General features: G+C 42.0%; 2 protein-coding genes and 3 long non-coding RNA genes across 6 annotated transcripts; 2 read left to right on the top strand and 3 right to left on the bottom strand.

Moving 5' to 3' along the window:
* Positions 1 to 217,447: 217,447 nt before the first annotated feature.
* LOC147917055 (uncharacterized) lies at positions 217,448 to 248,307 on the bottom strand. 2 transcript variants are annotated; one of them, XR_015552233.1, is made up of 6 exons: positions 247,373 to 248,307; positions 240,701 to 241,340; positions 240,271 to 240,356; positions 239,032 to 239,287; positions 221,462 to 221,650; positions 217,448 to 217,643 (listed from the first exon to the last, which is right to left on the bottom strand). It is a non-coding gene; the product is annotated as an uncharacterized LOC147917055 (long non-coding RNA). The 2 variants fall into 2 exon arrangements; XR_015552234.1 differs by having other exon boundaries at positions 240,701 to 240,765.
* A 1,884-nt stretch (positions 248,308 to 250,191) lies between these two features.
* Positions 250,192 to 258,642, bottom strand: LOC147917054 (uncharacterized). The gene is made up of 3 exons (XR_015552232.1): positions 258,413 to 258,642; positions 251,610 to 251,721; positions 250,192 to 250,650 (listed from the first exon to the last, which is right to left on the bottom strand). It is a non-coding gene; the product is annotated as an uncharacterized LOC147917054 (long non-coding RNA).
* Positions 258,643 to 311,223: 52,581 nt separating this feature from the next.
* CACNA2D3 (calcium voltage-gated channel auxiliary subunit alpha2delta 3) lies at positions 311,224 to 1,150,159 on the bottom strand. The gene is made up of 37 exons (XM_087431193.1): positions 1,149,957 to 1,150,159; positions 1,149,203 to 1,149,284; positions 981,966 to 982,082; positions 909,047 to 909,106; positions 833,187 to 833,349; positions 774,510 to 774,641; positions 764,725 to 764,785; positions 764,481 to 764,631; positions 752,879 to 752,953; positions 706,748 to 706,837; positions 698,357 to 698,470; positions 612,520 to 612,598; positions 601,836 to 601,969; positions 530,775 to 530,846; positions 529,416 to 529,496; positions 520,107 to 520,181; positions 494,832 to 494,915; positions 487,201 to 487,272; positions 486,881 to 486,942; positions 485,416 to 485,483; positions 481,256 to 481,301; positions 480,999 to 481,096; positions 472,072 to 472,165; positions 469,017 to 469,112; positions 463,960 to 464,081; positions 461,255 to 461,335; positions 395,286 to 395,347; positions 394,234 to 394,278; positions 384,367 to 384,429; positions 380,953 to 381,023; positions 367,243 to 367,318; positions 364,589 to 364,641; positions 363,001 to 363,056; positions 353,339 to 353,450; positions 314,421 to 314,533; positions 314,118 to 314,200; positions 311,224 to 311,603 (listed from the first exon to the last, which is right to left on the bottom strand). The coding sequence occupies exons 1-37, from the start codon at positions 1,150,076 to 1,150,078 to the stop codon at positions 311,511 to 311,513; spliced, it is 3,258 nt and encodes a 1,085-aa protein (XP_087287319.1). The 5' UTR covers positions 1,150,079 to 1,150,159; the 3' UTR covers positions 311,224 to 311,510.
* LOC147917053 (uncharacterized) lies at positions 407,882 to 413,900 on the top strand. The gene is made up of 3 exons (XR_015552231.1): positions 407,882 to 408,353; positions 409,447 to 409,642; positions 410,055 to 413,900. It is a non-coding gene; the product is annotated as an uncharacterized LOC147917053 (long non-coding RNA).
* Positions 416,285 to 442,161, top strand: LRTM1 (leucine rich repeat transmembrane protein 1). Its single transcript, XM_087431655.1, has 3 exons — positions 416,285 to 416,328; positions 434,999 to 435,627; positions 441,713 to 442,161. The coding sequence occupies exons 1-3, from the start codon at positions 416,285 to 416,287 to the stop codon at positions 442,126 to 442,128; spliced, it is 1,089 nt and encodes a 362-aa protein (XP_087287781.1). The 3' UTR covers positions 442,129 to 442,161.
* Positions 1,150,160 to 1,153,433: the final 3,274 nt, after the last annotated feature.

Genomic DNA, 1,153,433 nt, shown 5'->3' with positions numbered 1-1,153,433 from the left:
AAATGCTCCCAGAAGTCCGTAGAGCCCTCTTGTCTACCTAACCGCCTTGGCATTTCCAAGCTGAGCTCTGCTGAAAGCAGGAGGTAGGTTTTCACAGGCCCAGAGCCGCTTCAGGTTGAATAGGAAACATTTTTCGCGAGCCCTGTATAATGAGGTGTGGTGACCTCTTGTAATGAAAACTCATCCTCCCTCCAGGAACCTTGCTTCATGCTGCGGGCCAGTAGGCAGTGATTGACATATGTGACTTGAGGAGATAATGGAACTAAAAAGATGCTCGTAAATGTTTGTCAGAAGGCCAAATGGATGTACGTGGAGCATTCCTCTGGTTGGAAGTGGTGGGGCATACTTAGAGCATCTGGTTGCTGCTAGCCACAGGAGCCCCGTGGCCTGTGAGAAGAGAAGTGGCTGTTCATAAGTAGCCTCTTCAGGGTGATTCTCATTAAACACACAGCCTCAGAGGGTAGGCTTTTTAGATATCCTATCTCCATCCCCATCCTGAGTTGCAGACTCTTAGATCCAACCCCATGTGACATCTTTCCTCGGGCATCTTAAAGATAAGTTCTTGATTTCTCCCCCGACTTCTTTGCAAACAAAATCCCCAGTCCTCCCCATTGCAGCAATGGTACCACCAACTGCCTAGTTTAAGCCGGACATCCAGTCCCCCACCTCAACTTTCCCTTGCCCCACATCCAATCCAGCACTAAGTCTTGTGGGCTCCACCTCCCAAGTATGTCTTGACTTTACCCAGTATCTACTTTTCCATGCCACCACTCTGGTCTGGGCCCCCTCACTTCTCTCCTGGGCTACTGGAGCAGTCAGTTACCCTCTGCTCCCATGATTGGATTGATCAGGTCCTGCCTAACTCATCTCATCTCGTTAGCCTCGCCCTCCTCTCATTCCCACTTGCCCAGCACATGCTGCTTTTCTGACTGCTCCTGATTCAGGGTCTTTGTACTGGTTACTTCTAACGCCTGGAATTTTTTCCCCCATGGCCCTTCACAAGCTAATTTTTTGTCCTCCTTGGGGTTTCAGTTCAAATTACATCTCTCCAGTGACACCTTCCCTGATCCCCGCCATCAATGCTTCCCTGCATCTCACCCCAGTGATGTCCTCCACAGTGTCTTCCTAAGTCTGTAATTATCTTATTTTCCTGTTTAGTCTCCCTTCTAAACAGTAAACCTTTTCAGTAAGGGCCAGATAGAAAATATTTTAAGCTCTGTGGCCGTACAGTCTCTGTCACAACGATTCAACTCTGCTTTTTAAGTGCGAAAGAGCACAATTAGACGATATGTGAATGAATGGATGTGGCTGTGTTCCAATACTTTATTTGTAGACACTGAAATTTGAAATCTGTATAAGTTTCACACGTCATGAAATATTCTCCTTTTGATTTAAAAAAAGACTTTAAAAATCTAAAAACCATTCTTAGCTCTTGGACCTTACAGAAATATACAGTAGGACAGATTTGGCCTGAAGGCTAGAGTTTGCCAACCCCTGTTCTAGAATGTAAGCCCTGTGAGGCCAGGGACCTGTCTGTCTTGTCCGTCACAGTACCCCAACTGTGTAACAGTTCTTGGCATGTAGAAAATTCTCACTAAATATTTGAGGAGTCAAAGAAGGCAGAGGAGACTATCTCTGAAGCTAATCGGACATATCTCAAACTTGGGACCACCATGTTTCTGAAAACAAGGAATAAAGGAACAAAGAAGGGACAGTCTTAGGGCTGGGCATTTGAAGACCTGTCGTCAAGGATCTCTGGACGTTAGGTCCATCCTCTGCCACTAGCCAGGACAACAATCGACTATCCATGATCTGTATTTTCTGGACCCAGAGATGCTTCCCAGTCAAGCCGAAGCCATAGCTCCCTGTGCACAGTCCTCCAAACTGGCAACTCGGCCAAGCTGTCAGAGCGCTAACCCATGGGAAGGTCATGGACATTTTGTCCTGGAGCAGGGAGTTAACATCTGAATAAATTAACATTTATACATATTTATGGGGAAAGTTATTCTTGATTTTTAAAAACGAAAATCAACCCTTCAATCCCACCTAGCATTTGTATCATTCGTATCCCTTTTAGTCTTCATCTTTCTTGACCACTGGCTCAGAATAAATATTTCTCTGAATTTGTCTAACAATGTTTGTCCCCCTGCTATAGCTTTGAGACAAAATACTTGCCTTAATAATACTCTCAGAGGGAAAATATTTGGCTCTCTCCTCCATAATTTTTGATGGGACCTGTTTATTGCCTTGCGGTCATTTCATTGGCGGTCATTTGATGCTCTGGACTGCTGAATGAGGCCCCATTTGGGCTGTCTCTGGACACCAATGAAAACATTTGGAAAGTTTAAAGAAAACTCAGGCAACTAGTTGAATTTGGGAAAAAATATAACTAGATTCTACCTCTTACCTCATATCAAACTCCTGGATGAGTTCAAGATTTAAACAAGGAGAAAAGATGGATGAACATTTAAAACACATAATTTGGGGGATGTGAATGTCTCTAAATGTGTTACTGAGGGCAGAAACATAAAGACAATTACATAAGAGTTAAAAAATCTTCAGCACAGCCAAAAAAGAAAAAATCTCTTAGAGAAAATCATGAGAAACTATAACCTTATAGAAATATTTGCTGACAAAAGGGTTAATTTATTAAAAAATTTTTTTTATTTACCCTTTTTTTTTGGGTGAGAGCATTTAAATTCTACTCTCTTAGCATATTTCGATTACTCAGTATGGTGTTATCGACTATAGTCACCATGTTATACATTAGATCCTCAGACCTTATTCATCTTGTAAATGAAAGTTTGTACCCTTTTACCAACCTTTCCTTATTTCTCCCACCCCTCCAACCCCTTGCAACCACTTTTCTACACCCTGTTTCTATGAGTTCGACTTGTTTTTTTAGGTTCCTCACGTAAGTGATACCATACAGTATTTGACTTTGTCTGGCTTATTTCAGTTAGCATAATGCCCTTCAGGTTCATACATGTTGTCACAAATAATAGGATTTCCTTCTTTTTTAAGGCTGAATAATACTCCATTGTATATATACATACCACATTTTCTTTATCCATTCTTTCATCGATGAACACTGAGGTTGTTTCCATACCTTAGTTATTGCGAATAATGCTTCAATGAACATGGGAGTATAGCTATCTCTTCAAGATAGTGATTTAATTTCCGTTGGATAAATACTCAGAAGTGGGATTGCTGGATCATATGGTAGTTCTATTTTAATTTTTTGAGGAACCTCCATACTCTTTTCCATAGTGGCTGCACCAGTTTACATTCCCAGCAACAGTGCACAAGAGTTCCCTTTTCTCCACATCCTCTCCAACACTTGTTATTTCTTGTCTTTTTGATAATAGCCATTCTAACAGGTGTGAGGTGATATCTCATTGTAGTTTTGGTTTGCATTTCTCTGACCATTAGTGATGTTAAGCAGGGCTAATTTCTTTAAAATAATCTAATGGTTGAGGAAAAAACCCAATTGAAAAATGCATAGAGAATTTGTAGAGTTGTATGTATAAGGATGTTAATGGAAAAATGATTAAAGGACCTAAGCAGATGACTCACAAAATAAGTTCAACTAGCCAAAAAATATTTGAAAAAATGTCTAATCTTATTAGTAATAAAAAAAATCCCACAAAACAACCCTGAGATGCCAAGTTCTGCCTGTGAAATTGGCAAAGATAAAATAGATGATGGTAAGTGTGTGGTGGACTGTTGGTTAGGCAATATGGCTCTGTGCATCCAAAGCCCCAACTCAACAGTTCAATTCTAGAAATTGAGATTCACGCAGTATTTGGAGAGTTTTCTAGATTTTTATTGCCATTAGGATGGGGACTAAGTCTGACTTAGAATTTGTGTGCTCCTAATAGGTGCTTGATAAGGACTGGTCGAATGAATGGATGACTGAATGAATACAAAGAGATATAAAGCAAGAATGTTAGACTGCAGACATTCTCCACATCCATCAGTGATGTACTGCTTAAATATATCAGCAGTCTAGGTAGCCAAATGACCAATAGTTTAATGAATTATTTGCCAGTTGGTTGACTAAATTGACATTAATGCAGTCAAAATGATGTCTTGAGGGAGTGGCATATCCAGTGTTTCTATTCCATTAAGTATCCATGCCAGGTACCCTATCTGTGTTGAACTGGGGTCTAAGCATATGAAACGCTTTCTCTGTTAAAGGGTTAAATATATTTGTGATCACCAATTGCTGGATTTATAAGGGGCCTAGTGTAAATGTGCCTTTCGTCCAGCCTCCTCTGGTGTTAGAATTTTATAGCAATACCATCTTCCACTTTAGCAGGCACTGCATACACATGTAAGTTAGACTTCAGTCCTGGAGTGAATGCCAGGATCGAAAACCTTGGAGAATAACATTCCTGTTTGAGGCAATCTAATTAAACTGCTCCTGTCAACTTGAAGTGGCCCACAATGGACAGATCCAGCCTATTTTTAGGTTGCAATTTCTTATAAGAAGAAGTATTTAATTAGAATGGGAGAGATTTAAAATAGCTTTCTCTCTTAACGTCAGCGCCCACTGGCTTGTTTTCCCTGATGTCATTAATCACCAAAGAACGAACGTCGGAGTTCAGGGTCAGCTACCGCTCCCATGGAAATCTGCCTTCTGTGGGTAGTTTGTCGCATAACTCAAAATGCCAAACCTCTCCAGATTTTGGCACTTTCCCGAGAGCCAATGACACTGATAGCTTTAGACAATTGAATTGAGAGCATTTCTGCAGAATAAGAGCCCCAGACAGGAGATTTCTCCCCAAGCTCTGTGGTTCTTTGTGTCAGTGGAAAGATGGTTGTATTCAGGCTGAGAAGATAGAGAATGTTCTGTGGTTGTAGGACCAAGGAGGGCTTGGTGCTACCTCAGTACCTACATGAAGAACTGGGCTATGTAGAAAGTGATGGAAAGGAGATAAAAACTCAAGTTTCATTAGCATTCAAATCTAATTTTTGATATTCCTTTATAATTTTTCTGGATCAACAAGTTAAAATCTTCGTGGAGAACTAGATTTACTTTGCTTTGCCTGATACTTGTGCTATAGAAAGTTATATAGATTAGACTTTATTAAAAAATCACACAAAGAGTACTTAATACATGGTAGGCATTGTTCTAAATTCTTTATGTTTTTAACTCATCTAATCACCACAACAGCCCTTTGAGGTGGGTATTATTATTATTCCGCTTTTACAGATGAGGAAACTGAGGCACAGAAAGGCTGGCTAACTTTCCCAAAGCTGCTCCCTATGGGGGGCAGAGCCAGGATTAAGACTCAGTCACTCTGGCTGTAGAGTTGAGTGCTTAGTCATGTCTTCTGTTTAATTACTTTGTGATTAATAGAAAATTTTTTCTTCATTCCTGGTAGATTTTAAGCAGTGTATGCCTCCTAAAACTTCACCTTCAGGCTTTCTACCAATTATTGCCCTTTTCCCAAACTCAAAGGCTGTTAGAGAGTCATTATTTGTGAGAGGAAAAGGCACTTTTATATTGCCCATGTGGGAGTATAAATTAAATCTATAGGACCCTTCAGTCCAATGTCTCTACTTCTAGCAATGCATTTGAAGGAAATAATCTAAGATGTATATAGATAAACCCGTTTAAAATGAACAGAGACCTTTTTCTATCTTGTTTCTCACATCATTAGAACCTAGGACAGTTTCTGGCACATAGTGGACATTCAGCAAAGCATTGTTAAATGAACAAACTGCAAATTACAAACAAGCAAAAAAACAAAGATACACATAGAACCTCAATATCCACTCAGAGGATGAAATAATTTTATATCCATGGATGGTATGCCATACAGACATTACAAATCATGTTTATAGAAGAAATCTCATTAATAGTAGCTTTTTTTGTGTGTGTGTGTGTGAGGAAGATTAGCTAACATGCATTGCCAATCCTCCTCTTTTTGCAGAGGAAGATTGGCCCTGGGCTAACATCCATGCCCATCTTCCTCTACTTTATATGGGATGACGCCACAGCATGGCTTGACAAGTGATGTGTCAGTGTGCGCCCGGGATCAGAACCTGCGAACCCAGGGCCGCTGCAGCGGAGCGCACACACTTAACCGCTACACCACCGGGCGGCCCCAATAGTAGCTTTTAAATAATGTATTAAGTGAATAAATCAAGCACCAAAAGATTAGGGACATTATTTTCTTGGTTCCTACAGTACAACAACAAAGAGCTCTATCAGCAAAATGGTGTGTTTATAGTTTTTAACAATCTGGTGGAATTCATTTCAAAACCTCACTAGGAGTTATGTGTGGTTGGCAAGTTGTGGACGATTTTTATGCTATCCTTTGGATTTGGAATGTTTCTCACCTTTTCTACATGAATATATGTATTTTTGTAATCAGAAGAAATAAGTATTTAAAATTTTGCCTTCCATGGGTTCATAAGTATTTACAAAAGGAAAGAACAAAGATAACTAGGGATAGAAAAAAATGTGGATAGGAAAAACACCAAAAAGTTAACAGTGGTGGCCGGCCCCATGGCATAGTGGTTAAGTTCAGCGTGTTCTGTTTCGGCGGCCTGGGTTTGCAGGTTTGGATCCCAGGCGTGGACCTACACCACTTTGCAGCCATGCTGTGGTGGCGTCCCACATACAAAATAGAGGAAGATTGGCACAGATGTTAGCTCAGGGCTAATCTTCCTTGAGCAAAAAACAGAGGAAGATTGGCAATAGATGTTAGCTCAGGGCAAAACTTCCTCAGCAAAAAATAAAAATACAAAAAGTTAACGGTGGTTGTATTTACCTAGTGGGATTGAGATTAGCATTTCACTTCTTTTAATTTATATGTTTTTTAATTTTTTAATAATGAACATATATTATTCAAACAATATAACATTTATTGTTTTAACAGAAAAAGTAGAGTCTGGAGGCGGGGAGTTTTAAAATCGGCTGTAGCGTCTGCCACTGATCAGGGAGTTTCACTCTGGTCTCCACATGTCCCACCTCCTCCTTACGATCCTGGCCATCCTGCTGACCAGTTGGGGACCACCATGCCTCCAGGGCCTGGCACATAGTGGACTTCCGTATGTTTGTTTAATGACTGAATTAAACAGCTGTGGAGTAAATTGTTAATTTAGTATTTAAAAATGTTTTATGTTTGCTTTGTAAGTTTCCGTTTTCTTACAGTGTCACTCACTCCTAATAATCCCTATCTCCGGAGTCAGACATCCACTTCCTGGTAGATTTCAGGTTGTTGTGCACTATGTCCTGATATTCCCGGGGTGCAGGGAGAATCAGGAATCCCTGTTCAGAGAGAAGCCTTTGAACCACCTGGAGGAGAAGGAACTGCATGGAGACACCACCTTTAGGCTCAGACCCCCTACCTTCTGATGGTGTCTAGCCATCTGTGCTGGAGTATTGGCTCATGGGTTTGGGGGTGACAGTTAAGGCTTGAAAATAGTCACAAAGCTCACAGTGGCCACTGGGGTTCTTATGCATGGGAGATGTGATGGCCCCCAGCCACCCCCCTCTCCTGGTATCTTCCCTGCAAACAGACTCGTAACTGACATTCTGTCACAAGAGAGATATCTTTTTAGGTTAAGATTTGTGGCAGGGCTGATATTTAAATATTGTCTAACATTTACACTTCAATGAGACGGAAGGTTCTGAAAGGACGTTTGGGTGGGAAAGGGTTGAGGAAGGCCTGTCGCCTATTCTTTGCCAGGATTTGTGTTAGCAGCTTTACGTTTGGGTTGACCATGGAATTGATCCTCCAAACTGGGATGCTTTTGAGAGTGAGAGGAGGTGCTAATTGGAAGCGGTGCCAGGGCAACAAGGCAGAAACTGGGAGTGTCTTGCATCAACAGGGATGCATGGTCTCCCTATGAACGGATATATCTTGTTTATGTTTGTAGCAATGAAAAGCTAAGCATCCTCTCCATTTTATAGATGAGGAAACTTAGGCTCAGAGAAATTAGGAAATGTTCCCCGAGTCTCTGGTTTCAAAGTCTGTGCTCTGATGTCCCTTCAAGGCATAAAGTCAGTGGCTTCTAAAGTCAACAGGAAAGGGACGTCGCTGAGGGGAGATTGGGGGAGGACTTGAATGGGTAGGACGAGGAACAGCCCAATGGTACTTTGTTAACTCAATGGTTTTCCCAGGACCAACTCTGGCTACAGCCTGGAAGGTATCTGGGGTAAGGCTCATGGCTGAAAAAGTCCACTGACCCACTGCTGCTTTGCCTCAAATGTGCCTCATCACCAGGTGTCAGGCCACATCTTTAGGCAGTGCGTCCCACCCTTGTGCTGTGTGTTGGCCTGCCGGGAGACCAGGGTTCTGGCTTGGTTTGTGTTATTTTACCTCCACGCAGTTGCCTTTCTGTCTCACAGGTCAAGGTTATGAACGGGAGAGAGTCTCTCACCCGGCTCACATGGTAGTTTAAGGTTTCTCTCACCTTGTCAGGTTTTGAAAATTTCCCTGGACATTGCTTCATGAACAGGGGAAAGAGCGGGGACTTGTTTCATGTCCTGGAAAGGCTTTGGTCACAGACTACCAAGGAGAGTTTGAGGCATCCATGCTCCACTTCAGGGCCTGGGACTCCAGAGGAGGAACGAGGGTCCTTAGCATATATCTCATATTAGGATAGACTTCTCCCTGAAGGGGGAACACACTTCCTCCCATGACAGGTAAGTAACCACCTCTCTGCATTCCCATACTAGGACTCCATCCCAAGGCAGTCCTACCAACAGAGCCTTTTTCATCTTGTGGAATTCGTTTCACAAGTAGTAAGGCTGATCCTTTTCAACTCCCATTTTTTCACGTCCATTCACATATCATTGGTCTTCATGCCATGGCCTCCTCTCTATGAAGTGATCCTAAAAGTTGAGTCTGAGCTCTTATCTGGAGATTTTGGGACATCTCAAGGAGACATTATGGAGAGAAGAGACCACCCTGCCACTCATCACCAAGGGGACAGTCATTGTGACTCAAGAGCTCCTGATTGGATTAAACCAGACGACAGCTCCCCAGTGCACCCTCTGAGAGAGCCTGAAGCCCTCATAGACACCTCCATTCTTTCTCAGGAGCTTCCCTGCTCTTGGTCACCTCTAGGCCTGAGCTCCTTCTTCTTTTGAATTTATTTTTTAAAGTGTATTATTTCTTCAACCTGTATTTTCTCATTGCTGTGTTCTGTTCTAGGTCAAACCAGGTGTGGAGTTCATCCATTTCTTGATTTCCACCAAAAATCAAAACAAAACCCAATTCTAGGTTCTATGAAAATAGCAGTGGATGCATCTTTTTAAATTTCTCCAAATTCCTACATTCACAAAGGACAGCTGGATAGCAAAGCCATAAATAAGTGGCCAACATTTACTAAACAAAGAAAAATCCCAACCCCTTTCCCTTAAGTGAGGTATTCCTATGACCTCCCAAATGGAAGCACTGAGGGTAAACCATCAAGAGCTGCAAGACCCACATGGTATTAGGGTCTATGTAGCATAAAGCAGAGGGTAGCAATGGGGCACCTGGTGGACTTGAGAACAGGAGAACACGAAAATATCTGGCAGGTGTTCTCTGGGCAACATACTTGGCCAACAGTAGTTGAACCTGGCGGGCAGGGCTTTCTTTCACTAACTGCAGGTGAGAGTGAGGGCCCTCAGTAAGGTTAGAAGTGGCAGGAGCAGTCCAGCCCCTGTGAACCCTAGAAACTGATCCAGTCAAACACTTCAATGGCCCCCTATTGTTTCGAGTGTTAATTCTAGACTCTTTTTAGCTTGATATTCAAAACCTTTCATAGTTTCGCCCACATGCCTTTCCAGTATAATTTCCAACCACATCTTTCAATTTGTCCTATATGCCAACTACACTGTTCTCAATGGTTCCATTTGCATTCCCCAACTTCTTGTTTCTCGCATTTCACCCAGCCATTATGGTATGATTTGGGTGAATTCTGGATCATATCACTGAAACATGCAGACTCAAGACACAGTTGATGGCTCTCAGTCAACTTTTGGCACAAAACTTTTATAAATACAAATTCCTTTTGGAAGAGAATATTGCATCTGCCAGATGAAGTTTACTTAGTTCCACAAATAACGGCAGGACTCCCATCACTGTAGTTCTTGCTTCAACACATGAGTCTCCCCTGACTTTCTACTAATTTAAAATAATTAATAATGTTTTTATTCAAAAGTCCATCCCATATTTGGAAAAAGGCTAAAAGGCATTTGCCTGATTTTTGAAACGAGGGTAGAGTATTTCCTTTTGCCCAGAGAGAGCTAGCCAAGTTCAAGGCCCATACAAGGTGCTATGGCAACATCTATGGTAATGCCAAGGTTCTGGTGCCCACCAGCATTGCAGATTCCTTGGGGAGATGAACGCCCACACAGGAAGCTCTAGACGGTAAATATGATGTCAAGTGTCCTCCCGGTGACTCTGGCTATACTCTGGCCTATGCCCCCATGGAATGTGAACAAGACCGTTCTTGTTCAGAGAGGACATGAATGCAATATTTTCCTTTTCTTCCACGGAATGTGAGTGTGCTGATTGCGGGGTGGGAGGAAGATTTTGATATGCAGAATCCCACCACGTCCTCAGTCAGAGAAACAGATGTGCCATATGATTTTGAGTGTGGCACCCAGGATTTGGGTCTAGTTCAAGCACACAGCTCATAAAAGCCCAGACAATAAAAAGTGAAGATGTAAAAGATAAAAGGGCTGCTTTCAGATGCCATAAAATATTGTTTAAAACCATTCTTAACCATAGTGGTCTAATCTTTACATTTCCATTTTTATGCATGGAAAAAAGGCCTATTCAGTATACTAACCAAGCCTCAGGAAATGAACATCTTCTGGCCATTAAAAGCAGGTTCTACTAGTTCAGTAACAGCATCTGAATCGCTCTCTTTGCGATACTGGGCTTGCCATCATCCGTTGGAACGCATTCCTTTCCTTGTGCTCAGGACCCTGCTAATTCTTTAATTCCTATAGCCGCAGTAATACTGTATCCGAAATTTCTGACAAAAAGACATCCAAGTTTTTCTATAACTCGAGAGGTTTGCTGTGACTGATTTAAGATAGCAACAATTGTGAAGACTTTTGAAGATAATTACGTTAGACTTGAAACTAAACACTTAGCTAATGCTGTTTTTCAGGTATCATTTAAATTAATAGCAAAATAATAATGATAAAAATAATAGCTTACACATATTACACATTTTCTGAGGATTAAGCCCTATGCTTTTAAAATCTTCCCTGCATGTCGGGGCAGCTCCATTTTATAGGTGAGGAAAGTGAGACTCAGAGGTGAAAATAACTTGCCCAAGGTCAAACTGTGCCAGAATTTTATTCCAAACCTGTCTGATTTAAAAGCCCAATTTCTTAATCACTTCCAATAGACTGTATTTTACCCACTTAAAATTTTTATAAAATGCGAAATAAGTTACTTTAAACCAGAAACTGTTTAAAATGTGAAAAAGTCTCCCTTTTGACCCTGAAGTTGGGGGACCACATTGCTCCCTTTGTAAAGGTAATATAGTCACAATAAGTAGTTTAACCCACCTGGGTTTTAGTTTTCTCATTTGCAAAATGAAAGAATGGAGCCTTCCTTCATTAAACAGCCTCCAAGAGCACCTCCTCTTTCTGACATTCAGTCATCTGTCTATTCAACAGATGTTTATTTGAATTTCTACTATAAGGAAAGTACTGGGTGATCTAATCACAATAATGGAATAATGAGGTGTGATCCCGGAGTGTAAAGAGCTCACAGTCTGATGGAAGAGAAAAATTTACCAATAAATCATGAGTCCAATATACTCTGTGCTGTAAAAGGCGTGTGTGTGCATGCATATATGTGCGTGTGTACACATACATACATACATATACATACACAATCTTACATATACATACCTACACACATACACGTACATACAAACATACACACACACGTCTGTGGGAACAGAGCAAAGGCAGGGACTTAGAAGTTGGATGATTTCACAGAAGTGTGACAGTAAGCTGTGTGAGGAGAAGGGGCTGAGTCTGTTTTCAATCCCCACGCATCCTGGGTCTGGCAGGCCAGCACATATTTGTTGAATGATGGCATGCGAGAAAATGAGACGTAATCTGGGTTGTAAAGGATCAATGGGGGTTCACTAGGTGGAGAAGAGAGGGTAGGACGTGTATTCCAGGCAGCAGGAACAGCATGTCCAAAAGTAAGAAGCACATACAATTTTGGGGTGGGTTGAGGAAGACATTGGAAGTCTGGGCTCAGAAGGAGGGTGCCTGTGGGCTAGTAGGAGGAGATAAGGTAACAAAAGATATATTTCGGCCAGGTTCATGGTGGTTCCAAAGCCAGGGGCTCTGAGTGATGTGTGACCTGCAGAGTTCTTTTAGTGGGGGCTTTTGAGTTGTTGTTTAGTAGAACTCTGGATGCCTTACTTATTCACAGCTATTAGACCTAAAATAATTTAATATGAGTACTTAATGAATAAAAGGGTAACAAATGGAAACTCCAGTAGGAGAAGATATTGTGGCTAGTCCCCCATTTTAAGGGAAAGAAAAACATTACCACCCTAAATTAGAAGAGAATCAAGAATTATTGACGTTAACAGGTAATCAGATTGAACTTGAGTATGGGAGCCTGTTTGGAGGCAGGATAATCTTTGCCTGTGAGGGCCTGTTGGTCTACTAGGAGAACTGAGAGGAAGAGGAAATGTGAAGCATTCTTGGAAATGTGATGTTTCAGCCCCACCCGCTAAGAGGTAGGAGTCTGTTTCCCTGCTCCTTGAATCTGGACTGGCCTTAAGACTTGTGTTGGAATAGAAGCGATAGAGCGCTGATTCTGAGCCTAAGCCTCAAGATACCTTGCTTACATTCACTCTCTTGTAACACTACTGCCACTGTATGAAGAAGCCCAGGCTAGCTTGATGGTTGTCACCCCAGTTGAAACCCAACCAAGCTGTAGACATGTGACTGAGGATATCTTAGACCGGCCAGCCCCCAGCCAACTCAAGAGCTGACACATGAGCAAGCTGAGCTGAGCCAAGCCTAGTTCAGCAGAACTGTCCAGGCAACCAGACGACTCATGAGCAAGAGTAGATGGTGGTTGGTTGAAGGCAAAAAGAAAGAAAGAAAGGAAGACAAGAAAGAAGGAAGGAAGAGCAAATGTCATAGGAAATGGTGATGATGAGTTACCTAACATCTAGCTTTTACTGTGAGTTAGGTTCTGGGCTTTGCACACCTTATTTCACTCAGTTCACGGTTGCATCAAATCCCTGCATAAATGCATCAAATCTCTCTTCAAAGGAAGGTTTGATTTCAAAAATTTCTGACTTGGTTTGCCAACCAATCCTTCTGCATACCAGAAGGATTTTATACAAAGCTTTTGGAATCAGAAAAATCTGGATTTGAATTCCAAATTTACCTCTTCCCATTTGTATAACCTTGAGTCACGTATTTAACACAAACCCCAATGCCAATTTCTGCATCTGAAAGTGGAGTTAAATAATACCTACACCTTGGAATACTATTCAGCCATAAAAAGAAGGAAATTTTTTCATTTGTTACAGCATGACTGGACTTGGAGGGCGTTATGCTAAGTAAAATAAGTCAGACAGAGAAAGACAAATACTGTATGATTTCACTTACAAGTGGAGTCTAAAAGCAAAACCCAGACTCATAGAAAAAGAGATGAGATTTGTGGTTTCCAGAGGGAGGAGGTGGGGGTTGGGGGAATTGGATGAAAGTGGTCAAAGGGTACAAACTTCCATTTATAACGGGAATGATATAACCGGGGATATAATGATACCAGTGGGGATGTAATACACAACTTGACGACTATAGTTAACACTGTATATGGTATATTTAAAAGATGCTAAGAGAGTAGATCCTGAAAGTTCTCATCACAAAGAAAAAACCCGTTTTGTTCTTTCCTTTTTTTGTATCTATGAGAGATATAGCCATACGAGATGATGGATGCTAACTAAACTTATTGTGGTAATCATTTTGCATTATACGTAAGTCAAGTCATTGTGCTGTAAACCCTAAACTTATACAGTGCTATATGTCAGTTATATCTCAATAAAACTAAGAGAAAAAAATTAATACCTACACCTCCTGTTGGAGTGAGGATTAAATGAGCCAACTTAATCCAAGTGCCTGTTACAGAGCCCGCGCCTGCCGGTGCCCGGCAGTCACAGCTGCCATTATCATGGCCAACTGTGAAGGTAAACAAGGTGTAAACTGAGGAAAAAGAATCTTTTAGCAGAGGTTCTCAGCCTGTTTCCAGTCTGAGCCTTGCTCACCTTGTGCAGGGCACACCCACTCCACGGGCATTCCCGGGCTCAAGTTTAGTTTCCAGTGCCTCATTTTCTCTCAGTAAGAGACATATCAGAGAGAAAGTGACATCATAGGCACCACCTTCAAACCACTCTCAGTTAGAAATGGACACTAAGTGATTGCAAATTCGAATAGTTTATTACCAACAGATTACTGGCAGCAACGTGACATCCATCAGAACCCAGCAGGATGCTGTATATCGGGCTCTGTAGGTTTATCAGGGTGCTGAGAGAACCCCCCTCTCCCCCTCTGCGTGCTGGACTGTGACTTTCAGTTGGGCAAAGTCTACGCCGGATTCTTCTGTGTTCTTGGCACGTAGCTCATTGTCTGGTGCATAAACACTAATTGATACATATTTGCTGAGTGAACAACTGTACTCCCCCTCCCCCAGGGAGTGACAGACAGAAGGTTTTCTCCCCCCAGTAAATCAGCGAGCCCTGCGGCGTTGGAAGGGAGGAATTGGAGAATGTCATGGTTTGGAGGATAAGCAGCAGCTTCCTATCAGCAGCTTGACTGTCCTTCTGGTTTTATCAGCCCAATAAGAATCAAAGAAAGGGGCTTTGTCACCCAAGTGGAATATGACCAATGGCGCAGCTCCCAGTCTAAAGCTGGAAGAAGGTAGTGTCTTTTCAAGTTCATGTCTAAACTCTCTCTTGAATTTCAAGCCCCAGAGTCTGCTTTCCTTATTGAAAAATTTCCTGGTATATAGAGGTGGGGCAACAAGCTCTAAATAAGGTGAGTAGATAAATACGTAGAATATTAGATGGTGATGAATATTAAGCAAAAAATAAAGCAGGGAATAGGAACTGGGAGTACAGAGGGAGAATGCAATTTTGCATTAGAGCGTCAGAGAAGGACTCATTAATAAGGTGAACTTTAAGTAAAGATCTGAAGAGGGTAAGAGAGGGAGCCAGGGGGATATCTAATGTATAGTGTCCCAGGCAGAGGGAACAGCAGGTGCAAAGGCCCTGAGGTGCGAGCATGTTTAGCATGGCTGAAGATCATCAATGAGACCCCTGTGGCTGTGTCAGAGTGAGGTAGGCAAGAGCCATAGGTGGTGATGTCAAGGAGGTTATGGGCTGTCAAGTCATGGAGGGCCTGATGGGCCACGGCGAGGGTATTGGCTTTTGCTCTGCATGAGATGGGAGGGTTTTGAGCAAGGAGTGCTAAGGTCTGACTTGGGGTTTGACGAATCACTCTGGCTGCTCTGTTGAGAAGAGATTGAAGGAGGACAGAGGTAAGAGTGGAGAGATCAGTTAAGAGGCCACCAGGTGAGGGATGACGGTAACTTGGAGGATAGTGAGAAGTGGTTGGATTCTGGATATACTTTGAAAGTAGAGCTGACGGCTTTGCTGGTAGCTCCGATGTGCAGCAGGAGAGGAACCCTCTTAGAATGGAGCTCCCCTCTGTCAAGGATAGGCCTGTTATAGGTGAAAGGAGGTGGTCATTTTACTATCGGGGGTATAGATAGATGCCCACCCAGTTTAATAAATCCTGGAATCGATGGACTTGACTCTGTTTTCCTTTTTGAAACCATTTCCAAGTTTAGCTTTCATTAAGTGTGCAGCCTTCTATCAGCAAGTCACAGATGGTCAGCTGGGAAGGAACTTTGAGATCAAATGAGCCAGTGTGTCACACAGCGTTGGATAGGTCCCTGGTGCTTAGGCAAGGGAGTCGGATGATACATAGTAGTGGATGTTACCGTATCACAGTTTGAGAAAGCAATTTCCTTTTCACTGTTAAGAAGCCATTTCAGTGTGGTGGTGAATCTCAAGCACTTCATGAACACTTCCTTATTTACCTTTTGAAAGGAGAGCGATCAGGCCTTGGGATCAGAGCTGCAGCAGGCAACAAGATCTCACTAGAATTTAATAACATGGTTTTGAATTCATTAAGTATATTTATTTTTTTCAAAAGCATATTTATTTGTGGACTCACATTTATTTATTTTTTGGACTCTTATTAGTGTAGTACACCAAATGACTATAACATTTGATTCAAATGATTCCTAGAAACCATGAGAGTGATGGCAGATATTCTCGTGTGTTTGATTTTTTCAAAAAACTTATTTACTGATGTATACATTCATACGGAAAAGTACATATAAGTATACAGTTTGATGATTTTTCACAAAGTGAACACATATGTGTAACCAGTGCTCAGATTAAGACATAAAGTATAAGTGTCTCAGAGGGCCACTTCTATAACTGTCTTCTCTGTAACTGTCTTCTCTGCCCCCAACCCGCAACAAAAGAGACCACTGTCTTGACTTCTAATACCTTAGATAAGCTTTGTCAGTTTTCATATTTATGTCACTGACATTATTCAGTATAAATTCTTTTGTGTTTAGCTTCTTTCAGGCCGTGTTATATTTCAGAGTTTCATCTATGTTGTTTATGTAACACTAATTCATTCTTTTTCATTGCTGCATATTATTCCATTGTATTAATACATCACCATTTATTTACCCATTCTATGGTGGATGGACTCTGTTTCCAGTCTTTGCTTGGTAGTTATAGGTGGTTGTGAACGTTCTTTTGCACATCTCTGTGTTTCTGTTACATACAGTTTTCAGCCATTCTTATAGGTGTGTAGTTATAGCTCGTTGTGGTTTTGATTCGCATTTCTCTGGTGATTAATGGAATGGAGTACTTCTTTTTCTGTTTATTGGTCATTGGATCTTTTTGAAGGACCTGGTTAAGGCTTTCGCCCATTTTTCTATTGAGGAGGAGTCACTGTTGGTTTGTTTTTTTTAATTCACTTATAAGAGTTCTTTATATATTCTATATACCAGGTCTTTTGTAGGTAATTGCATTGTAAATACCTTCTTTGACTCTGTGGCTTGCTTTTTGATGTTCTGGTCCAATTTATCAATATTTTTCATTATGGTTGTTCCTTTTTTTGTCTTATTTACGAAATCTTTGCCTATCCCATGATTATAAAGATATACTCTTATGTTATCTTCTAGAAGAAGCTTTATTGTTTTACCTTTCAGGTTCAAGTCTATAATCTATCTGGAACTGATTTTAGCATATGGCGTAAAGTAAGGGGTCAGAATTCATGTTGGTTTGCCCACTGGATGTATAATTGACTCAGCAGCAATAGTTGAAAAAAACCATCATTTCCCCTCCTGATTTGCAGTGTCACCTTTGTTGTGAATTAAGTGCCCGCGTGTTTCTAGGATTGTTTCTGGCCTTTCTATTTTGTCCCAATGGTTTACTATGTAACCTTGAGCTAGTACTGCATTATCTTAATGACTAATGAGGTTGAACACCTTTTCATGCGCATTATTGGCCATTTGTATATCTTCTTCGAAGAAATGTCTATTCAAATCCTTTGCCCATTTTTGAAATTAGGTTACTTTTCTTTTTATTGTTTAGTTGTGAGGGTCCTTTACACATTCTGGATACTAGACCTTTATCAGATATAGGATTTCAGATATTTTCTTCCACTCTGTGGGTTGTCCTTTCACTTTCTTGTTAATATCTTTTGATGCACAAAAGTTTTTATTTTTCATGCAACCCAACATATCTCTTTTTTCTTTTGTTGTTCATCCTTTTGGTGTCATATTTAAGAGACTGTTGCCCAATACACGGTCATGAAGATTTACATCTATGTTTCCCTCTAAGAGTTCTATAGTTTTAGCTTTTACATTTAGATCTTTGGTCCATTTTGAGTTAATTTTTGTATATTGTGTGAGGTATAGGTCCAAATTCATTCCTATGCGTGTAGATGTCCAGTTGTCCCAGCACCGTTGGTTGAAAGACTTCTTTGCCCCAATAAGTGGTCTTGATGCCCTTGTTGGAAATCAATTGATCATAGATGTATGGGTTTTTATTTCTGGACTTTCAATTCCATTCCATTGGTCCATATGTCTATCCTTCTGCCGGTACTACACTGTTTTGATTAGTGTAGATTTGTAATAAGCTTTGAAATTGGGAAGTGTGAGTCCTCCAACTTTGCTCTTTTTCAAGCTTGTTTTGGCTATTGGGGTCCCTTGCATTTCCATGAAAGTTTCAGGATCAGCTTGGCCATTTCTGCAACAGAGGCAGATGGAATTTTTATAAGGATTGCATTGAATCTGTAGATCAATTTGGAGACTATTGCAATCTTAATAATATTAAATCTTTTAATCCATGAACACAGATGTCTTTCTATTTATATCTTCTTTAATCTCTTTCAAAAATATTTTGTAGTATTCGGTGTACAAGTTTTCCACTCCTTGTTACATTTATTCCTAAGCATTTCATTCTTTTTGATGTTATTGTAAATGGAATTGTTTTCTTAATTTTTTTTTTTTTTGCATGTCAGACTTCTAACCTACAGAACTGCAAGATCATAAATTTGTGTTGTTTTATGCTGCTAAGTTTGTGGTAATTTGTTACAGCAGCAATAGGAAATTAATACATTCTGTATGATTTCAATTCTTTGATATTTGTTTTGATGTGCTTTATGGCCAAGAAAGGGTCAATTTTATTTATTTTTTTAATTTTTTTGTGAGGAAGATCGGCCCTGAGCTAACATCCTGTGCCAATCCTCCTCTTTTTGCTGAGGAAGATTGGCCCTGGGCTAGCATCCATGCCCATCTTCCTCTACTTGATACGGGACCCCGCCACAGCATGGCTTGAGAAGCGGCGCGTCAGTGAGTGCCTGGGATCTGAACCTGCGAACCCGGGGCCGCCAAAGCGGAGCACACGCGCTTAAGCACTGCGCCACTGGGCCAGCCCCTGAAGGGTCAATTTTAGTAAATGTTCCATGTGTAGTTGAAAAAAATATGTATTCTATAGTTGTTGGGTCAAGTGTTTATATATGTATATATATAAAATCATATTTGTTAGTTATGTTGTTCATATCTTCTATATCCTTACTGAGTTTTTGTCTGCCTGTTATATCAGTTATTGAAGAGGTGTGTCAAATTGATTGTAAATTGGACTACTATACCTTTTATTTCCGTCAATATTTGTTTCATATATTTTTGAGGCTCTGTTATTAGGTGTATACATTTAGAATTGTTACATCCTCCTGAAGAATTAACTCTCTCATTGTCATCAAAAGTCTCTCTCTAACTCTAGTAACACTTCTTGCTTTAAAGTGTGTTTGTTGTGTTATTAGTTTAGTAATACTTGCTTTCTTTAGTCAGTGTTTGCATGGTATACATTTTTTCATCTTTTCATTTTCAACGTTTCTGTATCCTTTTATTTAAAGTGTCTATTGTAAGCGGCACATGTTTTTTTTTTTTTTTTTTGGAGGAAGATTAGCACTGAGCTAATATTTGCTGCCAATCCTCCTTTTTTTTTTTTTCCTGAGGAAGATTGGCCCTGGGCTAACATCCGTGCCCATCTTCCTCTACTTTATATGGGATGCCACCACAGCATGGCTTGATAAGCGGTGCGTAGGTACGTGCCCGGGATCCGAACCTGAGAACCCTGGGCCACCAAAGCGGAGCATGTGAGCTTAACCACGATGCCACCATGCCAGCCGCAGCACATGGCTTTTTAGTAATCCAGTTGGACATTTTGTCTTTGAACAATTTTCTTCTATTTTCACAACTTTTCTATTTTAATTTTCCTCTCTTTCGTGTCTTCTTTTGACTTAATGAATTTATTATTCTTTTTGGTCCTCTTATTAGCTTGCTAGGTAACATTTCTTTCTTTCTTTCTTCTTTTTTTTGCTGAGGAAGATTCGCCCTGAGCTAACATCTGTGTCAATCTTCCTCTACTTTGTATGCGGGTCGCCACCACAGCTTGGCTGACGAGTGGTGTAGGTCCATGCCCGGGATCTGAACCTGCAAACCTGGGCTACCAAAGAGGAGAGTGCTGAACTTTAACCACTTGGCCAAGGGTCCGGCCCCTAGATAACATTTCTTTCTGTTCTTCGTCTAGTGATTATGCTAGAGATTAAAACGTGCCTCCTTAACTTATTACCGTATGATGTAAATTGATCCTCTTCCTACTTCCTGGATAACATAAGGCCCTAAGAATACTTTAACTCCATTTATCCCTGTCCACATTCTTTTTTTATTGAGGTATAATTGATATATAACATTATACTAGTTTCAGATATACAATATAATGATTTGATATCTGTATGTATTGTGAAATGATCACCACAATAAGTCTAGTTAACATCTGTCACCATCCATAATTATAAATTTTTTTCTCTTGTGATGAAAACTTTTAAGATCTATTCTCTTAGCAACTTTCAAATATGCAATACAGTATTATTAACTATAGACACCATGTTGTATGTTATATCCCCATGACTTTGTTTTATAACTGGGAGTTTGTACCTTTTGACCCTCTTCACTCATTTTGCTCATCTCCCACCCCCCCACCTCTTGCAACCACCAATCCATTCTCAATATCTATGAGTTCATTTTTTTTTTTTTAAGATTTCACATATAAGTGAGATCATATGGTATTTGTCTTTCTCTGTCTGACTTCTCACTTAACATAATGCCCTCAAGGTCCATCCATGTTGTCGCAGATGGCAAGATTCCCTCCTTTTTCATGGCTGAGTAATATTCCATTGTATTTATATACCACATTTTCTTTATCCATTCATCCATCAATGAACACTTATGTTGTTTCCATATCTATTCCCCTCCACATTCTTGTGTCATTGTTGCACCTATTTTAGTTCTACATATATTTTACATGGCACAAGAAATTATTGTTATTATTTTGTGCAACCAATATTTATTTGGTTTTACTCACATATTTGCACTTCCCATCATCTTCATTCTTTTCTGCATTTCCATGCTTTCATTTGACATCATTTTCTTCTCCCCCAAAGAATTTTCTTTAGTATTTCTTCCAGTGCATTTCTGTTGGATATGAATTCTCTCAGGTTTTGTTTGCTTTAAAATGTTTTTATTTCATGTACATTTTGAAGGATGTTTTCACTGAGCATAGGGTTTTAAGTTAACAATTATTTGCTTTCAGCAGGTTGAAGATGTTGCTTCATTCTTCCCTGGCTTTTATCATTTTTGTTCAAAAGTTGGCTTTAATCATTACTGTTGCTCTTTTGAAGATAAAATGTTTCTTTTCTTAGATTCATTTCAAGATTTTTTTTTTGTCTTTAAGTAGTTTTATTATGATATGCCTAGTTGTGGTTTTCTTTATCCTGTTTGAAATTGTTAAGATTTTTAAATCTTTAGCTTGACGTCTTTGGTAAGTTTGAGAAAAAATTCCAGCAAATATCTATTCAAGTATCACATCTGCTCGATTCTCTATTGTTTCTCCTTCAAGATCTCCAAATATGCACGTTAGAAATTTTCACCAAAAGATCTGTACACTGAAAACTATAAAACATTGCTGAAAGAAATTGAAGAAGACACAAAGAAATGGAAAGATATTCCGTGCTCTTGGATTGGAAGAATTAACATAGTTAAGATGTCCATACTTCCTAAAGCCATCCATAGATTCAATGCAATCCCTATCAAAATTCCAACAACATTTTTCACAGAAGTAGAACAAAGAATCCTAAAATTTATATGGAACAACAAAAGACCCCGAATAGCTCAAGGAATCCTGAGAAAAAGGAACAAAGCTGGAGGTATCACACTCCCTGATTTCAAAATATACTACAAAGCTATAGTAACCAAACAGCATGGTACTGGCACAAAAACAGACACACAGATCAATGGAATAGAATCGAAAGCCCAGAAATAAACCCACACATCTATGGACAGCTAATCTTTGACAAAGGAGCCAAGAACATACAATGGAGAAAAGAAAGTCTCTTCAACAAATGGTGTTGGGAAAACTGGACAGCCACATGCGAAAAAATGAAAGTAGACCCTTACCTTACACCATACACAAAAATTAACTCCAAATGGATTAAAGACTTGAATGTAAGACCTGAAACTATGAAACTTCTAGAAGAAAACATAGGCAGTACGCTCTTCGACATCAGTCTTAGCAACATCTTTTCAAACACCATGTCTGACCGGGCAAGAGAAACAATAGAAAAAATAAACAAATGGGACTACATCAAACTAAAAAGCTTCTGCACAGCAAAGGAAACCATCAACAAAACAAAAAGACAACCTAACAATTGGGAGAAGATATTTGCAAACCATACATCTGATAAGGGCTTAATCTCCAAAATATATAAAGAACTCATGCATCTCAACAACAAAAAAACTACCAACCCAATTAAAAAGTGGGCAAAAGACCTGAACAGACATTTCTCCAAAGAAGATATATAGATGGCCAACAGGCACATGAAAAGATGTTCAAAATCGCTAACTATCAGGGAAATGCAAATGAAAACTACAATGAGATATCACCTCACGCCCGTCAGAATGGCTATAATTAACAAGACAGGAAACAACATGTGTTGGAGAGGATGTGGAGAGAAGGGAAGTCTCATACACTGCTGGTGGGAGTGCAAACTGGTGCAGCCACTATGGAAAACAGTATGGAGATTCCTCAAAAAATCAAGGATAGAACTACCATACGATCCAGCTATTCCACTTCTGGGTATTTATCCAAAGAACTTGAAAACACCAATGTGTAAAGATACATGCACCCTTGTGTTCATTGCAGCATTATTCACAATAGCCAAGACTTGGAAGCAACCTAAGTGCCCATCAAGGGACGAATGGATAAAGAAGATGTGGTATATATCCACAATGGAATACTACTCAGCCATAAGAAACGATGAAATCCAGCCATTTGTGACAACATGGATGGACATTGAGGGTATAATGCAAAGTGAAATAAGTCAGAGGGAGAAGGTCAAATACCATATGATTTCCTTCATTAAGTAGTAGATAATAACAACAATAAACAAACACATAGGGACAGAGATTGGATTGGTGGTTACCAGAGGGGAAGGGGGGAGGGAGGAGGGTGAAAGGGATAATTCAGTACATATGTGTGGTGATGGGTTGTAATTAGTATTTTGGTGGTGAACATGATGTAATCTATGCAGAAACAGAAGTATAATGATGTACACCTGAAATTTTTACAATGTTATAAACCAATGTTACTGCAATAAACAAAAAATTAAAAAAAAAATAAGTAATGCAAACGCTGGAAAAAAAAAAAAAAGAACTTTTCACCAAGTCTCACGTCTCTCTTATACTCTTTTGTGCATTAACTATACTTTTTTTTTTCAACTTTCCATGCTCAGTGTAGATATTTTCTGCTGACCTATATTCCATTTTAAGGATCCTCTTTTCTGCATTGTCTAATCTGCTATAAACCCCATCTATTGAGTTCTTATTTTTGGTTATTGTACATTTCAACTCTAGAGTTGCATTTTTCATTTTGTAAAGATTCTAATTCTAGTGAAATTCTCCATCTTGTCAGCTACTTTCTTCAACTTATTAATCACGGATATTTTGAAGTCTTTATCTGATAACTCCAATATCTGACTCACGTTTGGGTCTGATTTTTTCCTTGGTTTTTGGTTATTTGATTATGTCTCTTGGCATGCCTAGTAATTTTCGGTAAATGCTAGACATAATATATGACAAATTATAGAGCAAATTTGAAGCTCTGGACTATGTTATCTTCCTCCAGAGAAAATTACATTTTCTTTTGCTTCTGTCAGGTGTTTCTAGTACTGGTAGGTCATCTGGTTTCATCTGGGTTTGAGCTGGCTTGAAATTGGGTTTTAGTCTTTGTGAGGATTGTGCTATTTCTGCTTCACTCTCATCTCTAATGTGTAGCTCTTTCATGGTCCCAATTGGAAGTTTGAAGTGTTTACCAGGGCCCCTCTCTTTTGTGGACCCCAAACCTAAATTTTTGTTATCATGAGACTGACTGTTGACTTTTGAGCCTCTGGGTCCTATGAAGTTTACAAACCAGCAAATACCGGGAGGAAAACAGTGCTTTAAATACCAGACTTCAAATTCTTTCCTTCTCTCTTGGCTCTAGGCTCTTCAGGTCCTAGCTGTCTTCGTATCTTCCCAATGTCTTTCAACAGAAGTTCTTTGTTTTTATTTTTACATTTATATATTTTATCCAGATTTTTAAGTTATTCTTGACAAACGGGTTGGTCTGAAGCAAACTAGTCTATCATGACTAAAAGCAGGAGTCCTTTGTACTTATTTTTGTCATTGCCTTCTATTTTAAGACCAGTGATTCTAGCTTTCCTTTTATATGAGTGAAATAATTTCCTTTCTAAGTAAATGTATTTATTATGAGAAATGTAGAAATTGTAGCAAAATGCAACAAATAGTATAGTAAATACTCGTTTCCCTCTCTAGTGTGTAAACATATTCAAATAAAGAAGAGTTTCTGTAAATGGAGGTGGTAAGTAAATAGCAGTACAGATAGTGCTTGCAGATGGTAGAAATGGTGGTGATGGGGTTCAGCTTGTTTTGTATAGAAAGAAATAGAAACCCACAAAAGTCATTGTCTTGCCTAAAATTACCCAGAATATGTATAGTAGAGCTGATATGATGATTCAGGTCTCTTGGTTCTTAATTCAATCCTTTATCTGCTCTAACACAGAGCTCTAGGGACACTTCTCCTGCCCTGACTGGCTCTCAGATAGATTTCATTTGTGTAGTTCATTTTCCATTTTGGCCTAAATTCTTCCATATGTATCCTAAGCCTATTTTTATAATTGTCTTTTAGTTATGGGATTGTAAAAAAAAGGAAGTATGTCTAGGCCTAACCCAAGAGTGTGTTTTTGTGGGGTGCGTGTATGTATGTGTGTGTGTATGTGTCAAATCCCCATCAGTTTTTACTAGCGGTTTCTATATAATGTTTGAGCCCATGAGATTCAGAGTGATTGATCCTTCTAAATGCTCAGCTCCTTTTAAAACTGCATGCAAAAGAATGACCAGTTCTGTGGAATTTATTGTTACTAAATCTCCTCTCCATTTGCTTAATTGTATTATTTGCCTGGGGGATGCTGTTTAAATGTGGAGCCAAGTCAGCTAAATGAAACATGATCCTGGCGCAAGAAAATAATGATGTGTCTCTTTTGCTAAATAACAGCCTCCCCCCTCATCTCCAGATGCTTGGAACCACACCCTCATTTTTTTTGAGGCGAGGGAGGGTGGTGCCGGGCTTGGTCTTGGCTGTCAAGGGCATGGGCCGGGGAGTGGGCAGACCAGTGCAGCGAGAACTGGAGCCTGGAGTCAGGGTGCGAGAAGCCCCTGCAGACGCTGTGTGAGAGGAGAGGACGAGTCCCTGGCCTCCCTCTGCTCCTGGATTTAGGCCGTGACTCACCCCCTGCCCAACCAAGCAGCTGAAAATCAAAGCTATAGATTATCCATTTAGGAGAGAAAATTGTCCAAGTTGGAGGGAACTTCAAGAGGCTCATCTGCTTCCTTCTTATCTTAAAAGATCCCTGGGACTCAGTACTTAAAATTTCTAGATTAGCATTTTTTCAACCAGGTCATTATACAACCCTCCAAAGACTACCTTTCTGGTCTCTTTGACCTTCCCTTTTGGGGCCCTCTAAGGTCAAACGAGAGCATGGGATGCAGCAAAGACCACTCTACCAATGTTTACTGAGTGCCCATTTTGCGCCAGGCACTGGCCTAGGCTCTGGGGATATGGCAGTGAGCAAAACCATAAGGGCCCACACTTGTGGGGTTGGCATTCAGGGTGGGGTGGGGTAAGAAAAGACAAATAAATAAAATATATGGATGCCATGATGAATGGAAAATGTTACGGAAAAAAGTAAAATGAGGGAGGGAGGGAGAGCTGCTGGGTTAAATAGAGTGGTCAGAGAAGGCCTCCCTGAGGAGGTGCAGGGGGTGAACCTTGCGGTTTGGGGTGTAGGAAGAGGTTGAAAGTGCCTGCTAAACTGGTGGTCTTGAATGCTAGTGGGTGTCATAACTGCAGTAACACGCAGTCCCCCAGGCCCCACCAGAGGTTCTGATTCATTAGGTCTAAGGCAGGCCTGGCAATCTGCTTTCCTAGAAATCTCCCTATGCGGTTCTGATGTCAGGGTCAAAATCAACTTGTTTTTTTTTTTTTAAATCTTTGAACTTTCTGTTCTTTGAAAGCCTAAAAAAGAATTATTTTTAGAATAAGTGATTTTCAAATTCCAGAGAGAAAGGATTTTCCTGTAGACCATCCCCTTGTCGGCAAATGTAGTCCCCAGTGCATGAAGGAGGGAAATGGGCAATTATTGAGTGCCTGCTGTGTGCTGGGTGCATTCCCCACTTGCTGTCTTATTTGGTCCTCCTGACACTCTTGGAGCCAAGTGTCAAATAAGCACAGTGAGGCACAGAGAGGCCAGGGGACACACTGGCTTAAAGGGGTAGACTCCACATTCATTGCTCATTCCACTTCGCTATGAATTTCTGGCATGGAGGAGCGAGTATGCAGGTCTGCTTGGTGTCCCCCTCTGCCAGGGCTGGCACCTTCTCCTACCTGAGACCAGGTCTGCTGAGGCTAGTTGGACTTTCAGTGAAAAATTTTCTCAAGAAAAGTTTCTGGAACAACTCCTGAGTGTCAGGCATTTTGAAAAACTGCTGATTTTCTGAATTAAAAGGGACCTCAGAGGTCCTGTGGCTTCCCAGGAGAAGGAAACATGTGTTGTGTCTGCCACCATCCTTTCCACTTCCCTCCATACCCATGGGAAGCATCAATAGTCAATGGTGGCAACCTTCTGGAAGAACTCACATGCAACCTCAGAATCCTCCTCAACTCAATGCCCTAGTTAATAGCTACTGATTTATTGAATACAACTTATAAAGAAGAAACCTATTTGCCATCCATTTTCTGGACAATTCTTTTTTTAACCCATCAGAAAGCCAGGGCTCGATGGGATCATAGTTTATCAAAGACGCTTAGTTGGAACCATACTGTTTCAGAATCAAGCCATTTCTGCCTGGTGGCAGCAACATAGCATCAACTTCTTCCTTGGGAGCTGTGCCAAATTCTGGGAGAGAGCAGAGGGCCAAGGCATGGGTAGACCTATATAGTCCCTCCTTGGTCACATCTCCCTGTGCTGGCATCTACTGGTGCTGCCTCATCCTCTAGTCTTCAGTCATCGCCCTCTGCTGGCATGCTGGTGCCCAAGTGCACGTCCCTCATCTCGTCTGATCGTTGGTCTGGATCCTTAGAGTTTGCTGTTAAGTCATTCCCTGTTGCCATCTGCCATTCACTTCCAACTCCCTCTCCTTCAGCCACTGGCCCTGTGTCCTTGCTACTCTCCAAGGATGTGGGATCTTCCTGCTGTCTGTGTGGCCTTCTGGGATGGAAGGTATTCTGAGAGGTTGTCTTAGGCCTGATTTGCCCAGCCCCCTGAGAAGTCACATTTTCTATGGTGTCCTATTATTTTTCTGGGCCTCCACTCAGCATCTGGGGTCCAGGATCACCTGGTCTCAGATCCGATACATCAGCCAAGGGATCTGAGGTTTCTTCTCCCTCTGCTGGCCCTCAGCCTGGGACAGGGTGGGAGAACTGGTGCTGGGTCCCCTTTCTAACAACACACTGATAGCCATGTATCCGCGTATCCACCTTCAGGCTTGTTCCCTACCACTGCCATCCAGCTGCTGAGGCCTTTAATCATGCTAAGGTAGGACACTTTCCCACTACAGGTCCGTCACCTCTTCCTCCACATCTATTGTTGTACAGGAGTCCTTTCCTCTCTCATCTCCCCACACTGGGGACAACTGAAAACATAGGTTTTCAGACTTCAAAAGCCAGGAAGAGATTCTTGTTTGTTTCTCTGTTGACTTATCTTGCCCTGAGGCAATGACTTCAGGGTGACCTCACCTGAGTGGAGAAAAGGCCAATGGAACAGTGGAGAGGAAAGAAAAATAATGCACTATTTCAAAACATTATCCTATCGCACTGAGTTGCCTCAGAAGTCTAGATTTCAAAACACGCCTATTGACTTTCACTCTGAGGTTGACAAACTACCGCTCGTGGGCCAAATCTGGCCTGGAGCCTCTTTCTGTATGGCTTGCAAACTAAGAAAGGTTTTTATATTTCAAATGCTTATATTTAAAATGGTTGTGAGGTAACTCTATAATATCCTCTACTTGCTTCTTGGCCCATAAATTCTAAAATACTGATTATCCAACCTTCTAAGAAAAATCTCTCTGACCCTGGTTTAGAGTGTTGGGTGGAAGGCGGGTATTTTCTCTCAGCTCTCTGAGGCCCCTAGACAAAGGGATTCCTGGTTTACCTTTGCTTATCCACATTCCGACTCTTTAAAATATCATTGGCTGCTCTGTCCTCACCAGCTGGTCTCAGTTCCAGGTCAGTTGAAAAGGATAAAACTTCAGAAAAGTTGATGAGGGAGAATCTTCCTAAGAAAAATCCCCTTCAGCGTTACTGCTGCCCTTAGTGATCCCCGGGAGCAGACATTACGTCTTTGGGGAGCTGCTTTCAACTACCAGTGACATGTGGAAAATCTACTATGGAAATGAAGTTTCCTGTCCATAAGCTTGCATTTTGGCATTGTCCCATGGAATACTTTGGGAAACAAACGTAATGCTCACAATTTGGTTCTCCCGACAGGAAAATATGTCACTTGAGTCAATGAATAATATATGTTGCTACACATTTCTAATAAAGTGAACAAATTGTTTCTGAGTATTTAGAAGACTTAATTCTTCATTTGCTAGTTCATTTTGAAACCATTACAGTTCTGCGTATTACTCCGTACAGAGACGTGAAATTAACCATCATATTTTCTGCTGTGGTCTGGAAGTTGAGCAAGTTAATGTTTCACCCAAATTAGCTTCTTTCCCTTCACATTTGCTCTATCATTAACCTTCCCTATTTAGCCTGCAATAAAAATTACATCATGATCAAATTCAAGGAAAGGTTTTGTGTAAGCCGTGCCTAACATAGATATTTATTACTGGGCTTGAGGGACAGGAGTCAGATTTATTTGGATAATTTGTTCACAATTTATGCTGTGACTATTTTTAGGCTCTTGAACACACGAACGCACGCTCTCATGTGAACCTACTGCCATAGCAATGGGCACATCCACTACACCCTGAGAGTTAGGTTTTGCTGACATCTGTAAACTGAGATCTTTGAGCAAATATTTTGGGCATAGCCAATCTTTGCTATGAACTGGGAAAATTCATCTTCTTAGTTTTAGTTTTAGTTAAGCCACTGGCCATACCAATTTGATTATGTCTACTTTCTTATTGTAGAGTTTATAGTGATTATAATAATGGAGATTATCCTTTACACATAGTCAAGCCTTTATGTAATCCTCTCTCTTGATTCTTGGACACCCTGCAGACTAAGAACATAAACACCATTTCTATTTAAAAGAAGGGAACACCAAGAAGTTTACCCAGAGAGGTAAACAGATCAGTGGAGGCCACACAGCTAGTGAGTGGCCATTTCCTTTGTCTTTTAGCTTTAAACCTCCTTTTTAGATCATGCTATCTCTTTTGTTTGTTTGATGGTCAGCATTTGAGGGGTCCAGATGACCCCCATTGTGCTTAGACAGTCTGAGTGTGTTTAAGGTGCCTGAGAGAAGAGTGTTTATGGAGTTTAGAATGGGCTTAAACATCTTTGGTTCTGAATTTAGAAGCAATCTTACTTTTTTTGAGGTTTTGGTCAAACCACTTGAGGAAAATAGAACTTCTTTGTTCAAAGGAAATAGACTTTTTAAAGTCTTGTAAAATAGACCCATAACGCTTTCTGGGACTCAAATAACTCTGGCCCTAAATGTTTTAATAAATTAAATATAAGTGGATTAGAAACAGACAGATTGTCTTTCCATGAAATACATCCAAGCCAGACCCAGAAGGAGAAGCACTCAGCAAAATGTCTTTAGGGTTTCCCTGGACTCTGGCTCTCACACATCTCTTTCTGGCCTCACTTCTCTTTCTGATAACAGAATGGAAATGAAATCTGGTCTTATTCCTGAGACTATTTCTTTGTGTGTTTTCAGTATGCTTCTCTGAATGTGGCAGTGTTTATCTCTTATCATATTGAATGGTATTATCCCTGCCTTCAACAGGTAGCTATCTAATGAGCAGGGTAGGGTGATGGTGTTTGACTTGAGTATGCCCAGTATTTTTGACATTCCAACCTAAAGGATGCACATGTAACATCAATAACAGGGCAACAATGAGGAGGGTTTGGTGGGTCGTAAGTACAATGGCTGGGAGTGTGGGATTTAGAGTCAGATGGATAGGGGTTAATCCCAGCCTTCCCACTCACCTGTGCTGCATAAGTAAGCTATATAATCTTTTTCAATCTCAGTTTCCTCAGCTGTAAAATGAGAATGATCCTAGAGACTACCTACTATTATTAAATGGGGTAATCTATGTCGAGTGTGTATTTAGCTGGGTGTGTAGCACATAGTACCTACTATGTGCTACATAGTAGCACACTACTCAATAGATATTCAGTGTCTTTCTTATGGTGGATGTTGGTTGCTTTTACTTCTTTGCCTCCATAGCCCTTTCCTTTACTAATAGCACCTGATTTTCCTTGCAGGAGCTCCTCCTCTCCTACCACATGGAGTCATGCTGGGATTGTCAGTTAAGGTGACCTTTCCTCAGCAGAGAAGGGAGTGGGCAGGTGGCCTAAGATAGACCAATGCATCATCTCTCCTAAGATTTGCTCCTGGAGCCAAGAGACTCAAGGACTGAATGTGGCTAAAGTCTTAAGTGGTTTCTGCTGCCTGGATCCCCAAGAAGCCCCAATCCTTGGCCTTTCTGAGGCCTTGTTGGTCAGATTTTCCTCAAATCCTATGAGCTGCCCCCTACATATATTTTTTAAGGGACTTTTAAAGTTAAACAATGTCATTGTTCCCCAAGGTCTGTATTAATTATATTGCTGTATTAATTTCTAACTGGTAAATTTCATCATCACTGTCATCATTACATAGTAATGCTATAAGAAAACTTGCTTTTAAAATTACAAATGTGAAACATAGTTGAAGGGGGGAAAAAAAAGAGAAAAGCACCATAAAAGGAAAGAAAAATCATCCATGATCCCTTAACCTGGAGATACCCCCTCTTAACATTTTTATAAATTGCTTGTCTTCTCCACATATGTGAGGTTGGTGTGCTTTTGTATATTTCTGTGAAATGATTTTTTATGAACACCCCTAGACCTTTGAAGGTGATGTCAGAGAGAACAATGTGTGCGAAAGTCTTTAGGGCCACTGTAGGAAGGTTGTTTGTGGAACTTTGGGGTGACCCAGTGACAGAATTCCTGTAGTAGACACTTATGTAGGAACTGAATCTTAGGCTCATGAGTGTGGTTCTCATGGTCACCTAGATGGCCATCTGCCCAAGGGTTCCACTCCTTCTTCAATCCATGGGCCGAGTGGTTATGTGATTGGCAGCCCCCAGTTCTGGGGAGCTCAAGATGATCCATTCCCTTCTGTGAAGAACTCTGCCCACCAGATGGATAACTGAGAGCACAGAGGATGGATGGTCAAGGGGAGAGGTGCTGAACACACTGACAGCCGGAAGATAGTGGGCTGTCACTGGAGCCACCTCCTCTCTGCTGAATACTGGACATGTTTTCTATCAAGCGAGTCATATTTGACACGGGAGTTAGGTCCTAAAGGAAGCAGTAAGGCAAAAATCAAAGAGTCATGGTTCCCCTTAATGTTGGACAGATGACTGTTTCTTTGGTTGAACACTGGATGAGGTGTTTGACTTGCTTCTAGAGAGCAGTCTTTATGAAATATACATCTAATGCTAGAATCATGCTCACTTGGTGACTCCCTCCATCTCCTCTTCCTCCCCTCTCCTTATACCCCCTCAGTGTAGAGCCAAGACCAGAGGTGGTGCAGCCGTCTCTCACCCCTCATCTCGTGCTCACTCCAGGACATGTATATAGACACTGGCCTGCCGGCAAAAACATGAAGTAGCTGTTTGTTCTTTTTTTTGTTTTTCTTTTTAGTTTTAAAAGGAATGGTGAGAACAAAGCTAAAAAAACCACGTTCTGCTGAGCTATGCTAGCCGGAGTCTCTGAAGCTGCGTGTTATGTGTGCACCCCCCTGGGCTGTCTTGGCCCTGTGGAATTCTAAGTCTAAATGGCAGACTCCGAGCCGCTAGCCTCAGGGGCTCTAACTGTGACCCGGGGAGGGTGCTCCAGGCCAGCGGGGGTGTCACAGTACGGATGCCATCCCACCCCTCTGTTCACGGGGTTCTTCAATTCTGGTGCACAATCCCGGCATATCTTTACAGAGAGCATTCAACCCAGTTTTATCAGACATCTATTTGGTTGTGTTTAAAAAACCAATTGTGTTCTATAGGAGGGTTCTCATGTTTATCTCCTGGACCGTGGCCGTGGATTTCATACACCTTCTGTGCAGCACTTGTGAAAGTGATGGACATTACATTAGTAAAGTGGCCATTTACATTAGCATCATTGCACTTATTGGTGCAGCCCTTTAATAGAAATCATTTTAAACTTAGCCTAAATCTCTATAATTTTGAAGTATTTTAAAATACGATTTCATCTAACCAATAAAAATTATTGTGGTCTCATTCTTAGCAATTATCATGAAAAGCACTTAGCGAGATACATCGACCATGACTTCTCGGGATGCAATCACGGCACACATTAGTGGAGAGGCTGCGACTTTGCGAGCTGGTGCAGCGCAGTGATTCAAGCACATTGGAGCCGGACTGCAAGGGTTCAGATCCGGGATCTGCCGCTTGTTAGCCCTATGACCTCACACAAGTCACTTCATGTCTCTGAGCCTCGGTTTTCTCATTTATAAAATGGAGTTAATAGTGGAGCAGGCTCATGAGTTTGTGGTGAAGATGAAATAAAATATTATGCCAAGGACTTACATACCATAAGCACTCAAAAATATTACCTGTTTATTACAGTTGGCATTGCTGTGGCGGTGGTTCTTGTCGGAAACTATATAGTGTGGGGCATCTGTAATAGAAGCTGATTGCTGTGATCTCAATTCGTTTGAAAGAAAATATTCCCTCTACTAAATATCACTCTCTGGGTTACAGAAACTCATTTTTATCAACTTCAATTAAATACTCTCTGAGACTACTTATATATAAGGAGCTGAGCTAGGCTCTGTGAGGGGCTTCATGGACCCTTGACACGCTTCTAGCATAGTTGGGCATAAACGGTGACTACCCTGCATGTCTTCTGGCATGTCACGTGGTAGGGCAGTGGCTCCAATAGCCAGAGCTTGGCAGCCCAGTGGAGGGAGCAGTGGCCAGGGCTGGAGTGGTCAGGGGAGACTTTGCTGAGAGAGGAATCTCGGTCTTGAAGAATGTTTAGATTTTAGGAAGGTGGGGAGGAGTAACGAAGGCATCCAGATGGGAAGCTACCAGATGGAGGTGGGCCAGTCAAGGTGTGTGTGTGAGCAAGAGGGAAATTTAATGGCACATGTAAATGAGAATGGCTGCAGGAATGGATTAATCTGCATATTCTAAAGATGCCATCAGGACCCAGTTTCTCACCTCTCCTCATCTCGTCCTGTTCTCTGGCAAAGGTAGGTTGTCAGAAAGGATCACACCTCCTAGTGGCCAAATGGCTGCAGAAGCATAGTTTCCTTTCCTTCTGGTTCCAATGGAGTGGAGAAAAAACTTCTGGTCCTATGCCAACAATGCCGACCAAGGTCTCTTGGGGTCTCACTGACTTTGATTGGATCTTGTGCCTATCCCTGAGCCAATCACTCTGGCCAAGGAGTGAGATATGATTAGTTATGTCCCAGGTAACAGTTGATTGACCTGAGTGGGGGTAGGGTGGATCCCCAAATGCAAAACGGAAACCACTGCTGACGTAGCAGAGTAGTGTAGGATTTGGGCAGAGGCCTATGGCTTCACCAGAGGAGATTTTTTTTTTTTTAGTGAGGACGATTGGCTCTGAGCTAGCATTTGTTGCCAATCTTCTTTTATTTTGTATGTGGGATGCCACCACAACATGGCCTGATGTGTGGTGTGTAGGTCCACAGCACCTGGGATCTGAACCCGCAAACCCCAGGCCACCAAAGCGGTATGGGTGAACTCAGCCACCATGCCACCCAGCCGGCCCCCAGAGGAGATTCTTTTTATGTTTATTATTTTAGGTTTAATCTCTTGAATTTGATACTTGATTTACAACAGCCTGAAAATTGGGAAATCTGTTACATACCTTGGAGATACTGAGTTTAATTCTCTGTACGCTTTTACATTAAAAAACATACAATTGGGAACAGTTGTCTTGATCGAAATGAGTAATACTGGATTTGCTTCATGGCGTAGCCCCCTTAGTCTCCTAAGAGTACTTTGTTTTTTATAATACAAGGGACAGGATACGACTGGACAGGCCATAATTTCTGCCTTAAAATTTTTCTCAAGACTGCAGCTAACTTATTTTCTCTGATCTCCTTGGTTCTTTGAGTCATTTTAGAATTGTCTCTCTGTGTTTTGGTGGTACTTGGTTTCCTCAAAGTTGAGGAAGGAAACTCAGGGTTTTCAGAAAGCAAGTACTAATGAAAAGGGTTAGACTACATTTTTAAAACTAGTATTTCTATACCAATGAGAATTCTTTTTATTCCCTCCTCCCTGGAAGGCTTATCCAGTTTCTGATTGTGTGGAAGTTCTGACAACAGCCCCACATAAGGTGAGCTGGGGTTCTCCTTTCACTGCATCCAGCCCTTTTGGCTGAAGCTGTGACAATGATGACAACGATGACTCTGGCTAAAGCAAAAGCTATTGTTATTAACGACTTCACATATTAGGAGTGTACATTTATTATTTAATTTAATCCTTACAACAATGCTGTTAGGTTCACCCAATTATCTCACTTTTACAGATGAGGCAATGAGACTTGGAGGGGCTCAATAATTTGCCCAAGGTGACACAGTTATGAAGAGATGTAGCCAAGATACAAACACGGGTCTGCCTTCCAAACATACCTGTCAACCCGAGCCTGGGCCTTTGCATGTTCTATAAAATGCTACTTGATGGTGACCCATTTGATTAGCAGCAATTTCACTTACCAAGGTCACACCAATATTACTTATCATGTGATTTTGAGCTAAGCATCCTGACCCCCAGGATTGTGTTGGGAACATCAAACATGGTAGCCCAGAGCCTGCCCCTTTGTAAGTTTTCTGTAAATACTAGTTTCTGTCCTGTACAGTCCCCATTTGCAGTTACCTTTTGCTACCACATGGTGCCGCTGTTGGAGATGGGTTCTGTGCAGTCTGACTAAGGTTCTCCATGGCTTTGTGGTGCTCTTGCTGGTCCACATTCAGCTGCAGTGGTGGCTTTGGGAGATGTTTGCATCAGCCACTTGCTGAACTATACCAGCCCTCCTCAGGGGGGTCTTAGATAATTCCTAGTCCCAATTCCTAGTTCCCAGTCAGATAATATTTGATTTACCTTTCTGCCATTTAGGATGGATAGCCATAGCACAATTTTATGGTAGCTGGCGTGCTAAGGTATAAAGGGGAGACATACAGAATCACTGAATGTATCAATGAGTGGATAAGTGGATATCCCTTACATGCAATAATCTCTTGGGGAGGCAGCAGACACAGTGGTGAGGAGCATGGGCATTGTGTCCCTGCCAACTTGGTCCAAATTTTGTCTTTACCACTTTGAACATGCATAATTTGGGGCAAATATTTTAATTCTGAGCCCTATGTTTCCTCATTTGTAAATATTAACCTTTTTATGAGTTGGTTGTGGTGTTTGACTAAGAAAATTTGCATAAGGGCTTAGTAAGTTCTCAGTAAATGACTATGATTATTAATCAGTCCCTTTGTGCTCCAGGCTAGAATTTTATCCAGGCAGTTCTGCTATGATACTTGTTTTATAAATTCACATTTGTTCCAGTGAGATTGGTATGTTAGGGAACAATTAGAGCATAATACAAATATTACATCTGAGTATGCTGACTACGTCCAGGAGAAACACTTGGTGTCTCTGGAAACTACACCCAGCTGAACAAGGACATGTAGGAATACACACAACGCACACACCTCGAACCTCCACCGTCCACCTCAGGTCACCACGGACGTTACGAGCCACGCCATCCACACGTGGTGCTACAACTTTAGTCGGATTTCAGATAACCTCCTTCCACCACTGCACAATAACAGCTCACAAGCTGCAACCCTTACCACACCCACTCTCACCACCAAGCGCCAGGTCTTTTTCAAGGTAAATTGCCATATGTATTGTAGTACTTCTGTATTTCTCAATAGTTTAACACATGTAAAAATGTGTTAACATTTTTATAAGGTTCCTATCTATTTTTAAAATATGTCACTGATGAAGATTTTGAGTGTGTCCTCCGACACCTTTTCCCCGGTAAGTCCTGTGTTTTTTATTGCATGATTTTGCATAGTGTGGTGATCTTTAGGAATGCCTGTGATGTGTTATAGCAGAACTGATGGTATTGGCCATTCACCTGTAAAACACTGCCCCTGTTCTCAAAGGGAGTTTGCAGTTCAGTGGGGGGAACTTGTGTCACTAAAGTTTGATTCAGATCACTGGCATCCAAGTGCAAACTGCTAACAATTTAACTGCAGAATGGGTGTGCTGTGCCGAGCATGGCCAGGACCCGCGCCCACCAGATTGTTCCTTGCTTTCTCAGAGCAGCTAACTGGAAGGCATGGTTGGCATAGCCTGGTATGTGCTGATCTTTCTTCACAGGAAATTGCCGAAAGCAAAGCTTGCCAGCACTTCTATTTCTCTTTTATCTCGCATGTGCTTGAATCCCTGAAGATGGGTATGTGATACCATCCTTCTGCTTGAATTGGCAGCGACTTCTGGTAGTAATGATGCCTCAAATCGGCATAGTGTCTTAAGATTTCATTCAATGTATTTTCACAGTTCATTAGTCTACTTTATTATTTTAAGTATCCGGGGATGTTGGTAAGACTGTCTTCTTTTCATTACGGAACGCTAGTGTGGGAATAACACATAAATGTGTATGGCCAGTTTCCATTTCATGCCATGGCAGATATTATTAGTCAATCCTAAATTTCTTTTCTTGCTGAGCTTGAATTCTTCTCGAGACAGCATTCCGTATAGCTCCTACCAATGGATTGGCAGCAAGAAATTATATTTATTTGTCTTCTAAGATCTAGACTTTTGAGCTCCTTAGGGTGGAACATATCTCTAGCCTCTGTCACAGTAGGCATGAACAAATGTTTAATGAGGTGGACGGAATGACTGAGGAAACAGGCAAGGCAGGTTGGGTGATGCTTTCACCATGGGGATGTTTATATTTTACAATAGATGTTAGGCAGTGGGATAGTAAGAATGTGCTGTTAGCTAGAACACCCTTGGCCAGCCAATTCCCTAATCAGGAAGTTATATCCCAGGGTTTAGTGAGCCAACATTCTGATCAGAAAGCCCATTTGGTTCTTTTTAGCTCGTCTATCTGTCCTATGGGCTCTGGGGATTTGCATAAAGAGTGCTAGAGATGGGCTTTCCTTGGTGAAATGAGTGGCTGGTCCATTAATATGATGGGTGTTAGAAATGGGCTCTCACTGGTGAAACTAGTGTAGTCAATATATATGGATTGGTTGAAATACTCTAGGGACAACTCCTCATCCTTACATTAAACAGTTTGTAAAAACCTACCTGTAGCCTGTTCCTTTGGGGCTGGACCCTGAGGCATGACCTTAAATGAGACTGTGCTCAGCCACTGGTGCAGATTTCTGTTTGTCTGAGGATGACTATACGAGTCACACAAACTTGACTCTAGACTATTGGAATATCTGCTTTGAGTCAACCTTTCAGGCAAGCTATGGTCGGTGTGCCTGAGAAGTCATAGAGCTGGGATCTCATCGACTTTATAGTACAGGCTGTGTGAACTGTTTTTTGCATCTTCACCAATTAATGCTTGTTTCTAAAAGTCTTCCAGTGGGGTGGGTTTAGGCTGAAACTTGTTTTCATTAAGAAGGTGGTGAGGCAGGACTAACCCTCATTTACATTTAATTGATGGCAGTTATCTACCAAAAATAAAAAACCCAAAATACAAAAAAACTACAGTATAGTTAGCTTAGATCAGTTCAGAAATCCAAAGTCACACAGAAAATTAGGTCATAGGTCATACCACCCACATCAGTGCTTTTTCCCTAGAACTATAAGATTTTTTTCACAGGGCCTTTATGTATGATTATGCAGGTGGTGTACTGCACAAGAGTTCCACCTCTAAGACATGCCATTTATATCATAAATATTGTATATTTGTGTATTTGTTATGTCCATTTTCTGGCAGATATCAATAGAGTGCTATGTTCTAAAAAAAAGGTAGTGATTATGACAACTTTTAGACAAGTAGAAGTAAAGACTCTTGAGGGAAGGGTTGCCTTCTTTCATGTTCACGAATGGAGTACTAGTGGGTGGATTTCTTTTAGCATTTCATTTAATCTTTCCCTCAGGTAAAGCAGCAGGAGGCCTCATAGCCCCTCATGCCTGGTACCTAATGGGAACTCTATAATTTGTTGAGAGGATGAGCAATTAAAAGAGATAGAAGTTTCATGTTCCTAAACACTACTGAAAGGCTCCTCCTTATAAGCAAAGAACTAAGATACCGGAGTATAAAGCTCTTGAGAGCTGGGGTATTAGTCAGTGTAGTTGGGAAAATAGGTGATAAAAAGAGGAGGAGAAAACATGAAGTGCCTTAATATGCTTGAACCAAAGGATCTTCCGACCCCTGGCTTCCCCAGCAAACGGGTGTCTCTCTCACCAAGTCACCCTGTTCCCACCTCTGCGTTTCTCACAGTCTGGAGTTGTTGTGTGCATTTGTTCCTTCGGAGAATGTGCAAGGAAGCTCCTCCTTCTCCATCGACAGGTGACCACTGTTCTAACTTCTATCCCTCAGATAAATTTTACCTGTTCTCAAACTTCACATAAATGGAATCCTACAGTGTGTACTCTTTTGTGTCTGCTTCTTTGCAAAAAATAATATTTTTGAAATCTATACATATTGTTTCATGGAACAGAGTTAGATCTTTTTTCTTGATAAGTAGTATTTCATTGTATGAATATACAGCAGTTTGTTCATTCTTTCTGTTGTTGATGCGTAGTAGAGTTGCTTCTGGATTTTGACTTTTTTGAATGAAGCCTGTTTGTGAATTTGTGTACAAAACTTTTTGTGGACATGTTTTCATTTATCTCAGGGAACTATCTAGGAGTAGAATTTCTGGGTCATATGATAAATGGATGCTTACCTTTATAAGCAACTACCAAACTGTTTCCAAAGTCGTGTCATCATTTTACATTGTCATCAGAGGTTCCAGTTGCTCCACATTGTTGCCCACAGTGGGCGTTGTCGTTTTTTTAATATTTTGGCCATTCTGGAGTAGGTAGAAGTATTTCATTGTGGTTTTAATTTGAATTTCTTTAATGACTAAGGATATTGATTTATGTCCTATCTGGTCATTTATACAGCTACTTTTGCAAATTATATTTCTAAATTTTTTACCCATTTTTTATTGGATGTTAATCTTATTATTACTGAGTGTTCTCAATATGTTTTGGATTCAAATACTTTGATAGATATACATATTGTGAATATTTCCCCCAGTATGTAGTCTATCTTTTAATTTTCTTACTGATAACTTTTAAAGAGCAGGTTTTAAAAATTTTTATTAACTTTGTCGGTTTTTCCCATGATTCATACTTCTTTTATCCAATCCAGAAATCTTTATATACCCCAAACTTACAAAAATTGTTTGCTAAATTAAGTTTTATAGTTTTAGCTCTTACGTTGAGGTCTATGAGCCATTTTGAGTTAATCTACCCCTATGATATGATGTAGGGGTAGGTGCTCATTTTTGAAAATAAAGATATCCAGTTATTTCAGCACCATTTGTTGAAAAGACCGTCCTTTACCCAGTCATTCATTCAACTGCTTTGTTGTAAATCAATCAACCATATACATGTGTGTCGATTTCTGTTCTATTTCCATGTCTATACTTATGCCCTTACCACACTGTCTCCTTTACTCTTACCTGTTAGTAAGTCTTGAAATCAGACAGTATATGTCCTCCAGCTTTGCTCCTCTTTACCAAAGTCGTTTTGGCTATTCTTTTAAATTTTATTTTATTTTATTTTTTTAATTTTTTATTTTTACTTATTTATTTATTTATTTTTCAGTTTATTTTTGTTTATAGCAGTAACATTGGTTTATAACATGGTATAAATTTCAGGTGTACATCATTATACTTCTATTTCCGCACAGATTACATCATGTTCATCACCCAAATACTAACTACAACCCATCACCACACACATGTGCCGAATTATCCCTTTTGCCCTCCTCCCTCCCCCCTTCCCCTCTGGTAACCACCAATTCAATCTCTGTCTCTATGTGTTTGTTTATTGTTGTTATTATCTACTACTTAATGAAGGAAATCATACGGTATTTGACCTTCTCCCTCTGACTTATTTCACTTTGCATTATACCCTCAATGTCCATCCATGTTGTCACAAATGGCTGGATTTCATCATTTCTTATGGCTGAGTAGTATTCCATTGTGTATATATACCACATCTTCTTTATCCATTCGTCCCTTGATGGGCACTTAGGTTGCTTCCAAGTCTTGACTATTGTGAGTAACATTGCAATGAACACAGGGGTGCATGTATCTTTACACATTGGTGTTTTCAAGTTCTTTGTATAAATACCCAGAAGTGGAATAGCTGGATCATATGGTGGTTCTATCCTTGATTTTTTGAGGAATCTCCATACTGTTTTCCATAGTGGCTGCACCAGTTTGCACTCCCACCAGCAGTGTATGAGAGTTCCCTTCTCTCCACATCCTCTCCAACACATGTTGTTTCCTGTCTTGTTAATTACAGCCATTCTGACGGGCGTGAGGTGATATCTCATTGTAGTTTTCATTTGCATTTCCCTGATAGTTAATGATTTTGAACATCTTTTCATGTGCCTGTTGGCCATCCGTATATCTTCTTTGGAGAAATGTCTGTTCAGGTCTTTTGCCCACTTTTTAATTGGGTTGGTAGTTTTTTTGTTGTTGAGATGCATGAGTTCTTTATATATTTTGGAGATTAAGCCCTTATCAGATGTATGGTTTGCAAATATCTTCTCCCAATTGTTAGGTTGTCTTTTTGTTTTGTTGATGGTTTCCTTTGCTGTGCAGAAGCTTTTTAGTTTGATGTAGTCCCATTTGTTTATTTTTTCTATTGTTTCTCTTGCCCGGTCAGACATGGTGTTTGAAAAGATGTTGCTAAGACCGATGTTGAAGAGCGTACTGCCTATGTTTTCTTCTAGAAGTTTCATAGTTTCAGGTCTTACATTCAAGTCTTTAATCCATTTGGAGTTAATTTTTGTGTATGGTGTAAGGTAAGGGTCTACTTTCATTTTTTCGCATGTGGCTGTCCAGTTTTCCCAACACCATTTGTTGAAGAGACTTTCTTTTCTCCATTGTATGTTCTTGGCTCCTTTGTCAAAGATTAGCTGTCCATAGATGTGTGGGTTTATTTCTGGGCTTTCGATTCTATTCCATTGATCTGTGTGTCTGTTTTTGTGCCAGTATCATGCTGTTTTGGTTACTATAGCTTTGTAGTATATTTTGAAATCAGGGAGTGTGATACCTCCAGCTTTGTTCCTTTTTCTCAGGATTCCTTGAGCTATTCGGGGTCTTTTGTTGTTCCATATAAATTTTAGGATTCTTTGTTCTATTTCTGTGAAAAATGTTGTTGGAACTTTGATAGGGATTGCATTGAATCTATAGACGGCTTAAGGAAGTATGGACATCTTAACTATGTTAATTCTTCCAATCCAAGAGCATGGAAGATCTTTCCATTTCTTTGTGTCTTCTTCAATTTCTTTCAGCAATGTTTTATAGTTTTCAGTGTACAGATCTTTCACCTCTTTGGTTAAGTTTATTCCTAGGTATTTTATTCTTTTTGTTGCAATTGTAAATGGGATTGTAGTCTTAATTTCTCTTTCTGCTACTTCATTGTTAGTGTATAGAAATGCAACTGATTTTTGTATGTTGATTTTGTATCCTGCAACTTTACCGTATTCGTTTATTACTTCTAAAAGTTGTCTGGTGGATTCTTTAGGGTTTTCTATATATAAAATCATGTCATCTGCAAATAGTGACAGTTTCACTTCTTCCTTTCCAATTTGGATCCCTTTTCTTTCTTTCTCTTGCCTGATTGCTCTGGCTAGGACTTCCAGTACTACGTTAAATAGGAGCGGTGACAGTGGGCATCCTTGTCTGGTTCCTGTTCTTAGAGGGATAGCTTTCAGTTTTTCACCATTGAGGATGATATTAGCGGTGGGTTTGTCATATATGGCCTTTATTATGTTGAGGTACTTTCCTCCTATACCCATTTTATTCAGAGTTTTTATCGTAAATGGATGCTGTATCTTGTCAAATGCTTTCTCTGCATCTATTGAGGTGATCATGTGATTTTTATTCTTCATTTTATTAATGTGGTGTATTACGTTGACTGATTTGCGAATGTTGAACCATCCCTGCATACCTGGAATAAATCCCACTTGATCATGGTGTATAATCTTTTTAACGGATTGTTGTATGCAATTTGCTAGTATTTTGTTGAGGACTTTTGCAGCGATGTTCGTCAGTGATATTGGCCTGTAATTTTCTTTTTTTGTGTTGTCCTTGTCTGGTTTTGGTATCAAGGTAATGTCGGCATCGTAGAATGAGTTAGGGAGCTTCCCTACCTCCTCAATTTTTTGGAAGAGTTTGAGAAGGATAGGTATTAAGTCTTCTTTGAATGTTTGGTAGAATTCACCAGGGAAGCCGTCTGGTCCTGGACTTTTATTTTTGGGGAGGTTTTTGATTACTGTTTCGATCTCCTTACTGGTGATTGGTCTATTCAAATTCTCTACTTCTTCTTGATCCAGTTTTGGAAGATTGTATGATTCTAAGAATTTATCCATTTCTTCCAGATTGTCGAATTGGTTGGCATATAGCTTTTCATAGTATTCTCTTATAATCTTTTGTATTTCTGAGGTGTCTGTTGTAATTTCTCCTCTTTCATTTCTGATTTTACTTATTTGTGCCTTCTCACTTTTTTTCTTGGTTAGTCTAGCTAAAGGTTTGTCAATTTTGTTGATGTTTTCAAAGAACCAGCTCTTGGTTTTATTAATTTTTTCTATTGTTTTTTTAGTCTCTATTTCATTTATTTCTGCTCTGACTTTTATTATTTCCCTTCTTCTACTGATTTTGGGCTTTGTTTGCTCTTCTTTTTCCAGTTCCTTTAGGTGCATTGTTAGATTGTTTATTTGAGATTTTTCTTGTTTGTTGAGATAGGCCTGTATTGCTATAAACTTCCCTCTTAGAACCGCTTTTGCTGTATCCCATAAATTCTGGCATGTCGTATTTTCATTTTCATTTGTCTCCAAGTATTTTTTGATTTATTCTTTGATTTCTTCATTGACCCAGTCATTGTTCAGTAGCATGTTGTTTAATCTCCACGTATTTGTGGCTTTTCTGATTTTCTTCCTATAGTTGATTTCCAGTTTCATACCATTGTGGTCAGAATAGATGCTTGGTATTATTTCAATCTTCTTAAATTTATGGAGACTCGTTTTGTGGCTTAACATGTGATCAATCCTGGAGAATGTTCCATGTGCATTTGAAAAGAACGTGTATTCTTCGGTTTTTGGATGGAATGCTCTGTATATATCTACTAGGTCCATCTGTTCTAGTGTGTCATTTAAGGCTAATGTTTCCTTATTGACCTTCTGTTTGGATGATCTATCTGTTGGTGAAAGTGGAGTGTTAAAGTCCCCTACTATTATTGTGTTACTGTCTATTTCTCTTTTTATGTCTGTTAATAATTGCTTTATATATTTAGGTGCACCTACATTGGGTGCGTAGATATTTACAAGTGTTATATCCTCTTGTTGGATTGTTCTCTTGATCATTATGTAATGCCCTGAGTACTGCTACCCCAGCTTTCTTTTCACTGCCATTTGCGTGGAGTATCTTTCTCCATCCCTTCACTTTCAGTTTGTGAGTGGCTTTAGGTCTGAAGTGTGTCTCTTGTATGCAGCATATATATGGGTCTTGGTGTTTTATCCAATCAGCCACCCTATGTCTTTTAATTGGGACATTTAGTCCATTGATGTTTAAAGTAGCTATTGATAGGTATGTACTTACTGCCATTTTTTAACTTTTTTTCTCATTGTTTTAGTAGTCCTTCTCTGTTCCTTTCTCCTTCTATAGAGAATTGATGGTCTCTTTAGTTTGACCTCTATCTGAAAGTTCTACTCTATAACTCCCCTCCTCCCTCATTTTATGTTTTTGATGTCATTTCTAACCTCTTTTTTGTGCATTTGTATCCATTACATTCTTATCATGGAAATAGATAATTTTTCCTATTTGTGGTCTTCTCTTTTCCCCTTAAATCAGTCCCTTTAACATTTCTTGTAGCACTGGTTTCTTGGTGACAAACTCCTTTAATTTTTGCTTGTCTGGGAAATTTTTGATCTCTCCTTCCATTTTGAATTATAGTCTTGCTGGGTAGAGTATTCTTGGCTGTAAGTTTTTTCCTTTTAGCACTTTAAGTATATCATGCCACTCTCTTCTAGCCTGTAAGGTTTCTGCTGAGAAGTCAGCTGACAGCCTTATGGGGTTTCCTTTGTATGTAACTTGTCTTTCTTGTGCAGCTTTTAGGATTCTCTCTTTATCTTTAATTCTAGACATTTTGATAATGATGTGTCTTGGTGTGGGCCTCTTTGGGTTTATCTTGTTTGGGGCTCTCTGTGCTTCCTGTACCTGGATGTCTGCTTCCTTCCTTAGGTTAGGGAAGTTTTCATCTATTATTTCTTGAAATAGGTTCTCTGCCCCTTTGTCTCACTCTTCTCCTTCCGGGACACCTATAACATGGATGTTAGTGTGCTTGATGTTGTCCCAGAGGTCCCTTAGACTGTCCTCACTCTTTTTAATTCTTTTCTCTTTTACCTGTTCACCTTGGGTAATTTCTTCTAGTCTTTCATCCAGCTCGCAGATCCGTTCTTCTGTATCCTCTACTCTGCTTTTGAGTCCCTCTAGCGAATTTTTCATTTCCAGTATTGTATTCTTCATTTCTGATTGGTTCTTTTTTATATTTTCCATTTCTTTGTTGACATTCTCACTGAGTTCATCCATTCTTCTCCCCACATCGTGAGCATCCTTAACACTCTTAGTTTGAACTGTCTGTTGGGTAGGTTGCTCATTTCTGTTTCACTTAGTTCCTTTTCTGGAGTTTTGTCCTGTTCCCTTACTTGGAATGTATTCCTTTGCCTCCTCATTTTGCCTCTTTCCCTGTGCTTGTGTCTATGTATTAGGTAGGTCAGCTACGTCTCCTGCTCTTGGATAGGTGACCTTATACAAGTGATGCCTTAGGAGGCCTGCAGTGTGCTTCCCTCAGTTCTCAATGTTCCAGGGGTGACCCCTATGTGGGCTACATGTGTCCTTCTGTTGTGGCCTGTTTGCTCTCCCTGTATGCACCCAGGTAGGCCGAGTTATGCTCCTGGTCAGCTGTTGTAATGCTCAGCTGCTTGCAGTTGTTGTGGGCCCTTCAGTCTCTTTATCAGGTGTGGGGACCCCCAGCAGAGTTGGCTGCAAGTTCTAATACCACATTTGTGTTGCAGTATTCCTTTTAAGTGAGTAGGCCCCCAGTGTGGCCGGTTGTTAGGCTCAGGGGCTTACAATTGCTATAAGCCTCCAGCGTTAGGTCTCTTGTCAGCTCTCTGAGGACTGCAGCTGGGTGGGGCTGGCCTCAGGCCTGGGAGCACCCATTTGTTTCAGACTTTGGAAGGTGGGACAAACCCCCTATGTGGGTCTTTGAGAAGCACAAGTCTTCTGCAGCTGACAGGCCCTGCAGCTGACAGTCTTCTGCAGCTGACAGGCCCCACAGGTCCACACACACAGTCAACACAGTCCTGCCCCGTGTGTGCGCCCCGACCTCCCGACGTGGACCCAGTCTCTCCACGGCGGGAGCCCCACACACTCCACCACTGCCCCACACTCTCCACCCACTCCTTGTGCAAGCCCTGCCCCACTGAAGTGGGCTCAGTTGCCAGGCTGCAGAGAATCCAGTCACCAATCTATGCAGGCCCACAAGTTGCGTGAGGGCTTGTTGTTGGGTGGGGCCAGTCTCTAGGGTGGGCTGCCTGCCCTGGCTGAGCTGGATTAAATCTGTGCTCTAGTGGTTGGGGCAGACCCTGGGCTAGCAGGCCCCAGGGAGAACTCCAGTGGCGTCTGTGTCAGCACGCCCACACCAGGCCACAACAATGGCCGCTGCCAATGTCCCAGTCCCTGGAGAAGTCTCACCTCTCACCGAGATGCACTCAGGGCCTATCAGGTGAGTCTCTTTTCACCAAAGCACTATGCACCTTTTTTTCTGGTGATTTTAGGATGCTTTCTGAAACGGGTGAGTTTGCGCATGGGCCCTTTAAGAGCCGGTTTTAATTTCTTTGTGAACCAGGATTTCTGGGGGGTACTCCCCAATGTTTTAGTAGCAGGCAAAGTCAGATATTATGCCGCTGGTCTCGATTGTGCTGGGTCCACAAAATGCCCACAACGGGGGCGCTCCCGTCTCAGGGCCCTGCACCTCCAGGGAGGGCTGCGGACCTGTGGCCTCTCCTGGGCGGCCGCGAAGCCGGCGGCCTGTGAAGGCGACGTTTTTTCTCTCCAGAAGGGAGTTTCTGCCTCTTCCACCTCAATTAGGATTGTCCTTTGTTGCAGGAGTTCCTCTTATCCAGTTTTCAGTTCTGTCTCAGGGGTAATTTTTCCATGAGTAGCTGTAAATCGGCTGTGTCTGCGGGAGGAGGTGAGTTCAGAGTCTGGCCTACACCGCCATCTGAATTTCTCCCCCTATTTATTTTTTAATGTATTTTTGGTGAGGGAGATCAGCCCTGAGCTAACATCCGTGCTAATCCTCCTCTTTTTGCTGAGGAAGACTGGCTCTGAGCTAACATCTATTGCCAATCATCCTCCTTTTTCTCCCCAAAGCCCCAGTAGATAGTTGTATGTCATAGTTGCATATCCTTCTAGTTGCTGTATGTGGGACGTGGCCTCAGCATGGCCGGAGAAGCGATGCGTCGGTGCACGCCCGGGATCCCAACCCCGGCCGCCAGTAGCAGAGTGTGCGCACTTAACCACTAAGCCACAGGGCCGGCCCAATTCTTTTAAGTTTTAGAATCGGCCTATCAATTTCTACAAAAAAGCATACTGCGATTTAGATTAGGATTACATTGAAACAATTGATCTATTTGGGGGAGAAACGACATTTTAACAGAGTTTAGACTTTCAATCCATGAACATGGCATATCTCTCCATTTAGTTAGGTGTTCTTAAAATTTTTGTGAGCTATATTTTTTGGTTTCAGTATGCCAGTTTTGCCTCGTTTTTGCTAAATTTATGCATAAATGTTTTGTACTTTGTAAATGGGTGTTTTTTTCTCTTAAAAAATAAGAATATTTTATTTTAGAATAGTTTTAGATTTACAGAAAAGTTGGAAGGATAGTACGAAGATCTCCTGTATATCCCTCACTGTTTTCTCGTTTATTAGCATCTTATATCCCCATTAAACATTTGTCACAACTAAGAAACCAGTGCTGGTATGTTACTGTTAACTAAACTCTGACTTTATTCAGATGTCACCAGTTTTTCCACTAATGTCATTTTTCAGTTCCAGGGTCCCATCCAAGTTGCCACATTCCGTTTATTCATCATGTTTCCCTAGTCTCCTCTGGTCTATGACAGTTTCTTAGACTTTCCTTGTTGATAGGACCCTGACAATTTTGAGGAGTACTGGTCAGGTATTTTGTAGAATATCCCTCATTTGGGATTAGTTTGATGTTTTTCTCATGACTGGATTTCAATTTTGGGGAGAAAAAGCACAGAGGTAAAGTGTCTTTCTCATTACATCAACCATACTCCCTTTTTGATTTTGTTAGTTTTTGAGCTGGGCGGAGGTTGGGCTGTAGTTTCGAATATTTTTGTTTTATCTTTGAATTCAACTCCAGCCAGACCCTTGAACCCTATTCTCTTTCCCTCCTGTATTGATGCTTTCTTGGTAAAATCTGAGGGTGTGGAAAAGGGGTGAGAATTGTTGAGATGAATCATTTGTTTTTGCATTTGGATTCAGTCCTGCCTGTCCGTGCTTTCATTTAAGGTTTGGCTGATTTCTTCTTATCTGTACAAATTATCTCTGTTTATGGTTGAAGTCCACTCTTGTGCGTCTGTACCCAAACTGAAGCTGAGGTTCAACTCACTTATGAAGGCCTCTTTTCTCTCTGTAATTTGGTTACCCAAGGCTTCTAACCACTCTTTCTTAGCTTCTTAGAATAGCATGATTTTTTAATTTTGTCTGGTGTTTTCTCATTTTTAACACAAGAGAAATGCTCAATCATATCCTTCTACATCCTAAACAGAAGCAAAAGTTATGTACATTTGGATATTTTCTTCATCTTTTTTATTTTGATGCTTTTTTTCCTTTCCTTCCTTTGTTGAATTGTTTGGTTTCTTTTCTTTACAATTCATCTTTTACCCCTTCACTGGTTTGCAAGTTATGTATTCCTTTTATAGATTTTTTAAAGAGATAACAAAATATTTTGAACACGGTTGCTTAACTTAAAGTCGAAGTATATGTAATGTTTTAACCTTTGTTACCCTACTCTTTAATTATGTATTATCGTAACCTCATGTTTTTGTCTTGCCCTTTTTATCCTACAAAATTAGTCCTTATTATTTATACACCCAGTTCTGGCTTTAGCTTTTCCCAATTTGCTCACCACTGTTCTCTCATCCTGCTCTCTCCTTGGAGGTTCTGATTCCTTCTCTCTGTGATCCGTTCTTTGATAGTTCTTTCAACAAGGGAATTGAAGTGGTAAATTCTTGCAGACTTTGCATGAAACTGTATTTATTTTATCCTTTGCTCTTGCTCTTGAATGGTAATTTAGCTGAGGGGAAAATTCCAGGCTTGCTAATTTTTGCTCACTATTTTTGTTATATTATTCAGTTTTCTTCTGACCTATACTGTTGTTTTTGAGACGTTTCCTGCCAGTTGAAGTGCCATTTTTGGGGTTCGTAATATAGCCTTACTTGCTTGTAAGATCTTCTCATTGTCTTTGGTGTTCTGTAGATTTAATGTGAGGTATCTCGACGTGGATTAACATTTATTTGTTTTTAATGTTTGTATAATTTTTTGATGTACTACTGTCACATAATTTATTAAGTAAGCTTATGTCAATACACATTTAGATTGCTCCTATTCTTTTATCACATCAAAAGTGCTCCAGCAAACATCCTGGTATAATATCCTTACACCTGAATAAATGTCACATTGTTTTAGTCACCAAAGCTTTATGATGTATTTTAATATCCAAGAGTTTGATAAATCTCTGCTACGCATTACTCTTCTTTTAAAAAATGTTTTCCTTGCAATTTTTACTGATTTTTATTTCAGACTAATTTTAGAAAAGTTTCGTCAAGTTCCAAAATAATGAAGTGCTATTTATTTAATAGGCTAGTTTCGAAAACATTGATATAATATTATGTCTTCTTATCCATGGGTAACTATGGCATAGCTCTTAATTTATTTATCTTTATTTTGTACCCCAGTATAATATTATAGTTTTATTTAGGTAGGTCTGGAATATATCTTGTTTATTTCTAGGTATCTTGTGTTTTTAAGGTATTTTTGAATCTGATATTTTCTTGGATTTAAAAAATAAGATATTGCATAAAATTTATTTATTCTTGTATATTTGTTTATTCAGTTCTCCTATTTAATCCTCTTTCTGGCTCTATTAGCTTTTATTTTTTAACTGATTCTCTTGGATTTTTCCAGGTTTTAAAAAAAACATAACCTGCAAAAAATAATAGCTATGCTATTCCTTTCTAATATTTTCACTTTTTATATAATATTACCATCCAATTTCATTGCCTATATTGTAAAGAATGTTAAATAATAGTAATGATATCCCTATCCTTTTCTTAATTTCATTGGGAATTGCAGCATTTCTTCAAAAAACACCGTACTGCGGGTTGATTTAAGACATTTAAAAGACACACATTAAAAAACATCCTCCTCCTTTTTAGAGTCTTTCTAAAGTTGAGAAAAAGACTTTGTAATTTTATTAAATTCTCTTTTAACTGTAAAATGTCATATACAAAAATTTGTAAAATGTGTTTGCACAGTTTAAAGAAGAATAACATGAATTCCAAGTACCTACTACCCACGTTAGTTAAAAACACACACACACACATTTCCACTGCCTTCCAAGCTCTCTGTTGATACCTTCCTGATTGCATCTTGCTCCCTCCCTTCATCTAAGGTAACCAATATTCAGAATTTTGAATGTCTTTGCTTTTCTTTATGGTTGTATCACTACTTATAAATCTCTAAGCAATGAATCCATTAATTTGCCTAGATTTGAACTTGAGGTAAATGAGTTATGTTGCTTTCAATTTTTTGTAAGTTGCTTTTTCACATATTGTTTTTGAGATTCAACAATGTTAATCCATCAGGCTCTAGTTTATTCATTTTAACTGTTACATACTACCCATTGTAGAAATGTACCACAATTTATCTCGCCATTCTACTGTGGATGGACATTTGGATTGTTTCCAGTTTTTCATTTTTATGAATAATCTTGCCATGTCATTTTTGTATATGTTCCCTGGCATACATTTGTAAGAGTTTTCTGAGGGAGAATTTCTTGCAAGAGTTTTGCAACCAATAATTGGAACTGCTAGGTCTTGGTGCTTGTGCATGGTCACTTTTACTGCGTGATGCTAAAATATTTTTCAGAGTGACTGTACCGATCCATATTCCATTGACAATGTAATGAGAATCTGCAGACCTCCACATCCTTGCCTACATCTAGTACTGTGAGACTTTTTCATTATTACCAGTCCAAAGTTATATCTCAGTGTGGTTTTAATTCACATATATCTAATTACTAACTGAGATTGATCAACTTTTAAGATGTATATGGTATTTTTATTGCCTCCCTATTAAATGCCTATTTATGAATTTTTTTGTGTTGAGTTACGACTTTTTATTACTGATTTATAGGAATCCCTCATCCTTGATACTAATCCTCTGTTGGTTATGGGTCGCAACAATCTTTTCCCAGTTTGTTGTTTTGCATGAAAAGTTCTCAATTTTAAAATTGTCAAAATTTTAAATCTTTTCCTGTATGATTCTTGCTTATGTCTTATTTTTAAAAGCTGTCATTACTTGAAATAATAAAGTTATTTTCCTATATTGATTTCTAAAAATATTTATAGATGAACACTGTCAACTCTTGTCACTAAGAGTCTTATTTGCAGTAGTTTTGTTATAGGTTCACTTGACTGGGTTGAATTTATGGAAAGATTTTTGTATTTACTAGGATAATCATGTGGGACGTTTTTTCTAATTTGTTAATATGATGAATTGCAGTAATTTATTTTCTATATTAAATAAAAGTTACATTTATTGGCCAAACTCAAATTGATAATGGTGTTTTATTGTTTTTATATATTTCGGAATTTGATTGGCCAATATTTTATTTACATTTTTTCATTTATGTTCATGAGTGAAATTGGCCTGTTATACTGTCTCTGTCTTGTTTGGAATCAAGGTTAGGTTGTCCTAATAAAAATAATTCTCTGGAAGAGTTTGTATAAATTTAGAATTATTTGTTCCTATTTATTTGGTAGAACATGGATAAAGCCATCTGGGTCCAGTGTTTTCTTTTTGTAACATTTTAAGCTTTTGATATAATTTTTTCTGAGTCAATTTTGATAAGTTGTGTTTTTCTACGAATTTATCCATTCTATCAAAATTTGTAAGTTTATTGGCATAAAGTTGTCCATAATAATCTGTTATTAACTGTTGATCTCTGCAGCATCAGTGGTAGTAATGTCTTTTTTTCACTCCTAATATTCTTTATTAGCATATTATCTCTGTTTTTATTGATTAATATTGACAATAATTTTCTACTTGTTAGTCTTTTCAAAGAACCAACCTCTGGGTTTGTTGATCCTCACTCGTGTATGTTTGTTTTCCATTATATTAATTTTTGCTTTTATCTTGATTGTTGCTTTCCTTGTATTTTCTTTGTTTTTATCCTGGTAGTTTCCTTTCTAAATCTGTCCATTGAGTGCTTAGTTCATTAATTTGGAGACTTTCTTATTTTCTAATGAGGTATTGAAAGTATAATTCCTCTGTAATACTGCTTTAGATGCTTCCCACATGTTTAATTATAAGTATTTTTTGATTTATATTATTATTTTTTCTTTCACACATTAGTTGTTTGGTTTTTTTTTTTTCAATTTCCAAATATATACAGTTTTTCTATTTTTCTCCCCCCCCATCCCCATTTTCTCAGTCTAGTGCATATTGGTCAGAGAATGTAGCACAGATGACACCAAGTCTCTGAGCTATCCGAGGCTAGCTTTATGGCATAACATGTGGCCAGTTTTTGTGCTTGAAAAGAGTGTGTATTCTCCAAATGCTAGGCTCGATGTTCTATGTAACCCATTAAATCAGGATTGTTAATTGTCTTTTTCAATTTTTAATGATTTCTTGGTCTGCTTGATCTGTCAATTATTGAGAGAGATGTGTTAAAATAATTTGTTATACTAATGGATTTATCAGTTCTTGCAGGTCTGTTAATTTTTGTTTTTATATACAGCATATAATTGAACTTTTAAAATGCCAACTCTGCCTGGCAGTTTTTGTCTTTTATTGTAGAATCCCTTTATAATCATTGTGAATGCTGATACATTTAAATTGACTTCTTCAACCTCATTACGTGGTTTTGGTTTGTCTTCTTCTGAGTCTTTCTTCTCCTTTGTTGCCTTCTTTTGGATTTTGTTTTCTTAATCCATTTTTCTCTGCAACTTCTTTGGTGGATATATGTTCCATGCTTATTCTTTTAGTAGTTACACCAGGAGTTTTAATAAGCACACTTAGTTGAACAAAGTCCAGATTTAATTAACATATTTCCCAGCCTCCTGAACAATCCACAAAGCTGCAGATAATTTCACTCCCAGTCCATCCTCCTTCCGACTATTATTATTTGTTATTATTGTTTCAACTGAAGTTCTTTTACTATTATAAGCCAGTATTTTTGTTTCAGCTATTATTTTTGCTTTGCCAAATATTTTTGCATTTTGCAAATGTCAACCCATTTGGTATTAGTTTTATTATCACTTTATACAATCATTATATTAGCCCATATATTTACCAATGTCTTTGCTCACTCTTCCTACTTACATCAGATTTTCATCTGGAATAATTTTTTTTCCAGGATGTCTAACGTACATCCTTTAGAATTTAAATTTTAAGAATATTGTGAAGGTTACTATTTTGTGGATAAACATTCAGTTTTTGTTTGCGTCTTTATTTTACCATCATTAATGAAAGAGTTTCACTGGGTCTCTGTCTCTAGGTTGACAGTAGCTTTTCTCAGCCCACTGAAGGTATTCCACTTCTCTGGGCAGCCTTGTGGGTGTGACGTCAGCAGCCATTCTGAAGGCTGTTTCTTTGTAGGCAGTCTGTGTTCTATCATTGTCTGCTTTCAAGATTGTTTTGTTTTCTTTGGTTTTCATCAGTTTCACTATGATACATCTATGATAAATCCTAAGTCTGAAAATTGGTCACATTATCTCTTTGATAGTACTTCTCCCTCATTTTGTCTTTTATCACCTTCCAGAACTTGGATTAGATTTGTGTTAAACCTTCTCATTCCCTCTTCTGTGTATCTTAACCTCTTGTGCTTATCGTCTATCTTTCTTATCTTTGGACTACATTCAGAATACTTTCCTGTCTTCCAGTGAATTCCCTCTTCAGCTCCAAGGTTCTAGCTCAGAGGTGACCACATGTTGCCACCTTCAATTGTTGAGTAATGTGCCTCCATTGGGAGAAATTGTAAGCCCTACCCTTGAAAGCCCTGTCATTCTTTAGATGAAAATCAGGTCTTTCCAGTTTTAGACCTGGAGACAATGGATTTACTAAGAGAAACAGACTCTGCTGGGTAATACAGTTACAACCCCGATGGATTACATGCCACACCACTTCGTGCTTATCCGACTTCCCTAACAGACACCCGAGTATTTCTAGCCAACTCTTTGGTAGGTAATGCCAAGAGCCCAACCGAGTCACTACCAATATATGTATCCATAATTGGCCACATCGGAGGATGAAATCAACAATTACAGGCTTCATGCTTGAAGCAGAGAATATAATTTTATCATAATATTGATAATAGTTCTACATTCCACCCGATTTGACCACTAGAAAATGATTTTCCCCCTGGGGAAAAGACATGCCGGCCCAGTAGGCATGCTAGTCTGTTCCTTCTTCCCGCCCATCTTTGTCAGACGCTGGAGGACTTCTTCTTCAGGCTGCTGTTCCTGGCACAGTACCGTTTTGGTGTTAAAGGGTATTAATCAGAATCTACTCAAATGAGTGGTTTATGCTACCATGAAATTTGTAAACCAAGTAGATTATCCTAAGTGATTTGCTGGTTTGTTCTGTAACTGCCAGAAAAGACATAAAGCAGCAGTAAAGTTCTGCTGACCCTTGTCCTATTTTTCTTCTTTTGCTGTTTGGTGGAGCATTTGGTCTCTAACTGAAAATCTGGCTTTGAGTAGACATTCTGAACCAACTTTTGAAGGTGTCCATAGAGGAAAACATTCTGAAGTGGATGGGACTTTGGAGGTCTTTCAAAAGGACGGGTGATCTGTTCAGGGTCACTTAGCAAGTCAGGGCCAGTCTTATCACTCCTGGTGAGGACTCCTTATTTTGTGCTTGATTCTTCAGGATCAAGCCTTCATTGAATGAGCAGTACTGATTTTGCTCTTCTGTGGTCACCGTGGTTTTGGCTGGCATGATCTGCCTTCCTTTCCCCAACCCTCCCTCTAACAGCATTGATATAGCTCTAGCCAAGAAGAGTGTCACGTTCCTGTGGCCTCAGTGATTGAAATGGGCATATGATTCAATCAGAAACACACTGAGACTTTGGGTAGTCAGAAGAGAGGCACATCCTCTTTCCCACTGGACTAGAATCTACAAGGATGCAGGCAGAAGCTGAACTGGCCATCTTGCTACCATGAGGATACAGTCTTTGTGAGAATGGAGCAAACACAGAGGGAGAAGGGCAGATAAATTGATAGACAACAGATCCTGGCAATGCTTTCTGAGTACCTGGATCCAGCCATGCCTGAAGTTATCCCTCTTCTGGTCTTTTCAGTTTCATGATTCAACCAAAGCGTGACTTAGAAAGTCCTATTATGTTTTGATCAAGCCATGTCTAGATTCTAATCAAGAGAACATATGACCCCAGTTCTTAGGAGTTTTGTCAGGAATTGCTGTGATAGTTAATTTTTTTTTTTCCCTGGGGAAGATTCGCCTGAGCTAACATCCGTTGCCAATCTTCTTTTTCTTTACTTGGGGAAGATTAGCCCTGAGCTAACATCTGTGCCAATCTTCCTCTATTTTGCATGTGGGACGCCTCCACAGCACGGTTGATGAGTGGAGTAGGTCTATGCCTGGGATCCGAACACATGAACCTTGGCTACTGAAGTGGAGCACATGGAACTTTAACTACCTGACCATGGGGGTTGGCCCCTGTGATAGTTAATTTTATGTGTCAACTTGACAGGTCTAAGGGATGTCCAGATAGCCAGTAAAACATTATTTTTGCGTGTGTCTATGAGGGAGTTTCTGGAAGAGATTAGTGTTTGAATTGGTAGACTGGATAAAGATCATCCTCACCAAGGCAGGTGGGTATCATCCAATCCATTGAGGGCCTGAATAGAACAAAAAGGTAGAGGAAAGGCAAATTTGCTGATACATCCATTTTCTCCTGCCCTTGGACTCTGATTCTCTGGCCTTCGGACTCAGACCAGGAGGACTTATCTAATCAGCCCCCTGATTCTCCGGCCTTTGGATTTGGTGAATTACACCACCAGCTCTCCTGGTTCTCCGGCTGGCAGACAGCAGATCCTGGGACTTCTCAGTCTTCATAACCACAGGAGCCAATTCTTACAATAAATCTCCTCTTATCTATCTATCTCATCTCTCTATTAGTTCTGTTTCTCTGGAGAACTCTGATAATATAATTGCTCAGCTTTTATCTGATAATAGTATAAGCTTTAGATGATTACAGACTTGGTGGGGCTACTCAAATATTGTCCTGGTTGGGAGATGATCCCTTGGCCTATTTTGAGTGTATCACATGCTTATGGATTAATTGGAGAAAATGATTCAAACAAATAAAAAGCAAAGGGTACATTTTGAGTAGCAAAAGGTCGTTTATGTTCCCTAAGTGTTATTATTCTTGGTTGGTATTAAAATACTCTTTCTGGCAGAAAGTCAGAAGGCTTTGGGGTGAGTGTAAATTGTGATAGCCCTGTGGATTCAGTCATCCTGGCAAAGACTCTAATTTTACCTTAACTAAGAGAAAAAGAAAGTTAGTAACTACTTGAAGATTGTTCATAAATAATATGGAAATGATATGGGTCTCAAAATTGATGGAGAATGTCAAAGCTCTGGGAACAAAGTGAACATTTAATTGTCAACAGAAGAAGGACTGTAAGCTGAGCCCAGTTAGGACTTTGCATGGGAGAGCTCTGGACCTAACTTGGAGATTGGATGGGGTTTCTCTCTATCTCTCAGGGTCTCAACCTCAGGACTATGACATTTGAGACGGAATCATTGTCTGCCGTGTGCACTGTAGGATGTTCAACTCTATTCCTGGCTTCTATTCACTAGACTGCCAGTAGCATCCTCCACCTTAGTTGTGACAAACAAAAACGTCTCCAGAGATCACCAAGTGTCCCCTGGAGGGCAAAATCACCCAACTAAGAACTACTGCTCCGCCCAACGTTCTCCTCTCTTTACCCTCCATCTGAAGCTAGACTGCAAACCAGGCCTGTACTGGCAACAACCTAGTGGACCCTGACAGGTAGCCGGGCACAACCTGTGCTAAACATTTACAGAGAGACTGCACCATGCATCAAAACAACGTGGGCTTGAGAAACAGGAAAAGCCAAGTTCCAGTCCTAGACATTCCCACCTATGGTACATGGCACACTTGCCTAATTTCACTGAGTTACAGTTTCCTCGTGTGTAAAATGAAAATAATAATTCCCTACTCAAATGGTGGTTTGGATCGAGGTGAGAGTTGTTAAGTATTTACATGTTAAGTATTTAGATTTGTTAGTCATCAGCGTGTGTGTATTTGTCTGTGTGAACATTTGTGTGTGTGTCTGTGTTTGCATCTGTGTGTATCTGTGTGTTTGTGTAGACATTTTTGTGTGTCTGAATGTGTTGTATCCCTGTGGTGCTGAGTGTGGTTCTACACAATTTGTCTCTTGACAGAACAGATGCCTCCCACTGGTCTTGGTTAAAGAATCTGTGTGTCCTTAGTGCTGAAGCAAGGACCAGGTCGTCATCTAAGGGACAAGAGGAATATTGCCATTAAAAGACTCTGTTTCACAGCCTGATCTCTCTCGGCTCTGGGCTGGTGCCAACCTGCATGGTTTCTATTCTCCATAAAGAGACAGGATAACTGCCTGACTGCAGTCAGCATTGGTTGTGCAAGTCAATTCACTCCAGTGAAGTCACAGAATAAGGGTAAAGTAATAAAATGGAGGATTTTGTTCATCATATTTCCAGGAGGACAGCGTTTGAGAAAAACTTTCAGAGACAGGGAGAGCCTACAGGTTCCAGGCAGTGGTGTGTGTTGTGCTGTGTGTGCATGTATTGTTATATCAATAATATCAACCATAATGCTGGCAGCTGACATTTTTAGTGCCATTTATCTGCCAAGCATGACACAAAGGACTTTATAAGCTTTAGTTTGTTGAGTTCTCTCTATAACTGGATGAACTTGGTGCTATCCTTACCCCGGTTCGCAGAGGAGGAAATGCAGGAGTTAGAAACCACCCAAGGTCACACAGGTAAGAAGGGGGGCTGATTTTAACATCGGTTCTCTGAGGCCAGAGGTCCGGCCGTTCCTGCCCCCGCCCACTGTGCTGTAGTCCCGTCTGGACTCTCCCTGGACACAGCGAGTGGCCCACTTGGGAGGGAGGGGTGTGGCGCCTTAGTTAGCCTCATTGGAAGCACTAACTGGTCGCCTCGGGGACCAGGCTCAGGCAGGAGTCCCGGCCAGCTTCGAGAGGGAAGGGATTTGGGCTCCAGCCTCCAGATGTACCTTGAACTGGTGGAGGCTGTGCAGAGCTGCCTCTGACTTTCCTCACAGCAACCGATGACCGGCCCCTCCTGCCCAAATCTTTGGGATTTGTTTTATGTTTTCCTCAAAGGATCCAGGGTGAGCGTGACGCCGGCCCATAAATCTCAGTCAAGTAGGAGGGCCAGTGGGAGGACAGGTCGGCAAGGAGAAAACCCAAACACACATGGGGAGGGCAGCCAATTCACATAACCCCCGCTCTGGGGCAGCCCACGGCCAAGGAGGCCGCCTCCCCGTGGAGGACTCCGGACCCAGGACTCCAGGGTCAGCCAGTCTCTGGCCCTGACAGAGGCAGCGTCTCCAGCTGCTGTTAAGAAAAAAGAAAAATTCCTGTCAGGTGTTGCTGCAGCTCACTAATTTGTCAGAGTCCTTTAGCGCTGACTCAGTTTCCTAGACATTCACGGAATCGATGCCCCAGCAGGGCAGTGTTCAGGCAAAGGGTGAGGTCGACACACCTCCCACTAGCATTACTCCTCAGCCTCTGGCTGCCAAAATCTGACAGCTCTCCACCCTTCACCACCCTAAACACTTAAAACAGACAAAAAAAGAAAGAAATTCAGTTGAGCTGGTCTGTGCATAGATACAGCCCTGAACTACCAACAAATACTGGTGGTTGGAAACAGACTAAGTAGCTCAGAAGTGGGAGAACTTGGGAAACAACATTAGTAAACTGGTCCCAGGACCCCCAACTTTCTACTTGGGTCACTCCTCACCTCCTTCAACTTAGAGTCCAATGTCCCATCGCCAGGTGGGCCCACCTTGGCCACCCTGTTTACAGTGGTACAACTGGGCCCTTGATCCTTTAACGTGCTCTATTTTTTCCCGTGGTACGTGTCACCTTCTAATGCTCCGCATAATTTACTATTGTTCTGTTTATTGTTGATTGCCTGTCTTCTGTCTCTGGTATGTAAGCTCCAGGAGGAAGGGGCTGTATCTATTCTGTTGACCCATGTCTCCCAAATACCTGAACCAGTGCCTGACACATGGAACCCACTGAAAAATGCTTACTAAATGTATGAAGAAGTCAATGAGTGAATAAAGAAGTGGGCAAACGGTGTTTGCTGAACGGTGCAGTTCAGAATGTAGAGTTCAGGCCTAGCTCTCCCCTCTTTCCCCAAAAGGTTTAGTTACTGAAGAATTTTGAATAATCAGAGCTGGTAGATTTGGAAATGATATTTCTGGAAGATGGCGAGCATCCCAGGACTGGGGTCATTCATGTAACAAGGAGGATGGAGAGAAGGTCTAAGCCCCAGTTGCCCGGGTGGTCTCTAGGCCCTTTAAGGCCCCACCCACCTCTATGGTGCCAAGGCTTTACTGCATTAGCTGGGGCTTTCCCCCATTCCAGAGAAGAGATGGCAGCCCTGTATGTTTCATCAAGGAGGCCAAGGCAAGGCTGGCTAAGTGGTGGGCCTGGAGGGCCTTTTCCTGAGATTCATAACATTGGAGAGTTGGAGGAATGCACCAGGATAGGTGTTGCTATAAGTCTTATTCTCTTGGTTGCAAGTAGCAGAACACCTAACTGAGAGTAGTTTGAGCAAAAAAGTAATTTTAATTGTAACCATTAAGTCCAGGAGTATCTGACTTCACATATGATTGGCTACAGGGGCTTAAATGATGTCACTAGGAATTAGCTTCTTCCCATCTCTCTGCTCTGCCTATTGCCATATTGGTTTCATTCTCAGTCTCCTCAGTGTTTGCCTGGCTACTCTAAGCTCCCATGATTATAACAAGTCCAGAATGAGAGTCAGCTTCCCTACTGGCTCAGCAAAAGTACAAGAACATTGACTTGGAGTGGCTTGATGTATATCGCCCCTGCGCCAATCTCTGTGGCTATGAGAATGGAGTGAGCCAACCGGACATGCTCTGTACCCTGGATCCACGGATGGAGTCAGTGTCCTTCACTGCCAGTAAATTAGGAGGAGAAGAGAAGTGGGTCCTCAAATGAAAATTAGGATGTTATCACAAGAAAGAAGAGCAGACAACTGGGGAGGAAAATAAACAATCGACTATTACAGTGGCGTAAAAGGAAACCCACGTAGAACAGGCAGACAGAGTGGGTTCACCTCAAAGGCCAATTCCAGCTGATTGTCAGTGGCTCTCTGAAATGCCATGTTGAGAAATACACTGAGACTGAGCCAAGGAAAAAAATAGTGTTGTTATTGATTAGAAATATCTGCTATGTGCTCAGAAAAGAGTTGAGTGCCAGATGTTTGTTCTCCTTCATTTAGACATTAGCCAGTGGAATGATTATAAATGAAAACACACAGACAGTGACAATTATGCTAGGTCATGGTCAGTTTTGAGACTTGCAGTGAGTTTATTTATTAAAGTCCTCATTGCTTTAATATTCACACACCTCTTCAGGACAAAGAGTGGAGCTATGATTAGCAAGACTACTGATCACCATCAATGCCAACCTGTGATGCTGAAATAGGGTGACATTTAAACCTGCCTTTGTTTGGTGGCATTACCAAGACTATCTATAATGTGGCCCTGACCCAGACTTGCCAACTGGTACTCTCACTTGTTTTTTTTTTTGTTTGTTTTTTGCCCCTTGCTCAATAAATCTTAATCAGGCTCCTGTCTGTGATAGGAACTATGCTAGGCACCAGAGAAACAGTGGTGAGCAAAACAGACCTGGCCCCGGTCCTCATCGAGCATATGGCCCATTGAGAGCAGCTCTGCTGGCTTGTATCTCCTTACAATGTCTCTTTCTATTCCTGGTTTGTCATCTTCAAAGAAACAGTGTTCAGGTATGTTCCATTCCAGCACAATGAAAATACCACCAGATCTTCTGCCTGGAAATGTCACCACTCCTAAACTTCGGAAAGAACATCAGGTGGCTAAGGCAAACCTATTCTCCACTATGTCCAAGGGGCAGCAGTTCCAAGAAGATGCTTCTTAACAAAGCCGCCATTTGGAAGCTGAATAATAATGCTGGTGTTTTGTAGACATTATCTCAGTGTCAACAACCTTAACAGTCAAGTACTATTATTAACAACACCACTGTCTTGCCAATAAGAAATCCAAGGCTCAGGTAAGTTAAGTGACTTTCTAAACACCACACAGATAACAAATGATGGAGCTGGGATGTAAATCTATGTTTGGTCATTATAAGGACTAACCACTAGGCAGTACTGCCACACCATGAGTTCCTGGGAATAGAAGTGGTATGGTTTGATTATACATATGACCCCAGAGGGCTTTATGGGAGAAGGAGGGACTTAAGTGTGAAGTCATCAATGATTTCATTTATGTGTTGCCCCCTTGTATAAGTCTGTTTGGGCTTCTATAACAAAATATCAGATTGGGTAGATTAAAGAACAGAAATTTATTTTCTCACAGTTCTAGAGACTGGAAGTCCATGATCAAGGTGCTGGCAAATCAGCTTCTGGTGAGAGCACTCTTCCTTTTGTAGACTGCCGCCTTCTCACTGAGTGCTCATACGGCCTTTCCTCTGTGCATGTATGGAGAGAGAAAGAGAGAGAGACTGAGCTCTGGTGTCTCTTCTTATAAGGACACTAATTCTATCAGATAAGTGCCCTACCCTTATGACCTCTTTTAACCTTAATTACTTCCTTAGAGGCCCATCTCCAAATATAGCCACTGGAGTTCAGGGCTTCAACATACGAATTTTGGGGGGACACAAATATTCAGTCTATGACACTCCTTTTCCTGGGATTAAAGTTATCTTATAGATTATTAAGAGAAGATTATTATCCATACTGGGTGTCTCCAGTGATAGGGCATTAACTTTGCCAATAACCTTACAGAAGGTCAAGGCCTTTTGTGGCAAAAATAATTGACTGAACATTAATGAATTATAGGGAGTTAAGAATCTAATGATATTTGTATTTTCTTTAAGTGGATAGGGCCCAAGCCCTGGCTCCATTTTTATGCCTTTCCTGCTTCTCATGTTGGAATGTAATGCCCAAGGGTAATAACCACCCATGTATTCCAAGGGCTTCTGGGATAGTCTTGATTTCATATATTTTCTTCTTTTCAGTAAAGATGTCTCCTGATGAGTTTAACTGAATGGGATTTATTTTTTACACCTTTGTAAGAACTTCTGTAAAAATTAAAACCAGACCAGAAAAACTCATTTTGTCATTTTCTGCTCTTTCTTGAGGGACTATGTGCATGTGTATGTGTATATGTACAAAAGTGTGTCACTATATTTATGGGACCCTTTTGGATTGAGCTAAATTTTCATAGGTTTAGCAGACCATTGGAAAGTTTTCCTTCTTTAATTCCTCATGTAGGTGTCCTTCTGTCAAGTGGATCATTGTGGGTCTATGAAATTAGGGGCGTGGTTATTTCCTGACTGAGTTTTACAATCTCTTCCCAGAGCTTCCCATCCAAGTACAACATCCATGGTTTTAATGGAGGCAGCAACCTTACCTGGAGGTGCCCAAGCTCTTATGGATGGGCCAGCACTGGCCATAAGTTGTCAGGCCAGTGGGTCTGCATCATAGGTATTTAGGTATTTGGGGATGAAATTAAAATTTTGTAAGCTTTATATTTCAGAACTGAAAGAATGTAAAAGCCCTGTAGGAAAGAGATTCTCCAGTTCCCTCCCTGACCAGGAATGTCTGGCAAAGTAGCTTTTGTGATTTTGAAGAGGCCGCCTGTAAATGTTTCTTCATAACAGAATTGAAGATCATTATCCAGATACACAGTCATGAGTTCTGAGAGAAAATAACCTTTTTCTTCTGGGTGAGTCCATATTTTTCATACCTCTGAGGCCTTAGAGTCATGAGGGGAGAGGCCATCTGATGGTAAAATTTCTTAGGGAGTGGATCATCATGGGTCTAGATGCCAAGTAACCAGTTCCTACCTGGCTTTACGGGGAAGGAGCAATGGCTGGAGAGGTGTCTAGAAAGGATCCCTCGATTGGGGTCCTGTCCCCGAACTCCCCCTACCCCCTCCACACACACGTGTACTGCACAGAGTGGAACAAAGAGATGTGAGAGGCTATTCCAAGTGATAGAAATCCAAGTGAAACAAATTGGGGTTTTATAACTGAAAGTTATGAAAGTAACTGAAACGTTCAAGTTGAAGGATACTATTGTTTCAAATAAACCTGGATCAACACGCTCACACAGAGTTATTTTGAATCTGTATCTTTCCAACTCTTGGCTCTGGCTTCCTTCCTGTTGTCTTCCTTCTCAGATGGGCTCTTCTCATGTGGAAGCAAGATGGATATCAACCACTCTGGGCCTCATTCTACCAACTCAGCAACCCCAACAGAAAGATAAAGCCCTTTCTCAATAATCTCAAGGCTCATTCTCATTAACTTGACTTAAGTCTTCTTTCCACTCCTGGAAGTGAGGGATGGAGTCAGCCTTATTCAATCCACATGGCCTGAGAGTAAGAGAAGAGTGATTTCATAAATGGAAATTTGAGGTGCTGTGTCCAGAAGAAGAGGGAATGGGTGGATGACATTCAAGTCAAATCAATGGGAAAACATTGACTATTGCCGTCTTGGAGAAGCAAGGAGACTTTGAAAATCTTTCAACTTCACTGTATTTTATGTGCTTTCATTTATTGATTTATTCAGCAACTTTATTGAATGCCCAGCATGTAGAAGCACTATGCTAAAAAATCCAGTGGTGGGCAAGAGAAACACGGTCCTTGTGTTCTTGGATGTCCTAACCCGGCAGGGAAGACTGGTATACAGGCCATTATAATCAGTGTGTAAGGCGCTGATGCAGGAAGTACATGGTGCTAAGAAGGTGCATGGGAAAGGACTTATCTCCGTCTTGGAGGGAGTGATAATTTATTTGAGGCCTGAAGATTGAGCATGAAATTGCCAGGTTCCATTGGGGCTGGTGTGGGTGGAAGGGTCAGGAGGGAGAAGAGCATTTCTAACAGAGGGAACAGAACGTGCAAAAGCTTAGAAGCTAGGACATAAGGTGATAATGTGTTTGGGGAACTGAAAGAAACTCAGTATGTTTTAAGCCTGAAGACTTCTCTTTTTTCCGGGGGAGCATTAGGTCAGTGGTAGGTGACACAAGTAGGAGAAGGACGGAAGAAATTGGTTTAACTCCTTAGTCCATTGGCCTGTCTTGCTACAGTGTCAACTGAGACCTCTCCTTGGTATTGCAGAACCAGAGTGTAGCTCTGAACTCAAATTAGGCATCCCATAATTAAATATCTACAGATGTATCATGGTACAGAGGAAAAAATTATTCTGTTGTATTTCATTGTGAGAAAATGTTCCTGATAAGATAACTGAGGATGTAAGATAGTACATGGAACATGATCAAAGCTATGTTAAAATAATGTAACAACAAAAGCAGTTTATGCATTGAAAAAACACAGGAATGAAATACACCAATGTGTTAATAACTGTCAGTCAGTGGGTGATGGATTCAGAGTGTTAATTTTTCATTTTTATTTACATTTATTGTCCACATTTTCCATGGATAAACAGGTATTAAAAGGGAGAAAACCAAGATAAAAACTACATCAGCTACCAAATGTTTACTCAATCTTGAGGGAGGAGCCTTAAAAAAGAGGAGAACAAAACACCTTGTCTACAGGAAGGTGTCATCTGGCCTCTGGGAGGGCATTGGTGATTTACAAACGTGATATGGGGAAGGAGTACTTAAGCACTGATAGGAGGCCAGGGGCAGCTGGTCAGGAGGGATTTTTCTCTGCAGCAACTATCTTTTGAGTCAGTTCTTAGGATGAGGGTGTCCCCTGTGAGGCTGTGGAATGATAGGAGTAGGGAAGAGCATTCACCTGAAGGAGATTTCTTGTTTTCTTCCCATTGATTTCTCCATGGAGTCGTTTCTAATCCTTATTGGATGGTATCTTGGTAGACATGCTAAGGTCAAGGTAATGGGACCAACCAGGAGCAAAGGAGTTCAAGTGCTCCTCTTTTCTAGTCTGGGAGACTTCACATGACTGCTATCAAAATGTAATGGGCAATTGACAAACACAAAACTCAAAAAACAAATGCAACACCGAAAACAAAGAGACACCACAAAGGACTATCTACACATGTTTACACTAGGTCACTCTTGAGCAATGAAAAAAATATTCTTCTGATATGTATGTTGAAAACACCGATTGCTTTAAAATGGGATATCAAGGTGAAAGCAGAATTTTAAGCAACCTCAAGATTTGAAGATTAAAATTAGTAAAAAACTTATGTCTGGAGTAAATGTTTGCATCACAGACAATTCCTGATTCTTTAAAAGAATTGCCCCCGGCAGAACAATAAAGTGTCTGCTTATAGAGCAATAGACATCAAGATTAGAGCTGATGAGGGTAAAAAAGTAAAGCTAAAGCATTAAGAGATTTAAATAGTGCAAGTTTGTGAAAAGTGTGCTTTAGTCAATGAATGAGAAAGCAGAGTTTTACTTACTAGGGTCAAGTTTACATGCATTTAAAAAAAAAATCTTCCCTTGAGACTTTAGCAACTTTTATAATTGTAGTATAAAAGCTAAATGTTTCAGTTGAGGGGAAAAAACGAGTTGAGTTTTCTAGCTCCATGTCTGCTCAGCTGGCCAGCGATATTAGGAGAGAGGGCTGATAAAAATACAAATCAGCAGTGTTATCTTTCAGGCCCGGGAAGCTACTAGTGACTGGTTGGGTGGTTACATTTATAGATGATCTATCTATAGTAGCATCACAAAAGGGGCAGATCGTCAGTTCCCTTCACCACTCTCCCCGGGAGAGTACCACGTAAAAGGAACACATCTGAAATCAGGACCTGGACAACACTTGGAGGATGAGATTGTTCCATTCCACTATCTTTGAAATTGTCACCAGAAATCCAAACATATGATACTAGAGATTTTTTTTAAAAAGCTGAAAGAATCGATTCCTGGGTGTTGGCTAGCTCTTCCTTCATGGGGCTTGAGGTCACCAGCCAATGCAATATAAGAGCGTGATTGATTGCAACGGTATCATATATTATAATAATAAAAGATGTGTTACTGATACCATAAGAGCTATTTTTATCTTGTTCTTCCCTTATTTTTCATCTGTATCAGTGTGGTTTATGTAAACCTGACACATTTGTGTATGTGAAACAGATGCAGGGTAAAGCACAGTTGTGTCTGTTCAAACCATATTTTTTTGATCATAGACATGATTTATGAAAATGTTCTTTGCGTATGAGGTTTTTTTTTTCCCTCTCAAACAAAACGCATAGTAATTATAAATCTAGCATTCAATTTTTCTGGTACTTAGAGAGCTAGAAGAAGTAAAGTTTTTAAGTTGCTTTGCCTAATCTGTCTTCATTAGATGTTGTAAGAAAAACAGTATGTAACTTTTCTGAAGACGCATATTAGAATTTTAGAAAGGAACTCGCTATTCAAATGCATGATATGAGAATTGCCCTTTCAACCACACAGAGCCACACCCCCTAAAACACTCTCCTGTGCTGAGGTCTTGGGTGCTGCTTCCTCTGCAGTCTCATAGTGAGTGGCAAAAAAAAAAATTCAGATCTTTCCCAACCTTCACCCCCGATGGAGTAACTCACAAAGTGAGTTTCCACGAGAGAGGTTATTGAATCCAAGTGTTCCTTACCACTGCAAATGGCCCATCATCTATCAGATTTCTCAGACCTACAACCTAGGAGTCTTCCTTCTCCTTTGCCCTTGTACCTAGTCCATGACCGTGGGTTGGATAGTGTTTATCTCCTTAATGTTTTCAGAATCTATCTACTTCTCAACACTACGCATCCTGGAGCAAACCATCACCATCTCCCTCCTGGACATAAAATAGTCAAGTAATCTCCCCAAATTTACTCTTCCCCTCCTTGAGCCCCTTCTTCTTCTGCAGCCAGTATGATCTGAAGGGACAAGTAGAAGGAACAGTTACCAGACCCTGGCAAAACCTGTGGCTGTAGGAAAAGGCTACCTTCCAGAAGCTGTGGCCTTCAGTAGAATGACTGAATGAGTAATGAATAAATACCCCAATCTCTCTCTCCTCTCCTGTTTCCATATCATCCTGGCACCTTCCACTGACTGAACCCAACTCCAATGTAGATAGCGGGAAGGTCTAGGGGATGAACTTCGTAGAAGTCACCTCCTGGGGTACAAAGCAGGATGGAGAAAGGTAGAGAGTGTATCTGGAGGGCATACAGAAACTATCCCACACACAGTTCCTCTGCTTAAAACCCTTCCAATGACGTCCCACTCCACTTAGGCCTCACACCTACTATCCTCTCTCAGAGAGTGAGAAGTTCAAGTGTTAGAATTAAAGAAAAAAGAATTGTAGTTTTCTTACTTTTCCTAGCTATCATAAGAAGCTGATGCCAAAACCTGCTTTTACGGGAAGATTTTCTGAGATTAGCACATTGTTCAAATGGATGCTGTTAAATTAATGTTATTTAAAGGGCTTGTAGGTGGTCTCTGCAGTCTTGTTTATGTAGCTACTTCTTGACTTCCTCACGTTGCCTTCATTATGGCCTGTGCAATATGCAGATGTCACACCACTCCCATCTGAATGACCCTGATTCTGGGTTTCCTTCCATCAACAGAGCTGGTCTGTCACTGGGCTTCATACAAAGACGAATCAGTCTATTCACCCAAACACAGCTAACGGTTTGTTCTGGTACACCTTCTTACCCTTTACAAAATTGGATGTTTGCAATACTAGTTCTGAATTAACATGTGCATTTACCGTGCAAAAGCCCACTTCACTTTGAAAGCACACTTTTAAAGAACATAATGATCTGTTTCTGTCATTTATTTAATTCCATGGCTTTGTTCTTTTTCTCCTTTTTGCCCTCCTTTCCTGCCCTCTCTTCTTGCCTCTCTCCTCCCTTCTTTCTTTTCTTCTTTTATATAGTCTCCTTTTTTCTAGAATTTGTCATCTTTTACTAAGAATAATATCTAATTTTCCTTTTTAAATATAGAGGAGTGTAATGAAAACAATTACCCATAGTTCCAGCATTGGAATTAACTACTGCTAATCCACGTAGCATATCTGCTTCTAGTCTTTTTCCTGCAACGGGACGTTATAAGAACCCAATAATATTTAATGCCTGTTGTCTTGGGGCCACTGCAGACAACAGGCAGAGCTGCATTTTAATATCTACGTAATACTTAGAAAAAATTTACTAGATCATCAATGCGGGACATGCCAACTAGGTAGGTGAGGATGGGTTTTGCCACCTTTAACCCCTCAGTGGAGGGTATAAAAGGGTTGGAAAATTGAAAAAACTGAACCGAAAAATTGAAGAAGCTGAGGTGGAAAATGGGAGAAAAATCCTTTGGAGAAAGTTGTGAGCACGCTGTGATTCTCACCTGGTCTCCAGTCCCCACCAAATGACAGGTGAGGGGGTGGGGGGTGGGGGTGCTTCCTTTTAACCCCGAGGCGCATGCGTGAGGTTTCCAGCTCACCACCTCAGAGGCTTGATAGATCACGTGGGACATGGAAGCGTGGACACCACGTGGCTGTGGTGGGCTGCTGCCCTGGTGGCCACGGGGAAAAGGTGACTGCTGTGCGTACGGTCCACACTCCCAGAATTTGTCTCCTTTGGACCAGATGCAGGTCATACAGGGAACGGCCCTGTCCGTGGGATGTTGGGACTCCAAAAGAGAGACTCTGCATGGGGTAAACCCCACCAGGGACTAAGAGAAAAGCGTGGAGCAGCAGTGAGGAGACCTTGGCCTGCGTAAAGGAACTGGAGAGGAGAGATCTCCAGTGATGGAGGAAACGCCAAACAAACCAGACCCCCCAAAAAGGGCTGGCTTTAAACATCTGTCATGGCCGGAGAAAAGCAATGTCAGGTTACACTAGCGTTGATCCCAAAGGACCTTTCCTGCCTTTTATCTCTCCTTATTGCCACTCAGGCCTGGAGGAGTCAGAAATCCAGCGACTGGGGGCAGGAAGACATGAGTGAGACAGGGAAATAGAGAAGGATCTGTGTGCTTTTTCCCCTGTTAGAAGTCCCAACCTGAGGCAGTCTGAGCTGGGGAGGGGTGAAGCTTCAAGTGGAATTTTGACTATTATATAGAATTGAATATTACTTATCAAAATGACACAATTTCTGAGGCTATATAGACAAGGGGACATTTTGTGATCTCAGATAGACCAGAAAATTTATGAGACCATCTCTAGACTTTTTCCAAGAGGTGGGAAAGAATTGACCCCCACAAAGTGGGTTTGAATGGGAAAATGGGGAAAAGAAGAGAGGTGTGTTGGCATCTAATTGAGCTGCAACTCTTTATGAATATACTGATTTTTATATATAGTACATATGTACGTGCCTTTAAAAATTACAGAAATTGTATATGAATTCACCACCTCAAAACAAAATTAAAGTGTTGTACTTAAAGCCAGAGCCCCTTTGATTCCTGCCTCTGTCTTCAGCTCCCCAACCTGTGCTGTGAGATTTTACCTTAGATTCCTATAGGGCATTTAACCATATAAAATTTTCTTTTTTCCTTTTTTCCTGTTTCCTGTCATTTGATCCTTACAGCAATTTCTTGTGGTTACTAGGAGCAAAGTGGAATGTGAATCCCATTTTACAGAGGGGAAGCCTAAGGCTCATGGATGTTACAGATGTGTCTGTGTGCTCACATCTGCTTAGTGGCATCAAGTGCGCTTGCCTCATGCTGCATTGCAGTTGTGAGGATGGATTTGTTAAGTAGGCCATCCCCTAAGACATCAAGGGTTGTCTTCTCTTCGTTCCTCCCCTCCTCCCTGTAACTTACCCTTCAGAGAGGAATCTTTGTTTGCATCCTTGGTATGCTGACCTCCTCTGCTGCCCCTGCATGCTTTCCCTGTTAATGGAAGGGCTGGCATCTGGCACCTTAGTCATGCCCAATTCATTTTAGTGGATCGGGTCAGCCAAGCCCACATTTACTCAGGCCCAAAGCCACTACGCAGAGTCCTTTACAACACCAACAGCAACAGCCAATGAGGAAGCTTCTTTAGTTCAGGTTCATTGCCTTTTGGCACTGGCGCCTGATGCCTTTGGGCTGGGTCCATGGCATTCCTTTATAAGGTACAATGACCACCTCTTGGACAGATCGAGAGTCCCCCAGATTCAAATGAGGCCACTTGGTGTCATTTTATTTGGCACAAAAGGCTGGAAGCCACCTCTGGGCTTCTCTCAGGATTTGGAATCTTTACCTTATAGCCCAGAGTGGGAAATTGCTCATTGAACAGCCAAGTCCACATGGTTCTTTAGAGAAGGGAGGCTATAAAATGCACACTAGGAGGATTCAGGGGGAATTTGTTCAGGTTGTTACCTTCCTTTTTTGCCTTTTAAAATTCAACTTAGAATTCTAACCAATTAAGGAAATGTAGAGTCCATAGTTAAGATCATAAAACATATTATCTAAACCAAATGTATCATCTGGGACTGTCTAAGGGAAAATCAAGACAGGGATCACCCCTGCACTGGCATGCCACCCTGGCCACCCTTTGGCTGAATCCATTCACCTCTTCTATATACTCAATTTATTAAAAGTAAACAAAAGTTTGAATTTTCCCTTCACTGAAAGTTATTTAATTGATGGATTCACGGTTGGGGTGTCCTAGGACTATCACGATGCTGTTATAATTTCAAGCAAAGCTTTGGAGTCAGACTTGAGTCTGAATTCTTGAGTCTGAATTTACCACATGCTGTAAGTGAGACCTTGGCCAAGATAGTAATTACTTTTTCAGAAGAGGCAGTAGAGAGTAATGATGAGCAGAAGGGACTCTGGAAACAGAACGGCTGTGTTGTACCCCCAGCTCACCCACTTACGAGCTGAGTGACATAGGCAAACTACTTAACCTCTCTGTGCTACAGTTTTCCCATCTGTAAAATGGAGATAAAAATAGCACTTTAGCAATCTGAAAAGGAAATTAAGATAATTCCATTTATAATAACATCAAAAAGAATAAAATACTTAGGAATAAATTTAATCAAGGAGACCAAAAACTTATACACAGAAAACTATAAAATGTTTCTGAAAGAAATTAAAGAAGACACAAATAAGTGGAAAGACATACTGTGTTCATGGATTGGAAGACTTAATATTGTTAAGATGTCAATACTACCCAAAGTGATCTACAGATTCAGTGCAATCCCTATTAAAACCTCAATGATGTTTTTTTGCAGAGGTAGAAAAGTCCATCCTAAAATTCATACGGAATCTTGAGGAACCCTGAATAGCCAAAACAATCTTGAAAAAGAGGAACAAAGTTGAAGGTCTCACACTTCTTGATTTCAAAACTTACTATAAATCTACAGTAATCAAAACAGTGTGGTATTGGCATAAAGACAGACACAGAGACCAATGGAATAGAATAGAGAGCCCAGAAATAAACCACTTGTATATATGGTCACATGATTTTAAACAACAGTGCCAAGATCATTTAATGGGCAAAGGACAGTCTTTTCAACAAAGGGTGTTGGGAAAACTGAGTATCGGGATCCTTACCTTACCCTATATACAAAAATTAGCTCAAAATGGATCAAAGACCCAAAACTGAAAGCTACAACTATAAAACTCTTCAAAGAAAACATAGAAGAAAAACTTCATGATATTGGATTTGTCAATGAGTTCTTGGATATGACTCCAAAAACACAGGCAACAAAAGAAAAAACAGATAAATTGAATTTCATCAAAATTAAAAGCTGTGCATCAAAGGACACCATCAACAGAGTGAAAAGGCAATCCATGGAATTGGAAAAAATATTTACAAATGATATATCTGATAAAAAAATTAATATCCGAAATATATAAAGAACTCCTACAACTCATCAGCAAAAAGCAATCAACTTTATTAGAAAAATGGATAAAGGACTTGAGTAGACATTTCTTGAAAGAAGATATATACATGGCCAATATAGTACATGAAAAGATGCTCAATATCACTAATCATTGAATCAAATCAAGTTATTAAATTAAATCAAAACATTACAGAAATGTAAATCAAAACCACAGTGAGATATCACTTCACACCCAGTAGGATGAATCATGTTTTCATTAAAAAAACAAAAAAACCAGAAAACAACAAGTGTCATTGAGGTTTTGGAGAAATGGAACCCTTGTGTGTTGCTGGGTGGTAATATAAAACGGTGCAGCTGCTGTGGAAAACAGTATGGTGGTTCCTCAGGAAATTAAACAGAAATACCATATAAGCCAGCAATTCCACTTCTGGGTCTATATCCAAAAGAATCGAAAGCAGGGACTCAAACAGATATTTGTACACCCATGTTCATAGCACTTGTACACCATCTTCCATTAAAAGATGGAAATAACCCAAGTTTCTATCAACAGATGAATGGAAAACAAAATGTGATCTTAATATATGTTGGAATATTATTCGGCCTTAAAAAGGAATGCAATTATGATATATGCTACAACGTGGATGAACTGTGAATACATTATACTAAGTAAAATGAGCCAGACACAAAAAGACAAATACTATATGACTACACTTATATGAATTACCTAGAGTAGTCCAGTTCACAGAGTCAGAAAATAGAAGGGAGGTTGCCATGGGTTGAGGGTGTGGGAGGTATGGGGAGTTATTGTTTAATGAATATGGAACTTCAATTTGGGAAAATGAAAATGTTCTGGAGATGGGTGGTGATGATGGTTGCACATCAATTTGAATGTACTTAATGCTACTGAACTGTATACTTAAAAATAGTTAAAACGGTAAATTTTATGTTGTATATTTACCACAATAAAAGAAATAGCACTTACCTGTAGCGTTGTTGGGAGTATTAGGCAAGTGAAATAAATCTAAATTAAGTCTAAAGCAAACCTTTTCTATAAAAGGTCAGAGAGCAAACATTTTAGATTTTATGGTGCATGAGGTTTCTGTTGTAACTATTCAATTTTGCTATTTTATCAGAAAAGCACTCATAGACCATACATAGACAAATGTGCATGGCTGAGTTCCAATAAAACTTTATTTATCAAAACAAGTGGTGGACCAGATTTGGTCCATGGGTGGTAGTTTGCTGACCCCTGATCTAAAGCATTTAGAACAGTTCCTAGTGCAGAATCAGGGCTATTTATTTATTTATTTATTTTAATTAATTAATTAATTTTCCCCCCAAAGCCCCAGTAGATAGTTGTATGTCATAGCTGCACATCCTTCTAGTTGCTGTATGTGGGACGCGGCCTCAGCATGGCCGGAGAAGCAGTGCGTCGGTTCGCGCCTGGGATCCGAACCCAGGCCACCAGCAGCGGAGCACGCACACTTAACTGCTAAGCCAGGGACCGGCCCCAGGGCTATTTAAATATTAGATATTACTGTTACTACTACACAAGATTGCTGTAAGTAATTAAATAAAATAATGCCTAAAAGTGCCTGGCACACAGTATGTATTATCTAATTTATAGCTTTTAAATTAGGACACATTGGGGATATCATGCCAGGTTTGAAACCTGAGATATAAATTAGCACCCAGGTACAGCCTAAGAGAAACGAAGCAAGGCCCAAGAGTTCTGAATGAAGTGTGAACTTTCTTTAGATGGAGTAGGTGCCTCACAGCTTCGATGGATCCCGCCTTCGACCTGTGATGTTCTTTACATTGACTGCTGCTCCACCTCATTACTTACTGATACATTGGAGCCATCCCTGGCTGCTGATGGGCCTTGGTGTGTTACCCTTATAGCGATTCTCAGTGTGATCCCTGGACCAGCAATTTCAACATCACTGGGGAATTTGTTAGAGATGCACATTTTCAGCACCCCTTTCCCCCAGCTCTACTGAATCAAAAACCCAGGGGGTGAGGCTGGTGTGTTGGCACAATCCCCCCAGGTGATTCTGTTTCTGCCAAAGTTTGAGACCCCCTGCTCTGCATAATAGAGTGATGGTCTCCCCTCTTGCCACGATGGGGTTGGAGTTTATGATTTGACAGCGGACAAGCTGTGCTTTTCACCGCTCTTCCTGACACCTCTCCCCCAATGCACATAAGACGTTAGAAACGTGTGTCAGTGGGTGAGCACGTACAAGTGAAGGGTGGTTTATCCACATCTTTGGTGTTGTCGCCGTGTTGACATCTGTATAAGTTATTGGGAGATAGTCTCTCTGGTCCTGCAGGAGCTCTCGTGGAGAAAGGCAGCTGTTGAAATGATGCTCATTGAGCACAGAAAGGTGCTTAGTGAGGTGGAGCCCCTTGAGGGACACAGGTAGGCACTGGAGCAAACTTTCTAGTCCACATTCAAGTCTTAAAATAAACCTGAGCATCGTGTGAATTAGGCTGAAGTCTTCGGGACCCTCACGTACTGCTCATCTTGCCAACATCTGGGGGGAAATATCTTGCTTTCTTTATTCTCTTTCTCTCTGAACTTGGTTTGGTGGTGGTGTTGGCAGGGTCTTCTCATTAGAAGAGCGTTAGTGTGGAGAATTCTTCAATTGGCCACAATTCTCGATGTGTGTCAAACACACTGCGAGACATTCTCCTTCTCTGCCGTCCCGGACCATTCTGGGCCATGCGCACATAGTTTCAGCATGACCACAACTCTCCCCAGCAGCAGGATGACCCCTCCAGTCATCCTGAGCACAGGCCTTTTGGTTCCTTTGCAGAGACGCGTCCCCAGGAGGGCAGAGGAGCCTGGAAACGTCTGCTGAAATTAATGGCACTCTGCCTTGAAAGAGCTGGAGCCGGGGCCTCCCAGGCGGCCATGGAATCTGCGGTCTCCCAGGTAAACTGTGAGAGCACGGAGGTATGAACACGTCAGGCAATGCTGACAGGATGGAATGTCAGCCTTCCCAGGCCTCTGCAAGTCAAGCCGGAGTTCTTGATTAGAGGCAGCTTCCCAGCCAGCCTGCGGTAAACTCCAGATCTCTGCTCTGCTCCAGGATCAAAAACGAGTCGTGAGGAGCAGTGCCTTTCCACTGGAGTCATCTTCTGCCTCATCCCAAACACTTCACATTCAGAAAAAGAAAACACTCTCCGAAGACCTTCGCCTGACCCCCGTCATGATCCAAAGAGCAGAGTGAGAAAAGAAAGGGGACTGTTTGGACACTGACGTTTGAAGAGATTTCCCTTGGGGAGAGCTAAATCGCTGAGGGAGACAGCAGACACAAACACACACACGCACACATGTTACCTACCAGTGATAAAATCAAGGGTCCTTGCTTATTTCTCCCCGTATTGTTTCTTAAACTTTGGTCACACATGGCTCTCTAATGGGTCTTCCAGATGTCTCTTTGTATTGGGATTCAATGGTGACTGTTTTTCATGTACTGTTATTGATCATTTTGTTCTGGGAGGAATGAATAATGATGGTTATCTTTAAAAGAAAACTCACAGAAAAGGTATTCGTTCATTTATGTCTCTGCTCAAGCAGCCTCCATTTCACCTTGGAGATTCTGGAAGGCAGGAGGGGGAGAGAAGTATGTAAATTTTTTAAAAATTGGAACCAAATAATGTGAGCCCCACACTTCTTACATTTGAGTGAGAAGGGAGTGGTTGCCGTTATTAATGCTGCCTAAGTGTGACCCACTTGCTCCACAGTGGTGAGCAAGATGGCAGTGGTGGCAATGGTGGTGGTGGTGAAATACGCTCAAAATGAAGTCCATTAACAGAGTTACCACTGGTCTAGAAGGAATAAGGGGTCCCCGGCACTGCATTCAAGGACCTTCTGATTCCCCACAACTCCTTGTCTCTAGCTGGCTGGTGCTCCTGATATATTGATTGGGGCATAATGTCTTTCATTTTTCTACTGGAAAGAAATAAACAGGGCAAAGTTTTAACTACAAGTGGGACAATGTGACTAAGAGCAGATCACCGCATATTTGACTAATGAGCATCTTCCCCCCAGTGACCTTGACTAATGAAGAACACGTCAAGCTCTGAAGGCAAGGGGAAGGGCATCAAGTGCTCAGGATTTTATCGTCACAGCTCGGACTTCACTGATTTATCACTCATCCCTGGACTGGTATTAAATGCTCACCTCTGCGCTGAGTGTTTTGAGGAATTCAGACTTAAATACACTGTGGTCGCCCTGCTCTCTTGGTCTCCTAGGAGAGAGACATTCATAATTAACTTGCATAAAGTCTGGACTCTGAGGAGGCATGGTGGGTAAACACACAAAGCGCAGGAGGATGGGTAGGGCTTGGACCACAGGATGAGAGGACGAGGCCCTCCAGGCTGAGGCAATAGCTCCAGCACAGGTTTGGAAGTGGGCGTGGGCAGGAGGTGCTTTGTGATGGGCCGTGAGTGCAGTATGACTGGAGGGAAGGATGTTAGGAGGCACGCAGAAGGGCAAACGTGGCAGGTTAGGGAGTTGGAATTTTGTTGCTTTTAAAATGGGGAGACTTAGAAGGTTCCTGAGCATGAGAATAATAAGATAAGATCTGTGTTTTGGGAATGAAGACTGATGTAAAGTGTGGAGGTGAACTTGAAGGGGGAGACCCTGGCAGTGAGCTGGCTCTTGGAGTGCTTGTATTATTTTAGGTAAAAATGGATTGACAGCATTGGAGGCAGGAATGAATTGCACAGCTGATGTGGGGGTCGTTGTGTGGCAGGAGTTTTTGGGGGAGAGAAGTTGTCACACTTGAGGGCCTCTAGCTGTTCATCTCAACCCATGATTTGTGAGGAACGGCTCCTGGGGGCCCTCAGAGCCCTAGCAGCCCTTCCCCATTACCTCCCCCTGAAGGATGTGGGCAGCTGAGACATCTGAGGAATGAGGCAAATTGCACAATTGGATTTTTTACCTGGGCCCAACCCGAGGTCTGGTACCTTCTGTGGGAGGGCAGTACTGAAACCTTTGTAGGTCTAGCTTCTAATTCCATTGAGGAGGAGCTGTCTGAGTTGTGCCTAGGCCCCGTCCAAAGAGAAACAGACTGATCTGGGAGCGGTGCCCTGACCAAGGTGGGTGTCGGTCAGTAATGAGAGAAGCTCCCACTCATTGCATTACTGACACTTCCTGCCTACATCGCTGGCATCTTCATAAACATAACTTCCTTTAATCCACACTGTTACATTTTATCACCAGTTTACTTATGTTGAAACTGAGGCTCGGAGAGTTTCTGAAATTTCCTTTTCCTGGTTTTACTTCCTAGTTTCAGTAAAAATAAATCCATTGGTTTTCTATTCTGTTAGTATTTGCCATTCTGTTTGTCTCTCTTTGTAACATGAGCTATTTTTTCTCTCTCTGACAGCTTTTAGGGCCTTCTCTTTATCTTAGTGTGAATCTTTGTTTCATTCATTGTTTTGGGCACACGGTGGACCCTTTCAATCTGGAAACTCATGCCATTCAATTCTGTTGACATCTCTTGTTTGCCTTAGTCAGATGTCTTGTTCTCATGGTCCTGCAGGTTTGTGGCTCCTTATACTTGCAACCTTGACTGCCACTTTGGAAGCATTCTTTTGGGCAGGAGGCATGGAAATAAATGTGTGTGTGTGCTCAGGCCCTTATGTTAAACAAGAATTCCTTTGAGCTATTTTTAGTATTTTTCTATAACTATTAGAAATTGTTGGTTGTGCAAGATAATGCCAAGTAGGCTAATTAGAAATAATAGGCTAATTAGAAAGCAACATCCAGTGCCTACAGTAACACCTGGAACCTAGTAAGTGCTCAGTTAATACCTGGAGAATCCATATTATACAAGCTTGATGCTGCTCTTTCATTGCTGTGATAATCTGTGTGTGTATATAAGCATGTGTGTGTGTCTGTGTGTGTTTGGGGCAGTGATTATGGAAATAAAACATGGACTTACAATACAAGGAGACCTGGGTTCTAATCTTGACCCTACGACAAGCCAAGTAAATCCTGTAACATCCCTGAAGCTCAATTTTCTCCTCTGTAAAGTAAGAGTAATAACACCACCTGTAGAATTGCTGTGAAGGTTGATAATGATAATTTTAATACTAATTAACACCTACTAGTTCTTACTCATGTCATGAGCTTCACATGCATATTCTTAATTATTCCACACTATATCCTTATGAAGTGGGTAAAATTCACATCTCACCTTACAGATGAGGAAAAGGAGGCTTAGAGAGGTGAGGTTACATGCCCAAAGTCAGTCTGTTGGATGTGCTTTCTGGAACTGAGGCAGGAAGCCCGGCTGCTCATATCTATCTCCTCAGGGAAGTCCAGGAAGGCATAGTGAACATTTGAAGAGTGAATAAGTGAGTGAGTGAGTGAGTGCCTACTCGAATAGCTACCGGGTGCAGGGTGGTTGTGGAGGTTACAGAGATGAATTCTATATTTCCTGCTCCACATTTTCATCACTCATGATGCCTCTTGGTCCTGGCAACCATCATATGTGTGACCATATGGCTCACATGGCTGTTTGTATGGCTAGACCATTCCTCCATGAGGACAGGGACTGTATCTGGCTTTTCACTGCTGCAACCCTAGTATCTGGCACACAGGGAATGCTCAATCAACACTTGTCGATTTTGGCTGACTCTACAATGTTAATAATGCCTTTTTTTAAAAGACTTCATTTTTTTTTACGGCAGTTTTAGGTTCACGACAAAATTGAGAGGAAAGTACAGAGATTTCCCACATACCCCCAGCCCACACACATACATAGCCTCTCCATTTATCAGCATCCCCCACCAGAGTGGTACATTTGTTACCAAGGATGAACCTATATTGACACGTCATAATCACCCAAAGTCTATAGTTTACCTTAGGGTTCACTCTCGATATTGTATATTCCATGGGTTTGGACAGATGTATAATGATATGTATCCATCGTTATAACACCATACAGAGTATTTTCAATGCCTTAAAAATGCTCTGTGCTCTGCCTATTTATTCCTCTTCCCTCCCCGCCCACCCCTGGCAACCACTGATATTTTTATTGTTTCCATAGTTTTGCCTTTTCCAGATGTCATATAGTTGGACTCATGCAGTATGTACCCTTCTCAGATTGGCTTCTTTCACTCAGTAATATGCCTTTAAGGTTCCTCCATGTCTTTTCATGGCTTGACAGCTCATTTCAATAATACTTCTTTTAAATTACACAAAAAATACACAATTTCATTTCTGTTGGAAAAATATTCTAACATTACAGGTAAGGCTAAGCCTCCTCTGACCAACCCCTAATCCCAAATACTCCCCTTCTGGCAAAGTGACTACAGCAATCAGTATGGAATATATCCTTTTGTTTTTTTTGTTTGTTTGCTTTTATTTACTTACAAATATATGTATGGAAATATATGGTATTGTTTTGAGACTAGTACCCGTCACCCAGTTTCCTCCAGTGGTTACATCTCATATAACTGCTCTACAACATCAAAACCGTGACATTACATGGGTAAAACGTGTATGTATAGTTCTATGCCATTTTATCGCGTGTATATTTGCGTAACCACCACCACAATCAAGGTACAGAATTATTCCCTCAATAGATTCCTCTAATTATTCCATCACCTACCCCTTTGTAGTCTCACCTCCTCTTCCCTCCAGTATTCCCTAATCCCTGCCAACCACTAATCTTTTCTCTGTCTCTGTAATTCTACCATTTTGAGAATGTTCTATAGATGGAATCATATAATATTTAACTCTTTGAGATTGTGTTTTTTCACTCAACATAATGTCTTTGAAATTGAAGCTTTTTTTCTTTAACATGAATGACATTGCGTTACACGTATGCTTTTCAACTGGACTGTATGCCCCAAACCTCTCTCTTTCAGGATATTCAGATGTAGCCAATTCATCCTGACTGTCATATGATATCCCATAGAATAGTTTCATCCTACTCTCATCATTCCCCTATTGATTGTTGCCTGTGAGTTCTTGGCTCACCTCTCAAGGGACTGCTCACAGGGTGATATCTTTCCCAAGCTCCGTTGCACACAGGCCCTCGTCCATGAGTGTCCTCAGCCACAACCTGGAAAGCAGAGTAATTGCATTGGAGAGAGGGTGCCCCAAAGAGTCCACAGGAGCAGTCTCAAATCCTTACGAAATGCAAATCAAGTTCTCATGGTTCTCAAGCCTCTTCTTTTGCTTAACTCCTTTGCCAGGAGGTGACTTGTCTTCCCACCTCCCAGAGTCAGGTATGAAGTCAGAGGAGGAGGACAAAAATGGACGAGTGTCTTTTCAATTGCCCACTCTCATCAGCAAGTAATTCCCATGGCAGTGATTTCTGCCCCCCATGCTCCAGAAAAACCCCCTACACACACACACACACACACACACACCCCAAAGGGCGGAGGAGCAAGTGACAGAATGCCACTCAGCCTTCTTTTGCCCTCTTTGTAGGTAATACAACTGTTTCCTGTGTGATGAGTGGGTGGAAAGGCGTCCCACAAGCACATGATGAGATGCTGACTCTGAAGGGCCTTGGGTATAAGGCTACAGGGTAGAAGTGAGACTCTGGGAACCATCCTACAAGCCCCACTGAGCCAACAAGAGTTATATGCTCTCAGCCTCATCCTAAGGGAACCCTGTCGTGATTTCCAGGCCAGAAAGCTCTAGCAAGCCCCAAACTCCAAACTCCAAACTCCGGTACCTGGGTAAGCCAGATTTGTAAAGACTCCGGGCCTGGGCCTCCCACAAATTCCTTTTCTGCCTCCCCACCCTTCTCTCGCCATGCTCTGAAACTTTTGGGCCTGGTACCCACGTCTAGGAGGCTCAGAACTTTATTTAGAGTTTTCTTATTCTTTGGGAGAATAAAATGGGGCTCATTTTAATAGACTAAACCAGGAATCTAAACTGAAAGCAGAGGCCATGTAAACAAAACCCTTTTATGTGGTGGCTCCAAATGAGTTTACTTTAACAAAAACAGGACAAGTAAATAAGTGAGGTTTACAAATATAAACTGCAAAGTTGCTGAAGTGTGAGATAAATTGTCTAGGGCCCTTCTGTTTAAATTCTGGGGCCTGGCATTTCTCCTTTTGAATTTCTATTGGGGAATCTGGGGAGGAGAGAATGTTTTGTACAAGAGAAAAGAATTTCCCCTAGTGGGGCCAACAAATGATCTGATTAGGGGACCTCCAGCAGGGACCTGCAAGGGTTAGCTCCTCCTCCCTCCCAGGGCGCAGGGAGATACCTGGCTGGTGATCTCATCTGAATGCCCCCACCCTGTGGAAGGGACTCTCAGAAACAGCCTGTTCCACCATCATGATCCAAAAGAGCAACACAGTGGTGGAGGGGGGTAGGGAGTGGGCCTTTAGAGGGATGATTAGAAAAATTCCATCAGATGTCACCATTACTTGAGGAGAAATTCCCCTCCTTTATCTACCAAGAAGCATAGGGTGTGCCCAGCAGGTGGAATTCATTATGAAGATGAGCGTCCTTGCCAGCGGTATTGGTGACCTGGCATTCAACTGCCCTCCCAGGGAAAAAATCTAAACATGGCATAAGATTTCATCTGGGTGGTTCTGAGACAGTCAGTTGGATCTGGAGGTGCGGGTAGGGGTCAAACCAGTACAAGTACTATGGGAAGAAGGCAAAGAACAGAGGAGGGGTGGTAAGATGACCTGTGTGCAGTGGTGTGCTAGGAAATATTTAAAAATTGGCTCTTGGGGTTGGGGAGAGAGCCCTGATTTCCATGGCATTTCTGGATTTCTGTGGTGTAAATATTCCCAACATGGGCAATTTCAAATTATCAGCGGGAAGTCACTTGGCTCACAAAATTCTTCAAACTTTAACAATGGGCTCTCTCTAGCTGGTATGAGCTGGCTCCAGGGCACCACTGTCTGCATGGTTCAGGAAGTGGGTCTTAAAAGGTTGGGGTGGGAGGCCATGGGGGAAGAGTAACGTCTGAACCATTTTACCAGTGATTTAGAGTGCCTTGTGTTTCTTTTTTCATAATACTTAGAATATTTGTTCGATGTCTGCCCGCCCTTCCAGACCCGATGGCAGGACTGCGTCTCTCTGGGTTACTGACGTATCCTAATACCTACCACAGTGCCTAACACACAAGAGGGACCCAAAGCATTTTTTGATTGGTCCAAAGGTCTGCTGAATGCTATAACTAATAGTAAGAGCACTTACTATGTGCAAGGACGGGACTAAGCCCTTGACAGGAAGTATCTAATTCCATCTTCAAAGCAGGCTTCTCAAAATACGATAGATGCGTCACACGGAGGGTTGATTACGTGTAAAGTTATCTAGGCTCTACCCCAGATCTTGCTCAGAAATCCTTATTTAAACAGGCTTCCCAGATGAATTTCACACAAACTCAAATTTTAGAACCACTTCCTGATGGGGTAGATCTTATTATTCCCATTTTGTAGATGAGGAAACTAAGGCTGGTGAGTTTCAGTAACTTCCCCAAGGTTATACATTAGATAACTCGTGGGTCTAGGATATCAAGATAGGTCTGCCGGATGCCAAAACTAACCAGCAGGCTAGATGGGCTCTCATAGAATAAAACCAAATAACTTAATGAATGAATGAGAGATCCTCCACTGGGTGTTCACTATGGGATTCAAGAGGTGAGAGTGGCAGGGTAAGCCAATAAGAGTCACTTGTACTAGTTTTGGGGTGGGATGACGAGGCCAGCTTAGAGTGGAGATAGTGGATGTAGAAAGTAAGACATTGTAATAATGATTCAATGTTTTGCTATGTATCAGGTACCGTGTGAGTTTTACGTCATAACCCCATTTAATCTTCATAAAAACTCAACAGGAGACATGCTGTCACCCCTGTTTTACAGAGTGTGAGTCACAAAGAATAACTCACTGAGTTCACCATTAGGAAGCAGAACAGATGAGACTGGAACTCCAGTTTCCCTGAGTCTATGCTCTTCGTCCCCTGATAAATGCAAACCTATGCGCTGTGACTAAAGGGGATGGTGACAGCCACCCTGAGGGAGGATGGAGGCAAGTCGTAGGTAGTGGGCTTCCTGCCAGTCCCAGTGAGGGGAGCTTTGGCAGTGGTTGGAAGAAGCACAGTGGAGGACCATCAATTGTCACAACCACTAGAAAAGACGAGACTGTGTCTGGTTTCTAGAAAACGTCACTGTGGCTGGGGCATCCCCAGTGCTTGTGCAGACAGATGCTATCTGCTGGTGAAATGCTTTTCTTATGGCTCTTTGGCCTAGGTCCTGCATTTTGTCTTATCTCATGACATGTTCAGGTCAAATGAAGCTGGGAGCATCTCTTCTCGGAGCTGAGGCAGTTTCCTTGGAGATAAAAGTCATCAGTGGTGATTAAAACTTCAGAATAAAAAGGAAGTGACTTCTGAAGAATGTTCTCTGTATCATCTTTTCCTCCCTCTTCTTCGTGTTCCCCACTCATACTTTTGTACAGAGCTAATGACAAAGCTATGAAAATAAAAATCTTGCTGGCTGAAAGAGGCACATAATTGTGTGGTGGGGAGGATGGAGTTGGAGAGTCTGCATTCTTCCAGGAAGACAGCCCTCCTGGGAATCATTCTTCTTGAATCCAAGGGTTTGGAACCAACATGACACTATATAATTAACAAGCAGATTAGTGTCTGCATAGAGGCTTTCTTTAAAGAATTTCTGTGATTCTTTGTGTAGAAAGAAGATAGGACAGGAGGCTGAGGGTAAGGAAGAAGGGGCATCAACAAATGACTCTGCCAAGGCCATGCCTCTTATTGACCTGCTCTTGTGCTGTTCTTTCCTAAAGCCTAGGAGTGTGGGGGGAACGAGCAATTTTCCTACCTCACCCTTGGGACTATAAATTGGTAAAATCTCTCTGGAGGGTGGGTTGATAGAATGTCACAATCTTTTCTGGGTGCCTACTATTGACTATTATAAACCACCAGGGTTTTGGAGTTGTTTGTTACTGCAGCATAATTCAGCTCCATCCTGACTGAAACTCAGATAATGATTTACATTTAGGCAAAAGGTATTTCTACCCTAAAATAGAACCCTACGCAGCTCTAAAATAAGGAGATAGTTGCACGTTTATTGATATGTAAGGTTCTCCAAAATATATTTTCAAGTAGAAAAGGCATGACACCAAGTAGCATGCTTGTTGTGATCCCAGTTTGGTAAAGCTAGACGTGTAAACTGTAGGTGGCCATTTGCATCAAAACACTGGACGGCACAACTCACTTTCCCTCCTGTGGCATCTCTTACAGGTGTTGTCTCCATGCTGTTCCCAGGTCCCTGATTCTTAGGCGGACTGCTTCATGATTTTAGTTTCTCAGTGGCTCTCATTCATACCATACCGTAAATACTCAGGAAGCCAAAGCCTATAAAAGTCTTATCTTTACTCTTGTCTCCTGACACACATCATATGTGGAGTTCCCATCACCATAAAGATCTCACTGGGTGCTGAGAGGTGTGGAAAGTGCTGTATATTGATGCATTTGGGAAGACAACTCCTCCAACTCCCTGTGTGGCTCCTTTTCATTCTGCCATTCATCACAGTGCATGGTTGCCCAGGATTTGTGAGAAGACATATTCCATGTTTTACCACTTCACACAACTCTCTCTATCTCACGTTGTACCCTAAAACCACCACTGCCAGTTAGAAAGTGAAAACTTACCTCCATCTTTGGCACCTTCACCCCTTCCTAATGGTATTGGTTGCTGATATGACTGGCGTGTGGTTTTACAGTGGCTTTTCCAGCTCTCTTGGGATCATGTAGGCAAAATGTGTGGTTGCTCACATCAGCGTTTGCTTGTGCCGCCAAGCATCTATTTATTAGTTGACGTGGGTCTCCCTAGCCTTAGAAAGACTTGAATTAATATTAATTTAATGCTAAAACTGCTGCTACTAACAACAGTGATAGTTGTAGTTATCTATCATTTATTGAGTGTTGACTGACTGTGCTGGGTCCCATGCTAAACACTTCATGTGCATTATCAAATTCAACCCTCACCATATGTATCTCTTTGAAAGAGTATAACAATAATCTGCACTTCACAAATGAGGATGCTGAATAGTAGGATGTGAAGTAAATGAGCCAAAATCACTTACTTTGTAAGGGATAATGCTGAAATTGCAATCCAGATATCTTCAACTCCAGATTTTGAGCTAGAATTTCTCACTTTTAGTCCACGGCTTGTTAATGGTGAGGTACAGGCTGTCAGGTGGCACTCACTCCCCACTGTGATCTCCCCCTAAGTCCATAAGGCCTGGATCTGAGTCAGTGGAGGGAACGGGAGGGAAGGGAACAAGAAGTCTACCATCAATGCATACACAAACCTCAGCATTGTTCCTTCTTGGTACCTCCCAAAGTGAGATCGAAGAGAGCCTGGCTGGCTGCCCATGAGTGGGTGCTTCAAACAATCAATCAATCAAATATGTCTTTAGCCAGTGTCTTCCAGGTATTCCACGTTATTATAGAAGAGAGCTTCCAAATGGAGTGCCCAGGGACCCATTCTTCCCCTTTGGCAGAAGTCCTTTCCTTCTTCCACAGGCTGCCAAAAATGAAATAGGGAAAAAATGCCAGTGACCTAACAGCCCTGTAGGCAATTGGTCTGTTTCTCCTGGCCTGAAGTTTCTATCTTTTGAGAGCCAGTGTGGAAAGAGTAGAGGAGACTATGATTTTATATAATTCCACCTTCCCTGTAGCTCTGCATCCTCCTCCACAAGGCCACTTATGCAGTCCAGTTGGAACATCCTCAGTCTGTATCCTACCGGTGAAGTTAGAAAAGTAGTTTCCTTCTCTTAGCTCCAGGTCCAAACACCTTATGATGGCTGACGGGGTCCTTTATGACCTAGCCTGTGTTCAGCTCTTACCGTTGCCCCCACCTCATCACTGTTATCCCTTCTGTTGAACTTCTTTCAGTTGCATCAACATATCATATTCTCCCCAACCTGTGAGCCTTTGGCTGTATGATTTCCTATGGGAAGCCTTGGCTGACTACCACTCTGTCAAACATCCTTGGTTGGAGTAATCCACCCCACTCCATTTTCCAACTTCTCTGTACTTTTTACTAAAATTATAGGGCTTACCATGCTATTTGATTGTTTTCTGATGCTCCCTAACCTTTTAACACTTACAAGTGTATCTATACAAATTCATTTGTGAAAGGAATCTCTACCCGAGAGGAATTCTTTCCTATAACACCACTGACTAGTTGACTACCTGACTTTCCTATAAGACCCCTGGATTGAGGGCAACCTATGGTAGTTTCTATTGTATGTGCAAACTGAATGGAGGATTACTTTTAAATCAAAATTTATTTTGTGCAGATTGATAGTGCAATGGAAGGCATAACTTGGGATCCTGGGCTGTAACTTGCGTTTTTCTTGTTTTCCACTCTCTGAAATGTATGTGTGCTTCAAGAAAGCTTTCTCACTTATCAAAAAAAAAAAAAAAAAAAAGAAAAGAAAAGAAAGAAAGAAGAAGAGAGAGAAGGGAGATTAGAGATTACCTGTCTATCTTATTCCCTGTGATCCCTCACACATTCAGTGACCAGTAGGTGGTGGGCAGTGTGTGTAGAGGGGAAGAGTTCAGGTAACTGTACAGGTAACTCAGCCGTTATCGACATTCACAGATAGACATTTCAGTTCTGTGGTCTTATCTCTGATACTTCCCTCCTCTGCAGGGAGTATTTCTGTCCCTACCAGCCATGGCAAAAACTCATAAACTGGTTATCACTAGGCTTGTATTTTCCGATGCTGAGTTTTCCTCCCCATTCCTACTGATGGAAACTTTTGCTTTACTCTTGGGTTTCCAGTCTCTCTACTCCCACATTAACTCTGCCCAGTGCCTACACCCCCACAGCCTCCCTCCTGGCCTCCTTTCCTGCTTTTATTTGAATGCATCACTTTTTGCAAAAGCAATGCTCCTTTTGGGCATCTTCACATTTCCATCACTCTGAAGCTCGCCTCGCATATGTTACTGAGTCATCGAACACACCCCTGTCCCCTGCCCCAAACTTTCACAAGCCCAGGCTGCTGAAGAACTGGTGGACTACCTCAGAACCCTCTTGGATGGTCTTGCCATCCCTGTTGCTTTGGGAAGGATGACACAAAGAAGGCATTCTGCCGATCTTTGTCTGAGGAGGACCCTCCCACTGTATTGCTGCTGTTGCCATAAGGACCAGCTAAGAAATGTTTATATTAATTCAAATGCTTGTTGGGGGTGGGGATACAAAACCAAACAACACACGCTGTGGAAAAGTTGCAGGTGTGCTGCTCGAAGAGGATTAACTCTGCTGTGTACAGCCTTGTTTCTGTGGCGACCACATGTGCTGCTTTCCTTGGAAACGCCTGGATTTCGTTTGATTTGCTGTATTGGGTTTGTCAGAGTGTTGGCCACTTCTGGAAAGTCAGTGTGGTGAGTGTCCATCCTTCGATCTGCCTTTGTGTCTCTCTCTGCCTCTCTCTCTTTCTCTCACACACACTTATTTTTAAGGATAATTTCAGCGTCTTAGGGCAGACACAAAGACAGCTGCAGCCTGAGGGCCTGTTCACTCATCACAAAGTGTCCATGTGCTGGAACCTAACAATCTTGGCCTCTGGGGGCTGGGTGGTGGTGGATGCTCCTCCACAATGGCCCACTATTCCATCCAAAGCCCCCAGAAAGGCAAGCGGGAGCAGAGCAAAGGCAGCCTCTCCGTAGGAAGATGAAAGCCCACTCCCTCGCCACCCCGCCTGTACCTCCTGCCTTCACACTATGGTCTCATGGCGGAGGCTCAGTTCTTTGATGAAACCAGTGCCACAAAGGACATTGTACGGGGCTCACAGAGGCCAAGACCCCTCTAACATGAGAGCCTGGGAACAGGAAAACACTGGACATAGGGAAGACCCTTTCAGGAGCCTGCCTTTCTCAGAATACGTCCTCAGGACCACAGAAAACATTTGGGCCTCTCTTCCTGAGAAATAAAGCTGTGTTAGTTCATCAATGCTACGATGGATTTAGCCCTCAGAGGTTGTAGGCACATATAAGAGGGGCAGGGTTAACCTTTGTAGTCGGCTCCCCTGAGTCCTCGGCCCTGTCTCGATCCCTCTATCTCCTGTTCACTGAAGCTAAACCCTGTTGAGTTCAGGACCTTAGTTCTGAGAAGTCTGTCTTCTGCATTCATCTGTACACACATCCTTTCCAATCTCCCTCCTTGACTTGCAGTGTGCGAAGCCAGCCCACTGGGGATGGCGGGAGGAACCCGTCTTTGTTTACCCTGGTCACATCCAGATAGTCAACCATTGGCATTGCTGTGTAGATGGAGCCCTTTCAGCACTCTCCAAAGGCAGACTCTCCCTCATCTCTTCTAGAATTGTCGATTTTTTTTTTTTTAATGATCCTTCTGATCTCAATCTTCTGGATTCTTAGGAGCCACTAACCTCCCTTGTTCCAACCAACCCAATCTACTCACTGCGGTTCTTAAACCAGAGTGTATCTAAAAGTCACCTAAGAGTTTTTGGAATGCAGATCTCTAGGGTCCACACACACAGATTTTGATTCTGCAAGTCTGGCAGGGCCTGGGAATCTCCAGCCCGTTAGGCCCTTCAGTGAATTCCCGTGTAAGTGGCCACCAGATCCCGCCTGGTGGGTCACTGCAACTCCAAAGCCAGGTGGTCTAGGTTTGGATGTGTCTGTGTTGTTTAGTAGTTGTGTGATCTTGGGAGAGTTACTCAAATTATCTGAAAGTCAGTTTTCTCTTCTAGAAGAATTGTGAAAATCATAATACTGCTCTTCAAGGATTGACATAAGCACTAAATGATTTAATGTCTATTAAACCTTTAGCATGGTACCTAGCGCCTAGTACCTCGTAAATGCTAAACAAATGTCACAGGTCACCATTTTTAATACTACTATAACTGTACCAATAAGTAGATCCTTTGGTTACTTCCTCTGAGTCCTAGATCACCCTGATTTGAAAACCCACTCCTTCTTGTTCCTACCATTTCTTTATTTTCTTCTGCTTCTGTAGGTTCCTTAGTGTCTCCCCCTTTCTAAAATAATCTTGCTACCTATTATTTTTTGGTAGGTTCCCTGTAAATCTCAATGCTCCATCTCTAGAAGGTTTATCACAACTATCTTCACTGAGCCTTTTCTAAAATGTAGGTTGGCTTTTGCGATGAAATTGTCATTACAGGCATGGACTTGTGTAATACACACAGAAATATGAGCCTAACAACTTCTCAGCCTCCTTCACTTGAGGACAGGCCTATGCCCTTGATTCAAGCCAAAGATTCATTTTCACATTTCTCAGGCATTGACTGCTTTGCTCCAACCCCCACCCCCTGCAGTATATGACTATGCCCACAGTTACCTAAATTAGTTTGCAAACTGGAAAAGCTTAAGAGACTTGATAATATCCTCAAATTCCAAAGCTTACTATAAGCCATCACCCTCCTGCCAGGATCTGTCTGTCTGTCGGCTTCTTGGGGGAGCTATAATTGGTTTCTCCATCTTAGGAAGGTGCCTGACAGCTGCTGTGGGTGGTCCCACTATCCAGGCCTACAGCTGGTTGGGAAGGGCACTCTCTCACCGTCCAGCAGCTTCCAAGTATGGGAAGCCAGTTGATGTGGACATTCACGCCCACACACCCTCCCTCATTTAGTTCCTCTGTCCTTTGTTACTGGCACCTCTGCTCTTTCTTTCCTTGCACTGAAATGCCAACATCAGTGCCTGAGTTTAGCCTTTCTAATAGAATGTCGTTTGCCCATTCAGACCTGTCCTGTTTAGGGAAAGAGGTTTTTCACAGATCTCAGACTAACTGTCTGGGACTCTGTTAAGGTTTTGGGTTTGGAGGGTTGAGGTACTGGGTTTGGAGAAAAAAGATTCCAGAAAGTAAGGTTGATTCTCCTTGCTTTGTTCTCTGTAGTTATAAGTAAGCCTTCCCCAATTCCCATCCTTCATTCTCTGCTTTTCACTCTCTTTTCCATTATTGTCTTTATAGCCTTGTTACTATCTTAAGTGATCATGTTCATTTATTTGTGTACTTGTGTAATGCTTCTCTCCCCTCACTACACTGAGAACTTTTACCTCATCTGTCTTTTTTTGCTGCTATTTTATTATAAAGAACTGGGCATGATACATGGCAGGCACTTATTAATTTTGAATAAGTAAATGAATGAAGCAAGAAAGCAAGCAGGATTAGACATCTATGAATTCCCTGGCCAAATGCCATGTTTAATATCTTCACTAATATCCTAATACCCGTTTCCTACAGGGATTTTGTGTAAATATCATCCCAGAACAAGCTGGGAGAATACCAGAGTCTTCCCAGGTAGATATACCAACTTCATCCTAACAGAAAGAAAAATGTGTTCAGGTGCAGAGCAGGTGTGATTGAAGGGACACAAAGAAATATAGCTGAGCCGCAGAATAACTCCCCAACCTTTCTGGAAAGGAGAAAATCTTTCAACTCAGAGTGAGAGAAAACATTATCAGGAAGAAACATCGACTTGAACTGCCACTGAGGGACAAGAGATGGAGAGTAGGTGTGAAAGTGGCATGTCTCAGAGAGCCAGATTTTCAGAGCTCATGAATGGAAGAGGCGAGGGCAGTGTGTTATAAGGCAGAGGCTGAAAAGGTGCCTCCAGTGATGGGATATCTCCCAGCACTCATACACAGCCTGTGTGGTAGAAATGTCCCTTGCATTAGCTTGAGGACTAATGTCTGAATTCACATTCCAGGCGAGCAAGGGGCCCAGAATCAGACCCTGGCTTGGCTCCAGAAGCCAGTTTGGGCACAGGCTCTGACTATGAGAAACGGGGCAAAGGGAAATCTTGGACATTGCACTGGAGAACCCGAGGGATGGTGCTGGGATAAGTTCCAGGAATGAGTGAGGGTATAGGAACAATCTAGACACAGAAGGGTCAGTCGTGGAGGTGTGGGCTTCATCCTGAGAGAGGGAGCCCAGGAGTTGGGGAAGGCAACTCCCCAGGAGTGGGGAGGCATTCCCTGAGGCCTGGGATGGAGGGGTCAGTTTATGGGGCGCCTGTGGCTTCGTTTGTGGGTGCAGAGGGAGCTGTTAAAGGCACTGAGCCGATTTGGACAAATAAAGATTTCTTTCTGAGGCTCCTTGTGAGTTCTTCCTCCCCAGCAAGACCACCTCCCCCTGGATGACCCTCCTCCTTGCCCCGTGTTGACCAGTGCATAGTTTGGAGGGCAGAAAGCGCTTGGCGTAGAGGTGGGCACCCCACGGGCTCTGTGTCCTCGTTTCCAGATTTCTCCTCAGCCCAGGGTCCATCCCATGACACTTTTCCGGGCGCTGAGATAAGTCGGCTAAAAACATTTAGCTGAGCAGGGTGTGTGTGAAAAACTCCAAGGCAGTTTTAGTATTGAAAGGGAGACACATTTGCTAGTGTCTGCAGCCCCGGGATCCATGTTTTACAAGATAGCTGGGCAGTGCCGAGAGGGGCCTCCGTGTTTTTCATATTTCACCTCTCCCACACTTGCGGCCTGGTGGGCGGCTTTCACTTTAAAGTTAGAAAACATTCCAGCCCGTGCCTGTTGGTGTGGCTCCTGATACGCCTCATAAACTATTCATAAAACAAAACGATTCCAGCCTGAGTTGCTTCCCCGTCTTCCTCCTCCTCAAGGTTTATTTTCCCCAGCCTGTTCTGCCCCCTCCACCTTCCTGGTTAACCGTTGGGGGCCTCACTCAATGAGGCATTGCAGCCTGATGTGGACAATGTGGACACAGCTCCACACGCCTTCATGTGAAACCTCGGACCTCCTCTCCACCTCAGTCGCCTCCTCACAGGTGACCTTTGTCCTCCCATGTAAACTCTGGCTAATCCCTTCCCTCCTGTCCTTCAGCATCGAGGGCATTCAAAAATGCTTTTTAGCAAGGTGCCCTCTGCTCTGTCCCCTTGCCCCAAACTCATAGGGCCTGGGAAGGCCTAAGAAGGTAGTTGCCACGAGGTGTCCCACCCAGGTTCTTCCTCTGCCCACAGACACAGGGTGGGACTTTTAGAGAAAGGCCACTGGTGGCGACTCATGGGACTAGACATGAAGATTGCAGTCAGTGCATTCTCCCTTTAACCAGCCACAAGGTTGGTGGATGGGAGGCTTTGCAGCAGACCTGGGTTCAAAGCCTGGCTTGACCACTTTCTTGCTGGATGGCCTCCTTAAATCTTAGCTTCCCATCCATCCACTCATCCATCCATCCATCCAATAATTAATGAGCACCTAATAAGTGTCAGACCCTGTTTTAGGTACTGAGGACTTGGAAGTGATTAAGCTCATGAGTTTCTGTCCTCATGGAGCTGACATCCTAATGAACTAGGATTAATGAGAAAACCTACTTACAAGTTGTAAGTGGAAAGTATCTGTAAGGTTGAGCCATAGGAAGTTGTCTTTTTTGTAGGTCAAAGCTGTTTGAGTATCAATCATTTTCTATGAATTAAGCCAACAGTAAAGTGTCAAGCACACAGTGGGTCCTCAACGAAGGGGCAGGAAATGAACATTTTATGCACAAAAGGTTTATGTACTCCTCAACGAGAATGAGACTGTCTTACAAAAGTCTAGTTTATTTGATGAAACGTGCGGTTGGAATCAGGTATTATTTACAGCACATGTTTTTTTATTAAGTGTTATGAGCCCATGAAGTCTTGAGAAGCAGCTGACAGGAAGTAGCTTGTTGAGTTTTACCCTGTGTTTTAATGCTCCCGTCTGCCAGACCATATGACCGATATTTCAAAATATGCTGATCCTTTTCTTGAGTAAATCAGCAGAGTTTAAAACAGATTTTGCATTATTCAAAGCATCCGTAGGGTAGGGGTGGGTGAGGAGGAAGACTCTGTATTAACATTTATGTCTCACTACTGCATTGCAAACGTGACCCATCTTCACTAAAATCTCTCCAAATGGTTGAAATAAATTTCATACAATGAGTCTTTTTCTCTCCCTCCAGAAATTATACAAAAGCAGGTGTCTAGACTTCCTGGTGTGTAAAAAAAAAAAAAACCTCAGGTTTTAATGTTTACTTGTTTTCAGGTGCAGTTAGGTTTGTTAGGAAAACACTGACGAAGATTCCCAGGGATTTACTGCAATCTTTGCTGCGGTATTGGCTTTCCAATACTTTAAGGCAGTGACCAAGGGCTACTCCTATGACTCAGTGGTTGAGCACATGGACCCCACAGCCAGAGGACCTGGCTTTAACTCTTGACTCTCATACTTTCTAGGAGTGTGACCATGGGCAAGGGGCGGGGAAATAGATTCTGCTTCTTTAGGTAGAGAAATTGCAAATTCACATGGAAAAGTCATGCATATAGGAAGGGGAATAAAATTAGAGATAGTGATGGATTAATCTACGATGCCGCTTCAAACTGGCTTATTTAGAAAGTCATTTATTGGCTGATAGAATTCAGAAGACTAAGAGTCTCACTTCAGTCAAGACTGGATGCAGGTGCTCAAATAAAGTGGTTAGTAATCTCTCATAATCCCTCAGCTCTGCTTACTACTGTGTTGTTTTCTTTCTCTAGCAATCTCTCCCTGAGTGATGGCAAAGATGATTCCAAACAGGTCTAGACTCATCCTACTAGCTTCACAACCCAGCGTAAAAAGTCCTAGGATTGATCTCGTTGGCCTGGCTTGGATCGTGTACCCATCTACAAACCAGTCACTGCAGCATGCGAGATTAAAGGTTCTTATTGGCCAGATGTGTGCAGATCCACTCAGCCCAAGAAGGGAAGGGATAGATGGAGACCAAAGGAAAGATGGCTTCCTCAAGGAGAACTGGCATGCTTTTCCCAGAAAAGGGGTAATAGATGCCAGGAATGGAAATGATAGATTTCTGCTACGGGAAGGCTTTGGGAAGAGATTATGTGTGTGTTCCAAGCCAAGATGCTCCAAGTGAGGAAATACAGAACTGAGAGCTGGCGTAGGGCTCTGGAAGAGCTGAAAGAAGCTTTAGTCTGCAGTAGAGAGTGATTATTATTATTCATAATAAACTAGAGTGAAGGAGGAGGAGAAAGGAGTACAAGGAAGAAAAAAGGGGAAAAAATACAAATAGTAAGTGAAATGAGAGAATGAGGGGGAGAAGAGAAAATAGTAGAGAGAGAAAGCAGAGAGAGAAAGAAGAGACATGGAGAGAGAGAGAGAGAGCGAAGGGTGGGGGGAGAGAGAGAGAGAACAAACTCTGAACTGCTTGTCATGATATTTCGGTTCTGATCTTCTGGTGTCTCCAGTCCAGGACTGTTCCCAGACTCTTGCAAGTCTTTTTGTCAGTTTCCACAACTCTATAATAGGCACTAAAATACCTGTCCTGTCTGTCACATATGGCTGCTGTTTCCAATGATCTAAGAGATACAAATGCCCTTTAAAGACATTGTACAAGTAGGAGGTGCATGATTGTTTGTGGGAGAGAGAAGGCTTCCAACTAAGACGCCACAGACAACACTCTGCCCCCGATCCATAGGAGTCCTTCCTTGCTTATAAAGGGACTGACTCTTGAAAGACATTGAAAATACGTTTTAAAATATCCTCACTCCTAATTTTCCCCCACCTTAGCAGTAGATAGGACTCCAGTCATGCGGCCGGAGGTATAGCTCCATGAATTTTTACTTATATGTGTATATAAATTTTGTACACCTGTATAATACCATCCAGAACAAGATAGAGAACATTCTAGCACCTTGGATGGTTCCAGTGGGCCCATTCCCAGTCAATAATCTTCCTAGTAACCATTCTTCTAGCTTCTATCACCATTGATTAGTTTTGCTTGATCTTGAACTTCATATAAATGGCGTCATACAGTATATACTCTTTTGTGTCTGGCTTTTGCTTGACATAATCTCTTTGAGATTTACTCCGTTTTGCTGTGTGTATCAGTAATTTGTTCTTTTTCATTGTTGTGTAGTATTCTATCGTATGAATATATGACAATTAATTTATCCATTTTCCTATTGACAGACATTCAGGCTGTTTCCAGTTTGGGACAATTATGAATAAAGCAGCTGTGAATATTCTTGTACATGTCCTTTGGTGGGACATATATTTTTATTTCTCTTAGATATATGCCTAGGAATGGAATTATTGAGTCATAGATTAGATTTAGATTTAGAAGGAGTTGCTAAATATTTTTCCTAAAATAGGTTATCAATTTACGCTTTCATCAGCACTGAATGAGTTTTACCTATTCCATATCATTACTAACACTGGATATTGTCAGGCTTGTATTTTTAGCCATTCTGGTAAGTTAGTAATAATATCTCATAGGGGTTTTATTTTACATTTTCCTGAAGAGTAAAGATGTTAAACTCCTTTTCATGTGTTTTATTGGCCATTTGGATGTCCTTTTCTGTGAAGTCCCTGTTCAACGCTTGCCCCTTTTTTCTACTGTGTTCTCTGACTTTTTCTTATTGATTTGTAGGAGTTATTTCTATATTCTGGATATAAGTCCTCTGCTAGACTACTATATCTTGTATATACCTTCCCAGTTTTTTCACTGTCTTGATGATCTCTTTTTTTTTTTTTTTGTGAAGAGTACCAGCCCTGAGCTAACATCCATGCCAATCCTCCTCTTTTTTTGCAGAGGAAGATTGTCCCTGGGCTAACTTCCATGCCCATCTTCCTCTACTTTATATGGGATGCCACCACAGCGTGGCTTGACAAGCGGTGCGTCGGTTCGCACTCAAGATCGAACCCACGAACCCAGGGCTGCAGAAGCGGAGCACACAAAGCCAACCGCTATGCCACCAGGCTGGCCCCTTGATGGTGTCTTTTGATGAACAAACTTCTTAATTTCAGTGAAACCCAGTTTATCAATGTTTTTATTTTATGGTTAGTGCTTTTAGTGACCAGTTTAAGAAATCTTTACTTATTCTAACAATTTAATTTTTCATAACTTTCTGTCTTGCTGCCTTCCATCATCATCACAACTAGAATGAAAGATACTTTTCTTCAACTCTATGGATTCTAATACAGGCCCAGGCCCTTTGCAGGGCCCTGTGGCTAATTATTAGAAAGAATTACATTGAGAGAAGATGAGAGAGATGCGTGCCCACAGGCAGAGTGGAATAAGAGTCTATTAGCCCAGACTCTGTTGGTTGTATGTGATGGGACTGGCATACAACTTTTTACACAAAAATGGAATTGGCTCAGGTGACCATATTGTGCTAGGGGCAGGAGTGGAACTAGCTGGCCTCAGAGAGTAATGGAGCCAAGGATTTAGATGACCTAGAACTGTCTGATCTTTTTTCTTCACTCTGCATGTTGACTTCCTCTTTCAGGCAATTCGGAGGATGGAGGAATGGAAAGGTAGGGTACTTATTTTCTTGTATTAACATCCTGACAGCTCCACGAACAGGGAGAAAACCCTGGGAAATATCTCTAGCCTGACTTGAGTCATGTGCCCATGAGAAACCAGTCATTGTGGGTGGAGTGGTGTAATATGATTGGCTTAGACTGGGTCATGATCCCACCTCTGTGGCAAAGTAGGTAGGTTCTGTCCCCAGAGGAAAAGGTACTGGGCAGGCTGAAGGGATAGCCATTGGTGGAACTTCCTAAAAAAGAAGCCCAGTTCATTGAAATACTGAGCTATTGTTTTTATTGACCAGCAACTTAGATTTCTGAGCAGAGTCTTAGATTTCCCTTGGATGACCAGTCTATCCCCCCATATACCCATCCATCCATCTAGTTATATTCTGGTTGGTTCTTTAAATTATTTATGGCTTAAGATATAAACACATACAAAGTAATAATGATGACGTAGAAGCAAAAATAGGAAATCAGGTCCAGGCATAATATGAAGAGACATGATGGTGATGGTTAAGAGTTTAGGAGACTGTGATCTCCTCGGGGAAAAGGAGGATATCTTTTCATCTCAATTCCTAGGCAGAGCTTGGTGCCATATGGGAATTGAGAATTTATTTCTCAATGAAAAGATTAAAATAACTATAATCTGTTAAATGCCTCCTCCATCCTAAGTATTTTGCCTGTATCATTTTTCTTAATATTATGACCCATATTTTATTTAGGGAAATTTTCAAATGTGCAGAAATGTTGAAAACATAGTATAGTGATCATCATATACTCACTGCCTAGGATAAACAACTGGTATAAGTGGGCATGTTTAATTCTGTCTATGTTACATGTGTCATTTTAAACCATTACAATAATTCATTGCGAGGTAGAGACTATTATTCCCATTTTACAGACAGGGAAATAGAAACTCAGCAAGAAGTTCACACTGCTTTAAGTTGCATAAGGGGGACTTAAACCCAGATTTCTTCAACTCCCTAACCTGTGTTCTCGCCATATGCAACATGGCCTCACTGAATGAGCAAACCTAGATTCCAATCCTGGCCAGTGGTCCTTTTGCCACATCTGTCAACTGGCTCCAAGCCCACTTTCCTTTTCTCGCTCACAATCCATGTTCATCTTCTCAGAAGAGAGATCTGGGTCTTGGAATGTTCTGGAGTCTAGAAAAGGCCACCATGCCAACCCTTCACCAACAGCATCAATGCAGAAGGACTGCAACCTGGTTTAAACCCAAAGGCAATTTCTCTGTCTCCCCTAGTGTCTGTCACACAGCAGGTCCTCGTAAATGTTTGTATGCTGAAACAAACAAATCTGGCCACAGACCGGACCACTGGGGAAGGTGAGCTGGAAGTCCATATTTAAGTCTCCACTGCATGTTTGTTGACTTCCTGCAATGTCCCAGGCCCCATAGTATGTGCCCCATCGCTTGAATCTTCATTCAAGCCTTAGGTTAAAAGTCACCTCCTTGAATAGCCCTCACTTCACCCTCATCACTCAATTCTTTCAATTCTCCTTATTTTTGTCACAACTTAAAATACTATATATTTTTTGCCTACTTGTTTATTTTATGTCTCTCCCCTTTCCCCCACCCCCAACCCTACCCCCGCACACTGCAAAATAGGTGCTAGAGCAGAAACTTCATCTGTCTATCCCCAATGCCGGAGCAGTATCCAGAAACAATAGGTGCTCAGTAAATATTTGTTGAACGGTCAATTGGGTTGTTTAGATTTTTCTCTAAAACTATAATGTGGAACTCAGAGTCTTTTACTAAGAATTTATTATATGCAAGGTACTATGCATTTCTATTGGCATATCTAAATTGGCTGCATAATAAGCCAATTTAGATAAATTTGGTTACCTGATTTGTGTCTCATAATAATTTGTATGAAGGTAGGCATTATCATGATTTACATTTTATAGTTGAGGAAAATGAGGCACAGGAAGGATGAGCAATGTGGTCAAACTCACACAGCTAGTGAATAGCAGAGGTGGGGCTTCAAACCAGGCCTGTCCGACTCCACACCCATGTGTACTTTGGCTTCTGTTCCTGAAAGCTCTTGGTCTTGCGAGCCAAATATAGCCAGTTGAATACTAAGGGAGGTTCCCGTTGCATGGTTTGTGGGCCACCATCTTTCCTGATGTGTAGGGAGAAGAGGGGTAAAGAGGAGTTCGCATTTGTGAGCCTTCTAAGACTTCCCTGTGCGAGGCCCAAACCACAGGAATGTAATATGAAGCACAGCAAAGGCAAGGACACTAAGGCAGCCAAAGGAAGGACTTTGGGGGACCTCCCCAGGTGCCACTTGAAGAGATAATCCTCGAGGAACTGGATAGCTTGGGCATGACTTCATCATTTTCTGCCTGTGACCTTGGGCCAGGTTCCCCTCGCATCTAAGCCTTAGTTTCCTCATCTACAAAATGCAGTATAATAATCTCTGCTATGTAATGATCACTCAATATCGGTCCTTATTTTCAATGTTAAAACATTATTTTAGCTGTTGATACTGTTAATATTATAGTTACCAATTCTAATACGGTGCATTGGATAAGAGACAAAATTAAACTCTCATCTTGGCTCTGGGACTCTATGCCAATACTTAACCTCTCTAAGCCTCAGTAGATTTGTCTGAAATCTGGGCTTATCAGCACCAGCTGTGTATGCCAACCTTGCAGGTCTCAGCATTAGAAGGAGTTGAAGGTGTTTAGATGAGGGTAGAGGGAGAAACACATGGAAAAGATTGTCATTTTAACTGTAGTTGATGTGTGAGATGGGGAGAAGGCAAGGAGGGCAGGGCCTGGAAGCTGTTTGCCATGGCAGACATGCCCTCAGTTGCTTTGAGACCTGGCGAGATCTGTTGCAGTTGGAAGGGTACAGGTAATGGTCCTATGTGTCAGGGAGCATCATGTGAGGGGAGTGGCTTTAATTTTGTGATCACCGGTAGAACCAGCCAGTTCTGAGAGGCTGCCTGCTGGATGTAGATTATTTTTGTTCTGGCAGGTCCAGGGCTGGTTTGATAAGGCAAACGACAGATGAACCTTTGGATGAATTTCCAAAGAGTTTCTCGTTGGGAAGATGCCATGGAGCACAGCCGGCACCAATGGTGCAGAATTTTTCTTTAACGTCCAGTGTACCTCATGTTCAAAATAGTAATTGAAATGCATGCTGTTTATTACACTTGCATATGTTTGTAATCAAGGTACAACTCCAGTGGATGAGAAGCAAAAAGCTATAATTTGCTGCTTAGCATCATAGATGTAGTACATTCATTTAAATACATTTATTTATCTTCTTCTCCATAAAGAACCTTCCATATTGCAAATTTATTGAATGGTTAATGGCCTAAAAGTATGGGGTTCATCACAGAGCGATGTATTTATTGCAGTGTTAATTAAATAAAAGCATTGTAATCTTTCCAAATTGAACAATTATGTTCATTTAAACATTTTAAACAGAAAATCTTTTCTATACTAATTGAGTTGCATAATGAAAAGCATGTGTAATGGAAATTTAAATCAAAACAAATACTGAAATAATTTGAACAATTTTTTTTTAACAGTATAAAATGTCTACCTCCATCTTTATTAGAGATAGACTAGCGGCCAGCTCACTTTCAGAACTTGTGACCTCTGAGTGGAGTATATGGCTGCGGAGCCCATCGGCCACCCTCACATATCAGCTGGCCAACCCTTAGACATCAAACTCCTGGTCGGCTACCAGCCGCAGCCCCGACACTCTGGCTGTTAGCCTGGATCCTGACAGGCTGGCTTGAGGCCTGTAGGCTGAGCTGACAGCCTTTTCTGCAGAGTCTGACGAATGGTTTCTGGCAACGGATGGCTATTTTCTGACTGCCTGTGAGAGCAGTACCCCATCTGAAGAATGTGCACTGTCTCTCCAGCTTGCCTGGGGTTGGGGCTTCAGAAGTGCCTGGTGCTGCTGATTTTTTACGCCCAAGAGGAGACTTTATTTACTCATGGAATTCCCACCCCTTTCCCATCTCTGTCAGGCTGTGAGGGGTTGGTGACAAAAATGGTGCAATCATCAGCAATTAAAAGGATTAGCCTTATGATGCACTCCAGTAAAGATTTTTCGCTGCCTATACTTTGTGGCTCTATCCTATGCTTCAGTTACCTAGGGCTAAATCTTAATGTAACATTGAGATGGTAGGAAGGGGTGTGGAAGAGAGAAAAACAGGTGCATTTTTCAACTAGATGCTCATTTCCTGGTTCCACAGAAGGATTTATGTGGGATATTTGGTTTGCCCATGTCTTATTCTCCTGTTTTGAAATGATCTTTAGTTTAGCTAGACTCTATTAATGCTATGTCTTGGATACATGGCAAATTGCAGGAAGGTTGCCTTCCATTTCTGACACCTAGAGTTTGCTGGGATTATCAAGAGGGTTAAGGATAAATCACTGTACTAAAACCTCCAATTATTAGAAGGTAGCAACAGTAAGTTGCTTTGGAAGCAAATTCCTACTTGCCTTACACTTACGAAGAAGTTTTAGAAACATGACTATCTAATAATAATCCCCATGCTGACTAAATATATTAATAAAAAAGGCTTATGGCAGCATAAATGAAAAAAATGTATACTATGATTCAGTATGTGATTCGGGCACATTTTTCCTCTGTCCCATTCATGAAAACTTGCCCAGAGTGTCACTCAAGCCAAAGGGATTTAAGTGGATACCAAAAGAATGGAGAAAATTTATAAGGTCAACCCAGTTAGCCCAAGGTTATAGTGATGAGGTTGATAGAAGACAGATGAATACCCAACATGGGATGTGTGTCTCTGGATCAGCCAAAACTTGGATAAGAGAGTCTCAAGGCTGGATTTTGTTCCTTAAGAGAGTCTAGTCATTGGCCTTGACTTTACAGATGGAAAAGAAGAAGCCATTCAAAGAAGATCCGTGTTAGCATGCCCCCTCATGCTCCCCTCCCAAGCAAGTCTCAGCCATGTTCTAACTTTCAGTGTAATCTTGGGGGATGGAGTGAGGTCTGTGCCATTGATTGGTGGGGACATTGGAACTTTAATAAAAGCTTCTACTCTTTGACTACCTTCTCTATGCCTCTCACAGACCAATTGCTGATGCTTCAAGCTCATTTAGCACTTCACTTCTTTTCATATATTTTGGTCATAGCCCTAACAATCACTGAAAGGTGCCATTTTGCAGAAGGTGATAGTTGCCTCCAGGTTGAGGATAGCTTAGAGAGAAGGTCCTGAGATATTTACTAGGAGTATGACCCATATTTTATTCCAGTAGTATCCTCATTTCAGCTATGAGGTTATGCCTGGAAATTGCAGAGAAAGCTCAAGGGATTTTGAGGAGTAAAACTATTAATAATAATAATAACAATAACAACTTATCTAAGATCAGATAGCTGTTAAATGGCAGAACTGGGATTTGTGTTTAGGTAGTTTAGCTCCAGAGCTCACGCTCTTGACTACTATTCTGTACTAGTTCTATATCATACTAGTTCTTTGAACACTATCTTCGTTCTGAAGTTATTGTTATTGATGATGCTGATGATGATATGAACAGCTCCTTATGGATCTACAGTGTATCACACTCTACAAATTCTGACACACATTACCTCATGTGGTCTCAAAACAATCCAGGAAAGCTGATATTTGTGTTCCTCTTTAATAGGTGGGCACAATGAGGGAAGAAACTGGGCACTGGGAAGAAACTGAATTTCTTCCCAGTTCATATAACCAATAAGTAGTAAATTCAAACCTGGGCCTGAGATTAATAATATTCGTAATTTCTCTCCCTACCATGCCTACTACCTCTTCTCACCTTTAAAGAAAATAATTGATTGATTTGGTAAAAATGAAACCCCCCTGGAAAGTTGATTGGTCACAGCTACACAAGAAGAGGTGTTTTTTGTCCGAACAGACTGGGTGCCTGGCCACTTGCATTCAGGATTTCCAGAGCCAGGGCAAGCCTCCCTTGACATGAATAACTGGAACATGACTACTGAAGAGAGTCTCCAGGAAAGTGTTTCCTGTGGAGGCTGACTTTTAACTGTAGAGCTAAGAGAAGAGAAGTTGGTTAAGGGAGAGAGCATTCCAGACAGAGGAACAACAAACACAAAGACGCTGAGGAGGTAAAGGGAATAAGGGCTACGAAGTGGCTGAAGGCTGAGTAACAGGTATACCAGAGATGTGAGAGGAAAAGATGTACAAAGTGGGCTGAAGAGATATGCAAGGACCCAAGCACAGGGAGACTTTAGGCGCTACCTCAAAGACAGAGGCTTCTTCTCTGCCTACTTAGATCGGGAGATGGGATATGAGCACCTCCTTCTAGAGCAGGGGCCCCACTCCACCTGAAGAAAGCCAATCTGTCCATCTGTGGTTGGAGGGTGCATCTTCTCTTTTTTTTTGAGATGGTGATGATGGGGAAGAATATGCCCGGGGTCAACTGCATGAAGCTGATTTCACCATAAATCCTTGCAAAACTCCAATAACTATTTTGGCCCAGTTTCCTTTCAACAATGGCTGTTATTTAGAGCTGATAATTGTGCACAGCTATTATTACCCAGGATGGGGAAACTCGAGCAGTTCACAAGTTCAGATAAGTATTTTAATATTCGATTGCTTAACCTTCCCTCATGAGCCAATATAGTACTTCAACCTTCCCATCTTCCTTAGAAACCAAGTCCTGAGGTACAAATCCCCCAGCCTCTAGGCATTTATATGGCCACTGTAGTTCCACTGTGTACCTGCACTATGTTTTCCACTGCATTGCTTACCTTGAGTGTTTCTCTAAGACCCCACGTGGTTTGGTCTTCCACCTGCCACCTTCATACACTTGATACACCCTCCCTCTGAGCTTGCTCTTCTGCAGGCAGCTTTGTACTGTGGGGCAATATTTCTAATCACTGGATCACTGGGAAGGTAGTTGGCAGAACAACACGAAAGGTTTTGGAGCCTCTGAGAACTTCATTTTCCCCTTGGCACCACTGAGATCTTGCTTTCCTGCCCTTTATGGGATTTCAGGGGCTAGTGAAGATGTATTTGGCAAATATTCTCTGACCTCACATGTCCCACGTTTGTGACATCTGTCTTCTGTTGCCTGGGTATATTTTTTCTGGATTGGATAAAATTTTGACCAAAGATTCCTGCTTTTATTTCTGGAAATTTTGTGCATCATTGTAAATCATATGTAATTATGTGTATAAGACCCAAAAAAGGAAATATTTGGGTTGAAACTCTGAAGCTTTGATTTGGCTACTTTAACCAGTTAGATCCAATTGAATAGAGTCGTTTTCAATATCACCCTAAAGGTAGTTAAGTAATAGTAAGGGGGCTTTCCGAAGGGGATTGAGTGAGAGTCAGGTTCATTAAGGAAACAAACTAATTATCTTCAGTGAATGGATTGGTCCATGACAACATGATGCCAAAGCCTTCTTATCTTTGATAAACAGCAGAAGTAGCTGCTGTGTGTGTGTGTGTGTGTGTGTGTGTGTGTGTAAGATATTTTCACGTGAGTCAGCTTATAAACTGTTTGCAAGGAGACACCCCACAAAACAAGCAGGTGATGTTGAGAGGCAGCTAGATTCCGTCTGGCAGGAGGGCATGTTTCCCCAGAAGGCACAACCCTTCACCTGCAGAAGTTAGTTTTTTGCTACTGACAAGACTAGTTATCAGCTCAATGCTTTTGCCTTCAGTGGTTGAAACCATCTCAGAGCGTGTGGAATTAGGGCATGTAAAGGGCATTTCTTCCTGCAGCACCTCTTGGTTAGAAGTATTCGTTGATAGCAACATAAAAGATCTTGGCTAATTGAAGCCTTGAGGAATTTATTAGGAGGCAATTGGGGAGCTCACAGAGAGAGGAATGAGAAGCTGGAAAGGTGAACAGGCGCCAAGGGCTGGTTGGAGGGCCAGGAGGATGGGAGCAGGAAGGGAAGGAAACCCACAACCAGGTCAGCCTGAACAAACAAGGTTGCTGCTCTGGGGCCTGACCTCTTGCCTTTGAGCTCTGAGATCAAGGTTCAAGGTTCCAGGAGAGAGCCCTATCCTGTCTATGCTGGATCTACGAAAGGTGAGTCTGGCTCTGGACCTTTGGCTTCCATGGAGGAAGGTGGTACCAGAATTACACTCCCTCCAAGGCACCACAATGGGGCCATGGGAAGAAGTTACTTCCTGGTAGGATATTACTGTAATTAGGAAATTAGTAAATTAGGGAGACGATAGATGGTGAGCAAATAGGCAAAGAGAGAGAGATATATATATAGAGAGAGGCTTTTTGTATAGTTTTTTCTGTCAAAAGGAAAGCTCATAACTTGACTCAACACCTCCCATCTCTACCAGGATAGATTCCAAATTCCAAATTTCATAATTCCTTTGTCATTCAGTGGTTTTCTGTTCTACCTTTCAGATAGTGGCAGTTGGGATTAGGGGACTGGATGGAGATACTGGGAGACACAGACAAGAATGGTTTGGTCACATGAAACCTTCATAAAGTAATGCATTTCATGCTAATATAACTAGTGTTTTCACACTTAATTCGTTACTTTTTCTCATGGCTCTCTCTGGTCCATACCGATAAATGAAATCACTCACTCATTCATTCACTTGTCATTTTATTTTCCATGAAAGATTTATTGAACACTGACTTTTTAAAAGGCAGCCCTCTAATATTCTAGAAAAGAGGGTCACTAAGGATCCAGGTGCTCACCTCCTAGACAGGATATCAGATGTCCACTCACCTATAATAAAAGGCAGAATGGAAGAATGGTGAAAACAGAAATAAAAGGAAGGAGGGATCATGCCCAGTTGGAAAGAAGCAAAGAAGGCTGCCCAGAGGAGAGAGCATTTGAGCCAGGCTTTGGAGGATAAATAAATGCACTCTTAAAGCTAAGGAGACCCAGATATAATGCCTATGCCTCAGTGATGGAGAGGTAAGTATGTTTTTAGGGGTGTGTACATGTGCAGGTCAACATGTGTGGGTCCACATGTACATTCAGAGAGAATGATAGTCAAAACTTTAACCTGGTACGGCAAGACACTTTGGGCACTGTCCAATTAGAACTGTCAATGGCTAGTCCAGTACACCAATGTGTAATGACTAAGTACCAGCCTTGCCTATAAGGATATCAGTGGAATCCCTCTTGTACATGCTTAACTTAGTCAAATGGAACGATGCCCACCCAGATCAATCCTGGTTATCATTCCCTTCAACTCGCTTATGCCTTGGGTGAACATGAGTTAGGAAATAGGAATCTGATGTTTCCTTTTTCTATTCTAGTTCCCTAGTGTATCTCCTCGTGTAAGAATCTGCCAGTGTTGAGGGTGATTCTGCTATTTAAAAATCTATGTTGTTTGAACAACATGGCCCTTAAATTCAACCAACTGCATCCTGAGATGCTCCATCGAAGGAACAGAAATCCCTTTCCTTACTGGTGGACAGACTGGCTGCATGGCCCTCACTGACAGAGGTACATCTGTGTATTCTACTTCATAGACAGTTTCAGGGATATATAGGGAAAGGTCAACTCTTGGCAAGTTTCGCCTTGCTGACTTTAGAATCAAGCCCCTTTAATGTAAGCTTTATTGTACACAGTCTGATACAGGAATACAGGTAGAATAACAATAGGTCATGAGTATGTACACAGGAGCAGTGTCCAACTTACTTCCCCCAAAGGATAGTAGCCATTGGTCGTGAGCCATTCTGAACTTTCTGGCTACAGCTGAGCAGAATGACATGGGATTTCTCTTTTGTCTCCTCACTCTTTACCCTCTGGAACCACCCCTTCACCTCTAGCCAGACCCTCCTCCTTATGTGACCCCACAAAACCTCGCTATGTTGGTGGTGGACAAAGAGGAGAAGTTGATCTTCCATGGCTTTCCTTCATGGCTGACTCCACAGCAGCCTCTGATTTTCTTCACCTTTACACCTTACAGCTTCTCTCTCAAATTCTACATTCCACCAACTGAGTGGGGTATTCCCAATCTTCTTGATTACATATTCATGTCAGTAAAAGAACTGAAAATGTTGGTCAAGACTCCTAGTACATGTATGTTCATTTAGTTGTAAGTGTGTGCATTTTCTTTTCTCCTTGCTAAGTGGAGTCAAGTGGTCAGAGCTTGAACTCAAAGCTGGGATTTGAGTTCTAGTTCCAACCTTTACTGGCTGTTACCGTAAGCAAGCTAAAAAAACCTCTCTGTGTCCCAGGTTCCTCAATGGTGAAAAGTGTGGAATAACAGCACCTACCTAATAGGATTATTGTGAGAATTAAATAGTCAACACGTGTGAAGTGCCTGGTATAAATCCAGTGCTAATTGTAGCTCTCCAAAGGAGCCAGTGAATTTTCTCATGGAGACCTTGTGATGCACACAGTTAAAGTGGTAGCACTCTCAACCCACTGGCCATTGTGGAGCTACAGACTGGGAACCTAAACAACTCCAGCCATTTCCTCCTGGGAAAATATATTTCACACTCTGCCCAATGAGCTTACCAAGCAAGACATAGTGTAACCTTAACTATGATCCTATCTGGGAAGGTGATGCCAGAGACCTAGAATCAGGGTGGAGGGAATAGAGAAAGTAAGACCTTCTGGACTAGTTGGCAGTGGTCAAATCTGGGTTCTTGGCTCACCTAGAGACTATGGCTTGAGGTGAGCATGACCTCGTCCTCAGGGATTAGACCCTGAGAAGACTGTTATTTGGATCAAGTGAGAGACTGTAGATGAAAGTGCAAAGCATAGGGCTAGAGGTGGTAACCTGACTCCGGAATCCTGCAGTGTCTAGCATTGGACATTACTAGATGGTCCATGGATCCACTGTTGTGTAAGCAGTTATCATAGAGGACAGAGCTGGGGGTCATAACCTGACTCTCCAACCTCGTACAGATCTGGAGATGGGCTTTAAATGGTCCATGGATTCACTGACACTGTAAGCAATTATTTTTACGTTTGGGTTGTGTTTCTCAAAAACGGTTATGATCCATTGTTATGAAGAACTGTGCAAATTTAAGGTTGGGCTGTCTTTCGAGGCATATTTTTTAAGCCATAGAAAATAGAATTTGTTTGTTTGTCTGTTTTTAAATTATAAAATAAGGTCAGACTATTCTCACCAAGCAATGGAATTTTAATCAAAACTTTAGCTAAAAAGTAATACAAGAAAAAAAAGGTACATATTCTAGAAATTAATAGAGCATCATCCCAATATTGTTAGGGCTATCACACACCACTCTCCAATCTGGGTGCAAGATAGTGTATTTTTCTGGAATAGAAAAAAAATGTTGTGTCAGTTCCTATGTTGCAATTTCTTCTGGAATTCAGCTTTAAAAGACAAGCATTTATCTTATTGAACTATTAACACCATTTATCTCCGATTTATAAAATGTCTTCCTTTATCTACCTCCCTTCAACAGTCATAGTTATCACCCTCACAAACACATACAAATCACAAGCTGAACTGCTAAAAACTTACACAAAAATGTCTGGGAGTTACAGGGTATTTTATCTGAAAGTTTCCCCATTGCCTGTTGAGTATTTCTTGCTATTATATTTAGTGGTCGTTTTAAATGACAGATAGATCACTAGAATTGTAGTAATTGCCTACACAAAAAAAGATCAGAAATCATTAGGAGGTTTCAAATTTCATTTGTACCCATGTAATTGAGTGAAGTCATACAAAATAGGGACTAATCGTATGTCCTTTGTCCCTCAGTGTGAACATAGCTCTGGTTTCCAAATAGAAAATTCTTGTTTCAGAAATCAGTCAATCGTTTGATAAATATTTGATTCAGAAGCTCAGCTTGAACCTCAAAGGGATCGAGTGTACAGAATAATTCTGATTTATCCAATTTGCCTCCAGGTCATCCCAAGGACAAGCAGTGCCCCTCCCAGAGGAGGCTGGCCACCAGGCTTTCCAAGAGCAGCTCTCCCTTCTCTTTGTGAAAAATCTGGCTTGCCTGTGTTTTCCACATAGTATTCCCCTTCTGAAATGCAAATTCACACTCTTATTTCAAATCCAGGTGAATACTCAGCACATCGAATCACTTGTTTTAAGGCCAGGCATAGAGTAGCGACCTATCAAGTGATGACATTTTTTAGATGTATTGGGTCCTGAAAAGGTGTTTGAAACAAGAATCAAATTAAAAAAATGAGTGGTTACATATGTGTAACCGACTCTGTTGCAAGCCATTAAAAAGGAATGTATTGAGGCCGCCATTTGCCTCAATTCCAGAGACCCTTTCTTTGCGAACTTGAATGGAGGCTGGGCCGTGTTCTTGGCTGTTTGGGTATGGCATTGCCCGTTCTGTTTGAATTGGGGGCGGGACTCACCTTGGGATCCCAGTCGAGGGTTCCTGTTTGTGAGAAACATGATCGCAGAGGTAATTATTCGACTGCTGAAATATTGCTTTTCAAACACGAGCCCTCCTTTGTTTTTTTTTTTTTACAAAGTCTGTATCTATTTTATCTAAACCAGTGGTAGTCATAACAGCCATCTCTCTTCTAAGGGAGAAATGAGCTATCAGTTTTTCTCAGGCTTGAGCATTCTCCCACCTGTCCTCAATTTAATGCACAAATGAAAGCACATAAATCTTTGTGACATTTTGGCATAAAGCACCTACTTCAGATGACTCCTTTAGGAAACTCTGAACCCAGGTGTTTGGTTTTTGCATAAACTTTGCAAAATGAGAATTGTAACGCGACTGTGTGTACACACACATACATACACACGCACTTCCCCCAAAAGGTGGTTGCATATGAAATGTGGAGAGCTGAAGGGATGTGGGTGGGGGCAGGGGAATAACATGTGTGCAAACTTAATATATCTTTTCCTCACCTTAAGTTGGACCCAGACAGTTAAATTATAATTACAGCCCCATCTGGAGGGGGAGAAAGTACAGTACTCAAGTGCTCCAAGATTTTCAGCCATGGGTACTTTGTCAGGTAAAATAAACACACGTCCCGTTTTCAACCTGGGGTCAAACTCAACGAAAGCCGTGAAAGATGGGACACTCATCAAGAACCAGATTGTGAAGTGGTCAGAATGACAGTAACAACAGGAAGAAGGAATGAAATGGTTGGTTACTTCTCTCAAGCCAGATGGCTTAAGAAGGCTGCTCAAGGCTTACCTTAAAGGGATATAAATCCTCAGCAAAACTCATGGTGGCTTGGTGCTATTGCGGAGTGTGATGGGTGGAATGAGAAGAAGTCCTTCCCTGGCCAGAGAAATTGGTCCCAAGAAAGGAATGACCCAGGCTGGGCCATGACCATCCCTGGAGTGTTTTAATTGAATCATCTTCTCTGGTCACAAAGTGGTGAGGCTGTAAAATTAGAAACGCTTGGTGACCTTGTTCCCTGCCCTGTGAAAGAAGCCAGTCTTGTTGTCTAAGAGAAGGTGATGCAGAGAGAAGCAGTGAGGAAAGAAGGGGAGAGAAAGTCCTAGGTGTATTTGAGTCCGTGTTTGCAGTCACCCTTGAAATCAACTCATGCCACCTTTTCCACAATTTGGTTACACAGACCAGTAAATTCTCTCTTTTTGCCCAATCTAGCTCGGAGTTTCTGTCACTTACTAATCAAAAGGGCTCAGTCATCAATCATAAAATGAAGTTTACAAAAGGATTACTTTTGTTTGATCTAATAGTATCAATGATAATAACAACAATTGATAACATTCATTGAGGACTTTCTATGTGCCCAGCCCATCCTAAGAACATTCTATATATATATATTCTTTCATTTAATCCTCACATCCCCATGAGATAGGAGCAACTATTGTCTTTGTTTTACAGATAAGGAAATTGAGTCACAGAAAGGTTGAGAGACTTGTCCAAGATCTCACATTTAATAAGAGGAGGAGATGAACTTCAAACCTAGGCCCCAGAGCCCAGTCTTTTAATGACCCACTATTCTACCTGTATGCAAATCATGATGGTGGACAGAACCATCACTCCCACCAATTTGCAATTCTGATAAGTGTTCTTGAGTGAGAAAGGAGTGGAGTTAAACCCAATGTGTCCGGAGATTATGTCTAAGTCTATAAACAATTTTTTCTATGCCACAGTCAAAATGAAGTGACAATTACTGGTCTCATATCAATAGTTAGAGACATTTCAAACTATTGTAGCCTTTTATTTCCTCATAATTTTTTCCTTTTGTTCCTTGAAAACTGTGTCTTAGGGGAGGGTGTTGTATATGTAAGCACCACATGGCATATGTGTTACAAGAAGAGCAAAAATAAATGAATGAATAAATGAAATAAATTGATAAACCTTGGATCATCAGTGGTTCTCTCAGTGGTCCTCAGATTTGAGGAGGCATCAGAGCCACCTGGAGAGCTTGTTAAAGCCCAGATCGCTATGTTTCTGATTTGGTTTCTGATTTAATGGATCTCAGCTGAGATAGAGAACTTGCATTTCTAACTAGTTCCCAGGTGAGGCTCATGTTGCTCCGTCTGGGCACCCCACTTTGAGAACCATCCCCCTACGGCAACTGCAGCTGGCTAGTTTGTAGCACATATAAAACATCCAGTCAATTCAATCAGATAAATCAGCCAACATGATTATTTAGGTACATTGCTGATAGTTTAACCCAACTGGTCTGTGTTCCAAAATAGCCAAAGCAAGGGGAACATATTTCAGGGCACTGAGATTAATAAAATGGCATATGAGGATATTTGAAAATTTTTATAAGAAAGAAAATATTAAACAACCATCTTTTTATTTAACAATTTATTATATAAAAATAACTTGAGGTGGTGTATTACTATTTGTTGTCTAACAAAGTCACAGCTCTTCATCATTATGATTTGTTGCCAAGTGGTTACAAAAGTCTTTTATGTACGAGTCTGTCCTAACATGTGAGTGTGTGCTAGCTTTTATCTGCAACTCATCACTAGAATAATGAGGGATGATCTCAATGTTATCTTCATTTATGTTAGTAGATATTTGCCATGCAAATGAGTTTTGGCGAGCTGGGCTGATACCATTTTACTCTCTTAATTTTCATTATTTTCTTTAGATGGACTGAAAAATGGGTTTGATCCAGAAAGAGGAATTATGATTAATTTTGTTCTAAGGTCACAAATATATTCTTTGGGGGTATCAGGCAAACTATAGGCACCTACTTTTTAATTTAAGATTCCAGTTTGAAAAATTTCCTCTCCTGAAATGTTTCTTAGAGCCGTCACAGATGTCTTAAATGTACTTACAAGTTATCTAACTGAACTAAATAGATATGAAGCAGAGGAATATCTTAAGAAAAACTTGCTTTTTCAAGACATAATAATTATTACTTTTGTTAATGATAGAGATTAGCCTGTAGTTTTCTTTTCTTGTAATGGCTTTGTCATATTTTGGTATCAGGGTTATGCTGACCTCATAAAATGAGTTTTAAAATATTCCCTTTCTTTAAACTCCGAAAGAGTTTACATAAAATTGTTATTATTTCTTCTTAAATGTTTGGAAGACTTCACCCATGAAATCATCGGAGCCTGGAGTTTTCTTTGTAGGAAGGATTTTAATGAAAGATTCAAATTTTTAAACATATTTCTTATTTCTTCTTGTGTTAGTTTTAATAAGTTGTGTTTTACAAGGGATTTATCCATTTCATCTAAATTTAATTTATTGGCATAAAGTTAGTCAACATAACCCATTATGATCCTTTTAATGTCTATATAATCTGCAGTGATGTGGCCTTTTAAAATCCCGATGTTGGTAATTTGTGTTCTCTCTCTTCCCTTATTCTTGATTAGTTTTGCTAAGGATTTATCAACTTATTCATCTTTTCAAAGAATCAACTTTTGGGGGCTGGCCCCCAAAAGTAGTGGTTAAGTGCGCCTGCTCCACTGCTGGCGGACCGGGGTTCGGACCCCGGGCGCACACCGATGCACCGCTTGTCAGGCCATGCTGTGGCAGTGTCTCACATAAAGTGGAGGAAGATCTGCATGGATGTTATCTCGGGGCCAGTCTTCCTCAGCGAAAAGAGGAGGATTGGCAAGGAGGTTAGCTCAGGGCTGATCTTCATCACACACAAAGAAAGAATCAACTTTTGGCTTTGTTAGTTTTTCCCATTGTATATCTGTGGCCTATTTCTTTGCTTTCTGCTCTAATCTGTGTAATTTCCTTTCTTTTACTTTCTTTGAGTTTAATTTGCTAATCTATTTATAGTTTATTGAGTAGAAGCTTAGATAATTTATTTTTACTCTTCTTTTCTAATATATGTATTTAAAGCTACAAATTTGCCTCTAATCACTGCTTGAGCTTCATGTCACACATTTTGATATGTCATATTTCATTATTGTTCAGTTCAAAATATTTTCTAATTTCCATTTTAGTTACTTCTTCAACTCAATGGTTATGTAGAAGTGGGTGCTTAATTTCCAAACATCTGGAGATTTTCTAGTTATCTTTCTACCGATTTCTAGTTTAATTCCACTGAGGCGAAAAACACACTCCTTTGAAATTTGTTGAGATTTGCTTTTTGCTCCATCATATGATCTATTTTGGTAAATGTTCCACAAAGAGTTAAAAAAGAATCTGTATTCAGTAATTATGGAGTGTAAAATCCTAGATGTATTCCATTAGTCAAGTTGGTAAGAAATTACTTCTTTTTTTTTTTTTTTTTAACTACCATTTATTAAGAACCCACCGCAGGCTTGGCTTTTTTTTTTTTTTTTTTGTGAGGAAGATCAGCCCTGAGCTAACATCCATGCCAATCCTCCTCTCTTTGCTGAGGAAGACCGGCTCTGAGCTAACATCCATTGCCAATCCTCCTCCTTTTTTTCCCCAAAGCTCCAGTAGACAGTTGTGTGTCATAGTTGCACATCCTTCTAGTTGCTGTATGTGGGACGCGGCCTCAGCATGGCCGGAGAAGCAGTGTGTTGGTGCGCGCCCGGGATCCAAACCCAGGCCACCAGTAGCGGAGTGTGTGCACTTAACCACTAAGCCATGGGGCCAGCCCGGAAATTACTTCTTCAGAGAAATAAAATGAAGTATTTTCCAAAGTTTAAGAGGTAAGAGAACCACGTTTACTGAGTGCTTGCTCGTGGAATTTTGACATTTAATCCCTCAGCAACAAATCATGGATATTTGTCTCATTTCCCTCTGATGCTCTACATCTCTATCTGGATGTGTGACCCCCTCTTAAATGCCCCATCCTACCTCCGCTGTGCTAGCACTTGTTCTCCACTTCTCCTGAATAAAATTTCTTCATAGCACTTGCCAATACCTCAAATTACTCATAAATTCATTTATTAATTGTGTTTATCTGTCTTCTGCTCTAGAAGATATGTTCCATAAAGGCAGCATCAACTTGGTCTGGTTTATTGCTGCATCCCAACCATGTAAACCAGTGCCTGGCACAGAGCAAACGCTCAGTAAATTTCTCTTGGTTGGATGGCTGAATAGATGGATGCATGAAGGATGAATGTTTAACTGAAAAAATGATTGTTTTACATCCATTTATATGTACCAATTAAGTTCATCCTCCTCTAGGTAGTATTAGGTTGTTCTCATTCTAATTAGAAGGTTGGTTTACACATTATAAAAGGTTAAAATTCTTAAGATAATCTGTGGATTCTAATGTCACTAATTCAGGTTGAAGTTGTCACCAATTAGTTTGAGTTGGTTTTCTTTGAATTTCCAGTTTCAAGAGGCTAGGTGCACAGACATTCATTTCTTTATTTTTCTTCATAGCTCCTATCACTAACTGACCTTCTATTATACTTTTTTATTAGCTGTCTTTCTCTTCCACAAGAATGAAATGACTTCCATGAGGGCAGGGACTTGATCTTATTTACCACTGTCTTCCCAAGGAGCAGGACAGTACCTGGCACTTAAGAAGGCCTTGAGCAACTATTTATGAGATGAATGATTAATGCTCCCACCCCTCAAACACAAGGCTACACTGAGACCTGTGTGAAAGTGAGGATTGAACATCCCTGGCTTTGGGGCATTGCACAACTATATGGAATCACTTCATGTGATACCTTTAGTCTGTGGCTATTAATTGACATTAGTAAGTCAAGCTTGAGGATCAGGTCTCCTACTCTGACTTGCATTCTAAATACACATTCTCAGCAATGTCAGGATAGGTTAGTCTGATGATCCTCAAACTTTGCTTCTACCAATTGCTGGTGTTCAACAGAAGTGGACCTAAGAAGTGACCACGTCTAAAATGCTGTAATGGTGGTCTTCTCCCAATGCAGAAGATGAAATGATATTACTGAATAGACTTTTCTTTTTTTTTTAAAGATTTTATTTATTTATTTTTTCCCCCCAAAGCCCCAGTAGATAGTTGTGTGTCATAGCTGCACATCCTTCTAGTTGCTGTATGTGGGACGCGGCCTCAGCATGGCCAGAGAAGCAGCGCGCCGGTGGGAGCCCGGGATCCGAACTCGGGTCGCCAGCAGTGGAGCGCGCTCACTTAACCACCAAGCCACGGGGCCGGCCCTGAATAGACTTTTCTTAACTGCTGTGCACCTCTTTTCCCATAATTTCCTTTTAAAAGCTATGGTACTGCCTGTCTCACTAACAGATTCCATAGTAGCAAAGGAATTTGCTGGAAGAACTCTGAAATGACCAGGCACATGTATTCTGACCACATGTTGCTTCTGAGGATGCTTGTTCAGGCCCCAGGAAGGTGGCTGTGAATCAGATCAAGTCCCTGCCCTTAGAGAGATTGTTTCAATCTTGCTACAGAGAAAGATAGTTTAAAAAAAAGTACAATATTTAGAGTTGAATTGTTAAATTGCATATCCATAACATAGCCATAGTTCTAGCTAGAAAAATTGTTCCTAAGTCACGTGCTGGAAAAAATGGTATCAGTGTTTCCTGGGGTTCTCCAGAGGGAACATAACTTCCAGATGTTGTTTCCCTGAGTGTGTTGGGGAGTACTCATGTTAGAAATGGTGTCCCCTTTGCCCTGAGCTCCAGTCTGAGCCTGGTGGTTGGGATCCATGATGTCGACCCCGCTATGGGTATTTTAGCTACAAATTGCACCAACACCCTGCTGCATATAGTTATTTACTCAGCCTGCAGTAAATAGCTTCATATACAGAGATTCCATCTGAACACAAATAGTTCCAGCCTTTAGAAGACTCTCCAGCAAAGCTCTGAGAGTGCGCTTGTGTTTCGGAGTAATCATCTCCAGGCAACACTGGTCGGTCATAGGAGTTGTCATTGCTGTCATCTTCCTGTGAAATTCTTCATCCTTTTGAATGCTCATAAATGGGTATTTTCATGCAGAGCACGTCATTTTGAATTGAATTTCAATAACTCCTCCGGTGGCTGCCTGCCAGCCTGACAACGTCCATCCTTGTGAAACAAGCCTCAGTGAGTCTGCTTGGAAGCACACTGGCTTTGGTTTAAGCAACAGACTAGGCTGAGTCCAGAAAATATTTTGTGATATTTATTTTTATGGCATGAATAAGCAAAACATTCAAGAAAGTGCTGATGGGTGTCTAATTCTCAAACTCCAGCTTAGAAAATAGAAATTCGGATCCTCTATCCCACCTCCCAGCCCCACCCTAGTCTCCCTTTTTTCCAATGGGGGCTGATCTTGCTGGCTTTGGCAGAAGCAGGGATGTGTTGAAATGCTGTAAATTACAGTTAATGTGATATGATTCTGTTTATCCTTGTCCAACACTGTTGAACCTACCAATTTTTCCCTTCTTGGCTTCCCATGAATTAAGGCAGCCAGAGAATAGCCAGTTGGAAGACTGGACCATTCGCTTTTTCAGTCAGAGTAAAAGACAGGCACAACTGATGAATGCTGGCCCTAAAATAAAGGGTTTGTGCTTTGACAAGATGTTCAGAAAAAGCCCAAAACACTGCCCTATTGACTTCTGAAGAAAAAGGATTATGTTCTGGGATGTAGGAAATAGAAAGCATGATTCAGTTTCCTAAAGGAGATTCACATCAATGGAATGGAAATGGAAAATGTCAATGATTTCATAACTATGAAATGAATACTAAAGAGACAGCTGCCATCTTCAAGTTTCTCATTCAAAACTAGAAGGATCACCCCAAGCAGAGAGTCACTGGTCGGGCCTTATTGCCTTATACCTGACTCATTCAAGAGCACTGTGCCTTCATGGGCAAGCCTCTTGGCCACAAGTGACTCAGGCACTCATTTGTGCAAAATGACCACTGTGACTAAATTGTTCAATCACTGAGTTTGTTGGGAAGACGTGGAACTTGTCAGATTTTTATTAGAAATCAGAGAATTGACAGGGTTTTGTTTTCACATAACTTGAGGTTTTGAGAAGGGGCCGTATTAGAGCTGTGAAGTTCTTTTGGGAGGAGGTTAAAAAAAATCCACATATGTGGTCAGAACTAGCAATCATAAATAATTGGGAAAAAAAGTCCAAATTGAGCATTTTCAGATATGGTTTGCTTTGAATATTACACAATCCAATTTAGGTTTGATTAAATGAACAAGAGTGCACAGCAATGGCTTTAAAGAACAGTGGAGAGCAATTTAAGGAAAAATCCATTCCATCCCACAGTTATAATTGGCTTTAAAAAAATGTGTAAAGAGTGGTTAGGAAAATGTGATGTGACCTTAAGAAAAGAGGTTGATGATGAGCACTTTGGGGTCTTCTAAAACAGAGACAGATGATGTCTTGTATGTGTAGAGAGAAATGACCCCTCCACAAACTCCATCCTACACGCAACTTTTCTATAACGGACCAGATAACTCAAATTTATTACATTTGTCTAGCACATTGCATATTTGTATATATTCATTTCACAAACAGAGAACTTAAGGATTTACTCGATACTGTCCTAAGCACTTTGCAAATATCAATCCTGCTAAACCTTCATGAGCAGCCCATGAGTTAGGTGCTCATACTTCTCCTTTCTGCCTGGGGAAATAGAAGCATCTGGAGGTTAAATAAGTTCATTTATCCATTTATCCTCTCATGGACTCACCACACACTTATGGAGCCCTTACTAAGCACAAACACTGTACCAGGTGCTGAAGGCACAAGAGGACAGTGACTTAGTCCCCACTTCAAGGCATTTTTGGAATGGTAGAGAAGACAGACATTTAAATAAGAACTCACAATAGAAAATGGTAACTAAGTGTAAAACTGTGCATAAAAAGCCCTCCCTCATACAGCAAAACCTTGATGAACCTCTAGCTTCAAGTATTTGTATGTGATGTCTGAGCCATGGCCATTCCATGCATTATCTCATTTCCCTTGCACCAACCCTATGCGGTATTCATTCTTTCAACTAATACCCACTGAGTGTCAATCCTAGGAGAGGCACAGTGCCCACTGTTATGAGATTAGATTCTAGTCAGGGAGACTGACATTCATCAAAAATATCACAAAATATAAATGCGATGGTACAGCTATGGTAATGGAACTATGGTATGGAATTTTGCTACCAAAAAAGTGACACAGAGCTAGAGGAGTGCACAGTGGGGGGATTTGACCTCATCAGGGAAGTCAAGGAGGCTTCTCTGAGGACGTAACCATAGGAAGGATGGAGAGGAATTAAGCAGGTGAGATGGGGAAAGTATTCCAGTGAAAGGGAGCAGGGCGGTGTGTGGAGAATTGGATGAACTCCCTGGAAGTAGGTCAGGAGAATGCAGTGAGATATGAGCAAGGAGAGGTCAGACTCAGAAGGTCCTTGCAAGCCATGTGGGGAGGGAAGCCGTCCTCACCACGGCACTGAGAAGCTACTGGAGTGTGTAGCACCTGGTGGGCCACGGTGCTGTTTGGCATCTCCTAAGACCACTTTGGCCAGATAATGGGCCCAAAGGTGGAAGCTGGGAGATTGGATCTCCAGGAGAGAGATACTAGAGTGGTGGCTGTGGAGATGTACGGAAGGGCAAAGATCTGAGAGACACTTTGGGAGTTAAACTGACAGACTTGCATGTGGTGGAGATGGGAATGGTTCGAGAGTGACCCACTTTACAGATGGGAAAACAATGGACAGAGAGGTTGATTAACTCTCCTAAGGACACACAGCTGGTAAGAGAATCCAACTTCACTAAAGCCCTTTGGCTGCTGAGCCAGCACTTTTGCCCTCTCTTCCAGGTGGACAAAGAAGAGAGAACCAGGGACTTTGGCTGAGGAAGCTGAACAAACTTATAAGAAATAAAGAATATTTGATCTGGGTTTTGCAGAATGGGTAGGAGACAGGAAATGGTGGCATTTTGGACAGAAGAAATTATATAGAAGCAAGCAAGGGGACTTTGAGGGTGAAGGCAACTCAGTATCTTGATTGTGGTGGTAGTTACAAGAGTTCATACATTCATCAAAACTCACCAAACTGCACTTATAAAATGGGTTCATTTTAACGAGCATACCTGATGCTCAGATCTTGGTCTCTAATACCTTTGTCCACTAAAAGGAACCTGGGATCCTCAAAGAAATGGCTGCTTACGGGGCCGGACCAGGTTTGTTCAAGATGAGCCTGGAATATTTTATTGTATCAGAAAGTAAAGAAGTGATTAAAAAAAAAAAAAAAGACAGGCATATCACATGGACATAATAGCCAACTTGAAGGTGCTCCCACTGGCCAAATCTGGGAAAATTTGGGCACCAAAATAATTAAAGATAGTAATGAATTATAAACCATTGAGAAAAAACTGGAAACCTTGAGTCCATACATAAAGGGTGAGGAGGGGAGATCTTATCTAGAGAAGAAGGCTGAATGTGGACTGGTAAATACGGAGGGAGTGCTGGAGTTGGAAAATCATCATTTTGCATCCACCACAATAAAGTTTTGCTCATGCAAGAATCATGAAAGGGCACTAAATCCACAGGGACATTTTAAGAAGGTGCAGGATATTTGAATGATCTCAAAGAATCTTCCCATAAATTGCTTATTAGTTGCAAGGGACAAAGCAGTAACACTATGGTGGAGAAATTGGATAGCACTTCAGGTGATTAACATTGGGATCACCAGTGGGGCAGATGGCCATTGTGTGCCTCCAGATGTAACAGTCATATCCAGAGTTCCAGTTGTTGAACTGAAGTAGGATTAAACCAAAGAATGTCAAGAGGTAAGTCTCAGAAGAAGAGAAAAAAGTGGCCAGTGGATTTATAAAAAAAGATGCTTACTCTGACTAATAATCAGGAAAATGCAATGAAAGCAATGCAGTATTAATTTTCTCAGACCATTATTTAAATGATCAGTGATACTCCATTTGTCAAGGGCAGGGCGAGAAGTAGGAACTTTCACACTGTTTGCCAAGTGTAACTTGCTAAATATTTTTAGAGGTCAATTTAGTGTTCTTTATCTATGTTAAATATCCTTACTCTTAGACTGAACAATCTCAGGTCTAGGACTTGATCCTAGAATACTCCACTAATTACATGCAGAAGAGCATTTGTTCCAGTGTTGTTTTTGATAGAAAGCAATTAGCACTTGTACCAGTTATCTATTGCTGCATATCAAATTACTGCAAATTTAGTGGCTTGAAAAGACACAAATTCAGTATCTCAATTTCTGTGGATCTGGAATCCGGAAGCTCAGCTGGGCCTCTGCTTCACGGTCTTTTACAGACTGCAATTAAGGTGTTGGCCAGGACTGGAGACTCATCTGAGACTCCATTGGGAAAGGATCTGCCTCCAAACTCACATGGTTGTTGGCAAGATTCCTTTATTTGTGGGCTGTTGGCCAGAGGCTGCCCTTCATTCCTTGACACTTGGGCCTTTCTATAAGCCAGCAAGAGAAAGAGTCTACCAGCAAGAGGCAAGTTACAATCTCTTGCAACCTAATCACAGAAGTGACATCTCATCACCTTCACTTTATTCTATTGATTAGAAGCAAGTCATTAGGCCAGCCAACACTCAAGGGGAGGTGATTACACACGGGCATAAATACCAGGAGGTGGGGATGCCTGCAGGCCATCTTAGAGTCTGCCCACCGCGATGACCCAACTGGCCATCAGGAAGGACAAAGTTAAACAGTTTATGATAGCACCACACCGTGAGAAAAACACTTCAGCAGTTAAAAAAGAATGATGTGGATCTGTGTGTCCACAGACTTGGAGAGATGTCCCAAACGTACGGTTAAGGGACTAAAGCAAACAAAGCTATTTTGCAAACAAATGTGACACCATTTGTGTAGAAACAAAATATTTTTCCAAAACGAAACATGATTATGTGTACATATGTATGCATTCAAATACAAAGGGAAAAGCTTGGAGGGAGACATGTCCAATCCACTGATGGTGGTTACCCCTGGAAAGAGATGTCGGTTCAGGGTGGAGGTGGGGAATAATGAGCAACTTTCTCATTTTATTCATCATACCTATTTATTGTTTGGGTGTTTTTCTTTTACAGTGGGGATATATTTGTGTATTATATATATGTTTCTAAAAAAGAATTTGAACTGAGAAACTGGAGCTTGTGTCCAAGGGTGTTAACTTTTGAAAGTGGAGCCTGGTATGCATAAACGTGTCCCAACAGTGCCTTTTCATTGTGTACATTCTAAAGGTTTGCTTTCCATCCCGGGTTTTTCTCAGATGTTTGCAACTGCGCTTGGAACAAGGGGGCTAATAACGGCTCTGTTGTCCCTGACCCAGGAGCTGCTCTGGAAAGACACGAGTAGAGCTGCAGCGAGCTGGCAGCTGGATCTTATCGAACACTCTTCTTTCTCAGACACAAAGGAGGAACCATAGTAGCCACCCAGAGCGGAGCCTGGAGCCGCAGGGCACTTCTGGGAGGCCATAGGAAGGGATATGGGACAAATAGTCGCTTTTGTGGTGTGTCTTTTTGTCAGTCCCAGGACCCACTGTATCATCAAAAGGTGAGCCCAGTCTCCCATGGTGGAGGCAGTTCAAGAGCCACCACTCACTGGCAACCTTGGGCCAGCTGCCTCATCCCTCTGTACTCCGGTGGCCTCATCTGTAAAATGGTGATGGTGATCATATTGCTCTCATAGGTTTATGTGCAGATGAAATGAGCTGATACATCTTAGGTGCTTGGCTTAGTGCCCAGAATATGTTAAACATTCCAGGAAGGTTAGCATCTGTTGCTGTTGTTGATGTTGTTTACTGTTATCAGCAAAAGTTGGCATTTACTAAATCCTTACAGGTTTCTTGATCCTGGCTCTGAGATAAGTACTTTACATGCAATATCTCATTGAATCTGCCCAACATTCCAGAGTGGAAGCTACTCTTAATCTCTCCATTTTACAGACAGGAACTCTGAGGCTCAGAGAGGTTAAGTTAGCTCCCCAAGTTCATAAACTGAGGAGTGATGGCGCCAAGATTTGAACTCAGGTTTGTGCTTCAAAGCTTCTACCTTAACAACTTTACTCCGTTGCTTCCTAGGTCTTAATACCACGTTATTTTGCCATCAGGCTGTGAGGAAAGCCCCATTAAGCACTAGAGGATTTGGGAATGGGCCAGAGCACTTAGGAGAGAACTAGCTGGGAATTTCTGCATAAAGACGTGGCAGAAACACAAGGAGAAATGGATGAATGAACTGGCAGGGTGGGAGACTGTCCACAACTTCCTCGGAAACCAACCAATCCAGGGGACCAAAAAGTCAATAAAGATGTTGGATTTGACTTATACATTGAACAGACTTGATGTGTGTGTATATAAAATCTTTGGACTCAACAGAGAACACCCATTCTTGTCACACACAGGGAGTATTTACAAAAGTTGACCAATATTTCCCTTTCATCTCGTGGTGGACCTAGAGGTGCTGTCACAAAACTACAAGACTTCAGGGGGAACTATTCAAAAGGAACTTTCTAGAGTGCCTATTGTAGTCCATGTGAGCTTCCAGATAAGTTCACACACACGCATGTCTCATTTCATTTTAATGAATAAGGGAAATACCATCTTCATTTTACCTGTGAGGCCACCAGGGGTTGGACAATAATCCATGAAAAGTGCACTATTTGCACATTATGGCGCTGAGAAGGAAACCACAGGGGCTTCTGTGTCTTCAGGCACAGCAGTTTCTCTCTTCCAGCACGCTATGCCTGCTGAGGTCTCAGGGGTTCAATGAGAGTTTTACGGAAAAAAGTTTCTTGAGGTAAATATTCCAGATACCCTTCTTTTCCTCAAACTTGTTTTCTGAAATAAAGCTTCAGACTAAATCTTCAAGCCTGACAATGAAAAAGACAGAAAATGACAAGTGTTGGTGAGGATATGCAGAAAGTGAAACCCTTTTACACTGCTGGTGGGAATGGAAAATGGTGCAGCCACTTTGGAAAACATTCTGGCAGTTCCGAAAAATGTTAAACATAGAGTTAGCATATGACCCAGAAATTCACTCCTAGGTATCTACCCAAGAGAAATGAAAACACAGATTCAAACAAGAATTTGTACACCAGTGTTCATAGCAGCATCATTCATAATTGCCAAAAGGTGAAAACAACCCAAATGTCCATCAATTGATAAATGGATAAACAAAAGGAAGTATATCCATCCAATGGATAAAAAGGAATGAAGTACTGATACGTGCTACAAAATGGACGAACTTGAAAATATTATGCTACATCAAAGAAGCCAGTCACAAAAGGCTACATATTGTACAATTACATTGATATGAAATGTCCAGAATAGGCAAAAACATAGGGATTGAAGGTAGATTAGTGGTTGCCTAGGGTTTGGGGATGGGTGGCATGGGCGTGACTCCTAATGTGTACTGTGTATGGAATTTCTTTGTGGGGTAATGGAAATCTTCTAAAATTATATTATGATGATGGTTGGACAACTGTGACTGCACTGAAAACTATTGAATAGTTCACTTTCAAAGGGTGAATTTTATGGTATGTGAATTACATGTCAATAAAGCTGTTTAAAAAAAAGAATGCAAGCCTGACTTGCCAAAATATCCTGCTTTTAAAAACTGAATGAACCACACCTGAAATTTGCTGTTTCTCAGGTGCAAGTGTACAGAACTGGGGGAGATAACTTCCAGTGGAGAAATCAGTAAAGACAAGAGAATGAGGCATTTGAGACTTAAAGGTTGAGAGCCTTCAAATGTGCCTTAAAGAATGAAATAGATTTGGGCATATGTAGGAAGGACATTCTAGATGAAGGGAACAGTGTGAGCCACGATCCAGAGGTGGAAAGGCAGGACCAGAAAACATTGACCAACGTTGTTTGAATTAAACAAGGATGATGTACTGCATTTTTTAACCATACTTACAAATACAGATATTGATAGCTTTTGGGTAACATTTATGTTAGGAGTCAAAGGAAAAAATATAAAAAACTTAACCAAAGTTTACTTTATAAGAAATATTGGTAGGCAAACTTTATTCTTCTAAGCAAAATATATCAATAGGGGCTTCCATTAAGAAATTATATATGGATCTGGAGTTGCTAGCAATGCTTTTTTTTTTTTTTTTTTTTTTGCTGAAGATGTGCCCTGAGCTAACATCTGTTGCCAATTTCCTCTGTTTTGTCTGTGGGTCACTGCCACAGCATGGCTGCGGTGGTGAGTAGTGTAGGTCCGCACCCGGGAACTGAACCCAGGCCACCAAAGTGGAACGTGCCGAACTTAACCACTAGGCCAGGGGCCAGCCCCTAGCAATATTTTTTAAAGTATTAACTGGAAAACAATTTAATCCCAGCACATCCATTTTCAGTAATCATCTGGTCTCTCTTGTTGGTTGGATGGCTGATTCAGGATTGTCACAAGCAAGCCAAGCTCAGACTGATAAAATGGCATGTGGCATTTCTTAGAGCAGACATTTGCCCTCTCAGAGAAGAACATTCACAGGGCAGGCAGCCAGAGTGATGACTGTCAGAGCCTTCAATGGAGATGATTCATTCCCAGCCCAGGGAAAACCAGAAGTCCTTTTATAGAAAGTATATTAAACAGCTTTCTAGTTCCTCACCCCTCTATAGACAAGTCTTAGCAAGCTTGATATCCTATAGGTTTTCTGTTTTTGGTTCTCTGCTCAAAATTCTATGATTCTCTGTGTTGATCCACTAAAGGCAGCAATGAGGAGTAAAATATCTCAACTTCTCATTAAATTCCCACCTCTATATAAGACTGGAATAAAGTTCATTAAGTAGGATAAGTCCTGCTCTTTTAGAGACTGAATCCGGAGAGAGAAAACAGATACAACAACTGGTTAAAAAAAAAAAAATTAGGTTACCGAAGACATAATGAATAATGACAAACTTCTAACTTGCAATCCATGAGACCTTGTACAGATAGAAGGGCAGATGGATGCTCCAGGCGCCCAGGCAAAGATGGAGCCAGGGCAGTGGAATAAGTAGACTGAGGCTGAGAACAAAAGATATGGCCTCTCACGATCAACCTTTGTGGGAGCAGAGGTTTGGGATCTTCTTACCAGCAGGGAGAGAAGTGATGTCAGCTGGTCTGAAGTCTGGTGCCAGGATGGTGTTTCAGGAAGACGGTCTGGTGGTGAATTTGGGAAGAGGGAGTAAGATGTGATATCTTGTCGGGCTAGATAACCCACCAGGCAGCCTAAGCTCTGCTTTGGGCACCAGTAAAGGAGAGACTGCCCCTCCTGTCCCCCTTCTTCCAAGAAAGAGAGAAACAGACAGACAGACATAGAGGTCAGATTTTATATACTTATCCAGAATTTTGACATCAGAAAACAGTATTTAAATTTCAGCATAATATAGGTTTTGGGACCTATATGAATTTGTTGTGTATGATGTATGGGTGTGTGCACAGACATGTGGGTGTCCGTGATGATGGGTGGGAAGAGAGTGTGGGTGAGTTATGCTTGTGGGCCGGTATGTGTGTGAGTGTGTGGGCATGTGTGTGTGTGCACATGTGGGGGTGGATGGGTGTGGGTGCACAGGTGTATGTGGGCATGTGTGTGTGTGTGTGTGTGTGTGTGTATAGGGGTCAACAGAGCATCATACTCTTTTTATTGCTTAGGCTTCCTAAAAATCACCATCTGACCTGAGATTCTGCCACTGGTGCTGCATTGGTGACCAACGTCATGACTGCCACCACCACCACCAACAGTGATAAATTCCACTTTTGGGGGGCCTACCAGGTGCTTTCCACACAACGTTTCTGAACGTCCTCACAGCCGCCAGGTGATGTCAGCTGTAAAATCTCAATTCACAGCTAAGGAATATGAGATCCATGGTCCTCCCCAGCCGTGGGGCTGAAACTCACACCCAGTGTTCCAGACAGCAAAGCCCTGCTTCCTCCAGGGCACCAGGACAGAAAGACAAAAGGGCTTCCTGAGTTCTTTGATGGGGGAGAAGTGAAGAAGACTCTCAGCCTGGGAGGAAGGCTTGAAGGAGGGATATGGGATTAGGAAACCAGTGATAAAGCAACTTTGTTTCATTAATTCCACGCTTGAGTTCCATAGCTGGGCCAGTCGGTTTGAGAGAGTTGCTTCTTCAACGGCAGCTGAACTGCCCTGTGTGCATGATAGGAAAAGAGGAAGCGGGGAGGCAAGTCCTCCTCAACCTCTCACATGAGAAAAATACAGTTTTCTCTGACTCACACAGGTTCCTCGGGATATCTGGGGATGGAGCCTCCAGGCAGGCTGATTTGAAATGCTTCCAAACGGATATCATGCTTCAAAGATCCAGCCCTGTGGGGCAGAAGCTGAACCTGAGTGTGGGAAGGGACAAGAGGGCTGCCGTTCAGGCTCCTTCCCATCCCCCAGGCCCGGGAGGGTTTGTTTAACCCCTCGGGGGTGCTGTGTACCTTCCTTGTCAAGGTGGTTTGTGGCTTAGTGAAGCTATATTTATAGAGTGATCTGTGATTCTTGGGCGAACATTCGTTTTATAAATGAATGATCAAATTTATTAGCAATGAGTAACTAACCCGTCTACATTTATTTTGTTGATAATACAAATTTACAAGGTTTTAATTGCCAGTTTTAAAACCCCCAAAACCCATACATAAATACATGGGTAATAAAATATCTTCTCACTGTACCCTTGACTTCTGTAGTTACATCAGGGCTTATGAGGAGGGTCTGAGGGAGGTTTCAGATGTAATCACGAAACTTGCCCAAAAGGACTCAGGGCTAGAAGCAGTCTAATTCAAACCTGGTGATAATTTCATGTGTTTTAACAAAACTGCTCCTGCTGATAATAATTATTACTTTTTTTATAATACTTATTAATGTTAATAATAATCTTCTTTTATGTCTATTGTTATCTCATGTAATGCCCTACGACATTGCTACTCCAAGTGTGGCCCCAGAGAGCAGCATCGGTATCACCTGGCAGCTTGTTAGAAATGCAGGATCTCAGGCCTCAACCCAGAATTACTGAATCTGAACCCACATCGTAACAAGATCCCCAGGCAATTTGTGTGCACATCAAAATTTGCTATCTGCTGTATTCTCAGGTAGTTATATCATCTCCCATTTCACAGTCAGAGAAATTGAGCTTCAGAGAAGTTCAATACACTGCCTACAGTCCTGAGGTCAAGCTGGATTTGAATCCAGTCTGTTGTAGTCAAAGCTCTCAGCCATAAGCCAGATGCTGCAGGTGCACAGAGTCCACACAAGAGTCCAGAAGCGTGGACTTGTGAGGACAGTGATGACAGTCCTGGGCCCCCAAAGTAGTGACTTCACTGGGCTCTGGTCCATGGGTTGTATACTCAGCTGTTTATACCTTCATCCTTTAGACCTGGTGTGGGGAAGCTTGTGATGTCCAATCTCTGCATAATGCTCCTCAGAGAGACCAAGGGACATCTTGAGGTTGTGACCAAGGGTGCTCTCACATGACATTTTCCTTCAATGGTAGAAACAATGGTCAACTTATTACTTAAGAAAAATTAACCTATTTTAGAACAGCGATATGAATCCTAGAAAGTCAGAGAACGTCTGGGAGGCCAAAGTGAAGCAGTAAATTGATCATATTCATTAATAGCAATTTAACAAATATTTAATGAGTGTTTACTATGTGCTTGGCACTATCTTGAATGCTGAGAACAGAGTGGGGGTACAAAATAGGTCCCTGACCACAAAGAGGAAGAAAGTTTAACAAGTAAGATGATTGGAGCCATCCCTGTGTCTCTCCGCCAGACCCAAAAGGAAGTCAAATCAACTCTCTGCCTTAAATATTGAACTGATTGACGCAAATGTCAACGAGAGTAGGATTCATGCAAATTACCCAAAGTCCCTGGCTCGTTATTTCCCCATACTAAGGTGGCCTCAACACGATCTGCTCTGACTTTGAATACATCTACTTTATCTAAGACGAGAGGTCTCCATTTGTCGGGCTGAGATTTTTGATGTCAGTCAGGGTCAGATTCTAAGCATGAAGAGAAAAAAGGGATATCGGGGTATGTGGAGACTAGCCTATGGGCATCTTCCCTGCAAGGGACTCTTCTAGCATTGTACTCAGCAACCCCTAGACTCCGTTTGCCTACCTGTCCAGTGGGTAGGTAAATATCTTCTCTATTGATGCAAAAAGGTGTGTCACTTGGGTGACCAGAAAATACGTGGGTGTTTTAGGAAGTAAATTGGCCCACATTGCTGCACAGACCTCTTCTTTCTGAAGGCAAAAGGGTTTTAAAACAGCCCTCACCTTCTGAACTTTATTGTAATCATTCAGAGTGCCTTCTGAGAGCAGGGCCTTCTAAATTTATGACCTGTCATCTGGAACTTTCCCCTAAGGGCAAAGTTCTTTTGCAAGGAATGCCCTTCATTGAGTGCCATTTTAAAAGAGTTACATGGAGGCTGAGGGAAGAGAGACTTACTCTTCCAATGGAACCACAAACAATGGGACTTACAGGGGCCAAACCTCTTCCAAAGCTCTGAAAACTACCCCTGGAGGCCCTCTGAGGAGGGGGCAGACAGACAAAAACCCTTCACAATTGCCCTTTGTTTCTAATTTTATTAGAAATTATTTTAGGATTATTGAGTGAATAGGCATTTAGGGATCTAGTTTCATCTTTCTGGGTGTTCTCTTACTAGATTCCTAGAGCCTAAATCAAACCCAGGCCACCCAGTAAACAAAACTTGGATGCCTGGGTCACTACCTGGCTCTGTCCTTTCACAAATTTGAAAGATAATTTTGGAGCAACCACTAGTCTCAGTTGCTAGATTTGAAAATGAGCAAGTCCGATGGGATTCCTGCCCTCAAGGTGTCTTAGATAAGACAGTTGATGGCAAATATCAAGCTCAGACAGTGAGAACGGACGGTGCCCATGGTTCAAACATGGGTATCTGGCCTACCCTTGTGTATGGGGGTTTATTCTGCATGTACATGGATTTCCTGGAAAAGGGAGTTATTGGGACAAGAGAGATGCCACAGAAGCTGTCTATGAATATGGTTTAGAATTCCTCACCATGCAGAATGAAGGGATATTTGGTTGTTTGTGTGTGTCTTTTTTTTTTCTGTAGCACTGACAAGACAAACATTAGAGCTTATAGCTTATATAAGCTCATATAGAGCTTACACTACATTGGGTAAGGAAAGTGGCATAAAAACAAAAATAATATAACATTGTGAAATGTGATAATTGCTAGCAAATGACCATGGTACTGTTCTCATGGACATTTCATTTTTTACTGAAAGCTGCAAAGTCAATGTATGTCAAGCTCCCAACAAGTCCAAGTCTGCAGAGAAAGAGTGAGGTCAGAGAATAGGGGCATCAGGTTGACAGAGAAGTAGGTGATTGAGTGAGTGATCCAGGAAGCCTCTCTGAGGAGGTAGGACTTTGGTTGTGATCTGAAGAATCAGGTCTTAGTCATGAGGGTCACGGGCAACAGACTTGCAAGTAGACAACAAAACATGTGTGAAGGCCTTAAATGGGGCCAACAGCTGAATGTTTTCCAAGAACTGAAAGAAGGTCAATGAAGCTGCAATCGCATTGCAGTAATGGAGAGGAGAGTGAGCTGAGCTGATGTTGGAAAGGAAGGAAATCTCTGCTGTATCGTGCAGCTCATGTGACCCACCAGTGAGCCACTGACATGATCTGTTTTAAGTTTTAATAGCAGCCTTCTGGCAGCTGGAGGAGCAACACGGCTTAGGGTGTTGGCGTGGAAGCAAGGGAGCACTAAAAATCTGTTGAGACCAAAGACAGCCCAGGTCCGTAATGATGGAAATGAAGAGAAGCAATTCAAAATGTGTTTTGGGCATTAGAGTTTATAGGATTTGTTGATTGATTAGATATTGGTGGATGTTTCAAGGATGCTACCAGGTCTTTTAGTTTGAGGTCTTGAATGGATGTGTGGATCAGTTTACTAAGATAAGCTAAGATTGTGCGAGGACCTGGTTTGGGGGACAGGCAAAGTGCTAACAGAGGGACCATCATCCTGGAGGCATGACTATGCAAAAATGCAGACAAGCTGCTCTGGCTAAAATGTTACTGTTGCTCTGTTTTGATTCATTAGGACACAGCCATCCTGAGCGATTATTGATGCCCGCCAAGAGCACAGGTGGAGGAGTTATGGCACATTTGTTGGATATTGGCCACCCTGCCTTATCAGATATAGGACAATGTCCAGCTCATAGGGCTTGGTCTGTTGGCAAATCTGTGTTGAAGCTCCTCTCTTGCCAGGCACTGTTCTGGAGACCATCAGGGCATGTTGAGTGACTAGTTGACAAGAACCAATTACAGTGTTTTCCTTCGAGTTTCAATGCAAACATAATCTATGAAACCAAAAACAATTTTGTGTCTTTTAGAGTGGTAAATGTGCACTATTCTTAGATGGTGCACAGGTGTCCATGGGTGGGAAGACTGAGGCTTACACTACAGTCTGGAGTTTTATACACGTGGCAACTTCCAGTTGAATGGGGCAGCCATGAAAATTTGGGACAATGAGATAAATATTCTATCCACAAATCTTTTTCACTTTAATACTTGATCAAAAGGAGTCTTGAGTTTTGCATTTTTGAAGGTCTTAACTGTGGACTGCTAAGGGTAAAACTCTTTTGATGGGAATAGGACCTCAATTCCAGAGCTTATTTCAAGTAACATTGGGTCCAAGGCCAAGTGCCTTGTGTCATTAGCCGGTCAAACCATACTGAGAATGCCCATTACAAAAAGGTCTTGATTGCACTTTATCTCTTTAAAGCAGCAACCTTTTTTGGCAGCAGGGGCTGCCTTCTCTGGATGCAGTTAGTGGCTGTTAAGGAGGCTCAGGTTTCTGGCAGTCAGTCAGAACACAGGTGGAGCCAGCCTGTAGCCCCCCAACAGCCTCCCAGCCTGGGCTAAATGGGGATTTAGTGGACCTCCTTGGGATTTGTCAGGGAAAAAAAAAATCACGTTTCAAGTGGGAAGAAAGTAAATCCAGAATCCAGGAAGGGAGAGGCAGCTTATAATAATAGTCTCTTACTTCTGTACTGGGCTTTACATTTCCCAAAATATATACAATTATTCTATTTGGTTCCCCCTCCAAAAAGTCCTGTGAGTTATATATTATTATCCTTATTTTACAGATTTGGAGACCAAGGCTTACAAAGAGAAAGTGACTTGACCAAAGCCATAGACTAAGAAATAAGAAAGCAGAAAGGAACTAAATTTTATTGCATTTTACCTTGTGCCAGGCACAGTGCAGTGCTGGGACAGAGAGAAGAATTAAATACCGTTTACAACTTCATTTGTCATAGCTAATACTATTTCAGGCATGATGTTTAAAACATCAGATAAATAAATACGAACCAATGTCACAGGGATTAAAATTGATATTGAAATTTACATATGGCCTATATCATATTTAGTGAAAATGTGAGAATGATTTAGAGCAGGAGTCAGCAAACTATAGTCCGTGGGCCAGATCTGGCCTGCTGCCTGATCTTGTAAATCGCAGCTTATTGGAACCCGGCCACACCCATTCATTTGCATATCGTCTATGGCTGCTTTTGCGCTGCAGTGACAGGATTGAGCACTTGCGACACAGACCCGAACAGCCTAAAATATTTACTATCTGGCCCTTGACAGAAAAACATTTGCTGACCCCTGATTTAGAAAACTTTTCTCATCTTGACTTGAATCATGCACTCATTCTTGAAGACCTTTTAAATAGGAAGTGTAGTGAAGAGTAGATTGCAAACCGGCTAAAACATAAATTTAGTAGTTAAAGTACTTAGATAAAATCTCTGGAATGTCCTCTGAATGTGAAGTTAGGTATGTCTGGGATGCGGCATAAATGTTTGAGCATAGTACAAGAGAGAATTTATCCACGAGGTATCTATCAGTGTCACCTGCCATGGATGGAACAATGGAGCAAAGGGGTAGTTAAAGACTGAATGTTTGTGGCCCCCCTCAAATTCACATGTTGAAATCCTAATCCCTAGTGTGATGGTTTTGGAGGTGGGGCCTTTGGGAGGTTATTAGGTCATAAGAGTGGAGCCTTCATGCATGGGATCAGGGCTTTTATAAAAGAGACCCCAGAGAGCTCCCTCATCCCCTCTGCCACATGAGGACACAGCAAGAAGATGGCTATCGATAAACCAGTAAGTGGGCTCTCACCAGACACTGAATCTGCTAGCACCTCGATCTTGGACTTCCCAGCCTCCAGAACTATAAGAAATAAATATTTTTTGTTTAAGCCACCAAGCCCGTAGTATTTTGTTATAACAGACCAAATAACCTAAGACAGGGGTGTATTGTTCTGGGCTGGTTAACTGTGTAGAAACAATCCTCTTATCTTGGTGTCTTACCTTTCTTGTTCATGTCACCGTTCAATATGGGGGGAGCACTCTGCTCCACACAGTCATTCAGGGACCCAGGCACCTTCATCATGTGGCTCTACCATCTTCCAGGGCCTCAGAGACCTCCACTGGCTCCTGTGCCTGTAGCCAGCAGGAGAGAAAGGAACAAACATGGGGAGCAGACCAGGAGGTTGTAGGGGCCATTCCTGGAAATGACGCATATCCCTTCTGCTCACATTCTGTAGGGAATTAGTGACATATCTCATGCAAAATTGGGAACTGCAATTTAGAAGCTTGCCAAAGATGAAGGAAACAGGGATATTGGTGAAGAATCGACCAGATTCTGCCTCAATGATCTGTGGGGATCAGATAAAGTGTTTTAGTTTTACATGCCCCTTGGTTAAGTAGTCTCCTTCCTTCCCTCCTTCCTTTCTTCCCCTCTTCCTTCCTTCCTTCCTTCCTTCCTTCCTTCCTTCCTCCCTCCCTCCCTCCCTCCCTTCCTTCTTTACTTCCTGCCTCCCTTCCTCCCTCTCTCCTTCCCGTATCTGTTTATAGTCTGATATGTATAGCCTGGTCCTTGGTCATGATGACTGCAAAAGAAATGTTAAGAACTAGTCCCTGTCCTGAAATCTGTGTTTCTAGTTCCACCTAACTTGATAGACAAAAAAATTGGAGGCAAATAAATGCAAGAATTCTACCCCCACCACAGCAACAGTGATGGAAGAGGGAGCTTGGACACCAGGCTCGAGAGCAACATGGATTGGGAACATTTGGCTTATGCATGTGTGAGTTTGAAGTGGTATTTAATTAAAACGTTGCAAGCTCATGAAACAAAGGGTTTTGTTTGGCTCTCCCTTGTATAATCTCAGTTTCTAGGAAACAATAACTTGTGATTTATGGGTTCCCTTTTCACAGAAGTATGGAGGTTATATGTAGCTCATGTTCAAATGAGAAAAAAAAAATTCCCTGATGGTAACTCATTATCTGTCTGGCTAACAAAGGACAAAGGACAAATCTTGGAAGATCTTTCTTTGCCATTTCATATTTATGACACATCCTGTTGGTAAAACATTATTCTCAAGGCAAGCTCTGGAGTTTATTATTTTTTGTCTTCTCATTCTTCGCGACTGCATCATTTTTTAAAAATGCCAGGCCAGATGGAAGCTTTCTTCCTTTTGGGTCAGGGGTGGAAAACAGACTGTGTGAAACAGTGGGCGATGAATCCTACAGCAGATGACCCACTTTTAAGAGGAAGATGGTCATGTCTCTTCACAATTCACGGGCTTCTCATGGCCTTATTGGAGTTTATTGTAAGGAATGTTCCAGCTGGCGGTATAGATTGCTGTAGAGGTAACCTGAGAGTCACTTCTTACCCCTTCGTGGACGTTTCATCATCTGAAGTTATTTTCAGTGATGTTGGTCAGTGTGTATTGTCTGTCTGTCTCCTTCAATGAACCTGTAGACTTTGGGGGGCAGGAGCCTTTTATGGCTTATTCCTTGCTGTCTCCTCAGTGCCTAAAACAGGGCTTGGCACACCATGTGGGCTCTGCAATATTAAAGGAGAGGGAGAAGGAATGAACGAGTGAACTAGTGCACAGTGGTAGGGAATAGATGACAAGCATTCTTATCTCCCCATACTGCTGTGTCTAGAGGAGAAGAGAAATGGATCCTAAGACTTTGTGCTCCCCTATTCCCTGAGAGCAGTCACCTCCCACTGATTAAGGCCCGTGGACTTGTCTTCATTAATCACTCTAGAAAGCTCCCACAAGAAAGTTAGTGACAAAATGGTGTTCCATTGACTGAAACACTGATGGGGGAAGCTCCAATAAATTCTTACTTTGTCCCTCAGGGAGAAAGTACAGTGATTGTCTGTTTAGAGGTCTTAGTTACTACAATCCAAATCTAGTCTGAGGAAACTAGGTCTCTTTTTTGGAGTGCTGTAGGGAAGGAAATATTTTCAGAAAACATTTGCTCTTCCAGATTTCACTTATGAGATTCCCTTCTTAATAGGAACCAAATCAGTAAGATGCCCGAGAATGAACGTTTCACTCCCCTCCCAGCAGCTTCTAAGGATATTAATCAGTCCTGGCACTGATTGGGTTCCTGGGAATGACTCAGCCATAGAATGAAAATCTTTGCTTGTTCCCGTAAATTGGTGAGGCTCTGCTTGGCCTCCCTGTGCTCATTCCTAGAGTCAGCAAGATGTGGGTTACCAGTACAATCCATGGCAGGAGGCCTCCTGGTTGGAATCACAGCCTCAACACACACCAGCTATAGGACCTTGGGCAGGATTCTTAACCTATGATGTTGTTTTTCTTATCTAGAAAATGAAGATAATGATAGTGTGAACCTCAAAGGTTGAGAAAATTAGATAAGATAGTGCTCTGTGAAGGGTTTAGAATATCACGCAGCTCGTAGTAGGAGCTTTGCCCGTAATATTTACTGTTGCCAGATTTATTATTATTCCAGCTCCATGAGGAATCCTAAGGATGGCTGAATTTTTCATAGAATGTTATAGAAGTAGTTGAAGTATCACATCGTACGTTGAACTAGATAAACTAGGGTCTCTTCAATTCATAGAGTCTATGTCTCTTTGATTTTCTGCCCCACTTTAGACAGGATTTTACTAAAAATTATGCAATTTAAAAATTCCTCTTCCTGGCAAGTCTGAACCCTCATGGTCTATTACATCTGTGACACCTAATGGCATTGCTGTAAGTCTCAGCCAATAGAGCATCATCACGGTCTAAGGAGGACAGGAGATCTACTGTGCGTCAGCTGATGCTCCACATCTAAAGCACAGAGCAGACATTACTAATCCAACAGGGCGCTCTGTCTGCCAATCCTAGACTCAGTCACGCACTTGAGCACATCACTGCAGGCTATCCTTCTCAGCTGACTAGATAATGACACACATTTCCCTCCCAAGTGAAGGAGGCCATGAGTAGCACAGGCTCAGGTGCTGGTTGTGCCACTAACCAGCTGTATGATGTTTAAATTTGTTTTTCTATCTTATAAAGCTTATATTTTATTAAAGCTCAAGAAAACGTTTCTCCATCTTCCTCACATGTACATTGGGAGATTCACATGAGGGAAAAGTCAAAGTTTTATAGCAACTTAACTCACATGGAAGTGCCCTTTAGTCTCTAGAGAGAATTGGCTCAAAATCCCATTTCATGACTTGTGGTATGTCTGTTTCTCAGAGCCCACAAGATGTTTGTGACTTCCTGGAGGCCTCTTGTTCTCTTGGTCACATTTGTCTCAAAACTGCTGCTTCTGCTTAATGTCATGTACACTATCCCCTGTGGGAGACACTGACCTGGCTAAGGGTCTTTCTTAGCAGTTTTTCTAAATTTACAACCTTCCCCCACAACACACACCCTCTACAAGGGCTTTGTAAATGTAATAAGTTCGGGCAGATGGAGGTGGTTTTGCATATTGGCCAGCCCTGTTCTACGAATCCATTTAGCTACTTTACACTTAGGTATTTTTTCTTTCCTCCCTGCCCCTCCCTTCCTCTTCTTCCTTCTTTGTCTTTTTTAAACTCTCTGCACCACCTCTCAGAGTTCTCTGGCCTCATCACATATTCTTAGTAACTTATCTTCTCCCCACTTCTTTCTGGGGCACAACAACAAAAGCCAGAATCTTTCCATTTGAAATTTAGCCCTACTTCAGATCTGCCCGCTTTCTCCAGATCCTGACTTAGGGCCTGTCTCTCATACTCAAGTGGTGCCTTGTGGTGCCTGACAGCACTTTCCCTAAGAATAATTTTGGTAACGATTATCAAAATTGCGTATACGTGTACTGCTGTGCCCCTACATGTTGCCTTCCAATACTCTATCCATTCTTCGTCATTAATAAGGACCCTGATTTTTAGCTGGCTCATTACCACTTGGTTAAAAAAACTGCTTCCTCTTGCTTACCTGGTACCTATAGGCAGCCAAGTAACTAAACTGGGATTTAGACAGATGAATTGTGTGGGATTTGTGGGAAGTTTCCAAAAAAGGGAGAGAAGTTCTCCTTCTGTTCCTTCCTTTAATCTTCTGTCTGGAATGCTAACAAGGTGGCTAGAACTCCGGCAGCCATCTCGTACCCTGAACACAAGGGCCCACCCCGGGGATGGTGGAACAGGGTACCTGATGACTTTGTCAAGCTGCCTAGACTCTCTCGCTTCCAATTTCTTATCTGTTTGAAAATAAAACTTCTATCTTGTTTAAGCTCCATATGTGCAAGCTTAACTATTGTATCAGAACCTAATTCATTATTTTCAAAGCTTGCACCCTCATGCCTCTCTCAAATTTTACTCCAAAGCACATATGAGATGCACTCCCCACACACGCACTCTTTTTTATTTCTAAGGTTGAATGGGGCAAGTTCTAGCCTAACAGACAGGTAGGTTGAATGTGAACCCTTTGCTTTCAAATGGTAGAACAGAGGTGCTCTGATGGGACGCATGTAACATGGGTGCTGTTGAGAATCTTGTGCCCTGAGCCAAACTCTGACCTAGGCCAAGAAGATTCCAACGGCTTCCAGAATACAGTAGCAGGCAGGGCATTCCAATGCTAATGTCAACCTTATAAAGAAAACAAATGAGCGTGGCACTGAGGAAGGCAATGAACCCCATTATTCTTGTGATGGGCTCCTGGGGAAGCCACAGACGGTTTTGCGGTTCAAATGACAGACGTCACCCAAAAGTTGAGGAGTTCACATGAACTGAAGTGCACGTTTAAGAATAATCAAAACACAAAACAGATGTCAATATCAAAATACTGAGTGTGTAGTCCCAAAATTAAAGTCAAACATGAAAAATAAGTTGAACTGAAGCATGCATTCTTTTCTTTCTCAAATATTTTACTGCTTTTCCAAATGGAAATAGGTTAGGAAAATCTAAGAAATTGCCAGTATTGTGGTGGAGTTACCACCACCTGGGGCTTCACAGGAGTTTGCTGTTGGCTCTTTCATCTCAACTGGAAAAACTTTGGCTATTTAATGCCTCCTAAGAGCTGTAGTTAGTTGATTTTTATATTGGTCTTTGGATGATGGGGACTCAGAAGACTTCGTCTGGATTTGCTAAAAGTGGACATGAAATTTTGCGTGAGAGTCATTGGTGTTTCTATGGACAGGCACATTGTTCTTATCTTAAATTTGATAAACAATGATAATACATTGATCATAATGGGGAATACTGTAATCTGAATAAATGCAAAGTCTTCCCTTACTTTCAAATGCCAAGCCCACCACGCCCTCAACCACAAATGATTTCTACACCTCTCAGAAAATATTTTTTCCCCTGATGGAAATAATCAGATACATGCATTTTAAAACTTTCTAACAGTACAGAGAAATGAAGAAAGTAGAAATTACCCCAAATCATATTAAATGCAGGTAACTGCTGTTCATACATGGTGACCGTTTTCCTCAGACGTGCTACCTCATAGTGATGGCTTATGCTTCTGTTCTGACTTCTATGAGGGCAGGAACTTTCTCTGTCTTGTTAACCGCTGCTTCCCACAATGCCTAGATGGGTGTCTGGCACATCGTAGGTATTGAAAATATTTGTTTTTGAATTATAATTTCATATTTATGTGCTTCTTTTTTTGCTTAACATATTGTAGACATCTTTTCAAGTCAATAAATATAAATCTATGACAATTTTTAAATGGCACACATTTTATTGGCTATTAACTATTAAGTTTTGTTGTTTGTGCTGCACATGTGCGTGTGTGTGTCTGATTATCTTCCTAGAACATAATCCTGTGAGTGAAGTTATTTGGTCAAATGCTGCACACACTCAAAAGTCTGGCAATATGAAGACACTGCCCTCCAGAAAGTATGTGCAGATTTTCACTCTCACCAAGCCCAAACCCCATCCTCCCCTAATCTGGAGAGTGACATATTGTTGCCAATCTCATGGCTAAGAATGTTATCTCAGTGTTGGTTTGATTTGTATTGATGTAATTATTTGTGAGCGCGAACATCTTTTTGTATACTTGTTGGTTCTTAATAGTCTAAATTTGTGTTCAGTTCCTATTTCTGATTCCTAATCTTGAGTAGTGAGCTGTCTCTCTTTTAGTCATTGATTAGACTAACTACTGCTTTAACTTGTTTTAGTGGGTTTGCGAAGAATCGGTTCTTGGATTTAGCACATTCCTCATTTTTCTGTTTTCTACTGTATTAATCTCTATTTTATCTTTATAAATTCTTCCCTTCTGCTTCCTTAGTTTTGTGGTATTTTCTCTATAGTTTTAAGGAAATGCTCATCTTACTATTCCTACGCTTTCATTTTAATAACAAATGTGTGTGAGGATGAATTTTCACCTTATTAGTTTTTGCTATATCCTATAGAATTTGGGGTGAAATATTCTCATTTTGTTTTCTATTTGTTTTGCAGTTGTGGTTTTGATGTTCTCTTTAACATTGGAGATGTTGCAGAGTTTATTTAAAAATATTCATTTGTTGGGCAGGGGGTTTGTTCTTGGTAGTGTCTGTTCTTTTATGTGTTTTGTGTTTTGTTGCATGTGATTAAGAGTGAAGCTTGTACCATTTTTTACTTTTTGGGATTTTTTTGAAGTAATTTGGAACATTTTTGTAAATGCTTCCTGAGTTCACAAATATGTATTTTTGGTTGTGGGACATAAACTATATATATATCTAACTATTATGCGATTTAAAGTCACTTCTGCCTTATTGATTTGTTTTCTGCTTGAACTGATGAGGTCTAGAGAGGTGTATAAAGTCACCCTCCCTATTACATTTCTTGAAGTTTCTGCTTGTATCTCCAGCAGTTCATACTTTATATATTTTCTGCGTTGGCAGTGATTTCTTTGGCTTCTGTTTTTAGATCAATGATCTGTCTTATTCCTCTTCATGACCTCTCTGGAGTTAGAAAGTATGCAGTGCTAATTTTATGATAGGGTCATCCTTCCATACAAATGAGGAAACTGAGAATCAGAAAGTTCGAGTAACTGGTACTAGTGCAAGGTCACACAGCAATGAACAGACCAGCCAGTTGTGTCTGTCCCCAAAGCCCATGGCCTTAACATGCTGCTATTATTATTTTCTGGCATCTAATTCTATGAGATATCTACCTGATCTCTTTTCTTAAGTGACTTGCCTGTTCTACACAGATGCTTGTAGAATTCTCTCTTAATCATTTGAGTGCAATAGTTTCTCTAAATTTTTTCTCAGCATTGGTTGATGTTTATTGATTTTTCCAGGATCTAGGTGCCCTTTCAGTGTGTAGACTCAGGTCTTCCTCATCTGAATAGTTGTTTTATTCTAACAAAAATAATACTTTTCTTTATGATCACCAATTATCCATTTGTTAGATATATAAATACATATAATAAATTAAATTATTATAACATATACTTTACATATAGAATGTATGTATATATATTGTCTTTTCCTCCATATCTACCATTCTTCTTTTTAACATTTTTAATTTATTTGTCTTTATAGGCTACATTTCATGTATTTTCCAAATCCTGTTTCCTGTGGTAATGGTTCTGCCCCTTGCTTTGCTGGATATGGTTTTATGTCCTATAAAATCATTGCTTTTCTCCTCAGTTTCTTTCCTAAGCTCTGCTCAATCCCTATTCATCATATCATTATATTTCCTTACCATATTTTGGCCATTTATTTCATCCATGTGCTTTAAAATTTATTTGATAATTCAGTAGAGTCATCGTTTGTTTTTTCTTTTCAATTGAAATTCTCCTAAAATGAAACTCTTCCCTCCCCCTCTCCCTCCTCTCTCATTCTTTAAGCTAGATTGCTTTCCTTTTGTTGGGGGAAGAGGGGACTGGGGGACAGAATTTTCATAGAGGGCGCATGCCAATTTTTCTTTTTTCTTTCTTTTTCTTTTATTTTTTTCTTGTTCATTTTTAAAAAGGTGGGTAGTCTATCTTCCTGCTTGCCAGAAAAATAATGTTAACCTCAAATTATGAACTCTTCTCTTATAACATGAGATTTGGGGTTAAATGTTGATAATCTCTTAGCTTTACAAGAATGGCAGCAACTGCTGTTGGTAACTTTGCCTCTGTTTGATTGATCTCTGGTTTTGTTGAAACTCCTACACCAGAAAACACCTCACTGAAGAGGGAGTGGGTTCCATCCCAAAGGGTGGGTATCCTTCAGATTTCCCTTTTTCCATCTGTGGTGTGAGCAGACTCCTTTATAGAGTGAGTGTTTCAGAGAAACCATGGCCAGCAAGCATCTGATTTGCTGTGGTTGCAGGCATTCTCCTCCTTTTAATCTACCTCTTCTGTTGCCAGGCCTTGGTTGAGACACTTGTTGCTAGGCTATTATTACTTACTCAGCTTCCGCCATCCGCTAGACAAGAGAAAACTATTACTAAGTTTATCTCCTCCTCCAACTCCTCCCCGGTGGCCTCAGAACATTGTTTATGGGATGAGGAAAGGTGGCTCTAGAAGGCACATTGAGAAACTTTCTCTGGGGTCTTCCCATGTCCCCAGCGCCCATTCTTCTCTAGTCTGAGACATCGGTGGGTACTTTTGAGAATTTCCTTGCTTGTTTTCAACCACTCTATTCTTTCTTTCTGGAAGGAAACTCTGTTTTGATTTACAGAATCTTCTTTACATTTGGTCCCAATAGTTTCAGACCTAAATAATATTTCTGGATATTTGAACTGTCACATTGGGACCATTCTACTATTAGTGTCAATAATAATTTCTTTGTTACTTTTACTTCTTTTGATTAATTTTTGTTCAGCTTGGAAAGGGGAAGTTTTGTAACTTCCTAGGCTTCCTGTGCCTTTGCACCCATCTTTTTCAGAATCTTCCTCCCCCTCTATAACATTGAACTTTTCATTGAATATTTATCCTTACCTGCCTAGTATTTTAGTCATGTGTGTACTTGACCCTTGGTGGCCAAATTGTCAATGGTTAAGGACAAGTTGGTTTTTAGTTTCCATCCACTGTACACCCTTGCCTTTATAAAATATAATGAGCACTGAATTTGTAGAAAATGAATTAAAAATAAGATATAAAATGCAAATTTGAATTTTTCTTATTATTCAACAGACATAACATTACTTGCTATACACGTTTCTAAATGCTCACTCTCAAATCCTTTTCTTATTCATTGTGGAGGGTCACAAACAATCCACAGGCCAGGCACAGTCCATGGACCCCCTCCGAGTAGCTTCACTGTAAGCCCCGCAAAGGCACAGTTAAGGTCTTTTTAACCTGCATGTGCTCCTTAGTGCCCACCTAGCACTATGCCCCCAAATAGCATCTACTGAAAACTAACTGTTGACTATATGAGTAAGACAATAACACTCCAAGTAGCAAGAGCCTCTTGAGGTCAAAACTCTTAAGTTTATTCATGACCTTCACAACTTCCTTTGCTTTGGAAAGCTGCAGGTGCTATTATGTGGATTTACAGCCAAGGCCCAGAGAAGAATGGATCTGCACACAGGAGGCCTTTTTATCCATGATATTTTATTTGACCCAAGGTATTTTTCCTCATATGCTGTTTCATGTCTCTGTGGGGAGTACAAAGCATGGTGTGAAAGACGAGGCAGGATATTAACCGGACCAGGGCCTGGGCCAGGTGTGAGCGTTCTGTCTTCTATCCGTCACTTTATTTATCATCCTTCTCTTGAGGACTTTGTGAGGACCCTCTGATTCCCAGCCACACAAACAGACCGTCTGCTAGAGGAGCAGGTTACGATGAAATGCTCGTTGGGAGTAATACTGTCCCTGAACTAAGAAATAACCATCAAGCCTGTGTATTCTGGTGTATTCCTCTCCAGGGCATGAGTTTGCCAATTTGGAGAGAGTGGCTAAGGAACTAGTCCTAGTTAGGATGGTAGTGGAGCTGAGAGTCAAACATCACCAGTGGGGAAATCACAATGAATAGGACGAAAAGAAGAGCCTCAATTGGAGCCCAGCTCTAGTGCCGAGTGTCAGTGGTGTGCAGGGAACTGAACTGCCTCTGGGGACATGCAGGGATGGATGAACAAGGGCCTGCTCTTGACTGGTGGGGAAGAAAAACACAAAAAAACTCCTAATAAGGTAAGGCAGTGTGTGTAAAGGCCATAGCCGACTTATACCTAACGTGCTAGGGTGATACAGAAGAAGCAAAGAGTAATTGTTAAGGGCAAAGGGTCGATTCCCAGATTATTGACATATGTTGCAGCCTTAAATTGTAGGTGTGTGCTCTCAATATTTTATCAGTTGATCTCCCTTGACTATTTAATGTCCTTCCTTTGCCATTCAGCTGGCAATCTCATTTAGCATGTTTTTTTCTCATATTTCTCATGATTACATTTAGAGTTCCCTTGTCTGTGAAGCTGTCTAATGCTAACTTTTGATCAGAGTTGTTGCTAGCACATGTGAGATACATGGAAGAGTATCTGACAAACAGTTGGCATCCAATCAATGGTTTGTCCTTGTTCATGGCTTCCTGGACCCCGCTCTTTGGGGACAGGCTGTCAATTACGATACCTGCAAAGCATCATGCTGAGCTCCTGTTAATACAGAGATGAGAAAATGAAGTCCTAAACAGGCAGAGGGATGATTGAGCCCAAGGATAAAAAGGGACCAAATTGTCCAGAAACAGTACAGAAGAGCTGAGTTGTCAGCAGTTTAAAAATAGTGGTATGGTTTTTCTTTCCTTTTAGACAAGAAAGGGACTTTACTTCATGAGAAGCTGCAGGTGGATCTTTCCAAAACTCTATAACCTGGCATATTGTTTGATAAATATTTGTTGATTTAATGAGTGAACCTGAATAAACCATTCTCATGTCTGTCAACATTGCCCCCAAGGAGACATTGGTCTGTTGCAGTCAATGAGTTTGGATAGTTTAGAATGATTGGTGAGCTGGCACCAGGCTTAGGGAAAAGTGTAATCAATCTGAAGGCTTTTGAAAGCATGACTACATTGGGGATCATCAAGGTAGCTCGGGCTGTATTTTGGTGAGGTTTCAGCACTAGGTTTCATTTCACAGCTGGACGTGAGAGTTACCACTCTCTAGACAAGTGGTTCTCAACTGGGGACAATTTTGCCCCCCAGGGAACATTTGGCAATATCTGGAGACGTTTTTGGTTGTCACCACTGGAAGGAGGAGGCTGATGCTACCGGCGTCTAGTGGGTAAAAGCCAGGGATCTTGCCAATCATCCTGCAACGCACAAGACAGCCCCGTGACAGAGCATTACTGGCAGTTTGAGATAAACTGTTCTAGACAGATTTCCTAATTTAAAGGGCACCTCTAGGGAAGTTATTCCTCCAGGCTTCCCTCTAAAAGAGAACTTGACAATTGTCAGCTCAAGACCCTTTCAACTCAATTCCTCATGTGGTCAGATGACCCCTGGACCTTCAAAATACATGTGTGTTGCTGTGCTTGCAGATTTACAGGCCCCAGATCATAAGCTCCTCCTCCACACACAAAGCAGGCTCAGGCTAAGTTCTTTACGTCCCCTGCCCTAATGCTGCTTACTGTTTAGATGTTGCCAGGCCTCGGACATTGTCACAATAGTAATCACTTGAGATTGGTGCAGTAATGAAGGCCGCCATCTGATTGGTCCCTGCTCTGGGGAGTGTGGAGGTAAGGCAGACGGTGAGAGGGTTGTAGGTTCATTGTATGAGGAGCAGGTCAGCTTCACCAACAAACTGTGCTCAGCTCCTCTCCGCACACACCTTGCTGCCTTTTGACACGCAATTAACACAGGGATTTCATTGCATTACAGTTCCAGGCCACTGAGGTTTCACTCTCACCAACTTGCAGAGAGTTCCTGGCCTAGTAGACCAGAGGACAAGGGCCCTTGGAGCTAGAAGGTGACTTTTATAAGGTGACATGATGCTCGCCACAACCATCTCTGTGGTGTGTGCTTCAATTCTGCTCTGACTAAAGCACTTCACAACACAGCTAGCAAAAGAAGGCTTTTAACATTCTCTTGTAGCTATTTTGAGCAATAACAAAGATGTCGCCAAGACATATTTCAACAAGTTTGCTTGTGTGTCATTTGAATAGAACTTGGATGGTGCAATGTCATCCCCAGGAGGTATATAACCTTCAGTTTACCCCCTGGATCTGTGAGAGGTGCAGAACCTTTTAGCTGTCCATTTCAGCAAACACTGAAGGGAGCTTCCACCACGTGGCAGGAATTCACACATCCAGCCTAGCAGGCAAAACAAAGCATGGCAGAGTGCAGACTGCACAGGAGGGGAACTCAGCTCAGCCTGGGGCAGCCAGAGGAGGTGGGAGAAGAGTTGCCTGCATAAAGCCTGAGTGAAGACTCAAGGAGGAGAGGAGGGAAAGCCTCCAATGGTAAAGCACAGGAACCATTCGGATGAGAAGGCCTTTTGCCATTGACAGCGAAGAGTGAAAGCCCTCATGTGCTGTTCTTCCCTTTAGCTTCTTATGTATTTGTCCCTTTCCTCCTTCCCTTCCTCCCTCCCTTTTACTTCACCTTTCATCTCCTTTCTTCTTTTTGGCTACCACTTCTTGGAATTGTGAGAGATGTCTTCCCTGAGCAGTCACTGTGTCCCCTTCTTTCTAATTCCCAGTAATGAAAGTGTTGTGGACTTAAATTCTAGATCATCAAACTTACAGTACTTGTAAAATAAGAAACTCAATCCAGTGAAATAATTATTAACTAAACAAGATGGCTGCTCCACTGGGGACTTTATAATAGAGTAGAGGAGGAAAAGCACATACATTAATATTATTTTCAACATTACAACATGAAGAGCCTATCATGGACCAGGCCCTAAAGGAGATATTTTATAGACACTATCTTTAATTGTCACACCACTCTTCAAGATGGGCCTGATTATTTCCATTTTAACAATGAGTTACTGAGGCTAAGAGATTAGGGGTAGCAAAGAACTAAAGAGATACCGGCTTTGAAATATCTGGAATGGAATAATTGATTCGTAATAGAAATCTTTTTTTTTTTTTTGAAGATTGGCCCTGCACTAACATCTGTTGCCAATCTTCCTCTTTTTTTCTCTCCAAAGCCCCAGTACATAGTTGTATAACATAGTTGTAGAGTTGTAGCTCTTCTATGTGGGACGCCACCTCAGCATGGCTTGATGAGTGGTGAGTATGTCCGTGCCCAGGATCTGAACCAGCGAACCCCAGGCCGCTGAAGCAGAATGTGCAAACTTAACTGCTATGCCACCTGGCTGGCCCCAGAAATCTATTTTTTAAGATAAAAATTTTAATATATTTATTTGAAACATTGAGTGTGATTGTCATAAAGATAAAATTTTGATAATAATTAAGATATAATTATAATTCCATAAATCACATATTTTGCATGTAAAAGCTTAGTATATCTCATCCATCTCATTGCTTAAAAAACTATATTATAGTCCATGAGGGGAAAGGAGACAAGAGATAAAAGAGTCATAAAACAAAAGATCCAAAGATTGCATGGAGATAGCCATGGTGGTTTTATGAATTTTTTCCTGTGGAATTTTCCACTATAGCCAAGTGATCCTGAGTCCCATAGAGGTTTGCCCTTGAAATTGGACTTGGAGGAGTTGCAAACTTCTTACATAGTCCCTATCAGCTGTTCCTATTAATATTAATTGTCCTTATTATTAATTATTATTAACTGTGCAATTTGGGGGATGTTACTTAATTTTCTGAGCCCTGTTTCTTTATTTAAAAGAAATATAGATCAAAACAATAACTACCTTGTGGATTTCCACAATAACTACCATATACACTAGATATGAATGGACATAAAAATGCTTAGCACAGTGCCTGGCTTAGAGTAAGCTCTCAATAAATACAGATATTATTACTGCAGTTTGCCTATTTATGGCTTGCCCAAGCCAAGAGAAATACATCTTTTCTCTCCATGCAGTGGATTCTGTCATTTCTTTCAGAAAGACGAAAGTCATAAAATTCCAAGTTGTACTTAGCTATATATTTGAAACTGCCCCCCCAAGAAAATTCGAATTTATTTCTAATATTTTACAAAAGCAATTATTCTGATAATTAACATCAATGCCTGACTTTCTACATCTCTCCCTCTTGCACTCACCTATCATGACTCCTCCCACTCCCACCGGTTTGTTGTGGTTTTCTGAATATTCAGATATAAAAGTATTTTACTGTTGTTGTTTGCTTGTTTTGGTGGTGTGGAATCCCTTTTTAAAATAAGGTGTTATGCAGAGGGCTAATTTAGAAAATAGACCAATGCAGATCTGCTCTCTTTGAAATGGGGTGAGTGCCTGCTCCTACTCCCTCCCCATTTGATTGGTAATGGAAATTTTTTTTAAGATAAAAATTTTAATACAGTTATTTGAAGCTTTGAGTGTGATTGTCATAATGAAAGAGAAATTTTGATAATAATCAAGATATAATTACAACCCCATAAGTCACATATTTTGCATATAAAATCTTGGTATAGCTCATCCATATCATTGCTTAAAAGCTATATTATAGTCCATAATATATTTTCCTCTTCATTCCAGGGGAACCCTGAGATGTTTCCAAAGGAACCTTAGGATTTCACTGAATGTATCTTAAGAACCACTCAACCATATGAATGAGATAACAGAATTAGTTCTCCCCTTCCCAGGAAGTCTGTAGAAACAGTCCTGGCTTAGCTGGGGGTTAGTGGAGGGAGTGGAGAAAGATAGACTTCTATGTTGTCCCCCTAGTACCCACATGAAGTGCATGAAATAAAGTTCTCTGGCCTGGATCTTGCTATACAGAACTCCAAACATCTATGTGGAACCAGAGCATGTAATTCAGTCATCCATATATGTCCAAATATTTTGATACTTTGGTAATTTGACATCACCCCAGTGGTCTAGCCATACAACCCACCTTACCAAATACAGAGCACATTTTCCATCACCATGTTTTTGTACTCAAGGTTTCCTCCCCCTGGAATAATGCCCATCCTTCCATTTCTGCTTGGCTCTCTGACTCACCCCTCCTCCAAAGCCTTCTCCATGAGCTCCTCCCCAATTCCTGGGGCCAGAATTTATCTCTTTTGTGTGTTTGTTCATTTTTGCCTCCCCCACATTCTTCTATCTCCCTCGCATTCCCATCTTGCCTGGGGCAATGTCTTTCACAGGATAGACAGGAAAAATGCTCACTGAATCAAACCGAATGGCTGCCGTGTTGATCAAGTCTTGGGTCAGCGTCTGTGGTTTTCACTTGGCACTGCTTCGTTAGCACTCCCTGCAAAGTCAAACTAGGGAAGGATCATTTCAAGAAAAGCCAAGCCTTTTTATTTCTAATTTCCCTCCCTTTGGGTGTCAAAGGGAAACTGGGCAAGATATAATCATCCAGTTTACTTCTTCAACAGCCTTATTTTTTATCCTGATCCTGAACTTCAGCTAGAGTCTGTAAAATTTCTCCTTTGAGTGAGACCATTTTCATCTTGGTTCTCAGTGATTATAATGAACTACTGACCATCTGTCTGTTCCTTGAAAGTCAAGCTGGCTGGTTTGGGTGACTCTTATCTATTCATGATCCAGCAGATTTTTTTAAACCCGCTATTTCCTGTGCAAATACTTTATTTTGGATATTTCAGCACCTCTTGCCTGAGTGATTGCAGAACTGATGCAGAACTGTTGTTTTATTCAAGGGCAGTTCTCATGTAAACTATTTTAGTGGGATAAATTATATCTACAAACATTTATTGAGTAATATATTGCATACTATGCTGAGTATTAAGACAAATACAAAGATAAATACCACATTCTAATGAGGGAGACAGAAGCCCTGTCCTCAAGTAGCTAATCAAGTACAAAGCAAGAAATGCTGGCATATAACTAACTAGAAACATTCTTTTGTTGTTTATATCCAGTTTTGTGTTAGGAATTTACGGCATCTTACAAAGAAACATACAATACTGGGGGAAAAAAACAACAAACCATAAGTAAGAAAGATTGGGGAAATGGAAAACAAGGTCAACTAGAGCCAGAATTGAGGCGAGTTCACAAAATATACCCCCTGGAAACTGCAGGAAAGCAAGAGCCATCTCTGTTGGGTGCATAAAGATATCCCTGGTGAATGGCACAGTACCTGGCACATAGTAGACATTCAATAGACAAAGGATGCAACGAGAACACCTTCCATTTTAGGCTTTTGGAGAACCTTTATTAACCAAGCCAAACCCACATTTGGAAAATCCAAAATTTGAGGCCACCTTCTCCGGACCAGACTACATTGAAAAGTTGGAAGCTGGAGACCCTGTTGCTGTATCTTTCAGTCTGGGGTGAATGTGTTTTGTTTGAAGAAAGGGGCTGAGGGAATAAATATTACAGTCTTATTGCACTAGTCTGGTGGCTATGAGCTTTCTAAAGTATTTCTCTTGAATTGCATCATTATTACATTCTATTTTGATAGGTAGCGTTTTTCTCCCCATGTTTATGGTTTTCATCTTTTTAACTGAAGGCATGCAGAAAGGAGGAAACAGATATTCTTCAACTTTGCAAATTTCCCTGTTTCTTGAACATACAGCACAATACCGTGGATATAGTGAACACCTAATAATGAATTTTAAAATTTTTATTGGACATCAACAAGTGCTAACTCAGTTTGAGATGGGACTCTATCATGCAAACACGGATGATGTGCTGCAAACTCTCACTTACATATTAACAGCTAGTAGGGTTCAGAAAGCCAGTGTGAAGAACAGATATGTCAATGAGCACGTGTGTGTCTGTCTTATCATTCCATCAACCAGAGTTCATTCTTTGGCAACATGATTCTAGACTTTTTGATACCAAATTTGGAGTATGGGTAGAGGAAATTAAGACAGGAGGGTCAGGAGGAAAGGAGGTGATATAAAAGTCAAGGACTAAATGCTATGGGAAGTTGGATGCAGTTTTTGATGGAGAATGTGGATGGAGAGAGAGAGAGAGAAGCTTTCAAGCAGCTATGGGGTAAAAAAGAATAGGGGAAGTAGAGTAATTTTTAAGGTAATAGCATGGATTATAAATTGGATCTTTAAAAAATGTTCTTCAAGAGAGACAAGTAAAGTTAGATATATGTTTTAAAAATTGTTATAGATTTTGACTACTGTGGCATGTTTGTTTGGACAAGAAAACACACTAAGACTGGATCACATGTGACCAGGGAACTATTCAGGTTACAAAAACTGATGTATTTTTACTTCAAAACACATACTGCTGGTTATACCAATCATAATTACTCTCTTAGTGAATTAGGAAATCATTTAGCCAGGAAGGAGTAGAATGGAGCAAAACTCTTCATGCATTACTTTAATTTAAAAAAAAGTAACCCAAAAGCCTAAAAATTAATAAATTTCATTAGTCAATTCAGAGAGCAATGAAATAGTATGTTCACCTAGCAAATTAGCAAATATTTTGGAAAGTATCAACATGTACGAAGTGAATTCTAAGTGTTTAATACCCAACCTCGCCCAAAATTTAAAAAAAAACATACATTACAGGTGGGATTGTAAATTGAATCAGAGCTTCTGGAAAATAATATGGCAATGTATATCAAAAGCCTTAAAACTATTTGTACTCTTTGGTGAAATAATTACCCTAAAGCAATAATCAAAAATGGAGGCAGAATATGGAATATTATATACCCATTAAAATCAGGTTTAAATGACTTGTAAATATCCCTGTATAAAAAATGACTTCAATTTTGTAAAAATGTACTCATACTCATACACCCACATAGACTAAAGGCCGGAAGGAAATGCTCCAAATGTCAGGTTTGATTGGACTGTTAGAATTATGGATGAGTATTTTTTCTGCTTTTTAAAATAAAATTTGTATGGGTGGGTATGGCTCTAATAATGTGACAAAAACAAACATTTTGGAGAAAAACTAGTTCAGAACCTAAGCCAGTCTCATTCACTTTGCCTAACAAAGGATTCTGTTAAATTTTCTACCAAAAAAACTTGACATGTAGGCCTGTCAAAAAGATTTGTCACTGTCTCTTCAAAGGAGGAAATTCTGTTTCAAATTCATCTTTAGCCCAAAGCCCTAATTTGATTTTATCAGTCATAAGCAAAGCCCCTACATTAAATAATTTATGCATTTTCTAGCTCCAGCACTACAGGGCAAGATTCAGTACTTAATGGAAACCATCACACCATTACACTGCTAGAGCTCATCTAACATGTTGGCTTTGAGAAGCCTCAAGCCTGAAGTATTGAACGGTCACCTAGAGCATGCTCGTTTGATCTGACAGCACTAGAGAGGAATGCAGAGGTGGAAACAAGACAAGGAAATCACGATGTGCATGTGTCAGCCCTGGGATAGAAGGCCTGGGGAGAGGACGCAAGGATATTCGTGGCAAAAGCAGGTGCCAAGATGATTCTCCAATGGATGTCCACGGATGGGATATTTTCATAAAAGATTAACTAATTGTCAGCACTGAAGTACCTCCCCTTGCTGCAAGACATTCCCGATCATCCTCCTTCTCCCAGGCATCTGCTGTCTGGAAGAGCCCTTGCATATCTGTTTCTCATTAACAGTCTAACTCATCTCCAGCCTTATCTAAAATCGTACCTGGGCTCGCTCTTCTGCGGCTCTTCACTTCACTTTCTTTCTGTTGCTGGCATTAAAACTGAATTTCATTTGTTCATTATTAAAGGCCTTTCATCACTAGATTTCTGGAGAAGCTCTGACACTTGGTGTTTATTCCCCTGACAAGTCGGTTTTGAGAGTGAATCAGATGCGGCTTGTCAGGCGCTTTGAAAACAAATCTCCTGGCAGCTAGGTAGGTGCTATGAATGGTGTTTCCAGCTTGTTTCAGGACCCACTGTGATTCTGAGGCAGGTAGCGAAAGGAGGCGCCACTTTATTTTTAGAAATATCGTCTCGGTTTCGTGTCTGTTGGCGAGAGTAATAACAGTAAACACACGGCAGGGATGCTTTAGAAGTACAAGGGCTACGGGGATTCAGGCAATGGTCTGTATAGAGAGATTTGTGAAATGCTGGGATAAAATACAGATGCTGGAGTGAAACCTTTCTACAGAAATGGTAGAGAGGAAAAGGTCCACTGGATTCTTTAATGAGCTATCTTTTTGGTTCATCTACAGTTTGCTTTCCACCCCTTACCACGAAGTATAAAATTAAAGAAGGTGTGGATATAAACTTCCAGCTAGAAGATAATTAAGTTCTGGGAATCTAACTCACAGCATTGTCACTATAGTTAGCAATAATGTATTATATACTTGAAAGTTGTTAAGAGAGTAGATCTGAAATGTTCTCACCACAAAAAAAGAAATGGTAATTATGTGACATGATGGGGTGTTAACTAACACTACAGCGGTAATCATTTTGCAATATATAAGTGTATCAAATCAATACAGTGTATGTCTTAAATATACACAATGTTATATGTCAATACATCTCAATAGAGCTGAAAAAAAAATTTGAAAAGTAAAGAAGGTGCAATCCAATGGTCCACAGCCTTTATCTAGCTAGGAGAGGCAGAGACGGCAGGCTACAATCTCATGAGCAGCCACTTCTTCTCTGATATGCTACACCAAAGTCATGCTGTATGCAGAATCATATGAATAAAAAGCATACCAAACATGTAGAGATAAAAAAGCATAGAACCTTTTTTATTATAAAAATTCTCAAATTTCAGGCATCTTTCAGGTGTTTCTCAAGTTGACAGTCCGTCCAGACTTCCCTTTGGCTTGGCCACTGGTGATAGGACATGCACCACCATCTATTTTTGTGGTCCAGCTGTGGAAGCTCAGCAACATCAGTGCTGTGCTCACCTCCACTCATGATGGCATCATCCAGGGAGTTCAGCCCAGGGACACATGCTGTCAGGTTATATCATGTCTTATTCATTCATTTGCTTGTTTAGGTAGGAGTGAAAGAATGAGCGATATCACCTTATTCCTGATCTTTTAAAAAATTTTACCCATCCCATGGATTTGGGCCAGGTAAATATGTGATTTGGGTTCCCCAGTGAGCTAACCCTCCTGTCAGTGTTACTCAAACACATTCAGTGACTATGGCCATTACTACGAGTGAGTAGCATTCCCCTACTTACACACTGGTGCAGAATCTTTCTCGAGCATTATTGTGCATCCCAGTCAACGGTGGCTTGTTAACAATGGTCCAAGATGGGGCCCAGGGATCTATACTTTAACAGGATTCCCAGGTGAGTCTGATGCAGGCAATCTCTTTAATTCTCTCTAATATTGGCATGGTGGTTAGGAGAATGGTACCTGCCCCCCCACCAAGATTGATGCTAAGCTAACATCTGTTACCAATCTTCTTCTTTTTTTTTCTTTTTTCTCCCCAAAGCCCCAGGACATAGTTGTATATCCTAGTTGTAGGTCCTTCTAGTTCTTCTATGTGGGATGCCACCTCAGCAAGGCCTGATGAGCGGGTCTGTGCCCAGGATCCAAACCTGCGAACCCCGGGCTGCAGAAGCAGAGCACGAGAACTTAACTGCTATGCCACCGGCCAGGCCCAGGAGAGTGGTTTTGAAATCAAAGAACAAGGGATTCACTTTCCACTGTTCTTACTGTTTTATTCTGAGAGCATTTCTCACACTGGTGTCTTTAGTACCTGTGTTCTACTCATCCCTCTGAGGCATTTTTCTGCAACCATCCTGCTCCTCAACCTCCAGGAATAACTCGTTGTCTTTCCTTGCATCTACATGTGGGCTTTTCTTAACATAGACTATGCCCTGCATTTTCTTTCTATTATCACCATAGCACTTGAGATTTTTTATATTAAACATGAGAAAACTAGGATCAGGAAGTCCTGAATTCAAAATCCAGCTCTTCTATTTTCTAGCCATGTGACTTGGGCAAGTTATATGACCACTTTCAGCCTCCTTGTCTGTAAAATGGAGATTAACAACATTACCTCGTGGGGTTGTGGTGAAATATAAGAGTTAGTGCATGTGAACATTTGCTGAATGAATAAAAGTTTAGCACAATGAGGACTCAATATGCTAACTAATCATTTTTAATGTTCTTGTTGTTTAATTCAGTAGGCATTTATTCAACTTGCGCTATGCTTATTAGTGCCTTTGAATCACCCATTAGAGGAATTTTTCATTTTCTTCCCAGACAGAAGTGTTTTTAGCCTACATTAACATTTCCTCTTTCCCTTAATGTCTCCCTTGGATCATTGTAAGTTGTTTCCATCTTTTCTTATCGCTTCTTTCTTTAAACTATTTCGCTAATATTTTTGCTTTTTTTCTTCCAATCCAGCACATCCCAATTCATGCTACAGGTGCTGGAAAGAGAACAGCAAGCTTTAGTAAGCAAATGACTGTGACGTGTACAAGGTACATGATTTCCTTTCAATTAAAAGGCGCTCAGCTAGGGCCTCCGAATAGGGAGGTAAGTCAGAAATCCCACATTTCTGGGACAGAAACAATTCCACCTACATTTTAGTTGAATTTTCATTCCCTCAGGTTCGGATATGTTGTCTACCACTTTCTTTCTCGTTATCTTGTGCTTATGTAATTTTTTCCCCGTTTTTACCTTTACCTTCTCTATTGATTTAAATTAAGCTTGGTTGGTATTTCTTTGAAAAGAAAACACAAACTTGCTGGGTTGGGAGGTTTTTCCAAGGCCTCTCTGCTCTAGTAAAATCCTATATATATAGGTCCTGTGAACCAACATTATTTTTGCTGTACAAACACCACGTGCATGTTCCAAGACCTGAGCCCTCTGTGTAAGATCCTCTCACACATGCAAAAACAGCTGACATGTCAGCACTTCCATAGAGTGAAAACAAAAGGATCCTGGTTCAGAAAGGTCAGAGCTGTTCTGCTGGGCCGGTGCATGACTTACCTTGACCTTCATCTTCAGCATAAGCAATATGATAGTGGGTATTCTAATTTTATAATTTCTTATACATGGTCTGCTCCCAAAGATGTGCCTCAAATTTTGAATTCTCCCAATGGAATAAGTGTTAGTTTTCGATTGTTATGTAATGATATTACCACAAACTTAATGGCTTAAAACAACACACGTTTTTTATCTCACAGTTTCCGTGTGTCAGGAGCTCAGGCGTGGCTTTGCCAGATCCTCTGCTTAGAGTCTCACAAGATTCAAAGTTTTGGCTGGGACTGTGGTCTCATCTGGGACTTGACTGGCTGACTCACTTCTAAGCTCACTTAGGTTGTTGGCAGAATTCAGTTCCTTTCTATTGTAGGACTCAGGTCTTCTGCTGGCTGTCAGCCAAGGATGTCATCAGCTCCTAGAGGCTACCCCCAGTTCCTTGCCACATGGGTTCCCAAACACGGCCTCTTAACTCCTCAAAGCTAGCAAGGGAGAGAGAGAGACAGAGAGAGAGAGAGGAATGAGCTGTATGGTAACAGAACAGGGGAGGCATCTTAGGGAACAAAGACAGGGCCATTTTCTCCAATATCAGACTCCGAGTCAGGAGGAATTTTGAAGATTTAACTCATACTGTCCAATGTGTATATCTGCTTTACAGATTAAAAGACAATAATGCCCGGCTTACAGGGCTTTTGTGATACCTAAATCAATAAGGTAGCTGAAAGTACTTTGTAAACTACATAAATCACCTTAAGGATATAAGTTACTTCCATGCTTAGAGGGAACAAAGGGAACAAAATTTATCCTATTTTTTTTAAGATTTCTATGTAAAGGAAGGAATATTTTGAATTTCATAAGAATATAGCAATTCAACTCATTCTCTTTGTAAAAGAGTCAAATATTCTAGACAAATTTACAGTTCTTTTGATGACCATCTCCAACCCCAGCCCTTCTGCAGAGGTGAACTTTGTGGCCAGTGAGTTGTGTCTTTTTATTTACCTTTTAAAATTTTGTACATTTATTTATAGATTACTATAAATGTACTCAAGGAATATTTCTAAAGCTAGCATGAAAAATTAAACTAGATTAATCCCTGGATATGTTTTCCCATGCTTTCTATTATTGAAGTCTGAATTAATTAATTTAATTAATTGAACTTTAGATTAATCTTAGGTTTCCTTATGCTGATATACCATATTTTGTCCACAATAAAGTACTAATTTAAGAATCCCTGATTCTGGGGGTCTATCCTAAGGAAATGAGTATAGGGGGTCAAAAGGTATAAACTTCCAGTTATGAAATAAATAAGTCATGAGGATGTAATGTACAGCATGGTGACTATTGTTAATAATACTGTATTATATACTTGAAAGTCGCTAAGAGAGTAGATCTTAAAAGTCTTCATTATAAGAAAAAATTTTTTGTAACTATGTGTGGTGATGGATGTTAACTAGACTTATTGTGGTAATCGTTTCACAATATATACAAATATTGAATAATTATGTTGAACATCTGAAACTAATATAATGTTATATGTCAACTCTACAACAATAAAAAATAAAAGGATATTTAGAAAGTAAAAAAAATTACTAATTTAAGAATCCCTGTGAATTTCTGAGGATCTAGTCTAAGAAAATAATCATGAAAGCAACAACAATTTATATATATAAATATCTACCACAGCATTGTTTATAATGATGGAAAATTGGAGCAATGCAAATGTTTAAGAAATTAGTCACTAAATAATCACATAAAATATCTGCATACCCATGTTCATTGCAACATTATTCACAATAGCCAAGATACGAAAACAGCCTAAATGTCCTTCTATGGATGAATGGATAAAGAAAATGTGATACACATACACACAATGAAATACTATTTAGCCTTAAAAAGAAGAAATCCTGCCATTTGTGACAATATGGATGAATCTGGAGGGTAATATGCTAAGTGAAATAAGCCAGAAGGAGAAAGACAAATACTGCATGGTATCACTTATATGTGGAATTAAAAAAAAAAAAAAAAGCCAGTTTCATAGAAACAGAGAATAGAATGGTGGTGATAGAATGGTGGTAGGGTTGGGGAGAGGGGTTTATGGGGTGATATAGGTCAAAGGGCACAAGTTTTCAGTTATAAGAAGTTCTGAGGATCTAATCCACAGTATGGTGACTATAGTTAATAACACGGTATAGTATATTTGAAAGCTCCTGAGAGTAGATCTTAAGCATTGCACCAAAAAAAAAAAAGTTACCTATGTTAACTATGTGAGGTGGTAGATGTGTTAATTATCTTAATCTTGGTAATCATTCTAGAATGTGTATGTATATCAAATCATCACATTGTACACTTTAAATATATACAATATTTTTTGTCAATTATTCCTCAATAAAGTTAAAAAAAAATCACATAACAACACAACTGGAATATGGTAAAGCTACCAAAACTGGTATCTACAAAATTTATTTTACTGTATGGGGATGTGTCCACAATATAATGTCAAATTTTGAAAAGAGCCTATAAAATTAAATGCTATATGATCCTATCAAACTGTGTTTCTGCAGAAAGAAAATAAAACTAGAAAATTGTATGTTTGAGTAATAACAGTGGGTATATCTGGCTGGTAGATAATGAGTAACCTTTGTTTTAATTTTTACACTTTTTTATTTTCCAATAAGCATGCAGTAGCTTTGCATTTTAGTTTAATGTTTTTATCAAAGTAGTAAATGCATATATTTTAAAAAGACAAATAGCACCACAAGGCTTTAAGATAAAAACAGTAGTCCTCTGCAGCTCCTCATCTCATCCCTGAATCCCCTTTCTGCAAAAAATCATTTCTTCTGGTATTCTAAATAATATAAATATAATGCTATTTCTTCTTTTTTTTTTCAGTTTTAGATATTATCGATTGACTTGCTATAATCATGTGATTTTTTCTATAGAACTCTTTGTTTTTCTTGGAATTGATAATTGCCTCACTTTTTTCTATCTTTTGCTTTCTATCTACCTAGCAACAATTCAACTTCAAACTCTCCAAGAGAACTATTTACCTTCTCTCAACATGGTCGTGCACATCCATAATGCTAAATTGATATCTAATCCTCCAGTGCTGCTTTTAGAAAACCAGTGCCATTCTGACCCGTGATCCTTTATACAAGCCTCATTTTTCTCTCCAAAGGCTTTAGATGTTTTCTTTATTGTGGTGTTCTGAAACCTCATGATAACATACCTAGTTGTGAATCATTTTGCTGGACACTAGATGTCCCTTTGTGTTTCTTATTATTGTTTTTAAAAATTTCTCCTCTCAGTTCTCCATCAACAGGCTTTTAGGATTTTTTGTTTGGTTGCTTGGTTTGATTTAGCTTTGCTTTTACTCTTATAGAAATGCTACAGTGAACATCATTGGGTATAGTTCCTTGTGTTCATTTGTAAATTTTTCTGTGCAGCAAATACTGAGATGCAAAGTAGAATTTCTACATCATAGGATATGCATATTTTCAAAGTTAGTGCAGAAACTGAATGCTTCCAATATGGAAAAAAAAAGTCTCCAACATACGTGGATACTTTTGTTTAGTGCTTAATCACAATACATTCACATCCCAATATCACATTTGCTTTTTATAATGCTCACAACTTCATTTTTGACTCTCTCCCCCAGCCAGCTTCTGACTGTCTTCTATGGAGGAAAGAGCAGGCAGAGCCAGTTCATAATCCCGGCTCCTCTGCTCCCTAGATGCAAGACTGTCAGCAAGACCCTGTCTGAACTTCAGTTTCCTCGTGTGTGAAATGGGAATAATATCTACTTCCCAATGCTGTTGAAGGATTAAACGTGATGCATCCAGCACTGTGCCTAGCACACAAAAGATACCAAAAAATATTAACTCTCTCCCCTTAATTATCAATTCTATGCATTTGGAGATAATGGAATTAGCATGTGTGGTCAGAGATGCAACTTAAATCCACACCATAACTGTAATTGGTATCTACAATGATCCTGACCAGACCCGAGTCTACGTGTTGAAATCCAGATATTCCTTGAAGGTCATCTAGGACCTACTCCAAACCCCATCCCAAGAAATAGAGCCTGGACAAGTCCCTTTAGAGTGGACTTCCCACTTTGCATGTCCTAGCACCCTCCTGCTTCCTAGAGGGGTTTCAGATTGTTCCCCTTCTACCCTGATAGAGCTCTATGTATTTTAGATCCAGAACAGGGGCCCATGGTAAGGGAGAACAGCTTCTATTCCATAATTCCTCTTCCTGTCTCATTATCCAGTCCATTTTTAGAAAGCTTCATGACATAAAGTGACAAGGAGCTAAATGATTATTGCTTATCTGATTATATCACAACTCAGATAACAATTATTTCTTGAGCACATGGCATTTTGAGCCTGGCTTTGTAAAGGTAAGGTCTCCTTCCTTTCTCTTCCCCTTCCTTTCTTCCTTCCTTCTCCTCTTTATTATATTGTACAGCCTGCAGCCCTTGCTTTGCCTCTAGTTCTCTGTCCCACACCACCAGCAGGGGATGAAGAAGAGAGAATATGGTGGCATCTTTCCTGTTTACTGATCACGTCTCTATATCTTTCCCTTGACCTTGCCACTCCAGAATGGTCACATGGAGTCTGGCAAAGAAACCAGCTCCCCCAGCCTTGTCTTTGCAGCTATTTATGACTATTAATTATTTTCACGCTGAGGGGGTCTTCCTTGATATAAACACGCCAAACCAGAGCAATTCCTGTAGGAGTCCTAGGCAAGGTCACAGGTGAGGATACGTAGTGAGGATGGGTGCATAGTGACAATCTAAAATTGACTTGATCATATTCTGTATTCCAGAATGTCTGTCTTTTTATCTGTGTTTCTTGGCCTAACAAGCCCAGTGTGATAGACTTACTACTAACCTACTGGGTATTTCAGAAAGCAATTGAAAAACAACTTGGTAAATGAAGCTGAGTCTCAGCTCAATGTACTCAAAGACCTGGTCTACATGACTCATTGCTTGGGAAAAATGTATTGAATATCTATTATTTGTTGGGCACTGTGTATAGGGTGGGAGACCCTGGTCCATGGTACGCACTTCTCCCTGACTCTCTCAAATCCACAGTCATGTGTATTTCCACTGCAGTGATAAAGAATTAAATTCTCGTTTATAAAATACAGGCATAAATTGAAGATATTGCGGGTTTGATTCTAGAGCACTGCAATAAAGCAAATATAGCAATAATGTGAGTGACATGAATTTTTTGGTTTCCAAGTGCATATAAAAGTCATATTTACACCCTACTATAGAGTGTATAATAGCATTATGTCTAAAAAACACAATGTACGTACCTTAGTTAAAAAATACTTAGTTGCTAAATTGATAAAATCTTTTGAAAAATAAGTTGGTAATGTGTATAAAGAACCTAAAAAAAAGTTTCTTCTCTTTCATCTCTTTTAGAAATTCCATTTCTAGGTATCTATACTGGGGGAAAAATCAGAAATGTGATATTTATATAAAATGATGTTCGTTATATTATTGTTATAAAAGCAAACAATTGAAAGAACTTAATGTCTAACAGAAAAACAGTTAAAGAAGTTAGAGTACATCCATATGATAAAGGTTTTTACAAATCATATTCTCAGAATATATTTAATATTATATAAAATTGTCATCCTAATACAGGTTTTTTCAAAGCAATATAACAAATCCTAGGAACATTAGTTTTTTTAATTTTAATAAAAGTTGTCTCTAGTGGGGGAAAAAAAAAAACTTTGTTGCTAAAAAATGCTAACTATCATCCGAGCCTTCAGCAAGTTGGAATGTTTTTGCTGGTAGAGGGTCTTGTAAAAAAATCTGTGAAGTGCAATAAAGCAAAGCACAATCCAACAAGGTATGCTTGTGATAAAATTTATTATTTATTGAGCATTTATGATATTTCAGACACTACGCCAAGTGCTTTGCCTACTTAACATACATTGTCTCATTTAATCCTCATTTAAAGCCCTTGACATAGGTGTTTTCACTATCTCTATTTTAACAGGTGCAGAAACTAAAGTGTAGAGAGGTTAAGTAGCTTGTCTACTGACACACAGGTGAGTGGTGATGCCAGGGTGGGATCCAGGAAATCTGCCTTCAGTTTACACCTGTAACAACAACCTGACCTCCTGCCTCATAAACACCTAGCATCAAGGATCCCTGTTTTCTTCAAAACTGAAATTAGAAGAGTCTTATTTAATCTTAGGGATTCTCATCTTTTTCCAGGTTCTGCTTGAGAGGCACACTTCTCTCAGAATCTCAGAATCATGTGCAACCAGCTTTACCCAGGTTGCCTCTCCAGTCCCACCTACTGCCTGCCCCCAAATGTGGACCAAATCCCATCTCTCATTTCCCTGAAGCACAGCTAAGACCAGACCATCAATTCAACAAGAGATTACTAAAGCATTTGGAAACAGAAGGGAATTAAAATGCACCCAGCAGAACCCCTCCACAGACTTTCCTTGGTACCTCCCTTGTTGACCTCCTATCGGCCACCATGTTGAAAGGCACAGCTCATCTCAACCACTGGGAGACCCTTAGCAGGCACATTTGCCCCAGACCTCCATGCTGCTAAAACCTATATCAAACAAACCAACCACAAAATCTTCTCCTAACAGGAAGCATAATCTGCATCTATGTCTCCACCCTGAAAGAAGGTGTTGTACTATTATGCAGAGCCCTGTGATCTGCAAACATCCCACATCAGAAAAAGGTCTCAGTTTCTCTTTGCAGAACCCAATGCTCTTTCAATAATTGTTCATGCCCCCCTCTCGGCAGCTGCCCCACAAACAAAGATGAGTTTAAGCCTACTATCTCTAGATGCACAAGGATCCAGCTGGAAACTTTAAAAAGGCCATTTTCCCCATTTCTAGCCATAAAGCTTTGAAAAACTATCAGGGCTCAGTCTCATTCAGGATGCCCAGTTTTACATTCATGAAGTGTTTCTCAGTTGTAAAAACCATTTCCCATTTGTTATCTCCTTGTACCTGAGAGATGAGTTGTCACATTGTGGAGAATATTCCAAATCTTCTCATGTCCCTACACCATATCAGTACGAAGTTCAGAGTAAGGCCTGGACCTGATTATTTTCTTAGGTTTTTTCCTGGATCTTTTTCTCATCCCTGAGTTATTTCTTCTCCAAACCTTCTCTTTGTTAAGGCAGGATGTTCGACTGAGCTTTGGTAACTCATGGGGAATCTTATTCTTAACAAAAAACATGATGGTTCTTTATATAGGGTTTCCAGGAACTGACGAACATTCCTTTGCTAATAAACTTCTTGACCACAACTGGTTCTGTGCAGGTGTGCATTTTTAAACAATGAACTGGCAGTTCAAAATGGGCTTAAATCAAATCCCACACAAGCAAACATAGTTTTACACACCGAGATCATTCTGTTGTTTGTCTTCTCCACTTTGCATAGAGCAAAAAGGCATCCAGAACCTCAAACCTGGGGTGTTTCTATAAATCACCCTCACACAAAAGGATTATTATCATTATTAATGATTGGAAGAATTATTGCTTTCAAGGTAAAGAGGAGGAGAAAAGGAGAGGAAATAAATCATTACTGATTCATTGATCTGTTTCAAAGGATGTGGGCAGAAAGGCCAGGTCCATCTCATTGCCATGTGTGGGACAGAATTAAATCTGAAGCCTAACCTTAAATCTGGTAAAATGGCACTTGTGAGCTCATCTATTCATGAGGAAAAATGTGGTCTATCAAGATACACCCCCCAGAAGGTGCATAAATTCTCTCAGGCCAAGAGTAATAGAAAGTACGTTATACAGCTCTTATGTACCCCCTTTGTATGTAGGTCTAGCCTAAAACATACACACACACACACACAAAACAAAACAAAGAAAAAAACCTAACAATAGTTCACTTGATAGTCCCAGCTCCATTTATTTTGGTTATTCATCTACAGGCTACTGTATTTATTATCTTCACTATGAATCTAGTTTGAATGCACATGTCCATCTCCCCAGAGCCTGTCCTTCTGTCTAATAGTCTTTGATATTCCCAGGTCACAGGGCATCTCATTTCCAATCTTTGCATCATCCTCCAGTGGCACAGGAAGGACAGCTGTAGTCTTTGGGAATTAGTAGCCTAATAGAAAGAGCTTCCAGAGAGAGGGGGTGTGTGTGTGTGTGTGTGTGTGTGTGTGTGTCTGTATGAATGAAAATGATTCTCTCCCTCCAATAGCATAACATCTTGGTTTAATGTTACTCATGTAGGGAAACAGGAAAGAAACTAATGGATGAATTTATTATCACAGTTATTATCAGGTAACCACAAGCCCTGATCTGGTTTCATGACCAGCACTACATCTACACTTGGCAGGGTTTCATCACCAATGGGAACTCTGACAAGCAGGCAGAGAAGCCAATAGGATTTTTAAATGTCTTTTGAATTACTCTTTCAATATTCAAAAACGAGTTTATCTAAAACATAGCAAGTCTTATCTTCTGTGCAAACTTGTACTCGTGACTTATTTCCTATACAGGTGGTAAATTAGCAAAGCATGCCCTATATTTGCTTACCTTTGATAAAGATAAATTCTCCAGGGGGATAGGAATGAGCTCTCCTTTATAAATCCATTCCTGGGTTTCTTCTGGCCTGGAATGCAAACTGGGTGCCTCTCATATTTACATGCAATTACATGTGAGAGCCCCTAATCAAGAAAATAAATCAAAGAAGGAAGTCTAATATCTGTATAGAGAGAGCTTAAATTAGCATAATGCTACACTGGTTAGAAAAGCAAAACACATTTTTCCTAATTTTCTTCTTCTTTCATTATGTATATATTTTTTCCCAGTGAAGTCGGGCTGAAAGATCTCCTTACACATTAAGTGAATCCGGTGGGGAATTAGTCTGGCTGGAACGCTTGCTGGAGTTTTGATAATGAAACCACTGCTGTGGCTGCATTTTGTGAGTTTCATGTTGAGTCTTCAAACTTACAACAAGCTAAGTCACCTAAAGAAACAGCTTCAGTGCTAGTAAAGCTCATAACCAAAGGGCTCCCGAAAGGACTCAGAGCTTGAAATTTGCAGGATATATTTGCACTGGTTGTTTATTTGAGTTTCGTGTCAACTCTCTGATGTTGATGCCACAAGGATTGTTTTCCGTGTTTTAGAGGGGAGGAAACTGGCTGGAAACGAAGAGGGCAAATGGCTTGCTCCAGACCAACTCTACCAGTGATGACAGAATGACAGTTAGAATCTTGGTCTCTCATCGCAGATGTTTCAAACGTACCGAGGAGGTCTTTGCACTCCAGCAAGAAGGAACAACCATCTGTCTTATTCATTCTAGTATCCCCAGCTTTTAGTCTGGAATGGGTGCTCTGAAAACAGTTGCTAAATAAATGAAAGCACCAGCAAATTGCAAAGAGGAGACTAAAGCAGTTATGGCCATGGTGTGCCCCATTCTTAGGTCTCTCCTCCGTCAACGGCAGTCTAACCCATCATTACTCACATGGTGGATTTAAGGAAAGCATGACCGGCCTGGTGTGTGTGGACTTTGTCATGAAACACAGGCCTGCTGTTTCTAAACTTTCTTCCACTGAGTCCAATTTTCAGGCTTCAGGCATCTGCTCACTCATGTGTACTGTATGTGAACCAACAGTGACACGGACCAAGCTGGAAGCTGTAATACTCATTAGCAGTTACTTCCACAGCATTTGCATTCAGCCAAATGGAAGTGCTAAAACACATTTACACCTAAGTGACTATAGGTCCATCAGTTAAATGTCAACAGGAAGTATCAGACAGGGATTAACGTATTACAAACTCTAAGCAAAAAATCACTCAGATTTCATGAGACTTCAAGATGGGAGAGACAATAGCTATGCTGTATTCTTATTTATTGCTAACAGTATGTAATATGTGATCCCGTTTCTTGAAAGGGCCACAGGTCAAACACTCTAGAAACTGAACTGTGCGTAGTAGATACTATATTTGGCTGGCATTTTCATTATTAATATGTTTCACGTGGCAAAATGGAAGTTTGAAGCTCTGTACCTGATGCTGGTTCCATTTTAATAAATGTATTGCTAACCCCATTACCTAAGGGTAATGCTATTAGGTAATGAACCATAAGGTAAAGGCGGGTTGTACAAACAAAGAAAGATATCTGGGATGAACTATTCCTACGTTTAAATAGAAACTGAAACAATCCATTCCTTTTTTTAACTTCTAGACCATAGCCAAAAGTTTTTTTTAAAAAGTGACTTGTAACAAAGATTATTTTAAATAAGCATGTCCTTGCTCAAAAGCCTAATGCTTTGGCTGTACCACCCATGCATGCTCATGCCCCAAATTCCAGGCATGAGCTAAGAATATTATAACACACATACAAACCTCTCCCTTGCCCACCTTAGAATTTTAAGTCCCAGGCTAAGACTAGGTCTCTAGTTGAGTACAAATTTCAGTGGGATTTGGAAAAATCCTTTAAATAGATTTTTATTGGTTTTTAAGAACAGGGTTATTTTGTGTTAATAATGGGCATACATTAGGCTTTAGATAATTGCTTTATGTAACTTAGAGTTTTGGCTTTCAGCTAAATAAACACTCTGTGTGTTCACAGGTGTATTGTCCTCAAGGGCACTCGGCTTTTAAGGGTGGCAGCTGTTGCCAAGGTGTTGCTGATACAGTTCTGTGTATAATTTATTGGAAACAGGTGCTGGCTCATGATGAAGATAGACAGGAAACTAAAGCAGACAACATGTTTAACCACTATTTAAAAAGTTCAGGTTCAGAGAGACAATGTGTCTGAGATGTTTGGAGGATGTTGCCAGCGTCCCAGCGCAAGTTTAAAAGCTCCTGCAGATCAGCATAAGGAAGAAATTGTACATGAATTTCAAGCAGCCCAGCCTAATGAGTGCCTGATGCTATGCTGCCAGATTTAATTGATTACATGAAAAATTTTGAGTTTGTGTAAGGCTAGCAAAAAATTATAAAATACTTTCCTAAGCTAATTGTTAAAAATTACTTTCAAATGAGGTAATAACTGTTAGTTTTCAATTATCTGGACAGTGGATTAGGCTATAATGTGTTTTCTTTATGCTCAGAGTATTTGCTTTGGATTCTGTCTGTGGATCCGTCAGTGTTGGGAAGAGCCCAGGATTCGTGTCCACAGGGCATTGGTGCAGGTTGGAGCAATGAGGCAGGAGACAGGATCGAGAAACACGAGGTCTGGCTGCTTGTCCTCTCCCTTTGGATATTACTCTGTTCTGGAGCTGGTCAGCAGGCTTGGGGATGGCTGTGACATTCAGTGTCTTCTAGCCCCAGGGAGGAGTGGAAATGGCCTGGAGTCGCCTCACCCCGGAGTGAGCTCTCAGCACCAGTTCACCTCAGTTCTACCTCTTACTCCCCAGTAAAAACGAGGTGACATATCAACTCATGCTCTGTCAGACATGCCCCCCTGCGAAGAGGCATTTGTATATTTTCCCAACTAATCTCCAGTCAAATCAGCATGCCATATAATACACATGTGCAATAAATATGCATAATAAATACGGCTGAAAAAGTAGTTGTTAAGAGTGCGTGCATAGCTTTTCAACCTCAAAAACCTAAATATCTTGGCCATTTACATGTTTAAAAAATACCCACAGGCATTAGACCACATTACGGACTAAGGGCCTGCCAAATTTCATTTTTGGGAAAAGAATCTACGTTTGAGTTACAACACACGAGTGTAAAAAAAGCAACTGAAACAACAAAATTTGGTTAAAAACATTTTTTGACCCCCAGGCTCAGACCCTGTGTGCCAAAAATGTTGACAAAACTTTATACCAACACCAGCGGGCATGCACAGTTTAATATCTGCTTTACGTGAAAAATCATTGACAATTTAATGCTTGCATTAATTTGAAAGAATTTTATGCAGTAGGTAGAAACTTTTACATTGCCATTCCTAATCTCTACCAGCCGTCTTGTTCCCTTCTCAAAGGGAAAGTGACTGACAGGGCTGAAAAAACCAAATCTGCTGAAGGGCCCCAGCAGCTGCCTTGATCATCCTTCCAACAGCCCCATCCCAGCCTGAAATGCAGGAATTCAGTTTGCATGCTGCTCAGAGCCTTCAACGGAGGTTTAGCATAGGAAAGCAAATAGCTGATGTAAAAATAAACCTTTTATTAAAAAAAAAACTTTATAAGGCCCCTTTATTTAGAGGGAGAGTCACTCAAATAAATACACCGTTAACAAACTTATATAATGAATAATAATATATACTGTAGCAAGTGATGAAATGGAATCCCACAGAACAAGTGCTGAAATCTGATGATTGATTATCAAACCTATAGGATAAATAAATCATCTCCAATTAATAGCTAGTCTTGGGGATGAGTTTCTACAGAAATGCCCCCCAAGGAAAAGCACCAGTCGCAGAGGTCCAGCGAGAGTCAAATACCGAATTTAGCAGTAGTCTTCAACACAGCACTCTTCCCAGTAAAGTCATGAGCTTGGAGGTCATAGTGAGATGAGTCCAACTCACTGATGGAGAAATATGCTTTCTCCATCTGAGCTAATGAATTATCCGGGTCATTTGGGACCCACGTGTCTAAGTATCAGAAGAAGCTATTTTTAATTTATTAAAAAGGGAATTGAGAACCAACCTGGTTTCCTTGAATGTGTTTCTTGCCAACAAGCCAATGAAAGCACCCATTCAGAGATTTTTATTCTCTAGCTTTGGTTTTCTAGCTTTGCATCCTTATTCTTCTCTCTGAGTCGATGCGGATAGCTCAGTCAAGAGCTTCTTATTGATTTTGGAAGGGAGCTGACTTCGTGTTTGTAACCAGCCATGCTCCGATGTCTCAGCAGCAGAGTTATGGGGAATAATGACTAACTTGAAATCCCAGATGACCAGCTGCGTGCCTGCAACTCTCCCTCCACATCATTTAGCAAGGTCTTCATTTTGAAGCAGTGGAAGAAATGTCTATCCAGGGGTCCCATGAATGCCGCTTTGTGAGTGAGATTTATCCCCAATCTTGAAATAAGGAAATTTCCACTGAAACAACCATACATGTTAGACTAGTACTACGGACATCAGTGAGAATAAACCTTATATATCTGTTGGTCCATCTGACCATCTATCCATCCATCCATCCATTCATTCTAATTGTGTCATGGCTGCTCAGTTTCTTCTTGTAAGGATACCACATAGTCTATTCTTTTCTAGCTTGGTATATTAAGCATGTCTTTCTATTTTGATGCTTTGATATCTGTTTTTTTAAGTTGTTTCATTGAGGTCATATTGGCTTATAACATTGTGTACATTTCAGGTGTACATTATTATATTTCAGTTTCTGCATCGTGCATTGTGCGTTGACATCTTATCGACACTGCAAGGACTGCCTCTCCCAGAGTTAGCTAATTCCTAGATATAGCAAACAACTCACCAGGGATCCTGCCTTTCATGTGCAAACCAACCAGTCTGAAGCCCATACCTCAACCACCTCTCACTCTGCAGCCATTATCCTCCTGCTCTAATCACCTCAGGGCTGGGTACCAGACAGCTAGGGACAGCCGCAATGTTCCAGAGCCCATGAAAATTATTCAAACTAGCCTATCAGAAACCTGTTTAACCTGCTTACCCTGCTTCATCCCTCCCTTCCCATGAAAACACTAATAAAGGCTCTTGCCCACATTTTCCCCACTCTCTCTGCCTCCTGACTGACCCTGGTGCTTCCCTGCGTAGCCCTGCATGGGCCCTCCTCTTGGAAACTGTGAGTAACAAACTATCTTTTCAAAGGCAGTTGTCTCCTGGTCTGTTGGCCTCATCATACCTGAATAATAATAAAGCCAACATTTTCAAACAAGTAGAATAAATAAATATACCTTCCTATAAAGCCTCAAAGCAGTTCTGGTAGAACAGAAGTAGTCCTGACACGGGAGGTCAAGAAACCTAGCCCTGGCTACACCATATGCATACCTGAGAGGTTTTGGCCAAGCCATTTGATCTTGCTAAGGTTTAGTTTCTACTTCCATCAACATGGACAATTCCCATTTTGCTAGATTTTTATAAAGGTCACATAGGTCTGCATGAGTGAAAGACCCAAGCATGGGATACGAACAGAGTTGAATCTGATATCATTGCCTTAAGTATCTCGTCCTTCCTTGCTTAAGTTTTATAAACCCCACCTAGGACACTCTGCCTGTGCATGATCCCCATTTTGCTGGTGGGGACCACACGGAGGCCCATTTTCATGCTCTGTGTGAGTAATAGAGTGGAGGGTAGTTGTTGAGAGCACAGAAAGTGGAGTCGGATTTCTTGGGGTGACTGCACCACTCAATGACTGGATGATCATAGGAAAGTTACTATTCTTCTCTGAGCCTTGGTTTTCTGATTTGTAAAATGGGGATATCTCTACTTCATAGGATTATTTTGAAGATAAAGTGATTAATACACTTAGAAAATAGTGAATGTGACCCAGTACGAATAGGAGCAGGTATGGGGTAGTAACAGTACTACAGGTAGAAGTTCCAGCAGACTTCTCACAACTATAAGTCTTGAGGCACCCTCATAATACCCTCCTATTGTTGCCAAGATGCCATTTCTTGGGTCAACTGCCTTCTAGAAAATGGGACAGCTGGTTTAACCAGGCTACTTTTAACCTAGACATGACACATCTCTTAGCTAAATCTCAAATAAGAACTCAAATATTACGTGTTGCTAGAACTTCAAACCTAAACAATTTTACTGTCCTGAATGAGATTTTTAAAACCAGTACCAAGTCCTGCAGGTTTATGAAATGGCTACACTGGAACATCTGAACAGGTCATAAACAACCTGATACTTGAGCTGATTTCACCTGAGACCACTTTGAGCCACCAGACTTAAGTGTCCTTCCATTCGATCAGAGACACGCAATTATGAGAGCTGGGCTTCTTCTCTCTTGTCCGCTGCTTAATTCTTTTTCCCCTCCAGAAACTTTCTCCTGGTGGGTATTTTCAAAGTATGTTGGGCAATAATGATAAATAGTTCTCATAAATACTGGAATAATAACCAATAGATAAATGATTGAAATGTGTAAATGCTGATGCAGCAGAAGTCCATGGATTTCAGAGTGCATTTGAATTTAAAGTCCAGTACCTGTGCATGACATTTGCCTTCTCTGAGCTGTGTTTGCTCATCAATAGAAAGACAGTGACAGAGTGACCTTGCAGGGTTACAAACCCAGCTACATAATAACAGCAACCATGACAGGTAATACTTATACAGCACTTACCACTGGCCAGGTACTGTATTAATTCACTTTAACCCAAGCAGCAACACAGAGTGATTTTTATTATTGTCATGATTTATAGATGAAGGGCCTGAGGCACAGAGAGGGAAGGTGATGATCGAAGCCTGGATTTGAACCCAGGAGGCCTGGTCCGGAGCCCATGTCCTCAGCCGTCAATTATGTGGTCTCCCAGGAATATCTCCTCAGAGTGGTCAATGCACATTTTTCTTGATTTCAGGTGGCTGGGACAAGGAGTGTCAAGACCCCTCCCATCTCATCCCACCACTTTCCTCTTATGGCTCCATAGCCCACCCGCCCCACTGCCAAGCCCCTTCTGTCACCGGCTCATATCTCTGAAAACACAATACTCCCTCTACTTCCAAATTCAGGCTTTAGGAGCTGGTGGAAATGGGGGAATCTGAAAGGCCAGGGAGGGGTCCGGGCTGCCTGGAGAAGGGGCCCAGGGAAACTTGGAAGCAAGGCCGGAATGAGTCAATCAATCAGCAAGTATTTATTTAGTGCTAGGCAGCTTGGGGGATACAGAGAAATTATAAGACGCCATCCGGTCCCTGGCTGGATTTCTGGCCGGGTTCCCCGCACAAGAACCTGGCCCGGAGCTGGGGCCTGCCCAGCCCGTGGAAGGCTGCCATGGCTCACGAGACCGGCAGCCCGGCGGAGCAGCAGTGGCGGTGGGTAAGAGCAGGAGCTGGGAACCCGCGGGCCGAGTCCTTGTCCCAGCAATGCTGCACACCACGAGCAAGTCCTGTCACCGCTCTGGACCTCCGTTTCCACGTGAGTAAGGTGGGAATAATACCAGCACGTGCCCAGCCAGGGTGTGGCAGAGTATCAACAAGTTGGTGCTCGGAAAGTGTTAGCCCAGTGCCGGGCACATCGTATGCTCAACAAGCGTGGGATCTTATTAGGAGGCAGTGGTTGCACTAGAGAGTAAAAAGAGGTGTGTTCTGGAAGCCCTTTCTGCCCTGACTTGCATCTTCATTACCACCTTCTCCTCCAGTCATTGCTGTGGCAGCCGCTCAACCCAAGTGTACCTGAGAGCGCTTCTCTCACATTCTGCCCTGAGGCTCCTCTGACAAGGTGGGGACAGTGGGACCTCCTGCAAGCTCCTTTTGTGGTCCCGGGAGTGGGAAACAGTTAACACCTACGGGGACCCTGGGCCAGCAGGGGATGGAGCTCGTAGAGAAATATGCCCCCCTGCTCTCCTTCAGGTGGACAATTCTGAGGCGCATTCTACACGGCTCCTCCAAAGGTCTGGCTGGCTGGGAGCAAGCCCCACCACAGAGGCCGGCGTGAACACACCCACATATTTGCTTTCCCTCCGTCCCTATTGCACACTTCCCACTCCTCCCACCTGTTTCCTGGGACCACCCTCCAGAATGAACCAGCTTGTCTCAGGCTCTGCTTTGTAGGGAGAAGGCGGAGGGGAGTGAGGTGCAAAGATGTGGCCAATAGTTGGGTCAGACTTGGGCTGGAACCCTGGCTTTCCCTGGCACTGGCTGGGTGACAGAAACCGAGTGTCTCTGAGTCTGTGTCTCACCATCAGTAAAATGGGGATATGTATGGCATTGGCCTCATGTGGTTGTTTTGAAGATTGGAGGAAATAATGCATTGGAGGTGCTTAGCCTGTGCCTAGTGCAGAGAACTGGGTTCTCCAGAAGCAGAACCCGAGACCAGGATTCATGGGAAAGGGAGTTATTGGGAGGCGCTCCCAGAACAAACCAGAGGGAAGTGGGAAAGGGAGGGGAAGCTAAGGCACACTATCAAGCAGTTACACCAAGAGTAATTTTGGCTGAATGCCCCCAGGGTTGCTGAGGCCATGTGGACACACCTGCGAGAGAGGCAGCATCTCAGTGCAGTCAGGCATGTAGGTTCCAGTAGGCTGAGGGAAGTACCAACAAGGAGAGTGAATGCACATGAGGAGCTGTGTGCAAGAAAGTGATAAAGGAAGGAAATGATAATGGGATCCAAGTAAATACGGTGGGCACTGACCACGTCAGCCACAGTCTACTTGTGGTGGGGTCATTGTGGTTGTTACACTTTTGTTGTCTGAAAAAGCCTTCTGCAGTAATAGAAAAGCCAGGCTTTAGAGCATGCAAAGCACCAGTTTTCCCAACTCCCTCAGGCCTTTCCTTCCTGGACCTCATCTTCACTCAAGTTGGCACAGTGTTAGCCTCTCCTCTGAAGTACCTGCCTCCTGCCATAGGCCTCTTGTCATTTGTCAAAAGTGGCTCAAGGATTTCCCAGTCCCCCAGGGCCATCAGGAGGGCTGCCTTGAGATGGCCTGAGGATGGAAGCAGTCACGCTTTCTCTATCCCTCTGAAGCTTCACACACTTAGGATTCCCTCCAGGTCACTGGTGGAGACTGGACTGGAGGTGGGGGTGGTACAAATGGTGCAGACCAGGTTGGAGTTGGAGGTGGTTGGAGTCTTCCTGGTGAGAGGTTGTGGTGGTCTCAACACAGGCAGAGGTGGGAGGAGGAGAATCAAGTGGGTGGATTTGAAAGTTATTTGTCAATTTGTTAAATATGAGGAGGTGACGCAGACAGGAGGTATTGAGGATGCCCTTGCCATGTTTTCCACTTGGACAAATGGGTAGGTGATGGTGACATTCACTAGGATGGGAGACCAGTGGAGAAGCAGGGTCAGTGGTGAAAGATAAGACCAGTTTGGGGCCCTTTTTATTTGAAATGTATGAGGGACAGGCCAATAAATCTATCATTAGACCGATGGCTCTGTGGGTCTGCAGCTCAGGGAAGGCAACTGGGTGAATCTACAGATTGGAGTTCTATGGAAAAGAGGCTGAGCTGCCATCAGCGGAAGAGCAAGCCTGTGGTGTGGCCTGGCCCGCTGTGGGACTCCAGGGATGAGCACATCTCCAAGAACCATTGATTTGCATCTCTATAGTGGAGAGCATGGATTTGTTCTCACATGGCTCCCTCCAATGTTCTTCTACAGCCTTAATACTTGTGGCAATGGAGTATTTAAAACATATTGTTGACAAGGCATCCCTTTGGGGGAATGTGCTCAGGGCAGGGGGAGCTACTGCTCTCCCTTGAGTCTCTCTAGCAGAGAGCTCAGGCACTGCTTCCCTCCATCGCCTTCATGTAGTGAACTCCTTCACATGTTTTAGGACCTCCCTGACTCTCAAGACCTGGATTACTTCTTTTGTTACTCTCCTAGAGCTCTATGACTTTTCTTAAAATCATTGATCTCAGATTATAATTGTATACTTTCCCTCATCTCATTATTTGGCCATCTTGCCCACTAAATTTTGAGCTCTGCTTTTGCTCACCATCATATCCACGGGGTCTCGCATGGTGCTTTCTGACATAGTAAAAATTCAATAAATATTTATTGAATGAATGAGTCCCGTCCTGATTCCTTCCCTGCTTTTGATAACTTGGGTCCCAAACTGAGAATAAGAATTCTCAAGAATATGAATTATCCTACTTCCTCATTCTTCTAATTAAAATCATACCAAAAGCATCTACTACCTCTCTCCCCAGTTTCTGTGTTCTGCTGTATGTGCTACAGCATTCTTGGTTTCCAGTTGGTTCTGAGTTTCCTGTTGGGCAGCTTTACAGTCCACCTCTCCTCAGGTAGCCTTGTGAAGCCTGTGGGCTTTCTCAGTAGCTTTGGTTATGGATAGTCAAGCCAATCCACTGCTCAGCTGTCAGAGCCTGAGGAAACTTTAATTACAGAAAACATGGACATCACGGAAGACGTTTCTAAGCTCTTCAAACTGTAGGTCCCATCTGGAACATTTCAAAAAGGTCGGCCACGTGGTGTATTCCACGTTACATAACCCATATCCAACACTCCTGCTCATGTTCCCAGACACTCTGCAAAAAAAATGTTCAGGACATTTTTACCCCAAAGGATCTGGAGTCCTTGTGGAAAACCTTCTCAAAATGTTCATGTTTATGCCCCAATTCAACATGTGAACCTTTTCCTTTGCTTTCCTCTTTGAACACTCGTGTGAGAATAGGGTCTTACGCCGTCTGAAGATTCCTTTAGTCCTTGGCCTGCCCCATGTCAAGTAGTAATCACCACTTTAAAACACTGAGATTAGTGCAGTAAAAAAGATTTATGAATATTAATTCATTTTATAGCAGGTCATAATGTGAGCTGGAGAACAAGCAGAGTATGGTTTCATTCCAATGCTTTACTGCAAACAAGAATGGGGTTGCGTGTTGTGGAAAATATTAGTTGGAGATGCTGGTTTGAAAACCAATTTGTTTAGAAGACTTTGGCTGTAACTTGCCAGACACCCTGAATTTGTGGAGAGTCTGTTCTGGAGAGTAAGGATCGTGAATTTTATAGCTGTCATGTTTTTCATGATCGGCAGCATTATCCAAGGAATTTTTAAAAATATGTTCTTAAAATGCAAACCACAAAACACTAAAGTGGCTGGTATTAAGAAGGACTCGATGAGTCCTTCTCAAACTTTCTAGAGCCAGCTGTAATTTAAAAGGTTGAGCTGTCATACTGCCTGGTCACTTCTTCAGAAGCCCAGCGTGGCCCTCACCTTCACCCCTTCCCTGCAACAGTGCTTTTGGAAGTCACGGGAGTGTCAAATTCATTGGCCTCACCTCACTAGCCTTGCAGTATTGGACATCTTTGACCCTTTCTTCCCTTGGCATCAGCAAGGAAAATCCTAAAAGGCTGTATAACCATAATTAAGGGGACAGACTCTGGATTTGGCGAGGCTGTTAGGGTTCAAATCCCAGCTCTACCCTTTACCAGCTGTGAGACTCTAGACAAGTTTATTGACCTCAGTGTCCTTATCTGTAAAGTGAGAGGGGAACAATACTAGTCAAGAAGAGTGAGTGATTCAATATGTATAAGGTACTTTGGTACATAGTAACTGCTCAATTAACACTCTCATTGTTTAATAACATTATAGGGTCAAGGGTAAGTTTGATCTCTACCTGATAACTTCGTCTATGGTATGTTTTTGAGGGAAAATCTTTTATTTTGATCCCTGAGTCATCAATTTATCTCTTTAGAGTTTTTGTTTTGGAACCTTGATTAAGAAATCTTCTCCTGTCCTAAGGTCATAAAGATACTGTCCTCATTTTCTTCATGAATACTGTACTTTCAACTGTCACATTTAGTTCTTATTCCATATAGGGCTTATTTTTATTTGGCTTGAGGTAGCAATTTCATTTAAATTTTCCGTAGAGTGATTTTCCCCATACTATTTACCAAATAATCAGTCCTTTCTCCCACTGATTTGTGGTGCCATCTCTGTAACATGCCAAGTTCCCAGAGGCACAAGGAGTCAACGGGGGTGCTCTAATCTGCCTCCTTGGTCTGCTTGCCTACTCCTATTCTGTCACCATACTGTCTTAATTACTGTTGCTTTTTAATATGTCCTAATACTTGGCAAGAAGAATTTCCCTACCATTCTTTTTCAAAATACTCTTTGCCATCCATGAGCCTTTATTCATCGCATATATTTTAGAATACATTTACAAAACAAATTATGCTTGAATTTTTTATTAGAATCATATTAATTTTCAACTTAATTCAAGGTGTATTGATTGATATCATTTCAATATTAAATTACCCCAACCTTGGGCAGAATATTTATGCAAGTCTTCTTTCATGTCCTAGAATAAGACTTAAAATTTTTATGTAAGGATCTTGTGCAGTCTTTATTAAATTAGCTAATAGATAACTCATAGTTTTAGCTGATATAAATTTTCTTATCATACTTTGTAATAGGAATTTGCTTTAGTAGCTATACACTATTGGTTTTTATAACTTAATCCTGTTTCTGGAAAACTTGCTGAACTCCCTTACAAATTCTAATGGTTTTATCCTGATTCTCATGGATTTCTATAAAATGAATATTTTATCTTGTCCTTTCCAATCCAATCGTTATAGTTTTTATTTTTGTTTATTTATTTATTTTGTTATTTATTTTTATTATCTTATTGCTTTTTCAAACATTTGGAATAGCAGTTGTTAGCGTGGTAAGTTTTGTCTTCTTACTGATCTAAAAGGAAATTCACATAAAATTTCTGCATGAAAATGATGTTTTCAATGGATTTTGGTAAATAAACTTTCTCAGATTATTCCTAGTTTTCCAAGAGGTTTTCTTTCAGAAATTTCTATATTCCTGGTTGTCTAAGAGTTTTTTGTATTCAGAAATGGATGTTGAAAATCACCATCTGCTTTCTCTATTTCTGTTGTGACCCTGCAGTCTTTTGGTTTATTAAGAAAAAAAGTGAATAATATTGCTAGTTTTTCTTATGTTGAACCATCCTTGAATCATTTTAATATACTTTCGCAAGTAAAAAGATATTTTAATTAAGATTTTTAAAACTTAGTTCAGAAGTTAGGTTGACTGATAGTACTACTTTTTTTTGTCTTCAACTCTTTTCACCTGGTTTAGTTATTAAAATTATACTAGCCTCATGAAATGAGCTGCCCAGATTTCCCTTATTTTCAGCTTTCTAGGACAATATGTATAAGATAGGAATTGTGTATTCCTTACCTCATCTGTAAAACCTTTTGTGTCTGTTATTTATCTTCATATTGCCAAATTCTGGTTTCTTTGGATTTGCTCTGTTTCTTTAAATGACCACTTAGCTTAATTACTTTTCAATCTTCTTTATTTTCAAAAAGTATTCATAGCTATAAACTGCACTCCAGGAAACGTGTTAGCTACATCCAGCAAATGCTGACATGTACTGCTTTCATTGTCATTAAGCTGTCAAATTTCTCCTTTTGTTTTCTATTTTACCCAAGGTCTACCTGATAGTGGATTTTTTTGTTTTATTTTTTTCTTAGTTTATAGACACATAGATTGTTATTTTTAGCTAAATCTATTTTATTAATTTTAAATTTTACTACATTGAAGTTAGAGAACATTGACATTGAGCCTTAGAAATATATTGATCCTTTTTTTTTGTCTCCAGTATACAATTTCTTCTTATGACTGATCTATGTATTCTAGGAAAAAAGTGTGTAGTCTATGTCTGGGTGCATATTTTTATATAAATTTGCATGTATAACTTCTTAATTATTTTATTAACGTTCTCTATATTCTAGTTTATTTTTAGTGGATTGAGTATATCAGTTTCTGAGAGCAGTGATTTTAAACCTCCAATGTCTTTTTACTTATTTCTGTCATCTGTTGCTTTATATATTTTACTCTTATGATTATGATTGCTTCTGGATTTTTTTTTGTGTGTGTGAGGAAGATCAGCCCTGAGCTAATATCCATTGCCAATCCTCCTCTTTTTTGTTGAGGAAGACTGGCCCTGGGCTAACATCTGTGTCCATCTTCCTCTGTCTTATATGGGATGCCACCACAGCATAGCTTGACAAGTGGTGCATCGGTGAGTGCCTGGGATCCGAACTGGTGAACCCCGGGCTGCAGAAGCGGAGCATGTGCACTTAACTGCTACACTACCGGCCTGGCCCTGGATTTTTATATATATTTTTAAATCTGAATGCAACATCTCTCTTTATTCTCTATGATTTTTAAAAATCGTACATATATTAAATTTCTTTTTGATTCTTATTTGCATGGCATTTTCTTTTCTGTCCTTTATTTTCCTTGATTCTCTGCCTTCTTATCTGAAGTGTATCTTTTTCAAACATTGTATAACTGGGACTTATTTTTTGTTAGTTTGTTTTTGTTTTATTTCAGTTTGAAAGTCTCTGTGTTCTGATCAGTGTGTTTAACTTATTCTATTTATATTTATTGTAATGTTGAATACGTTAAGGCATTTTTGCCATTTAACATTATAATTTTTTATTTAACATTCTTTATTTTTACTTTTAGATCTTTTCCTACTTTTCATGAGACAGTTTTTCTTTAAGTTACTAATTCTATTTTTATTTTTCTATTGGTTAGCTCCAAACTTTCTAGGACTCATACTTTTATTTGTTTATTTTTATTTTCATTGTTTTGGTGGGGAAGATTGGCCCTGAGCTAACATCTGTGCCAATCTTCCTCTCTTTTGTATGTGGGATGCTGCCACAGTGTGGCATGATGAGTGGTGCATAGGTCCATGCGTGGGATCTGAACCCATGAACCCCAGGCCATGAAGCAGACAGTGCAAACTTAACCACTACACCACCAGGCTGGCCCCTTATTCATATTTTTAAACAATGCTCAAAGCTTATAAATATTTATATATTTTTCTTTTACAAGTGGCTAGTCCCTTGTCACCTACTTCAGTCTTTCCCAATTCCCATTTTTATATCACCCCTTTAGGGAACTGCAACTGGAGAATTTTATTAATTTTGAATTTATAGGGCACAATGTTTCCCTTTAGACTCATCTAAGTCCATAAGAGAAAATATCTTCTCTTTAGTTTTCCTTTATAGTTTAATCACATATTACATCTGGTTAATAAAATGTGTTATGAGAATAAAGTAAGAAAATTTTAATAAATTGTTTATAACAGCTTCTAGATTCCAGTAAGTGTTCTCACAATTGCTTATTAGTATCAAGCAATTTGTATGATGTTTAAAAGCATAGAATGACAAAATTCAAAGGACCCTTAGACAGCAAATAGTGCATTCTTAACCTGATGATCTTCTCTGATCCTACAAAATTGTATGTAAAAATATATGTATGAATATGTGTTATGCTTTTGGGCACGCATGCACATTTTTCTAAGGAGCATGGCTTTCATAATGTTCTCTATGGGTTTCATAACCCAAATAAAGATTTTCGTGTAAGCCACTCACCCTCATTTTTAAAGATCCTAAAATGAGAACAAGAAAAGACAAAGTTATTTGTCTAAGATGTCAGTGAGTTGTTGGAAGAGCTTAGAAGCACATATTGCTAGACCTTTAGGTCCAGGAGAATAGTCATTGTCTGGCCATCTCAAAGTTGAATTTTAATAACCTAGCATAGAGCTGGCACAAAGTAGATACTCAATACATATTGGTTGAAGGAAAGAATATCTGAATGAAAAAAGCGCACCAAAATCAGGATGTGGCTGAACAACTTAGATCCCAGGATGTAATTTATTTCTCAGCACTGAAAACTGCTCCTTTTTATTTGGCATCAATAGATGCCAATATGGAGATGACAGAGATGTTAACATTATCTGACAAAGACTTCAAAAAAGCCATGTTAAAAATGCTTCAAACAGCAGATATAAACATTCTTGAAACAAATTTTAAAAAATAAAATGAAAATTCACAGCAAAAAAATAGAAGGTTTCAGAAAAAAATAAAAGATATAAAGAACTGAAAAATACTATAATTTAAATTTAAAAAATTAAAAAAAACTAAATGGATGGCCTTGATAGTAGAATGAAGGGCACAGAGGAAAGAATAAGCAAACTTGAGGGCAGAACAATAGAAATTATCCAATTTGGGCAATAGAGAGAAAATAGACTTAAAATAAATAAACACACCTCAGGAACCTGTGGGACTATAACAAAAGATCTAACCTTTGTGACATCAGAGTCCCAGAAGGAGAGAAGAAGAGGGAGAACTGAAAAAGTACTCAAAGAAATAATGACTGATAACTTCCCAAATTTAGCAGAAGACATAAGCCTACAGATTCAAGAAACTGAGAGAATCCCAAACAGAACAAACCCAAAGATATCCACAGCAAGACACATCAAACTTCTGAAAACTAAGGTAAAGAAAAAATTGTGAAAGCAGCAAGAAAAAACAGCACCTTACCTGTAGGGGGAAAATGATTCAAATGACAGTAAATTTCCTGTCACAAACAATGGAGGAAGTGGCACAACATCTTTCAACTGCTGAAAGAAAGGAATTGTCAACCTAGAGTTCTGTATCCAGCAAAAATACTCTTCAAGAAATGAAAGGGAAACCATGACATTTTCATATGAAGAAAAAATAAGAGAATTTGTCACTAGGTGGTCTACTCTAAAAGAATGATTAAAGCAAATTCTCTAAATAGAAAGGAAATGATAAAAGAAGGAAACTTAGAATAGCAAGAAAGAAGAAAGAAAAGCAGAAAGAGTAAAAATATGGATGAATACAATTCATTTTTTTTCTCCTCTTGGATTTATGAATTACGTTTGGCAATAGAAGCAAAAATTCTAATACTATCTAATGTGGTTCTAAATGTATATATAAGAAATATTTAAAACAATTATGTTATATTAAGACAATCATATTATAAACAGGGAAGGTTAAGGGGAGTAAGGTTTCTACATTTCAGTAGAACCGGTAAAAGGTCAACATCAGCAGATTGTGATAAGATATAAACATATATGTAAAACCTCAAGAAACCACTAAAAAGCTATACAAAAAAAATACCCTCAAAATACCATATATAAACCAAAATGGGGTTCTAAAAAAAAAGTTCAATCAACCCACAGGAAGAGATAAAAAAGAAAACAGAGAAATGAAAAGCAGAGAGAGCAAACAGAAAACAAAAAATAAAATGGCGGGCTTAAGCTCCAAAATATCAATAATTACATTAAATGTAAGTGGTCCATAAACAACAATTAAAAGACAGAGATTGGCTGGGGCTGGCCCCGTGGCTTAGCGGTTGAGTGCACGTGCTCCGCTACTGGCAGCCTGGGCTCGGATCCCAGACGCCCACCGACGCACTGCTTGTCTGGCCATGCTGAGGCGGCATCCCACATACAGCAACTAGAAGGATGTGCCACTATGACATACAACTCTCTACTGGGGCTTTGGGGAGAAAAAGGGCAAAAGAAAAGGAGAAGGATTGGCAATAGATGTTAGCTCAGGGCTGGTCTTCCTCAGCAAAAAGAGGAGGATTGGCATGGATGTTAGCTTAGGGCTGATCTACCTCACAAAAAAAAAAAAAAAAAAAAGACAGAGATTGGCAGAATGGATTAACAATCATGACCCAACTATATGCTGGCTATAGGAAACTAATTTCAAACGTAATGATATAGGTAGGTTGAAATTGAAAAGATGGAAAAGGTATATCATGAAAATGTCAAAAGAAGAATATTAATACTGGATATTAATATATTATATTATTAATATATTAATAATATTTTAATATTGGATAAAGGAACATTATATAATGATAAAAGGATCAATCCACCAAGAAGACATAGGAATCCTTAATATGCAGGCACCAAACAACAGAGCTTCAATATGTGAGCAAAAGATGATAGAACTAAAAGAATAAATAGACATATCCGTAATTAGAGTTGGAGACTTCAAATCCATCTCTCAGCAATTAATAGTGCACTAGACCAAACATCAGCAAGGATATAAAAGAATTCAGCAACACCATAAACTAATAAGAGCTAATCAACATTTATAGAATACTCCACTCATCAACAGCAGAATACACATTCTTTTCAAGACCCCATGGAACATATACCAAAATACACCATATATTGGGACTTAAGCCTCAACAAATTTAAAAGAATGGAAATCACACATCATGTATTCTCTGGCCACAATGGAATAAAACTAAAAATTAGTAACAGAAAAATAACAGGAAAATCTCCAAACACTTGGAAACCAAACAATATACAAGCATACTTCAAAGATATTGCAAGCTTGGTTCTAGACCACCACAATAAAGTGAATATCTCAATAAAGTGAATCACACAATTTTTTTGGTTTCCTGATGCATATAAAAGTTATGTTTACACTGTACTGTAGTCTATTAAGTGTGCAATAGCATTATGTCTAAAACAACAATGTACATACATTAATTAAGGAATAATTTATTACTAAAAAATGCTAACCATCATCTGAGCCTTTGGTGAGGAATAATCTTTTTACTGGTGGAGGGTCTTGTAAAAATATTGCAATATCTATGAAATGCAATAAAGGGAGTTATGCCTGTACTTCTAAATAACCCATTGGTCAAAAGGAAGTCTCAAGGGAAATTTTTTTTTTAAATTATGTAACACAGCTAAAGCAATGCTGAGAGGAAAATTTATAGAACAAAATGGTTACTTTGGAAAAATCTCAAATTAATAATTTAACCTTTCACCTCAAGTACCTAGAAAAAGAAGAGCAAAATAAACCCAAAGCAAGCAGTAAGAAAGAAATAATATAGATAAGAGCAGAAATCAAAGAACTAAAAAATACTGATGGAAAAATCAAAGATTTATATGAATGGAGAGAGATACTATGTTCATGGATTGGAAGACTCTAAATGGTAAAAATGTCAATACTCTCCAAATTTGTATACAGGTTTCATGCAATTCCTATTAAAATCCCAATAGGATTTTTTTTATAGATATAGACAAGATTACTCTAACATATACATGGACAGGCAAAGGAGTTAGAATAGCCAAACAATTTTGAACAAGAATAAGATGGGAGGAATCAGTCTACCCAATTTCAAGACTTATTATATAGATATAATAATCAAGACTGTTTGGTATTGGTGGAGGGATAGACATATAGATCAATGGAACAGAAAAGAGAACCCAGAAATAGACCCATGTAAGCACAGCTGACTGATTTTGAGAAAGGTGCAAAAGATTTCAATAGTGGAGGGATAGCTTTTTCAACAAGTGGTGATGGAGCAGTTGGACATCCATAGGCTAAGAAAAGCAAAAAGCCTTGATTGATAAGTTGGGCTTCATCAAAATTAAAACTTTCTTTCTGTAAAAGACCCTGTAAGGAGGATGAAAAGACCAACTACATAGTTGGATAAAATATTTTCAATTCACATATCCAACACAGGACTAGTGTCTAGAATATATTAAAAACACTCAAAAAACAAACAACCCAATTAGAAAATGAGCAAAGACATTTCATTAAACAGGATATACTCACGGCACATAAACACATGAAAAGATGTTCTGCAACATCAACGACCAATGAAATGTTACTGCACACCTATCAGAATTAGTAAAATAAAAAATAGTAAAAACACCAAATCTTGCTTAAGATGTAGGGAAATTGGATCATCCCTACATTGCTTGTAGTAGTATAAAACGGTGAGCCACTCTGGAAAACAGTTGGGCAGTTTCTTAAAAAACCAAGCATGCAACTACCGTCAACTCAGCATTTGCACTCCTGGGCGTTTATCCCGGAAAACTCAAAATTTATGTTGACAAAAACCTGCGCACAAATGTTCATAGCAGCTTTATTCCTAATAGCCCAAAACTGGAAATGACCCAGATGTCCCAACAGATTAAACATATTGTGGTATATCCATACTGAGGAATCCTACTCAACAACAAAAGGAATGAACTATTGACACACACTACAGCTTGAATGAATCTCCAGAGAATTACACTGAGTGAAAAAAGCCAAACTCAAAAGGTTACATACCATGTGATTCTATTTGTATAATATTCTTAAAACGACAAAATTATAGAAATGGAGAACAGATTAGTGGTTGCCAGAGGTTAAGGAAGGGGTAGGAGAGAGCAAAAAAAGTGGGTGTGGCTAGAAAAGGGCAACATGTGTGACTCTTGTAGTAATGTAAATGTTCTATATCTTGACTGTATCAATGTCAATACCTTGGTTGTGATATTGTGCTATAGTTTTGCAAGATGTTACCATTGAGGGAAACTGTGCAAAGGGTACGGGGATCTCTTTGTATTATTTCTGTCATCTACATGTGAATCTACAATTATTTCAAAGTAAAAAGTTAAAAATAACAAGAAATGGGGGCCGACCCCGTGGTGTAGAGGAAAGTGCACCCACTCCGCTGTTGGCGGCCTGGGATTCGGATCCTGGGCGCACACCAACACACCACTTGTCAAGCCATGCTGTGGCAGCGTCCCACATAAAGTGGAGGAAGATGGGCACCAATGTTAACTCAGGGCCAGTCTTTCTCGGCAAAAAGAGGAGGATTGGCATGGATGTTAGCTCAGAACTGATCTTCCTCACACAAAAAATAAAAATAAAAAAACAACAAACAAGAAATGCAAAAACAGCCATTTCTCATCAAATAGAATTTAACTAAATTTTGTTTGGATTTGTTTTACTGAATTAGTTTTACTAAATAATTTACCTGAACTGAATTGGCTAAGACATCTGGTTTCACCCAGACTTGCTGTATTTCTCCCAGTGCTTTCAGAAAGGAGTTACCCAGGCACCTTCACCCTCGCCTGCCCAGCAGTCTTGGTCAGACTTCCTGACTCAGTTCTCAGAACCTTATTCCCTTAGTCGTTTAGCACTGGAGGGCATTCTGGATGAGACCACCTCTCCAGAATGACTCAGTCTTACCCAATTAAATTAAGGGAATTAAGGAAACAGACACAATCCAATTTCATCAATTTGAAATGGTGGAGTAGTCATACCATCCGCAATAGAGATGAAATACAAGAAATAGAGAAGAAATACTAGTTTAACCAACCAAGGAAATGAAAAACCAGTAAAATCAAGAGAAAATGCAAAAACAGTAACGATCCATTAAAAACTGTGGTTTGGTGAAACATTGTTGTTTGAGACTCACTATTAAAGTGGAGAACCTTCAGGAACGTTTATACAGAACAGTCATTTGCGACTGCAGAAAGTGGGCTGCAGGAAACATATTGTATCTTCCTTGGGTTCCTAGCCTGCCTGCCTCCTGAAGTTAGCCTTGTCATAGAGCCAGGGACCTCATACCACTTCTTGATTGCTTCAAACTCACTTTGTTATAAGTGTGACTCATTTCATGCAAGGTTTTTATTGAAATCTTGTTCTTAGGAAACTGGCCATTTATGGGTCACTGGCATCCCTGAGTTTCCTGCCTTTACATATATGACCTCATAGCACCTCTGGCATGAAAACAATTGGCTATGAGAGCTGGTGGGCAGATTTTCTCAACCACAACATGACATTTTAGGTACATGCAAGTAAAAGTTCCCTTTGAAGGTCTAGGAAGATCAATGCAGATCAACCTCATTTTATTGCACTTCATGGATATTTCATTTTTTACAAATTGAAGACAACTCTGCATGGAGCAAGTCTATTGGCATCATTTTTCTAACAGCATTTGCTCACTTCATGTCTCTGTGTCATGTTTTGGTAATTCTCACAACATTGCAAACTTTTTTGTTATTATTTTATTTGCTATGGTGATCTGTGATTAGTGATCTTTGATGTTACTGCTGTAATTGTTTTGGGGTGCCATGAACTGTGTCCATATAAGACGGGAAACTTACTCGACAAATGTGTGTTCTGACTGCTCCACCAACCAGCCGTGCCCCATCTCTCTCCCTTTTCTCAGGCCTCCCTACTTCCTGAGGCACAACAATATTGAAATTGGGCCAATTAATAACCTTACAATGGCCTCTAAGTGTTCAAGTGAAAGGAAGAGTTGCATGTCTCTCCCTTTAAATCAAAAGCTAGAAATGATTAAGCTTAGGGAGGAAGGCAGGTCAAAAGCTGAGATAAGCTGAAAATTAACCTCTTGCGCCAAACGTTTAGCCAAGTTGTGAAGGCAAAAGAAAAGTTCTTGAAGGAAACTAAAAGTGCTACTTTATGAACACACAAATGGTAAGAAAGTGAAATAGCCTTACTGCTGATATGGAGAAAACGTTAATGGTCTGGATAGAAGATCAAACCAGCCACAGCACTCCCTTAAGCCAAAGACTAATCCAGAGCAAGGCCCTAATTCTCTTCAATTCTATGAAGGCTGAGAGAGGTGAGGAAGCTGCAGAGAAAAGTTTGAAGCTAGCAGATGTTGGTTCATGACGTTTAAGGAAAGAGGTGTCTCCATAACATAAAAGTGCAAGGCAAAGCAGCAAGTGTTGACGTAGAAGCTGCAGCAAGTTATCCAGAAGCACTAGCTAAGATAATTAATGAAGGTGGCTAAACTGAACAACAGATTTTCAAAGTAGATGAAACAGCCTTATATTGGAATAAGATGCCATCTAGGACTTGCATAGCTAGAGAAGAGAAGTCAATGCCTGGGTTTAAAGCTTCAAAGGACAGGCTGACACACTTGATAGGGGCTAATGCAGCTGGTGACTTGAGTCACCAGTTGAAGCCAATGCTCATTTACCATTCTCATAATCCTTGGGCCTTTAAGAATTATGTTAAATCTACTCTGCCTATGCTCTGTAAATGGAACAACAAAGCCTGGATGACAGCATGTCTGTTTACAGCATGGTTTACTGAATAATTTAAGCTCACCATTGAGACCTGTTACTCAGAAAAAAAGATTCCTTTCAAAATATTACTGCTCATTGACAATGCACCTGGTCACCCAAGAGCTCTGATGCAGATGGACAATGAGATTAATGTTTTCATGCCTGCTAACACAACATTCATTCTGCAGCCCATGGATCAAGGAGTCATTTAGACTTTCAATTCTTATTATTGAAGATATATATTTTGTAAGGCTATAGCTGCCATAGATAGTGATTCCTTTGGTGGATCTGGGCAAAATAAATTGAAAACCTTCTGGAAAGGATTCACCTTCTAGATGCCATTAAGAACATTCATGATTCATGGGCAGAGATCAAAATATTAACATTAACAGGAGTTTGGAAGAAGTTGATTCCAACCCTCATGGGTGACTTTGAGGGGTTCAAGACCTCAGTGAAGGAAGTAACTGCAGATGTGGTGGAAATAGCAAGAGAAGTAGAATTAGAAGTAGAGCCTAAAGATGTGACTGAATTGCTGCAATCTCACGATAAAACTTGAATGGATGAGAGTTGCTCCTTATAGATGAGAAAAGAAAGTAGTTTCTTGAGATGGAATCCACTCCTGGTGAAGATGCTGTGAATATTGTTGAAATGACAACAAAGGATTTAGAATATGACATAAACTTAGTTGAAAAAACAGTAGCAGGGGTTGAGAGGATTGACTCCAGTGTTGAAAGAAGTTCTACTGTGGGTAAAATGCTATCAAACAGCATCACACGCTACAGATTAATTGTTCGTGAAAGGAAGAGTCAATTGATGCTGCAGACTTTTTGTTGTCTTATTTTAAGAAATTGCCACAACCACCCCAACCTTCAGAAACCCTGACCCTGATCAGTCAGCAGCCGTCAACATCGAGGCAAGACCCTCCACCAGCAAAAAGATTACAACTCGCTGAAGGCTGAGATAATGGTTAGCATTTTTCATCCATAAAGTATTTTTAAATTATGTACATTTTTAAAAACATAATGCTATTGCACATTTAGTAGACTACAGTATAGTGTAAACATAACTTTTATATGCACTGGGAAACCAAAAAATTCGTGTGACTCGCTTTATTGCTATATTTGCCTCAATGCAGTGGTCTGGAACTGAAGACACAATATCTCTGAGATATGCCTGTACAAGAGTTTTGATAATCAGCATTTTGTTTATAAAAACTAAATAGGTTCCCCAAAGCACCTACCTTTTGACCTTACTGTATTAATAGAGGCTTAATTATTTAAATTTGTCTAAAGTTTGGTATTTAATTACAAAAAGGAATTTATATATATATGTTACATACTAATATATGTAATATTAACATTACATACTAATAATATAATATATCTAATTTGTTTATACATATTAGTATATATATCATACTAATATGTAACATCTATTGATCATGATTCAAAATATACAAATTATTATTGACCCAATGTCTATATGTTCTTATAAAGCCGAACTGAGCTATAACCTATAAAAATGCTATACCTTGACCTTATTATCATTATAATTCATCTTCATTATTAGAAAACCCTATATATCACATGGTATATGTAAGAAAGGGATGGGGACAAGAGGCTGATTTATATGCTCTCCAACAAATTATCTTCACACCCTTTCTTGGAGACCCTTTGACATCTGCAAACTCTTATGTTATCTGTCCCCTGTCCTCCAAGCATGTGGTCACTGGCTGTGGGCAGGGTCTATACTGGGGGTTTGTTTTGATTAATGAAGAATTGGCTCAGGTTCCATGCATGGCCTGGCCGAGACTGAGCCGTCGGGTCTCTGAAACTATTAAGATGCAGTGGGGACATTGGTAGGTGTGGAGAGAATTGGCCATCAGTTCCAAGAAGTTTTCTATCTCTGTCGTTGGAGCTGTTAATTCACATTGTCAGATTGTTTTTTTCTGGATGGTGTGGATTAATGGAAATGGGATTATTCCTGAAAGCTGCTGGTTCTTTGGAGTTTGCTGAATTGTTTTAGGAAAGAAAGAGTGAATGAGAGGCCCAAGCAGCTGGAGAGAGTCCTTTCTCTTCACTGCTTCCAGAACCCAGAACCACTGGGTCACCCCGGGGAGCGATGACAGAGGGAACATCAGGAATAGCATCTTTGGCCTAGACCCTGGTGACCTAGTAATAAGGGGCACAGCCAGCAGTGACACTGAAGGAGAGGAAAACATGGTAGACACCACCCGACAGAGGATCCCTCCTGGAGGCAGTCCCAGACCATTTTGTGAGCACAGGGAAGACAGCAATTGGGGAAACGTGGAAAAAACTTCAGGGTATTTTGGAGGGGCAGAACCAGCACCCAGAGGTCACATCACTTGGAGTCAGGATCACCGTGATTCGGGAATTAAACACAAATATGACCCCATTTTAACTACATCTATGTTTTAGTAGCTACAATACTTTCAGAACTTTGCTAGCAATAACTATGATCTTCACAAAAGCCTGGCAGGACAGATATTGTCTCCATTTTACATAGAGGACAATCGAAGCTCAGAGTGTTTTAAGTAGTTTGCATTAGGCTGCTCAACTGGTTAAATGGTAGGTCTGTCTATCTTCAAAGGCTGGGCTGCATTTCCTCACTAGTTCTACACCAGATTTCCAACTCTGGGCTTGATTCCAAAGAACATGGAATCTTGCGGACTGATGGGCAGCCACACCTCTAGTGTCTCTTGGGATGTCTCTTGAGTCAGGCTAGTCAGTCATCATACTGTACCCTGCAGGGATAAGAGGAGGAGCACACCTACGGAGAGGGGGAGGAGGAGTTTCCTAAGAGTGCCAATATTCTGGGCAGACAAATCCACACCTGTCCCTTACATCGTCCACCTGAGGAGAAGTGACGTGTAAGTTGGGGTAGGGGAGGTGGTCATATGAATGAGGAAGATTGCATTGTGCCCCAGCAGAAGTTTCTGGGGCTTGCTTTGCAAATGATTCATTGCAATTATCTCCAGATTGTGAACCTCTGGAATCGAGGTCATCATCTCCTTGACAAGAACAGATAACAAACCTGTTTCTCTCCAGACCTGACACCTAAGACCAACCTCAAACTGACCCCCCTTCCTTCTCCTGACCTGGACTACAGTCCTCATTGATGGATAACGAGATTGCCAATTCCAAGGACACTGATGCTAGTGTGCCTTGTCAGGTCAACCCAGACCAGTTTCTTTGTAAAAGAGCTGCTCGGAAAATTGATTTCTTCAGCAAGCATTTGCCATTCCCTTCAAAGAGCGATACAATAACAGGAACAAAGTTAGAGAATGAGGATCTACATAATGTTGACTCCCCCACTGCAGGCGGTAAGAGATAGAGATGAGGCCGGGGTGACATGCGGACTCTATGGCCTACATGGAAGTGGCAAAATTCATTTAGCTTGAAATAAACGGTTACCATTTATAATTAAACTTTCAAAGGGTTGTCCACTGATTGAAAAACATTATCCCCTGCTCTTGTTTCTAGCTGTATTTGGAGCTGATTGGCTAATTTAGGGGCAATGCGCCTTTGATATTTGAGTCTGTCGTTCACTTTAACTTGAAACAGACATGCTGGGAAGAGGAAGTGGGGCGGGTGATGTGCTAATTCTTGTTTGTGATTTACCCCGAGGAGCTATAAGAAACCTGCAACTTATTGTACATTAAAAACTGAAACTGGAGACGGCCACATCTGGCTTGTTGGATGGCCCTCCCTCCCCTTTTAAAAAATAAAACAGCCAGCAAATATGCTTGGGTTAGATAGTTTGATTATAATAGTTAATTTATCAGGGATAAAAGATTGGAGGCTAAAGGGTCCCAGAGAGAGAAGCTGAGGAGTTTTGCAAGAGGGCTTAGAAACATCAGTGAGTAAACGGAAATGTTTTCTAAGTATGTTATGGAATTTCTCAGAAACATTATGCACCAAGGTAAAGCTTTTAAAGTGCATTCATGTTTCGCAGTTGAGGGGCCAAGTGGCTCTGAACTGCTGTTGGGTACGCTGTTGGGTACACTTTTGGTCTCCCCTGGGGCCCCAGGGTCCTGAGGGAGAAGCAGAGGGGAGTTGGATCGAGGTAGAAAGTAACCAGCTTACAAGGGCTACATTATGATATTTGTGGGCCCCTTTCTCCATTAAACAACAATAAAAGTTGTATTTTTGGCTATATTGGTATAAAGACAAATATCTTAATATTATCTATGAAAACATTTTCATAAACTCAATAGTAAAATACATATTTTAATGCAATATTTTTTAAAGAATCAAGATTAACGCAAAAACATCCATGACGAACAAAATATCAACATTTTAAATAAAGACAGGATCAGCTGTACAGTGCAGCTTTCTGAAGCCCTCAGCTGCATCCTTGGAATTCTAGGGAAGATAGATGAGGCACAGGAGAGAGGCTGGTGGTGCAGAGGGAAAGGTCTGGAGTGGGAGCCTTGAGCTCTGGGTCCCAGCACTGCCTCTCTCTTCCCCACTCAGAAGTGTTCGGTATGATCTGAACTTTTTCTACCTCATTAATGGGATATTTCTGAGCAGTGATGGAAGAAAATGTTCTGACCACTGGCCGAGCATAAAAGTTGATTGTAGGTGGTCCACAGACTAGTATTTTTTATTTTATTGTTTTTCATTTATTTTAATGTGTGTTTAGTTTCATGTATATTAGAAAATCTGAAACCAGCACATTAAAACCATGGTTTCGTAGATATTGTGGAGGATAAGAGTAAGTAAAAAGAGAAAGCAAAGGGTGGATTAAAATAATTAACCAACCAATATCTATTAACAAAATAGCTGCCAAAAACTCTTTAAGTATTCTTCTTCTTCTTCTTTTTTTTTTTGGCTGAGGAAGATTCGCCCTGAGCTAACATCTGTGCCAACCTTCCTCTATTTTGTTTGTGGGTTGCTGCCACACCATGGCTGATTAGTGGTGTAGGGGTGTAGCCACCCGTGCCTGGGATTGGAACCCAGGCTGCCGAAGTGGAGCACACCAAACTTAACCACCAGGGCACAGGGCCAGCCTCCTGTAAGTGTTCTTCTAATGACTTCTGGGTTGGACTGCCTGAGATAGGGCAATGATTGAGGCAGGCTTAGGAGTCACATGGCTGGGTTCCTATCCCAGCTCCCTTCTCTCAAACTGTGTGGGCTTGAGCACGTTCCTTAGCCTGGGTAAGCCTCAGTGTCCTCGTGTATAAGAGGAGGTCCCAAATGATTGCACCTACTCCAAGGAGATGTAAAGACACAATGAGATAACTCCTCCAAGGCGTGTGACCCAGACCTGGCACAAAATAAGAGCACAAGCCATGTGACCCATGTGAGAGTTATTGTTATTGTTATTGCACCAACATATGTATTATTTGATTTTGCTGTAGTGAGCATACCTTGTCCTAATAGGGAGAAATAGCAATAAAGCTTTTTTAACCCATCTCTACCACTAAAACTTGAAATGCATAAATGGTAAACCAAGGCTGTGTGATAGATTAGAAAGAACATGGGCTTTGGAATCGGAGATGATTTGGTCTTGGCTCTGCCATTTGCCAGTGTGTGTCCTTAGATGAGACAGGTAACATGTAGCTTCTGTGGCCCAGCTGGAAATTAAGGAGCGTACCAGTGTCTAAAGGAGAGCTGTAAATGTTGCTGATGGAGAACAAGTCCACTTCACCTGGTTGGCTTTAGCAAATCCAGATTTCCCTCCTTTCTCTGTCCTTCCCTCCCCAACCCTCCCTCTCCCCTGCCCTTTCTGCCCTCCTCCTCCTCTCCCCTCCGTCTTCTTTCCTTGCTTTTGGTTTTGTCTTTCCATGACATCCTACATAGTTTCTTATCCTAGCCATCTCAATGTCCAGCCTGCTCTGTTTTTCTCACTTGCCTTTGAGATGTTCCTTTGACATTAATTAAACTCAAGAGCCTGGAAAATGTATTCAAGTCCTGTCTTTCTTTAAAAAAAAAAAAAAAGACAAGTATAATTTCAGGCTATTTTTTTCTTTTTCAGCTCCTACACTCTTTAAGCTCTCAATGACTATAACCTCTTATTTCATATACTTTTTTTTCTTGTAGTGAACCAACTTGGCCTCAAGTCAATTAAACGCTGATTTTTTTTTTAATGCTAAGGATAAAGAGGCTGAGCAGAATGAAAAGGATCCAGTGGCAATCAAAATGAATGGCCCCACATTTTTAGCCCTTCTGAAAATGATTTTTCATTTAAGAGATGCTTTTGACTCTAGTCCAGGCTGAAACAAAGCGAGGTCAAAATTTCCTGAGAATCACAATGTGGTGAAGCCTGGGATTTACTGGGAAAATCTTCCATGATGAGATTTCCAGTTCATATTTCCAGGTGTGGAAAGTGTTTTCCCAGAAGTTTAATGACAGAGCCAACGGGGTAGGTGCTTGCCTGATTCAAACAGGTAAATAGATTTGTGGTCTCCCATCACACGTGGGTTTTATTGATTCTACTGTTGTTAGTGACATGGGATTAAGAAGATGTTGAAATGAACTCACCAGGCACGGGTCCTAGAGAGAAAATCCGTGACTCACACGGATGAGTCTTAATGAGTGTGCTTGGCTATAGGATTGTGTGTCTCCTGGGAACTTCCGAGCTTGGAAAAGAAGCTGTTCCTAAAGAATGGGGGCAAAACCATTTATGAAAATTCCAGCCATGATTTAGGAGCAAACGAGAAGATGGTGAGGAAATAATGAGAAAGCAAATGGAATTGCAGAGGAAAGAAGTTAACATTTTCTGAGTTTTCGCTGCGTGCTGGGCACACCACAAACAGCATCTCATCTCATTGTCTCACGAGGTCCTGCAGAAAGGTGTTCTCTCTGAACAACCCCTACCACAACCATACCCATGACACAGATGAGGACACGAAGATGGAGCATTTAAACAACTTGCCTAAGTTATATACATTTGGCAGGTGGTGATGGCTGGATTTGAGATCAAAGTCTGCAGCTTAATACACGTGCCTTTCTGCCATCTAGTGCTGTACATATTGAAGAAAAACTTTTTTAATTATTGGAGTTTTTTTAAGGCTATAAGAAATAAAAACAAGAAAAATAGGAACTAATAATTCTACAAAATATTTTTAATGTAATTTGGGTGGAGCTATGTCATAATGGTCAGAAGAAAATGCTGTAAGTGATCGCAGACCTTGGTTCAATTCCTGTTTGTGCTACGTAGGAGCTCTGTGACCTTGGGTAAGACAGTTGACCCTCATGAAGCTCATACATGAAAGGAGGTGCTGATGAAAGCAGCCTCATAGGCATTATGCAACGATACCTCATGGTGGTCAAGAAGACAAGCTTTGGGGTGAGACAGCACCAGGTCTGAGTTCCAGATCCCCCACTTATTCGCTGTGTGTTCCTGGGCAGGTCATTTAACTTCTCTGATCCTAAATTTTCCTGGTAAGTAAAACGCAGATAATAATACAATGCCTGTAGGGTTGATGTAAAGATTAAATATGTTAAATAAGGAGCCCAGTTCCTGACATATAATAATCACTCGGTCAATGGAGCAAAGTCATTCTGATTTTGAATAAAGATTGTTTGCATGATATAAGAAACCGAAATCTTGTGACACAGCTATCATATACCGGTGTGTTTAGCTGAATTGTCTATGATTCTGGGGAGTGGAGAAGCAAAGAGTACAGTAAAAAATCACATTTTCTGGGGGAGATTCTCTTTTGTGATCCTTTTGGACTCAAACAAGATATTCTTCCAACTCCTCCACTTACAGACTTAGGAGTAGATGCCATTTATATCAGGCCTCCCAGAAAACCCATGTCATTGTTTAAAAGGAAAATATTAGCATTGTGTTGGAAGCTCCAAGGCTCCTGGGGGATTACAGGAAAACCATTGGGGCAGCAGGTGGGGGCTGGAGATGGGAGCGGGGAGCCAGCGAAGGGCGTGCTAGGAGCTTGCTATCAGCAGTCTGCTCTGGGAGCTGCACGTTGTCCCTCCACCCTTCTGGGCTTCATGTTACAACTGTCACAGCAAACTCCTTCAAGGTGACTTAATATCGTAAAGACGACTTTCCCTCATGTCCCTCCTTAAATGAAAATAAACCAGGGGGAATTATTAAATATTGCAATATCACATATGTTGTGTCTAATTTAGAATTCACCGTAGACTAAAATCACTGTTCACAAAAATACTGTCTGGGTGCCAGGTACTGTCAACGAGATTCCCTACATGCAGGAAAAACACAAAAAGCATGTTTTCTATTTGAATGCCAAACCTGGAGAGGTTAGCCTTATTAAAAATCCCAGTTCTCTTGTTCATATAAATGCCAGGTGTTTACAAAATATCATAGTTCATAAATATTGTTTCTCCTCAGATCATCTCCTACTCGGCCTATCTCTTCAACATGGTACCAGGAAAAGTGTCAGAACTTGCAAAAACACATTGAATATGAGAATAAAGTGTGGTGTTTTTTTTTTTTAAATCAACATATGAACTTCTGAGAACAATGGAGACAAGCCAAAGACATGGACTTGTCTTTTTAGTAGCTTCCAGTGAGGAGAAAAATTGTCTAGAGGGGCTCCCAACTGGGTGAAAAATGGTGGAAAATGAAACCAAAGATTAATTGCTTCTCCAGGAGCCAAGCCAGCCTGGAGGATAAATGGGAGACAGTCTTTGAATCAGAGCATCCAGACCAAAGGACCCTGGAGATGTGTGGGCTTGTGTGATTCTCTCCCCTCCTGGAATGTGCTTCCACTTTCTGTCTCCTGTCCCCCACCCCCACTGTAATACAACTGTGGAGTGAGGAAGGGGGATCCATTTAAAGCCAAGTTTTGGCCCCAAGAAGGAAACTGCATAAGAATAAGGTCATTCTGGGCTTGTCTCATTAACAACCTACAAATTAAGCTTGATCCTGTCTGCCAGAGTGGAGAAAAATTGGGGGCTACTTTGAACACCAGCCTAGTTCAGTGGTTCTCAAAGTGTGGTCCCTGGACCAGCAGGATTGACATCATCTAGGAATTTGTTAGAAATACAAATTCTCAGTGCTCACTTCAGACTTACTGAATCAGATACACTTGGGTAGAGCCCCACAATCTGTGTTGCAACAAGCCCTTTAGGCAATGAAGATGCTGATGCACGCTGAAGTTTGAGAACCACTGGCCTGGTTCATTGGGTAATGGTAACCCCCAGGGCCTTCCTGCCTGATTTTATGCTTCCATTTATTGAGTGCTTACTACCCTTTATGTGTGGTATTTCATTTAATCCTTCCTGCAACACTTGTGGTTGGTATTAATATTTTTCCCATTTACAAAGGAGGAAACCGACATTCACAGAGGTTGAAGAGATGACTCAAGATCACTCAGCTAGTCATATGTGGGAGGGTCAAGGTTTAAATCCACATCTATGTCATAACATTCTTTGCATGCATCATGATCCTCAACACTGGAACTCCTGTCCCATCAGGAATATCTGCCTTGTAAAAGGAACTGGAAGAATAAAGTAAGGTCTAACACAGAACATCAGATTATAGATTTGGAAGAAACTTTAGAATTCACCCTTGAACTTATGGATAAATTCTCTACAGCAGTATTCCCCAAAGTATGTTCCATGGACCACCAGTTTCACAGAATCGTAATAGGCACTCACACAGAAATAGTTCCAAGGCCAGATAAGTTTGGGAAATGGTGGTTTAAATTGAGCTAAATGAGTTCCTCAGCAGCAGGACTTCTCAGTGCTGTTGATGAATACAATCAGGTACGAGGTAACTCTCCAAGGGTACAGTGTAGACGGCGTGTCTTCTTTAATTAACTACAGACAGAACTATTTTCTCACAGAGCATTTCTTGGATCTAAAGGCCACAAAACAAGATTTTGGAAGCCTTGTTCTACAATATGCTTTGGAAAGCAGCATCCAGGCTATTGCCTGCTTAGAAGTTCTCTGTGTTGTTGAATGGAATCCTCCTCCTCAATAGCACTCTGACATTGCTACTTATTCCTTCTTTGGCAAGACTGATGGACTGTGGTCTCGCTTTCACATCCAAGCTATTTGGAGATAGGAAGACAAGTACTATATTCCCTCCTAAGACTTGTTTCTCCAAGGTTCAATTCCTAGATTTTCCAGCCATTCCTCAATGGCTTTATTACCATCCCCGTTTAGGCTGGACTATTGCAGTAGCCCACAGTTGGCCTTTCCTCTTCTGATCTTGCGCTTCCTTTAATCCTCACAGCAGCCAAAGCAGAAAATACAAAAGGATCCTATCTTGTCCCTGCTTGAAGTCCTTCAATGGCTCTTCACTGAGCTTGGATTGAAATCCCACTCCCTAAAATGGCCTAAATGCCCAAGGCATGGTCCTTGCCCCTAACTGAAAGTTTAACTGTCCCTTTCCTTGCTGAAGCTGCAGCTCCGCTCGCCTCTCAGTTCCTCAAATGGTTCTTTCCCAACTCCAGGGCTTTGCCCTTGCTGTTCCCTCTGCCTGGAACGCTATTCCATCACTTGTTGAGAGGCCGTGTCCCACTGACCTCTTAGGTCTCACTTTCTCAGAGGCTCTCCCAGAGAGCCAGTCTGACCTAAGGGTCCTATTATACTCTACTTTATCACTTTGTCCTTTCCCATCACAGCACAGCCCATTCCTCATTCTATGTTTGTGTGATCATTGATTTAATATCTGTATACCCTGCTTAAAAGTAAAAATATTTGCATATCTAATAAAGACCATTGTGCCTGGAATATGGTAGGCTCTCAAAACTTCTGGATGGATGTACAGTTGTTGGTCCCCAGACCCCTCATATCCCCCACCTCCATTTTCTCAGATGCTGGTGCACTCTGCCTGGGGTAGGTTAAACGGAAATATCACATCCCATGCTCTGGATATCCTACTTCAGTTAATATAACCAAAGACCAAATTAGCTTTTCCAGTGGCTGCCTCCAATCTTGGGCTCACATTAAACTCACGTTAAATCTTCAAACACACCCAGCTCTTTCCATCTGTGTTCTCATATGGTATGACTTGCCTAGGCTAAACATATGCTGCAAATCCTCAGGCCTCAGCACAGATCCTCTGTCTCAACATCTGTCATCCCCTTCTCTTTATTTCAAATGTGAAGTCATGTCTCATGCCTATCAGAGTCACCGATAACTTGCACAGAGCTGGGTTGAGGAGTGAGGGCTAGGTTCTGTGATTCAGACCCTCAGAGGCCTCCCACTAAGTTGGCACCATCCTTTGGTGATTGTTTCTTTTTCAGTTGAGGACTTCATAGTCACAAGATGGCTGCTGTGCCCCCAGGTATCAAGTACAAATTTCAGGCTAGAAAAGGGAAGAAGAGGCAAAGAGCAAAGGCCCTGTCAGAGTCGTCTGTCCCAGGAGACTTATGCATGTGGCTACCCTTAGCTGCAAGGGAGTCTGGAGAAGCAAGTGTTTTTAGCTGGGTACACTGATACCTCAAACAAATCTAGGGTTTTCTTAGTGAACAGAAAAGGAGAGTGGATTTGGGGGAGGCAAGAGCAATGGCTGCCACATTCTCCAAAACGGCAAGTGTGTGCTGCACGAGGGCTCTAAAATCAGGTGGACTCGGGCAGGTTCCCTCATTTCTGAAGGAGCATCACAGTAGCTCTCTCATAGGGTTGTTCTTAGGGTTACATAAAATAATCCATGTAAAGTGTCAAGCATTATTATTATTTATTATTACTGCTACTATCCCCCTGTCTTTGGAAATCTGCATTTTCCTTTGAAGTAAATTGTCTGATTCTGTAACAGCCCACCTGTGAACTGACCTAAGAAAGAGACAGTACTGGCACCACCTAACTTTTTAGCTGTCATTGCTTTCAATATCAAACAATAGAGAATGCTTGGAAGCATTGAATAATTCTGTTTAGAAGAATCCGAAGTGGACACTTGAACTAGGTTCTGAAAAATGAGTAAGAGTTTGCCAGACAGAAAAGAGACAACCAGAAAGGGCATTCTAGGAACAGGGAACAGTGTGTACAAAGCATGGCAGTGAAAAAGCACCTACTGCCTTGTTATGTCACCAAGTGACAACCACTCTAACTACAGGGTTCCAGTGGAATTTTTCCAGGGGTCCCAAAGGCATGACTGGAGGTTATTAGGCAATTACAGTGTCACCGCTATCATAGATGAGCTCTTTGTGAAAGGCTTATGTTTGTCAGATGGAGGTAACCAGAAAATTGGCGCAACCTGCTCAGAAGATTTTAGACTACGTTCTATTCTGACCTGCTATTCCTGTCCTGGAGTCGGAACTTTACATTCACCATCTCATTGCACCATTCTGACAACTTGATGAAGTAAGTGTTGTAATCCCCATTTTATGCATGAGCAAACTGGAGTTCAGGCAGGTTAAACCATTGCCCAAGTTCACCCAAGCAAGAGCATTCGAATCTATGCCAGTTCTCCCAGCCGCAAATCTGTCATTTCTCTGGGCAAGCCACCTATCCCCTCTGTCATCGTTGTTATATCATCTTTATGTAGGAGATGGTAGCAAGGTTTCTCAAGACAGAATTTTAGCGCTAGAAGAGCCTAGAGCTGCACTGTCCAGTAGGGTGGCTAACTGGCCTCATGTGACTATTGAGCACTTGAACATGCTGTATGGCTAGTGCAACTGATGAATTGAATTGTTAATTTTATTTAATTTTAGTTTGAAAATTGATACTCAATTCAGATATTGGAAAACTTTTAAGTATGTTTGGAGTAACTTGGGTATGGGAATCTACTTTTCCACCCATAAATATTATGAAATCTAAATACAGATCAAATATGACTGATGAAAATTTAGCATCTGAACTGAGATGTGCTGTAAGAACAAGACACACCATGGGTTTCGAAGACATAGGACAAAAGAAATAATATATAATATGTCATTAATAAATTTTTATGCTGATTCCATGTTGAGATGATAATATTTTGGACATATGGAGTTAAATGGAATATATTATTAAAATTAATTCACCTGTTTCTTTTGACTTTTTAAAATGTGGCTACTAGAAATTAAAAATTACTTAGGTGACTCACATTATATTTCTATTGAGCAGTGCTGTTGTAGAGAACACATCTCATTTTTCAGGTAAGGGAAGCTGGCTTCTCTCTGTCTTGAAGGGAAGTTGACCACTGGATGGGGACAGATTCCATTCACACCTGTGTCTCAAATGGTACAGCCTTGAGCAAGTTGTCACACTTCCATGGATCCACTTCTAAAAAACTGGGTAGAATTCTTTCACACTCCAAGTATCTAAGATCCCATTAAAATGTTTAGAGTTTCAAAGATATTAACCATCATAGGTCTATATCAAGAGGAAAATCAGAGTTTAAGATATAATATAGAAAACTGACTGGTAATGAGTTATGCTACTTTAATAATATTATAGACTTGATTCCAAAGCTAAATAAATTAATAATTATTCTTATTGGATAAGGTATAAGTATCTGTGTATAAGTACATACACACACACATGTATATTACATATACATGTATATACGGTATTAATCTTATTTCCATATTTTAGATAGGAAAACTGATTAAGTAACTTGCCCATAGTCACTTAGCTAGTTAGGGGTAGAGCTGGGACTCAGGTTGTAGTCTGTTTGATCCTCAAGTCTGCACTCATACCAACTACCCTGTTATGTCAGTGCCCAGAGATCCTATGTGGCAAGCCCCTTCAAAATGCCCTTTCCTTTTAGTAGTCAGCTGTATACCCCTGGACCACATCTGGGTCTATGCTGAAATGGGACGGAATTCAAAGTCTGAATGCCCTGAAATCTGCACAAAAAGGTTCAGGGAACTTTGAGGTGGGAGGTTATGAATTAGCCTCTAGACCAAAGGGAGTGTCTCCCATTTGTTAATTTGATTTTGTTTAGGTTACTAAGCCGTGATTCATCCTTAATTACATTGTTTCGAATGACTAAATAGTCTAAGTATTAACCAACTGCTAAGACATTGCCCACCCTGGGTTTAAACTAGGACATCTTCAACTTAGGAGTCATTAAAATCCAAACGCTGTTGGCCCTCCGCTGGGTATTGGGTGATCTGCCCACTGAATGATTGTCCTGGTGCCTGGGGCAGCAGAGCTCTAGCAAATGAGGAACGCACTCCTTCTGTTGCTGTTGCCCAGATGGGATTTTGGCCTCCCCCTTCATTTGAGGTTGAAAATTCCCATAGATGGAATGCCAGAGGACAGAATAATCTGATTCAACAGATAGACCTTCCTTCCGACTGTGGACCTTTGCAACACATTCCTCAGAAATGTTTTGAAACATGATAAAGCATAGCTAGACTTCCAGATTAAAGATGCTATTCTCAGAACATATTCTACTGGGCCCCAGTTTCCTTATTTATCAAATGGGAATAATAATGTCAGCTCTGTCCTTTATTACACTAAGTATCTGAGCAGAGAAAATGAGGTGATCTCTTATAATGGGCTTTGGAAACATTTTTCAAACAGCTTATCAAAATGTAAAAGATTATTGGTTGAATATTAGTCTTTTCCAGCACATTCGTAGGTGTCATTAGACTTTGAACATGGAGCATATCTGTGTTTAACTCTATATTACATTTCCAGCCATATATTTAAAACTAATGATTTCAAAATATCTCAGCAAAAAGACTATCAGGAGCTGAGAAAGAATGTGAACTGGGGCTCCATTTATGGTTAATTTCCAGAACACAAGGGTTGAAGGTGAAAGAGGTTATCATGGGAATGACAGTACCAGGTCAATGGGCAGGCTTGGTTTTAACTAAACTGGGGGTACGGCACACCCCACATCCTAGATTGATGCTTCTCACACTTCAGCGCACATAAAAACCACCTGGAGAACTTGTTAAAACACAGACTCCTGGGCCCAATGCCCGGATACTAATTCAGTGGGTCTGGGATGAGGCTGGAGAAAGTCCATTTCTAATCGAGTCCTAGTGGATGTTGATGCTGCTGGTCCACAGATGGTACTTTGGATAGGACTCTCCTAGGTGAATCCTGCATATGATCACAGCTATGAGGACCCTTCTAACCAGCCTGAGACCTTTCATCTACCTGGACAGCTGGCTAATGCCCGCAAGGAACTCTCTTATCCCACAAATAGCCAAGTCCAAGCTCCCTCTTTCCATTCATCCTGAATGAGTGCAATGGCTCCTTGAGTAATCTCCCTGTCTCAGAATGCTCTTACGACCACACATAAATTTACTTAAAAATGAGCACAGGCGCGAACATGCAAGAATCCACTTAACATGAAGACTGACAGATTTCAGAATAATGTCCTTGTACTACAAATACCCCCACCCCAGGACGGATTGTGGAGGGCTTAGAAAGGAAAGCCTGGATGGATATTCACATCAGCGAGAAAGGGAGAAAGCCTCAGTCACTCTATCCCTCACAATCCTCCCCCTGCTTATTGTGAAAGGGGCGGAGAACGGCGGATCTGTGAAAGGAGCCCTTTTGACTCCTTCCACATACTGAGCTCCTGAATTGGGCCGGTGTGTTGTAGACACAGGAACATTCTTTAAGGCAGAACATCTGGACGGGGCAAGAAGGGGATCGACCACATGTACTGGTGGCCTGCTCCAGCTGTCCAGTAGGAATGAAGATATTCCCTTCTGGAGCATCGGAGTAATCGGAGCATGCTGCAAAATGAGGGATTTTTTTGAATTTGAATATAGACAAAATGTGCATAATTTAAGTCAACAACATGAAGACCTGCCACCAAGGGACAATGACAATACAAATTGACGAGGAACACAGTGATTAGGAGGAGACATTTGTAGTAAATTACAATGAAGTTATGAACATCAAGTTCATGGTTGGCTATGGATGGTTTTAATCCAACTAAGTACTAATATGCATATCTAAGTTCATTCACTCTCTGGATTAGCACAGTATTGCATTAGCCTAATATAGTATTTGCCTAATTTAATACGGAAGCATTAACTCGGGATCAGTTTCATGACAAGGTATTATTTCTATAGCAATTTAATATTTTATGGGTCTGAGAGAATGCAGTGCCAATTTGCTTTCTTCCCAAAATACACCCTAATAAATGTGGGCTTCTTTGTTCTAGCTTGGTTTCAGGGCAGCCCTTGGACAGAAGGAGGATAAATCTTGGTCCCCTACAGATCAAACATTTGTGTCTGCAGCACCATCGCAGGCTCCCTGGTATTGCTGATGGTCTGTTTGCATACCTTTCTCTCTTGCCCAAGGGGAGTCAGACGGGATGGTTAAGGTCCTTCTCAACTCCCAGATTCTAGGATTAAAAACTGAGCTGTGACGTGCCTTTTGTATCCCAAGACGGGAGATGACTTCACCCTTCCGGGTTCCTTGAAATCCCCGAGGAACTGGGCTCGCGTCTCATTAAAGCAGAAAAGTACAAGCATGACTGAAAAGGAAAATGTCTGTCGGGGTCACGTCACTGTCAAGGCTGTAGAAAAATGCTGGAGGTCTGCACAGTTTTCCCAGAGCAGAAGCTTGTGGACCCATTGCCCCAGAGCAAGTGTCCTGCTCTCCCACCCCTACCTAAACACAGTGTGAGTCTGAGACTCAGAGAGAGGCCATGCTGGCGTGGAACAAGAGAGACGGCTGCCACTGCAACACCTGCCCGCTGTCAGCTTCACCTCCCACAGGAACTCCTGCACATCTCCTCCTGCCAGGCCCCTGACCCTGACCTTCATCAAGCCCTCATTAACTCTTGCCCGGGCTTTTGAACTAGCCTTTTAATTGGATGCATTTACCTCTAATCTTTTTCCTTCCAGTCCACCTTCTGCTTTGCTGCACCATAATAGTTTAATAATGCAGTTCTAAATAAGACACTCCTCTGCTCCAAAACTTTCCATGGCTCCCTATTGCCTACAGAACAAAATCCAAATCTTTATGGTTTTTAAGGCCCTGGCTACGTTTCTAGCTCCCTCTTCTACCTCCTCCCTCCCTCTAAAACTCACATATTTTCTTCTTCTGCTTCAGCAAATCCAGAGATCTCCAAATGTATGATGACCTTCCCCATCTCCGGCATCTCTGGTGCTGGGAAGGCTGTCCCTTGTGACTTTGGAACCACTATTCAAACTTCAAAGCCACGTTCAGATTCCCTCCTCTCCAGGACATTTTCCCCATGCCACCCATTTAGAATTGGTCACTTCAGGGCACTTACATTTGGTCTTCTATTCTGTTTATTTATGTGCTTGTCTGACCTCCCCAATAGATTCTGGAGTCTTAAGAAAAGGGCCCTGTCTGGGTCATTTCTCAGTGAATCTGGCACATAAAACATTCACAGTAAATCTATGGGGGCACAATGCCCTGTACTTGCTCCATAGAAATTATCCATATATACCTGTCCATTCTCTGCCTGCCCAGATTTCAATTACTTCCCATGTTTTGCTGGGTGTCATCCATGTTGAATATTGAAATCACTAATGCAGTCCCTGACGGCTGTTTCTAGGTGTTCAACCATTGTGAGGCAGAATTTCTGAGATTATGAAAGGAAAATTTCTCTATTATGTAGAGGGTACCTCTGGATAACTTCTGTGTAGCATGAGAAAGGCTTTGTGGCCACTCTGTATTATTATTTATTGTCAAAATGTTGACCTTTGACTCTACACGAGATGTGAGGGCGTGGTAATGTTGTGGGGAACACTGAGAGCCTGGTTAATGCCCAATAAGATTGCTTCAGTTTGAATCACAACTCTGCCAACACTTTCTAGCCGTGTGAACTTGGCCAATTTATTTTACCTCCATGAGCCCGTTTCCTTATTTTTAAAATGTGACCGTAATAGCACCTCCTTCAAGGGCTTTTCTGAGGAATAAATGATATAATGTATATATGAAACACAGAAGAGGACTTGGTACCTAACTGATGCTCAATAAATGCTAGCTGTTGTTGCTGTTATTGTTATGGCCATTATTATTATTAATATTTTCTCCTCACTCTAGACAACTGCTCCATACAGGTGTGACTATCATAGCATGGATAGTTATAATACTCAACTATAAAGTGGTCAAATAAATGATCCCAGTTGTCTCCATACTGGCCATTTGCTAATTATCATGCCACTTAATTTTTTTATAGTCTCTCATACCACTTAATTATCTATAGTCTGTAGACTTTCATATGTTTACATCTTTGAAAAATTATAAATTGTTTCCAAATAAAGTCTTTGCCTACACAGACTCATAGAAAATTTGAGCTAGAGGAATGTTAGCAACTCTCAGTGAGGGCAAATGATTGCATCTGGACCTACATCCCTCTCTGTACCCAAGGCAGACACTGATAATCAATCATGGTGCCCTTTCTGATCCTTCCAACCCAGTGCTCATAGTGGCAGCCATTAATCAATCAGAACTGACATCCATTTGCCATCCCCTATCTAGTCCTCAGCCCTCATTTTCTAGTCTCCTTCTCTCTCTTCTTTATGGCTGGCATTGGGTAGAACTTCTACTGAAAGCCCTTGGGGAAGGTCCATGCTGTCATAGTTGAGGTGTTTGCCATTCTTTTAGAAGCTTCAGTAACTAGACAGGTTGGAATGTGAACATAAGACTGACATTCAGCTATTAGGATGATCCACCTGCCTCTCCTTTAACTCAAAGAAAACTCAGCTCAAAGTTTAGTTCAGCCAATTTTCTGCATTAATGAGGTTAAAAGGAGATGATTTGAGCTCATTTTCAACTTTACGAGATTGACTTGAGCCCACAAATGCCACCTTAACTCTTAAAACTCTGGAGAGTAGGCAACAGAGAAGTCTTCTCCCTAGGTATGGAACTACCAGGTTTCTAATAAAGAAGGGAGCCAGATTTAGAAAAATTTTACAAAAAAGTTATTTATCTCTTTTGAAAATTCTATCTCACGTGTGGAAAAACCCAATACTACGAAGCAGCCACTGATACCTCCGAGGCATGCTCACCCTCGCAAGCCAGGGCTGCTGGGAGGGCTGGGCACACTCACCGGCCTGTAGCCTCTGAAAGTCTCCATGAAGCCAAGGTCTTTCAGGTAACATGACATGATCAAGGCCAAAAAGAGATACTCTCTAAATAGAGATTTTTAATCGCTTCCTGTGGTACCAGGAATAGAAGATTCTATAAAGTAATTTTCCTTTGCTTTGGCAAACTTAACAACAATGGATCATATTCTGACTGCACTCTATGGATAAATGCTGACATTCACATTTATTGATCCACTCAGAGCCAGATAAGGTTGTATGTGGAGTTATGGCAACGATTTGCCCCAGAGAAATCCCTGTCCACGGAGAACCTGCATCCACTCCCTGAATGCATTCTTCTATTGGGATGATCCACCTGGCTTTCCTTTAACTCAAAGAAAACTCAGCTCAAAGGATTTCCAGAAAAAGACAAAGAAGTGTGGCTTATAATACTGCTGCAATATTACTTCTCACTGAGGTGAATATCGGACTTTCTCTACACTCCCCTGCTTGGCTGCTCCCCTCCCTTTCCCCTTCCCCTTGCTAACTCCTGCTCATCTCTAAGAGTCACTGCACTTCTTACCATCCCCAAGTCACCTCCTTTGTTACCTCCTGCCTCCCAAACCTGGTAAATGAGCTCTCTCCATCTCTATACTTCCCTCTTACTTTCAAACTTCCTTGCAATACTCTGTTCTCCTTAAGAGAGCACTCCATCACCAATACCTTGCTGGAACATTGTAATTGCTTGATGAATACTTGTTGGGTGAATGATTTGAATGAAGCTATTTAGAGAAAACTTTAACTTTGGGGGAAAAATATTGGCTGAGCTGCAGATCACTGAACTAGGGCTTAATTCCATCTCCCTGCAAACGAAAGACAGAGAGCACAACACAGAAAAACAACAATGCAGAAATACTTCTTCACATGAAGTTCCCTTGGGACTTTATGATCTGAATCTTATTTTATCGCCCTTGGTCAGAATTATCCTTTAATCTTATGCAGTTTGTCTAGTCTTCTGTACCAGGTTCCCCAAAGTCAGGGACTAGATATTTCCTTTCACCCACAGCACCTTCTGAAGTAGAATTACCACGTGTCTTGCTACAGAGTTCTTGCCTCTCTCTCTCCTTCTACACAAAGATCTCAGTTAAAAAGCAAATAAAATGTGAGCATTCTGTCCTTTGGCTGGATCCATTGACTACTTGGTGCCAGGCTAATGTCTTGGTGGTTTTTCATTTTGGTTTTGTCTTTTGTTCTCTGAATTTAGTATGATGTGAAGACAGAGCATAGCCTAAAGGTGTACTTAAAATGTCGTCCTGTTCCTGAGCTAACTCAGACAGGCAATAGAAAATGGCACCCTTGATAATTAATGCCCTTAAAGAAATTCAGCACAGGCTAGCAACTGTAAACAATAAGTTATTAGTCAGGAAACATGCTTGCAACATGAGTGTGGAAATTCCCATACATCTTCAGAAGGCAAGAAAGGGAAGACGCAAGATTCTCTAGATAATTTCATTATCATCTTTGCTTGATCATTTTATACATACGCAGACTGTTCATCACCATCATCCCAACCTCTTCTGCTAGCTTGAATTTCTCTTAATTCATTTATAAAACAAAATTGGAGTGTTGACTGCAAGCTTTAAAATAAGTCCACATCTTTGTTTAATTATAGATTCTATATAAACTATTTTAGCATTACTGAAGGTATGTAAAGAAGCAATAAAAAGAAGATTATTGTCCTATTAAAATGCCGATTAAAAATAAACAACAATTTTTTAAATGTACATTTATATCATGGAAAGACACTGAGTTAAAAACACCCAAACTCATAAAACTTTTTAAGAATGATGCCAGTGCACCGTAGAAAGAAAAAGACAAAACCGGCTGAATGTAAGACGTAAGTGGTTGAAATATGGTTTAATTTTTTCCCTTCTAACTCCTTTTTCCCTCCTTTGGAAACTGATAAAAGATTTTGTATTTTTTCAAGAAGTTGACCCCATTTTAGTTTATTTGCTAAAAGTAGAGATGTTTTTACATGTGTTTGAAAGTATGTCTGTCAAACTTTTGGAGGACTTTTCAGGACGAAGAAACCTGCAGTGCATATCTCACCAAATTGTTTGGGGATTTTCCACTTTTATGTGTTTGGGCATTTTTCCCTCTTAAACATCAAAACCTAATAATTGTGGCAGAAGGTTAAATATTTTCCATACTTTGTTTTTGAAATTTGTTTCTTACAAAGAGCAAGTCGGGGAAAGAAATTTACACACCCAATCTATTACTGATGGTTACCTCTGGGCTTAAGGAGTGGGATCTGGGATCAGGGGTGGTGAAGGGGGGCTCTCACTTCTTTTTCCATTTTATTTACAATGAAAACGTACTCATGTGCCACTTGTGTAATCTTTACAGAAGAAAACATTATAATTAGGGAAAAATATCTATTTGGATAATTTAAAAAGTTATATGGTATCCCTGGTTTGAATATCACACATAGGATTCCAATACAGAAAGGGTAGGGACAAATTACTGTCTCCTCTGCCGGTAGCATCCACCCTCCAAAGCATTTCTGTACAGAAAGATTGAATAAAAGAATTGAGAAAGGGAGGCAAAATGAAGAATTTGATATCCAGAATGGAAAGTTTCTGCCAGGGAAAGCTTTAGGAATTACCACTTTGATAAGTTATATCAAGAGCACATTGAATTCATTTTCCCTAATGCTGGTTTGCTTTAACTCAATATCCTTTTTAAAAAAAACTATGTCTTCATGACATCATCAGCCCATTTCTTGCTGCTTTAAAATAGAAACCTAAAATTTACATGTAACATCTAGATTCAAGAGAGCACCTTATTTAAATTCCTGAATCTCTTAGGGAGTTGGAATAAAATGTAATGCTAATTTAATTTAAAAATTTGTTCTCTTTCCACCAAAACACACAATCATTGCTTGTGAAAGCCTCATCACCCTACCCTTTCTTTTTTCATCAGGCTGTGATGGAATTAAAATCTGATTTGAAGAGCAAAGTCCAGTTGCATCCTAGACTTTGGTCTCCAAACATTTGGTGTCATGGGATGTTTCGTGACCATGGCATGCCCATCATCTTATTTTCCAGACATGGAATGCGAGGGTTGAATGGGGTAGAGTTTATTCTTCTAGGATTTAAAATCACATATCCATAAAGCAAGCAGCTGGCACAAGTCCTTTATAACTGTGCGTGTGTGTGTTATGGAGAAAGAGTTGGATCAAATGAGTGGTTTCCTGTTCAGAGCAGGACATAAGTTTCATTCCGTGAAAGGAAATATAATTGATTCCACTTCTATAAGCACATCAAGAGGATGGCCAGTAGCTCACTTCCTCCCGGTCCAAACTGGGGGGATGACGCGGCCCAGGGGAAGTGACCCCTCACCAAGCCTGGGATGGGCCCTGGCTGGCCAGGGAAAGCACACACCCACATGGCCCTTTGCCTCTCATGGTCCCCCTGGAGTCTGTCAATGTTTGAGTTCTGTCCTTTTTCCGCTCTTGGGAGGACACAGGATGTCCCTCCAGGTCCTGCAGTCTGGGTTTGATTAAATAATTATAAACTCCCAGCAGCAGATCTATCATTTATGTTCCGAAACATGCCAGCGTGTGTCTTTTGTGGCCATGCCAGCCAATCATCAAGCTGCTCTCGTTATTGTCACTGAGAACACAGTGGTTCAATGTTTGTGCTCGTTCCTGGATTTTGGCGATAGAATGTTGCCCAGCAGTGTGCTGCTGGTGCCAACATCACTGCAGAACTTCATAATAAATCCTTTCTATATTTATTCAGCCCACCACTCTGACACTGAAATTGCCTTTTATGAGCTTATGATCAGAGGCTCCCATTTTCCACTTCTAACTCTGGGTGGTTATATATTCTAACAGCAAAGACGTCAAGGCCTGTTGTCTGTACTTGCAGCATGGCGTGGTGGCTGCTGGCTGGTTGGGGGAAGGTAGGAGACTGGCAGTGTGTAAGAGCTGACCCTTCATCCCACACAAAGGAGGCACAGAGGCCATCTCTTTAACCCATTTGGTTAACATGCTTAAAATTTTCCACTTCCTCCACAGTTAAAGTCCAAAATAAAATTGTCAAAATAAAGGGGTAATATTTCATAGTAGTATGTTATCTCCTACAAAAGAGCAAAGGGAGGTGGGGGACACTACCTAACTGAGTCAAGGAACATTTAAAGAGATATTTTTGGTTCTTGCCTTAAATGAGCCACAAATGATCTCTAAATTGTCCCCATGTAAAGTGTCCCCATAATATCAGCCATAACTTGGAACATAACTGCAGTACCTAAATGAGACGTCTCTACTTTTTGTGTACAGGAATAATCTTGCTAACGATAATTTGCATAGCCAGAATTACCTTCCTATTCCACTATTCCACTAATGATAATATAAGAAGAATCTTCTAGAAATTATGATACATAAAAATTTAGCAACGGGGTCCAGCCCGGTGGCTCAGCGGTTAAGTGCACACGCTCCGCTTAGGCAGCCGGGAGTTCACTGGTTCGGATCCTGGGCGCGCACCAATGCACTGCTTGTCAAGCCATGCTGTGGCAGTGTCCCATATAAAGTAGAGGAAGATGGGCACAGATGTTAGCCCAGTACCAATCTTCCTCAGCAAAAGAGGCGGATTGGCATAGGATGTTAGCTCAGGGCTGATCTTCCTCACACACATACAAAAATTTAGCAATGAAATGCAAACTATGTTTTAGAAAGAGAAAGACATCTTATTTTGCATAGTTCTGTACAAAAGTATTCATAAAAATATAAGTACACATGGCTTATGTGTGTTTTCATTTTTGAAAAAATGATCAGTCGTTCATCTATTGAAAGGAGTACAATGAAACGAGATAAGAAAGATTAGTGAAAAGAAACTGTATTAACTGATGGAGTACTAAAATCAGAAAATAAAATTCAGCAGTCACTTATTTTTCATCAATGTCTTTGTTTGCATTTACAGTTACTGAAATGCCACGGACTTGGAATAGTGTGTAGATGAAATGCGCATCTTGAAAGAAGAGTGACTTTATCCAAAGGTAGAGTTGACTGAAGGTTGTGTGTTTTGCTTTTACTGCTACCTTTAAAAGGATGACTAAAACATCTCCATTTAATGCAGAAAATGCAATATTCTATCTCCACAGGAAAGGCTTCAGATATTACATCTTATTTTTAAGAGAATGAGTTTTAGAAGAATAAATATTAATGAAAGATATTTAAAATGTGTATAATTTGATATCATTTTTCGAGATAAAATGTCCTCTTTTCAAAAAAATGTAAATTGAGTTATTGTTGCTGTGTGTTTAAAATTTGAGATATAACTTCTTTCAGTGTTAACATTCCTGGAGGTATCACGTGCACCCCAACACTACTCAAATACTGGTTTAATATTTTTGAAAATGAAGTGAGTTATTCTTTAAAATAAAAAACTTCAAAAATAAGTCATTTCCAAATATATTTAGTTAAAACACTACTATTCTACTAAGGTAAATAAGTTGGAGAAAAATTGATAATAAAGACATTCCACAGTGAAATGTGTAATAATATATAATGAGAGGTTCTTCAGGTCAATGTTTCTGGGGATAAAAATGATTAGGAAAAAACAAAACCCTCAAATAGACTAGTAGTCAGGAGATAGAAATACGGTTTTGTTCTCCCTTAGCTTTATATAGGAGTTCTTATGTTTGTAAACATAGAAAAGACAACGAATTCTTAAAAGAGAATAAATATTTCGAATGTAGAACTTTTAGCCGTTTGTGAGAAAAGCTGGTTTTTTAAAGTGCTTCTGACTAATAGCGCTTAAATAGAAAGAGCAGCGTGCGCAGGACTGTTTTTAGTGAAGGATTTTGAACTTGCAGATCAGGGAGAGAAGTAATCGGTAACGTGCCACTAGGGGGCCTTCCCATTGGTCTTTCTTTAAAATAGCGACAGCAATTAACAATAAAACGAACTGCAAAGATGTACCCCAATATTTTCTATAATACACATAGAAATAGCTGGTTAGGAAGTGACAAAAATCTCATCATCTGGTTATTCAAATAATATGAACCTATTGATTGATATTTCCCCTTCACTGAACAGAACCTTTTTTAACCAATTGCTGTTATTTTTTGTTTTGTATTGTTTTGGGTTTTTTTAGCTCAAATAACGAGCTGTTTACAGCTCAAAACAATAATGGTTGTTTTATCTGCTTTTTATGCCATCTTCTTTTGTTTTGTGGATTTGCCCCAGAGCTGAAAGTTAGGAATTTCATATAATCCCATCAGCGCATTGATTCAGTTTGGAGGAAGAACCTGATTGACCTAACCAGATATGCACGCTCATCCGAGCCCCTGTTCGTCTGTTTGCACAACCCTCCACTCTGTGCTTGCTCAAGCCCGGGAGGCCGTGGTGTACGTTCATTCGGCAAGCCTTTGTTGAGCGCTTGTTATGAGGGAGTGCTGTGCTTGGGTGCTGGGCTCCAGCTAGACATCAACGTGGTGTGGCTGTCCTCGCAGAGACAACGAGAAACACGTAAGCCTTTAAAAGTAGGAACTACTAAGAGGCAGAAAAAAGTGCTTTGAGAAACAGTAAAATAAGGTACTACGAGGTGAGAGGGGGCCGGGGTGCCCAGTGCTGGACAATTTTGAGGAGGCTCCTTGTGTACAAGGAGGAGGCAGTGGGCCAGGAGATTTAGGATCAGGAGACTTGGGCTCAGGTCCTGCGCCCGTGCCTCAAAGCTGAGCTGGAGCTTGGGGAGGCTGTGGACACGCTGAGTTTTCGCTGTCTCTCCCGGAAAGCGTGGATGTTAACAGCGCTGGCTCCTCCTACCTCCCCAGATTTGGGGAGGATCAAATGAAGTGACTTATTTGAGAATAGTAAGTGAAGAACATTCAAAAGTTATTATGTGATTGCTCAAAACTACCAACGTTTTTTTTTTAACGTTTTTTTTTTTACTTTATTTATTTATTTTTTCCCCCCAAAGCCCCAGTAGATAGTTGTATGTTATAGTTGCACATCCTTCTAGTTGCTGTATGTGGGACTCCGCCTCAGCATGGCCAGAGAAGCGGTGCGTCGGTGCGCACCTGGGATTCGAACCCCGGGCCACCAGCAGAGTGCACACACTTAACCACTAAGCCATGGGGCTGGCCCCAACCAACGGCTTTTATGGAGTGAATTCTTCACTAGAGTACTTTGATGGACAGGAAGCATTCTTGTCCCCAGGTTTTAAAATATCTAATTATTAATTTTATTAGCATGAAAAATGTTTCAATATGTTAAGTTAAAAATGTTTTTGCAAAACAGTATCATTTTTTGTGATATGGATACATGTATGCATAAGATGCAAAGATATAATCCAAGATTGATATTGCTAGTTAAATTATGTTTGTTTGTTTTTTCCTTTTTACTTGCTGTGACTTCCAGTTTTCCGCAGTGACCCTGAAATGTTTCACAATGAAACCATATTATAGTAATTCAACAAAATAATAGAGAAAAAGAGATATTGATAGGCTGGGTGGAAAAATTCTATTTTCAACCAAGATGAAATTTTTCCTCGTAAATATTTTGTTAAACATTCAAGTGAGGAGACTTTCATCAAAATCTTTAGATAATTTCCAAATCCCCGCAAAAGCCATTAGAATCAAAATATTTAAAAGCTTTAAATTGAATTGTCCTTTTATAAGCTAAAAACCTCTTTCACCTGTCTATCCATCCCAAATGGGAAACTTATAAGAATAATGTAAGTTATTTTCAATGTAAATATATATCTGTTTATTGATGTCCATGTTAAAAGAGGTTCTTTTAAGATTTGTTTTTAAAATGGGTAGCTCTTCCAAATGGCTCTGCTTCTGCATTTGGTGCACATTAGGATGATTTCTGCTAATTTATATCACCTTCCAGAGTCCATTTGAACGGCATGCTGCATTGGAAAAGTGCCTCCAACATTATCCTTTGCACGTCACTCGCAGCTTGTTCTAAGAGGCATTTGGTGCGTTTCCACCTTGCTTTCATAAGCTGTGCAACTCTCTATTTATTTTCTCTGTTTGAATTCTCCTGGTGCCTTGAAATTTGTTAGACCTTTTACTTTATTGCTTATTTTTAGGAACACAAGTACTGAATTAGTAAAGTTTGGTTGTTAAAATACAAGCATGTCAGGTAATGTCAAATCCCTTCTCTCCATTTTACTCTCTTCCCAGAGGTCTCCACTGCTGTCAGCACGATGTATAGCTTTTCTGTTGTTTTTCTGTGCATTTGCATTCAGAGATATATGCCTAAAGAAACAAATAGTTTTGAAGATTACTTTGTCTTCTAAACAACATGAGCAGTATCATACTGTAAGCATTGTTCCATACTTTCTTTTCCTCAAGATTGTGTCTTAGAGATCTGTGTCAGGACACATAGATCTATATCATTTTAAAATATTCTTCTATTTTAAAGACTAATCCTTAACTCTCTTTGGATAATCTCAGGTTCATAAGAAATTTAATTATCAAGTCATCAAAACATGCAATTTCAAATCAGTTCAGAATATGTTGGACCCTTGCTTTGTGCAGATCTTGAAAGGAATGACGTATAATCTCTGCCCTGGAGGGAAATACAAGATATTTCTTAAAAGGGGGGAAGAGGTAATAAATCCCAGGATCATTAACTTTTCTGCCAAATCATCTGTTTAGTAGTAGAGAAAGAAGCAATTCCATTTAAGAACAGAATAATTTGAACTCCAGCCTCAAAGATCCAGAAGCTGACAAGAACCTCAGGAGAGTCTATCCTCTACCTTTAGACACTTAACTTAGGATGGAAAATTAAGTCTCAAGGAAAATGAACACAGGTGAAACTATGAACACACCCATGTGTTGCCCCAAGATCTATTATTCAGTTGCTACCATTTCTTTCCTCTGCATGTGTTTGGTATCTTGAGTTTTCTCCATAGTTTAAGTAAGGAAGGGTGTTAAGTTTTCAAATAAAAGGCTTGGTCAGTTTACCCATCCATAACAGGAAGGCGGACAGCGAGTCTGTGGAAATACCGGCTGAGAGGTAGAAGCGTCTTGGCTGAGAGTGCAGGCAGGGGGAATGTTTGCACGCTTCTGAGACCTGCCTCACCAGTGGCGCAGCTAACACTGCTGCAGTTTTAGGGATCTTGAGGGAGAGCGCTCCTTCATCCATTCATCTGAGTCTTCCCTTCCTTCAAATGCTCACATTTCTCTGAACACTGGGCTTGGGTTTCTAAGGACTGTCAAAAATGATCAAACCTTGTGGGTGTGTTCGATGTTCTAAATTAGTTTGGTAGGAATAGAAAATAAGGTGCATGTTGGGCTCCAGGTGAGGCAGAAAATTAAGAATAGAACCAAATTCCCTCAAGGCAGCTGGAGTCAGCCTGCAAGAAATAGGCAGCCCCACCGCCTTCAGTTAAGGCTCTGACATCCCCAGATCCCAGCGAACAAGCAGACAGGTGCCTGGACCACAGGATCAAGTCAGGCAGAGCTGTCAAAAATCCTTGTCGTGTCTCCAACAAACATTGAGATTTAAACAGAATAATTGTTGGAATTAAGAAGAAAGTTTTCTGCCTGAGACAATGAAGGCAATTTTTTAATAGATTAAACTATCAAAGATGTAAAAAAAAATAGTATTTATTTGTGCAATGGATCCAAAAGCTTGTGAAGTACACAAGCTTAAGGAGGACTTCTATTTTTTATACTAAGCTCATTTTAGATACAAGAAGATGAGCTTAAAAAAAAAAAACAAGATACATCAGGAACTAATTATTGACATCACAGAAAGATCTCCCATGGGTTGCTTTAAATTACACTATCCCACTGATGACCTTATATTTTTATTTCACTTTTTAAAAGTCTGCACTTTTTGGGGTTGTTTTTAGGAAAAAAATTTGTATTTAGGATCCTTGAATCATAAAATATTAGAGCCTCGTGTTCATGTAGTGGGATCCTTGAAGATGTTATGTCACAGGAATGTAACAAGACATCTTAATAGTGCTGGTAATTTAAGATACTTTGTTAAAACACATGTCAACTAATAAAAATAAGGGAGAATTCATCTCTGGCTGAGAAAATGATCTGTTAATTCATTTTTGTTTTGTTTTGTTTTGATTTGGAGTTTTCTTTAAGCAAGTAATATTTTAAGTCAATGCAATAGGATTTTTATGCATAGTTATGTTTTCCTCCGAATAGTAATAGAAACCATGCTTTGCAGCTTCCTGGCACTGTCTTGCTTATTAGGACCCTGATTTCTGAGTGCAGAAGTTTATAGATCTATTCCCAGACCCCAGCCTATTCTCATATATAATATGTCTAACCAAAATCAGTTACTCTGATTTAATAACAATAGTATTTTTCATTTTAATCCCTGAGCAGATGGCATTTATCAGTTAGTTATATGCAAATAGAACATCACTGAAATTTCACTCAGTGAGAAGACAATTGTCTGAACCAGATAACTTTTATCAAAATAATGTCTGATAAATTTGTTGGAAAATACAGTTATTCTTTTGACATCAACCCCAAAAGTCAAAGACATGCAAAGATGCCAGTTTGAGTTTTAGCACCTCTTGCTTTCTATGTAACTCACTATGAATTTGTTGTTTATAAAATATATTCTTGAAGCAATTTGGAGTTTAATTTGAAGCAATTGAGAGTTTAATCTGTATCACCTTTAGGGGTAGTGAGGTAAGAATTAGATGAATTTACTCCCCAAAATGCAAAACAGGGCTTCCTTTAATTTGGGCTCAGCTTACTTCCCTCAAACGGCGATCCAGAGTTTGGGGGACACACCTTAGCTCACACCAGCCACCCGTTTCATGAACTGCACATGCCCTTCAGAGCCTTAGCTCTCCAAACTTGAGTTTCAACCCTTTGGAGATTCGCTTGTTGCAGAGAGTGCCTGAGCGACCCTGTCTGGCACAGGTGGGCTGAAAACCACATATAGTGAACCATAGCCCATGCCAAGGTGCCCTTGAGGGAGTGGGGCTAATGCAGGGAGGCCAGAGAGAATAAAGAGTGTGGAAAAGGCTTTGCAAAATAGCAAAGCTGTCTACAAAGATATTAGTTTTATGAGTGTTTAAGGAAGGCAGAATATCAGACAGGATGTAATCTGACGTTTAGATTTAATTCTGTTGATTACCCGAAGACCTGGGAACGTGTACCCTAGAGTGTCCAGTGTCACTGGGAGCTGGCTCTACACAGGAGTGGTCCTCAATTAGAAGAAATGAACTGTCCAAACAATTTGCTGTACTTTCCGACTCGAGGTCTCAATGAAATTGTAGTGGCAAAGTTTGCTAGATAAAAAGATCAAAGTCAGGCCAACCTAGGTTCCCACCTTATATCTACCACTAATGAGCTGTGTGACCTTAGGCAAGTGACCTAACCTCTCTGGTCGTCTGTTTTCTCTTCTGCAAAATGGTGCTAATGTTAATAATAATAGTGATATTCATGAAGGGTTTAATACACACCAGGCATTGTTCTAGAAACATATATTAACTCAGTCCTCACAGAAAGTTTTGAGTTTAAAATCACCTTTATCCAGTTGAGGAAATTGAGGTTTGAATGAAGTAAGTGACTCTAGCTCATACTTCCAGAAAGTTCAGGGTCAACCTGCAGATCAAGCTGCCCAGGTCCAGAGAATGTGCTCTGACCCACAATGCCATGAGAGGCAGGTGAGCTTCAGCTAAGGACAGGACTGGGTCCCCATCAGGCCTCCATCTCTTACAGGCTCTGCTTCTGAGCCAAGGAGTGGAGTCTCTCTGTGCCTTACATTTCCCACGTGTAAACCGGGGATAATAATGATCTGCCTCGTGGCATCGTTGTGAAGATTAAATGAGTTAATGTGTGTTAAAAACTCAGAAGAGTGCTTGGTAAGGGCTAGATAGGCACTTTAGTGCTATTATTGTTATATTAAAACTCATACTCTTCAATGATATGGATTGGAGCAAAGATTAATTAATATGTGTAAATTACCTGTCTGTACATAATAACTACCCAATAAATGATTCCTTCTGGGAGATTTTGTGCCAAGTGTGACACATGATTTAGGTGCTAGAGAGACGCAGACCACAGGGCACGAGCCCAGCTGCCACGGAGCTCACAGCCTAGTGGGGGCAAAGAGGAACAGTTCTAGTTTTCTCATCTCCAGATATTAGAAAGTTCTGGCTTTAAGCAGCTGACTCTACATGATTTCTCACCTGCCTGTAATAACAGCTAGTGGGATAAATGGACTGTGGGGCATTCATAGACCCATCTTCTGCCTCACCCCAGTGGAGAGAATCTTATGGTGGACTCTCTGTTTCTCCTCCTCAGGCACTGTCTGTAAGAGGACAGAATCTTCCTTAGAGGATGGGCGAGGCTGAGTCACTTTCCATAATAAAACACTCAGAGGAGATGGAGGAGGAGGAAAGAAAGGTGACATCCTTGGAACACAGCAGGAGTGTGTGTGCATGTTGGATGTGTTTGTTGTGTCCACATGCATGTGCGTGTTGTGTGAGTGTGTGTTTCTGTGTGTGTGTGTCAGTGTGTGTGCGTATATCGGGGGCTAGGGTGGTTCCAGTATAGTTGCAGGGTCTGGGGAAGGTAGAAGACAAGAAATGGGATTGCAATAAGGCTTGAAAGGACCAGTATCTTCTTTCTTGTTTTCAAAATACAGGAAGAAAGCAACTCCATTCCTTTTTATTACTTTTGACTCATTAATTGTGTTTGTGCAGGCCATGCTTATTGGAGACCAAACAACCATGTGGTTTTATGGGGCTGGAGCACCTACTATTAGCCAGGAGCTGTGCTAGGCCCATTTGTTCAATAGCAGCCATCGATTCCTGCCTGGGCCATGTCCCTATAGGGAATGATATCTCAGGGCTGGCCTGATCTTAGGGGGGGCCACAGTCAGCATCCAGCAGGACTGGCCAGGGAAAGAGGGACAAAGCCAGGTAAACGAGAGCTCAGAAGCCAAAAGAGCTTTCCTTGAAAGTCAATCTTCCTCCTCCTCCACTGCCCTGCAAGATCACAGTGGGCTCACTCCCCAGCTCATGGTTCTTCTACACATACACCGAGGAGAGGTGAGGCTGCCTCTGCCAGCCCTTTCCAGGGGAGGTGTCACTGGGAATTGAAGCAGCCTGGTTTCACGTGAGCAGACGGGCTTGTTAAGGACTGCATTTCAGTGGGGAGGGGTAGAGCGTTGACAAGGATGAACAAGAAGCTAAAGCAAAGACGGGGCCCTGCCTGACTGGGCTCCTGGATCCAGAGGAAACAAGGACCTACAGGGGAGGAAGAGTGAGGGGCTTTGGCTGACCTCCCCAGACCAAGACAGTTCAGATGCATTCTGTCTGCGAGCATCGATTTTGGTGCCTGTTCTTTATTTCCCAAAGAGTCTTAGTGGAAGACCAGCTCCTCGAGTGTTCCTTGGGTGTGTGGGTGGGCGGTGGGGATGGTTAGAGCAGGCTCCTGACCCAGTCCGTTTGGGAAGTACATCAACAGATCATTTGCTGTGGGGATTCTTTGAGCGTTCCAGCTGGTACTCAGGAGTGGGGGGCGGGGAGGGGTCTCAGATGGGCATCATTTTCGATATCAGAATGTGGCAACCTCTGTAATATATGGTAAGAACTATTGACATCATGCTGGGCAAACTCCACCAACACTCGTGTACAGAGGTTTCCCAAACTGCCCTGATGACACAAGTCACAGGAGGGCTTGCTGATTCCTGGGTGCAACCAGCCCTACTGGAGTGGGAATTCCAGGGCAAAGGTCTGGAAATCTGGGTTTTTAACAAGCATCACAGGCAATTTTTATCAGCGAAGTCTGGACAATCATGTGGATATTTCCAGCATTACAGTCGCTCTCTACTTCATGTAGGAGAAGGAACCAGCTCTCTTTCCCGACTGGTGCACCAGCTACCTGTGGTAAGAAAAGTTGGGGGTGAGAGATGAGGCCCCTTCCCTCAAGTAGGTGTGTGCAACACCTAAATCCCCACTTCCAACGTAGCAACACCCAACACCCGTATCTTTAAGACCACAAAATTAGTTCAGGCACACTAAAGGTACACTGCAGACACAGCTCCAGACAGAAGCTTCCAGCCGCCTCACCCTTCCTCGCTGCCTCTTCTCACATTCCTCCCTGGGCTCCTACCTGCTGCCTCTGGGATCCCTACCAGTTTGAACTCCTGAGGTTGGCATCTTAAACATGATATCTCAAAGCTCCCAGCTGAGCTCACCACTCGATCTCCTGGAAGCAAATTTCCCAACAGAACATATCAGCATCCTGGCAGAGCCTGAGGATCAAAGTGAAATCTCCTTCACTATGTGACCTCCTAAGGCTCAGGACATCCCTTCAACTGACTGTCAGGTGTGGCTACCATGCCATTCTTTGACCATCTAGAACAGTGTGGCCTTGATTTGAATGTTACCTTACAGGTTTGTACTCAGAACCTATTAACCTTCTTTTGTGTTTTTAATTGAAAAATATTATACGATTTTATTAGTTTTCTATTGCTGTGTAACAGTATCACCACAAACTTAGCAGCTCAAAACAACCCACATTTATTATCTCACAATTTCTGTGGGTCAGAATTCCAGGCATTGCTAACAATGGGTCCTCTGCTTAAGATCTCACAAGACTGCGATGAAGGGGTTGACTGGGGCTATGATCTCATCTGAGGCTCGGCTGGGGAAGCGTCTTTTTCCTAGTTCATTCAGGTTGTTGATAGAATTTAGTTTCTTGTGGCCATGGCACTGAGGACTTAAGTTTCTTGATGGCTGTTGAGCAGAGGCCACCCTCAGCTCCTTAGCATGTAGGGTCTCCTAACATGACCACCTGCCACCTCAAAGCAATTCAGGGAGGGAAAGATGGCAGCAAGAGGGATACTATGGTCTTATGTTACGTAATCATATACACGTAGTCACATATATCCCATCACCTTCATCATAGTCTATTGGTTAAAAGCACGTCACAGGCCCTGCCGACACTCAAGGTTGTGAACACCGGGAGATGAGGATCATGGGGGTCACCTAATGAGTCTGCCATACTAGTGATCACCAATTGGAGTGTCTGCTCAACCCAAAAACAACACTTCTCCTCTAAGAACTAAGTCAACCTTGGCAGCCATGTTTGTGCTGTGGGCCCCCCGACTCTGGCCAGAGTTATTTGATGTGCAGGTAGAGATCTGGCCCAAAGTGAAACAATCAGATTCTTCCTTCTAGGATTTTAGCATTGGGATTTACAAACAGCCATTCAGGCTGGGCTATTTCCTTTCAAGTAAAAGGGACAACTAGTTGTTGCGTGACCTTTTTCTAACACAGGCATGTGGGAACAGAGAGAATAAAGTTGTAATAGAGAGAAGACTGAAGTTGATCCACAGAAAAAAGTGGAGATTAGAGATGGAGAAAAAATTTTGCCTGGTTTTCTACCAGCTATCCGGTTGCTGGTTCTAGTTTCTCATGTAACTCAATGATTTTTGAGTATCAGAGCTCTTCTGATATCCTGTCAGTAAATTCTCTATTTTGCTTAAGCTTGTTCAAGTTGGCTCCTGTTACTTGTCAAAGTAAAGAACCGTGACTAAGTAGAGATGTCAAAGTGGGCTTTATTTATTCTTCACTTATAACCTCTCCACCATCCATCCACCTGCCATCTACTAAAAAATATTTCTCTCCTCCGTCTCATGGCCCAGGCAATGTCCTGGGTGCTAGAGTACAAGAGCAAACAAGACTCTGAGTTCCCACCTTCACCAACTCAAAGCCATGGAAGCACCAGGCATGTAAGCGGAGCTACAGGTAGGAAGTGCTGAGGAGCACCAAAAGGGAGCATGCACCTGAGCCCAGGGAAGAAGACTTCCAGGAAGGCTTCCTGGAGGAAGTGACTAAGCGGAGATGCCAGGGTCCAAGAGGTGAAGAGGAACTAACCAAAAGAAGGAGAGAGGAGAGAAGATTGTGCCAGGCAGTGGGAACAGTGTGTGCAGATGGGACAGGAGCAGGACAAACCTGAGAATCCAAGAGCCGAGTGTACGTGAAGAGACCTTTCATGGAAGTGGTGAGGAAGGTAACACTTTACATGTCTGTCCCCAAAAATGACTACCTCCTTGAAACTGCAGACTGTATTTTATTATTATTATGAACATCTAGCTTGGCACTTAAGGATTTATCAATTAAAAATTGTGTATCTGGGCATTTTATTTACATAAATTAAAATTCACTCTTTTCGGTGTATAGGGCTATGACTTTCGACAAATGCCTACAACTATGTAACCACCACCACTATCAAGATACAGAACAATTTCACTTCTCTTTTAGAGAATGCTGCCTCCTTATAGTCAACTCCGCCCCCACTCCTTGCTCTTGCTGGTATTTTATATGTATAGTATTTTGTTTAATCTTCAAACCCATCTTCATGATATACATAGTGTTGTCTCTATTTAATAGCTGAGGAAACCAAGGCTCAGTGGATTTTTCTTCCTTCTTTCTGTGGCTCTACTCCTGAAATTGAGTGGTTGGTGTGTGTAAAGATAAGGGATCCCCTTCTCTCAGATCCCCACGTAAGTCACTCCGATTTCTCAGGTCACGCACAGGAAAAGATCAAGTCAGTTCAGAAAATCGCACCTTGTTTCCCAAGACTTGGGCTCTGTGCTGAAAGGGTACAAGAACAGAAAACCAGCATTATCTCTGGGTCAGGTCTGCCTTTCCTGCCTTTTGCTGAGGGGCTATAGGCACACATTTCACGGAGCCGATAAAATGCACCTTCTTCTCAAGAAATGTTACGACAGCTGGCTTCCAGACCTTCCGATTGTTATGTCTTTTTCAAGAAGCATCCATTAATTATTTTTAATCATCTCTTGATTTTACCAGGAAGGCTGTTATTTCTACAGGCAGTTCACTGATAAATTGGGGAATGTTTTCATGTTGCTTTTCTCCTGTGGTGTGGTGTAACTTTCTTTGTCATCAATACATACGTCAAAGCAGGCTAACCGGAGTATTTCCCAGCCACAGCATATGGTTGGGTCATGCAAACAACCATCGTAAATCCTCCTTGACACTGGCCCAAAATGATATCGTGACCTGGTCCCCTTGGAATCCAGATTTATGAAGATCTGAATGTGAGAACTGAGTGTTAGGAGCACTGGTTTTTTAAAACGTGCCATGTGAATACATCTGTCTCTTTGTATGGCTACTTGCCTCCATATGTGGCAAGTGAATGAAAAATATGTGCAGAGGTATTTGAAAAATTCTTGAGGTGCATCAATAAGCTTGCCTAGAGCCCAACGCAGAGTAAGCACCCAATAAATATTCATTGAGTGAGTGGACAAATGGACGGATGAATGAAGTGGAACTTGAGTGAGTTATAAAGTAATCTTTTTCTAGAAAGCAACTCATACTAGGAAGGCATACTTGGTTGCCTTTCCAAAATCTGCCTCCCTTTTCTACTTGTGATTGCACACCCAATTTTGTTCAGGAAGGCTTTCTATTCTCAGCTCCAGGGGTAAATCTCACTTACTCCAACACAATCAGAGCATGGCGTTTTTCATGGAGATTGTGATTGATCTGGGAACAGGCACAGGACCTTTTGTTGTCCAATCAGACTGAAGGGAATGAGTTTAAGTTCATAGCATGGGGAGAAGTTTTCCTTTTCCTCTGATGGGGATAGGCAAGGAAGCATGTTACTGCATTTGCTGCTCTAGAGTTTTCTCTTCCATGCCAACAAAATCCTGCCCGGGCTGTCCTACTTACCTCATGACTTTGAAGGGACCCAGCTTTGGTTTGAGGCTGGCGCTATACAAAGCAGAGGGAAAGGATCTTGTCCTTGAGGAGCTTCAGGACCTTCCTGCAGAACACCCAGCTTCTGGCCCACCTGTTATTTGAGAAAGTAATTTCCTTCTGGTTTAAGTCACCTTGAGTTGGGATTTCTGCTGCTTTCCCCTAAAAACAAAAAAGAAAAGAAAAGCTTGAAGTTGAGAAGATCATAAGAAAGAAGAATGGGCTTGGTTATTTTGTGCTCTTTCTATAAGGAATAATGCCAACCTCTGCATGTAGAGCACACACAAAGATCACTTTTAGATCTTGTCTTTCATTGCAAGGACCCTGGGGGGTAAGTATTGTTATGCTGGTTTTACTCACTTCCTTCAGGTAAGACTTGCCCATCTGGAAAAGTCCTCCTCCTGTCTAATTGGGATAATTGAGTATTTTTCTTTCCCTCACTAGTTTTGCATGGTTCCTCTGGCAACACAGAGAAACAGAGATTTCTATCATCACATACTCCACAACCCTCTCAGGTTTTCAGCCATTCGTACTACTGTCCCTTTCACTAGTACATGAAATTCAGAAAACACTTTAGCAAATATTCCTTTCGAAGTTACTATAAGCAGGGTGCCATGCAAGTTATACAAATAAATATAAAATAACTCTTGCCTACAAAGACCCTATCCTCCAATTGGGATGACAGGCCATAGCATTTCAGACAGTGGTAGGAGATCTGAATAAAGAGAAATGCGAAACTGTGTTAACCATCAAAAAATAGTATGTCATTAATTTTTGGATGATGGGAAAGTAATAATACTTCTCGAATCCAAACATTTTTTTGTCTCTTTCTCCACCATCATCTTTTGCCTAGAGGGCTGCAGTAGTTTCCAGATCTATTTGTTTCTACTCTGTGTACTGTCTGATCAATTCTTCACACTGGAGCTGGAGAGATCTTGTGGAGAAGCAAAACAGACCATGTCCTTCCCCTGCTCTTCCTTCACTGCCCACAAGACCCTGCCCAGGCCACCCCTCTGACCTCTGCAGCCTGGTCTCATACCATGCCCCATCCTGTTCTTTGTTTCTTTCCCTCTGGGGGCTTTTCAGTCGCACCCAGCAAAGGCCTTTGAGTATGCTGTTCCTCATGCCTGGAACACCATTCCCTCTCCTCAACTAGTCAACACCTACTCATCCTCCTTCCAGTCTCAGCTCAAGCATCCTGTCCTCAAAGAAGTCTTTTCTGACCTCTTTGAGTAGGACAAAACCTACCACAAGCTCTCATAGCACCAGGAATCTTTCCTTTGGATTTGTCCCCATTGAAGTTCTACAGCTGTTTGTGTCATCATGTGAAACATCACCTGTGCTCCCCACATGCCTCGATGTGGGCTGGGATTTTATCTGTGTTTACTCATCATTGGATCGCCAGAGCTTGACACAGTGCCTGGCATGCGGTAGATGCTCAATAAATATTTATTGAAAGGAAGAATGAGTATATAAACATGCAATCCACACTCACTCTGAGCCAGGCATCATGCTATGAACCTAATCACATTGTCATTTCCTCCTCAAAACCACCCTAGGAGAGAAGTGTTATCGTTGTCCCATTGTATAGTTGAGTGTACTGAGGCTTAGGGAGAGAAAATAACATGCCCAAGGTCACACATAGATGACAGAGTAGGGATTCCAACTAGGCACATGAGTTCAGAAACTGAACTCTTAACCACTGTCCTCCACCATGTTTCACAGATGAAAGAAAGTTCTGGAAGTTCAGAGGAGGGAAAAGCTTAGTGAGTGAAGAGGAGTTTGGGCTAGCTCATAAGACAAGATGGCTTTGGCCAGAGAGGTAATAAGTAGGAGGGTAGGTACACAGGGACATTGCTAACATAAAGGTACCTTTGAGTATGGCTTCCCTTCTGGGGAGGTGAACTAGAAAAAACAGCCCATCCTCTCTGCAGATCCAGCCCCATGCCAGGACAAGCAGGTTGCTGAGCCAAGCACTGCCTCAATTCCAGGTCCTACCTTCACCCTTAGAAGGGCACATTTTTGCAGTGTACAAACCACACGGCTGTATGCAGCACCCTGCAAGCGTGAAGGTTTAGAGGCACAAAAGCAAGAGGTGAAAAATCCATTTGGCTGGAGAGGATGCCTTCCAAGGGAAAAGCAAAAGTCTAAGACTTGCGCTGTCTAATCTAGTAGCTGCTAGCCACATGTGACTATTTAAATTTAAATGAGTTAAAATTAAATAAAATTTAAAATTATGTTCCTTAATCACACTACCCACTTTTCAAGTGCTCGTTGGCTACCTGTAGCCAGTGGCCACCATATTGGAGGGTGCAGATAGAGAACATTTCCAGTACTGCAGAAAGTTCTATTGCACAGCTCTGATCTAGAAGCAAGCTGGAGCCATAGTTTGTAGAAAGGAGCTCAGCCTTTATGCCGTGGGCCACGAGGAGTCGTGAAAGGGTTGTAAGTGTGGAAGCGATGGTGCTAGGAGAAGTGACAATTATCATCTACTGAGAGATTCTCACGTGCCAGGTGGTGTGCTAAGCCTCTTGAGCATGATCCCATTTAATCTTCATAAGAGCCCTACAAGGCACATATTATAATTACCCCCATTCTATGGGTGAGGAAATTGAGGACCAGTGAGGTTAAACAACTCTCATAGCTCCAGGTCTGTCTGACTCCAAAAGGCTCTAATTTATATCATGCTCCTACTCTGCAGCCAAATTAGCCTGATGATGGGAATGGATTATTCAACAAAGCAGAGACTGAGGTCAGAGAGGCCTGTGCAGCAGTCCTAGAAGTATTCTAGGCATGAGATGATAATGGCTTCAACTAGGGGGTCATGAGCTTTGTAGAAGCTTCAGATGTTCCTTGTTTGTTCCAAGCCTATAGTTTGCTGTAGTCTCCCTCTCTTCCTCCCTAACCGTTAATCGCAATAGGCTACATTTTCTTTGGAATCATCTTTGCTTATCCTTTTGCTCCTTATGTTGGTGTTTCCAGAGAGAATTGTGTTTGCATTAGGTTTTAACCTAATAAATTTTGATCCCTGGGAGGACATCTCCCGCCTCATCCTGCTGTTAGGCCTCCCCCTAGAGATCCCAGGACACAGCTGGAGAGCTTGTGTGGGCCCCACCATGAGCCAAGCCCAGAAATCCCATCTGGAAATGTATGTGGAAGAAGCCTTTCCTCTTCTCCCAGTTCCCTCAGCGAATGGAAAGGCACCAACGGATCCCACTTCCTGCTGGGACGTGGGGTCTTTTTGCTTCTTTGGCCTCCTGGCATTGAAGGTAAACTTTCACGTGGAGTGGTTCTGCCTTCACTGTAAGCTCCAGCAGGCTTGCGTTTGTGAATGTTTCAGCTTTAGGTAAGGCCTGTCAAGCAATGGAGATGGATTGGCCCTCCCTCAGTCTGGTAAAGAGAGCTGGTTTCTAGTATTTGGCTTCATGGATTATGGACAAGCAGATTCCTATTAACCCCCAAGGGAGTCTGTGAGAGAAATCATTGAATACCGATCCATGTGTGACACCTGGGGAAACTAAGGCAGTAGGAGGAAGGAGAGAATTCCACACGTGTCAGAATCAAAGAACTAGAAAGAAAATCCTGACATCCAGGTTGCCTGGTCATGCTTTAACCACAACCCACACTTGCCTATTTAGTTACAACAAACACAAAAGAGATAAACATACATGTAAGTTAGTCTAAACACCAAATTTTAGAAGTTTCCCCTCTGATGTCTAGTCAGCCATCCTGACCTTTATTGGAGGATAAACCAACTTGCAACAGCTGTGGACAATTATTTACTGTAAGTCAGAGACTAAAGAGCTTGGATAATGAAGTGAATTCAGCATTAGAGAGAAAGCAACGTGATTGTACCAAACAGTTACCTTTCAAGTCAATACTTGATTTCCAAAGATTGAGATAGCAAGTTCACAACAGAAGAAGTCGTGAAAAGCCCAGGATGTGTGCAGCGGCACGCTTTGCTCACGTGCGAGGGGTGTTACAAAACTGCACAGCCACACCTGGACCTTCTTCAGCCTGGAATCGTCCGGGAAGATCCTCTGTGAAGATGCTACCGAGATTACACATCCCTTGCTGTCCATGATAGTGATCTACAGCTGGCTGTGGAGTTACCCAACCATCTTGGCTACTCAGTAAGAAACAGATTTGGATTCCCTCACTCAGGCTGTCAGATTTGACAGCCGCCTATGGTCTCCGGCAGCGTGGCCTCTCTGCAAGATGCTGCCTAAGGGGGGCTCAGAAACATTTGGCAGTCAAGAGAGGGACAAAAGCTTTTCATAATTCAGGGGTGAGTTCAAAGCCAATAACATTTACACTCCACGCCAAGAAAGTATTTTAAAGCTAGTGAGGTGCCTCTAAGCCAATAAGGTACTATTACCTTTAAGCACATCCCTTTTGCTTTATGTTAATAAGTGCTGCTTTAAAGTATTTGAAAAAGACTATCCACAGTTTAAAACAGGATATGTTACCTCTGCACTTTGAACTTGCAAGAGAAAAAGTAGCCTTGCTTGAAGTTGATGCACTTCACTACAGGCAGACAACCCCGGCCTCCAACACACACACACACACACACACACACACTCCTTTATCCTCACCTGCAAAATAATGGAATCTTGCCACTCTGAGTGTGGCAAGAGTAGCAATGAGGCTAATGAGTTTCCTTTCCAGGGGCCTCCTGCCTAAAGGCCAGGCCACAGTATGAGAGAAATTTGCGGTAAATACTCCCCTCATTTGAATGGGGTTCATCCCCATGATGCCTTCCACGGCAAGCCCTCAGACTGAAGGAAAAGCAGCTGAGGACTCTGTGTTCTAGAATTTTAATTAAACAGGCCACAGAACCCACTTGCTCCCAAATTGAATTCTAAGTCTGAATTTGAGAACAACTGCAGTTCTTAAAGTACAAATGACAACAAGCGGGGAATGTCATTATTGTCCTGGGCAAAATAGTTGAGCATAACAGCATAGAGACACTATAAGGCAAAAAAAAAAAAACACAACTAAGAGCAGAGTCCTGAACTAGATGGCTTAGATTCAAATGCTCGCTCTGCTATTCACCACCTGTGTGACCTTGGGCCCATTACTTAATTTAGGTGGTTGCTGAATCCTTGTAACTTGGAATCATGACTTAGAGCTGAAAGTGACCTTGGAGACCCATTAGCCTTACCAGAGATAGTTCAATAAGGACACTCCAGAATTCCCAATTCTCAGCCCTTCACTATTTCCACCAGAGAATACCATGAAGATGTCTACAGTGGCAGAGGAAGAGGAAAGGCAGAAGGTCTACTGAGTTTTTTGCCAAATACATTGTCCTAAATTGGAAAATATCTGAGAATCACTGATATTTTGAGGGTGGAAAACAAAGCTAAAAGTTTAGGAGCTTGGGATGTTGACTGACAGCTAAGGAACTGCTTCTTATCCATCTGCCTCCTTCTAGGATTCAGTCCCCTTGTTTCTGGAATGAGTACAACCATGCTGCATTCCATTGTTTAACATAAAGCATGAAGTTCACCATGGAATACTAGGTCGTTTTCCAACTGTCCTACTATATTCATCCGGTCTCAACTCTCACCCCACATGTACTCTCTGTCTGACCACACTGACCATCTCCTGTTGACTAACATGTCACACATGTTCATGACTCCAGCCTTATTCATGCTATTCCCACTATTTGCAATGTTCTTCCTCCTTTTTTCACGTAGCAAATCCCTACTCATTCTTCATAAGATCGTACCAGACACTAGCACTGATTCTAATAATAGAAAGGTTGAGTACTTACTGAGTGCTGAATGCTTTTTATAATTATCTCATTTCATTCATGAATCCTCACTACTAGAATTTAAAGTAAATACTATTATGATTCCCATTTTAAGATGAGGAAACCAAGTCTTACTAGAGTTAGATAACTTTCCCAAGGTCAGAGAGATAGTTAACGATAGAGCCAGTTTCAAGTCCAGATCTGTCTGACCCTTGAAGCAAGTTCTTCCCCATCTGTCCGTACTGACTCTCCCAGTGAACTTTACTCATGCTCTGGTTACATCATTTTCCCAGTTTAACTTTACATCTTTTTCTCCTCTACTGGATTAAAAGTCAGGTTGTATGTTATTCTGTTTTATATCTCTAATACTTAGCTCACTGCTTTGCCCACAATAGATAGTTAACAAAAAAGTGTATAAATGTTGAATGGAGAAAAGGATAGATGGATGGGTGAATGGATGGAGGGAAGGAAGGAAGCAAGGGAGAAATATTTGGCTTCCTCAAGGGTGCATATTCTAAACAAGCTAATCTCTTCCAAGTACACCAAACATCGTATTCTATAAAGAAGAATGTTAATGCTGCCTGGAAAATGTACTTAGATATTCAATGCATATTTTATATTGACCCTGGGCCTTATTAATGGTAGGAAATTCAAAGGAAAGTCAAGTCTATACTGTGTACACCTATGGCCACAGAAGAGGAGGCTAAAAATGTTGGACAAAGCACAAAACATCTGGACCAGGTCATTGAAGAATGAAGATATATACTCTTTGAGCTCAGTCTTTTTACTTAAAAAAAAAATCCTTTATGTACTTCTTATGACTTGAGTGCCTTGCCTTCTGATTTGTCCTCCGAGGAAGAAGTCTCATCTACAGACTTCAAATAGGTAAGCTTGCAGCTGCTACAAATTCGAGTGTTTAGACTACATCAACTTGCTTTTATTAGGGATGCATAAAAAGATCTAGAGAAAATGAGAACAGATCTTAGCCTCGGGCAAAAATGTATAAGGCACCAAACAGGCACATTAAGGGAGTTCAGAAGTGGATACCTGTAGCATAGTGTTCAAATTGGCCTGGCCAGAGTGCAAGCCTCCTCTCGGAGCATATGAGCCAGCGTGGTTATCATTTGGTGTTTTCAAAGCATGTCAGATGGAACATGAGAGACAAACATTTGAGTTTCCGGGGGGGGATAGAGGGTAGAATCAGAATTCTGAGTGACATGTTAAATAAAATACAATCTCATGGTCTGCAAGGCCTTAAATGCTTTGAAGCAGCATCACGTTTGGAACCTCTGGGGTGGTCATGTCCAGCTATGAGGTAATTGCAGGTCAGTTTGTGATGGGAGAGCACCCCGGGGCCCTGCCTTGATGTGCTCTCAATGTGGAGAGGCTGAGCGTTTCCCTGATTGGAGGCAGATGGGAGGTTTGGGAGCTGGATAAGTAGAAGCTTTCTGCCATTTGTCTTCTACCCCAAAGGGGTAAGTTCAGACCAAGTTCTACACAGACCTCGATGATTTAAGCTTCATAACCCCTATATCTCAGCAAAGACTTTGGCTTAATTCATCTACTCGTGCTTTGGCTGGACACCTGAACGTGTTTTCTACCTTGATTTTGTCCAGTTTCATTGCGGAAGAAGAAGCGTTTATAAATTAGGCAAATGCCACGTACGTGTTTCCACATCCTAAGTATGAGAAATAATAATTGCTTCCAGTTACAGGGTGTTAATTAAGTGCAAGACACTCTACCAAATGCTTGCTATGACACTGTCTTATTTAATCCTCACAAGCCACTCAGAGAGAGGTGCATGTTCAACCATTTTATGGATGAGGATAATGAGACTTGTCTAGTCTTCCACAGCAGAGACAGGACTCACACGCAGGCTTGCTGTAACACCACACTTCACACTGGCTCTTACCAGAATGCAATACTACCCAACTTGTCACATATTTATTCAAGTCTCCCTCAGGCTCTTGACGACCAAAACTGTTTCACCCTCTTGTGGATGTCATACAGCACAGTGTACATAGAACAGCTAAATGAATTGATGAAACCTTTTTATATTTTTTCTGAGCAAGAGTGGCCCTAAGCTAACATCTGTTGCCAATCTTCCTCTTTGTTGCTGAGGAAGATTGTCCCTGAGCTAACATCCATGCCCATCCTCCTCTATTTTGTATACGGGTCGCCGCCACAGCATGGCTTAATGAGCGGTACATCGGTCCGCACCGGGGATCTGAAACTACGAACCCTGGGCCACCAAAGCAGAGTGTGTGAACTTAACCACTACGCCACCGGGCCAGCCCCAACCTTTTTATTTTATAATGAAAAAGACAGATATTGAATTTTTCAGAAGATGAATGTGACCTGTGCACTGAGTCCAACAGGAATGAATTAAGAGAGGAGTTATGTCAACATGAGAGTGTAAGACTCCTGGGTGAGGCTGTGGTTGAAGGCACCATCTTATGTCAAGATACGTGAACCTGGGAACCAAACAAAGGGTATTTGTTGCTGGAGGATAAATGTTCTGTTCACTGGGGAACCAAGACCACTTCAAAGACCATTTTTTGGCTTGGTGAGAAGCTGTTGCCAAGGTGAAGAGTCCCTATGTCCCAACTGCCCATAAACATGTCTTCAAACAGCAGGAAGGAGCTGTACAAAATGGCTGTAGTAGCCAGAGCAGGGAACGGAGACTCAGGAAGTGAATGCGTCTCCCTCAGTAGCACAGAGTGAGCCAGGAAGGGTTCCACGTGCCTACTGGCCAAGACAAACACAGTCCAGCGCTGACGGGGAAGCAGCCATTGGGGAACAGCTGAACCACCACAGTCATGCAGCCTCTCGAAAGATTGTCGCCACAAGAGCGAAACCAGGGCCTGTGGTTTCCTGCCGTCCTCTCTGGTACACAGCTTGGGCCTCCAGTGACTCATGGCCAATGGTGTGCCAAGATTTCACATCCCATCTCCAATGGAGCCCAACCTGCACAGAGCCATGGCTGTTCCCACTGCTTCCTCCTCCTGAGGAGCTTAATGAGGGGATTAACGACGACCAGGATGTGAGTGGATGTCTTCACACGAGCAGCCCGGCTGTAAAACTGGCCCTGCACAGGCATGCAAAGACAAAGTGGGGGGTCAGTAACTATCAGCTATTCCAAGCCAAGGCTGCTGTGTCTTAACTCTGCTGGTTGTGTGGGGAGGAGGAAAAGAAACTAACATTTATTAATGTCAGGCCTCTAGAGAGATGGTGCGGTTCGGTGGTTAAGAGTGTGGGCGTCTGATTGCATCTGGCTTGGCCACTTACTAGCTGAGTGATCCTGGGAAGTGGCTTAGCCCTCTGAACCTCAATAGTCTCATCCAGAAAAAAGGAATATTAGTACTATCTAGTCCGTCAGATGGTTCTGAAGATCAAATGAAGATTATAAATGTAAAGTTTAGTAAATGTTAGCTTTTATCATTCTTATTATTACTACCATTGATAATCAAGTTTGGTTGATGTGGAGCTGAAGAACAGAAAGAATTATTTCAGAGGGAATGAATACCTGTTATTGAGTAGCATGCTTTATGGAAGATGAACACTGGACTCCAGTTATAAGTTGAAAGAGAGCCTTGCCCCCAGTACAGGGTGCATTCTGTGGATGATTAAGCCTAAAGACACTTGGGATCTGTATGTACCTCAGGAGTAGAGTGACCAGAGTAACCATCCTACTCCACACCTGGCACCATCATCAATAATCCAAACTCCAATCACACACGAGCTTGCTATTCAATTCTGCCAAAACCTGTTGAAGGCTTGTCACATGCCTTCATTGTCACATACTAGGCACTGGTATGGGGGTGGTGAGTGTAACAGAGAGGAGGAAAACATGGGCCCTGTTTTTGAGACACTAGTGGGGGAGAGATGGACACGTACACTCAACTAATACTAGGCAGGCAAATCACTGCTCCAGTGCTGAGACAAACTACACGCAGGGTGCATCGGGCAGAGACTGATTCCGAGTAGGGATATCTGTGAAGTCTTCTTGGGAAGGTGTGTGTTTTGAGATGAGTCTCAAAGGCTGATGTGAGAGGAATGAAAACAGCATAGATAAAGGGGTCATCTTTTGCAAAAGCAGTAGCCTAGAGTAGAAGGAAGGGATAAACTGGAAAATGAAGTTGAAGAGGTGGGAAAAGACCACATTTTGTAGAATTCTGAATATCAGGCTGAAAGACTTGGATTCTGTTATTTCTGTTGGGAAGCAATATGCATTGGGAATATAAGGTCAGGCATTGACATGGAAGTGAATTTGCGTCGTGGCTCTTCCTTGTGTGCACAGTGTCACCTTAGAAAAATACTTTGCCTCTGGACTTCAGTTTCCCCCCTGTAAAGTGGGGATCACAGCAGTGCTAACTCATAGGGTTGTGGAGGCACACAGGCTGCTCAGCACAGCGCCTCAACGCAGTGGGCTCTTATGAAAAATTAGCTGTTGCTATCATTGTCAGCAATCAAGAAGCTGTTACAGTAGCTTAGGGAGAAATGATGAGCATCTGGACAGTGGAAAACAAAAGGAAGGGAAGTATGCAACTTTCAGAAGAAAATAGGAAAGTTAATGGCCTCCTGGGGGTGAGAAGTGAGAAAGACGTCAGTGATGCCTCAAGGATTCAAGCCTAGGAGATGAGGAGTTTGAGATGGTGTTACTAAGATGGAGTCATGGAAAATGATCTCGGTTTTGGGTGTAGTGAATCAAAAGTGGCTGGTAATTCCTTAAGGGTGGTCTTTTCCATAGAAATTTAAAATGCAAAGGTCTAAATTTCAGTAGAATTTTTAGGATAAAAGACTTAGATTGGGGGATCATGCATGCAGAAATAGAAGGCAGGCCTTTGGAATGGTAAGATGGTCCTGTAACGGTCTTTAAAAGCAATCAAGTTGCTGGGAAATGGATGATACGAACTGTGTATTTATAAGACAGGAAAGACAAAGGGAAATAGGAGAAGAATGCAGCAATTACTTGTATTCCAGAAACCAAACGATGGGGCTTTCAAAAAGGCTGTGGCAGTAAGCTCTGCAGAAGGAGATGAAGTCATTAGTGTAATGATAGCTTCCTCCCATGAACATCTCAGGAGAGTACAGGAAAAGAGCTATTCTGTAAGGCACTAAGGAGAAAATAAAGGAGAGGGCATGGTGTGCACTTCATTGGTATAGAAACTCAGAAGTTAAAGGGATGTGAGAGAGTGAAAAGGAGGGGAAAGCCAACCTAGCACAAGGCAGGAGAGAGTTTTAGATGGAAATTATTTGAACAGGTTTGTAGAGTAGAGGAAACATCCATTGGAGAAAAGTTGAAGATGCACAAGAGGAAAGAGGTTATCAGTGATCTAAGGAGAGTCAGGAAAGTGTGTGAATTACGGACTCAGGGGGGATGTTAGTTTTGGAGCAAACCAGGACCACATCTTATGCGTATTCCAGAGCAAGGAAGAAAGGTTGTGTTTTAAGGCAAAAAAAATATTTTTGGGGGTAGTTGATGGAGTTCAGTTTTGTATACCTTTATGTTCTAGTGCATTGTAGATTTTCCCTTAATAATTTAATAAACTTTCATAAGTTAAAAAAGAAAAAAAAATTGGAGTAGGATTTTGTTCCCTTAATTCTCTTGAGAGGCAGAGTAGAGGAGCAAGAATAACCACAAGAGTTGGTTTGAAGTCAGAAGTCCAGGCTAGTCACAACCTTATTAAATCCCAATAATGTAACCTACAAAAGGAGAATGCCCACCAAGAGGACGGAGTGGGGTTCAAATGAGATAATACCTGCAGCTAGCTCTGTAAAATCGACTTGTAAATAACTGGAGTTTGTTATTTTTATTTATCATGGTTATCACATTTTGTTCCTGAAGCTCTTTATGGAACTTCGTCCATGACTTGAAGAGAGAATGATGTCTGGGCCATGAGCAAAATGGAAAGGTTGTGCTATGCTTTATTTGTGCCATATGTAGATAGTGTGCAATGCAGAGGAAAGCAAGGCATATCTAGAAGTCAGTCCCTGTCAAATACTCTGAGAAATGTGCCACTATAACACTGGGGTGACTTCATGGAAGGCCCCTTCTCCCCCAGCATTTTTCCAGTGATGTCTTCAACATGGTTTTGAATGACTCAAGCTTTGAGACTTCTACCACTTCCCTTGTTAAGCACGTTTGCCATTTCCCAGATTTCATCATTAGGGCATTTCCTGAAATTTAGCCCAATGCGTTCCTTTTTTCCGATTTCAAAAAAGATTCTGTTTCAAGCCTCAGCTGTCAAATGAGGAACCCAACTGTGAACAGTAGCGAATTTGACTGTGACATCAGAGTTTCCAATGGGAACCTGACTTTCCACCCTGAGATCCAATTCCCCTCTTGATTCAGGATTTAAGAACAATGCACAGGCTTCTCCAGACCCCACCGAGGTCCTCCACTGCTGGAGCCAATAGCAGCAGGACCCCAAATTGCCTTTGAGGTTGGCAGCCTACAAGGACTGTCTGCCAAGAACCCCCTTGGAACCTCATCACCTTTCCAAGACCCTTTTTTTAAGCAGATCAAAGTACTTTCCTCATACTGGTGAAAGCCAGAGGTCCGGGTCAAGGTGAATGAGTGTGGGATTCTGGAGGAAGCTGGCAGAACATCAAAGAAGGACTGGGTGGGACCTGAGTCCTTTCTTTGAAAACTCTTTTCCATTGTTTCCCAGACTTTTTCAGTCTGACACATCATTGAACTTGCCTCTCTGCTCCCACCCTAAACTCTACAACTGCCCATTAGTTCAATCATCTGATGCTTAGATTTCTTAGGTGTTTACATGTTGCAAAAGCCAGTGAACATACATAGTTACTGATCTCTACATGTGAATAAACACCCGTGTTCACCCACACTTACCAACCATCTTATCTTAAGCCCTGAACTCATAATTAAACTTTCTTTCTTTTTATTCTGAAAGAATAAAAAGTTGTATCTCCCGTAACACAATATGTAGTTCTGTATTTCCCTCGCTCCCAACTATATACTCCCTGAGGACAGCAATCGTGTCCTCCTGTGTCATCTCTGTGCCCTTCCTCAGGCCTAGCACAGAGCCTGCTGCACTTTAAATATTTGATAAATGGTTAGTTATGACTACAAGTAGTTTTAACTTTCCTCCTAATTTTAACAAGTATTTGTTTATACCACTGCAAAGACTTTTTGGGAACTGAATTGTCACTCTTGATGGGCCAGAAAAAAAATATATTCGAGATAAGGGCTTCCTAACTCAGATCAAAGCTAAAGACCAGTAGGCACTATGGATATAATAAATATACTCATAGTTACAGTCGTCACAGGTAACATTCATTGACCATTTACTATGTGTTGCACATGTACAGCATGTGGTCTGTTGTTTGTTATCTCATTTGGCTCTTAACGCTAGCCTGTCCTGGGCTCAGCCCTTGGACTTCACCTCTTCTCCATCTACATTCCCCTTGTTGATCCCACGTGTCAGCTATATGCCACTAACTCCCACCTCCTCCAGACCAGACTCCTCTCCCAAACTCCAAATTCATGTATCCACTGCCTCCATTGGATGTGACAAATTTAACACGTCCAGTACTCACTCCTGATCCCCCTGCAAAAGCTGCTCTACCGTTCGGCCTTCCCCAACTCAGTTGACAACTGCAAACTTCCAGTTGTTCAGGCCAAAATCCTTAGAGTCATCTAAATTCTACTCCTTCTCTTGGGTCTCACATCCAATGCATAGGAAAGGAAATCCTGCTGATTCTATCTTCAAGATATATCCAGAATTCAGCCATTTCTCATCACTTCGTCTCTATTTCAGTTCAGTCCAGGACCACCTCTTTCTTAGGTTGGAGCTCTAGCCTCCTAATAGGGCTCTGATCTTCTACCCTTGTGCCCCAAGGCATGGTCTCAACAAAGCAACCAAAGTAGACATTTTGTCAGATTTCAGTGCCTCTTGGTTTCACTCAGAGGAAAAGCCAGAGTCTTCCCAGGGTCTAATTGTTCTCTGACCTCATGTCCTAATACTTCCTCCAGTGAGCTCCTGACTCCTGCCATATTGTCTTCCTTGCTCTTCTATTGACATGCCGGGGAGGCTCTCGCCTCTGGGTCTTCACCCCGACAATTCCCTCTGCCTGCAGGCACTCTTGGCTCATTCTTCACCCCTTTCACATCTCACTGAGGTTGGCCCAGACTGCCTTCTTCATGCCACCACTTGCTCACCCCCAACACTCCCCATTCGCCTCACCCAGCTCTACTGTTTCTTTTTCCTCCATGCTTCTCACCTTCTAACACACTGTATAGAGTTGCTTATATATTATTTGGTTATCTGTCTTTCCCTTGTATAGTGCAAGCTATGTGAGGGTACAATTTTTGCCTCTTTGGTTTGGACATGCCTGGCTCACAAAGTAGGCACTCGGTGTTGAATGAGTGGGTGAGAAATAATAGATGCTCTTGGAATCAAGAGACTCAGGCTCCTAGCCTCAGAGCTGCAAGTGGCCTTAATGCCATGAGTACAGCCCATTCTTACCCTTCATGCTCTGTCTCAGACTCAAAAGCCCTATACAGTTTTCTAAATCCCTTCCTACAGCCTGAATCTCTGCCTTGAGAAACCACTCTGTCTGCCAGAGAGTGGCAAGGCACCATTTCATTTACTTGAAACCAAATCCAATCAAGGATGGGGAGCCTTCTTTGTCACAAATAGCTGCTCGGTGAGTGGAAACTAATAAAATGTGACCAGCCTGGGCAGCGCTTCTGGCAAACTGTTCTTTGAAGAGAGAATGACAGCCTGTCACAGTTCCTGTCAAATGGTGATTCTCTCCTGCTCTTCATGCTCACTGAGGAGAAGGCTGGGAGATGGGAGTGGGCTTTCCCATTTACAAGGATGGCGATGGTAAAAGAATGTTTCCTTTTGGGAGTGAAAAGGAGTGTTTTTCATTTTTGGAGAGAGGGACAATCTCCTGTTTAGTAACTACAGTTCCATTCATTGGCTATTGGCTTTTACAGGGATCTAGATTAAGTACTACCAACTCAACTCAAAGACTTTAAAGTCATGCAGAATGAGAATCTTCTGGTGAGCTTCCCACTAGCATCAGCAAACTCAGCAGTCAAATTTCAAGATGAGGAAGTGCAAAGCCTCAGCTGGAAAACTTCCATGGCATCTTCTTCTTTTTTTTTTTTAATTTTCCTAAGCCTTGGGTGTTATCATCCCAATATCTTTCCTGAGCTTTGGTGAAAGAGACTTGCTTAGGCTCTGTGAAGCATTCTTAGGGAGAAATAACAGAATCTCAAGGAGCGTAGACCTGATCCTTGACATTTCTATCTGAAACACCAAAAAGGAAGTAACTAAAAGTGAGTTTATGGAGTGATGAGGCCCTGTGCTGAGCCCCCTTTTCCATACAAACACACCCACATGTCCATATTTTCTAGTTCTTCACGTCAACTTATTACGTGCTTTGCCCAGCAGGCCCACTCAACAGACTATAGGGTAAGCATTGATTCCATTAAATCATTTCTGCCTCAGCTCAGTTGCTCATTGCAATCATGTTATTATTTTACATGCCCCTCCCCTGCCCATTTTTTGCATGCATAAACTACTAGCCATAGATTCAGGTCTATTCTATAAAGAATTTTGTCTCTTCCTTGACCTTCTCCTTTTTATTATCATCTTATTTTTGTTATTTTTGGAGGGTTGGAAGTGTTTGGGAGTGGGGAGGCTTGAGGGAATTCCATGCTGTCTATCTACTGATTTCTCTCTGTCTTGAGGGCACCCTTTAATTTCAGGTACTTGCCATCCTCACACATCCACTCCGGCCTCCCTTACATCTCTTCTCCAAACAATAACCGGAGTGATAGTTTAAAAGCTCAGATATACCTCTATTAACCCTTTGAAGAGTCCCACTGCTCTGATCCTCAGGATCAACATTTCTGAAGCGGCTCCTGTGGTCCTGGGCGTTCTGGCTTCTGGGAGTCCTGGCCCCATCTTACGCTTCTCTGACACACATTCTCACTACTCTAACCACTTTCATCTTTCAAGTCATGAACAAGCCATGCTCTGTGCCCCCCAACAGGGCTTTACCAGGCTATCCCCCGAGGATGCTCCTCTTTACCTCCACCCTCCACACTTGCCACCTTTCCTAGTTAACTCGTCTTAACATTTCAGCCGAGGCTTCACTTTCTCAGAGAATTCCTTTACCCACTGAAACCCTGTCTTCTCAAATCTGGCCACATAAGGGCCCTGCTTTGGCACCTGCGTGCCATCGTGTGCTGCTCCTTGACAGCACTGCTCTCCCTGTCCATGCTTTATCATCTACTCTTCCCAGTAGACACCGAGCTCCAACAAAAGAGCTTTTCCCACTATTGTATTCTCAGCACCTAGCATGTACCAGAATAGTATCAGCTTAACAAATAGCTATTGAATAAATGAATTAGTAAATTAATGAGTGAATAAAAGAAATATCTTGTTAAGGTACCTCTTATTTCATTATTGATGTTAAATGTCATTAGGTGACGACCTTGCAAATGAGAAAATAATCTACTCGCATATTAATCAAGGTAGGTTATGCTGCAGTAACAAACTCCAAAATTTCATGGCTCAAACAATAAAGGTTCTATTGGGAATGTAAAATGGTATAGCAAGGCAGTTTATTACAAAACTTAACATGTGCTTACCCTATGACCCAGCAATTGCACTCTTGGGTGTTTATCCCAGAGAAATGAAAATCTATTCACACAAAAATCTGTACACAATGTTCATAGCAGCTTTGTTCATAATAGCCTAAACCAGAAACAACTTTACTGTCTTTAAAAGGGTGAATGGTTAAATAAAATGTCTTTCACTGGGTGAATGGTTAAACAAACTATGGTACATCTATACTGTGGAATACTACTCAGCAATAAAAAGGAATGAACTGTTGATAACATAGAACAGCTTGGCTAGATCTCAGGGGAATTACACTAATTGAAAAAAAGCCAACCTCAAAAGGTTACATATGTGGTTGCACAACATTGTGAATGAAATTAATGGCGCTGAACTGTACACTTAAAAATGGTTCAAGTTGGGGCTGGCCCAGTGGCGTAGTGGTTAAGTTCAGGTGCCCCTCTTCGGCAGCCCAGGGTTTGCAGGTTCGGATCCTGGGCACAGACCTACGCACCATTTATCAAGCCGTGCTGTGGCAGGCATCCCACATATAAAATAGAGGAAGATGGGCACAGATGTTAGCCCAGGGCCAATCTTCTTCAGCAAAAGGAGGAGGATTGGCAACAGATGTTAGCTCAGGGCTAATTTTCCTCACACACACACAAAAAAGGTTAAAGTAGCAAATTTTATGTTATATATATTTTAGCACAATAAAAAAAATTTAGGATTACACGTTGTATGATTCCATTTACATATTCTTGACATAGCAAGTTTGTAGATATGGAGAACAGATTAGTGGTTGCCAGGAGTTAGGGGGAGAGAAAAGGGAGGTAAGTGGCTGTGGCTATAAAACGGTAGCACTAGGAATCCTTGTGATGGAAATGTTCTGTTCTTGATTGTGGTGGTGGCCATACAAATCATACATGTGATAAAATTTTATAGATACAAGCACACACAAATAAGTGCATGTAAAACTGGTGAAATCTGAATCAAATGAATGGACTTTATCAATATCTATTTCCTGATTGTGGTATTGTATTATAATCCTGTTAGACGTTACCATTGGGGGAAGCTGGATGGAAAGGATATAGGATCTCTTTGTATTATTTCTTACAACTGCATGTGAATATATAGTTATCTCACAGTAAAAGGTTAAGCAACAATAACAAAGGATTATTTCTCACTTGTGCCACATGTCCTACTTGGTATGGCTGGGGGTTCTCGTCCATGTGGGTGGCACAGTCTCTTAGAGCCTCCACCATCTGGAATATCACCAGTCACATCATCAAGGGAAGGGAACATAGTGAGTTATTCCCTGGTTCTTAAAGACTTCCACCTGGAAGCAACACAAATCATTTCCACTCATGTTTCGTTGGCCGAAGCAAGTCCTTGGGCTCTCCTAACTTCCAGGAAGTAGGAAAATTCAGTCTTACCATATGTCTGTAAAGAGGAAAATCAAAATATTGGTGACAGCACTAATGATCACAGCTATTGTTTAAGATTATATAAATGGTCAAAGTATTCATAAAGCATTTTGCATTTACCTCATGTCGTGCGACCAATGAAATAAGGGTCTTCCACTTAATGATAAATCAAATATAGGGAATTGCAAATATGAATATTACTGGTCACTATGGATAAAACTTTATGTTGGGCCTGAGTTTTACTTTTCAGAAAAAGTGAAAGCTTTCTGAAAAGGGTAATAAAAATGCTAAAATATAATTTAAAATGCACCCAGGTAACAAAGACAATTTCCCTTGGCTTTTGCTGTTACTTCCAAATGTATGTGGAAAATAACTGCACACTAAATTTTCATGAAAGTAGTGCTTGCAAATGACCTTTAGGTTTTCAATCTGAAGGCACAAGTGGTCGATTTAAAATGTAATTCAGGGGACTGGCCCCATGGCCTAGTGGTTAGGTTCAGCACTCTCCTCTTTGTCTGCCTGGGTTTGGTTCCCAGGTGCAGACCTGCACCACTCGTTGGCGGCCATGCTGTGGTGGTGACCCACATACAAAATAGAGGAAGATGGGCACAGATGTTAGCTCAGGCAAATCTTCCTCAGCAAAAAACAAATTAATTAATTAAATAAAATATAATTCAGGTGTGTGTGAAAGTTTCTACATGTTAAGGGAGGCCATGTGGAGGGCATCGGGAAGGATGGGCATCGGTGCATCGGACTGATAGGTTTCAGAGGACATAAGTGTGGGACAAATACCAGGAATTTGCTAAGAAAAAGAAACATGATACCCTTAATCAACAAATAACCAAATTGCTCCAGAAATGAAAACTGAATGTTGCGGTTAAAAATAAGATATCTTGCTATTTGGAAATGTATCTAAGATATGGTCTTTAACTTGTATTTTGTCAGATGACAATTATATTGATCAGAGGTGCTTAGGAATGGGGACAAAGGGAAACTTACCTTTAGTGAGTATCCATTATATGCTGGTCACTGTCCATGCCAGCCACCTTTAACTTGCACAGTGATCTTGTACCATTATCAGCACCCTATTTTACAGATGCATGATGAGTTAGAAAAGTGGAGGCATGTATCCAGAGCTGCCATTTGTGCCCAGGACTGCCTGACTGCAGAGTCTAGTTCTCTCTGGTGGACTATGCTGTACCCCTCATTCATCATCAGTTCCCTTGAGTCAGGACTATGAACAAGGGCCCCATGACTGGGCTCAGCCTCCTTTTCCAGACTCTGTTCAACTTTCTTCCATGACCCCTAAGCTCCAGCCAGAGATACCTCTCCCACCTCTCCAAGACCAACGTTCAAAGTCCAACCTCTGTACCTTTGTGAATGCTATTCCTCCTGCCTTTCTTCCTTACCTCTGTACCCCAAATCTTACCTATTCTGCAGGTCCTAGCTCATGTGCTGCATCCTTCAAGTCTTCCTACAGCATTGCCTTAAAATCTTTCAGATACAAGACAAGAAGGGAAGGAACGAATGAATGAATAGATAGATGGACAAATGGTATCTTCCCCCAAAAGTAATGCTCTATCCTTTCTTTCTTTCCATAGCATTTGTTCTTGTCTTTATATTCTACTGGAGGTTAGTAGCTATTTCCGTTCAGTTCAGAAAACGTTAGTTGAGTTCTTCCTATTACAAAGCTCAGTGCTGGGTAGGATGGGGAATACAACAGTGGGTAAGACCCAGCCCAGCCCCCACTCTCTAGGTGTTCGCAATCACACAAGTAACAGAAATGAACTCTAATGCTCTTGAGCACCCCTGCCAGACTCTCAGCTCCTTGAAGGAGGAAGTACATTTTCAGAGTAGGAGACACGACTTCACGCCTTTTCTAAGAGACGTCAGACTCAGATCAACATCTTTCATCAAAAGCAAAGCCCCGTGCAGAATGACCCCATTCCTGGCCAAGTCAAGACCCACCAGGCTCCGGGATGGATGGCCTCATCGCCCAGGATTGCAAATAGCCCACTGCGGCTTCAGCTGGTCCAAAATGATAAGTTAGAAAACCAAACAATATTGTCCTGAGTGTTCATAAAAATACGCAGAAATTAGAGAAGCCTTAGCGTTCTTAAGAGTTATCATTTATTATTATAACCTTGCTCATTTCAAGAGCAATCCCAGAACTTTAAAACAAATTATAACAAAATAAGATGGCAACATAATACTACTATTTAAAATAAAATCATAGATTAATACCAGAAAACTCCAGACTATTCCATTTAACTTCATGTAGGGGAGGCTTTGAAATTAGGTTAAGTGACTCCAGGCTTTTTATTTATAGAAACAACTTGGATGTTGGTCTGAGAAGTGAGATATCTAAGTTTCAAATAAACTCGAGTCACAGAGAATTGTAAATAATGAAGAACCATGTGGATGAAAAATAAATCTTTTAAATACCTTGTCTAATTGATAGGAAAAGCATTTCATATTAGATAAAACCCAATAAAAATTTAAAGACAGGATGTAAAAATTATATATACACACACACACACACACAAAATCACAAAACCTGCACCACCATATTGTATCCTGAGGGAAAAAAAGAAGAAAAAAAGCAAATGGGAAAGAAAGTAACATTGCTATAATAATAATAAAAAAAAAAGTGAATCCACCCCTCCCCAAGAGGAACCATAGAAATGCACAGGGTACAGCCTGGCTGAGTGCCCATCTAGCCAGTAGGGTTCCTTTGTTTGAATTAGCAAAAGGCGCCCCCTCTGGGTAGATATAGCACTTTGAACATATGACTTGGCTTCTGAGGAGCCTTTATGCTAAGAAAAGCTTCCTCGGCCTCCTCGGGAACACAGTCTCGCCCAGGTGCTGAACTTCAGCCCCCTGACCCCAGCCCCCTTGTAGTAGTGCATATATTTCACAACTGACCCTACCTGCCCAGTAGCATTCTGCATAAAATATCTGGGGAAAAGGCATTGGGTTGTAGTTCTCATCCTAGTTTTTGGACTAAACTTCACCTCTCTGAGCTGTTTCTTCTGCAAAGTGAAAAGGCGTTGCCCACTCGGACCTACTCCTCTACAGGGATCAAATTAGCTTCTCATGGAGAAAGCCAGGGTTAGCTGCCAGTCATCAGGCAGGACTAAAACTCTCCTTATTGAATAAGCTGTGTCCCATTTACCTTTTAGGAAATAAAATGTTTTCCCTTTTTACCTCCTAATATATTCTTATTTGACATCCTAAAGTGTATTCATTTTCACATTTGTCTTCATTTGCGTGTTTCTTCAAGTAAAAATAATGATAATAGTAATAAACCAAAAAACAATAATGATTACCATTGGCTGACCACTTTCCCATGCACCAGGCATTGTGCCAAGCCTGTATCTTTATGGTCTCATGTAACCTTCACAAGGTGGGGATGTCATTTCCTCCATCGTACAGATACAAAAACTGAGACCCAAAGTTTAAGTAACAAAAAATAGCACAGCCAGGGTTTAAATCCACATGTTTGTGATCCAGAGCTTCTACTCCCAACAAATATGCTCTAGATCTGTTCATTGTAGAAAATTTGAAGAGAGAAACAAAGAAGGCAATAGCAATCACCCTCACTCTGTCACTTCACTGTTAACACAGTGCTGTTCATCCTCATGATATTGCTCTAACATTGTAGGATGATCCCTTCTAGTTACAGAGTCAATAGAATAGAAAAGAAATTTTTTAAACAGTTGAGAATATAGCTATTTAGAGCTGGTCTCCACGACCAGTTCAGGAAGAAGGGAGAAAGACTAATATTGTCTGCATTATAATTGCTTTCTCTTAGCCTCTGCAAGTGCTATTATCATAATTCCTAATATCATTCCTAGAATCATTTATTCTTGTTAATAATTGCCACAATAACCATTCAGAATCTCTGCAAATTCGGCAAAGGCAGTCAAGGAAATATATATCGTATTTAATTAAGTCTCTATTGAGAGTAAGTGGAAGGTGCTTAATCATGTTCATGAGCCTGTAGCTACTCTCTCTTATCAGAGACTCCACTCAGGAGGCCCTGTAGCTTCTTACAACTGACAGGCTGCAAATCATGCCCCAGACTGCACTGCTGCTGCCTTGGAGAAATACCACCGGCAACTTGTGCACACCATGCCTCCATTGTTGGGTACTATTTGTGGAACACATCATGGACAGTTTATCCTGATTTCAGAAAACCTTCCCAGTATTTTATTAGAACATGGGCATCCTTCTTGGGTTCAAAATATCTGATTTCCTAGGTGTGAGCAATGAAAAGAGTTGTTCATTCAAAAGCCCAATTGCTTCTTCAGTGTTTTGGTTTGGTGATGAGCAAAAGATTTTTTGAGAGATTTCTCTTTGCCAGGTAGTGGATTGGGCATTTAAAAATTATTTCTTTTAATGTTCAGATCAATCCTACAAGGTAGTTAATTTCCTCATTTTATAAATAGGGAAACTTAATCTTAGAGTGATTAAGTATTTGTCCAGGGTTCTAGTTCTCTGAAGAACACAGGAATCCTAGTTGGCTTGACTCTAGCATGTTTTAACTACTAAACCTCTCAAGTTAGGCATCAGCTCCAAAGAGAGTAGGATGACAGAGTGCCTCCTCTATCATGCCCCTCTCTCCAGTGGGCCCTCTGGCTCTAATGAGTCACCAAAGATCACTCTCCAATAGCATTTTTCACAGAAATAGAGCAAACAATCCTAAACTTTGTGTGGAATCACAAAAGACCCTGAATAGCCAAAGCAATCTTAAGAAAGAAGAACAAAGCATCTCACGTCCTGATTTCAAACTATATTACAAAGTTATAGAAATTGAAACAGTATGGTACTGGCATAAAAACAGACACACAGATCAAAGGAACAAAATACAAAGTTCAGAAATAAAACCATACGTATATCGTTAATTAATTTACCACAAAGGAGCCAAGAATACACAATGGGGAAATGATAGTCTCTTTAATAAACGGTGTTGGGAAAACTGGACAACCACATGCAAAAGAGTAAAACTGGATTCCCATCTTACACCATACACAAAAATCAACTCAAAATGGATTAAAGACTTGAACATAAGGCCTGAAACCATAAAACTCCTAGAAGAAAACATAGGGGGTAAGCTCCTTGACACCAGTCTTGGCGATGATTTTTTGGATTTGACACCCAAAGCAAAGCCAGCAAAAGCAAAAATAAACAAGTGGGACTACATCAAACTAAAAAGCTTCTACAAGCAAAGGAAACCATCAATAAAATGAAAAGCAACCTACTAAATGGGAGAAAATATTTGCAAGTCATATATCTGATAAAGGCTAAATATCCAAATTATTTAAAGAACTTACACAACTCAATAGAAGACCAACAACCTGATTAAAAAATGGCAGAGGAGCTGAATAAACATTTTTCCAAAGAGGACATACAGATGGCCAACAAGTACATAAAAAGGTGCTCCACATCACTAAGCATCAGGGAAATACAAACCAAAACCATAATGACATATCACCTCACACCTGTTAGAATGGCTGTTCTCAAAAAGACAAGAAACAAGTGTTGGTGAGGATGTGAAGAAAAGGGAACCCTCGTACACTGTTGACGGGAGTGTAAATTGGAGCAGCCACTATGGAAGCTCCTCAAAAAATTAGAAATAGAACTACTATATGTTCCAACAATTCCACTTCTGGGTATTTATCTAAGGGAAAGGAAATCACTATTTTGAAAAGATGTCTATACCCCCATGTTCACTGCAGCATTATTTACAACACCCAGACATGGAAACAACCTAAGCATCTATTGATGGATGAATGGATAAAGAAAATGTGGCATGTATATATATACAATGGCATATCATTCGGCCATGAAACAGAAGGAAATTCTGCCATTTGTGACAACATGAATGGAACTTGAGGGCGTTATGCTAAGTGAAATAAGACAGAGAAAGACAAATACTGTATGATATCATTTATATGTGGAATCTGAAAAAAAAACCAACAAACAAACTTAGAGAAAGAGAACAGATTTGTGGTTCCCGCAGGTGGGGGTGAGGTGTGGGCAAAATGGGTGAAGGGGGTCAAAAGGTACAAACTTCCAGTTATGAGATAAATAAGTCCTGGGAAAGTAATGTACAGTGTGGTGACTATAGTTAATAATACTGCATTGTATATTTGAATGATGCTAAGAGAGTAGATCTTAAAAGTTCTCATCACAAGAAAAAAATTGTAACTATGTGTGGTGATGGATGTTAACTAAACTTATTTTGGTAACCATTTTGCAATATATACAAACATGAAATCATTATGCTGTACGCCTAAAACTGATACAGTGTCAATTATATCTTAATAAAAAAAAAAAAACTCTCTCCAATAGAAGCAGGATTACTCTACAGGTCGAGTCCATTATCTTGTTATTTCACCAGTCCAGATCTGAGCCGTAACCCACTCCTCCATGCCATGCTCTGGAAGCCTTTCAGGAAGTAAGAGAAGAGTCACAGAGCAATTGCAATCAACCCAGCATGGTTTGTTGAACAGTTAAAGGACCTGGAAATTACAGTGTATCTGCTCTATCTCTTCTATGGTTACGTGCTGCTTAGGAACAAGACGCGGGATTAGGTAGGACTCTATTAGGGAAAGTGGCCCCTGGTACCACTTTTCACCCAGACACATCAGGGTAAGCTTCTATGCATCCTCACTGGAGCTAATCTCAAAGGGGACAATTGGGGGATTTTGATCACGGTTGCCTGGTGTCACAGCCCTCACAAAGGCAAGCAAGGCTTGGATCTCTGTGGGAAATTCAAGGGCTTACAATTCCAGCTGTGCAACGGATGTCATTCTCACTTTGTCTTCCACTGGCGTGGGATAGCTGAGAAAGTGCTACACTTTCAAGGGAAAAAAAGGGAAGGAAAAAAAATGTCCCTATTACAAGGCTATCTATAGTTTTTCAACGTTTTCTCAAAGAAGGGAAAAGGACCTGTTGCAAGACTCGGCTGCCTTTGGACACTGCTGAGTAAATTTTAGCCAGTTTAGCATAGTCATAAAGCTCCAAAAATATGGTTTTTTCCTAGTTCAAGGGAGAAGAAAACAGCTCTACCACTCTCCTAGAGATGTGCTGGACTTGACAAAGAGGAAACCTACTTTTGCCACTTTGCTCTAAAATGTTTCCATAAGCCCAAATTTCCGGATGATTACAAGTAATTTGCTTCAACTTAATTTCTTTCATACAAATTTATGGAAAAAATGTCTGTCACAGGCAATGGAAAATAATTAAGACATTAGCCCAGTGTTGGATGTTCAGACGGCAAAGACCCGTTAGCTTACATGTCAGTGTCGAATTGCAGTGTTTTTTGAACTTACAGGAGTGACAGACATTCTAGGAATGAAAAGACCAAATGAGCCCCTGTCATATTCTACTCTTTGAGCTCCTTGCCTTTGTGCTCTGGCCTTCATCCTCTCCAGTATTCTGCTGCTATCTCTTGAATGAATTGATTTTGCCAACTTCGAGGATCCTCCTTAGTAATCTATTCAATATGTGCATTCCCCTTGGAAGAAATACAGTAGTCTTGTGTGTGTTTCCTATCTGCTCCTAATTTCCTATACTGTGAATTATGTCATCTAGTTTTTGTGCTGTTGCCAGTGGGAAAAGGCTGTCTACATCAATTTGGTCAGACCACCTCAGATCGCTAGAAACACCAATTAGATCATTGCAAATTGGTGATCACGCCCAGGAAGACCAACCCCAATTTCCTCTACTGTTCCTCATTGATTAAACATTTAGCCTTAGAAGGCTCTTGGATAAGTCATTTGACCAACGATGCTTCTTCCAAGATCTAATACCATGGTGGGTCAGATTTGTACACATCTTGCAAAAGCAACAGAAATATGCTGAGATGCTAAATCTAGGAAGAGATCTATTAGGGTTATGAAAGGGTGGATTTTGATCCATGAGGTAAGGCTTTTTGATTCTCACCCTCTTGAATTTCCCCAGAGCAGCTTCAGATAAAGTGGAAAACTCTTGTGATTTATAGGCTGACGTCGTTAGATTAGAAGGTAAGGGGTAATGTAATGCCCACGTCTACCAAGAAGTGAAGAGTAAAAAGACTTCCATGTCAAATTACCTGGATAATTGCTTCCACGTTTTAGTTTGATGTCCATGGGCAAAACTGATAATTTAAAGATTTTGAGAAGTATTTTAATCCAACATTGTCCTTTTGGCAGAATCCGGTTGAGGACACAGAAGATTGATCTCCAAGTCTCCCTCTGAATCTAAGATCCTAAGAAGTCACACCTGTCATTGGTCACACCATCCAGAAGAAACCCTGAATGCACAGGTAAGTAACATGAAATGTTCAAATACACTTTGTAGATGAAAAGTATTTCCTTCTCTTTGTCTCCCTTACTCTGTGTTAATCATTTGATTATGGATACAGGTCCAATAAAAATTGGACTTGTATTTAGAAGTTGTTGAAGGAGAATGGGGGGGAATTTGTTTGGCTGTCCAGCAGGACTCTGTGGAAGCTGGTTCCTGCCACTCTGGTCTGGGAAGAGGAGACATGAATATGGCCTCTTAGTGCAGAACATGAATAGCCAACATCCCTTCTACCTCTGGCTCCCAGTGCCCTAGAGCTGAGAACCCTGCAATTTCTGTGCCTGGACACTGATTACAGAAGCTCCTGTCAGTGTTCTGACTTCTGAAACCAAATCTAATGTGATAAGCAGCTACGACCCTATGAATTCAAAACTAAAAATCTGCTTTCGTCTGGACCTATCAGACAGACTTTAGCTGCACCTGCAAGAAGAAAGGAATTTGTTCCTGGACTATGTTCCTGGTCTATGATGAATGAGCCCAAAGGGTAGGGTTGTTTTCCTTAATCATCCCAAACACCTAACTCTATAGAACCCCTGCTCTGGTTTTCATCGTCTCTTTGCTACCATCAGGAGTAAAGATACTCATTGGTTAAAATAGGATTAATTCCAGAACCATCACAGATAACTATCTGCATACTTCAGATGCCCCCCAGCACGTGGAATGGGAGGTGTCCTCATTCAGAAACATCATTGTCATGGTTTCGTTTGTCCAGTTTACATAAAGGAGCAGCTCATTTTTCGGCCCCCTCCCCCCGCCCCCGGCCAAGGTCAGTACCCACACGGAAACATTGTTATAGATCACAGGAGTAACAATTGCCTAGAAATCCCTAAGTTGGTATAACATTCTTTTCAGTGGGACATGATATTGTATTACTTTTTTATAATGGCATTGCATGAATATATAAGTGTTTCAAATTATTTAAGCATATAAAAATATAATAGAAAAATTCCCTTCAAATTCTACCGTTCCCCATATATACAAATATGGAATCCTCTCCCTTCTCATGAAATAATTGCTGCTAACAGTTTTGGACATATCCTTCCAGAACATTTTCAGCTAAACTAAATATTTATAGTTTTATTTTTCTGGTTTGTGTAATTTTAGCTTATCTATATTAGGTTAGCTTTAGGTTTTTAAAAAAAAAAATTGAGTCTTGGAGCCTTTTCCATGTTAGCACATATACATTTTATCTCCATTTTTAATCAGCAATCTAACTCCTCCTTTCCCAGTATCAGGAGAAATTTTTCCAATTTCTTCCTATTTAGTATGACGCTACCCCTAGGTTTTTGTCAATTTTTTAAAATCCAATTAAGGAAGTTTCCTTCTATTCTTAGTTTGCAGAGAGCTTGTAGAATGAATAGGTTGAACTCTATCAAATGTTTTTTCATGCTTCTGTGGAGATAATGAAATTAGTTCTTTATTTTCTATTTATGTGCTGAATTACCTTGATTTATTTTTCAAATATGAAAACACTCTTGCATATGTGGAATAAACTCCACTTGGTCATGCTATATTATACTTTATCCTTTTCATATACTACTGGATTTTATTTGCTAATATTTTATAACATTTTTACCTTTATGTTCACGAGAAAGTTTGTTCTGTAATTTTTATTTCTTGTAAATCATTAGGTTTTGGAATCAGTTTATGCTGGCCTAATAAATAGATCAGATAGTATTCCTTTTTTTCTATTTTCTAGAAGCATCTGTACAAGATTGGTTTACCTTTTGCTAAAATTTTTGGAAAATTCACCAATGAAGTCATCTGTGCCTGGAGTTTTGTTAGTGGGAAGGTATTAAATAAAAAATTCCATTTCATTAATAAATATCAAACCATTCAGATCTCTACTCTTTCTTTTGTCAGCTTCTGTAATTTATATATTTAATGGCATTTGTCCATTTCAGCCAAATTTCCAAATCTATTTGCCTAAAGCTGTTCATTCTGTCATACTCTTTGCTTTTTAATGTCTGTAGGATTTGTACTGATATCCCCTCTTTCTTATTAGTTTCTCTTTTCTTTAATTCTTTGTTTCTTCCTTTTTTTTATTATTCTTAGTACAAGTTTATCAATTTTATTAATCTCCTTAATGAATTATTTTAGGGTTTGTTTATTTCTCTTACTATACTTATATTTTCTATTTCATTGATTGATCATATAGCTTGTAAAACAGAATATTTACTAGTTTTTTTCAGCACAGAGAAATAAAAATTGGACAATTCAGTAAAAGAACATACACAAAGTTCTATACTGAGATGGCCCTTGTCAAATTTTAAGATAAAGTGATACAGGTATATCTTTTCCAAGCAGTACAGAAAGATACAAACTGAAAAGTGAAAGCCTCTTTCCCATACCCACCCAAATGTTTCTCCCCAAATATAACCATATGTTTTTCAATTTCTTATGATTCAATTCAGAAATATAAAAATAAAAATACTCTACATGTATCTGCTTAACTGCAGATAGATATGTTTTATAAATTTTTTAAATAAGATTGTGCTCAACACAATATTTTTTACTTTTCTTTATTCATTTCATAACATATCTTAGAGATATTTTTAAAAGAGCATATATATTTTTTCATTGTTCTTTTCAGAAGTTGTATAGCATTCCATTATGTGGCTATACTAAATCTCATTAAATATTTATTAAGTATTTTGAATCATTTTCAAAGTACTGCATGCACATGGCTAAAGTGCACAAAATTACATAAAGAAAATTGTTTCCCTACTTCTCCATACCTCCCCAGTTCCAATCCTCAGATCAAATACTTTTAATCCTTTTAGAATTTTTTCTCTATAATTCTAAATGTATAATAACATAACTATTCCTTGATGTTTCGTCTTTCGATATTTTCTGCTGAATTTCTGGGAACTCAACAGGTTGTCTTTTGAATTCCAACCTTGTACCATAGAGCTACTTATCCCTCTCTTTGATGAGCTCTAATAACTTTCTCCTGGATATCGTCTGGATGTCCATCTTACGTCATAGTATGAGGTGGAATGAGATCTGACGATAATAGAATGAGACCTGACAAAACAACAACAACAACAAAACAAAACCCTGAGCTTGATTTGCAATTTGCTGGATCATAATAAGAGTAATGCAGAATAATAATAACAATAATATCAAAAGCATTCAATATCATGAACAAGAAAATCTTTGTCCCTGCCTGTGGTAGGCAGAGTAATGGTCCCCCAAAGATGTCCACATCCTAATCCCTGGAACCTGTGAATATGTTACCTTATGTGGCAAAAACGACTTTGCAGATGTGATTAAGGTTATGGACCTTGAGACAGAAATTATCCTGGATTCCCCATATCTGCTCAATCTAATCACATGAGTCTTTAAAAGTGGAGAACCTTTCCCAGCTTCAGACAGAGAGATGACACATGAGAAGGACTCAACCTGCTGGTGCTGGCATTGAAATGGAGGAAGGAGGCCACTAGCCGAGGAATTTGGAAGTCCCTAGAAGCTGAGAATAGCCCTCAATTTATAGCTAGCAACTGGTCATACAACCTCAAGGAACTGAATTCTGCCAACAACCCAAATAAGGAGGGAACAGATTCTTCCCCAGAGCCTCCAGAATGTAAGGCAGCCCTGCCTATACTTGATGTTAGCCCAGTGAGACCCATACCAGACTTCTGACTCACAGATCTGTACAATAATAAGATTTGTGTTGGTTTAAGCCATTGAATTTGTAGTAATTTGTTACAACAGCAATAGAAAACTAATGCACCACCCTCAAGTAGCTTACAGTCCAAAAGAGGAACAAGAAAGTAAACTGGCAGTGACAGTACAGCAGGGTATATCTTATGGGGTGCGAATGATTTGGCCCTGGCTTCACATTCAAAAAGAGCCTCAAATAAAAATTTGACTGTGTTGCCAAATGATGATACATGTACATATGGTCATTATATTATGAGTACATCTGTGTGTATTAAGTTAACCAATTTGGTAAATGTAAACAAATAATACAATTTTCTTACCCTTTTGAAGCACTTCCTCATTTTTTGATACATTGCAGATCTCAAAGAAAGTCATCTGAGCCTTGTTGCTGATCTCTTGGCATCCAGGGGGATGATGCGCCTCCTACCTAAGCTGAAGTGAATGGGAATGAGGCATGTGAAAGGAGGCAGATGAGCTGGGTGGAGGTGCATTGATGGTGTGTTCCACAAGAAAGGAATGACGTGTGGAAAGGCCCATAGTAAAGATAGAAATCGTGGGCACAGAGGACCTGAGAGAAGACCACAGTGTTTAAGGCAGTGATGTGACAAGCATGGCACAAGTGATGCTGGGGAAGCAGGCTCTTCGGGGCTGTGCTAGGAGTTTGGATTTCATGCTAGGGGCAGTGGGAAGCCTTGAAAAGTTTTAAGCAGTGAGGGGAGGAGAGGGCTGCGTAACGGGAAACTCACACTTAATTGTGTCCTCATTGGCATTACTCCCTGGTTATAACATGGATGTTCCCATTAGCTGCCCCTTCCCTCTTTACACCCTGACCCTCTTCTGGGAAATGCTCTTATATTTTTTTTCCCATTTTTTTTTTTAAACTTTTCAGACAAATAGAAAAGTAGAGCATGATATAATGAACATCCACAAACCCATTACCTATATTTAGTAATGTTAACATTTTGCCATTTTGAGTCATCTACATTTTTTTCTGATGTTACAGTAAATTACAGACATTAAGTTATTTTATCCTAAAATAGTTCAGTATGAATCCCAAAGATGGACGTTATTCTACATAACCACAAATCAGTATCATGCTAACAAGATTAACAATTACGTACCTAATGTCATCTATGTTCCCATTTCCCTCATTGTCCTCAAATGTCTTTTACAACTGTTTTGTTCAGTCTAAGATTCAATCAGTCATGTATTTTATTAGATTATTTCTCTTGAGTCTGTTTTAATCAGAACAGGCCCTCACCACCACTTTTACTTTATTTTCCCAAGACATTTAAACTTGTTAAAGACCACAGGTCACTTGTCCTGTAGAATGTCCCACCTTCTGGATTTGTTTGATTGGTTCCTCGTGGTGTTCATAAACTTGTCCCTCTATCCCCTCTCTGCCATTTCTTATGAACTGGCTTTAGAATCCTTTAGCATTTTTGGCATGAATGCTTCGTAAGTGATGCTAGGTACTTTCCACTGCCTTCCATTGGGGTGTGTCATGTCTGGTCCCCCACCAGAACATAGGTCAAGATCAGTCTCTACTTAAGACAACGACTGATAGATTTTCCACTTATGAGCTATAAAAATCTATAGGATGATGCATTGGCATCACGTGTGTATCTAGTTCACTAATGGTTTGCCTATAGATTTTTGTATTTATTCTTAATTTTTATTTGAATAGGGTTATTTTGTAGGTGTTACAAAATAGTCATATACTTTTTGATCCAGAGGTTGGCTAAACCATGAGAGTGATCAAATGCTTTTGTTTGGAGGATCAACTAAGGTGGAAAACCTCTAGTGTCCCCCTTTTTCCTTTCTTAAAGTTCTGCCTGTCTGGGTGTTATCTGGAAGGGGCATGTTCAAGGTTGTCAAGCCTCATGTCTCTCCCTGCAGCCAATGCACACACACACACATACTTAGCAAACAAGTGAGGTTGTCTTTCAATCATTGACAGAATTGCAGCCAGACAGCCAACTTCCAAGAGCAGAAGGTGTCCCAGGCGGCAGGAAGCACAGGGCCTCTATGAGACCTCCTCTCGCATGCATGGCCCTGTCACGAGGGTAGTCAATTAGCCATCTCCTGTTTGTTTTATTGGGATCACTTAGCCCAGGAGCAATGGTGGGTAGGAGATTCATTCAGCCCTAAGGTTACAGCCAGGAAGGAGGTCCTAATTTGGGACTCCAGAGATTTCTCATGACAAATGGAAATATTTCCAGTGAAAGGCAAAGAAAGCTGAACTGACAGATGGTTCCTCTTTTTAATGGACTCCTCGCCCAGTCAATGTCCCTGCCTTCTCCTCTAGGACACAGGCTCTTGGCAGAGCTGCCCAGCACTTTTCTTGTGAATGGAGACTCTGTTAATTAAATACCACTGTACTTCCGTCAGACGTTTTCTAGGCAATTATTGATTCCAATTCACCCCGGTGGAAACGTTCCCCACATTCTTAAGAGACCTCCCTGAGACAGCAACCTTTCCCGCAATCTTTTTTTGTTTTTATTATTTTTTCAATCTGCCTTATACATTTGGAAATTATACAATCCTCTAATAAAACCAAAATGAAAATAATTGGGTTCCTCAGTGGATTCAAGTATTTGTTCACTTCCAAATGTGGAGACATTTTATTGTTTTGGCTGCTTTTATTCCCTCTGTAAATTTAGATTGTATACCTATTGGCTGTTATTTTCTCCAGTCCCCCAACCACTAAACAGTTACAAATACAGGGATGCAGCCCAGGGGGCTTTCATGTGGCTCTTTTCTCTGGAAAACCACTGTCTTGGCATCCATTGGCTCAGCATGATGGTCTAATATTCTGTCTGCTAAGGTAACATTGTGGTTTAGCAAAGAGAAGGGAAAAAAAATACAGGGGAAGTGGAATGCCACACTATGGTGTAAAAGATTTATTTTGAAAATCATTAAAGATACATCAAGGTTCAGGAGGTCTTTGATTTCAGAACCATGAATGGGAGTCAGATGGCTCACCAACCCCTAGACATCATAAGCACCATTTTGTGGGTCTTTGCACTTGTGCATTTTCCTGGGAAGAAGGGTCATGACTTTCACCAGATCCTTAAAGAGGTTCATGATCTAACACGTTAATGTGACTTTCAGCGCTCAAGAAGACTGCAAAAGACACTGAATGGAAAGGCACTAAAAAACAAAATAAACCCTACCACGTGACCTCCTCCACCCTGGCTGAGCCTGCTGTCCTGTCCCACTGTAATGAGTAATGCCTCCTTTCACTCTCAAGAGTCCTCCTTTAGATGTTCCCCCTATTTATAAGCCTGGTCTCCACTCTGTTGGTGTAAGGTTCCCACTCCCCTCTGCAAGTCACCAACATCATCCTTTTCCCAGCACATCTGCTTAATGGGACTTTCATCTAAACCCAGATCATGTCTTTTTGGCTACAACTGTTCTAGAAATTGTGATAATGCTCCAGATTGTCAGATCATAAAATCCTGCCCTGGGGCACAGACAGCACTATGTGAAGACTGTTCTATAAAGTTGTCCTGCTCAGAGATCCCTTGGGCGGGTACAAGTCAGGCCTGTCACAGGGCAGGTAAGGGGCAAGGGGAGAACAGAGAGAAATGAGGACTCATGTCAGACCTCCTATTCACAAAGGGTAGCACATCTAGACCTTTGCCACCATCCTCAAATACAATCTTGAGGGCAGGAAGGGGGATGCAGGAGACTATAGGAAAAGTTCTTAGGTACCATGACACATTTTTCCACCATTTTCAATGGTGGAAAAATTTTAGGCTATTGATTAGTATGTTTCTGTGCTACAAAGAATCTGAAAAAATGAAAACATCCCATGTCACTCTCAACCTCTGGAAAGCCTAGACCCAAGATATTTATTCACTCAATCATTCAACAAATATTATTAAGCACCTATGATGTGCCAGACACTGGGAATACATCATGAGCAAAGTGGCTGCGGGTCCCTGCCCTCCCAGAACTCACGGCTTGTACTTGTGTGGTGTGTAAAGAGGTGTTTGTGAGGGGCCACCAGATGCTAAGCCCCCAGCACATTGTAGGTATTCAATAAATGGTCATTATTAATATTATTCGTTTCTGAATTTAGCACAGACTGGATCTTTACTTTGAATAAACAGATTAATATTGTTTCTTTTATTTTTTTATGACCAGTAAATAATTGATATGTAATTGCTCATGTCCCAATTGTAAAATGAGAATCATCAGAGAATTACAAAGAATTGTTTTTGCTGTTGCTACAATGATACATTTAACAGGCCAAATTCCAGCCTATGAATATTTAGACAGATAAATTAGGCATTAAGGAATTTCTTTTAGTTGATTGATATATATCATACATATGTCCAAAAGTCAACTACAAACACACACACACACACACACACACACACACACGCAAAACAATAGAAAAGAAGGAAAGACAGACACACATCTTTGTCATGAGGAACATTAACAATGGAGCCTGGTTTCTCTTAGAGAAATTATAATTACTTAAAGAATTTCGCAACTACTATTGTCAAATAAAATAACTCAAGGATTTTTATTTGATTTTGTTAGTAGTAACTGAGGCTGCTTAATTAACCCTTACCTTTAAAACCAGAAGTGTCATTTTGAAAAATGGATGGAAAAGGTTTTTGAGAGTGTTGTTCTCTGCAATTTATCTTTTTCTCTGGAAATAGTCACTTCAACAATAAACCCGATCTGAAACGTGTTGTCTGCACTTGGTGAAAGCACTTTGGGGGGTCACAGATTTCACAACTCTCTAATCTCTGTGAACTGCAAGATCTTTCCCAGCCAGTGTGATAAATCAAATTAATGTCTCCAATTACAGCCCAGAAAAACGAGAGACAATTGCTTCAGAATGAGCTGGCCCCTTTGCAAATCACGACCTTTTTATTTATTGTATATATCATGCTTGCCTTTTAGGCGTTTTTATTTGAGGTGTCTGTAATTAATGATACGGTTCATTAGTCGGAGAACAGCTCGTGCAGCTCGGCTCACAGTAGTTCACAGCACTGTGGGACTTAACTGATTCCACATGGCCCCAAATATTCCCTAACAGGGCCTTAGCGGGAATATTTTTATGTGTACAGAGCAAATGACATATTTCCAACCAAGTGGAAGGTGGAGGTCTTGTATGCTGAACGGTGTTATTTTGGGCTGATACATAATTAATATCATACGCTGCTTCTATTACTTTGCCTTTTTTTCTTTGACTTTTAACAAACTCAAGTGATAGCATTTTAGGCTATTGATTAGCTTGTTTCTGTGCTTGAGTTACTGAGCGTGAACTGAACACCTGCATCAGTGTGAGAGGTTTAATTGTTTTCCTTTGTAGTAAATGCAGCGCAACCAGGAAGGAAAAAAGCCTAACCAGGCCCCGTGCTGTGAGAGGTCCACTTTTCTCAAAGGATCCCAGCTCTGGCTACACATGAGAATCACCTTCAGAGCACTCAAAAAGCCGCGTGCCAGATCACAGAGATCCTGACTTAACTGATCTAGGGCGGGGCCCAGGCATCAGTATTTTTAAAAATTTTCCCAAGGTGAAGAGCCTCTGATGTATCTTGACCCCTGAGCCATCTTTCTAAAACATTACTTGTGTTAAGCCCTGGTGGCTTCCCACTGTATTCGCAGGGCATGTGTCTTGTGCCCTAGAGACCCTGAACGAGCCAGCCCCGGACCTCGTCTTCTGCCACATCCTTCCCCCACTACCCTGGCTGCACCATTTACGCTGCTACTTCGGTTCACAAAATTCTTGTCTGCCACAGGCCTCTGTTCATCCCCCCTCATCCTTCATGTCTGCTAATCCCTCTGCTTCACGTGCTCCACCACCCTCCTTTTGCCAGACTTGTTCTCATTCACTGTTCAGGTTCCAGCCCAAATATCGCCTGGCAAAGACAACGTTTCCTCCCGATTTGAAGGACATCCCTGTGATTCTCGTTGAGGCCTGTGACTTTCCTCTTGGGCCTTCGGCACCGCTTGTGCTCAGGCGTCTGTTGTGCAACTCTTTGTGTGGTGTCATCTCTCCCTTCCAAGAAAGTAGACTCTACGGGGCTGGGGATGCATCAGGCCTGCCTGGCTCCCTGCTGTGCACTCACTAATCTGTACTTCATGTGACAAACGGGAGATACTCACTAAGCACTGACGCACTGATGGAGTGAGTGAATGCCTAGATGAAAGACTATGAAACCTCATAAAATCACATAGGATTCCGAGAAATTGAACCCACGTTATGGGAAAAAGTACAAATTTACCGTGAAGAGTGATAATATGGCTTAAAGGGTGACTCATTTATAAACATCCTGCTTTTCTAGAATAAAATTTGCTCTCAGAAAGCTGAATGGAAGCAAAACTCGAGCAGCTTAGAAAATTAATTGAATTTTAACATCTTTAAGTTTGGAGGAATTTTAATATACTTGTTAGCATCTCAGCACTTCAAATGTAAGAAATAGAAAAACAAAAGTTTTGTGAGAATGTGTTTTTACTCTATTTATGTTTCAGAAACCTCCCAAGCCATAATGTAATGTTAATTTAAAACATCTATTTGAGTAATTAGCTGTGCATCTCAGTGATATTTCTGAGCATTTTAATTTCACCCTTAACAGTCCTCCATCTCCGGAGGGAGTCAAGATGGTGGCGTAGGCAGACCCTGAGCTCACCTCCTCCTGTGGACACAGCCAATTTACAACTACTCGTGGAAAAATTACCCCTGAGACAGAACTGAAAACTGGATAAGAGGAACTCCTGCAGCAGCAGACAGTCCTAGCTGGGGTGGAAGAGGCAGAGACTCCCTTCTGGAGAGGAAAAAGGCCTCCTTCACAAGCCGCCAGCTTCACGGCCGCCGGGAGCAGCTCACAGGTACACAGCCTCCCTGGAGGCGCGGGGTCCTGAGCCGGGGAGCGCCCCCGCTGTGGGCATTTTGTGGACCCAGCACAATCGACACCAGCGGCATAATATCTGACTGTGCCTGCTACTAAAGCATTGGGGAGCACCCCCAGAAAACCTGGTTCACAAAGAAACTAAAACTGGCTCTTAAAGGGCCCGCGCACAAACTCACCCGTTCCAGAAAGCATCCTAAAATCACCAGAAAGAAAGGTGCACAGTGCTTTGGTGACAAGAGACTCACCTAATAGGCCCTGAGTGCATCTCGGTGAGGGGTGAGACCTCTCCAGGGACTGGGACATTGGCGGCGGCCATTGTTGTGGCCTGGTGTGAGCCTGCTGACACAGACGCCATTGGAGTTCTCCCTGAGGCCTGCTAGCCCAGGGTCTGCTCCACCCGCTAGAGCACTGATTTAATCCAGCTCAGCCAGGGCAGGCAGCCCACCCTAGAGACTGGCCCCACCCAACAACAAGCCCTCAGGCAATGTGTGGGCCTGCATAGATTGGTGACTGGATTCTCTGCAGCCTGGCAACTGAGCCGACTTGAGCGGGCAGGGTGTGCACAAGGAGCGGGTGGAGAGTGTGGGGCAGTGGTGGAGTGTGTGGGGCTCCCGCCGTGGAGAGACTGGGTCCGCTTGGGGAGGTCGGGGCGCTCACACGGGGCAGGACTGTGTTGACTGTGTGTGTGGACCTGTGGGCAACAGGGCTTGTCAGCTGCAGAAGACTTGTGCTTCTCAAAGACCCACATAGGAGGTTTGCCCCACCTTCCAAAGCCTGAAACAATTGGGTGCTCCTGTGCCTGAGGCCAGCTCCACGCAGCTGCAATCCTCAGAGAGCTGACAAGAGACCTAATAGGCTCTTGCTTGCAGCAATTGTAAGGCCCTGAGCCTAACAACCTGCCACACTGGGGGCCTAGTCAGTTAAAAGAAATACTGCAACACAAATGTGGTATTAGAACTTACAGCCAACTGTGCTGGGGCTCCCCACACCTGATAAAGAGACTGAAGGGCCCACAACAACTACAAGCAGCTGAGTATTACAACAGCTGGCCAGGAGCATAACTCAGCCTCCCTGGGCACCTATAGGGAGAGCTAACAGGCCACAATAGAGGGACACACATAGCCCACATAGGGGCCACCCCTGGAACATTGAGAACTGAGGGAAGCACACTGGAAGCCTCCTAAGGCATCACATACATAAGGTCACCTATCCAAGAGCAGGAGACGTAGCTGACCTACCTAATACATAGACACAAGCACAGGGAAAGAGGCAAAATGAGGAGGCAAAAGAATACATTCCAAGTAAGGGAACAGGACAAAACCCCAGAAAAGGAACTAAGTGAAACAGAAATGAGCAACCTACCTGACAGAGAGTTCAAACTAAGAGTGTTAAGGATGCTCACTGATCTGGGGAGAAGAATAGATGAACTCAGTGAGAATGTCAACAAAGAAATGGAAGATATAAAAAAGAACCAATCAGAAATGAAGAATACAATACTGGAAATGAAAAATTCACTAGAGGGACTCAAAAGCAGAGTAGAGGATACAGAAGAACGGATCTGTGAGCTGGAAGAAAGACTAGAAGAAATTACCCAAGGTGAACAGGTAAAAGAGAAAAGAATTAAAAAGAGTGAGGACAGTCTAAGGGACCTCTGGGACAACATCAAGCGCACTAACATCCATGTTATAGGTGTCCGGGAAGGAGAAGAGTGAGACAAGGGGGCAGAGAATCTATTTCAAGAAATAATAGATGAAAACTTCCCTAACCTAAGGAAGGAAACAGACATCCAGGTACAGGAAGCACAGAGAGCCCCAAACAAGATAAACCCAAAGAGGCCCACACCAAGACACATCATAATCAAAATGTCCAGAATCAAGGATAAAGAGAGAATCCTAAAAGCCGCAAGAGAATGTCAAGCTACATACAAAGGAAACCCCATAAGGCTATCAGCTGACTTCTCAGCAGAAACCTTACAGGCTAGAAGAGAATGGCATGATATATTTAAAGTGCTAAAAGGAAAAAACTTACAGCCAAGAATACTCTACCCAGCAAGGTTATCATTCAAAATGGAAGGAGAGATCAAAATTTTCCCAGATAAGCAAAAATTAAAGGAGTTTGTCACCAAGAAACCAGTGCTACAAGAAATCTTAAAGGGACTGATTTAAGGGGAAAAGAGAAGACCACAAATAGGAAAAATTATCTTTTTCCATGATTAGAATGTAATGGATACAAATGCACAAAAAAGAGGTTAGATATGATATCAAAAACATAAAAGGAGGGAGGAGGGGAGTTAAAGAGTACAGCTTTCAGACAGAGGTCAAACTAAAGTGACCATCAATTCTGTAGAGAAGAAGTAAGGAACAGAGAAGGACTACTAAAACACTGAGGGAAAAAAAAAAAAAGTTAAAAAATGGCAAGTACATACTTATCAATAGCTACTTTAAACGTCAATGGACTAAATGCTCCAATTAAAAGGCATAGGGTGGCTGACTGGATAAAAAAACAAGACCCATATATATGCTGCATACAAGAGACACACTTCAGACCTAAAGACACTCACAAACTGAAAGTGAAGGGATGGAAAAAGATACTCCACGCAAATGGCAATGAAAAGAAAGCTGGGGTAGCAGTACTCATATCAGACAAAATAGACTTTAAAACAAAAACTGTAAAAAGAGACAAAGAAGGGCATTACATAATGATCAAGGGAACAATCCAACAAGAGGATATAACACTTGTAAATACCTATGCACCCAATGTAGGTGCACCTAAATATATAAAGCAATTATTAACAGACATAAAAAGAGAAATAGACAGTAACACAATAATAGTAGGGGACTTTAACACTCCACTTACACCAACGGATAGATCATCCAAACAGAAGATCAATAAGGAAACATTGGCCTTAAACGACACACTACAACAGACGGACCTAGTAGATATATACAGAGCATTCCATCCAAAAACCGAAGAATACACGTTCTTTTCAAATGCACATGGAACATTCTCCAGGATTGATCACATATTAGGCCACAAAACAAGTCTCCATAAATTTAAGAAGATTGAAATAATACCAAGCATCTTTTCTGACCACAACGGTATGAAACTAGAAATCAACTATAGAAAGAAAATCAGAAAAGCCACAAATACATGGAGATTAAACAAAATGCTACTGAACAACGACTGGGTTAACGAAGAAATCAAAGAAGAAATCAAGAAATACTGGAGACAAATGAAAATGAAAATACTACATGCCAGAATTTATGGGATACAGCAAAAGCGGTTCTAAGAGGGAAGTATATAGCGATACAGGCCTATCTCAACAAACAAGAAAAATCTCAAATAAACAATCTAACAATGCACCTAAAGGAACTGGAAAAAGAAGAACAAACAAAGCCCCAAATCAGTAGAAGAAGGGAAATAATAAAAATCAGAGCAGAAATAAATGAAATAGAGACCAAAAAAACAATAGAAAAAATTAATAAAACCAAGAGCTGGTTCTTTGAAAAGATCAACAGAATAGACAAACCTTTAGCTAGACTCACCAAGAAAAAAAGAGAGAAGGCACAAATAAGTAAAATCAGAAATGAAAGAGGAGAGGTTACAACAGACACCTCGGAAATACAAAAGATTATAAGAGAATACTATGAAAAGCTATATGCCAACCAATTCGACAATCTGGAAGAAAGGGATAAATTCTTAGAATCATACAACCTTCCAAAACTGGATCAAGAAGAAGTAGAGAATTTGAATAGACCAATCACCAGTAAGGAGATCGAAACAGTAATCACAAACCTCCCCAAAAATAAAAGTCCAGGACCAGACGGCTTCCCTGGTGAATTCTACCAAACATTCAAAGAAGACTTAATACCTATCCTTCTCAAACTCTTCCAAAAAATTGAGGAGGGGGGAAGCTCCCTAACTCATTCTACGAAGCTGACATTACCTTGATACCAAAACCAGACAAGGACAACACAAAAAAAGAAAATTACAGGCCCATATCACTGATGAACATCGATGCGAAAATCCTCAACAAAATACTAGCAAATCGCATACAACAATACGTTAAAAAGATTATACACCATGATCAAGTGGGATTTATTCCAGGTATGCAGGGATGGTTTAACATTCGCAAATCAATCAACGTAATACACCACATTAATAAAATGAAGAACAAAAATCACATGATCATCTCAATAGATGCAGAGAAAGCATTTGACAAGATACAGCATCCATTTATGATAAAAACTCTGAATAAAATGGGTATAGAAGGAAAGTACCTCAACATAATAAAGACCATATATGAGAAACCCACAGCTAATATCATCCTCAATGGTGAAAAACTGAAAGCTATCCCTCTAAGAACAGGAACCAGACAAGGATGCCCACTGTCACCACTCCTATTTAACATAGTATTGGAAGTCCTAGCCAGAGCAATCAGGCAAGAGAAAGAAAGAAAAGGGATCCAAATTGGAAAGGAAGAAGTGAAACTGTCACTATTTGCAGATGACATGATTTTGTATATAGAAAACCCTAAAGAATCCACCAGAAAACTTTTAGAAGTAATAAACGAATATGGTAAAGTTGCAGGATACAAAATCAACATACAAAAATCAGTTGCATTTCTATACACTAACAACGAAGTAGCAGAAAGAGAAATTAAGAATACCATCCCATTTACAGTTGCAACAAAAAGAATAAAATACCTAGGAATAAACTTAACCAAAGAGGTGAAAGATCTGTACACCGAAAACTATAAAACATTTCTGAAAGAAATTGAAGAAGACACAAAGAAATGGAAAGATATTCCGTGCTCTTGGATTGGAAGAATTAACATAGTTAAGATGTCCATACTTCCTAAAGCCATCTATAGATTCAATGCAATCCCTATCAAAGTTCCAACAACATTTTTCACAGAAATAGAACAAAGAATCCTAAAATTTATATGGAACAACAAAAGACCCCAAATAGCTAAAGGAATCCTGAGCAAAAAGAACAAAGCTGGAGGTATCACACTCCCTGATTTCAAAATATACTACAAAGCTATAGTAACCAAAATAGCATGGTACTGGCACAAAAACAGACACACAGATCACTGGAATAGAATCGAAAGCCCAGAAATAAACCCACACATCTATGGACAGCTAATCTTTGACAAAGGAGCCAAGAACATACAATGGGGAAAAGAAAGTCTCTTCAACAAATGGTGTTGGGAAAACTGGATAGCTACATGCAAAAAAATGAAAGTAGACCCTTACCTTACACCATGCACAAAAATTAACTCCAAATGGATTAAAGACTTGAATGTAAGACCTGAAACTATGAAACTTCTAGAAGAAAACATAGGCAGTACGCTCTTCCACATCAGTCTTAGCAACATCTTTTCAAACACCACATCTGACCGGGCAAGAGAAACAATAGAAAAAATAAACAAATGGGACTACATCAAACTAAAAAGCTTCTGCACAGCAAAGGAAACCATCAACAAAACGAAAAGACAACCTAACAATTGGGAGAAGATATTTGCAAACCATACTTCTGATAAGGGCTTAATCTCCAAAATATATCAAGAACTCATGCATCTCAACAACAAAAAAACTACCAACCCAATTAAAAAATGGGCAAAAGACCTGAACAGACATTTCTCCAAAGAAGATATACAGATGGCCAACAGACACATGAAAAGATGTTCAAAATCACTAACTATCAGGGAAATGCAAATCAAAACTACAATGAGATATCACTTCACGCCCGTCAGAATGGCTATAATTAACAAGACAGAAAACAATATGTGTTGGAGAGGATGTGGAGAGAAGGGAACTCTCATACACTGCTGGTGGGAGTGCAAACTGGTGCAGCCACTATGGAAAACAGTATGGAGATTCCTCAAAAAAGCAAGGATGGAACTACCATATGATCCAGCTATTCCACTGTTGGGTATTTATCCAAAGAACTTGAAAACACCAATTTGCAAAGGTACATGCACCCCTGTGTTCATTGCAGCGTTATTCACAATAGCCAAGACTTGGAAGCAACCTAAGTGCCCATCAAGGGACGAATGGATAAAGAAGATGTGGTATATATACACAATGGAATACTACTCAGCCATAAGAAACGATGAAATCCAGCCATTTGTGACAACATGGATGGACATTGAGGGTATAATGCAAAGTGAAATAAGTCAGAGGGAGAAGGTCAAATACCGTATGATTTCCTTCATTAAGTAGTAGATAATAACAACAATAAACAAACACATAGGGACAGAGATTGGATTGGTCGTTACCAGAGGGGAAGGGGGTAGGGAGGAGGGTGAAGGGGATGATTCGGTACATGTGTGTGGTGATGGGTTGTAATTGGTATTTTGGTGGTGAACATGATGTGGTCCATGCAGAAATAGAAGTACAATGATGTACACCTGAAATTTTTACAATGTTATAAACCACTGTTACTGCAATAAACAAAAAATTAAAAATAAATAAATAAATAAATAAATAAATAAATAAATAAATAAATAAATAAATAAACAGTCCTCCATCTCCCAATGGGAATATAATGATTAAGCACCAACAAGAAGAATGAAGGTTTCATTTAATACAAAAATAAAATATCTCTCACTCTGAGGCTTTGACACTTCACTGGGAATAGGCTTTTTAAAAAATAATGAATGCTTGCACTTCTTACACTAAGATGAGATAGCTGTACCCTTCATCTGAATTCTGGAGAAGGCAGCCTGAATTTTCAGGAAGAGCCATGCATCAGGAGAGACGCCTGCATTCTAGTCTCGGATCTGCTGGTAAACAGCTGTGTGACCTTGGACCGGTGCTGTTTGTCCCACAGGAGGTTGGACATGGTGACTCAAATCCACTCCTGCATCATATGTTTTGTGTTATTCTTTGAGATAATTGGTCTGTCATGAAGAAAGACAAAATCTCAGCTCTTCTGTTTCTCTTAAACACCAAGAATAGATCAGGAATAGAGTGAGCAGAGGGGAGCAGTTGCTTAGAACCAGACCTAGAACCTAGACCCCTCAAAGTGTTAAGTTTTGTCCTTGGTTGGGATGGACTCAAGTCCCTCATCTGCTGAGACCAACTGGGGTCAAGTCATCAAGGAAAAGTCCTCTTATGTCATCACTTGGTGGCAAAATGCAGGAGCAAATCCTGCCTTTCACCTCTGTCCCCAATGAGTTCAAAGGAAATTCTGGAATTATTTTGTTGAAGTCTAAACCGAACATCTCCACATCACAGGAAGTCCATTTGACTGTCATGCTTTACTCACACATTATGGCTAGACCAAATGATGAACTTTCTAAAATTTTGGAAAAATAAAATAATTGATATCAGCTCTTCCAATGATTTCAAACTTTATCCCTTACTATTACAGGTACTTGACCCTGCAAAGAAGTGTGAAAAGCTACAGATATAATTACTCTTCTAATTATGTTTGGGGAAACTGAGATCTCAGCAGTCACCCCTTCAGGAAGGCCAGCTTCTCTAAAATACTCCTCTCCATCCTCACTAATGGTTCTCCCTTTCAGAATCTTATTTCTCCTCAGTGGCACAAATCGCTATGTGCTATGTGTACTTATTGGATTCGTTGTCTTGTTTGTTCATCGATATCCCCTCTAGACCTGCCTTGTCCAATATGGTAGCCACCAACCACATGTGGCTATTGAGCAGTTGAAATGTGGCTGGTCCAAATTGGGATGTGCTGTTAGTATAACACACACACTGGATTTCAAAGAGTTAGTAGCAAAATATACCTAATTAAAATTTTCTTATATTAGTTACACATTGAAATGATAATATTTTGGATATATATTTGGTAAATAAAAGGTACTATTAAAATTAATCTCATCTGGTTCTTTTTACTTTTTTAATGTGGCTATTAGAAAAAAAATTTTTTTTTTTTGATGGGGAAGATCGACCCTGAGCTAATGTCCATTGCCAATCTTCCTCTTCTTGCTAGAGGAAGATAGTCCCTTAGCTAATATCTGCACCCATTTTCCTCTATTTTCTGTATGTGGGATGCCACCATAGCATGGCTTGAAGAGCAGTGTATATAGGTCCACGCCCAGGATCCGTACGCGCGAACTCCGGGCCACCAAAGCACAGCATGTGAACTTAACCACTACACCACTGGGCCCTCCCCCTTGGCTATTAGAATATTTAAAATTGCATATGTGGTTCGCATTTGTGGCCCACTGAACAGTGCTGGTCTAGAAGGTGTGCTCTTTGGGTTCAGGGGCTAAGTCTGTCTTGTTCACACCAGTTCTTGCACATCAGTTCTTGCACATTTGTTGTACAGCAGGTCTAAGCACAGGGCCTGGTATATGTTTGATGCCCCTCCACCCCCAAAACAAGAACACTGTTGATTAAATGAGTGAAGCAACAACCACATCAAAAGCTTTGTAAAAATTCTCATATGAATCAAAATCTAAAAGATGCAAGCTGTTAATTAAACACAGCTAATTAAAGAGCTTTAAACTTTATTTTTAGAGATTGTTTGGGGCTGTATCTATCAGATCCCCACTTGTTTGAGGCCTCTTCCATGGCATTGCAGAGCATCCACGGTGACGCTTGGAAAACACAGCCAGAAAACAAATGACTTCCGGGCTCCTCTATGTGTGCTTCTCTATGTGTTCCTGAGAATAGCCAAAGGACGCTGAGAAAGTTAGGCTCTTGCTGTATACTGACTAGAGTCTTGGAATCTTGATAGGTTATTACTGGGTCAGTCTCATAAACTATTAGCCAGGAGACCTAATTCTTTTACTAATTGTTGATCCCTCTGGCTTGAGACCTTGGCAAGCCTCTGACCCTTGATGTGTTCTGGTTTCTTCCTCCAGCAAGGACACATCACAATACTTGAGCTGGGTCCTTTACCGGGTTGTTTTAAAGCTCTGGTGAAATTATAACCAGTATCAGGATGTTTGGAAATAAAGAACATTTGTAATATAGCAAGGAAAAAGCAAAGAAAATAAAAGTACCTCATTTCATCAATAGTAACTCAAAACCTTTTGGCATATACAGAGGACATTCAGAAACTTTTTCTCGGGGGTAAAAACAAAACATTTCTTTAAGAGAATCACACTCGTTGCAATTTCTTTCCCTATGTTTCCAAGAAAATGTCTCTGAAGTTAATAAAGAAAATGTCAAGAACGCTCACCAGACAACTCTGATGGACACTAGCTGGGAAAGGAGTTAGCTGGTGGTGATGTGGATGAGACTGTGGAAGAACCAGCCATTCCAACCCCTTCGGTGGACTGACCACCCCACCAGGGAAGCCACCCTGGTGATTTGGACTTTGAGTTCTTTACGTTCAGTGCATTAAATATATTTTAAATGTAATCCAGCAATGTTTAGCAATCAGGACTGTTCATTGCCTTGATGTTTGTTCTTTACAATTCATTGTAATACACATCTACAATATGAATTTGTAAGGAAATATTGGGTATAATTTTAAGTACCCAGATTTTTCAAATGAATCACAAACATAAAGATGTATACATGCATCCATTTGCCTATGTACACGTGTTAAATTTGGCAACAGATGTGATTTCAAGATCTTCAACATGTGTGGCAATTTTTCTAGTCCCAAAGCCAAATAAAAAATCAGGGAGAGGCGAGGGATACACATATATAAATTCTTTCCATTATGTAGATATTTTTTGGCTCAAATTATTGTTTGTTAATGAGGATCTAACTTGCCTAGGTCTTCCATGAAGGTAAATGGTTAATTTATATCCCTATGGCTTTGAAGAAATTTTTGCTCCCCACCTCTATGTATGTGTGCAGTCCTAAGTCTACCTGAATATTCCAGTGAGAGTAGAAATGATCTTTCCGAAGAATCCATGGCTCAGTTGGAAAGGTAATCCAGATACTTGTATTTTGTGGATTTCAGATGTTTTGGTTGATTTGTTGCTTCTGGTGGAATGTCATCTAAAGTCCTTGAGTAACTAGCAGTTATCTTTGTCAACTAATGATGATGGGATAGCACCGATAATTGTGTTCAAGTATCCCAGCCTTCATCTGGGGCACCTAAAACATCTGACTATAACTGTTTCAAGAGTTTAAGAGTCTGCCTGGACCCTTCTTCAGCAAAGGTTTTTAAGAAAATCTAAATGATTCTAAAATAATTGAGATGATCCTAAGGGTCCGTTTAAAATCAGATGAGCAGACATCTGGATTAGACTTGGGGATTCTCCAAGTGTAAGTTGCAAAGAGATAGTGAATGAATGTTTTATAATCCAAACATTATTGCTCACCAAGTGATGTGTTATTTACGTGCACTAGAAAATACAGGGTGGTCTAGTGGTTAAGATTTGACGCTCTCACTGCTGCAGCCCGGGTTCATTTCCCCAGTCAGGGAAACACACCACCCATCTGTTGGTTATCATACTGTGCTGGCTGCGTGTTTCTGTGATGCTGAAAGCTGTGCCACCGGTATTTCAAACACCAGCAGGGTCAGCCATGGTGGGCAGGTTTCAGCAGAGCTTCCAGACTAAGACAGACTAGGAAGAAGGACCTGGCCACTCACTTCCAAAAAAATTGGCCATAAAAACCGTACGAATACCAGCAGAGCATTATCTGATATAGCGCTGGAAGGTGAGAGGATGGAGCGAAAAGACCAAGCAGGGTTCTGCTCTGCTGTCCACAGGGTCACTGGGAGTCGGAATTGACTCCACGGCACTAACAACAAGAAAATACAATGGGAGTGAACATTTGAGTGTGCTACAAACCTCAGATTTCTGGTCCTTTATTTCTACAATTGCCATATTCTTTATACAAATGCAAGATATGGCTTAGTAAATATTTATTCCATAGGTGAATATAAATGTATTTCTCTTCCTCAGAGCTGGTACCCAGACCCTAGTACAACATTGACCTTACACTAGATGTTCACTGTTTTCTAGTCACGTCTTGAACAAGTGGCGAGTAGGCTTTGGTCTCCCCCGACTGGGAAGAAATGAGCATCCCTAAATCCAGTCTTTTCTTCTAGGCAGCTGGGTGAACCATTAGTTCTCATGCAATATTTATTTTCCAGTTTTGAATCTAGCTTGTCTCTGACTCTTGCCATCAGCCCAGTAAATAAGGTTATTTTCCCACATCCCCCCAGTTTTTGTGATGTTCCCAGACCTGGACCTGTGTAGTACTCTCTATTTCAGATTTCCTCTTGGCTTGTGTCCTGATAATTTCAGGGCTGCTTCTTCATGCATTGTTAATGGCGATAAACTGCCACAGTCCCCTGTTCATTTTTGACCCATTGGCCCTAGCTGAGTCTCATTAATTCTTGGTCCTCTCTTTTCATAGAACAGTGTTGCCTCTATTGTCCCTTTGGGCATGGCTTTATTAAACTTGTGAGAAAGCTACTTTTCTCTTAACCTTTATTTTAGAGGATTTCTCTTTGGGGGACCGTAATCCTATGATGAATATCTTCCTTTTGCTGAAGGAAGCTGGCATCTGGGCATGTAGCATTTGTCTCTGTTTCAAGGTTTCACACTTCTTTGCAGTAGTCTTTTCCAACTGAATTGGTAATGTTCTTATTGTCAATGAAAACAATAAAGATTAATCATTGGTCCCTTCATGGTCTTTGGTAGATCATTAATCAACTGGGCTTCTGCATTGTGTAGCATCATTGGGCTCAACCTACCTATTTCCATGGGACAGATCAATCATTACTGCTTAGTGACAGTACACTCGCTCTTCCCCAACGACATGACTCACATGTTGCCATCTGCTCTAGGCCTGACTCTAATCTGAAGAATTTCTTTCATATGAACTTTTACTTGCTACCTGATATGGAAAGAGCATGCTTTAGGAATCAATGAGACACCTTCAGTAGTGTCTGGAACATGCCGATCTAGTCTAGTTCTGAATTAGAGTGTGTGTCGTCTATGCTTAGATTTTAAGTCTTCCTAACTGTTAGACCAATTCTGGTATTTCCAATAATCAGAATAAAAAGAGCTCCTTTGAAGGCAGGGCTTGTGACTTGCCCTTTCTATACATATGCATGTTATTTTCACGTTTTTGTTTGTGGTTCACAACAGTCCTACGAGGTATGTGTACTACTATTGTGCCCATTTTGCAGATGAGGGAGTGAAAGTGATGAAGAGGTGAAGTGATTTGCTCAAGATTACAGATTAGTAGTGCTGTATTTAGGTGTTATTAAAATAACGGCAATTCATAAGGCATTTACAACTGAACCTGGACCTTCCATGGTTAAGGCAATCATATTGTTCTTATACATTCCTGACCTCCTCGCCCTCCTCCCTTTCTGAAACTCATAGAAATGGCTCTTTACTCTCCCATTTGTCTTGATGGCTATCACCCTTCTCAGCTAAAGATATTAAGCCAGCTGATTCCAAAGCCATCTGCTCACAAAATTTTTTGTATTGCTTTGGGCAGAGAACTTATGTACAACTGTTTCTCAGGATGCTGAATTTCATAGACTGTAATGAGCTTCAAGGCCCTTTTAGAGCAACTTTGATCCAACATTCACATACAATTAACGTTCGAAATGGATACCAGCCCAAGAGTGCTGAAAAGTCACGAAGATGCTTGTGTGGGTTTCTTAAACCCTTTTCCACTAATAAAAGTTTTCATCTGTGATCTGTTTAATATTGTCAATTTTTTTCTTCCTTTTTTCAAAGTAAAACCAGTAATAAAAAGCTGAAATGTCATCTGGACAATAAACTCTTTGGCCAGTCTTCAAAATCACCCAATAAGTTAAGCAAACAGTTAATGTATTAAACAGAGTGTAGGAAGCAGACATAAATTAACTAAGCTTCTGTATTTTGTTTTAACTTTAAATGATATTGCGAAGGCTGGAAGCACCTAGGAAAGAAAATAGCCTGGCGAGGTCCATTCCCCTTCACCAGCTCTCAGACACCCGCATTCCAGGAGAACTTAATTAAAGTCTCTTGTGTTACTCTCACATTTGCTACCTCCACCCTGACTCTGTTGAAAGAAGTTCTGCCCCAATGATGGGTCAAGGCATGAGCTGGCATAAATTAAATGGTAAGCCACAGCTCCAGGTCAGAATGAGGAACTCAGCCTGGGCATGCCTCTTACCCCTTGTGAATCCCAAGGGGCACCCATAGCCTCTCCTGCCTCTGGTCCAGGAACTCAAACCTAGGAGTGAAGGAAAGAGGAGCATGAGAAGGGATGTGCAAAGTTGGGAGCCTGTGGCTCAGATGCTGCTTCCAGCAAGTTGCCCAGGGGATACATGAGGAGGAGAGAGATATCCTTTTCCATGACATCTTCTGAAAGTTGGGGATGTTACTCTGGTGGAAAGACAAAGTCGTCCTCCCTTGGCGAGGGTCTCAGACATCCTGTAGCTCTCTTAGAACAACTAGCCGGACCCTACTGCTGAGGCTGTTTTTTTTTTCATTTACTGTTTACTCTATTTCACAAATAGTACGTGTTCATTATTGAAACATTAGAAAACTCAAATGAACAAAAATTGAGTACGAGAACACCACCTGAAGTCCCACACCTCCCTGCAAGATAATCTCCATCAGCACTTTGCTGAATGCCTTTCCAGTCTTTTTGCTTTTAAATGGGGGAGGAAATACAAACATCCACTCTCACACCCCTCTCCACGCACAAATGGGATCAACTGTTTTAGACCCTTTTCCTCTTAATATAGCTTAAGATATCTTTCCATGTCAATTAGTATGATTTGCTTCTAATTTCTGTTAAAATGAAATTGGGATGAGCAGGCCTACCCTTAACATCTGTGGCTCTGCAGCCTGGTCCAATAGAACAAATGAAGGCTGACGTAGCATGTGTCTAAATATTTAAATGAAAATTGTTTTATCCTCCAATCTTAATAAACATGACTTTACAAGAACCTGGAGGTCCAGGTTCAAATTTAGACCTCTTGGACCCCTAGAGTTCCATGCTGGAACACAGTGATGTGGGGTGAGCTGGCTCCCGGCCCCTGCTCCCTCTTCCCAACCCAGCTCATCCTGTGCAATAAGGGATTTCTCATGCCCCCATGTTCAAATTCTGTCTATACTACCTGCAAAGCCACCCCTTAGGCCTCAGGGTGGGCACACTGGTGCCCAGTCTGCCCTCAGATGGTGGACCTGGAGGTCAGGGCCCTTTCCGGGTCCTGTGCACTTGGGATATAGCCTAATGGGAGGGGCAGAGGGTAGGCACACCCCATTGGTTCAAGGCTCCTTCGCCCTAAAAGGAAGGGCCAAGCAGGCTGGAGGAAGCCTGTAAAGTGCGGGGCCCATGTCAGGGTGGAACTGGTAATCAGCATCTTTGTGTGCTGGTATTTGTATACTTGTATAATTAGTTCCACAGGTTAAAAGGACATTTGTTGAATCAAAAACTATGACTGTTTTAAGGCAGTAGTAATGACATTTTTGAAAACTGGCTCGACTTTACAATTACACCAATAGTACACAAAAATGCCTGTAAGCACATGCCATGAGCATGTCTACCTTGTGTAACAATTCTTTCCCTGTACCAATCTGATAGATAAACATGGCATATTATTGATTTAATTCACATTTCATTACTTAATATGAAAGGAATCCTTTTTCATATCAGTATTTCATCTTCTGTGAATTAATCAATCATATATTTTATCTTTGTATTAAGTGGTTTAATTTGTTCTATCTGGGCCCTTGGTATATTAAAGATATGATCCCTTTGGCATAACCATGAACAAACTTTATTCTTGAACTAGATAAATTATGTTTGTTCCTTTTATTCTTCTCTGGATTGATTACCTCTCAAGGATGAGTTCCAAAAATTGACCATTTTGAGAAATTAATAATGCTGGACTCAATGACCTGGCTACATAGCTCAGTTCAATTTAATAAATATTTGTCCATGACCTATACGTGCTTGGCAGAGTGACAGATAGAACTCTACAATTGCATTAAAAATTATTTAGGCTCAATATTCAAACAGAATGGAGTTAATGTTACCAGCACATGAGAACACTTCAGAATGCTCCACCATCCCCTGCTTACCACTAAGGAAGCGATGTTCTCTTAGAGGCAGAGGGTTGAATGCCTAGATATAAAGATATATGAGTTACAAAGTAATTACAGTTCCTATGTGGTACCCAAAGCCATGTGTGCTGTACTTTCCTAGGGATAGATAAGATTTTCAAGAATACTTTCAATTACATGCAATTTTCATCTTACCCAATGAGGTTAGCCCTGTACTGAAGTGACACCATTATACACAAATTATTTTGAGAAAAGTAATAACAATAGAGGCAATGTCATCACATTGGAGGACATGGAAAAGGAACACATTGATTCTTATTCATAGGGAAACATAAAGCCCTCCTCAGAAGCTCTGTCTTGGGACAAAGCTATTCAGACAGTCAGAAAATAGCAAATGTTTATTAAGTATGGGTGGGATGCCATTCACTATGCTAAATGAGTTGCATTTAATTTTTGAAATACTCCTTTTATGAGATGTCTTTATATGATTTTATAATCCCCTTTGTACAGATGAGGAAACAGGCAATGAGAGATTAAGTAACCTGTAAAAGGTGGCATAGATAGCCAGAGGTTGACGATGGATTTGTTCTGCTGAGCTCCAGAGCCTGCATTCTATTTCCTAGTCTGAGATCCCTACTGCCTCCCCTGAGAGCCCATGATGTTCTGGGTAAAGTCAGCACCTGGATGAAAGGTGTAGCGATGGGGGGATGAAAATATGTTTGGGAAATGGACCTGTAAATCTAGAAGAGGAGGGAAAACACCTGGCATTGAGCTGCCATGGCCACCTCCAGGGCACATGGCTCTCCTTCCTTCTGAAAATGTATCAGCCTTAGACTCCCCCTCCAAACCTCCCTCCAGGTACCAATCAGGAGAAGTTATGCTATCCTAGAACTACAACAGAAGTTCTTTACCTGGGGCCCAAGAATTTCCCGGGTCGATGTTTAGAGAATATGATGAGTGTGCACTTGTACAAATGTGTTCATTCTCTGGGGAAACAGTCCATAGCTTTCATCAGATTCTCAATGGGATCCTCAACCCAAGAAAGATAAAATACTGGTTAGGATTGAAGAAAATTCTGCAGTATATCAACAGACAGCTGCAACCAAAATTGGGGAACAAACTCTGGGGATCTTTAATTCAGGAAATATTTATTGAGCATATGCCATGTGACAATCCTTGTGCAGAAGTTGGTGGGACAAAGATTTGGAAGCCACTTGAGTAGCTCAATGACTCGTGGACACTAAGAATTTGAGGATTTATTCAAATGCAGAGAAAAAGGATGATTTTGTAGTATGGTGTTATTATGTTGTACAGTATCGTTATGTTATATTGTATGGTCTATATCTGTTTCTGCCCCATAGGATGGAGCTAGCAATTGCCCATTGCCATAAAGACATCATCCCAAAGTTCAAGGTGTATATTCTGATTCATATCTGGGACATAGAAGTGGTTTCTTCAAACAGGATAAGGAAACAACCTACAGTGAACCAATGTCAGGGTTATGGAGGCAGAGAATTCTCTATCTTCTGAGCTAGAATGATGGTCTCATACCTATCTGCACTAAAGCATTTGAACACATGTTCGTTAAGGTGTATGATAGAAAATAGAGGCAAAGCTATCTGAAAATAAACAGACTGTTGTCTAACTCCCCCCTTGTCCACACTGGGAAACTGGGGGCAAAAAAAAGGGAAGAGGAGGACGATACAGTAAGTCAACAACAGGGCTAGAACTGCAATGTAGAAGCCTGATTCCTATCCCAGTGTCCAAATAATAAGAACCTCCTTTACAATTTATGAGGTATGTTCACATCCTAAGTATCCATTAATCCAGATGCTGTTATCTTATAAAGGCCTATGATCAGTGCCTCCAAAGCACAGGAGAATAGAATTACCCCTTTATCCAGAGGTATGGATCTCTGTGGCTTCAAACTGGGCTCTGTGCACCCTTGAGGTACACTAGCGCATCTCAAAGGGTATGTAGGCACAGAGAGGTTTAGAAGAATGTATTTCCCTGGCCTCTACTGTCTTTGCTAAAATTGATCTACTAGAGATTGCACCTGCAGTTTGAGTTTCCCCAGCAGCAGATGCAGAAACAAAGATTCTAGTACAAGCAGTTCATTCGGAAGCTGATCCTGGGAAATACCTGCAGAGGAGTGGGGACCTGAGATGGGGAGGGAAGTGCAGCCTCTGAAGGGTGTGTTATTGAGCCTTAATCCTGCTGGGAGAAGTCTGGGAGCCAGTGTAGAACACGCACTGAGAGGGAGATGGAGATGTGGGCTGTGTGGACTGAGCAGGATGCAGAGGCCAGAGAAAGCAGTCAGCTGAAGACACGGAGAGAATGGAAATGAGTGGGGCAACAGTAGTTCTCAGAAAGACATCCCACTGCCTTTCCCACCTGCCCTGTTACAATCACTCTTCTGCCCCATTACAAAATGAGGGCCTGTCACCCACCCTGTTCTCACCACGGTGTGCTATCCAAGGTGTACAATCTCCCGGGGTGCCAACAAAGGGACAGCTTAAAGTGCTCAAAATTTGTGTCCACGAAGCATTCTTTCATGAATGCATCATAAACCTACCCCTATCTGTTTCATCAAGAGATTTTTATTACCATTAAAATTTTATGTTATGTCTTACAATAATATATCAAAATGTATAATATATTTATATTTTAATCAATTATATATTGGCAAAACATAATGATAATTCAACCCAAAATAATTTTTTATGTATAAATTTAAGGTCACAGGAAATTCTAAATTCTAGTTTATATGCATGTTTGTGTCACAGAGAATTGTCATAGGTGAGCAATAAGAGAATTTCAAACAGAGAAACACATTGCATTAGTATAAAACTCCACAGGAAAGTGAATGGAATACAATTTCGAGGAAAAATACAAAATTTCTGAGTCAAAGACCTATTCATTTATGTGTTAAATGGTGAGTTTCAAATCACTGGTGTATTTGTATTCCATTGGATATATTTTAGAATGATAAAATATTTTTATTTTAAAGTTGTAATAGTTCTAATATGCCGCAACTATTTCAACACGTTGAGAAATGTTACTTGTCAGATTAAAAAGGTGAAAGATCACACAGCTTTTCAAAGTTCTTTTAGGGAGGGTTAAGGACATTTAGAAATCTCCTGGTCTATAATAATTTTCACCTTCTTTGTCTCCGTTTGGGTTAGTGGTTCTCAACCATCATATATTGGTGGCACATTTGTAACCTTCGTATGGTGAAATGTAATACATACAGAACAGTGTATAAATTGGAAATGCACAGATCAATGATTTACCACTAAGTAAAACCCCAGGTAACCATCACCACATCAAGAAACAGAACATTCCAAGCCTCCAGAAGCCCACCTCATGCCTGATCCCTTCTCCTCGTCTCAGGGGAGACCCTGATCTTGACCTTTATGGAAATCGCTTCCTTGACTTCCTGTATGGTTTTATCAGTTAGCATGCATTCCTAAACATTATCATCTTGCCTGTGTTTTCCCCTGTGCTTTATATAAGCGGACTTATACAGTATATATTCTTTTGGGTTCAGCTTCTTTCATTCAACAATTTGGGATATGCATCCATTGTTGATTCATCTTTATTGCTGTAGTTAATTCATTGTCATTGTTCTAATCCAGGTATTCCATTTTATAAATATACACCATTTATTTATCCATCTTAATGCTGATAGACTATTTGGGTTGATCCCATCTCTAGGCTTACATGAGTAACACTTATATGGGCATTCCTGTGTGTGTCTCAGGTGCACACTTGCTCACATTTGTGTTGAGTATATGCCTAGGGCTGGAATTATTGGGTCATATGGTAAGTGTATGTTCAGGTTCAGTTATCAATGCCAGAAAGTTTTTCAAAATTGTTGTATCAATTCATAACGCCCACTAGCAGTGCCTGAGAGTTCCCATTAGTTCTCATTCATTCCAACACTTGCCATTATACAACCTCTTAATTGTAGCCATTCTGATGGATGTGTCATGGTATCTTACTGTGGTTTTAATGTATATTTTTCTGTTTATGAAAAAAGTTGAGCCCCTTTTTGTATGTTTATTGACCATTTGGGTATCCTCTTTGATGAAGTAGAGGCCCTTGAGTATTTTTCTATTGGGTGATCTTAATAATTTTAAGATTTCTTTATATATTCTCAAAACAAACTTTGCAATTATGTGTTGTCAATATCTTCTCCCATTCTCTCCATTTTCACTCTTGTAGGGGTGTCTGTTGATGGAGTGCCGTTTATCACTCTTTGCTTTTAGGGTTAGTGCTTTTTGTGTCCTGTTTAAATAACCTTTCCCCACTCCAAGGTCGTGGAGATATTCTCCTATATTGTGCTCTAGAAGTTTTATTGTTTTACTTACCACTTTTACATCTACAATCCACTGAAAATTGATTTTTGTGTGTGGTGTGATCTAGGGGTAAATGTCTTTTTTTTTAATATGGAAAGCAAATTGATCCAGCACAACTTATCCAGACTGTCCTTTCCCCACTGAATTGTGGTGCCATTTGTCATAAATCAAGTGTCCATATGTGCAGAGGTCTGTTTCTGGGCTCTCTTTTCTGCTCCATTGTTCTATTTGGCTCTTGTGCCATTACCACCCTGTCTTATGAACCACACAGTCAATGTTTGTGGAGAAAGTCTTCCCACTTGGTTCTTCTTCATTAGGATTGTCTTAACTTAATTTTGCCCTTTGCATTTCCACATGAATTTTAGAATCAGCTTGTCAGTTTCCATAAAAATGGCTAGGATTTTGATCAGGGTTGCATTGACTATATGGATCATTAGAATTAACCTCCATAAATATTGAGCCTTCTGATCTATACGTGTATGTGATCTATATGTGTATATGTGTATTCCTCACGTTATTTAGGTCTCTTTTAACTTCAGTAATAGTTTACAATTTTCCATGTGGATGTCTTGCACATTGTTCAATTTTTTTCTCCCAGCTATTGGATGTTTCTTAATGTTATTACAAGTGGTAAAGTTTTTAATTATTTTTGTAAATTTTTTAAATTATTTTTTGGAATTTTTAAAATTATTTTTTGTGAATTTTAAACTATTCTTTTAAGTTTAAATTATTTTTTAAGTATTTCAATAATTTTAGATAGAAAAACAATGAGTTTCTTTCATATTATCCTTATATCTAGCAATCTTGATAAATTCATTCTAACAGTTTGTAGATTCTTTTGGATTCTATACATGTATATTTATTTTATTTGGAAATAATAATAGTTTTTTTCTTTCATTCGTTATATGTTTTAGTTATTTATCTTGCCTCCTTGCACTGACCAGGATGTGCAGGACGACGTAGAACACACTGTCTCTTTCCCCATCACAGAAGAAAAGCTTTTAACATTTTGCCATTGATGACAAAATATCTTATATGTGTTTTGTAGATACTTTTACTAGATGACATAAATTCCATCCTATTCTTAGCTTGCTAAGGGTTTTTAATCATAAATGAGTGTTGAATTTTATTATAAACACTTTTTCTACATATATTGAGATGCTCATTTTTTCCACATTTATTCTATTAATACAATGACTTTTACATTGATTGATTTTCAAATGTTAAATCAACCTTGAATTCTTGGAACAATCCCCAGTTGGCTGTGATGTGTTATGTTTTCTATAAATCAGTAGATCTGCTTTGCTAGTATTTTGCTTAGAATTTTCGCATGTATGTTCATGAGAGAGACTGGTCTGTAATTTTCCTTTCTGGAATGTTCTTGTTTGGTGTTGATATTAAGGTTATTCTGGACTCATAAAATGAGTTAGGAAGCATTGCCTCTTTCTATTCTCTGGAAGAGTTTGTGTTACATTTTTCTGTCTCCCCAGGAGTCATTCTGGTTGTCTCATTGGGTCGATCTTCCACTTCACTTTTCAGTTGTGTCTAAAAGCTATTAAACTGTTCATTTCAGTTACTCCATGGTTCAATTTTTGTCTCCATTTGATTTTATTTCATAATTTTTTGTTGTTGCTGTAATTTTCAGTAATATTTTTTTGAACAAAAGCCCATATTTGAGAATCGCATTACCTAATGCTCGCTGGATTTATTTCTATTGTTTGTTTTTTCTCTTGTTTTTTATTCCATGTCCTGTCTTCTTGCCTGGGAAAGAGAATCAGAGCAAGTCAAGACCAGCCCAGATTCATGATGTGGAAAAATAGATTTCACTGCTTGATGGGAGGAGCTGCAGTCACATTGTGTAGGACAAGGATACAGGAAAGGTGTAATCCATCTACCACTTGATGGATTAATTCCTAATTCCTAAAATGAGTAGGAATCAATCTTGCCTGGTTAATTCCCACTTACTTTAGGATTGGGTCCCTATTTTCCACTCTCATATTACCACTAATCCCTCCTTTGTAGCACTTACCATTATTGTAAATTTTAGATTTATATGGGGGTTTCATTTATTAATATGCATCTTCAGCCCTCCTTTATGCATTAATAGCTTTTGTAGTAAGCCACAAGGTGTAAGAAGGCAACAACTAGACTGTGTTGCCTACTCTGTATCCTCTTCTCCTAGATCAGTGCATGATATATACTAGATGCATAATGAATATCAATGGAGTGAAAAATAAAAATGGATGTACAGCCAACCATGTGAGAAAGGTACCACTATGTATTCCTCTTTTTCGGATAATAACACTGAGGCCCAGGGAGATTACAGAGCTGGTCAATGATAGCTCTGCAATCTGTCTGACTGCAAAATCAATGCTCTTGGCTACTGCACCCTGCTACCGTGGCAGCACTTCATGAGTTCTGTATCTAGTAGCAAGAAGGCCCCACTGTCCAGAGCAGGCATTTTCATATTAGGCTCATTTGTGGATTGAATCTTTATGAGAGATAAGAGATTTGAACTGCTGCTGGCCTAACAACCGTTACACAGGCCATTTAAATGCTTCATTTTGTTTTAAGTAGGCAATACCAGCAGAGAGATAAACCAGATTTATTATCTTTGTGACACGGAGCAGAAAATGGCCAATTTGTCATCTCTTTCTTCTTTTTGACTCACGAATGATTGCATGTGGCAGAAGACAGTTTACATTCAGAAATTTCCCTTTCACACATGTCAGGTCAGTTTCTCGGGGTCATTAATCCCTGCTGACCCGTGGCAGGCACAGAGCTGGCTGCTCATTCAGTCTGTTCTTAGGAGAAAGTCAGTGGGAGACAAGATGAAGACAGCCACAGTGTGGCCCAGTTGGCCAGTCGAAAGTCGACAGAGCAGCTGCCTGGCCAGGCTTGATCCTGAAGAGGCCTATTATGGAAAGCAGCCTTAACAGATTTATTCTTTCACCGAGGTTTGGCGTTGGAGTCAAAGGACCAAGTGTGAGTTGTAGACATGTGTTTGGCCAGCTGGGGACCTTGGGGAAAGTTACTTAATCTCTCTGAACCTCCATTTTGTCATCTGTAATATGGGGATGAATGATACCTAATCCATCAGCCTCTAAGGGTTAATTTATAGAATCATGAAACATTAAGGTTCTTAGTCTAAAGGACTGTTGTTTTATCCTGACCAACATCAATTCCCTCTTCTCCAGGGAACAGTGCCCCACATTTCCTTTGGAGAAACACTATTCCCTAAAACTCAGGCTATGGGTTTAAGGGTGGCCTCCACCCATGGCTCCAGGGATGGAACATATGATTCAAGCCTGTCCAATCAGGAAATTCCATCACCCTGACCATACTCCAAAGTGATTGCTTCATAGACAGGCATGTAACCAAATATAATCAGAGTTAATCCTGGACTTGAATCCAAAAGGATATAAGTGGGGAGCTGCTGTCTGCCATCTTGACACATATGGAGCCTGGACATGAAATCAGCAGAGATAACAGAGAACCTGAAGATGGATAGCATCAGGTCCTGTTGACATCATATAAATTCCTGGATTAAGCCACATCTGGGCACTGTACTTGGATTTTTCTATTATTTAAGCCAATAAATGTCCTTTTCAATTAAGTAGTGCTAGTTGAACTTTTTTCAAGGAAACTCTTCATCTCATTCCCCCATTTTACAGATGAGGAAACCGAGGTTCAGAGACGATAAGTAGTAGCATGTATCTAAGCACTTGGTTAAATGTAAACTGCCTGCATGATAATGGAGTTTGTCATTGCCAGGCCCTCTTCTCTTCTCTGCACCTTTTCCCAATCTGATCCTTCTGTCTTGCTTTCCTTTTCCCTTTGTTCCACTTAATTAACTCCACCCAAGCTTCCAAGTTCAGCTCAAGTCCTGTTCCCTCAGGGTGTCCTCACTGACTTTGCTCACCACGTGTCTCGTGGAGATCGGCTGATTCCAGAAATGCACAGCTTTCTCTCTGACCTCTTCCTCTTTTGAAGTCATGAGTCTCAAGGAGATTACCCGAGTTTCTCAGATGTAGGAAAGGGATCTGAACACTGTAATCCTCGGCTTCTCATGTTCACATTGGGCACCTTTTCTTGCTGATGAATCGAAATGTACCAGTCACCAATTTTAAAGTTATTTTTAGCAAGAAGAGTTGATTAAAAGTTACAAAGAGCTTTTTCGTAAGAGCACAAGATCTCAGTACAGTAGGGACGGCATATGCAGTCTGGTTTCTTTCCCATTATCATCATGCTGTTTTCTCTTTCTGTTGCCAGAGAGAGATATTTGGGCTCTGTCTTGCCTTTTTTGACCAATAAATCTATGGAATTTCAAAATATCTTGCCATTCTTGCACTTAAAAAATATTAATGGCAAAAATAAGATCTAGGTAAATTGAACTATAAGAAAATAATTGGAAGAAATAGAGATGACCCACCAACTTTGAGATGGAGAAGGCTTTCTTCAGCATAGGGAAAAATATAGAAACCCTAAAGAAATGTAGATTTATAAAGATATAGATATATACACTTGATACATAAAAAAACCGTTATAAGCAGAAGTAAATGACAATGACAAACATATGTGATAGGTGAAGATTATAAATTTCCAAGCAACAAATTATTTAACCAATAGAAAATGAACAAAGGACTTGAAAAGGAAATTTACAATAGAGGGGGCTATGGATACATGTAGTCAAAATGCATTCATCTACATGTGGACTCAGATGAGCCAATTACAAAAACAATATGTAGTAATTTTTGGCCTCTAAAATTGAGAAAAATGTGTTAAAATGATATATTGTGTGGATCAGAATGTAAAAGAATTAGCGCCCAAATATATTCCTGGTACAAACTGTTGAGGGTGATTTAACAACAAATGTCAAGATCAGAAATGAGCATTGCCTTTGATCCTGAGAATTTATCCTGAGAAAATAATCACAAAAGATTTCTGCACAAGGATTTTATTTTTTATCTCAGCCCTTTATAATAACGAAAAATTGAAAATAGCTTAAAAGTCCACCAATTGCACATTGGATAATTAAGTTACGAAAAATGGTACATCCGCATGATAGATATAATCAAAGGTGATGAAATAAATCTACTTCATAGATTTAGAAAGATGTTCACAATATATTGACAAGTGAAAAAAGAATCTACAGAATCTCAACATTTTTTTTAAGTGTTTGTATTAAATACTTGGAGAATAATGGAAACATACAACAAGGTGATAATAATGTTGATCCCTGGATTGCAAGATCATAGGTGATTTTATTTGTTTTTGCTTTTCTGTATTTCTAAATTTCTGTAATAAACATGTTACTTTTAAAAATTAGAAATATTTCTTAAAGGTAAGCAGTATGCTTTTTTACTTATTTCCACCAATGCATCTGATGCCTGTGCCTGATAGATAGCATCCAATCAGGATTTATACGCCATTGGACTTGCATCATATGCCAGCATACGGACCACTTGAGCCTCCTCTTTTTACCAGGACTGATAATTTGGGGCACAAGGAGAGATTTGCTTACTACCTACTCCATCCATCCACCAACTGGGCACAGGCACCATAAACATTGTCATTTTCCAAATGGAAGAAGGTACGGCTTTGAAGAGTGGAGCCTTTAATCAGACAAAACATCTCACTTTGCCCTAGTCATTAAACTGACTTCAGAGACAAAGGCCCAAGGCCTTCCATCTGTTCAATTTGTATAAAGACAGTCAACTGATGCTGAACACTGGGGATACCGAGTGTTTATATTAGAAGTAATGAACTGAAAGCAGGGCATCTAATCCTTTCCCTAGCCAGGAGGTACTTCCAACATTTTAAAAGTCTTTTTTTAAAGAGTAATAGAACTTTATAAGCATATTGGTCCTTTCATCTCCCAGAAAGTATACTCAAGGCATAATTCAGACCTTTACATTAGATCATATTAAGCCTAATTTGGTTCTTCAGCTCAACAAAGAGCCTGGGGCTCTTTAGGAAGTTGAAGAGTCATAGGAGTTAAAGAACTTGACTTTTTAAACAAACATGCATCTTTCTCATATCATAATAAATGTGTTGAATGTACAGCCTGGGGGGTCTTGCCCATATATGGAAGGGTGGGTAATTCCAGCAACATGGATGTATGGGAGGAAAAGCACACCCAGCTGGTGCCTCCCACTGGTTCCATTTTCCTGGGAGAACTCATCTTCCTCCTTTTAAGTTTCTAGCCAGTGGTCATACTGAGGCTGCTTTTGGTGAGTCAAGAGTAAATGGCATCTGGTGGCCCCCAAATTCCCAACTGGCTTGTTCCAGAGACCTGACATTTGACTCTCAAACCAGGATGACTTTCGTAATCTTGTTTTTCAGCCATATCTGAGATCTCAGATGATAGTCATGATTCAATTCTTTAAAAGAAAAATTTGATGGCATAAACTTCACTATCAAGCACATCCATCACCTGTGGCGTAGTAGAGAGGGCATGGGCTCTGGTGCTAGGCATGGGTTCAAATCCCAGCACTTCCATTGCCTAGCTGTGTGCTCTGGGACAAGTTGCTTAGCCTCTCTGAGCCTCGATTCCTAATCTCTGAGGGGAGGGGGATGGTAGTACTTGCCCGGCCTACCTCACAGAGTGGGAACAAATGAGATCATGAATGTGGAAATACTCTGTGAACTGTAAAAAGCTATATATCATGACTATCATGCCAAGTTTTTTAATTCACCAGCTTCTTATGCAGTCAAGTATCAAGTATCAGCGGCTGCAGGAGCAGTTGTGAATGAGTCACAGAGATGCTCAAGAAGTGTCTGTGAGTATACTGTAAATCTAAATCCCACCTGCTGTTTGGAGTCCTCCGTCACTTTCCAAAGCCATCTCCTAGGACTATGTGCCTTGTTAACGATCTAGAGTTTTGTTGCAATGACTGTTGCTCAAGTTCACAAAAGCTGGCCGCTCCTCCAGGACAGGGAAATCTTTACAGAGAGATTCTGTTGGCTAATGGGATCTTCTGAAGGGGACTTGGCTAGCAGCCACCCTCATCTGCCTCCCCTCCCCAGGCTGAGTCTGCATCTATTAGCATGAAAAATGGGGAATTGATTGGGCTTATATCATCCATAAGTTAGCTTAGCTGAATGGAGATCATTTGTCTAGAGCACATAGTCCCGAATCCAGGGGAGGGTCACCATTCTCTTTTCCAGTGAGGTCACCCTCCCTGTCTGCAGCTTTGACAACCAGCTAACCAGGCCTCTCACCACAGGCTACATGTTGCAGAGAAAACAGCCTTTCATCCGGGAGTGACAAGCCAATTTTGGGATTCTTTCCCTTTTCTCTGTCCTGTTCTCTTGCGCTACGGTCTCTGCTTAGGCTGGGTCGATAAGACCCTTAAGCCTCAAACAGAGGCACTTCTCTTGGCCCTGAAATGTTCTTCTCCATGCAGGCCAGGGAACACATTTTCCTTTATAATTCATTTTCAAGCTTTGTTTTTCATGTGGCATGGCTCACAGAAAGCTTTTCTTTCTTTGATGGGGCTACTCGTGACCCTCAAATGAAAACACAGGATTTGATCAAAAGGGGTGGTCAGCCATGGAGCCTCTGGTGGCATCGTATTCAGAAACCCAAATGTGCCCGAACTAAGACCGTAAAGCTCATGATGTCGCGAACCTGAGAAGCCCCGTGCTGATCTCACTCTTCTAGGTCCCTCGCTGGAGGGGAGATTTATCGTCTTCCTGCTGTGTGCCAAGCTATGCTGCTGTGTGCCTGTAGTCTTCACAATAACCCTACCCAGTGGGCACGTGAGCCCCACTTTTGAGGCAAGGAACCTGAAGCCCGGAGAAGAGAAGTACCTTGCCTAAGGACACACAGCCAGGCAGTCAAAGCCAGATGGGCAGTGCCTCGCAACCCACACTCTTTGCACTGCTCTCAAATGTTGGTAGATTGTTCATTTATTCACTTAGTTCACACCCACTGAGCACTATATAGCAGGCACACTTCCACATCCTGTGGGTACAGTGCTGAGCAAAAGAGACCAGGTTCCTGCAGAAATGAACAAGTGAACGACACACAGAGACAGTTCCAGATGTTCGTAAGGACTGCAAAACCCCTACCACAAGCTGATTTGATAGAAAAGAATGGAGGGATGGAGGAGCTCCTTCAGCCAGGGCGATCAAAACCTCCTCAGAGAGGGAACAAAGAGCCGAGACTGAAAGGTGAGAAGTCAGCCTTGCCAACTTCTGGAGAAAAAGCCCAGCGCGCTCAGAGGCTCTGAGGATGGGACAGGAACAGAAAGCAGGTCTGTGGGCCAGGCCATAGAGAGCAGGGCTGTGTGGGAAGAGATGTATGCGGAAAGGCGAGCAGGGGCCTGACCATGGTCCTGTGGTCTACGATCAGGCGCTTGCATTTTATTCTGAGTGGGATGGGACACCATCTCAGGGGTTTTGACAGGAGACCCATCCCATGTTCTAAAGAGATCACCCTAATCTCTGTAGGGATAATGGCTGTAGACAGACAAGAGGGAAATAAGAAGGCCAGTAGGAGATTTGGCAAACACCAGTGACCAAAGATTTTATATCTAGTTTAATTAATTTCACATCTGTGAAATGCATTTCCTCCAAACATATAGACATGTAGTCTCTATTCTGGCTTAGTGTTTGAAATCAGTATCAACTACTTCATTAAACACACAAGTGTATTGGAAAATGTAGTGCCTCACTGCAAACATTCTCCCTGGACATGGAGAGTCAGCGTTGGAGCTGAGCAGAGTGAGGATGGCATCCTCATGTTGGGGCTGCCCACGGAGAAATACCAGCGTGCCAATACCATTAGGAGGGCATCCACGTGGAGAGGTGGCATGGGTGAGATGTCAGAGCCTGGGCTGGGTGAGGAGGGCATCCACCTGGAAGGGCATCTGATTCAGGTGTTCAAGCCCAAGCAGAGTGAGGGGGCATTCTTACGGGTCAGCCTCATACAGGGTGTCAGAGCCCAGATAGGGTGAAGATCTGCACGGCATCTGTGTGAGGTGCAAGGCAGTGGTGGTTACATACAGAGAATAGATCAAATAAGTAAATATATTAAGGATGATCTCTGCCAAAAGGAGTTACAAATATAGAAGGGGAGAAAAGCTTAGTTTTCCAGAACCCTGAACCCTGAAATGGTGGGTTGGAATTGGAGATACTGGACGTGTGAACTCATAGATTTCAATATATAGAGAGAGAGATGGGAGTAAATATAGATGCGTGTATATGTTTGTAAGCGTACATGTGTTATGCATACGTGTATATATTATACACATGTATGTATATATGTGTTCATTCATGTGTAAATATTACACGTGTGTGTGTTCATGCATGTGTGGATATATTATACTTGTGCTAATATGTGTCAATACATAAATACATCCATGTACATTGATATGCATACATTTATTCCCTAGCTTTGTCCACTGAGAGGACTTGATAAGAACACCCCAATGAGCACACCTAGCCTTTGGATCTTGGCTTCTGTATATCATTCTCCTCTAAAACAAATAAGGCTCCTGAAAGAAATGAATGATTCCTGGGATGGGGCCAAGAAAGTGCAAGATGAACCTGGAACATCTTATTATGCCAAAAAGTAAGAAAGTGCTCAAATAATGAGGGGAAAGGCCAGATGGACACTGGCTATAGCTTGAACTGGCCAATTTGAGGGCAATTTGAATATTAAAATAAAAAATAACTTATTGTAACTCATTATAGCATTGTATTAAGTAAGAGATTATTAATCCATATTGATAAAAATAAATGAATACATTGAAAGTTTGATGAGAAATAAACTGCTTACGTATTTCCAATGTACCTCTTTACGAAATATTTATTAATCACAAATGAGAAAATCATTTTACAGTGGATAAGATACTACCTTAATTGAGTAATCAAAGTGAACATTATCAATAATGGGACAAACTGAAATTGTGTGCCACCTGATAGGATGTAATGAGAATGCAGCATCACTTCTCTGATACTCCTGCCAAAGACGCGTGACCTGAATCTAATCCTGAGGCAACATCAGACAAACCCAACTGAGGGCATTCTATAGTTCGTCTGGCCTGTGATCTGCAAAAGTATCAGGGTCATGAAAGTCAAGGAAAGAATGAGTAACTTTCCACCTAAAGAAACAACCAAATTGAATGTGTGATTCTGAAATGGATCTGTTTGCCATAAATGATATTATTGAGACTATTGGTGAAATTTGAATGGGATCTGAGAGTTAGATGGTGACATGTCCTTGATATTTTCCTGATTTTGATGGTTTTATTGTAGCTATGTAGAGAACATTCTTAATCATAGGGAAGACTACAGACTGATGGGACGTAAAGTCGGCAACTTACTCTGAAATGGTTCAGGGAAAGAGTTCTTTGTACCCTACTTGCAACTCTTCTTCAGCTTGTTTCAATTTTTTTTTTTAAGTAAGGAAAAACATAAATATTTTAAAAATGTAGTTCTCATTTCCTTGGATCCAGAATCAAGCTGAGTCTTAAACTCAGAATGTAGAATTTCAATGGTCTTTTCCCTTATTTGTAGGCTGGTGTGATTTGTTTCTTGATGGAAGAATTGTCACTTCAAGAGTAACTACTTTCTTTCTTTCTTTGATTGTTGCTTTATCCCACAGAATGGAATTCACTTTACCTCCAAAGTAAGCTAAAACTTAAAAAGAAATTCCTCATGAAGTCAGATGATGATTACATGCCATGGATATAGGCTAAGAAACATATTATTAAATCTTAAAATTATTAAATCTTAACATCCAGACAATTGTCTCATGAAAACAAAAAGAGATTTACAACTTTCTAAACCAATCACAACTCACTCCAGGACTGTAGAATGAAGCCACTGGAAACATAGATTCTGACTTTGTGGACATGGAGAGGATTTCCTCTATGAAGGAGAATAGTTAATTACTGTCTTGGGACAACTGTATAAAAATGGGAATAATGAAATTCTCAGTCTTTTGATAATAATTGTGGATTTTGAAGACTTACAAAGAGATAAGTTTTGACAATATTTATGAGTTGGTTACACCTAATTGAAAAAAAAAAATAAACACAATTAACCACTTCCCAACTTAACTAAAAAAAAAAATCATTCGGAAGTGCATATTTCTCTGACATTTTCATCCTCAACATCCTAATAACTATTGTCAACTTTAAGCACTTTATAAATACTTTTAAAATTGTATCGAATCATGTTAAATTATTTACCTTTGTTGAATGAATATTTCTATAAAACAGCATAGTTATTGAATGTGTATAGTGGAATGTTTCCTTAAAAGATTATTTGGTGCAGTGATCTCCAGATTTTGGGATTTCATGGGCGAGAGACAATTCAACAGTTTAAATTAGAGGGAACTGCAGAAAGTTGATGATTTTTAATTTTGCCAACTAAGGGAATAAAATACAAATAAAATAACTTACTATCCCCATACTTTTATAATCTCACAACGAAGTGTAGTCCTTTCAATGAAATACATTTAACTTTGTGAAAACTTACAACAGCTTCCTTATTTTTTTTCAAAATGAGACACGTTTTCATTGACCACCCTTGACTGCCCAGTGAGGGTTTAGAAACTCCTTCTCTACTCCAGCTACTTCCTTCTGCAGATCTGAGTTCAGACTGGGGCTGGGATGTGCCTAAAGTGAGGCTGCCATTTAAGGGAACACCAGGATCTTGCATTCAGGTTCCCTAAGTCCTAAACTAGCTTGCTTGTCACGCCACCCAGCAGTTGGCTTTAGATAGGTCTAGCAGTTAAATTTCCTTAGGCTATAATCAACAGAAAACTAACCTAAATTGGATTAAACAATAAAGGAAATGTATTGGCTCAGATAATGGAAAAATCCAAAGGGCAGCTTCAGGCAAGGCTTAATCTAGCATCTCACTTGCTTTATATTGTCATTAATCACATGGTGGCCCTCCTAGCCATTCCAGAGAGTTCACTTGTGGCTGCAGAGATTCCTGTTCTTATACCACCAAATCCAGAGGAATGGAAACTTTGTGTAAGTCTCACACATCCTGGAAGTCATTCTCTTAGAGGAAATCACACGCTTATCCTTAAGTCAATCATTGGTGCTATGTGAGTGGGAGAGATTGATGGTTTAAGCCAATCAAGCCATACTCCTGGAGCTTGGAGTTGAGTAAATTCCCCATAAACTAACCAATTGACAATGAGAAAGAAATGGCGTCCCAACAAGAAGTTAGGATATTGTTTTCTTAGAAGGAAGGTGAATGAACTCTAGAAAAAAAGATACACATAGGTATATGTTACATTAGGTTAGATAGAGACACTACCCTCGAGGATTTTATTGCATTAAAAAAAATGCTTTTGTGCAAAAGCACACGGACTGTGTCCAGCTTGTTCACGGCTGGGTCTCTAGCACCCGGAGTAGTACTGGCGAGCGGAAGGCCTTCAATAAAAAGGATGAAAAAAATTAGAAAACTAGGAAAGCACAAAAAAATTTAATATAAAAAATGTGTTCATAATCCCATAGTGTAAAGATAATCACTCTTAAAATGTTGAGATAATTCCTTTTATTCTTCCTGTGGAAAGATGCATATAGTTATTCATACCTGGCAATATAATGTTTACTCAGATTTTACCTTGCTTTTATTTTTCCACTTACTATTATACCATATACATATCCCAAGTTATGAAAATCACTTAAAAATACAATTTTCAACAACTGTATAATATTCTATCATAAAGATTTAGTGTGATTTATTCAAATAATCCTTGATTAAGAGACATTTAGCTTGTTTCTAATTTTTCACTGGTATAAATTATGCTGCAAAGAACGTATATCTACTAAGTCTTTGTGTGTCTTTGAGAAATTGCCAGTGATAGAGGTTTTTTGTGAGTATTCACAGGCCCCCCCCTTTACAATTTAAGGTTTTTGCTGCTTGATTTATTGTGCTGATGAGGATAATGGATAGAGAAAAGAATTGGAAGAAGAGAAATGAGCTAAATTAATTGTTTTTAAATTTAACTTTTGTAAAAATTAACTATTTAAAAAACTACAAGTGGCTTCCCAAGAGCAAAAACAAGGGAAAGTTGGGAGGAGCTGGCTGAAGAATGGAGATGTTGGTTTTTGGAGAGGGAGATCTGGGTGTGAGCACCTAAGGTGATGCATGAGACTTTGGAAGATGAATGCCCAAAGAGGGCTTGTAGTTTTGCTGTGTATTGCAAGTGCGGTTCCCCCTTTGCCATCTCTCCCAGAGGCTTTAAAAAAGCAATGTGTTATAACTCAGTGTTTTTGAAGTTGGCCTTATTTTTCTTTTGGATGCCTGAATTTGACAGGAGATGAGAAATCGAAGGCATCCCCCCTTCGATGAGGGTGGCTGCTGGTTGTTGTGTGCTCTTTTGATAGAAGCCCTTAACATTTGGGGAAAACAAATGTCCACATGAATTTCTTTCCAGGCATTTTGGTGTGAGGGATGGATTTTATTGACAGATGGCAAATTCTAAAGTGGGGCATCATATGTTTCTTGTAGGTCTTGCCCATCCTGGTTTGGGCCAAGATTAAGAAGGAACGTCGAGAAGGTATTGTGTCTTCCATAGTCGAGCTGAGCCTGGACTGCCCTACCTTATACACTTGGATTCAACTATTCTTATTTCTTAGGGACATTTTGGATGGTTTCCCTGAGAAGAACTACATCTAAGCAGCATTGGGGAGGGTTTTCCAAGAATACGATATGGATATGTTCTACCAACTGTTCCCACAGTAAGGATGGAGGAAGAGGGCTGTCAGGAAAGTGTCTACCTGCTCTTCCGAGAGCTCAAGAGCACCTTATCCTGAGTGCGCTGGTGCTAAGGAACACAGCACATCCTCTGAAACAAAGGGAACCACAGAGACATACTGAAAGAGTTCACCTTGACTTGTTTTTCTGTCATTTCCATTACCTGATCTTTAGGAAGCCACAACACATCCCAACAGGCCAAGGAGACCCACCTATCCTCTTGTTTTTGGAAAAGGCCAAGCAAGACTATGTGTTCCATTTTGCTGCCTAAGACATCTGAGTCATTAAATCATTTCCTAAAGTAAAACCCCAACTAGGGATGTATGCCCCCTTCTAATCTGAAACAGCTTCACCTCAAGGCTTCCATCTTGAGACAAAATGCTTTGGTGCTCCTGGAGCTCTTAGCCAGGACTATTCTTCCTGAGACTGCTTCTGAGCCTTGCTTGCCACTAAGTGCTTCTTGTAAAATATGGTAAATGTAGGGCCTCAAAATTGCTTTCCTTGAGGGAAGGAAGAAGAAAGCGTTGTGCAAGATAGACAGCTGAACACATAATGATTGCCATATGTCAAAGGATTTCGAGCCTTTAAAATGGACTTGGGCAGTATTTTGCTAAGTGTTCCCATAAAACAACTGCTTTTATAGGTTTCTGAGGTCTTAGCAATGGAAAACATGGATTCCTGATCTTTCTGTATCTTGTTTAGTTTCACCATTCCTTTGTTCCAAGGTCTTGGGGACTATCTCCCTTCGGCACCAACCAGAATCTGATCTGGATCATCCATTTATGGCCCGCCCATGAGTTACAATTAAGCATTTTTCTCATGATATTCCCAACTTTATTTAGCCTTTAAAAAGTAGGGAAAATTGCCCTTTAAGTAAACCTTAGAGCCCTTAGGGCCGAAGTTGATAAAAATCAAGACAAAGTGGACCATTTATCTGGCTTTCCAAGTCCCTCTTTCCTTTCAGTGGGAAAATGAGATGATTAATTTGATAATGAGGCAAAAATCCTTAGGTAGGAGGAATGTATATAAGTTAATAACTTCCTTGGTATCTATCCTTAATCCTGGAAAATTCTCTATGAAGCCTTCTCTATGAAGTCTAAAATGCCTCAGTTGGCTTCTGTGTCTTAGACAGACGAGAATTGTTTCAACGAACCCCAGGGAAGAGGTTTGATTAAATGCTTCAAATCAGGGAAATTGAGTGCTCTGCCCCCAATATCTCTCCATATACCGCTTTCCAAATTGTAAACCATAACTTTCCACCTAACAAAGACTAAGACAGGCTTTGTGTGTGTAAAGGAGAATTCACCAAAGTCCTTGTTCTCCTGAAACTTATGTCCTGGCCTCAGAGACAGAAATAAGAGAATAAACAAATATGATCTCTATTTACTTTATTAAGTGCTATTAAGGAGATAAACAGGAGAATGTGCAAAAGGGTGATTAAAGGGAATGTTGCCTCTTGAGGTGGAGTGGTCAGCGGAGGTCTCTTCAAAAAGCTGATATTGTACTGACATCTGAAGGACGAGTTAGCAGTGGGAGGGGCACTCAACATAGAAGGAACAACAGGCAGAAGTCCAGAGGCCACAAAGAACTTGGCAAGGAACAAAGAATGCCAGTATGGCTAGAACAGAGAGAGCAGGGGAGATGAGGATGAAGATGCAAATGGTCTGGCTGCTGGAGAGACCCTGCTGGGCCTTCTTGGCCATGGAAATGAGTTTGGATTTCAGCAAACTCTAGGTAATATTAAAGCCTTCAAGGTAACTTGAGTCCAGAATGGATCTTTGTGCCTGGATTTGGAAAGCCATTTGCCAAAAAAGGAAATTTGTATCATGAGAAGTGTCAAAATTATGAGTTTGCATATGAAGCAAAGGCATAGCGCAAAAATACCATTTAAAATTGGCCCCTCTCACACAGAGCTCTCTGTTTAACATCAGCTCCTGTCCCAACTCACCCATTCAACATCTTTATTGGTCTGTCTCATGTTGATTGTGCAAAGTAAATATCAGATAACACAAAGCAAATACAATGCAAATTGATTGCAAAATGAAATTGCAAACTTTGCAAAGGATGCAAAATTTCTTGAAGTCCATGAAAGTTGAAGAACCAAGTTAGCCATATCCAAATCCACGGATCAAGGAGGATTGGGCAGAAATAAACCAAAAGAGAAAATCAACCACAGTGAGTATGTAATTGGAGCTTTAAAAGAGAATGATTTGAATATCAAAGATTAAGAGAGATCCTCAGGAAAATCTGTGAAATTCTTGAATAATTTTGAAAAATAAAGAGAGTGAGACACTTTTTAAAAAAGTTCAAGGCAAGTTGAATTTTGCTATTATACAATTTTGTCAGAACAACTGGAAGAAAAACCACTTGATTCATATTGTATACTTTCTAAAAGGGCAGAGTTTTAATCTAGCCTTTTATTTTGATTTATTTTGTTAAATATTAAATAAAATAAGCTTGTTTTTTATAATTGTTAGCTTTGTTTTTTAAGTTAAACCTCCAAGTAACTTTTTTATAGTTTATTTTGAAAATTTACTCCCTATTTTTGATGGATTCATGCTAAGCAGCATTTTTCCAGCACCAATTATCTTTGGATAATGAAGACCTCCTGTGCACACAATGAGGAATGTGCTGTCTCTGCATATTAAGATGGAAGCCCTGAGTCACTCACCAATGCCCAAGTACCTTGAGTTGCTTCTTGAAGAGGAAGATGACTCTCTTGAGTGCTCATACTCTTTCCTGGTCCTTCACCATGTGTGAGGGGCTTGTCTGGGAAAGGAAGACAGCTGGGTCTAAGACCCATTGGCTTCAACCGAGTGAGTTAATCAGCCATAGTCCAGCGAGCAAAGAAAGACACTTACCCTCAAGAAGAAATATTTCTGCTTAGCAAGAGCTTTCAGAAACAACATTTACAATTTCCTCATCCCAGGAATTTTCGGATGTCTGTCTAACAGTGGAAAGACTTCCCAGATGGAAGATGAACTCTATTCAGGAATTACAAATATGAAATAAGTACTTGAAATTCCTTCCAGCACTGCTTTTGAGAATGTCTATCTGTGGACACCTCTTCAGAAACTTCCTGAGACAGAGCCAAGAGCTTAGGATGTGGTGTCCAAGACACTTGGGACCATATCCAGGTTTCTCTACTTCCTAATTGTGTGATTTTGAACAATAGATTTACCCTCTCATTTACATTAGCTATAAAGTTGGGCATAGCAACACTAACCCCCTTACAAGGTGGTTGTGAGAATTAGGGTAGACAGTGCATAGACAGTGTTTAGCATTCTGCCTGGTGAGGAACAAGCCCATAATGCAAATTCTCTAGTGAGTACAGCAACAATACCTGGAAGCAAGTTACACCTGACAGTTCTAAATTCAGTATCGCATTTTGAAAAGTGAAGCTATAAAACCACTGCAAGGATTTTAGGGTCACAGTAGCTTCTCAGCTCATGTTGCAGATCCTGGAGTGCCTTGTATAACAAAGCAACACATTTCAACTGTATTCCATAGGTTAGAAAAGTCTTGGAGAAGTTTTAATTAATGATGGAAACAAAACTAATTATTGTAATAACATTAGATAACATTTACTGAATGCTTATTATATACTAGGCACTGTTTATAACACTTTTCATATAATAATTCATTTAATCCTCACACAACCCCATGAGGTATGGACTATTATCATTCTGCATTTTACAGATGAGAAATTGAGGAACAGAGATTAAATGGAAGAGCCAGGATTTGAACTAAGGAAGTATGGCTTCAGAGCCATTGCTTGTAAATATTAGTCTGTAGTGTCCCATGGGAGTGTCATCATTGTGTTTGCATTTAGGAGGGCTGGAATGGAGGCAAGGATATGGATTACGCTGTTGAAAGAGTTCAGAAGAGACATGATGAAAACATGACCTAGCCTTTGCTAGTGATGTATCAGGATTTCAAAGACCTAGATGCAGGCAGAAATGAAACGTTACCTGGTGCTTGACAGAACCTAAGGTAGGTGATGAGAAGAAAGAAGATTTAAAAAGAGTTAGTTAATGTCTTGGTTGACCAGTTGATCAGAAAAGATTTACAAAGAAGCAGATCTACGATAGGGAAAAGAGGATACAAATTTCAGTTATGGACACAAGAGGTCTGAAGTTCTTGGAAACATCCACAGAGAAATGGGAAAGTATTTTGTAAGCCAGATGCCAGGAATTCTAGGGAGGAAGCAACGTACTATACCATTAAAAAAAAAACAATCAAGACAGCCCACAGAATGTGAGAAAATATTTGCAAATTATGTATCTGAGAAGGGACATGTATTCAGGATACATAAAGTACTGCTACAACTCAACAATAAAAAGACAAATAGCCCAATTAAAAAATACATGGGCAAAGGATCTGAATAGACGTTTTTCCAAAGAAAATATACAAACGGCCAAAAAGCACTTGAAAATATGCTCAACATCATTAGCCATTAGGGAAATGAAAATCAAAACCACAATGAGATACTGCTTCACACCCACTAGGACAGCTATAATAAAAAGGACAGATAATAATAAGTATTGGCAAGAATATGGAGAAATTGAAATACTCATACAATGCTGGTGGAAATGTAAAATGGTGCACTCAGTTTGGAAAACGGTTTGTCAGTTTCTCAAAATATTAAATAGGGTGTTATCATATAATCCAGCAATTCCACTCCTAGGTATCTACCCAAGAGAAATGAAAACATATGTCCACACAAAAACTTGTACATGAATGTTCATAGCAGCATTGTCCATAATAGCCAAAATGCAGAAACACCCCAAATATCCATGAACTGATGAATAGATAAATGTGGCCAAGTCACACAATGGTATATCATTAATCATCCATAAAAAGGAAAGAAGTACTGACACATGCTACAACATGGATGAACCTTGGGAAAATTATGCTAAGTGAAAGAAGACAGACACAAAAGACTACATAGTATATGATTCCATTTATACGAAATGTTCAGAATAGACAAATCCATAGAGACAGAAAGTAAATTAGTGGGTGCCTAGGGATGGGGGCACAAAGAAGGGGAAATGGGAGTGACTCCTAATGGGTGTGGGGTTTCTTTTTGGGGTGATGAAAATATTTTAAAATTAGATTGTTGTGATCGTTGCACAACCCCGACTACACAAAAAACTATTGAACTGTACATTTTAAATGGGTGAATTGTATGGTATGTGAATTATATCTCAATAAAGCTATTTACAAAAATCAAACAGGTCCAACAATAGAACAAAATACAGCAGTCTACATCTATAACTGAATTACGGTGTTTAGATGCAGAGGTTTAATTGACGCATCAAGGGAAAATTTTATTTCATCTTTTTTTTCCTTTATTATCATTTACTACCAATGTATTCAGTATTGGATACACTGAGATGCACCCTACATTTTTTCCAAATGTATTCTTTAAAAAACTCATGAATGATATATATGATTACAAAAAAAGCGCCAACTTGCATAAGTTGCTGGAAACTAGCAAGCAAATGAGTCGCATTAATTTTAAACTGGCAATTTCAAATATTTACAAAGTCTGTCCTTTAATTCCCATCATGTTTGAAAGTGGTGTTCTGAAGGACTTACTGAGTCATGATTGCATAATGGATTCAAGTGTTAGGTTACTGGTAACTGGAAAGGACTCAACTCAAATTAATTCTAAACCCATAATCTTAGGAGTTTACAAACAAAGGTTGCACTTTAATTCTGGCGAGTTTAGAAGTTTTCTTCCAAAGGACTTATCCTTTTAAGAATAGCAGCACCTTTCACCTTCCCACACCAGCTCATTTTCTATCATCAGATCTTAGAATAATTTCATTCTTTCTAAAACCAAAAAGCAGTCCTAGTTCCAAACTGCAATTCATTAGGAGAGGTTCCGTGGGCTTGTCAGACCTCGTGCCACATGCTTTCACTAAAATGGATTTCATACTCTTCCATGGGGCAACGGTCTGCATTCACTTAAGATGCCTAGCATGTGGTTGGGAATTTTTACTCGAGATTAGGAAAGGGAGCAATGTGAGGTTCAGACAAGGACCTCTCTGCTTATACTAGTGTCTGCGGGCAGCGTGGATGGGAAGCACAAGAGCTGGTTCTGGTATGAATCCTGGGAGGGTAAGGTCAGTCAGAGCACGACTATAGTCGAAGGTCTTTGAGCTTTACTGGTGGACACAAGGAAGCCCCTTCAGGTTTTTAAACAGAAAAGTGGAATAATCCAAAGTGGTTGTTAATAACATTTATTTCAGTTGTATAAGATCTATATATACCATGACTTCAAATAACAGATATCAGTGAGAGCTTCCTGTGTGCCAGGAACCATCTCTACACTTGACCTATGTGAAAGTGTTTACTCCTTATAATTGTCCTGTAAGGAGGCCTTTTATTATCCCTGTTTGCAGGTGAGAAGATCACATTGCAGTTAGGTTCAGGAACTGACCCAAAGCTACTCAGTTGACTCAGTAAACTGCAAAGCCAGAATTCAAATTCTTGTCTATCTAATTCAAAGATTTGCTCTACATATCCTTCCTATCCCAAAGGATTGTGCTGAGGCAGCAGGGCTGGGAGGCTGTCCTTTCAGTGAGAGGTGATACAGGCTTGAAGCAGATGGAGGTAGGGGGGATGCCAGATGTGGGAGACGGGCAGGAGAAGGATGAATGGGACTAGGTGTTGACTAAAGGGGCCTTGAGATACTTCTCTTTGTTCCAGCCACTGTGTGAGCAATAAGAATATAGAGCCAAGGGTCTCCCCTCCCCTCAAGGGACTTCCTCTCTAGTCCTGGGATGGGAGCCATACAGTCAGACAAGATCAGGGCTGGGCTTGCTGTATGGTGGACCCAAATGGCTGAGAGAGATGATAAAAGCTGGAAGGGTGGGTCAGAGTTCTTCCTGTAAAGTCAGTGTAGGAGCAGGTGAAACGGCTCTTGCTCATAGAAGGTATTGACTGAATGTTTGTGTCCTCCCAAAACTCCTATGTTGAAGCCCTAACACACGCCCCTCATGTGACTACTTTGGATATAGGGCCTTTAAGGAAGTGATTAAGGTTAAATGAGATCATACAACTGGAGCCCTGATCTAATAGGACTGGGGTCCTTATAAAAGAGGAAGAGACACCAGAGATCACTCTTTCTCCACCATGTGAGGACATAGCGGGAAGGCAGCTATCTGCAAGCCGGGAAGAGAGCTTTCACTGGAAATCAACCCTGCTAGACCTTGATCTGGGACTTCCAGCCTCCAGAACCATGAGAAAATAAATTTCTGTTGTTTAAGCCCCCTAGGCTACGATATTTTGTTATTATAGCCCAAGCTGACAAATACAGAGGGTTTCCTCAGTGTCTGCTCCAGGTACTCCTCACCCTTCATGAGATGGGTAACTCAACGAGGAAACTGAGGCATGTGGCTATGTGGTGTACATGATATAATCGGCACAGGAAGAGAGTATTTTCAGAGTATAGCTTATGATATATGCTAATTAGATCTATATTACTAGTGGAGTTAATTAGTACCTATCTACTCTTAGGTTTTCTCCACTTGACTGTCACGTTCTGGGGGAGAGGTAAATTAAGGTCTCCTTCTGCTGTAATTGCTATAACTATTACTGATTGTACTCCCGATAGTTCTGCTTTAGATATTTTGATGATTTCATTTGCTAACGAGCTGTGCCCATTTTTGTCTCAATGATTTTTGCCTTGAATTCAACCTTGTGTATTTTTAACATTATGCATCAGCCTTCTTCATTTCTTTCTTTTTTAAAAATCTTAAAAAAAAACAATTCCTACATGTTTTTGGATTACTGGAATACATGCTGTCATAGCTACTTGCAGTTGAGTATCATCAGGATATAATTTCAAGCATGTCCTTTATGCCATACAGAACATAGGTGACTCAAGGGGGCATTTTGGCTCTTTGCTCATCAGCTGCGCAATTTTCTCAAGTTACTAAATTCTTTGAGCCTCAGGTTGTTTTGTTTTGAATCTGTGAAATGGAGCAATGCCAGTGTCACAGGTTCATCGCGTGAACTCATGGATCACAGATGTAGAGCATGAGTTTGGTAGTCAGTGGTAGTGATTGGTATTGTGTGATCTTGAGAAAAATACCCATCCACCAGGGAAGCACAGCATCCCTTTCATTTTTAGAAATACTGTTTTACCTCACTTATTGGCACATACACATTAGTTTGACCTATTCATCCATCATTAAAGAAATCAAGAAAATGTGGAATAATTGAAATTGCCAAACTTAAGGTACTTATGATAAAAGAAAACAACTATATTTTAAGAATTCAACAGTTTATTAAAGGAAAAGGAGAAAGATGATATGTCTAGCTTCTATTTTGTCATGAATTAACTGAGAATTTTGTAAGTCAAGTTTATCTTTTCCTCATCTCCTATTGCCTTATCAGCTCTCTGTTATCTCCCCTCCCTTCTACCCCCTAAATTCTTACTCTACTGAGACTATTACTAAACCCAAGGACAGGTTTCATTCCTTGTATTTTTTACCTCATGACACAATTGACAATTCTAAATATTCTCGTCCTTTTCAAAGCATACACATCTCATGGCTTGTGTAGCAGGACACTCTCCTATTTTCTTTCAGTTGTTCTGGCCACTGCTTCCTGGTCCCTTTGCCCACCCTTCCTTAGCTCTTCAATGCCAGAGCCCTCATGATCCTAAACCCTCCTCTTCTCATTCTGTAGGCTTTGCTAAGCTTCCGTTGCTTCCACTATATGTAAACTGATGCCCTTGAAATCGTATCTTCAGGTCCAACTCCTTACTTGTGGACTCATATATCCACTTGCTTGCTGGACAAGTCCACTTATATATTTGGCAGGGATCTTAAACCAGACATGTCCCTGATGGAACTCATCTCTTTCCACCCACCTCAACCCCTACTTTCCAAATCTATGTTCCTTACTTCTATATTCCTTACTTCAGTGAATGGAACCACCATGAACCCATTTGCCAATCCAACAACCCAGATGTCATTCTTGACTCCTTTCTTTTCTCACTTCCACAACTGATCAAGTCTTCTGCTAACTACATTAGACATGTGTCCATTTTTGTCCATACCCACTGCTAGTTTATTACAATACCTAATAACTGTTTATTTTCCTTCTATTCTTAGCCCCTCCAATCCTTTCTCCTCTCTGTGGCCAGAATGACCTTTATAAACTTCAAATCCAATGAAGTCACTTCCAGAAACTGGCCTAAAACGTTGGCCATTGACTTATTTGGTGAAAATCGGAGCTTTATTTGTGCTCCACACACTTACAGCCCCTCCAGGCTCTGTCAAATTCTATTTCCATTCATAAAACTCGAGTCAGATCTGAGCACAGGCTTTGGTGATACAAATGTGGCATCAGAATTGAGATGTGTTCTGCGCGTACAATTCCCAACAACAAGTCAGTTTGGGAAAGATGGGTATCACATTAACACGATCCAGCTCAAAGCATATAACTAAACTTCAATCTTTTAACCCAGAATCCAGGAACCCAGGAGATCTCCTACAATTACATGGAGAGTTTAGGAGATTCATCAGGTTATCAGATGTTTAAATGTTTAAGACAAATAAATTCTTATGACCATTGTTTGATATAAATTAAATAAATTGGGTTATGTTGGGACCTCACAGAACTAAAATATTTTCCTATATAGTAGACCATCTCATCATTATGTGGCATGGTAAAGAATAGCATACAAAAGTTACAAAATTAGCAATAAAAAGTAATACTATTACTAAATTATAAGTGGAATAGTTACTATCCCCAATTTGTATGATTGCTCATAGCATGATAGCATAGTAATAGTATTGTTGCCCAATATTGACTGGCAATGACTCACCACTCCTAAACTACTTAAACTTCAAATGGAAGAGTGTAGAATGTCATGGCATTATTGCCAACAGTATTAGAGGTTATGTCATCAATTGGGAAATGCAGTAGTTCATAGTACAGCCATTTTAATACCACAAGTGAGATTATGGCAGTAAACCATGGTGATATTGTGTGCAATTACAAGTAGCATAGCAAGGAACAATTATTGTTACTGATGGTATAATACACTGAAATAGATTGAAGCAGAGAATGGTGCAGTTATGACTAAATGTGTACATAGTATGACATGATTGACTAATGACATAGAGACTAGTATGAATAGCAGTACAAGATAAAATTATTATATCTATTACTCTTAGAAGTGATGGATATTGTAGCCTATCAATATGCACAATGATGATGATATTATTATTACTATCATCATGTCCATACAAGATTCAGTGTAGGTTAGTATAGAATATGGCATAGTAGAGAAATATTAGGGTTATTACCCAGTACTAAACTTAAAATTAAAATAGAACAATCTGTAGGTTATGCTATATAAATACTTTTTTGCTAGCTTGACAGCCAGCACAAACTCACTAAATCACAGATAGCCTGGCATAAGCAGCAATGTCTGAATACTGCCATCACTGGAGGTAAGGTATAATTTAGGATGGAATGGTTTAGAGTTGTGGATAAAAGGAAAGAGTTAAAAGGGCCATTAATAATATTAAAGCACAAGAAAGTAGAGGAGATCAATGCAGCATAGGATGATATAGTAGCTCTGCTTTTACAAAATTGGTTCAAATACTTGGTAGCACATTATATAGTAATTTTATTTCAAGTAGCATTATTATTACCAGAATGAGTATGAGGTATTCACATAATAGTAAAAATAATTAAAATAGTAGCAGCTAATAATTATTGAAGTCCTCACATCCTGTGCAATTAGAACTATTTCTCATTTAGGTATATTGTCTCACTGAAACCTCAGAACAACACTGTGAGATGGGTTCTGTGATTAGCTTCATCATATAGATGAGAAAACTGAGGCTTAAGACTATCAGGTACTTTGAGCAAAACCACACAAGGAGTAAGTCTTGAAACTGTAATTCAAACCCACTTTTGACTATGTCTGACTTCAGCGATTTTGCATTATATAATATTCACTATATTCTCTTTGGTGGTGTCAGAGTAGTATGTTAAATGTGACATACTGTAGTTATAGCAACGCTAAAACTAGAAATAATACTAATGAAAACTAAAATACTGTTGCTATCCATTTTGGAGGTAGTAATTTATTAATGTATCATTGTTGTTTCTGAATTTATAGGAATAAAAGAAAACATAGTACAGATCACCATTTACTCTGGTATTAGATGAAATACTTTATAGAACATTATAATAGAACAATATAGAACTATAATGAAAACATTATAGAACATTATAAAGAACAAAAAACAACATATATTATAATGTTCTATAAAGTATTTCACTCTGATAATAATGTAAAACAATGTAGTTCTCCTAGCACCGCACACTATTCATGCACTATTGAACTATATTTATATGCACTATATCTTGTTACACTTTATCTCTTATATGCACTGTATCTATTATAGTAAATAATAATAACATGATTGATATTATTATAGGCAGCATAACATAGGATACTTATATAAAACTATAAATTACAAATATTAGGACTCATAATATGTGTGGTCAATCAGAATATTGTTTTATTACTGTACTAAACCAAAATGCATTATGGTATATCAATCTGTAAATATCTGACTAGTGTATCTCTTCAGTGAATACTTGCTGTTTAAGTGCTAGAATGGTGGTGTTAGTATTTTTGCTAAAAATATAGATATCACACAATAGTTATTATAGTAGCAGAATTGCTTCCAGGAAGCAAGTATGACATGGCTTAGCAGTAATATCGTCACAAATGCTAAAATTATAGGACCATCACGTAGAGAGGTGCAGCAAAACTATTACTTTCAATATCAGAAGTGGCACAGAACCTAAGTGATTCCTAAGTATGTTGGGCGAATTGCAAGGTGATGTAAAAATGAGGAAGTCACAGTCCATAGTCCTGCTTTTGAGGAGCAGTGACGCTCTTTAACTATTTCACTGAAAATCTGCAGTTACAATGGTGCTTTTTCAGATGCAGGATATACCATAGTGTAGACTGGTGGGCTCCATATTGGCACTTGTGTTGTTGCTACTAAACCTGTTGGCTGCATTATCATAGTAGCTGTATTGTTCTCATAACTAGAAGTAAAGTAGGACTATGTACAAGGGAGGGTAGTGTTATTGTTAGAAAAAGGACATAGAGTGTAATTGTGCTATTGCTACTGAAATTGATGAGAGTGTCATTGGTGCACCATATTGTGGAATAGGAATATTGTCAATTTTTCTGTTAAAACAGTATATGGAGTAATACAGTAGTAATGCTGGTGCCAGCATTACAGACAATATAATGCACGATGGCTGAGTGGAATTGTTCTTTACTGAGTCTTGGTGATAGCACGTGGCATGAAAAGAAAGCGACACAGTGCAAATTGACAAGGTGGCAAAGTAAACAGAACACAGGCCCTAGGGTCCATTAAGCTAGCTTCAAATTCTGGCTTTGTCCATCACCGCCTGTGTGACTTGGTCAAGTAGTGTAATCTTTCTGAACCTCAGACCTGTCGTCAGCAACACGCGCCTTCTCATGGCTTGCACCCACTCTTACAGTAAGGAATTATGTGAAATAATTATTGTGAAGTGCTTTTCACAGTCAGCATTATATAAATGCCCCCACCTCTGCGCCAAGCTTATTGCCATAGGTTGAAGATAATGTGGTAGCGTAACTCAAAAGCACCTTCGAGGACAATATAGAATTATTTATAAATATAAGCACAATATGACTATGATTTAGTACTCTTCTTGATGCTACAGTTAGCAGTGGCATATCAGGCCATGGTGACAATATCTTATTAAAAATATGCTACCCAAATATTTCTCTCTCCTCACTAGTTTATTGTTAACCATTTGGAGATGGGATAATTACAATATGGTGCTGTTTGGTATAGGATTTTGTGGTAGGATTTTTGTTAACAAGATTCTTGGCAGCCTAACATAGTGGGATACAGCAGTAATATGACACACACTATTATAGTTTAGGGCCACGCAGCACCACATAGGCTGAGGGAAGTAAATGCTTTAAGACAGCCACTGTTGGCAGCAGCAATGTGATTTTATGCCTCACTTTATTACATATAATTGTCAGAACAGAAGTGATAATATACTGTGCTGAACTGCATTATGTCGGCCTATACCCTCCACCTTACAATTCGAGTAGCAGTGATGCCAGCACACTATCGTGAGTTATGCTCTTTATATCTGTAGTTACATCAATATAAAGACATTAGATTATATGGGTTTTCACGGTGGTTGAAATAGTGCTGGTATGATGCTAAAGTAAAAATCGTGCAGTCATGTTTGTGCTGTAGTAGCTCCAATATCGATAGCACTGACACTCTCCTAGCACACATGTCTGTAAGTTGCAAGGATATTCTTAATTCATCATACCACGAGAGCTTCAAAAATTGGCAGCAGCAATATTCTAAACCAAGGGATTGACAAACTGTATCCACTGTCTGTTTTGTACAGTTTTCAGGCTAGGAGTGGTGTTTACATTTTTAAATACTTGAAAGAAACACTAAAGAAGAATACTTTGTGACCTAAAAATGTATGAAATTCACATTAGTATTGGAACACAGGTGCTTTGTGCTACAGTGGCAGAGCTAAATAGTTGCCACAGAGACTGTATGGCCCACAAAGCCTAAAATATTTACTCTGGCCCTTTTCAGAAAAAGTTTGCTGACCTCTGGTTTAAACCATCCTGCATTACTATAATGTGTATATGAGTAAAAAGTACTGTATTTTGAATGTAGTAAAAATGTAGCCATCTTGTCATATTATAATATGCTGTTTCTAATCATAGTTAACAAAAATATCACTATAATCTAACTATTGTATATTGCCTTTAGGGTCCAAATACTGCTGAATTATAGTATCCTAAACTGGAAGTATTGCCATCTTGACTTGCGACCTATCCAACGGGACTGGGGTCTGCTGCAGTGTGGATCTATGGTTCATAGTATTGGTATGTATGTATATGGTACGTAGTATTGTAATGGTTAAGGGTAAAACGTGTGGAGTAAGGCCCCGCCTCTTATCGGCTCTAGCACTCTTGGGTAACCTTCTTCTCGAGCCTCAGTCTCCTCATCAGAAAATGGGAATCTTAGCAGGTGCATGAGATGTAAAGTGCTCCACATAGTACCTTGTGAGTAGAAGGCTTTGCTAAATGGTGTTGTGGGGATGGTTTATTTATTCATTCAGCAAACACTTCCTGAGTGTCACTGAAGTTGAGGAGCAATTCCAAGCACCGAGAATACAGCAGTGAACAAGACAGATGAGTCCCCGCCCTCACAGGGTGGGGGGAGGGGAGACTGAGAGTGAACAAGAAAATGGCAGATCCTCATGAGTACTATGCTGTGAATGAAAGAGCGCGCGGTGAGAGAGTATGCCTGGTGTTCAGTGGAGGACCGCTGAGGCTTGGATGACAAGAGGGAGCCCGCTGTCTGAATATTTAATATGTAACATAGCTGGATTGCTACTGAATTGAATCTGCAGTTTAGTATTTTACACTTTGTAAGGGATTCCTAGCATTGGCAGGGAGAACATTCACAATTTAGATGCCACACAGGGATCCAGAAGGTCCATGGCATCTATTAATTTATAAAGATAAAAACTTCGATGATTGTTAAAGGATTAGAGCAGGGTTTCTCAACTTGAGCACTGTTGAAATATTCGGCTGAACTATTCTTTGTTGTGGGGGCTGTCCTGGGCTTTGTAGGATGCTTAACAGCATCCCTGGCCTCTACCCACTAGGAGCACCCTGCCTTGCCCTAAATTGTGACAACCAAAATAGGTTTGCAGGCATTGCCAAATGTCTCCCGGGGGGCAAAATTGCCCAGAGTTTGTAATCACTGGATTAGGGGAAATGATGCCGGCAAAGCCCCCAGGAGAAATCGTGCTTGCTGCAAGCTGGACATATGTGACCAAGTCACATTAGTGGAAACGCCCCCGACAGAGTCCCCAGCATACATGTGCCAGTTAGGGGCATCTTCACAAAGCTCCTAAAGTGCAGACACTGCAAACGGCCCTCCGGGGTCTGTTAACTTATTATGACCTTCAATATTGGTAGTAATAAAACTGTGCTCTTCTGCCTATGATTTTAATATTTTACTAAACCATACATTCTCTTATAACAAGAGAAATATTATTATTATCCTCTGTAGTGCTGTACTGTTCATAATTGAAACAATAATGCTACATTTCCTTATCCTAAACTACTTCACACATTAAATAGTAGTTTTTCCCACCACCATTCCTCTCATATTTCAGTGTACTATGTTGTCCTAACTGCATTCCCATCAATGCTGTGTATGAAAGCACAGTGTATGGAGATGCCCTGTTGTTAATTTTAGGACAGATACAGGTGTCACATCATTATTCTTGTCTATGCTGCATTTACTATTCTACACTCAAGAAATATTGCAATTGTTCTACTATAATTTTATTCATTTTATCTAGGATATACATATAAAATATATATTTACAATTATATGTGTATATACAACTATGAAAGCTTTCTACATTTTAAGAAGAATATTGCTACACTGTTACACTATGATTAGCTATAGGTACCCTCTGGATCTGTTTCCAATTATATTGAATGTCACAGCCTATAATTCTAGTAACTACTTGTGCTACATAGTGCTATATTAAACTGTATCACATTATAGTCCATTTTCTTAATTATAAGTGGCAAACCATGCATTTTAATATAAAGTTCTCTGACAGGATACCTTTGGATATGATTGACATCAATCATTAATATTGCAACTAGAAATCTCCTTCAACTTTTAGCATGGCAGGAAAACATAGACTGTCTTATTATTCCTTGCAGTCTGTGGTAATGAGGACACTCGCATGGCACTATACCATTGGGGTGCACACGATCCCCCCTGTGCTGGGAGCACTGCTCTGTCACTTGCTTACTTGCTTAAATGTTTATTGAAGATCCGCTCTGAGCCAGACACTCTCCTTGGAGACAGGAATATACTGGTGAAAAAAAAGAAAACCAGACAAAAATCCCTGCCTTCTTGGCGTTTATACTCTCCTGGGAGAGACAAACAATAAACAAATCCAATGGTAATAACTGCTATGGAGGAATATCAAGCAGGGAAGAGGGGAGGGTGGGGGTGTATGGAACTTACAATTGTAAACAGGGAGGTCAGGGAGGACTGCTGAAGAAGGAGTAAGGCATGCAGGTATCTGAGGGAAAGAGTACCCAGGCAGAGGGAATGGCAAGTGCAAAGGCCCTGAGGCAGGTGCCCACCTAGCATATCTGAGGAGCAGGGAGAACTTGAGGCTTGAGTAGAGGGTGAGGGAGCATACGATGAGGTAAGGGAAGTGACGGGGAAAGAGAGTGGATTGTGTAGGGCCCTGCAGTCCACGGTAAGTAAATTCAGTTATATCCCACCTTTCCCAAAAGCATTTAAAAATAACAACACTGTCATTTTTTGCTTGGTTGCCTAGCATTTTATTCAAATACTTCTTTTCTAGAACCCTCCAGTATGTTATTTACAACAGCAGCAGCAAGGTTACGATGGCAGCTAGTTGAAAAACCATGCACGATTCTCTCCAATTTTAATAGCAATATTGTTACTGTTAGATTATTTCATGCTGTAGCGTACCTTACTATTTTCATTTTCCTATATCCTCCAGGATTATCTACATTTTGCCAATAATAATTCTGATGGTTCTTCACTACATATATATGACATCAATTTCAATACTAACCACAATAATACTAGTTAGAATACTGATATTTTACACTCTACCATAAACTGTTATTTTAGTAATTGTATGTACTGCCCTATATTCTTCTATCAATCAACACAATCTATATTAGTAACAATATTTCCATCCAGTTGTACCACTCACTATATATAATGCTTCCTGAAGATTGATACCATGACCTCCCACATTCAGATAACTTCTCTTTTATCACTGAAATATGTATCAGGAGGGCGGCGAGGATGGCCCAAGTTTTAAGGAGAGTGAAGAAAGTGAAATATTTGTTGGGGAGAATGGGATAGAAGCTGATTCAGGAAAGAATATGTTTCTCGATTGGACAGACGGCCCAGTTGAGACCAATGATGGAGATTTTTATGGGTTGCCCATGGGTCTGCCCAGGTGTGCTCAGTAACCCAGGTAACCGTAAGAGTGTAGTCGTGGACTGTGGATTCTACGCGGTGGGCGGGGGGAGGGGGATGAAGACAGGGCAGGGCTAATGGAGGGCAGAAAATGGCCTGGAGGTGAGAGGCCAGGAATAGTAGCAGTAGTTAGGGAGGCGAGCTGGCAGGCTTGTACTGGAGAGCAGGGAGTGGGTGGGTGGGACGTGCTGAGATGGAGCAGGACAACATTATTGTTCACTCATTCATTCAACGAGTATTTGATTGGCTGAGTGCTCAGACTTTGGAGACAAATAGCCTGGGTTCAAATTCCAGCTCTGCCACTTTCCAGCCGAGTGACCTTAGGAAAGTTCCTTTCCCTCCTTGTGCCCTTGTTTCTTCATCTGTAAAATGGAGACAGTAATCACACCTGCTCCCTAGGTTTGTTGTGAGGATCAAATGGTTAATCAAACAAGTAAGCTATTTCAAATAGCGCCAGGTGGAGACTCAGATCTTGGCAAACATTCGCTGCCAGGTTTGTGATTGTTGGTGGTGATTTTATTTTTATTATATACCAGACACTGCTCTAGGAGCTGCAGACAAAGCCACCAACAATATCAGAGAAGTCCTTGCCTTCATAGAGAGACAGTACAGTAGGAGAAACTAAAAATAACATTATTCCAGATACCGAGGTAAAGCAACAAGAAAAGCAGAGTAGTGGGCAATGGGAGAAGGGCAGCTTTACCAGGATGTCTTTGAGGAAGGATATTTGGGCTCACCTTGAAAGGTAATTCTTCTTACCTTTCAAGCCCAGGATCTGGAGCTTTCCAGGTAGAGGGCGCAGGAAGAACAAAGCCCTGGGTTTTCAAAGACAGAAGGCAGTGGGTGGAACCCAGCGAGTGTGGACAGAGTAGCACATCACGGGGTTAGGAAGGGAGGCAGAGCCCAGAGCTGAGACCCTGCAGCGCCCATAGGTCAGAGGTTCTCAAACTTGGCTTCAAATTAGCATCAGGGGGAGTTGTCTAAAAATACGAATGCCTGGGTCCTGCCCTGGAGAGTCAAGATTTTCGAAAGCTCCCCAGGTGACTCTAATGCACCAGAGAGTTGGAGAATTACTACCAGAGACTATGATGAGGGGTCTGTATATTTTCTAATTGCAGTGGGCAAAGGTATGATCTGAAATTTGTTTTAGAAAAGTTGTCTATGGCTGCTGCATGGAGAACAGACCCTGGAATGGAGGGGTTGCTGAGAGTGGAAGAGAGGAGACCAATGAGGATGCAGTGTGAGGGACAGCATGGTGGCTTGAAAGAGGATAGCAGCAGCAAGGGGACGACGAGAAATGGAGTGCAGAGCTCATGAGGCTCGCTGCACGATGGGCTGGGGGAGAAAGCGAGAACAAGGGTGGCTCCAGGCTTTTTGGTTTGAGGAACTGAGTCAGTTGGAAGGAACGAGTTTGGTGGAAGGATCAAGATTTCCGCTTTAGACACATTAAGTTGGAGCAAAGTATTAGATACCCAAGTAAATAAACGGAGCAGCCAGTTGGTTGGAGTCACTGAGGGAACAGAGACTCGAGGTGCTGAGTGGGTGGGTCATTCATAGGAAAATGATGCCTGATGATGCCGTAAGTCAATAGTGTGACTCAACTATGCTATCTTTATGTCACAATCTACTAAAAATGATGCCACTCCACTGTTTAGAATGGGATATGGAGTGAAATTATAAATATTTATATTGCCCATATTTTGCATCATTAGTATTAAATTATGAGCATTAGAACACAATATACTTGAACAATTGTTGCCAGTTCTTGAGAATTTTAACAGAGAATGTGATGTTATTTTTGTAAAAAACTACATTATGATATGATTGCTTAGTGTAAATATAATGCATTTTGATATTTGTGAGGAACAAATGAACTCATTCTTTTACTTCGTGCCCAGAGTGAACAATATCAATGAGGACAATGGTCACAATAGTAGAGCCCCATTGTGGTTAAAATTGCGACAGCTCGGCATGTTATAGTATTGTTATATTGTTAACAACACTGGAGGCATAGTAATTTAAAGAAACATAAAAATGTAGTATTGTTATTCCTATCAATACTGGAATCATTTTAGTATAAAGTACTAGTATGAGAACATCAGTCTTTCTAAAATATCAACAGCATAACGTGGCTTTTTTTTAAGAGTTTAAGTGGCATTCTCCACATGACGAAAAAGATGTCTGTTCTATAAAGCAAATTCTCGATTCTACCTAGGCATGGAAATTACTCCACTTTATTTGGTAACCATGATCCAATGGAATCTGTTTTCTTTGGTTCAGGATCCAGTGTTTTCGGAATGCTTACGTCTGGGTAGTTTCACATGTTGTAATATTTGAGATCTAATTTCATCTCTTGTTTATGGGGAAAGTCAGGAGCCAAATGCTCAGGCAATAAGCTTGAGAGTCATTTGTAGTCATTGTTCTTTTCCTCCTTCAAGTCTTCTCAGGATAAATTCCTAGGATTTACGACTTCTTTATTTCTATTCCCAAATAGTTTAACATTTGAATATTATAAGAGCTTGCATTCTCATCCAAATTATGATTTCTACTGAAGTTGAGTTCAACAAAATTCAGGGTTCTATGTAATAAACTCCTCCCATGGAGATGATATTTTGATTTACTTCTGTAAATATTTTTATAACTGAGAGTGGAGCATCTAAACAATTGTTAAATATTTGTCTAGAATCTGCTTTAGAGCAAAGTCTCTGCCAACAAACCTCCTTTCCTGGTGTCTGGAATGGGTGACTTGTTCATGCACTTTTCAGTCTGTATTCTCAGCAATAAAGTGATGATAAAACCCAAACAAGGAGATTATGATTTTAATATACTTTATTTAAAAAGTACACAGTTTTAAATTGGTTTCAAGCAGAAGGGACACTGCCCATTTGCAGTCCCGATTCTGATGAAGGGTGATTATCATGTAGCAAACTCACATTTGCATCACTGGCAAAGTAAAAAGATAACTTTTTCGTCAACATATCTTTAAGAGTTTATATTATGCACAGTTTAAAATCATGAGATGCTGATGGTTGGACTATATTTCATGTCTCCTATGTCGCACCATATTTTGGTTCACAGTTTATCCATAATTTAGCATGCCAAGAGAACATCTCAGTCAGTGTCACCTTGAGAAGAACATCAAAAGCAGAGGGAACAGGATAAGGACCATCTTGGCCTGGACACTCCGTGCACCCCCGCACTCCCTTGCATTCTCCTACAGGGAAAGGCAGGGTTGGTTAGAGCAGAGAAAGATTCCAAGATGAGTTCAACTTTCCAAGCTATGTTGAGTCCCCAGACCTCTCCCGCCTCTCCAGTGTATGAACAAAATCTTTCGGGTGCTAGATAACGTAGGGAAATAGACTTGTCTAAATTCCGTAAAAGCTCTTGATGAGAATCTCTGTTGTCAATATATAAAATATTCAAAATTACTCTTTGCATACTATTACATAGAACATTCAAGAGGTAAAGGGCCGTTGGTGGCGATTTCTGTTTGATCATGTTACAAAAGCAAAATATTGGCCTTCTAATTTCTTCCTGTCAAAATGTAAGTAAAAGATCACATCTTAAGGGGCCTGATCATTTCAGAGACTTGGCTATGGAAGGTTTGGTATACATCTTCTTTCTTTTTATTTGGGGGAAAGGGGTCTCTGTTTTGCAAACATGAAATCATTTATTCCTTTCTGCAGCATTCTTTTTGTCCACTGACTGAAATTTCTCCAATTCCATTATTCCAGCTCTACTTTATTCAGCTATTTTCTTATTGCTGGACATTCATGTTCTCATCTGTTCTTCACTGCTACAAAGAGTGCTGAATGTAAGTCCTACCAGCCAATGGTATTTGCCCCTGCCTCTGCCTATGGTAACGATGCCCAGGGGGAAGAGTGTAGAGCTAAAGGGTATTTTTGCTTTTTTTGTGTGTGTGAGGAAGATCGGCCCTGAGCTAACATCTGCCAATCCTCCTCTTTTTTTTTTTTTTTTTGGTTGAGGAAGACTGGCCCTGGGCTAACATCCACACCCATCTTCCTCCACTTTATATGGGACGCCGCCACAGCATGGCTTGACAAGCGGCACGTTGGTGCGCGCCCGGGATCCAAACCGGTGAACCCCGGGCCGCCGCAGCGGAGCGTGCGCACTTAACCGCTTGCGCCACCCGGCCGGCCCAGGGTATTTTTGCTTTTGATGGCTATCACAAGTTATTTCATTGTTACCTGTATATTCTGACCACCCAGTGACTTTTATCTTTCATGTTCTTGGTTTATTTTTATATGTAGTTGTTTGACTTATCAATTTAAAAGAGCTCTTCATGATTTGATATATAAATATTTTTTCAAGATCTGTAAATTGATCACTATGTTATCTTTTTCCTTAGAAAAGTTGTAATTTTTATATAGTTAAAAAAAATCTGTTTCTCTTCCATAGCTTTCTGGCCTTGAATAAGAAGTTCTCTCCAATCCCTAGGATTTCTTGTGAGATTATTATTTTACCATTTAAGGCCAATCTATATTCTCCTCTTTGAATTGAACCTTTGTCATATGTAAGAATTTCTACTTTGTTCCACTGACCTCATCTTAATAGGTCTAGAAACTTAAAGAAAAAAACACCGATTATTAAAAAACGTTTATCATATCTAGTTACCAAAGCAAATTATCTTATTAACTCCAGAAGATTTTTACTCTAGTGACTTTAGCTAAGTATGCAGTTCTGATTTTAACTGAAGTGATTTTAGTGTTTTTGGACTATTATTTGTTTGCATTTTACATAGATCTTTTTTAGGGGTGATCATTGAATATTGTCAAAGATCTTTTCAGCATATATTTGTATATGTTGCCATTGAACTCTCCTTTGAATATAGACGAAAACATTCTCAATAAATTCCAAGTTCTTTCTGGTACTACACTGACTTTAACATCTTTTCCAAGACTTGGATAATTTAAATAACATTAAAATTATTTGTTGTTTAAAGGTGAGATTAACAGTCAGCTTGCTCTGGTGGCATTTTTAAAAATAGATATCTTCCCAGTCTCCCTATGATATTTGGTCTAGGCAAGCTTTTCATTTTTCAGGATGGGGAGGAGTTAATTTTTAAATTTGTATTATTTTTGCTAGATTAAATTTTTTTGCCTACAGCATTGCAGGGGTATTCTCTTATAATTCACCTACATCTATGGTACGTTCACCTTTCTCAGTACTAAGCTTAATTTTTCTCTGATCATCACTTTTGGCGTAAATGGAATGCCTTTATGGTTGTGACTTCATGTGGTTAAGGGGTTCAGAGGCTTATCATCCCACCTTCATAAACTGTGACTCTTGATTTGACATTAATATTGACAATTTTGCTTTACATGACTTTCTTGTAAATAAAGGCTATCTGAAAATAAGCAGGGGAAAATAATTTTAACTACAATTTGAAATAAGTAAACCAAGATGGTCAGAGCCACTTCGCATGTAATAGTGGAAAGTGATAAAATTACAGCCCATCCATAATGGGGAAGATAGTAAAGAGGCTTTTAAAATAGCTACATAGATATAAGAAGACTATTGAGCACAGACTAAGTAAGAAGGCATTGAGGGGCTGAGAGTGCCATTAGCCTTCCTGTATATTCTTTGATTTGCCTGAAAGGGATTGTTTTCTCACAAGCAAACTTTTTAGCTATAGTTCTTTGGCCATTGTGAGATTCTCGTAGTGAATCTGATGGGAAAATGGAACAGGAAGGGTTCTCAGACTTACCTCAGGATGGAAGCCATGACAAGATTCCGGACGCCTTCTGATCTTCTGGGCCTTTAAGCGTTCACACTTAAGGGATTCATTATGTTGACTGTAGTTAAGGCATATTTCCAAGATGTTACTTTCCCTCACTCTGCATTTCAGAGGTCAAAGCTGGGCACTAATCTCCCTTAATAACCTCTCTCTCTCCAACAGTGGAAAGGACAGCATTTTCCCCTCTCTAATATTTCTCTCCTGGGTTTCCTTACTGTTGATTCCCCTCACCAGCTTCAGCAGTAGTGGCTGGACCAACGCACAAAAGGATATACCTGATTTCAATGGGTGCCATGGTGATGGGGGCCACGGACTCACAGAGGCAGCTGCTGTCCACCACCACCATGAACAGATTGCTGCTTGGGATTTGCTGGATGACAAAGGACCTGTTGGAACAAGAGGCACAGAGACAGTGAGTGGTCATTTACCGTTCTTCAAGTAAACAGCCATGGGGAAAACTTTTCCCCCTGGGAGTAACTACTATAATATTTTAGAAAACAAATGTCAGAGACTGCTTTACTACTAAAGTTGCCTCCTTCCATGAGGATCTTCCCTGTGAAATACCAAGCTTCACTCAGAAGACAATAGCTTATAACCTATAGCTATTGCCATATACAGCTCATAAAACTCACCTTGGGAAGACTGGAATTTTATATGTACAAAACAGGAGAGTCAGAATTGGCTAAATTACCTCAATTTCCAAGGTCTAAGAGGCTAGGCTTTTCCAAGCCTCATTTCCTTCTCCCTGGACCTAAACATTACCAAAAGTTACATTTGAAGTTCTTCTAGGTGGATTTTTCTCTCCTCCTTCCCTCAAAGATAGAATGAAGCTATGTTATATTGATGACAAAAGACGAAGTGAACTTCCTATTTCCTGCACCACTTTGTACAATGTCTGCCCCTAATTGAGGTACAATGTTTGGATGGAATTAATGCTAGTCATTTAAGAAGTTCCACCCTTCTCAGAGTCCAAGCTGTGCTGGCAGTAAGGCTGTATAGCAGCTCTGACACTCTGGGTCCATCGGCCCAACTGAAGTAAGCTTAATGACACCTTCTTCTCACATTACCCAACACAATGAAATGACAACACCACCATCAATATACTCTTTTAACAAGAAATACTACTGACTCTTTGGAGGAACAAGTTAGAGACCAAAATCCCATATTCTTCCAGAGCCAACAGATTAGCTAAATATTTAGTCCCAGGCCTAGAACCATTGTCACCTAACTTTTCATGATATTTCATTAAATTCAGTTTAGTCAGATGAAATAGACTATAACCTAACAAAGTGTTCAATTTCTCCATAAATTTTATCTTCATTCACCTTTCTCTCAACAAATTTGTTCTATTCTCTAGAGTATATCACCATAGCTTACTAAAATCGATGAAGAAGAATTCTTCTGCTTAGTGGGAAATTATAGAGAAGAGAAAGGGCTCCCTTTTTATCTTTACCTATTACCACCTCGTATGCTGAATTATCTAAGAATGCCTCTGAGATCACAACACAGCTGGCTTCCTTTCTACAAATGCCCAATGCCTATTCATCTAATATCCTACAATTATGCTCATTTTTTTCATCCATAGCAGGGAACAGGGCATGCCACTGCTCAAAGATGTTCCTCAATGCCTAAACCACTATCCACACTCTGGGACACTTAATCTCTGCTCTTCCCACCCTTCTCCACAACTACACCTGGCTTGAGAGAAAAACTCACCCTTACTATCTCACTAAATCTTTAAAAATCTCTGCTTTACCTCCACCTTTTAGCACTGGGTGCCTTCTCACCTATGCAAGGACATTGCTTTAGCAGTGGCCTCTGTAATGGATTATGCCTATCAGAATAAAAATAATCTACCTGATATGGTTCTCATCAGAGAACCAATGAATTTCATGTTGCAGGCAGATTAACAAAGTCTCAAAGAAAAATGCAAAACCAATAGCACATAACTTTTTAAAGAATAAATGGCTGACTAGAAGATTAAGCCAAATGAATCTACCAGATGAACAATAAAGGAGAAAGAGATTGGAATATGAAATAGAAGCTCCAAAGGGAGAAAATATTTTCCAATTGAAGAAAAATTCTATTTTTTTCATTAAAAGGGTCCATTCAAGCATAAATGAAACTTCAGATCATCAAAGATATACACCAATCCTAAAAGCTTCTCTAGAAACAAATTACTTAAAGAGGAATGAGAATGACACCAATTTCTCAATAGGAGTACTAAAGATGAAGAAAACAGAGCAACATATTTAAAGTTTTGAAGGCATGGAGAAAAGGAAGTAAAAACTATATCAGGCTCCAGAGGAAAATAAATAAGTAACTACAGATATTGATAGAAAATTATGTTTTAAAATTTAAGAATAATTACTGAAAAAATTTCTGAAAAGTGAAAACCTGATCAATCCAAGATAGCATGGTAAATAAAACACACACACACACACACACACACACACACAAAGACTGCCAGTATAAGCCTAAAACTATTACCAATCACAATAAATGTGAGGTGGTTAGATTCACATATTAAAAGGCAGAGGGTCTTAAATTGGGTTTACAAAAATACCAGCATCATGCTGTTTGCAACAGACACTCCTAAAATAGAATGATATGAAAGGAGGAAAAGATGCACCAGAAAAAGGCTAACAACAAAAGAGAGGAACAGATTTAGTAATATTAGTACACAAATATTCAAAGTGAAAAATCATTAAAATGTAATAAAGAAAATAGTTCATACTGAAAAATAGTATAATCTGAATAATTTTTCACAGTAAAAATGGTGTAACAGTATAACAAGATGTGACATGAACTTTTATGATCATAGTGTACAAACTGATGGAAATACCAAAAGAGACTGATGAATGCATGCTCTATTAAAATATGGAGCAAAAACTCTTCATATCTAAACAATATAGAATATAAATTACTTCCAAACACAGGGAACTACAACACATTCCAAAGAGCTGAAAGCATCAATTACCTGTTCTTTTTTATGGTAGGGTACAATTAGAAATTAACAGCAAAAAACTATCAACAGTGGAAATTAAAGGTTAAAAAACACATTCAGTTAATCCTTGAGAATTTAAGAACAGCCCAGACTCAAATCTGTGCAGTATGACCTCAAATACTTTTATTGGGGAAAAAAAGTTTGCAAATAAATAAACTAAGTTTTCAAATCAAGAAGCTGGAAAAATAAGAACATAATCCTGCACCTGTGCCCCTAGCCTTAGTCTTCCCTCTGGTAAACTGGGCTGAGTACTGAGGCCCCTCTCCAGATCTCAGCTCTCAGGCTTCTGCGACGATGTGACTGACGGAAGAGAAGAGAGGGATCATTGCACAAACAGTTTCCCTCGTCTACATGCCACTCCCTTCAGTTCACAAACATACTGTCACATCTCCCATCTCAGGAAAAACAAAACTCTACCTTGACCTTACCTCCAGCTATTGCCCTGTTTCTCTGTCCTCTGTTACAGTACGACTCCTGAAAAGAATGATCTACAATCCCTCTCTATTTCCTCACATCTCTCCCCCTTTCACAAATCACTCCAGTTTGAAGTCTGTAGTCCTTACCACTCCACTGTATCAGTTCCAGTGACCTCACCACCTTCCTTCGCAGTCTCCGAGGCCTCTGCTTCCTCCTTACTTGCTCACTGTCTGCCCCCCACAACAGACTGGTTTCCATGGCAGCAAGGCTGCATCTGTCTGCCCGTGGTTATCTGTCGTCCCTAGAGTTGTGCTTGGGACTGAGCAGATTCTCAGTAAATATTTGTCTAATCAATGATGGAAGGAATTTATAAATATAAAAGCAAAAGAATAAATGCAAATAAAAATGTGAAGATAATTGAAAGAACCAAACTCTGGTTTAAAAGAACATTGACATAAATCAACTTTTGGCACTCCTGATCAAGAAAGAAGTCACAAAATCACATTAAAACCCAAAAGAGACAGAGGCATTTTAAACATTTTAAGTGACTATTCTGTATATTACTGCAAACAATTTGAAAACTTAGAGCAAACACACCTTTGGGGATAAAGTATAATTATTAACATTTGGCCAAGCTATAAAACACACAAGCAGACCAATTGCCATGAAAAAACCCAAAATGTTCATTGAAAATCCACCCCCAAGTAAATACTACCAAATCACCCAAAGAACAGATGAAACAGATGAACAGTGTTGATAGAAAACCCACGTGACCCTGCTGACCAACTATTAGACCTAATAAAAGAACTCAGCCAGCTGATTTACATAATCAACATATAAAACCACAGCATTTCCCTGACAATAACCACTGGCAATAACCAAAGAAAAACTATTTATGAAATAAAGAACCATTAATGGTAATAATCACTCTGAAATACCCAAGAATAAATCTGGTAAAAGACATTTCTTTATGAAGAAAATGACTAAATTTTACTGAACATAAAAAGACAAACTAAAAATTGGAGGAAAGTACAATGATTGTAGGAAAAAACACATATATTGAAGATGTCACTTCTCCTTCAATTAACCTTTTAATTCAAAGCAATCTCAATCACAATCCCAACAGGATTGTGGATGGAATTTGAGATGATGATCCCAAGATTCACTCAGAAGAGTAAATATAATGAATAGTGTGAATAATTGTATAAAATTGGGTTTTATAAAAAGGGAAGGGGAGGGGAGGTGCTTGCCCTAACCAGTATCAAAACTCATGAGATGATTTACAGAAGAAACACAGATGGACAACTGATATATAACAAAGGGTTCAGTCTCACTAAACTTAGAGAAATATTTGGTGCAGCCACTATGGAAAACAGTATGGAGGTTCCTCAAAAAATTAAAAATAGAACTGCCATATGATCCAGCAATTCCACTTCTCAGTAAATAACCGAAGGAGATGAAATCACTATCTCCAAGAGATATCCGCACCCCATGTTCACTGCAGCATTATTTACAATAGACGGGGAGAGAGCAAGGGAGGAGGAGGGGAGAAGACTGGGAATCATCGTCGAGGGAGACTTGAACTTAATGTGTAACGTTGAAATTCTTTTTAAGGAGAATGTGTTCGCATGTTCTTAAAACACTTACGAAATGGAATGTTATGCTAGGGGCAAAAAGTATTGATTTTCTCATTTTACTGAAGAGAAAACTGGAACTCAGAGACGAGAAGTGAATTCTTATAGAAGCTATATGAGTAAGACATAATTGTGCCCATTGTAGAGATGGGAAAACAAGAGGCTAAGTAACTTCCTAGAATCACAGGGGCAGAGCTGAGGTTCAAACCCAAAGCTGCAAGCCTCCAGGGCCCAGGCCTGTTGTGGGTCTACCCCCATGGGCAGCAGACCTTCTGTCTTGTACTGGAATTATTAGTGCTCAGGCTCCTTGAGGGCAGATCCAGAGTGATTACTCAATATGGATGCTTAATTACAACAAGTGCAAGATAACGATACTTTTTAACACATACACCCCCCAAGTGATCTCAATGAAGCCCCACAGCAAACTTCCCCTCTTTTTTCTCCCCCAGACGTAGGAGATGAAAAGCCTTGCATGCAGCTGTACTGTCATGGAGGAAAACAACCCCCTACAAAGGATTTGCCTGCGGAAAGATTAACTGCTTTTCCATATTTTAAAGACTTACTGTCTGCTTATTAACATGGTGCTTCGGAGGGGTCTGGGCAATGTTAGCTGTACATTTATGTGCACAACGTGTATTTATGGCCCCGGGTGCAGGGTTGAACTTCATAAAACACACCTCCATCCAGCTGGGCCCAGCAGCCAGACTGACATCACCGTGCAGACGAACTGCGGCCTGGTGGGTTTGCCAGGGGGGCCAAAAAAGAAAGGAGGGAAATGCCTCAACAGAGAATCACAGTGGTCGTTTCTAAGCAGGGATAGGTCAAAATGCATGAAATAAATTAGGTCCTCCAGGGAAAGAGAGCAGGAAAGAGGGAAGCAATTTTGATGTGTCCATTGCCGGAACTGAAATAACCCAGTCCTCCCTTACCCATTCACTGCAGACTGAGAAAGAACTGGAGGGAAGAAAGATGATGCAATTTCAAGACAGCCTCCCCTGACAAGAGAGACTAATGCCACATGCTATCTACTAAGCGGGGCTCTGCTGACCGGATGACGAAAGGGATCATGCTGCTTCCTTCATGCTCGCCCTGAACAAACATGCGCAATGCGAGGGATCCATGCATAGCGTTCCCGGAGGACCCAGGATGCACATTTGGAGAACTTGGTTGGCTTGCTTTTCATTAGTTGGGTACATAACCGTGGCTTGAAAAATAATCGAGCGGGATGGAATCCTCCTCTTTTTTGCTGAGGAAGACTGGCCCTGGGCTAACATCCGTGCCCGTCTTCCTTTATATGGGCTTTATATGGGCTTAACAAGCGGTGTGTTGGTGCGTGCCCAGGATCCGAACCAACCCAGAACCGCTGCCGCAGCGGAGCACGCACACTTAACCGCTTGCACCACCAGGCCGGCCACCAGATTTTCAACATTTATAACTTTTCCAGATTTTATCTAAAGAGAAAATAAAAGACAAAGAGTGAGTCACAGGGAACTTATTTGAATTTGGCACTGATCCTGGTCTATGTTGTACTGTTCTCCAGGTGGGTGGGGTATGTAACTGTGGATCTCCAACAAGGTCCTCTTCTCTTTGGAGGTGGGGAGGTGCCTGTCCTCCCTCGACCTGCCCCAGGATGCCCCACACTGACCCAGGCCTCTGAGTTGTGGAGAGAAAACATTTGGTGACTATTTAAATTCAAACTAGAAATTAAATATTGAGGATGTGTTCTAGTCTATAGCCATGCTATCGAATGGCACCGGGGAGGTGAAAGGGGACCACCAGCACCTACTCATGCTCAGCGCAAACAAGGTGAAAGAAGGAACAGCGGGGCCTCGCTGGCCCACCCCCACGAGTGTCAGGCCCAGGAAATCTCACAGGTGAATCATGTTAGCATGTCAAGGCACATGTATTTCTAAAGTATTTAAACTGTTTCAGAGCACAGGGAAAGAAGGAAATATTTCAAATTCCTTTTATGAAGAACCCTCATATGAAACCTGGCCAAGATCATACAAAAAAAAAAGCTATGGAATAATCTCTCTTTATGAATATTGGTGCAAAGATTTCAAATGAAATGCAGTAAACAGACTTCAGTAGGACATTGAAATAGTAATAGAGCAGGCCCCAACGAGGATTAACCTAGGAACGCAAATGAAGAAGCCTATTGAACTGTCTCGGCTTAATAGAAATAGAAACATGAAACAATTCTCTTTTTTTTTCAGCCTCTGTTTTCAAGCCTACCATGTTGAATTCCTGCTTTCTCATCTTTAAATGACATCTCGCATAGACTCCATAACTTTCTGACTACTCTAGGTTAATAAACTCAGTCCAGTCGAGTTTAATACTTTAATTTCATGTCTAGTTGAAAGCTCTGCACTGTCCTTCCTTCCAGCTTCTGTGTTCTAGCTTCTTCAGTCATTTGGGGTGGAGAAAATGGAGCAGCCAAGAGGTAAGCATTTTCTACATACCAGGCCACGGTGCAATTCTCTCACCACAGCTTGTTTTCTTACAGCACAGATTGGCTCTTCATGTGGCCCAGCATCTAAACACTGGCTCTCTCGTGAGGTGATCATGGATTCTTCAGTGACCTAGAGCTCCTCAGCATGGCCCCAACTGACCACTCATGCAACTGCCCTCATGCAGCTCCTACCGTCGGTCGTTACTCCACACCTCTTGACCTTCGCGTGGACCTCACTTGGAGAGCAGCCATCTTGTTGGCTTTAAGCAAGATGACAGCTATCTTTCATATTGTCCACCTGACCCCTGAGAAACATGCATCTTTGCTGGCCCAGCCATAGGCTACTTCAGTGCTGCTTCTCCAAGCCTGGCCCTCTCCCTCCCGGTCTCCTTCCCCTGCTTAGATGGGCTCAAGAATATACCAGTACACCTGCTGCATAGCGGACATTTGACCAGTGCTGGACTTCTTTAAGGCACCCCCAAAATATAGAAAAGAGTCTTTTGGAGCATTCCAAAATCCACTGCCCATCTGGCTCCCAGCAGGAAAAAGTGCCCCCTGGAGGGAAACACCCCTTTCCATGAACACTGATCTCTTTCTGGTTAGGCTCTTCACCAGAGTTCACATGGTAGACTAAAGGTGGGCCAGTTGTCACCCTCAAATCAACTTAGGTTGGGGGTTGGTGGAGAGGGTTTCCAACTCTAAATTAGTGCAAGCTAAAAGGCTGTTCTCTTTACAACCTGTGGTGCTTAGGGTCACTTTGTCCTTACCTCAATCTGGGACTACAAGGAAACGCCCACTTGACATCCTGTTCACCTCTTCCCAGTAAATCTATTCATATAAGACACCCTATACAGAGTTGGAAAAGAGCCAGTGCTGTGGGATCTGTTCAGTAGGTGCCTAAAAGACATTTGACAAAAATCCCATCCCTGAAAACAATCTTTAAGAGGACAGAAATAGGTGGTTGGTTGTGAACCAAATTTAGCATCATGCTTCAGGATAAAATACTCAGAGCTGTCTAATTAGAGTCGGATGGAGGCACAAAAGCTCACTCCCCCCTCTATTATTCACCATTGTTCTGAAAGTGCCAGCCTATGCAATTAAACCAGAGAAAAGAGGGATGATTAAATGTCGGAACAAAGAAAGTACTCACAGGTACCTAAAACTTGCCCTGCCCCGAATCTCAATCATTATTTCCCCTGTTTCCCTGTATCTCTTAATAGTGCCACCATCCAAAGAGTTATACAAGCCAGAGACCTTGAAGTAATTCTCAACGTGTTCCTCTTTGAACATCGCCTGCTGATTTGACCATCTCCTTAATACCTCTCCAGTCCATCCTCCCCTCTTCCGTTCCTCAGGGCCAGCTTTATGGGCAAGTGACCACTGTAGTCACACAGGGACCTACACTCAGAGGAGTTTGTCACTTGGGGTTTACTGCTAAAAAAATTTTAAATTTTATCTTTGAATTTGTGTTTTATAAGTGAAGTCCAAGGGACAATGGAGCATGCAAAGGGAGCAGGGTGAGGTGGGAGATTCTTAGCTGCCTGGCTCCCACCTCGGCCCAGAAACTCAACACCCTGCAGCCCAAGCAGAGGCCTGGGGCACGCATGGGGAGGGTCGAGGCATGGTGGTGGCTGGCAGCACCACAGCATGTTCAGCTGGTGACTTAGCAGGAGCGAACCTCTCCCCCAACCCTGATCCAGGTATGTCCTGGAGCTATGATGGAAATCTCTTGAGGACTGGCCATCCACCAAGAGTTGGGGTGGAGGGCCTGTGGGAAGGAGGGATTGAGTCTTCTTCTCTAAGCAGGACATGGTACCTCAGTCCAGTGGCTAGTGGAAGGGAGAACCCAGCAGCCAATGGGCGGCACACCCCACTGAAGAATGGGGACAGGACCTGGGGGTGCCTGTGAGGTCTGCACTTATCCAATGGGTGTCCCTGTGTCTGAGGGAGCACAATATTAAACAGCAAATAAGAAATGTCATGACAGACCACGAGAGACCACAGAAAGAAGGAAAATGTTTTACCTTTTAATACCTTTAATGACACTTTTCTCCTGTTCTTTGAACAAGCAGCCCACATTTTCATTTTGCACTGGGCCCTGCAAATTATGTAGCTGGCCCTGCCAATCTGCATCGTTTTTCGCATACCTTCCAACCGGTTTCCCACTCTCTATTCTTGAAGTGGTGGAGTCCTTCCTAAGTGCAAGGCTGATCACTCCATCTCCCTCTTTACACCTATCCACAGCCCCCTGGGATCCACCCAGTGGTCTGCACCTGAGTGAAGCAAACAAGGCCCTGTGTAATCCACCTGGCTGTCTCCAGACTGGTGCATTCAACTGCCCCAACCCCTAAGCCACCTTCCTTCCCAATGACCAGGCAAGCTGACCTACCACGAGTCCTTGAATGCACCATGCTTCTCCCTCAGTGCTGAGACCCAGACGTAGCTCTGCTTCCTAGCCTGGGCTGCTCATTGAAATCACCTGGGGAGCTTTCATTTTTTTTTTTTTTTTTTCAACCAATGCCTGGGCCACACCTAAAACAAATTATATTAGAATCCCTGGATATAGGACCAAGGCTTCCATATTCTTTTAAGCTACTTGAATGATTCCAGTGTGCTGCCAAGGCTGAGACCTACTGGTATAGAGGAGCGCTCCTCAAACTTAATATGCTTACAAATGAGCTAAGGACCCTGTTGAAATGCAGGTTCTGTTCAGTGGGTCTAAGGTGAGGGCCCCTGTGATTCTGCCTTTCTCACCTGCTCCCAGGTAATGCTGATGCTGCTGGTTCAAGGACCAGCAAGGCTCTCAGTGTTGCAGCCACCTCTTCCCAAACCCTTGGAGAACCCCATTTCAGTTCTAAAGGACTTATTGAATGTTATTTTCTCCTTGAAGCACTCCCTTACATAGGGAAGCATGTCCTCCTCATTCTCCCGTGACAGGCTGTAGTACCTATATCACCCATATAAAATACATACACTTCTATACGCATGTGGAATGACATGCTCATAGCCACCATCACCCTTGTAATACCACACCAGAAAAGGATGGAAGGATAGACACCAACCCTCTAGGCTACATTTGGACTGGTCTGAAAACTGTGAGCTATGGGACATATAGAAAATACTCTTTGGGTAACCCAGGGGAAGACATGGAAGAGTTATCCTCTAGAACAGCTAAAAGTGAAGTTCAACAAGAGGGTCCTCTGGGTGTCAGAGAGGAGGCACAGGTCACAAACCATAAGAAGCCATGAACAAAACAAAGAAGAAAAAAACAATGGATTTCCAATATGAGCTCAAGTCAAAAGTAATGAAGGCAGATGCTTCAAATGTCAAGAGTTGATTGGCCACCAAGCTGCTGCTCCCCCTGGGCCCCTTGATACAGCTTATCCTAAGGTTGGTGGTTATAGGGACTGATTTACTCAACAGTACAATACAGTGAGTAAGCCAGCTAGTGTCTTCTCCCCTCCCTCCCTTTCTCCCTTCTTTCCTCCCTCCTTTCCTCCCTCTTTCTCTCCCTTCCTCCATCTCTCTAGATGACCAGATGGAGAGCTATTTTGTTTTCTAATTCAGGTAATTTTGTCTCCTACTAGACTTCTGAAACCAAGGCACAGACCTTTATTTTTCCTTTCTATGCATCAGCTCAGTACTAAAACTTACTGAATAAGGATGGAAAAGGAGTGAAAGATAAAAAGACAATTCGAAGTAGCACAAGCCCCCTGGCAAATGAGTTGTACAGGATATAGTACAAGGTTTCAGCAGCCCAGAAGCGTTGTTTATTCTAACAACTCTTTAAGATCTAAACCTCTTTGCTTCTGGTTGATTTCAGAAAAAAGAGAGCCCTGCCCTCTATAGCAGTTTTCTTTGATACCCAATCTCCCTTCTTTTGGTACCAATATCCTACTCTGTATTCAGGAATCCACCCTTCCTCCAGGCAGCCCAGGTGCTTCTGAAGAGCTAGCCCTGCCCAGGCATGTTACCTGGGCCTAAGACAAGTGGTACAACTCCTTCCCCCAAAGAAAGCAACTAGTTCAGAGATGGGCATTGGACCTAAATTATTCCAATCAGACTGAAACCCAGAACTCTCATCTCTACTCCAAACACACGAGAACAAGACAGCTTTCAGCCTTAGGAGCCACTGGCAGCCTTCCTGTGCTCATGAATGGAAATGCCTGCTGGGAAATGCAACGAGAAGACTTAGGTCTTGGTCCTTACCTTTGGGAAACTAGAGTAAGCCTTACCTGAAGCCTGCATCTCAACTTTTCACTTTATTGTTTAGGCTTGCTTGAGTTGAGCCTTCTGTTATTTGTAACGAAAGGATACTAGGTGATGGGCTCCTAAATTCCTTATGATGGACATCATGTTGCCTGATCAAATTGCAGTTGGCAAACTTACACTTTAGGGAGCTGAGCCCTAGAAGCCATCAGCATGGCCCCACCAGGTTCACCTTGGATGGCCTGCCAGGAACCAGACTAGTGCACGCCTCTCCTGCTCCATTTCACAAGTGTGGGAAATGTGTCGTGTTTTCACAGTTATAAGAGCTAAGATTAAATAGGACGAGCATATTGTCTTTGTTATAATTATTTATTTAAAAATGTATACAATGGACACATTATGGCATTCCGTTTGTGACCTGCTGAGGGGAGAACACACAAAAAGCCTAAAGGATGCTTTGTCTGCAGGGCACAGTGTCCCATGGTGGTTTTGATTATACTGCAGACAGAATGAGTCAAAAAGAGCCATAATAATGACTTTCACTCATCCTCAGCCCCACCAAGGATTTGTTGAGATTTATGGTGCCCACCCAGAGCTTGAAAACAACGTGGGCAGGAAGTTCTTTGGCATTATCAGCCCGAGGCAGGTGGCAAGGAATGGTATTTTATGTTTGAAATATGGGGGAGAGAGAGCCCCATAGAATAAAAAGCAAGAGGGACCTGGTTTGCTTTTCTCATTTCAGAAGAAGAGAATCTCAAAAGAGCTGACAACAAAAGATATTTTCAAAATGGCTATTATTTTAGCTTTTCAAAGTTTGGTATTTTTAAAAATTTTTTTGTACTAGGGTCTTTGGTAAATCCTCTTAATTATGACATGAACTATTTTCTTCTAATCCTTTAAGAAGAGTAAGGAATTTGTTGAATATTTTCACTGGAACTATTAGTGTCCTTTCTTATAAATAATGAGAATAAGAGCTAACTTTTATGGAGTGTTTACCTAGTGCCAAGCACTTTTCTAAGCAGTTCCCCTTTAATCTTTACACCAACTCAAACAATTATCATCTTCATTTCACAGATGAAAACATTCAAGCTTTGAGAAATTACACAAATTTTCCAAATCCTATAACCCATTAAGTATCAAAGTACCAAAACTCTATAAAACCAGGCCTATTTGTTTGTTTTTTACGATTGCTCATCATCATCAACACCATCATCATCCTTACCATCACAGTCATCACCATCTACCACTTACTGAGCACTTAACCATATGCAGTCATCGTGTGAAAGTCTTTTATCTAAAACCCATTCATTTCACAACCCCTCTAGGAGGCAGGTAATATTTTTCCCAAATTATAGAAGAGGCACCTGAGGTTTAGAGTACTTAAGTAATTTGGTCCCATCTTGGTTTAAGATGGCACAGGTAATAGATATCAGAGCCAAGGTCTGATTTAAGCTGTCAGACTTCATGCCTGCCATCTTATCCATTAATCAACAAAATCTCACGTGGAAAAGTGTTTGGGCAGTAGTTGTGAAAAAATTCACCGATAAACTGAGACCAGAGAAACCGTCCCTAGACTGAAGGGGGCAAATTGACATTACCTTGGACTCACAGTTATAATCTCCCACTTTCTAGCTTTACACTGTCTTCCACAATCCTGATGTGAATTGTCAGGATTGTTTCGTAAAATAAAGAGCATTACAATGAACCATCAGGAGGCCTAAATAGACTCAAAAGTATAAAGAATTCATTGGGGAGTGATCTGGCAAAATCAGATACTGACCATTAATAATTGCTTTCTAAAGGTTGGACATCTTGCATTACATGGCAAAAGCATTTTGTCCAGCTAGCACCATTTAAATAATTCTACTTATCCCCAGTTTACAGATGAGGAAACTAGGTAACTTGCCTGAAATTATTGAGCTAACAAGACATGAACCTGGGATTCAAATCCAGGCTACCTGCCTTTAGAGCCTAAGCATGTAACTTCTCTACCTCAGCTCTGAGTGGTGAGAATGCATGTGATTTTTACTTATTCTTTATACATTTCTCTATTGTTCAGTTTTCTACAGTGAGTAGGAATTACATTTTAATAAGAACCAAGAACCATAGAACAACTCTATTTTTTAGACTATTGACATGCATATTTAGAAAACTAAGTCTCAGTGACTAGCCTTTTGCTCTACAATCTCAGTTGCTGACTATCAGAAAAACTAAAATCAGAGTGAAACTGCCCCAAAATCATTAAGAAAGAGCAAGGAATTACCACCTTAGTGATCTTGCTGTCCTCTTCCATGTGACCAATTTGATTGTATATCCTTGGGGTGAGTCCCCATCAAGGAACCCTTTCTGAGCCCCTCTATAACATCAGCTTTAACACTGCCTGGTCTACAGATGAAGCTCCATATATTTTCACTGATTGACATAAAGGCTGAATCCATGCCTTCCTACTTTGACTCAAAGCTTTCTGAATAATATATCTTGTAGCTTTGAATCAATGTCCCAGGAAGAGAGTCAGACAAATCATGTAGTTTGCTATATTTTGGAATCTGACTTCTGAAACCAATGCTACTAATAATTCCCACTCCCTATTAAATAGTCTCTTATCACAAAACAGTATGGTTATTCATTTTAAAGAGTTTAAGTACTGAAGTGGAGACTTACAGCCAAAAGGACATTTCAAGAGAGACAGATGTATTCCAGAAACAATGTATCAAAGGCAATGTTGTTGATTTTAACTATTAGTGTTCTCACAGACTTTTGTGACGATTGGTGATACACTCCAACACAGAAAAACAAGTCTCCTGGAACAAAAATTGGAATGAATGATTCTCCCATATCCACACAGAGATTAGCAATACGGAATAGAGGGGAGAATAAAATGAAGGAGGTGAGAGATAACAGTGGGCACTAGAAAGTTGACTGGTTCAAAAGTCAATGGAGTTGAATCAAGCTCCCAGTTTGAAATTAACAGGCAAACCACCTTGGGAGGTGTCCCCTTCCCTCTCTCAGCCTTAGTCTTCGTATCTCAAAAGTAATTTCTAAGGGCCCTTCCCAATCTAACTTTCTAAAATACTTGGATTTCACATCATTATTTCCTCCTTGTGCAAAATTCTTATATTTTTCCATGCGTGGATAACAGACTTTGATTAGTTGTTACTGTCATCTTGTCTTTACTTTAGCTTTCTCCACTGCCAACCCTGAAGAGAATCATATTTTTCTTATAAAAAAAAATAGGTCTTTAGATTCTAAAAGTTAAAATCCAAAAATTCTGAATGTTAAATTAACCTAGGGTGACACCTTTATACCAGTTCTAACTAGTGCAGAAAAATTCTATGCATAATCAAGTAAAAAGTTTTAAGGAGTAAATCCTATAACTTGGGACTAGAGGCAAAAATGAAACAGATTCACCAATTAAAGCCTAATACCAAGCCACCAAAAAGCATGGTACAATAAAACTTAACATTTTCCAGAGGAAGATAACAAAATCCAGGGCATCTACAATATACAATCCACAATATCTAGTGTATAAAAATTACTATACATGTGAAGAAATAGTAAAATGTGACAAAATAGTCAAGAGAAAAATCAGTCACTAAAAACAGACCAAAATGTGACCCAGATGTTAGAATTAGTAACTAAGCAGATGAGATAGTATATACTATATGTTAACGAGCCTAAAACCATGGATATATTCGGCAAAGAGATGGGGAAATTTCAGCAGAAATATGGAAACTATACAAATGAACCAAATGTAAATTCGAAAACCAAAAGAATAAAATATCTGAAATCTAAAATTCATTGAATGGATAAAAGCAGATTGGACACAATAGAAGAAAAAATCAGTAAACTTGAAGCCAAGTCAATAGCAACCATTCAAATTAGAGAACAGAAAAAGGAGAAAAAAGATTAAAACAGAAAATGAACAGAACCTCAATAAGCAAAGACACAGTCTCAAGCAGTCTAGATGATAAACAAATAAATAACAAATTAGAAATAAGAGGGAGCTTCCATAACCTAATAAAGGGCATCTAAAAAACTAATAGCTAATACTAGACCTAATAATAAAAATCTACATGCTTTCTCTCTATGATTGGGAACATGACAAGGTTGTTTGCTCACACTCTCCTTTTTGACATCACCCTGGAGGTCTTAGTCACTACAACAAGGCAAGAAAGAAATAATAGGCATGCAGATTGGAAAGGAATAAATATAATTGTCTCTATGCACACATGATATAATTTGTCTACATAGAAAATCCTGAAGAAGCTACAGAAAAAGTAAGTAGAATTAATGTCAGTTTAGTAAGATAGCAGAATACAAGATCAATATAGAAAAATCAATTATATTTATATACTAGAAATGAACAGTTGGAAATTGAAATGAAAAAGTATCATTTAAAATAGCAGCAAAGGAGCAACTAGAAGGATGTGCAACTATGACATACAACTATCTACTGGGGCTTTGGGGAGAAAAAGGGAAAAAAAGGAGGAGGATTGGCATGGATGTTAGCTCAGGGCTGATCTTCTTCACCAGAAAAAAAAAAAAGACTTAAAGAAAGAATAAAATAAAATAGCAGCAAAGGAACAGGAAATACTTAGATATAACTCTGACAAAATATTTGAAAAATCTGTAAGCTGAAAACTATAAAAAGATGAAAGAAATCAAAGAAGACCTAAATAAATGGAGAGATATACCATGTCTGTAGATTGGAAGACTCAGTAGAGTTATAATGTCAGTTCTCCCCAAACTGAGCTATATAGTCAACCCAATATCAAACAAAATCCCAGTAGGATATTTTATAGACATTGACAAACTTATTCCAAAATTTACATGGAAAGGCAAATGTACTAGAATAGATAAAGGCATTTTGAAAAAGTAAAAAAAAAAAAAATGGTTATTGATTCTTATTACCTGATTTCAAGACTTAATAGGATGCTATAATAATCAAGACAGCTTAATATTGGAGAGAGACACAGAGATCAAATGAATAATATAGAGTCCCTACATAGACACACACATATGGTCATTTGATTTTCAACAAAGGCAGAAAGGCAACTCAGAGAAGAAAGAATAGTCTTTTCAACAAATGATAACGGAATAATTGGATACTCATATGTAAAAAAAAAAAAAAAAAAAGGACTCTCACTCTGTACCTCACACCATGTATAAACATTGATTCAAAATGGATCTCAGACCTAAATTTAAGGTTGAAAGGTATAAAATTTTTTAGAAGAAAGTATAGGAGAAAATTTTTTTGACCTTGAGTTAGGCAAAGATTTCTTAGATACAAAATAAAAGCACAATCCATTAAAAAAATTGATAAGTGGGATTTCAACAAAGTTAAGTGATTTCTGCTCTGTAAAAGACACTGTTAAGAGAATGAAAAGACAAGCCAAAGGCTAGAATAAAATATTTTCAAATCATATATTTATAAAAGACTTATATCTGGAATATACAAAAAATTCTCAATACCCAAAACCCTCAATAAAAAGAAAACAAACAGCCCAATTTTAAAAAATGGAAAAGTCATAGCAAAAAAACAAACAACCTGACTAAAAAGTGGTTAGAGGATCTGAATAGATACTTTTCTAGAGAAGATATACACATGGCCAATGGTACAGGAAACGGTGCTCAACAACACTAACCATCAGGAAAGTGTAAATCAAAACCACAATGAGCTATCACCTCACACCTGTTAGAATGGCTATTATCAAAAAGAGAAGAAATAACAAGCGTTGGTAAGGATATGGAGAAAAGGGAACCCTTGTGCACTGTTGGTGGGAATGTAAATTGGTATAGTGACTATGGAAAACAGTAGGGAGGTTCCTCAAAAAATTAAAAATAGAATTACCATATGATCCAGCAATTCCACTTCTTGGTATTTCTCCAAAAGAAATAAAAACACTAACTCAAAAAGATATCTGCTCCCCCACGTTCATTGCAGTATTATCTATAATAGCCAAGGCATGGAAGCATCCTAAGTGCCCACTGATGGATAAATGGATAAAGAAAATGTGTTGTGTGTGTGTATATATATATATATATATATATATACACAATGGAATATTATTCAGCCATAAAAAAGAAGGAAATCTTGTCATTCGTGACAAGATGGATGGACCTTGAGGGCATTATGCTAAGGGTAATAAGACAGACCAAGAAAGACAAATATCACATGATCTCACTTATACATGGAATCTAAAAAAATAAAAATTAAAAATCCAAACTCATATACAGAGAACAGATTGGTGGTTGCCAGAGACAGGGTTGGGGTGGGCGAAATAGCTGACGGGGGTCAAAAGTTGACAAACTTCCACTTTTAAAATAAATAAGCCATGGGGATCTCATATACAGCATGGTGACTATAGTTAATAATATTCTATTGTACATTTGAAAGTTGACAGTAGCTAAGAGAGTAGATCTTAAAAGTTCTCATCACAAGAAAAGAAATTTGTAACTATGTGTAGCAATGGATGTTAATTAGACTTATTGTGGTGATCATTTCACAATATCTACGAATATTGAATCATTATGTTGTATGCCTGAAACTCATATCATGTTATAATCAATTATGTCTCAATTTTTAAAAATGGGCAAAACATTTGAACAGACATTTCATTGAATAAAATACATGGATGGCAAATAAGCACATGGAAAGAAGCCTAAAATCATTATTCATTAGAGAAATACTAAACCACAGTGAGATGCCTGTATGCTACTCTTAGAAGGGCTAACGTAAAAATAAATAAATACGAATGACAAAATCAAGAGCTGGCAAGGAACTGAGGGGAAACCGGAACTCTCACACACTGCTGGCAAGAAGGTAAAATGGTACATTCACTTTGTAATACAGCTTGGCAATTTCTTACAATAGAATTGAAGTAGGAATAAAATATATTAAGAAATCTAGAAACTCTCTGAATCTCTGGAAAATTAAGCTGCATACTTCTAAATAACATATAAGTCAAAAAAGGAAATCAAAAAGTAGATAAGAAATCTTTTTTTTTTTTGGTGAGGAAGATTGTCCCTGAGCTAACATCTGTGCCCATCTTCCTCTGTTTTGTATGTGGTATGCCACCACAGCATGGCTTGATGAGCGGTGCATAGGTCCGCACCCAGGATCTGAACCTATGAACCCTGGGCCACCGAAATGGAGCACATGAACTTAACCACCATGCCACTGGGCTGGCCCCTAGAAAATATTGTTTAACTAGAAGACAATAAAAAGGCAACATATCAAAATCTATGAATATACTATTATCATTCTTAGAAGGAAATTTATAGATTTAAACATTTATTTTAGAGAGGAAAAATGATCTAAAAATAACAATCTAGGCTTCTACCTTAAGAAATTAGGGGAAAAAAAGCAAATAAAACCCAAAGAAAATAGAAGAAAGAAAATATAAAAACAATAATCAATGAAATAGAAAATGAACACTAAAGAAAATTTCTAAAAAATCAAAGAATAGTTCCTTGAAAAAGGCAAAAGACAAACTTTGGAAAATTATTTGCAGCATACTTTACTAAAAAGAGTTAATCTTTCTAATACATGTAAAAAATCTGCAATCTCACTTCTAGTAAGAGAAATGAAAATGAAAACTATAATGAAAGCGTTTTTCCATTGGGAAAAAAACACCTCAGCATTTGACAATGCTCTCATTGACAAGGCTAAAAGGCAACAGGTATACTCACACATTGTTGGAATAAATGTAAAATGGTAAAACCTCCACGAAGGTGAATTTGGCAGTATCTAGGAAAATGATATATGTGTTACTCTTTCACCTAGCAATCCCACTTTTATGAATCTATCCCCAAGTATTCTGCCAAAAATGTTCAATTATGTATATGTTAAGCTACTCATAAGCCCAGGTTTCATGGGTTTGGATCTCAGGTGCAGACCCACACACTGCTCATCAAGCTATGCTGTGGCGGTGTCCCACATACAAAATAGAGGAAGATTGGCACAGATGTTAGCTCAAGGACAATCTTCCTCACAAAAAAAAACAAAAAAAGGACATAAGGGATAATCTGAATAAACGAATAGGTCTTAAAAAAAAAAAATTCCCAGTGGAAACTAAACCAAGAACTAATGTAAGTGATTACCAATCAGGAGAGGGAGGGAACAGGGTGGCAAATTTGGTTATGGAAGTGATGCTCCTCCAAACTACATCATTTCATTGTTGTGACCTTGATACCATGAACACATTTTACATAACTAAAAAAAACCAATACTCCTCAAATTAAAAACAAAATCCCTTATTGTATATCAAATTGTTGGCATAACCACATAAAGAAAAGCAGCATTTCAATTGACTTTAAAACACAGTATTTTCACACTAATTGCATCTTGGGATCTAGCCTAAAAACAAAAAAAAACCATAAAGAATTCTTCAACAACACTCAGTCATGCTATTGTGAGCAATAATATTGCTATTGCTGTTTTGAAATTATTTTATGTATATTGTAGCTGAAGTAAATGATTAATATGCTAATGTGGCTAGGGCTTTTCAGTGTAAGAGGAAAGAGGTATAAGTGTAAATCAAAGAAGTTAATTTAAAATCAGACAATTTGGAATCAGAATTGGAACTATTAGTATAAACCCTGGATTTATTTTCTCTTCCTAAACTAATACATATTTCCTAGCTTTTACTCCTGAAAAGACTTAGAAAATTTTGGTAAAGCCGTGTGAATGAATACTTGGGCCCAGATTGTAGTCTCTAAATAACATTGCCCAATAAGCAAAACTAAGGCTCCCTGGAAAATGGCTGATTCCAGATCCGGAATAAAAAATGTACAAAATAAGCCTAGAATATCTTGGTATGCAGAATCCAAGGAAACTATCAAAGACTAACAATGTCTTGTCAAAAGGACACGAGAATCAAGTTGAAGGAGCACCTATAGGTTAATATTTACATATTTAGTATACATATCCAGCATTTCGGCTACTTCGTTTATCTTAGCATGATGTCCAAGACATTTAATATCTTATAAATACCTCAAGAGTCATGACTGACTTCTATCTCATCCAGTCTATAATGGAAATTATTAGCATAACAGAGTGGTTCTCAAGATGGGTTTTATGGAACTCTTCTGCCAAAATACTGATGAATGTTTCGTGAATTCCTGGATAAAAAGAACTCAACAGGTTTGTTCACTGTCAGAAATCTCAGGGCCTTTAACAGGCTAACATGAATTCTAACTTTCTAAGAGGAATAAGGAATAACAACATTTCATACCTGTGAATGCATATGAATACCTACATATGTCATACCTGTGAATGCATATGAATACATACAAATACCACATTTCATATCTCTGAATATTCTTATATGCATACACAGCACTCAATTTCATGCCTGTAGATGCATACTCACATATCCACATAGAGCATTTCATTGAATGCTTGTAGATGAACAGTCACATGTGTGTATATGGCTTTTCATGTCATACTTGTGAATACATTTTCATATACAGATATATACAGCACTTCTCAACCCATTGGATAAACACGGCCTCAAGAAACCCAAACTATGTCTCCAGTATGAAAATTGTAGGATGAAAAATGGCAACTGGTATGTTCACCTTAATAATTTAAGGAGGGGGCAATAAAAAGTTTAAAAGAAAATGGACACACTTAGGGGGCTCAGTATGGACTGGACTCTGGTTCTTCCAGGTATCACAACCAAATTTTCCAACCGTAACAGAATTTGACTGCTTGATGTTTTCATGTCGTTTTGGACAAAATAGTCCAACTTTAGAAGCACCTATTTCATCACAGATGTTAGTGAGAGGGAAGGAGAGTCCTAGATTTTAGGCAAAATAAGTTGTTAGAGGGATGACCCTCCCGGGAAGGTCATACAACTAGACTACAGACTCAAGGGCAAGAACCCAATTCATCTGATTTTTAATCCCTGGTACTTACCACAGTGACTGTCACCACATATGTGTACAGGGAACAGATAATTTCACGAATGAATTCATTTAGTAAAATATGCTTACTTTCATCTAAAAACAGAAAGGATGTGCCTTGCAGTTTTTGCTTTAAAAAACATGTTTAATGCCAGGAAAATAAAGACTGTCAGAGGAAAAAAGTGACATTGCAGAAGACAATTTTTAAAAAGAAATAAAACATATACTGAAATGAGAGGGAAGATGTAAGCTATGATACACTAAATAGTTAATCTGTCTCATCCTTTAAAAATCACTGTAATGGTTCTAGAGAAATCCATTCCTGTTTACTTCCTTCCCTTTCTAAATTGATGGTGATGACTGACTTCCTGCATCCTGGCTTCCATTTATCATTGGGCACACCCTCTTGCAGGGTGGTATTACCTGCTTACTCCAAGATCCTAGGGCACAAGCTCTGAAATTCCTCATCCCACAAGTGCCAGTGATGTCTGGGTGGATCCTGTTCAGGTTTTCCTGAAGCGCTGATTCACAGCTCATTTACCATTACTCATCCCTTTTTACCTGTCACTCATTTTCCATAAATTCCACTTTAAACACGAGGTAGACCACCTTCCTCTGAACCCAATTGTGTTATAACAACACCTCTGAGTTGTGGCCCTGAACATGCAATGATGATACCTCACTACAAACAACTTCCGAATCTTTGGGGAGGGTGAGATGCAAATGAAACTTTTGGCATTACTTTACCCTTGGTTTCTAATATTTTTTTTCTTAGTTATTTCTAGTTTCTTCCTAGTCATGCCAATAAGAAAAAAAAAAGAGAAAGAGTCAAGTTTCTGGCAATGAATTCCAGGAAAATACTGTCACGTCCTATTGTATTATATCCTAGAAGATCCTCCAGAAGTCTCCCAGCCTGGGTCTGCATCAAAATCATCTGGACAACCCCGCCAAAATACAGATTCCCAGACCCCGTCCTGGAGACGGAATCAGCAGGTTTAGGGTGAGGCCCAGGAACATACGTTTCTACAAGCACCCCCAGATGATTCTGACGAGTCTCGTCCTTGTGTTTGAGAACAACTGCTCAATATTCTGACAGAGAAAAAAAATGACGTGAAAAATGTGAAAAATAAAATTCCTTTGCTCATGGTGACTATCTTAAAAATATATCACAAGGGATGTTCTAATAATATAAGATGAGAGAATAACCACTATATGGTTGGCTGGCTTATGATATGGTTAATAGCCTAAACTAAGTGGTTTAATGAAACTGCCCACAGGTACAGGTGCCCCCAGAAGAACAGCCATCACCTTGACCCTGTCCAGTTTTAGTTTTTGAAACAACTTCAGACCACTGTTAAGGAAACACCTGATGGGACTGACACTGTATCGACACAGCAAAGTTAAGTGAAGAATTCAAGCTAATGTGCATTCAAGACCTTTCTCTTGAGTCAGCTCCATCACTGGGGCTAACGTATTTCAACTGCCACCCTGGCCCGTGAATTACTAGATGGTTATCTGAATTCACCGCTTCACATAACATGTAGAGACTTTGCTTGAAAGCATTTTTAGAATTATTCTAAATACCCTGACCATTCAGCTTTTCTTTTTCTAGCTTTCATGGTTTCTAAACGTAGAAAACAAGCTTGTATATTATTTGTTTTGCCTCTTTTCTTAAAAACCAATTCAATTTTCAGAGCTGGATAGGCATGCATTTGAAGCCCAAGTCCTTTATAATGGAGAAATGACATAAGAATGGATGAATAGGCCAGTCAGGAAATGGTTGGAATCAATAGCATTAGCGTGATTCATTTGAGAGATTTACTGTAGACTGAAATAAGCATTCTGGAACACACAGGCCTGCTCAGAGAACTGTGTGATTTTATACACCCTGAGCACTTTATCCTGTTTTAATCAGGGTTCATTAAACTCAACAATTTTTCATGTTGCTTTAATTTTCTTGATTAGTTATACTTATAGCCATGCTCACACATTCAAAAAGTGTTTCTAAAGCTCATTTTTCTGTGACTCCCTCAACAAGCCTGTGTAATGTCATTTCAATGTTGCTTATTATTAAGTTGAAATAATCAACTTTACTTGGCTCCCTGCTAGAAGTCAATACCTTTTGTTAAAACTGGACTTATTTTAAAAATAATGTAAGGAGGTTTATAAATAATTACTAACAAAAGCATTAAATATATAAACCTGCTTATCACTACTGTAATTTGTTTTTCTTACATCTTAGGCTAAATTATAAATAGGCTTCTCCTATCACCTTAATATGAGAAATAAAAGCTTATCCCACTTGAGTTTCCATTCTCAGTTGGCACCATCTCTTCCTGGAGAAGCTTTTTGGAAAATAACGTCTACCTATTATCTATTCTGTATAAAAGTTATATCTTATATCCCCAAACATAAACAAGAGAAAAAGAAATCAAAAGAAAAACAAACATTTGTATCTATACTACGTAACTAACTCTTATCAAGATTTATTTTAACAAAGAATGGTTCCCAACTATTTTACTTCTAGGAATGGATACCAGAAGAGATCATTAGATCTTCATAGATACACAGAGTTTTAGGAGGAAAGACATTTATCTATGATGGCATTGCTTATGTGTACTAAATATTACAGACAGCCTAAATGGGCTTGGTTAAACTAGTAAATCTACCTTCCGTGTGGTTATTTTTAAAAATTATGTTGGAGAAATATTTAAGGGCAAGGAAATATGCTTATATATTTCAAGTAAAAAAAAAAAACAGGCATGTTATTAAATAGTATTTATAGTATCGTTCCATTTTTTTTAAAAAAAATATAGAAAACATAAATGGAGGCAAATATACCAAAATTTTATCAGCAGTTTCACTTCTGGATGATGAAACTGTAGCTAATTCTCCACCATTTCCATAACAGCCACATATTACTTTTGTAATGAGAAAATAATTATGATGAGCTGCTTTTAATGAAATACATAGGATAAATGGTTAATTTTCTTACTATATAAGCTCAATATGAAAGTCTAATGTCCTAAAAGAAGAGACTAACAACACAGGACTAACAACATAAGAGAACAATAGAAGGACACAATTAGAGTGTACACAGAAAGGGAAATATAAAGGACTTTAAGACGTAAGAAATACATTCAACCTTGGGTCATTAAAACAAGAGACAACAATGATATTCCATTTTTCATGTATCAGATTGGCAGAGCAAAACATTTGGATAACATGCTGTGTTGTTAAGAGTATAACTAACATATATTTTCAAAAATTGGTAGAAGTGCAAATTGGTTTAACATCTCCAGAGTGCCTTTTTGCAGTATGCATCAAAATTACAAAATGCATACCCTTTGATCCATCAATTCTTCTAGTAATTTATCACACAGACAAATAAATTACATATTACACAAGGATATTCCTTTCTGCTTTGTTTCAAGTAGCCAACGTTTTGGAAAAACCCAAAAGTCCAATTTGGGTTAAATGAAAACATCCCCCAAAATGGAATCTCAGGGAAACATTAAAGAAAAAAGACAAACCCGTATAATGGTGTGAAGGTAGTTTCAGATATACTAAGTGAAAAATTTCACTAAGTGAAATACTAGGTGAAGTACAGTATGCACAGGATGATATCACTCCTGTAAAAACAAAGAGTGGTGAAATATTGAATATACCTGTGTGCTTATATTTGCATAAGACACCCATGGAGGGACACACCAGGACCTGGAAACAATGGCTGTCCCTCAGAAGAGGTTGCAGAGAGTCAAAGGGAAGGGAAGACTTAATTCTCATTGCATATCCTTATGTACTATTTGAATTATTCACCATGTTTGTGTATTATACTTTGTATCATTATTTATTTATGTATGTAGTTAGTTGATAGTTATTTTAACATTATCAGCTATGGAGAAGAAGCAATGATGCAGAAAAAGATTCTTAAATGGTGAGCTGTCAATTGGGCTTTGAGTCTGGCATCAGCTGCTCCTTCCTGGTGGGACCTCAGGCAAGCCCCTTCTTTTCTCTGGACCACCTTCTCTTCATAAGGAAAATTACAAAGCTCTCTTTTTGCTCTTGGGAATCTGAGCTTCTGGTTGTTTTCAAAACACATACTTGTTTTCTAATATCACACAAAATAACAGGTGTCTCAGCTACTAGAATTACACACACCCCCTCCCCTGTTGCTCACACTTTATAAGGTTATTCTCTTGGGAAACTTGGTCTCAATCAACATTCTGAGCACTGTTTTATACGCAAGGCCCAATGTTAAGCACTAGGAATATAGCAGTTAACATGACACATCCCCATCTACAATGAATTCAATATAAGACCTCCCAGCTATTGAGTGCCAACTAAATGCCAGGCGCTGGATGAAGCCCGTTTTGTAATTGTACTTTATAATGTTCACATCAACCCAACACCCTGTAGGCACTCTTAGCATCTCCATTTTACAGATGAGCAGGTGACAACTAAGAAGGGTAAGTTACTTGCTGCCAAAGGTCGCCCCGTCAGGAAGTGATGGCATTGAGAATTCAAACCCAAGTTTGTGTGACACCAATGCCTGAACTTACTGTTGCCACTGTTCCAGCCTATTTCACTGATTTGGTGGGGGAGGAAGACAAATAACAGATGCTTAAACAGTAATGTGGTAAGTGCTATGAGACAACCTCCAAGTAGGTCTGATGGAGATTTGCACAAAACTGGCATTTAGCAAGTGTATGGCTTTTGTCAAATTGGATGTTTGTAGATTTCTTCCCATGGGTCAAGTGAATGGCGGAATCGTCAGTTTCCAAAGTAAATCCTGATGGTGAAAGGAACTCAGTCTGACATGTAGCTATCTAGATGACCTGGTACCATGACAGAGAGGCATTCAACTGGATGCCACAGGAATTCTCTGTCAGGCTTCAGAACCAGGCAGACCTTGACCCAATTCAGATCTAGCACTTAGTAGCTCTGTAACACTGGTCAGGAGACTTAACTCCTTGGAGCCTCAGGTTTCTACTTGGTGAAATGCAGATGAAATGAAAAAGTGGAAAGAAAAATAAATGGGGAAGTGGACATAAAGTTCTTGGCAAAAAGCAGACATTCAATAAATAGTAATCATATACGAATTCTCATATAGGCTTGGATCTACCGAAATAATCCAAGATTGCAGGGGCAATGTACTTCCATAGAAATGGAATCATTCGTGAAATATGTAATTTGTTTTCTAAAAGTCAGTAGAGCAGTGTTTTGTTCGAGAAGTATCTGATATAACGATTCTAGCCTGAGAATTTCTCCCACATCCTTCTGACTTTGATCATCTACACCTCTAATTATTGTGGATCATGGGTGATTCTGATCCTCATCTTGTATTCTTTCCAATCATTTTTCTTCCAAATGCACAAAGAACTTTGGTCATTAGCCAGGGGCTGATGTGTTTGTTAAGGTTCCTGGGCTACATCTTCCTAGGCATGAAAACTGTATTGAGATTAATGCCTGCCTCCACCTTAGGTTGCCAAGGGGTCTGCTTGTCAAAACCATGAGCAATCCCAAAATGGTGGGAGTGGAGGTCACCTGAAGAAAAAGTGAAAATCCAAGTCCCAAAGAAAAGCCAATCATTAAAAAATGAATTTCCTTCTTGAGTATATACAAAATGTCCCTTGAAAAAGTGGTTTGTGTCTAGAAATTTTATGTCTATATTCAATATGTTGCATTTCAAGCAGCATTTCTACTTTGATCCTTTGAGCTCCTTTAATGCATCAGATGGGTTTTTAATACCCGTAGGAATATATAAACTCTTTCCAAGCTAAACAAATGGAGGGCAAGCTGGAGAGTTAATAAACACACATCTATAGGGTTTTGGCAACTTGTTAAGCCACTTCAGGTGCAGCACTGGGCAGCCCAAGGGAGGAACACAGACTGCTCTTTGAGGCGGGGTGGTGGGCGTCACAGCCCTAACAGTCATCAGGATGGAGACAATGCACGGCAGAAATGCAGCTCGAAAACGTCAATAGTGTGGATACAGCTCTGCACTCCTCCATTCCACATGTAAATAAACATTCTAAAAATATTCCTTGGCTCTGCTGGTCTCCTACCCTCCGGCATGGAAGAGGAAAGCCTCACTGTGTTGTGAGCCCAGCCAAACTTCCATGTGCTCCCACCCCGCTTTCCCACACATTAAGAAATGTACAAATGGGAAACTGTTTGTGAGACTAATTCATGTCAGGTAGAGACCTGCCTAGTCATTATGGACATGTGCCCCTCTCATTTTGCATCATGGACTCTCGAGGGAAAACAGTAATTTACAACATTTCCTGTACTAAAACCTCTCCAAACATTGCTTATCAAAGGGCAAGTAAAGATAACAATATCTACACAACAATGGCCATTCTATCTGGAGCCTCAAAGTTGTAATCATCCTTGAGTCTGGAAATAGGGCACTTCTTTCCTTTCAGCATCTGAAAAAGAGAATCAGCGAAGTCCTGTCTCCAGTAAAGTGCTTCACTGAATTGAAATTCAGAAGAATTGGTAGAAAAATCAACCAGAGGTTTTAATCCCAATTATTCTACTGTCTTTGGACCACATTTTCATCTTCTGGCACTATTTCGACAATTCAAAATAAACCTCCCAAGATAAGCATTTACCTCCCCCTTCCCCTTTTTAAAGTTTAAAGCCAAGATGTTTTCAGCAACCACAAACATACAGCACTAACTAGGTTGTTCACTGTAAGAGCTGGCATTGAATTATTCAAACCTGGCGCCACACCCATAACATAAAAGGAAGGTAGCCTTTATTAACGGATGAGCAGCACAATGACAAATCATTGAAAAACTTTTAGATTTGATAGAATTATGTTTTAAATCTTTTGTGATGGAAAGAAATAGCTTTTAGGATCCAGAAGTTATTTCTACCACCTTATGTGATGCAGAACAGGAAGCAAGAAGATACAGGGAGAAGGAGGCTATTTTCCCCCACACATGGGCTTGACGCTATAAAATTCAAAGGAACTATCTTGACTTGGGTGAGCCACAGCTCTGCACATTACCAGCCAACATGGAAAAGTAGAAGTGAATAAATGACTCCAAGGGAAAACCTAGAGGAAAATAAGATGCACAACCCTCAGTCTCCAAAGGGGAGAATTTGACCCTTGGTGTTAATCTCACTGTAGAGTGGAAAGTTGTCTTGTTTAGAAGTGAACTAAAGCCAGTGATTATCACATGGGAAATTGAATCACATTTATTTACACATTTTAAACAAGATTGAGTACAGTAGTTTGGCAAGAATCTATAGAGCAGGAGATACAAAAGTATTTCAACAAATTAGCGTCTGCTTGCAAATTAAGTGGTTAAAAACTGTTACATTTTAATGCCTACAAATTATATTATTCATGACGCTAATGTACTCCCACGGGCAAAGTCTGTATCTAATTTGTGTAATGAAGTATGTGATCGCTATTGAATACGTGTAGTCTCTGATTCAGAATTCCAAATTTTTTATGAACCAAGACCTCAAGTAGATCCAGGAAGTGGCAAAAATCCAAGATCTACTTTATCTAGGACAGTCTCATTGGAGCAAAAACCTCGCCAATGACTTTTCTTGATTGAAACTATTAGTTTTACCTTCCAGGCTAAGAAATCTGGAAGAGGGGACTGACTGGAGTTCTGTGATTTTCCTACATCCCTGTCAACACAGATGGGTTTGTGGATTGTGCTCTATAAAAATATCTCCCATTTATGAAGCATTTACTCTGTGCTGGGCACTGTGTGAAGCATGAGGGTTATATTTTTTTAACCCACATACAGATCCTATGAGGCAGGTATTATGTCCACTGGGGAGATGAGCAGACTGAAACCCAGAATGTTTAAAAACTGGTTAAAATCTTTGCACTATTAAGTGTGGTAGCCCAGACTGTAGTCCAGTCCCGGAGCCCATCCTCTCAGCGTTTACTCAAAGAAGTCGCCATATCCCCATTGTGCAATGGACCCATTTTACAGGTCTTTCCAGAAGGTCCACTTGGTAAGAACACCTGCAGGGCATTCGCTGACAACAGTCTGAAGACTTGCGGTAACTCGCCCACCCAGCGTGAGACCTCAACAGGAAATTGGAGTCGTGTGTAGGAAAATGGAATCCCTGAACTATGGTCCTCTGAACTGTAGCCCACGAAACACGTCAACACAGCTTCCAGATCAATTACCTTCTTTCAGTGTATCGGATAAATGAAAGGCTCGTGGGGAGAAGCGATGAGAGAAGAGCAGTGCAGCTGAAGCTCCAGGGCTCCCAGGAAGAGGAGCAGCATTTGTGTTCAGAGCCCAAAGTGAAACCCACGGCAACATAATTTTTATGAAAAGTGTTGAGTGATACTACCAAAAAAAGAAAGACACACACACCAAAACAACAAAAAATCTAATTTGCCTCAGAAATTAATATCGTGCCAGCATGGAAATGTGACAAGATTTTTAAAACTCTGGCATTGCAAATGTTACACATTTAATTTTATTTTTGATTTGCTGTTTTTCTTAACTGGCTGTAAGTAGTTAACCTAGCAATTGATCTTCATTCCAAGAAAACCTTTGTGGATCCCTTTCTCTGCAAAGGTTGAGAGGGTATCAAGAAGGAAAAAAATATACTGGAAAATAGTAAAACATTCTTTTTAGATATCCAATTTTGTTAAACTTGTTGACAGTCACAAATGCCCAGAAAATATGGGCTGAGTTGTTTTCGATTGCTGTTTGAATAACAGATTAATGTAATAATCAGTGGGATATTGAATGACAAAAATTATTGGTTAAAGCGGCCAAACCACCAACCCTAATGACATTCTTATGTAAATTCTTATTTTCTTTTAGGCTCCTGCATTCTTAATAAACCCTATATTTTTGAAAATCTTTTTTTAAACATTGCATACTGTCCCTCTGTTATAATATATCAGTCTATGTTATAGACAGATAAATGTCCACGTTTAGAATTGCCAGTTCGAAGGTTTCTATTTAGAGCAACTGAGTCACCTCTTGATGTTTTTTCCACATAAACCATCAAGAGAATCTGGAAACAGGACACAGAAATGGAGATGGGAACAGTCAGTCTTCAAAGATCGTTGGAGACCAAAAAGACTTTTACAATATGACTAGAACCACCTGACATGGTTTCTTGAGTTCTAGCAAAATGTTTAGGCACCAAAGTCATCTGATTTCTTCTAGGAGATGGGGAAGATTGTTAATGACAGTCCACAAGCAAACTGCAGCATGAAGCACGTTCTCGTGGGAAGCGCACAGTTCTTTGGGATTGTTGCTCTATGGTTTGCCGTTGCTTGTGGAGGAAAGTAATCGCTGCCTTGAGAATGGTTTGTAACGGACACAGTTTTGTATGTTCCATTGCGGGAGGCGAGATGTTTTTCTTTGAAAAAGATCTTAGTGCGTAATTTCTGAAATACTATAATTTGCACCAAACTCAGTTTCCAACTCACTCCTGGCCAAATGCTGTAGAATCGTGTTATTTTTGAATTTCACTGCCCTGACCTGAAGTTACCTACAAAGTTTGTCAAAAATTAGTAATTGTCTTAGAGAACCGGTCCTGCGAAATCTCATTCTTCCCAGGCAAAGGCTGACAAATTTCTACACAAATTAGATGTAAAGCAGAAGTACAAATTCAGCTTCCCGGTTGCCGCCGAATGTGTTGGCCACTGTATTGAAAAATCTACTGGTCGTCAAGAAGGGAAATACACCAAAGGTCAAATAACATTATTTTCCTCCTTAACATGTCTCATCCCAAGAATATAAAGCTCATACAAAATGCAAAATGTTATCTTTATAAATACTTCGATAAATAGTCAGATAGATCTTCTAATACATGTTATTTCATCAAATGGAGCAAGAAAAGACAGAAAGAAAGGGATATGCAAAAGACAATAATAACAGGGCTCAAACCTTCAAAAGCATGCAACAAGACTATTTATTTATGAGCCTAGTTTTACGTGATATGAGCATTATATCACAATTTTATAACAAAGACTCACAAACATTTTTGGATTAGGAAAAAAATAGTCATTAATTGATTTCTCATTCAACTAGTTACCTCAGCCAATCTGTTAATTTCTAATCCCTAAAAAGAGGAGGAGGAGAAACATATGAGATATTTTGCTCTTTTAGGGCCAGAGCGTGTGTGTGTGCTGGGGGGAGAAGGAGTACAGAGGGGCGGCAAATGGCTTATCTGAATCATGAGTTTCTGCTTCAAGAGGCCACCATTGTCACTATTTCTCCCATCATCTGGAATCTGATAATTTTTTCTCCCTTCCTTAAAATTTTTCTGTTGTTCCACACTGGTGTCAGAGTAGCATTTTTTCTTCAAAGGACTGGTTGTCCTTGACAGGATCAAAGGGGCAACAACACGATACAGCCTTTATAGCTCCTTGTCCCCTCTGTCAACTCTCCTCACCCACAGAAATGTGTTAGCTTCCTTGAACTTCTAACAATTTGTTGAACAAACCACAATTTCTCTGGCCTACAGAAGGCTCTTCCCTCTGCCTGATACTCTTACCTGCTAACTCCTCTGTATCCTGGTGGTCTTAACATTGGACGCCAGCTCTTCCAGCAAGCCTTCTTTGACCACCCCAAGCCTCCCTTCAGTGCTCCTGTGTAACATCTACTCTTTAATCCTGGCACTAAGCACGGAGAGTTGGCATTGCCTAGTTAGTTGTTTGTAAACTCCATGAGGGCAGGAATCATGTGTGCCTCATTCATCACTCTCTCCCCTCAGTGTAGCCCAGTGTCTAGGACACAACAGACAGTCAAGAAATGTTCACTGAAGTCCTGATCTATCTTTAATTTTTTTCCTAAGGCCCTATTTTGTTTTCCAAGTTAATTTCTTAGAAACCTCCTTCATGGTCATTCATATATCAGCCCTCATATCTTACGATCTAAATTGCCACCTCACAAGTTAGACATCAGAAACAGGCAAAAACAATCTATGATGTTAGAAATCAAGACAGTGGTTGTCTTACGGTAAGTGGAGATAGCACCTAGAAGGGGGCAGTTGGGGGCTTCTGAGGGGCCTGCGATGTTCTTTCACTTCTTAACCTGAGTGCTGCTTATATAGATGTGTTTACTTTGTGAAAATTAATCAAGCTGCCAACTTACGGTTTGCACACTTTTCTGTATGTGCTATAGGTCAATACAAAGATTATTAAAAAAATGAAAGGAAAGCACAAGTTCCCATTGAGACCCCTGAGCCTTTATTGTTTTGCTTCTGCAGTGTATGACTGAGCTGCTGGGTGGCGGTCTTGAAACAAAACTTTGAAAGGAAAATCCTCCAAAGCTTGCAAATTGTGTACGGCCCTACTCAGCTTCCCAATCTCCTGTAGTCTTCAACCCCGCGTGGAATCCAAGCTCTGAAACAGACTAGTCATGGTGGGTGTAAATACCTTCAACATCAATGTTGTATCCTATCCATCCTTAGATTCCCCAAAGCACCAGCACAGTTTCTGGGCCATAGCAGGAATGCAGTAACCTCTCATGGAATGAAAGGCAGTCTTCTCTTTAGTTTGAAATCTTTAGGACACTTATTTTAATCAAACTGCATTCACATCTTTGTTTTCTAATTACAAATCAATAAGGAAAAAATATTGCTTGTCCCAGCGATCATCTATTTTGGTTCTATTTGTTTTCTCACTTAGAATGGAAATAAGAAACTTCATTAAATGTGATCACCTGTCATTCACTAAGAGATATTGGCCACCTCATGGAGTTTGTAGTTATGATGACTGGGGATATACTATCCCTACAGTCAAAAAACTTCACAATCATTGTAAAATCAGTGGAGTCCACTTCATGGAGCCACAGAGCCATGAATTGTCAACAGTCCTTATGTCATACATGAACTTTGGTCATCTGAGATACATATAGGTTGTACCTGTTTCTACAGGGAATTCTACAGTAGTGAAGTGACGTTAGACTACGAAAAGCAAAATTCACATTTCAACAGAATGGTTTATCAGGATTAAAACTTTTTATACTAAGTTGGTATGGTATTATGCTTGTATTAAATGTGATCATTTACTGAGTACTTACTCTATTCCAGGCATTAGGCTAAATTCACTACATAAATTTTCCCACTCAATTTTTACAACAAGCCTATGATAGGCTTACTATTTTTATCTCCCAAATTATCCAGGAAGAAGCTGAGTTTCCGAGAGGTTATGTTCTTGCTTGAGGTCACACAGTTAGCAATTACTCGAGTTAGGACTCCCACTCTGAACTTTGATTCTGTGGCTCCTACACTAAACCACTATACTTCAGTGCTTCCTTGTGGTGGCTCTGGAGAGTCCTCAGTCAGAACAGTAAACTACAACACGGCAGATTGGGCAAAGGTGGAAGCCATTCTGCTCTAAACACTTAGACACACTGGCTAGATGAAATAATAAAACCAAACAAGCGTGTTTTGAAGAACTCACAAGAAAAGACACTAAAAGCCAACTTGTACATTTACAGCTAAGCATAAAAAGCTGATAATCTGGTGCTGTCTGGGGCTCTGAATGGGAAAAACAAGATTAGCATGAGAAATTGAACTTTAAGCCTAAACTATATGCTGCTTAGGAAAAATATTTACTGTAATTATATGATGCAGAAACTCCTAAATATAAAAACAACGACTATTCCCAGGCAGTCAATACCAATAGGACACATGCTTGAAGCCCAAATGTAAATCTGTTGTGAAGAGAAACTCAAGCTCTCTTCTGGTCCCATAGAAATAATCATTAATAGTAAAGATCACTTCACAGTCACAAATGACAAAGGACATGAGCAAATAATCTACCATGAAAGAAAGCAGACACAAGAAACAAGAGGATGGGTACCCCCAAATTTAAACTACTAAAACAATCTTAAAAGGCCTTTACAATTAGGTATAGAAAACTTAAGAATAAGACTCTGTATAAAAGAACACACACATTTTTAAAAGAAGCAAATAAAACTTCTAGAAATAAAAAGAAAGACATCCATATTAAAAACTCAATGGGTTCCTTAAGCAGCAGACTAGACACACTCAAAGGAAATTAGTGAACTCTAATATAAGTGTAAGGAAATTATCCAGAATAAAGTACCTAAGCAAATAGAAATAAATTTACATCTAGACACACTTCAGTGAAACTTCAGAGCATTAAAGAGAGAGCAAACATTTTAAAAGCCATCAGAGAGGGGGAAAAGTCAGACTATTTACAAAGGTGCAAAGCTAGAAGTCAGAAGACAATGGAATATATCTTTAAAATATTTCAATTTAGATACTATGGAGTTAAATCATCACTGCAGCACATATTAAATAAGGCATTTCAGACAAAGAATGAGAGAATTTACCACTCTAGATCATTCCTGAAAAAACTTCTAAGAACTGTAAAAAAAAAAAAAAAAAAAGCAATGATTTTAAAAAAAAAGCAATAGTGAGTAAACCAGTTGGTAAACATCTCATTTACTGTAGGCAGCAACAACTATGATAATATATTGGGTGTGTTAAAAACACAGTAGCATTAAAATGTTAGAAAATATTACATGAAAGCCTGAGAGGTAATTCAAGTTAGAGGTTCTCAGGTTTTGTTTGTTCTAGAGGAGGGAAGAGATCCTGGCCAATTGAAATATGTTTAAAAGGTTAAAGGTAACTACTAAAAAAAAAAAGAGTGTACACTTTACATACTAGTAAGGGAAAAAAAAAGAATAGAGAAAACTCAATAAATCCAATAGAAAGCATAGAAAACGATGACAGAAATAAATCCAAACTTATTGGTCAGCACAATAAATTTTAAAAGATTAAATCTACCAATAAGAGAGGTAATAAAAATTTCAAATCCACCTCTATTCTATTTACAGGGTAAAATCTTAACACAAAATGACAAAAAAGAGTTGAAAATGGAGGGAAGGTGGAAAATAAGCCTAGAAAATATTACCAAAAGAACGACTACACCTATGCTATTAGCAAACAAGGTAGACATTAAAGCATAAAGCACTTTCATGTAAAGAGGGTTATACATAGTGATAAAAGGAATAATATATTAGGAAGCTATACCAATCTTGAACAGAGATGTCCATGGTAATATAGCTTCAAAATATAGAAAGCAAGATGAATTGAATGACAGGAAGAAGTTGAAAAATCCCTAAGCTGGTAAGAGATTAATTTACATCTAAAATAGACCAAAAAAAAAAAAAAAACAAAAAAGAAGATTGAAACACAAGTAACACACTCGAACCAATAGATACATATTAATACATTAAAATATAGTAATCCCTATACCCAGCTATTAGAGAATGAAACTTGCTTTCAAAAACACATAGACAAGCACTAGAATACAAAGCAAGTCTCCACACATACTAAAATGTATGTTATACAGACCACAATGTCATTTAATTAGAGATCAATTATTTTAAAAATAGCCTCAAAAACCCATATATCAGGAAATCTTAAAATGCTATTTAAAAATTTACAGATCAAAAAAATTGTGAAAAATAGAAAATTGTTAGAGGGGAATAATAATGAAAGCCCTATATATTAAAAAAACTGTATGGAGATAAATGGGAATGCAGAAAGAAATTTTGTATATATAATATATATGAATGAAATTGAAAAAGCTAAGCATCAAACACAGAATGTTAGAAAATAAAAAAGAGTAAACAACATAGAAGAAAGGTAATAATACAGATAAGAAGCAAAATAAATGAAATAGAATGTCAAAGAAAGAGCAGAGAGAAACAGACAAACTAAATAATGGTTCTTTGGAAAGAAAAACAAAACAAACATCTCTGCCAGTATGGAGAGGGAGGGAGGGAGGGAAGGAGGACATATGGGAGGGTAGGAGGGAGGGAGTCAGCCAGACAGACAGACAGAGAGAGACAGAGAGAATAGGGGAGAGAAGAGAGAGAGGAGAGGAAGGGGAGGAGAGGGAGAGGGAGACAGAGATTGATTTAAAAGGGGGAAAAGTCACAAATATAATAGCATTTTTAATCTAAAGAGAACACTATTAACAAATGTACACAATAAACTTGAATAGTGAGATGAAATAGGCAATGTTCTAAGAAATATAATCACCAAAATCACTTCAAAAAGAAATAGAAATTCCAAAGAGATATCCAACCACTAAAGAAACTACTTCAGTGGTTGAAAATTTACTTACACACACAAACAAATAAACAAAAACCCATCAGTCACTGATAGTTTTATGGATAAGCTTTACCAAACCTACAAGAAACAGATAATTTAGTGTGATACAAAATGTTAAAGATATTAGAGAAAGAAGGAAAACCCTCCAAGTAATTTTGTGACAAAAAAATGACCTTAATAGAAAAGCCAAATGACAGTACAAGAAAGGAAAAGTATAGCCCACTCTTCTTTCTAAGCACAGATGCAAATGTTCACAATAAAATATGAGCAAATGAATCTAGCAATATGATTTTCATTTTCTGCTTTTTGTAATCATGACAATGAAAGTCCATCCTGGGCAAACAAACATATTTTCACATTAGACAACCCATCTACTATTAAAGATATTTGCAGTATATTGATACAGTTTAGGATTTAAAATTTTTAAAAATTATATCAATGTAACTAAACACATTAACAAATTAAAATTATTTTAGTTATGAACATAAAAAAAATTTTTGATAAAATTCAACATCCATTCAAGTTTCAAACAATAACAACAATAGCAACAAACATTCTTGAAAAGGTTTTCTTTAACCTAATAAATGGTTAACTACCAAAAACCTATAGCAATTCAGGAAATGGATAACAGTTATGGTTGCACAACATTGTGAATGTACTTAATACCCTTGAATTGTACACTTAAAAATAGTTATAATGATATATTTTATATTATTTATATTTTACTACAATTTACAAAACTCTATAGCAACATTATACTTATCTTGGAATTATTAGAAACAATTCTTTTAAATGAGGAACAAGACACAATTGTCTACTCTCATTGCTTCTATTCAACAATGTATCAGAAGTCCAGTGAAATAAAACAATAATTAAATATAGAGATTGGAAAGGAAAATTTTCACAAATGATATTACTATGTATGAAAAAATTCCAAGAGAATCCATACACAAACTATTAGATCTAAAAGAGCAGTTAGCAATTGGACACAAGATATTTAATACACAGAAATCAGTGATGTTCTCATATACTCTCAATTACCAATTAGAAAATGTAGTTTTAAATATATGCCCTCTCTGATAGGAAGAAAAGCTATAAGCTGCCTAAGTATAAATCTAACATAAAATTACAAAACTGTATTGAAATGCACGTAAATAAAGAGATATACTTAGTTTATAAGTGGGAAGTTCCAATATCATAAAAGACAGCAATTATCTACAAATGAATATGTAACTTATAGCAATTTTAATCAAAACCATAGCATAATTCATGGAAATTAATAAGCTGATTCCAAAATTAATATGAAAGAGTAAAGACGCAAGAATAGCCAAGATGACTTAGAAGAAAAGTAAGGAAAGAATATCTGTTCTCTTAAACATCAAGTCATATTATAAAGCTATAATAATAAAACAGATATGGTGTTGACATAGGTATTGACAAACCATAAAACCTGGAAGCAGATCTGCATATAGATGGGAACTCAGCCCATGACACAGGTGTCATAATAAATTTATTGGAAAATAAAGACTATTCAATAAAAAGTGCTGGTTAACAAGCCAACTATATGGAAAAGGACAAAATTAGACCCTACGTCTGCCACTCACACAAGTAAATCTCAGGGAGATTAAAGTCCTACATTAAAGGCAACACTTTAAAGTGTTCAGAATGAAAATACATGAGAATATAATTATGACATTAGGGCAGAGACTAGTTTCTTATACAAGGCACAAAATGCACAAATCAAAGAAGAAAAGAGGAATAAATTAGCCTATATTAAAATAAAAGCAAAGGAAAATTTCTATGCATTTAAAGACACGCATAAAAAGTGAAGGGGCAGACTAAGGAATAGGAAGATATATATACAAAGCATATCACTGCAAAGAAATCATACCTGAGACATAGAACACCCAAATGAGTAAGAATAGATGCACCACCCAAAAAGAACTGCCAACAGGAATGAAGATGCCAGAAACCACAAATAACCAATAAAACCAGTAAAAGAGGCCCAACCTTATTAGGAATCAGGGAAACTCATATTAAGCCACCACAAAATTGTTTCCAATACGTCAGATTTCAGTGAATCCTGAATGAAGGCTTAGTGCCTTCAATAAAGACACCTAAGGACTTGGCTCAAACTGATAGCTGAAATTGCCAACATCAATCGGGAAAACACCAATTAGGACTTTTTCCAACAATCCACAAACTGGACTAAAAATCTCCTATATTCTGGGATGTATTTTCGTACATTTTGAACGCTTCCCAAACTCTAAATGATCTCTCTAACTCTAAATGATCTCTCTAACAAAGCCAAGTGGTGTTTCTTCCAAGATGATGAAAATACTTCCTCACACAAGAGGGCAGCCATGTTTCCATCTCTCAATGTATCGTGTGCATGCCAGTCGCTGGCCCATCTGGGAAAGTTCTATACTGAGCAGAGAGGGGAGGGGGTGCTTACTTGGAGCAGTCTTCACAAGCAATGTTCCCCGAGGTTTCCTTGATGGTGCGCTCAGAGACAAATGCTGGATATTCAGTATCACAAGGCTCCAGGGTCTGTTTCAATTTCTGGGCTGTGGGGATAAGGGGAAAAAAAAGATAAAGAATACAAAGCACAGGCTTTATTGTGACTGGCAGCTCACAGTAACTCAGAACTCAGTTCCGCTCCTGCTGCTCTGTGATTTTTCTAGGCACAGCATAATGCATTATTTTCTAATTAGTCAAGTGATTTCATCTGCCAAGCAACTCTATAAGCTATAATTCCTCAAGCAGTTGTGTTGGCTTGATCAACTATCATTTATGCATCACAAGAATTCTCCTTTCTGGGCTAACATCAGTCACAGGGTCTCTGACCTCAGACTTACTTGAAGTTAGCAACAACACATATGTATATCGGAATAAATGTATAAAAATATAAGTTACACCATATTATGTAGGGTGAGACAAAGGTCATGATACAATTGCATGGTTTTATGACAGAAACAAAATTGAAATATGGAATAGTAAAATACGTAATGTCTTTGAACCACAGCCATGAACCTAATCCTACTATTATGAAGTTCCTTGTCCAGTAATATAGCACTAAATCACCCTGGTACGTGGATGAGTACATAGTAGGCACTTGGTAAAGCCTTGGTGGTTGATTAAATAATTTAAACAAGTTATGTCCAGTGGGCAGGTTCCAAAACCTTTCTAAGCCTCAATTTTTTAAATTTGTAAATTGGGGAAAATATAGTTCTATCAGAGGTTGATGTAAGAAATAAATGAAACAATATATGTTGAATACTTAGTACAGTACCTGGAACATAAGGAGTGCTAAGTAAATGTCACTCAATAATAACAATAATAGCAAAAACAACAACAACAACAATTCTAGCATCCTAATGAAGCCATTGTGACACTGAAATGATGACGATGATAATGATGATAGATACTATAGCACGGTGGTTAAGGGTGAAGTCAGAAAAGTTTGGAGTGCAAATCCCTGCTCCATTGCTTCTAGCTAAGCCTCAGTATTCTCATCTGTAAAATGGAGATGCTGGTAGTACAAGTATCTTCAGAGGAGGTCTACTCATTAACATTTTCCCAGTAGAATGCTTCTAGGTTTCCAATACCCAAACTCTGTACAAAGCTTTTGGCTGATGTTTATATAGAAATATAAATATATATTTATAAATGTATACTTTTATATATAATTTACATTTTCAACTCCAAAACTCAATAGGATTTTAAGAAAATGATGTTTGGACCAAGTCCCAAGTTATATTCCAAATACAACTGGTTGGAGATCTGAACTACGGGTAGATGTTTTGTGGAACGTCCACCTGGGAGGCTGCTGGCACTAAGGAGCCATCACAGGGTGACTGAATGCAAAACAACTGTTTGGTAACAACCAGATAATTGTTAGGTGATCAAGAAGCCACGTTCTAAGCATTTACATCCTAACGTGATTGCTTTGAATATATAGGCTTTTTACTGAGCTTTAATTATTTTGAGGAAATGGATTGAGGGTTTGGAGTTGAAGCATAGTGCATTGTGATTTTTCTTATTTAAAAACTCAATCAGTTTTTTTTATGCGTAATGTGACTTTCAGGAACTGGTCTCTGATATTCAGGGGAGATGTCTATTCTAACTCACAGGGTTGTTCTGAGGAATAAATGGACTAAAGCATGTATAGCTCTTAACAGAGTGACACCTATGCACACCTTCACACACGTGTGCACACACACACAGCCTTCATGAAATGCTAGTTGTTGGAGAGTGTTATATCTACACTCCGAGAGTTGGGCTAATTGCGTAGCAACTAAAAGCACAAACTCTGGAGGTTGTGAATTCTGCCATTGCCGTGTGAAATCAGGTGAGTTCCCCGCCCCACCAAAGACCCAGTAGATAGTTGTACATCATAGTTGCACATCCTTCTAGTTGCTGTATGTGGGACGCGGCCTCAGCATGGCTGGAGAAGCGGTGCATCGGTGCGCGCCCGGCATCCGAACCCGGGCCGCCAGTAGCGGAGCGTGCGCACTTAACCGCTAAGCCACGGGGCTGGCCCATCAGGTGAGTTTTTAATCTTCTACACCTTAGTGTCCTCATCTGCAAAATGAGAATAACAGTACCAGGGAATAACAGTACCAACTTCACATGGTTGTTTGAGGATCAAATGAATTAATACATGGAAAGTGGCTGCTATATTACAAGTGCTATTTAAGTGTATGTGCGTACTGCCACCATGACTTCTACTACGTATGTCATTTCCTTGAATTCTCAGACTGCTGGCCTTTTCGAGCCATTGCTTTTTGATTAGAAAAGGCAGGCAGATGGCTGTGTCCCTGACTCCTGACTCCTCCTGGTCCAGTGCTGGCTGCTGTCATGCTCCCAAAGGGCCAGGTCCCAGACACTGTCTGTCCCCATGTGCTACGCAATGCTAGCTCATAGGAAGTGTCATTACATGCTTGCTGAATAAACCAATAATTCTCTTGAATGGTGCTTTTCAGGAAAATAAAACCGACAAAGGAAATGTGAGAAACTCAGTCCCTAATGACAAACTGCCTGCCTTCAGGTGGAAGGCCAGTTGATTTTGGGTGGCCCAGGCCACCCAAAATCTGTGTAATAACACAGAGAACTCAATGGGCATTGTGTGGGAACATCATTCCCTTCCCAGTTCTTTTTCAATGCCCCTGATTTTATCAGGAGGGTGTCTTTGTTTAACACGAGGAAATTTTGACTTTCTTTCTTTCATTTTCATCTTTCTTTCATTTGCCCTTCTCTCCTTAAACCTCTGGGGCCCACTATAAAGCTCAGAGTATCTGGCTACCATTTGGTGACACTGTTTTCATGGCTCTTATTTTTACAATTGATTACTCTGTATGGCAAGTGATACTGACTTTCAATGTGGGAAGCTTCCTTTTAATATTTACATTACTTAAATGTCAAAAAGTGAGTCAATTAAAATGAAATAAAGATTAAATAAACAAAAGCATAGATTATAAGTGGATATGGCACAAGCAGATGGCATATAATAACCTAACAATGGTAGCAGCTAAATTTATTAAATTACTATGTGCCAGATGCTGTTCTGCTTTGCATGTATTAATTTATTTAACAGTAAAACATGACAAAATGAAAAAAGAAACTACAAGGTAGGAACAATTGTTACCTCTGTGTCGCAGGTTAGTGAATAGAGGAGAGGCCTGAGTAAACTGCCCAAAGCATCCAGTGAGTATATGGCAGAGCCAAAATTTGAATTTGGGTCGCCTGGCTCCAGCACATATATATTTAACTGCTCTATGAAGTTTGGCCAATGAGGGAAAGGAAGAAAGGTCTTTGGGGGCAGGCTAAGAGAGGCAGCCCACGTGATTTAATAAGCCCGATAATTGCACCATCTCTAATTCTAATCGTCTGGGCCGAGTCGCAATGGAATGAGTCCAATGCTCTCAATAGTGAGACTCATTTGGCTCTGATCCTTTCTGGAGATGAAATTCTGTTCCTTTGACAATTGTAGGGCACCCATACTGATGTGGTGATAAGCCGTTATGTCTATTTGCAGCACGACTATAGATTGGCTGGAAGTTGCTTGATGTGCTTTTGGGAAACACATGAATTATCATATAAAACCATGGCCACATTTAATCTAAATAACATGGTTCATTATGAAAACCTTTCTTTGTCTGGAGTGCTATGAAAAATACCACATATATTTGCCAGTCATTACTGTTTATGGAATTTCAAACCAATAACTAAGCTGCCAGCAATCTAATGGGTACTGTTTTAACTCTTGGGCATTTAAAACTCATGATCTTACAAAGGTGTAGGTACACAAGGGTCATGGAGCTCAGCTAGACTGATTCTTTGTTTTTCCAGAAGGGAAAACTGAAGTTCAGAAAGCAGACATAGCCTGCCTTGAGTCCCACTGAAAGTGGCTCTTCACGATCGATCATCATTTACATAAACAGCAAAACCTCCACCACCTTCTCAGCCAATACTCACTAAGCCCTTCCTACATGCCAAACACCGTGCTAGGCCCTTTGCACGGATGGAATCCTCACCACCATGCAGTGAGCGAGGCCCTGCTGCTCTCCTGTTTTACACATGAAGAAACTAAAGCTCAGAGAAATTAAGATGCTCGCCCAAAGTCACACTGCTATAGGTGGTGGAGCCCAGATACACACCCAGGGGGTGGGGGTGGGGTTCCATCCTGGAGCCCACACTCTTTGCTGTTAGTCTGCTCTGCCTCCCATCCCACTTATGCTGGATGTCTCAAGCTGAAGCCACCATGACCTATCACTCACTCACAATGAAGCACCCAATGGAGCATCCATACAATTGAATTTCTTTAATTTTCCCTTAGCAACAAATGTCCCTGATGAGAATAACCGACTTGGGTTCACAGTAATTATGTGCAGACAATTGGGAATGAATAGAGTTGCCATTTGAAAAGCTTTCCTCTTCTTTTGTCTCTGTGAATGCACCCCCATTCATAACTGGGTGCCAGCAAGCTCCATTCTCTTTGTGCAACTCCGCCAAAATGATACCTTTGTGATAATCAAGCAGAAATGGGCTTCCACAGTCCCCTTCATCAAGGAAATGAAGCAGATAAACAGTGTAATTATGGATTCCATTTTTAGCTAAACAAAGACGCATTTCTCAGCTCAGGGTCTTTATCTAGTGAGGGAATGGTAAATTTAGAATGAAGAAACCTTGCAAGTCAATATTGTTATGGTGCTTGAAACTTCTCTCTCCTTACACTGAAGCCATCTTACATCTTACATTCTAAGATTTACATTTACATTTACATTTAACAAAGATATCCAGATGATAGCAGCCCCACAAGCGAGTTCATTCACTCCCATTTGATTCAGTTTCTTCATCTATAAATGGAAAAAGTCATAGCCACGCCCAGCAGAGGGCTGTAGACAATTCATATGTAGCAATCAGCTCAACATGGGGCTCCAAGACAGGCAGCTGCATCCCTCACCACTCTCTAGCTGAGGTGGCAGGTCTTGGTTTAAGTCTGAGCCTGTTATCTATTAGCTGTCTGACTTACGTGTCTCAGATAGGTTTGGTGACAAATTCTAGCAGTCCCCATCTCTCAGGTATGTTGAGGGATCTGAAGATAACCCAGTGCCAACATTCTGGAAATGGAAAAGCACTATATATTGGCACACTGTGTGTCGACAACATAATTATTTGACAAGTTCTTCCTACAGTCTGTGTTAAGAGGTCTCAAAGTATGGCAACGGAGTGAGAGGACTGGAATTATCTATTAAAAGTTGTTTTAAAAAGCCTCCTAAGACAGAAAACAAAACTGAAGCATCACACTATTCCTCTTAGCTAACATTTTGCCCATTCTTGGTCCAGGTGGAGGGGGGAAGAAGGGAGAGTGGATGTGAAATTTCAGAATGGGAACCTTCACAAGTTTCTGTAACCATCAAGAGCACAAAGTCTGTATCCTCCTTCCTTATTCATCTCTCCTACCCTACACCCCTTGGGCTACAACAAGGTTTCTCAATAGTGGCACTATTGATATTTTGAGTTGAATAATTCTTTGTGGTGAGGGGCTGTCCTGTGTGTTGTAGGATGCTTAGCAGCATCCCTGACTTCTACCCACTGGATGCCAGGAGCACTCTCCCATTCCCAGTTGTGACAACCAAAAATGTCTCAAGACGGTGCAATGACCCCAGGGAGGCAAAATCTCCCCCAAGTTGCAAACCACTGGTCCAAGTAAAGATCACAGTGACTGGCACTCAACAAAAACCTGACAACTAATTGTCAAATGTGAAAGACCGGAACAAGAGTGTGGGTGGACGCCTGTGGTGCCAGGCCATGGGGAAGGGCAGCAGGTGAAGGTGAGAATGGGGGAAGAGGAATGGAGATTGGCATGAAGAAGGGCGGCATCCTCACACTCACCAGTGAAGCCCCTCAGCCAGAGGTGGGCAGACACATAGCTGGGAAGAAGAATGCCAAACAGTAAACCCTGAAGATGACCAGCCTATTGCCCTTAGCACTGGGCACTGTCCCAAGAGCAAGCCAGACATCTTAGCCACCCAAACGTGAGCGCCGCCCACCATGCATGGAGCACCTGCTCTGTGCCACGTCTCACATATGGGCTTTGCATGCACTGCTTAATTCATTTCTCACAACCATATTATGTCTGTCGTTATCTCTGTTGACAAACAAGGAAACTAAAGCCCAGAAAGACCAACTGTGCTGCCCAGAACCTCACAGCTGGCAAGCAGCAGAGGAAGGCTGCCTGGCTCCAAAGCCAGGGCACTTAACTCTCTAGGTGAAACAGCCACTCCAGCCTCCCAGAGCTCACAGCCTGACTGGGAGGGAGTCATAATTAGTCCCCAGGCCCGGTGCTGCAGAGAGAGCAGCCATCTCACTGACTTGCAATCCATTCTCTTGGCCTCTTTTGATCTTTCTTCCTTTTCTCTCTTTTAATCTCATATTTCTTTTTTTACCTCTAATAGTAAAATTGTTGAAAAGCTGATCAAAGAAGAAAAGAAAATAGAAAAAGATGACAGGCACCCATTTAGTAGGTTCCTTCTCATCTCTCTCTTTCAAATCATGTATAATTTTAAACAAAAGCAGGTTCACACTCTAGGTAAAATTTTCCTTTGGGGACATGATAGTCTTCTCTTCCTAATTCATATTTTTATCTCTGCTTATTGACTCCCATTGGCCTTACTGATTATTAACCCTATTTAATTCCACATCCTCCTTCTCTCCAACTATGGGATGCTTTTTGGGGGGTATATACAGTTTGGTATATTGTATTTCTTCCTATATTACTTAACTTCATGAGCATTTTTTATCTTGTGAAAAAGTTTTCAGATTCCAAAGACACACAGATAGCCAACAGGTACATGAAAATATGCTCAACATCACTAATCATCAGAGAAATGTAAATCAAAACCACAATGAGATATCACCTCACTCACACCTGTTAGAATGGCTATCATAAAAAGACAAGAAATAACAAGTGCTGGTGAGGATGTGGAGAAAAGGGAACCCTTGTGCAGTGTTGGTGGGAATGTAAACTGGTGCGACCACTATGGAAAACAGTATGGAGGTTCCTCAAAAATTTAAAAAGAGAACTACCATGATCCAGCAATTCCACTTCTGGGTGTTTATCCAGAGAAAACGAAAACACTAACTCAAAAAGATATCTGCACTACCCCAACATGCTCATTGCAGCATTATTTATAATAGCCAAGACATGGAAGCATCGTTAAGTGTCCATTGATGGATGAATAGACAAAGAAGGATAAAAAAATGTATACCTCTCCATTTGCGACAACATGGATGGACCTTGAGGGCATTATGCTAAGTGAAATAAGTCAGATGGAGAAAGATAAATATCGTATGATCTCACTTAAATGTGGAATCTAAAAAAAACAAAATACAAAAAACATGAACTCATAGATACAAAGAACAGATTGGTAGTTGCCAGAGGTGGGGGTGAGGGGTGGGTGAAATGGGTGAAGGGGGTCAAAAAGTACAAACTTCCAGTTATAAAATAACTAAGTCATAAAATGTGATGTACAGCGTGGTGACTATAGTTAATACTACTGTATTGTATATTTGAAAGTTGCTGAGAGAGTAGCTCTTAAAAGTTCTCATCACAAGAAAAAAAATTTGTAACCATGCATGGTGATAAATGTTAAATAGACTTATTGCAGAGATCATTTCACAATATATACAAATATTGAAGCATTTCGTTCTACACCTGAAACTAATATCATGTTATATGTCCACCGTATCTCCTCAAAAAAAATGTTTTCAAAAACAGAATGTTGTTACAATGTTTTCTATGCCTTACTGTGGGTGGGCTGTAATTTATTTTTAAATGTCCCTGTTGTTCAGCATTTAAAGTTACTAGCATTTGCAATCATAAATTCCCTGGTGATAATCATCATAGAATACTTTGTTCTCATCTCAGTTTTTTTCCTTAGGCTAGATTTTGAGAAGTGGGATTCTGGGCGCTCACTGTCATTCAAAGCTGGTACCAACCCAGGAGAGGCCAAGGCTGGGCCCACGCCCCGGGGACAGTGTGTGTGGGTGAAAGCAGAGCAATGGGGTCCTGTCCCACTGGGCTGTCAGCTTCCCAGGATAGAGCCAGCTCTGAACACACTAGGATCAGGCTCACTGTTACCAGAGGCCTCTCCCGCAGGAACACGCATGCATAGAACTCTCTGCAGGTGTTGCTCCAACTCATACTCTAACAAGAAATTAGTGAGTTTCTGAATTTAGGCAAAATGGGCTCATTTTTAAGTTACAAAGCTATGACAACAGTGACTCTAATGGTCATACCTGTTAAAAGAAAGATTTGCTAGGGTATTTAGTAAGCAAAAATCGAGCACCTACAATGTATTAAGCACCAGTTAGGTGCTTAAAAGATAACAAGGGTAAGACATAGCTCCTGAAATCAAGAAATTCTAGGTTAGTGTGAAACAAACCAACACACAGAGGCAACAAGAGTGCACAAGAGATGTGAGAATGTGTGAGCTGACTGAGACAGAAGCAGGAAAGAAACGGTGCTAATTCTTCCGGGGAGGACTGAGTGAATCCTCACTCAGTGGGGTCTTAAGGGAATGGAGAGGGGATGTCAGACTGAATTATATCCAGCCCCTGGGGGAATGCTGATATGTTACTAATCTCCCTCTTTTTAAATGACAGATAAAAATAATAATAATGGTCGCAGTCTGCTAGTCCCTGGCATCTCGGTTAAACAAAATGAAGGTGAATGAACATATGATGGGAAAAAAGAGCAGAGTGCATCTGAGAAACAAGTGACTGAACAGGCGGGGCAGACGGCTGGGCCCAGCGCTCATTAAAGAGTATCGGTTTTGCAAGGCATGGGGACTAGACTATTCGTCATTGCCACGGTCAACATTGTTATCACCATTACTGTGAATTAATTACAGCTACAATTTTTTGAAGGCTTTCTATATTCCAGTCACTGTGCTCAGCATATAACATGATTTATCTTATCATGAAATATATACACACACAAATGATAGAAGATTAATACTATTTATTATTTTCCCCATTTTGCTTACTATGGGGAAACTGATCCTGGAAAAGATCAGCTAACCTGTTGAAGGCCAACCTTAGAGCCGGGACCCAAATCCATACTGACCTAACTCCACAACTCATGCCTCTAAGAGTGTCTACTAATTACTGCTCAAATCATTGAGGGCTTTTGAGGGGGAAAAACAATATTATCAGATTTATATTTTACGAGGGTAATTTTAAAACAAAAAACCCAAGTGGTCATCCATTCATTCAGGATGAGAAAGGCAATGTGTCTCTCTCCCTTAGATTTTTAGCACTGCCTATGAGCTTTCTGAAGAATTCACCTGTGCAATGTGTGACCTCAAAGCCTTAATTAAGGAAACAGTTCAAAGTGTACACTGAACACGGGCTGAATGAAGCCTGCCTGTGGAATTTTTGTCAGATTGAATGGCACTGCACTTAGCACAAAGGGTGCCTTTTGCTGACAGAGATGAAAAATCATCACTTTGTCCTGGGTAGTTTTATTTGAGCACATTCTTGATGAAAAGTAGCCAGTGAACCCAGGGTTTATCACTCTGAGCTAGGAAATAGAAACCAGTTGCTGCTTACCTTTGGCTGTCATATCTGAGTGCCACCAACTGCAGAGGTTAAATTCCACCAGGAACCTAAACAGGTGATGGCAAAGCCCAATGTTACTTGGTCATCCACACCCTGAACAGAACAGCAACATTCTGTGCTGTTCAGCACTGCTCACCTCATTGGAAAGAATGACATCACAATCTGGAGAGAGCAACACGGTTAGTTCAGTTACCACTGAATTTTCACTGGGCTTTATCTCACTTGTGAAAGGCTGTTTTACCACAAAGGCCAGCCAAACCCTGAAATCAGGTTTACCTAGCATCAAGGACTCTGTTAAGAAATATCCTGCTTTATAGGCAGAAATAGTTTTCTAGTTATACTCTGAGTCCACAGTAAAAAGTCAGCTTCTAAAGGGCTTCCTCTGCTTTGGTTCAGAAATACAAGTAGAATATTCTCTACCTAGACTGTGATCTGCAGTAATAAAGGATGCTTTCAAAATTTATACTATAACACAAACTTGTTCAGCCGTGTGTGTGTGTGTGTGTGTGTGTGTGTGTGTGTGTAGGGGCAGATGGGACAAACTTTTCTTTATGAAATTATGCCACAATGCAACACATAAAAATCAAAATTTCTCAATTGCTAGTAAAGAATGCAAAAGTAATATAAATCACCCTCTAAATGAATGGAAATAGATCAAAATTCAGTCATTTCCTTTTCAGGCTCATGGCTACTATCTCTAGCAGCTTACTCTCAATCAGATTCCCACTATTATCTGTTATTGTCTTTTCTGTCTCTTACGTACATGCAGAACTTACGCCCCACTTGAAATTATAACTTTGTTAAATTAATATAGATTATATTAAAGCAATAAAGAAGACAATGTCTGTTCATCAAATGGCAAGAAATCTGCCTTAAACCCACAGAATTGGAGCCTTAATGGGGAAAATAAGAATGAGAGAGTTTGGTGCAGCTTGAATGATCTGGTTTCCACGCTTCTCCATGGAAATCCTCCCTTTGTGTGACACAGTGTTTCTTGTGTCCAATATTTTGTCTGCAAGTCAAGCCTTTCATCTTTGTGCCATTTCAAGTCTGACCTAAATCACAGATTCATCCAGCACCCTCCAAACAGGACTGTAATTTGACAGGGTAAACAATTAGATCACACCTGAGAAAAGCCCCCAGCCCCTGAGCCACTCCTGCACAGCCCCCTCCACCCACCCCCACACCCTCTCAGCCCTGCCCCACACACATGCTAAGACATCCAAAGTAACACAGTGGACAGCCCTAGTAATTTGTTCTTTTGACCACAGCCCACCCAGGCTACATTAAAAACAGCCAGACATCTATGTTAAATTTAACAGTAACCACAATAAATAAATTTGGTTTGTGTATTGCAAGCTGTTAGTCTGCTAAACAATGACATAAGGGCATAAGCAGTGACCATGCATAACTTAATAAAAGATCACTTTTTGGTCTCCATGTTCAATATTTCAAGATGTTCAATGAGTATTACGAACCTAATGGTTATTGAAAGCATGAATCACAGTCTCCCAGTTCACTTTATAATTCAAAAAGAAAAGCTATAATACTTTTAAAAAATGCAGCAAATTGTACTTACAAGACAAGTTCTGTCATTATCCACTTTACTGCAGCAAGGAAGGCATTATAAGGCTGAAGAGAAGAATTCAGTTCATTAAAAACAATGTATCACATATAAAATTTGTAGTTTAATTTAAGACTTTACATAAAGACAATGTTATTCTTCTAGAGAGATTGATATCATGTTAGAAAACAGTGAAACTCTAGCTAAAAGAAGAAAATGGTTGGATACTGTATCCCAAAACTAACATTTAAAAACTTTGAACTCCCCTGTAGTGAGATGTGATTTACAAGTAAAATAAACATGATCTAATACAGGGTTATCTCTGGGAGGAAAAAGGAAGTTCAGCAAATGATGCTTAAACCTTTACCCTCTAGGGGCTAATATTTTGCAGCCTAATGCTGAGGGGCTGGAATCATATAACTAATTTCAAATGGTAATTCACATGGCTGCCTCTTGCAAAGGTGATTCCCTGTTCTCCATCACTGTATGTCATTCATTGAAAGAAGCAAAAACTGCATATACTTGATTTTAATGCTGCCCATGAATTATGTAGGATTTAAGCTGCCTTTTCTCACACTTACATATTTGGACTAAAAAAATGATAACCATATAAACATGTGATTTTTTTCCTTGCAGAAAATCCCCTTCACTCTGTAAAAGAAGGCATTGACAGCCTAATCTTTATTTCAGAATATTTTAATTTGAAAAAGCAGTTGGATTGTTTACTCTGTGATATTTCCTATATGGATAATACCATTTCCTGAATTCTGGAAAATACCAAGTCTCCCGCTCAGTCAGTTCTTTGTACCTAGGTATGCCAGATATGCGAATGGTAGGTGGACCTGAGAGACAGGCAATGACATTGGCAAAGCTTGGGGCCCGGATGGGAGGTCTAGAAAAATCTCAGAACCTTTTGTGGTTGCATTTAGGTATCAGAGAATTCAAATGCCAAATCCGGTTTCTGAAGTGATGGCTGCTTAATCCTACCTTCTGACCATTTTGATGACAAGGACTGAACTAGGAATGGGGGGATTATCTGATTTTAAACAAAACCACCACCAATTTATATACCCTTAACCATTCTTGAAACTTTCCTATTTCCGGCCAGCAAGGAAATGAACAAAACAACAAAAATCTACTGGGGTGACTCCCAGCCCACCCAGATTTCAGACTGGATCTCTCACCCTGATTTGACTGACTGTGTCAACATCACTTACCAAATCACAGGGCCCACAAGATCAGGCCCAGATAAGGATTCGAACTATTAACTATTTCCTAAAACCAAATGCAACCTTGCAGTTCTGTGGTTTTGCCACTCCACTTCTTATGGCTTGAAAAATAATCATCTTTCTTTCAAAAAGATCAGGGTGGCCTATCATAGGACAGTTCTGTGTCTTTGTACCTGCTGGGATGGGTAGTGACATTTCAGTGGTCCTTGGCAGTGTGGCTCTGAGGGAGAAGAGAATGAATAAAGGGATTATGGAGGTTTTGGAAGTGGGGAGAGGCAGCACAGGGGCAGCTCACCCTGAGGCCAGGGGGAAGGGCACTCAAGCATTCCACAGCAGACACTGGCTCAATGTCTGGGTAAACAAAGGGATTATGTAAATACGGATTACAAATTTAAATGAACATTATCATTCAGAAGGGCAAAGCCATTGAGCTTTTAAGCCTGATGATGAAAACATCTTGGGAACATTTTAAGCCTGGAAATACTCATGTTAAGGTGAAGGAAGTTGGCTTTGGAAAGATGTGTTGATGTCACCAAAAAGTTGTGTTTTTCAAAATGTCTAGCTCTTAGTTCCTAGTTGCATCTCAGAAATTTTCCAGCTCCAAATCATTTCTTGCTCCTTCAGTGTAGGAGAACCATGTCAAATATTTGGTTTTTAAATAATCTCCTTGCAAGATCTCACATCTGCAAATGAGAAGGTGTATATTTATATTTTAAAGCCAAAATGGCTCTTAAATTTTGTTTCAAACCAAATTTTAGGTTAATTTTTAGAATTTAAAAAATGATTACATGTAAGGGTTATATTTATACTCATATGTCAGACTATACTGAAGTATCAATACCTGTTTTTTCTGTGTTTTCAAGTTATTGGTGGCCAAACTTACATTGCTTGCACGTTGTAAATTATATTCTTAAACTGGGAGTAAATTATAATAGTTCATTTCTGGTGGTCTGAAAGCCAGTTTCTAATGATACAATAGCTATGTTGTCTGATCCTCAACTATGACATCATCGATGGAACAAGCTCCAGGGAAAATGATGTTGAAACTCAGCAGCAGCGTGTTTAGGGTAGAGAATCTCTGATAAAATGTGAATTCATTCATAGGCTAACAGCTCTATTACCAACCAAAAGCGAGACTTCTGTTGAACAAAACCATTCTCTTTTATATGAGAATGAGAGAACTGACAAAACTCCTCCCCTTTTCTATCCAACAAAAGGGTTAATCCAACAAAAACTTTAGACCAGTTTGTCATTCATATAATCACTGGATTTGCGTTTAAACACAAGTGGTTTTTCTTAGCCTGTAAAATCAGGAAATACTTTTAAACATTCATGGTTTTGAAATAGATAAACTTGATTACTCCAAAGAAAAAGATACGCTCACACACAGAGACAGACAGAAATGTGCAGCTGTTTTCCAGGTGATTGCACTGTACTCACATCCAGTAGACCTTGGGCACCATCGCTGCTCTCTTTGTTGGCCCTGCACATGGCTTGATAGTCATAAAGGGTAATTCTATAGGAAAGAATGGAAAGGAACGTCTAAATGAGAAAACACGAGAACCAAATGATGCTGTGGATCAGCAAGGTGAATGGTTAATAACACTACCATCAAGTGTAGCAGTGACAAGCACAGATAAATGCAGCCTAAGAAGGATGACAAACAAGGAACATAGCAAAGTCCAGGACTGGAGACACAGTTATGTCATTTGGACAGGAACTTGAAGAACAAAGGGAATAACTATATTGGGATAAGGAGTGAGGGAGGAGAAGCCCCCCACCTTGACGAAACAGTCATTTTGGTTTGAATAGGGGGGATTTGCATGGATCAGGATACTCCAAAGGGAATATGCCATTCTGGACTGGATTCTGGGCCCTGGATGGAAACCTCTTTGGGCCATATCTCCAAAGTCAAGGAGAGTCGGGAAGGGCCACTTTGGGTTACAAAACAACAGGATCCTCTGTCTGATAAGACCAGCACTTTGACAATTTGTTGGAAACCAGCTGGCTTCTCAGTCATAATCCCCACCCCCTAACTCCCACCACCATAAAAGTGAGTATATTCTTCCTTTTAAAAACAGTGCATGCAGTTCATGAAACAAGAAAAGGGACTTTTTTTCTCCATTGCTCATAAAAGTATAGTTCTCGTTCTAGTTATGACCTTCACTCAGTTGCAAAGATGTTTTACTTTATAATTGTTCCAGATGTTTTAATTTCCCATCACTGACTTTACAAAATAACGGAGAATGGCAGTTTCTGGTAGCAAATTAACAGCTTTTAGATGGAGTGAACACCTTATCCCAAAGGAGACATGCATTCCATCCTTCCCCTCAGTTCCTTTTCCCACTATCCTGGCACCCAAAAGAGGAAACACTTAAAGTCCAGTCTGAGTTACATAACAGCTGCCAGGTGCTATGTTAACACTGTAGTACATGAACTTCTAAAGGACTGGAAGGAGTTCTCTCCACAGGAATTCCTTTCTAGAATAATGCAATGCTTAATGTGGAGCATATTTAATGCTGTGCTGAGATTAAATCTAAATAAAAGTTCTATGCAGCAGGACTGGTGTTGGATCTGTTTCACACCTACCCCTAGCACCTAGCACAGCACCCAGCATGGAGAATGGATTCAGTCTTAAAAGGTTGAATGCATGAATGATTGCCTGATTGCATGAATCTTGAATAGACGACAACACAGCTGAGACTGAAGAGGTCAACTGCAAGATGTGATGTGATAGCCTCCTCCTCTGGACAATAAGTTACAGACATCACACACATGGATTAAACGAAGAGCCATCTATGGGCACCAAGTAGAAAACTGGCTACATTTGACCAAATCGAGATAAAAACCAGCTCCTGACTACCTCCACATAGGTGTCCTTGGGCAGTAAAGCCCAAGAGGGCACCAGTAGTCACACAATCTCCCAGCAAGTCCCCAAAGCCTCTCCCTCATCAGAACATTTCTTCTAGTCTTGTTCAGTGTCCTCTGGCTTTTTTCCTTACAGCAGATACAAGCAGAACCTGTGTTGACTCAGACAGAAATGAAGCCCATGAACCAGCCAAGCATCTGGCTCAAGGAAGTCCCTGAACAAACTGCACACAGAAATGCTCATCACTGACACAGCCCTGACACTAACCCGGCCACGAATCAACTGCAGACCACACGGACAACTCTCATTGGTCCCCGAGTGGCCCGCCATGCCACAGTGTGCATCCTCATCCAGGGGATTTCTGCAGGTGCCCCAGGAAGGGCTTTCTAGGATTTGGCAAGAATTATCATTGGCTTCATCCTTTTCCTGTTGCCCAACTCTGTGTCCACAGCTGGAACTTGGGCGGGAGCCAGGGTGAGTGGAACGTGCATGTGCTTGGAGTCTTGCAGACTTGGATGCCATATGGCTTTGGTTTTAAAGGTTGGTTCTGCCATTTATCCAGGGTGCAGTCTTGAGCAGGTTGCTTACCCTCTTCTGAGGCTTCATTTTCTCACTTATAAAATGACTCACAGAGATGGTCTGAGATTTAAATAATCAGGCATGTGGAAGGATACTGAAATATACTACATAGTGTGCTAGCGTTGTTACGATCTTTATAGCAGAAGGCCTAATTTTGTTCTTTGTTGGATTTGGGGCTCTTATAGCCACCTTATTCCCAAAGACCCAAGTGACTGGCAGTGTGACCTAATGGTTTAAACGCCAGCTTTGAAGTCAGTGACACTTGAGCTCAAATCCTAACTCATTCACTTATCACATTCTTCTTTTTTTACCCTCTTGGTGCCTCTGATTCCTCATCTCTAAAATGGTGAGAATAATGGCTACCTTATAGGGTGGTCCTGAGGATTAAATGAGGTTATATATGTATTGCATTTAGCACAGTGCCTGGTACAGAGGAAGCATTCAATAGAAGGCAGGGCTGCAGCTGCTGTTATAATTTATTAGTCTGTTTTTCCTTGCCATTATTAATTAATGGGGGGTGGTGTTTAATGCAATGGGAATTGACTCAGGCTTTACCCAGCTGGCTGGAGGACAGACAGGTCTCCTGGTTTTCTTAGCTCACTGACACACATGATACGGCATAAAATCCACACTTGTTACTACAGAACAAGACACCTTCAGAGGCCGTGCTGGGGCTATCAAGAGATGAGGCAGAAACTTCTGTCCATGGGCTTCATAGCCGAGGACAATGGTAACAACAGCTGATGTCTATGAACTCTTATTTAGCAAGCATGAGCAAGGTACTCTTCTAAGCATGACCCTACAAGATAGATTCTAATCATCCCCATTTTACAGAGGGCCAAACCAAGTCTCAGCCAGCCTAAATAATGTGCCCAAGTTCACACACCTATCAAGTGACAGAGCCAGAATTAGGTGGGGGCCAAGCTGAATCCACCTCACTCTGCCTACTCAGTAGCAGGCTCTGACAGAGTCTAGGAAATTCTTAGAATTCAGCCCTGTGCCCCATTCCCGAGTCTTATTGGAATGTCACAGGAAATGCTGCCCAAGACAAGGTCTCATAACCAATGTCTAGAATCAACTTTCAACCCAAGCTGAAGGGCTTGTCGTGGGGTCACCGGGCCAGGCTGGACCAGCTGGCCCGGCGGGTGAGAGCCCCTTGCCATGGTAACCGCTCTGAAGGACAGATGGCAGGAAGCTCAGGATTCTCCGGGGATCATTTTTAAAGGCTCTCGTTTACATGTTGGGGCCAAATTCAATTGCTCTGAGGCAGCCTCCAGGCCAAGGTTTCTGCCTTTCCTTTCACAAGGAAGCTTTTCTGATCTGACTGCCACTGAGAAGGTTACAAAACAAGCCTTCCCTGTCTTCTCCACGCTTAGATAGCTTTAACTAGATGTTGCAGAAAGAGAGACTTCCAGATTATTACCCTTTTTGAAGTGATTTTGTTACTGTTTTAAATAACTCCACTTTGTGGCTACCTGTATCCTGTTTGGCTGATTATAGTTAAGGAACACGATAATTGCCTGCTTTCATTCAGCTCTAAAATAAGCCCCGAGCACCGTGCCCAGCCCAGGACTGTGCTGTGTGCCCTGCTGCACTCAGCAGCAGGCGTTTATTCTTATTACGGATAACATGCCTTAATCCCCATGACATCACCACCAGGCCACTCAACTGTGGGCTGCAGCCGAGACCTTATCATTAGCATCTCTGTGCTCCCCAGACAGGTCTCCCTGAAACTTTGACAGAAGGCAGATATGGTCTCTGAAGAAGAAACTCAAAGCCTGGACAACCCCATGTGTCCCCAGCACCTGGCAGAACCTTGGATGACAGGCCTACGACATTTGGACTTATTTAAAGACTTGTTGCTGATTCTCCTCTTTTCCAACTAGACAAAAATCAGGGCCAAGAAAAATATTTATTCTAAGAATTAGAAGGTCGAATTTCAAAGGCATGAGTTCAGCTAATTTAGGCTTGTTGGTAACTACGGACAGCATTTATTAAACACACCTACTATGTGCCCACGAGGCCAGGTACTTTATCTGCAGTGACTCATTGATTAGCTCACTTTGGCTAACTGATCTGCCTGAAAACCAAACTTGAAACAGCTTAGTGTTTGCAAATACAGTCCTAAAAACACAGACAGGCAGGCATTTGGCATAGAGACCCGCCGTGGGACATAATTAAGCAATTTTGAATCTAAAAGTATGAGAAGCAAAGTGACTCACTAGGGTAGCATATAAAAATATGTATTCTTTGTTGAGCTATAAAATGTGTTCTCTGGGGCAGCTTTCAACTTGCAAGAGATAGGGCACGGAGCAAGAACACAGGAAATTCCTAACTAAGGGACTGTTGCCATGGGAAGCCTTACTTGTCCTTACATCTCAGAAAGTCAGGGGAGTGGAAAGCTCAGTCTGTTGACCGGAGTGCTAGTAGAAGTTCTAAAAGGTGTTCTCCCTTCTCTCCTTTCTGCATCAGTCACCCTCTCATCCCACAGCAACTTCTTACAGAGATCACACTGTTCTTTAAGATCAGCATGGCACATCTAACACAGCACAGGTGGTGAGTTTACATGACTCTGGCCCTGCTGCCTTTGAACCCTTGGACTGGAAATCACTAAAACAAATCTAGTTAATAAGCACCCATCATTGGCAGAAAACAAGCACCATGTGGCTGCACCAGCCAGGAGCCCAGCACACAGGCTATTGGAGCCTCTCAGGGTCCAGTGCAGAACCCTGGGAGGAGAGCCATGAGAAAGAGTCTCACTCATTCTATAGATTAGGCAGAGGGTCTATCAGCACCAAATGCTTTTCATCGACAGGTGCTGATAATATAAAAAGAAACAAAGTTGCAGATACCGATCACATCAGCATCTTATCCAGGTAATAAAGGCAGTAACAATAACAAATAGTCAATTACTTTCTGCCAGCCATGTAGGCATTATCTCTGATGTCAGGGGCATGGTTACATTTTATAGGAGAGGAAACCAACGCTCGGAAGGTGAAGTCACTGCTCCAAGCTTATTACAGTGCTACTAAGTGGAGACGCTGGGATTTCAATCTAGGTCTCTTGTTTTTTAAAGCTGTGCATTCAAACTGCTTCCCAAGCAAGGATTCCCATGGGATATCCTGCTCCTTAAAGGTCTCATGGGGATGGGTCTCACCAGAAGAATCTGGAAAATGGGATGTAAATTTATTCTCAATTCCTAAGGCCATTTGTGAGCATACAGGTTGGCATTTGTTTAAAACAGTGATTCTCCACCCTGCCTGCCCTTTAGAATCACCTGGGGAACTTAAAAAAATTTATAAATATGCTGATGCCCGGCCATCATCTCTTCCCTCCAAGATTTCATTGGTCAGAGTTGGCGACCTGGTATTAGTTATTTTTTTAATTTCCCCAAAGAATTCTAATATGCAGCCAGGGTTGAGAGCCATGAACTTTAGAATGTGATGCACTCCACTTGCTAGTTATTTCTTGTATGTTTGTTTCTTCCCCTCTCAGCTTGACTGTAAGTGCCTGGCAGGCAGGAACTGGGACTCACAAGCCAGCACATCCTCCCAAGGCCCAGTACGAGACTGGACATATTTAGGGGTGTGTTATGGGCTGAATTGTGTCCCTCAAAATTCATATGCTGAAGTTCTAACCCCCAGTACCTCAGAATGTGACTGTATTTGGAGATAGGGCCTTTAAAGAGGTGATTAAAATGAGGCCCTTAGGGTGGGCTATAATCCAATATGACTGGAGGGAGTCCTTATAAGAAGAGGAAATTTGGACACAAAAAGAGACACCAGGGATGTACAGGCACGAAGGAGAGGTCATACGAGGCCACAGCAAGAAGGCAGCCATCTGTAAGTCAAGGAGAGAGACCACAGAAGAAACCAAACCTGCCAATACCTTGATCTTAGACTTCCAGCCTCCAGAACTGTGAGAAAATGAATTTCTGTTTAAGCCACTCAATCTGGGTATTGTGTTATGGCAACCTGAGCAGACTAATACACGGGGCTTCCTTCACTCACCAGCTAGAGCGGTGTCATCTGCAAACCACAAGGATGAACAGAATTTCTAGGCATCCTGGAGGGCAGCTGTGATTTGATAAAGAAGTGAGTACCCAGTAGCCAAGAAGCGAGAGTCCTCTGAAATAATGTGATCCTGGAGAGCCCAAGAAGGTTCCAGCCTCAGACTCACCCATGTCCCCACTCCTAGCAGAATATTGTTCTCCCAGTCACATCTGCTCTGATCCTGAGGCAAAAGGATAACATGCATGGGAGCCCAGTAAGTGCACCTAGCTGGCAGCTTAACTGCCCATTCACTTGCCCCTTTCATGAAAATTAGCTTTACTCATTAAACTGAAGGGAAAAATTCAATCATGATTAACCCCACATAGAACATATTAAATTTTTTTTTGTGTTTTTGAGTAAGAAATAGAGGGAAACAGCTGAATTCTGCTTGGAGAATGAGTTAATGCAAAATCCATTTGAGGCAAGAAACTTGGATGCTGGGGGAGTTTCCTTGGGCTCTGCCGAATTCATGAAGCCACGTCAACATTTCACGGCAACGGCACCACGATAACGCCTGCGGTGCACGTAACTGAGCTCAGGACGTCAGGACCGAGGAGTGCTGGGGTTGCTGGTGTCATTATTACTATTAGTCAAATCCAGCAGGTGTTAGCGAGTGCTCCTGCTTTCATTGTCTGGGCTCAGGCATCATGAAGAGATGAGCTAGATGGTGGCTATGACCATTTGTTTTCAGGACTGCTCTGGGCACATGGGGTGTGGGGGAAACTAGGAGTGGTGAACACAGCCTCATCTCTGGAAGATTTTCAAAGCGTATATCACAGGAAGCCAGATTCAATATTTAGAGGACTTGTATGGTCTCAAGCAAACTGGGGCATGCTGGATGTGGCAGAGACTATCATAGTATCCCAATATCCATTCTTCTCTTCTGCTGAGCAGAACCCTGACTTTTTGATATGCACATTTCCCAGGTTCCTTTGTAGCTAGGTGGGGCCATGTGATTAAGTAGAATAGGCCATATAGGAGTAGAAGTGTTTTCTGGGAGTATTTAATAAATAAATAAATTTTAATACAGAAATTTTACTTGGCCTTTTGGACCTCCCAGAATCCTCCTTCTGCCAGCCTGGATTACAGATGCGATGGCTGGAGCTCAGGAGATATCCTGGACCATGAAGTAACCTTGAGTTTAAAAGCCAACTTGGAGGAAGGTAGAGAAAAGAATATGTGGTCATGGGTCCACGATGACAACATGAGGCCCCCAAATTAGTATTTTCAGACTTGCTTCACATAAAAAAGAAAAAGACTCCTATGTTCTTTAACTCTTTGTTATTTTGGAATTTCCTATTATTTCTAGTGGAACCAACTCCTAACTCTTACATTGGACACAAGTTTGATTGAAAGACTTTCACTATCTCTTGAAGCAAAACAAGCATGAATGTGAACAAATATCTGCAGAAAACACTTTAGTCTGCTCCAACTTTAGGAAAAGGAGTGGTGATTAAGAAAACATAGTCGGGAACCTGGAATCCAAGAGACATGAGTCCAAATTCCATCTCCCCCACTCACTACCATGGGTGAATTTGGACAAGTTACTAAAATGCTTGGAGCCTCCACTTCCACTCCCTTTTCTGTCAAATGGAAATAATGAGAGTAGTTACTTCATGGAGTTGTTGTGAGGATTAATTAAGGTAATACATGTAAACTGCTTAGAATAACGCCTTGCCTGTAGTTGGCATTCAATAAATGAGACACGTGCTATCATGACGAAGATGAGGGCAGCTACTGTTATTGTTGTAACTGGGGATCCTCAAGCAGCAGCTTTAGGATTTTAAAGAGTGGTCCTTGGAATCTCCATGTCTCTGCATTCCAGAAAGTTTGGCCCAGAAACACACTTGTCTAAGCCAATCTGTCTTCTTGTTCCCTTCAACGCCACCTCTGACAAAGCACACTCCTGTGGACATGGTCAGGTCAACAGGAAGCCAAGAAACCACTACATTCATTACCCGAGTTGCTGAGTATTAGACATCTGAGGGGCAGCGGCATTAGAGGAGAGTAGACATCCAAACATAACAGACCTCTCTTTTAACACTCGCTAGACTCCGAGGCCAGGGCATTCGCTGAAATGGAGTGTGATTACCAAGGACAGAGAAAGCTCCAGTCACCTGCCATCCAGGCAGTGCAGTTCCATCATGCAGAGACAGGGGTAGAAATGGTCCAAGTCTTCAATCCTAGCTGCCACAGGGAATTCTACACAAGTCAACTATGTTAATGAATGTGTGTGGGACGAGGTGAGGAGGACATTCCCCAGACCCCACAGGGAAAATATGAATGGTCTTGGAGGAGTCAAGGCTCAGGCATGTTGCACTAAGCACATAAAACAAACAAAACAGAACAACACAGAAAAGACACAGCCGAGAGAGAGAGGAACTATCAGCAGGTCCCAAAGAAAAACAAATTATTAGCAAGCAGTTCGTTTCTCTGCAAGCCAAAGGCCACATGTGCCCAATTGGTCTTTCCTTCCTCAAGCTTCATTAGAGACACAAAGAACAAGGGAAGCGCCCTTGGCAGAAACCACAAGGATATTTGGTAAAAGCATGCATTAGTCCATTTAACCCTCACTTGCAGGTATATGAATAATTCTTTCAGTTCTATTTTGCTACAGAGAAGACTGAAATTTAGTGAGTTAGAGTTGCTAAAGGTCAAGCATCTCTGAAGTGGGCAGCATATAGTCTGGTACCCAAGTATGATTAACTTAGTATTTCTTGACCCCGGCTGCACATGAGAATCACACAGATGCTTTTAAAAAGCCTCAATGGCTGGGCTCCATCCCCAGAAGAATTTAATATAAACCTCTTGGGGTGCAGTCCCAGCATAGGTGTGAATGAAAAGCTCGCCAGGGGGATGGTGGTAGAGTCCAGGCCCATACGTCCACCCCCGGTGCTGTGCTCTGGAGGTAACTGCTCTACAGTAACCACCTTTTGAGTGTCATTAGTGATTTTTTTCTTTTTAAAAAAGAAGAAAATGAAAAAACAGATCTCAGACATTCAGAGCTCTTACTCACAAGCTAATCTTACCTCCCGTTTGCAACAGCTTTGCAATCTGCAAGGCATTTTCACATATCCTATTTTAGTTGATTCTCACAAAATCCCCTGAGGTCCCTATTTTGATGACTAAGAAAGTGAGGCTTGACGAGACTGAGGAATCTGTCCAAGGCCACATGGTGGCGATTCTGTGCTCCACCTGAAGTCGCCTTAGTTTAGGTCCAGTGTACTAAACAGGCCCTATCAGGAACCCTGAACACTCGCCTATGTCTGTACATATATTTTTTTCACTTTTCCCTGGATATTTGACATTGAATTTGTGTCACAGGGGGCAGGAAGAAGTGGGGAAATAAATGAATTCTAATAAAAATGTTTGGAAACCAGATTTTCTCTTAGTAGTTGTAAGGGGGCAATGGCACTGCCAATGACAGCACAGAGAACCCTAGAGTGTGGATTTTGAGAAATATGAATGCGAGGTTCCTACTAGACATGAACATGAGTGAAAAGAAAGCAGCTAAAATGAAAACTCCTCAATGAGTCACTACTCAAGAGAGTCCACTTTCCTTAATAAGAGTGAAGAAGTATTTGAAGTTCTCTGAAACACAAAAAGCTGACCAGGCATATGGATCTTGTTGTTAGTGCCGTTGAGTTGATCCTGACTCCTAATGACCCTGTGCACAACAGAGTGGAACCCTGTTTGGTCTTGTTGTGCCATCTTCTCACCTTCCAGAGCTATATCAGACAATCGTCCGCTATATTCATAGGGTTTTCATGGCCAATTTTTTTTCAGAAATGGGTGACCAGGTCCTTCTTCCTAGTCTATCTTAGTCTGGAAGCTCCACTGAAATCTGTCTACCGTGGGTGACCCTGCTGGTATTTGAAATACCGGCGGCATAGCTTTCAGCATCACAGCAACACGCAGCCACCACAGTATGACAACCGACAGATGGGTGGTGTGGTTCCCTGACTAGGAAACAAACCTGGGCCATGGCAGTGAGAGTGCTGAGTCTTATCCACTAGACCACCAGGGCTAGGCATATGGTATTTTATGAGAAAACACATGAAGCCTGGGAACATGGCTTGGTTTAACAATTGATCAACTTCAGCTAAAAGAAATCTGTGGGATCTTATCACTCAGCTGCCTCCCAACCTGAAAGTTCTGCTTGCCCAGGTAAGACACTGCTGAGCCAACATCTTCCTCAGCTATCCTTCACTTCTCAAACAAAACTGAAGGAAGCTCCAGGCACTACACAGTGCTATTGTGCATAGAACCAGGTAAAGGGCCGAAGCTAGAAAATTCTCTTTGTGCTCAGACTGAAGGATGTTTGAACCCAGTTCTGTTACACAGAGACTTAGAGCAAGTTCATAACCTTTCCAAGCCTCATTATTTCCATCTATAAAATGGATACATTTATATCTACAGCTGGTTTCATGGGCATGTGGCCTGTGTAATTGTCTAGAACCCTGCACAGAAGCCAAGCCCATGCTTGGTTTAACGCTCTGCTGTCACTGTCTTGAAATCTTAATACTGTTTGAATAAGGGGCCCCACATTTTCATTTTGCACTGGGCCCTGTAAATCATGCAGCTGGTCCTGTTTATACTTGTCTCACAGAGTTGCCGGAAAGGACTGCAAGACGAAAGATCTGTCAGGTGCAACCCAGGCCTGGCACGTGGTAGGTGCTCAGGGAAGGTAGCCATTGTGGTCATTTTCACACTCCTGAAGCTATTGGTATGTTATTTGGCCCCTGGATACTACGTTATACATAAGATGGATGGACAGAGTCAAGTCAAACACTCAGCCAAAGTGACCAAGAGTGACCATTTTGCCCGTTAGATCATTTGCACACACTGCTGCAGAACTCTCTCAAAGCTCTCGCAAGTTGGTAATTCGTTCCCACGAGTCGCTGGCTTCCCTTCTACACGGCACTGCAGATGCAAAAGTGGATGTTCTTTCCCTCTGATGGCCTTGCTACGTAGAACGGCCATCAGGTCACCAGGTAAGTGGTCAAACAATCAAGGGAAGAGTCTATTGCCACATAGGCAAGCATTGTCTTACTTTAGAGAGGCAGCAAATATGGACCAGGAGAGAAGGACAAAAGGGAGGTTGATAAAGGGAGATGGTGTTCTTCTCTTTGACCTCTGTCTTTCTGGAGAAGATAGTTTGTAGGGCTCTTGTGTATGAAACTCATTTCTTTAGCACTGGGTATAAGCAGATCAAATCAAGAAACATTGTGCAAGCCCACACTGTCCAAGATGCTGAGAGGAGAGCACCCTGAGCTTGACCTGGGCTCAACCATGTCACCAAAGCAACTCAGCCTCCACATATCCTGTGTTTGGGGGTGGAGTACAGTTTAACACGGTGCATGACTTCTGTCTGGGAGCACTGTCAGTTAGTTACTTTCAGTGCTTCTGAAATCCAGATCTTCTCTGAAGGAAAAGACTGTCAGCCTTATGCTCTGAGTAAGCACTGCATGGAGGAAAGGGCAAGAGTGTGAACATCTGGTCTCAAGGAGGGCTGCAGTACCCCAATACTGGAAACCTCATTGCCAGGTTTTGTGGGAAGCCTATTGTGAGCTCTGTGAACGTAGAAGAAGCATTACCTGATGCCAAGCAGAAAGCAAAGCCAAGACTGAGCAAAGATCCACAACAACAAAACTCACAGCAGCAGCCAGCAATTATTGAGCCCTTAATACACGCCAGGCACTGTGTAAGAACTCAATGCTTATTATTATCTCATTAACTCTGACAGAAACTCTTGAAAGTAATTATTATTATCATCTTCATTTTCTACATAAAGAATCAAAGCTTGGAGAGGAAACTTGACTTATTCGAAGTCACGCAGTTAGTAAACATTAGAGTCTGAATTTGAACCCAGTCCATCTGATTCCAAAACCCAAACTCTCACTGCTCTCCTGGCCCCAGTGAAGGGGCCTTTCAAAGAGGCCCAGGAGGTTTGTCAACTGACTCCAGATGACAGCAGTTGCTGTTAAAATTAAGTAAAATCCCCAGTACTTCCTTTTTCTCAAATATGTTAGCTACTCTTGTAGTAAAAGAAAGTTCTAGATTCATGCCAACCATACTTCACTCCATTAAGGAGAAGACTAGGAACTTAAAATTTCACTACAACCTTTCTCTTTCTCCCACCAAACTGTTTGAAAGGAATATCCAAGAGGGAAAAGGTAAAAAAGTGATTTTGTTAAAGAAGTTGAAAAATATGCTTTCAAATGAGAAACACGTGTGTGATTATTCTTCTTTTTGTCTCCACCCCCACCAAGTTGAAAACAAGCTAACAAGATACAAATGTACACATCCACATAAAGATACGAAAAACCAGTGTTGCCCTGGGTGGCACAGAATCCAGAAGCTGCCCTGGGACGCTTGAAGAAGTCATGGAAAACTCCATAGCAACCCAAGCGCAGCTCCAAGCAGAGTTTTCAAGCATGTGCACAATGATTCCCGGCAAAAAGGAAAAAAAAAAATCTGTACTTGAATTTTAAAGAGGGAATAGAGCAGAAGTGAACACTGCTACAGGCAAGCCTGAGAGCAAGTGTGTCAGAGATTGCAGGGGTGCTGGAGTTAGGCCAATTTTTTATATCTTTTTTTTTCTCTCCTTCTGGGACAAACAAGCTATGGAATCTCAAAAATTGGGTCATCATTTTTGAATTCCCTGCTTTCAGCACAGCACTCAGTTGGTCTTGTTGACTGGCATAAAAGTCCGATTTCTGAGCTAACACTTCCTGGCCATTCAGCTTCAGGGGAGTAATAAACTGGGGGACCACCTTTCCCACTGGCAGCCAATGTGCAATGGTTCTCACAGGCCAGCTAAGGTCCCTCCTTGTATTTCCTGCTATTATATATTTAATAGCATCAAATATGCACATTAAAGCACCACTTCAAAAGCCACCATTCTTTCTGGGAGGCCAATAGACGGGAAATAGTAATGACCCGGGGAGTCATTACTGGCATCCTGATCTCCTGGGGTGATGGCTCTTCCCACAGGCTTTGGTGTTCCCAAGAGCACGGCTGGTCTGCTCATGAGGGACAGGGCTCCGAGGGGAAGCTGTCCTACACAAGCTCCACTTAGGGTCAATGAGAGCTCTCACGAGTCAGGCGAGTAGTACCTGCCACCACAGGGATTTGGGGTCATCTGGGTTTTCTTCTATTAACAGATTTAAACTTACCTCCCTCTGGGAGCAGGTTTTGAGACTTTCACTTGATTTTCTAAAATTATATCAACAAGTCTCTAAACATCACTTTTCATCCCTGAGTTCCAGATTTCTAGCAAGCTTCCCCAGTTTGTCAACGTGAGACAAAATACACTCCTCCTTTCTGACCCAGTGAAAATGTTTCTACTTCTTTGCAACCACTTGCTTGAGACTGATATAATTGTGTCCCAGTGCAGGCTCCGACTTCAATATTGGCCTCCAATAAACTCTATGTTGGGTGAACAGGAAACTCATTGTGAGCTGAGTTTCTAAGACCCTTAACACTCATGCAAGAGGCATCGAATTTCAGCGAGATCATCTGGAGCATGAACACAAGTACGAACCAGCCATGGGGTCAAGTCTGGGCTTGCTTTATTTGACCTTGGTTTGTTTTATTTTATTTAGGCAAACTTTTTCGGGGGGTGCAGGGGACCATAAAAATCCTTACCTTTTAAAGGAGCCCATTGTTAACAATTTGTTCATCACAGCTCCCTCCACCTCACCAAAAAAGTCTCCAGTCTGCAGGGAAGCAAAGAAGACCCATGAGGAAGTGTAGATAAATAATGTGCCCAAACACCAGAGAAGAAGTAAAAATGGACACAGTCTGTGTCCTGGAGCTGACAGGAGCAAAAGGCAGGTTTTCAGGGCTACTGTTACATAAAAGTGGAAAAGGTCTTAATAGTCATGAGAAGTTATAGGATTACAGAGCAAACTGGTAAGCAGATGTGAATGTTCCACAATACACGGCAGGGGTGGTGGGTGGTGGCATTGCATAACATGTGCTGAGTGCTGGAATTAAAACACACATGCACACTTGTGCACACACGCACGCGTGCACGCACGCACACACATCCATCCCATTACCCTTGAATGGAGTAGGCATTAATCTGCATGCAATCTCTTGTGATTAAAACACTATTTCATACAGATAGAAACAGGCTGTGAAAGGGCTTCCTAAGCAGTAATAAAAAGAATTGTTTATAATTCCTGGATGACCTGTTTAGGGAAATATAGCAGTCCTCTTCATCGGCCCTATAAATTTCCTACCTTTCTCAAAATCACTTTCTGAGGAACACCCTCATTTTGTCCATAGGCAGTTAACATGTTGACAAAGAATAAGGCCACCCAGCCCCTCGAGGAGACAGCACAGCCATCAGAATTCTAACGGCATACCCCTTCTCTGGGGCTGTCTTCAGGGTTTTTGAGGCCTAGCAGTCCTTCCCTACCACCAGGACGATGTTTTTGCAAGTCTAGTTCTTGGTTCTGGACGAGACTTGCAAACTCTGAATGGTGGAATGAAGGATTAACATCCTCTTGCATCCCTCAGACTGCTGGGGCCACCATCATCAGTGTCCCATGGTGTAGGGTGTACGTAGTACAGCAGAACAGAACTCAGGGCAACAGCCTCCCACTGCCAATACCCTGGAATGAGCCAGTGTAGACCAGTAGAGAATCTCCATCTCAACTGTGGGTGCTTTGAGGATTTATAACTTTTGTGTGGGTGGGTGGAGGGCATTACACTCAGAGCCCAAATTACATAAATTCCATAGGCTTTGTATTAACTAAATCCTGATTTCATTACAACCAAGCGGCCTCAAGCACGCTCCTGGCTGTTTTCAGGCAGAAATGCATGTATAGACTTTGCCAAAAAGTCAAGAAAGAGAGGAGGAAGAAGAAGGAAACAATATTTCCCTGACAATATCAAGCATTGCCTTTTCGCTCCAGGGGCACTTGGAACTCTGGGAAAACTCTGTGGGTGTGTGAGGCCGCTAGGAGCAAGAAAGACATTTGTATTTCATGTGTGTTAATATGCCAGTGTCAATGGAATTGGTTGTTAGACGAAGAAGAATTATCCTAATTGGGGCACAGGAAACCAGACAGCATCCAACAAGCCCAGGCAAAGCAGACCAGCAGGCTCCCTGGGTAATGCTGCAGGCCTCCTCCACCCAGACATACAGCAGGGAACAAAACCCACAGGTAGCGGCCACAGCTTTGTCAGACTGGTTCATTTTGTTGGCTAGTCCAGTTCTCACCACTGGAAGACATCCACCACACCCTTCCCGCCCCAGGGTCAGGTTCCTATCTCAGCCCTTCACGATTACGGCAGGAGGACAGAGTTCCTCCTCACAGGTGATTAATTTGGGTTCTTGCTCCATCAATTCTTGAATGTGTCTTGGTGTTTCTCCTCCCAGCCAATGGGCATATTACCATAGGCCTATGGACTTTCCTACTCCCAAGAGACTGGCTTTGTTTCATGGGCTCATTCTTCCTATCTAATGTCCTTCAACTGTCCCATGTCCAGTGATGTTCAGTGTTTGAGGTGATGGGGTGTGGGCAGTTTGAGTCTCAGTAGTGTAATTTTTTACCCATCAAAGGTGCATTTAAAATCCCAATACATTCTCATGGATAAGAGGGGAAACTGAAGCACAATTCCACACGTTACCTGGAGGCAACATTTATAAATTACCAAGCCATTAAGCTCAGACCCTAAGGAGGCACACTTGGACAATTAACTAATTTATTAGGCATTAACAGGCCTATTGTACAGTTGACTACTAAAGAATTTTAAAAGATTTAAATGGGACTTCATTATAAAATGCTAGTATCTTTAAATAATAGAGTTAGAAGAAGCCGTATGTAGTCAGCCATCCTCCTTTTACAGAGCCAGCCAGGAGGCCCAGGCAGGTTGAGTGGTGTGCCCAAGATCCCAAAACTGCTCAAGACAGACAGCTCACACCAGAAACCATCTGCTTCTGCCTCCGGTGTTAGTTTATTACACCATACTGCTAAACTTGTCTGTATTTTACCTTTTTAAATATGCTAAATAATTTCTAATTTCAGAAATTTTTTGTTTTAATGCAAAGTTTTAATTTTAAATTTTTTTTTAGTTTTAATGCACAAAGTTTTAAAGAGATCTCCGGGGCCGGCCCCGTGGCTTAGCGGTTAAGTGTGCGTGCTCCGCTGCTGGCGGCCTGGGTTCGGATCCTGGGCGTGCACCAACGCATCACTTCTCCGGCCATGCTGAGGCCGCGTCCCACATACAGCAACTAGAAGGATGTGCAGCTATGACATACAACTATATACTGGGGCTTTGGGGGGAAATAAAATAAATAAATAAAATCTTAAAAAATAAATAAATAAAAGTAAGCATTCTTTAAAAAAAAAAAAAAAAGAGAGCTCCGTTTCTCTATTACAATGGTATTGATTTTAACTCATTTTGATTTCCCAATACAGTGGAGCTTTCTATGCTCAGTTTGGTTTCTTTCCATTTCGTTTCCTCCTGCTCCCACACTGCACACAGCTCAATCAAATGAAGAACATTCTTCATCTATCTCTGGATCCTTGTCCTTCAGTATTGAGAGCCCAAGCTAATCCTTGAACTCAGATAACTGATTTTTAAAAAGCAAAAACCAGAAAGAAAGCCATAAAGAATAATTATGCAGGAATATTTGTATATTATATAGATATATATCTGTGCTGTGTGTATATGTATATTATATATAAAGATGAAATATCAAAATATCAAAAGGAGGAAACTTCCTTAAAATTGTCCAAACTCTTTAAGGCACCTCCATGCTTGAGGCAAAGAGTTGTATAAATTGAACATTTTATGAGGGAGAGAGCAGACCCTGGCCTTTGCTGCCTGCCCCCAGCCCCCCACTGGGAGGTAAAAACTCTTTGGGGCCTGCTGAGAAGTAGGTTGTGACGTTCTTAGAGGGATGGAAATAAGGTTTTATAATGTCCTGTTATTACCCCTTAAATATAGATCATTGTCTCCAAGTTTCAACACCATAATTTGTTCCCCCTGACACAAGCACCATCTGAGCTCCTTACTTTGAGTTGGTAGAAATTTCTCACTCACCTGTGTGTAGTCTTCAGATACCAGAATAAATCCATTATTGTCTATGAGGTAACAGTTCACAGTCTAGAAAATAAAAATACCGCAGTTTCAACTTTGGATCCTCAGACTGTTTTTACACGAAATGACGTACTTCCAACCTGAGAGAAACCTATTTTAGGTTGTTTTGGGGGAATTGGAAACGCCTGCTGGCTCTACTTGTTAAGGCCATGGTTAAGCTAACCCCAGTGTTTACTTTGCAAAACTCACAAACAAAAATAAAATACCAAGCAAACCTTGAACAACCCAAATTAGGATAAAAAGAATATACATTAAAAAATTATTAATTACAGTTTGTTTTTCTTTTTTTTCGTTATAGACTCGAATAATTTTTCCCAGGAACAAAGTGTTCAGAGGCCCCTAAGCCTGTATTCATAGCAGTTGAAGAGCAGGCTGTTTTGAAAGCAAAACGCCAGCACAATGTCATTACTCTAATGATGTATTAATGAAAACACCGTGTCAGCTCAGAAGACCATCAGGGGACCAGGTAATATTTTTTAATTTGTTCATAGACTTAGGCAGGGGGGAAGGGGCAGACTTCTGTTAAAGGGGCCCCTCAGGCCTCCTAAAGGTTTTCAAACTGTGTTTTTAATTGGGAGCTGGATTTGGGGGCAGGGCTGTCAGCTTTTGGTAGCTCAGACTTATAAATTGTAGAAAGCAAGGTAAGCCCAAACCTCAGCTTCCCCCACACTACTTTAATCTCAAGTGAATGATTTGCTACAGGCTAAGTTTTAATTACAGTGCTGTGGAGTTTAAATTTAAGATTTAATTCCATCCTTGATGTAACTCAGTTTCTATTTATTGCAGCTTTACATACTGACTGCAACATTTAATTTGTAACATATCTTTACCCTGAGCTAAAATCCCCCTAGCTCCAGGCCACCGCAGGGCTGGCATTTTCTGGGACATTTACCTGTCCACGGAGTTGGTTTTAGTCAGGCACAAAAGTACAGCAGTGAGTTGGTCAGAAAGATTCACCCTTTATTACTAGGCAGTGGTGGAGAATCATTAGAAAATTAAAAGCCCTACTAGCACCTTTCATAAAAGAGTTGGCTGCTTTGGTGAGCAATATAGTTTCTCTCAGTTATCAAAAGGGGCCAGATGAATGACTTGGGTAACCTGGTCCCAATCTTGCTATGTGAAGAAGCTCTTAGCTGCATCGACACTACATTGGCCCTGGTAGGAATCTTGACAAGCTTTCTCTATTTTTAGGAGACAGCATTATGGAAGCCATCTAATAGAGTTGTGCTGTCTAATATGGCAGCCACCAGCTACATGCAGATTTAAATTTATTTATTTTTTTTGCTGAGGAAGATTTGCCCTGAGCTAATACCCATTGCCAATCTTCCTCTTTTTGTATGTGAGTTGCTGCCACAGCATGGCCACTGACAGACAAGTGGTGTAGGTCTGTGCCCAGGAACCTAACCCGGGCTGCCGAAGCAGACCACACCGAACTTAACAACTAGGCCACTGTGGCTGGCCCTAAACTTAATTTTTAAGTTAGTTAAAATTAAATAAAATTGAAAATCCAGTTCCTTGGTTGCACTAGTCACATCTCGAGTGCTCTGCCCTACCTGTGCAGTGATTATACTTTTGGACATTTCCATCACTGTAGAAAGTTCTTTTGGACAGCAATGTTTTTTTTAGCTCACACTAGTACTCCAATGAGTTATAACCCAGTCTACATTGGCTCATATTAGACAAATCCATATCCTTCTTTATATGAATGTCATGATCCTCATTTTGCAAATATAGACACTGAAGCAAAGGGAGGTTAACCTCCAATCAATAAACACATGTCGATAGAGAAGTGGCCTCCATATTTGGATATTGCTATCCATATCCTCACAGTTGCATAGAGAATCAAAAATCATCATAACCCACCTCCATCCTTAACTATAAAATTAACTCCCAGTGAAACATGCCTAGCCAATTAGCAGTCTTGCTATTACACCTACATATTTGCTCATATCTCTCTGTTCATCTAATGTTGTAAATATTGGACAATACAGGGCAGGTACAAGGCTAACCGATTATAAAGTCACTGAAAATCTTGAGAAAGAGGCAAGATTTCATGAAGTTCATGAAAGTGATGTTGGAGATCAGCTCTAATCACACAGGAAGCCATTCGCACATTAGGATCTGTCAGAGGTAACACACGAAGAAAAAAAATCACCACAGATAACATGAAAGATGCTTCCAATGAGAATGATTTCAAAAGCAAGGAACTAAGAGATGCTCCCAGGAACATAGATCAAACTACTATATTTGACTTCCCTTTCATTCTGAGAAAATCAAATGTAAGGTGAAGGATTCTATATTGTGATTTTCATAATTTATCAGAAACATTATATTCCCTACTCCCAAACCCCACTAAATTTGTTTCCTTGTTTGGAGAATTTGATTACAACTGCAATTATAACCTACATTTTTAAAATAAATATATTTTTACAATTTCCACTTTAGAGACAATGCTTCAATGAAACGCTTTATTATTTGCTGTAAATGTTTGGTTCTTTTCCTGCTCTCATTTCTTGGAAATGAGGACCTCTGTGCTCCTTCTAATGGCCAGCACTGGGTGGAATGGGGGTGAGACTGGCCATTAGGAGACTCACTCTCAGGTATCCACCCTTGCTCCCACTCTTCCCATGTGGAAAGAACAGCAGGGAGAGTTCTAGAGCAGGGGAGAAGGCTGTTTCAACTCAGAACTTGGAAACCCAAGATGTAAAAATAGAAAGATGGCAAACTTGGGAGAATGCCAGTTAAAAACTATCACACAAGGAAGTTTTTCATAAAACATGCGATCCTCTCTAATAATAATAATAATAATAATGAGGAAGAAGAAGGAGAAGGGAGAAGGAGAAGGGGGAGGAGGAGGGGGAAGAGGAGGAGGAGGGGGGAGGAGCAGGAAGAGGAAGAGGAAGAGGAAGAAGAGGAGGAAGAAGAATGGCAGCTACAGGAGGACATCAATTTATGCAATCCTTAGTTGTCACACTGTCAAGTAGGCATTATCTTCTTGGACAGAGAAAACTGAGGCCCAGAGATGCTACCTTCCCCAAGGTCACACAGTGAAGCACGCGGGACATGAATCCAGCGCTATGTGACTCCAAAGCTTCCTCTGGTCGACCCCCTCTACCTTCCCAAAGACAACGGAACGTAGTTAGGGCCCCGGGGTCATGCCTGTTCATGGAAGGCTTTCCTTGTTGGAAAAAGGCAATCCCTCGACATACGTATAGCTAAGGATAGATCTCATCTGCCACATGTTACCAAAGGCAACACAGCAAATGACAGAAAAATCAGCCAGACCAGTCAATGCACCAAGTGCCTGAGGTGTTATTATTATGGCTGAAAACAAGCAAAACCACCAAAAGTGACTGGTGTCTTGAGGCAGTTTGGTCAAGTGGTATTGACCCCAATTGCAGGTTCCTCAACTTTCCAAGCATACAATTCTTTTTTGTGTGTGTGAGGAAGATCAGCCCTGAGCTAACATCCAACGCCAATCCTACTCCTTTTGCTGAGGAAGATTGGCCCTGGGCTAACATTCGTGCCTATCTTTCTCTACTTTATACGGGACGCCACCACAGCATGGCCTGACAAGCGGTGTGTTGGTGTGCACCTGGGATCCAAACCTGCAAACCCTGGGCTGCCTAAGCAGAGCATGCGCAATTAACGGCTGCGCCACAGGGCCGGCCCCCAAGCACACAATTCTTAAGCTAATATCTGAAACCAAGAGACTTAACCAGAAACAGCTTAGGAGGATTTTCTGTACATCCCCATCACTTGCTAAGGAACAATCTGTGGAAGAAAAAAAACCCATTATAGGCTAGAGTCTAAAAATACACTTGATGATCCACTCAATTTGGTGAGATTATTCTATATCCTACCAGTTGGTGATGGGAAGAGGAGCAGGAGGAGGGCTGGCCAAGTCTCCCAGAGGACTGTGTGCCTAAGCTCCCACTTCCTCCAAAGGTGCCCCACAGTTTGCTTCAGCACAGGGGCATGATCTCTTGGGTAAGGGCTGGGGAATAGCATTTGTTTCTTCTATGCTGAGTACCAATTGGCATTTACTTCTTGGACCATGCTTCCATTTAACACTTTTTTAATTCATTTTTTCCCCCTTAAATTAGGGTTCCGTGACAGGAACTTGGTGGCGGAGAAGATGCCATACTGTACTTTTATGGGCCTGTTTGAATTTCAGGGTTACACTGATTATAAAAAGACTTGGCCATTCTATTAAGTGAGAAACAGATACTGCCAACACTGTGATTTACAAATCACTGAGAAAATCACAGGTCAGAAGCAAGGATGCTGTGTCATTGATGTAGACATGGGTCTACATTCTACTGAATACATTCTACTGCATCCGAAAGGTGCCATTTAGTTTCCAGTATAGGCAATACCGCTATGTTAGGTAAATTTAGTCACCGTGATGACTTCCTAAACAGACCTCCCTGCCAACCACCACTTGGATTAAATGGTTTTTGGGAAGTGCAGTGGAGTGGAGTAAGCCCACTGGAGTTAGGTGAGCAGAGTACAGGGTTATGGAATAGTCAGGACAGAATTAGGCAGATTCCAGTCTGACCAATTGTTTTCTCTGTCTTTTTAACAATAAATAATATTCAATTGCCTTCTCCATACTCTCCCTCCAGTAAAAGGAAATAGAGGAGACATTTTCTCAGTTTTTTCTCACTGTGATACTTTTGCCCCAGATTAAGCCAAACATCTCAGTAGGTGTCTGCCCATCACCCTGTCCCAAGGGTAGACTGACAGGCAGAAGGGCCTGGAGAAATCAGGAGCTCTAAGCTTTGACAGCAATTGTAAATGACTACTCCACAGCCACCTTTGACAAAACATCTAGGGATGAGGTTGTTTCAAAAAGGCAGAGATAAAGACAGAGAAGGAGAGAGGCAGAAAGAAGTTGTTTTTTTAAAAAAGACATCTTTAACTATTTGATGACTAACTATTGCTCAGAGACATCTGACTCTGGGTTGCAGAGGCAGATCAGGTAGATACATGAGGTGAGGGCCCAAAACCAGGCCATGGGCACTGGGCTGTCACAGATAGTAAGGAAAGCTGGTGGGAGTGAGAAACAGTCACCGAGCTGTGTTAACTGGAAGGTGGTATTAGCCCTGAGGCTAAGATACTAGCTTGAGAATCAGAGACTCTGACATTTGCTACCAGTGTGACCTTGAGCAAAGTCTTTTAACACTCTGAGTCTCAGTTTTCTTATCTGAAAGATGGAGATAGAACAACTATTAAGTAGGGTTGTTGAGAAGATTAAGTAGGAGGGTGAGTGGGAAGTGCTGAGCACAGTGTAAACTGCACAGTGCATAGAAGGTCCTCCAAGAACCTGTGCTGACATCCACTCAGCAAATGACGTTTACCAGTCACCTACTACGTGTCATCGTTATAAGTATCCCAATGCTACAAATTTAGAGTTTCTCAGAAAGGGAGGCTGTTCCATAGCTCATAGCAAGAGGTTGTGCAGGCAGGTTGGCTGAGCTTTGTTGCTTTTTGTTTTGCCTTTGTTGTGGGGGGTGCTTTTTTTTGTTTTGATTGTTGCAGGCTGAGCAATGACTTGAAACAACTCACTTAGAAGCCAGTATTGTATTGCCTGTTGTTTTCATTTGTGATGAGAGAGAGAGAGAGAAAGAGAGGGAAGAGGGAAGAGGGGAGCTGGGTTCTTACATCTGAGAATGGGACCTGTGTCTCCGCATCACAGGCGTGCAAAGGGGCCACTCCTTACTACCTTCTCTCCAGGTCTCACAATCTGATCCTTAATATTTCAGCTGTGGAACAGACTGACCCTTATTTCACATCACTTGATGTATCTTTTCATCATAGATCAACTACCGTATCAAAATACTGTCTTTTGAAAAATTTATTACAAAGGGGTAACTTAGGAAAGAAGTACTTGGTAGGAGTCACCTGTGCTCTTGCCCTCAATGGCTATTCCAACGACCCTCAAATCCACTACCGGCTGGGCTGGGTGGTTCTGGAAATGGAAGCACCTGGCAAGTTGGATTTTGCCCTTCACCCAGCCCGTCATACTTCAAGGAGGTCTTTCAGATTCCAGGGGAAATGCCTACAAGGCCTTACAAAGTCTAATCATGATTATTAATCTCCATTCCTTTGGAACAAAAGAGGTTAGTAGCTGAATTTGAAGACGAAATCGTTCATCCACTCACTGCCCTCACCTCCTCCAAATGCCTCAGTAGGGGAGAACCTTCTCATCTCCCACTGTCTTTGCAAAATACTGGTGCCCTCATCAGGAGATGGTGGCCATTGGAAAGGTGAGTGGAGAAGAGAATGAAAAGAGTAAGGAGACAATGGTTCTTGTGGGTCAGACTGAGACCAGAGTGGGCCTGGCCTTCCTTCTTCCCTTCTGTCCGAATGTCAACCATGTTTCCATGTTTCCACCTTTGCCACCTCAGCACAGTGCACGCAGGTGGTGATCTCTGCTTGTAAAGCACTTCTCATGCTCTGGGCATTGTCTTCAATGTCATCTCCTTCTCCATCTGCAGTTGACTTAAATGTTACCTCCTCAGAGAAGCCTTCCCTGACCACCTTGTGTTAGTTTAATTCACAGCATTCCTCACAGTTGATAATCACACATGCTTATCTCCCCTGCTAACCAGTTAGCTCCTGGAGGACAAAGGCCCATTTCTGACTCTGCTTCCCATTGAATCCCCAGTGGTCAGAGGGACCAGGCACATAGGAAGGGCTCAGTAAACATGTCTTGTAGGAATGAGTGAATGTATGAAGTGCTGTCTCTGTACTCTGAAGTTAACACTCTCCCTGGGAGAAATGGAGCTCCTTAAAAGTCTTTAGTCAGGCTCAGAGCCAGGCCCTCCAGGTCACGTGGCTCAGGCACTGCCTGGGCCAACCAAAGATATAGCTCTACAAGATGAGAAGACATCTGGCCATACCAACTCCACCCACCAGCCCAGGGCACTCCAGCCAAAGCCCAGGGAGTCCATTGATGGGGGAGACTGAGGGGCTGGAGTGGATCCAAGGCAAAGTGTGTCTGATAAGTCCGAGGAAGCTGGGCCAGGTCTTCAGTGCAGAGAAGCCAGAAGCGTGTGAACTTAATGAGCCCCCACAGCTGTTTTTAATGGGGACCTGATCACTTGAGGGCAGTTGGGGGAGAGGAGGGACATGGTCTCAAAGGCTTAATTAAAAGTTATGGAAGGAGAATGACACATGGAAAGAGTCTGCTGAAAGGTTGGAAAGGGGCCTCAGTGGGAAGGCAGGGCTGGCTTTTCCATTTAAAACTATGTCAATTGGTTGCCTGAAGCAAAACTTAGAGTCAAAAGGGGAAATGGATGGCAGTTTCAAAGTGCAAAATGAGGACATTCGAGCATCAGATCAAGTTCAGAAATCAGAGCAAATTCAATGCCTAATTTTCAAAGTTTGTGAACCTGTAAATGACATTTGAATGGGGGTTTATCCCAGTGGCTGCTAAAGGAGATCATTAGCAGCGAGGAAGGCATTGTACCTTGTGCTTACTGTGCCAGGGGAAATTGTCAGTCACTTCAAGTGCATAAGCCATTGCTGTCTGAGGCTTTACATTCAGGTGAACCACTACTCTAACGGAAGAAAAAGTCTGCAGACATTTTCAGTTTATAGGTAACAGTTATTGAGTGCTTACCATTTGCCAGGAGCTGTGCCATGTATTTTTCATATATCATCTCATTCATTCCTCACCATTATTCTGTGACGTGGATATTTCTATCCCCATTGTAGAGTTGAGGAAATTAAGGCACAGAGAGGTTTAAAAACTTGCCCAAGGTTGCACAGTTTATTACTATCAGAGTCACAGTTTGAAGCTATTCTAACTCCATAACCTGCACTTTTAACGACCATGCTATACCACCTGTAAAATCAGTCATTGAACAGTAGACATATATTGGATGTTTCTAACTCCAAGTGGGGATTCATTTCCACTTTAAAAAAATATGCTAGGGCCGGCTCCGTGGCTTAGCGGTTAAGTGCGCGCGCTCTGATGCTGGCGGCCCGGGTTCGGATCCCGGGCGCGCCCCGAGGCACCACTTCTCCGTCCAACGCGAGGCCGAGTCCCACGTACAGCAACTAGAAGGATGTGAACCTATGACATACAACTATCTACTGGGGCTTTGGGGGGAAAAACTGAATAAATAAAAAATTAAAAAAAAAAAATATGCTAATTTTAATTGTGAATTTGATGACTATTCTAGTTGTCATTTCCACTTGTTTGCATATGTGAGGGTACACAGAGGCGGAGTGGGTTGTAGGAAGATTACTGCCTCTGGCTTTATTCATCAAATGGTTTAACCAACTATCCATTTACTATCCAACTAACCAACTAGTAACCGACTTATCAACCAACCAGTCACCCACCCAATGAGCCAACTAACCAATCAATCAACCAATGAACCACCTCTCCAAACCACCATCCATCCCACCAGCCAACAACCATACAGTCACCCAACTAACCAATGAACTATCTTCAGTTCTCTTACTGTAAATTAGGATTAATAATTATACCTACCGTGCAAGTAAAGGACTTAACGCAGGGCCTTGTGACACTGATTAATCAATATTATTTTTGAGCTGTGTTGTTATTGAGCCAAACACTCCAAAATGACAATAAATGTCTCAGAGACAGAGGAGAGGTTTGAGGCCATTTGACTATCCTATGAACAGCATCCCCAAAATTACTGAATTGGTGTTGATCATAAAATGTCACAGCGTGCTCTTTCCTAAAGGAAAATTAGTTTTGATCTGATGGTCAGAAAAAGTTGTTAGTTTCTGCTAAAAAGCTGATTGACTGGCTTTTATTCTTTGGATAGTGACTCATATAATAATTATGATTTTATTTTTAAATTGGTAGCCAGACCTTCAGAGACTGAGCATTGTGTGTTTTAACTTCATCTTGGACTCCCTTTTATATTTCTCTGTTTGTTTTTCATTTACCTACTTTTTTGAAATCTAATTCTAATCTATATTTTCTGTGTTGGAATAATGTTTGGTTGGGATTTCTTTAAACTTTGTGGTAACCAGAAGGAATATAAATATGTGACGACTTACAAGTTCTAGTTTATGTTTTGACTAACGTTTAGCTAACCCTGAGAGAGACTGGCTACCCAAGCCCAAGTTAACAGGCCACTACACAACTGCTCACTCCAAAACACAGGGCAGAGGGTATGCGGGATTGAATGCTGTAAAACACAAGTCTGATGGGCACACTAATGGTAGTGGTACATTTTTTTCTTCTGTTGTTATATGTGGGATTCAAATTCCTCCTCCCAGAGAGAAAGAGAGACAAAGAGAAAGGAAGGAAGGGAGGAAAAGGATTTGTAGGAGGGAAACACTATGCTAAAACGAAAGATTCTGAGTTTTCAACTCCTAGTTTTTCAGTTCATTTATTACGTGAATTAAGCAAGTCATCTAATTTCTCTGACCCTCAGTTTTCTCATCTGCAAAACAGGACGATAATTCCTACCTATTTCATTGGGTTGTTATGAGGATAGAAAGAGATAACATACAGGGAAAAAGCTTTGAGAATTGTAATGTGAGCTTCAAATGGCAGTAATTTGTATTATTTCTTATAAAATGCCAAAATTCCAATAGTGCTGTCCATGGGGCATTTAAAGCACATTTCTCCAGCTCTTACAAAAGATCTGATTTGGGGGAAAAGAGAAACAAAGCAAATGTCCTTGGGTTTTTGGAGGCTGGCCCAGAGCCATCTGTCAGACCTGGCTCTGTTTTAGCGGCATCCCCTCTGTGAGAGAGCACCCTCTGTCACCTCCCCTTGGCCAGGGCAGAAACAAGGCCAGGAGGCCCTCTTACCTCATCATCGCAGCTGATGGAGCATTTGCCATCCAGAGAGGCACACTGTGTGGAGGGAGAGGGGAAAGCAAGGGAAAACATGTTACTTGGACATCCCAGTGTCTGCTATGGCTGCCACTTTGCTGCTAGAGGACAAGCCATCAAAGTCCTTGCCTGTTACGCAAATACCAAATTTCATCCAAATGGAATGCTCCAAGGTGTGTCTTGCCTGCTCTCTCTAGGATCAATACCAACTCCAAATAGTAATATAAAAGACAATCTTGGGGGGAGGCTGGCTCTTTTTCATTTTAATTTATGTTGTCATTCAATATTGATATCTTTTTAAGATCTCAAATCTTTGACTAGCAAAAAATATAATTGTGTAATTATTTAATTTTAAGTTGATTAATCTCCAATGAATTTAAAAAAACAAAAACAAAAATACCCACTCCTGTCTGTGTTCTTAGTTTATGGTTTTCTAAAGCATCTTCATTTAAGAAACGATATACCATTCCAACATTTAGAATTGGGCAGATGGAGGCAACGTATCAGTTGCCATTTCTGCCAAATTACTGAATAAATACCACTGAGATTACTTAGTACAGAGAGTATAATGCAAGAAAAGAATGTTCCCAGATTCTCCCAGGCAGAGAAGCCCTCTGGCCAAAGAAGGCAGATGCATGCTTAGTCAAATCTAATTATGCAAAGGCCTTCAAAAGTGCATAAAGAGATTCACAAATAAATAACGGGGCATCACAAGATTAGAAAAAGTCACTTTGAAAATTCACAAGAGTCCCCAATACTTAAAAGAAAAACTCCTTTGGAAGGTCACTACCTTGATCTTACAATTAAAACTGTCTGTAGGAGTAAACTCCCTGTGTTCCCAGCGTGTGGTGTCTAGCATGCTGACAGCCCTTTATTTTGCAGTGAAATGAAAGGTAACCTGAGCAGCCAGCAGTTCGTTTTACAAACATTCATCGGAAATCTGGCACTTTTAGTCTCCGGGTAGCCAAATGTGAACACCTGTATAATAACAGTGTTGCTAATGCTTCAATATGCTGATTATAACTTACCTGTCTGCTGGCAGTCCAGAACTTCCTCTGGAAAAATTCAAGTTTCATCTGAATGCCTACAGCTGGAACAAATTATAAATAAAACAAGGCATTAGAGATCCCTTTACACAATTATTTAAGATTATCATTGAAAATGTATCTGTCATGGCAAGAAGCTGAGGTAAGCATATCAGATAAGAACACTTAAAAACGAAATCTACAGTGAAGCATACAACTAAGACATTTCATCTTTCAGGTAAGGAATTCTCAAGGTTACCTGTACTCATAGAACTCTTGACATAGAACAAGCTGAGCACAGTGCGGATAGCTGTTTGAAGACGTGTTTCTAAAATTCATACACTTGTGGTCACCCACCTCCCCAACACAAGATGAAAACAGGAACGAAAAAAAAAAGATGTTAAGATCACTATTTCTTCAGAGTTCCTGCTACAGTTATTACTGTATGAACTTGCATGTCTAAAATGTGTACTACACATGTGTTATTGAGATACAAAATTTGAAAAGCACTTGTCATGAGGCTGGTATTTGGAAGTGAGTCACTTTGCTATGATGTGACCTAGCTTAACTGGCTCCCAGTATCCACATCTTGATGATCTTCTCTCCCTCGGAATTCGGGTGGAATCATACAATTCTTTGCTTGTCTATGAAAAGCTCCCTAAAGCAAGAGTGAATCTTACTTCTAGTGAGAGAAACATACAGAAATGGAAGAGGTTAAGAAAGTGATCAGAACTTTGGGGAATGGAATTTGGTGGAACCTCAGAACTATGACACGAACAAGCTCACAATATTTCTCTTGATGAAGCCAAGACAATGTAACTCTTGAAACCATTTCAGAAAGTGCTCAAGTCAGGGCAAAAAGCTTGTCAGATGGTGAGAAAGCTGGAGAGGAGCCGGAAAGAAAGAATGAGACTTTGTGCAGGAAATGCTGGACTCCCTGCCTAGCACAGTTTTGTAAACTTCAGTCCGTTGCACACAACTTCCCCAATTTTTGCCATATCTCCATACCAACAGTATTGTCATTTATTTTTCCACACTTTTTTCTTTTACTTAAATACCAAAAGTAAGTTCAACCTAAGTAACAACGCCAATCAAAAGAAATACACAATTACCAAAAAAAAAAAGGTCACTCATATACTCTTAAAATCTTGCATGCCACCATGTTAGCCCCCCTGCTTCGGTAATCATTGCTCTGCTGGCTTCAGGAACTTGGAGATTCATGAAGGTCTCAGGCTATTACCCTTGTAACTTTCAAGTGCATTTCCACTTCCTAAAGAATTGTTGAAGCAAGCCCTGAGAGTCAAGGTTGACTGGAGGTATGTACATTTAAACAGACTCATCCTCTATCTTTGGACTTAGAATGTCAGACTCTAGGATAAGACTAGAGTTAAGCATAGCTGCAATGTGCAGAATGGGGAGTCTCTGAAATGCACCATTTCAGCACTCTGGGTCTGTCCTGCTTAGCCCTGAGTATCCTCCAGCCCCTGGACCATAAGGTCCCCAAAGGCAGGGACCTGTTCTTGCTCCCCACTGGATCCCTGCACAGCACACATGTGGTGCCAAACACACATACGATCCATTGGTAAATGCTTGCTTTTTAAAAAACCTTTCAGATGATTATAGTCAGTAGTTACAGAAAAAGATGGAGGAGCAGGGGCCGGCACGGTGGCGCAAGCGGTTAAGTGCACGCGCTTCGCTGTGGTGGCCCGGGGTTCGCCGGTTCGGATCCCGGGCGTGCACCGACGCACTGCTTGGCAAGCCATGCTGTGGCGGCGTCCCATATAAAGTGGAGGAAGATGGGCACGGATGTTAGCCCAGGGCCAGTCTTCCTCAGCAAAAAAAAAAAAAAGAGGAGGATTGGCAGATGTTAGCACAGGGCTGATCTCACACACACACAAAAAAAAAGATGGAGGAGCGACACCAATATGAATTATAATCACACTTAAATAAAGGATTTTTCAGTGGCAGTTCGCAACACATTAGAACCACCTGGAGAACTTTAAGAGAAAGTACTGATGCCCGGGTGCCGTCCCCCTCTGCACCAAGACCATTTAAATCAGAATTTCTGAAAGTGGCGTATAGGCATGAGTATGTTTAAAAAGTGCCCCAGGTGAATGTGCAGCCAGGGTTGAGCACGGCTGCTGTATGGTCCTTAGCAAATTGGCTATCAAGGATCTTTCACTTTGTCAAACTCCAACAGGAGCTGCTCTTCCTAGCCCTGGAGAAAACTTCAGAGAATACCTGAAGGAAGCTGATTTTGGAGACTGACATCTGTTTACTGCAGTTTCAAATAAATCTTGTCTTCCAAAACGCCTGATGGGTCGTACCCCTGCTGGGGATGAGCCAACCAAGGATGCTGTGAACCAGGGTATAGGCTGGGTTTTGCTCAGATCCACCAGAGGCAGAGGTGAGAGCCTGCCCTGTGCTTAAGAAGGGGCTTGGAATGAGTATCTCTGGTTCTACCCGAGACGGGGAGAGTAGCAGAAAATTGACTTCAGAGCAGAGGGCGTCAAAATTGTAGTGATATCCAATCATTGGTATCTAAGAGAATCACTGGTTTCTAAGAGAAGGGTGGAAAATGAGTTTCTCTCTCTTCCTCTGTGTTTCCCCCTCTGCAGCTCCCCTCCTGCAGCTCTCCTCAAGCTGGCAGTCAGCGAGTAATTCAGAGGCCACCTCTCAGGGCCAAGGTCAACAGCCATGGCAGGCTTCGAGACCTTGTAGGATAAAAGCAGAGGATTCCCTGAAAGAGTCACTCCATGGTGACCTTTCCATGGGGTTTCTAGTTCCAGCAGCCCAGAGCTGCCCCGGCCCACCCATCATGTACTGGCTCCACCCAATAGTGACCTGTGCCCTTTCTGAGCACCCCTCCCATTCTCTGATAGAGCCTCTGTTTTCACCTCCATAATGAAGCTAGCTGCTCCCTCCTGGGTGTTTATCCATTTCACATACTTGCAGCCTGCTATCATCTGCCCCTTTTGGTCTGTACCCCAGCTCCTCAGAGCGCTTTAATCTTTCCTCATGAGTCAGTCCCTCCATCCCATTAATCATGCGGTCTGCTTCTCTCTGATCTCCCTCCAGCAGGCTGCATCCTCTTCCTGGTCCCGATGCCCTAAACTAGACGCCGCTTCCCTCACTCCTCACTCACTCCTCTATCTGGGCCGTGAGGTCCATGTCAAAGGGCTCCCAGACAGTCTTGACTGCAACGGGTCTACTTGGTTTTGCCCTGGCTGTGTTTTTGCTGGCTGATCTCTATGCCCCCTCTAGCTGCTCTGGCCCCTGGCTTCCCACAGCACATCTGGGTTTGCAGTATTTTCACCTACAAGTTAGTATACTTCTCTATGATGAAGAGATTCACAAGCTCATTGGCGGGTCAACTTCATGACCATTTGTTCAGTGGCCTTCTCTGTGCCGAGCTCCAAGCTGAGTACTAAGCGGAATGAGACCACATGCCCCCCTCAGCCTCTAGTTGGGGAGTAGCCACATGGTAAGAGTGACATCAGAGGCATAAACAGAGAACCGTTGAGCACAGAGGATCGGGTGGACTTGGCCTGGAGGAGTTGGCGAGAGCTTTGTGTAACATAAGGCATGGAGATCCGACTCACAGGAATGGTAAGAACAGAGGAAAGATGGTAATCCAAGCACAGAAACAGCACAGGTAAAAGGATGGAACCTTTTAAAAGACCATGGTGGCTTCTAAGGCTTGAAAGAATGCGAGCTGGACCTGGTTGTACAGGCTGAAGTCAAATCGCAAAAGGTCTTGAATGTTTCAAGCTGACAATGCTGAAGAGTATCCTGTAGGCCAGAGTTTGGCTCAAGGGCCAAATCCAGCCTCTTTTTGTAAATAAAGTTTTATTGAAACATAGCCACACTCATTTGTTTACACACTGTCTATGGTACGGCGGCAGCGCTGAGTGGTTGCAACAGAGACTGAATGGCCCACAAACTCTAAAATCCTTACTATTTGGCCCTTTACAGAAAACATTTGCCAATGCTTGCTGTAGGGTCTGAGGAGCCATTTAAGATCTTTTAAGTAGAGAAATGGGAGGACCTCAGATCTGTCTTTCAGAAAGTCCACTATGAAAGCCTTGAGGAGGAGGCGCTAGGGAAATGGCCCAGAAGGCAGGAGACAAGGAGAATGAGATGAGTTAGGCAGCCACAGCTACTTGGTGCATTTGGCTAATTCTCTCTTAAGCATGAAAATGATTTAAAGTGGGGGGAAAAAAAAAAAAAACATACCAAAAAACCAGAATAAAAATTCTCCCTCACAAACAAAAATGCTTAAGAGCATTCTATGGCCAACTCGATTCAGAAAAACAAATATGAGCTTCCCCAAACAGAAATTTAGCTTCCTTTCACTTCTTTTGTTTTGTTCCACATATATTTTTCTCTTTTTTCAAATTTTATCAGATAAAGGTCATTATTACTTCAGCAAGTCCCACTCTCTTCCCCACCCCTCCAATATCCCAAATGGAACCTGAGATATTTGTCATGCCCATCTATTTTGTTCTTTCAATCACATTTTAAGCCATAACAGTATATTCTGATTCAAGTCAGTCTTGCTAATTTAATAAGAAAAACAAGAACATAAAATACTTTAGCAAAACCCAAGTCCCAAAGAGAACGCAGAAAATAAAAACACCATTCCTGAGGTTTGAAATTTTTTAGACAGTCCAGAAAATCATCAACATATTTCTCCTGGAGTTCATGGTGCTCCTTACTTCCATTTGATTATGGATATTCCCAGGCTCCCTGCTAGGAACTTTCACCACAAGGATAGAGACAGAGTCTCTTTTCCATGACAGCATCTGGTGGTACCTTATCTCCCAAGAAAAGAATAGACCCAGAAAAAAGTGTCCTTCGCGATCCTTCCCAACGTGCCAATATTGTGTGAGCCTCCTAGGAGAGCAACATCAAGATATTGGGATGGTCTTTGGAAACCAGCAAAACAGCAACATCATTGTTATAAGAATTGCCATCCCAAAGAGCCCTAGAGCCTTTCACATGAAATACTTAGGCATCTGGAGCACTGACATCTCTTTTGATTTGAACTATGCAGGTTACTGTTTCTGTAACTCACCTCAATATTCTAAGATGGCCTGAGTACAGATTTTCAGATCAGCAATACAGACCACAGACCTTCCACAAAGTATCTTCCTTCCAGACTTTCTCTTTCCCCAACTTTCTAACTTCCTTCTTACCTACTTTTTCCCTCCTTCTCTTCCTCCCATGTTTATCAGAAACCTGGTATGTGCTAGGTGATGGCTGTATTGAAACACGCAACATGAGGGATGCAACAGTCAGGGGTGGGGTCTGGGGAGGGCAGTTAAATCATTGAAGAGAGGGTCGCACTTCAGGATGCTCAGAACTGAGAGCACAGAGCATCATCCAAGCACCAAAACATAACAGCCATTTCATTTGCAGAATGTCAATGATTAGTGCACTTGAATTGGGACAAACAGCTGACCTCAAATATTCTGGTCCAAATTGGTGGCCACTAGCTACATGTGGCTAGTGTGGCCATTTAAATTAAAATTAAATAAAATTAATAATTGAGTTCCTTAGTTGTACTAGTCACATTTTCAGTGCTCACTGGGGCTAGTGACTACTGTACTGGACCACGCAGATCCAGAACATTTCCTTCATCACAGAGAGTTCTGTTGGACAGTGATCAGTGATAACAGGGGATCACGGAGAGGAAATGGACACTAGCGCTCCTTAAGAATCAAAGGTAAAGTTCTCCACGGACCTGTCCATGCTATCCACTCCGTGGAGGTGGAAGAAATGAGGAGGACTTAGGTATGGAGGATGTAGATCAGATAGAACTGCCAGTGTGAGAAGACCTGGATTTGCAAGGGGAAGTTGGTAATTAGTTTGAGAGAAACCCAAAGAAATCAACGCAATATGTACAATGTGGCTACCACCCCCAAGATTTATTTATTTTGCTTATAAAATTTGAAAATACAAATTACATTTCCAGTGCTATTATATTCAAATGCATTCAAGATGAAATCATGCATGCATCTCATCTCAGGTTAATAGATACGCATTCAAATGTAATCCGAGACTCACCAAAGAACAATGTTACATGTAAAATTAGAAATAAAATAACTTTTTCATATTGTATTCATTTAGAAATAATTTTCTATGGGCTTGGCCTCAACTTGCAACATAGCCCTAGGAGCACAAATCCAGTTTGTAAAATAGTGTTCACCATGCCCTTGGGTACATCACTTCACCTCTCTGTCTGCAAAGAGAGCCACACTGGCTCTAGCTTCTGAACAGAACTTCTGTGGGTTGGGAATAAAGGATACAAAATAAAATGTGTGTGAGAACACTCTAAAGGCTTGAGAGTGCTGTCAATATTCATGTTATGATTTGTTCCTAGAGCTTTTATTCTTTATTCTTGTATTTCACCATTCATGCACACCATTCATGCCAAAATATTGAGACTGAACAGAAAATTCATGCATGACAAATCCATACTGTCCACTGCTAGCAATGTCTTTCAGGATATAATACTGATGAGTAAACACTCTACAAAATTATGATAGTGAAGAAGGGGAAAAAAGACTACGTGAGCCCTGGCAAAATGAAGGAGAAAACGGAAGTCAATGATTCTCTCTCAGCTAAGCAAGCTTTTAGAATGGATTTTTTTCCCTTCAGGATTAATGAAAGGTGTGCTCCACCATTCAAACTCTATCGGATTCAGGGTACAGAATCCAAGAGAGTTATTGTCCCCGATACTGGCAGCATCAGCTCCATGTGCTCATCAGCCAGGCTACCCGGCCATAAAGCTTCTCAACTGACTGGCTACTGCTGGCTGCATGTGGACAATTATGTCATTCCAGGGCACAGGCAGAGAAACAGATCCCAGAGCTGCTCGGGATCTTGGCCCACAAACAGGAGGGTTTTCTTCTAATACAGTCCAATCTATTAGAGAAGATAAAACTATAATAAGTTAATAAATAAAATACCTGCTAAGGATTTCCCATGTATTTCAGAACTTAAGAGTGGAACAAGTTTTCTTAAAATCCAAATTCTACAAATAAATGCTGGCCATATGTTATCTCACCCAGAAAATCAGCTCCTTACTGGTCATATTTCTCAAGCAAGATAGTGGCTATTTTTACCCAGCTTGGTTATTACCTCCCACCCTGTCCTCAGCCTCCCTTTGAGAGTCTCTGAATTTTCGTTCCTTTGTGCACAATGGCAGGGATTGCTAGCGATGATAGTAACAAGGCCTGGCACATTTGGATTCCGACTTGCCTTAATTAATGGTCAACTATAATAGCTCTGAGCCCAGCCACATTTGTTTAAATGTTTTCTTCTGTTTGTTTTCAAAATAGTTACTTGTAAGTAGAACTAACAGTGAATCTGAATGTCACTTTTTTGGAATATTTCACGATTAACAGGGGGTTTGGAATAAGGCCACTGTTCTGGAGCGTTGAGGAAAAGAACTTCAAACTTCCTTACATCAAATACGAGCTCATTCCAGAGGTCTGCTAATGTCCAGGATAAATGACTTGCCACATGAATAACAACTTAAAACTGTAATGTGAATTATGACATAACTCATCTGTTAAATATTTCATGTGAAGATTTTAATGAATTGCATGATGGAATGTTGGACAAAAAAGACAACTGAAATCCTGGGACTAATTTGGGCGAAACTGAGAACAGAGTATCCTCACAAAGATGAGGGGGGAGAAAAGGCAGCTGCACTCATGTCCCCCTGGGTGTCAGACTGGCAAACCCAAAGGCTTTCTTAAAAGATTATAGCGGAGGGAGAACAATCGGCAACAACTTTTTGAAAAATATTTAGATCAAAGCAATATTCATTTATTATAATCTTGGTAAAGCCTGAACATTAACCTCCAAGGTATGGTATTATTTCAGAAATTGGGGGGGAAAAAACATTCTCACAGCAGCAGACACACCTCATATTTTAGCCTATGCCTAGTGAAGAAATACAGTGATAAAAGGGGAGGAGGTATTTCAAATATAACCCCCTAACCGATTGCATATTTCACTTCTGAAGTATTCCCTGTGGTAAGCAGGGAGAGTAATCTTTCTTAAACATGCTTTTAAGTAACAAAGAGCTACATGATATATGTCTGTGGTGAGAGAGAGGGAGGGTAAACAAGACTCATTATCACTCGATTGACAATGCAATAGCAGAAGATTTTCTTTGAAGACTCATAGCTGCGGGGGCCTATTTTAATCTGGAACCATCCTCACCTACTGTCTGTGACTGGCTTCTGGGAACGTGTGTAGGAAGGCCTGGTCCATTTGCCTACACATTTCTTTCATAATCATTTTGTTTTTATCTTGTCAGAGCTTCTTGGGAGCAGTCACCTTAGGTAAAGTATAATAAATGATAATTATGAATGTTTCCTCCATTTGGGTTCTAATTACTTGACAGAATCAACGTTGAAAAGAGTTAGCAGGGCCATGGAATGGAATAATAAATTTCTTTTCACCCATGAGGTAATCTGGAAGCATTTTTCCAGACTTATCTGAAGAAACCTATATTCCCTCAGCTTTCTGAGGCCATTGGAGCCGGTGTAGAATCGTTTATGTCAGATAATTTTATGCTCACAAAACTCTTCAAATAATATTATTTCAATAAAGTTTTCAAGCCAATACATTTTTAGAGTCAATTCCCATTCTTTCAATCTCTCAGAATAAAACATTTAAGCCTCAGGCTTCATTGTATTTTAATCAGGGTTACACAAATCAATGTCCATTAAGAAAATTATGAGCTTCCAAATTATAGCTCCCCAGTTAATAATTTCTTATTAGGTCACCACGTAATAACAGTGACCAAAGAGATCATAACAAAATCAGGGGTCAGATTTCCAAACATTTCAAAACCCATAATCGAATGGTCACATATATTTGCGAAACACCTCTGAGCTGGATGTTTGTGACTATATTTAATGCAAAGCAGCACTCAAATATCCACATGGGTGGCTCGTGGAGCTGGAGGGATGTGTCCAGCTCCTCTCACTCTCCAGCTCATGTTCCAGGGCACAGAGAAGGGAAGGGACTTGTCCAAGCACGCCTAGCTCATCCGAGGGAGCCTGAGTCCATTTGAGAGCTCCCAAACTCAGATCCCCCAGGGCTGAGTGGGAACTGTGGTGAATGAGAGAACACCCTGTGCTGGTATAAAGGGAGCAGCTCAGCTCAGCTTAGCCGATGCCTTGTGGGAACAGGGTCTGGATGCTGCAAGTTATTCTGATCCTGCAGGAGAAGCTGAAAATCTAGATTTAATATAAAGACAACTCACTGAAAAATTCACAGCACTCCAATAGGGTTGCCAGATAAAATATTTCTGATTTGCTAAATCTGGCAACCCTACACTGAGAGTCACACGGCACATCCACGCAATGACCTGGGGTGACCTCTGTTGTATGCTTAGCTCTGAGAGAGCTGAGATAACTTGCATCCTGCAGCTAAATGTCAGGACGGGGAACCAGAGCCGCCTCCATCAACATGACTTTCATGACTTTACTATTTGTTCCAGAAAATTCTTGCTCAGAAAGATAAGGCTATAAACAAGTAAAAATACTTCATAATTTCCTTAAGAAACTTCTCAAAATCAATTTATCTGAACAACAGACTGATGAGGACAATAGATGGCTCAACTAGGGAAACTGTTCACTTATTAAACAACTATTGATTTATCAAGATTGAGAGGGCCACCATTCTTAAAGTGGCCCAGTCCCAATCAGATCCCCACCCTGAGAGACCCGCCCAGACCCCAGAGCCTGATCCATCCTGCCTGACCTTCCCTTTCTGGGACACTGCTAACATCCTGTCAGGGTGGTGTTCTCCCTCATGGAGTAGGGAAAAAACCTGACTCTGCTTGGTCTACAGGATATTCCAACGGTCTTCTTGTCAACAGTCAAACTTTTTTATTTTTCTTCAAAGCATTTATCAATATTTGGCTTTAAATTACATAATGTATTATGCATTGTGTTTCATTCCTACCTGACTAGAGGTACGCTCCTTGAGGGCAGGTGTTTGTTTACACCTGTGTTCCCTATACCTAGAAAAGTGCCCAGCCGAGGCAGGCACTGTGAATACACATTGAATGAATGACTGGACACCTGGATGCTGTGCTGATGGGGACATTAGCTCTTCTTAGACAGTTTTCTCTCTTAGGAGATCTACCTTTGCCATCCAGGTGGCTTGGACTCTGTCCTGAGGGAAAAGGAGAGCCATGAAAAGGTTCTCATCAAGGGATGGATGTGAGGTGTGAACAGGTATGCGCTTTGGAAACATCTGCCGGTGAAGGTAGTGGGCTCTGCATGGTTTGTGAGAGGGGTACCGGTCAGTAGTCGGGAGCATTCACTCAACCAGGTGAGAGAGAATGGGCTTCCACCAAGCAAGGGCACCAGGGATGGGAGTGAGAGGTGTGGTCTTGTTTCTAACCCCTCCTGAGTGGGGGAAATCTGGAACCCTGAGTTTCACACATCAATCTCATCTACACCTTACCAGGTACTGCCCATCCCTCAACCTCCAGGCTCCATCATTTTAGTGTGGTAAATTTCAACATGTTTTGATTTTGCTTGCAAATGAATTATTTCACGAAACATGTTTCCCTGCTCACCAGACATGTCTCCAAATTATATAAGACATATTCCATGATGAAAATTATTTTATAAATTGAGTCATAGGAATTATACCACATAATAATGGTAGTAGTAAAAGTAGTAATAACAGTAATTAATACCATTTATTAAGCCCCCTACTATGTGCCAGGCAGCTGCTAGAAGCTTTAGATTCTTTATAGCCAACTCTCACAACACTGGGCAAGGTGGGCACTCCTCCCAGTCACACTCTATTTATAAGAAGACCCAGGATCAGAGAAGTCAGTTATAGACCTAAAGTCTCCCTCCTAGGAAGTGATCTTCACTCTTGTCGTCACCCTAGAGAGTGAAGTCAAAGAGGTTTCCACAACTGTGTGTTCTAGCACTCTCCACGTGATATTTCTAACAGATGAAATGCAGACTGGAGGTTTCAGGACAATCACACATCATTCTCTATTTAAACAACGCAGAATATTTGTACCAATTATCAGAGTATTCAAGTTGGTTCTGTCTTTTCCAGATACTGATGACTGATTTGTTCAGGTGGTTGGGCCATTAGCTTAACATGACTCTGAGAACACATTGCCTTCTCTGGAGGTAGAGTTAGGGAAATATTCAATAAAGAGTCAGGACCCGTAGGATGAGTAGGAATTTATGAGGACGTAGTGACCAGGTGAAGAGGGAGGGTGGAGACAGCATTTTAGGCCACATGCAAAATCCCAAGCTGGGAATGAACTTGGAGAGTCTGAGAACTCTAAGACCACCTGCATGGCCAACACAAGTGAAGAAGCTGAACTTGCCTAGTCTTTACAAGACAACAACCAGGACCTGACCAGGAGGTTCAAACAAAAACTGGTGATCTTTCTGGGGATAGCTCATCGCAGCAGAGTTGCCCTCCTGATGGTGGATCAACAAGACCATCATTCCCAATCTCTATCCAGTGTCTCCATTTCATTTGACCTGGAAAGGACAACAACAGAAACAGCCAAGGGAAGACCATGTGCTTATGAGCGGGCTCATCAGCAAGGCAGCCTGGAAAGGCAAGTTCAGCAACTTTGGGCCTGGTTCCCTCTGGCCATCTAAATACCCGTCCCGAAGTCAAACACCTGGGCGGCAGATGTATCCGGCTATAGCAGGCCTGGCCTGAGGCAGATCCTCCCAGAGTAGCCGCACACAAGGTGATTATGAGCCGGGAGGGAGAAGGGAATAGGGAAGAATTAATGAGAGGGGCAGACAGCATTTTGGAGTAATCAAGCATTTTTTTCCTCCAACCTCTTGGAATCTCAGGAGCTCAGAATATTTGGGAATCAGCCTTGGAGTGAAGGATACCAGTTTTGTCCCATAATTTAAGCAGGCAGATGTTGAGGATGGAAAAGCCATTTTCTGTCATTAAGTGATTGCTCCCAAACACGTGCTTGGCAACACCTGAGCGTCTCATCTGTGTTCCTGAACAGGCCTTCAGAACAGGCTGCACTAGTCAGGTCCCTGCGCAAGGCGAGGGTGGGCTGTGGGGGCAGAGTAGGCACTTCCTTTTCTGATTTGGTGGGGAAGTCCAAATGCTTCTCAGCAGGGCCCACCCCCAAGAATCCTCTCTGTAGACAGAGGCCTCAGTGGTGAGCCAGGCTGCCCAGCCTCAATGTCCCTCAACTCAGACCTTTATCCATTCCATAAAGGTTCCTTGGTGCCCAGTAGGCTTTTAATAAAAACTGATGAATGAACGAAAAAGCAAATGCACTGTATTCCAGGCAGTAGGCAGTTAATCAGTTGCTTCTCGTGCTTTCTTTGAGGGATAACAGTTTGAAACACAGTTGTTACCAACATTCTTCCCAGAGTTTCCTGGCACCCCCTGGGTCTTCTCCATTCCCTCAGCTAAAGCATTCCATGCTTAGGGCCTCAGGGAAGGGAGGGCATAGAGGAACTCAGAGAACAAAGGAGGAAATTCTGTAGTTTTGAGTCTCAAAAGTTGAGGCCCCAAGGAATGTCAAGGCTGGAGGGATGATTTGGGAACTCCCTGTCTCCAGACCGCACAGGCAAGATGATCTGACTGGAAACAGAAGAGAATCCTAGGGAAGCCAAGGAGGGAAAGACCTGCACCATGATGTTCCTGCAGGGTCCACCTTCCCTGCTCCTACGCTGGGTCTAAACCCAAGACTGGGGTTGGGGAGGCAGCTCCCAGAGCAGAGAGGAGTACTCCCCAACACACACTCCTCCCTGGAGCGGGCCTGGGCAGCACCAGGACACTGGAGCTTGGCCTCTTCCAGCCCTGCTACTGCTGGGAAGGAGACACAAGGCAGAGGCCACAGACAACCTAGCTGAAGGCCCCTGCAGGCTTGTCAGAGTGAGGCCCAGGGAGCTGCTGACTGACTCTAAGGTGACCTTCGGCTGGAATGAGGAGGCCGTGGCACTGACCTATTCATGGACTGATGACAGAGGACCAGAGGTGACTGGGTGACTCAGGAAATGCCTGCATTATTAGGTGAGTAAATGTCTCTCCTGACCCTTCAGCCTCAGGTAGGCCCCAGGGGAAAGCGAAGGGAGACACTGGATTCTCTGAAAGTTCTCTCCCACCAGGATAATTGAGGCTTCTGGCAGAAATTAAGTTTAGTTCAAATAAAGCTGCATTGATTGCTCACTTGAAATGTGTGGACTGAAATTCATAGCCCTTTCTTGTTTATGACCCAAGAACACAAATAATGGAGCATTTAACAAAAGTGGACGACCTCAGGAGTCCAGTCAGATGCCACGTCCTCAGCCTTTTGCCACATCTAGTCAGGGCCAATCCTAGAGCAGAGCCCAGGGCTGTGGGCACTGAGTTCCATTGTCCAGCCCGCACAGGAGTCCTCTGCATGTAAGCTGCCTCCAGCTCCCAGCAGCTTCTTCTATAGGCAAGGGGGAGCAACGGACACAAGCGCTTACTCATTACCCCCTCCCCTGATTGGTGGAAATTGGACCTTTTAACACGGACACAAGTCTTCAAATGGAAAGGATTATAGATGTTCAAGTATCACAAGAAGTGGCTTTGGGAGAACAGGGTCCTCTGATGTCCCCATTGTAATGACCAGTACCTCTTCTCTACTCATAGTGTGGGCCTTCTGCCTGCCATGTGCGGGGGCCTCAGCGGTACCCCATGATCTTGCCCCAAGCCTGTCTGTACTAGGGGTGGGGAATTTCGTGGGTCCCGTCTCTACAGGGGAGAAGTCTCAGCAATGTTATTAGGCCCCACAATTTTAGTAGCTTCTCAGTCGCCATCTGTGTCTGTTTCCTTATACTTATGTCCAGATTGGAAAATGTCAAAGGAACTTGGGTCTGAGTCCTGCCTGTCTCATATACAAGCAGTGTGCCTTCCCAGTCAGTTTCCTCATCTGCACAATGGGACAGGAGTCGTGCACACCTCATAGGATTGTCGTGAGATTTAGATGAGCTAATGCACGTCATGAGCCTCGCACAGTGCCAGGCACATAGTGAATATTCAATAAATGTCACATATGTACACACGCACAGCAACAGCTATGTACATTGAATATGTGCACTATTTAACATGATACATATCCTGTTTTATTTCCCTGTAGCTCAGTCTCCACACAGTTTTTCCAAGGCTGAAGCGTGCTGTCACTTACCAATCTGTCTGCTAAGCAGCTGAGGTCCCGGTATCAGAGGCCCCAGATTCATTCCATTTGAGGCCTGGACTCCTTGCTGATTCCATGTTACCGGCAGGGACATTGGGCTTCAAACCACTGGGGAATGTTTCATCTTTGTTGCTAAAAGGTAAGCAAGCTGGACCTGGTGTAATTGCAACTACCCAGAACGTTCCCAACTCTGCTGAGAGTTTGTAAAATCTGAAGATCTGATAAAATCCTCACAGGTAGATATTGTCATTGTCACCTCTGCTTCACAGCTGAGGGCATGGAGGTTTTTGAGTGGCTAAACTGGAGGACTCATGATAGAAGTTTCCAGTTTGGAAGCTGGAGGGACTCTGGGGAAAGTAGGATTTGAACTCAGATCTTTCTGACTTCAAAGTAGAAGAAAACAAATATCTAAAACGAACCAGAATCACCTGAAGTTACTTAAAAAGAATATTCTTTTAATGAACCTATCTCTGTAGAAAAGACTAACATCTGCTTAATTTGAGATTGGTAAATCCATGTATTTTCTCACGAGTTTTTGCTTTACGTTTTAGTTTTTCTTTCCAACTTCTGTGAACTGATCAGTTTCCTGGAGGCCAAAAAGAGCTCCCAAGACGCTTGCTTACAGCACCTTTCCAAGCTCTGAGGCCTTCATGCTGGCTGCCTCTCTGAAGAAAACAGATAAGAGGAAGTCTCCTTGGAAACAAGGCAGCAGCCCAAAGGAAACCCGTGCCCCAGGGGGGCCCTCAGAGCACAGAGACAACATCCTTTGTCTCTAAGGAGGCAGGTAACACAGAGAAGAGAAGTGGCCCAGGACACACAGGGCTGCAGGAACTAGTCCTGATAACAGGGAATGCACAGGGCGCATTACAGGCTGGGCACGTGACTAGCATTTTCCCCTTAGCCTTTCAGCAATCTCATAAGGGAGAGGATGCTCTATCCATTTTAAAGATAAAATGCAGGCAGTTAAGTGACTTAACCAGGGCCACAGCTGCTAGGACTTGGTGGAGCTGGGATTTGAACCCACACACCTGAGTCAGAAGCCTGCTTCCATTACCCCTGTGGCTCTCAACGGGGCTGCATCCCCCCCTAGGGGGCTGTTTTGGAAGTTTGTAGTTTGTCACAAACACTGGAAGGCCAACAACTCCTGGGACAGCCCCCAACAAAGAATGGTTCCATGCCCCTCAGTGGTTCAATGGTTCCATGCCCCTCAGTGGTTCAATGGTTCCATGCCCCTCAGTGGTTCAAGGGTTCCATGTCCCTCAGTGCTCTGCCTGGTGTTGATGTGCTTGGAACGCATGATGCATACCCAGGCCTTGAACTGAACTCTGTTTTACATCTAAATACAAAGTATGTCTCGCATATGGAATTGTCTAGAAATGTAAATACAGTCCAGTGAAAGAGAGAGATGAATGCACTGTTTTGCCTTCAACTTGACTGTTTCAGAGACTCCCATCACTAAGGAGGCCTGGTTTGTGGTCGAGATGTCCATGCAGCAGCCATTGTGTTTACACAGATTCCTTGCAAGCTTCTGGCTACTTCATTCTGTCCCATCTTATAGTTGTGCCCAAACATTTACACACTGAAATATATACTATCCTATTATAAACTGCTTTCCTTTTATTTCTTGATATTATAGTTGGAACATTCTATAGATTTTTTTTTTTGGCAGCATGTAGGGAAACAGGTTATATTTTCTATGTATTTCATTTTGGGATAGTAAAAGGTATTCCAAATTACAATTAAAAATTACAAATTATTATAAAAAGGGGACCTTGGGTGGGACAGGACTGAAAACTGTCCTGGCTTTTGTTTCTCCTCTGCCACTGAGTCGGGTGATTATTCTCCCTTCTCTCCATACCCCTATCCCCTGATTTTACCTGTGGCTCCCCTCCCCTTGTCTTGCCTTGAAAGCGTAGATTTGGCTGGGCCAAACCTCACGTGTCACCATGGCTTCCTCTGTGCTTCCCTTCCCATTTTTTTTGGCCTCGATTAAGGTGCAAGATATGGGTATCTGAGGCTCAGCTCAACTGATGGATTTCCCATCTCAGAGGCAAGCAGTAAAGGAACAGCTCCTTTCGTGCATCGAGAATTGAGGTCCTAGATAAGGAAACACTTCTCTTGGGGCAGCTCTCCTAGAGCCTGGAGCTGCACAAGGCAGCTCTGCTGTTGGCGTATTTTCTTTTATCAAATAACATCGTCTTTGAATTCCAGACAGGCTGTGAAAGGGAATGGAGCCTTGCAAACTGCTTTTTCTTGCACAAAGCATCTTAATTATAATTATTGTCAGCACTTATGTCACTGCCTTGGGAGATGAGGGAACGGAGGGAATACTCTGCAATTTCACAGCATACTCCAGTTCCCTAGAATGAGGAGGGGGGTTGCAGAGAGTAAAAGAGCAAGGAACAGAGGCCCCAGTAGATTAAAAGGGGCCTTTGTAGTGGATGCATCTGTACATTAAAATAAATCTCTCCTAGCACTAAAATAACATCTACATTCATTTGGGCCAGTGCCATATTCAGCATTTAAGAAATTTGACAAAACATTGCTTGAGCATGTTGAAGTTTGCCAGCTCACAACAAAACAAGAAAGCTCCCTCGGCTGCATGGAAATACTTCTCCCGGTTCCCTACTTTCACTCAGACTCCCATTTTGTGGCTGCACTTAAAAGAAAAAGACTGCCCTTTTTTCAGGTGCCAACCACTTAACATGGCCCTGAAATGGGCAGCAAATTGCCGCTGGAGGTGGTAAACTTCAAGAGGAATCTTTTTCTTTTCCCCTAAAGGAAACTATTAGAGACGCTGTATGCCTGATAAAGCCTTTAATAGCTAGAGAAACATTATTTGGGGTGGCCTTTAGGTAGACTAGACATGAATAATGCCTCATAAAAATAATTACTTCTGCCCAGATCACAGAACAGATGAGTTTGGTGGGGGCCCTGTTTCCAAGAGAAATGCAGGCAAAAGAAATCTTCTATCCAGGATCCAACAGGATGTATCTCTCTGTGGCAGAGACCATGGTAACTTTGGTGGAGTGTGTCCCTTCAAAACCAGGTCTGAATTTTTCTAAGACCCTGACCAACAATGTCAGGAGATTTTTCAGGTTGCTTTTTGTTGCTTTACAGCACACTTAGGCCTAAAATAAGTAACCAATCCACTTGTTGAGAATGTTGCTAGCGGACCCTGATCCCAGTGCAGTCCATTTGGCGGTGGCATAAATGGGTAGATTTGCACAAGTTTAGCGCTAGAATGGAGGAGTGGACCATTGAACCCAACCTACTTATTACACAAATGAGTAACTAGAGGTCCAAGGAAGTTAGCTACTTGCCTGAGATGATTCAGAGACAGTTCAGACTGATTCTAGCTCCGCTGGGCTGGAATAACAGACAACTGTTGCTTTTGTCAGCTGGGCATGCATGTCCCCCTTTTTTGGGTAGCAGAGCCCCACCTCGCTTACCCACACCCATACCATTTGTGTAGGGATTGCCCTCCAACCGGCAGGCACAGGAATGCACCCTCTTCTCTGCCATAATTATGGGCACCAATCCAAGCTTTGCCAATGAAAGCCAGCCCCAGAACTTGAATGGAAACTTCCAGGAAAGAAAAGCCTTCTTCCCAGTGAGTTTGCCAAGCTGGTCAGATGTGTGCTGGGGACACTGCATAAAGAGACTCTGCTTGAGAACAGGGCCAACACAAAGACAAGTAAAACAAGATCAAGAACCCTGGGGATTTCAACTGAGGCCTGGAGCCAACTGTACCTGAAGCCAGATATAGCTTTGGACATTTTAGTTATGAGACAATGAATTTCCACCCATCCTAAACAAATAATTAACTTCCTTAACTTTACTGATTTTGCTTAAGCCACTTTAAGTTTGGTTTTTGTTGCTTGCAATGGATGGCATCCTGACAAATATAACTATAGTCTAAGTTGGTGGCTCCTTTCAAAAGAGATGGGCAACTATCTCCATGTACAGAGATCCATCACATAAGCACCTCCAAGCAGACAGTCAAATACAATAGCTGATGACAGCATTGGTGTGGAGGGCAAATCACTGGCATGCATGCTGCCCTTCTTGACTTCATATCAAGAATCACTAATGAATCCTGGTTCCCTCTCCTAGGCAGCCTCACCATCCACCCAGTGCGGTGCCCCAGGCAACCATGGCCATCATTCAGTGGTACCAGGCCTGCATGACCATACTGGTGCTCATGGTAGAACCTTTGCAGGAAACATGGTACCTTTTCCCTATACACATAGGCCCTTTAATTGCTCTTAGTAACCACAGTATGGATAATGAAAAAGGCAAACACGCACATTCCCATGAAGGGCCTGGTTGCTAACCTTTCAGGAGCATATTCATTTCTTCCCATTGACAATTATCAAGAATCTTGCAGTTTTTACTGAGGCAGGGTGTGAGCTGATACAGTGAGAGAACCACTCAGCTTGATGGGCTCTCAGGAGGTCACCTGGAATAGACCTTAGGCTCACACCATACCTAACCTTTCCCAGGTAAAAAGTTTCCTCTCGCACTCCCTCAACAAGACAACCAGGGGAAAGTGGGGGTAGGGGTGGGGCCATTGTAACTTGAATGCCATTACAACTTGAGGTCATAAGAAGTTTCAGGCTATTGGTGGGTGATACTCAACTGGACATCACCCCCTCCTCCTTAGGAAGCTTGCCTACATTAAAGAAGAGAAGCTAGGACTGCATTTCTGAGGATCTCCCCCATGTGTGGTTCTAGATTTGAGTTTGCCAATGAGAGAGCTCACGCTAGATTCAGAAGGCAGCAGAGACAGAGGCCATGTTGCTCTGGAGGCAGTTTCAGGCAGATATGTTGGCAGATGTGAAGTTTGAAGCAGCTCCCAAGCGAGTTCTTGAGAACCACTTGTATCGATACTTCCCAATCCAGTTCTCCCCACCCTTCAGTGATTGTAAAAGCTTCTGGGTCCCTGTATTCAAGCCCTTAATACTTGGAATACTAAGAGTAGTTTCTGTTGCCAGGACCAAGTCCTGACTGATAGAGTCAAGATCTCCTATTCTCACAGGGTACAGCCAGAGCAAAGATTCCCTTTGCACACTGCTAAGTCTCTGCCATCTCCGCACTGTAAGTAAGGTCCTTCCCCAGGGCACCAGGCCATTGGGGGCCACCTACCACTTAGGATGCTGTGGATCCATGCTGCTATCCCATAGACACAATGTTCTTCTGCAGATCTTTGGGAAAATGCCCCAGTGACTTCTGCAAAGTCCTACCCTGCACCGGTAGCCCAGCCTGACTCTGGCACTCCTTTCCTTTCTCCTTGTTCTGCAAGTCCTAGCTACAGGCTTTGTGCTCCTTGTTTTCTTTGTCTCTTAGGTTTGCCTTAGCACTGCTTGGAAAATTACTCCACCCTTTTTCTGTTCTTAGTCTACTGAAAAAGTCGAGAGGCAGCATAGAGTAATGGGGGGCTCAGGATTAGAACACAGTGCTTAGCTTCTCTCTGCTCAGCCATGATGATAAAGTTAGATCTAGCACAGTGTTCGGTACATAGTGAGAGCCCAATAATTGTTAGCTTTGGTATTATAATTCCCTAGAATAGAAAATCATTCTTCTTACAGGGTTCCAGAAAGGATTAATGATGACCCTTCTGCCAGCCAAAGTCAGCAGTTTACTGTCCACTACCCAGCAACATGTTCTCAGATCCACAGAGTCCCCTTGGAGCTATCTCACTATCGCACCTCTCTCTCTCTCACCAACTGCTCCTATAACAAAACACTGAAATCCTCCTTGAACTGTTGTTGCTTAGAGCAGGTAATAGCCAAGAGTTGCCGATTCCCTGCCCAAACTCTCCGGGTAACTCTAATTATCTTAAATGCACTACGGCCACAGGCAGATCAATTTTTCACAATGCTTAACTATTTTTATCAACAGAGTATTATAATTACAGCTAAAGATCATTCACACTAGAGCTCTGAGCCTTAAGAGTAATCTCAGTTGGGGACTAAACGGTCCCAGCGATTTTTTTATAAACTGTGTCTGCTTCCAAAGTTGCATTTCTTATCTTTTATCTCTTCCTTTGTTTCAAGTGTTTAACCACAGACTGGATTCTTTTCATTCAGTGGAGAAGAGAGCCAAGCAACGTACTTTTCCAGGGTTGAGCAGAACACCTGCTCCTCCTAGTATTGGAGCCAGTTTCCATGAACTGATTAGCTGCTGTCATCATTAGTATTCTGGAACAAGGCATTGGTGCAAGCAAACCTGATTTTCTTCTTTGTTAAATCAAACTTTTAATTTTTCTTATCCACTAGAAGGGTATTTGTAACAGGCTTCATCTTCTTTCTTGCTCTTAATGGTTCCTCACATTGCCTCTACCTTTCACGTTCTTCCCCGTTCTATACCTCTCTTCATTCAACAGGTACTGATTGAGCATCTTCTGTGCTTGCGGACACAGTGAAGGATACGACCGGTACAGCCCATGTGTTCTCAAGGCTTAAAATCTCTTAACGTACACAGATGTTACACCACCAGTGACCACTGTGGCTGCTTTAAAAGACATGTACAGGATGATATGGGAGTGTAAAAGAGGGTGCCCAACCAAGTCCAGGGCATCATGGGAGAAATGACAGTTGAGGCTCAGACCCTGAGGTGAAGTCTAAAGAACTCAGAGGCTTTCAGTACATGTTCATCAGTGCATATTGTTTTTTATTTGTTTAGAAGCTCCTACTTCTATTCATGGCACTTTGAATCAAAGGAATGCAACAATGAGACGGGGTACAAATTTTCCTGCTGTTTGGAAACAGCTGGGTGAATGGGAGTGGTGAAGGACCTCTGTGAGGAGAAGGAGCTGGAACAGTGAGTCAGGTCCCTCCTTCATTCTAACGAGGAGGACCACCTACCACTTTAACAGCATCCTGGCACTCCTCCAGCTTTGCTGCATTGTCCAGTGACTGCCCAGAGAGAGTAAGTTCTCTATATGCTTCAAATGCCTCCTGGTCCCTGTGTGGCTCCCCACATCCACATAATGCACCAGGACACCTATAATCTTGAGAAAAGGGGAGAGTGGCTCTAGACATCTAATAGAGTAGTGATAGGGAAGCATTTCACACCCACACTTGTGGAGGAGGGAGCAACTGAACTGGACAAACTGGAGACTCCACTGGGCTAGGCTAAGAGTTAGTGACACTAAAGATTGGTGATATTAAGTAACTTGCACCAGGTCACAGTGCTAATAAGTGGGAGAGGATAGAGTAGACTCTAGACCTTTTCAGAGACTCTGTTCTCTATCACTGTACACCTGTAAGACATTGTCCATGCTCTGCTGAGGTTCATAAGCTCCTGGGAGAAAGAGATACATGCCTGGACTGGGTATAGGAGAGCATGGTCAAGAAAGAGAAAGCATCTGGAGACGGAACAACTGGCCCCACCTGGCCACTTTCAAGGCCAAGGAGCTAAGGAATAATGCTTAGAGAGCTAGATCCCCTGGTAATTCTAATCACTGCCATGGATAGGCTGGAGGGCACAGACTAGCAGTTACCAACAGATATATTCTGCTCTACATGACACAAATATCATCTTATATATCCCTGAAAAATGCTAATGTCCAGATGAGGTAGGGGTGAGGGGCTGAACTGGGAAAACGAAAACTTACACGCTCTCTGATGAGATTCCCCAGTCTCCCTTCCACTGGTCAGCTCCCAGATGCTGACAACCAGGCTTATATTCCCCCAAGCAAGCCTTAGAGTTATTAACATTTTACCCACTCCCTCCCGCCAAACTGGCTGGGTCACCGTTGATTCACTTAACAGCAAAGCCCATTTGTGGGGAAATTTTCAATCAGCATTTTAGTGCCTCACTCTTAATAAGAACTAAGGCCACACATATTTGTGGAGAGCCTTCAACATTAAAAAGAAGGACAAAAACTAACAAGAAATTAATGAGTTATAGTTAACAGCACAGACAGCAAGAAAAAAACATAGTCACTATATTCAGAGAGATCAAAGAAGGTATTGTGTCCTTGGAACAAAAACAAGTTGCTGTAAAAAAGAACTTTTGGAAATTCAAAAGAATAGAGTCAAAATAAACAAATAAATTTAAGGGTAGAAACAAGTTGGAAGAAGAAAATCTTCTGAAAAATTAAACAAAAAGACTTGGACAAATAATATAAGAAAATTTCCTAGGACTGAAGGATACGCATTTCTAAATCAAAAGAGCTTGCAAAACGCCCAGCACGATAAATGAGGAGGACCCACAGTATCAAGGAATTTCAGAACACTAGAGATAGAGAGTACATTCTGAAAGCTTCTGCGATGGAGCTTGGGCAAATCTGGTCACATCAAAGAACCTGGAATTAGAATGGCATCAGACTTTTTAACAATAACACTGGGATTCAAAAGAAAATGGAGCAATGCCTTCACAAATCCGAGGGAAAATGCTTTCCAGTCGAGAATTCTATCCCAGCCAAATGATTATCATATGTAGGAGTAGAAGTAAGGCATTTTTAAGAGCTACAAGGACTGAAGAAACTTTACCTCCCTTTCTTAGAAAACCACTGGAGAAGGTTTGTGTGCAAAATGAGGTGTTAAGTCAGGAAAAGGAAGATATGGGTCTAAGAGAAAGAGGGATGTGACAGAGGAAAATGGTGAGAGGAGTCTTAGGATCCCAGCTGCCCTGCAGGCCTGGAGAGCAATTGTCCAGCCTGGAAAAGGATGACAGGATGCAGGGAGTGAGGTCTCTCCAAAGAGTGATGACATAGGCAGAAACACTGAATATCTAGTAAATAGTAATAATAAGCATTTGAGATATCTGATGAAACACGAGGGGAAAAAATAGTGATGGGCAGAAGGAAAACTAAGCAAATAAAAGGACACGAGGATTTCTTAGTCCAAGGGAAAAATACCATAAAAAGAAACACACAATAGCACACTATTTAACACAGTAGGGAACATAGATAGATCCTTCTAATAATATAATCACTATCTAATTAATCAAAAACTATGAAATAGGAATACAGCTGTGTTGGTAGAATAGGGTGAGGGCAAGAAGGGCTGGTGTAAAAAGCCCATCTACTAAAGGAGTAAATAAGTAAGGTCTGAAATTGAATAAAACCCAGTAATCTCAACTTGCTAATGAGAAATCGAGATGCTAAGAGAGGTGGAAGCTGTTGCCTCTAGGAAGTGGGACTAGGGTTTGGGAGTGGAGGGGGAGTGGTGGGTCAGGGGCCTGGCTTTTTTCTTTGTAAGCTTTTCTTAGTAGTATTTAATGTTTTAAAAGTATGTTCATATATTACTTTGCTATAAAACCAAGTTAATTAGAAATAAAAAGTAAAGTGTTAAAGGGAGCAAGTAATCAGCAGACTTAAGCTCCTGGCACCAGACTCAAGCCTGACCCTATTTCTCTCATTGTTTTTTCCTCTTTGTGCCCACATAAGAAGGTGTGCACATCGGGAAGGCACAGCCACTCGGGGAGGTGGATGGGAGAACTTAGGGAGCAGTCAGTCCCTACTCCTTGGGTCAGGGTCTTTGAGCTTTGTCTGACTCTACTTAGCACGTCTCTGTCTAGAAGGTGAGCCTCAGACACTCTGTGACCTTCAGGACCCATGCCCCACACGTTCAGGGACTGTGGTGGTCTGAGATGTGCAGACACACCTGTGCAGGGGTGCATTCTCGCGTCACAGAATTCTTTCTACAGATGCTCTGAGATGCCATGGCTAGGGTACAAATGATTGCCAGGCTCTTGCTAACAATCACATGGTAAACCCTATTTGAAATTCGTACAGGACTAAGGACATATATTTTTGAGAGGAGGAAACTGATCCCACGAATACCACCGTGATCTTTTCTGGGTGGAATGATTTCCAAATAAATCAAGTAGGTTTGCTGAAAGACAGCTGTCTTTGCCATTCCACCAGGCTAAAGTTTATCCCATGGTGAGCAATTTCCATTTTTACTACAGCCCAGACAGGTGCAAACTGAGCTGCAGAACCGTGCGGCGGGAAGGCCAGTACATGTCCTTGAAGCCTCTGCACAGGGTTCTAGGGACACTCACCCCAGCTCTTGGCTTAGTACCCTTTCCTCCAGAGGTCAAAGGCATCTATGTGAAACCGCATAGTTAGAATTCTACCAAGATCCCATTAGCAGGAAGAAATTATTACCTTAATAAAACTTAATTTTGTAACGTCCCACAAACCGTTAAATATTATGGGTTATCTTCTCTCGTCACAAAAGACAATGAAAACAATATGGGGTGTTGTGTGGGGAGCAATGATACATATTGAAAAATCCAAATGTCATCAAGACTTTATTTACTGCTCACCCACATAATCCCAGCATTATAAAGATGATGAACAATGAATGGAGGAGGAAAAAGCCAACAGACAAAACCGAAGTCTTAAAGCTCCATCCTTGGCCAATAAGTAGTTTGAAAATAGTGTCCGTCAGAAACCATATGTTTTCTGCATGTGTAAGAATACTCTTACACAGGGGGCTTACTTCATAACTGAGATTCTTTTTCATTTAATTCAGTCATATTAGATTATGGGGCTGATTATGATCATATCCACAAATCAGTATTTTAACAGAGTTTCCATGGAAACACTATATGCCCCTGTTTTTTAACTTTTTGGACAAGGCTTTGCCTGTTTAACAACTTGAACAAGTTTGACGAGGACAACATGTTTTGTTTAAGTTACATTAACTGGGGCCAATATTTCCTAATTGCATTACCAGGAGAAACATTCACAGCATTACTCGTACCATGGAAAACCTCCCCTAGTCCAGAGTTCGATTTGCTTTAATCACGGGAGAACAGGAAACATACCAGGATTGTCTTGTCTTATCAAGTTTTAAATGTGTTAACTGGTTTTAAATCTATGAAATAATCTCCCTTATTAAATGACAAAGTTAGTCTTGTTAAGAGGATCGGCATTTATGGCTATATCCATTTATTTCTCAAAATGCAAACATACAGAAACCTTTGGCTCCCTGCTAGAAAGGTGAACTCATTGTGCATAAACATCCTTTTTTGCATAGTTTCAGAAAAATTCCACTCCACCAAAAGCCCCCCCACCAAAATGGTGAAAAAAAAATTAGTATCAAGCACAGAATAAATGCAAAAGTGATGTCCAGGAAATAAGACTTTTCATAAAACAACTTTTTTTTGGTCTTTTTAGGCATTCACACCCACACGACCAGAGACATTTACTTCCAACAGTCCACAATTTGGGAGTAGCCCATAGCAAAGTTTTTGAAAATGCAGCACTATATAAAGACAGGGGGGAAGGGGGCTTTACGGACTGAAGTCAGAGTTCACTCTGACAGTATATAAAACATATGGCCCGAAGCTCTGTGAGATGTCTATGTCTGAAATGCTGGTGGAGCTTAATAAAATATCAGCAAGGAATAGTTTAATTTTATAGCATTAGGCACTGAGGCAGTAATTTGAGTGGGGCGAGCTATATTTTAATACATCAAAGTATACTATACTACAGGGAAACCGAACATATTTTTAAAAGACATACATTCCCCATTCAGAATTACTTCACTCAAAAACCTTCCCTTCTGAAGGAAGATAAGCAGAAAACAGTTGCAGTCTCCCAAGAGCCACCTGTCTTATTTTTTAAACTTTGGACATATCTCAAAAGTTAGCTGATCTGTTTCCAGGCCAACACCTTTTATTGGGGGCAGGGATGAGGTGGGGGGTGCAGTGGAGCTGTGAGGGAGCCTGAAAACCAACGTGGTGAGTGTGTGCTTCTTGCCAGACCACAGAAGTCCAGCTGCCCAGTGGGAGGGCTGGCAGTTCAGCTCCATCTTCTCCATCTTCTGCCCTCTTTTTGAGCTGCTTACCTGCTCAGATCTGAGTCCTGGCATCCTCTCCTCTGTATCATGACCTAGAATTTCTCAGTGTGAAGGGAGTGGCCATTCCACTTCTACTTTCTTCCGGGGTATGCTGTCTTGAGTCTGAATGTTCTAAAGCAAGCGTGGCCAAGGGGCTTCATTAGTGGGGCTGTCCAAACACTTGCCCGGCCAGAGGAGCAGGAGCAGGTCCACGAAATGCCACCCTTCTCCAGCCACCAGTCTACAGATCAAAGAGTGTTCTCTTCTTCCTGCCCAACTAGGAAGAGAGGGTGGGTGTTCGGGGGCAGCTTCTGAACAGGGGAGCAGCCATTACAAATATGTCTGAGATCTGACTGATAGTGCCGTTCTGGAGATGGACCAGATTAGTGCTAACTCTATGCACAAAGTGCCTGCTTTCCTCATCTCTGGCCCCTCAACACTTTCCCCACTCAGTAGCAGACGGACAGCACGTTCTCTTCTCTTGGTGGCCCTTGGGCGCGAGAAGCACTGGGCAATGGAGACCTACAAGGGCAGACGTCTTCCTGAGTAAGGGTGGGTGGATTATTTCTACCAAGTCTGTTTTGTCTCAGCTAAGTTTCTTTTAGGGCCCTTCCTCTGCTTTTCCCCTGATGAAGGGGAAGAGGCTGGGAAGAATAACATGGAATAAAAGGACGTAATCGCTAAATGGCTTTGAAGTCAGGCAGATGTGGGTTCAAGTCCCAGCTCTACTACTTATACTCTGTGATCACGGGCAAGTGACTTAACCTCACTGAGAATCAGTTTTTTCTTCAGTCAGATGTAGAAAATAATAGTTCCATTCCTAGAATAGTGGAGGAGTCACATGATTTTCTCTAGGTAAAGCACCTCTCTCTTGCTGAGTGTTCTATGAGTTTTAGATGTTTGGATTCAGCCCTGAGAATTTAGGGACTTACTGTGTCAGAAGAGCAATTGGATTTCTAGACAGAGGAGGAAATAAACAAAGAATAAACTGTTAATTAACAGCCCCCTGTAACCCCACATGTGATGGAAGTGTGGAGAAAAAAATGGAGAACTAGATTCACAGTTTTCTCTTGGTCCCAGTTTGCTGCCCAACATTCGTTACCCTTTCAGACTGACTTCTGGACCGGGCATTTCCGTTCCTTAAGCCAGTGGGCATGCTCTGCTGGGAAAGCCTCAGTGAGATAACCCAGTGGAGGCTTGAGGCTGACCTGCCACTCCCAGCAAACCCTTGGCATCACAGGGAGCCCTACCTGGGGATCACCCACCTGCCCAAACTGAGAAACGCAAAATGCCTGTGCCATCCCCGACTTTACTGGAATCATATTTCTAGTGCAAACTGTGGGTTTCCTGTGCAAATGCACAGACCACAACTTAACTCCCTCTTTAACATGTCCTAAAATTTTGTTTCTGATTTCTGAAGACCATTTTTAAAAATAAAGAATTAACTTATTTTTACCACTGTAGAAAAATTACCGTGTTCAGGAGGACAAGGAGAAAATACCAAGTTTACATCAAGATGTAGAAGTTAGGGAGCAGGTGGGTTTGATCAGTAGCTTCCTAGGGCATGATTCAAATGCTCCCCTCAGCAAAATGGCCCTTGGCTTTGTATTCCAGACTTAATCAAATTTGCAAATGGCAAGGATCTACTTCAGGAACAGCAACTAGGATTATGTAAGCATGATGCCACCCGTTGTCTGCTGTGGTCTGCCTCGAGCACTGGGCTGGAAAGGATTCTGAGGCTATGTTGGGCTCCACAAGGCTGCTGGCTGGGGCCACCTGGCCCCACAGAGTAGGTAACTGTAGCACGAAAGCACTTATTTGCCACCCCTGGTCTGCTAGGTATTGCATCCGCACTAACATATATATGAACACTCAGGAGGGAAAATTCTGTTCCACCAATGCAGCCTCCTAGAGTAGGCCTGGCTCTTCAACTACACTGCACTCACGTACCTGTGTAGGGAGGATGGCAACTCCATTCTGCTGCCTCTCAGGCATGTGTGGAATGGATTTGCCCACAACCACAAACCATAAGTAAAAGCTCAGGATTTGATAAACGTGTACTGAGATTTCATAACGCTTGCAAAATTGCAATCCTCTCTTCCCCCTCCAAGAAGCGTATGGAGCACAGCAAGATGCATCTCTCTAGTTATGGTGAGATGGTGGAGCTGCCAAAGGACACTGCCTGTGAAGCAACGACACCTCCCAAAGTACATTACAAGGGGCACACTGCAGGGCTCTAAGCCTGTCCCCAACACCAGGCAGCAGCATTTTTGCAGAGGGTGGTGTGTGTGAGACAGAGCTTTTCAATACTAATAATACAGTTATAGTGGAAGACAGAGGTGGGATGCTCAACAACCAGCATCTTCACCTCTTCTCCAGCATGTGCTCACTGGAGGTCTCCCTTCATCCTCTGTGCTGTGGCCACACTAGCCTCCCAGTAGCTCCTAGGGCACTGTGCCATCTCTCTGGCCTCTCAGCCTTCCACGTCATATCTACCTGGAAGGCCCTCATCCCTTCCCTTCTCTGCAGTAAATTCTAGCCCATCCTTCAGATTGTAGCCTAGTTATAACATCCATACGGATGGCCACACCATCCTCCCAAGTCAGATTTCCTGACTATTCTCTTATAGCACCATGTACCTCCTCTTCCTAGCACTTCTCATGGCTATATTTTTTCCAATATTTGTGTAGCTGTCTCCTTGCTAGACTGTAGGGGCCATTTGGATTGTGGGTCCATTTATTTTGCTGTGTCTTATTTTCATGCCCATAATATCCTCCAACACAGAGCTTAACAGATAAGGAGCACTCAAAAGATGCCTCCTTAATAAAGAAAGAATACACAACGAACTCTATAGCAGACTTTCAGAGGAGATGAGATGAGGTAGGGGTCAAGAATGAGAGTCCCTCTAATATATCCTATTTTTATATAAGAGTGTTTTCACCTTCAGGAGAAATTTAAAGCACCAGTAAGTAGAGCAAAGCCAGTCTCTGAGAAGTAAACCCCTCCATTGCCCATTCTCAGGAACGTCTCAGTAGATTTAACCATCTTAGCTCTTTATCACACAGAGCAGCAGCACACAGCTGCATTTCCAAATGCCTTCGTGGTAAGAGCAACTCGGGGCCATGGATAGAAACTTATAAACATCAGCTGTAGCAGGGGAGAGCAGTACACTGAGTTTATTTTCTTCTTGCTGGCCCTCATTAGAATTACAAATGAAATGTTGACAACACATGAAGGAGCCTGCTTGTTGAACACAAATGTTTCCACTCCTATCAACCTTGAAACTCTGATAGTCATGCTTCATGATGAAAGCTAAACAGCCCTGGGGAGATGACTACATGCTTTCTCTAATTACACAAGGATGGCGAACAGGGCCTCCTCTCAACAACGAACCGACTAGAGGAAAGCTTATCGATAGGTAAACCTTTAAAAAGCACAGCACAGGCACATAGTAGGTGGCTCTATATGGGCTTCTTGGATTAAATGAAGGGATGAGAACATAACTACTGCACCAGAATGGGAAGTTGCCCATTATGAACCTGGGTAGAAGCTGCAGTAAAGTCAACGTAGACCTTTATTTTGCTGACAAAAGTCCCATGTGAATGTTACAGTCACATGACACCAACAGCCAACTTGCTTTTGTGTGTGGATTTTGAGGACAAGAAGAGATATGTAGAGCACAAATTCACTTAGATTGCAACTGATTTTAGGCAAATACACATACACACGCATGGTTTATAATCCAAAAAGATGGTGAACTCTGTCACACATGCAAAATGCTCCGTTGCATCTAACACATTTGTTTTTGTTCTAAGCATATTAGTGCAAGTAGATACAGCCTAAGTGCCTAGTTGATACATGTCATACAGACACAATAATAGTGAAGATACTAGCTAATGTATATTGCTATGTGCAAAGGCATTTGTTGCTAAGATTCTTACATAAAAATATTATTTAACCTTCCCTGCAAATCTGCCAGTTAGGTTCCTTTGTACACAGGATGAAATTGAAGATCAGAGAGGTCAAATAACTTATTCAAGGTCACACAGCCTGTAAATGTTGGAGGCTGCATTTGAACCTAGACGGTTTTACTCTGAATTTCATGCTTTTCATGAGGACTAAAATGAAATGGTTGGCCAGATGAAGGCTTAAATAACAAAAAGTGGGGATCTGTAATTACTGGTTACAATGTAAGTCCTGCCTGAGACAATTGTGTTTTCCAGAATATTTTCAAGCTACACGTATCAAAGAGCTAACATAGACCAAACCTTAAAGAAAGAAAGGTAAAACACAGATTCATTATTGCATCACAATATACATACACTAAGCTATAACCTGAAAATATGCAAAACACACTGTCATCTATTCCAGAAACTGGACTATCATGTTATAACTAAAGTACAAAGCAAAGAAAAATTCACCAAGAAGAACTGCACAAAACACTCATTTTATGTGTAACATGAGTAAACAATCAAACATGAACATGAATTTGATTCCAATTTATATTCTTGCGGCAGGGACCAAAGTAGCCAATCAAAAGATCTAAGTAAAACAACGTGTCAGTTTGAGGCCTTGGCCAGGCTCTTTCAGCTGCCATGTTTCTTGATTCTTTTGTTTCTTTCATTAGCTTTATATCAACCAGCATCTGTCTATGTTTATTCCAACAGCCACATGAGCTCACTAATTACCTTTAATCATACTTATCTGAAATGCACCTTTATCTTCGCATACATCCTGTATGAAGGCAAACCAAGTGCTGGAAGGCTGAGGTTGGAAAGACATTGCAATGGGAACTCTGTACTTCCTCTAACCTTGACAGTGCAGAATGAATGGACCAAAAAAAAAGAAAAAAAATGCATCCAGGTTTGCCTCTGCTACCAGCCAAAGGACTTCTGAGACTTGGTTCCCAGAGAGCTGGTCAGTGTCAATGTCCAATGAAGTCATGTGCAGTGTTCTCATGGGTAGCAGTTTCAAGGTGATGAGATGATCAGCACTGACTCTGATACAATAAATAAGGATTGCTAAATAACACCTTACAAACAGGTAAGTTCTTTGAAGGCCAAGAGCCAGCATGCTATGTCTTTTCTAGTTTCCAGAGTGCCTAATTCAGACCTGGGCTCCATGGACAAGTGGATGCTGAAAAGCAGTCTCATACTTTTTGGCCACTATCTTCCTTAGCTTTAGGGAGGTTGGAGGCACATATATCATATCCACTACTCCACTAATTTTATTTCAAATCCACTATTCCACTAATTTTATCAGATATTTCGAGGCCAGATAAACTTTACAGATAGTCATATGAAGTAAATTGAACGACCCTAGGTATCCCTTGAACCTGAATTTTTACCTTATCAAAAAGGCAAGAAAGGAGGAAGAGGTGCAGATATCTTTCCCACCTTCTCACTAGAGAAACCATATGGCAGCCTTGATTCTCCAATGAACGGCTCAAAAGGAAACTGTGTTCTTCTGAATTAGAGCTTTCAGATAATTAAATTTGTAGCTTAATGTCAAAAAGAATGGACTGCATTAAAAAAGACCTTAAGACATAAAATATATAAAACTATAGGTTCCCTGAATATTTTACCTACCACGGGTACTCACAATCCATGTGTCTGTAATAAATATGCTGGAGACCTTGGGCAAGGTACTTAATTTTTCTGTGCCTCAGTTTTGTCATTCATTCAACATTACCATTTGTTTAATGAACCTACTACATGGTATTGTAGAAACTATGGGAGGAAATAAAAGAAACCATCTTAAGCTTATAGACTAGTGAGTTGTTGTCACCTTTAAGTGAAATAATGCAAATAAAGTGTGGAGGCGAGACTGCTAATACTCTCCAACATCTATGACTCCTCTTCTTCCAAGGCACACAGCAAGACTACACTTCCTAGCTTCCCTTGCTGTTAGATATGGTCATGTGATTTCATTCTGTCCAATGGAGAGTAAGCACAGTGATACGTAGCATTTCTAGGCCTGGCCCATGCCCGATTCTCATCTTCTTCCACCATCAGCCAACTGATGCAGAGGGCTCTGAGAACTAAGAGGAGGGTATAGTAACAAGATGGAAGGAGCCTGGGTCTCTGCATGACTACATGGAGCCCAGCCTCCTGTCAACCCAAACTAGACTGTGATAAGAGCAATAAATAAGTCGTTGTTGTGTTACGCCACTGAGATCTGTAGGTTTATTTGTTACAGCAGTTACATTACATTAAAGATCTGTATTTAACTAATACAAATCCTTAGCAAAATCTGGCCCATTGTAAGCACTAAATAAATGATATGATAGCCCTTTTAAAATATATTCCTAGTTCTTTTGCTATATGTTTTATAGGATCAAAGGAAAAAAGAAAGAAACAAGAAGGAAGGAAGGAAGGAAGGAAGGAAGGAAATAATAATGAGGTATTTTAAGTAGCTCTGCAAAAATTCTATACCTGGGTGCCATTTGGTTATCCACAACCCTAGGGAAATTATTTTCCAAACGCTAAATTTCCTCCATAACCAAATGAAATTTCTGGGTGGATCTGTGGTGCCAACGGCCTCCTCCATGCTATCCTGGGCTGCAGCTGTCACTTGGCCTGGCTGCCTCCCCCGCGTCAGATCACCGCAGCACCTGCTCTGGATGGGGGCCCACTGATGGGGATGGGGGAGCACTTTGCCGTGATTTTACCAAAGCATACATTAAAATGGGGAGAAATGCTCCTATGCATGATAAGGTTTGGTCACGTGGAGATCACTTGGCAGAGAAAGACAGATGTCACTTTTGGGGCTAATCCTCATGGAGTGAGAGGAAGTGAACTCTAGGGATGCTATTTTTACACATATAACTCAGCTAGTCACAGAGGGCAAGCCATCTCAAATATTCTAGTAAAGGAAATGCACCTCTACTTGCTACTTAACAAAAGTCAGCTCCTCTTTTGTATTTTTAAAATTACAGATGTGACGCGTTTGTTGTAGCAAGTTGAATATGGAGAGGTATAAACAGAAAAAGTTAATTTTCCTCTGTTTTTCTTAAATTATCCCCACCCCCTGGGTAATCAGTATTAACAGTTTGGTCTCTGTCCTTCTTCACTTAATCTATCTTCAGACAAACAAATGCACATCCTTATGGTTAATCCCTCCACCTTTGACATTTTTTATTTTGCTGAGGAAGAGTCGCCTGGAGCTAACAGCTGTTGCCAATCTTCCTCTTTTTGCTTGAGGAAGATTTGCCCTGAGCTAACATCCATGCCAATCTTCCTCTATTTTGTATGTGGGTCACTGCCACAGCATGGCCACCAACGAGTGGAGTAGGTCTGTGCCCGGGAACTGAACCTGGGCTGCCACAGGGTTGCGAGCCGAACTTAACCACTAGGCCATGGGGCTGGGCCCTTTTTTTGTTTTTGGCAACATAGATAGGATTACACAATATGCATTCCTATTCAAATTGCTTTGTTTAATCTAACTATTATGAATATCCTCCCAAGTGGGAATATTTAGCTCTAATTTATTCTTTTAAAATAGCTGTATAATATTACCTGAGAGAAACAGCTATTACATATTCACCAGATTTCAAGATATCATCAATTTTAAGAGTTAATAATTATTGACTTCTTTTTTTTGGAGGAAGGTGAAATGTTAAATAGACCAATTTATCATAGGAAACATTCTGACTTAAAATGGGCAAAAGCATATAGGAAGATATATACATGTATGAAATATATAGAAGCTAAGAAATTCTTGAAATCTGAGTGTGCTGGCAACCACAATATTACCCCAAGGGAGCGTCTGAAGCAAGTTCCGTGTAGGTAACTGGGCTCTGGACTAGGTCTTGGAACCAGGAGCACCTCACCGTGGAGTCCTCCCCTCTAGGGAGTGGCCTGGCCTGACCTGACATTTGCCATCTCTCCTCTGTTACTCTTGCACGCACAGTTGTCTTGCCACTTCTGGATCTGGCTCACCAAGGGAGAGAGGTAGAGAAGGCGCTGCAGGCATTAGCATGCAGATCACAGACCCTCCCTTTGTTCTCTGGGCTGAGGTCAGATGGAATAAATCAATCAGCCTCCGCATCCAAAGTCCTTCAACGTCCCGCAGCCTTCCACTCCAAGTGTGCACTGCCCATCTTTTAATCATGCGTTAGAGTCAGCAGGAGTAAAATAGAACCAAGGAACCCCTTTGGCCAGTAAGCCCCTGCTCCCAGGAACCCACCAGCTGTGGGGTGTTCTCTGCATGTTCCCAGGTGTGCACAGTTTAGGTGGGAGCAGCCAGTCCAGACTCTGAGATCCAAGAATACACACTGCTAATAGGAGATGCCACTTTTGATCATTGGCTCTCCAATGTTAAGCTGTGCACTTAACATATCACTTGATCCTTCCCATATCCTATGAGGTAGGTATTATCTGCATTCTACAGATGAGGAAGCTGAGGCTCAGAGAGATTCTGAGGATTTCCCAAGACCACGCATCCTTAGGGTGTAAGCAGCAGGAAAGTGTGCCTCCTCACTTAGCCCACAGCCTGGTTTTCACTGCAGCTGTCTCTGACTGCCTGCAGTTTCCCTGCAGATGTCCTGGCCTCCTACACCCAGCTGTGCTGTCAATGGATTCATCTCTTTCAGGCCTCTGAGTCCATGAGACTTGGGCCCTGCAGGATACAGCTGAACAGCTCTGCTGTAAGAGACACTCAAATTCCTTTTCCGTCCAAGCCCTCCTAAAGTCTGTGAGTACAGAGGCTTTCAAGCCCACTCAAATGTTCTGACCAGAACGACAAGGTTTTAGACATGAGAGGGCCTTAAAGATTCCCCTCCCCAGCCCTCTCATTTTATAGATGAGGAGACAGGGTGCTGGATATGTCCGGCTGGGTGGTGGGAGTTGACAGCAGTGGCTAGAGAATGGGATAGAACAGGGTTTGGAAACTGGCCTGTGGACTGCTCCAGTCCTCCACCTATTTCTGTAAATAAAGTTTTACTGGAGCACAAGCACGCCCATTTGTGTACGGATTGTCTACGGCTGGCTCCGCACTGCATCATCAAAGTTGAGTAGTTGCGACAGAAACTGTACGGCCCTCAACATCTAAAATGTTTACTATCCGGCCCTTTACAAAAAAACGTTTGCTGACCCCTGGGAAAGACAGAGGCACACAGGTTGACAGAAGTTATTGGTAACTTGCTAGTTCTTAGAGTGCCTGTTAGGTTCACAGGTGTTTGTTATATTATGATGCATTAATGACTGAATGCTACATATGGGCAATTGATGGTCATGTCGCATCAAGGAATGATTCTTATTAAATTCTGTGCACCTGAAAATAGGCAGTAGGAAGGCGGGAAGGGAGAGAGGTAGGAAGGAAGAAACCATTTGGCTCTTATTAAGACTTAAATGTCTCTTCATCACCTACACCTGACTTTTCCCCATTGTATCTCCGATGCTCAAAGAATGTTGGAGAGAAGGACAAAAGATGGCAGGCTGAGTAAAGCAGATTTTTCAGGAAGGGGGCAGGATGAGTATACTGGGTTCTGTGAGACTGGAAGGGGCGTGGCCCAAGGAGGAAAGGGATCCCAAAGAGCAGGCCATTAAGGATAATCACAACCTGATTTTTCAACTTCATTCACAAGGGGCCTCTTCCTTTGGTACATCACATGGCATGAGGGGCCAGGCCTCCTGGTCTTTTGTTAGGACCTCCCTCCTGCCTGTCGAGTCAAGGTTGTCTTTTGAAGGCTAGCAGCATAGAAGTCCTGGAAGGCATTCTCATGGTAATTGTGAACATTTCTTAAGGCACTCTGGGCCTTGACATGCATTGCTTTATTTAATCCTGGGAACAATCTTGTGAAGCAAGGACCACCGTTATCCCCATGTTGGAGATGAGGACATGAGGCCCCATTTGGCAAGTTGCTTGCCCAGAGACGTCAAGCTGGTGAATAGGGAAGCTGAATTCAGATCCAGACCCATCTTATTCCAAATCCCACACTCAACTGCTCTAGTATACTGCACGGGAACAGGGATTCCACTTCACGCTGCCTCATGAAAAGCGTGGTTTTTACCTTTATGCATAGTCACCGTGGGCATGCGGAACACTTTGGTGTGTTCAAGGGGCTTTAGGCATTGAAACTCTACCTCAGCAAACGGCAGGGGATTTGCACATTCAAAGAAACGTTCCAGTCCCTGGTGGGAAAGTTCCCAGCAGCTTCAATTAGAGAACAGTCACAGTTCAGTGATGTCTGATGCTCACAGGGGTGGCTTTATTGTTTTATATGTGAAAAATGAGGACAGGGCCAGAACCTCAGCATCAGGGAAATGATGAAAGATTGAGAAGTATTTCCAAAGTCACACGAACCGAAAGGTCAATTCTACGAGGGGGGGTGGGCTGGGAGGGAGAAGTGGGGAGCAAGCCAAGCAGCAGCTGAGAAGTATTTGTGGCACCAGGGAGAAGAGAGCGTGTTGTCCACTAAAGGAAACCATGGCTATGAATTTCAGGGCATCGAGACCCTGTCAACACAGCTAATCCCCACGGATGTTGGCTGAATAAGCCCTCGATGACCAAACAAGTGCACTGTGGAAACCGTGTCAGCCTCCAGCAGGCCAATTTGTCCTCATATTACACACTCCGCTGGCTCTGTTGCTAGACCCCCAGACCGAGGATCCACGGCGAGCAGCCCCCAACCCGACAAGGGTTGACATAGTATGGTTAATAAGTCAACAGAATTCAGAAACCACCATCGGATTAAGAAGGCAGTTTTATTTTGGTGCCCTGGACTTCAAGCAGATTAAATAATCAAAAAGCCTGAGCTATCGGGGTCATGTTTGAATGCTACAGCTGTTCACCAGGGTTTGACAAACATTCTTTCTGCGGCTGGTCGTCTGAATGGGAAAGGCAGGGATGATCTCGGGGAAGCCGACACTTTAAGAAAGAAGAGGGGGCAAAATCAAAAGATCCTCTTATGGAAAACAATCCCAGACAGATGGAGCTCGGGGAAGGACTGTTTAAATAAGTGGTCTCCTAAAAGCCACAACTGTTTTCTGCATTGAAGAAAAGCACAAGCAGGATTCAGAAAAAGTGAATGAAAAGCTGGACTCCGAGTTGGCCATGCCTGCAGTTTATTGATCTGCAAATTAATAAAGGTGGGCTACGAGTTTAACGAGGAAGCCTGTGGAGACTCAGTCATGAAAGGTGAGCCATGATTAATCCCCTTGCACCTTAGAAAAGTTCTCTAAGAGAGGAATGGGATCCCCTCAAAAAGGTGTCTGTGGGAAACCTATTTTCAAGTTGTCCTTCTCAAAAGACCAAACAGATGCAAAAAATGTCTCTGATGGGAGGATTTATCTTTGTGCCATGTTGAGTCAGAGGAAAGGGGCAGGGACAGATGTCCCAGCCATGATCTTTTTTCCTGAGAAAAAGTTGGCATGTCATGGGCCATTTCATAGAATACCCTGTGCTTCAAGTAGGAGTTCATATATCATCCCCTTTGGAGGGGGGTGGAGTGGGATGAAAGCAAGACAGACTGGCTACAATCTCAGAGAGACAAGCCTTTCATTAATAGATTAGTGGATTCTGTGGAAAATTTTCTCTGGGTTAAGATTTGATTTCCTGCGACTAATTAATGCTTGAGACCCACAGCTAAAGTGCACGGTGTCGACTCATCTCTGATGGGAAGACATTTTGGCTTTGAAAAGAATCATTTATTTTTTTTTGCAAAATTAGAAAAAGGAAAATAAGCATTTTGCTCTTGTATATTTTGGGAGAGGGAAGGGGACTGTGATGCTCTGCATCCCCTGAGCTAAACTAAGCTGAGCAGAATCTTCAGAAGGCTCTTCGAACATCTTCCCCATCGCCCTGAAGCCCTGTTCACATCAGGAGAGAATTCAAGGGACAAAGAGGAACAGGCTCCAGTGCATTTAACAACCACACTGAATATTTCCCTAGTTAAGGCCAAAAACAAACAAAGCCTCTTTCAGGAGCTTTTCTTATGAGTAGATAGATAACTGTCTTGAGTTTTAAATATCATTGTGTGGCCTTGTGAATTCCTCTACCAATTTAACAAAATGTCCTGGACAGATGTTTGCCATATTTAGAAATTCAAGTCTCAGGAAAAAAGAAGGGAGTGATAGAGCTACTCTGGAGAATGATCTAGTAGTAGCTAAGAAACTGTACACCCAGCATCCTCCTTCAACCTTCAAGGAGGCTCCTGTTGATTCTAGAGACCCTCTTCCACTTTTCCTCATGGCCAAGGAGCTCTGTGCAAGGATGCTCTTTGGAGCATCATTTGTAATGAAGAGAAACTACAACTCAAATGCTCATGAGTAAGGGAGTGGCTAAATATTAAATTTGGTGTGGTCTCACTGTGGACTACTCTGCAGCAGTTAAAAGGAATGAATTAGCTCTCTCTATATCAATATGGATAGATCAGTTTTGAGTGAATAGACTAAATTGCAGAATTAAACAGGCTGATGATTATATTTCTGTAGGTTTTAAAAAACCACTCTACAAAACAGTATTTTGTGTGTGTGTGTGTGTGTGTGTGTGTGTGTAAAAGTATGTGACAGGCAGTAAAGCACAGCAGGTAAGAACCCTGTCAGACTCTGGAAGCAGACTGCCTGGGTTCAAATCATGACTCTCCAACTTACTATCTGTGTGACCTTGGGCAAGTGATTTAGCTTCTCTGCACCTCAGTTTCCTCACCTTCAAAATGGAGATAATAACAGAACTAGTTTTACAAGGTTGTGCAGATTAAATTAATTAATATAGATAAAGCAGTTAGATTGGTGCCTGGCTCAAAACACATGCTGTATGGTTATTTGCTATTGTTCTTGTTATTAAGTATTGTTTTTAAAAGGCCTAGCAGGATACATCAGTAATGGTGGAGGAGAAGGGGGTTCATATTGAAAATCGTCACATGGGTGCTAATTAAAGGAAGTTCAATTGTGTCAGTAATGCACTTTCTTTGAGTTAAAAGAGAAAAGAGATGAAAGAAATATGACAACCCATGAATGATTGACAGAACTGTGTGACAGGAACATGGATGTTTATTATATTATTCTTAATGCTTTTCTGTATTTTTAAAAGCTCCTGAACAAAAGGGGGAACAATCGTCATTCATGGAATTATTACACCTGCAAAGATGGACATCAACATAGAGGAATGATTTAGACTCACCCTATCCAATATGGTACCCACTAGCAGCACGCGGCTATTTACATTTAAATTAATTAAAATTAAATGCAAATAAAAATTCAGTTTCTTGGCTGCAATAGTCACATTTCAGAGCTCAGTAGCCACATGTAGCTAATGGCTACCATATTGGACAGCAGAAATAGAACATTTCCATCACCAGAGAAAGCTCTATTGGACAGTGCTGATCTGGAGCGTACTTTTCAGAAATGTGAATATCTGAACTCCTTATCACACTATGCTTCTGGCCCTAAATAATTCCATTGCGACCTACATAGAGCATGTGCCCCCAAAAAGATTTTTTCACCCTTCTATTTGATATCCTTAAGTCTTCCGTCTTCTGAGTACTGAGCTACTGAGAGTATCTTTCCCAAGGCTTCTTAGCACAGAGTTTGCAACAGTTATTGACACTGGGGATGTACCCAGTCCAGCTTGACGCTACTACAGATGGTAAATCATAGAACCTCTCTTTCAGGCTGTGGAAGGGGTTAGCTCAGAATCACAATACCTGTGAATTCAAAGGGGAACAAATGCTGGCACCACTGACAAACTAGTTCCTATCCCAATTTCTTTCTGCTTGTTGTAGGTGAACTGCTCCTGCTTTCAAGTGTGATTATCCTGCTCCAGGCGGTATGCGGCTGCCCAGAGAAGTGCCGCTGTCACTCATCTTCAAATTCTGTAGACTGCAGCCAGCAGGGGCTGGCTGAAATCCCTTCTGATTTGCCTCCTCAGACTCAAGCGCTGCACTTACAAGATAACCAGATACACCAGCTTCCTGCTTTTGCATTTAGGTCAGTGCCACAGCTCACGACCTTGAACTTGTGCAACAATTCCCTTTCAAATCTGGCCCCCGGAGCATTCAATGGACTTCAGCACTTGCAGGTCTTAAATCTAACCCAGAACTCCCTGCATTCCCTGGAAAGCAGGTTTTTCCATTCCCTCCCACAGCTGAGGGAGCTCGATTTGTCATCAAACAACATAAGCCACCTTCCCACATCCCTGGGCAAGCCTTGGGAGAACCTAAGCGTATTTGCAGTTCAACAAAACCAGCTTCAGCAGCTTGATCGAGTGCTCCTAGAATCCATGCCCAGTGTGAGGCTTTTACTTCTCAAGGACAACCTCTGGCAATGCAATTGCCGCTTGCTGGGCCTTAAACTCTGGCTGGAGAAATTTATCTATAAAGGTCAGTAACGTCTATTTGGAAACCCCTGGCTGTGTGTTACCAGCCTAGAACAAACCTCACCTGTTCTCTGCATTAGAAGGAACGTTGAGGAGAGTGTGCAAGGGGCTGGTGTAAGTTTTTTCACATTGATGGCATTTCACGGTATGGTAAATGGGACAAGTGAGTCATTAGAGGGTGTTTAAATTCAGGTAAATTCATCTACAAATATGATTCATGGAGATAACTTTCCACTTTTTGATTAACAACAACATTAAATTCTTTATCTGGGAACCGTAGGTCCTTAAGAGAGCGAAATTCAATGGCCGCCTGAATAATCGCTCAACTCTATAAAGTTGCACCAAATTCTAATTTTCAAGTGTGATCAACTGGCGGCATATATCTCTCATTGGGACTTTTTCCCTCTTTATCTGCTTGTACCCATTTGACAGCTATAAATCTTCCCTAAGTTTATCTCCTCTGCTTCAGCAAATACCACTGTTATTGAAATTGTACGCAATAGGGCCCTCTCTCTAAAATTACTTACTTTCTTTCTTTCCCTCCCTTCCCTTCCCTTCTTTCTTTCTTTTATTGAGGTCCCAGTGGTTTACAGCATTATATAAATTTCAAGTGTACAGCATTATATTTCAACTTCTGTACAGGCTGCATCATGTTCACCACCAAAAGTCTAGTTGCCATCTGTCACCATGCAAATGGGCACCTTTACCCCTTTCGCTTTCCCCTCAACGCCCCTTCCCCTGTGGTAACCACCAATCTGTTCTCCATATCTATGTGTTTGTTTATGGTTATTGTTTATCTTCCACATATGAGCGAAATCATATAGTCTTTGGCTTTCTCTATCTGACTTACTTCGCTTAGCATAATGCCCTCAAGGTCCCTACCCTAAAGTTACTATTTCTTTAACCAGATGTTAAAAGTAAAACAAGATATCCTACAATATTAAAGACAAGGGGCTCTGGAAATCACCCAGGGGTCAGCAAACTACAGCTGGAGGGTCAAATCCAGCCCACCTCCTGTTTTGCCAAATAAAGTTTTATTGGAACACATTCATGACCATTTATTATGTATTGTCTGTGGCTGCTTTGCACTATAAGGGTGAAGTTGAATAGCTGTGACAGAGACTGCATGGCAAAGCTTAAAATATTTACTATCTGACTCTGTATAGAAAAGTTTGCCAATACCTTCAAACTCAATACTAGCCTGTTATCAGTAGGAAGGCCCAGAGAGGTTCAGTGACTTGCCCAAAATCACAAAGGAGAAGCACAGATGAGGAGAGAATGAATAGCTTCTGGGTCTTGACCCTATATTCTTTCCTCTACATCACAGCGCTTCTTTCCTCCTAACTTTCAAGCATCATTCATTCATTCATTCATTCCTATACTTAAGTGCTTATGTGCCAGGCACTTTTCTAGGCACTGAGAAAAGGTCAGTGAACACGAAAATCTCTACCATCATGGAGGTTACATTCTGACAGCAGAAAGAGATGTCAAATGGCTAACAAATATCCATATTCAGAGAGCAGTTAGTGCTAGGGAAACAATGAGGCAGGGTGAGGGGAGAGAGAGTGATGAGATGGGATTCCAGTTTAGATGGGAAGGACAGGGAAGGCCTCCCCAAGGAGGTGACATGGGTGAGCAGAACCTGAACAATGAGGAGGAATGAGCCGTGAGACCATTGCGGGAAATGACAGCAAGTGCAAAGGGCCTGAAAGGGGAGTAGCTTGGCTTGACTGAGGGACAAAAGAGTGGCTAGAACAGAAGGGAGTGAGAGAGACAAGATAATGCAACACACGGCCTCAGGGGCCGGGTCATGTAGGACCGTGCAGAGCAGGCTGAGATGTTTGGATTTTATTTTAGGTGAGATGGAAATCTCTTAAAGAATCTTAGTCAGGGGAGCAATATGATCTGATTACATTTTTAAAGGTCACTCTGGTGACTCTAAGGGGAGCAGACGAAAGGCTGCAAAAGAAGAAGTGGGAGGATGAGGGAGAAAGTGATTTTAGTCTTCCAGGGAAGGGACGATGGTGGCCCAAAGCAGGGTGGTGAGAAGTGATCAACTTTGGGAGATATTTGGAATATTAAATTGATAGACGCTGCTAATAGGTTGGAGTGAGAGATGAAGAGAAGAGAGTAATTATGGGAAATGCAATTTTTCTTTGTCCTGCAGGAGAAATCAGATAAACGGTAATGCCAGTAGCTGATAAAGGGCAGACTGGGGAATAGAGGGAGTAGGTGAGTGTGTGTGAGGGTGGTAAATTGAGAGTTCAATTTGGCGCATGTCAAGTTTGAGATGCCCATTACCTATCCACCAACGAGTTGCTGGATATATGTTTGTGCCTATAACTCAGGAAGATATCACAGCTACAGACATGAAGTAGGGAAGCAATAGAGTCCGATGGTTGCAGCAGTTACACAGAAGGAAGCAGGCTAGAGCACAATATGAGTTCAAATATTCAAAATTGAATTAAGAATCCCTTAACAATATAATAGCAAATAGCTTATCATTAACTAGCTAATCTTCAAGTTGACTTACAATACGGGCCATACAATGTGGCAAAATCTTTCTTGTAGGAGGTTGCAAATAAAACTGTTTATATCTAGAGGTGAAGTAGCTTTAGCTATTGTGTCCTGGACTAAATGGTAAGCGTAAGTCAAACCATCACAGAAAGATAGTTTTTATCAAAGAAGAACATTTCTTGACAAAAAAAAATAGTTCCCAGGTCCAGGACACTAGAAGCAACATGGAATAGGATACAGCTCCCTCTGCTCTGCCATAACCTCACTGGTGATCTTTGGGGAAATTAATGCCCCTCACTAGCTCTCAGTGTCGCCAGGTGGAAACTGACTGTGTTAAGCCAAGGAGTTCCTGAGACCTATTCTGGGCCTCAGATTCCACAACGCAGTTACATGCTCCCTCATGGCAGACCTGTCCAGCACAGCACGGACAACAGCCTTTCTCAGGAGGAAGGTAAAATAGATTTGGGATAACAAGCTCTGGGTGTCCCAAAATAACTAGAAAAAAATCCCAAATAGATGCAAATGTAGGAGATGATCTGACTAGTGATGTATTGAATAAAGGCAAAATAAGGGAACAGATATTGGTCAAGACCCTATTTTTAAACACGATACATAAATGAACACAAACAGTAATGGTATTCCTCAGGACAGGCTCATTGATGCAACAACCATCTCAGCGGTACACACAATAAATATCTGCTGCTCACTCATGTTAGAGTCCAAGGGAATTGGGACTAGGGATAGGTTCCATGCAGTCATTCAGGGACTTCCACCTTTTGATGTTGCCAACTTTACCACGTGGTATCTAAGGTCACCACCAAGTGGGAACAAAGTGCATGGAGGATTAAGCAGGGAGTTTTGTGGCCTGGAAGTGCCATCCATTGGTTCCATTGGCCAGAACTCAGTCACAAGGCCCCAACCTGACCACAAAGGGTGGGGAAATTTCATCTTCCTGTGGCTCCAAGAGCCAAGAAACATGCTTTGATGAATACCTAATAATGTCTCCTCCAATAAAACACGCACATAGACTTTGCAATTACTATTCCTTTCTCTCCTTTCATAAGTAACAAATTATCTTTAAACTAATAGATAACTGTATTAAACATTTATTCTGGGCTAGGTGTTGTGCTAAATACTTGACATACTTTATCCAACAGAGTCCTCAGAGCAATCTTGTGAGGTGAATTTCATTATTACCCTCCTTTCCCACTTTCCAGGTGAGCAAGCAGAGGCAAAGAACCGTCAAGTAACTTGCTTTGGGTTGCACAGCTAAGTAATGGTCAGACTCAAAATTTGAATCCAATTTCTTCCAAGACAGTGGTTAAAAGCTACTAGTGGCCAGATGGGGGATAATGAGTGCTTGGCGAGCTGAACCTTCTTGCATTGTCAGCTTCCATGAATCTAGAAGGGAATGGGACCCTCAAGCTCTCATCAGCAGATTTGCCTCCCAGAGTTGTGGCCAAAGAGATGGTGGTTTGAAGGCTGGGAGGTGAATCCTGGCTGAGGACGTAGCTGCAAAGGCGGTCATGGAGCTCTTGATGGCCACGACCCCTGCCTTCCAGCCATGCCCCAGGCTCCAGCTTGTTATTTCCTCAGTTCTGGGTCCTGAGGACACCCCTCTTACCCTAATATTGAACAGCAGAAAGCTTACTGGAGAAAGACAGTGCTTAAGCCTGGAGTGATTGGGTGAACCACCCAGTCTAGGTAAAAGTCAGCTGATGGAATTGCTGGTCCCAGGACAGGCAGCATTTCTTCCCCCGTGGCAGTCTCAGTGCTCTTTGGCTGGGTTAATATTGTTACTTCTCAAAGCCCCACGCTTCATTTCTGTCTCTCTGGCCTTCTGCCTTACATCCAACTTCCAGGCAAAGGCCTGAAATGGTCCATGAGGCAGAGATCCTTAATCACGGCAGAGCCCGACGGTGCCTTTGGCTCATCCAGAGCAGCCACCCCACACCTCTGGCCTCTTGCACATCAGTTCAGGAAAGGAGAAAATTCTTCTGTTACCTTTTTGCTTTAGAGTTGGGGCTCTTGCCTCGGGATCACTGAAGAAGCCAGGAGGGGCCCATGAGACTCTGGCAGTAGGTGAATCAGATGCAAGCAGTGGCAGCAAAAAAGGTGTGAGTTGAATTTTGCCATAGCCACCAACCCTGACGTGACGTGGGCCATGATAACCCTTGCACTGCAAAATGGCACCATCTACTAACAGGGCCACATAGGACTTGGCTTAGAAGGCACCGATGGAATGGATGTGAAGGTCTTCTCAAAACTCTGAAGTGCTATACAAGGGAAGTTTCTAGTAACACTGAAGTGACGACCTCCCATATGTGACTTTCTGGTATAATTTCACAATTCACCTACAGTGTATTAAAAGAATCTCCAATCTAACTTGGCTAAGAGTGGTGCTAGGCTTCACAGCCATCCTGGAGGAGGAATTCATGGCAGCCAGAGGGAACTGAGCCACAGGTCATGGGGGTGGGGTTCTGCCCAGTCAAAAGGCTTTACTGAGGGTCATTGTGTTAACTCTGCTGACCTCAGGATGCTCCAGAGAGGAGGAAGTAGAGAAGCAGAGAGTGTAATGGGAAAAACTGGGACCAAGGGGAAAGGCTGTTTGGGGTGTTGATCTGTCCACTTACCTGGGTGACCTTGGGCAAGAATTACCCATTATAGCAGAGTTATAAGGATTTATCTAACAGTGCTTTGTAAACCGTCAAGTCGGACACAAATATGATGTTTTTACGGCAAAAAATTTAGTCAGAGAAGTTTATTTGCCTGAGGTCAAATAGTAAATCAGTGGTCAAATCTGGCTGGAATGGAATCTGTAAGCCCAGTGCTCTTTCTAGGAAGGAAGTACTAGGCACCAAAATCCCTCCTGAGCAGCAGTAGTCTACATACCTGAGGAAATCAATCACCTCACAGAGAATAGAAACTGGGTCTAATGACCCGTTGGAAAGTTCGGTACTGAAAGTACTAAATGTTTCAAGGCCCGAGGAGACATATTTATTGTACTAAATTCCATGAACTAAACTAATATTACTGTCACATCTTGAGATGCACAAAACAGTCAAAAGACCACTGACCTCCCCATTTGGGATGAAGAGTGTTGGTAAACACATAAGGTCTTTGTAATTAACACATAACATCACAACAAAAGACATTTGTTTTCTTTATTTTGTAGATTTCCAATGGGAATTTGGTACAATAGATTTCTTGTGTGGGGGGATCGCCAGGGGTGTGAGTGGCGGGAATGCTGTCGGCAACAGTGCCCTCAGGTCAGCCTCCACTCCACTGCCCCTTGCTGTCAGCTTGCCTTGTTTCTCTTTCAGCATTTATAAGGTAAAGGTGACTTGGCTTCTAATGAATTCTTGGTCATACATAATTGCCAGTTTAGTATGTGGCATTTTTAACATTTAGCCAATTTAGAAATTCTGAAATCATAAAATATGGTTGTTAAGTTCTTTGACTCCAGGAAAAAAAAAGGTGCTTTATAAATTCCATCTGCCTAGGTTTTTGCACGCTTTGGGAATTCAGTTGTATCAGACTCTGTTATCATTCTTTGCTTTTGTTTTTTAAAGGGGGAATAACGGATGGTGTCATCTGTGCGTCACCAGACACCTGGAAAGGAAAGGACCTCCTGAAAATCCCTCACGAGCTGTACCAGCCTTGCCCTTTTCCTTCTCCAGATCGGGAGTCCTCGATGGTGCAGCAGCCAGGTTCTGCCCACCGGGCCATCCCGAGGCCTCCTGAGAGCCATAGCGCAGAGTGTGAGCTCAAACCCAAGCCGAGGCCAGCCAATCTGCGTCACGCCATGGCCACTGTCATCATCACTGGGATTGTGTGCGGGGTCGTGTGTCTCATGATGTTGGCGGCTGCCATCTACGGCTGCACCTATGCAGCTATTACAGCCAAATACCCTGGGGGACCCTTGGCTCAAACAGATAAGCCTGTGAAGATAGAAGGGAAAGAGCTGTTTGACAGCTCACCAGCCTGAGAGCTTTCATCTCAAATAGCAACAATCATTTTAGGACAGAAGAAAGTGTCTGAGCAGGGCTGATGTGTTCACTGTTACTGCCTCATTTTGCTTTTTCCAAAAGAAAAAAAAAAAGATGTGTCTGTAAAAAAAAAATATTCCTGGAAGAAATTTATGTTGAGATTTTTAAAATACCATAGAAGAAATAGAGATGATACTTGTGCTCTGTGCCTGAGAAGTTATTACAGTTATTCTATGGGAGGGAAAGCCATACACAGAGAAAGGGAAGATACCATCTCCTTCAGGTACTCTTCCCTGCATTAAGTTGCTTTTACAGAGCAACAGAAATTCAAACACAGGTGCCAGTCAGCATTCCTGGGAGCTTTATGGTCCACTGGAAAAATGCCCAATTTTGAGCGCCTGGGAAGAAGCTGGTGCTCTTACCCGAGGGGCACTGAATGCCTCTATAATTCAAGTTCGTGCTGGCTCAGTGATGCTTGTATATGTTATATATTTAATGGGAGCGTCTGTTGGTTGGGAATTTCATAGCTTGCCACAAGAGTCAGATTATATCTAATTTTCTAAATCAGAAAACCATTTGGGGCTTTCTAGGCCACAGAGGAAGAGGAGGGTTCCATGTCTGGATAATGGGACTCAGGCCCAGGGTCTGGGGAAGTTTTCTGATGCGAGGGTAAATAACATATAAACAAACACAAAGAGGATGGGGAGCCGGAATTCGGGGCACATATTACCAAAAAACCATATCCACCCGGCGATGGGAACCTTCCATTTATAACTCTCACAGCAGGAATGAATTTAGGGTGGGCTGAGAGCGAGATAATGGCTTGTGTGTATCTGTATCTACATACGTAGTGCAGAGAGTGCACAGACTCGTACAACCACACCCACACATAAACATACTCGGAGCAATCAGTTTACCCGCTAATGAAATGCAGCCGTGGCAGGGCAGAAGCCAGCAGCTGTGGACCACCCCCCCAGATTGTCTACTCAACACTCTGGGATAGGAAGTAAGAAGGAAGTCTGAAGAGAGTGGGAATTATCAAGAGACTTGAGATATGTGGCAGCAGCCATCCTGAACATTATTTAGGCCATGGTTTAAAAAAATCAGGTGTGGCTTGCTTTACTTCACAGACATGGTCCTGAAGAGTTGCATGCAAAGTGAATTTTTGTAAATTGAATCATCATTTTAATGCAGTAGGGGAGCTCGCTATTTAAAGGAACCTTTCATGGAATCTTTCTGTAATGGCAATAATTGGCTCCAGATTTATGCATTTTGTAAATTTGCATTTTCTCATGCGAGGTTTTCTTAAAGGGGAATCTATCTGCTCTCTCTCATCATGCCCCATCTCATACCTGTTAGTCTTAAAACAATTTTACATAGAAGAGTTAAGGACATGTCAAAAGCAGAGAATGGCAAATATAGGGCAAGCTATCCCTCCAGAGGCCTTGACAGACATGGCTAATCAATCCCGGCACTCCTCCCAGCTGAGCCCGGATGCACCACAGATGCCTTCTTAAGACAGCACTGTAGGCAACCAGAACTAATCAACTGGAGTTGGTTCAAAGGATAAAGCATATTTGCCATTCAGGGTCCTGGCTCTACATTCACTCCTTTAGGGTATGTAAAAGGTGGTTTGAATCCTAAATCAGTAGTCCCTTCCCTAACCTGGAATGTGAATGGGAAGTCCACACACGGAGGAGTACTGTCTCCCTGTCTGATGTGGCCAGAGCCTTGGCCAACAGTGTCAAGAGGCTGAGGGAAACAGACGGATGAACTGACCACAGCCTATCCTACAGGACACACACCCAGGTGCCCCTAATAGACACAGATGCTATCTGCCTATAGTGCTTCATGACTAGTGTGCCCCTCCCCCACAAGCTAAAAATGGACCATCTTTTGGGAGTAGCAATTTTGCTAAATGATTTTTCTGAGGGAAAAAGTATAAACTTTTATGTTAATTTTTTTCTGTACTAAAATAAACCTGGATATGTTAAAGAATATATTGAAAAATTAGCATGAATTTTAAGCTCAAAAAGAGACCCCCGAGAACGCCAGCTGATGCCTCGGCTCCATCACATGCCCTGGTGCCTCCTTTCTGCTCTGCCCCATCGCACTGCTTCAGTGGTCAAAGCTGAGCATCCAGTCTAAGGATGTAGTGATTACTTTCCAGGTGAAAAAGTCTTTCCCTTGCCCTGGACTGTGAGTCCCTGGCCAAGAAAGCAGTATGAGAAAGGAAATTTAGAAGATCTTTTTATATGTCATCCCCACTTCACCAAATGTTTCAAGAGCTCATGCTAAGTACCAGGCATGGTGAGAGGTGTTCTTGTGAGCCTTTGTCATGTAATCCTGGCAACCACCCTGTGAGATACTTGAACAGATGTTACATAAGCTGGGAACCATTGAGGCCAAAAATGCGGGCTTCCTCTCACAGCTGTGATTTAAGACTGCAAGTGTACAGTGTCTGCCAGAGGTCTGGTGACACTGCAGGTCAACCTTGTCCCCCTGCCCACAGTGATTACATGAGAGAGCTTCCAATACACCACAGAAAACCCTGAACACGGCTAGAACCCTCACTCGTCAACACCCACGTCCTATTAGATTTCTAAGTCCAGATGATAACTCAGGCAAACAGATTCCTGCTCTACGAGTAGTCTTTAAGAAAAAGGATTAAAACGATTCACACATATATTCATATTTCTATCTTTTGCCTACAGTCACCACCAACAGCAGTTGGCAATGAAAATAATTACTTACCCTGAAATGTCAACAGTCTCTCAGCACAGAAAAATATAAATCAAATTGTTTAGATTAACAAATGCAGAGTTATCATTTGTTAATACGAGAAATGAAATGTTTTAACTGTAAAAAAGATCACAGATGAAAGACCCAATTTGCAGAGTATTCTGCGAGAACCACAAATTATCTTTCACAACCAGTACAGCTCGTGAGGGGTAATTTTCAAACGCCTCATAGATTATTTTCAGCTGTTTATTGCTGCTGTCATATTCATAGATTCCCCTATAAAAATGCCCTTCCATCATAGAGCCTTTCTGAGGGTATGTTGCGAACAAAAACCACATTTACTGTTGATTGTTTCTGAGGAAACTATCTGAAATATAGTTTTCTCATCATATTTAGCGGAATGTATGACCATAGACTGTGATTTTTGCTTTGCCAGAGATCACAGATTCATAATAGCAGGATCCAATAGATGCTGTAGCTGTCTGAAGTGAGGCATATAAAGAGGGAGGACGAAGAATGTACCTGCCATAGGGACTGTGGAGAAAGAAGAGCGTCAATCTATATCTGAAAAGTTTTTTGAATTAAGGCAAATATCCCTGACCCTGCAGGAAGAATCTTGTGCTTAAGATGATAAAATGCCAATGGACAACTGGGTGTTTTATATTTCCTTACAAAAACGGAAGACTGAAAAGTGATCCACATAATTTCTTCAGGAAGGTTCACGAAAATCAAATCTCATTACTCACGTTAATCAAGTTACCCCGGAAATAAGACACTCTCGTCTTAGATCCTAAATATCAAAGGAAGTGGCTAAATCAATTTATGAAATAATCTATCTGAGGCACACATTAATATAATTATGCAACCGTTGGAAACCTATAACTTCCTATTGCAGATCAGAAAACAACTGTTTCCAGTTTGGTGGAACCTACTAGTGTATCCATTGCTAAATACTTTTAGACAGAAACCTACCAGCAAATGATATTCCAACGGAGGCCTTCTTCAGTCTACTTTTCACTCTGATGACACTGAATATTCATTTGGATGGATAGGATGTCACCTTGTGACAAAAGCCCATCAAGAAGACCCAGAAAAAGAACAAGAGGATTGGGAGTTGGGAAGGTCCTTGGAGAGCATTTAGGCCGGGCCTGGCAAATTTGGGGATAGCTGTGACCAGCTTCCCTACCCACTTCAGACACTGCTGATAGATCAGGGCAAACTTATCTACTGAGCCCAGCCAAGGCCTCCCAATAATTTTAAATCTGTTTTCTAGGTACCCACTACTGATCAACTGGAGTTGACATGTGAGATTAAATCTATTTGCTCTCCTGATATAGTTCCATGTCCTTATTTTATAAATTGGAAATAGGAGCATGGAAAAGGAAGGGAACTTTCCCAAAGTCACACAGAAAATTAATTGCAGGCCTGATAAGTGCAGTCGCAGGAGCATGAGGGGTTAGCATGGATAATACAACCCGATCCCCGCCATTCTTCCTTCATTCTGTGTGAACCACAATATCAAGACTATAGCATTACTATATTAATTATTTGGATAAAGACAATTATAGTACCATCATCGATATCTATTGAGCACCCAATTTTGTGCCAGTTGTTTTCCAAGTGTAATACTTTCATTTCCTCTAAGCCTCATATTGACTAAAATGTGTGGGTGTTTTACTGCCACATTACAGATGAAGAAACACTATCATTGGGTTTGGGGCATTTGTTCAAGGTCACACCACTGATAAGCAGTGGAGTAAGAATTTGGATTCAGATCTTCCCAAGGCCAAAGGCTGGGCACTTTTCCGGATGTGATAGGTTTGAACAAGTCAGAGTTGGGATCCTTTCCTGGCACTGCCAGTACCTACCTTAAAACATGGCAGATAAAAGAAACTCAACCACCAACAGTATTCGCTGCCAGAGCTCTGGTTCCAACAACACCCAGGAAGCCAGCTGAAGCCAAGGCAAAATGGGAAAATGAGGGTCCTTCAATCACCCATGACTCTGCTGGGCTGGAAATGATTTTCTTAGAATGAGAGGGGAAGAAACTCAGCCACACTTTCTTGCAGCTATTTGAGAAAATGATATAATTAGATGCTGGCTAATAAGTAGTGTTTCTCATTGAAATACGCATTAATATACAGAAGAAGAAAAAAGTTATGAGGAATCTAAAAATTAAGAATACTAGTCAATTATACGCAAGTCTCCAGGAGGAATGCCCAGCTATCCAAAGCAAAGACAGATGAGTGGGATGTAAAGGAAGAGAGTAATAGTCTGCACTTCCCATCCTTATGCTGGTATTCCTTCTTCTGAGACAAGGGGCTTCAAAAACCAGAGGGAAACCATTCCCTCCTATATGTAGGGTATCTGAGGATATTTAACTTCTACAACACCGGCCATTAACACCTTGCTGTCTTCACCCACTAGAGAGGAAGAATCTCAACAATGTAGCATATAACAGGATGATAAAAGGAAGAGGGGACAATAAGTACAATCTAGGGGCTATAGTTGTTATCTACTCTTTCTTACAAGAAATGAAAACTACAGACTACTTTGGTTTATCTAGGTTAAGTAGTCAGACTACCAGGCAGCAGGAGGTGGCATCCTCTACCAATTCTGCAAGGCCACACTAAATGGAAGATGTCTAGACACTGACATTCGTCTAGGGGCCGTGTATATCAACTAGCCTTCCATCTTAGTCTCTAAGGAGTAGTCTAAAGTCAACAAGAAGGGGCACTCAGGGGGAAGCCATTTACCCCATTCATTAGCAAACATGACATATTTTAACAATGTTAAAATTAAGAAAGAAATCTAACTTGGAGCCCACTAAAAGATACTTAAAAGAAAAAAAAAAAGGAAGAAAGGCAACATTGCCCTCAAGATGCAGAAGAAGCAAGAAAGATCTATTTTAAAACATATCCTAATACAATTTTTAAAGTCTCTGGTTGGATTTGGCATACATTATACCCACTTACATTCCCTTGGCAAAATCATATCATATGGCCGAGTTCAGAGTTAATGAGGCACAGAGCATACAGCTCCAGTAGGCCGCACTGTGAGTGACATTGCAATGGGCAAGGAGTAAATAATTGCAAACAATCATAACATAACAATGAATAATAAAATAATAATGACTAATAATAGTAAATAATAAGTGAATAAAAAGATATAAATAAGTAACAAATGAATAAAATCTACTGCAGTCATCATCAGAGGTACAAAAGAAACATTGCAATATATTGAATCAGTGATATAGAACACATAATATACTCCCAGAATACAGAAGAAAAAGAGAAAAAAACATAGATGAAAACAATAGAAGATGATAGAAATGAAAAGGCAGTAGTAAAGAACCAATATGTGAATAATTGGTCTTCCCGATAAAGATTAGAACATATCAAACAGAAGGAAAAAAAAAATCTAAGAAAGTATCTCTCCCAAGCCAAAGAAAAACCCTAGTTATACAGATCAAGAAAGACTTACTATAAGACAGATGAATTAAAAAAAAAATCAAAAGTTAGTCTAGGTTAGTACCTGGCACATGTAAGTCTCAATCAGTATAAATTAGAGAAAAACAAATAAATGAAACAAACAGATTCTGGTAAAATTTTCAAATTTTGAGAAAAAATTAAAAATTCTAAAATCTAGAAATCAACAAATAAAAGTAAAACTTAACAAGGAACCAAAGTGAGATTGCAATTCTCAGAAAAAATATATCAGGTGGTAAAAAAGCAGGTGTGAGGGGCAGAGATATGGGGATATGGGAGAGGAACAGTTTCTATTTAATATACGGTGATCAAGAAAGCCCTCTCTGGGGCCAGCCAGGTGGTGTAGTGGTTAAGTTTGCACACTCCGGTTTGGTGGCCTGGAGTTCGCAGGTTTGGATCCCAGGCACGGATCTATGCACCACTTATCAAGCCATGCTGTGGCAGGCATCCCACATCCAAAGTAGAGGAAGATGGGCACGGAAGTTAGCCCAGGCCCGGTCTTCCTCAGCGGAAAGAGGAGGAGTGGCGATGGATGTTAGCTGAGGGCTATTCTTCCTCACCAAAAAAAAAAAAAAAAAAAGCCCTCTCTGAGAAAATATTTGAGGAGAGGCCTGAAGGAAATGATGCAGCTAGTGATGAAGACATCTGGAGGAAAAATGTCCTAGGGAGAAGGCATAGTAGGTGCAGAGGCCATGAGATAGGAGCAAGCTTGATATGTCTGAAGAACAACAAAGAGGCAGTGTGGCTGTGGTTGAGTGGACAAAGGCGGAAGTAAAAGGAGCTGAGGTCAGAGGGTGTCTAGGGGTCCAATCATGTAGGACCGTATGGGTTGTGGCAGGCAGCTTTTATGTGATGCTCAATGATTCCTACCTCTTAATACTCATGCCCTTATTTAATCACCTTTCTCTTTTTTTTGCCAAAGAAATGTGAGTGAAGTGATGTGTGTCATTTCTGGGTAGAAGCATTTAATTGCTAGAATACGAGCCTAGAATGTTGAGTTAACATGTCTAGGTGTAGGACAGCTGCCCTTGAGAGTCGCCTGTATCCATAAGTGTACTTTTGAAAGCAAGAGATAAGCTTTTGTTGTGTCGAGTTGCTGAGATTTTAGGGATCTTTGTTGCTGCACGTTAACTTCATCTATCCTGACTAAGACACCATCTAGTGCACTTGAAGGAGAAATGCCTCTACTAGTAAATTTATTATATTTTAGTGGCCCATTTCATGGACAAATATTTTGTTATAAAAATTAAAATAATAAGACTTCTAGTGTTGGTAAGTCTATTAAGATTCACCCTGCTAAGCTTCACCCAGATTCATGACTCACAGAAACTGTAAGATAGTAAGTGTTCGTAGTTTTAAGCTGCTAAGTTTTGGCATAATTTGTTACGCAGCAACAGATAACTAACACATGGGCCATTATGAGCATTTTGGCTTTTAACTCTGAGTAAATTGGGAAGTCAAAAGGGAGTTTTTGAATAGAGGAGTGACATGATACTATCTATCTTTTAATAAGCTTGCTCTGGCTCCTATGAAGATTAGATTGGTGGGGGCAGGGGGCAGTCAGAGGTGGAAGAAGGCAGGTGAACCATTTAGAAGGCCACTGCAACAATCCAAGGGAGAAATGAGGGTGAACTAGCCCAGTGGGGTAGCACTGGAGGTACTGAGAAGTGGTCTGATTCTGTACATAATTTGAAGAAAGAACCAACAGGATTTATAGACAGATTGGTGGTGGGTAGGAGCAGAAGGAAAGAGTCAAGAATTACTTCAAGATCCTGGTTCAAACGGAGAGTAAGAAATAAAAATGACATTTTTGGGGGCCAGCCCCACAGCCGAGTGGTTAAAGATCCACGCACTCTGCTATGGCAGCCTGGGTTTGCGGGTTCGGATCCCAGGCACGGACGTATTCTACTCATCAGCCATGCTGTGAAGGCATCCCACATACAAAGTAAAGGAAGATTGGCACAGATGTTAGCTCAGGGCTAATACTCCTGAAGCAAAAAAAAAAAAAAAAAAGAGGAAGATTGGTAACGGATGTTAGCTCAGGGTGAATCTTCCTCACTAAAATAAAAAAATCTTTTAAAAAGACATTTTTGAGACAACTAGGAATTTAAACATTGACTAGGTAATAGGTAATCAGGAATTATTATTTTTAGGTGTGGTAATGGTATTGTTATATTAAAATACAAAGAAGTCCTTATCCTTTAAAGATATATACTGAAATATTAATGGATAAAATGATTTAATGACTAAGATTTGTTTTAAAATAATATGAGAAGTGGATTGTGGGGTTGAAGGGCACAGTGGTCGTGGGTTGACAGCTACTGGCATTAGGTGAAGGATACATGGAGTTTCTTTTTATGTTTCTATCAACTTTTGAGTATATTCAATATTATCTATAACAAATGTTAAAAAAAAAAAAGAATGACTCCAAAGTTTGTGGAATGAATAGATAACTAGAATTACCTAGATCAGCAAGGCTACAGAGGAAGAGTGGAGAGGCACGATGTGGATGGAATCGGGACTTCAACTTGGCGTCTATTGCATTTGATAGGCCTATTTGAGAAGGAGTAGAGACGTTGAGTAGGTGAGAGAGAGTCAAGTGAGAGAGGCTTGGCTTGGGAATTACCAGCCCATGGACGGCATTTAAAGCCTTGAGAGTGGACAGGAGGCACAGATAGAGACCCCTGGGGCCCTCCATCATTAACTGTCAGGGAGATGAGTGGAATCAGCAAGGAGACCTAGGAGGGGTTAGCAGCAAGACAGGTGAACAACCAAGTAAAGAGATATTTCAAGAAGAACGTGATCAACATGGACAAGTGCTGCTGATAGACCAAGAAAAATGAACATTTGAAGTTCAATTTTGGATTTGGTAAAGTGAAAGTTATTGGTAACTTTAATGAGAAATGTTTCATTGTGGATGAAATCTGATTGGAGTGAGTTCCAGAAAGAATGGGAGACAGGAAGTGGAAAGAACATATGGCATAATAGAGTGAGGAACACATAACACAAATAAAGTAATTTAATAACAAAAATAATTCTGGGGGCCGGCCTGGTGGAGTAGTGGTTGAGTTTGCCTGCTCCGCTTTGGCGGGTTCGGATCCCAGGTGCAGACCTACACACCAGTCATCAAGCCATGATATGGTGGCGTCCCACATACAAAATAGAGGAAGACTGGCACAGCTGTTAGCTCAGGGACAATCTTCCTCAAGCAAAAAGAGGAGGATTGGCAACAGATGTTAGCTCAGAGTCAACTGTCCTCACCAATAATAATAATAATAATAATAATTTTGGGTTAAAAACCTGACTATATCAGCAAAAATCTGGAAGTTGGTGGAAGAAGGCTAGTAAAGTAAAAGCATATAAAATCACCATGCACTACATTTGTGTTTTGAAATTTCTTTTTATTTTTAGAGATAACTGAACACTCCCATCTGCTTGAGCCTGGTCACATAAAATTTAGCCTTGAAGTAGGAATGACATTCAGACACTGATTCTGACCTCATGCAGATATATTCACCCAGAATAGAACCCAGGAGCTCACGGTGAGTGCAAACTTTGGGAGGCCGTGGGAATAAAAAGCCTTTGATCAGCACTGTCCCTTTCCAACCACAGACTGGCCAAAGCATTTTCCATGAGAAGAAAGTCCACAGACTGACTGTCACAGCATTTATGCTCCTGTTGCAGACCCTCTGCTTATGCATGTCCCTCTGTTCCTAGGGAAGGGAAATGTACATCAGCTCATTTATCCTCTGCGGGCCCTTCACTTGGCATGATTCATATATATTCTAGTCTTAACTGAGATCAAAATCCCAACAAGGTCACTAGGAGATTTGCCTGGATAAAGGCAGCTAAATAAATCCCAAAATCTCTCATAAGCCATGTTGGAAAAAAAAGAAAATCCCAGAAACTGTTTTCCACCAAAGCATGTGAGGGCATTTCCAATGTTCTACCAAGCATTATGCTGATTACACGTTCAGAGGTTTATAAACTAGAGCAAAGATTAAGAAAATCACTGTCTTGCCTGACAATGAGAGCATGTATTTTTAGAAAGCTTAGGATCTTTGATTGGGATTTCTGTGTAACCACATATACGAAACCATTAGGCACAACTGATGCACACCTTCTGATCCGTGAAGCTCTGTCTTCAACATCTACTTATATAGCCTCTGATTTAAATATACACTTCATTTTAAATATCCACTTTATTTTTATAAGATACACAGATGGTGAAATAAGTGAGGGAACAAATCAACATTTTACATTTTTTTTTTTAATAGACTGTGACATAGTTTCATCTAAAGCAGGGATTGGCAAACTTTTTCTGTAAAGGGCCAGGTAGTAAATATTGTTGGCTTTGTAGTCCATATGGTCTCTATCCAACTCCTCAGCTCTGCCATTTTAGTAGGAAGGTGCCTGTAGACAATATGGGCAAGGCTGTATTTCAATAAAATGTTCTTTACAAAAACAGCTAGTAGATATCTGACAAGGTATTCATATCCAGGATATATAAAGAACTCTTATATCTGAACAATAAAAAGACAAATAACCAATTTAAATATAAGCAAAGGATCTGAATAGACATTTCTCCAATAAAGACATGTAAGTGGCCATAAGCATATGAAAAGATGCTCAGCATAATTAGTCATTAGGGAAATGCAAATCACTTCACATCCACTAAAATGGCTAAAATAAAAAAGACAGACAATAGTGAGTGTTAGTGAGGATGTGGAAAAATTGGAGCCCACATGCGTTGCTAGTGGGAATGTAAAATGGTGAAGCCGCTTTGGAAAACAGCTTGGCAGTTTTTCAAAATATCAAATATAGAGTTACCATAAGACCCAACAATTTCATTCCTAGGTCTCTACTCAAGAGAAATGAAAACATATATCTGTACAGAAACTTGTACATGAATGTTCATATCAACATTACTAATAATAGCTAAAAAGTGGGAACAACCTGAATGTCCATTGACTGGTAAGTAGATAAACAAAATGCTATATAAACATAAATGGAATATCATTTGGCAATGAAAAACCAAACTATTGACACATGCTACAACATGGATGAACCTTGAAAATATTAAGCTAAGGGAAAGAAGCCAGACACAAAAGGCCACATATTGTGTGATTCTATTTATCTGCAATGTCTGGAATAGGCAAATCCATAGAGATGGAAAGTAGATTAGTGGTTTCCTAGGGCTGAGGTGGGGAGTGGGATATCAAGAATGAGGGTGTTTGTGTATGGGGGGTTCTTTTAGGGATGTTGAAACTTTTCTAAAATAAGATTGTGGTGATGATTGCACAACTTTGTCAATATACTAAAGCCCAATGGACTGTACACTTTAAATAGGTAAATTTTATAGTATTTGAAATATATCTCAATAAAACTGTAAGGGACAAAATGAGACAAAACAGGTAGCAGCCTAGATTTGGTCGGGTGAGCTGTAGTTTGCCAACTTCTATTCTAAGGCATAGGTACATGAAAGTATGAGTTTCAAAGTTTTACTATGAAACATGTCCAGACACTATAATGACATTCTCTATGCAAGTTTCCGCAGAGAACAGCACAAGGCAATAAGCACTGGCTAGTGAGTGATGGTGGGTGTAACATATAGTCATTCTTAATAACATAACAACAGCAATAATAATTTAGCAGCTAAGCATTATTGAGCACTCAACTAGAGCATTTACCAAGCTTTAAATATATATAGACTCATTTATTTCTCTCAGCAGGAACCAGAAGGGCCCCCCAAAGTCAGATTGAATCTGGATGTGAAAAATACTCCATTATTGGCTAATTCCTTTCCTTTTCTGTGATGATGAAACAAATCTCCATCTTTAAAAACTAGGCTGTTAGAAATCCAACCAAAGCACCAATCAAACTCGTTTTACAAATGTGAAAACTCAGGCCCAGAGCAAGAGGGGGAACTGGTCCTGCACTCACTCCTAAATCCTTGGTTCACATTGGCTTTAATATCCAAATCTCACCATGACCTCAAAAGGAGGGGTCTTAACTTGCCAATTCAGAACACACAAGCCAGGTACGAGGACCTGTTACTCCAAAATTCTGCTGATGATTTTTGGGTGGAGGACGTGTTAGGGCTTTTTATAAGGTTTATAAAAGGATGGTGACTCTTAGGAGTGAGTGTCCTGGAGAGTTAGCATGGAGGATCCAGTTTCTCAAAACTCTGGGTTATTTTTATTCCTGGAGCAATAATCCTCACTGTGCCCCCATCTGGCTACCGTGATATGCAGAGCAGCTGTTCTACACGGCCAACTCTAACTCAGATTCTGTTGCAGACTTAAAATACAGCATAACTGGTAGCTACATCACTAATCCATTTCGACAAAGTTTGCTGTTGTCAGTCCTACTGGCTTAGACCTCCTTTTGCCCCTGTATTGCACCTATTTGTCAGTTTGAAAAAACAAATGCCGAACACATGAAAAGCCTGATCTCACAGCTGACATTCAGAGCAAAGATTTGCCTTGGGTTCCCTACCTCCCTGGGTCATCTGCCCACCTGCCCTGCTTTTAGATCCTAGTGAATACCCCCCAAACCTGAAAGATTCATTCGTGTCACAGAGTACCCACCTGGAACATGTACACACATATATGAGGGATCTCATTCAAGATTCTTGGAGAAGTTTGTTACCTCTTGCCTGGAACGCTCTTCCCACAGATCTTTGCAGATGGCTGCATCTCATCATTCAGGTCTCTGCTCCTGTCACCTCCTTAGGGAGGCCTTCCCTAAGCCCCTCCACCCCCAATCTGGAGAGGCATCACCCCTGTCGCACGTCTATACACAAGTATGTATGAATATGAGCATGCATCCCTGCCTTTGCCACTGCCAGCCACACTTCATCTCTTCATCCTAATCTGTTTTCCATAGAGCATATACCACTACTGGAAATTCCCTCCTCTCCCTCGCTTATTCCTTTCTTCCTTCTTTCCTTCCATTCATGCGATATTTGTCTTTTGTCTGTATCTCCCACACTAACGGAAGCTCTCCATTGGCAGCAACTTGGTGTTGCTCAGTGTTCTCAGGAAGCGTCGCAGCACTTGGCTGGAATGATTCTTCACCGTGCGGCTGTCACCCCAGCCTCTGGCCAGGGGATGCCAACAGTGCCCTCTCATCGTATCAACCAACAATCCCAGTCACATTCCACAACGCCCTCTGGAATGCTTGTTCACAGCTATATCCCCAGCACTAGGCACACAGTAGGTGCTAGATATATATTTATTGAATGACTTAATTAAAAACGTAGAAATAAAACAAGATATTTTTGTAAATGAGCCTATAAGGGAAAACACTGAATTTGAAAGCACCAAGAGTTGAAGTTTGCCTGTCGGTTTAACCCAGTATTTCTCAACCTCGCCCCTACTGACATTTTAGACCAGACAATTCTCTGCTGTTGTGAGAGGCTGTCCTGTGCCTTGTAGGGTATTTAGCAGCATTCTTGACCTCTACCCACTAAATGCCAGTAGCACCCCTCCTAACCAGTCGTGACAAACAAAAATGTTTCTAGATGCTGTCGAATGTCTCCTGGGGAGAAAAATTGCCCCTGGTTGAGAACTACTGGTTTAATAAATAAGTATTAATTTCTGCCAAGATAAAACACTCCCTTTGCTCAGATCTAACAAACTACAGGTTTATTCATGCAGACTGGACACATAAATCCTGACATACTAGTTGACTTGTATACACAAAATATGTGAAATCCCGTCAAGGGAATGTTGTCAAGCTGAATGTTTGCCTATAACTTTTTGCCAACATTATTCATCCACTTCTAATGAAGGGTCCATACTAAAGAGTACACTCAGTTTAAACAGCACATACCTGACAATAGCTAATGGTCAACGATATTAATTAACCTCTTTCCTGATTAGCTGGTAAAATGGGACTTTCTGTCCTATCATCAAGCATTCCCCTTCATCACACTGCCTAGAATTATGCAAATGAGACCACTTAACCCATCATTTTCAAATATCCGCCAATGAATGGATCTAATGTGATCTGTATTCCTTGCAAAGGAACAGAGCAGCAGATCAGAGCCCCTCAAAATTTACTAAAAATTATTGAATTTTACCCTTATGACAGGTGAATTTTTGGTAAGTAAATCATACTTCAATAAATTTGTTTTAAAAAAACTGTTTCTGTAAGAAACCAATGCCTCTAACGTCTATAATCTATTTCTTTCTGCCGCTGAGCAGATTTAGCTATTCTAAGCATCATGTTAGATGCCTGGATCTCAGAAAAGACATCTGCTGAGGCAGAGGTAACTACCAGGCCAACACAGTTGCCATTAGGATGGGACACTAAACCATTTTTCTATTCTTTAAAATATCATATTGGTCTGTATCATATTACAATGGTGACGATTGGACTTTTAGCTGCTGAGTGCCTCTCCTAGAGTTTTAGTCAAGTACTGTGTTCCCATTGTCTGGAGAGTAAATTTTGCAAGCCTATGTACCTACATATAGCAGGTGAAAATGAATCCCATTTTCCTTGTGTCATTTATTCAGTCAATATTTTTGACCAATTTGTCACGTCAGCCCTTGTACTTGACACTGTGAATAAAAAGATAATTGGGACAGTCCCTGCCTTTGGAGAGCTTATAATTTATTTAAGAAATCAAACTGGGGAGCTGGCCCAATGGCCTAGTGGTTAAGTTTGGTGTGCTCTGCTTCAGTGGCCCGGGTTCGGTTCTAGGGCGTGGACCTATACCACTTGTTGGTGGCCATGCTGTGGCGGTGACCCACATACAAAATACAGGAAGATGGGCACAGATGTTGGCTCAGGGAGAATCTTCCTTAGCAAAAAAAAAAAAAAAAAAAAAAAGAAGGAAAGGAAAGAAACCAAACTGACACATTTTTAGGAGAAATTTTAGATTTTGATATTTTTGATATGTCAAAATTCACATTGTAAAGCAAATGTAAATAATTCAGAATTTATTATCTATTATTTAAAACATCCAGAAATCTGACCAAAAACTGAGATTAGGTATTTTGTATTTGTCGGAGGGAGAGTCCAGAAGGAGAATAGGGAGGTTGGACAAACACTCCAAGGAGGGGAGGAAGTTCCCTGCATAGTTACACCTTCCAACTTGGCTCAATTACTCCCCACTCTGCATTTCTTTTCTTCTCCGGATCATTTCCATCCTAGCATGGTGGAAGCAGTGCCTGTGACTGCTCGTCAATAGCACCCTATCTTTCCATTGAGAGTAGAGGGGAGAATTAATGCATGATCTAGGTAATTTATGGAACTCAAGTCAATAACAACTAAGTGAGGGCAAAACAGGCTTCTAGAAGTTCAATTCAATTTACTGAGGATTCTTATTGAGAATCAATCCACTATGCGTCAGGTACTCCATTGGGTTATGCTGTAAGGCACAGAAGAGAAAAAGAACAAAGTCTTTACCTCTAGAACCTTCTAGATAATTGTTCAGCTTTTCAATTCACTTGAAAAGTGTAGACATGCCTTGAAAAAGAACTTCTATTTTATAGGTCTCTGGAGGAAGAGAGGGAATGTCAATTTCAGGGCCTGGTTCATCTACACCTAGAGCTCCTGGTAAAAGCAGGAGGTCAGGAAATATTTGTTGAATAAACGAGTGAATGAACGAATATGCTGCCAACTTGAAGATAAAAACGAGTCATCCTCAATCCTAGCATTTTTATACTTCTTCATATTTAGGTATTTTCTCGTTTGTTTTCACATTTTATCCCCAAATCAACTCAGAGTAAGGTGAGGGATTAATCCCAATCCTATTTTAGCTATACCTTCGGAGACCCAAGACCACATTTAGTAAGTTATGGAGTGAGTGACAAACCTAAGTGGACCTTACAATCCAATGTTTGAATTTCCAATAACAACAGAAAAATGGATTAAGGGCCTGAGACACACAGAAGGTTCCAGGGCTCTACAGAGACTTGGTAGGCCAAAGAGAAAGTCCTACCACTTCTTCCTTTGCAGTGGGAAAGCAATTAAGAAAATTCAGCACGCTAGTGGCAGCTGGAGAGTTGGCAGGTTCCTCAAGAGAAGGACTGTAAGCAATGTCATAGGCCAAGAAGATGGATAGGGCCCATTTATGCACTGAGGCTGACGTATAAATGGAATTCTGCCCAGTTTGACTGCCCTTTCTTCAAAGATGTCATTGACAGATGAGTATCTAAATGTTTTTGTTTAAAAAAGAAAACAAGAAAAAAGCAAGAAAGAAGAGAATAAAACAAACAATAAAACAAAACAAGAAACTCTTTCTATTCCAAAACAGACACATGTAGCCAATGAACATGAGAATACCGGATCAGGCCTGGGAGCAGTGCAGGCCTTTCAAAGCAGTCCTTGATAATTATTTGCAAAGTTGTACACCTTTCCTGTCAGATAAATTTCAATTTAACACAAGGATTTCATTGAAACCCCAAGTTACTGCCAGTTGGCTGTATCCCATGTGTTGTTGGAGACACACTGCTGGGGGACAAGCCTGCTCACATATTCATCTTCACCTGCCAAAACAAGGCTTCTTCCCCAATTAAATGGCCTTTTTTATTTTAGAATGGTAAACAATGTCTACTTAATTTGAGGAAAATCCACATAAGAAAGTTACCGAACCTAATCACACAGTGACATGATGGGTAAGTCAATCAAGGAAACCCGGAGGAACGGCCGAAGAGGCTTCTCTGCCTTTGGAGACAGAAAGATCCTCTTGAGGTCATTGCCTTTATGGTGCTACATCCATGGCAGTCTTCAAGACTGAGCAACTCTGTTTTATCTTATGTCTACCAAACACACTTTAAAAAAGAAGATTAATAATCACCAGTTTTATTTATTTATTTATTTTTTGTGAGGAAGATCGGCCCTGAGCTAACATCTGCCAATCCTCCTCTTTTTGCTGAGGAAGACTGGCCCTGGGCTAACATCCATGCCCATCTTCCTCCACTTTATATGGGATGCCGCCACAGCATGGCTTGACAAGCAGTGCGTCGGTGCGTGCCCGGGATCCAAACCGGCAAATTCCGGGTCGCTGTAGCGAGCGTGCGCACTTAATCACTTGTGCCACCGGACCAGCCCCAATGATCACCACTTTTAAAAGGTAAGAACTAAACACAGTTCCTCAGATAACCTTGCTTCTTTGTCTTGCTCTGCAATTATCTTCTGAAAATGGGGACCAATTGACACATACTGAGTAGCTGTAAACATGAGGATGTCTCTTCCACCCACTCAAGGTAGGCCAAACTTGCCTGTGGTCCCCGGCCAGCTGTATAATTCAATAGCAGACCAGCAAACCATTTGGGAAATTCACATTCTTCCTCAGAATGATACAGAGTGCCCAAGCTGGGTCCACGTTTCACCCATCCTCAGCCAAATAGACATTTATGAAATATAAGTCATTTGGAAACACTTGAGCATAGTTTGTAAACTTGGACAGAAGTGGCTTGGATGGGCACAGTGATTTAGGGCCAAGACAGAGCATCCTTTATGATGACTGAATAAGAAACTCAAGGAAAAGGTTTTAAAAAGAGATTTCAAACAGGCTGACAGAGAGCTTTGGCCAAACCATGTCTTTGGCAGCTGCTGCATGTGGCCCCAGCTCCAGGGAGATAAAATGCCTCCAGAATTAGCTGGCTGGGTCAGCCTGGAGGTAAGCAAGTCTGACCTCCTTTAAGCAAAAATAAATCTTGCTGAGTTAAATGATCCTGTCTCCTACTTTCCTCAAGGAACATGAGATGCGAAGTGACAAAATTTGAAGACAGCAGCTGTGAATCCTCAGAGTCCTTATCTCCTGGCTGATTAGTTACACGTCTGCCTAGTTCAAGATGAGCTACAGGTCAGATACATCAGACTGTCTTCCTTGCCATACCAAGTAACCAGGCAACTGCTCCAAACCTTTTAATCCCTGCTAATACAATTATGATGCATAGGCTAAGTCAGAAATAAAGTGGTGGTGGGGGGCAGTATTTCTTAGCCAAAGAAAAACCACTTCAAACATGTCTGCTCTATTTGCATTCCTTCAAATATCCATTGTGTGTGAAGACACAGAAGTTGATATTCAAAGTCACCTTCCAGTACAACTTATCGAGGGAGGTGTCCCAAGACACAGTAACTCCCTTTGGTAAATCTAACCAGTATCAGGATGGTGCTTGGAGGGTCTCATCCATCCATCATCCAATGCATTCAATAATTATTTATCAGAAATAGATGATGTGCCAGACACGAAAGCCTCCATTTTTCTCAGCAGCTGTCCCCAAAGGAGGGCTAATGGCAGTTTCTGGTCCTTTAGGCCAAATACCACCAAGGAAAGCTCCCAGCCAGCCACAGACGTCTCCTGACACTCCTGAGAGTGAAAGAGATGGGAAAAGCAAGAGACAGGGTTTCTTTGACAGGTCAAGACTTTCAATCGTAAAACGTCTTGGCTTTCTCCTGGTCCCAAACCAGGCCCCTGCAGATACATCTAACTCTAATTCCTCAGGGGGATTAGGGTGATGAAAAATCTCAGGCTCTCTGGAGAAGGCCACGTTTCAGCTTCTATTTGCCTAAAACAAACCCACAATTTCCTCGTACACCCACTGTTATCCTAATGAATCAGAAGTGGGAGATCTGGAGCTTACTTTAAATGAGCATGCCACTTACTGTCAAGAAATTCTCCTCTGCACATACCAACAATTTCTTACTGGCTCAGAGTTTAAGAACAAAAGTCCTGGGAAAGATTTCTGTTTTTACATCAAACACAAGCAGCTGTCAGAACCTTGGATCGGAGGAGATGACACCAAGCTGAGGAGGAAGTAATTTTTAATTTTTTTTCCTTTCAAAACCAACTTTCTGGTACATACAAGTAGCTGACTGGCCAGATGAATGGATGCCATGCTTATTTTATATTCATCAATTGAAATCCATTGTTTACCTGCCACCACAGGAGATTTCCGTTCATCCAGGAGCTGGATGGAGGTACTTGCTGTCACCACATTGCTTTTGTTGACTGTTCCTGTAAGAAGAAGAATACGATGACAAAAACGGAGATAGCTGTAGTGCTCATGTTAAGAGAGTCATCAATTCTGCAGACTGTGCTGGGGCTGGCTTCCCAGAGCCCAGAGTTGGTCTACTCTATAGGGCCATAGGTGCCGGGGAGCCAGTCCTCTCAGTTGAAGGAATCAATGCAACAAGTTATGACCACCCACACTGGGGAACATCCAGCTTCTTCACATCAAAATCATTGACCACCACAGCGGGACCACATTTTTTCTAATTTGTGGTTACTAATTACAGTGTTTACTCGTGTCAGTAATCATATTTATATTGCCTTTCTAAATATAGCCATGGAGCGTTTCATGAGATAAAGTTTTGAACTTATTTTACAATGAGTTGAGAACTTCAGCTCTGATTTGTTGGTTAAAACTTCACTGATTTATGAAAGTTTAATTTGAAGCCCAGTTTTCTTAGCAAAACCATTCTAAACAAGGATAGAGCCGAAATGCAATACTTACTCCAAACTCTTATTAATGTCGTAACAATATGGCATTAGTGTTAAAAGATTTTCAATTACTAACAATGGTTCCAATACCCATGAATTAAAAGACGCTGAGCACAAATTTCTAATGCTTATAGTTCATAATTGTTAGTCTAGTGCCTGTCTTATAAAAGGTGTTCAGTGAATGTGAGTTGAATGGAATCCAATTGACTTGAGAAGCAAGGGGAAGACAGACTTGAATTCGAATACATTTATGACCAAAGCAATTAAGAATTTTCTCTTGGCCCAAGCCTAAGCAGTAATAGAAACCAGCTTCTTTTCCAGTGTGTACAGGTATTCAACACACAATAGAAAAAACAAGAGAGAGCTCCACCATAACAATTGTACTTGGTGATTTTTAACATTTTCCCTGAATCTAAAGGGGCCATGAAATCTCCTAAGATGTTACGTCATCCATAACCTTCCCAAGAAAAAGGTGAATTCCCCTTCATTATATGATTTCACTGAAAGTTCAACGAAAACCCTACTTGCCAAAAGCCAATTAGACAACTGCCTTAATTAATCAGAATTTGTTTTCTCCAGACATAATTCTTTGTAGGAAAAACGGTGAACAAAGGAAACGGGCACAGGGGCCATCACACTCCAGTGTGCACACACACACACAGAGCACTTGTGGGGGCCACTCTCATCTCCCACAGCTCCTTCTCCTTGCCCAAAACTGTCCAAAAGGATAACTTGATGATTCCAGTCCAGAACTAGCAAGCTAAGTTCATATTTTTCTTTAGAGGATTATGAAAAAGAAAGTGTCGTGAGATTGCATGATAAAAGAAGGCATTATTATTGATAGGTGTGCAGCAGAATGAGAAAGTCCACTGTCTCTTAGTTGATGTTTTCAGCAATAAAGCGTGATACAGATAAACATAAAGAAAGAGAGTTAGTCCCCTAGAAATTTATATTTGAGAACACAAATGTGTATGGACGTGGGTACACATGGGCCTGTCAGCAAAGGAGCACAGACTCCAAGAATCTCAGTCCTGAAAGGAACCTAATTGACAATCTTGTCTAACATCCCACCTAGCAAGAGAATTTCTACAATAACATTTGTCTTTTCCTTGAATATCTTCATTAATGAGGGATCCACTTCCTAATGAGTCCATTCAACTAATTATTAGATAATTCTTGTCAACATGTCTTCTGCAAATTTCGAAAGCACTCTTTCTGAAGACGTCTTCATTCAGGGAAATGAGCAAGCGCCAAGACTCAGGGAGGGGGCTCTGACACTAAGCACTAGAGAGCCTCTATCAGGGTTGACCTAGGAATGCTTGTAAGAGATTAACACAAAAGGCCCTAATATAAAACATCAATATAGATTGAACTGTCCAGAGCAATCCAAGTTTATAGAACTAGGTCTTATTCATCTCTGAGGTTTCTACAATGCACAGTACAGAGCCTTACACAGAATGAGCACCAAAAACATGCGCTGCATCAGACAAGAAAAAGCCAAGGACAATGGAAAAGCATTTCCAGTTTGTCTTGCTTCTAAAACTGGTTAAAATAAGACAGTGTTCAGTTCTTTTATGGAGATAGGTGACCTTAATGTTTTTTATAATGTCATAAAATCTTAGGACTGGAAAAATCATTGGCTACATGTGTCTCCTTGGTCACTGCAGCCCTCTGTCAGGGGAGCACAGGCGATACAAAGTCTTAGTCCTTACTCCTGCATGTTGACGTAAATCAATTCAGTTCTGATGGGGAATTGTGGGCTTCCGAAGTGATGTGACTTGCTGAAGGTTCTGGCAAAAGATGTTACACCTGCCTGAACTTTCTCTAAATAGGGACATGAGTACATTTAAAAAAATCTACTGAGAAGTTTGTATTCAAATTCCACAGACTACAAAATACCCACCCTGCTTCCTGAAATGTTCTTTGTGCTCTTTGGTTACACAAAAGCTTCATTTTATTTGGGGCCATTATGCTTATGGAACAGGTCACTGGTTCAGCACTAGGCCAACATTCAGCATTGGTGCTCAAGGCTGACCGTGGCTCTCCTCAGCATTCAGGCTGCTCCCCCATACTCTACACACAATGCCAGGCCAGCAGGACCAGACGGACAGAGCCCCGTCTCCAACAAGGACACCTACCTGTGCTGAACGGAATCGAGTAGACGAAGCTCCCTGGAATCTGCTCAGCGGCTCTTCGGTACCAGAGAGGGAAATGGTCTGCATTAAAAATGTTCTCCTTGTCTCCAGCTTTCAGGAAGTCCCTTGGAATGGAAAAGAATAAGAAGAGCACGGCACCACTCAGCAAGGAAAAGCTGGACATGGGTGCCTCCCAATAGCCTTTGTCGGGTAAAAACAGCGGTGGCTTTTAGACCCCCAACCCACCTTTCCAAGTACAGAGGGGACCTGTGTAACATTGTGCACCCCAGATTACTCAGAAATATCTGTAGAGCCCTGGCAGTCAGACTCCCAGGGGGTGAAATGATTTATCCTAGTATATCTAAGGCACTAATTATCTTAGTGTCTAAAGCAAGCAAACAAACAAAGCCTCCAGAAATATCAGAAGACCAAAGCGTAGTCAGAAAGCTTTGTTTTTCCTCAAAATCCACACCCATGGACACATAGCCTTGGGAGGATCAACTTCTTAAGTAGATCTTACTCTTCTCAGAGAAAGTGTAAAAGAGGAAAAGTGGGCCCATGTGGGGATCTTTGCTCCCTTCTTCCCTTACCTCCCAACTCTCCAGTCAAACATGACTGCTCCCGGCCCTCTCTGTAAATCCCTCACCCTTCCCTGCCTCCCTGCCTACTGCCAACGGTGCCCACCTCTGTCCAGAAGGCCGCATGCACTCTCCTTCCCATCTCTTCCTGTCAAAATCATACTCATTTTAAGGTGTGCCTCAAATACCACCTACCACACGAATCCACAGAGACACATGCAAGTTCTTGACCCACGCTGGGACCCCACAGCCTCGGTCACTCTCACACAGCCTTCTTTTTCTTTGGTCTTTCTGCACAATTGTCATGTCCCCAGCCCAAGCCTCCCAAGATCTTTGGGGAAAGGAGCTTTTGTTCACATTTTTACATCCTTCCACAGAGCCTTAAGCATACTGAAGTCCCAATTCATGTTTGTTGGTTTGACTTATCTCTAACTTCACATTTACCCTCCAGCACCTGAATGCCTGTCTTGGCTGATATGGTAAAACTCTGGGGGAGAAAATGACTGCCTGGCTAGTCCACATGCTACAGAGATCTTTCCAAGGGAGACCAATCAGGGGACAATGTGCATGTAGGGAAAGGGTCACCAGTTGAACCAGAAATGGCACTGCTTTCAATTCAGCAGTTTGCAGCAAGGAATTGGAACACAGAGACCATGGAGGGAAATACTCAAGTATTCTACGTTGTTTTAGCATGGTCGAATACATATGGTAAATTACAACTAGTTGGTTGTTAGAAACTACTGTAACTTGGCTCCAGGCAAGTATTCTGTAGTTTTAGAGTATGGCCAACCAGTGATTCCTTGATCTCTTCCAGAGATGCAGAGCTCACTCCTTCAAGAGGAAGCCTATGCCATTGGAGGCTACCCTCAAAGTTCTTAGCACTGAACTTAACTCTCTGTAACTTACACTAGCATGTCCTAATTCCTTTCGAAGTGCAGAGACCTTATTTTTCTTTATATCCCCAGGATCTGGCACTAATCAGGCACTCAGTGTACACATAATGATCACAGGGTAAATCAAATCTCATATCCAGATAAGAGGTCCTCAATATTAAAAATAATTTTTTATATCTTTTCTAAACAACACTTCTCAATTCCTGAAAAATCCCTCATCAGTATGGCCACCTTCCTATGTAAATGCTCCACTCTGTTAACATTCCCATAAAATTTTGTGCTATTGGAACTTGTCATAGGAGACCAAAAATGGTCTGACATTGTTGCCTACATTTGTTCACTGACTCTCACCGACAGGATGACACTCCAGAAATTAAAAACTTTTTTTTAAGTTGGCAAAAGCACTCTGCCCTCATTCAGAAGGCCAACTCTGAAGTCATGAGTGGCATTGAGAGGGTGCAGAAATCCCTGTGCTATTCAGAATGCTGGTCATAGAGAGTTCCAGGCTCAGCGTGACAGACAAGCTCCTCCTGGCATTGCTATATTCAGTGGTAATACTTCCTGATCCTAAAATCATCAAGTTTCACCAATAGCAAAGTGTGACCTTTTTCATTTAGATATGAGATTCTTCATGAACCTGACTTGGACAGGTGTGTGATGGAGACTTTGCTGCCCAGCCCTGGGTGGGATGAACAGCTGCCTTCCCTCCTGGGCCATGGGCACAGCCACGGCATTTCCACTCAGGTCAGCTCTGTTCAGGGGTGAGATGCACATAACCACAGGGAGGAGGGTGCCCTTTTCACGCAGCAGTGAACGGTGCTACAGGAGCCCTTTTCCAGGCATGGTAGGTGGGACAATAGCTGGGTTAGAAGGTGTGAGGTGGTCCTTACTTAGACTGATGGCGACATTCAGGCTTCGGGGATGGAACACTGCACATCTGGGCGTCCAATGTCTGCTGCCCAGGACCACACCGGCACCCGGGGCAGCAAGCAGGAGCCTGCAGCACTTGATCTCTGTGAGCGCTGGTGTTAATGTGAGAGGGTCTGGTTGCCAAAAAACCTTGGGGGTCCCTGCCAACTACCAAGTAAAGATTCAGAAGGAAGCAGGAAGGAGAGACCTGATTCTACAGAATCCCTGAAAATGTTCTTCAGGAAGAAAGAGCTCTCTGGGTAAGATGAAATTCGGCCCGCTTCTGGATACTAGGAGCTGTTGTGTTGTGTGAAATAGGTCTAGGTTTTAGGCAGAGGTGAATGACCTTGGGTGAGTTACTTGGGTCAGTTACTGAGTCTCTGAGCCCCATTTACTTATGTACAAAATGGGAATAATAATGTTACACTTAGCAGGATATTATCAGAATTACCCAACACCATACATGAAAGGGCTATGTAAACTGAACATGGTTAGAATAAATATATGGGATTCCTAAAGCCCAAGAGTTTCTCTCATTCTCTTGTGGTTCACATGGAAGCTGTGAAGTGGTCGTCTCTTAGACTGAGGACTGTAGGGGAGAGTAGGGACCATACCGCAGAGGCTGACATCACTGGATGCTGTGTGCTACATGTGATCCAAGAGGCCACACAGAAGGCACAGAATATATCGGGGATGATGGCAGGTTCCCAAGGCCGTGAACTATAACTGACCTACTTCGAGAAGCAGGTGGTGGGGATAGGAGATGGAATCCCAGTGTAGGAGGCTAATGAGGACAAATTACCTCTGAGGTGGGAACTTTATATTATCTAGTACGCTCCCCAACACTTTGAACTCTTCCTTGTGTGCCTTCTTTGGAAAAAAAAGAAATTCTAAAAGTTTTCTAGCCCTGGCTAATAGAGTGTATCCAATTAGTTGGGTCTCAATGAATACCATTTGACTGGAGGGGGTAGGCAGGTAAAAGACCCTAAGACAATGGATCTCAAGGTGCCTCTATAAGAATCAATGATATGAGTTTCTTGAACACAGAAGAATTATTCATCCCTCCAGATATCCAAAGAGTACTCACTCTGGGTCATAGTAATATCACAGGGACTAGAACTCATAGTTGTAAGTATTTTTAGGTTCCCCCAAAGCAGTCTTATATCCATAATTTTTTGATCCTCACAATAACCCAGGAGATCATTATCTCCATTTTTCAGATGCACAGAATGAAGACAATGAGTAAGACAAACCAAGTGCACATCCCAGCAGTCTCGAGTGTGATTCTGTCATCTTTCAAATCCGTCATGATCACCCAGATATCAGACTAGCAAGGTGCCACATTTTGTGGTTGTTATTGTTTTTCTTGTTTGTTTGTTTTAGTCTCAAAATAAACAACAGCCTTCCTCTTTGAGCATTATAAAATCTATTCCTGTGTCTCCCCTTGCCTCTCTGGATGCTAAAGGGAGAAGGCAATGTATATACGACACTTCTAGTCCTTCCTAGGAACTTGCCCTCTGGAAAAATAATTGTTTGGGGGTAAAGGGCTAAAGAGGGCTTGAAAAGAAATCAAGTCACAGCTATGGCCAACTTCATAAATGACAAATTTGAGATGCTGAGAAAGAAAGAGTCCTCGACCGGAAATTAAAAGCCAGTCCACAAAACATCTAAAAATCTATGGACCTGCCATTTGTCAAACTTGGTTTTATGAGATCACATGGTTGGTGTCAGGGCCTCATCTAACAGAGGTGACTGCTGGACTGAGCCTGATGGAAGGGAGCATCTCCTGGTTGGGCCCCTGCTGGGCCAACCCTGTCCCTGTGGCTTGTTATTCACCCCCAGGGAGCCCGAAGGTCAGGGTGTGTGAGGTTCTCTGGTAACCTCTGCACTCTCACACACATTTTGCAAACTTTCTGAACCTCAGATTCCATTTGTTTCTGTCCTAATCATGTCTCTTGCTTCAGAGAAGACACTGAGAAAACTAATTAATCGGCTCAGAAAAGATTTGCCAGGCTCACACCAGCTCTGGTCAAACACCAATTTGAAGAGTTACTGCCCTGTGGCTCTCTGAAGATACAGGGACTGAGTAGTGGTTTCAAGGGCATCTGGGTACTGGACTTGGTGATGCTCTGCCCATTGTCCATCTGGGTCTCTTCGGAAGCACAAGGAAACACTGTCAAACCCGAGTGCCACCAGACGGCCCACTCCTGGGTGTAGGGCTCTGCAGGCCCTCGGGCTCAGCACAAAAGCATAGAAGTTTATTAAAACACACACAAACAAATAAACAACAGCCTTGAAACACTGATTCTCGGACAGGCAGGAATTCCTCAGCAGAGCTGCAGAACAGCTGAAAGCCCTGAAGCCATTTGTCAGGAGATGAGCCGTCCTCCCTCCGGCTGCTCCCCCAGCGGCTATGACTCACCAGGGTGGGAGAGGACCCCAGGATGGTGGACAGAAGCCAACAAGCATGAAGAACAAAGGGTTGTGGAAGGGCCAACAGGCAGGTGAACACACACACTGGGGCCCCCGGGGTAGAACGGAGAGGAAAAATGTCAACAGGCCTGGAGGGGCCTGAATTTTGTTTCTGCTGGTGGTGGAATCAAGAAATGACATAAGCTTCCCTTTGAATTTCCCATTTCAGGAGCTCACTGGGCCCCTGCAGAGAAGCCCTCCTACTTACTGATTGGTGAGCTGCTCAGCCCCAACAAACAGGTTGATTCTCGAGAGGCCCGTGCGAGTGCCGAGGAAGGCAACCTCCACGCCCTTGTCAGAATTCCTGAAACAGAGCAGCAGACATCAGAAAGATTCTTCCAGACAGTGAGCAGATAATGGCTTTTGCATTTTAAGACCCACGGAATATTTTACAAAATAGCAGTTTTGAAACCTGAAATTTTAAAAGAAATTATGAACACACACACACACACACACACACACACTCTCCAAGCACAGGATACAAATTCTTATCCCTTACAAAAGATTTTGTGGTAATTCTCACAAGAAAAACTATGAACCCTACAGCAACAAAGGCAGTATGAGAAAATGTACCCCTAATGCTAAATAAACACACCTTTATCTCAAGGTACTGGGTGCAAGTTCAGAGAGAGCAGGCTGAGAATAAGAATGACTTCAAGGAGATGAAGAAAATCCTCAGACCTAGCTTTTTGCATTGATGCTATGTTTGGTCCTGAGACCATTAGTGGAATCTGCCATTAGTGAAAACAAGCAACTGAGCCACTGAATCAAGTCTGCAGCACCCCGCAGCCTGGAAATGTCTAGGACTTGAATTCTTCACTGTTTTGGGGGCACCAACTTATAACTTGTACCAGAGCATAGGCCTTATCCTCACCACCAACCCCAAAGAGATGAATAAAGAAATGGCTTCTTCAAGTAGCCCTGTAGGGTGCCATGAATAGGAACCCTAACCATGGTCTTAGCAAAGAAAACTTATTTGAAAATTCACTAAAGATTTTTTTCAACTTTCAAGGCAAATTTTATGTTTGAGCATGTTCTTCAGGATGTTCACAATGCATACTTGTTCAATAAAAGCAAATAGTCTTTCTCCAAAAATACATAATTTTATTCTACAATAAAAGTATGAAGAGAATACTGATTCTTGAGTTTGCCTCCCTGCCATAGATGCTAGTTGTGACTTGATTCAAAGCATTATCCATGTCATCTTCAATACAAGATCATTTAGTTACTTGATCTTTGATGGTAGCCAAAGTGCTCAATACTACCTTTAAGTATTTAAGGAGTGAATAAAAACCAACACTATGCATTTGTTACTGTTTGTAGCCTACACCAAATTGGAAAGCCAGGCTGCCCAATCAGTTACAGATGTGGACTACAAAGCAAGCTACCATTTTGGAAATCTTTAGCATGTGTTAAGAGTGAATCAGCAATCTTTACAGAGGATTTTGAGTTTCATGAGAGCCTAAAAGAAACATTTCCATATTCACTAGGGAATGCAATCAGGAAAGGCTTTGACTCTTTCTCAACCTCCAAGGGAATAAGATCCATGTAGGTAAGCAGTCCAAGGACACTCCCAAATATAAGGAGAATGGTAGTCTCTCTTTGGGGAGACTTATGTATTAAAGGGTCCAGACTTCTGTATTAAACTGCCTACCTTACATCTCCACTTGGGAGATTTACAGTCATTTTAAGCTTCAAATGTCTAGAAAAGAACTCTGGCCATGTCCAGTCCCAAACCTGCTCTTCCCTCATTGTCTCCTGTCCTAGGAAATGGCACCACTATCTACCTAGGTATTCACATTGGAAACTCAAGAATGATCCCTAACAGCTCGGCCTCCCTCCCCTCACACAATGACCCCATCATTTGGGAGTCTTCCTTCTAAACCATGCCACCAGTGCATCTCTTCTCTCTGTGCCCACTGCCACTGTGTTGGTCCAAGTGGCAAATCCCGTGGAATGCTGTAGGAGGCTTTACAACTCTTCTTACCCCATTACACTCTATTCTCCACATAGCAGTACAGGGATCTTCTTTAAAAATGCAAATCTAATCATGCCCTTCTTAAAATCTTAAAATGTCCTTGTTAGCATCCTTCGGTGATTTTCTAATACTCTGAGTATAAACTCCAAAATCCTTAACCTGACTTCCAAGCCCCTGAACCACCTGGCTTCTCTGCAGCCTCATCTCCAGATATCTTCCAGCCTACCCTGTATATTTCAGCTCTGTTGGCCTTCTTTAAATTCCTCAAATCTGCCAAATACTTTCTCACCTCAGGGCCTTTGCACATGCCCTGGAATGCTCCTCAACTCTTCAGCTAGTTCCTGCTCAGAAAAGCATTCCTCATCTTCCACTCTAGGTGGAAGTCTACATGTCTTCACTTTTTCTTCAAAGTTGTTGTCACAATTCTTAATAATATAGCATACTATATACCACAGGCGCCATGATGGCAAGAACTATTTGATTGAGTTACCTCCATTTCACCAACACTAGCCCAGTGCCTGACACATGACAGATACGTGATGAATCAATATTTGATGAACGAATGAAAATGAGATCAGAATGAATGATAAACAGGATAGAAGAGAATATACAAAAGGGAAGATAAAAGAAGGAAAGGAGCTAGTAAAGATTAGAAAAGGAGAGAGAACTGAATAATGTATGACGCGAGGGTATAAGGAAAAAGGAATGATTTTTCTTCTTATTTTCAATCTTTAATAGCCTACTTAAAACAGTAAAATAATAATAATAAAATAATATTAATAAGCTGCTGAAGTAGTTCTCGCCCTAGTCTTTGATGACAGCCACCATTGCTTGCCCCCTCCGCCCACATCCTCCACTTCAGAAAGAAAACCACAAGGTTACATCTGACACCCTAATGAAACAGAGCTCTCACTTCCCCGTCCCACTCACAACCTAACCTGGCCCAGATCCCAAGACCTCTCCAGACTGTGAAGGAGAGGGAGCCACAGCGGGGCGGGAAGCAAAAGCCTCCTTCTGCCTCCCTCTCTCGGAAGTGTCACCCTACCTCAGCATACCAAATTTCATGTAATGTTAAAACTCAAACAAATTATATGTCAAACCCAGGAGCTTGCCATCCCAGCCGGAGCCGCTAATCTGCTCTAGCTCTTGTGGTTTGGAGCTTTGGGGAAAATTAAAGAACTTTAACACCAGGCTCCTAAAACAGTTTAGTTCTTTAAACCATAACCATATTTCGGACGGCTTGTGGGGAAATGGCCATGAAAGGCGGACACATGCCACTACTTACTCAGATTTGTTGAGGGCAAGGCTGGTCCAGTATGCTTCAATGGGGGCGCTCACCACGGCATCAAAAAGGACTTCTTGTATCAATTCTTTATCACCTGTTGGGAGGGACAGACTTGAGAAGATGGCTTTGGCTGTGCCCCAAATCGGGGCATGAGAGGCTCACGGGGCTCACTTTGCAGTATCTGCAGGCTACTTTCTCACACAGTGTGTTTCTTTGTGCGTTAACCTCCCACCGGCTGAAAATATGAAACAGTTCTGACACCTGATATGCCAGCAATACAGGGCACCCAAGGTGTTGGGATTAGACGATAGTAAATTGAGAGTCTTGGGTGTCTCACACTTCGGTTTTCTGCTTTCTCACCCAGCTAGTAGTTCACACTATAGACCAGCACATCAACTCAGGGATTGAGAGACCAGAAGGGAGCACTCTCCAGAAAGTCTGCTCTTTGCATCCCTGTTTCTGTCCTCTGAAAATCCGCAATTCTTCAGGGCCCTGATCTCAGTTGGTTGTAAGAAGGAAAAGGGATATGATAACGTAATAACTCCTTGAACTCTGATTTTGTGATTCCTTCCATCTAAAAGTTTTTTTGATTTTAAAGGGAGCTATCTGCCCCTATCCAAAGGGATTCTTGACAGAGCTCCATGGAAGAGGCTAAGAAATCAGGGGGATATCATGAGTCTAGCAGAGGCATCCTCGAGCTCTCCAATCACTTCACAGAGGGGGGCAGCTAATTATCACCTACATCAGACCAGTCTTCACCTTGGCTGGAGGCCAAGAAGATAGTGGAGCTTTGTTGTAAAAGCAGAAACTGGATATAACTCACCATCAAAAAGATAATGCATACAGTTACGTAGTGGAATACCAAATAGTAATTCAAACAGATGCTTTAGAGCTAAAGGATCAACACAAATAAATCTCAAAGACATAATGAGTGAAACACAAGTTGTAGAATAACACATATACTATTAGACTATATATAATATATATATTATACCATATATATAAATTTCAATATAAAAAATTATGAAAATAATGGTACATACTGTTTATGGATATCTATATATTTAGTGATAGTATAAAATGCACGGCAGTGATGGACAAATACAGGATGGTAATTCTTTCTGGGAGGCAAATGGGACGATGCAGGGGTACCCAGGGGCTTCAACATTAGCAGTAATGTTTCATTCCTTAAAAAGTACCTGAAGCAAATATAGCAAAATATTAAGATTTGATAAAGCTGAATGGTAAATGTAAATTTTTTTAATATTATCTCTATATTTTTGTGTTTTAAATATGTTATTTAAAAAGTCAAAGAGGTGAGAGGGAGTCAAGATGGCGGCGTAAGCAGACTTGGAACTCACCTCCTCCGGTGGACACAGCCAATTTACAACTACTCATGGAAAAATTACCCCTGAGACAGAACTGAAAACTGGATAAGAGGAACTCCTGCAACAACAGACAATCCTAACTGAGGTGGAGGAGGCAGAGACTCCCTCCTGGAGAGGAAAAACGACGCCTTCACAAGCCGCCAGCTTCACGGCCAACGGGAGCAGCTCACAGGTACGCAGCCTCCCTGGAGGAGCGGGGCCCTGAGCCGGGGAGCGCCCCCGCTGTGGGCATTTTGTGGACCCAGCACAATCGAGACCAGCGCATAATATCTGACTTTGCCTGCTACTAAAGCAGTGGGGAGTACCCCCAGAAAACCCGGTTCACAAAGAAACTAAAACTGGCTCTTAAAGGGCCCAGGCACAAACTCACCCGTTTCAGAAAGCATCCTAAAATCACCAGAGAGAAAGGTGCACAGTGCTGTGGTGAAAAGAGATTCACCTAATAGGTCCTGAGTGCATCTCGGTGAGGGGTGAGACCTCTCCAGGGACTGGGACATTGGCGGCAGCCATTGTTGTGGCCTGGTATGGGCGTGCTGACACAGACACTGTTGGAGTTCTCCCTGAGGCCTGCTAGCCCAGGGTCTGCCCCACCCGCTAGAGCACCGATTTAATCCAGCTCAGCCAGGGCAGGCAGCCCACCCTAGAGACTGGCCCCACCCAACAACAAGCCCTCAGGCAACTTGTGGGCCTGCATAGATTGGTGACTGGATTCTCTGCAGCCTGGCAACTGAGCCGACTTGAGGGGGGCAGGGTGTGCACAAGGAGCGGGTGGAGAGTGTGGGGCAGTGGTGGAGTGTGTGGGGCTCACGCCGTGGAGAGACTGGGTCCGCTTGGGGAGGTCGGGGCGCTCACACGGGGCAGGACTGTGTTGACTGTGTGTGGACCTGTGGGCAGCAGGGTTTGTCAGCTGCAGAAGACTTGTGCTTCTCAAAGACCCACATAGGGGGTTTGCCCCACCTTCCAAAGCCTGAAACCATTGGACACTCCTGTGCCTGAGGCCAGCCCCACCCAGCTGCAATCCTCAGAGAGCTGACAAGAGACCTAATAGGCTAGAGGCTTATAGCAATCGTAAGGCCCTGAGCCTAACAACCTGCAACACTGGGGACCTACTCACTTAAAAGAAATACTGCAACACAAATGTGGTATTAGAACTTACAGCCAACTGTGCTGGGGCTCCCCACACCTGATAAAGAGACTGAAGGGCCCACAACAACTACAAGCAGCTGAGCATTACAACAGCTGGCCAGGAGCATAACTCAGCCTCCCTGGGCGCCTACAGGGAGAGCAAACAGGCCACAACAGAAGGAAACACGTAGCCCACATAGGGGTCACTCCTGGAACATTGAAAACTGAGGGAAGCAGTTCTGGAAGCCTCCTAAGGCATCACTTACATAAGGTCACCTATCCAAGAGCAGGAGACGTAGCTGACCTGCCTAATACGTAGACACAAGCACAGGGAAAGAGGCAAAATGAGGAGGCAAAGGAATACATTCCAAGTAAGGGAACAGGACAAAAACCCAGAAAAGGAACTAAGTGAAACAGAAATGAGCAACCTACCCAACAGAGAGTTCAAACAAAGAGTGTTAAGGATGCTCACTGATCTGGGGAGAAGAATAGATGAACTCAGTGAGAATGTCAACAAAGAAATGGAAGATATAAAAAAGAACCAATCAGAAATGAAGAATACAATACTGGAAATGAAAAATTCACTAGAGGGACTCAAAAGCAGAGTAGAGGATACAGAAGAACGGATCTGTGAGCTGGATGAAAGGCTAGAAGAAATTACCCAAGCTGAACAGGTAAAAGAGAAAAGAATTAAAAAGAGTGAGGACAGTCTAAGGGACCTCTGGGACAACATCAAGTGCACTAACATCCGTGTTATAGGTGTCCCGGAAGGAGAAGAGTGAGACAAAGGGGCAGAGAATCTACTTCAAGAAATAATAGATGAAAACTTCCCTAACCTAAGGAAGGAAACAGACATCCAGGTACAGGAAGCACAGAGAGCCCCAAACAAGATAAACCCAAAGAGGCCCACACCAAGACACATCATAATCAAAATGTCCAGAATTAAAGATAAAGAGAGAATCCTAAAAGCCGCAAGAGAATGTCAAGTTACATACAAAGGAAACCCCATAAGGCTATCAGCTGACTTCTCAGCAGAAACCTTACAGGCTAGAAGAGAATGGCATGATATATTTAAAGTGCTAAAAGGAAAAAACTTACAGCCAAGAATACTCTCCCCAGCAAGGTTATCATTCAAAACGGAAGGAGAGATCAAAAATTTCCCAGGCAAGCAAAAATTAAAGGAGTTTGTCACCAAGAAACCAGTGCTACAAGAAATGTTAAAGGGACTGATTTAAGGGGAAAAGAGAAGACCACAAATAGGAAAAATTATCTATTTCCATGATAAGAGGGCAATGGATACAAATGCACAAAAAAGAGGTTAGATATGACATCAAAAACATAAAAGAAGTGAGGAGGGGAGTTAAGAGTACAGCTTTCAGACAGAGGTCAAACTAAAGTGACCATCAATTCTGTATAGAAGAAGAAAGGAACAGAGAAGGACTACTAAAACACTGAGGAAAAAAAAAAAGTTAAAAAATGGCAGTAAGTACATACTTATCAATAGCTACTTTAAACGTCAATGGACTAAATGCTCCAATTAAAAGGCATAGGGTGGCTGACTGGATAAAAAAACAAGACCCATATATATGCTGCATACAAGAGACACACTTCAGACCTAAAGACACTCACAAACTGAAAGTGAAGGGATGGAAAAAGATACTCCACGCAAATGGCAATGAAAAGAAAGCTGGGGTAGCAGTACTCATATCAGACAAAATAGACTTTAAAACAAAAACTGTAAAAAGAGACAAAGAAGGGCATTACATAATGATCAAGGGAACAATCCAACAAGAGGATATAACACTTGTAAATATCTACGCACCCAATGTAGGTGCACCTAAATATATAAAGCAATTATTAACAGACATAAAAAGAGAAATAGACAGTAACACAATAATAGTAGGGGACTTGAACACTCCACTTACACCAACGGATAGATCATCCAAACAGAAGATCAATAAGGAAACATTGGCCTTAAATGACACAGTAGAACAGATGGACCTAGTAGATATATACAGAGCATTCCATCCAAAAACCGAAGAATACACGTTCTTTTCAAATGCACATGGAACATCCTCCAGGATTGATCACATATTAGGCCACAAAACAAGTCTCCATGAATTTAAGAAGATTGAAATAATACCAAGCATCTTTTCTGACCACAACGGTATGAAACTAGAAATCAACTATAGGAAGAAAATCAGAAAAGCCACAAATACGTGGAGATTAAACAAAATGCTACTGAATAATGACTGGGTTAATGAAGAAATGAAAGAAGAAATCAAAAAATACCTGGAGACAAATGAAAATGAAAATACGACATGCCAGAATTTATGGGATACAGCAAAAGCGGGTCTAAGAGGGAAGTTTATAGCGATACAGGCCTATCTCAACAAACAAGAAAAATCTCAAATAAACAATCTAACAATGCACCTAAAGGAACTGGAAAAAGAAGAACAAACAAAGCCCCAAATCAGTAGAAGAAGGGAAATAATAAAAATCAGAGCAGAAATAAATGAAATAGAGACCAAAAAAACAATAGAAAAAATTAATAAAACCAAGAGCTGGTTCTTTGAAAAGGTCAACAAAATTGACAAATCTTTAGCTAGACTCACCAAGAAAAAAAGAGAGAAGGCACAAATAAGTAAAATCAGAAATGAAAGAGGAGAGGTTACAACAGACACCTCGGAAATACAAAAGATTATAAGAGAATACTATGAAAAGCTATATGCCAACCAATTCGACAATCTGGAAGAAATGGATAAATTCTTAGAATCATACAACCTTCCAAAACTGGATCAAGAGGAAGTAGAGAATTTGAATAGACCAATCACCAGTAAGGAGATCGAAACAGTAATCACAAACCTCCCCAAAAATAAAAGTCCAGGACCAGACGGCTTCCCTGGTGAATTCTACCAAACATTCAAAGAAGACTTAATACCTATCCTTCTCAAACTCTTCCAAAAAATTGAGGAGGGGGGGAAGCTCCCTAACTCATTCTATGATGCTGACATTACCCTGATACCAAAACCAGACAAGGACAACACAAAAAAAGAAAATTACAGGCCGATATCACTGATGAACATTGATGCAAAAATCCTCAACAAAATACTAGCAAATCGCATACAACAATATGTTAAAAAGATTATACACCATGATCAAGTGGGATTTATTCCAGGGATGCAGGGATGGTTTCACATTTGCAAATCAATCAACATAATACACCACATTAATAAAATGAAGAATAAAAATCACATGATCATCTCAATAGATGCAGAGAAAGCATTTGACAAGATACAGCATCCATTTATGATAAAAACTCTGAATAAAATGGGTATAGAAGGAAAGCACCTCAACATAATAAGACCATATATGAGAAACCCACAGCTAATATCATCCTCAATGGTGAAAAACTGAAAGCTATCCCTCTAAGAACAGGAACCAGACAAGGATGCCCACTGTCACTGCTCCTATTTAACATAGTACTGGAAGTCCTAGCCAGAGCAATCAGGCAAGAGAAAGAAAGAAAAGGGATCCAAATTGGAAAGGAAGAAGTGAAACTGTCACTATTTGCAGATGACATGATTTTATATATAGAAAACCCTAAAGAATCCACCAGAAAACTTTTAGAAGTAATAAACGAATATGGTAAAGTTGCAGGATACAAAAGGAACATACAAAAATCAGTTGCATTTCTGTACACTAACAACGAAGTAGCAGAAAGAGAAATTAAGAATACCATCCCATTTACAATTGTAACAAAAAGAATAAAATACCTAGGAATAAACTTAAGCAAAGAGGTGAAAGATCTGTACACCGAAAACTATAAAACATTTCTGAAAGAAATTGAAGAAGACACAAAGAAATGGAAAGATCTTCCGTGCTCTTGGATTGGAAGAATTAACATAGTTAAGATGTCCATACTTCCTAAAGCAATCTATAGATTCAATGCCATCCCTATCAAAGTTCCAACAACATTTTTCACAGAAATAGAACAAAGAATCCTAAAATTTATATGGAACAACAAAAGACCCCGAATAGCTAAAGGAATCCTGAGAAAAAAGAACAAAGCTGGAGGTATCACACTCCCTGATTTCAAAATATACTACAAAGCTATAGTAACCAAAACAACAAGGTACTGGCACAAAAACAGACACACAGATCAATGGAATAGAATCAAAAGCCCAGAAATAAACCCACACATCTATGGACAGCTAATCTTTGACAAAGGAGCCAAGAACATACAATGGAGAAAAGAAAGTCTCTTCAACAAATGGTGTTGGGAAAACTGGATAGCCATATGCTAAAAAATGAAAGTAGACCCTTACCTTACACCATACACAAAAATTAACTCCAAATGGATTAAAGACTTGAATGTAAGACCTGAAACTGTGAAACTTCTAGAAGAAAACATAGGCAGTACGCTCTTCGACATCGGTCTTAGCAACATATTTTCAAACACCATGTCTGACCGGGCAAGAGAAACAATAGAAAAAAATAAACAAATGGGACTACATCAAACTAAAAAGCTTCTGCACAGCAAAGGAAACAATCAACAAAACGAAAAGACAACCTAACAATTGGGAGAAGATATTTGCAAACCATACTTCTGATAAGGGCTTAATCTCCAAAATATATCAAGAACTCATGCATCTCAACAACAAAAAAACTACCAACCCAATTAAAAAATGGGCAAAAGACCTGAACAGACATTTCTCCAAAGAAGATATACAGATGGCCAACAGACACATGAAAAGATGTTCAAAATCACTATCAGGGAAATGCAAATCAAAACTACAATGAGATATCACCTCACGCCTGTCAGAATGGCTATAATTAACAAGACAGGAAACAACATGTGTTGGAGAGGATGTGGAGAGAAGGGAACTCTCATACACTGCTGGTGGGAGTGCAAACTGGTGTAGCCACTATGGAAAACAGTATGGAGATTCCTCAAAAAATCAAGGATAGAACTACCATATGATCCAGCTATTCCACTGCTGGGTATTTATCCAAAGAACTTGAAAACACCAATATGCAAAGGTACATGCACCCCTGTGTTCATTGCAGCGTTATTCACAATAGCCAAGACTTGGAAGCAACCTAAGTGCCCATCAAGGGACGAATGGATAAAGAAGCTGTGGTATATATACACAATGGAATACTACTCAGCCATAAGAAACGATGAAATCCAGCCATTTGTGACAACATGGATGGACATTGAGGGTATAATGCAAAGTGAAATAAGTCAGAGGGAGAAGGTCAAATACCGTATGATTTCCTTCTTTAAGTAGTAGATAATAACAACAATAAACAAACACATAGGGACAGAGATTGGATTGGTGATTACCAGAGGGGAAGGGGGGAGGGAGGAGGGTGAACGGGATAATTCGGCACATGTGTGTGGTGATGGGTTGTAATTAGTATTTGGGTGGTGAACATGATGTAATCTATGCAGAAATAGAAGTACAATGATGTACACCTGAAATTTTTACAATGTTATAAACCACTGTTACTGCAATAAACAAAAAATTAAAAAAAAAAAAGTCAAAGAAAATTAACAATCGGGCTCATATGATGTCCATCTGATCCTTTCTCTACCAGAGCATATCCCGAAAAGTAAATCCATTCCATGAAGATGCAGTTTAGGAGCTGGATAACCTCCTTACACATCTCTCATAGGGCTGCTGTGGTTATTCTATGTAATAAAATAACATATGTAAAGAACTTTTCACGTCACTGAATAAGTGACATCTGTCAGGTGTAGGGGCAGGTGCCATGCTCATTTTTGGTGAATCTCACCCTTCCCAAACTTGAGCTACTGGGACTGATTTATGCTAGTCCAGGGACTGCTCTTGCACTTGTGAGCATCGGGCCTGCTGCTGCTCTCTCCCTGCCCCCTCTGCACCAGCCCCTAGCCATTTCTGACTCCTTGAGCTCCCTCCGAGGGCACTACTTGTAGGAGGAGAGGCAGCTGAACACACACCACAAGATGCAGCACGTCGCAGGGTGATCCCACTCTGGAGAGACCAAGAGACCCAGATTACGGCCTTGGGTGAGACGAGTCCTATTTCCAGCCCATGTTTTTCATTTGTAAAGTAAGGGTGCAGATATTTACAGTCCCTTCCTAATTGTAACATTTTCGTTCTACTCAAGTGCTTGACTAAATAGTTCATAGGGGACAAATCCAACGCAAAAGGTTAAACTGGGATTGCTGCTTCCGTGTGACTTCCGATAACCCACATTCTTTCTCCTGTTCCTACAGGAAGCTGATATCTGGCTAGATCTAATGTGACTGTTAATCTCTGCCTAAGAAAAGCTTCCCTTGAAAACTGAGGGGAAGTAGGGTTCTGAATTCACTCCCCACCACCACCACCACATGCACACCCAATGCGCATTTGAAAGCACACTCACATTGGAGCAGAGGTTCTTTGCCTTTGAGGTAGAGCTTAATAGCTTCTAATTGAGACAGATGACGGTGCTCTGGGTGTAGGTCAGTGTTGCAGTAGGACCTAAGAACATGACATGGCCCAAAACAAGAACATGTAAATATCTGTAGCATCACCTTCCTTTGCCTTTGAACCAGGAGAACTGGGCAAGGGAAGATAGATAACTTGAAATCAAAGAATGCAACAAATACCAAGGCTGATGGAGGATTGTTTAGTTCTTACCATTCGTCTGCCAAAGACACATCAGGGTGCTCCAAGTCATGCAGGCCTGGAGGTCAAGGAAAAGGGGTTAATGAGTAAGTACCACCTGTGTGGGGCACTGACCCCTGCATCCTCTCATGTGCTTCAAATGTTCTAGGGCAAGACCATGGAGTGGGTCAAGGGTAGACATCAACCCCAAAGATATCCACCTGGGAAAAGGAACTCTGAATAAAGGAAACAAGTTCTCTTACCAGGCAGAACCCTCTCCCCACTTCCACCTCACTGGGCCACCCCTGCCAACTCCCCTGGCCGTGTCCCAGGAAAGCCTTAACTCCTTGAAGATAAATGATACACCAGTGAGCCCCAGGAGAGGAGTGTAGCATGATAGTAGAAACACTGACTTTGGAGCCCCATAGAGCCTGAGCTGGGAACTGGGCTAGGCCACTTAATTCCCATGTAACATCAGCATGCTACTTTACTTCTCTAAATGTCAGTCTCTTCATGTGCAAAACAGCAATAATAACTGTCCCTAACTGATGGGTGGTTGTGAGGGTGAAATTATAGGTTGAATGATATGAAATTGCCAATACTCAACTGTTTTTGACCAGCAAAAATTGCTAGTTGTTACAGGATCGTAAGTAAAAAAGAGTCATCAGTTTGGAAAGGTAGCTAGGAGAACTGGGGCTTGCAGGGAATTTGGGAGTTTTTATAGAATGCTCTAGACCACCCTCACTCCATGAAATCACTGTCTTTCCTTGCATCTTCATGTGATTTCATTTTGATGGGTCATCAGCAGACATACACTTCTCAGTGAAGACCTCAGGAACTCTGATGATGCTCATAGCCTGTTTTAGGATGTCAGAGTTTTCCCAAATGACCAACAGCATCTTACTGCACTCAGGATTCCAGTTTCCTCCTCAAATACATATGTATAAAATAAATAGCAAAATTCTAGACCTATCATCACACACTCCTGCTTGATTTTATTGGAAGTAGGGAATAAATTAGATAGAATGTCATCATATATGACCCAAGTGGCCATATCCTGGCTCCAATTCCTACTGGTTGAACGATCCTGGGACTGTTACTTCAACTATTTGAGTTATATCAGTCAGAAGATGCAGGAAATAATGCATAACTCACAGACTCCATGAGAGGGTTAAATGGAATAGTGATTAGCCCCTAGGACAATTCATGTATCCACCCATCCATGCATCCATGTATTCATCCTTTCTTCTCTTTCTCTTTCCCTCCCTCCCAATCTTTCTCTCTCTCTCCTTCCCAACCTTCCTTCCTTCTTCATATCCCTCCTCTCCTTCCTATCTCCCCCCCACCCTCCCTCCCTTCCTTCCATATATTTACTGAGCATCAACCAGGTGCCAGGTACTATTCTAGGCCCTGAGAATACAGCAGTGAACTAAACAAAAATCACCACCTTCATGGTATTTACTTTCTAGTGGCAGAAAAGAAATATGTAAATAAAATTAAAATACATAGCATCTCAGCTAATGGTGAGGGCTATGAAGGAAAAGAGAGAATGGAACAAGGATAGGGAGCACCAAGAGAAGGGAAGAGATGAGGGAAAGAGTTTCAATTTTAACTGTGGTAGTCAGGGAAGGGCTCACTGAGAAAGTGACTTCTAAGAAAAGACCTGAAGGAGGTGAGGTAGAGAACCATGTAGATATGTGGGAGAGAGTACTCATGGCAGAAGGAATAACAAGTGGAAAGGCCCTGAGGTGGGATCTTACCTTTCTGGAATATCGGGTTAAGGATGTCAGTTCTATTTTTCTAGTTTCAGTTCTCATCAACCTTCATCCACAAAGCCCTCTCTGGCTATATTTCATAGGACCTATAGTCAACACCCTGAAGGGAAGATCTTTTTGATTGCTTCCTCTCTGAGTTCCTAGAGCACCAGGGAAATTTTATTGTTCTCTAATTCTCTCAACTCTGATTTTGGTCCTCTTGACACAATGACACAATGACATCTACTGATGATTAATAATGCTGACAATAATGACATAAGCTCTAATTTATTGAACAATTACTATGTACAATATATATAAATGATACAAATCAAGTGTCAGGGAGATTCACAAGAGAAACAATTACAGCAGGCAGAACTACAGCCCATGTCTTCAACCTCAGTAGCAACTCCTTATACTTTGAGCAAAGTCTACCTGTTCACCATCTTTGTAATACCAAGCACTGGCAAAGCATGTTGAAAATTCCTGCATTCTGTGGGGTAGCATTCCTTATGGAAGATTCTACAGAAGTGTGGTTGTCATCCCCAAGAAATTCCTTCCTTCTCAAGAATACTGCAGAACAATAATCACGACAAGACCCTCTTCTAGTTAGCCCAAAGGGAAGCAGCATTCTCAGGCTCTGTTACTCAGCAAAGTTGGCAGGATTGTAAGCCCTCTTATTTACAGAGGACCAACAGAGAGAGGAAGACTGACCTCATTTGTGTGGATAACCAGGCACTCTCCCCCTTGCTGAGGATTCAAACTAATTTCTTGCATAGTGGTTACAGTTAGCTCTGAATTCTCTCTATGTGACCTCTCAGCCTGCTGTGGAACATGCAGGGAGAAGACAGTGACTAAAGAAATAATCCAAAAGACAATGCAGAACAACTCTGTGTGAGTGTGTGTGTGTGTGTATGTGTGTGTGTGTGTATAGAGAGAGAGAGAAAAGAGGGAGGGGCAGGCCCATGTATTGAGGACTGACTAAGGGAATGGACACATGAGAGGCAAATAATCCATTAATAATCTCTTTCTATTGTTCTGGCCATGAGCTATTTCCTCAGGTTGACCTAAGATGGCTTAGACATGAATTTTCTGGCTTCATGGGCAGTGATAGCCACAGATCCACACATGGTTCATAGAACCAGAAAATTCTAGAAGTAAAAAAAGTGATCTCTGAGAACACATCTTGTTGAGTATCTTGCTCAAGTCACAAAGTTGTCTGTTTTCTCTTGCGTGTCTCTGGGAAGAGAGATCATGTGGTTGATTAGCTCTGCAGTGGGCACACTATGGGTTCTGACCAGGTCACGATGACCTCCCTTCAATCTCCTTCCTATTCCTTACAATCTCACAATCATTTGGGAAACAAAACCAACACCTGCAAAACAACGTGCAGACAGTCAGCAGTAAACCAGAAGGCCATCTACGGAACTTCACATCTCAGGGACAACCAATCTCATTCTTCATTCTCCACTACATCATTGGAGTGAGCCACAAGGTGGTCCAGCTTCTGGAAGTTCATCACATTCATTTGTAACCAGCTCTAACCAATTAAAACCTGACTTGTAACTGACCTTCCTGCTCTTGGCCATACTCCCTGGGCACATCCAGAAAGAGCACTGGTCTGGTCCAACTCCTACTCTGTGGAGATGCAAAGTCTAACACCCAGATTGGGCAAGTGACTTACTCAAGGCCACTTGGTGAGTGGAGCCCTTCAGAGGCCAGCCCCACTCTTCCTTGTGAACTGGAGGCCAGCCCCACCCTGCCCTGTGAGCTGGTGATCCTGGGAAAGGTAACTTTTCTGAGCTGCTGGGTTGTTGGGAGATGAAAAGGACAGTAGAGGTGTGACAGCAGTTTTAAAGTTTAAAGAGCTATAACAACTGCTACTATTTACTGGGAGTTTAACACTGCGCCAAAACTCTATGAAGACAAGAGGATCTGGGAATCTCAAGGTGCTACTTACTCCTTCTGACCTATGTAAATCATTTAAATGAGCACATTTCCCTTTGGACCAGGCTGCCATGAAACATGAGGGAAACTTGTGGCTCAACTGTGTAGCAGACTAAGGCTTGCATACTTTTGTTTTCTTTTTTTTTCCCTGGGCTTGAGTTTTTATACCAATTTGTATTTTTCCTGGTAGTGATTTTTATGTACCAGAAGAATATAGTTGGTGGATGATTCCTGTGAGTTGCCTCAACAACTCTGTGGTTTAAAGCAGAATCTAAATAAATGAAATCATAAGGAAGGCCACCATGAGTTGGGGTTCCCACCATTCCGAAACTGGGCAAAGAAGGTAATATCAAGTGGGTAAGTAGTTGAGTCAAATGCCCAGGGACTTGGCAGAGGGTTAGACAGAGGAGCAAGTGCTTCAGTTAATCCATTAGTTGGCTCTGGGATTTCTTCCTACACTAAAGGAGAAGATGGATCAAGGCAGCATCTTACCTTCTTCAACGGTTACATTCCCTCGGAAGAAATATTTCCCATGTCCTCTGGAGAGCGCCACACCTAAACTGTGCAGAGAAACAAAGCAGACCTTGAAATCCACAGCATCGACTGGAGTAGACTTGTGGGCTAACTTTTTATTTTCCATTTTCACATTTCCATTTCATGTTCTGTAAACAATTTTTCCAACAGTTTACTTTCAAAACCCCACTGATTATAGTTGGTGTTGGTTTTTCTTAGGTTCAATCAGCTGCTTCAAAGTAATTTCTGATTGGAAGTGCCAGCAGCAGTTGGCTGCTCTCGTGTGTTTTTAAAGAGGTGTGGCAAACTGCTCACCCTTCTAGCAAGTTCTTCTCTTGGACGCCCTCCCAAGGCCCCGTGCCCTGCTCTTCACTACCACCTTATGCACCCCTGCCTTACATTCAGCTACAGATGGGTCTTTCCAGACGCTAGAGTTTGGGACTAGGGAAAATTAACCCCTTCTCAAGGGCAAACAGGAAAACTTCCCCTACCATTTAAGCGTAGCCACACTATTGTGTTGCGTGCTTCTTTACCCATCCCTCTCCTTAGTCTAATAGATTTTTCACACTCTCACTGGCTCGATTTAAGCTCTTTTCTGTTTTTGCCTAAAGTAAGAGAATATGTTTTGAAAACACAGTCTCTTCATTTGGCAAACCCACTTAGTGGTCATGTGTTCTCTCAATGGCCCTGGTTCCAAATGGAATCCACCCATGCTCCCTCGCAGTATATGACAATAATGCCATAATTTATTTTTCAGACTAATCTATAGCCAGCAAATTCTTTCTCTCCTTAGCTCTGCGAGGCACCAGTTCAGAAACAGGCAGCAGCCCCACGGAAATAACATTTTATAAAAGGTGTCATAGCACCTAGTTAACAGTATCGGGAGACTGTAGAATGCCACATATGCATCTGAAAGCAGGCAATGAGGCAAGGCCATTTTTCAGGATTGTTACAAAGAGAAATAACAGGATTCCAAGGTAGACAAGCACAGAATGACAGTTCAGAGAAATTTAAATGGAAGCACAACATGGGGGGATGGATATACCACCTCCAAGCTTGAAGGATTTTTTCTTTTTTTTTTGTTATGTAAACAAAAGGTGAAATGGAACCCACTAGGCAGCTAGTTAGATGGTTAAGGACCGTGGTAACCCTCTGAACTCGTCTCTCCACCCTTAGTTGGAACCCCCAAAGCTTATTTGCTTGATAATGAGATGCAAAGCAATGACAAATTGAATGAGTTCTCCTAGGTGAGCCTGAACCATCTTCCCCTTTCTGGAAAACAAAAACAAAAGCAGCCTGGGAAAAGCCCCTTCCTCACTCTTTCCGGCCTTTCGGCAGGGTGTTTGGGTATCTTCAGATGATGAGCTCTGAGAGCGTCAGCAGGTTTTGTACAAACACAACTGATGGGTCTGATGGAATGTCCATGTATTATGGTCAGCTCTACCTGAAAGGAGTACCCTTGATGTCTGTATAATAGTAGTCATTTGTCATCACCAAAACCCGTTTCTAGATTGAAAAAAAAAAAAGTCATAGAGAAAAGAAAACACGGTTAGTCTGCTAGGCGAAGTTTTCAGAAATCAATAAAAATAAATGGACACACTATGATCAGGTTAACAGTACTACATGAATCTTATTTGAGATAAGTAAAGACAAGAGAAAAATGATCTCAGTGAAAGATATTTATTCCAGATAGAGCTTTCAAAGCTAATTTTTCACAGTGGTTTGTTTTAAATTAAGCGGCAAGAATGTTTGAGAAAAATGTACCCCTTTGTCCACCGTCTTCTTCACCTCCATGGAAAATTTCCCAGTCTTCCGATTCACCATGGCATTTCTTAGCTAAAATGATAAAAGGAAACTGGTGTTAGTTCTTCCCTGGGTTACCATGTCATCTGGACACCTTGCATCCTCCAGCTTGGGAGCACATTTGATGGCTAGTGCAAAGCAGAGGTATGACAGGGCTGAGCCGTTTTCCCACTGAATCTTAGGCACTTTTGTGGTGTCTGCATATTGCTCTGAGACCTCCAGCACAGATTTCTGAAGAATAAACATCCAATGCTGTTGTACAAGAGGAGAGAGGCAAACAACAATAAATAAATGACTTTCAACTTCAATTTGGGGTGCTCACGTAAGCCTCAGGGCGACAATGACAAAAAAGCCTGTGCAATGTTGATGAATCGTGAGAGTCAGTGTCTGAACTCCCAGCAACCCGCTAAAACACTCGAGAAGGAAGAATGTCTCCCGGGACAAGTTACGTTTTCAAAAAGAGTATTAGTTTGTCATGGAGAAATCATTTTTCAAAACACAATCAAGTTAAAGATGTTTTCCTACACAGTAGTTTAAAACAAAAGGCCAACCATTTGGAAGACAAGGATTAGCTTTTCATAGCATGAATCATCTTCAAATGCTCTCCGAGAAATCGGGGCCATCTAACCGTCTCGCTGACGCTGACGGGCAGTGAACAGGGCGACCTTGTATCTGATTTTTGGAGGTCCCATCTAGGAACAGTCAGCCTCACTCCCTTCCCCCACCCCTGGCTGACCTCTTCTAATTACATGTGGCCCTTCCGTGAGTTCAGAGAAGGACAACAGACACAGTGATGAAAGATGTGCCATCGTGGGCACGAATGGGAGATGACGGGAAGGCCATTTAATAGAATTGGAACAAATGCTGACATGCCACAGCCTGTCTGTGGGGAAAGGCTCTTTCCCAGCCCCATGCCTTTTTTTTTTTTTTATCTTTTCTCCTTTGAGGAGCTTGAATAAGATCTGGCCGATAGAAAACTGCAACGCTTGCAAGTAACCTAAATTTGATTCAGGGCTTTCTAGATTTGGGTTCACATTCCCATCTTCTGTGAGAGACAGTAAAAGCATAATTTTTAGCTGGAGGCATGTATAAAATAAAACATATATTTTACTCTAGATATTTTTTAACAACACATAATGGGCATTTCTGGAAATATTTTCCCATTTTAACTTTTGTGGTTTTGGATGGGGAGAGCTGGTCCTAATTAAGTCTACTTTCTAACTTTTAAGAACAGCTCAATTTATCTTTAACGTGGTTTTCATTTTTCCTCTTTCTGGTGCCTGCCTAAAGCCATTTGGGACCTTCCCCTCTCACATTCCCCAGGCAAGTCAGAGATTAGGTAAGCCCTTCCATGCCTCCGTGCCACCCCACCCCCAACTCCCAGTAGCACAGACTGATCAGCATTGGGGTCTGGGACGGTCCAAGGCCAGGGTCACTGATGCTTTCTGGAGGCAAATGCTTAGATGATTAGTCTAGTCTTTCCCTTTCCTTCAATAATAATGAAAATAGCTTACACTCATTGAACGCGGACTTGTGAGGCAGGATAGCACTGTAGTTAAGAAGTGGACTCTGAAGGCAGCTTTATGACTGTGGACAAATCACTTACCCTCTCTGTGCCTCAATTTCCTTTTCTGCACAAGGGAACTAATGATGGTACTCATCTCATAGAACTATAGTGAGAATCAGATGAGCTAATATTTAGAAGAGTGCCTGGTACGCTCTAAGCATTCAATACATGTAGCTGCCCTCCTTCATCATCACCAGCATCACCATCATCTTCATTACCATCCTCCTCACTTTTCTTTGATGTCAGATCACTTTCAATAGCTTAAGGAATCAGGATTCAAACTTGAGTTTGCTTGACACAGATACTCAAGCTCTAAACCAATGTTTTCAAACTTTTTTGACTGTGAGCCACATAAAAAATACATCTTACTCTGATAGCTCCTATTTTAATGGATTTCGGTGCTCTTAATTGCTGCTTGTGACCAACTAAATGGATTTTGTGATCTCCCTTCAACTCCCTGGGTTGAAAACTGCTGCTCTTAACCACCTGTGGGTTGGCATAGACTGAAAAGAGGCAGCCCATGGTAAAGAGAAGTGACCCAGGGTATCATGGTTCAAGTTTTACCAATGACACATACCACTGTCCTGTAACCTCTCTGTGGCTCAACTTCTTCATCTTTCATTCGTTCCATCAAAAGTGTTCCTGAATAAGGACTCCCAGACCCCAGGGATACTGTCAGGTGCTGTATAAACGGTGTCAATCAGATTCTTAGGAAACTCAGATAATACTGGTGGATACTGTTTACTGAGATCTTACTATGTACTAGACACAGATTTTAAAACCCTCAAAGTCATCTCATACCATTATTATCCCTGTTTTACAGGTGGGGAAACTGAGGCACAAAGTTATAACCACTCACTTAAGGTCACAAAGGGTCTCTGCCCCTTGAGCTCATGCTGCTATATCTGCTTCTCAAATCAGGAGAGAGAGCATTTGGACAAATTTAAAGCATTAATATAAAAACTGCATAGCATTCATACAAAAATAATGTATTGTTATTTTGGGATTTTTTTTTTAATCAAAGAAAAAGTTTTAAACTTGACCACGCAACAGTTTGAGGTTTTAGCTCCCCAGGGGGCTCTCCACAATCTCTAGGACTGTGCCTGGGGCTAACGGGAGGATGGTTTTCTGTCCTCACTGCCAGAGGAGGGAAGGGGGTTTGGGGCTTTTTCAATAGACCACTGGGTGAGAATAAAGCCTTGTGAGGCTGGGGCAATTTAGAAATGCCACTTTTCCATTTTAGGAGACTGAGGTTTGAGAAGGGGAGCAACGTGCCCCAAATCCTGTGGTAAGTCAGTGGCACAACCTCCCCAGGGGCTAAGTTCCAAGATGGTGGAGGTGCCTAGAGCAGAGACGAGAGTGGTGGGGAGTAACAACGCTCTCAGTCCCACGGGGGCTGGAAGGGCATGATCGACTGTGCTGCTCAGAGCTGAATATGCCTTGAACTTGCCACTGCCTGGAATACAGCAGTGAGCAACTGGAGAAATGAAAATGGCCTGGCAAAGGAAAACATCCAGACAAGTTTGAGCGTGTCCATATGTTAGAATACTAGGTAGTCATTAAAAAAATCACATGCGCAGATATTCAGCTTACCACAATGAAAGAAAGGCAAATTAAAACATCAGTGATGTACCTTTATTTTTCCTTATCAGATGTCAAAAATCTGCAAATGGGATAATGCAGTGGACATTAAAGCAGCTTGCACCACAGCGTGGTTGGCATAATAAAGGTCAAACATCTTCAAGCGGAAAGTAGTCATCTGGTGACGGTGATCTGGCTCCCCGCTCTGTGGGAGCCATCCTCCTTCCCCTGGGCCCAAGGAGCACCAAGGTGCTCTCCCAGAGCCCCCACTGAGGCTGTCTCTCTTGTCTGCACCCTGAAGCAGAAGCAGCTTTGCTGACCATGCAAAGCATCCACTTTATTGACATGTGACAGCTGGTGGTCATGCTTCTGGTTCCACTGTGTGCCTGCAGCTCTGCCTCCTGTGTTAGAGGTCACTAGGGGAGCTTTCCCCAGAAATTCATTGATCACCTTAGGTTTCGTGTATAATTATATAATGAGAGCTCGTTCTCCTAATGGTGGTTCTTTATCTGCATCAGAACATGAGCCTCGCCTTTGCCGGTGCACAGGTGGCACGCACTTCCAGTCCCCTAACGACATGCAGTCCTGGCCAAGGCAAGAATGAAAGGGGGAGGGGGAAGCAGTGGATAAACAGGTTCTGTGGTCCCCAAGCAAGCATTCAACCAGAATATGAAAACAGACTCAGACACAGAGCACCTAGACAACAAAATGCTTTCTCTCTCTCTCTCTCTCTCTCTCTCTCACCCCCTCTCTCTCTCTGCTTTGGCCTCGGCTTCCAAGTGGGCTGTGCTTAGTTTGGGGACCCAGGGCTCAAGCATGAGCTGTAGAGACACTGCAGTAGGTGTAAAGAAGAACAAACTAAATGGCCAAAGGACTTAGAAATATGCCCCAGGAGAAGAGGTTAATAGGGCTTTGTAAAGAAAAGACTCAGACAGAGTTTTCCACCAGAGTCTTCTCTGGTGGAAGAAGGAATGTGAGTTGACTGGAGGGCAGAAGAAAAGCGGCTCACACTGCAGCAGAAGGGATTTCAGCTGGACTCAAGATAGAATCGGATGGGTCAGTATTCGCAACAACACCCCAAGGCAAGCATTAGCTCAGCAGCTATGTGCAAGGCACTCTCCATCCTTTCTGTACCCCTCAGGGGAGGATCACACACACATGATGAGGAACTGATAAAGAGTCCTTGAAGACTAAGGCATACCAAAGGGGCCAGACTGCCTGGGTTGGAATCCACATCATGTGCCCGTGGATCATTACAGCAATTCTCTGCCTCAGTTTCCTTACCAGAAAAATGAGGATAGCAATAACACCTACTTCATAGGATTGTTGTGAGGAATAAAGAAGTTGGTCCATATATTGCACTTAGAACAGTGCTGGCACACAGGAAGAGTTCAATATACAGTAGTTATTATTATTTATGTGAGTTTTTTTCTGCTTATAGAAATGATCATGTTCACTGTCAAAAGTCTGGGAATGACTAAAAGATAATAAGAATAAGAAAAAAAATCAGCTTTAAGTCCTTTAGCCATCTCTGGGAATTTATTACCAAAGGATAAACACCATTTTTAAAGATATTTTTTCCTTCCCAGAGGTGATCAACACCAGTGATTCAGACTGGGCTATGCATGTCTCAGAGGCCCCTCCCCTGGGCTCATGGGTCCTGCAAAGATCTGTCCTACTCATTGTATTATTGAAGTGATGCCTAAGTCATCCTGGAGCCTGGGCCAGAAGTCCCACTCATTCTCCTCTAAATGGTCTTTAATTTTTCTTTCTTTTTAAAATTTTAATTTTAGCCAGTCTATTTTGCATGTTTTTTAACGGTATATGTGACCTCACATCCTTTTTGGAAGTACACAGGGTCTACGTGATAAACATGGTTATTGAATTCAACAAGAGCCTGGCTGTCAACAGAAGTAGGATGCTCCTTCCAAGAAGTTCTCTGCACCTGGGCAGACTCATGCTGCTTCTTCCTCAGTGGGCTCTGCTTGCATGGTTTTTCCCAGGTCTTGACCTAAAGCCTGCCCTCTGCTACTTACACGCAAGCCCCAATGGCAGGTCTGTGGGCATGTGGGATCTTATGTAGACTTCACAAAGATGTTTTGTATAGATTCCAGAATTCTCCAATCAATGGAGTGCAAATTCCTAGGAGAGAAATGGTGACTTGGGTTTTCCCAGTCAAACATGTTGTTAGTGAAGGAATTCACGTTTCAAAGGTACCGTGCTCTCAAGGAGCACAACCAAACAGACAACCAGAGACCAATTTGTGCAGAATAAGAGCAATGAACTTGCTGGAGACATGGGAACTCTGAAGGTGGACACTCAGAACCCAGTCCTATGAGTCAGATGACGAAGAACATGAGTACGAGGCTGGGAATCTGATGCTCTGCAGCTCCGATGAGAAAGGAAGACAGGGCAAGGAAACAAAAAGCATTTTCCAAACGATTACTAGTAAAAGGAGATATTAGCTCACTGAAAAGTATCTAGGGCACAGGTGATGACTAGAGTGAGCTGATTAATAAATCTCTTCAAGTAACACACCAAGGAGAAGTGAGTGTAGCTAGTGTAAGCTAGTAAAACTAGCTTAGCCTTAACTAGCAGAAGGCGTGCTTCCTGGATGTGGGGACTCTGAAGTAAGAATGAGCATAATCAAGTTTGCCTTCCATATTAATGAAAGTGGAAAAGATGAAGGGATGGAGAAGCATGTGGACGACAAGGTTCAAGCCTTCTAGGAAAGAAAACAAAAAGGTCCAGTGGAGTCAAAATAAGGCAACTGATAAAGTGAAGAGAAGGGAAAACAATGGAATGCACCCTTCAAAGATTCATGAGACAATTTAACGGCTGTAAGTCCACGGGACATTCATTAATGAGAAGAATGTCACATGAGGATTGATGATGATGAGAATAATACTAATAATAGCTACTATTCATAGAGTGCTCACCATGTCCACACAACGATGCAGGCACTTTTATATCTTTCAATATATTAACATATATAATATTTACAACAGCTCTATGGGGTAGGTACTATTACCATCATATTCATACTGGGAAAAAACAAAAAACAAAGTTGAGGTGCAGAGAGGATAATTGCTTGCCTGAGATCAACAGCCCGCAAACAGAGGGGTGGGATTTGAGGCCAAGCTTCTCACAGCTGAGCTAGGCTGCTTCTTGGCATGAGCAGGTTGAAAAGGCAGCACAGGTACATTAGGAGCAGTACCATCACAAGAACCTGACATGAATCCTGATGACAATGTTCAAAGCACAAACAAAACTCCACCAGGGCACTGAGCTGACACAACGTCGAGCCACTGGCACCTGGGAAAAGAGTGTGGATGAGGAAGTAGCTTTTTATCCAACAGCAAAGCTATTTTGTCTGAAGTTGGGTTTGGAAGGACTTAGTACAGATGAAGAAGAAAATAGGTTAAATTTCTAAAACAGATCTGACTTTTCCATTTTATAGGTAAGGAAGAAAATCAGAGATTGATGCTAGTTGAGACGTCCAGAGTGCAGAGGATGTGAAGAGAAGAAAAGGAGCTGTGAGGCTGGCCTTTTTCTGGAAGGTACGAGAACCCAGCCTGGGGATTTCAAATGGTTCCCCTCAAAATCCCTTTGGAAAGCTGGACAGAGTGAGGGAAACAATGCTGACTCAACAATGAAACTTAAGAAAGAGCCCTGGACAAATCAGGGAGGGCAGAGAAACGTGGCTTTGGCACGGAGACACCACAGATAAAGTGAGGAGCAAGGATCCAGACAGGAACACCTGGGAAGTTATGATTTAATTAAGGACAGTCTACCTGGATTCACAAAGGCAACTGTGTCTAACAAATCTGATTTATTGAGGAAGTAACAAGAAGACTGACGGGGTTAAGTCATGGGCATAAGGAAAGCTTTTGATCCAGTCCCGAAGGCTGAATCTGTGTGGGAAAGAGGCCTGTGCGCTATTGCAGTGTGGGCCCAGGAAGGCGGACAGGCTGGGACTGCCAACCACAGTTCCCTCCTGGGACTACCCAGGAGGAAAGTGGGCCTGCAAAGCTCTGGGCTCCTCTACGAAAACAAGAGCTGTGCCCGTGACGTCCAGGCAGGTGAATTCTGGCCCTGATTTTGCAGCGGGCAGAGCTGCCCGGCCAGGCTCCCCTGAGAGTGGCAGCTCGCATCAGTTGCACCGAGGAGGAATCTGGATTAATGTGCTGCAGAACGGACCAGACCCCGGCAGGGGATGGTTTTAGCAGACTGTGCAAAGCAGGCAGGGTGGCTGGCCTGTCTGCAAGTGGTGCGACCAGCGGGAGAGTTATAAAACTCCAAACTTGGTAAAAGGGCCCATTGTCTCCACGTCCCTCTGGTGGCCAGGTGGGCCTCTCTCGGCTGGCTCCTGGGGCAGCCTCCCAGTACAGAAGTGGGTGCAATGGAGCTCCCGAGTCACCAGGCTTGAAAACAAATCACTTACCACGTCATCTTGGTCTTCCCACTCCACCTCAGAGAGGTCAACGCTGCTATAGTTGGGTTTCCTTCGCTTTTTTCCTTCTTCGTACTAGCAGGGGGAAGAGAAAGAGAAAGAAACTATTTCCATGAGCTCATCAGCCAGGGCAACCTTTATCCTTCCAAGTCCTGTTTCAAGGATGGGGGCTTGAGTGGAGGAGTATCGGTGAGAAACCCAGCAGGGTGGCAGTCCTAGGAGTTTTAATGGCAGGAAAGCAGAGGCCAGATGCCTATAAACATTTGCTCTGAGCTGGGGGAATACACAAGTCAACTCTTTGCTTGATATGAATTTACCTAGTGGCCTCCTTGGCTCTCAACATGCCAGATGCAAAGAAAAATTCTTCCCCCCCTTGGATGGTATGTGTGTGAGAGCGGCGAGACCCTTCTCTACTCCAAAGCTTTTAAAACCCCCTTCATGACACAGGAAAGGGCATCTTACATATGTTTACCAAAAGTCTTGCCGTATCCCTCTGTGTTTTATAGGTCTCCCATCTCCACCTCTTGTGTCTAACATGCCCCATACTCCTTGGCTAGGAAACAAAAGCACTGATCTCCACAGTTGGGTTCGATATCCTGGTAACGTTTCGCAGACACACAGAACCTTCTACTTGTCACACTGGCCACAGCAGTACTGAGCTACACACGGCCACTTTACCCGGAGTAGATGTGGGTCTTGGGAATCACTGCCAGATTTAATGGCCATTAGGGCATTTCTATGGAAAAACTGATGAGTGCGTTAATAAGTGGGGAAGTGGTTTTTGTTTCTTCTCTCTAAATCACTGGTGTTAGTCACTCTGCAAGCCTACCATTTTATCAACCAGACGTTCATGTGTCTCAGGGCCTTTACTCTTGGTTGTTGGGGTGTTTATAACGTAGGAAAGTCTGCCCTCTACTGCAGGCTAAGGATAAGCAACCCTTTCACAAGTTCAGAAGATATGGCTAATGGCATATTGGAAAAAATATCTATGGATGTATAGTTTTTTTATTTTTTGCTTTGGTTGCTAAATTGGTCATCTTTGGATTTAATTGGTAGACTCTAAGTAAGATGCAGTGTCACTCTCAGTGTTTTAAGACCCCAAAACCACAGGTTACCATTTTGGACACTGCTTGGCTACTCTGGAGACAGGTGCTCAAGGCACACCAGGCATGAAGGAGAACATCAGTGCCGATATGTTGAGCCAAGCAGGTCTAAACTGAGCCCCAATGGAATCTAGGGGAGAGAGGCCATACAGTGGGTCCTGTGGGGCTGAACAGGGCCACATGGTTTTTCTGTCCTCTTTTCCTTCCCATCAGCTGCATTTCAGGAATCCTGAGACATCTCTGGAGAGTGCCCGCCCCCACTACCCTGGACGGCCACCCCGCCTCTAAGGGACAGTGGGCTCTGACCACCCTGGTCAACCGTGCTTCCACTCCCTCCTCTCAGCTTTCCAATTAACAGATGTTCATGGTCAGTTTTATGCCATCAGGTCCACTCCAGATGAAGAAGAAGGGAAGTGGTTCCCTCAGAAGCCGCTATAAATGATAGCAGATTGGCAGTTGGATACTGTTATAGAAAGTTCTGTACGTGCAGAGAAGCTCTGGCCCTCACAAGAGCCAGGCTGGAGGTGCTGAGCTGGAGGAACAGGAACAAGGTCAGCAGGGTTGTCACCCTCAAGTCGCACAGTGAGGAGGGCACGACGGGGGAGAGGGCACACGATGCTGACTCAAGATTGTCCCCCTGAGGAGCTAGAGTCAGACATTCTTGGACTTCTGTTCCCTGTGCTAATGGCCTCCAAGTCCCATTTTTAGTAAGAACCATTCCTGAGAGCTCCTAGGCACCCAGAAGTTCATGCAGCCCTGTTTCTGACCATTAAAGGCAGAACTTTCACAATTTCTTGGGTAGCCTAATGCTAGGTTTAAACTGTCTTTTTGGGGAAAGTTCTTCTTTTGGTCACTTCAGAATGCGCCTTTATTCATTTATTCAACATACATTTATTGGACACCTAGTAAGGACAAGGTACTAAGAATATAAATAAAGCCAATTAAACAGTGCCTCATTCTTTCCCAAAGACTTGCTTGCAGTTTATCACGCTTAATTCTGCCTTCCTGAGGTCAATTTATTGCCCATCATGCATATGGGAATATGGGTTCTAACAAGTTAAATGAGACCATAGAGCCAATATGGGAGAGGTCACCCCACTACCACCAGCCCGTAACCAAACTTTCATGTGTAAGCCTCGTGTTATTTCAACCACTGCTAATGAAATTTTAAAAGACTCCCAAGGTCCAGAGCTCCAAATGTTCCTTCATCCTCCAAAAAAGTGTCCACTTGTCTGCGTTAGAAGAGGAGAGCACACTGGTCCTGCCACCTACTGGGCATGTGACTCTGAGTGAGGCACCCAGCTGCTCCAAACTTCCTTTTTCTCATTTGCAAAATGGGAAAAACAATAGTACCTCCCTAGCGAAAGTGGGTTGAGAGGATTAAATAGATAATATATATAAAACGGCAAACACATTCCCAGGCATGGAATAAAACCTTAATACGTAGCTAGCATGATTCCTGAGAGCCGCAACCTTCTTGGCAAAGACATAGGCTCATTGTATACAATTGGCTAATATCTCATTTCCATGAGATGAAGGAGGCCCATTCAATAATTTTGGCAGGTCATTGTTCTGCAAACCATAGGTAGGCAGGAGATGTTTGTTGAAGATGATGGTGTCAGATGGTCACATTCATATGCTTCCTCCTGGTGTGTATCTTACACACCAAAAGTTGCGTACTAAACACCAAGTTGGGACTCAAGACTCTCCTGGCAGAAAAATTCATACTTGTGCTAAAGACCCCAAGTCCTTTTAGATGGCATCTGGCAAAAGTGGAATCTACAGAGAACTCTTGATTTCTGACCATTCCTAGATGTCTTTCTTCATTTTACTTTATAACCACTCAAGAAGTTCCCTACATTGCACTAACGGTATTCAGAAAACTTGGAGAAATTAGAAAGTGAGGGGAAGAAAGATTTCCCAGCATACTGGTCCATAAGCCGCCATATTCCCACAAGTCTCTGTAGTTTAACTGATTGAAAGAAACAGACGGGGATGGGGATACTCCTCGTGGAAATCCATTTTAGGAACGCCGCTCCACAATGTCTGCTTAACCAGGTATGTGAAAAAGGTGTGAAACACTTTCCATTTGGGTCTTTATTAATGGATGAGCTCCTTTAGAATATAAACAGTGATGTAGCAGAGTGATTACCTTGAATGAGAAAAGGAAAAGTTGGTGGCCTGTCACATACATAGAACAGGTCAGAAGGGCCATGAGTAAACTCCAGCATAATGTCCTTAAATCCACCATTATCTTTTATCCCATTAAGAAAGCATATTAGAAGGCTGGAGATTAGACACCCACTAGGAAGACACCGGTGCTGTGGACTGCCACCACCCATCCCCCACATTTTGCAGGGTAATCACCTTGGTTTTCCTACGGGGAACCCCTTGGACCCCACCCTCAGTAGATAAAGTTCTAGTGAAGGCAAGACCATCCTGGTTCAGAGGTAGGTAAGTGACTGGAGCACGTGAGGGAGACCCACATCTCTCCAGGACACAGAGATTGGTTCAGGGCTGGGGACATAACTCATGCCAACCCAAATGAGACTCAATGTGGGATGCTTTCCTGGATTTATCCAGAAAAAGGAGCTCTCCATCTATTAGTATCACTAAGGTTGTAGGATGTGAACTTGAGCTCCTCATAGCCATCTCTGTCACTACTTGGAGAGATTCTTCAGAGAAAGCAGAGAAAAAACATGAAGAGAGTCTTAAAAATATGGCGTGTGTGCCTGGATCAAGCTGTGCCTGAAATCTTTATAGCCTTGGATGTTTCATCTACCAACACATTCTCTCCACATCACCCCCTTCCCCTATTTTAAGATTTTTTTAAAGCTGGCTTGGGTTTCAAGCATGAGTAGTTGTCCGAGTTCTGACCTGGATATATTTAGTGCCTTTATATTTTTCTTTATAAATGAATCACTTTTAAAATACATTTTAAGTGAAGTGTTCACAAACTTTAGTACTTTAATGATTATTTAGGAACATGTGATTTGCAGAATACCTCACTGCTACTCAAGACAGACTACTGTATTTGAGTGCGGCTGCTCTCCTGTACCTGTTTTCCCCCTGAGAGGACATACCTGTGGCCACAGCAGAAGAGAATGACAGAAAAAGAACAAAAATCTCGAATCTCCGACTCCCAGGCCAGATCTCCCCTATCCCCCGTGGGATTTGGCCTGGGACAAATCCCAGGTCCACCAGTCCCACTCCCTCTTCGCCTGCGTGAGGATCTCGTTACTGGGGCTGAGGCATCGGATATGGCATTTGTTAGTGTATCTATAAACTGTAACTTCCTTTGAAAATGTGATTAACGAATTGCAAACGGTTTCCAAAGGTTTATAAACAGATACTTTGAGAGCCACGGGTAGGTTTGTAGTTTTTGGTGCCTGTTTTATGAAAAAAATATGTGGGGGAGAATTTAATAAGGAAAGATATTCTGTGCTATGAAATACTTTGAGGTGGAGTTTCAAATAAAGGCCAGATGTGGTGAACACACAAACCAGCCTGTGGCCTAGGAAGATGGGACAAGGAGGGCACCCATCTGAGGAGCCAAACAGAACCATCCGGGGGCACGCCTTAAGTGCCAGAACCTTCCCTGTGTGTTTAATCATCTGGGTGTGAGGGCCATTCTGTGTTACCTGCAGACTGACTTTGGAAACACAATGGGATGGGCTGAAGTGATGGCCGTGTTCATGTTGGTTTGAAAAAAACAAAAATGCCTTTGCTTTTTCTGTGTTCACTTGGGAAGGGCCAGAGGAAATCGGCTACACACATCCATGCAGTCTCTGTGAAACAAATATTGTGTGTGCTAATAATTGACAAACTGTACGTGCTGCTCCACGCTGCCAACAGGAAGGAAGGAGATGGGGGGAGGCCCACAACTGAAGAGGAAGAAACCTTGCCCAAAGCTAATGCCATCTGGAGAAGGAGTGTGGCTAAGTGCTGGGAGCCAGCCATTGTCTGGGCAGATGTTTCTCTTTCGAGGCAGCCACGGTCCTCAGCTGGTGAACACCTTCACCACCTCCTCCGAGGCCCTGAGTCTCCTCCATGTGCGAGAGGGTAGGTCCTACTGGCCACAGAGCACTTCATTCCTTCACTCTTTCATCTATTCCTTCCTTTATTTGCTTGTTTGTTCACCCACATACCCAAAAATACTGTTGGACACTGAATATTTATGAGACCCTGAGCCAGGCCCAGGTGAGCCTTGGAAAATCACAGAGAAGCGTCTGAGGAGGATAATCTCACATCTTTAAGTTGCAGATCACGATTCACCACCAGTCAATCCAGCTAGTTCGGAGAGCAGTGAGAAGCCGGGACCTGAGTCAGACTCAGATTCTAACTGGGTCTCCACCTACAGGCTGTGCCCTCCAGGGCTAGTGTGCACTTCTCTGAGCCTCACTTGGTCAGCACTAATAAGCGCTGATGTCACTGCTGACTTATGAGATGTGGCAGCCCCTGCCTGGCTGAGCTCATCCCTAGAGAGTACGTTCATGGGATAAAATAGTTCTTAACACTATGGCTGTTTATTAATATTTCTATTTCTTTAAAGAGGCCGTCCAATCTGGCTTGGTGGCCCATTCTTCTCAAGCTCAAAGGGAAGGGTCTCAAACAAGGATACGGTCCCAAGGCCAGGTGGCCAGGTGGGCCTGTGACAGAGTGATGGTCTCTTCCCCTAGAATTTGCAAATCAAGGTCTTTGATTGTCACAGCGTGTCCAGCATCAGAGGGGGTGGCCTTAGGGAACGGGAGTCCCAGTGGTCTGCATCAGCCACTGCTCTCCCACTACAATCTAAATGATTTAAGCAATTGCTCTTTTGTAACATTCCCCCCCCCCCCCGGTTATCCATATAACAACTGCTCACTGTAGAAAATTTGGAAAATAATGAAAAGCACAAGAAATGAAAAAAACATCGTCCTCCCCATCACAATGCATGGATCACCACCCAACGTTCTGCTATCTTTCCAAAGGGTGAGTACTCTAAAGCAGTTACTGTTTTCAGTTTTCTAAATTCATTGTTTCTCCAACAAGGAATTTCTAAAATGTAGCAACCAATCTGTTTTGCTTTCCAAGTGACTGCCTCTAGAGGAAAAAAAAAAAAAACAAATTTTTTTCTTCAGGCCAGCTCCCCCGCACTCCTATCATTCCTTGTGAAAAGTGAATATTGCTTGTGCCAAGCACTGTGCTAAGCGCTGGGCATATCTCCTTTAACTCTCACAACTCTAAGGGAGGGATAATCACTTCCCAGATGGGAAAATGCTGAGCACAGAGATGTAGGTCACTTGTGACATGGCTAACCAGCAGTGGAATCGAGATTCAAACCCAACTCTGCCTGGTTTCTGAGCCTCCGGTCTTCACCACCCTTTGCACTGCCTGCCATGAGGGGTCCCCTCGCTAACTCAGGTCCTCAGCTCAGACAGCAACTGCTGCGGGGACCGCACATAGCAGGCATGTTAATGGTCACAGAACCACGCCAAAGTCAAACCCCACCAGCCATTAACAGCCAACTCATTGGGGCTGCCCTGAAACTGGCCTTGACGGCCAAGGGAGCAAGAATCCCAGTTTTAGATTAAGAACGATTACAGTACACTGAGTGAGTGCAGTGAGCTGAGCATCATGCTGTGCACCCAATATATACTACTGTATTTCTACAATGCCCAGGAACCAATATCGACTCAGGGCCTCAGAGAAGCCTTGTATGATACCATTATAGCTGGGATTTCCATCAAAATTGTGCTGGCCCCTTTGGTTGTGTGACCCCACAACAGCCCAGACTTTTCTAGATAAGATACATAAATGGATGAAGTAGGCATTATGCCAAGAGAGAAATTCCAATGAGTCTGTATTTGGAGATGAAATCCTCACGTTCCTGGGAAGATGAGAAGCCCAGATACCCTGGAGGGAAACAGGGCCACGAGGGTGTGTCCAAAAGCAGCCAGAAGGTGGGAGAGAGGCAACAGGGCATGTCGAGACAACAGGCCTTTTCCTTTTTCTAAAAGGTACTGTGCTCTTATTAATTAATGTTTTTAAGTGTCTCAAAGATGAAAAGTTCTATGTGCGTTCTTGGTGTGATTACAAAATCCTTTTGATCACTGTAAAACTAAAATAGCTTTGGTATTTTTTAAAAAAACAACAATTAACAGGCCGCTTTGAAAACCCAAATGACCTTGATCTTCATCAGTGTCCTCTGAGTCTCCGTGAGTCACACATCTCATGTGGCAAGGAGGTGGCCTAGCCCCGCCACCGTTTTTATAGGTCAAAGCCTCTTACTACCTGGCGGCTAGATTTAAAACTCCCATTCTCAAAAAGCTAGTCTGGTAATAGCAAGGTAGTCATAAAAATGAAAATCGTGCTGAATGGTTGGGGCGGAAGGAAGTTTTTGTGCTAGTAAAGGGACAGGAACAGGGGATTCTAACGGAAAGGAGGAGAGTGGCATCCCCAGGCCTGTTGACTCAGGTGACGAGGTGAATGCTGAGACAAGACTCTCTCTCAGCAGAGAAGAAAGAAGAAAGTACATGGATGCTACATACAAAATACAGATGCATGGGGGCCCCTGGGAGACAGCTATTCTGATAGGCTAGAACACTCTGAGACAAAACCCTCTCTAAAGTTTCCTGGGCAAAAGTTAGATGCAAAACAGACTTCAGAATGAATTTCAGTTTCAAATAGAGTTGCTATGAGTTCTTGAGTACAGACATGTGCCATTTTCCAAAGTTCATTTCATGTAAAGATTTCAGATACCATTGAGGCGTTAGGAGACAATGTCTAGGGTAAACAGAGGACCTCTATAATTTGAGAGTGGTACATCTGTGACATCTGACAAGCAATGTTTTTTGCATTTACAGAAACTTACTTGGCATCATTCCTTTGAGAAATTAATGACGTGGAAGCTGTCAGTTTTGCACCTGGGGTACAATTAGGTACCACAAATTGATTCCAGTTTTGTAACTGCAAAGATAAGGAATTTCCTTATTCACTCAAGTAAAATCAGAAATTAGTATCAACCAACACTGTACCAAAACATGCTAGCCTTCGAAGGACCGTTCAACCATTCACTGTGAGTTCTCCGTGGTGCTGGTTTTTCTCCTGCCATCGGTAACATGCCCAATGCCTCTCCCCAGCTCTGTCACTGGGACAAGGACTCTAGTCTCACTGTCTCAGCTTGGAGGGATGGCGGTCAGAACAGAGAGAGCTCTAACTTCAAGGTTTTTGTGCTAAAGAACAGGAAGGGCAGGAAGCTGGCAATGAATTTGCAAGTGAAGTAAATAGGGGGATGCAGAAAAGAGGGAAAGGAATCATTCCTTCTAAGCCAGCTGCCATCACCCTTGACTCTGGTTTATGCCTGTAATACTATCAACCTATGTCACACTGCTGAACCTTCATCAGTTGTGCAGGTATGAGCGTGTGTGTGTGTGTAAATTTATTTAGGGAGCTGGTTGGCATGATAGCTTTATTTTGTTTCACTTGTTCTGCTAAAAATTTTAAAGACACTTGTGAAGGAGGAGAAGACACGAAGGATCTATCTTCGTGGCCACGTCTTCCACAAAAGTTTCCCTGATCCTTCCAGCTGGAGTCTCTCTCCCTTCTCACCTAGGGTGGCCCTTGTTCCGCACCTCCCTGAGGACACAGGGCTTTGCAGTGTAAACATGCATCTGGCCATCTGCTCAAGCCCTCTGCTCTCTGCCCTAGCCACCTCTTGACCACCAAACTGAACAGGTTCTCATTCATCACTGGTCCCTCCAGCCCACTGAACTGGTGACCCAGCAAAGGCAAAATGCTTAGCTTTTATTTTTTTTTGCTTGTGATTCTCAATTATACTGATATATCTTTTTAAAAAAATGTTTTTGGATGCATGCCGGTTTGCATAAGCCCAAGAGACTTCTGATGTCACTCATGACTCACAGGAAAACCAAAGGTCCCCTGCAAGGCTGACTGAGACCTCTGGGTCTCATATTGGTCTCTGATCATGGAGATGTTGGCAGAGGCTGGAATAGGCCAGTATAATCGGAGAAAGAGTCCAGTAGGACAGCAATCAGGACTCATCAAACCACCACATGCATTGCTTCTATCTTCCAAGTGTATCTCAGAATGAATCACCTCTCTCCATCCCTCTTGCTACCAACTTAGTGTCAGCCACTGTGATGCTTCTCCCGTTGATGAGAAAATGTCTCCTGCGCATCCTGCCTGGACTCTACCCCTCCAATCCATCCTCCAAGGTCCAGACAAGAGGATTCTTCTGCAACCCAAATCAAATCATACCACTGCTTGGCCTGGAATCTTCATGGCTCCTCATACCCTGTAGTATAACAGCGTTCCAGAATGCGCATCACTCTGCCTTTGCTTGCTGCTCTGGCCTCTGTCTCACCACTTCCTGCCTCTCACCATACTCCCCAGCTAGACTAAGCTGGTTGCTAAAAATGTCATTATCATTCTTGCTTTAGGCCTCTGCACACACCACTCCATCTGCTCCCAATACCCTTCACCTCAACTCAGAGTCAAGCAGTCCCTCAGGACTTGGCAGAAACATCAGCTCCTCTGGGGAGTCTACACTGGGATTCCCAGGGTCAGCTCAAGTCCTTCCCGTACTCTCCTCCGCCTTCTGTGGCAGCTCCATCTCCACATCCATCACACTGTACACCAAATGAGTTGCTTACTTGCCCGGCTCCCCCACCAGGGCCCAAGCATCTTCGGGAAGGAGGCTATTTCTTACCCAAATAGAACCTTCAGTGCCTAGGAGAGTACCTGGCAAAGAGTTGGTTCTCCATGAGTATCTGATGGGTGAACAGAGTGGATGAACAAATTCAGATGTGTATTCACTTCACAAGCACGAGTGTAACACTTACTATGTGCCTGGCCTATTCTAGGCATTTTGTGAACATGAACTCATTTAATCCTCATACCAATCCCATGCAGTAGGCAATATTTTTGTCCTCATTTTTCAGTGGAGGAACCTGAGGCCAGGTAGGTTGAGGAACTTGTCCTAGGTCACACAGCTGACAGTGGCAGAGCTGAGGTTGACCCCAGACATCTAGCCTCAGAGCCTGCTCTGCTCCATGGAGAAACATGTGCTGATGAGCCTCCCCCAGGTGGACCTGAGGTTGCTGCCAGGTGACTGCCTGGGATGTGTCCTGTGATCCCACCAGGAAGGGGATAACAGCAAGGTGCCTGTGGCTGTCACCAACCAGCTCCCTGTAATTCCACCATTGAGCAGAGCTGAGATTCAAATGATTAACTCTCAAAGGAATCTTTCCATTGAATACATATGAATGTCCTATTTATATTAGTATTTGAGCCTGGATTAAATAGGCTTCATTTAAGGGGCATCCAACCCACACTACTCTCAACCTGCTGCAGTGCTGGGAGTCAGGTAAGTGCCTTTACCTGTCCCAGTTACTCCCAAACTCTTCCTGGAGTGTAGCTACAAACGTAGGAAATCCAGGGGCTCTTTTTTGGGAGAAGCAGGCATGTGGGAGAATTAGAGTATTTTAACTGATTCTAATACCTAGAATACATTTCTGAAATCCCTATATTTCTTCACTGGGGACAGGGAACAATATTCTGTGATGCCTTTCAGCTTCTGAACATACCAGATAAACCCTCCATCTGATTTTTTCTCCTCTTTCATCTGTTTATCCTTCTCATCCCCAAGAAATTAAGCTTAGCTCACTGGGCAATCCTCTCTGCTTGGGCACATTTCTCCAAGCAGAGTCCCTGTCTCAGTTTAAATCTGCCTTGAGTATTCCTTAGCAAAGCAGCCCTTGGGCTCGTGATTTAATGTGGAGTATGTGTGTGTGTGTGTCTTCCTCCTAGATGATGTTCCAGATCTGTCTCCCGGAGAGGCTGGCCTCAGCTCTGCCTGGGGTGAATTGTGTGCCTGTATCTGTTGGACTTTGGTTTTGTAGTCATTGGGTCCAAAAAGAAGCCATTGTGGCAATGATAATTGTCCCCTTGACTTGCTCCTCAGGAGGTCTCCTCCCTTCCAGGGAGAGACAGGCACAGAAGGTATCGAATTTCAACTTGAACCCAGAGCTCCCAGGTTCGAGGCTGGCAGGCCAGCCTGTCATTTGGGATTTCTGGCCCTGGACAGCTGGTACACAAAAGTGCTCAATCCTGTGAAAGCCAAAGAAATGCCAGCTCTTGGGTGGCATTCTATCATGCCATCTATTGAGAGCGGGGGTGGGAATCACTGGAGCAAGGACAGAAGTGGACCCCATCCCAAGCAGAAAGGGGCAAGGGAGGTTGAGAAGTTCTAGCAAAAGCCCTGCCTGGCTTAGCCAAACTGCTCTCTGGCTTCTATTCCAAATGTGTCTTTGTTTCCCTTTGCCCTGCAGACAGCCTCAGAGAATGTGGAAATTGCACCTGGGAGGTACATTCATGAATATTTGTGCCTGTCACAGAATTATGAAAGTTGAATGAAGAGCTTATGGTTCAGGCACCTCCCCAATGAAGTGCAATGGTCAGTTCAGGGGTGTGGTGAGGATTAAATTATTGTGCCCAAAAGCCCACACTCTCAACCTTTTTATTTGCATTCTTTGGTCTTATCATTTAGGATTATGTAAAAATGACAGCTGCTTATAATTATTTGGAGGTTTGAGCTGCAATAATTAAAAACATCTGCCTTTATCTTACCGCTACCAGACTTAACCCCGTGAGGTTGGGTCTACTGAACTTCAAAGAGGGAAGTAAGAAATAAAAGAAAACTCCACACATTACTAACAAATTTCTAGTGATTCATTTAAATGTATAACCAGTTATTCCAACAACCTTCAAACCTTTAATTATCTTTTAAATATATATAATTTGGGACTGCTAATTAGATAGCAATTTAATGCTCTCATGGGGATTCAGATGCACTGTCTTTCTAAAATGTAAACTCCCAAGGAATAATCATTGGCATTCAAATGATTGAATTCCTCAGTTATTCAAATGAGTGTGGGCATTTACACTGTTAGAATTATTTGAATATTCTGCCATCAGCCCCAGCTGTAGATTTTACAAGGCTCCTCAATAGACCGAGGGGAAGGCTAGGTTTTTCTCCCAGTCCGAGTCCACCTCTGGAGAGAAACAAGCCAGGCTCCTCGGAGAAGCCTCACATCATTCTAGCAGCTCAGTCAAGTCTCCTCTTAGATGCAGATGGCTCTGTTTCCCTGTTTTAAGGAGGAACAAACTTTCTGGAATTTACGGTTATGAAAGCTTTAATGCTCACTTCCCAGGCATTCTCCATGCTGGTCTGTCTGCTATTGTCTGGGCAGTTAACATTTTAATTAATAACTCTCTCCCCAAAACAGGCTGCTGCAGATGGAGGAGGTGAAGGTTTCACTCTGCCTTGAGCTTCCACTTCCTGTGTATTCCTACCCCTGTTGAGATGGTCCTTTAAATTATATAAAGATGTGCATCACATGGAGAAAAGCAATTGATCAATTAGATGACACTGGGCACTGAAGGAAGCCAGCTCTCCCATCTCAGCCGCACAACATAGCTCGGGTTTGCATTCCTGAGCTGGGGCTAGTAGCTAGCAGCTGAGGCTCATTTCCCCCACGAGGGGAAGGAGGTGCAGACAAATCTATAGGAATTTTTAAGAGATCATTATTCAACACATCGCATGTAATTACATTTTGATGAGCTTTTTATTGCTAATTCATCATCCAAGATGGGGCACTCTAGATATGAAATTAATCTAGTAAAACAAAGGTTAGAGTGTGTCCAGTGAAAAGAAAAGCTTTGTCCTCATCAAATCCTTTTGCCAAACAACAAAGCAGCAGAGAATCCTATCTCTGAACCAAATTTCCTTAAAGTGACTTCTCAGTTATTAACAGCAAAAGGCCAATGCTCCCCAGTACTTCTAAGTGCAAATGTGGATTTTCCAAGCAGGCTGGAGTGAGGTGAATACATGCACAGGGGCCTGAAATAGAATGGGAAATGTTCCTAATGCCATCATGTCAATGCAAAGGTCTGCGCGGGTGAACACAGACTGTATTTGAAGCTCTAGTCTGGAGCGAATCAATTTTTGTAGACATCAGTTCACTAGCGTCTTGGCTTGAGTTCTCCCTGAAGCAGACCCTAAGACCAGGATTCAAGGGCAAGATTTTCACTCGGGATGGGTTCTCAGGAAATGCCTGTAGGGACACGGCAAAGTGACTGAGAGACAGAGATGGGATGACATCAAGCATGCGAGCACTGGTGGCAAATGGAGCTGAATCCCGCTGGGGGACTCTGGGAGCCAGTGTGGAGCAGGCACTTTGAGGTAGCCCACCTGTGAGGTGGGAGTGCTCACCAGTCTTTGGTGGAGGGATGCTGGTTCCCTGGCATACCCGGCCAGCTGCATGCCTGAGAGGAGTGGACTCCAGAAGCCAGAGAAAGTCTTCACCCAGTGCTGGCAGCTGCAAGCCACGTGGGCATGTGGGGAACTGATGAGGGTTGAGGGGACATGGGCAGAGCATCATTAGCAACTGCTTCACTAAGCATGCTCCCCACAAGGATTTATCAATAAAACCTCAAGCACTGTCCCTTGTCCTAGGGAAGTCTGTCCTAAATCTACCGACAGATTCCAGACACGACATACTGAACATCCCCATGCCGCAGGGTCTTTGCACACACTCTTCCCTCAGCCTGAACCAGTCTCCACATTCTTGGCACAGTGATTTCTTTTTCTTTCCTCAGGGCTTCAGGGCTTAGCTTAAAATGTCATCCCTAAGAAGGGTCCTCCCTGACCATCCCTTACCTAAGAAGGGTCCTCCCTGACCATCCAACTAAGGGAGGTGCCTCTCCCTCCTTTTTTTTCCCTCGGATATTTGTTTTCTTTGGAAAGTTTACCTAAAATGTGTAATATTTTTTATTTATTAATTTACTTACGGACTTTTAAAAAAACATATCTTCTCCATGCGATTGCAAGCACCAAATTAAGGGAGAATTATGCCTGTCTTGTTTTATCACTAGATCCCCAGCATCTAATAGAGTGTCTGCCACATGAGGGGCATCCCATAAATACCTGGCAGAGGAGGGAAGGAACAGTGGGAGGGAGGGAGGGGAGGTGGGGGGGAGGGTGGGGTCCAACAGCACAAGAAAGAGCAAGGTACTCATCTAGGTGTCTGAAGGGCCCTTTGGGGCTCCCAGCTGTGTTGGACTGGATCACAAACTGCGATCTCTGGCTTACTTACAGGCTGCAAGCCAGCTCCCTGCAGCCTTCTCCAGCCACCCCTTCCATAGCTAGACACCAAGTCCTTTTATAAATTCTACTTCTCGTTAATATTTCCACCCTGGTGCTTAATAATATAGTGCGTCACTGTGTGATCAATTTCCTATATGTGGGTCTTCTCTCCCCATTTATTTACTATTCCCCTTCCTCTGCTGGGTACCTTACCAGACCCTGGATATATAAGGGTGAACAAAATACAATCTGATCTGTGTCTTCAGGTTGCTTGCAGTGCAGTGAGGGGGCAGATGTGTCAAGATATTTCTATCATGTGGTGTGGAGCTCCAACTCAAAGGCCTGTGCAAGAAGCCTGGCGGGCTGTAGAGAGACTTCTTTGGGTTTGGGGGGTGGGGTGCGGTTGAGAGGAAAGATTTGTGTTGTGGGGAGAGGACAGGGGTGCAGACTGTGAGCTCCCTTAGAGCAGGGGTCAGAGCCACACCCAGCAGTGGTTTCCAGACTGCGCGAGCTCATGGCTGTATCAGCCGGGCTGCTCAGGTTGTGAGCACAAGACATCAATTCTTCATCACTTGACCAAAAGGGGCACGTACTGGAAGGGGATCTGGAAGCTCTCTGCTCCCACTACAGTGAGAGATTAATTCATAGGAATGAAAAAACAGACAAAGGAACTAACGGAGGGCCTTTGCTCTTGCCTTTTCTTTTCTTTCCTTCCTACCTTTCCTTCCTTTCTTCCTACTTTTTCCTTTCCTTTTCATTCTTCCTCTTTCCTCCCACTCTTCCCTCTTTCCTTTCTTCTTTCTCTGTTTCTTTCTTGGCAGAGTAAGGACTTAAGAAACTCAAACCTTCCATCTGCTCTTACCTTTGTATCAGTCTGGGCCCCAGCAGGAAGCACATGGCACAGTGAAGCTGGCTAATTAAGGAAGGTTTAATAAAGAGGCTATTGTAACGGTGTGGGTAGAGGTAGGAAACTACAAGAGAGGGGGCAGTACCCTGAAGCTAGAAGCAGTGGGGACCTTTTCTGCCATGCTGGATGGAGGGACAGAGGAAGGAACAGTCACAGAAGCCCACAGAGAGAAAGCCACAGAGAGGGAGGCTATTGTGGCTTTAGATTGGGTGCAGCCAGTCTCAGAGGACACAGAGCTGAACACACACTCTGATCCCACTCTCCTCTCTCCACTGCGAGTGGGTGTCCCGCACTAGCCAAACCCCACCCACAGCTGAGGGCAAAGGAGCCAGTGCTGAGTCCCACACAGGTCAGCGTGCAGGGGCAGAGAGCAGAGGGAAGGAGAAAACCATCTAGAGCAGCTAAGGGAGGCTCTCCAGTCCAACTTTCATTTTGTACAAGAACCTTATAATATAGCTTCAGAATTAAGGGAAGTTCTTTCAATTAAATGGTTTAATTTTATGAAAAATGACATCCATAGTTGTCTTTTTTTTCCCTGAAGATTGACCTGAATTTACTTTCTGACCAACACAGTCCTGGTCTAGGCATCAGTTAACCTCTCTGAGATAAGCACTAACACACAGGTTGCTTTGAGGAGGTCAGGAGGTGAAGCACACAGGGGTGCTTGGCAGAAAGCCTGGTTCCTAACACCCCGAGTCACAGTTGCATTGTTACTGCATGTCCCCTGTCTGCTAACCCCTATCTATGCCCTAAGTGTCTAGCACACACCAGCCACAGAACCTGGGGACAAAGAGGTTGTTGAGTTCTTGAGGTTTGCAGAACACAGCATAGCTCCCACCCAACAGAAATTCAGGCACCCCACTAACTTGCTCAATCCCCAGGCTCCCGAGGTGTAAGCCTTCCCCACACAGGGCTGCGATGCTTCCACTCAAGTGTCCAGACTAGGGCAGTTCAAACAGTGCCCTCAACAATTTCATCAAGAGGAAAGCATGCAAGGCTCTGTTTTCTCTTCTGCCAAATGATGTATTTCAAAAAGAACAGGCTCGCTACGTGGGGGTCACACAGTCTTGTTTATTTTTTCTCAGAGAACATATTCCTCTGAGCAGATACACTTACTAAGCATCCGTTAATTCTTTCTTTTAAACTAAATGGGATGGATTCAGACCAGGCCTAAATCGGAGTCGCCTGGGCTCTGTTCTGAGAACGTGTGCTGGCAGGGTCGCCAGCCGCGGGGATGAGGCACACGGCAGTGCCTGGGCGCCACCTACTGGGAAGTCTCCTTCAGTTCATCAGCAGCCTGAGCGGAGAGCAAGGAGGCTGAGAAGGGATTCCAGCATTTGGGAGCCACAGAAAGGTTTGTAAATGACGCTAGTCCCCCACCCTATACACGTTGACAGGATGGGGACAGCAGAATGCATGGTTCTGAGACAAGAGAGAGAAGCTGTGCCTGGTTCCCCCTGAGGACAGCGGTCCTGGGGAGAGTGTGGGGTCCCCACTGCGTGGGAAGAAATGTTCCCCAGAGTGGACTGTGGATGTAGTTGATGTGCATGCCACCTCCTCTGGGAAGCCCTCCTGCATCTCAGGGCACCCTTCCTCCAAGAAAGCAGACATTTCCTCTGTGAGCCCATAGTTCTTGGCCCCTCTTGCTGTCAGGGAACTCTTGCATCGTGCAGCGAGCTTCTTGTGGGCAGAGACATCTTTCTACCTGCTTCTGTGTCTCCATTACCTAACACAGTGCTTGACTCAAGGAACATCAGATGAATGCTTGCAGGCAAGCAGGAGGGCGGAGGCAGGGGCGGAAAGAAAGGAGGGCTTGAGCAAGCACACGGGCTTCGATTTCTGCGCCTAAAGTAGCAAGGACTCAATAAATGTTTGATGAGTGAACGTGTGGCACCTGCACTTCTCATTTATTGTAGGAAATTGGTATCCAGACATTTAGTCACCAGCATCCTTCAAACATCATCAAAATCATTCAACAAATATTTACTGACTGCCCCCGTTCTGTGCAGCAGCAAAGTCCCAGGAATTCATAAGGGACAGCAGGAGAGAGGTTGGACACATAGGCATTTCCCAAGAGTGATAAGTGACCCAAGGAAACCAAGGCATGGGACGTGATGGGGAGTGACAGAGGAGCAGTGTGGCTCCTTCGGTCAGGGAGCAGGGACGCCTCTCCGTGGGGGTGACATCTGAGATGAGACGTGGAAGATGAGAACAAGCCAGCCATGGGTGTATCTGGTACAAGATTCCAGGTAGAGGGAAGAGCAGGCACAAAGATTGGGAACAAGAAGGAGGTTGGGGTTTCTGAGGAATGGGCAGAAGGGCTGGAGTGTGGCTGGAGCATAGTGAGCACTGTGGGCAGCCGCACAAGCTCAGGGAGGTCAGGGAGGTGGAGCCAGATCTAGCGGGGTGCTGGGGTCACAGCCAGGAGTTCAGGTTTTACTCTAAATGCCAAGGGAAGCTACATCACCTGATTGACGTCTGTGAAACCCCCTCTGACTCCTGAGTGAATAGTGCTGGGTGGGGGTGGGCCGCAAAAACAGGTGCCCAGAGAGGAGCTATAAGGGGACTGAAGTCACCCAGGAGAAACAGGACAGTGGCCCTGAGCAGTGGGTAGTGAAAGAGAGAGGTGGGTGAGCTTGGGGTGTCTTTGGAGCCAGATCCAATAGGACATGAGGGTGGATGGCATGGGGAGGGGTCCAGAAAAAGCTACAGGTGGAGGTCACACCCACCCCTGTTGAACTAAAAAGAACTCTTAGCATTTGCATTGAGTAGGTGTGGATGGGAAGGAGAAATTGAGGAAAATTAATTGAGGCATTCCTGGTCCAAGAATTATACAAAAAAGGAAAACTGTTAGATGTGGGATGGAAGCAAGCCCTTGCATAACTGAGGATCTGCATAATGATATAAAGATCACATTTAAACTTCACATTGAATTTTTCTGGAATTATACAGAATCCCCTCACATGGCCCATTGCTTGAGCTAAGTCAGTGGGACTTCCACAAGGATTCTAATAGTGCCCCTACCTTTTAAGCTCCTATTTAAATTGGTTTATGATATACACTGTCTCCTTAGCATTTAACATATATTTACATGTGTCTGTAGGAATGTCCACTTAATTCCATATGAGAGGACTATGGTATAAGAATATTTACATTTATTAGCATGTTCACATGTTAATCCATGTATTCAATGACCTTCTGCAAGGGCCTGTCTACAACCCAGGTGCAACAGCAAAAGGACACGGAAAAATGAACCGTCTGGGCATCCACAAGAACAAAGAAGCAGAATCAATGTTGAGTGGGGCAGGGACAGTTAAAGAGTGACACAAGGGAGAGGCTGGTGACATCAGACACAACCCAGGCTGTGCACAGAGAGCTGGTGGCTAGAACAGCAACAACAATGAATTCCAGAGGGAGGGAGAGGATTCTGTAACGAGTTAGGAAGATGACACAGTTATCTGCAGAATTTGGGCTCACTGAAGAGCTAATGAGTTTGACAGAACAAAGAAATAGTTTGGGTGCCCGAATATTCTGATTTAGACAACCTGACAGCTCAGGCTCACCGGATGTGGGCTGCGCCACACAATTTGGTTCAGGAAGTCTACATGGGTTAGGAGTGAACCCACACGGCTGAAAGAGCCAGAGCTGCGCAGCCAAACCAGGGAGCCATCTGCTCTGGCTATCAACTTGATGTCCCTGAATTCTGAACAACTCCCCACTTCCATTCCCGGAGGCGAGAGAGGCCACAGCCTGGGAGGGAGGGGTCAAAGCCACAATGGAGGAGGCTAAGTAGCCACCAACAGTTTGCACAGACTCCCAGGATGGAACAGTGACGGGTGGTAGTGGTGGTGGTGGTGGTGGTGGTGGTGGTGGTGGTGGTGGTGGTGGTGGTGGTGTAGTGGTGGTGGTGGTGGTGGTGGTGGTGTAGTGGTGGTGGTGGTGGTGGTGGTGGTGGTGGTGGTGGTGGTGTAGTGGTGGTGGTGGTGGTGGTGTAGTGGTGGTGGTGGTGGTGGTGGTGTAGTGGTGGTGGTGGTGGTGGTGTAGTGGTGGTGATGGTGGTGGTGGTGGTGTAGTGGTGGTGGTGGTGGTGTAGTGGTGGTGGTGGTGGTGGTGGTGGTGGTGGTGGTGGTGGTGGTGTAGTGGTAGTGGTGGTGGTGTAGTGGTGGTGGTGTAGTGGTGGTGGTGGTGGTGGTGGTGGTGGTGTAGTGGTGGTGGTGGTGTAGTGGTGGTGGTGGTGGTGGTGGTGTAGTGGTGGTGGCGGTGGTGGTGGTGGTGGTGGTGGTGGTGGTGGTGGAGGAGGAGGAGTTTGTTATAATTCACTTGAAGGAAAGAGGAGGTCCTACCATCCATTTTATCTAGAAGGGTCCAAAATGTCTGGTCATACTGTAGACCTATGCTGTCCCGTACAGTAGCCACGAGCCTCATGTGGCTCTCGAGCACCTGAAATGTGGCTGGTCAGAATTGAAATGTGCTATGAGTGCAAAATACACACTATATTTCAAAGATTAGTATGAAAATAATGTAAAATATCACATTAATAATTTTTATATTGATTGCATGTGGAAACAATGTGGTTTGGGACATATCGAGTTAATTAAAATATATCCTTAAACTTAATTTCACCTGTTTCTTTTTTACTTTTTCAGATGTGGCTACTACTAGAAAATTTTAAATTACACAGGCAGCTATGCTTGTGGCTTGCATTATATTCTCACTGGACAGTGCTAGTCTAGACAGATTCTAACTATATCATCCAGTGATAACCCTGTTATTCATCCATGCGGCTGCAGAGAGCAGGCCTCTTGGTCACTCCCACCCTCCCACACTCTGCCTCCCATTTCCTGAAGAACCAACCACCGCAGCAGAGTGAATTTAGCACATCTAAACTGATCTGGGTTAGGCCTCCTGGTTCTGGCACTTTCTAGTCACCTCACCACTGTATCACTTGGTGCCTCAGCTTCCCGGATGTAACGTGGGGATGTTCACCTTCCCCTCAGAGAACCCCAACTCCTCAGGCTGGCACTCACAGCTGTCTACAATCCTACTCCAGCTGCCTTCAGACCCATTTCCACCCAGGTCTGCCCTCACACACACCCTTCCCTTGAGCCTCTGGGCCTTTCCACCACACCTACATCCTAGGCTTGCTATTAAATTAATGATGAAAAGCTTTAACACATGTAAAACACTTTGTACAGTGCCTGCCACATAAAAAGGAATCAACGAATGTTAGAAAAACATACTAAGACCAACAACAACAATAATAAACAAAAATGTTTCTTCCCTAGCGGTATCTATAGTCAACTTATGCATCCTAAGTATAAAACCTTATCCATCTGCTTAGATTTTGAGTTCTTTGAGGCAGGGCCCATCTCTGTAACCACTCCAATCAGCTTGCTCAGGCCTAGAACATAGTGGACGTCCAGCAAGTGTGGAAGGAATGAATGAAGATTTCTCTCCATCATTCCCACCTCCCATCTCATCCACCACCACACCCAGTGACCCACGTGACTGGCAAATTTTCGTGCAGGGTAGAAACCCTCCAGCACCTTTCCTCATCCTCTGGGCCTGCAGACACAACGCAAACAGCTTTTGGCAGACATCAACGTGGGCTTCGTGGAAACAAGTCCTAGACTTTGCCTGCCCCGGGCTTCTCTGTGGAGCCCTGCCCGTGCTGTGGCTGCTGCAAGGGAGCCTTCTTTGTGTTCTCTTGGTGGTTTGACCAGGTCCACATTCCAGGCCTCCTGGGGGAAGCAAATCAACTTAGACGTCCCTTTCTTCTAAGAAGGAGGGGCAGATGGATCACCAACATCTCAACAAAAATCAGATTATGCCAACGGGGGCACCTTTTCAGTCTTATCTCCCTCAATGCCCTGTTGGGCAAAAGAAAAACAGATTTATTCAGGTCTTCACCTTTTTTAAAAAATCCATAAAGCTTTCAAAGACATGGGAAGAATAAAGTGCAGAAAAACTCAATCTAGACAGTAACTATACTTTGAAATATTTTTAACCTGAATGTTAAAGAATGATAGAGACCAAGAAAACATTTCCAGATGTTTAATAACTACCCAAAAAGCATTCCTCAAGGTCTAACTTGAATCCCTCTGGCTGTGCTGCTGTTCCATTCTCCACCCAGAGAGCAGGTACTGGCCCCCACCCATGAAGTGGTCCCCAGCTCAGTTAAAGACAGCTGCATCAGCCCCCAGCCTAACACAGGACCCCCACACCTGGCACCAGGTAAACGTTTGTTGAATGAATGTCAGTTAGTCCACTGGAAGTCATAAGCTGGTGGAAAGGATAGGGTGGTTAAGAAACACTTGGAGAAGGACTAAGGAGAGCCCAGTTATCAACAGAAAAGTATTACTTTAGCAGTTTTGCCAATTAAACCAAAGCGAGTCTGCTGAGTAAGGCTCCCACATCTGAGCTGTTCTCGAAGACCCTTCATGATTCACACCCAAATCATACAAGATTACAGAAAACACTGGATAAAATCTAGCCAAACATTAAGTTTGGGGGAAAGATTTTATTGGACAAATTAGAAAAATATTGGTATTGTGCTTCAGAGAAACCCACTTCTTTCCTCTGGCTGCAGGGGCAGAAACAACCTCAGTGGCAGAGAGAGAGGGAATATGAGTTATTTTAAGTGAGCTTGCTCCATCCTCCCACGCTGGCCACAACCCCACGCTCACACACGCCGTCTCATCTGGCAGCCTCAGCCAGAGCGGAGGGGAACATGCACTTACAATAAGAATCCGATTATATGGCTGGCTTGGGAGAAGGTGAGTCAGGTTTGAAGGAGGATTCCCTGCCTGACTAGCCAGGGAAGCTGCTGATAGCTGGCTGCTCCTGGCTGTGTGTGAGGGTTCCGACCAGGGTGGGTCTGTGTCTGGTGCAGACCCCAGGTTTCTAGGAGAAGCTTGCAAGTTACATTCTCCAGAAGGACCCAAAGTAAGTGAAAATGAAAACAGTGGCTTCAGAGGATCCCTTCATTCATTCATCTCCTGAGTCCCTACTAAGTGCTGAGTGGACTGGTGGTGAGGAAGAAGGAGGGAAAAAGCTTTCTGCTTTTGTTGTTCAGGTGAACAAAACAGAGACGAACCAATCACGTGTACGTGCCAGAGCCAGGAGTATTCCATCCATGTAGATTGACTCTTCAGTTACTGAGGCTTCTAGCATTATTCTTATTGCTACTTTAAAAACAAATAACACCAAGAAACTTCAGTTTCCTCACGTGGTAGGGCTCACGTAGAACCTCATAGTACAGTTGTTGTTTCCCTGTCTTCTAGACCAGAGTTGCCCAAGAAAACTGACAATGTGGGTGTGCGTGTGTGTGCACGCTTGTCCTGTGTGAGAGAGAGACAGATATAGAGAGGGGAGAGACAGATAGACAGGAACAGACAGGCTTGGTCGAGGTTGCACAGACTAAATTGATGGCAGACTGAAATGACGATTGCATGCAGACTGCATGATGCCAAGGACTCTGTACCTGTTCACTTATGTGTGTATGTGTGTGTATGTGCACATGTCCCCTCATTGACGTTGATCATAAAAATCTGAACCAAGTGAATAATCAAAAAGTGCTCTTTAGATCCCCCTAAGCATCTACCACCTCCATGTCCTTCCAACTTTTATAGCAGCTGAGCACAGATTGCCAGAGCCGATGTAACACAAACAGGGTGCCGGTATAACCACACTGTCCCCATGATGTCCTGGGGCCTGCTTTGTCACACAAGGCTCTTTGCTTGCATTATCCCATTTACTCTGACAACCACGCTATGATATATACACTATGGTTATGGTAAGATTACAAAAGAAAATGATGCTCAGAGAGGCTGTGTGAGTTGCCCAAAGTCATACAGCTGGGATGTGGCAGGACTAGGAGTCAAGGGCAACCTGTGTATTGCTGAAGTTGAGGTCCCTCCACTTCACTGCTCTCTCTTTCCCAGGAGGAAGATGCAAAACACAAGGCAGAGTCAACATCCACTTTTTGATCACATTCAGATGGGTTAGTTCGTGTAATCCTCATTGGTTGGCATCACTCCAAACCTCTTCTAAATATCTCATGGCCTCAGGGTCAGAGACAGATAAACAGGATAGATGCCCATTGGCCTAGCCATTTCTTATGTTCTTATCATGGATCAATTGCAAAATGGCTCATCTGGTTTGGGTTCTCACAAGTGAGATATAGGACATCTGCTCGGGCCATCCCATTTATGGGAACTTGACCCTGGCTACCACTTTTGGTGAAATCATTCAGTGCAATGTTTCAATGTGAGAAGAACAGAAATGACTTGTGCTTATGAGTATTTGCAGCGTCAGGAGATGATTGGTGCTGACTGCTTGGCCTGCTTTCTAAGAGCCCTTCAGCTGCCCTCTCAGTGGCTACAGCTCCTGAAAGTGCGTCAGATGGACTATTTGCACACAGGCCATTTGCTGCATGACCAGAAGATATAAAAGACCAGAAAGACTTTGTGAGTTGACCATGCAGATGGGAGCTGCTCCCGCTGCTGCAGAGAGAGGGAAGGTAACCTTGGTGACTTGTGACATCTGGTTCCATTTTATTCCTTCTTTAAAAGCTGATAAATAGATTCATTCATTGGCAGAAGATCCAGGTTTGATTGTTTCATCTACTCTGTTCCACTGCAACTTGGAATAAATAAGCACTGGGAACTCACCCTCGGCCACACCAAACATAACCCCTACCACTCCCAACTGGGCAGCTCGGAAATGGGTAATGTGCTAAGCTTTTTAGACTTAAATATGCTTTTAGATTTAAATATCCTTAATAAGTTAGTAGCTTTTTCAATCAGACTTTTCAATAAATCTGAGTTACATTTGGAATTAGCTAATCAGTTAACTCAATCTTTTTCTGATGAAAAGATTTTTGAAATCAAATATTACCTTAAATCCCATCTTAGAGCATGCATATGGGATCCACATGATGTGGCCATGACTCCATTAATACCAAGGTGATTAGAGCAAGTCGGATGATGATGGAGCTCAAACATGAACTTTTTCTAAACAACGATTCAAGCAAAAAGCAAACTGGTCCCCACAATGCTTCACCAATAAATATTTGTATAGCAGACAGTGCTGCTATTTTTTAATTTTCATGAAAGGGAAAAAGACACATGGGATGGATGGGTACACGTGAAAATGTGTGTGTGTGTGTAGACTGCTATAGGAAATGACCTACACTTCCTTAACTTTCAAAAGCAGAGTTTACTATATTACTCTTTTTATATCTTCTTTAAAATTAGCTCAACACATATAAACCCAAAGGGAGTCCTTTTCTCAACATGTGTGACTAGTCCTGGAATAGCAAACACATGGCGCTCACTGCCAACACCCCTCCAGAGTCCACAGGAAATACCGCCAATGGACAAGGGCCTCCTATCCAACAAGCCCGGCTACCCTCAGAAGCCTCCTCAACACAGTGCTCCAGGCAGCCTCTCCTCAGTGATCAGGGTACCATGGGCTGTCCTGGACTTGGCCTAACCCCACTCACTTCAGAGAGACTGAAAACGATGCTGGAAGAAAATGGTTTACACGTCAGGTCACCAAACAACACTACTGGATATGGCTTAAGCAGGAAATGGAGAAAATCTCAACTGTTCCAATTAAACAAAAAAGGTATTGTTGAATACCTTCGACGCAGGAGGCACTGGGCTGAGGCTATGTAATTTGGGGGCAAATCCCCTGGTAATGAATTTCCAGGGATCCTGGGACTAATTGGTTGTATCAAATGTAACTTGCAATAAGTGGGTCTCGGGTTGGAGTGTAAGGAGACTATTTGCTATATAAAGGTCTCCATTATGATGAGTTTCAAGCTGTCTAGAGTTAAAAATTTTTCCATATATTGGCAGATATGAAATAAATGCATATAGATATATATGGACGTATATACAAAAGCATGATGTAAATATATTTATCCTACATTATATATCATAAGTCAAAATACTAGTTATAAACTATTAAAACAACCTTTAGGAGACAATATTGTGAACTGAACTTTTCAATCGAAAACAGCTGTAAAGTGTGATCACTGTGGAACTGAAGAAAATCTTTTAAAATCATAAAAGGAGAAACACAGAAATAAGTATTTCTCTTACCAGTGGTCTGAGTTCTGGATGCGTCAGGATATATCCATTATTTGTGATTGCAAAAGCATAGCCGTGAATCCCTAACTGTAAGGAGAAGCGAGAAAGAAACCTTCATTAGCTTGCTCCCTAGTGAATTCACAAAGCATGAAGCAGTCCGACATTTAGTAATTTACAGCTTAAACTTGGCATTCATAGCCCTTATCAGCACAATATTTCATTAAAATGAACGCAAGACACTGATCCTTGACATTTGGTGGAAATGAAGACCTGTCACAGGATAAGCTCAGCAAATAGCACAATTTAAAATGTCACATCCCCACGTTGGCATCCAAAGGCCTTACTTTGATTTATTTAAAACAAAAACAATTACATTTTTTAAAAAAAGAAAGTGGCGAATGTTTCTGGAAAGAGCCTATGTCCAAGCGAACAGAATTTTATCCACCTGGGTGTCGTCATTCTCTCTGTGATAAGGAAAGAAGAGGCCTCACTCTGATTCGCATCTAGGCTTCCTACAATTCCACACCCATGGGGGCCATCTCAAGCATGCACTCTCCTAGGCAGTCATTTTCCATAATTCTTCAAGGATAAAAGTGTCCCCACCAGCCCATATAGGAGCCTGCCAACCCCTTTTATATCCTTTCGTCTTTAAATTGTGAGGCTGCCAAGCTTTTCCATGCATGCTTCCATCGACACAAAGCCTGAGTAATTTTCTATGCAGAGCCTCACTTAATTTATGTTTTCTGACTAAATGGGACTATGGGAAATAGTTTGAGAGCAATGAAATGTTTTATTAGCTTTAAAAAGTATGTAATCAAATTTAACACTGCACTTATTTAAATAATAATCCCGGCTTTTTGACAATATTTCTATTACACAGTTGACTGCACCCATTGGCTACAATAAATTTACCTACAAATCATTCATGTATTAAATGGCCTCTGGCATAAAACCCATACTGATCTCTCTCTCTGAAGAAAGAAAATGTAACCCACTTTTGCCAGAGCAGTGAAAGGGGAGAAGAAAAAAAATCCTCTATTTTTTCCGACGAGTTATTTCATAATTCTGAGCTCTCACTGTTAGTTTTCTTTAAAATACTCTGCCGCTCATATTCTTGAATATGATACTATTAAATGATCCAGACAACAGAGTTTACAAACCAAGAATGACCCTGTCTGCTTGTTAGCTTAACGTCAAGGTGATGTGAAATTAACTTCAGAGAATTTAACACCGGCAATTAAAAGTTTCCTTGCATTACATAAAGCAAATATGCATGTGGTAGTCAAGGGCAACAGATATTTTCTCTTGGAGTTACCTTGCACAGCAAGTCTTAATAAGATTCAACTTGACTCTAATGATAAAAGTATATTTCATTATGCTGTGAAAGATAAACCAGAGATTTCCTATCCTTTGAGATGTATATCATCTCTTTCATCTTGTCTCTTGGAAAAATGTCAGACACAGTCAACACTGCATTAATTACCATTATTATGTCCCAGTTTAATACCGACTGGAGGGGTCAAAAAGGACTTGGAAAGTTTGACTTTTTCCATTAAAGGCAAAAGTGGTATTTGACTGGAAATTCTAACTAAAAATTAGACCAAACAAATGATATTTTATAGTCAGCTAATATATTCAGTGCCTTCTAATGCACATTACTTCTGTTCTTGGTTTGCTTGTAGGAAGTAATACTCAAGAGAAGGTAGAACTCCTTGGTTACGGTCTCTTAACGCCCTCTACTTTTCTGGTATAGCACTTATCAAAATGATAATAATCAATTATTTGTGAAGTTGATTATAAGTAATCAAGGCATCGCTCAAGGCTTTGATCATTTAATGCCTGCCTCCCCACCAGAATATAAGTTCCATGACGGCCAAGGTTATACTACGTGGTTAAAAATATATGGAGGAAGGGATGGAGGGAAGAGGAGTAGGGAAAGAAGAAAAAGGAAAAGGAGGAATCAGGGAAACAATAAAAGAAACCGGATTGAGCGCAGATCCCACAAAGCTAACCCAAACTTGGCTTCCTTCCCTGGAATGCAGAGGCTGAGCTGACCTTACCACCCAGTGTCCTCCACTCATGGTTTAACTGCCATCTCTGCTTCCTTGTTGCCCATCCATGCCTCAGCCTACCAGAATCTGCCTTGGCCATGTCCCCTGCCCACCAAGATGCCACCAGAACTCCTTTCTCTGCAACTCCCAGTGGCCTCCTAGTTGCCAAACCCTATAGAGAGGTCTCTCTTGAATCTTCCTGGCTGTGTTGGCCAACTGCTCCTCCTCCTTGACACTCTCTGTTCCCTCAGCTTCCAGGCCCCAGACTCCAGAGTTTCCTCCTTTTCATAGGATCCTCATCCTCCACCCACCCCTCAAGCACTCATTTTCATATTGAGTTTATATCCCCAGTGCCCCTTGTCTGCCTTACTCCCTTTCCCTCAAAAAGCGTCAGCAACCACCTGGACGCTGTTCATCTCCAGATCTGCGCTCCAGCCTCGGCCTCTCCCCTCAGTGGCAGATCCAAGTGCCCAACTGTGCATCTGTCAGCTCTACCTGGACTTCCCTCAGGTGCCTCAGACTCGCCCAGCCCCACACAGCACCGCTTTTCCTTAGTGCTGCTCTCCCTGCTCTTCTCTCTCCGTCAGTGCCACCACCACCCAGCCAGACTCCCAAGTCGGAAACTAGAGCATCACCCTTAGACTTCTTTCTCTCCTTCATCCCCAACTTCTTGACCCAAGTAATCACTAATTTTTCCTCCAGAAATTACTCAGATTCCACTCTGCCTCCCCACCCTACCATCCATGTAGATTTAATGTAGTAGAGTTCCATAACCATCCCAACTGCTCTTCCTGACTCAAAGCTTGGCCCCAACAAAGTCATCCTCCAGATTGATCGAAGTCAAAGGTGACTCTGATCCTGCTGCTCCCCTCTGTAAAACCCACTCAAGACCTCTTTCATGTGTAATATAAAATCCATGGGCCTGTCCAGCAGGTCTCCCTGGGGGCTGGCCCCTGTACCTAAGTACTCAGCCCCACCTACTTCCACTCACTGCCTCCCACGGCACTTGGCAGTGACAACAACCCCCCTTCAGTTTTCTCTCCCATCCAGATCTTTACTCACCCAGTGCCAGCTGCCTAGGGTACGGCTCCTTCTCATGTCCCCCTGGCTAATTCTCACCCATGCTGCAAGCTTAGCCTCAGGACCACTTCCTGTAAAAAGTCTCTCCTCACCCTCCTCATTGCTCCCTCTTTTCCATACCAAGTTTCCATAAAACCCTAAGACTTTTCCCTTACCACCTTTGCCTTAAAGCCTGAAAATGCTACACCTACTTTCCTGTCTCTCAACCCCAGCTGGTTCTTTCTTTTCTCTGCCTTCTTCTAAATCAGGCAGCATCTCTGCCATCACAATGTATTCTTTGTGAGGAGGGAACTGACTCACTCATCTTTGACCTCTACAGTCCCTTAGCATCACGTCTGGCACATGGCAGGTCCTCCGGCTAAGGTTTGTGTGTATTTAAGACATTCATCACTTTACCCAAATATTATCTAGTTCATCTTTAAAGTCTGAACTAAAGTAAATATTAAAAATGGCTGAAAAGGAGAAGCTGGTTTGCTATGGCAGGTGCCTAGTCAGTCCTTCTCAAGGCTGCACCTGAGAAAGTCTGCCTGACATTCAGGAACTCTCTGGTTAAACTCCTTCCCAGGAGAACAGTCTGAGAAAATAACATCAGAATGTTCTGTTGCTTCTTGGTGGCATATGGATACAACCTAATGTAGATGTAAGAAGAGAAACTCTGAGCAAATCTCAAAACACATTCTGTGGATGAATCTCTCAGAAAACTAAAAGCTTATACTATGGCAATGTCCAACATTTATTTTTGGCCACAAATCAATATACTGATGAAATCTCTAATTTTTGTTTCACTCTAAATACAGCCAGTCTTCCTGTCCATTCTAATGTGCAGTCCCGTGGAGTAACAGAGAACAGATCAGACACGAGGCCTCCCAGCACTTAGGGCTGCCAAAGGGGCCCTCATCCTGAAGCAAGCTCTCCTGGAGGCCTCCTTCCCCGTGGTCTAACATCCCCGGGAAGGAGGCGCTTCCCTTCCAAGTGCAGAAACTTTGGGCTAATGAAGTGAACCCAATTATAAAATGGCTTGTTACGTTAACAGAGGCTGTGGTGTCTGGAAATTATTGCTGGGGTGTCTGGAATTCTTAATAAAAATTACAGGAATTCTGATTGCTTGTGGGAAAATCTATGAAGCAAAGGGAAAAGAAAGAATTCTATCTCCTGGGAAAACCCCAAGAGCCAAGAGCTGACTCATCTTTACAAGGTGTTAATCAGAAGGGAAAGGTGTGATCGGCACTCGGCTCCCCAGAACGCAGTGCTCCTCTCTTGGATGAGAGAGGCCCGTTTGGCCACGGCTGTCCCTGGTTCATGTGCACACCTTTTCCCAAGGCTCTATGTGGGAACCAGAGGAGGGACGACCTAGGTTAAGGTATATCATACCTGTGTCTCCGGTTCCCAGCCTGACCCTTGGGAAAGCATAAAACAGAAGTGCCAGTATTTCAAGCACTGATGGTTAATTTTCTGTAGCTGATCTTTCTCTATTCTCTTGTTACACTTTGTTTCATTCATCTTTTACTAGCTGAGTTATGTTGAGAAAGTAATTTCAAGTATCCTCAACTAAAAAGGGGCCAAGTGGTACCCACTTCCTGGGAGCATAATTAGGATTCAATGGGAATACTGCATATAAACTTTTACCAAACACACAGTAAAAAGTTCAACAAATTTTTTTTGTTTCATTTTATTTTAATATTTTAACTATTACCATTATTATTGTCACTCATTGTTCCCAATGGCTTTGGGGTAATAGCAGCTAAAATCATGGCTTGGTAGTTGTGACACTTGGTAAGATATTTAAACTTCCTGTGCCTCAGTTTCTTTAGCTATAAAATGGGAGTAACAGCAGTGTCTACCTATTATTAAGTGAGATAATGCTATAAAGACCTTAGCACATTGCCTGGTAGCAGAAGCTTTGAGAAATAGACTCATAGGGTAATGGTTATCAGTTGCATATTGTGTTCATACTTTCCTGATTTATTGGGCATATATAAAAAGTGGCCCTGTACTGGGTTTCTACATCTTTTCATATGAAATAAGAGGCCTAAGAATTGTTGGGAAACATTCTCTAAAGATGGAATGCTCTTCCTTAAAGAGTGAGCCGGTAATTCTGGGCTTCTAGGTCTGGGGATTTCAAAAAAAGTAAAGTCCACTATCTCTAGGGCCTCGAATCCCTCCTCATCCCCTTGACGTTCAGTCCCTGGGGAGCTACACAGTTTCCAACACTGATGCTGGGAATGCATATCATGGAAAACAGTATGGAGATTTCTCAAAAAATTAAAAGTGGGTTGGATCAACCAGATGTCTTATCATGCCTCTGGAAACTTAATTCCAACTGTAAAAGCCTTTGGTGGTGGATGAAGCTGGTTGTCAGGGACCCAGGGTGGCAGGAGGAAGAAAAGCCTTTCATCCCAATAAACTGGAGCAGGAGAGTTCTACTGCTAAGGAAGCCAACTTTTGTGAACCTGGACACCTGATTTTAGCTTAAAGTTCATTTCCCCTTGTTATGCAGATGGATTTATAATTGGATCACCTAAATGGCATTAGCATATGGGAACACACATCCTGGCTTGTTAAAGAAGTTTCCTCTTCTACGGGTGGAGCAGGTGCTAAGGACCAGACAGAAAGCGCTGGGAAGAGCCAAACCCTCTGGGGTTTCTGAGAAGCCTGGGCCCACAGGTGGAGGTGCAGCACAGGCTTACGGACGGCCGAAATGATGCTAATGTCCAGGGCTGAAAGGAGCCCCAGCAAGTAGGGGTACCCACTGCCCCTGACTGAACAACCCTTCATGATCCTCACTCCTCAGCCCTCCATCATCTTCCCATGGACTGTTTTGCTTTCTTAGGAAAAACAGAGTGTAGAGCAAGACGATTTTAGATGGCATATGGACCTGGTATTCAACTTACTAGCCAGAACCATTAATGAGAGTCAGCCCTTTTAAAATTCCTTCCATCCTTCCAATTATATCAAAAAGAAAGTTTCCATTTATTATATCTTTAACACTTGCCTTTAATACTACCTTAAAAAAAAAAGAGAGAGAGAGAACAGACCTCAAGTTCAGAACCTTAGATTATCAAGTAATCATTTAATACCATTATTTTGTTTTTATGATTTTTTTTTACAATTATGTTCTATATTGGCAAATGACATTAGCTTTTCCTTTAAAATGGTGATATGGTGTTTTCTGTAAAAATTTAGTTAAGTGAAGAAAGTTCTGAGTTGATTTACAAACGAACTATTAAGGAGTTAATGGTACAGATGGTGTATGAACAGGGCACCAAGTCATGAAGTGGTACGGGCACGGCTGAGATCTGTTCGAAGCTTGTGGGTCTAGGAGTTACACAAACCTGGCTCAAATCGCACTCACCTCTTCCTCCTTATGTGGCCATGAGCCCTGTGAACACAAGCCCTGTGAACCTGAGTCTCCTTATGAGTAGAACGGATACAACAGCACTGCACTTATCTGAGGAGGATTTGGTAACATGATGTGGCTAACGCACTGTGCACGGTGCCGAGTACTGGGCAAACGTGATCTGCTAATACTATACTACGAGGCACTCTGTCTTGTACCACAGAACGGTGCTTTTCAAATAGCCATTTTCTGCACCTCTCACTTTGCATCCAACCCTCTAGTAGTGACCTGATCATTTTAGCTGCAGCTGTCTGTTCATCGACCTGCTTGGATGAGAGTTTGCTGCAATGCCTGGGGAGTGGCTGATCCATTCTCTTGCTCTTATCACAACCCCCTTCAAAAGGTGGGCCTGTCCTTGTCATCAAACTTAAGAATCCTGCCTAACATACATGAGCTTGTATCATAAGCCTTTCCCCATGTTTTTCAAAATTCTTGGAAAACCCCATTTTTAAAGGTGGTAGAGGATCCCAGTGTGTGGTTGCCTGGTCAGTCATTCAGTTAACCCATCGTTCTGTCAGGCATTCTAGGTTAGCAAAGGTTCAGTGGACATGAAGCCCACAGGTGCCTGAACCTGGGATAAGAAAGGTGTCAACAGCTCTATGCAGGCAGCATCCCATGTGGAAGAGGGCTGTGGGTACCAGGAGGCCAGAGGTCACACCCGTCCTCTTGACCAGTATGTTACCATTGCTCCGATTAATGATAATGGTCAATACTTCATGCAAGTCTACGAGCAGGTTCTATTGTTATCACCATTAGACAGAAGGGGAACTAAGGATCTGAGGGACTTGTCCACACCCAGCTTTTCAGCGATGGAGCCTGGCGTATCTGCCTCCAGAGCACTAACCATGCCTTCCTCCTGCTGAGGCCCAGCAAGGCCTATGGGCCCCTCACAACTGTGATGAATCAGGCTCAGCATGTCAGGGAAGGAGGTGGTAAGGAAGGGGGTCCTGCCAGCCTGCCAACAATCTCAGATTCCTGGCTCATAGGCACTTGCCTCCCTCCAGATGGGGACAGAGGGAGTCCTCGTCAAACCATGAGTGGGCCTGAAAGGGAGATGGGCAAGCCAGTCTGCTCAGTGCCGAGGGAAGAGGGGCTGGGTGTAATTTCAACCCTTGTGTAGTCAGGGGAAACATGTTGGTCCAATGAACTCCTCTTATTGGGGAGTGGGGGCTGCTCTCTGCCCCTCCTGCACTCCCATGCTACACACACACATTGCAACGGCTCTTGGGCAGTTCCGCACGGATATGATGGGGCTGGAAGGGACTTTCTTCCCACCTTCTGATTTGCTTTCTGAGGATCCCCACTAGGGAACAGGTGAGAATTTTCTGCATGGGGTTCAAGGTCTCTCTGGGCCATCTTTTTAAAAAGTAGGACCTGGTCATTTCACTCCTTTGGCTAACCTGTGTATCAGAAAAATATAATGATCACATCTCAACTTATGATTTCACATGTGATTGTTCAGGCCGAGGTTAGAGGAGATGGTTAAGAAAAACAGTGAGTCAATTTAAACTTAAAAAGACCTGTTCAGTAACCGTGCAGGTGGCATAAAGACAAGGCACTGCGTTATGACGGTGGTAAGCAGAAGGCTGAAGTTTGGACATCGCTCTGAAAGAAGTGGGGTAGGAAGCCTGACTTTGGTGGAAACTCGCCTCCTGGTATGTCCGTTGCTCTGATTTCATTAACGTGCTTATCTAACCACACAGCAGCACATCTCAAGCAGACAGAGAACATAAATACCAATTAATGTTATCCCCATGGACCCCAAAATGGCTAGTGCCACCACATCACCTTCGTAGCTACTTGCCACCCCTCTGCAACCTGTGCAGGTGGCAGTGCAGTCTGCCAGCTTTGGGCGGGGGCTTGTGTTGTGCCTGCCTGCCCCAGACAGACCACAAGGAAGTCGTGTGAACCTTGAGATGCTTGTTCTCATGGAAACAGGGATAGGCCTGGCTGCGGGTGGCACTGGGATGGCCCATGAGAGCCTCTCTGTCCCCAAATGTAGGAGAACTAAATAAATGGAAGGAGTAGTCCTTGGAACAGGGTGCTAGGAATACAGTGTGAGCCAGAGAGGGGAAAACTTGGCCTCCTTCTCCCCCTGTTGCAAAGCTGGCCTCACACGCAGAGCTGGGTTCTAGCATTTCCACCCTCCTTTCTGAGTCCTTTCAATCTCTTGTTCCTTTTCCATGGGGCAATGCCTTATAATGCACCTTATGTTGTTCTAAACTCCCAAAGCAGTGGCCTACCAAGGCCTGCTCTACCTTTTTTGTTCCAAAATTATCTACTCCACCCATCAATTACCCCCAGAGTTAAAAAATAAAAAACACCAAAAAACTTACAATTCTCCTAATGCCGTGGATCTTAATTTAGCATCAGGAAAGGAATATTAATTTGTACCCTGTCACCTTCTAAGATAGAGAGAATACCCATTTAATAGAGTTAGAGAACGTTTTTCTTTGTGCCTCATTGGGTTCCTGCTAAGAAGTAACAGATTTTAGAAGGTCCTCAAACTGGGGTGAGTTAGGACTGACTTAGAAGACCATCAGAGATGTTGGACCTGCGTAGACCTGCCTAGATGTATGTAGACTTCCATAGGCCCACATAAACCTGGGCAGGCATGCACAGACCTACTGCAATCTGCATGGACTATTAACTGTTCTACCGAAAAAAAAAAAAAAGAGCCCACCAGAAAGAGAGTAGAAGAGCCCTTTACTGCCTGTTTTCACGGTCACTATGGCAGCTTGTGAAGTTATCTTGGACATTTGGCCTTTGGCTATTAGTCAGGTGATGTGTTACCTTGTATTTGGGGATGGTCTTCAAGAGTTCTTTCACTGGGACATCTGTGCCAACCACGCCCAGAAGAATGCCCTTTGATCTCTGTTGAAAACAAACATTAAACAATAACAACAATGGTAAGTAAGTTAATTTGGTAGAAGAAACAGAATCTCGTGAGAAGCCACACACCATGGATCACTGTCTCCAAGCTGATAGAGATTGATTAACCCAGATCTCCAAGAGGGACCATCTTCTACCCCCACGCCCCAGCCAAAATATTGCTGACAAGAATGGTAGCTTCTGAGCCAAACGTTACTTTTCTCCTGAAAATTAAGAATTGATGTGAAGAAGCTAAAGACTGTGATCACTAATCAGTTTCTCTTATGGAAGCTTTTTAGAGGAAAGACTTGGCATGTTAACTACTTTCTCAACTTACACTGCCATCTGGTGCCCAGGAGAGAACGACTAAACAGCCAGAGAAAGATGTAAAACCCTAACATTTTTAGGAGTGAGTTGGAATCAAGGATTAAGGTGAAGGAATAGGCCTCCAGGGTCCCAGTTTCCAAGGTCAACATGATGTGCTGAAACTTTCCAATGTCAGAAAGGCTTTCCAGAAGAAGATACACTTTGCTACCATCCATTGTTTCCCTCAAATTCAAGTGCACCCAGAACCTCAGACTGTGACCCTATTTGGAAAGAGGGTCTTTGCGGATGTAATATGTTAAGGATCTCAAGGTGAAGTCATCTTGGATTTAGGATGGGCTTTATATCCAATGGCTGGTGTCTTTACAAGACGAGGAGAGGACAGACAGACACATGAGACAAGAAGGCCATGTGAAAACTGAGGCAGAGATTGGAGTTATGCCGCCACAAACCAAGGAACGTCTGGAGCCACTGGCAGAGGCAAGTAAGGATTCTTCCCAGAGCCTTCAGGGGAAGCACGGCCCTGCCGACACCTTAATTTTGGACTTCTGGCCTCTGGAATTGTGAGAATAAATTTCTATTGTTTTAAGCCACCTCATTTGTGGCACTTGGTCACCATAGTCAGAGGAGACTAATACAAGGCTGGTAGCTATAAATCGGAGAAAGGGCATTCCACCATAATCAAGGATTCTCTCTGGGGTTTTCCTTCCTTTGGTCAATTAACACTTAAATTTTGGAAAAGTGCTGCATACTGTAAAATGATGCCTGCTTGAATTCCTCTCATCTATTCTTGATTTCCTGATTCTGACAGCAGGATTAAAAGTGAGGAAACATTACATACCCTCTACCCTTAGAGTAAACAAATAAATCAATAAAGGTCACCAGAGCTTGAGTCAGAGGGGGTCTGAGAAAACAACCGTCCTAGCATCAAGCAGGAGGCACAGCCACTGTACTCACGGTTTCGTTCTGCTTACTAAACACGGGCATGGCAACCGTGGTCATCAGGACGAGGCCCTGATCATCAGCAAGCTGGACAGAGAGAGAAAAGCCAGTTACTTGAGAATGATCTAGAAACCGCAGTGCTGGATGCCACCTCCCTTGACCGTCTCATCCTATCCTGACCAGGGGTCCTTGGGAATGGACCAGTGCCCACTCAAGCCTTTAGCCTAGGAGGGAGGGCAATGTCCCTCCATCCTGATTTGCAGATGAGAATCCCAGCCCCAGGCTGGAGAAACCAAGTCAGCTGCCATCAGTCACGCCAGCTGATTTGTTCACTGCATTCAGCCATTTTGGCTCAAATAAAGCCTTGTTTGGATCTTAGTGATTCATTTTATTTTATTACCACAGATTGATTTTACTGTTTTACTTTGTGGACATTTATGTTCAATATGTGCAATATTAATGCTTCTCCTTAACCTGAAAATTGAAGATCAGAAAGCATGAGCGTAAGGGGTTTTATGAGTTGCCCTGCTGGAAACGACGGAATCTGGAAGCAGTTATTCTCCCCAAGGTAGCCGAGTCAAGGCCTTTTTGGATCTCTACAGATCTCTGCATGCCAGCACCAGAGGGAAAACAAACAAAACAAGAATGAAATAAAAAAATAACTTGATCATCTGATCCCTAAAATCACTGCTAAGAAGCTAAACATTTCTCCTGGAAGAACGACCCTTGAAATATGGCACATGGTACATACACTTCTGTAACCCTTTGAAGTGCAGAGAGAAGCATTGAGACCCACCACCACATTTGCTTTTTGCACAGTGTTGAGAGACAGCAGGAACCCCCACTCTGCCCCAATAACAAATAGGGAAACAGAGTCCTAGACCACAGTGGGCTTTAGTTCAAGACAAACCTGGTTCTAAATCTCAGCTTGGAATCTTTAGTAACTGCATTAGCTAAGCCTTCATATCCTCGTATGAAGCAATGCCGATTTTTCTCCTGCACTGTTGCCATGAAGATAGAAAGTGAAAGTTCCCAGCATGGTACCTGGCATACGAAGGTGCTCAAAGGATGCCAGTTTCCTTTTCCTGCCCTCCAGGTCACACAGCTAGTACGTAGCGGAATCCAAAATGAGTCAAGGCATGTGGCACTGCTGATAGGCAACAACAATGGCATGGCTAGTCTGGTGGGAGAGGGATACTTTCTGATTTCATAGCCCATAAGAAGCAATCTGTGAATGAGAATCCACTATCTTCAGTCTAGACTGTTTTCTGATGTTTTGGCACTTCTCCTCCACAGCTTTATTTCCATAGAAGAATCAAGTATTGCTCCCTCCATCTTCTTGGGAAGAGGCATTATAAAGAGAAGATCCTAAAATCCAAATCTTTGAAACCCACATAGACTGGCTGGCCTCTTGAGTAAAAAGTCATTAAAGTCAGTCCATCTTCCACCAACCTTTTCTTCCAATAGATTCTTTGAGCTATAGGGCCTTACTACTGGTAATGTGGTACACAGAACAGCAGCACCTGCAGCACCTGAGTGCGTAGAAAATGCGTAATCCCAAGCCTCACACTCAAGACCCTCTGAATCTGAATTTTTATTTTAATAATTAGTATGCATATTAAAATTCGAGAAGCATTGTTATAGGGCAATCCTTTCCACTTCATCCCCATCAATAATCATGATAGTTAAAGAGAAGCTCACAGACGTTGGGAAAAACTCCTAACAGGGATGAATGTGGCCATGTTTTTATTAGTTTTGCATCTATATCAAGATGGTCTTATACACCCCCATGACAAGCAAGATGAGGCAAGAACGTCCTGGTCCCTCAAGGACTGGGAATTCATGGTGCGATGGCTAATTTTATGTGGCAATTTGGCTCAGCCATGGTGCCAAGGTGTTTGATCAAACACCAGTCGAGATGTTGCTGTGAAGGTATTTTTTAGATGTGATTAACATTTAAACAGTAACTGTTAATCTTTAACATTGATAAAGCAGATTACCTTCCTCCATAATGGGGTGGCCCTCATCCAATCAGTTGAAGGCCTTAAGGGAAAAAACAGGATCCCCAAGGAGAAAGGAATTCTGTTTTCAGACTGCCTTTGGTCTCAAGACTGCAACATCAGCTCTTGCGAGAATTTCCAGCCTGCCAACCTACCCTACAGATTTCAGACTTATCAGCCCTCACAATCTTGTGAGGCAATTCCTTAAAATAAATCTCTCTCTTCAAATATATATCTCTAGCCTACATATTTATATCTATATATCTACATCTATATCTGTCTCCTATGGGTCTTTTCTCTAAAGAACCTGACTTATACACATGATAATCATATAACCTATTATTTGGGGCAGCCTAATTTGTGTATTAGAATAAGTAAACAAACTTACTTTATCATAATATTAATGACCAAATAATATTAAGTATGAGATGATGTTGGCAGTTATTGTTGCCAGGAACCAAGTCAACCAACATATAACAGTTTATGGAAACATGGTTCCAGCATCTTACTAAAAATACTTAAAGTATACTATGGCTGCCATTGGGGGCATACAAGGCCATTTCCAAAGGCAGAACCAACCCATGGTAAACATCTTAGAATCAGAACTCTTCCCATATTCTGACTCCTTGATTAATCCTTAATGTTATATAGAAAACTGACGTGAGCTGATCCATAACCCTGGGCAATTTCCACTTTGCAACTCAAATCAAAATTTCAAGCAATGCCAACAAGTATCATGGATGAAATGAAAACATATCATTGACAATAATGAGAAATGAAGCTTTTTTCCTGCAACCAGTAAAAATTAGTTATAAATCACTGGTAATTGTCCTGGCACAAACACAAGATCATGGGAAACTGACTTCCAAATGTTAAGCCAGAACAGAGTATCAACTTCACTCAGGGGCTAATTCCAAATGTAATTACTGCATCATTACTTAAAAAAAAAATCCCCATAGTATTGCATTTGTACTAAAACCACTCATTTGTAACCAGCCCCCGATAAACAAAGGAAAAATGGTGAGTTCCGTCTAAGCACTATGCTATGAGCTCACGTATTCCTCCCCTAGCAGCAGTTCTGTTCCAGATTTGGACTGACTTGGCCAGAACCATTACCTGTAGCCTTCCTAATGTAATGCTCATCACTATGGCCATGAGGGCTGGCAGGACTCTGGAAATACCACTTGCACAACATTAAGATGCTCTCCTGCACCCACCGCGTCTATCTTTCCTAGTCTCCACAGGTCTGGGAGCTGTGAATCTTAAACATTTCGTGGAGAAGGAATATCAATTTGAAAGTTAATTTGCACTGTAAGCACTTTATGATCGAAAGGCATTTTCTACTGCTGCCATAGGAAATAGCAGCCGGTGGCAAAAGTTTTTTCCAGACCACCGAGCAGAAGTTATGCAGTCAACCGTGGTCAGATACCCTCTGTCCCTCCACACTAGGGGGTCCCTGCTTTTCCGTGGCCCCCTAACCTGTAGCAGCTACTGAAGGAAGAACGTTGCTTATGATTCATACACGTGGCTTCCAAGAAAAACGCAGACGTAGAGTCAACATGCATTTTCCAAAGGGTAGGAATGGGAGACGGGGGTCACCATGGTCCATCTGGGAAAAATCCCATTAACTTAAGTCCAAGTGGGAATCCTAAAATGAACTGCCATTCCATTACACTTGCCCAGGCTTTGAACAGGCCTCCAAAATGCTTGGTTGTGGTGCTTTATTGTATAATAAGTGTATATTATTCCATATCCTTCATTTCCTATGTTACATAATGGAGACCGTTCTGGTATCAAAGGAAATGATGAATAATAATACTGAACATCTGGTTTATAAAACACAAACTTGCTCAACAGATTGACTGCTTCCTGTCAGCTTCCCAAGTTAATCATGCATGTGGGCTCATATGAATATGCATTTGGATCCATGTGCGAGGTACATGCAGCGATGCCAGGCCTCTACTCTTAATGCTTGATTAGGTTCCCACCAATGGACTAGTCAGCAATGCAGACAGCTCTCGGGTGTGGCCCCAGAGGGGATAACAGCACTAGATTTGGGGTCTATCAATTTTGCTGCTGGTCTAGTCATTATTATTCACTGATTCCCTTGATACACATTCCTTGAGCATCAGCTATATGCCAAGTTCCATGCCATATGCTAGGAAGACGACTAGGACTGAGACATAGATCTTACCCCCACGGGCCCCAAGTCCACCAGGGAGACAGGAAAGCTAAAGAGGCAAAGGGAGAAGAACTGCCGGGGCAGGTACACCAGCCTCATTACGTGAGCAGAGCTATCTTCTTCAGGACTAATCTGACCTAAGTATAAATGTCTGGCATTAATTGATATCTGTCAGGGTTTATAGGCCAGAATCAGAATGCTTTCTGACAGCCAGTTTAACAAGACCAGGAACAAGTTCCCTGCTGCATAGCAGTTTCATCCATTTGCTTTATACTTAAGAATATTTATAAATGGAACAATGCAATTTTAAAAATTGCCCAGCACCTTTGTTTACAAATAGCACCCTCTTCCTTGAGGGAAATCCTCTTCACCCCTTCCACCACAAGATTCTCTTGGAAGCTAACCTCTCCCATCCTGCAGGTGTGGCTGGGCCTCCAACCCAGGCTGAGCCAATCAGAGCACTTCGCGCATGCACACACACACATGCACACACACACACGCATGCACACATATTTATTAATTAGGCACACGATTCAAGATAGGCTACCTGGGGATTTTTCTTTTTTCCTACCTGAAGCTAATGGGAAAACTCTCTGCTCTCCTTTGTTCATGGTTATAGGAATGTAAGTCTGACAGCCATGTCCCCTCCTCACAGAGAAGTGACTGAGAAAATAAAGTCAACCCAGAGAAAGGAAGAGAGATGAGTGTGTGTGTGCGTGTGTGTGTGTGTGTGTGTGTGATGGGGGAGAAGGAGAGGGAGCATCAGAGAAGGAGAGGGAATGAGGAGAAGGGAGATGGAGGGAGAATACCAGTCCCTGGATGCCCTCATCCCTAGGGTCAACTCCACCCACACTTTTTCCATTATTGGGTTACTTGAGGCAGTAAGTTTTTTCTCTTTGCCTAAATGAGTGTGGACTGGATTTGTGATTCTTACAACAGGAGAGCCCTGACTTGTACCAGTGCCAATATTGGCCATAAATGACCTAGTTAGCTCTAGATACCCACTGAGGTGGTCCCAAGTGCCATGTATAACCCACACAGAAGAGATATTTTTGAGGTCAGAAAGGTCAAAGGGAAAATGGTAACCCCAAAGCACCCCAAAACTCAATGGCAATACACAATAATTTGAGGAACTGATGACTTTTTATGATGGTATACAAAACTATTGTCATTAGGATTTTGTGTAAAACTTTCATAATGAATAGAAATTTGGCTTCTTTGAAAAAAGAGCCTGAGTGAGAAGTTGCAGAACCAGAGTCTGCTTTGGGCTGCACTGGCACCGAGATGCAGGAACCTGCAGGGGAAGAGGAGAGGAGTGAGACAGACTGCAGGCCTTGCCAGTGCCCCGCAGACTCCTTTAGAATGGAACCATTTGCGGCTACAGTGCTGCCTGGGTTGCCTCCACGATTGAAGGCATCTCTTCTGTTGCCTTATTCACATCTCCATTCAAAAGAAGCTTACCAGGGCCTGTGGCAGGACCCTCTGTTTTTCCTGCAGCTGGAGGTCCCTGGGGGTGAATGCCAAGCCCCAGAGAAATGAAGCAAGCAGGACGCCTGGCCCTGAGGAGGCATTTGAGTGTTAAGGGCAGCATTTGAGGGCTGCCAGGTGGTTTTCAGCAGAGCCTCTTGCCAGATCTGTTCAGCCCTGGAGGCCTGGGCTCAAAGGGAAGGTTATGCACAAATGGGGAACTCAGCTTGGGAAGAGATTGGCTCTAAGCCAAGAACAAAGGCCAACTCACTAGCTCTCCTCAAATATCATATTTCCTCTATACTTTGCTCTTCTTATGTTTGTATACTTTTTTTATTGAAGCTGATCAGCATATTGACTATGTTAATAGAGTACATCATATAAAAGGATAACATAATACATGAATACGTTATAGATGTGTATATAATTTGCGAGTATACAGCTGCAGTTCTGCTGTCTTCCTTCCAACACCTGGGATGAACACTAACTTGCACTCCATGAAAAGACACTGCCACCATCTAGGGGCAGTCTGGGTGAATTGCAGGCACAATGTCCTGAGAGCTAAGCCATTTCCAGAGCATGGCCCTTACCAATAAAAATGTATTTAAATGGTAGCCAGTGTCACTTAGTTCCCCATGCAGCAAAAGCAAAGATAGGCTGTATCAACTATTAGTTCTGTCAATAATCTTTGCCTTGGCAGGAAAGTAATAGTACTAAGAGGGGGAAAAACACAGCTGTGTAAGTTTTTAAAGATCAGATGAAACATTTGAAAAGAGAACCGCTGAATCTCTAGGCTGTGCAGGATCAGAGAATGTGATAGGGGAGTGCAGCAAAGGGGAGGTTCTTTCACACTCACTTTCTCAAATGCAGCTTGAACATAAGGGAAGCCATCTCCTTGGCATTCTCTCCTCTCTCCATGAGCTTAAGTTTACCAATGACCTGGGAATCCCCAAGAGCCATTATCTGGGTAGCACATGACTAGGGGCAATGGGAACAGAATGGGAACAGACAGCACCCATGTCCTCCAGTTTTCACACTCCGTGGCAAGGGGAGAGCTGGATAGCAAACAGTCATCAGAATAACACTCTGTACAAACTAGTTGGTAAGAGCACCAGAGAGAACAGCAGGGAAACAGATCTGGAAAATGGGACATGAGTAAACTATGTAGCTGTGTAGAGACCCTCCACAGAAAAAAATCCCTGGACCTTCCCTCCTATTCCTGGACCAAAGAAGTCCTCTGTACCTACCCCTTTTCAATGCCTGCCTATTTCCCCTCCCCCAAATCTACCACCCCTTCCACCATCACAACAACCCTCATCCGCAATCCTGGACAGAGATATCAGAGAAAGAAACTGGTAAGGACCATACTGGATCATATGTCTTAACTTTTTGTACTGGGTATGTGCAGAGGGACCTTTTCTCTGGAGACACATCCCCTGGTGGAGATAAAGGAAGAACAAAGGAAAATACACTGAAACGTGGAAACTAAATCCTACTAGTGCCTGCAAAGGGAGCACAGTATCAACATTGTCTGCTTGGCTAAGGTTAATATTATCTGACTCCGGCTGTGAATTTTACTCTCCTATTATTTAGATTTCCACAGCTGTTAGTGATAATGATGAAATCTGCTGGCTATTTCAATAGCAGCTAGTTTTAAATGAGAGGCATACACACGTATGCATATTTAAAAATTCATTTACTCAATAACCTAAGAAGCTATTTTGAAATGAGAAGGAAAAGAAAGAACAGCTTGTTTCGGTGATAGAACCAAAAGATTCCTAAATCCCCATTGGCTGTGTGTGTGTCTTTGATTAAGTAGGGTTTTTTTGTCTCTTTTCTGGTATGATTGAAAAATTTAATATTAAGGACATCTCCATAAATTCTCATCTACAGAAAATATTTTATAAATAAATCCACCCAATAGCATATGCTTGCAAGAATATTTATGCCTAAAAATAAACAAGTAATAATAATAATCTTATTTTTAAAATCCCTTTTTGCATAAGATTCTTTAAACAAACCATGGTAACACTTTGACATGAAAATGCTATCAGAATAAAGTTTTTATATTCTGGGTTAAACATATATTTGATTATCATTATTTTGAATGTTCTTCATAGCAAGAGATTTAGAAAAAGCAGGCATTATTATTTTTAATTGAAGAGCTGGTTCTTTCAATGTAAGCAATATGAATTGTCTGTCTTTTATGATACTCAGATGCACTGCTTTCCTTTTAAAATCTAGACAAATTAAGAACACCAACCATTGTTTAGATCCTCATTCTGCACTGGCATTCTTCAATATTTTTGCAAGATGCCTGAATCCTGAATAATATAAGACATTAACAAAGTAGCAGTGGAGAATTAGGATAAGAAATAAGAATATGTAAATCTTCGAAGTAACATTTCCTCTTGCCTTGCATTTAATTGTCTTGGTAAAATGTAATCATTCAGTCCTTGAGAATGCTACATAAGTGACAGTTTGCTTTTAGCCAAGATATTTCCTCTTCTTACCCAATGATTATTACTTGCATCTGAGATTTGGAGATCCTGAATTCTTATGAGATTCACTGTATTTTAAGTTGTCTAAATACATAAGTAAACAGATTTCCCTCTTTGAAATTTAACTGCATCTTGCATGAACTAAATTGTTGAATTTGTTCTCTCTCTCTCTTTTTAACAACTTGAAGACAACTTTGTGAATGATTATGCTAGATAATGTTGGAACATCTGTATGAGAATCTCAAAATAATTTTCTTCTAATAAAGTTGTTATTATGCAGGAAAATTTTTATGTTGTTTTCTTTCTGCCCAGTGTTTCTAAGATATAAGTCATTAAGCAGGGAATATGTTTTATAAGTAAACATCTAGATAGAAGGAAGATGCTGTCTTTGACCAGGGCCACATATATAAGTAAAGCCATGGGCAAGAGAATATTACAGATTAACATATCTGAAAGTTGTCTTAGGAAACTGCTTTGTTTGTTTATTAGGGTACAACATGCTTATTTCAAGAATGCCCCCAAATTATGACACTGAGCATTATCATGGAGCATTGGATTTTGGCCAATATTCATGATGAGCTCTGACACATAACTGACCCCCCATAGTGGCCAAACATTTACATTTTCACAAACGTGGTTTAGACACCTCCCAAATAGATGCCTGAAAAGACAGCCAACTGTTGGAGCTTCAGGGCCCTGGGATAAAACCTTCCCCTTGTTTAAAGACCCCCTGAAATGCTGCTTCCTTCATAAAAACTTCCCTAACGAAGTGGAAATGGGAACCAGATGTTCTCAAACTTCACTACAAAGATAATCATATTTACTCTACAACCTAAGATACCATCTAGGACCAAATTGTGCAAACTGTTAATAGAGCAAAGTCACTGAACACTATGGCTGGAAGAAAAGCTAGGAATTCTGTAGAGCCTGTGAACTCCAGGGGCAGAAGCTGGGAATGAGTCCTCTTTTTATCCACAGCATTTAGCAGAGAACCTGGTACATAAGAAGCACTCAGCAAATGATCCTGGAATGAATTCATTCCAATCTCGTCCTTCTATTTACTTTATAAAAGAGGCCCAGAGAACTGGTACCAGAATTCGGACAAGACTCTGGGGCTAGTGCTGTCTCTTTCATCTTGTGCGGCTTCTATGTGCTCAGGGCTCCTTCACTTAGCGTCTTTGTGTACTGTGCCTACACCAGTGTGGTCAGACTTAGACCGTAAGGAGGTTCTGAGAAGCTGATGTCTAGGTGCTGCTGCTGCTGATAGAGGCAAAAGGTTCATGATGTCCAGCTGATGTCACAGAGGACACACAGGAAAAGGACTTTTTTTTTTAGCAGCTTCCTTGAACACCACTATGACCTCCTCAGAAAGCAGCATGGAGGAGAAATGAGCTACAGAAGCAAACAGACCTGAATTACCATCCCAAAGCAGGTTACTCAAACTCATTGAGGCATTTTTATTTATCCATCCTTCCGCTCATCCATCCTTCCTTCCATCATCCATCCATCCATCCACCCACCTATCCACATCTATTTCCAAACATGTCTTGCTATTACAGCCTTAAATTTAACCCTGACCAGACCCCGCAGTGTCTATGCCCATCTTACAGGTGAAGAAATTGAAGCTGAAGGGAAAAGCACCTTGCTCCGGGTCAGGGAAGGTAGCAGGGCGGGCATTTGAGCCTTGGCCCACGTGATGCTAGAGCCTCCGTCCTAATCCCTCTGCCCTAAGCCTCCTGTTTTCGGGGTACAAAGACAAACGTCAGGTTTTGCCTTATGGAGCTCGGAGTGTGGTGAAAGAGGCAACCAAGCAGATCATCCCTAAAATAAGAACACTCTCAGAGTTCTTGGGAGGATTAAGTAGAATTACAGATGTAAAGCACAATTGGTCTCAGAAGGACCGTTCTAGGCTAGGGAGAGAAGTTCATAAGCTTCTTTGAAATCCAGTCACTGTTCTACCAAATTTGAACTTCATCCATCACTACTTTCAAATTACATAAACAAAATAGAAAAATATTTCTCCTTGATTCCATGGTAAAACATCATGGATTTAGTAGTTAAACAACACGCTTTAGAAAGCAGTTGGAGGTGGCGGCAATTATAATTGTAAATATGAAAGAAGGTTGGGAAGGATGCACATTGGGAAGGAAATCGTTAGGGGGAAGGAAGTTAGGGAAGAAGGGACAGATGCTTCAGAAGCACCCAGCCTCCAAATCATCTAATGTGTCCCAGGCCTGGGCAGTCATGGATGGGTCCAATCCAGGCACACAGGACTCGTGATTCAGCAAGTGGTTCAGTTGCATGAGTCATTTCTGGAAAAAGAAAATCCATACCATGGCATTAGTTCCTTGCCTGACATTTTTCTATCTCATGAAACTAGGTTGGGTTTTCCAAAATCCTTCCAGTTAATTTGAAGGGATAAACATCTAACTTTCTGTTTTTTGAACTCAGTAATGCAGCTGTGCAGGATGGCACAGCAGCTCCAGTTTAGCCCTGAGGGTCATTTCAGTTGAATCCTTTGGCAGGAGATGTCTGGAAGCCCGCACAGAACCATCCCTCCAGTTCTCACGGAACTGGGCTACATTTGGGTTTGCAATGAATATATATCCATTAATTGGGGGTCTGACCAGTGAATAACCGCCATAACCGGTGACCGGAAAAAGAATCAGGCAGCTGAATTATGACCAGACTAACAAATATGTAACTCAGTTTGGGAAGAAAAACTGAAAAGGGAGTTGCTTCATTAAAATGACCAATTTTCCAATTTTAATGTGCAGAAGCAATACAAGTAGACAAATTCTGTCCACGAAAATCAGGATTGCTTGCATAAAAAAATTATGCCCCAAAAAAGCAAACAAAGGAAAGGCCATGCCTATGAGTGTGTAGTGCACGTGTGTGTTTTCTCTTGAATAATTCACGGCATTTACCTCCTACATCTGCCACACAGGAAATCCTCTCCTGTGAGGACCTATAAAGTCATATTAAAATCATTGCCAGTGATTTGACATTGACTTGTTATAGATTTGATATAGATTTGGTTTTCACATTAGTCATTGAGTTGCATTGATTTTGATTAGCCCTGTGTTGGAACAGTGCTCTTCACTGTGTGTTCTCTCTCTCTTCCTCTCGCTTCTGGACATAGTAATGTAATCAGAAAAAAATGCATTTCTGACTCAAGTCCACACATACTGGCTTGCCTAATTCTTTACTACGCTAAGGTATTCCATGCAGTGGTCCTTTAAATAATACTCTCTTCCAGGGGCTTGACCAGTAAAGTGTAGATTCATACACTAGTTTTTCAGGAAACACATCTAGTGTGTCAAATGATAGATACAGGTGTTCTAAATCTATCAGTAAATATAGAGGAGACCCCAAAATGGCAATCCAACTCTTTGAGTTCAAGGTCACCTATGGGTCAAGAAGAATGACCTACAGAAGTACATCTAGAAGCAAGGAATTCAGAACATCGGGAGTCCTGTGATGTCCTCTTCAAGACTGCTCCCAGGCTTAACATGGGTTATGCTGACATTAATGCCGTGATATCCCAATTCATTGGGTTTTGTGAAATAACTTTTCTCAATACTCTGCCTTCACTTCTATATGGAAGGAAGAAGGGTGTCTATAGTTCTTTGGGGATGTAAGAGCAATTGTAATGAAAACAATTTTTAAAATTCCATTGTTTATTTGACTTTCAAAAGGCAGCTTCATTTTCGCAGTGTTATGAGTAGAGTTTGTATTGTTTTAACACCTCAAGGGAGCCATATTTTATAGTTGTGCTTGATTTAAATAAATAGTAGAAAACATTCACATATCTTAAATAAAGGAGGATTTTTGAAAGAAGACTGAATTCCTAAGACACTAAAAATTAAGTCTGGGACTAGAAAAGCATTGAGATGGGGATTTTAAAATCACTTATTGGTTTTTGACTTTACACATATCTAGTCTTTTTTTTTAAGAACACCAGATTTCATCAGTGTTTCAAAAACTCTTCTGCTCTATTTGTATCAAATTTGTCTCTATTAAACAGGGTATAATGCTCCTAGCATTATCAGTCGTTTTACTGCTCCTGCCACAGCCAATACTACCTCTAGTTGAGCACTCCGTGTGGATGGCCCTGGCAAGAGCTGCTCATGGACTTCACAGGAGAGTCCTGATGTTTTCACCCCAGTATGTGGATGAGAAAACCAGGGCCCAGGGTGGTGGTTACCCGGCAGAACTGGCAGGGCTGGACCTCAACTCCACCTCCAGCCCACCCTGAGGTTGGTCTTAGTATTGGGCTCTCCCACCTCTGCCAGGGGAGTGGGTGAGCTCCACACTGTCCTGCCTGTGAGCACACCATGCAGGGCTAGACTGTGCAGTAACAGCACTCTCCAAAGAGCAAGTTGAGCAAATGCCATTCTCACAAGCTCCATTTTCCAATTTGTTAGCCAAAGCAGCCCTTCCTTCCAGCCAGCCCTCCACTGAGGTGTGAGTAGGACAGTCAACACCTCCAGTTGAGGTGCATGTGGAGAGGTGACCCCCAGAGTTTAACTATGCACTTACCATTTCCACACATTTTCCAGACTCAGATCAACGTTGCTCTAAGCATCTGACATGGACTGGGCTTTGACTAATGATCAAAAGCGACCTCTCTTGAGCCAGCCCTGATGGCCTAGTGGTTAAGTTTGGCACGGTCTGCTTCGGTGGCCTGGGTTTGGTTCCCGGGCACGGACCAACACTGCTCCTCTGTCAGTGGCCATGCTGTGGTGGCTGCTCACATACAAAAAGAGGAAGATTGGCAACAGATGTTAGCTCAGGGCAAATCTTCCTCAGCAGAAAAAAAAGTGACCTCTCTTTCTGGTAGGAAGTAGATTTTGGATAAACAAAGGTACTTTTTAGATTTCTCTTATGTAAGACAACCCATCATTTAGACACTGTCATCCTTCTGGTTAGAGCTGTCTGTACCAAGAATCAATGTAACTATACGGGTGCCTTCACAGCTGAGGCTGGGCTTCCCACTTTTTCGATTGTTTGCTTCTGGGCAGAGGTGGGCTCAGCAGACAATTGTTAGGCTATCTCATTAGTCTCTTCCAGTTAATGTATTTATGAGCAACACATTTAGTTTATCATCATCATAAATATAATTAATTACTTATAAAAATAATATATGCTCATTGTATAGGATCTGAAAAGTACAGAAGTGTATCAAGAATAAAACAGAATAAATACTTGTTTTCCTACCACTAGGGAATATCCACTACTAAACATGTCTATACATTTCTTTCCAATATGGTTTTGTACATCTGTTTGTATGTTTACACACACACACACACACAATAGGAAGATAATGCACGTAAAATGTTATATTCTGATTTTAAAACTAATTTATTTTCTTATATTATTAAATCTTCTTTTGGCTCATAATCCTGTCATGGCTTCCTAATATTCTGTCTTTGGAACTCTGGTAACTTTTGCCACCACTTTCCTATTGCTGGGTATTTTGGCTCTTCTTTTCCTCGTTATAAATAAAATTGCAAGTCACTGACCATTTTAGGCAGGATTCTCCAAAAGAGGATTATTAGGTCAAAGCATGCAAGTGTGAAAGTTCTTGATATGTACTTGCAATGTTTTTTTTGGAGGCTTTTACCAATTTTCATGCCTAACAGTATAAAAGCTAAAAAACAAAAACAAAAGCCTTTTATTTTTTCATAATGATATTGAATCCTTGTTCTTACATTGTTTTTTTTCTTATTATAAAATAGTACACAAATTCTACAAAAGTTCAAATATATATGAAAATGGGGTAAAACCTGAATATTTTTTCCATATACACGAGTAGACACACATTATGAGGTTGTCTAAAACTAACAAATTATTTCTTTTACACCAGAAATGCAAATAGCATCCTGCTTTCAAACAGAGCTCCGTGGTCCCCCCAGGCCCACCTGGGGCTTCAGCTGGAGCTCCTGTGTGCTGCTCTGCTGGCCATCCCACCATCAGGAAGCCATGCACTTTGAATCTGAGGGTCTTGCGTTCATTTATTTACGGTTTCAAACACAGAGGTGGACAGGGCCATGGGAAAGGGGCAGGCCAAGACTCACAAGGGTGTGAAACTTGCAAAGTTCACCTCCTTCCTCAGCAGCAGGGCAGCTCATCTGGACCGCCACAGATACCCTCACACAGAACTACAGCAGAGAACAAAATATTTCTTTCCGTGATCGTCATTATGGTTGAGCAATATGCTCTAACTACGATTTCCACAGAGTCCATCACGCTGGCCATGGGAGAGCTGAAGTGACTAGACTGGTTCTGGTTTCTATTTCCCTTGCCTTATTCACAATATAGATCTATTAATTTAAGCTGTAGCCCCTTGTGCTGCTATCATCTTTCAGATTCAGGATAGTCAATCTTAGCCTCAGCTTGGAAATGCATATAAAAGATGCCTGTATGTGTTCCTATAAAACAGTAAATGATAAGGAGGAAAACAGGGTTATCAAAACAAGATATAATAATTTACACACAAAGCAAGTAAAGGTAAAAGCAAATGAGTCATAAACCAGAACCAAATGTAAATAGTTATCACCTCTACGTTTTGCACTTCATTTGCAACAATATAGCTGGTTATATAACTGTAATGAAACACTAAAATCACTAGACCTACAGTTCTATGAAAACAGCAGCTTTGCAAACTTTCAATTTTCTATTTTCAATGACAGTTAATCCAACATTTCAAAGTTTAAAAGTTAAATGAGGCAAAGAATGATAAATGATGCCCCACAATTGCTGAAATCTGATTACACCGAGATAAGAGCAGGCCAATTTCTACTTGCACAAGTTTGTACCTAAAGAACAAGATGAATGAAAGAAACAAAGAAGGAAAAGAAGTAAAAGGGAAAGAAAAACTTCAGATAAATGAATGCTTCCATTTATTCCTCCTAAATATAATATAAACAAGGAAACAAAGAAAATGCAAATGGATTCAGGATCCCATTTACACTGGGGGGGGGGGGGGGAGGGCAACTAATAAAACAGTTCCACCCTGAAAGAAAAACCAAAAATCCACCTCCATTTAAGAAGCTAATTTATGCACTCCTGAGTCTTCATACAAGCTAAGCAGCACAGAATATCACAGCAGGCATAGAACAACAGATCTTGAACCCTGCTGTGTTTGTTCAGGAAGGCAAGTTAAGCTATTCCTAACAGGAAACAAAACACGTGGTCGGGCTATTAAACAGGGATCCTTTTGCCATACTGTGCAGCCCTAAACGCATCAGCTGCTGTTCCAAACAGGATTAGAGATGTGGTTTTCTTTAACTATGGTTTTGAGAAAAACGCTTATGCCTGTTCAGAATTCTCAGGCTGATATTAACTAATATAGTGCCAGGCAAGACATGGAGCATCTTTGAAACCTTCAAGAAACTGTCTTTGACAAACTCCAAAATTGTATGAAGGCAGCACAAAATGAAGGGTAGAAGGTACCAGTGTGTGGAAAAGTGAATCTCCGTAAACAGCCAAATTTGGAATTCCCCATAGAGTATTTTTGCCTTTGAGTATTCAAGGCTCCACTCTATAGTGATTAAATTAATCACGCAGTGAACAACTGTTTCTTTAGTTCCTATAGACAGAACCTATTTGAATGAATATGCAGCTTGAAAATGGACTATTTTTTGCCATTTATGACCATTAAATATACATTTGCAAATGGAAAATTCTGCTAATAAAATGGAATCTCCCAGATACTTTTGTAGAAGTCAAGAAGTAACATGTAAGGGAAAAAAGGCAAACCTTTCTTACACATGGACTTCTCCTCATTGTTGAATTCAAGGACAATCAATCCCCTGGAGAAAGTGGTTCAGTTTCCACCAGAAAAAACAGATTTGTGATGGCTTGAAGGCATCAGGTCTGTGTTGCTACATGGTTTGTAACCAAGACCTCAGGACACCACATTCGCAGTTGGTGAAAATATTTAACATTGGTCAGGTGCATCACCAGTTAGTACCACCCCAATGTTATATCAAGGATTGAAACTTACAGAGTCTAGAAATTATCTCAGAGGTGCTTAAGAATCACAGGAAAACAAAACCAAACAAATTTTCTTTGCAAACCATTGTTCTAGAAAACAGTCATAAAGGGCTAGAAGAGAAGTTTTGGAAGACCCTCAAAATATTAGGATCATGAAAACCATAACTTATAGGAAACAATCATTAATGACTGTTACACATAAGAGGGACACCCAAATGGAACATTTTTAGTTGTAGATCAGGCAAGAGATTAAAATAAGCATGTTTACAGAGACATAACTATTTAAAATATTTATAGAGAAAACAGTTGCTGATGATACAAAGAGAGATTCCAACAAAAACACAGCACAAATGCAGACACCATATTGTCCAATGTACACACTCATGACCTCATGTGAAAAGCAGGCCAAAGACGTAACAGCTGGAGATGCCTCCCTTTTACCCCCTGAACAACGAACTCTTGGGTTTCGAAGGGGCTCATTATAATCATGTCCATGGATGGGTGAAATCTATCAGTAATGTCAAAGTCTTTGGAAAGAAATCTTTCAAAACAACTGTCCCTGGAAGCCTTTGCTTTGCTGGAGTTTCAAACTCAATCTGCATTTCTCTCTCACTCCATGTAAAAGGTGCAGTCAGGTAAGGCACAGAGTTTCTAATGAAACAGGACGAGCACCACATACCTTCTGGGCTCTTTTGTCATCTCCTTCCTGATTATTCGTTAGGCTTGAGTCAGAACCACAAAACACTGCAGAGGTCCCAGGCCACCACATTGCATATGACTGTTCTCCTGATCTGCTCTAGAGCATCAGAGGCCAAGACAAGCAATCCTTCCCTCAGGAGGATGCCTTCAGTCTACCGTGTGCCTCTTCTCAACTGCCCTCACCTTCCAGCGCCGGGACCTGAGTTTTATATTTAAACTCCTCTAAAGAGCTGACTTGCCCAAAAACTACTCAAAAGAGTTCTGAAAAAGGGCTCTTAATAATTTTTAAGATAAGTGTCTTTCTCTATTTTAATAGAAAGAAGAAAATTTGTAGCTACGGTGAGGAACAGGAGGCAGAGCTACTCCTTTGTTATATAGGGCTGCAGAGCAAGTCCCTTGAGCAGTCCAACATCTTTTGGAGAAAGGGAAAGCCATTGGGGCATCTTCCTCCATTCTGAACTTTCTATGCTCACAATAACATGCTTCACTTTGCAGGGCATGTGATGTAAGTCAATATATGATGACAGAAGAAAAGAGTGTGAGGAGCTGAGTACTATAAAAGAATCTGATGTCCCAGTAACATTTGTTCTTATCATATTCTGTGTTGGTTTGTTTTGAACTTTGTTTTAAAATTCCATGGCTGATGGCACCTCAAATTCATGAAGAATCTTCTACAACAGAAGGCTTTTGTATATGGATCAGTGGAAATTTGGCGAATAAATGCCAGTATGTTTGAGGCCGGTCCATTTTTAGGCAGTGACTTTGTTAAGTCTCTTGACAAAGAAATTCCAAATGTTGGCAATTAAGAAAGCATGACCTATCAAAGATGCCTTCCAGATAATTTGGAGTTCTGACTATATATTTACCCTGGAAGCTGTTGCTCTACTCAAATATTTCAACTTTTAATGAAGTGTTCAGTCCTTTTGTGATGGCACTGAAGTGTAATCAAACATTACCACTAGCCAAGTCACACTCTAGCATGTCTCGCCTTGTTTAAATATCTCAAATATACTGAGTAATTGTGTAATAATTTCTAGGCCTCTGGTTGTCCATATGGTCTGAACAGACTGTCCTTTGTCGAGCAGTTGTACTATCTCTCTCAACGAGAAGGAATCAAATCATCTCTGCTCCAAACTGGAGAGCTTGGGAGGTATTGCTTAAATTTGAGGGTGGTGCCCTACCTCAATTCTTGAAACAAAACCAACCCACATCTGGCCCCCAGAAATCTCTATGTCTTCTGGAAATCTTGCTTGTGTTTATGAAATATACAAGAACAATGCAGCAGGCACCACGTGACATGTTTTCTGCCATAACTATCCATAGGATACAATGACATGCCATGCGGACGACACAGCAAAGCCAGCACCGCAACCACATGGAATCTTTCTGGACAGAGAACATTCTAGATGGTGGAACCACATCATCTCAGATAGACAATGAGGACCAGTGAAAAGGTCTGGCCCTTAGCAAGAACTCTACTCTAAGGATCTCCAGGTGGTATGGGCTATGAGACAAGCAAAGGAGTTGTTGATTTTTGCAATTAATGAAACCCAAGGGGAGTTGTCAGAGCTTTGGCTTAAGAGCCCAGAATCTAAACTTGGTCACTGGGCCTTACAAATTATTCACATTATCTGTGTCCCTAGGAAAATATCTCAGGGAAGACCTGGAATGCTATGTTTGAAGGATCTGCCAAATTTACTCTTGACTTATTTCTTGAAAATTCTTAGCGAAATGGTTGGGCCCAGTCACCCCCAAGTCACTGGCCACAATAGGGTCTTTTGATGGGAATAACTTGGCAGGGAGAGAGTGGATAGCTGAGTCTGCCAGCCTTTCTGCTCCTGCCCAACCCCAGGCTTCTGAAGTTGTAAGAGGAAAACCATTTCACTGGTCACGAAAACAGTGCTGAATGCATGAGGTCATGGAGACATGCACAAATTGTGAGTTCTGAGGATGACTGGAATGTGATGGAAAAGAGTTTACCTTTTGTGCCTGAGGGAGCTGAAAAATAAGGGGAAAAAAACAAAACAAAAAAGAAAAGAAAAACCAATCATTATATAAGAAGTTAAGATTAACTGCAAAACTTCATTTGGCTGCCATTGGCAAATGGAGAGACCAAAACTGGGAGAAAAAGAGGGAAATAAAACTAAAGTCAAGTCATTTCCCAAAATAAAGCTATAGTGCTGATTATTCGACCTGCTCTCTGAATCTGTGGTATCAACAGATAATCTGTGAGCACATGTTTTGGGAATCACCATGCCCAGGCAGTTTGGTAAATTCCTGCAAAGCTGGACCTGAAAATCTTCTGTCCAGTGGCCCAAAACACATGCCTCCAAGACCCAGTTCCTTCTTCTTGTATGCTAACATTTCCCCACTGGAGAAGAACTGTGTGGAGCATTTGGGGTTGTCAAAACTGGGGACGGGGGAGGGAACAAGAGCTATTTGCCTCTAGTGGGTAGACACCAGCGATGCCACTAAACATCTTACAATGCACAGGACAGCACCCACAACAAAGAATTATCGGGCCCATATGTCAGTTGTGCCGAAGTTGAAAAAACCTGCTGTACATAAAGATAAGACCATTAGAAGAACGTTCTATTTCTAAAGTCAATTTTTCTTGCTTTGTAGCATATTAACTGTTACCTTTATTGGTGGTTAAGGAAGTATGCACAAGGATTTGTGCATTTGAAGTGAAGCTGATATTCTAAGAACAATGAAAAGGCAGTCAGCCAATTCGTAAAATAAGACATAATAGCTTTCCCAATGGCATAGGCAAGGAACCGAAATTAGAGGTATGTGGAAAAAGATGAACATTTATGAGACATAATTTTTTTTCCTACATTAAGACTATTAGGCTGTGGTTTAATGCCACAGTATTTGTGATTGCCATTATAGCATGCAGTGTTTTGAAAAGCATTTTTCTAATCTGGAATGGAATTAACATTATCCATGTATTCAATACCAAATCTATAAATTACATCATTTTCAAGACTTCCTTCTTGTATAGCGACTAACATTTATTGAGTGTGAACTTGTCACCAGGCACTGTGTTAAGACATTTATTTGCATTATCCCACTAAATCATAGTAACCCAATACGAGGTACTCTTATTATCCCCATTTTACAGATGAAAAATAAGATGGAACTTAGCAGTTAAGTAATTATATAATGTCCCATAGATAATAAATTGCAGAGCTGGGTTGCCTGACTTTAGAATGCACAAATTCAACCCAACTCACACATTAATAAAGGCCACAAATCCTTGGGAATTGTGACTGTAGACTTTCTCTCTGTCTCTCTAGAGTTTATAACATCAGAAGTGCTAGAAGATACAAGACAACTAAACCAGACATCCCAGGGTCCCCATTTGAATCTTCTGCCTTTCCCATTCTTTTCACCCTGGGAAGAATGCTCTCTCTTCAGATGCACTAAGACCAGGGCTTTTTTGAACTCCTCTTAAGGCCCTGCCCTTGTAGATGGAGCCCAGCAAAGGGTACAAGGGATAAACCCAAACCAGAAGATGTCATAGATCTCAGAGACTTCTCCAGAATGGTCTGGAGAATGTCTGTGAAGAGCAGACCCCAACACCTCCAACACTCAATTTCCAAGCAATTTTATCCCAAAAGGTCTCCTAATTTAAGAAGACAGCAATACAAGTATGTTTTTCTGATTCTTTCCACCTAGTTATCGCTGCCACTATTCAAAAAGGAAGCCCACAAGTTCTTCCAGGCCTTTTCAAATGTTCGGAAAAAAATGTATCAAGAGGCGAGAAATTGAGCCTAAAATGAGGAATCGCTTCAAGAAAAGTCTCTGAAATATTAAACATCTTTTCACACAATGGAAAAGAAACCTTGGAGACACCAACATTAAGGGAATGATAAATGTATGTTTCCTTAGGAAAGCATTTGTGTTGAATCAGAGCTTATGTCGTATTAAATGCACGGGGGGCCGTGAGAATTACAAACGTTTGATGAACTGCAAAATAAATACCAAAGTTAAGTCCTGTGCAAACTGCCAGACTTGACAGGCCTCTTTGAAGGGAGAGCTGCCCTTTCTCTCTCTCTTTCTGGAAGTTTTATCTTGGTAGAGCAGGAAACACCTCTTTTTGACTCACTCATTGAAACACATGAGAAGAAATCCTGGGAAGGAAAATGAGAGACTAGACCTTTGTGGTGATGTCCTAAGTTTAAGACTGCCCTCAAACTCTCCGCAAAACATATATTTTCCTCAAGAAATAACTCGTGAGAACAAAGAGCAACTTTCCTATCGGAGCTTTTAAATAACAAATTACAGCCTGCAATGCCCTAAACAGGTTGGACCTCGGAGAAGGAGCCTCAGAATAGAACATAACAAATTTAGATGGGATCATCGGCAGCCGCAGACGCTACTGCTCGGGAGCCGGCCTTCCTGACAACACATCATTCACCCAACATTCACAAATGGTGTGCAGAGCCCTGAGCTGGGGGCCAGACCAGCCGACATTGGGTCCACCCTGGCCTCTGGCTAGAGTCTGGAGGCATGTGCCTTCCAGCCGCTGGCCAGGATGCTTGTCTGTAAGAAGCAATGATGGAGGGAGGGCTGGAGAACGGGCCAGATCTTGGATGGGCAGCAGGTTTTGCCTCAAGAGCCAAGTCCGACTGATTAGTAATGGTTGTCTGGAGGGCCGTGTTGAGAAGGATTCTGAAGTTACGTCTGAGTTTTGTTGGAAAGAATGTTATAACCAATTAGCAATGTCTGCTGTGGGCTAAAAAATAAGGAAGGGCAGAACATATACCTGGATACAAGGATCTCTAAAGGTCTTACTGCACTTTTTCTTTGTAGTTTTGAGCAAATCTATAATTTCTATGTAATTTATTTGTTTTATGTCTCTCTCCTTCTAGGTCACAAGCTCCAAGAGGGCTTGAGGGTATCTGCCCTGTATGTAGGTCTCTATGAAGTTCTCTAAGTTGTGCCTGTGCTCACTTTGTTAAAGAAGACACATATTACTAGGGTATAGCTAGGGAGGATGCCAGGGAAAGACAATTGGGGTAACTGCATTGAATTCACACCCCCCCACCCCCAACACACCATGTTATAACCCAAGCTGATGGTTTTCCAGAGAAAAAGAAATAGCTCAGCCAGAAGGACAGATATGAAACTCTAGGATTCTCATATGCCTGGTACAGACTTCTGCATATGTGCAGACTGTCTCACTGGCCCATGATGTGCATAAAACCAGCCTGGGGACTTCCTATCATCACGCCGCCTGAGGTGAGGCAACTTCTCTTCCGCAAAGACCTATTCCTCTTCAAAGCCGCCTTGTCAGGCGTTGTCAACCAGGCTCCACCTCTCTGGTTCTGTTTCCTCACTTACTACATGAGGGTCTGCGTGGGCAGCTTCAGGTTCTTTCCAGGCCAAACACCCCAAGATGGCATGATTCTATATCCAACTGTACACATCCTCTAGTGGCTTTTTAAAAGGAAGGGGAAAGAAAGAATGAAGTCGTGGTATGCTGTGGGCTTGCACATTCCTAGAGAAAGCCTGGGTGCAGGATGCATTCATGTGACACAGCACATCTGAACAGGGAAAGACTGAGACTGTTTCACTCAGGAGAGAAGGAAGGAGAGGAAAGTGAGGAAGATGAAGGCGACAGTGGTAATAGAAACAGCCGCTCTGCAGTGAACACGCTCAACGGACCAGGTGCTTGGCCAAGTGCTTTAGCATCTTGAGCAATGTTGGCCTCACAGCGGACATTTGGGTTAGGAGTATCACCCTTGGTTTATAGACGAGGAAATAGATAAGATTTAGAATGGCTAAGCACCTCGCCAAGGTCAGCCAGCCAGGAAATCCTTGACCTGAGGGTCCAAGTCAAGTGTCTCTGCAGCCTCCACCTCTGCTTCAACCATCAGGCTCAAGGTGCTCCTTCTCATGCAGACCAAGGGTACTAGCACCAACCCGAGCTCCTGACGGATTTGGGGACCTCTCGGGCCATTCCATCTGGGCATCTCCCATACGAAAAAGGGGGAATGAGAAATCCTGGCACCACCCCTTATGGGAGAGTCTGGATGGAGGAAGAGAATCCAGCCTACCATGTTTTTAAGCACGCGGTGTGTGATGATGGTGTAGCATAAATACTTACCATGCCCTCTCCTGTCACAGACATTTACACTTGTTCTTCCCTCATCCTGGAACTCTCCCTCATTCCCCTCCCGCCTTTCCTAGTCTACACCTACTTCTCTAGTCAGTTGTTACTATCTCAAAGAAGCCTTGTCTAACCTCTCATATCATATGCCCTCATCACATGCCCTTACAATACCACATATCTCCTATTCATGGCATAGTTACTGTTAGTTGCAGTAACTGCCATTCTGCCCTTCTTTTTAGTAACAGAAACACACCTTTTAGCCAGGCTCAACTAAATGACCCTATTAGAGCTAGGTGTGGCTAAGTGATTCAGTCATGGTTAATGAGATATCCATGGGTGTGGCTTTTCCAGATAATGTCCCTAAAAGGACTCCCTCTATTCTGCTGCCAGAAAGGTAGACATGACGGCTGGAGCTCTAGCAGTCATTCTGGACTATGAGGTTATCTTGTAGATGGAAACCACACACTAGGATGTTGAGGACAGCAGTGATGATAGGCAATTATTAAAGTTATGACAAGTTATTGACAATCTAAATGCTTTACTTATATTATCTTATTGAAAACTCACAGCAAACTTATTAGGTAAGTTCTATTATTACCCCAATTTTGCAGATGAACTACAAGGTAGTCAGAGAGCAGCAAAGATTAAGATTTGAGAAAGGAGTCCCAGTGAGAACTTATTGAATAATCTCGATGAGAGATGATGGAGAACTGGATCAGGGTGCTTGCTGGTGGTGGAGGTGGCAGGCAGTGGCCTGACTCTAGATTGATTTGAGAGTAGCGTTGACAGACTGGATGATAATATGAGAGAAGAAGAGAAATCAAGGGTACATGTAAGGTTTTTGGCCTGGGGAAATGCAGAAATAGAAGAGCCATTCACTGAGAAAAGGAAGACTATGGGAAAAGCATATCTGAGGAAACACATTTGGAGTTGAGTTTTGTCTAAAACAGACAATTTTAAGATGTCTCCTAGACTTGCAGGCAGAGGTGTGGGGCGGGCAGCTTGGTCACTGTCAGTATGCAGACAGGGTCATCTAGGGAGTGAGGGAGGTAGAAGAGAGGTCATGCCAAGGGACTGAGTCATGGGGCACTCAGAGGCCTGCGTGATGAGGCGGGGCCGGAGAAAGAGCTGCGAGGAGTCCCCGGTGAGGCAGAAGGAGATCCGGGCACACCCTGAGTCTCTGACGCTAAACAAAGGTGTTTCAAAAAGAGACAGTTCGTACACCAAGGGGAAGGGTGGGACTTTGCTTTAACTCTCCTCACTAGTTCTTTTCTATCTCAGAGTTCCACGCAGAGCCATGAGGGCAACCGAGGGGACATCCATCACTCTCGCTCAACAAAGTTCCGGAGTTGAGTGATTCTTTTTCAAAAATAAAACTCTAATTAAAGACCTATTGATCAAAACAACACATTTCACTATGAAATATGTAAAGACCAAATGGGAAACAAAGTATTTTCCTGCCAACTGTGTAAAACAAAAAAAACCTGGCCTACATATGTTTATTCCATTTGTAAAACTGGCCCTTTGCCTCGGGCCTTATGAATGAGTGATAAATCCCTGCTGGCCGCAAAGGTTCCTTGTGCTCATTTTTTTCTTGTGTATGTTTGCATTTATAATCTTTCATTCTTCTTCATTAAGCAATGTGGATTAAGATCCCTACTCCTCTATATATCAGAGGAAGCTCTGTTAACTGGCTCAAACCCCAAAGCCTGCGCCAAGGAGGGGAAGGTCTCTGATGAGCTAAGATTCAGCAGTGCAGGTTCTGTCCTACATCCGGCCACTGCTGCCACCCCATGCCAAGCCACCATTGCTGCTCACCCGTTTCCTCATTTTCACTCCTCCCCTGCATCCTTTTCCTATACTGCATCCACAATCATCTAGAAGTATAAGCCTGGTGCTTTGCCAATGATGTTGTCCAAGCCTTGCTTGCCTCAAAGCCTTTGTGTGGCTATTTTCTGATTGGCTGATGCTCTGTGGCCCACCCATGTCAATACCGCAACACACCCCCTCCCCACCCCCACCTCACTGATTGCTACTCATCTGTCAGATTTCAGCTTTGATGGCACCTCCTCTGACGGAAGTCCCTATCTCAACCCCAAGTGTCTTTCTATGGCATCATCTTGTTTATTCCTGTTTTAGCATGCATGTGTTCTGTAATCTTCTTGTTTACTTTTTTGTTTCTTTTCCACATAAGAACTCAAGAACCATCCAGGGGCCATATCTACCTTATTCATTGTTTTATCACCGGGGACTAGACCTGTATTGTACTTGGCCCTTGGTCTTGTTGGAGGGATAGAAGAAGGGAATAAGGAAAGGAAGGAAGGAAGGGAGGGAGGGAGGGAGGGAGGAAGGGAGGGAGGAAGGGAAGGAGGGAGGGAGAGAGGGAGGAAGGAAGGAGGGGAGGAAGGAAGGGAGGGAGGGAAGGAGGGAGGGAGGAAGGGAGGGAGGAAGGGAAGGAGGGAGGAAGGAAGGAAGGAGGGAAGGAAAAAGAGAAAAGGGAGGAAGCGAAGGAGGAGAGAGGAACTTGGAGTTTGGTAGAGAAGGTCTAAAATTCCACCTCTACCCTTACTGGCTGTGAGGACTTGGGCATCAATATAACATCTCTGAGCTCTGGATTTCTCATCTCTAAGACTGTAGTAATAACACTATTTCATGGGATTAATGTGAGGATTAAATAAGATAAATACATGTTGAGTCCCTAAAGAAGCTGGATCATAATGGTTGCTGTTTTTACCCCTTGACCTTGTAACCTCTAGACTTATCAGGGTTGGCCCCAACCTGATGGTGGGTGAGAGGTTATACTAATAACAAACTACTTCATGGCCCACAGACGAGGCCACGGACTTTGGATCACAATCCCTCTCGCTGGGATATCACTTCTTCATGTTGGGTTATGTGAAGAAGTGACAAAGCCTGGATAAGGTGCATTAGGCAGTGTGTGACTCTTACAGTGGACATGTGTCTCTTTGCTCTCACCATCAACCCCTTTCTTTTGTAGTAGTCCCCATGCTCTGGGTAAGGCTCTACTGTAAGCCCCATGATGGGGACAGTGCCGAGACCTACACCAATCAACTCATCACTATCCCCTGGCCACAGCAATTGGCTCAGGGTGGACATGTGACCTAACCTAGTCTAATCAGGACTTTGATAAAGGTAATCAACATTACACCCTCTCCCTCTCTCTCTCCTCCTCCCTGTCCTCTCTCAACTAGAGTCTGAGAAGATGTGCTGCTGGGGACAGTTCATCAAACGAGGCCTGAAAATGAAGCCAGCACCTTTGAAAGCAGGGCAGTGAGATGGATAGAACTCAGCACCAAAGGTGTCATTTGAGCCCCATATCCATCCATGGAACTTAGCTTCTCGTGGCTTCCAGCTTAGTGTGAGCCATGGGGGCATCCTGAGTGAACTGAGTTTTTCTCATTATTCCCACAGATACTTGCAGCTGGCCATCTCTAGGGACATACCATGGCTGCTTACAACTAGATGTGACTTGTACAAATCAAGGGATTCATCAAAGTATTTCTGTACTGTTTGCTCAGCTTTAAAAATACTCAGCAGTAATTTCCTCAAAGGTTTCCAATGCTATGCGTGAAATTTCCTCACAAACACACAGGGCATCATATTTCTCCAAAGTCCAGAAGCCATTTTAGCTTTTATGATAATATTAAATAAGTCAGAAGACAAAAGCATGTCTCTCTGTGTCATTCTCCTTCTCCTTGGGATCTCCTCCCCCCTGGCCTTCACATGAGTGTCAGTCTACTTCCTTTACTCCATATTCCTTCTCTAGCTCCTTAAGGGTGGGCCCCCTGCTGCTCATCTACAATCCCTACTTAAGGTGACCTACGTCAGTCTCATGGCTTCAACTAAGCCCTTCTGGTGGTGATGAAGGAGAAAGAGAAGGGAAGGGGAGGAGCAGTGCTAGAGAGATACCCTGCAGAGTGGAGGACAAGAGCAAAAACAGAGTGAATAAAAGAAAATAAACAGAACTGACTTTTCTACTTTAAAATTTTCAAGTCCCCATTCCAATTTTTGCTTCATATCCTGTAAGTCCTTAAAACCCTGTTAGAAAGACTCATGGGGAGAATGGTATCTATACATTCCAATTTTTCTTGCTTTTTAAGTTTGGGTATTATCTCACCCGACGGTATATACTTTAACAGTGACTTCTCAATATCTAGTTTGGGGTACCGATGGAACTTCAACTTCTTTTTCCAACAGTTTAAAAGCAAGAAAAATATGAACAGAAAGACCCTTCTTTGCAACACACATACTTTTAAAAATGTCTCTCTAAAAAAAAAGAAAAATCACGCAAGCAATGCATGTTCTTTGTAGAAAATTAGATATTAAAGATAGGTTAAAGAAGAGATTTAAAGCCACCTACGATGCCAACATCCATTGTTGATCTCAGTTAACATCATGTTAAATGACCACACAGTATTCAATTATTTGAATATATATTACTTATTGAATTCCTTATTAGCTATCTAGGCTGTATTCACCTTGTCACTAACATGAATGACACTGTAATAAACATCCTTGTAGTGAAATTGTTGCACACATTCTCAACTTTTCAAGAAGTAGAATTATTGGTCAAAGGGCATTGCATATTTCAGTCCAAATACTCTCAAGAAAAGTTGTCCTAATTTACACTCTAACCAGGATTCTCTCTTTCCAATGCTCATTTCACCACCAGCCAATACTATGTATTACCATCTTTAAAAATCTTCCAGTAACTTTTAAATAAGACTATATGGATGAGCCTTTTCTGTGGTCCCCGTGAGTTAAAGACAGAGAGAATATTAAACTTCAAAATTCCTGAATGGCTGAAGGGCTATCTCTGTTGCTGGCCTCCGGAGAACACTGTACTGCCCACTGCAGACTAGTACCCCCACGTTACGTAGTAGAAAAGAAGTGGACTGATAACTAAAAGTCGGGGATTTTTCAAACTTAACTTTGGATGAAAAAATCCAGGTTTTGTTGTGACAGTACAGCCCCGCCTAGATGAAAGGCAAACCTGCATAAATTATTCACTTGATGGCAGACATTTTTCGGGACACTAGAAAATGTGGATTATTAATGGGCAGACCAGAACAATTCTCACATTACATATAGCTAAGGACTATCGGCTGGGGGAAAGCCCCAGACATTTTGCTCGTTATAATGTTCCAAAAATTCTCACAATAAGAAGTCATTTCTCATCAGGCTTGAACTCTGCATTGTATCGGAAAAATAAGTTTCCAATTAAAATTGTCATTCTTCAGCCTTATTTTGGGTGGTCATCCTGCTGAAAAATGATCTGGAGTTCTGGCAATGTGGGGGAGCCCAAGGTTCTGCTGGTTCCCTGTGAGAACACAGGCTGGCAGAATCAAAGGGAAATTTGGCAAAGTCCAGATAAAACCACCACCGTGATGTGTTTGTACTTCCTGCTTGGAAACCACATTGGTCCATGCAGCAGTCCAGGGATCAGTGTAGATTAAGGAGGATCCGATAGGGAAAGAAGCTCTTTTCTGCAGGATTCATTTTAGAAATATCTGAACAGGATGTAAACCCACTCAGACCTTCTCCTGAACTCCCACTCTACCAGTGTCACTTTTCAACATTGTGACTGCTTCCAGTTGAATGCTCTAAGCTGCTGGTTTTAATTAAAACTTAATTTGCAAAAATGTTTCATAATTTATGCACGTCATGTAATTCCTCTGAGACAATGAACTTGGAGCCAACTCAGGGCCATATAAGGAGACATTGTACAAGAAGGTTGGGGGAGGAAAGGGACGTAGGAAGAGAAGTACCAACAGAGGCACAACAGAGAAAGGTACTGATACTTTCTTTCAGCCTCCCATCACTTGGATCTGCAACCATCTGGGAGAGACATGGGCCTTGATGTCTGAAAGCAGAGAGCCCATTTGGCAGGTCATAGACTCAGAGAACCAGAAGGGTCAGCAATGACCAGAATGGCCCTCCAAGAAAGGCCTCACCAGGGGAGATAGTTAGCCAAAGAACTTGAAACCCTCTAAAATAGATGAATGGGTTCCCATCCTCCCCACAAAAGGAGACGTAAAAAAACCTCAGAGGAAAATTAATGAAAACTCAGGAGTCTGCAATGAAGCTATTACTCCACTCAACAGATGTCTTCATGAGAGAATTTACAGGGATTTGCCAAAATGTTGAACCACAAAGAATCTGTGTAGCAACTTAACTAGAAATATTGGGCCCCCAAGAAGGATGATCAGAAAGACCCTCCTCTCAATACACATCCTTTGTTAATTGTAAAGTGAACGAACCTCCAGTTACCCTCCATGTCTGCAGCGGAGAGTATATAGACAGTATTTGGCATAGAAAAAAACAGAAGGGGCCAAAAATGAAGGTAAACACACATTCTGCATTCTCACAAGTGATGGACCACAACATCACTGCTATATTTTTTAGTAGCCAACCCGGTAAGTTATATATTTCACTGATAGATTATCTCCATCTCTACCTCTACCTCTACTACCACCTCCATCCATAACTCAAAGGTTCAACTTGGTCTATCCATTTCCTGCCTCTAATAAACAACTTAAGCAGCTCTTAGGTAAAAGTAAGAAACTACGTAGTTCTTTCATCTATCAAGCCTGTATCTCACAGAAGTAAACACGTTAAGTAGACAGTCAAGGTAGAGGTGTGAGCTGTGGGTGACAGATAATCTTCTGTTGATGTTTTCAATCAGGAGATCCTTCAGGAAAATCCCAGTTCTGTGATTCTAGTCAGTGAAAAGTCTGTGATTCTAGTCTACGAGAATTTCTTTTCTTTGAAAAATCCATGAACATTTCCTACTCTTACATATTGTTTTCACCTTGGCCCATCAGCGGATATATTTTATGTTCACCTGGATAGAGAAAGAACTGCCAAAGCCATGTGTTGAACGATATTAGTTCTCTTTGTGCATCTAAGCTCTTCTCAAGTCAAAACTGGATCCTATTTACTAAAATTGAGAGCTCGCACACACTGAGTGCTTACTCTAAGCCAGGCCAGGAGCTAAGGGCTCTGAATGCATCCTCATGAGTAATTTTCATAACAACTCTAGGTACCAAATACGATCATCTACATTCTAAAAATGGGAAAACTGAGACTGACTCCCAACCCTGTTTTTGACCCAATAGGATAAACAAGTCAAATAACCTAATTGGTCTTTTCCTAAAAACTTAATAATCTATTAATGGATAATGAAAGGAATACAAAGTAAAAATAAAAATGAAGTGATCTCCTCGCCAGTAGAGTAGCAGAGAACTTTGTTCTCCCCTCAAGCCTGCTGACAGACTGACTGCCATACTACTTCAGGCTTATTTTGGTCATGTCTAGAAAGGAGGAGGTCCATTAAAATGCTGGGCCTGCTGATCTCTCAAACTACATTTTGCTTCCCACCCCCCAAATCTGGGGTTTGGCAATCTTTAAGTACATTTTGCCAAACACATGTTCCTATAATTTTGAAGTTCATGTGTATTTCCAGTGGAATTTTTCTTGTGGTCTTGATTAATTTACAATTAAATCATAAAATGGAGTAACTTTTACCAAATATCTTTATTTCCTAGTGCCTTTTTTGGCCATTTTACAGGACTTTTTTTCTTTTAGCTGAAAAAGTCAGGTCTTATCAGTGACACTTGGGCCCAAATCTCAGAGAGGCCAATATGCTTCTGAAGTTCACATTTAAGAGCTAAAGAAATACAAATGCCAAGAACTGAACTACAAAATTCTGTCATTTATACTGAATACATAAGTTAGATAGCATGGTCAAGGAACAAAAAAGGAAGCACAAAAAAACAGGGCTATCTCACAATTAAATTGACTTAGCATAGTACATTTAAATGAAAGTTATCTCAATGTCATATCCAATAAATCGTCATTGTCTTAAAAAGTTAAAAAAAGGATAAGTGTTATTCTTGGGTAAAATTAATCTAAACGCAATATATTTTTTCCTATCTTGAATATGAATGAACAAATGGAAAAATTTAATTAAATAATCTTAAAGATAAAACAAATTAATCATCATCATTATCATCTTTTATTTTTAAATTTCCACTGCAGTCACAATGGAGCAACTAGTACTGGATAAGTCCTCCAGACACAAACAACTAACTGGACAGAACACAAAAACACAAATGTCCTTTGATACTGGTCAAAAATCAGCACACTCTTTGTTTCCTAAAAGAAGGCAAAAAAGTGAGGTAAGATTCATGATGACTCCAGTACTTTACTTGGAGGCATTTACAAGACCCCAGAGCAGGGAGAATGAACCCAAGCAGAGCCTGGTAGTTGTGCCTAATTGAGGAATGATGAAGCAGAGTTCATGGAGGTTGAGGTGGCTGGAATTTGTGAGGTAGAGCACTGGAGAGAGAAAGCTAAACAGAGAAAGAGCTCCAGAAATCTAGAGAGGTCCTCTTGAGTCTTTGATTTACTACTAAAATGAGCATGTATAGGGTGAGACTCCACAAGGCTGGGCAAAGCACAATTACAAGCAGGAGGATGGGGCAACTTCAATGAAGCTGTAAGCTAAAAAAAAATCTATTGGACCTCAAACATGGCTGATAATTTACAAATTCCAACCAGCCAGAATAGAATACCTTGTTGAACACCTGAGACATTCAATAGGAACCTCAGAAAGGCTGTGCCTAGAATTAGAACTAAACTATCCCTAGAGTGAAAGATACACCATACTTGCCTAACCAAAACTTAAAAAAAAAGCACGTAGAGGGCCAAGCTGATTCATAAGTAAATTAACTAGCTGATAGATCAGAACTCAACACTCTTTAAAGGAAGACAACAAAATCGAGACAGTCAACAACATAATGCCCACTAACATGATGTCATTATGCCCAACACCTAATAAAAAATTACTAGATATAGAAACAGGAAAATGCGACTCATAAGATGAAAAACAATCTATCAGTAGAAATGTACCCAGAAATGATGTAACTAGAAAACATGGACTTTAAATCAGCTATTACAAATATAATCAAGAATGTAAGGGCCGGCCCGGTGGCTTAGCGGTTAAGTGTGCGCGCTCCGCTGCTGGCGGCCCAGGTTCAGATCCCAGGCACACACCAACATACTGCTTCTCCCGCCATGCTGAGGCCGTGTCCCACACACAGCAACTAGAAGGATGTGCAACTATGACATACAACTATCTACTGAGGCTTTGGGGGAATAAATAAATAAATAAATAAAATTATAAAAAAAAGAATGTAAAGAAAAACTTGAACATCATGAAAGGAGAAAGAAAAACTAAAAACAAAGCCAAAACCCAGTAAAAACCAAAACCAAGTAGGACTCCTAGAGTTGAAAAAAACAGTGCTTAAAAAACAAAAAAAGTCACTAGATGGCTTTAACAGCAAATTAGACATTTCTGAAAAGATCAGTGAACCTGAAGACATAGCAATAGAAGTAACTGAAATTGAAACAGAGAGAGAGAAATAAAAGGTTGAAAAATAACTTCAGTAATTAGTAGGAAAATATAAAGCAGATGAATATATGTTTAATTGCAATTCCAGAACTGTGTGGGGTGGGGGAGAGACAGAAAAAGAAATTGAAGAAATAACGGCTAAAGATCTCAAATTTGATAAAATTTATAAACACACCAATCCAAGAAGTTTAATGAACCTCAACCAAGATAAACACACATAGAAACACAATACCAAGGTGCATTATAATAAAATTACCGAAAACCAATCATACTAGCAAAATCTTAAAAGAAAACAATAAAATAAAGGCACATAAGTATAGAGAATCAAAAGTAAGAATTATCACTGACTTCTCATCAGAAACAATGCAAGCCAGATGATAACAGAATAACTGCTTTAAAGTATTGTAAGAAAAAAAATATAAACTTAGAATTCTATACCCAGTGAAAATACTCCTCCAACAGAAGGTGAAATAAAATGTTTTTAGCAAAAAAAAAAATTCTGAGAGAATTCACTGACAGCAGAATTGCACTTTAGAAAAGATTAAAGGATGTGCTTCAGGCTGAAGGAAAATTATTCCAAATGGAAGCTTAAATCTATACTAAAGAATAAATAGCATCAGAAATGAAAAATATGTGATTAAATATAATTTTTTTTCTCACTTTTTAATTAACTGTTATAAGCAAAATAAAAACAATGTGTCATGTGGGCTTTATAACATATGTGGGAGTAAAAAGTATGATAATAATAGCACATAGAATGGAAGGGAGGTGCAGCAGTATACTGCTGTAAGTTGTTTCCACTATAAGGAAGGCAGACTGTAAGAAGTTAAAGATGCAAATTGTTACACTATAGCAACCACTCAAAAGACACAACTAAGAAGTATAGCTAAGAGGCCAATGGTGGAGATAAAATGGAATTTAAAACACTCAATTAATTCAAAAGGAGGCCAAAAAAAGAAGAAAAATAAAAACAAATATGCATATAGATGTATATATTATATGTATATATGTATAAAATACACAAATTTATGACAATATGGTAGAGTCAAATGAGAAGAAAAATAAAAGAACCAACTAGATAGATAGATATTTATAACACTATGGTAGACTTAAAACCAAACAATATAGATAATTACATTAAATGTAGATAGATTATATACACCAACTAAAAAGTAGAGATTGTCAGGCTGGATAAAAGGAAAAAAAATCCAACTATATTTCGTCTATAAAAAGTACATTTTAAATAAAAAGATATGTAGGTTAAAGGTGAAAGAATGAAAAATATGTACCATAAAACAATAATCATAAGAAAATTGAGGTGGCTATATTAATATCAAACAAAACAGACTTCAGGATAAGAAATATTGCCGGAGATAAACAAAAATATTTCATAATAATAAAATAGTCAATTCATCAAGAAGACATGGTGTATGCTCCTAATAAGAGAGCTTCAAAACATGTGATGCAAAAATTGGCAGAATCAAAAAATGAAACAGATAAATTTAGAATTTTCCTTGGTGATTTTAACAGTCCTCTCTCAGTAATTGATAAAGCAATTAGAAAATCAATTAGACAGAAAACATACAAAAGACCTGACCAATACTATCAGCCAATTTCACTAATTGATATTTCTAGAACAATATACACAATAACTGCAGAATATACATTCTTTTCAAACACATATGAAATATTCACCAAGGAAGTCCATATGCTGGGCCATAAAGCAAGCGTCAAGAAACAAAATTATTGAAATCATAGGTTATATTCTCTGAGTTCAAGAGAACCAAATTAGAAATCAGTAACAATAATATATCTAGTAAAATCTGCAGATATTTGGAAAATAACAGACTTCTAAATAACCTATGAGTCACAAAATCCCAAAATCACAAGCAACTTTAGGAAATATTTTTAACTGAATGAAAATAAAAACATAACATATCAAAATTTGTGAGATGTGGCTAGTAGTTCTTAGAAAGAAACACATAGCTTTAAATGCTTATAAAAGAAAAAGAAAAAGGTCTAATATCAATGGTCAAGGCTTCACCTTAAGAAGCGAGGGGAAAAAAACAAATTAAACACAATATAATCAGAGGAAAATAAAGATTACAAAATAAGAGCAGAAATCAATGCAACAGAAAATGGACAAACAAATGAATAAAATTGGTGAAACCAAAGTCTGATTCATTGAAAATATCAAAAAAAAGCTGAAAAACATATAGCTAGACTGATAACAAATTGCCAACCTCAGGAATGAAAGAGGGGATATCACCATAGATCCTAAATGCAGTAAAAGGATAAGAGAGGGGCTGGCCCGGTGGCATAGCAGTTAACTTAGTGCACTCTGCCTCGGCGGCCCCGGGTGCACACGTTTGGATCCCGGGCACGGACTGACGCACTGCTTGTCAAGCCACGCTGTGGTGGGGTCCCATATAAAGTAGAGGAAGATGGGCACGGATGTTAGCCCAGGGCCAATCTTCCTCAGCAAAAAGAGGAGGATTGGGAACAGATGTTAGCTCAGGGCTAATCTTCATCAAAAAAAATGATAAGAGAATATTATGAACATCCTCATGCCAATGAATTCAACAACTTAGATGAAGTGGACAAATTCTTTAAAACACAAATGAGAAAAATTGATATAAGAAATACAAAATCTACAAATCCCTACATCTATAAAAGAAAATGAATTTGGAATTAAAAACTTCCCCACAAAAAAGCTCCCTACCCAATTGGTTTCATTAGTGAATTCAACAATATTCAAGGAGAAATACAGCAATCTTACACAAATATTTTCATAAGATAAAGAAGGAAATACTTAACTCATTTTATTAGATGGGCACTATCAAAACTTGACAAACAAATTACAAGAAAAAAACAAACTACTGACTGATACCCCTTGTGAATAGAGAAGCAAAAATCTTTAATAAAATGTTAGCAAAATGAATCCAGCAATATATAAAAAGAAAAAAACATTATGACCAAAAAAGTGTTTATCACAGAAATGTGAAGTTATTATTATACTCTTATAATTGATATCAATTAGTATTAATTTGCCACACATAGAAGATTGCATTTTCCAAAGTGGGTCATAACAATATCTCCCATGCCATGCTCTATTTACAATGTAATGTTGACACTCCTATAAAGTATCAGGCTCTAAGTCCCCAGCCCTTGAAACTGGAAAGGCCTTTGTGATTGCCTCAGTCTAGAGAGTATGGGCGAAACATCACCATGTGACTTCCAGGGATACATTATAAACATATCATGCACTTCTGCCTTGCTCTGGAAACCCAGGCACCATGCCATGAGAAAGCTCAAACTTGCCCACACAAAGTGACCACATGGAAAGACGATGTAGGTGTGGCCAGTGTAGGTATCCTGTTGATAGCTCACCTGAAGTCCCAGTCAATAGCCAGCATGAACCACCTGACATATGAATAAAGATGCCTCCAGGTGATCTAGGCCCCAGCCATCGAGTCACCCTGGCCTCTGAGTCTTTGCAGCTAGGACCTTGGACATCATGGAGTAGAGGTAAGCCATCCTTGCTGTTCCCTATCCAGATTCCCGCCACAGCATTTGTGAACATCTGAAAATGATTGTTTCACACCACTATGTTTTGGGGTGTTCATCAAGCAGCAATAGTAAGAGAAGGCAGATATCATAATCCCTGTTTTACAAAGGAGGAAATTGTATCTCATGAGAGTGCCTTGAACAAGTTAGCGTGGGTGGCAAGAGGCAGAGGTAGGGCATCAACTCACCTCTCTCTGCAAAGTCACTGCACACACTGACCTAGACAAAAGGAATCCTGAGTGCGGTACCACCTCATTCACCAGGGTTCTAGCTCAGGGCCATAAGAGGCTTTGGCCCTATCATCACCAAAATGATGATCTGGCCCTAACTCTGCTTCTCTCAGGAAAACACTTGAGGTCAGGGTTTGGTGGGTGTGGGTCACACAGCCAAAACCATCTCACTATTAAACCTTTAGCAAAGATATATCCCCAATGTCTACAATTGCAAAGCTTAAGTAGCTCAATCAGCCATGAATTCTGGGCATTTATACAAGAGTTGGTTGAAACATGAGCTTAAGGAACTCTTGCCAAACAGCTGCAAAGAGCACAGGAAGTAGAGGAATAAAACCTGTTATGGTCTTGGCTCCCACTTCAGGGCAGCACAGGAGACATCAAGGGTGAACCAACAAGTATTTATGATAATAGGACAGAAATAATCAATTCATTTCCTTCCTAGAAAGATGACTGAACTCAGGAGGGTTGAGACGGGTTGGCATTTTCTATTTTCTGTTGTCTTCTCCTCTGTCCCCCACCCCACCCCAGTCCTTTCTCCCTTTACACAAACATCATTTTATTCTCCACAGAGGTACAAGTCCTCTATCGTCAGACTTGAACAAATTCTCAGAGGTGCAGAAGAAAAGTAGTAAGATGTGCGTAGACTCCTATACTATTAGATCTGGAAGGGAGCTGGAAACAACAGCTGCTTTTGGCAATAGCACTTTGGTTCACCTTTGAGGCAAAACCTGTCAGCTAGTGTCAGGTCTTGCAAATTAGACTGGGGCTGACTCCATCCTCCCCCAAATCCAAGGGTAGACGTGTGACTCACACCTGGCCAATCAGAACACTCCATCCTGTTGACCGCTGTGATTGGTTCAGGCAGCAATAAGCATGTAGCTGAAGCCATGAGAGGCAGCACCAGGGCCTTGGCTGGAACCATGAGGAAAGAGAAGATTTCATTCTTCTGGGGACAGAGGGCTCTACTACTAGGAAGTGAACCTGGAGCTGTTGCTGGCAGTCTTGACACCACAAGGCGAGGAGAGTCTCATCTGAGAAGAAAGCCACACAGAGGAAAACAGAACCAAGAGATGGCAAGAGGCAGATGCCTGACAGCATCTGGGGACCTAGATCCAGCCATGCCTAAAGAGATCTACAGTTTGATACTTTAGTTTTATGATTCAATAGACTCTCTTTAACCACACAAATCTGACTGAGCTGGATTTCTGTCAGAGCCAAAGAGATTTAATTCACTAAGACAACATATTATCAACTATCTATACCAGTGGTTCATGAACTCTGCTCTGTGGAGTCCCCATATTTGGTGAACTACAAGTGAACCAGAGAGACTGAGGGACAGGGGCCCTCTGACCCCAATTTAATCAGAGCTGCTCTTTATTTTGCACATGATGGCTGTTATGATTTCGTTTGAATAAAAGAGCTTTGCTAATTAAGAAGAAAAAAAAAAAACAGCTCTTCAGTTCAACCACCTTATTTTAGAGGTCCAGAAAACCCAAGTGGCTTTCACAAAGCAGACTTGTGACGGGAGCATGCCTGGTCTTTACCAATCCATCTAGCACTACCAATCCATCAACCTCCTAACGCCAAGGCTGCCAGTGCTGCTCCTATCAGCCTTGGGTCTTGCTTCTGGGATGGAAGCAGGTCTGTGGCTTCCAGGCACCTCACTCCAACATGTAAGAGGGTCCACCATGGACCTCTGGCATCAGTTACCTGCACACCCTGAGTTCAGAGCCGCATACCTGCCATGCTTTGGGCAAACGCCCCAGGTGTCATGCTTCCCAGAGTGTATCACAGACCATGGACATAAAGGGAACTAACCAGTAAGCAAACGACAATGACATCCTGAAAACATGGTAGGCTTCATTCAAAGAGCCTCTTTGACTATGGTGGATGGTGTCAACCACAGGAGTTCCAAACATGTTCAATGTGTAGAAGTCCCGCACGTCTGCCAGGGAACAAACTTATTTCTGTACCCACTGCCTGTCAGAGTAAAGGGTAAAACTTCTTTTCAGTATTCTAAAATAGTGAGATGGTTTTTGAAAAGGCTTTTGGAATCTCTCATCTTTAAAATTTAAAAAAAAAAAAGCATAATCTGGTCACTTTTGAGACAAGTTAATTAAGTCCCATCTGTCTCAATGTGGCTGCCCTCTATTTTGAAGTGGAAAAAAGAGAGAGAGAATCCAAAATGGCAATAATGTCCTTTTAATTGAATAAACCAACAGTTTTCTCATTCTAATGAGCATAAACTGTTTACAGAAAAGATTTTATTTAAATTACCCAGAGTGATTACTTTAAATGCACAGTTTGGTTAAAAGCTACAGTCATAAATAATTAATTTTTCTTTTAAAAAGAGTTATGCAAATTTAAGCCATGAGGCTAAAAATGGAAAGTGTCTAATCACATGTGAATTGAGTTTGCATTTCTCTTCCTTGCTACTTCGTCTCCATGTTTCTGTCTTTGCACCTGCTCTGAATACAAACAATGTTTGCCCTCCCTTACCATGGTCTAGGGTGGTTCTTACACTCTCTGCCAATTCTTTATGTTCCTACTGGACATTGAGTGAGCTCACAAAATGGGTGTGACCCGCTTTGTGTCATGCCCCAAATAACACCATTTGCTTGTGAACGTTAGCCAATTCTTGGTGATGGAGAGAAGAAAATCAATTGATCAGGCCATGTTTCCAAGCATCTATCCTATGCAAGCATTCTGCTGAGGGGGGAGCAGAGCTTAGAGGAATAAACTCCTCTTTGAGGAACTTCACAGATATTCATCACGGAAACTTAAATAAAAACATAAGGATAAAGACTAGACAGTAAAATCTTCAAGTGCCCAGAGGTAGTGTCTAGTTAACAGTGCACAGCGAGAGACACTACAGATGCCAGGATTCTGAGCTTTGGGTGGGGATTTTCAGGTCAGACAACCTGAGAGTCCATAATCCCTTTCACTTTGTCTGGCACTGCCTAGTAACAGAGACACCCCCGAGCACTGTCAAGAAAGAGAAGCCCTTTCTAGATGATGGGCTGCCACGATAGGACTGCGGGACACACAGAGGAGTGCCAGCTCAACGTGGCAATGGGAGCCCAGTGGCAGGGCACATCAGGCTCCAGAGGTGCGAGAGCCGATGCACAGGAAGGATGAGCTCCAAGGACAGAGAGACTGAGATGTGTTCTGGCACTATTCCAGCTGCTGGAGTTCTTGTGTACAGGAAGGGAGGTGCCAGAGGTTTCAATAATTTGAGGAATATAGAATTCGATTCTGGGGGGCAGCAAGTTAAGGGGGCAGAACAAAAGTTGTGAATGGCATAGTCAGGTAGAAGGAATGTCCAACCCCTAACAAATTATGCCCATAGAGTTTCATTTGGCCATTGGCTGTTTTTAAAGTTTTTGAAACAAATACCTTTAGATGGTGTGTGCATGCTATAGATCACCAGTCCCCCCAACCCAACCCCTATTTTCTTTTCTTTTTTTTTTTTTTTTGTGAGACAGATCAGCCCTGAGCTAACATCTGCCAATCCTCCTCTTTTTGCTGAGGAAGACTGGCCCTGGGCTAACATCCATGCCCATCTTCCTCCACTTTATATGGGACGCCACCACAGCATGGCTTGACAAGCAGTGCATCAGTGCGCGCCCGGGATCCGAACCCTGGGCCGCCAGCAGCGGAGCGCACGCACTTAACTGCTACGCCACAGGGCCGGCCCCAACCCCCCCCCCATTTTCTTATACCCAGAGTTCTCCACCCATTTACTTCACCAGCCTGGGCCCTGGGAATATTTATGTCTGTGCCCCATGACGTGGACGGTAAACAACATGTGGATGTGAAAGTGCTGGCTTGCAGCAACAGCAGGCAACCACAAAACCAGTGGGTGAGAGGGGAGAAAGCAGATCCCTGGGAGAGGACACAACATCAGTTCTCTCTCCAACATCCTAGCGGGGCAGAGCCTCTCATCACCCTCCTTTTATACAGGATGAAATAGAAGCGTTAAGCAAACAGTCCCAGGTGACATCTGCTAAGCGGCAGAGAGCATTTGAACCCAGGCCCTCTGGCTCCAGGGCTGTGTTCTCAGCTGGCATGGTACACCCCTGCTACTTCCATAAGTGACACAAATACCTTATTAGGAAGAAAAGAGAAAACATTCATCATGATATGAGAAGTTAGTTTGACTCTTTCTCCAAAAACTCCATATTGCAATTCTTTTGGAGAACAAAGCGGGTGGATCTCAAAAGGCAGAGGAATCGGCGCTGGTGCCTGACACAGTCTATGTGCCCTCACTCACTCAGCCCAACGGAAGCCTCCAGCCCCGACGCAGGCTCACTTTAGATGTGACTCAAATTGGCCTCAGTGATTATGGCCATAATCCACTTTTGGCTTAGAGGAGCTTTAGAGAAAGCTCTAACAGCTCATATAGCTAGAACTAAATAGCAATTTAATGAGTAATGAGTAAATGAATCAGAGGCACAGATTAAATTTCCATCCAAATAACCATGGGTTTCTCAATTAAGAGGGGAGAAAGCATGCTTGGCTAAACAGTTTGATTTTGTCCATAGCCACGTGGATTTTCCCAGCTTACTTACTGAATATGGCAGTGCACCCAGATCCGGGAGAACTTGGGCCTTGGATGTGCTCACAAACTTTATTCAGAACCAAGCATATGATGATAACTTTACAGTGCCAGGAATCTCCACTTGGTTATCATAAAGGAATTCCCACATCACACCACTCAATATTTATGTAGAGAGCAATCCAGGGGTGCTCAGGCACAAGGCAAGTGTCTCAATGCTCCAATAACTCACTGGTTTTATTTTAAAACATTTACAATCTACTGCAGAAAGCACAGTTGTCGTTTTTAAAAACAAATACCTTTAATGGATATTTGGGAAAGTTATTCAACCTTTCAATGCCTCCATTTCATCATCTACAAATGGAGATAACAATGGCACCTATCTCATAAAATTGTTACATATTTATACTTAATGATATATTTAATTTTATACCTCAATATAATATTAATGTTACATTATTTAGAGATAATTTGACATATAGTTATATGTCAAGCTCTTTGAACTGTGCCTGGCCAATAGTGAGTATTCAATAAATGTGGGTACAATTATTATCATTATTTTTGGTTGCTCAGTCAGTACTGCATGGACCTAGGGAATGGTATGTTTCCTTTCACTCAGCAGAGCTTATTAAATGTCTCCTACATGCCAGATACTGAGAACTGTCGGAGAAACCTTTTAGAACTTAATATCTGGGAATACTTGCTGGTGGCAAATTCAGTCCACTGAGTCATTACTGCAATGGCTATCATAATGGGAATATTTTTAATATCCATAGTGTCACCACCTAACTTTGTGTTACACATTATAGTTTATGTAGCATCTGAACCTACGAGGTGGGGAAACTGAGGCCCAGAAAAGGGAATTGAGTTACGGAAGAGCCAGTGAGGACCAGAGCAAAGACTTAAACCTCAGTCTTCAAACTCCAAGTTCAGGGATCCTTTTCCCAACGTCCATTCAGTTGTCAAGAGCCTCAGAAATTCTGGGGGGTGGTCACTGATAGCACAGTGTTGACAGGGACAAAGGTCAGTTCCTCAGCATCCCCAGGCTTCTCATTCCTTCTCATCTGGGGAATTTCAAAGGTGATGTTTTGAGACACTTATGACTGGTTCCCCCAATGGATACTAAGAGTAGGACAGTCATTACAGAGACATCCGGAGTCTCGAGGGCACTGAGGTGTCTGGGTACCCCGACAGATGCTCCCCCACACTTGACACTGAGTACTGGAGTGGAGGTGGGACCTTCCTGAACAATCAGGCAAGGAATATTTAGGAAAAGCCCACAGCGGGAATCAGTCAACATAGTCACCTCAAAAGACTGAGAAGTGGTAGACAAAGATTCACTATGTTGAGCAGCAACCTTCCCTAAGATCATGAATGTCCAACACTGGTACTAAAATAAAAGAATTCTCAAAGGCTTTACAACCCACAGCTATTTCATGATTGACATATGAAATCAGACGGCAAAAAGATTAAAGAAAATATGAGTTACAGAATACAGCAAGATGCGCATTAATAAGGAAGTTCATGGCAACTGCAGGAACAGTGTTGGGGACAGAGTGGTCTAAAGAGATTGTCATCAGAAGCCTACAGTAAGGAGTAGGAATTGCTAAAGAAAAGGAAGAATAAATAGCTACCTTCCAGTTTCATAGATAGAAGTCAATTGTGCTTCCGGTCCAAATTTTTAAGAGAAAATGGAAGATTCATGGTGATTTAGATTTCTTAAAAAATACTAATGGTGCCCTAAGTTAATTAATGATAAGTATTTGAAAGATTTTATGAAGCAATGGATTTGGGCTGATAAGGTGGTTTAACCCAAGAGATTAAGATCATATTACCTAGATAGTTTGTTACCCATCACTAACTCAAATGGGCTACTTCAGAATTCAATTGCTCTGAAACTCAAGGCAATTGTCATTAAATGTGCCGTGAGTTTTGCATACTCACTCAAATATGTGTGTGCAGGAAACACCCACAAGAAGAGAAAAGCTCTGAAACATGTGGGAATGGTAAAATTTGGTTGTTTTCATCTTTCTTTTTAACTAAAATTAATGAATAAAACCCACAGAGTTCTTTCACTTAACAATGGCTTCCACGTCCCCATAATAGAAAATTTGAAAATCTAACATAATAAAACGTAGCAAGTCAAGTCATATATTCATGAACTCATTCACTCAGTCACACAATGAGCATCCGTATAAGACTGGGTATGCAGGCCACATGCAAAGATAAATAAGATACAGGCTCTCTGAGGTATCACTGTATGTGTCCCCAGTTTCAATATTCCATATATAAAATCAGTTGTGGTTTTTTTTAACCATTCATGAATCAGATGGATGTGAAATTGCAAACTGTTTATCCACTGGGTTATAGCTGAGTGATAAATTCATCACATTCACAAATTTTTTAGTTTTAAACCTATCAGAACTAATAATGCAGTTCTTTGCTTTTTATTTACCTACTAAATATCTATTAAGCATCAGCCCCTGGGCCAGAGAAGAGTAGCGGACGTAAGAGACCTAGTTATTATTCTGTGCTGGGATGCTACAAATTGGGGAGACATAGGGATAAACTAAAGACAACCATACTGTATAATTGGGTCATGAAGCCAGAGCAGGGATGGGTCCCCAGAGGAGGCAGTACCTAAACAGAGACTTGAAGAATGAATAAGTTTTGGGCAAACAGATTCAACTATAACAAGAATCAAATCACGTGCCCCCAAGTGGAGACTATTTTATGTGAAGGGGATCAGAACATGCCACCCCAAAATATGCCACTTTGGCATCTGGATTATTTTGAGCTGAAGGCAGTTGAGAAACGGCAGATGCAGGAAAAGCTCTCTATCCTTCCCCTTTTTGCCTAAAGGCAGGGTATAAATTTCCCTTTCTGAAGGTGTCCCCCTTCCCTCTCCCACATCAGGAAAAGGGAAATGACTCTTAATCATGGGAGAAACTCTCATCACCCCAGAGACTGCATGAGATTGAGTCTGCAAAACAAACCTTACAAAAAAACCCCTTTATCTTCCATTAGTTTCCCCCATATATTTACCTTTCCACAATTGACCACGCCTAGAAGCCCAAACTCATTTTCCTTTGTCTTACCACTTCTCCACAAATTTATCGCTCTTGTTAAGACAGTATATAAGCCGGATCCCCATCCCCCCACCCCCAGTTCTAATTGCCTCTTTGAGTTTTCACTTCTTTTCTTTTTTTTTTTTAAGTTTTTAAAAATTTTTTATTTTTTTAATTTAGGTGCAACTGACATATAACATTATATTAGTTTCAGATGTACAATGTAATGATCCAATATTTGTATATATTGCAAAATGATCACCATAATAAGACTAGTTAACATCTGTCACCATGTGTAGTTACAAAAAACATTGGTTTTCTTGTGATGAGAACTTTTAAGATTTACTCTCAGCAACTTTCAAAGATGCAATACAGCATTATTAACTATAGTCCCCAGGCTGTACGTTACATACCAATGACTTATTTATTTTATAATGGAAAGTTTGTACCTTTTGACCCCTTCACCCATTTCACCCACCCCTTACCCAGTGCCTATGGCACCCACCGATCTGTTCTCTGTATCTATGAGTTTAGTTTTTCTGTGTTGTTTTTAGTTAGTTAGTTAGTTTTAGATTCCACATATATAAGTGAGATCATGTGGTATTTGTCTTTGTCTGTCTGACTTATTTCACTTAGCATAATGCCCTTGAGTACATCCATGTTGTTGCAAATGGCAAGATTTCATTTTTTTTAACTTTTTTTTATGAACAATAATATTTCATAGTATATGTATACCACATTTTCTTTGTCTGTTCATCCATCAATGGACACTTACATTGTTTCCATACCTTGGCTATTGTAAATAATGCTACAATGAACATGAGAGTGTATATATCTTTTCATATTAGTGTTTTTGTTTTCTTCAGATAAATATCCAGAAGTGGAACTGCTGGATCGTATAGTAGTTCTATTTTTAACTTTTCGAAGAACCTTCATACTGTTTTCCATAGTGGCTGCATCAATTTACATTCCCACCAACAGAACACAAGGGTTCCCTTTTCTCCACATCCTTGCCAACACTTATTTCTTGTCTTTTTGATAATAGCTATTTTAACAGATGTGAGGTGATATCTCATTGTGGTTTTGATTTGCATTTCCTTTATGTTTAGTGATGTTGCACACTGTTTCATGTATCTGCTGGCCATTTTTTTTTTGTTTTGTTTATTGCAGTAACATAGGTTTATAACATTGTATAAATTTCAGGTGTACATCATTATACCTCTATTTCTGCATAGATTACATCATGTTCACCACCCAAATACTAATTACAACCCATCACCACACACATATGCCAAATTATCCCTTTCACCCTCCTCCCTCCCCACTTCCCCTCTGGTAATCACCAATCCAATCTCGGTCTCTATGTGTTTGTTTATTGTTGTTATTATCTACTACTTAATGAAGGAAATCATACGGTATTTGACCTTCTCCCTCTGACTTATTTCACTTTGCATAATACCCTCAATGTCCATCCATGTTGTCACAAATGGCTGGATTTCATTGTTTCTTATGGCTGAGTAGTATTCCATCGTGTATATCTACCACTTGTTCTTTATCCATTCATCCCTTGATGGGCACTTAGGTTGCTTCCAAGTCTTGGCTATTGTGAATAACGCTGCAATGAACACAGGGGTGCATGTACCTTTGCATATTGGTGTTTTCAAGTTCTTTGGATAAATACCCAGCAGTGGAATAGCTGGATCATATGGTAGTTCTATCCTTGATTTTTTGAGGAATCTCCATACTGTTTTCCATAGTGGCTGCACCAGTTTGCACTCCCACCAGCAGTGTATGAGAGTTCCCTTCTCTCCACATCCTCTCCAACACATATTGTTTCCTGTCTTGTTCATTATAGCCATTCTGACGGGCACGAGGTGATATCTCATTATAGTTTTGATTTGCATGTCCCTGATAGTTAATGATTTTGAACATCCTTTCATGTGTCTGTTGGCCGTCTGTATATCTTCTTTGGAGAAATGTCTGTTCAGGTCTTTTGCCCATTTTTTAATTGGGTTAGTAGTTTTTTTGTTGTTGAGATGCATGAGTTCTTTATATATTTTGGAGATTAAGCCCTTATCAGATGTATGGTTTGCAAATATCTTCTCCCAATTGTTAGGTTGTCTTTTCGTTTTGTTGATGGTTTCCTTTGCTCTGCAGAAGCTTTTTAGTTTGATGTAGTCCCATTTGTTTATTTTTTCTATTGTTTCTCTTGCCCGGTCAGACATGGTGCTTGAAAATATGTTGCTAAGACCGACGTCGAAGAGCATACCGCCTATGTTTTCTTCTAGAAGTTTCATAGTTTCAGGTCTTACGTTCAAGTCTTTAATCAATTTGCAGTTAATTTTTGTGTATGGTGTAAGGTAAGGGTCTACTTTCATTTTTTTGCATGTGGCTATCCAGTTTTCCCAACACCATTTGTTGAAGAGACTTTCTTTTCTCCATTGTATGTTCTTGGCTCCTTTGTCAAAGATTAGCTGTCCATAGATGTGTGGGTTTATTTCTGGGCTTTCGATTCTATTCCATTGATCTGTGTGTCTGTTTTTGTGCCAGTACCATGCTGTTTTGGTTACTATAGCTTTGTAGTATATTTTGAAATCAGGGAGTGTGATACCTCCAGCTTTGTTCTTTTTTCTCAGGATTCCTTGAGCTATTCGGGGTCTTTTGTTGTTCCATATAAATTTTAGGATTCTTTGTTCTATTTCTGTGAAAAGTGTTGTTGGAACTTTGATAGGGATTGCATTGAATCTATAGATTGCTTTAGGAAGTATGGACATCTTAACTATGTTAATTCTTCCAATCCAAGAGCACGGAAGATCTTTCCATTTCTTTGTGTCTTCTTCAATTTCTTTCAGAAATGTTTTATAGTTTTTGGTGTACAGATCTTTCACCTCTTTGGTTAAGTTTATTCCTAGGTATTTTATTCTTTTTGTTGCAATTGTAAATGGGATTGTATTCTTAATTTCTCTTTCTGCTACTTCCTTGTTAGTGTATAGAAATGCAACTGATTTTTGTATGTTGCTTTTGTATCCTGCAACTTTACCATATTCGTTTATTACTTCTAAAAGTTTTCTGGTGGATTCTTTAGGGTTTTCTATATATAAAATCATGTCATCTGCAAATAGTGACAGTTTCACTTCTTCCTTTCCAATTTGGACCCCTTTTATTTCTTTTTCTTGCCTGACTGCTCTGGCTAGGACTTGCAGTATTGTGTTAAATAGGAGTGGTGACAGTGGGCATCCTTTTCTGGTTCCTGTTCTTAGAGGGATAGGTTTCAGTTTTTCACCATTGAGGATGATATTAGCTGTGGGTTTGTCATATATGGTCTTTATTATGTTGAGGTGCTTTCCTTCTATACCCATTTTATTCAGAGTTTTTATCATAAATGGATGCTGTATCTTGTCAAATGTTTTCTCTGCATCTATTGAGATGATCATGTGATTTTTATTCTTCATTTTTTTAATGTGGTGTATTACGTTGATTGATTTGCGAATGTTGAACCATCCCTGCATACCTGGAATAAATCCCACTTGATCATGGTGTATAATCTTTTTAACGTATTGTTGTATGTGACTTGCTAGTATTTTGTTGAGGATTTTTGCATCAATGTTCATCAGTGATATTGGCTTGTAATTTTCTTTTTTGTGTTGTCCTTGTCTGGTTTTGGTATCAGAGTAATGTTGGCTTTGTAGGATGAGTTAGGGAGCTTCCCCCGCCCCTCAATTTTTTGAAAGAGTTTGAGAAGGATAGGTATTAAGTCTTCTTTGAATGTTTGGTAGAATTTACCAGGGAAGCCGTCTGGTCCTGGACTTTTATTTTTTGGGAGGTTTTTGATTACTGTTTTGATGTCCTTACTGGTGATTGGTCTATTCAAATTCTCTACTTCTTCTTGATCCAGTTTTGGAAGGTTGTATGATTCTAAGAATTTATCCATTTCTTCCAGATTGTTGAATTGGTTGGCATATAGCTTTTCATAGTATTCTCTTATAATCTTTTGTATTTCTGAGGTGTCTGTTGTAATTTCTCCCCTTTCATTTCTAATTTTACTTATTTGTGCCATCTCTCTTTTTTTTTTTTTGGTGAGTCTAGCTAAAGGTTTGTCAATTTTGTTTATCTTTTCAAAGAACCAGCTCTTGGTTTTATTAATTTCTTCTATTTTTTTTTAGTCTCTATTTCATTTATTTCTGCTCTGATTTTTATTCTTTCCCTTCTTCTACTGGTTTTGGTCTTTGTTTGTTCTTCTTTTTCCAGTTCCTTTAGGTGCATTGTTAGATTGTTTATTTGAGATTTTTCTTGTTTGTTGAGATAGGCCTGTATTGCTATAAACTTCCCTCTTAGACCCGCTTTTGCTGTATCCCATAAATTCTGGCATGACATATTTTCATTTTCATTTGTCTCCAGGTATTTTTTGATTTCTTCTTTGATTTCTTCATTGACCCAGTCGTTGTTCAGTAGCATTTTGTGTAATCTCCACGTATTTGTGGCTTTTCTGATTTTCTTCCTATAGTTGATTTCTAGTTTCATACCGTTGTGGTCAGAAAAGATGCTTGGTATTATTTCAATCTTAAATTTATGGAGACTTGTTTTGTGGCCTAATATGTGATCAATCCTGGAGAATGTTCCATGTACATTTGAAAAGAACGTGTATTCTTCGGCTTTTGGATGGAATGCTCTGTATATATCCACTAGGTCTATCTGTTCTAGTGTGTCATTTAAGGCCAATGTTTCCTTATTGATCTTCTGTTTGGATGATCTATCCGTTGGTGTAAGTGGAATGTTAAAGTTCCCTACTATTATTGTGTTACTGTCTATTTCTCTTTTTATGTCTGTTAATAATTGCTTTATATATTTAGGTGCACCTACATTGGGTGCGTAGATATTTACAAGTGTTATATCCTCTTGTTGGATTGTTCCCTTGATCATTATGTAATGCCCTTCTTTGTCTCTTTTTACAGTTTTTGTTTTAAAGTCTATTTTGTCTGATATGAGTACTGCTACCCCAGCTTTCTTTTCATTGCCATTTGCATGGAGTATCTTTTTCCATCCCTTCACTTTCAGTTTGTGAGTGTCTTCTCCCCAGATAAGTGAGCATCCTTAACACTCTTTGTTTGAACTCTCTGTCAGGTAGGTTGCTCATTTCTGTTTCACTTAGTTCCGTTTCTGGGGTTTTGTCCTGTTCCCTTACTTGGAATGTATTCCTTTGCCTCCTCATTTTGCCTCTTTCCCTGTGCTTGTGCCTACGTATTAGGTAGGTCAATATCCTGCTCTTGGATAGGTGACCTTATATAAGTGACGCCTTAGGAGGCCTGCAGTGTGCTTCCCTCAGTTCTCAATGTTCCAGGGGTGACCCCTATGTGGGCTACTTGTGTCCTTCTGTTGTGGCCTGTTCACTCTCCCTGTAGGCACCCAGGGAGGCTGTGTTATGCTCCTGGCCAGCTGTTATAATGCTCAGCTGCTTGTAGCTGTTATGGGCCCTTCAGTCTCTTTATCAGGTGTGAGGAGCCCCAGCACAGTTGGCTGCAAGTTTTAATACCACTTTTGTGTTGCAGTATTTCTTTTAAGTGAGTAGGCCCCCAGCATGGCAGGTTGTTAGGCTCAGGGCCTTACAATTGCTATAAGCCTCCAGCCTTTAGGTCTCTTGTCAGCTCTCTGAGAATTGCAGCTGGGTGGGGCTGGCCGTAGGCACGGGAGCACCCAATTGTTTCAGGCTTTGGAAGGTGGGGCAAACCTCCTATGTGGGTCTTTGAGAAGCACAAGTCTTCTGCAGCTGACAAGCCCTGCTGCCCACAGGTCCACACACACAGTCAACACAGTCCTGCCCCATGTTCGTGCCCCGACCTCCTGAAGTGGACTCAGTCTCTCCACGGCAGGAGCCCCACACACTCCACCACTGCCCCACACTCTCCACCCACTCCCTGTGCACGCCCTGCCCCACTGAAGTGGGCTCAGTTGCCAGGCTGCAGAGAATCCCATCACCAATCTATGCAGGCCCACAAGTTGCCTGAGGGCTTGTTGTCGGGTGGGGCCAGTCTCTAGGGTGGGCTGCCTGCCCTGGCTAAGCTGGATTAAATCGGTGCTCTAGTGGGTGGGGCAGACCTGGGCTAGCAGGCCCCAGGGAGAACTCCAATGGCATCTGTGTCAGCACGCCCACACCAGGCCACAACAATGGCCACCGCCAATGTTCCAGTCCCTGGAGAGGTCTCACATCTCACCGAGATGCGCTCAGGGCCTATCAGATGAGTCTCTTTTCACCAAAGCACTGTGCCCCTTTCTTTCTGGTGATTTTTGGTTGCTTTCTGAAATGGATGAATTTGTGTGTGGGCCCTTTAAGAGCTGGTTTTAATTTCTTTGTGAACGAGCTTTTCTGGGGGTACTCCCCAATGTTTTAGTAGCAGGCAAAGTCAGATATTATGCCACTCATCTCGATTGTGCTGGGTCCACAAAGTGCCCACAGTGGGGGCGCACCCGGCTCAGGGCCCCGCTTCTCCAGGGAGGGCTGCGGACTTACGAGCTGCTCCCGGGTGGCCGTGAAGCTGGCGGCTTGTGAAGGGGGCGTTTTTCCTCTCCAGGAGGGAATTTCTGCCTCTTCCATCTCAATTAGGATTGTCCTTTGTTGCAGGAGTTCCTCTTATTTAGTTTTCAGTTCTGTCTCAGGGGTAATTTTTCCACAAGCAGTTGTAAATTGGCTGTGTCTGCAGGAGGAGGTGAGTTCAGAGTCTGCTTATGACGCCATCTTGACTTCTCTCCTTCACTTCTTTTCTATGAAGACCTCCACATGCACACATAATAAACCTTTTTTCCTGTTAATCTGTCTTTTGTCAGTTTAATTTGCAAGGCCCATGTCACTAAACCTAAGATGGTAGAGGAAAAAGTTTTTTTCCTTCCCTATATACCATTAATTTATCCATCCTACTATTTGTGTGGTATTGTGTTGGGTACTGGGAATACAACGGCAAAAAAAAAAAAAAGTCAGGTCACTACCATGTGTAACTTAGGGTAAGCCAGAGAGACATAAATTTTAAAACAGCCCAAGCAATATGTAATAATAAGCTGTGCTAAGTGTTATTGAGAACAAGAACTGCTTCTATGAGAGAGTAGTAGGTGGTTCCTTTCTATTTGGAGAGTCAGGGAAGGGATTTGTAATTTAAGACCCAAAGATTAAGTGCGAGTCAGCCAGGGAACAAGCGGGGGCCCTGGTGGCAGGCGGTGGCTGGTGGTGGCTGGTGCTCACCTCCAAGGAACAGAAAGAAAGGCAGGGAGAGAGCTTAGAGGTACAAGAGTAGAGCCAGAAGACCAATTAGGAGTCTACAGGCATGGTCTATGCAGGAGAGAAGGTGGATGGCACACTGCAAATGGCAAGAAGGGAGAAGATCTGAGAGGTTATTTCCGGGAGTGGAATCAACAGGACTTGTAGCTAAGCCCAGTGACATACGTGTTTGCCTCGTTTGCCAAGAATGCGACATCGCAGTGTTCACGGGGTATTCCAGGCCATTGTTCTTTGGAACCAACCGGGGCTGTCTTCAGTGGGCCTGTCTCTCTCCTAAGTCAATGACATCTTTGTATATTAAGACATGCAATGCAGGGTCCACATTTGGGCTTGTTGGCTTCTGATGTCCCTGCAGCAAATGACTAATGTATTTTGCTTGCCATTTAGATAGATAAAGTGAAGCAATTTACAACAAAACAGGCCCATATAGCTAGATTAAACCTCAGAGATCTATTCCAGTGGTTCTTAACATTCGGGGGTAACAATGGAAAATCGTACATGTTCATGTATATGTTTTGATGGGAGGGTCACAGACTGCTTGAAATTCACACAGGGCTGAATGTTAGATTTCAAGATCTCCTGATCTAGACCAATCTTCCCATTATTCAGTTGGAGAAGGTGGGGAGCAGATGTTATATAACATAGTACGAGAGAGAGAGAGAGAGAGAGAGAGAGAGAGAGAGAGAGAGAGAGAGAGAGAGAAAACCAAAAGTGATATCTCCTGACCCTTTCTCTGCATTTTGTAGACTGATTAACTTCTGGCAGAAACATACCTTTCAGCCAAGATATTTTAACAGTGGGATTTAGATATAACTCACCCTGACCCATCCCATGTTGGGGGAAACCCCTGGTTCTGCTGGTGGCTGCTGGGATCCTGGGGAAGGATGGTGTGTCCAGGCCTCCAGCCACCCCTGGTTCTGAGCTCCTGCTAGATTCATTCTGTTTGTGGACTACCTCGCCATCCTACATGCACACCTCCTCACTCCCCTTCCTAAGAGTCTACAGATGTAGAAAACTGGAACTTTCCCATGGTTTCCAAAACCCCTCCTCTAAGGCCCCTGAGAAAATGTGACAGACTTTTGATAAGATGCAGGGGGTTACAGAGCAGCAGAGAAAATAACATAAAATTAAATAAGAGCTATTCCCACCCTCGAAAAGATCCTAAGTCACTTTGCCCATCTGGAATCACGCCCCAGTCCTCCTGCTAAGCCTGTTGTCCCCTCTCTTCTCTCAGGAGGCAAGCCTGCCTTCTCATTTGTCCTATTTTCCTATGCAGAGCAATTTTCTTCTGCCTTCTCTTTCATTCCAGGCACTGCCCTGGGGCCTCTCTTTCACATCCTACTGGCCCCAAATCTTTCCTGAGGAATTCTGATTTGGAGGTGCATATTCGGCAGTGATTGAGCATGGAGGAAAGAGGTTAAATCTGATCATCTATTCTTAAAAAAAAAAAAAAACCTTAAAGTTGATTATTTGGAGGAAGAACAAGCAGAGTTCAATAAAGAAATGCCTGACAAGGTTGCTGTTTCCCCTCCTAGCCCGTCCAAAGCAGTCTGTGAGCAAAGGTTCAGATGAGAGGCAAGGTTTCTGAGACATACAAACTCTCAGCCCCAAGGTTAGTGCACAGTCTTGGACGGCCTCCAGCATGAGCCACCGATCGTGCTGCTCTGGGCAATGCAGGGGCTCCCAGATACTCAACTTCCTCGAGTTCCAAGGTTTGAACATCCTGTTACGGCCTACCTTTGGGACACCTTGGCTTGTTCAATCGCGTATTTGAAGTTTTGATCTACTTATTTACCCACTGCTTGACTCGCCTGACTACCCATCAAGGTGGCCAGACTTTTCCTTCAAAGTCATTAAAAATGCCCCCAGTAGTCTGATTCAGGACCTTCAATTTCCTTCAGGAGAGAACTGTGTATATCAGGAATAGCATATCATGATTTTTGACATGGTGACAGCAGTTGGAGTTATATAAATTACAGGATGTGATTACAGTGTTTGCTGTGATAACACCATCAAAATCCCTTTGTGATGTATAACACATTCAAAATGCAAATTCCAGGATATTTAAAAGCCCATCAAGTAGAATTGTCATGACTCAAGATTTAAACCCAGGAATTTAAATCCAGCAGTTACTTTTACCAGTGCCATGAGGTGCGTTTTCCTTCTGTCATTTAGTATAGCATGGAGAACTCTCCATGTGCGAGATACATGTTACAGATTTGAAGTTTCCTATCTTGGGTTGACAATGCTCTGGGGAATATAATTCAGAAAAAGTCAGGTTCCCGTATCTTCACATCTCAAAGCAGGCACTGTGAGTTTTTCAAAATTCAGTAGAAGCAAGTAACTCAGGCTTGTGGAAACAGGAAAGACATTTCAATCTCACATCAGGCATTTTAAAGCCTTGGGCACTCTGTAATGTAGCCTGTTGGGCTTGCCCCTCATCAGAGTACCTGCATATATGTGACAACTTCCCACATCCCGTCAGAGAGCACAGGCCTCAGCCCCGGGCAGGCAATCTAGGGCTGAATCCCATTTTCTCCACTAACTATCCCCAACTCCTTGGGCAAATTCCTCAATCTCCCTAAAACTTGGCTTCCTCATCTGGAGAATCGAGATAAAAGGTCCCACCTGACAGGGATGCAAAAGCGCTTAGCACAGAGTCTGGGGTGCATTTTAACTGCCCCAAACTGTCGCTCTAGCATCCCAGCTATTCTTACTGCGTTGCTGACATGAGGCCTGCCTGGCTGCACTGTTGGGAAGGATGCTGTTGAAGATCACCGCTAGTTTTCACAGCTCAGCCTTTCCTCCCATGTGCTTCTCGGTTCACATCTGCTGGCCAGAGCACAAGATAAGGAGCACTGCAGACTCCGCACTGTAATTACTTCTTACTCTAGTTGTTTCTAAACGATACAACCATAAAGACTTCTGAGACAATGAGGGGCAATGGCATCAGTAGACTAATTTTTTTTCCTTCTTATTCTCAAGCATGGAGTGGAGCTTCCAGGCAGGACAGGATGGACACGCCACTCAGAGTAGGGAGTGCGGCTGCAAAGAGCAAAGGCGACACGGGGATGCCTTTTTGCTGAGAAGGGCATACATGCATGACCCTCTCTATCCCCCTTTCTTTTGGAGAGTGTCAGAGTTTGGCAAGTCTAAAATAAAATGAAGGGCCGGCCCCGTGGCTTAGCGGTTAAGTGCGCGCGCTCCGCTACTGGTGGCCCGGGTTCGGATCCCGGGCGCGCACCGACACATCGCTTCTCCGGCCATGCTGAGGCCGCGTCCCACATACAGCAACTAGAAGGATGTGCAACTATGACATACAACTATCTACTGGGGCTTTGGGGAAAAAAGGGAGGAGGACTGGCAATAGATGTTAGCTCAGAGCCAGTCTTCCTCAGCAAAAAGAGGAGGATTAGCATGGATGTTAGCTCAGGACTGATCTTCCTCACAAAAATAAATAAATAAACAAATAAAATAAAATAAAATAAAATGAAGGCAGAATTCATTCCACAAGACTCTAGGAATGGAACAATAAATAATAATGTTATTCTGAATTTCTGGATAATAATAATTAGTATTCATAGAGTACTTGATTTTGTGCCTGACACAGTGTTAAGCAACATTATCTTTTTTAATCTTCACAACTCTATGAGATCAGTACCATTATTATTCCTATTTCACAAAAAAGAAACCTTGACTGTATATAATATAGTGCTGTTACTTGGTATGTAATTCACTGTAGAATCCGTCAGCACGTATGGTGTGATATAAATGTGTATGCTATTTTTAATCTATATCTCAGAGGTGTTCAACTGCTAATCAGAAATACACATTTCGGCGAATATTTAAGCAAAAGGCAACATGTGCTACAGCTATTTATCTCTGATCAACAACAGAGGTTTTGCCAATTACCACAATGGACATTAGAAATAATTTTTTATTGGTAAGTTGGAGGTGTTTATGTGGATTGGTTCATAGATTGCAGAGGCCATGCTTTCTCTGCATGAACCCACATACAGACTTTAGGAGCCCAGTGGCCTGTCTTTAGGAATAGTGCCCCAGGCTTGATTGTTAAACGGTCTTTCCTGCTGCTGACTCTCAGGCTTCTCAGTCACCTGACTCCAAATAGAAGGTCAACTAACTCCTGCAAACATTGCATCTATTCTGAGGCAAAGTGCCATCAGAACACCTAAAAGGACAGAGAGCTGGGACTTCCTTGAACTTTCAGAACAGTCGGTTTTTGTGCATGCTGTTAATAAATGTTTGCATGGATGGCAGAATTTTTCTGAGACTTGTTTTCACCATAGCCTGGTAATGAGATGGTGAGGGAGAGTACTTACGCCCTCATCGCTAAATGTTGGAGGCTAGCAATAGCTACCGAAAATAATCTACTAATTATAAATTACCTAACTGGCTTGATTGTTCACTGTGGGGACTTAAACTGAATTTCCTAAAAACGAAAGCTATGACAACATAGTGCCCAGCATAGGAACTGACCCCTCAGCTTAGTAGTTCTCTGGTCAATGAATTAGGTAACCATACATCTAGTTCCACAAGTGTCCCTAGAACAATGACGGCCAAAGATTAGACTCTCCTATTTGCTGACAACTACCAGCAGAGAAGGAGCAATCAGGTTGGATAAGAGGCCATGAAGTCCACACACTATGAGTGCTTCTAATTCAGCCTGAGGTCGGGTTATCATTGCAAGAGAATGGGAAATTGACAAACTTGATCTAGATACTATGAAGTGTGGGGAAATCAACAGACCTTACAAAAATGTGTGGTTCTGCCAATATAGCAAAGGGCTGCTGTGAACCTATGTACTTGGGCCAAGACACAGCCCTCAATGAGTTTCTGCATTCCTAGCCACCAATTTTATTTTCCAAGTTTGTTCTTGTTTGCATTCAGTTGTACTTAGTTGGAAATCTGTTCTTAATAATATTAATAGTTAACATTAAGATTATTTTAATGTTTAAATAACTTATGTTTAACAAAACCACATTATTTCTAAGTAAAAAGACCCACACATTTTAACAAAATAGAGTCAGTAATCTCACTTTAAAAGAATTTTTTCAACACAATACAGTTTTGTTACATATGTATTGTCATGCAGTGATCAATATTTCTTAACTTGAGAATTCCATGCTTTTACATAACAGAAAACTAAATAAGAAGCAGATTGTCAAGCACTATGATGGCGAACAGCTGGCAAAAATCTATGATTTTTTTTTTTTCCTCTCATTCCCTCAGTATTCTGTTGCAAAGTTATATTGAAACACTAATTCATTAAGGATTTCTCCACATCTTCTTCAGAAAACACACTACCATTCTATCATATCAGACTTTCTGGGAATTTTCCTTTCCAGTCTGGCACAGAGTAATTAACTTGGCCTGAATAAGGATGGTAATTAAAAGCAGACAACATTCATATTCTGATGGAGAATTGAGGGCTAATGCTAAAGAAGCTCCACGGACCTGAATATTTTTCCTGGCCTCTCCCAATATCAAGTTTCTTCAAAGTCCACCTAAATTACGATGATGCCCTACCAAAAAAATTCACATTCCATTCTTCATCCATAAACCGTATCTTTAGCAAGAAAAACCACCGTTAGGAACTTTTCCATCAGACCTAAGTAATGTAGTATAAACAATGTGCCTTAAGCAATCAACCCTTTTCTCAACATATTGCTTTTAACAACATACATAGAAAGGGAACATTGCAGAAATCTAGTTCACTTCTGAAAGTTCCCTCTTCTTCCATCTAAAATCAGTGACTGCCCCTGAGTAGATGAAGTTGGCATTCATAAAAACCAGTTGCTTCAGACCTGAATTTAACCATTCAGCTAAGTTTTCAAAAGGAAAGACACATATGACAGTTGCATTTTGGGGACAACATTTTAAACTCTATCTTGGTACCGGCCACCCCTGGTGGTCTAGGGTTAAGATTCAGCACTCTCACTGCTATGGCCCGGGTTCGTTTCCCAGTCAGGCAACCACACCACCATCTCTCAGTTGTCATACTGTGACAGCTATGTGTTGCTGTGATGCTGAAAGCTATGCCACCAGTATTTCAAATACCAGCAGGATCATCCATGATGGACGGGTTTCAGCAGAGCTTCCTGACTAAGACAGACTAGGAAGAAGGACCCAGCGACCCACTTCTGGAAAATATGGCCACAGAAACACTATGAATAGCAGCAAAGCATTGGCTGATATAGAACCTGAAGGTGAGATGGCCCAATAGGACCAGGCAGGGTTCCACTCTGCTGTACACAGGGTCACTAGGCGTCAGAATCCACTTGATGGCACTAACAACAACAAATCTTGATACCACCATCCACTTTGTGTCCAATATTCTTTATTATTTCTTCCCTAATTCTTGGTGTCTCGTATCTTTTCACGAGAAGTATAGCATAGAGTGGGAGAAGCAAGAAGACTCTAGTGAGTAGTAAAAAGAGATTGGTGGTATGACTAAGAACAAGCCATTTAGCTTCTCTTAGTTAATATTAAATGTGTGGTACTATGTACCAGGCACATTACTAGATTGTATGGATATCAGACAGACTTTGCCCCAGTCCTTACATTATTCTTGGGAAGACAGATCAAAAAAAATTTTTTAAGAGGAGAAAAAAATCAAAGTACTTAATTGAAATAATTATAACAATTATAAATGATCATGATTTCTATGAAGGAAACCAATAGGGACCTCAAATGGAAGGTCAATGGACACATGAGGAGTGACATTTTAGTAGAGACATAGAAAATGGGAAGGAATCTCTCCCCCAGTAAAGGAGCAGAGTGGTAGGGCAATCTTTCCAGCACAGAAAGAGAAGTATGTTCAAAAGCCTGGAGGAGGGAGAAAATTTGGGGGTGTTTAAGCAACAAAAAGGTGACCAGCATGGCTGATGTTTTGAGGGTAAGGGAGAGTGGTCCGTGATGCTGGAGCTCTGTTGACCATGGTAAAACACTTGGAGGCAATATACAGAAAAGCACATGGAAAGCCAGGAAATGCAAAACAAATGTAAGGGATTATTTTTAAGGATTTCCTGAATGCCCATTATTTACCCAACAACAAGATATGATTCAGACAACGCCAAAACCTTTTTAAAAAATTCCCTTGTATTTTAACAGTGAGTAAGTTCTGTGGCATGGAACGGTATACAGCAAACGTACCATCAATTTTATCTTAATGATGACATAGCTGATATTAAACCATCTTTCCCAGTCAGAACGCCATTATCCTAGCTCCTCCAAGCATGGACACATGAATTCAGACCTCTTTGATGTATGTGGTAAATGCTTCCTTGGGTTGGTGGTGTTGAGTACTTGAGAGAGAATCCCAGTCACATAGTGAGGATGAATCCACTGATCATGTGTATAACAAAGATGGCCTTGAGCAAGTCTGCAACATGCTGAATGAAATGTTGGAGCTAATGCCATTCTTACCAAACGTCTACGAAACATAGAGACTTTCAGATGCTCTCCAGCCTTGAGATGTCTGAATCATACAGTTGAGCATTTCTTGGGCACATACTGTGTGCCCAACCCTGTACTGATGATACCACAGTGCACCAGACACCATCTCTCTCCTCAAGGAGTTTAAAGTTCAGTGAGATAAAAAATAAATATGGAATTTTTGATACAGTACAAGAAGTTCTAGGATGGTGCTAAATGCTTTAGAAACATCATGAGGGCCCCACTCTGGACTGGCAGTGGATCCAATGAGGTCGGTGTGGGGACTTCCCAGAGGAGATAGTGATGAAACTGAGTGCAAAGGATAAGTCCAGAGGCTTCCAGATGGAGTAGAAGGAAGACGCAGCTTCTTGCAGAGAGAACATGTGAAGTGGTTAGGTATGAAAGAACATTAGGGTCGGATCATAAGACTATGAATTTGTGAGTAAGGCGAGGTTGGATGGTAGCACAGAATGGAGAAAGGCCATGTTGAAAGAGAAGACTGAGAGGTAAACAGACGTCAGGTTATCGAGTGATTCAATTGCTTAGAATTTAGGTTCCCCTGGAAGGTTCTGAGCCAGTGGTGATCCTACCCATACTTCAGATCCTCTAACTTATTGGTTGACAGTTAAAATAGCTCAACCACGTATGAAGCTCTTTCAAACTGAGCTTTGAAATGTTTTTCAGAGGCAGACAGAAAAAGTCACCTAATTTGGTCTCATGACGGCCCTGCCCCGGTAAAGTGTGAGGACAGTCCTAATCACAGGTCCCTTCCTTTGGAATACCACGGGAGGTCAACTGATGAACAATCCGTGCATTTGAATCCTGTTCTTCTCAAAGGAAGAATCTTTCACATGGAAACAAATGCTGCTGAATAGTGGGCTAAATGAGAGAGAAACAGATTGTGAGATGAGTACTCCGCTCCTGCTTCATCTTGGGCCACTTTAATTTGATCACTTCAGAAGAGAAATCAATTACAAGAGTGTTTAATAGTTGTTTCCCTCAACTAGCAAAGATGTTGATGTTCCAGATTTTTTGATTAAACATAATGGAAATTGATTTCCAAACATGTTCCTTTTGCCTGAATAAACTACTGTCTTTGCTTTTCCTTTTTTGGTTCAGAACAAGACTGAATTTCCCCCAAGGAACTGGCACTGAGCATCATGCTTGGTCTTGACTTCTAACGGGAGTGCGTGTCATCCGCAGAATAAGACTGCCATATCACTCATAAGCAGGTGTGAAAGGCCATGAAAGAATAACATTTTAAAGGCAAGAGGATACAAAAGAGTGATCTTCTCCCATTTTTCAATAGAAGCAGTTTAAGAGCCCAGGTCAGATAAAATATTCTTATCTATGGTATCTTTGAGCCATGGCCTCATAGACAATACATTTACATTTGGCACAGCAATCCTTATGGAATAAGAGTAAAAGAATTCAATCTTTTACATGGAGAAAATCCTGTATACAGCAATAGAAGAGAAACTGGCAGCTGATATCAAACCACAGGCTGATTCTCTCGAATTATTTTAATTGTTCTTCATGCTGGTAATAAGAGGAATGTGTTCATTTTAGTTTAAACCATGTCAAAGCATGAGAATCAGCTCTGAGAACCTAAGTTGCACAAATATCTGGGCTGTGAAGGGGGAAAAAGCAGTACAGATTCAGTTGTGGTGGCCAAAATACCTCCCTCAGCTCTCAGAAGGCACAAGGGAGAGGGGTTCCTACCACCCACATAGAAGGATGGTGGATGGAGGAAGGGCAAGGCCCAAGATGCGGGAGGCAGGAAGAGGACTTGGGGGAGACTTGGGGCAACTGGGACTAAAAGGAAGCCATGAGCCAGGGGCTCAGAGAAGAGGAAAGAAGACATGCTTCTGAGAGTTAGTATTAGCGTCCAGCTGGGCATGCAACTTACAGAAGCCTTATATAGAAAGACAGAGGTCTAGAAATGCCAACTCCTTCAGTCTTTAGTCATTCCTCCTACCCATCCCTCCTTCTTACAGAATCTGCTATCCACAGCCCTGGCTGATCTGTTTCTGTCACATGATTCTTCCCGAGCCATAGCTGACTGAATAAGGGGTAGACAACTGACCTCAAGGGAACCATGGCCTAGAGTAAGTTAAGTAATTTGCTTAGAAATGAACTCAGATACACCAACACTGAGCGTTGTCTCTGATGGGTTTGAACTAGGACATCACGTAAAGCAGGATTTGGACGAGACCATGTTTCACCCACAAGTGAGGGTTGCCAAGAGAACTGGTCTCCAGAGAATATAAAAAATATAGCAGGGCCGGTCCCGTGGCTTGGCGGTTGGGTGCGCGCGCTCCGCTGCTGGCGGCCCGGGTTCGGATCCCGGGCGCGCGCCGACGCACCGCTTCTCCGGCCATGCTGGGGCCGCGTCCCACATACAGCAGCTAGAGGGCTGTGCAACTATGACACACAACTGTCTACTGGGGCTTTGGGGGAAAAAAATAAATAAATAAAAATAAAAAAAATATATATATATAGCAGACATTTGAGGAAAAAAGCACAGGTAATTTCGTTTTCTAACACAACCACAGACACAACCTCCCAATCCCCATAACTGTCTTTCCTAAGTGGACCCAACCCAGGACCTTGTTGTAAACTTGGGGGCACAGCAGATAACACACAGTAAAGAATCTCATTTTGCCATTCTCAGAGGCTGACTCAACAATTACTCAGAATACTACCTAGGCTCTGCAGTGCCAGGGAGGAGTAAAAAAGTGCTTCAGCCCTTCCCTAGGCATTCAGGAGGTGGCCAAGCAACCAGGGCTCCATGCCCCCACTTCCCAATGTCTACCAGAGTAGCTCTGCTTCTATGTTTTATACCTCAAGTGTCCATGGAAACATTTGACTAGATAAAGGGCTCCATTGCTTTAAAACATGGTACCATAATGAATACCATACTGATGAGATACATGATCTTGGGCATGGATTAGTTTTGGGTTCTACAAACAAGTTCTATGCAGGACTCTGTTACTTCTCAGTCCTCCCAGTATTAATTTCCTTTGGGATTGGTTTCTTCCCCACTCTGGGAGACTTGGGCCATCAATTAGTAGCTCCATCTCACCTCTCAGTATGGGGTTGTGACCCAAACAAGCCTATCTTAGGCTTGATATAGATGCTGGAAGAGAAACGGAGAAATCAAGGACTATGAAGATAACGAAAGTCAGTTGATGGTAGAGGCCATCTTTACTACTCTGTAGAGAGGGCCTGCTGGGGAATTAAGTCAATAGGAGTCAAGGAACAAGTCAAAACAACATGGATTGATCCCTAAATCTAGTCATGCCTCAAGACAGAACTACATAGATATCTTGGTTTCAAGAGGCAACAAATTCTCTTTTTGATCTTTGCTGCCTTGAGTTGGGTGCTGTCCACTTGTAAACAAAGAATGCTGAATAATTTATAGTGCTAAATAATTATTTAGGTTTAATGGTCTTTTCCATTTCTATAAGGTCTTATATCTATTTCCAGAGGTTGTCCTTTCATTATAGACAGTTAGAAATTATCATACCATAATAGCAGAAACAACAATAAATCTAAAAACCTAAAAAAAACACTTGAAATCTAAAATTTTTTTTACTTTCAACTCTAAGCTTTTCTACTAATCATCCATACAGGGTGTTACAACTTCTTCCACGAAGAGGATAATTTTACACCTTCGGTTCATAGTTAAAACACTAACCCAAAAAAAAAAAAAAAAAAAAAACCAGAAAATGCTGAGCTCAAAACCAAACCAAACCAAACAAAAACTATTTAATAGAGAAATCTAGAATCAAGTGGAAGAGGAAAATATTTGGATGAATATAAATGGTACCAGAAATCAGGAATGCACTCGTTTTTAACATCACCATCTCCTGGCAAAAAAATAATTATAATAGTAATCTGTTTCAATGGAAATAAAGTACTGTAATATTTATAGTCTGTGCCAGAGTTATAATGACTGCAGGGCCAGAAGTGAAGTGTCACAGCATGCTCCACATGTTTTTAACACGGTTTCTAAAGGCTCTGGAGGCTATTAAATTTAATGAACCCATCTGCTATGAAATAGAGGTCCCAACGTAATCAGTTTCCTCCATGCCATGTAACGCAGATGGCATTCTCTGTTACACAACCCAGCAGGATGGTTTATATTTCTCTTTACGTGTGTCTTTTTGTTTTGATGATTTGAACTTCTTTGATAGGCAACGGTGTCTTGGGAAAATACTGTAAATTCAGTTTCCAAGCCCCAACTTCCTTATGATGGCTTCAACCCCCAGAGTAATTGCTTCTAGGCAGTAAGATGTTGTAGCTTAAAGCAATCACCCAAATGACTCCTAAATGGCCTAGGTGCCATTCCTAGATGAGAAACTGAAACAAATTTGCAATTTATCAAACGCAAAGCATTTTCTCCAAGTTGGACTTAGTGGGGGGTGAGGAGGAGGGATACACGTCCAATTTGCAAATGCAATAAATTGGTTTGCAAGTTCCTACAAATTGTGTACTGAATTGCATTACCAGCAAGGGGAGGGGCAGGAGGGCTTGGTAATGAATTCTCATTATTTTAAATGGTCACATTCCCACTGTTTCTAAAAGATTTCTTTGCTTCCCTTCTGCGTGTCACTGCGGCCCGTGCAAATTCCCCAGGAGGGGTTAATCAGGGATGCTGATGCTTCCTCAGTTTGATGCTGGTTCTACCCTGCATAGCAAGTTGGGGAGCATTCCCAAGATGATTAGGACCCAACTGGAAAACACAAGTCATTTGCTTACAAAATGGAACAAATTCTATTGTTAATGATTTTTCCCTCTGCACCTAAGAGATAATGATTGTGCAGGACTTGTATTCAGATGAGAAGCCCACCAGAATTCTGGTGTTTGCTGTTTTGTCAATTAATACATGAGATCTCATTAGATTAAACATAATTAATGTTGTTAACATTAATTAATTTATTTGGGCTTCACCAGGAAAGCAAATTGAATAGAATAGCCAGGCAAGAAACAGAATATTTAATCAGAGTGGGAACAGGGAGAATGGGCCCTGAAAGGAGATATTTGTCAGTCTTGATTCCAGATTAGGTTCGGTTAAATGCAATCCCTTGGCTCTCATGTGCAAGAATCCAAACTCAGTTCTGTTCACAAACTTTTATCTTGAGCTTGTCCAGACCCAGAACTGTATGAATCAATATGTAATTAATAAAAAGGTAAAGTAATAAATGCATGGGTCATTTTAAGCTGTTCATTTAAGTATTAAATCAATTATATAATTATATTTGTTGCTGCTGGGTTTTCAGCCATAATAACGGATGAGTCAAGCAAATAGAAATTCCTTTTGCCTTAACCACCAGATAATTAAGGAGAAAGAAGACTTTAAGACCATATTAAGCAAACTTGTGGGATCAAGTGTCCAAATTTACTAGATAATCAACAAATACCTACCTCCTTAGTATTTGGTAGAAATGACATAAATCAGCAGAGTCACAAATCTGATTCCTAAAGGAATCAAAGCCACTTTCAGATTACAATGTCACAAAGAGAACCAGGCTCCTCGAGACATCAGTGGTAAGCAGAACTGTTATGATAAGAGCAGACATGGCTGCCCTGAGACTGTCTCTTGACAGAGAGTTTGCTGAAGGAGGGAGTGGTTGCATTTCCTTCTGGTACTCTCTCTCCCTCTCAGACCACAACATGTGGACAGAGACAGTTGCAGTAGGCAGGATTCTAAAACAGCCCCCAAGATTTCTGCCTCCATAAGTACATGCCCCTTAAAGTCCCCTCCCCTTGAGAGTGAGTATGATGGGATACCACTCCCATGATTAGGTTACTATCAACTGACTCTGAGTTAATTAAAAGAGAGATTATCCTGTGCGGCCTGACCTAAGCCAAGAAATCTTTAAAAGAAGGTGAAGCTTCAGAGAGATGCACTCTTGCTGGTCTGGAAAAAAGCAAGCAGCATTGTGTGAACTGCCCATAGTGGCCATGTGGCTAGGAAATGTGGTTCTAGGAGCTGAGAACAATGCCCAGCTGACAGCAAGAAAGAAAACAGGGACCTCAGTCCCATAATTCCAAGGGCCTGAATTCTGCCAACAATCTGAATGAGCTTGGAAGAGGCCCTAAGCTGCTGATGAGGACTGCAATGTGGCCAGGACTTAATTGCAGCCTTGTGAGACCCTGAGCTGAGGGTCCAGCTAACCTGTGCCCAAACTCCTGACTCATGGGTACCATGAGATAATACATTTGTGTTGTTTTAAGGAGCTAAGTTTGTGGTAATTTGTTATATGGCAATAAAAACTAACACAGCTGTCTTGGCAATGCTGACCCACATCACAAGAGTGTGTTGGTAGTTCTGGCTGGGAATCACAACTACTCACACACCAATTGGTGGCCCTCCTCTCTGTGTCTGGGAAGGTCATTCTCCTTCATGGAGCACACAGTTATGGAGGCTACAATAAGGCAGTAAGACAGGAAGCAGACACTAAACGCAGCCACAGATCTACCACATCAACCTCGGAGGAAAAGAACAAACCAAGGTAAACTATCTCGTAGAAAGAAATAAAGAAATTTCCTCTGAATGCAGGGAAGACTTTTTCTCCCCAGTCTTTTATAGTTGCTCTGCCCATACTTAACACACTGGTAATTTTTTAGCAACTTTCTTTATAGTCTTTCCAAGGCATTCATTTACATATTCACAGAATTAATGTGTTCTTTTTATACTCATAATTAAGTGGTTTAAATAATATTTAATTAATTTATACAATTATGATAAAATTACAACTGGCATCAACAGGGTTGGAAATGAAGACAGTTGACGTCCAGTTAGCTTGCAGCTCCACTGGGGGACCAGCTAGGTTTATGCTTCTTGCACCAGCATGGCCTTCCAGACCAAATGTCCAGTGTGCTGTGGGCAACAGACACAAGCTGTTCCACAGCAAAGAGAGGGCACTGAGTTAGTTAAGCGGCAGTCAATTAAGGGGGTTCCTACCATATTTCCCTTTCCTTGGGCAACCAGTCACTGGTTACTTCAGTAAGGCTGTGGGGAGCTCTGCCTGGCTGACGCAGCACAACCACCAGTTTTCCATGCGGACACTTACCCTAGGCCCCAATGCCAGACATCAGCACACAGCCCACAACACATATTTACAGCAAAATGAATTCCAAAAGATTAAAGTGTATCTCTAGAGGAATAGTGATTTCAAGGTACTCATGAAACTTAAGTACCAAATTCTATTATCAAAATGGTACAAGCCATATTGTAGTCACCATGTGAGACCCAACTCAAAGGAAGAAGAGTATTTTTTAAAATTTCCCACAGCCAAGGAGAAAAATTCACACTGGATTTCCTGAGGTTGGGAAATGATGATAGGTAGTATTTATTGCATTCTCACTATAAACAGACATTTAATCCTTAGAGTCAACTTTGGAAGGCAGGTTTTATTCCCATGTTGTAAATGAGAAAACACTCAAAGAAGCTAAGTAGGTAACTTGCTTAAGATCACACAGCTAGTATGGCATAGATGTGGCATTCAAACCTAGGCTACTCTAACTCTAAAATGCTCTTAGCTAATAAACTAAGGTAGATTATACATATGTTCAAATATCGAGACTATTCCAGAGTTGCCAACCCCACCAGGACATCACGTTATTGAAATGGGATCACCAGTCCCAGTGCCAAGTGCTCCTGAGTTTGGTCTCTTTCATTATTGCAAGCTGGACACATTAAGGCAATGCTAGGTTAGGACTGTTTTGGATGTGTCAGGACAGTCACGAGCTTGCAATTGCTGACCCCTCCCCCTGCCTTAATCTTCCAGGTGGTTCCAAAGTTGGTGGGCTCATCTTAGAATTTAGACTCTGCAGATGAGTTCAGCATATGAATCCTATTTGGACCCCATATAAATGACAGAGGGCTTCTGTCCTTGCCCTAGCAGAATCCAGGCCAGGATGAGGAGTTTGAAGAGATTGTTGCTTCCTGGCCAAAGAGACACCGATTGGAGCAGCAACTGCCTTCTCCTCCAACAGGCCTAGGAAAGAGGAAGACAGAATGCCTAATGTCCTCTCCAGCCCAACAGGTTTCTCAACACCACCAAGATGAGAAGGAACCCTCAGAACATTCTACTACGGGATTTATTTATCAGAGCTATTTGCAAAGATACAACAGAAGCTTGGAAAGCACAGAGTTGATGCTGATCTATCATTTCAGAGATAAGCATATCCTGGTGGTTTAGATTCATGTACCTCAAAGGGTTCTTGAAGAGGTGGAATAAATGATCTCTGTCATCTTGGCGTACCATTTTACTCAATATTGAGCCACTTAGAGCATTATTTTATTTTAAAGTAAGTAAAGATGTTTACAGCACAGAATGCAAATTTCATGCAAATATTTAGGATAAAGCACAAGACTTCAAAGGCAATTCCTCTGCAGCTACATGCCCAGAGCTGCTCCCAGACCATCTACTTTGCCTCTGCTGTCAAGAGTTCTTTGGTGGAAAAGCTAGAGTAGCAATGGGTTCTCCCCCTCTCTTAACTGCCCCCCTTACACACATATGTGTGTGTGTAATTAGTAACTCTAAAACAATTGATTTAAGTGATTAACGTTATCTAAAGCAAGACATCACATTAATATAAAGCTTTATTCTCTTCCCCTCCATGACCTTCGAGGTTACGTATTGCTAGCCAGAATATTCCGTAAGTGTGATATGTCCTCCTCCAAAGGTACACAATGTCCCTTCGATTCTCATTGGTGACACTAAATTTTAATGATCCATTCAAGATTTTGTCCAGATTCTCCCACCATATAGATACTACTTTTTCTCCCTCACAAGTAGTCAAAAATACCTAGGGAAGCTCTTTGAGACCATCAAAATATCCTACTCATCATTAAAATTGCCCCCTAGATTTAGCATCCACTGATGACCTTTGCCCTAACAAGTCTTTACTAAAATGGTTACAAAATGGTGATTTTCCATCTCCATGACTCCCTCCACACTTACCAGTCAGCATTTCATTGTACATTACACTCCATCCCACTCACTTCATTATCTATTTAGTTTATCTCTTTGAGATTTGTTTATCAGTTTACTCTCAGTAAGGACACATGGATTTCAGTTTTATTCAAAAGGTTATAATCCATTACTGTCCTTTTTTATTTTGAGGCTCATATTGTCCCAGAGTTGACCCATGAGAGCCCCTTCACGCTGACTCCTGTGTCCTTTTGACATGACCTCATTGTTGTTTTAGCACTTCCTTAGTTTCTGGCACAAAATATTCCAGGCTTTTTTGGGGTGTGGAGTACCTTCCCTGCCCCAGCGCTGGAATTAGCATTTTCTCTAAGGAACCTTGGTTTCTAGAAGATAGGATCTGGGATCTAGATGTGCTCATTGCTACTGGGGTGCCACTGCTTCTAGGCCCTTCCAATGGACAGAATACGGGTTTCATTCTGATACCTTCCATCCAGTTTCATCCTCCAGGTGTCTGTCTTGTCTTCTCCATTTACAAATTTGCTCAGTCCTACCATACTCACAAAATAGATTCGAAATCGCTAGACCCACATTACCTCAAATGACACCAAAATGAGTTTAAAATTAATTTGCAGTTCTTTTTCCTCCCTAGACCGAGGGTATCCAAGTACTGTGTTCGAAATTTAATATTGTGTGTAACTACTATATTCGACAGGTTACTTCTTTTTTTCCTTCTCTTTCTGGATAATTTTTTTTTTTCATTTGAAATATGGTTGCCTTCATTTGGTTCTGTTGGCATTCATTATTAGTTTCTCCCGCATTCTTTTTGATGTTATGTTAATTTTTAACACATAGAACATCAACTTGCTTTCAAGAGTCAAAACTATGCAAAAAGCTATACTCAGAGATGTCTTGCTCCCTCTGCTATCTCTTCTGCTCTGCACTCTTTCCTACTTCCTGTAGGTAATCAATTTTATTGGTTTCTGATTTATCCTTTCTGTTTCTTTTTGTAAAAATAAGAAGATACATGTATATCTTCTTATTTCTTCTTCTTTCTTACACAAAAGGTATCACACTATTTGTACTCCTGTATTTTTCTCATTTTCTTTAGCAATATATCCTGGAAATCATTCCATATAAGCCAATCATCCTCATCCTTGTTTTTAACATTAAGACTCCATTAAGTGTAAATACCATAGTTTATCCAATCGATATCTTATGTTTGGGCATTTGGTGACTTGCAATATTTTGAAATTACCAGCAATTCTGCAATGAACAAACCTGTGCCTGTGTATTTTCGTATTTTGGAGGTTCATCTTCAGGGTTAATTCCTAGAAGTGGGATTGCTGGGTCAAAGGGTAAATGCAAATTCCCCTTCATAGAGATTGCCCCATCCTGTCTTCCCACAAGCAATGTAGAAGTGTCCCTTCTCCCAGAGCCTCACCAACAGAGCGTATAGTTAAGCTTTTAATTTTTGCCACTCTGATAGGTGAGAAATGACATCTCCCTATAATTTAATTTGCATTTTTCTTACTGAGTGAAGTTGTACATCTTTCATATGTTTAAAAGCCATTTTTATTATTTTTTTTATGAATTGTCTACTCATGTCTTTTGCTCATTTTTTTCTATAGGAATTTTGACCGTTTCCCCTCAATTTTTAAAATTTCTTTATGTATTAGGATTATTAGTTCTTTATGTCCGCTATATGTTGCAAATATTTCTCCCATTTTACCATTTGTCTTTTGACTTTGCTATTAGTGGTTTTTGACTTTAAAAAGTTGGTTTTTGTTTTGTTCTGTTTTTATTCTAAGTAGTCAAAGTTACTTGTCTTTCTTTTTATCGCATGTGGATTTTGGAGTCATGGTTAGAAAGGTCATAGAGAAGTTCACCCAGGTTTTGTTCTAGTGGCTTGTACAACTTTGTTTTTTGCAGTTTAGATCTCTGATCCACTTGGATTTCTTTCTTGAGTATGATGTGAAGAATATAACTAATTTTATCTTTTTCTAAATGGCTATCTAGTTTTCTCAAAAGCATTTATTACAAAGCCCATCCTAGCCCTACTGGTCTGAGATGTTACCTTTATCATACACAAAATCTCCATATGTAGTAGGGTTTTGTTTTTGGATCTTCTAATCTACTGATCTCTCTGTCTATCCAGGTACTGGTACCACAATGTTTTAATCATAGAGACTCTGCTTTTTATTTTTTAAATTGATGAAACAAATAAAATAACTGACCAAACTGGCTGTTTAGGATTTGTAAACAATACCACTGGGTGACTTGATGACATCAGTCCTGGCCAGCCATACTCCTCCTCTTCATGCCTGCCTTCTCTGCCTTACTCAACCACATGTAAGAAGAAGAGATGAAACTATCACTATTGTTGCTATTGTTATTATGGTTGGTATGGTGCCAACGTAAATGGAGAGGCTTAATTATTTTGTTTCCATGATGCTAAACTAAACTGGGCTCAGATTCTGAAAGGAATAAAAGCCCAAGGTCTCCCAGGCAACCAGAGAAGGTTTTTCAGCTTAACACACATCTCTATTCAGAGTCATTTCTCCCGGGGAAGGGTACCCCTCCTTGACCAGTTGGTATTTCCATGGTCCCACTGTGTACTTCAAGGCACAAGTGGAGCAGGCTGCTGTGGTGTCCCCCAAGATGGGTTGTCATATGCTATTCCTGCCCTGCATTTGCCTCCAGCTGCCAGAAATGTAGCAGGAATGGGAGAGCCCAGGGAGAGAAAGCCGGCCCACAGCAGCCATTGAGATCACTTTGGAGGACAGCTGGGTCTGGGTTACAGTGATTAATGTGATGTTAATCCCAACAAAAACGATGGGAAGGAGGCCCTGTGAGAACATGTACAATCAATACATGAAAAATGCCACTCTCACCAGACTCATTATCACTACGAAAAATCATCCTGAAATTACACAAGAAACAAGTCATTGAGCCATTACTTGATGATTGGCCAAGCCTCTTCTTTCAAGCTAATTCAGCATCAGAATCTTTTGCTTGGAATTCAGCTTTAGAATGAGCCCACAGCCAGAGTTCCAATACCAACCCAGTGCCTAAGTAACCATCATTGAAGCATATTCTCATGTGTCATGGGAAGAAAATGCAGCTGTGGCTTCTTGGGTGACTCTAATTCACTGGTAGAGCTGAGATCCAGCCACCTGCCCAAGTTGAGACCCAAAGATTCATCACCAGTCCTGGGCCTCTCAGAAGGCGAAGACTGAATCCAACATGCCTATAATCATTGCTTCACTGACAGAATTTGTACATATGTGGGAAGGAAAAAAAAGTAACTAGAGAAGACAAAAGCAAAAAGTGAGTTTTCTTGTGCTGACCAGACATCTTCCAGAAGTGCCAGTTACATTCTCTGATATTACTATTTTTCCCCAACCTTGCTTACCAAGGAGACCAATGCAAAGTGTACAACAAAGGAAAATGTCATTGAACCCCATAACTAAGGAAAAGTGATACAACTGCCATCTTCTGGAATGAACATAGGAAAACTCTCACATCGCAGGATGAAGGTACACCCTCAGACTCTCCCCCAGGGCCCTGTGGACTCACAGTGCTGTCGATGTAAGCCTCCGTCCATACCACGTCATGCTCCTGGTCAATGACTTTGGGCCGGCTGAGCACGTGGAGGTATTCCATGACATTTTCCTGCACATCAGCCAAGGTGGAGATCTGGGTGAAAAATCCTGCCAAGGGAGAACCAAGTTCAGCAAAAGACAGGAAGACCTGCAACGGTGGGTCATGCATATGCCATGCCTTCTTAGCCTATAGCTAATTTCTTTCTTTTCTTTTCCTTTTTAAGCATTATATATCCTCTCTGCCATCACCCACTTCACAAGTAACGTGTTCATGTTAGAAAATATAGTCAAGCAAAAGGAATAAAACTAAGATCAACCATAAACCCACCTTTCAGAAGAAGCCCTGTTAACACTTTAGAGAATGTCTTTCCAGACTTTGTTCTATACATATACATAAACATACCTTCCCTGGCAGAAACAGGAGTGCTTTCTACATGCCATTTTGTAACATTCTTTTTTCAATTGAGTGCATTTATTTCCAATGGGAAAACTATAAATTGCAAAATTTAAAGGCTATCCCATTTTTATAACCATAATGATAGTTACGATTAATTTCTGACTGCTTACTAAGGGGCACAAAATTTGCTAACCACTTGATAAGCCTTGTCGCATTTATTCTTGCCAACATGATGAAGTGGGGAGAACGGTGTCCAGTGTAAAGACAAGATGACTGAGGCTAACTGAGGATATGTGTTTCGTCCATGTTTTCACAGGTATCAAGTGGCAAACACAGAAGGTAAATTCAGGCTCATGAGTGTCTTAATCTGTGCCTTTTGCTTCTACAGAATTTTGACCTTTGCATGTTTAAGGCTGAAACTCCAGCTCATACCCTCATGTGGTTACCAGACCTGCCTTTTGAATATGCTGGGTAGAAATAGTTCCTAAGTAACAGAAAAAGTTCTAAACTGCTACCATCTTGTGGATGGGGATGCCATTTTGATGTTGAGTTCAGGGCACTGCAATGTTCCTTCTCAGCTTGAAGTCCTGTTGGCTTTGCTGTGGGTTAGATGTTAGAAGGGAACAGGTGAACTGAGCGCAGGCCTGGATCCCTGGGAGGGGGCCCTTCCTTCAAACAATGATGGAAGGCTTTCTTGGTGCTAGCACCGGCAAAGCAGAGATTAACAAGATGAGCATGACCCCTGCCTCCTGGGGCCTGGGAGGTCTGAGTAAACAGACAATTACCAAATAGCACAATCAACATTATGACAAAGCACGCAGCAGGGACAGCCCATCACTGGGCCACCCCGAGGAAGGGTCAGCATCGCTGAACACTGAAGGATGAAGGCCAGTTCGCTGGAGGAAGAGAGGTTAAAGAGCGTGTCCTGCAAAGCCAGGAGTGTAAGTAAAAGGCCAAGGTCAGAGTCAGGCCCCTTCCAGGAACTGAAACCAGCTCAGAATGGCTGGGAGAAGGAGCTGAGGGAGAGAGAAGGAAGTTGGGTGCTGTGAGAGCAAAGGGATGAGCAGGGGGCTGTCACATAGGACTTGGGAGGAAGTTTAGACTTTATCCTACAGGCAGGTAGTCATGGAAGGATTTTAAGCAGGGGGACACTAGATGGACACAGATTCATGTTTCCTCCCCACGCCTCTAATAAGGACCCTTACAAGCTCACGCTCGCTCCTACTTGCCAAAGAAATCAGAGAGGGTATGTGTGCCTCTGAAGCCAGATCTGTCACAGCACTTGCTACAGTGTTTATAGAACCTCTTCGTGTCTAAGACAGGGTTCGGGGTGAGGAAACGCCGGTCCTTCTGTTGTCCAGAGAGGGCCCAAACTCTGCCAGCGCATTTCCAAACAAAGGCCAACTGGTTTGAATTTGGTGTGCCAACCCCAAACCAGATTGGGACCATGTGATTTCTGGCTTCCTGATGACAGCTCTGCACAGTGCTAATTAACATGCGTTGTCACTCCTGCCCACCCCACCCTCCCAGGCAGGGCTAGAGCCTCGCCCATCCCAGAGGAAACAGGGCCCAAGAGATGAGGCTTGTGAGCACCTGCTCTAGCTTGAGGCTCCAGAGAGGGCCCATGTGCACCTTGGCACTCCCTCAGAGGTCAGGCACCACAGTGAGGGAGGTTCATCTGGGACACTGCTCTCTAAAGGCTCTCACGTGGCCCTTCTTGGAAGCATGGTAGGAAAGACAAGTTTTAAAGAGAATTGCTAGATGACGGAGAGCATCCATAGTTATCATCTCTCCATGCACAGTGCTGCAATCAGTGTTTGAATAAGAAAGAAAACATTTCATCTCTTCTCTAACAGGTAAACTTTGGGCTCTGAGGGAAGGGTCTTAGAGAGACAAACAAGACACGGAGGACAAGCTAAGAGAGGTGTTGCCGTGTTGATAAGAGGAGGAGAGAGCTTGATGGTTCTGGACCATCAGGATCCATGGGTGAGCAATTTGCAGTGTAGAACAATTCCTATTTTGGGTTCCTGTGCCAAATTGTGCAGTAAAGACAGCATCTCTTAGGAGGCATTTTTCTTGGTTGTCTGCATGTTCATTCTAATCCTCAAAGCCAACAGTAAAAATCTCTGATTTGGGTTTTCCAAAATAGAGCCAAGAGGAGAAAGGGAAGGGATGTAAGGAAGAGGATGAGGGAGACAGTCATAAGCATTGAGGGGGAGTGGGAAGGAAAAACAATCACACATTTGGAAGGGGACTGAGCTGAGAGATCATCCTCACTTGGCCTTGCTTATCACAGTCAAAGCTCTGAAAAGCTACAAAAAGCTGGCTTCTCCCCAGAGCCGGAGACCCACAGCCAACTGTACACCTGACACCTCCACAGGGATGACTAACAGGATTCTCAGACTGAACTCATCCAAAGCCAACTCCTGATTTCCCTCGCCAAATCCTTTCCTCCCCCGGTGGATCTTCCCCATCTCAGCAAATGGCGCCACCGGCCAATTAGGCCAAAAACATAGGAATTACCCTTGATAGCCATCATTTCCTCACCCCACCCCATAGCTAATCCACCAGCATGTTCTTCTGGCCCTAGCTCTAAAATATATCTAAAATCCACGCCAGCCTACTCCAAGACTCCACTGTCTTTTACCCAGAGTCCAACAGCCTCCCCACAAAGCCCCCTCCTAGTTATCTAGGCTCCTCAAAGCAGTCGGAGGGATAGTCTAAAAGTATGAAGCACAGCATCATCTCCCTGCTTAAAATCCTAAAACAGCTTCTATTTAGAGTTAGAATACAATCCAGATTTCCTACCCTTATTCCCAAGACTCAACTGGACCCCACCTACCTGGATGACCTCATCTCCTCCCATTCCCCCCTTTTTGCTGGTTGTTTCCACTCGTTGGCCTTTCTCTTCCTTTCACATGCCAAGCTCTTTCCCTGGCTCAGGCATTTGCACTTGCTGTACCCTCTGTCTGGAACACCTTTTATCCAGTTTCTCCATGGCTGGTTCCTGTTTATCATTCAGGGTTCAGCTGTCTAAACTCATTTCCTCTCACTTTACCCTGCCTTCTCTTTCTTCAGATGATTCATCTGGTGCTGAATTCTGACTTGCTTGTTTACTATGTTCTCTTTCACTAGAATATTAGCTCCATGAAATGTTATAAAAAGCTGGTACCCATCTTGTCCAGAGCGGCATTCCCAGACCTGGGCACACAGGTCTGTGGGAGCCAGTGGTAATGCAGGGCGGTCTCACTGTGATTGACCTTGCCTCTCTATACCTGAGCAACAGGACAGCCCCACTAGTGTGCACGTCGTATAGGGAGGAAACACAAACGGAGTTCAGTAATTTGTTCCCGATCAATTTGAATCCAGTTCATCTGATTCCAAAACCTTTGTTCTTAACCGCTGAAGACACTGTCTCTTCCTGTATTGAGAAAGGACAGCAGGGATGCTCAGAGGTCCTCCTCCAGGAGGGCGCCTCTAATGGGGTGCTTGAGTCTGTGGCTGGGAACGGTCAAGGATGGTCTGGGGGAAAAATATGGTTGTCCTTTGAGGTTCCTGGAAAATGCTCAATAATTAGCACCAAAGGTCTACTCAAAACCCAGGACACAATTCTAACTTATATTTCAATATATAGACCAGGGATGCAGATATTTAAAAGGTAAGAAAAGCTGAAAGTATAAAAATAACATTAATAATGTATACTGCAAAGCTTAACACAAATATGATCATCTAACCCCAACCCATTAGAACCTAAAACCTTTCTGAAAGACTCTTTTTTGTTTTCAAATGTTTTCATCTAAGTTTTAGCTAACAAATGTAACTTTTGATGGATAACAGGAAGTCGCTGGGGGCTGGACGCTGTGGCTGTAACCAGAGACGCTTCCCTTGGTTTCCCTCTGCGTTCTCTGAACTGGCCGTTTTCCCTCCTCCTCACCCCTCTCCTTTTTATTTCTTTTAGATTCTAGCTCTTGAATGTTTATTCTCTTCTTTACTGTGCCTTTTTGGACTTCATATATCATGTACAAAAACAGAATCAGCAATCATTCGTAATTACCAAGGAGTAATTAATGCTGAAATTAGCCACCTATTACAAATGGTCTGCTCATTTTTCTGCGTAACATCAATTTATTTACCTTATTCCCTTGCAGAGCCTTCTGTGAACCCTGGGTTATAACTACTCAGTGCGATAAACCACATGCAGCCTGGTGCTTTGTGTTTCTGAGATTTTTACCACCCTTACTTCATATTTCTTAGCAGTCCCTTGTCTACAAGGTGCCCCTGCAGGAGCTGCTCCATCAGTGCATCATTCAATGCCCCACTTTGCAATGACACCAGAGCCCAGGGCCCGGGAGTCTGCTCCTCAATGGGAGACCCTGGCTGTCTACCTCATGTGCCAAGTTCTCTGTTCTGCATTTGTTGTGATGGGCACTGCTCCTTTTGAGTCTTTTCAAAGACTCTTTTCCCGTCTTAACTAAGACAAGCCGAAAACAAAGCCAGTGCTCAGATTTCAGTCTTCTCGGTACAATGAGATGGGCAGTAAAGTTGATGGTGTGACCTTGTATTTGCATTCCCTTATGGAACAACAGTGTTCTCAGAAGACCCTCAAAACATTCTGTTTCATCGTCCTCCTACCCATCAACATCACACACTACTGAAAAAGCACTTATTTCTGTAGAATGTGTACAATTTACAAACAGTTTTCTACCTCCACATCTCCTCGGACTCCACAAAGAACCAGCAAGAGGTCTGTTGGGCCCTGAGATCCGAAGGGCACACATGCAGCTGAGTTGGAAAGAACCAACTGGGAGAGAATGACCACGAGGGCAGGGAGCTCAGAGGCCTCGGTGGCCATGTGCCCACCTGGAGAATGGGGCTCCTGAGGATGAAGCTGTCGGAATCAGCCGAAATCTTGGATCTAGGAATAAGCCCTTTCCTTTGTGAATAATATTACATTTTAAAATTCAGATTTCATGTTAGAAAAAAATAATTTAGAGTGGAGCTAGGAATGCTGGCTTGTCTACAGCTCTATCGCTGTGCCCCCACCCAACCCTGCCTCATCTCCTCTCAAAGTCTTAATTTCCCCATTTGTAAAATGTCAGGAACTGGACCACACGCCCACAAAGGTGAGGCAGGACCATTTGTGGAACACACAGGCTGGGCATAAATCCCAGCCCAGTCTTTATTAGCCCTGGCATGTTAAAGTCCTTTCTCAACCTCCAGTTTCCTTTTCTTGGATTCTTTCAAATTATGGGAAGCATGTAGGAGTCCTCTATGAAATGTGATTTTCTTCTCCCCAAAGAGAGGGAACTTCACATCCTGGTGAAGAGTTAGGCTTGGGCTTCGAATCAAGTGGGCCTGAATCCCAGCTCTGCCACTTGCTAGCTGGTGACCTGGGGCAAGGCACTAGTCTCTCTGAGTCTCAGTTTCCTTCTCAAGCACCTTGCAGAGCTTTAATGAGGGTCAAAAGAGATAATACACCAAAGTACTTGCACTCCACCTGGCACTTAGTTTGTCATCGTTAGTTCCTATTAACAGTGGCACAATCTTCATCTTCATCACCATTATCTTTTCTACTCAAATTCTCACGTTCTATGGAATTTACACCAAGAATGTACATAACTTAAGTGTCCATCTATGGATGAATGGATAAAGAAGATGTGGTTTATATACACAATGGAGTACTATTCAGCTATGAGAAAGAAGGAGATCCTGCCATTTGTGACAACATAGATGGACCTTGAGGGTGCCATGCTAAGTGAGGAAAGTCAGACAGAGAAAGACAAATATTGTATGATCTCACTTATATGTTGAATCTATATGAAATCTAAAAAAGTTGAACTCATGGAAACAGAGAGTAGAATGGCAGTTACCAGGGGCTGAGGGTACGGGAATTGGGGAGATATGTGTCAAAGGGTACAAAAAAACAAGAATTACACAAAGTTATCTGAATAACTGCCATTTTTGTCTTCTTTCACCTGTCCCAAAATAGCAAAAAGTTTTAATTGCCACATTTCCCCTACCTCCACTTACAACCATTCTGGCCTCATAAATTTGAAGCTATCTTTTAGGAGACAAGACACTTGGAAAGGTAGGGTGAGGTTAAGAATTTTTTAATGGAAAAAGGCTGTGGGTCTGAATGTCCAAGGAGGGCTCAGGCCACCAGTTCTCTCTCAAATAAGGAGAGAATAACCATTAACCCTTCAAAAAAGGGACAAGCAGAGCACACAACCAGGAGAGAGTCATGCGGCCTTTCCATTCAACCTCACGATGACTGATTGGCTGAGAACCCAAACACAGAGGCCCTTCTTTATTTGCACAGCTGGAAAACACTCCATTCACCATGATTTCTGAAGGAGAATCAGGCAGTGCTTATTTAAAATCTTGGCACACTGAACATTAGAGAAGGCCATCACGGCGTTACGGAATATCTGGGCTAGTCAGCCCCTCTTTTCAGTTTTCCCAGTTCGCTTGTTTATCCAATAGTGTGAATGCAGAACTTTATATTCCATAAGCCATTCTACAGTGGCAATGATTATTTTAATGTATTTAAAATGGTTTGCTGCTTTGCCTCATTAGGGCTGGTTCCCTCAAGATAGGACCTAGTTATGCATAAAATGAATCAAACCAATGAGTTCCAAGCCTCTCTGGATTTTGCTAGTAGGTTGGAGGAGGCAGAGAACTCCTGCAAGGAGCATGAATGTCCCCAGTCATCCATTTCCAGAGGACAGTATCTGAGGACCACTGGCTGAGAGCTGTCCCCATGACTACCAGACTTCCAAGCAAGAAGTTCTGCCCTCATAGTGGGCCCTTGACCACTGACCTGGTGACGAGGTGTTGGCCCTGACAACTTCTGGTCCTCCCCAGGGTCACTCTGGCCAGTCAGCCAACAGGCTTCTCCTTGGGTTCCCTGGGTCTGATCTGGTCCCCGAATGCTAATGCTTGATTTCACTGAAAAGTTGGCTGAGTCACGATGAAAATATGTAAGGGGGGCCCCCTCTGGACCTCATGTCACTTGAGATGAAAAATGTTATGCTGCCTCCATACTATAACAATCTGAGGCTATAAACAACGATTTAATTAATGACCATAGAAGAATACTTGCTCACCGATGTTACGTGGTCTAAAACCCCATAACTGATGCAACGTGAAGCCGATGTTTATATGGGAACAGATGACTGGAACCTAACGTTTTGATGGCAACTGCTACTTTGAAGAGTGGAAAACTATGACATTTTATTCCCAAGGCCCTTTAGAAAAGAAGCAGAGCAAGGAAGGTGAAACTATTGACAAGGAAGGGCTCTGGCAGGGAAGGAAATGAATGGATTTCAACAGGAAGAGAAGGAGAATCACTGTGGAATCCAACGGCCTGGCCAGCTAGGCAGCTACTATTACATCCTTGGATTTTCCAAGTTGCTGTACTCAGAACTTATAAATCTAAAGGGCTATATTCTATAGCCAGGCCCTGAAATACTACGAGTTCACTAAATTGTCTTCAAAAGGATGCTTCAAAGATTCTTATAAACAATGACTAAAACTAAATTATGGTGTAATATTAGTTGATTAGGACAAGACTTCAATTTGAGTAATTTTCATCAGCTGGACACAGACAGTGGTAAAAACAATAACCCATGACTAAATGCATACTAGTTGATGGGAAGAATTGCAATCTGATGTGCCAGGAATAACAGCAAAATTTTAAAAAATTAAAAAATGGAAAGTAACTCTTTTTTTCAAGACCACAGAATAAAGGAAAAAATGGGAAAAGCATGGCTCACTCACAGTTTTCAAATGTCAACAAAGTTCCAAAACTTATTTCAAGAATGACCTCTTTACTCAGAGGAAATCTAGGATCCACTCAGCCTCCATCTCCTCATGCCTACGTTCCTCCTATATTTCCTCCTGAAATGAAACCAAATTCATGACTCTGAGACAATCAGAATTACTGATACCTTTTAGTGGGGCAAACCAGCCAGTAAACTAAAATAATTGTAGAATGTGTTATTTTAGAGCTTCATGGAAATGTTAAAACCTTTCATGCAGCTTTCCACTTTTTAGATGAGGAAATTGAGACTTGCGTAAAAGATTGTTCCAAGTAGAAGCAGGTAATTAAAGACAATGCCAAGCAAAGGGAAAGACAGGCAGAGGTATATTTGCCTGGCTATGCACCTATTCTCTGAGAACTTTCCACACCCACCCATCCACAATGCCGAGCCCCTGTAGAGCACATATATTTTTCCCTGTGGGCTTACCTCTGCCCACACCCAATTCAGCAGGGGGAGACCTGGCCCAAGCTGGGTGTCATAATCTTTTTTGGGAGGGAGGAGGAAGACTTGAAATCAGAACTTAAAGTGGCTCATCAGTCTCAAACAGAGAAGATATAAACTCTGCTTTCTACTATCATGCCTTGCCCACTATACGTGTTGTGTAGACAGATGGGTGTGCATGGTGTGAGGTGGCCATTTCTGGTGTGTGCATGCCATAGCAGAGAAGGTCTACCTATAGAGAAGAAGAATGCCATGGAGTGTAGAAAGAAATCAAAAAGGAAAAGGAAAACCAAAACACAGCTCCCTGGTCCCTCGTGAGACACAAGCTTCCCTTCCCACTCTGGGTTCTGAGTCACTCCCCTCTCTCTCCAAAACACTCTGCTTTTAATTTCAGGGAGAACTTTGATTGCTTGCAACTAAAACAACTTTGTCCTAAGTTGCCAAAACTACAGTTGAGACCTGCAAACCCTTCAGTGAGTCCTCTTTCTTCCACTAATATACAAACACTGGAACTTTTGTAAAGGATGGCTTAGGAGACAACACAAAAATAGACCACCTAAATCCATCAATACCAATTTACTGTGCAACAGGACATATCTTCCTTTATTCATATTTATAGTCAATTTACTCATTTTTCAAACATTAAAGGAGCACCCACTCTGAGTAAAGTAGGAATCTGAGCTCTGTCAGAGTGCTCAAGATGAAATCAGAGTCAAAGGCAGCTCTCATGGAGCATGTAGCCTTAGAGGGGAGACAAGACATGCCCACAGGTCAATATAATGCCAGGAAATAATATGGTGCATTTATGTGTCAGGCACCGAACAACCAGCTTTACCTGCACGGCCTCATTTCATGCTCACAACGTCTGTCTGGGGCAGGTGTCATTACTACCCCTGTTTTGTAGGTGACATAACTCAGACCCAGATAGGTTTGGTAACTTGCACATTTTTGGCGGATGGTGGAGGATTTAGACTCCAGGAATCTGGATTCTACCACCTATTTGCCGCCTATGCTTTGCCTTCTTGCTTGCGTGTCACATGAGAATAAGTCCTTAGACTGGAGGGCCCTGTTGCTTTCCTCCCTGTGCCTTTCCCTTCCTGTGTGTTCTGAAACACAACAGGGGGTTGTTAATCAATTAACCTATCAATATAGAAAAGCCAACAATTTTTGAGCACTTATTATGGCCCAGCATTGAACTGGGCACCTAATATACAACATTTCATTAATCCTTATATTTAATAAGAATCAAAGGAAGAACTATTATCATCACCCCCGTTTTGAAGGTTAGAACATTGAGGCAGGTTAAAGTTAACTAACTTAATTAGTTATGTAGGCTAAGTTATGCTATGGGAACATATAAAACTGGAAATCTCAGTGGCTTAACACAAAGGTTTATTTTTCATGTATAGTATATATCCAGCGTGGGTTGGCAGATGGCAGGGGGCAGGGTGAGTGGAATGGCATTGGCTCCATGTCGCACTCAGGGACCCAGGCTGATGAAGGTTGTTCCATTTCACGACTATTCCATCTGGAACATGTAGCTTCAGAGTTCACAGGAGCAGAAGAGAGTATGGATACCACCACATCAGCTCTTAAATGCTTTAGTCCAGAAATGACCCAGGTTGGTTTTGCTCACAGCCTGTTGGCCAGAACCAGTCCTGAGGCCCCATCTAACCACAAAGGGTGGTTATGGTGAGCAAGCACACGGATATTTGGTGCACAGTAAATTGTTCTGCCATAGTAATTCTCCCAAGGTCACTCAGCTACTAAGCAGCAGAGCAGAGAGGCTAAACCACTCCACTTGATTATGTCCTCAAAATTTATAAACATACTTTGGGAGAAGCTGTTCTGAGTCTATCAATAATCATTTAGAAATACTCAACCTTGTCTTAGAATTCACAGCCTTCTCTAAGAAGTCTCCACTTTCTCATGACTATCCCGATTTCTGCACATCCAAGGGGAAGTTATTCAGAGCTGAGCACGTTGGGGGGACCTACCTTTGTTGGCACAGGCCATCCATTTGAGATTGTCTGCAAAAGCAGCCTCTCGTCCAATGAGGTACGTGAAGATGCGAACCTGAGAGGAAGAGGAACACACGGGTCAGCAGTATTCACTTTTCACCGTCCTGCACAGACCACAAGCATGGCTCACGCACATGTGGTTTACCTCTTTAATGCTCCATGCTTCCCATCTGTAGGAACATATTTAAGACATTTGAAGTACAGGCAGCTAGAAATGTATTCAAAACTGGGGCCTTTGATCTTTTAAACCATATGGCCCTAGTGGTGGTTGTTTTTCAGTGTGCAACTGGTGACAGAGGAGAATAACTTGAAGCGGGAGACTGGCAGCATCGCAGGCCTGGGTTTGCTGCACACACGTGGACAAGGACCATCCAAGTCTGGGCCAAAGCCACAACCATTTTCCTCATCAGCACAAGAGATGCAGAGTGTGTTCTTCTGGGGAATAAAAATGCCCCTGAAAGATCCTCAACGTTTCCCCCAAAGGAGAGGCTGCAGACGCCCTCTTACTATCTGTGGCGTCTGGCGTGATTTTAGGAGGTAATTAACTGGGACAAGAGGCACAACCTGAAGCCAGCAGGCTGATGGGGACTCTCTCTAGTCTTCCTAAGCTTTTGGCTCCTGAGGAGCAGAGGACACATGTAAAACCCTGGCTCTCTCATTTTCTATGACTTTCCCAACTCTGTCTCATGAGGCCAAATTTTTTTGAAATAAGTACGACCTATCTCCCAAAGTAGTGCTCAGAGGTTGGGTGGAAGAAAGATAAGGAATTAAAAGGGTTAAAATGGTATGTGGGGCAATTCTACACAGTCCAAACAAAACTCTTCTGGCAGGTCAAGTACAGTCCTTTGGCCACCTCTTTGTGACAAGTCAAATGAAGACAAGGGATTAGAAGAACGATACTGGACAGGTGGCACCAAAGGCTTTACTAGCTGACGTCCCCTCAGCTCAGCCAGACAGGATCAGGCACCCCTACTGCTCCTTCTGAACCTTTATTACAATTGTCGTTAACTAGTGTCTTCTGTGGTTACATCTCCGAGGCTGATGTCCACTAGACTGTCCACTTGACGAGGAAAAGAAAGGGATGTGTCTCTTTCTCCTGGTTGTGTCGCAATGGAGTGTAGTACTTGGAATGTTGCAACTCAATATACGAATGGATAAAAATAAACGAATGCTCAGAGCTGACTATAAAAATGAAGATTTTGTTTTAATTATGATATCCTCTTAACTGGGAATTATAACTTGAAGACTAGTTTTTAGGTGATGATTTATTTCCAACTTAAAGAGATGTTTAGATACACATTAGCCTTATGCAGCCTTAATCTGTTGGTAAGGCAGTCATTTCCTCCATCACAGCTCCTGCAAGGGGGCTTCCTGGGTGGATGAGCAGGCACAGAGGTCTTTGCTTCTCTTCATTCTCCCAGCTCTTTTCCACACCATTCCCACTGGAGTCTCATTAGGAGGAAAGACATGTTTTTTTAAATTGGGAGATTCTGGCATCTCTTGGGAGGAAAAAAAAAAGGAAGACTCAACTTCATATGGCCAAAGGTGGCCCCTCTTGACCTCTCTACACAGAGCTGTCTCCTGTTCACTTTTTCTGCCTGGCCACTGTTGGCATTTAGCTAAAAATGTCTGATTTAGGGGGAAACTGAGGCCCAGTTAAGTGATTTGCTTAGTTTCATCGAGTCCTGATCTAATGAGAGAGGTCAGGATAACACTCCTCTTGACCTCCTGGAGATGCTGGTTCAGTCAATCCAGAAAACCCCAACCAGCTCCAAGGCCCAGAGCCAGCACCCACAGGAGCCAGGATGGAATCCAGTCTCTTGAGATTAGACCCATGCTTTTTTCATAAATCTTTGACTTTCATTTCAAATTTAAGCTATTTAAAGGGAAAACACTACACTGACAAAAACTTCCACCCCCAATGGCTCTTAACCAAGCAGACAGCATAAGAGATAGCTTTTAGGAAATAAAGCTATGAGTCTATCTTGATAGGTAAGGAGGAAAAGACTTGACACAAGGTGGACCGTTTGTTTTTGAGTAAAGTTACCTGTGTGTGCCAAACCTCCTCTGCTGTCCAGGTGAAGAACTGTAGGATAAACTGAGTTTTCTCTTGGAGGCCTAATTAAAACTCCAGAACAATGCTGTGAACCATTGGCAAAACTTCTATAATTCCTGATTTTAAAAGATGGCAACCCATTTGGAAAACCAGTAGGATTGCGCCAAATTTCAGACTACACATGATTGCTCAAGAATGATTGTGCTAACAATAACCACAGTAATGAAAACCAGTTGCACGACCCCTTAAACCACCACTGCTGCCCCTTCTACCACTTTTGCTGTGGTTTCTACAGTCAGCACCATCCCCTGGGTCAGGTACTTGCTAAGGGATTTATAGGCATTATATTTGTTTTGTTGGTTTGTATTTTATTTTATTGCTTATGAAAGAAAATCAGAATCATGTTCAATATTTCCATTTATGTGCAGTCCTTGGCTCTCAGTGGACTGGCCTCTTTATCTGAGTAGAAATGGCATGGAAATGTCTTGTTGCATCTCTGCCTATAAAATAAACATAATCAAAAGATACTGAGTTCATGTCCTGGATTTCGCACAATAATGCCTTTCAACTGGCAACAAAAGAAAATGGATTTTACTCCAAAATAAATATTTTGGAGAGCAATTTAATAATATCCATAGCATTTTATATTTTTAAATTTTTTGGACCCAGTAATTCTACCTCTAGGCATTTATCTTATAGCCAGGATAACAAATAAAATGCCTATGGGGGCCAAGCAGGTAATCAAGATGACAGGAAGTTGCTGGAGTATGGAGCATTGTAGAGTGCATATCTTCTTAAAGCCCTATAATTCAGTTTTAGACATTTTCAAAAATACACAAAAATGATAAAAGTACAAAGATGTTCACCTTCATTATTTGTAATGGTCAAATACTGTTAAATCCTAAGTGTCTCTTATTAGTGGATTGGCTAGAAAACTTATAGTACATTCATGTAGTGGAATACCATGCCGCTATGTACTCATATAGAAAGACATCCATTATAAGTTGGTAAGGGGAAAAAAGCAAGTTGTAGGATATTGTGTAGCATAGAAACCTATATTTTCTAAAAGGGGACATATACTTTTTACTTCATAAACGTCTATATCATTGAATGTTTTTACCAATGAACAAGTATTGCTTTAATAATTAAAGATCATTTTAAACAAGAAGAAAGTAAAGACACTGCTTCTTCCTGAACCATTCTGTAAGGACATTGCACCTCATTTCCATCACTAACAGATTCTGTAACCTGACGGATTTTATTTCCAACAATTGGAGATTTCTTCCCTAAGAAGGACCATCAAACAAACTTCCACAAGTATCCCTTGAACCCAACTACTTTTCTGATGTGGCAAGGTGCCTTAGCAGAGGCGAACCAGGGGTGGTTCTGAAAGCCAGGTGCACGGCACAGATGATCATGGAAAGAAGTCATGGCATAGTACAGACCAGGGCAGTTGTCAGGACACCCCAAAGCTCCCCAGAAAGCAAAGCCTTTGTGCTTATCATCCACAGGCATGAAGGCACCACTTTGATTAATGCAGCGCAAAGGCAGAGGGGGGAAAGTCTGCACCAACCTATTAGTTCATTTGGATCTCCCATTTAAGTTTGGATGGTCTTTAAATGTTCTACCAAACCAAGTAAGCTTAATAAAATGTTAGGATGTGGAGATTTCAAAGTTCAAAGTCACTCACTTTAATCTACTTAGCATAAAATTTCCCAAATGAAACAAACAAAAAACTCAAACCAGTTTTTCCAAAAGACAAATTATGCTTCTTACTCATATAGATGCAATACCCTCCAGAAACTTAGAGGGGCACCATTCCTCCCAACCTTTGGTGAACTTAGGTAGTTTGAGTTTGCAAAGATAATGAGCCAAATTCTCTCCTTTCCACAGCCATTAAAACAGGGGAAGGAGAGCAGCTGCCAGTAGAGCCAAAATGGGGCAATTTCACAGTCAGAAAACAGGCTGCTGCTGCCTGCACATCTCCCTCCAGCAATGAAGGGGAGATCACCAATGCCCGTGCTTTTGAGATAGTCTGGCATAGCAGTTCAACATCCATCTGTCACAAGTAACTTCTGAGCACCTACCATGTGCCACGGACCATTCTTGGTGTTGGGGATATGATGGGTAAACCACAAACTCTCTGTCCTCAGGGAGTCTACATTTCCATGAGCGTGAAACATATAATAAATGGCAAATTCATATGTAACATTTTTTTTTTTGAGTAAATGCTTATGAAGAAAATAAAGCAGGGTAAGACAACGGATAGCGATGGGGCTGCTATTTTAGAAAGAGAGGAAGGGAAGGCCTCCCTGATAAGTGATTTTTGAGAGGGATCTGGACAAGAAGGGGTGGGGAAAGAGGAGCAAGACATACAGCTATTGGGGAAGAATGTTCCAGGTGAAGGGAAGAGAAGGTACAAAGTCCCTGAGATAGGAATGCTCCAGGGATATTGTAGATGTCAGTGCGCATGGAGTGGAGTCAGCTAGGAGAGGTTGCAGGCTATAAACTTGGACAGACAATAGGTGCCAGATCACGTGGTCCTTGCAACCACTGTTAGAGTGTGGGCTCTTTTTGCAGCAAGAATAGAAGCCACAGGAGAGACTGAGTAGTAGAAGTCTGACACGAACTGACACATAGTTTTGTAAAAGGGTAATTCTGTCTGCAGTGTGGAGAACAGGTCATGGACAGCTGTGCATGTCCTGGCTGCCCATTCGATTTTCCTGTGATGACCTTACAATTCTGAATGCCCAAGTCACATGCAAGATCAACTAAATCAGAACCTCTGGAGGCAGGGCTTGACTTTTAATCTCCCCACGGAGGTTCCAATGTGTAGCCAAGTTTGAGAACCACAGACATAAGGATATAAGGGTAGAAGCAGAGATACAAGCAGGAGGCCACTGAAATGTTCCAGGTGAGAGATGACAGAGGCTCTGGCCAGGCTGGTGAGAGTTCTCAGACTTCACTGGGCATCACAATCACCAGGGCCCTTGAATCGCGTGTTAAAGGTGGGGTCCCCAGCACTCACCCTCCAGAAATTCAGGGTAAGTAGGCCCAAGGGTCTACATTTGTTAAAAGTGTCCATGGTGGGTCTGACACAGGTGGTCTTTAAAAAAATACCACCAAGAAGATGAGGTGGGAAAGAGGAGCAAAGGAAGTGGGACTGGGAATTAAGAAATCACTGGAGTCATTTCCAATAAAGGTGTTTCCATAGATTGCTAAGGGTTGAGGCTAAACTTCAAGGAGTTTACAATCCAGTGAGTGGTTAAAAAGAAAAATAGAGGAGCTGAATCAAGATGGGTGTCCACACCTGAAGTATTGATCCCTAAAATTACAATAAACCCTATTTTGCTCCCAGAACAGAGAAAGGGCTGGGGCAAGGGAACTGAGGAGCCTCCAACTACGGAGTCTTTCCTTGTATAGAAAAAAGAGGGTGGGCCAGCCAGGTGGCTTAGCGGTTAAGTGCGCGCGCTCCGCTACTGGCAGCCCGGGTTTGGATCCCGGGCACACACCAACGCACCGCTTCTCCGGCCATGCTGAGGCCGCGTCCCACATACAGCAACTAGAAGGATGTGAACTATGACATACAACTATCTACTGGGGCTTTGGAGAAAAAAAGGAGGGGGATTGGCAATAGATGTTAGCTCAGAGCCGGTCTTCCTCAGCAAAAAAAAAGAGGAGGATTAGCACGGATGTTCGCTCAGGGCTGATCTCCCTCACAAAAAAAAAAAAAAAAAAAAAAGAAAAGAAAAGAAAAAAGAAGGCAATCTTTTATTTTAAAACAAAATTTAACTACAAATCTAGTATTTCTATCTTTAAAAATATGCAATTTATATGGATTATAGGCATAAATAACATTTGAGAAAAGAATCGTCCAGTACGTCTGGGTGCCCACAGCCATGGGTTCTACATTTTAACTCAGTTAAGGGGCAACCCCTGCAAGCAAGCATGTGGCCTCACCTTCACGTCTTCTCGCCTGCTCACATCCTTTCAGACTCACTGCCCAACTCAATTATTCCCTACAACACCTCCAGGACTTCTCAAAGATGGTGCACAACTTCAGCTTTAGAAAGAGGTCTCCTGATGTCTTTATGTTTTAATTCGATGTTACTGAATATGTTCTTCATCTGCATCTTCATCAAAGATATTCCTAACCAACTTCACTGTTATTTGCCCATTCCTATGATTTCTGATGCAGGGAAGCATTGCTGAATAAAATCTTTAATCTCTAAGTAGAAAATGAAGGCTGGAACTTGATTATTCACAAAAATCTTTCGTAAATCACTGCCAATATTTGTCTCCATGAAAATGCCGCAAGAGTAGAGGTAGGTTTGGAAAAGGTTGGCGCCAACGGAAACAGTTATATTGAGTGGCTGCTGTAATCTAGAAGCCATCATGCTCATAACAAAAGAAGAAACATCCTTATCCAGAAGGAGGAGAGAGGCAAATAAGGTAACACTGCCCTGAGCAGTAATAAAATGGAATAAATTGAATTAAATTACAAAAGTAATAAAATTTCAACAAATGAATATCATAGATCATTATGAACAATGGACTGTCATTTTGGGGATGCTCTAAGAGTCTGTATAATCTCCTTCCTCTGAAGCACAGTGCCTGACACCTCATGCACGGTATTGAAAATATCCCAATTCAGAAAAAATTGCCGTTTGCAATTTTCTGGCCAGAGTGATGAAAGTCCAGTTTTATGGCCACGTGTTTGTCAAGGTGAAGAAGATGGGTGCCTCTGGGTCACCCAGAGACTGTGACCTAGGTTAGCACAGTGGAACAGAGGAGATCACACACCACTTCACAGAGCAGTGAGAGGTCAAGCTACAACATCCTCAAAGGTGGAGGATACAGTTCATTAGACTACCCAGCTCCATCAACTCCATAAAGGGGAAAGAGCCAGTGTATTAACTATGCCTTTTTATTTCCTGTATTTTTGATGCTCTGATATCTGGGGCTGCCCTGGAGGGACTGACCCTCCCAGGATTAGCTAATTCTGGAGATAGTAAACAGTTTCCCTTGCAAATGCATCTTTGATATGCAAACCAACCAATCCAGAGCCTGTGACCCCAGCCACCTCCTTTATCAGGTACTCACACCCTGGGCCATTATCCACCTGCCATAATCACTCCAGGGCCAGGTGCTGGACAACTTGGGACAACACCTAACCCCTTAGAGCCCGCTGAAATTATTCAATTCTAAACTTGACTACCCTGCTTTGACTCTTTCTTCCCATGGAAACCTCAGTAAAGGCTTCAGCCCACTAGTGCCTTCTTTCTCTGGCCACTCATCTTGCCTTGGTGTTAACCCTTGTGGCTCTGCATGGTATGGCATACCTCTTGCTTCTAGGGGACTATGAGTATAACAAATGTCTTCTTTCATGACAGTCATTTCTGTGTCCGTGTGCCTTACCATATCTGATTAAACAAATACGGAGTACCCTTAGAACAGTTGGGAATCAGGAGCCCTGGGTTCTAGGTGGGGCCACCTCCACACTTACTGGCTTGGCAATCTTGAGAAAGTTAGTTAACTCTTTGAGCTTGCTTTTTCCACCTATAACATGTGGATCATCCACCTACCTTCCTCACTGTGATCGACAGCAAATGAGATAATGGATGCAAGGACAGGTCAGAAGCAATAAATTTCCCTCAGTGAGGGTTGCATTCTACTTGTTTTCCAGACAATTCACTGCAGTAAAACTAAATAAGGTGAGCAGAGGAAAACCAAATCTCCTATCCATAGGCACTGCCCTCACCCTGCCCAGAGGTTTGGTTGAAGAGGAAATTGACTTCTGTGGGTGAAGAAGAGGATTTTTCCTAGGGGATGGTTTTGATGAGCCATCATTGACATTTGTCATTACCAGGGATAATAGGATTGATAGTTCCTAACACAATCAGAGTAACATTAGAGGTATAACAATGACAACTTCTATTAAGCTTTGGAAAGCCATACGATCCACTGAAAATTTGGCAGGGGCTATGGACTTTCTCCCTACAAAAAAATGCCCAAGGCTGTAAATTCACAATTTCAGGTAAATTTGTGAGGTTTGGGCCATCTCCTCCACCAAAGCCCAGACCCAGATTCTCTAGGAACCTCTGGATTTCAGGTGAAGAACCTCTGTCTTATATACTTCTTGTACTTTGCATTATTAATTCCTCAAAAATAAATGTGTTCTTTGGATAATCAAGATGGGCACTCTCACTGGAAGTATTTGTCAAATTGAGAGAAGTTCATTCATTCATTTACATACTCATTCTCTGATAATTTAGTGAGTACTAGATATTGGATCATCTGATCCATGGTCAGATCCAGAAAAGTCACATTGGAAATGAGTCGTCAACAGGAGGAATGAGGCGGAGCTATCAGGAACCCTGAGACAGGATGGGCATCGCTGTAAACCTTGGGTTCTTGTGACGCACGTCATGTCACGAAGCCTTTGAATGACCACATTTAAAGGAGCAGGGAGAGAATGGACAGACAGACAGGACCCTCATCTCACTCATTTTTGAATCCATAGAATCAAGCAAAATGCTTGGCAAAGAGCCAGCACTCAAACATTTATTGATTGGCAATGCCATAAAAAGCCCCTTCTGCTGATATTAGGGCTCTTGAAACAAACTCATCTCCAAGCTTCAGGCTACTGGCCACCGCACAGTCTATGGATTTGTATGGCTGGGAGGTTCCCCTCTGCTTCTCTTGCCCTCTCAGACCTGGAGAGATCAAGTGGTGACAGTGATTTGTTCACAGGTATGCCCCTTCTTCCAAGAAGGCTTACAGATTCCACACCATAAACAAAAAAGACAAACTCACATGTGTAAAGCTGTTAAATCAAGCAAAACAGATCAGGATATCTACTTATGTAAGAAAGAAACTAATTGTTCCACAAATTGGGATGGTGATAGTTATGCTCATGAAACATCATAGGATCATGTGACTCCCTAGGTTAGAAACCTCCAATGTTTTCCCATTGTACTTGGAATATATTCCAAACTCCTAACCACAGCTAGATGTCCTGGAATATCTGGAAATATGAAAAACTCCTTCTGGCTTTAGGGTCTTTGCATCCACCTTTCCCACTGCCTAGAATGTTCCTCACCCCCCACTTTGCATGGCTGACTCCTTCTCACTCCAGTTACCCTCATGCATATAGCTCCATTTGTCTCCTTCATGATACTCGGCACATTTTGCAGTTATCTTAATGATTTCCTTGTTTACTTGAATTATGTCTATTTCTCCCTCCAAACAGAAATGTAGCTGTTGTGAGGGCAGATTGAGGCAACTACCCAATTTAGTGCCCGGCATGTGGTAGATTCTCAATAAATATCAGTTACCCACTTTCTCTCCTTTTCTTTTCACAAATTTTGGAAGTCAGAAGAAGTCAGCATGGGATATACTTGAATTTATGAGAGTTAGAGCTCTTTCCTTCATTACCCATTCCATTTTAAATACTTTACTATTTTTCCAGACTAGTCTGCTATCAATCAGCTGAAGTTTCACTTTCCCTATGCTCAGTGCCCTTGGTTTATTTTTACACTGAAGCTCGGTGATAAAATAGGAAGAAATGGAGGGGTGAAAAGGCTCTGGTCTTTGTTATTACGGTCTCATCTTCAGGGGCCAGACTATGTGTCTTATTTGAGGCCTCCCACGGGTGGATGATCCGTTTTAAATTTTTTAAATTTTTTTTTTTCCCCCCCAAAGCCCCAGTAGATAGTTGTATGTCATAGCTGCACATCCTTCTAGTTGCTGTATGTGGGACGCGGCCTCAGCATGGCTGGACAAGTGGTGCGTCGGTGCACACCCGGGATCCAAACCCCGGCCGCCAGCAGCGGAGCACGCGCACTTAACCGCTAAGCCACGGGGCTGGCCCTGATCCGTTTTATAATACGTTTCCTCCTACGTGTTGCCCCTTGATTCTAGATGGAAGCCATGCAAAGATTGAAGCCAATTGTATTTTAAATGACTGCCTGCTTCAGGGATTACCTAGCAGGGAAAAGACTACATCTTAAAATATTGATGCAACACTTGCTATTCCAAGCAACTTTCAGTGGAAGTCTGTCCTTTCCCTCATACTTTGTGACAGTTTGGACAGATGATATCATTTCATGGAAAACAGACAACTGAGTGGACAAGCTAGCAGAATGCAGTGGATACAAGACAGGGTTGAGAATTGGACACACCTAGTTTCAGAATCAGGGTCTTCCCCGAATGAGGTGGAGGCCTTGGGTAAGTTATCTGATCTTTCTAAGCCTCTTTATCTTACTTGTAAGGTACTATGGTTAACACAGTAGGACCCATATGGCAAGGCTGCTATTAAGTGGAACAAATAAAGTAAAATGGTAGGGATTAGGGAGAAGTTTATCCTGCAAAAGAGGGTGTGTCGGGGCTTCTTTCTAAGAGGAGACCTCCAATGGTGCTTCTTTCAAATGGGGGAAGGTCCAGGGGTACAAAGCTTGAAGATGTGCCTGCCTCTCTGGACCTTACAGAAAAGCTCCTTTGTCATTAAGTTTCCTCCCCCACAGTCTGTCTCTCTTGGCCTCCCTCTGCCTCTGGGTTGGTGAGATCTCAAGGGACCAGATGTGGGTATAGGACCAAGGCCCACTTGGCCTTGGGCACAAATGGGGTCTTCGTGTGTTCTCATTGGGATTTGTGGCCAAAGCCCCAGAGGAGGAAGCAGCACGCATTTGGAGAGAGCACCCCCTCCAAGTAACATCCTCGTGAATCAGCACAGCAGCAGGTTACAGGTCGAGGACTTAGGAGTTTGCAATTCTGTCCAAATCATTCTCAACTCACTAAAACCAACAGCTGTTGTGAATTCTAAGCTAGCACAGTTGCTTTCTCCCAAGGTTCTTGTCACTTCTATTTTTCCAACCAATCCTCCCTGTCACTAAGAATTAGTCCAAAATAGCAGTTTCCACTGTCACCTCACCTGCCGCCTTCTGGGGCTTACTGTCAGTAAGAGAAGTCAAGGACTTGTCAGACAACTGCAAGGATATTGCTGAGGACAGTGTTCATTCTTTTTACCTGTGATTCTCCAAGAGGCAGACAGGTAGGGACATGGGTCCTGAGGGCAGGAGTTGGGGGGGGGGTTGTGTATCAGAATCACCTGTGGGGTTTGGTCAATCTATACACGCTCATTACCTGTATATAACCCCGGCCGCCTCCAGGGCTTCAGTGCTCCCAAGACCCAGAATTCTGACTATGGGAGCAAGCCCCCCATCGAAGACCCCACTCTAGAGAGCCACTAAATTGTCATCAGGGAGTAGTGGCCTCGGGTGGATGGGCAGGAAAGCAAGTGAAAGTTCTGGGGGTGGGCGAGTTAGGGGGGACCACTATCTTCTTTTTGAGAAACTCCAGGGGAAAATTTATTTCTTGTTTTCAATCAGTAAGACCTATATTTTATCCTAAGCAACTGTTATGCTTTGATCTTACAGACTGTGAGTCTCACAGCTGTCCAGGCTTCCCTCTTTGCATTGACAGAGGGCTCAAACACCTCAAACAGAGACTAGGTGTTTTTGGCTCTGCTTTAAACCTCTGCCTTTGGTGTCCCTTTTTCCTTCCTACCACCTCTAATCTGTGTTACTTTTTCTGTTTTCTGTCTCCCATCCACCTGCCTACCTACGCTTCCATCCATCAAGCATTAACTGGGTACCCACTAGATACTAAACATGCTGCTCAATGCTGGAGACACAATGGGGAGGAAAAACTCATATGATTTCTGCCCTCGCAGAAGTTCTAAGTTTTGGAAACATAGTCATGCACCACTGCATGACAAGGATACTTTCTGAGAAATGTGTCATTAGGTGATTTCATTGTTGTGTGAACATCATAGAGTGTACTTACACAGACCTAGATGGTATAGCCTACTACACACCTAGGCTATACAGTACTACTAATCCTATGGGACCATCATGGTATATGCAGTTCATCATTGACCGAAACGTCGTTATGCGGCACATGACTGTACTTTTTATAGAATAAGGAAAGCAAAGACAGAAGAAATAAAAAAATATATGGAGGAGAAAGGCCTACCATTCTGTTATTCACTACTCCCGACTTCTCAAAAGTTGCTGGTTGAAGATTCCCCTCAATTTTGTATACTATCTCTGTCCTAACTTTGTGACCTACAATGGGGACACAGGCTTGTTTTTTCTCTCCGAGTAAGGGGCCTGTGGTAGAGCCCTAAAGAGTATCATCTCCTTTCAGACCTCTGTCACTCTTGCACTTATCCCCCCAAATAGCTTGGTTTCCCTGAATAGGACATAGGGCATCTTGAGCTCTGTGGCCCACACTCCAGTTGATAAGAAGGAACTGGTTGTTTTTCCTTTTTTGTCTTCTATCTCTAATTTATTACTTTATGGTGCATTATACAAAGAAATGTACATTTATTTATTACTTCAATTGATAAAATAAGCCTTTTAAAAAACATTAAATTGTTTTATCCCCCAGCTTTATTGAGATATAATTGGCATATAACATTGTGTAAGTTTAAGGTCTACCACATGATGATTTGATAGATGGATGTATTACAAAATGATTACCACCATGTTAGTTAACACATCCATCACCTCACATACTATTTTTTCTTGTAGTCAGAACATTTGTGATTTAATCTCTGCAACTTTCAAGTATATGATACAGTATTGTTAACTATAGTCACCATGCTGTATATTAGATACCCAGAAATTATTCATCTTATAACTGGAAGTTTGTACCCTTTGACCAATATCTCCCCATTCCCCACCCTTCTCCCTCCCCAGCCCCTGGCAACACCATTCTACTCTCTGTTTCTATGAGTTTGGTTTTTTTTTAGATTCTATATATAAGTGAGATATACAGTATTTGTCTTTCTCTGTCTGACTTATTTCACTTAGCATAATGCCCTCATGGTCCATCCATGTGGTTGCAAATAAACACGGGGGTACAGATATTTCTTTGTGATAGTGATTTCATTTCCTTTGGATATATACCCAGAAGTGGGATTGCTGGATTATGTAGTAGTTTATTTTTAATTTTTTGAGGTCTTACATTTAGGTCTTTAATCCAATTCAAGTGAATTTTTATGAGTGGTGTAAGAGAGGGGTCCAGTTTCATTATTTTACATGTGGATATCCAGTTTTCAAAACTCTATTTAATGAAAAGACAATCTTTTCCCCATTGAGTATTCTTGGCTCCCTTGTCAAATATTAGTTGACCGTATATGCGTGGGCTTCTTTCTGGCTCTTGATTCTGTCCCATTGGTCTATATGTCTGTTTTTAGGCCAGTACCATACTGTTTTGACTACTATAGCTTTGTAGCATAATTTAAAATCAGTATGTGTGATGCCTCCAGCTTTGCTCTTCTTTCTTAAGATTGCTTTGGTTACTCTGGGTCTTTTGTGGTCCCATCTGAATTTTGGGATTGTTTTTTTCTATTTCTCTGAAAAACGTCATGGAATTTTGATAGAGATATCATTAAATTGGTAGATTGCTCTTGGTAGTATGTACATTTTAACAATATTAATTCTTTCAATCCATGAACACAAGGTATCTTTCCATTTATTCGTGTCTTCTTCAATTTCTTTCATCAATGTCTTATAGCTTTCAGGGTACAAATCTTTCACTTCCTTGGTTAAATTTATTCCTAAGTATTTTATTGTTTTTATGCCATTATAAATGGCATCATTTTCTTTATTTCTTTTTCAGATAGTTTGCTGTTAGTGTATAGAAATGCAACTGATTTTTGTAAGTTGATTGTGTATCCTGTCACTTTACTGAATTCATTTTATTAATTCTAACAGTTTTTTGGTGGAGTCTTTAGGGTTTTCTCTATATAAGATCATGTTATCTGCAAACAAAGAAAATCTTACTTCTTCCTTTCCTATTTAGATGCCTTTTATTTCTTTTCTTGCCTAATTGCTCTGGCTAGGACTTCTAATACTATGTTGAAGAGGAGTGGTGAGAGTGGGCACCCTTGTCTTGTTCCTGATTTTAGAGGGAAAGCTTTCTACTTTCCACCACTGAGTATGATGTTAGCTGTGGGTTTGTCATATATGGCTTTTATTATGTTGAAGTATGTTCCTTCTATACCCAATTTGTTAAGAGCTTTTATCATGAAAGGGTGTGGAATTTTGTCAAATGCTTGTAATTGTCAAGTCATCACATTCCTTCTCTTAACTTTGTGCACTGATAAGAGGAACATTTGAGGCCAAAAGAATCCTTCCTGATCCTTCCCCCAGTTCTTTGTTTCTGGAAATGAATCCTCAGGCACTCTCCACATTCTTTTTCCTTTTTTCCCCCAAGTCTTAAATATAAGAGAAAACAACTGTAAGTTAAGTAGTATTGGTCATGCAAATAAGTTGGCGAAAAAGGCATTGTGACAGACAAGGAGTTTTCATGCAGTGGAGAAGAGAAGCTATAAACCCACAAGGATGGTGGAAAAGGGTGCTGTGGGAGGCAGCAGATAAACCAGTGAAATATACACCAAGAAGAGCAATGTATTTTAACAGAAAAACATGCACGTACTAGAATAAAGCTGGCAGTCCTAAGAGCTAGCATCTCTTTTGTTTCCCCACCCTCATGCTTTCGTTTATTTGTTTGTTGGTTTTCTGGGGTCAGGATATTTTCGTGGGTATCAAGGGAAGAGAAAGATAAATACTGTGTGTTGGAACTGAGTTGGCGTTTTCAAAGTATGTTTCTCCCAGCTGGGAGCCTCAAGACTGGTCAAAGCCAATGGCTCTAATGGCTGCAGGAAGTTCTACAATTTTCCATCTTAAACATCACTTTTTGGGAGATTGGAGCTTTTCCTGGAGAAGGAAAACTGAGGACATGAGACTGCACTGGAGGGGGACCGGAGTATCTGCTGCAGCCTGGAAACCCACACTTTCAGAGCACTGGGTAACTTTTCTTGACAGACGGTGTTAAAAAGTGATTCTAATCAATGCCACGGAATGGGGAAATAAATAACTTATTTGGAAGCTTTTTGCTAAATACAGTTCTTGTGATTTCCATCTCCTCCGCCAATACCTTAGTCTAAGCCACCAATGCCTCTCACGTGGATACCAGCTAGTCCTCTCATCTGAGCTTTTCCACTGCTATCCAGTCCCAGAGAGAGCTCTTTACACTAGGAATCAGACAGTGTCCCTCTTTTGCTCAAAGATCTTCAGGGGCCTTGCTTTTCATTTAGAATAAATCAGAAGCCCCTCCACACTGGCCCCTGCCCTGTCCTGCAATACCACCTCAGGTTGCACCCCCCCCCAATCATTGCCAAATTCCCACCCCCTCCTATTTCTCCCAGGCTGACCTTTTTCCAATTCCTCTAATACCTGAGGTTCTTTCCTGTTACAGGGCCCTTGCACATGCTGCTCTCTCAACACTAAAACATTTTAGCATGGCTATCTCCTTCCCATTCTTTAGGTCTCATCATAAAACTTCCTACCTCCCAAAGTCCCTCCCTCCTCATGTCATCTAAAATAAGTCCCCCTTTTATTCTGTCTCAGCCCCTATTGCTTGTCTACATAGCATTTGGTGCAATTTACAGGTTTTTTTTTGTCTGTCACTTAGCTATGTTCTGTTCCCTACACATGCACACACACACACACACAAAGGAGTGTAAGCTTCATGATGGAGATACAATATTGATTTTATTCACTACTGTTGAACTACTAATCCAGCACCTGACCCATAGGAGATGCCCCAAAATATCTGTCAGATAAATGAACTAATGTGGTTATTGCAGGCAATTAAAAGGTATAAACACAGGCTAAGTGGGGATAATCCATCAAGATATATGGAGTAGGAACATGCTAAGAGAAATAGAGGGATTAAATAAGCACTAAAGGTTTAAAACTAAGGTTGTTGAGCATCAGCCTCTTACCAGGTACGGTACATGGTAGGATTGCAGTGGGTGAGGACTATCATTATTCTCATTTCACAAATGAGCAAACTGAGGCCTAGAAATGGTAGGAACCTGTCCCAGGTCACACAGTGGGCAAGTGACAGCTACCCTTTTAAGGCATGTGGGACTCCCACACTTGTTTTCTTCATTGCAACACTATGAGAGGAGTCACAATAACAGGGCAAGGGGCATGAACCTCCAGGTCACAGAAGAAGAAATATTCATGGCAACAAAAACAAACAAACAAAAAACACAATAAAATGTTCAAGTTCATTTTTAAGCACAAATACAAATTAAAACAAAAATAAGAGTTTTGGGGTATTTTTTTGTTTGTTTTCTGGTATCAAATTGAAAATGACTTATTAATGACAAGAGTATTGGGAAATAGCCTTTCTACTGGTGGGAATATAAATTGGCATAAGTTTTCTGAAAATTACTTGGCCACATCTTTCAAATATTTAAAATGCTCATAACCTTTGACATAGCAATTCCACTTCTAGGAAATTTTTTTTTTACCACCAAGTTGAAATTTTTCATTTTGGTAAAATGTACAAATAGAATTAATATAACAGTCCACATTCTATGTGTTCTAAACATTTAACCATTGATGATTTCCATTAAGACGATGTTGTCCTTCCATAGTTCAGAGAAAGTTCAGATGCCTGATATTCTGTGAAAGCCCCATTAGCCTTCCTTTCTACCCACCAAGGTAATTTGTCTTCTCAGAAGTCTTGCCAGATATTTTCTTTGTTTGCCTCTCCATGATGCCCAAAAAAACCATCACAGAGTGAAACAGAGATTTAATGTAAAGAATATATTTTGCAGCATTGTTCATATTACAGAAAAATTACCACAACCTAAATGCACCCACAAAAGGGGATTACAGTACGTTCACTCAATGTATGTGAAGCCATTATAAATAATGGTAAAGTTGATCACTTAATGACTTGGAAAGATATCGCTACATGAACAAAATATGTTCCAAAATGCCATGTGCAGTCTTATCCAATCTATATTAAAAAACAAACACACACATAGAAAAATAACGAAAATATATATGCAAAAAGTGTCTAATGCCATAATCTCTGGTGGTTGGATAACAGGTGATAATTCTTTCCTGTTAACTGCTTTTTTACAAATTTTCTACAATAAACATGTAATACTTTTGTTATAATAAAAATATTTTTCAGAAAAAGACAGGAAGAAATTCCCATTCAATTCTATTCAACAGATATTTACAGAGCATGTGTCAGGCTCTGTTGAGGCACTAGGGGTACAATGTTGACCCAACATTCAACCCCATACAGATGACATTCAAGTAGGAAAATGCACTTTTAGGGTTTAAGCATTATAAAGATGATATGCCATTAAACAAGTCTCATAAGGACGTTCCACTGAAAATGACAAGCAGCACCATTCTTTTTTTTTTTTTTTTTTTTTTTATTTATTTATTTTTCCCCCAAAGCCCCAGTACATAGTTGTCTGTCATAGCTGCACATCCTTCTAGTTGCTGTATGTGGGACGCGGCCTCAGCATGGCTGGAGGAGTGGTGCCTCGGTGCGCACCCGGGATCCGAACCCGGGCCGCCGGCAGCGGAGCGCACGCACTCAACCGCTAAGCCACGGGGCCGGCCCAGCAGCACCATTCTATAGGTCATCAAAAATGGACGAGGCCAATAGCTACGTGAAGGCTCACCCAGAGCTGCTAAGAACAGGCAAGCCCTGATTCGCCTGTATGTTTAAGCCGAAAGCTTAAAGAAATGTTGGTGTGCTACTTGTCTGTTTTCAGGCTAGAGCAGAGAAGGACTGGAGGTAGTGGCTTAATAGTTACAACTCAAGCCTTGCATCCCCAGGCCTGAGGCCAGCCTCCTGCCTCAGCAGATAATGAGTTTGGCAATCTCTGATAGTCTTTTCTGGATGCTAATCCCCATCACAGAACTTCTATAATGCATGATATAATTTAATACACCTGGCAGACTCACCACCAGTTCATTCTTTTGTTATGTAATAGCCCAAAGTGAAGTCGAGGGTGGTTAATGCTCTGACAACCAGCTATTATCCCCAATAACAGGCGATTTTCAAAGGATTACTGCCGTCAGAAACCATTTTGTAATAACTGGCAACTGGAAGCCAATGTAGCAAAGTAAGATGGTCTTTGGGAATTGCCATTTATTTTGTATGGATCTGCAAAGATGTTTCAAGCACCCCCCAAGTGAAACCACTGGAGTACCGATGGGATTTCACGGACCAAGAGAAATCACCTTGCTAGAAAAGCTAGAGGGATGCACGCCTTAGAGTTACTCTTTGGAATCTTTCTATTTTTACAAGACTTTTCATCTTTTCCCCTCATTTTTGCCCTTTTATAATATCCTGGTCTCCTAAAAGCCTGCTTCCGGGTAAGTTACAGGAGTCTTGGGAGCTTTCCCGCGAACTGATTTCACTCTGAAGATGCCTGACCCTTGTGTCAGGCCCCGGAGGGAAGATCAGTCATGGGATTGAATCCGAGGGATTTCTTTCTGATATTCATGTTCTGATTTAACTGAATCTCACTTTATGAAGATAATTAGGGTTGGGTTATGACAAGAGAAGAATCACTTTTTTGTCCTCAGCATGTAGGATTTTGAGTATCGGTTTATGGCCGAGTCAGACTTTATGCAACACAATGCCACCCCATTACTAAGTGGGCCCTGCCTTGTGGGAGAAAATTTCATTTCAGGAAGCAGTTTTGTTACACACGAGTCTTCTCTTAAATGCCTATGAATGATATATCTCCTTAGCATAGCTCCCCCAAATCACTCATATCATCCAAATTTGACATCCAAATTCTCAAACATCAAGAAGGTGATTTTTTTATGCCACTGCTATAATAAAAATCATTGAGTTCTTTGTACTTTACACAGACTGCATAAATCCCAGCTGTTTGAACTTGGGAAACATGTTCAGTGATGAAATTAAATCGACATCATCTTCCTTTATCTTGACAATTCAGACGGGAGGCAAGTGCCGCTCTCTGGCTGTCGGGTTAGGATAGTCAGTGCTAAAATTATTATACTGCCTTTAAGTTTATATTTGATTAAAAATTAAATTTAACTTCCCTTTATCATTTTCCATACCCCAACAAACGCATGTGTTCTCCAAGTCAAAATCAAGATGGACTAAATATTTAATACCCTGTTCTAATTAGCTACAACTGTTACCTGATTTCTCTCTGTAAATGAATGTGAAAGGGCCCAGGAGGCCTAACGTTAACCTTCATCCACTCTCGTTATACGAAAGAAATTACAGACTCTAATTAGATGCTTCAAATTGCAAAGAAATAGAATTTCCATAACCAGCTTATTAAAATCCTAGGACCCCTTTGGGATAGGGCAAATTGCTTCTACTCTGATCTGCTTATCCTGGTACAACACATTCAGAAGACTCGTGTTGTCTGCCATACACAGTTCATATTTCTCCCAAATTATGAGTACTCAAATTATTCCAGCTGCCCTCTTGGCACAAGGAAAAATTGAAAATCTATGGCTGCCAATGACGTGGATAACTCAGCTGCTAAATAAAATATGCTTAAGGGGATACAGCTGCTGGGGTGCCTGTTTACATTAAAATTACTAAATCCATGAACACAGAACAAATATTCCAAGACAGCTAAACAGTGTTCAACACTTGGGTTAACCCTTCTGTTAGTCTAGGGCCCTCAAGGTGCAAGTGTCCCACATAGTGGGGCAGAAACATGAAGTTTTTACCAAATGATGTTTTTCCTCCAGGACAGATCCCTAAGCATTATGGTGGGAAAACCAGTGGGGATGGTCCCCTCTTTTGGAAGTTCTAATCAGTTTTACTTCCACTGATGCCTTAGTTGAAGCCAATCTAAGCTTTCGTTCTTACTAAAATTAAATGTAGATCTTAGATTTGTTAAATTTTGACATTTTATAAATCTTCAACAAGATTCTCTCTTCTGTGCTCTGACCTCTTGTTTAAAGGGTCCAATAAAGCTCAGATGACCAAGACATGGAGGTCTTAGGAAATGATGCTCCAACAGTCAGCAGTCAACAAACGATATCTCAAATAGAAGTACTCAGCCATCTGGTGGGACTTCTTAAGGAGGCCCCTGAATAACCAATTCAGACAGAGAGAATGAGACAGCACGGGAGAACAACAAAGAACAAGAACAAGCATGGGGGGAAATGGTCTAAGTATATATTTATTCATTCAGCATTCATTAATATGAAATTAATATGACCTTCCATTACTATCTCAAAATTCCAGACACTAAGGGATTTTATTCAAATGTCTCCAAAATCCCTGATCAAAATTCTTAACCCAGCATTCAAAGGCTGAGCCCCCATCCACACCCATGTCTCAACCACACGCAAGCATTCAAGCAACCAAACATCCCTCAAAGTCAGTCTTGGGACACTAAAGCACATGTCAACAGGGAACATCTTCTTTTGTTGGATTTGTAAGTGGATCTTTTTCAAGCAAGAATCACTGGCCTGGGTTCTCTGGCTAATTACAAAAACATGTTCTGTTCGCCGCCCTGAACATTCTGCCCTGTGCACTTTGCATTGTCCAAATCATGTAAAATTATAGAGTGATGTCATCAAATAGATCAGGCTCAGGGGAAACAGATGAAGATCCCATAAACACTTTTCACCCTGAAACACATAGCCTAAACAGAATACTTCCTCTCTCTGTAAGAGAAAAATGGCAACAAATGAGATTTAAAAAACAGAATGGGGACATGTGAACATCAACCCACAAACATTTGAAGATGATTAAGGAAGCACAGACATAAATGAAGATAAGAGGGAAAATGTTGCTTTCAGAAAGAAAAAAAGGGCCTTGACACTGAAGGAACCCAATACCAAGTCAGTTTTAATTACACGGTAATGCTTTGATCCATGCCATTACCACACATACTTTTGCTTGTACTGAAGTGTTTGCCTAAATATCCAACTGTCTCCACAGAAGACAGTACCTGCCTTTAAACAGTCCTGCTTCATGTTGAATCTGAGGATTCAGACATTCTAACACATAGTCACAGAGTCCTAGTCCTGCTGAAAACCAAAAATTTTGGAGATGTGGGCTTTGCAGTTATTTCCCCGGGATGAGTGTCACACTCCCCCCATAGAGACAGGATTCTCCCAAATCCTTCACTGTCACTCTCATCATGACACTTCTGACTCTTCTAGGGCTACTATGAGCCCTGGACATGTTCTGGATCAAACGTAAAATCAGCACACACAGTGTGACCTTGAAGAAAGAGCAGAAGATGTAAATGACCATGACCTGGAAAAGCATATATACACTTCATCTTGCCTTTGACACCTTACAGTATAAACACAAAAGTGGTCCTCAACAACTTTTGGGGTTACATAGAGTCTTAAAAAATAGCTCTGAAATATGGAGTCAGGCAAACGTGTTAAATGACATAGAATCAAGCGTCAATTATCAGGAATGGTGCCATGGGATGTTAACAGGAATGGTGCCATGGGAAGTATAAAATGTCATAAGTTCTAAGTGTCCATTTCAGAAGGCAGTATGACTTTGCATGAAGGTATACCTTTCCCAGTTATCTAAGAGAAATGTCAGTCTAGCAATACGAAAAAAAGTACACACAAGTGTATGTATATGTCTACATATGCAGTCATTTAGATATACAACTACATAAAATCACAAGACAGCTTTACATGTAATCAACAACCAACTCTTCAGATTCTTTTACTTTTTACCAAGTTGACTCTTTTAGGATAATTGCCAACCTAGTTCTGCATGGCAGATCAAACGGGTTGATAGTCTTTAAAGCACAGTTCCCTATCTTTCGATATAATGACACTGTTATTTGATCTCCTGACAGTTTCAATTTAGAAAATCAAACCAAAAGATGTGTTTAAAGAGATTTAAATTAATTTTGTTTCAGTAATGCAGTAACACTTGTTGAAAAGTGTGACAATGCATAGCCAAGAGTCAGACTCACTGTGGCAAGTTAAATATTCTCTTTCAATCTGATACATTCCCTAGAGGAGGCAAAACACTCCAAAATGACCATTTCCATTAGCCATTCTTTCATATCTACATGCTCTAGCTAGCCTTTTGAAAATAGAGTTGGTGACCACTGGAAGCAGAAATAAGGCCCAGCAGTTGTCTATAGAGACTAATTTAACTCAGTGTTTCACAAACATGTCTTCTGTTCATGGTCATGGTTGCTCCTAGTGCGGATTCCACAGGAAATTTTGGTGTCCTTGAAAGATGTTTTCTGTCTTGTTCCTTACTATACTTTCCACATCTAGAACAGCAAAGTTGAACACATAAGTGTGGAAGATGCTGATCTATGCCTTTAATACGCTAGTACTACAGAGTATACATTTTTTCAAGTGAAAACTAGGGCTGTCTAAGCTTTTGTAAGCTGCCACATATAGTCAGTACAAAAATAAACCACCATCTATGAACACTAATTTTTAAAGCATAGAACACCTTTAAAAATTAGTGTTCATAGAACTTCATATGCTACGAAGAACTACTTCATGACCATACTGAGATAAAGGCAATACTCCTATCAATAACACCTGAATGAAAGAAGCTGGCATTTCTGCGCTAAGCATTGTATCAACAAAGCTGCATCTGGATGCCCACCACTACCTGGTGACTCTGTATACAATCAAATAGCAACAACAGATTGAGTCCACCTTCCTGAATAAAACAACTTTTATAACTAAATTAAGAAGGGTTAACTGGAGAAATTCTACTTTATTATTAAAGAAAATAGATGAAAATATGAAGTATGAAAAAGAATCAAATGGAATTCCTATAACTGGAAACAGTGACTGAAATTAAGAATTCAACTTATGGGTGTAATAGAAGATTAGACACTACACAAGAGAAGATTAATGAGCTGGAGAATAAGCCAGTAGAGAATACACAAATTGAACTACAGAGAGGAAAAATAATGGAAAATAAAATGAGAGTAAAAAATAAATATGTGATCTGGTCAAAAGGTCTAATATATAATTGGAATTCCAAAGGAATTAAGAGAGAGAATGGGGCAAAGGCAATATTTGAAAAAAATGAACCAAAAATTTTACAAAACTGATGATAAACATCCAGCCATAGATTCAAGAAGATATACACACTTCAAGTAGAATGAATACAAAATGAAAACATACTTAGATATATCATATTCAAAATTCTAAAAACTAAAGAAAAAAATCTTAAAGTCAACTGAAAAAAAGGACCTTATTATTGCTCCTTAGCAATAATAAGACTGACAACTGTCTTTTCAATAGAAACAATAAAAGGCAGAGACAACAGAACACATCTTTAAAGGGCTGAAAGAACCTAAGTCTCAAACTGGAATTTTATACTCAGTAAAAGTATCCTTTAAAATGACAGAAAAATTAAAACATTTTCAGATAAATTTGTTATTGGCAGATTTCAAAGAAATACTTTACACAGAGGGAAAATTATCCCAGTAGGAACCATGGTAATGCAGGAAGGAATTAGTAACAGAAAGGGGAAAAAACTGTATGAGTAAGTCTGAGTAGATATTATCTTTTTAAAATGATAATAAACATGGTTTTGGGGTTAAAATAGCATGAAGGGCAGGAGGGTCTAAATAGAGTTAAACTGTTCTAAGGTAGGTGCATTATGTGGAAAGTGGTAGAAGTAATCATTTAAGGTAGATTCTAATAAATTAAGGATAAATGTTATAATCTCTAGGGTAACCCCTCAAATAAATAATATAATAATGTATTACTAGCAAGTTGATAGAGGAAAAAATTGAATAATAAAACATTTTTGCCTTTTTTCAGATTAGCCAATTAAAGAGGAAAAAAGAAACAAAGAATAGATGGGGCAAATAGCAAGATGTAGATAAACTCAAATATATTAATAATTACACTGACTATTGACTATTTTTTAGTACATCTTGTCCCATCTTTTTACTTTCAAGCCTTCTAAGCACAATGTAATTATAAATAATACTATTTGTCTTTCAATAGATGTAAAAATAAAAGAGCTGATTCAACAGGAAAAAATGCCAACCCTAAATCTGAATACTGATGATAAAAGAGATACAATGATATATAAAACAAAAACTGGCTGAACTAACAGGAGAAATAGAAAATATAACAGTGAGTAGTTTAACACATCTCTCTGCAACCGATAGAATAAGCAAACAAAGCAATCAGTAGAAACATAGAATATCTCAATATTACAACTAGTCAGTGTGACCCAACTGACATATACAGAACACTGTATCCATCAACTACAGAATGCATTTCGTTTACAAGTGCATCAGGATCATTAACCGAACACATCATATGCTTGTCTATAAAGCAAGTCTAAATGTATTTGAAAGGATGGAAATCATACAGAAGGTATTCAATACCTCAGTGGAATAAGCTAAAAATCACAAAATATAAACTAGAAAATTTGGAATCCAAATTAAATTAAATAACAATTTAAATTAAATTTCAAAATTAAATAATACACTTTAAATAACTCATGGGACAAAGAAGAGTTCACAATGAAAATTAGAGAATAGTTTGAATTCAATGATAATGAAAATATGACATCAAAAAGCATGTGGATATCACTAAAGTACTAGAGGGAAACTGATAGCTCTATATGCATATGATGAAAAAAGGAAGGCAAAAATAAATGATCTAAGGTTCCTTTTTAACAAGCTATAAAAATGTCAAATTTAACCCAAAGAAAGTGGAAAGAAGGAAATAAAAAATCAGAATAGAATCAATGACACAGAAAACAGTTGTATGATGCCAAAAATTGCTTCTTGAATATCCAATAAAATTCATAAATTCTTAAAAAGATGGACTAAGGAAAAATGAGTGAAAACACGAGTTAACCATATGAAGAATAGGAAAGAGAAAGTCCTATAGATCTTTTATATGTGAAAAAGAAAATGAGGGGACTTTATAAACAACTTTAGGCCAATAAATATGAGAATTTGAGAGAAACAGACACATTCCTTGAAAAGCACAACTTACCAAAACGGATTCAAGAAAAAATTTTAAAATCAGAACAGCCTTTCATCTATTAAAGCGAGGGAATCTATAAGGAAAAATCTTCCCTCAAAGTAAACTACCTTCCCTTGTGAGCTTAACATTGAATTCTTCCATACAATTAGGGAAGAAACAACAATCTTACACAAATCTTTCCAGAGAACAGAAAAAGAAGAAACACTGCCCAATTTATTTTGAGGCCAGCACACTCTGATCAAAAGGCTGAAAAAGGCATTACATAAAAGAAAATTTTCAGACCAATATCTTCCTTGATCATAGACTTGAAGATCTTAAAATCACAGCAAATCAAATCCAGTGAAAAGTAAAAGCTTAATATATTATGACAAAATTTGGTTTTATGCCACAAACACAAGGTTAGTTTAACATTTGAAAATCAAATAATGTAATTCACAACATTAAAAAAATAAAGATGGCCGGCCCCGTGGCTTAATGGTTGGGTGCACGCGCTCCACTACTGGCGGCCTGGGTTTGGATCTGGGCGTGCACCAACGCACCGCTTCTCCGGCCATGCTGAGGCGGCATCCCACATACAGCAACTAGAAGGATGTGCAACTATGACATGCAACTATCTACTGGGGCTTTGGGGAGAAAAAGGAGGAGGACTGGCAATAGATGTTAGCTTAGAGCCAGTCTTCCTCAGCAAAAAGAGGAGGATTGGCACGGATGTTAGCTCAGGGCTGATCTTCCTCACACAAAAAAAATAAAAATAAAAAAATAAAGAATAATATGATAATTTCAATAGATGCAGAAGAAGTTCTTGATAAAATTCATCACTCATTCAACTAAATTCTTACCAAGCTAGGAACAGAATAGCACTTCCTTAACCTTCAAATGAACATGTACAAAAACCAACAGCAACATAATACTTAATGATAAAAACATTAAAGGTGTCTACCCCTGAGATTATAGATGAGGTGAGAATATCTGCTAATCCTTATCCTTGCAACATCATACTGGTGGTCTTAGCCAGGCAATAAGGTAAATAAAAGAAATAAAATGTACAGTCATGCATCTCTTAATGATGGGGATACATTCCGAGAAATGCATCTTTAGGCAATTTTGTCCTTGTGGGAACATCATAGAGTGTACTGTAGGGGAATGAAACTTGCCACCCCAAAATGTGTCTCTTTAACATGAGGATTATTTTAGGATGATTATTTTTAAGAAACAAGAGACTCAGAAAGTTTTTCTTGTTACCTCCCCCTTAACTGCCTAAAAGAATTCAGATTAAAAAAAAAATAACCTGTCTCAGGAAGCAAGCTATCACCTTAGCACAACATGAACTAGATGGTAGACAGGGAGGAACCTAGAAAAGCCTGTTTGTTGGGCTCCCCTCTGTGTTCTTCTGTTTCCTGTGGCCAAACAAAGCTTGTCTTCCAAACATTTGCTACTTTTCACCTACCTGTGAATTGCCTTCCTTCCCTTTGATGTCCCTTACTCTCTCCACCCCAACATCTTCTTTTGTCTTTAGCAGAGAATGGTATTTAAGGTGGGGTCTTCAGCAATTTTGGTGAGTTACTCAGTTTTCCTGGGTTTCTCCCACGTATTTATGTTACTAAACTTTTGTTTGTTTTGCTCCCATTAATCTGTCTCATGTCAATTTAATTCTTAGACCAGCCAGAGGAACCTAGAAAGGTAGAGGAAAAATTCTTCCTCCCCTACAGTACTTATACAACTTAGATGGTAGAGACCACTACACATCTAGGCTATATGGTACTAATCTTATGGGACTACCATCATATGTCTGATTCAGCCTGTCATTGACTGAAATGTCATTTTGCGGCACATGACTGTATATAGGTTAGAAAGGAGAAAATAAAAGTCACTATTCAAACACAGAATGATTAAGCACACAGAAAACCAAAAAGGATATATAGAGTATTAACAATTAGAGTAGTCAGTGAACTTGTAAAGTTACTGAACACAAGGTCAATATAGAAAATCTATTGTGTTTTCATATATAAGCAAACAAAAAATTAAAAACTGTATCATTTATAATTGTAGCAAAACCTATCAAATACCTGGTAATAAATAAAAAAAAAAGATGTGTAAGACTTCTCACACAAAAAACTATGAAATATTAAGGAAAGAAAGTAAGTGGAAGGAAGGACCTAGTTCATGGATCGAAAGACTCAATATTATAAAGATGTATCAATTCTCCTTCAGTTGATTTTTACACTCAGTTCAATCTCAATTAAAGTCCTAGCAGAATATTTTTTAGAAATTAATAGATTGATTCTAAAATTTGTATGGATTTGCAAACAACCAATAAGCCAAGATAATTTTGAAGAAACAAAATAATATTAAAGAATTTACACCACTAGACATCAAGACTTACAAAGCTCAAATAATTAAAATGGAGTGGAATTGGTACCACCATAGACAAACAGAACAAAAGCACAAAATCAGAGTATCTAGGAAAAAATCCTAATTTTTAAAAAGCGCTACTATAATACAATGAGGAAAGAGTGGTTTCTTTCATTAATGGTGCTGGAAACATAAACCTTAATTCATTCCAGATGGATCTTAATAATAAAGTTTAATAGTGAAGCTTAATAATAAAGCCTCTAGAAGATAATATGAAGAATATCCTCCACCCTTGGGGTAGGGAAATATGTCTTAAATTGTACATAAAAAGTACTATCCACAAAGGAAAAGATTGATACACTGAACTTTATCAAAATTAAACACTTCCGTTTATCAAAAGATAGCATTATAAGAGAGACAAAGCCACAGAGTGGAGAAGGTATTTGCAGTATATATACCCAATAAGGGACTAGTATCTAGAATATATAAAGAACTATCACAAATCAATAAAAAAAAGACTAATAATTTTTAAATGAGCAAAAAAACTTGGACGCTTACAAAAGAGGATATCCAAATAGCTAATAAACATATGAAAAACTGATCAATATTAGTCACCACAGAAATGCAAAGTAAAATGACACTTAGATACTAAAACACACACACACACACACACACACACACACACAGAACACACACACACCCCAGAACGGCTAAAATTAAAACTTTGAGGGTATCAAGTGTTGGCAGAGAGGAACTAGAACTTGCCTGGTTGCAATCACCTTTGAAAATTCTTTGGCAGTATCTCCTAATGCCTAACATATGCATACCTTATGAGCCAGTACTTCTACTCTTAGGTATATCCCCAACAGAAATGCATACACAAGTGTGCAATAAAAGATGTGGAATAATTTTTATAGCAGCATAATTTGAAATAGCCAAAATTAGAAATAATCTATGTGTTCATCTATAGTAGAAGAGATAAATAAATGATGACATATCTACACTACAGAGTAGACCACGGCAAGATAAGGACAAACTACTGGCACACAACAACCTGAATGAATCTCACAGACATAACATTGAGCAAAAGAAGCCAAACACAGAGGAGTATGTACCAGATGGTTCCATTTATATAAAGTTCAGTAATAGGTAAAACTAATCCATGGTGATAGAAATCAGAAAAGTTAATTCTTTAGGGGAGACATAATGACTGGAACAAGGCATGCTGAGGGAGGCTCTGGAGGTGCTGGTAGGTTCTGGTTGATATCTATGGTGTTCACATGGGAGTGGTCACTTGGTAAAAAATCAGAGAGCCTTACCCTTAAGTTTTTTGTACCTTATCACATGAATTTTTGAAATCTTCCATATATAAGGTCTTTAAAAAGTTAACTGACTATGCTCGTAAAATTGTATCACTAGCAGAAGCTGAGGGAAGAGTACATGGGAACATCCCACGCTATTTTTGCACCTCTTGTGAGTCTAAAATGATTTCAAAATAAAAAGTTTTAATTTTTTTAAGTTAACAGTCTTTGTGATAACCCAGTGCTACCATCATCCTCATCATAAGTGTAAATGATCCAGAGCTAAAGAGCTGGCCTAGTGAGGAAAGAATCTATGGTTGCAATATTTTTTCCAAAAGTGTGAACATATCAGGGAACCTGGAAGAGTGGAACAGTAGCTCTTGGTGAAACCCAGTGACTTGACCAATTTCCACTTTCCAAGCATGGCCATTGATCTCACCATTAGAAATCTAAAGAATGCTGGGGTACATCAAACCTATGAAGGAATCCTGAGTGTGGCTAAGAGGCAGAAAAAGCTAGATTCTAAGGCCTGTCCTCTGGGTAAGCCATCCTGTTAAGACAGCTTGCTCAGAAAGATGCCTTGGTGACAGAGCACAGCACCACTCCCCCTCCATCCCAGAGTCAGTACAACGCGCTCGATAAATGAAAGAGTTTCAGCTTTGATGACTTTCCTTCTCAACTGTAATCCTGAATAAATTAATGCCATTGCTAATCTCACACAGAGGAACAAAGGCTGTCTGCAAACAAGAGCACTCTTGTTTCTAGGCCTGGTGACTTTAACGCATTATCTTGTCTTTCATCATCTTTGTCTTTATCTTCAGTTATTCCCCCTGTGGGATGAAAACAGCCCAAGACATTACTCCTGCTGAGCCCAGGTCCTGTAACATATTTCTTTCCAACCAAGAATCATAGCTTTCTGCTGTCTGTCCCTTGGCCCAATTTTCATAATCCACCTCAACCAACAAATCCAGCCTCCTCCCCACAAGGAAGATTCAAAAACTATCATCACGTATGTAAAACTTGAACAATGGCTACATTCATTCTCCAGACAACATTTTCATCTCGTAATTACATATGATGCAATCTGGGGAGGGAAGTTTAATGGAATAAACGTGCACTCTAAGATTTAACTACATGAGAATAGGATTTAGAAGATAACGCTCAGAATCCTTCTAGTTTGGCCCCAGACTAGCAGGAGAATAGCTCTCTTAACACTAATTATTTTCAATGAGGTCCTTAGTACCCACAAAACATCCCAGAGCTACCCCTGTCTAGCACTTACTGTCAGGCCCTCCCTGTGCCAAGCACTTCAGCTGTGTTAGCTCATCTAGTCCTCTTCTCATGTTAAGGAAGGTACATCTGACAAATGGGGAAACTAAAGCTTGAGGTCATCCAACTAGTGAGAAGAGAAGAGAAAGGATTCCAACTCCAGAATCCATTATCTTAACTACACTCTGGACTCCAGCTCCTACACAGGCTAATGGAATGTGATTCCAGGCGAGGTAGTTCTTCACCTTTCTACTGGCCACTTTTCTGTGAGGATAATGCTATTTGCTTGGATCTTGCCCAGTTTGTTTCATTTTTGTTACTCATAAAATCGGCTTTGCACAAACCACATGTTTTCTGTGGAGAATCACATAATTCCAGAGGGATTTCAAACCTTGAGCTTTGGCTTCAGAAAGCAAAGTGCATGACTCAAGGAGGAATTGGCTCTTATTCTTATCTATATCCTTTTATCATCACTTCTAGCAGTGAGCGAGGTAGCTCAGATTCTTTCTCAAGACAACTGCCAGCAGCCTGCCCTCTGCAAAACAACTTCATTAAATGGTATGACATAATGGGGTCATGTCTGACATTTACTGAGCATTTGCTTATGTGACTGGCATTGTTCTAAGTCATTATATAAGTCATCTCATTTAATCATCACAATATTCCTATGGGGTAGCATGGTAGGCAGAATAATGCTGCCCTTCCACCCCCATGTGATGTCTATATTCTAATCCCTGGAATTTGCGATTACGTGATGTTACATGACAAAGGAGAATTAAAGTTGTAGATGGAATTAAGATTGCTAATCTGCTGACCTTAAAATAGATTATTGTGAATTATCCTGCTGGGCCATTATAATCACAAGGGTCCTTTAAAGTGGAAGAGGGTGTCAGAGTCAGAGTGCTGTGATATGAGCAAGCCTCAACCTGCCATTGCTGGTTTTGTAGATGGAAGAGGGCCATGAGCCAAGAAACGGAGGCAGCCTCTAGAACTGGAAAAGGCAAGAAAATAAATGATCTCCTAGAGTCTCCAGAAAGGAATACAGCCTTGCTGACACTCTGAATTTAGCCCAGTGAGACCAGTGTCAGATTTCTGACCTACAGAAGTATACATTAATAAATTTGAGTTGTTTTAAGCCACTACATTTGTGGTAATTTGTCACATCGAAAAAGGAAACTGATATCGGTAGGTTTTATTACGACGATGATCTCTATTTTACAGATGAAGAAATAAGCACTGAGAGTCTTAGACTCTTGCCTGTGGTCTCCCAACTAGTAAGTGAGTCAGAATTTGAACCAGGCTGTCCAGGGACCTCAATCTTACTAGTCTATGCCTTTTACCCATGGCAACTCCTGCTGCTCTCAAAATTGTCCCTATTATTTCTTTCATTAAAACAGAGGCTTGGATTAACAAGTTTAATATTCATTGTATAGCATTTGAAAGTGAAGGGAGGAGAGGGAAACAATCTTTATCTAGTTTCCAATATACAAGTCTTTCACCTCCTTAGTTTAGTTTATTCCTAAGTAGTTTATTCTTTTTGATATTATTACAAATGGGATTGTTTTCCTGATTTCCTTTTCAGATAGTTCATTATTAGTGTATAGAAATACAACTGATTTTTGCATATTGATTCTGTATCCTGCAACTTTACTGAATCTGTTAGTTCTAACAGTTTTGTGGAGGGAGTCTTTAGGGTTTTCTACCTATAAGATCATGTCATCTGCAAACAGAAATAATTTTACTTTGTCCTTTCTGATTTGAATATCTTGTATTTCTTTTTCTTGCTTAATTGCTCTGGCCAAGACTTCTAGTACTATGTTGAATAGAAGTGGTAAGAATGTGCATCCCTGCCTTGTTCCTGATCTTAGAGGAAAAGCTTTTAGTTTTTCACTATTACTTACGATGTCAGCTGTGGGTCTGTCATATATGGCCTTTATTATGTTGAGGTATGTTCCTTCTGTACCCAATTTGTTGACAGTTTTTATCACGACAGAGTGTTGAATTTTGACAAATGCCTTTTCTGTATCTATTGAGATGATTGTATTTTTATCCTTTATTATGTTAATGTGGTGTATCATATTGATTGATTCACATATGTTGAACTATCCTTGCATCCCAGGGATAAATCTTACTTGATGATGGCATATGATTCTTTTAATGTGCCGTTGAATTTGGTTTGCTAATATTTTGCTGACAGTTTTTTATCTATATTCATCAGGAATGATGGCCTGTTTTCTTTCCTTGTAGAGTCTTTGTCTGGTTTTGGTATCAAGGTAATCCTAGCCTCATTAAGTAAGTTTGGAAGTGTACTTGCCTTTTCAAGTTTTTGGAAGAGTTTAAGAACAATTAACATTAATTCTTCTTTCAATATTTGGTTGGCTTCATTAGTGAAACCATCTGATCCTGGGCATTTCTTTGCTGGCAGGTTTTTGATTGCTGATTCAATCTCCTTACCAGTCATTGGTCTGTTTAGACTTGTTTTTCATGATTCAGTCTTGGTAGGTTGTATGCTTCTAGGAATTCATTTGTTTCTTCTAGGTTATCCAGTTTATCCAGTTGGAAGGTATATAATTGTTCATAGTAGTCTCTTATGATTATTTTTGTTTTTGTGGCATCAGTTGTAAAGTCGCCTCTTTCATTTCTAATTTTATTTATTTAAGGCTTCTTTCTTTTTTCTTAGTCTACCTAAAAGTCAATTTTCTTTATCTTTTCCAAAAACCAACTCTTAGTTTCACTGATTTTTTTTTCTATTCTCTTTTTCTTTTATTTCTGCTCTAATCTCTATTATTTCTTTCCTTCTGCTAACTTTAGTCTTAGTTCTTTTTTTCCCCTAGTTTCTTGAGGTGTAAGATTAGTTCATTTATTTGGGATCTTCTTTTTTAATATAGGCATTTATCACTATAAAATTCCCTCTTAGTACTGCTGTTGCTGCATTCTGTAAGTTTTGGCATGTTGTATTTTCATTTTTGTTTGTCTCTAGGTATTTTCTAATTTCCCTTTTGATTTTTTTCTTGAACCTGCTGGTTGTTAAAAAGTGTGTTGTTTAGTTTCCACATATTTGTAAATTTTCCAGTTTTCCTTCTGCTATTGATTTCTAGTTACATTCCATTGTGGTAAAAAAAAAAAATACTTGGTATGATTTCAATCTTCTTAAATTTGTTAAGACTTGTTTTGTGACCTAGCATGTGGTCTGTCCTAGAGAATGTTCCACATGTGCTTGAGAAGAATGTATGTTCTGCTAATGTGGCTATATTGAATGTTCTAATTACTGGTTAAAAATCACTTCTGTAGAGAGATCCTCCTGGAATCTCCAGTCTAACTGAAGTCGTCCACTTAAATAAAGATGCTCACCAATCCCATCTCCTCTTTCTGGGCACTCAGGAGGACCGTATTTCCCAGTCTCACTTGCAGTTAGGTTAGGTCCGTCCATGTGACTAGGTTCTGGCCAATGGAATATGAGCAGAAACGATATACCCATTTCCTGGCCAAAAACATGTCTGTGTAATACTCCTCAATCTTTCTCTCCCTCCTGTCACAATTATGGAGACCACATTTTGATGTTGGTGGTACCAATGATGGAAGAAGGCTGGACAGTGACCTCCCAAGAGAACTAGCCAACCTGCATCATATTGGGATGTGAGAAGGAATAAATGTTTGTGTGTGTTAAGCTATTTAAATTTATTATTTATTTTTATTGCAACATAGCCCAGCCTAATTGTAGTAATACAAATCTTTCATCAAGACATTTACTTTTCCTTCATGATGCTTACCACAGTTTGCTATGAAATATATCATTTGGAGTTTGCTTGTTTATTTCCTGATTCCTCAGTAACCACTGTTTTACCTATGTTATCCATTGGCTGGGCACTAGTTCAGAGCCTGGTACACAAAAGATGCTCAACAAATTCTTGTTCAATGCATGAATAAATGGAGATTTAGCAAATGAATGAACCCACTCTATGAATTTGTCTCCCATATCTCTTCCCATTTTTTGCAAAAACCAAAGGAATGTTTTCTTTTTGGAAGACAGCACCTCTACTAGGTGCTAGGCAGTGGACTTTTTTTAAGATAAGATTTAAAAAGCAGTCTGCAACTGGAGTTTAAAAATGAGGACAAGTGTAGAGTCAGATTTTAGGGTGGATAAATAGATGTAAACAATAGTTATTTAAAATTAGTCTCATGTCATGCCAGAATTAGGGGAAAACTAAAAGAAAACATGTCTTTTCAGTTGATGGAGTCACAGAAAAAGAGGGAAACATAAGACCCGAGATTTAAGTTGAAACCAAACTGGGCTGGTGGAAAGTAAATGAGTAACTAAAAGCCTATGTAAGCTCGTTAGGATCTCACTCCTCCACCATGAACTCAGGTGTTGGAGGAAATTCTAGGGTCTCCTGAGATTTGTGCATTTAAATTATGGCTTAACTTACAAATGTGCATTTAAAAGGATTCTTCCCTAAACGATTTAGTTATCCGTCTCTTTTTCAAATAGCCCCAGCCCTCTACCTCCCACATACTTGGGCCAAGACTGGGGGTATTCAGCTTTCATGCATCTCTGCTCAATCAACACGTACCTATTATAAACAACTCCAAATCCAGTTTGGCAGTAATCCCAAGGTCTCCAGTCAAAGAGATCTTATTCAATTCCATCCTTTCGAAGAACTGCTTATTTGGGTTATTTTTCTGTCACTTTGTCTTTGGTAGCTCTACAGAGTGAGCTAAACAGCTAGTAATCTAAACCTTAAACTTATCTCACTGAATTGAAATTTCCATTGTTTATTAGAGTATGCAGGCAAAACAGTGGGGGCCTGCTACCAAATTAGATAACAGCTTTGTATATATAATGTGATACATCCAGTTACTTCACATTTTCACACGGTATAGATCAGTGAATTGGAATGGTTTATTCAGTTGCAAACCCAGAAAAATTTCACTTGATGGTTTTATATGTGCTTCAGTTGAATTGAGGCAAGGAATATAAGGCCCCTGGGCTCCTTAAATTATGTCTCCCACATCTCTTACTTTTGGTTTCAAATAAACAATTACCTTTTCAGGCCATAACCCATTGTCCATTGAATGTATGGGCAGTACTTCAAAGCTTTAAAAAATGCATAATCTATAGCCTCTCTGTGGATACATGTGGACCTAAAGTCATACACCCAAGCCTTGATTACTATAGCTAGGATCCGACTCCAACAGGAAAAAGGGAATGAAAACAGAATTAGGAAGAGCCTTTCCATCAGATGAATGGTTCCTCTGATAGATAAATAGATCATGCTACTCACTGTTCTCACTTCCCTGCTGAATTCAGACAAGCAAATAAAAACCCAGGCAGCAGTGTGCCTCAGAATTTGCTCCTCACTCCAGCTACCCCATACAGTGAAATTCTGGGATGAGCAGACCATGGAAATTCAATAGGTCAGCAAGAATCCTATGAAGAGCTGTCCTTACTCAAAGGCTTTTTCATAATATAGCTTCCAGGTAAGCTTTGGAGATATTAGCCACACCCCGGTACTAGGACTGCAAAGAAAATTCCACAGATGAAAGACAGAGTCAGAGTTATTTTCCAGCCAAGAAAACCAATGACAGTCTTAAACCATAATCCAGGGTCTCTTTCCCATTCAAATCCTAGGTTGGTTCTGTGAACCTCTTTCATATATCGGGACAGGGTGTAGATGTCCTTTGCATTGAGGCATTGGATTGATGGCATAATGGGCCAGGTTGACCAATTTATCTGACCTTTGTCCAGAAATCAAAAGGCAATGGGCATATCCAATGAATGTAATAAACAAACTTAAATATAACATGTCGGAAACACACACGACAAGCTTCAAATCAAATCTTTCCTCTGACCTCCAAAATGCCAAGAATGTCCCCCTTAGAACTGGACTGGATCATGGGCAATTAGGTCTGAATTCATTACATATGTTTTGGGGGATGGGGCTTTTGTCTGGACTCACCCTAATGAATCGTCGGGCCTTCATGGAAATGCTCTAACAACAACAATTTTTAGGAAGTTGCTGGCTCTTGCCTTCTTTCACTTGTTACCCCTTAATACACCTTCCATGCATTACTTAGATTAAGGACTTTGTAAAGGAGGCCTTTGTAAGAGAAATAACTCAGGCAACAGTGCAGCAGAGCATGAAATCCCAATCTGGATGGTTGGCTGCTTCGTAAAATGTGACCAAGAATGAAGAAGCCAAAAACGGAGGTAGGAAACAGAGTGATGGAGCTCACAGTAGCTGATGGAAAGCTTCCCAACCATATCATGACAGTTAGCCTGTGCGGGGCTCTGAATGAAATCCATTATGTTGCCCACAGAGCATGGGATTCTGGCACAGTCAGCGCAAAATGTTTCCCTCTGTGAGTTTATAAGTCATCAAAGCCTCCCACTGCTCCTCACCCTGACAGTGAAGGTCTAAAGCTAGAAAGCATCAGTTCCCACAGTGCCCCTGACAATCAGTTACAAGACCACTTTTTAAGGGAATCAAACACATAGCACTACAAGAAAAAGGAAAGTCTCCAGAGGCATTGTCACTCAAGGGCAGCTGGTCTCAATGGTAACATGCCGTGGGTCATGGGTGATGAGGAACTAACCAAAGCCTAAGCATCAAAGTCTGAGAACAGATAACATTTTAAATACATACAGGCAGATGTTAATCATACTACTAATAATGTCATCCCATCCACTTGCATTCTAAAGGGTGTTCCCGAATGGAAGAGAAAGAGGTGACTTACGTATAACTCTAGGCAAGCATTGGCACATGTCAAATATGGCAACATCATGCATTACTTATTTCGTGGTTGAAATGTTGTTGAGAACTGCCACTACTTCGAGGAGAAAATGTCCTCTTCAGGGGTGAAGCACCCTATTCCAACCTTCTGTTGTAATGTCAATCCAACACAGAATCAGTGCATGGCTATGCAAACTCCATTTTAGCTGAAGAGAAAGGAGGAAGTTATCTCCTTGTGTTAAAAGACAGCTTTACTTGGATACAATGAAATAATGCATTGTTGGGTCTTGATGGGCATGCTACTAGTCAAAGAAACACTGGATCTGTGGAAGAACTGGACTTAAATGTGGGAATGAGGCTCTCATTGATTTGGTCTTATAGTGTGTGAACAGGATGGTGCTTAAAACAAGAAAGAACTACTAATACTATCTCGAAAGAGGCAGAGAAATCAGAACAGATCAGTCTATTCATTTATGAGAACTATATGATGAGAAAAGGGGCCGTGGTCATCATCTCATCACCACTTTACTACAGATGAGCTTCAGTATCACTGAAGCGCTTATTTAGGACAATGTCCATTTTCCGGTTTGAGCAAGACAGTAGTCTTCACACACAAATCCTCATACCAAATTGCAGACTAATTAAGTCAGGATCAGCACATTATTTGAAGCAGCTTACATACTTCTAACTGGGAACATACCCTATTATTTTATAATTATATCAGATAATACAAACAGGGTTAATTTCAAAGGTTTTAGTTAGGGAAACATTATTTGGGAGGCTCGGACTGTTGAATTAAATAACTCTATGATCCTGTGCTAAAAAGCCCATTAAAAATATTGGTCATCAATGAGAAGACAGATTGTCGATGTGTTCTCTGAAACCCTTGACTTTGCTTATTTTTCAACTATAGAGTCATTCACTCACTCAAAACAAACAATAACAACAACAACAAACTCGTAAGGACCAACTGCAGTGCTAGCCATGTCACCTGTGGCTGGGGGACAACAAGCTGAAAGAGGCCACGGTTTTGTCCTCAGAGTATGGAATCTAGAGGGGGCTACAGAGAAGTTACCTAATAACTCCAGTCAACAATATAATTCCTAAGACTCTGATACAAACAATTAAAATTTGGCAGCACCAAGTGCTAACTCTGCCTGGGAAAGGATATAACATGACCCGTGGAGATAGAGAAATTGGAAGTGAGGACTTAAAATAAGGCCAAAGAGTTGAAACAAATATGGCAAAATGTAAATATTTGCAAATTCCAGATAGTATTCAGTACATTTGAAATACTTCACAAATTAAAAACAATGACTCAGTCTTTTGGAGATTGAGCCATTTTTAGAAATAAACAGGTAGGAAGACCTGTGTGGGCAACAGTGTAGGTGCTGTGCCAGCTACACTTCCAGGGTCCATGGTAGTCCTGTGCCCAGCAGAGCACAAAGAACTCTGGAAGCCCACAAGATATGTATGTTGCTTTGACTTCAATTCGCTCTCCCCTCTCTACAGGGATGTTTCCCCTTGAAAAAAATCTCCCACTTGGTTCAAGGAAGCAGAAGTTTCTGGGGTGGGAGCTGTGGGGGACTGTCATGCACATCAACAACAATTGGACTTGGATCATTTCTTTCTAAAGGTAATGAATAAGAGATTTCAAACAACAGGAAGGGAGTCCCACATTTGGGTAATTTTCTTACATTAAGTGAGTTATGTTTGTGTCTCTTGGCCTAAATCCCTCTTGTTAAAGGGATTCCACTTTAGTACAACGGTGTGCTATTTCTGATCACCATCTGGGTGATCAGGAAGACTGTTCTCTACCATGTCAAAAAACAAAATGACTAGCTCAATAATTTTTAATCAAGACACATAGCCCATGGAAATCAGTGAGCCTGCAGCAAGCAACAGTGGGGAAAGGCAAAAACCCATTTGCCAGGTAGCAAAAATTAGGGAAAAATAAAGAAATGAAAACCATTTATGGACTGGGGATCCAGCATCCCCCCAATAGAAGATTTTAGCTGTCCTTACAAGTCAGTTAAAAATGTTTAAGGAACATACTTGGACTGCAGCATTTCTAATGCAGCTGTCACACTACATTTAATGCAGAAAAGATGTATTTTTAAATGATCCAGTTACTCTGAGGGCTTTGGCTTATAAAAGCCTTTTTTATTGAGATTCTAAATTCCAGTCTGAATAACCTTTCAATTTGTTCCAGTAATTTTTTCCCCTCCTGCATTTGCATTGGCAATACAGCTGGAGTCATTTCAAAGCCCAGGCCCTGAGCACTGAGACTTTTGTACCAAGTCTCCCCCTTCAGCATAGATGGTGGGTGCCAGATTTGACATTTCTATGAAGCTGTTTGCACAAGAAAACCACTTGCTTTTCAAAGATCAAGATTAAAGTGAGCTTAGGAAAAGAACGAGCATGTAGTATTTTTCATTACTCTTGTGATTATCTGGGGGTTGAAGTAGGGGTGTGAACTAGGAATTAAGTCACTTCAAGATTCCTTGATGACTTAGAAGTGCTGCAAACAAATGTGGCGCTCGGTTAAGATGTCTGTCTATATCCCAAAGCCTATGTTTCATTATCTAACCATCACTTTCCTATGGGTTCTCTGGTGAACAATCTGACTCAAACATTTTCCAACCTGGAGCGTGAATGACACTCATGAGACCTTTGGTGCAGAGATATGAACAACGTGTAAACTACCTCTTTTCACGCAATATCTTCTTCCTAAATATTGACAGGAAAAAGAGACCCCTGCAGAGATGGGAAATTGTGTGGGGATTCTAGGCAATTCCAATCAAAACCCGGTAGGAGGATAACAAACATTTATTAAATCCTTGCTATATGCCCAGCATCAAGCTACATGATTTCCAGAATATTTTTGTCCAAAACAAAACATCCGAATAACAGGCTACCATGCCTATTGTGGGGATACTAGTTACTCTGAAGAAAATCTAATACTATCCAAGAATCTGGAAACTACTTTTACATTTAGTTTGTTGGAGCAGGATTAGCCCTATAAAATTCTTAAAGGTAAATTCCATGTATAACCATGTATATTAGAAAAAAACAAAACTCAACATCTTGACTTATTTATTAGAGGCATTCTGTGAAGCAGTGCTGTCCAACAGAACTTTCTGCAGTGATGAAAATACTATATATCTGTGCTAAATGGTTGCCACAAACTAAATGTAACTATCGAACACTTGAAATGTGGCTAGTGCAATTAAGCAACTAAATTTTGGATTTTATTTAATTTTAATTAACTTAAATGTGAATTTAAGCAGTCATATGTGGCACATGACCACCATATTGGACAGCACAGTCGGCCTTGGAATGGGAGAAAATAAGCTAAAGAGTATAAATGGACAGAGAAATAAATACCAGTGGAAAAAGCCAAGTTTGGATGAGAATAATTACTTAACACTCACTCAGCAAACGTCTGAGGGGTCACATAGGGTTAGGGATGAAGGTGAGTTTGCAGTCAGACTATCCTGAGTTCAAATATTGGATTCACCACTTATAAGTTGTGTGAGTCTGGGTGAATCTGATGACTTCTCTGAGCCTTGGTGGCCCCTGGCTGTGATTAGGTGATACAGGTAGATAATAAAGGCTAGGAATGGGTTCTGCTACTTAAGGAAACCCATCAGTGACAACGTTGTGTGTGTCTATGTCACAAACAGGTTACAAACACAAGCACCCACACAAACACACAATTTAACCTTATGGTTAATATGATGGTTTGAGTTGGCCTATTTTGGTTATTCACTCAACAGGGTCTAAACTGTCTAAGTGGTCCCCTTGCTGTGTGGTGGGATCTACAGGGATAGAGGAAAAGTGAAACTAACATTACTTACCATGTGCTAAGTACTTTTGATACTGCCCTGCATTTAATCTCATGGCAGCCCGAGATGAAGTCAATATTGTAACCTTGATTTTACCTAGACTACAAACTGAGGCCAAGAGTGGTTACATAGCTCACCCAAAGGGACACAGCAGAGCAGGGACTCAACTCTAGTTGATAAAGTCAATTCAAAAGAACCACTGCCGGGGCCGGCCCCGTGGCGTAGCGGTTAAGCGCGTGCTCTCTGCTGCTGGTGGCCCGGGTTCGGATCCCAGGGCGCGCACCAATGCATTGCTTGCCGGGCCATGCTGTGGCGGCATCCCATATAAAGTGGAGGAAGATGGGCACAGATGTTAGCCCAGGGCCAGTCTTCCTCAGCAAAAAGAGGAGGATTGGCATGGATGTTAGCTCAGGGCTGATCTTCCTCACAAAAAAAAAAAAAAAAAAGAACCACTGCTGAGAACTACAACAATAGATGGAGTATGCTCTTATAATAAAATGCTACTGGCCTAATAGGGAAGGTAAGAGAAACACAGACAAGGCAAAAGTGACACATACATTGTCACAGGGGAGAGGAGAAGAGGCCACAAGGAAGTGCTGTCTTCTGGGCAATTTGGCTGTGGAACAACTGGCTACATGAGCAAGCAGGTTGTTTTCCAAAGGAGGGAAAGACTTTGGTCCATAATGACGAGGGTGAGACCCTGTCTGCCCCAGGAAAGGAAGCTCTCACACACCTTCACGTCTCAGCCCTTTTCCCCTCGCTCCTCGAGCATCCTGCCCCGTCTTCCTCCTCCTTCTGGTCCTCTCCTGCTGCTGCTTCTCCCAAGCATCCTATCAGTGTCTGGCTCTATGAGAGACGGGCTGGCAGGGGGTCAAAAGGAAGGAACAAAATTTTAAAACTGGAAACCAGATACCACCAGCTACCTATGACTTGAGTTACTTTTTTACACACTTGAGTTGTGTCATGCCTTGATGCCTTTGTCTTATTTTTATCTTAAATCTTTTGGGCAAGTTCAGGGTTTTCTTCCACATTTCTAACGAAGCACACTGTCAGCATTCAGTAATTGTTAAATAACAGTAATTACAGCCTTCCTACCTAAATGCCTCCTATGGTTTCAATAATCTTCAATTCCAGTCTAAAACCCTTGCTGAGTGGCCTGCATTTACGTGGTTGTTAGTGATTTGTATAAGCTTCCACTCTTTCCCATACATCCTGGTACTTGTATAAACGGTTATATTTGGGGGAAAACCACACGGGGTGGGAGAATAATATAAGCAGTCCATTGCCTATGTGTCAATTTACAAAATGCATCATAAGAGATGAAAAGTGTTAGGCAAATGTATTTATTATTTCTATGCTGTTAACATTTTCCCCAGTCACATCGCATCTCCTTCCCCAAATGTTCTAATCATGTTTTATTCTGACTGTAAGAATTCTGCTTACTTGAACGTTTTCATCTCTTCAAAGGCGACGGCAAGCAGGAGGCAGAGATTCTGTTTTAATCCTTTGCTTGCCCTCCCGAATGTCAAGTATTTGTGTTCAGCATTTTCAAAATCAATAGGGACCAAAAACATATCAAAATGAATATCAAATCGTTCAGAGCAGAATACTAAACGTCTTATGTTTTTCTAAGGCAACTTTTAAAAACAGGACTGGCAACAAAGCAAGTTGAAAGTTTATAAAAACAGACAACTCTTGCTATATTCTATTTCCCTTTGTCTGGAAGCCAGTTCTTTTGAAAGAGTTCAAAGGAAAACAGAATTGTGACTCATCTTCTAAACAAACACCACTATCCCTGTATGTCAATAAGTTAACCTTCCCCCAGCTCCCGATGTCCAAACTTACTCCTTCTAATTTGCTATTCACATTCCTGAGACTGTTCCTTGGTTACAAATCTGCTATTGTTGCTATTTAATTCCACATCCACAGGCAGTTTCCTGGGAAGCACCCTGAGTAATCAATTGTCGCTATGATCTGACAATAGCTTGCAAATATTGTTATTTGGATTGCTGGCAGTTGATTGTTTTAATGAAGGTAAGGAGAGAGCAGCCCAATGACAGGAGAGGGTTCCAAAAGGGGCAATAAACATTATTTTCTGTTTGTGGAAAGAGTTGCTAAGATAACATTGTGTATAATTTAAAAAATAAGAATGAATGACAGGCCAACAATGCAGATCACCATGCCCACAGGCAAAATGAGACTCTGGAAGAAAACAATAAGTCTGGCTAAAGGAAAAATAAATTAACTGCTCCATCTTAAAGATTTTAGCAAATATCCTTCCCTCTTCCCTCCCTACCCCCTTCTCAGCAGTGGCTTTGGCATCCATTAAAATGGGTGATTTGAATTCATGGAAGGTAGTTAAGAGAGGACTAGAAGTATCTTGCCTACAGCACTCTTGCTCCAACTCCCTCTTTCTGGAATGCATGAAAAATAAGTTAAGTGTGTACACTGCTCCCTTCCCTTCCAGGCCATAGGAGTGTGGGGCACCATGCAGCCAGGGGGAGGGAAGGAACAGGAAAGAGGAGAAGAGGCTGAGGAAGGGTAAGGTGAGCAAGGTTTCCATACAAATGGTCAGGAGGGACTTTCCCCCACAAACTCGGAATCTTTGAAACTGGTGGGATTAGGAAGAGCTGAGGCTACTGCTACCGAGCTCACCTTCAAATAGAAGACTGTTCTCAACCCTGCTTTGAGGAAATCCAACCGCAGTTGTTAAGAGACTCCTTGGAAGCACAAAGACTTATTCCCTTTTGAGTCTCAGATGGGGATTCATGGAAGATGCCAAGTGATTAGGCTTCCATGGGAAGTGCCTCCATCACTTGTTAAAATCGGAGGCCCTCTCTCCTGTGAGTCTGTCTCTTCTCCCCAGTCCAGCGCCCTAAGCCCAGTCCAGGTGGGGCATGTGGGAAAGCAATTGCACTGGCCCATGAAGCTTAACCACTTAGACGTCATGCTCAAGAATTGGTCCCCTGACTTCATTCCACATCCCTGTGAATGCTGAAAGACTGTGAAAGAAGAGCCCCATGACCTCAACAACACCACGTTGCCCAGCAAATCTCCCATAGTGTGCTCTTATTTCCCCCAAACCCTCATCACCCATCCATCTGCCTCAAGATCACTTTGTTAAGGGGAAAGCAGTAGTGCCACACACAAGCTTCAGAGTGAGACAGACCTGAGTCTGAAGGGGCTGGTGGGGTGAGCCCAGAGGAGTGGTGGGATCCTGTTCGTACCCGCATACTCCTGATGTGTGAAATGACGAGTGACGAAAACCACTCCCTGGAGTTGGCTTAGCCAACTCCACAGTGGTGGCCTGGTGAGGGGATGGCTGGCTGGCTCTATGTGCAAATGAAGGGGCTTCTCTAAAGCAGTGGGTCTCAAATTTTATTGTGGATAATTATCACCTTGGGTGCCTGTTAAAACACAGATACCTGAGACTGACTCCAGACTCAGAGTTAGAAAATTTGGGGATAGGGCCCCCAGAATCTGACTTCTTTTAAGGAGAGCTCCAGGAGACTCCAAAGCTAGGAACCCTCATATCACAGGTTCAGAAACCCTGCTTCTCACCAGTGGATTCCTCAAGCAGAAGAACTCTGTGGACACTCTTGGACCTATAGGAGACAGGCCGAGAGACAGCGGAAAGTAAGAAAAAATGATTTTTAACATAATACTGCCAGCTAATTTAAGAGACTGCACCCATTTTAGCATCCTTTAAAATGTCGTCTGGGGGGTTTAGTGGGCAGATAATCGGGGTCTTTGATGAAGTGTAACCACAGGAAGACTGGGTTTACCAAGTGATGTGGTGATGGTAGGTGCATGTCCAGCCACAGGCTGGATGAATTCTGCCAGAGAAACAAGACCCTCCCGGAAGGAAATATCCTATGACAAGGAAAAGCAAACAATGTGAATTACAAAATCAGCTGATGAAGGAAGGCAAGTACATTTCTCTGCTTTGCAGATAGCATCGGGCCTCAAAGGCATTTGAAAATAGTTTCTCAATGTCAGTATAGCAGGAAGTAGCCTCCTCCCCTGCCATGCAGAACATCACTGATCCCAGAATGGGGACGTTCTCATCATCCATCCCGAGATGAAATGTGAAGGCTACAGGAGTCCGCCCCAATCTGCTGACTTGGGGAGGCACTGGCCCCAGGCACAGAAAACCCCAGTAATTATTTGTAAAGTTGCATCTGTCAGCAGCTATAATTGAAGCTACTAAGATTTTTATCTGATTATAATGAGGGAGTTTCTAGAAGCCAGAAGCATAGAGATTTGAGAAGAAGCAAATCTCAAAGCAGGAGAGAAGTCAAATCAGAGGGAAAAATAACAAATAGGAACACACCCACTCCTTGACCTTGGCCTTGCCTTCCACCACTCTCCCAGCCCCTTAGACCACAACGGGGAGAGAAGTTAAGAGAGAAAAGAGAAAGAAGAGGAAATAAGGAAGCAAAGTTCTTTTCAGGAACATTAGCCAAAGCAGAAGCCATAAAGAAAATAATCAATCACCTGACTTCACAAAATTTTTAAATTTTGACACGGCAAAAGCCATCATAAAAATCAGAAGACAAACAAGAAGGTGAGAAAAATATTTGTGGATGACAACAAAGGTTAATATCCTTATATAAAAAGAAACTAATGAGGATTGATACAAATCAATGAGGAAAAAGATGAATTCCTCGATTTAAAACAAAAAGAAGCAAATGGCTTGATAAGTCATTCACAAAGAAGGAAACACAAGTGACTGTATAAAATCTTATTAGTAATGAAAGAATTGCAAATTAAGAGGAGGTTCCACTTATTCTGCAATCAGATTGGCTAAGGTATTTTATTTTATTTTCAATAGCTGTATTGAGGTATAATTGGTATAGGAAGAACTGCACATTTTCCATTTGTACAATCTGATGAGTTTGGACATAGGCAAACACCATGATACCTTCACCACAATCAAGGTAATAGACAAATCCAACAGCTAAGGTTTTATAAAGCTTAATCTCTAGCAATAACTAGCGGGTAGTAGGAATGACACTGGTACCCTGCAAGTGGAGGTGTACACTGATGGGACTCTCCCTAGGGGCCACTTGGACACATGTATCCATACGCTCTCAAGTGCTCTTAAACTTGGATCCAGTCATTGTACTTCACAACATGTGGTATGCACAAAGAGTACACTTTTAAAAGAAAGCAAAGAGAAAAAGAGAAAACCTAAACTCAAACATGACTCAGTCATTAAAATTCTGTTTTTATAAAGTATTTCATGACACCACAAAGTGGCAATGATACAAGAGAAAGGGAGGAGTGATCGAAATACAAAATATAGTGTGATCTTCATTTTGTGAAAAACATGCATAGAAAAAAGGCTAGGAATTACATCAGGATTTTGGCTATGTGTTCTCTGAGAGAGACATTTATAAGAAAAGTTTATTTTTCTCCTTATATTTTCTCCTCATTTCTTAGAACAAAAGAATATAACAAAGGTGTAATAATACACCAAGAAAGAAGAGGGAGTAGAATGAGTAGGGGAGCAGGCAGAGGGGGGGTGCAGACCTGATCCTCTCAAAGGGAAGGGACAAACACAGCCAGCAGAACCTCGGGTTCTTAAAGTACCTCCTTGAGTCTGTGAAGTTTGGCATTTTGAGTATGTTGACCACAAAGCATCCCCAGCTGTCTTCTCAGAGGATCTGAGCAGTGGGCCAACTAAATGCTCTCGTTAACTGGTCCTGCGGTCACCAAACACCACCAGCAGGAGCAACCAGTCTATGAGAACACATCCTCACCAGTCCGAGGAAAACGAGAACTGCAAGAGCGTGCAGAGTTTTCCATAAAGTGAAATGTACTTCATCCAAAGGACTGTCTTTTATTCTGAGATAATGCCCTGCCTCCATTTTAGTGTTAAAATGTCCATTCTCCTATGAGATGATAAATAATAGATAATGATTGTTTTGTTTTGTTTTTCTTAACATCCTGATCACGCAAAATGAAAATCTGCCAACCCCATGCTACTGCACTTTTTTTTCCTTCTGACATTTTACTGGTCCATGAAATCCAGATATCTGGGAGCCAACCCTCCCATCTATCAGCCCTAATTAAAAAGAGCTGGTGATTTCATTTGTGGGAGCAAAACCTACGTGGCTTTTTTCTTCAGTCCCTTGCTGGGTAAATTCTCAGCAGAGGATGATAGATAGCTGCGTTAGAGTGGAACAGACTTGGCCAGGCAGAGACATCTGTAGAATGAGAGTAACTCTTTCCAAAAGGCTGCTGGAGACACACAAATCTGCCTGCAGAATGAAGGAAACCAGTCACTGGGCTGCAGCCCATCCTGCCTCTTGGTGAGTTGAAACAGGGAACTGGGCTGGAGTCCATCTTGCTTGTTGATGGGTTGTACTCAGAGAGCGGAGGCCTGGAGTTTCTAAGAAATTTCAGTAGGATCCAGAGCTGAAATGGAAGCTCAGCTCTACCTACTGTCTGGAGAGTCATCTGACTCTGACCAGGAAAGCAAGCAAGCAGGGAGCTTGTGAGCCCGAAGCCCGGCACCAGGCCTGCGTCTGGCACTGCTGCTCCCTCTCCCCGCTCCCTCCATGGACACAGTGCTGGCAGTGCAGCACGACATGGAAAACGGCACGTGTGAGGTGGCATTCTTCAGAAATGCTCTCCTCGGTAGACAGGCTTGGTTTAAGAGGAATTCTTAGAGGGGGAGAGAGCAAAACAAATCTGACCACAGGATCAATAGAAATTAATATTACCAATTTAACTAGTTATCAGCTGCTTGTGACGAACGACATCATGGTAACTTGGGGGCTAGTCAGAGGGTCAAAATTAAAAGGTAAAGAAAGATTGATGGAGACCTCTCCTGCATTCTCACCCAAAAATATGCTCTTGAGGCTTAAAAGAAAAAAACAAACCCTGCTAACATGAACATCTTATCAAGCGCACAGTAAGTAAATTAAAAACTATGTCCTACAGGCAGAGGCAGCAACACCCCCGCGCACACAGGCCCCTCCCCATGCTGCTGGGCTCTGAAGGAATTCAGCATTTGCTCATTTTCATGTTAATAAACTAAGGACTTTAAGCTAGAGATTACTATAATTACTTTTCTTTCTAAGCTGTCTGCTGGGAATACACTTTTGGCACCTTCCTTTGGCATTCTGATACCCTCTTCCCAGCAGGGCAAGCTAAATATGGCCAGGCTTCCATCACACGCCCCTCTCTCTTCCCCTTCTTGCTGAACTGAACGTTGCCGCCATGTGTGACTGGAAGCTAATCAAGTGAACTCCCGCAACATGTCCCTTTGCTGATTATACACATTGCACTATTTGCATGGCGTCTGAGAGCCACCAGGAAGTCACCTGGTAGCAGAGTGCCAGCTGCTGCTGAAATCTGGACGGATACCCTGGGAGAGGGCAGAAGCGTCAGCCCAGTGTGGAACCACACTTCTAGTGGAGAGGGAGGCTATCTCTGTAGCCTGACATTTATTCCTGAGTATTTCAAAGCCTTGTACTACTCTGTGATGTGGCTTCATTTTCTCTCACTCAGAGCTCAGCCATCACAAGGCTGTCGAGGGTTTTAGGTGGTTGGAACCTAGGTCTCTCTTCCTAAGAACTGACAGAGCCCAACCCATTAGGGTACAGGGCTACAATGTTTGTAAAGACATCTTTAAACACACCACAAAAAAAAAAAGAGAAAGAGAGAAAACCTTAATTGACAAACTTTATGTTTTCTTGCCATTTGTAGACCACACAGTATCTTAAAATATAATCAATCATAGAGTAAGAAGGAAGGACCACTCCTCAATTGAGTGGGGCTTTGCTGCCTTACCCCTAAAAGGTAACTTTCTCCAGAAGACTAGTCTATATCCTTCCAGGGGCCAGTTTAAGGTTTTTCTCTCTTATTCTAGACACAGTGGAAATGAAAGAGCAAAACAAAACAATTCAACAAATAACACAAAACCTATTCATCATGCCCTGATAAATAAATTATATCTATGAAGTCACATTTTCCTAATTTTCCACATGATTTCAAATGATTCATATTTGTTCCTCAGTCAGATATAATTCTGCTATCAAATCGCTGGCTGCACAAAGAAAAGAGATACTTGGTCTAATTAACTGTCCATAACACAATAACTATTCACTACTAATACAACTAGCCAAATAGCACACTCCCTGGAATGTGTGTCAAAGTGAGCTATTGACACAAATGAGATGATAACAGTGATAATGATGATGAAGACAAGGATGATAATGATTTATTCAACAAATATGTATTGAACATTAACTAGGTGCTGGGCTCTTTTCTGGAGGAAAATTGTCCCAGGCAGAGGGAACAGCCAGTGCAGAGGTCCTGAGGCAGGAGAGAGTATCTGGCTTGTCTCAGACTAGTAAGGAGACCAGCTGGGCTGGAGGCACAGGAATGAAGAGGAGAATGGGAGGAGAAAAAGTCAGAGGGATACCAGGTAGGCAGGTGGAGCAGGGCAAGTAGAGATGGGAGTTCTTCATAAGGAATTGGCTTCTCCTCTGAGAAGGATTATAAGCAGAGGAGAAACATGAAGGAACATACATTTTCAAAGGATCACTCTGGCTGCTCTGCTGAGAACAGATTACAGGGGAAGGAGTATCAAGGAGGTGGGGAGACCAGTCAGGGGGCTACTGCAGTAGTCCAGGTGACTGGACCAGGATGGTGATAGTGGGGCAGGGTGAGTATGTCAGAGTCTGGGTCGATCTGAAGTAGAGCCAAGAGGATTTACTGATTGACTGGATGAGGGTGTGAGAGAAAGAGGCATCAAAAATGATTCCAAGCTTCCAGCCTGTGCAACAGAAGGACAGTGTTACCATCAAACACAAGGGGGATGGCTGAGGAGAGCAGGTTGAGAGGTAGATGAGGAGCTTAGCTTTGGACAGGAGAAATCTGAGATGCCCATTAGACACCCAGGTGGAGATGGGGGACAGAGGTTCGATGCACAGGTCTGAGCCTCAGAAGAGATGTATACCGTGGAGGTACACATGTGGGAGCTGTCAACAGGTTCACAGAACTGAAAGAAATGAGCCTGGATGAGATCACCATCCAAGGAAGCGAGCGTAGACAGAGTAGAAAGCAGCACCACGCACTGTGTCTGGAGCATTTAAGGTCAAAGAAACGAGAGGGGACCAGAAAGGGAGACTGAGAAGGAGAGGCTGGTGAGAGGAGGAAAACCAAGAGATCTGAGTATCCTGGCAGCCAAGTAAAGAAAATACCACAAGGAAGGAAAGAGAGCAACTGTGTCAAATGCTGCTGCTAAAAGAAGCAAGAGGGAGACTGCAAATTGACTGCAAGATTTAGGAACTATCACTATAATTATTAGCAGTAGTAAGAGAAGCTATGACTTTTGAGCACCTTCTCTGTGTCAGGAACTATGTCAAGTGCTTTATCTTATTACCTCATTCTATCTTTACAACTATCCTTAGAGCCCATTTTACCATCACCATAACGCAGGCTGAAAATTGAGGTTTGGAGAAATAAAGCGTATGCAGCGAAATGGGAGAAAATAGATACAAACATAAACCTCTCTTAATCCAAAGTTGGGGCTCTTAACAGCTATGCAACCTGTGTCTCTCTCCTTCCTGTCTGCCTTCCCTCCTGCCTCTCTCCTTCCTGTCCTTCCTTGATATTGATAGGAGAGAGGAAAGAAGGAAAGGAGAAAAGGAGAAAGTGAAAAAGGTTACAAATAAAAAGTGAATATGGAGACAAGCAAGGAAAGAAGGAAACAAATTAAGGGCTCTTTATGGATACAAATGGCTTCTATTTGAGCTAACATTAGCAGGCAATTTGGAAGACATAGGATATTTATAATGAATATCTGACCAACTAATGGAAAGTAAGGAATAAGAGCTCCATCCTCTTGGGGCCAAAGAGATATGTTTGCCATTAATTAAGGATTCATCCACTAATCCTATTCTTCTGTTTTTAAAGGCCAGTGTGATTCTCATAAACAATAAGGAAACATGAAATATAAGAAGTTGCTTATACAACATGAAAGATAATAAACTGTGAGAGGGAAGTCAATGCATGCCACTGAGTGAGAACATTCTGGTTAATGCCAATGCAAAGATAAAAAATTCACTGAGTTTTTCTCATGGGTTAAAAAAGAATCTATTGGCCAAGGTGTTAAGACAAAGGGCGCCTGTGGGGGTTCTGTAGACAGAAGAATCATTCTCAGTAATAAAGTTTTTCTAGTGATTGTGGGTATCTAACACCAGTGTGATTTCTCTAGAGGAGCAGCTTGCAAAACACTGCACTAAATATCCCCCGTGAAAATCAAATTCAGCCGGGTATGGGAAAGAGTCACCTGTTTAGAAAGCTAGATTGTTTTGTCAAAATGATTCCTACAATGGCTCCTGCAAGCACATGCCTTTGTGTTCAGCGTTGTGTCTCCAACATATAATAAGCATTAAATTATTATTTAGTGGAGAAGCTGAATCCAAGTGATTCATTTGGGTTTAGAGACTTGATTCCAAAACTTTTAGACATGTTAACCAGCTAGTTCTAAGTTGATCAATTTCCTGTTTTCCTTTCTATCTACCAGAATTTTTATTTCCTTAAAAAAGAGCTTGGAAATTGTTTTCCCATGAAAAAGAAAAGTCCCACTTGAATATCAGAATGTACTGAGTGCTTCTTCTTGACACTCAGATATGCCACTTATAAGACTACAGATCAGAGGTGCCAAGACTTTCTTGATACCCAATGACCCCAGACCCCCCAAAAATCCAATAGTCTGGTTTATTAAGTAGTTATGTCCTAACAACTGCATAGGCATTTGAAAAAATAATAATATTTTATATCTTACTTAAACAACCATATTTACACCTGATGGACCAGGCACAAGTTCTCAAGCCTGGGAATCAGACTGGACACTAACATCCTCATTTCCTGTTCCACATTGATTTTCACATGGTACTTGCTTTTTCGATCGCAGCAAAACCCATCTTCACAAAGATGTGACATCACGGAAAGGAAAGTAGCATGATCCACTGAAGGTAGTTCATGCATCGACAGTTGAGTTGAGTACTACTGTGCTTCCTTTGGAAATTTAAATATTCTGCAGAGCCCCTGGGATTTTGCTGCCATGCCCTGGGGTGCCTTGGTGCACAATTTGGGAATCACAGCTATGTACCAAGCTTAAATTTTAGCATATCTAAAACCCAATTTACCACATAAGTTGGGAAAACATTTAAACTTAAACCCAGTAATTGAAACTTTCCTCTATCCCCTGTTGGTTTATAGATTCAATCTTAATATTACTTTAACACATGACCATGAATCTTGAGATAGGCAGACAACTTTTTATCTCTGTGCACACAGTCCAAAGTATAGGTCTGAACCACCCGCAGTTTCACAACAAGTGTGAGTCAGAGCACTAATGAAGAGTTAGCTCAGGGGTCAGCAAACTTTTTCTGTAAATATTTTAGGCTTTGTGGGCTGTATGGTCTCTGTCACAACTACTTAGCTGCTTCATGAGAGAGCCTCCAGAGACAATATGTAAATGAATGAGTATGGCTGTGTTCCGATAAAACTTTATTTACAAGAGCGGGCAGCAGGCCGGGTTTGGCCCATAGGTTGTATTTTGGCAAACCCTGGTCTAGCTAGATAGGGAGACTGCTCCATTTCCTGATTTGAATGTGCTCCATTTCCTGATTTGAATGAATACAGTCCTGCTATGAGAAATAGGACAATTCAAAACACCATAGTAAAAAGCACTTGTGTAATAGCTAGATAATTCAGCAAGCACTTGTTAATGGCTATTTGGGGCAGGTGCTGGAGTGGGATCCAGAGACCTGAGGGCACTCCCCGTCCTCTAGCACCCCACAGTCTACAAGAATGCACACGTGTGAGTTAATAATTACAGCATGAAAGCACAGAAGAGAGTGTGTGGATTTTTACCTGATGAGGTGGAAGAAGGAATCAGGTGACAACAACTGAAAAAAGCCCACAAAATACAAAATGATCCATCCAGGGGTGGTCCTTATGAAGAAGAAGTCTTTCTGTAATTGTTGTAGTAATAGCCGACCACCAACAGTTATTATGTAATTATTATGAGTCAGCCACCATGCTAAGAACTTTATATATACATATTACTTTCCCAGAGGAGAAAACAGAGGTTGAAGTTACATTGCAAGTCAATAGCAACAGCAGGATTTGAAACCAGCTGTTCTTTCTCCAGAATCTAGCTCTTAATCACTGCACTCTATAGCTTCCAGAAAAACGAAGGAAATCAGCTTCAAGAATATAAAGGGAAATATAGGAAATAGCTTCTAGAAATCAGAAGGAAAATAATCAGATTGACTGATTCTTTCCAGGGGTTGGCAAACTATGGCCCATGAGCCAAATCTGGCCCACTGCCTGTTTTTTTAAGTAAAGTTTTATTGGAACGCGGCCATGCTCATTTGTTTACATGTTGTCTACGGCTGCTTTCACACTACAATAGCAGAGGTGAGTAGCTGCGACAGAGACTGTAACGGCCTGTAAAGCCTAAAACATTTACTTGCTGGCACTTTGCAGAAAAACTTTGAGGACCCTTGACTCATTTATTCAGTTCAAGGTGTGCTTGTTTGCTTGTTTGTTTGCTTTGGTTGTTTTTGTTTCTCATTTTTCAGAGCCAGCCCATAACCTCTCGGCCCCAAGGAATCTGTCCCTCTGCACTCCCAGCTGCTGAGCGGTCCTCTGAAACAATTCACAGGCCTTTGTTCTCTGGAACGTTGTCATTTTCCACATTTGGCCCAGCTGCCAAGATGCACATGTAGGAGTTGATAGATCGTAAGGTGACATTTAATCAAAGTCAGAGCTTTTCCAGTCTTGCTGGATTTGAAGGTAAACAGATGTCTCTGCAGATTCCCGCACTTCATGTGGGTGGGATACATGCATCAAGCAGACAAAAGGAACTGAAGGATGAGGCAACTTTGCAGGCCCTCCTCTTCTCTGGCTGAGATTCACACCATCCAGTCAATACTCACCCTTATCAGACTGGGCCCACTGGGCTGCTCCTGCCATTTCTGTGATCAGCTCAGAGCATCTCAATGCAGAAGTGATTTTTTTGAACATGACAAACATTTAATAATGGTTTTCAATTGTGTCTGCTGTCTCCTGGGCCTCACAGGAAATGAGGAAGGTAAGAGTTTCTCCTGCTGTTTTATCAGATATCTACAATATCTACTCAATCCACAAAAGGCATCAGGGGAAAACAAGATAGAACAAGTCCCATGAAGCAACTGCTAAGCAAATGTTAGCGCTGTCGGCAAGGTCCACTCACAGGCAAAGAGGAGTAGATACAGCAGCTGGCAACGCAAGTGACTTCAGACGATGCTCCTTATCCAGGATGAAGTCAAAGCTCCCTCAGGCCTAAAATAAAGATGCTGTTTGTTGTGGGTTAAATTCTGTATCCCAAAAATGTATGTTGAAGTCCTAACCCCTTGTACCTGTGATTGTGGCCTTAGTTGGAAAGAGGGCCTTTGCAGATGTAATCAAGTTAAGATGAGGTCATACTGGATTAAGGGGGCCCCTTATCCAATGATTGGTGTCCCTATAAGAAGAGGGAAATTTGGGTACAGACATAGAGAGGGAAGATGGCCATGTAAAGACAGAAGTGGAGATTGGAGTTATGCTGCCACAAGCCAAAGAACACCAAGGATTGCTGCCAACCACCAGATACTAGGAGGGAAGCATGGAACAGATCCTTCTCTAGAGTCTTCAGAGAGAGCACAGGCCTGCCGACACCTTGATTTCAAACTCCTAGCCTCCAGAACTGAGAGAGAATAAGTTTTGGTTGTCTTAGACCACACAGTTTGTGGTATTTTGTTACAGCAGCCTAAGAAACTAGGCCGTTGATGGTGTTAGTGGTCATAAAATTGGGAGAAGAGGAAGAATGGCAGTGAACATTGAGGGATAGCTTTCCATGGTCCAAGCACCGTGATAGGTGTTTTGTGTGCATTATTTTAATCCTCACCATCTTTGAGATAAGTATTGGTTATTTCTATGTTTCAGTTGAAGAAACTCCTCCTGGAGAACCTGTCCATGGTCTCAGGGCTAGTGAGTAGCAAGGCCTGGATTAGAATGCGGGTCATGGGACTCCAAATCCACACTTGTACCACTATACTTCATACTTGTCAGCGTCCATATGGAAGGTTTTTGTCTGTGTTTGTTTTTGTGTTTTCATTTCAAGACCTAGCAAGCTGGTCCACATAGAGAAGCTGGCTCCAAGAACCCTTACCCAGGAGAACAGAGGGCGAGATGCCATTTCACACAAGTTGTCTCCTTGTAACTTTAGGCTGCAGAAAGCAGGTGACATCTATGAAACTCAGGTAGAAATCTGATGCTGAGTGTTCCATTTCAGAAATGAATTTCCAGTTCTCTCTCTTTCCTTTTTATTCCTGTCAGTGAGAAACTAGAGGGAGTGCAAATGAAGAGGATACAATGTATATTGCTTTGTTTATAAGACCTTTATCTAGTTGCCTTTGCAAGATAACCAGGATTCAATTTTTGCTTTTCATATTTTCACTGCACTGTTTTGTCATACAATTTAATCAAATCAGAAGCAAAAATTAATAGCTCAGCTTCAAAGATGTCATCAGGGCTGACCAGCTGCACAGAAGGTAGTGGGTCTTGGGGTGGTAATAACACATTTCATCTCAACTTGGTCTCCCCAAGCAGCACACAGCTCAGCTGCTTACCTCTGGCTCCTCCCCACACCTGCTGCTTTGGAATTGATGACCTTGTGAGAAGAAGATAGCTACATTTTCAGGTTTCCAGATATGTTGATGAAAAAGGGTATATTTAAAGACCATTCTGAAAGCATTAACAACACTTGCTTTTTGAACTTACTGTTCGTGTGTGTGTGTGTGTGTGGTGTTTTGTTTTGTATAAACGAGACACAACAAGGAGGCAGCAGGACAGGAGAAACATTTTGTAATCATGCCAACGTAGATTTAAATTCCAAGCCCCCAGATATTAGTTCTGTAACCTTGGACAAGTCCCTTATTTTCTCTGAGCCTAAGTTGTTCACGAATTAAAAGCTTGGAGCATATAGACATTTAAATGTTAATTCACTTTCTCCTACCCATTCAACTTTCCACCTTCTTCTACATGTCATTACATTTGCCTCCGTTTAATATTTAATTGTTCTTTCAGTCTGTACACATGATGACATGGTGTCATAGACTTAAGAGACGTGTTCAGAAGTTGGAGCTTTCATCTGTTTTTTCCCTCTCATCCCTGGATAATCTTATATACTAGAACAGAAAGGGAAAATTTCACAGATAACAACTTCATATAGCTATAAGGTTTGCAGGGGGGGAAGCCATTAGATAACAATCAACAAACAAACCAAAAAGATGGTCTCTCTCCTGACAGCAGAGCTCTCCCACTTAGATGCAACATTCCATGGACCAAGGCATCTACACCTCCCCTGGACTGTTGTCCCATGCCCCCGGGGGCCAGTACAGTGCTTGGCACATGGGCAGTGAGTGCTCATTACACTTGGGGAGTAACTGACCCAGAGGAAGGGCCTCTCACCCTGTTGATTACAATTCCCTTGTAAAATTCAACAAAATGGCTATAATTCCCCAAAACCTCCCAAGCATTCACAGGTCCTGACTGCAATTTGGAAGTAAGTGTTCTTCTGTGTAGAAGACGGCATAATGGGATGCTCAGCGAGGACCACCTCTGCTGGGTCAATTCTTACCATCCAAGGGGAAAACCATCAAGAGTTAATCCAGAATCTCATGGTCCTGCCAGTAAATTCACAAACACCATTTTTTCCTTTTCAAATACTTTAATTATAGTAGCATATGGAGGCACAGATCAGGGAAACTCTGAGGATACTAAGATAGTAGAATAAGTTTCCTCAGACGAGACCCAGACTGGGGTAGGGGGCAAGTTGAAGAAGCTTAAGCACATTTTTACTATCTGAAAGCTACATATAAATTCAATAAAAACTCCATTCATCAGCACAGCCTCAGAAACTTGCAAACATATAAACACATCCAGAAAAATTAAAAACATCTGTGTAGCCAACAGAACAAAACCTTAAAATAAAAAGGCTACATTGTTGAGCCGGGCAAGACTATCAGCTTCTCCTTCTCCACAATTATGTGAAGGCATATCTTTGGAAATATCTACACATTTGATCCAAGGATATAGTTGATGATTTTTTTTTCCTGGTAAACAATTTTTTAGCCTCTAAACGAATTTGGAGGCTATTTTACAATCCCAGCCTCCCTCAAATGATTCCCTACAACCCATCCTTACAAAAGTGAGTTGCATGAGAAAATTATCTTTTTGTTCCTACATGAAAAACTAAAATATCTCTTTCTATTGTTATCAGTGTTTATAAAGCATAGGTTTTAGAACTGAAATTAACAGCAACAACAAATTTCACTGAGATCTCCCACACTGGTTCAGGGTCAGACAGGCAATAAAAGATCTGATTCTGCATTTTAAAAGTTTAAAAAATTTGAATTAATTAGCAAATTTGGCAATTGCCCAAATGGTAACTTTATTCACTATAGGAAATATTTAGATTAGATTTGCCATTTTATTTAAAAATAAGAAATGGTTTCTCCTTTGAATCCAATTCACCTTCTAGATGCTGACTAGGTCTCTCATTTTGTTGTCCTTGTACCTACTGTGACAGGCATTTTCAAAGAATGGTCTGCAGGGACTCCTGAATCCATTTCTTAAGTCAGCAATTGCCAGTGACAAGGGCACTTCTGAGAGGAGACTTGAAGGATGAGTAGAAGTTTGACAGAGAGACAAGGTATCATCCTGGGTAGTGGGCACAGCATTAAGCAAATATAGAGGTACACCACATTTTGGGAAACCACAAGGGACCTGACCGTGGCTTGGACCCCTTGCTGCTCCAGCTTTCTTGGGGATTGATGCAAATAGAGAGGCTCTTTGTTCTGGATTTGGGGTCTTCAGTCTCTGCCTCAGTAGTCCCTGAACTTCTTCTATTCCTTCAACCTCTCCCTGGCATCTGCCTAAGGCAGGATAAGAAAAGTGTCCTTTGAGAAGACCTAGGAAGAGCTGAGCCTTTTTGAATATAATGATACCCAGGAAGATGTTGAGCACAGGCCAGTCTTGGCACCCTTGAAGGTCTGATTATTTTGCAGTTGTTATACCCAGAGGATTCAAATGGCCCCAAGGCCCCTCCCATTCCAGTGTGGAGCCTCAGAGAGTCTTAGAGAGGCTAAGGAAAAGGACTGATGGGACTCCAGCAAAAAGGGACTCGAGAGAGCGGGATTTGGTCCCTACAGAGCATGAGGGTGTTCTCTACAGAGCATGGCTGACAGGTAAGTCTTGAGCCTTTTTATCCATCTTCTGGACTCTTTGTGTTCTTGGCTGGCCAAATGTATGGGTCTTTAATCTTTCTTGTGCCACTATCTACTAAGAAGAGACTTATATGTGAAATTTGAATACTTATGTTTAAGAATCAATTTCCTCAGGATTCCATTGCAGTCCCTTACTTGAGCTGCCTCTGCATATTTTTCCCATCTGATCATAAAGCCAGTGTTTTTGCCTTCAATTCTCTGTAGACTGCAGAAAATATCATCATTTTTATTTTTAAACATGAAGAAAAAGCAAATTTTCCCAAACACAGAAATGCTTCTGCAATTAATTAACTTGTTCATCTACTTTTTATTTTGCTCTCACGTGTGATTGGAATTCCGAGATTTCCTATATGTCCCTCCTTTCCCATTAAATTCTCTCTCCTGAATTCTTCAGTTTGCAGTCTGCCTTCTTGCCACCTTATTCTACATGGACAGGAAATCTGAAATCATACACTCACCGAATCTTAGAGCAGAAGGCACTTCAACTTCAACATGCCCAGACCTTTTCACTCTTAGAAACTTCTGGCCAAATCAGAAAGGCCCGTCAAATGCAAAGCAAACCTACTGTCCTGGGATTCCCTCAGGCTCCTCCTTCCCCATTGATCTAAACCCCTAGAACTTTTTTCAGATCCCTAAGATTCAGATGATTACATTCAACAGAAGTCTTCAATAACAAGGTCCATCTACAGCTACCTCCATCTACTCCTTCCATCTTTTATTTTTTAAATCAGCATTTTTGTTCTGTGAATTTTTCACCTCTTGCTTCATTTCCCTCTCTCATCCCAAATTTATCACTCAAGATTCTAAAGGTAACTCAACTTTCCCTTCTCAATACTGTAGCCCATTGCTTGTTCTCTGTCTCTGATGAACATCTATTCTTAAGACTAAAATTCCTCTCTCTTCTCCCTCTCCTCCCATGGCTTAATCAATCAAACTCTACTCCTATGGCCACTACAACGTGATTCCAATATTGTCTTTTGTTCAGAGATTTGACTTTTTTCCCACCCAAATAATGAATCAACTGGGATAAAAATTGTAGCGTTTCATAATAATAAAACACAATTTATAACATATTCCTGGGACAGAAGAATAAAAGAGAAAGTACTTTGGCTACAAAAAACAATTCTTCAAATACCACTATTCTAATTGTTTCAACCCATAATTGAATTTTCATCTAGCACACCACATAATCCATAATTAACACACTGCTTTCAAAGGTATGTTAAACCCTAATGCTTATTTGAAGAGAATTTAAATCTATTTGTCTTGAAATAAAGGCCAATTCTTTTTACTGAATAGTACCATTTGTAAGCTCAGGTGATGAGAGCTCATTTTTTCCTTAGTTCAAATATCATATCAATTTTGCCATTTACAACTCCTGGCCACGAAAAAAGAAAACTTGGAAGATATCACGTACGCTCAGGTCTGTCTTTGCTTTTTATTTTTCCCCTCGTGTACAACTACCAAATTAGGCATCCTCGCATAAAATAAGCCAGCTGAGTTTAACTTCTAGCAAGTGGCCGTAAGGCTCATGGTACCAAGCACTATTTTCCATTCAAGAACATCCAACATTACAGTGGTTTTAAGTTTAGCATATAAAGTTACGGGGTACAAAAAACACATAAGCTTCTAAAGTAAATTGGATAAGTTTTGTTCCTGGGACGACATCTATTTATTTAACTGGGTGTGTGCTCAAGAGCACGTATATATCAACTTCTTTTTGACTTTCAAATGACACACATCATTTGAGTTTTAAAAGAAAAAAAAATGCCGTAACTAGCTACCACCTCCCTAAATGTGCTGAACCAGAACTAACGCAGTATTCACATCGGACTACCCACCTGGTGCCAGAAACAATTCCTCCACCTCAGTCTTGATAGGGGTCAAAGTTAAACGTAAGGGAGATGGCCTCAAAAGTCTTAGCTCTGGCCAATCTACCTTCTGTCCACCTACAAGAGCAATCCCAGTCAAGGTTTATTTTTAGTTTTAATGAATCCACTCTGCCCTCTCTTTGGCAGGCAGCTGGTAGCACTCCTTCAACCTTCTTTGGCTAACAGAACATCAGGAGTTCTCCTTGGAGAAAGAGGGTTGGGTCTCTGCTCATTGGAATTCCTGCCAGCCCACGGAAAGGGCAATCCTGATGACCTAGGTATCAAGATGAAGCAGAAGGTCATTTTCCTGGATTCTGTCCGCCTGGCTGATTTATCTGAATCTTCTGTCCTGCAAACAGCCCAGCATATAGGGCTCAACACACACCCCTGTTCACTGTCCCATAACATACACCCTGTTGCAGGAGGGACTGAGCAACCCAACAGTGCCCAGGTACAGAGTCAGCATCTATCAAGGTCCTACCAAGACTCAGGCACAAGCTGGCAATGAAACCCAGGCATCCATTCCAAACCCCCATTTACCATTCCTTCAATCAGCTCTGTTACATGTAAAGAGCACAGTTCCTTTAAAGGGGTTCTCATGGAGGAAAGAAAAAATGATCTAGAGACTAGGATATAACCATGGGAGTAGGTGGTTGAAGTGAGTAGAGGATGGGAGGGATGGTGTGAAGGAGTTCAGAAGCCAAGATGTCAGATGATCCATCTGTGTGAATGATAATGTCACCAAGAATGATGACAGGCTGGTGGAGAGAGAGGCAGTGAGCTCAATACTAAAACATTCATGAGTGACCAGGAGGTCAGGAGATGGCAGCAACAAGAGGGCATATGATGGTCTAGCCTGACAGAAAGTCATTGTCATTGTCAACACTTGATTATTATCAATACTGAGTTACCTTCAAAAATCTCAATTTTCTGCACTCAATTATCAGACCACCAGCTCACTTCCTTCCATCGGGACCTCAAAATAGTTGATCCTTGATTGTCTATCGCCTGCCTCTTATCCTCACTTCCTTCCTTACCCACCTTAGCTTCCAAGGCTCATTCCCTTTGAATTCACTTTCAATTACATTAACTCTCCTTCCATCCAACTTGCACACCATTCCTGATTAGATCCAACTTTCCACCTCCTCTGTGCCTGTGCCCACGTAGCTAAATACAGCTGAAGAAAACACACAACTGTGTTGGCCAGTCGCACTTTAAATTCATAATTAAAAGCCTCAAGTGGGTCCTCCCCATTGCTGGGCATCCTTCTACTTTTCCCCTGGTCAATTCTCTGCTCACTTCTCCTGAGACAACAACTGCAACCATTTCTTCCCTCAAATCTCCATCCTCCTTCCCCTTCGCACTCTTAACCTCCAACACTTCCCACAGGGAGGGACCCGTGTTCTGTGAGCCCCTTTGGGGAAATAATACTCTGTGTCATCGAGCAGAAGAAAGAAATATTGGGGACCATATCTATGTTCCAAGCACATTCTAAGCTTTTGCTTGCTAAAAGAGACTAATTACCCAAAGTAAAAGTTACTGTACAGTATTATTGCTACCAAAAAATAGTTTCAACAACCTCCAGGGAAGACACAAAAGAGAAAATTATTTATTAATGACAAATGAGAAATCAACACAAACCTTTAGATTTCCAGTGCCATCAGGCCACTTCCCTTCCTATTCCCTGCCTGCCATGGAAGACACAGATGATGGCCAGGCAAGTGTAAAGACAGGCTGGGGCTTTCCTCTGCCTCTCAGGCAGCTTAGACAGGCTGACGAGGCGACTGGAGTCCAAGGCAGAGGAGAGAGTGCCGCGTCTCTCACCCCACGGGTTCCAGGTGCAGACCAGCCGAGACAGGAAGGTCAAATAGTGAGAAAGAAGCATTTCAGCCACAGAGTGAGCCAAACCCATCAGAATGACTTGCAACTAAAGCTGAGATTCAGAATGAAGGGTTTCTAAACATTAAAGATTAGTGTTTTATCAAATACTATCTCTGGTATTTTTCAAAGTTATTCCAAACAATGAAGAATCATCATTTAAATATGGCTTTTAAGAAAGAGTTGCATTTTTGGTAATATGCGGAAAGTTCATGGTGGGGAGAGGTAGTCATTAAATTACCTGAGTTTTTGAGACTTACAGATTTTAAGACTTTGGAGAGAAAGAATGGACTTTGGGGATTATCTAATTTCTCAAAATCCATTCTGTGCAACACTAGTCTCACAAGTTGCTATTGTAATGGAAACAAATGTGTTCACGCTCAGGTAAGATTGGGAAGAATGTCCTCTCTTGGAATTTTCAAGCACATTAAAGGTTCTGAGAAGTCCTGCAGTAAAGAAACCCGCCTTAACTTGTTAAATTATACATAGCATTTCCAAAATCTACCTAAAGAACATTTTCTACCCACCTCTCCAACATTATCTAACATCTTTTCAGCTGAACACTTTTAAGAAAACTGATCTGGCCCAACTTTCCCATTTTATGGGGTAAAAAAAAAAAAAAACATATTCTAAGAGAGGTGAATTTACCCCAGATTATAGAGTTATTTAGGGCTGCAGTGAAACATCAGAGAAATAGCAAATTCATGGTGTGTGTCATCACCCTTGATTCCCTAATTGATTTCAATGCTCTCTCACCGAGCCCATATTCAGTCTTGGAATCTTGCTCAACACGGTCACCCCAGCAACAGGAGTCAGCATGTGAAATTAAATCTATTTGTCATCTGTAAACTAGCTTCCAGGTCTCTGGACTCTGGGTTCCCAAAGTAACAATGTCATCATCGTCATCATCGTCGTCGTCATCATCACCACTGTCACCTATTGAGTGTTTACTTTGCGTGAGCCACCATGCTATGGGTTCACATGCATTATTTGCTTTAATCCTCACAACAACTCCAACGTAGAGTTAACACAACAGTCCCTCTTCACACACAGGAGAGCTGAGGCCTTATGCATCTTGCACAAGGTCATTCAGTTTGAAAGTGGCTTAGCTGGCATCTTGGCTCTGCCAAGCATGTCACCCCCAGGATATATCCTCAGTCCTGAGCAAGCCACAAATGTGATGCTGAGTTAAACAATCAACATGTTCAGGCCTGGGATGGCACAGACTATTCCCAACAAACCCTTTTTATTTTTAATTTTTATTCCAGAAACGACCCCCTAAGATGAGGCCAGAGTCTCCATCAGTGGATTTTAGAGACGGGAAATGTGATATATGAACAAGTTCTGGGGTCTGCCCAGGATCTCAGAGGAAGAAAAAGGCCTACATGGGGTTAGAACATGGCGTTGGGGGTGGGGCACTGAACCGAGACCCTTTGGCTGTTTTCTCAGCTTGTGTTTCTCAGCTTGTGTTCCTGGCCTCCTCCCCAGGAACACACAGCATCACCAGCTTGCTCTCTCTAGACTTTCTTACCAAGAACTGCAAAGCAAGTCAACCTGATTAAGATACTCCAACCAATAAAAGCACTGTTTGCTCCAACAGCAAAGGTGCTAATTACCTGCTATAACTCAGCCAGTTTCAAATAGAAACCTTAAAAAAAAACAGCTGTGTGTGTTCAACATCCTGTACCAAATGAGGTCTCCTGATACATGCTCAGCCCCAGAGCGAAGTCACAGACAGAGCAGGTGCCTCATTTGGTTCTGGGATCTTGATAAAGCAGAACAGTGAGAGAATTTTCTGTTTACCTGCAGAATCCCTTTGAAGCGTAGACTCTTGTTTCCCCTTGGCAGAGCACAATCATCTCAGTCAATACATTAATGTCCCTCTGTGACCCCATCGGGTCTCACTAACTTTCCCATTACAGCAGGGCAGACAGGGCAGACCCACTTGTGGTCAATTACCAGCTCCTCTGGGATTGGACTTTCTCCCTGAGTCTTGGGGTGCTGGGCCTTGGCAACCTCCCAATTTGCAAGCAGCACTTGGCTTTGAGTCTACATTTCCAGGGCTTCTTCAGCTAGGAAGTGACTTTGCCTCCTCCCTCCCTCCATGGACTGTTGCATAATTCTGTTGGGAGAGAGCCCCAAATGTCCCCTTTGTCTGCCCCAGAGCAGCCGTATTTCCGTGCAGAGTCCATGAACCTCACCTGGCCATCTGCTGGGGAAAACACTGGAAGGAAGGTGTTATGTAAATATGAGGGTAGCTGAGGCTGACGGAGGAGCTCTGTTCTCCTTGTCACTTTTGATAAATCGCGCACTCCCTCACTTGCTTCTCCTCTGCCTTCCCAGCAGCAAAGTGATTACTGAAGAGGCATCAGGCAAGCCTTTACGGAATAGAAATAGGTCCAGCCGGATACATTCCACTCTCCAAGGGCTCCCAGAAGCCTCTCAGTAAAGACAAACAAGCAGCCCAGGTACCTCCAAAACTCCTCCACAGCCCTGGAAAGGGCAGGAGCACAGACCAGCTAGGTGGAATGCAGGAAAAAACAAGATAGCTTCTTTGACTTAACTAGATGTAAATTTTTCTCCAATGAAATGAGACCCCAGTTGCTAGGGTGCAAAGGAAATGATCAATATTTGTTCACTTCCAAAACGGGGGATGGGTTCCTTTGTGAAAATGCATAAACATCAAAAATAAATTCCTCACTTATTTTTAGGCACTGTTTTCAATACGATTCATACCCCCTCTTTTTTTTTTTTTACATCTGATAAACCTCCACTAGAAACAAGCTGATTTCCTAGCCAGAATAATGCATTTCTTTCCATCACCACATAATTAATAATAATTTCCATATTTACACGGCTTTCATCACACATCTCTTTGCACTGGTGAGGGAAGGCAGGGAGAAGGCGATCCCCCATCACTCTGCTTGGCAACCATTTCCAGTTAGCCAAGAGAGCACCTTAAGATAATGAAACTTAAATCAAAGTGAGTAAGTCCACATGCCATGCTGCGGGTGTGCGTCCACTTGCACTGCTTGCAAGACAGCAAGCAGGTCTGGAAATTGAACGTGAAAAATCAGCGAAGACCTGAAGCCCATCACAGAAAGGGAGAACAGGACTCTGACAGACCAGCTAATGCTTATAATCACAGTGATAAAGGCTCGTAAATGGCTTCATTCCACCTTGTCACTCACAGCTCTGGCTGCCACCCCTCACTCCTGCTACCTGCAATGACCTTTGTCACGCTTGAGAAAACAGCTCCTGCTGTGAGTTCTCTCTCACACAGTGGCCAGATGGGGCGGTTTTGCTCCATTATTTGCGCCTGTAAAGGGAAAACGCCAACAGAAAGATTCATTACAGTCCAGCCCATCTCTGCAAGGCTTCTCTGATTTATTAGGGTATAAACTGCTGTACGGGCTGTAATGAGACATAAATGTTCTGGAAGGCCTATGAACTCCAGGAGGAAACGCCTTGCCATCACACTTCTGTGCACCTAATTTATTAACAGCTTGTGCCGGCACATCCTGGAAAATTCTGCCAACTCCACAACCTGCGGCAGTCACCGCTGGTGTGGGCAAGCGAGAATGGGAAAATGTGTCCAACTCAGGCAAGTGACAGAAAGCTTATGTGCATGTTGTATAAAACAGTGAAGCCTGGCATTTTCTCCATGAACTCCTCAGCAGACATTTGGCCAAGCTTGCTGTGTGGGAGAGCAAGGTTTCCGCGACTATTTGATGGGAGGATCAAACTGGACATTTGTTATTTCAGTGTTTCCTTGGTCCTGGATGAACAAAGGGGAAAGCGTTTACATTTCCATTGGAGGAGTCCCAGTTATTGTCTCAACTTCCTCTACCATTGAAGGATACTTGCTCCAATGCAGCGTTTGCCCAGCTTATTACAGCACTTTCTGCAAGACAATTAGCATTTTTGCTCTCTAAACATCACCGTTTCAGTTCTAAATATAGAACAAAAAATTAACAACAGACCAGTCCATTTTTATACTTCCTTAGATCATAATATGCATGTCTCTAATTCAATTTTGGTTGTATTTGCCAAACCTTATGAAAAGAATAAGATTAAGTAGTGAGCTGCCAGGAAAATACATAACATCCTGACTTGATATTAAGTATTAGGCATTTTATACTTCACGCACTAATGAAAGAAGACCATCTTTTGTCACTGAAAAATTCGTTTACAAAATACTTCTTGAGCCTATACCATGTGCTGGAGATCTAATAGAAACAGACATAGCCCCAACCGAGGACCAACTATATGATTTGTGGGGCCCAGTGCAAAATGAGAATGGGGCCCTTGTTCAAAAAGTAATAAAGATTTCAAGATGGCAACAACAGAGCATTAAGGCCAGCACAGAGTGCTTTTGAACGTGAGCCCTGAGCAACTGCACAGTAGCACAGCCATGAAGACAGCACTGACTCTATGGTGTAGAACATATAGTTTAATAAAGCAGCCAAACAATAAGACAATACCACTGATGAGGATGTAAGAAACAGATATTAATGCCCGGAGGGAAAGGAATACTGTCCCATGTGAAAGCATGACAAAAGAATATGACCTAGGCTGGGGACAGGAAAGGCATGCCTGAGCTGAAATCTGAAAGGGGTGTGTGCTGTTGAGGAATGAACAGGAGGATCACAAGGGTTGGAGCAGCAGGTGCAAATGTCCTCTGAGGGAGGGCGAGCGGAGGTTTGGTGCAGAAAAAGCCCAGGTCTAAGGTGAGGCCTGAGAGAGACTAGAGGCCAGACCTCTGCAGGGCCTTGCAGGCCCTATGAGCACTGTGGTCTTGAAGGAACGTTGACAGCAAGCACACAACAGCGTGGTTCCCTATCACTTGTGTGGGTCCTCCTTCAGCGTCCTCGTTGCCTGCGTCAAGCAGCCCAAGTGACAAACCGATTTGCCACCAGAGCAACCTATGCAAGTTTGGTGAAGATATTTACTTTTGTAGCACCAGAAGGAACAGAATGACTTTGTTTTTAATTTAAAATACAAAGAACTCCCTTTGCTGCAAAGCAAATGCCAAGAGTGAGCTCAGAGTGCATTTCTACACCTGAGGAAGAAGCTTGTGTAAACAGTGACTGAGATTTTGTCACTGTAATTAAACACAGGAAAAGGCCAAGGATGCCTCCTCTAGCAAGGGAGGAGCTGCACCCACACACTGACTTCATGGTGCTCCATCCCCAGAGTGTTGGACCAATAGTCCTAGACACACTCCCGCTGGTAGATCCGGCCGCCTGCCCTCTGCAGGCAGTTCACACTTGATTAAATATTATTGTGTGAAGGAAGAATGAAGGCTAGGGTCTTTTGCCTCTCAGCCACACGCTAATGACTCAGCATGGAAAAAGAGTAGGAATTCAAGGCACTCTATGTTTGATTGATCCACTTTTTTAATTAGAACTAATATATTATTAATATTTAAAGCATTCTCTCCCGTACTCAGAAGATTTGCTTTTTTTGGTCTTATATCTTGAGGGCTACTGATATTTGTTCTTAAAATAGAAGTTTTCCTTGAACACTGCACAATAAATAGTTATAAATTGATAGTCCTTTGAATTTTTGAATAAGAAAATTCTTTTTTCATGCCAAATCTGCTTTATTTGCCATCTCAAGTTGATACAAAACTCAAATTTAAAAATGCCTGTTTTGACTCTATGTGGTCCAAATATTTATCACAATTTTTCAACAAACCAGCTGTGTCTCTCCTTGTAACTCAGCAGAAAGTGTTCCATTGATAACAGGCAATGCATCAATTTTCAGGGTTCAACACCCTGGCTTGAGTGAAAGTAGGGATGCTGTCATTGAAGGAACAGAAATGAAATGGAAACATGTTCATCTAACCTTTGCAAGCATGTGTGCACTACAAACGGCATCTGATGTTACTGTTACTGCTCCCTCCCAGCCTCTGCCTTGGATTACCAATTATGTACCCAATTAGCACAAAAAAAACTGACCTGCAGATATCATAATTTAATCTTAAAAACCAATTCATATCTTCTGCTCTTTTATGTGAGGTTCTAGGATTCCTGAGGTTCTAGGATTCCTGAGGTTCTAGGATTCCAACATTATGTTTGAAAAAATAGTTCAAGGAAGGGTCCTTTTCATGTGAGCCTCTTATAATGGATCCAACTCAAGGGTTTTTAGAACAATGTTCGTGCAGCAATTATGCTGTGCCAGCCAGAATACAGATAAGTGACTAACCAAGGGGACCTGATCTTTGGGAATTTAAGCCAGGTTGTGCTGCTTCTGTTAAAAACATGAACGAACTAACCCTTTGGTCAACCGAGTTCATGAATGGCTCTTTTGATGGGAGGAAAAGCCAACCCTCCAGCCAGAGAACTGCCCACAGACGTTCCACTAGAATTCAGCCACCAACCACATGGACAGTTTCTTGTGAGGATTCCTCTGCCCCAGGTGCTGGGCCAGACGGAAGGTGTTTGATGACGGCACAAAGTATTTCCAATCGTGCTGGGAATAATGCAAGTCTAGGTTCCCCTTACACTATCAAGTAATCCCCCAGTCACTCTGCATCACATGTTATAAAATGAGACTTATCTTTTGTCTTAGCAAAACTCGGTTTAAAATCTTTCCGGGTCTTTCTTTCTACACATATTTTAGGAGACAATTTTGGAGAGGAGTTGACTTCACAGCAAACAGAAAAAATGCCTCTGCCATCAGAAGAGATTTACAATTGCTTAAATTGGAGCAGGAAAACCAGTAGGCATCCCACATTTTCTCTATGGCCATGTCAGCAATAGGGTGGGATAGATCTTTTCATACAGGGCATCTTCATTATTAAATGTAGAAATTGAGGCAGAAACACTCCACAAATGTCACTTTAAATGGCTCCTTCTTGGCTTGGGTTCTATTTACTAATGTGATATGGAACAACCTACTTTTCAGAGAAATTTAAGCAAAGCTTTGTTCTAACTTTCTTCACCAATGATTTATTTATAAAGAATAAATTTTTATCTTATATTTTATACTATTGGAATGTGAGACTCTCTCTTACCTGGTTTGCCCCAGAGACATTTCTTCTGTTTTCCTCCAAGTCAACGTTCCCTACATCTTTGCTGTTACCTTTCAAAGCTATCTATTGAGAAATTAAAAGAATCTTGAATTTCCCTTTTACAACTAAGGAATTATCAGAAAAAATTCCTTCTCTTTCTTCATAATTTTCTCTAATAATCAAATACAGAGTAATATATCCAAAGGTAGATTTTTCTAAGTTAGTTCTCTTCCATCTATATGCCCTCCTGATTAAATATTCGTCCATCTGTTCAAACACACATCTGCCCTCCCATCCAACCATCCACTCGCTTATCCACCCACCCACCCATCTATCCAACTCTTTTACTAAGTACTAACGGCACAGAATGAAATTCAGAGTCAAAGAACTCTTTCCTTCTGGCTTTGTCATTATTCTCGTCCCATCTCTTACAATTTTTTTGGTATTACAGGCTTAGTAATGCATTTTGGGGGGAATCTTTATGTTTGGGGATTAGTATAGCTAATTACACATGGACATTTACACAGTATATGAAGCTAAGGAAAACTGATTTTCTTAGAATAAAAAAAGTAGATCATAAAATAACTTTGTATTTCATTTCCAAGTTCTGTGGCTGTAAATAAAGCTTTGTTCGTTGAGCTAGAAGGCGAACCCCAGAGCACTGACTCGGAGCTCAGCGCTAAGCGACAGACGGCTTGCCAGAGAGATGAATGCATTTCATTATCTTGAGCATATTGCATAGGCATAATTAGATCTCCTTTGAGAAGTCAACTAATTATGTAATACCCAACAAAATATGTGAAGATTTCATTTTGGCGTTAAGCAGAATCTATCAAACCCTGTATTAATTTACGATTTCCTACTAGAAAGGGACCAAACAGGACAAGTCGTTTCCACAGCAATGGTTTCTGATTAGTACCACCGGATAACATAAAGGTAGAGTATACATCTTCCCCTTGGGGCATCACTGGAGAAAAGGCAGCTTAGATCAGCCCGATATATTATTAGATGTCCCCATTGTCCTACAGAAACACAGCTGCAGGTATATTATTTCTGGCTGGGACAATGGTAATGTGAGGTATCAGCAGAGACATCAAATGAACAACCTTTACTAGCCGGCTTGTTTTTTCCTTTCTACACATAGTCTCTATGGAGCAGGGCGATTTGGTCCCAGCACCAGAGGTTCCAGCTGAAGCCTCATATGTCCCAGCCCACAGCCAGCACCTCCATCTCCAGCCACCCCTCCTTGCTGACCTTTCACTCTGACAAGGAACGTCAGCAAACTTGCTGGTCTCTGGGAGAAAGTTCCAGGCTCTGGACCCTCCTGCTCTGCCCTTTCCCACCTACAGGGATCTCACCGCCCAGTCTAGGCCCAAGAAATGGCTTTAGCACTTTTTTTCCAGAAAGCAAGGTAAGGAAAATAATATTGCATAACTCTTTAAACTGCATTCCTGAGAGTTTCTCAAGAAAGGCAAAAACAGAGTAACAAAGACATTTTTCAAAAGAGGAAAATGAGAGGCACAACCAGGCAGTTTCATTTGCAGGTAACTTATAAAACGAATGTGACTTTTCCCCCAAAGCCCAAGTTATTCCTGGATAAATTAGCTTCAGATGATGCTTTAAAAAAAAAAGATGGTGGGGAAGTAAGCAATCTAGCTGTTGTGTGGCTGCCAAGCAGCGAAAAATGGTTTAATAGAGTTTGAATATTTCTAATGACACAATATTTTGGAACATGTAGATATGGCTTCCCAAGTTCAGAAAGGCAAGTTCAGGCCTTCAGGATATGAAGACACCATGGAGGAAAGGGATGGCAGACCCGTGGGACAAGGGTCCCCACTAGCTTCTTGTGCACGGCAGACACTGCTCGCTGCCCTGCACCTTTTCCAGCCACATGGGCCCTGGCAACAATTCCCAAGTTAGTGGTCCAGAGAGCCACCTCCACAGGCCCTGAGCTGGCCCTCAAGACGAAACCGCCTTGCCATCTCGGGTTCAGTGCAGACAGCTGGAGTTAATGAAAGAGTTAATGTGATTTTCCACTCTCCCCACTTGCTTTGAGGAACTCTGGTGAGAAGTGGCCTGATCAAATCACCTTTAGGGAATGGAAAAATCTAACTCACCACACATGAAGGCAAGCACAGAAAGGAATGCTGGAGATGAACCAAGGACAGGCTGAACATAACTGAACCATCAGGCCGCAAGAAAGGAAAACAGACTCGAGGAGAAAAAAAGGTGGCAGTGAAGCAGCCATCTTCCTCACTGCCTAGAGACGACCCTCTCTCTCACATGTCCAAATCCCCATCCTTGAGGTGTGGGGTTCGAGGCCTGGTGTGCACATGGCAAGGAGGGGGCTCAGCCCCCATTCCCTTATGCATCTCACAGATGTGTCAGCTGGTATGAGTTAGCCAGGCAGTGACCACATTTTGGGGAGAAATCATCCATTGATTTATCACAGGGGGCATAAATCATAAATGCATTTAGTTGTCTTCATCGCCTTTCTTGTCATCCTGCCCCTCTGAAGTGAAATTAAGAGGCAGATGTATTATCTGGGATCAATTCCAGATCCCATTTGTGTTTTAGAAAAAGAAAACCAGGAAGGGTTTCACACAAACCTTCTGCCACAGGTTGATCAAAGTCTCGGCGTCTTGAAGGCCAAGTCACCACACAGATAACTGCAAGAGGCCCCACGAAGTGAGGGGTGGACACCTCAGCCCACACTCACCCCTCGGGCCCAGATGGGGCTGAGGACAACAGCACTGTCCCTAAAACAAGCCAACCCCCTCTTTGGCTCACAGACACCGAGGCCCGCAGAGCTCCCCACAATGAGCTGGGCAGGTCACAGGGGCAATGGGATAACAAACGGTGGTCTGTCACAGTGGCAAATTTTAAAATTAAGTCAATGAAAACACTGGCCAGAGCAAGGGCAGAGAGGGATCCTTCCGGAAAAGTCTGGAGGACTCCTCTCAAAGGCTTTTGCATTCTCAGGTCTCAAGTTCCATCTCGGTCCTTTCAGGGATCCTGTCTCACTCACTCTGTTCTCCTTACTCAAGAATTTCATCCCATCTCCTTCACTGGTTCCATGAACCACAAGGTACTGCCACGTGCCTTTTCTCATGGTTCTTGCAAGAAAACTGAGAAGCAGCTCCTATCAGCAAGGTGGTTTTACAAGTGAGAAGCTCAGAGAGCTCCACCCCTTTTTCTTGATGTCAGGGTGCCAACTGCCCACCACTAGCTTAAGACAACCCTTGCTGGATATTTTTTTTGAAAGGGGCCTAGAAATTTTTTTAATGAGAAGAGCTCATAACAGGCCATTTCCTAAGTCCAGAGGAAGGGAAAGGATCAGTAATTTTAGGAAGGTTGAGATAATTATTCTGTGGGGAGAAAACACATTTCAGTAAGTATTTCTTTGGCTCACACAGACATCCTTCTGTTTGGAGTCTGAATTGCAATAGTCTTCCTTTAAATTCTCAAACCATCAATTTTTGTCTCTGTCCCATTGAGGCACATAAACCAATCATGTGAAAGCAAAATTCAAATAATCTAAATCTTAAAAGCCCTCACGTTTCCATGAGTTCTGAGGGTTGGATTCATAGAACCAAGGATTGAGAGTGCCAAAAATTCAGGCTTCTGACCCAAAAGGCACCAGACACTTGCCCCCAGCCTGGTTAACCCTCTCCAAATCACAGGGCACCTTAGAAATCTGTTCCAGGGCCGATGTGGCCCCAGGAGGCTGCATGGCTGTTCAGCTAATCCTCCCTGCACATCTCACTCTCGGTTTGCGCTCCAATGCAAATTTCCATATGGGCCTCTGCTTTCTAAGAAGGCACGCCAGGCAGCGGGCTTCCTGCTGGACAGTTAACATGCAGCTCATACACGTCTCCCCAAAGAGGCTCCATTAGTCGCCACCATCAGCTGTCTTGTTTTCTTCATAGGAATCCCAAAGGAGAGAAGAGGCTAGGACAAAATCGATTATTACAATATGGACCAGTGAGCAATGAACCAAAGTCAACTTGAATGTGGAGATCTTGGGAGGGAGCAGAAAGGCTGTTGTGGGAGGCTCTGAGCTGAGAGAGGGTCTCAAAGAAGCCAGGGTCCAAAGTGCTGGGCCGCAGTAACAGCACATATTCACTAAGCCTTATAAACCTCCCCGCTCTGTATTTTTTATGGAAATGATTAACATAAGGGTAGTCGGGCGGATAATAGGTCGATGGCCAAAATCATCTGGCACTGGGAACCTCAGGTTTTATCCCCAGATGTTTGAAGAGGTAATACAAGGGTCAGCCTATGGAGAATATTGGATTTCCCAAAATCTATTGAAAGAAGGAATTTCATTTATGAGGCATAAAGGTGATTTCTTTCTCTCCTGATCAAGTTAGCTTAAAAAGCAAAGGGCTCCTCTGTGATAAAGAGCTAGCAATGTGAAACAAGCATCAAGTACCAGGAGGTACCGGGTTCAGGGTCAGGTTTTGGGTTGGAGGGCTGCTGGGCTTCCTGCTGGGCTGTTGGGATCAAGTTTGAAGGGCAAGTCATTCCTCTGTGCTTATGGCATTTAAAACACAGGGCAGTTGAGGATTCACAAGAGGGATACAAAAACCTTGCCTTGACCTAAATCTACCTGTTCTTCCCTCCCTTCCACAAATGTTTACTGAGCATCTGCTATGCATCCAGCACTACATTCAGTACTAAGCTTCAGGGAAGAACCAAGCAGGAACTGATCTTGTGTCCACTGGAGAAGATAAACATTACAGAGAGAACGATACCAATCACCAATCAGCACTGCGTTAAGTGCCACTGAGATGTTCAAGGTGCTGGAAACTCCATCACCTGGAAGCCTTTCACCAGGTGCCTGGGCACTCACTGCCTTCCCAAGGAAGCTCAAAGGGGCAGGCTTCTATGCTCCATCCCCCAGGGCCTCAGACCAAGAGGGGGTGCTGGGGAGCAGGTGAAAGGTAGAGCTTTGGAGTTGAGTTACTTAACCTGCTCTCAAGTCAGTTTCCTCACCTAGAAAAGGGACATACTATAAATATCTGTACCACGAAGGTGCTGTGAGGATCCAGCAAGATGATGCTTGCAAAGTGCTGGGCTAGCACTGGCTCCCTCCTTCTGGGAAAGTTCCCTGAGCCCATGCTGTGTGTCCGGCACTGCTCTGGTCACTTGGGGTACATCAATGGGGGACAGACACAGCAGTCTGCTCTCATACTGTTCTGCTTCTAAAGGATGAGACAATGAATACAATACAATTTACCTCCTTTTGATGTTTATTTGATATGTTACATGATGAAAAATGCTATCACTGACACTACAGCAGTAACGAAGATTGCTGGTGGGCAGGGCCTGGGGTAACTTGAAACCAGGCAGAGCAGATCTCATTGAAAAGGTGGTGTCTGGGCAAGGGCATGAAGGAAGTGGGGAGTGAGCCAGTGTGGAACTCTGGGGGCAAAGTGTCCAGGCAGAGGGAACAGGAATTGCAGACCTCTCAGCATGCCTGAGAGCAGCGGGCTGTGCAGAGGGCGGCAAGGGGAGGGCGGCGAGGGGAGAGCAGCGGAGAGGAGGTCGGGATGAAAGGGGACTCCATCAGGCCAGGCCTTGTGAGCCTCTCCTGGGATGACAGCTTACACCTGGCAGAGAGTGGGGAGCCAGTAGAGGTTCTTTGGCATGATCTGCCTCCAGTTTCCAAAGTGCCTGGCTGCTGGGTGGAGAACAGGCTGTGGAGTGCCTACTTCTGATGAAACAAATCTGTCTGAGAATTGGGAAGAAATGTGATTTGATTGCAATGCATGTGCAGATACAAGAGTGGCAGGGGTGGAGAAACACAGCTGGCTTCCATGTCTGCGGGCCCCCAATGCCTGGCATCCTCGGGCATTTTCACAACAGCAAGGGCATGTTCTGCCCTCTTCTCCACCCTGCTAAGTCCCCCTCCCTGGCCCATCCTACAAAGGAAATGCAGGAAACTGGGCAGCAACTCACCTGGTGAGATGATAAACATACAAGATGGGCTCAGCCTCTCAGGAGGCCGGGCAGTTTCAGGCTGTGGAGCCTCTGTTGGGAGCCCTCCAATTACTAAGCCCGACCAGTCCACAGTCTGTGGTCCCTCACAAACAGGAAGGCTGTTTGTTGTGAGGCTTCCCACCAAACCATCTACGGGAGGAGTTTTACGAAGGAAGCAAATGAGGTGAGAAAGTAATCTGAGGCTGCTTAAGAGAATTAAGTGCTTCCAAACCCACTCAACCGGCCACATGTGTTCCCAAACCTGCCGTGCCAAGTCCTGTCCTTTTCTGTCTTCACAGCAGCGCAGGCTGCCTGAGGATGTTCCCTTGGATGATGCACCGCTGAGCCCGGTCCAGGATCCTGCAGACCACAATCTCTTCTCCATCACTAACATTCACCGAGCACTTGCTGCCCCCAAGGACTCACTAGACTCTGGGCTAGACTCATCTGCCTGCACAATGACTGCATAAGGGGGGCATGGTTCTTGTCCCCCATTTCCTTCCCCCCAAGAAACTAAGCATAACGAGATTCAATCACTTGCCCAAAATCTCTCAGCTCAGAGATGATAAAGCCTGGACAGCAGCCCAGGCAGTCTGAGCCGTGACCACCACTCTAGAAAAGGGTTAAAAATGATATAAAAGCAACACTACTTTTCAAATCTCCTTTTTATGTTTCACTAAGACAGGCCACTTGTCTGAATTGAGGAACATCAGCTACTATGTATCATTAGTTAATGATACTGAATTGTCAAATAGATCTCAGTATATTTTTATAGGTGCCAGAAGTTTAGGTAAAAGAATACTGCATATATATTTATTCATGAAACAGGTAAAAGGAAAGGCCTAGAAATGTTTTTAAAATGCAGCTGAATACTTTAATCTTCTCATAAGTCAACCAAGACACTGCATAAAATTAATCCATATTCAGGGATAAAAGAGTACTTTCTATTTTCCACACCTGAAAAAATATTGCTACACCATCTTGAATTCATCCAGTACAACTACATTTTAACTGTAACAGAGGGATTTTAGCACTGTGAATGGTTGGCAATCATGGTGACAATGACGATGGCATAGCATCATGTACTGCCCACTCTGTGCCCAGCACTGAGCTTGGTAGCACATCATCGTGTTTAATTCTGAACAACACTGCAAGGTGTGTATAATCAACCTCATTTTACAGATGAGGGAAACAGATTTGTCAGCATCTAGACACCACCCTCCTTCCACTAGGCAGCACTGCTTCCCTACGCTTGCCCCCTCCCCAAGAGCCCTACTCGATAGTCCAAGAGAAATAAAAATCCAGGAAACAAGAATATGACATGTCTTTTGCCTGCAAATAATGCTGAACTCATTCAGCAAGCTTCCAGTTATTACTGGGTATTCCAGTTAATAAGCTAATGTGCCTCAGCACCAAATCCACCGGGCTTTGTGAGGCTGGGGCTGGGCTCCGCAAACCCCGTTTCTGCTTTGCCAGCTGTTTCTAGTGAGGCTGTGCCGGAAGGGTCAATAGGGGAGGAAGGAGGAGGGCCTTGCTGCCTTCTGTTTGCTTCCTGTTGGCTTCTTGTTTCTAATGCCATCACTCTAGCAAGACTTCTTCACCTCGGCAGGGACAGTTCATCCAGCAGCAGTGAATGAAGCCAGTCTGTAGTTTCCCCAGCACTCTGAGAATCAGTTTCATTGCCTCCCCCTCAGAGATCCCAGTACCCTCTCCTCAAAAGTCTGGGTCCTAGCCCCAGAGGACCTTCCTCTGGGCTCAGAGACCCCTGCACCTTCCAGCCAGTGTGCCCTCCTCAGAGGTCTGAGTCCGAGCCGCCCAAGTCCTCTCCTCCAAGCCTCTAAGTTTTAATAATAACCTCTTCTCTTCCCGTCTCCTCTCCTACCCTCCCTGACCGCCATAGGGCGGCAGCTGTTGCCTGCAGTTGCTCCTTACATGACACCCTAGATTTCTCTTTTTGCCCTTTTTGGTTAACAATTCTCAACATTAAATTCTCTCTGTTAAAACAAGTGGTGGGTTTCTGCCCTTGATCCACTGGGAATTTACTGTGCTGAGGGACATTTCTCTGCATGTTCCAGCTTGGACAAATAGTCTTCGCCTGCCAAGCAGTGGAGGGGGCACTAAAACCCCCTCGTAACTCACAAAGTGTGCTCTATGAGCTTGATTGAAATTGAAATTCTGATTCTGGGGCCGCACCTGCAGAGAATGGAACCCAGCAAACATTTTTTGCAAGTCTCGCCATCTGCCAACCCCTGAGTTTGAGAGCACAGGTGCGGAGACAGTCTGACATGGTTAAGGATGGAAGACCCCCAGCTTCATAATTGTGGGCTCTGGGTGACTTAGCAAGCCTCGGTTCCCTCACCTGTAAGATGAGAATGGCAACAGGAATGTCTACCCAGAGGGCAGAGCTAAGAATTAAAAAAGCCAAGGCAAGTAAATTGTTTGACTGGGCACCTAGCATGGGGAGTACTTCCCTGAGGAGTGGCTACTTGACAACCATTTACTGGAGGATGGTGGGGGTCTCTTGGGAAGGCACACTGTCCTCCACCCACTTCCTGAAGACAGTGGTGACTGAGGGGAGGCCAAGGCCCCAGCGTTGAGCCCGAGAAGAGAAACAGCATCTGTGGCAGCAGGGAAGGTGCCCACAGGACTGTCTTGAGCCTCTGACATGAAGTGATATTTCAATGGCTGGCAGCCGCTATGCATCAACAGGCCTCTTTCCTAACTTGTCTCATCATGTTCTTCTTGCTGGAGTCACAAGATGTCTAATACCAGCAGAAGTAATTAAAAATAAACTGGGAGACAGCGAACCATTTCAACTCTCCCTTCAGCCGTAAGGAGGGCCTGTGTGAGCTTTTACCACGGTGACTGAAAACGCCTTTTCCTGTCATACCGTTGACTGACCACGAGAAATGAATGTTCCTGCTATTCTCCTAAGACAGCTTTAGGATTTATCACCCTTGAAAAAATACAGCAACGACACAAACTCACCCAAAACTTTCAGATCAAAACGTGTCTTCAGTCAGGGAGGGAGAGAGAGAGGAAAAGAGGGAAGGGACAGGGACATGTAACCACCCAACTGAGCCCTGAAATACAACACTAGTAAGAAACAGGAACAGCTTGGAGCATTTATAAGGGAGTACTAAAAAAAGTCTACTACCTGGACCCCTCCCCGCCGCCACTGAAATCAATTATGATGAGGAGCATCAACACCGAAACGGCATACAGAGCTCAGGTCCATGCCCCGTAAACCAAATCCCCACACGGTAACCAGAGGGAACTTCTGAAAACAACCAGCTCACATCCCTCCCCTGTTCAGGGGCCTCCCATGGCTCCCCACTACCCTTGGATCACAATCCCAATTCCTTACTGTGACAATCAAAGCCTGAAGGAGCTAACCTTGCCTGTCCTGTCAGCCTCCCCTATGACACTGCCCTTGTACTCAAGAGGCTCCAGCCACCTGCTCTTCATCCAGCTCCTCACACACACCCAACTTCTCCTCCTCAGGGCTTTGAAAGTAAATACTGTTCCCTCCCCCTCCGCCACAGCTCCTTTCACTTACATGCACTCTCCTGGGAGAGGCTTCCCTTGGCCACCTCATTCTCTCTCTCAGGCCCTTGTTTGTCTCCAATTAGCCTTTTCACTGTTACCTGTGATCTGTTACCTGCTCTCCTGGATCTCCTTGGAGCTGTCATGTCAGCCCCGTACTCCTGGGCTCCAGTACAAAGGCCTGGGACACAGGGCACCCTCAATAAAAATCTGTTGAATGAATGAAGTACCCACCCACATGGCTACTCCCTTCCCTCTACTTCCCCTGCCAACAGCCCCTGCCACCCTCCAGCCCCCACATTAACCTGGTTCTGTGGGGTGAGGAACAGAGCCCGAGTGGAGGGGGGACGGAGTGGAAGAGTATTTTGAGACCCCCTCCTCCACAAGCAATATGACCTTAACTCCTTCCCCAATTGCCTGTGATCTTGGGTAAATACCTTCTTCTCTCCACCGGCTCAAAGAAAATGCTTTGTAAAATCATTTGAAAATCAGAGAAGGGAACGATGTAGTTCAAGAAAAAAAGGAAGAACAAAAAATTCCTTCCAAATTGCTTAAGATTATTTACGGGTTGGGTTGTTAAAAGATTAAGCTCTGACTCAGCTCAGAAACTCTGCTCTCCAGAGTGGCACATGTCCCATGGAAAGACGCAGGGAGAGGGATTCCTGAGCTTTCCAAAACCACCCCAGAGTCACGGAGGCAGAGCTAAGCCTTTCAGCACCTCTGAGGCCACTAGGACATGGCTGGCTTGAGGCTTTAGCTTCCAAATTATGCCAAGGGAGGGACGCCTGGGGCAAAACTCCCAAGAGAGCCCCTTCTTGGAGATCTATGTGAGGCCAGCTTATAGGACAGTGATTTCCAACAGTGTTTCCCAAAGTGCTCCAAAGCCAGGCCCCCCAAACCATTCCATGATCAAGAGCTTCTTTACCCCCAAAGCAAGAGCTGTTTTTGCCCCACCTCTCCTTGCAGGCCTCCCCAGGCCACTGAGGATCTTCCAAGGACCCCTTCCAAGGACCCCTTCCAAGGCCCTGGTTGTCTCTGGCAGGGCCTCAAAGCTACCCTCCTCACTCTTGTCCTAGAGATAAGAGACAGTAAAACACACAGCACACATAACTGAAACGGTGTTCACCTTTGCAGTCCTCGTCCTTGCAGAAGAGGAAAATCATTTAGTTACACCCACACAGCCTCATCCTGAGGCGTGCAATCTGCCCTCTTCTTGCTCTCTGCCTGTGGCCCCGATGGGTTCTGAGATTCCCCAAATCTCTGACATTCTGCAGCCTCTCCCGCACTTGAGAGTGGGAAGGCCAAGGAAATGGACTTACTGTCTGGGCAACAATGTGGGCAGTGTGGACAGCTCTTTCTCGGACCTGAGGTCATTTTGTTTTGCTTTTGCCCTCAAGATTTCTGCATCCTGGTTAAGGGCGCAGCCTCACCATTCAACTGCCAAGTTGTCATTTCAGCTCTACCAAACGCTAGCTATGGAACCCTGAATCAGTCTTATAGCCTCTTGCTGCCTCAGTTTCCTCATTTGTGAAAAGAGGATAATAACAGTACCTATCTTATGGGGTTTCTGGGAGAATTAAATACATAGGAAGCATTTAGAACAGTGCCTGACACTCAGCATTCAATAAGAATTAGCTCTCATTAGTTTTATGTATTTGGGTACAGGAAGCCAGTTTAAAATATTCTCTTATTGAGGGAGACTTGGGTTCAGGAGAGTAAGTTGAGCATTCCAGTGCCGCCTGCGTTTCTCCTCACATACCCACGTGAAGGACAGAGTGTGCAGTGACATCTAACAGGTATAGAAGGGTCATTACCACACTGCACACCTAGGCAGGGTTTCACGGTTGTACCTACAACAGAAGCAAGTTAAGACACAGTCTGTTATATGACAGCTACATGCCAAATCTCACTCCCGAAAGTATCATGCACAGCAAAATAAGAGTTATGAACCCAGGAGTACCAGGGATTCCATTTTATTTAGATTCAGGGAGCCTCTGGTTTCCTGAGTCTTGGTAAAGAGGGAACAGCTTCTCTCCAGGGTGTTCCCTCTGATACTCCAGTGCCCTGAAAGCTGTGACACTCTGCCATGTGCCATGTCACCACCAAAACGGGGGTCAAGGGGCAGTTAAGTCTAACACTTACGAAGATCCTACATTCCAGGGACTGGGTCCAGCCCCAGGCTGGGGACCTGCAACTCGCTCTCCTTCTGAACAACTGAATCACAGTGTACTGTGTCCCAGCCCTGATGACAGCACCGAAGGAGAAGCCAGGAGAAGGAGAAGGACAGAAACCACTCAAGACAGAAAGGAAAGAGTCTCTCCACATTTGGGGCATGAAGAGAATTATTTGCCGTCAAGTGTCCCATTCCCTCTACCATTTATCATGTGGCTAGGCTAGGCTAGTTTATTCAAGTAGAAAAAAGGAATGAAAATGTAGGGAGAAATCGCCACTACTATCATCTGTTCAATTCAGCCAACACATATAATTCTGAGGGCGTCTCAATGACTCTCAACAATACACCAGTTGATCTAAATTTCTTTCAAGATTCCTTTAGATCAGGGGTTGGCAAACATATCCTTAAAGGGCCAGAGAGTAAATATTTCAGGCTTTGCAGGCCAGATGGTCTCTGTCACGACTATGCAACAATAGACTATATGTAAACAAATGGGTATGGCTATGTTACAATAATACTTTATTTATGGACAGTGAAATTTGGATTTCATATAATTTTCACATGTCATGAAATATTCTCCTTGAGATTTTTTTCCCCCCATTTAAAAATGTCAAAGTCATTCGCAGCTCATGGGCTGCAGAAAGCAGGCAATGGGCTAGATTTGGCCCATGGGCCACAGTATGCCAACTTCTTATTTAAATCATTTACTTACCATTTTCTTACCTATCCACCCTGTCTTGTGTACCAGGGGAGGTAATGATTAATAATTCCATGACCTTTTATTTTTTTAGTTCACTTGAAAGAGTAACTACGTAGATGGCAGGTATGGCCATTTTTCTAATTTAAATGTAGGCAGCTTTATTTCTTGAGAAGATCCTGGAATGAGTCCCTTTCATGTTGAGGAGTTTATATTTTATTCCAAGTGTGTAGCACTGCCATTAAGCCACTAACCAATGGATATTAGGCAAAAGTAAATGGCATCCAATAAATGAACAAATAGCTCCTCATTTCTGCTCTCAGAAATAAAATGCTGGCAAGGGACACTCTGTAGGCAATCATGATGCTGCCTTCATAGACTCATAGTTAAATCACCAATAATGCATTCCTTCTTCCAACTCATTCTAAAATGTTTTGTTAAGAAGTTGCCTTGAAAAAGGCCCTAGTTAGGTGGTAGGTGGCTTTAAAAAACGGCACCCACAAGTGCTCCTCTGGCATGCTCCCCACTTCCTTCTGCTTTCCCTTTCTTGGAACCCAGCTGCTATACTGTAAGGAAGGTCCGGCTACTGTCCAGAGGAGAGAGGACTCACAGTGTTGCCCTGGAGGATTAGACATCAAGTAGAGACAGAGGCCATGGGAAGGAGAACCGAGGCAGCTCAGCCAAGCTCCCAAATGAATGCAGCTTCCTCAGTGACCCCACTTGACACCATGTGGAGCTGAACCACTACACAGTTAACCCACAGAATTGCAAGAAATAATAGATTGTTATTTTAAGCCACTAAGTGGGGATGTTTGATAGCATTGCTACAATAAGTGATTTTCTTTCCTTTCTCCCTTCTCCTTGCTTCTTCCAACAGTTTTCTATTGCTACATAACAAGCCACACAATTCTAGTAGCTTAAAACAGCACACATTTATTATCTCACAGTTTCTGTGGGTCAGGAGTGTGGGTGCAGCTTAGCTGGGTCTTCTGTTCATGGTCTCACAAGGCTGCAATCAAGGTGTTGATGGGCTGTGTTTTTGTCTGGAGGCTCGACTGGGGAAGAATCCTCCTCCAAGCTCACTCAGATTGTTGGCAGGATTCATATCCTTGTGTCTATAAGACTGAGGGCCCAGCTTTTGGCTGGCCGTTGGCTAGAGGCCACCCTCAGGTCCTAGAGGCTGCCCCCAGTTCCTTGACACGTGGGCTTGTCCAAACAGCCGCTTACCTCCCCAAACCAGCAAGGAGAGTATCTCTGTCCTCAGGGAGTGTCCAGTCCCTCTTTTAAGGGTTTTCAACGAAATAAGGCCCATTCAGGATAATATCCTTTTTAATTAGCTCTAAATCAACTAACTTGAGACCCTGATTACATCTGCAAAGTCCTCTCACCTTTTTACCATATTCTATTGGTTAAAAGCAAGTCACAGGTCCACCCATACTCACGGTGGAAAGATTATACAGGGCATAAACGCCATGGGGTAGGAATTATGAGGCTACCCTAGGGTCTCCATGCCACGCTTCTCAGCAGGGCTGGAAAATGGTGCGTGGTGGTGGGACTGTTCAGAGATAGAGAACCTATCCTCGAGGACTCACCAAACCAATGAAGATGAAAGACAGGCCCAGAAGTAATTACAGAACTGGACATGAAGCTACACTTCCCTTCAGACAATTCTGAGGGATTATGAAGTTTAGGGCTCAGGCAAAGAGAAGATGGCATCTGGCTGGAGAAGAAGAGGGAAAGCTTAGGGCAGACCTAAGAGAAAGGAACAAATCCCCAAAGGCCACGTCTAGGAAACAGCATGTACCTGTTAATCTAGTGCAGTGGCCCAGCACTCCACACCTATGGGCCTATAAAGCATATAAGTGAAGTGGGAGATGAGGGTCATTGCCAAAAGGAGCATGCATTTGCCATCTAAGGGGGCAGCTCCAGCCATTCTTTTACCATGTGAGAATGTTGGCTCTAAAGTGCCAAGTGTACCCCTTTATGAGAGAAACTAAAACTATAAAATTTTATATACTATCTCCAGATTTTTAAATGATGATCAGTAATTGACAAATTTTAAAACAAAGTATGGGCCAAGAAACACATACCTGGGCACTAGATTTGATTGAGGAACAAGCCTTCGTAAAGATGAACAGAGGGAAGCAAAAGTGGCAGAGCCCAGAGAGTCACCAAACCCCATTCCTCGGGCTATTTCTAAGGCAAACGTTCCCAAGCACAGCTCTCCCCCCAGTAGCATCTGCAATGGCTGGGAGCTTGTTAGAAATGCACATTCTCAGGCCCCATCAAGCCCAACTGAATCAGGAACTCTGGGGTGGGGTGAGCAATCTGTGCTGGAAGAAGCCCTCCAGATGATTCTTAAGCTCCCTCAAGTTTGAGAACCACTGTCTTTCCTACAGGAATCAGGTTCCAGCCTTAAGATCATTGTTCTCTTTCCTGAACCCATTTCCTGTTTCTATCATCTTGAAGGTTGCCAACTACAGCATGACACAACCCTCTACCAAATATCTAATGTTCAAAATAATGAAGAAAGATGACTGCTTAGAAATGGCTCATCATCTCACCTTAACGCAGTGCTAAATCACAGTGGGGTTTTATGCAAAGTTATTACCTGCACCTTCACAGAGAAGTCATCAAGAAGAGACTGTATGTATTTGCATATGAATGTCACAGAACTCTCCAGAAGGGAACAGGAGAGAAGAGATCCTGCTATTAATTTCTAATCATAGAAAAAGTCCCTCTTGCTACAGAAAGAAAATCTGCTTCTGCTTGATAATTCTTTATAAGTAGATGAAACTGCTTCATGTAATGTTGAAATTTCCAAGACCCTGGCTGAAGTTAATCCAAGAAAGCACCTGGCCTAAAGTCAATGTTGTTCCTTTGGAAAGATATGTTGAAATTTGTGTTTTGTCTGAAGAATTACGACTTTGCAGCCCTCAACCTATGCCTCTCCCTGCAAGTAAGGATAGGATGTTTAAACACCAACATTCCTGGGCAACTGCTATCCCTCAAGTATCACCAAGTGGGAGGGACTCATGTGATTCAGCATGTGGGATTCATATGATAACCCATTTCTTATTAATGGAGCTGCTTATTAAAAGCTCCTTTACTTTCTTCTTTTATTTCAGATGGTCCTAAATAATGCAAGATATTCTTCAACATGCTGTGAGATGTCATGGTATCTGTGAACATTCTACTTTACTGCAAAATGTCCATGGTCCTACCCATGTTTAATAGTGCTGTGGCCTCCCTCCCAGGCCCCTCAGTCACTCAGCCACCCCTCAGGGTTGTGCATTAGCTAGCAGTAATGTGCCCAGTACCGTGCTGTGTGCTGCAGGGGTGCCACTGTATCCAGCATGTGCCTCCTTTCACATCAGGCACATTGATCAGAAATTAACTCTGTCCCCTACCTGTCCCTGGAAATCATCACCTGAAATACTGCAACTAAAATCACCTTGTCCAACAGTGAACTTCCATCTTATTCAAGAGTTGGGTTCTAAAGTCAGTGCTTATTGTGGGAGTTCATTCAGTCAAATTTATTCCCAGATCTCTCTGAGGCAGCTCCCATGTCAGAGTCCCACATTCTCTCAGCACGCCCAGCATAGCTAGTTTTCCCTCCAGCTTCAGAAGTGATGGCTGTTTCTAGGGTCGAGCACAAAGGGAAGGAGCTGGCATCCATTTGGGAACCATGTTGTACAAAATGTATCTTTAAGCACCAGACTCATGCTTGGTGAGGTGAGATGCCAGTGTTATCAGAGACATGAGGGGACCAAGAATGAAAAAAGGAAATACAGAAGGACATGTCATGCTCCCTCAAGGGTACATGCTCTCTGGATACAGCTGAGTTCACAGTTGTCACTTGTCTTCTGTTTCCTTTTTTTCAAGTGTGTATCGTTAGTTCAAGTCCCAGAAATTAAATATATGAAGTAGAAAAAGCAGGATGGACTTGGTCTGGTCGGTCTCACGCACCTATAGAGATAGTCACAGTAATGCCATCGGCACATGGGATAGGAAGCATCTTTGTGATACCCTCAAGATAGCACCCTCTCTGACTGGCCTCTTTTTCTTGCTAAAATTCCATCATTTAGGTGAGATAGTGATCACCAACCGCCAATCTGCAGATTGGTGCCCACGTGAGGAACTTGTGAAAAACGTGGTTTACTGGGCCACATTCTCAGAGATTTTGATTCTGTAGATGTGGAGTAGGGTCCAAGTATCCAAAATTTAAAAGATCTACCCAGGGAATTCAAACTGGCTAACAGCTTGAGGAACTTCTGGGTTAAAGCACTCAAAGGGCACAAAAAATATTAATATCCATCACTGATACCTTAACAGATGCTTCATCAGGTGAATAAATGTCAATGTGGAAATCAAAGAAAGAATTAGAATAGAGAACAGGCAAGCTTTGACAAGGGTGGGGAATAGCCCTGGGGGATGGAGAGAAGCTTCTGGATGGTAACAAGGGCTCAGGAAGGAACTATAGAAACATGGAAACATAAAGGTCCACCATGGTGGCTGACTTCACCACTCTATAGATGCTGGACCCACCAAGCAGATTTGGTTCCATGGAAAACAAAAATAAAGAGAAGTGCTGCCCAATATGGATGAAGCAGGTTCACAATGAATCTTTTCACTGAACACTTTGAACTTGTCTTTACAGGTTTCTTCTGTCCTCCAAAAAAGTTTCATTTGAAAACAAGGAAAGCCATAGTATTCAGTTTTGGTCAACCAAAAAACACAAGGCTGAGAAACCATAGGTCATTATGAGATTAAGTCTACCTTGGGCACTTCTCCATGGACAGTCTGGAGGTTACAATACAATAAAAATTCTTCAAGGACTGCACTGCATGGACGGCATCAACATCAACTTACCTTTCGATCTGGCCAATTGTATTTCGCAAAGATAGTATCATAGGTGTCCACAGCCCCATCAGTGATGAGCATGATAGCCTGGATGCAGATGCTTCCTTGTCCTGTGTGGTTGAACTGTGGAAAGAAATAAATTCAAACTAAAAAACACATCAGAGAGCTCTGTATATCCATGAGACTTCAGAGGCATGAGGTCTTGGGCTTAGGAAGTCTCTCAAAATGAGAGCTGATTCTGCATCACCAAACAGAACGATAAGCCTTTCCCCACGGACAGATCTCCATATTTGCTCTGACAATTGGAAATAAATGTGGACCACAGAGGGATTTCTGAAAAACACACACGAGGGGTGGGGGGCAAGATTTCTAGGACACATCACCACTCTTACCATCAAGCATGGAGAGTGCTTCAGCATACAAGCCCAAGGAGTTGGCACAACAAAGTTTTAGGAACACATTTTATGGGAAACAGAATACGTGATGGGCAACATCTCTTCCAAAATCTAAATGAGTCTGGTTTGAATGAGTCTGATGGGTACAGACTGTGCTACATAATAAAATCAAGAAAGTTTCGGACACTTGGAAAATAAAGTAAGAAACGTGCCAATTCAGACTAGAAGCCTAAGCACCCTTTTTTAGGGTTTGTTTTAAATATGTATTTATTAGCATGAAACATTATGTATTAGTTTATGTATGTTAGTGTGTATAACATGCTGAAATTCCAAGATTGTGCCCACTAGCGTGCAAAACCCCCAATTTTTTCAACTTTTAATTTTACATAGCATTTTAAAAGCTCCGAGCCTTGTGAGCGGTAGCTAGGGTGACCAGATTGTGGTTGCCACAGCTTCATGTCCTTCCCTTGAATCAAGGGTGACGAATTCCCTTAATGAATGCTATTAATGCTGCAATTCCAAGCAGCACCATGTCCTTTAAAAACCCTACAATTACATGACAATGCTGAGGCATGGGAAACACAGTCTTTAACCTTCAGTAGTGGAAACTCACACCACTATAATCTGTGAAGTTTATTCATTTATTCTAAACTTATTTACTAAGTGCCCATACAGAGCTAGGGAGGAAACATACAAAAATCCCTTCCCTCGTGTAGTTTATACTCTATTTGAGGAGACATATAAAAACAAAGTAAATTATGTTATATGTTTGATAATGGTGATGCCAAAGGAAAAGAAAAAAGAAAGCCAAGAAGGGACACAGGAAATGGGGAGGAGGAAACCTTACAAAAAGTAGTCAGGGAAGACCTCACTGAGAAGGTGATGTTTGAGTAATACTAGAAGGAGGTGAGTATCTGGGGCAACGGCAGTCTAGAGAGGGCAAACAGTACGCGCAAACGCACTGAGTGGGAATGTGCTGGGCATGTTCAATCTGTTGGTCCTGACACTGGGGAAGGATGGCGGCTACTCTTGGGTTTGCTGCTGGCTCCTGGTGAACCAGAGACCTAATAAAGTATTTGGTTGAAGTTTAATGCCCAGTCTCCATGCACTTAGAATTCTTATGTGGAGTTTGAAGTTACAGTAACTTGAGAGAAGACTACAACTAACTGGATGGGTGGAGGGATGGATGGAATGAATTGCCTCGTGGCCATATTGGGACAGAGCAAAGCCAACTCAAAGCACGCATGGGGTACCATCGTGTGGTGGAAAGCACTCAATCCCATCCCAGCACCAGAAACTCTGTTCTTGGGATAAGTTCTCTTTTCAGAGTGTCCTTTTCTTCATTTATAGGATGGGAAAAATATGCTTATATGGTTGTTACAACACAGGTTAAATATTCACTATATATTGGGCTACAAGTATGAACTTACTTAATCTTTACTGGCCTCTGAGGTAGGTATTATCACTATCCCCATTTTACAGGTGGGGAAACTGAGGCACAGAGAGATTAGCTAACTTGCCCAAGGTCACACAGCTACTCTCTATCATAGCCGGGATTTGAACCCAGGTAGTCCAGCTGCAGAATCCAGCTACTCCCAGATGCAGCACACTCTACGGCCTCCCAATAATGAGACGGAAGTACTTGAGCAGAGGGCGATACATGGAGGGCTCCACAAATGTTCATTTCCCCTCCTTCCTCTTCTCTCCATCCTTTCCAGGGTTCCAGGGCCACATGGCAGTCACCAGGGCCACCAACCTGAGAGCGAGTGCTCCTTAAATTTTGTGCCCTAGGCATTTGCCTCACTTTAGATCTGGCTCTGGCAGCCACTCCTGCAACTCAGACTGGACAGGTGCCCGTGAATTAATGAACTAACTTGGCCCATGATACAATATAAATAGGTAGAAATACCTGAGAACTAAAGCCATCACACCACAAAGCTTTCCACACAGCTACTATTCTACTGTCTTTATTGACATAAGTTACTATTCCAGAAAACTCTTGCTCAGGAAGATAAAAATCAAAAATAATTTTATTGCTTACTCCAGAAAGTTCCTGAAAGATCCATCAACTCTTCACTAGGAAGCATCAAAGGACAATTTATACTCTAAGACTCTTTGAACCCCTGACCTCAAAATCTTCCCTTTGCTGTGCCCACCAATACTAAACTACGATATTAGAATTATTACCAGGTGTTAACCAAGCCTCTTCCCTCTCCTTCACCCTGAAAGTCCCACCTTCAACTAGACTTCAATAGTCTCAACAAATGACTTTGTCCTTTCCACTCTGAGGCGCTACTAAGATTCTATCGTGATAGTGCATTTTCTTCCTTACAGCAGTAGGAAAAACCAGGCTTATAGCCTTGTCTTATCACCAGGTTGTTCTGGAAGAGTTTTGGGGAAGCTGCATTTAACACAGCCTTCACATCATTGAATAAACCCAGCAGCAAGCCACAGAACAAAGGTGATCTATGCTTCAGTCACAGAGGCTGCAGAAGGGAAAAAATTCAGGACACCTCGGGGCTATTGTTCATGCAACTCATTTGAAAACATTCTGGACAAAGTCTCCCAAACAAAAGGCAAGAAAGAGAGGGAAATGAAGCTATCTGAATAATGCAGACTGGAAGATGGGGCTGCCCAGAGCTATTTATTCAAAAACATCACTTTCCTCTCTGACTTAGTCCCTGGTATTCTCTGCAGCTATCTGCAGTTAAAGAATTTTGAAGAATGCAATTAAATTCAAATGCTTTGATGAGTAATATCTCTTCTCTTCATATTTGTCTAGAACTTTTTTTTATTGAATAGCGAGAGTGATGAAAGTGTTTTCCATAATAATAACAATGACAAGGGCCTGATGATGAACTACAATTAGTTCAGTGATTCATCAGTTAGCAGCGAAAATTTCAATGCATCCTGACATTTAGAGCATTTGGTTGTGATTAACAGTCTTTGAAATGTCACCGAATTTTATTTAATTGGCTAAGAAAAATTTTTAAAAGGTAATCACTGAAAAGATCATATTCATCGCCAAAAAAGATAATTGCAGTTGTCACATGACAAGGTAGATGCTAACTACTGTAGCAAACTGGCTCTGTGTTCTTACAGAATCTAATGAATGCAGCAGAGATCAATAGCTAGAAGGGTCTTAGAAGTTTATTTGAATGCTCCTTTCAAAGCCGTTTGTACAACAACTGCAAGCCTTTAAGTCATCTGAGCAAATACTGAAACTGAAATGCAGGTAATTGCAAAACAGAATTAACTCCATTTAGTTCAAGTAACCTCTGAACCATTCTAAGCTCCAGCCACAATCACAATTTCAATTCGGTGTGTGTATGTCTGTGTCTGTGTGTGTGTGTGTGTGTGTGTGTGTATGTGTGTGTGAAAGAGACAGAGAAAGAATGTGTGTTTGAGAAATAGCTTTTTATATCATATTGGCTTGCAAAGGCAGGCATAATACACAGGAAGAGGATTATATCACTTAAAGGTCATATTGATGAAGTGGAAAATAGCTAAAGCTTCATTTTCATGGGAGATTAACCATCTCTGTTTTTCAAAGTGTCTGGCTATTTAAAAGCCCAATGGCAAGCGATGGGATGGAAATGTTTCTCTCTCTGGGATAACTGTGCACTCAAAAGAACATGGTGCCAACTGTCAACCAGTCTCAAGCAGGGATATTCTGTAACATTTCTTCTTCCCTCCGATTTTTGCTTTCTCGGATTTACATTCAGCCCAACAGACTTTCTGACTGGCCAGACCCGAGAGGGTTTTTACAGGTGAAGGCAGAGCAGGGAGGTACGTGGAAGGTTTTCCTGGTTCAAAAATACTTCTCTTATCAGGATTCAGGGGGAAAAATATCTACCATGTGTAGGTATTTCTCTGGATCTTAGAGGTGTTGGCAGTGTAAATATACCCTCTGGGAGTAGACACAGATATTCCGCCCAAAGGTGGGCTCGGTGAGCCGTGACTTGTATAAGATTCTAATCCTGAGGTCATGATGTGACATAGAGAGTTCCTGGGTCAATAAGCTTGAGTACTGATACAAACATATTTTAAAAGGTCTGTTCACAGCAGGACTCCTCAAGGCCTTTAATATGCACAAGTACATTGTGAGTCTCCAAGAGGAGGATGGTATCTCTCCTTGACTACAAGACCTATACTGGAGTATTTTGGCAGACCAGTGTTCCACTGGGTGTGCAATGGGAAACACCGGCTGAGGAGCGTATGGGAACAAAATTGATAAGTGGAAGGGATAGGGAGAGAAAAGGTGGCAGGGCGAGGAAAAGAAGAGAAGGGAAGATGTAGGAAGCAGATGTTCCTGAGGACTTGGGCAGGAAGTAGGACCAAAGCATTGAGTGGCAGCTGCTTCTGAGGCCACAGGCAGCCCGGCAAGTGTCTCCAAGGTCACGGAGACGGCACTTCCCACCCAGCCAAGCACTGTTGAAAGGCAGCCAGTCACAGCTTCATCATGCTGTATTCTCAACCCCATGAGAAAGGGACCACCAGAGCCAGCTTCATGGGCGTGTGATGTGCACAGCTGTACAAGGCCCCACACTTGATTTAGTGTTCTGTTGTCACTCTCTTAAAATTCTTAATAACTTTTGAACAAGGGGCCCCGCATTTTCATTTTTCACTAGGCCTCACAAATTATGTGGCCAATGCTGGGTCTATTCCTATCCCCATTTTACAGATGAGGAAAATAAAGGTGAAACTGAGCGTAGTTTTCTCAAGGCCACACAGCAAGCTCTGACCGAGTCAGGTTTCTCAGCCCAGCCTGCCTGACTCCAGCGGCCACAAACTTAACCACATGACAGGCATCCGTAACTCACTCCTTCACCACCTCTGCCAAAGAGCAGGAAAACAGAAATTCATGGCTGGGCAGATTTTCAAACAAGAGACTCCCCTGCTCAGAGTAGACTTGCCCAGCTCTACACGCTAGGTTTTTAAGATTAAAAAAAAAAAAAAGAGCCAGTTTTCCAATTGTGACAAGTTCTTTTAATATTATCCCCTAGAAAGAGCCTGCTGAGATGCAGAGCTCAGCATCTCTAGGCCCTGAGAAGGTGCCCATCTAGGGTTCTAATCAGAATTTAAAGGTGTGGCTTGTTCCTTTGCTCTGGCCAGCTATGTTTATAAATTATTAATAAGCTGTTAACAGGGATGTGCTGCGCCAAACACTGAGTCTTACATAAACGTTAATTATCTGTAGGCAACAGCCCCTTGGAGTGAGCTAAGAGGGAAGGCCTGGGGTTTATATTGAGGAAGCTGCCGTGGCACCTTCCCTCCTTATTTTTCTTCCCTCTGCAGTCATGACACTGGCTCAGGGCTGAGACCTGAACGGCTTTCTGGTGCCAATAGATATCACTGGTAAAAGAGAGTCTAGAATCAGGGCCTACCCTTGGCTTGAGAGTCAAGCATAACTTTGGACTCAGGCATAACTGGCTACACATACAACATGTGCGATGTTGGGTGAACGCTCACCTGCAAACTGACACCAGCCGGCCCTGCAGAGCTGCCTGGAGACTCAGAGCAGTGAGGCCCCTGGCCTCCAGCTGGCCTCCAGCTGGCCTCCCAGCCCCCACACAGCTGCTCCATGTAGCGCCTGCCTGCTCTCAGCTCCATCCCCTGCCCTTTCGTCCAAATCACATTTCCCAGGCTCCCCAGCAGTCTTGACAAGGCTTGTCTGAAGGAGAATACTAGAGGATCCGAGGGAAAAGCCAAGGTATTTCTAAGTTGTTTCTCCCCTTCTCTCTGCTTTGGGGGCGTGGGCATTTTCTGGCAATGGCTGCATGTCCTCCAAGGCACTAGCTTCCACAGGACAGGCCCTCCCCTCCATGACCCCAGCTCTCGCGGGGCGGCCCCCTCCATGGATCTATTCCCATCTGGACCGCCCTCCTGTTGTCCCTCCTTCCCTAGAGAGGAGCTGCCTCCTGCTGGTGTAATCTGTGGGTTGTTTCATTCTCTGCTTTCTCAGCTTTTCCATCCCCTGTGCAACCAATTCCCTGAATTAAACTCCTGCTGTTTGAAATACCTAGAGTGGTTTTTATTTTTCCGTTTCTTAACATCTTAACCGCTTCCTCCCTGGTCCAAGCCACCAGGATATGTCACCCAGATAATTTAATGGCCTCCCTGCTATTGTCCTTGCTTCTTAATACAGCAGCCAGCAAAACGCTGATAAAACCCAAGTTGGATTGTGTCATTCTCTGCTCAGACTCCAATGGCTTTCCATTCCACAGAGAGTGAGAGCCAAAGTCCACACTAGAGTCTCTAAGGCTCCATGAGATTTGGCTTCCACTGCCTCCATGATCTCACTCCCTGGCACTCTCTCTCTCCCCAATTTTGCTCTTGTCACACTGGTCTCCTTGCTGTACTGTAAATATGCCAAACATCCCTGCCTCAGGGCCTTTGCATTGTTCCTCTTGTTGGAAGCTTCTTCCTCAAGATATCCACATGGCTGCTCCCTCACTTTGTTCTGGTCCCTACTTCAACATCACCTAATCAGAGAGATCTTCCCTGGCCTCACTGTATAAAGCAGCAAGTCCTTATCACGCTGGAACTATTGTTCTATTGTTCTCCATAGGTACTATTGTTCTCCATAGGACTACTCACTTCATCTGTCTCTTCCCACTAGAACTGGGATCAGCAAACTTCTTCTGTAAAGGGCCACACATGTAAATATTTTAGGTTTTAAAGGCCATATGGTCCCTATTGCAACTAATCAAATCTGCCATTGTAGTGCAAAAATAGCCATAGCACATAATCAGGTGGGTATGGCTGTGTTCTGACAAAACATTATTTACAAAAACAAGATGCAGACAGGATTTGTCTCATGGGCCATAGTTTGCTGACCTTTGCACTAGAACATAAGATCTATTAAAACAGACACTTTGTCTCTTCTGTTCCCCGTGTATTCCCAGTGTTTAACACTAAAAAGCATGGAACAGAGCCAGCCCTGATGGCCAAGCGGTTCAAGTTTGGCATGCTCCACTTCGGCGGCCCCGGTTCACTTCCAGGTGCGGAACCACACCCCTTGTCCGTCAGTAGACAGGCTGTGGTGGTGGCTCACATAGAAGAACTAGAAGGACGTGCAACCAGTACAACTACGTACTGGGGCTTTGGGCAGGAGAAAAATAAAGAGGAAGATTGGCAGCAGATGTTAGCTCAGGGCGAATCTTTCCCAGCAAAAAAAAAAAACCAGCAGGTGTTCGTTTAAATAAATAAATAAATAAATATAAAAAAATAAAAAGCATGCAACATATGCTAGTTAAATAAATGATATAGAACCTGTATGAATAAAGATAGTCATTATTTTTCCTACTACCCCTCCCAGAGTAACAAGAACACAAAAGTCGCATGTTGTTCTAGCTTAAAAGGGGCAGAATGACCAGCCCAGCATTCCCCAACATATTTCACAGGATGTTAACAGGTGCTACTTGAAAAAGGGATTTTTCATTCAAAGATGTGTGAGAAACAGCAGGTTAAGCAGGATTTCTTCCTGCCGTGCTTATTGGAGTCTTGAATACGCTACTGTGCGATGTGAATCTCCAAGGGGCTGGAAGAGGGGGAAGGAGAGGTACAGCATGTAGCATTTCCTAAACATGCTGCACAGAGAAGCCCGTCTCCCTCTGAACATCACCACAGGCAGGGATTCATGTCTCATACAATCAGAAATGAGAACGCTCTAGAAGAAACTGAGAGTTTCTCAGGTGAAAAGAAATCTGCATTAGAAGGTACTCAAGTGTTGAGACACGGATGGCCCCATAGCCAATGAGCGTGGCGGGCGAGTCCTCTGACCAGACTGCACCATCAACTCTGCCCAGCGAGGGGCTGGTTTGGCCTCACCAGCCGTACCTGGTTCCCCAGACAACTTAAACGGCCAGCCTAATGCTCCCATCCCGTGCCTGTGGACACTGCTCAACGACAGCCAGGGCTAACAATAATGCTGGTCCACAACTAAAAAAAGATCTCATCTATTTTCCTGGAGACAAGAAAGGCAAATCAAAGAGGAGCTTACATCGCTGAGAATGTTGAAGGCCTCATTCAGAGCTATATCCAGCATTCCAATTCCCTTGGCAAAAAGTTTGTCCAGATGCTCCCTGAAGTGCTGAAACAACAAAGCAGAAAATCCATTAGCATCCACCCTGTTCTATGAAATGCCAATCTTGAATGAACAGGCATATGCTAAAGCAAGACCAAAGGTCCTCAGGCCCAAATGGTCATAATTTGGTTTTTTCCTTCCAAATTCAAAACACAAGAACTTATTCAATGTAACATTTACCATCCATATGCATTTTTTAGCTTTGATTACATTTTGGAAAAAAATTGGTTGAATTCTGGTGAAAAGTATTTAACTTGTCTAAAATTCCTGCTTTCCTCTCCAGTTTCATCTTCTATGACTCTCCCTTCTTCTACCCACTATTTTCTCACTCCTGATCACTTTCAGCACCCTGTTCATGCTCCCCTCCACTGGGAACCCACTCTCCATCTATTCCTCGGCCTCTTCGCCATGCTCTCTCCCACCTACTTTCAGGGTCTCAGTTTGGACATCACCCCCTTTCTGCCCTGGGAAGCCTTCCCAGACCACCTGCCTCTGAGACTGGCTTAGAATGCTTCCCTGCAACCCCATGCTGCACCCCACACCCAGATCCACCTTGCACTTAGCACTCCAGATGTGTAATTGCATGGCTAGATTCTGTCCCCACTCAAGACTGTGATGTTCCTAAGACAAGGCATGTCTGGTTGCCTACTCTGTTTCCCACGACTACCACATATATGATACAAGAAGGTGCTCAACAACCATCTCCAAAGAGTGAGGATAAAGACTGGGTCACAACATGAGAATTGTGATTATGGCAAGGGAGACACAAGCTAGAAATACACAGGCTAGAAGGGCTTCAAGGAACAGGCAAAATGGGGACGAGCCTTTTCAAGAGCAGGTCCAGGCCCTTCTGGCATTGTTGGTTCCACAGAAGCCCAGCATCAACTAGAGAGGAAAGGGGACAAAAGGAAGTAACTGTGAAACCCCAAACATTTCTGCTTCCCAACAAAGAGGAAAGAGCGGGTCCAAGTGCACATGCAGGCACACGTGTGTGTACCACGTCCGCTGACCCAAAGCCCATGTCCACAGCAGCACAGCTGCCTGGGATCATTTTCTAACTCACCCATTCCAAAACCATTTATTTTCTATTGAAATGAATTATTCTCTTCCCAAAGGCATCCACACCCTCATCCGCTGGGGAAACTGACTGGAGGAGTCATCAGGAGGAAGAGGGGCAGGAAGGGCAGGCTCTTGGAAAATGTTTGTCAGTGATTTCCCAGACTAGGAGCAGCTCTCTGTCTCTTACCATGCCCTGGGACCCAACAATGCCCCAAGCATGCCATCGGCATTCAGATGGTGACACCACACGTGACGTGTGTGCCTTAGGACCCCGAAACTGATTGCAGAACCAGAACAGATCATACAGACCAATCCCAGGACATGGCTGATGGTTCTAAGATGCTGTTCTGTCTCTGCCTGGCCCCATCAGGAAGCAACAGGGGCTGCTGGCCGTCGGGTGGGCTGCAGGAGGGGATCAGAATAGATCAGTCTGCCTTCACGAACGACAACTGCCCTTGGAAACCTGACTTGCGGGTGAGTGGTGACCACCGAGAGGACTTAGGCTCGATAAGCACCACCCCACGGTGGTTCCCACACACCCTAGGGGACACAGAGCGTGAAGACAAGCCCATCACTCAGCTTGCAGAGAGGCTGGTCTTTAGCCGGCCCCAGGTTCACATCGCCGTGGCCAAACCCTGCCTTGACAAGTTCGTTCTATTCCTCCGATGTCATTTCTGTCAACTGTATTTAATTGTGTTCAGTCACACAAGTTTACACAGTATTTTTTTTTTTAATAACACAACAACCCCATTTAATTTTTCTTTTAATCCATGTGTAGCTGCATGTCATGTGCAGAAGGCTGCTTCAGGCAATGGTTGCTTTTATTGTTGGACACTTAGAGTAAAATGTATCAACATGTCATGGAATTCCCTCTCAATTCTCTTTTATTACAATGTCAGTTGTGATTTTGTTTCTTCCCGGTACAAATTGGATCCCCATATTAAAGGCAAAAAATATTTCCACGGGCCGGCCCCGTGGCTTAGCGGTCAAGCGCGCGCTCCACTGCTGGCAGCCCAGGTTCGGATCCCGGGTGCGTACCGACGCACCGCTTCTCCGGCCATGCTGAGGCCGCGGCCCACATACAGCAACTAGAAGGATGTGCAGCTATGACATACAACTATCTACTGGGGCTTTGGGGGGAAAAATAAATAAATAAAAAAATTATTAAAAAAAAAATATTTCCTCAAGTTCAAGGTTTCCAAATGATGTCACAGAAGAAGGACTCGCTCTTTCTTTCTTTCCTCTCCCTCACGTCCAAATGCGCCTTTTCTCCTACTCTATAACCTGAACCAAATCAGCTTCGTAATCTTGGTCTTCCAGGCTGCATTTAACCCTTAGCCCAACTCTCCTCCTATATTAAACTGGGTCTTGCCTTCTAGCAAACCATCGCCCATGATGTGGCTTCCAACTAAGAGCTGCTCTGTCCACTATGGTAGCCATGAGCTACATGTAGCTATTTATGTTAAATTTCATTAAAATTAACCTAAAATTAAAAACTCAGTTCCTTAGTCACATTAGCCACATTTCAAGCGCTCAATAGCCCCATGTGGCTAGTGGCCACTGCATTGGACGGTGAAGATTAAAGAACATCTCCATCATTGCATAATGTTCTATTGGACAGTCCTGCCCTGGAGACACAGGGCTAGACTGATCCTTCCCCCTCATCAAGCCACGGACTAACAGTGAGCAGAGAAAACTCGAAGACCTTGTACCCAGCGGATATGTGTAATTTTTTGCCTGTTCAGCATCCATTTCCCTTTTCCTTATTTTCCTTCCCGCCCCCCCCCCACCCGCCTCATAATTTATATGGTTTGGGTGAAGCTAACATCTCTCTCTCTCCTTCCTGGATCAAGAGGTGGGTCCATTTATCAGGCCAGTCCAATCTGTGAAATGCATCCCATCGGCCATGGTCAGACATGGGTATATGTTCTACTGGAACGTGGGGAAGAAGACTCTCTCTCTCCACTGAGATTACTGAGAGGTCAGAGAGGAAGGTTGGTACTGCCAGCAGCCATCTAGCTACTGCACGGGAAGAGCTCACCTGAGTAAAGGTAACAGCCAAGGAGGACAGAGCCCACGATGGAGGGGGCAAGAAAGAATCATGACAGCACAACTTGAGCCCCTAAATTCAGCCATGCTTAGCTTTCTCAGGTAAGTGAGCCAATGAATTTGCTTCTTTGTCTGACCAGATTTAGCTGGATTTGGGCCACTTAATTGAAAGGATCTTAATGACCACAACCATCACGATGACCCTGGCTGCTGAGACAATACCTCCCCAAAGCTGCCCCTGCATTACGATGATCCTCCTCATCTCATCTGCACCCCCACTTCCCGTCTTAATCACCATCATTGTGTTGTGTGGCTTTCATACACTGTATGAGTGCTGGTGCCTGACAGAGCAAGGCACTGCGCACACAGCACACTCCTTGTGCGCATGGATGCAACGGCCATTGCCCTCACTACCCATGGCATGGAGTAATTTGCTAAAGACTAATCCTAACCATGTGCACTCCAAGAGTTGCTTCTGCAAGGGAACAAAGGGGCCTGGCTGACTGCCCTGCAGCCTCCTCATCAATACAGATTTCTTTTTCTCTCCTCCCCGTTGTGGCCATTGTTCAAATCAAAAATTGTTATATTTAATGCAATCATATTACAATCATTGTATGCAAGCAATTGGTACATAGTCCTCATTGACTCTGAAAAAAAAAAAACTGAATTAGGATTCAGGAGACTGAGTCCTAGTCCTGGTTGTACTACTGACCAGCTGTGATGCTCTGAGGCAAGTAGCTTTGGCTCTCAGGCTACAGTTTTTCCCTCTGTGAGATGGGAATGGGAAAGCTCCTGCATGACGGGTGAAGGAGTGAGAGCATGGGTGCCTCAGAGCAGCAGGAGGAGCCGGGTGGCCTGCATTCCAATTCTCGCTCTGCCACTAACCCTCTCTATAAGCTGAGTAAAACACTAGTTCATCTGTGCCTTCATTTTCCTCTTAATGCAAGGAGTATTGGGCTGACCCCTCACTGATATTACAGGAAAAGGAAGTCATCTGAAAGAACCGTGATGACAGAAAAACACGAGACTATTTTAATTTCATATTCACCACAAGAAATATTTGAAAAAAAAAAAATCCTACAAAACTTTATACCTCAGACACCTTCTATGCCAACTTGCTGGTTTGCAACTTTACAATGTAATACACCTTGAAAAATGACTTATTTCATCCTTCAGGGGCCAAGCTTTATTAAGTGGAGAGAGGACACATGGTTGATTTCACTGACACCAAGACCTGAGTGTCTTCCAGAGCCAGCTACAGAGAACAGAAGGTTCAAGATTGCCAGAGCCAGGAAGACACTCCTCAACAACTGTGTGCCAGAAGGTGGCCAGTGTTCATTATTCTTCTAAATTAAAATAAACACTTTGCTGGAAATGGTGACAGTTTCATTTTACTATGAAACTTCAATAAAGGAGGAGGAGGGTGGCTTTTTATCTTTGCTTCAGGCACTCATGCAGCATATGCTGCTGCCCGGGAAAAGGCCTCGCTTCCAAAGCAATTAGTGCAGCTTAATGCCTGGGGAGATGAACCCACACGAACGCCACAGCTTCCTATGCCCAAATGCTAGTAGGCACGGCGAGGACGCTTATCTCAGTGAAACAGTCACAATATCCAGGCCAGCGGAGGGTCCTGGTGAAATAACCCTTTCTGTCCACCAGCATTTGATTTAGTTGAATCAATACTGATAACTCTGTCTGTGATAAAAGCAATCATCTTTTTTTCCTGTCTATGTAATTACAATAAATGTTTGAGTCCTCCCAATTAAGAGCAGGGGATTAATATGAAAAGTGGACATGAGGAGACAAAACAATCCCCCATCCACAGAGCCCTTGAGAGACAGTGGTCCTGGCTAGGGGTGTTCAGGGGGAAGGCTAACAGCCACCTGTCAATGATGCTCACCAAGGTCACTTGAATTCAGCAGACCTGAATTTTGTACCCATCAGATGTGACAAGGGTCACTGCAGCACCTCAGCCATGGCAAGGCTGTCAGAAACTGCCTCACGCGAGTCCTCCAATGGCAGCCAACACTGGCTGAAAGACAACAGTGTGCTGGGCACTGCATGCTTTTCATGCCTTACCTCACTAGATCCTCCCAACACCCCTAAAATAAAAGTATTTTTGGGTTCCCATTTTACATATAGGCAAATGGAGACTAAGAATGCTGAGATATTTGCCCAAGAGGGCAGAGCAAGCATGAGGAAGGTGGGTTTCAAAGTGCTGGGCCCCCTATCCGAACCTCGATGCGACACAGCCCCTCCCAACACACAGGGCACAGCTCTCTACATCCCTGATAAAGTACAGCATGCAGAGGGGTACAGACGGTCATGAACAAAGCCATGATCCCATTCAGGGCTGATTTCATGAGTATGTGACCTATGCAGTTGCACAAGGCCCCATGCTTGGTTTAATGCTTGGCTGTCACTGTCTTGAAATTCTTAATAATTTTACTTTTGAATTTGTGATTTGTAAATGAAGTCCAATGAAATAGGAGCATGCCTGTGAGCAAAGGAGATACGGGAAATATACGGGTTGGCTGTTCCTTGGTCCTCTCTCACACGCAGAGCCTGCAGCGCCCCCGGGGGCACAGAATTCTGCTGCCGTGCAGGTGTTCATCAAACGTGCTTGACTTTACTAGCTTACTTTGCCCTGTGGCTGTTGGGTGGCTTAAGGTACACACTTATTGACAAACTAAAATTATGACGCTAAAGGTAAGAATACCTTGTAGAGGCTCTCCAACTTTTAGCTTTATCAGTAATAGACACAGTACCACTTACCTTCTCCTAAAATAGGGATATTGCTCACTTCAGTTAAGTCAGCCTGAATAGATGAGCAGTGTGCCAATGATCGTGTCCATCTCATTCTGATATCAAACTCCTCATTGAAATTTCCAAATAAGCCTTCACAAACCTCAGTGGTCCCATGGGCACTGAGCTCCAAACTCCACCTGCAGAAGCCCGTTTGTCAGAGACCCAGAGGGCGTCCATGACTGTCTTCTGACCTGACTGGGATACTAGGCCACAAGATGATTTAATATAAAGATGGACTCTTTGTCCTGATATAACTCCTCTTGGCAATATGCCCCAGCCCCAACACTGGGATAATTCTCCCAGGCTCCAGTTTAACCTGAGAAATCCTCTGGCTGAATTTTATCTCATCTTTTGGGGACGTATGTCAGGGACCTAGGGCAGTGCCCAGTAATACAGTTTACAGGAAAGGCACGCATCTTGTGACATTGCTGCCTCAAAGCCCGGGCTCTGGTGAATCAGACTGTCATTTGATATTGGTGGAAAAAGTACAGTGACATGCTGTTTCTCAAACATGAACACACAATGGCCCAAGAGAGCTGGTATTGAAGTGGCAGGCCCAGATGTTTGCAATCTGGGGGAGAAAGTACAGACACTGAGAGAACCATGCCTGAGCCAGTCCTCGTCTCTCCTAACATTGTCTATAACAAATTGAAGTGTCTGAAGGTAGCAGCTGTTTAATGCTAGTGCCAAATTAGAGACAAGATAGATCTCCTGAATGTGAACAATGAATGCTATTTCATACAGGTAGGCAGATTAGCTACAACCTCATTTCAGTGGCAAAAGCACTAATTATGTCGTGGGAGATGATGGTGATGAGCTCAGAACTGACTGGCGATTCTCTACAATCAGGAAATAACCTAAAGTAGAACGGGTGCCTCCACCAAAGCCCTCCACGGTGGGGCAAGGCTGGGTCCAGGAGGACTCGTTGTCATATATCATGTTAGCTCACTGTTCCTCTTGTTAGGGGTCTGAGGGAGCCAGCTCTGTGAACCTCCAAGAGACTGAGGAAAGCCACAGCCCAAATGCTACTTGGACAGAAGTGCCTGCTTGGTGTCTCTGCTAAGCAAAACGGCGTGTGTGTAAACAGTAGGCCTCACCCTTCACATCTTTTTGACATTTCCGCAGGTCCAAGTTCATCCTTTATAAACTTTATGAAAACCTTGATTTGATTCAAATTTGCTTCTTGGAAGAACAATGCTTTCATCAGCTGCAGTATGAGAGAGCAGACAGAAGTCATAGTTTCAGTTAATTCCAAACACAGCGCCAAGCTCTGTGGAAGCTTTGGCTCAGAAGGGATGTGTATTTATAGTCTGCATCCAGGGAGCATGTAATGCAGACGTGGCCCTGGGGATGCCGAGGGCTCACGTTCATCAAACCATCCCCTCACAGTCAGCTGACAGTCCTTTGCACCCAAACGCAGAGCTACCGCCCAGCGCGGAAGGTGGTGGGTGCTGAGGACACACATGCAGAGTCTCAGTCCAAGGGGTGCTGACAGATGTGCCCTGATCCACCCCAGGCTCACCCATTTAGGGGCAGCAACATTCATTTCTGGGACAGCTTGGCAAAGACGTGTGACCCTGTGAGACAACTAAATTAGGACTTTTTCTGTATGATCACTTGGAAGATTTGTATAGTTTTATAAAACTTGAATTCAATTAAAATGTATTTGTTTCAATGATCTCTGTATTTTTCCAAATCAATTACACGTGGGCATTAAATTGGATTGTCTGAATTTCTTCCATTCTCATTCAAGTCTTTGAATAAACAAATACTCTGTATGGCACTGTCATATTTTTTCAGAAATACATCAACATTTATTTGACGAGTCCCCTACTGATGAAAATTTAGGTTTTCAGTGTCTTATTTTTTCAAACATCACTACAGGAAATACCTCTGTGTATACATCGTAGTCTCATAATGCATATGGGTAGCAATATGATTGTAACAACTTCATAGAAGGAACATTATTGGGTCAATAATTTCTTCGTCTATACCACGCAGAGTTACTGTGAGAATTTAATGAGAAATTCAGACAAAGTGCTTAATACAGAATCCAGCATATAGTAAACCTTCAGTAAAGGTTAGTTCTTATTAGGAGGGCACCAGTGGCACTGTATTTTGAGTCTAGTAAAGTATCCAAATCAAAATTCTAAAAAAAAACAAAACCAAAACCAAAAAACCCCCCCACAACTCTATATATTCCAAAGGAAAGTCATTGGCTCCTATAACAAGAAGACTGCGAGTGTAGGCAGGGACCAGGGCTGGATCCCTCTGTGTCCATCTCGTAGAACTACTTGGTTTCCTTCTGCCAGCAGGCTCTTGACCACACAGCCGCCTACATCACCGTCTCACATGTTCCTGGCTTAGTCTGTCCAATGGCAAGAGCTGGTGTTGTCAAATAAAAAACAAGATGTTCAATTAACTTTGACTTTTAGACAAACAACAAATAATATGCTAAAAATTTATTCATTGTTTATCTGAAATTCAAAGTTAATTGGTGCCATTTGTTTGTTTGTTTTGCTAAATCTGGCAACTCTATACAAGACCAATTTCAGTAATATTTCTATCAGAAAAGTTCCCAGAAACACTCTGATTAGCTCAGCTTAGGTTACACATCCAGGCCTGAGCCAATCAGGTGGCCAGAGAATGGGCCCATGACTTACCCAGGTCTCAATCACGTGCCCTTTTCTGAATTTGAGGTTGCAGTTGCAAGAGCTGGGGAAAGTCCCACCTAAACTTCACCAAATGGATTTGGTACAGACAGAGGGATTTCACTGAGAGGAAGAGGGAGAGGGATGCTGGACAGATCAGAATTACGGCACAGTCAACGTACAAGCAGTTGTGAGAGAGGCGCAGCCCTTCACTGGTTTAGTCCACATTCTCAGAGAAACGTGCTGACATGGCCAGGGAAGCAAAGACATACCCAAACACACAGACACACACACAATTCCACATTGAGCAAGTGCTTTACTCTGCAGCATGTTGAAGGGGGAACACATGTTAAGAGGAGATAACAAATGGTAGCTTTTCCCAGAGAAAATCACAATACACTTCTCAAAAGTTAGACAAAAGGGTTTCTAGAAAATAGGTGGTCCAAGGGATGGTTTGAGGCCTAGCAGAAAGAGAGAGTCTGAGACAGATGAGAAGATAACACTGTCGACAACTAATATTTATTGGTTGTGCCTTCTGCAAGCCTCACAACAACCCTGCGAGGCACAGTGCTCTCATCACTCTCATTTTGTAAATGAAGACACAGATTCAGATGGTTCGCATCACTTGACAAGATCTCATAGCTAATGAATGGCAGAGCTGGAACTTAAATCCTAGCATTCTGTCTCTAAAATATATACTCTTTTTCCCCTAAACCTTTTTATTATAGAAAATTTCGATTATCAACTAATGGTGAACCTTGTTTTATCAATACCCTACCACCACCTACTTCTATGCCCCTTGTGGTAGCCACCCTCCAAGATGGCCTCCAATGATTCTCACCTCCTGATATTCACACCCTTGTGTAGGGCCCTCCCAGGGTTGCTGCTCTGTGAGCCAGGGTTGGGCTCTGTGACCAAAAAAAATACAGCAGAAGTGATGGCATGTGACCTGCAAGGTTAGGTTGTAAATGACACTATGGCTTCCATGATGGTTACTTTCCTGATCTCCACTGGATAATTCACTCTAGGGGAAGCCAACTACTTTGTTGGAAATAGCCCTATGGAGGTGCTCAGTAGTGAGAAACTGACGCTTCCAACCAACAGCCATCAAGGAACTGAGCTCTCTCGCCAACAGCCACATGCATGAGTTTAGAAGTAGATCTTCCATCCTAGTCAAGCCTTCAGATGATTGCAGCCCTCAGCCAACATCCTGAATACAACCTTATGAGAGACCCTGAGCCAGAACCATCCAGCCAAGCCATCCCTGGATTCCTGACCCTCAGAAACTGTGTGAAATAATAAATGTTTGTTGTTTTAAGCTGTTATATTTTGGGGTCATTTGTTCTACAATAATTGATATTAATACACTTTCATACAGATTATTTTGAAGCACCCAGACATCACATTATTTCATCTGTGAACATATCAATATAATGTGTCTCTGAAAGAAGACTTTTAAAAACAAAACCACAATACATGTTTCACACTATGCAATCACAGTCACAGTTTGAATTAGGATCCAAATAAAGTCCACACATCATGATTGGTTGAGGGATCTCTTAAGTCTCTCTTTCTAGAGTTCTCTCTCCGTTAGTTTTCTTACAATATTTTGTTGAAGAAACCAAGTTGTTTGTCATGAAGAGTGTCCCAGAATCCGACTTTTACTGATTGTAATTCTGAGATGTGATTTAACATGCTCCTCTGTCTCCTATATTTTAGTACATTGATGGTGAGATTGAGAGGCTTGATCAAATTCAGGGTTGACTCCTTACGTGTGCATGCATTTACTTCATTTCTGGTATTGTTACATCCCTCAGACACATGTCTGGTAGTCTCCTTGTGATGCTGGCAGCAACTGATGCTCAATGCCTAGATTCATTTATTCCTTAGGGGTGATATTTTAATTCTATCATCCCTCATCATTTATTAGATTAGAAATTTCTAGAAAGAGGAGCTTCCCCTCTTCCACTATTTAGTTATCGGAGGAACCATTTGTTGTGGAAAGTTGGATAAATGCTTGCTGCTCTTCATCTGTTCACTGGTTTCCAAAATAAAGATTGGTCCAAAGGTGACCAGTGAGGGGTTCCCTCCCTCTGTTTTTTAGTATCATTATGAATTTATGGTTTTTCTATTTCATCTTTTCATTACCAGAACGGATTGTAACAAAAATTATGTGTTTCACTCTGTTGCTAATTTTTTAGGGGAGATGCTCAATATATCTCATTTTTGGCCAGTAGGAGCCTCTTTAGGTTTGCAACCAAGTTCTTCTACTGTTGTTGATAGCTTCTGGTTGTCACAATGGACAAGATGTTCCAGGCTCATCTTGTCTATTTTCTGCCCCTGACCTAGAATTGGCCATTTCTCCAGGGAGTCCAATAAATCCCTCATTCTTAACCATTCATAGCCAGGTACACGCCTGGGAAATGAGAGGGAAGGAGGAACAGAAGAAAGAACGGAAATTGACTGAAGTGGCAGAAAAGGAAAACAGTAGTCTGAGAAGCTCATGAACGCTGTAAAACATGGTGCGAATCTTATGCCAATAATGTGATGAGCAAATGACAAGTAAATAAGGAGGGGAAGTACTTGCTAGACTCAGGTCAGGAATTTAGTCCAGGAAGAAGAAATATGGTTAGGGAAGAAAAGGTTGGAGTTAGAAGATGAATTTGATGAAAGAGGCAGGAGGTGCCTGCTTTACTAAAGTAGGCTCTGCACTTGGTGAGGACAGTAACGAGAATTCAACTTCCATCACCTCAGGACCAGAAGGGACCTCCAAGGGCATCCATTCGATCCAACCCCCATCTGGACTGGGTGAAATGATGTCTGACGGTATTAACCCCACATCTTCACTATCACAGACTCTTCTTCCCTTTCCCCATGGTGCACATTTTACCCCAACATCCTTATTCTGCTGCTGGCTCATATTCATTCATTGAGTCATCAAATATTGATTAAGAAGCCATCAAATGTCACATACTCTACTTGATCAATTATGCAAGAGCAGATCTGCTCTGTGCCTACAGAGTTCATATACCAGTTAGGGGGAGACAGAGATACATGCAAGAGTAACAAGTGCCATAAAGGAAAGGCTCATGGTACTTTGGTAGTACATAATAGGGGCACTGAGGGAGGGCCCGGAGATTAAGTAGGCAAAGGCAAGAGGACTGGGGCAGGAAGTCGTAGGTAGAGAAACAGCATGTGTCAAGGCCCTGTGGCAGGAGGAAACAGAGCACACATAAATGACTGTAATAAGGTCATTGAGCCCAGAGCACAGAGAGGGAAAAGGAACGTGGTGTATTGTGGGCCTAGAGAGCCAGGAAGGAGCCACAGCATGCAGGAACTTGTAGGCCACATTTAGGGTTTGAGTTCAATAAATTATTAGATAGAATAATAATAGTTTAAAGATCAAGAGGCCTTAAGACTCAGAGCTAAGATGGAATGACAAGTTGCAGAGTTCATAATATGGGACAGGAAGCCCTTCAAGGACTCCCAGATCAGCAGCACGTGGGCCATGAGAGTAAGCAGGAATATGGATCTCACAAAACAGGGTGACAGAGGCCTAGGGCCATCCACGTGCTATAAAACAATACAGCAGTAATCCACGGGAAATGGATGTATGGATTCTCCATCACAGGACACAAAATCAGCAGAGAGCTTTAGAGACAACACGCATGCTCCCTTTCCAGGAAAATTAAGATTCAACCAACTGGCAAGGCAAACAAAACAGAAGTCTCTCCAACAAAGAATTTTGTGACATGTAAATAAAGAAAAATATTTTTTTAATTCGCTGTCATTGTAAGATTAAAGGTAAATTTCTTTTAAAAATCCAAGTTGTTTTTCTGAAGGAAATACTTCTTTACAAATGTGCAGTGTACCTGACAGGTAAAAATGCAAATTAATAAACATACGTATACTATAAGAGGTGTTATACAGCCACAGATCAACTGGACATCAACTGTGCTAAATTCTGCTACTCTGATCTACTTACTAGGGACAGTCTCCTAACGCTTCTTATTTGTATCCACCTGCGCACGTTACCCATGCTGCTGTTCCTTTTCCTGTCTAGCCATGGAGGCAGTCTGCATTCACAGTGGTTCACTGAGACCCTTTGCCTCGCAGCTCCCGGGGGATGTAGGCACCACTCCTCAGCACACAGACCGCAGGTCTAAAGCAGGCAGGGATCGCCCCTGCTCAGCACTGTCTGCCACTGTGGTCCCAGTCATTTCAGCTGGCTCAAAACCCGGGTTCTCATCTACTGATAAGCCACTAGGCATCCTCAGACTAATTAGCTGGCCTTATCCCTCCCCACAGCTGGCTGTCTTCCCCCAGTTGTTAGGGCATCTTCCCAGTGCCCTGGAGGTTATCTGCATCTCAGCCTGGGAGGCAGTAGGTTTTACGAGATTAATTAACACATTTCTACTCACTTCTAATTGAAATTAAAGAGACTTTGGAAAGCAAATCATTATTCATATGATGTAGAGAAAAATAGCAAAATATACTAATCATCTGACATTTGGATAATGCTCTTCACAAATCTAATAAGGCAGAAGCTGAAGTAGGTCCATTATTGGGAGTTTGGGCTTTCCTTGGGCCTCCTCTGACTTCATCTTCATGAAGTCTACTTGTCCTTTTCCTCTGTTGCTCGGGGTCTTTGGGCTGCTTCTGATTTCAAGTGGGTTACAATTGGGAGTCACCAGAACAACGACTGACGTGATGGCCATGCAGCGAGTGTCCATGAGAGGGTTTCCTGAATAAATCTGGAGGAGAAGGACCTTGCAGCATGCCTGGGTCAAAGGTGCTCTGACCAGGTAATACCCGGCCATTAAAGAAGAAGAAATTCTCCTCCTACAGGTGGCGCTTTACCGAAACCACTTCATCAACTCAGCTGGTTGTTAGGCTGTGAGTCCCGCTTCACTCCCTAAGGAGCCCTGAGGAGAGCAGAGGAAGGGGAAGGAGGCCACGCCTGGACAGCCAACTGGTAGAGCAAGCAGAGCTGGCGCCCTCTCAACCACTGGGACCAGACAATGAGGACACCAGCACACTTTAAACCTCACCCTTTTCATGTAGTCCTTCAGAGAATATGTTAAAACACTAAGAGTAAGTTAATAGGATGCCTGATCTTTTTAAAAAGATAAAACACAGACATCCCTTTAACGTTATGTGTGAATTCATTTATTTAAAAAAGAAAATGCCACCCGACTCAAATATGGAATTCTGTAATAGGCAACAAGTTTTCCTTTTCCCACTCTACCCCCTCCGTACTCTGCCAAAATCTAAATGTCATTTTCAGGGTAGCACCACGTATTAAATACGCCTTCCCTAAGATGGTAATTCTGGTGCAAGTTTCAAAGATTCTCCTGGGTACTCCATCCCCTTTCTGGTACCAAGCTAGGGAAGAGACTGGATGGCCATGTGCCCCAGGCCTCGTCATTCCATGTTTCTAGTTTTATGGAAACTTCTCGGTTGAGCACAAGAGCAGGCACACTAAATTAACAAAATGGTCGCCCTGGTCAGCATATTAGATGAAATATCACTGCTGAATGATTCAAGTCAAAGTGGCATCATGAAGATCCCGAGGACAAAGACAAAGGACCACTCTGCTAAGGGACACTGTCCATGCAGGGGGGTCATTGGCGGGTCTGAGTTGTTGGAAGTGGGACATAAAATGACAGTGGAGAATCATTCCACTGAGAGAGTCATTCAAAAGCGTCTTAGGCAAAGATCTTTCAAATAACTTCCCGCAACAGACATACAGTCTGAGAAATGGTCAACAGTTAGAGACATCATGTGACTCAAAACCCCAGCTCACTCTATGCAATCCCCTCGCGTGGAGCACCATGCACAGAGCAGAGTTTTAACACGTATTTCACACTTTGTGTTTTGCTGTCTTCACGCTTCGCCCAGGCCCAGTCATGACTTGGAGACAAACCTCTCAAAGGTTGTTGCCGCAGGAGATTTGGCTGAGCCACTCAATCAGGACCCCACATACAACCCCTACCTACACATTCTTCCCTGGGGTCTAGGGTGAGACTAGGACATGCATCCTGACCACACAGGGGCAAAGAGGGCAACACTACTTTTTGGTGAAGGCGAAACTATGACAGCTAGGCGTGAGAAATATTTGAAAAGAAGATCCAAAATATGAGCTCTGGAAAACTCTGGAATATAGAAGCCAGAGAGAGTCACATCTAGTCTCTCAAATGCAGTGGTTTTCAAAGAACCCTGCATTAAAATCTATCACACAGCCCCCACTGGATCAGAATCTGGAGGTGGGTAGGGAATGAAAATAGATTTTTTTTTTAAGTATTATATGTGATTTTGCTATGCACTGCTGATTAAAACCTGCTGCTTTAAAAATGTTAATTTAAAATGAGCAGCTTATACTGAAAAACAAAAATAAAAAGCAACAAAGTAAAATTTAGGGTATTTATTACAATAGTTGTCAAGTACTTCTAACAGTTGTTATGGGTTAAATTGTGTTCCCCAAAAAGATTTGTTGAAGTCCTAACCTCTCATACCTTAATATGTGACCTTATTTGGAAATAGGGCTACTGCAGATGTAATTAATTAAGATGAGGTCATCAGTATGACTAGTGTCCTTATAAGAGTCACAGACACACACAGGGAGGAGATGGCCTTGTGAAGATGGAGGCAGAGATGGGAGTGATGCAGCTACAAGCCAAGGAACACCAAGGATTGCTGGCCACCGCCAGAAGCTACAAGAGGCAGGGAAGGAATCTCCCCTACAGGCTTCAGAAGACGAGTGACCCTGCTGACACCTTGATTTTCGATTTCTATCCTCCAGAATCGTGAGACAATAAAGTTCTGTTGTTTCAAGGCACTCCATTTGTGGTACTTTGTTACAGCAGCCCTAAGAAACTAACACAACAGCATTTCCCAAAAGGCTACCTACAAAACTTATTTCATGAAATCACGTTCCCAGAAAAAGTTCGGAAATGCTTCAAAATGAATTATCTAACCTTTTTATGAAGTCACAATGCATGTGAGCATTTTAAAAGGCTCTGGGCAGTCCTGCAGCAAAGAAATTTATTTAAATTTGTTTAATCTGTCATTTCCAAGCTTTATTTGATCACAAAACCTCCTCCTCCCTGCTCCCCATCAGCACATCTATTAATATCTTGTCATAGAATTACCGTTTCCTCAAATATATTTTTGAGAAACACTGGCTTGGCCAATAAAAATAAAGAAGCCTGGTACAGGCTTACTCTTTCTAAGAAGCATGACTGGATGCTAGATTTCCACAGCCACCCTTGTCACCTGATATGCAAGCAGCACTTAAGACTTTTCCAACACTTTCAGACCCTTTCTGAGTCATGCTTTGTATTTGTTTGCTAGGGCTGTGTGATACTGTGAAATATGAGAAGAAATATATGTTTGGTCTTCATCCATCCCCATTTTTGGCATAGAGCTCCTAAAACCCTTGGAATTTCCTATGTGATAAGAGCTACAAGGTGAAAGGAGTGTCTTTTGTTATTCACAACAAGCACCTTTCAACCACACCTGAATTTATGTTAATAAGGTGACTTTTGGAAAGCCCCAAAGGATGGGGGCTGGTTGCCAGGGGAACCAACCAAGACTAAAGTGTTGGAATTTTCAACTCCTCCCACCCAGGACCTCCAGGGAGTGATGGAATTCAATCATCAATGGCCAGTGATCTAATCAATCATGCCCATGTAATGAATCCTCCATTAAAACATCAAAGAATGAGATTTGGAGAGCTTTTGGGCTGGTGAACACATGAAGATGTGCTGAGAGAGAGAGAGAGGGCATGGAAGCTCTGGGCCCCTTCCCACATACCTTGCCCTGTGCATCTCTTCCATCTAGCTGTTCCTGAAATATATCCTTTTATAAAAACTGGTAATCTAGTAAATAAACTGTTTCTCTGAATTTTATGAGCTGCTATAGCAAATTAATCCAATCTGAGGAGGGCGTCCTGGGAATCTCTGCTTTATAGCCAGTCAGTGACAACCTGGACTTGCAATTGGCATCTGAACAGGGTAGATAGGGGCAGGCAGTCTTAAGGGACTGAGCCCTTAACCTGTGGATTCTGATGCTATCTCTAGGTAGATAGTGTCAGAATTCAGTTAAATTTGTGGGACATCGAGTCAGTGTCTGATGAGATTTGGAGAATTGCTTGGTGGTGCTGGAAAAACAAATGTTGGAGGCTGCCATAACTAAATACCACAGCCCGGGTGGCTTCAATAACAAAAATTTATTTTCTCACAGTGTGGAGGTTGGAAGTCCTGGATCAAGTATGAGCAGGGTTGGTTTCTCCTGAGGCCACTCCCCTTGACTTGCTGATGGCCCCCTTCTTGCTGTGTCCTCACAAGGCCTTTTCTCTGTGCGTGTACATTGCTGGTGTCTCCTCCTCTTCTTATAAGGACAGCCCTCATATCTAATTAGGTTCCCATGCTTATGACATCATTTAACCTTAATTACCTCTTTAAAGGCCCTATCTGCAAATACGGTCACACTGAGAGTTAGGGCTTCAATATATGGATTTTGCGGGGATACAATTCAGTCCATAACATTCTTCTAACTGCTCAGTCAGGGGGTATACATCCCTGTCTTGCAGGTAAAAAAGCAGACCAAAGAGGTTAAGTAGGTTGTCCAAGGTCACCATCAAGTATCAGAGCCCAGATCGCAACTCAATAGCCTCAAAGTCAAGGGTCCCTTTCTCCTCCCCACACTGCTTAGCCCCTGACTCTCAGCAAGCCCCTTCCATGGCAAGGGAGTCTCTAATCACACGTCTATGACAGATTATGCATTCTTTTTTATGAATTCTATCAGTTTGTGGTGAAAAGAAATTTGAGCAAGACACTTTTAAATATGCAAGAGCCATGTTCATGGCAGCAAGCAGCAAGGGAGGAAGACACATCCTTCAGCAACCCCACTGAGATCCCCAGTAATGTGGTCTACACACAGTGTGGTCTACACCGGTGTTTGTATCTCAAAGCTTGGTAAGGGAGGAGGAAGCCAGTAGTGGTTAAATGCACAGATTCTGGAGCCCGACCACCGGTGTTCAAAACCTAGCCCTGGTACTCTTCATTGTGTGTAGGATGTTGGTTAAGTGTCCTCACCAATAAATGTGAGAACACACCGGACAGGGCTGTTGGGAAGATCAAATGAGATAACAGATGTACTGGACTGAGCAAAGGGCCTGAAATTAGTAAATATTCAGAAATTGTTAGCTGGTATTAAGGAAAGTTTTAAAAATTCCTTATTTTTAATAACTGTAGACTCACATTGAAGTTGCAAAAATAGAAACAGAGAGTTCCCACATCCTTCACCCAGTTTCCCCCAATGATAATATCTTCACCAAAGTACAATGATCAAACCCAGGAAATTAATTGACAGTGGAATAATACTATTAAACTAAACTACAGACCTTATTTGGAGTTCATCAGTTTTTGCATACATTATTTTTATTGAGTGTATAGTTTTATGGATTTTATCACACGAACAGATTGGTGTAACCACCATAACCAAGATTCAGAACTGTTCTATCATCACAGAGAAGCTCCCTAGTACTACCCCTTTATATTCACATCCTCTCCATCTCCTAACCCCTGGAGGCAACCACTGATCATTCTCTATCACGAAAATTTTATTTTGAGAATGTCATATAAATGGAATCTACAGTATGTAACATTAAGATTTTTTTTTCACCAACATAATGACCTTAATATCCATCCAAGTTGTCACATGTATCAATAGGTCTCTCTTTTTATTCCACCGTATGGATATAGCACCACTTGTTCATTCATTCGCTTACTGAAGGATATTTGACTTGTTCCCAGTTTGGGCGAATGCAATGAAAACTCTCATGAGCATTCATGTACAGGTTTTTGTATGGATATAAATTCTCATTTCTTTGGGGTACATATGAGGACTGGGATCGCAGAGTCATACAGTAGGTGTATGTTTACACTTAGAAAAAATTGCCAAACTGTTTTCCAAAGTGGCTGCACCATTTTACATTCCCGCCAACAACCTGTGAGAGATGCAGTTGCTCTGCATCCTCACCAGCATTTGGTATTACTCGGTATTTTTTTATTTGGGCCATTTTGATAGGTATGCAGTGGTATTATGGGAATTCTAAACCACTTAGGGGGTGTTGCTGGGAGACATATGAGGGGACTACTGTGATGCAGGGAGTCTAAATAAAAACAGCCTTGTGCCAGGAGCCAGTCCACAATAAAAACCTGCAGTGCGGTATGATCAGGAATGGCTATTTTGCACACTGATGAATTTAGGGGCACTCAACAGGAGTCAGAGAAAAACAGATCGATGGAGAAGTGGACACATCCACTGAAGGTACAGAAAGTGTATCCTCCCTTGGCACGGCCCCAATTACTCTGCCTGGGAACTTCTTCAACGTTGTTTCATCTCAGTGGCAATAATAAAATACTATTTTAGGGAAAAACCTTAAAATTGGTGTTTTTTTTTTTTTTAATTTTATTTATTTACTTTTCCGCCCCAAAAGCCCCAGGAGATGTCATAGCTGCACATCCTTCTAAGTTGCTGTATGTGGGACGTGGTCTCAGCATGGCCGCAGAAGCGGTGGGTGCGTGCCTGGGATCCGAACCCGGGCCGCCAGCAGCGGAGCGCGCGCACTTAACCGCTAAGCCACGGGGCTGGCCTAAAATTGGGTTTTTGTCCACTTTGCTCCTCTAGTTCCAAGGACTACACATAGGAAAGATTTTTACATTCACTTCCAAGGCACTTCCATTCACTAAAAATACTCTTTCCAAAAACCCCTATGAGGGAGTAAAGAAGGGCGGAATAGTATCAGAGCAACGTGCAAGCAAGCATGAAGCAGACGTCCAGGGTGAGGGACGGGGAGGCAGGTGCATTTCGCTTTAAAGAATGCAGACATCATGCAATTATGTTCATTTTAGCCTTTTATACTCCGAGTTGATGCAAAGTGGGATTGGAGAGGGGGTGAAAAGAAGGGGTCAGGCCATGACTTCTTCAGGTCCAGGACCCAGGGATCCAGTCCCCCGGCTTGTGCTTGTGTCTGCAGGGCTGCAGCACCACAAATGCAGGATGGAATGGGGCCAAGGGAAGCCCTAGAAATGCTGCTCCACAGCATTTCTCCCCAACGTATAAAACAAACTCACAAGGGGAATGCACCGGTTGTTACTATGTGACCAATGAATGAAAAAAATACATAAAAGGGGTGGCGGGGGAGAAAGAAAGTCTGCATTACATGGTCAAGTGAGATTAGCAACCGATTCTAGACAACTAGATAAGCCCTCTTCTCCTGGATTTTTGCCATTGTCCCACCTTAAAACCAATACAAGGAGGAATAGTTAAACTAGGCAGGAGAAATTAACCAGACTTGGTTCTAATTTCAGAATTAAAGTGCACTTTTATCTGCTAGCAAAGGATCCTGTTTTGACCTAAAGGCATCATGGAAAACAAAGTCACTTAAGTGAGCTAGAACGACATCTCACAAATTCATATGAAATGATTTCTCCTCTAGTTTGTTGTTTATACATGATACATGGCTATCAATCAGTTCCCATCTGCATTTAATTCCAATTCACTTCTCTGACTCTGACAGGCACTAGAATTCACAGCATTGTTCAACTGAAGCACTGGCACATACCTTCTTTTTTTTAAATTTATTGAGGTATAATTGACATATAACATTATATTAGTTACAGGTATAAAATGTAATAATTCAATATTTGTGTACACTGTGAAATGATCACCCCAATAAGTCCAGTTGCCATCTGTCACCACACATAGTTACAAAAATTTTTTTTGCTTCCCTAAAGCCCCAGTACATGGTTGTATATCCTAGCTGTAAGTCATTCTAGTTCTTCTATGTGAGCCGCTGCCACAGCATGGCAACTGACAGGTGGTGTGGTTCCATGACTGGCAAGCAAACCCAGGCCACCAAAGTGGTGAGTGCCGGAATTTAACCACTAGGCCATCAGGGCAGGCTCCAAAACAATTTTTTTTCTAGTGATGAGGACTTTTAAGATTTACTCTCTTAGCAACCCTGAAATATGCAACACAGTATTATTAACTATAGTCACCATGCTGTACATTACATCCCCACGATATATTTATTTTGTAACTAGAAGTTTGTACCTTTTGACCCCCTTCACCCATTTTGCCCGTCTCTCAGTCCCTCCCCTCTGCTGACCACCAATATGTTCTTGGGATCATAATATATATTTATTGAGCATCTACTAATAGAGATGGTGAGAGAATTAGACAAGGTCCTTGGCCTCATGGAGCTTATGTCTTATTTGGTGGGGACAGGAGAGAAACAATAAAATAAATAATTTTAAAAAAATTTTAAAGATAAAATAAAATAGCTTGTGATGACAGTTCTGTAGGAGGGGCTGGTGAGAAAGAGTGAACTAGGGAACCTGAGCTACCTTGGGTTGGGTAATCAGGGATGTCTCCCTAAAGAAGAGAGGGAGAATTCCAGACAAGGCAGAGTGAGTCCTAGGGCTGAAAAGACCCTGGTGTGTCTGAAAGGCAGCCCATGTCCCTCCAGTATGAACAACAGAGGCTAGTATTGAATGAGCTCAGAAGGTGAGTCTCCACTGTGACAAGGTGCAGGTGAGGAGCTTGAAACTTCTTATAACTGTCATAGGAATGTGGGTTTCAACCAGTGGCATGGGTTAAATTGTGTTCCTCAAAAAAGATATGTTGAAGTCCTAACCCCCTGTACCGCAGAATGTGACCTTATTTGCAAGGGTCATTGCAGATATAATTAGTTGAATTAAGATGAGGTCACACTAGAGTAGGGTGGCCCCCTAATCCAACATGACTGGTGTCCTTATACTATAGACTGAATGTTGGTGTTTCCCCAAATTTCATATGTTGAAATCTAATCCCCAGTGGGATGATATTTGGAGATGGGGCCATTGGGAGGTGGTTAGGTCGCAAGGGCAGAGCCTATAAAAAATGGCCCCAGAGAGCTCCCTCACCCCTTCCACCACAAGATGGCCATCTATGAACCAGGAAGTGGGCTCTCATCAGACACTAAATCTGCTGGCACACTGATCTTGAATTTCCCAGCTTCCAGAATGGTGAGAAATAAATGTTTGTTGTTTAACACACCCAGTCTATGGTATTTTTGTTATCGCAGCCCAAACTGACTAAGACACCTTATAAGAAGAGGCCATGTGAAGACGGACACACAGGGAGAACCTCAAGTGAGGACAGGATTGAAGTGATGCAGCTACAAGCCAAGGAATGCCAAAGATCGCCAGCAAACCACCAGAAGCCAGGAGGAGGCAAGGAACGATTCCCCTATAGGTTCCAGGAGGAGCATGGCCCTGCCAACACTTTGATTTTCAGATTTCTGTCTTCCAGAACTGGGAGACAATAAACCCCTGCTATTTTAAGTCACCTAGTTTGTGGTACTTTGTTAGGCAGCCCTAGCAAACTAATACAGCAGCATGGCTCAAGCTGTGTGATTTTCAAGGTCTCAGAGAAACTCAAGTCAGTGAACTTTGCCAACAAACTCACTGGCTTAAATTTCTCTGAGACCTTGAAAATCATACAGCTTGAGACATCTGGTCATATTCTGTATTCCTTAGCAGCAGTCTTCTAGATTTTAGCCCCTGAGAGGACCAAGTTAGATATTATTCAGAAGCCACACTCTCATGCACTCACTAAGGCTAATAAACAGGGAGCCAGAACCCATCCCTCTCTCTCCTTTAGAGAAGGTATGTAAACAAGGGCGATGCTCTTTAAGTGATAACCATGCATACACTCTAACTTACTAAAAAGTTCACTTGCCAATGTAGCAGCATTCTTTGGTTGCAAGCAACAGAAACTAACTTGGTCTAGCTCATTACCAGATAGCCTTTAGAATCAAACAGAAGACTTAGGTGCCAGTTGCAGTCAGGTACCATAACTGGAATGAACGTGCCTCCAACAGCTCTTCCCTGTCCTTACTTCTCAGAGTCCTGGACAGAAAGCCTCATCAATCTCTTTTTTTTTTTTTTTTAATTAATTAATTTATTATTTTGTGAGGAAGATCAGCCCTGAGCTAACATCCATGCCAGTCCTCCTCTTTTTGCTGAGGAAGACTGGCCCTGAGCTAACATCTGTGCCCATCTTCCTCCACTTTATATGGGACGCTGCCACAGCATGGCCTGACAAATGGTGCCTCGGTGCGCCACTTGCAGCGGAGCATGTGCACTTAACCACTACTCCATGGAGCCGGCCTTCATCAACCTCTTTTGTGAGGGAGAGCAGGGGACCTTGATTTATCAATATATGGTCCTGCCAAGATTTCAAACTTAAGGTGCTATAAGAGGGGAGGATGGATGTGAGGCAGCCCAACACCCACAGATGACAGGACACAATCTGTATGGGACCATAGGCCATGGGACAGACAGTGTACTGTGGCTGGTGGCTCTATACTCAGTAATGATGCTTATTCCTCAAGTTAAAAACTCAACTAAGTAAATAAGCTTAACATTTTTCTCTCTTGAACAACCATCGTGACTCCTTTATAGACCTTCAACATCACATCTCTTCTGTTCTTCTGTACAAATGTTGAGTCCTCCTTTTATGGGACTCCCTCTGTTTTCAAAAAGGGATCTTTGAATCTGTTTTCAAGCATGGTAACTTCTTGAAGTTTGTTTACCTGTGAATGTAAGGCCCTTCTTTCCCTTCAGATCCTAAGCAATTCCTGGGGGGAGGGGGGAGGGGGAGGAGTGGAATCTTGGCTTATATTCATTATAAAGGAGAACCTGTAAACTGATATGTTAAGATCTGAGGTGGAGTGGTCCTGGCCTCTGGCTGGTGGTCCTCTCATTTCTTCCTGCATATGGATCTTTAGTAAACGGCAAAAAGCATTTTTCAAAACTCCAAGTCAGTGACCTTTTTCCCAGAACACTGGTGACGGCTATTCTATAAACCTAGGGAAAGGCATTGCTAGCTCACTGCAAATGAACACAAGTGTCCTAATTAATAGTACTACAGCTCTTACATAAAACAGATTGAGAGATTTTTTTAACCGTTTTAGAAGGTAAAAATGAGCCTTATTCTGACTTAGCAGGGTAAAATTTAAATGTTAAACGTGTCATATCTTTTTCTGAAATCCCTTTTATAAACCCAAATGTAGTGGCAATCACGGCAACAGATATTTCACTGTTGGCAGCTCTCTCTCATGCTGACCCTTGAATGTGAAAGTCACGTGCTAGTGAAATCATCACCCCTGTGTATTTATTTATAACTGGGTATGCCCAGAAAAAAATACCACAAAAGCAGCTATTTGCATTCGTAGACTTATTTACAGTTGAGAATGTCCTTTCACATATCTGGCCCCTTCAAGGTCCCTCTGTGACCCTTTCTGTCCCTCCAAGCATCATGTCCTTATCTTTCTTCACTTGTTACCATACTCCTTTCCTTCCGTTTTTTCCTCTTTCTTTCATTTTTTATTTACACAAAGAGTCATATCATTTGCTAAAGCCAAGCTCTCATCCTTCCTTTTCCCAGGAGAATTTTGGGGGTGCTGTGATCTATCCTGATTGATCCTCTTCTCCCTGGAACTACTCATGCTTCCTAATATTGACACTTCAGAACAATTCAAAACCTTACATAACGAACTCGAACCTTCCTGGGGAAAAAAGAGGAGGACCCCACTCAGTCCATCCAAGTTAACCAGGCTGATCTACTTTGACACTCGTCTGTACGTAGCCATATAGTATTCTGCGTGTATAGTATAGTATATATTCTTATAGTATATGGATATTGTAGTATATATTCACATAGTATATATGAATAGTCAACCTCACCAGGGCGTGGGCATCCCCATATATGACCATTGGAATTAGCACAGTCCCCCTGAAGGGTACATAATTTCTTTCCATCATTGTCCACATTCAAACCACCAGCAAGTCCTGCCAAGTCTATTTCCAAAATATGCTCCAAACCTATTCATGTTTTGCCACCCCCGGTAGTATCATCCTGGTCCAACATACCATTCTCATGCACCTAGACTCAGAGAAAGACCCTCCTCTATGGTCATGTGCTTCTGTTCTGACCTGATATGACCATTCTCCTCATAGTACTCAAAGGGATTTCTTAAAAATCTACATCACATCCTGCCACTCCTCTATATAATATATTCTAGTGGCTTCCAGACCTTTTTATATGAAATGTGAACTCCTCTGAATAGCAATAACATGGCCTCAGCCGCCTCTGACAACACCAGCAGGACATGGCCTTCTGTCACACAGGCCTCCTTTCAACTGGCAGCTCCTCAGAGAGGCCTTCCCTGACCACCAACTTACCCCACCAATTGACTCTCTGCCACCTTATTCTATTGTATTCTTTTACAACACTTAGCTCTTCGCTTCCATGTTTGCTTGATTCACTCAACAGATATTTATTAGCATCTGTTATGGGCCAGGCCCTCACCGGGCTCATACTCTAACATGTGAGGGAGACAATAAATGACTGAATACAAGACATGATTCAGGCTGATAAGTGCCTTAGATGACTGTAACATAGGGAAACAGGATAACGAGGCTAGAGTTCTAAAGCAAGAGCTCAGGGAAGGCAGCTCTGAGGAGGCAGCATTGGGGCAGAGACCCGAGGCAGTGAGGGAGCTTGTCCCATAGCTCTCTGGGCATATCCCTCCAACCACAAGGAAGACACATGCCAAGACCCTAGGGTGGCAGCAAGTCCTGTGGGTCTAAGGAACAGCACGGAGGCCAGCGTGGCTGAGGCTGGATGAGCAGGAGGTAACGGAGAGAGGAGGTCTGAGAGACCAGGGGTGACCCGTAATGCAGGCCCTCATTGGCTTTATTCTAAGACCCTGAGCAACTGTAGGATGTTGAATACAGAAGGCGTGTGGTCTGACTTTCATTTTACAAAGATAAAGCATCCCTCTGCCCCCTGCGTGGAGAACAGATTAGACTCCAGGAGGAGCTGCAGTGGGGAAAGGTGGAGGCCGGGAGACCAGTTAGGAGACTGTTGCCACAATTCAGGGAACAGGATGGTGGCCCAGCCTGAGTGGGAATGGCGGAGGGCGTGAGGCATGGTCAGATTCCGGTTCTTTTGGAGATAGAGGTGACAGGACTCCCTGGCTCCAGGGAAGGAGAAGAAACAAGGATGATGCCAGGTTTTGGGGGCCGAACCTTGGAAATCCACTACTGCCATTTGCTGAGATGAGGAAGACTGGGGAGGAGCGGTTTTGGAAGGTAAGACCAGAAGTCTGGTTCTGGATGCAAGGAACCTGAGACTTGTGGTTGACATCCCACAGGCCCCTGAGTAGGCAGGGCTGAGATCACGGCTGGAAGGGTGAGTGTTGGTATTATTGGAGTCTAAAGTCTCAATCTAATAATCGCTTTGGTTACTATCTATCTCCTCACACTGGAACTTAGCATCTCCACGGGAGAAGGGACTTCATCAGTCTTGCTCACATTATGCCTCCAATGCCCTAATGGTGCCTAGCTCAAGGCAGACAATCAAATATTCGCTGAATCAATGAACAAATTAATACATATAGAAAGCCTTACACGTGTGCAAAAGTTAAATATTATTTGGCCCATTTTCAATTCTATAAATTTATTCTGAGAAATTAATCACACAAATACTCAAATATTTATATACAGATGCTCACCATGGCATTGTTTATAATAGCAAAAAAAAAAAAAAAGGAAAGCAAACTATATTTTCAACAATAAGGAGGTTGGAATGCTATGTAGTCATCTAAAATATTGTAGAAGAATATTTCAGGGTCTGGAAGGGATATCACAACGTACTGTTAATTTTAAAAGACACTTAAAGAACTTACAATCTGCTTTTTTTTTAAGCACGTATATATGACATGACAGCCTTCAGGATAAACACAAAAATATTATAGCTGGTTCTTTTTGATAAGAGAACTACAATGCGACTTTTAAAATTTTCTTCCTTTTGCTTATCCATTTTCTTGGTTATTTTGTATAATAAGAAAGATAAAAAGTGCTTTTGTGTAAAAAAAAGTGAAAGCATCATTACACAGACAGAGCTCACTGCTATGGAGGAGTCCCCTCTTCTCAGCATTTCTGTGTTTATGGAACAATTCCTTAACTTAGCCTTGAAGCCACCTCCCAATTTGCCAGCAATCCTAGCTTGCTCCATATGACAGAAGGACATGCTATCAAGGGCCCACTGGGTGCCCAACCCTGGGCCTGGAGCAGTGGGGACAATGGAAGAAAGATGGCCCCTGCCTTCAAGGGAGCCAGGAAGACCTCCAATGACACCTCAGAGGCCAGCCCTTGAAAGAAAGGACATTAGATAGACAAGGTGGAGAGAGCCTGGCTGGCAGGAGGAAATCTTGGAAAACAAAAGAACTGAAAACAGTTGGGGGAACCCAGCAGTCCTGGTGCCTTATTTAAGAGGTGGCCAGGGCAGTGCCTCTTCCTCTTCGGTGGAGCCACCCACAGGAGCTCTCTGTGCCGGGTGGGCGGCGGGGCAGTGCTGTCTCCCAGCCCTGATCCCTAATTCATTCTGCCTGTGTTACAAATTCAACCGACTCGCCAATTAAGGCCGAGCTGATTGAAGCTTGCCCACATCTCCGGTTATTTCTTCTTTCCACACATTTGTTGATAGTGACACCGAACAGAGGGCGACCACCCACAAAAACCTTCAACTTCAGACAACGGGAATGTCTAAACAACAGCAGACACTGCACTGCTTCAATTCCAGTTTGAAATCCCAGATTCTGGGGCTGGTGTTTTTTAAAGAGTCCCGATCTAGGTCCCTTGTGGGTGTGAGTAAGGAAGAGTTGCCTCCTCTATAGTGGTAAGATGAACTTTCACGTCATCCCAAGGGAAGCAGAAACAAATTTAATGCGGGTTAAAAAATGGTAATAAAGATGGAACTCTAAAACTCCATCTACCTACCTCAAAAATCTCTAAAATAATTCAGGACTCTTCTTATTATTACTTAAAGGCTCTTTTGAAGGCATTTTATAAACAGGTAGAAAAGAGGAAATATTTATTTGCAGAGCTAACAAATTTGAGATCAGTTCCACAATCGGCTTCACACAGGAACTCATGTCTGGAAGGACCCAGCACTTTTAATGCTCTGCTGTCGCCATCTTGAAATTCTTAATTTTTGAACAAGGGCCCCTGCATTTTCATTTTGCACTACGCCCTGCAAATTACATAGCCAGTCCTGATGGCAGCTATGGCTTGGGGCAGACACAGGGACAGGAACCTGGCATTGTATTAGAACACTATCTCCACTCATGGACGTTTTTATCTCTACATAAATGTCTACCTATGGTCATCAATGCCTGGTTTTATTTCCCAGTGTCCTGAAAGGCTAAAATAAGAACACAACATTTTTTCTTTAACTGGGAACTGCACACAGAGTCCCTCACAACTATTAGTTTGATGTGAGTTATTAAAATTAACTGATGTCAAACATCAGGAAAAAATGAAGAGATTTAGAAGGCAACTCAAAACCATGAAAAAATTTAATATTTTAACTCCAAAAATGAGTCACTTAAATCAGTCTCCCAAGACTTGTATGGGCAGTGGTAATAAGAGATCAGAAGGTGCATGCTCTTGAAGCTTCCACATTCAAACAAATCCAAGCAGAATTGCTAGTTTCTGTAGGGTGACTGGAGCATAAGATTTGGGGTTGTACTAGATCCCAATGGTGTCTAGTAGTAGGTTCGTGGACTGACTGCAACAGAATCCCCTGGAAACTTGTTAAAAACTTCCTGGGGCTCCAGGCTGAGAGGTTCTGATCCAGTAGATTTCAGTGGGCTCAGGAAGCTATACATTTTTTTAATGTTATCCATGGGATTTTAAGGCCAAGTTTTGGTCATCCAACACCTCGATGACCGGAAGGGGAATTTAGAAAATATTTAAGTCAAAATACTTTTAGTCAAATGTGATCAATCTCATCCAGCATGATGTGTCTATGATGAAAATGTGGTGAGTGTGTGGTCTTGGTTAGCTACTCCAGATCACACAATTCCTAGTGCAAGACTTTGGGCACATGATCTGGACGTCACCAAAAAAACCCAAACAAATAAACAAAAACAAAAAAACATTTGATTATCAATGAAAACGAGTTCACAGTGAAGAAATCTATGGGCAGGCAGATCGAATGCGGCATCCCAGGGGAATAACGACAGGGAGGGCTCCAGATGGTGGGTCCAGGCTGCACTTGGTGAACTGCTCCTTCTAAGGCCTGCAGCTTCCACGCATGGCTCATTAGATGCACACACGATGAGGCCATGTCGCAGGAGGCTCATGCAGCTGTCGAGGAATGAAAGCCAAAAACAAGTGGAGCAGGAGGCTTCATTTATGAGGCAGATCCTTCGGTGCCTGACAGGACACCCCATTATCTTGGTTACTCAGCAGTCTGCAGTTCCCAAAAATGGGTCCCGGAGGAAAAGCCAGGCACGCAGCTTCTGACCCCCCAGTGGAATGATCATGAGAAATCAGCTCCCACCAGGGCAGGCAGATTTGTGCTGGATGCTCCCCTTGAAGACCCTGCTAGCTGTTAAATGAGGTCAATCCAGCTCGACCCAGCAAGGGCTCACAGCAAATACCCAGGAAAACTGCTAGACTTATGGCAAATCTTTTAAGTATTACCAATGGAAGAACATTTTTCTCTAAAGATAAGAAAGAGACAGGCACACAAGTGGAAATTCCTTCTGCTCTGTGCAGTGGACATGTTTAACGCAGAAGAAAGTGCTCCTGAATTAGCAACAGGACCCAAACAATGAGTGAGGGGAGCTCAGAGGGCTTAGGCAGGAGGGAGCAAGGCTGCAGGAGGCTCCTTCCACTATTTTTCAGATCTCCTACCCAAGCATGCCATTTTATCTCACCTCTCCAGGGAGGTGATGGGCTGCATCACACACTGCTTGAGGAAGCAGAACTGGCAGGTTCAGGTCAGACAACTGCTCCTTCCTGGGAAATGCTTTCAGCACCAACCTCTGATCCTAGAGTGTTTCGGGTATTTAAATGACTGCAGACTCTGGGGTGTGCACAGCCTTTGCCAGCTGGCTTATACCGCCAGGGCCCTTGCCAGGCAGTGTGGAGGGTCTGGCCTGGTATCTGGATGGTCCTTCCCAGGCTCAGTGATGGCAACTGAGGCAGAGAACTGGCAGCCCCCCTTCCCCAGGCTCTGCCCACGTGGCAGGCAAGCCAGTTAATGCACCCATGTCCTGGCACCCAGACCTAAGGAACGAGCACAGAGTGAAGTCACACAGCATTAAAACCTTCAGTGATTTCTCATAGCTCACTTTAACTAGGTTTGGCAAAGGCAACAGGTTTAATCCCTCAGAAATAATTGAAGTTAGAGGGCAGACCACAAGGCTGCTTTCCCACACTGGCAGGGTAATCTGCATATGAAAGCCCATTGTTTTGGCTGCTAGGTCGTTTTGGTTTTTTTCTTATTAATTAGTTACTTTATTTACTTGTAGACTCCTCTACAGTTAATTAATACAATTAGTAGTGATATTAATTGAATCCACAACACAACCAAATTGGGAGCACACGAGCTAATGCATTACACCTGAGGTTGCCTCCCAATTAACAGGGACTGGCTACAACACATCTAAGAGTAATGCTGAACTATCAGGCTGCACTTGCAGGAAACTGCTAACATTTGACCATTTTTTGATCTATAAAAATAGCAATTTAATGTAGTTCGTCCTAATAGGTTTTTATTCTGAGCAAGTCGCCCTGGATTCATTTTGTCCAAAATAAAAATGAGATCGCAGGGCGTGATTTCCTCTCCCACAGAGTCGGTGATGACTAAAAGAAGGGAGAGAGAAGATGGGCCTTTGGAAAGTAAGGAGTCACAACCCAGGCCTGAGGGAGGCATGATTGTGTTCCTGTTATCTTGATCACATTCGCAATGCTGTAGTCAGTTATAAACAGAATAGCTAAGGCAGCTGCGCCTGTAATTATACTCAATAGGCTAGGTGTTAAAATGTACGGTGGAACCTCTTGCCAGTTGCACTTTCTTTTATATCTTCCTATCAGTGCACCTGCCATAAAAATAACATGGATTTTAGTGTAAGACAGGAGTTTCTTAGACATTAGATGCTGCCCCATAAACCCAGAGCCTCCTGACTATAGTCACAAAACAGTATTATTCTAACAAGTCTCTGGAGTGGTCTAGAGGATGAGCTAGATGCTCTGGGTCATTTAGTCACTTTTACTCAGAGATAGTTATATTTACTGATGGCCGAGGACACGTGTGCATCCAAGTGCTGACCTATTTCTGTGCCACATTCTAAGGTTAATTCCCATTATCATTAACTAAATATTTGTGAAATGGTGGACAGCACATTCTAGCTTAGTGGTTTGGGTGTTTCCATTAAAAATGTCAAAAGGTGGATGGTTTGGAGGTAATGTATGCACAGGAGAAGTTGATGCGGAAGGATCTCCCTGGGAGAGATGCTCTGAAAAGTGGCTTGTTCTGAAAACTGCAGTTTATCTTCTATAGACTCTATCTTCCTATATGTTACCATTTGAGGTGGAAACACGTAAGAAAGCATTAATAATCATTATTACTTAAGTCAATAATTAATCACTCACAATGCTTTGCAGGGCACTGCAAAATGCTCTAAAGCTGTTATCCCACTAAATCTTCCCAGCATCCCTATGTGACAGGTAAAGGCAGGAAGGGTACTATTGATCCTCATTCTATGGATGGGAAAGGGCAGCTTGTAGAGGTGAGGTGACACACACACTGCCCCACAGCTGGTCACTGTGGCCAGGACTCGCAGCTACGCTAACCTCACTCTTAACAGTTAGGCATTTCCACCTCTAAAATTACTCACCTCCTCCTTCCAAAATCGAGACCACCGATCAGAATTTAAATTCACCTCAATGACTCAAATTGTCATGCTGAGCAGTAACTCTAGTGGATATATGTACACTGCTATAACTTTTACCAAAATCCTAGACACCCCAAGCTGTTGCCTGTGTACTCCTGGATGTTTTATCTAAACGGTTTTTGGTCTTTTCCCCCCAAATATGATGCTCTCAGCTCCCACTTTTCAGCTGTCTGTCTGCCTACCTCTAGCTCTTCCTTTTCCTTTTACATTTGCATTCAGAACAGAATGAGAAAAGTAAGATTCCTGTATCCCTTCACTCACCTGTTTAGTCAGTAACATCTGAGCACCTTTGATGGGCTAGTTCTCCTTCCGAGAGCTGCAGCAGTGGTAAAATGCAGAGGAGAGTGTCCACAGAGCAGAATTCCAGGTTGTGATGAAGGTGGGTGAGGGGCAAATGAAAAAGTAAATAAAAAATAGAAATATCTGTTGCAAGGGCACACAAGAGTCAGAGCAGGGTGACATGGAGGAGGGGTCAGGGAAGGTGACCTTTGTGCTGAGATCTAACTAAAAAGAAGGAGTGCTTCACCTTCTTCCAGGAGGAAGGGCTGGTGCTGAGGCCCAAGGCGGTGGGACTGGGCATGGAGTAGAGCGAGACCGCACAGAAACTGACAGGAGGCCCTGCGTGCCCAGAGTGGAAAGAGAGCACAGACTGGCTTTGCACTCACTGGAAAGGAGGTTAGATTTCATCTTAGGTGGAACAGGAAACCTTGGGAGGGTTTTGATCAGGAGACTGACTTGATCTGATGTGCTCCTTCTTTCCTTCATTCAATGCTCTCAGGGACAGCCTCGTCCTGTGTTGGATGCAGTGTAAACAGTGGTGAACATGACATCATCCAGGAGACCCTGGCCAGCCGGGAGGGCAGAGAGAAACCGGGTTACTACAGGGCCCCATGGGGAAATCACAGAGGGCACTGAGCCCTTCCTTCTTAGGTGGAAAGGGAAGGTTTTCTAAAGAGAATGTTATTTTATCTGAAATCAGAGAACGAAAGAGAATTAACTGGGCAAAGAAGATGTGGGAGCATAGGAAGGAAAGAAGTTGTATGTTCCAGACAAGGGAAACAAAACATATGTAAAGGCCTGGTGTTAACAACGGTGTGTGATAACTTCAAGAAGAGAGGATTTCAATATGGCTGGATCAGGAAAGAAAGAGGGAAGGAAGGAGGGAGAGAGAGAGGGAGATGGAGGGTAGGAGTGGGGGAAAACGTAATATCAAGAGACGAGAAGGGAGAGATAAACAGGAGGCTTATCATGGAAGATTTGATAAGGAGGGGCCTGATAATCCAATCATCCAAGCTGGGACACTTTTGGGAGTGAAAGGTAGCACTCTTACTAATGAGACCTTGACAACAGGCATATATGGGGACTGCCCCACTAGGCAAACAGGGAAGTACCCCTCAGTTATTATCGGGCGGTTGCCTTTATCCTAAGAGCAATGGGAGACAATGAGGGAATGTAGGCAGGGAAGGCATGTGGCAGCTCTGTGCTTCACCCCCTGGCTTCCAGCGCAGGAGCACATACGTTGTGGGTCAGGACTGAGGGCAGGGAACTCTGCACAGAGGCCACCACGGAGATGCAGGCGGAAGGTGGAGCAGAACTGGGAGGGGCAGATGGAGCAGAGATGTGGGAGAGATTGCAGACTAGTGAGCAGGAAGAATCAGTGGCTTCTCGTATGGATGGCTTGTAGGTTTATGTTTTAGGCATCTGGATAAATGGCAGAACCATCGCTGAAATAGGGAGCACTGACAGAGAAAGATGTCTCTAGATGGTTCTTGCCTTGCTCTCTCCCCACTCAACTGCTTTTCCTTCACTGTTGGCTAATTACCCAATTGGTTAAAATTGTGTGCCAAGTAAAGGTAAATAGTCTCTAACTGAGAGTTCAAGGGGCCTCATATAGAGTAAATAGCTTTGCTCCCCATTGTAGTCTAAGTAGTGAATGGATCTGTGACCTCTGGGTGTGAACATTTATGATAAGGCACCTGAGTGTATCTGGGAATAACTACCCCCTGGGGTCTCAGGGTTTGATGAGTCTTATAAATGCTACCCCAAAGCTCCAAAGAACTTGAGACATCAAGACAGGGCACCAGGGAAGAAGCCTTGGGAAAAGGACTGTCTGTGTGTTTGATGGGATGCTACTGGGACCCAAAGGGCTGTCACAGGGCAAATCAAATTATGGTCACTGAAAGCACGGGGACCAGAGGTCAAAGTTTACAAAATGTTTCCTGGCTAGGAACTGGGGGAAATGACAGGGCACAACCGCCAGGTCACTGCTAAGCAACAATAGGAATGCATTTTGCTTGAATCGTCTCCTCCCTGGCTGAGTGTTAGAATCAAGAGGACCGGATGCACGCGCGCGCGCACACACACACACACACACACACACACACACATATACCCACACACCACACAAAACACAGCTTGTAGCAGACCTGCCATTGCAGCCATAAAGAAGTCTAAGATAAAGAACTCAATGGATTCCCACTTGTATAGAGATAAATGATGAACAAACTTTTGGATTATCACTCACTTTACACTTCATACAAAGAAGTGGTTCAGCCCTTTCTACTAAAGCAGAAAGCTTACACACAGCTAAGATAGAAGGGTACACAGCTCCATAAGGCTACCTTATTACATAGACACCCCCATCACATCATAGTCAATGGTACTCTTTTAAAACCTAAATCTGCATTAGGCTTATCTCTACATGGCAAGACTTTAGAAGAATGAAGTAGTGTTGAACCATGTCAGAAAGGTAACTCTACCTGCTCAGGTAGTGAAGGTAGTAAAGGGATAGTATCTGGAACAAAAGGTGGCTATCCGTGATGTGATTCAGCACTTACTGATTGTGTGTATCTATGCGAGTCATTTCACTTCTTTCGGCATCTCCACCTATCATTCCTCTGCCCGCTCAGCTGACCATATACATCTGGGCCCAGAACTCCAGATGTATAAATTGGGAACAATAATGGTAATAATCATGAGAATCAAATGAGAAGTATTTTCTAAACTGTAAAACACTATATTATTGATGTTACTATTTTTCATATCCTCCACTATTTACAGTATATATCCATGTCTTCTTGCCTTCCGGTTAAATGTAGATGAACTGAGAAATCAGAAATCAGTTAAGTGGCAAGTCTATCCAAGGCTGAAAGTCAGCCCGAGGTAGAAATCCAGCTCAAACTCTTATTTACCAAAACAGTTAAAATGAGAAGAGTGAAGGAATATTACCCAGTCTATCCTACCAACCACCGATTTCCTTGCGGCACTTGCAGAGATTTTAACCTGAGTGTAATGTAAGTTCTTTATTTAATAACAGACTTCTCCTCCTAGTCCTATCCACAGTCGAGACAGGGATCAGCAAATCACAGCCCACAGGCCATATGGGCCTGCACCAATTATTGTAAATAAAGTTTTATTGGAACATAGCCATGCCCACTTGTCTCTGTATTGCCTATAGCTGCTTCCATGCCACAATGGCAAAGTTGAGTAGTTATAGCATAGACCACATGGCCCACAAAGACTAAAATATTTACTATCTGGCCCTTAACAAAAACAGTTTGCTGACCCCTAATCTAGACTCATGCAAAGAATTCACATTGAGCACACTATACTGAAGTGGAGATTAACAAAAAAAATTGTGTACTATATGAATGGTTTTAACTCAAACTATGCATTGGCATATATTAGGTAATCTAGATAGTTCCCTAGTAGTAGTGTGGCTATTTTCAAACAGGTGAATTTTATCAAATAAATATAAATATATAATAAAATATAAATGGAGAAATAATTGAGCATAGTTTCTGGGACACATCTCTCACAGAAACAGTCCTTAGATCATCACTTTAGTAACTATAACTCTACAAAGCTACTACTCAAGGAATTAGGAAACATTTTGCTTGATGTATCATTTGAATCACTGTAAAGTAGTGGTATTCTAATTAATTTAAGCCAATAGGGTGATATGGATTTAAAATATGGCTACATGTCTTGCCCTTGATAAGCAGAAGTCAGTCCATTGCAAAGTGAAAAACCTCTCTGTAAATTAGCAGAAAGGATGTCCTCAAAATCATAGGAAAACAATTGGGTTAGTATTCACAGACCTATAGAAATACTTTTTTAAAAAGAATTGCATTAATTTCAAGAATAGGAAACTAATATTAAAAATAGTCTATTTCTGATTGCAAAAGTATTTTGGGCTCAGTGTAAAGACATTTGCTCTTGAACAGGTATAAATTTTCAGTTATGCAAGATGAGTAAGTTCTAGAGATCTGCTGTAGATCATGCCTATAGCTACCAATACTGTATCGAACACTCAAAAGTTTGTTAAGAGTATACCTCATGTTAAATGTTCTTTGTACAATTTTAAAAAAGATAAATAGGATCCGACCCAGTGGCGTAGTGGTTAAGTTCACATGCTCCGCTTCAGCAGCCTGGGGTTCACAGGTTCAAATCCCGGGCGGGGACCTATGCACTGCTCATCAAGCCATCTGTGGGGTGTCCCATATAAAAAATAGAGGAAGATGGGCACAGATGTTAGCTCAGGGCTAATCTTCCTCAGTAAAAAGAGGAGGATTGGCAACAGATTTTAGCTCAGAACCAATCTTCCTCACACACATACATACATACATACATAGAAATATATCAAATGTACCTTGTGAATCCCTCATCTACCTTCTTTCCTTCCTTCCTTCCTTCCTTCCCTCCCTCCCTCCCTCTTCCCTTCTCATCCCTTCCATTTCCTTTCCTTCTTCCCTCTTTCACTTCTTTCTATCTTTAAGCAGTATAGGAACCAAGAAGCATACTATTTTGAAAGTTACTTTTTTTGAACCTAGCAGATGTTACTCTTTCACAGTAACACATATAAACCTACCTTATTCTTGTTTAGAGCTGCACTGTATTAAGTCATACTGGATCTAGAAGAATTTATGTATATTTAAGTTGTTCCCAATTTTTCTCTATGTAAATTATTTTTAACATATTCATGACATTTTAAAAACAATGCAATTCTTACTACCTCTTATTAGTTTTGAATTAAATAAAAGTAAGTTAGAGTTTGTTCTGTCTGCAAACTTTGTCTCCTTTGGTGTTTGGGCAGGCAACATTCACCGATGTGCAGAGGGCTACTTTCTGCTTACAGTTCATAACATGCCCCTTGCTCCCATATCTTTGGCAAACTGTACACTGGAGGCCCATAAAGCCATGGGAGGTGGGAGGTTTTAGAATCCAGGGTGCCTCTTTTGACAAAGCTAAGGCTGGAAGAAACAGTACTGGGGAACATCAGCAGCTCTAACGTGTACTTTTGTTAATGCATGGAGGTTCAGCATCTCCTCATCCCATGGGAAAAGATCAAAACTGCCAAGGAAGATGAGAGTTACATGGGTTTCTAAGATCGGTTCATTGTGCAACAAATAATTCACAAATGAATCTTAAACAGAGCCATGAAATTCAGTGGATTTCAGAACATCTTCATTATAAAACCAGAGAAAAACCATATTACTCTCCTTCCTCCCTTCCCCCAGAGAGACCACAGAAGGTTTATTTTAAGGTCTGATGAGTGGTTCAGAAGGTCTGATGTAGATTAGGATGAGCGTTTACTCATGTGAATTCTATATTTGAGTTCCAGGCTCACCCAATTTGTCATGGTTCCTTTTCCTTAAAGAGAAAAAGAAGTCACTTATTTGATACATAAAGTCACTTATTTGATACATAAAGTCACTTATTTGATACATAAAGCAGCAAAGCAAAATTCTCTCCAGACAGTAAACAATGTCTTTAAAAGACAAAAAAAAGAAACCTTAATAGAACTTCAAGATCACTTATTCAAGGATGACGTGTCATAGGCTATTTCAAGCAAAATCATAGGAAATCTGTGAACAAGGACAATTTAGTTTGACCAAGGCCAGCATTTTTACCCTAATCTTTTCTTCTCTTTCAAGACTCATTGAGATTCTCTCATTCCCCTTTCAAATTTTTTAAATGAATTTTATCAAATACTGTTTTAATTAAAATTATCTAGTTCTGATTTTTCAGGAGGTCATGTGAACATTGTAAAATCAGAACGTTGTCATCGAACTAAAGGCGCATGACATAGTAATCCCAGACGTCACCTTCTAGAAACTCTTTCATCCCCTTTCATGAACTAGAAGTAACATTAAGTGGCCACCAGGGAAACAGTCAAACAGTCGTAAGATGAAAAGGTATAAGTAGGAAAGAATCTCAGTTATTTGGCTGTCATGAGAACTTGTCAGGATACATATGGATATTTTGGGTGAAGAACAAAATGTCCTGAAGAATTTGGCACATTTTAGTCAGAATTACTGAACTCACAGGATGGAAGGCTAGCATCTGTGTGCACACTGCCAGTTCTACACAGGTTTATACAGAAGGTCATAATTCCCCATCCCCATTTCACAAAGCACATGAGAAAATGGCTTCAAAGCTGCCATTCATAGGATTTGGCCTGAACTAGACAGACTAGTGAGGATTGCCAACCCTGGAATCAGACAATTTTACCTACAACCTAATTCAGATTGTCCTATATTTAAAAAGAATGTTTCATGCTTTTGTGTTCAATGTTTTGTGGATCTTCTATTGAAACCAAAAAAAAATTTTATTTTCAAGTAGAATCCTCTCCTAGGTGGCTCATCTATTCATTCAATCATTCATTCTTCATTTATACATGCTTCTACTGAGCATCTACCTTATAGGTACTGGCCTGGTTGCCCAGAGTCCTTTCCTTTTGGAAAACCAAGCAGGTCTGTCCAACACAGGTATGCCTCCTAGCCACAGTTGTAGACACCTGGACCAGGCTGCTGGCTGGGCTGCTCCACCCACTGTAGATGCAACTATGGATCCAGAATGGGCACCTGACCTAGCAGAATCACTCAGAGTGCACAGAAGACACATAGAGGAGGCTGCTGGGGACAGGGGGGATGACTCCTAACATCATGTTTAAGGCCTTGGATGCAGTCTCTTCTACCCCAGGACTTTGCAGTTAGGTGAGCTGATGTAAATTCCCATTTTGCTTTTTACATATTTGCTAGTCTCTGTCACATGCCCCTAGGTGAGTCCTGAATGTACATGGCCTAACACCAATTTGATGATAAAAATGGAAATTGATTCAAATTAGCCAAAGGCGCTCATTTTGTTTTAAAATATCCCAAGTTTCTAATGAAAAATAAATGCTTTATCTTCTGAGATTTTCTCCAAATAAAAAGGCCCATAAGGTAAGAACACTGAAAACTCTTGCCATTAGAAACTGAACCACAATCGGTACCTTTTTTTAGATAACTACAACAACCTAACACACATTTTTCCACTGTTCACACTGATTTGATAAAGTCTCTTTTTAAGATTTCCTCATATACCTCAGATTATTTTATTTTATTGTTTTTGGTGAGGAAGATTGTCCCTGAACTAACATTTGTGCCAATCCTCCTCTATTTTGTATGTGGGACACTGCCACAGCGTGGTTTGATGAGTGGTGCGTAGGTCCACACCCGGGATCCGAACCCACAAACCCCGGGCCACCAAAGCAGAACGCGTGAACTTAACCACTACACCTCTGGGCCAGCTCCCAGATTATTTTTTAATTAAACTTTTTATTTTGAGGTAAGTATAGATCCACATGCAGTTGTTAGAAATAACAGACAGAGATGCCATATACCTTTTACCCAGTATTCTCAAATGACATGTTGTAAAACTGTAGCACAATATTACAGTCAGAGAACTGATGTTGATAAAGTCAAGATACAGAACAGTTCCACCATCACAAGGATCCTCGTGCTGCGCTTTTATAACCACTGACCTCTCCTCATTCCCACCTGAACCCCTGGCAACCACTAATCTGTTCTCCATTTCTGTAATTTTGTCATTTCAAGAATGTTATATGAATGGAATCATGCAGTATATACTATTTGGGGATTGCCTTTTTTTCACTCAGGATAATTCCCCAAAGATTCACCAAGTTACTGTATCAACAGTTCTTTTATTTTTTAATTGCTAAATAGTATTCCATGGTATGAGTATATCATAGTTTGTTGAACCATTCACCTACTGAAGGATATCTGGGTTGTTTCCAGTTTGGGGCTACTACAAATAAAGCTGCTATGAACATTTGGGTACAGGCTTTTGTGTGAACATCAGTTTTCATTTCTCTGAGATAAATGCCCAAGAGTGCAATTACTGGGTCATATTGTAATTGCATGTTTAGTTTTATAAGAAATTGCCAAATGTTTTCCAGAGTGGCTGTATCATTTTATAGTCCCATCAGCAATGTATGATCAAATTTCTCTACATCCTCACCAGCATTTGATGTTTTTTATTATTTTATTCTATTTTTTTATTCTAGCCATTCTGATAGGTGTGTAGTGACATCTCATTGGGGTTTTAATTTGCATTTCCCTAGCTAATGATGTGGAATATCTTTTCATGGACTTAGTTGCCATCTGTATATCCTCTTCAGTAAAATGTCCCTTCATGTCTTTTGCCCGTTTTCTAATTGGACTGTTTTTATTGTTGAGTTTGAGTTATTTATATATTCTCTATATACTCATTCTTTATCAGATATGAGGTTTGCACATATCCCAATCTATAGATATATATTTTCATCCTTTCAGCAGGGTCTTTCACATAGCAAAAGTTTTTTTCTAATTTTAACGAGATCCATTTTATCAAATTTTCCTTTTATGGATTGTGCTTTTGGTGTCAAGCCTAAGGACTCTGTCTAACCCTAGATTCTGAAGATTTTCCCCTATGTTTTTTTCAGAAAGTGTCATAGTTGTACATTTTACATTTAAGTGTTTGATTCATTTGAGTTAAATTTTGTTTAAGTTGTAAGGTTCGGGCCAAGGTTAAGTATTTTTTGATTGCTTTTGTCTGCTTATGGACGCTCAATTGCTCTGGCACCATTTGTTGAAAAGAAGATCCTTCCTCCATTGAATTGTTTTTGTATTTTTGTCAAAATTCAGTCGAGCATTTTTGATTGGGTCTATTTCTGTGTTCTTTCTTCTATTCCATTGATCTATGTCTACTCCTCCATCAATACCACACTATTTTGATTACTGTAACTACATAATAGGCCTTAACATTGGCTAAATTGATTTCTATTACTTCATTCTTCTTTTTCAAGATTATTTTACTATTCTAGGTCTTGTGCCTTTCTACGTAATTTTAGAATACTCTTGTCTATGTCTACAAAAATCTTGCTGGAATTGATAGGAATTGCATTCAACCTACAGATCAATTCAAAAAGAATTGACATCTTTATTATGTTGAGTCTTCACATCCATGAACATGGTAAGTCCCTCCATTTATTTAGGGCTTCTTTCATCAGCATTTTGTAATTTTCAGCATATAGAGCCTGTACATGTTTATTAAGTTTATTACTTGGGAGCAATTGTAAATGGAATTTTTTTTTTTTAATTTTGGTTTCCATATGTTCATTGTTATATGGAAATGGGATTGGTTTTTGTGTGTTGATCTTGTATATGTGACTTTGCTGAACTCACTTATTAATTCTAGGAGTTTTTAGGGTTTTGCTCTTTTGGTAGATTCTTTGGGATTTTCTACATATATAATCATGTCATCTGAAAACAGAGAGTGTTTGATTTCTTCCTTTCTGACCTGTATGCCTTTTATTTCTTTTCCTAGCTTTATTGCACTGGCTAGAACTTATAACACCATGTTGAATAAGAGTGGCGGGTGTGGACATCCTTATCTGTTCCTAATCTTAAGAGGAAAAGCTTTTGAACTTTCACTGCTAAGTTGGATGTCAGCTGTAGGTTTTCGTAGATGGTCTTTATCAATTTGAGGAAGTTACCTCTGTTCCCATTTTGCTGAGAGGTTTTTTTTTAAATCATGAATGTGTGTGAGATTTTATAAAATGCTTTTTCTGAGTTAGTTGACATGATTATATGATTTTTCATCTTTAGCCTGTTAATACAGTGAATTACACTGATTGATTTGACACTGATGTCAAACCAGCTTTGCATATCTGGAATAAATCCTATTTGGTGATGGTGTATTACTCTTTATATATATTGTTGGATATGATGTACTAAAATTTTGTTGAGATTCTTGCTATAAGTTCATGAGGGATATTGGTCAGTAGTTTTCTTTCTCTGTACTGTCTTTGTCTGGTTTATCAGGGAACTATAGCCTCATAAAATGAATTGGGAAGATTTCCCTCCTGTTCTATTTTTCTTGAAGACATTCTGCAAAATTGGTATTAATTCTTTTTTAAATGTTTTGTAAAACTCTCCAGTGAAACCACCTCTGAGACTGGAGATTTCTTTTTGAAACTTTTAAATTATGACTTCAATTTATTTAATATTTATAGGATTATTCAGGTTATCTATTTTATCTTGGTTGGATTTTGGTAGCTTGTAGTTTTTGAGGATTTGGTTCATTTCTCCTACGTTGTCAAAATCATGAGTGTAAAGTTCTTTACAATACTCCCTTATAACCCTTTTAATGACTACAGTTCTACAGTAATATTCCCTGTTTTGTTCCTGATATTGATGATTTGTGACTTCTCTTTTTATTTTTGTCAGTCTTGCTAGAGGTTTATCAGTTTTATCGAATATTTTTTGAAGAACTAGCTTTTGGTATCATTGATTTTTCTCTACTGTTTTGCTGTTTCAATTTAATTGATTTCTGCTTTTTATTATTTCCTTCCTTCTGTTTGTTTTGGGTTTATTTTCCTCTCCTTTTTCTAGTTTCTTGTGGTAGGAAGTTAAATTATTAATTTCAGGCTTTCCTTTTTTTAACGTAAGCATTTAGCGCTATAAATTTCCCTCTCAACACTGTTATAGCTTTGTTCCACATATTTTGATGTGCTGTCTTTTCATTTTCATTCAGCTTTATATTTTTAAAATTTCCTTCAAGACTTTCTCTTTGATCCATGAATTATTTAGTAGCGTATTGTTTAATTTCTAAGTGTTTAGAGATTTTTCTGTTGTCTTTATTTCTTGATTTCTAGCTTGAATCCAATTTCATCAGTCCAATTTCAAATCTTTTAAAGTTGTTGAGATTTGTATTATGACCCAGGATATGTTTTACCTTGGTTAATGTTCCATGGGTGCTTGAAAAGAATGTGTATTCTGCTGTTGTTGGGTAGAGTATTCAGTGAAGGTTATTTGAATCTTATTGGTTGATGGTGTTGCTCAGTTCTTCTATATTCTTGCTGACTTTTGATTTAATAGTCTATCAATTTATGACTGTGAAGTGTACAAGTCCCCAACTATAAATGCAGGTTTTTCTATTTCTACTCTAAGCTCTTTTAATTTCTGGTTTTCGCTTTTAATTTTTGCTTCATGTGTTTTGAAGCTCTGTAGTTTGGGCAAACACATTTAAGATTGTTATGTCTTCCTGGTAGATTGACCTTTTTATCATTATGTATTGTCCCTCTTTGTCTCTAGTAATTTTCTTTGCTCAAAGATGACTTTACCTGATATTAATATAGCCACTCCTATTTTTTTTTTAAAAATGTTCACATAGTATATATTTTCCCATCCTTTTACTTTCAACAGATCTATGTCATTGTATTTCAAGTCAATTTCTTGTAGTTAGCGTATGGTTAGATTATTTTTTTAAATCTACTTGGCCAGTCTCTATCTGTTAATTGGTGTGCTTAGACCATTTACATTTAAGATAATTAGTGATGTCAGGGCTTAAGTCTGCCAACTTATTTCTTTTTCCTGTTCATTTCCTCTGTTTCTCATTTCTGTTTCTCTTTTCTTATACTCCTATGAGTTACTTTTTAGGTATTCTTTTTATTGTTTTCTTAATGGTTGCTCTAGGTATTATAATATAAACATGTAATTTATCACAGTCTACTGTTATCAGCATTTACTACTTCCAGTGAAATGTAGAAATCTTACTTCTAATTAGATCCCTTTACCCTCCATAAGTTTTAAATATAACTGTCTTAAGTATTCCTCAACAAACATTGGGCACCACAACAGATGATGCTATAATTTTGGTTTCAACTATCAAATATGATTTAAGAATCTCCTGAGAATTAGATACTCTATTATACTTACTCCTATATTTACCCATTCCAATATTCTTTCCTTTCTAAAGTTTCAAGCCTTTTTCTGTAATTTCCTTTCTGTGTGGAGAACTTCTTTAACCATTCTTTGAGGGTAGGTTTGTTGGCAACAAATTCTCATAGTTTTCCTTCATCTGCAAATGTCTTTATTTCCCTTTCATTCACAAAGGATATTTTCAGTGAACATAGAATGCTGAGCTGACAGTTCTTTTCTTTCAGTACTTGAAAAATGCTATGCCACTTCCTTTTGGTCTCTATGATTTCATACAAGAAATCTGCTGTCATTCAAATTGGTAATTTAAGTAGTATGTCCTTTCTCTCTGGCTGCTATCAAGTTTTTTATTTTTTTCTTGTCTAATTATATTTAACTATGATGTGTCTTGCCATGGATTTACTTGGGTTAATTCTCCTTGGAATTTGCTCAGCCTTTTGAATATGTATGTTTATGCTTTTCACTAATTTTGGGAAGTTTCCAGCCAATATATCTTTAAATATCTATCCAGTCTAACTCTCCTGGGACTTTCATGACACGAATGCTAGCTCTTTTGCTGTCCCACATGTCCCTGACACTCTGTTCATTTTGCTCCAGTCTATTTTCTCTCTGTTCAGGTTGGGTAATTTCTATTGATCTGTCCTGAAGTTCACTGATTCTACCTACTGTCACCTCCACTCTACTATTGAGCTGATTTAGTGAGCCTTTATTTTGGTGACTGTATTTTTCAGTTCTATAATTTCCATTTGGCTCTTTTTTATAACTTCTATGTCTTTGCTGAGCTTTTCTATTTTTTCATTTGTTTCAAGAGAATTCCTAATAGTTTGTTGAAGCAATTTGATAATTTCAACATCTGATTTGTGTCAATATTGGTTTCTGTTGATTGTCTTTTCTCATTCATGTTGTGATTTTCCTGGTTCTTGGGATGACAAGGGATTTTTAATTGCATTCTGGGTATTTTGGATTGTATAAGACTCTGGGTCCTGTTTAACCTTTTTTCTTAGCAGTCAGTCTCTTTGTTGAGGTGGAGCACAAGGGCCAAGTGGGTGTGGGTAGCACAGAAGATAAATTCTTAGCCCACTTTCTCTAACAATTTTTTCATCCATAAGACTTCGTATCTTCAAATATCACACCACCCTTGTCCATTTGGAAAGCCACCAGAAGGAAGGCCTGGATCATTTTAAGCATCTTTGCTACTTAATGTTGAGGGTACCATCACTGGACACATATTTGAGGCTCTGGCAGATGTTCCAATGCTACAATATTGGGAAGGCAGTGGAATCCAGACCCAGGCATCAGCCAAACAAAAGGAAAGTCCCTAGGGAAATATGGCTGTAGGTTGAAGTCATTTTTTTCCTACTTTAGCCTAGAAAATGACCATGAACAAACATTCCCTAGATATTGAACTATAGTGTACTTGTTTCTCTCTCCTAAAAACAGCTTGTTACAGTGTTTCTTCCCCCTCCAATTGAAGCTTGGATATTAACTCTGGCATAATTTTTCCTTCTCACTCTGTGTTCCAGTTGTAATGAATTTCTCCCAATCCTCTGTTGCTCACTCCCTCAGAAATGCTCAAACCAAGTGCTTCCACCACCTGCAACAAATATAGCCCCAATGCCACTCCCAGCCCACTTGGGACAGGCAGCTCTCCCCAGCATATGCACAGTGCTTCACAAAAGCCTACCTTAGCCATTGTCCTCCACCACTGCATGGGGGTCTGCTCTCCAGAAGAGGAGCATATTTTATTGCTTGCCATATACTCACATGGCAAGCACAACAAAACAATGCGAGTAATGGCCTCTATGAGTCCCAGGAGGTGTGACGTTGTTGCAGCCACAGCTACACCTTCAACTGAAATTGTCACCTGGCCCTGTAGAGGTAGTATGGTAGTAGCTGTGGTGGTTGTACTGGTAAATTTAAAAGTGGCCAAAAGGAAATAGGATTTATTTTATAGGAATCTATCCCGGAAATTTTCCTAAAATGCTCCAACTGGAAGGTAAACTTCTATCCCATTTCCTAAGTTCCTCCTTTAACATATCTTTCTTTTGTTCCACAATATTTTTGGAGCAGGCAATTCTTGGAGCATTGAGGGTACAGCAGAGAGTAGACACCATACCATCCTTGAAAATCTTACCTTCTAACTCAGGAGTCAAGTTAACCCAATAGCTACCCCAGCAATTATTTAATCAATCATATTGAGTACAACAAGAGATATAACAAGTGGGTTCACTTTTCTTTGAAATCTCAGCAAGAGCCATATTCTTTGCATGATGTCAACATAGGTGCCAAGCACAACATAGGATGTGCTCAGAGTAAGAAAAAAAGAAAATCAACACAATTGTTTCAGAACTAGCAAGCATCTGAACTCAATGTAATTATTTTACTGCCATGATATTATTTGTGCCTCTTCATAAATGTTCTACAAGCTAGGGTTCCTAGGGCCTCAATGGAAGGGCAGTACATTTGATGAGTTTCTAAAAATAATGACAGAATGATTGTAAGCGATCACTGTGAGGGAGACAGGGGTGTGCGATGACCCTTGATGCGCCCGCCCAGCAGCAGGCCCTACCTCCTTGTTTGTCCTGTCGGCTTGCACCAACGTTCCATTCAGGCAAGGTTCCACATAGTGGAGCTCCTCGTTATACTGCAAAGGGAAGAAACAGCCAAGAGGAAACACTTAATTAAGCATTCGAAAGATACTAATTACTAATTTAAGGATACACATACACAAACAAAAAGCAGCACAATCACAAGCCCAATTCACATAAGGTGACTTTCTCACTTGGTGCCCCTATAGAAAAGTGTGATTAAGTGCCAAAGACAGACTTTATTCTCTTCTTGTTTGAGGGAGAAACTTATAGAGCAAGTGTTGGTGTATGGCAGTGTTCAGGGTGTACATAGCTAACTGATAATCCTTCAGGAGTGGCTCCAAACACTGGGGGTCCCTGGGCCTGGCTGACAGTGCGTAGTCCAGGCGGGATATGAAGAGCATACCAGAGTTAGGTGGATACGGCTCCAGGTCCTGTCTTCAGCTTTGTGGAGACAAGGACCCATGTGTAGGTCACAGGTGAGTGAGGACAAAAATGGAGGGAAGGAGAGGTCACTCTGGGAGGCTATGCAGGTGTTGGTCAGAGCACTGCTCATACACAGTGACACCATCTTCCATACAGGCCAACGTCAGCCTTCCCTTCATTTTTGATTCCAGAATACCCAGAATATGACCCTCTGTTATGATCCAAAGCTTACAACTAGGAAGCAGAAATTTGAGTGTTCTTGTCTTCATTTCTCTCATCAAGAATGATTCTCTGCACTGCAGCTAGGCTGGTCCTTCTAAAACACAAACCTGATTATGTCGCCTCTTGTCAACCCCGTTCCCAGCTCTCCATTGCTCTGCAGAGGAACCTTCCAGGGCTTGGCAGGGCTCTGGACACTTGGCCCTGTTCTAGCATCTTCACTCATTAACGCTCCCCATAAACTTAGCATCAGCCAGCCCTAATTCCCTTCCTGTCCCCTGACAGCTCCCATCTTTTCCTTTAGGCCTTCCACCATGGGGTCCTCTCCCTGGGGCTCTCACTCTGGCATCTCCCGGCTGACTCGTGTTCATCCTGTGGGTCAGCTCATTCCTGCCTCCTCTGGGAAGCAGCTTCTGGTGAAGGTGAGGCCCCTCTCCTGTATATCCCCAATTCTAGTTACCTGGTGCCTGGATCCCTTACCACAAGGTGGGCTGCACTGTTAGGGTCCATGTCTAGTTCCTCAGTGTATTCCCTGTGACAAGGGCTGGGCCCACAATAGGTACCTAAGAACCATTTGTTCAATGAGAGTGTTATAGCATTTCTATTTTGGCGACAAAAAGCCCAGCCCAGAACTCCAGAAGGAAGGAACCAGAACCACCTCTCACAGGCCCAGGTCCTGAGCAAAGTCTGGCTAAGGAGTTTGGACTTTAAGTCTGTAGGCAGTAAGGCCCCTGGAGCGCTATGAGCAGGGGAGTGAGTGAAATAAAGAGATGAGCTCGGGACAACTGCTCCAGACACACTGCAGGGACAGACTGAAGACAACCAGACGTTCAGCTGCTGCAACAGTGACTGAGATACCTTGGGTTTCACATGCCAAGAGGCTTACTAAGCAAGTAGGAGTCATGATAATACTAATATCAGCAATTAACCATTATTGAGCGCTTAATCCATCAGCACAGGCTAGACTTCTCAACCTCATGTGGAAAGTACTTCCAATCACTCCCCCTTTACAGATGAGGAAACTGAGGCAGAGCAAGGATGATCAACTTGCTCAAAGTCACCAGGGAGTACATAAGGGGTGGAGTCCAGACTCAAACCCAGGCAATTTGACCTCACAGCCACTGACCTCAGGACCTCCAAGCCCCCAACTTCTCCTCTCTGGCCTCCAAACCTCTATGCTTCCCATCAGTCTTTTACTCCCTCTTTCATCTTTGTTCTTAGTCATACAAAAGCATTTGAAAAATTATATCCCAATGGTCTTAGAGCTTAGATCTCCTCTGATGAGGCATGGAGGAAAAACACATTTATGCAATTCTGAAATGAGTCATTGAGAAATGGGAGTGTGACTTTCAGTCAACAAATGGAACATCATCTGAGGATCCAGGAAGCAACAGCACAGTCCAACCTGAAGAAGAGCTTCTCCAAAGTTCATAGTCCATATTGGACTGACACTGGAAGTTGCTGAAAAACCAGCCATTCCCTCCTCCTCCACCTCCTTTGTTGACTGATGTGTTTCAGGCTGACAATATGCCCATTCCTTAGGCCTGAAGCATAATCAGTCTTAGCCAATCACAGCTATCCAGTTCCCTTCTACTGGATACATGTTTCCATAGCCTGTCTTGCAGCAAAGGGCAGTCAAACAGCCCATTCTCAGCCAATGAAACATAAGCGGAAGTGTTCCACACAGTTTTGATAAAACTTTTTTCTTGCCATTAAAGGAAAACTCTTCTATACCCACTGCCTTCCTTCCCACTTGACATGCTACTGTGGAGTTGCAGCTACCATTTTGCAACCATGAGGTGAAAGATTAAGAATGGAAAGCAAAGCTCAAGGAAGACAAAGCAGGAAGATGGAGCCAGTGTGGGTCCTTGATGACACTGCTGAACCACTGTACCAGAATACATCTGCCCTCCTCTAGGCTTCTTCCATGAGATTATTAGATGCCTATATGCTAAAGCACTTTCATTCAGTTGTTCTGTAACTTGCAGCCCAAAACTTTCCTAAATGAGGTTGTAATTTTGGTTCTTCTTCCACTTAACTCTCCATTTTCCAGGTAAATTTTAAAACTTCCCCTATATTCTGCCCAATACACATTCTCAAAGTTGATCCCTGAGTTTATACAGTCTGAGCTGGGAGTCCAAGGACTTGAGTCCAAGTCCTGCCTCTGCCATGTACTTACTGTGTGGCCTTGGGGAAGTCACTACACCTCTGTGATCCCAGATTTTTATGCATAAGAAGGTGCTAATTCATCTTCTGTTTAGTCTTCAGGGGCCCCGCCCTGTAAGGATCCAATGAGGCAACAGACCTAAAACTGCTTTGCTAATGCAAAGGCCTACACATGTGGAGGGGGGCTGCAGAAAGGGGTTAAAAGTATAAAAGACCAAGAAGTTCTTGCCCTCATCAGGGAGGAACATGTGCAGTAATCAAAACCATGCTTGCCGTCACTGTGTGAGCCGTGGCCACGGTGGAGGAATCTGCTCTGCTGAACCCCCGCCAGCTTGTTAGTGGCATCATCCAAGCCTGCAGTTGACTAATTTCCCTTGACTGCATCAGGATAAAGCTATGCTGAGCAATCTGGTCTCTATCACCAAAGGGAGCTGGGCTTGGCCGTGTGTGTGAGAGAACGGTGCACACCAGGCAGCTGTGCCAAGGACACCCATTGGCTGTGCAAGCTCACCACGCTACCCAGCGCTCCTCCCAAGGGGGACACCAAGGGGCCCTGCATGTGGAACGGCTTCCAGGCTCCTAGCAGCTCTCCATTTGGAAACTATACAGTTTTTTGCATTTTTATGGAGGTTCCCTAGATTTCTACTTTGTGAAACAAAGATGTGGCATGGCCATATTAATTTACAATGGAAGATCTGGTCACCTCAGCCCTAAGATAAAATGGCTTTATAAATAGCTCTCCTTCATCCCTACTCAAGCAACCAAATATCAATCATCTAATGAAGAAAAGGATGCGATGCATATTATCACCAACCAGATGGAATTTTCTTCTGCCATTTGCTTTTGCTCCTTCCTACTACCAGGATTGAACCCTAGAAAGGCACTCAACCACTCCCTTTTCTCCAAAGCAGTAAGCCCTTCCTGAAAATTTCTGGGAAATGGGAAGAGTCTTTTAGCAGGATAGGAGAGGGCCCAGGCAGCCATGGAGATGGTCCAATCAGCCCACCAACCACATGGTGAAGAGATGTACAAAGAACTTTGACCCCTTAAAGAGCTTAGAAACTGCCACATACACACAGGGCCTCAGTCACTGTCAGTTTCCTTCTCCCCTTCTCCTTCCTGGTTGGCTCTCCTCTTCTGATTCACACAAGGGAGGAGCAGAAGAGCTAAAAGCAACTGAGGCAGACAGGCTGGGTTAAAATCCTGGCTCTGCCACACACATGCTGGGTGACCGTGGCCAAGGCATCTCAGCTCCGGGAGCCCCAGTGTTTGTGTTGGGGAGGTGGGGATGGGAACTGCACCTCTCTCACAAACTCACTGTGAAGATGAAATGAGATAATTTGGTAAAGAGTCAACATAGAACCCAGCATGTAGCAAGAGAAAGAAAGTGTCTGGGTGCACAAACACAAGAAAGATAGAAAGTATATGTGAGTGTGATGTGTGGTACACAGAAAGAAAGACCAATGAGTACTCTCCACCCTGAGCTGGTACTTGCTATGTAGGAGGGGGTTGGGGCCAATGGTAACAACCACTCTTGGGAACAGGGCTCATGTGCCCCTGATCACCTCTGGAGAGCACAGATTCTGCATTCTTTGGAGAGAAGGTGCTACATCAATAGGAACATATGACTGTCTAAATACACAAGACAGAAACCGCCATCCTGCAGGGCCATACACTGTCCTACTCTGTGCCACACTCTGAACCCTTCCAGGGACCCAGGTCTGACTTTAGCAGACTGGGAGCCAAGACAGCACAGCCAGCCTACTGCCAAATCCCCTCCCAGGAAGACATCTGCCATAAACTCTTTGTTCCTGTGTTTGCTCTGTGAATATTAACTAAGCACCTGCTATGACCCAGGGACATAAAACAGTGGCTAAATTTGCACATGATCACCACTACGGAGTGATCATGAACGACTTTTTCTTACTTTTATTAGTAAAAGACGATGCTCATTACATCTTAAGATAATGTCTGCTGTTCCTTTTCATGATAAAAAGTGCTTATCTGTGATGCTGCAATGATCCAACCAAAACCAAAAACAGGTTTGAGACAAACCTACCATCTTCTCAGGATGTTAGACTACGTCCCACTACTCTCTTCTTATGGGAATTGCCCCTCCCTCTCCTCTGTGCCAACCACCAAACTCTACGCTCTGACAGCAGGGACAGGATAGGAGAGGGCCCAGGCAGCCGTGGAGATGGTCCAGTCAGCCCACCAACCACATGGTGAAGAGATGTACAAAGAACTTTCACCCGTCTGCCTTTTCCTTCCTTTTGCCCAATCTCTGTAAGCATTCTCTACATCTCCCGTTTTAAAAATACAGCAAAATCGTCAATGGGAATTTTAATGAGGATATAAAAAGGAAAGGCAAGTTTTAAGTTTCATTAAATGAATGATGGGGACTTTTTGGAGAAGGATCTAAAAACAAAGAACAAATGGGCTGGACTCGCCCACTAAGATTCATGCAAACTTCGGCACTAGTGTAGAATAGTGCCACATGTTGGCTCGTGTACATTGCAGCCCAGATACTGGAGAGTGAAGGACAGCTGACTTTGGGTTCTAAATGATATTGAGGACTCTGAACCCTACTGAATGTGGGAAGTTGGACTTGATTGATGAAAGCAATGCAGCTTTCAGGCCTAACAGAAGAGAAACGGTTGCCTAAAAAAAGAGAATGAGGGAAGACCTAACTAAGAAGGAAGACACTTACGGGAACATGTCAACACGTCACCCTGTAGCTGAGACTCCTTCTATGTCCTCCATTGCCTCCAGATCAAGTCCTAATTCCTCTATGTGGCTGACCAGATATGCTTGATCCGGCCTGACCCTCTCAATCCAGTCCCATTCTTTTCACCATCACCCTTACCTACCCACTCTGCCTCTCACATTCACCCCCACTCCAATGTGTCCAGACACTGAACTCCTTTTGGTCAATCCACCCAGTCCTGTCCTTCGTGGGGGTGGCAGAGGAGTTACATTTTCCTCCTCAATTGTTCCTTCTCCTTCCTCTTGCCCTACGTCATTGCATATGCCTGGCTAATACCTTCCTATCTTAAAGTGTTCGCTTAGTCATCACTTCTTCCAAGAAGCCACCACGAGCCTCCAGTTGGTTGCATGCCTGGGCTCTCTGCTCTCCCAGCCTCTCTCACTGCCCCACTCAAAGACTGCACTGTCCACCCTCTACTGTGAGCACTCGCTTCCTGGCTGCCTCCACACCCAACACTCACACGCACAAAACCTCAAAGGAAGACAACCTGTCTTCCTTATTTAGAAAGGCAGCCCCAGCTCTTAACTCTTAGCACTTAATAGTTTTTGTTGAATGAATAAATAATCAGAACAAAGAAATGAAAAGGAAAAATTATAGAAAAGATTACTGATGGAAAAGACTAGAAACGAAGCCTAGAAAAAACAAGTTGACACAGATACAAAAGAAGAATAAATGAAAAGATGAGAATCTCTAACCCCTTCAAAAAACAGATAAACAAAAAGTAAAGGAAGTAAGTGGGACGTTTTGGAGAATCCTAAGTTCCACAAAAACCCCATAAAATTAAAATGCTGGCATGCTCATACAATGCAAGAAACTGATGTGGAATTGCTGGAACTCCATTAAATATTTTTATGGTTTTATTGGTGCACTTCTGATTAAATAACCTTTAAAATAAAAATGTGTAGGGATTATGTAATGAAGCAGATGAACCCACAATATTTTCAGCAACACAAGGCATCCCAGAGATCCTTTGCATTACAAAAGCTTCTTGTGTAATTGGAAACACAACTGGACATAATTAGTAGTACAGAACAAATGAGCACTGAAAGAAAATACCATCCTCATACTTTTAATACGGAATCGATTACTCTAAAAAGCAAATCCACAGCAGGCGAAGCACTGGAGAAAGGGTTCTAAAGAAAATTCTGCAAATTAAAACCAGGACCCCAGAAAGTTCTGGGTTGAACTCACAAATGATGCTCTTCTCTATTCGACTCTGCACGAACACAGCTGCAGGAGGCATTTAAATTGATTTAACAATATCAGCCCAGTTAACACTGTGTTCATTTAATGCACAGCTTAGGCTTCTGTAAAACCATTTTTCAAATTTCACCATCAGACAGAATTAGCACCCTCATTTTTATGATAATATTGTTAATTTAATGCATGGCTTGGAGTTAGACTTCAAAGTGAATCAGAAAAATATGGCTTTTCTCTTGTCAGAGACATCTCTCTTCATGCACCAATGGTTTGACCTTAAATTTTAACTTTGACTTCACAAAATCACTCTCATATTTCAACTATTCTTTTATTATTCAATCATTTAGTTCACCAGTCTTAGATAGATTTCGCAATACCCTGCCTATGAAAGCTAAAACAATTTTTAACATTATCTTTTCGTGTTTATTCTCTGGAAAGACCTGGATTGGAAGATTTTCAGTATAATATATAAGATGGACTTAGCAATGAACTTAATACAAACATGGAAACATGGAAAACTGGAATGGGCAAGGAAAGTCTTTCTCGCTACTTAAATCTCCCTCCGCCTTTCCCTATAATGACACTGAAAAATCACATGGCAAAGAGGAATTAGATTTGTACAAACAAAACCCTACAACGCAGGAGGGCTTCAAACATTGAAAATAAAGATTGTACCCATTACTTTCTCTCTAAAACACTGAAACGTCTCCTCAAACATCTACCCAGCAAGTAAGAGAAGGCTGACAGCGTAATGAAGGGTGAAATGATAATGTCTTCTCCGTAAATGGAATCCAGCCGACAAGAACAATGCACTCAGACAGATTTGCAGGGCATTCCGGATGGTGTTTCAAATAGCCCATCCCCCTGCACTTACAAGAGCCTGCAGTGGGGTCTCCCTCTAGACAGAGGCAAGTTACCATTTTAAACAGATTGAGGAAAAATCCACACCACATTATTGGAGCAATTTTGCCAGGGTGGAAACAGGAAAAGGTGATGGAGAAAAAACACCACCACAGTTCCGCAAGGCAAACTTACTGAAACACACTTAGGAGTGGGAGAGACAATTCAAGGGGATGCAAATGAAGATTTGCCCAGTAAGAATCTCCTATTTAGCGAGCCGCCCCGGGGCTGAGTGGTTAATGTTCCACGTGCCCCCCTTCGGCGGCCCTGGGTTCGAGGGTTTGGATGTCGGGTGTGGACTACTCCACTCATCAGCCATGCCGTGGAGGCATCCCACATACAAAGTAGATGCAGACTGGCATGGATATTAGCTTAGGGCTAGTCTTCCTCAAGCAAAAAAAAAAATCAAAAAAAGAGGAAGATTGCCAGTGGGTGTTAGCTCAGGGTGAATCTTCCTCACACACACACAAAATCTCCTATTTAAGACCTTCAAAATGTTGGTGCTATGGACTGAATGTTTGTGTCTCCCCTAAATTCATTTGTTGAGGCCCTAACCCCCAGGTGATGATGTCTGGAGTTGGGGCCTTTGGGAGGTAATTAGGGTTAGATGAGGTCATGAGGGTGGGGCCTTCATGATGAGATTGTGCCCCTATGAGAGGAGACATGAGAGAGCCTGCTCTCCCCTCCTCGCTCTCTCTCCATGTGCACACAAGGAGAGAAGGCCATGTGAGCACACAGTGAGAAGGTGGCTGTCTGCAAGCCAGGAAGGGAATCCTCACCAGAGACCAAACCATGCCAGACCTTGGTCTTGGACTTTCCAGCCTCTAGAACTGTGAGAAAATAAATTTCTGTTATTTAAGCCACGTGGTCTATGGTATATTGTTATGGCAGGTGGGAGCTAAAACAGTTTGTAAGTGTGTAAACGTTATATCCTACTTAGTGGACATTCTGATAATACCTAACTATGTGCATACCCTTTGGTGCAGCAATTTCACTTCTCAATTTTATTCAACAGAAGTATACCCAACCCTGCAAAAATATATGCACAAGTCCATTCACTGTAGCACTCTTGAGTAGAAAAAAAATCAGTTAACAGCATAATGTCCAGCAAATGGGTGCTGGTTACAAAATTTATGTCAACTATAGGTGATAGAATGCCCTGCTATTCAAACACATTTGATTACAATATGAGTATAGAGGCAAGTTGCTGAATATTCTGTAAAATAAGATTCTATTTTTGTGGAAAAATTACCTGTGTTCATATACATTAAAATATTTGGAAGAATATGTACCTAATGGAAAGGGAATGGGAACATTTCTGAATTGTTTAATATTTTTACATATATTGCCTATATTAAAAACAATCAACGTGTAAAAGTCACTGTTAATTAGTGGTTCCTTTTATGACCTCAGGCTTTTAATATAAATTCACTAACATATTTGATCTATTCCCTTACCCATTAGAGGAACAGAGTTCATAATCTTACTATAGAGGCTTCAAATAACAAAGTTCAGAGTGTCTTTCTAGTTGTCGAAATAATTATGTAGTCTTGAAGCTGATCTTTTATGTTGCAAACTAACAAACAGATGTACAGTGAGGGCTAATGCGACCTCTAATGGTTTCTTTATATAAAGGGACAATTTTGGGTAAAAGAAAATATTTTGTTTCCTTAACTGTTCTATAATAACTGGCATGTCTACTTTTAATTATCTTAATCACCCTCTCTTTATTATTGAGTTGACACTGTTTGTATATCTTAATGAACTTACAGAGATTATTTCAATCGATTGGTTTTGCTAACAGAACAATAAATCCTGACTGATAAAGGATTCATGATGTAATTAGTTAGCTCTTATTATGCAAATTTCTGATACTTCTGTAATGAGTAATTAAAGATTAATAAGAAAGATAGTCCCAAATTAGCTGCTTCTTATCTGTAAATGCTTCAGGATGTGTGGGGATCAGGCTATATTTGCATATTCACAAGACTGGTAACTAGAGTAACTTTTTTTTGATTTGAAAACCCAAGTTCTAACTATCTGAAAGTCTCCTTCGAAAGAACTGTGCCCAGGGCCACATAGTTTCACAGACAGATGATTGAGGGGCTCAACCACATTCTCTTCACTTCTGCTCAGGAAGGAGGAGAAGGTAAGTCCTCACTGTGCCAATTTTTCTGGCTGTGTGACCTCTACCACAGGTTTCTGCCTCTTGGTGTCTCTGTCTCCATGCCACGTGGCACAGGGCTGGGGTGAAGATCCAATGAGATAATCCATGTTGGACACTTAGCAGGGGGCTTGCACACAGTGGGCACTCTAAGGAAGGCAGCTGCTGGTATTACTCATTGAACAAATATTTAAACTACTACTGTTTGCCAGGCACTGTCCTAGGCACTGGGGATAGTTGAATGAATGAACTAACCCCTGCTCCCATGGAATTTATTATTCTATTTCTTTTCCCTTTCTTCTTTAGGGCTTTTTAAAATCTGAAGCTATAAATCATGGTGTCCTGTGGTTGTGTCCTTTTGCTCAGAGTCTCATCAGAAGTACGCAGGCAGGATACTCATTCAAGCAATCCCGTCTGCAGCCCAACGTCATTTAAACATCCGTGCCCTCTGCCTAACAAATAAAGGTGGGTGTGGTACTCATGCAGCAGCCTTCCCGGACATAGGGTCTCATGATGATACTCTCTGCTCAGGGGCCTGAGAAGCCATGCAGACCACAGCAACAGCATTTTTGCAGCACCTCCTGCTGCTCTTCAAATAGCACCCCTTCTTTCACATCCTACCACTGCCTGAAGGCCTCCTGTGCACTGGCTCAGGTGATCTGGCAGCACCCCTGTGGTGGATGTGATTACACCCACCTCACGGCTGACAGGCTGATGCTCAGACTCAAGTGGTTTGCCCCAAGACACACAGCTGTACGTGGCAGGACTAGGATTCAAAACTAAGACCCAACTCCAAAGCCCAAGCTCTGTCCCCCTTACCACGCTGCCTCCGCTGCCTGCTGCAGCCCCTCCAGGTCCCAAATAGAGGCGGTGTGGCAGAGCACAGGAAACCACCATGCATGAGCACCCAGTTAAGTACTCAAGGGAAAGAAGTAGGCTCACTGTGGCTATAATCTTTGGAAAAAGAGTGGGTGGGACATAAGGGATATGATGAGAATCATACACAGATTTGGGGAGAAGAGGAAAAAAGAACTGGAGATGGAACCCTGAATCAGTGCTCTTTCTAGGCAGCATGTTACTGCCCAGGCTTTGTTCCTGGATCTCCCTCTTCCCAGCTCTGTGACCTCGAGCAAGTTACTGACACTGCCAATCTCAGCAGCTTCATTTGAGAAAATGTCAACACCACCCCCTACCACGTACAGTTGCTGTGAGGAACAGAGATAATATAATAAGAAGAATAAGCAAATGGGACATAGTAGGCACTTAATAAATGCCACTTTCATTTCTGAAACTGAGACAAAGTGTTCTGTAAGCCTTAAACTGCTCTCTGCATTTTAGTTGTTTTATCATCATGATTATTATTATTATCATTATCATCAGACTAATCCAGCTTAAAGTTTAATTCTACATGACAAATTCTAACAGTTTATAGAAAATCTAACTAGGTCTAATTCCCCAAGGTTCTGAAAAGGTTGGCTCCCCAACAAAACCAAATCTGGTGCCATTCTTCCAGATGACAGTGCCTGCCTCCTAGGTTAGGAGAGGAAATGTGCTCAAGTGCATTCCCCGTCTCCGAGAGCCCCTCCAACGTCACAAGTCAGTGAACTCACAGGGGACTAACAGGTCCTCTGCTGGGGCATTTAATGCTATGTATACAAAAGCAACAGGAATGTTAACCGGTTGCTGCTAAAAGATCAAATGAACCCAAAGGGCAAAGAAAGCACAAAACAGCTGCACTCACAGCAATTATGTTGAAGAAGTCATCATCCCCCAGCGTATCCAAAATAGATGAGACCGTTTGCTTCGCGATAGTCAGACGGAGCCCTTTCATGCTGCCACTGACGTCAACTAAGATGACCACGTCTTTTGGAGAAGTCGCCGCCTGGATATACCTAGGTCAGGGGAAAATTAAGTAAAAATGAATTCTGAACCTCTCTGCAAGTTTCCTCTTTAAAAAATAACTAAGAAGTTTGACCATTTCCTACCATTTTCGGTTTCTGCAGTCAAAGGCAATGACTCCATTCTCATCTGGTTCCCATTTAATCCCTAGAAGAAAAATGGAGTTATAAGAAACCCAGAAACTTCAAATATTTATTCATAGCATTTCAAGGCTGCTCTGCTTTGCTGACTGAATGGACAGGGTGAAAAATCACATGCAAAGACCAGCCGGGAGCTCACCATGTGGGAAGGGCTTTAGGGCTCAACGCTATAGCAAACACCGCCTTACTCAGTTGCTCCAAGACCAGCTGGAGAGTGGCGACACCTTTAGTAACGCGCTGTCCGTCAAGAAAGGACATGACTCCAGCCCCTTCACTTGGCTAATGATAAAGTTAGCCAAGGTCATTTCTCACTGCCCAGCAAGTTGTTGGACCTGGTGGCATCATTCAGAGATCTCCAGGCAGAGTCAGGTCCTGTCCCTGGACCCACCTAAGGGAATGTCTATAGCGTGCGGGGGGTAGAAAGTATTCGATACGTTTCCATCTCAGAATATAGACAGGTCTGTTCTCTCCTCACTCCTGCTTTTAAAATCAGGAATTTTGGTCTGGGCTTCCACACTGAAATGAAGTAAAATGGCCCTAATGACGCGGCATAATAAACTTTGAATTTCAGGCTTTGAAGCCTGGGGAGTTTTCCCCATGTGTAAAATGGGACCCAGCATCCTTAGTCTCACGGTTTGCAGACTGGTCAGGACACGTCCAAGGTTGACATTCTTTATTTACAACTTAGTTTTTAAGAATAAAGTTTCATTTAAAAAGAAATGTGTGTGCTGCCCCAAAAAAAGATAGAAATTACTGTTTTCAACCATCAGTGCTGCTCAGGGATGGAGGATTTGAAACACAGACTTTGGAGTTAAGAAAATAAAAACAGAAAACTATTTTCGCAGGAGAAAATCTTGACTCAGATTGTAGCACTGAGATTCTCCTTTCCAATTAATAGTGGCCAGCTTCCAGGACCACACCAAGCTAACGATAGGCATTTCCTTAAGATAGCATCCCCAAATTATTCTACAGATCACCGTGAGATGGCCATTGGTAACCCAAGGAGCCATTTTGTTCTGTCCTCCTTATATCTACATTTCCCACCTGCAAATGTGCCTAATTTAAAGAGTTCGCTCTAACAAATCAGAAAACAGAAGTATGAGAAGCCACTGCCAATTGAAGGTCATTAGGTAATGAAGACAAAATAAAACTGACATGATATTGTACACTAAGGGACAAGAATGCAATTTATTTAAAAAACTTCTGACATACTGCTTTGTATAAAGCCAAGTACAGCTAGGATGGCACAGTCTTGACAAATAATGAAATTAGATTCATGATGAGGCTAGGTAACGTTCCAATTTGTAATTCCACAAAGAATTGGTTTGAGTCCAATAAAAAGAGAATTTTTTTAAATGTGTTCACTCATAGTAGATGTCTAGTGGATGTTTCTTGAATCGAATTACAGTGAGTGCTCTGGGACCAGGACCATATCTGATCATCCTCCATCCCCTCCCCAACTTTGCCCTCCTTCCTCGCCATCAGAGCCCCATCACTGTGTGCTCCACTGGGAGGTGAAAATGTGCAATTCTCTTTTACTGTCTCAGCATTTAGGCCAGGGCCTAGGGGGAAGGAATTAATGACACTAGATGCTCTCTTTTTGGATTGAGATCATTTCCCTGTAAATGGGTTTATAAATCCCCCCAGGCACTGCTGAAACGTGGTGCTTTTTGAAAAGTTAACGTGAATTTAGTCTGCTGGGAAAACCTGTAAATGATACAATTCCAGAGGGAAGGCAGATCAAATGGGACGACCCCAGAGCCTTTTGTCTACCAGTCACAATTTTCTTCAAACTTGGAGCACTCTGCCAGTTGAAGGACATACAACAATGACTGAGAAAGATGGACCTGGCCCTTGCCTGCCCTCAGGAAGCCTCACATCTAGTAGGGAAGCTGACACTAGATAAGAAATCATCAGCACCAGAGATGTCTGAAGGAGAAGTGCCTGAGGCCATGTTAGTGTATAAAAGGTGATTCTAATCCCTAACGTGAAGAAGGCATCTTCTTTAAGCTGAGAGCAGAATGAAGGCATATTAGTTTTCTAGGGCTGATATAACAAAGTCCTACAAATTGAGTGGCTTATTAGAAATGTATCCTCTCACAGTTCTGGAGGATAGAAGTCCAAAATCAAGGTGTTGGCAGAGCCATGATCCCTCTAAAGGTTCCAGGGAAGAATCCTTCCTTGCCTTTTCTTAGCTTCTGGTGGCTCCCAGCAATCTTTGATGCTGCTTAACTTGTAGCTGCCTCACTTCAATCTCTTCTTCGGTGGTCACATGGCTGTCTTCCCTCTGTGTCTGAGCGTCCTCTCTTCTTAAAAGGACACCAGTCACATTGGATTTAGGGCTCACCCTAATCCAGTATGATCCATCCCAATTTACTTAATTACATCTGCAATTATTTCCAAGTAAGGTCACATTCTGAGACTCCAGGTAGACATGAATTTTGGGGACACTATTCAACCCACTACATATGGGTAAGACTAATAAAACAAAAGTGAGGGGTGGCCACAGGGTGAAGAATAATACCGCAGGCAGAGAGAACAATGTTTGCAAAGGTCCTGAGGCTGAGAAGAGCATGTCAAGGTCAAGGAACTGAAGGAATAATGATGTGGCTGTACATAGAGAATGTATATGCCAGAGGAAAGGAGAGTGGTTGGCAGCAGGAAGAGGGCAGCCCCTCATGGTCAGGTCATGAGGTACACTGAGTGGGGTTGAAGACAGTACCTCCAGCAGTTCTAGGCACAGCTGCCCTGGATATAACAATAAAGGTTGCACCTTGACTCAAAGTCAGGGCTGGATGGGCCTTGGGAGGTCATCTTGCTCAAATTTGACATTTAGGCCAAAGTCTTCATTTCACAGCAATGACTCCAAGGTTCTCAGAGTTCAACAAAGTTTTCCTAAGATTTCTAGTTAGGACTAGATTTGATTTCCCAAATTCCATGCCGCTATTCTCCTCCTCACACAGGCATTTCCATAAGGGCATCCCATGAGACGTTCTACGGGATGCTAGTATGAGTTCAGTGAACAAAAGCACAACTGGTTTCTGTGCCATGGGAGGAAACTCTGAGGGCCTTTAATCTGCTTAAACGCATCTTGAATCTCTGTGACAGGGACAGCAGAGGCACATTTACCAAACTAATTTGACCAATGAGCCCTTGCTCACCCAAGAATCTCACAACAAAATATCTTAGGAGACAAACTTCAGAAAACCGTGTCCCAGATGGTATTCTCTCTCCTACGATAAACCAACTTTTTAGTCTATAATGTTTATACACACAGATAGTTTGACAATATTCAAATAACTTCAAATCCCAGAGAAATAATAGTTGGTTCATCTTAAATCTTTGAGATCCAGGGAACTGTCACTTAACCAAGAAGCACCCCCATGAGTCATATAATTTCTGGAAGTGACAATATGCCTTTTGGAATCCCGCCAGGCTGGCTGGAGCATGGATCTCAAGACAAGAGGAATGATGCAGCTCACAGCAGATTTAGCTGCTATTCAGCTTTCTCTCTGAGGCACTCCAGGCTTCAGTATCAGCACCAGTGATTGTGAGCCTGCCTTTTTCAGCTTTCAGAGGACAGACTCTCTAGAACAGTCAGCATAACCCTAGGTGAAACTGAAAATAATGTCAAAATCTCTACTGGAAATTCAAATACTCAAATCTGATTGAATTTAAAATATTGCACAACATTCCTATTTCCCATAGTCTCTCTCCCAAAGACATTATAAGCTAATATTGGGAAAAATTAATTTCATCTAAGACAACACATGACTTCATGTTCTCCCTTAGCACAAGAAAATGAATAGTAGGGGCAATAGAGCAGAGCCTAATACAACACTGTCTGAAAGTCAAGCCACATAGTACCAACATAATTCCACGTGGCAAAGTGGTTTAAGACCGTCTAATAGAACTATGAAGAACTACAACAAATAGCACAATAAAAATCCAAATATCTTTTTGCCTTCTGTATTTATTTCTGCTTGGCTCTAATCTCCCTTTTCAAAACCTCCACCTCAACAAAAGGTGTCTTAACCCATTGATTCTCTTCCCTCTTTGGTGCCAAGTCTTTTTCATAAAACTTCCCTGGCACTGCCAATAACAAGCCATTTCCACAACCTACCACCTGAAAAGACACTAACTATCCATTGGACATGGGATGTCTCTTCTCTATCTGAAAGCAAAACGTCCAGAAAGATGCACAAAGAAAGGGAGGAAAATTAAGAAGTACCAGACATTGGTTTATCCCTAACTGGATAAGTTCTGCCCAATTCCCTTCTCAAAAAATATGTTTTACTTGGCCCATAATCTAAAGTTTAAAAAAATACCTTCCAATATAACTTTAGGTCTAAAATAGCTGGTCTATAATGAAATGCTAGTTTCTCTTCTTTTGTGTGTGAGGAGATCAGCCCTGTGCTAACATCCGCCAATCCTCCTCTTTTTCTGCTGAGGAAGATGGCCCTGGGCTAACATCTGTGCCCATCCTCCTCCACTTTACATGGGACGCCGCCACAGCATGGCTTGCCAAGCAGTGCGTCGGTGCGCGCCCGGGATCCGAACCAGCGAACCCCGGGCCACCGCAGTGGAGCGCATGCACTTAACCGCTTGCGCCACCGGGCCAGCCCCAAGAAATGCTAGTTTCTAACGTGAGTTGAATTGTAGTCAAATTTGGCTTTCAAGTGTCTTCTGAAACATTGGAAATACATTCCTCCAGAAAAAAGCTCCTGGCATTCAACCAAATGCCATCTCCCTTAGCAATCTCTTGAGAAATCATTCACCACGATAAATGAGTATGTAACAGAGAGTTGCTATGAAAATTATGAACTATGGTTTTCCATGATCATTTTTATTGGGGTGTTCCTGTTGAGCTGGCCAAGGAAAAGAACTCCAATATCAATTTACCTATAGCTAAACCTGAGCCTGGTGAGGAAGATGGGAAAGAGAATAAACACAAGTAATGCTTCGCACAGAACCTATACTTGATGGATGACTAGCCAACAGCTTGTATGAGTCCAAACTAGCAGAGAGCTCTTTACTTAGCTGTCTGTCTCCCTCCTCCTGGCTGTACAGTGAACCAGCTTTTACCTTCCTACGGCACAGAAATCACAGCAGAAGGATAAGGAAGTCAATTCTTTTTGTGATCATCAAGCCTCCAACTGGAACAAGCTCCCTGAGATGTGAGTCTGGAATGGTGAGAGTCTGATGTTGGGGAAGGGACTGAGCTTCTTATCATCACGCATAAATTTAATTGGTGTCCTGTGTTTGATTAAATATTGATCTCTCTATGACATATAGACAGTTTTCTCTATATATAGTTAAGGACAGTTAGCTACAGAGAAACGTCAGCCAGCCATATCATTTTGGATAAAGGTAAGAATTGGTCAGAACAGGAAGGATGGATCAGCACCAATGGCCCCACCCAGGTAGAAATTGGGTCCCACACAGGATTATAAAATCATGAACTGGATGAGGGTCCCAAGCAAAAGGCTCACTCTGCAGGTATGACTCTCTGCCTCCTGGGAAATGATGATCCTGAAAACCCTACTAACCATAATGAGGTGGCCAACAGAAAGGAGCATCCAGTGTCCAAGACTTGGTGGACATTGGGATAGAAAGGGCAGGGGCTTAGGAGGACTTGGAGGACAGGGAGCAACAGAGAAAAGAAAGGGACCATGGCTCTATACTACATTTATGCCAGTTCCTGCTTGGCCCCTTAGTCCCACTGGACTGTAGCCAGTGACCAGCTTCCTAGAGAGGCAGTAGCTCTATTGTTCTGAGGAGGGAGGGCTGTTACTACCAGTGTGATGGGGGACAATAGATCTGGTGGACTTTGATCCACTGAGTAATTCATCCATTCAACAAATACATATTGAGTACCCACAATGTGTTATTTTTGGTGCTGGTGACAGAGTGATGGACAAAACAAACGTCTCTGTCCTCCTGGGGCAGGTATCCTAGTAAAGGAGACAGGGATTGAAAGCCTGATGGCTCAGGATCGCAGGTCCAAGTTCATATTTTACAGGGCAAGAACCACCATGAGAACAAAAGAAGAAAGATTTGGTTGAAATATTAACACCATCACCAGCTCCTTTCTACCCTGCTGGTGTGATTTGGGTTAGTCAGTTAACCTCTCGGCCTCTCTTTCCTCATTTGTAAAATGAGAATTATGGTAGATTAAATCAGACAATGCTTGTATAAGCACCCAGCACAGTGCTCAATAAACAGGGGTCACTCTCACTATCATTAGTATGAATGTTAATATTCACAGCATTCCCAAAGGCTCCCAAGGATGAAACTGAAATAAACAGAGCTTCGATGAGGCCTAAGTAACCAATCCTGCAGAGCTCAAAGGCCCTTTATTAGCATTTTGTTGTTGTTGTTGTTGTTGTTCAGAAGAGCCTAACTGAAGTTCTCGTTCAGTGAGATCCTTTTGCAATGCAGGCACTAAAAGGTAAGACCAGTACCTTGAAAACTAGGTATCAGACTACAAGTCTTTTCGTATAGAGTTAGACTGTTCAACCTGGTAGCTACCGGCCACATGTGGCTATTTCATTTGAAATTTAAATTAATTAAAGGTAAATAAAATACAAATTTTAGTTCCTCAGTCTCACCAGGCACATTTCAAGTGCTCAACAGCCACGTGTGGTCAGTGGCTAGCATATTAGACACTGTAGATACAGAACATGTCCATCATCACAGAAAGTTCTTTTAGGCAGCACAGCAAAAGCATTGCCACATGTCCATAGGATATAAGTTGAACTTGCGGAGGCCTATGTAAATCTACGCAGGAAAGGACAACATCATCACAGGTATGCTACTAGGCTAACACTGACTAAAATTCTCCTTCCAGTAAGTCCTTCCTCCCTCCTCCAGAAGTTGGGATTGGTGTTCCTCTTCCATGAGCCCTCAGCTCCTTCTATTTCCCCCACAACATACCATGATGAACTGCTCACCTGTTTCTCTCCCCATGGTGGTCATCGTCCCTTTCCTTTGGGGATCCACTTCAGGCAAGGCCACAGTAATTCTGACTAATTCCCATGGTTTCAGATGGCTGGACCTACCCACTATCCAGTCCGCCTGGCTTCAGCATGTAGGCATGTGACCCAGACCAGGCTAATACTTGGACTTTCATCCAAGCTATTGAAACAGATGCTCTCTCTTCCCCTGGGACCACAATTGAAAAATAATTCTGCAAGCCCTCAGCCATATTGCCCATCATAAGATCACTTGCCAGTGAAACAAGGTCAGAATAGAGAAAGGGGGTGATGAGAGATGGAAGGAAAGATTCAAAATCCAAATGACATTGATGACTACTGGAATCCAGCTGTGACTCAAAACAGCACACTCCCTAGATTTCAAGTTACATGAGCCAATAAATGTGTTCCTTGCGGGAGCTGGTTGGAACCTGGGTTTCTGTCACCTGCAACCAAAATCCCTGATGAATCCATTTGCCCACAAGAGGGAGCTTCACAAGGGCAGAGACCTTTTCTGTCTAGTTCATTTTTATCTCAGGACCTCTCACAGTGTTTGGAACAAACAACTTAGGATACACATATCTAAGAATGAAGAAATATCCCTTCTGCTTAAGAACATGCACACTTAGCACTGATTCACACTATTATACCACTCTAAACATCGAAAGAAGCATCCTGAAAAGAAAAACATCCTAGCAAAAAATGCCCATGCATCATTCTTCCAATAATCATTTCATGTCCAGGAGACAATAGATGTGCTCTCTGTTCAGAACCAAGCACTGAGTGACCACGTGACATTTATCAGGGCAGTGACACCCCTTTGGAGGACTGTGACCCACATCTTTATTAACATAGAAAAGATGCAGACATTTTACAGAGTCAAAATTCTGCCACAAATGTCATAAAAGAACTGTAAGCATTTCCAAGTCAACTGCTCTGACTGATAAAACCCTTGTAGGTGATTAATCTCCCCTATTACATAAACCCTGTCTGAGGATTCCCTTTTGTTATGGACTGAATGTTTGTGTAGCTCCAAAATTCATATGTTGAAGCGCTAACCCCCTATGTGATGGTATTAAGAGGTGGGGCCTTTGGGAGATAATTAAGTTTAGATGAGGTCCTGAGGGTGGAGCCTCCATGATGGGATTAGTGTCCTTCTAGGAAGAGTAAGAAACACCAGAGCTTCCTCTCTCTTTCACGTGAGGACACAGGGAGAAGGTGGCCATGTGCAAACCAGTAACAGGGCTCTCATCAAGAACTGAATCTGCTGGCACCATGATCTTGGACTTCCCAGTCTCCAGAACTATGAGAAATAAATGTCTGTTGTTTAAACCACCCAGTCTATGGTATTTTGTTATGGCAGCCTGAGATGACTAATACACCTTCATTTTCAAATTTCCTCATGACCATAGTTTTGAGGACTTCCTGCTGGTAAAGACAACAGATGATCTGTGGATTTTTCTTATCTGTTCCACCTTCATCCAAATGCCACATGGTAAGATGGTGAGATGTCCTTGTGGCTTCCTAGATGGATCAGCGCCCCCACCATGCTCTATTTTCAGCAATATCTGTGTTAAATTTACTCTCTGTTGAGTGTATCAAAGCAGATTGCAGTTTGGTGACACTGGAACTTTAACAGACCACTGTTTATTATAATGTTATCTTTAATAGGATGCTTATTGTTTAAATTTCTGTGAGCTCCAGGAGAAACCATGCACGCCCTGCTGAACATGGCTCTTGGGAAATGTTGAATAATATGGCAAAGCAGACATTCAGCAGGCAAGTCTCAGGGGACAGATGCTATGTGCAGGGCAAACAGCTCCTCAAGGCGGAGGCTGGCAGCTTCTGTGCCTCAAAGTGGGAAGACATCAGGTGCCTAGTCTTACTTAATGAAAACATAAAAGGCTCCACTTAATTGCTCCAAGATTATGCAGGGCATTTTTCCTTCTTTTAGGTTGAGCTTGTTAATTTCTACAGCTGTGTTGTTGGCACAATTGCAGCCTCGAGTCCTGTTTTCACAACTTGTAAGCAAAATTAAAACTTCCCTTTTTAATTAAAATTCAAACCAAGCCAGAATTAAATTCCTATAGCAAAGCAGAGGCCTGGGAGGGCCCCAGAAGGAACACCTGTTCCAAATGAATGATGGACAAACTCTTGACAAATGCACCATTTGAGGTGCTGCTGGTGGTCCTTAAGGATGGGTTACTGACATCAGCAGTGCTTTGGCCATTTCAACCTCTTCCCCAAGGGCAGTCAGCTCTGGAGTAGGGAAGCTCAAGTTCAAATTTTCCATTTCTCACAGCTTCCAGTCAGAATTTAACTCTCTCCATTTATGCCTTGTTGCTTTTCCCAGTAATAATAGCAACAATTATAATAACAGTGATAGTAATAATTGTAGTAGTAACAGTAATAAAAGCAAATGCTTGTCCATAGAAATTAAATATGGTACACTCCACACCCCAATTCCTCACTTTGGGTGGCAGCTCTACGAATTACTCTGTTGAGAAAGATGCTGAAACCACATGCAGGTCCAAATGCCTTGTGTGAGAGTGTGTGTGTGCATGTGTGCACGTGCACAAGTGTGCAAATGCCACACTGCCATTCCCATCCTGCACCCTGACAATAGATTTAATAGATTTGGACTTAATCTTTCATTTTCTCCTAAGGAAAGGGAGAAAAATTTTAACCCTGAACCCTAAAAGAAAATATTACAGGGTTATTAATCTGAATCATAATTCTCCAGGCAGGGGTACTCACCTGGATACTGTCTAAAAAAGCCCTTTGCACTTCCAAAGTACTGCCATATGAGAGATGGGTCACGGTCAAAATTATCTACGAAGACTTTGTTTAGAGATTCGGACCAATAAACCCCATTGACAATTGCTGGGTCTGAAAAAAAAGAGAGAGAGAAGAGGAATGTTACAAACCAAAGTGAAACAGAACCCCGGCTGGCATCTCACATAGCTGGCAGATATCAGCATGAGGTCCATCTTGCAGGAAGCTGTGAAAAAACAGTTATAGCTCCCCACATGTTTAGCTCCCAGGACCTCCATACATGAGGGCTTCCCCATCCTGCCCGAGTCCTCCAAGCCACCCAGAACCCTCTATTGATGGCTCCTTTCTTGAAAGGCACATCCCTTTATTTGTAACTTTCAATCTCGCATAGCTCAGAGTTGTTGAGAAAGCAAAGAGAGACCTTCTTAGCATTATTTCCCACTTTTCCCCGTCCTGAGTCGGAACTCAGCATTAAAAACAGGAAAAATGTGTTTTCTTTCGCTGCAATCACCTCAGCCAACATAGTCTCATTCCAATTCTCTCCATCTCTAACTTAGAAGTTTGCTTTTTTAAAAAAATGAATAAATAAATTGGAATTACATAACTAAACCTCTCTACTTCTTTTGTTCAGCAAAGTGTGAGCAGGGCAGGAACCAACTCACTTTGGTTTTCTGCTGAACCCCTTTGGCCAACACATGCCAGAAACTCCAAAAATTCATGGATGGATGAAGAGATGGACAGATGGATGGATGGATGGATGGATGGATAAAACGAAGGTTGTTCTCCAGACTCCAGACGACCATTTACTCTTCTGCCCTGCTATCTCATGAGAAAATCTCTTTTCCTCACCCTTGGCAGCCTAAAGATAACCCCTTGCCTTCCGTCTGTAGATAAGAATTAAGAGTAAAGACAAAGAGGGAGATTAAACAATATTTCTCACACACTGGTGGAAGCAAGGTGGATCACTGAGGATGCTGTGACCATTCACTTTTTGTCTTTTTAACCTCTGAAGTTCCTGTTTCCAAATGATGCCACATTAAGCAACATTCTGTTCTAAGAGGGGAGTTAGTTGTCCAATCCCAGTATGCTGAGGGTAAGAATGACAATAGGATGAGCATGTTAATAATTAGGAGGAGGAGGAGGAGGAGAAACCTGTGAGTCCTTCCTGTGGTACAGGTAGTGTGCTTATCTTATCTCCTATCGCCCCTACCACAGCCCTCCAAGGCAGGCGCCACTGCTATCCTTCATGCTACACAAGGGAAAATGAGCACCAGGAGGTTAGGTTCTTTCCTAAAAGCAACCAACTAGTAAGTGGCAAAGCCTTTGATGTGTGATTTCCTTATTTGTAAAATGAAGATAATAGTACTCACCTTAAAATGCTGTTTGGAAGGATAAAAATATTGACAGAAAAGGACTAATGGCAAAAGGCATTCACAAAGCCATCAGTGGAGCTGTTCCACTAGCCTGGAGTCCTGCTCCCTCACCAGAGTTCCCTGCGGGATGCCGAGTCACAGCAACCCCACCGTGGCATCCTTATTCCAAAGACTCCTCCATACTATACAGATGGGGGGGAGGAGGACAGATTTGGTCACTTTAGTCCTCAGGTCTCATAGTAAGCCAATGAGCAAAATAATGCTAGAAATGTTCATGTAAAATAGGTACTCTGACAAAGAAACTCACTATTGGCACCAGTGCACCCCATCTCTCTTCCACAGCTGCCTGCACTGTGCCAGCTGGCTGCCCCCAAGACGTTCATCTGGAGAGGTGTAAGGCAGAGGCCACAAAATAGCTCCTGACTCAGTAAGCAGACATGGCATCTTGTCTTATTGTCTTACCTCTGGCCTGCCTCATTTTTTCAGATCACTTACTCAGATTCAATGGGCAACTGGGATTCTGACTCTCATCTTAAGGGTAGATGCACTAACTCTTATAAACTATAATAAACTACATCACATGCTAGGAGAGCGCAAATGACCAACTCAATCTTTTACTGCAAAGTAATTTTGAGAAAGACTTTATCCTCACAATCCTGGAAAATGGAGCTCCTTATTGTTCCTGTCCAAGCTTGACAATAATTATTGTGAGTCACTCTTTGCTACAAAAGCCACTTAAATTAATCCACAAAGATGTAAATACAATAATGACACTGAAAAATCCATGATTCTTGCCTCCTCCATCAATGGCCTCAATTATGTTGGCGTCATATAAAAACCTTCCACAATTAGAAGCAAAAATTCCATTTCACTAGCTCACTGTCTCAACATGTTAAGGAGTCAAACAGTTCCCAGTTAGACAATTCTTTTCTTGAGTGTGGTTTCTTTGGGGGTAGGAAAAGGCTGCCCATGCCCCCAGGTGGTCCTGGAAACCTAAGATTGCCCCCTGGAAAACTGTGATCATCCTCAGAAATGCAAAAAAATTATGGTGTCTGAGGATCATTTCACTCACTTCATTTGGACACCAAATCTCTGAAATTATGTCTCTTCAAAAAAGGGGGCTTCAATTTTTGTAAGGCATGGTGAACAAGGGAAGCAGAATCACTTAAAAATATGGTCTGTTAAAATGGGGGTTGTGTCACACACTCATTTGATCAACTATTTGACATAACACTTCCTCTGGCTTACAAAATAATCACAGTGTATTGATTTCACAATCTTGCTTAGCAAGCAATTTTAATAGAAAGGAAAATCTTGAATTGCTGTCCATTGTTACAGCCATCTAAGAGATGGAAAAAGACAGGAAATCGGTGACATCATTAAGTGGAGCCTTCATCTAAATATTTAGGTAAAAAAAGACAAGTTAAAAATGGTTTTCCCAGCATCATTGTCAGAGAGTGGAAGTGAAGTAGCCCAAACGGTCAGAGCTTCCCATTGCACCCATGTACCCAGGTCCCCAGCCCCTTCCACCGCCTGCTGAGGAGGAGGTGAACACTACCTTGGAGTGTAGATCAGCACCCTAGCCTGATGTTCCCTCTATGGCTGCTGAGCAGATTTGCGTTCTTATGGTCACTTGTGAAAATGACAGTATCCTTCTAAGTAGCAGGCTTACCTTTTTCCTTGTTTGTGTTTTGTATTAAAATTTGTTTAAAAGCCTCCTTTGCTTCTTTTAGGGTTCTTCAAGAGTCTTATTAGCACCACAGTCTAACCAACTGAGCTAACTTTCTGTTTGCGGTGATAAAAAATTTTGGAAATAGGTAGTGGTGATGGTTACACAACATTGTAAATGAAATTAATGCCATTAAATTGTACACTTAAAATAGCAAAAAAAAAAAAAAAAAGAGTCTTAGATTAATCTGATCTTTGACTTCCACCTCTACCCTAATCTTCTTAGGGGTTTACTGTACTGTATTATCTTCCTGTGGCTGCTGTAACAAAATACCACAAACCAAGTGGTTTACAACAACAGAAATTTATTCTAGAGGCTAGAAGTCCAAAATCAAAGTGTTGGCAGGATTGGTTCCTTCTGGAAGCTCTGAGGAAGAATCTGTTCCATGCCTCTAGCTTCTAGTAGTCACCAACAATCCTTGATGTTCCTGCCTTGTAGACACATCATTCCAATTTCTGCCTCCATCTTTGCATGGCCTTTCCCCTATGTGTGTTTCTGTGTCAAATCTCCCTCTCCTTTTTCTTTTAAGGTAATCAATCATTGGATTTAGGGTTCACTCTAAATTCAAAATGATCTCATCTCAAAAGTCTTTAACTTAATTATATTTGCAAAGACCTTATTTCCAAATAAGGTCACATTCACAGGATGTACTGGAAGCTACTACTCAACCCAGTGAATGTACACATACTTTCTTAATTATCCTATATAATATATCCATATTTCATGGTTTCTATGGCTTCTTTTTAAAATCTGAGTTTAATAAGTGCAGGCTTTTTATCCTGTGAAAGATGTTTAAAGGTCTTCTCCCTTTTTTTCTTTATGGGAACAATTCAGATTTTCAGGTCTGCATTATAACTGTACAAGCTTACCGTTCTTCCTGACCTCTGTCAATGGGTCCTATCTGTAATGCACCCAATTGGATTAAAATCATTTTCCTTAACGTCTAGTGTATGTGTCAATGCTCAGCCTTCTCTGCTCAATAAAGTCAACTCCACATAACACAGTCATTTTCCCCAATGTTCCTGTCCATTCTGCATCAACTTATTATTCTTATTGGTCAATATGAAGTCCAGAAATAGCAATTCTTTCTGCTTCCTGCTTTCTCTATCTTCTTTTTATTAATTGAGCTAACATTGGTTTATAACATTATATAAGTTTCATGTGTATAACATTATAATCCAACCTCTGTATACACTACAGTGTGCTCACCACCAGAATCTAGTTTCCATCCATCACCATACAATTGACGCCCTTCACCCATTTTGCCCACCTCTCACCCCCACCTCTGGGAACAACCCATCTGTTCTCTGTATCTGTGTTTGTGTTTTTTTAGATTCCACACACAAGTGATATCATACAATATTTGTCTTTCTCTTTTTTCACTTAGCATAATGTCCTCAAGTTACATTCATTTTGTCACAAAATGGCAAAATTTCCTTTTTTATGGCTGAATGATATGCCATTGTGTATGTGTGTGTATATATATATATATATATATATATATATATATGCATGCCACATTTTCTTTATTCATTCATCCATTGATGGACACAGGTTGTTTCCATGTCTCAGCTGTTGTAAATACTGCTGCAATGAACATGGTTGCAGATATCTTTTTGAAATAGTCATTTCCTTTCCTTTGGATAAACACCCAGAAGTGGAATTGCTGGATCATATGGTAGTTCTATTTTAAATTTTTTGAAGCATCTCCATACTGTGTTCCATAGTGGCTGAATGGCTGAACCAATTTACATTCCCACCAACAGTGTGCAAGGGTTCCCTTTTCTCCACATCCTCTCCAATACTTGTTATTTCTTGTCTTTTTGATAATAGCCATTCTAACAGGTGTGAAGTGATAGCTCATTGTGGTTTCAATTTGCATTTTCCTTATAATTAGTGATGTCGAACATCTTTTCACGTGCCTGTAGCAGCAGTATCATAGCCAATAAGGTTTATCCACTACCTTCTGAGAAATTAAATTACCTCCAAAGCCAGTCAAAAATTCATCAGATGTTCAGCTTTTACCAAAACAGACTACTAGCAGATGTTTAGAGAGTAAGTGTCCCACACCACCTTTGTGATCAATTTGCAATTTGTATCTGAAAAGTGTCTCACATCCCAGCTCTATCTTTGTAACTTATCATATAACCCACCACAAAATCATGTTTGTGGTTTCCTTCTTTTAGTCCCACCCAAATAATTGCTCTCACCTGTGCTTTCCCCTCAGGTGCACACTTTGCTACATGGGGGTCACCTGGTGTTGCAGATGGCTAACGTTCTCTCTGCACACCCCTCCTACACACACTCACACACCTTTCCATTTTCATTCTGTGTCTTTGAATGAGTAGCCCCTCTCATCATTGTATTTCAGTCACGAGTTCTACCCTCCTGAGTTCTGCCTGAGACGATCAGCCCCTGGGGTTCAAGCAAATTAATGGATGGAAGCACTTAACACAGCAAATGGCACATACAAAACGCTCCATCAATATTGGCCATTGTTTACTCTGTGCATTAGTAAATAAATAAATAAGGCCCCAAGAAGAGCTCCTGCCTTTCATCCCTGTTCTCTGTGGCGAGTGTCGCTGGGCAGCACCCTAACAGTGTAGTGCACAGCCTGGAACTCAGGCTGTGGAGGTGGAGTCCTAAGTCTGAGACCTCACTCAGCACTTGTTAGCTAAGGGCCCTGGGCTTGTGACTTAACTTCCCTGAGCCCCAGTGTCCTCATCTGTAGAAGGCAGATGACAGCAGTCCTCCCTCCATGGCTGCTGAGACAAGGTGCATAAGGTGCTCAGCAGTGGGAGAGCGCCATAACCATCAGGGGGTACGTCACAAGGCACAGCTCTGTGTTGGGCCCCCAACTCACCACCCAGGGCAGGTCAGCTGTCCTAAGACTCTTCAGGTGAGGCTTTACCTAAGTCTCCCTCTCCCTTCCTCAAATTGTCAGGGCAAGGCACTCTCAATGACTCTTCCATTCATTTGTTCATTCAGTGAATATTTATTGAGCACCTACTATATCAGGCATTCAGCAGTGAACCAGACAAACCATGAAGCTGCCATTCCAGTCTGAAGATGGGAGACAATGGGCACATAAAGGAGAATTCCAAATAGAAATGGGTGTGACAAAGAAAATAATAAAAGGATGGTAGGCTTGAGAGTTACTGTGTGTGGATAGGGGGACGGGGAGTTACTCAAACTGGGTAGTCAAAGACGACTTCTTTGAGAAGAGAGCCAAATGCTGAGAAGGTGTCAGCTCAAAAATGCCTTGGCTAACAAGAACTTTCTAGGCAGAAGGAACAATAAGTTCAAAAGCCCTGAGCTGGGAAAAAACCGGTGTCTTGAAGAACAGCAAGGCCGGAAGTGTTGCTGGGGCCCTATAGGCAAGAGGGAGAGGTACGAGATGGAGCTAGAGAGGTGGGCAACCACGGTGAGGATTTTAGCAGATTGCGAAGTTTCCTGCCAAGCGTGTGTTTTCTAAGAGACATAATCTGTGCTCCACCAGCGCCAAGGCCCATCACGCTTTTATTCATGGTTCCAAAATCAAGTTTCTTTTCTTCTGAGATCTACAGTGAGCATAGCCTAAACCCTCTTTCCGGGCCACACCCTTCAAGCAATCAGGATCTTCATGGATGACTTAGTACTTGGGTTTCCTCTCCAGACCTCAAAGTCATCCGATAGGCCCTCCACCTTTTTTCTTAATATCATTTACTCTCCGGTGAATTAGCAGCACTGTATTAATTTAAACTTGCCATTTTCCACCCAAAATACGAGTCTATTTCTAGAGAATCTGAGTGCACATGAACAATTATAGGCTAATATAGAATTACAAACTACCCAAAAACCATTGTTTGAAAGGAAGGGACTAAGTTCAGGTTCAACTGGGTTTTTGAAGTGTGGTGCTTATAAAGAAATACCTTGTAAAGGTATTTCCTGCTTTGAACAAGGCTGGAGGAAGGATTCCGGGCTTTCCTAAAAGTCTTTGAAGGTGCGTGTCTCCTGGCTATGAAATTACACCAGGCACAGGGAAAGGGACGGAGCCCACTCAGGAGTCTTCCCCAGCACTGCGTGTTGGACCACAATCAAGAGGAGAATGGCTGGTTAGTTTTCAAGTCTCCCATTTCAGCAAGTAAATGACATCTCTCCCACTCATTCTAAACAGATCACAGATTAAATAATGAATAGGTTTGATGCTAATTATCAAGCACTTATACGTATTGGAAAATAGCCCTTAATGTGTGTTGAATTATAAAATAGGTTTATTTGCCAAACATTTACCCTTCCCCTAAACTTTGTGATGTGCTGGATATTAATACATGTTGCTTTTCACAAAGCTGGAGCCAATTTCTGGCAGCCCTGGGACCAGAGGGGCCAGGAGGACTCATCGTCCAATGCTGAACCACTCTAGATGGAGCAGGGAAGCAAAATGAATGGTAAACACACCTATCAGATTGGCAAATCCTAGAGGGTGCTCTAGACTCTCTCAACTGTGCCCTCAGTGTGCTAGACTTCAGGGTTAATTCCCCAGTGAGATTTCATGTCAATGACTAAACTTGTTTGGTTGTTTTTATTACCTTAAATATATCAACTTTAAATAGTCGTCCTCCCTTAATGTATTTTAAATTTTGTGGAGAAACTTGCATTTCTTCCTCCTCATGACTCCTTATTCTCCTGGGATAAACCATGCCCAAGTTTTTGTCAGAGATACAAAGAAGAAGAAAATTATAGGACAGAAATCAAAATGATGATGATGATGATGATGATGATGATGATGATGATGATGATGATGATGATAGCAGCAGAGACTGCCATTTCTGGAATGTTAACAATGTGCCACACACTATGTAGGACCCTTTCCAGGCAGTTAACAACTACTCTTCCTAGCCCCATTTTACAGATGAGGAAACAGGTCCTCAGAGCATTGACATCCACTGCCCACATATATCACCTTGTTCAAGGTGGATATTAGCTAAGTTCCTTGTCCAAACTATTAGATGGAAGAAGACTTGAATGGAAGCCTTGAATTCTATTTACTATCTACCAGACAGTAAGTGGGGGCTGGAGAAAAGGGGTGGCACAGAGGTGAAGTCTACACACCAGGTACCGTATGGCTCAGAGCAGGTTGTCTGCCCCCAACTGTCAATAAATGAATGAAGTGGGTGGTCCCTGGGGAAGGGAGCTGGGATCATGCTTTCTTTGGGCCCTGACATGGTATCTTTATACTTGATGCTCAAGACGTGCGTGAGTTCAAGGGGACACAGTGGATGAAGATAAGGTTGTACTGGGGATCAATTCAGAGCCCCTGTGCAAGAGTTCCCTAACACGTCCACCTCAGGATCTCTGCAGCAAAGCCACCCATGAGGCGATTTCATCACCATCAACATTTGGATTTGGGGTCTGCATGCAGAGGGACATTTATAAGGCATAAAATCTTGGATAAAACATTCTAGAGTGAAGATAAGCACATCTCAAGGGGCTTCTGATTGTAAAATGGCATTTGATAAACTGTAGTTAAGCTGGTATTCACTAAATTAAAACACCTTGTTTGATCTGTGATATTTCCCCACTGAGTCTCCCTGGAGGTCTCTAACAACAAGCTGAAGAATCAGATGGCCAACTTCCCGAAGTTTTGCTCTGGTTGGGAAGGGAATAAAACTCATCTTGGACAGGTTCGGGTGAGCACAGAGTCACCCTTTGCCCACCAGCAAGTACCAGAATAACACAAGCCTTGCAAGACCCTCGCAGCAGCTCCCTGAAACCAGCGTCCTACTCACAAATCCATGCTGAAAACCATGGCCAGATTGCCTACACTGCTCCAGAAGCATTGGTAGTTCCTGCTAAAAAATCATGCAGAGGCTACACCCTACCCTTGGAGCTTGGCGCTCCAAGCCAGTCTGATATGCCTCAGGATTCCCTTTCAAAGGCATTTCCCTTCCATTTCCCAACATATACCTACATCCGCACCCTGGCCAATCTCACAGAGGCTTTTTCTTTCTTGTCTTCTGTTGTTTCGTTTATAGTAGCTGTTCCTACTACCATTGGACAATCTTTTTAAAGTATAAATCATGTCATATCCTCTAACATCCCCCAAAGCATTTAGTACCTGTATTAGATGTAGTATGCATTTATCCATTCATTCAGAAAATATTTGCTGAATGCCTACTGTGTGCCAGGAACTGTGCTAGGATTTGGGGATAAAGCAGTGGGCAAAACCAGACATTGCCTTTAACCCAATGGAGCATACAGTCCATGGTGGAAGCAGAGAACCCAATAACTATCTAATTTTGTGTAAAATTACAGTCATGATTATATATAAGAAGGGGCAGAATGTGATATTAGGAAACATGTTCTTGGAGAAGACTTCCTAACACAGCGGTGATCAAGCCGGAATCTGAAGAATGAATAAGCATTAAAGGAGAGGGGGACAGAGTGGTCCTGGCATTGCCAACTGCAAGTTTAAATGCCCGGAATGCAGAGAACAAAAAGGAGTCTGCAGTGGCAGAGGGTTGGGGGGACCTAGCAGGGCCTTGAAGACCCCGCTCTGCAGTCTGCTCTCAATCTCAAGAGCAATGGAGGCCCCTGGAGGGTTTGCAGTGAGGGCAGGCACACACCTGTGCCATTTGGAGAGCAACCAAGAGGCGGCAGGTGGGTGAGGGTGGAGGGAATGTTTAGAGGCTCCTACAGTCATTTTGGGGGACATGACTGGGGCTGCACTAGGGTGAAAGAGTGAGAGAAGCCAGTGGTGTCTAGAGAGGCCATGCTCACCAAACACATGCTGGTCCAGGTTTTGCACTCTGAAGGCAGGCATCTATGGCAGAGGTAGAAGCTCTCATCTGCATCATCCCAGCATCCTAGCAGGGAGTCCCCCACAGCAGAAAGCCAGGGCGACAGTACTCCAGAGCACTGCACCATGCGGGAATTAGCCCAAGGGGAGCTGGCGTGCTCCTCAGATCACTCATGAATGGGAAAATCTATTGTTGGCAACAGGGAAGAGTTTGTCCCCAAACAGCTGGATTGTCACAGATTTGCTAGCACCACTTTCTCTGTTGTAACAGTCCTCAGAATGTACACCCCTCCCAGCCATTCTTACAGTGTGTCTCTAATTAATAGAAGTTATTCATAAGCAGCATGAAAGAATGGAAATGATAGGAAAAGGAAATCCTCGACCACCCACATTTAGATGTTGGAAATCTTCAGCGAGGCTGTCTTGCTGGGTATTGTTTTGTGCCCACACAGTGCCAGCCAGGGTGCCAGCCCTACACCCCTCATTCTCCTTCATTCTTCCAGCTCCTGGGAAGGCCCGTACTATTTCTGAAGGATGAGGGACCAAGGTCCGGCAAGAGAAAGACCACACAGCCACCGAGGGACTAGTCTGTCTTTTCACCTAAGGTGTCCCTCGGTGGAGGGCGGTGCAGGGATGTAGGATGGAGGGTGGGGTGGAGATCAGAGCCACTTAGCCCTGTGCCTCTGTCCCAAACACACTCCCTCTCAAAGTAAAGCTAAATAAACTCTTACCCATTCAGTCAACAAGCACTTAAAAATATCTAGGATATTTGAAGCCTAGTCCTATGCTCCATGGGGGGCCACATAAAAGAAACATTTCTGGAGAAAACTGATGTTATGACAAGTCACACAATAAAGGACAACACCCAGTTAGAGAATATATAGCCATCATTATTTAGTAAGAACCCATTCCTGATATTCACTCAGAAAGTCTCCTCTCATTTCAACCTTTCGGAAGAGAGAAAGAAATTTAAACATGCCTTCCTTCCATCTTACAGACAGGCCTGGCTTCCAGTAAAATATGATTTTGTGAGCCTGCCATCTGCACTGATGCTATCAGCTTTTTATTGATATTTAATATAAACACAGCCCCGAGGCTAGCAGGTACCCTGACAGGGTCTGAAATATAATTGCCAGGGAACAGTACAAATGCGTGTAGCAATTAAGGAGCTGTCAGGGATATTGCTGGTGTGAAGACAGAGCTGCGGGCTGGACAGAGGAAGGCAGCGCTGAAGCGAGGAAGCAAAGGGAGCAGAGGGCTGTGGGGAAGGAAGCGGGCTAGCAGACTCACACGTCACCACTGCAGTGGGCCCAGAAATCACACGCAGGGAGATAAGTGGATTATGGACATTCAAAAAGGGAAATGGAGCCAAGTTTAACTTTGTTTGTGTTATCAACATCCAAAGGCCAAGAGCTGGCTCTCCTGCCCCTGCTATAAGATTTATATTGGAGAGACAACATGCAGTCTTGAGTCACTTTTCAAGAGAGGCTGGGTGGGGGGACATGACGGAGGGACATGGAAAGGAATCTGTATTCTGTGCTGTTTCTAAGAGCTGTCACAGTGGCACCAACCTGAAAAACTGGCTTGTGGATGAGAAAGACAGGCTGGTTAGGGATGAAAGGTGAGTTCTGAGTGAGGCAGAAGGAAAGTGAGCCAGCTGGATGGCAAGGTCCAACAGAGAGGGGATTTGAGGTGAGCCTTGAGGAGGACCAAAGAATCCCTTTGTTCCATGTTCCAGTTGCAAATCCTACTCACACCTGTGCTGTCATTGATTTAACGGCAACACAGAGATGGTGGGGATGGGGATGGTCGTGGTGATGAAGGTGTAGACACAATCTCCTTCCTGTACCAGGATCTCTTCTCATCCTCTGAGATGCCCGGGAGCCTTGGTCTTTGTGACTGGAAGAGGTGTGGTGAGGAGGGGAGTGATGTCTAAGGCACGGTCTGGGTTGAAGATCAGAATGACCAGGTCTAGTATTAGCGTCTTTTGTGCCTTCATGTGCTTTTAAATTCCTATGAGAGGAGCACCCCTTTTCAAATGGAATGTTGCTGCCAGAGATCTGGGCTACAAACAGACAATGGGGTCATAGAATAAAGAAATCTTAATTTCTTCTTTCTTAATGGAAAGGAATGAATGGAAAGGGGCTTATGCCCTGCCTTCACCCTCTCCCACACACAGACACACAGACCCCACAACTGATCCCAGGTAAGTGATTCCAGGTAGAACATAAAGAAAGACTGCAGTAGTTATGTATTTCATGATGCTAGAGAAATTTTAACTGACACATCGAACCCATGGATATTCAGATTATTGCTCAGAATAAGGCTAAATTTATTTAGATAAAAACAAAGAGTGAGTCAATTTAAAGAGAAGCATTAAGTAATCAACAGGTATTAGGCAGAAGCAGATGCAGTCACCAGCGAGGCCCATGAATGGCTGGGACTGGGGAAATGCAGCTCCAACGGCTCAAAGCAGCAATGCTTACCCTCTCCTCCCACAGCTTCCCTCCTGGGTAACTCACACTAAAACCTTAGCAGTGTCCAGACCAGTGTGTGGGATGGCAGGTGACATATTAACACATTCCTTGTATAAGGAAAATTGGGGTTTTATTCTTTAATAAAATCCTCTGTGTCTTCCTGGTCTGAAACTGACAAACTCCTGAAGCCATTCAGCCCCAAGAATATGAAAATGTAGATGTGGTCACATAATAAAGGGCATTTCTAGCTCTAAACCCCTAGGAGCATGTAAGCAAGAGAGTAGGCCTGAGAAAGCGCAGAAAGATGCTCAAATAAGCAGACAATGTTCTCTGCAAGTAAACTGCAGGGAAGATCCGCCCCCTCACAGAGCTGCAGGAAGGAAGCCAATTTCGTGCTGAGGTGGTTTTGATGGATATGGCACCAGGGGACTGGGTTCACACGGCTAGAACATTATAAGACTTGGCTTTTGATGTCCAATTTCACATGAAGATCTACAGGTCGTAAACTCCCCTGGACTGTACCACTGGAAGTTCAAACGGCTCCCAAAGAGCGTGATACACACTAGGAATAATGCCAGCTTCCAAAAATGCTCGCCAAGAACTATTAACAAGGAGGCTCCAGCCATCTTTCCACCAGACCTCATTCACCCTACAAATTCTTTTATCAACTATTTCTTTGGCTTGTTGAACAACAGCAGTTGGGCCAAATTAATTGAGACCAAATGATTGACTTTATGGACCTTCAGTAGCTGGTGCACACTAACTTCTGAGTGCAGGGACTGGTGCTTGAAGGTCTCTCCTCTTGTCACATAATGGCTCACGAAAATCAAAGGGTATAGGTTCAATTCTATTATGTGATTTATAACTAGGATGACCATGCAATTTATCAACCAAACCAGATCACTTTTGGGAAGGGGTCTTTTCATTTATATATAGGGACTACCACTGTAAAGTGGGTCTATCCTCAGCAACCCAGAATGCATAGGCACCCCATTTACAACCCATCCCATTTCACAGGGCATGGAACTGATTGATTGCATGTGTGTCTTGATCTCTGATATGATCATGATGTGCAGTTGGTTGGTTAACCAAAAAGGATTAGAGCAAGGAATCATTTTTAAAATAATACTTCCAACACCTTCTTTTAACACTTAGCCAATCATTGCATGTAGAACCACGGCCTTTTGAGTATTGAGAGAAGCTTGCTAGCTGTGGGCATTCGGCATGCTCTAGACACCGGCTGAAGTGTTTTACTGATGGGAGAAGAAACAGGAGAACATTAATTAATCCACTCAATTGCTTAACTGGAGGCTACTTAAGAGTGCTTCTACTGTAATTCTGTTAATGCACTCTCTACTTCTTCAGGTTGGAAATCTTTCTAATTTAAGGAACCAAACACCCTATTCAAAATACCTTAAAAAATATTAGACCATAGGGCCAGCCCTGATGGCCTAGTGATTAAAGTTTGGTGCTCTCCACTTCAGTGGCCGGGGTTCAGTTCCCAGTCACGGAACCATACCACTTTTCTGTCAGTAGCCATGCTGTGGTGGTGGCTCACATAGAAGAACTAGAAAGACTTACAACTGGAATATACAACTATGTACTGGGGCTTTGGGGAGGAAAAAAAAAAAAAGAGGAAGATTGGCAACAGATGTTGGCTCAGGGTAAATCTTTCCCAGCAAAAAAAAAAAAAAAAAAAAATCTAAGATATGCAATTAAAAAAAAATACTAGACCATAGAACTAAAAAGATGAGGGGTAGGAATGGCTTAAAGAGTAGATTGATGCAGAGATTACCAATGGTTTCACCAAGGACCTAGTTTCTATCTTTCTTTCTATTCTGCATCCTACTGGGTTGGCTCCATCCTCAGACCCTTGATCTCACACATCCTGGCCTTTCACCCTACAGCCCTTGCCCCAGCATCTCCAGCCTTTCCCCTTACAGGGCCACAAAACTGCTGCAGCACTTACAGCCATCAGTCTTTCCCCACTCTACTCGGGGAGAATGTGAGATCTTCAAATGCCTCCTTACTTTTCATTGACTTTGACCGTTGTAAACCCCTTTCTGAACTAATCAGCACAGGAGAGGGATGGAGCATGCTGATGGATAGGCTTAAACTTGTTAAGCCTTGAGTCTGAATTCAAGCCTAGCAGCCATGAAGGATGGGTTCCTGAAAGAAATTCAGGGTGCCACTAGCAGGAAGAGGAGGTAAGGGCGCCAAACCATAAACATCTCCTCCAAGTTTCCAACATGGTCACAAACACCCAAAGCATCATCTCAAAGGCCACAAAACCCATGTCACTCAGGATTTCACCAAGCACTAACTCAGTTAAAGAATTTAAATTTGGCAGGATCATTCCCTAAGTGAAGCATGTCCATACCACACTGGTGTACAAGCAGTTTGTTGAGTATTCTAAAATTGCATGGCAGAAAGAAGGAACTTTATCAAGGAAAGTTTAATGCAAAAGATAGATCTCTTGGGATGCAAAGAAAAAATTAAAGAGAGAAAGAAGTGCTTCATGAAAAATAATCCTGCAAGTCCAGTAGATTACATGCTACAAATAACAACATAAAAGAAGAAAATGTTATTGCTGCTAAAATAAAACCAACCAGGCCACAATATTTAATAGGAACCGCACCAAGAGAGGAAGAAGCCAGTCGCTACAAAAATGATGGATGACAAGGACAGGCTTTCAGAAATGGAAGTTCATCCCCAAAAACCTTCAAGGACAGAGCTACTTACAGATTTTAGCTAGAATTGTTTAAGAGCATGCTATTAAGTCAAAGTTTGAAAAATCTTTTCTTAAAAATTTTAGTAGTCCAAACTTTATTATTTTCATATTTGTAGACATAAACTTATTCAGAAAGGTCTTCTAGCAATAAAGATGCTAAAACTTTTATATAACAATGATGGTCTGATTAAATAGTTTGGAGCATATTTTAAACTGCCAGAAGTACAGAGTAAATAAAAACTCCAGTAAGATTTTGGAGTCTTAACACATCTGATGACTAATTTTATTATAGCAGCTAACTAGAAATAGGACAAGCCATCTATGTAGCTAGTATCCAATTCATCTTTTTTATTTAATCTGCCATGATTTCACCCTTTGGTCTGTTTGATTATTTTTAAATAGTTTGGTTCTATTTTGTATGTGAATTAAAGGACATGTAAACTTCAAGTTGCTGCTATTTTGATAGTATTTACATGATTAGAATATAACGAAGTGTTTGTAAGAACTGAAAGCTATGTTACCATGGAATGTCCCAAAGCAAGAACCATCCACAATATCAAGTCAAAATTTATAAGGTAAAAATAAAGAAGGCTAGCGTGGTCACCATGAGGTCAGGAGATGGGCGGAATCAACAACAACAAAAACAACAAAAGATGTGAAAGGAGGATAATAAAGCTTGTTTCAAAACAATAACCCATCACAAAAGGTAGAAATATTTAAGAGAACGCATGTTACTTAAAACAGATATTTTTTAAATTATTTTTTAGTTGTTCGATATTTGTTCTCTAAGACATATTATGTATTTACCACATATATATGGAGATCTTATCTCTTACAATTGAATTAGGGATAAGCATCGTTAATTAGCATATGCGATCAGTATAAATTCATACCAGAGGGTCAATCCAATCCTCATGAGGAATGTAGTCTATTTAAGAAGAAAAGGAAAGAGAAGAAGGACGAGAAAAAATGGACCCTTTCGTCTTGAAAGTAGCTGACTACAGTGCAATGAGGGGTATAAACAAAATTAATAACTGTGGGTCCTTAACTTTCTCCAGACATTGTCTTTAAAGCAAGAAAAAAAAAGGATCAAATGTTTAAAATCTCTCCAAAACTATTAGCAAAAACAATATGGAAATATATAACAGATGCACAAAGGCATCTTGGGATGAATATGTTAAAGACCCACAACTGCAAATGCTAAAATCTATTTAATTGTGCCAAAGAGAAACATAAGAAAGACCTCTTGATAAACAAAATACAGTCAATGTTTCCAAAAAAAAAAAAAAAAATCTTGAGGTCTTCAGCCAAGGACTGTTCCTCGGTTGGATATTTCAGACTCTGATTAGACCACCAAAACAGGTTGTGCTGTCACACTGGCCACCTTTGAGAACAGTGACAGGGCCCAAGCCTCCGGCCTATGTGGTGAGAGAGTGGAATAACAAATGAATTCTGCAAGAAGTTTCCGCTTGGGGCTTTTTATCCTAAACCAAACATAGAGCTCTTTTGTGGGGTGAGACAGTGGAAATCACTCTCTAAAAACAGTTTTATTCTTTCCTTAAAAAAATAACTTCTCATTTAATTAACAAAAATATCCTCAATATTTGAAAAAAATCAAATAACCAGAAAGGAAATTAAAATCCCCTTAATCCCATTGATAACTACTATGAACATCTTGATTTAAAACCATCTACTCCCTTCTCCATCTATGGAAAGACATTTTATTTGTACTAAAATGGAATTGTGTTGTATACACTCCTTTATGACCTAAACTCTCCCTTTTTGTTGCATTTATCAATTTCCCAAGCCACATACATCTCCCTCATCTGCAATAGCATTGTGGCGTTCCATTTCAAGTGGGGAGAAGTAAAGGAGTCTGTTTGCATGAGTGACATTTTTAGTGCCCAGAGTATTTAGAGGCATTTGCTTTAAAACGAATAAATATAATTTCCTCACAAGTGTGAGGAGAAAGTGTTGGTGAACTGAGAAATAATGCCTGTGTCTTCACTATGTCCTCATAGTGAATGCACACATACAAATGTACACAAGAGCCAGCTCACCATTCTTAATATGCCCAAAATAATCCCCCCAAACCTCTTTCTTGCCCATTTTTCTCCTATAAACAATATCATTGTTTAAATTTTGATTATGAAATACTTTCAGATTTTAAAACAGCTGCAAAAATTGTAAAAAAAAAAAATCCCATATACCATTCACCCAGCTTCCCCAAATGTTAACCTCCTACTCAACCACAGCCCAATAATCAAAACCACCACACTAACACTGATATAATACCACCACCTAAGCAACAGATCTTATTTAAATTTCATCAACAGCCCCACCAATGTCCTTTGTCTGGGCCTAGGTCCAATCTAGGATCACACATTAAATTAGTTATCCTGTCTCTTTAGTCTCCTCTAATTCAGGAGATTCTCAATCTTTCTTTGTCTTTCATGACCTTGATGCTGTCCAGTTCCTATGCAGTCCCATATAAAAGTGACTTGAGAAACTGTCCAACAGGACTCAGAAGAGCCCTGGCTAGTATGCTAGTTTCCCACGGCTGCCCAAACAAACTACCACCAACCAAGAGGCTTACAACAACAGAAATCTAGTCTCTCACTGTTCCGGAGGCCAGAAGTCTAAAATCAAGGTGTCAACAGGGCTGGTTCTTTCTGGAGGCTCTGAGGGAGAAACGGTTGCATGCCTCTCTTCTACCTTCTGGTAGTTGGTGGCAATCCTCGGCCTTCCTTGGTTTGTCTATACATAACTCCAATCTCTACCTCTACCATCACATGGCCTTCCTCTCTTCTTATAAGGACACGTGTCATTAGATTTAGGACCCACCCTAAAATCCAGTAGGATCTCATCTCCAGATCCTTAACTCATTACATTTGCAAAGACCCTATTTCCAAATAAATTCACAGTCTAAGTCTAAATTCAGTGGACATGAATTTTTTGAGGGGAATATTATTTAACCCACTACAATGTCCTACAATTCGGTTGTTTAAAAATGTATATTTTTGGACAATGACTAGGTTATGAGTCCTGTTAGACAATTTCTCACATTACCTTAACGAGACAGTATGAGCAGGTGAAAACGATCATTTTATTTCTTACAATAGCATCAAACAAACTCAAAACACCACAGTATCTTGAGGAGAATAAAGGCAAATTATGTTTAGTTTTCCATTTGGTATTTCAATTATAGATACAACTCAGCAGCGGCTTCACAGTTCGCTACTGTTTCTTACTCCAGGTGAAAATGTACCAGTAATCAGCCTGTTGACTCCGGGAGAGACAGAAACACTTTTGTCCAGGAAGGCACCAGGAGTCTGAAGCTGCTTCTGAATTGGATGTTCTTGTAAGAGTTCATTATTTCCAAGAACTGCCAAGACACTAGCTCTGCCTCACGGGTCAAGTGAAGAAGACAATTGGGACAATCACCATGTTCAATAGTCCAGCTGCCACTTGATTAGAGAAGGAGATGAGGTTTGCTTGGCAGGATTTGTTCTCGGCAGAAACTCACTAGAGGAGAGGCAGCAGCTTGTCCTTTCCCAGATGACTGCAAGTGGAATTGGTGGTAATTTCCCTACTACCAATAGGATTTCCAGGCTCAACTCTTTTTCTCCTTCTGAGTAAAATGGACGGTGGTTCATCCCTCTCAGCACAGTAGCAGAGCCTGCTTCTCGGCAGGTTTTCATACCTGTCCTGAGATGCGGCCACAAACTGGTTGACTCTGAGAATGCTCACCAACACATCAAACTGGTCTCACAGGTTAACATGTTTCTTTCTTCACAATTTCCTTAATCAAGCAGAGGAGACCCCTCATGTTCACTATCTGGGAGCTGCCTGCCCCAGCCTCGAGTTTACTAATTTCAAAAAGATACAGCTTTGAAAAGAGAGAGAAATATTCAAAGCATGCGCACACACTTAACCCCTGTAAGCACCGTCATATGTGTGTGTCCACGTGGAAATGTTAATTTGGACTGAGATGTCTTTGGTCAAGGAAGGCAAAGCAGAGGAAGGCAAAGAGAAGCAAGTCTTCAGATGGAAACAGGATGCATACCACACAAATGCCCAAGAAGCAAAAGAAACCACTTAACACGCACTTACTTCATACTTGCACACACACAGCCCACGTGTTCACATACACACACACATGCACACTAAAAATACAACAGAATATAAGCAACATTGATGGTCCTGGAGAAGGTACCATAAACTGTTCACTAGGCTTTATTTGAATAAGAATTAACACAGGGAAAGAGAAAAGTGGGTTCCATTTCAAAAACACATCTCCCTAAAAATAACGACACTGGCCATGTATGCAGCATTTCCCATTTGCCTGGCTAAGCACTTTTCATGCTTTGGCTCACCTAATCCTCTATAATATAGGTCCTCTATGCACATTTGCAAATGAGGATGCTGGGGTAATAGAGAACTTAAGTAATTTGCCCAAGGCAATACCTTTAAAAGGTAGCGGAACACGAACACAGTCAAGTATTGAGCACTCAGGATGTCCAGGAATTATTCTACGACATCCATGTATAGTAACACATTTGATTCTCAAAACAACTCTAGGGTGACTACTAACGTAATCCCTATTTCACAGTTGAGGAAACCGAGCATAAGCTGCTGAGTAACGTGCCCAAGGTCACACAGTTAGTAGCAGAGCCACTAGGTAGATCTTCTTGACCACATTTTATTGACAGAAACCAATGCAAAGAAAGAATAAGTAAAGTATTAGGGTCACATTTCCAAAAGTTTAAACTAAAAACAAATTCATAGATACAGAACGCGGACCCTTCAGGTCCCGTCAAGCAAATAAAGCACCAGCCTTAAGAGCGGTAGGCCTGAGACCTCACACACATGTGAGTGTGCCTTGAACAGAGCCAGATGGAGGGCCTTGAGAATTCTGTGCATCTTTGCATGATGGCCAAGGGAAATGAAAACAAAGCAGTTCAGGATGATAGAAAATTCCTCAGAACACTGGCTAAGTCTTTAGGATCAAGCCAGTCTTCCCTGGAGGGAGCAGCAATGAATGGCCAGAAACTTGGCATCCTCTCTCCCTGCTCCCCTGAATCCTCAAATCCCCTTTGCACTGTTAGAGGAGGATTATAGCCAAGAAGGCGGCAGAAAGAGGCTGCACGGCAGCCAGCGTGCTCTCCTTCTTTCCTTAACTGTGAGAGGATGTCCTAATGCAGATTCCTCCACTGATGACGGAGGACTCCTCAAAGGGGAGCCGAGAGGAAGGGGAGGGAAGAGGGATAGAGAAAAAGAAAAGGAAAAAAAAAAAAATCAAAAACCGCTGAGTGTCCTGGGGATGTATACATAGCATGGTGGTATTTGATGCATTGATGGATGAGTTGAGATTAGTGTCCACATTATCTAACTTGCCAAATATTGCTCAAAGTCAAGCATCTTGGGGTGCTAGAGGGCAGCCCACAGTGTGGACAATGGCAGTGCTGGCAGGTCCTTAAATAATGTGAAAGGCCCAAGGAGTGATGTGACTTGTCCAAAGTCCGTTCTCAGCAGGTCTGAGACCAGAGCCCAGATTGCCTCCCGGGCTCTACTCCCCACATGGACACAAGGTGGTCATGTGGCTTGGCTGGATGGGGCTCGCCTGGGTGTGAAATGATGGTGACGAGGAGTGCGGAGCAAAGACCCGGGCGTGGGTCATAGAAAAGGAACAAGCGCCCTCCACTGCAGACCTCTGTACGAGAGGAACAGAGCAGGGGGCGTCTGCCGCTGCTTCTCACCCACAGGATGTCACAGCAGTTATGACCCAGGCCAGAACAAAGGCAAGGTGCCAGCCTCCAAGCTCAGGTTTGTCACACTGGACCAGCAGCCACATCCTTTCCAAGTGCTCTCTCACAGTCTGCTTAGGAGCTGCCTAACCACGGGGCGCCAGGACCTCACCTCAGACTCCGAGTTCCAATTCCCACTTGACTGGCAGAGTGCGCTTGAACCGGCTCCTACCTGTATAAACCCCCATGAATCCCTGCAAAACAGGGCACACCATGTCTTCTTCCCACTGTGGCCATAGGTATCAGGGATACCTAGGGAAGGGTGCTCAGCATAGGGCCTGGCCTGTGGCAGGCACTCAAGACATAATAGCTGCTATTATTCTCTAACTTTGAGGCGGGCTTAAGGAGCCGTCTACACTCCTTGTGGGCGTAACTGCCACACATTTATCTTCCTAGTGGGAGATGCAAGCTGAGGGCATAGCTGACTTCTCAGGGCAAGGGGAGGAAAGGAACAAGAGGTGACCCAGTGACAGGGCTGCAAGGAGACTTGGGAAAAAGTGAAGATGCTGGGTGTGGATGGATTAGCTTTTGCTGTGTGGCACAGGCTATAATCTTCCCTGTGACAAGTCAGTCAAGGCTTCTCCCATGGCGCTCCTGTTCAGGCTGTGGGGAAGCCTTAATCTTCGCCTCTGGGCTGGCAGAGCGCATCCTGGCTACATGTGAGCTGTTACTATCGATGCCATGATGTGCTGCCCGCCTTCTGAGAATCAACAAGAAGGTGAGACAGCCCAGAAGCCAGGCCAGCGTGGTGTCAGGCATCCCTGGTCCATGGGCTCAGGGCACAGTGGAAATTCTCAAGAAGCTTCGTGGAAAGTCCCTTCACGTGACCACAGGCACTAGACCATGATTTGAGATTCCAGAACCAAGGCGGGCGAAAGGGCTGGAGGAAGGTGGGGAGGGGAGCCAAAGGATCTGTTTGCTGAGCGCTTACACAGGATGGTGTTTTCAATACATTACCTTGTAGCACCTGCCTCATTTGGATTTACGCATTTTTGTGTGTGTTTACTTGTTTATCTTCCATCTCCCTATGAGGCTGGAAACTCCATGAGATCAGACAACCACAGTCATTATATTTTCCAGTATATGCAGAGACTGCAGCTCGGTGCTGTCAAGGTCACACACACAGACAAAGCAGGGCAAAGCCAAGGCCTGACTGATTCGAGGAGGCACTTTTAGGTTTGGGCAGAGTACTGCTTACCTAGACAGAGAAAGGAAGCCACAGCACCCATCAGCTCCCTGTGGTTCTTGTCCACACAACAAAAGGAGTGACAACAAACAAAAGGGATGGCTGTGTGGGAGATCAAGATTTGGCCATCCTGAAATATATCTCTTTACCTTGATTGTTTTCTCTGAGGGACATGTGACCTCCCCCACTAACTGACTAAAGAATTTGACATGGTGGCTCCTTCCTGGAACAGATCTTCTATCATGATGGCTGTAATGATAATGTAAAATAGATGTTATAATGGGAGGGGCACCAAGCCCCTTTTATCAAAAAACTCTGTCTCTCCCTGACCACATTATCTATAGATGACCCTGAAAGAATTGTCTTCTTGCGCTCTGAAGTCCCAGATCACTACCCACCCCCAACACCTTCCTCGCCTTTAGCTACAATACTTAAGCAAGCAGCTTAGACAGAGGGACGAGTTGCTCATTTCTGAGTTTCTCCCATGTATACATGTTATTAAACTTGGTATTATTTTCTCCTGCTAACCTGTCTTGTTGATTATTTGGCCAGCCATAAGAACCTTAAGGAAAAGGGCAGAGGGAGATTCTCCCTATCTCTCGACAGTTTTGGTGCCCAACGTGGGGCCACACTGGCTGGCAAGTTGCCTTCTCTGACTGGAAGAACTGCCTTCTCCCTGGACTACTGCAGATGATGAGATACGGGAACACCTGACGAAAGTGGGCAAAAGGTAAAACTTCTTACCACATCAGCCTCCCAGAATCTCTATCTGCAGAGTCCGGTGGAAGAAAGTGGTGAGAATTTTTTTCTCTTTCTAAATTTAGATTGGCAGGAGAAAATATTTGGGAAACTAGTTTCTAGTGCTTTAGTGACTCTGGTAAATTTGGTAGAGTACTCTTGGTTTTGATCTTGATCCCTTTTCCTCCCAGAGTAGTCTCTGTCTTGTTCTGCGTCCTGAGAAAACTTGGCTTTGTGACCAGTGAGAATATTCTCCTTGGTCTCCACCATACGGAAGGTGCATTTACCGGGGTGCCCCTTGGTGGCCAGTCGAGAAGACTGGGGTCCTGAACTGTCTCTTTGTCCGGCTGTGCCAAGCTCTCTGGGGAGTTTGTCATAAAAGGCCCAGTCCATAAGGGCTTTTGTCGTCTTAACCTTCGTTGCTTGTTAGTGCTGGAAAAATCCCATTCTAGTATGGCCTGCCCAGTGTCACAGATTAGCGGGTCTGTGACTGGAGGCGTCCCACACTATTGTGGGAGACCGGAGACACTGTTTTCACTACACCATCCTTACCTTACCGCCTGTGCAACGAAGGTCTTTACTTTCTCTGAATACCTTTGGGAGTAAATTCTGTGGATCATGGGGGCTACATCATCTGCGCCCTCACCAGGGACGCCTCTTGCATCCATGGTAAAGATTTATTCTAAGCGTGGAAAGTTACCTCCGGGTCTTTCCTTAAAAAGGCTTATTGGTTCGAGTCACTATTGGAATAAATATACAAATGAAGATCCTACTCGTCAATGGCCAGACGACGGATCCTTTGAATTGGGAAAACTTCTAAATTGGGGGAAAAAAAATGTTTTGAGAGCTCTCACACAATTGTTTAATTGGTACCTAAAAAAAGGCCAGAAAAAGGAAGGGAAAAATTTGACTAGCCTTAAGACCCTGACTCAGGTTACAACTGAATTGAGAACATGTAAAAGTGTAAGTGTTGATAAGATTATAAAGGTTGGAATGTTTGAGCTAATTTTATATGAAGAGGTTACATCAACTTTGCCTAAGTATGTTTTAAAATGTCTGACTGGGAATGCTTCCCTTGTCCAAAATTAGAAGACCAAGACCCATTGATAAAAATCTTAATGATAACTATGTTTAAAGTTATAAGAGGTGATGAAATTTACATGAAATTTTGTAGAAAAAACTGATGTTATTTCTATTACAGAACTGGTTAACAAAAATAGTAATTTAAATGATGGCTAATTTTATCTGAAGTCTTATGAAGTCTTGTAGGCAATCTAAATAATTATTGGGAATAAGTAACTAAATAGTTGTGAAAAAGATGAATGTTGGGTGAACTTTAAACAATAATTATGTGTTATGGTGGTTACAGCTTCCAAACTCTTTTTGGTGACTTAAAACTTTAGAGTTTTGCTAAATTTTATGATAAAAATTCACTGAGTATCATCATTTCCAAATAAGATAAGATATTAGACATTGATTGCTAAATGTACGTTTGTCTACTGTTGGCTTTTCATTACAGGAAAACTAAAAGGTGTTTTGGGTCTATTGGTAAACATGTGTTTTATTAAAAGATTGTACTATAAAGTAACATGTTTCTAGAAGTTATGAAGTGTTTATAAATTTTCCAAGCCACAAGATACTAATGTAAAAGAAAGTTTATAATTGTTTACTTAGTTTTTATTTACAAATTAAGGTTTCTAAGGGTTAAAATTTCTAATTAGTATATGTGATTGAAGCTACTAAAAATTAAGAAAAATATGTGTGTACAAGGAAAGTAAGATGTATAAAGAAGGTACAAAGAATGGAAATATTTTGTTTGGTTGATTAAGAAAGATAAATTTGTCCTCAAGTAGTAGGAGGGAAAAGAAAAGCATAGGACAAATTCTGAATGTAAAAAGAAAGTTATAGAAGGTTTGTAGAAGGAATTCTGGAAAAGGAGTCTTATGCATGGTCAAGTTGGCTAAGATTAAAATGAATTTAATTAAGTGAGTTTTAATATCAGAAGTAAGCTGATGCAAAATTAAAATTTGGTCTTCTTCCTCTTAAAAGGATAATTTTCTTGAACTTGATAAAGAGGTTATAAAAGATTTTTCTTTACCTTTGAGTAAGTCTACCTAAAAAACAAAAAATCTATGTTCAAGAGGACTGAGGTCTCACTATTACGGCTTTTTGGACTGTTAATGCTCTGTTTGCTTTGACTTTTTATATTTTTGACAAGTTCCCCAAAATTCATATCTTAAATAAAAAGTCTTTTTTTTACTTTTTTTCTTTGAGAATTTTCAAAGGACCCTGAAACTTCTCAAAGAAATTTGCTCTCTTCCTATAAGGAGGAAGATACTAAACTTATTAGGCTTATTCAATACATTAAACTACATGGGAAGCATTGTCAGACAAGTGATGATAAGCCTGCTTAGGTGGTATTTTGTGGGAAAATGTTATTAATATAGGTGTTTTAAAATTGTATAACATTACTGAAATTCTGATCTGTCCTGGTTATGTCATAATTCTGGTTGTTATTATTTTAAAGTGCTGTATGTCACAAAATTAACCAAATTTCTTTGTCAATTGCCATTTTGAGGTCTTGTTGTTTACAGACTTATTTCTTTGCTCTAATGCTTTTGCAAAATATGTTTCAACTTCAGAAAAATTCATAGAAAGGACTCTGACATTTACACTGGAATACAGGTTTCTGACAAACTTTCTGATCATAAAACTGAACTTGGTAAGAAATTACAGAAATCTGATTGAGAAACTGATGACTTCATGAAGCTGCTAACAAAAAGATTGGGATCAAGAACGGATTACACAGGACTAAATGAACTGAAAAGGATGATTATAATTTTTATGATTTTTCATTTGAAGTATGGCTGAATTTTTAATGTTTTGTTTTTTCAGATTTAAGGAAAACTTTCTCTTTTCTCCCGAGCTAGCTATGACTATAGCAATTTGGTAAATGATACTTTTGTAAGTAAAATTGAAATATTTATCTTTTTCTCTCTACCTGATCCCTCCAGGATTTGGAAACTCTTAGTAAGTGAGTATTGTTGTTTTCATGGCAATATAGTTATTTGCATAAGTTCAATAAGAATCTGTTCTCCTTATAACAGGACACAATTGGAAACACTGGTTATATTACCAAGGTTGTGACTGGAACATCATATTTGCGATATAACCATACAGCTTTTGAGGAATGAAGATTGGACTTCATGGAATAAAGCCACGTGGAAATATTGGCCTGGTACCTTATGTTCCAAGCAGCACTTACCAGGATAAGTAAAGAATGTCACTTATCTGTCAGGTGCAAGGAACCTTGAAATATTTTGGGGGAACCTCGGAAGAGAGGAATTCACCCAAATGTGTAGGTATTGCAGGCGAAGCCTGATGATAAAATCCTTGGCTTGGCTTTCCTGGCCTCGAGAGGCCTTTTGAAGTTCAATCTGAGATTCCTTATAAAAAGTTCCAGCAAAGCAGATTTAAAAGAGCTTATATGATCAATTGCTATTCTTGCTGTACTTATGTAAATAATTGGGCCACATTCATTGAAACTATACTTATTTTGCAAACTAGTTAGTTTTAATTTGGCTATCTTAATAAAAATGAGGGTGATTTTAGAGAGAAAAATTATATTTCAGTAAAAACTATAGTATACATTGGCGGATATTAGATCCTAGTTTTGTTAGTTGTCTTTTGAGGTTTTTGTTTTATATCTGTTTACTGGACTGGATCCTGATTTCTTCTAGTCTCCTAAAATATCTGGCTACAGATCTCCAAACTAATGTTTTTCATTTTTTCCATCATTTTCATTTGGAATCACTGAGAACTAAACCTGCACTTTATCCTGAAGCCTTACAAACTGAAGCTGATGGACTTGATATAAACTTAAGAGATTACCCAATGACATCATCAGAGACATTTTAAACTGCAAAAGATGCTTTGACGCTGACATCTAAAAATCTTCTTAACTGGCTGTCCTCTAAACTCAGAAACTGCTTTACAACTTGCTCCAACCATTAACCTTGTTTTTCTTTTGTTTACATAGAAATGCTTCTATTAAATACTTGATTGCTTGCTTCCACAGTATAGGCATAACCTTGAGAGCCCACCTGCATCACCACCTTCTAAAATGAACTTAATTGAACTGATCTATTATCAGGACTAAGAAATGTGTTCAGGGCCGGCCCCGTGGCTTAGCGGCTAAGTGCGCGCTCTCTGCTGCTGGCGGCCAGGGTTCGGATCCCGGGCGTACACCGAGGCACCGCTTCTCCGGCCATGCTGAGGCCGTGTCCCACATACAGCAACTAGAAGGATGTGCAGCTATGACAGACAACTATCTACTGGAGCTTTGGGGGAAAATAAATAAATAAATAAAATTTAAAAAAAAGAAATGTGTTCGGTGAGATGAAACAATCTACCAACTCAGCTTCTGGACTATGAAACTTCTTTAAGTTTCAAAAGGACTGTGAAACTTTTAGTTTCAAAGGCGGGATTGTGGGACATCAAGATTTGGCCATCCTGAAATATATCTCTTTACCTTGATCGTTTTCGCTGAGGGACATGTGACTTCCCCCACTAACTGACTAAAGAATTTGACATGGTGGCTCCTTCCTGGAACAGATCTTCTATCATGATGGCTATAATGATAATGTAAAATAGATGTGACAATGGGAGGGGCACCAAGCCCCTTTTATCAAAAAACTCTATCTCTCCCTGACCACATTATCTATAGATGACCCTGAAAAGAATTGTCTTCTTGCGCTCTCAAGTCCCAGACCACTACCCACCCCCAACTCCTTCCTTGCCTTTAGCTACAATACTTAAGCAAGCAGCTTAGACAGAGGGACGAGTTGCTCATTTCTGAGTTTCTCCCATGTATACATGTTATTAAACTTGGTATTATTTTCTCCTGCTAACCTGTCTTGTTGATTATTTGGCCAGCCATAAGAACCTTAAGGAAAAGGGCAGAGGGAGATTCTCCCTCTCTTCCAACAGCTGCAATGCAAGTTGTGGGACACCCGTTGCTGAGGAATCAAATCTAGACTGCAACTAAGCAGTTTTATATTCTGCAGCTCTGTTCCGAGTGGGGCGGGGCAGAGAGCCCCACTCCTCATCAGAGTCCAGAAGGAGATGGGAAATGTCTCATGACGTTCTCCCAAGGAAGATAAGGGGCCTCACAGCAACTCCTTAGAAGCCTCCCATCCTTTCCTGTTCCAGGAGGATCCCAAGGCGTCCAGCCAAGACTCAGCTTCGCTGTGGTTCAAGCCTTTGCCCAAGTGGTCTATTTGGATACAAGCAGAGTCTCCAGGGCATGCTGGTGGAACCGTCTCCTGCAAGTGCATGGAGCATAGTAGGTATTCAATAAATGTTTGTTAAATAAGTGACTCCTGTGGGGGGTGCTCTTAACACCCTCGTTGTACAGATGGGCACGTGAGGAACAGGGCAGGGGGGTGAAGTACTCCCCGAAGGTCAAGGTCACATAACGTGGGAATGAGACAGCAAAGACTTAACCACACCCGTTAAGTACCAGAGCCCACTTCCTTCCCACCACATGCTGTGCCTCTGCACTCAGAGAATGAGGGTGAGTGTTCCAGCACAAGTTAACCCTCATCACTTGGACGGCCAATCCAGGAACTCTTCATATGTGCTGACCCACACACTAGCATCCCTATCTCTCTGTGTTTCTGTGCCTGTCTGTCCTCCCTTCCTCCATCTCTCTCCCTCTGCCTCAATTTCTCCATTTGTAAAATGAGGATAACAACACTTAGCTGATAGAGTGGGGGAAGATTATTACTATGAATGAGTCATACCATTTATTGAGCATTTAATATATGCTCGTCTCTTTTGGGCCCAGCACTACGTCCCCTTCATTGAGGTGTCGTGGTGACAGCCACATTTCACAGGTGAGTGAGGTTAAGTGACTTCTCCAGAGTTAACAGAGGGCTGGGTACCTGTGAACACTCAATGCACGGCAGTTGCTATTATAAAAGTAATAATAGTAATAATAATAATTACAACAGCAGAATAGCCTCCAGCTATTCTATTTGAGTGAGAGAAAAGAGAATGAGAGAAAAAGACACTAAGGCAAGACCTTTTTCAGAAGTGTCCGGGGTTCTCATCTCACCCTGGTCTCAGCCAGCGTCTCTCCCCCAGCACACGGCATTCTGTGCTAGCCCAGGGCTGGCCTGTACACCAACCAGCTCACGGAGTTTCTAGCAGGGGAGCTTGGATGAGCCCTGGGGGGGGTGGGCCCAACTGTCCTTGAGATTGTCCTGTAGCTCTCGGCATATCTCAGTTCATACACAAATGGAAAGTGGTCCAGCCCAACCAAATAATTTTCCAAACACATCCACAAGATCTTAAAAAAAAAAGTTCACTGTAGAAAATCCAGAAAGCACAGAAAGGGACAGAGAAGAAAATTAAAGCAATCCGTAATCCGATGACCTAGGATGATCATCCCCAACACTGGGAAATGCCCATCTGGTCCACCACCCAACACGCCAGCAGCAGCTTAGCAGTTCTTGACTAGCTCTGTAACATAGGATTAGAGGGAGAGGCTGAAAACTGGATATTTTTAACAACTTTTTTTCTGCTCTAGGGTAATTCAAGTGGAAAGTGCACATTTTTAGATGGAATACATATAGCACAACCACAAACACTCATGTGTAAATAGCTCTTAGCAGTGAAATCACCAAGAGATTCTCTATAAGTTGAAACTTCTAATTTTCCAACAAATAACCTTTCAGTCTCTTTTATTTTAGCTGTTCTACCTGGTGGCCATTTCACCTGTTCTCCAGACAAAAATGAGTTCAGAGCTGACACTGACAAATTGACCAGGAGAGGTCTGGTCATACCAGTCATTACTCAGCATCCTGACAGGTGACCTGTCTACCCCGAAGCTTCTACTTTTAGCTGGGCAGTGGGGCATGATATGAATCCTGGCTTGGGCCAGTTCACCAGCTCAGGACACAGCCTGCTATCATGTATTCTTTCAACAAACATTCAGCAGCACAAAGTGCTACCTGTAAATTATTCATAATTGGGAGCTACCAAAATTCTATTTCACCAGTAACAATAATTATCAGAAATGTAAATCAAGGAAGGATATAACAGCTTAGCATTGGCATAAAACAAAGGAGGCAGTAGGGACAGACAGGATAAAAACAGAAGTCAGGTTTTAACCTTGAATTCACAAAGCTCAAAATTGAAACATTAACATTGTTATGATGAAAAACTTATGTTTTTACAGAATAGAATTTTAAAGTTCTGAATCAAGAAGGCAACAGACGTGGACATTATAACACAGATGGGCACTAAAAATTTGTTAATTCATTTAAATATTTCTCAGAACTTGCTTTATGTGAGGCATTATTTGAAAGCAGTGATTCTCAAATTTTAAAATGCATCAGAATCAACTGGAGGACTTGTAAAACACAGATTGCTGCCCCCACCCCCTGTCCCACCAGAGTGCCTGATTCAATAGATCGGGAAGGACCCAAGAACATTCATTTCTAGCAAGTTCCCAGATGATACTGATGCTGCTGGTTCTGGGACCACAATATGAAAACCACTGTTCCAGGCTGTGAAAATACAGCAGAGAGCAAATCAAAGCCCTTCTCCCTTGGAGCTTACATCCTATTGGAGTGATAACAATTAAGCATAAAATAATTTGCTTAATTGCAAATTATTAATTTTTAATTATTATTAAACAATAATTATTAATATAAATAATAATTATTATTAATTATTAATATGGCAAACTTATCATTTCTACCATGAAAAATAAAGTAAAAAAAAAATCGAGGATGACGGAGGAGATAGGGATTGTTTTTTAAAGAAAGTGGTCAGAGAAGGCATCTCTGAGGAGATAACATTCAAACAAATGAAGTGAATGAAGAGAGAGGAAGCAAAATCAGAGAGAAAAGCATTCCAGACAAAGGGAAGAACCCTGTGTGGTAACGAGCTTCGAGTGCTCCAGAATAGCAAGACCAGGCTCAACAGAGCAGAGAGAACATGGGAGGAGATGAGTTCCCAGTTGGCAGGAGGGTGGATTAGATTGATAAGATTTTTTTATTGAAAGGGGATGAGTGGAGAAGTGATGTGACCTGGTTCATGTTTTAAAAAGAACTCCTTGGCTACTTTGAGGTGTGGAGATAAAGATGGAAGCAAGAAGACCAGTCAGTTAGGAGGCAATTAGAGAAAATGGCGGCTTGGATCACAGGCTTTGGTGGTTACCAGCAGATCTGGCAAGGAGGGGTGGAAATGGAAGACATCCTGCAGGAGGATGGACAGACTTCCTGCAGGATGGGATGTGGGTGTGAGGGGGAGAGAGGAATCGAGGATTAACACAATGTTTTGTCTTGTCTTTATTGGCGGGAGAGGCAGGTGGAAATAGAATATTTATTTGGAAACATTTTCAAGCCTACAAAAAAGTTGCAAGAATAAAAATAACATGAAGAACACCTGTATACCCTTTTAGATGTTCCCACTTTCAACACTTTATCCCATTTGCTTTAACATTTGCACACTCTCCCCATGGACACACACGCACACACACACACCATGGCCCCTTTTCCCTAAATATCTTAGAAGTGCAATGTTTTGAGCCTGGTATGTCAAATTGTACTTATGCAGCACCTCTTTTGAGTGGTCATGACACTGGTCTCAACAGAAACACAACATCAGCCCATGATATGACCCAGCTAGGAATCAAGACAATTGGAACAATGCAAGAAAATCAGTAAGCTCTGGATTGCATGATCCCACCAACAAGTTGTGCAAGAGCTCTAAGAAGAAGGTCAACAGGATGCGGGAGGCTGTCAGGAACATGGCAGAGCTCGAAATGAGGGTAGGTGGCTTTGAAAGTGGACAGGATTTACACAGACAGGAGAAAGACTGGAGGATATACTGGGTGGGGGCAGGGTGGTCTGCACAGACCCTGAGGAGAAAATGGATATGGCATACACAAGTGACAAACAGAAGACCATCCTGTACTGGCGGGAACTTGATGGCAGGGCTAGAAAATGAGGTGAGAGAGGCAGGATGGACACATCAGAGAGAAAAGGCACTGACAGCCAGTCCAAGGACAAAGTGAGAAAGGGGACAGCTCAGGGCCTGCTAGTTCCAGGCACCCTGATCACCTGTGGAGGGATTTTAAGTTTTGAACAGGAAAATATGCACAACTAGTACAGTGAGAATATGACAAACAAATTGACCAAAGTTCTCTTTCTTACATTTGCCAATGTTGCAAATTTCTATTATCTCCTCTGCCTCAAAGTCCTCTTGGTCAGGGTCCCACTTAAGCAATTGAAGTTTCTTGGTGACCAGCCAATGCTCCTGCCTTTGAACAATGGCATCTGAGGTCCCCAAATTGGACTTCACAGAAACACACTTAACTCTGCTTCTCTTGAACTCTGCGGGACAGCAAGTGATGCCGTCCTCCTCCAAAGGACATTCCTGGAGCCTGGCTCCCACTGCCACGCTCGAGACAAGCTTACTCACTGCCAGTTGATAAATGCAGGCAGTAATCATAAGTTCTGCTTGCACAGGGGAAAAAAAATCTTCTGAGGGTATAGAGGCAACTCAGCACGAGATTGAAATGTGATGAGCCACTGCCATTTTTTTGATTAAGTAGGGTTTTTCAATTTGCCACTTAAAAGGGGCTATGAATATCCTTCCATCATACACCCTATCAATTTTGTCCAAGAGGCAGTTGGGCCAAGAGTACCTGTAATTCTGAAGCACTGGCATGCCCAGCCCAAGTTTATCCCCAACGCTGTGCGGAGATGATAATCTACAACCAGCAGGAGTGTAAAATCCTCTTCTGGAAGGTACAGAATGCAGAAATCAGAATCAGACAAACTGCTAGAGCATATCCTCTGTTCCCACGGCTCCTGATAATCCATCCTCGACCAGGGCACAAGGCAGAGCAAACAACATCTTGAGAGCCGTGGCAGCTGCCAGCCTATGTTTCTGCAGGCTTTTACAGGGCTTTGATTCTGCTGTCTTGAACTCTGTGTTGTTTAAACCAAAAGGGGATCTGTCTCCTTAGCACTACACACAGGAAGAAAGCATTCTCCAGCTGGTTAGGCCCACCTGGGCCCATCTGGGTGGTGCTGGAGTGTGTATCTGGGGGAAGGACCACTACGGGACACATCTATTCTTTTCTCAGCTCAGCCAACACAGCCCAGTCCTCCAGGTGTCCATTTCCTACAAAGGATTTCACATTCAGGCAATATTGCATATGGTTGAGTACATCAATGAGCTGTGTGACTCTGGGCAAGTTACTCAATGTCTCTAAGCTCCAGTCTTCATCTATAATATGGGGATAAAAAAAGAGCTAACCTTCATAGGGTTGCTGTGAAGATTAAAGGAGATGTACATTTAAAACACTTAGCCTGGGGCCGGCCCCGTGGCTTGGTGGTTAAGTGAGCGCGCTCCACTGCTGGCGACCCGGGTTCGGATCCCGGGCTCGCACCGGCGCGCTGCTTCTCCGGCCATGCTGAGGCCGCGTCCCACGTACAGCAACTAGAAGGATGTGCAGCTATGACACACAACTATCTACTGGGGCTTTGGGGGGAAAAATAAATAAATAAAATCTTTAAAAAAAAAAAAAAAAAAAAAAACACTTAGCCTGGCACAGAGTAAGTGCTCCAAACATGTTAATATTATATTAGTTGATTCCAACTTGCATATCTTACTTGGAAGACACACCAGGCCTGGTCTGGACTATTCCTGTGAGGAGGTGAGAAGGGAAAGAAGAAGTTCCCTGGGGTTGCTTCTGGTTTGCACTATACGCAAGTGTGCTCGGTGCTTTTCAGAGTAGCAAAAAACACTCCTTTCTTATTCCCTTCCGATTTAATTACATGTGCGATGTCAGCCCTTTCCAGCTTCAAGGGGTTCATCGAATCTGCCTGCATCCTTCAAACAGCAGCTATGGAACACCCACCAAGTGCCGGGCCAGAGAGCTCACCCTGCAGAGGGGGTGACGGAGCAGCCTCAGAAGTGACACACATAGCACATTGCCAGCAAGACCAGAGCACTGGAGGTAGCACAGGAAGGATACCTAGTGCCTTCTGTGCAATCAGGAGGGTCTCCCTGAAGGAAGTGACCAAGGCACTGAGCTGTGCTAAGGTGCTCCAAGGAGTGAAGCCTTCCAGGAGGGACCCTCAGCCTAAGATCTTCTCATTCTCAAGGCTTTGACCTGAGCGCTGTCAGCTCTTGCCTGCAGGCTGCTTAGAATCCAGGACCTCACCGAAGGCCCCAGCATCAGAGGGGGCTTGGCGGCCAGCTCCATCCCCAACACATAGATTCTCACAGACACAGACTCTGTCCACCTGACTATTCCTTACCCCGTCCGCCCAAATATACACCCCTGTATTCCTGACAGCCGCTTGTGAAATCTAAAATATCCAAAGTAAAGCAATTAAAAAATTACATCAGTGAATGTCCCAAAGTGGATTTAAAAAAACAAAAATAAGAGTTACAGATAAAGCAAGATAATCAACTACAAGAATATGGTCCTTTTTTTCCCTTTAAGCTCAAAATTTACCAACTCAAAGAAATAATAATAACAATTTTACTTTTATAATTTTATTATTATTATTATATGATATATTGTTGTATTATATATTATAATATTTTTATTTTTCCTATTTATGTGCTTTATTGTGTTACTCTGTTAATCCTCACAACAACCTTCTGGAGTAGGAATCATTCCCATCCCCATTTTATAGATCAAGAAACTGATCTATAAGTGACACTGTGCCCAAGGTTGCAAACTGTTAAATGTCAGCGCTGTGACTCATGTCCAAAGCCTGTGCTGCCACTCATATTGCACTAATAATCCTAACTCTGGCTGCACACCCAAATCTCCCAAGTTTCTCTAAACCCTATCCACATCTCAGACATTCTGAATTTCCAAAGGGGGAATAGGTATCTATGTGAGTGTTGGAAAAGTACCCTGAGAGTTTCCACTTTTAGCACAATAGGATGAAGAGCTCCTCAGACCTACTCTTCAGTGAAAATTATTTAAAAAAATAACCATTTGAAGTTTCTAGAAATGGTCCTAAGGGCACACAGCAAATGAAAAAACATTTATTCAAGAAAATTTACTAAAACTCAATAAGAAAAGCAAAAGTCTATTGTATTTGAACCAAGACCTGCTTCCTCTCTCTCCCTTCCCAGCTCAGGAAAACAGAAACTCCTCTCAGACTGGTACAGCCAAGAACACAAGATTGTCTCCTCCCCCTAAAAAGCATTCCTCCTGGGAGGGGTAGGACATCAGCATTTCTCATCCTGCCACCAGCTACCTGTTGCTGAGGCTAAGATCTGAGTGAGTTCTGAGCAGCTGGGAGGTGAAGGGTCCCTTCTTCCACACAGCCTGCATTCAAGGATGGAGGATCTATTTTGGGCATGGCCCGCTGAGATGACTAGGGCTCTGATTACTCTTGACCAAACTTGAGGTGCAAGTTCCATGCTAGGAGAGACAAGGTGAAAAGACTTGAAGCTACTGCTTCCCCTTCTAGAGAGCATTTAGCTCCTAAAGCATAAGTGTCACTCAGAAAGAATTGTGCCATTGTCCCCAACACCAGCCCCAAAACTATGACCCAAGAGATTTTGCCCAGGGGAGCATGCAGGGAAGCAGGCCATAAAAGAGAGAGTTTGCAATCTCTTCCCAAAGGAATGGACTTCGTTTGCAACTGAATGTAGAGAAGTTTAAGCCTAAGGGCCTTCTCAAAAATAGTAGAGGTTGTAGTGGAAGACAATTGGGAGGAGACTGATAGACTCATTGGAGATATAAAATAAACTGTAGGCTGACAAGTTTGCTAGAGAGAACCTGAGGAAGAGACAGCTGGTAGGAGAACAATCTCAAACACTGACCTGCTGTCTACAGGAGATACACTTTAGATTCAAAGATACAAACATATTAAAAGTAAAATGATAGAAAAAGCTATTTCATGCAAACAGCAACAACAAGAAAGCTGGAGTGGTTATACTAATATCAGACAAAATAGATTTTTAAACAAAAAATGTTACTAGAGGTAAAGAGGAACATTTTATAATGATAAAAGACTAAATCCATCAGGAAGATATTACAGTTATACACATATACACACCTAACAACAGAGCACCAAATTTCATGAAGCAAAAACTGATAGAAACGAAGGGAAAAATAGACAATTCAACAATAATAGCTGGGGACTTGAATATACACTTTGAATAAAGTGTAGGACAATGAGGCAGGAGGTCAAAAGGAGATAAAAGACTTGAACAAGACTATAAAACAACTAGACCTAACAAACATCTATAGAACACTCCATCCAACAACAGCAGAATATACATTCTTCTCAAATGCACATGGAACGTTCTTCAGGATAAACCATAGGCTAAGCAATAAAACAAATGTCAATAAATTTAAAAGGGTAGACATACTAAAAAGTACATTTTCTGACCACAATGGAATAAAATTAGAAATCAATAAGAGAAAGAAATTTGGTAAATTCACAAGTATGTGGAGATTAAATAACACACTCTTAAGTAACCAATGAATCAAAGAAGAAATCAAAAAGGAAATTAGAAAATACTTTGAGATGAAGGAAAATGAATATACAATAGACCAAAACCTATGGAGTACAGCTAAGTCAGTGCTTAGAGGGAAATTTATAGTTGCAAATGCGTATATTAAGAAAGAAGAAAGATCTCAAATCAATAAGCTAAACTTCCACCCTAAGACAATGCAAAAGGAAAAGCAAACTAACCTAAAGCAAGCAGAAGGAAGGAATTAATAAAAATTAAAATGGAAATTAATGAAATAGAGAATAGAAAAACAATTGAGAAAATCAATGAAACTAAAAGCTGATTCTTTGAAAAGATCAATAAAACTGATAAATCTTGAGCTAGATTGAACAATAAAAGGAGAGAAAAAAACTCAAATTACTAGAATCAGAAATGAAAGAAGAGACATTACTACCAACCTTATAGAAATAAAAAGAATTAGAAATAAATACTATGAACAATTATACACCAATGAAATCGATAACTTAGATGAAATGGAAAAATTCCTAAAAAGACAAACTACTGAAACTTACTCAAGAAGAAACAGATAATCTGAACAGACCTATAACAAGAGACTGAATTATTAATTAAAAAGATACTCCAAAAAGAAAAGCCATGGCCAAGAGGGGATCGATGGTAAATTCTACCAAACATTTAAAGAAGAATATCAATTTTTCACAAACTCTTCCAAAATAATAGAAGAGGAGGGAACACTTCCCAGCACATTCTATGAGACTACTAATACCCCGTTAAAGACTCCAAATTAAAAGAATACTACAGACCAGTATCTCTTATGAATACAGATTCAAAAATCCAATACTAGCAAACCAAATCCAGCAACACATAAAAAAGATTATGTACCATGACCCGTGAGATTTATCCCAGGAATGCAAGGTTCGTTTATTATCTGAAAATCAATTAATATAATGCACCAAGTAAGTAGAATAAAAAACAAAAGCCACATGATCATCTCAATAGATGCAGAAAAAGCATTTGACAAAACTCAACAGTCTTTCCTGATAAAAAGCACTACATAAACTAGGAATAGAAGAAAACTTCCTCAACCTGATAAAGTGCATCTATAAAAAACCTACAGCTAACAGCATACTTAATGGTGAAATACTGGATGCTGTCCCTTAGACTGAAGAACATCTCCCTGACCACTTTTATTCAACATTGTACTGAAGGTTCTAGCCAGGGTGATTAGGCAAATAGAGGGAGGGAGGGAAGAGAGAGAGAGGGAGGGAGAGAGGAATGGAGGGAGGGAGGGAGGAAGGAAGGAAGGAAGGAAGGAAGGAAGGAAGGAAGGAAGGAAGGAAAGAAAGAAAGAAGGAAGGAAAAATCCAGTTTGCAAACAATAAAGTAAAATTATCTCTTTGCTGGTGACACAAGCTTATACACAGAAAATCCCAAGAAATCCACTAAAAAAACTATTAGAACTAATAAACAAGTTCAGCAATGTTGCAGAATACAAGATCAATATATAAAAATCAATTGTATTTCTATATACTTACAATAAACAATCCAAAAATGAATTAAGAAAGCAATTTCATTTACAATAGTATCAAAAAGAATAAATACTTTGGAATAAATTTAACAAAGAAGGTCAAAACCTATACTCTGAAAATTACAAAACTACACTGAAAGAAATTAAAGATCCAAATAAATGGAAAAACATCTCATGTTCATGAATTGGAAGACTTAACATTATTAAGATGGCAATATACTCCAAAAGAATCTACAGATTCAACGCAATCTCTATCAGAATCTCAGCTGACTTCTTTGTAGAAATTGACAAGCTGATTCTGAAATTCCTATAGAATTGCAAGGAATCTAGAATAGCAAGAACAATCCTGAAAAAGAACAAAGTTGGAGGACTCACACTTGCCAATTTCAAAACTTACTACAAAGCAACAGTAATCAAGACTGGCATAAGAAAAATCAATGAAACAGAATTGATAGTCCAGAAATAAACCTGTGCGTCTACGGTGAACTGATTTGCCACAAAGGTACCATGACCATTCAGTGACCACTCATTTGTTGAAAGAATAGTCTTTTCAACAAATAGTGCTAGGACAACTGGATAGCCATGCAAAAGAATAAAGTTGGACCCTTACCTCACACCATATAAAAATTGAATGAAAACTGATCAAAGACCTCAATGTAAGAGTTAAAACTATAAAACTCTTAGAAGAAAACATAAGGGCTAAATCTTCATGGCCTTAGATTTCGCAATGAATTCTTAACAATGACACCAAAAGCATAAGCAAAAAAATTTTTTAAAAAATGAACAAATTGTACTTCTTCAAAATTTAAACCTTTTGTGCTTAAAAGAACACCATCAAAAAAGTGAAAAGGCAATTCACAGAATGGGAGAAAATATTTGCAAATCATATATCTCATACCTAGAATATATAAAGAACTCTTACAACTCAATAATAAAAAGACAAATAACCCAATTAAAAATGGACTAAGGATCCAAGCAAACATTTCTCTAAAGAAGATATACAAATAGCCAATAAACACATGAAATGATGCTTGAAATCATTAATCATCAAGAAATGGACATCAAAACAGCAATGAGATATCATTTCTCACACACTAGGATGGCTATAACCAAAGGACCAGATAATAACAAATATTAGCAAGAATGTAGAGAAATCAGAATCCTCATACATTGCTAGTGGGAATGGAAAATGGCACAACCACTTTGGAAAACATTCTGGCAGTTCCTCAAATGGTTAAACATCAAGTTACCATATGACCCAGCAATTCCACTCCTAGGTATATATGCAAGAGAAATCAAAACATATATCCACACAAAAACTTGAATATGAATATTTATAGCAGTATTATTGATAAGAGTCAAAAGGTGAAAACAACCTAAATGTCCATCAACTGATGAATAGCTAAACAAAATGTAGTATATGCCTGCAACGGAATATTTTTCAGCCATAGAAAGGAACAAATATGGGCCAGCCCTGGTGGCCTAGTGGTTTAGTTCAGCACGCTCTACTTCGGCAGCCCAGGTTCAGTTCTCAGGTGCGGACCTACACCACTCTGTTAGCAGCCAAGCTGTGCTGGTGGCCCACATACTAAAAAATAGAGGAAGATTGGCACAGATGTTAGCTCAGGGCAAATCTTCCTCAGCCAAAAAAAAAAAAAGAGAAAAAAAGGAATGAATACTGATTTATGCTACATCATGGATGAATCTTGAAAACATATACTAAGTGAAATAAGCCAGTCACAAAAGATCACATATTATATATTTACATGAAAATTTATATATATACTATATATTTATAGGAAATTATATATATATATATTTATAAGAAATGTCTAGAAGAAGCAAATCTACAGAGACAGAATGATTAGTGGTTAGTTAGGGCTGGTAGGAGTTGGGGGATAGGTGGGTGATCCCTAAAGGTTATAGGGTTTCTTTCTGAGGTGAAGGAAATGTTCTAAAATTGACTGCGATGATGTTTGCACATATCTGTGAATACACTAAAAACCACTGAATTTTACACTTAAGGCAAATTGTATGCTATGTGAATTATATCTCAATAAAGCTGTTTAAAAAAAAGAAAGCAGCTCTGAATGATTTTGAGCAGTAAGTGGACTGACAGGAGACCCACAGTCCCACGCTCTGCTGCCTGGAGTCCCCCAGGTTTTCTTTCTACAGCACAAAGAGTTACTTCTGGTTCCCTTATACCTTCGTGACTCAGGCTATGGGCTGAGTCAGTTCTGGGTTTTGTGAACTGCTGTGTTTGGGCCAAATACACTGACAAATTAGCTGTGTGAAGCCTCAGCCTCATCTGCTTCTAAGATTAAACATTAAGGTCAGCCCTCCAGCTGCTGGACCAAGACACTGACCTCTCAGCTCTCAGGATGAAGAGGTGCCTCTACTTGGTATCCTAGTGTATGACTGTGAGAGAGACTGCACTAGGGCACTAGTGAAACACCAGCTGTCACACACGTCATCAATTTCAATCCCCCTAAATATCTATGTGGAGGGTTACCAGAACCATTCAGAATTTCACTTGTACGTTTGTGAAACCAGCCTCCTCACAATCAGCCACTTCAACTTCCACAGTACTGCATTCCTCCTTCTTCGTGGTTTTTTTTAAACTCAGACACACCAAACATAACAGATGTGCTCAAACTCCTTGCTTTGCTTCTTGGCTGGCACTGCCCTGGCCCCAGGTGTTTTCCCACCACCATCTGAGGCTGGAGAGGCTTGAATTAAGCCATTCGGTGCCAGCATGTGGTTGTAGTTCTCACCAACCCAGTTAATTATCACTCCCCATTTAAAACCAGATCTTGGTCTCCATCCTTTGACAACAGAACATTTGACTTAGATTTCTGTCAGTGGAGCTAATATAAACCATCCCTCCAGAGACAGAGCATCTCTGAAACAATTTCTCCACACTTGCCCATCCATTGTACAGAAATATATGCCACAGGCCTGGAAATGGAAGATAAAGCTCTTTCTGGAACAAGCTGAAAGTACATTACGTGTCTCCTATGACTAAGCTATTTATTAAGAAAAGGGGCTGCTTCAAATGGGAAAAGCATACTATCTTTGCTGCTGCATTGTCTGAAAAGGGGGCAAAGCTCACAGCAGACTTGCTACTGTACTGTTCAAAGGCCTGACTTCATCCCAAATTCACTCTGTGCAGGTAGTCTAGTCTCTAGATTTTGATTCCAAGAAGAGGGCCATCCCTGCCTTTCAAATGTGACCAAGAGCATCGGGGAAATCCTGGAGGATGGAGGGGAGTGTCCACCCGATTGCGTCTGGGCTGAAGGAGGTCCAGGCCCAGTCACAGCTCTGTGAACCCCGCTTCACTTGTGCTCCTTCCTTGGCAAGAGTCACTCCCGTTAACACCAGGAGTTGGACCTCTGATTTATAAACAGGTCCCTGAGGAGCACCTTTCTTTAGCATAAATTCGGCGAGTGTGGAACAACTGACCTTCGTAACAGACACACTGCGGGTGTGTGTTTTCATTTCATTTCTCACCACCTGTCACCTCACGGAAGCTAGCAGGTAAAGGCCCCTCCTCGCAGACACGCACAGGCCCATTCTTCACAGTACCTTCCTTGCGCAGGCAGCACGCTGGGCCCCTGCACCCAGGAAGGTTCGTTAGTTTTCCACCCTCGTCCCCCGAGTCCTTTTTTCTGCTCAAGTGGCAATGTACTTGTTAATTCCTAACAGTAGCTAATAAATGTCATTTTCAAATATTTTATGTGACTCTAAATCTGAAGGATGAAGACGGCTTTTCCTGTATAAGTAAAAAATAACCACCAAACCCCCAGTCTTGTCTCCTTTTTTATTAACTTCGGTGAGACTTGGGAGGGAAAAAAGGGTGAAAAAGTGTCAAAAGATATTTTATATCTTGACAGCTGAAACAACTTCTAGTCGTATCTTCTTCGGCGAACTCCTTAGAATGAGATACGGGGGAAAGAAATCTAAAACTCTAGAATGAAATGTGTCAGGATAAGCAGAGAACGTTTCTGGAGTCAGATTATCAATAATACCAGCCACAAAAATAACTAGCCAGGTGAGAGCAGCCTGATATGAACCCTTTCCCTCCCCTCCTCCCTCTCCCCTCCTTCCCTCCCTCCCTCCCTCTCTCTCTCTCTCTCTCTCTCTCCCTTTCTCCTTCCCTCTGCCCTCTGCTCATTCTCCCCCCTCTCCCCATGCCCCCTGCCATTCTCTCCCTACACTTTCCCTCCCTCTTTCCCTCCCCCTTCCTCCCTTTCTCTCCCTCCCTCCCTCTCTCCCTCCTCCCTCTCCCCTTCTCCCACCTCCCCTTCTCCTCCTCTCTCTCTGTCTCTCCCTATCTCTCTCTCTCTCTCTCTCTGTCCCTCTTGGCCTCCCCCTCTCTCTCCTCTTCTTTCTCCCTCCCTCCCTCTCTCTCCCTCCCTCTATCCACTCCTTTCCTCCCTCCCTCTCCCTCTCTCTACCATTCCCCTCCATTCTCTCAGGTAGCTTCTCCTCATCACAGTACCAGGATGCTGAGCCTTCCAGAAGTTGACTGACTCTCACAGAGGTTAAGGAACTTGCCCAGTCTGACAGCCAGCAGGTGGAGGAGCGGGGACTGGACCCCAAGCCTGCACTCATAACCACTCTGATACACAGCAGCCTTAGTGCTGGCTCTGCACTTGGCAGTGAACGAGTCCACCCCCATCCCACTCACCCCAGTTTACCACAAAGAAGTCCCTGCAGACCTGGTCACTCTCTGAAAAGATCCCACCCAGGACAATCGTGGGAGCCCACTCTGCTTCCTTAGAAGGATGCCAGGAAGATCCACCCCCAAAATGAGAACCCCAGGGATCCTGAGGGTTACAAAGCTGGGGTGCAGACAGCAGTCCAAGTCATCTCTGCTAGGATGCCTGGGGCAACCCTAGGCTCGTTCCTCAGCTGAGTGGGGTCCTGGCCCACTGCCTATGAGAAAGCCCTGGAGGCCACCTCAGCCAGCTCTCAGGGTGTGTGGACAGAGCAGGGGGCCTGAGCTGCAGGAATACAGGACCAAGGCCAGGCAGCATCAGGAGAAAGGAGGCAGAGGGCCTGGACCTGTGAGGCCCTTGGGATTCCCCTCAGAGAAGAGTTAGAGCCCCTGGGGGTGCAGGAGGAAGAGAAGACACACATTTGCCCACTGCTGAGGTCATTGTCAAGGAGCCATGTTAAACGGTAGTCAACAGAATGCAGGGTGGCTATACCTGGGCGATCCACACTCAGTGTCTACAACCTGTATGGCAGGTGCTGACCAACTCCATGGGCATGAGCCTCAGCCCTGCAGCAGGGCCCACCTGCAACGCCAACCCCTTAGTTGTGTGGAGGGACTGGGGTGAACAAAGGGTACTGGGGAGGGGGTCTTGGAGCAATGGCTATTTACCAACCGCACACATTGTTTCAATATTTGAGCCACCAACCCAGCCACACTGATGCTTCCTGGCTGGTGGTCAGTCCTGGCTGCAGGAACTGTCATTTAGAACCAACCATGGTGACACTCTGATTGGCCAAGCTAACCGAAGAAAACCTTTCCTCATCGTCAGTGAGGAGCAACCTCAGTGCTGGGCTTCTTCCAGGCTCCCTCTCTTGGGAGGCTCTCGTTGCTCATTAAATCATGGCAGATAAGACAACTGACTCTGGATTCAGGCAGACCTGGATCTGAATTCAGACTTGGACAAGTAACTTGACCTCCCTGAGCCTCAGTCTTCTCATCTGTAAAAGGGGTGAGCAATAGCAGTAATGGTAGCTAACACTTTTTGAGCCTTTGGTCTGCCAGAGTGCCTGCCTCTCTCTATCTCTCTCTCTCTCACACATCCAGTTCTCAAAAAACTTCATGCGTTGTCTTGGGTACAGTTATTCTCCCCTGAGACACAGAGTGGTTAAGTATTTTGCCTGAAATCACACAACAGATGAGTAGTGCAGCCTAGATTCTAACTCAGGTAGTTTGGCTTCAGCGTCCATCCACTGACCCACCAGACCACCAGACTTGATTATCTCCTGCTCATGTGGGTGCTGTGGGCGTCCGGGAGACAGTGTAGACGGAGCACTTACCGCAGCACCTGCCCACAGTCAGCGCACAAACATGGCGGCTGCTGTCCTCACTATCTACTGTTATCCTTTGGGAGACAGGGGTGTCTTGCTGGATCTTCTGTTGATACCTGCTGGCTTTTTCACTTAAAAAGAGTGAACAAAATGAAGCTTCTCTGTGAGTTCAGTGTATCTTACACTTAAAACTGACAGTTCTATTCTTTAGTATCTTTCTTTTCATTCAACACGGTAGCCCCGAACTGTACTTAAAATCCGGTGCCTTTGGGATGAACGAGTATGAGTGAATAGGAATATCACTCAGCCATTTGCTAAATTCTATTCACAAAAGAGAGGGTTGAGCAAGAAGGACAAAAGAAGAAAAGACCATTTGGCAGAAGAGGGGACACAATGTGAGTTGGCCCACTTCCAGTACACCTGCCTCAAATCTTCTTTGAAAGAAGGAGAGTAAACTGGCAAATAAGAAAAGAATAAAATCCACATAAATTGATCTACTTGAGACATGCAGATATTCTGTGAAGGGAGATATTCCACTGTTAATGAGTGAAGGATGGGGAAGGATCCTGAGACAGGTGCTCCCAATGGACAGAAGAAAACTCAAGAGATAAAAACTAAAGAACAACCATTCTTGAAATCCAAGAGAATATTCCAGGAACACTGTAAAACTTCACTGAGTATACAGCCTCTAGACATTCTTTAAAGTCTAGTTTATGAAAAAGCAATCCACCACCACCCAGTTCTGTGCGTGCCTTAGGAGGGCCTAACCAGGTCTGTCCTTTGCTCAGGGCTCTTGCTCCTGATGAGGGAAAACCCCACTGTCTCCCTACTGCTGGCCTATTGCAGGCCCCTTGACTGGTCCTGAGCCTGTGCTGCAACAGACAGCCCCTCATTACCTCTTCATCTGGGTTCCTGAGACACTGGTTCTGCTATTTCCCTTCCTCCTATGCTTTTGATGGCAGTGAGTAGAGAATATGAAAACCCACCCCAAAAAAGTCTCTGAAGGATGAGAATAGTCCAACTCCCCACACTCAGCACTGGGCCTTGAATAAAGTAGACCTGAGGGTAGGTGTGTTCACATGGACTCAACTGCAGAGGCTCTGCTTCAAAGCTCTAGTGGGATAATCACAGATATGGAGCCAGAAGACTTTTAACTCCAGTCTGAGTGCCACCATGTAGAGTTATATGCCTTCAGTCTCTCTAAGATGTGGCTTAACCCACTTGCCAAAAGACAAAGTTACACTGAGCTGAATCTATCTGCACATGGAGATATGCAACTACCCACAAATGCGGGCATGAAACAGAGCAGCAGGTGTTGAGGCAGAAACCACCCAGGAATTATTCTACCACCATGAAGTGAGGGGGGAAAAAGAGAGAAGATGATCAGAAATGTGTAGAAATAACTCGCCCACTTCAGAATGGAGGGAGAACACAAGATGGTGGCCCTTTGGAGATAAAATGGAGCTGCCCACACTGTGCAGAGAATGATGTTTTAAAAAATAAATAAAGTAACCAAGTCCTGCTTACTAGAAATCCACCCAAAATATCTGAGGCTTGAACTTTTGGATGTCACAACATTGACAAGCAGACATTTTGAGGAACTAGTAGCACTGAGCAGAGAATACACCTGAGAGTGGGCCTCCTATCCTCAAGGCCTCCTTGTGCTGTCAGGCATTCTTTGGGTAGTGAAGACGCAACCTCTGGCCCCAATCCCCCATGACATATGTCACTAATGCAGGTCAGGCTTGAGGAGGAGGCCTGAGACAGGGGGTAAAGCAGAAGGGACTGGCTGATGCACATCCTTGGCCACTTTAGCCCTGAGTCTCTGTCAGGCATCCCCTCACCTCTAGAGGGTCCAGTGAGGCCCAGGAACAGTTGCTTCAAAAAGCCCTCTTGCAAGGTACTTGAGGCAATGCCAATGAGAGCACAGACAAGACCGCCCAGCTGCCTGCCCTTGGTGTGAGACTAGAAAACCTCACTTCTAATCATGGTTTTCAGAGTGACCCTTGGAAGCACAGACATACTTTCTTACAAGTGCAGGGTGTTCTTCATATTTGAGGCAGAGCATCCCCATGTCTGTGACCCCCATCAGCGGGTGATTGCAGTACCATGGAATCACTTTAGAAGGAAACCATTTCTCCTTTCCCAGGCCAACATCATCTGTATGAAAAGAACTACTGCCACCATAAGGACTCAATGTAACACTAACTATAATCACCAGCGAAGTCAGTATCTGTGCATAAACAACTGACTTGATGGTCCTCCTGCCTCAAACAAGATCTCTGTCAGCCATGGCCACCACAAGCCCAAAGGACTATCAACTGGAAAGCCATGTTAACAATGTACACACAGGTGTATTTCCTTTTATCGGATTGATATGTACCTGAAAATTACTTGTAGACGAGTGGCTTTTGTAAAAGAAGTTCTTTTGTTTTTAATTTCTAAAAAAGCAACACATGTTCATGGTAAAACATTCAAACTGAACAGAAGGGTAGAAAGCGGAAAGGAAGTAATTTCCTGTATACCCCTCTAGAAAGGTTCTGTATATTCAAGCATTTACACATATCCTTCACACGCACACACACACATGCATTGTACCATGCATTTTCTTCCACATCTTCTCCTCTGCATCTTGGTCACTTACTGGTGTACTTTTGAACCCTTTCACCTGAGCACATGGAACTCCAGCTCTGAGTCTTCTAGCCCCGGGGAACACCCAAGCCTTCTGAGACGTTAGTGGCCCTTCCATGATAAAGGACATCATAATCGATAAGTTTGGGGAAAGCTGACTCATACAATTAAATGGCTTTCTCTATGGTAGAAACTCCTATTCCTTGAACATTTCATGTACACAGTGCATCACCAAGAGCGACAGATTTTAGTTCCCTTATTTCACCCCAAAACATTTTTCAAGGACTACTTACCAACATGTGGTGCAATGCAATCTCTCTTCCTTCAATACTCCCCACCTCCCACTCTGCCCCAGCCGTTGGCTAAATTATTTCCTACCCATCCTTCAGACATCAGTGGAGCTGGTCTTCCTCAGGAAAATGTCCTCTGACCATGGCCATCCCCCACCTCTAGTTCACCCCTGGCCCAGGCTGAGTTGCTCTGGGACACACTCTCACTGAACCACAGCCCTCTCCTCTGTTGCATTCCCTCTGGCTGCATCAAATGCTCAGTGGTGTGATTACTTTCCATCTGCCTCCCCGCTGGCCTGTAAGCTCCACGAGAGCATGGGCCGTGCCTGCCCATTCGTCACCACACCTCCTCATGTGAATGCCTAATTTCTAGCGCACAAGAGGTGCTCTGTGCATATCTATTAAATCAATATACGATGCTGGTGTCCCCAGAACCCAGCTCTGCAAACGCCACTCCAGTCGCTACAGTGGAGGAATTTACTCCTCCTAAACACACTGCAGTGAACTTTCTGGTGAGGCAAAGAGCCTTTTTGCATTGTGAATCACCTCCTAATCACTTGGCTGTACGCATTTGGGATGGCAGATTTGCAGGATTAAAGGTGGAACTGTCTCATCTCCGACAGAAATATCCCCAATGTGTGAGCAACTGGTATCCACTGACATTCTGATGCAGAATTTGCTCTACATTTTTAAAAAGACTTTCTGCTGCAACATTTATTTTGATCAGGGAAAGAGATTGGGAGTGTTTATGTAAAATAAGACTAGTTTTCATTTATGATGTATTTGCACATGCTGAGAAGAAAATAGGACAATTTGACAAAAACAGGGCCTTCCATTTGCCACACATGTGAAGTGTGCATGTAAACAGGCATGACACAGCTAAGTGAACACTCAGACACAGCCACAGTGTGGTGGATATGCTGGCACGCAGGACACAGTATGAAGGGGCAGTGTATCCCGGGGGTCTGAAGTCAAAGTGTCAGGGTTGCACATTGACTCACCCATTTTACTAGCGGAGTCCTCCTGAGCAAGTCTCTAAGTCTCGGTTTTCTCATCCGTAAAGTGGGAATAACAACTGTTCCCACTTCACTGAGCTGTGGGTAGGATGGTACTGTACTAGATCAGGCTGGTGCCTGCACATAGTAAACACCACCCAAATGTTATCTAGAGGAAGAAACTTGGTAGACGGAGACATCAGTGGACTAATGCACAGGTGAGTGTCTCCAAGAAAAACGGGTAGGTGTTCTGGACAGAAGGTTGCACTAGCTTGGAGCTGGGAAGAGGAGAAAGAGTGTGAGAAGTGAAAAGGAAGAGTTCCTTCACGCCCCTGCCAAGTACCAACAAACAGCAGAGGGCCCCCAGGCCCTTCTGAGAGCCTGGGTCGCAGACAAAGGAAAGCAAAGAGCCCTACAGCATTTAGTTGACACGGACACCAAGGGTCTCCGCAGCCCTGTGGCCCGAGCAGTTGAACTTGAACACACAGGCTCCCACCTCCGAGCGTGATGAGTGAGGGAGGGGCAGGTGCGAGTATCAGGGACCCAATCATTTGCAGAAAGTGTTCATCGGCTCCAACGTCCGCAAGCAACTCTGGCTCCACACTGCTCTCTGTTCACTGAATTCCCTGACGTACAACTCCAGTGATAAAAGGGTTTCCACGGCGCAGGAGAAAAACGAATGTTACCTTGTTCAGTGTCATAGATGTTCCCAGGTGTAAGGCAAGCCATTACGGGCTTTTCGCTACCATCATTCTTATGACAATACCAACAAAAGGGAGTCTTAGTGAGCTTATGCCACCTCCAAGCCACAGTGCTAAAGGTTTCACATACATTGTTTCATTTAATCCTCATAAACCCTATGAGGTAGGTGTTCTCAACATGCCTACTCTACCGATAAGCAAGCAGCACAGCCTGAGCCTTGTGTGTCAGGATGGAGGCAACAAGCACACATCACACTCACACTCAGACCACACGCCCCAGAACAAGCCCTGGGGCCAACCCCGTGCAGCGCAGGAGGGCTGCTGAGGAGGCCTGAGGCCAACCGCAGGTCTACCTGTGTGTCTGCCCCGTTCTCCCAAAACCCTGGAGGCCCAGCCCGCATCTCCTCAGCAAAGCAGTCCCTTCCTCATTCCTGGGGACCTGTGGCAGGTCCTGGCTGGTTGAGTCAGTCCAGGGACAGTGGTTCTTAACCTGTTTTCCCCCCTGACCACATGTGACTATCAGCCAGGCTGCAGGACTCACTGCTGTAATGTCCAGAGGACTGAAGACGGTTCCACACTTCTCCCTCCCAATCAAAACTCAGATTGGAAAGTAAGTGCCTGAGAGTGATATTACCAGAGGAATGACCTTGAATTCCCTCTGAGTCATTAAAAAAAAAATAAAGTAAATCACCTACAACTCCGGGTCTCTTACTATTACTGTGACGTTTCACAAATGTCGAGACACCAGGTAAAAAAAAACCACTGTTAGCAGTCATTCCTGCTCTTACATTGTCCTTTATGCCCCCAGCCTGTCGTTTCAGAATTCCTCTAGCCTAGATTCAGCTCCTATCCAACTGAAGCCTCCACTTTGATTTCTATTATTTGGAAAACAAAGAGAGAGAGAGAGAGATTAAAAAATACAAATTACAAGACCCTGAAAGTAGTATTATCTTATTAGGCATACATCTAAAACTATTGTTTTCAAAAGCAACCCCCCCAAAAAAAAATCAAATTCATATAGAAGTAGAATTGACAGACTGATTCGTTTGTGATCACCTGCAGCAATGCAGGAGTCAGGTAGCAATGTAGTAATGCAGGACTCGGGTAGTAATGTAGCAATGCAAGACTCCGGTAGTAATGTAGCAATGCAGGAGTCAGGTAGTAATGGAGTAATGCAGGAGTAATGTAGTAATATAGGATTCAGTTCAACAAATATCTGTGGAAGCTCTTTTCTATTCCAGCCCTTCTGCTAGGTTCCCAAGGGGATGAAGAAAACACAGCCTCTGCCTCCAAGTTCAGGGGAGACAGCCCAGTGACAAAGAAACCACTATACTGTGGGGACATATATGAGGGACAGGTGACTGTTCTGGAGAGGAGGGCTGAGGCCAGAGGGAAACATAAGTCTCCGGGGAGGCTGGGCTCCCAGGAAAGGAGGAGCCTGGCCAGGGTGGCAAGGAGAGCAGGCTCCCATGCAGGGCAGAGCCTAGGGGAAGGCCCAAGGCCATTCAGGGAGTTGGAGTCCTGGGACCATGACAGGGAGGAGGAGGAGAGAGGTGGCCAATAAAAGAGGACAGTGAACCAGCATCAGTTCTTCCTGCACACATGCTGAAGGGTAGGGCAAGTCTGTACCTGAGTTTCTGGGCAGAGCCACATCGGGAACCCACCCAGGGAGCAGGGGCCTGGACACCGGTCTGGCGTGACGAGCCAATGTGTATCAATCAAGTGCCTCCATGTGCCAGGTGCTGTGCTCAGTGCTGCAGCTTTAACTTCCTCTAATGCTCAAAATGACACTTGGCACCTGACGGATGGAGAAACTGAGGCTCAGAGAGTGGAAAGCTTTTCCCCAGTCCACCAAGCTGGTACTCAGGGAACTGTGATGCATGTCCAGGCCAGCTGAACTCCAACCCCCCTGATGGAGCAAGAAAGAGCTGGAAATAGTCCAGGATGAAGACGATGGGGATGGCAGGGGTCAGTGTCCAGTGAAAGGGGAGCAGAGGAACACAGAAGTATTTCGGAGACCCTTAGGGAGGAGGTATAAACTCCTTTCTCATGTGCTTTTTAGGGAACCACCCACTAGCATCTGAAGTCAGGCATTTGAGTTTTACCCCATTTAACGGAGTAGACCCAACTCTAGAACAGAGGCTGTGGGAGGTTTGTCTTGGAATTGTTTCAGAGTAGGTCGTGGAAGACGGTGGTCCTTACTGCTGCCTACAGCACATGGGGTAGTCGTATGAGATAATGCAGCTACAGTGCTCAGTACAGCACAGCTCCTGTAAGTAATCAACTCACTCATTCATTCACTCATTCATTCATTCAACAAGTGCACCTTCTGGGCTAAAGATAAGCCTAAACACAGGGGTAAGGAGCTACATGACCTCCTTCTGCCACTCACACTACTCCTGAGAAAACAGAGACACAAACCTGCATACACACATACACATCTATGCAGACCTATGTTGTGTTGTGAAGTCATGTGAGAAGTGTAAAGGAATTGCCAAAAGAACTTGAACTCAGCCATTCAAACTGTAAATTTTAAGACAGAGAGAGTTATTCTGTGATATAAAAATATAATTTCCAAACTAGAAGAGAAAAACTATGAGTATTTTGGATGACAACTGTGGAGTCACTTCAGTGGCATATCTTGTGTGTGTCTTGCCAAACACTATGGTCCTGTTGTGCTCACACTGGTGGAATAGGGTTGGGAAAGTTCACCAGGCCTTGGAGATGACAGTAGGTGCCAAAGGCCATGTGGTGGGAGGTTCCTGAGTGTCTTCCTCTAGGGCCAAAACTCTGGGTTCAGGCCTGATCCTCCCATCTTGACTCCCGATTCCATTATGGCAATGGCACCATCACCTCCTGTTAACGCAGGGAGACAGACATGAAAGCAAGATTCAAGCCTACTCCAAATGCTTCAGTTCAGAATTCCAAGGAGAAAGAAACCATTCAGAGTCCAAATTTGTTTTTGACATCTTGGAGTCAGTCTCTCTCTCTCTGTCTCTCTCTCTCTCTGTCACTGTCACACACACACACGCACACACACACACACAACCAGGGAAAAGAAATAAAAGGAAAGAAACAAATTTTAAACATAGCTTCTTAAAAGGCTCGTGAGCCTTCTTGCACATCAAATGGCTCTTAGAAAACAACATTTTAATGATTTCTGTGTAAACGAATCAGAAACATATGGATTAAATTTCCCTTAAAATATACACATGTAATTAAGGGGAAAAGTGCTTGGCAAAACTCATTTTGCATTTTATCAAACCCAACATCTGAAAAATCAGTTGAGACATCTGACAACTCCAAGCCCAGCAATCCTGCGCATCCCGGCAGCAGCACGCAGACTCGGCTTCCAAGCAGGGGACCCAAGTCCGCCTCACCAGACCTTTGCCTTTTCCTGGGCTTTTTAGAAGAACCCACTGGGTTGTAACAGACAGATTGATTCCCTAGGCTCTGCAACGGTGGTTGCAGGTCTCCCTTTTCCTGGACCGGTGTTCATGTTCAGGGGCTGGACCCCCATGCACAGGACAGCCTCGAAGCCCAGGCTTGCCTGACGGGGCACCTTGCTGGGGAAGTCTAGAGGATGAAGGGCTAGGTTGGGTCCTGCAATTCACACTTCCCCCCACCTCTGCCTGGCAGTCCACCTCTCCCTGAGGCCCTCCATTATGGTGGAGGAAGGGGAACCAAGACTGAGAGTTATTTGCGGTTTCTTTTCTTAATCTGTGCAAGAACAAAGTGGAAAGGTTTTTTTAACTGCTTTCTTCTTTCATTCTCTCACCTTGCAACAAGTATTCAATTACCACCTGCTATATGGGGCTGGGAAATCATCAGAGAAGAAAACAGATAAGGTCCCTGCCCTGAGGGAGCTGACTTTCCTGCTGCAGCTTGCTCTCCCGGGCCCAGGCCTGGGGGCTCTCACCTTAGCCATCCAGTGGGCCGCGCACCATTCCTTTCCCCTGGGTTTTCTCCACACTGGACCCTGGACTCCTCCTCCTTCCCCTGCTTCCCTCTTCTTCAGCGTGAGTGGGCCCAGTGCTCCACCACAGACCTCTTCCCAGCAAAGCTGCCAACATCTCCATGGTTTCCATGAGCTTCTGATGGCCCTCACAGCCCCTCACCACCTAGCCAGCCCTCACAGGCCCCATAGCTACCTTTCTGACTCCCAAAGAGGTCTGGCTGCTCCTGCTGCTGCTGCTGCTGGGGCCAGCCCACCCCACTCTGCTCCACAGCCCCCTAGACACCAAGCTTCCTCACTCTTAGAGTCCCAGCCCCATGCTCACCCACCTCAATACCTGCTCATACTTTAGTCTTTCTGCTGGACACACTGCACTACCAACCACTCCTTGCCTAACCCTTTCTTATCCTTCTCCTCTCAGGGAGGTCTTTCTTGAAGCCCCAGGACCAGGTCAGGCCCCCTGTTACACGCCCCTTAGCACTGTACTCTGTCATTTGTAATTCTTATCACCCTGATCATAACTAGTCCAGCATCTGTCTTCCCCCACTGCTCAGGGAGCAGGGCCCATGTCTGTCTTAGTCGTGGGCACACCTCTAGAGCTTGGCACAGTCAACATTTGATGATGAATTAAGGAATGAATTAACAACTGGATGAGAATACTTTAGAATATTTAGGCAATATTTTATTTTTTCTCTCTGCTATTCCCCCATTTTGTCCCAAGCAGATAGTCAGAACCTTTGTACTTCTTATGTAAAAGATGTGTGCAGGGCTGATATGCAGAAGCTACATGCGCCAGCAGCTCTCCCCAGCTCCTGTTGGAACCTCAACTCAGTGAAGTTATTAGGTTGGGTGTCGTACAGGGAAGAGGAGGGATCTCCAGAGGGCAGCAAGAGAGGCAAGACTCTGGAGAAAGCTCTGGGGTCTCACTATAGTGCCCAGGGGGGAGCCCAGGGGGAGCCCAGGGAGAGTTAAAGCTTCAGGAGGAAGGCTGGCGATGGGCCTAGGACAGTGGGGTTCTCAACCTGGGCAAAACTCCTGTACCCCAAGGTGGCCCAGAAGTAACTAAGCCCCAGTCACCAAGGGATCCTCAGGGACCAGGTCCCTCTTCTCTCAGACCTCACACCCAGAGAAGCAGCAGAGTAAGCTGGACTCGTCGTCAGAAAACGGAGGCCCACATTAGCAGGGACCTTCCTTCCTGTATGCCTGGAATAAGTCTTTGGCCTCCCTGACCTTTAGTTTTTTCATCTGAAAAATGAGAGACAAGAACACTGCCTGACCTCCCTCATGGGGCTGCAGAGGGAATAAGATGAGGCCAAGCTGCTAAAATGATAGAAAAGTCTAAACCAATTAACTTATAAAATTCGCATTTTCCTTTATCCAGCCTAAAACTGCTGAAAAGGAAGCTATTATCTTTATTTTTCTTCTGCTTGGGTCTAAAACACTCACATGCTACAAGCTTCTTTTCCTTCCCCATCACTCCCTGGCCAAATTACAGAATCATTTGTGTTGAATGTTATCTATGGGCACATTGTAAGCCATCACCTTTTTTATTCCACTTTTGTCATCTATCTGTCCTCTGTCTCGGCAGCTTTGCGGTTACTGCACAGTGATAAGGAGAAAAGTGAGGGAGAAAACGGGACAAGGAGAAAGGTAGAAAACCCTCAGATTAGTACCCTAAAACCCCAGAACAACACAGAATCATAGAACTGCCCTTCAGCAGTCACATGGGAAGATATAAGCAGAGGCTTATAGTCCAAACCCTGGTCTATTTCCAGTTCTTGGGTTTCAAGCACTTTAAAACAAAAATATTTGGGAGACAAATTACTGCCATTTTCCTGTAAGAAAAATGGCTCACAGACCAGCAGCCCAGGCACTGAGATGGCGTGTGGTTCAGAGAGGACATAATTAATGAAAATGCCAGTTCTAATCCTTCCTCTACCAGCCGGGGAACCCACAACCTGTTGTTACTCCCTCTGAGTTCCAGGTCTTCCTGTCTTAACCATAATTGCGAGCGAGAATCAAATACACTAATAATTTCATAATAATAACAGAATGTGTTGACATTTGTCAAGTCCCAGGCTCTCTGAAAAGCCACATGCTTTACCTGTGCTATCTGACTGCAACCCCATGACATGGGTCTTACTTTCCCTCCAGCAGGTGACAAGAACCAACATCAGTGGTCTAGCCACTGCACCTCAACCCACACAAACATTATTCCTGCAGTGTTCACAGTGATCCCATGAGGTCAGTACCGTTATTATACCCATCCTACAGCTAAGGATGCTGAGGATTGGAGAAGAGAAACTTGCTCAAGCTCGTGTACCAGGTGGCCATCGTGAGCTAGGCACCCTTCTAAGTGTTTAATTCTTAGACAGAGACATTTTACACAGTCATAGATGCACTAGGGGCAAGCAATGGTGGTAGGAGGTCCTCACCTGGCTGGCGGGGGGGGGGGGGGGGGTGTGGTTCGGGTCCCTGGCTGCCCTCCCTCCCCACCATTTTCCAAGTCTCATTCTCTAGCTTTCTTGGAGAGTCTTTGAGCCATCCAATGTCCTTTCAAAAAGTTTCTTTCCCATTTAAATCAGGGTATGTTTCTGTTGTTTGCAAGCACTGTGGGAAGACTACAGCCCTGGCTGACGTCTCCCAGCCCAGGAGGCACAGACATTGGCAACCCCCCACCTCATCCCACATCTGTGAAAGTCCATTATGTAAAGAGCATGGCACTCGAGGCAAAGGGGGGGGGCACCAGGCTGAATCAGCAGGGTCCCCTGCCCTCAGAGAAATCCAAGTGGAGAAGGAAAAATTTGTATGTAATGTACTTCTGGAACAAAGCAATGTTAGAACAAAGGAATAAACCAAAGTCACTTACATAACAAAAGACTGAAGGAATTAAAGAGGTTGTATGGAGCCGGTTTTCAAGAATGAGTCTTTGAATAAGCAGGAAAGGGGAGGAAGGGATAACAGGAATGGAGTGAAACAAGATATAATGAGGAAACAAGATATAACAGAGGAAAGAGAAAGGTATGAACAGAAGGGGATCTCACCTGGATGGACAGAGGTGAAAAATGGGAATGAAGGGGAGGGTTGAAAAGAGAGCATTTTATTTCACACACAGCAACATACAAACACACATACACAGATATACACACACATATATACATACGTGGATATACACACATATATGTGTGTAGGTAGGTATGCATATAATGTATGTATATGTGTGTGCGTGTGTGTAAATTTTACACCACTTCAGCCTAGAAAGTACTTAAAAAAGATCTCAGCTTTATCTGAATCCACTGTCAGATCATCAACAGTTCTTGCAAAAGCATCCTGCCCTGTGCTTTACTCACAGAGGAAATGGAGTTGTTCACAGCTCCAAAGGCATTGTCAGCTAGCCTTCAAAGAAGTCTCACAGGTAGTAAGACTCATGGGCTGCGGACACCAGAGCAGCCACTCCACAAGCCTCTGTTGAAGAGGTTTCATGAAGAAGCTGCTGCATCAGGCACCACAAGGACCCTAATTCACATTTCTAGAAACTCTAGGAATACGGCTCTTTGAATTTTCATGGGCAGTAGCACAGCTTGCCCACAGGTCACCAACTCTGAACCTGCAGTCTCTCTCAGGGCCTCCAAGAAAGGTACCTCAAGCACAGAGGTAAGCGCTGACCTGGCTCAAGAGCTTGGTTGCAAGGCCCAGCCAAGGAAGCAGAAAATAGATTGCAGAAATCAGGGAGATTCTACCAGCCAGTTTTGTCTCCAACTAGAAGTTACGTCCAGGAGCAGAGCACACAGCAATTCCTAAGCAAATACCAAATCACTCTGCCATGTACCCACGGGGGTCCAAGCCGCCAGAAGAGCATGACCCTGTATTGGTTTCCTTTCTTGGGGGCAAGATTTCTAATGCAGGAACATCGCAGCCAGTGACCAAGCTCTGAGCATGTGTTTTGAGTACATGTCATCAATAACTACATCTGAGCTGGAGGGCCCTCTAAACATGAAATACATTTCTGCAGCTTGAAAAGAAAAAAGACTGTTTGGGGCTGGTTTGAATTAGGTAGAATGGAAACAGGAATTTTCCTGAAGTCCCCTCCCCTTTCCCTTGGGCAGCTACTCACTGCCTCGTAGAGACAAGATACAGAGCCTGGCTGAACTTGGTCCGTGACCCCACAGGCTGGCTGGGGGACCATCGGGTCTGAGTAAGGGCAGTAGGCAGACCCCACGAGGGCTGCTGAGGATGACTTTAAATAACATTATCTATCTCCATGGATCAAGCGGCCTGACAGTCTTTTAGGGTTCTGTCTAGAATTGCAGTCACAATCGCAGTCTAGCATCTGTAGCCTGTGTGATCAATGGTGGTGCTGGTCCCTTACGTGTCGCTGCCATCAAAAGGCACAATTATACCTTTAAAGCTCAAGGTGCAATTAAATCTCTATAATGGTGCTAATGGCTCGGGCAACCTTGAAGCAGCTGCCATATTTTAAAAGATCATTCTGAATTGTTTTATGTCTGAAATTATTCTGTAAAATCTTGTTAAATTTTCATTTTCAGTTGAGAATGTATTTAATGCTGAGAGGAGGGCTTCTTCAAGCCACACTGCACAGGAGGGGGTTTCCTTCATCAGCTGACAAGATCCCCCTGGAGAACTAAACTCCACTGGACAGAGCTGAGCTCAGCCCTCTAAGGCATGGGCTCCATTTGCCTCCTAAGGAAGAGTCCAAAGTCAACATTAGGTCACAGGATACAGTCCAGTCCAGAGCCCACAAGGAGAGGTTCAGATTGACATCACTTTCTTTAAGAGGGTGAGAGAAAAAAGACCAACATGTGGCTGCCCACATGAGCCAGTGGTCAGGTCCCCTCCTTGGTGTTCTCATTGCCCTCCCGCTTTCCATAATGGTGGCGGGATTGATGATCTCATTCTCTGTCTGTTCCCCAAGTAAACTGTGAACGTCTTGAGAGAGGGGCTGCATCTGTTCACCACAGGGTCCCCATGACTGTCAGAACAATTAATGAAAGGATGACTGCCTCCACTGAATATTAAGGATGGGTAACAGGTCAATCAGGAAAGGGAGACACTAGGTATCCAGCCACAAAGAACAGGCAGGAGAAAAATGTTTCAGAGAGTGAGTTGGAACTTTTTAATCACTGACTAAGCTCTTTAAACAGTGACCTAAACAATTTAGAAAGGCAATTTATATTCATGTTATTTCCCGACAATAACAATGACAGCTAAGTTGCACTGAGCACTTTCTGTGAGTGTCTGTTTTGGTGAGGCTGTATACAAATCATTTCATATCCTCACAATAACCCTGAGGGAGGCAGTACTCTTATCTGTATTTACAAAGAGGGAAACTGAGGCTCAGGGAGGCAGTTACTTGCTTAGGATCAAAAAGCCAGCAAGGGAAAGAGCAGGCTTCAAATTCAGAGCCCTTCTCTTGACGATGACATTCTTGTACATGATACTGATATCTGGTGTAAAAATACTGGCACCCAGTATTTTTAAAGCCTCAACGGCAGACAACGGGGCAGATTTTTACTTTAAAGGTGCCATGGCTTTCTGATTGGGAGGATGGCTCTTTGTTTAGGAGTTTCCTAGGTATGACAAAGCAGAGCAAAATCCTACTCAACAATGGTAAGGATGAGGAGGGTAACATCCTTAACTTGAAACCTTTATATGCACCATCTGTTTAGTCGTCACAACCACCCTGTGAGATAGACACAATTATTATGCACATCCTAGAGATGAGGAAACTAAGGTCTAAAGAGAGGAGGTGGTGCACCCGAGGTCACAGCCAGTAAGAGATGGAGCACGGGGTCTAACCAGAGGCCGTCTGATGCCCGAGCCAGTCCTTGGCCACTATAATCCCAGAACAGCAGAGCTGAGTAGTTTCAACCGAGATTGCATGGCCCACAAAGCCTAAGATATTTACTACCTGGCCTTTTACAGAAAAAGTTTGCCAACCCCTGGACTACATGTTAGGGAGCTTGATGCAAACAGCAGCGAGGGAAACAGCAAGCCCAGAGTCTCCAGGCAGAACAGGCACACACTTTGTCTGTCCGGCTGACGCTGACATACCCAGCATCACACAACATCCCCAATCAGACAGCCCTGCCCCTCACACCCCTACTCTCCACGATCTAAAAGGAGCAGCAGCATGAGTCTTACCTTTGTTGTACATGTTCGTTGGCACTTGGACGTCACTCAGACTGATGTTCACAGGCAAATTGTTAAAATGGTCATTTGGGGCTAAGATGAATTCTTTCCCCAGCTCCAAAAAATTCCCGTCTTTGTCCCTTTCATTTATCAGCACAGCATTGAAGTATTCATACTGAAAGACAAAGTCAAAAAACACGACATGTGGCTTAGGGCAGAAGGCTGTGAATTCAGACAGACCTGGGTGTAGGCTGCAGGCCGTCCCCTATACTTGTGGATCCTGCTCTGGTCGCGTAATTCCCTTTAGTCTCTTGTATCCTCCATGGCTGCTTTAGCACAGGTGTGATAGCACTATAAAAATATTTCCTGATGTCATTAAATATTCTCGGAAAACATAAATTTAAGGAGCTGCACAGTCCTTCTTTATGTAACTATAGAGAAAACTGCCCTAAAAACATTTTAATTCTTTAAATTTTGAAGACAGACCCTGCCCTTATGCAGCCTACATTTAAGTTGAAGGAGATTGGAAATCCACAAAAAATAACAAGTAAATATATAATATGTCAGATACTCATATTTGCTATGGAAAAATAGTAGAGCAGGTAAGGGAGACAGCAGCAGCGGGAGGACTGTGTTTTTATATATGGTGCTTGGGGAAGGTCTCACTATTACGGCAACACTCACACAGAGACTGAATGAAGGGAGGAAGTGAGTTGTGTGGGCATCTGAGGGGGAGCATCCCAGGCAGAGGGGACAGCATGGACAAAGGCCCTCAGATGAAAGTGTGCTGGCACATTTTAAAAATGGCTACTTCGGGGGCTGGCCTGGTGGCATAGTGGCTCAGTTCACATGCTCTGCTTCGGCGGCCCAGGGTTCGCCGGTTCAGATCCCAGGTGTAGACCTACACACTGCTTATCAAGCCATGCTGTGGCAGCATTCCACATACAAAATAGAGGAAGATGGGCACAGGGTGTTAGCTCAGGGACAACCATCTCCCTCAAGCAAAAAGAGGAAGATCGGCAACAGATGTTAGCTCAGGGCCAGTCTTCCTCACCAAAAAAATAAATACATAAATAAATAAAAAATAATAAAAATGGCTACTTTGTCATCATCATCATCTAACACACATAGAATGCTCAGCTTGTGCCAGAAATTATTCCAAGTGCTTTTCATGTGTTAACTCATTCAATTCTCCTAAAAACTCTATGAGGTTGGTTTTATAAGTATTCCTGCTTCACAAATGAGGAAACTGAGGTATGAAGAATTTATGTATCCTATCAAAAATTATACAGCTGATAAGCAGAGCCAGCACTCCAATACAGACAGCCTATTTCCAGAGCCTGTGCTCTTATCTATTGTGCAGTGTTGCAAGATGGCAGATGGCAGGTGTGGTTGGAATTATCAGATTGGGAATTTAAAATGATACGGGCACTAATGGAAAAAGTAGAAAACAGGTAAAGGCATATGGATAATATAAGCAGAGAGAGAGACATTCTAAGAAAGAAGCAAAAGGAAATGCTAGAAATCAAAGACACTGTAACAGAAATGAAGAATGACTTTGACAGCTGACCAGCAGGCTGGACACAGCCAAGGAAATAATCAGTGAGCCTGAAGATATGTCAATAAAAACTTTCCAAACTGAAAAGTAAAGAGAAGAATGGAAAAAATGAAACAGAATATTTGAAAACTGTGGGACGATTACAAAAAGTATAATGGGAATATCAGAAGGAAAAGAAAGAGAAAGCAACACAAGAAATATTTGAAGTAATGATGGCTGAGAATTTTCCAAAATTAATGATACTCAACCAGATCCAAGATGCTCAGAGAACACCAACCACATGAATATAAAAGGAATCTACACCTAGGCATATCATATTCAAACTGGAAAAAATCAAAAACAAAGAGAAAATCTTGAAAGAAGCCAGAGAGGACAAAAAAAAGCTTACTTATAGAGGAACAAGGATAACAATTACATCATACTTCTCTTCAGTAACCATGCAGGCAAGAAGAGAGTGGAGTGAAATACTTTAAGTGTTCAAAGAAAAGACCCACCAACCTAGAATTCTGTATCCAGCAAAATTATCCTTCAAAAGTAAAGAAGAAATAAAGATTTTTTCAGACAAACAAAAATTGAAAGAATTTGTTGCAAGCAAACCTGCCTTGCAAAAAATGTTAAAAGTTCTTTAAGAGAAGGAAAATGATATAGGTCAGAAACTCTGATCTACATAAAGAAAAGAAGAATGTTATAGCAGGAACAAATGAAAGTAAAATAAAATATTTGATTTTCTTATTCGTAACTGACCTAACAGATAACAGATTGTTCTAAATAATAATAGCAACAAATTATTGGGTGATTATAGTTTATGGATAAGTGAAATGAATGACAGCAGTGGTATAAGGGACTGGAGGAGGAATTGAGAATACTCTGTTAAAAGGTAGTGGTACAGGGCTATTTGAAAGTGGACTTGAATTAGTTGTAAATATATATTGAAAACTGTAAGGCAACCACTAAAGTTATGTTAAAAGGAAACATAATTTATATGCTAAGAAAGAAGAGAAAATCAAGTCATATGAGATGATCAATTAAAATCAGAGAAGGCAGAAAAAGAGTAGAAGAGAAAGAAAGAGAACAAAAGAACAAGAACAATGAAGAGAAAATAGTTACAAGTACGGTACATGTTAATCCAACTATAGCAATAATCACTTTAAATGTGAAAGGTCTAAATATACCAATTAAAAGACAGAGACTGTCAGAGTGAATAAAAAAACAAGACCCAACTATGTGTTGTCTACAAGAAGCCCACTTTAAATATAAAGAAGAGATAGATTAAAAGTAAAGAAATAGAGAAAGATATACCTAATCAAAAGAAAGCTAACACTAATCAAAAGAAAGCCAGTGCAGCTAATTAATCTCAGACAAAGCAGACTTCAGAACAAGGAAAATTATCAGAGAAAAAGATAGGCATTACATAATGATAAAAGGGTGAATTGTCCAAGAAGACATAATAATCCTTAACATGTATGCACCTAACAACAAAGTGTTAAAATATGAGGTAAAAACTGATAGAACTACACGGAGAAACAGATGAATTCACTATTACAGTTGAATACTTCAACACCCTTCTATCAGTAAGTGACAAATCCAACAGGCAGAAAATTGCTAAGGATATAGTGGAACTAAACAGCCCTATCAATTGGATCTAATTGGCATTTATAGAATACTTGATCTAACAACAGCAGAGTACACATTCTTCTCAAGCTCACATGGAATAATCAACAAGATAGATCACATTCTGGGCCATAAAACACACCTTAGCAAATTTAAAAGAATAGGAATCACACAATGCCTGCTCTTATATTAAACTAGAAATCAATAACAGAAAGATAGCTGGACAAATTCCAAAATATTTAGAGATTAAACAACATACTTCTAATTAACACATGGGTCAAAAAGAAATCTCAAGAGGGGCCAGCCCAGTGGTGCAAGTGGTTAAGTGCACGCGCTCCGCTGCAGCAGCCCAGGGTTCGCCGGTTCGGATCCCGGGCACGCACCAACGCACCGCTTGTTAAGCCATGCTGCGTCGTTGTCCCATATAAAGTAGAGGAAGATGGGCATGGATGTTAGCCCAGGGCCAGTCTTCCTCAGCAAAAAAGAGGAGGATTGGCATTGGATGTTATCTCAGGGCTGGTCTTCCTCACAAAAAAGAAAAAAAAGAAGTCTCAAGAGAAATTTTAAACTAAATGAAAATTAAAATACAATTACCAAATTTGTGAGATGCAGCAAAAGCAGTGCTTAAAGGGAATTTTATAGCACTGAATGATCATATTAGAAAAGAAAAAAAACTAAAATTAATCATGTGAGCTACTTTAGGAAACTAGAAAAAGAGGAGCAAACTAAATCCAAAATAAACAGAAGAAAAGAAATAATTTTTTTTTATTTGCAGAGCAGAAATCAATGAAATTGAAAACAGGAAACAAATAGTGAAAAGCAATGAAATTAAAAGTTCGTTCTTTGAAAAGATTCAGTACAGTATAAAGATATAAAGCAAAATCAGTAAAGGGAAGAGACACATAGGGCGAAGTCCGGAGGAATTCAGATGCAAGCTTCCAAGAGCTCTTTCCCAGTGCAATCACACAAGATGCACTTAATTCTTCCAGCAACAAGCTGCGATAACACACTTGAAATGTTGCCTACCAGGGAGGCTTCAGAGAGACTTAGTGCTAAGGATTTTTACTAGGAGTTGGTCATGTTGCGACACTATTTACCAACATAACCTAGTTGAATTTATACAACTCCACACCTAACAACTGAAGAGCATACATTCTTTTCCAGATCATACACTGAGCCATCAAACAAGTCTCAGTAAATTTAAAATGATTGAAATCCACATAGTATGTTCTCCGATAACAATGGACTAAATTTAAAAATCAATATATAATAATGATATGAAAAATATCAATGGTATCTAAGGAAAGATATCTAGAAAAATCCTAAAGATTTGGAAATTAAACAACATATTCTTTAATAATACATGTGTCAAGCAAGAAAAGACTTGGAAAATTAAAAAATATTTTGAAATGAATGATAATGAAAAAAATCAATATTTGTGACATGTACCTAAAATAAAGTTTAGGGAAAAATTTACGGATTTAAAAGCTTATAATAGAAAAGAAGAAGATTTTAAGATGAAAAGTATAAAATACTACCTTAAGGAGATAGAAAAAAGAAGAACAAATGAAGCTCAATGTAAAAAGAAGGAATAAAATAATAGAGATAAAAGCAGAAAACAATAAAACAGAAAACAAATAATGAGAAAAAAATCAATGATATCAAAATCTGGCTCTTTAAAATGATTAATGAAATTATAAAACCCTAGTAAGAGTGATGAAGAAAAAAGTAAGAAAGCACAAAATATTAGTATCAGGGATGAAAGAGGAAATATTATTACAGATCCTACAGATAATGAAAGGATAAAAGAACATTACAAACAACTTTATGCCAATAAATTCAATAACTTGAATTAAATGTCAAATTCCATGAAAAACAGTAATTACCAAAACTGACACAAGAAGAAATATAAAATATGATTTGTCCTATATAAACAAAAAAATTGAGTTTACAATTAACAGCCATGCTAAAATAAAGAAACAAACAACTCCAGGTTCAGATGTCTTAAGTGATGAATTCTATCAAATATATAAGGAAAAAAATATCAACTGTCTTTTATAAAGTCTTTCAGAAAATTAGAGGAGGGAATACATCCCAACTTGTTTAACAAGGGCAGCGTAACCCTGATACCAAAACCAAACAAGAACATCTAAAAGAAAAAATTGCACACCAATATCCCTCATTAACCTAGATGCAAAAATCTTTACAAAATATTGAATTAAATCTACCTATAATTAAAAGGATAATACACCACAACCAAGTTGTATTTATGCCGGGAATTCAAGACTGGTTTAACATTCGAAAAATCAATCAACACAGTTTGCCCCTAACAGAATAAAGACAAGAAAATCATATGACCAAATAGATGCAGAAAAAGCATTGAAAGAATTTAATTTTTGTTCATCATAAAAACTCTCAAGAAATCGGAAATAGGATAAAATGCCCTCAACTTGATAAGGAGCATCTACGAAAAATCTACAGCTAACATTATATTCATGATGAAACACTAAATGTTTTTTCCCCTAAGATCAGGAACAAGGCAAGGATGTTTTACCATCTCTTCTCAACATTGTACTGATGGACCTGGCAAATGCAGTAAGACAGATAGATAGATAGATAGATAGATAGACAGACAGACAGATAGATAGGTGCCATAATGATTGTTTATGTAGAAAACTCTAAGGAATCCACATAATCTACTATACTTAGTGAGTTTAGCAAGGTCACAGGATATAAGACCAACATACAAAAATCAATTGTATTTCAATATACTAACACAGAACAATTGGAAATTGAAATTGAAAGAACAATAGCATTTACAATAGCCTAAAAAACATAAAATAGGTATAAATTTTTAAAATTATGTGCAATACCTGCATACTGAAAACTAAAAATATTGCTGTGAGAAATTAAAGGAGGCTTAAATAAATGGAGAGAGATACTTTGCTTAAGGATTCTAAAACTCAGTATTAAGATGTTAATTCTTTCCAAACTGATCTAAAAATTCAATGAAATTGCAATCAAAATCTCAAAAGGCTTTATGTAGGAACTGCCAAGTTAATTTTAAATTTTATAGAAAAATAAAAGGGACCTAGCATATCCAAAACAATTCTGAAAAAGGAGAAAATAGTCCAAGGACTCATATTTCCTGATTTTTAGTCTTACTCTAAACCTAATTAATCAAAACAGTGTGGTATTGGCATTAGAATAGACAAACAGATCAATGGAACAGAGAGAATCCAGAAATAAAGCCGCACATATACAGTCAAATGATTTTCAATAAAGGTGCCTAGAAAATGCAATGGGAAAAATGTTTTCAACAAACTGTGCTGGAACAAATCCTAAACCATATGAAAACAACATCCTCAACTTCTAATTCACAACATACACATATTAATTCAAGAAGAATGATAAACTTAATGTAAAAGCTAAATCTATAATACTTCTCAAGAAAAAACAGAAAAAATGATGAATACATTTGTAGCCTTCAGATAGGCAATGATTTCTTAGGACAAAGAAAGCACTTATAGTTTTAAAAATTGATAATTTGGACTTTACGAAAATTGAAAACTTCTGATCATCCAATTCACCGTTAAAACAAATAGGAAAGCCATTGTTGAGGAAAAAGTATTCATAATATACACATCTGACAAATGTACCCAGAATACGTAAAAAACTACTATAACTCAACTTAAAACATCAATTAAAATATAGGCAAAAGATTTGGACACCTTACAAAGGAAAGTACATGAATGGCCAATATGCAAACCATCCAGGAAGCGCAAAATAAAATAGCCATCAGGGAAGTGCAAAATAAAACTCCAACTAGATACAATTTTATACCCACTAGAATAGCTAAAATTAAAATTTCTGAAAATATTAAATGTTGGCAAGGATGTGGAATAACCAGAAATCCCAATATGCAAACAACCAAAAAAGTCAAAAGAAAACAGTCATTAGGGAAGTGCAAAATAAAATTCCAACTGCAATTTTAAACCCATAGAATATCTAAAATTAAAATTTCTGAATATACTAAATGTTGGCAAGAAATCTCATACATTGCTCTTGGAAATAGAAAATGTTACAAACACTTTGGAAAATCATTTTGAAGTTTCTTGCAAAGTTAAAACACGTATCTATCCTATGACCCAGCAATTCTACTCCTAGGTATTTACCCAAGACAAATGAAAACATATAGCCACAAATGTTTGTGTGAATGCTTATGGAAGTCCCATTCACAGTAGCCCAAAACTAGAACAACCCAAGGGTCCACCAACAGATGAAATGATAAATCTGTGATATATTCATACAATGAATGAATTATCCATTATTCCTGATTACCACTCAGGAACCAATTACTGATACACTCAAAATATGAATGGATCTCACAAACATTTTGAGTGAAAAAAACCAGAAACAAAAGAGTGCATGCGTGTGATCCCATTTCTATGAAGTTCTAGAACAGGCAAAATTATTATTCAATAGTGATAGCAATCAAGGGTTGCTTCTCCGGGGAAAGGTGAAAATCTACTGGAAAAAGACACAAGAGAACATCCTGGGTTGCTGGAAACATTCTCTATCTTGATGGGGTGTGGGTTACTCAGATGTATTCATCTGTAAGTATACATTGAATTGTATGCTAAAGAACTGTGCGTTTTACTATATAGAAATTTATGCTTCAATAAAAAAATTAAAGTCAAAAAAAACTTTTTAATTTTATTAAACTATTAATTCAAAAACTTTACGGAAACAAAACACAATTTAACAAATTTCACCCACAATTTTTTAAAGCATAATTTACTGTGACGTGATGCCCAGAAACAAAAGAAAGAAATCATACCTTTCTGCTGAAGCATCAACCAAGGAGACACCTTACCAGGCAGAAACGCCTTGACCAGCCCATGAACTACCAACACCAAAGGGGAGGCCCATTCTTCTGAAGATATCTGCTTTCTAGGAAACATGTCAGTGGGGATTCCTCCCACAGCTCCATGTTAAGTGAAGTCTTAATCTTCCACAGACCCAAGAGCTTCACAGAATATTATCAACACTTGTAAAAATGTAAGCCTTCAACACCATTGTTTCATTGTAACTGGATGTTAAATTAGCAAACAAAGCCTCGCTCTGTCTGGTAAAGGCCAGCGCAGTCATGGTTCATGCATAGGCTCTCTGGAGGCAGCTTCGAAACTGTCGTTTAATTGAATAAGCCACACACTCAGAATGAAAACGAAGGAAGGATGAAAACATAAGCAGGATTTTGCTCAGTGGCACTCATCCTTCACCATGGACAGTGTGCTCTGCTTCTCCTCCTCAAATCCATTTGTCCATTCTGTATTGATTTTGAAAAGGCTGACAGTGCAAACAAGAAGAATCATTTCTCAGTCCTTGGAATGCATTGCTGTAATTATGAGGCTCAGTGGCTTTGTCCATACGATTGAGGAAAAGATATGTTTAGTCCAAGTCACCTCAGTATTATTGAATCCCTGTCACCTATGGAGTCAGAGTAAATTAATTCTTTTGTAGGTATATCTGATAACCTATTAAATGTGATGGGGCACAAAGGAAACTAACGCAGGGGACAAATGTGGTACATAAAACACCAGGGGCAAAATGGTGGGTGTGCTGTTCACCCAAATCTGGCATAGCACTGGCTCAGAATGCGGTGGTCCAATGAGTTAAGTGTCTAAAAGTGATTCAATAGGGCAGAGGTAGGCACACTTTTTCTTTAAAGGGTCAGATAGTAAATATTTTAGGCTTTGTGAGCTATAGAGTCCTTATTGCAACTCCTCAGCTCTGTTGCAGCATGACAGTAGCCACAGACAATACACAAAAGAATGGGTCTGGCTATTCTCTACTCAAACTTTATTTACCAAAAATTTACAAAATTACAGAAAAGATTTGGTCTGCAGGCTGTAGTCTGCCAACCCTTGCAGTAGGGTGTTATGAGATTTTCAAGAGACAGAAATAAAAAACCTCTGGCTGGAGGAATCAAGCATTTCTCTCACTAAAACGTTTTTGAGCACAACGTTGAACAAGAAGAACAAAGTTGGAGAACTGATGCTGCCCGACTTCAAGACCTCCTGCAAAGCTACAGTAATCAAGACAGTGCGGTATTGGCAAAAGAACAGACAAATACATCAGTGGAACAGAACACAGAGCCCGGAAATAGACCCCCATAAATACAGTCAACTGATCTTTGACAAAGGAGCAAACATAGCCTCTTCAACAAATGGTGCTGGAACAACTAACATTCACATGCAAAAAAACGAACCTAACACAGACCTTGCACCCTTCACAAAAATTAACTCAAAATGGATCATAGACCTTAATATAAAATGCAAAATTATAAAACTCCTAGAAGAAAACATAGGAGAAAACCTAGACAACTTTGGGTATGGTGATGCCTTTTAGGATACAACACCAAAGACACGATCCATGAAAGAAATAATGGATAAACTGGACTTCATTAAAATGAAAAACTTCTGCTCTGTGAAAGACAATATCAAGAGAATCAGAAGACAAGCCACCCCCTGGCAGGAAACATTTGCAAAAAAGACAAATGCGATAAAGGACTGTTATCCAAAATATACAAAGAACTCTTGAAACTCAACAATAAGAAAACTAACAACTCGATTAAGGGCTAAAGACCTTAACAGACACCTCACCAAAGAAGATATACAGAAGGCAAGTAAACATATGAAAAGATGTTCCACTTCATATGTCATCACGGAAATGCAAATTAAAACAACAATGAGATACCACTACACACCTATTAGAATGGCTAAAATCCAGAACACTGACAACATAAAATGCTGAAAAGGAACTCTCCTTCATTGCTGGTGGGAATGCAAAACAGTACAGTCACTTTGGAAGACAGTTTGGTGGTTTCTTATAAAACTAAACATACTCTTACCATCCAATCCAGCAATCATACTCCTTGGCATTCACCCAAAAGAGCTGAATACTCACACGGAAACCTGTACATGCAGGTTGATAGTAGCTTCATTCACAATTGCCAAAACTTGGAAGCAACCGAGATCTCCTTCAGTAGGTAAATGGACAAATAAACTGTGATACATCCAGACAATGGAATATTATTCAGCACTAAAAAGAAATAAGCTATCAAGCCATGAAAAAACATGGAGGGGGCCAGCCTGGTGGCACAGCAGTTAAGTTCCCACGTTCCGCTTCGGCGGTCCAGGGTTCACGGCTTCGGATCCTGGACATGGACCTACTCACCACGCATCAAACCACGCTGAGGCAGCGTCCCACATAGAAGAGGTAGAAGGACCTACAACTAGGATGTACAACTATGTACTGGGGGCTTTGGGGAGAAAAAAGAAAAAAAAAAGAGGAAGATTGGCAACAGATGTTAGCTCAGGACCAATCTTCCTCAAAAAAAAGAAGAAGAAAAGGAAAGAAAAAACATGGAGAAAACTAAATGCATATTATCAAATGAAAGAAGCCAATCTCAGAAGGCTATGTACTGTATGATTCCAATGACACAACATTCTGAAAAGACAAAACTGTGGAGACAATAAAAAGATCAGTGGTTGCTAGGGATGGTGGGGAGAGGGATGAATAAGTAGAGCACAGACGTTTCTCAGGACAGTGAAGATAGTCTATATGATATTATAACAATGGATACACACCATTACACATTCGTCCAAACCCACAGAATGTAAAACACTGAGTGAACCCTAAGGTAAACTATGGACTTTTGGTGATTATGTGTCAATGCATGTTCATCTTTGGTAAAAAAGTGTACCTTTCTGGTGAGTGACGTTGATAATGGGGGAGGCTATGCATGTGTAGGAGCATATGGGAAATCTCTGTACCTTCCTCTTAATTTTGTTGTGAACCCAAAATTGCTCTAAAACAATAAAGTCTTTAAAAAAAGGTTTTGGATAGCATCTCCCTACATATTTATTTATAATTCACGTGCACTACCTACCAACTATCATACTAACACGTGCACATGACAAAACAAACTATGAAAATTATAATAAAAGTGAATAGAAATTAAAGTGATATATTCTCCTTGAGCATCCCAGTGGCTCCCTTCGTGCACCCCTGGGTACAGCACTTCTCTGCAGTGTTCCAAAGCAGCACTTCCAAAATATGACCTATGCAACAGAAAGCCATTCCATGGAATACACACAAGGAACAATTTTTTAAATGTGTGCCATGGTGAACAAAGTTTGGGAAACATAGAGATAGCTGGGGTTTAAGGAAAGGCAAAGAGGTTTCCTCATTTCAGGACTTCTCAGGGCCTTTAACTCACTCTGAGAGTATACTAAGTACACTTTGAATAACAGGGGGCAGGGCGTTGTATGCAGTATTCCTCAAATATGGCTGATCACGTGGGTGTCCTTCTCAGCATTCACCACGGGGGCCACTTTACAAGTCCTTGTGTGATTGTTTTATCAATGTAACTCGCCCATGACATGTTCCACAACTGCAGGAATTGTGTCTGTGTTTACTCACTGCTGTATCCGTGTTTACTCACTGCTGTATCCCCAGCCCCTAGCACTTGTTAGTTGACTAACTGACCAAATGACCAGTGTCAGAATCCATGTAGTCACCAGGTCTCTCACAGGAGCTGCATTCCACAGAGCTGTCTTCACAGTCAACTCTGCCAGGCCATGTGGAACCAGGGAAAGTTATCAGCAGGTTAGGAAGATCATGCTGTAAGCAGAGTCTCCTATGGCCTGGAGAAAGGGAAGCTGTAGGAGGCCCAGGTCATATCATTGCACGGCCTGTCACAAATTTGAACAGAAGAGTGTGTCCAAAGTAATGGGGTAAAGGTGACTCCAGAAGTGGCCGGAATTGCTGGTCTGTGCTAATCACCATAAGATGAAGAGGACAAGGAAGGAGCTCTGTGATACCTCCACGACCCTGCAGCTTCCCCAAGGGCTGCCTGGGCATCCCCCTGCTGGCAGAGTCCCCCTCCTTTAATGCCTCTGTCACAGAACATGACAAATTTCAGTTCTGACAGGGGTACCACCAGGGGAAATAATTCATTGCTCCACCCTTTCACCAACTGTAGAATCCAACAGGTCAGGCCTTCTCATTGACTCAGCTAGACTCCTGTCACCATGTAAAGTCAAGTTTCGGACTCAAGAGGAAACATCACTAGACGGCAAAAAGGCTTCAGTTTGTGTGGCTCCCCCCTCTCTGATTGGTTGGTGGAGACTGTCGACATGTGCTGAGAAGGCTTCTGAGGCAGTACCTCAACTGGAGGTCCATATGCTTTCCTCTTAATGGTGGCCCAGCCTCTCCCACACCACCCACATCCTTGAAAACTCATCACTCCCCAGTTTAGTGGCTGGCAAACTGTTTCTGTAAAGAGCCAGTTAGTAAATGTTTTAGATTTTGCAGGCCAGACAGTCTCTGTCACAATATTCAATTCTGTTGTTTTAGCAAAAGTAGCCAACTGCAATACATTAACAAATGGGTGTGGCTGTATCCCAATAAAACTTTATTTACAAAAACAGGCAGCTGACAGGGTGTGGCCTGCAAGCTGTAGTTTCCTGAACTCTGCCCTAGTTCCCTCTTCACTCTTTCCAGGTGAAAGGCACCTCATCTCATAAATCAAGATGTCCTAAGGCAGTGCCTCTCAACTCCGGCTGGGAAGCTTTTCAACACCCAGAGGCCCATGCCAAACCTCAAACAATTAAATCTGAATCCCAATGCGTATTTTTCCAGCCCCTCCCAAGTGATTCCAATGTGCTGCCCAGGCTGAGACACACTGTTTCCCAGGGTGACTTCCGCTTCCTTCCTGCCGGGTAAGTTGCATAAGAGAACTACAAGGCCTCCCCTACAGAGCGCCTGCGGGAAGGATCTGCTCCACACATTTTGGCTTTAAGTAAATCCTGCCTCTAAAGTTCTCTAATTGTTTCCTGTGTGTGTGTGCTGTCAACCAACCAAATGTGAACTCCCTAGGAGGTGGGCCTGCGCTTCTCTCCTCACCTACTTGCCACTAAACCTGAGGACAACTCCAACCCGAAATATCCAGCCCAAGGGTTGGACCCAGAACACATGGTCAGCAAAGCCTGCACCCACTCAGTAAGCGACCAGATTCATCAGACTTCTCCAGAGAAACAGAACCAGTAAAGAAAGAGAGAGATTGATTGATTGCTTGATTGATTAAAGGAATTGACTTATTTGATTGTGGGGACTGGCAAGTCCAAAACCTGTAGGATAAGCTGGCAGGCTGGAAATTCAGGTAAGAGTTGAAATTGCAGTCTTGAGTCCCCATTTCGCAGGGCAGGCCAGGCAGGCTGGAAACTCAGGCCGGTTTTTCATGTTGCAACCTTGAGACAGAATTGCTTCTTCCTCAGGGAATCTGTCTTTGCTCTTAAAGCCTTCAGCTGATTGGATAAGGCTCCCCCTCATTATGGAGGATGATCTGCTTTACTCCAAGTCTACTGATTGTAAATGTTAATCACATCTGAAAAATACCTTTACAGCAACATCAAAACTGGTGTTTGACCAAATAAACAACTGGGCACCACAGCCTAGCCAAGCTGACACCTAAAATAACCATCACAGTGACGGTCCCCTCTCAGCAGACTGTGGCTGCAGCCTGTCACTGGCTCCCAGGTGTCTCCTCGTCCTCTGCCATTCATCCAGGCAGCAGCCAGAGGGATTGTTCAGAAATCGGAATTGAACTGTGTCACTCTCCAGTGGTTTCCTGCCACCCTAAGAATAAACACACTCCCCCCGCCCCACCCCAGGTCTTTGAAAGGCTCTGTGGTCTGGCTGCTGCCCACCTTGCCCACCTGGTCTCCTCCACTGACCAGTCTCTCACACAATTCCAGCCTCACTGCCTTCTTGCTACTGTTTGAACAAGCTTGTTTCCACTAAGGGCCTTTGCCCCAGTCTCCAACCCTTCCAGGCAGGCACGTCCCTCAGTCTTTATAACCAACTCTGCTGTGGGCCTAAGCTAACTTGAGTGGGGTTCCATTACTTGCAAGCACGGAGTCCTGACTAGCACACTTATCACATCCTGATGATGAAGGACCTCCAGGAAGCTATCAGGAAGACCTGCCCTCAGCACCCCAGGCTCCACCTGGACATGTGCCTCCAGCCCAGGTGGGTCCTTGTCCTCGTGTACATCCCTCACCTGCCCTATTACTGGCTTCAATCTCTACCCAGCCCCAGTCCTGTCAGCTCAGTCATCACCCATCTTTCTCTACCCAATCTTTATGTGCCTCCATTTCCTCACATGTAAAGTGAAGCAACTTTCTTCACAGCTGCACATCAGGTTCCTCTCAGCATCCAGCACAGGTAAGAACTCAGTAAAGGGCAGCGTGGTTAAGGGCTCAATCGCACCTGCAAGACCCAGGGCCCTCCCAGTCCCCCCGAAGCCTTTCTCCTTCCCAGTTACCCTGCCTCCTCTGACCTCCTCTCCCCACTTGGGAAATCAATGGGTTCTGTGGCCCTTTCCTTCACGGTAATCACTGCTGGGAAACCCTTAGAAGGTTTGTTTTGGGTGGTGAGCTCCCTAAGGGCAGACAGGCACCCATGCATCCCTGGATTTCAGGAGCATCCATCCTTCCCAGTGACACCACGCCTGTATCACCTCCACTTCCCTGGCACCAAGCACAGAGCCTGGAGGTCCTCTGTCAGGTAGTGGGATGAGTGAATGGATACAACACTCCTTGTCTGTACCACTTAGGGAAACATTTTCGTGTTTCATCACCAGCTGGAAGAGCCTTCCCACTCCCTCCTCAGAAGTTAGTTCCAAGCCAGGGGGGGAATCCTAGTGGGCCTCCTAATTCCCATCCTGGTGCCTCCCTCTGCCTGGATTTCACCCTGCGTTCCATTCATGAAGCAAGAAACCAGCTGGCTATGGCAACGAGAGGAGGGCCTTTGGAGCCCAACACCCAGGGCTGAAACCATGCTTGCTTCCCAAGGACACTCTAGCATCTCTGTGACTCAGTTTCTCTCTCTGTGAAAAGAGAATGGTGACGCCTACCTCTTCAGGTGTTTCTGAGGATTGAATGGGATAAAATGTACAAAAGCAATGGGCACAGTGCCCAGCGCAAGCTCTCAATGTTTTAGTTCTCTCCTCCTTTCCTTCTTTTTTTCCACTTCCCTGCTCTGGGATGATGGCCAGCTTTTTACAACTTAGATTAAAAAATAAAAATTAGTAGGAATATTAGTTCCAAATGAGCCAAGCAAATACCAAACTCCCAGTGCATGTGTATCCTATGGGGAAGTGACACAGATTGCTACTCATCCGTGCCCCTCTCCAAAGGTCCAGTGCTGTCTGGTTACTACTCAATAATCTCATTTTCTCCTCATATGTGAAAATTGATTTTTTAATGATCTGTTCCAGAATATTTCTAGGTATTAATGTTACAGTAACTCATTTATAATTCCCCAAGTGTCACAGTTCCTTTAAAAAAACAGATAACAAATACCCTCTCCCAGCCTGGAATCTCTGGCCTCTGAGAACACACAAATACGAGTATTAATGGCCTACTTAACAAGTTACTTATGCAGGCCTTGGACTGCAGTTTTCCGCAGGTCTAGCTGGCTACCTGGCATTTAATTTTAAGAGCCTTGGAGTGGAGCGTTTAACTCCACGCTGGGTTCAAATCCCAGCTCTGCTGCTTAGCCAAAATCTCTCAGTGACTTCATCCATAAAATGAGATCACAACCACTTATAATATAGTGGAGTCGTGAGGGATAAATAGATAAAGAGTAAAAAAGAAACCCACTAAGTTCAGCACCTGACTCACAGTATTAAGTTGAGCTGTATAAAGCTGCCTTTTTTGTAGGTCAAAATAGTTGTATATTGGTAATTTCATACGGTTTTACCTAACAGGGTTTAGACAAATAATAGTAGTCATGACTGTAGTGGAGCTGACTGGTAGACAGAGGGCAGAGGGAAATGTTTGAAAAGACAAGGCAAGAACACTATCATCTTCCACTCACCAGTGGGGGGCTTCCCAGTTGGTGCCTCAGTACCCACTTTGCCCAGCCCCCATCCTAGCACCACCTCGCTTCTGTTCCCTCCACTCAGCCTCACTGGTCTCTGTTAGTCCCTTCATTGCTCCATGATCCTCTGCCCATGCTGTTCCCTCTGTTCGGAACACTTTCTCCAGCTGCCACTTACATAATCCTCATTCCTCCGTAAATCCAGCTCAATTATCACATCCTCAGGGCAGCCACCTCTGACCTCCCTGACTGGGGACATCCCTGTTGGGTGCTCTTGAAGTCTCGTGGGCCCATCGTGTGTAAAGCACTTATCTCAGGGGCATCACACACTTATCTGAGTGATTATTTGGTTGATGCAGCTTCCACTCGACAGTGTGAGATTTATGTTTGCAGGGACCATAGCTGTTTCTTCTTGCGCCGCTGTAATCCCAGCACCTAAAACAATACCTGGCACACAATAGGTACTAGTTAAGATTAATGAAGGACTATGAAGGGACGAGTATCCCACTGCAGCAGTGCCCTGCAGTGGTCCCCAAGACATGGCAGGAACTTGGAGGGGTTGAGGGCAGACAACAGTGAGCCAAGCTCTGGCCTAGAGAGACAGTGGGGACTGTTGGGGGAACTGTGCAGGGTCTGAGGGCCCAGGCTCCTCTGGGGCTTATCTGGCTGATAGCTCAGTCTAACACCACAATAGAGGACTTCTCAAGGCAGCTACGAACCCCTCTGTGGGCTTCATCAAGGCCCAACAAGCCCTAGCAAAGATATGTCAGACTAATGGACACCTCAGCCTGGCTGGGCCTTCCATCAGTTTTTTCATTCATCAAATGATGTCTTAAGGTCTTCTATGTGCTGCTTCTAACCTTGCCACTCTCGTCCGCACCAGCAGCCAGAATGATTCTTTAGAAATTAAATAAAGCTGTCTTTACTTTGCATAAGCAATGGCTTCCCGCTGGTGTATGATAGAACTCAGGTCATACTTGATCTAGCTCTTTCCTTGCCTTCCAACTCAATCAGGCACACCGGCCATCTTTGGATCTTCAAATAGGCCAAGCTCACTCCCATTTCAGGGTCTTTGCATTTATTATTCATCCTGCCTAGAATGCTATTCCCTAAGACCTCTGCATGGGTGGCTTTAGGTCAGAGCATAAATGCTAGCTTCACAGCAAGGCGTTCTCTAAACACCCTCGGCTATATCTTTCCAGTCAATTGTGCAATGATGGACATGTTCTATATCTGCACTGTCTAATACAATAGCCATCAGCCATTTGCGTTATTGAGCAGATGAAATGTCACTGGTATGATTGAAGAACTGCCTTTTTAATCTGATTTCATTTTAATAAATTTTCATTTAACTTTAAATAGCCACACATAGCTAGTGGCTACCATACTGGACAACAACAGGCCCAATACCCTGTTTTATTTTCTTTATTGCACTCAATAGCTGAAATTCTTTTTATTTTTTCATAAGTTTGTGTCCATCTCCCCCCTCATTAGAAACTTGAGCTCCATATGAAGACAGGGACTTTTTCTGTCTTGTTCATAACTGGAACCCCACTGCCTACAACAGTGCCTGGCTGCTGGGAGGCACTCAAATGTGCTTTGAATAGATGGGCCTATGTCCAAAAAGGCATTGATACAATTATCCTCATAATATCCATCCAAGAGCAAGGGTTTTCACCCCAGGATTTGTGACCCAAGCAATTGTAAGATGTGTCATACTTGTTACTACTAATAGTGGAAGTACTTACATTTGTAAAGGACTGTCTTTTCTAATTAGCTAGAGTAGATTTAAGGTTATCTGAATAATAAGCTCATGCCCAATCATCTGTATCCAAAATGATTTTCTCGAGTGGGAAGGAGAGGAGATAACTAACAGCTGGAGGAGAAAAACTGCATATGGGAGTCTGTCACACATATGAGCATCATCTGTCACTTCTACTCAGGTAGAAAAAAACAGCAAATGTCAAATGTGCTGAATAAGATTGCTTTGGTCTGCTCAGCATCTCTTCTCCCTTGTTTCAGTAACACAACCCCAATTCTCCGATACAGGGAGAGATGTCAATCAAGGGGGTCCTGTCAGCCACACTCCAGCATGTGATCTAGGCTGACCAATCAGAGTCTTTTCTTAGGCAATGCTATGAATGCTGGGAGACTGAGGTTCCTGTGCCCTTTATCAAGGGTCACAAGTTACAATGTTGCTGCTATGGGCTGCCAGTGGCCATCTTACCCCAGAGACAGAGATCACTCTTCTCAGAACAAAGCCACACAGAAACAAACAGAGCCAAGAGCTGGCAAGGAAGAGTGAAGTTTGATCAAATGATTCTGCTCAAATTCTTGATTTGTCATACCTTGGAATGCCCAGATAAGTGAGTCAAAAAATCCCCTTTTTGTTTTTGATTCTAATTTGACTTGGGTTGCTGGAGTCCTGACCAAGAGTTCGGAAACACTGCCATCAATACTTGCAATAAGATTGGCTTCCCTGAACCTCAGTTTTCTTCACACGTGAAAGAGAGACAAAAACATCTACTTGTGTTAGTAATTTTTTAAGAAGTGATAAAATTTATTCTAAGATATGAAAGTGCTTCACTGAATTCAAAAGACCAAATGCAGACAGGCCTCAGGAAAAGCCTGGAACCAGAATCAAGAAAGCCATCAGGCTCCTGGGCCAAGTTCTCTCACCTCTCCTTTCTGCTCCTCGAGGTGTTTGCAGCAGTCTCCTCTCTACAGATCACCTTTCTTGGCCCATTGGTTCACAGAGTAAAGAGAAATACCTATAGCTGCTCCATATTTATACCTTTCTATTCAGAGATAAGCCTAGGATAAAGTGAAATTTTTGATCTAATTGCCAAATCCTAGGAGAGGGAATCTAATTGGTCCACTCTGTGTCAGAAGACCACCCATGTTCCAATCAACTGGGATGGGGGTGGGTGGGAGGGTGACAGAGCCAAGTTGTACAAACATGGTTCTTGGGGCCCGCCCTCATGAATGAAAGGGCTGTTGGGGGAGTCATGTTAGCCTGGCAGAGACCTCAAAAGGTATCTACTGTACCACACTATAGAGGGTTTTTATAAGGAATTACTGAGCTTACATACTGTATACGAAATCATCAGTAAGAATAAGTTCATTATTACATGGCTCACACTAAAGAACTACAAGTTGAAGCTGAACATGTAGCCGCCATGTCCAAACCAGAAAACCAGCCTACAAGACCAACCATCCCATAATGAGCTCCTTTAGTGTCCAATAACTAGACTTCCTTGGTTCAAGTCAAAAAATTCTCCTGTGGATTGGAATCCATAACTGAGTAGCAAAATAGAAAGAATAAGTCTCAACTAGGGTACCTGGGTTTTAGAGTGTAATGCTTTATGCCTGATGATACCCCCTGACTTGAAGGCAAATCCATATTTTTGGTGCTGCCTCTTAGTAGTATTAAACTATATTTAAAATTATCTACCTAAGCCGTTCTTCTTCCAAAGTATTCTCATAATTCCCAATAGACTAAAAGAAGTTTCTTCACAAAGCCCAATTTAAGTAAGAAATAAATCACTTCCTAGTTTCCATATCATAATAACTTTGTCATCCCCACTTAGAAGAGTTAAGAAGCAATTAAAAGATAGACACAGAATATGTGGCCTCATTGTTATGATTATTACCACAATTTAGAATGTTCTAGCACTTAATATCGCAGTGGTCCAGTTGCTCTGGTGATTTACTTCTGCATTTCTCACAGGATGTTAATTAGTGGAACAGACATCCAAGGCCACAGCATATACACCACAAAAGAAGGGGACATCCATCTACAGTTACCAAGGTAACAAATTATACTAATGTCTTTTCCATCACTACCCTGCATCTTAAACACAGAATTGATTCTCTGATAAAGAAAAAAAAATGTGATAACTCAACAAGTGTGGTTACCACTAGTGCACCTAATGTGCAGTGCTGGGTTTCCCAAAGGCTGATTTACAATATACACTTGGGGTGGGGATATCATGGGGGAGACAAGGTGAAGAATGGAATGGAGAGAAATGTAAGCTTTTCTATACATATCTAGACTATCTAGAATTATGCAAAGTCTAGAAAAATGTTATTTCATTTTCAACACACAGTAAGTTCTGTGTCATTTCATAAAATGCCAGTGTTATTTGAAGCCAGACAGAGGGTGATGTGCCCAGGTACAATACTGTTTCCTTGCTTAGGACCTCTTAAGGTCTTAGTTGAGCTCTCCGAGCCATCTTACCCCATGAGGAACCTGCAGCTCAGCATGATTAAGTCATTGTCTGAAGGTCCCACAGCTAGGAGGTGGCAGAATCTACACTGGAAACCTGATGTGACCAACTCCAACACCTACTCCATTTTGGGCTGCTCTGGGTTGCTTTCCAGAATTGCAACTTAACAATATATCATGGAAAAGCACTCATCTATGACAACATACTTATATCATATATGTTCTTATATTTAGTGAGTGTCCTGAATATGTTTGAGTAAATTGACCTATCATCTGAATTATAATAAGTTATGGAAATGAGATCTCGAGAGTCAAGAAAACAAAAACTAGAAATTAAATACAACGACATTCCTTAAGGATTCTGCAACAACTACTCAGGAATAAGATGGAAGATTGTGAGCTATGATCTTTTTCTCACTCAGCCTTCCTATTTTTGTGTTATTGTTCTACTTGCATATGACAGTAAATAAGTGAGATAAAAAAATTAAACATCAAAATAAAAAATAATACACGATGGTAAATCCATTTAGTGTCCTGACACCTCATTTGAGATAATGCTCTGGAGAAAATGGATAAACTTCTGTGCTGACAATACAGACTGGGAACTGCTCTGTGGCAAAAGAAAACGACTTCAATTTTGTGTTGTCAATGGAGGTTAACCTTCTGTGTAACCTTAACAAGGTCCATTCCCACCATGCATACTGTGAAGGCTCTGAAACACTTCCACCTAATCAACTGCAAGATGCTGTTTGCTTTAGAGGCCTTTGGGATCAGAAAACAGAATTTTTCAGACTCCATGTGTCAGGATCTTGAAAAAAAATCATTGTGTGGCATAGCAGAAATATCTAGACTTAAATCTTAGAGCTATCAATGATGCAAATATACATAAAATCTCCCTTAAGGTTAATATTCCTTCACCAGTGTTCAATCCCTCCTCTGTCGATTTAAAAGAACAAGAGCATTCTCTGAATGGCAGGCTTTTTAACAGGATTCATCATTCATTCATTCATTCTCTCAATTAATATTTGTGAGGCACCTGTGATGTGTCGGGGTGGTTGAAACAGTAGTGCTCACTGAATATCCCATGTAATCTCCTACGTTTCCTAGCATCTCTTGTAGTTGGTGTGGGGAATGTAACTAGTTTGGCCAATGTGCTGTGAGCAGATATGATATGTGTCATAGTCTATCTAAATAAAGTATTTGAGAGTGGGTTGTGAGCACCCCACACTCTCTTTCCCCCTTGTAGCGATTCCAGAAGCTACATGTTCCAGATGATAGAAATGGAAGGTCCCTGGGTCCCTGAGTTGCCCACTGGAAGAGAAATGCTGGGAAAGCTCCTGGACTCCCTGTGGCATTTACATAAGCAAGAAATAAACTTCTATGTGTTAATCTCCTGAGGTTTCAGGTTTATTTGCTATACTGACTAATGCAGTTGGGCCCTGGGCTAGGCATGTGAAAAGAAGAGAAATAATATTAATCTCTGCCCTAATTTATTCAAATTAAAGAAAACTGAAAATAAACATATAAATTATGGGTGTCTTTTATAAAAATGTTTTCTTAGATTAGTTTAAAGCACCTCAATTGACATTCAGATCTCCCTGCTCACTAGTAATGAGGGCATTCTATTTGGTTGAAAGCCTTCCATTAGTTTAAAAGCTCCAATTGTTGAACCATCAATGTCTATAAGAGTGTAATAAAGGACTGAATAACTAAGTGTTATGTAAGCGGAAGCTATAGGCATATTAGCATTCATGAGTTTACTCACCACAGTTCCATTTATAGTCATTTAGAAATACAAATACAATAATAAAAATTTCTCCTGACAAAGAAGCCAAATGCTTCCCACTTCCCCTTCCCACGGCCCCCAAATGATAACTAAGCCTGGAGTATCAGTGTCTTTTATGACATCTCAATTCTGCTCTAATTATAATGGGAAGAAACACTATTAGAGAGTTACCAATACAGCAAATGCAATTTGTTGGGAATTGGAATTGTATCTTACGTACTTATTGATACATATTCTCCCAAGTGTTACCTTTAAAAGGGAAAATATATTTATCTGCCAACACAACCTAAAGAAACATAAATATCTGCTGTTCAAAAGGAAAAGCTCATCTTAGAAATCCCCACGTGTCTATTTTAGTCTATTTTAGCTGATACGGTAACGTGTTGTGAGTGCGTTTGCACTCATAAAGATCCATTTATATAAACTATCACAGACATTGCTTAACCCCTCAAAGCATAACTTCTCTCTCCTCAGAAAGCTACATATTAATTCAAATTTATTCACTTCATAAGGTCTAGGCAAATGGAATTCAGATAAACTCATCTAGCGATAGAGTTGACTGTAGTTGGCGGTGGAATAAAATGAGAATGTCTATTAGCTTTTCAACCACTCTGGAGAAAATGCCGTGTATAATTTTTAGAAAAAGATGTAAAGGCTAGGCTTTTGAGAACAAATAGCTGTGGAAGAACTGAGTACAGCTACCAATCATTTCACATGCTCAGGCTGTTTTGAAGTCTTTGATCTCTCCCAGAGAAGCCACGGAAGCCAGGTCACCGAGAAGCCACCCCAGCTTCCAGGGCCGTTGTGGAATATTAGCCACAGGTTTTCCAGAAGGTGGTAATAGAGATCACACAACTTATCCATCTGCTTGAGGTTTCCGAGAAATCCTGCAGGCATCCTAGGAACACACTGAAAACACAACTCCACTTTGGCTGTGCAAATAAAACACCAGAGGGGAGTGAAGGTTTGGGGGAAGCTGGTGATTGTCTCAAAGCTTTGGAAGACAAAATACATGTGTGGCTTCTCATCAAATGTCCTTCCTGTTTCATTACCCAAGAGCGGCCTAGCCAGAGGCTACTCTTTCATCTTTGACCTCTACATTCCCCTTCCTAGAAGCAATAGCAGAAGTGCTGTCCACCTCCAGGGAACTTGGATTCCAGGAGGCCATCAGGAAACGAGCATCTCCAGACCTTGCTGGTTCTCCCCGACAGAGGCAAAACCACACACAGGATCAGGAAGTGTCCCAAGACCCAGGGACTCCTGTGGTCATCACGAACAGGAATGATCTCAGCCTATGAGTCAGAAGACTTGGATTTTTCTGCTCAGGATTGTTTTCTCACCTGGACGAGTCTTCAACTTTCTAAGCCTCTGTCTCCCCATCTGTCAACAAGGCATTTCCACCAGATGACCTGAGAGGTTCTCTCCCAGCTTCCATACACTTCAGATTCTGGAGTTTGTTCCCAGGCTTTTCAGGCAAACCATCCATCACACTGGCATATGGAAACACAAGTCCACGTTTTCCACCAAGAGTGCCGCAAATGGAGAAGAAATTAAAGTATCCTTAGAAATGAAGAGGCAGCCCAAGGTGACCAGCCACAATCTTTACATTCCTAAAAGTTCCATGTTTAAGCTTAAAATTTTCATGCACATTTTATTCTATAATTTATTTGTTTGTGACATTTTGTTTGTTTTATGATTTTTCTTATCATAAGATTCCCATTTTGCAACTGTAACATGTATTTACTAATACCCAGGAACTGAAAACAATGCTGGTGGTGGGCCAAGGCAGTAAAAGAGGATGCAAAAGCATAATGAGGGGATCCAAGAAGTAGACAAACTTTTTTGATTGTGTGATGCAGGCTCAGTGGCTGCAAATCCACGTGGCTGTGTACCCAGCAACCATCTCAGCAAAAGCACTTTATTTTCAAAACCCTGAGAATAGGCATGATGAGAAATCAAAGAAATGCATTCTCAGGGTCAGTAATCTCATGCACCTGTTTCAGGAAGAGCACCTGTCCTATAACTTTAGGGGTTAGGAGGAAGTTTTAAGCCCTATTATAGACTCAACTTGTATGAGCCCGTGCAGGTACATGAAGTTTGGGGATGAGCAGTTTCCTGTGATTCTCATTTTCTGACAAATGATTGAAGGGAAAAGAAATTTTCCTGGATTTTTATAGACTTAACCCTAAAAAAGATAAGACAGCCTGCTAAACAGAATTGGATTTCCCAGCTTCTGAGGATGATCTGATGTTCAATTGAATAAATAACTTTAAAAACTTGGGGCTGGCCTGGTGGCGTGGCAGTTAAGTTCTCGCACTCCACTTCAGCGGCCCGGGGTTAGCATGTTCGGACCTCGGGCGTGGACGGAGACACCGCTTGTCAAGCCATGCTGTGGTTGCGGCGCACGTAAAGAGGAGGAAGATGGGCACGGATGTTAGCCCAGGGCCAATCTTCCTCAGCAAAAAGAGGAGGACTGGCATCGGATGTTAGCTCAGGGCTAATCTTCCTCACAAAAAAACAAAAAAACTTGGCTAACAGCTGTCCACTGAACATTGATTACTATGAGATCTTAAAATACATCATTCAATCATTTGCTTTCAAGTATTTGACCACATGTTTAAAATCACGGCTCAAATAATTTCTTCTTTTAATGAAACTGTTTAGTAAAATAATATCTGTCAATGATGGTCCTGTGGCTGCGGGACACATGTACTAACATGAAGCCTTCTCTTCTATTGAGCTCTGATGTTTCTGAGAAGGGAGGGAGAGAAAAGTGGGAGCTACCGAATAGCTCAGGACTCCATCATTTTCAAGAAACAATCTAAAACGGGGGACTATGGGAGAGCTGATGCTGATAACACAGGCATGGAACAGGTTCCAGAAAGTTCTATAATTAAAGTTTCCCAAACTCCAGTCTTTATTGTATCATGATCAATTTTTGCTGTACTATGTCACCTGTTCTGATCACTAATTAATAATTTTTATTATGCTATTATTCTAAAATTTAAATATACTACCTTTAAAAGGTAGCTTTGTATCAATACTATAACTAGAAAAACTTGGATCATGGGCCATAAAGTAGAAAGAAACCATAAAAGTACAATAAAAACAAGCAGTGGTATTAAATTCTAGCTAACTACAGCCGCTTGTGCTCTCTTGGTTAAAAATGTCAGCCATAAAAAAAGACAAAATCGTCCCATTTGCAACAACATGGATGGACCTGGAGGGTATTATGTTAAGTGAAATAAGCCAGAAAGAGAAAGACAAACTCATCTCACTCATATGTAAGTGTCCAACACATGGACAGAGAAAACTGTATTGTGGTTACCAGGGGCAGTGGGGTTGGGGTTGGTCACAAGGGGTGAAGGGAGACATGTAAATGGTGATTGACAAACAAAAATGTACAACCAAAATTTCACAATGTTGTAAACTAATAAGACATCAATAAAAAATGTAAAAAAAAAAAAAATGGAGATAGCCAAGAATTAGAAAGATGTTGAAGATATATTGATACTAAATTGAGACTTTCTTCCTAAGATTGTCATAGGATTAAATGAAAAGGAATAACTCCATCACTGTTGGTCCAACGTCCCTCGCTGTGAAGCTCCCACCCAAACATCTCTTGAGTAACACCCATTAAGTCATCATGCACAAAAGGGCACATTATGGGGAAGACAGCTCTATGTTATGGGTTGGAGGATCCATTGAGGAATTTTAACCTCAGGAAAGTTTGAAGTCCAGAAATCTATAGGGACTATGTGGAAATCAGATTGGAGGAGAGACAATTAGAAGACAAGCTAGGAGCCTGAGGTAGAAACCTAGGCAAGAGACAATAATGACTTAAACCAAAATAGTGGCCATGGGGATGGAGAGAAATGGACAGTGAGAGAGATAGTGGGGATGTAAAGTTTGACAAAATTTGATGACTGATTAATGAGGGAGCATGAAAGGTGGCAAGTCAAGGACGATCCCTAGATTTCCGGTTTATGCAAACGAATGGATGGTGGAGCTGTTCTCAGAGAGAAGAAACACAAGAAGAGAAGCAGGCTGGGTAGGGGAAAGGATGGCTGTTCAGTTTTAAATACGCTGTGATGGGAGACAGTCTGGCACAGTAGATGACCATGGAGGCCCTAGAGTCAGGCTGCATGGTTTCAAATCCCTGCTCTGCCACTTATGAGATATTATTGTGATAACTTTGGTCAAGCTATTAATTCATTATGTGCCTCAGTTTCCCCATCTCAAAAAACTGAGGATAGTTCTTTCCTCACAGGGTATAGGTACCCTATGCCAGGTACCTATCTAATCACTTTACATATGACCCAATACCCCATGAGTATTAGCTATCGGCATCATTCCTAGAAGCCCAATTTACCCTGATAACATTTGCTGGTCAACAAACATATCCAGAGTGACCAACGTGGTCTGGCTGGTCTCTGCTGACCTTCCCCAACAGGCCACAGCCTCCTCTCTGTGCTCTCTGACCAGGGAATCCAGCCACTAAACTGCCATCCTATCTACTGCTTCTTTACGGCAGACTTGAGAGAGGCATTCCTATTTCTATCTACCACTCACATCTTTAAGAGTAAAAAGCAAAGGAGCTATTGAAGCTTTATAAATTTAGGAAATTGCCTTCAAATCTAAGCAATGGGTTTAGTTATAAACTAAAAAGCTCTGTTTTTCATTGGTTTGATTCTCAAAGCAGGGTTGAACTGGAAACAGAGTTAGAGGTGGAGAATAATAGTTGATCTGACGGGACTAGGGCCTCAGCAGCTGTCCCATGACCCCAAGAAGAGCCCAAGGAAACCGATGAGACCTCCCAAGCATGGTGGCTAACCTCCTTAAAAGGAGATGTCTTCATTTGTTCTAAATGAATGAACTTTTTGTACCAAAATCTCAAAGCAAAAGAAAGCAAAAAACCTCTTTATTCTTGTTTTTCCCCTTGGTGAAACCTGACAGTGTTCATGCCATTTGCAATTTTGCCGAGGGAGGTAATTCAATTATTTTATTCTCCAAAAAGCAAAATCACAGGCAAACCTTGGAGATATTCTGCCCCAGTATATCAGGACTGAGGACTCTGCTGCTCAACTCACAAAGGGAACACCTGCGGCGGCAGTGAATCCAGGAGCAAAGCTCAGCGCTGGGAGAGGAGCACACGCCAATCTTTCGGTCCCAGGCTCCACTGAGACAATCTCTATCCCCTGAGTTTCTTCATTCATTCCCAATTTGCCTGGCTATGCAAGGCAATATTTTACTTAGATTTCAGTTCTCCCAAGAGTCTGCACTTAGAGTCTGGGTGAAAAGTTTGATGACATCTTCAGTGTAGAGTAAGTTTGCAAATAAAAAGACTGGTGGTTATAAAATATCTCCTGGCTCCACTAATATCACCAGTGGATTACAAAGGCATCTTGTGGACTATGTTGGCCAGTCCCTTAAAGCTTCAAAGGATAGAGAAACTCAGCATCTCAAAGAGATGTATGCAGTAGACAGTGTTCATCCTGGAACTCAACCTCACTTGAGCAATGAAATAATTTAATTCGAACTAAAATCATTTTTCTAAGTGCATCGAATCCTGGTGACCTAAACCACCCTTCTTCTATCTGCCCCCAATAGTCTCATTGTCCTCTCGTCTCTTTCTTCCTTCTCTTATTTCTCTCTCTCTCTCTCCATCTTTCTTGCTTCTTTCTTTCATGAATCTCCTTCAATTATAGCCAACATTTGCTAAGTACTTGCATGCCAGGTGCTCTGCTAAATGCTTTTATGCATCACTTTATATAATCACCCAAAGATAAGAGGTATTGTCTTAGTTATTCAGGCTGCTGTAACAAAATACCTCTTATATGACTGGGTGGCTTCTAAACAACAGAAATTTATTTCTTATGGTTCTGGAGGCTGGGAAGTCCAAGATCAAGGCACCAGCAGATTCAACGTCTGGTGAGGACCCACTTCCTAGGTGACTATCTTTTTGCTGTAAACTCACATGGTGGAAGGGGTGAGGAGGCTCTCTGGGGTATCCTTTATAAGAGCACTAATCCCATTCAAGAGGGCATCACCATCATGACCTAATCACCCCCAAAGGACCCACCTCCAAATACTATCACACTGGGGATTAGGTTTCCACATATGAACTGGGGGGGGACACAAATACTCAGTCCATATCAGGTATTATCATTATTACTATTATTATTACCTCTATTTTGCAGACGAGGACACCAGAATTTGAGAGAGAAGGCAAATTGCCCGAAGTCTCACAACAACTTGCCCAAGTCTCTTTCAAGCTAAGACTTGAAGCCTATGGCTGATTCTGTAAATATCACCCCTCAACCACTGAGCTTCTCTCTCTCCTTCACGTCCTCCTTCTCCCCTTCCACAAACCACAGTGGGTTCAGGCAGCACTGATGTATTTCCAAGACTCTTCCCAGGTTTACAGTTCACAGCACAGAAGGGAGCCCACATGGGTTGTCAAAGGCAGCCCACAAAGTTGGTGCCTCTTGCCAGTTCCAATTGGTTAGACCCCCATTCAGACGCCTTTTGGTGCTTTACTTTGAACTTATTTTCCTGGAGACAGATCAGCTGAGGCAGTAGTCTATATCCTTTTGCCAGCTAGGACTCCTATTGTTTATTTGATATGGAGAAAATCTGGCCATGAACCTCTCACTCTAAGGCAACACACGAAAATATTCACTTTTCAATTTAAAAGCTAATTAAAGTTGATTTGGGGAACTGAGAAATTTATGGTGCTTCCAGCAAATAGGCTACAGCCACATTATAGCAAAATCTACCAAGATTCTGAACTTTTCTTTTTAGATGATCCTTGTTTCTCAACCCAAAGATAACACCACAAAATGATGAAGCAAATCTTTCAACACTGGATTGCCTACAGAATCCCAACCAATTGTCCCAAACTTTTGAAGGGCACCCACTTTTCTAGCTATACTTAAATTATAGTGTTGGGCAACTAAAGAAACTCAACGTGGTTCAGAAATCACAACATTGTAATGAGGGGGGTCACTTTTTACAACTATTTTATATTGATTATACTAACCTTCTTCTTTTAAACTTTTCCACATGTTTAAAGCCATTTTTATTTTTAAAAAATAAGTAACTTTGTTGCCCAGGACCCCAAAAGAAATAAACACTATATATGAATAACACTTATAAAGTTACTGAGCAGTGCCAGCCATTGAGGGGAAAAAGTTGGCCAGATCTGTAAATTTCTATTCCTTCCAAAAATAAAAAGGAAACAACATCAGCATAATTACTGGTTTGTTTGTTTTGTTTTTTCTCTGTTAGGTTGTGGTTTTCTTAGTTATAACAATGGGCAGTAACCAGATTAACATTGATATCTTATTGAAGGAGTCCTGAAATTAGCAGAGGTAAAACTCAATTAATTTGATAGTTTATTTAAAATTTTTTTCTATTCTATCCTTCATTCAGTACAGTACACCCCGCCCCCCCGAAAAAAAAAAAGCAGTTTACACAACACCTACTACGGTACTCAGAATTCTAAAGATAGCCTCATCCAAATTCCTGTCCCCTGATTATTCAAACATTAATCTGGGAATATTTTGCAGATGGAATTGAAGTCTCAAGTCAGAGACTTGAGAACTTAAAAGATGAGATTTGGGCCTGACCCAGTCAGGCTATCCCTTTAAAAGCAGAGTTGTTTCCAGCTGTTGGAAGAAGGGGATGTCAGACAGATTCAAAGCACAAGAAGGATTCAGCATGCCATTAATGGCTTTGAAGATGGAGAGGCCACATGTAAGGGCCAGAGCGCAGCTTCTGGAGCTGAGAGCAGCCCTCAGCCAACAGCCAGCTAGACAGTGGGGACCACAGTCCTACAACCACAGGGAATTGAAGTCTGCCAACAACTTGAATGAGCTGGGAAATGGATTCTTCCCAGAGCCTCTATATGAGAACCCAGCCCAGCCAACATCTTGATTTCAGACTTGTGAGACTCAGAAAACCAGCCAAGCCTACCCAAACTTCTGACCTACAGAACTGTGAGATAATAACGTGGCATTGTTTTAAGCTGCTAGATTTGTGGCAACTTGTTATGCAGCAACAGAAAAGTAATACACCTACTATGTGCATGACTCTGTGCTAGAGGGTTCCAAGACAAAGTGTACCCACTTTGATGTGATCAGTAACTGAGCGGTTTTCCTACCAGAACATAAACTAAGAGCATCCCTTCCTTCCACAAATCCCAAGAGCTATGTGGCATAAAGTTCTTTAGTGAAGTGTTATGAGAAAGGCCAGAAGCAAATGGACAACAGGAAGGAGTTCATTCAGATGACAAATAGCAAATTGAAAGCCCTCTAGGACTCAACAGATTGGAGGATGACAGAGGTCATTGAACAACCAGGATTAGTCAGGCACTGGGCTAAGAAATTAACCTTACAGAGATATTTTGAGGATTAAATGAAAACCAATAAATAAAGCTGTATCAGCAATTAGAGTCAGAACTCCTGAGTCTAACTGACTTAAACAATAGGAAATGTATTATGTTACATAACAGGAAGTCCCAAGTTAGGGCAGGCCAAGGCTAGTTCAGTCAACAATGACTTTGAAGACCCAGATTCTTTCCAACTCTCTGCTCTGCCAATCTGCGATGATTTTGTTCTCTAGTTTGTAGTAAGATGGCTACCGCTGCTTTGGTCTTTGTATTCAGAAACAATGCTATCCAGATGAAGATTAGGATCAAGAAAACATTTTCCCAGAAGGCTCCTAGAAGATTTCCCCTCAAGGTTATTGGCCAGATTTTGGTTTCACACTCAAGCCTGAACAAGTCATGTGCAAAAGAAAAAGAAGAAGGATAAGCTTCCCCCAAAGGGAAGAAACCCAGATTCCTTCACCAAATCACGGTTTCATTACGATGGAAAAGAGGGGCAAGGATGTTGGGTAGGTGGCCAAGAATATCTCATGTAGAAGCTCTTAGCTAATACAAAGTACACACTCAAATTTTGGCTATAATGTTCATTATTTATGCCTTATCTCACTTAATCCTCACAATGATTCTAAAAGAGAGTTGTTATTATTATTATTAAAAATATTAAAGATAAAGGAACCAAGGTTCAAAGAGATGGAGTTACCCATTCAAGGAAACACTCCTAATATGTAGCAGAACCAGGATTCAGATCTGGGTCCAATTGACATTAATTGGTTCAGAAAAACCATTTGCTCTGTTGGGAAACTATGGCTCCGAGAGTCTAGTATAAATTTTTCTAGCCTCTTTCAACCAGGCTGGGTGACTGTGACACAAATCTGAATGAGAATTAGGACTACTAAGTGGGGACAGAACACTGGTGAGAACCCATGTCACACACCCAGCCTCATCAGGAGAAGAGAGCACTGGAACAGACTGAAAGGGGAAAATACAATCTTTTGGGCACAGATCACTCCCAAGTGGAACCCTAGGGCTTCCTCAGACTGCTTCCCCAATCCTACTTTTCCCTTGTAAAATAGGAGATGAAAAGGTCCATAGCGCCAGATGTTTTTCTTCCATCACCAATGTTCTACTGCTTCTTCAATGCGTTATTACAGCTTAAACTATGGATTGAAGCAAAAAGACGTTTTCTTTAAAATGTTTGTGTCTTATCTTAGATAAAGAAAGTGCTAGATTTTCTCTTAATTGACGGGTTCAAGCAAGCTAGAAGATCTCCTTTTTGGTTTGCATTTAGAAGGATGCATTCTTAAAACATTCTTGGTTTTGATGTCTGAGTACATATTTTAAATAAATAATTTCCAGAGACAGGATCATACACATATCTCCTTGGGATGGCAGATTGTAACAGGCAGGAATGCTGCAGTTGCAAGTGACAGAAAAAAACAAGGCCAACTCATTGAAGTAAAGAAGAAGAAAGCACTGGTTTATGTAACTGAAGGGTCCAAAAGTATGTCTGCCCTCGAGGCAGAGCTGAATATGACAAGCCTCAAACAATGTCATCTGGATTCTGTCTCATCCTTTGTCTCCAGCTCTACTTTCTTCTCTGTAGGCTTTGTTCTCAGACAGGCTTTCTCCACAGAATGGCAGGATGGCTTTCACATCCTAGGTTTAAAACTTTGCAGTAGAAGACAGCATGTCTTCCCCGGTAGCTCCAGCAAAGTCCCAGGGTTGGGCTCTGTTTGGCTCTAACAGGGTCATGTATCCATCCTTGAACCAATCTCTGTGGCCAGGAAAATATCATGCTTTGACTGTCCAGACATAGGTCAAAGCATGTAAATCCTGTGGGCTGAGTTGAGGAGCAATAGGTCCCCGAGGAAAATCAGGAGATTATTATTAAAAGAGAAAGGAATGGATACTGGGTGGGCAACCCACAAATGTCCACCATATGGCCTGATGCTTATACCCTCAATAAGAGAGCTTCATTCTGATAGTGATAACCCACTCTTAATCATATCATTGCCAGCCTGGATGGCAACCCAAAATTCTATCACCAAGCATGAAGCCATATGTATCAAGCGAGTAAAAGACTAGGGAAAAAGAGGGCCCATGCCAAATTCCCTATGTACCAACCATTAGGAATAGTTTGAGGGATTTTTTTTATCTTACTCTTAACAGATTGAACCCTACAAAATTCCACTTTTTCATAGGTTAAAAACTATTGAATATCAGCAATTTCATATAGTTCATCCTAAAATGATGAGTGGATTCTACCTAACTTCACCAAGCCCATCCATATCAATAAAAGCTAATATTTATTTAGAGCTTATACCAGGCCTTTAACTCTAGCCTTAAAACTTTAATACCAAGTATTTTAATGGATTAGCCAGCCCTGGTGGTCTAGTGGTTAAGACTCAGTGCTCGCACTGCCATGGCCTGTGTTTGTTTCCCAGTCAGAGAACCACATCACCTGTCTATTGGTTGTCATACTGTGTGGTGGCTGCGTGTTGCTGAAAGCTATGCCATCAGTATTTCAAATACCAGCAGAGTCACCCATGACAGGTTTCAGCGGAGCTTCCAGACTAAGATAAACTAGGAAGAAGGTCCTGGCCACCCACTTCTGAAAAAATTGGCCATGAAATCTCTACGAACAGCAGTGGAGCATTGTCTGATATAGTGCCAGAAGATGAGAGGATGGCACAAAAAGACCGGGCAGGGTTCTGCTTTGCTCTGAACAGGGTTGCTAGGAGTCAGAATCGACTCAATGGCACTAACAACAAACTTTAATGGATTATCTTAAAATTAAAAAAAAACCTATATAAAGCTATAATAATAGCAGATCAGTGGTTGCCAGGGCTGAGGGACTGGGGTCAGGAGATGACTATAAAGAGGTACAAGAGAAATTTTGGGGGTGAAAAAAATGTTCGATATAATGATTATGGTGGTGGTTGCACAACTGAAGGCTTTTGTCAAAACTCAACAAATCAAACACTTAAAATTTATGGATTTTATTGTACGTAAATTATACTTCACCAAAACTGACCCTCCAAAAAACTCAATTGAAGGAAAAAAACACCTTATAAAGTAGTGCTTTACTGACAAAGAAAATAAAACTACCATATCTAACTATTTGGCCAAGAATCAATGGAGGGTGTGTAGAGAGATTTATAGCCAAGTCAGAACTGAAGGGCCCTTAGAACCTGCTGGTTCACCCCCTTCACTTACAGATTGAGATGGACATCTATCTGTGCCAGCCTGCCTGGCAGGCTCTCCCCGTCCTTCTGGTAATGGTAGCCTGATTTCTATGATCTCAGCCTATGTGGCTCGGGGAGCACTGACTGCACCTCTGGATCCAGGAGAGGACTCATGCATAAACCACACAGCAAAGTCCATCTCCCCAAAATGCAGGGACAGGTACTTTACACAGTTGGAGCTAATGACAGTAAGGTCTAGGACTTTTGTGTAAGTATTATGATAAGAGACAACCTTTTCTCTAGAATATAAGCAGTTGGGGAACTGGTGGAGACAACCATGTGAACATAATTTACCTGAGAATGAAGATAACACAGAGGAATAAGGAATTGAGAGAAAGCAAGAGTGCCCAGGTCCTGATGACATGTTTGAATCCCTGGGTCAGCCATCTGCAATCTGAACTACCCATGAAAATATGAGGTATGAGAGCCAAACAGGCTCATTTTGCCTAAGACTTTTTTATTTGTGTTTTCTGTCATTTGCAACCAAGAAGATTGTATAAATGTGGAAACCAAAAACTCTCAGAAGGATAGTGTTGTGAGTTGAATTATGTCCCCCCAAAAGACACACTGAAGTTCTAACCCCAGGTACCTGTGAATGTGGCCTTATTTGGAAATACGGTCTTTGCAGATGTAATAAGTTAAGCTGAGATGAGGTCATACTGGATTAGGGTGGACCCTAAATCCAATATGACTCATGTCCTTATAAGAAGAGGATAAGACAGAGACATGGACCAACACAGAAGGAAGATGGCCATGGGGAGACAGGCAGAAAGTGGAATGATGCAGCTGTAAGCCAAGGAATGCCAAGGATTGCCAGCAACCACCAGCAGCTAGAAGAGGCAGGGAAGGATTCTTCCCTAGAGTCTTCAGAGGGAGCTTAGCCCTGCCAACATCTTGATTTCAGACTTCTAGTTCCCAGGAAATAAGATCCTATTGTTTTAAGCCTCCAGTTAATGGTACTTTGTTATGGTAGCCCTGGGAAACTAATACACATTTTGGTACCAAGAAGTACAGTACTGCTATAACAAATACCCAAAAATGTGGAAGTGGCTTTGGAATTGGTAATGGGTTGAGGCTGGAAGAATTTTGAGGCACATGACAGAAAAAGCTTAGATTGCCTTGAGGAGATTGTTGGTAGAAATACAGACATTAAAAGCAATTCTGGTGGGGGTTAAGAAAGAAGAGAACTGTATGAAAAGCTTCTATCTTCTTAGAAAATACACATATCTTCATGAACAGAATGTTGCTAGAAATAGGAATGTTAAAGGCACTTCTGGTGAGGACTTAAAAGGAAGTTATGAACACGTTATGGACGCTGGAGAAAAGGCAATTGTTGTTATAAAGTGGCAGAAAATTTGGCTGTTATGTTCTACTGCTGGGTGGAAAGTAGAATCTGTATATGATGAACTTGAACACTTGGCTGAGACTTCAAAGCAAAGTGTAGAAGGTGTGGTCTGGTTTCTCCTGGCTGCGTATAGTAAAATGTGAGAGGAAAGAGATAAATTGAGGATGGATTGTTAAACAAAAAGGAACCACCACTTGGTGATTTGGATAAGTGAGTTAGCCTATCCAGATAACAAACAATGAGAAAGCAAGCTCTGGGGAGAACACCAAGAGTGTGGCTGAACAAACTTTAGGAGAGATTAGCCGTGTGACTCATGGATCCAATCGGCCATCTAAGCAGAAGCGAGGAATAGAACTGGGATTATCCAGGAAGAATCTGTGGAGAACCCTCCTGTCTACTGGCATGAATCCCCTTGACATTCATGGAAGACTGACAAGGTTTTTAAGACTGTTATTTTAGCAGAAACACTGTCAGCCTCAATTGAAAGAGACAAAGACAGGATGAAATGAAGGAAGAATGACTCCAAGGGCAGAGCCACATATTCAGAGGCCAAAGAAGGTGGGGCTGAAAGTGTGAGTTTGCCACCTAAAGCCCAGACAGTGGAGTCTCAAGACACATAGTATTTTTCTCAGGCCTTGAAACCTAATGGAACTTGCCCTACTGGGTTGCACATTTGCTTGGGACTCATAACCCCTTTATTCCTTCCAATTTCTCCTATTTGAAATGGGACTATCTATGCTACACCTGTCCCATCATATTTTTGGAAGCAGATAACTTGTTTCACAGGTCCACAGAGAGAAAGGAATTTTGCCCCAGGATGGATTATACCTAGAGTCTTACCTATACCTGATTTAGATGATTTAGAAGATGAGATTTGGGACCTTTTGAGTTGATTTAGATGAGACTTTTTTGACTTAGAGTTGATGCTGGGATGGGTTAAGATTTGAGGGATGTTGATATGGACTCGAATATATTTTGTGCATAGGAAGGACATGAATTTTTGGGGACGAGAAGGCAGACTGTTGTAGGTTGAATTGTGTCCCCTCAAAAGATATGTTGAAGTCTTAACCCAGGACCCTGTGAATGTGACTTCCATCCTCCAGAATCATAAGACAAATACCTGTTGTTTAAGACACTTTGCAGTGCTTAGTTATGACAGTCCTAGGAAACTAATACAGGTAAAGCCTCATCCAGCTCCCCACAGCCAATCAATGACAGAACTCTGAACTGTGGACCTGATTTATAGATTATTTAGCTTAAAAAGAAAAAAAAAAACACAGAAATTACATAAGTAAATATTTTAATAACTATTTCTCCCACAAACAACTGGTTGTTCTAATTATTGCATTTATAGATAAAATTCCCAAGACAGAGGACAAATAGCAGAGCTTGTGGGTGCATATTTATGTAGATACAGAGTGACATAAAATTGGCACCGAAGTTGTTGCTTTCCTTAACATAAAAAAAAAGTAAATGTGAAACAAACTTAAAATGCCAAATTAGCAAATATTTTTCATTAAAAACATGAACACATTATGTTCTTTAAATGGAGTGAATTTAACTTGCCCTATATATTCAGCTATACATAGAGATAAATTTCTATATTTAGCCAATTCTTCAATAGTAGCCAACAAGAGCAATTCTTTTTCTTTTATACTGTTTATATCAAAAGAAGCCAGAGCTCTCTCTCCTCTGTTGTGTACAATCCACTCTATAAGAAGTATTAACTGAGTGTGATTAATAACAGAACACGTACTGATTCTTGGATCCAGCTTCTCTGCTCCATGTTATTCCAACATAGCACGCAGAACTGAAGGATTCAAAACCACAGTTCAACTATGACATTAAAAAGTAGTTTGCTTTTTCTTGTTTTTTACAGAGCATTGATTGAGTGATATTGACCACTCTAAAATAAATAAATACAAGATAAAATCTCATATGGTACCAAAGTACTCATTATTAAATTCATCTTGAGTCAAACTGAGATGTGAACAGACACAAAATAACTGAAGATGAACCAATCTCTGCAGAGATGATGTATGGCTCCCTGACAAACAGAAGAACATAGATTGCCTTGCAGTTGGAAAACTGAGCCACTGTAATGATGAAATAATGCAGAATGAAGCACTTGTCACCAAGACCTGAGCTCTGGACACAGAAGCAGCTGAGTCCATCTGGTTCACAAACACACTAGAGATCTGGGGTGGTTTGGTACACATTCAGTGGTGACCAGAGATGAAGAGAGATCACACTGATGGGAACATGCAGACTGCTCACTCGTTTTTCCACTTGTTAGTTCACTGGCTCTTTTCTGTAAGGGACGTTTGTGGGTATGGGCCTTTCAGCAGCCTTGTCCTGCCTCTTGTTTCAATCTCCAGTTTTCTGGAGGTCAGTTAGGGACCTGATGGGAACATGACTTATCTGAGAGTGAAGACAACACACAGGAAAAAGAAATGGAGAGACAGTAAAAGTGCACAGGTGCTGAAGACTTGTTGGAATCCCTGGATGGAACAGGGTCTATGGGTCTAGAGGAGATGGCTTCTCCTGCTCCAGGGGGGAGGCTCCTGATCTAGGCCTCAACAACCAGTACTTAGTGGTCAGCTCAGAGCTGGAGATGTGACTTAGGCTAAATTTGCCAGGTCAATCAGAGGCAACGAGCCTCAGTTCTGAGACCCTGTGTTGAGTTTAGAGGGAAGCAGAGTCCTCTTTTCCACTTGGCTTTGGACCTGGGAAGTGCGGCTGGCACTGTGTTCCTCAGCCTGCTTAAGAACAGACTCGCCCAGGAATATGGGACTGAACCATGAAGACAGGGAAGCAGGATTCAGGCATTCTTGTGACATCACCTGAGCCCCTGTATTCATCCTGGATTGAAGCCACATCTCCCGTTGAACATTTTCGTAAATTTCCTTGTTGCTTTGCTACTTTGGGCTGATTTTCTGTCATAACCAAAACAGATACAGTCAATAAACAAGGCCTTTTCTATTGTTAAATTCAGCATGAGCTGGTTCTTTCTGGAATTCTCTCCCAGAGGTATTACTGAAGGACTTGAAGCCATTACCAAAAACTCCAAGGTCAAGATTAGAATCATCTATCCTGGAATGACCAGAAATGTCATCTAAAATAGCTCAAAGGTTGGTTCACAGTAATATGTGTCATTATAAGAAAGACTAATCCTCATAGCTTTCTTCCACCACTGCCAAAGCATCATTTTCAAAAGAATAGGGAAGTTGGGCTCTCTGGCCCACATTTGCCCTGATGTATAACTGTGACTTAATAAGAACCAAGTCGTGTCTTGCCTAACTGTCAGCAGGAGCAACACATGAGCCCTCCTGTCATCATTCAAGGCCAACAAGAATCTAAACAAACTAAAGCTCTATACAGCTCCCAGGCCACAGAGGCCCCACCACACCACATGAGATGTAGTCTTCACTTCTGCGGTCTGGCTTATAAGCCCTGTGTATACTGCATTTGACTGACACGAAAACAAAACACTGGAAATAGTTCATTTTCTGGAAACTTCCTCTCACAGCCATTTGAGGTTCTTAGACTTGAACCAGTCAGTACTCCTCCTGAAATAGCCTTTGAAACTACTGATGTTCTCCTCAGACAACTTGCTTTTCCAGGATTTCTCTTTTATTTTCTTTTCATGCTTTCCCAATTTTAATTGTCTTGGCAAAGAATTCATTGTTAATACTTTCACCCAGAAAAAGACAATTTCTCATATTTTTTCCGCTCAGATAGATAATTTTTAGGAAAAACAAAAACCTGCAGCTGCCATTCATGAGGCGGTTTTAATCTATTTTGAATTGGAACAGATTAGCACTCAAAAAAGTTGTGCAACACTGATCAAAGGAAAACGAGCTCGGAATGTCTGGTTCACAACATTTGAAAACAAGGACAGTCTTGTTGGCTGAAAAAAGTGCATATTGTATAATTAACTGAGATGTCAGTGCTCTGCTCAAAAAATGTTCCTCCTGGGGTGCCCTCCTCCCAGATCCCACCTTGAAGAATTTGGAATGTGGAAGAAGCCTCATCTGTGGTTCACACAGTTCAGAGACATTCCATTCCAAGACACGCCTTTCCAGGGGAGTTGAAGGTGCAGAGAACCCTCGTAGGAGGCTAGGGAGGGAACGCTAGGGAAGACGTGAAAGATCTCACACACTGCAGGCGCCCCAGCACTGCAGGAAGGATGGAAGAGCCATCCTCAGCCTGGATTCTGAGGTGGCTTAGACATCATTGTCATGATGCTTCCTTAAATATCATCCTTTAGGAATCCCATCATCAGGATTATACCACAAATATGATTTGATCAAAAAGAAGCAGTGCTCCTTAAGGAAAGGAAACAAAAGAATGTCCAAAAAAGTGAAAATGACCAAAGGTGAACATCCATTAATTCTGGGTGACAATCTTGGTGTTTGTTCTATTACTCATTGTCCTTTCCTGAAAGTTTTTAAAGAAAAGGCAACAGTGCAGTGTGGAAGAGGCCTGACTGGTGGGCCCAGACACCTGGCCTACTGCCTTTTCTCTCCCCCTCCCCACCTGTGGGGCCTCACCTACATCAGGTCCATCTCGAGGCCTCAGTTTCCCATCTGTGAAGAGAGAGGTCTTTCTTCTCCCTATGCTCTCTGGATTTTTTTCCCCATGTAAATTCTTGACCAAATTGGCCAAAGTTTGGGAACTGAGAACACGAACAGCAAGGGCATTGATTCTGACTGTGTGTGGATGTCAAAGGAAGACAGACGTGGGTCAATCAGGAGACATGGAGGGTGTCAAACTTGAAGTATCCTGTAAAACTCCAGATTGGCAAAGACATGTTCCATCAAGACATGCAAATGTCTCCTCTTCTATGAACATAGGTGCATAAAATGCAGCATTAAGGCAATTACAGAATTAATGCAAATGGTCTAAACCTGCTCTCGAGCTTCTTCACTACCAGAGCTGTTTCTATCAACCTACTTCATCCATTCATTCAGTCCACTCAGCACACCAACGGTCACCTACACGCTGGGGCAGCTTCTACGACAGGCACTGGAGATGCAACAAAAATAAGACAGTTCCTGCCTTGAGGAAGCTCTGCAACATGCAGGCAAAAGGTCTTGTAAACACATACGCCTATAAAACAAGGGTGTGGCTGGGGTAACCACACAAACACAGCATTATCAGGCCCCACTTCCTCTCCTCCCATTTTGGTTGTATCCTTTTTGTTTTCTCTGACTACCAAAGTAAGACATGTTTGTAACTAAAAACTTACACATTACAGAAATGAGACATGAAAATTATTAAGTGCCCCAACACACTTCACCTCTTCCCCTCCAAGAGATCATCCCTGGTAACAATGATGTGGATTCTCCACTTTCTCCCCATTCATATATGAATGTGTGTGTGTGTGTGTGTGCGCGTGTGAGTGAGCACACGTATATTTATATATGTGGGTATATACATATATATACACACACACATATATACAAATATAGATATCTATATCTGTATCTATATATGCATATAGCCTGTGCATGCTTATCTATATATAGATATGGATATAGATATATTCAATGCATGCTCTTCCACAAGTTGCTTTTTTCTATGAATTAATATAGCCCAGGCCCGGTTCCCTAAGAGTATAGAGGTCAAGAATTCTTAAGACCCCAGGCTAAGATCAATATGCAGACATGTTTTGTTTGGCCCAAGTAGTGAGGTCTGCACAATGTTTTAAATGTCGATTCATTGCCAAAATTTTTTTTTTAATGGGATGGTTCACTTCAAAATATAGATTTCCAGCTACGACCACAATGGACCTACCTCTGCACACGGCAGCCACAGCTGGAGCCAAGCAGTGGTGGCCCACCTTGGAGTGGGCATGTGTTGTGTTTGTCCCAGTCCCTTCCCCTGCCATCATATCCCTGACCTGAGGCTCAGAGTCACTACTGCTTATCATATCACCTGATACCTGGCCGACTCAATTCCTATCTGCTACCTGCCTGGCTTTGGTGAGTTCCAGAGTTTACATCCTCTGGCACATTTAGTTCTGACTCATTCATGGTAGGCAGAGGCTCACTCGTTCAGGGGGGAAAAGAGGGATGAGGAGAAGATGATTTCATGGAGGATACAGAATTTGAACTGTACTTGGAGAAGTAGACTCTTCCCCAAGAAAGAGAATATCTATCTCTAAAGCAGTACTAAAAGGAATTCAGTTATTTCTAATAAGAAAATCCTAAAAGCAGTACTGACCAATGAGGCTAGTTCTGAGTAAGGACTCGTTAGCCCCCATGGCCATGTTATTCAGAAATATATAGCTCTGAGGGCCTCAAACTTCAGCCCAACTATTAACTTAAAACCAACAAAAGTAAGAGCTACAGGCTGCTGGCACCTCTGAGTGCCTCCTGGAGAGGAGAGGACCAGCTCTATAGGGCCCTAACTCATGTTACTTGGTCTTCTTGATTTGTTTGCCATCTCAGGATGTAGTTGCCCATGGACAAAGTGAGATGGAAAAGTGCAAGAAAAAGAATAAGCTAGTTTATGAAAAGGCTCACTGCATCAGCCAGGGTTCTTTGGTTGCAAGCAAAAGATACTCTTTGTGGTAATTTAAACCAAGAGGGAATGTTTTGAAAGCATACGAGGAACCTCAGAGAATCAACAAGAAGACTGGAGAACAAGACTTGAGAAAGAAGGAACTAGGGCCACCATGGATTTCCAAATGGCAAGAATTATTCAATATCATGGTCAGGAAAACGACTGAGAGTATCTGGAACATTCTGCTTAAAGTGAAGTCCTGGGAGAGCCTTACAGGCCAGGTTTGGGTCTGGGGCTTCCCTCTGGCTAGAGCAAAGTTAGGCACATTGGTTAACATTTTCAACCAATGACATCCATTGGGGAAGCATCCAAAGGAAGATGGGACCAGATGATAACAGGAAAGTGTGTCATACTCATTGTCTTTGTTACACTAAATGTGGCCACATCTCCACCCTTTCCTTGCCTTGCTGGGATAAATTGGGTATCACCTGGTAGTTTCCAGTCCACTGCCAATGTTGAACAGCATGATGAGGTAGTCCAGAAGCAAAGAGAATTGGAGTACATAAAAACCAAATCTTCAGCGCTCCCAACAAAACAAAACAGCAGCATGTTTTGCAATAGAACTCTATAAAGCAAACATGACTTTGTGGCCACTTTGATCTGTGACCCATGACTCAGATCAAAGGAAGAAACCGTGAAAGTCGTTTTCCTTCCCAATCTCTTCTATCTGCCTGTATTAAAGACAAGACACGGCAAGACACAAACATGAAGGCTGAACACAATGTGACCGACCCTGTGAGGAAAGGATGCCAAATCCCCGCCAGCTGGCTGCAGATGCCAGGTGGTCTGTGGAAGATCTGTCTCTGCTCCTCCTGGTAAACACAGGGCACACACGTCAGGTGAGGGGAAGAAAGCATCCCACTGCAGGAGGTCCTTCCTAACTCGTCCTAGCGAAGAAGCCTTAAAGAATTAACAGCTATAGACAGGGATACCTTATATGGAGATCCAATATACAGAAACTGGAACCTGCCAGTGGAGTTTTGCAAATTTACCACAACCAAAGACACTGCCTAAAGTGAACTGTGCCTCATTATCATGTCCACCCCACCCGCCTCCTCACCACACACAGACATGCACACACTTGACGACAAAACTAAACAACCCTGGAAAAGGCAGACGGGTGGTGGTATGGAAGATTTCCTGGTGTGGCCTGAATTCCCCAGAGACTGGTCCTGACATATAAAGCTGCCCCTTATCTCTTGACTGCATGTAGTCTCTTTCACCAATAAAATATGAGAAGTCTATCCAAGGTGCCTTTCTTCATCAACAATTTCTCTTTGCTTCCTCATTGACTTTCATCCAGCACCTCTGTGTGCCAGGACATGTATTACATCTTTAAATGTTCCCTACAGCCCCTCCCTATAGGTAGGTCTTAGCTGACATTACTACAGACAAGGCAGGCTCAGGGAGATATGGATCACATTCAAGCTCCCAAGCAGCTAGCAAATAGCGGGATGGTTTCACAACCCACCAAAAGTCCAAGCTCTTTCCTCAGTGGGTCTCTGACCTTCAACTCAGCAGCAGCTCATGTAGTGGCTGGCCTTGAGTAAGACGGGAACACCGTTTCTCAGAGGACCTGGCCCAGTGCTGAACATACAGTGGGCCCTTGCCCTGTTCATATATATTGAATGGACATATAGATGGTTGACTGGATTAATGAAGGATGGATTAATGGATGAATAAAGGCTGACTTAGGAGCAATTGAATTAAGCTATATTAACCAAGCAGCATGATTCTTATCACTGTTCAGCTGAACATTTGAGGCTGCTGTGTGAATCTCAGTCCATCGACAGTGCATTCAACAGCAAGGAAAGGAAAAGATACCCCAAAATGGCTTAAACAAGTAAGAGCTTTGTTTTTCTCATGAATAATCATGTCAAAGAAATGGGCAGTTAAGGGCAGGTACAGCTATTCAAGAACATCACTGAGGTACCAGCTTCTCGCATCTTCCTAGTCCACCATCCTTAGCCTACAGCTTTCATCGTCAAGGTAGCAGGATGGCTGCTGCATCTACAGGCAGAGCATCTGTGTTCCAGACAGGAAGAAAGCAGAAGAGGAAAAGCCTTCTCTTCACAAATCTCTATGTTTTCAAGTGATGGGAGAAACCTTCTCTAGTAGTGTCTGCCAATAGCCCATTGGCCAGAACTAGGTCACATGGGCGTTCATAGATGCAAGGGAGGCTGAGATAAAGGAGAAGAAGGCTGGGGAGAAGGGGGTTGAAACAGGCTCTGTGAACCATCCTATGGAGTCTACCACAATGGGTTGTTTACTTAGGTCCATATCAATAATTTAAGCAGATTTAAAGCAAAGGGAACAGTTCTTTGTGGTTTACTTTGTTCAAGAGACAATATAAAAGCACGCATAATTAGAGATCTGAAAGTAAAAGTTTTGTGTCGTTACCATGCCAATCAATATATTATCCTTCATAATTTATTCACTCCATGGGCCCTTGCTGGGTCAAGACAGTTTTTTCAGTGAATGATATCTGGCACGTAAAAGGCAGTTAGAAATGTTTATTGAGTTAAAATAGATCATGTTTGTCTAATAATTAAGAAGAAAAGCATTTTCTGACTGCTGAGTAAATGGATTCAGAAGAAATAGAAGACACCATTCCTACCCTTAAGGAGTTTGCAATCCAGCAAGGGGGCTCAGGAACACCAGGGTATATTACAGAACAGTTACTTGCTAAACTATGGCAATGAGACAGAGGCAGCTTGAAGATAGGAAGGAGGAGCGTGATTAGGGTGGGCTTCCTGGGGAGGGTGGGGTTTCATCTGGGCCTTAAAGGAAAACACTACTGCTGTTGACATCACTCCTAACATCGCTGTCAGCTCCAGGAGGAAGGCTCAGAGCTGGCTGCTTTTCATACCAATCCCTCAAGCAAGGTATGACCCTTCCCACTCCAGATGCTTAAACCCAGGTCTACCTGGGCTGAGTGGGATCTCTGTAAGTGGAAAGGAGAAAGTTCAAGGGTGCCCCAAACAAGAAGCAAAGCAGGAGCACATCCAGGGTGTGGGTAAGAAAAGGGTGGGTCACAGGCCAGTTCTTCTGGGTGCTGGAATGGTCCACAGGTGAGTAAAGATGAGGCTGGCCAAAGTCAGAGAGTCATCTGAATGCAAGAGGAGATCTGGACATGTGGGTATCAGAGTATCAGAAGGACCCCAGTCATTAAGTGCGACGGTGACATGATATAAATGTTACATTGGAGAAGCACATCAGACAGCTGTGTATCAGGAAAGAGGGGAGGGGGCAGACAGGAGGGGAGGAAAACAGTGAGAGCTGGTTCTATCCTTCTTGATGTCAGAGGAGGAGGATTTGGTCTCCCATGGTGAGGGGAGTGTATATCCCAGAGATCAAGGGCAGACTTAGAGAGTTTGCCAGCCACCAGCCTTCTCTGCAACTGCCTCCCCCGAGGTGTGTTATATGACATAAACTTGTCACCTGGCCACAGCTTACTGAACCAGGGGAGGGCTCATGATCACAACACAGCCACAGCATCTCCCTCCTAGAATTTGGCATTGAGACTCAAACTCTCTAGTCCATCAACTGCCAGCACTGGCCTCAGACAGGCAGGTAAATTCAGAGCTGGGGCCCATGTTCCTGGCAAAGCAAAGAAACCAGGTCTGCAAAGAGGCTGAAAGAAAAGCAGCAGATGCTAGTGGGTGGGGGAAAGAGAGAGAAAGAGAGACTGCTTCGGTTGCTAAGAACTCCTCTCTTCTCTGCCCTAGGCCCTTAGGAGGCCTGGCTATTCTGCCGTCCTTGAGTTCTGCAAGCTAACTCTATCCTGATTTTTAAAAAAATGAAAATTTAATCTCTATGCAGGCTAGCTTGAATGGGTTTCTTTCATTTGCAAGCACAATAACCCCAGTGAAGACAAAGACATTTCAAAATAAGATGCCAGATGGGCTGGACAAAGATGACTCCAGGCTGGTAGCTGTGATGTTCAGAAGATGGCAGGTGGGCACCTTCAACTACCATAGCATCAATGTGATGGGGGGCACCAGGGAGAGTGATGAAGTTGCTTTTATGGTTGTTGATCTTGAGACAATGGTAAGGTTTCTCACTCATGGCAGGTGGAAATATGGATCCAGCCAGCCAACGTGACCGACCCACTGAGTCAACAATTGAGTACTGGTATGCCCCTGTATCTTGTGCAAAGCTATAGAACAGGCACAAAATGTAAGCTTGAGCATTCATTCCAATATTCAATTCCTAACAGAAGCTACCAGAAAACTAAAACAAAATGTATATTTTACCAAAGGAAAAATGGCGGATTAATCTTTTTGGTGTTATATAAAGCGTAGATCATGCACATCATTTGTAAAGATGATCACCAATCTATCAGTGCCTCGCTTAATGATTGTTAAATTACCCCTTTAATGGATAATTACTGCATTTAATGTCTCTCACTATTATGATTACTTTTATGCAAATTTAGAATGATAATAGCTGACAAACACAATACTCCCTTTATCATAATTTAGACATCTAAATGCCTTTGCTACAAAAGACGGGTCACCTTAAATGCTTTCAATAATAATTCAATCCAGTCTTTCCTTTAAACAAAGAAATATGCATTAATTATACTTTGATTTCTCAAAGAGCTTTTCCATCTCCAAGGGAGTAGCTCTGAAAATCTGCAACAAGAGGGCAACCTGATTTCCCAAAGCAGCATTTTTGCAGGAAGGTTTTCAGAACTGAAAATTGTCTGTAGAAGTTTTCATGTCCCTTATTTGGAGGCTGATAATAAAGGTAAGTCACCCATCCTAAGGCATGTCATGAAACAGAAATTAGTACCTAAACCCCTCTACATGCCAGCTTTCAGATTATTTTACTATTATATTTAGGAAATAACCTACAACTTTTAAAAAATATATTCACTTAGAAACCAACAGATTTTCCTCATGCAAAGAGCATTATAGTCATAAAGGAGTGACTCTGCTCCCTTCTATAATGCTTCCAATGGCGTCAACAAAACCCTTCTTGTCCTCAGAGAAATCTTAGTTAGCCATTCAATCATCACTAATTTATTATCATTCTATTTTTCTCTAATATTTTCCTTAGATCAACCCCTACAGAACTCATATAGACACTGTGTGTATACATCTATATCTATATATCCTCCCCCCACCCCACCAATGAGCTGTTGAGCATCCATACTGTCTGTCGACTCCTGGCCAATGAGTGATGGTGTACCAACCTAACAAACACTCTCAGCCAAAGAGCGTCTGTCTCCCTTGCTACCTCAGTGCAGCGTTGGCACCTCTGGCTGCCATTCACTTGGCTTTCTGACTAGCTATGTTTAACCATCTTGGCTGACAAGAGAGATGCAAGGGTTCATGTCCATCCATAGTGTAAGGAACCAAGCAAGCAAAGAAAGGAGCAAGTTTTCTAGCAGCCCCAGGTATCCTCAAGGAAATGGATCTGCAGGCAATCAGGGATGTTTGGATATAATGAAAAGATTTCTTGAACATCCTTGTGCTCTGGGAGGAGTGACCAGCAATGTCTGAACTGCTTCGCTGATGGCCTACCGTGGTGCAGGAGCACATCCTCTGATTCTCTTAGAGTTTGCATTTCCAGGAAAGCTATCCCCTGCTAAATGAGATCTACAAAAATCTGATTTAGCAGATGGCCTAGAATGAGCCAAGGAAACAATACAGGAGAAAATACCCAGGGGATTTTATTTCAATTAGAAACATTCAAAAACACACACACACATATAACCAAAGAGTTTCCAAGAAGCATGTCCATTATACATTGCTTGTAGCAGCTAAAATCTGGAAAAATGTCTTGAAAAACACTTGTCAATAAAAGAACAGAAAAATAAAGTAGTGTGTTCATATCTAACACAGTAGTTACGAGGAATCATTATAAAAAAGGTAATGAATTAAAAAGCAAATTATAGAATGTCATGTAGAAGATGGAACCATTATATAAAATCTTTATAAGCCAACACTCCGCATTTGTAAGGTACATATACAGGTTTGTAACCTTTTTTGGAAAATGTCAGGAAGGAGAATTACCAAACTGAAATAGTAGTTGTTCTAGGTATTACAATATGGATGCATCATTTATCACAGTCTACTGGTAGAGGTGTTTCTAGAAAAGAGTAGAAAACTTACTTGCATTTAGGCCCTTTTACCCGCCCCACTTTTTAAATTTAATCGTCTCAATGTTTCCGCTATATACATTGAGCACCACATTAGGTTTTATAATTTTTGGTTCAACCATTAAAAATGATTTAAGAAATTCACAAGAAGGAGAGTTTACTACATTCACCTCTTTTTTTATGCATCGTGATGTTCTTCCTTCCTTTCTGAAGTTCCAAGCCTTCTTCTGCTACCATTTTCTTTCTGTTTAGAGAACTTCTTTTAGCCTTTCTTTAAAGGGCGATCCGATAGCAACAAATTCTCTTAGTATTCCTTAGTCTGAGAATTTCCTTAGTTTCCGAAGGATATTCATGCTGCATTGATAGCTCTTTTCTTTCAGTACTTAAAAAATATTATACTACTTCCGCTGGCCTCCACGGTTTCAGAAGAGAAATCTGCAGTAATTCAAATAGGTGTTCCTCTATAAGTGTGAGTCAATTTTTTCTTTGCCTTTAGGTTTCAGAAGGTTAATTTTGATGTGTCTTCATGTGAATTTCTTTGAGTTTATTCTATTTGGGGTTTACTGGGCTTCAGCTTCTTGGATATGTAGGTTTATGTTCTTCACAAATTTAGGAAGTTTTCAGCCATTATTTCTTTGAATACTTTTCCAGTTTCATTCTCCTCTCCTCAGTCTGTCATGATATGAATGTTAATTTTCTATCATTGTCCCACAGATCCCCCAGGCTCCATTCTTTTTCTTTTTTTTTCCCCCCAATCTATTTCTGTTTTTAAAACTGGGTAAATTCTAGGACAATTGCTATTGATCCGTCCAAGTTCACTGATTCTATCCTCTGTCATTTCCACTCTACTATTGAGCCCAACCAGCAAGTTCTTATTTTGGTGATTATATTTCTCAGTTCTATAACTTCCATTTGGTGCTTTTTATAACTTCTATTTCTTGGTTGAGATTTTCTAATTTTCATTTGTTTCAAGAGAATTTGGAATTGCTTGTTGAAGTATTTTTATGATGGCTTCTTTAAAATCCCTGTTAGATAATTCCAATGTCTGATTCATTCTTGATTCATGTGGATTGCCTTTTCTCATTCACATTGTGATTTTTCTTGGTTCTTGGTATGATGAGTGATTTTTCAATTGTTTCCTAGACATTGTGGATATTATATTATGAGGCTCTGGATCTTATTTAATCTTCTCATTTAGCAGTCATCCCTCCCATTGAGCTGTAGCAGGAGGGCTGGGTGAGAGTGTATGTTAGCTTTCCACTGGGCCTGGCAACACTTTCTCAGCAAAAGTAGCGCACTGAGTCACATTACCTTATTGCATTCAGATGGAGTGGCAATTCAGCTCTCCCCTTGGCACTGCTGACATCTTCCCAGTGAAAGTGAGGCTCCAACTCACATCACCTTATTGACTCTGAGTAGGCATGTAAGCTCAGCTCCTGCTGGACTCCACTGCCACTGGAGGAGCAGAGAACAGAAGAGATGGCACACTACTTTGTTGCTACAGAATAGACATGGAAGCTCAGTTCCCTGCTGGGCCCCACTCACATGGGGCTGGGCAGACTAGAGTACTGATAACCCCACCTCACACCACCTTGATCAGTCTCATTGATGCCATATGGGACCCCACCAACACTGGTGAGGGATACAGGTAGGCCAAAACTGGAGTGCCAGCTAGCTGTGTTTAACACCATCTCATTCAGTCTCATTGCCACTGGGTAGGTGTGGAGTGTAGAGGTTCAGCTTCCCACTGGGGTGAAAGAAAGGAGAATGCTGATGACGCCCAACTTGCACTGACTCGTTTAGTCTTGTAAATGCTGGACAGGGTGGAGGCTCCACTACTGGACCCCACTGACAGTACCCTGGCAGAATAGGAGCACTGCCTGCTTCCACCAAACAGGAGATAGAAGATCAGGTCCCCCAGTCAGCCACGCAAACACCACCCAGTAGGAGAAGCTGACACTGCCTGCTTCGGTCAGGTACGGAATGGGAGATTAGCTCCTTGCTCAGTTCTGCTGACACCACCAGGTGGGGGAACTGAAGCACTGCTGCCTGATTCTGCTGGTTAGGAGCATGGGGTGGAAGATCAGCTCTCTGTTTGGACTTGCTAAAACCATAGGAGAGTGGAGGATTATTTTGTCCATTGGTATTTGGCTGGTGTAGGATGAATACTGCCAAAAAAGGTTTTCTGCTGATAGGCCATCCTTTTCTTGGTCCGCTGTCTAGGGGGAACAAGATTTTCTTGCAGTCTGTGCTTATTGGAGGTCCAGGTGGGAGGCTTCTGGAGTGCTCTATTCATGATGTATGAGAAGTAATAAGAAAACCCAGGGGACCCACAGCCATGTGTTCCTCATGTCTGAAGGTCCTCGGGCCGTCCATCTTCTTCTTTCTACCTTTCAAAGTCTTCCTATACTCATTTTTTATGTGATTTCTAGAATTTTTTAGTTGTAAGAGGGAAGACCTGGATGTAATGGGGCTACTCCATCTTTGCTGGAACTGGATGGATCAGTAATGTTCTAATGTTTCTTAAGGAAGATGGATTAAGGTATTACTTTGTGCAATTCGAATTTTAATTTTACAAAAGCCTAAAGAATATTTGGTCAAAGGAAAACTAACTCCTGGTAGAAATATCTGAAGATGACAACTCCACCATTTCCAGGATATATTCATTCATTCAATATTTATTTATTGAGCATCTACTAAGTTGCAGGCACTGGCTAGTACCTGGAGTTACAACCACAAAGAAGACAACAGATGCTGTCTTCATTCTCATAGAGCTTACAATTAGAAAGAGAGATAGATATTGCACAAGTATGTAAATACCCAGCTACTCACAACCACAGTAAGCAATAGTCATTGTCTCATTGAGCTCATCCATTCCTCCTCTTTCCAACTTCCAATGTCAAATTAAGCTCAGTACAGGGTCATTTTATTAACCACTCAGCAAGTGGATTTGTGTTCATTTTTTGCTTTGAATCAAAACATCAGCTCCATAATATTCTGATTAAAATATGCAACCTACCCAAATTAAAACCTTTTGATTTTTTTTAAAAAAGAATTCTACCACTTAATTATTTTGACCCAAGCAAAAGGTATGGTGGAAAAGGCTATGACATCAAGCAAGACCCAATAATCCTTGGTCTTCACGTGCGAGTGGAACTCAGAAGATACAATGCAGACAGCATGTTAGGGGAACTTCCCAAAGTGTCAACCTTTAGTCCATTCTCATTTTATATTTTAATTAAAATAAATTGAATTCAGGCAGGCTTTCTTAAAGTTAATGCCTGAAGTGATTTAGGAAAAAATATATAATAAACAGCAGCAGCAATATGGTTATGCCAAAAGCCTCACATTCCTAATATATTTGTAATGTTTCGATAAAACCTTAACAGAATTGTAACCAAGTCTGGGTGGGAAGAGACGCATGAAATGGGTCTACTGGCATCAAACGCTTAGAGAAAGTGATTTAAATGCTTTTTGTTTTCAGGAGAAAACTCACAGGTAGTTAGGAAAAGGGCACGTTTTTTCTTCTTCCTTCTTTAAAATGAATTACAATATTTTGGAGAATGACATTGCATTCTACAATTCACTTTGTTACAGCAATGCATCTGCATTTTTTGCCGACTTATATTTTAATATCAGGATCTGAAAACACACAGTGATTTGAGAGATCTAAAACAAACACGACCTTTGTTAATCCTCAACAGGAAAAAGCTTGCTTATTTACTTTCTGATAATAAAAATAATAAAATTTCATCATACAAATTAGAAGGCACAGAAGGATCAAAAAATTTTAAATAGGTATAATGCTACTATTCTAGTGATACATGGTCTTTTACATATATATCTATGAACACACATATTTATAAAAATGGGACAACAACACACAGAGCATTTCTACTGCGCTTTCTATTTTATCTTGTTTTGCCTGAGAATGTAGCATGGCCATCTTACCACATTAGTGAACACAGACCCTCATCATAGTTTTTATGGCTATAATTTATCTGAGTCCCTTATGAACAGATATTAGGTCTGAACAACCAACTGTATCAATACATTTTATAAGTACATATTTTGATAAAGCTACAAAGTTAGGTTTATTTTAAGGACATAAATTTAAACACATATATGTATATATAAGTCATTGTATGAAAGAATTAGTTCTCAAGCAAATGTCTGCAATAATCAAATAAATGTAGAGAAACCCTCCACTGTGGAGGGTTTCATAGATGCCTTCATAGATTTAAGGCATTCACTCTAGTCTGATGTGCTGGTCTCGCCAAAGTCATTACAGGTCTGGAAGAAACTCAAGGGTCCAGTAAGTTTGGGTCTGCAGAGTAGACCCTGGACAGATCTGATGAACCCAGAATATCCAAGACCTATCAAGAAACCAAACTGCATCTAGGACTAGGCCAACTTCTGAGAATGTTGAATTGGAAGAGGAGCTTCAATTAAAGATATAAAAAATGGTTACTTAGTAGTTTAAATTCCAAATGTTGGCTTTAGGCACAAAGAATTATAAATTACAAAAGTCAAACAATTCACTGGGGATCTTAAAAATATATGCACATATAATTCTAAATGAACCCAACAACTCAATCAAAGCTGTACTATTGACTCAACCCCAATACTTTTAACACTTTGATTGAAGAGGAGGGAAAATAGTAATTTTTCTGAAAGTGAAAAATAGCAACACTGCATCTTGGTAAATCTGCAGACAATAATTTGTATCAAAAGGGACACCTAGCAAATAACAAATTCACATATACAAGCTCACTGTAAAACTGGCTTGGGGCTTGGAAATGTTTTCACATTTTCCCACAATTTACACAGGAAGTTGTCATGTAGCAAGGACGTAATTAGTATTAAATATGATTAATTCATTCTGTGGGGAAACTCAGGAAGTGTTTTGTGTTTTGATACTGTACTGCGGCTTCTTTTTCCCCAATCTCCATCCACAGTATAGTCAAGTGGACACTTATAGGGCATTCATTCCCTGAAATTCTAAACCGAATATCAGATTAAAATCAGGGAATGTGGGCCTTTTTCTTCCAGTGACTGAAAAATCTAACCCTCTTATGGTTATATTATTCTTATTTCATGGATGTTAAATTTTCTGCAATATAATGAAATCTGTAGAAGATTTTAAAAATTAACTGAAGCGAATGTTTCATTCCACCACCAAGAAAAGTCCATGGCAAAAAACAGCAACTTCACATTTTAGGGGGCTTCATATTGCTGGGTAACAAGGTAAGCATGAGAGTTGAGCAGTAGAGTTTGGCAGAGTGCCACTCACTACCAACTTGTCCACAAAGCACTACCATGGTATGACCCCCAAGAAATCTCCTAGTCCCTTTCACCTCTTCCCGAAATCTCAGCTATAGCTGAGAGCATAAGACCACTCTTACAGAAGGTAGACACCACCAGGGATCTCCTGTGGGGACAAGATCTAGATCAAATTCCCAATCTGATACAGAGCTCCAACACCTGCCCTTCAACCAGGTGGTTTGCTGTTTAAAAACTAGGAGACTTCTCTTTAACCAAAAAAAAAAAACAAAAGGTAAAACTGTCTTCCATTATAATACTTACAAGAGAACTTTCCATGGGTCTCAAGCTTTTCTGAAAATTAGTTTTATGATTTTTTTCTTTTTTGGTTGATTAAAGCTAACCTTACTCCCTTTTAACATTCCTTTTTTAAATTTGAGGATCCCCTCCCATATTAGCCATGCTTTGGGGGAAAAATGTAGCTCATTAGGAGTGCAAATCTATAGCAGCTGCCCGTCTTTTGGCTTTTGTTGTTGCTCAGCCTAGAACTTAACTCGAGCAGAGGGACCGGCTTCTTAACCTCCACATCCAACTGTCCCATCTTCCTCCAGGAGCATCCCTCTAGCTTGAGTCTTTAAGCCATAATGGCAGACCAAGTATTCACCCTTCCCAGACTAAAACAGGCATCTGATCCCTCCTGTTGTCAGGGGCAAATCCCAGTGGTAAAGACATATTTTTCCTTTCTCAAAGTAAATCAAGCATAGATCTATAAAAGGAAAATCAACTTCACTGGATGTAGGAAATCTACAGTAACTAGATAAGTTACGTTAATACGCACTAACCAAATTCATCAAGGAAAAGAAGTCTGAGGAGTTTCACAAAGATTCAAAAAAAACAACATACACAAAGAGCGCGATGGTTTCAATATGACAGGCTTTCTTATTCTCCTCGACTTGTTTTTTGCTAAATTTAGAAAGGTAGAAAGAGATTATTGAGAGGAAGAGAAATCCCATTTGGATGAACACAAAGAAGATATTAAAAAGCAAAAGGTAAAAAAAGAAATACTTTAAAGTTTCAGATTCTCAACCCTGGCTTGACATTTTTAAGGACTTTTTTTAACATCCATAAATGGGCTCACTGTTGCACTGGTGTGAATCATCAGCGACATCTAGTGGGTGGCAATGTTATGGTGTCCGGCCGCAGCTTAAATTCAAATCAGATCTCGGACCTTCTGCCTCACCCTATGGTAACATTTTTTGTTTGCAGAAAAAAAAAATAGGTGACCTTCATTTCCTTTAATTCAATAAGTCTGTCTGAGTTTAGTCTGAAGATATGAATATAGAAGAAACTGTTACGGTGCTTAGTCAACCTGGCAAGGATCATACTTAACGAAGAACCTGAGAAAATCAAACTGTTGTACGCACTGAGCCCTGGGTTTTATAAAGCTGCGTTGTTGCTCAGATTGATTTAATTCAAGTGGAAGAAGAAAGGGCTGCACGGTAAACAAACACCAAGGTAGTAATTACGTGACTATGGCCAATGCTATTTCACCCCTGTCAAGCACATTATGCTTCAGACATTTTTCAAAATGACTTGACATTTTTTCTGCGTGACATGTTTTGGGTTTGATACAGTGAAAACAGCTGGTTGCCTCCTGCTGCCTGGAAAATCCAGCAGTGGAGAAGTAATGTTGATGGCACTTCACTTTCCTGCAGGATCTCTTTAAAAACCTGCAAAAGATGCACATTGCTGTCACATGCTGGTTGGAAGACAAGAGGATATGGTGGGGAGGGGCAAAGACTTTGCAGGTAGCCAGATCTGAGGTCCTGGTCCTGACTTGTCATTCTTTACCCCACCCTTCCATGTCCTAAACGGTCTGACCTCGGGGATGTTATTAACTTGTTAATGCTCCACTATGAAGTGGGAAAGCATCACCCACCTTCTGGGATTGTCGTGGCATGTTCAATAATCAGTGTAGTGCCTGAGATCAATAACCTAGAGTTATGATTACTGGACTATATGCTCCGTGCTGGCCGGGAGCATGTCTCCTGTGTTTATGACTGCAAATAGGGTTGCTAGGAGAACAAATAAAAACGCAGGATGCCCAGTGATATTTAAATCTCAAATTTAACTGGGTGTCCTATATTTTATCTGGCAATTCTACCATTTGCCTAAGGTAGCCCTGGTTTACAAGTGTACAAGAGTAATTATCAATAGCTCCTCTTTCACTTTTAAAAGTATCTTGATTTGAAGATAACTGCTTTTGGATCCCTAATTCCAAGCCCACGCCAAGCACAATGCCATGCATGTGAGAGGACTTCCAATGCACATCTTAAATAACCAGATGAATGGCTATTTTCTGGATGAGAGACCCAAGGAAAGCACATGTGTCCAAGATGTTTGTTAATGTAAAAGTTTTCTGTTACACACTTGGAAAAATCTGTTTTATGAAAAATTTTATTAGTCAACAGATATGTATTGATGATCCACAAGTACAGGACTTTCTGGCACTCTAAAATGACCAGGCAGAAAGCATTATCCTGGGCTGAGTACAGCATACACTTAAGTAACTAATCTTAGTTCTGAATTCTCATAACACATTCCAAAACAAAGAAAGGGGACAAGAGATGGGGCTGGCCCCAAGGCGTAGTGGTTAAGTTCGGCACTCTGCTTTGGTGGCCCAGGTTCCCAGGTTTGGATCCGGGCATGGACCTACACCACTCGTCAGCCATGCTGTGGCGGCAACTCACATATAAAGTGGAGGAAGACTGGCACCGATGTTAGCTCAGGGCTAATCTTCTGCAGCAAAAAAAAAGAAAGAAAGAAAGAAAGGGACAGGAGAGCATAAAGAAACGAAGGGAGAGAGGGAGGGGAGAGGGAAGGAGGGAGAGGGAATGGAGGGAGAAAGAGAAAAGAAAAGGAAAAAAATCAAGAGTAAAGGAAGACATGAAAGTAGAGACAGCACAAGCAGACACGTTAATAGGGAGCTATACAGAATAATATCTTTGAATCAAGAAAAGATTTTCTGATTTAATGGAACGAAAAGAAACCAAAGGACAAGGCTGTGCAAGCATCACGGCCAACTGTGGTTACAAATCACTTTGTAAAATGAGAAAAAAATCAAAGAATGCATTTTTACATAAAGAGAACTATTAGGAATTCAGATTTGACAGTTGACAAATTCAGTTGTTCCTCAGGGAAAGACACAGCATCTCCCCTCTATTTGCTGCACATACATTTCACTCCTCAACTGATTTCACTTCTTCACACTAATTGGGGCTGGTACTTATGATGGGTTAATGACAGAGCCCGTCAGGAATGCGGAAACACTATCATTAATATCACTAGCGAAGAATAGCTCAGCAGGGATGTGCATCATAATTAATGTCACCTAAGAAATTATTTTCAATATTCAAAATATTTAAGGGAAGAAGTGGTGGTACATTTAGTGTGAGAAACAAAAGCATTGCATAGTTGATTCCAAAATATCCCAACCCATTAAAAGGAGTGGAAAGGCAAATATTACGACAAACACGTAAAGTGCAGTTTATAACAAAGATGGAAGGCTGAAAAAGATCAAAATAATTTGGAACTATAAACTTATTACTGTTTTATAGCATTCTTGAAAAATAAATATATTTTAAAAAAGAGTCTAGTGACTGAAGTAAACTTTGCAAACATCCTATATCTTTAGAATACAAATAAAAATGTGTCTACCAGCTCTCTCCAACTAGTAAATCTATGATATAGAAGTGCCCCTGGCCTCTTCTCTTACCCACTATAAGCCAGAGATTGACATCTGTGTGAAAAGTTATCCAAGATACACACCTGAGCTATAGCCATTAAACTGGACTGTCTGACCAGGGGGAACAACTCAATTCTCATTTAAACCAGCCAACCTCTCATGCGCCCTGGGGTGGCTGATGTCTCCAAGGCTAGGAATATGCTGATTTGAACTGCTCTGATGAAACCTGGGCCACCAACAAGCCCGTGTGTCCAGCTCCATTCTAGGTCCGTGGAATGGCAGTGAGACCACTCAGTGAACCAGGTCTCCCAAAGGCTTCGCTCTCTGCTGGTTAACAAAGCAGAGCTGTGAGACGCTCAAGGGCTGGGGACTGGCCTCTTCCCACATCCTCAGTGCTGGACCTGTGGCCTGGTGCCTCAGAGTTGCTTGCATCTCAATGCTCATTTCCTGAAACCATAGGGAATATGGGGCTTCCCCATGAATGATAATGGAGGATGTGTAAGAACGCTGAATTATCTACATTTCAAAGGAAAACCCAAACCCACTTTGTCTTGGCCATTTCTGGTATCCCCAGAGTTGTTCAGATGGGGTAGAGCTGGGGTGAGAGAGGGGATGACAGCGATACTAGTGGAAAATTCCAGAAAAGGAGAAGAGTAGCAGAGTGGGAAGGTGCTTAAACAACTCTGAGCCTAGTGGCTTAGATCCCTTTCTCATATAATCCTTAACCTGTGGCTCAGAGGAGTTAAGTAACTTGCCCAAGAACTTGCCCAGCTATTAAATGACCATAATGGACTTTGAAATTAGATTTTTCTGATTCCTAAATCCATGTCTCTTCGTTAGCTGAGGCTACTTCAAGGAGAAAAAGAAACAGCTGTGGGCACTTCTCATCTCCTCCTCCTGCATCCCCAGAGCCAAGTCTTTGAACAAGGCAGACAGGATGCAGAGATCTGGGGATGTGGGGATGCAGGGATGTGGGGATGCAGGGATGCGGCGATGCAAGGATGTGTGAGATTCAGAGGATGCAGTGATGTGGGGAGAGGATGCGATAGGCAGAGGCAATGTGGAGAAATCTATGTGCTATGGACCACAGCAGACCAGAAGCTGCTGGGGATGGGGGCAGAGGCTGCCTCCTGGCTACTTCTCCATCACCCACAGTGCAGAGCCCGCCCAAGGTCCTGGCTCCATCTGCCAGTCAGGATCTGACTGAAATGCAAACCACAGTTGTCCACTGGGAGGATGAAAGCCTCGTCTTCTTCAGCAGCAGTGTAGTAAAGCCTTCTTTCAGAAAGGTGCAGGCCCATCAGGAACTCTGGTCCTCTAACATGCATTCAGGCACAAAGGAAGGACGCGGTTGTTGCCCTCAGGGCAATAACACAAACAGATTTCGTGGCCTCCTTTGAGAAACATGCAAGTCTACGCTGTCATCAAGAGCTCCTTTTGTTGCTTCAACATCAGAGGTGTCTGCTTTCCATGGATCCACAAGCCAGCAGCTCCCCCAACTGGAGTGCAGGGCTTTCATTAGCTCTCCTCACCACCTGGCCAAGGGTAGGCCCCATAAATCGCTCTAACTGTGACTGGCTACAAAATCTGTAGGGCCCAGTGCAAAAGGAAAATGCTCAAAAATTGTTCAAAAATTATTAGGAATTTCAAGATAGTGACAGCAGAGCATTAAACCAAGCTGAGAGCCCTTCTGAGCACAGGGCCTCATGTGCCCACATAGGGTGGAGGCCCATGAAGCTGGCCCTGGCTCTAATACTCCAGTCAGTTCAGAGAAAAGCCTCAGGCTGAGATTGCTAGAAGCCCCTCTCTGACACAGGCTAAGGGACTTTCTGCTCAGGAAGACCAAGTGGGGGCTTATGTAAACCCAGGGCCTGTGTACAGGGGCCACTCTCCAGAATCTGAAGCCTGCCTGTAAGGCAGATGTCCATAACCTATCGCCAGTTACATGCCTGCAGCCACAGTCAACAAAACGCTCCACACACAAGATCTCCAAGTTCAGTACCAATTCAACGCATATTTAGTCAATGCCAGCTCCACATCAAGCACTGTGCTTGGGCAGAGGAAGCAGGGGAGAGCAAGACACACACAGTCTCACTAGATCTTCACCAAAACCCCACAGAGAGGCAGGATCCTAAGGCCTAGCAAGAGAACAAAAAGGAACGGTTGCAAGCACTCTGCTGGTGGTGGCTCTGATCTCTGGCTTCCCTCTGAGGCTACTGGGAGGTAAGCAGCAGACACTAATGGATATTCACCCACTAATTAATTTCTTCTTTTTCTCTTAAAAAAAAAAAAAAAACCTTTAAAAGTTCAATTTTGATTAGCCTAAATAATTTCCTTGTAAAAATCTAATAAGTATCCCAGATAAGAATCACAGCCCCTTTGACACCACTGCTAATACCAGGCCCCTCTCCAGACGCTGCCAACAGACTTTTTCCTCTGTAATAGCAGACATATATAGATACTCAATATATGTAGGATCCTTTTCCTTTTTAACCTAAATTATATCACATTGTACAAATAATTCTAAATCCTGTCTTCGCTTTTTAAACTTCTGGCCATTGTCCTTGCCATTACCTGTAGATCTGCTTCCTCCCTTTTAGCTACTCCTAGAATCCATTCCATGGATGTGCCACAGTCTCATTAGCCTTTCCCATACAGGTAGACATTCCCAGTGTGTGGGCTTTTGCTACATCAAATAATGCTGCATTCTGGTGAACAAGAGCTAGAGTTTCTGAAAGCAGATGTGAAATGTGGAGTTGATGGTTCATAGGGTCTGTGCATTTTTAGTTTTACAAGCTTCTGCAAAACTGACCTGCAGTGTGGCTATATACCAGAGGCCCATTTCCCCAGGCCTTATCAACATTTTATATTATTATTATCATCATCTGATGGCAAAAATGGTATTTCACTGTTTTCATTTGCTTTTCCCTGTTTACTAGTGAGATTGAGCTTCCTTTCTTTGTCCATGTAATTCTACCTGTAGACTGACCGTTTTTCTACCTGCCCATTTTTCTACTGCATCTTTGCATTTCTTAACATTTCTTAAACATTTCAAACTTGGAATCATTCTCTTCAGAAGTTTCTAGCACCAGAAATTGGTACAAACCCAGAAAAAGTTATTAACATTAATGCAGTTGGGGTGTGCAGTACACAAACTCCAATTTGTTGTTTCCTTTTGGAAAATTTTCAGTGTCCTAGCACACTCAACACTGGAAACCACCACGAAGAACAATGCACAGGGTCCAGCACAACCCTGGGGGATTTCTGACAGTAATCATTACCAGGTTCAATTAACTGTTTTACCAAAGCAGGGCTCATTCTCTCTGTAGCCAGTGAACCCTGACATGCAGACACTACAATTAGAAGTAAAGAATAAATTAAAAGCACATCCCCTCTGCCACATGGAATAACGAGCTCAAGAGCAGGCCTAATCATATTTTTTAAAGCCGTAAGTGAATTACAAAAACAAAGACAATGAACAAAACTGACAGGTGATTCATCAGGCTCTCAGTGAGGTGGACCTCCCACCTGCCGTTGGAAACACACGTGAGGACATATCTCTCACCCCAATGCCCCTCAAACTTCTTTTCTTCCATGATCGTCTGAAATTTACTCCCCGAAATATCTTGCCATCCTGAAATGGGAAGTGGCCTAGGGCAATACGCTGCTCAGTGGCTTGAATCTCCTCCTCTCATATGTATTCATTAAATCCTTGTCGCCAAGGTGCCCTGGTTCCCAACCACCAACATGATAACCGTGCAGCAGGAAATGGTTACCTCTCCCAGAAAAGCAAATTTGCCAACAGCTCTCCCTCCATGGTGTCCAGGGGAACTTTTCAAATCCGGAGCTGGTTTCTGCCACATTGGAAGACTATACATCAATAACTTGAATCCCATCAGCAGACACTCTCAAGGGACCTCTAAGGCCCTCCTTGTTTGAGAGCAATGTCTCCTGCTTTGCCTTTTTCCCACCTTTAGTTTATTACGCTTAAAGACAACAGAAAAAAAGGCAGAGGAAGGAAAAAAAGAGAGCACGGCACATCTGATTCACTGTATCAGGCACTTCCAATTGTTGCTGGCTCCCTGCCTGCTGTCGCAAGTCTCCGAGGTAATATTCTAGAATCTTTTCTTTTGCAGGTAGATCCAAGAAAATAATGAACGAACGAATGAATGAATAAAGACTCAGGGCACTTGGTATAGAAATGCTGCAGATTACAGATGTCCCCACACACGACCAACAAGCTCACTGCCCATCTCGCCAAAGGTGCTTTTTGCTTCATCTGAGAGCAGAGCCTCCCACCCCCGGGAAAGAGCACCATGTGGATTGTAAAGGGCGACTTCAGAAAATATAGAAACAATAGCATCAAATACTGCAGGAGGCAATGCTGTAGCCCAATGGACCAAGAAAATAAAAGCAACACCTACCTGACTCAGCCGAATTCAACCTGCACCTTTGATAGCCTGCTTTCCAAATTCATAACTTCCAATCACCCATCAACACCAGATCATAGAAATACCTGGTAAATAAATATTCATAAAGAAAGGCTGCTTTCTGGAAAGCATAACTTTTAAGCACTGTTCAGGGAATAAAAACCAACTAATTTCTGACCCTAGGCCAGAGACTAGATGTGGACCTGGCTGGGATGCCACCAAGATTCAAGAGCAAAACCTGCAGTTGGGGTTGGGACATAAAAGATCCATAAAGTCCAATTTAGGTAACTCCAAACCAAAGAGAATTTTGCTGATTCTAACCAAATAGTTAATGCTGCCTTTGAAAGTGGAATGAATAAAGCCCCAGACTCCAGACATCTATCTCTGCTAAGACATTTCTAAGAGCATGGTGGTGCTCCTGGAAATTTAAATGGGAGGGCATGCTCCCAGAACCACCTGCCCTACAATTCAATGTCATTTTTAATTCAGAAGGTCTCAAAAAAATTTGGCACACAGAGTCAAAAAGAAGTGTAGAATATAATAAATGGCTGGTATTTAATAATGAAGGCAGAATGCTTAAGGCAATTACGGGCGAGATTTCCTTTAAAGCCATTAATGAAATTGGAAGAGGAACATAAAATATGTCCTAGCAGCAGTCTCTTATTTGTGTTTCTCTTCTGACACATAAAAGAACATTTTTAAAACAACAACAAAACCAAACTGAACAATTAGCTAGCCTAGTGCTCCAAAACTGGCTGATGATTATGAAGGGAAATTGTTCCAGGTCTTTTGCTCTCTCTGTCTACTTAGCAGCCTCTCACTGTGTACCATGCAGGAGGGTACAGGTGTGGCCAAAGATGGTTTGAGTTCAGTCCCTCCATGGACACGAAACACCCAATCACGTGGTCTACCAGGGTCCCAAAAAGGCTTGAAATAACTCAGGTTCTGAGCTTCGGCAGCCCTCTTGCTGTAAAGTGACTACCAATTCTGCTAGAAGCATCACACTTTTTCTCTTTGGTAAATGATGCTTTTAACCTCCTTCCGATCGGGTATCTAACTCTCGAGATGATCCTTCATTTTTTTTTCCTTCAGTCACTCAGTCCTTCTTCAAATATTTATTGAGTGTCAGCTGTGTGCCTAAGCCCCGATCACAACACTGAAAAACAGATGTGGTCCCCTGCCTCAGAGAGCTCTCACAGTCCTCAAAAGAGGCAGAGACTAAATATGCAATTACAAATGTAATCAATTTCTTTGTATTTCAAGAATATTGGTCAAAATAATGATCATAATAATGACAATGGTTACCCTGAACTGGGATCATCTTCTGCACCAGACAGTGTGCTAAATACTTCACGTCCATCAATAATCCTGACACCCTTAGAGGGAGAGTCTCTTCATCCTAAGTATACAAAAGAAGAAACTGAGACTCCAACAGGCTAAGAAATTTGCCCTGGTTCTCACCGCTAGTAAGAAAAAAAGCCAGAACTCAAATATGTCTTTTTGTCTTCAGAAGACATTCTCTCAACAGTTAATATCTACCTCATCCAGAATGTTAATCAGCACAGATAAGCAGACATAATGAATCCTCTTTTATTTCCTTGTAATCAAAGAGGCATTTTGACCAGACAAAAGCTGTTTGTGGCCCATCATTCTCTCCATCCGGGTTTCAGAAAATATTACTATGAAGCTGTAATTCCTCTTCCTCCTCTCCAGTCTTGCTCCTTTTAATCAGAACAAGCTCTACATGTCAGCCAATCTCATATAGAATGAGAAAACAAAAGGCTTTAAAACGTAGAAAAAAAATTTTTTTTCATGGTAGTTGTATGTTCTCAGCCACCTGAAACCTTTTAGGAAGAAGGATAAATTATGAATAGATTCATGTGCACGACATAATCACTTCCAAATAAGCCAAAGCAAAGGTTTAATTTGGTTCTGAATTTCTTTAACTATCCAGCAAACTAAGGTTTGGAGTAAAACAAGTCATTTCAGTTCCAGAGTTAAGTTCTTAAAATCACGCACACACACAAAATGTCCTTCTATATTATTCATAAGAACCCCCTTAAATCTAAAATGATAAAATTATTTACAGGGGGAGTCTGGGAATGATCTAATCAAGTAATCTTTTTTTGAAATTTCCCTTCTTTAGCTTTAAAGCTGGAAGTCTGTAGCTATTTGGAGGGGGAAAAGACTAGAGAGAGGACTTTATTCTCAGACACATTTCCCTTAGGACAATGCTATGTCTGTAGAACTTGCTGGATTTCCTAAAAGAATGAGCACACACTCTATGGAAACATAGTTGCTGTCCTTTCCATGTGAAAAATCACAGCTTCATAGACTTAGGTAGTTCTAGATCTGGAAGGAAAATCAAGCCAATCCCCCCACCCCACTTACCTCAGGAAACATGAAGTCTGAAAGGAAACATGACTTTCTCAAGGTCACACAGCTGATGAGCAAAACTTCAAGACCCCCGGCTACTAATGCAATACTCCAAGGAAGAAAATTATTATTTTTACCTCCATTAATGACTTACTAGCATGAGAAAGGCTGTTTTGTTTTGGTTTTTTTCAACGTTGTTTATTTATTTTGTTGTTGTTTTATTTTGCTATGGGCAAGTGAAATGTAAGAGCTAGGATTTTCTATGAGGGGCTGACTGATGGCTTTTAAGATTTTATTTATTTATTTTTCCCCTCAAAGCCCCAGTAGATAGTTGTATGTCATAGCTGCACATCCTTCTAGTTGCTGTATGTGGGACTCGGCCTCAGGATGGACGGAGAAGTGGTGCCTCGGTGCGCGCCCGGGATCCGAACCCGGGCCACCAGCATCCGAGCGCGCGCACTTAACCACCAAGCCACGGGGCCGGCCCTGACTGATGGCTTTTAAAGGTATTTTAGGGAGATGATACTGTTAGAAGTTCACTTTATGGTAGACACAAAGACTCAGATATGACCTCAAATCACACCCATTTTTGCTGTCAAATACTCATTCTTAGAAGCTGACTACGCCTTCCTCTGAATTCCTACTTGCATTGTTAAGAGACTACCCGCCACAGACATCCTGTATCTGTAGCTCTGATGATGGGAGCTGGGAAGGTGAGTGGGAATCTGCCCAAGAGAGGAACACTAAGCTGTAAGAGCATGCTTCCCTTCTAATTTTTCTCCTTTCCAATTTTACAGATGCTTTCTCTATAAGCACATATCTTTTAAATAAAATAACTTGATAAATATTCATTTAATATAATATTCATTAAATAGAATTAATCAATTATCTTGTTCATAATTAATCAGTATATTCATATGTTTGTAACTACATATCAGATGGCAGAAAAATATCATTTGGATGAAGAAAATTAGCAAATTCATGAATTTATTACAAGTAATAACAGAAGCCAAGTGTTTCACTAAAAGGCTGCCATTAGTATATGAAAATGTCTTTGACTATTACAGCAATAATTGAATCACTTATGGTCAAGCCGTAAGTATTTATTTTAAGAAAGAACCAGCTTTTTCTAATTGAAATAAGCAGATGACAACTTCATGAATTACTAACAATGCACAACTCTGCTGATCACCAGTCAGCTGTGGATTGTAGTAATTATATCAGCATTACGAATTTCAATTAATTCTAACAAATATTTGCGGACATCTGACTAGATGTCAGGTGCCTGTTCTCATGGAGCTTATATTTTGCTGGAGGAACAGAAAATAAATAAATAAATCCTATTGGGGATCTCAAAGGACAGAAGGGAGTGAGTCAGGACCACAGCAGACAGGAAGGAAAGAGTTGGAAGCGGCTGCTTATCCACGCATAATCTTGAACAGGTTGTGTAGTACAATGTAAGGTACATGAGGAGTTCAGATTTCAGTCTAATTGTGAGCAAAGTGTAAGTGTAAGCAAATAAGTAACTTGACCCTACTAGTGTTTTAAAACGTCACACTGCTTACTGTGTAGAAGATAGATCCAATTGCCATATCTCCCTTATGTATGTGTTTCTAACAATATCAGCAAAGTGATGTTTAATCATTTTTACTAAATCATTATATCTTATTAAGAGATTTTTTTATTTCATACTTTTCTGGGTCAGAATTTACCATTCTAGAAAATTTATTTTTGAAGTATCTGATAGACCTTTTAAATAACTCATGATAACTTCCATCTTAAATTTATTTCCTTATAAGATTTTGTCCGGTGCAAATTAAGGCCAATGTTACAACTTGTGATTTTGTGACACAATGTAACTTATTGGTCTTTGGAGCCAGACAGACTTGGGTGTGAATTCTGGCTTGTCCGCCCACTTGTAACCTTGGCCCCATCACGTGGCCTCTCAATCTTCAGTTTCTCTGTGTGTTAAACAAAGATAATGACAGTATCTATCTCACAAGATTGTCAGAGAAGAATAAATGAAATGCCTGTGAAGCACTTAAGCCACCACCTGCACTTAGTACATTTTTGATAATGATGCCAATACTCTTATCATGTTACTATACTCTATCAGTACTAATTAATCAACAAAGAGAAAGTCCTAAAATTGTTAGTCATGAAAGAATTTTTAATTTGAAGAATTAGGATTACCATACCAAAGGCGTGTGCTTGGATCTATGTGTTACGTATTATGAAAGCCTATATCACAAACTAATCTGAAAGTAGAAAAGGTGAGAAATAATTCATTTGTATACATATCAGATGCTTTATTAACAGGCTTAAATGAGATTAGAAAATTTCTGTTGAGTGATCTACTTTCTGGATTGCCACCAGATTCAAGTTTTACTTGAAAAATTCAACAGCAGTTAGCAGATCCCTAGATAGAAGATCCTTGGTGAAAAATCAGCAACCTAAGGACATTCCCAGTGCTGCCAAAAAGTTTGCTGGAGAAAAATCCCAAGGTAATTTCTAGGATCTGCCAATGACCTCTGCCGTCAGCCATCTTAATGAAAGACACTACGGTTTCTGGAATTGTACTGTGGGACTCTGAATATTATGATTAACAGAACCACTAAGTGTTTATCTAACACAATTATAGATATGCCAAGAGGGCCCTGGTGTCCCAAAATGTCCCCTTTCCAAACTGGCTGATATCTGAAACACCACAATCACACTGTGTATGTGGAAACAATTAAACTGAACCTTAAAAGTATTTGTTAATTGGAATGTTTAATAAAGTTTGAATTGGTGGTGTTTTATTGTGTTTAAAATATATTATTTAAAACAAATGTGTTTAAAACAAATATTTACTTAAAATAAATATTTCCAGCTTTGAGAAAGCCCAATTGAGAAATCCAAGAGTTAAAAGAATCACAAAAGAACCAATGACTTTTTGGTAGGAAAGAAAGTGCTTTCTAAAGCAATAATTCAATCTTCTATAACCACTATTACTTTCAAATTGAGGTATACATGGTCATGATAGAAAAAAGAATGCAAGAAAGACTAGGACAATAAGGAAAACACACACAAGTTTTACTAGATTGTTCATTATTGATGAAATTAGAGATAAAAGACCCAGAGTTTCTAAACATATAAGGAGCAAAGAAAAATGAGGGTCACTAATGTGGAAATGTTGTACAAGCAAATAAAAAATAACATTGAAGGAGCAAATAATGCTATTTTTCCCCTCTGGACTATAAAATAAGACGAGTGTTCAAACAAAACCAAATCAATTATCATTGCTACAAACTTGGACTTTTTGTATTTAAATTTGTTATTATTAATACCTTTATCTAGATTTAGAACAGGGGATGGTACTAATATAATTAAGCTGTAGAAATTATAAACTTTTGAGATACAATGTTTACATTTCAAAATTCTATAACAAAATGCATTTTTGTCTTTCTTTCAGCTGGAAGATGGCCTTGTGTGGTTCTTTGGGAACAAAGAAGTCAATAGTGTACTCACAGCTTATGTGATGTTAGAATGCAGAGGATCAGATCACTGGAGGCTGCCTTGCTATATACGGTTTATCATTTTCTTCTCTTCATCTCTTTAATAACTGTTTCCTAACACCAATTTAATTGAATTCAATAAACTTTGTATTTTTGGAATACCTACTACATGGATGGAACTATACTAAGTTACAATGAAGAAATTTATAAAAATAAAAATGTGACTTCAACAGATGTGCAGTCAACAGAAAGAGAAGTGACGTAGATGCTGGAATTAGCAGAGAACGAATTTAAAACAGGTACTGTAGGTATGTTCAAGGACTTAAAAGAAAACATGAATAGAATTGGTATATAGATGGGAAATTTCAGCAGGAAATGGAAACTATAAAAAAAGATTTAATGAAAATTCTAGAACTAAAATTACAATATATGAAATAAAATATTCATTAGATGCATTTAACAGCAGATTGGAGACTATACAAGAAAGAGTTAGTGAACTCGGAAACCAATTAATAGAACATAGATTGGAAACAAACAAAAAAAGACCCACAGTGACCTGTGGGGCAATATTAAGCAATCTAACATAGATATGATTTAAGTTTCAGAAGGAAATGTATGTAAGAGATGTATGTAAGAGAATAAGGCAGGTAAAATTTTGAAGAAATAATTGTTAAAAAATTTTCAAACATGGCGAGAAAAATTCAAGAATCTCAGCAAACTCCAAGCAGAATAAATATTAAAAAAATCACATCTGGGAACATTCTTAACTTATCACACCATATAGCATACTGAAAATCAAAGATAAGGGGAAAAATCTTGAAAGTAGCAGAGAAAAATGACTCACTGTATACATTGGAACAAAGATAAAAATGATGGCTGATATTTCATCAGAAACATTAAAGATCAGAAGAGAATGGGATTATATCTTCAAAGTGCTAAAAGAAAAAAATAAACTGTCAAGTAGAAATTCTACATCCAGTAAAATTATCCTTCACAAATGAGGGTGAAATAAAGATATTTTTAGATAAACAAAAGCTGAGAGAAGTTGTTGCTACCAGACCTGCAATGCAAAAAAATGCTAAAAGAGGTTTTTCAGGCTGAAGAGAAACGAAATAGATGGAAATTCCAATCTATAGGAAGGAATGAAAAGAGACAGAAATGGTATATGTGTGGGTAAATGTATTACTATCTTATTTCTTATTTAATTATTTAGAAGACAGCTGTTTAGAGCAAAAATAAAACAAAATAAAAATAACACTTTATTATGGTGTTTATAAGACATAGAGAAGTAAAAGGTATGACAATACCAAAAAGAATGGTGGTAGGTATGGGGCCGGCCCAGTGGTGCAAGCGGTTAATTGCGCACGCTCCGCTGCAGCAGCCCGGGATTCTCTGGTTCAGATCCCGGGCACACACAGATGCACCATTTGGCAGGCCATGCTGTGGCGGCGTCCCATATAAAGTGAAGGAAGATGGGCATGGATATTAGCCCATGGCCAGTCTTCCTCAGCAAAAAAGAGGAGGATTGGCAGATATTAGCTCAGGGCCGATCTTCCTCACAAAAAAAAAAAAAACAATGGTGGTAGGCAGAAATACACTGTTGTAAAGTTCTTGTTTCAGGTGAAGTGGTACTTCACACACAAAATTAAGTCTAGATATACTATACACTTAAGGATGCTTATAATAATCCTTAAAGCAACAACTAAAAAAACATACGTTAAAAAGATAGATTAGAACTTTCCTGGAGGATAAAGGTCATCTCTCAGTTTGTAGAAGTCCCACAACCTAAAACAGGGCCTGAGTTCTGAATAAAGACTAAATTAAGCAACAAATGGACACTTATGTGAATAAAATTAACAGAATAGGAAGTGATAAGCATCATAAAACAGGCAAAAATCAAGTATCATTAGAGTTCAGAGGTGTGAAAGATTATTATATAAAAAGCAGATAAACTAATTTTTAATTTTGCACTTATGGAAACTAAAGATATTATGGGTCCTCTGTGTTGCGGGAGATTTCTTCTAGCTGTGGTGGAGGTGAACCTAGAATCTCTACTCAATCAAGATGCACTTTTCAGGGATTTGTTCCAAGGTCCCTTGAACTCCCAGACTAGGTGAGGTCCCCTTGTCATGCATGGTGACAATACCTTACACTTCTCTTTCATGTCATTTATCATGATCGAAATTGAATATTTACGTCATCATGTCTGTAACATCTATTCCTCCCATAGAAGGGGAGCTCCGTGAGAACAAAGACAGCATCTGCCTAGGTCATGGCCATATCCGCAGCTCAGCGCCTGACACACAGGAGGTCACTGATAACAATTTGTTGAATGAATCACGGCACATGGACTTGGATGAGATCCTAGAAATCATCTAGATAGTACAAGTGCGTCATTTCATGGATGAGTAAAGAGGCCACAGCAGCAGATCTTTGAGCAGGTAAACGGTCCAGTTGGGACTAGGAATAACTAGTATTCCAGACCTCTAGGCCAAAGCTCTCTCTGCGGATCAAGCTGAGGCTCCACCTGCTGCCCGTTCTTCCACTTTCCTATGACCAGCAGTCAGGGTCGTGAGCACCGCATGTGAGCACCAAACAACTGACTAACACAAAGCTCAAAGTCATGACTTGACCTTATGAAAAGTTACAATGTTGCAGCCAAATGAACAAAACGATAGTGTGTGTGCATAGAGTGTGTGTGTGTGTGTCTGTGTAACAACTAAGAAATGACTGATTTCAAAATGCTCACACTTAAAGACTTCTCAGAAACTATTTACACATCAGTTTTGTGAATAAATGACATGTGGCGAGTCCTAACTGAGAAACATCTAACATAAGATCTTAAAATGCGGAGGACTAACTGTGACCCCCTGCCAAGCTGATAAAAAGGAGAAAAACAAAACAAAACAATATGCATGCTCTCATAAGTTAGATAAGAAATAAAAGGGACTTGTTTTAATACAAAGAGTGTGAAAATTTCCTTGTCTTTTCATTTATTTCTCCTATAGATGTGACCCCTATCTTTCTTGCACAAAGTCAATTAGCTATCTCTATGGAAAACACCATTTCTAATTCTGGGACCTGAGTCTTCTATGCTCCATCCCACTCCCCTCAGAAAGGAGCTCAACACCTCACTCAGTCAAAAAGGACAAGAAAGGATTGAGGCTCGACAGGAATACATGAAAAACCCCGTGAGGACAGTCATTTCCTCCACTCAGGAAGTACTTCTACTAAACCTGTCCTTTACTCTCCTTCACAACATACAGTTTTTCCCCAGGGCAAAGCCTCACTTGCCAGCAGGGAAACGCTGTCAGGGAAAGGATAGCTCTGCACTGCTGTTTGCTGTTCCATTGCTCTTTCTAATCCTTTCCAAGAAAGGCTTCCTTCTCCCAGTGGATGGCGTTAGATGTTCTAAAGCGGATGCTGGGGCTCCTAAGCTGCCCCTTCTCTCCTCCCCTGGGTCTCCTCCCATTGCAACAGGCAGCAGCGAGGAGGTGGAGAAAGCTGCTCCAACAAATATCATACGCCCTCCATTCTCAGTCCCATCTTAGAGATTTCCATCAGCGGTCTTTGCATCCCTTCACTCCAAATTTGCATCCTCACCCAAACTTTGAAATCAGGCCACTGTGTTTGCATTTGCAAGACAGGCGACTGCAGCTTGGTGATGACCGGGAGGGGACATTCAGGACACTCTGCATACCTTCAGATCCTTTCTACTCTATACTTTTGTTATCCCTCTGAATGTCACCAGGGTATTTTTTTCTATTACTTACAAAACAACAAAGATAGAAAACTTTGTAATGGAAAAGGCTTCTTCAGGATACACAATTCAAAACCACAATTCTTTTTTTTTCCCCGCTGTGCACCAACTCTGTGCAGTTGGCACTTACTTGAGACAGCTCTCAAAGAAAATATGTTTGCGGTTCAAAGATAAGCAGGTTTTTAGTAAACTGTCAAAAGGACTTTTTTCTTCTTTGCTGCCAGTGGAAAAACTCTAAAAGAAAGAGTAAGTAAGAGAGGGACAGCATTCCCTCTGAGTTATATCACATGTGTAGACCTCCTTTTCTGGAAATTCATGAATGGCTAGCACAAGCAGGGCTAGAGTCTACCCCCACCACCCCACCCCCACCCCAAGTTAGGTTTTGTCTTCAATATAATGAAGGTGAAACGCCAAAATATTCACGTGATAATTAAGAGAGTATTTTAAACTGTTTTTCTTATAATTACCAATCTCATATGTGCTTTACATGAAAAACCTACGTTAATTCAAAGTATAAAATAAAAAAGAGAAAATGCCATTTTAACAAAGCCTTCATTTATATCAATTATAACTGAAAATTGCCCTAATGGAGATAACAAGGAATAAAGGACAAGAGAAGACCAATCTAGAACTCATAGGCCACCATAAATAAAGGAGGACAAGCCAGAGAGCTAAACTGACACCAGCATTGACAAGAAAGTTTTCCAGACAACGAAGACCAGGCAGCCCTGGTTTCTATGGAGGATGCTGCATTGTGGGTTGTTCACACATGTGACCCTTCGGAGGCTGTCTTTTGCCTCTTGCCCCAATATAGTTTTGTTAAGAACTAACAATCTAATGCCATATTTAAGCACCTTACAGAGGGACTGCTGATGTCAAGGCCACAAGCCCACGGGGAAAAAGTTAAACCTCTGGAAAGACTGTGAGAGGAATTTAAATGGAAATAAAATGCAGACAATAAAGGAGGCATCACTTTCTTTGGGTAACTTTTGATGATTCTCCCAATGAAAAACAAATTCTTCACTTTTAAAGCACATGAATGGTGCAATGATGCAAAGACTCCAATCTAAAGTGAAACCAGGGGCAGATCCATCATCTCTTTTCTATTTTGGGAACAGGGGCGCTAAGACTATATAACTTGAAGCTACACAGTTTAGGAAATGTCACAAAAACACTTTCTTTTTCTGTAGGAAAACAGACTCCCAGCTCCCTCTGCTCTTTCTGAGCTAATAGCGTGGGGACCTCCTCAGCATTATTTCACGGTGAGCAGATGGTAGTCTGAAATTTTTTTGGTAAAAACAATCCACTCTCAGGGTTGCCGAGAGGTCAGCAGAACCCAGATTAACAATTGATCAGCTCTAATGGCCCGTCGTAGCAATAAACTCAAAGGCCGTACACAGACCTGCTACCCCACTAACAGCAACGGGGCTGACACCCAAGCTGTTAACGGACTTGTGCTTAATAGCATTGAAGCTTCACCGTTTCAAAATCTTCATCTAAGCAGACACGCATGCTTCGATGCACACCCACTTTCTCAAAGGCCCCTCTTTTACAGGTTTCCACAAAAGCACATGTGGTTTACTCTGACCCAGAGAAGATTTCACCAAGGTCTGAGGTCTGGATAGTGAATGACATGCTGTAATACTGAGAGATTATTTCAACATCTACTCTGCGTTCAGAACTCAATTGTAGCCTCTGGTATTTCTCTGTACTTATACAGAACAGATGACTGGGGAGGAAAAACTCTTCTTTGTTCCCAAGAGAACAAAAACTATAACACTCCAGAGATTCTTCTTCTCGGTCTCTATTTTTCTCGAGAGAGATACCAATGCTGCATGCGTGTTTACAGCACCACATTTGACAAGGGAATCAGTTGCGCTACACTAGAATTTTACTGTAAAACTTCAATAATAGGAAAGGAAGTCAGAACACTCCAGAAGATAACAACAGCTTCAGATGGACAGAAAAGAGTGGCTCTAGGTTAGGTAAACTAAACCACAGAACATTTTTCCTCTGCTGAAGGATATATAATCCCCTAAAATTAATTAAATCATTCCCTCCCCCTTGCCCACTTACCTTTTGTAGACGATTGATTTCAGAATAAAATTGACTATACGTATGAGCAATAAACACCAGATTTTCCAAAACAGTCCTGACTTCCAATAATCTTTTTCACTCTCCTGCAAACTCCTTCCTATTGGACCAATGGATCCAAATACGTGCTTCAGAAAAACCCAAGAACAAGATCATTCTCTTACACAAGCACAATACAAGGGTCAAAATCAGGAAATTCAGCATTGATACAATATTATTATCTAATGTGCAGTTCATATTCAAATCTTTGTTTCGGGTTCCGGATCCAATTTAGGATCACATGTCACATTTAGCTGTCATGTGTCTTTAATTCCCTGTAGTCTGGCTCAAGTCCTTTCTTTGTCTTTCTTGACCTTGACATTTTTGAAGAGAAACACAGCCAGTTACTTCACAGAATGTTCCTCAATCCAGATTTATCTGATGTTTTATCATGATTAGATTCAGCTCACACTTTTTGGGCAAGAATTCGACACAGGGGCATTGTCCTAAAACTCAACAGACATCTGGAGGTACTTGATGTCACTCTGTCTCATTGTTGGTGATATTAACTTTGATTACCTGTGTAAGGTGGTGGCTGCCAGGTTTCTCCATAGTAAAGTTGCTATTTTTTCCTTTGTAATTAATAATAATTTGTGGGCAGATACTTTGAAACTGTCAATGGCCTGTTCTTTTTTTTTTTTTTTTTTTCTCCCCAAAGCCCCAGTAGATAGTTGTATGTCATAGTTGCACATCCTTCTAGTTGCTGTATGTGGGACGCGGCCTCAGCATGGCCGGAGAAGCGGTGCATTGGTGCGTGCCCGGGATCCGAACCCGGGCCGCCTGTAGCGGAGTGCGCGCACTTAACCACTAAGCCACAGGGCCAGCCCACAATGGCCTGTTCTTCATCAAACCTTTACCTGCTAGTTTTAGCATCCATTGAACATTCTTGCCTGAATCAATTATTACCATAATTTTCTAAATCCATCATTTCTTCTACATTTATTAGTTGGCGTTCTACTACAAGAGCTTTCCCTTCTCATTTACGCATTTATCTATCTGTTTGTTTATTTATTATCAGCGTGGACTCACGGATTCTTATTTTATTCAATATTATAATCTAATTTAAGTTGATGTGAGTTGAGTTTCCATCATTTACAAACCAGAATATTTCTGAAAAGGCTTTGGGAACTCCGGAGGAGAGGGAGACAGTTTCCCTTGGCAACACATTCAAGACATCCTTACAATCTTCATGCTTACCAAGGTGCTTTCTGACGCTACCATTAAACCCCTTCTGACCCACTCTAGGAAGTCCAAATCCTCTAAAGAGGAGGCACACTGAAGAGAAATGTGGTCAGAAAACGGCCCCTAGATCTTCCTGGAGCTGCCTTGCAGGTGCAGCTGTAGGAAGGCAAGGTGCTTCTTGCTATAAACAGCTGACTCCTCTGCCCATTCTCTTGCAGCTTTGCTCAAAGAGCTGGGCCAGCTTCCCTACTCCTCTCCCCATGTTACCAATAGCCTCCCGCATTTCTCCACCTCCCCCTGGAATCTCTTATGCTTGGCTACAGTCCTGGCTCTATCTGCTTCATATATTGGGTATTATGCCTGAAAATGACCCCCAGATGGTGGGTTTCATATTTTCTGTTTCTTCTCCAGACCCATTCTTCACCCTTCTCCACCCAACTCAATGCCTCAGGAGAATGAACTACATCAACCATACCAACAGTTAGTGGTAATAGCAAGAGAACAGAAGGCTAGAGACTGTTATTGAGGTATCATCTCCCCAAATTCCATCCTTGCCAGCTCACCACGATTGGCTGCACACATCTATCAAATACCCTTTCCATATAGTTACTCTCCCTGGGTTCTGGAAACCACTCCCTCCTCTTGCTCCTTCAGGAGTGTGGCTTGCCCTAGAGTTCAACACCAACGCCTGTTGATTTCTCTCACTACATATTTGTAAGTATTCCCTTTATTAAACTGTCCTCAATTACCCCATTTGAGTGTGCATTCTTTTACCCACAAGGCAAAAGATATAGATGAGAGTGATGACAAGAGGTACACCCACAGGACAGAGACACAGCCAAAGGCTATCTTTGGTATCACCATCTTTTCTTGTGCTTAAAGATTTATGTCTGCCTTTATCTTTTCCATATAAATGAAAACATAGCAAAATCAACACTATTTCCTAATTGTGACCACATGCCACTAAAAGAGATACGTTCTAGCAAAGCACAGATTTAAGGATTATGATTCACTCCTTCTGTTTTCCTAGTAGTGAGGAAATGCCACAGAACTCAAAATGACAACACAGATAGAATTTCCTTCAGGAAGGACCCAAAGGAACCTCCAAGTACTATTCAATTCACTTGTTGCCTTACTATGTTTTCTATACACACAGCAACATTAAAATCCTTTATAACCAGACACAGGTGTACCATGATTAGATACAAGATTCACTGCAAGAAATTAATTAAGTAGATGTTCAAATCCCATGTCTGTGAATGATTTAATTTTTAAACATAATTAACAGTCAATTCAAGGTTAGATCCATCACAACATTGCTTTCAGTCACTCGAAATGCACCCAGAGAAGTGGGGTTTGGATATATTCTGCTATCTATCTTATCAATTTACAATTAGGAGCTCTGGTGATTATTGTCAGTTGACTAACTCCACCAGAATTGGGGCAGAGTTCATCAAAATCTGGTTACCTGCATGTGAGTATGTGTTATCGCTCATCGTAACTGTCATGGAGGAAAATGGTTGAGGATCACTATCCTGCCTTGTCAAGAAATAGGCACATTTATTTCAACTCTGTACCATCCTCTCAAAAGTCTTTCTCTTCCAACCACTGAAACCTTGTATTCCTGGTGCACCTAGTGTTTCTCCTTTGGCAGCAAACACACAAAACAATTTAACTCAAAGTATAATCAGTTACCTGCAAGTCTGCATCAAATTCATGTTTCAGGTGTGCTTCTTCTGCAGCCTCCACAAGACGCTGAAAAGACAGAGGGCAACATGAAGGATCAGAAGTGTGGCCTGGATCCCATTTCAACAACATGAAAAGACTGATCGTTCTCCTTTGCTCAAAAATGACAGATTATATCACGGCATGTGCACTGTGACCTGGTGCCTTTGCTCCCATGAAATTGAAAATAATAACATCAGTGTCAAATTTGGGTTCTGCCTACACCATTTAATCATAATGCTTCAAATATTTATTTTTACATGTTTATAAATGCATAATTTAATTAAAATGTATAAATTTTTATCTGTTTAAAATGGATGCACACATGTTCTGCATCCATCGTTGTAACAACTCAAAGACACTGGCCCTTGAGGCCCGACAGGGATGCCAAAACCTACCTAGAAAAGTGGATTCCTTGGGTATAGAAGGCCCTTAGTCAAGATTTATTGAATTGAATTGAGTCCAACTCTAAGTGGGCTAACTATCTTCCCCAATGGTTTGGAAAAGACTACTTATTTTAATTCCCTCCATCATTCAAGGTCAATTCTTTCTGCACCTAGTTCTAGTATGTAATTATCAGGTGACACTTACTTGAATTTGTGGTACATCAATGCCATTTTGACAATCTGCATCCCAATAAGAAAATCACTGAAATCAGATCAATAAGCAGTATCCGTAAATATACAACTCTTGCTATTCTTCTTAGCCAATTAGATTCAACCAATTCATAGTCTTGTGAAAATAATTTCATGAAATACCATTTAAAGACAATTAGTCAACTATCAAAATCACTTTTACTTTAATTTGAATTTGCCAACAATAAGTATTTCCCACCACGAAAATGTAGGCTACAGGATTGCAGAAACCTCATTTAGTGAAATAATATTTCATTGAAATTTCATCAAACTAAAAGCAAAACCTTTAGATCCAAGTAAAAATTCAGCCATTTCTATCTTTCCTATGGTTACTCTTGTAGCCTATGGTATCTTTAACTTGCTTTTTCTTGACATAATACAGACCTGAGTTTAATAGGGCATGTTTGAAAAATGATGACATTGGTATTAATCTCTAAATGATCACAAATCAACAGACAAATGTTCCATGAATAATTATTAAATTGGACATGGAAATGAAGAGGCTGAAATATATTTGGGTAACTTTAGGCACCAGTACAGATGGCTAAGCCTTCTCTTTCTACAGGACAGACAAAGAAAAAGATAGGCCAGCCAGAGACAGTGCTGCCCACAGACAGGAATCCGGGAGGAGTGGCAAATCTGGCTTCCCATACTTCCTTTAGATGGTCAGGAAGGGGCTTCTCCTTCTCTGGTCAATCAAAGAACAGACTCCAGGAGAACATTGCAGGGCCAGAGCCAGAAGACCCAGTTCGAATTCTAGCCTAGATGCAACCCACTACAATTGTGAGATCTCGGGTAAGACCCTTCCCCTCTCTGGGCCTCAGTTTCCTCAACCAAAACACATGAAAAGGTGACCCTAAAGCAGTGGTTCTCAAAGCACAATCCCTCATCAGCAGCGTCAGTGTCACCTGAGAACTTGTTAGAAATGCACCTTCTCAGGCCCCATCCCAGTTCTACAGAATCAAAAGCTCTGGGGGCGGGCCCAGTAATCTGCTTTAACAAGCCTCCCAGGGGATTCTGATGCTGCCAAAGTTTGAGAATTACTGGCTATAAACAGCAGTTATCCCAGACTTTACCTCATCCCTGATGCCTTGATTAATGAGCTCCACCAACACTCTAAGGTTTCTCAACTCCCATTTATCTTTTTAAAATCCATGTACATATATATTTTTACTATAAGACATAAAATACTTATAGAAATCTCCATTTTCTTATGAAAAATCAGGAGATACACTATCTATACAGATTGGATACACTGGCCCCAAGCTTTCATGAGGTCAGCTTTCAATGGGCCCCAGTCTTCTTGGAATCATCCTAGTCAATGAAGGTTGTCAGCCTCCCAGGATCACACAACACAATTTGCAAATATATCGATGAGGACTCCGTCAGATGAGTGACAGGCAATGATAGAAGAAATCTATGTTTGTGAGAGCTTATTCTCGTAATCTTTGTAATAGATTTAGAATTTCTACGCATGTGTCATGAAATCAGTTACATATTGAGCTTTATAGAGTAGGTATAAATATTATGCATGTCTGAACTCTGATATTATCACAAAAAAGCCATTCATTTTGATTATGTATTTACTTAAACACATAGAAGTTGTTTTTTCATGGTGTCTGAGCATTCTGAGAACCCAAAGAAGAAATGTTGATGAAATGTACAAATGATCAAAAGATAAGAACAAAATAAAATTTCATGATACCAAGGCAGATAATGTTGGAAAAAAAGTGAAGAACTGGAAATAACAAACCAATAAAGCAATGTAGAACCAACAAACAAGAGAACAAGATGTAAATAATAGCCAAGTTGAAATTATCATGAAAGAGCATAGCATGAAATGCATTTCATATATAACATTTTATTTACATTTGTGTGTATATATGTATATATCATACATACCATATAACATATTCATATATAACATAACATGAAATGTATTTCAACCACAACACTGCAATAGGAGACATGGGGCACAAGAAGGTAACACACTGGAAATAATTCAGTAATATTGTAATAACTACTAAGATCAGCCAGAATACTGTTCTCCATACGGAGCAGTGAGTACATGAAAATCTGAAACCCGCTGGCCGGTTTTTATGTTCATTTTCAAGCTAAATTCATTTTTTTTTTTTTAACTTAATTTACCTCATACATTTCTTATTCCCATGAAGATGTTTTCCCATCATGCTCACTACAAAGCTTTAGGAAATATGATTCAGAAAAAGATAGTCAACTGGCAGCTACACATAATAGTTGTCTCATGTGAGGCAAATAAGAACTTTGGAACACGGCTCTTTGAAATGATATACCCTTCACACAGTCAACCAAGGGGTTATCCCAACCTGCTCTCTGGTGCCAAAGGGAGACAGGCCTACATTTTATGGCAGAATTCAGAGGAAAACCCCCCAAGAACAGGCTCAGCCTGTTAAATGATAATGACAAACAGCACATCAAGAACTACGTACCTTTTGGAAAGAACAAAGAATAGTTGATCTTTCTTCTGAAACACTCTTATAAAGATAAACAAGTTAAAAGAAATATTACTTAAGAAGGAAATCATGTGCCATAAATTTACCTAAAACAGAGTCCTAGGGACAGAAGTTCCTACTGTTAATAAAATAAAAACAAATTGAATCATTATTTAACAAAGTCAAGACCGCTCAACTTCTAACTCTGATGTTTGCCAGTAGAAAATAGCAGCCTATGATGTCTCTTTCCCTAGCAAATATCCTTATAACCTAAGTCAAATTAAGTATGTTTTAAAAATAAGTTTGATTATCACTTGCAGGTAAGAAAAATCAATTTAAATGTGCTAATATTTTAGTTATTCTATAAGGAACTGCCACTGAGCCTGAGGAAAACTGTTACTTTATTATATCTGTTTGAAAGGCAGTGTGCTTTTAATAATAATAAGTTAATTTTCTCTTGTATGAATTCCCCTTTTGGATCTGCAGATGGGATTACAGAATTGTGAATATGGTTTTTAATTAAAACTGAACGTTGGAAATAAAAGTGGCTTTGAAGACTAGTATTCAAAACTGAGCTTTGAGGTAAGAGAAAACAGCAATTTTGTCCAAAGATCCTCCTCTCCCCCTTTAATGCCAAAACATTTCCTTATTCAATAAAAATGATAAGAATATACTGGAATATACATCCTGGCCTGGGAACAAAGCACCCACAAGCTAAAAAGTTGTAATTCATGAGTTGATGTACATATCATTGACTTTTTATGTTTCTATATAACTCTTCCCCTTTAGTGAATAAATACAACAAAAAGGTCTCTTTATAAATAAGAAATACTAGAAGCCATGGATAGTATTTATAGCTGTGGTGAAGGCAAAACTGCCAAGGGGAATGGTGGAGATATTAAAGCATTTCATTTAAAATCACATCTTATTTCTTGTTACAATGACCCCATGTGTATCCATACAACACTACAGAATGCACAGTCTCCCATCTCTCCTCCCCCAAAACACTTAAATCAAGACTAGGGTTAAAGACATTGTAGAGGTCAAACTTTCTGTCATAGTCCAGAAGAGGGAAAATAGGACGCCAAGTCAAAATAAAAATGGGATCAGAAGAAGAAAATTATTTTTTTGTTCTACTCGTATTTCATTTTGTTGGTGTTGTTCCTGGTCATTTTGGCTTAACAGGAGAAAAGATGAAAAGAAATGCAGTGAGAGGTGGGAAAGGTAATAATAGAAAATGTGATTACACAACCAAAGTAACTTACCACTGGACTCCTACTGATTCTATCAGAATAAACAAATTGTGTACAAATGAAAAAGATTTTTAAATAAAAATCCCCCAAATTTGGGGCAGGGAGACAATTATGGACAAAAATCCTTAAAGCAAAACAGAAATATAAAAACCACATGGAGCAGCAAAAAAAGAAATTATTTTTATTTCTCATGTTAAAGCTAAAATGCTTTGGCTTATAAATACTGTTATAGTGAGATATTGGAATTTAACAAAGATTTCAAAGCACTTCATAGGTTTAGTGGTTTTCATTTAACATTTTGCAACAACACATTAAAACTCATACCAGGGTTTTTATTGCCATTGTTTCCTGAAATGAATACATAATTCTTTCTCAAATAATGTTTAAGCTCAACTAAGGAGACTAAGGAAAATCTATAATCATTAACATGGATTTGGGCTGCACTCATGATTACCTTGGAGCTAGTTATTGAATTGTCATTATTATCAGAGTTAGAGATCACATGAGTCTTCCTTCAAATCCACAAGAGCTAAACGTGTAGAAAAACAACCAAATGGAGTGATCAAGGAGAAGCAACAATTAACTATCACAACCTTACCCAGCATGGCATGGTTCATCTTTTCCTTACAGTAGATTTAGTGGGTTTTGTTTTAATGGCTTGAGTTTGATGAGTAAGAGTTACACCTCTTGCCAATCTGTCTGGACCTGGGGTTAAAGCTCTCCGAGCACCGTGTTACATGGCAGGGCTTGAACTCGACACGCTGCCCGTCTACAGAGGTGAGGACAGAGGACACCCAGGTCCTCTCAGCAGTCACAGATTCAAACTCAATCAATCACAGAAATAAAATGAAAAATCTTTATTCTCATTAAAATGCTGTCAGCACATCAAAAGATGTCTCCATGAACATGGACAAAATGAGATTGATTTGTTCCCAGGACTAATTTCAAACATTTCTCTCCTGTATGAAAGGTTGGAAACCAACTTTTAAGAACCATTAAGTTAAAAAAAAAAGTAAGATGTTCCAATTTACTTTTTTCATTGCTTCTGGCGCTGAAATCCCTTCCCTTCTGTTATCAGGTAGAGTTTGTATCACTCTGTAACAGTGCAGATTAGTCTTTGCTGCTTCTGTAGCTGGAGTCCTCGGATGACTATTTCTTCAAGTGTGGGACTTGTAGCACCAGTGAGCCATGAAGCAACAGGAGGTGGTTTACAGAAGGGTGAGGGACACGCACAATGAAAACAGCTGTTTCAACATAAAGAGATAAGTGACAAAGAATGCTAACAATAGGCCAGGAAGCTACCTAGAAGAAGTGACATTTAAGATGAGACCTAAAGAAGAACAGGAGGTTCTTCCAGAAGGAATGGTGCTGAAAGAGTGTTCCAGCCCATGGAAACATTGCAAACAAAGTTTTAGAGGCAAGAAAATGTTCTGGAAACAATTGGATCTCAGAGACCTACACAGAGGCCACATCAATGACCACCAGGCAATAAACCAGGGCAAAAGGAATAACCTGGAGAGATGGACACAATTAGCCAAGAAGGAATCCAAGACATTTTTCCCTCCGACCCTGAAACACTAAAACTGCCCTTAGAGTCATATCTGAGGGCTTAGTAACATTCAGTAATCCTTACTGATACAAACATTTTCACTTATCAGTTCCAATAGAAATGGCACATAGAAATCACCAACTATCAAGATGATCATTTCTTTAGAGAAAAACAACTTTTAAGGAGCCTTCATTATTTCTTTGTTCCTGTGGAAGAAATAAGCTTTGTTGCACACGAATAACATTTTGTATAAAATGACCTTCTGCCTGAAAGCTGCAAAGATTGCTTCTGCTTTAAAAACGGCAAACATCGGGCCGGCCCCGTGGCTTGGTGGTTAAGTGAGCGCGCTCCACTGCTGGCGACCCGGGTTCGGATCCCGGGCTCGCACCAACGCGCTGCTTCTCTGGCCATGCTGAGGCCGCGTCCCACATACAGCAACTAGAAGGATGTGCAGCTATGACACACAACTATCTACTGGGGCTTTGGGGGGAAAAAATAAATAAATAAAATCTTAAAAAAAAAAAAAAAAAAAAAAAACGGCAAACATCTCAAAGTGGATTATAAAAGATAATCTATAAAGTTTCCAGAGAAAGCAGGTAACAGAACAATAGAACAAACACATCTTGTGTGTACACGGGGAGCTCTCTTCCCTTCTTTCTACTCTCCCCTGGCTTCTTGTCTCCTTCAGATTGCATAAGGCCACACCAGCCTTTTACAAGACAAAATAAGCCTAGAGTTTACACCAGAAGACACAATCAATAACAGATTATCTTTGTTTCCACAGGAGATACCTGTTATCAATTTGAGCCTGATTAAATTAATACCTGTTATCAACATGAATGGCCAATTTCCAAACCAAAGCCATCTCATTCTACATCTGAGGCTGCATTTTCCAAAGTGCAACATTTGCAAAGCTACTGAAGATGGTAATAGCCAAACTTTGCTCAAAGGGCTGCCCAAGGCCCAAGGCAGCTGGAGAGGAAAGAGGAAGAGAAGACAACCTTATATTTCAGCCTAAGTAATTTTTCCAAAGGATCCAGCATTTTAAAGAATGGTCTGCTTATGTAGCCCTCCTAGGAATGGTCTAGAGTTGATTATCAAAATCAAGACTATTTGACCATAAACCTTGAAAGTCCCATCAGAACCCCTCAGTTCTGAGATAACTAAACCATTTCCTTTGTGGACAATGGAACCGTCAATAACTTCCCAAGGGGGTAGTCTAGGGTGAATAGGACTATAACATTTTGTCAGTTTGAGGATGAACATTTGTTTTCCACAGTAGAAATCACCTATCACTGAGGGGTCTGACAGTGGTGAATAAAATTCTGTTCCAATCCTTACTTATATCCTTTCCAGGCTTACTTAGACGTATTGACTGGAACCCACAATGGCAGAGCATTGAAGATTGAAGGTATCATCCAACTAGCTAAGGAAGATGGGAATATCTGCCTAAAATAAGATTAACATAAGGAAAGATAATGTGCAGCTAAGTTAACAAGGTGTTGGTCCTGGGGAGAAAGTCTGTCCTACAAACAGTTCCCTTTCCTGATGGAATCAACAAATTTCCATAATTTCTGTTCAGTTTACTTTAACAGGTATTTGTTGAGAACCTATTAAGTAACCAGAACAGCACCAAGAACTGAGTAAGACACAAGAAACAGATGACTTAGTCTTAGACCTCAAGAAGCTTTTGGTCTTTTAAGCATTATGGTCCAGAAGAATCAGAGCAGGTCTCAGAACCCAAGGACAAGGGTTTGAATCCAGGTCATCCTACTCACTACCTGCTTGACTCTGGAAAAATCTTAACTTCTCTGAGTTTTGGTTTTCTTATCTGAGGAACTGAAATAATATCATCTTTAGTCTATAACTCAGTGTGTGAATTTGATGAGAATGTACACACAAAACATTTCCTAAAGGATTCCACACAAGTGTAAGATATTATGATGGGGCAGGGGAAGAGACAAGATTTTCAAGCATAACACAGCTTGATTGGAACAAGAAAACTTCACAAAGTCTGTGCTTCCCACGGCTGGCTCTCATATGGGGAGAACTTGGAACAAGCCCTCAAGTTCACAGTTACATGGAGGTTATGTGAAAGTTAATTCTGCTGCCAAGGAAAGGACTCCAAACCTTGTGTTCTCAAACACAAGCCTGTGCACCTGCTCCTTAAGGACTGGTTTTCAGAATCCACCACTTTCTTTTTCAGCTTCAGCAGCAAAATCCATGATCAGTGAGGCTGAAAATGGAATGAGGCAAGGGCCTTTATCGAAAGGTTTGACTGATGTCCTCAGAATGGCACAAACATAGAAATTAAGCTGTTTGCCAAAGCAAGCTCCTTTGACGGATGGCACCTGTGAGACATGGAACAGGACAGTGAGTGTGGCAGGCAACTCCCAGCCCCCAAGCCCCAATAGTGGTCAGGGAAGGAAAATTCCCTTTCTCCTTGAAAATGGGAAAATGCAGAATAATTTCTATATCCATTCAGATTTTACCTACTCAAGATAGAGTCTTATATAAATTTGATGGAGGGGAAAAGCTATTCCAATTCCCTTTTTACTCTTTCCCTCTATCCATCCATTCAAATGTTTACCAGGCAACTTTAGTTGGGGGTCAGGGGGAACATATCATGTTGGCCCAGAGAGCAGGCTCTGGGCTCAGACAACCTGACTTTGAATCCCGGCTCCAGCCACTTCATGAGAGCACTCTGGGCAAAAGTTCTTGGTACACAGTAAATGCCCATTAATGTTAGCTCTTATTATTGATGATGATGACAATGACAATGATGATGATGATGAAGTATGTGAGAAGAACTATGCTAGGGGCTTGGGCCATGAAGATGACTGGCTCATTCATAGTCCAGTTGGAAGAAGAAGCAAGTAATTAGACAATGTGGTGTAGGCTACAATAGGAGGGCCACTCAAGGTGATAACAACAAGCAATTATGAGCTCCCCTATTGCCTATCCTAGTGCCAAACTGTTCTAAGTGCTTTAGTCAATTAATCCAGTTAATCCTCACAACCATCCTCTAAAGGAAAGCACAGATATCATACCAAATTTGCGCACAGGGAAACCAAAGAGCAGAGAGGTTGAAGTGTTACGAAAACTCAAAGCAGGGAGCAGAGAACTCTGCTAGAGCATGGGGCACCAGTGTGGGGAAAGTTTCATAGACGATGTGACAGCGAGTCTGAGTTAAAGGATGAGTGGAAGTTAGCCAAGTGGACAAGAGAAATGATAGGGAGAAGAGCAGCAAAGGCTCCCAGGTAGGAGCTTCTTGTGTCTGCAGAGCTGCAGGAGGCTTGGAATGGGGAGGGAACAGAGAGAGGGTGCAAAAAGGCAGGCAAGTGGGGTCAGGTGAGCAAGGACGTTGAGCCAGGCTAAGGAATACTGTGTCCTGTGCACCGTCGATGGGGAGCTGAAGAGGTCTGATCGAGCATAAGAGTGACATGATAAGTTCTGAACTTTAAGCCATCTTCAAATTAATCTGGTAGCGCTGTTGAAAAAATAAATTAGAAGGGGATAAACCTGAAACAAAGAAAGACTGAAGCAGGGAAACCATTTGCTTTAAAAATGCCACTTATTCCACAAATATCTCAATCCATCTGTAAGTCCTGTGGGCTCTCCTTCCAAACTATGCCCCAGGTTTCACCCCTTTTGTCATCATTTCCCTGTTATAAGTCTAGTCAAAGCCACAGCCATCTCTGCCCTGGACACTCCAGCCTCTAACAGGTCTCCAGCTTCAACTCCATCCCCTATAGCCCATTCTCTACACAGTTGCCAGAAGGAGCCTTGTAAGAATAATTCTGATGGCATGGCTCCCCTGTTGAAACCTTCCAATGACTTCCCATTAATCATGACCATGACCCATAGGCCCTTCATGATCTGGCCCTGCACCCTCACCCCCTACCCTCCCCCACTGGCCCAGACTCCCAGCCATCTTTCTGGTCCCAGACCACCACAAACTTGTCTCTGTCACCCTTGCTGTTCTCTTGGCAGAGGATGTTCTTCTCCCAGATCCTCAGATGTTTGCCCCCTCCTCCTCATCCTTCATTCTGCAGTCACTGAAGCTCCAGTGACTCCTCCTTAGAGATACCATCCCCACGCCACCTCCAACAAAATGGTGACTCACTTTATGTGTAAAACAGAGCCGAACACATGGCCAATGCTCAAAATACAGCTGTTAGACAAGTTAACTAATATCTATTACTCACCCTACTGTGTGCCAGCACTGTGTTTGGCTGGGAATACAAAGTTTAGAAGACACAGCTTCTTCCCTTGAGGACGTTACAGTCTAGGGAGGGAAAGAGACAAACAGGCAACCAAAACTCAATGTGATAAAGGCTCCAAGAGGAAGAAGCAAGGGATATATGGATGCCCACTGAGGGATCGATTAGACCAGGCTTACGGGCTACAAAGAGCCTTCTCATCAATGTTGAGACCTGAAGGACAAGAGCTAGTCCAGAAAACAGATGAAAGACATTCCAGGATGAGGAAACTCCACGTGCAGTGGCCCTAAGGCAAAAGACAACATGACACATTCAGGCAATTACAAGTAGTTCAGCATAGGGGGGTATGTAGAGGTGGGATTGCATGATGGGCTGGTGTGAGAAAGGAGGAAAGAGAGAAAGAGAAAGAAAGAGGGAGGAAGGAAAGGAAGGAGGGAGGGAGGGAGGAAAGGAGAGATTTAGGCCATAGAAGAAGGGAACGCAGAGTGAAGGAAGGCTTTAAGATGAAAACATGCTCATAGTAACAAAGGCAGTAATAAGAGCCGTCATGGGAAGCTCCCCGCAGACCCAACTCAGGGTAGCTCTAGGATCCTTCCCAGGGGCAGAAAGCCATTGGGCCCAGGATTCCAATTCAAAAGGCTTTAAACTTAGACTTTCCTCATCACCTCCTAAAGAGATTACAAGTATAGTCACAGAGAAACCATAGCACTGGAAGGAGAAGTTGTTTAAAGTTACATCCCTTTCTGGTGCTTTCTGGACCATAAAGCCTATGGTGCATTATAATTTTTCTTTACTGTATCCTTTATTTTCTTGAGATGAGCTCAATTATATTGCATAGGCACTCTGTTAAAAAGCAGTAATTTGTTAAATGTAAATATTTAAAATATACCACAATTTTCAATGGGGTTTTGTCATTTCTTCATTTCCTAACATATTGGGAACCTTGAAAAATAAAAAATCCAAATGACCTGGGTCACTCTTGACTTTTGAAGGACACTGGGAAACAGGACCAAGCTGGCTTTTACTCCTCCAAGGTAAAGTCAACCACATGTACTTACGTGTGAAGCTTATTTCAAATGAAATCAAGAATGAAAAACGAAAAATAAGACTGCCTCCATGATCTTGGTCCCCAAACATTTTACACAAATCTTTTGCTTCAGTGTCCTCAGAAAAGGCCTCCTCCCACAATACAGAAATAAAATCCTGAGGCCAAAACTCCAAATCTTGCCCAACACTCTGCAGAAGATGACTGCTTCAACTCAAAATGCAGGGCAGCAAGGGAACCAGCCCTGGTGGCATGGTACCGTGCCCATGAGCTTCTGCGTCCACGGGGAGCTGAGTATACCAAGGGGCTGGTTCTGAATGGAGGGTGTGTGCCTTAAACCCATTTTTTGTTATTTTTCTCTTCTAATTCTCATATTCCTCTTGCATTCAAGAAACGACATTTTTATCCTCTGGAACCGACTTAACATTTTTAAATTTCCAAGGATGAGAAGCTAGCTTAAAGGATAAGCAGCCTTTCCCTTTTTTAATGCCCAGGTAATGAACTGAAATTATATACATAAGGTTTGAATTTTTATGGAAAGTTATTCATATACTTTACTCTCAGCTTTAACTCTCTTTCTCCTCTGTCAACCTTGAATTATAACTTTATTTCAAAATGACAATGAAATAAGCAGATATATGAACACATACTAGAGGTAAGAGATTTCAGGATTTTTTTTTAATGAAAAAAAGACAGAGCTAATGAAGAACTAAATCCATTTTACATAAAGTAAACTAAGACCAAAATCTTAAATTCCCTCAGATGTCTAGGCAACGCCTCCTTTGTGCATCATGCCTGCTCTTCATTCATGATGCTTTGCTCACACATAACCCTCCTCATCACCCATGCCCTGCAGTTGGGACCTTGTAACTTTCCAATGCTCTCACAGGACCCAACAAAATGGAGGCTTCATTTCAGCACAATGCGCTGGCACTCCAAGTTCACCTTTCTGCAAACACCAACCCCACGTCTTTTACTGTGAAATAGACACACAGAGAAGTAGTAAGTTCAACCATACAAGATTTCCACTTTGTGAATTAAAAGCAGTTGAATATCAGCAATTCTGCACAGTTTGAGCAAATTTATTAAATATATTTGTACTTGAGTAGTTTTTAAATTCCCCTTACCATTCTGAAGGAGCTCAATGATTTTGAGCAAGTTAAGAATCCTAGGAAGAGGTGCAAGATGGGCATGAACATGATCCAGGCCCTTGTCTGTGCCAGGCACCCTATAAATGTTTGTCCACTTAAGCTTCACAATAAGCCCACGGGGAGCTATCACATCCTCATTGCACAGACGAGAAACAGTCTCAGAGAGGTGAAGGGACCGCCCCAAAGTGACCCAGCAAGTGAGTTATGGGGTTAAGAATGGAACTTATGACACTCTCACATGGTTAAATTGTTATGAAGACTCAGACCATCAATGCCAACATGGACACTCTTTGGAGTGACATAGACCCTTGGAACCATGGCCACTAGCAGCTGCCTCAACTGGTCCTTAAGCAAAGACACTTAAATCTAACAAGCAAATGAACTGAGGCCATGATGTCTTGATTGGAGCCTGACTGTCATTAATATTACGCTTTAAAACCAGGTGTAAATAGAGGGACAAAAGAGCTAGATTGGAGGAAATTATACAGTCTCATATCTTTCGCATTGTATCAGAAAGCATGCCCGCCATCTATTTATCTGAGAGAAAAGCAGATTGATGTTCCATTCACAACTTTCTTCTTGTCCCAAAAACATGGATGGAAATCTATCTTCGAAGAAAAGAGAAAACAATCTGAAGGCTGATGATTGTCTAACATCACTCACTGCCAAGCAACCCTCCCTTTTGGGCCTAGAGACCATTTAGAGAACTTGCTGTCTCCACCTCCATGGTGACAGGAGGCTGGCACAAGAGTCAAGACCAAACATTTCATTTTCTGATGTGCTGGGAGAAGTGGCAGCCTTATGTGGTCTGATAGCAGCTCCTCAGCAGTGTCCTTCAGGTCAAGGCCCACTTGATCCCTGTGGAGAGCCAAGCAGAATCAGCCCAGTGGCAGCAGGACACATGAGCAGCGACAGACTGTGGCAGCCAGGAGGCGTGGTCCTCACACTGTACTGCTCAGTGCCTCGTGAGCAGCTTCTTGCTGAACCAACAGCCATGATCCCGGCCTTCTTGGGGCTTACATTGGAAGAGACATGGACAGCAAGCAAGGGAACAAACGCATTAGATCACAGCAGGTAAGGATAACTACCAAGAAGATAATAAAACAAAGTGACACAGTAGAGAGTGACAGGGACACAAATGTTTGGGGTGGTCAGGAAAGGGATCCCTGCAAAGTTCATACCTGAATAACAAGAGGAGGCCTAGAGGATATCTGGAGGAAGAGCTTTCCGGGAAGAACAACAAATGCAAAGGCCCTGAGGCCTTTAGTTTGGCTGCTAAAACCAAACACAAGTCCGCGAGACCATATCTGAAACCCTTGGGGCCAAGTATGCTATGCTAGTTCAGGATTATTTGGATTTTAGAAAGGTAAAATGATACCTGTATCACATATTTATTGTAAATCATCCCCAATTAGGGCTGGGGCAGCATGCCATAATCAAATATTAATATTTCTGTAGTAAGACATATGATTATTCACATTAAGTAGGACAAATAAATATTATACATATTCACACGTCAGTTCAGGTCAAGTTTTCCCATCAAATAAGTTATGAAAAAATTTTTCAATTTTCAGAGCTTTCTGGATTTCAAAATTGCAGTATGGGATTGTGAACCTATTCAGACTCTAAAAGAATTAAGTTGACAGAAGTTTCTCAGTTTTATGTTTGTTAAGCCCCAAAGTTTTCTCAGCCCTTTGGCTCAGCTACCACTTGGGCCAGAAAATCACAAAATTAAATGAGTAGGGATAGATCAAATAAATGGGAATGGTAGGAGGGATCTTATTGGAGTGATGAAAATGCACACACAATATGATGTGCATCAATTTCCACATTATCATGATACAAGCACAACTTGGTAAATCTACTGAGATCAGTGAATTGTACACTTAAAATGGGTGAATTGTATTGGATTTAAAATATACCCCAATAAAGTTGTTAGAAAAAATATCAATAAGAGAAACTCAGAAATGTGAATTAATGTGCTAGTTTGCAAATGTAAAAACCCTCTTATGTATAATGTGATCCTATTTTCTCATAGTAAGTGTTTCTAATAATGTAAAATGATACAGCCACTTTGGAAAACGGGCTAGCAGTTCCTCAAAAGGTTAAACCAGATTTACCATATGACCCAGTAATTTCACTGCTAGGTATACATTCAAGAAAAATGAAAAACTATGTCCATACAAAAACTTAAACACAGATGTTCATAGCTGTGCTATTCATAATAGCCAAAAAGTGGAAACAACCCTAATGTCCATCAACTGATAAACAAAATGTAGTATATCCATACAATGGAATATTATTTGGCAATAAAAAGGAATGAAGTACTGATACATGCTGCAACATGAATGAAACTTGAAAACATTATGCTAAGTGAAAAGAGTCAGTTACAAAAGACCATGTATTGTATGATTTCCTATATATGAAATATCAAAAAAAGGCAAATCCATAGAAACAGAAAGCAGATTAGTGGATGCTGAGGGCTGGGGAGAATGGTGAGATTGAGGGATGATGGCTAAAGGTACTGGATTTCTTTTTGGGATGATGAAAATGTTCTAAAATTGATTGTGGTGATGGTTGTACAAGTGTAAATAAACTAAAAAACAATGAACTATACATTTTACAGGAGTAAATTGTATGCTCTGTGAATTATATTTCAATAAAACTGTCACCAAAAAAAACTGTCTTTGGTATATTAGGATAAAATGAAATATGTATTATTGTCTGATGTTCCCCAAAGCATACAATGACTCCCTGGCATCTGCGAACCTAGCGAGTACAACCTATCTTCACAGAATGTGACCTGGCGACTGCCGATCACCATCAACTGAGGGAAGTTCTCATCCACCAACAATGAGACTGAGCAGGTCTGTGTAGAGATTTAAATCTCCTTTAAAGACTTACTTATTGACTTGGTTCTTAATTAGGATCTTTTATGCACCTTAAGCACAACAACCCATTTCAGATTAACTAGCTGAATTACTGTCATTTGCAATAACTGTGACAAGAAGCACTAAATAAATATTATTAGGATAAAAGTAAGTCAAATATATTAAAATGATCCTTAGACGTATGTTATATTGCGAACATGCACCCACTGGAGTCGAAGAATTATAACTCTGATGGCGTTTAGTAGAATTCCAGAGCTAATATGCAAATTGTGCTAATTAAAAATTTTCTTGCTTCTTGCGAAAGTAAACACCAAATGGAGGAAAAGATCATAGATTTGCAACAACATTTTGGGAGGCTTATAATAATTTATTACTGCTTATTTATATCCAACCTAATTCCAGAAAGATTTTCCCATTGCATGTATGCTACATCAAGAAAAAACACCTCTATTATTAAATTAATTAAGAACATCTGATCTTAAGAGACATGAAACCAATTACTGAACAAATATTTATTAAGCATCTACTATGTAAAAAGCACTTGGCCAGGCAATGAAGGGAGCTACAAAATACTTATGACAATCTCTGCCCTCCAGGAATTTGTAGTCACATCTAGCAATAACAAATAACTATCCCTGATGCTATTTGCCAGATTTCAAATAAGGGGTCTGGTTAGTAAGAGGCATAAGAGTTGAACGAAGGAGGGATGACTTCCCACTACTGAGGCCAGGAAGACAGAGGAGATGGATCTTGAATTAACAGTAAAAGGTGGCTGGGACTTACGCAGGTTCCGAGGAAAGAAGGAGGATATCCTAGGTGGGAAAGGCCAGGGTGCACTTTGGGAACAGAGGGCACACCAGTCTGGGCAGAGAGCCAGGTAAGACCAGAGAACAGAGCTCTGGCCAACATGGGGCAAGAGCCTGGACTATCAGCATAAGGGCTGAACTTCATCCCAACGAGGTCAAAGAGGTGCTAGAGGAAAAGTGACCCAGGGCAGTGAGAGGCTGGGGTCTACTGGGGGATTGTGGCTGGACAAAGGGAAAGAGATTAGGAGAAAGCACAAGGCCTTGGCTTGTCCAGCACCAGCCACCTAGAGCAGTATGTATAGCACCGAACACCGTGCAGACGGTCCCCTAGTACGGCCAAGGCTCCCTGTCACTGTCAAGTCTATTCACACCCACCAATAGAACGAACTTAGTCCTATTCTATACCACTTTTTTTAAGTTTTGTGCCATTAAATTATTTTAAACGTTTTTTAAAAGAATAATGTTCTTTTGTAAAGTCTTAGGCCTGAAAAAAAAAAAAAGACAACACTTTCAGTGACCTATCATAGCCCTGAGATATTGATATGTTATAGGTATACATAGCTGTGATTATTTCCATTCTGTTAATTAAGCTTTCATTTTTTTGGGTGAGAATTGTAAGCAGGGTAATTAACATAGCAAGAAGGATAGGTTATAAGGAAACCCAAATATTAGCTTGCTTCAGGACATATATGTTGATTATTAAACTGATTATATGACATATGCAAGTTATATACTAAAAATTAAAGTTTATATGAACTAGAAAAGATAAGTGACTTATTTGGGTTTTCTCTTCCTCTCTGTCTCTCCCTCTCTCTGTCTCTCTTTCTGTCTCTTTGTCTCTCAGAAGTTAAGTTCAATCATTTTTAATTAAGCAAAAACTAATTAAGACCTATCGAAGATTGCACAAAATAGTAAAGGAGACAAATATGTAATCAAATAACTACTATTTTATATGATGAATGTTATAGGTAACTCAGATGTGGTAACTTTTTTTTTTTTTTTTTTTTGGTGGTGGCTTTTTTTTTTTTTTTTTTTGCTTTTATATATATATATATGTATATTTTTTTTTTTTTAAATTTCAGGTGTACATCATTGTACTTCTATTTCTGCATGGACTACATCATGTTCACCACCAAAATACTAATTACAACCCATCACCACACACATGTACCGAATTATCCCTTTCACCCTCCTCCCTCCCCCCTTCCCCTCTGGTAACCACCAATCCAATCTCTGTCCCTATGTGTTTGTTTATTGTTGTTATTATCTACTACTTAATGAAGGAAATCATACGGTATTTGACCTTCTCCCTCTGACTTATTTCACTTTGCATTATACCCTCAATGTCCATCCATGTTGTCACAAATGGCTGGATTTCGTCGTTTCTTATGGCTGAGTAGTATTCCATTGTGTATATATACCACAGCTTCTTTATCCATTCGTCCCTTGACGGGCACTTAGGTTGCTTCCAAGTCTTGGCTATCGTGAATAAGGCTGCAATGAACACAGGGGTGCATGTACCTTTACAAATTGGTGTTTTCAAGTTCTTTGGATAAATACCCAACAGTGGAATAGCTGGATCATATGGTAGTTCTATCGTTGATTTTTTGAGGAATCTCCATACTGTTTTCCATAGTGGCTGCACCAGTTTGCACTCCCACCAGCAGTGTATGAGAGTTCCCTTCTCTCCACATCCTCTCCAACACATGTTGCTTCCTGTCTTGTTAATTATAGCCATTCTGACGGGCGTGAGGTGATATCTCATTGTAGTTTTGATTTGCATTTCCCTGATAGTTAGTGATTTTGAACATCTTTTCATGTGTCTGTTGGCCATCTGTATATCTTCTTTGGAGAAATGTCTGTTCAGGTCTTTTGCCCATTTTTAATTGGGTTGGTAGTTTTTGTTGTTGAGATGCATGAGTTCTTTATATATTTTGGAGATTAAGCCCTTATCAGATGTATGGTTTGCGAATATCTTCTCCCAATTGTTAGGTTGTCTTTTCGTTTTGTTGATGGTTTCCTTTGCTGTGCAGAAGTTTTTAGTTTGATGTAGTCCCATTTGTTTATTTTTTCTATTGTTTCTCTTGCCCGGTCAGATGTGGTGTTTGAAAAGATGTTGCTAAGACCGATGTCGAAGAGCGTACTGCCTATGTTTTCTTCTAGAACTTTCACAGTTTCAGGTCTTACATTCAAGTCTTTAATCCATTTGGAGTTAATTTTTGTGTATGGTGTAAGGTAAGGGTCTACTTTCATTTTTGCATATGGCTATCCAGTTTTCCCAACACCATTTGTTGAAGAGACTTTCTTTTCCCCAATCTATGTTCTTGGCTCCTTTGTCAAAGATTAGCTGTCCATAGATGTGTGGGTTTATTTCGGGGCTTTCGATTCTATTCCATTGATCTGTGTGTCTGTTTTTGTGCCAGTACCATGCTGTTTTGGTTACTATAGCTTTGTAGTATATTTTGAAATCAGGGAGTGTGATACCTCCAGCTTTGTTCTTTTTTCTCAGGATTCCTTTAGCTATTCGGGGTCTTCTGCTGTTCCATATAAATTTTAGGATTCTTTGTTCTATTTCTGTGAAAAATGTTGTTGGAACTTTGATAGGGATTGCATTGAATCTATAGATTGCTTTAGGAAGTATGGACATCTTAACTATGTTAATTCTTCCAATCCAAGAGCACGGAATATCTTTCCATTTCTTTGTGTCTTCTTCAATTTCTTTCAGAAATGTTTTATAGTTTTCGGTGTACAGCTCTTTCACCTCTTTGGTTAAGTTTATTCCTAGGTATTTAATTCTTTTTGTTGCAATTGTAAATGGGATGGTATTCTTAATTTCTCTTTCTGCTACTTCGTTGTTGGTGTACAGAAATGCAACTGATTTTTGTATGTTGATTTTGTATCCTGCAACTTTACCATATTTGTTTATTACTTCTAAAAGTTTTCTGGTGGATTCTTTAGGGTTTTCTATATATAAAATCATGTCATCTGCAAATAGTGACAGTTTCACTTCTTCCTTTCCAATTTGGATCCCTTTTATTTCTTTCTCTTGCCTGATTGCTCTGGCTAGGACTTCCAATACTATGTTAAATAGGAGTGGTGACAGTGGGCATCCTTGGTGGTGGTGGCTTTATTTGGTAACTGAAAATGCTGTATGCCCAGCACTGTGTTAAGCACCGATGGATAGATTTTGTCCCCGCCCTCAAAGAACTTTTATTGTTATTGTTTTTTTTTTGTTTGTTTGTTTTTTTTTAATTTTTTGTGTATTGCAGTAACATTGGTTTATAACATTGTAAAAATTTCGGGTGTACATCATTATACTTCTATTTCTGCATAGATTACATCATGTTCACCACCCAAATACTAATTACAACCCATCACCACACACATGTACCAAATCATCCCTTTCACCCTCCTCGCTCCCCCCTTCCCCTCTGGTAACCACCAATCCAATCTCTGTCCCTATGTGTTTGTTTATTGTTGTTATTATCTACTACTTAATGAAGGAAATCATACGGTATTTGACCTTCTCCCTCTGACTTATTTCACTTTGCATTATACCCTCAATGTCAGATGTGGTAACTTTAAATAAGCAGTAAAATAATAACTGTTAATAAAATAAGTCAAAACAAGAATACCAATGTGTGCCTATGTATTTCATCTAATAAAATCTTGCTCCTTATATAATTTACCTCATATACCAACTTCATTAAGACAAACTATTTAATTTATGATGTTTAATAAATCACTGTTTTTAACATGCGGGTACTCAATGAAAACCATTAATAGCACATCTCACTCTGCTGATAACTAATATTATAACCAACAGCCAGACAACGGATGGTGAATCACAGGACAGACCAATACCAGAGGTCAAGGTGGGCAGGCATCTAAACCACGCAGATGGTAGGTAACGTTTTACAAGGTCAAGTATAAGGAAAGAGCAAATGAGTGTTACGAAGTCCAAAGGGGCCAGTAAGAATATAACCCAGGACACTCTGGGAAAACATGACAGTGAGGCAGATCCCGGCCCAATCAAGGTAAGTTTATGTGGGAAGGCAAGCTGGCATGGTTTAAAAAGGCATGCCTAAAAAGCTGGGATGAGCTCTTCTAGGCACTGAATTAGGGGAAAGAGTTTGGGGTCAGGGCTCTTTCCAGACCCTCTAAACCTGTAGTTCTCTCTTGCCTTAATCCCCTGGGATGGTGTTCTCACCATTCTCTAATGGGCCGCATTCCCCAGGACTCCTGCATTCAATTTGAACTAGGGACATTTGACAGCTCCTTCTTGTGATTAGGTTATGGGTGGTCAGAAATAGACTCTTCTGCTTCCCTTTCTCTAAATGCTGGCTCTCAGGGAGGCCACTCAGAGCTGGAAATGACACCCCTGGAGACAATAAGGTGGGAGCACCTCAAACAAGATAGGGGCATTTGAGTCCTGATGGCTGGAGAATCCCAGTACCCACAGCAGGCTGGGAGCAGAGCTGACAGTCACAGGAGTGGTGCCCTTTGATAATTTAATTGATTTTAAAGAAATGTCTTCCTTGGTGAAGGAACAAGTAAGTGAGTCCATTGGACAAAATTCAGTGCACAGAAACATTGTTTAGTCGCACAGTTTAAAAAAAAAAAAAACCTCTAAGCAATATGACTGGACAGCTGTTGGAATAGAAAATTATTAGAAAAGGTAAGTTGGTACTAAGAGAATTAGTCTTGGCAGTTTATCAAACGTGAACAGGAGAGGATGGATGAATTCTAAGTTAATAACCATTTTATCACATCTAACAACTTCCACCTGGTAGGTGTCTGGATTCCCACCACATTTACTTGCAAAATATATTTGTTTTGTCTCCCTTGTTTTCTTTGCTCTCTGCTTTGAATTTGTAGCACCCTTCCACTTTGAGGTTGCTTTTCTCTTTATAAGCATTGTAGCCTCTTCTAAGAATCTTAACCATAATTGTAAGATTATCTGGGATAATGCAAATATATATGGAGTTAAACACACAGCTGCCTTTTTCTCATCAAGAGGCATCTGGAAAAAGATGGAAAGTTAAGAAAAGCTGAGTCCAAAATCCAGGAACCATGTCTCCTGAATATTTAAGCTAGTGGTTTCCAACGTGAAATGCATAGGCCCCTCTCAAAGATTTCTCTCCTAGTTTTTCAGATGTCTCAAGAAGCCTTACTCTACTTTATGGGCAAAGTGTCTACATCATTTCAAAAAATAATAATCTAGCACATATGTGGAGCTGGCATATCTCCTGTGAATCCAATTTAAGCCCCTAATCTTTGCACCCTAATGGACTTAAACATTTTCTGATGAGGGGAAAAATGTATTTTACATTTGTTTTCCAAGTTTCAGAGCAAACTATCTTCTAGCCCTAGGGTTATTAATTCTCAAAAGGAAAGCCTAACTCTTCTTTCGTATCAAGAGGTTTTCTAGATACAGTGCAGAGTAATGGAAAAAGTAAGTCCCATGCCATAATCATTGCACATTATTTGTTATACAAACCAACAGCAAGCAGGTATGTCTTTTCCGCATTTAGTGCCTCTGGCTAGACTCATCTCATCCCTGCCCAGCAAGCTCCTATTCCTACTTCAACACCCTCATCAAATATCCTCTGTTCTGTGAACCCTTTGTTGAACACTCCAAAGCAGAACAGCTCCTTACTCTGGGGTCCCAGACCCATTTCACTAGAATATTTGATAAATCTGTACTGAGCGGAGAGGTACATTTCATCTGTATTATATTGTAAACATTAGCCATAGACCTGACCCTTCCCTCCTCCTCTTCCCGGATACCTTGGACTTGTCCACAGCTGTATGCCCAGGGCTTAGGCGAGTACCCCTGTGTGGCTGTGCTCCATCAGCATATGTTCAACAGTGAATGAGCCTTGCCATCTTTCCCCAGCCCACCCTTCTCCTATTAGGTTGAATTCTGGGATGGTAGATTGTCTTTTCTACCTGGGTTTTTCAAACCTTTGGCATACAGTAATTACTCAGTAAGTATGGTCTGACTGTATGAGCGAAGGAGTGAATGAATGAAAAATTATAAAAGCAAACAGCGCCCAGTCTCCATCATGCATTCAACACATTTGTTGAATTAATGGCTCTCTCCTCAGAACTTCTTTATTTGCTTATCCCTCCTGTCACTCCACATTTTCTACCTAGTATTTTAAAGATTTATAGACACATCTTATCTCCTGGACTAGAAGCCCCCTCAGGTCCAGAACTTACTGGATTGCTCAGTGCACATAGTGGAGCACACTGAGCTCAGAAGTCACTCAAATGTCTGTTGACTAAATATTCAGCAAAGATTTCATGGGACTGCAGGATATTTGAGGTGGCCCCACTTTACTCTAAAAGGAATGTCCAGGGGCTGGCCCCATGGCCTGGTGGTTAACTTCGGCATGCTCTGCTTCTGCGGCCTGGGTTCGGTTCCTGGGTGCAGACTTACACCATTTGTCAGCAGCCATGCTGTGGTGGCGACCCACATACAAAATAGAGAAAGATTGGCACAGATCTTGGTTCAGGGTGAATCTTCCTCAGCAAAAAAAAAAAAAAAAAAAAGGGAATGTCCAATTCGTGGGCCATGTCAAAGGTTCAACAACATAAGTTGGTGAGTTGAGTTTAGGTTTCAGAAACACAAGTTTTACTATCTAATTCCAGCTCACAAATCTCAGTGATTGCTGCCAGCCACTTCATTTCTCCATCTCTCTCCTATCAGACAGAAATAACATAAAACTTGTCTTCAACTTACTATAGAAAGTAAAGGGAAAATGCATGAGACGGTACATATTAAGAAATCCAAGTTTCTTTGACAAGAGGGGTTCAATATCTTATTAGCCAAATACAACGCTTAGAAAAGCTAAATATGATTATTTACTCAATGGTTATTCATTGATGTCACAAACGCTACTTTTCATTCACCTCCTTTCTCATTTCACTTCCTCGTGCTTATTTTTAGTTTAGAACAAATGCAGTCTATGAATTATGATCTATATTGTAATAAACAGCTGAAGAGTCACTGTAATTAAGTGAAAAATAATCAATATCGGGAAATTCAATGGTCTTACTTCAAAAGTCTAAAATTGTTGTATAATTGCTTTCTTTCATTTGCCATCCTTTTTTATTCACGATTTTTTTCGACTGAAGGAGTAACTTGACCTACATGTGTTAAGAGGAAAATAAATCACTTAAGTCACAGCAAATGAGATACTATTATCACAGTTCAATATAAAATTGCAGCACATCATTTAAACAATTTGATCTGTGGCAGGGACAGGAAATTTCCATAGACATTCTTAAAGACTACAAACATTTTTCAAGCTATCAAATTAAGAGGCACAGGAATAATTAGATGTTGCCCAAGGTCTTTCTATTCTGAAGGGAGAGATTTTTCAGGAAGATAAAATTGTGTGTCCCTGTTGTTTTGATATTTTGTGTTAATGAAAACAGGGCCATGTTTCAGACAATGATTGAGCTACGAAATGTCAAAAGGTCTTCACTAATTATTTTTTTTAGGAAGCTAATCAACATACCCTACAAGCTGAGAATGTTAATGTGTCCTCTTGAGGTCTACACACAGGTCAGTTGAAAAGGCCTTCCGCAGTGTCTGCCCAGCCCATGCTCTCCCTCCGAGAGCTGGCTGAAAATCCATCTGAGGGGGCCCAGGCGCCATCTTGTACTAATCAATCTGGTCTCAGGAGTGGACATCTGACCGACCTTGGCTCCTCAGATACTCTTCCCTGAGAATTCGGAATTGGAGGTTGGAGACACCCATCAGCTTCTATGGGACATTAGAAGTAGGGCATGTGAACTTGGGACAGGGGTTGTAGCCGCCATCGACAACAGTGCACAGAGACCCAGCAAAACCCAGGGTGTTGGGAGGAGAACGAAGCAAGAGGCAGAGCAGCAGAGGTGAGACGTGAGAGGAGGACAGCTGCTCAGTTCCTGGTCACTGCTTGCGCCCAACCTATCTCCGTCAGGCTCCATCATACACTTCTCTTGCTTCACCATCAAATCCTCATTTTCACCCTAATGCTGTTTCCTGTCGGTTTTGGTTACTTGCCACCAAAAGAACCTTGAGAAAGCCTTGTCAACCAACCTTGACTGCTTGGCAGGCCAGCAAGACACCTTTTCTACAAACTTTAAAAACAATGATGCAGTAATGTCCACTAGGGGCTTCTGAATATTCTGACTCGGAAGGCACCCAAAAATCCTTGGAAATTCAGTCAGAGTATTTTAGACTAGGCCTAGCAAGCAACAATGTGCAAGAGCTACTGGCCAGAAAAAGTCGTCAAAGATCTCAGCTACTATTATAACCCAGGAGGCCAATGTGGTAATAATATGCCCCAGGTGGACTCTATATTCAGATCTAGAGTGAGAGGCATGGGGGCCCATTCGATGACAACAGGACTGACACTGTGGTCTACACCAGGACTCCTCACACTTTTGGTTTTTTGGTTTTGTTCTTATTCTGCTGCATATGTGTTTTCTAATCCATTGGAGTCAAAAACTTTTGTAAAACACAAAGGCATGCTTGACGTCATGGCAATGTCATATTGTTATAAATATTTCTAAACACTTGCTCTCAATTTCTGTTCTTATCTCATTGCAATAATAAACAGTTCTGAACCAATACCAGCCCATGGTCCACAATTTGAGGAGCTCTGGTCTATACTGAACTTATCTCAAGGCTTGATACACATGACTGTTCAACTGTCCCCACCTAGTGCTTTCTTGAAGACATTCTGACAGCCCATCTGGTATAAAATGGAGCTGCATCATGCCTGGAAGGCTGGTAGTAATCAAATCCCTGCTTTGTCATTACTGGCTTTGGGATTCTGAGCTAGGAATGTAACCTCTCTGAGAATTTTCCCCCACCTGAAAAATGGGAGTGTATGGCAGACAGAATTCTAAGATGGTCCCCCAAGATCCCCATCTCCTGGTCAATATACCAGGCATAACCCCCATCCCTTGAGAATGTGCCAGCTTTGTGAATATGATGGGACAGCTACTCCCTCAAGTATATACATTACACAAGATGTTATATAAGCAGAAATGGGAAAGATTGATTCACTGCTGTCTTTGAAGAAGTAAGCTACCTTACTGTGAGGAGGCCCCATGGCTAGGACATGAGAGCGGCCTGGAGAAGCTGAGAACAACCCCTGGCCAACAACCTGCAAAAAAATAGGGACCTCAGTCCTAGCACCTCAAGAAACTCAGTTCTGTCGACAAGCTGAATGAGCCTGGAAGAGAATTCCAAGCCTCAGATGAGATTTGCAGCCCCTGCCAACACTTTGCTTGCAGCCTGGTCAGACTCTAAGCAGAGAACCCAGGTACGCTGGGCCCGGATCTGTGACCTATAGATAATAATAGTAAATGGGTGCTGCTTTCTTAGGCAGCAATGAAAACTAATACAGAGTGCCATACCTACTAATCGTTGGGTTGGTGCAGGGATTAGAAATCATTTATAGGAAGCGCCAAGCATGTCATGATCATTCAGCTTGCAGAAGCTGTTTATGCCCATGTTGATGATTAGTTTTCATCACCCATGCAGGCCTATTTATAGGTGAATAAAGCATATGTATGTACAAACACACACGTTCACATACATAAAATTCTAACAGACTTCATGAGCCTTCCTACAGAGGACAATCTGCCTATCATTTTCAAAAACTAGCTTACATCTCCTGGCTCCCTCTTGTGTCTCTCTCTTTTGACATTGTCATAAGCCTAGGAAGTCAGTAAGGCAAACACTACCATTTCCATGACACCAGAGAAAAATTTGAGGCTCAGACTCCACCCAAGGTCACATAGCCAGTTGCCTCATGGCAAAACCAGACCACAAGGCTAGTCTTTTTAAAATCACCTACAGCAGCCTCATTTTTAAATGTAAATATTTCTTTACTTAAAGATTATTTTAATATAATAAGCTGCCTCATATAGTTTCAAAAAATAAATTTTGCAAACATCATAGATGTCTTTGATTATAATGTAGGTCTCTGTCCGGCCTGAAATCACAGGGTAAGCTGTATTTTCTGCTTCTCACATGAAGAAAATAAAGTATATATTCCATAAGCAAAATCTTAGACATTAAATTGTGCCTAAAATTCATCATTCTTAGATGCTGCCTTTTGCAATGAGAATTAAAAACCAGACCAAGAGTGTCGGGATTGCGAAGACACACAGCTCTGACCAAACCAGCTCTGTTTCACCTGCGCATGATATTCAGAGCTTCTAGCCAGGTATGCAATGCCTTCAACTCACTTCACAGGTTCCACATCAACTTGCACACTTCATTTACGACCACCTATTTTATAAGCTGTGGAATTCTTTGCTGGTACTTAACTTTCAATAAAAACAAATATTCAAATCATGATTGGACATGAATATTTTCAACTGTATGTTTCACAGCTAAGAAACATTCCATTTTGATGTTGTGTGAGCAGCTATCTGTAAATATGGGACTCTTTTAAACACTTGCTACCACAAATAAAGTGACAAATATTAGCAACTCTTATATATATATATATATATATATATATATTTTTTTTTTTTTTGCTAACTTTTGTAGACTCTCAAACACATCAACACCACGGAAACAATACATTTTAAAATTTTTGGATAGCTATATGGATGAGGCAAAATAAAATAAAATAAAACACACACTGGGTGTTGGGCAGCCCAGGCCTTAAATGGACCACATAAACCTGTCTTGTAGGAGTAATGGAATCGAATGGCTCCACGCTACCTTTTGGGGCAACTACATACTTTATCATCACAAGACTTTATATTATAAATGGTGTATAAATATATGTGCCCCAAGAAATATGTGTAGAAAGTTGCTCTCCAAGGGAGAGGGCAGACAACATCTGCCAGTATCAACAGTGTGTAGAGGAAACTGGGCTCAGAGGAACCAGAAATTGCAGCTGGATTCCTACAGGGCTGACATAGCCCGAGGTTGTGCCAAAGGTAATGATTGATAGCTTACAGGGCTCAAAATTCCAGGACACATGTGGCCTCCCCATACCCCTCTACCTGGGTCCCACCTTGGGAGGGTAACAGAGCCCACCAGAGATGAAGGCAGGTCTTCAGATCTCGGGCTTTCAGAGCTGAAAAGGCAGACGACAATCCCAGTCTCTGACACTTTTATTAAACGTTCAAGTTAGGGCTGACTCCTAGAATTTCGTATTTGAGATTTTGTTTGCATATATTTTTCTCAATCATCTGTTTGAAGAAACTGGAACTGAAAAACCCAGATAATTCTCTGATGCTGGCATAACTGAAACCAATCCAACCAACCACCCAGATCAGAAGTCAACAAATGTTTCTATAAAGAGCCAAGATGGTAGATGTTTTTGGCTTTGCAGGCCACATGGCCTCTGCTGCAGCTACTCGACTCTGTTGTTATAGTGCAAAGACAACACATGAAGGAATGAGGGTGGCTGTGTTCCAATAAAACTTTATTTACAAAAATAGGTAGTAGATCAACCAGATTTGACCTGTGAGCCATAATTTGCCTACTCCTGACCTAGGTCTCTAAAAACATGCCCAGGACCCTCATAATTTTTGCATTGGAACAGCCTTTAATTCTCATAATGGTGTTCCATGTCCTTCCTTTCGTTCCATCCTCCACCTGCCACCAGATCTCTATAGCAGAGGTCTGAGCACGACCCTCTCCTGTCAAACCTTACGTGCCTCCCATGGCCTGGAGCAGCACCCCAAATCTACACCAGGGATACTCTGATATTCGCCCAGATAATCATGGGGGAGTTACACACAAAAAGGTACTATCTTCAATACCATGTGTTTGAGAAATGTCAGCTTCAGCTTTGACAGTGAAATATTCCTTTACCGCAGGACATCTGAGGACTCTACACTAATGGCATCATGCAGCTATAAAGGAGCAAGAACCACTTCTCAAACACGTGTGACCATGGAACCCTTCATCTCCACAGAGTCTCACTGGGAACCCATGTTCCAGGGGATATACCTTGGGAAATACTCCCACATGATACATTCCTTAGCATAACATAAGTTACCTTTTAGGATCTAGCCCTAAGCTATACAGTCTTCCCATTTTGCATCTGCCAGGACCCTCCCAGCATATCCTCTACCCCACTCACTTGAGCGGTGCATCACGTCACCAACACACCAGGGGCTTTTATATCTCTATGCCAAAGCACACGTAGAAACACAACCCATGCCTGACAAATTCTATACTGCTGGGACCAGCTCAATGTTTAAGCAGCCTCTCCCATAAAGATTACCTCTCAGGCCTTTGTGCCCAAGGAATATTTGAAATAATAACTCAATTATCCCATACAGTTTGACTTATTCCTAACCCGATGGTGAGCAACATAACCCTGAAGGAAGCCATACCTCCCAATTGAACTCATGACCTTGGATGACTAATTGGAGGACAGACCCTGAATCCTTTCTTATTAGTTTCTCTAATCTGGTGCAATACATTCAGTTTAATAAGAGGTGATTTCTCCCATATTCATATGTTATGAATATACTAAATATACTCCCTCCTCTCTCTCTCCACCCTGTATTATTTACTGGGAACTCTTCAGACAACATAAAGGGATGACTGAGTGGAAGGATATGGGGAACGTTTAGGGGAGGAATCAAAGGAGGACAGGAGAGAAAGAAGTTATCCTCAAACACTCCAAGAAGTACCAAGCATAAACTATTAAAATTAATTATCTTATTTGCTTCCTAGATTTTTCTCACTATTTTTTGACTTTTAATAACTGAAAATTGGTCTTCTAGCTTGCTTCTGGTGATATCCAATTTGCCGTGCTGTTGATTCACAGGCAATTTCACACGTTAAGCACCACAATAGGACTTACTGAAGGCCAGAGCTGGGGGGAACAACATGATCACTTTTCAGATAAGGAGACCAGGGGCCAGCAGGGAAGGGCTGGCCCTGCAGCTCTCCCGTGGATGCCTCGCATTTCAGGGGATGGTTCAAGGGCCATGAGGTGCCCCTCTCGTGCCTCCACAGGCCCCTGATTTTAAGTATCCTCACGTTACCGCCCTAATTTTACAGATGATGAAAACAGGGCAAGGAGAAATCCAGTGGCCTGCCCAAGCAACTCACTTGAACACTGAATATGAAGGCCAAAATGTCACAGTCGGCCCTTCTTGCAGTTGTGGCCTCTGAGGGAGAATGTTTCCTTTACTTAAACGAAACCCCATATTCTTCTTCACAAAGAAACAATTTAACGAATTCTGATTCAGATATAAAAAATACTTCTTTTGCTAAATCCCATGGCAAAAAGATATGATCAACCCTCTCCTTGTAACCCCTTATGTTTCTACAGAATTTTACTTTTTCTTAAATAGTGTTTATTTTTTTGGAGCAATTTTAGGTCCACAGAAAAATTGAAGGGAAAGTATAGAGAACTCCCATATACTACCTCACCACCCCACACACACACACATAATTTCCCCTCTTATTAATATCTTGCATTAGTGTGGTATGTATGTTACAATTGATAAGCCAATATATTCTTATCAACTAAAGATCATAGTTTACTTTAGAGTTCATTCTTTGTGTGTTCACAGCACCAAAAATTCCCTGTAGTCCACCTATTCATCCCTCCCTCTCTCTAACCCCCTAGCAACCTCTGATCATTTTACTGTCTCTATAGTTTTGCTTTTTCCAGAACGTTATGTAGTTGGAATCATATAGTACAGAGCCTTTTCATATTGGCTTCTTTCACTTAGGAATATGCATTTAAAGTTCCTCTATGCCCTTTCATAGTTTGAAAGCTCATTTTTTTCTATCACTAATTAAAATTCCATTGTACGGCTGTAGCAGGTTGTAGCAGTTTATCCATTTATCTATTGAAGAATATATTGGTTGCTTCCGAGTTTTGGCAATTATGAATAAAGCTACTATGAATGTTCATGTGCAGGTTTTGGGGCAGACACAAGTTTTCAACTCATTTGAGTAAATACCTAGGAGCATAATTGCTGGATTGTATGGTAAGAGTATGTTTAGTTTTGTAAGAAACCACCAGACTGTCTTTCACAGTGGCTGCACCATTCTGGATTCCCACCAGCAGTGAATGAGAGTTCCTGTTGCTCCACATCCTCAACAGCAATTGGTGTTGAACATGTTACATTTTTATAAAAGATGTGAATGTGATCACCTCACCTTACAACAGCTTTTATGGAATGTATCTGTTGTGTTCCAAGGGTCAAGATTTGATATTAAATATATCCGAATCCATATAATAATGATTTGTTTATTCCAGGTTTCTATAAGGCTAATTGTATCCATTGACCACACCTCATTCCCTTAATAAATATTCATGAAGCTCCTCCTAAGCACTGAGCGACATAGTGGCACTGAGGACAGAGTGATTACAAGACAATGGTTCCTGCATCCACAGAGTTCACGGCATGGTATAAACCAGGGAGTCAACACTCATGATCACATCACATCAAAAGAAACCAAAGGTGAGGAGGAGCCGAGTGTGGTTATCTTTCACGGTGAGTCCTCAACCATGTCAGCCCACAAGGAGGGGGTCCTACATACATCTCTAGGACGACAAAACAAAGGGCCTAAACTTGATGAAACTGTGTTTTTGCAAAGTTGCCAGGCAGAATTTGCTCTGCCAGAAAGCCCAGGGAGAAAAGTGACACAGAAGTTAAAATAAGGAAGTGCTGGTAGAGGTTTCTGAATCAAGAGTGTATATCACACCTAAAAGTGTTTTGACAGACACTAATGCTGCAGGAATGCTATTTTTTTAAATTAATACCACTGTTATGGACTTGATAAATTCACATGGCCCATTTTCAAGAAAGTGCACTAACAAATATTGTTCAATATTTTGGGGAGAACATTCATTAACATTTAATACTGAATACTCCTTATATTTTAAAGCTACCATCGCATCATATCTACTCCCTATTCTCTAAGACTACTCATAGACTCTGCTGTGCTGGTAGCATCTCTGAGCCAGCCCACATTATTTACAAAGGGTTTCACAGGGATAGGAATGCAGTACCTGAGAGAGGCTGCCAAGGCGTAACTCACCATGCTGTGTCAAGGTTAAACCTCGACGCCAATAAAGATTCATTAGGTTCAAAAAACTGAATCAGCAGTGTCTTTGCAGTGACCTAAGTGCTCAGGTTGGCACAGAGCTCTGGAAGTTCTCAGCAAAGAGAAAAAGTGAAACTAAAAGACAGTTTTTAATTCATATACAACATGACAAAGATTGAGAACAGCAGGCCACACAAACATGGATGACCAAAAAGGAAAATTAAAATGATTTTAAGAAACACCACCCCTTTAGCTCAGCTCAGGTTCCTTCCACGAGCTCTCTCTCTGGGGAATGACAACTAACCTACATTGTATTGACCCTGGCTTATAAAGAGCTGTCTAGATTTTATTCCAGAGCTGCCCTCCAGATCTGAACATGGGGTGATAATCATCACACAGCGCTTCAGGAGGGGTCTCTGCAATTTGTAAGGGAATCAGACCAGGATGCGGCTGATCCAGCCAGTCCTTGTGGACCTCCAATATCCTATCGACCAAGAATTGAGCAATTCCACAGTCACTGGCCCCAGCCTTCAGAGCAGTCAATGAGATCAGAGCAGTGAATACTGTGGCTATCTGTACACTTGTACAATGGAGTTTCCAGTCTAACTGCAGTGTATAAGGTAAAAAGGGTATAAAAAGAGTCCAATTGGGCTCTTTTCCTCTCTGCTCTATCTGTAGACTCTTCTCAGTAACACGACTACTATACCATCTGTATCCAATCCTCCCAAGCTTCCATCTCCAGCCCAGATTCCTGCCCTGGGCTTAAGCCTCATAGAGCTAACGGCATCTTTTACATTTCCACTTATATGTCTAATAGATGTCTCAAACTTAACATGACCAGAGTGGAACTGAAGGCTGTAAAGTCTAGGAGTTATCCTTTGTTTCTCTCTTTCTCTCAACACTCCTACACACACACTCCTCCATGGCCAATCTAGGAGCAATTCTTGATGACTCTAACTTCAAATGTACACTGGCCAAACCTCTCTCCATCTCTACTGATACAACCCTACCCCCAGATCTCTCCACTGAGGCATGTAAGAGCCCTCTAGCTGGGCTACATTCCCACTCCTGCTCCCTTCAGGCTAGTCTCCACACAGCGGCTGGAGTAACCTGAATGTGAATCAGATCACATCTCTTACTGCTAGAAGCCCTTCAATGGCCTCCTATACTTCAAGTAAAATTCATACTCCCAGCCCCAGCCTGCAACGCTGTACATTACCCAACCCCTGTCCATCTCCTCAACTTTATCCTTCATACAGACCTCAGCGTCCCACTGTCACATCTGCAGAAGAGTCTGTCCCTAATCCCCACTCTAAAGAGACCACCACGCAATCACTCTCATATATCCTACTATTTTCATTCTCTGAAGCGTACTTCACCATTTTCATACACACAAACACACACACATAGCTATAAAGTTTGTTTACAATGGTATCTCCACTGCCCAGAAGTATACCCAAGACAGAGAAGGTCCTCAATAAATATTTTGTTGAAGGAATAGAAACTGATCGGCCATCACTCAGTAAGTCCCACATAGTCTTTTTCCTCTCTGGTGTTGCAAATGATTTTTGTTTTTGTTATTGCTGTTAAGTAAAAGATGCAGTAATGGCTTACATTTCTGGACCATGTTGTGCAAAATATATGTATCATTAAATACTGGAATCCCACTCAAACTCAAGGAGAGGCATGTGAGAACCAAGTAGCCTGAGGGGTCCAGCAGACAGGTCTTAGATCTCACATTCTAGCCACTGAGTAGAATGACAAGTGGAATTAAATTTAATATTTAAATAGTTTTGTCCTTTTTTTTTTTCTTCTGGCTAATTTTGCATGAGTTAAATTGGCTTTGCTGAGAAGTAAAAGCACTGACAGAAAACCCTGAATGCACAATAAAGAGACTCAAAGACACTCTGGAGGGGCCTGTGGATGGAAACCGCTGGAACCCCATTAAACTTGCAGCTCACCACAGCACTGTTTGTCATTTTTTATTATACTTGCATTTTTTTCTTTTTTGGATTTAGGCCTTAAAACAAAACAAAACAAAAAAAACCTTTGTACTTTATAAGCTTTAAAGTAATGGAAACACTAGTCATTGTTGACTTTTGCCCATGCCACAAATTCAATTTAAAGAGATATCATCAGGAGGGCTAAAACACTCTGTGCTGTACTTAAAACAATAGTAAACTGGATCATGTCTCCTTAATTCCCTGGGTGAGTGTGTTTGTGGCAGACTTATAAAGTGCACACCAATGCCAATAATTCTAAGGAGAAAAAATCCTCCACTTCCAAGATCCAGTCCAAAGCAAACACTGCACAGCACGTCTGGGAAGGTGTTGAGGGGCTGGAAGGCTGAGATTTATGTTCAAGGATGAAAAGACCCTGAATGTGTATAGCTTGGCTAAAGAGACATGATAACTGCCCTTAAATATTTGACAGAGTAAACACCAAAGGGGAAAGAAAATAATGACCAGAGCTACACAAAGGAGGCAATTAGGGGTAATGGGAATCCTGGGCAAACATGATAAAAAGCATTCTGGCAGGAAGACCTTCTAGGTGGAAGAATAGTTCTCCTTAGTCCAGGACTGAGCGCTATCCGGAGGGACCTCTCCTGAGACTCCCCTACCGCCTGCAGCAAGGCTACTTGGCCTGACTGCCAAACCCGGACAGGATGGCAAGGAGCCCAAGTCTGCGGGGAGGTGGCATGGCAAATTGCTCCGGCATCTCACCACCCCACTCCATTGCCCTCCCTGAAGCCTGCCAGAGGAGGTGGGGAATCTTTCCAAGGGGTCACTTCAGGTTCCCAAGGTGAGGCTGGCATTTTCATATATTACTCTGGGCTACTGCATTGCTAGGGGAGAGATGGTGCTAGATTACACACCGAAATGCCTTGCCACTCATGCCACCTTTGGTTAGAGTTGTGGTTCCCAAACTCGGCTGATCATCAACAACACCTGGGAAGTAGGGGCAGGGTGGCAGCCTTATCAAAAGACCATTCCCAGACCTCCCCACACCCACACCTGTTGAACCAGGGCCACGCCACTGGTAGGAGGCAGAGGTGGGATTCAAACCTACATCAGTCTGGCTCTGAGACTGTGCTCAGCTGCTGGTCATGGGCCATGAGGAAACGGCTACCTTTCCCCACAATTTCAAATTTCAATCTCTGTGTTTCTTTCAGAGCTACACAGAAATTCTGCTGCCCTAATTGTCCTGCTATTTCTGACTTTGAGGAAACAGCTGTATCAGTAAGTTAACTGCATGACTTAAACAAGGTGACTGGAAAACCACCAGATTTATTGGCCGGAACTTATCAGGATTTACTACCACAGCTGTATCCCCAAACTTCTGGAAGGGACTGTTTCTGACATTTGTGGGTATTTCCTTAGAACGAAGTACCACTGCCTTCCTACCCACTCACATTTGAAAGTGACATAATTGGGGGATGTATGGTAATTTCTGGAATAACCCCAAATTGCTGGAGCTGTGTGCCATCCAGGGTGGGCTCCATTGTTGCCCCAGGGACGAGCTGATGCCTGATCTGGTCGAGAGGACCCTTTCAAAACCTCAGCAGTCGCTGCTGTTTTGCTTGTGACCTTGCCCCACATTGGCTTATATGTTAGTGACCCCATGAGTTACAGTTGACTTTCCCTAGGTTTATGTCTATGATTGGCAATTTGTTCAGGTTCAAATCACTTTATCAAGTATTTACTGACTATCTTGTAGGAGTAATACTACTACTACTACTAGGAGTAGTAATAATAACACAACCACCACCAGACTACTGTCTTTAATTGTACTGGGCCCTGGAACTCTATCCTCACCACAATCCTATGAGGTAGATGCTACTATCACCTCTCTTTTGTAAATGGCTCAATAGCAGCTTATGGAAATGAAGTAGCTTGCACAGGGAGGGGCAAAGGGGCAAAGCCAGAACTAGCAATCAGGCACATCTGCTACAATATGCTCTGACCCCTATGCTGTATGACCCTCCATTATGCCAAGTGCAAGGGGATTACAAGAACAAAGGAGAATGCCCTGGCTCTAAAGGACCTGTCATTGACCAGGGAAATAAGACAGCATATGTATCCATGTATGGGTGCAGTACAGGTCATCAAAAGCAGAGCACCAAGGGGCCAGCCCCAAGGCCTAGTGGTTAAGTTGGGAGCACTCCACTTCGGTGGCCAGGGTTTGCAGATTTGGATCCCTGGCGCTGACCTACACCACTTGTCAGCCATGCTGCAGCGGCAACCCACATATAAAATAGAGGAAGATTGGCACAGATGTTAGCTCAGTGTTAATCTCCCTCAGCAAAAAAAAAAAAAAAAAAAAAGGCAGAGCACCAAGAGCCATGAAGACCGGGAGGAAGGAGACTTAGCTGCAGGCTCTGAGACAAATGCAGCAAAGGGGGAATCAGACTCTGAAGAGGAGGGATCCAACTCAAGTTAAGGTAGATCAAATGAGTAGCTTGGGACCTCTCTGTGGGAAGCCAAGAGGGAGCTGAGCGAGGCACGATATAACGGCATACGCTTTAGAAAAGTGACCCAGCAGCAGGGCACAGCCTTGAATACGGGGTGTTAGGCAGGGGGCCAGTGCTTGGTTTCCAAGAACTGTCTCCACAAAAAGTAATGTGCTTGGTGGTGACAGGGAGTCTAAAAAGGAAGCTACCAACTGGCTTGTTGAAAGAGTTTCTCACCTTGTAACACAAGGCAGAACGACACAAACTGTTGAGATTAATCACTCTTTAAAGTTATTGCATCCCAGCTACCCTTGGCTACCTAGAACATTCAAACATGGACAACCAAAGAGCTGTAGAAAGCAGGAAACATAAACTGTAAAGGTCTTTTCACTCTTAGTTTGAACATCATTCTAACAAAATAGAAAATGGCAGCAGCAAGAAGCCACCAATGGCTATCTGACAAGAAAAATGGAGATTGAAAATGTTTAAAAATCAAACTCAAGAACTCAACATCGATAGCACTCTGGAAACATCTGACCCAGAATCAAACAACTTCTGTATGCCTTACTAAATGATTGTGTCATAACTAATGGATGTTAAAAGTCATTGATGAGGCCGGCCCCGTGGCTTAGCGGTTAGGTACGTGCGCTCCGCTGGTAGCGGCCCGGGTTCGGATCCCGGGCGCACACCGACGCACTGCTTCTCTGGCCATGCTGAGACCGCGTCCCACATACAGCAACTAGAAGGATGTACAACTATCTACTGGGGCTTTGGGGGAAAAAAATAAATGAATAAAATTAAAAAAAAAAAAAAGTCATTGATGAGACCACAAAGGAAGTATTAAATTACAATACCATTCAGGTAGGCAGACAGGTAGAGAATGCATTCAAGACACAGGTCCCACAAAATTCACAACATTTTACATGGCTTGATGCTTCAAGTATCTGGAAAGCTCTTTCTTGCAGAACATTTACCTGGGATGTAAGCAAGGGCTAGCTTGATAATAGAAGTGTTGAGCCAATCATGCTGAAACTTCTAGATGTTTCTGACTGTGCTCTAGTAAAGCATGCACAAAATGTGAAAGTGTGAATTATTTTTCAGTTAGCTTAGAAGAACCTAAAATACTCTACACCTTTGCAGTAGAGCCTCTGTACACTAATCTTCATGTAGTCAATTCCATTGACTCCCCACACACCGAGACCTTATGATCAACGAGAGAATGATCATGTCTATCTTGTTCACTTCTCTATCTCTGTGCCTGGCACATTACCTAAAGTGTAATAGATGCTTAAGAAAAGTTGGATTAATACAAAATAAATTTTTAAATGATTAGCCTCAATTAGGAAAATACTATACTTATCTGAAATACGCATTTAAACAAATAAGAACTAAAGTTAAACTGTAACCAGAAACCCATTTGGAGTTTCTAGCAAGAGAGCAGTTATTTAAACACCTTCAACTTTTGTGTGTGTGTGTGTGTGAGGAAGATTAGCCCTGAGCTAACATCTGTTGTGAATCCTCCTCTTTTTGCTGAGGAAGATTAGCCCTGGGCTAACATCTCTGCCCATCTTCCTCTATTTTATGTGGGACGCCTGGCACATCATGGCTTGATAAGCGGTGCATAGGTCGGTGCCTGGGATCGGAACCTGCGAACCCTGGGCCACCGAAGTGGAGCGTGCAAACTTAACCACTATACCATCGGGCTGGCCCCTACACACCTTTAATTTAAAAAACGGGGGGGAGGCAGACAGTCCACTTCCTGTTTGAAGGTCTTTCTTTTTATCCTCTCACAATAGGGACAGAGATTGAATGGGAAGGGGGAGGGGAACACTGCCCACTGGGCAAATTGGTTAAGTCTACCCTGATGAGCAGTCAGAGCTGAAGGTATAACTGAATTCAGCTACTTTGGTCATAAAATGTCAAAAGATGCACCAATAGCCAAAACACAGGACAACTGCATGGGCGACATCTGAACCAAAGGGCTCTCTGTCCAAGGAATGTGTTAGAGAGAACTTACATCATGGCAGCCAGCATTTACGGACACATCACAGAAGGCAAGCAACTGCTCTGAACAACAGGATAAAGAACAGATATTCCTGATGCTCAGATACAGGAAGGAGTACTGAGGTTGGAAATTGAGGTAAGAACTTAAAGAAGTCATGACTGGACAGAGCAGGCCACCCATCCTAACAAAGAAGAGGCACTGGGACAGAGCGGACTGGCCCCTAACAAAGCCAAGCTATGGGCTGCCATAATGGATGCCCTGCTGGTGTGATTTTTCAGGAAGCTTTGTGGACAAAAGAGGCTTAAATCTAATTAAAAAGAAAAAAGAAACTCATTGGTGATTTTAAAGATAAGGAAGAAAATAATGAAAAGTTAGACAGACAAAAATTAAAGGAGCATAGTGAAATAAAGCTAAACACAGCAATGCCCTGAAAAGATAAGGAGCAAACAGCTTGGCGCAGAGTCAGGGGAGCCATTAAGTGCTGTGGAGAGGAGGAGTGACAGATGGGGCTGGTACTGCTGATGGGCTCCATGAAGTCTTTGCTTCGGAATTCCTAAAAGGAGCCGCCTCTCAGGAATGTCTCCTAATGAGAGATTCCTAATGAGAAAGCGCAACGTTCAGAACAAATGGTTGCAGGAGGCCAGGCCAGGACAGATTCAATCCACAGGCTCAGTGGGCTCAGGGTGTGTGGATGCTTCCTGCTTTGCTTCATGTCATCCTCCTAAGTCCCTCTTCTTGAGTCCTGCAGTGTGACTGTGGAGTTGAGAGCTGCAACTGCGAACACAGCTCAGAAACTCAGCACTCCGCTCCCTGACATGCCTTTCTTTTTTGCCACCTCCCACCCCCTGCACCACCATCCTCATCACCACCCCAGACCCATTTTCTCTCTCCTTCCCTGGGACAGATCCACAAGCCTCTTACTCCCCACTGCAGGATGCTAATCGAAAAAGCCACAATCGCCATTAGGTGTGTTTCTAACATAAGAATCTCTCTTCTTGACAGAAAAGAAAGATGAGCAAATAATTTTAGTGCCATTTGCAATAATCCACGGAATGAGAAAAACTTGAGTTATGGGTAAAGAAACAGCAGCATTTCTTCTGAGAACAAGAGACTCCTGATAATGTGCCTTGAATTTCCATTTAAAAGGAAATACTAGATGTGTCTGTGAGTCATAGTATCAAGCATTTTCTAACTGAACATTATTTAATATTCTAACATAATAATATTGTAGATATCAGAGCATTGGCAATAAAATTACCAGAAAATTACCCATTTTTGACTTGAATATGGAGATTCTGTCAATTAAAAAATATTTTATCTTGCAGTTAAAATGTTTCAATGAATCACGGGTCACAGTCCTTTCAGCCACAATACCAGCCAATGAAATTAAAAAAAACTCCACCAAAATGTATCAATACTTACTCAGGCTGAGAACAAGGAAGGCCAAATCCCAGAAAGAACAATAATTAGCTATGTTGAACCCATTCACAGGGCAGCAAAGGGGGTTGTTAGAGACCTGGATTGCAGTCTAGTCGGGGAAGTTTAATTCCTCGCTGGCACATTGGGTGCTTTTGATCAAGCTTTGTGCTGCAATCAACTCATCACTCCAATGAACCGAAGGGCAGAAGAGTGTAGGAATTTTTTTTCAAAAAACACTAACTCCTTTGCATTCATATATGGGAGTCGCCTACAGTGCCTTTAGTGTACCAGGCCCCGTGAGAGGTTCCTGTGTTCTAGAGGCCACAGTCTGGGAGAGGAAGGTGGGCCCACACACCACTCAGCGCATAGAAGGGCCCTGAGGCTGTCTGTGCGTGTACAGTGGGCCCCAGGCAAGGAGGCACCGTTCTACCTGGGATGGGGCAGAGGGGAGCCTTGAGACCCCTGACCAGATCCATAGTGTCACCTGGTAAACAGACCCCAAAAGAGTCTTCTATGAAGAAGGAGCCAGTGATTAAAAAAAAAAAAAAAAAAAAAACCTCAGCCAAAACTAGTTATTTCGGATCCTGTCACAGTATAATCTCATTCTTTACTCTGTGCCCCCCAAACTTCTGATATTTAATACAGAAATAAGCAGGTTTGTGTTAAGAGTGCTTATTACAAGGCGTCTATCAAATCTGATAGACACATGAGCAGCAGAAAAACTGAAGCATCATCTTAAGTTATCATCTAAAGGACTTATTAATAAGGCAGAATAAAGATCTCCATTTCAGCTGGTCTCCAAAATGAAAGGGAGTAAGTATTACAACCCTCAGAAGAGTGTTTAAAACGCTTCTTCCTCAAGTTCCCACACCAGCAGAAAAGCACACTGGAGAAGAGAGGGAGATTTGGAATGGCGCAGATGGGGGTTTAGTCCCAGCTCTGCCATTAGTGGGCTCAGCTACTGGCCTCCCTGCCTCTCCTGTATAAGGGGTGAGGGGGTGTCATAACCACATGTGCCTGTCAGTGTGGGCATGAGGAATCAACGTGGCCCTGTATGTAAAATGTGTGGCACAGCGCTCCATGTATGGTCAAGGCTCCATCAACATTCAACATAAGACGATGAGACATAGGACTGCAGAGGTACAAAATCAAGTACATTTCACCACAATTTTTTAAAAATTATAGGAAAAGGTAATACTAAAGAGACAGTAAAAAGAGTACTGTTTGCCAGGAGCACAGCAGATTTGTAGGGCAGTGAAACTAGTCTGTATGATACTGAAATGGTGGATATATGACATTCCTCATTTGTTAAAACCCATAGAACTGTATGTTACAGACTGAATATTTGTGTCTCTGCAAAATTTATATGTTGAAATCTAATCCCCAATGTGATGGTATTAGGAGGCAGGAGTGTTTCGGTCATGAGGGTGGAGCCCTCAGGAATGGGGTAAGCGCCCTCATAAGAAGAGGCCAGAGAGCTGGCTTGCTCTCTTTCCACCATGTGAGGATACAACGAGAAGTCGGCAGTCTGGAATCCAGAAGACGGCTCTCACCAGAACCTGATCATTCTGGCACCCTGATCTTGGACTTCCAGCCTCCAGAACTGTGAAAAATAAACTTCTGTTTTTCATAAGCCTCTTAGTCTGTGGTACTTTGTTACAGCATCTCAAACTAAGACACTGTACAACACAGAGTGAACCCTAACGTAAACTATGGACTTCAGTTAATAATATTGTGTCAATATTCATTCATCAATTGTAACAAATGTATCACACTCATGCAATATGTTAATAATAGGGGAAACTGTAGAGTTGGGGGAGGGACTTGCTGCTCAATTTTTCTGTAAACCTAAAACCACTCTAAAAAATAAAGTTTATTAATTTCAAAAGATGTATGAGAAGAATAACAGGTAACAATTATGCTCTGTCTACAAATGCAGAGATCCCAAGTACAATTAACATCTAAATATTATGAACAGGAAACAGAAAACTACGGCCAGGGGTACTTTGGTATTCTAGAGGAGGAATCAGTCCCATGTCATGCCGCCTGGGTGCAGCTATTCTGACAGTCCAAAAGCATCTCTTCAGACAGCTGTTCTCTGTGGTGCTGAGCTGGACCAGGCACTGTATGAGGCATGTCACGCATGTAACTCAGGAGAAGTCTTCTGTGACCTGTCATATCTCCAACTGTCATGCATTTTATGGTCATCCCAAGAATTGACACTTACAAATGGATTGCTATAAATCAGGCCTGAACCAACAACACCCCAACCTTGAGGCAGGGTCATCAAACCTCTTGAGCCAGGATGTGGTTTCCCCCTTCTCCAGGATGGGAACCTTTTGTTTAACCCTCCTTTTTATCCCAAGCCCCCAGCAAGGGTCTAAAGCAGGAGGTGCACTCAGTCCACAGACAGGGGGTAGCGTCCCATAAATCTTGTCATGAGAGGACAGATGTCATGATACAAGTGGGATCTTTCCAGCCCCCTAGATTTATTTAAAGTGAAAACAGCTGTAAGAGACACCTGGTTTCCTGGGACGCTGTGATTCAAACAGTGCATATGCAATTTTGCAAAAAAAATAAAAATAAATTAAAAATGGCAGCAAGAGAGTCCCAGTAACTAACCATGTCCTATTTTAGGTAGGAAAGGCCTGGAATCCTCCATGCCCAGAGGTAGAGGCCAATGGGGATGGCATAAGGCTTAAGACGCTTTGGGCAGTGACAGTAGGCAGTCACTAGCCACCCTATTAAATAACACTGAACTTCACAGAGGGCAAGGTATTTCTTTGCCAGTTCTCCTTCAAGCCTCGTGATTGCGACAAGGAGAAGGAAAGTCTTAGGCAGGCGTTTTGGGCCTCGAACGCCTTTCCAATCTAGACTCACCTCCCTTCTCACCACAGGCCTCTGGCTCAAAGCCCTGCAGGCCACGGCAATGAGCCAGAACTGAGCAATGCTGTTTGGGGTTCAATCTACTCTCTTAAGTACCTTCTTTTATGGCCAGCTGGGTCTCCTTCAACAGTAGTGATTTAAAGTCTGCTTTTAAAATAAATTTAAGGAAAAAGGAAGTCAAGGTAAAGAAAAACATCCTGTTAAACATCTCTATAGATGCTACTCAGATTAGGCAAAAATTATGGGGGCAAAACAGGATGAGCTGAGGTTTGGGTCATCCCAGCTCCCTTATTTTACTGTTGGGGAAACTGAGACCCCCAGAGAAGGAGCGATTTACATAAGGGTCATGGAGAGAATAAGCAGCGAAGCGGGAGCCCAAACCAGGTCCTGTGAGTCTATATCCCCAGCAAGGAGAAGTTCCGTGAGCAACAGAAACCTTCCGGGCAGACAGCATACTAGGCAGAAAGAACTGTATAGAGATAAATGATTTATCGTTGCCAAAACACAATTTGCTCTTGTTTATGGTTCCCAGCATGCCAGGACAATGACAGAAAGCAATGGATAGAGTCCTTCCCTCCCTTGTTCCTCCCTCCCTCCTCCATTCAGTCGCCAAACATGTGGGGAGCCAGGCACTACGGTGGGAGCAGAGACACAAAGCTGAGTAAAGACACACCAGCATTGCCTTGGAGGACCTCGTCATTGAATCAGAGGTCCAGATACCACGTAATGAGGCACTCTCTGCTGTGAGTACAGGGAGATGCGCCCACGGTGCTCCTGGAAACAGAGAGGAAAGAGAGAGAGGCCGTGCAAGCGCAACTCAGCAGTGTACCTTAATAAAAACGCTTGTTATTCACTAATTATAAGTGAAATGTAATATTCTATTATTACTACTTCCTCTAATTATCTATGACACTGTATGCCCTGCCTATGTCAGCAAGATAAATCCTAAATACTTCCTTTAAACTAACTGTCTGAATTGTTTAAAAAATGCATATTGTTATCAGCAAAAAAAAGTGAGCATCTGCCTGCAAATAGGTACATCTATATAGACATTATATAAATATCACTATTGTGTACATTATCTAAATGTACTACTGCTCTACTATGTACACTATAAAAGATACACAAAAATAGATATTTTGAAAGAGACATTCTAATATTTTCTTCCTGCACAGCAGAGCAGCATCTTACACATCCTCCTTTAGAAATTACTGCTCTGGGGCGGGCCCTGTGGCTTGGCAGTTAAGTGCGCGCGCTCCGCTACTGGCGGCCTAAGTTCAGATCCCGGGTGCGCACCGACGCACCGCTTGTCCGGCCATGCTGAGGCCCCGTCCCACATACAGCAACTAGAAGGATGTGCAACTATAACGCACAACTATCTACTGGGGGGCTTTGGGGGAAAAAAGAGGAGGAGGATTAGGCAATGGATGTTAGCTCAGAGCTGGTCTTCCTCAGCAAAAAGAGGAGGATTAGCACGGATGTTAGCTCAGGGCTGATCTTCCTCACAAAAAAATAAATAAATAAAAGAAATTACTGCTCTGGCTCATGGCTTCTCACAATGAGATCCCAAGACCTCGTGGGCTGGAATCTGCTTGGCGGGTGGAGGTAGAGAGTGCAAGTGAGGATGATTTTAAGACTCCAGCATCCCAGTAGTCCTCCAAGCTTACTGAATCAACCCTCTGAGTGGGGCCCATGAATCTGCATTTAACAAGTTTTCTCAGGTAAGCCTTAAATTCACTGAAAGTTTAGAAGCGCTTCTCTAGATTAAATACATTTTCCCAAAAGGAAAAAAAAAAGTTGAAGAACTTCTTTAATGCAATAAATCTGTTTTGAGTGCTCACTATCCAAGAACGTTCACCCTGAACAGCAGGAAGAGTAAATTGTTTCGATGTGCGGTGGTCTCTGTCCACATGCAGCTACACAGGGAGGGCCTCTCCAGACTCCACGGTCCTCCAGCTCTGGGAAGGCTGCCTGCCAGCCCCCAATAACCAGAAAGCCATGGCCTGGTGGCTCCCTGTCTAGGCAGCTCCAGCCCAGACCAGGCTTCAGTGGGCATCTTTCCACATTTGCCAGTAGCCAATTACCCACCATGTCAACTTCAAACCAGTCCTCGTCAGACACCTCAGACACTCTCTTCATTGATGTCAGTGTTACCTCCTGGGACCCAGGAGGTGTTTTCAAAGTTTAAACTGGTCAGTGATTTGTTCCATACTATTCTTATCAATGATTTGTCATCTAATCTAGTGGCTTGGAGGGAACAAGGCTCCAAGTTCTAAACCAGCGGCTTCACACAAGAAGATGTCCTGCACCTATGTCACGGATCACGCTGAGCCCCCTCCCACGCACCCTGCCGTTTCCACCTCCCAGAGTACTCCCAGCCAGCCTGCACGGCACCTCCTCTCAGAGCCCTCTCTTGGTGCACAGACTGGCATCAATCACCATCTCCTGAACATTTCAACAGAATTTCATGTCTTTATTATAAAATTCCATCCCATCGCCTCATAGGACAGCTTTGTGCGTCAACTTCTATCACTAACTCAAGACTGTAAGCTTCTCCGACCGGATAAGTGCCTGTCATCTCTAAATCCCTCTAATGCCTATCATTTACACATAAGCATGGTTCAATAAATGTTCCGTGGACAAGCAGCCTAAGACACTCTGCTACAAACATCCTTAATATGTGTTTAGGTGACACAGTAACATTATCCGACTACTATATTATTTTTGCAAGTTATTAAAATAAATATTATATAGATATTGATGGGCTCAAGACCAAGCTCATCCACTATGTGATCTTTGGCAAGTAACTTAGCAGCTTTGTGAGTCAGTTTCCTCCTCTACAAGACAGGGAAATAATACTACCTACCCCTCAATATTGTTGTGAAGATTAAAGAAGTTTATATATGTAATGGGATTAGAACCATGCCTGGCCACTGCAAATACTCAATAAATGTTATTTATTGTTCTATTAATTTCACAATTATTGACTATTATTATTGACTCAGGCACTATGCTAGACTACAAAAAACAGAAAAGCAAAAAACAAAACAAAACAAAAAAGGCCTCACACTAGCTTGGAAGACAGGAGATGTAGTTAATTACATACACCATGCAAGTGCCCTACCAGGAGTTAAGACCATGTAAAGATTTTGAATCCACCGTAAAGATCAGCAGATGGATGAACGGAGAGAGTTCTCAGTACCAACTTCTGGAGATGCTGCTAACAGTTCCAGCCTCTCAGGGCTTTGAGCTCCTAGAGAAGGGGATCCTAGTGGTAATAATGCCAGGCTCCCATTCCCAGGCTTCCCCCATGTCATGTTATACCATCTGCGTGTACCAGAAGTCAGAGTAAACCCATCTTCCCGGTCCCTACACGTCAGAGGGAAGGTTGGGGGCCATCAACCTGAATCTGACTCAACATTACACCTCCAGGACTCATCATCTCTCCACATAGCCTCCCGCTAGATCTCCACTAAGTCACCTAGCTGGGAGCAGATGGGCCCTATAGCTCTGACTCAGGCACTAGGTCAGGGATCCACCCTGGGGCTCCACTGTGGGGATGGTGGATCAGCAACTGGTGGAGTGTTAGTGCTGGGAACCTTGGAAGAGAGCAAGAACACACACTGAAGGCAGCTGGAACAAATGCAGCCTTCTCATCTGGTCCTCTTGAGTAATAAGCAACGGTCATCTAACTCAGAGGTGCTGACACAAGATAGGGATATTAGCTCACATGACTAAAAGGACCAGAGATGCTATCTTAGGGAGGGTGACCAGGAAACATCTCTTTGAGATTTGACATTTGAATGGAGACCAGAATGAAGTGCAGGGCAAGCCATGTGGCTCTCTGGGGGAAGAGCAGACCAGGTGAAGGGGGGAGCAGGCACAAAGGCTCAGAGGTAGAAGGTGAAGAACAGTGAGTGAAGGAGAAAATGGTGAGAAGTGAGGTCAGGGAGGTGACGAGCCAGAGCAGCTCAGACCTTGAACACTGCAGTAACGACTGTGGTGAGCTAATGAATAGATAAACCTTAGCCTCATGCTCACACCTGGGATCTGCTCCATCCAAACCTTGTGGACTGGGGATTAGAAAGGGGCAGATTCCCACAGAAAATCAGGAAGTCGAGTAATGGATATTGAATAGAAAAAAAGACTAGGGAAAAAGCACAGCATCCATTACCAGAAAAACACAGAAATCCAAAAGCCAACTTCACTTGGAACAAGCCCCACTTTCCCAATCACATTACATTTTATAATAATTGCACAGCCTGGTGATGATTTGAGGGTCTTAGAATCACAGCGCTAACACAGATCTCCCTCGATGGAATGCAAATCTGAATGAACCAACTCCAATGCTCAAAATAAAACACACACACACACACACACACACACATATACAGTCTGACAAAAACAAATTTGTAAAACAGACATTAATAAAACCACACAGTGAATCTTTCACTGCTTTGTTCTTGCATGTTTATAATTACTTTGCAATCCCCTTATAAAGGACTGGAAGCAACACATATTTATGTCTGTTTCAATTTGGGCACTGTTTAGTACATGATCTGATCATGGCTGAGTTTTACACTAGCGACTGGAAACAAAAAATTGATTTTGTGTGTGTGTGTGTGATCTGAGCCAGAGGCATAGCAGGAGAAGGTTGGTCAAGAGTCCTGTTAGCCTGGAGTTCATGATGTAGCCGGAGGTGAAAAAACCTTAAATAAGTTCTGAGCCCCAGGGGGCCTGTATAGGGGACCCTCATGCAGGTGAGGGTCAGTGGGACCCCTAACTTGTACGAAGCTTCCAGTCACAGCCCAGCAGTAAATCCTGGAAGCAGAGGTAGCAGCTATTCATTCATTCAAAGTAGACTCAATTCCTGCTATGTAGAGCTTACAGTTCTGTAAGGTATTGAAGAGAAGGGTACCAAGCCTGCTCTCAGGGAGTTACAGCCCAGGTGGACACCAAAGAGAGAGGTGGCAGTGTCTCAATGCAGAAACATCTATCCAAGTCCAGAAGAGGTGCCCCATGCTAAAATCATAGGATGGTTTCAGGTTTTTGTTCTTTCAAATGAGTGGCATATAAGACATATTTAGCTGCAAGCGACAGATATAGCAAACTGACTCAATTAAAAAGAATTTAAAAAAAAGGAAGTAATTGCATCATAAAAGTAAAATGTCCAGGCTCATGCTAGCTGCAGATATAGCTGGATTCAGAGCATCAAGCCCTGTCACCATGTACCTCCACATCTGCACGTGTGAGCCTGCACACATGGCCTGTATCAGTGGTGGGCTTTGTTCTCAGGCAGGTGCTCCCCTTACAGGGCTGAGGGAACAGACCTGTGGCACCTCCGCATTATATGGTAGCAGCTCAGCCACCCTGATGAAAAGAGAAAGTTGTTGTCCTCATCTTCTGAAAACAAGTTCCAAGTTGGGGTTTCTTTGGGCTGACCCAGACCAAGTGCCCACCCTGAGACAAATGACTAAGTCAGAGAGAGAAAGTATACAGCCTGTCCAGGCCTGGGTCATGTGTCACCCATCACGCCCACCCCTACCCATGGTCTAGAATGAGGAAAGAAAGTCAGGGTGCAGCTGCCTGAACAAGGGAGATGGATACTTGGAAGGCAGAACACAGCAGACATCCATGCCAGAAGGGTCAGGTGTCCTTTGAGCACAAATCTGTCCAAAACACGCATTAACCTGATTATGCAGCTCTAACGTGGAGTCCTGGAAGCCCTGGGGGGTGGCAGTAGGGACATAAATGATTTCACAGGGCTCCAGGCCAGACGTTCCTGCCCAGTAAATGCAACCCCATGTTGTCAGTCCGTCGTTTCCACTTCATTCCTTCGCATTTTGGAAAGATCCCTACCCCTGGCCCCTTAGGAGACCATTTGAAAACACGTATACTTTTGGGAGGCATCATTATATAAGCTCTTTTTTCAACAGTCATTCATCCATCCATCCAAACACATTTGTTTTTGTCAGTGTGAATTTATTAAAGTTCAATATGACAGAATACAAATCACGAATTTTAATTCTGAACATCTGTAATAGCAAAATACTATCATCTGTATCTTCAAACGACACAAATACTGTACACATTCCATGAAAAACTATTGATGTGGATGACTACTTTTCTCAGAATTCTAGGTATACAACCCTAGGTATAAAATTACCTTTTGGTTTCTTATATGAGATTTGGTAAACATGCTTGTGCCAATTGTTGGTAATATGCTTGCCCCCGTATCACAGGGGCTGGCAGCCCAGGAACTACATTTCCCAGAATCCTCCAGGTAGGGTCCAAGTTAGATTCAGCTAGTGAGAGGCCCTCCTGGGAGATATGCAAGAGCATGGGAAGCCAAGCAGTAGTACTGCCCCTACGGCAGTGAGCCACAGGTACTTGGGCTTCAGCTGAGGGCAGCTTTGCCAGCAGCTTCCAGCCTACTCCACCAAATCACCCACTTCAGGCAGCTGAAATCATGGGTGGCTTATCTTCTGGAATCCCCGCACTTCCTGGTTCCTTAAAAACTAGAGTTGGCTTTCTCTGATGTTTGTTCCCTCAGCCCTTCCAACTGTTTTGTAAGCCTTGAATTCTCTGTGTTAAAGCTCTTACCGTTTGAAATACCTGGAAGGATTTCTGTGTCTCTCCTCATACTTTGAAAACTTAAAATTCATCAACAGTATATCTGTCTAAGATTGTGCATATGATAATATCAGATCATGTCAAACCTAAGGTTAGAGCCCAGGAAGAATTTGGGTCCTGTCTAATTAGGCTGAATATTTTACTAATTCCACTTCAAATTTTTGCATTAAATACATTAGACATATATCAGCTCAACCTCTCCAAAACCTGTTTCTTTTCCAATGACAAATGGCTTGTTAAAAATACTATCAAGAAGTCTGCAATTTGCTTTGAAATGCACCAAAAATAAGATGTTTTAGTGGATGGACACAGGAATGGATAGATGGACAGATATGTGATAAAGCCAGTATACTTAATGTCAATGGTAGAAAATGGGTGATGAGTATATGGATGTTCATGGTAAAACTATTTCAGTTTTGCTGTATATTTGAATACTTTCATAATAAAGTGTTGGGGGTGGGGACCACTATCAGCCCAAACCTAAAGAATAACATTGGTGGAAGTAAGATTTTCTAAGTGTTTTTTAAAAATCAGTAGGACTAACTCGCCTATAATCTACGTTTTCTAAAAGCATTTCTGTCAATATTGTCACTTTTCTTTGTCCTCTGTCACACTCAGAGGTGAGATAACTACTGTCACATCATCTTTCGGGAAATCTTTCCTTGAAAAAATAAATGCATATAAAATTCATAATTAATTATTCAATAAATATTTACAGGTCATCACAAATTATACTCTTTAAATCCAGGAGAAAATTATGGTTTGAAATTAAATCTCATATTACTTTCCATGAGCTGGTGGTGTCATTAGTAGTTTTAATTCTACCCACTAGGGTGCAGCTTACAACTCACTCGCAAAGGATAGTGTTGTTGCCTAATACTTTAAAAGGCTATTAATTAATGAGGATTTATTTAAATTGCTTGAGTTTCCAATATTTTCATAGGCAAAATACTCTGATCTGATCTGCACATCAGAAAAACATGCATTCCTCATTCTACGAAGACTTTTGGGGTATCTCTGCTATAGAAGACATCGTCCTCGGTGAACTGGTCACACACAGTCCTTCTCAGGTGCTTAAATTCTAATGGAGAGGAAATAGCCAGATACATGAAAAGGTCATCTTAGATACTGACGCATTCCATGCGAAAAGGCAAAAATAAGGCAATGAGAGAGAAAATGACGGGGCAGAGAGGAGGCAGACGGGGAGTGAGGGTGGTATTTTGGGTAGGGTGGGAGAGGGTTCTTTCTTAGGCAAGGTTGCCAAAGAAGGCTGCCTTAAGGAGAATCTGAGCTGAACCCTGAAGAACAAAGGCAAGGAAGATTCTACTCAGAGAGAACAGCACACCCAGGGCACTGCAGAGAGAAGAGACTTGGCGCGTTCCTTGGCAGGCAGGGCCAGGGTCACACAGTGGCCTTGCCAATGGGTTTCGATTTCATTGTAAATGAAATGAGAAATATTGGAGGACGATAAGCTCTCTGCAATAACAAAACGAACTTCCAGAGTTAACACAGCTGCGCTCATGTATAAATTCCGAAGACTGCAAAATAATCCCAAGGTTAATGAAAATAACATGGCTACAGGGATGCCTGAATATCTGTGGTTTTGCTGCTAAACGCTGCTGCTGCTAGATGAAAATAATGAGAAGGAACAATTATTAGGCACTTACTGTGTGCCCAGCATTGGGACACAGGTTTCACAGGCCCCCACGAGTGAGGTAAGTCACTGCTTTCATTCTACAGTTGACGATCCTGAGGCTGAGAGAGAGAAATGACCTTCCCTGTGTCACACAGCCATAAAGGGGTGGAGTCAGGATTTGACCCTGGATTCAGGGCGCTCCAAAGCCCATCTCCTTCACCTCTGAATCACGTGACCCACAAGCCCTTGGGATGCATTCTGGGGAACTTTAGAAAGACAGCATCTGTAAGCTGGTAATTGCTAGGACAGACACTGTTCTCTCATTCATTTTATCCTAGCCCATCCTAGCCCGAGTAGATATGAACACACACATACATAAGAAGAAAAACATAGCTGGAAGTTGTCTCCCAGTCAAGTTTATCATCTTCTGTGGCAACAGCAACACACTCACAACCTGCTTGGTTCATAAAAGAAGAGAGTGCCCAGCTTGCAGTGGGTTACAGTTCATATTTTTCTTTCTGGCCCACAGTAAACAAGTTACGGTGTTTTATTTCTGCGCACCCATCACCCAAGACATATGAGAAAAACACTGCTCCCAAATGTTTTCTTACTGCAGTGCCTTTGTGCGCCGGTGATTGCTGTAATTTAACCTCCATAATAAAACAGAATCATCACTGGATGACAATTTATAGCACAGTTTCAGAACTGTTTACCTCTTCCATCGTGCTCCATTGTGATTACGATTTACTGGTGTTGTCTGCCCTGGGGAGCACTCGCACAGCCCTGCCAATAGTCATCGGGCCAGACAAGGCGCTCACTTAAGACACCCAATGCTCTGGATGCAAGAGCCAGACTACATCTTAATGACTAGGAAGGGCTCCATGGCTCCATCTATGCGTGTGGACAGTGAAATAAACTGTAAAGCATTCCAGGTGATTCAGCTGTCCACTGTAGAGTCATGTGTCTTCCTGGTAAATCATTTTGAAGACATACACACAGAAGCCCAGTGTTATGTAATCACCCACTATAAGCAGTGAGCATGAAGATGCTGTTTGGAATGAGGCCATTTGCCTGGCTGGCTCATGGGGGGCACGGGTGAGGGGCAAGGAGGAAAGAGCATTGAGGTAATACTGCAATACTGTGAATGACAAAAGAAAGGAAGAGAAAAGACAAGGGACTTTAGAGGCACAAAATCAAGAATCAGAAGTGGCAAAAGGGCTGCAGCCACAAATCTTCCTCTATCCAGAAAGGTCCAACCTAATATTCCCACAGGGCCTTCATCTACTGTGGGATGACTCTGTTTTCAGCTAATGGAGAAGCAGCAGGTATTATGCAGGTATTAGCCAGGGTGTTAAAGGTGTACCCATTTTAAAGGAATCCTTAAGCTATAGTAAATGATGGACATGAGCTGTGGAGTCAGATAGACTGGGTCTGTATCTGCTGTGCTATGCTTTCCCTCTACGACCCTGGACCTGCCTCAGTTTACTCATCTGTGAAAAAGGGGTGATAATACCTACCTCATAAGGTTGTTGAGAAAATTTAACGTAATAATGTGTGTAAAGCACAAGGTGGGGGGCCAGGTACAAAGAAACTAAGAAAAGTTCACTATAACTCTTATCATTCTCCCTGTGCACTACTACTCAAACTTCATACATTTGTAAACCACAATTACCGTCTGCCATTTCAGCCTACCATCCTGTGTGCGGATCTGCATCTACGTGTATCTATCTGTATCTCACTCCGTGTGTGTGTGTATGTGTGTGTGTGTGTGTGTGTGTGTGTACCTATCACTCATACAGAAGGTTGAGGGATTAATACTCAGCATATTATCACCACTGGTCCATGCAAGGCCCCCTCTTGATTTATATTTTCCTCTTCAGCCCTGACCTACACTCTTATTCCCTACCCCCAATGGTACCCACTCTAACGAATTTGATAGACATCCTTAATTGTGCATGTGTTTATGTAAAATGCACATTGTTTTATATGCTTTTAATTTATAGAGACGCTATTACGCTATAAATCTGATTCTACGTCTTATGCATTGTTTCGCTCAAGATCAGCATGGGTTGTTTGTGTACATCTAGTTCATCACTTTCCATGGCCACCTCCAGCACATCTGACCTGTCCCCTTCTCTAACGCATGTCTGATATTTTCACCGTAAGCATCTTTGCCATAGACATCTTTGCCACAAGCATTTTTGCTGCAAACATTTTCACCGCATAACTAATCTGCCATAAGGCAATTTTGTTGTAAAAGATAAAATAATTGGTTGACAGTTTGGTTAAGATAAAATAACTGGTTGACAGTTTGGTTTCATTCCTCCACTGACGCAGTACTCTCATTTTTATATTACATAAATCTTATCAACTTGATAGAAAATACGGTGATAAAACTTACTGGAAGTGTGAAATGAGAGAGTGTAATGCCAGATTGCATACTACACTAGAAAATGATAACATATCAGCTTGCAAATCCTTCTGTGAGCACAATCATTCCTCCCACTCGTCAAAACCAAAAGTTTACCAAGCTATGGCAGACACAGAAAGGCAGCTAGTCACTCACAACAGTCTTTAGGAGAATTAATTATGAATTCTTTAACTAATTTAGATACAACAGCTTGTTCTCTAATGCCTTTACCAAATTTATCATGCAATATTAGAAGCTGGAGGCAAAAGAAGAATCAAGCTCCTCTTAGCCCTCCACTCCAAAAGAAAAAAAATGGTTACAAGATTTCTTTTTTTTTTTTTCAGGTTTTCCCAGCTTCTTTTTTTGTGTGTGTGAAGAAGATCAGCCCTGAGCTAACATCCATGCTAATCCTCCTCTTTTTGCTGAGGAAGACGGGCTCTGAGCTAACATGTATTGCCAATCCTCCTCCTTTTTTCCCCCCAAAGCCCCAGTAGATAGTTGTATGTCATAGTTGCACATCCTTCTAGTTGCTGTATGTGGGACGTGGCCCCAGCATGGCTGGAGAAGCGGTGCGTCAGTGCGCGCCCGGGATCCAAACCCGGGCCGCCAGTAGCGGAGTGCGCGCACTTAACTGCTAAGCCACGGGGCCGGCCCCGACGAGATTTCTGATAAGTTTCTTGAAAATGGTGAACACTTTTTGTGATTTGATAGCGGAGAGCATGATGTGGACAGAATTTGAATATTTGGCACAGAATCTGGCTTACGTGATTTGGTGAAATATAAGGACTGTGCATGGGATGGAACATTTAACTGTAGTCCAGAAATGTACTACATGTTTTGTTACATCCTTTTTAACGTCCCTCTTATTTTTCTTATTTTATCTTTTACAGCAAAATTGCCTTACAGCCAATTAGTTATGCAGCAAAAATGCTTGCAGCAAAGATGCTTATGGCGAAAGCACCTAGAATCTCCCTAATGACGGGGTCCTAGAGAGTCTCCAACTACCCTCCAAAACCATGCTGCAACTGGCTGCCTCATCCCACCTTCACTTACTACATTCTTTAAATCAACTCGCATAACTTTTATAAATTTGCTTTAAAGGGTAGTTATATTTGTTCTAATACAGATTAAAATAGTACACAGGATAACTATTAAAATTGTCAGGCAGCTATGTCTGTATGACTCCTGGGCTTCTCCACTGGGGTGCGTCACTCCATTAAAGGCTGACCTAATGCTGTCCACACTGGACACCATCCGTCCACACTGGACACCATCCGTCCACACTGGACGCTGGCTGAAAGGCTGGGGCCAATGAGCTCAGGTTATCAATCTAGTTTTCTTCCCTAAATGTTCTCTTTAATCTGCAGCTTTGCCTCCCGTTAGACAAGCAAGGGCCGCAAGAGGACCAAGTAAAGCCTTGGAGAATCACCCCCTGGCCTCTGGGAAAACACTGCAATACCAGGCCCATTCCACACCAGGTTTTCTCCCCCAGGGAGCTGTGATGGGCTGTGGTCTGTCTCAGGGACCTCGTCTGGCTGACCACTCCTGAGGAAGCTGGCCTGTACAGAGCAGGAGGCTTCACTGCTAACAGGAGACAGCACAAACGGGAACCCTCCACAATCCACTGGTGACCGCCCTGCAAACTAACGTCTCCTAGGATTCAGAGGATGGAAAGTTTCTTCCAAGTTGCCTCCCTGAGAGGGCAGTGCTGGCCAAAGAACTGAATTTTTAAAACTTCCTCAAATGTGGCCATTAAATGTTCGGTCACATCCATACTTTCTGTCTGATTAAACTAATAATTAAAGCTATAATATTAGCAACCAATCATGAAATAGAAGAACGATGTGCCAGACACTGGGCTAAAATGCTTTACATTAATTTTCTCATTTGACCCTTCAAATAACTGCCTTAGGTAGGTACTGTAATTCCCATTTTACAAATAAGGAAACTAAGGATTAGGAAGTTTAAGTAAATTGGGCAAGAATATTCAGCTATTAAATAACTGGGACAGGATTTGAACTGAGGGAGTTTGATACCAGAACCAGAGTCTGTTTCCACTACGCTGGTTATATAAGACATATATCTACAGACGCAAATGAAAATAAATTACCCTCTATGAAGTGTTTGCTACATCCCAGACACCGGGCTAATGCTGCACCTTGTTCTCATCTGACCCTTGCATCAGTTCTGAGGTCAGCTGCACGACTGTCTCCATTTCCAGGAGGGAGAGACCTAGGCTCAGGGCCCAGTGTCTGGTGGTGCCAGCCTCAAACCCAGCCCTACCCATGTCCTGACAGGCACAGTGCCTGTCATGCATTATGTCCACTTGACAGATGGGGAAACTGAGCCTTATACACACTCAGTAAATGATGGCTAACCCCAGTGTCCGAGGCTCCAAAGCCCAGGCAGATACACTACCTCCCAAAGAGGAAATGAATCCGTTTCCTGAGAGCCGACTGAATACCAAGTGCATCAGAACTCTTCAGGCAAAACAAATGGTGTGGGCAAAGGCCCTGCACTCCCACTTCTACAAGAGAAGGTAATTCCCAAGGCTGGCCTTCTTCAACTGCTGGGGCCACAGAGACAAAGGGAGCATGCTTCCAGAAGCCACTACCGAAAGTAAACAGATTATATGCTATCTCCTTAAAACTGCCTTCAGAGAAGTGAGATCCAATGGGAGGTAAGCTTGGAGAATTAATGGGTGACTGTCCCTCTTGGGCTGGCCCCTAGAAGGTGCCCCCACCCACTTATTGCCTGAGTGGTGGGTCAGACTCCCCAAAATAGGACAATCCAGAACTGATCCATCTGCTAAATGTAGCTGAAAATAAAAAAGCATGGCCCTTTGCTTCCACTGAGAACAGGCCACTTGTAGTGTCTCCCACCACACAGAGGCCACAGCGATCCCACGTCTGCACAAAGGATCTGTTCTCTGCAACCACCAAAGTGCACCTGGCTGGAGGAGAGGGACGGGCGACAAAGTAGTCAAGCCTCCCACTGAGACTTGGAGGAGCCGCCTCAGAGCACTGCTTGCCATTACTGAGAAAGCAAAATACTTTTTTGAGGGAGGAATGGGTCAATATAAATCAAATACGCAAAGAGAAGTGGCGAACATGCCAGCATTGCCCTCGACTCAAAGAGAAAGGGAGCCAGCCAGTGAGCGGTGCAGAGACAGAAATGCAAACCCTCCCGCAGCTTCCGGCATCCTCAGCATGACGCCCAAACTCTTCAGTGAACACCTACTGCCCGCCAAGCCAGGTGTGCGAGGTGCTGGGGGACACGCAGGGAGCAAAATGGACCTGACCACTGCCCTGGTGGGTGGCAAGGGAGGCATTCAAATAACCACACAAATCGACCACCTTTATCCTACTGCACCAGGCTCTCAGGTCCTCCCCTCACATCGCAGACCTCAGGGTGGCCCCCTTGTCTTACTCTCTCCACTCCAACCTCACCCCCCACTCTCTGCTCCTTCTCCAGCTGCAAACATGCTGTTCCTTCTGCCCGGAGCCCCTTCTTTTCCATCTTCTGGGTCCTGGGGCATGTTCCTCATCACTCCTCAGTTCCCTCAGTGGGCACCACTTGAGTAGCCAGGACTTCCAGCCTCCAACCCTTCCCTACTCCTCTAACTTCTGACTCAGTACCTGTCTCCTCCAAGAGCCTACTGTAAACTCCGGTGTTTCTCCTTATGGCTGTACATCTAACCCCAACAGTGGCCAACCCCGAGGCCCCAGGCTGTCTGTCTCACGGGACACAGCTCACAGCCCACAAAGTGGATAGGAAGGGAAAAGCACCTGTGCCCAAGGACACACGGGGCAGGTGAGGTGAGCTCGCACCCACACACAGGCCTTGTAGGGATGAAGGCAGCTCAGGGCAGGAAGAGAAGACAAAGAGAAGACCCCTATCTCAAGCTTTCCTTTTTTCCTCCTTGAAATGGCAGGAATTCTCAAACAAATGAGCACTTCGTCCCATTCCCGACAGGCACTAGTTCAAAGCACTGCTCAGTCTGTCCAAGCCCCTAAAGAAGTAACCAGATAAATGAGAGAACCTGAACTTGATTTATAGGGACTGTGACCCCCGCATCCAGAAGGTTTCAAAGAAGCAGGCAGTGAATAATGCGCACATGTCCCACAGGCACCCTATAATGAGAGCCAAGGCCCCTGCCTGGGGCAGGTGTGGAAGGGGTCCAGCAGCCCTGGAGCACAGCTGTCGGACAACCCTCTCCAAGGGCTGGCTCAGGCCAGGAGAGGTCACCCACTTCACTCAGGCCAGGAGAGGTCACCCACTTCACTCAGGCCAGGAGAGGTCACCCACTTTGCTCCTTTTAAAACTGACTCCAATAGAGAAGCTATCATAGGGCATGATGTGTGGGCTGAAATCAGGCCTGGACTGGAATCCCAGCTCTGCCACTTAGCAGCTGTGTGACCTTAGGGAAAGTCAGTTATCCTCTGGAAGCTGGAAACTTCACCTCTAAAAGTAGACTCAACTGACTCCCCATGGGGCTTACTGAAGGATGGGATGAAACAGCTTGGTGCTGCTCAGACTTGGTTGCACGTTAGAACCTCCTGGGGAGTTTTTCACAATCCCCATGCCCAGGCCACACTCCAGACCAAGTCAATTAGAATCCTTGGGGGAGGGGCTGGGCAGCCATATGTTTTTTTAGCCTCCAGGTGATTCCAATGTACAGCCAAGCTTGAGAATCAGTGAGCTAACCCCTTTCTGCCTGGAGTGTGATCGCCTGACCAGCTGTGTCAGCTTCACCTGGGAGCTCGTTGGAAATGCAGACTCGCAGACTACTGAAATGGAATCTTCATTCTGACAAATTCCTGGGCTATTCCGATGAAGTTTATACTCTGAAAAGTGCTAAGATGATTCACCTTAAGTGCTTGGCCAGGTTCCTGGCCCCTGGCAGCCACTGTTTATCGGATCTTATTAAAAACCTGAGGAGAGACAGCACAGTGCATGGGTTGAGAGAAGACAGCCTGGGTTGGAATCTCAGTACCTGCGACCACTAATAAGAAACTGGGTCTCAGCTCCTTCCCCTGTAACATGGGTTAACAACTGGTGATAATTCTGCCCAACTCAGAAGGGAGCTGTGCTCATTAAAGCAGATTATGTATGGAAAGTTTAACACTTAAAGCTTAACATGGGCTTGTTAGCGTCAGCACGACAGTGCTGTTGTGATCACAGCTATAGTGATCCAGCTCTTGGGATACAGCACTGGGCTGATTAAACGTCAGAGCTGAAAGGAACTCTCCCTAAGTTGCAAGGGTCCTTTTCAACAAATGGTGCTAGGACGACTGATATCCACATGCAAAGAATGAAGGTGCAACCTTACCTCACACCATATACAAAAATTAACTCAAAATGGATCAAAGACCTAAATATCAGAGCTAAAACTATAAAACTCTTAGAAAAGAACATAGACACAAATCTCTGTGACCTTGGATTAGGCAATGATTTCTCAGATATGACACCAAAAGTACAAGCAAGAAAAAAAGATAGGTAAAGTGGACTTTGTAAAATTAAAAACTTTTGTGCTACAAAGGACATCATCAAGACAGTGAAAACACAATCAACAGAATGGGAAAAAATATTTGCAAATCATATATCTTACAAGGGACTAGTATCTAGAAAATATAAAGAACTTTTACAACTCAATAATAAAAAGACAAATAACAAATTTAAAAACAGGCAAAGGATCTGAATAGGCATTTTTCCAAGGAAGATATACAAATAGCCAATAAGCACATGAAAAGATGCTCAACATTACTAGTCAATAGGGAAATGCAAGTCAAAATCACAATGAGATACCACTTCACACTCACTAGGATGGCTATAATCAAAAAGACAAACAATAACAAATGTTAGCAAGGATATGGAGAGTCGGAATTCTCATATGCTGCTGGTGGGAATGTAAAATAGTACAGCCACTTTAGAAAACAGCCTGGCACTTCCTCAAAATGTTAAACATAGAGTCATCATATGACCCAGTAATTCCATTCTTACATATACCCAACAGAAATGAAAACATATGTCCACACAAAAACTAGTACACAGATGTTCATAGCAGCATTAGTCATTATAGCCAAAACTATCCAAATGACTATCAACTGAAGAATGGATAAACAAAATGTGGTGTATCCATACAAAGGAATATTATTTGATCATAACAAAGAATGAAGTATTGATATATGTTACTAGTGATAAATCTTTATGCTCAGTGAAAGAAATCAGTCACAAAAGACCGTACACTGTATGATTCCATTTATATGAAATGTCCAGAATAAGCAAATCTATAGAAACAGAAAGTAGAACACTGTTTGCCTATTCTCCTTGGAGAAAGGAGGTTTTGGGGGGAATGGGGAGTGACTGCTAACAGGTACATGGTTTTCTCTTTGGTTTGATGAAAATCTTCTACAGTTGATTGGGGTGATGGTTGTATAAGTCTGTGGACATACTCAAAAACACTGAATTGTACACTTTAAATAAGTGACTTGTATCATATGTGAACTATATCTCAGTAAAGTTAAAAACTGCAAAGGTAACTGGATGCTGTGTTTTCAGGGGTTGGGCCAATAATTAGATAACTGGTTTTTAAATGCTAACAACACAGTTATTAAGACAAGTTACACACATGACAAACATCAGAGAGGAGATGTGAGAATCTAATTTAAAATCATTGACTATGCAAATGTGAAATTTCAAAATATGCAAATACACCACACCGTGATAAAAAGGAAGGATACATGGGGCTAATTTCTTCCTGTTAATTCTGCTAAAATAACTCCTTTATTGTCCCGTTGCTGCCATGGTGAGCTCTTGATGTTGTTGATGAAGGCATAATGCTCTTTTCTCCTTGAGTGAAGTTTGATGAATTATTTTTTCTATAAGGTGCCTGCACAGAGAGATAAGTGCCACATATTCAAATGTAACCACTTGGAGCATTTTTCTTCCTCTTCTCCACGTGAGATATATTGTCTCAGTCCTCATTCTAGTAGGAAAGTGTGTGCTGAAGGTGGGGGTTGAGGGAGAGAGTATCACTCTGATTTTTGTTTCCTGATTCTGTGAATGAGACCAGATTGGGAATTATTTACATAGATCAGGTCTTCTTGGAGATGAGAGAAAATACACAACAAAACAAAAAGGACTTCTTAGAGCTAAAATCCTAAAACGTGGAAGGTGAAGAAAACCTCAGAAACAGTCCCATTTGGTGGTTCACAAACTTAAAAAAAAGAGAGAGAGAGAGAAACCCCATGTTCCCTTACAATGCTTTCTTACACTGCGTTCTGTGAAAGATCTTTCCTCCATCCCTAGCCAAGAATGTTTTTGGTCCAACTTCACAGGTTGTAACATTTAAATGAGATAATATATGTAAAGCACAGCACAGTGGCTTGGCAAATGAGAAGCACTGCATAATGTGGTGGTGGTGGTGATGATGATGATGACGACGACGACGACGACGACGACTACAACAATGGCAAAAATTCCAGCTTACTTTCTGTAGAGTGAATTACAAAAGCTGTGAGTAGCAACTAGAAGGATGTGCAACTATGACATACAACTATCTACTGGGGCTTTGGGGAAAAAAAAAAAAGGAGGAGGATTGGCAATAGATATTAGCTCAGAGCCGGTCTTCCTCAGCAAAAAGAGGAGGATTAGCATGGATGTTAGCTCAGGGATGATCTTCCTCACAAAAAAAAAAAAAAAAAAAAGCTGTGAGTATCCTGCCTATGAGCTTTCAGACTCCATACACTCAAACACTCTGCTCTGTTCCCTAAAAGGGGTTGTAATCCTGCCCTGACTAATCCAGGGGTTGTGAACTCAATGCTTTTTGGAGCCAGAGTGGCAAAATAAATGCCTGGGGAGCAGCATGGAAATCAATAAACTGAGCAGTTCATGCTGACTGTTGCTATGTGGGAATGGGGGCCTTGGGTGGCTATACCTTTGAGTTTTCCAAGCTTTTGGAAAGGTTGAAAGCTTTTCAATCTGGCTATTTTTATATCACTATGTATTTTTATATGTGGTTTCACTTTTTTCCTCAAAGCCCACACAGATCCAGTAAAACTTGTCTATGGCCAGGACTGGCCTGGGGCCACAGGTTTACAACCGTAACGCAGTTGCTTCTATCTCCACTGAAGCATTTCCTGTGAGCGTGGACGGCACTCCCTGTACTGTGTTCACTTTTGCCAAATGAAGAGGGCTGAACACACTTCCCTGGAGTAAAACCATCTCGAGCACGTCTGGCCTCAGAGGCCACCTCTGATTTCCCGATGTGGTCCACACTGTCCCCAGACCATGACCACAGAGACTGCAATGACACTCTCCCAGCAAAGCAAGGGAGGGGGTCCACTGAGCCCTTTGGGGGAAGTCCTCATGGAGACAGGCTGCCTGGCTCAAAAAGTCTCCTAACAGAGGCCACTGTGTAGCTGGCCAAACAGCTGCCTGCAGTCCTCGCCCCCTGCAAGTCCAGCCATGCTCCTGCCTGGGGCTGCTTCCATCATCCCTCTGCAATTAGCACTTTCTGCTCACCTCTTGGTAGAAGCGCTGAGGGCCAGGACCTCTGCCAGGCCCAAAGTTCTTACAGAGACACCTGCTTGAGGGAAGGAGACTCCTCCTCACCGGCTGGTGCTGAGATGTTTATAAGCAACTCCCTACTGTGACTGAGATGAGGGTCTGCTTTCTGATGGCCACCAGGGCTCCTGGGGGCCCCTGTAGAAGTTCTTCTCTAGGAAGCCCATCAAACGGCCTGACAAGATGCTCCAGAAACACTGGGGGCACAGTGAAGGAGGCTCTCTGAGTGTATTCCCAAGGAGACGTCTTTCCTCCCCAACTGACACACAAAAAAGCAATTAAAAAGCACACAAGAAAAAAAAAAATCCCCATTTGCCCCTGATGGTACAAGGCATTCTGTGGTGTCTGTTGAAGCAGCCAGTACAGCTTGGAATGTGCAATCAATGATATCCCAGCTGATTTTTAACAAAGACTCTGATTACTGGAAAGGGCTGTCATCCCTCCGCTGAATGCAGCGTAAATGAAATGCCAATGAATTCCTAACTACCTTTTTATTTTCCCCTCATAACCTAATTTAGAAAACATAAATAATCTCGCCGTGTTTGTGGGACCAGCTGCTCCTTACCTCCGTATGGGAAACTGAGCAAAGACCAAAAGCAGGCAAGTGATGCCACCAACACACCCTCAGTTAAACACACTAAATATGCATTCAAAATATTTCTGAAAACCTTTAATTTGTTGCCAGTAATTTATACAATTATAGCCAGTGGTCTTTTATTATTGTTATTATTATTATTATTATGGCTTCATTCTGTCATTTGGATCTATTGATGGTGACACTTCAGTGATTTCATCATAATTTCCTCCAACCCACAAACTTTTGAAGATTTCTTTCGCCTCGTTCGAGTATAAATTAAGTGGCGTCATTTTCTACCTGGTCTGGTGTTTTGAAACAACAAGGTAATACTACGAGAAATCAGAAGAGGAACCAGCCCTTGATGCAATACTGCTGTGTTGGCTCCCCCACCGGCCCCCGTCCACTTTGGTTCAGACAGTGTCCTGTATATCTTCCACCTGCACACGGACACCTCACTCTTCTGGTTCTAGTGGGCGAGGCAGCCAGAGAGCACTATGGGGTGAGCTCGGCATCTCTGCCTGTGATCCCTGACGGGGTGTAATTGCTACTCGGACTAAAGGCAGGCACAAGCACTGTAATTTCACACAGAGTCTCCATGGCCACGAGCCTCTCTTCTACAGGCTGTTTGGTCCACTCAGTCTTGACCAAAGCGACAGGAAATCTTTCAGAACTGGATTTTGTAAATGGAGAATAAAAATAGGAAATGAAAATGGGAAATATTTTAAATGACATTTCACTTTGGATGGGAAAGGAATGTTTTTTTCTTTTTCTTTTTATCATTGCACAAGATAAACCAAATCCAAACTTCACTTGTGAGACAGAGGAGAAACGGATGACTTGGTGGGGAGCCGGGGGCAGGGCAGGCACTAATACACAGGGAATGCTTGAGACCTTACCCAGCCCGTGTCCTGGTGACCAGGTGGTCTTCTCAAGCATGGGGCACTTTCCCCATGACAGCATTATTACCAGTGTGGCAAGTTCATTCATTCACAGACACTTACCAAGCACCCTGCCTAGGTCCTGGGGATATTAGGGGAAGCATGACCACCATGGTCCCTGCCCTAGTGACACTGGGGTTCTAGGGCAGAATCTGGCAATATGCAGGTCAGCACTGAGATAAACAGAGTAAGGACAACTTTCAAGCGTTTATAAAGGGAGTAAGCAGGATGCTGTGATAGACAAGGCTGGCAGGGGTGGGGCAGGGCTCTAGATGGGTGCCCCAACCCAGACATGCTACAGCTGGGACAACATCAAGTCCAGAAGGTAGGAAAGAGTTTGGCAACTACTCTCAACATTGCTCCAAAATTCTCCTTCATGACATCACTGTCAGATTTATGAAAAGTCTCTTGAACCTGCTCATAACGTCAGTTTGTTCCATTCCTTGGGGGTAGTCAGCTGCCTGTGTTTACCACCTGCCACATGAAGAGAAACATCCGCCAAGCCTGGAGGCACACACCCTAGCTCTAGCATCCAGCCTGTGCATTACGACCCAAAGATCCCTCAGCCAGGCACAGAGAACACCAGGGAAATTCCTGGTTATTCTGCTAAATCATGGCCTCGCAACACTGACTTCTTTCTCCCTCCCCTGTCCAGGAATCAAGTCTTCCTTCATCAGTTCCAACCAAAGGAGAGAAGGAAGGAAGGGAGGGAGGGAGGGAGGGAAGAAGGAATGAAGGAAAGAAGAAAGAGGGAAGGAGAGGGAGGGAAGGGATGGAGCGGGAGAAAGAGAGACAATTCTTGATTTGATTCCCTCTACAGAAATTGTTAACCTTTTATTTCCAGTTGGAGCAGCTGGCCCGACGTCTGCCCATCTGAACTCCTCCATTCACCTAGTTCTAGGAGCAGGCCCACTGGAGACAGATGGGGCTGAAGCCCACGACTAGAGTCGAAGTCGGCGACTTGGGGTGGCACATAGACATCTCATTACTTGGAACAGACAGCAAAGTGCTCTGGAAAGCCTATGAGCCCCGCAGTTTCTCTGCAGTTAAGCTCAAATCCTTTCCTTTCCCCCTCATCATGCAGGAGTTCTCTGGTCAAAAAGGAAGAGTTGTGTAACCCATGATTGCTCTGATTTCAAGTTATCTTTACTCCAAGATGAAGGTCTATGAGTCAGTCAACAAATGTTTAATGAGACTTAACTGTAGGTTCAGACACTGTGACAGGTACTGGTCTAGAGTGGGGACAAGGTGGGACAAGGAAAAGAAATAGTACAGCATAAATAGTGGGAAAGGGTATCAACAGGCAGTTTATTAAAAAAAAAAAAAAAAAGAAGAAATAACCAATGAACACATAAAAATATGGTCAACTTTCCTACCTGGTGCCATAACGAGAAGTGAACCAAAGTGACCCTGGCCCTTGGTCTGGGGGCCCTGACAACGAGCTAGCTGGGAATGGGGTCCTTTCCCAGTGAGAGGGCCTGCACCAAGCTCAAATTCTCTTGAGACTAGTGACTTTCTCCCATAGGAGGGGGTCTGAAACACCCCAGTACCCTAATCCTCAGGTGTGGAGCTGCTGGTGTTCCCAGACAACTCCTGCAAACAACTGGCACCCAAAATCCAGGCAACTTGTGCTAGTCAGTGTGTCCCACACCCCCTCACCCACCCGCCAGCCTGTTCTTATGACACACTCCAGGAAGGAAGAGGGTATGGTCCTCCCAGAGTGTCCAGGCAGGTGCCTGGGCCCACACACCTCTCTGCGAGATGACGGGGACCCGCACCTGGGCCTTCTCTGTGTTGCGACACTGACGTCCATGCTCTGTGACATTGTGTAATTTGCCTCAAATCCTGGCGCAGGGAAGGTGGGGAGCCAGAAAAGACACACCATGACAAATAGCGAGTGATTAAAGAATATATACTAAAATGAGATGCTACGTTTTGCCTGTAAGATTGACAAGGACCAAAAGACTAACAATAGTAAAACGTTAGAGAGGAAAGTGGAGAAATAGTGCTTTTCCAACCACACAGGTGGGAGTACACGCAGGTGATGCTGTCTGGAGGACAAGCTGCCGAGTAACACTAAAAGCCTTCATTTTACTTCTAGGAATACATCCTAATAAATGTATCAAATAAATGGACAAAAGTTCCCCTGCAAGAGAATTTATCATATTATTGCTAATAATAGTGAAACACTGTAAATGACATCAACATTCACCAAGAGAGAATTGCTTGACTGGAACATCCAAAAAGAAGACTGTTATACAGTCATGAAAAAGAATAGGAATATATATTCTTTGGAAAGATGACATGGAAAGATGTCCACAACAAGCAAAATTTTTAAAAAAGTGGTGGCAAGAAAGAATAGCCCAATGTTTTAGAAGTTTACATATACACACACGTGCATGCACACGTGCACAAATTTAAAAAAATTTGGAAGACTAGAAATTAAGATGTTTAAAAGCAAAAAGTATTGAAAGATGTTGTGCCTTTTAATACATTTTGGTGCTGTGATCGCTACTTTCTCCTTTCTCATTTTCTTCATCTTTTTTCTTTTACAGTAAACATGTATAATCAATAAAAACAAAACAAAAAGCATAAGAAAACAAACATGACTGCAATGAGTTACATACAAAACCCAAAATTAAGTTTTCCATAAAGCTCTGGAAAAGGAGAGCGTTTGGTCAAATATATGGGAATGGGACAAACAGTCATGAAGTTGAAGGGTGTGGCTCAGTGGTTCTACCCACAAAGAAGACCCTTTCACAGGCCAACATCCCCAGAATAAGCAGCGAAGCTAGGATACAGTTCACCACGCCAATCCAACTTCCAATACATGTGGCTGACGGAAAAGGAAGAGCTGAGGAGAAAGGAGGTGGAGTGACACACACAAGCTGTCCAGCGGTGCTCCTCTCTTCCCTCAGCAGGAAGCTTGTCTCCCTCAGGAGGCAGGTGAGTTGCCCACTCTTACTGGGGTGGGTGGGAGAGCAGCCTTCCGGGGCTCCCCGTGAGACTCAGGCTGGTACAATCCAAAGTACGTTAGAGGAAACCCCAACCCCGTTTGGAGTGAAACCCACAAAGACCACACAGTTCCATGTGGTTTTGCCCTCAACCATTAAGGGTGGTTCACTGGCCTCATCAAAACTGGTGAATCCAGATTGCTGCTATTTTTTTAAGTTTCTTCCGGTTTGAGGTTTCTGCTCTAAACTTTCTTACACATACGTATGGGATTTTGCAACCCAGTCTGCCATGAAAGAAAGAGGGAAAAAAAAGCAAATAGGCTACAAGATATAGCAACATAAAAAATAATAGTCTCTTCCTTCTTCATCTGTGACTCAAAATATCACTATTTCCTGAAACACATTCCTGAAATCCTCTTTCAATGAACAAGTTTTGAAACTTTGAGATGACATCGGAAATGAACACAAGGTAGAAAAATCTTTTAGATATGTACAGCCACCTCTATTGGCCAAGAACTAAAGGCCATCCTACCAGTGTTAGGACATTCAGTTCCTATGACCCCTACAGCTCATTTTGGACTTAATATCTAAAGAGTCCTTCTGATCGAAGAGTCATTTTATACAGGGAGAATCAATTCTGTCTTAAGAACCTTTCCTTAATCTAGAAATTTATAAACAAAATGGTTGATTTGATTTCCAACTTAATGGGTATCCTTTTGAAAGTACGCCTTGCCAACAATTTTCACAACGCCTACAGATATAGATGAGTTTTTAAACCAGAAGTATTCATATAGTCCTTGTAGATGTAATCTCTTATACAGCATATATTTTTGGTACAGAGCATGCTTTCCTTGGGTGCATCCTGCTTTTCATGCCTCAGTGCATATATTTACATAAAAACATAGATGTGTTTTACAGTCATACATATGTAGACACGCACCAGTCAAAAACAGCTAGGGAAAGTCACTTTAATGGTACCCTCTAGCTTTTTGGAAGATTGGCGTAAATCTCTTCTGCAGGGGGAAAAATCCATTTTTCTGAGAAGGTAAATGTTTATTAAATGCAAATACTGATATTCGTTACCTAGGAAAAATGTCTTGCTGCATGTGGAATTTCTTGATAAAAAGCTTTCAAGTCCTAGGTTTCTCCAGATAAACCCCTATCAGTGAACTGATGCGTGAACGCACTGAAATTGAATTACTGTACAACAGCAATTACTTTCCACAGTACAGCTATAATGGGAATCAGTTCCGCAATGAACAGCAGGTAGTATAGGAAGGGGGAAAAACTTAACATATAATCTGGTCTCTTTTAGCTTTTCCCAAGAAGCAAGGATGTTTTATTTTTAAGCAAAACACTCTTTTTTAAGTGCCTGATTTATCATTTTATCCATGTAAATAAGAAAAGTGAAACAGGATTAAGTTTATTTACAGGTATGAGCTTCAGAATGCTTTCAAAATTTATTAAATATCTTACCCAAGGTTTGAAAACAACAGACTCTTCACTTAGTGAGTTGAGCTACAACTTGCTTTTTCTGTCTCTTCCCAGTCCCCCAGTCCCCAGTGAAGTTTGTTCTTTTAGACACTTCTAATTAACTGTTTTGGGGAGAAAATGAATTTGAACAACAAATAAAATACTTAACGTTTTGACTGATATGCTACCAAAATAGATACCACCCTATAATCCTCCCTCTCTCTGTGAAACGTGTTTAAGTTTGTGGAGGCCTGACCTCTGTACCGCCCCACGGTGAAAGCTGTGTGGATCCGTGCCTGGCCCTGAAACCAGGATCACCTGGGGAGACAGAAAGTTGCAATTCTGGCCCAAATCAGTCTGATGAAGGCAGTGCCCGCCCCAGAGCTGCTCCAAGCGATCCAAGGCAATAATGACTCTGGAGAATTCATCCTTAGAAAACCATTCTGGAGAATACTAGTATAAATTTATAAATTCTCCAAAGTCCTTCTTTTTGTCATTTCTTGGTTTATCTACCTTTTTTCAGCTTGTGTTGCTCGTCTTGATTATATGTACCGTCCCAAAGTCACACGTTCATTACCTCCCGCTGGCTGTGTTGGAATCTGTCCTAAAAGTATACCCCTATAATCAGAGATGCCCATGGTTATTCAGTTACTTCCTACAGATTCTCCTCCAACTGCACGCTTAGCTGTGCCTGCTCGGAGTTCCCTGGAGCCTCAGAAAATCCTTCCAGCTGTGTGATGATTTGTGCTACTCCTAGCGGAGGCTTGGATTTCAAAGACAAAGGAAAGGCTGGGGAAGCCTGTCCACATAACCAACACCATGAAATGCACATCCTTTGCTTTCACCCTCCCTCAAATCAGGGAAAAGAGTTTGTCACCATCAGCAACTCAGGAGAAAGGGGAGCTGTGTCAAATGTGCCTCCTGTCAATATTCCAGCTGAGCTCTGACTTGTGACACAGTTCAACATTTCCAGGTGCCACTTAGGAATGGCCCAACGGGAGCCCACCACCGGCAGAGGACTGATGCATATCACTCCCTCCATATGCAGCACGTGAAATATCTGCCTTGCAATGTTAATGAACTAAAAGCAAATTGATTCCATTTCTTCTCCATTCATAGGGACTTAAAACTTGATAAATTGCTCAGAACGTTCATCAAGGGCTTGCTAGCATGACTATGTTTGAACAAAGAAGTTGGGAAATAACGCTTTGGGCACAATCATTACACACAAAAACAAGTAGCAGCATTGCTGCACCCAGCCCGATTTGGCTTTAAGTTACAACAACCTACATCAAGCCTCCGAGTGGAGGATTTGAAAAAATTATTTAAACCACCAATGGCATTAAAAAGTGCTAGAAAATATTAGTTAAGAAATGCTACCGTAATGATGGCACCATTATGTTAATGGCAATTATTGCAGCTAAGGTTATTTGTAATTTGTGAGCCTGGGAAAAAAAAAGTTACATATAGTCCATTACCAACCAGATGACAGAGGTTATGTAATGGGCAGGCCACTTTAGGTTTCGCATTTTCTTCAGACATCTGACGGGGAGAAAATAGGACTTTCTGTGATAGGATAATTGCATAGTGGAGAGTAATTCAAATAGGGGACGAGTATGAAAAAATCACTCTGATTCAACTAATCACTGGGAAAAGCAATGGGGTAAAATGATGAAATCAAGCCAGAAGAGACAGAAAAAGATCAGCACTGTTTAACAGCCGAGAGATGACAAGCATGTTAAAGGACTGGGTGACTGTCATACTCCACTTTTTTTCCTAACACTAACTGAACCTACCTTCACAGACCAAAAGTGTTAATGCAGTTTTCTAAATTGCTATTGCCAGTCTTATATTTTATATACATCAATGGAAACTTTAATAATCAGTGTTGTTTGTGAGCCAGTTTTTTCTTCTATATGTTCTTGAGTCCTCCCAGCCATCCGCCATTGATGAGCACTTAGCTGAATCAGTTATTGGCAGGAAGACACTCGGGGAGGCAGTGGGGCCTCTGACCTGACTCAGATTGCCAGGGGTGGGGCTGGGGGCTTGGAAAGGGAAGCTTGCTTGGCATGGCGAATCACAGAGATGGAGCAAATTCTAAACCCATTCTTTCCCTGGGCCATCTGAGACAGGGGTTGCTACTCGGTGGGTGGCATGGGAAAGAAAGGGCCCTGTTGCACAGAGGTACATTCTAGGACAATGCAGCAAATAATGGCTCTCCTGCAAACCCATAGGCAAATTTGGATTTGAGGTCTTTACTCTCCAAATGCTCACAAATCCCACAGGCAAACAGCAACTTTTCCTATTTGAGAAGTGAGGTGTCACTATAATATGAAAAACAGTCACCACCACTGCTCCCCTGGCCTCAGCATACACCGACATCCAGGAGACCTCTCAGCGGCCTCCTTGTCTCATTGCAAATGCCACATGGTTCGTGACTGCTGCCAACAGAGCTGCACACGGGGACCAGGCCGATCCCAACAACGAAACTGTCTCCAGACCAAGCCCCAACTTGACACACAAGCCCTCTTCGCTGTTTAAAGGCTGGGAGCAGGGGAGAGCCACATATCACTGGACCAGTTAACCTAGATTTTATGGCATCAAGTGTGCTTACAAAGGGCCTCATACATCTATTTTAAAATACACAAAATACACAGCTCAGAGAATCCTGGATGCCTTTAGTCTGGGAACATTTCAAATCAAATAGAGCAACTGCTTTTTTTCCTTCTCAAACAAATCACCCCAACCATATCAGTCTTTTTTTCTTAACCTCACTAATTTAAAGCAAAAAGGTTTCAAAATTAGGTTCCCTCCTGTCATCATTCAGGGGCTTCCTAAAGTTTTCAGACTCTCTCCCTATTAAATGCTTACATGCTGGAAGGCCCCTTGATCAGTAGTAATAGCAAACATTTACTGAATATTCTCTGTTTGTCAGGCACTGTGCTCAACACTTCACAAGGATACACACAGAGGCAGGGCAAAAGAAACCACACTGAGCCCGCCCATGTGACCTGGGCAAATGTCTTTGCCCTGCCAAGCCTGCATGCTCATCTCCAAACCAATGATAGAGTAACAGTATGTCACTTCCAGGGTTGATGCAAGAATGCAATGAGGTGACATATATAAAGTGCTTAGCACTGGGCCTGGTGCAGAGTGGACTCAGTAAACATAAGCACAGATGAGTAAGTCCTCGACTCCTCCTAACCTCCAGGGAGGTAAGTGAGGAAAAAGAGGTCCCCCGGTAACTCAGCTTTTCTCAAGGGCCTCCCACCTTGGGGCATAACTGAGATTCGGAACAATCCTCCCTACTCCAGAGCCCACGTCTCATGTACCATGTGGGTCCCCTGCCTCTGAGTGACCAGGCTCAGGTTCTGGTGTTGGCTGGGCCTCCATGTTACAGTGGCATGCTGCACAAGCCCCTCGAGTTCCAGACACTGGGGTTTCCTTATCTGTCAAATGCAGAGGCAGAAGCTAAAGATAGTTCTGTCCCTTTCTATTCTAAAATTCTGTGATTCACAAGGGAATCAAGTTGAAACTATAATAGCATTTCCCTCTCTCAAATCGACAAAGTTGTTACTAGTATTTAAAACAAAATAAGACATTTTTATTTTTTGCAAAGATTCAGGAAAATGAGCACTCACATACCACTCCTGCTGGAGCAACTGTAAATTGGCACAATCTTACCTGGACAGAAAAGTTTTCACATGCATAAAGAGCCTTGAAGATTGGTTCAGAGCCTCTGAACTGTCTTCCATGTTCAGGAATTCACCTTAAGGAAATCAAAGTATACTGCAGGATGCTGAGGGCATGGAGGTGACGAAGAATGTGGCCTCTGGGGTCTGTGTGCCTGGAGCCCATCTCTTATTCCCCATGTGAACTCAGAGAAGTGACCTAACTTCTGCCTTTCTGTCTTCTCTTTGTAAAACAGGGATAATAATAGTAACCTCCAACACAGGACTGTTATGAGTACGTGTAAAATCCTTAGAGGAACACCCAAGGTGTAGCAGGTGCTGAGTCGGTTGATCTATTATTAATATACAAGAAGATTCACTGCAGTGTTATTTATATCAAAACTTACAAATAACTAAAATATCCAGATAGAGAGGAACAGTCAGTCAATTATGACACAATCCTAGACTGGAATATTATGCATCCATAGAAGAAAATCATTAAATACAGTGACACAGAAAATGCTCACACTACAATAGTATACAGAAGTGAAAAGACGCTGGATACCAAAGCGAACAGGCAATACAATTGCACATTTGAAAAAAGAAAAACACACACAACTACATGCATAGAAATATAAAGAAAAAAGACTGGAAGGAAGGAAACACACAAGACCATAAGCCGTGGTTTCCTGCTGGGTGGTGAGATGTTTAGACGATTTTTTTCTCTGTTTGATACTTTTCAATATATTCTTAAAGTTCCACCAAAGGGGTGTTCATTTTATAAAGAGAAAATAGTAATTATGGTGGGCTTTTTTTTTTAAATCTTTATTTCAGGGTTCTCACTGTTAGATTTGAATGGCTGCCATGCTACCATGCCTATAAAGAATACGACTTGCTTCAAGACAGTGACATAAAGACACACCAAGGGCCCCATGCAGCTTCCTGGGCTGGCTGTCAGCACAATATTTCTGTGGGTGATAGAAGTACTTTTTTTTCTTCTAAGGCACTTCAGACATTCCACCAAGAAGTCTCATCTCATTTAAATGAATAATCACGGTAGCAGCAGAAGCTACCATTCCCTGAGCACTGTTCATGTGCCAGGGTCTGTGGTAAGTGGTTCAAAGCCATAACTTTGATCTTCACACTCCCTGTGTGAGTTTTTCCCATATAATAGATGAGGAAATGGCGGCTCATGAAGGCTGTTTTGCCAAAGATGGAAGCTTAGTAAGTGACAAAGGCAGGTACCGAGCTTAGGTCAACCTCCTGCTCTTACCTACTAAACCATACTCCCTCTATCCCTGAATCAAAATGGTACAAAAATGTTTTAGGGACAAGCAAATGTGTGGGATCATCAGGTCTGAAGCAAAAATATCTTGTGGAAATTTTGTTTGGCCAATCAAGTGTGAGAAAAGCTAAAGTAGGAAGTGGTCTTTTATAACAAACTGATTCTGGAGATAATTATTAAAACCAAAAGGTAAGCACACTGTAAACTAGAAATAAAGAACTCTTCACATTGCAATTCTTTCCCATAATCCTGTGCCAATATGGCATTAACGTAGGATACTCAACATTCACATGTTTTAAAACAAGAACGGAAGATGCCCTGTTTAGTTGGCAACAAGCAATAAAGTTGGAAACCATCTTGGAAATCCAAAATGATACACATGTGTACTGCAGTTCCATTCATCCTGCTGATAATATGAAATTTCAGGCAGCCCTTACCAGTTAAGACAAACATTATAATTACAGTAATATTCCAATACAAGTAAAGAGAACTTCTGACTTCATCTCGACTCTTTTAGCCCATCGAGATTTTCAGTTCCACATTTTGGCAAGCATGGCTTAAATTTTTTCTAGTTGCTTAGTTGAACCTCAGTGTACCTTTCAATGATTTTTGGCAATTATGACTGTGAATGCATCACACAGTTACAAGCCAACCTCTGTGGCTGTACAATTAGTAACATCTCCACTGAAGGCATAAAATTATAAGATGAAAACTGGCACCTGAACCCTATAGGGAAAGGGCAAGTGTGCTCCTACTAACTGCTTTTCCTGGTTAACTAGACTTAAGAAAAGAAAGTGTTTACATTATAGCTGAATCAACCTTGATCTTTGAGGATTGGGTTCATTAACGCCTGAAGCTGCCTTTGTGTCTTCGGGCAATACAGAGCGGAAACCAGAGGCACTTACCCGCACTGCTTCAGACTTTTTGTGAAACATCTCTTCCATGTTCTTTGCCAGCTTTTTCACCAGTTGGAGGCCATCTATTTCTTCTATAGCAACGTCTTTTTCATACTCTTTGTATTTCTGTAAGGAAGGAGGGCAACATTAAAGGCACATGATACCACAAAACACCACACCCATGATGTCAGAGCACATCTACCTACAAGGAATAAGTAAAGATAAAGTTATAATGACTATCTCTGCTGGATTTGGGGAGAGCGGACTGTATTTCAAAATCATTAAACCAACCAGGGAGAAACCTGAAAACTGACTCTAGCTCTCTTGGAAACTTAACTACCACCCAGGAAAGGAATAAACCCTAAACCAATCAAACTCTTTATCATCCATCCTCTTCAGTTCTTGAAATCGACACTACACTTCCAACTTAACCACATCAGCCATGCTTCTGGAGGACTGCCCCTATTCATTAGCTATCCAGCAGCCAACACCACTAGAAACTGACTATTCCAGATATGTCATAAAATGAAAATGAAGAAATTCAACTTTTGTGTCTTTTTTTTTTCCTTGAACATCACTAAGTTAATTTTTTCATGGCCAAAGACCAGGGACTTAGGGAAAAATAGTTTCAAAGTTATGACTCTAATGTATATCTACAGCAGTCATCAGCAATCTATGATCCTTAGGCAAAATCCAATCCCTCATCTATTTTTACAAATAAAGTTTTATCGGCACAAAACCACACTCATTTGTTTACATATTCGATCAAGTTAAGTAGTCATAACAGAGACTGGTTGACCCACAAAGACTAAAATATTTACTCTCTGGTCCTTTACAGAAAAAGTTTGCCAACTTAGGAATTAAAGAAAGTAACATGGCAGAGAATCTTATAAACATTTTATAATGTTAGAGTCCTTGCTATGGATTTTAGTATTTCAATTCAATTCAATTATTGATCACTTCCTATGTGCCCTCAAGGAAAGCACAGAAAGGAGCACATACAGCAAGTACAAAAACCATAAAAACAACACTGGTTAGTTTGTTCATAAGGGACTGATTGGTAAACCCACAGTTTACTCAAACTCTCAAAGACAATTTTTCATTTAAAATCCCTCACACCCCCTGGTAATTTATCTGTTTAAACCAACAGTTCTCAAAGCGGTCCAAGAACCCTTGCGGGGTTCCTGAGACCATTTCAGCTGTCCATGGGGTCCCCCTTTTTTCCAACAGCATATCTATGTGATGCCAGACTTGCTTCATAGATTTCAACAAATCACAACAGACCGAACACAGACGCAGATATAAGAATCCACCTGTCTTCTCTTAAACCAAACATTAAAGAGATTTGCAAAAACAAAACCAAAATAATACCACTCCCCTAATTTTTTTTGTTTTTTTTGGAAAAGATAGTTATTTTTCATAAAATATGTTATTTATGTTAACATGTCATGAGTTTTTATGCTTTGAATTCATTAATTTTTACATTTCTTTGTTTTAATTTCTAATATGGCAAATATCAATAGATACAACCCACATAAGCAGAAGCCCTTAGGGGTCCTCAATATTTTGTAAGAGTATAAAGGGGTGCTGAGACCAAAAATTTGGGCCTAACTAAAGATTTAATTTTGTTTCAACTGGAAAGAAATATTGTGGATTAACAAACACCTTCCAAATGGAGTTTGAAATACTTTTTTTTTTTTAACTGAGGAAGATTAGCCCTGAGCTAACATCTGTGCCAACCTTCCTCTACTTTATATGTGAGTTGCCACTACAGCTTGGCTGACAAGTGGTGTACGTCCATGCCGGGAATCCGAACCCACAAACTCAGGCTGCTGAAGGGGAACATGCCAAATTTTAACCACTACGCCATGGGGCCAGCTCCTGAAATATTTTTAATGTCAACAGGAATCCCTTACATTTATGTAGCTATCAAAACACTGGGGAACTAAAAATATTTGGGGCTGTATATTTACCCTTATTTGTGGGGAAAACCTGAATTGGTTATTAACCCCTCACCCCAAGCTCCTACTTAGGAAAAACAAAGGGATCCCCATCTTCTCTTGGCTCTAGAGACCTTGAGAGTCATTTTTGAAGTGGAAAATATAATGACTTTTTAATGGCAGAATTATTTTTTAGATATAAATTTATATTTTCTTTCCATTTCCCCTTTTTTTCCCTTCAAAAATGTAAACTGAGAGGAGGCTCAGTCTTTCCTTGCCCCAAGAAAGGGAGTGTGTGTGTGTGTGTGTGTTTGCTCGCGCACGCACATGCACGCGCACACCAATGCATGTGCCTGCAGATGTGTCACACAAAATGCTCCCTTCCTAGCTTAGATTTCCAAGTCCTTTGATGCTATAAACTGGGTGTCCTGAAAGGAAAAGGTTACAGTGTGAGGACAGAGGGGGTGCTCCATGGAAACAAACATAAGACAGAATTCCTCTGATCCCTAAGACTAAAATGAAATCCTGGTGAGTGGGGGCATCTGGCCACAGAGAGTTCCTAGTGCCCACCACTGGACACTGGCAGAGCGGGAGGTCAGGAGGGCAGAAAGGGATCCTCAGACCAGGTATTGGGGCCTCTAACTTAAACATCAGGCCCAAGGCCTAGAGTTTCTCAGAATTAAGGTGAACCTGAAGAAAGGAACAAAGTGCTACTCTGGACCAAGACAGACATCTGCTACAATATTTATAAGATGCTCTGACCTGCTCCACATGGTCCATAATGGGCCATGAGTTGTAAGTGACATACTTCTCCCTGCTCCCTGAAAACATCCATAAGAATCTTAGGTGTTTGTCTTGAAAGTCTCTCTATTACATCTCACCCGGAAAACCAGTATTCCATCTTCTAGCCTTCCCCTCCTTCTCAACAACGCTGTCCTGGTTCCCCAAGACAAGGAGGCTGCACCCTCTCTCCGAGCCCCCACAGTACTCCGTGCTAATCTCTCCTGGCATTGTAGCTTGAGTGGCCCAGGAAGAAAGGATGGGTCCTCATGGTCACCCACCAGCCCACAGCACTTCTCTGGGTGAAGCTTGTTGCAGAACAATTGCAATGTTACAATACCAGGAAGAGGCAAGTAAGGACGCAGCTGCCTTGTCATGTGGTCCTACAAGGGTGACCTCCCCACCCCTTGGGAGGTGGACTGGACTGGCCTGGGATGTGGGACTCCCCCAGCCCAATCCTGGCTGAAGCTAACAGCATCCTCTGGTGTATGAATAAAACTTCAGTGACAATCACTGGAAACTTTCCCTAAGTTCAAATGCAAACCATTTTGGAGCCAAAAATTCTGGGAGTTCTCTGCCACCTGCCAGATGTGCTCCAAAAGCCAACAGCCAAGGACAGCTTATACCCAAGGCTGATTCACTACCCAAAATACAAAGTTCAAGAAGTGAGCAAAACAAAACAAAACTAATGTCGGCCTAATATTTACAGAGTCAGTGAAATAAATCTCTGTCTTAAGTAATTCTGTAACTAAAAATGATGTAGAGGCTTAAGATAAAGAAAAATACAGTGAATTTCACAATTAGCTGAATCTTTTGGTTTTTATATTGGGCCCCATTATTCTCGCCATATCTGTTACATGCACATGTTTCTCTCCCAGTAGACTTCCAGAAGGGAATCAATTTATTTAACTCTGACTACCCACCAAGTTTTCAATGAGACCGTCCTGCATGCTCTCTTCTTCTGGGTCTGCTCTGTGAAAAGGAGCCACGGACTTTATGGAGGGCTGTCAGTCTCCCAGGACTAATTGTCCCTGGTGAACTAGCTAACTAATCTCAACACAAAGCTCTTTGCCAAGCCAAGGATTCTAGATCTGGGACAAACTTACCAGTTCAATGGTTCCATTCCTCTGCCAGCCTAAGTCCTCTCCCTTCAGGACATGTGACATCGGGTCCTCTTTGCAAATGAGCCAAGTCTGTACCATCTTCTCACCACACTGGGGAAGTTACCCCATAAGCAAAAAACACTCTGCTTTTCAAAATGTGTTAATGCCTTCTGGAATCAGGTCAGAATAACGTAATGCCTTACTTTTACCAGGAAACGTTACACTTTGCTGGAACCAAAGGATTTTGAAGAACAGAGAGAGTAACCCAATGATGGGCATTAATCAGTCACAAGCCCTTAGCAGCTTAGAATGGTGATACGTATCAAAACCATTAACAACGTACCTACCGTACAAAACCAAGCACTTTGACCTCCAGCAACTGGATAAAGTAAGGTACAACAGTACAACAGAATTCCACGTAGCCATCCCAAATTGTGTAAAAGAATGTAGGAAACATGCATACAGTCTGTTACACTATGTTACAGACAGTAACCAGTGACTTTTTGTTTTAAATTACCAATCTGCATATACATGCGCACTCACAAACACACATGCAAACACGCTGCTCGGGGGACATATGCCAAGTGTTCACAGCTGGCTGTGCAATTACAAATGATTTTTTTTCTTTCTTTTTTTGCTTACCTGTATTTTACCTGAATTGTATTTTCTAATTTTTACAATGAACATACTATTTTGGAAATTAGAAAATATAAAAGTTGTAGTTATATGTAGAATAGCATATGGGCACCTAAGAAACAGATTTCTTTAGGGGAATGCAGTCCCAATTAGAATCTGTGCAATTAAGCGGCATGTCTTCATTAGCAGAGCCTCAGGAAGTCAGTAAGATGAGTCCTCTGTGCATCACAGGCCCAGCGCGGTGCTGGAAGCTTTTCACATATTAATTTGCCTAACCCTCACAGCTACCCTGAGAGGAAGGTATTATCCCCATGTTGCAGATGGGGAACTGAGGCACAGAGAGGTTTTGTCAGTTGTTGAAAGTCAAATGGTTAGAGAGTGGGCTTTAAACCTAGCAAAGTCTGACTTCTAATTACTTGGTCTTTTGAACCTGAGGGGTAGTGGGTGAAGGACTGACAATCTAAATATTTGAAAACCTGCTTCAGAGGGCCCATTTCACTGCCATAACAACCCCTGTTTCATTGATTTTGTAGCCAACGGTGGCTTGGACTCACCAAGAGAGTCAAATACCAGAAACTGGAGACATTGTCAGTTAACGAGGGCTGCAGCTGCTCACACGGCTGCTCCAGGTGAGCAAAAGTCACAGGGCCAGGGCACACGGGATGTCACAGGAGTCGACTCTACACCTCCACAGGGCGTCTGCAGCGGGGAGCTTGGAGCCTGGCCCCAAAGGAGCAGGCATAGCTCTTCACAATACAAATACCTGGAGGGAGAGGAGCAAGCCCACTCTGAAAGCAGCCCTGGAGCCTTAGTAAAAATTACTCCAGGGCTGTGTTTGGGCTACAAATCATCTTCTGTTCACCAAGTATCAAGGAAGCCCTGGAGGCAAAACCCCCCAAAATTCTCCTCCTCCAGCGTTTGCCTCCCCACAGGGCTGCGCAGGCAGTGGGCTTTATTTTCTATAGCTTCAAGGACTGTGCCAGCAGTTACTCTGTTTCATGTAAAAGCAGTCATCCTTCAACTGGGCAAAGGAGTTAGGAAAGTATCAGCAGGTCCTGTAAACACTCAAAAGGGAGGCGATGAGGGGTGGGGGGAGGACAAATGTGGAAGAGATACTGTGCCACCTGATTAAAGATTCAGGCCAGGCTGGATTTGAATCCTGTCTCCAGCACTCCATTTATTTGTTCCGCAAACATCTATTTTGTGTCTCTGGTATGCCAGACAGGGTACAAGGCACCAAGCACGAAGAAAGCTCGCAGTCTAATGGTCACGAGTGTTCTGGTGAGTAAACAGGCAAAGAAGATACAACAACATGGTAAGCTGTACCACCTGATGGGGGTGGTCAGGGCAGGACTCCCATCTTGCTGCACCCTTAAAGGATGACTAGGCTGGGAAGGTGGGAGACGCAATAGGGGATGAGCATGCCAGGCAGACGGAGCCGCGGAGGCTGCGTGGGGCTCAAGGAACTACCCCCTGATCCACTTCGATGGAGCACAGATGGCCAAGGTAGGGGACTCTGGTGAGGCACGAGGCCACAGAAGTGAGCAGAGCCAAGCCATCAAAGGTAGTGTGCTAGGATTAAGAGCTTGTACCTTATCTTGATTCGGGTAGGAGGGTGGGTATGTGCAGACAGGCAGCAGCCAGAGCCATTGAAAGGTTTAAGGGAAGGAGGACTCAGTGATCAGATGTGTGCTTCTGGAAAACCTCAGTGTGCAGCATGGGTAGGAGGGAGGTAAAGCTGGCTGGAGACAAGTAGTTGGGAGGCTGGAGTGCCCGGGACTGGGGCGACAACAATGGAAAAAAGCCAGAAGAGTCCGAGGAATGAGAGGTGGGCTCCCTGGGAGGCATCAAGAAATCTGATGTTCAGACGCAGCAGCAGTTTGGGCTGGCTGGCCATGTCACTTTAAGGAAAACATTTAACTTCCTGGGCCTCAGTGTCCTCATTCAGAATGCCAGGCATAATGATGCCTGTCTTCCAGGGCTGCTCTAGAGGGTTCCTGGGAAGAGAGGAGGATGTCTGTGAAAGTCTCCAGCACACGCCTGCACATAATCGGCCACTCCAAATCTTCATGCTCCCCTGTTTTACCCTCTGGGCATTTCTGCTACAGAGGATTCTAGTCAGTGCTGTATTCTCATACTAATGCCTTCCTGAACTGAAGCTCTTAATGTAAGAGACAAATTCCAACAGGGTGATTGATAATGTTGATGCTCTTCAGTCTGCTGCCCCCATCCTCTGGGCCTCCCCTGGCATGGGGCAGTAGCCAGAGATACCTAAGCAACACAGCCTGTGGCTTTAGCCAAGACCAGGGTAGAGGCAAAAGACAGCCCTTCTCATGAGCTCCTCTCAGCATTTGTGACACAGAATGAAGGCAAGCCTGGGAAACTTTTTCTTTCTTCTGTCACAAGAGAACATCTGAAGCTTCCATTCCTTCTGTTAGCAGAATCAGCATTTGGCAAGAAATCTTGTGATGAACCAAGAACATTTATCATTTGAGAAGGGAGACACAGAAATGCATTATTTCTGCAGCATCTATTTTGCCAGATCATTTCACACAAACACCAGGAAAAGGAAAGCACTACTTCACTGTCAGAACACTTAATGTTGTTCATACATTTAGGTCATTTTTTTTCCTATGTGATAACTGCATATCTAGAGGTGAGTCACCTGGAACAGCCGCCAGAGAGAGGTCTCCTGTCAGGAGACTTCTGGCCAATCACAATTAATTGGGATAAAAGCCAAACATGGAAGAGGGGCTCTGAGCATGCTCAGCACCAGCAAAAAATGCCCTCTGCACAGGACAGATGCAGGGATTACCATTAGCCAAAGTGCATCAGAACATGGTCTCTTGGCCAAGCTTCTCATCAAAAACTGAAATTACATCTCTGGAGTTGACACAATTAAATCATTAGATGAGGATCAACAGAAGGTCCAGGGGAGGAGATGGCAAAGCAAGGACCTGCCCATCCCCAAGTGAGAATCCAGGATCTTGCCTCAAAGCCCATGACTCAAGAGAAACTGACCTGCTCCTCCATCCCTCCCCTAAGCCTCCACCACGTCCTTTGAAATCCCCTGACCAGATCCCTGATAAACCCTGTTACGGGGAAAGCAACCTGGAGACAGGACAAGCCCAGCACCCTTAAAGATGGCTTGTTACGTAAGAGCAGAAGACGCCTCACGTTCCTACCTTAAGGTTCAATTTTTCATCTTATTATCATTTCACCAAGCTCTGATGTAGCCACATACAGGAGATAAATTCATTAAACCAATCATTTAAGTAAGGATCACACCAACACAAAAAAGGAACCTAAATTGAAATCCCTGCTATTTTCATTCGTTCAACAAATATTTACAAATCGCCGACCATGTACCAGGCGGGTGGAGGGATTGGGGGACCGTTGGCAAATACACATGTTCCCTTGGGGTATAAAGAGCTAGTTTTTTTGTTCACTTTATTAAAAATAGGTAATAAATAAGTTGGAGCAGAGTTGCATGGATCATTTTAATCTAAACTTGAGCCCTGATATCCCACACAGGCATTGTGTGTGTGTCTCCTCCGAGATCACACCTGTCTGCAGTGCAGATATATCACTTCTGCCAGATGTGGGAGGGTGTTGTGTGTCTTCTACTGAGTGCATAACAGTCTATAAAGCACAGACATATATTTCTCCCTGGGTTGGGAGGGATGAGTACCAGTAATCATGGGCAACCCAACAGTTCTGTAAACACTGAAAACTTGACCAGGAACAGGAAGGACATCACAGTCACCAGGTAGGAAGAGCGTCCTGGGGGGGTGATGTAAAACAATGAATTATCCCAGTCTCCTAGAAAAGGAGATGACTGTGCAGCACATATAATTCTCTGCCTCATGGGAGATGAGGGCTATGAAGTACCCTATTAATATAATGAAACTGTCATGAGCCATCACAAGGTGTGAAAACAGAGGCAGGACATCTGTGACCAAGGCTTGATGGACAGGGAGAACAAAGGGAGGTGGGGAGGGCATAGAGAGGGAGGGGCCAGTCTCTTTAGACTGCGTATAAGCTCATCCTATGTCCCTCCGGCAGGGAGAAAGTGATGCAGCTCCTGCTCTGTCTCCTTTGTCTTATTCCTAGCAAAGAGGGCTGACCACCATGGGTTGGATGAGAAAGGAATCCGCAAGGATTTGGCTGGAATGTCATTGATTTGGAACCTGGTAGCAGCATCCTGTTGGGCTTAGGATCACTAGCTGGGGTTCAAGTCAGAGGACGATCAGCAATGTGCACCCCACTTGCTAGGCAGTTTGGTACAGTGCTAAGACCGGGGACTCTCCAGCCAAATGTATTAAGTTCAAGTCCTAGCGTCACCACTTACTGCCTATGTGACAAGTTCCTCAGCCTCCATCAGCCTCCTTTCCTTCATCAGTAAAGTGGATGATACCAGATCTTATATTGTTCTTGGGATGATCACATGAGGTCATGTAAAGTACCCAGCAGCATGCTGGACACAGTGTAAAGTACTCAAAAAATGGCAATGGTGATGGCCGAGGTGGTGATAAATCCTGATATTTGTTCTATAACTTCTGAAAAAGATTCATCTCTTACCTCAACAGCAAGAAGAAACTCTGAACCAATGTACACAACCTAACAGATGAACTAGCTCTGAATTCTGCCCTGGGCAGTGGCGGTTTTCAAATACATTCACAAGGCACTGAGGGTCTTCACCAGTAACTCTCCCAAGATGGCTCCCTTCTGGCAGAAATTGGATGCTAGAAGTCTATATTTGTGTAAGGGGGGATGACAGTTTTTAGATATGTTACTAAAGATGTTGTAATAAAAACTAATCATCTACAATTTTTGGATTTTCTCCTTATAGGCAGTGTCATTTTCTTATTATGACATAAAAGTACTTAGTATTCCTCTTGACTCAATTATTGCATACAGAAGTGTCACTTCAAAATACAACACTCCAAAGCAATTATGTTTCCAAGTAAATATATTTCCAAATCCTTTAAGCTGATGTTAGGAACGCTTCTTCCTAATCATAACAACAACAAACCTCATTGAATTCATGGAACTCTAGGTCACAGAAGAATATTTTTCTATTTGAAAATGAAAAGTGCCATTTTGTACAAGTAATTCTGTTTCACACAGGTATTCCGATCAAGTGTCTCCAAGGTCCAAAACACATCCACTATTAATGCAGTGCTCTTCCAGATCTAGTTAAATTTAAGGAAAATCCTTGAAGAATGCAGTTTTTCTCTGTCAAAGCCATCAGAACAAGAGACAATTTGCATAAGAACATGAAATCCTGTTTAGGAATGACAGAAGAGAGAGGAGGACAGGGCACTAAATTACAACGCAAAGAACAAGCGAGGAGAAGGCAGGGAGCAGCTGGGCTCCAACTTCTGCAGGGCTGTGGGCCATGGAGACTCTCGAGGAATCTGGAGAATCACTTGTAAGCAATTCTTGCACTGTGGGGAGAGAAGCATGGAAACGGACTGCCATTGGAGGCAGTAGTTTCACCAGTATGTTTCTTAGAACTTCCAGCTAGCGGGAGAAGGAGTAGTGTGGCCTAAATTACTTCTCAAGGTGCCTTCTGATACTCACCTCTGGAGAGCACTGTCACAAGAACTATCAGGATCCCCAGCTCCAGTGCCTGGAGCCCTTGTTCCCAGCTAGCCATGTGGAGCCCTCCTAAATCAGAGTTCCAGGGGACTGCTATTCAGAGCAGCTGGCTCTGCAGTGGGTGGTCTTTGACAGATTTCTACTACTTTCAGATCATCAAAACCTGAATGAGAAGATGAATATCTCTCCTGTCTCTGTTTCACTGTCTATCTTCCTTTTCTTAAATCTTGATAAGTCTCATAAGCTTTTACCGTTCAACACAGTCAACTGGACAAATGCCACTGATAAATTTTAGGTCTGTGATGATAAAAGTGAGTGTGAATGCTGCCTTAGATTCTTGTTTTATATAAGGGAAATTAAGCCAGACACAAGCTACTAAACCAGCTGTTGATACAACCATCCATGCCCTAGCACAGCGGCGTAACATACTGCTTTAAAACTGGGAAAGTCATCTATCTACTGAACAAAATCAAATGGTCTCAATGCTTATAAAAACTCCAATTCCTGGATATTTTCTAGATTACTACATGGGGATCCGAGGCACTGAAAAGCGAATATTTATGCTGTGCAAACATCCTCACAACACTAAAAGCCAAAATAATGATTACAAGTCCATGTGTGTTAGAGATGAGAAATCTCATTGTATGCATTTATGAGTGTGTTTTACGTACACCAACAAATTTAACTACAGCCAAACTGCAAATAATAAAACATTACTTTACAAAGTCTGGACTACTTGATGTAGGTTAATTTCTGCAGCCGACTTTTTTCAAACACATTTTTTTGATGTTCCAATTTAAAATAATTTATCCTTCCTACTCCCCAAGAATCAGAGGGAACAACAACAACAATAATAATTTATTATTAATAATATCAACCAGCATTTATTGAGCAACCAGCATTTATGTGGGTCTAATAGATATTATTTCCCCCATTTCACAGGCTAGTGAACTGAGGCACAGAGATTAGGTAACTTACCCAAGGTTACACTACTAGTACATGGTTGTATTAGTTAGGGGGACACTAGCTACTGTAATAAAAATCTCCCCAAACCTCAGTGGCTTAACACAATATTGCTTGTTCCTGTAACCTACCTATGAAGGGGTTCCTTGTCATCAGACAGCCTTCCACATAGTGATTCAGGGACCTGGATCCTCCCATTGTGTGTCTCTGCTCTCCCCGCAGGCCTTGGAGTCTTCTGCATTCAGCCAGAAGATGGGGGGAAGGGGACTGGAGAAGGCACACCTGCTTCTTGAACTCCTTAGCCTGGAAGTGACATGAGTTTACTCTGCATATTCCACTGGCAGTAACTAGCCACATGGCCCAACCCAAGGAAGAGGGCCCAGGAAATGGTACCAGCGACTGGGGAGCCATATCCAGGCTCTAAGTCAACACCATGGAGATGGAAGCTTAAATCATCAGGGGTCTGTTAGCTGTCTGCTGCTGTCACGGAGCCAAGATTTGAACCCATGCAGCATCACCCCAGAGTCCACGCTCTTAACTGCCAGACTTTAGTTTAAAAACTTGATAAATTGTAGCTAGATGAAATCTCAGATTAAAACTTGGTTGGGAATGATCTGCAAGATAGATGCTTTAAAGTGGGTACAATCAAGTCACAATCTACAGAAAGGATAATATGACCCAACCACTTGTATGTGTAATTATGGTCAGACTCAGAGGTTAAAGGCCAAGATATTGCAACACAGAAAGGAACACATTATAAACAATTCTTAGACCTTTTGTCTGATTTCCTTAAGCCCAGCTCAAATAAAATCGCTATTTGAATAACATCAATGACCTTCTCTAGCATACGATATTAGTTGCCCAGGCGCCACAAAAGTTAATTGGCTTAACTAAAGTCTTTTTAATTCTATATCCAAGATGTCCTGGAAATCGAAGGCAATCAATGAATGAGTCTGCAAGATCCGTAACAAGCTTAGAGCTAATACTATTTGCAGCTGCTCAAGTGGTTTCTGTACTTACAGAGCCAAAAGCTGGAATGAGTGTTAGGACCCTGCATCTGAATGATCTTTAACTCCACCAACTCCAAACTGAATACAGAGACACTGATTCACGGCACAGCTGGACTCTAGCTTTTTGTTGGGGAATGTAGAGAACCATGGTGAGATCAGGCTTAATAGTTATCTACTCACCCTCCCTCCTGTTGAAAGGAAGAGATAGAGACTGAGTCTCCCTTCTCATGTTGGAAAGCGTCCTTTGTAAAAAGGTTGGAAAGATTGTGATATAGAATTCCCTACTGCTGATATTGGAGGCTAAGAAAAATGATCCATAGCATCAGCATCCTTCATGGAAACATCCCCTTGCCTCACGTTTGCCCACACGTGCTCTGGGAGTCTGCAGCAGGTAACCACCTCCCACTTTACCCACCATAAACAATACCAAAGAGTGAAGGCATTGCATCAGAGTCTGTCTCCCCTATGCTGAACTGCAAAACCATAATCAGAGCCGGCTAAGAATTTAGATATCACTAACTTCAGAATCAAATGATTTTCTGACATTCTTCACCAAGCCCAGCACAGAACTTCCCCCCAATATCTTTAAAATCACAGTGCTAGAATCCAAAAGAACTTAGAAATAATCCATCTCAGAAGCCACTACCTCAAACACCTTCAGAGGCCAGACCGGTCGTTATCAGGTGAGGGAATTGGCCCAGCCTGGGCCTGCGGCAAAGAGCAGAGTGTCTGTCCCATCCTAAGATGGTGGCCATTTTTTGCCTTCTGCTGATCTTTGCAGGGTGCAGGGCACACTGCAGTTTCCTAATCTTCCATTTGTTAAGAGAAGTCAGAAATCTATGTTTTTATGTGAAATCTCCCACCAAGTCCATTTCTTTGAACACTCTGGGGCCCAGATTCAAAATGTCTCTAAACATCTTTCTCCTCATTCATCTTCACATGAGGAGATTGAGACAGAATAACATGGGCTCACGTCTCCCACAAGGCAGCAAGGTGCTAGACAGTGTGAGGATCGCTTCCAGGCATCTATCACCAACCCCTGAACCAGACACTGCTGTGATATCCACTGTAACAGGAGTCCGAGGCACCCAGGGGGCAGCAGCCAGCCCAGGCCAGTAAGGGACAGATGCCCACCTGGTTCCTAGGGTCCCAGCCAGGAGGGACAGAGCCAGGGTCCTCCTCACCAATCAGGGTCCCTGGCTATGCAGGGGCTCAGAACCTGAGGCTGCCTTCCCCTAGAGACCCCCATGTACGATCAAAAGCACGTGATTCCTCACACATTCGGGGATGCTAGGCATGGGAATGAGACCCTGAAGTTGAGGAATCTAGGCAGGTTGAGAGAAACCCATACATTATGCTTGAAATGGGGGTTTTTCTATGGTAGTGTGAAGAATCCTAGAGTCCGAGGAAATGTTAACTAATGTTTCTGTCCCTCTCTCTCTCTCACACACACACACACACATAAAATCACTGTGCTACCAACATTGTTTCTCCTAAAATGTATTTAGGAAAATATAAGGAAATTAATCAATACATCCACCTTATTCTTATTATCATGCTAGGATATGCTTTTAAAACAGGGATTGGGGGGGCGTTGGGGATTTTGGAGGGGTTGGCATCTGGTGAAGCCCATCGACCCCTTCAAGGAATGATTTTTATTTTATTTATTTATTTTTTGGTGAGGAAGATTAGCCCTGCGCGAAGAACATCTGTTGCCAATCCTCCTCTTTTTGTTGAGGAAGATTGGCCCTGGGCTAACATCTGTGCCTATCTTCCTCTACTTTATATGGGACGCCGCCACAGCATGGCTTGACAAGCAGTGCATTAGTCCACACCCGGGATCTGAACCTGTGAACCCTGGGCCGCCAGAAGCAGAGCGTGTGAACTTAACCACTAGGCCACCAGGCCAGCCCTCTCAGAATGCTATTTTCAAATGTAAAAAAGAAAACACGTAGGAAGGAAACCAATTATATTGAAATTCAGTTTTCAAAATGTTTAAAACATAAATCTGTGATATAGTAACGTACGTGTTTCTTCATCAGTGTGTTAGGATCTAGTGGGGAGTCTATAGCTACCATAATCACCAGTGTCGAGGATGAGCACTCATCAAGGATGAGTAGATATCTACAGCAACTATGATGCGACATGAAAATATCTGTGATTTCTGTTGGTGACAAAGTCACAACCACTGCTATAGCTTGTTACCTACATTTGTAAGATAAGGCAATAAATTTCGGTTAGAGATTAGTGAAAATAAAATATGTCACTTTTTTCTTATCTAAGTTCATAGCCCCCTGAATCCTCTCCAAGGCTGTGGACACAGAGTGAGCACCCCTATGCACTACCCAAGAACAGCATGAGGTCCCAGAAAATGTCACCTGACATGAGTAGTGACAGGGCATCTGCCCCTGGCTCACAGGCAGCGTCAGGATGTACAAGGCCTCTTGACGACTGCTGGTCTATGTCACATGCACTATCTGGTCATTAGCATATATTTATAATCAGATCTAAGATTTTCGTATATTAAACATAACACCAAATTGCAGACATTTCCTGCAACAATTCATTTTGGCAGATGGCTTTGCTGTCTATGTAAGTGTAGATTACAGCTTATGAGTTCCTCTGGGTGCTCTGTCAATAAATGACAATTTCTCAAATGGATCAGGGAAGGGTAAACACTAAACTGGAAACAATATTTATCTCAGGCCAGGGTCTTAGAGCAGAATTAATGGGAACTATAATGTTTTCCCTACTTACTACTGGGTTATTAGAATTCTTCACAAAGAGCATACATTCATGTATTATTTGTGTGATTAAAAATATATAAAGTGTCAAATTCAAAGAAATTTAGTAATCAGATATAAAAATATAATAAATACCCCATAATGTGCAAAGAGGAGTGTGACTGACTCAGGAACTTTACACTTGAGACATGAATTAAACAGCCCATCGAACAAGCCTGACCTCTGTCCACAGCCACTAGATAGATGACCGTGTCAAAAAATACTTCACCCAATGTACATGCAACTGTGTACAATCATAGAAATCTGCTTGTGAAATAACACTAAGTGAAGTGCATTACATTTACAATTAAAGCCATTTAAAACCACAAAGCAAAAGACACTGGGAAGGACTACAACAAAATTCTAACCATGGCTGGATTATGGTGACAGAATTTTTCCAGTTTTCTTAATTTATAATGTGATATTGCTTTGCAAACGGAAAAAGTAAAGTCTAAGATGGAGAACAATAGAAAGGTAAGGATGAGATTCAAACCCAGGCAGGCTGACTTCCCCTAATAACTCGCCTAAAGTATTTAAAGGTAAAGTAAGACTCTTTTCTTATTATAAAGATTTATTTATTTATTTATTTTCCCCCCAAAGCCCCAGTAGATAGTTGTATGTCATAGCTGCACATCCTTCTAGTTGCTGCATGTGGGACGCGGCCTCAGCATGGCCGGAGAAGCGGTGCGTCGGTGCGCGCCCGGGATCCGAACCCCGGGCCGCCAGCAGCGGAGCGCGCGCACTTAACCGCTAAGCCACGGGGCCAGCCCTCTTTTCTTATTACAAAGGCAAAATATTCTCACTGTAGGAAGAATAACCAGAAGGCAGATATAAGCAAATAGATGAAAACAAAAAAAAAACCCTGAATCCCACTTCCCCAAAATACCAGGGTTAACCGTTTGGTTTACATCCTTATGGATTTTTTTTTAATGTAAGATTATAAGTGTAATTGTATCTTTATAATCAAAGTGAGATCATTCTATACATGCCAATAGGAGATATTTTCAAATTATTTCCCCAGGAAGCTTAAGTACAAAATAGTCATCCTTCAGATCACCAAAATGAAGAAGGGGAGCATTCAAGGGTCCGACAATCCCGGGGCCCTTACACAAATGTACTGGGACCATTTGGGTAGGTATGGTCATGATAATAAAACATGGGCTTCTCATGAAAGAGGAAAGGTACATTTAGAGCAGTGGTTCTCAACCATGGACTGTTTTGTCCCCCGGGATATTTGGCAGTGTCTGGAGACAGTTTTGGTTTCCACAACTAGAAGAGGGGAGGAGAACGAAGTTGCTACTGGCATCTTATGGGTAGAGGCCAGAGATGCTGCTAAACATCCTAAAAGCACAGGGCAGTCCCCACAACAAAGACTTATCCAGCCAAATATGTCAAAGTGCAGATGTTGCAAAAGCCCAGGTTAGAGAATTATCTTCAAAACTGAATGCATACAACACAAATCCTAATGACTGTCAAGCCCAATCTCCCTCCAAAAGCTGAAGTTCCATCCAAGCTATCTTGTTCAAGCAGCCCCTGGACTCTTCCAGGGAGAACCTCTTGCAGCCCCACTGCTGGGCAGCACTGAGCAACAGAAAACGTTCTCAACTTGATCTCATTCTGCTTCCCTATAAGATCTGCCCTTAAAACCCAGTTGTGCTGACTATTTATACAGACCAAGTCTCATCCTGCCTTGAAATATTTTAAGAGATGGAGGAGGCCATCTGGCATAGGGGCTAAGAGCATGGACTGCCTGGATGGAAATCCCAACTCCACCCTTACTCTCCATGTGTACTTGGAGAAGGTGTCACAGACATCCTCTGCCTCAGTTCCCTCATCTGAAAAGTGGGGGTAATAATAACAATGAGCTCATGGGGTTGCTGTGAAGATAATATGAGTTTCTGTATATAAGTGCTTAAAGCAATGGTTGGCACCATCTGCCACCTGTGTTACCTTTTTTTTTCAGGCTAAATATATCCCCAAAGGCCCTCAGGCGACACATACCCTAGACTCCTCTCGCCACCCTGTTTGCCCTCTCTAAGCATTCCATTTGTCCCTGTTCCTCTTCAAACCTGGAGCCTGCATCTTCTGACCACACCCCCAGGTTTGGTCTGACCTCTGCAGGGCCCAATGCAGCTGTCTTCTCTACACTCCCATCAGCGCCCATCACTGTACCCGAGGCAGCATTAGCTCTGGGGCAGCCGCTAGCCCCATCACATTTTATGGCCCCATGTGGGCACAGAGCAGGCTCACCAGAAAACAGTGAGCTGCATGGGGACAAAGATTCATGGAACCTCCAGAGACAGGTAAGTTGTTAGGTCAAAGCATCTTGGAGGAAACTGCCCTTCAGATGGGTTAGGGTGAGGACCAATGAATGGTGGAAAAAAGAGGAGTTCCTGGATCCCTGGAGCAGAGAACATAAAGTCAATAATGAGGCTGACAGCAGATGAGCTGACTTTTCACCCCAAACCAATCACCTAATCAATCATGATAGCACCTAACAATAGCTGAGCACTTCCTATGAGCTAGGCCTCCTGCTGAGCGCTTTCACGAAGCATTGCCTTCTCATAACTCCAGAGATAGATGCTACCCTTGACCGGTAAGAAAACGGAGGCTCCAGGAGCTAAGACCCTGACTATGGGCATCATAATTTGAAACTTCAGAAGGGCCACCAAACTGTGCAGACTCCAGCAACACATTCCATCACACAGTGCATATATGTCAACACACTCTCTCATGAAAATTAGGCTTTTGAAGATAGCCCCAAGGAGAGATTTCAAGGATGAAATTCTTCAGGAAAATGAGGAATCTTCTGAATTAATTTCTTCTCACAAAACAAACCAATAAAACAGTATCCATTAGGAAATCAAGTAAAATTAGAAGAAAACCATCATTTCAACAAGGTCATGATACTGTCAGGAAAGATTACTGAATCAAGTCAACTACTGATTGTCCTACTCAATAAATATTTACCAAATACCATGTGCCCGATATGGCATTAAGTGACGGGACTGCTCCAGAGAGTGAAAACAATATACTCTCCCCCCTCACAGAGCTGAGTCTACTGGGGAGATATCAACCAATAAAAGCACAGAACACACCTGTCATTATATATCGTGACAAGTAGCACCAAGTGCCATGATTCCAACAAGGGAGACTCAAATTAGATTGAGAGAAAAGGCCTCCCTGAGGAACTGCTGGTACAACAGAAACTTAAAGGACAAGTTGAGAGAAGAGGGGGAGACTGAAGGGAAGAGATTAGTAGGCAAAGAGAACAGCATGTGCCCAGGCCCTAAGCTAGGAGGACTGTGGAATAAAGATGGCACTGGAACTGAAGGAGATCACTCACCATAACGGAGGGCGGAGGCAAAAGGAGATGAGAGCAGGAGAGGAGAGAAAACGAGTCCCAGGACCAAGCCCAAGCAAACCCCTCTACGTACAATTGGACAGAGGAGGAGGAGGGAAATGAATGAGGCAGGAGTGGACAGACAGGAGAGGGTAAGGTCATGGAGACAGCCACAAAAGGTCAATCCATCTTGTAGCTCACTGGGCATATTCTCCTGATATGGAATTAGACTTGCTGAAAGGCAGTCTCATTTTGAGTTTTTGAAATTATTAGAAGGTCCTGGTAGGTGGGGGATGAGGATGTGGTATGTGGATGAAGAGTGCGTGCTCAGCTGCAGTGATGGTTTTGGTGAAAAGCCTGGACAAACCAAACTCAAGATCGAGAATTAGAAGATCCACCAAGTGCTGTTTCCATTCTGTACTTGGGGCCCTTCAGAATGCTTCCACGGAAGCTCAGTAACGTTCCGAGAAACACATTCTGCTAAAAACACCACCTTCTAAACACCTGAAAGACATGGTAGATAATCCTCTCCACAAACAAAAGGTGTTTTTAAAACAGACTCCTGAGCTATATCAATCACTTCCAAATCTCCATTCCTTAGCGCTCACATAGAGATTCAACTCCCTGGAGGCTGCACATCAATGTTACTGCACCTGAGAAGCGCTGGAATTGTTCTCGGCAGAGAAATTGTAAGGCTAGAAGCCGTGACTGAAAGATTTCACCAGGGAGAGGAGAATGTGCTGTTCAAGTACACAGCTTTGGTATAAAATTGAATACAATACTGAGGCTTTCCAGTAAATCTGAGCTTGGTGCAGCTGGACACCAACGCCAACTTGTACATGACAGATCAGGAATCAAAACAGTGACAAAGGGAGACAAGAACGGTTCAAGTTGCCTGTATATTTCTTTCACGGGCTTTTGCAGCTCAATTTTAGGAAAGTATTTTCTTTTCTTCCCTTAAATTACATATTCTGCAGTGTACGTCAAATCTACACAAGGTATCTTAAACAATGGTCAGGTGGGAGACATACGTCTGCTTGAATCATATGACTCATCTTTTCCAACTAGAGGTTGATCCAAAAGCAATACAGTTCCAAGGGAATCATCCTTCTCCAACCTCCTCCCCCAAATCTGGAACATGTGTGTCTGTATATCCATGTGTGCAAGTGTGCATGCTGAGTTTCATGGGGTACAGAGGGATGAATTTTGGGAACAGAGAAAACTAGAACAAGTACAGAAAATTAAGGACTATTTCAATGGGTAGAATGACCAAGTTTTGTTTGGAAAATCCTAAGTAATAAATGCAGGACCTTTGCAAATTGAATAATATTAAATAATTTCCTAATTAAAATTATCATATCTGTATAATATCTGTTTAATAATTATAGCTGCAATTATAATCTGTATATTTGTTAAATATGTTTTCTTTTCCCTTTTTCCTATCTTTGAACATAAATAATTACAACTTACTATAAAGAGACACATTCACCCAATGGACCGTCAAAAATAAGAATTGATGACAATGACATTATTGGTAACAATTGTACCCAGAAAGTAGCACAATCAAAAGCCAGATATATGATCAGACATCCATATATAATCAGAAAGAAAGAGGGAAGAGGCATGAATAGGAAATAACAGTGGGGGATTGGAATTAAATCAGGGGCCAACACACTAGGTCACTTTTGTCTTCTAACAACTTCCACCCCCTCGCTGTTCAGCTGCACAGCCTATATCCTGAAAGCAAAGAAGCTATAGATCATCAGAAAATCAATAATCCTTTGTGAATTAATGAGTCAAACAATCCAACCCACCATTCTCGGGAAGGGTCAGATGCGGGAATCCAGGCAGGGGCCAGTTCAGAGAATAGGCCGTGAGACAGAGATTGCCTGTGGCATTTCCTGCATGAAGTTCATCACCTGGCGACAGGGCATCACATCCTATAAAACCTCCATCAGGTAAACTGCAACGTTCTGCTGTCAACAGGCAAGATGAGTCCCAGGACACTCCTCTGAAACCCACAGAAATGCTTTCATGGAATTCAGGTGAAGTGCAGGGAGGTAAAAGGTTAAATGAACAAAAATCTAATACAACGCTCTTATTAAAAGAACTTCCCCTATTAAAAAAAAATGATTTTAGCTTCTGGTTCTAAATTATTCTCATGAAGTTTTAAACTAACTCCTTTGATTAGAGGAGAAATCCTTTGAATTACTAAAGTAAAAAAAATGCTTCTGCAACATACAAACGCCAAGAGAGAAAGGTGTGGCAGCTTTTTTATAGGATCCACACCATTCCATGTTCATCAGCGATAAGATTTTCACTGCAGGCATGGCTTCACTGGGTAAAAACCAGCAACAAAACACTTATAGGTTTCAATTACCAAATATTTATCTTCCAAATAAATCTTATGTCTTCTAACCCTTACAGAAAATCAATTTGTTAATTCATTTCTATTTCATTCTATAATGTCTCCTTTTGTTAATCCTCTTTCCCTGGGGGACTTTTTTCAAATCTTGTCACTTATCCGTTACTGAAAAAGTTCCCTTTTCTGAATTCAAGGTGAATTGTACTTAATAAATGCGCCCTGAATTTATCTGCCTTTTCTTGCATTCATTCTGTGTTCCAGTATCTCTCATTAATTGAATGCTTTTTTAGCTGTTCCATTTCCTTGTCATCACCACGCTTCCTTTAATCCATTCATCTTTCATTAAACCCAGTGGTGGGCTACATGAGGTTAACCAGAAAAAGAAAAGCAAAATGGAAAAATTGGAACATCAACCAAAAAAGGGAAGTGAAAATTAACTTTACAAGAATGATGTGCACATTAGTTGAAGAAGCTCTTCAATGTACAGCACTTGGGCAAATCCTCTTTGCAAACAGATTGAGGATAGCTGACCCACAGCCCCAGACCCAGACTGTGGTATGCGGCCCTGTACCCTCCTCCCCATCCTTATGACATTCCAGTTAGTCTATAAAGCACTGACTTCAAAAATAGGGCAGCACATATCTGAAGGTCAAGAAAGCATGAATTTCATGACTCTAATTACAAACCAACTAAGTTTTCCCAGTAAGCCAGTGAAGTATCCAAAGCCACATGTCACAAATGAAGACTCAGAGACACAGAGAGGCTACTAACTGGCCCAAGTTTGTTGCCACAGTGGCAGAGTCTGGATCCAGACCCAGATGGAGGACTTCAAAGCCAACCCATATTCTTGCCTTCTTACTCCCAAGGAATCAATCTGCAAGTTGAGTCAACTCATTGCAAAGTGGTAATACCTCTCCATCTGTCTGTTTTATGAGACCACGTTTCATTTATCAGAGTTTTAGAAGCAAAGTAGTTCTGCATTGTTCAACAATTATTTCACATGACCTAAGCACATGCCCGGAGTGAGTGCTAGAAAGGATCCAGGAAATGATAATTACCAAGTCAAGAAAAGTGAAGGCAGGTCAAATGGTCTTGCCATCATTGTCTTTGTACATCCAGGTTTTTTTCTTTTAGAAGTCTGTCCGTCCCTCTGTTTGCCCTCATCCCTCCCTATCCCCAGCGAACTCCTACTCCTCCATCGATACCCTGATCAAGGGTCACTGCCTATAGGAAGTCCCCTCATCCCCCAGGACAAGACTTTGGTCCACCTCACTGGTATTTACTCTTTGGCTTATTAGTCCATCCTCCCAATGAGAGCAAGCTATCACAGCACTTGACATATTTTAATACGCATACGAATCTCCTGAGGGGTTTTGTTAAAATGTGGGTTCTGATTCAGATCTGGGGTGGGGCTGGAGATTCTGCATTTCTAACAAGTCCCCAGGCAATACTGATGCTATTGGTCCATGGACCACAATCTGAGCTCTAAAAGAAAGAGACTGTGGGTTTCATCTCCATATTCTCTATGCATGGGGTAGGGAGAGGGAGGGAGGGTGGTGAAGGGGAAGGCTCGCTGAGGGAATAAAGAATAATTCTTGCCTAGGTAGGTCAGGAAAGCTGTTTAGTGGTGCTGCCATTTTTTTTTTAAACATTCAACATTAATTCACAAAGTACCCTGATTTGAGAAGATGGTACTAATGCACCAAGGCCTCAATCTAACTTCAAAGTTATTTCCTACCATATTCAGTAGACTCAAAATATGACACCATCTTCAGCATCTCAGGGAGCTCATAAGTTAAAAACAACAGATGAGAAAACACGACATTCTGGGGGAAAATAAATGAGGTTGTCAATGTTCTCTGTAATTTATGGCTCCAACATGCCTACTCTCTTTCCCTCACTATGGACTGGGTTATGAATAACAATACTACATCACTCCTAAACCCTCAGAGGCTAATAATAATAACAATAACAACCACAGCAGGGGCAGCAGCCCCAAGCTTAACTGAGCACTCACCCTGTCCCATGTACTGTTCTAAGTGGGTCACATAAAAAGTAAGTAGTTTAAGCCCACAATGACCCTGTGAAGTAGCTATTATTATCACCTCCATTTTACCAAAGAACAACGTGAGGCTACAAGGAATGCCGTGGTCTGCCCAAGGTCACAGAGCTGGTTCACAGCAGGGCAGGATTCGAACCCAGGCTGTCTGAATCCTAAGTGTGTATGTTTGAGGGATAATGCTGCCAAGGTAATTTCAAGGTAGAGTGAAGGAAAAGGTGACCTGGAGACAAATTCTGCGTCTTGGATCACAAACTCTAGATCAGAAGCAGTGTTGGTATTCCTTGGGGTGTGCAGAGATGTCCCCCTGACCTTGAAAGATGCTGAATTCAGCCCAGACACAAGCCCAACTCTGCTGAAGTTGGCTTGATCATTGGGGCATCCACTGATCCCCTATTTTACTCGTTTGCCTCTTATTTTGCACGGAACACATTCCTCTCCTTTTTCCCCCACAATACAATTTGTCTCTCTCTCTCACTTGGCTTTTTAGTTAAAAACAAGAGAGATGAAGCTTGAAACCTAATTAAGGAAATGGCCCGTGTACAAAGAAAACAGCCAGGGATCATTATTCAAACGGCAGCCTCTCTTTTTATTTTTGAGGGAAAGCTAATGACTGCTCTGCAGCCCAGTGGCCTCTCTATCATATCGCGTACACATCCTGTTATTAGAGGATAATGCCAGCAATTGGAAAACACGGTGAATAAAAGCATGCACGGATCCCTGTTCTCGCTTAAATGCTGTTTTGATGATTTAAAATAAAGACAAATGTTATCCTGGGAAATGCAGAGCTCCCTGTGGCCAAATCCATCCATCTTATGTTAGTAAGATTCCCTCTCCTACAGACCTGGGTCTGTGCGATGGGGGCTGAGGGCGAGAAAAGAGAAGTTTGTACCTTCCTGTGAAACTGCTGCGCTGGGGCGGCTGGGAAGGGGGAGAAAAAAGGGGAGGAAAAGGAAGAAAGCAGAAGCAATCCTCTGGAAAAGGTCTGGCTGGATCTTCCCCTTGGATTTTGCTGAAATCTCTTCACTTCTAACCATTCCAACCGCCAAGACCAATTCACACCCATCTCTACCTCAACGCCTCAGGCACCTTCCAAGGCTAGACAAAGGCAGATGCCACCCACAGGAGCTCCTCCACCTGAACCCCGCCAACCTCCCCCTCATCCATCATCACACCCATCTTGTGCTCCAACCACACTGAACTCCTTCCTCTTCTGTCAAAGCCCAGTAATTCCTTGAACCTGGGGAGGGAGGTCCCACAGAGTTCACTACATCTGGAATGCTCTCCACGCTCCACACTCCCCCATCACCTACCTGTCTCCTACAAGTCTGGTCTACCCTGGGGCACCACTTCCTTCACAAAGGCCTCCTTGCACCCTCAACCAGATGAAGCCTCCACCATGACCATGCACCTTGGGAACCCCAACTCTTCCTGTCACAGCCCTCACCACCCTTCCAGGGTTTTTGGCTATTGCGAATAAAGCTGCTATGACCATTCAGCTACAGGTATTTGTATGAACGTAAGTTTTCATTTCTCCTGAGTAAATGCCTAGGAGTGGAATGGTTAGGTCATATGGTAGGTGTATGTATAACTTATAAGAAACTGTCAAACTGTTTTCCAAAGCAGTTACACCATTTCACAGTCCCACCAGCAATACATGATAGTCCCATTTGCTCTGCATGCTCATCAACATTTGGTATTGTCAGGTTTTGTTGTTTTGGTTTTTTTGGAGGAGTGGGAGAATATTAGACACTCTCACAGGCATGTAGAGTAATCCTCCTTTATCCTCGGAGGATACATTCCAAGACCCTTAGTGGATGCCTGAAACCGTGGATAGTACCAAACCCTATATATACTATGTTTTTTCCTATACACACATACCTATGATAAAGTTTAACTTATAAATCAGGCATAGTAAGAGATTAACAACAACAATTAATAATAAAGTAGAACAATTATAGCAATATACTATAATAAAAGTTACCATAGATCTTAGCAACCTCAGCACATGATTTTTTTCTTCCTTTATTAAGTCTAGAACTTTCACCTTTTCACTTAAAGCACCTTACAGCTTCTCTTTGGCATATCTAAATTGCCAGCATCACTACTCTTGTGCTTTGGGGCCATTATTAAGTAAAATAAGGGTTACTTGAACACAAGCACTGTGATCTGATAACCAAGATGGCTACTCAGTGACTAACGGGCAGGTAGCTTACACAGTATGGATACACTGGACAAAGGGATGGTTCAGGTCCCAGGCAGGACAGAGCAGGGTGGTGTGAGATTTCATCACGCTACTCAGAACAGCGAGCAATTTAAAACTTATGAAATATTTCTGGAACTTTCCATTTAATATTTTTGGACCTCAGTTGACAGGGTAACTGAAACTGTGGAAAGCAAACTCAACCACTATGCCACTGGGCCAGCCCCATCCATTGTCCATTATTAATTGAGTCATTTGTCTTTATATTATTGAGTTATAAGGGTTCTTTATACATTCTAGATACAAGTCACTTATAAGATATATGATTTGCAAATATTTTCTCCCATTCTATGGGTTGTCTTTTCAGTTTCTTGATGATGTCTTTTGAAGCACAAAAGGCTTTAATTTTGATGAAGTCCAATTTATCTATTTTTTATTTTGTTGCTCACACTTTTGGTGTCATATCTAAGAATCCATTACCAAATCTGAAGTTATGAAGATTTAGTCATATCTTTTCTTCTAAGAGTTTTATAGTTTTAGCTCTTACATTTAGGTGTTTGATCCACTTTGAGTTAGTTTTTGTATTTGGCATGAGGTAAGAGTCCAACTTCGGTCTTCTACATGTGGCTATGCAGTTGTCCCAGCACTGTTTGTTGAAAAGACTGTTCTTTCCCCTGTTGAATGGTCTTGGCACCCTTGTTGAAAATCAACTGACTATATATGTGAGGGCTTTTTTCTGGCCTCTCTATTAAACTAACGCTTTTCTAAGACTTTATTTTTTTTTGGTCAATAATCACTCTCCTTTATTAATTATCTGCATGCTTATCTCCCTTCTCGGATTGTGTTATGTTCCACAATTTCTAGCCAAGTGTCCTGCACATAACACGAACTCACTCAATAGTTGAGTAAATGAGTGACTATAAGAATGAAGGAATGAATGAATAAAGGTAAACACTCCTTCCTTAGACATTATTATGAATCTGTCCAGCATACTCACTCCCTGGAGTAACTATCTCCACCAAACATCCCCTGCTCCAGGGACAGATCATAATTTGGGTTTCAGGAAATGTCAGAAACCTACCAGTAAGCCGTATCAGGTAAAAACTGTACACTGTGAATAAAAGCTACAGAAAACCAACCACTCCAGCCAGATTCTGTTCTGTGCAAATGGGGAGAGGCACACTTTTTTCTCATCCAGGGTAATTAATGTTTATACTTTCTTTTAAAAGATTACAGATCCAGATTATTTAGTGACATAAAACATCAATGGCTAAAATGACAGGGGGTTCTGATGAAGTGTGGTTTGAGCTTTCAGCAATAAGAATGGAAGCCAAAGGAAAAAAGATGATATGTTTCAAGAAAAAGGAACCTTAGGGATTATTTTCAAGTGACAAAATTTGGACAACGTTTACATATAGACATGTCATTTTTACCGCCTATCTGAGATAAAGGATATTAACCACTTCTGTAACTGCTTTTTAAATTTGTGTGCTGATGGTGGGGGCAATGACGTTTTTTTCTTTATTAAACAAGTAATACACGTTTGTGTATTACTTGCCACGTTTGTGGCAAGTAAAGCAGGAAATCCACATAAGCAAAATATAAATAAGGATCACTCATAGCCCACAAGCTAGTCAATTATAAACAACAATTTACATATTTGGTACGCAGCCTGCCAGAATGTTTTCTATCCTCCTTTGTATGCAGGTACATATGCCATTCACATACTCCTTTATGACCTACTTTTTTCACGTATCAAGAACACTATTAATATCAAATATATTTGGCACCATCATTGTTATTGCTGCATAGCATTCCAGGATGTTGAAGGGCCATTACTTATTTAACCAACCCCTTATTTGGGAACCTCTTTTATACTCATAAACAGTGCTGCAGTGCACATCCTCTTCTGATTCTGATTTTATAAAAATTACTGAGGGAGGCAATCTAATGACTGTTTTCATTAAGAAGGTGCAGTATTGAAGGAGCTTTCTTCTGACCAAATCGATTTTTAACACTGTATTCTCACACTGAAGTTGTTCATCAAGACAGAGATGTTTACTGCTCCGAGTATATTAGATGTCATCTTTTAATTGTAAGATTAAAATATTTTAATAAAATTTGTTCCTTCAGTAAATTTATTTTGAAATAATTCTAGATTCATAGAAAAGTTGCAAAGAAAGTACAGTTCCCACATACCCTTCACCCAACTGCCCCTAATGTAACCTTATACCTAACTGTGGCACATTTGTCAAAACTAAAAAATTAACATTAGTACAAAACTTAATAAAACTTTTAATGATTTAAGGAAAAAAGAAGAAAAGTTTTCATATAGCAGATATCTATGTAAATACATACCTCAGAGTAGTAGTAAAAAAATCAGCAGTCTCTTCCTCTGGGATAAATCTACACGTAGATTTCTTCTGTAGTCAGAAGGTCAAGAACAACTCTGTCGTTATCAGCTTTCGCAGTGTTGTATCCCAACTCATAGAAATACTCACACACACAACACTCGCTTTCTGATAACACTGATTAAATCATATCCCCAGAACATCACTCTGCACAATGAAAGCCAGATACATAGAGTGAGCCACTAAAGCAATTCCTTCCCTTGCTATGAATACTTCCTAAAAAACTTTATCTGCTCTTACTGTTAGTATCTAATCTCAAGACATTTACCCATTAAGAATTTTGTTCTCATGTTCAATATTCAGATAAAATAACCCGGAAACCCAACCTTCACGTTATATTCTGTGACCAAAAACATTGCCTAGCATCCTTGGCTACCAGTGGAGGGAAAATCCTTGAAGTCTATTTCTTCCTATTCAGAGGAAGGATCCTGACCCCAAAGAGGGGATGGATTTACTCCAGAGCAGTCAACAGCTGGTATACCTGCCAGGATTAGAACCCAGAACTTGGGACAGCTGGACTGGCAACTTCTCCACTACATGACTCCGCCTTCCCTGTTAATTCTCTTTGGACAAGATTTCTTCTCACTGAAATTCTGCAATCTGTATCCTATAATTATAATCACATTTCTAAGACCTGCTAGCTCAAAGCCTAAATCAATCTTCTTTTTAAGGTAAAAATTACTTTAGTGTCACATAAAGCCACATCCTTTAGCACAAAACTGCTTCATCATCACAAGGTAAATTTGCCCTCAGAAATAGAGACCTGTTTCTCATGTACATTGCTCCCTGTTTGATAACAGACTTTCATCTATAAACACAAACAATGGTAATTACCATGATACAATTTGTGATCTAGCTAATAATGATTGCATTCAATTGCAAAAAAGCCAAAACTTAAAGTCTGTGATCATTTTAGAAGGCCAATTCCTAGAGAAAGTGATGTCTCTTATTCTCTCCCCTTGCAATCTGTTTTCTGTTTCGTAACACTTATCACAACTTGTAATATGTTTACATATTTATTTGTTTAGTGTATTTTACCTTATTACACTGTAAGCTCATGAAGATGTAAATGACCACTGCATCCTCAGAGCCCAGCACATAGATTGGTGACTTCAGAATCAGGAGCACAATACATCCCTTGGCACAGTCTCTTCTTTTCCTAGATCACTTTAGAGTCTAGAAATGATATTAATATGAAGACGCCTAAGCTTCCATTCCTCAGCTCCACAAGCATGTACTGTGAGGGTCTAAGAGCCTCAGCACCAATCACAAAGAACCCCTGAGTCTCCACGTTGACACGTCTGTTCTTCACACCTAATTGTTTGTTACTTAAGTAATGGCTACTATCCAGAGGGGCTATTAGCACGTCAATCTAGTCTTATAAGGTGGCGTAAAGAGCTTATATTTACCCAATTCCAAAGTCTACTCCTCTATACCTTTGTTAGTTTATTGCAAAATTAATAAACGTTCATTGAAAAAAATTACAGCTAATAAAAATAGAAAATCCAGTGATAATTCCACCAACTCTCCATCCCCCACCAAAAAAAAACTTAATATTTTGGTGTGTGTCCTTTATTTTTTCTCTATGTTGAACATATATTTTAACAAATTGGAATTGTACTCTATATGTCATTTTATGAAGTATTTTCTATGTATTATGTGATGAAAAGCTTTCTATGTCAATAAGTACTTTTGTTGTCACCATTGCTTTTGTTAGTCGTACTTTGATTTGCTGAGACCACCTAAGAAATAAACCCTTTCTGTTTAGTATTATAAATGTTGAGAGAGAGAGAGAAAGAAAGCGATGACTAGTTCCTTTAACACATGGAAGCAAGCCTCCATCCTGTGCTATTTGGTGAGCAGTGTGAACTCAGGTCAGGACAACATGGTAGAAACCCCCGCCAAAGGGTCACACAAGACCCACTGGGACCACACGTCCTCCAGAGGCAAACGTCCATTCCTAACTGCTGGGAGACTCTATTGATTCAGATCCGCCTCACCTCCTAATATGCTGCACTAACTCAGAGCTTAAGCTCCTCATTTGGAGCTTTAATTCTACACAACAAAATATAATTCATTTTTTCCCAGTAAGAATCTGCAGAGGAGGGAAGAGATCAATAAAACATAACCACACAATTGGACGTTCTGTGGGTTCTCTGAGGTGTGCAAGGTTCCCACACGACCACCCTGGGCACACATCTGTGTGTGCAGTTCTCGCTCAGCAGTTTAAGGAATGAAGAATCACCTCATTACAGAGCTGCCACGTTTGAATGAGCTCTGGGTCTGGGGTCTGCCTTCCCTCCTCAGAGCCTGGCCATCCCCTCCCTCATGATCCACCATGACACCAGGAGGGAGGGGGAGGCATAGGTTTACACATCACCCACCTGGTCTGACACAGGTAGCCGTGTGCTTTTTGGCTACCTGGATGCACAAAGGAAAAGACTAGGAGTCACAAAAAGTGTGAGAATCTACACAGAAACAGTAATGCCTTCCTGTTTCAGAATTCATGAAACATTCCTGCTAGCTCAAAGCCTGGGGGAGGGGGCCCTGTTCTTGACGCTGTTTTATTCTAGACTGCTTTCCTGATACCTAAGTGAGACTGGGGAATTATTTGCACGCACTGTCAGGCTCCCTGCAGTCCCCCGGGGTGCTACCTTCCTCCTCTGAACTCCAAGTTCTTTAGGAGCCACAGTCTCATCCAGCACTCATTTGCACATATCTGAGTGTGCCAGCCACCAGGGTCAATTCTGGAGAAAGAGGAACGAACGAGATATCCACAGCCCCTGTCCTCTTGGAGTTCACAGCCTTGTAAAGAAGGCAAACAAGAAAGCAGTGGGCTCAACACCATGATAAGGGAAGTACGGGATGTGCAGACAGTTTCTGGGAGTGGCACCCGTTCCAGACTAGACGGTCACAAAGGGCTGTCAGGAGGAAGGGTGCCTAAGCTGAGACCCAAAGGTGAGTAGCGGTTGGTTAAGAAAGATGAAGGTGAGAGGAAATGAGAGAATGAGGCAGAGAGAACAGCAGTGCAAAGGCTAACAGGCAAGAGACTGAAGGGCACAAGAGAGAAAGTAGTGTAGGAGGGTTCTTATTGCTGAGCTCAAGGGGGAAACCATCTGCACCAGGCTGCCAGGCAGGGAAGGCCCAGACGGTGACTTAGAATCAGGCCTCAGCCTCCCTGTCACCTCCTCTCTGAGGCCTGCCCTGACTAACTCCCTGCTTCTTCTCTCTCAGTACAGTGTTCATGGACTTCACAGCGCCTCACACTTTGTATTTACCTATTTTCTTGTGTCCCTCTCCACCAGATTAGAACTTTCGCAAACACAAAAATGTTTTGTGTGTTTCTCCCCACTGCACACCAGCACCAAGCCTGGTCCTGAGAGGCACAGGTGCTCAACACATAGGAGTTAAATGAACAAACAAGCCATCTTTGTTGGTTTCATTTATGCTTCGTTGTTGTATTAAAGAAATCACTGTTGAAATTCTCTACAGGTGAAACTAAGCTTGGCTTGCTTCTCCTCCTGAAAACTCAGGGTATAAAATGTGATTTGGGGAAACTCTGCTTCAGGATACACCAAAACCAAAAACTAAACAAATGACTCAGCTCATACCCTGATCACAGTCTCCTGATCTCTTTGGGTAGTTGATGCCGCTACTCAAAGCACGAGCCTCATGCCAGAGTCCTCAGGCCTCAGTTTGAGGGTGGAGACAGCTCCATGCACAAGATGCTAAGACACAAAAGAGTTCCAACCATTAGGACTAACCCAGAGATCTGCTCAGATACTCATGCCTGTAGCAGTAGTGTTGCTTGCACTACATAGTGCTCTCCAGCAGCAAAGACAGGAGGATGGAGAAGGAAAGTTCTAGAAAATCAAACCTCCTCTTGCCACATGCAGGCAAGCCCTCTCTGTGAAAGCCCCACTTGCAAGGTGCAAGCTAAGTGCAGTCTTGGCATAGTCAAGGTCATCTCTGGGCAGGGCACGTTACCAGAAAAAGAGAGCCAGAGCTTGTCAGGATTCCAATATTTAATAAATCCACCGTCCCTGGGGAAATTATTCAGCTCTACTTGGGTATGCATAACAGTTGGGCCATCCTGTTTGGTCCACCCTCGTGCACACACAGCGAAGGACATACCTACCCACCCACAGCCGTGGCTGAGAAGTGCTGTTGAAATCGCTTGTGATGTTTCAATTCCTTAGCCAGAATCCGCACCTCACCCTTGCCTTGGACTTATGCATTCCACTCTTGTAACTGGAAATTAAATGAGTTATCAAAGTGACACAGCCAATCTCCTCATCACTGGAGCCTCACAGGGGAGGGGCGAAGCTTTGGGGAACGAGGAAACAAGTTCATTTATAGCAGTGAATTAGATATCTACGCAGGATCCCTGTACATTAAAGAATGCTAATTTGATTCTGTCAGCTCTGTAGCTGGGCTGCCAATACTAGCATGTTTTAAAGAGGTAAAGAAAGTGCGGACATTTTCTAAAACGGCAGTGGCGCAGTCCTGAAGGGTGGCTTCGCACAGGGGCATGATCTGAAAGACAGGAGGTTCAGGAAGTTTCCCAGGGAGACCCCGTGGGTCTTTGTCTTCAAGCGCCACATCCAAGCCATGGAGCAGAGCGCAAGTCATACAGCATCTGGGAAAGAATTGTGCCCCAAATTTGAAAACTGGAGCTGTACAGACACAGGCAGCAGGCCAGACTTGACCTACAGGCCATGGTACGTCAACTCTGGTCTACATAAAGAATCACCGTACACGGTCATGAGTGAGCAACCCAATCCAGGAAAGCCACCCCATGGTCTAGCTCTAGCCTAGAGACAGGTTTAAAGACAACAGTTGGGCAGCCAGAAAACACACAATTTGAATCTTTGCCTTGATCCCACAGAAATACACAGGAAAATGTCTTTCATATCCTCTTTCCTCATCTCTCACCCTCCCTCATACACAAGCCCTGCAATTTTGTTTCCACCTCTCACCCCCACCCCAATCTCTCCTTTTCCTGTCGTAGACACAAAACCCCTGTTACACAATCAACGTGGACTGCTTTATCCATTCTGCTCCCTTTCATTTTCTTATCAAACTGCTTTTCCTTTTCTCTCAAGTCATCCTCATCTTTCCAACTGAGAGCCCTGCCGGCCATTCCACTCTGCAGCAAGAGGTCAGGCATGGACTGCTTAGCCTGAGGGTGGTAGGAGGGAGAGCACAGGGGAAGAAAAGAGGCTGAGAGGCGTATGGGGTGCTAACCCATTCCCGTGGGCAAGGTTCTTAATCAGGGGTTCAAGATGTCCAAAAAAGAATCATATCCTGATTTTCACTAACATTTCACTGAAATTTAGCATTCCCTTGAATTTTGAATATAAACAAATAAAAGTTGTACTAGGAGAACCTGAGACTTTATCATCAATAGAAATCAGATATTTTCCTACCACATTTTACTTGTTACCAGTATCTCAAAATAGCATTTACTTTCATCACTATTCTGAAATTAAACCTGCTGCTGGCTGTTGCTATTTAAGGTATTAATAAATAAGCACATATATTACTACGTCATACATTTAGGGGGTTATATTTTAATAACTCTATTTCATTATAATTGGGCTTCCTTATAATTCTATGAATTTTATTTTATGAACTTGCAAATATTTTTTTCTAAGGAAGAGTAAGTGTTAGACTGTCAAAGTGGTCAATGGCATAAAAGAGGGAGAAGGGTACATGAGCTGAAACCTGAGGAACTGAGAATTATCCAGGCATAGAGGTGGGATGGGGTGGAGGCCACTAAGAAGGAGGCACATGTAATGAAAGCCCACAGGGGATAGCAAGGCAGGTTTCCAAGTGCCTGCCTCTGGTGCAAGATGCATAGATGCATTATCTGACTAAACTGTGGAGGTCAGAGATATGAAGACGATGAGGCAGGACTCTGCCCAAGATGCAACACAGTCCAGTGTGGGGGAGACAGCAGGCTCATAAATAAGCCTACCTGTGGTAGGCAGCTTCCAGGATGGCCCCCAAGGGTCTCATCCTGCTTCCTGACATTGGTGCCTTTATGTAACCTCCTTCCAGGGAGTGTGGCTGGACCTAGTGACTTCTTTCTAATGAAAAGAATATGACAAAAGTAATGTGATGCCCCTTGTTTGCCTCTCTTGCTGTCTCATGTGCTCACTCTGATGGAAGCCAGCTGCCACATTGTGAGCTGCTCTACAGAGAGGCTCACATGGCGAACACCTGAGGGAAGCCTCCAGCCAACAGCCAGCAAGGAACTGAGGCCCTCAGTCCAACAACCATATCAATGAGCTTGGAAGCAGACTCTCCCCCAGTCAAACCTTCAGATGAGACTGCAGCCTGGCTGATACATTGATTACAGCCTATAAGAGATCCTGAGGCACAGGATTCAGTTAAGCTGTGTTCAGATTCCTGACCCACAGAGACTGTGAGATAACAAACATTTGTTGTTTTAAGCCACTATGTTTTGGGGTAATCTGTTATACAATGACCCAGAGCATATAGTGATGAGCAGGAACATTAGCATTCTAGGGATGCTGAGGAAGATGTCATCTCTTTTAGCTGGAAGTGACTGTACAGGAATGTGTCTGAGGAGACTTGTGCTTGAAGTGGGCCTCAGAAACAAGGACATCACACAGACAGCTCATCAGAGAGTTTCCGAAAAAAAAAGAAGTCAAAAGAAAATGAACAAAAATGGTGATAAAGTTATGGGTCTTTGCTTTCTACCCTATACTTTTATATATTTCCTAGATGTTTCTATATAGATAGAAATAATTCTATAAATATAAAAATATATATTTGTATATTTTCCAGGCTTTCTACAGTTTATACTTACCGCTTTATACAAGATGTTTTTTAAAGAACAGGGAAGATTTAGACAGATACCATAAGAAAAGGTTGTTTCCAGTAGACTAAGTAACACAAAGAAAGATGAACATAGAAGGCACAGAAAGCTATTTAATTTATCTGGATGATCAGTAGGTTAAAGAAAGCAGTGGGAAATAAATCAGGGAAGCTAGAATGGGATTAGAGGGTAGAGGGGCGTGTGTGTGTGTGTGTGTGTGTGTGTATAAGAGAGAGAGAAAGACAGAGAAAGAAAGAAGTCTCTTTTTCAACTTCTGAAGAGTCGAGAAAGGAAGAAGAAGGGCCCAGCAGCCAAGAGTAATGAGACGAATCCAAACCCTTCTTTCCGGCCAATAAGCACAGCTGGATGAGAGGAAAGGACAAACCTGAGACCTTCACAAATTCCACAAGTTTCTTCACCAGAAGATATCGTTGTGTTGAGCATGTGGAACCACAAAAATCTTCTTTCCCTTCTCAAGTGACATGTTTACAATGAGCAAAACAGAATAAGAACTGAAAATATGATGAAGCCGAGTAATATGTTAATATATTAACCAGGAGGAGAGGCTGGCTGTCCTCGCAGCCCACAGCAGGACCCAGATCAAAGGAGTCCAAAGCTTGGCTTTTAACATCTCAAGCATAGAGCTCAGGATAAATGAAGCCTGTGAAGAATGGGGTCAGAGGCAGTCAGAGCTACTTCTTCCCCCTCACCCTGCTCACCTTGCTCACCAGTGTCCATGGCAAGAGCCAGTCTACCCCGACTGGAAATGCTGGCGAGTCCTCAGGGGAAGCCAGGGAGCATCCCTAAGAAAGGTCTGGGGGAAAGAGCCCTGAGTCCTCTCCACCCCACCTTGTTCAAGTCAGGGATGGAGGACAAGAACAAGAGAAGCCCCAGATAGGTTTAGGGACCCTGAAAACAGGGACACGTGCACCTTCTGTTCCCATAGCAGCGTAGGAAGCCAGCAGGGTCCCATGGTGCTCCTACAATGAGCACTTTCTTTTTTAATGGAACGAGAAGTTGATTACTCCCACTCAGTAGTTCCTGGGGGCTTTGGCATTAAGTCATACATAATTCTTGAAATACCAGGAATCTTCTTATCCTCAGTGACCATATTTAACACCAACCCTATAGGGAATCTCATTGCCAGATGTTGCAGGTATACCAGCCATGAAATCACTAGTAGCAAAGGTTCGAATGACCACAGATCTCTAGCATGGAGGCTGCTTCTAAAGTAGGTCTTGATCAAAATTTAATGGTGTCAAAATCACTGGCATCTGGCTGATTTTCCCAGCATATCTAGACTTCCTGAGAATGTCATGGGCCTCAAAATCAGCTTGACATAAAGTACTGAGCATCTTGTTGTCAGGAAAGTGGGCAAAATACATAAGTGTGTTGTACAAGTGGGTTGAAGAGCAGAGACAGGCCCAAGCCCAGAGAGGCACAGGAAGAACAGAAAGCTTCCCTCACTGGCTGAGATCAGCTTGAGCATAGCACAGAGAGCTGGCAACCTGCTCACGACTTGCAGGCAAGATGAGAAAATATGGAAACGACTCAAAATGAAGCAACAACTGTGGTAGCTACTAGTAATGCTCACCCGACATCCATGTGTCACCACACACACACATTTTCCAGCCTCCTTGTGGATAGATGGGGCTATATGTCCAGCCCTACCGAACAGATATAGGAAGGCACAGGTCACATCCTGACCACTGCATTTAAGAGCCACCCAATGACCTTCCAGCTCTCTCTTCCTTGCCTGGGTAACTAGAAGCTTCATGCAGAAACAGGATGGTAACAGCTAGTTCCTTGATTACTGTATGAATGAAAGATGCCCTGGATAATTGCCCAAGCCGTGGCAAATTTTGCCTGAGCAAGAAAATAACTTATGTGTTATTGAGCTTTTGGGGTTAATTTGTTAACCTAGCCTCTCCTGAACGAAATCAAAGACAAATGAGAACAAGGAAGTCTCCACAGATGCCACCACAGACAGGTGACAGCAAAGTACCAGCAGCCCCTTCACCTCCATGCCTGGGCTCTATGTGGGTCCCTGGAACTTGGATACAATGCCAAGGAGAGCCAGAAGGAGTACCATGAACTGACTGGGATTTTGTTTCAACAACTTGGCAGAACAGGGGCTCAAACTAGAAATGAAGTTCAATTAGAGGGAAAGAAAGTGACTTTTTCTACTCACCTCAATTTGTGGCTTGAAAACTGAACCCGCTCCCCAGATATCTGTATGACAAGCAAAGCAAAGGCCAGTCGGCTCTTCTCTGGCTGTCTACAATTTGGCCAAGGGAGTTGATAATTTCTCATTTCAGAGAATTGTAGCATTTCAGGATGAAATGGGACCTTCAAGTGCTGAGATGACACACAGGTTTCATCTCCAGTGCCAACTCCAGTAGATTGATGGTGACTTCCTGGAGGGCCATGTCAAAAGGAATCTAGGACAGTGTCCAGGCTCAGTGGGGAAGAGTAGGATTACTCTTGATAGTTGATTAGCGAGGTCTGCCAGGGGAAGGCAGAATGAGAGGGGGAAGAAAGGAAAAAGAAGAAAAACACGCTGACCCTCAGAGCCCAGCTATCTCATTTTACAGTTGGTGAAATCAAGGCGCCCAAAGCTCTCTGGACACATGGTCCCAGAACCAAGACTTGAACTCCCCTCCATGGGGGATACATTCCAAGACCCCCAGTGGACGCCTGAAACCATGGATATTACCGAATCCTACATATACTATGTTTTTCCCTATACATTACATACCTATGATAAAGTTTAATTTAAAAATTAGTCAGAGTAAGAGATTAACAACAATAACTAATAGTAAAATAGAGGAATTATGACAATATACTGAATAAAAGTTACCATAGATCTTAGCAACCTTAGCATACGACTTTTTTTCTTTTCTTATTGAGAACTTTCACCTTTTCACTTAAAGGAAGCACTTCACAGCTTCTCTTTGGCATATCCGAATTGCCAGCATCACTACTCTTGTGCTTTGGGGCCATTAATAAGCAAAATAAGGGTTACTTCAACATAAGCACTGTGATACCACAACAGTAGATCTGATAACCAAGATGGCTACTAAGTGATTGATGGGTGGGTAGTGAACACGATGGACAAAGGGATGATTCATATCCCAGGTGGGACAGCATGAGATTTCGTCATGCTACTCAGAACAGTGTGCAATTTAAAACTTATGAATTGTTTATTTCTGGAATTTTCCATTTAATATTTTCGGACTGTGGTTGACTGCAGGTAACTGAAACTACAGAAAGTGAAACTGAGGATAAAAGGAAACTACTTAATTGCTTCTAAAAATGCAAATGAGATGAAGCCCTCCTGACTTTCTCCAATGTCTCTTGATAGCTCACTGTTCCTGATTTTACATAAAAACAATACATAGGGGGCTGGCCTGGTGACATAGCGGTTAAGTTCGCGCACTCTGCTTTGGCGGCCCAGGGTTCGCAGGTTCGGATCCCAGGTGCTGACTTACAAACTGCTCATCAAGCCGTGCTGTGGCGGCATCCCATATACAAAACAGAGGAAGATGGGCACAGATGTTAGCTCAGGGCGAACCTTCCTCTGCAAAAAGGAGAAGATTGACAACAGATCTTCCTCACAAAAAAAAAACACATAAAACTAAATAATCTCTTAAAGGCAGAGAATTTTTTCCGACTGGTGACAAAAGAGAAAGCCAGAGAGATCTGAAGCTTGAAAGGGCCTCGATGTACTGTTGCTCTCTTTGAAGATGAGTGGCCTTAAGGAGCTGAGAAACATCCTCGACTGAGAGCCAGCCAAGAAATAGAGACCTCAGTCCTGGGACTGTGAGGAACTGAGTCCAGACAATAACCTGAATGAGCATGGAAGAGTATTCTTCCCCAGAGCCTCTGGAGTTTGGTAGCCTCACTTAGATGGCACCTGGATTTCAGCCTGTGAAACATTGAGCGTAGAACTGACAGTGCCCACCTGGACTGCTGACCTGTAGAACAGTGAGATAATAAATGCAAGTTGTTTTAAACCGCTAGGTTTCTGGTAAATTGTTAGGCAGGATAAGAAAGCCAATACAGTTGTCAGCTGAAATGTGCCTCATGTGTGTGGATGGCTGGCAAAGCCACATTTGAGGAATGAGGACTGTCAACATCTTGTTGAGTGGTGGCAATGACGGAAACCAACTTACATGGTAAACTAAAGAAAAGTGTCAAGGTAATGGCTGGACCAGGTCAATTAATTCCTGCAACACTCACCATACAGTATTTCTATATTTTATATTTAAATAAAGCAAGGTTTGTATAGTAACAACAATAAGAACTAAATAATCCCCAAGTGGAGGCTAAACAAAACAGAGAAGAAACTCTTTTTCTCATTCACGTTTGCAAATTCAGCACATGGGTGAGTTTGTTACCGGCTGCTTTAACAACGAAATCTGCAGTACACTTGAGGAGAATGCTAAATGCTGGGAGAATAAGGCAATTTCAAAACACTTTCAAGCTCAGGACAACAAGGTATAAGTTAAATGGTGTCCACATATCACTCTGCCCACCCTCCAACTCAGACCAGCTGCTTCCAGCTGTGGTATAACAAGCCAAAGAAAACTTTTCTTTGTCTGTTCCCCAAGGCCAAAATCCGATCAACACTAATATTATTAGTACTGAACAATGACAACACAACAGATACCATGTATTGAGGTCTTCCCTCACGTGCCAGGCACTTTCCTAAGTATCTGACATAGTTTTAAGCATCTTTCATCAAATTCATGGAACAAAAAACAAATGGTTTCAGAACCACTGCCTCCAAGGTTACAGCTCCCAAGTATTTTGCCTCCTTCATCCCAATGGTTAGAATACAAAGAGAGGCCTGGGCTCAAGTCCCAGCTCTGCCACTCACCAGCTGAGTGACCTTAGACAAGCTCTCTTTCTCCTCTCCAAACCTCCGTTTTCTCATCTCTAAAATGGTGATAATAATTGTCCTTAATTCACAGGGCCATTGTGAGGGCAAAGTGAGAGCAGGCACATATCTCAGTTTAGTGGCCAGCAGGTGGCCACAGCTCCATAATGGCAGCCATTGGCCATGACAGCCGCAGAGGTGGAATGACCCCCTGGGTGGCCGCTATTTGAAGGCTGTCCCACCCAGAACAAACAAGCAATACTTCTTACACATGGGCAGCAGCTTCCTTCCTATTAAAAATTTGCCACGTGAGCTTTCTCTTTAAACCTCTTTCCCAAATCCCCATGCCATGGCTCAGAATATTAATATTTCCCAATTGCCGAAGCCGGCACACTGTTCTCATTCTGAATATATTCACACACCAACCCTAGGTTTCAGACCATTAACTTCTTTCCTTTTCCTTCTTTTTATTTTATCATTTCTAACTTGGAGCAACCAAAGAGATTTATATTTTAAACATTATAAAAACACCCCCCAAACATCCCTTGCTCCCAGGCTGAAACCTTTTTGTGCCATTAGCTTAAGCCCCAAAATTGTTATATGAATGAACTGCCAACCCCTGAAACCCATGTTTAGGATGGAAAAAATAACTCAGAGCAGTGGGCACTGGAATAATCACTTAGAATACCCTGCCCCATTGCCACCAAAACATTACAGGTACCTCATCTTCTATGTTTCATTTAGGATATACTTTCTAAGGTTTAAGAAGAGCTTAAAACAGTCAGACATTGGTTGCTCTTTTCCCTGAACATCAGCCTTTGGTACAAAAAGCATGAAATGATTTCAGACTCACATCCAACTTTAGACTTCTGAAAAACAGTGACTAAATTCTGTCTGGTTCAGAAAGGATACCTTTAATTCCGTTTAAAAAAATAAAGTATTGGGGGCCATCCCCATGGCTTAGCGGTTAGGTGCGGGCGCTCCGCTACTGGCGGCCCGGGTTCGGATCCGCAGAGACGCATCGCTTCTCCGGCCATGCTGAGGCCGCATCCCACATACAGCAACTAGAAGGATGTGCAACTATGACATACAACTATCTACTGGGGCTTTGGGGAGAAAAAGGGGGAAAAAAAGGAGGAGGATTGGCAATAGATGTTAGCTCAGGGCCGGTCTTCCTCAGCAAAAAGAGGAGGATTGGCATGGATGTTAGCTCAGGGCTAATCTTCCTTGCAAAAAAAATAAAAAATAAAAGAATAAAGTATTGAGTATATAGTACATGCTAACCATGTTTCTGAACTTGATGAGCTCTAAACTCAGTGAGGGTCCACCCCACACCTCCAATGGAGAGTTATGAACTCCCTAAAACTGTCTGTGTAAATTGGACTGAGTCACCCAGAACAGGAGGTTTGTCATAACCTCCTTTGCAACTCCAACGAGTCATTGTGATTAAAGAGCATTTACGCAGGGTTATTTAAGGAGGCTCAGTACACCTTCCACACCGAAAATATCACTTTGTAAGACCCAAGCTGTAAAAGTAAAAATAGACAATGGAGTACGAGTAAGTATGATAGGCAGTGTTCCCAAACGCCTATTATCTGAGTTGCACCATCACACTCGGAATGTCTGAGCACCACTCGCAGTATTTGTTTTTCAATACACTCATTTTCTTCTTGCTGTCTACTTTAGCCTTATCCTTAAGCCCAAATGACAATGACATCATGGTTATGCCAGTTATATTTTCCCCCCATTTCACATTAAGATAAATACCAACTACCGAAATGTAAACCATCTGTGGTCCACGCTCAGGGCAAAGCTAAGATGAAGTGTTTGAAGGATGGAGCAGTGTTGCTAAAAAAGAAGCCTCTGGACTCTTCATGCTCTTCTTACAAGGGCCTGCTCTACCTGCTCTCGTAACCATTTAAATGTGCCCAAGATTGTGCTGATTGGGTCACTGGGTGCCAAGGGCCAGTGAAATGACAGTGCGGTGAGCTAGGCACAGACCCATGGTAACTGAGAGCTAGCAGGAGGCCTGGTCAGTCATCCCGTATCATCACCTGCACTTTCGCCAGTGGTGGCCCTTCCCAAACTGGAGTCTAAGGTAAGAACGGGCATGCGCTGATTCTGCCAGCATCACTCCATCCAGCCTTGAATTCTGTTCCTTAAGTATGGACTAGGCAGCTACTGCAATCATTCTTTCAGGCAGTCACCCACTCACTCACTCAACAAATATTATTATTACATGAAAGGTCTCTGTGTGAGAATGGAGACCTTGTTGGCAAACAAACTAGCTGTAATGTTCCGTGATGTGCATGAGTGAGACATTTTATTGGGCCCTCCACGTTTGTGTTCCTGAAGAGATGGCCCACTTTGAGCCAGCAACGCAACAACAGAGCCCTCTGTTCTCCACAACTATAATCCAACACCTTTCGCCAGAAGGCAGAGTAACTTCAAGCAACATTAAACTCCCAAATCCAAAACATGTGAATTCTGGAAATTGATGCTCTTAGGAAAGTTTAGAGGACTCCTTGATGTCCCATCTCATCTCTCTCAACCTTATTTTCCATTTCAGGTATCTGGAATAACAGCCAAAGAAATATCAGTAAATTTATCATTGACAGCAGCTAGCAGGCTATCCAATTCCAATTATAAGAAGTATTACCGAGATCACATGTTCCAAAATCTCTTGTGTTAATTTCATACATCATAGAGATGGCTAAGGACTTTTCACTTCCATGAGGCTCGGGCCAAACCGGACCGTTTTTTGGGTTTGGCAACAACCAAAATTTTCCAAGAGGCACTGATTTAAACCTAAGAACTTTTTCCACTGCTTTTAAATATGATTATACATAAAGAAAAACTGGCCCATATTTTTCTAATTCCTGTGTCCTTCATTCATCAAATGATTTCTCTGAGAGCTACTTGATATCCAAGAAGGCTTTTGGGTATATTATAGGTCTTTAAATTTTCCCCCCTCTTTGAACTAGGAAACTGCCTTTTTTGCTAAGAGCAAACTAAACTTGAACCTCAAAAGGCTTTAGGTCAGTCTGAAATTTAAACCTCCTCAAAGTGCACATGGGTTCCCACCCAAGAGAAAAACTATGCTTTCTTCTCTTAAATATTTTTTTTTCATTTTTCCCTTCATATGCATACCAAAATGAGAAAGACGTTATTGAGAAGGGTGATGCATCTCTAAAAAATGCGGTCTCTAAGCAATGAAAGAAAGCTTGATAGTTTTGTTCAACAGACTAAACGTTGAAGGCCGTAATTTAATTTACCCATGTGTTCCCAAATAAATAAATAAATAAGAGTGATGTACCCCTCACAGCAGCTCATATAAATCCACCAGCACACTGAGCCCATTACAAATGAAAATACTGGATAAAAATTCTAGTCAACATCACCTATGGGCTCCCCTTCCACTTCACTTTTGAAAGAAAAAAAAAAAAAAAGTTCCAAGAAAAAGAAAAGAATGACACATTAAACATTTTCCACTCCTAAACTGAAAGATTATTCTAGGTCCAAAGGAAGAGAAAAAGATGAGCACGCCCCCATCATCTGAGCATTCAGAACAATTAACGCATCTTAGAGTTCAAAGCCAACTGGCTTATATTTCCTTCTGTTCTTAACTGTTCTCCTGATTTTCAAAGAAAAATTTCAGAGGCTCTGTGATTATCTTTCATCATTACACAAGACACATTAAACATAAGAGAACCTTTCCCTTACTTCATTTTTCAACACAAGAGCAGAAAAATCAACCCTCAGAAGTGATCTGAGGACAGGAACTAAGAGCAGTTTCCCGAAATGCCTGGGCAGCAATCTTTGTAATCAGCCGAGGACACCACCCACCACATCTGGGTGGGCACCAGAGCCGATTATGCTAATTATGATTGAGCTGGCTGAATAGCAAATCTGTCATATTGTGGCTGGGCAGCAAGTGGATAAAACACTGGCATCCAGGACATGCTGCTGGGTCGTTTCCTTCTGCCCGTACAGACGTAACAGAGAAGGCAAGGATGTCAGTACAGAAAGGCTAGTCTTCTCGAGATACGCCAATGGATTCACATTAATGTGGTTTACCAGACGCCATCTAACATGCAAGACAATGAAATAAAACACCTATAACCCCAGAGGGGACAAGATTCCCGCTCCAGCAGGTACAGACATCACGCATGCCTTACACAGGCGGTCACTCAGCATTATTCTAGATCTCTGTGAGCCTCGTGAGGCAGGGCTGCATGTCATCCCTGTGCTGTGTTGCTGGGACTCGCACAGAACCTGGCATGCCGAAAGTGTTCAACGGGCGTTTGCTGAATCAATGAATTGACAAAGGCTCAAACCAGCCACTCAGCCCCTCAGTGAGTCCTCAGTGAGCCGTGTGCCATCCTGTCACATACTGCTTCGTTGGTTGCATGTAGCATCTAAAGTCCCAGAAACCACAGATGCTCAAGAGAACCACGAAATCTTGGGCTCTGATGTTGCACTACCTGGCTTCAAATCTTGGCATCACTTCCTAGCTGTGTGACCTTGGGCAAATTATCTTGTCTCTCGTTGCCTCAACTTCCCTCTCCTGTAAAATGATGATAAGAAGAGCACTTAGCCCATGGTGGTGCTCTCATGATTAAATGAGATAATCCATGTGAGAGATTTAGAATAGTCTGGCAAACATTAAGCCCTCGACACATGCAAACTATTTCTATTACTTTTACTACTCTGGGTCAGTAGACAATCACCAGTATACAAGCTGCCAATGAGGACTGTGAATAAGCACAACTCTCAGTAATTAAAATTAACCAACCACATTTCCAGGTATCAACATGAGATGATATAAAAATGTGCTACAGAATAAAAGAAGCAAGTTGCACAAACACGTGCATAGCATGTGTTGCATCTGTATCAGAATGACAGCGGTAGCTTTCAATGCGGGTGCACACACACTTGCAGAAATATAACAAAAATTCTCCAGGAAACCAAATCCATCGTAGTGGTTCCCTGGGGTGGGGGAAGTCTAAAGGAACTTAAGTATCTGCAATGTTCTAACTATAAAGCAAGTAGATTCCTTAATTATTTTCTTAAATTATCATTAAAAATTTAAAACAAACTTGAAAAATGCAGATAAAAAATAAAAACAAAAATGAAACAAAAAAGAAAAATCGTCTCCACTGGCAGCACCAGGAGTGAGCTCTCCATGCAGCTGCTGGAGTAGGGAACTCTAATTACTTGGATAACAGCTTCTTCTTGGCTGGATCACAGGTTCTGCCTGGCAAGGAACCCAGCTGCCTTGTCACTATTCTTGTGTCCCCAGCACTGATCACAGCACAGGACACACAGTGGGTGCTCAGCATGTATCTATAGACTGAATGGATGAATTTAAAAAAAATTCCAAAATCCTTGAAGCAATTTGATAAGCTCTTTCATTTTTCAGTGTCTTTTTTGAAAGCCTAAGCACATTTAGTTATTTAACTTTCAAACTATGAGGCTAGACTTCTGATCAGTGAGGATTTTAACTAGCATGTTTAAATCACAGATATTTGGGGAACTCTCTCTGTCAAAACGATGCTCCTTTTATTATGATCCTCCCCATCTCACGCCATGACCTTGGAGTCACAATAAATAGCTTTCCTTCCTGGTCCCACCACGGCCTGAGATTGTGATATGATATGCAGACATGGTCTACTGAGCCTTGCAGGCCGAAGCAAACACGTCAGCAAAATCTACCCATCGCTGCTATAGATTTATGTCAGTCCAGCAATTATACAGGCTGTCACGGGTTCTGGGAACACGCTACAGTGAAATATAGAAGAATTCCTTAGAGAGCAGCAAAAAATCAAAACTCCTGCTGCCTCACTCCAACCCCCTCTCCTCCTCGACTGAGATCACAGCCCCCAGAGACCCCTGTGGGGCTGCAAAGAGCTTATTGGGGTGGGTCATATTCAAGCACCATGAAGAAGGAAGTATAGGACATGCCAAACATTTCACATTAAAGCACATTAGTATATTTTGGATCATATCCCTGACTTTTCCCCTCTATAAACCTGGGGTACTGTGGGGTAGAATCTAAGACCCAGTATCACAAAACACACAAGACCATGGATCTTTCTGAACTTAGGCTGCCTGTGTTGGTGAGAAAGACTTTACATTTCTTTCAACCCCTGTAGAAGAACAGGTGAACAGGAATTTTTTAATGTTCTTCCAGCCATGAGGAAACACAAATTTGTTCAGAAGTTCTGTGGTCACAAAATCCTGTGTCCAGACCAGGCAGACTAAGGAGTCCAGCCAGGAACCTCTCTCTGTCCTCATCATTAGCCCAAAGCCTTGAGCGCCCACTATGTGCCAAGCCCTCCACAAGGCTCAGAGGGCTTAGCAGTGAACACAGCAGTCCTAGGACCACACTGAAGGGTCAGCAGAGGAAGAAGATAGTACACATGTAATCCAAATTCAGTTATCTCTGTGGTAGCAAGTACCAGGAAGGAATTTAGGTGCCAAAAAACCAAACTGGACTCAGGACGTGGTGAGAAGACGGGTTTGAGTATAGTTGGCTCCTCAAGTGTTTGTGAGGATTAACTGAGATCATTAAAGCACCCAGCTTAATGTGGGGTCTCAAACTTGAATATCCCATTCCACCTCCACCTCTATATCAGAGAAGCTGGAGCGAGATGCTAAAATAAATGGTTTAATGTACTTAAATGAGCTCACTGCTCAGAGGAATGAGTCAACTACTCAGTCATTTATTCTTTCTAGAAATATAACTGAGCATCTAATATGTGCCAGGACATAGATGCCAAAAATACAACAGGGAATAAGACAGACTATGCCTTCACTCTCATGATGCTCATGTTCCAGTGGGAGAAAGAGAACAAGCAGGAAATGAGTTCAGCTCTCAGACAAAGCTATATGGAGAAAAGGAGCAGGGTCACATGATCTGGAGTTAGTTACTGGGCAAAGGATGTGAGATCGCCCAGTCAGTGCAAGCTCCTCTACGGAGATGACATCTGAGCTGAGACCTGAGTGATGAGCCAGCTGAGCCAAGAAAAGTGGGGGAAGAAAAGTGGGGAAAGAGACAGAGGGAACATGTGAGTCAAGGCTGTGAGCAGAAAGAGGTTGATGTGTTTGAGGAGGACAAAGAAGCCCAGCGTGGCTGAAGCCTTGTGAACATTGGGGAGAATAAGTAGGAGACATGGCGGGGAAGGAGACACATCCTGGGGACTTTTTAAGCCAAAGCAGGAATTTGAGGCACTCAATTCCAGGGGTCTGGTCCCCAGAGATAAAAGAGGTCAATATGAGAGGTTCCAAAGAGTGACATCTCAGCAAGGATACAATAAATATGGTTTCCATTAGAAAGCAGACAAATTTGTCACGTGCCAGTACCCTGTAAGGAATGGCTCAAATAACTAAGTAAATAGATGACTTATCATTTACAGACATCAAACATTTTGGGCCCAATTCTTAGAAGAAGTTAGGGGTAAAGATCCTGGATTCCCTAGGAGGAGAAGAAGGAAGCATATTTATTCAAGACTCCTCTGCCCATATATTGCTGAATCTTAGCAAAGCAGCTGGTCCAGAAAGACAACTGAAAATTCCTGAGCATTGCAAAAGCTGAGTGGCTGGAATGCAGCGCTTTACATAAGCAGCTGCAAATTTTGTCTCTTCTCAGAAGTTCCTATTTTGCAGCTACATGAATGTATTGGCAGGCTTCTGTTTTAACTAAATGGACTTTTAATTTTGTATGTTTCCTACACAGAAAGCCTTTATGATATGTATTTACGATGCTGTCATCATAAAAGTTACTTAAGAGGACTCCTGCAGTCACGATAAGTGCTTCCAGAGGCGACAGCCTGGGCCTCACAAATCCTGAGAACAGTCGGGTTTCAGCTCAGCTGTTGCCTCCTGGAGGAGGTCTTTCAATCCCACTACAATAAAACCACTTCTACCTGGTTCTCCATACAATAGAAATGAAATCTCACCAATGTGGCTTCATTAAGTGGAAGCATATTCCAATTTTTTTTTCTTCGCAGGACATTTTTTTCCTATTAAATATGTATACTGGTTTAAACAAGGCACCCTCAAGAATCAAGAACTCACAATTGTGGATCGTTATCTACATCTGCTGTGTTTGTTTCTCTCTCCATTACAGCTCTCAGCTCTTCCTCCATAAGCAGACCATTCCAGTGGCCTGTTAGGTGCATGTCACCACAACAGACTCTCATCCTATCAGCTTAGTCACACTTGTAGAAAGAACATCTTTCTCACTGGCTTCTAGAGAAAAGCCCAGGGAAGGCTCCAATTGGCCTAGTCTGAGTCACAAGCCCTTTTTTGAGGCAACTCCTGTGTCCAGGGGGATCTGGGACCTTCGTGGGCTGAGCCTGGACATTCTTCCCACCTTGTGGCTGGACCTTATAGGGCTCCAGTATCAAAAGGAAGGAGGAGATGATCCCCAAAGAAATCCAAAACTGGGAGACAGGAAAGCACAATGATCAGGTTAATACTTTAGCCACCTCAGTCCACTGTGGCGGAGATGTGAGTTACTGAGCTGTGATTAGATGTGATTATGCTGCATCTAATCATATGCAATGCAGTAATGTAGAATCCTCCTCCCTCACCAGCGTCATCTGGAGATTTACAATTCTCCGAGTTCTGCTTTTGTAGATTATTTATTATTAATCACTCCTGATCCCTTCAGGTGTTATGAAAGTGTTCAATCAATACTTTCAAACACTTACATGACTGAGCAGAAATAGAATCACTTACCTCTAAAGCCATTCCCAACATTCTCCACTGTGTATTTTATACTGGCTCTTTCCCCCACACTGAATGCTGACAGCATAAAATCTCCCCCTTCCAAACTGCAAAAGGAAAGCTCTGCTACTAGAATGTCTCAAAGACAAACCACGTTTAATGGCGGAGATGGATTTAAGCCCACGAGCTGGGTTGGAGTCAAACCTACCTTACTTACTCTTTTTTGGCCTTTGTTCTCCAAGATCAGACAGAGTCGCCGCCTTCTGTCATCCGCCATCCCTACCACTATCTGACATCACCCGACATATTTGAGTGCAGTTATTGTCTGTCGTCCTAAGCTTTCCATGAGAATGCAAGCTTCAGGTCCAGGTGTCATTTACTTGGGTAGCCCCAGGGCCTAAACAGTGCTTACACATAGCAGGCACTCAATAAATATTGGCTGGCTATAGGATTCGATGTCCACAGAATCCCTTCTTCTGCAATCAATTCCCATAGGATCCAACCTGGAAATGCTATAATAAACAACTATTACACTAAACAGCATTACCATGCCTAGAAGTACTAGCTTCTGACTTAACCCCAAAATCTAAGAGATTCCCACCCAGCAGGATATCTGTCTGACCAGGGCTGCAGAAAGCCCTTGAACCATGGAGGTTACTGTGCTTGATGCCCCTCTCTTTTTACAGCCCTTTCTCCTTCCTGCACCAGCTATGAACTTGTGCATTTGATTTTCTTATAAAAATATTTTACAATACTTCTCTCAAATTCTACTGAGATCTTGACTTTATCCAACCTAATGACCAGTTGGTTGACAAGGACTGAATGACCAGCCACTGTTAGGATTGTCTGCTTTTCCAATTTTCTTCACTGTCCTTGACTTCCTATCTGGAGTGCTCTAGTCATTTCTCCATCTACGGGCCTCTGAAGGCAACTGTATTCAAAAAATTCTCAGCAAAATGATCACACTTCTGGAATTACTCTGCTGTAACCATGGAAGAACACTGGACCCACTGCCATTTGCCTCATTATTTTTATACATTCACAGAAACACATTCGAGGTCTCCCTGCTTTTGTGTTGGCCAACAAACCCCCTCTTTTTATAAACAAGCTTTTCAGATAAGAAGTTTACTCTAGCTGCAATCAACCTTTCTAGAAGGAAACCATTGTCTCTGACAATGATAAGACCCACTATAAAACAACAATGGCAGGAACAGCAGCTGTACCACACTGCTAACACCTAAGTAGGGAAAAAAAAATAGCTAGGGGGGAAAAAACTAAGTCCATAAACATTGCAGAGAGGCAAGCCTCCCCCAGCTCTCACGCTACATGCGGCAACCAATTACTCTTTCAAAAGAAGAATGCAGGTCTTACATGAAGTGGAACAATTAATTTCACGCTTGTCATCCTGGCCTCAATAGTAAGTTGATTTGAATCAGATATTTGCGGTACATTACAGCTTGCAGGGGACAGTTCTGGTGCCTCCTGAGCTGACAGACTGCCTTGATGGCTACCATTGTAAAACAATCCATCAATAAGAGTAATTATGGTATTGATCAAAGTGGTTGGCTGCTTCAGATTGGAATCAATTCTCAGGAGTTGCTGGGAACAGAAATGTCTAATGGACTATTCCATCACTAGTCACTACAGCAACCGAAACAGCTAATATTCTGGAAAGTTCTTAATAATTACTCATTGACTCTGCATTTCTGCTTCGGTGGTCATAACTAGACCCTGCTTGCTGTAGCCTGAAAGTCAGTCCAAGTGGATGAAGGAAGGGACAAATACAGATTTATAAAGTGCCAGCATTGGCCAAAAAAAGTAGAAAATTACCTTCGACAATTTTATCATGTCCTGTTAATCAGAGAAGCTCATTATTTTTTTCTACAGAGTTTCTGAGTGAGAAAGTGCACTTGGAAGAAAATAGCTTATTTTATAGATGCTGCTCTTACAGTGGTCCCTGACAAGAAAATTCTGCATTTCAATGTTGATGGCATCAGTAACAGAGAGCACAATCTCATTAATTTGAAATTCTCATGTATGTGTCATTCACCATATTCTAGCTCATGTAGGAAAATTTGGACTTTCTGGGAAGCAGCACAAACTTGGGGAGACCCACAATAGCACACAAGCCTAATATACCTACTCTCTTTTTCCCTCACTCAGATGCCTATTGATTTATAATCAGGCTCTGCCATATTGAAGGCAGCCCTTATATGGAACAAGACCCCAGAAGCTGCCAAACTCTTCATCACATGGTAGCTTGATCAGCACAGTCAGAGAAAAATGAGCTGTTCAATCTTGAGGACTTCCTCTTCCAGTTATGGCAAGACTCGGCATAGCACTTGCCACCATACACAGCAGAGAATGCACACCTCCCTACAGACAAGATTACAAGTGCACCAGAAAAGGTGTTGCCAACCTCAGGCTTGGGGGCCTTCCCTTTCCAGGACTCAGTGTAGACAACCTTCTTTCAGGATGTATTCCAGTGGTGAGTCCTCACCAAGCCTACTTTTTGTCCCTAAATTTGACAATGACATCCTATTTTCAACTGTGCTTTTGCATTTTCATTAATATTTCACTGTTCACCCCAGCTCTGACACTTAACAGATGTGTAACCTTGGTTAAGTTACTTAACCTCTCTGTGCCTCCATTCTTCCATTTCCACCTCTGTAAAGGAGGATAAAATGATTAATTCTGAGGGTAGAGTGTTTAGAAAAGGCTTTACTGAAAGACACTGGAGATGACTTGAGGGATTCCCAAAGTACCAGAGTACCTGGCAGTGGAGGTGGGCAAGGGGTCCTCAGGTAGCATAAACAACATCAGCAAAGGCCTAGAGAGGAGAACCCAGGGTCAACCAGGGTTGTCTACAGCACAGGAGTGTTGGGGTAGAGACTGCCTAAGTAGGGTGGGAAGCAGACAAAAAAGGGCCTAGAATATGAAGCTCCAAGGATTATACTTCTGTTAGAGGCAGTGGGGAGCTACACTGGGCTTCTAAGCAAGGGAGCAAGCTGATGGAAACGCTGTTTTAGAAAAGGCAACCCAGGAATCATCATGCAAGATGGACTGAAGTAAAAAGGGAAAAGGAGCATGGAGGCCAGTTAGGAAGTTGCTGCAACCATTCAGAGGAGAGATGATGATAAAACACCACATTCTTTCAAAATAAATCTTCTGTAATTGGGACATTATTTCAAATAGCAAGTTGATTAATACTTGCGTGGACATTTGCCAATGCACATCCTTATGCTACATTTCGTTTTGTTATTTGCAAGCTGCAAGAGTGGCCACAACGTTATCAGGAATTTACAGCATCATTAGCTGTCCTCCTCTTATATATCAAAGCTCCATAAGACGCCTGAGTGAATTCCGAGTTCAGTTTGGAAAGTTTCAAGATAACAACAATATATTTATTTAAAGGCTTAGAAGGTTTTAACGCCAGAACACCTTTTTACTCTCCTTAGCGCTATAAACATTACCATTAAATCAAGCGCCATTCCATTTTTAAAAGGAGGAAATCAGGTTTAGACAGTCTTCAACCTGAGAGAAAAATGTGTGCAATAGAAAACCAAACAGCCATTCCACAAGGGAAAAGTTACAGATGTTTGTCTTCCCTCAGCAACCAAATATTAATTTCACTGATGGCGAGATTAAGGAGGCAGACAATAGTCAACTGAGTTTACTCTAGTGCTTTTATCTGCAATTGGCAGCACCTTTGGGCTGGGGCTGGAGGACAGGAAAATGTCCTATTAATGCTCTGCACAGTAGATTCATTGATAAGGCCTCCACGTTGCAGATAAGGACGATGTTCATCCCAGAAATTAACTCCCTTAGAGTATGCAAGCCGCTGTGTATAAGGTTCTCCCATATCTTTCTTGGTGATTCCTATGAATTTCTAACAAGAAAGATTTTTACTTTAATTCAAGTAAGCTAGCAACAACAACGATAATACTAATAGCAAATAACTCTTATGTAGCACTTATTACATGCAGGCTCTGTTCTTAGCATTTCGCATTTAATGTTTACAACAACCCTGTGCATTGGGTACTACATTGTCTCCATTTTCATACAGGGGAACTGAAGCTCAGAGAGGTTAAGCAATTTGCCCAAATCCTTATCTTTTCCCATTAATACACACAGGCACACACAGGTAATCACGGAGAAGCTACCAGAAGATTGCATTTGGTGGGTACATCATTGCACTCCTATAGAGTCAATATATTATATTGTTCCAAAAAGCAACAATAGTTTATGAGAAGCTAATTGATAGTTCTCACTGGTCCTCAGGCCAGCCCCTGGAAGGGGAAATAGAAGAATAGGGAGAAAGCAGTGGATTGTGAGATAAAGAACCACCACTTAACCCCAGTTTCCTATCTGGAAAGAGAAAATGACCCTTGAGAGATCAGACACAACCCTAGCAAACCCAAACCTGTCATTTGACGGGAGAACATCCCTCCTCAGAGAAGTGTGTCTCAGGTGGTCTCCACGAGCACCAACATCGTCTAGGAAAAGAGGGAAACCCGTATTTCTGAGCCTAGCCAAGACCTAACCCAGTGACTCGTGAGGAAACATGAGGAATTGCATTTTAAACAAGATCCTGCGTGATTTTATGGAGAATCCCTGGATTAGAGACTGAAGTTATCCCCATCTTGCTACTGACAGAATCCTCCAAAAGGTACCCACACATATACAAACGCACAAATACTTCATCCAAATCAAAACACGAGTAACAGGAATAAACAGACCCACCCATAACCTCTTACTCTCAAAATAATTAACACCACAAGGCTCATTGAGCTGAGCAAAGACACCTTAAAAACACAGTGCTGTTATAGTATCTCAAAATGTCATAGCGACACGAAGACACTCTGAGCAACAGTGCCTGAAAGAGGTGGTCAAACTCAGGGCAGTTTTGACTTTAATATTAAAGGTCCAATATCAGAGTCGCATGTAAACAAGATGGGCACAGAATGATTCAGTGAGAATAGTAAATTAAATCCTGATCTTAAAAGACCAGCCAAAACCACAGGGTCACAGAAAACGCAAAAATTGTGTGACTGTAGGACAGCCAGTAAAGTCTCAGAAGGTGTGGACAGGTTGCTGAAGCCAGGAAATGATTTAAGGTAAAAAATCATGATGTCTGGAAGCTAAGATCCACAGTGTTTTGGGGTCTAGTGTTCCTGCTGGTTCTGCTCTCCGTACTACCCCAGACCTCCCCATCTCAACACTCCTCTCAGGGAGCGCTCGGTCAACAGCTGGCTCTAGGCTAGTAGGAGCACAGGAAGTGTCACTCAGATCCCTGCACAAATGAGCTGGGAGGCCACAGACAGATGGCCAAGACATGGGTCCACTGCCCTTGACCACAGATGAGACAACCTCCTGCTCACAATGGATCCTATGCTCCTATACCATTTCTGTAGTAGGCAGGGCGGACATCATCTACTAGTAAGTCTGTGGTCTGTGCATATCCACAGTATGATTAAGTTATTCTCAAATAAATTTTGGTGTGAAATCCAGTATAAGAAGCTCAGCTTCAATCTAGGGCTAGTTTTCTGACAATCTCATCACCAGACCATCCTGCAAGAAAGCAGAGGTTTCTCCTCCAAGATCTGCTTCTCCGTTAGCAAAACCATACAAAGGAAATTTTTAAAAAATGAGATTATTGTACCAAAAAGGCAGCTTGGCACAAACAGAATCGGAACCACTGGGATCCAGGCACTTTGCACAGATGTATCTTGAGATCCCAATTAAGGAGGGTTTCTGGAGAGATTACTGAATGAATAAAAATTTCAAAAGCTGCTAATATATGTTACATAAATACTGGAACCAAGCAGAGTTCAACAAGAGAGCTGGAACAGTAAAACACCAAGGCTTTGATATAACCCAGCGGGTCCTCAAATTTCACACTATTGTTCTGCCTTGTAAGTGAAATCATTTTATGACAATATCATTTTGATATTTATCTAACTAGCCTCTTGGAGACAAGTCACTTAATACTAATTCTGCTTTATATCAGTTCCATACACATGTTCCAAAGGAACAATACTCATTTAGATTCAGAAGAGAAGATATAGATATCAAGAGCCAGAGCAGACACAAGGTAAACCTTGTTTAGGGAGGCAATAAAGCTACACCATTTCTGAAATTGCCGTAAGAGCTGGACGAGACAGGACAAGTGTAGAGGGAAAGGCTCCAAGAGCCCTTTTTGACCAAAATACGTTGACATTTGAGATTTCCACTCATTCTCACTCACTACAATGTCACAGTCTGCAGATTCTAAATAAACAGTGGCAGATGGCAGTAATAATGCTTCCACAAAGAACCCTGGATTTGTCACCTTATTCCATCCTAAATAATCTATGGTTTCAAATTAGGTTGGTTATGCAGATGTACTTGTTATCTCTTACCTTCAACATAGAAACATACTGACTTTCATAGAGGAGTTGGAGATGCCCTGCAATTATGTTTCACAGGCTGACTCTACTTCTCCCCACCTCTTGCAGCGTGACTTGAGTCTAATTCCCTTTCATCTCTTGCAGAAGCCTCTTCACTGCTCTCCCTGCTCCCCTCCTGCCCTGCAAATTGATCCCATCCCTCCCTCCTCTTTTTCCCCTCCTCAAAGCCCCAGTGCATGGTTGTATATCCTAGTTGTAAGTCCTTCTAGCTCCATGTGAGCCGCTGCCACAGCATGGCAACTGACAGATGGGTGGTGTAGTTCCACTACCAGGAAATGAACCTAGGCCACCAAAGCCATGAAAGCACTAAACTTTAACCACTAGGCCATCAGGGCTGGTTCCCCATCACCCTTTTTAAAATACTGTAGCAATATCAGTGCCATTCAAGTCCCAAACCTGGCTGGATGTCCTCCTGGGCCCACATTTCCCAGCCTCTCGACTTGATCTGGCCCTGCCTAAATCCCCTAGCCACCCCCTTACCACTCCCCCAGATACCATGGCTGAGATGGTCTGTGCCTCACAATCTGCAAGGTGGTGCTGTCTTGGGGCCTTTGCACCAGCTGTTTCTTCTACCTAGAATGCTCTTTGCTCAGATCTTCACTCCCTGTTGTCTAGTTCTCAGACTGAATGTTACCTTCATTGCAGATTAAATGGCACCTTCCCTGAAAATGCAGACCGAGCTACTACCTAGCTGCCATCTAGCCTATCGCCTATTTCCCTGCCTAGACCTTACCAGTGTCTGATACTTTCTTGCTCATTTGTTTCTTGCCCTCCCGCTATGAGACTGTAAGCCTCTAGGAGTAGTGCCTTTATTACCTCTGTAAATAAAATGGATTTATAGTTCTATGTTTGTCATTTGTCAACCACATGTTCACCACTGACCACAAAATAGGAGACTGCCTGATACCAGTATGTACATTAGAGCAAAATAAACCAGTCATGAAAATCCAGTAAGAAAGGTGGTAGTGACACTACATGGGCTAGGAAGACTCTGGCTGATCATGGCTGCTTTCTATCAAACTTTAGACTTTACAAATATCGTATCCCAAGAGCACATAATGATTCAGAGAAAAGCAGGTTCTCTGAGGAACCCTATCAGATGCATTTGCCCACTGCATTTTCAGAGAAGTCTTGACTATTCCACCACCAACTGAGAGCTCAGGGCACTGACTCCATGGTATCAAAAGCTTCATAATACGATATTTTTCCCAAACAACAAAAGGCAATTAAAGAGTCATCTTTAGCTACTTTGGGTCACTGTGGACCATTTTTATATATTAAGAGACAAAAGGAAGAATTTTACACTTATCCCCCAAAAAATCCACAGTTTTGGTATAGAATGTTAAATGCTTGTGTGTTAGTCAGGGTTCTCCAGAGAAACAGAACCAATAGGATGTATGTATAGATATATAGAAAGAGATTTACTATAAGGAATTGGCTCATGAGATTATGGATACTGGCAAGTCCACATCTACAGTGTGGACTAGCAGCCTGTAGATCCAGAAAAGCAAGAGATGCAGTTCCAATTCTAAAGCCAGCAGGCGGAGACCCCAGAGAGCAGACGGTGCAGATGAAGCCCAAAGGCAGTCTGCTAAAGAATTTCCTCTTGCTCAAGCGGGCCAGTCTTTTCGTTCTGTTCAGGCCTTCAGCTGACTGGATGAGGCCCACCACATTATAGAGGGGAATCTGCTTACTCAAAGTTCACAAATTTAAATGTTGCTCTCATCCAAAAACACCCTTCAAGTTGATATAGAAAATTAGGGCTTCAATCTACGAATTTGGGGGGCACACAATTCAGTGCATAACAGCTTGTAATAATATTCCCAGTCTCATCCAGGATAATATATAGCAAGTAACAGTTTAGGAAAATAAAACTACTACATTTTCTAGGTATTTTAGAGAATCTTTTATTTATTCACCAAATATTAATACATTTGGCCAATAGTTGGAGAACCTATTATGTTCCAGGTACTGTCCTAGGTATGGCAGATATAAGTGGTGATCAAATGAGACACCAGAGTCTGTCTTGGGTATCAGTCATGGTGGGCTGCTGTTCTCACATATGAGGTCCCAATGTGGAATTTCAAATACTTTTCAATTCAGGTAATTTTTCTTGAATTACAGATTTAGTGTTAGTTCTGTTCCTTGCTTTAGTTTTCTTTTTCAGGAGCTCCTATTAGTTATACGTTAGATCTCCTTTGCTTATCTTCAATATTTGTTCCTTTCTCTTGAATTCTTTTTTTTAATTTTTTTCCACTTAAAATGTTCCTAATTTTCACCTTCTATTTCCTTTGAGGTATTATCTCTTGTGTTTATTTGCTCTTGTGTCTCTTCTAGTTTAATCTTTACCTCTAAGAGATTTTTTCTTTTATTTCCAATGCTTTCCTCACTTCTGTCACCTCATTTCTTAGATTTTTCTATTTTGATTTATGTTGTTCTTGCATATGTTTCATCACTTTCTTAATGGATTTTAACTGATTTTGACAATAGTAGGTTATAGTTTTAATCTGTTTTGTGTTATATGTAGAGATGTTACTTTGCTCCTTGTTCATTTTGTCTTATTTTGTCTTTGCGTGAGATTTTACCTCCACCCTTATCTGTGGCTTGTATTTATGTGAAATTAATTTTCCTAAACTTTTGGGAGGAAGCATGGTTCACAGTAGCTTTTCTAACTTCAGAGCTCCCTCTTCTGTTGTTTTCATGTAGTGTTGAAAAAAATATGTTGGTTGCCTTCTGAGATATCCTGGCTCTATTTCTACCTCCATGTCCACTTTTATTACCAAACCTTAAAGAGAAAGAAAAAATTCTCTGAACATCTGGGCAAAAAGAACAAGTGACTTATAAGGGAAAAAATGTTATGATCAGACTTTGAAAGTAACAATTTTTGCAAAAAGAAAACCAACATTTAAAATGCTCGGGCCGGCCCTGTGGCTTGGTGGTTAAGTGCGCGCGCTGCGATGCTGGTGGCCCGGGTTCGGATCCCGGGTGCGCATCGAGGCACCACTTCTCCCTTCATCCTGAGGCCGAGTCCCACATACAGCAACTGGAAGGATGTGCAGCTACGACATACAGCTACCCACTGGGGCTTTGGGGGGAAAAATAAAATAAATAAAATCTTTAAAATGCTCAAGGAAATAAAATATGAGCCAAAGATTTTATATTCAGCAAAATAATTCTCAAGGACACAGGCAACATGTAAGAACTCAAGGAACGTGGTTCCCTTGAGTCATTTCTGAGGAATATACTAGAGAAGAAGCTTCAGACAACCAAAATGGCTAAAGAGCAGAGATTGGGACTGGCGGTGAAGATTAAACATAGAGATGCTTGGAAAATTAAGGCTAAATGAGGGTTAAAAGGGAGGGTGTAGTAGGGAATGGCTGCATATGCTTTCAAAATGTAGATATGGTGGCACTATATTTTTAAATAGGGAGAATAGGAAAAATGCAAAAAAACATTTTAAGTATTTTGAGTAATCATATTCATGGTGATAATATTATTCTGACACGTTTAATATATAATATGAGATCAAGCAAATGAGTTATTATGAGTTATGAGATATTCTACCATCTCTGTGTCCTCAGAACCAAGTTTCTTGATGTGAAAGATAGGAGATACAGATGTAATATATAAAAGGTCAAAACCTCTGTGGTTCTGTATTTGAACAGGAAGTATTAGGATGAAATCATGAAGTAGTTTTTATACACACACACACACACACACGCACACACACAGATACATTTATATGTAATATAATTACTTCATACAGCTTCCAGCTTTGTCTCCTAAAAAGACCTAGAAACAATGGCTAACCAAGTACTATTGAACATTTCTAGGACCCAGATTGTGGCCTTGATATACTATTTCTCACTAAAAGAAATCAGAATATCTTGGAGAAATGGCTGATTCTAGGTCTGGGGCAGGAAATACATAAGTTAAGCCTGGAAAATCTTGTCATTCCATGTGGGAGGGAAGCTATGAAAGACTCCTAGGGCCACTCCTAGGAGCCAACACGAAGAGGCTCTCCCAGGGCAAAGATATGAACTTCAATAAAGATGATAATTGCAATTGATTGAAAGCCATAAAATATGTTTAAATCCATTTGTTCATAGTGATACAGAAAAAAAAAAAACCCTCTCTGTTGTCTTCAAAGGATGATAGAGAAAAGATTCACTTCCTTGTACCTGCTGAATAATGGCAAACAGTCAAGGATTTATCCTGCCTCTTTTATGAACTATACTGAATGAGAAACCAAAGGAGATGAGGGAAGCACTTCTTTATAGAAATATTCCAGCTAACAAATGAAAAATAAGTGATACAATCAGAATATCACTGCTTTGCAATCCCAGTGAATGAATGAATCTAGGCACTGAACACCAACAGCTGTCAATGACAGAGAGAGAGCAGCAGGTGCGATGTGCCTCCCAGCAAAAGAACACTCTGCCACTGCCCAGAGTCCTACCAAGGAATCAGACCTGAGTCTGGTCAAGCCTGCAGATTGCAGCTGCCAATTAATTTACAGGAAAATTCTGAGAACTGAAGGACAGGGTGAACTCCACCATGACTGAGCAATCAGGAAAGTGCAGACTGTGGGAATCTCTACAACTTAAATGGCATGATTCTTTACAGATAAACTGTAAGGGAAAAAAAAAGAAGGATGGAGGAGGAACCTGCAGATTAAAAAAGTTATAAGACATATCAAATAAAAAGGCAATGGGTAAGATGAAACTATAGTGTCTGGGATGCACACTTGAGTGGTCAAACTGCAAAGAAACGCAAGAAGGCAATTAAAATGAGAGAGAATATCTCCACATTTATTGAGCTTATGGTCTAATGGGGGAAGAAGCAGACAAATAAAAATAAATTAAAAAATACATAAACTCCCAAAGCAATCAAGTTTATTTATAAAAATTCCCTGTCAGGAATTATCAGGTGACAATGACAATAGAGAAGCAAACCCCAAACTAATCATGACCTCTTTAAAAAGCATCCATTCTTGTGTTGCATTTCCATTTGGAGAATAGACAAGGGGGTAGGGGTATTGCTGACAGCTTTTAATGCTTAGATGAGCCCATTTTCCATAACCAGCATTCACTCACGATGACACTGGTGAGGGCCTGGGAGAGGTGAGTGTGAACTCCCCAAAGGCAGCCTTTCTGAATAGATGCTGTTTCTCAAACTCTGCATTACACTGAGTAACAACTGCATTACAAAGAGGATCAAAAGCTGGCTGATGACCCATGCTCCAGGCCAAGGTGCTTTCAGTGCCATTGCCACATCAATGCGGTACAGGCAATCCAAAAACACCAGGCCCTGGATGAAGGATGGAACAGCCTGGCCTAAGGTCAAAGGCCCTAGCCCTCACATATGAGCCAACCTCAGAGCCAGGTCTCTACTTCCTTTGTTCAGCACAAGCTATTTTTTGATGGTTCCAACTAGGGAGTCCCCAAAGGAATGATCATTCACACACACACACAAACACACACACACTCATTCACAACCGTTGAAAAAAAAACAACAAACAAAACCTGTGTTCTTTGACAATCTAGCTACTTGTAGGCTATGACCATATAATTTATTGTCCAAATGAAGACAATGTTGAGAGTGACATTAAGGGAGTGACAATTATGCCAGACAACTGGTATAAACTGGCACTGTCCTGGGCAAATCAGGACAAAAGCTTACCCTAGGTGTGACCCACCCGACACACTTTAAACTGCTCAACTGTCACTAAATCCTTTCAGAATTCTTGTTTCAGCCTCCACACAAAAGGTTAAAGTATGTAATTACCAGCCTTTCAATGGATTCTCCAAGGGTAGGAACAAGATGCTTTTAGGAGTTACATAGACAAACATGTACTATTTATTCTATTAGTCAAATATTTAAATGTGGATTAAATAATGTATACCTAGCAACTTAACCACATGATTTCAAATATACTATTGCTTACAATGAAGCTAAAGTCTTTCAAAACCTTCATTGATCTAAATTAAAAATGACTGGTCAACGCCTCTACAGGCGATACCAGTTTTGGCACACTTACGAGACTGGATGTCGGATGTAGTTCCCTAGGTTCCATCAGCCTACTTTTGAAAATTATTGGCATATTTAATACATGCATCTTTTTTTCCTTCAGCCAATCAGTCAACAAATCTTTGCGGAGCCTTCACTATTAGCTGGGCATTATCCCAGACCCTAGGGCCACAGTGGTGACTCTGGTCCCTGCTCAGGGAACTCACCAGCCAGTGAGTCTTTGGCACAAACGATGTTATTTTTAAAGCTAATGAGGCATTTGATAGTTTGATTTAATAACAATGAATACATAACTGTGTTTCATAGTTGACAGTTTGAATATACTCAATCTCATTCAACTAATAGCTATTAGTTTACTTTAAATCAAAGAGGAATGTTCTTTTTCAAGATCACCTCCAATGCCAGCTGCTCTGGTTCATCAGCTGCCTTCCCCAGGTCACAGATTCAGGACGTTTTCTCAACCCCTGCCCAGATCAGTTTTGCTCATCTGTAGCCACTGGGGCCACTTCTCTCAGCAGCTGAGTGCTTCCCTGAAGGCATACCCTGCAGTTGTGCCTGGAGTCCATGATTCTCCACTTCCTCCCAACTGTGTCCTAAGTTGAGAAGGACTGAGGGCCACTACTAGGCTCTGGGGAGAAGGTGCTGTAATCAGTTAGTCAGGTCATTCTCCAGCAGAGGATGGGGGAGTATTGTCACCTGAATCTGTACCCTCTACAGGGGGGAAGCAGAAGCCTCAGAGGTTTACCCACGTGGTGCATCTAAGACATACACGTCATGGATTAGAAGCGCCTTTTCCATGTACTATCGCTGGCCGACTATACGTGTATATGCCACACAGGTATAAATCATGAATGTGCTAAGCTTTGTGACCTTAGGAAAAAAACAGAATGCATCAAAGCTAATATTGTACAATTTGGAAAGGGCCTCCAGATGCATTCTAATTTCAGTCTCTTTATGAATCCAGTGAGGAAGCAAGGCAGGTATCATTACCCATATTTAGAACGAAGGAAAATGAGGCTCAGGGGGATCAGTGACCTGTCCAAAGTCACGCTGCTAAGAAGAGGCAAAGCTGAGTCAGAACTCAAGTACCTTCCACTCAGCTGTTTTAAGTGTGGAATCTGGAGCTGGGTAATCAGCAACTTTAGGGGCCCCACCTCCTCGAGGGGTGCTTTACGTGTGCGGGTGGGGATGTTTTGTTTTTGTTTGTTTATTTTCCCTTTTGCTTCTAATTCACTCATCTTTTCTAGTCAGAACCATCAAATGATCCAGTGGCCTTAAGAACAAATGTAAGGAAGAAAACACCATCCTTTGCGCTGCACTGTAAAAGACATGCAGTTCCTCACGCAGTATGAACGAGTTTTTGTCCTGACCCACACACGGTTTCCAGGCTGTGGAGGTGAGTCAACAACTCAGCTTTACAAAGAGCACAGCAGTAAAGAGCTAAGGACAAAAAAAACGAGAGCTGAAAATAAAACAATAAGACTAAACAGCCTAAACACTGAATATAATCAAGAGCACCAGTCAATTGTTGGCCACATTCCTTGGGCATCACCTGGTGTTTGTCAGGCATTTGACGGCTCCCTTGGTCGAGTCTTCCCACACCAACCCCGTTTTCCTGGGCAGTGAACCCAAGCTCTCAGCAGCCTTGGTTTCCAGGACTCCACAAGGACAAGGATGGAGGGAAAAGCACTGCTGACCTACAGAGCAGAGGAAGTGGAGGCAGAGGGCACAATCTGGGGGAGGATCTGGAAAAAGAGGGCACCTGGTTTATGATCTGAAATTGGGCTTCAGGCTAACAGTTGAAGCTGACTGCAACTCACCTGGATCCCAATCTCTGCCAGTGTACTTTAGGAAGAGTACTTTCTACAGGGCACTTCTTGTATTTTGACAACTGGTAGAAGGTGCGTTACTGTCAGTTATCTTCAAAACTCCTTCCTTGCCCCAGTAACACCAACCAATCAAAAACAACCACCTCCACCACTGACTGCGTACCTACCATGTTCCAGGCCCCGTGTTAAAGCCTTACATATTTTCTCTCACTTAATCCTCACAGCAATGCTATTTCATAGGCACTCTTATTATCACCATATTTTAGACGGAGAAACTGAGGCTTAGGAAATTGACATAAATTGCCCAAGGTCACACAGGAAGCAAGTGTTGTAACTACTAACCACCTACCACTACCAACACGCTCAGAATTTAAAGCTGAGTGCATGTGTCCCCAGAGGCAAAGCTCTTAACCACTTGCCCACACTGGCACCCTCTGCCACAGCAGCTTCCTAGATATTGCCAGTCTGCCACCCACTGCATCCACCTCCCACCAACAAGACAGCCACGTAAGCAGCATACAGGTCGTATACCAGCCTACACTGTCTTGCATGCAATTTGAGTTGGGCATGCCCAACTTGGTCTCCATAAGGACCAGTTTGCTCAGACTCTGTTCTGTAGGCCACGTCTTCATCTCAAACTTGCCCAAAAGCCCCTTTGTGATTAATATACTTTCTTAGACTGTGGACTCTGGATCCAGGGTTTGAATCCTGGCTCCACCACTTAGGAGCTGTGTGGCCTTGGGCAACACACTTAGCCTCACTGTGCTACTTTTTCTCATCTCCAATTCAGGTACTCACAATACTTCAGGACCCACCTCTCAGTATGCTATGAGATTATATGAAGTTCTGCTCTGAAGTGCTTACAATAGTGCCCTGCAGGAAGGAAGCCCTCAGTCATGGTCACCTAGACAACAGCCACGTGCAAGTCAGCACTGAGATTTTCTGGATAAATTTTTAGATTTCTCTTAGAAACTGAATGTTTGGCAGCAAATAAAAGCAAAGATACAGAGTGACCCCAAGGATGCTGGCTCTTAGCTATTGGGCCCCTTTGCCACAAGTTCTCTTTTGAGGTCACCCAAAAGAAAGCAGAAGTGAACAAAAGAATCAAGACTCCTTTTAGATAGCTTTTTTTCCAGGGAGTTGGATGATAACAACTGGCACTGGGTCCTAAGGTATTTTTTTCTTTGTACCAAGATATTTTCAAGTATGACAGCACCTCCAAAGTTTCCAGGGGAAAAGCCAGCCTTCTCCCTGCTGTGGCTCCTCAAGCATCTCTTTACAAAATCAGATGAGAAGAATTAAGAGCCTGAAGTCAATGTAGAGAATTGCATCATGAACCATAACACAAGGAAGTCGAATTCTTCCTCCTCCTCTTTCCTTTCACATCTTCACTCACCAGAGGGAAACACCTCTCTCAGCTGCTGATCCCTATTCCTTTTACTTCACCTAATTAGCATTCCAAGTGGATGTCTCTCACAAGGAAAACCATCCTGCAACTTCTGTCATTCTGATTATGCTGAAGCAGCAGAGGGCTTTCAGTAACCGCTTTTGACAAGCATTATTATATCTGGTAATTACTGTTCTCTTGGATAGGTTGGAACAAAACAGAGTTGCTTATCGTTGCTGATCTTTCAACCTAAGCTGCGGGGCTTTGGACCTGCAACAAACAACCAACAGGATCTGCCAGCCGCCTTTGTGGCCCAGTCTGGGTTGATTTTCACTTAAAAGAAAAAAAACTCACCTAATTTGACCATCACCAGTCAATTCTTTTCTCATATTTTGATGGGCTGAATATTCCAAATCCCTCTTTAATATGTTGAATCATTCCAGATAGCCCTGCATAGTTTGGCATAAATGCCAAAAGGATAGCTTATATTTAAAAAATTAGAAATTAAGTTCTTTAACTATATGATTCTATTCTCTATTCTGTAGACTTTATTCCTGGCCCCAAATAAGATTCCACAGGTAGTTTACAGTGATTCTTACAGCAGCTAAAGTTTAGTAAGACTTTACTTTACCAAGTGCCTAGCAGAGTGTAAATCGGTTTTATTTTCAAAACGTTATCTGATTTTATTCTCACAGAAACTAGGCTGGTAGTTATTATAGTTGTATTATAGTTTCACTATCCCTATTTTAAAGATGAATAAAGTGAGGACTAGAGACTCAGATAACCTGCCCCAAATTTCACATAAGTTTGACTTGAAGCCCTGATGTACTGTACTCAGTTACTCACTATACTCTATTACTCTATTACCTCCTATGCAGTTATTTTGAGCAAGGCTCAGATTTTCTGTGTTTCAGGAAGTAAAGTTACAATTATGAACTGTGGCAGCCAGTAGAACCACATTTATCCTTCCCAAACCTCTTTAACACACAGTAACCTTCCTTCTTCTGACCCAGCCCTTTCGGCTTGGACTCTTCATTTGGAAACTGGGAATACAACAGACATTATAATGCTTTTCAAGCACAGTTACTGAAAACCCTGGGCTGCTTCAGCATTCTTTGATTCTTGCATAGGCAACAAACTTTGTCAATGAGTTTATGTCTGGTCTCTCTATCTGAATTACAAAATCTCTAAAGGCTAGAAGAGTTACGTTTATTGCTCTACACCCTTCCTTTAGCGTGGTAGCTACCCTATAAATAGCTACCAACTGATTTATTTCCAAATTTAACTAATACAATAACTGCACTCTTGCTTATAGGGTTGAAAGCAAAGCATCTCATTCAGTCCCTACTCTTTCCTGTTCTTCAAGAGCCTCTGAAAAGTCTTGATCACACTCCAAGCCCAGCCCCATCCCAGAGCTAGGACTTAGCTGACTCAGTAATTATTGTCCAATACTGCCTTGTGTTCTATATTTTAGCCACAAGGCCAGACACCCACTCCTTTTTACATATCAAATAATAATATTTTGACAAGCATTAGGAAAAATGACTGATAACGAATTTATGAGCATCACATCCCCAATATGTTTACATTTTACAACAATAAACACATCTGTTGTTTGATATCTTGCTAATAAATAAAAAACTCAAAACAGTCTAAAGACCTCAAATGAGTTTATTAGTGCTGTGGCTTACATTTTTGGTAAACAATACTTTGGAGGCATAAGAAAATTAACTTCCTTGAACCACAGGAAGAAAGAGAGTTGGCGTGAATCCCTGCCCCAGGTCCTGGTCAGGCCCATCATGGGCAGCTCAGCACTGCATCAGGGAGGTAAGTGCCTCACGTTTCAGGATCTTCTCAGCAGCTCTTGCAAAATCTCCTTTTTCATTTAAACTCAAATCAAGAATGACCTCTAGTGCTTTTCCTTCTCTGAAAAGTAGGATTTATTTGCTTAATTGTATTTACTTCTCTACCAAGTACTGTCACATATAAAAACTGACACCATAAAAACTACATGACTTGAGATTTACTGTTTTCTCCCCAACAGTAAGAAATTCTATGACGATCGAAAGAAAATATCTTAGCAAGTGCATTCATCTTTCCAGTTTTTTTCTATTAAAATAAGTCTGCATGGGCCGGCCCCGTGGCTTAGCGGTTAAGTGCGCGCTCCGCTGCTGGCAGCCCGGGTTCAGATCCCGGGTGCGCACCGACGTACCGCTTCTCCGGCCATGCTGAGGCCGCGTCCCACATACAGCAACTAGAAGGATGTGCAGCTACGACATACAACAATCTACTGGGGCTTTGGGGGGAAAATAAATAAATAAATAAAATCTTTAAAAAAAAAAAAGTCCACATAGTGGGACCGCCATAAGAAAGCAATTATAAGACCCAAATTAGATTTTTTGCACAATCATTTGAGGTGATTTGCTCTACCTCTGGGTTCAGCAACAATTTGCTTCTGTCTCCTTAATATGCAAGGTGACTGACAACTCACAAATGCCAATACAGGCGATTATGTGACTAAAATAAAACCCGAAGTTCTACAGATGTTCAACTATGCTATTTAAAAAATTACAAACATATATTGGTGGGAACGATTTGGAGGAAAAATTTAATAAGATGTAAATTATGCTACAGATACCTGTGAACATAAGAAAACCAAGCCTGACGAGTGCAAATAAATTAAAAAATAATATGGAACAGTGTTTTTCAAGTATGCATTTTCAAACACTGATCCCTCAGCATTAGGCTCAAGAGATGCTGGAAGAAGGCAGGTTTTCTGGGAGTTTGGAGATGAGCCATACCACACACGCTCTCAGAGACTCAATGCGCATCAAGAAAATGAAGGCTCTGAGAAGTCCTGCATTAAACAACCTGCTTAACTTGGCTTAACTCTGTTATTTCCTAAACATATTTATGCATGAAGCCATTTTTTTCCTAACTAACATCTATTATAAAACACGCCGAACTCATGTAGCTTTGTGGAAATCCTGCAAAAGAAAGGGGAAAACATGGGAAATGTAGCCAAGGGGAATTGAGCCAAAGCCAGCATGCTTTGCTGCAGCACACACTGACAGCAGAAACACTAGGTTTTCAGTCTGGGTAAAAGATGTTAATGTAGTAAGTAATTCCTGAGAGGCAGAAAGAAGGCAATTAAAAAGTTGAGTCCGTTAAATGAAGTCTTGGTGGGTCAGCTAGCGTTCCTCTACATAAAAGTCAAGTTCCAGAGATCCAGCTGCTTGGGTAAAGATTAATCTTTACCATGAAAGTCTGTAAAAATGCTTTTGACCTACATTTCATTTGTTGAATTTAGATAAATACAAACTGCATGGATACTCAGATTATCAGGGAATATAAAATACACACTAACTTCTTAGATAAACAGCAACAGGGCCATCCCTTGGTAGCTGCAGGTAGATTTGGGAAGTAAACGGGGTGCCTTCACAGTCCTCTCTGTACCCTTTTCTCCTTTCCAAGCCTCTGCCCCAATGTTCCAAGGCTCCAGTGTGCTCTGTTTCCCCTGCACGGCAAACTTTGTAAGCCTTTTCACACCAGATATGTGATTCCTCCTAGGGACATGAGCAGCCTGAAAGAGATATGGTAATGTTTAACACAAATTATTTAACACAATTAATTCTTCCAGGGGGAAATAGAGGTGTTGATAGCAGATATTATGTAGGGGAAGAACTTCCTCCTACCCTTGAAATCAGATCAAAGTAGCCACTGGCATCATCTACCGCCATTAAGCAGAATCATTAGACCTGCGTTAATGGAATATTATTCACATGTTAAAAAAAAAAGATTATCATCAGCAACAACAGCAGCTGCCATTTAAGGAACAGCTAATGAGGACCAAGTACTATGCTAAGTACTGTACATACATAATCACCCTCACTGTGTCCTTGAAACTGTCAACAATACGGTATTACTATAATATTCATTTTATTGAGGAGGAAACCGAGGATCAGACTGTAACACCACCTGTGCAAAAATCTGTTGGCTAGTGTGCCACAGGACTGGATCTGAACCCAGGATAGTGTGGCTTAGCCACTATGTTATAGAGCCTGCTTGGTTTGGCCCACTTGGAACAATGGTATTTCAAATGCACTTTGTATTATTTTAAGAGTCACCCAATTGGCCCTGGCAAGAAGCTTCCACATCCCTGACAACTTCCATGCACAGAGTCTGTATTTGTGGAGCTACGGTTTTTAAGGCACCCCTCAACTTTCATCCGCGGGACACATATTGGCATGTTGACCTGGCATCCTGCTATTCAATCAAAAGTGACAATAACCCAGAGTTTAGCTCAGTGGGTATTTTTTTAATAAACCTTTTATCTTAGCATAGTTTTAGATTTACAGAACAACTGCTAAGATAGTACAGAGTTCCTGTACATCCTCTGCCCAGTTTCCCCTATTGCTATCCTCTTACATTAGCATGGGATATTTGTCACAACTAAGGAACCAGTATTGATGCATTATTATTAACTAAAATTCATATTTTATTCCGATTTCCTTAGTTTTTACCTAACATCCTTTTTCTGTTCCAGGATCTCAAATAGGATAGCACATCATTTACTCATCAGGTCTCCTTCAGTTCCTCTTGGCTATGACAGTTTCTCTTAGGTTTTCCATGTTTTGATTATTTTGGCAGTTCTGAGGAGTCCTGGTCAGGTATTTTGTAGACTGTTCTTCAAATGGAAGTTTTCTGATGATTTTCTCATGATTAGACTCGGGTTTATGGGTTCTGAGGGGGAAGTGCCATTCTCATCACATCCCATGACATCACAGTTGACGTTAACTTTGATCACCTGGCTGAGGTGTCAAGTTCCTCCACTGTAAAGTTTTTTTGTTTTCTCCCTTTCTATCCTGTCTTCTTTGGAAGGAAGTCACTATGTACAGCCAACAGTTGAGGAGTAGGAGTTATGCTCCACCTCCTTGAGGGCAGAGTAGGTACATACCATTTTGAATTCTTCTGCATGAGAGATTTGTCTACTCTCCCCCATTTACACATATCATGGATATTTATTTTATACTTTGGGTTACAATCCTATAATACTAGTTTATTTTGGTATTCAAATTATTCCAATTTGGCCATTGGGAGCTCTTTCAGTTGATTCCTGTGTCTCTTTGGCATACACTCAACACTGTGTTTTTATTGTTTGTTTTTTGACACTTGCTTATTACTTTCTGATACTACAAATGCTCTGGGCTCATCTTATAAATTCCTTACCCTAGTCCTAGAATCTGCCATTTCTCCAAGGAGCCCTGGTTCGTTTTATTGGAAAATGGTATTAGAAACCAAGATCTCAAAGAGTAGATTTTTTTTTTAACTGTTCATGAAAACCTGCTCGGTTTTATTTTAACCAGCAGTCAAACCATCCTTACTCTTTTAAATAGAATCAATTCCTATCTAATGCAGCCATACAAGACAACTGAAAACAAACTGTATGATGATCAGAGAATTCAAATCCTCCATGCCTAACAATTCCCAACTACCCTCTGAGCTGAGAAGGGATCCAGATCTCTTGTTTGCAGACAGCTCCTCCTTGGATTAGATTGCCAAGCAGTCCACTATGTCCAGATTGATCATTTTCCCAATGCTATGAGAATTTTCTCCCAAAGAATGAACATTTCTACACTCCTTCAGAAAACGGAGCATGAAAAGCCACTGTCCTGCTCACCAGTGCTGTCTCATTGGATGTGTTTCCGAAGGCGCAGAAGGCCACAAAGGCCAAAAAGGCAAGGCAATCTCTTTAAAAATATGCACTCAGCACACATCCATCTATGGTGTCTCCAGGCTCTGTGCCTTTAGATAAGCTGTTCCTGAGGCCTGCACTGCCTTTCCCTACCCTCTGTGTGGGGCTCACCCTTGTCTAACTGGTAACCTCTTATGTGCTGTCCACCACCTCTGGATGATTGCTCTGTGGCTGCATCTACCTTCATTCATTCCACACCCTGCCAGGCTAGTCCAGGCACTGGGACCTGGGATACAAGAGTGAATGCTAACAGTCTAGGCCCTGTCTCACAGAGTTGATATCCCAGGGGGATTCAGGGAGGCAGAAAAATGTTGGGTGGTGGCAAGTGCTAAGAAGAAAAGTGGCGTGAAGGAGGAAGGGGACACCCAGTCTCTTTTCAAATGCCTCCTTATCAGAGGGCCTTCCTGAACATGCCCTACCACTCTCCCTCTCCTTAGCCCAGTATATTTGTCTTTCTAGCATTATCAGAGCATTCACCATGTTCAGTATAACCATTTGTCTGTCTGTCTGTCTCCCCAGTAGACTGACAACTCCTTAGGAGCAGGGATGAATTAGGTTTACCTTGTCAGAAGAGCATTTTTCAGAGAGCCATCACCCAGGGAAGATCAGTCAAATTCCAAGGCAATTGATAGGCATGAGATTCTGAAAACAATACAGGCATGGATTGCAACACGGCTTTGTACCCTAATTACATAATTTCAAGTCTGCGTCTTGTGTTATCATAAATCAAATTGACCATGTGTTGTACATATGCATTTCAAGGAATAAGCTACGCAATATTAGGAAAAGACTTATGAAGAGCCACACAGGGAAAAATCTAAACAACTGGTATGAAAAGAACAGACCTTGAAAGCATGGTGGGGTGGCGGAATATGTTCAGTATGGGGTGGGGCCTGAGATTGTCTGAATATGATATTTCTCAAAAGGAAGCTCTTTTGGACAAAACAAAGAACAAAACCCTCATGCAATTCACCACTTGTGACATGTTTCCTTTTGGACTTAAAAACTCACCTTATAGTGTTGTTATGAAAATTAAGAAAGATTATGTGCACAAGATTCTTAGCCCAAGAACCAGCTCCTAGTAATGCTACAATAAGTGGTATTGATGTGAAAACAGCAACAACTAACACTCACACTCTCACACACTTACACTCAATTCACTAAACCCTCGTGGGCACTAACTCATTTAATGCTCACTGTAACCCTAAGAACCAGGTGCTGTCATCACCTTCCTGGAGCTGAAAATCTCAAGCTCTAAGAGATTCAATAACTTTTCTGAGAGCATGAAGCCACCAAATATCTAATCCAAGATTGGAACTCTCAAACTATTTGACCCTGTGGCTGAGCTCCTCATGTCACACAGACAGACACAGCACACCTGTGCATCATATATATCTAGTATATACACACACACATACATTTGTTTACACAGCTGAGGCCACCCCCACACTATGACACAGAGGAGGTCATTCCCATGAAACATATCTGTACTTGGATAATGAGGCAGTGGACCCAAGAGATGGGGCTGAGCCGAGCCATGCCACATGGGAACAAGCAACCCCAGTTGTGCCAAGGGCAAGGGGTCACATCCAGTGCAACAGCCTTGGCACTGCTATCTGAGTTCTTGTGAACTCCCTTCCCACCCCGCCCCAGGACCAGCGCTTCCATTCATCATGCAGTTGCTTGACATTAGGCAGCTGCCTGTCTCCGTGGAATGGAATATAACAAATATGTCTCCACAACCATGAAACCTATAACCTTGGCTTTGACAAAACTATAATGCCTGTGCAAATCATTCATTCATTCAACAAATTTTATGTAAGCACTAGTACATGCCAGGTACTTTATTACACATTGGAAATATATGGGTGAACAAACTGAACAAAATTCCGTTCAGCTTCAAGACAGCATTCTAGCAGCATCTAAAAGCATTCTTACAACACAACTACACATTAGTTACATGTATGTGTGAGTCTCTTATTCACAAGGCTGGCCCAGGACAAGGCCTGCTTCTCTAGCAGATTATCACAGTATTTGATGAATTAACCAACAATATTAACTAATATACTGCCTTAGATTTTTCAAGGAACTCTGACAATCATCACTTCTAAGGGCTCCTTACCTTTACCTTGTAAAGTAGCAACAAGTAACATTGGCCTTATGTTACAGATGATGGATCTATGGTTCCATATAGTTACCTGTCAGAGTAAGGACCAGAAGGTAGGCTTTTTGATTCCTGCTTAAGAACCTCTTCTACCTATTCAAGGTACATTGGATTTCAACAAACAGAAATCCTTATAAACACTCAGATATTTGGCAGCTATGACATTTGAGCCACCCATTTCCTAGAGACCCAAGCCCCCAGCCAGTGAGCATTCCCCCTTGTCATCTCAATGTGGTGACACCCTAAAGACAGCACGACGTGAAACCACAGACCACTGTGGCATATATGTTGGCAGAGTGCATATTTCTTGTAAACCACAGGCTATGGGAACACACTTAGGCAGAACCCAGAAATGGAGTCTATCCAAGTCACCATGTGTCCCCATCACCATCTATCATGTTTACCAGAGCTGGATATCTTTTGGCAACAGATTCAATTTATGCAATTAAAAAGAAGCTTGGAATTAAAAAGAAGCTTGGAAATTTTAGATCGTTTAATTAATCCTTATGTATTTTGTCCTATTAGCAGCAGAGAAAATGTTTACAGCTCAATTGAATTAATTAGCATTTATAATTCTTTTTGCAAAGACATTTATCTACATCTATCTATATAAAATATTGTTGAAATAAAAATGTCAAATCTAGATTCTTTGGCAAGACAGAAGGAATTTTATAAGACTATGGAGGTGACATGTGGCCTGAATAATCTCTCACACAAATTTACTGCATTTCTTAAGCTGTAAATACAATATGCTTAATGAAGCTCAACATCTGCAACCTGTCTCCCACAGAGTCCGGCAGAGTTTGCCTTTAGAATCTCCTGTGTTTTAACGCTGGTTCAGAAACTATTTACATGATAACATGAGCTTTTCATTCATAGATCATAGTATATACTCTTCAAAGTTATCTACAAAATTATTATGCCTGTTCAGAAACTAATGACCCTCACAATTTACCAATTTAAACATGCGTTGGCTTAGGCAATTCTTATAAGATTTGGGAAATATTTTCAAGAGTAAGGTAAGTCAGTGTCTCGGTCAGTTTGGGCTGCTATAAAAAAATCCATCATAAACTGAGTGGCTTAAACAACAGATATTTATTTCTGACAGTTCTGGAGGCTGGGGAATCCAAGATCAAAGTGTTAGCACATTCAGTGTCTGGTGAAAGCCCTCTTCCTACTTTGCAGACAGCCATCTTCTTGCTGTATCCTCACACAGCAGAGACAGAGAGAGAGAGAGAGCTAGCTCTCTGGTCTCTTTTTATAAGGGCACTAATCCCTTCATGAGGACTCCACCCTCATGACCTCATCTAAACCTAATTACTTCCCAAAGGCCCCACCTCCAAATACTATCACATTGGGCATTAGGGCTTATGAAAATGAATTTTGCAGGGGACACAAAATTCAGTCCATAGCAGTTAGGAAGGAGAATTTCACAGACTCTTGGATCTTCATCTTTTGGAGAGCCCAAAGAAGAGACCAGAAAATACTCCACTGGTGAGAATGGGGAAAAAAAAGGAATCTGACATAATTTCGCTACTATAAAATCATACTACTTTTTAAATTCATGTCTGTTTTTAGGACCAGAAACTAGGAACACTGATAAGTTGAAAATACTTTAAACTACGGGGCAAAAGTGACAATTCAATATTCTTATAGTCAGCACTATAACTAGGTCTGATTTTTTATTTTTTATTTATTTTTTTATTTTTTTTTCTTAAAATTAAACTTACCTTTGGCAAAGTTTCCAGCTTGCATAATATTTTGCCATGATTGGCTTCTTATACCCTGGGTTATTTAGAAGCATTATGTACTGAAGTGGCAAAGAACAGATAAGTCATATCAAGATGAGAAGGGAAGGGAGGTCTCTGTAATCTGCAGCCATCCAAATGATTAAAATTTCCCTCTCCACTGAAATGAGTGCTCTGAACAAGATATGATAAAATGGATCCCAGAACAGTAAATTTGGTGCATTATATGAAAAGCTTGCCAAGGCAACTGATACTCAGGGGGAAAACTGGCATTTTTACAAGCAGGTAACTGCCATGTGAGCAAAACAGAGCACAAGAAGAAAAAAAGCAGAAATGAATCTAGCAAACTCCATAAAGGCTTCAGATTTCCTTAACTTATCAATAACTTTCAAATGCTGTGTAGAAATCACTAGCCCTTCAGGCCTTACAAAGATCAGGTATTAATAGAATCACCTGTCATGGAACAAAAGGCCCAAATAATAAAGAGAATCAAGTCTCCCCAGACTGGACTCCAGCGGCATTGCTAGTTTAACAAATGTCTGATTCATTCCTGATGCTTCAACACAGCACAAAGGAAGCTCTGACACAGTGGGAGCCGCACAGGGCCCAGGAGGTGTCCAAGATACACAAATCTGCAGGTGCAACTGGCCCCTGGAAAGATCTCAGGGTCTTCCATGAAACAAATGTGAGTTCCTGGTGGAGAGAACAGCAGCGGGGCACCATGTTACTATATTAACACACCTCTGGCATGTCTGAAACCCATACGTGAAAACCCAACTCTACTTGTGACAATATAGGCAATAATGCTGCACCTCCATTCCTCCTCTGTGAAACAGTGATTCTGTCATCTCTCGATTTAGATCGTGAGGCTATTATCTGGTCACCACAGTGAACACCTTGGTAAAGATTGGTAGGGACCTGCTAAGAGGAATAATGGGGGACAGAATAAAGTTGCAGGTAAAATAGGTCACAGGTCCTGTTCTCAGGGTTCTGACTTCAAGGTCTGAATTCCATGTATGAAATAAAAGGACCTGAAATAAAAGACTAGAATCCCTACGAGTTTGCTAAAGAGATCACTGCTAGACTGTGGCCACCTCCTCAAAGACAGGGCTCACATTCCCACCAAGGAGTGTGGCCAGAGTCGATAAATATTCGTTCAATCTTTCTAATACCATTTAGTGGTGTCCTGGAATGCATATTATTCCCATTGTACAGGTATGAAATCAAAACTCAAAGAAGCCAGATCTCTCCATAAGATCACACCCAGTTAAGTGGTAGAGCTAGGTTTTGAACCCAGGTTTCTGCTACTCCATCCTGCTAAGGAAACTAAAGCGGTGATGTATTAAGGCTCAAGATGTAGACCTTTGAACAGGTCTCCATTTTCTAATCTATAAAATCAGGACAATTAACCAAATCTGGAAGTTCTGAGCTAAAGAGTAGAAATGTTACTATCCCTGGTGTCTGAGCTACAAGGTAGAAATTCAGTCTTGGCAGACGTCATATGACATTGTCTAATCACAAAAATTTTAAGCTGAAATAAAAGAGGAGCCACAAAGAGCTCCTGAAACAAAGTTAAACTAAGAGCATGCAACTCAGTTCCACTTCATCCACGCTTCGCTGGTTCAGAACAACAACTTCTCTCAAGATTGGTGAAAGGAAGTAGGGAAGACGACCAAAAGAGTCCTGGGCAATAGCTGAATTGTTTGGCTTTGCTTCGTCCTCTTGCAAAACTCCAGCCTGAATAACGCATGTGCATGATAGACTCAAACCCACGTAGTAAAGGCTTAGAGAACTTAACTGAGATTGGAACAACCCATACAAGCTTCGGACTAATCAGTAAGCTATGCCATGCAAAGGATAGATCCAAATCAGCATACCGCAGCTTAGAAGCCTGGATTGAGATTTGAACCACCATCCACTGAAACTGAGACAGAATTTACAGTCTGAATCTAATTAGACAGATTGCCTGATAAAACAAAAAAAATCAATATTTTCCAGAGGACTCTAACTAGACCCAGAGTTTACATAACATAACATTCAGAATGTTCAGGATACAATCCAAAATTACTTGATGAAAAAAATACAATCAACTGATACCAACTCCGAGATGCTCCAGATGTGGGAACTATCAAACAGAGACTTTAAAAAAACTATTGAAACTATAGTTCATGATGTAAAGGAAAACACAGTTGAAATAAATGAAAAAATAAGAACACTTAGCAGAGAAATACAAATTAAATAAAGAACCAAATGATAATTCTAAAACTTAAAAACACAATATCTTAAAAAACTCACTAGGTGGGCTCAATAACAGAATGGAGATGAAAGAGGAAAGAATGAGTGAACTTGAAGGGAGGTCAGTAGAAATTATCTACTCTGAAATACAGAGAGAGAAGAGATTGGGGAAAAGTGAAGAGCTTTAGGAACCTTTGGGACAATATCAAGAAGTCACTAGAGTCCCAACAAGCTAGGAGAAAGAGATTTGGGCAGGAAAATATATTAAAAAATTAATAATTGCCAAATTTGTTCAACCACATAAATTTATGGATTCAAGAAATTCAGCAATTAAAAAATAGGATAAACTCAAATAAAACCACACCTAGACACAGCATAATCAAATGGCTGAAAACAAAATATAAAGAGGAAAATCTCAAAAGCAGCTAGAGAAAAATGAGACATTACACACAAGGAAACAATTATTTGAATTACCACAAATTTCTCACCAGATACAATGAATTTCTCATCAGAAACTGTGGAGACCAAAAACACTGGAACAACATCTTTCAAATACTATGTCCACTGAAATATCCTTCAAGGATAAAGGCAAAATTAAGATATTCACAGATGAAGGAAAACTAAGAGAATCTGTCACCAGCAGACCAGCTCTACAAGAAATGCTAAAGAAAGCTCTTCAAGCCACAGGTAAATGTTAACAGAGGGAAACCTGGACCTTCAGGCGTGACGGAAGAGCAAGAGAAATGGTCAACAGCTGGTGAGATGTAATAGCCTGCCTCTTCTACTCCTAAGCACTCTAAAATATGTGTGACCGTTTAAAGCAACAATGACCCCATTGTCCGTTGGGGTTCTCAACCTGTGTAAATATGACGTGTACAACAACTATAACATAAAGATCAGGAGGTAAAGGGACTGATGTGATTGCAAGGTTTCTACATTTTACATGAAATGGTACAATATTCACTCTAAGTAGACCGTGAAAGGTTACGTGGTTGCTCTCAGAATTACAAAATGCACGAACAAGTGAATAAATAAATCGATTAATAAAATTTCCTTTAGAATTATAAATTGTTGAATATGTCAATAGCATAGCTTTACAAAAGTCTTGCTGGGAAAAAGTCACAAATACAAGAAACTAGTGTACAATATGTTAATTTAATAATTAACGTATTTCAGTGGATTTCAACTTAGATTAAGCCTCAAATAGATGTAAATTTTCACCTTTCAAACAACCCCAAACAACTCTCATTAAAACGAAACTACCAAGCTGGAAGCTCAAAATTACAACTGTACCTCGTGAAAATAATTGTGAAAGAGGTTGAATTAATCAACTTTAAATACATACAGGAGAATAAACTACGGTCATAAAGAATTTTGGTAATCCAAAATGGAAACCAAATAATGGAATTTTTAGTCACACTATACCATTCTCAAGATCCTACCCTCGCCTCTCTAACAATTTCATATTCTAGACTGTGTGCTGCATGAAGGCAGGGGTTCATTCATTTTGATCTCTATATCCCCAGCACCCAGCAAAATGCCTGCCACATGGTAACTACTAACATTTACAGGATGAGTTAAAGAATACTTCCCAGGGTGGTTGTGAGAATGAAACGCACTTGAAGTGCCTCGCCTGGTGTCTGGCATGGAGCAGACGGAGTCAATGTTGGCTGGCTGAATAGCAAACCCTTCCTCACCTCTGGCCTCTCACCCTCTCCACTCCCACCCAAGACCCTTGAACGCAAGTCCAGCTGGCATGAGTGGAGTTGCTGAGCCTCCAAGCCTCTCAGCCTGGAAGAGGCCACAGGTACAGAGTGAAGAACACTGAAGTGGAAGTCCGAATGCCTGGGCCCTGGGCCTTCTCCTCCAACAAAAGAGCCCTTTTGGACCCAGCTGTCACATCTCAGGGTGGCTTGATTTTCTAAGCTAATCATCTGCCATTCTTTTCGGCTACATGAGTATCCAAGCTTTTACAAATTTAGCAATATTTTGGTCAATCCTCATTTTTTAAAAACTTCATCTATAGAGTGAATATTAGGTAATAATCACATACCTAATTAATGAGGCTTTACTGAAAACCTAACTGATAAGAGCAATTACGTCCCAAACACGCCTGCAATCTGTGTGGTGAAAACACTGGTCCTATCAGAGCAGACTGACTGAAATCAAAGTTAAAGAAATATTCACAGCAGTCATCAAGAGGCAATTAACCAAATATTCACATAAAAGGGGAAAACTGTAATTTTTAAATATTTTAGATAGTCCATTCTATGGAAGTTCTTGATCAAAAAGTTGCTTGAAATTCCATTAGAAAAGAGAATAGTAAACACAATTTCAGAGACTCAAAAGGCACAGTTAGCATGATAAAATGCCAAGTGCAGAAACAGGCTTGAGGTTTTGTTAGAATATTTATTCTATGAGAATCTTTCAGTTAGAAAGGAGAAATTGTTTTATTAAGAAGAATCCTTAATTAATTGCCACCACCTTGTCAGCATACTTCAAGATATGCCCTATTCTACTAGGCTCTGAGGATTTCTAAGGAGCATAATCACCAAGTTTTCAGCAGGACTGCACATGTCTATCAAAGTCGAAACACTGGGAGGGGTACTGATGGTTCCCTAACATTGGAACTCACAGGAAATACACCCAAAATGCTTATGGAGGGAGGAGGTCATTTGTTTAAAGCCAGCAAATATTTAATGTCTCTCTTGTGCAAGAAAAGGAGGATTGTAATGCCAACTAGGAATGAGTAAAAATCCCCCAGAGTCCTTTGAAGGAAGAAAAATCCAAAGGGCACATGGTTTCTTATCCAAACCTACAGAGTTCAGACAGGTGTCAAGACTGGTCTCCATACCAAGCTCTCCATAATGCTTCCTAGACATTCAAATCCATCTCCCCCAATGTGAGACGACAACCCAAGAAAAATGGAGAGGGTGTCACAGAATCTCCATTTGGAATCTCGGCCCAAATGGAATAGGTGGAAGTCAATGGTGTGCAGGTAAATGTTTAACATCCAGCTCTCCAGGACAAAGAATGGGGGGAGGAGGGGTGGGAAGCCCTGATTGCAGCATTTGCTGATTTCCATGGCCATTTTCAAGCTACCAACATGAAGACACTGAATATAAAATTGGAAAGAGATATGACTGACTGGCTATGGAAGGCATTGTAATGGCCCCTCAAAGTTGTCCACATCCTAATCCCCAGAACCTGTGATTACGTTACCTTAAAGGGAAAAAGAGACTTTGCAGATGTGATTAAGTTAAGGATCTTGAGATGGGAGATTATCCTGGATTATCTTGGCAGGCCCAATGTAGTCAAAAGGGCCCTTATACGGGAGAGAGGGAGATGACAGTCAGAGAAGGAGATATGACAATAAGAAGCAGAGATCGGAGTATGTCACTGAAGGAAGGGAGCCATGAGCCAAGGACAGCTTCTAGAAGCTCTCCCTGGAGACCCCAGCAGGAACACAGCTCTGCAAACAGATTTTAGCCGTATAAAATCAATGTTGGACTTCTGACCTCTAGAACTGTAAAATAACAAATTTGAATTGTTTTAAGTAACTAGGTTTGTGGTAATTTGTTACAGCAGCAATAAGAAACTAACACACTGACTAAACCCCAATCAGATTCATAAAAATGGGGGTGGAGATTAATATGCTAACCTCTTGGACAAATAAAAACTGTAAGACAGAAGATACAAAATAGAATCCTTCTTCTCATCCTCTCATCTCATCCTTCTGACCCTTTGATCCTAGGGTCAAATCAGACCTGCAGACTGAAAACTTGAGCCAGCTTTCAACACCAGAAAATTTCATGTTAAAAAAAAAATTAGATTTTTTCAGGCTTGTCTGGGAAAACTAGGGTATCTGACTCCACGAGCCCCACATCCCACAGGGTAAAACCAGCTGAGGGGAGGTGCAGCTGCCCAGTGCATGTACCTGCCAGTCCAGGCTGCCAAGCTTCCCCTACCTATCACCCTCATTCACAAGGTATGGCCAGTCTAGCCGCTGGACATATGAGAGTGGGACACCCCTGCTCTAAACTGTGCTTGGCTGGAGCATAAAAAGAGATGTGAGGGGACAGTTCCCCAAAGTGGGAAGGTGGTCTCTCATCGCTCCCAATCTTTCTTCCCTTCCATCACCACCCACCATGCTGGGTGTTGGGGAGGTGCAAAGAAGAAAGGAGATGATACAGCCCTCTATCCCTCCCTTTCTCTGTAGGGCCTGTATTAGTTTCCTGTGGCTGCTGTAACAAACGACCATAACTCGTGGCTAAAAGCAACAGAAATTTATTCTCTCACAGTTCTGGAGGCCAGAAGTCTGAAATGAAGATGTCAGTAGGGCCACATTCCCTCCAAAGGTTCTTGGGGAGAACCCGTTCCTTGCCTCTCCAGCTTCTGGTGACTGTTGGCATTCCTTGGCTCTGTCTTCACCTCCTCTTCTCCTTGAGGTGTCTCTACCTCCCTTGGCTTCTCTTTTGTTTTGGTGATGAAGATTTGCTCTGAGCTAACATCTGTTGCCAATCATTCCTTTTTTTTTTTTGATTGAGGAAGATCAGCCCTGAGCTAACATCTGTGCCAATCTTCCTCTATTTTGTCTGTGGGTCACTGCCACAGCATGGCTGACGAGTGGTGTGTAGGTCCAAGCCCAGGATCCAAACCTACGAACCTGGGCCACTGAAATGGAGTGCACCAGACTTAACCACTATACCATGGGGCCAGCCCCTGCTTCTCTTTTATAAGGACATTTGTGATGGCATTTAGGGCCCACCCAAATAATCCAGGGCAACCTCCTGAACTCAAAATCCTTAACTACACCTGCAAAGACTCTTTTTCTAAATAAGACGACATTTACCAATGCCAGGGGTTAGGACTTGGTATCATCAGGCGGCCATTATTGAATCTACTTCAGTGTCCAAAACCTCCCTAGCCCAGGGCAAGGTATGGGGCAGCCAAGACAGAGCAACCAGTGGCCACAGCTGCCAGGACCAGGGGACAGGGGAGGCTCAGAAGCCAGGCTCTCTGTGCCCTGAGACTCTGCCTGCCCCCTTAGTCCGCCTGCTGTACAATCCTCTGGTTGCTTCTCCATCACACCAGAAATGAAACCCTGCCTCCCTCTCAGACCCCATGGCCACCTCTCCCCTTGCCTCACTGCCTCCAGCAAGTCAGCCTCCTTTCACTCCCCAGCAGGGCAGGCTCCTCCTCCTCTCAGCCCAGATGGGACCTCCTCTGAAAGGCCTTCCCCACCATCCTACCCAACATCATCACTGTCTTATCTTCCCTTCTTCCTTGCACTTGTCACTACCTGGAATCATTCATCTTCTACTTATTCTTGTTCATCTCCCTCCACCAAACAGAAGCTCCAAGAAACCAGAGAACTTCGCTGAGCTTGTTCCCACAGCATCCTCAAAGCCTACAAGGGCAAGTGCTGGAAAAAATCATAGCTAAATGAATGATTTCCCCATTTCCCACCACTATGAGGATTTTAAGTCGTGGCTGGGTACTGCTCTCTTCCACCCAGCCTTATTTTTGACAAACACAAAATAGTTAATGCATTTTTCCTGGGTTTCCTTCAAATGTGCTCAGTTAAATCACTGATGTTAAAAAGCTTTTCTAACCAGACAATTATGTTGTGCTGCCTTCCAGCTGGAGTGCAAGAAGCCATTACATTTTATTTGAAATGTTTTTTCTTTACCTAATTAGTTTAAAATGTTGATATTAATCCAGAAGTTTGATTGTAGGCCTGGCACTCTGGTGCTCACAGCCCACCCTCACACACTTGGAGGAACAACTGGATAACAACGTATTCGTGCAAGCTTTAAAGGAAAGCAGGATATTTCAACAATGATACAAATATTGGCCTTTGCTTAATATAAAGTACATATATATTTGGAATATTTAAACATCATCTAAACATGAATTTTCAAAAATTGAAATGCGAATAAATATATTATTGCAAGAAGATTGATATTAAAAAGACTGTTCGTTCAGAATACAAAGATCTCATCTTTCAAAGCCTCTGCTTCCTCAGTGTAAAATATCTTCTGCAAAGGGTGGGTGTCAGGCTTCTTAAAGTGTGCCACTCCCCCACATCCCTGAAACTAAAAGTAGGAAAGTGAATATGAGCAGACACATGGGAACAGAGTGCACAGCTCTTAAAGGGGTCTATAACCCAAAAAAGTGAGACCCACCTAATCTTGGGGACCAGCACAGGACAGTTGCGTTTTTATTTAACAAAGGAAATTAAAGAGAGAATACACACACTCACATACACACACACACACACACACACACACACATACCTACCATCATGGTCATTTCATAAAGGATATTTTAATCAAAAAAGAAGAACAAGCTCAGAATAAAAAAAGCTTAGCCCTTGAATGGGATACGTTTACATGTATGAACGCCTCCCTGCATGATTCTTATTTCTCTTTGGTCATCTGAGACCAGAGGAAATAAATTTCACACCCACAGGCAGTGGGCTGTGGACCTGAGTTTGGAAATTACATGTGAAAGTCCAAGTGACAGATGAAAAAGTAAAGAATATGTTGCCCCACTTCCCACCCTCACCAGCTTTATTCACTTGGAAAAGAAGGAAGTCCCCCAGGCAAGGCATGGCAAACCCAGCAAACAAAGACAAGATAAATCTTAGCTTCTAAAATCAAAAGGCCAAGTCTACATGTACATAAGAATATTTGAAGGGAGATGGGGTGGGGCAGAACTTTCGCTCCCTCCTCAACCCAGTGCCTCTGGGGTCCATGGCTGCCCTGAGGAGCTGACATCAGCTAAGAGAGAAGACAGACAGGATGCAGCGTGCATGGAGGGGACCTGAAGGGATGAGATAAGGTCGTAGCCACATCTCAGCTGACAGATACTTGGCAGAGATCACATCCGAGGATCCCTCCTCCAGGGCACTGTGTTTTATATAGGACTATTTGCTCCCATGAGGTTTGTTGGAAAGACTCCAGCCAAAGGACAGAGGGTCTGGGTCCTGCACCCTAGCCCTTGTTGACATCAGCATCTGAGCACCAAATGATGAGAACCATGGCAATCACTTCTCACTCAGTCATTAACACGGGTATTTAGGCATTATGAGACACAAAAACACCAGAGTTACCATTTTAATCTGGTATTGTCAACTCTAGACACTGGCATGGGACACAAATCCATCAGAGCTGCTTCTTCCAGACTACACTGGGGTAGCCTTTTCATGCCCTGGGATGTTGCATGGCCACACAACTGTGCTGTTAAGAACAGGAGCATCAACCACACCTTACAGTTCTAACGCAGGTGTCTTATGTAGTTCCACGTATGACCTGCAGTAGACAGTACTGGCTCATCAATGACAAGAGCTACAGCAGATAAAATCCATCCACTTCTCCAACTCACCTTTCATGACAGCCCACTGGGTACTAATAAGGTCCTGCCTTTCGGCTCCTGATTGTGTCTCTGAGAGATGAGGGAGGATGGACCTCCCATTTGTCTCTCTCAGTGACTGTGACATAAAGGTGAATTTTAGAGCTCCTCTGTGTGTTCACTAGTCAAAAGAAAGGTCTGGAAAATATGAACATAGCGGCACTTGGAAATACTTGCAATAGAGAAAATGTTAATGCTGGATGCTCGAGGCACAGTAAATAACAGGTCTAATGAACTGATTAACTCAGCCAGAGTCTTCTGGAATATGAGAATTTCCCCATGAGAATTATGAAATGTCAGTTTCGTTCCTGCCAGAGGGGTCTTGAGTCTATCAGTTGTCACGAGATGCTCCAAAGCCACATTCCAACAAGGCTTGAACTCCGGGGTCCAGGAGATCTCAGCAAATGCCTTCATCCCAGTATTTCCATTTGAAATGCCAAGGCTCAGAGCATCCCCAGCATGGCACGGTTGACCCAGTGATGGGCCAGCCACTCATCTGACTCTTGGGGCCCCTCTTCTCCTGGCCTTTTGCTCCTGAATGGGCTCTATCAACGGCGGGTGCTGAAGAGGGACTCAAGGCCAGAGGCATCTGAGCCTTAAGCTTCCTCTTCCCCTCTACTCGGCCCCTCCAGTCCAAGTAGACACCAAGATAAATAAATCTTCCCAGTGATTCCATTTTTATTTCTATCCTAATGTCTTCTGCCATTATCATATGTCCCCATACCTACCTTTCTCCATTATTAGAGGAAAACCTGACCATTGTACGCTATTTGACTCTATCACTCAGCAGTCTAAAGGCAGCAGGCCACCAGGTCACAAGGAGTTCCTTAACTTAGCCTACACCCTCTGAGCAGTGCCACAAAACGAACCATCCTCCGGGTGAGGGCCATGGAAGAGGGAATGCTGTTATCTTCCACAAGCAGACTCTGATGGAGGCATGTATTAAAGAACAATGAACTGCAACCCAGGAAAAAGACCAAGGGAGCAGTTGTTCCTGTGTTATCATTTTTCCCTGGGGGTTGGGGCAGGAGGGGGCCTTTAATGGCCCAAACCCATGCTGGTAAATAGCTGCATTAACCCTATAGAAATATAATAATTAATACAGCCAGAGAGGGCCTGAGGAAAAGAGGTTTTATTATTTCTATTTAAACTATCCCATTAACAACCTTTCAAAAAGGTGAAAAATAAGGTTTTCAGGAAGCAAATGACCTGAGCATTTTCTTAAAGGAAGGAAATGTGACCCAGTTTCAGTGACCAAGAGCCATTTGTGGAAGCATTTGTTAGCTCTGGGCCCTCTTCCCAGCCACTGAAGCAGGTCATCTGGAGGCTTCACAAGGAACAATTGACAGTGGACATTCTGACCTTGGATCATCACGCAGGAGCCCACAGTATACGCACAGATTAAAGGCTGTGTGTAAGGAACCATGAAAATACGGGAGTCAACATAGAAAGAGGGGCAGTAAAGGGTCCTGGGGGGCCTCCTGATCCCAGGCACCGTACTAATTGCATCCCACATCATCTCATCAATCCAAGAAGAATGCCCGTGAGGAGGCTATCAGCATCCCCATTCCACAGATGAGGAAGCTGACTGCTGGTGCCAATGCTGAGCGCTCCCTTTCCTCCACACCTGACAGAGTACACAACAGACACATCTAGCTCTAAGCTAGCCTATCTCATGACTACTGGTGAGGGGGTTTTCCATTCCCTGAGCCTTAAAAAGTAAGGTTCCTCAAGGTGTCTGGGGGATGCTTTCGGAAGACAGAGGTGAGTGAAGTCAAGATTTCTGTAGCGTTTGCTGCAGTCCTCCTAGCTAAATTCATCTGGTTTTGATGGTGCCTTTGCTTCACTGGGCACCTCGCCTCCATTTTTAACAAGTCTGATACCTAAAAACCTAAAATGTAAAAAAAGTAGAATGAAAAATTTACATCTTATAAATACATTTTTTATGAAACAATTTGTAAGCATCTTTAAATAACAGGTTCCCTTTCATTAATTTGACATTAATTCATAGATGACTATCTACCATGGTAAAGAAGCTAATGACAGAGAAAATTAAAACTAAGAATTGAGTCACTGTCAAGTAAGACAGCAATTAAGAATACCTAGAGAGTAGGAGGAAAGTATTCAGTTTGTAAAAAAAAAATGGGTCTGAGTTTTACATACAAAGGTAAGGAATTCATGTAGCACAGAGCAGATTATGGTGTCATCCAGGGGTGAGGTTCCCAGGTGCTGGTGGTAACCTGCTCTTCTGGGAGGATGCAGAACAGAAGAGTAGGCAGTCCAGAGGGCACAAGGGGATTCAGGAAATCCCTCCTTCTCAAAACTGCATCCCTTTTTATCCATCAGGTGGTCAAAAGTCCAAAAGTTCACTGGCACACTGTCCTGGCAAGACTGTGGGGAAATCATTCACGGCTAGTGGTGGCGTAAATTGGTGCAACCCTCAAAGGGTTAATTTAGCAAAATCTTTCAACATTACCAATACATATAGCTTTTATCCCTATATTTCCACTTCTAGGGATTTATCCTGAAATAAAGGTGCCCACATGTGAGATGATGTCTGTGCAAGATATTCATGGTGGCATGTGTGGATAACAGCAAAAGACAGATCTCTCAAAGGGACATGGTTAAAATTATAATGACACATTCATAAAATGCCTACTGCGCTGCTGTAAAGAGAACCAAAGAAGCATTCGTGCTCTAATATAGGAAGACTTCCAAAATGTATTCTTAAATGGAAACAGCAGGGCTTATAGCAACATATACAATGTGCTATTACTTATGAAAAAAAAGAGGGAAACAAGAATATATATTTGTAGTGACTTGTGTATGTGTAAACAAATATCTAGAAGTTTAAATTAATATCAGTTATTACCTGTTTGTGTGGGGAGTGGGAACTGGGCAAATGGAAAATAGAGGTGACAGAGAAATATTTTCTATGTTCCTTTTTATATTTTTTTGATGCTTAAGTCAAGTCTACTGCCTATTTTAAACATTAAATAATATTCAGTGATCTCCCCCCCATCATTACATACCAGTTCTATTAACACACCCCTCCATTAAATCATCAGTACCCAGTCCCCCTTCTCAGGATGCAGCCTATCAGTCATTTACACACTATCAAGAACTACTGGAATTCACTACCTCTCTCTACTGCCTGACTCATAGCCTCAGCACAGGTTGGAAGGCATGACAGTAAACCTGGATGGGAGATGCTTTGGAAGGCAGGCAGGCCTGGGAGGAGGGCACATAACAAGAACAATGGATAGCAGAAGGCCCTGGAGACAGAAGCTGGATGGGTTTACTAAATCCTCCCCCAGAGGCTTGCTTGAATTACTGTGAATCCCACGTGGCCTCACTCCAGGACATGATGAGCTGCATTTCACTAAGTCTTATCACTTCCATTACCTCCTTTACTCTTCCAACATCCAATCCATAGCTGACAGATCAGGAAACTGGGTCTACCGAAGTCCAGTGTCCTTACCAAGTTGACACATAACTCCATATAAAAAACACAGATCTGGGGCCGGCCCAGTGGCTCCAGCGGTTAAGTGTGTGCGCTCCGCTGCGGCAGACCGGGGTTCGCCGGTTGGGATCCTGGGCGCGCACTGACGCACTGCTTGTCAAGCCATGCTGTGGCGGCGTCCCATATAAAGTGGAGGAGGATGGGTACGGATGTTAGCTCAGGGCCAAGCTTCCTCAGAAAAAAGAGGAGGATTGGTATCAGATGTTAGCTCAGGGCTGATCATCCTCACAAAAAAAAAAAAAAACACAGATCTTTTCTCTTAGGCCAATATGAGCTATCTTACACCATAAGATATATATTTTTGCATAGTGTGTAGATTTTGAAACTATATATGTTAATTTTCCTACAAAGAAATACACTAGACAGTCTTATTACCTAAGAAACAACAACTGTTTAGTTAAGCTTACAGGACAACTTAAAAAAAAAAAGCCTACCTCATTGTTCAAAAAACTTGGAAGTCATTTCTCAACATCCTAATTTTACATGGAGGAAAGTCAAGAGCTGACAAGCTGGGCCATGGGTGCCACCTCTGGGCTAATACATTCCTATCTCCACCTCCCCTCCATCCCCAGGCGCTCCTAATCTTCCTTACCTCCATACTTTTTTTTTTTCTATACCACTTATCACCTGCTAACAAACATTGTGTTTTTCTTACTTCTTATGCTTATTGTTACTATCTGTCTTCCCCTCCCTAGAACATAAGCCCCATCAGGGCATGGATCCTCTTCTCTTTTGTTCACTGATGGATCCTAAGGGCCTAGAGCAGTGCATGATGCACAGTAAATGCAAAATAAATACTTGCTAAATACATCTCAAATTCAATAATTAAAAATCTCCACAGAGTAAAAGAGATATACAGTAGTCCCTCCTTATCCATGGTTTCAGTTACTCGTGGTCAATCGTGATCCAAAAATATTAAATGGAAAATTCCAGAAATAAACAACGTATAAGTGTTAAATTGAGAGTTGTTCCAAGTAGCATGATGAAATCTCACGCAACCTGGCTCTGTCCCTCCCGAGACCTGAACTATCCCTTTGTCCAGCATATCCACACTCTATATGATACCCACCCATTAGTTACTTAGTAGCCCTCTCCATTATCAGGGTGACTGTCGTGGTATCATAGTGCTTGTGTTCAAGCAACTCTTGTTTTACTTAATAACGGCCCCAAAGTGCAAGAGTAGTGATGCTGGCAATTTGGATATTCCAAGGAGAAGCCGTAAAGGGCTTCCTTTAAGTGAGAAGGTGAAAGTTCTCAACTTACTAAGGAAAGAAAAAAACCATATGCTGAGGTTGCTAAGATCTACTGTAAGAACACATCTTCTACCCATGAAATTATGAAGAAGGAAAAAGAAATTTGTGCTAGTTTTGCTGTCACACCTCAAATACATACATATAGGAAAAAACATAGTCTATATATAGGGTTTGGTAGTATCTGCAGTTTCAGGCATCCACTGTGAGTCTTGGAATGGATCCCCCATGGATAAGGGGGACCTACTGTACATGCCACATTCATCTCTATAGGGATTTTGATTTCTTTTTTCTTTTTTTTTGGTGAGGAAGATCAGCCCTGAGCTAACATCTGTCACCAATCCTCCTCTTTTTGCTGAGGAAGATTGGCCCTGGGCTAACATCTCTGCCCATCTTCCTCTACTTTATATGTGGGATGCCTACCACAGCATGGCTAGATAAGCAGTGCGTAGGTCCATGTGTGGGATCCAAACCTGCGAACCCCAGGCCGCTGAAGGGGAGTGCACGAACTTAACCACTATGCGACCGGGCCGGCCCCTAGGGATTTTGATTTTTTAAAGAAACTGCTTAGATATTCGCTGAAGTGATGGAGGCAAGAGCACAGAACACAGAGCAAAATAATAAAAAGTTTAAGGTCAAAGATATTTAGAGAAAGCTAACATATACTTCAGATTATCTTCTGGAGGGGTCTATTAAGGTTATGTTCCATTAATATAAGCTAAGAGACTGCTTGAGCCCAGGTTTCAAAAAATCTTTGTTCTTGGAGCAGACGATGAGATGAGAGATTCTACCATCACTAAGGCTCCTGTCCTTCTTCCATCAGAGTTAAAAGCCTTTCACATTATGCTTTCTTTAAATAAAGTTGTAAAGGAGCACACATTGGAACAGAACGCTGAAAATGTAATTTAATGGGTGAACTCCTTTCAGCCTCACTAGGTACAGAATGGATACAGGAATAATTACTTCTGACCTCTATTTTTATTAGTTAAAAGTTCTGTAGAAAGTTCTCTCATATCCCTTCAGACGCAACCCCAGTCAGAGCTTTAGTCTGCAGCAGGATCACCAGTGCAAACAAAGGGACAGGCGGGTGAGGCGTGATGGACAACTGATCTTATTAAAGGGTTTTTCTAAGGGCCAAAATTATCTCCCAATCTTATTTTGTTACATCCTCAGGGGTCTCCAATTATTTCAAGGCATATCTTGAAATTCTCTAAAACTAGGTGTGAGCCCTTGGTTCAAGATGGTGAACTGAACATACAACGAACACGTTGGGATAATTGGAAAAGAATTTTTTAATTACCATCCACACAGTGATGCTCTAAAACAAGGAACGGAAACCTGGATAGACCAGAACTGGACATGCCTGTCCAAAATGAAAGAAGCAGAGAGGAGCCCACTGGAGGGCCCCAAATTGCCACACACTGACAAGAGCAGAGACACTGGTGAGTGACAGGGGCCTGGGAGCAGCAAGGCCCCACTGGGACTAGGACCAGATACTCCTACATGGTGAGAGTGAGGGTGAGGGGAGGTGGAGGTGCCACCCAAGTCCCTATCAGGACTGCAGGCTCTCCAGAGCCAAGGCAGAGGCCACTCAGAGACCAAAGCCTCCCACACAACAGGAGCCTTCTCAAGCCAGCAGGTGGGCTTGCTGGGGACCCAGCTCTCCCCAGGAGGTCCCTGAGGCAGACCAACATCTTAAAGGGCAGTTGGTAAACAAGATCAACCAACTAAGAAGTTCCAGAACAACTTACTACTCAGACATCTTACAAAAAGTAGAGGAAATGCATCACCAAATCGAGTCAATGACACTGAGTGACCCCAACTTCAGAAGGGGCTGTGAATCACTGGAATCGACTGACAGGGGACGTGAGAAGCAGCATTCACACCTAGGCAGTCACTCAGCCGGCTGGGCTATAGATCACTTTTCTGGATAATGGATAAGTGTCGTGAGAACAGATGCACCCGGGGAAGCTAATCCAAAGTAATCTTGTGGAAATGCTTTCTGTCAAGCAGCTCCATCTCACAGCTCCCATGATGAAGTTACAGAGAGAAGAGATTTGTCACCTTCCCCTCATGCCCATCAGCACTCTCCTCACTCTCTAGTGACCACGCTTCATGGCCCACTACCCATATGGTACAACATGCATAGAGCCTGGACCCTGACATTCCTGAGGAAACTCAGACAAATGCAAGTTTCTCTTCTCTGCTGGCCTGGAAGATTGCCACCAGGAATCTTACACCAATGTCCATTCATCCAGGAAGGTTAGCGGCGTGTTTGTGCAAGGGAGAGAAATGCATTGCTCCAAGCCTCAGACACAAGATGGAAAAGAGCATAAAAATGCATCCAAGAGAGATTTTAAACATGGTCTTAAATTTGCTCATGATACTCTTCCTTTTTACATAAATGATTAAAATACAAGTAGAGGACCACTCAGAATTCTGTGGCGTCAGATCATGAGCAAGCCCAACACTCCCACTTGCTACCTGTGTGACCTCGGCAAATGGCAGTGTCTCTGAGCTTCACTTTCTTGGTGAGGAAGATAGGGACCTTAGAACACATCTCCCAGGATTAGTGAGATAGCGTACGCAAATGGATTAACATGACACACTTACAGTAAGAGCTTAGCACACAAGGGATCTCATGGCAGACACTGCCTAGAAGCTCACCTAAGCCAGTTCTTCTTCCTGGGCACCCAAGAAGACCATATTTCCCACCCTCCCTTGTAGTGAAGTTGGAGCCATGTGATTGGATTCTGGCCAGTGAATAGGAGCAGAAGTGATGTACATCACATTCTGGCCTGGCCCCTAAAACATGCTCTTCTACCCTGTGTCTAGTCACTGTTCGTACATGGCCAGAGTGAATCCTGACAAGGCCTCTACTAGTCCTTAGGGAGCAGCAGAGCCACTACATGAGAGGAGCCCAGGTCCCCAAGTCACTCCTTGGATAAGAACTGTACCAGACTGTCATGAACAAGAAATAAATTTGTATTATGTTAGACCCCTGAAATTTGGGGGTTACTTGTTTCGGCAGCCAGGTTTAATTATCCTAATTCAGCTATTATATGGATCTTCACTTATCAGAAACAACCAAACCACCACACATAACTAGTATAGCTTGGTTCAACATGATTGCTATATAGCTTGGCATTAGCTTCACTTTCTCGATGCTGGGTAATGGCAGAGTTTCACTGTTTTGTTTTCAAGGCCAATACCATTATCACATTTCCTCTCTTGTGGAACTTTGTTTTTCCCAGTGTTAACAGCTGCCTTATATTTTCACTTGCTGATTGTTTATGCTCCTATCACATCAGATGACCTACCAGCCCTGTTTCCTTTTTTCCTGGAGACCTTGCTCTGGTTCCCTCCTTCCTCCCACTCCAGCCAAAATGGAGTCTCCTGCCCAGCTGTCATGCTGGGGCTTCCTGGGACCTACACTGGATTATCTGTGTCCTAGATCAGATATCCTACACTTGATGAAGAATAAAAAAGAGGAGCCCATGCTCTAGTCAGTTCTGAGTATCATTACCCTACCCTCGCTCTTGACCGAGAGTTTCTCAGGGCACAAAAGTCTAGATTGGAAGTCATATTCCTGTCTAGACTGTCTGCTAGCTGCCACGGTTACTGGTGAGAACTTTGATGCCAACTGGATTCCAGATTCTTTCTCTACAAGGTTTAGCATTGTCTTTCTATCCCCGGTGTTCCAAATCTCAATCCAACATGCCTAGGTATATGCTCCCCACCTACTGTGGTCCCCCATTATGCTAGGTGAGACTTTTCTATCTTGAGGTTCCTATCTTCAGTTCTGGAAAACTGTCTTTTATATCTGTGATAATTTCCTCCCTTCTATTCTTTTCATTGTGAGTCTGTGGTTAGTCAGATGTTATACCATCTAGGTCAACTTCTTGGCTTTCTATTCTTTTCTTACCTGATTCTATATCTTTGCTATTTTATACTACTTATGGGAAATGTCCTTAATTGTATCTTCCAAACCATCTATTGAATTTTTTATTTTGTCTCTCACTTTTCATTTCCAAGGGCTTTTTCTTTTTTCTCCATGTTCTTTTATAGCTTCCTACTCTTTTTTTTTTTTTTATCCTCAATATATTTCAACATATCCTCAATAGATCTCTGAGGATACTGTAGGGTTTTTTAACATTTTGTTGTCTTTCATTTCTGCATTTCTCTGGAATTCCTTTTTTCTGGTTGCTTAGCCTCTCTCTTTCATGTTAGCGACTTTCTTCAAGTCTAGTTATCCTTGGATGTCTGTTCATATACGACTGGGCCCCCAAAGCTGACTAGAAGCTCTACATGCATGTCAGCTGCCAGTGGGTTTTCTCAGAGCCAGTTATTTTCTCCAGAGAACAATCCTCCCACTTCCTACCTGGTGAGCTCACTCCCTGCACTTAACATCTGCCCTCCCCTAGGCCTAGCTTGACCATATAATTTCCTATCCAAATGGAGAACTCTTGGAGAGTAAAGTTTGTAGGGAGAGGAGGGACACTACTAATAACTACAATTAATAACTATTAATAACTACTGGGACTATCCTGGGACATATAGTCTTCTCACTTATATCTATTGTCCCCAGTTTCCGGGTTGCCTGCCAGGAACTGGGAAATCAACAGAACTCTCACTTTGTACATATTGTTTTTCTTTCAACAAAAATGAATCCCTGTATTAACTGGATAATGAAGATACATGTTCTGATTAAGGCTGCCTTTCTATTAATCACAGTAAATAGACCACATGCACTTTTCTCCTCTTCTTGAAACCACATTAAAAGACAGTAAAGGAATAAAGTAGGTACATAAACTCACAAGATAAAGGAGGGGGAGAGGACTACAGTAAATAAGACACACGCATTTTAGAAGAAAGCATAGTAACTGGGACTTAGAGCTGGATTCCTTCACTCTGCTGACTCCCTGCAGCATGAGGAGACCAGCTGATCCTGCAGAATCCTGAACAAGCTTAGGACACAGAGGTACCCCATATTCCAGGAGCCAGAGATGAGGTGCAGGGCTCAAAGGGGGCAACTGGTGAAAAGCCTTTTTGCAGGGCAGTTGGACCCCCGGTCCTTCTCCACAACGTCCAGCCATGTGACTACCAAACTCCCATCCCTTCCTTCTCCTTCTGCATAGGAAGGAGGAGAGATTCCCACACCCAGGAATGCCAAATAAAACACAGGATGCCCAATTAAATTTGAATTTCAGAAAAACAACAATTTTTTTTAAGTAAAAGTATGTCTGAAATACTGCTTGGGACATGCTTATGCTAAAAATTATTTGTTGTTTATGTGAAATTCAAATTTAATTGGGTGTCCCATATTTTCATTTGTTAAATCTGACAACCCTATTAATGAACAGAAGACTGGCAGGGATAAGGCCAGTCAAATTCAACAAGTTCTGATGTCCATTAAATGTGGTCCTCTGAATGTTGTATCTTTGGGGAGTCAAGAGGAGCTGAGCCGAGTTCTCTGTTTGTATATCTGACTGGTTCAACTTTTAATTTTATCAGATTGCTTTTAAGGAATGGAAGCTGATTTCTCTGTTGTCAATTCAATTTTTTCCTTTACCATTTCTTCTGCTTTTATTCTGAGATCGAATATACATTCGACTAGATGATGTTCTAGTTCCTTGCAATGGTTTCATTTCTTACATTTATTTTCTTAATCTATCTGGAATTTATTTGGGGTCTATTACAACATGAGGCTCAAACGCAATTCTTTTACCAAATAGTTAACCAGCTGTAGACTGTTTATTAAATAATCTTACATTTTCCTAGTGGTTTGAGGCCACTTTCCCATTTACTGAACACAAACGGTAGAGGTGGTTCCTAAGCTGGATGTTTTGTTCCACCACTCTACGGTTCTGGAGCCAATGGTCACTGCTTTTGTTACTGTAGTGTCAAACATACAGCAATATTCTTCAGTATCAAATAAGTCATCTTCCCCATTATGGCCCTAACTGTTCAAAATTTCTTTGATTATTCTCATCTTAATATTCAGCACTTTCCAAAATAAATACATGATAATTACATGTGTAATTTTAAATGTTCTGGTAGCCATATTAAAAAGCATAAAGAAACAGGTGAAATTAATTTCAATAATGTTTTGTTTAATCCAATATATCCAAAACATTATCATTTCAACATGTAATCAATATTTTTTAAATTATGAGATAGTTTATATTCTTTTTCTTGTGCTATATTTTCAAAATCCAATGTTTATTTCATATTAACACAGCATCTCAATTGATACCAGGCATATTTCAAGTACTCAATAGCCATTTGTGGCCCAATGGCTATCAAATCGGACAGTGCAATTCTAGTAAACCACAGAATCATTTTAGCAAGTTGCCTGTACCACAAAATATAATAATAATTTTGAATTAGAGTAAAGAACAATATTTTAACCTCAAAATCTTAAAATCTCAACTGAAGAAAATCTTCCTATTTTCTTACATACTTGCCTAGAATGTGGAAAAATGGGGAAACATCAGAAAAGTCTATGGATCCTTATAATCTCATGGCTACTCAACCCTAAGTAACTGAATGACATGAAACATAATACCCTAGAACAGGTCTCCTGCAGCACTGCTCCTGCTCTGACAAGTATGGCAGGAATGGATACTGAAATGAGGAAATCACAAATATATGCTAGAGATCTTTTACATTTTATTTTACCTTGATGCTTTCCTCCCAGCTGGATATCTGCCACTAAAGCTAGAGATAAAATTGATATCACAGAGTAAAATCAGCTCAGCATTCTTTGTTAGGAGACCTTCAGTGTATTTTATTTGGTGGTAAATTATTCAACTTCACAAATACCCTTCTTTTGTCTTTGAAATTACTTTTCTCCTAGTCAGTGTAATTTGAGGGGATGTAGCCACAGAAACTTAATACAAAGCATTTTGTGCTAAATTACTGAAAACTGAAAATTATTTCTGCTCAGAAATAAACAACTGCCCGTGAAGCCTAGACCCAGTCTGAAATGCTTAGAGATGTTAGCACAAGGCCTGGGGCAGTGTGTTCTGGAGGGGAAAGCCCAGGGCTGGGAGCTGGGAGAATTGAGCTGAGAATGGACTTCCCACCCCCTAGCTGTGTGACCCAGGGCAAACCTCCCCTCCCTGGGTCTCAGCTACAATCAGCCACAAAGCAAGAGGTTGGGTCTGACTGGCATTTCCCAAATTTTAGCCATTCACGTGCCAAGGTCATGATATATGCTCCAACCACACACTTCCTATTCTGTGGGTCAACAAACGTTTTCCTGTGAAGGTTCTGATAGTAGGTAACTGTTTTCAACTTTGGAAGCCAATCTCTGTCACAACTACTCAACTCTGCCATTGCGGCATGAAAGCAGCCATAAACAATATGTAAAAAAATGAGAGAGGCTGTGTTATAATAAAACTTGATTTACAAAAAACAGGCAGTGGGCCAAATTTTGCCCTCAGGTCATAGTTTCCTGACCCCTGTCCTATACAGTTATTTACCTAATATTTTTAAGTTGATTCACTTTATTGTTAGCATCATAAATGGAATAGCAGTATCACTTGCCATAAAATAGAGTATATTCAGGAAAACAAATATGTAATAATTTTTGAACTCTTGCATGCCACTTCAATTACCTTGTATTCTGCACTTTGAGAAATGCTGCTTTTAATGACCATTAATAGCCTCTGAAGAACCAAGCTGCTACAATGTTCTCCTTTAAAATTCTTTCATCTAAAAAAGGGAGAGAGCCAGAAAGAGTCCTTCTCTTTTACAGATACACACTGAAACACTGAGATAAGATGATATGATGTGTGAGAATTGCTCCAAAATATTCCAAGGGGCAGGGAAGGGGCACAGTGGAAGTACGGATGAAACCAGATTTGGCCAGGAGTTAATAACTGTTGAATCTGGATGATTTTATTATTCTGTGTTTTGTATGTGTTTAAAGATGTCCATAAAAAAAAAAAGTTTGCGTTTTTTTTTAAAAAAGAGTATATCAAAATAGGAAATATAATCCTTAGCCTGAGGAGAAGGGGGGTCAAGGAGAAGGTGAAGAAGGAAAATAAGAAGAGAAGACCAGAAATAACAGTTTAAAAAGGAAAAAGAGACAGGAAAACAAAAGGTAGGGGGGCAGGAATAAGAAAAATGGGATAAATTTCATAAAGCCAATAGCCTCCTATTCCACCGCAAATGTGAGGAGCCGGGCACTTAGGAGCTCATGCATGAGCCTTCACTCAGTACAGCAGAGTGAGCTGAAGAACAAAGGCTTTGGTAAACAACGGGTGCCAACCAGACCTATGCACTCAGGGTCCAGCCGCAGGGAGGCTAGCTAAGCCTGGGGCTGCGGATGATGCCACCAGGCAAACCCAGAGAGCCAGTCACCATCCGAAGCCTGACGGGCAAAAGCACAGCCTTGAACTGACAGATAGAAAACCCTGAATTCCACTGTGCTCCCAAGCTGAGAGTCTTCCTTTTAAACAATTCCACGCGAGGCTCAGTGCCAGAGCAGAAGAACAAAGCCATTTAATGTGCTTGAAATGGGCCAGTTTAATTTCATTGTCCAAACATACGGGAACTGAAGCATAAAAAGTGAGCAAATGGTATAAATTAGCAAATAGAGCCCCACAGAGCGGCTGGCCCATCAAAACTCTATGGAGGAAGCCTGGCCAGCAGCCTCCAGCTGGTTTACAGAAATACCCTGGGCCACGGGAAGCCAGAGGCTCTGGCCTCACACCAGGCCACTGGCCCTGGTTGGTTCACATGAAGAGGGTTCAAGACACAGTAAAATGCTCTTGGAAAGGCTAAGCCAGCACACAGGAGTCAGGCCTTTCCGGCAACAGGAGGTTCACTGCGTCAGACCCCTTGTGGTCAGACCGGCAGAGCCACAAGAAGCCTATTAGGATGGGGGCTCTTTTAGGTATGACAAAGACAAAGACACATAAAGAAACACAAAGCCAGTGGTTCACTCCCTACCTTGTTATGCACAGGTAAAGAACAGAACCAGTCTTTCAGATCTTTTAGGTTAAAAAAAGAAAAGTCTGATAACAAAGAGGCATCAATTTAGCTTCTGACGTCTCTCTTTCCTTGGAACTTCACAGATGCCGTTCTGACTTTCATCATGCCCGTGTCCAAAGATACATACAACATCACTTCACTAATCAAAGCCCAAGGCCAAGATTTCTCACCTCATAGAGAAAGCGGCTCCCAAGTGAGTCTCTAACACCCAAAGGCTGGAAACTTTTAACTTCAGTTTGAAGACAGAGAGGAGATGGGGAAAGAGGAATTTCAGACAGGACCCATCAAGAATGTGCAGAAAGCCAAGAAATGGAGGAATGGCTATGGCAAAGATGCGCTCAGTGACCTGCTACTGTTCAGCCCCGTTCCCTCTGTGGCCTGTACCCGCTGGTAGGACAGCTCCTCCCAGCAGCCTGCGGATCAAATACGCTCACACACAGAAGCAGTTCTGAAACCGTAAGATCCTAAACAAGTGTAAGCTGAAATCCTGATGACTTGGCTCAGAAAATCGACACACACAGCTCAAGGAAGGAATTTTATCTGTGAGCTCACCCTCCTTGCTCCCCTCAAGAGATCAGTATAAGACCAGAGTGGGAAGAGAATGGTGCCAGAAAAACAAAATGCTGAAGGTGGATCCACATTGGAGGGAGGCATGACATATTTTCCTGGGAACTGAGAAGGGATGAGGACATGCTGCAGGTGGCAATACCTTCCTCTAGATGCTCAAACAACCATGGCCACGACCAACAGACTTGGGGCCAAAATGAAGGCATTTCCTGCCATTCTGAGTTCTCTTTCTCCAGGGCCTTACTCTGGCCCACTCAACACATGTCCAATAATGTTTATAACAGATCTCCTTTTTTGCCTGAAGAGCTCATGGATGGAGATGAGGAAACGTGGGCTAGAAGGTCTTTTAAAACTTGGCCCTTTGTACAATAAATTTTAAAAGTGTTTACTAACAAGTCCTACAACGGCTTTTACATAAACATTAGTGGGGAAAAGTGAAACACATTTTACCTTGGATCTCATAAATAATACAAAAGGTCTAATTTACCATAATCACGCCTGGCATTTATCTTTAGTCGATAATGTATCGGGCATATGCGTTACTGTATATCGAAGCAATTGCAGGGCAGCAGGACTGCATCTGTATTTGGAATTTGGAAAATTCCTATGCCCTTGAGCCCATACGCAAAAATTGCCATCTCTGAAGACATTCACCTAGGCAAAGGCTGGAAATGTCATTATCTTCTATGTGAAATTAAGTGGGAAATTACCAAAAATGCAATTTAAATGAGGAATTTTTTCTGAAATATAAATATTCATAACTTACAAACTGACAAAGCCCTGCAGATACCATAGGAACCACTTTATAAGAAGAGCTGATTCTTCCAGATTCCATTTGTCAGTGACAAGATAATTTTCATAGCAACAGATTAACATCTCAAAGAGAACTGGGAGGGCCGTGATGTGTGGGCAGGAGGCAAGCTGAGGTCTAGCAAAGGCATTCCAGACTCAAGTTTTATTTAACAACTTTCTTACGAGGATCCCCTCCCGAGAACTCTCTGCCCTCCCACCCACTAAGAGGCCTGATTTTGTAAAGCAGTGGTTCTTAATCTGATGAGACCAAAGACCTCCCTTTTCAACAATCATTTTGTGATGTCTCCTTTACTACCTTGAAACGAAACTCAGATGCCAACACATAACATTAAAAAAAAAATCAATAGTATGCCTGACCCATAATATAAAAGAGAATCAAAGGCAAGTGGTTTATTATAATGTGTATTTCAGTAGGTAAATACTTAGGCACAACCACACTAAAAAACAGAGAAACAGATGCTTGTACCACTACGTAGAATTGCCAAAAATTCAACAGCTACAAATGCAAGCAGACACAGGTGTGCCTTAATGGTTATTAATGTTGCCTTCAGTGATGTGACTGCTCCAAAACACTGAGTAACTCTTGATGATTTACAGTGGTAATGTCACAGGAAAATTCACTGTTTATTAAAACCTGAAATTGTAAATCGTGTGTTTCGCTTAGATTCTAGGCTCAAATCACTACAATCAGGTTTTTTACCTGCACGAATGTCCAGCAGAATACCTGCTGCTCATGAAGGATGTGAGACAATGTTTCCATAAACAGGTCTGACCTACACATTGAAGGATGTCCAGCATCCCTGAACCCTGCACACTGAATGCCAACAGTATCCTCCAATCATTGTGACATTGTGACAACCTAAGCCAGTGCTACAAAAGTCCAAGAGAAGGTGCCCCCTATGTATCCTCTCTGCTAAGACCTGGACTACCTGGGCTCTTCCCTTGCTCATTGGCCACAGTTCTGGGGTAAGTTACTCAACTCCCTACACCTCCCTTTCCACATTGATAAAAGTGGGGACAATAACTGCTTTGACCTCACAGGGGTAAATCGCTTAATACTTATAACAGCTTCCACCAGCATATGATAAGCCTTCAATGAATACTAGATATTATGATGATTATCTCTGTCATTGCATCTTCATGTCAGTCTCTCTTAGAGCTAAATCTTAAAACACAGAAGCCAGGTGAAAGGGGATAGAGAAGGTGGCCTAGCAAAGACACAGACACATAAGCCAGGCTGAAGAGGCATGTTAAGTAACTTGGACTTGATCCTCACAGGTCAGTGTTTCAGCCCAGATATATATCAGAATCACCTGGGACAACAGCCACACAGCAGATTCCTGGGCCTAACTCAGACCTCCTGAGCTAGACCTCTGGGGTGTGGGACCCCAGAATGTGCAAATTATGTGATTTCCCCCAAATGATTCTGATGCCCTGTGAGGTTCAAGAACTGTTGGCTGTAAGTGACTGGGTACTACTCAGACTTTTTAGCCCGGAAGTAACCGAGTCAGATATGCTTTGCTGGCAGAACAACCTGGTGGCTGTGTGGGAAATGGATCAGAGAAGGCACAACCGGAGAGACGGAGGCCAGGCAGGAGGCAGCCCTTTCATAGGAGACTTAAGCAGTGAGGGCCTCATCCATGTGGTAATCAAGTGGAGAGGAGGAGACAGCCAGGAGGAATAATCCAGACAAAATGTTGGAAAGATGGGGAAGTGGAAGAGAGGCAGGAGAGAGAACTGGTGTGGGTTTCTGGCTTTGGTAGTTGGGAGATGGTCCCACCATCATGTCCCTGCTTCTGAATTGTGAATTTAATGATAGCTCCTATATATTGTGAGCTGACTACGGACCAGACCCTGAGCTCTCAACATCCCAGTGAGGTTGATTCTCTTCTCCCATCTTACATAAGAGAAAACCAAGGCACAGAAAAGCAATGACTTGCCCATGGCCACAAGGTCTATATGGTCTATAAGTGGGGAAATTCGAATTTGAACCCAGATCTCTCAGGCCATGGAGCTGACGCCCTAAATCAGCCCTGAAGGAAAACATTCTTCCTACAACAAGCTCTTCCCAGTTGGGGGTCCCTCCCGAGAGCGCACAGCCTAGTGGTCACGGGTGGGAGCTCTAGAGACAGGCTGTCCAGGTTAGATGGTCACCCACTGGTCCCAAGACAAAGGCAAGTGACTCAGTTTCCCCATCTGGAAAATGAGAATACTCATAGTACCTATCTAATAGGGCTGTTACAAAGATCAAGTGAAATAATGTTTGAAAAATTCTTACAACGGTGTCTGGCAATTAGGGTTCAAATGTTTATCATCATTGTGTTATCTGATGCCACTGTCAGGGACACAGGAGAAGCCCTAGTCAATTCCGAAAAAACTGGACCCTGGAAAAGTCGCTAGCTACAACACGCAATTTGCAAGAAGGTGTGCAAAACCTCTGCTGTTTTCTCCCACTGTGTAACTGGGCATAGCATGATTCTCACCCAGAGCAGCCTCTTCGTCCCATAGCCACAGTCACAGCCATGGAGGCCGAAGACGAGGGACACAAAGTCCCACCACCTGGGCTGAAACCAACCTCCCCGACTTAACATGTGACCAGGGAGTGTCACTTCACCGTGCCTCCACGTCTCATGCCCTCACCTGAATGGGTTCAATAATGACAGCTCCTTCCTGAGAGGGTTGTCATGGGGATTAAATGAATCATTCAGCACAGTGCCTGCCAAGGTTACATGCTGAACAAACGCTAACTACAATCACGAAGAGTCTCCTCATCACAGTCACGGGAGGGAGGACATTTGAAGGACAGTCCACACACTCCAATGGGGCTATATCTAATACATTTTACTGGCAGTAATTCTTAGATTCCTCCTCCCCATCATGGGTTTCCTACATCAAGCATACTCTCTCTGAGAGGTAAGCAGCTCTGCTGGCTCCATAATACTTGCTCAATTAAAAGTCACTTCCCCTCACACCAGCTACAGAGCCATCACTGTGCATCTGTCACACCTCTACTCCCACCTGAGTTACCTAGAGGGCAGCACAGATTATCCCCAGAGAACAATCCATAGCCAGCATGGTATGTGTGCACACATGTGCACACACACACATATCCCTTGGGTGTGGGGAGCTGAGGTGGCCTCACATCTCTTGTGCTCATTTCCCACTTTACTAGGGAAGAAACACACTCAGAGAAGAGTTATTTGCCCAAGACCCCTGAGTGGTGGCAGTGCTGGGACCCAAGGCTCCCACATTCAAAAGCATGTGCTCACTGCAGATTCCTGCATCCTCCTGTAGGTCTCTGGTTTTTAAATACCCCAGGAGTCTGTTCAGGCTTTGCTGTGGTTTCCATGTTTTTACCAAAGATTAATGTTCACATCACACTAGCCCTGCCTCAGTCAGAAGCTGTCACCCACATGGTGCATGGGGAAACTCAAATGTCAATGCCCCGTTTGCAGAAGGAAAAATAAGCACTGTTTGTAACAGCAAGCATTTCCCCTTTAGCATAAACTCACCACAGTGGTATATCTTTGTCAAAACACATCATTTGTGTTAAAAAGAAAAGTCTTCCCCTCCACCCCCAAGCAGCCTTTGAAAGAACTTTCTGGAAGTGGGAGGATGAAGGGCCACCCACTCTCAAATCACTTGGCACTGCTGACTGACAGGATTTAAAAAAAACAGTGCACCCCAGGTTTTGTCATCCATGGCATCAGCATTCTAAAGAAAACTTGCAGAGAGAGCATGAATGCACTAGAAGGCAGCTGGCAGGTCCCGAAAACTCCAAACTTCCTTTAAACAAACCACCTCAATGTCCACGCATCCTAGGACCCTCCACTTCCAAGTTCAGGGTAGAAAGAGCAGATTAGGTATTATTGCATAATAATATCAGCAACAGCAGCAGCTAACGTTTATGGAGCCCTTCATTACCTGCCAGCTCTGCACTCTACATGCTTTCTCTCTTAATCTTCACAACAGCTCTGTGGAGGTAGGTATCATTATCCACCACCATCCCCAAATATCAGAAAATAGAGGCCCAGAGAAGTTACATAACTTGACCCAATTGCATGGCCCTAACATCCAAACCCAGCTCTGCCTGACACCAAAGCTGAGCTCTTCAAAGCCAAACTGTCCACAGAGGAGATGAATATGCCACCACCACCCCCAACACACACACCACACCGGGTACATGCATGAGCAGAGAGCGAGTCACCAACTTCCATGTACTCGGTCAATTCAATGTGAAAACACAGACAAAAAACAGTACAAGTCCTTCCAAGGAGCTGCTTGGATACCAGATTACACAGGCCATGTAACGGTGTGGACAGCTCAGCATGGTTATATAACCAAATATACTAAACTGAGTAATATTATGATAATGACGCTGTTGATGATATTTAAAAAAAAAAAAGAAAAGGCGTTAGAACATTAAATATGGCCAGAAGGCAGAAAAACACTCATTTTAAAATCATTAATCTGATGTGATCTCCCATTACAAAAAGACACTAAAGATTACATGTTTGTCCCCTAACACTGTCCCTGCTCGTTGAGGCTGCTCGAGCTGTGCTTCTCTTTTAGTGGATGGAAATGGCTTCTGAGTCTAAGCTTCAGGGTAATTCTCCATTTCCCCAGAGCGGGATGTGTTTTGGCTCCATATGAGTTCTTCACAACTGTCTTTGAGTGGGTTCACCGTAACTAAGACAAATCCAACTTAATAAAGGGAAGATTTTCTTCAGCTCCCACCAACATTGATCAAGCAGCAATCCACACCAGAAACCACGAAAGACTCTGATATTGTGCCCCTTGGTCCCAAAGACAGTCCTTGGAGTGTTTTCTTTCTTTTTTTTTTAAGACAGAGATCCCCAGTTTACAGATGAGAAAACTGAGGCCCAAGGAGTTTAAGTGTTTTGTCCAAGATCACACAACAACCACGTGGAAGGGTCAAGATTCTAATCCAGCTCTACAGACCCCAACGCTGTGTTCTATCCCCCGGACCTTAAAACCTCTGCAGTTGCAACAGATGTCCATAAAACGTTTCTAGAATATTTCACTTGTATTCCTATATAATCTTACAGGAAGAGTCAGAAGAGACTTGCTTTCTTGGAAGGAAAGCAGCTTATTGCCAATGGCATCATTGTGAAAGAGAGATGAGACAGCACACCAAGAGGATCACTTTGAGGTTCACATTCAAAGGTCTCTATAGACAGAAACTCTGATAGTGACATGCTTAGAGATTTAAGCTGGAGCTAAAAATCAAAGGTTACAATGATGTGAGGTTTTAAGTCTGCAGATTTCAGGAAAGAGAAAAGTGTTGCATATGCTGGTGGGAGGGCAGGGAGAGGCACCACTCTCCTAGAACATAACCTTATAACTGCCAGCAGCACATCCTAACCCTTGTATTCTCCCGTCACCTCTCTGCCGTCTGTACAGGGAAGAGGTTTTAAGAAACATTTGCCCTTTCTGGGTACCTCACCTTACCTGCCGCTAACACTTTGTAATAATTCCATCTCCAGTGAGGAATACTGGGGAAAGCACTTATAAGGATGGATTGTTACACATGAAGATTAAAAAGTAGAAAATTACATGTGTTCATTAACCTTAATGACATAAGAATAAAAAATTCCCTTTGTAAACCATCTAAGGTTAAGATGCAGAGGGCCTGAATTCAGCTGACAGGGAAACAGGCCTGCCTGTGGGTCCAGTGGCTGGGACCAGGCCGCTGGATAACTCTGCCTTTCCTTCATGCCCAGTGGGGTGGGAAAGGGCTTCCAGCAGGTCTCTCCAAACTCTCACAGCTCCAGACAACTTCCTCTTGAAGCTGGGCAAGAAGCATCCCTTATCCTACGCCCAGTAAGCTGTCCATCCTATGCCCAGAGATGCCCAGCCTGCTCCATCTTATGCAGGACATTCATCTAGCGCCACCCAGCAGGGCTACGACCGCCTCCCGCCCCTCGTTGCCTCCTGGGCTCTAGATTTCAAAGGATGGGTTGGGGATATGGGGGAGTGGGGAATAAAACTACTTAGAGAGCCACAAGACCACTACACTGCCTTTGTGTTTGACTTTCGTTCTGTCTCTCACTGGCCTTATGCTAAAACTATCTACCACAGAGGAAAGTTATGCAACCTTTTTATTAATGGTTAGAACATCTATTAAAATCCATTGTACCCTCTACGGACTCAGAACACCTCCAGTCTCTACAAGGTCCTTGTACCCTAGTTGTTATTCTCTTTACACACTAGATTATGCCCAGGACTGGCTACATAATTTATAGAACTGAGTGCAAAATGAAAATGTAGGGTCCTTTGTTCAAAAATTATTAAGAATTTCAAGAGGGTGACAGCAGAGCATTAAACCAAATGTGGGCCCTTCTAAGCATGGGACCGTGTGTGACTGCGTGGGTCACACACTCATGAAGCTTGCCCTGATTACGCCAAACCAGCAGTGAGCCACAAAGATCCATGAGTACAATTAGCTCTAGTAAGCTTGTTTTGAAATATTCATATGAAATTTTTTGAGAAGACACAAGCCCTTTCAGAACCAGAGACACCACACACAGGATCAGTGGGCTGGTTTCATGGACAGTCTCTTCTTAATCCTTCTACTAGGACTATACAAACAGATATGACTCCTCGCTGGGTCTCTTTGGGGGATCAAGTTCACACACAAAGACTTCCCAGTCAACAACTTGGCCAAGTTGGAATGGAAAAATCAGGATTTATGATCACAAAATCCAAGAATTTCTTTAACAGATTTGAGGCCTCATTTCCAAAGTAAATGTAAAGGAGTTACTTTAGCTAATGCTTCCAATAAAACATGCAGAGTCCTGCCGGAGGCTCAGACACCTCAGCTTCACATCTGGCTGAGGCTGGACATACTGAGGGAGGGGTGGAGAAAATTCTACCAACTTGTCAAAGTCAGTCAAAGGCCAAATCCATTATCCTGAGTTGCTGGGGCACAAACACCACAAATGACCTCCCAAGTACTAAATGAGTGACGCTCTATAGTCTACAGAATTTGGCAGCTAATATCATTCTACTGATAAACAGAAAAACTAATCATTTTGGAAATTGGGATTTGTGGGTCTATTAGAGAAGGGGCTCTGTGTTCATTACCTATGACCTGGAAAAGACACAGAAATTCCTCGTATATAAAGGAATTAAGAGTAAAACTATAACCGTGGGCCAACTGTCTGGCAGAAAACACAGGAAGCATGGCCTTCCATTTGCTTTGGGAACAGTACCCTTGTGGTCTGATCCCAACTCCAAGTGGTCTATACCAGAGGAATGTGGACTCTGAGGCACGTGGCCTCCAGCAGAAGGGTATCATAGCGTAACCTCTGACAGCCAGTCAAGCATGACTGGGTGTAGTCCTGAGGGCCTGATGAACAGAAACTCTTTGCAAAGAATTCCACTCCTTAACACATTCAACACCCATGAATCACCAGCAGAGGATTTACCAGGTCCAGGAGTTAGGTGAGAAGTGTGTCGCTGTCCTCGGTACTGAATCATCACTGCTCTCAGCAGTGTTGTCCCTTTAGGGTAATTCCTGCACTGCCTCTCCTGCTACTCTGCTACTCACAGTTTTTCTTAGTTCATCTTTTATATTTGATAAAAGTGAGTGTAACAATGGAAAAGATTGAACAAGCACAACCTTGACCTATGTTTAGCAGTCTATATGATGAGTTCCATGCACACATGTTCCACAGCTATAAATGTTCTTCTGAGCTGGTGATGGGGAAACACAATCCACTATTATTCCCCTGATGCTGTATCTGTGGCCCTGACAGTTATCTGGGAGTTCTACTCTCTTTATGAGGAATTCCTGGCATCCTGCTTCCCTAGATGGTGAACACTAGGTCCTCCTTAAACACCCAAGTCAATCATGACTTCCCTGGGAAGCCCTTCCTGACTGCCTGGTCCCCATGCAAGACAGACACCAGCGGCGCCTTTCTCCACACCCCAGAGTGCTTTATACATGTCATTATCCCCCAGCCCTGCAGTTCTGGATTTGTGTTTCCACTCCTTTATTCAAAAGGCCTGTGTTTTCATGAAATTAAGAACACAAATACGATATCCAATTATTTCTACTGTCAAGGTATTAAAATCTCTATAGTTTCCTTCTACCCAGTTCCTAAAAGATCAAAGTGAGAGACAGGCATGGTAGTACTTAATATTCAACTGAGTACATGGAGTTTTATTTGCTATCAACAAAGACAGCCCAGGAGGATGATCAATCACTCAAGACACAGATGGAGTCATCAGGAAACTGAAGGCCAAGATGTCAAGTGACTTTCCCAAGGTCACCCCATTCATCAGCAATGGCATCGAGATAGGACCTGCTCTGCCTGCCAGGACACTAAAAGTCACTACACCCTGCAATGCTCCCAGCTCCCAGAGACAGCAGTAGAAGGGGACCAAACTGCTGAGAGATTATCAGATTCCCAGCAGTGGACTCTGGGACAGTCACAATGTCTCTTCTAGATGAATGCAGTTCAGACCCTACAGGACGTCAGGCCAGCCTTCCTTTCCCTCCTCACTGGGCCAGCTCAGGATGATGGCTACACCTGGAGGTCAGTGGGGTTTCTCATCAGGGAGGCAGGGGAGAGTAGGGCTATCCTGGCTTCAGAGATGGAGAGGAGAGCCACTGAATGAGCATTTGGGTTGGATCTGAAATTTTAAAGGCTCATTCCCTTTTAATTCACCTACTTTATTTTAATATTAACTCAGTTAAATTTTTTTCAAAAAGCTTAAGGAAGAAGAGATATCATAAATCCAGATACAGCAGAGAGCACATTAAAAATGCAGTTCTATTATCTTAAAACTAGAGATGTAATTAGAGCAGTCATGTAATATGAAGAGAAATTACCAAAAAAATATTTTAAAGGCCTGAGTGAAAAGAGAAAAAGGTCTATATCATTTAAGCTCTAATACATGAAGAAAGAAGGAGAAAAATACGCCTTCAGATCTTTCAAATACCTCCCCATTGCCCCCTAAATTATCATTTTTCCTCAGCTTTTCTGTTCCCCATGCATAATTTACCACAGTGCACAGTAGCTTCATTTCTTCCTTCCTTCAACCGAGAAGCATATATCCTAGGAGGATGTGAAATTCATCCCCAAATTCATCCAAATGACCCATGTCCATGGGAATCCTGAAATTTTTATTTGGAAAGAGCATTTCCTCCTGCTGTACTTACTATTAACTCTAAGAGTTCACCAAAACAAAAGAAAACACTGTATCAAATTATCCCAACATCATATTCTTCCAACAAGCTCACAGTGAGTGCCTGTAGCGTGCCTGGGACGCCATCCTTGTTGTCGGAGCAGGAGATACACACTAGTAATAAGGTCTCTGCCCCAAGAGCTCACAGTTGGCAGGGGCAGGGGCAGGGGCAGGGAAGGAAATGAGTGATGACAGCAAACTGCTTAGGGCTATGATAGAGGCGGCCGTGGAGAGCTACTGGAGGACAGGCGAGCATGATCTGCAGCTGTCCTGGGAATCCAGGAAGGCCTCTAGGGGAGGCTGAGTAGGAGTTGTTAAATCAGGACGTGCATTTCAGCCACGGAATGTGCAGCAGAGTAATCTGGAGACCAGGGATCTAACACAGGATGGGCAAACTATGACCCAGAGGCCAAATCTGCCTGCTATCTGTTTCTGTAAATAAAGTTTTCTTGGAACACAACCATGTCTATTCGTCTATGTATTGTCTCTGTCTGCTTTCACCCTACAGTGCAAGAGCCCAGTAGTTGCAACAGAGACCTTATGGCCACAAAGCCCAAAATATTCACTGTCTGGCCCTTTAAAGAAAAAGTTTGTTGATCGTGGCCTAAAGTACTTGGCCTTGAATCCGTAGACTAATAGCTTGTGGATAAATATAATTAACCTTTAGATGTTGTGTGACCAACCTCTAAGTATCTAAAATCCCATTTCTAAAAGTGCTCTTCAGGCAAATTAAGATTTGGGGTGCTAAATAAAGTTGGGAAATGCCAGGGTATAATTAAACAGGTTTATATCTCAGGACATCTCAGAGCCTTTAATATGCAAATGCACAATTGCCAAGAAAAAAATTAAGGAAGTAGAATTTCCCAAAGTTATTTGTTTAAATTTATTTTTGTTAAATTTATTTATTTGTTACATTTGTTTTTGTGAAGAACTTCTCTTCTGCAAGAAAGTCATTTAATTCTAACATAAGTATTTCTTTTTGTATCCTAAAGAGTCTACATGTCAGGACAAAGCACAGCTTGGAAACCTCTGGACTCTGTGAGCCATTCAGAAGAACTATAATCTGAAAAGTACAAAAATCACAACTTCATGGTACTGAAATAGGTTTTTCCATTACTTCACCTTCAGATGAATGGGTTCATTACCGCCCTGTCAACAGAAGAATTCCAACATTTATGAATAGAACCTATGGGAAACATACGTACACCCCTCCTGCTTCCAAGGCATGGGGGCCTCTGACTTAAGCCCTTGGGGTAATAACACAATACCAGATGAATTCTCTCCATTTAGGGCTTCTTTGCCTAAATCATCAGTAACTTAGAAGTCATTCTCCTCCCTGGAACTGGTAATGGCTGAGATTCTCACCTCAGAATGTTTCTGACAGAGACACACACTGCAGCATTCTGCTATCAACTCTGGAATCCCAGTTCCAGTGAAAACCTCTCTCAGTTTTTGCCCATATTCACTACTTTTTTTTTTTTTTTTAAAGATTTTATTTATTTATGTTTTTCCCCCCAAAGCCCCAGTAGATAGTTGTATGTCATAGCTGCACATCCTTCTAGTTGCTGTATGTGGGACGCGGCCTCAGCATGGCCGGAGAAGCGGTGCGTCGGTGCGCGCCCGGGATCCGAACCCGGGCCGCCAGCAGCGGAGCGCACGCACTTAACCGCTAAGCCACGGGGCCGGCCCATATTCACTACTTTGAATCAAAGGAAAAATAGAAATGTGAGCCAGGAAGGGATGAGAACACACAGCATGGTTAGGAGAGTAGCTCATCTCCCAAAATGGATTCAATTTCATCAGGTATAATAATAACCCGTGTAAACCATAAAGTGCTTCCACATGTGATGGCTCATTTCACACAGGAATCAGCCATGAGGGCAAGGGAAAGGTGAGGCGGAGGGGGGCTGCACTAGGGGCACAAATGTCCTGTTCTAGTGCCAGTGCCGGGCACAGCCTGGGTTTGAATCTAGACTTAGGGACTCTGGGCTGGTGATCTTGGGCAAGTGACACAGGCTCTTAAACCTCATTTCTATGCCTCTAAAATTGGAGGGGGGGGTGGTCATAAGGCCTTAGCACAGAGCCTGGCACACAGTGAACAACCACAGAAGTGGACGGTATTCACTCAAATAGGTAATGAATGCTTCCCAAGACCAAGGCAGCGCCTGCCCTCCAGGGTTTGTCAAGCGTGCGGCAAGTGTTCAGACAGAAGCTTTTGGGGCTCTGGCTTTCCTCAGCCTGCCTGAATCTCTGATCACTCTATTTCCCCAGCTCTGTAAGAGCACTTGTTTCCTGCACTCAAAGAGACTGACAACTACATGTTCTTGTGCTCACGACAACTACGCCGCCTTTGAACTTGACCTCTGACAGCTGAGTCTCATCTAGAAAGACAATCACAAATGCACAGGGACAGATGCCCTGAAAAAAGCAGGTGACTCTACAGTCGAGGCAATTCCACGTTCCCTAAATTGAAAGGAAGGGAACGCAAGACAACAGAACTGCTCCCATCAGTGACTGCAGAAGTCTCTGTTGAAGAGTTATTTATTTCATGGTTCCTCTTAAACTCAGGCAAATGTGAACCTAGAAACTGAGAGAATACCTTACACTGAGGTATTAAAAAAGAAATCTATGGGCTTCCCGAAAGAAAAGTTTTAGAGAAGCAGAGGGCACCTCGGCAAATATTTCCCCGAATACATGGACCAGGACGCAGATCCAGCCCTGCCCCAGACCAGCCATGTGACTCAACAGGTTACCTCTCCTTCCTGGGCTCCAGGCTCCTCTCTGCTAAACCAGAGGGCAGGCCACCATAAACTACACAACAACTACCCACCACTCTCAACAGATACTCTGTGCTATGAACCAGAAATGGGTGCAAACTACCATGGAAATATGAGGTCTCCCTGGACCTCCTTCAGTATATCTATTTTTTGAATAGCAATAAAAAATCATTTTTTATCCCTGATTCCCCCAAACCCAATTTCACTTTCTTGCTCATTGGTAACTGTGGTGGTTTTTATTACAATTTTGTTGGGGTCAAGTAAATTACATTTCACAGTGTGAAAAATGTTTTTTGGGGAGACAAGGTCAACTTCAGGTGAAAAAAAATAGCAAAGCTTTGTCTCTGTTCCCCATGAGAACATGTAGATTATATCTTTTAAATGGAGATGAATTGTGATTTAAAGAAATGTTGTCATAATGTGCTGTGAAATAAACTCAGAAATAGGCTTTCTATCCAATGCCTGACGGATTAGTTCCTCTGTTTGTTAACTGAATTTGTGCCTCAGCTTCTAGTCACTGCTCTGATTATTATTTTCAAATTGTCACTTGAGCTCTATGGAGCTTCTAGGATTTCTTTTCTGTCCTGTGCCACAAGAAGTAGTTTCTGCCATCCCAAAGGAAACCCACAATGGGAAAGTGATCGCCAAGGGCCCACTTTCCGAATAACTATTCGCAACATGCATAGAGCACTCAGCTATAGCAAAATGAAACCCAACCAGAATTAACTATTAAAGTTATCTAATTGTAGCCGCTCTAAATCAAATAAGGTAGTAACATTCATTTCAGACTTCAGTCTCTGGATTTGCAAAGGCAGCATCAAATTTCTCCCAAGTTACCATCAACATCCTCTTCTCCTCTGTCCAGTAAGAAGGAATGTATTTATTTATGCCAATGACAAGCAGACTCCTAGCATCTGATTTTATTTATTACACTATCTCATTGCATAAAGCTGTTTGTTACCTCTCTTTTACACTTATAATAAACGGTGACAATATTTATCAAAAAACTCATTATTATGTGAGACAAAAAGCTAAAATTGGATTTTCAAAATAAAAATAGCAATCAAGCAAAATCTCATTTAAAGGAAATAGACTTTTCCACTCTGACAGGGTCATTGAATGCTGATGAGTTCTCCCCAGTGAGTGCTGGAAAAAAGTTGTACTGCTATGTGGCTTATCCAAAACACACTCATTTTTCATCAGTCCTGGCATAGAAAACACAAGTATTTGCATTAAAATTACTTTATAACTTCAGCTTTGGGGCAAAATAAAGCCCAACTTTGATAAATATTTTTGCCTGTAAGTACATTTCCAGAAGGGTGTTTTTATCGACATTTCAAGCCCACCAGATTATTCAAGGTATAAAAACCAGCTTCCAAATTCAGGTATTTGCTTCAAACCACAAAAAATATCATTTTAAAAATAGCTCACGTGTTCTGACAGCTTAGTACGTCCCAGACTGTATGCCTAGGACATCCATGGTTTCATTTCCCCTCACAATCATCCTGTGAGGGGCCCCTATCACAAGAACACTGGGACAGAGCAGGGAATCAACGCTAAAGCCAGCGTCAATAAAACGCACGCGGGACTTGGGCCAGCTCACAAGGATTGTCTGAAAGGTAAATGAGACGGTTTATGACAAAGCACTTGAAAAACATTTTGAAGTATAGGTAATGGATTCAAATCCTAATCCTGCCCCATCAGCTGTGACACTGGAATAAGTCACGTGACTGAGCTCAAGAAATGAAGTAATCTTTATTTAATGGAGGTCTAGATTAGGAAAGATTTTAATAGGAGCATACATTTTAAACCCAATAATTTATTTAGGATTAATTCAAAGTAATTAGCCATGTCTCCTTCTGTTGGTATGCCTAGCCATAACTATTGTTTAAATGCAGGGTTATTGCTAACTCTTTTTAAAAAGTCTAATTGTAAACAGCCAGTGTTCTTAATGAGAAGTTAATCATCAAATGGTATAATTCATCCTTGGGAAAGTTTATTTACTTTTACAATCCCTCACGGTAGCTGTTACTGCTAAATAAGAATATCTTGATTAATAGCAGCAACGTAATTGGTGTCCAATATCTATTCATCACCACGGCTCAATTTCTTTATAAAGTACCTCCTGATATAGTAAATAAGACCTTCATGTTCTACCTGACAGCTTGATTAATGACCCTACAATCAAACCCTTTTACACAGTAAGTGAAGAGGGAATATTGTAAGTGTCAGCTGTTCTGCTCTTTCCACTCAGGCTAGAACCATCCACTGGCCTCAAAGCAGAGGGACAACTCCAGCCATACGTGGTGGGGGCAGGGACTCTAGGGAGCCTTTGTTATTCTTCACTACAAGGTCAACCAGATGGTCTGCTAGCTCACAGAATCTGCTCAGAGTTAGCATCTATGAGGCACCCTCCTTCCACAAACGTTTACTGAGCACCTACTGGATGTCAGGATGGAAGATGCAGCCCTTCCCCTCAAGGGCCTCCCAGGCTGGGAGGTCGGGCAGACAAGTACAGGCTGAGTCCACGCAGTATGCCCAGCTCTAGGGTCACTGACCAAGCACATCCCAGGACATGAGCAGGGGAGCAGCCAGCCTGCTGAGGCAAGAGGCAGACACGGTTCTTGGAAGACTCTAAAGAGGAAGCGACACATGACCTGGGCCTCAAAGGAAAACGAGACAGTAACTATACAGAGAGCTAGTCACAATGACTGAGATGGGAGCAGCAGGTGGCAGTCAGATGACTGGCTCCTTCTGTGGCCAGGCCTGCTGGAACTGAGGGAAGCATGGGTGGGACTTCAGCTCCAGCAGTGAGTTCAGGTATCTCACTGGCTGTGGGTGTGGGCTTTGAGGTTCTCAGAGCCGAGCTGACTCCAGTCATGAGCCTCAGTTTCCCTGTCTGTAAAATGCAGATGGTAACACTCACTCAGTCTCAGGACAGATCTTTGTTGTGTGCCCTCTAAGGGTCGTGAGCACTAGGGTGGGTCACATACTTGATGTCCCATGAGGCACAAAGCAAGCATGCAGCAAACAGGCATGTGTGTGGCCCAACCTGGTAAACCAAGCCTGAAACACTCCACCCACCTCCCAGCACTGGTGGGTGAGGGTCTCAGAAATGTAGAGTCACTGCATTAAGCTAAGGGTGTTCTTCATGTTACATCCACATTTCTGGAAGACTTTCCTTTTCCTTTCCTAATTAAGGTTTAACAAAGAAGACAAAGAAAAAAAAAGAACATCAGTTAAAACATAAAACGGAAAAAAAAAAAGGAGAGAAAAACCTCTCAGAAACTAAAGTTAACAAAATCCAAGGCACGGATAGGGATAGCCCTAGCCATAAAGAGGTCCAACCTGCAGACCCAGCTGAAGAATTCTGGAGGATCTCAGCAAAATGCCTCCAAGGTGAGGTTCCTCCACCATCAGGCAGGAGGGGTGGAGGTGCAGACGGCTTGGCCAAGCACCCTGGAAAGTTAAGATCAACCTAAGTCAGAGGTGAAGAATGGAGACAGGCGCCAAGAGCAGCAGCAGGATTCCCACAGAAGGGGTTTCTGCAGGGAGCAAGAAGACAGCAAGGCTGCCTGAAGAGCCAGCTTTCCAGATCTTTCTGCACATCAGTAATCCACACACAACTCCTGAGCTGCTGACAGAAGATGCAAGTGGTCACAATCCCACTTTGGGTCAAACAGTCTAACCCTCAGTGAATTCATGGCTTGTTTGTCATTCCCTTTTTTCTTCTTTCAAAATCAAAAAGGTGCTGGACCTCTGACGAGGGTTAAATGACCTTCTCGGGATGAGCTATGTTCAGCCTGTCAGGGGAGAGCTTCCAGCCACGACTCTCTCCTTCTCTCCCCAAAAGAAATGACAGTGCAGGCAGAGACAGCTCAAATCTGTATCCATGCTAAAGTTTAAGAAAAATGCTTGCTATGCAAATGAAGCTTCAAGAAGTTCACCTAAAGTGCCTTCCAAACAGAGGAGTCTAGAGATTCTGGAAACCATCCCCTCACTGGACGGCATCAACCCATAGTCCCAGACTCTGCCATTCTGTAGCCCAGAACCCAAAGCCCTGGATCCAAAAGAGGAGAAACCCACTCAAACATCCCGTTTCATCCTTATTTACTTTAAAACTGCTTTCTTCAAAGGACATCATTTCTTATTTTGACAGATTATTCCTGTTAATGGTATCAATTAGTGGGCTCCTGACCAACTGTTCTGTTAAAAGCGCACACTGATTGGATTTAAGTAAAAGCATAATGCCAATTTCATAATTTCCAGGCAAACAACCAAGACAGCCCTCAGAATAGCAAAGCATGGTTTGTGACAACGCCACTCAACCTTGCCTTTTTGTTCCTGTGTCTGCTTACTAAAGTAGACAGAAAAAGTGAAAGCTTCTGCCAGTGTGTGGACTGAGGGAGGCTGAACTCCTGGCAGACAAAAGCCAGCTTATCTCCTCCTGCCCACCTTGGGAAACCAGAGATACCGAAATTGCCAGGCAACCAGTACCTGATTGTCCCAACTGCTTTAGAGACAATTCTAAAAAGGAGGCAGGGGTAAGTATCCAGGACGGCTGAAGGTGTATCACAAGCCGATTCTAGAAAATAAAGAGAAATGTGGAAAACAGCAGAGCCTCTCATCTTAGGGCAAAGGACATTTTCTGAGTACTAACCCCTGATCATCTTTCTAGCAAGTACTAGCATCACAGAGGGTTCATGACCAAACTGACTACACAGTAACCTCCAGAGAAGGGTCTGGACCACAGTCCACAGGGCAGCTCTTCAGCTCACTACTTTATGGAATCCTTTTTACCTTGTCTTCACCAGTTTGCTTCCATCTCTATGGAAACTGGAGTGGGAATCAGGAGCCAGCCCTGAAAATGATCGTCAGAAACTATCTCCTAATTCTATTTCCATGGAAACAGATGACAGATCAGTGGAAATAAGGTAATATTTTTAAATAAGGTAATCTTTTTTAAAAAAATTCTCCTTACCTAATTTTCCACCGATTTCACAGAGCTGAAATTTGAGAGTGTACATTGCTCATGAGCTACAAAAGCAGCAACATTCTCTTGGGGTTAAAGATAAATGTTGGGGACAAAGAAGCAAGAATCCAACCATACTGGAAACCAACGAAATTAAGAAAACACCGTCGCAGCAGCAATCACAAGAGCCTGAAATAGAATATTCCGTACCCATCACACAGCTTTGTCTCAGCCCCTTCATTGACTTCTGTAACAGCATGGCCATCATGTTACAATGTTTTTCACGAAATGAAGTAAAGATGTTTCCTTAAAACTAAACTCGCATGCCCAATGCTTTGCAATGCGAAGGATCAACTGTGGGGACAGGATTATTCTCTAAAGCCAAGAATTCTCCAAAGCTAACTATTCCATAAAAAAGCCCAAGGAGCCTACATTGTTGAACAGGATTGAAAAATCCCCCTGGGTGGACAGCAACCTGGCCATGAAATGTGACTGTTCCACCTGCCATGTCTGTTACGAGGAGTGAAACCGAGGAGTGAAGACGCCTTGCCAAATCCATCTCGTGAAATAACTGTGGGTCCAGTCCCCAAAAGAGCGAACCACAGATAAAGAACCTGAATTTGCAGGCTGAAAATGTAACGAATCGCAGCATTTCAGGTTGAAAATAGACAGGGCTCATGGGAACTGGCATATTCAGATAGATGGTATTTCTTCTTAAGTAGATGGGAAGGGATTCAAGCTGTGGAGCAGATAGAACGGATTCATCCACCTTCTCCTCGTTATCATGGTAACAGCTCCCGTTTATGGGGCACTCGCTCTCTGGCAGGCATATGCTAGACATTTTACATGCATTTGATACAACCCCCTCCCAGGGAGATACTCGCATTCTCTCGTTGCAGAGAAGGGGCCTGAGGCTCCGGGTCACCCAGCCAGGGAGTCAGAGCTGCACTGGAAACCCAGGCCCTTCTGACTCCTTACTCCAAGCCTCCCAAGCCTTCACTGAGCTGCCCAAAATAGTCACCACCAACACCTCCAACCAAAGGAGAAAGCATAACCTCTAGGGAGCAGGAGATGAAAAAGTCCATGTAAATGAGTGGAGAGACATTTGCTGCCCATAGAAAGCATTGGGTAAATGTTTTCTGGATGAAAAGTAAAAATACATTGGAAAGAAGGAATAAAAAAATCAAGAGGTGGGACAGCCTGGTGGCATAGTGGTTAAGTTTGTGTGCTTCAGCGGCCCCGGGGTTCTCAGGTTCGGATCCTGGGTGTGGACCTATGCACCGCTTATCAAGCCATGCTGTGGCAGGCATCCCACATATAAAGTAGAGGAATATGGGCACAGATGTTAGCCTAGGGCCAATCTACTTCAGCAAAAAAAAAAAAAAATCAAGAGGGAAAATGACACACAAGAGAGGCAAAGCATAAATTTTCATATTTAAAAAATACATGAAAGCTAAGGTTTTTAAAAAATAAACAATAATGAACAAGAGAAGGCTTTAAATCACCTTGTGATAAATGAATGCAAAGTAGTTTTGGAAGTGGATATAAATATGTCAAAAGAAAATGTTCTTGTATTTGATAACAGCAAGATGACGATGACATCACAAAGCTACACAAGCTAACAACACCACAATGTACAGACTTGAACCACGTGGGAAATAGATTTTAAGGCTGAATCAAAGAGAACAATTCAGGTGTATGTGCCACTATGCTTCCAGCATAAGCTGCAGTATGAACATAACTGAATTAAAATATTATAAAATGCACAAATTGGCCACCATCATTATCCCTTCAAAAGAAATCAGAAAATAAGATAATAGCAAGGAATTGCTGTGAAACAAAGAAGAAAAGCTTCAAGGATGTGAACAGAAATACGTTCTGAAAGCAGCATTAGTTGGTGCATTCATGGCTGTGGTCCAGGGGAACTATTTCTTTCTTAAACACATAAAAAGAAAATTTGAAACTAAGCAAACCATGGAAAAACAGAATATTGGAACAAGGGAAGCAGCAAAGCTCATAATCTGGTTCTATACAGTTAGGACAAACGAACCCCACACCCAATGTAACACAATAAAGCACGTAAGAGTACATTCTCTAAGGCTTAGTACTAACACTTAGAGAAAGTGTTTCACTTTCTCTTCACTTCAAAACCTTTTAAAAGCAATGAAAACCTCGCTATCATGAACGTAACACAGAATGTGCCACGGTGGCATTTGAAAACAGCAAGAAAAACTCAAGTCGCTGAACTTATTGGTACTCCTAAAGAAGAGCTCAGTGTTTCACTAAGTCAGAGCATAGTCGTAAATCCAACTCGGAGGACAGGGGTGGGTTTGCCTGACTCCAAAGGCCAGGCCCAAGAGACAGAGCAGAAACTCAGCAAAAGGGAATCTACACAGCAAGTGGAGCAGAGAAAAAGCAGGCAAATAGTCTGTCTCAAACCAACCCCTCACCACCACCAAACTTTCGTCTCCTCCTTCAAGAAAAACCTGAGGCTTTTCTTCAAAACAGATTCGAGTTCATCAATTCACTTCTGTTCTAGCCCCAAACCAGGAACTCACCTTATCCACAATTAAGACGGGTGGTAAGGAGATCTCACCCCACGTTAAAACTATTCTCAGCAACTGTGTGCTTCAGGAGAACCATTTGCCATCAAATCATTCAAAACTCCCTCCCTCCTGCCCCCCCTCCAGCAAAGGCATATTCTCCTTTGACTGTCTTCAGGCCAGACTGAAGGGGGTTATCTGGATAGGTGGTTGACTTTTAGCACAAATATCTTTAAAAAGAGAAGTCCCATTAAGTGGGCAGCACTTGGCAGATCCTCGCAAGGGCCAAATCTGGCCACTGCCTGTCTCTGTAAACAGAGCTGTACGGAACACAGCCATGCCCATGCTTTGAGGCATGGTTTATGGTTGCTTTCACACTGCTACCACTGAAGCTGCAAGGCCTAAACTATTTACTATCCGGCCTTTACAGGAAAAGTTTGCCCTATCCTACAGCAATGCCAACTCCAGAAAGCAAGCCTCAAACTCAGCTAAAGAGCTTGTTACAGAATCAAATTCCAAGACCCTCCCTGACATATTCCGATTCAGTTGGTCTGGAAAGAGTCCAGAAATTGCATCTTAACAAGCTTCAAAGAGGGTTGCAAACCCACTCTGAGAAACTGGCTGGAGAGATGTCTTTAAAAATTTAAAGTTAAAAAGCCAATTACCATAATATTAAAGAATGCCTTTCCTTTTTAAAGGATGGAAAGACTCAAAACCTAAGTTTGCTCAGCTCTTTCCAAATGAAAATTTCCTAGGGCTGGAAAGTGCAAAGGCCAAAAAACACCTGTTCAATCTTTTAGGCTGACCTGTGCTTTGCAAAGATTAATCATTTCCACTAAAGTTTGCTCAGCCATGCTCTCTAATTATTAGCAAGGCGCTGTCCTCCAACGGGGGAGACCATTTCCGTTTCCATAACAACTTGGTTCAGTGTTCGCTGTAAAAAACGCACTTGCAGGAAGAGGTGAGCAGGCAGCCTGGTTCTGCGTGTGTCAGCCAGAAAAAACAGACTTGCAGTAACTCACGACCCTCCACAGCACATTAGCAACCTTCCGGAAAACCTTTTAGTCCCAAGATTGCATTATTATTCAATTTTCTTGTGATGGGCTATTTTAATACTAATTGTTGCTCAAATCATGGATCAGACTAATAATATAAAGTAATAATGTGCACTTTAGGATAGAGAATGATGCAATTTTTTCCAAAGGACAAAGGGGAGAACCCAAAGACAGTCACAGGATGTTAGGTACGTAAAGGGTTCCAAGGTCAAATAAGTTAGAGACATTCTGGTTAAACAAATTAAATAGCTCTCTCCACTGAGACTTCACAGACTTTATTTTGCTAATGTGCTTCTAGCCTCTCCCAGAATGGAGGGGTGGGCATCATTTCCAGTCCTAAACTTCTTTAGCCACAGAACTGTCTTTTTTTTTTTTTTGCAGAGACCCATAACTGCCACCCCACCTCCACCCTGTGCGCTACAGTAATCTGGTGCCAGTTTGCCCAGGACTCTCAGTGTTAAAACTGGGACAGTCCCAGGCAAACCAAGACAATTGGTCACCCCACCAGCCCTCAGCACACTGAGAGACTTTCCTCAAACACCTGACACATGTACTGAGTTGGCTGAGTGTTGTCTTCCTAGCTAAAGCACAGGGAACAGGCTCGATTTCTCTTTGCAATCCCAACACCTACCAAAATGCTTAACACGGGAAACATGCTCCATAGGTGTGTCTTGAATAAACAATTCAATGAAACAGAAAGTAGAGAGTCCTTTTAAACTAGGTCCACTCCTCCTATTCATTCAGTACTACTAGGTTGAACTATATGGAACTGCCATTTTTGTAGGTCAAAAAGGGTCAAATATCAAGAATTATGTTTCGACCTATTAGCATACCTTTATTCTAGAAGTGAGGTTTTCATGTGCAAAATATATATAATTGGCAGCCACCTTGTCCACGTAGTCTGCATTAGGTACTGAGCCCAATGGAGGTGCCAAAAGCCTTGCCCAACTGGGTTTACATCACTCCAACCAACATTTAAAGGGCCATTCAGACAGTGAGACCATCTTCAATGCACAAAGCACAGAGAAGAGCTCTACATTTAGAGTCCAAGGGGGAAAATCCCACTATTCTGCCACAACCAAGCAGCACGTAGCAGTGCTGTGTGCAGCACCAGGGCTCACAAAGACTACACGTCAAAGACTCAATGGAAAACAAGCACAAAGGCCTACATGAATAACGTCTTCTGCCAAATCCAATGAGCACCTTTCATCGTGGGTTTACACCGGAGAGCAAACTGCATCGTCAGGTTGGGAAGAGGAGAGTGGAGATGGCAGACGCCTGAAGAGAGGCCCTGGAAGGGCAGAACCGCAAGGTCGCTTAGCTGTGCAAAGACACAGACAATGGGAATGTTTGATGGACCAGTGGTGCTTTCCCAAAAGAGAGGTCATTCATAGAAGCAAGAGAGAGCTTTCTCACTGACCATTTAGAGGATACGGGAGAAGAGGAGGGGCAGAGCATGATCTTCTTTGGACTCTGGTGGAGGGAGGGAGGACATTCAAAGACAGACAGAAATGAATGTGAGAGAGGCAAACAGACAAAAACAGAAGAGACAGGGAGACGGACGGAAAGAGGGAGAGAGGAGGAGATAGACAGACGCATAGGGAGAGACACAACCAAGGATTTCAGCCTAGAATAATTCAAAGTTCAATGGAAAGACACTCCATGGAAGTAATATGGCATTTCTTCAACAACCAACAGTCCTTGATCACTGGGCCGGTCAAACATTCTGAACTGGAGAAAAAGAGCTTCAAACTCTGGCTGGTGGCTCGCATGTTTTAAGCCTCAAGCTGTCTGAGTCCCACCTTACTTAACCACGTGTGCTTCTAAGTATCAAGAGATGTCCAAGTTTCTTTAGTTACCCTTCATTTGAGATGATCATTTCTTTAATAGTTTTGGATATAAAACATTTCATATCTAGAATGTAGGGGTTTGTAAACAACCTGCCCTAATGTGCATACATACACGTCAGAATGACCTCTGACAACTGGGACTACATCCCGGCATGAACTGTCTCACCACCAGGGGTCAGCCCTGCCCCCAAGAAATTGCAACCACAAAGACTGCAGGGCCTGCCAGGATGTACCCTAGAGCCTCAGAGCATTCCATTTAAGAACCACCAAAGCTCTTCCTTGGGCTCCTCTCACAGTAACTCGTCAAGATCACTTGGGCACAGCAAACTAACTGATATCTCATGACAAACATCAAAGTGTATGTTACAAGACAGTTACAGAAAAGCCCTCATCAAATAACTTCGCTCATCATTTAGCTATTCCTAAGAAATGGTTATAATCTTTAAAAAGTAAACAAAAGGCTCATGAAACAATTTCACAAACGCACCTAAAATAGAGAATCCTTAAAGGTCCAGACCATAAGGTTCTTTACGAACTTTTAGTCCACATGCCCTCTCCCTCCCTCCAACCAACCACACTGTCAGACCACCTGTCCAGAGTGTTTCCATCAATACATAAGGTCTCTGATTACTCGGTCTAAGATTTTTATAAAAATTATTCCATCTATACTTTTTTTTTAGTTTAAAATATCCGACAAAGCCTAGAGAAAGACTGAAATCTACTGACAGGGCAAAAATAATAAAATCTACTCATCCTTTCAGCTGAGTTAAGGCGTGACAAAAATTTGGTTTCTTAAATAGAACAGAAGCTTTAAAATGTATACTTACTGGACTTCATATAAAAAGCTTTTACTGAACAAAACTGATTCCAATAGAAGAAAGATTTACTCAATGATCTGCCCTTGGGTGATATTGCTGAACTGAGAGAAGGGAGGGAGAGAGAAAGGAAGGGAAGGAGGGACATTTCTTGACCCTCCTAGGGCAAAACTGTCAATACAGAAGATGTCCACAGCAGCATATTTTGAAATTCCAAACTGTGTCTCAGAGTACCTCAAAATCTGGCCATTAAGACTTATCTGAATAGGAATGTTTTTATCACATGCATTGTTTAATTTTTAATTGTGCTTTGAATTTTACTCATAATCTATTTTGGACTAGGAATCTGCAAACTTCTGCTCCTAATGGGTTGGATCTGGAAACCTCTGCCTGAAGTGCAAATTGTCCTGGTCCCTGTCTCACTGGGTGCCTTGGCAAAGCCTGTTCCCAGGCTACTTTCTCCCCCACTCTTTACCTGCAGAGCTCATTCTCATCATTCAGATCTTGGCTGAAATGTCACCTCCTCAGACAGGGGTCTTCCTTCATCCTCTTATATAAGAAACGTTCCCCCCACCACCACACACACACACATATATACACACACATACCATTCTCTATCGCTGTTCCCTGTTTTCTTTACTGCGTTTGTCACAATTTAATTTTAACATTTTATTTGTTTGATTACTTATTTATTTTCTGTTTCTCTCAGTAGACTATAGGCTTCATGAGGGCAGGTGTCCAGCACATAGTAAAAGTGCAAGAATTAACTGTAAAATAAAGGCACGAAAGAGAATGAGAGGCAAGAGACCACGGCCCATGGAGCAAAATGTTACTTGGTTCCTCATCCCTTTCCACGGACCATGAGGCGTTATTTTCACTCCTGGAGTCTAGGAAAAAGCTCTATATCCTAAAAATAAATGCCCTTTACTCAAGCTGGGCATGTCTCTGGCCTTGCCACCCAGAGAGCACTGCCCTCTCCTCACACAGGCTGCTATTTTCTTTACAGATTCAGGCTCAGACACTGACTATTTTTCAGCCTTGATAATTCCGCTGAAATTGGAAGAACTATGTTTTTGTTTGTTTTGTTTTGTTTTTTAGTTTTATGTTTTTAAGACCCCCTTCAGGGGCCTTCTTTCCACAATACACAAACAACTCACAACCAGTCTTCTAGAATAAGCAACATCCCCTCTGCTGGTTTTGAAGTATATTCTTGATCATATTCCTGCTCATCCTGAAATGTCCATTTCAATCTCACAGTCTTGGGCAGGATGCAGGACATACCAAAACCGGGAGGGAACTTCAGGCCAATGCACAGAAGAACTTCCTGGCAGGACAGTGAGAGTTCAGAATCAAACCCTTGGAATGCAGGGCTTACAACACGAGATGTCATGACACTGAATATTAAAGTAGGTAAGGCCCCCAAAGGCTGCTCTGCTGAGCCTTTGGACTCCACAGAGTGCTGGCCAAGGCCACAGGAAGGGACCTTCCTTTTGTCTCTCATTTGCATCAATTCATGGATTCATTTGCATAAGCAAACTCCAGAGAGCCAACAGTCCTAGTCTATAAGTATGGCCTTCGCCAGGTGCTCCTGGGCCAGCCACAGTAACACTGGCAGGAGTGCTGAGAAGGCTGCAGATGCAGATCTTGGCAAATACGCCTGGAATCTCATTTGGATTGTAGACAGAATTAAGCCAGGCTTCATAAAGCGGCTCCTCAGCACCCACAGCATCGTGGGAGGTGAGCATCCTTGCATTCCCAATCTGGGCCCTCCATTTAAAACGGCAAACAACTCCCACCCCAAAATCACCCTAACTTATTCAACATCACGTCTAGATTGTTCACTCATCTTCACGTTTTAAAAGATAAGCACCTCAATCAGAGAGAAAATGCAAAGGATATTTTTGCATGAATTAACAAAACACAACCTACGCGCCATTATGCAAATATGCAATAATGCCAGCACAAGTGAATGAAAGTTACAAACTCATTCATTCCACAAGCATTTATGGAGAACCTACGGTGTCCCAGATTCTGTGCAGGAGGCTCCCACTGGCATTTTCGCCACTCGCTTTGACTCTTCCCCTTCTCAAGATCTATTCCTTCAACCATAAGAAGTCAAATATAACAGTCCTGTGCTTGCTCTGTTGAAGGGCTCACTAACAAGGAAAATATAGGAAAGAGAGAAAGGAAGAGCAACATAGATTAAAAATAGAGAAGAACAGAGTGAAGGAAAGGGCTTAGGGCAAAAACGAGAAGAGAGTGGAGTGAAGAAGAGGGTCCTAGGAATAAAGGAAGAAAAGAAACTGCCATTTATGGAGGACAAAAGGGAAAGCAAAGAAGAATCTATAAACCCAGCACTTATCCCCTAATTAGCAAACTCCTCAGAATATAAAGGGAGCTGTTTAAGGTCCCCTGCTCCAACCCCCCATAGACTGCCTCGCCCCAAGACTTGAAGTCTCCAGAAACAGTCACAACTAAACGGGCTTCCATTCCAGCTTCTGCCTGAGCCTCTCCAGTGAAAGAACCTCACTCTCCCACCAGGCAGCTCTGTCCTTCTTGACTACACTGGGCAACCATTCCCCCACCAAATGAAGGTGGTGAACAAAAGAGCTCAAGGCCCTATCCCCTGCCTCCCATGCTCCCTGATTCTAAAAGTTGGCTCTGCACTTCATCAAAAACCCACAGATCTGAACATGGTCCTCCTTAACCTCACCAAAACTCTACTGGAGCCTGCCATCTTGAATGCCCTCTCTCTCAAACTTGAGCTGCCATTGCACATGTCCACAGACTCTGCTATGTGTGACAATGACAAATGGTACAGGGGTGTAAGGAACCCACTGGAAGATGCCATGTCTTAATGAGAGAAAGGCAGAAAGCTGGGAATAAATCATCAAAGTTGGAGGGTATCAGGTCCAATCTGACTGCTGGTGCACACCAGTGCCTTTGCAGGGCTAAGGAAATCATATATTTTTCCATTTGACAAACTTTTACAGAAAACATTCTACTGTGGGCCAACTATGTGCCTGGTTTGGGAACATCTAAACACCACCAGAGAGCTTATGACCTACTGGGGAACATAGCTGTCTCAATAACTCAAAGGGATGATGGAATAACTCAACAAGAAATTGAGACAGAGGGAATTAAATGCAAGACAGGAACCAGCACATGCTATGTAAGCAGAAATTCATTCTATATAGAAAGTGACAGAAACTTCCCCCAGACCCAAAGATTGAATCACATCCTTTTCCCAAAAACAATCTTACTAGACTTTTTTTTTTAATTCAAGAAAACTATAATCCAGGTAATATTATAACTCATAAAATCTTCCTCCAAATGTTAACTTTCATCAGGATATCTTTGATAGGAGAAATGACCTAAAATCTATCATCAGTCAAACATAAATAAAGATGTTAGGATTTTTGAAACCATTAAGTCAGCAATCTTCATCTCCTCGCACTAAAAAGATTTACAGAATATTGTCACAGAAAGTCTCATAAAAACTCATTAAAAATGTTCCAAAAGGTTCATAAAATTATCTGATAAATGCAACAAACTCTTCAAAATTCATCTTCTATAAATTAAGCACCACAGAGGCAGAGGCATCGCTAACAGCTTTTTAACTAGGATGCTTGTGATTAAAGGTACCAGGGAAGAAAGAAAAACCTTCCCCCAAATTACCAAATTCAAATAATTTAATTAGATCTAACATCCAGGGATAAAATAAAAATAAAAGGGGACAACAAACTCCCATATCTTGAAATTAATGACACTCCGTATTCTTCTGCCACATACTTAGTTAATAAGAGGCTCTGGACAGTAGGGTAATTTTCTTCTCTATTCATAGGATTTCAAGGTGAGCAGCTAATAACTTGCAGTAAGTTGCTTGCTTAAGATTAATGGTATTCAGCAAGAAGCATTATAATTTAGGGCTGTCAACCTCAGGAGAATAAATGGGCAAAGGGCCGTGATGGACTCAGGCTGCCAATGGTCCTCAGGACCACAAAGCATCAGCTGGAAAAGAAATGTCCACCAAGGTCAAATTTCCAGCCTTGGACTTCCTTTTGAAATGCTGAGACACTCTGAAAGGAAACACAGCCAGCTCCACACGCTGCGAATTTCATGCATTTGAACAAAGCCCCTGCCCATCTCGATGGTTCTTGGCAAACGAGGCGGCAAGGATTTCAGGAGCTCAGCTGCAGTCACTGCATGCCTGGTCTCCTCTCTTAGCAGGTGCGCAAGGCACCTCTCTTTGTGGATCCTTTTTCTGGGTCACGTACTTCAAGTTACAACCCTGGAGGTCAAATGTATTTTCAGTGATCACATGGCTACCTCTCTGCCGTCCCAGGAGGGCATCATATATCAATTGCCAAGAATGTGACTAGGGGACAAGGAGGGATCCTTTGAACAAAATCAGGTTTGTGTTTTCATTTGTTGGAAACCCCTTCCTTCCTCCCTCCATATATGAGGGCCAAGATGCTTCTGACTCGGGGGAAATGAAGCTGTCTCCAAATCACAAGAACAGAGGGCCCCAATGCACTGTTCCTTGTCTAACTGCCCTGCTGGATCCTCACTCTGCCACCCACACAGGATGCAAGACAGGATCGAAGTCCAGGATGAGCTAGGTCAGTGGTTCTTAACCAGAGGCAGTACCATCACCAACACCTGGGACAGTTAGAAATATTGGGGGGGGGGCTGTTTTGGGTTGTAACAATGTGGGGGAGGCCACTGGTACTTAGTTGGACACACAACAAGGAATTGTCCCTCCCCAAATGCCATTAAAGTTTAGGTTTAAAAAGACTGATCTCATTCATCCATCTTGTTTGACAGAAAAGAAAAATGAGATTCAGAGAAGCAGAGCCTCTTGTCCTGGTTTACCCAGCTAGTTAAGAGGCAGAGCTTGGACTAAAACCCAGGTTTTCTGGCTTATTCTCTCTATTCCACCACAAGGAAAGGAGGAAGCAGCAGTAACAGAGGTGATGGATATGGTTTACTGAGCCTTTACCATGGCCAGGTTTAGTGCTTCACACACTTTATTTCGTTGAATTTGCACAAGGATCCTGAGAGGAATCTAAGTCATAGAGAGGGTAACTAACTTGTCCAAGGCCACACAGCCTGGAAGCAGCAGGCCTGAGGCTCTCACTGAGAGGCCCATCCTGCTCAGGAGCTGGGTGCTACCATGTACACCACACAGAGGAATGATGGGTCCTGGCTGAGGATACATCAAGCCATTCCTTCCCTTGCCACAAAGTACTTACCTCCTAAGGTCTTCAGGAGGTTACCATACTTTCCCTTGCTGAACTTTCAAATAACCTGAAAATTGACCCCAGGGGAAAAAGTACTTTCTAAGGTTTAGGAGCTGTCTGGACGAAGGCCAGACACATGGATCTAAAAGGAAATGTAGAGTAGTGAAAGCAAAATGACAAAGGTAATTCCAATTGAGTCTCCAGGAGGAGGAGAATGTGGGTAGAAAGCCCAGTCTGGGGGTGAGCTCTGACTGCTTGCTCAGTGTGTTAATCCCTTGCCACAACAGGGAACTGGTGTTCCATACTTTAGTAATGTAGGGAGTATTTCCAAGGTTGGGACTTGTAGATTTAATGCATGTGGAATCATGATGCCTACCAGATAAGACACATGGAGCTCCCGGAAAGGCAAAAGGAAGAGGGAGGGCAGGGTGTAAGGACGCACAGAAAAGGCAGGGGACACCTGGGCCTCAGCTGATTCCCCTAACACACAGAAAAGGTGACGTGAAGCTGTCTTTCTCACCTGAGAGCCTTTACTGATGCTGGTCCCTCTGCCAGGAGTATCCTATTCCTTTCTCCCCAGCACCCCCTCCTCACCTGGCTAACTCCTATTTGATGTTGAGTCTCAACTGAGGAGTCATCTCCTTCCCTGACCTCCCTGATTGGGTTAGGCACCCCACTGGGAGCTGCCATAGCCCTCTGTGCTGACCCCTATCCAGGAACCAACCACACTATACTGAAATCGACTGTTCACTAGTCTTTTCCCCAACTAGACCATGAGGTCTGTGTAGGAAGGGACTTGAGCACCTCCTGTAATACCTGACATTGTGTCCAACATGTTGGATGTACAGATGCATTGACATCTCCTCATCCTACAGGTGTCTGGTCACTGACACTCTGGGGACCATGGCACCATGGCTCTCTCCTACCTGGCTCTTGTTTCAGTGGTAGTGTTACATATGTTTCTCCAGGGGATCTTCTGGAAAAGCAAATTAGATTACATCATTACCCACTCAAAAACCTCCAATGGCTCTTAGGTAGAGTGTGTTGCTTGTTCACAACTGTTTTCTATCCTTCCCTCTGGAAGGACTGTCACTCCCACCCCACTGACATCAGGCTTGGCCATACGACGTACATTGGCCAATGAAATGTGAGCAGAAGTGACATGTCCACTTCAAAGCAGTAGCTTTATAAGCCATGATGGATTCCAACATTGCTCTTTCCTTCTGCCACCAGGACATCAATCTCCCAGAGAAAGGTGACTCTCTCACCTCGAATCCTGGGATGAAGAAGATGTGGAGCAGAACCATAGTTGACCCACGAAGGTCAAGTAGCCATGTGGGTCTTGGTTAAATGATTGAAAGGTAGACTTCAGCCATTCCTTAGTTTCCTTTGAGATTTTCCTTCACAGTACTTATCACAATTAGCAGTTGTTGTAGGTCACTGAGATTTGGTGATTACTGCAGCATAACCCAGTAAAAGCTGACTATTACAAGCTCCCATTGCACTCGGCATCAAATCCAAAGTCATCACCACAGCCTGAATGGCCCTGCATCATCTGACACTTTACCACTTCTCCAATCTCATTTTCAACCACTCTTCTCCTCACTTGCTCTGCTCCAGCCACATTGGCCTTCTAACCATTTCTCAACCATGCCAAGAATACTTCTGCCTCAAGATCTTGCCCTTGCTCTCCCCCCTGCCCAGAATGGACCCAATCAATGAGGTCTTCTCTAATAGCCTTATCTAAAACAGCATCTCCCATTGTTCCCTTTCCCCGATTTATTTTTCTTTATACTACTTATCGCTATACGACATTACGTTATATATTAACTATTTGTCAGTTTCTATCACTAGCAGGTAAGCTCCATGGTCAGAGACTAAATCCATCGTATTTATCTCTGAATCCCCATAGCTTAGGATAGAACCTGGCACACTGCAGGTGCTCAACAGATATTTTTTGAATAATTCAATGCCTGACGGCCTTACCCACTAGGTTATAAGCTCCAGGAAGGAAGAACCCGGGACCCTCTGAGACAGATTGTATTTTCCAAAGATGGCTGCAAGAATATTTCCCATCCTACATGTTCTTTTTAAAATCTTACCACTGCCTCATCTTGAATTTGGGTGAACCTTTACTGATTCAACCCATGTGGAAGAAGTGATACCAAGTGACTTTTCAGACTAGGTCCTGAAGTGCCATTCACTTCTTCCTTGTTCTCTTGGAACTCAACTGTCATATTATGAGGAAGTCCAAGCCATCCTACACAGAGATACTATATGGAGAGGCCACATGTAGGGCTCTTGCCAATAGCCCAGCTGTGATCCCTGTATATACATGTGAGTGAAGCTGCCTCCAGATGATTCCAACCCCTAGCTGTCAAATCATCTCCAGTCTTCAAGTCTTCCCAGATGAGGTCCCAGCAGAACAACAAAGCACCCTGCTGTGTTCAAATTCCCAACCCCAGAATCCTTAAGTTTGACAAAATGGTTGTTTTTCACCACAAAGCTTTGGGGTGTGTTACTCAGCAATAGTAACTGAAACATCTCTATCCCCAGCACATCACCCAAACTCACTCAATAAATATCCCTGAGTGAAAGACTCATCTTGGCCCCATGTCCTTGCCTTCAGATTGCGGCGAAATTCCATCTTTCATCTTGTCTTCAACAAGTCCTGGGGAAGAGCATCGCCCGTGACTGGAGCACCTCCAGGATTCCTGGGACTCCACACACTTCAGCAATGGCCATGACCATGAATGTGAACCCAGATTATGAGCCAATGAACCTCTGCACCCGTGGCTGGGAAGGTATAAAACCACATAGTGGCTACTCTCCAAGGAGCAATCATCACTGTCTTAATGTCAGGGAATAAGGAGACTCAGAAACCCTAAACAGGCTGCTTTGGTTCAGCCTTTGTTATATTTCCTAAAGGAGCCTCTTGTCAAGGTACACAATGGAAACAAGATGGCAACCTAAGAATGATGATTTTCATATCATGATATTCTACAGGCTGTGAGTCTGCTGCCTCAAAAAGCAACAATCATTTCTCATATAATGAAAATGGAAGAAAAAGCACAAAAGTCTGAACTGTTTTTAAGGTCCTAGGGCTAAAACTTTGTCATGAGTAGTTCTTTCGTTCCCTCTTAAGCTTCAATTCACCAGCACACGTGACATTCAGTTACTAACCCATGCTAAAGCAGAGGTGGGTGAACTGTGAAGCTAAAGAGATGCAAGCTTCAGGGACCCTCACTTGCATGAGCCCCTCCCAGGGGACCTAGCATTGTGTTCACATGCATGTGTTTTTGTTAAATTAACAAAAGTGAGATATTTTAACCTCAGTAGGTTAAGACCACTGTCTCCTTTGCTCCACCTTGGCCTCTGTCACACTTCTCTTCCCAGCAGGGGGCGCTGGTGTGGCCAGGGCCTTGTAGGGATGTAGTGAAAGGGAAGCTGAGTGGAGCCATTCAGTTTGGGTATAGAAGGCTCTCTGTATGTCTTATTTCCACGTATAGTCATTGCTGGTTAGTAATTAGTAATATTGTGGAATTCACACAAAGCTTTGTGTGCCTCTGAAGAGAATAATCTTAACATTGTGTGATAATGTTCCTCATATGCTTACTAATCCCTTAACTTAACAGTGGAGTGTCCATCCTCCAGCGCTTGCCAGCATGTGGCACTTGCCACTTGCATCTAGGCTCCCTTTCTTAGTCGCATCACCCACAGCTGCCCCATCTGCCCACTGCCCTCTATCCACATTGGACTCACCTGATGGGCCTCGCCTTTGCTCAGATTCTTCCTTTGGCTGAAATGGTCTCATCCAATCACATTTCTTCAGGTCATTTACTCTCTTACTCCTTTGGCACAAAATACTGATCCCAATGAAAAATAGTATGAACCTCATAAAATGCCTGGAAAATGAGGACTCCAGCAACAAACTGGTTAATAAGTGTCTTCAATTCAAAGAGCATTTAAGATTAGTCACTGCACAGAAAATACGTAACGCCCTAAAGTCTCACAACTCATGTATGAAAGAAATTTGATAGGGGTTTTCCCAAATTTGACAACAAGCCTAAAAATATACATGACAATACTAGTAACAAGTTTTGAAGCTGAAAGAAAGTTTTCTAAACCATCAGTAATAAAAGCCAAATTTCCATCATCCATTCTGGAACTATGTTCTCACCCAGTGCTTTTACAAAAGACTAATGCTTGAGTCCTAGTGATTCTGATTTAAATGGTCTTGGGAACACCCTGGGCTTCAGGATTCTTAATAGTTTCCAAATTATTCTATCGGGCATCTCGTGTAGAGAACCACTGCCAAAAAAGAATGAATCATCTTTCTATTCTCTCCATAGAAAGCAACATTACAAGATCCTCATCATATGAGGAGCAGATCAATGAGCATTCAGCCAAAAACTGTAAAAAAAAAAAAAAAAATAGATTATAGACCATGTCAGGCAGTTAATTAAAATAATTAAAATAATAATAATTTTATATTATTTTCTGGATTTTGTAATGTTTGTGGTATGTCTGTTACATAAATGATACTTTTAATTCCTAAATTAAAGACTATGTTGTGATTTCTTTGCTGTTCTTGATTTTGTGTTCTTTTGCATAAAGTGTACTCCCCAAATTGAATAAGCTTGAGTTCTCCCCCGGGAAAAGAGCAATTTTTGTGGGTGTTGTTTTTCAAAATAGGTAGATTTCATTAGCCAAGTAAGATAAAGAATTTAGCGGGTAACAAATCCAAACTAGTCCTAAGAGCATCAGATATAGAATCAATATTTATCAGCATTAAACCCATAAGAATTTGATCATTCTGTCATATTTGCTTCCATATCCAGCACAAGTCTGGTTTATGGGAGGCACTAGTAAGAAATTTGTTAAATTTGTTTTTTTTTTTTTTTACTTACCCCCTTCTCTACTACTGAATATATTACAACTATGCAGAATATAATTTTTATGATTTTGAAGTTTAAAAGTTTTTTATTTAAACTGCATCCCTTATTACACAGTCATTAAAAGGAACTCTTATGAAGAGTGTGCAATAACACTGAGAATGATATAATGTTCATGAGAAAGGACACAAGATTGTACATACCAAATGATTGCAACCAAGTTAAAAAAAACTACACCGAGCAAGAAAAAAGCCTAGAATTAAAAAATGACATGTTAATAGTAGTGATGTCGGGGTATAAACTTACGGATTATTTTTTCTCTTCTGTCTATATTTCCCCATTTTTCAAATTTTCATGAATGATCATGTACTAGTTTAATGATGACTAAATCAGCTAGGAGCCTAACAGGAAATGAATGACACAGGCAAACTAGGATATCTTGAAGAAGATTTGGTTCAGAGGGATGATTTGAAAGAGAGGGGTTGACAGAGCTTCTACCACGTGAAACACTGCAGTTGCTGTGCAGGGTGATCAGACACATGATTCTTAGAGGCTTCTTCCTGGAAGTGACACACATCACCTCCACTCTATTCCATTGGTCAAAAGCAAGTTACATGGCCACACTTAACTTCAACAGGATGGGAAGTGCAATTTAACATGTGCCCAGAGGGAGGACAAATGGAAGATTTGTGGACATCACTAAAGACCATCACAGGGGAAGGACCCTGACAGCCTATTTCTTTTGCATTTATGCAAATGAGTGAGTCTGACCTGAAGCTCCAAGCAGCACAAGATACAGACATTCTTGCTGGTTGAACACATGAAAATCATTTCCTCAAAAGGAGGAGTCCTCTCTCCACTACCTCAAACAACACGGAAGCGAGCACAGCACGTGATACCACGTGGGACCTCAATCAAACCCTCGAAAGGAAGGACGGCAAAAACACCAGCAACCCTGGAAAACTGAGCATGGCCGTCTGATTCCAAGAAGCCAGTTCAGCAGCTACATTCTTGTTAGTCAAGAGATTAGATTTCACGTAAAATGGAAAAGTCGGTTTATCCTGGTGAGAAGATACCTTACATGATCCTGCCCAGGAAGGGCTGGATGCAGGAAGCCCACTGCACAGTTCTGGAAGCTTGAGATGAGTTCCTTCTTTCCTGGCAAGCAGTGAACTCCAGGATATTGTTCAAAGATAGAATCAATACTGAAAACATTTTCAAGTCAGCCTGGAACAAAATTTCCACAGAAGGCATCTGAAATAAAATAGCTCACAAAAGGAGCTAAATCAACAGGCGTGGGGATCTTCATGGCTGCACCCAGGGTGACCTCATAGCTGCTGCTGGAAAATACACCCCCTAGAGAGGCCAAATAAAAGGCCAGCAATAGCCAGCCAGGGGGCTCCTAATACCATCCCTCCACCTGCCAAAGAATCACAAAGCTCTAAGTAGCCGGGCTGCAGGAACCAGAGATTACAGACAACACAGCAGAGGGGACAATCTTCAGTGCTTCCAGTGCCCTGGAGATGCTATGCCTCCCACCCTGGGTGGCAATTTCCTTCCAAAATAGTGCTGCTCCTTTCAAAATTATATGTTGCATCCCCCCCTCCCCAAAGCACTTCTGAATGTAATGATTACAAGGAAGTTGCTAACTGAAAAGAGCCTTTGCACAGAGAATTTCTCCTCTTTCTTCTTTCTGTTCTCACTCAAGTCACCATCTTTGTTCAACACGTCCATCATCCCTCTCTTGAAGAAGAAATCACTCCAGCATAGGGGCTGGGGACCTCTGCCAAGTTGCAAAGCACTCAAAGACTTTGGTGTGTGTGTTAGTTATCTATTGCTGTATAACAAGTCACCCCAAAACCTAGTGGATTAAAACAGTAATGATCATATTTTATCTCTCATGTTTCTGTGAGTCAGAACTCGGTGAAAGGCTCAGCTGAGCAGTTTTCATGTGGAGTCTCTTAAGTGGGTGCCATCAGATCTCAGCTGGAGGTGCCATCACTTGAAGACTACGCAAGGTTAGGGAATCCACTTTCGAAGTGGCTCACTCACCTGGCTAGCAAGTCAGTGTTGGCTGTTGGCCAGAGGCCTCAGCTCCTCTCCACGTGGGCCTCTTGTGGCATAGCAGCTGGCTCCCCCAGAGCAAGAGATCCAAGAGACCAAGGTAGAGACCAAGCCTCAGAGGTCACACGTTGTCACTTCTGCCAAGAAGGGCCAGCCCTGACTCAGTGAGGGAGAGGACCATATATGAGCATTAAGACCAGGACACCACAGGGGCCATCTTGGAGTCTGGCTCCCAGGGAGTCAAAGACACTGACTATTAGGCACTATGGGTGTAGCAGATGCAATTAATGCCCCACTCACATCCCCCAACTTCCAACTGGGCAGGGAGTTCTCAGGATTGACTACCTCCTAGGGCAGCCCTTACCCAATGGCTGATAGGCACTGGTGTATAAATGCCCCGGCTCCCTCACTCTCTAAGGGGAATAATTCCATAGTGAGTGTACTACACTGGCTTCCAGAGTCCCCCAGCGAATTACACTCTAGTTTCCCACAATGGTGACTGGCTTGATAGAGCGCCCTTTATTGTCTGCCTTCTCACCCGTTTCTTACTTCCCCACTCCCCTACCAGTGTTATCTGGGTTCATCTTATAAGTAAATTATTGCACTCAGATCACTAACTCAGGGCCTGCTGCTGGGACCCAATCCAAGGCAATGAGGGGACTGAAAAGTTTCCTGTACTCATGGAGCTTTCTTTTAGCTGGGGAGACATAACATATGCACATAAATGAGGCTGCATAGCCTCAAAAAACAAGCTATAAAATAACATTAGCAATTATGTTCCTAAAGAGAATACTGTGTTTGGCAAATCCTCAGTTGGCAAGATAACATGAAAAACGGAGGATTAGAGGGGTAACAATAAAAGTAACAGTCTATGTAGTTTTAAACTATAGTAAATAAAAGTTCTGGAAGGTTCTATCTCCAAAACAAACAAAATTTGTTCAGGTTGAATATTTGCTCCAGGAAGCAGCCCTGCTCCTGACCAACCTCCCTCAATTGCCCCATAGTCCCGGCTCTGGTGCTAGGACCTGCTAACACAGGTTTCCCTGAAGATTGGGCGTGAAAGATGACCCAACATTAAATAACACTCATCCACACCATGGGGGAGTTTTCCTCTTTACAACTTGCTTTTAATTCTTTTGCTTGTTAAGAGAAAAGAAAGAAACCTCAATGTTGTATTCAAGGTTATCTTGAACAAAATATCCATGTGTTCCTCTTTATTTCTCAACATCCCTTGCTGCTAGACTGAAGCCACACAACTGGTTCTGGCCAATGGAGTTGAGCAGAAGTTATGTGTGTCCCTTCCAAGACAAGGCAGGTGGAGCCACGGTGCATCCTCACCCTCTCTTTTCGTTCCACAGCAATCAGACAGGCCACGTGATGTGATGCCGGAGCCAGGACGGAAGTGGCCTGCAGCCCTGAGTGGAAGTTCAGCATGGACACTGCCCTGGAGTGTCACTGCCCTCAGCAGGCTCTGTGTGCACCACAGGTAAAGCTTTGTGGGGTAAGCCATGAGACTCCAAGGTGTACTTATTACTGCAACATAGCCTAGCATAGCCCGGCCAATAAAACCACCTCTCCAAAGTCACTTTCTAAAAGAGAGAACAGGCCTCAAGCAACGAGCCTTCAGCAGGCAAAAATATCCAGCTAGAATTGAATACGATTGTTTTGTTTTCATAGCAGATACTTCCACTGTCTCAGGTGATAACGGCTTGTTATTATTTATAGTACTGGTACAAGGTTTCCATTTAAGTAATTTTACTGAAGTTAACAAAAAAGTAAGTCAATTTATGGAAAAACAGTAAATATCAGGCAAAGCCATGAAGGTGGAACCAAATGACTGAAATGTGGGGAACATCATGTCGACCTCACAGAGAGATGAAATCCCAGTGGCATGTTCTTTTGTTGACAGGACTGAACTGTACGTCTGCAAAAAAGATGATGGATTTTTTTAATGTGACTATACAACATAATGCCATACTATCTCAAAGTTGGGTTGGACCACACCTCATTTGGCCGGGCATTACAGGGCAGATGGGGTAAATAAGCCCAGAGAGGGTTAAAGTAGAGATGCTTGGAGGTTGATGGCTGTCCTTGGGACAGGCACCCTGGAAGAGAAAAAACTTAACAGGCATATTGAAACAATAATAATTTGGGGGGAAGAAAGAGTAAGGGGGATTTGAGGCATAGAATATACTGCTTTTACAAATGTGCCAGCCAATAGCACAATGTTAAAATACAGGTTTCTAAGCCCAAGAGCTCTGGATTCCAATGTGATCCATCACTTGATCTTGGGCACATTTCTTTACCTCCCTGAGCTTGGTTCTCCCTTGTAAAATGGGGATAACAAGAGTGCCTCCCTAATCAGGTTATCGGGAGTATTAAATGAGTTATTACATACAAGTGCTTCGCTTAGTGCCTTGCACATAACAAATGCTACAGAAGGATAAGCTACAGATTTTTTTTCTTTTATTTTAAACCTGGTACATAGTAGAACTTTAGTAAAATTTGAATTGGAACGGAAGAAAACAATGATTTGGAGGGAAATAGCATTCAAATTAGCTAGATGGATTAAAAGAGCCATTTTGTTCATCTATTCTAGAGATTTAAAAATATATATACCCTAGCAATCATATACTGATACAATTCCACATATTTGCAGCTAAAAAGCTGGGACTAGGTGTAGAATTCAGTATTTGATTGTAATCTACCACATTACTCAGCCTCTACTTCTCCATTGGCTGAACATCCATGCTACCCAAGACAGAGGTTCTGGAACGGTTTTAGATTGCATTTCACTTTACCGTGAGGAGTGCACCAGCCAAATCCTAGCAGAAAAGGTTACATATTGTTCTACAGAAATTTTTCAGGCTGCAAGTGGCAACCCAATAATAGGTAGTAAAATTAATTTAGTGGGTTGGAACGACCTTTTTTTTTAATAAATAGAATAAAAATATCAATGCAATGCATAGGAAAAAAATTGCTACACACACACACACCAGTTTGCCATGTAGCTATATTTCTTATTGCGGGTCATGTTAAAACCATCAAAAGATGGACTATAACCCCTTTAAGTTTTCTCTTTAGGCATTAGGTACATATTCCTTTATTTAGCATCTATCCAGCCAGCACCTCTCAACTAAATTCCTTGAGGTTACAACTTGTTCATCATTCATAAACAATAGCATGAGCACAGTGCCTGACTACGGCAGATACTCAATAATGTTGATTGAATAAATGATTTTTAAATTATTCCACAAGCCCCACAAACCTAGAGTCCACCCATTTCTCAGTTAGCATATTTATTCTGAATGCAAAATAAAGATGTGTGCATTTCTCCTCACCTGTTTCCTTTCACTGTCTTCAACTAAGGGGTTCAGGTAGGCCATTGACATTCATTTGCTGTTCTATCAAGTGCAGAGGTCAGTGCATACATACATGATCCTAACTTTCTCCAGGAGAACACTGTCCTCTGTTTACAGATGTGGACACTGAGGCTCAGAGTAGTGACTTAACCTGCTCAAGGTCACAGAGCTACCATGTGTCTCTATAATCGGGTATCTTGTGCCCTCCATGGTCTATGAATACTCAATACGGAGGAACCTGCCTGCATTCTCCTCCAAAAGGAGACTGGGGTCTCAGTGAACCTGTAGCCCATTTACACAATACAACAAGCTCATGAAGAAATTGAGTGTGATAAAGCTCTCCTAAGACCCTGCATTCCTGGCTACATCACTTGTGTCACCTACATGGGCCCAACTTAGATATAGCTCCTTCCCAAGGGACCTCTTTGCTTCTCCAGCAGTATGCAAAATAGCAGGGGCTACCTCCACAATCTGCTCACAATAAATAAGCACCAAGTCACACAACTACACATTTGTTTCCTCACATTTAGATAAAAATTCTTCTAGTATTAAAAAGACCAATCATCTGTTGCACTTAAAATATCTATAAATATCTTTAAAATATTTTTCCCATGTGTTTTTGTTCTATAAACACTATTAAAAAATTAAGATGGGAAAACAGGACAATTACATCCTGAAGTTTCATTTTGCCTCTGCCTCTCCCTTCTCTGGGGCCTTGAGTGATTCACTTCTTTCCCAGTTTGTCCATCTCCCACCCCACGGTTCCCTGGGCTACAGTGTGGACAAATGACCAACTTCTGAGAAACATTTATTTATTCCTTAACAAATATTTGAGGCACCTACTATGTGCTAGACTATGTAGGACTGGAGTTCACATGCATTTAATCAGAGAAGGTTTTAAAAAGAAGCCAGACTCTCTAATGGATTTTTTTTAAGTGAACACCATTTTAAAGTCCTACCAAATAAAAGGATCTGTCAATGGAAACGCAGCTTTTAAAGAAACAGGCACAAACTCAATAGCCAAAACATCCAGGTGTGGCATTTAGCATAAACTCAGCAACAGAACAACATCCCCTCTCCTGATGAGAATGTTTCATTTAATGTCATTTGCTGCAAGTATGGAATATTAACCACTACATGTTGGTGCCAGGCCACATGGGGGACAGAGGTGAAGCAGAGGGTCCCTGCCCTCCAGGAGCTCAGTGTCCTGAGAGAGACGCCAAGAGCGTAAATAACCAAACACAAGGCAAACTTGAATCAGTGCTCTAAAGAACCTGTGAGAATGGTGTGGACAAGTCCTGCAGAAGCACAGTAATATAAACACATTTCTCATTCTAACCCCTTCCAGGAGCTTAGCAAAGGTTTCATAGAAGAGGTGGCATTCGAGCAGGGCCTGCAAAGATGCCAGGAATATTGATAGCTAGCCATTGCCTCAACAGAACATCTCTCTTAATAGGGGTCACACTGCCCCTGGTGACTTTTCTCAGAACAGGCAAAGTAAGTGGATATATCAACTCAGGTAAAGGGACAGAACAATTGCCCAGGAGAAGAGCCAAGAACTCCAAGGACCCTAAGAACAGGAGAACACAAAGTTGTTTGAAGGAGCTATTTGTGTTCAGAAATGCATTCACCCATCCTCCCTCCCTCCTTCCTTCCATCCATCCACCTACTTACTAATCCATCAACCCATCCATTCATTCATTCACTCAATCATCCATCCCTTCAGCCAATCCTCTATCCATCTCTCTCTCTTCCTCCCATCCACTCATCCATTCACTCATGCATCCATCCAGTCACTCATTTTATCCATTCACTCATCCATCCATCCATCCATCCATCCACCCATCCATTCATCCATCCATCAATCCACCCATCCATTCATCCACCCAACCACTCAACCATTCACTCATCCCTCCATCCATGTATCTGCCTACCCAATCATCCATCTACCCATCCATCTATCCAGTCCTTCACCCAACTATCCATCCATTCCTCTATCCATCCCTCTATCCATCCCTCACTCTCTTCCTCTCTCCCCCACTGCATTCACCCATCCCTCTATCCACCCATCCATCCAGTCATCCATTCCATTCATTCATCCATCCATTCACCCATCTCTCTATCTCTCCCTCTCTCCATCCAGTTTTCTATCCATCAATCATGTATTAAGCACCAATTCTGCAGCTACTTCAAGAGCTATCTCTTCTTAGAATACTCTGTAATCCTGACTGAATTATAATTATCACTTTGTTTCTTCCTCTGTAATGTTTTTGTTTTAATACATGACTCATTGCCTCTCCCTGGGATATGTGACCATAGCTCTACCATATAAAGAAATTAAGTTACAGTAGTTAGAATCATAGAAATAATAATGATATTACCATTTATTGAGAATTTACTATGTCCCAGATTATTTGGTGAACCCTCATAACAGCTCCCAGAGACACCATAATCATCCCCAGCTTAGACCCCACAGGCACACTGTGTTGAAGAAGCAAGGCCAGAATGGGGTGCCCAGGCCCGTCCAGCCCTACCCACATTCTCAGGAGAGGAAAGGGGACTGGGGAGAGACATCTGGGTTTCATTCATTTCCATTCTCCTCCTGCCCCTGGAATAAGACTATCCCATCCGCCTTCATTTTCATTATGTTTTTCCTTCAAAATCCTCAGAGAATTGCCCAGAAGCTTAGACCCTTAACACTTCCCTTAAAAACTAAAAGGGAAAAACTATAAAATGACAAATTCACTTCCCAGAAGGCAAGCTGCATCTTAACTCACTGGAGTTTTAGGAGCTTTTTGTCTTTTGCCCACCAAAAGTCTTTTTCTTTTTTTCTACATAAAAGCAGACCCTCAAAACTAAACTTTCCCAGACAAAGTCAAATCTGCTTCTATTCTTTTCTATTTTTTTGTGAGGAAGATCAGCCCTGAGCTAACATCCATGCTAATCCTCCTCTTTTTGCTAAGGAAGACCGGCTCTGAGCTAACATCTATTGCCAGTCCTCCTCCTTTTTTTCCCCAGAGCCCCAGTAGATAGTTGTATGTCATAGCTGCACATCCTTCTAGTTGCTGTATGTGGGACATGGCCTCAGCATGGCCGGAGAAGCGGTGCATCAGTGCGTGCCCGGGATACGAACCGGGGCCACCAGTAGCGGAGCGCACGCTCTTAACTGCTAAGCCACAGGGCCGGCCCTGCTTCTATTCTTTATATGTTTGTATGTGTCTCCATATGAGAGAGAGATTTCTTCAGGAGATCCCCCCTGTTACTAAAATAATATGAAATGCATCACCCATTCAGGAGCCAGACAGCTAATCAATCTTCCCCTTAACCAGACTTCCACTAAACCCCAGAGCACCAGCAGGTACACTAGCAAGTCTGATGGGCAGCCGAAATTGAACATGTCTGGAACCAAGCTTGTCCTCCTCACTCTACACACTGCTCCTCTTCCTGTGCCCCTTGGTTAGCTCATGAGACCACCCAATCACTGAAGGCCCTGCCCTAGGCCCCAAGCATCAGAAGGGCTCCTCCAGCCTTCCTCCAGTCACGTCCCTCCCAAAGGGGAAAAGAATCTACAGGCCCAAGGGGACATGCCCACCCAGAACGAATACTCTGCCCCTTCTACACTTCTCTCCAGGTACCCGGGATCCTGAAACTCTCACCCAAATGCCTGCCCCAAGCCTGCCTCCAGGACCTATGTGGCCCCTTCCCCAGGCGGTCCTCCTGAGGGCAGACAACACTGCCAGAATGTGCAGCCCGAGGCCCAGGGCAGCCAAGAGGTAGCTGGTTGAGGAAAGGAGGTGTGGAGGTAGAACAGAGGTGTAGGCTGGGGTGTCCACACATGTGTGTGCAAGACCCCTCACAGTCCCAATTAGAGCCAAGGGTGGGTGGGGAGAGAAATGAGTCAGGACACAGCGTGGGAGTCTCAATTTCTGCTCCTTCTCTGAGCCCACGAAAGTTAGGGATAGGCCTGGATTCTACCACCAAAACATCTCCCAGGCACCCATTCTCCCAGTGCTCATTGCCCTGGTATAAAACCTTCATCACTAGACGTCCTGGGTCCTCTCAGACTCCCTCACCTCGTCCTATGACCTGTATAGGGTGTGCTTAAGTCATCCTAAAGCACATAATTGATCAGATCCTGCCCTCGTCCTCCACCCAACCCATGGTCAAAGCCTCCTACTTAGCACAGAAACAAGTCCACCTGTCCTCTGGCTCCTGCCCACCTCACCAGCTCCATCTGCTTTTCCTCTGCACCCATATGCGGAGCTCAGACTATAGCACACTCCTTGTGTTCCCCAACACACACACTGCAAACATGGCAGTGCCCAGGCTTCCCCCAGCCTGGGATACAACCTCCAGTTGGCAAGTCCATGCCAGCCGCCAAGTCCTGGTTCATTCAACAGTCACCTCCTTTTTCAGGTCTCCTGCACCCCGAGGCCTCCCAGGAAGATTTAACGGGGCGGCTCCTCTCGCAGGGGCTGCAGTCTGTACCAGGAGGCATTTCTGAGTGTTCTGAAGTCTCACTCTGTGTCTACCTGCCCTGCGGCACTGTGAGCCTCTAGTTTCATCTCTGCATCCCACCCCGTGCGGCACACAGCAGGGCAGCGAGAATGGAGGAGACATCTGAGGCTGAGAGCCCCTGGGCACCTCAAGGAGCATATATGGAGCATCATAGGAGACAGCCGTATAAGAATCTTCCAGTCATAACTATTCCTGCAACCTTTGGAAAAGCTCACCTTGGCTCTCAAGCAGACAGCCAAGCAGGACAGTAAAAGCAAACACTAGTATAGTGCTCCCCATGCGCCAGGAGGTACCTCTATTAGCAACGTGATCCTCACAAGAATCTAACAATTATCCCCATTTTATGGATGAGGAAACAGAGGCACAGAGAGGTTATGTACCTTGCTCAAGATCACACAGAGTATGGAAGAGTCAGAATCCGACCCAGGCAGTTTGGTCCCAAAGTCTGTTGTCTTCCTACTACGCAACACAACTGACAGTAGCAGAGAAGGATAAAGAAGGAAGGGTCTGTTTTGGTCCCTCTTTTACCAGAGCTTAGTGGGAAATTCTCCAAGCAAGGGCTCCTCTGATACCTTTCACCTGCTATTTCTATGGACACCAAATATTGGGTTTTAAACCATCAGAGGAGCTCATGGTTTTGCTCTGCCAAGCAGTATGTGATCGTTTTAATGCACGAGCTCCTTATTCCTCACAAAGGCCCATCACACTGAGGCTATCAATGGCCCCATTTTACAGATGGAGACACTAAGGCCCTCAAGAGCGAGGCCACATGCCCAAGTGACAAAGCCAGTAAGCAACGCAGTGGGGATTCACAGCTGTACCCTCATCCCGGCTCTTACCCTGACATTTATTTTTCATCTTTTCTGGTGCACTGGTTGGTTCTCTTAGAAAAGTATGGGTTTTGGATGCAGAAAGGACTAATTAGAAATCAAAGTATATTATTAGCATTATTCACTAAAAAGGGGAAATTTTCATTCTTCCCTGAACCTGCGATGCAGGCAAGAAAAGGCCATGAGTGACACTGAGCTTCGGCCGTGGCCGTGGCTGGGACGGTCCAGCCTCAGCGCACGAGGAGGCGCCGAGTGGCCAGTCGGCTCTGTCCCTGGCTGCGACAGAGCCCAGCTGCAGCCTCGGTGTCTGACTCATGCTGCCACCGTGTGACGAACTGCAGCAATCACAGGCAAGGAACTCGACCCGACCAGTGGGGTCGAGAGCCCCCAACACTGATTCCCCCAGAAAATCCCTCGGGTCTCCCTCTGAGAGACTCAGAGGCCGGGCAGCTCAGAAAGACCCGTGGGTGGGATGTGTCCCCAGCCCCCAGGGAAGCAGATCCCAGCCATGGGTGGGAAAGTCACATGGCCAGCTGGGTGTGGGGACCGAGGAAGACAAGAGGGTGACAGGCCCCAAGGAAGCCCTTGCCTCCTCTGCTGGGGCACCTGGGCTCAAGAGCCCTCCGAGGGGTGATGTCCCAGGGCTCCAGGGCAGGTTCTTGGGTGCAGAGCCAGATGCCATCACCAAGACCTCAGAGTCCCGCTGACCCTGCCGCCACCTGTCCTGGGGGAGTGAGGAGGTCCCCCCTCACCCTAGCAGGGAGGCGGTGGGCATGGAGGATGCACCTCCTGCTGGGCCCGTACCTTTTTGGATGCTGAGTTTTCCTGCCACACTTTCTCCTAAAAGTACTCTGCGATGTGGGTTTATTTTTCACAGAGAGATGAATCAGACTTTATTTACTCTGTATTTACCAGAGTGGGGAGCCCAGAGACCCCAAGGTCAGGGAAACATCTTGATTGCAGATGTAGGGGCTGAAGTTAAGCCTTTGGAGTTGGACCGATCTGAGCACAAACTCACCCCACACATCATTCCCCTCGTCCCAGGCTGGCCAGCTGCCCTCCCTAAGCACAGCTTCCTGGTCTGTACGACGACGGGGATTATCACACCTGCTCCCTGGGTCCTCAGGAGCATTAAGTGAGAAGAGTGTGAGTCCTTCCACACAGTGGTGAGCAATTACAGGCTCCAGACATCATTTGCTGTTATCATAATTACTGTGTCTCGCTCAAATTCCTCACGCTCCAGGTTCAAGCTCATTAAGTTACCCTCTTGCCTCCACCTCTCCAGCATCACTGCTGACCGTGGGACCTTGAGCCAGTTACTAGGCTGCTCCTGCCTCAGTTGCCCCATCTATAAGACAGGCAGAATAGGAGCACAACTTTCAGAGGGAGGTGGGAAGGATTAAATTAAACAATGTAGTCTAGGTCAGAGCACACTGCCCTGCCCAGAGAAAACTCTATCAACAAACGTTACCTCTGATGGAGAATGCTTCCCCCTCTAAAATGCAGGGTGCTGGGGAGGGGGCCAGCGTGGAGGACGCAAGCAGCAGCCCCCTGCCATGGGTGGGAGGAGAGCCTCGGGCCAGGCCTCCTCAAACCCGTCTCATCAGAATTCCTCTGGGGAGAAAGTGGGACTCCAGCTTCATGTCTGCTCCAAAGGGGTTCCCCCTGAGCTAAGGACGGGGTCCTCTACTTGTCCTCAGGGGCAGAAAGGAGAACAGGCTCCTGGCCAAGCTACAAACTGTCTCAGCCAGATTTCCTTGAGAAGAGAGAAGAGATTTACATAACAGATTGGCAGAACATCAGTGGGAAGAGAGACTGGTCAAAAGCTGATCCAAGCAACAAAGGGCGTCAGTCACCTGGAGAGGACCAGGGGGCAGAATCAAAGAAAGGGCCCAGTCTGGCTCTGCACAATCGGGCTCCTGCTCTCCAGATTTCTGCTGCTTGATCCACAGCTGTGGCGTGAAAATGAGCCAAGCACTCTGAACAGTGCGCCTTCCGGGTCTAGCTTGCCGAAAAGGTGAGGGCTCTGAGCATGTTCTGAGGAGTCTGGGGCCACCTCCAAACCTCTCCACGGGGCAAAGTAGCTACACAAGTCTCTAAGGGACAGAAGGGCTGCAGATCTGGATGACCACCACAGAGATCTCAGCCCTCCAGGGCAGCTTACAAAGAGTCACTTCATCCTTAGAGCAATCCCCTTCCAGGCAGGTGCAACCAGCATCTTATTTCTTGAGATAAGGGAAACAAGGCTCAGAGGTTCGGTGACTTGTCTGAAGACAGACATCACCTTCCATGGTTGTTCGCTGGGGCCCTGCTGGATATGTGGAGGGTGCTGTGTGCATGGAGCTCACTCATGAAAAGAAATCATCTGAAAGGACACGATTGTCACCTGGCCACACCAAGCCACTCTCCCTCTCCTCACAGCCACGTGGGAGCCCACAGAACAGGAACATGCATCAACCACTGCCTTCTCCAGCCTCACCCTCTCTGCCCCACAGAGAAGTCTAGTCTCTCTTCCCACCCATGTTGTTCCATTATGTCAGTCTCTTCCCTGGAGAGCCCTCTGGGACACGGGGACCTTCAGTGGCAGAACCAGGCTCTGTTTTTACAACCACTCAGCATTTAGAAAGCACCTAGAATTGTTCCTCTTTCTTATACATTTTAGTGATATAAAATAGGTAAGGAGATACTTCCCTGAAAGAAAAAATGCAATTCTTTACAGTGTGTAGAGCCTGTGTTTTTCAAGCTAGCAGTAAACAGCTTCTCGTTTGGCATCCAGGCTGCAGAAATCCACATATAAACATCCCAAGAGCTTTCACAATCAAAATGCAACCCTCCGGCCTCCTGACATTGTGCCCAGCACAAGTCGCATCTGCAAATATCTCCATTTACTCTGGGGTTTAGACACTGCTATATAACTGGCAACGAAACTCATTTTATAATTAGTCGTTGTTAATGCCTATTATTACTGTTACCCTTAATTTATCTGACTGCTAAACAACTGCATCTGGGTTAAGGAGGCAGCTTGCACTCCCCCAGCCAACACTTAGATCATGGTCTATCTTTTTAAAGCCAGTCTTTTAAGGGAGGAGCCAATCCAAAATCCCAACTCTTTGGGGATCCTATAAAATGATATTTAAAGTGACACCTGGTACCCTAAGACCTCACCCTAAACCACACAGAGAATAGCTGAAACAAACACACAACTGATCTCTAGAATATTTTAAAGTTCTATTCATATGAACAGTAGTAGTTTTTAAGATGAATCAAATTCCTATAGTCCTGAAGGCTGAGGGTTGGAATAAATAGTAAAAACGATAAAAGTAATATTTACCATCATTGAGCCCTTACTGTGTTCAATTCTGTGCTAAGCACTTGACATACATTATTTCATTTAATCCTCATAACTCCAGTAAGTGGATATTATTTTTCTCTTAGTAAACTAAAACTCAGGGAAGTTGAATAACGCTCAAGTCCACACATCTAGTAAGCAGGAGAGCCAGGATCCGAACCCAGGTATGCCTGACCCCAGAGCCTTGTTTTGAGCCCCATGTCAATTGTCTCGCACATGTAAGGAAAAGTAAAGCTCATTTAGTCCAGCCAGTGCCGTCTGGTCTCCCAGGCAAGCCTCAGCCGTGGAACAGAGCTGGATGCTAAAGGAGAAACAAAGAGAGCAAATGAGCACCCTCACACACGCAAATACACACACACACACACACACACACGGCAGCAGCACGAATAGAGAGCACTAACACAGCTCACACCCTTTGTCACAGTGACTCTCCTTGTAAGGACAGCTCAGAGGGGCATAAGATTAGGGATGGAGCCAACAGAGACAGACAGGATATTCATCAGAGCATGGTTGACACTGGGGAAAACCCGGGCATCAACCTTTGTGTGCGACACGGGGGGAAGATGACATAAGTTACTCCACATCCACATGGTGAAATGTTTTGCAGCCAGAAAAGAAACCATTTTGAAGGATACCAAATGATAAGGGGACATGTTCATGCCATAAAGTTAGGGAAAAAAAACAAACTTCATATCTACAGTCTAATTCCAATTTTAAGCAGCCCAAAAGAGATGCTGCAATATGTTAATGGTTATTCTTGTATCATAAGATTAGGAAGAATTTTTTTCTTATTATATCATTTGGTACTTTCCAATTTTTCAAAGACGAGGAAGAATTTTATTTTTCTCAGGGAAAAGAAGTAAGTGGCCCCTACCTGCCTGAATCCACTCTAAAATGTCTTGCCACTGTGAAATAGTTGGTACAATATGATCCCAATTATGTAAAGTAAATATACATGTATGCATATATACATACCCATATTCAAAGGAAAAAAGACTGGAAGAAATACACCAAAATATTAACAATGATCAGGCCAGAAGAGCAGTTGTTTTTATTTGCCTTTTATTTATCTGTATTTCCAAAAATGTCCAGAATAAATGTACAACACTTTGTAATTTAAAAAACTATAGTTTATCATAGTTATTATTTCTTCCCAAGTGGCCGTAGAACATCTACGCTTGAACATGGCAGTGAAAGGAAAGGCTTGTCTCTGGCACTTCTGAAGCCCATGTGGTTGCACAAAGGATCTGCACCTGTAATAATGAACTCAGCATTTCAGTTGAGGAGAAGTCACCTACACAACAACTTGGACTAGTCTAGGGACTTGTTCAATCCTGGGAAGAAAAGCAACTAAGGAAAAAGAATCTGGCCAGAGCCCAGCAGTGCTGCTGACATGACCAACGCACATGTCAACCTTGCTCCCTACTTCTTGTGATGGGAACAAATTCTGGGGTACAGAAATCGAGTCATGACGCTCGTGGGACCTGGAGGACCAGCATTAGCTAGTTACTCCTTTACCACTCACAGTTGCTGCACTTGTGCACACTCTGGGAGAGGGACGCATTGTACCCGTCATTAATTAGCACAACCATCTCACATGCACAGCTCGACAAATGGAGGCCATGCAAGGAAGGAAGTATGGCGCAGTGGTTACAGACACAGACACCAGAGTCAAACTGCCTGAGCTGGAATCCTGGCTCTATCATTTCCTAGCCAAGCAACTTTTGGGAACGTTAATTAAGACTCTCTGTGCCTTGGTTTCTTCATCAGTTAAATATGGATAAGGACAGAGTAGCTTGCTTGGAGGGTTGCTGTGAAGATTAAATGAGTTAATATGTATTAGATGTTTCAAATGCTGTCTGGCTCATGGTAAATGTTCAGTGAGTATCAGTGTGTGATCATCATCATCATCATCAACACCACAAGGATTGCCCTAGAAAGCCACAAAGAAGAGAAAGACAGAAGGGCCTCCAAAAGCTTGTGGAGCTGAGGGGAAGAGCCTAATGATGGTAAATCAGTCATGAGAAACCACGGTCAACTATGATGACCACAAGTGAGGTGCAAAAGGCAAAAGAGGACGGAGATCGGAAATGGCTTCCCAAAGGCAGTAGCAACCGAGAGCCCAGCACTGAGCCCCTGGCATAGGAGGAACTCAAAAGCTGTTTGCTGAATTAAAGAACTAGGCCATGAAGATTGAGAATTCAACAGGCAGCTATAGGGGCAAGGGCCGGAGTTTAGGGCAGTGGGAGCAAGAGAAGCCAAGGCCGAGAAGAAAGTGTGGGATAAGTTTTGGGGACCCAGAACCCACGCAAGGAGCTGAAGCATAGGCTGGGCTGTGTGGTGAGGGTGAGGCTGGGCCAGGACGGGTAAGGAAGCATCACAAAGGATCCAGGGCCCCTTCTTCTACCTCTCTGTCATATTAATTCCTGCCATCGCTCAGGTCTCAGCTGAAGCTCATCCCCTCAGCAAAGCCTCCTCTGACTCCAGACCAGAGCAGGTCCTTGGGTTATGTGCTCTCAGTATTCCTTCACGGTACCGCCGGGAGATCTGCACGCGTTAGTCTAATTCTTTGAGAAATGCCTGATTCCCACACTAGATTGTAATCTCCATGAGGGGGTGGGCCGTGTCTTATTTTGCTTGTCCTTATACCTCCAAAGCCAGCACAACACCTGGGACAGAGTACCAAGATTCAAAAATCTTGTTGAAGGATGAATGAATGATGAATAAATGAAAGAAATCATCAAATTCAGACTGTTTTGTCGTGTTCCTGCCAGGGACCAGCCATGGTCTGAGGCAGCGATGTTCTCCCTGGAGATGCTCTCCACCTCCTCCCTACACATGAAATGGGGAAATGGAGAAAGAATGTGTTATTGATGTATTTTGACATCCTGGACTAAAAGCTCCTACACAAGAAGCAAAGTATTAATAGCCTTCATCTCTCAAATTTATACTGCACTATTCAAGGGCTGAATTCAAGGACTTTTTCAAAAGGACCAGAAAGTGCCTCTCTTCACACTTCAGCCCCTCTGCTGCTCCTTCTCTTCCTCCCTTAACCCTGCAGTCTTGCTCAAAAAACAGATTTGAGAAAGAGGATAAACAGTGAAGCCTCAGAGCCCATTGCAATGGGAGTCTGAGGGGTTTGGGGGTGAGCTGGGAGGTTTAAATCACCATTGCAATACACAAGAGAAAGCTGACACAGGCATATGGAGCTCGGTGGGAAAAGCTGTCCCTTACCAAGTCCCAGAAAAAGCTCGGCAAATGGGGCCCTGATGGGTATGGGCTATTTCAACATCCTAGTGGGACTCTGCAGTTAATTTAGAACATAGAGCTCTTAGGAAGCTTTTTTCCAAAAGAGAGAAGGGTTACTAGTCTATTATTTCACCTCAGAATGAAAACTGACCAAATAATTAGTTCCTAAACAACCATGAGGCTACGTCTACTATGACCCATCTTCTTGGGATGCCATCCTGGAAAGTGCACACACCCCTACACGCATTTCACTTTCAGATAGCAGGAGACAGATGGTGTTTCTCCCAGGAATTTAGGTAACACTAAAGAGAGGAGTCAATGAGCCCCCACTAGCTGATGGTCACCGCTGAGGACACAGCAGACCTGGTGTGAACCTCTGTTCTGTCTTTTATAAGCTGGCCGACCTCTCTGAGCCTTAGTTTTCTCAGCCTCTGAAGTTCATTCATTCCTCGCACTCATTCATTTATTCCACAAATATTTACTGATAGAGACTCTTGTGGGAGCCAAAAATTGAGCAATGAACAAGCCAAAGGTCTTGCTCTGGGGAGCTGACATCTTCTGGAGGAGGCAATACCACAGACCTCGGAGGGTGAGTGTATGACTAAAAGATGGTGAGAATTAAAATAACGGTTGCTGCCATTCATTGAATTCCTACGACTGCCAGACACTGAGCTAAATTTTATATTCATGATCTAATTAATCTTCACAACAGTCCAGGGAGATAAGGATCGCTTAAAGAAGAGGAAAATGTGTAATAAGAAGCTAAGTAGCTGCTCAAGGCCATATACCATCCACAGGTGGATCCAGGATTCAAACCCACAGCGATTTTCTGGTGCCATGAACTCAGCCCTCAGCTCCACTGCAGCCCAAGCAGCTGGTATTCCTGGGATCTGCAAGTCCCCTTTCCCGAGCTGCTCAGGTTACACCTCAGCCTTCCCTCCTCCAAGAGACTTCAGCTCTCCTTTCCTGGCTCCAGCCAGAAAAGAACACAGCACACTTGTTGAATGAATGCTGGCTTTTTTTTTTTTTTTTTTTAATTTGGCAGTTTAAAGCAATTAACGTCATTTAGTCAGGAGTGTTATTAAGTCAACATTCAAGGGAGGGTGGATCAGGGGAAATGAGTATACCAGGTTATATAAATACCAATTTACTCACTGTCTAAAATATCACAGAACTTCATCATATGTCAAATATTTTAGTCCTTTTTATTTTTTCCTTTTACATTCAAAGATGACTCCATTCCCCTACACAACTCTAAGAACAAGTCTGTGGCACAAAGACTCCTGGGAAATAAGATTAGCAAAAATGCAGAGGAGAATTTACCAAGATGGGATGTCATTTCTGCCTCCTCCAATGTTGATGCTACTCTGTCTTTTCTTGGCCATTCGGCTAAGTCTGCCTTGTCTTCTACAGAGTTTGCACTGGTGTGAGTCACTGCCCCTGCCAGATTCCATGCACCCTGAGGCAGGGCCAGTAGCATCTCCATACCTCCCTCTACTCCAGCAGGATCCTGGTGCAGACAGAGGCAGGGCAACAGATGTTGGTATGCAGGATGGAATGACACTGCCATAAAATGGAAAGAGTGCCCCCCATCTCATGGTGGAGCACACTAGGAAATGAGGAAACCGTGCTGTGTCTCAGCACTAAGGGACCTTGGAGCTCCATGGAGTGCAGGCCCAGAGAGAAGCAGCGAGCTGCCTCAGGTCCGCGAGCTCAGCAGTGTCAGAGCCAGAGCTAGAACTTGGACCTCAGTCTCCCAGGCAGGGCCCTGCCCTCTCTAGCCCTGTGACCCTCTGGTCCAGCCACATCACACCCAAACAACCAAAAAAAGAAACAGGAAAGCAAGCTCAGAAAACTCAGATCCAGATGGTAGGAAGATAAATTCTTGGGAGAAGGTGGGATAACCAAATTAATCTTCAAAAAACAAACAAATACAAACATAATAGTCACATTTGCATCTGGGGGTGGTGGTCCTCCACTTGGCTCTTTCATCACTAGCTTTGTGATCCTGGGCCCAGTTTCCTCGAATGCAATACGAGGATGGAACATTACTCATGGGTTAGTTGTAAGGATTAAATTAAAGGATCTCTTCATGCACTCGCTCATTCACCAAACATTCATGAGGCTTCTCCTTGGGCCAGGTCCTGGGCATGCTAAGGACAAGGCATCATTTGTGGCCTCAGAAGGATGACCCCTGGTCAGAGAAGGAGATAAGAAAACAACTGCCCAGCAGGTACAATAACAAATACCAGATGCCATGGATGCTCTAACAGGAGGCGGCCAACATAACATAGATGCAAAAACTCTTTGTAAATTCTGTAAGTGCTCAGTAAAATATCAGGTATTTTGAAGATCACTGCTCACCTGTGCTCCCCAAACTTCCCTCTTCCACTCTCCTCCTTCTCTCTCACTTTTCCTCCCCACTGCCCCCCATCATGCCACCACCAGGTTGCCTCTCACTGGGCTTCCCACATAGCAGCCCAGTGGTAACATTTGGGAACAACTAAGGTAGCTGCTGGCCACAGGAAGAGGCAATGCAAACACAGGAAGAGTACAGGCATCATGGTCAAACAGCCCTGGGTTCAAGAACCATGACCACCACTTATTAGCTATTTGACTTTGACTAAGTCACTTCACCTCTCTGAACCTAAGTGTCCTTGTCTAGAAAATGAGACTAACAGAGTACTATTTCATGGGACTGTTGAGAGGGTGAAATGAAATTTATACAGAGAGCTTAACATTGCAACTGGCTGATAAATGCTAACTTTCACCACCTATCATTATTATTGGGGAAAATACAGCTTTAGTCTCAAAGAGCAATGCTGTACCTTCCAGAATAAAAGTGAACTAGCCCATAATTTACCCTGGTAACATTTGGAGCACTGTTTTTTTTTCACATATTTATTGGGGTTGTGAAATCAATTTATTGGTCACAGCCAGCCTTCTAAAATGAATAGAAGAGAGTTGAGTCAAGTTGAGTGAAACAGGATAGAAAAGAACAGAGCAGAACAGAGTTCAGTCGACTAGAATAGACCAGCTTGCACTGCAGAGAATAAGGCTAAGTAATGTTTCGTGACACTTGTGTTTCACATGTGAAGCTGTGTGCAATGGGTTGCATTGAACCATGTATTTCTTACTGTGGGCCGTGGTCAAAAAAGTTTCAAAGCCGCTGACTTAGAAAAAATGCAGTTGTGTGCCCAACGGGCCCCCAAGGGATCAATTCTTGTACCAGGGAGATTAGGAGTGGCCTTTTATGGGAAGCAGATGGCGTCTTTCCTGTTGATGTTCACCAAACAATTTTCTGTTAAACGGCTGATAACCACAGGTCCCGGTAACCTATTTGGTAAGAAGAAAAGCCGTCGGTGACAGGTCAACAAATTTCTCTCCATCATACAAATTGGAGAATGGCCACTTCAACTCTGCTCACTGATTTCTAAATAAACTGCTTCAACAATCAGACGTGCTCCTGGGTACCTTCTGACTTAAGAGATAAAATGCCTGACTTGTTCCAAAGCCCCCATTTCTATTGCAGAGAAAATCTCCATTCACGCCATGCACACTGAGAAAGGCTGCACCCAATGCCAGCTTCAGGCTGGGTTCAGGGGCGAGCAGCCGCAGCCTCTGGCTTAGAACAGCAAAGACGTCACGCACACAGATACTTAAGCAAACCACGGTGGGAAGATGTGCACATTTCCTCCCAGTAGGAAAGAAAAGGAATGATTGGGTCTTTTTAGGGGAAGCCAGAAGCCTTCCCAGAGGTGGGATATAAATAGCATTTCTCAAAGCACAGCCACCACCAACATCAGAATTACCTAAGACGTTTGTTAGCATGCAGATTCCTGGGTCCTGGGCCAAGCTTACTGAGTCTGAATCTCTTGGGCTGGGACCCTGGAATAATGCATTTTAACAAGCTCCTCAGGTGATATTTCTGCATGTTCAAGTCTGACATCCTCTAAAGTCAGGGCTCAGCAGCCAGACAAGGGCAACAGGGTCAGCAGTGTAGACGGTGGGAATGGCATGGACCCAGGCACAGAGGCGTGACACAGCCTGATGTGTTTGGGGAATGTGAGCAGTGTGCTGTCACTGAAGCATTCAGGGTGAGGATGAGAAAGGTGGCCACAGCAGCAAGGGGATTTTGGCACCCAACACAGCTCTACACACCTCACTGAGCATTCAATGGGTGTCTGTTGAAGCAGGAAGGAAGGGAGTAAGGGAAAAAAGGAAGGAAGAAAACATTCCCAACATTCGGTCAAAAGCAAATGTGTTCTTGTAAGTCTGTTAAGACAGCTAAAGATTTTCCCAAACCATGATACTCTACCCAAAATGAAACATTTGGTCATCTGAATCTCTGTTGTAGAAAAGGAGAAGGTTGAAGCCTCAGGTTTCCAGATGGGCTCATCAATAGTGAATAAACGCTTGACTAATCATTCTGTCTCCTACTTGCTTCACTTATGCAGATCGTGTTAATAATGGGAATGTTCCCCGATGACACACTGGGACAAAATATTTTGGCTGTTAAAAAAAGATACATTGAAGGAACATTTTCTCTAGGTGAAATTCAGGCTTAAATGCGATTTAATCCAAGGAAAGGTTTTAAATACGCCCTTTTGCGTGACGAGTAGAGCAGGTCTCCTGTGGAGTCCAGGACTGCAGCTCTGAAAGTCATGAGGCAGGGAGCAGAGGGACATGGGGCTAAAGCCTGCCTCTTTCTGTCCTCCGAGAAGCCTGCTGTGGGATGCGAGGTCTGTCTTCCCTCTGTGGCCTCAATGCCCTGATCAAGGCATGAGCCGGAGGCTGGGAGTGAAAATGCCAGTGCTCCAGGCCTGGCCCATTCCTGATTCACTGTGACTCTTGGGGCATGCCACCGGGGCCCCCAGGTGCCCACAGCTGAAGGGGCTGGTTCCTAAGACCTGCTCCAGCTTAGAGGCACTCTCATTCCCTTCTGAGTGAGTAGGCAGGCTCAGCAGGAAGGTAGAAGGTGGGCATCAGATTCTGGTCACTGCGGGGCTACACGGCAAATTCCAGGTGTGCTATGACACCAGGTACTCCACAGAGCAAAAATCATCCAAGAAGCCTCACAGCCTCCAGAGACTAATGTCCCAGGGAGGACCTGGATACCAGGCTCCTCCGAAAGCCTCAAAATGTAATACTCTGTGGGGCCTGATACTGGGAAACATGGGGCCTGGAGCTAAACATCTTTTGGCAAAACTGTCCCCCATTAAATCCATATAATTTAATGCCCACTTCCCAGCCAGCTGCTCCCCCTCATCTCAAAGGGAATGCGCTTGGTGCAGGATTTCAGCAAATCCACGGGCCAGGCCTGGGGAAGAGAGCGGACAATTGCACCTGCAGGACCAAAATGCAAATGCAAATAACCCAAACTCGCTTTATGGCCTCTCACAAGGTTTCCTCCTATGTGGAGGTGCCGGAAACAGCTGATGTAGGGTGCAGTCAGGATGTCGCCCAGGAGTGGGTAGCGCTGCCCCATGGATGCTGCAGGTACATGCAGCAGACGAAGAAGCAGCTCCCGATTGCCTGCAATGCACAGACTCAGAAACCCAGTCCCAGTGATGTACAAATAAATAAACAAACAAATATAAAATAAAAGGATGCCGCACTGAGAAGGTGAAATCGCGCTCCGCAAACATCATGCATCATCTTGACGCCGGCAGGGCCTCAGACAAGGCCAGGTAATGACCCCACATGAAGGTGAAAGGGATAGAAATTAAAATTCACATTTCTCCCTAATGTCACTGGGAATGTGGCATTCGAGTACTTCACGGAATTAGCTGCAGCAGCTTCCTAATTGCCTTTGCCGAGCTGCCTCCCCCAGGATGATGGTGGCGGCTGCCGCGGCCCCATCAGTCTCGCTTGGTGCTCCTCGTGCACCCGCCCGGCATTGCAGTGCTCCCGCCCGGCACTGCGGTGCTCCCGCGGCAGCTGCTCTGCTCAGCGCTGCGGAGGCACCAGGACCCCTCAGCCCAGCTCAGAGGCTTCTGGGGAGACTCAGCCGTGTTTTCAGGGTGCTGAGTGAGATGGGCTGGGATGCTCCCCAGGGGCGAGGAGGGGGTCACAGGCTGGGAGAAGTGAAGACCAGCTGGCTTGGATGTCTGGCAGCCCCTGCTGGCACCAAGAGGGTTGTGGGCGAGGGACCCGCCTGCAGGGCTTCAGAGCTGGATTGCTGTGGCTGGGAGGCAGCCCCCGACTTTTTGTGGGCTCATAAAACCCAGCATTGGAGAGTAAATGGGGAAAGGGATGTGAAGGACCTAGTTCTTGGCCTGTGCTCAACAGCATTCTTATTCCCATCACCAGCGTGTGAGCACCAGGAAAAGCTCAGCACAGCTCTTCTTGCCTTTGTTTATCTGTACACTCATGCAGTCCACAAACAGCCCCTGAAGCTCACCCCAAAGACAGCTCTGTGCTAAGTGCCAAAGGGGGACCCTCGCCCATCAGAAAGAGCAAGCCTGCCCTTGCGGAATTTAAGGTCTAGCTTACCTGCCTCCTTCTTGACACCCCCCCACCACCGAAAGAGATAAGAGGTCTTCAGGATATCACACATCCCCAGACCTGCCAGGGGCACAGAGAGATCTGCCAGACTCATTCCATGCAAAATAAAACTGACCCCAGTGGGTCCAAGGACTGTGGCCTTCAAGCTAGCTGTCGATCATGCAGAAAAACAGAACTGTGGCTTCCCGGAGAAAAAAAAATAAGCACCAACAAACATCCAGGACAGAGAGAGAAAAAATGGAGATCGCAAAAACCAAGCAGCTACAATTTACTGGGCATTTCCCAGATGTCCAGTTCTGCGCTAAGACTGTTACATGCCAACATAGCTAGTCCTCACCGTGACCCCATTTTACAGATAAGGGACCCGAGGCCTGGAAGTGAAGCTAAGAAGGGCCAAGGTGGATCTCAAAGCCAGACCCGTCTTGTCTTAAGGTCCCAGAGCCCAAACTGTCTCTTCCACGCGATCATCCATTACCATAAGGGGAAACACACAAAGGGAAATTCAACCAAACTCAATGAGATTCTTGGAGAGGCTTCTTAAGAATCAGATCTAATGAGGGGAGGGCTGACTGACCCTCAAAGGAAATCAAAAGACAAGCAGCATGATTTTATTATAATAAAAGGGAGAACTATAAAAAGCTAGAGGGCTTCCTGGGCTCCCCTCAGCCCAGCTCTCGCCCTTTTTAATTCTGTATTATGACAGCAAATGACAATGCACCCTAACAAGTCTAAGAGCTCCCTTGAGGAAAGGATTAAGGGCGAGGAAGAAGTTTCCAACAACCGCCCTGATGAGCCAACACCAGGCTGAGACCAAAGCATGGGAAAAATGCTGGTCTTGGGAAAGACCCAGATGCCCTTCCTCGGACCCCATGGGTACCCAGGCACCTGAACAGGACTCACAAGACCCAGGCTCTAGGCCTGCCTTTGCCACTTGGAGCTGTGTAGCCTTGGGCAAAGTTACATTCTCCGCCTCGGTCTCCACATCTCTAAAACAGAGATGATGCTAAAACCAGCCTCAGGAGTGGTCGTGAGGAATTAAATGACATAATTCAAATAAAGCACATGGCACAAAATACAAATAAAGTATCTGCCTCATTATTACGATTACTTCCTAGAAAGCTTTTATGGGGCTCAGTGGTGGGCAGCTTTAGTGGAGGTCTACAAACATGGCCTCCAGATGACCTGATATTAACTCTCCCCCAAGTGGACAAACTGCTAAACCCACCTTTTCTAATCACTTCCTGTGAGCCACTTATTGCTAAGCATCCTGTGTGCATCTTCTCATTTGAACCTCTCAACTCCACCTAGAAGTTAGTGGCATTGTGCCCATTTGACAGATGAGAATACTGAGGTTCAGAGACTGACTGTCATGGTCATATGACTAGTCAGCAATAGCATTAGATTCAAACTCAGATTAGCCTGACTCAGATCTAGATCCTCACCTCTACACAGTTCTGCTTTCCCAAGACCAACTGCCTGTCTTAAAAGTACATTTTTAAAAGTCAATAATCCTCTGATTTCTAAGTCTCTATATTTTTCCTATCATTCATAGGGCATTTGTTTCATCAAAAAACTGAAAACCTTGCTGAAAGTAGGAAACCCAGCTATGGGTCTGTAATTCTGAAATTCCTTTCTGGGAAATACGTATCATTGGCTTTTTCCAAAAGATCAGTGAGCCCTTTCGTGAGAGGATTTCATCTTCTTTCAGGGTGACCAGATGACTCTTGGTGTTCTGCAAAACTTGAACTTGGCCACAGACTCTGGGATTTTATAGTAGTCACCAGTTTTTATGAGCAAAGGGAAACAGTCCATGAATATTAACACACAGACGCACACACACACCCTTTATGTCTGATAGTGATTCCCTCAAAGTGTGCCCTCTGCACCAGTGTGCAAAAGCATAACATTCTGACAGGGGCCCAGGCCAAAACCAAGAAGAAAGGATATTCAAACTTCAGCATCACCATCCCAGAAGCCAAACGACTATCATTTATGTCAGTGGGGCAAAGCCAATGCCCATTGAGCTGTTTGTACATTATGCAATCATATTGTGTTAATAGCAATTTCACTGATAATGGAAACTGGTAGGAAGCTAAGAGTAAAGCTGTATGTTATGACTCGTGGCCAAAGACTACCCACCTCCAATGGATTTATTGCCTCCCACACCTATTGTTCTTTTTATAATATTTTTCTGCCTCTGCCTCAACAAAGCACAATGGAAAGGCATTATGGACGGCACAGGTACAAAGAACCAAACGCCTGCCCGGTGTTTCTGATTTTCACCTTGTTTTGCAAATTGCAGTACCATGTTATAGCAAGAACAACTTGAATCCCACAACCACCTACCTTTACTGAACAAGGGACAGGATTAGAAGAATTTGGGAAAGAAAGCCAAAAAAATCCACCTCCCTGGGGACATCATAAATGCTTTTGTTTGCCATTATGCCCCTGTCACATTAACTATGTGTGACATACACTGCCTTAATTTTATGAGCTCATCATGGGATCAAAGTGACAAATTCCAGGAGTCTCTTTTGTTCTTCATTAATAATGAAGTGGGACTCTATAAATGAGAGCATAGCCAGAGAACTAAGGCTTCCCATGTGCCACATATTGTTCTAAACTACTTCATATGTGTTATATCATATAATCCTCCCCAAAGCCCTATGACACAGGTGCTTATATTATTACTTCTATTTTGTGGATGAGCAAACCAAGGCCCAGGGAGGGAAACCTAGTGACTGGCAGGGCAGAAGTCAACTCTAAAGCCCATGCTCTACTTAAAATCCCTTTTCAGCTATGCATGGCTGGCTGTAATAGAAATCTAGATCCTTCTAAAACAAGACACTTGGTTCCCTCCTGGGAGCCAAGAGTTAGCAGCCATCAAGAAATCGAGAAGGAAATGCAGGGTCAAGTTTACAGTGTGGGAGGGTCTAGCCTCAGGGGAATTCCACAGGCCAATTACACCTTTCATTCCACTTTAATGCAAAATACCAAAGTCTCAGGGAAATGCGTCAAATCACCCAGTATACAACTTAGGTACCTGAGCAAACAGATGAAGAGCAGCTTTGACTTTGGGGGGAAAACACGAGGGGAAATGCTCCCTGGTTTTTCGCCGAATCTGTCTTAGCTGGGATTGGATCCTGCTCCACAAGGTTGTTCTCTTCCCCGGCAGCTCCACCTCTGGGGCTGAGAAGAGTCCTAAGGTGCCCGACACCACCACCTCCACCCTGCCAGCCAGGACCCCACCAGTCAACACTGCCACTCTCCCTCAGGAACCATTCTTGCCTCACCATGGGCACAAGCCCACAGAGTCCTGCCTAGCCTCATGGGGACCCAACACCCACAAAGTTGTCTTCGATGCCAAAGAGCACACACACGTCTTGAAATCCCACCTGAGGACAGCAGGTCTGGGGGAAAGAAAGCAGAGATGGCACCGGCATTCCAACCCACCCGGCCCTTCTCATCCTGCTGTGGTCCTGCAGACCCGACTGAAGCCCATACTCAGGTGGGATCAGCCCACACAGGTGGCATGTGCTGTAGAGAAAAGTCAAAGGTTTGTGGGGTCAAAGCAAACCCAAGTCTGAGTCCCAGCCCCATCACATGGCAAGTGCTCCACCTCCCTGAGCTGTGAGCCTCACCTGTGAGCGGTAGATAACACGGGCTGCCTCGGAGTGGAACTAAGGACCACATCAGATGCTTTACATTATCTACTTTAATACGAAGGATGCTTGGCTCATACTAAACACCCCCCAAAAAAAGTCCATTTCCTCTCTCTCCAGCCCCAATCAACAATCTGTTTACCAGAGCTGGTTATGACCTTGGTGGGTTTCGAGAAGCCACCACTCCAGTCACACTCTGTAGTTTGTAACATTCCCAGCACAAATGGTTCTTGGGCCCGTTTCTGCACTATCTGGCTCAAGTGGAACCACCAAAGCTTTCACACGTTTACTTTCATTACTGACTTCTTTCTGACTTTCAGTGCTGATTATAATGGCTTTATCCATAAACAATTTTTAAAAGTCATGCAACTACAACAGCATCTCCCCCCATGATGTCAGTGTTGGTATGTATGTTTACAGAAAGAGGAGTGGCAAGTGGCACTAATTCAACATCTTGAAGGAGATCAGCAGAGGACTGCAAATGCCCAAAGGCCAAAACGCAACAACAGAACATGCCAAGGAAGCTCTGAAGAGGAGGCAGGCAGGGCCAGTGGGAAAAGCCAAGGAACACGGGATGCCCTTCAAGTGCCTCCTGCGACTTGGTGACAGACCGCGGTCCCGACACATTGCTGCACCTTCCTCCCCGACTGGAGGAAAGATCACCCTGCCCATGTCCCAGCTGGCCTCCAGCACTGCACCCTAGGAAGCCGCTGGGAGAAGTCTAGAGCCCTCCAAGGCCTGGCAGGAAGAATTCTCACAGGAGGAAATATCCGGAATGCTGTCCCAGAGGGCATTTGGAGTAATGCACGTCCACCACTGGCTTCTGGATGCGCTCTTACAGCGGGGCGAATTGCTGGGTGTGCTGGGTTCTCCGGCAGTGTAAGGGCCTCACACTGGACAGTGGGGCAGACGTGGTCATTCCATCACCTACGTGGCAGGCAGAGCCAGGGAGGAGGTAACAGGAAGACCCCAGGTAGGGGTTCCTCTGGGCGTCTCCCCGACCCTCAGGGAGACGGGAGCTGACCTCAAGGGGAAGAGTGAACGTCCCGGCAGAGGCTGTGTCCACTGCTGCCTCCTCCTGCTCTGAAGTACTTGGTTCCATGAGCTCCTCCCTGTCAGGTGCCCAGGGGATCACCTTCCTACATGCCAGCACCCAGCACACACTCCCCCATTCATGCACTTACTCATTTACTCACCCCACCTGCATATGTGAAGCCCCACAGATGCTCAATGAAGGCTGTCTGCAGAGCTTGTCATTGTATCATGCCATCAATCATGACCTCAACAACTTGCTGGCAGGAAGCGTTTATGTGCCAGGCAAGGTGCTAGGTGCTTTGCATGTTTTATCTCATTTAATCCTCACAACAGCCAGTAAGGTAGAAGGTACTGGTCTTCTTTCCCATTTGAGGGTACAGGTTCAGAAATATTAAACAACGAGGTGACCCAGGTAGGATACGGCAGATCTGAGACTCGAAGCCAAGTCCATCTGACTCCAAAACGTGTCCTCTCAGCTGTTATCCCTGGCTTTAATTGTTTCTGATGTCATTTCCCAGATGTTATCTCATTGAATCCTCCCAAACAACCATCAGGTAGAGAAATGCAGGTCTTATTGTTTTCAAACAGGAACTGAGGTCGAAAAAGGTCACACAAAGCGAACATAGCATCACAGCCAGCTGTGCAGACTCTGGAATCCCTGCTTGGTCACCTTGGGGAGGCTACTTAACTTCTGTAAACCTCGGCTTCTAAATCTGCGAAGTAGGGTGACTGGTAGTCCCTGCCCCATTGGGTTGTTGGGACGATTTGTACAAAGTACTTATCATAGTACCTGGAATGCAGGAATTGCAGAGTGACCGCTACCTGTTCTTACTATCACAGTAAATGATTTGTCCAAGGCCACTCAGGAAATGCATACAGAAAAGATGAGAAGACAGATGCCAATGCTCCTAGGGCAGTGACCTTTCCTTTAACAACACTGCATCTCCAAAGATGTGCGTCTCTGAAAATGCTCCAAGCTCTCCACCTATCACCACGAACAAAGATGGGCAAAGGAAGCCCCCTAGCCTGACTGCAGCCTGGAATGTTAAATTAGGCTGTGAGGATGAGCTATCCAGCAGGGAAAAGAGAAAGCCAAAATGAGGACGGCCTGTCCTTTGGGCGGCTGTGCCTGGGCCCAATGGACCCTGTGCTTGCTTTAATGCTTTGCTGTCGTCATCCTGAAATTCTTCATAATTTTTTAACAAGAGTCCCACGTTTTCCTTTCACGCTGGGCCCTGCAAATTATGTAGCTGATCCTGGTCTCAGGAGATCCTCAGTTTCCAGGTGCCCACAAAATCGCGGATGCTGGACCAACCTCTGCCTGGTGGACTGGGTCACTCAGTTCTTTCCCAGCTCCTTCAAGCCACTCTCTCTAGCAGCCCAGAGGACAAGAACAGTCTTCCCCGTCAGCAGGCAGCATCTGGCACATTCTGTGACAAGCGGCATCCACGTTTATTGGCATACGCGCACACACACAAACTTAATAAGTATAACGGTAATGACGCGGAAGCCCCGACTATCGACCGGCAGTTGCTCACCTAAAATGGATAACCAGAGGTCTGTTCTGCGAACCCCCAGCCATTTACGGCCCCGCCCAGCTTGCCTGTCCAGATCATTTACATGGATAACAGCTCTTTTAACCTTGGGAGGGTACTGTTTCTCAATACTGGGTGGCAAGACAAACACTCTGAAGTGCACAAAGTGGAGAAATAGCCGTCTATTCCTTGTCAAGAGATAATGCTCTCCTTTCTAATATGGCCTTGAAATGCCCATTAGTAGTCTGACTTCTGAGTTATTTTCATAATCTTGATTTGGGGTAACCAGGAAGCTATGCAACATACATATTTAATACATCTTATAAATTTAATGCCTTATTTAGACAGCCTTGGAATGACACCCAATGAGTGTTGCTCAAAGCAAATGGAAATTGAAATGTTTACCATTTATTGAAAACATACTGGACCCTTTTCAAAGTAGTGTTTGTAAAATAACTTCCTTCAGACATGCTAGCTACACACGTAGAAACCCCCTAAAACACATCAGCTATGCAGATGCATAATCTGCCAAGGGTGCACGCGGCCCCGTGGAGGACTGTGTGGTAGAGGGGTCTCTGAGTCTGGCTTTACGTTCCAGAGGAACCACCTCAGTCTGCTGGTCACTAAACACTCAGGGAAATCACGAGAAGTCAAGCACCCTCCTCTTCCTCTACATCATTTTCTTTCCTTGAAGGAGCAGCTAACTTTGGTTTAATGGACCAAAGACGGTTGATGAAGATTCTACCGGTGTTGCCAGAAACTGACACGAGCAAATGTTCCTCTCATTGACTGATACACAAAAGCATCACTGCAGTCACTCCAGATACGACACAGGCCATTATGTCTCTTGTATAAAAATTACACGAAAAGAGGGGGAAAATCTCATATGCTAAATCATAGACCGGCATTTACAACATCTATTTAATTTTTTTCTCAGTCTTAGCCATAGCAAACCTCCAAGTGAAATCATAGTGTCCCGGGGAACACACAATCTGCTGAAAGTCTCTGTCTAGAAGATGCTGGGGTCTCAAATCGGGAGGCTGTTTAAACAAGCACTGTGACTGCAAAAGATGCGGGGCCCCTGAAATAAACACCACTCACTTCTGCCAGAGGACGTGTACTCGAATAAAGAAAAAGGCCATTTGTGGCATCTGTGACGATAAATCTGGATTAATGACAGACTTGAAACAAAGGATCCTTGTGAGAATGTATGCTTCTTTAAGCACACCCAACACACCAAGTCATTTATTGATCAACATAAGTGGGAGCGCTCAACACCAAGTGAGGATCAATCAAAGGCTGAGAAGGGCTAAAATCCCAAACTTGCACTTCCGTGAATATGTGCTTCAAACTGCAGGACAACATCTGGCAGGGCCACGGGTGCTTGGGGTCATGGTTTCACATTTCTTTTACTTCTGTTCATCCTGACACACACCTACATCTTCATCACAACCAGGAAACATTAATTGTGCTTGCCCATGCCTGACAGATTTCCTAATTATTACATGGTTTGGTAACTGTGTGTTTGCCTAAAAGCACACTGATATAAGAATAAATAAAATATAAAAGGAAAGAAAAGGAAATGAAGGAAAGAAAAAGAAATGAGCAAAAGAGGCTCAGACAAAAACTTAGCAAAGCCATACAAAAAGAACTTTATCTGGTCAGCCAGCGACCATGCGTGAGTTTACAAATGCAATCAGATGCATGCATGGGTAAGATGCACGAACTGAATTCTAACTGGTTTACCCTGCTCTGCTGATGTCCTGGTGATTGGCCTAATGAGACCAATAAACTGCCCTGAAAGATTGAAAACTGTCATCTCCCAGATTTCAAGACTTTTAAAAATAATCTGCTGGGGAGAAGTCCAGTAATTGAAGTGATGCCGTGAGTTAAAGCATCGACAGCATAGGTTGAACGCATTAATCTTGCAGGATGACAAGTAACCGTATTTATTCAACAAAAATGTTCAGCGAAGGAGCGCATTCTTCTAAAAGCAATCTGTAGAGTGTCAGGCTTCCTAGAGGCTGCATGCTACCCAATTCCTGATAAGTGAAGACTCCTCTTTAATTATTTAAAAGTCCATCGATTTCCACGTTGATGAAAAGTCATAATTATCAAAATGGCTTAAAGAACCAACCTTTTACTTTGCTGACTCTGTCCTGTGGAAAGAGACATCAAGTTTATGTATTAAAGCCGCCCTCTCAATAAATAGTTGATACGCAAAAACCTGATTGTGCACTTCAAGAAGTGCACGCACGTTCAGTAAGTGCTGCATGAGAGGTCCAAAGTAAATGTCAATCCTTTTCTAGCATTAATGGCAGAGACACACATTACCTGTATTTCCGCTGTGTATTTATCAACACAATTCTGGAAAATGTAATTGGAACCCTTCATTCCCAGGCACATGCATTCCCTGAATGCAGGACTAACTAGAATGAAAAACCCAGCTCCCACCAAATTCTCCCTAAGGAGGATAAAATGAGAGTCACACCAGTTTAATGCCTTTTATTGTGAATGTTAGGGGTGTGGAGCCCATGAGTTTAACAGCCTACGTTACCAGACCTACTCCAATGCTTCTCGCTGAATCCCAAATAAAGAAGTAATGAAACCATGCCTCCCTAAAAGAACCCAAACAAAGCACATCCTTTGGGGAAAATGAAGCAAGATAGAAGCAGCTGAATACTGGCATGAATATGTCAAATAGGAAAGTTAATTAAAAGTTGAAGCGAATTGAAACCCCTGCACTATCTGCCAGCTAAGGAGGGCAGCATGCAGGCACACATCAGCACACCAGCCCTTCCTCTCGGGGCCCGCTGTTCTGTAACAACCGTAAAATCTCTCAAGATTAACTCCAACTCCAACATACAAGCCCCGCGTTCTCCCACTCTGTACTGAAACACTCAACTTTGCTAAAACATGGCTTACTGCATTTTATGAAATCAAAAACTTCCTCTTTATAAGGAACTAATAGGTTGCTATTCCTGTCCTCAACAAAGACAAAAAGAAGAACAAATAGGGAAAGTCGGGCAGTGAATACCTAATATATTATCATAAGCTGAAGTAGTGAAAGCCATGGTATTAAATATAGAAACAACAAATGAAATATTCTCCTTTCTGAAGCCATGGCAATAAGATACATTGTTAAATATTTGTATTTACATTGATGAAATCACTGATAATACTGCTACCTCAAATTATATTACCTAATGAAAAGCTGTTACCAAAATGGCAGTTTTCCCAGTCTCCAAACATCTTAAAACAGATGGCGAATTATTATTTAACTTATATTCACAATAACTACTTTGTAAAGTTTTTGCCTTAGTGCAAAAATTACTGAACTCCCATTCTAAAAATGAGCATACGACATTGATCACAACATCAAACTTCAATTAGAGAAACTACACAGAATACATAAAATTATATGGTGGTATACAGTATACCTTAGTTAACTGAAAAGCAAGTTTAAGTGTCCATGCCTTAAAAGTGTAATTACAGTCTATTATGCAACATAGTATTGTCACCTTTGAGTCTCCTTAATACAGTGTTAATGCATTTTCCAACCAAGTTTTCTAACTCATTTTGAGAGAATCTTAATTGTTAAGGATGCAGTGATGTGATGGAAGGATGCAGAGACTTTTGACTTAAAGGAGTAATTCCTCATGCAAATGGCCAGAAACTTGAAAATAAGCAAGAGAAAGCCAATTGTCTCCTTGCTTTTCCAAATGATGTTATGCCTCCCACACTCTGAGCACCTCAGATCTTTTCTCATTCATACTCTGACCTCTCTAAATAAATGTTCTTTGCTCATTTTTAAAATACAGTCATATTTGGGGCCCATGGACCAAGACGGCCAAAAGATACCTGCAAAAATGCTCCCCAAGTTGTCTAAGATGCCCTGCCCATCATCCACGGAAGTCCTTGCCTAGCAAGCCAAAGCCATGGGTATCTGAGGACTCCAGATGACTGCAATCCAAGTGCGAGAGCAGATACCCACCCTGGAACCTAATGCCAAGCAACACCTCACCTTCCCCTTGCATCTGATTACAAAATGCCAGGCAACTGCAAGAAATGACAACAAAGCCATAAACAGCTGGAAATAATTACACAATTGTCAAGCTGGAAATAATTACACAATTGTCAAGCTGCAAACATGACAAAAGCAAAGCTAGGCTTGTGAATTCAATATCAGAAAGGATGCTGATGAGAAGGTAAGAGAAGCATTTTAGCTGTTTACAATTTGCTATTATAGAGTAGCCAATAATATGGTTGATGGGGTTTTGAGCAATGTGCGTGTGTGTGTGCGTGTTAACTTCAGAGAAAAGGAAAAAACATATTTCATGTGGTCCTACAAAATATGAGATAGAAGATATGTAAGCACAACCAAAAAACATTCACAGGCTCTGAAGGGATTCTTTCAGAATTGCTACAACTAAACTACAACATGCAGATGAGAAATATCTCTTTCAAGTTATACAAAATGTTCTCTTCTTTAAAAGCATAAGGAAAATACACAGGCAATGGGATAGTCCAGAACTCTTCACAAAAAACATCTGACATGTGGGCAAAATGCCAAAGCAGGGTACAGATTAGTCAAGATTAAAAGAATACTAGCAAAAGAGGCAATTCCTATAAACTGGGAGGTGGGTCACAGGTATGTAAATTATCATCTTCCATAAAGGCACATCATAGCCTCAAGTTTTTATCAACTGCCTATAATTCAATGAACTCCTTCCCCAAATAACAGAGTTGAACAAACAATCTTTCCACAGTTTCAAAGAATATGGCTATTGGCAATTTTTAAGCCAGAATCACTTCTGTCATTCCATTGTGAGCTGATGCTTTATTACGATATTTGGATTTCATGTGACAAACTGTTTCATATAATGTCCCCAAAAATGCTACTCTCTGAAGCAGAATGCCATAAATAAAACACGTAGTTGGTTACCAGGCAGCATGCATAACACATATGTTACATTGGCCCAAAAAGCACATTTAAAAATGCTTAAAAGTTAACTTAATTTAAGCTGTTTGTACCCATTTGCAGAGAATTATCCCCTAAAAGCCAATTTTATTTTCTATCTTTCAGAGAATACTTGGATTAATCGTGTTGATTTGCTAACTTGAAATTCTTTTAACTCCTCTAATCTCTCCTCCCCAGCCCATTTTTCTTTTTTTCTTTATTTCTCAGAGGGGAAGGCGGAAAACCATATATCTCACAATGTAATTTTAAGCATAATGCTGCCTGTTTGAATTAAAATTGATGCAGCTTCTGATAAAACCTAATAATCAATTCTCCATTCTCATTACTCTCCAGAATTATATGGATGCAGACCAATTTCTTAAGTTTGTGGACTACTCTCCTAGGTTATTACCCGGCAGTGCAGCTGAGTGGAAAGATAACCACATTCATTCTCCTTATCTGTAATGATGTAATGCATCCCAGCCCTGGGTCTAGATGATTGGGGAATAATGGGATTGTACAACTGCAGGGATGACAAACAATCGTGCAGCATCTCTCTGTGATACACTGAACCCAGCCTCCAACGCAGGCGAGGTGAAAGACACCATAAAATAGGCACTGATTCTGCCCCTTGGATGAAGTTAGCATTTTTTGGCCAGAGGAGCATCTGCTCTCACACTGAAACAGCAATACCGACACTGAGAGGAGAGCCATGCAAAAACACTCAGTTTCCGAGCCCCAGCCAGGACAGTGCGAGTGAGTATCCTGCTTTCCTTTGTGTTTAGAATCAAGTGTCATCTAAAAATAACCGGTTGGTAGGGAGAAGTCACTGCACTGTACATTGCCAAGAAACCCGGGGATCAGAGACACCTCTGATAACTGATGCTGCTAGGGGTTCACGTTTGTTTGGAAAACTAAATCTGCCTCCATTTTCTGTGCTGGAAAAATCATCGCTTCCTGCTACCACAGAAACCTTACCTTTTGCAGAAGCTGGGAGCCGGAGTACTTAGCAGCAATGGATTTTATCTCCCCACCAAACGCCGAGGCCCAGAGCTTCACCCTGCAGGGAGAAAGGACACAGGAACAAATGTAACACCCGTGTTACAGTCAACACGCACGCACACGCAGACATGGGACTGTGGGGAAGAAGCCGGACAATATAACATTAAAGAAAAAAGAAGAAGATAGGAAAAGCGCCTTGGCAGAAACTGCCAGCTCCAAACTGCAGAGCGCTGCGCGGGAGGGGGCCCAAGGGGGGTCACATAGTTCAGAATGCGCAAAGTCTCCCGGGCTCTCGAAAAAGATCACTGGGTTTTATTTGCACAATTGCTTGAGAACTTGCCCACCCAAACCAGGCATCACCTGGCAAATACTAGTCGGAAGAAATCCACCCACCCCCCCCTCCCAAAAAAGAAGTGAGATGGCAAGATAGCAAAGGGGGGGGGGGTAAACAAACGGCCCGTGGAAGTTGGATTCGGTAAACAGGCTTCAAAGTTGGTGCTGTCACTTGAGGTGAGCCTCTCCAGGTCTCACTCGCCAACCCGAAGGAGGGGGCAAGAGCATCCCACCCCAGCCTCGCCGCCCTATCCGCTCCTGGAAGGCAGGTGCGAGAGGCGAAGCCGATGCCCGCGGCAGGTCCTGCCCGGCCGCACCTGCAGGCGCCCAAACTTGGGCACAGTGGGTCGCGGGCGGCCAGGTCCCCTCCCCGGGCGGCGCAGGACCCGGCACTTACACGGAGAGCGGGATCTGCTGCTCCGAGCGCACCACGTCCCCCAGCGCGGCGTAGAGAAGCGCGGCGGCGAGGAGCGCCGAGGCCCCCCGCGACGCGCGGCGCTGCGAGCCCGGCCCGGCCATGCTGGGCTCCCTCCGACGCGTCGGTGCCGGCGACAAGAGCGGCCGCGGGGAGCTGCGCGGAGAGGGCGGTGGGCGAGCGCGTTGGGTTGCCTGCTCCGCGCCGCCCCGCCTGCCTCTCGCGCGCCGGGCTCACTTGGGGAGCAGAAAAAGGAGCGGGGGGGCGGGGGAGAAGAGGGCGGAGAGGAGGAGGGAGCGAAGAGGGGTGGAGAGGGAGGCAGGCGGGGGAGGGGGGAGGGAGATGCGCCTCTCGCAGCGGCGGCCGCCCGGCCCCGCCTCGGCGGCCCCGGGGAGTCCGGCGGGCCGCGGCGGGAGGGCGGGAGGCGCCGCGCGGGCGGAGACTCGCAAACTCCAGTGTCCTTGGCCGAGGCGGAGCGCGCCCTGCCTCGCCCGGCCCACTGCGGCCGCCGAGTTCTTTACAACTCCGCAGTCCGCCGCCGCGGGCACGACTCTTGCCCGGGGCCGTGCCCCGGCCTGGCGACCCGAGCCAGGGGAGGGGGTGGGGGCGCAGGAGGGAGGCCGAGGGCCCGGCGCGGCGCCCCGCACTTTGCCCGTGGCAGCTCCGAGCCGGCGCCGCGCTCCCAGTCCGCCCGTGGGCCCGGCCGAGTCAGGGGCGGCGGGGTCGGGTGCCGCCGAGCCTAGAAGTGGCGCGACCCCCACCCCGCCGCGCAATATTCCGGAGGGAAGGAGCGCGTGAGGAGGCAAAAGTCTCCAGAAGGAGCCGCGGCTCGCGGCGGGGCCGGGGTCGCACGCGGACGGAACGGGGTGGGGATGGGATCGGGGGCTCGGCGGGTTCGGGCGAGGGCACTGCTGCGTGGCCGCCCGCAGCTGCTCCTCCGGCCGCAGCGCCTGACAGGGGAAGGCGCGGAGGGTGGCGCTGCCGCCGCGGCGCGGGCGCACGAGCGCGGGGCTCCCGGCTTGGCCCGCGGCGGGGCCGTCCCTGGCGCTCCCGACTCCGGGCCCGGGCTTCCGAAGCAGCTCGCGCTCGAGCGGACAGAGGCCTGGGGTCCGCGCGGCTGCGGCGAGTGGCGGTGGCCGAGATGTCGGGGCTGGGAGGGGAGCCAATGCGGCGCCAAGACCGTCCTGGCTGGTGGACTTCCTTGGTCTCGGGAATGAGACTGCTCTGAGGCCCGAGAGGTCACCCGCTGCCCGCTCGGACCCCCACCCCCGGGCAAGAGGCCGCCGAGCGCCGGCGGAGGCGCCCTGGAGCTGCCCACAGAGGAAGGGGCGAGGGGAGACGAAGTCGGTGAAAGCCCTGGGCGCCCACAGACCCAGGCTTCCCCCGGGCCTCTCTCGCCACCGCCCCCCCCCCGGGACCCGGCTTTCGGAGCCCCTGGCCCCCGTGAGTGGGCTGAGGTGTGACTGGGAACTTTGTGGAACCCTCGCGCCGAATGGCAGTAAGGACCGACCCGAGTGAGGCTGAGTCATCCTCGACCGGCAGAGCGCAACTCCAGTGACCCCGGCGAGCCCTGCGCTCCTGACGCCGCGGGGTCTCCCAGGGCGGCCGCCGCCGGCTTCGCCTTATCTGCACGCCTCCCCAGCAAGGGTTTGCGTGCTGTCTTGTCGCCCGCCTTCACCCTCAGCACCCTCAGGTGTCAGGGAAGTGAGTAAGGTGGGCTTCAGCTTCTGCCTGGCGATGTCGGGTGAAGACCCAGGCTAGCTCCCCTGCTCCGCAGTCCCCGGAAAAAGTTACCCGAGCAGGTGTTGGGCTAGATCTCAGAGTTGGCTGCCGGGGAGAAGGACCGCCTAGGAGCCATTGGTGCTTTTTCTGAGTGCGGGAGACCCCGGGCTCCCGTGGCCGGTCGCGCTCCCACCTCAGGGCGCAGCGCGGGGAACAGGCCCCACCCGGGAAGCGCCAGGTGCGTCCCGCCCACGGGCAGCGTCTACAGTCTCCACGGATGACTAACTGGTTATAATGAATTCTCCGCTTCTGTGCACAGCTCCCGTCTACGGAAGCGTGCTAGCAGTTCCAAACCGAGCCAAGCGCCGCCTGACCCCGGGGCAAGTGGTCGGGATGACTTTGCCGCTCAAACTGGGGGCTGGGAGAAAATTAATTTTCCTGTCAGACCCCAGGAGCCTTCTTTCTAAATGAATAAATGAGAGAATGAATGAGTGAGTGAGGGAATGAAAGCATATAGCCCTTATTAGTAAGGCTCCAATCTGTTACCTATATGGTATCTATATGTTAAAATGCATTCCCTCATTCATCCAGTGAGTAATTAAGTATCTGTGTGATAGGACAGTGGAATGTGCTGGAGACACAGTGGTGAACAAATCAGACACCTGTCCTCCTGGAATGTATACACTATCGAGGGAGACAGGCTTTACTACAAAAGCCATAATGATAAATGCATAATTATAAACTTTGACAAGAGGTCAACTATAGTGTGTATGAAGAAAAAGTACCTGCAGCGTTCGTGCTATTGTTATCCCTGTTAACTGATGGGAAAATTGAGGCACAGCAAAATACTATAGCCCAGTCATGTATGAACAACCACTTGACTGCTGGACTACATTGAGGGCCACTTGGGCACCACGGTCGCAACGACATTTTATGATAAGTCATTATGTTCTGCCAGCCTGACATAGTTGAGCTTCGCAGGCATTTCCGGGCAACTAGAGAGTAATCAGGAGAGGAGCCCGGCACTGGGAATAACCGTCCCAGGAGGGTGGCATCCTGAGCATTTATGACTCACACACGGACCATCTTTATAGGTCATTATGCATAATACATTTATATCCCACTAAACATTTCCTACGCTCTCAAAAGTAAAAATATTTAAACTATCTGATGTTAATAAATTCAGAATTCAAAGTGTCACAAAGATTTGGGGTCCTAACAGTTGCACACTCTACAGTCTTTCCAGAATCACAAAAATCAGTGCTGAAAGGGATCTGTCAGCTATCTAGTCCCATTATCTTATTTAACAGAAGAGGTCCAGAAGGGTTTAGCTAGTTCGGTGTGCAAAGACACCCAACCACTTAAAGGAGGGTCTCCTAACTTCAGACCAGGCGGTTCGTGCAGCCACATCAGGACAAGGGACCAGGAGAACCTTCCAGTTCGCCAGGTGCAGCACCAGGCACTGGGTCCTACTTGCCATTTTCACCTGAAAGCCTGTATTTCAACACCCGACCCTCAACTGGAGCATTGAATTCAGCAAATGACCCTTTCATTGCCAGACCTGCATGCTCTGTCCCGTCAGCTGGGGATGTTGCACTTGTCCTGCAACAATGAGGAGCTGCTGGAGGGGTCTAAACAGAAGTGAAATATGATGAAACAGAGGTGCATGTTTTAGAAGTGTTTACCTGGTCCTGGCCTATGGAACGGACTCCAGAGGAGACCCCAAAGCAGCTGTTC

Source organism: Ceratotherium simum, chromosome 5 (genome assembly GCF_057802395.1).
Source record: "Ceratotherium simum simum isolate JZ-2026a chromosome 5, ASM5780239v1, whole genome shotgun sequence".
Lineage (NCBI taxonomy): Eukaryota > Metazoa > Chordata > Mammalia > Perissodactyla > Rhinocerotidae > Ceratotherium > Ceratotherium simum.
Note: the sequence above shows the minus strand (reverse complement) of the source record. Positions and strands in the feature narration are given on the sequence as shown.

Coding starts and splice junctions, on each gene's coding strand:
- LRTM1 (XM_087431655.1), top strand. CDS start 416,285: ATGGGAGTGGTGAAGGACCTCTGTGAGGAGAAGGAGCTGGAACA. Junction 416,329..434,998: donor GAGGAGAAGGAGCTGGAACA/GTGAGTCAGGTC, acceptor CTGACAAACTAG/TTCCTATCCCAATTTCTTTC. Junction 435,628..441,712: donor GGAGAAATTTATCTATAAAG/GTCAGTAACGTC, acceptor TGTTTTTTAAAG/GGGGAATAACGGATGGTGTC.
- CACNA2D3 (XM_087431193.1), bottom strand. CDS start 1,150,078: ATGGCCGGGCCGGGCTCGCAGCGCCGCGCGTCGCGGGGGGCCTCGGCG. Junction 529,497..530,774: donor TTAGTAAGCAGAACGAAACC/GTGAGTACAGTG, acceptor TGTTTTCAACAG/AGATCAAAGGGCATTCTTCT. Junction 367,319..380,952: donor ACAATGGGCTCCTTTAAAAG/GTAAGGATTTTT, acceptor TCTTTCCTATAG/AATTACCCTTTATGACTATC.